The 1,069,334-nt window shown below is 38.6% G+C and overlaps 5 protein-coding genes across 21 annotated transcripts; 1 reads left to right on the forward strand and 4 right to left on the reverse strand.

Moving 5' to 3' along the window:
- Positions 1 to 7,078: 7,078 nt before the first annotated feature.
- LOC110481571 (melanopsin) lies at positions 7,079 to 84,568 on the reverse strand. Of its 10 annotated transcripts, XR_014955186.1 has the most exons (16): positions 82,798 to 84,568; positions 81,237 to 81,342; positions 69,938 to 70,135; positions 69,119 to 69,303; positions 56,979 to 57,097; positions 45,759 to 45,878; positions 29,324 to 29,466; positions 27,454 to 27,587; positions 25,726 to 25,929; positions 25,111 to 25,282; positions 23,160 to 23,315; positions 21,987 to 22,094; positions 16,417 to 16,591; positions 14,016 to 14,165; positions 13,342 to 13,428; positions 10,544 to 10,598 (listed from the first exon to the last, which is right to left on the reverse strand). XR_014955186.1 is itself a non-coding variant. In XM_085579071.1 (15 exons), exons 6-15 carry the CDS (start codon positions 45,798 to 45,800, stop codon positions 10,212 to 10,214), a joined length of 1,671 nt encoding a protein of 556 aa, XP_085435197.1. In that variant the 5' UTR covers positions 45,801 to 45,878; positions 56,979 to 57,097; positions 69,119 to 69,303; positions 69,938 to 70,135; positions 81,237 to 81,342; positions 82,798 to 84,568; the 3' UTR covers positions 7,079 to 10,211. The 10 variants fall into 10 exon arrangements, 9 of the variants coding, with proteins under 9 accessions (XP_085435197.1, XP_085435203.1, XP_085435201.1 ...); XM_085579071.1 differs by lacking the exon at positions 13,342 to 13,428 and having other exon boundaries at positions 7,079 to 10,598; XM_085579078.1 differs by lacking the exon at positions 10,544 to 10,598 and having other exon boundaries at positions 10,609 to 13,428.
- On the forward strand, positions 72,369 to 100,150 carry HPGDS (hematopoietic prostaglandin D synthase). Of its 2 annotated transcripts, none has more exons than XM_021550317.3 (6): positions 72,369 to 72,433; positions 84,563 to 84,706; positions 94,723 to 94,815; positions 95,986 to 96,095; positions 99,010 to 99,108; positions 99,795 to 100,150. In XM_021550317.3, exons 2-6 carry the CDS (start codon positions 84,574 to 84,576, stop codon positions 99,957 to 99,959), a joined length of 600 nt encoding a protein of 199 aa, XP_021405992.1. In that variant the 5' UTR covers positions 72,369 to 72,433; positions 84,563 to 84,573; the 3' UTR covers positions 99,960 to 100,150. The 2 variants fall into 2 exon arrangements, with proteins under 2 accessions (XP_021405992.1, XP_021405993.1); XM_021550318.3 differs by having other exon boundaries at positions 84,566 to 84,706.
- Positions 100,151 to 101,959: 1,809 nt separating this feature from the next.
- Positions 101,960 to 142,502, reverse strand: SMARCAD1 (SNF2 related chromatin remodeling ATPase with DExD box 1). Of its 2 annotated transcripts, XM_021550316.4 has the most exons (24): positions 142,303 to 142,502; positions 141,835 to 142,049; positions 134,787 to 134,958; positions 131,454 to 131,631; positions 128,466 to 128,529; positions 124,125 to 124,213; positions 122,178 to 122,267; positions 121,466 to 121,550; positions 119,612 to 120,003; positions 114,431 to 114,633; positions 113,153 to 113,243; positions 111,852 to 111,951; positions 110,311 to 110,370; positions 110,025 to 110,100; positions 109,454 to 109,589; positions 108,266 to 108,403; positions 107,858 to 107,953; positions 107,315 to 107,432; positions 106,942 to 107,063; positions 105,652 to 105,840; positions 104,672 to 104,790; positions 103,604 to 103,786; positions 102,825 to 102,934; positions 101,960 to 102,521 (listed from the first exon to the last, which is right to left on the reverse strand). In XM_021550316.4, the coding sequence occupies exons 2-24, from the start codon at positions 142,034 to 142,036 to the stop codon at positions 102,460 to 102,462; spliced, it is 3,075 nt and encodes a 1,024-aa protein (XP_021405991.1). In that variant the 5' UTR covers positions 142,037 to 142,049; positions 142,303 to 142,502; the 3' UTR covers positions 101,960 to 102,459. The 2 variants fall into 2 exon arrangements, with proteins under 2 accessions (XP_021405991.1, XP_085435193.1); XM_085579067.1 differs by having other exon boundaries at positions 101,960 to 102,934.
- Positions 142,503 to 228,505: 86,003 nt separating this feature from the next.
- On the reverse strand, positions 228,506 to 229,865 carry ATOH1 (atonal bHLH transcription factor 1). Its single transcript, XM_077782599.2, has one exon. It carries the CDS (start codon positions 229,863 to 229,865, stop codon positions 229,017 to 229,019), a length of 849 nt encoding a protein of 282 aa, XP_077638725.1. The 3' UTR covers positions 228,506 to 229,016.
- Positions 229,866 to 242,680: 12,815 nt separating this feature from the next.
- On the reverse strand, positions 242,681 to 922,389 carry GRID2 (glutamate ionotropic receptor delta type subunit 2). Of its 6 annotated transcripts, none has more exons than XR_004148251.3 (17): positions 922,257 to 922,389; positions 785,941 to 786,096; positions 529,008 to 529,292; positions 512,779 to 512,984; positions 461,867 to 461,920; positions 453,837 to 454,010; positions 448,338 to 448,499; positions 438,585 to 438,704; positions 383,497 to 383,598; positions 371,502 to 371,699; positions 363,694 to 364,006; positions 343,867 to 344,005; positions 333,251 to 333,446; positions 308,046 to 308,212; positions 249,444 to 249,684; positions 247,424 to 248,323; positions 245,253 to 245,389 (listed from the first exon to the last, which is right to left on the reverse strand). XR_004148251.3 is itself a non-coding variant. In XM_085579111.1 (17 exons), the coding sequence occupies exons 1-16, from the start codon at positions 922,342 to 922,344 to the stop codon at positions 248,276 to 248,278; spliced, it is 2,649 nt and encodes an 882-aa protein (XP_085435237.1). In that variant the 5' UTR covers positions 922,345 to 922,389; the 3' UTR covers positions 245,258 to 245,389; positions 248,229 to 248,275. The 6 variants fall into 6 exon arrangements, 5 of the variants coding, with proteins under 5 accessions (XP_021405971.3, XP_021405972.3, XP_085435234.1 ...); XM_085579111.1 differs by having other exon boundaries at positions 245,258 to 245,389; positions 248,229 to 248,323; XM_021550296.4 differs by lacking the exon at positions 247,424 to 248,323 and having other exon boundaries at positions 242,681 to 245,389.
- Between the last annotated feature and the right edge of the window lie 146,945 nt (positions 922,390 to 1,069,334).

The raw sequence follows: 1,069,334 nt of genomic DNA on the forward strand, positions 1-1,069,334 counted from the left end.
TTTTCTGTGTAAAACAATTTTCCTCAATAGGGATGGCAGCAGCAGGGTGGAGGGAATAACCACAATGTTGGGAAGTCTGTTCAAACACAAGTCCTCCTCCCCAGGAAGGGTAAATGACCCTCTTTTAGTCACCTCACAGTTTTCTGGCAGGGCTACAGCAGATGCTGTGATACCAATATAGCCACGGCAGCATCGCCTAGCTGTAATCATTAGCCAGAAAGAACAGCCTATGGAAAAGAGCTGCTGTAAAATAGCCCATTACTTCATGTCATGGATTCCAGGAAACACGTTATATTTTGGTTACGGATACTCGGAGCGGGAACTGCTAGTACAGCACTTGAGATAAGGAAGAGGCCAGATAGACCTAAATAGCAAAGCTTGGTGTGACTTCTTATGTAATTATCAGCTCCCCATCACCATGAGGTCTGCATGTCTCAGGCAGCTAAAAATAGAGCAGCTTCCCCCTGCCTTTCTCTCCTTCCAGCCTGTGTGAGGAAAGACCTGACTCATTTGTGTTTGGGAGAGCCTTCTGAGCTCCCATGGGCTTTCCCTTCAAAGGCAATATAAGAATAATATTGATTTTCTAAGAGTATTTTTATAATAGGTTTTTTCCCATGTGGCACACTCACAAGATGCTGAGACTTTGACTGTCATTGCCAGTGCTTGATAATACTGAGACGAGGCATTTCAGTTACTAAGCATAAAAGGAACCATCCTGTAGGCTGGAATAGAAATGTGGGCAACACTTCTTCCAAATTGCTTATTAAAAAAGTTATATGCTTTGAGAGAGAAGGCTTGGAAACCCTGCCCTTAGAAATACAATGTTTATATTAATTTCTCATTACTTTCATAAGGCATGCCAGATTAAGGTGTGAGGATAATACTAATTCAGTGCCTGCTATTTATTCATTATTCCTGGAGAAGGTCCCAGGCATATGTTTGGGTGACAATTACAGCTTTTGCATTTGAATCTGTCGTTGAAATTCAACATATTATAGAGATAGAAATATTAAGTGGCAAAATTTGGATGCCAGTTGGGATCTAAAATTTTAGTTGTTACATTGTTTGGATCTAGGGGATTACTTTGTATTTCTGATGTAATGCATGGAGTTGAAACCCAGATATTTCAGTGATTTTGACCACATCTTGCATTCAGGGAGTATGAAGTGTCTGGGTTTGGGCTGGAGAGAGGAGACAACACTGCTACTGTCTGCTCATATTTTATCCCAGCCTCTGCCTATGTTAAATGAGGATAATTAACATTTTTTTGCCTCTCAGAAGATCTGAGAGATAACCTGTTGATAAGTTATTCCTCACAATGCTTGCCAACTGCTTAAATAAAGTCTTTAAATATTTTGTGAACACTCTGTAACTGCAAACACATCACATTTCTACTCCAAGTCTTTCAGACTTTTGCACAGCTTCAAAGGAATGCTGTCATAAGAGCAGAGATACTCTGGGGTGGGAGAGGAGGAGGCAAAGGTCCAGACCAGGTGTCAGAACTCAAAATGTCTCTCAGACATTTTTAGAGGTTCCAGGCCTGTCTGGGGCAAGGGCAAGGAAAAGGGGAAAGGACACAGGATGTTCTCCTGGGATGAGCCGCCAGAGCAGCTTTGCAGTTCACTTGAGGTGTGCAGTGGTTTCCCTGTGTTTCTGTGCCAAGGGGATGGAGCTCCTGGATTGTGGTGGACAGAGTGAGACACTCACCTGGGAGAGAAGATGATGAGTGGAGATGGTGCAGTCTCCAAGGAAGGTGCAATGTTCATCCATTCTCCCCCACTCCAGAGAACTGGAGGGCACTGAATGAAATTTGCAAGCAATTTCTCTGTTTTGTGTAAATCACAATTGAACTGCAGATCCTGTGGGATGTTTTCATAGTTAGGCTTTCTCACGAGTCCCAGGAGTGATTTCATAAACCCATGCAAGAAAAGAGGTGTCTGAAATCTTATTAAAGACCATTTCTGGCATAGAATCCCCAGAAGTTGTGGGAGAGCAGAGCAGGAAAGTATTGGTACCTTTTTTGCTTCTCTTTGTGGTTACTTATTGCTGGTCACTGTTGGAGACAAGATATTGACTCAACTGGATCCTTGGTCTGTTTGGGGTGGGTTTTTTTCCATTTTTCTGTGCAAAAGAAAAAAAAAAATCTTGTTTCTATCTATTCAGGCTGGAGAAACAATCTTGGAAAAAAGGTCAAGACTCATGAAAATCCACTGTGGTAGTCCTCTGCTTTTTAACCAGTTTGATGATCATGTTGAGAGTCTGGCTTGTTTGAGTGTCTATGATCACTTTACCTGAGCCTTGCTATGCCCACTGGAGTTCAGGCCCAGATTTTAGGAGCACAAATGGAGGGGACTTCCTTAACACCTGTTTTTTACCTTGATATCTCCATTGATTCCCACCTACAGACTGATTTTCTCCCTTTCTTTTAGCTTGGGTTATTGAAACTGCTGATTTTTCTGTAGCCTATGTCATAGGAGTTTTCAATATTTTAACAGCAGTGATGTTCCAGAAGTGCACAACAGCCTCTTCTGAAAAAGAGGCATGTGAAGAAGAGAGACTTAAAACATCAGACTTTGCAGGATGGTTAAAACCTACTCTTACACAAGTTTGGAAACACCACATCAGTCAAAACAGAAACGTGCTATGGAGTTTCTTCTCTGGAAAGTTTAGTTGTTGATTCTTTCTGGAGAGGAAAATCTTCACCCAAAACATATGTCTTGGTGCATCAGCAGCACCAGGGTATGGCAGAACAACCCAATCGTGAAGGAACATATGCCAGGCACCCTCAGCACTGCTCAGAAGCTGCAGGAAAAATCATCACAGAGAAAAAATAAATTAGCACAAAACTAAATGCTTTCTGAGTAAGCATCCTATGCCAGTAGGGATGCGTCCAAAGAGCCCATGTGGAAAAAAAAAAAAAAAGAGAGTGAGAGAAAGGAGAGGAAAAGAAGAAGGAAGGGGAGGAAAAGGAGAAAGAGGAGAGGAAAAGGAGAAGAGAGAAAAAGGAGAGGAGAGGAGAGGAGAGGAGAGGAGAGGAGAGGAGAGGAGAGGAGAGGAGAGGAGAGGAGAGGAGAGGAGAGGAGAGGAGAGGAGAGGAGAGGAGAGGAGAGGAGAGGAGAGGAGAGGAGAGGAGAGGAGAGGAGAGGAGAGGAGAGGAGAGGAGAGGAGAGGAGAGGAGAGGAGAGGAGAGGAGAGGAGAGGAGAGGAGAGGAGAGGAGAGGAGAGGAGAGGAGAGGAGAGGAGAGGAGAGGAGAGGAGAGGAGAGGAGAGGAGAGGAGAGGAGAGAGCTTCAGTCACTCCCTAAATAAGCAAGATAGTAAAACCCTGAAAAAGCATAGAAGTCTTTTTTTCACCTGCTCATTTCTCTTGGCCTCTCAGACCAGCACATCTGGCAGACTGAAGTCTGGGGGGGACAAGGCACAGAGGACAGAGCCCCAGGGGCTTGTCAGGGAGTTCAACACTTGCTGCTAGGCTCTGAGGCAGAAAAATAAGGTTTTAAGCTATACTGTGATGGAAAGACAATTTGGTGTCAGGAGGAAAAGGCCATGGTACCTCAGTTCCCAGCCCCAGAAAAATGTGTGGCTTTTAGGTAGCATGACAGCGAGGAAGAAAATACAGCACAATGCAGGCTCAGCCCTGCCAGGCAGCTGAAGTTCAAGTTATTTCCACATTACAAAATACCTTAGGGGACATGCAATTTTTCCACTAAAGTTTACAAAAGGATAACAGAGATCCTACTGGTCTCTTGGCAATTTTCCTCCTCAGCAAATCAGAAGCAGCTCCTTGTCCAATGGCTGTGAATTGTCAGGAAATTTACTGCATTTCTTCAGCAGGACTCCTGCTCTGTGCACTCTCCTGACAGTCACACATACACTGAGACTCAAAACAATATCAGCCTGTTTAAAATCAGCAGCAAATAAGTAACCTCAAGACATTTTTTAATAGCGGGATTTGTTTCTGTATGTATTTGCACTTTCAAGGAATTTATTATTATTCTGCTGGGGCAATCAGTGTTTGAGACTGGCCTCTCACGACACTTCACTTGAATATCCTATTTTTCATCTTAGATGTGTAAAAAGAGTAGTCACATCCCTCCTGGTATTTTTCTGTTGCATTTAACAAGGTGAATGAAGTTTAGTCCTGTAAGAGAAACTTTTCATCCCATTTACTCCACATGTGCCCAAATGGTCACAGCAACCCAAGCATGGAAGAGTTGCTAATGACTCTGAGCTCACTTCCGTTGGATTGTCCATAGATGGGGTTAGGAAAAAGACTTGGTTGTATTAATTGCTTGGATACAGATTTTTTTATATCTTTTATGAAGATGGAATTGGCCCTTCTGTTGCTTCTGTTGGATCAACAGTTTCCACACTAAGCTGCTGTTTTCATTTGCTTTGCATTTACTCCAGTGCATTCAGTTTCACATTTTCCACACTTGTAGCCTACTCTGGGCTCGATTTTTTTTTTTTTCCCCTCCATCTCAGGAAACAGGGATCATTTATTTCCAAGAACATCCCTGTGGAAAATTAGTTGTTAATGTTAAATACATCCATCTGTTCATTTGAAGAGATTTGCCACCTGCTTGCAGTGGAAAGGAATGAGAAATTTGGAAAGGAGAAATTCTAGGGAGACATCTTCTGCTGTCCCCAGGAAAATCTACTCACACTGAGCTCCCTATAAATGTCTGGAAATACCAATTTAATATGGCACCCACTAGCTCACGTCTGGCTGTTCCAGGAGAACAGACCTGCTGCTCGGCATGGAGGGAAAAGGCTGGGATGCATCCCCCCAACGACTATGCACCACTGATAACAGCTGTATCCCATCTCCTTACCTCCTATTGTCTAATCTGTCTTTGGCTGACTCAGAACAAGGTCCAGAAGATGACAAGGTTCTTCTGGAGCTTTGCTTTAAGATGAAGAAGGCACCCGACCTTTTAAATAAAAAATGTCGACATGATACATAACTAGGAATACAGAGGAAAAATGCTTCACAGTAAAAATGTCAGTATATTGTATAATACACTAATCCATACAGCAGTATTTACCATGAAATATTGGCACCAGGATTGCTGGCACGCAGTCATCTCCTTGTGCTGGCAGAGGGGAGAATCAGTAACAGTGGATTTACACCTGACTGTGACATTTTGCAATTAGATTTCCATGCCCTGCTACAAACTGTAGCACTAACAGGTACAACCAGAGTTCAATGCAGACACACCATAAAGCAATTAAAATACATGGACAGACATTTGAACTCTTAGTTAGCCATAATGTATGTTAACACATGGGTAAAAGTACAACGTAGGCATCCCAGCACCAAACTTTTCACCTAAATACTTGTCCATTCAAGGTGCAGAGAGAACACTGATTATAGACTGAGGCTCTGGATGAGGTGCAGAGCAAGATCTTGCAGAGCAAGATCATCAGCTTGTGTTGAAATAAACCAGGAAATGCATCTCAGCTGCTTCCACTTTGCAAGGAGGTGGGGAAGGTTCAGCATGGAAGGTTCAGCATGGACTTGCTGAACCCAAGCACTGAAGGCAGTGTTGATTACTCCTATGTGAGAAAGAGTCTGCTGCATATGTACCCAAGTCTTCATCTCCCCACTAAGTTGCTTTGCTTTCATGTAGTTGTGACAGAGCCAGACAAAAATTATCAAGAATAACCTGAACAGAGAAGCAGTAAAGAGCAGATGTAACAACAACAAAAACCTAAAAAACAAAACAAAAACAAAACCAACCAAACAAAAAACCCACCAAAAATCAAGGGCTGGGGGGAAAGTAAGGAAATAAAAAAAATCCCATGGTATTTACTGTGCAGTATACTTCCATTTTTGTACATCAGGAACCCTGACCCCCAACCTTTGCCCTCTGATCCCTGATGTCCTGACCCTTGACTCTTACCCTTTACCCCTTATCCTTGACCCCTGCCTTTTGACCCCTGGCTCTGGAGCCTGGTCCCTAACTACTCTGCCCTGTCTGTACCCAGCCCTGGTGCTGTGTCCTGTAACCCCAAGCCCCTGGTATGTAACCCTCAGCCCCCAACCCCTGCCTGTCACTGCAGCCTGGACATGTCATCCCTACCTTTTTGGGGTGGTCTTGTCCTCCTGGGAGGGTTCTGCTGTTGGCCTGCTGTTATGACTGCTGCCTGCTGCTGCTATGAGGATGAAAATGGCATTCTTAGGGCAGTGTGACTTTCTCTGGCTGTTTTTTTATTTTAAACTAGAGAGAAAAATCACAGCCTGGTTTAAACACAGAAGAGCAGAGGAGACTAGGTCTTGGTGAATAAACCCGGAAAGGTTCGAAATACAGCCAAAAAATGTGATTAAAACCAAATAAGGTTAGATGTTGGTGCTAATTGTTTTTTGTTCAAGTGTGCCTCCTGAAAGGAGGGAAATGGGTGGATGTCTGGGAAATGAGTGAGCTTTCTGGGAGAATGTGGTATTAGGTCATGTTTCATACCAGCCCAAAGCTGCAAGATTCATTAAGATTCAAGTAAGCAGATTTTCTTATTTGAAAACTTTATCTAACCATTGATTTAACAATTAAAAAATACCATTGACCATGATAAAATAAAGTGTTTACACTTGTAGTCTGAATTTTCTGTTACTTATGAAAATTGGAATATATCCTATAATTGCGCTATACAGAGTTTTAGCAGAAACAAACAATTACCCATTAACTTTCATTCAGATTTAGGTCAAAGATCAAAGTCTGCTATCAAAACTAGAGTTTTGATGTATTGACTTTGGCTAATTTTTTAACTTTTGTTCACCTGATACCAGACATCCCAGCTGAAGTCATTGTATTTCAAAAGTAGCTGCACAACTTCAGGTTTTACCAAGCCAGTGAACTCTAAATTTAGATGTTATGCACTCAAGCAGGTGAGTGCTTGCACCTGACCAGTCTAAATAACTTGAAAATAAAAGTCATATATATATATATATATATGTGTGTGTGTGTATTTTACTATTAACTAGATCAGAGCACAGGTTTCAAAAGCTTTGACTCAACCTTTTTATTCCTCCTCCTGGCTCCAAAAATAATTATTAAATAAGAAAAACAAACAATGGATAATTCAGTTTAAGTCCTAAGAATTTTTTATTCCATTTAAGTGAACCAATACATTCCTTTGTGAAACAGGAAGCAACATTAATTAGTGTACATTTTTATGTGCCATCTATCCTAATGTGGCAACAGAGAAGCTTGCAAAATTCTCCTGCATTGTGGTATTCAATTTGAGACTAATTTACTCTGTGACTGATGTTTCTGCATAAGTCTCACAGTGACTGCAGTCAGTCTATCTGATGTTACATACAACTTTAGGTTTTATCTCTCTACCATTATTTAGTATTTTAGCCCACATCAGTTTAGACAAGCAGCAATCTTGATAGCAGCTTCCGAAGCAATGGTACTAACAGTGTATGATGCTAACAGCATAGAAGTGAAACATTGTTTGCACACACCTCAAGCCTGCTAATTTTCTGAGACACGCTCACAGTACCAGCACAGTAATAGTACCAAACACATACAAGAGATCACTGGAGAGCCTTCTTGTAAGCTGACAGAATGCAAAACTTCAGATATGGAGGAATTTGTTGGCTATGACTTCAGGTCTTCCATTCTTCATCCTGCCAAAGTCTATGGCAATACACTGCCTACAGTCTTCCCAGTATAATTCTGTCATAATCTGAGTGCAAAATCTACTCCAGGGCATGTTTTTATAACATAGAACACCAAATGCATTTTCTATTGTTATTTGGAGTAATTACAATGGTAAAAGTCAAGTCTGAGGCTTGGAAGCCTTGAAAGAATACTTGCTTCCTAACATCTGGCTCAAGAAAAGAGATACAGTAGCTGAGGATATTAAATGCAAGAAGAAGTAAGGTCTGCACAGTTGGTGTAGGAAAAGAAAAAAAATCAGAAAGGGTAGGTTCAGCAAAAATAAAGGACAAGAATCCAATATGTCAGGACAGTATGTTTAGCCTAGGACTAAGCCTGCCCCATTTCCCATGAACATAATACAGAATTAACATTTGATTACTCATTGTGGTCAAAACTATGCAGTGGATGAAAACCTGGTGCTGTGGAACTGCAAGTGAGCACATCCCTGTCCCAGTCCCCAGCAGCTGTCCTGCACTCTTTGCTCACTGTGCCTGTCCTCAAAAGGAGGAATTGCCCTTGGAATTGCTGAGCTCATTGCAGATGACCTTGGCTTGATTTCTGGCCCCGTCAGAAGACTTGGCACTCAGTGGGCACAGGATTTGGCAGCCTGACTGCAGGAACCACAGCCTGGTGCTGCCCCAGCTGAGCCTTGGTCCCCCAGCCGCGTAAACCAGGGCTACACACAGGCAATTGTTTGCATGATGGGGCTCCACTCCCGATTTCCTCCCTGCTTTCCACAGGAAGGAAGTATGAGGATCTCTAGCCAGCAGAGCACCTCAAAGAATGGCAGCATTAAGAGTGTCAGCATTGCATTAGGCAGCCTGTCACAGCAATCACCTCTGTAACCCACCAGTGTTTTGGTTTTTTTTATTTATTTTTCTAAAAATTGTACAGTCTATATCAAAAGCAAGTGTCACAGTCCTCTCAAAGGTCTGGCACCTTACAGAGCCTCAGGTGTGCCAGTTTGAGGGCATTCTTTGTTCTCTTGTGCTGCTCTGGGTTTTCATTTGTTCTTTAGTGGTGTTCCTGTCTAGCTTGTTGAAAACAAGATCTGTGTTGTCTTTTTTGTAATGAAAAAATGTAATTAAAAACACTTCTATGCTTTCCATCTAGTTTTTGCATCAGAAAAATGGGCAAAGAGAAATTGTTTCCCAAGATCAGCCAGTGTAATACATAAAACTTGAAAATTCTCTCACTGGTCTCTGCACAATCTAGGATACAGCCAAGGAGATAAAATGAGACTATGAGCATAAACATTCACTCTCTTGTTGAATGTCTCAATACTATTAGTCTCCCTGGACCAAATAGTTGTGCTATTTTATCCAGAGGAGCACCTGATTTCTACTAATATATATTGCTATTATGTGAAGAACAATGTAGTTCAACTTATTGTCTATGTTTGAAAATGAGAGACTGAAAGGGAAGACATGGAGAAATGGGTAAAGGAGTAAAAAAAGGAAGAGTGCAGTTAGGAATAAAATGCTAGGAAAGTCCTGTGAGCCTGAGCTATAATATGAAGCACAGATAAGATGAGCACAATTAGCAACGCAGATAATGATCTAAGTGCAGATCCTGTAGCAAACAGCACAGTACCACGTGGTTCTCTCCTCTGGATGATGTTTTGCCCATTTTGAAGGCCTCTGGTAAGTGACCTGTAGAAGACATCTGCTGGTTTGTTTTCGAGGAGATGAGAAGAACCTCCCCTGAACGGACAAGTGATATACAGCAGCCAAGGCTTTATTTTTGTCAATGACTTGTCAAGCCAGCTGTGAGCGTTCACCCTTTCAATCACAGACTCTTTAGGATACATACATATTTAATCAGGACTGTAACTCTGAAGGTACTCTGAACGCTTCTACAGTAGTGCATGTTTTAGCATATAGCACCTTGCATTTTGACATTTATGTGAAATGGTAAAATCCAGATTTCTGCCACTAAACTTCAGTGGATTAGAAGCTGGGAAGTAGTCTCTTCCTAGTGAAAAACTACCAGTTTATTTCTTTATGTTTAGCACACTGCCTTTTTAAAAAATAAAACACAGCAAAAACAATGCTGGGAATTATTTGATTAAGCTCTAGTTGAGGTCATGTTGCCATCTGCCTTACTGCTGGGGTTGGTGGAAGCTGCATCTTGCGGTGCTTTCCATCACTGTCCAGAGCAGAGCTGCCAAAACAGGAATGCTGTTCCATGTGCAGATAGCAGAAGCATTCAGCAACTGACCCTGCTCTCAGTCAGTTGTTTTCCCTTCTGCTGGCACCCCCATCAGTGGCAACAGATCAAGCGGCCTCCTTGAATGGTGCCACTTGATTGTGCTGCCAGATTTTCCACTGCTCATTTCCTGTAGCACAATCTGAAAGAAAGCCTGTTTCCATGCCTGAGCTGGTCTGGACAAAGATAAATCTGAAGGCTGCCTAGTGACTACTATATAAATATACAAAAAAAAAAAAAAATCTGATGATCTAACCTACAAGGCTTCAGTTATTTGGTATAATTAAGTGGAGAGATGCCAAGAAAATAATTACTGGAAAGTTTTCTTTTGACAAACTTATGATAGAAATTTCTCAACAGCTTCAAGGAACTCTATGGATGAGCTAAGCCCTTCCAAGTCCAGCAGATTGCCCTTTTTGTCATGAAAGTGGAATAATTCAATCTCTTCCTCTTCCAGTTCTTCCTGAAACAGATTGGTCTCTGAGGTAGGAATGATGATGATGCGAGGGACTGTATTGCTAATGAGAGAATCCACAACTCCATTCACTTGACTTCCTTGAGTTGCCATATGGGAAGTACTTGAGTGCCCACTGGTGGCACTGCTGCTATTCAATCTGACAGGCAGAGAAGTTGCTCTCAGGGAGCTGGTCATGAGTCCTGCAGAAGGACTGGGTAGGACAGGCTGCCCAAGCACCTTTTCCAAACAGCTGGAGGAGAGTGAAACCTGGAGTGGAGACATAAGATTTAGCATTGGAAATTGGAAAGATTTAGCTGTGGAAAACGGTATTTGGAATATTCATTACCATTAGTCAATATTTGAGCCACCAGGCTAATTTTCTAAACACTTGGAATCATTAGCTTGAAGGAAAATCATGATGTGCTAACATGTACTGCTTGGAAAGCAAAACATTAAATGGAGCAAAAGAAGACATACTCAAATATCAGCAGAGACTGAAAAGAAAAAAAAAAAAGAAAAAACAAAAAACTCATACTTGTGTCTGACTTATCATTAAATAATGGTATTACTTTCATTTTTAACACATCTCAGGGTATCAGGGTACTAGATTATTGCACTTCTCTCTCTTCTCATGGAAGAGATCTCAGATAAGACTCAAGTACACTTCATTCTTTTTTTTCCTAAAGCTTTGTCAACCTTTTGGCAATCTCTGTCTTTCCCCAAATGGGTCCGGATACTACCTCAGGGAAGCTGGGGGTCTTGCATTCACACATTGGAAAGTACTTACTCCAAGAAAGAAGCAATAAATACTCACTTTGCAAGCAATTTCTTATCTGCTTATTTTGAGAGAATTCTGATTTCTAACTTGGCTCTGATAGCAAGGCCTCTGTGTTCTTTCCATAAGTCTTGTGCACAGTATGCAAATTCAGAGTCAACTAAGTAAGCTTTGAAAGCATCAGTTAATATTCAAATATACAGGCAAGGGAAGGCATAAATAATCAGTTTTTGCTTCTTTAAAAAAATATTACAATCAAGGTGATAAAATCACTGTGTCAGATGTAGAGGTAAGCTGGAAGTCCCTCCTTTATAGGGAAAACCAAGATTTAAAGTAAAGTGCAGGTTTTACTTCATTGCTCTGTGAATTCCCATAGTTTTGTGTCATTCTACTCCACAAGCAGGAATAATTCACAAATCCTTGATAATGATTTCTCCAGCTGCTCTACCTACCAAATAGAGGGAAGCACACTGCTAAAAAAAGTGGTTTTAATCAGTGTGACAGAGAAGAAAATTGCATTCTTCCATATTAAAGACAATAATAGTATGAAAAAATCCAACTCCAAAACGACTCCTTCCTGTTTCAAGTGCTGTTTTCACTGCAACAGAAGGATTGGGTTTTTTTGGATGTGGCTTGGTGGGCACAACACCCACTTACAAGTTTTTTTAATAGTTTTCCCGTCAGGTAATTCCCTTGAAACAAAACCTGGATGCAGAGGGGACATTTGACCACTCTTCTTTGAAATCAATATCCAAACCCACATTTTAATACTTTCAGAAAAGCCTCTTCACTGCCATGTTAAATTTCCAGGTGTCAGCCTACATCAACTTTGTTACTATCATAACTGAAGTAAGTATAGGGCTGGATCATATTTTTGTGGCAGCACAGAAAACAGTCACATGTGTTTTTATGCTTTGGAATGCACCAAGCCTGGGACACTGGCTTGTCCACAACTGAGTGTTTTTGTAAGTATTCTAATTGAAATTCAGTCAAAGACAATCCAGTAATTTTATTAAAAACTTAAAATAAAGATAAAAATGCATTGGTGCTTCTTTAGGGTTTGTTGGGGTTTTTGTTTGTTTGTTTTTGTTTGTTTTTGTTTTTTGGTGTTTTTTTTGTTGGTTTTTTTTTTTTTGTGAAACACTCTAACTGAGCTTAACAAATAAACATTTACTCTGATAGCATGAATAGTAATGCATTGCATTTAGCTGCAATGAACACACAAAGGATTTTCACAACACACAGGAGCCTCTGCTGAAAACAGTAAGAAAAGCAAATGAGGCTTTGAACATTCAATGTAAATAAACTCCTCATGGCTCAGTGAATGCCACTGAAAATCTAAAGGGTTATTTATCAAAGCAATTCAAGAGATGTCTTTCAAAGGCAAAGTACAGCACATGAGCCTTCTTGTGGACTACACATTTGCTAAATTCCAGATACATTTACATATTACAGATATATTTCTTTTATTACTGAACTGTTTAAGCAGACCACCTGAGATTTACTTCCCTTCCCCTTCTTTGTGAGACCAAAAGCCAGTGATTCTCCAGAACCTGGAGACAATATCCCTTCCACTTGCCTACAACCTTGGGCACACTTGGCTGCTGACAGAAGGCAGCAGAACTAAGTAGAAGATTTTAGCCCATGTTGCCTGACACCACATCTGAAGCTGCTGTTGTTCCACCAATACTGTTCTCAACAGTTACAGGAAAAGAACAAGGTTTCTCAGGACTTGATCTTAATGACAGACATGAAAGAGGACAGGACAGAGGCATGCAGGAACTGGATCGCTGGTTGGCTGGAAATATTCAGAGCAGTTCCTGCTTTAAACTATGCTGTCTCTAGAAAATTACCACCGGATCTGGAAGGGAGCACGGGGGACAGAGGCAGATGCTGTAGCTGCCCAAGGTGTGGGTGGTTGTCCACATGCACTAGAGTAACCCCACAAAAGGGTGCCTCCATAAAAAAGGGGGTGCTACTCAATCCAGCCACAGACTGGGGATTGTAAGCTACATCAGTCTTTCCCTGAAAAGGCAGCACTGGTGTATGCCCGACACTGTGCTACCCATATAAGAACCCATTTGGAAACTGGTGTTACAAACTGGCAGAAGCTGACTCATGGATGACCTACTGCTCCCATCAGGGAATGGGGTGCTCCTCAACAACAGGACACCAAACCTCAGTGGTTTGGCCAATGGGGGTGATGCATCCACAAAGGATGCACTGAGTACTCACCATCTCCTCTTTCAGTGAGGGAAGGGTGGCAGCTGCCAGACTCTCCCACTCTTAGGGAGAAATGGGAGTTTCTTTCTCATCTTCCCCCTCAACAAAAATAAAACATTTTAATGTACATTGAAAAGAAGGAAAAGGGTGGCTTCTAGCAAGTCAAACTGTTTTGCAGACTTGACTTTACGCTAAAAGGAGACTGCCACAGTATGGACACAAGGACCATGATGAAAGGAACCAAAACTGGTGTAGATAAACAGGGGGAGAGGCAAAGAACTCATCTTCTTATTTCTGATGCTATTGACTATGACTTAATGCAGCTTCAGAGCCATAAGCAGAGCTAGCTTTCCAAAAGCAGGCAAATATCAGTGAAAAAAGTTAATTAGGCATTACTAGCACTCTCATCTGTCACACAGACATGCAAAAAAAAAAAAAAGAAAAAGAAAAAGAAAAAGAAAAAGAAAAAGAAAAAGAAAAAGAAAAAGAAAAAGAAAAAGAAAAAGAAAAAGAAAAAGAGAAAATAAAAGAAATAACAGCAAGAAAGAGGATGTTAGAGTCAGTATAAATAAAGACTACAGAAGAAATAGATGGGCATAAAGGATGAATTATCATTCCAGAGATGATGTACTGCAGCAAGATTAGCACTAAAACAGAGAGTCCTCAGCTGAGAACTTTTTCTGTACCTTTTGGGCAGTGGCTGCATCATAGCTGCAGGTCTTTGGGAGCAGGTCTCTCTTCTCTTGTCTCAGACTCGTGGAGAAAGAATGACTTCGGCGAGGCTTCAGTTTCTCTCGAGCTGGCTCTACAGGGTCGAGCTCTACATTGCTCCAGGTCTAATCACAAATGGATGATGGATTTCAGACAGTTGCATTCTTCTTCAAATTCTTGTAAGTTCTCAAACTCTAGCAATATCCATGCATATTCACAGGAAAGTAAAGCCATTCTAACACAGGTCTCACACTCAAAACTCCCCTGGGGAGAGGCTTTCTTTTCAGTCTTGTCACTTTCCCTGAACTATTTTGCTTGCTGACCAAAAAATAAAACCAACTTGGAAATAAGGAAAATTTATTTAAACTCTTTTCACCAGGATGTTTTTCACCCTTTTTTATCTCACTGCTTATGCTACACTTACACCTGCAGAGGATCTGAATTCTAAAGATAGGAGCCAATAAAATCAATCTGTTTAATGTGTCTTGTGGCATTCTGTGTGACCACCAGTTGATACAAAACCATGGACATGGACAGATCCAAAACCATGTTTGCATACATCCCAGCAGAACATGCAGAACACTAAGGGCTTCTCAATCTGCATGAGCTTGCTGATTCTGCAAACCACCATTAGTGCATAGGAGACAGTGGGTGGGCTTTGCTTTCGTTTTCTAAGAGCATGTCAGCACTCTTAGAAACCTAGAAGCACAAATGGGACATTGCGAAAGTGCTGTTCCATTTACAGGCTTGGGGTGAGGCCATCTGTCATCCCTCACTTAGTGGTGACTTTTTGATTGAGTATCAATGATGAAATCATTCCACTCCAACATGAGATTTTAGATATGGATAGACAGAGGCCAGACAGGCAGACAGGGCTCCACGCAAGTGGGAAGACAGTACATAATTCCTCTGCATCACTTTGCTCATACCTCTGTGTGTGGGCATCTATTTATTTCCCCTCACCTGTTGAATAAAACTCCTTGAATTAAACATTCCTTTACATGAATCACATATATGTTTGTTCCCTTCACTAACATATACACAACACACAGAAGAAAATGTTGTAGCAACTGCTGCACCTTTTGTAGTGTTCCTGGTGTCATTTCTTGCCCATCAATATTTTATTGGAGCCTTGCCAAATTTCAGTCAGTCCTGCTATCATGCCAAAGTCATCAAGCTTAGCTTTTATTTCAGCAGCTGCTGTTTCAGATAAAACCTCCACAGCTGCACTGAGCTGTCAGTTGCCCCAAAGGACAATTGCCTTTGGCTGCATCAGCTCGACACAGCACAGTGCTGTGCACTGCTAACAGTGGGGGTTTTCAATGACACTCCTAAGCCACAGCTGTGCCAAAAGCCAAAGCCTCTTACCCTCATTATCCTGTCTATTTAAGCAGCACCCACATTGAAATACATGCAAAAACTTGATAACACAAATAAACCAAAACTGAGTAGTGACCAACACTGAAGACCAGAAAGCTTCTTGGATCAGGATGATGCAGCTGAAATTACTCCATTTGGCCTCAAACAACGGAGTAATGGGAGAAATACGATGTTTTTATACATTAAAGTATAAAAGGGATACCTAGGAATTATAATTTTGTCAGAAGTTACTGGTGGCAGCTGTTGCTCTGGGAGGTTCCTGATGCCCAAACTGAGGGGGAGCAGCACAGGTCCCCAGGAGGGCCAGCCCCAGCCCAGACCTTGCCGTGGCTGCCACCCCCTTCGAGGAGCCACCTTCCCAGCACCTCTGCAGGCAAAGCCAGCTTCTTGTAACTGAGAGAGTCTGTGAAGGATCTCAAGGGATTCTTTTGTTTCTACCTTACTCAGTCACCAGCCTCACTGATGCTTAGGGTATGTTCCTACAAAACACTGCACCATGCTCTAGGGGCAGGAGCTTTTCAATCCTCATGGTCAAAATCTATGTAAAGAAGTCAAAAATTTCCCATCCTATGGAAAATGGACTTCTTTTAAAGTAATAAGAGAGCTCTTGGATAAGTTATAAAATATTGGATGGAAGATTGTTTTCTTGTCCTCCAGATTAGTGAGATACCTAACATAGCCAGTAGTTAGTCACACAGGGAGTGCTTGACAGTGGCTCTTTTTAGTTCACATTAAACATTTAATCTGAATATCCTTGATCCCAGCAGGCATCTAATCACACAGATATGCTGGCCTGAATGCTTTTTCTGATCATAAATCATCATGCATGAACTTCCAGCTTCACAGAAATGACCTTACATGACAAAAAAATTTAGCTACACTCTCCTCTTTCCCTTTTCTGTTCTCTAGTTTTGAATATGTATTTATAGTGTTGCATATTTAGAGTCTGAGAAATGTTATACTCACTTTCTTTCATGGAAACAAGAAAAGACTTACAGCTTCTCCAGTAGAAATGGAGGAAACACAAGTGCTCTTGGTCTTGCCAGCAAGAGAGTGGTGGCTGCAGAGAGAGGTCCTGAACGATGACTCATTTATGGATCCCCTCAGAAGGTCATTCTTTGATATTCGTATCAGGAACCTCAAGCAGGGAACAGCTTGGTGGATGGTTTTTCTGAGGGAAAATGTGAGAAGAAAAAAAAAAGCCAGACCTGTCACACTGAAGACATGGCTTTGAAATTCATGTGGTGAAAATTCTGTCTCTTTCCATCACCTCAACACAGCTTCTATTTTGATTAAGGAGGTCTTAAAGATTACATGCAAACAGCATGGTAGCTGGTGCAAACAACTCAACAGGATGAAAAGAAAAGGTCCTTCTGGGCCTTGTGTCAAAACACACAGAAGAGTTGCACAGCTAAGTGATAAGAATTGAAAATATCTTGAAGAGCGTGATTGCATATGGTTTATTGCAAATGTTAGCCCAGAAAATTTCAGGCTATTTGGTACAAATGTCTTCACTGTGCAAAGGCACAGAATGAGTGGAAACAAGGGAAAAGGAAGAAGGCCATAAGAATCAGATGTTGTTAATTATTTGTATCACAGCAGCTACTGTAAGCTCCTATTGAAAATTAGCACTGTACAAGCATAGAGGAGAAGGATGGTCTAGACCCCAAATCTGCCTTATTCATTGAAATAATAATCTCATTCATGATTGTGTGCATCTATTTCTCCTGACCCCAGCCATGGCCCTGCATGGACCAGAAGTGTCCAAGAGCCTCCCCTGGGCAATGCCAGCTGGCCTTTCTCCTCACAGGGTAATGCTAGTCAGAACACTTCATTTAGTGCAACATCTCCCCTGCACTTCCCAATCCATTATTGGGAATCCAACAGATGAAGCTAATAGGGGCAAAAAAACAAATAAACAAGTCAGAAAGTGAGGCAGCAACAAGGCATGTGGCCAGGAACTGATGCAGGGGACCACAGATTGCTGGAGGATGTCAGTACATTGACTTTACACTGAGATGCAAGTCAAGCAGATGTGTATTGTAAAGTCTTTTGCTTCTGTAGTTACCAAGTTTGTTGAATAACCAGTGCATCTTAAATCATCATTCCTATTCTCACAAAATATCACTCATGTTAAAATTTCAGAGACATGATTTTGGCGTCATGAAATGAGGTCACTTACTTGTAATCAAAAAAAGAAACCCACCACCACCAAACCTCTATATTTGGCATCATCACCACTCTTTGAATAGTTCTGCATCTCTTTCCTCTGTAGTTTCAAAGGCAAATGAACAGCAGCTCTGTGTCTGCTCTGGAAATTGGGACTGAAAAAAGCTGCCTGCACCATCATTCCTGATCCTGCCAAGATGCCCATCAGTGACCAGGCAGGGCCCACTGAGCTGCTTGGGACAGAAGGCTGCTCACATGGTGCTGGGTAAAAAAAGATGGGTAATGTTGTGCACAAAATTAAAAGTCCTGAGAAAGGGTTTACAGGACTTGAGAAAATGTCAAACCCCCAGAAATTTCCTTTCAAGCTGAAGACTTCAGTCTGGTGCTGAAAAGCAGCTGCCAGCCTTTTTTCCCCAGCTAAGCTGAACTACTTCCCTCTGACAAGTTCAAGTTAGTGTAAAACACACCATCCCAGTTATTAAATGGGATTTGGCACAGAGGTCTCTTTATGATGAAGATTCAGGAAATAAATGTCTGATGGTGAATTTTCAAGGAAAAAATATGACATTTCTGAATGTCTTGAGAGATCAGAATTTCTATTTTACTAATATTTGGGAGGAGTAGTGAGGGACATTTTGCTGGTTGGGGTGAAAGTACAGATTTTGAAGGGAGTTTTAATATTGTATATACAAAGTAAAAGGCATAAACTGAGGTACTTATTTAATGGTATTCCTATTACCTGAAATAAAGGAGTTCCCTAAAGTGACTCATAGAGTAAATGTAATATAGTAATATAGTAATTGCAAGCAACTTTAAAAAAAATACTGCAACTCTAAGTTATTTATGAACATTATTTATGATGTAGGAGTTTGGACCAATATTTTTTGTGTAATTCTGCTTTGCTTGGGAGCCAGTTGGAAACATGGAGTTGCAGAATTTCCTGTTTGCTATGAAAGAATGATTTCAAAACCTAAAACTTCCAAAATGTAAGGGAGTTTTTGCAATAACTTTAACACAGCAATGTGTCAGAGTTACTGTGGAATATAGAGACAACACACAAGTTGTTAAAGATGTGAAAGCTTTCTTCCCCACAATAGAGCATTTCACAATTAAAGCTTTGAGTACATTCCTCACTTACATTTGTCACTTCCTGAGAGTCCTATTAGGGAGAGGTGTTTTTGTCCTTTCTGCTGGTGGGGAATGGGTGGGCAGGAGGTAGATTAGGAGGAACATAACTAATTTTCAAGCCAGGTCTCAGAAGCCAAGTGCTAGCACAAAGGTTACATTCACTATACATTTTCAGTTACATTCACTATAATGTACTTTTTTTTCCCCTCCATTGTTTAAGGTAAGAAAAAGACTTTGTTTTGTTGGGATTTTAAGACAAAGTGTCAGGAATTCTCTGTGCAAAAAAAGCATCTTGTTTTCCTAGTGGATTGAGCCAGATTTGAACACTTTTGATCCTGGTTTCTGGATGCCTCTTTCTAGAAAGATTTGGAAAATAATTTAGATATAATTTGGTTCAGTAGTTCCAATATAAAATGACAAATTATTCCCTGCTCAAACCCTTAACCCTTTGGCCTGAACAGACTGGCCCATTTATCTGTGCTTTCAAGGCATAATGTGAATAATTAGAAGATTTGGAAACTATCCAGAAAAAATAACCTTAACATGTATGATCATTATTTACTGTTTAAGCAAAATTGGTCCTGCCAACATATTTTTGCTAACTGACTTATTAGTGTACTGTAGGTTTTTTTCAATTTTGAAACTGTGTTCTTGATTCATCACAAGGGACCCAACATTACTTCTTTTCCTGACTGGATTGTTCCCAAGTGTATGAAATATCTTCAAAAGTCCATAAAAATTTCTCTTGTTGATAGGTCTAGAAATACAGATTAGAGAGCAGGGAAAAAAAGAAAAACAGATAAAAACAAGATAGTTATTAAGAAAATATCTGAAACCTCATTGTGGAGACCGGTCTTTTTCTTAAAAGTCTTAAGAAGCCAATGCTGATAGGAAAAAGACTGACTGAAGCAGTTCACTGTCACAGAGTTATAGGATGGTGTGGGTTGGAAGGGATCTTGAAGGAACCTTTAACACCATCCAGTTCCAAGCCTGATACTGTGGGCAGGGACACCTACTACTAGACCAGATTGCTCAAAGCCCTATCCAACCTGGCCTTGAACACTTCCAGGGAAGCATCCACAGCTTCTCTGGGCAACCTGTTCCTTTCAAAAATAATAAACTGAACCAAATAACTTTGGTTCAGAAACAAATAATAGGTACTAAACACATCAGCCAGACATGCAAAACTTCTCACTGAACTTCTGCAACGCATCAGAAACTAGTCATTCTCCTACTCTAAATTAAAATGCTCTGCAGACTTCAAAAACCCCAGATGGTTTTTGGAGGATGCAAAAAGGTGTTTGTTATGGTATCAGACATTTTCAAACAAAATATGTGTCCAAAATGGAGAAACAGGGATTTCACAGACTAACTACTTGGTGGATAAGGAGTTGTCTGGGTGGTCACACTCAAAGAGTTATGGTCAGTGGCTCAATGTTCAGGTGGAGCTCAGTGAGAGTGGTGACCTCAGGGATCGGTGTTGGGACCAGCCCTGTTTAACATTGCTGTTGGTGACAGGGACAGTGGGATTGGGAGCACCTTCAGCAGGTTTGGTGATGACACCAAGCTGTGTGGTGTGGCTGCCACACTGGAGGGGAGGGATGGCATCCAGAGGGACCTGGACAGGCTGGAGAGGGGAGCCCACAGGAACCTCAGAAAGTCCAACAAGACCAAGCTCAAGATGCTGTGTGTGGGTCAGGACAATCCCAAGCACAAACACAGGCTGGGCAGAGAATGGATTGGGAGCTGCCCTGCCCAGAAGGACTTGGGGGTCCTGATGGATGAGAAGCTGGACATGACCCAGCAATGTTCACTCACAGCCCAGAAAGCCAAATGTGCCCTGGATCATGTCCTGAAGCCAAAGCAGCATGGGCAGCAGAGGAGGGGGGGATTCTGCCCCTCTGCCCTGCTCTGGTGAGACCCCACCTGCAGGGTTGCATCAGCTCTGGGCTCCCAGTATGGGAAGGACATGGACCTCTCGGAGCATGTCCAGAGGAGGGCCACAAAGATGATCAGAGGGCTGGAGCACCTCTTCTCTGCAGATAGGCTGAGGGAGTTGGGCTGTTCAGCCAGGAGAAGAGAAGGCTCTGGGCAGGCCTTACAGCACTTTCCAGAACCTGAATGAGAGCTACAGAAAAGCTGATGAAGTATTTCTCACAAGAGATTGTAGGGATAGGACAAGGAGGAATGGCTTTAAACTGAAAGAGGGAATGTTTAGATTGGATATTAGGAAGAAATTTACTGTAATGCTGGTGAGGCTGCCCAAAGAAGCTGTGGGTGCCCCATCCCTGGAAGTGTTCAGTGCCAGGTTGGATGGGGTTTTGCACAACCTGGTCTTGTGGAAGGTGTCCCTGCCCATGACAAGTGGTGAGAACTTGATGATCCTTAAGGTCCCTTCCAACCCAAATTATTCTATGATTCTATAGAATCATAGGGTGAAATGTTTTCACCCCTTTTGGGCATGTTTCAAGGAACAAGGAACTTTTCTTACAACCACACTATCATGCATCAGATATCCTAAACAATGAACTCAATTTCCATCTCCCAAGTCTGAGTTGTCAGGCAATGTAATTTGCCAGCTATTCCACTCTTGGGTGAAACAAGCTTCATATCAATGACTAACCCTGCCATCTAGTGGTATTTATACATTTATCACATTTACCACCATGGCATCCCTGTGCTTTCTCAGAACTTTTGACACAGCATCACTTTGTGGTAGCTTCCCTTTGAAAGACTTGCAAAAAATTCTGCACGTATGCTAGACAGCAGCTCTATTACAAGTATATCCCCGTAGTATAATAAAGTATTTTTTGCTGCCAGTGTCCCAAATTTTTTTGGGAAAAAATGCTTCAGAAAACCAAACCTTGAACATATGCATAGAGAGCTGCCTAAATTGGTAAGGATGTGATTTTTTGACCCTCACTGGCTGGGACCTTTGCTCTAGAGAGTGCTCTGTAGTGGCTGTCTCTGGTATGATGAATGGTGACCTGAGCATCATCTCCTCATGTCAGTCATGCAGCTCCACAGGGCAGAGCAGGGCTCAGAGGGAGAGGAAAGGTGAAGGGAGGGACTGTTCCCTTTTGGCCACTCCCCAGGCCATATCTGGAGCTGCCTTGTCTGAGTCTGACCACCTGGAGTCCATAATGGCCTGGTCAGCACAGGAACATGCAGTGCACGGGGTGAGGCTGAAGGAATGAGGGTAGTTTGTTCCATGTGAAAGATCCACATTTGCATGTACAGTTATACACATACCTATATATTTACTGTACCTGTATCTTGGGTGAATTATTGCATATATGATGGGGTTGTAGATTGCAGAAGCTTTGGCAATAACTGCTGGCACAGATTTGGAATATGGTGTTAAGCTGTTGCCTCGACTAAAACAAAGCAAAAACATTACACACAGCTATGCCATGGATTACGTGGATACTACATTACTAAAACATATTACTCTTTTAAATTGGCATTGTGCTATTATCTTTTTATAAGAAATACACCTGTAAAGTTGATTCATTCAAGTGATTTTTTTGCTCAGATGAAAGGTTTGAATTTGACAGCATGTACTTGGTTTCATTCATTTAGAGAAGATCAAAGACATGCAGTAAGTACTTTTAGGATTACTAGGAACACAAAGAATCACCTTCCCTATTTCTGCAATAAACAAAAATAAATAAACCCAAAACCTCAGCAAAAGAACTCCCATTGTGGCCATCTGGGAAAAGTGAATGATGATAGAAAAGAAAACAGACTCAAACCTAAAAAAATCATTCAGCAGCAGCATGTGTGCTGCACAATAATGCATGTCAGTGATTCAGTTCTAAACACTGCAGAAGGAAGAAAGGATTGGAAGTGGTTTGAAACCAATATTTCCCTTTAGACTTTAAGCTACCACAGTCAGTCAGGTGTGACTAATATCAGTGCAGCATAAACACAGTTAATATCATGGTATCACAGAATTGTTCGGGTTGGAAGACACCTTTAAAGATCATCCAGCCAACCTCTCTGCCATGGGCAAGGACATCTTTCACTAGATGAGCCTGCTCAAGGCCCCATCCAACCTGCCCTTGAAGAGTAGAACATGCATTGACAAGACACCAGGTCCCTTTGGAGCAGAGAATGGGTTGAGAAGACATCAGTGTATGGAAGGAAGGAGGGTATTAGGAGATAAAGGAAGTAACTCCTCCAATTCATACAAAAAAGGCATCATGTGGGAGAGAAAATGTGTATCAAATATTAAGACTAAAAATTCATACTAATTTCAAAATGCATAGACAAATAATTCATTTTCTGGCTTTATTCACAACAATATAGTGAAGAATGAAATATCACCTCTAATGTAGTAATTATTTAAGACCTATTCAAAAAGGAGATTGGCCTTATGTGGATGATAGTACTAATCTTATCTGTTTAATCCCTGCTTTTTTGATTCCTCTTCCACTTACCCTGCCCAGGCAATCAAGGTGACACAAGCATATGGAGACCAGGACAAGACAAACACAATAATGACCACAAAAGCAATTTTTGCCAGCTTCCACTCATTCTTGATGGACTGAGAGAGGTAGGATTTCCGGCTGCAGGACCCCAGGTTTTGAACATCTCTGTAAGGGGGGCAAAACACAGCTATTTCAGCAGGACAATGAAAAACCAGTATCTCTGATATATTCTCAGCAATATGTAAAATGAAGTAAATTTCTTATTTCACCACTCTTCTTTTCTCCTCTGATATTTAAAAACTCTGGAAGGTAATTGATATGGTTGCAAGTGTTATGTTTGCCTGGGAGACTGAGACAGAACTGCTGGGATTACAGGACAGGACTGTTGTGTTCTCATCCCGAACACAAGAAGGTTTCAGGTTGCAAAGATACAGAAATTGGTATCTCTTCATTGTTTTTAGAGGTGGAGTAAGAAAAGGCACAGCTGGATGGCAAAATCAAGTCTTATGTCTTTTTCTTTTTGAGGGAGTAGCAGCTTGCAGAAATTCCAATTCATAAGCTAACACATGCTGGAATACCCTGACAGCTTTGAGAAACCAGTCCCAAACACTTGCAAGGACATTTTTGCTTACCTGCATATTTATTTATTAAAGAGTATTTTCAGTGGGAGGTACAACAGGCAGTCCTAATATTTTTGTCATGAAAAGTCAAATACTCTTCTCACGCCAAATACCTCACATTTATTTTAAAAGGTTTTATATAGTTAAGCATTTTATGTTCTTTAGCATAGAAATAACGAATTTTACATATTACTGTTGTTAAATGGAAATAGATTTCAGGCTCAAGACATGAATTACCAGCCAGTAGGGTAACAAAGTTCCTGGTGGCACAGTGTAAATATAGAACAGAATCAAAGAAACATAGAATGGCCTGGGTTGGAAGGGAGATTGAAGATCATCTATTTCCAACATACCTGCCATGACCAGGGACACCTTCAGCTAGACCAGGGTGCTCAAAGCTCCATCCAGACTGGCCTTGTAAAGGGCATAGAAAAGCTCATGTCCACTGTGCTCCATGGGTGTACAAGGCACAATTATTTTAAGGATGCATTCCTTCACTTGCTATCAAGTATTCATACACAAAGCACAATAAAAGCCAAGACAAAGGCCAAAAAGTAGAGTTCAGAAATAATTTCATTTTAGGCATACATAAGTGTATGCCTAAAGTGTAATTTAGGCTTATGAAGCCAAATGATTTCAACAAGTGCCTGCACACAGGAGCAGAGAAAAGCCATCAGAACTGATAACACAGTCGAGCAGCAGGAAGGACTCACAGCACCAGCTGGTGTTGGATCAGACTAAAGATAAAAGCCATGTGCTCATTAGCAGAAAAATAACTGATAGAATGATGTTAGTTTACAGATCTAACACCCTGCTGAGTTTTTATTTCAAATACAGGCCAAAAATTGTTTTGGGAGAAACATATGAGCAATATAGCCAAATATTGTGCATGCAGTTGTGATGCTTGATGAAGCACACTGGTTTTTGGGATGCTTGCCTTAACTAAAACTGTCAAAAATTATGAGGGCTGTTTTGCTTACAGAGCTGCTCAAAGGCAGATGATTCCCCCATTGCTACATGTTTTTTATTATCCCTTGAGGCTGAAAACTGCTGGAATACACAAGGACATTGTTTCTTGTAGGGCAAATCTGAAATACAAATAACTCGATACAAGTATCTGATGTACTATTAATTACTGCAGTGGAATAAGATTAGAACCACCAGAGATTTCTTCTACTCTGAAATTCATATATCCATTCCAGTTTTAAAATGGCAAAAAATAGTTCTCCTGTTTCAATTCAGACTAATTTTTGATTCAGATTTTTCTGCAGCTAAAGAAACTGAGAAAATCTGCTGTTACACAAAACGGGATACGTACTTCTTTCAGCTAGATTGCTTACCTGCCAGTACGCCTTATGGCCAGGAACATTGATAAATAGCAGTGGAATATTATTACCAGTGGGATAAAAAACACACAGCAGCATAAAATCATGGTGTAGCTTCTGTTTGCAGGGGAGTAGGTTACATAGTCCCATGTACAGGATATCATCAAGCCCTCGGGCACATAGGAACCTGTGAAATACATACAATACACGATTCACATATGCATCCAAAGTTAGTACAAGTGCTGATCCAGCCACTAAGCACTTAAAATAAACCCTGTCCTGTATCCGTGGTCTTCAAGAGCTGTACCAGTCAAACTACACATCATATATGTGGTCTGAGAAGTGAGTGCCCACATGGAGAGTAGGTCCTGGCTAAAGAACTGTCAGGTACACATCTAATACTCCATCTGTAGGTTGTTCTGCTTTAACACACCCTGGGTGTAGGGGGGCAGAGGGTTTGTACAGTGCAGTAGGTGCAGATGTGTGCTCCAACAACAAACCATCTGGTGGTAGCAGGGCATCTTCATGAGGACTGATAAGAAAACTAATTTTTTTACACACCCAGCTAGACTAAAAAGAGCACACAGGGAATGCTAGGAGAGAGACAGAGAGACAGAGCAGACAACATACTCCAGCCGAGGAGCGGAGCCACGCTCCATCCCAGGGAGTAGAGCCACACCAAGGCGATGATCTGCACGGTGCGTCTCTTGGAAGTCCACTGGATGGACTGCAGGGGCTTTGTGATCACCAGGTAGCGGTCAACAGAGATAGCCAACAGAGTCATCATCGAGGTTATCCCAAAGAGAGCCCCACAGAAAGCATACAAGTTACAGCCTGAAGAAGGAAATGGCAATGTCAGGGATTTTCTTGAAAAGAGGCATATTTTCTCTCAGAGTTCATTGTAATAAATCCCCCTGGTTTTTTCCTTGCTCAGGTCTTCCCTCTCAATAGAAGCTTTCTCTTAGCTTCACGTTTTCATAGTTATTAAGTGTTTATTAGAAAAGCATAAATATAAACAAAATAGAAATATATGTATTTAAACGAGTCCTACTTCACTGCAGGCTGCAACTAGGAATGTTTTGTCAATGGAAAACTGCCTCAAAGAAAATCCAATCTAATTAAACTTATATTTTCCTGGACTGTTGCCCAATATATTGATCTTGACATGCTGCAGCAGACATCTGTCTGCTAATTATGAATGGGTGGTTCAAGAAATTACTTTGGTTTATGTGGCTTAAAAACGTAGAAGTGGTTTAAATTTGGTGACTAAGAGACCAATTGTAAAACATAGCTCCAACTCCTATGCTTAATGGCAGTACTTTTTAAAAGAACTGACATTTTTTACATTAAACAGACCTCTTAACCCCCTCTGCATTCAGGCACTGCACTACCAGATGGAAAAAGTTACACCTTAATTTAATGGAGCAACCTGTGGAAAGATCATCCATTTTTTGAAACCTTGCATTGCCCCATGTGGTTATAGACAAGGAGTAACAGGCAGCTCACCAGGAGTGACAGGCAGCAAAAACACCAGATCCAACCTTAAAGCAGAATTCCACAGTCTATACAAGTAACTTGCAACCAAGGACCAAATCCCACTCAAGCAGATCAAATGCTTCGTTTGTGACAGCATGGTAATTTGCACTGATTTTATCGAAGGTGATGAGCAAGACTAAAAATATCTTCAAAGGAAGGCAGAGTCCCTTCTGTACTGCTGAACAGTACATGGTCTCTGGGCTTGCTCCACCATTGTACAGCCAACAGTGGGTGCAAGTTTTCACCCATAATATGATGAGGAGCACCAACCAGCTTTGAGCCTTCTGAGGTTCTTGTTATACCCACATTTCAGGTTTAATTTCAGCATAGATCACCTCTTCTTTCTTGCAGTTGGAAAGAAAGAGGCTTGAATTTGCTGAGTCCTCAAACGACTACTGTTATTTAAATATCTTAATTAAACATGAGATTCCTCAAAGCACGCCAATGTTCAACAATACACTTGATCAATGATCAACATACATTTCTAACTAAAAGTAGTAACTAGCCCTCAAAATGATACAGAAAAATTATTTACAACTTACTAAGACTTTTCTACCTACTTTCAGCCATAACACCGCCATTACAAGATAAAGGGTAACATGATTACATGCGGATCTTGACTCCTTCCTTTCCAAAATATGTAAGATAAAAGAATGACAGCTGTAACACAAAACATGTGACATCACACTGACTGACAATGTCTGGGGCTGTGACTCAAGAGATTTGTGCTGCTCTAGCCATGGCACAAGCCAAGGCTGTTGTGGCTGAAACAGGTTCAGGCAGCATAAAGCTGGCAAGGTGTGAATTAGTGGTGAAAAGTACCTATGTCTCCAAGTATCCATTCTCTGTGCAAGCTGTTGACAAAGCATATGGGTGCCTGAGAAGCCGACATCAGGAAGTCGCTCACAGCTAAATTCATTATAAAGTAGTTTTGGGGAGTCCTCAGCTTCTTGTTGCTTAAAAACATGAGAAATACATAATTTTAAAAGGACAAAGTGGAAAGTTAACTTTATAACTTTGCTTACTAGCATAAACAAATACTGTCCAGGTTGAAATCGATGGTTACTCACACTGAATCAATTGCTAATCATCAGTCAATTACTACAGCTACAGCTGTAGTAATTTCAAAATTATTGAAAAGACCAGGAATCATAAAATAGATTGTTTCCCCTTCAAGCTAAGGAGAATTTCAGCTGTCTTGATAAATATGGATTTTTTTCAGAAGAGCAGCTCCCTAGGAGTGCTGTGATATTGATTGTGCCATGCACTGTGCATGAGGAAGATCTGAAGAAAGTTACAGAGCCAAAGGATCTGCTTCTGGTGATACTTTAAAAACTGCTGACCTGAGGTAGTGTGTTGACACAGTTGGCCTGAAGTGCTTGACACACCACTAGCAAAATGACCTTTTCCAAAGTGCTACAGCATGAGCAGAGCACACACAGAGACTTGGAGAAAGCTTTTGGTTATACACCTCTCATAAGAGAGAATGAAAACTATCAGTTGCAGGTGAACAGGCAGCATTAAACACCACAACAAGGAGTGTGAAAGCAGAGGTCTGCTAGCAAAATTTATCCAAGGAAAACATCTGAGATCTTTCTGATGTGCTTTGCAATATCAATATTTGCAGCTAACATGAATTTCTTTCCTCGTGCTGATAAATACTGAAAAAGAAAGTGAGAAAGCCATCTCAGTACTGCTGCAATTCTAAAAAATTCTTGGGTTTCATAACTGTCTGCAAAAACAAGGTAAGTGAGAGTTCATATATTCCCAGGTGCTAATCTGCCCATGCAGATATTCCTACTTTAACAATTTAATGCAGTACACCAGATAAACCACACACATTTCAAGATGAATACAGAGCTTGTGCTGCATTTTAAAAAGTCATGAAAGCATCTACACTTGTGGGGAATTCATTTTCTCTAAATCATATTAGAAGCCAGTTATTCAAAATAACTGATTTATTTGTTTTAAAACGTTTAAGAATAGGAAATTAATGCTTGGTTCATAACCCTATGGTGTCTCTAGCATTGTAAGGCCCTGCTGCATCACTATGCATAATGACAGCAAGTAGTGAATGAAGTGGATTTTGAAATCCATCATCACATTGTGGGACAGAGGGCAGATGTTTCTTTTTCCCATGAAATTTTTTGCATACTCTAGCTGCCAGTAGCTTTGGCTGCCTGTTACTCTGCCAAAAAAGCACACAAACTGACAGAAATCCTATGACCTGGCTGAAGCAGAAAATACACTGGTAGCATGAGCTCATTTCATGTAGCAGATTGCTTTCTTGGTCCTTTCAGGACCACTGGGCTCCCGTGAAGAGCATCAGTGTTTGTCAAGTATTTGTGGAAATGCTACAGGGTCAGTGAAGAGGTCTGCAGCTGAGAGACTGTGGTTTCTATCATTAGAAGTATTAAACCATTCTTTAAACTTTCAATTGGAAATTGTTTATAGAACAAGGTATTATTTTCTCATTTTATTTGATTCTTTAAACCATCAGGAATTTACACTGAGGTTGTCTATGATACACATAGATGTGTTTTTCATCTGTGTAGAGTTGTCTTCTCCTCTCTTTCCCCCCACATTTGTTGCCATTAGACTTAATCCAAGAGGAAAACAATGCAGAAATCTGCACATGGGCACAGGTGAAACTCAAGGCCACTCAAATCAACCACAAAAGGAATTTTTGTACCTGTAAAATGCATAGAGGACTAGGAGGTTTCCAATGATGCCAATGGAGCCAATAATGAGCACACATGTTCCTACGGTGTAAAGAATGTGGCCAGGGATCTCTGCCTTGGTCACAGTGTGTGGCTGGGTACTCATATTCAAACCCTGAAGGGAAAACAGAGGAAAAGGAAAGTTTAGCCCATTTGGGACCCTTAGTCCATGGAACACATGCTCAGGCTGTTGGCATTCATTTCCACAGCTCGTGCAAGTAAAATACACACTTTGGAGTTCTTTTCACATCCCCTGTAATCAAGTTTCCCTCAGGTAACTTTCATAATTTTGACAGTAAATATCTATCTTGAGAAAGGAGCAACAGAGAAACCAGACTGGAAAAGACAACTCAGGAAGTTATGATGATGATGTGAAAAAGGCAAAGAAGCATGAGCATGAAACTTGCTCTGGGTAACTGCTGCTCTCTGGGGCACAGAGCTGCTGACAACACAGACTGACAGCGAGAAATAACCTGTTGCAGTTTGGTTTTATTAGGAACAATATTAGGATCAAATCCCACACTTACAAACATTAAATCCCCTGGGTCTCCCCAGGTTCACCATCCACTAACTTGGTGCTACAAAGCCTGGGAATTCCTCATGTAAAAGAGAGGAGATGAGACGTATAATAGCAGCTCTAGCACTGCATGTGTAAGAAAACATACATTAAATAGTTTTGACACCTCTTTCACTGCTCTGTATCTTCAGCAAACAAATAGTCTCTCTCAGCCTACAGCTAATTCACTCAGCTCACATTAGCATTAGCAATGATAAGAGTCCAAATTGCCTTGTGGATATTCTTATTTACCAAGTTACAAGCAGCTAAGCCTCACACTCACAATCAGACCTGGAGAGCTGAATCAAAGGTGTGACAACTTGCCACAGCTGGGCACCTGCTTCACTTCACCCCCTTTCTCCACTGCACAGCTCAGCAATGTGTGGAGTGTGTGATAAGGCTGATTTTAGCCTGTGAGAGAGGGTCTGGGTGACAGAACAGGTTAATATGATAACCACTTGTAGCATTTAAGCAGCCATTTTTAAAATGAGTACACTCTTTCTTTCCCATAGCTACCTCCTAATCTCCCATACTGCTTCTTCTCCTTTCTGCCTTATATTCCTCACTCATCTGTGAAATGCACAGAATACAGCTCCCTCCCTGTACAACAGTCCTAGCTGAGGGCATTACCCCCCCAGCTCTGCAACCCTCCTGAGGCATGCCCTGGGGATGCTGCATTTGGCAATAGGGAAGGCATGGTGAAGTGCATTGCACACCCTGAGCACCCACACAGCAGTGGGTCAGGGGCAGAAACACTGACAGCAGAGCTCCCTGGACTGAAGTGATGTAGTAAAAAATACAAAAGCTATGGCTTTAAAGCAGAAAGGTGCTTTCAAGACTTCTCAGTCATCTGACAGACTCTACCCTTGACAGGATGGCTACTGCCTATATGGCACTTCACCATACAGAGATCTATATAACACTGTAAAAGTAGGATTTACCCTTGAGAAAGGTGTGAGAAGTTGTGTAAGAGCAGGCAGGGCACAGTGAGGTGGCCCAGCAAAGAAAGCAGTCACAGCTGTTTGGTGGCACCAGGCAGAGCCAGCACTGTGCTCTCAGAGCAGGGCTGCCTGGATGTGCAAGTTAATCATGGTAATGCCTCTCCGTCTCTCTCAAACCCAATACTCTTAGCAGTGTGTGCACTGAATTGTAACCCTGCCACATTTCTGGCAATGCATACCAAAGAAGCTAAACTGGAGAGAAAGGAAAAGGCTTCATTTTTTTTCTTCCTTTCCAGCTTATCTGTTAGGCATGCCAAGGATTTGCTTCTATCTAGAGTTTTATTATATAGAGGGTTATTATATAAATGTAATTCAGGGCAAGTAGTACTTGCCTGTCATATGATTTATGTTTTACTTCAACATATGTGAATTCATTGTTGCAGAAATTCATTTGAGAAATGGACCATGAATTTCATACCCAAAGGTGTCTCTCCTTATCTCTGTGCTGAAGAGAAGCTGACTTGAACATTTTGGTCTCATTTACTCATTTGCGGGTGGTGAGCAGTGTCAAAAGCTGAAAAATATCTCATATGACACATTTGTTAACTCAGCTTACAGTTTGCTGGCAATAGTGGACGAAACAAACTATTGATGCTTACCGAGTGGAATCTGGAAAGCAATAAATACCAGGGATTACACAAAGCCTTCCATCTCAGTGAGAAGTTAAAGTGAGGGATGTCTGGATTACACAGACTTTGGATCTTGCCTCCAGGGGAGTCCATGAAATACCATGGCCACTTCTGCTCCAATGTTAATAGCAGTCAGATAACTTTCAGATCTGAATGGAAAGACAGCTACTCATTCCCTTTGCTGGTGTTACCCTGAGAGAGCAGAATGGGACAGGCATCCAAGCTGAATGAAACAGGGCAAGCTGACAAAGACTGAGAGCCATTTATAACACTGCCCTTTGAATCTGAGAGGAATAATGTGCATATCTATGTGTGTGTGTGTAGAGAGACATATTTCAATAGAAAACCTCAACTTGGATTAAAAATAATTTCATTAAACTGGTGGAAAATTTCTAAATAATACAGGATAAACCAGTACAAATATATGTAGGCTAATCAAGAATATACACCTCATTTTACTAACGTAATGTATTTCATTCACCACTTTAGCATGTTTTCATAAAAGAAAAATTTAAATTTAAATATTCAAATACTCTTAAGGCTGACAATTTAAAATTTACTATGGTGAACAAATGCTTTTCTAATACAGACCCATCTTCAATACAGCATAACATCCAACTGAAGTCAAGTAGCACTATGATCAAGGTTTTAGGATAGTAATTAAATTTAGGCTTTTTCTCTTTTCCTACAGTGTCAACTCTGAGAAACTGGCCTTTTAGCAGTTTTAATTAACAAGATAAATACTTGCCAATGTAAATATTTTACCACATGAAGATGAGAGCTAGAAATATAAAAAAGAAATTACTAGCTTGCAGATGAGCTTTAAGGAGAAGCTGGTTTTTGCATATCTTCTCAAAAGCTGTTACTACTCTATGCGTTTCTTTTTTGTACTTTTAGTTTTCCATAACTAGTAAGAATAAAATGAAATTCTAGGAGAATATTCCAGGTTACTATGAGTGTTTTAACCCAAGAGAACTCAAATAACTATTACAAATCTTTCCAGATAACTTGGTAAGCAGGACAGCAGCTACATATATAGCAGGTTGCATTCACTATAGACACTGATAAGTTTTACTGTGTTATGTCCATATATGTGCTCTCTTAGCACCAAAATTATGTACCAAATGGTCAATGATAGCTGCCATGAATCAGCAAAAGATTAGTTTGCACTATGGGGAAGGTCCTGCCTTTTAGATTTGGTAAAGCACAGATTTTGCACCCATCTCGTGTCACTGAGATATACTGTGCTATACTTTGACTTTATACTTTAGCCTGATCACTTCTATTTCATTAACTCCAAATTTAAGCCTCTTGAGAATGCAACTGAAAAAAACTTTAAAAAATTAAAAGATGCACTGGGAGAAGTTCCCCTTTGTCATGGTTTGACACTGGCACAATGCCAGTGCCCCCATGAAAATGCAATCTCTCAATTGAATGCTGTGAAATGCAATCGAGAACAGAGCAAAGCAGGCCCAAGCTTAATAACAGGAAAAAAAAAACAAAACGTATGAAGCTACTACTATAAAAGAAGAAAAAAAAGAAAGGAAAAAAAAACCATACACAAAGATCAAAATGAAAACCTTGCAAAGCATTCCTCCTCCCACCACCCAACTCCAACAAACCACAGTGAAACACAATCTGGACTCCAATCAGGTTTCCACCCTCCAGACAATCGATACTCAGCCCATCGAGGGAACAGAGTTTTTTCTGTGCCACAAACCCCCCAAGAAACACAGCTCCACATCCTGTGTTTCCATGTCACACATGGCACCGCCCGGAGAAAAGTTTGCCATGGTGAGCCTTCTCCTTTCCATGCACAGTGCTCTCACCACCAATGCATGGATGGACAGACTGCTTTTAGGATTTTTTTTCCTCTCAAGGATGCCCTGCCAAGAGGGGAAAAAAAACAACAGTTCAGTTTTTCATTTTTTGGGATGACAGTACCCGCCTCCCCCCCCCCCCCCTTTTCCCCTGGGGCCGAGGGTCCAAGAACAGAGATCTTCTTTTCTTCTCCTCCTTTGAGGACAGGGGGCACCACCACAAACCCCCTAACTTTTCTCTGTTTGCTCCACTTCTGTCTTTTCCCAGCTGAAGTAGGTCTTTTGGCTCACTGACATCCTCCTAAAATACAGTCTCTCTTGGAGGAGAAGATTAATTCCATCTGTGGCTACCAGGGAGAAAGTCCAGCCAAAAAGCCACTCCTTCACCCCCACCCATCTGGAATTTCTCCTTCTAACATCCCAGGGTCCAAGCTGTCTCTCTTCCTCTCTTTCAAACCGAGGAGGAGAAAAATTTCACAAAGCTTTCATTTCTCAGGAAGGGTTAAAAGTCCAAACTCCCTGGCTGGCTCTCTGCCCAGGCTCTGGCTCCCACAGGCAGTTGGGCACCTTGCGGCCCCCCTTGCTCTTCTCCTTCCCCACGGTGAAACTGCTGATGAAACTTCTGCTGCTGCTGTCTCTTTCTCTCCCTTGAGAGAGAGAGACTCTGGGGGGGGGAAAACAGAGACATCCCAGATTTCCTCTACCCTTCCATCTGCAGGGGCCAGCCCGGTTCCAGTCCCTCCACCCTTGGCCCCCCTCATTCAGGCCATGGGCCTTCCCCTCCCCACACAGCCACGGCCGGGCAGGGGAGAGGCTGCACTGCGCTGACCGGAACCAAAGAGAGCGAGTTCTCCTGGGAATTCTGCTTTTAACCCCTACGTGCTCTCAGAGGCGTGTCCACCTTCAGCTGGTCAATATCCAAACTGACCTCTTCCTTCCAAGAAAATTCTTTTTCCATGTCAAACCACGACACCCTTCAGCTGTTTCACACTGCTATGGTGATGTACAGCTGACCTGGATTCAACACACCTGTCTCAGGTGTATTAATGGCTGCTCAGTATCATCACAGCCATGCAATGTAGAGTGAAAAGGCTGTTCTGTATAAGCCTCAGTCTTGCTCCTTCTCTTTAAGGATGTGATTTAACATAATGATAATGAAGGAAAGCATTACATTTTGCTTAATTAATATATTGAATATTTAATGTGTGAACCAAGTTTTAAAGTGCTTACTTAAAATTAGTTCACTGGTCCATTTTTCCCCCGACTTGCTTTGCATCCCTCCATATTTTGGTCCTGAGACAGAATCCTGAGCACTCTGCTGAAGACACATCCATTTCCTGAGTGATCATTTCAAAGGCACCATCCAGAATGACCTGATTGTTTAGGTCAAAAATCCAAATGTAAACAAGCAGCCCATGAAGATGCCAGTAATTTCACCAGGGCCAGCTTCTGGCGTACTTGCTAACCCTGCTCGCTCTGCTTGACTCCTTCTGAATTAATGCTACAATCATTTGCATTTTGACTCTGTGAGCTGTTGGAGGACCTGACAACTCACATAGATTATGATGTGGCCTTACCCTTATATATGAAGTGACTACAGCATCAAAACACTGTCACCTACGTGGCTGCTTGGAGGGCTTTCCTGGCAGTGTAGCTAACAGAGCTGCAGGCAAATGGTCAGTAAATAATTAACAGCTGTCCCTCAACTATCTGGCAAAGGAAGCAGGCACCAGATAGAAAAATAAACTTTCTGTCATATTTCTCCCAAAATAAAGATGGAAAACATGTAACAGATGAGGAGAGTCATTCTAGGAAAGCTTTTGTAATTTTAGTGATAAAATGATGGCTAAATAATTAGAGCCATCTGTTTCTGCTTTTCAGATGCTAAGATTAATAAATAATACAAAATTTAATATATGCAGAAGAAAAAAGATTGTTGTTAAAAAAGGAGGGCAAGGGCAGGTCCCCCTCAATGGGTAGGGGTAAAAAATGGACTGAAATGGTTGTATGATTTGCATTAGGTGGATATAAGATTATCCAAAGCTTTATTCACCCTCTGGTTTTGCTCATGGGTGCCAGCTCATCTTGTAGAAATTATTTACATTGAAATGAGCTTAAGGAAGAGCTTGGTTACATGGAGGATTAATGTACACTAACAAGGGAATAAATTAACAACATAGTAGCCTCCTTGTGTTGAATTGCTCTGTGGATTCACAACATAGAAGTTTGATTTGCTGTTCAAAATCTTGTCTATACTGTTACACCTGAAACCTTTAAAGAAAAATACTAAACAATGTTAGATATGTTAGCTGAGGTGGGAGAAATCCGAGCGTGCTGGTAGCAGATAGTACTTGCCAAATTCCTTATAATTTCACTGATAGTCCATATAATCCAGGTAATTTCAGTATGAAGCACCATCTGGTTTGAAATTACAAGAAGATTTGGGGCTTAATGAAATATCTTGTACGTAGGAACTCTTGAAGCAGCAAACAGGTCGTTGTTATGCAGAGACTATAGCAGAACTAGTGATCCTCAGATATTTTACAAAATATGACATATTTAAAATTAAGATTTTTGGAAAATATTTTTAATATTTTTGGGCTTTTAAAAAAGTCCCAAAGAAAATCAAGACAACAAATTTACTTGTTCTGGATGACAGTACTGTGTTCCAATACCACACAGTAAGGTCAGATTAATTTGGCCCTCAGAAAGTCAAGTCAAACTGTGATGATCCACATGTGGACAAGTTGCTTTCCTTATCAGCCTCTGGGTGACAGTGCTCTTCCACTCTTGTTCCAGTCAGTTCACATGCCAAAGCCAGGAGCACTCAAACACACATTTACAGTGTGTATTTAATCAAAATGAAAATTGGTTTAGCAAATGGACTAAAATGCATGTGACTTCCATGCAGTCCATCCAAAAGTCAGAAATAAGAACAGGAACTGCCTGTGTATAACAGGGCAAGTAGCAAAGTCAGGTATCTGCCCCAAACCAGGCAAGTGTTCATGCAGATTGTCATCATAAATTTTTGGGAAAACCTTGAGAATTTTTTCCTACATTAAAATATGTATCCAGTTGATTCCCAGCAATTTGCTTCTGAGCTTCTGACCAGCTGTAACAAAGCACTGGATTTCAGGACTCATTTGTATCCTTAAGATCTCATGTTTAGCACAGCCTCTGCTTTGATGAGATGCTTTCTTTCGGGCCCTTAATATCTGTGCTTAAACTTCTTGCAAGCAATCTAATGAGGCATGGCTGGGGAGGGCAGAAAAAACTCCAAAGAGAAAACCATCAAAACCTTGTCAAGTTTTCAATACAATAATAAATCAGATAGATACTTAAAGTAAGCATACTCAGATTTTTACATATCCAGCCTAATGAGCCAGTAAAAGCAATAGATATTAATAATTTGGATGTTTTCTAAATGAATGATATTATATTAAAATTATAACATAGCAATCAGTAAAAAGCAATAAAACCAAAAAGAATTTGAGTTTTAATATCTGTCTGCTAGTTACAAAGCTCTCAAAGGGCATATTTTCTTTTCTCTGGAGACTGACTAAAAGAAGTTTAAAATGTAAAGCCTTTTCTGGAAAGCACAGAGACATTGCCATCTATGTACATCTTCAGCTACACTGCTGAAATCAGTAAGGAGAAAATAACTGTTTGTCAAAGCACAAAAGAAAAAAAAATCTAACCCCAAATAAAAGCCCAGCTGAAAAACAAACCTGTGTTCCAGCTCGCATGCTCTCTGCATGGCTTGGACAGGGACTGGAAAACATGAGGGATTACCCAATGTTCTACAAGATTTTCTATGGAGCGTGCCTGCACAGCCCAGCCTTACTTTGTGGGGAAAACCTGGCAAATAACTAGCATTTGGTTTCCTTTCCTGAATCCATGCCACAAGAACCAAACCTTGAGGCCATGGACCTTAATTTCCAGATCTGAAAATTTTAAGCCAAGGTACCAAAGGCAGATTTCCTGAGAACATTTATCTTCTAGTATTAGTGTACTTGTCTAATCCAGACAGGTAATATTAACAAGGTCTTCACAACATTTTCCTCTACAGAAATTTTATGTTCTATTTAAACACATCCAGTTCTAGTCTTAAACATAAAAGAAACAAATTCTACCATGACTTACAAATTTTTGAAAAACAAGCAAATAGAAATCCACTACCAGAAGCTGCTCACTCTCATTTGAGTTGGAGGCTCAGTCCATCTTTCCCCTATCATCTCTCGCAGGCTTGTATGCCAGCGCAGACAGTTCCTTAATGCAATCCCTGAGACACCATATTGTCCCCTTGGCCATAAATGACATCAAAACTATCTGATGCTGTGTCCAAATGCACCTCAAATCACAACCCAAGCTGTACCCGCTCGGGCAGGCAGCATGCTGAAAAAATGCAATCAATGCTGACACTGCATCAAAATTAGCTGGCTGATCACAGTTCAGTGCATATTTGTTTGGCCATGAGGGAACAGATGACTGCTAGCACAGTGCAACAACAAAGCAGTAGGCAGAAATCCCAGGACATATATATATATTTTATAGCCTTGGAGCATGTTAGTTAAAAACATGGGTGGTAAGAACATGATATGCTGGTTAAGTCCTTCAGTGTAAGAAATTTAGTAGCCATCATCAGGGAGAAACTACAGCAAATATTTTAGTCTTATTGTATAGCATATTTTCATATGTTATTTTTCTCCTTCTGTGCATTCTGCTGCTAACCGGAGTTCTTTAATAATAACACAAAGTTCACCTAAAAAAGAAATCTCATTGATCTATGTTTGCCACCTGGGAGTGGAGTGTTTTGAACTCACTTGGCTCTGTAACCCTTGGGGATAACTTGGGCTTTTCACCTGATCTACTCTCCCTCCTCTGCCTCCTTTGAACTCCTGTAGCTCATCCTCCTCTGTTTCACTCATCCCAGGCTATCAGATGATGGCTGCTCCCATTTCATCAGCCACAGATGCCTCATACCAGGATGCTGCTGCTCCAGCCTGCCCACCACGTGTCAAAAGCCATTTCATCAGCTGCCACTGCTGACAATGCAATACCACAGCACCCATGGTCAGCCTGGAACAATCCCTCTCCCACTCCATCAGCCCCAGCAGCACGAGCTCTGCTCCCAAGTAAGGCTCACATTACTGGATTTAACAGAAGTACATGGTGAAATGTCTGCCTGTCCACAGCTGTTGGCAACACGCTGAAATTCTGATCTCTGGCAGTGGTTTCTGAGCTCTGCTCTGAGGTTTCAACAAATACTCTGGCTTCCAGGCAGCTGAAGTTTTATATTTTAATTTTTAAAAAATTTCTTCCTTACTATTGGCAGCTGAAAGCATATCCTTCACCAGCCACCTCTGGCCTTAGGCACCTTGTCTAAATGTTCATAATCTTTTCATTCCACTGTTCAGCTTCTTGGGGAGACTCACTCAACTGCTAGTGGAAGATTTGTGCATGGAAACTGCTCTGAGAAAAGTGCCCTACAGTTTAAATAAATCCTATGAAATACTGTGCTTATTTTTAAGGACCATGGAAAAAAAATCCCATTAGCTGACATTGACTTTTCAAAGGCTGATTACAAAATGAATGCACATCCCAATAAATCAGCTAAGGCAAGATGTTAACAACTTTTACTAATCCCATAGGGTGTTTTAATGCTACTTTTTAAAATACAAACAGCTAATAATTTTCACCAATGTGGTCATTTGGTTCCTGCTGGATTCTCTCCTCTAGACTTGTTCTGTCACTGTATGAAGAACTGTAGTCCCAGAAAGAACTTTTGGTCATGGGTGGCATGGGTGAGGGTGGAGGGCAACCCAATTTCTTGATGCCATTTGGTCATTCTATTATGTACATTTGGGAACATGAAAATTGCTAAAAGTAGTCAGATCAGAGCCCCACCATCTCCTGTGTTTCACACCTGGCAATGGATGCTTTTAAGGGGAAGAACATTGGGAACACAGCAAGTGAACTCTCAGTCTGCTAACTTCAAGCACATGTGTGATATTAGTATAAACGCTGTAGCATTCAGTTTCTGTTTAGATCGAAGAATTGTCTGATCACTCTAACCTGAGCATAATTCCATATTATATCTGCTTGTGTCTGTTTAATATTCCTCTATGCATGGAAGGTGGTGTGTGCAAAAGGCAGAGCCAGACACTTCCCAGAGGTGCAAAGGGAATGAGCATAAAGAATGTCAAAATGCTGAAGTGAGCCATGCTTGGAGCAGGTGGTAAGACTTGACAACCACCTATCCACCATAAAATATTCCATAATGCCAGCAATAAAACCTTCAAAACTCACAGTTAATAAATAAGGGCTAAAGCCATAAGTGAAATGAAATATTATTTCAATTACTTGAGGACATGTATTCTGTCTCAGTAAATTGATCTTCCTACCTACCTTCTGTTACTTTCATAGGAAACTGGGGACATAAAGAGCCAAGTGAACCTAAATGCTGTTTTACACCCAGCGACTTTAGATGCTTTCAATTGATAATCTCTGCAGAGACAGTATTTCTTGTATGGGGAGGATGCAGTTAAATGCTCCACTGAATTTGCAACTCTTTTTGTTACTGTGGCTTTAAATCCCACATTAAAAGAACGATGTAGGCACTTCACACCTATTGATTGCACTGCTGGCAAAACACCTACTGTTTTCCTTCGGTGCTGGAAATATTCCCTGGTGTTCATCTGTGCTGTTAAGTGCCTAAGCATCATGAAAATCCACCTTTGAAGTATTTTATGATTAATTTTAGAGATTCTAACTGGATCGCTGGTAAAATGTTAAGTCCAATGGCCTAATGCATTTTACTCTGACAGATTCCCACTAGACACTCGGCGTAAAGCACCTAGCCACCACAGGTAATGGAGATAATCAAGATGACTGGGAAGAGAGAAAAGTTCCTGGGTGAAATATGTTCAAATAGACCTATCTCTGCATCAAAAGGCAAGTCTTTATTGCTAAATGAAACCTTTTTGCAGGAGCACAACCACCCTGAACTCTCTAAAACAAGAGTAAAACAAACTCTCACTCAGGAAGGAGGTAATTGCTTTTCAAATCCCATGGAGGTTGAAGAACTTTCACATTTCTTGTGGATTTAGCATTGCTACAAGAAGAGAGAACAATGTCTCCAAATGAACAAGTGAAACTGGCTGCTCCATTTACAATTAGAAATCTACCGCAGCACTGAAGACATTTCAAAGGTTGAAGCAACACTTGCAAATTAATAAAAAGCTGCAATATGAGCATAATTAGATATAAACTACAGCAATCAAGACTTTTAGATTTCTAAAGCACTAAAGTCACAAAGCATAAATTGACACATTTGGTGGAAATAGGTGTGTATAGTATAAGTAATACATAAGTATTACTTAAGTATAGTATAAGATACATAAGTAATGTATGTATCTCTTAGAAAATTAACTCATGGCAGTACTTATCCTGGGAGAAGAAAAAATATCTTATACAAAAGCAAGCGACTTGGTTTGGAGAAGCATCAAGACAATTTTGATACAGTGGTGAAGAAAGCTTCATCCTTTCCCTCTCCACTGTGCTGTGTAACCCACTGAAAATAGGGATGATGCAGTTATTTTGTTTTAATTCTACAGGACACCTTTCATGACTCTACAAAAACTAAGAAAAATTTTAGCACATCTATGTTAGGAAACATCATCTCCCTCTCACCCTCATGATAATCTCTGGATATGGGACAGATTTGAAGCATCTCCTCCATTGCCTCTGCAACATCAGCTTGGAATCAGAATGAACTGCCGGAAGAGAAAATATCAGCACAAGGCAGCTCCCTTTTCTAAGTTAAGAAGAAAAGTGTCATTTACTGAAAGGAACATTTATGCTAAAAGTATATAAACAACCTTTATGTTAAAAAGCTTATAAAAAAACCAGCAAAGTAACATTCAACAGAGAATCTCAAAAAACAAACGGAAATCTAACAAATACCTGTGTCTGCTTCAAGTAATGTCCATACTAGATTTGACTTCTTACTGGACCTATCTCTGCCCACCCAACTCTGGAAAAGCATCGCATTAAAGAGCATCTCTCAATGGAAAAACAGCTGAAGGAACAATTTGCTCACAACGCCTGTGGAGGTAAGAGAGATACTCGAGTTTTCTCCAGGAGTAAAAGCCTTCTGAACACAAATAGTTACTACTGCAAAATTGCATTGAACTTCAGCAAAAGTTCATTGCTATTAGTTTTGTTGTATCAAACACTGAGCTAATGACAGAGTGCAAAGCAATTTGACAGCCACTGATTCTAAATACATAAGAATTCTGTTACAAATGGGTTATTTAAGTTTTTTGAAGCATTACCCAGGACACCATCAAACTGCTACCACCTCCCGTGCTGTGGAGGAGGGATAGAAAACACTGCAGATCCTGCAGCCCTCCAGCATTTGAGCATTTGCCTTCCCTCACCAGCTGCTTGAGGAGTAACTGACTGGCACTTGCCTACAGCAGTGCCACTGGAGTTTCCAAAGTGCCAGCATTGATCCACTAAGAGTCTCCCTGGTGCTCCTGAAGTCACCTTCATTTGCTATTGCTCAGCTGTGGTGAAATGGTCTCTGCAGCACCATGGAGAGAAGGACCTCTTATGACAGCGATTGCATGGTGACAATAGCACTGCAAGTTTCTAAGCCATGCTGATCCTTCACCTATCACAGTAAAGTCAATTATATAATTTGAGTACTTGCACTAGTTTCAGTACAGAAATTATAGAAAAATACATCAGGTATATAATAAACTATGCTTATTTTCCTTTCTCAACAAAAAGCAGATAATTTATTGAGCACTACCTTATCAGTTGCAGAAGTTTGATGCAAATAATTTGTCCTTTTTTTGAATTCAAACTAAACAATTTTCCTTCTGACTTGAGATAAAGTCCTTTTTTAGGCATTTCTAACTTTGCAAAGAACAAAGTGAGCTCTTTCCTATTGCTTTAGGAGGTTTAGATTAACTGGAGCTGTTTAAATGTTGTCCATTATATCATACAGCCAGCAAGGGCTTGGTTTCACCTACTCAGTCATTTCACTGGCAGCACAGCTGTGCTGATGGCAGTCAGTCCAGAGGGATCAGCAAAAATCAGAACAGTCCATCCCCCTATTTCTTGGGCTTTCTGCTTAGGTTATGTTTGAACTTTGCAAATGCTGTCAAATGAAGCTGCTGATACCATTCCATGGGCTCTTCTCAGCAGGATCAGCTGGTAACTCCCAGCTCAGACCTCACTGCAACAGGCTGGCCCAGGCACACAGGGTGATCCAGCTGCACAGCAGCCCCAGGCTGCATCCTTGAATCATGCCCTGCATTCTGCATGTGCCACATCACATTCAGCTACTGACTACCTTCTGTAGGAGGCATTTCTGACTGCTGGCTTATTTACCTTCCAAGCACGCTTTCAAGTCCCAGTGCCTGCCAAAGCTGCATGTGAAGTCTGAGCAATATCTTTTTATTTAAACCTTTCCTAGGGTGGCTGTCCTTATCACAGAATTTATAAAGAGTGTCTAGCAGCATTAAATGAATTTATGCAAGTCAGCCTGGTGCTTCCTCTCAGCTTCATTATGAGTAAATACTTGAATTCCCTTGCACCTCTACACTAATATTTCCTGCTTTTCAGGACTGAGAGAGTTTGACTTGTATTGCAGCTGCAATGTCTTGCAACTCTGTGCTTCTATTAAGTTTGCATAACTTTGAAAATCTCTCAGGTACCAAAGACTGAATCATCTCATGCAGCAACACTGCTTTGTCATGCCCTGGGGGTTTAGGAGTGTGACCAGCCTTGCTTAACCACCTGCAACAATATGCAGACACACATCTCTACTCTGGGTCCTGTTTGTGCATGGAATTCTGCTTCCCAATTGCTTAGCCAGGGACTGCTGGACTAATTAGATCATGTTCAGTAGCCACCCTCTCTCTCCAGGCTGGCACTTCAGGGCATTGGAAACACAGGACATCCTAGGGGGATATAATTTGCAACCTCTTAAGGCAGCCAAAGCCAAAGAAAGTCAACCAAATTTCAACTTGAGATCCCTTGATCAACTTACTTAGTTGCATATACACATGATATTACACAGCTAAGCTTGTGGCAAGAGAAAGCAATACAGGATGTGAACTAGTTGAAAATTTGGTGAGTATATAATGAGAGGGAACAAAACTTGGATTTCCCTCAGAAACTTTAGAGAAAATTTAACAACAAAAAGGGTCACTGTGGTAAAGATGGGATTAAAAGACAAACTGAAAATTAAGACCTTTAGCAGTGCCAGCAGACAATATTGGTAAATAATATGGAGTTATGAGTTACATGTTCAAATTCCTTTTCACTTGCCACTTATTTATTACTTTAAATTATTCTATAAAAAGCTTGCCCCTGTTTTTTGTCTCACTTTTTCCAGGACCAGTTGCAATGAAACAAAATCCACAGCTTCCCTCCCAGCTGGAGTTTCTACCACAGAATTCCCATAACCTTTTCTCTTCCACTCTTCAGACTAGAAACAAATATTCTTGGTAAACTTCTTTGAATGCGAGGGCTGGGCTGGCTAATAAAACTAAGTCCATACAAGTTAGCAAAGATTTAGCAGTTTATCTTCTGTACTAAAATCTCTACAAAATATTGTAATGATATAAGGTCAGGGTATACAGGGATGGGGCTGTATGAGGACAGAGGTACACAAATTCTTTATATTTAGCTTGCTAACCTGTCTCAGTCTTCTGCCACAAATTGTCATAACTAATTTGTAATGTACAGGAAAATCCTCTTTTCACTACCAATGTGTTCAAATAATCCTAGCTTAATGTATAAACTATTGACAAGCCTTTCCACAGCACTTCATTTAGGTCACTTTACATTCTATTAATAGGTTCCACAAAATGATAACAGCTCTGAATCTGCTTTAGGACTTCATTTATATTTCCTTTCTCATAAAAATGTTCCTGCTATTATGGATCAGATCCAATAAGGTTTAAACAATCAGCTCTTGATGATGCAACAAATACCATCATAAGCAACCTCCTGCTACATCAACCCCTTGCACAACCAGTTCTCCCATCAGCCAAAACTCCAAATTAGTCCTAGAAATTGAAACAAAACTGCACAAAGAAAACAGATATGCACACACACACACAGAGAAAATAAATATAAAAATTCACATTAAAACAACTTCAGTGAGATTTTCCTTCTGTAGGAGAAGCAATAAATTTAAATTATTCCTTAGATACGAAGCAGAAGAGAAATGCTCCCTTCCCTCCTCCCTGCCGAGCTCCCACTTCCTGAAGCCTTCCTCCTGGCACGTACTTTTTGGGTTCAGCCGAAAGCATTTCCCTCCCCTCCGCACATCTGCTCTGTGCAGGGCTGCCGAGCTGCGACTCATCCTGAGGAGTGCTGGAAATCCCAGGCTTTAAAAAGCCGCTCGCAAGCCCCTCCTGGGCTGCCGGGCTGCCAGCTCCGGCAGCGATCGAAGCACAGCATGGCCCCCAGCGCAGCACACCGCCTGTCAGTCACCCTCACTGGCCACACCACTGCTGGCCCAAGTGCAAAATGATTATTTGAAACAAGCAAATAAACAAACCCTATCCTCACTCAAATACCTCACAATTAAAAAAAATTAATATATATATATATATATATATACACATATATATACACATGTATATATATATATAGACACTCACCTATACAACCTATACACATATATATGTGTATATACGTGCATATATATACATGTGTGTGTGTGTGTGTATAGATATATATTTCTAAAAAGGGTGGACACCCAGAGGAGCTCGTTTCCAGGGCAGCCCAGCTGGCTGTCTCTGCCCAGCCCATCCTGGCAGCACCCGAGGCAGGGCACCCTTTGAGAGCCAGTCCCTGAGGCTGTGCCTGCTGCCCTGCAGTCCTGGCATGGAGGGCACTGCCTGGGATTTCTCTTGTGGCAACTTGTGTCCCTGGCCTCTTGTGGTTATGCTGGAAGGAGCCTGGCTCTGCCTTCCCTGGAATCCCCCTCTGGGTGGCTGGAAACAGCAGCTGGGTACCCTCCACCACCCCACTTTCCCCAGGCTCCACTGGCTGGCCAAACCTGGCTCCAGCTTTCCCTTTGCACACCCTGTGCTCCATCCCCACGGCCCATGAGTGCCCTTGGCCAGGTTAGGGTGGCTCAGCCCTCCTGCACAAGTGAACAACAACATGCCTAAGCCATAGCTGAGTTTCTTGCAGGGCTGTCAAGAAAAAAGGTATAAAACGGAACCACTTCCCAGCAACTCAACCTGCAGTTACCAAAACTTCATTTGCAGACTATGCCTTAACATTCAAGCATTCCCTGCCCCAGAGGTGCTTGAATAGCCACAGAAAGTTTAGTGAGCAGCAATGAATGGGTCACAGGAATTTCTTACCTCACAGCAACTTGTTGGTATCATGGTTGTAAAGTTGAGCATTTCAGAAGCACTGGAACATGGTGGAAAGAGCAGGGATCTGATGTCAGGCGTGCTCTTTGAGAACCTCTCTCTCACACTCTGGCCAGAAAGACATCAGAAAAGTAGTTATATTTCTATGCCTATATAATTTTTAATGTATTAATACTTTCCACATACTTGGTTTCAGTGTTCTCCTTTTAAAAAGTGAATGGAAAGGACTCATGAGAATGAGTTTTGTCTGGAGGAGAAAAGGTTCAAAGTAGTAGAGAAAGAAGGTAGAAGCTACAATTTAAACAAAGTTCAAGAAAATTCACATGCTCCCTCCATTTAGGGCATGACAGTGGTCACAGCTCCTCAGGAGAATCTTAAAACTATTTCTGCCCACAGATTAACCCTTTTAACTGATGATATAAAAGACAGTAGAAATTGAACTACAGATATAAAACTTACAAGAAGTGTGAACATATACCACATGGTTCATCTGCAAATGCTGGAGAATACTGCTGAAATTCCTAGACTGGAGGCCTAGATTTCAAAACAAAGTTTACTTTGGCATTTAATAGTCCACAGACACAATTAATATGTTAGAATATAATGTATGGTCAGCTAGAATAGAAAAAAACAACAACTCTATTTGGTGAAAACACAATATTGTGTTATGCATTATTACAGAAGTCAAATTTGGTGTCATTGTCATGCATGATTTAGACAGCAGTACTGTTTGTTGGTCATTATTACTTTGTCCTTGGGTTTCATTCCCTACTGAACCACCTTATTTCTGTTCAATCATTTGACCTGAGAGGTTCTCCTTCCCTGCTCTGAAGATGCCCAGTTGTTAGCTGTTAGTCTTTCAGTCAGTTGTACAGTCAAGCACCTTTTGGGTGTACCTGTTGACCTGATCTCTGGGGTCTGCTGGCTGTAGATGTGTTTGGGAGTGAACTTCAGTTCTTTCCATTACTTTATAGGCTCCAAGTTCAAATTCACCAAATGACACATACATTCAATATTGTTACAATTATGTTTTTTGGTTACTGTACAACTTTTTCCATAAATATTGCCTTTCAGAGGAAAATCTATACACAATATTGGAGTTACTATATACATCAATGATAGTTTTAGAACATGATGATTTATAATTTGTTGGCTAATATTGTTTCTTATCTCCAGTGTGGTTTAAATTTTCAGAGATCACACAAGAAATTATCTAACTCTACTATCTATATTATCTATCCCTAGAGATCTATTATCATACCCTCTAACATGAAGAGGAGGGTTCCCTTTTTTCCTTTTCTTACAGAAGTCAGTAAAATACTGGAAATGCTGCTCTCTGAAACCTGAGACCTGAATAACTGCTCAGATGTTCTTTCTGAGGAACTGCTTTCTTTGCTGATGTTGTTCACTACCATGTCTACAAGCTGGAGCTGAAACTTCTCTGAGGACAAGCCAACTACATACAATACTTCACATAGTTGGATCAAACTGAACCCTCTCTTCTGTGAGATATTCTGATTAAAGCTAAGATTTGGACACCAAGGGAAAAGTTAAATGCCAACTAAAGCAAACTTCTTAATGCTTCAGACTTATTTAGACTGACAGGTTCTTGACTGACAATTTAAGTTGGGTCCATGAATGACGGTGTTTAGGTGCAACTAAATCTCCAGCCAGAGGATTGCTGAATTCCTGTCCCATACATCTCTCTTTCCTGCTCTCACATCAAGATTAGTTCTTCATTAGGCCTTTCTATTTCAGCTGTTTGTAATTAATGCTAGGACATGGGAAAACACAGTAAACCTATCAAGCGAGTACAACCAAAGTGTTTGGACTCCCTGAGCTTTATGAACTTCACTTGCATGCTTAAGCTAACTGTGTGTTTAAATAAAAGCACTGAAAATCAGTGTCTTTAAATTAGTCACAGAAAACAGATTGCTCAAGTAACTGGAGAAACAGGTAAGGGAAATAAATGCCTAACAAAAGGTCAGACAAAATGCTTGAAACACAGTCAAGATCCAGGCACTAAGTGGTAGCAGTTCTGTGTGCAGATTTAAGGGAACCAACCAAAGATTGAACAAAATGCAGGAAAGAAGTATATGTGGTTGTTTGATTTTTTTTTTTTAAGAAAACAGAGTGATTTCAGATGAGTAATAGCACTTTACATTTCTATGACACCTTTCAACCCTCAGGCATTGGGAAATGCAGTTGGCAAATTTAACAAATTGAAGGACCTTGTCCTCTGTACACTGGAATCATTTTATCTGTCACTAAAGGCATCCCTGGTGGAGCAAAAAGCAGTATCTATTTAACAGGTTAGATCTATTGTGACAAACACCACATCTCAGCAAAGCCACAGGAGGATAATTGTCAACAGCTTGAACTAGTGCTGAATCCTGGATTAATCACTTGTTAGAAGATGTCTGCTAGTATTTCTCCAGTTACCACTGGTGATGACGACTTTACCACAGATCTTGCAGAGCTGCCATGCCCAGGGCAAGCTTTCTCATGACCCAGCTCTTCTGGGCACCTGTCTCAGCATGAGGTGCCTTCACATGCCACAGTCCCCCTCCTTGCAACACTTGAGTGCTATATTCACCAGACAGAGCGAGAGCAGAGATTGACTGTAAGAAAACAGACCCAGTGGTCAATCAAGAGATGCTGCACACTGAGAAATGTAGAATCATAGAATTTTTTAGGTTTGAAGGGACCTTTAGAGGTGCAATTAGCAGGGACATCTTCAACTAGCCCCTTGAATGTTTCCTGAAGATTCATCACCTCTCTGGGTAACCTATTCTAGTTCTGTACCAACCCTCATTGCAAGACTTTTTTCTTATATGTAATCTAAACCAGCCACCTTTTAATTGATTTAAACAGTCGACTTTGATCTAACCCTTCACCAAGGTCATCTTTCCTTCATTACAGCTGTAACACAGAAACATGGAAAGAGTCAAAGGTGTTTCACACACAACAGTCTGTTCATATTTGCTGCTTCCTAAGGCACATGGGCCTGACAACAGCCTGACCAGCTCCTTGGAAGTCTCTGAACACTGAGGCTAGCAAAGCAGGATAAATTCAGTTACAGACTACTATCTATAATGGCAAAGGGAGCAGAATTGCACTAAAAAGCTCCTCCAGGCTTCAGATTTAGTGGGATAGGAGTGAGCTTCACACTCCCCTTGTCTCACAGTCACACCAGGGATCTCAGTCCACTTTCTGTCCACTAATGGCTACTGATGATGCACTTATGGCTACTCACCGAAGAGCAAAAAACAAGGTGAGTACAGAATGATTATTAAAAATCTATAAACAAAACAACAAAAACTGGAAGAAATAAAAAAAAAAAAATGGCCTGTGAACTGGTACATTCTATCTTTAAAAAGAAAGAAAAAAAAAACAACCAAAAAAACAAAACAGAAATCCCTTTCCAGATGTGCTGTAGGACCAAAAGACTGTCAAAGCCTGACAGGTAATCCACAGTCACATGTTTATTTTGGGATGCAAGAGAGGCATGTTTAGAAATGTGTTTTGAGCTGTCAAATAACCTACAGGGAAATAAAAAGTGGGAAAATAATCATATGCCAAGGACCAAAATGGATTTATTCAGCAGTTCATATTTTTCACTGGTTTGAAAACAGCCAGAAAGTTGATCCAAGAATTATTCTTGGGACTGTTATAAGATGCTGTGCAAACACTCAATTCCATCCTGCTGAGCTTCTGACAAGACTAAAAAGTCTCACATATTTAACATGGCAGCTGAAATATTTTAATTGCAAAGGAAAACAAAGTGTTAGAATGGATCAGGCCAGTTGAGTGTGTATGAAACAACTGTAGAAACTTTAGGGCTTGGAAAAACTCAAGAAGTTCCTTAGTCAGGTGCTTTTTGGGTAGGGTTAAGTCACCATAGATAAGCAACAGCTTTTCAAATGCTGAACTTCTACAGTATAATCTAAGTTTTAGGATATGAATGCAGTCAGTTAACATCAAGGTATGGGTCAGACTTAATCATAGAATTAGAATAAAAATCTCTCTGTTACTGTTTTTGAGGGACAAAGAAGACCCAACGATGCTTATCTAGGACACATCATGCACAGGTCACTCACTAGGAAAAATGTAAATCTGTACAAGCTCGACTCTTTACTTCTCCTTCCCCACTAACAGAGCATATGCCAATGGCAGTGATTAATTGGGAATTTGTCTTTTCTTTCTTCTTCACCTCTGCCAAGCCTAGAGAGCTTTTGCTTGCTTTTATTCCAAGAGTGAGAAGCTGAAGGTACCTGAGGTGGTGGTCCCTATATGAACAGGGGCTTCAGCATAATTCCTACCCTCTTCTCTAAGCTCCTTCCCTCACGGAGGCTGATATTCCTCCTATTCCCTTTTTTTCCACCAGCAATAATGAGTTACCAGGACTCAAACACACCAGGCTTACCCTTACCCAGGTTCCTTCCCATGGAAAGAACAACCCAGTCAAGACCCACACCCAGTCTCATTCCTCAGCTGAAGACATTCATTTTCTCAGGTACAGCAAAGGACTTTTAGCCATACAGAGCCAAGGCTTATAATCTTCATGGCCCTTGAAACTCCTGCCTCCCAAGGAGAGGATCCTCAGAATCAAGGCACAGCCAAGGAATATTATCTCTTCTGGAGACACAAAATGGCAGGGGAAGAAATGCAACTGTCAAATGACCTGAAGGAGGAATTCAACTTTGTAATGCTCTGGGGAGACACTCACCTTGGGCACAGAAATGTGGGCTCTTAGTTACCACTCCTAGCACTGCTGGAACTGTGCCCTCTGGAAAGGCTATTTGAGCTGGAATGGAAATGGACCTGTCCTAGAACAGGGATCTCAGATTAAAATTCTGCTATACCACCAATACTGTAAACTTACTCAAAATACAATCCCTTTTACTTTCAACACTCAGTTTAAAAACACTTTTCATGACACCAGTGTTTTCCAAAGGCAAGACATTCTGATTTTATACTAACTCACAAGTTTTTTCTCTGGCCTCATTCAATCACAGAGCTTTCTCCAACAGCTTATGGAAAAACCCTAAAAGTCACAACTTTTACTGTCAAAGTCATGGCAGTGACAGTCACGCAGATTTTGTTGTTGTTTTGTTATCTTCTATATTGAAGTTTTCCCATTTCTGGTCAAAGGTGACTTATTTCTATAAATAGAAACATTTTCACACTTTAAATGCTTAAAACAAAATCCTTTTGTGTAAAAAGCCAGCCTGGAGGATTTCATCCTGGCAGCTGAATGAATCAGTCCTATCAATGCTTAGACAAATAATGAAGTTTAAAAAAGAACCCCATATTTGGTATTGGCTCCCTATTTCAGACATTCTTTTTGAAAGAGGCACCGAAAAAAGGAAGCCCTTATAGGTCTTCAGTTCCTATATGACAAAGGATGGAAGAATATACTTGGATGTAAAGCAGCTATGACCCACATGTCCTTGAAGAGCCGGAGGGACAACTGTTAGAATCCAGAAGGAATACATGTTAGGGAATAGCTGTGCTACTGCCCTGAACACTTAGCAGAAAGTGCTGTTCCCTATAAAGTGCTGGCTCCAGGGGCTCCAGCCCAGCCCCTAACACAGCTCTGATGGTCCCTGCTGACACAGTGACAGGGGCTCTGCGTGTGCTCCAGGAGAAGCTCTGCCCTGTTCCAACCATGGCACTTTGCAGAGCACAGCGAGGGAAGCACGTGTGGTGTGACCTTTGGGAGCTCAGCTCTGCCCTCACCCTTTCAGTGGTCAGACACCAGTTCCAGATCTGCAGGAACCTTCAGTGTGAACCATTCTCTCCAGCCACCTTCTAAACCAGGAGAGTTAAAATCCAGGTTCCACTGAAATGATGGGCATGAGATGGCAATGTGTTTCAGAACATCTCAGGAGATTCTGTGATGCAAAAAATCCCCCATAATTTCTTCAGCCATTTCAGGCCAAACACCCCTATGGTTTGAATTACTCCTCAGATGACATCATGTTAAAACACTGGCTGAAACAGAAATTCAAACTACAAGCTTGTTTAAAAATTTGGCTTGAGTCTTGACTTGAATATCCTCAAGACTCGGGGACAAATACCAAAACCATTGTTGATTCTTACCTCAGAAAACAGAAGCAATAGTGTTCCAGTAACTGAATTAGATGCATAGTAGTACACTCATCCTGAGATGAGAAGAATTTCATCTGTGCTAGAAAAAGAAGTCATCACTACTACCTTCTGGATGACAATCTCACATGTGAATCTTAGACTGGTTTTCAAATGCAGGTGCTAAAAGTAAAGGAAAATAAACCAAAACTGTCTAATCTTTCTTTCAAATGGGATCTTCTCTGACTTTTTATCTTCAAAAATTTCAGTTCTGTTCCAGAATAAAAAAAGGAAACACTACTTAAAAGCAATAGCTCAGAAAATTATTTCATACTTATATTCACTGGGTTTTTCTCAAGAAGAAATAACAAAAAAAACCCCCGTTAATAAAAACCCTGTTCTTCCCTTCACCAAACATTCTCTGGTCTAAAATTCCCTCTTTCAGACTCAGATCATTTCTTGGCTTTCCTGGTCTAATGCCACATGAGTTTCTGTAATCCCTCTCCCATCTGGTACAGAAGTCATCAGGGGGCACTTACATTCCTCGCCAAAACAAGTATTATTAAAAAAATCTAGCACTTCACTAAAAGGAAACATTTCAGAGAAAACCCCCTTGCCTGAGAGCAGGGCATACAAATGAGGAAACTTGATGAGCACCAGAAAAGAAGCTGGAGAGGGGCTCAGGAGTCTGGGCTTCTTCGAGCGCCTGGTGTCCCCCTTCCCTTTGTAGCAGGTACTCACTCCCCAGGTAGCTACTTTCCAACATTCCTCACAGAAACCATAACACAAATGTACATGGTTCCTGAAAAGGAAACAAAGTTTTTGCTTGGTCTAGAAACCATTAACAAAGAAAGCTTTGAAATGAGTTTTTCTTTCCCCAAACATATAAGCAATAGCCAGAATGTAAAAACAACCATCTCCTCTAGGGAATGGATACTTTTCCCCAAAGTTTCTGCTCAAAACTGCAGGGCAGAGAGAGAATCAGACAGAATAAGATATTAAAACAACAGGGTAAAATTACATTTTTGTCAGGGCATGGTGAACTACATAGGACAACTTAAGGGACCATTTAAAGTATGACTGAAAGAGGTTTTGTATTTCTTATAAACATTTAAAATAGAGCGTGTTTTTTTTTAAAACCACAATTTTATTTAGAAATACTACAAAAAATTTTGCATTAGAACTATAGACAGGTCAGATCACACACTCTCAATTTCTCTGAGTGCCTGCATGTGTATTCACACATGCACACACTTTGATAAAAAATCTATTTAAATCAAAAAATATTTCACAATATAGGGAACAATCCTCATTGCTGAAGTTAACTGTACCAGTACTGATCATTTATTCTGGCAGCTGCAATTCTGAGCTCTCAATCCAACTGCTCAGCTCAGGAGAAGGCTGGCCTACAGAAAAAAAAGCACTATTTTTTGTTCTTTCAGAAGCATAAAGGGGTGTTAGATCTTAAAGTAAGCTTTCCTACAGTTAAACTCATGAAATATAGCTGCATATTACAACAGATAAACAGTATTAAATAAATTCTTGAGTTTCCTTATTCTTGTTAAGCTTTTCCCAATAGTCCCAAGTATTCTCCCTACCTTTTTCTCAAATGACACAAATAGGAACTAATATTTCTTTGTCAGAGCTACACTCTGGCAACAAGGCACATGACTTTGAGGTTTAAGCACTTCAGCAACAGCTATGCTTCTATCCAAATTAATTTGTAGGTTAAAACAAAGGAATAGAACAGTGAGAAACCAAAAATTCAGAGATAGGAAAAAAAATCTAGTTAGACCATCCATGCTCTCTTGCCAGCTCCATGAATCAGAACAGTTTATTGCCATTCAAGGAATAACTGGAACTATTCACCTGAAAGAAGTGATCTAATTTGCTTCAGAGGAATCAAAGCAGCCTAGAGCAGATTCTGTCAGGCAGAGAGCATAGGTTTGTGAGCTTTCAGGAATGTTTAGAATTACAGTATTTGTCCAGCCACACCATTAAGTTCAGTGTTGCAGCTCTGCCAGGAACCAGTAACTAATGCTGAGCAACAGATGAGACACCTCATTCAGCATCACAGCCACAGTGTAGCTTTAGAAGTCAAGGAGTCAAGTTCCTGTGCTCAAATGGCTAGGTTTTCCATAGTTGTTTTGTTATTATTAAATTAAAAAATTAAATCCAGAAGTCACTTTATGCATCTCAGACTTGTAGAGCTGAATGTTTGCAATACACAGGAGAAATATTAAGCTGCTTCTTAGCAAATGCTGTTGATACAAATACAATACAAATAGTTTTATTATTCCTCCTGTCAGTTTCTCTTTCAACCTCTGGTCCTGAGTCCAAATCACTTTTCTTAACTCATGGAACCAACTCCTACTGTTATATCTCAAGCTTAAATTTGGCTTATCTATTTTTTTTAGGATAGTGAAAAGAGAAGTTGGTTTGCAACACTGATATTCACACATGCATTAAAGAAACACCTTTATTGTATTTTCTAAGCAGAGCTATTTCTGGACACAAATCACCAGGATTTGGCCTTTATTTTGAGAGAATTGGCCCTTCTTGTTCTATATCCTTCACTCAGTTCACTTTTTAAAAGTCTGCCCAACACAGAGCTGTACTCTGCAAGTCACAAAACCAATTAGATAGGAAAAAAACCTTTGTGATTACCAAGTCCAACAAACACCACCTTATGAATTAAACCATGGCACTGAGTGCCACATACAGTCATTCCTTAAATACCTCCAGGGATGGTGACTCCCCCATCTCCCTGGGTAGCCAATTCCACTCTTTCTGTTAAGAATTTCTTCCTTATATGTAACCTAAACATCCCCTGGCACAGCTGAAGACTGTCCTCTTGCTTTTTTACTAGTTGCCTTGGGGAAGGGACCAATGGCCACCTGGCTACACCCTCCTTTCAGGGAGTTGTAGAGAGGGATAGAGCCTCTCTTTGAGCCTCCTCCTCTCCAGGCTAAACACACCCAGCTCCTTCAGCCACTCCTTATAGGACGTGTGCTCCAGACTCTTTGTTGCCCTTCCCGGGACATGCTCCAGCACCTCAATGTCTTTCCTGAATGGAAGCACTCTGAACTGGACACAGGACTTCAGACATCACCAGTGCTGACAACAGGGGAGGAATCACTTTCCTGGTCCTGCTGATAATTCCTGGTACAGGCCAGGATGCCATCAGCTTTCTTGTTCATCTGGGCACATGAATCAGCATCCAGAATAGGCCAAAGTCTGCCCTATACAGCTGAGGCTGCATCTTCTCCCTTTTCTTGTTTCTTTCTGCACTTCTTGCTTCAGAGCTCCCTGACCCTGGTTTGGTGTAAGGGGAACATGGCATGATGCACAGGGCGGCACCAGGCAAAGCTGTGCAGCCTCAATTTTAGCCATGCACCAGCTTGTTTTTATTTCAGTTAAGAGACCCCACTGAAGGCACGACATCTTCATTAGCATTGTGGCACTTTATAAACAAAACATCAATCAAAGGATTAACTACATAAACACCTTGTTAAATTTGCTGTCACTACTTCCTTGTGATCTGATGATAGCTGCATAACTTATTTCTAATACTAATTATTAGTCTTATCAGTTTCAGCATGTATAAGATTTCTATGTCCACTTCCTGGCATTACTGTTTCCCTTCTTCCTGATCACCACTGACTTCGTGCTACCTAGAGAGCCTTGTGCTTTCTCCAGAGAATTTTGTAACCTCTTATCTGATCCTACAGCTTCTCTACATCCACTTAATTGGTCACCTCTGCACAGGAAACATAAGGTTGAATTGATATCATATTCTTCTGAACATGGTAACTCTGAGTCATGTCATACATCTCATCATGCAGGGAAGGTGCGTGTCAGGTAGAATTGAAAAGAATTAAAGTCAAAGATGAGGAGTTGAAGGCATGTTTTTATTTCCGTTGTGGTGCAACAGTTACAGCCACTGATCTGGTTTAATAGTCGTTTCATTAAAAGATTTACTACAGTCAAAAATCTGAATACTCAGAACTGTTTTTTGATTTAGAAAATGTGATGATTCATAATTATTTTTATTTAAAAGAGGTGACTTAGCACCCTTAACAACCAGGGTGTCAGCAAACTCCTAATTCTAGTTTTACAAATGCTGCTCCAAAAATATCTTCCAAAAAACTTTTGGCTCCAAGGTATAAGAAATTGTACACAGGAAACTTAAACTGAGATTTATATTTAGTTTCCAAAACTATGATTTTTGGATACTTATACTGAGAGATAAATTCTTTTGTCAAGGTTAACTGAAGTTAAAAAACACTCTACTAGATCTTCACTGGTCTGGAGAAAAAAGGATATTTGGTAGATTTTAGAAAGAAGTATAGAAGCGGAATTTTTGAGGGTGAGCATGCTGGCTAGTGCATGTCCTTCATGTTTTATAGGAAGCAAAGTTTTCACAAAGAGACCAATAGTTTCCATAAGTTTATGGAATCTGTAAGTTCACCATATAGATTTATTTTGTACATTTTGCAGAATGGAAGTAAGTTTGATTAAACCAAAGAAGTATCCATACATAAAATTTTAATGTTAACTAAACCAAAAAATTGCTGAAAACTTTAAGGAAAAGGAAGCTTTATGAAATTTTACCCTGCTGGGATAGGAGTGGTAGAAACCTTGCCCACAAAAGAGAGGTGGAAATATTTTTATAGCTGCTTGTACTTGTATTTCCCTGGATTATTCAGACACTGTAAGGATTAATGCAGTAACACTTGCAAGTTACTCAGCTACTACGGTGTTGCAAGCTATATGAGGTAATAGAGAAATATTTCATTCATTTCCAGGGACCAGCTCACGGGCCTTTTCCAGCAGCACTGTAAACTTGTAAAACTGATGGATCAGTTTCCCAAGAGTCTTTATTACCAAGACTTCTGACTTCTCAGCCACAGTAACAGCCTTGTAAACTTGGAGTAAAACCAGATTTCTCAAAATCTGCTAGCCTATATTAGCTAACAGATTTACATGATGCTTCAGACCCTCAGGATTCTTGCTCAGTATAAAGAACGAGCAAAGTCTGCTAACAAAGCTAGTGCTGTTTTTTTGTCAGGTCTAGCATGAAATGGTTTTACATTCATAAAATGGTGTTACACTCACCTACTGCTTTGCACTCCCCATAGCTCAAAACAGGAACATGGAGCAGCAAGATTCAGCTGAATAAAATGGATCTGTGATGATTTCACTGGGCTATGGAGAACTGCTGAAATTTGATCAACCTGTGAAAAGTGAAGAGAGAATGAGTTATGGAGCGCTGGCTTCTCCCATAGTAAAGTGTCTGGCACATTTTGATCTTAAAACAGTGCCACTATTCCAGAGGGACATTTCACAATAGAATTGACACCTTACTCATGCTATGGTCCACCCTTCAGAAATTATACTTATCTAGCTAACAGATATCCCCCCCTTAGCAGAGGGACTCCTGCAGGAATTGACATCCCAGTGTCAGTGCCACATTCTTGTCCCCCACTGCCAAAATCCAGCCTCACATGAAAATACTGCTGCTAAATCAAAGATAGAATCACTATAAGTTTAATGTATCTACACAGGTATTAACTTGCTAGAAATTTTTTAAATGGATTAATTTTTGCAATCATATTTGATTGTGTGAAAACTATTTTGCTTTGACTTGCCTACTTAAGAACTCCCTCAAGCAGTCTTCTAAAATGTACTGACAGATATTTCCTTTACTTAACCTGTTGCTCATTTTCACATTTCCTATCCCGGCAAAAAAAATTAAAATGTTTTATTTTGTTTCTTAGTATTGCAGAAACATATTAATATAATCAACATTCAAAGTTTTGCTAAAATCAAGTAGTGAGCAAGGACTGAATACATCTTCAATGCATCACATAGAACTAACCAAGAGCTCTTGATTTTCCAGGAAAGCACAGATTTTATGGGAAGTTTACTGTAGTAGACTAGAATACTTTAAAAAAAACAAACTCCCTATTTTACTTCAGGTTGGCTTGTACAGAAATTAGTGTAATTAATTTTCCTGAGCTGTCTGACATGACTTAATTTAAACAAACCAGAAAACTACCTTTCCCTCTCACTCAGAGAGAATATAACTCCCATTCTCAACCAGGGATGACATAACGAGTATTTCTCTTGTGAGAAATACTGAACTGCTTGATGTGTGGGAGTCACAGAAAATAAGGCGATTCATTAGAAAATTATTGGCAAGGAAAGAATAGCTATATTTTTTTTCTGAAAGAATGCTTCTTCCCCTTGGCCACCCCTCCAAGGCACTGAAAATGGGAACATCTGAGTGAGTAGAGAAGTTAAAAAGTGCCTTTCAGTAATTCAAGTCATGTGTGTTTTACAAACTTTGCAGTATGAAAATATATTGTTGATGTTGAAAGTGCTTCTACATGGGTAAATTCCTGGCCTTTTAGAACTTGGGTTCCCATGAAAAAGCCTTGAAACATGAGAATTTTATATCAGTAAAGCTCTGTATGCAAATACTGGACTTCCTTGTACAGGGGTAAATTCTAAATCCTGCTCATAATAGTCTCCTTCAATCTGAGAGACTTCTGTAGTATGCATAAAGTGAGTGTAATTATTACTCTCCTAGAAATTCTTCTATTAACATTTTCTGCTTGTACTTTAAGGTAGAGAACATTTCCTTACCCAGGCCACTACTCAATTACACAACTGCAGTTTTCTGGAGCTGAGATGTCCCTATTGGTCTACAAATCAAAGAAGTCTTTTAAAGACATTTATCAACCACATCCTGATTGTGCAAAGATGAGCCCATGGGGAACCAGGTAGATGCAAAACATCCCCCTGGCAGAGAAGTCTTGCCCTCTTAAATTCATCTTTCCCAGGCTGGTGATTGCATGGAAAGCACCATGGAGAAAACAAAACCAAACTGTGCCACAGAGCAAAAGCAGCTGAGCATCTTGAATTTCTTTGGACCTGCTGTTTACGGTAATGATTTAAACCCAAGAAATCTGTGATTCTACTGATGTCTAATATTTCTGCAAAGTACACTCATTGGTTTAACCTCAAGGGGACAATGAATTCCCCATCCCAGCTCAGCAAAATCTTCTTATGTGATCAAAAGGTACAAACCCATTGAATTATTTGCAGTCCTGTTTTCCTCCCCAGGATATAAATCTGGCCACATCAAAGCAACCACATCCCTGTTGTACTGATGACCCTACTAAGATTGAGCCATCGCTCATGTACCTCTAAGTCAAACCTGTCAAACTGCTCTGTGACTGCTAAGACCAAATGACTTCACCAGTGGCCCCTGGGCTCTAACAAGCGGAAAATAACATTGATCTTAATCAGATCAGACACCAGCTTCTCTCAACTCTATCTCAAAGTCTATTTGATTTCATGCTTCATTATAAAATCAATTAATTGTTTCATTGCCTAGTTATTTAATGTGTTTCTTATGGAATATATTGTGTTGATATTCAAAAGATAGCAGGCATTCAGGATATTTTTTATTAGCTACACACAGTAAGAATGAAAAATGGCATTATTTTTAAGAGACACAGTACATGTAAACCAATGACATGAATGAGTTCACCAGACCATCCAAAGCAGTGTGATCAATTGTACCAGCCAGGGGGCCTTTCCTGAGTGCCTAAAAGCCCTGCTTTCACAGGGCCTTCACAACCTGTGACGAGGAGACAAGTGCCATCCACAAATCCATCCTCAGCATCACCTTTTACCAGTGCACAAGCACTTCCCAGCGCAAGAGCTCAATCTCCTCAGAGCTGAAAGGAGAAGCATCTTCAGAGTTGTGAAGATAGTCTGGAAAATCAAACTAAGCATGAGACACCAAATTAATGAGTGCAGACATTACAACATGCTGGACATGTGAAAAGTTAGGCCACAATGAGGTCCTTTTGTGGATGTGCAATAATGATTTAATTTTCCACGCAACTCATAAATGTGAGTGGATGTTTATGGAAAATGGAATAATTCACTCAAGCATGATTTTCCTAAGGAGGGTGATTTTTAAGAAAGTTATTTATAGTTTATTCTATCAAACTTTTAATTTACATCTAGATTCAGTAAAGCATTTATCCATGATGATGCATTTAAGTTTGAGATGCAGCTCCATGAGTATATAATTAAAAACATTCATTTCAGACAAATAGGATTCTAACATTAGCAATGAGGGAAAGAAGTTGTCAAGATTCAACCCTACAAAAATATGCATATATCTTTCCCCCTGCAGAGAGTATTTGCAAGACATGTGGGCTGGAAAACTGCTTTTTTTCTTTTTATATTAACTTTTGATCTAGTTGCCATGGACATATTCCAAAGAGTAGTTTGCCTTACCCTTCCTAAGTGCTCCTATAACAAATATTTGATTTTTTAACTTGGATTTAATTAGGTATAGTTTTATCCAACATTCATTACACTCATTCCTTAATAATCTGCCATGTTCTCTTCTTCTGTGATTTATAAATATTCTTTGGCAATGGCTCAATGACATTAACTTTGCCCTACTTTTGTCAATAATTGGTGATAAAGGTGTCAATAATTGACAGAAGTTTGTCCTGCAGCTCTTTTGAAATCATTCTTCATTCATACCCAAGCTATAGAAGTTGCAGTCAGAGCTGAGCTTCACCCAGAGCACAGTATCCCACTCTTGACACTGACTGTCACTAATTCTTTCAAAGAACATTCACCAGGATTTAAAAGAGGCAGATATGGATCTGATTGCCTTTTTAATTCAGAGTAGATTTAGGTCTCCTCTCACATTATTGTCTTGTTTACTTGATATGATGGCAGCTTTTGATGGCTGAATAATTTCCAAATGCATGAACTGATTTTTGGAGTCCTACCTAAATGCCCAACCACACCTGGACACTCCCAGGGGCATCCCACTGCCTTTGTCAGGCTGGACATCTGCCAGTCAACCTGACTAGCCCCACGGACCTGGCTTCAGTCTGGTAAGTACCCTGATAATCAGGGGAATGGCTGGAACTACAAGTGACTGACTGGCTTTCAGCAAGCCAAATAATATTTATCCAAAACACAAGTATTCAAGGCAGAAATACAAGTCTCAAATCAGCTTACAGTATCATACGTTTTAGGTATTTTACACAGAAGCAGCTGAAGTCCACAGCAGCTGAAGTCCCTGATAAATCTGTGTCTGTTGGTCAGGGTCTCATTTCTATCCATTCCTGGAAAGTGATCCTGACATAAATGCTCCATTTCTTGTAACTTCTTCACTACTACTCTGTTGTCCAATGCCAGCGCAAGGCCCCAGAATCTGCATTTACCTGCATTGCTTACCTGAGAGAAATGGCCTTAATGCAACCTGTCAGACCACTGAAAACCCCAAGTGTGTAAGCTGAGGTGACATGGAAGGACCTCTTGCAGCATGAACCTCTTGTCCATGTGAGGAGCACACTGTGGTGCCTGAGTGCTGCCAGCCTGCCTTCGAGGGACACAGCTCACATCCATCCTCTCTCCTGACTCTCCAAGGGGCCTGGCATGTTTGGCATGTTGACTAGAGCCCTACCTACCATGTAGGAGTGATATATCAGTAGTGGGAGGCAGGAACAGTGTAGTAAATGCCAGATGGAAAACACTGGAAAACGCAGTCTGAAAGAACTGGTCTTACTCTGAACACCTAAGGACCTGAGGCTCAATAAGCCAATTTGGCAGGTCCTTAGCTTCTGTAAGATGAAAACTATTCTTCTGGAATGAGGATAAGTAAACATTTGGACTCACAAAATTACTGATAGCATTGAGTTAGAAGGGATTTTTAAAGTTTCTATTTTATTTTTTTCTTTAATCTATGTGCTATTAAAATAAATATTAATTTAAATATCAATTGTAGAATATTTCTCTGAGGCACAGAGGTCTAACATAGCTGGATTACTTACTCAGCATTCTTTGATCTCTTTGCTTCATCAATACTTACCTCTGGAAATAAGTTAAACTGTTTCTTCTGGTTAAACTATTTACAACACCACTTTAATGAACTTTCATCAGGCTGAATATGCACAGCACTCATAAGTTGAGAATCACATTTCCTCGTGTGAATCATCCGTAATAAAGTGAAACTTTGTTTCCAGGCTCCTGCCCTCACTATTTTGGAACCAAAGAATGATTCAGGACTCACTAAATAACTCTCCCATACTGTGACTGGGAAAGAGAGTCAGCAATTTCAAACCAAGAGAAAAGGCCACTTTCAGGACTTTGCCCCAGTAGGGAAGAGGAGGGAAAAAAAGCTGTGAGTCATAATGCCTGTGATTTTAACATCGATTAACTGTCTTCTCTATTTAATTTATGAAAAATTAATATCGCCATTAGGCACTGCAAGGATAGAATGTAGGAATAAGTGGGTTAAATCTAACTTAATTATGATGAGGCCATATTGTTTCCACATTTTTGTTGTATGGTATTCTAAAGTCTTATGCCGAGTGCTGAGAGCTCATATCAAGCACTACAGAAAAGGAGATTGTACAACAGCTTCCTGGAATAAGTTCTACATTTGCATGATTTATTTAGGCATTCCAACTTTGCCCAGAGAACAGCCTAAGTCCACAAACAGTTTAAGATTGTTGCTTCTAGTGAGTGTGAGTGTACCTTCACCAGCTGCAGTTATAGTTCTGGGCAACCCAGTCTAAGAAAGATGTGAACTTACTGGAGTGCAACCAGTCCAAGGTAACAAAAGCATCTAAGAGACAGGAACATCTGTCATATGTGGAAAGGAAGAAAGAGCTGGGACTGGTCAGCCTGGAGTAGAAACAGTGCATATACATCAAAGCACATGAAATTCCATCTTCAGTATTCTATCAAGGATACACCATTTAAACTCTAAAGTGGTAAACTACAGAAACAGGTTGTGGAGCTATTAAAAACCCAACTGGACATAGGCCTGAGCTGCCCCTGCTTAAACAGACTGGCTTGACTAGTAGATCTCAAGAGATTCCTTCCAACCTAAACCACTCTATCATCAACATCATAACAACCATAACAGCAGCAACACTGTAAAGTCATTTTATTACTGCAATGTTTCTGCACAAGTAACATCATTTTTGGATGGTCTGTAGTTTTCATTGGGTATAAGTAACTCCATATATTTCCAATCAATTACCCTCTAGCTGGGGATAACATGAGAAAATTAGGCCAAAGATAGCTTCAGCAATGGAACAAACATGTCATCTGCTTTAGTGGTCAGCTAAAGTGTGTGCAACTAACGTCATACAAAGGGCAAATCTTCTTTCCAGTAACTTGCTATGCTAAAAGAAAAAATCCTTTCATTGCTTGTGATTGCTTTCAGTTCAGTTGTCTCCTTAGGAGTAGAAGGATCTACACAAAATAAATCTTGTGAGAAAGTATAAACTGTGCTACACTTTGAGAATGTGAACTGAAATCTGTTACCTTTATTTTTCCCCCTAAGAATGCAAATAAATGCATTCTTGAGCCACTGAGTAACTAAATCAACAAATTAATTTCTGAAGGTGACAAAATTTTACCTTGTTTTCAAATACTAATGTGCATACGGCTACTTCCAGGTAAACTCTTACTGTACTTTTACTCCAGAGCACTGTACTGTGTCTCAAGTTGGGCCCTTGAAGGCCTTTTTACCAGAAGGTAACTGATCCATCTCAGGTTGGAAAGAGAAATGTCGCTTTTCAGTTTCTACTGGGTATAGAAACCTCCACAGACAACCCAGAAAAGAGGGATCCTTACCTCACTAGCTGGATTTCATAATCTGTGGATTCTTCTCATCTCCTTTGTTGTCAGAATAATGCTTGATTATGGTAAGACATCAGCAGTACAAAATGTACTCAGTTTATCTCTTATCAGATTTTCATTGCACTCCTGCAGAAGTGCAGGGATTATCTAACACATAGAGACTGGGGGGAACTCTCTTGCTCATGGGCTGCTGTACACTCACAATTTTGATGCTTGGCATAAAATGTGTCAAATGGTGTGCCAGCAGTAAATTATCACTACATGCGTCACAGCAACAGAGCAATTTGCAAGTAAGAAATAATCTTATTTATTGAAACAGTAAAATAAAAAACCGTCATGGAGAAAAGGACAACTTAGACAGGTACTTGAAACTCTTAGAAAAAATTTATCTACATTTGCTAAGAAAAACATTTACTAATAAAGATGATGTTGCAAAAGCCTTAAGATTACAGCAAGTATTTTGGATAAACATCAAAAAACTTGTAGTTCAAGAAACTTATGTCTTCCTACAATTTCATGAGGATAGACAGAATAGTCCAAAATACATTCAAAACAAGTATTTTACTTTAGCATACAAGGATTTTTTTCCTTTCTGCATGAGACAATAACAAAAATATTGAAGCCTACTATAGGATGGAGCTTGGTCTTTTTACTCAGTGCACTTCCAATTTTTGTTCTGTTTTTCATTCTGCTAGCAATGCACTTGCCCCCAAACACAGAAACTTTTCTGTTAAAATGCAATTGTACTTCTCTCATCCTCTAAATAATTTAATGGTACTTACAGCAAACAGGAAGAGGGAACTACTCTGCAAATACCACTGCAGTTTATCACTAAGATTTTCTGCATTTTGAAATCAACAACAACAAAAAGTTCTATAAATTTAATGACAAAATATATGTAGGTCCTTTACAGTGTCACAGTCAGCATTTACTAGATGGATGAAGTCAGTTATATGGCAGCATCTGTCAAAGGTTGGAGGCGCTCTACTAATTTTAACTCCTGAAAGTCTGCAGAAAAGGACAAGAACATATAATTAAAGAAACAGTGGCTGTTTGAAAGTCTTAATATCTCTCAGAGACTGTTATGCCATCTGTATCTCCTGAAAAGAACATTGGAAAGAGAAGAGCGGGGAGAAATAAATGTTTTCACAATATCATAATTGATAGAGTACCAAGAACTCAAAATCAGAAACCTCTTAAGAACAACTCACCAGACAGGAATCTTGACCATTTCAGGCTTCCCTTGATGAGGCAATAAAAGTACTGATATTGACCTTGAAAGTCCCATTTCTGGAAAGCTGGAGGCATTTCACATTATTTTCTATTATGTTGAGAAGAAAAGAAGGCAAATCCAGGAATCCTGACAGAGTAAGCTCTGGTCTCCATATGAATTAAATCTAAATCACTGAAGTTGATGAATAATTTTGTACTGGTAGAAAACACAAATTCAACTGGTTTTATATCAGAAGAGACTTCCTACAGCTACAACACTTTGCTCAGTGCCATCTCTGCCACTTTGGAAACTGCACCATTATGAGTAAATGCATGTGGTTGCATGTTGCTGATGGACACCTCTTGTCTACACAATGTATCAGGCACTTAATAGCACCTCCAAATATCTCCCCAAAGCTAAAATGAGCATGTAACTAGAAAATTTTTCCCATTTTATCTCTACAGAAGCAATGTGAAGATTCAATGCAGTTTGCTTTGCTCCTTCATATTGACCACCATATCTGGTTATCAGAGTTGGAACATGGAGCACAGCTGCTGCTGAGAACTGCATTTTCATCCAGATGGCCCTTCCAGAACATGTTGCTGTGGCTATTTTAGGCATTCTGGCACCTGAGAAAAAGGAAAAGGACAAACACCTCTCCATTCTCTGGTGCTGCATGAAGAGAGTCTGAAGCCAAAGGTAATTGCTGTTTCTCTCCCTGAAGAACTTCTCTCATCTGATTCTTATTCTAATCATGCCTAGTTGTTGCTAATTTTTAATGAATTTTGAAGTTTACATTTGTCTAATATCAACCAAATGCTATCTTCCATCCTCTTCTGCTGCACTTTAAGCCACTAAACAAAAGACACCACTTTGTTCTCTGGGCCTGCAACTACTGTAGAGAAGCACAAGACACAGATAAAAAAGTAAAATATTTATAACTAGCTTTAGAAATGGCCTCCAGGTCTCTGGCTCTATCTCTGTGCTTCTTTGCTTTCTATGGGCAAACTAGGATTGCAGCTGCTTACCACACACAGTTACCTGGGGATTGCACCCTGAGCCTCAAGCCACTGGAAGGAAGCACCCTTAAAGATATGCCTGCAGGTCTGAACACAGCATCCCCCCAGGAAAGGCTGTGAAGGAAGGGCTGAGGCCAAGGATTGCACTGTCAGTTCAAGGATTGCACCATGGGGCAGGGCAGCACACGTCAGCTGAAGTCCCTGAGACAGCTAGACAGAAGTGTCACCTCATGCTGTGTGTGGCTCACGCACAGCACAGTCACATCATCTGGCAGCACTGGGGTGGAGCTGCACTTGTGTAAGAGCTTCAGAAATCGGCAGAGAGATGAAAGGAGCAAAGAACAGAGGAGTCTAAACTGATACTTTACTTTTACCATAGCCAGTAGAAATTCAGATAAAGAATACCTAAGTATCTTCTTCTTAAGCACCTCAGACTATTGCTTCATTCAGGGAGAACAGCTAGAAATCCAACTGTGAGATTATTTTTATTTTGAGAAGCAGAACATGAAGAGTCACTTCCTTCTTAAGCACAGAATAAAAAAAATATAATTTTCTTGCTCATGAATTCAAGGCAATTTTCTATTCTGTTAATCTTGTAATGACTTTCACACTCGAGCTTCCCTGGTTTTTGAGTTCAAATTTGTTTCTGGTGCACAAAGATTTACCCCTTCTTCCTCTTGTCTCTGTAATAAGTTCTGAGAACTACCTCTGTCTATTGGTGTTAATTCTTCCTGAAAATTTCTCCTTAAATAATCTAGTGTTTTAGCTAGACAAGTTAATTTGTCATCTGGTATTTTTAGTATGTTTTAAAAATATATATTACACTTCCTCTAACATCCTTCACCATACCAATACACTGGGCACACAGTGAGTTTCAAAGGTGGGCTGGCTATAGAGCTGGCTACGTTCTGTCATTTGGAGAAAAATACAAGCACTCCCTTAGTGAATTTACATTGGATTTACCAACTAGTACTGGTTTCCATTGTGATTAGAGCAGCTGGTTCTGGAAAGTCCCTGCTGGATTCATTTTGTGAAATCACAAAGGACAGCATGAAAAGATTGAGGTTTTTTTAAGAAGTCTCAAATTTCAAAATGTTGAAGTGGATGATTTCTCCTCCTTCATCCCTCTAAGGGCATATCTGTAAACAGATCCTGTGCTGCCAGCTCAGGGCTCCCTGGGGGCTTACAAGTGGGACTGTCCAGTACTTGTACATGAGATGAACAAGCTTCATGTTTTTAAGAAGGTTTCCCTTTAAAAGCTTTAATTTGCTTAAGTAACACATTTGTCTAATGTTATCCCTGCTGAAACTGATGTGGATGGATTCAGGCAGACATCACATGTTACATTATGAGTCTTAACATTTCACTAATTGTATTGACCTACTTCTGTGAATCACAGATTATTCTCCAGCTCATAAAGCACATCTGATTCCTTTACGTAGTTGTTCATGCAACGTGATACAATTGCAAGGCCCACAAGGGGGTGAAACCTCATGATTTATCTTTCCAAGTAAGCAGATAGCATCCCCAGCTTTCATCAGTACTTTGACCACATTAATAAAATGAGGAACAAAGCTCTTTTATCTCCTGCAACTTGTACAGTTATTTATTTCTTATCTTTTCCTTCCCTTTTAAACAGAGATAACAAAATGTGAATTGAAATTAGAAAAGCAACTGTTTGGCTCTGACTTGGCCATGTGGTTTTTTATTTCCATGACAAGTTTCTGCAGGATGTAATGGGAAACAAAGCTTTGGTATAGAGACCTCAAAGGGTAGGCAGTCAGCCATCAGCTGACATACCAAAGACTTCCATTCAGTGTCTCTGTGCTGAACTGCATCTTCTGAATAGATGAGTTCTCTGGCTATTCATCAACAATTTTAACTTATTTGTCAGGTATGCATGTAACTCCCTATGAGCTGGGAAGAATGTCCTCTGCTAAGGTAGAAAAGCTACTGGGATAAATGCACTCCATAGGGAAACTGGCATTTTAAGCTTTGGCCAGTTTCTCATAAATAGAAGTGCTAAGATCAAGCAAATAATTTGCCAACTATCTCAGGACTGAGGCAAACACACTAGAAAAGACAATTCCAAATGCTCCAACTAAATGAGCCATTATGAGCCTGCCCAAATTCCCAAGGACAAAACCAGCCCCTGAGATGAGAGCCCACAAGTCCTCATGCCAGCTTCACTGGACTTTGGATCAGGGTCTTTCATATTAAAAAAACACCTGTAGCTGTGCATCTTAGGAATAAACTTAGGAATAAAGACAAGAGACCACTTCCAAAAATGAAGAAGTGTGTCTGACAGCTCCTTATGGCTCTCCATGTAGTAACTTGAAGATGAATCTTTCAGCTGATGTTTTTCACTGTACACACAAAAGCTCCCTGCTTCCCGGAACAGAGGAAAAATAAAAGTGATCAGCTAAACTTAAAACCCCAAAATTGCAAGCATGTCTGTAGTTGATTACTTCTCTAAGCTGCTCTACTTCAAAAGAAAATCTCATTATTACTTGTGTAATGATCTCATTGATCATTAAGCATGGCCTTTTACTAGAGCTACAGTAACACTGGAAGGATATTTGATTAAGAATGGATAAATTCTTTTAAATGCATTTGTGACTCTTCTATATATTTTTAACAAAATATCATTAAAAATGTAATGGAATATGCATGAGCAGAGCAAGCTACACATATAGAAACATGCTTATATTGACACAGATGGTATTTTCAAATATTAAATATTTCAAATAAGAAAATAGGCAACAGAAACATTAATTCCCAATAAACTTTAAATGCATCGACTTTAAAAAAAATAAATACCTCATACTTTCAATATTCCCCCCAGCATTTCTTTTTTCAAAAGTGTTTGCAAACCTAAGCAATGAAAGTCCAACATTAGGTCTTTCTATAGGTATACTTTTCTGGCTGAATTTACTGCTTGCTAAAAGAGAAGGCAAATTGCTGAACTCTATTACATATACACATAATAGAGCAAGTGCCTTTGCAGGTCTAGCATTTTGCAGACTTAATATCCCTCCTTAAGTGGCTTAAAAATGATGAAATTTGTAATTGTTCACTTCCTGTATTTTATACTAGTTTGCTCAAGTCTCTAACAGCAGTATAGCACCATAATTTAAAAAACAAACAAGGCAGAGGTAGGTGAGGAAATTACTAAGGATGTGAACATGATGACCATATCTAAGTTTACAATGAAACTTCTGACTTGGGTGGATTTATTCTCTTGAACACACAAACAGGTGCACTAACAGCAGGTTATTAGTGATGGGATGGCCATGTTTTTTGAAGTGCAAAAGTCAACTCACCTTAAAAAATGGTTGGAATTTCCTTCCCAGCAGAGAAAAAGCTGCTCTATGGCAGCTCTCTCTTCTGTGCTTACTCCCATTTCAGCTCTGGGGAGCTGGCCTCTTACTGTTCCCAAAGCAAGATGTCAGGAATCGTGGCTGCTTTCCCTGGCACATGAGTAAGCAAGCTATCTCACCACAGAGACCTGCAACAGAATATGGGCATCTTCATGAGGTGCTACATTTTGTTTCAAACCTTCTGCTTAAACATCAGTTCCCAGGCACAAGGTGGAACAGCAGCTGGACAGAAGAGATGGGGAAGTTCTGGCCACAAGTCAATAGGCAGAGGGATCCCTCAACTCTTAGAAGTCAGGGAGCAGGAGATCTGCCTGGAGTGCACTGATCCCCTAATAGCCTGTGAATGCCCTGAAAGGGACATCTGCTGAACTAAATCTTGGATTTAAATTTAATCCATGTGAGTTCCTCTGCTTTTTATTTATCTAGGGCTTTCAAACCACAAGGAGAGTCCCCATGCTGACCAAGAAAGGAAATGTGTCGTTGACTTAATGTCCTCACTTCCCTGTGTAAAACACATAGAAAATATCCTTTCACTGACTCCACACAATTACACCCACAGCTGGTCATGGGGCTCAGCTGACCATGAGAAACCTTTATGTTGCTCCATGACCAAAAGGGCAAGAGGTCAACTGCTGAGTCCTGAGACATCTGACTGCAGCTCCTGCCATTAAAGGGCCCCTGCTGCCATTCCCAGGAAAGGTATTGGACATGAATGGATATCTCTGCACCCAGGTTTTACACATGCTTCATTTAATACATCACCGTCTTGACTGGTTCGCTCTCCCATCTCTGAGGTTTCCAGAAGTTGGACAGAGGTAAAAGACACGTTAGGCAAGGAGCCTCATGTAACAGATGGATAGACAGTCCCAGCCTGACCGCTTCATTGAGCAGTTCAGCCAATTTTTCATGCCGTCATCAGCAGTTGCAGGCCAAAAGGGCAACAGAAAGGGAGAGCTTAATCTGTAAGAAATCATCAGCAAATGGAAACAAGGTTAGATCAGGTCAGTGCACTACTAACTTCATTATTTTGAAATCGTATGCACAAATCACTTCCCATTTTAGAAAGCAGAGAAATTTATTTGATAATTCACATGAATTGAGCCAAATCTGGTGGAAAGAAGAATTACTTTTTCTTTAGGAGAGCCTACTTCTTGATCATGTAATGAGTTGTACTCAGCTTGAGTGATAGCTGTCAATCCCACTATCTGCATACCCACACTCCTGTCAGACCCTAAGGTGCTCAGAGCAGAAGTGACGGGAGGGAATAACGCATGGCCTGAGTGCAACTTCCACTGGACAGGGACTCAGTTACCCACTCAAAACAGGAAGTAAAAAACGTGGTCCCAGCACACTCCTGTCACAGGCAAATCTTTTCTCCCTGATCTACATTAAAGATTTCCAACAGCAAAGGAAAAAAGGGTGTTTCAGTAGCTCATCAGTCATTGAAGGTATAATTGTAGCACAGAAGAGTACTTGGGTTTTATACCAGCTCAATGAATGGAACATTTGGAGTGAAGGTACAGTTTAAACTCATTAAATGGCTCACAGAGAAATCAAAGGTTAGATTACCAGTGTGCTTACTAATGCTTTACCATGTTTTTGCTGGTAACCTTGCTAGGGTAGAAGTAAACTGCTGTCTGTTGAAAACAATTCCTGGACAATAATACCTTCTGCTTCCCTTTGAGAAGGCTGAGAACCAAATCCCACAACATGCTGCTGTGTTCCACTCTCTGCTCTAAATTAAAATAAATAAAAGTTCCTAGCTGCTTACAATTTGCAAACATTTATAAAAAAGTTTGTATCAAATTCCATTAGCTTTAGAGCCATAAATATTCCTTCAGTTTTCTGTAAATGAAATGAAGAAGAAGTCTCAAACCACTTCTCTGCAACTGAAGGAACTGTTTCACCTCATATAGGCTGCTTTATCACAAGTCAACAATAAAAAACTGATGAAATATGGTGTTAGAGCACTTTAAACTTTCTTTTTGGGATCCACTCGAAACCACCACCTCCAAGTTGACATTCTGGAGAAAAGGAACATTAAAGAATGAACCTGAAGCCAAGGCAAATCTGAAAGCATGGAAGGCCCACCACCAAGGTAAGCCTCAGTAATTTGGTTTATCACTCAGTCTACATCAGTCCAAATCAGAAGACACTTTGGGGTTCTATTTATAATTCTTTTCTTAGCTGTAAAGGCTGTTGGTTTCTGAAAACTCAGCTGTTTGCATCAGGGAAAAGCATGAATTACATGAAAATGAGTTGGCTTGCAGCAAAAGTTGAAGAGTGTGATCTATCACTTCATGCCAGGACACAGTGCTTTGGTTAGCACCATTCCTCGCAGCTGCAGGGAACACACACACAACTGTTTATTGACACAAAGTGAAGAAAGCCTCAGAGCAGATTTGTGTGGCACACATTGCACTACAGCATCAGAAAACTTTGCTCCTTTGCTCTAACTCTGCTGCATTCTGGTCCCATACTCAGAGGAGAGCAAAGCAGAGCAACATCAAGTGGACTTTGTTAAGGCTGAAGTACAATGAAAAGGAGAAAGAAAAACAAACAGAAAAGCACAACATCCACTGTAGATGAGAAGCAGCAGCATGACAGCCATAACTACAAATGTGCATTACTCACAGACACAGTTTGCACAAATCCTTCTTTACTGATAACAAATAACCTACCCACCAAAATCACAAACTTAAATCACACTTGGTTCTTTATGTAAAAGGCTTAGGAGATGGCTTTTTTTTTTTTGTGCTGATGGTGAGGCATTTTGGAGTGTTTTTTTCTGGGTTTTCTGGTGCTGGAGTGGAGTGTCTCTGTTTGCAGCTGTTTGAGGCATTCCTCTATAAAAAGATCAGATAGCATGGGCTTCACATTAGTTAAAAATAATCTAAAAAAGACATTACTTGGCTTGTTCCACACATTTTACATTTAGAAAAAGCACCCATCATCTGACTCCTCAACGCCTATCTTATTTTTATTGTATCTATTCAAATAGCACTTTTACACTTGAGCGAAAGCCAAGAAATTCCAGCACTCAGTACGCTCTGCCATCCCCAAGTCAGCAAACTCGCTGGTTATCAGGAATAAGGCAGATACCGTGTGAGTGCGGGCCGGGGGAGGAGAGTCATGCAGGCGGCGATGGGAGGGGATGGTTGTGTATTAATAGCCCGTGCCCGAGCGCCGCAGCCTCTTCGGGGTCGGCGCTCGGCGGGACTCCGGGGCAGCAGGAGGGACCGCGCACCGCCGCACCGAGTGAGTTCTGCTTCGGCTCTGCTGCCGCCCTGCTCCTCTCTCCCCTTGCTTCTCTCATCCTACTCTGCCCTCCCTAGGCTACAGCGGCTGTGAGCGAGGTCAGGCTGTCAAGTTATGCTACGTGTAGAGCACGTCCTGAGAGCGTTTGATTTTCTGAGATTTGCTCGGTTTATCCAGCCTGGCCCTCCGGCTGGTACTACCGGCAGAGAGGAGCGCTCTATAGAGAGCAGCGCGCTACACGGTGGCCGTGAGTGTAACTCAAGCACCTCATCTATGCCTCCTCTGCCGCTTACAGGCATCCTTCACCTCTGCCTGCTGCACTTAGGACATCTGTACGACCACGTGCAACGCTAAAACCAGACTTCACTCCAAATTGTGAGCTGCTTTTCCAGAGGCAAACAGGCTGATCACTGGCTTGTTGTACAACCAAGCCCCTGTTCCTCGTCCTTGCTCAGTCAGTGCTGAGCTACTTCGATAATAAGGCTATGTGTCAGGTACTTGCCAAGAAATCAGAGTGAGGAGGCTCTGGGAATTCTGCAGAGTTTTCAATAAGTGGAAACTTATTTCAAGCCAATATTCCATTAGAGGTAAAGGCTGACTAAAATGCCTTCACTTACATAACCAAGCTAAATCTAGGCTAATGTCAGAGAAATTAGATGAATTTTAAGCAGCACCAACCAGTTATTCTAGGTCATTGTTGTGCCCTGTTCTGTTCATTTTTCAAGTTCCTGTGTTCTAAAGCAATGGATTAACATACTCTGGTCTTAATTCCCACAGTCATTGTATAGAGTAAAAATCTCCTGCATCTGACTCCACTTACTCAATTTTTCTCCTTATCAAAGTTGAAGGTTTTTTTGTTATTTGTTTTTTTACTTCAAAATTATAGTCTAAATAGGCATTGAGGATTTTTTTTCTTTCATTCTAACTGCTGTCATTTTCCTATATACATAATCCTCCCACACACATTTCCTCTGTTAAAAGCAGTCTGTTGTTCCCTGTTCATTTCAGACTATCCAAGCAAACAAACCGTAGCTATAAAAGTATCTTTCCCGGGCTTCTGTACTCCTTACAACTGTTTGTAAACACAAGTACTTTTATACTAAAACTTGCAACATTTGTAAAGAAAAAAAAGACACAGAGGTCTTTTTTAAGTTTACTTTTGTTCATTCTTTTGTTTTATTTAATCCAAAACAGAATCCACCTCTCCCTAAAAAAGTGCACATTGTGTAAATTATTCCTCGCAGCAGACACACACATGCCCAGGCACACAGTCAAATCCATTTGTATAGAAATAAGACTGAAGCTCTCTAACTTTTAAACTGAAAATATACACAAAGTGGTTCTTAAAAGATTTCTGGTTCCTGCACCAGCAAGCATGCTAGCTAGTGCAGCATGCTCCTATGCCACTGCCCAACATGCTCTGGTGCTCTAAGCTATTATGTTTGCTCATAACATTTGTCATTGCTGTCTATCCCACCTTCTCCTGAGCAGCTGGAAAGCAGGAGCAGTTGAATCTAGTGCTCATTTTCAAAATATCCTAGATCAAAATCTCACCAGAAAGTAATTACACTGCCCAGGAGCCACTGATGAGGCTGATTGGGCTAGCAGGGGGCACAGAAAGCTATGCTTATTCACACCTGTCATATCATATATGCTGCAAATCTCAAACAGGTGATTATTTTACCCTTTTTACAGTTAGTCCTAGAAGTGTGAGGAAAAAAATAAGGGGGAAAAAAAGAAGCCAAATCCCACATATACATTTCTACTTTGAAGAACTTTGTTTGATCGCAAGGCAATCTGCTAAAACTCCCAGAAAACAAGCTACAATGAACTGAGGAAAAACTGAAACACCTACTTTTGAATCTCTTTAGAAGTAACTAAAAATATTGCTGAAATTACTTAGTAAAGAATAAGCATGAGATGGAAAAGGAGAGAAAACAAGGACATTCAGTGATACCAGGCAAAGTGTACTATGCTTTGTAGTTGTAGCAGATGCAAAGAGGGAAGGGAAACAAAGGTTTAAGCTGTCTCACAGGCTTAGTTTAGTTGATGTGTGATGAAAGGTTTCCCTGAGAAACTAGCAGCAAACTGCCTCTCAGAAAGTACTTTCTACTAAAGTGTAGGAACACACAGATTAGGGTTTTACATAACAAGCAATTTGTGACTGTGTCTCAAACTGCAAATTTCTCACTTGTGGCCAAATTTGGGTGGTCCCCAGGCTTCTGGCTACGTGTTGCTCAGAATTGTAAGTCTACATTTGGCACTGCTGTTCCTCTCAAGGAGACTGGCAATGCTCCTCAGGCTCACTCTGGCTAAGAAAAGAATTTCAAACTATCTGAAAATACTTGAGATCTGTGCCCCAGCCCACTGTATTGGTGCCACCCAGGCACGGTGGTCTGTGCCAGGCACTGCAGGGCAGAGCAGGAGGGCAGCAGGAATTTGTGACCAGGACATGAAGTAGGTGGTACTGGAGAATTCTGCAAAGTGAATAAATACCTTTTCCAGTCAAATCTGTACCTGCTACAGGGGTCATATACAGTGCTTAAAAACCTACCTAATTCTTTCATGCCTATAATTTTGGTGTGTTTTTAGTAAATTATACAGTAGATTGACCATATGCAACAGGTCAAGAGCAAAGTAGTTTAGACAAGCAGGGGGAAGGATTTGGTGCTTGTACTCCTTCTTGCACTTAAACACACACTCACTCCCACACATTCCTGGGATAGAAAAAAGACCACTTTTGCACATCCAAGGAAATATGTTAGGCGACCAAAACAGTTGTTTTACAAATTTTTGTGCTGGACAGGCTTGAGAGGTCAGAAAATGGACATGATTCATCCTGGCAAAAAGCAGCTGCCTTTGGAGAGCCAACTGAAAAATACAGAGCTACGCTGCTCGCAACTGAGCTCTGAGCTTTGTAAGAATATTATGAGGTCATGCTGATTAATCTGAAGAGTGCAGAGAGAGATGCAAAGCATGAATTTTAGAGCAATGACATGGGGTTGGCAAACATCAAGATTATTTAGGCTCTTGTTCTACCACAAAATGCTTCTGGGAATTCTTGAAACATCTGATGTGGAAATAAGACTTAAGTAGTTTTTCCTGAGAAAGGATCCTAACCACTGCTTTGCCTGCATCTTTCCTGAGATATCTTGCAATTTTATTTACCAGTATTTCATGGTCTTGAGTGTGGAATTTATTCATCTAAAAGAGGCTGCACAAAGCAATTTCAAAAGTTGCCTACATAAAACTGAGAACAAGGTGATACAAATCCAAAGCTTGAGAATCAGAGAGAAAGCAAAGTCACCACAGATGCTCAAGCCCTAAAGGGAAGGGTGTGGCAAGCCAGGCAGACTGAGGACACGCTGCTCAGGTGGCTGAGCAAAGCCAAGTCCATCACCACTTCCCTGCCTCCTTAATTTTGCTGACATGTGAGACCTCCCTCATTCACTTCAGTTCAAACAAACAGAGTGAACTTCAGATATTTGAATTAATTATTATCAGTTTGATTGTAGTTACTTGAGGGGCAATCGCAAACTAGCTCAGGGAAACCCAGTGGGGTCTGGCATTCTCCTTCAACAAGTCTTGAGAGTGGACATCCATTCACTGCCCATTCACACTGGACTCCCACTTAAAAAAAAAATAACCACCACTTAAAAAAAAATAACCACCTTTCATATCTTTCTTATCTTCCTCTTTCACTGATACATTGTGGTTATTTTTCTAAAAAAAAAAAAACCAGCAAAAAACCTAGTGGTTTTTTTCTGTGTTCTTGAAGGACTTTTTTGGGTTCTGAATTTCCACATCAGCAAATCAGGCCTGAACCATCATTGGAGAGATAATTGCTTTAAGGTCTCCTACAGCTCCTTTCTTTTTAAAGCCCACATATTGACAAATCAGGCTTTGCTTAGACAGTACAGTTTTACACATCAGGTCACTTGAAATAGTTATAACTATTAGTGCTACTCAATACTCTAACAGTAATGCCTTAAAACTTATTCTCATTTTAGGATGCTGATTTCCCCCACAGGTCACAAATAAGCAACACAGCAGGTGCATGCACATGCAAAATCCTTCTAAAAAAGAATTTAAATCTGTATTATGCTCTAAGTGATCCAGGTATCTAATCTTGAAAATCATGCTAAGAAGTATCCGTTATATCTGGAATTTATTATTTCAAAAGTTGACCCTACATAAAATTCCATAAACATTCACTTCAGATGATTTGTGTATTAAACAGAAAAGGGTGCACATTTTTTTTCCGCTTTTTTTTCCGAGGTCCAGACTGCTATCTTGCTTAGAAATATAAGCTATCAATTTCATATGCTTATTTTCTATAACTGGACCAGAGTGGGAAAAGAGACCATCAATTTTCAGAAAGAGAGCTGACAGCAAATAGAATTAGAGTTTTTAATTTTATTTTCTGTCAAAACAGACTGCTGTGAAAATCTTCCATTCGAAGACTTGCAGTCTTCCATCAATCTGCCAATATTATCTAATCCTTCCAAAAGGATGGGCAGAAAATATCTTATTCTCTTTGCTATAAAAAAGAACTAATAAAGACATATTTTGTGGGGAAAAAAAAAACAAGACAAAACTATTAAATCAGTACTATTCTTGGTTTTCAAAAGCTGAAAAATATCTTTTAAACCTGTAATATTTTTTCATTCAAGGTAAAAAAAATTGAAGACATTCCTGCAGCAACCAATTTGATCAGTAACTAGGAGGAGAGCAGCAGCACACCCACAGGCAGGGCAAGGCTGCTTCTCAGATGGTTTCTGTCTTTTCAGCACTGCTCAAACAGGATAATGTAAACTATTATGCCCTTCCCCAAAACCTTCTGTTAATGTTGGTTAAATAATAAAGGAAGAAATACTGACCATGGAAATTTTTTATCTTTCCTACATAGTGCAGTTTATAAAGTCACAGCTGTGAAAGCTTTTCTTTACTTGCCTTTTACAGTAACTATTTTAGTCTTGTTTCTCTGGTTCCTTCCTCTGAAATGTGCAAATTTAAACAAATAAAGGCAAAAGATTCACTTGGACAGTTAAAATATAATTTTAAAACTGAGGAGAGAGAAAGCTACTTTAATGCTCAGCTCTCCAGTCACAGGGATGAGGTATTCACATATATGACAAGGACAATAAGCAAAGATGGGCAGAATTGAACTTACTATTCCTAATGTTTCTCAGGTGAAACCAGACAGACTAAGTCTATTTCCTGGTTCAAGATTTTCCTTTGTACTCCATAAGTAACACCACTCTCCTACAGCCCAAAGGAACAGAACCAAAAATCCATGCTTCATACTTGGAGAAGTCAGGTCACTACTGAGACAACAGCCTAACAAAGATTGCTCCTTTAATGTGCAAAGGTTCTTTTGTCTGTATATACAGAGATCCAGCCAGCTTCTCACCTTTCCTTTTCTAATTTGAGTATCCTAGCTGACATGAGCACTGTTTTGCCCTGTCACTGGGAGTAAGGAAGGCAAAGAAGAGTCCTCCCTCAGAAATACCAGTGCTACTATTAATGGGAACATTTGGCTGACACTAATTTTAAGACTTCAGACTGCACACGTGGCAAAAATATATGAGTAAATAAAAACTGTGGGAAATCATTTCAGTGCCCCAATCCACCCCTGTAGGGCATCCAAATCAGGTTGTTGGATTTGCATCTGCTTCAAAACTTACTTGATTTTCAGGCTAACTTTGCAGAAAAATGTTGTAAAGAAACAGTAAATGCTTTGAAAACAGCACTAGGAAAAAAAAAAAAGAAAAAAGTCCACAAATCTTCTCACTGTTGGGTAGAATAGTGTTTAGGGAGGACACAAACTTCAATGCACATGTCATAAAGCAAGATTATTCTTGGCAGAGAGATACTTGTAGGCTTACGTGAGTGAAAGCTGATTTGTTGCTATACTTTCATCCTACAAAATAATGAAAATGGAATATATAATGACCTCCAGCAACTCAAGCACTCTGAATTGTTACAAAAGCTTAATATGATCATAAAATTAAGAGGTATCCATTGTCTGAGTCATCATTCCTGAATCATTGTCTTGCTCTGGTTGCAATTCAAGAGAGGACAATGACGTATTGCAGACAAAGACCTGCAGCTTCCCCTTCTGTGGCAGGCCCATGGCCAGGGCAGCATTGTGTCAGGCACTAATTGTGGTTTTCATAAGCAACTCCTAAATTAATGAAGAACCCTCCTGCTGACTGAATATAAACACAGTGCAGTGCATCATCTTTTCCAAGCACACAGTTCAAGTACAAACTTTTAGCAACGCCCGGATGAACCTTCCCTCAAACCCTACTGGTCTTGCTTGCTGGAGGGAGCAGCTGGGCTCTTTTATATACTCTAATGTTAATGCAAGCTTCAGGCTAGAGAACCCTTAATTTCTTGCAGCACAAAGAACAGTTAAAGGGGACTTTGCACCACAAGCCCTTTGTTAGACTTTGGATGCATGTGAACACAAAGCTCAACTTAGCTGGTTGTTCCCCCTCTTTACCCCCAGTTCAGGGAAAGCTCTCTGCTGACTGTCATCTCAAATACCAACAACCCTGTACCAGAAATTGTAGTTATGTGCTGCCTTATTTCAAAATATTTTCTCTGAATTCACACATTGAATACCTGCCATTGTCACCTTCCGCTGCAAAGGAATCATGGAGGGAGTCTTTTGAACAGATTTCTGGGCATAAATAGAGCACAAGCCCGGGAAATATTACATCTGACAGCAGTTTTATTGATAAAGAGAGATGTGTTGCTACCAAAGGTGGATAGAAAAGGGAACAGAGAGGCAAGGCAGACCACATGGCTGAGGCAGGGCAAGCAGAACAGCAGGGAGAAGGTGAGCAGGGGCAGAATGAGCCAAACCCCCAGAGGAGCCGGAAATGGAGACAGCAGGCCCTGGTTATGGCACAGATACCTGTGCTTGTGTGCCAAGGCTCCTCCCATGATCCCATCCAGCACTGGCTTGTCATGGACGATTTCCCAGGCAGCAGCAGTTTCACCCCCTGCAGCCCAGTGGTGGGAGCTTTCTGTCCCCTGACTGCCTGCCAGGAGAAGTCTGCCCACAGCCAGAGCTCCCTGCCATTTTCCAAAGGCCTTGTCCACGCAGAGCCCCTGAAAAGGCAGTGGCCTCTGCCCCTCTCACGTGCCCCAGGTACCTCCTGCACGTTGCATGCATTAAAGCTCCGCAATAATTTTCCATTCCTTGTCAAAAAATGGATTTGTAGTATAAAACCGGGACAATATTGAGGCATACTGCCAGGCAAAGTCCTGCCAGAGCTTCCCCCCATTTGCTGAGGGTGTTGTTTGCTTCAAGACTCTAAAACAGCAGGGTCTCTGTTGAGGCATAAACAAAAGTTAATTGGTTCCTCACATGCATCCAGGAATTCATCCAGGAATGCATTCACATGCATTCGGTGCCTGTTACCAGCCTGGAGAATATTTTCTTGTATTACCTTGAGGGCTGGATTTTCAAAAGAGAGATGAGACACTGCTCCCCTAGAGAGCCCAGCAGTTCTGGTGCTTTATTTTGCTGAGGCTGGGCATGCAGGACCAAACAGTGGCTTGCAGAGGCTGCATGCTCCAGGTATACACATGAAAATCAGCCTGAGCACTGTTCAATCTGCCAGTACTTTGTCTTACTGCTATCTGAAACTCAGTATTTCAGTCCCCAGAAAATGCTGATTACTTCCCAGGCTCTATTTTCAAACTCTAATCTTGCTTGAAGTTTTCAAATCGATTGCTCAGTCCTGATTCAACTGGAGTAAAAACATCCCAAGTTCATAAAGAAGTACAGTATCTCCATAAAGCCACAAACAGTTTAAAATAATTTAAAATCCGTGATAAAATTTTTAGACACTTGTATCTCCACCATGATTTTTTGACCCATGAGTATAATGGTGGATGCCAACTTTACACATATTTGACATTCTCTCAGATTTCCCGTTTGATTTTGTCACTGAGTGGCTCCGAGTTGAATTTAATCATGAGATCCATTAATCCTCTGTTTAAAGGTATGTTAAAGCCAGTTAAGCTGGCTTTCAAAAAGTCATGGAGGAAAGCTGGAAATTCAGCTAAGCAGGTCAACAACTTTCAAGTATTAAAGCTAATTTAATAGTAAACGTAAAGCTGTTGAGTTCATGGCTTTGAAAGCTGTATGCAAAGAAACTGGGACTGAAGTGTCAGGAAAACCCACAAATGCTAGAGGTTATGTCCAAAAAGGAGACAGGGGAGTCCTGCAACTTTATTCTAATAAAGGGAGAGATTCCACTGGGGCACATGCCCGTGGAGTTTTCTCTCTGAAAGCTTCAGAAGGCACAGCCTCTTTTTATCCCAAACTCCCAACTGCATGTTGCCTTCTTCCTTTCCCTGCTGGCTGAGGCACTAGGAAGGTGCAGCTTTCCTGAACCACCTATCACATATCCCCCACTGAACCTATTATTTTGCCCCAGAGTTCAGAAGCTTGGGCTGTGTGGACCCGTGTCTGTTCCAGCAGCCAAGCAGTCTGGGCTCTGCAACCAACCTGCAGCCCAGAGCTGGTAGAGGCATCAAGACCCATTTCAATGACAGTTAACACCCACACCTTCATCCATCAAATTGTTTGTGAAGATGTGAGCTTTCCTCTCAGAAGTGCTGGCAGTGTAACAGGACAGGGCAGGTGTGCAGAGCTGTCCCAGTCATATATTCATCAGAACAGAAATTGGAAAAAATATACTGCTTAGGTGGCAGGTTTATTGGTGGAAGGTAAATCACCCCCTCCTGCTTTTAGACACACCTGGCTTTGCAATGAACTCACCTGAATAGATTTAAAAGCATTAAGAAGGTGGCTAAATGCCTGCAAGTCTGGGCACTGAGGTCCACTCACCACTACCATCTTTCAGTATTTTTAAGCCATGACTAACCTAAAAAAAACAGAAACCATTTTAAATAGTTTTAAAATATTTTTCCGCTCTCAATCTCCAAAAAAGTCCCCAAAAACCAACTCAAAGATGTCAAATAGACCTTTTACCCCTAGAAATGACACTTTTCAGTAATTCAGGATGGTTTAAATGGTTTTAATTTGTTCCTCATGATCTCCTTCTTTATAAAACACAGTGGGGAAATGAGGGAAGGGAGAACAAGGAAAAACCCTCACAGCTTACTTTGTATATTTGGCAAAAAGCTGTTCTGAACACAACCATTTCTTTAATTTAGAAACCTATCTATAATTGTTTAGGAAGCACTACTCCTGACATTTCACAGTAAATATAAATAAAAAATAAAACCTACAAATATTTACGAAAGCATGCTTACAGTAAACCTATAAAGGCTTTTAAAATGTCAAGTATTTTTGGTAAACTCCTTGTGGAGTTGGTTGTAGTTTTGTTTTTATTTTTGTTCATGGATGGAAAAAAAATCACAAGCTTATAAGTGCATCACCACTACAAATACTTGATTACTCCTTATGGTGTGTTCATTAGAAATTTGTTTAGCTTTGCTTTAGACAACTCAAACAATAGCTTCCGCTGCTTCCTTGACAGACCAAACTATTCCACTGTCTATCACAGCAGGCAAAGACACTTACCATTCATCAGCCAAAATTCCCAATTCTTTACATCACTTCACTGCTCTTGACTGGACATGCCTTTGTGTACAGAGAGTTCCCAGTGTAAGAATGAGGCTCTTCCAACACACTCACCCACTGGAATGTTCAGGTCTCAGCTATCTCCAGCCCCCTCTCTATGTAGGTGTCTACTCCCTCAGGACTTAAAAATCTACTATTTTATATAATATATAAAAATATTCACTATTTTAATGCACCTTAAAAATCTACTATTCTTATATTTTCAAATGCCTTCCAGCTGCCACCAGCTATTTCCTAACACAGGGCTGAATGGGCTAGAGGCAGCCAGGAAACAGGAGCCACGTGTGAGTGGTGTAGCAAGTCCAGGGCACTGGGACTGCTACAGGTGTTTATGAAAAAAACTATGGACACTCCTAAAGGAGGGAAACAGAATTATACTAAATCAGTCTAAATCAATAGCATTTGCTTGGCTCTAAAAATCTGAAAATTTACACTCAAGATTTGGGTGTTTTTTCCTTTGGCTCCTGAATCACTGTCATGAATCTCAGATAACACATGTTCTTTTAAAAATGCCATTCCTAGCTCTCGAATGACAACACCAAATCAGAAACAGGGAAAAAAGGGAAGAAAATCGTGCTATGATCACATTCTTCTCTTCTTACATTAACTTTCTAGACACATAACCCAAACTCATAGTATACAATAGTATATAGCTATATATGCCATAGAGTGTACCAAGTAATAATTCTGGGTAGAAAATTTGAAAATGGAGTAGCCAAGGTCTGCCACTTACCTAAAACTTGCTTGAAAAAGCTGACTGTCAAAATTTCTCTCTTAGAGAAAGAAATGGTTGCACCTGTAACTTGTGAGCTGGTTTGCCAAGCAGCAGACAAACAGGTTTTCCTTTGATTAACACATCTAAGAAAACTAAACACATCCTGATGCAACTCATTTCACCTGGAGCTTTACACTGTGCAAAAGAGCACACTTGACTTAATTGTAATGAAATCTGTTTGGAAGCACTTGTAGCTATTTCCACTGGTAATTTTCCAGCTCTATTCCTGCTTCTCTGCTAGTCCATCTGACATGGTAAGTCTCCGTTCACTAATAAAGTGAATCTCCATTCACTAATAATTCACTTCTGAGCCTGTTGTGTGCTGTAGGGCAGCAGATAACTTTTACAATTAATTAAGCAGTCTCTAATGTGCTCATTTGTTATTTCTATTTTTTTTTTAATTTGGGTTTTCTTTTTGTTTTTACTACTCTGAAGACAGAAGGTACATGTTTTGACTTTAGAGGAACAAATGGCAAAAGCCATTTTCTCTTTTCAGTGTGAGTTGAGTGTAAGCTTTTCTGTTTCTGAGAGAAGAGCTTCTCCGTCTAAAGCAAAAGCTGATGATGTATCTCCTCAAGCACATGTTTTCAAGGCAAGATGACTAAACAGGGGGTTGCTCTAGTGTGAGATTATGTGGTAGCACTTGCAAAAAAAAAAGAAAGAAAGAGTTCTCTTTCTGTCCTAGTGCAGATGATCTGTGCTCCAGGCTTTCTTACAAACACTCTTGAATGTGATGCATATGAAAGAATGGTAAATGCAGTGTCTACTTCAAGGCAAAAATGAGAAAGGGTTTTGCTTTGGGTGAGGAGGCAGATGGTTGTTTTACCTTTACTATCCTTTCCCCAGCACGTTCAAATCTCAGCTGACCTCTCTTATTAAAGTGCTATGTGTAAATTCTTACCTATGGCTTAAAGCAATCTTATCTGTTCACCTTTCCAGTACCATCCTTGCTATACAATCAAACTCTCAAATACTTTCTTTTGTTGCCTGTTGCCCTGGGAAACAAGAGCTGTAAAGTGACTCCTAACTAGAACTGAAAGGAAAAATATAAATTACATAAAAACTTAATAAAGTAATTTCAAGATTTCTTTTGGCTTCTGTACAAAACCTGAAATTCAGTGATGATTTTCTCAAAACAACACTGTAGCCTTGTTTCCATAGCAAACTTTTATTCTAAGATAATTTTGGGCAATTGCTTATAAAACTTCGGGAATAATTGATAAAAAAGTCACAAAAGTTTGGTAATTCTCATGATTTAGTCTTGGATGAAGGTCTCCATAAGGAGTAGGGCCTGAGCGGGGCAGATCTGAACAAAATTGCTGGTCCAGATAACTACATTCTGGTACAGAAGAATATATCTGGGAAAAAAACAAAAACAAAAATCACTTTATAGATGGCCTGAATTTGGAATCACAAGAGAAATAAATGGAAGCTGGAAGTTCTTATTACATCTGGAAAAAAAAATCAAGCCAGCTTTCTAGAGTCACACAAGGAGGAACTGGAGGTTCAGCTGTCTTTGTCCACGTCTGCGTGAACTGTGGCTGACAAATGCGGAACAAGAAGGTGTGAGCAATGCAACAATTGCAAAGCACAATTCACCAGGGCTTGGTGTAATATTTCCTCTGCATTGTACAAGCATATCTGTCAAAACCAAGCAGAGAGAGCGGTTTTGTCAAAAAGGAGTTGAGTTAACTCTGTAAAGCAGCTCTGTCTCCCCTCCCAGCAGGGTCCAGCATGCCGCAGTACAAGCTCACCTACTTCAACCTGCGGGGGCGAGCAGAGGTCAGCCGCTACCTGTTCGCCTATTCAGGCAAGAAGTACGAAGACCACAGGATAGAAGCAGCAGACTGGCCCAAAATCAAGCCAAGTGAGTAGCACGGGTTCTTATAGCCAAAGCTCCACTAGAAATGCTGGCAAAAAGAGAAGCAGTTGAAGAGGTACCTGTATGTTTCGTGAGCAGAAATACGCTTAACTTCTGGCTTTAGTTAAGGCTGTGTGAGTTTTAAGGTGAGACAGCTAAAATGTTGCTGATGATCTCTCAGGAGACTGGATCCAAATGTTCAGATAACCTGAAATGCCTAACCTCCTGTCATACAGGTGGGTTTTTACTCCTTATCAGTTCAGTACAGCTTCTGTGTACCTAAAGATAACCAAATTAGTGCTGATCTCAGCTTCTCTGCTTAATTTCATCTCAAAGACCACACCTCAGCATTCACTCTGGTTTTAGAAAGCCAAATTGGAGAGGAGGGTCAGGAAAGACACGCCTTTGCATCCTGAAAGGTCTTCACAGAGGAAAAGTGATAAGAAAACAAAGTCAGTTGATATAGCAAATTAAAAAACCAAAAGGATCAAAAGAGGTATGAGAAAATGTTTGTGCCTAAGAATAAGCCCTACCAACCCTTCCAAAAGTATCCTTCAGGCTATTGTACTCATTTATGTCTTTTAGTTTAAATAACCTCTTTTCAGCTTTTAAAGGTATTTGTTTTTTCTGTTCATTAAATTAACCTTAGTTTAAGTGAAACAGATCTTGAGTTTGAAGACTCTGGGTAGGAAGTCAATGTCTTCATTTCATGGATTAGGCTTGTGTTTGGCTACATGGGCTATGACTTTTCACATCCAGAATGAAGAATAGTGGCTTTAGTTTGGGAAAAGGCACAACCAGTTCACAAGGTGACTTCTATTAATGAAGCGATGTTTCTTGATAAGCTTTCACATCATTTAATAAGCCCAGCCAGCAAGCTGCCAAATTTTTCTAGGGTGCATATTTTGTAAGTTTGGTCTTCCCTGTTTGCAGTGACTAGAATAATAAACATTCAAACACAGCTGTAATCCAAGTGGCAGTTGAAGCCTTCAGTAGTGCTCAAGCCTAGAAAACACTGCGAAAAATCCACAAAGAGGAGTAAGAAGCAGTGGAACAGGAATATTTTCAGCTAGGGATGACTGACTTTGGAAACCTTTTCGTTATGATGGCTTAAGCCAGTTGACCACGTGGTATAGCTTATTTCTCTTTCACTGCAGTTCTCAGGAAGCAAGGTAGAAACCAAATGTGAGATTAAGAATTCAAATGACCTGATGTAAGCTCTGCAAAGGCTTTTCATACTTAATTACACACATATTAACACGTATGTACACTCACTTCTGTCTCAAAACAAAGCTGAGAGTATAAGGAAAAAATATTTTTATGTGGCATCTTCTATACTGATGAAGTAAGAGAAATTTAAAAGGGAAAGCATAATTAGTCACTTAAAGGGTGCAGAGGCATTCACATTCTAGAACAAGATGTTCTAACAGCAGATCTATCGTGTAAGGTAGAAGCATTGCATCATTCTTTGAATATTGATGCAATAGTGATGCAATGCTTTTATCTTGTATGGTAGATATACAGGAGAGCAGTGCAAGACACAATGTAGGAAAGTTCTTCATATGCTTTTCTTCAGTGCTTGCTCCACAAACCTCCCAGTGGAGCTTTATGTGTACAGGATGTGTGCACAGTAAATGTGCAGCTGCAGTGCCATTACCACAAAAACACTGGGAGTAGAGACACCCTAGAAATCATGAGCTACACACTTTGTAACTGTTTCTGCTGCATTAACAAATGCTAGCAAAATCATTAAAATTTGGACAATTTTGTTTCTCTTTCTGTGCTCTGAAAAGTTTCCTGGCAGACTTACCAAGGGCTAATTAGCGTTTTTTCATTTTCTCTGCACAATGGTCTTTCACAGCAGCCTCTATAACTGAGCCCTAGATGAAATTCCATGGCAGATAAGAAGTTTAGTAAAATTTGGGAGCTGCTGCTCTAAGATTTGTGAAGTCATCTGTGCAAAATTCATACTGGTCTAAGAGTTCTTTGAATTTCAGGCATCTGTAGACACCCAGTTCAGTGGATGGGAGCAGCAATGCATCTGATAATTGACCAGGAAAACATACACCTACACAGAAATAGTTGGGTGCATATCTGAAAGTTTTGTTACATCTTTTGGCAGCAGGCTAAACCTTTACTCTTCAAGTCTCCCTGAACCCTAGCTCTAACACCAAAGCAATCTGCCACCACTGACATGCACACTGCAGACAACAAGCAATTGAGAGGTTTGCTAATTAAAACAAGAATAAAGGTTTCTTACATGCATAAAAATGTAATGATGCTTAAGGAAATAATAATCAGGTGATCTCCAGACAATCTCCTCTCTCCTTTATGAGACATTTCTCATGGTTACTCACAGTATTTCCAGAAAAAAATGTTCTCCCAAAGGCAAATCATTCAGAAAAACACTGAATCAAAGGTAGCAACAAGGATTTGGAACAAACAGCCTTAACTGTTCAACCAATATCCAGTGCCCCAGTCTGCCTTAGGGCACCTATATACCCTGACTTTTCAGGCTGTGACTCAACACAAGAAATAGTTGTCTCCTGGAGAGGGAGTAGGTTTGTACAAGTTTTGTGTGCCTTCACACAGTAAGTGTTGCATACAGCACTTGCCCTATGGTAAACAAGCTTGCATTCTCTGCTATCCTGAATTTTCAAAATGTGCCCTCCACGGAGACACAGTTTGATGACGAAAAAGCACTGAGTAACAGGATTCTTGCCCAAAAAGTTAAACTACTATTGTGTTCAAAACTAAATGTGATATGAGGAAATCCATCCAACCCACTACTTATACACAGGTAGTTCACTCTGCTGAGAATTCTTCTGCACAACTCTCATTTGTATCTGTATTCAGATCCTTCATGTAAAGTTTTTTTTCTCCTCCTATTTTTCATGAGCTGTCTCTACCATAAAAAGAAGAGAAATAAAAGTAGCAGTTTCCAGTTAGTCTCATCCTGGTGAAAATGGTAAAGGGCATTACAGCTGCTTTTGATATTACAGCAGTTAAAATAATGAAATTTAGTATGCAGTTTATTTTGTAGCCTTCAAAAATCAGTAGAATTGGCTTAATGAATTGAACTAATTACATAATTATATGTTGAGGTGAGATTAAAAAATACCAGACAAATTGCTGTGCACCCTTGCATTTATCACGTTTGCCTTTACCCACTTGCCTGTGAAAGATCTGGAACTGCGGTCTGCAAATACAATGTGATGTCCCTCTTTTTAAAAGCTTCAAATATGATGAAGCAAGATAAAAAAATACGTAGGGAAGAAGCTTGGACAAGAGAACATTTCATGTTTCTTGAGCTAATAAGGAACCAATTGAAGAATTCAGGTTTGTCCAAGATCACAAGGAGTCAGGAATCTGAGTGAGATCTGTGAGGATAGGTTTGCTTCAGAAGTTTTCTCAAAATTGAAGTAAGGTTTTTCAAGAAATACCAAGCTATCCCAATCATCATACTGTATAAACCAGGAAATACTGACATTATTCTGAGGAAAAGACTTAGTTCTGTAAAACTGATGGGAAAACAGAAAATCTGTGCATAAAGATCAGCATGAAGAAAGCCCATTTAGAAAGCAGACTGGCAGCTGCATCAAGTTTAATTTTTGACCTGAACTGAAGAGTCTGGTGGTGTTTGTTGTTTGTTTTGGCATTTTTCATGTGGCTGCCACCAATAAGCTGCAATCCTAAAATACCTTCAGGCAAATAAATAAGTCCATCTTCCTGGAAATACTGTCCCACTTGATTTTGTTTACACCTTGGGGTGCTTTTGTTGTGTTTGAAAGGATGGCCTATTCTAACATAAGAACTTCTGTTATTTGGCTTATTTACTCTGAAATTAACATTTCAATAACTCAACATTTGGTTTTTTTCCCTTCTGACACTAAGCAGATCATCTCTGGCAAATTTTACAGCTGATGATTCTGAGCAAGGACTGCAGTTTAGAATATAAACACATTTAAAGAAGCCAGTGTACAAATATTAGCATTGTCCTGCTTGAGCACAGAATTTTAAAAATCAGACAAATATCAAGCAGCAGCTTTCCCTAGCACTTCACCATATGTAAGTCAATAATTATTTTAACAAGTAAGCAAACTCATTCTTTACATTTCTTTTTGAACACACTGACTTGACCATGCCCCCATTTAAAGGGCAATCAATTCAAGATCTCATACAAGATCTGTACTCCCACACAGTGGACTCCTCACAGAAAGTATCTTTGCACTGACATGTTATGATACAGCAGAAAATCCACTGTAATGTTGAACTAAATTACCACCACCTTAGATATCAGGCTGGCAGACAGCAACAGCTTTTGATCAGTGACTCCTTCAAGCAATTTGAAGCAATGACAATAACCGACTATCATTATAGCAAAGGATGTTTCTCCTGCACTGATGGCCATAAACATCCCATAAACAGTTTAGGATGTGTAGAATGGTGCTTGAAAGGTCCTTAGGAAACCTGACAGACTAATGGCTCTGAAAATACTCCCAGGACAACAGATAAATCTTGAGAAGCACCTGACACCAGACAAAAATTCCTCAGGGAAGCAGTTGCTTTGCTTCCTGAGTGACTTTCTGCTATGCAGCTCCACATAAATGTGTTCATAGCTATCTCTGGATCTCTGGGTAAAAAGTAGGGCTTGGCAAGAACTCCCAAAGAGAGTATGAGTTGTAATAAAACTGAACCTGGGCTGAGATTCAATCACAGCAGCCTCCTCATCATCCCTTTCTAGAAGATCCAGATTCTAGGTACCTTCAACTCTGGGCCTACAATTTCCCAAGTGCCTTGTTCCTATGCCACTGTTAAAAAAATACATATTTAATTTATTTCTTATTGGAGGATGCAAAGTATTTATTTGTTTCTCATGATCCAGTTTAAATATGAATGGATAGGAAAAGCAGTTATGGTCAGTTTTCAAGGCAAAGGAGAACTTCTTTTGACACATATTGCAGTAAGAAACAGGTCTGTGACATTTATGTGCCCCCATATTTGACTAATCCAGCTGCCTTATTATGGAACTAATCTAAGCTTGATTAGCAAACAATTAATTATTCAGCTTTTGAGCAATAATCAAGCACTTAAATACAGTCTGTATTGCATCAGATCCATATACAATTACAACATGGGCAGGATGAGTCATGGGCAGGTCAGCTCAGTAGAAATGGGGGAACATGTTGGAAGGACAGAACAGAAGTGAGGAGAAGAATAATGGAGAAGTTAAGAGCAGTGAAAATGGAAGAGGTAAGGGAAGGAGATGGTTAAGAACTGTATCTGCACAGGGGAGAGGAGCAGTGAGAAGCACTGCAGCACCAGTAGCTGACCAGCCTAGGTGCCAGGATTGGACAAAACTATGCTCAGCTCTGTTGTGTTTCTCCACTCTTCCCTGGCAGAGAAACAGTCCCACAGGAGCACCCTCCACTGGGTCATGGCCAGGAGGACGAGTGAGGAGCTTGTGTTCAAAGGGAAGGCCTGAACACCAGGGAGAGCCTACAGGCATGGCAGCATGCCAGCAGTCATCACAGCCCTTAGGGGCTTGATGGAGTGGAAATTAATTAAATGGAGGTTCTTGCTTTTAACACACATGCTCAGCATCCAACAGAGAGTTGTATAAATACCACAGTTCTTGTCACCAAGGCCAACCAAAATTAAAGTAGCATGAAAAGGAATGAAACAAATTCCTAAACACTGTACAGATACTTTAGTGACATCTTCCTAAATTGAGAAGAGAGGTTGCAGATCAGTCTGAGGACTTGTCTTCTGTCAAGGTTTTCTTCATTGCAAGTGCAGACTATGCAGATTTCATTCCAGCATGCGATGCAAAAAGCCAGTAAATAACCAACATAATATGAAAAGCAAGAACCTGCTGATAAAAGTTCAATTTAAGAAAGAGTACAGGTTTAGTTATTCAAAAAGGAGGCCTTTGAAAAACCATTTTCTTCTTTCAGTCTAAAATTGGAACACAAGCATTCACCATGCTTTGTACTTCAGATAAGTGGCAAAGCAAGCAGGAAATAAACAGGAAAGGTCATATTTTGTGCATGCCTGAGAAATGACACTGTTTGCATGGTGACAGCAGTAGATTTTCCTGCTTTTCCTTCTCAAAATGCGTTTGCTCAAGTGGGAGTTGGAAACACTGTAAGACAACATTGTTTTGAAAAACATGGAAAGCACATCCGTATGGATACACAAGGGTTTAAACTGACATAAGTACCAAGCAGCCCCCAAAACAACCAGGGTGAGAGAAAAGTCAGCAAAGTGACACTCACGTCCTTGCAGCCTGCAAACATCTCTCACAGCAGCTTTTCACTTCCACATCTTAAGTAGCAGCCAGGCAGGAGCCACCCTACCTGCTCTGCTTATTTGCAGCCACACAAACCACGCCTTTCACCAAAACTGAGAAAGCTTCAACAGCTTTAGTACCATGCTTATGCACATGGGGCATTTGGGCATCTCCTCGAACAGGTCAATGAGCAGAATTGGGCCAAAAGCACTACAGGAAATCAAAGCAATCCACAGAAGCCCATGTTCCTGGGTCTAAGGATAAGATTAAATCTTACCTCTGCTTAAATCCATGTGCAGAGAGGTTTTTGTTTTGTTTGGAGCCCCTGAGAATATGGTCTAAGTGTGGTTTGTGCAACTGGCAAAGTTTCTAGAGGCCACATGGAGGTCATCTCTCAAACCCCAGCCTCTACCTCCAGCAATCAGTGTCCATCCAGTGTGAAAGCTCCTCACATTCTCCCTTAGGATGACCTGTGTGACAAAAATCCACCCCCTCTTCTCCAGCTGGAGAAGGAAGACTCCAGGTTTCACAGAAAATGCATTCCTCCTCATAACAGCCAAACTCAGACATACAAAAAAATCTTCTGGGAAAATTGTTATTCTAAACGACAAAAGCAGAAAGATACTTTACAGCAGGTTCCAAAAGGTTTTGGTCATTACATGAATTTTAGACAATAAAATTTCCAAGGCAAAGATTATTTTTTCCTAATTTTTTTCCAGACTGAAAACACAACTTTGTAAGCCATTATTCCTTCTCCTCAGATATGGAGGAGATATACAATAAATATTTCCTGCCCTTGACTAGTCTTTGTTATTTTCTTCTGCTGTAAAACAGCCTGAATATTTGCAGTACTTCATGGTGCCCTACACCCAAGAAGAAATAACAGATTTTTAAAATTATCTGCACAGGACATGTGTACTTTCTTCAAACCTCTTAGAATTACACTCATTTATAGCTTATTAACTCAATCAACAAAATCAGTGTATAATTATATACATGTACTCTGTCAGCTGGGAAAAAAATATCAAGTCTGCTCTCATTGATTAATTTTATAATTTTATTAACATTCATGCAATTGTGGGTACACAAAACAGAGCTTTGTATATTTTCAATTGCAAACTCAGTTTCTCTTTCAGAAAAGAATAACCAGGTCTTCAAGAAAGTAGCTCAGCACTGAGGATGATGACATTTGTAGACATTATTCATGTTCTCAGGGAATGAATAGCAATTCCTTTGAATTCAGAAATTACCAGATTTCTGAGAAACAGAACATGAGAACTGACTCTGACACCATTACCCATGTTCCTTAAATGTTCAGAAGGGTCCTTCCGTCCTTTAGTAGTAATCAAGTGTTCTTTAAAAAAAAAATTTTAAAGCCCATAATAACAAACTGGCTTTAATTTTTCTTGTAGCGACCCACAAAGTGAAACACCAGTCAGAGCTGGGATTTCTAGATTACTTCTCCTGTATGTAAACACAGCAGCAAACATATCTGTGGGTTTCTAGATGAAGCAATCCCAGTCTCACAGTTTCTCAACCTGAGCAGTGAGTGACAGAGTGTTTTGACAGCTATTGCTACAGACTGGCTTAGTCATATTGACCCTGCCAGAAACTGCATCACCCCACAGCATTCCTACCGGGGCCTCCAAAAGAGGCTGCTTAACTCCTTCATGGGGGGAGCTATTACCCCTGCTCTGGCTGCACTTTTACTGTTTGTTGTTGTCAGGATTGTTGTACATCCCTGTGTTGTCTGGGGGCACGTGGAGCAGGCTGCAGGCTGACCACACTGGCACATCCAGCAGTCACACCTGCTCTCATCCCCTCTACTTGTGCTGGCCTGAAAGATGTGCTTTACATCAGCAAACAGTTACACACACCTCTGCTGTTTTGAAGCAGTGATGCTCAGGGCCCTGTGCACCGCTACTCCAGAGCGCAGAACCAAGGCTCTTGTCATTTTCATAGCCAGAGAGCTTTCCTGTGAAACATTCAGGGGATACAACTTGTCATCTCTCAGGGATTCACAATGAAACAAAACATGGGCTTGCCAGGGCCTTGCTGCTCTCTGGATAATAAACATGGGAAGTCTTCTGTGCAACAAGTCTATTATTGTTTCAGTAACAAGCAGCAGAGACTGCTTTCTCCTGGGGTATGGCAGCTAATGCTCATTGAACTCTCTTGTTTCTGCTATTCATCAGCATCCAAATTCATACTGAATTCCCAGTGTGCTAAAACTTAAGGAAAAAAAAAGATGTCATGAGTACTGTCTTCAGATGCAGTGGGGGGGAAAGCAAACAGAAAAAAGGCACAGAGGAGAGTGGATGGATGTCTTGTGCAACTGCAAAATTCATGTTGCAGAACAAGACTTAACATCTAGGAGCTGGTAGCTAATATGATTCACATACTGCATGCAAAACCACGGAGCAGTGTTCATCATTTATGAGGCTGCCTTGCTAAACAGTTAAAAATGCATAAGATTTCACTCTTGTCCCCTTTTCATGAAGAACTAAAAATCCTCATGGAAAAGAGGTGTCATTCCAGCTGCCCTGTAAAGACAGTTCTCCTGGGTTTGAAAGCACTTTGCATGCTTCCAATAGCCAATGTTCATGTTCTCACTTCTCCACTACCACCTTTTTACATCACAAGATAGTCTTAAAATGGATATAAATATTCATTATATAAAGTGTAATGCAGATGAAAATTGGGTACAAAGCTATGATCAGCACTTGCAGCCACATACTTTGAAACGGCATCCTTGGAAATGCAGAGATTTACAGCGCCCTCAGTGAACAGCACCAGATTCCCACAGGCAGATTCTCACTGCCCTAAACATGAGTGTTTCCCCCAGATTAAGCTTTGCTCCAAGGTTCCAGTTCCATTTCATATCACACCAGCAGCTTCTCCAAAACACAGCAAAACAGCAGTCCAAGTTTCCACATAACTACAAAATTAATAACAGAAAAATTAGAGTGATTTCTTCTCTCAAACTCCCTTGCAGATATATCCATGATGCCTGCTTAATTTGTCTTTCCCTATATTTAAAATCTGGAGGCTTCTTCCCCATAACTGGCATATTTTTTTTAATGCAAGACACATCAGGTGAATTTGAATGTTTTTTAGGATTTGTAGTTCAATGTGAAAGATATATTTGTCTCAGGAATGACTACCAAGTGAAATGCCTTCTCATGATGTAAATTCAGAAATGTAGATGCTTCTCTGAATCACTGCTTCTGAATTTCAAACAATAAATGCAAAATCTCTTATGTAGGCCTAATCTCTGGTTTCATGCCCCAGCTGCATCCTGCATATGAAATCTTCAGTAAATCTTTACTTAATCTTGGCAGTCACTTTCCCGGGAAGGAAAAAGCAGGATAGAGAAGAAAAAACTAATATTCTCCTGAAAAGTTTCCCTATATAAAGAATTCTGTACATATAGGAGCATGTTCAGCTTGTACAGCACAAGGCCAGGAAATGGAAAATGCAAAGCCTGGTTTCTGTGCTGTAGTTGCCTTCATGCAGTGCAATTTGATTACATCCTTACCCTTACGTTTTTACCCTTTTTTTTTTTTAGTCCATGCATTTCTGCACAGAAACAGTGTGAAACTGTTAAGTGCTATAACAATGCACATCCTCTGAGTGGTAAAACTACAGCTGTCACAGACTCCCACTGTTAATGGCTATGATTTAACTTGTGGTTGTGGTTATTTTTTTCCTTTTTACTTTCTCCTCCAAGCTATCCCATTTGGCAAACTCCCTATTCTGGAAGTAGATGGAGTTATCATTCACCAGAGCCTGGCAATGGCAAGATACCTCGCCAGAGAAGCAGGTAATAAATCTTTGACTATTTTCTTTCTCTCTTCTGAGGTCACACTTAATGTTCAGGTAAAAATACATCCACAGTAAAAACAGAAACAAACCAATGGCTTGGCAAGCCTAACCTTGCATAAGTCAATACCAGCATGACAAAAATGAAGCCAGTGCCTGGGGTTTGGGCTGACTTCTCCAGCCAGTACATTTTATCCACCTGTCCCTGCATGACAGAAAGCGCATACCTGTGGTTTCCCTAAGGCTGCTGAGGCACTTTCCCCTAAAGCTCAACTTTGACCTGCCAGGCTAACCAGAGAGATGGCCAGGAGAAGAGGTTTTGGAAGCATTAGAGATTATCATAGCATGCAGAGAACTCTGAAGCAGATTTAGGCATCAATTCTGGGCTAGCAGAGAGATTAGAGGAGATGTTGACATCACTTGCATCTTTAAATACTTACATGCTTGTGGAAGTACACAACCAGTTAGATAAAATGATATGAGACTTAGTAATGCAAGTAATCAAAGAGAGTGGCCAGGCTTTGCTTTAGGTCAATGAGCTGTCATGAACGACATCTGCAAAATTGCTCTGGCTGAATGCAGATGTACTCATGGCATACTGGACAACAGCAAATTGAAGAGGTGGGCAGGGAAGCAAGTACAATCCTGCTTTTTTTACACTGTGAGCAAATGGATGTAGCCTGCCTTTCAAAATACCTCCCATTTTCTAACTGAGGAAGGAAGCAGAAGTTCATAGCATTATTCTTCAAGGCACTAACACAACACATTTTCAAGCATGTATTTAATACTCTGTTCCTGCCCACTTCCTCCAGGAAAGATTTTATACAGCCTACTCCTTGCAAGAGAGGAGAATGAGGAAAGCCCACTGAAAAGCCCACTGATGAAAAACAGCAGGAAAGCCTGCCTTCCACCCTAGATTCCTCCCTTAATGGCTCCTGTAGGGAGGTTGATCTGGAACCATGCTCCTTTTGCAGTCTGAAGTTCAGATTTTTTTTTTGATTGATTTGTACCAGTGACAATGGCTTGGGATCTGGAGCGCATTCTGACCATGATGGGCTTTTCCCAAAATTAGTTGTGCTACTAATTTAAACTTTGCAGAGTTTACCTTTGGGGCATCAAAAATTCCTGCTGATGCTGTCTCTAACATCCCTCCTATGCTTGCTTCCCACAGGTCTGGCAGGCCAGACGCCTGTGGAACAGGCTTTAGCTGATGCCATTGTGGACACCATCGATGATTTCATGACGCTGTTCCCTTGGGCAGAGAAAAACCAGGACGTGAGAGTAAGCTAATCACTAAATTAAACAGAGATAGCATCTAAACCATGATCCTGTATCTGAGCATCTGCTCTGGAGACACTGATGGGTGTCAGCCATCGGGTTCATCTCCTCAACCCAGCAAAGCTGAGCTGGAACTCTGTGGTTCTTCCTTGAGGCTGATGCCCACCTCTTCCTTCACCAGGTTGTTTTCACCCTTGGTAGAAACTCTGTGGCCTTCATGAGCTGCCCCTCACTAGTTCAGCTTGAACCAAGGATGTGCCAACACCAAACTGCGCTTCAAAAGTGCAAAGACAGGACAGGACACTTCCACCCCAGCTAGTGCTGTGGAATGCCTCTCTCTTGTCACAAGGAGCCTGTGCTCAAATCTTTCTGCCAACTCAGTAAGATAAATAGCCCCATCCCATCCTTTAGTGTTTCTGCATTTTGATTTCTTCCAGGTGTTCAGTATCACTCAATATATGCTCGCAATAATGCTCAATAACATCAGCTGCCAGGGATGACTGTTTGTCAGGACAGCAGGCACTGCTAATCAGGGCAGGGAGCACAGCCCTCACTGTGCTTTTCAGATGTCACAGCCCAACTTGGTCATCTGCAGTGCTTCTGACACCAGGCTATGGTGCCATGGCTACTTTAACACACCAGTCACAGGCTTGTCCTACAGCATGTGGGCTTCTTTTGGCATCAGGCCAGTGCCTCTCACCAGAATCCCAAAAGCAAGCACACAGATCAGTTGCTGGGGGAGGCAGGCAATGAATGACTTCACTCCAGTGTTACAAAGGCTCTGCACAGCTCTGACCCGAGCAGTTAACCTTACTCTTAGGGAAATGGAGGTGCAACAACTGCTCTCACCATAAACTGCCAGTGCAGCCACCTTCCATTTATTCAAAGACAAAATTTCAGATAATTTAGGGTATTTTATTGTAGAGGCCACAGAGTAAAAAATGGTGTCCCAAATCCATAATAAATAAAGAAACATTATGAAAGTGCTCTGAAATCTTGCAGGGGAAAATCTGAAATTTGGAGGTTTAGTACTTAAAAGTGTGAATTACTTACATTTCCTAGTGATTTCCTTATGTTTCCTAGTTTGGGAGGGTAAGTTGACTCGAGTTTTAATCATTTCAGAAGAGCCACGCTCCTGCTGATGTACTATTAGGAAGCTCCTGTTGTAACTCCCACATGCACCCGAGCACTTTTCCAAAAAAAAAGGACTCGGATCTTGTCACCAGTGATTAATCTAAACGGGAAGAGCTGGCAGCCAACCCATATGTGCCAATCTGCACGTATGCATGCTAAATTATATGCTGGGGCCAAGGATGCTCAGGAATCCCACTTTCCCACGCTCCCAACATTGTCCGTCCTCCCTCTCCGACTGGACCCGCTGCCACCACCTTGTGGTCGAAGTGGCGTCTCACGGTCCCACCATACCAGATTTAAGTCATTTACATGCACTGAAGGCAAAACACCTCCCCAGGCCTGACCAGTGCTCACAGGAACACACATCCGGGGAATGGTGAGAGGATGTGTTACACCACCGAGCCGGCAGCAAAGAGAAATCAAAGCAAACTAGGGGAGCAGAGCTGGAAACTGCCCGTGGAAGCTCCCCCTGTGCCAGGCACAGCCTCCCCTGTCACCCCACTTTCCCCAAAACACAGCTGGGTTGCAAAGCTTTGCACCCACTGCTGCAGAGCTCCAGGGCTGAGATGAGCAGGCTGTGCCACTCCAGAAGAGGGATCCTGGTTGTCCCCATCAGCTTCACAATTTGGGTGCACTCTCGTGTACTTGGGGAATGTTACCATCACAATCACACAAAAGCTTGGGGTTTTCTTTGCAGGGTAAAACAGTGGGGAGGGGATCATTTACCAAAAAGAAAGTAAATACTACAACCCAGGGCACAGATACAAGATTTCTGGACTGCAAACTCCCGACTGGTATTTGCAGTCACCTCATCCACTTACTTAACAAAGCTCTTAACAAAGCAGAAAATGTCAAATATTCAATCATGTCTGTGGAAACATTGATTTGATTTCAGCCTGCATTTAGGTTTCTGCCTCTTCTAATTTTCTTTTTTCACATTAACCTCAGTTAAAGCTGTAGAAATAATTCCATTCCTGCACACCAGTGCTTATTTACCCAAGCCTGAGCATGTTCCTCCAAAATTAGGCCAAGCACAGTAACTGCAAAACTGTGCCATGTGGGTTGACCGGATGATCACAGCAGTCTGCAGTCTTTCCATGCAGGTAAGAAGAGAAAATCAGAAGCAGCCTTAAGACTTTCTGCTATGGGGAGCAGCCTGTAGAGAACCACCACCATAATCTCATGCTTCAGCCATTAATATACAAACACTAAGGCCTTTAAAAACACATTTTAGCCACCTCGCATCTTACTACTGTGGAGACAAAAAAGCAAAATAACGAACATTAATGTTGGAAGATTAATCAACCCCACCAAAAAAGCTCAAAACCCAAGTTCCATGTCTCCCATAAGAAGGGTTGATAAGCAAAGATAACTGACCAGCATCTGACTGGCAGCATGGAAGGGGATTCTTGACATCTGGAGACTCTGCACACTAGAAAAGCTGACATTCAGAAGAGCCCTCCAAAAATTGCTATGAGACATTAGGAGTCTATCTTGTAGTTGGATTCTTCCCAAATCTATAGCTGAGCTCCTGCCTTACCATGGCTGTGTGCTTTTTCTGTTAGCACAGAAAATGGAGCAGCATCACCACAGACATCAGCATCAAGGAGCACTCAGGTGCTCATTAAGGGAGGAATTGACTTTAAGTCATAGCTCAGCAAGCCATGAATGCCATGTTTTGGCATCTAACCCTAATCTTTTTCATATTTCAGCTTTTTCATAAAAAATAAAACCTCAAATTCAGTTTTGCTGACTGAATCTCTGTGTTTTCCTCTTCCAACAGAAAAAAGCATTTGATGATATCCTCACCAACAAAGCACCTGAGCTACTGAAAGATTTGGATACTTTCTTAGGGGACAAGAAGTGGCTGGTAGGGAATTCTGTAAGTATAATTTTTGTTTCTCCCATTCCCGTAGGTTGCCAGAAAAATCAAGAAATGAACTACTGCTGAATTTCTGGATTTCATGTCAGGCCATGAAGGAACTCCCCCCCAAGGAACTCTACCCACACTTTGAGCCCTTTATTCTTACCAATACACAACTGGCCTCTCAACTGCAAAGTGAAAATTGTTTTCCACAATATTAGAAAAGTTAGGCAAACCAGGACTAGGATCTGCATTTTCTAAACCAGTTTGTAAGTATGGTGACACAAAACATTTTAAAATGCTTTTGCACTTGTGAACACAAATTAATGACTACATGGAATCCTGTTTATCGTTACTGACTTATTTTTAAGGCAATATGGAAACAGACTCTATATAAACATAGTACCCTTTTTACCCCAAACTGTTTTCTGCAGCACAGTTTCAGCAGGAAAGAATAATATTGTAGCACAATTAATATTTGTAGCCAGGACTTGATTTGAACCAATATTTACTGAAGTCAAGCTTTGCATTGCAACCTAACTACTAGCCCTGTAATGCTGGGGCTGTAATGGGCTATAAAAAAACCCCCAACCCCAAAATTAAAGCTTAAAACAGATAAATTTAGAATTTTTTGAGAATATTAGTAATCCTGGCTTTTGAGATTACCAACTAAAATTTACTGCTTTCTGTCCCATTTCCACTAGGTAACATGGGCTGATTTCTACTGGGATGTGTGCAGTACAACACTTCTGTCCTGTAAGCCTGACCTGGCAGACAAATACCCCAGGCTTTTGGCTCTCAGGGAGAGAGTGCAAGCACTGCCAGCTATTGCAGCCTGGATCCAGAAAAGGCCGAAGAGTGTAATGTAGATCAGCTGCTCAGAGAAACAAATTCTTGTTTAGTTTTCAATATGACAAACATCCTAAGTTATTAACTTCTGAATCATCTAAATTAACTTCAGATGACTATGCTGTATCAAGTCAAAATCTAGTATTTGTATCCACTCGCAAGAGAATCTAAAACATCGATTTAGTAGAGTAATAAATATTGATTCACAGAAGTGTGGTTTCAATCACATTCCCCCTCTACTAACACAGTGCTTGATCAAACCAATTAATGTTTTGTGCACTCGCAAAGGGAAAAGGTGAATGCATCATCATGGAGAGGTGCAATCTCAACATTTTGCCTATTGCAGTCTTTCAGTCTGAGGAAAGCAATTTAAAAGGAGAGGGCAAATGTGTGGGACACTAAGCAAAAACAAAAAAAAAGAAAAAAAGACTCAGTCAATAAAATTCAAGGATTTGAAAAAAGTGTTTGAGAAGCTTGAGGTTTATGCTGTGCCCCCGAAAAAACCAAACAGAAACCTCCAAAACAAGTCAAAAGCAGTTGCACAGCTGAGCTGGTGCCCACACCAGCACCAGTTCCCCATAAACACACCACCTGCAAAAACATTTAACAGCACAGTATCTATACCAATAAGTAGGAGACACAAACTGGGGGTTGGTGGTGGCAACCAGGTTTAGAACAAATGAAGGGTTTGCTCTTCCAGGACAGGAGAAAAGGCAGGTGGTAATCCTGGCAATGTGGATGGCTGTGGATCAAAGTGGTTTACACAAACTCAAGGGGAGACAAGTGCTTGTGAGTGGTCTCCATTGTGTGGTGTAAATACACAAACTACAACAAACTTGGATAACATTCCTGCTGGAAATCGCCACTGTTGGGAAAGTATTTCCCTTCACATTTACTTTCCCCTCCCACCTCAAGTATTATTTCTTTGAATCATAAGTGACACCAAACAACCCCTAAGACAACTCAGGTTATTGTCAGAACAGAAAGAAACCTTTACTCATTCCCATCTTCACCCGCTTTGCAACTCCTTGTGTGCTTTGCTCTGACTCTTCATACGTTTTTCCTTCTTTAGCTCCCAAAACTCCTCTCTTCTTCAGCAACTGACTTAGAGAGTGGCTTTGTGGTTTTTTTTCCCCTCTGTACATCTTTCCCAGTCAGAAAAACAGAACCATAGAATAGTTGAAGGGACATTAGGAGGTCATCTGGTCCAAGCTCCTGCTCACACAGGGCCACCTGGAGCCAGGTGTCTTGAGACTCCCAGCTAAAAAGAGTAGAAACAGTTACAAGGAAGAAAGGTGGAAACACATGAGTTCCACAGCACCTAAAGACAGATACTGACCCCAGGGGTAACCACTGCTTCTCCAGGCTGCATTAACTGATCCCACACACATCCAGAACACCACACGAGGGCAGGGATCTCATTTCAATCCACATTTGAACTAAGCAGGTGAGAACATGCAGGTACAATAGAATAAGAGTTGGATCAGCATCATGCTCAACAGAAACAACCTGATCAGCTGTAGCATTAAACACCTGTGGTTCTTTGTTAAATCCCACTATGTAGCTCAGCAGAACCAGTGGAATTAAAGAAGCACAGAAAATTGATTCTTACCCATATCCCTTCTCAAACCATACAGTACGTCTTCACCTTATTTCAGTTGTGCATTTTGGAACTGACAGCACAGCCATAGAACATATCTAGGAAAAGCCAAGCAGTTTAGTTCACATTTAGGAAAAGCTTTAATTTCTCACCCATTCTGAATTTGCAGAAATCATACACAGTTGACCAAAATACTCATAGACTTGACCAAACCACTTGGCAGGAATTCTGTTTTTATGATCAATATCCTCACACCACTGTAATTAGAGTATAATGACACACTGGTAATTAATTACTGCTGGACAAAGCCAAGTCAGTTCAATTGGAACGTTCCAGCTGGTTTGAGAGCTGTCTAATTGATTTCTAACATGCACATTATCATCCCCTCACCTGCCCCAAATCACCACAACCACGAAAACATTTTGTCAATGTATGGAATTTTATTGGAACAAGTTGATACAAAACCAGTACGGTACGTCAAATGAACCAAAACAAGCAGAAACAGACTTGAGCATTGTCAAATAAGGCACATATAAAAAAATTTACACGTGGAATCCAGTGAAACAGACAGTTTATATATATATATATATATATATTTGGAGGTAGAAATAATTACAAAAATACTGACAAATCTTAAGCAGTAGCAGATTTGTTAAAACAATTTACTACTTAGGTCCCCATTTTAAAAATTGATCTGTAAAATCTTTATTCAGCATCTGAGGTTGGCACATTTAGGCCATTTATGCTTTTAAGCATCAAAAAATGCTATTGGTGTTAAAAATTTTCAATAACATGAGCAATACAATAAAGAAACTACAAAAAGTTATAAACATTCATAAAACTTCTGGTCAACAGTAATGTAAGAGTCCTTGGGATAATTAATCACATTTCTTCCTTAAATTTCACAACATATTTACATTTTAGAGACCCAATGAAGCTTTTAATAGTGTGGCTATATCTGCTGGAATGCTTCCTTCTTCTCCTGAGGAATAAAGAGAAGCATTAGTACAGCTTAAAATATTTCGCATAAACAGATAAAAGCCCGTGTCCCCAAAACAGTAAAAAAATCCTCTGTTTGTAGGATTTGGTCACTGATTTCTGGGTCAGACTCAGAGGGCACCTCCTGTCAAATCAAAGAACAACCAGCAAAAACACATCTTTCTGGTTTAATATAAAAACCCCAAACAACAAAAGGCTTGTCTGCATGAAGAACTGTGTTTTTTCAGAGTAACATATTGCAGCTCTAATTTACTTAAGTGGACATCATTATGTGCAAGACACCTACCTGATTCTGCTGCGGTCATATCTTGTTCTAACTTCAGTTTCTGTTGGCTGATTTTTAGCATGGTTTCTTCAATAGTCCCCTTACTAATAAGCTTTATGACTTGTACTTCTCTGAAAAGCACAATAAAAATCCATTTTCCTAGCTTGGATTAGTGCAAAAGGGAAGGATGCTATACCTTGGTTCAGCTGGCTGGGATTTAAAGCAACGATGGGGAAATGAATGAGAGGGCAATACAAAGAGCTTCTAGATTTTTCTCTGGAATAACTGTGCTCTGTATTGCAAGAAAACATGTTTTCTCTTGCACTCCCAGCCACTGCAAATATCTGAACAGTCATAAAAATCTCCATTAATATAAACAAGTCCAATTCCCTCAATTTCATTTTACCACTGAGTACAGCTAAAATTACACACATTCTATGGTTTCAGTCTTTATGTTAGGGTGGCACTTAAAAGCTTAGAATTCTCCTGAAGAGAACAAACAGCTTTGCCAGTCCCAAAGACTTCAGATCTACCTTGGAATAGTTCCCAGCACCAGAAATTTGAGAATTATGCACAGTTTGAGACTTATAGTGAACTAGGAAAAGGAGGAAAGTGTAAATAAAGGTTTGTTCTGCTAACAACATGGACCAAGACAACTACAGTTCCTAGCTCCCACGCAACCCAGAGCTACTCTACACAAGTCTCTGCTTAAAACTTTTAATCATAAATACAGTCCTTTTAGCCTCCTTTGAGAGCTTGCCTCCAAGAAAACCAAGCACTATAAGTAAAAAAAGCTTTACCGTGTCTGCCCCACTCTGTGGCACCGGTCTTCAGCCTGCTTATCGTTGTAAGGGTTGCAGTCAATGTCATGAAGGATAACAACGTTGGCTGAGGTCAGATTAATGCCCAAGCCTCCAGCTTTGGTGGACAGAAGGAATACAAATATATCCATATCTGTATTGAACTCATCTATCAGGTGTATCCTGCAGAACACAAGACACCATGCATCAGGGCTTGGAAAACACTCCACACTGGCTCCAGAGCTGAACACAGAAGTTGGGATGATCTTTTGGAAAAGAGGACAGCAGCACTGCACAGCAACTCCAAAGTACAGATGTTACACAGCAGGAAAAAGGGTACCAACAGTCCTCTGCAGTAACCAGAAAAACATACTGAGTGACAGATGGATAGCAAGGAGTGGAAACAAGCTTAGAAAAAGATTTCTGATGATCACAGAACACAGAGTCAGTTGGAGGACAATGGAAGACTGGAACACATGAAACAAATGGGGAGGCAGGGAATGAATTTTGCTTCAAGACAATCTTCTGTACCAATCACAAATGCAAGGTCAGAAACAGACATCAGCTGTACATGGGAACGAACACCCCAGCAAGAATGACAGTTTTTTGAAATGAAGGAAAATGCGTAAAAAAATTGAGGCAGAAAACCAGCTCAGCCCAAACAAGAAAAGCATTGCAACATTTTCAGCTGCAGGGACAGACAGAATGGTTTGTCCTAGAGAAACAAAGGAGTGTATCTGCCTCTTGCAAAAGAGATACTCTCTACTTCCAAGGAATAGCTACAGGTGTTATGACATGGTGACACACAAATCAAACACAACAGGAACTGCTGAAGACACATATTCTTCATTCCCATGGGTAAGACTGTTAGACTCACCACCTAAACATCATTTTTCAGCTTCACCCTTACAAAGGTGATCTGAAACTCAACATTAAACACCTTCTATGGTCAATGTCCAGTGAGCACAGACTTCTACAGATTGGAAAACAAAGGCAAGGGTCCAAAGTCACCTCCTCCTTTCCAACACATTAGCTTCCTCTCTCTCATTTTTGGCAAGAGTCACATACCGCTCAGAAATCTGTGTTTTTCCATCCAGCCTGAGGTATCTATGTTGCCAGTGTTTTAGCAAAACTTCCAAGATGTCCAGCATCATCGTGAACTGGCTAAACAACACAACTCTGTCACCCTGGAAAGGATAAAGCAAAGCAAAAATTTTGAAACACGTCAACTATGAAGAACAGTAATTCTTTATTGATGCAAATATGTGATTTTACTTTCATAGAATCCCTGTTTTCCAAAATAAAAGACCAAGCTGAAAATCATCGTCAGGATTGACTTTCAGTGCAGACTGCATATCCAGTAATTCTGCTGCATTAAATCACTGTCTGTTATTGCAGTTATATTTTAATTACTTTGTACTCAGGTGACTCAAACAAATGCATAAATGACAGATCACATCATCCATAAACATCAAAATACTTTCATTCAAAACTTAAATTTAAATAATTCATGTAATGCACAGAGTAGCCCTATTTTGTCTGAAATAGTCAGATCCACAGCACCCACCTGCACAAATTCAGGATACCCTGAAGGAATATGGTATATGCTTATTTGCAAAATAAACCTGTCTGAATCTCAGGGCAGGACTTCAAGCTGGAACCTCCTCTTACCTTTCCACTGGCTTAACACATGCATGATTATTCTAATGTAATACAATTATTCAATTGCCAAAAAAAGGTCCAAGTCCATGAGGTGTGAAAATTATGCAGGACCCCATATATTAATAGCGTAGTTAACTTGGGATGAATACTCTGAAACTTGGAAAACTGGGAAAATTTATTTCAGCTGTCTCTAAATTGAGGTGCATACTCAGCACTGCACATTAAAAGCTTTAAGTGCTGCTTTGCAATTCTGCCCGTGCGCTAAATTACATTGTAAAACTCCACAGCAAAGCAACTGGGTTGCATACAGAGCTGGCAGATATTAATTTAACCAGTTATTTAGAGCCACTTTTTAGACAGGAAAAAGCTTCAGCCATCTGCAATACCTTCTCTTTAAGGTTGGAGAGAATGCGTTCCAATGCTCTAAACTTCCCAGAATCCAGGATCTGATCCATGTCTAACGTGAAGTCACTGATGTGAGAATATTGCTTACAAAGAACATGCAGCTCAAAATCTGTCATTACTGTCATATCTTCGAAGATAAGGTCAGGGTTAGCATCACAATGTGTGGGTTCCTATTAGCAAAAATGAAGGGAAATAATGCAATACACAATCTCACCAAGAAACTAAACAAAAACACCACACAGTAACATCCATAATTTCTGCAAGAAAAACATAACACAACCTAGATGTGGACAAATGCAAGCAAGCATTGAAAGCAGTGCAAGCAATAAAAGATGAACTCTCAACTTCAGGTTTATAGGTGAGGATCATTCGCGGTTTAGCTCTTAAAGCACTTATACTGCCGAACACTTAAGAAGGATATGCTAAACCTTCGTAACAATTACCTACTTCCCATCAAGCCCTAAGACCTTTTACCCCTTTAATGATACCTCTTCCCCTGAAGACACATTCCCTAAAAGGGAGGTCCAATGCTTGGATAGATGGTAGAAGACATGGAAAGCCCAGCCCACGATGTAGGGTGGGTAGAGGGGTATCATGACAGGAAGAAAGAAAAAGCCATATCTGGACGGTACGATGGTATGGGAGTAAAAAAGGAACAAAAATCCTTCATAAACTAATGGGTCACTTCTTGCTTCCCCAGCCTTGTCTGGCTTCACTTAAAACAAAGCTGAAGAATATTCAAAGCCAGCTCCAACTTTTTTAGAGCACCTGCAGCACAATGAGATTTTTTTTTTTTTAATATATTTTAGACACCAGCAACAATTTTCCCTAAGCTCCTCAGGCATTAACCCCATATACATTTTTTAAAAAATCCATAACAGATCAATACTTAGGCTTTCCCTATTTTAGTTCTGTACTACTCAGTTCTTGCTACTCAGAAAGCTACTAAACTCAAGTGCCCAGCTAGGATTTTTTCCATAAACACTCTAGCTTTAAATTCTGGGGTGGAGGGAAGAGGTGCTAAGGCGGAGTTTATGAAAAGGAGATGACTGCAGACCCACAATTGTTCGCTCCATTCTTATGATAGAAAAATCAGTGTTACAACACCTACAGTAAAATAAAGAGAGAAATAAAAAGCAGAGAAATAAAAAGCAACAACAGTGAATTAAGACATTTTTGACTGGAAGCCTGACAACAAAACACACAAAGAAACAAGTTTGAATTAGAAATCCTGAGAAATGAAGGATTGCTTCTGAATCTAATCCCCTTACCTTGAGCATGAGGGTAGACATTGTCCTGAGCTTGTCATTTGTGTAATACTGACGATGCAAAAGAGGGTGATTAGCCATTTTTCTAAGTTGCATCATTGCATTTCCCATATTGGAGTTATTCTCTGTAAGCAAAGAAGGCATCTTTGTACTACTATTTAGAAGAACCATCTGAAACACCTTTATCTCTCAGCAGATCTTTGTTTGCAAGAACTCAATCTGAAAATTTACCTATTACCTGAACTTCAAAAAAAATCATAGAAGGGATATAGACAGTTTATGAGTGTTAAACATTTCTACAAAGCAAAGACTGTAGTCACATTCCACATACATCTCAGCATGATAAAATCCACAAGGAAACAAGGTCCTTACATACCATTACTGTTAATGGTTTTCTTGAGCTTGTTTAAAAGAGCCGAGTAGAGTTGTTCCTGTTTCTCAGACATGGCACACAGTTCAATGAGATCTTTTTTGGGAGGTAGCTGTTTAAGGACCTGACAAAACCAAATGATACCAGATAAAACCTGTACTGTTGTGAACCATCAGTAATTCTGCATTGTCTTGTAGCTGTTATGATAATCTGTTAATTCTCCTCATGCCAGCTGCTTTCATCACTTGCAACTTCACTAACTCAGGCAGCAATTCAACTCAGGTCCTGACATAGATTATAACATCAACCTCCCCATCAGGTAACATGGTCTGCACACTCCAGAAGTGAATGAAATGGTATTTGTTATATGCAATACTTGGGATCTACTCCCCTGCTAATCAGCATTACCCCCTTCAGACCACTGAAGTCTGCAAGTGCCCATTAATATTTTTTAAGACCAGTAATTTCATCTCATATTATAGTGTTGGTCTCAGAGATTATCAGGCTTTTTGATAAAACAAACCCATCATTCTAAAGATAAAAGGTTACCTCATCTTTTACTCTTCTCAAGATGAATGGCTTTATTATCTGCTTTGCATGTGCAATTCTCTCCTTCTCATATATGCTTTGTTCTTCAGCAGTTTTCTAAGGAAAACATTGAAAGAATTCAATTGCAGTGTGAAGCTTTCAGCCGTAACACCACCACCACCTTAACTTCTCTAACCTGGTGAAAACCCCAACCAAAACAGACATACTTGACCTGACCATTAATATTCCAAGATATCCTGTTACAGGATATTTTAATTTAAAAGGTTTACTCAATTGTTTAATTTTCTAGATTTTTACAATCGCATTACCTTTTTACATAAGACACCAATAAAACAGAAGTTATGCAGCAATAGCAGTCTTCTAGCAAAAATAAAAGTTATTTTCAAGAAGAGAATTCATGGCACTCACTGTTTTTGAAGAGAACATCCTTCGAATTTCACTAGTGCTACTGCTGAACATATGGGGCATGACAAAATTCAAGAGGGACATCAATTCCAACAGATTATTTTGAACTGGAGTCCCCGTTAGCAGCAAGCGATTCTTGGCCTGTTTGTCCAAAGTGGAAAGAGCAATGAGAAAGATCTGTTAGGCTAAAAATATTATTGGCAAAAAAAACCCCACAGCTATGGAGAAGTGAGAAAATGAGCTTGCTTTAAATTATAACTATTTAAACTTATTATATATTTTGAACTCATGGAATAATTTCCTTCTTAAGTCAACAAAACTGTTTACAGATCTGTGGGGAGCTGGGCATCAAATTTAAGACAATTAAAAAATCATTCCTAGATCTATTAGGCTTCTGCTTGATTGCTCTGTTTGGGCTTGGTTTCGGTTATCGTTGTTGGTGGGTTTTTTTATTGTTTGGGGTATTCTTTTTGGGGTATTCCTGATGACTATGTTAATTGCTGCTCCCATATCAAGTTCTCTAATGTCATACAGTACTTAAGCACTTAAGTACTTAAGCACTTAAGTACTTAAGTTTTGAATTGTAAGTACAAGCAAGTTTTAAAGATTGGCTTTTAAAAAAGGCTATTGATGAAAATATGATCTTGAAAAGTATATTGCAGTAAGTGATCTTAAGTTTATTATTATTGTACAAATACTACAGTGCTAGATCAAAATATTCAGACAAAGAGCTGTACTCAAATATTTTTCAAAATTCCACTTATTCAGGCTGTAAGCCACAAGAAAAATATTTTCAAGCTGGCTCTTCTGACATAGCCGTAGCAGAGCAAGTCTTTAAGTACAACAAGGTTTTAGCACAAGTAATCAGAATAGCATATTTAAAATCTTTACTACTATGGGATGTAACTGGGAATTTGCTTAATACTGAAACTCAAGCAATACCATCATTGTAATGATGGTAGAGGAAATGTATTACATTTCTTTGGGAGATTATGTCCCAGAAGAGATCACAGTGCAGGATCCACTCCTTAGATCACACCAACACTTAAATCCACTTGCATGTTGTAGTTCCTCTCAAGTTACATGTATTTAAATGTTACAGTTAATACTCCATTTTCCCCCTGCTTTTAACTACTCAACACAAAACCCAGGAGCTGTCCCCTCTATCCCAGGAGTAATTAAACTTCTTACATTAATTGTCATGAGGTGCTGGTAGCGGATAGAGCTCATGTTCTTGAGCATATGACCTTCATCAAAAATTGCATAGTTAAGCTTCAGCCTGCGGAACAGTCCTCGATCATCTGAGCTGCTCATTGCAGAGTTGTATCTGTCAGAAACAAATATCACTTGCATGAAGTCTCTATGAAAATGAATGTGCTGTTATGACAATCAAATTAAATTCTCTAATATCATTAAGAGTTACGGAGAAAGTACATGAGGGGCAGTAAAACACCCTGGAAGTAACTAACCACAACACAGTTTATTACTGGCAAATTATTTCAGTTTACTTGATAAGCCAATGCTCTCAATAACACTTGCTAAAAATCTGCTGAAGTTTATTACAATGTAATATTATCTGTAATATACATGCTGACAGACACATATCTAAAACACCTATGACACAGCATCTCTTACATAATCATAAAACCCTAGTTAACTATTATCCGAAACCCAACTCCTAAAATTGTTTGGTTTCTTGTACCACTAGAGGTCAGCAGGACCTCACTAAAGCTCCCATTTGTAGTGTTTTAACTGTACTTACGTAGTCACAATCACATTGAAATCAACTACTTTATTGTGAATGTCCAACCTGAGATGTTTCCTATCTTCTTGGGATCCTAAAGAAAGACAAAACATAAAATGACTACAATTATATATACTTATATGCATGTAACAATTAAAGACACTGCAGAGAAATCACTCCTCAATAAACCTGTGTACTTCAACAACTGTCTTATAACGGCACTGCCATGACCAATTCGTCTTTTCTTACACTGGCCATGCAAGCAACTGCATTACTGGATTAATTTCTTAACTAGATTCCTCACCATAGTAAAAGAGGACATTCAGTTCAGGACACCACAGATGAACTTCTCTTATCCAGTTATCTGTAAAAACAACATTAAAACAAAACCCAAGTCATTTATACTTTATTATGTCTTGCTGTTTCATACCTCAGCATCTGATTTTAATGCAAATCCCTTTAAATTCTCCTGAAGGTTAAGAGACATTTCATCTTAATACTGGAAAACTGATAAGTAAGAAACTGAGTCAACCCCAACTGAGCTTTAGTAACTCAACTAGTTTGCTCTTCAAACTCCTGCAGAAACAGGTCCTGCACCATCTGTAACCACTGTGTGAAATAAATACAATGTGTAATTTTGTAGCTTGGTTTCTTCCCTAGACAGTTAAATCCCCAGAAAGCAAATCACTTAATCTGTCAGTACTTGCCTGCAGAAGTATATCACCAGGAGAGACAGTGCCTCTGGGAGCAGGCAGAGGCCTGACGTCCCGGCTGTGCAGCTCCAGGTGTGCAGCACCACAGTGGCCACAGGCAACACTGCTGTGCCCCAGGGGAAGCTGCTTGACAGCCAACACAAATGCTGACTCGAAACCACAGCAGAAGGGGGATGCTGCTAAATGCCACTTGGGAAGGGGAGGGACCGCAGGTCAGGGGTGAGAAGACAGCTCTGGAAACATGTCAGGAAAACTGCCAGCAGACTGCACTGCCCAGGCATTGCCAACCTGCCTCTACAATTGGGACTCTAAGACTAACCTCACAAAAGCACCTTTGTTCACGTACTTACGTACGCCTCAGGTTTTAACTAATATATGAATTATTAAGAGTTGTTTTAAAAAGTGGGTTCCAATGAAGTTTGAAAGCACACTAAAAATGAGGATTTCAAAATGAAATTGTATAACTGGAAACTTTTCTGATGCATCTAGAGAAATTTCTGAAGCCAAATAAGTATTTTATATTAAAAGCAGCATTTACTTTCTAAATTCATCTTATTACTTCCCCCATCATTCAACAAATCCAAATTTTACTCCATCAGGAACCATTCTCTGCTCAATCTCATCCATTTTGCTAACATTTCATTCCACTATACTCTTTCCAATTTCAACTGAGGCCATAAAACAATCAGAACACACAAGTAAAAGACAACTTCATCATTTTAGGATTTTCATCTGCTTTGATAGATGCCATGCAGTAAACACGAAAAAAGACAGTGAATGTTTAAAATGTCATGAAACTTAACCCTAAGCACAGCCTGGAGACTAGCAAGTTCAGCCAATATTCAATAAGTAAAAAAACAACTTTGCTACACAAGTTCAGATTATAACAAGCAGCTTCATTTTTTTTGAAGCAGACAGATAATCTAAAAAGGTTCCATGCTAAGTCTAATTAATGCAGAACAAGCATGCCTGAAGTATGGTCTGCATTCCAATTCAAATGACTTAAGGAGCTGAGTACCATCATAAGCAAATCAAAGTTTCTTTCATTAAATTATCTTTCCTTTATAATACGTCCATGATTGGTTTGGTTTTTTTTCCCCTAATAAAAATATTTTTGAAGGTTGTAACTTACCTAATGTTGAAGCTGGTACAACTATCAAATGGGGACCTTTATTGCCCTCTTGGTAAAGATAAGCCAGAAATGCAATAGCTTGAATTGTTTTCCCTAAGCCCTAAGAGAAAATAAATCCATTTAAACAAAATTTACAATTTGCATGACATAAAATAGTTTTGAACTCATAAGAAAATTACAGTGTAGTGATGGCCCAGTAAAGATGAGAAATCTGATTAGAAAATTTGTTCTGATTAACCAATTTTACAGAAGACGATTCCTTCTTAAGTACAACCTCAGTCAAACTTCATTATCATTTGGCTCAATAAATGAACAAAGATTGATCTTTTCAATTAATGAAGTCTTTCATTTTAGTTCAAGTTCATCCCTCAAATAATCTCCAAAAATTTACCTTCCTGAACCAATGGTGCAGAAAAATGATTACTTGGAAACTAAATGCTTATTTCCATTTGATCCAGTTGTACAAAGAGTATTCCAGCTATTTCTGAAGTGGAATTTAATATGAGAATCAGATTAAACATAAGCCTACATTTCCACCAACACTCACTTTTCCTGTTTTCTGCATCATGAATTAAATTTTATGCATCTACCACAAAGCACCCATATTCTTACTAACATGAAACATACAGAAGTTGAGAAACACTGCCTAAATCACAGTAAGGCAAAGCAGTGTGTTCATTCATGGTTCATCAGAAGTCACAACAGCAGCCAGGATTAAAAACAACAGACCACAAATTCAGCAGCTGCATCAGTAAGTTTTTTCCATTGTACAACTACAGGCAGTTGTCAGCATTTAACAAAACCTCAAACCCATAAGTTTGTCTCTCTTAGCTCAAAGTTGTTGGGGAGTGTCATGACAAGAGATGGTGGAAATGCTTCTTCTGGAGAAGCAGAGAAGGCTTCTACCACCCACTTGGTTTTTCCTGTATCGTTATCTGCCTGTTTGGAAACGAAGAAATGGAGAAAACTATAGAAAGAAATGGGGCTCACTACACTAAATGGAGGATAAGTAGAACAAATTATATTTTGAGCAAGGAGCTGTTAAACTCAATGGTTTGAAAATAACTGCTGTGGTAGAAACCGGTTCCATTGCATCAGAAGACACCATGTAACTTCTAAGTGCTCAAGAATCTTAGGCTACCTTTAATTTCCAAATGGAAAGGAGTTCAGCAGCTTCTAAGATCTTGGAAATCTGTTTGCAATTTAGGATTACTTATCTTGCTGAGGTTTCTAGGCAAGGATTTAACAGGCTCTTTCTTGCAAAATTTTAACGATTCTAAAATAAGCAGTTTGATACTTACCATTTCATCAGCCAAGATGCCATTCAATCTGTGCTTATACAGCAGTGCTAACCAGTTCAAACCAATCTTCTGATATGGCTTCAGTTTCAAACTGTTAAGAACAATCAAGCTTATTACCACCTTTTATTTGTTTCTCCATAAAACACAACTTTATTTACACTTATGGCAGGTTTAACACTGGCTTTATTTTAATGCACTCCAGACTTCTTTATGTAGTGAAAAATACAAGTTTCTTTATCAGTCACCTGTACACAAGCTGAGTTGCTTATCTGCATTTTCACAGACCTAAAATGATCTGAGTGACACAAGAAATACTTCTCTTCTATCATCAGTGACACACAACCAGATAAAAGCAGTTACAGAACTACTAATTTCTAAACTACACAATGAATTAAGTGGCATTTTGCAGTCACATCCCTGATTTTGTACTGTTGTACAATTACTGTTTGTATTAGCACCAAAGAAAAACCCAAACATATAACCTACCAAAACACACTCAACAGCAAGTCATCCAGTTTAGCGCTTCTTCCAAAGAAGAAGCATCACTGACATCCTTCCTCCTAAGACTTCCTGTTTCCTGCCAGGTTTTATTTCACACAGCTGAGAATCTTCTGCTTCCAGCTGGAATTCTAGCTGCTACTTTGGCCATTCCCACTACAACCCTACATTTCTTAACCCTTAGAATAATACCCTCAACTATATCCATATCTATTCCTCCTAATATCCATTTGGAGGTCCTTGCCAATTTAACTCTCTGAAAGAAATCCTTGCCCACAACACACCCCAGCTGCCACTACGACTGGATACAGAGTTTCAAATTACTTGGTACACCTGAAATTCCTGACAAATGTCTTTCATCCGTCTGATAAACCTGCCCAGTTTGCTCAGATTTGTTCCAACTTGGCATTTTTGCAATGAAATCCTATTTGAAATCTGTCCCCCATTGCAGACACAGGTTTGCTTTGGTTTTTATTTGAAATAAGTTGACAACTCATGATTCCATTGCTTAAGGTTGGTTGTTACATTCACCAGAAATTGGAGGAAATAAAACGCTGTTCTAATTTTTTATGCTCTGATCCTGCCCACCAGCTTTCCTGATACACTTTAAAAAAATCTGTTAGATTCTATAAGGTGTTATACATCACTACCCAGCTCACTGAGAGCTACTAAGTATCAAAAAATCTGCAACTCTACTTTCAGACTACAGTTCTGAAAATCCCAGTCTTCAAGCACACCTTAGTGTCCAACACCCTTCTAAAGTATAAAAACAAGAGATACCTGCGATTCAGAATGGAGGGCTGCTCTATGTTCCATCCACATTCTCCATCTCTAGTAATCCTGGTTACCTGTTTTGTCAGTTTATTGGAAATATCTTCACATTTATTCATAAGCTTTAGAACCACATCCCTCTCCTTCAGTAGTATCTTGCAGTTCCACACTATATCTTCTGACAAACCAGAAGTCTTTGTCATTTTAGTAAACTGCAAAATAATAATAAAAAAAAAGTCCATGAACATTGGTAATAGCAGTTGCAATGAAAATCCACAGCTGCTGCAGGCAGTAATTCAAGCAGGAGACAGAAACAGCATCCCAATCTTCTCTCAAAATTCCAAAGACTTGGCCCTCTGCAAAATGTGTGAATCCACACTGAAGGTCATCATTGCAGCTTCTCAAATTACGGAACTTGAAATCTTAAGTGATAAAAATTCTCTGAAGAGTTTCTAACAAACTACAAGTGCTTTAAACTCAAAATCCTTAACAGGAGGCAAAATACAGTGCAAAGGCCAGCTTTGAAGGCCAGGCACACTACCAGAACAAAACCCCACAAGGAAGGAAAAAAAGGCACTCATTCTCATTGAGATGCCCTTTTAAACAAACCCTATTAGATACTAAAGGTAGAAGATGCATAATGTAGGTATCAAGGCAAACATATGAGCCTATAATGAAGATTACTACATTTTGTTATGGGTCTGTCTGGGGCTCAGCATTACTTGGTTCCAGACTTAACTCTACCACAAAGGTAGTCAAAGTGAACTTTAGCATTGTGCCAGGTTTTCTGTGGTCACCAAGTACTGTCAGCACATAGAAGCCTTACTTCCACCACTGGCTTCTTCAAGTCCACACTATACACACAGTGTACCTCCTTCCTCTAAATTTTGGTCTTCATCACAGTATGAATATTTTACATGACAGAGACTAGCAGCCTCAAGTTGTATCAAAACAGGCCCCTCAGGCCCATTGATTTCTCCTAAATTCCATATAGAGCCACCTGCAGAAAGTGTAAAACCTACCACTAAATATATTTCTGCAGTAACTGGAGTCATATTTGTAGTTATTTTCTTGAGTGGTTATGCATATTTCACTGTAAAGAACAGGCTTTTTATTGTTTATTAATGGATTTAAAGAATTGAAGAATACAAGCTGCTTTGGATTCAGCATTCTTGTATTAAAACAGAAGTAGTTTTCACACAGATTTTTCTGAATTTTAGACCTTAAAATCTAAATTTAGCACAAGACTTCATATATATATCCTCCAAGAATTCCTTCCATAAAAACAGGAGTGATCCAGCTATTACATGTTAAGTAACTCACCAATATTGCCACATTGCAGAGTAAAAGCAAGTTTTGTTAAGGTGGAGACTATAACCAGATTAAAAATAAAATTTGAAAACAGCTTTCATTAGAAAAATATCTTTACAATAAAGAGAGTGAGGTAATTACAGTTTGGGGGTATGCTTTTTTTTTTTGTATTTTTTAAACAAACCCCAGAAAGTTTACCAACACTCATAGGTTAGACCAGGCTAAGGGGCACATTTCAACACCTGTAAAGAAATTTTCTAAATAGACACCTCTATTTAGAAACAAAAAAGAACACAGTTTTAATAGGTCCCTACAAAATTTCAACATTTGTTTTGATGACTAAAGCTTTGGTTGGCATGAATAGAAATCCTGTAATCCATAAATAAAGGTGTGGAGAATTGAGCCATCTGTTATTAACAGAAATTGTATTGTTTCATGTCAGCACATTAACATCCACATCCAAGTTGCAACAAGAAACACTTTAGCCACTGGTTTGCATGTGAAACACAGGGTGTTACCCTGCTCAGAACTCAAAGCAGATGCATGGGTGGCATTTACTTTCTCGAGGTTCTGACATCCTCCCAAGTTCAGCTTTTTTCAAATGAGCCCCAAAAATGTGAGACCATCATGGAAACTGAACCCATGAGTTTTCCCAGCACACTTGAAACTGCCACAACAGCACACTCTAGCTGGGCTTACTTTACACCACTTGCAAGATGATGAAGGCTTTCCCTTTAATGCCTAAGGGTGAATGTCAGCCTCAGCCTCGATCATTCCACTGTAAGCAGTTTCCCATTGCTAACTTGATGCATTTGCTGCTTCCTTCAGCTGGCTTTGGTGCAATGTGGTTCTGGAGTTTGGTTGTTGTGGCAGTTTGTACACGTGCAGGTAAACAAATTGACAAAAAAGGTGGAGCTGCTCGCCTTTGAGTCTGTACCTCCTAGCTCATACTGCTGCAGTGTACCGAATATGACGGACAAGTACATTCACCTCTGACAGCTCAGTTCTCCCATTCCCCTAAAAGGGATGTACTTGTGTCAGCATTTCAATGTAACACTTCCCATCTGCTTAACTTGTGTGTATTGTGTAAGAATTTCTGTAGACCATGAAGGCTTTAAATGCTAAGTAAGACAGCGTATTTTGTGATAGAGTAATACTGTGAATAACAAAAATGAGAGGATACAGCAAGTCTCACACCAATACATATGTTTTTACACTAAAAGGAATCCAAACAGGTAACAGTTATACACCTAAAAAAAAAAAGAAACTGAACAGCATTAAACCCTATCCAGTTCCTCTCCCACATTTACCAGAAGAAGCAGAAAAGTGCAACCAACCCAGACCCCAAAAGCTCAGCTCAGCTCCTCTGGGAGCCAGTCTAGGCTCTGCTTTCGTTTCTTGGCACACAGTGAAAGCAGGCAGGTACTGCCCCTTATGTGACTGTGCTCACAGCCTCTCTGCTGAGAAACAGCACTGAGTGCTGCCATTTCCAACACTGGGCAATTCCACAGTTGGGAAATGAGAGCACTCTTAAAATATAATTAAACGCCAGCAAGTTTTATAGAGGAGTTAAGATGAGGAGGAAGGGCAATTGGTGCCCAGAAGTGCTTCCATGAAGGAAAGTAATCATGTTGTCTGCTGGCCCACAATGTATGCCAGTGGGGTATCATCGGGATCTCAAAGCAAACAGGTGAGAGATGGGTGAGAAGCCAACACAGGAGACTGAGGGGAGACCTCACTGCAGTTACAACTTTCTCACAAGGGGAACCAGAGATGCGAGCAGAGATCTTTTCACTGTGGTGACTAGGGACAGCACATGAGGAAATGGCCTGAATCTGTGCCAGGGAAAGTTGACGTTGGATATTAAGAAAAGGTTCCAGGTTTCCTCCTGGAAAATGTACTTGACCTACAGTGTAAGCATTTCTAAACTGCCAAATGAATTAATCTTTGTGAGCAACGACAATTTCAGCTCTCTCCTTTTAGTTTGACAACCCTGCCTAGTAAATGTTTTCCTATGCGTTAAACACTTGAAATGTCAACCTCAAAGAGTATTTCCAAGTGCTCTTATTAACCTTATGAGCTTATGAAATTAATTTAAATCCTCTTTGAAACAAAATAGCTTAGTCCAACTTAAAAAAACTCATGTAGAATAAAAAAGACAATCTCATTTATATTTTCCTGGAATAAAACATCCAATTTACAAATAAGTAGGCTTTAGTTTTAATCTCAGACTGAGAGTCTTAATATCTTCCTTAATTCTAATAATGAACAAGTGGTAACAACTTGTACTTCACATTGTGTTACACAAGATACCATTACAGTAAAGAGATTCAAAACTAAACCAATTTTTTTAATGCTTTAACTGAATCGGCTCTCCCCATTATTCTAACCATCCTTATTTAATTGGTAGGAAAAACACTAGGTTACTGAGCTACTGAATCTTTATAAACAATTAAATCCACACTGATATAAAACATCTGCTAAAATCTGCTGCAAACCACTTCTACTCTGGGCAAGTATTCACAATACTACATAAACATGTGGCTGCTGACAGCAGCAATCTGTGAAAGACAAATTCTGAATGCAAACAGGCCCATGCAGCGTTTTTTTAACTGTAAAATATTTAACATAGAAAAGGAGAAGAGCCCTGTAGCAAATACTTCTGCAAAGAATTAAGCTCAGACAAAATCCAACAAGTTTAGAAAGTAATAGATGTATGACAGATGTTCTGTGAGAAGCCAAAGGCTTGGGGCAAAACGGATTTCTTTTGCAGCATACCAGTACATTGTTTTTTTTCACATATCGTCCTCTTGTCTTCCCCCCTCCCCTTACAACACAACACACAAAGATCGCTTTTTTTTCTTAAAATTCGATTTAGTATCCCTTATTCTTTTGTGGTAATATATTTCACACACTGAATAATAAATGTTGTTGCTTTACAGATATTGAAAAAGTTCTTGCATACATCAGTAGGGGGGTTCAGAAGGCACACTGATAAAAAAACACCAAATTATTCTGTTAAAAGGCCTGTGCACAGTTACTGCTTTAAAATCCAAAGCACTAAAAAATTAAATCAAGAATCTGCTGTAATGCATTTCAAATTTCTTACCAGGACATTGCTCTTAGCAGGTCTGAGGTCTTGCAGTTAAAACTGTATGAAATGTGAAGTCTACAAACAAGCCATGGTAAACATCTGAAAGTAACAACAAAGCGACAGTAGATAATGTACTTACCAACAAGACACTGTTTTCCCTTCTGTGGTGGATTGTGGCTTAGCCTTCTGATGCTTTACCTTTCATTAATAAAAACGGCAGCTCATTCCACTAAAAATGGCTGCATTGCTCAGCTAGCAAAACCATGCTAGACACTAAGCTGAAGTAGAATAAAAGCACAAAAGAAAAAAAAGAGAATGACCATTTCTTGCCTGAAACTGAAAATATCCATGCTGGCTTCTTCAATCATGGAGCAACCCTGGAAGCTGCTGCTGCTGCTGCTGCTGCACAAATGTCTGCAGTAAAGGTCCTGCCCCATTCTTCCCTCCTGCATGGGTTTTCAGCTACAGGGGCTCAGAACAGGCTAGCAAACACCTCCTTCTCAAGTGAAAGCTCTAATTTCTCCTTCTGCAGCGAAATCAACCAACTTTCTATGCTACAGAGTGAGTGACAGTAATGTCAGCCAATCAGCTTGAGTTTTCCAGAAAAATCACCCCTTAATTCATTCAAAATCAGGTCATATGACACTATTTGAAATGCTATTGGCTTAGGAGGAACATAGCATTTCAGCCTAATGAGGATAAGGCCACCCATCTAAGCCTCCCTAGGCTGAAGCCACCTTGACTCTAGGCAGGCAGGGGATAGGAAAGGAAGAATGCAGACCTACCAGAGCCTCCCAGCTGTTAAAGGGCCGGAGCGCTATTATCTTCTGAGCCTTTTTCTGAGAACACTGGGGAATCAGAGTCAGTTCACTCAGGGAAGCATCCTGCAGGAAGCTGAGGATTTTCGCTTTGTAGCTATCCTCCATCACTTCGTCACCGCTGCTGTAGTCCTCATCCAGGGAGCTTCCACCGTCTTCAGAAGAGGACTCATCCTCCACATGTTCTGTTTCTCTCTCAGCACTCCAAATGCTCCTTTTGACTTTGTCCTTTTTCTGAAAGCCATTCTGCTCTCTCTCAGAAGCTTTCTGTTTCACCTTATCTTTACTCTCCTCGCTTTGGGTTTTAGTAGAGGCTTCGGTCCAGTCAGCAACATTCCTTTTGGGAGGAAATTCCATACCTACGCATGCAACACAGAAGGTAACAAGTCAATGCATATTGGTATGGGGCTGATGAAAACACAAATTGTTCTTCCAAAATAAAACCTACAGCTCTATAAAACACAGTTCTGATATTTAATATACAAGAACTCAAAGCAGGTGATCCTAAGAGAACAGAAAAGCAAATCTGTATAAAATATGTAAATAGCTCTAACTGCGAGTACAAGGTAAGTAAAGCTCATTTGTATAATACTCAAATAGCAGAAAGTTTCAAGTATCTTAAAATACAGATGATCAACATAATGCAATATTTGTGAGCTGCAGAAGCTCAGAATTAGAGCAAACAGCTAAGAACTCTGATGAGAACTTAAGATGAGATACTGGTCCCACTGACCCTGACTGCAGATATTACTTCTGCTGACTTGAGAAAACAAGCCTTCTTTCACCAAGAAAATGATACATTTTTTCCATTTCAGTGCACTGTAGTACATGATTCAGGGTGGAACAATGAAAACATGCATTTGCTAAAAACACCCCTCAAATAATGAGGCATCTCCAACCAAAATAACTCAGCTGCCTTAAAATAAGACAGAAGGTATTTAACTGAATGCAAGCAAGTAATTTTCAGAAGTGCCTTGTAAGGGTTTAGATTCCTTCACTGCTAGAGAGCACTTGCAGTACAAAGTTTCTCTTCTCTCCCATCCCAGCTTGCTGCTGATTGAGTCCAACCCTGACATTTGCCTTCTCAGAAGCAGCAGCAAGGACACAACTTCCTGAACACTGTTAGCTCTCTCCACTTGTAAAGAATCCAATTAAGAACACTACCCTGTCCCAAGAACACTTAAATAGCTGATACAGCAAAACATGTACATATCTGACAGCTGTGTAACACACTGGAAAATAATCAACTCATTAAATAGGACTTAAGTTATAACTTGCAGATTTACTTGGAATCACTGGGTTTGCTCCCTGCCACATTTAAAGTACTGGGATTTACAGACTGGTTGCATAATTCAAGGCCTGCTTCTAGTATGTTGCTCTCCTAGAATACATTTAAAATTGACTAAATAGCATATAATACTTGTTACCTACACAGTTATTTGCAATTACTGGTTTGGAAACTAGTAATTTACAAATAGTGCAGTTAAAAAACAAACTTCTTTTAAAGCAAGCAGGAAGGGAGGAGCATGTATCAGCTTTGACATGTACCAAAATATATTTTAAGAGATACCCATAGGTAATTACAACTTTTTATACCTATACGTATTAGCAGGGCAAAGATATTTATCCCTAGTTGGAGAGCAAAAATAGAAATATAGAAAAATTTAGCTTCCTTCTTTTATCCACCCTGTAATACTGGATTTCAAACTGCAGGTTTCTAGGCATGGTGCTGTCAGGACTGTCATTGCTGAACATTCAAAAATATTTGCATTACAAGTCTGTTTTGTCATTGGATAAAATGAATTATAAATCTGTCTTTACCCTCCTCGTCGTCTGCAAATATTTTCAGGGCCTCCAGTGCATCATGAAACACCCAGTTATGTTCCTCAAGTACCTCTCTCAGTTCCTAGTAAAAAATAAGACATTTGCATTGTGGTGAGATAAGAGCAAGCTAAATATCTGTGCCTAGTAATGTCAATCAAAGAAACCCCCTGTAAATCAGACTATTCAAAAAAAATGGAAAACAAAATGAGAAGACCCTTCAGTTTCTTTGTACACTTAGTTTAGGCAGAGCTGCACTCCACTTTTCAAAAGTGTAAGAACACACATGGACAAGCTTTGCTTCCAACAATTTCAAGCACAGTACTGAAAGGGCTCGAGTAGCCACTGAGGACCATCAGGTACTAAGGTAATATCAAGTGCTAAATATGTTTAGCAGTCTGGGGGAGAAGAGTAAGAAAGGGAGGGATCATTTCCTCTTGCATTTTTATAATAAGTCATCAAATTTGACTATGCTAGGCTTGTCATAGGGCAAGAAATGTAGGAAGAGAAGTTCCAAATAGTCCTAACCACATCCCACAGCTCTCAGCTCAGGACAATTTACATTCTAAAAGCAGCAACAGTAAAAGCCTTCCTACCCTGGGCTCTTTCTGGAAGTGCTGTCGGTAAAAGAACTGTTTCATATGGACTATCAACAGCTGCAGTTTTTTTAAGAGCTCAAAACCTGATGTGCCATAGGGAGACATCAGCTCACCTCCTTATCCAATCCAGGGAATGTACTTTGCAACTTCTTCACAAGCATCTCTTGCCTCTCCCATTGTCTTTTGGGTTCTGAGTCATCCAGCTATGTTAAAAAAGGCACCCATTAGGTTTAATATTAATTACAGTTATAGAAACAGAAGAAAACCATTGTTTATCCTCAAAGAGATACTCTAAATGACAAAGGCATTTAAAACAATTTCAAGCTAGACAACAGTCTATGATCAAAGACCAAAACTTTCACAAATATAGGTAATGTCTTCAGTCATGAAAAACTGGGACTCTTTACTTGATAAGCATACACAGTGCAAAGTTACATACCAAAATAAGAAAAATTCAGAACTGTCTAGCTTGTTTTGCTTTAAAATCAAAAGTCATTAGCAATGCTGGATGATACTTAAGGCAGAAGATATCAGGGTTGGTGATTAGATTAGCTTACTAAGCATGTGGTGTTTAACACACCACAGCCTACAAACATGTTAAATGGTAAGTTTATATTAAAATTTATGGGTAAAAAAACCCACACGTATTATGTCACAGCATCACACAGTCATATCAAAAACTGGTAGGACTTTTCATTAACAATAGTTTCTCTCCGTAACAGCTACAACCAGCCTGGCAAAATTGAATTTAAGAAGTGCTAAAACTTCCATGGGCCAAAAGCTGCTCTGCTTTGTATTCACCACAAAGAACTACACAAGTTTCTTCCTAGAGCTTTGAATGCAAAGTGGTTACAGAGCTACTTGTCTACATAAGAGATACCAGCATTTACTTTGTTGAAAGAGTACAAATCGGATCACCCAGAGGCAGTCTGAGTAACAGAGGACATTATTACTTTCCTCAGTGAGCCTTAACGTCACTAAGACAGCAGCTACAGTTCATAGAAGAGCTGCCCAAGTATGCTCTGGTCTTAGGAACCACATGGAAAAGCAAGATTAAGAAAAAAACCCTGCAAGTTCTTACTACGGTTTTCTAGAATGAGTTCCAAAAATCCATATTCCAAGTTTGGTTTTTTCTAACCCTTCCCCCTTTAATTGTAATGAAATTGTTAAGAAAAAAAATCAAGTTGATAAATAAAACCAGGTCCGGTGGAGCATTGCTTGCAAGGCTGGCTGGTTAATAATTAACTAAAGCTTCCTTTCATAACCAAACCCAGGGGTTTGGTGAGGAAGAACAAACCCAGACCACCTCTATCCTTCAGGAAGAAGGAATTACAAATGAGTTGTAATATTTTTGCTTTAACAGAGAGCTGTGTTTTATTTGGTTCTGTCTGAGGACAATATTATCCTAAATTTCAACAGTCACCTTCCTTATCCAGCCTCCAGTATTTATGTAGAATTCCCTTTCTCTATGTAAGTGGCTTTCAAGGATGTCTACTGGGATGCCTGGAAGATGGCTTCATAATAGCAATATAGGACTGTGCAAATCTACCAAATACCATCCTGAATGCACCAGGATCATGACACAGTTCCCATTTATTAGCAGAGGTCAAAGTAGTCATTCTTTTAAAGGTAACCAATTCATTATTTTTAAAGATTTCCCCAAGTCATAGTTTCAATTATATAAGTACAATCTATAAAAAAGACTAGCAGTAGATATACCAAAAGATGTTACCTTCATGTGCTTGAGGAAATACAAGGAATGACCTGAGGAGGAAAAGCCATCCAGAGCCTTTAATTCCCACTCAGAGCCTCACACACTGCTACCTGCCATCAAGTACTTCCACCAAAAGCAGTGGACTGGCCAGTGTGATATAAACACACAAGCTCTAAAGAACAAAGCATTCATTCAGAATGTCAACAATTAAAAAAGTACAAAAACCTCATTCAGATGGCAAGATATGATTTGACTTAATTTTCTGATAAAAGTCACCACTGTCACATAGTCAGACAGGTAATTCCATTTATTTTACAATGCACAAAGAGAAAAGCACAGTACTTACATAACTAACTTTTGACTTTTTTGCAACTTGCTCATTTTTGGTTTTGCAATTTGTGGGAGAATCTCTTTCTTTCCTTTTACTAGAGGCAGCTACAAAAAGAATTGAGATGGAAAAGAAGAATTAGTTCCTTTCATTACGTTCACTCCAAAACAGCAGGATATTTTACTTACTACAATGCTGTAGCTACTTGTACCCTGCACAATGTTTACCATAACTTACTCCACAAGTTTCCTACTACAGACCAAAGATACATTGAAACTTGAAGCAAAGCAGCTGCTTGAAGGTACATGCCTATTTACCTCTATCTTTAGCAGTCTGGCAATTAATCAATTACCTCTCATATACAACAACTGAAATTGCATTTTATTCTTCTTTTTTTAATAATTGCCACATGCTATTACACACAAGCTACATAAAAGTGTATCTGTGTCTGGTTTTATTCAAGCTGGTATTTCTTCCATCTGTGTGTTGGAATATGTACATCACTGCCAATCTGGAAGCACTGGTGACTGATTTCTGGCTCAGGTGCACACCAGAGCAGTTACCAAATGCTTTTTCAACATTAAATCCAGACATCTCAAAGAAAACTATGCATATTAAGTCTGTGATAACCTTATCAGTTACAAACAGTCCACATGAGCTATAAGTTTGACTGTCTTTGGGCCCTGATGATTATCAAGAGATTATGATCTCAGCATTAAGGCCTGCCCAGTCAGGTGCTGTGCATGGCTCATGAAGGCAAGAAGACATTACCAGTACTTCTGCACACCAGCTTGGCTTGAAGCAGCATTATCAGAGCAAATTAGTGTGAAAATTCCTAGTCCATGACCTGAAATGCTACTGGAAGGAAAATCTTCTCTGAACAGTAAGTGCTTGCAGAGCTTTGGTGTCTGATACCAGCATCTCTGGCCAACCTCCCCTCCCAGCCTGTCCTGGGATACCAGTGAAAAAAAATACCCACACACACACAAAAAGCACATTTGCCTTCCAATCCAGAAGACTGACTGGATGATCAAAATAGTTTTAACTCTGGAACATTAAGTAGCCAAATCTTCATACAAGAAATCACTTTGTCTGGAAATACTTCCAAATAAATTTTCTACTATAGTCATTCACTCTGACATCAGAGAAGTGGCATAACAATATTGAAAAAAAATTATAAAAGCATCCCAAAGAAAAGCAAAGTACTAGCAACTCTTCCTTAAAGTAAGGATCTAGTAACAGATACCAGAAAACTGTTAAGATTTTTTTCAAAGTCTATATATATATTATATTATATATATATATATATATATATATATATATATATATATATATATATATATATATTTAGATAAAAATATCATAGAATCATTGAATTGTTTGGGTTGGAAGGGACATTAAAGATCACTTAGTTCCAAAGTCCTGCTCTAGTCAGGGACACCTTCCACTAGATCAGCTTGCTCAGACCCCCATCCAACCTGGCCTTGAACACTTGAAAATGGGGCATAACTGAAATAATTTAAACAATATTGCCAGGAAAATGCCTGATACTATCTTAAGTCTGAGAAATGTGTGGTTGTCTTGATATCCAAACTAGGAGCTGTCAGGCTGCTGCTGGGTCAAGCACTAGAAGTTCATCGAAGGCCTTAAGCTCAATTAACATTGTATTCAAGGATGGATAATTCTCAATGTGAACAGTGACCCTGCAAACCCCTTTGCCCTGAAAAAATACACGGGCTGGATATAAGAGTATTTCAAAGATTTTCCTGCTTTTGGGTCATGCTTAGGTTCTGCCTTAGGGCTGAGCACTCAATAGCCTTTGAAGGAAGCCCCATCATGAGCAATTTTAGAGGCAATTGAACTGAAACAAAGGATCTGGAAAATCATGGTCTCAGGAATTACACAGAATTATTTAAAAATAAACCCGTGGTCTTTGGAAATCCATCACATTTGCAAATGACAAAAAAGCGCGCCAATTTTCTGAAGACATCTACTTGGCAAAGCACACTTATCTTTTTCTTCCTGTGCTAAGGAAGTATATGGCTGAAGGGATAAAGAAACTCTTACTGTAGATAGGAATCATCCTCAGAGTGCAGGCAGAGCGTTTCAGAGGAATCCTTGCTCTCCCCATAGATTTTGTAACTAATGAGCAATGAGAAAAGAAGCTCCAAGATCTCAGACTTTAGAGGAGCATTTGTAATTATCTCTCCTATTACTTGCTGCTACCTCTAACAAAAAAAAACCCAACCCTTTTATCACAGTGACTTTCCTCATCATGATAAAACAGTAATTTCTAACTGCTCAAAAAGCAATGAATAACAGACAGATTTACATGAGGCTTCAGCTCAGCACACCCACCATTTTTGAGGTTTTCAAGAAAACACCACCAGAAACAAATCACAAGCAACACGTATTACTACAAATTCACATCTTAGACACGTATTTTCAATGAGTCATATCTAATCTTCATACCTTTACAAAATCTGCACCGTTTCTTGTTTGGCCTTACACAACTATTGAATTCAAGCTATAAATACAAGTGTTTTGTCATTTTGAAAAGACAGAACAATTAAAGGATATCATGGTCACACTTTTTTCACAAAGCTGTGCTTAGCAAAACTGTATCTTGCCTTGACCTCTCACACAGCCAACATTTCTAAACAAGTAAAGCATACCTGAAATTGACAGTTAAAGCAGATGTTCAGTAATGTCTCCTTATTTAAAAAATGTGTCCAAAATGAGGTGATTTATACCATCACAGTCAGGCATACTTATTCCTAACTAAATATTTTATACAACAGCTGTGATTAGTGAGAGTTTTGCTGCCAAGAAGATTTTTCTGTGGCTCATATTAAAAGGACATGAAACAACATTCTTAATCAGCAAAAAATTGGCCAAAAGGCAGGGCCTACATACCAGAAATCAAAGTGATTTAGTTCAAACACTGAACTGCAACAAAGTTTAAGGATATACAGTAGTTTAAATTGGATTAATATTTATCAAAACTCTCAAAAAGTAATCAGTCTTCCAGGAACAGCAACACTCAGTGTATTTTTCAAAATATGCCAGCCTTGTTCCTATTGCCAGTACCCAAGAACTTCCATCTATAGAATCTGACCAAGCACACAGTGATGAACTCAAAATGATTTCATGTTTATATTTGGTTAGTTAAAAAAAAACAAACATCAAACAACACAAAACACAAAAGCATCCATTCTCTCACATTAGCCTGAATGTTCCTAAAACTTCTTGGAAGTTGTCAAAAATCTTTGCACTTGTATATAAAAAGAAGAAAATGAAAATGCAGTAAGTACAAGGGAGAAATTAAATAAGCAAAAAATTTTGTACTTTACCAACAGGAGTAAAACAGTTCTCCCTCAACCTACACTTCCTCCTAAACATGCTCCAAATCCATAGGTTCCTGCATGAAAAACTACTCAAAACAACTAAATCATCAAGTGATCAGAAATAGCTTTTTCCAGCATTTCAACAAAGATCCCTCTGGAAAACCTTGGACAGCTGAACTGTAAACAGATGATTGATCTGCTTTCTAAAAAAAAATTCAGAATTCCACTCTTCCCTGACCAACTCCAACAAATCAAAAATATAAGACAAGACTTAACCCTGGACTTGGGTGATGTGAAGAAATAAACCCAAAGCCCAAGGATTATGACCCTTTAACACATCTAACACTTAGAACATATTCCCACAAAATGTGTTGGGCTTTTGGTCTAGCTTTGTTTCTTTATTTTGGTAACAGTATGAGACTGCATAAATTGAGATGCAGAACAGACACCCCTAAATAAGCTCAAAAGCATGTTTTGGGTGATGTTTTGCTAGAGAACCAGGGGGATCTGTCTAATGTTTGACTAACAGTTCTTATTCTGAATTACAAGCAAGTCTTGAAAGCAAGCAGAAGAAAAAACTGCAATGGACCTTGATACAAACAATATCTACTTATTAGTAACTACAAACTCAGTATATTTTTTCCATACTACCAGACTGCTCACCTAGAACATTACTTCTGCTAACCCCTTACTATTTGCCTCAAGTTCTGGACAAAGAAGGAACCAGCAAGAACACAATCACTTAAGAAACCCCAAGCAAAGCAATCCTGAGCACAGAACAAATTTTCCTTTCTGGTTTTATTTGCAGATTTTGGTCCACATTCTCTTTTCATCTTTCTCCCTGCAAAGCCTGTAAATTCAGCTTTGTAGTATTACAATAAACAAACAACATTGCAACTTTTAGCAGAAGCTTTATCACTTTTTAAACAGTTCCCAACCAATCTCACTGAATTAGCTAGTTTCTAAAGTTTGGCTTTTGGTGTTGTCTTGTGAGGTTTTTTGTTAAACATACCTTTGTCATTGAGCTTCAAGCCAGCAGCTACTGCTTCATCCATTGTGCATGCTGATTCTATCAGCTGCAAAACAAAAAAAAAGCAACTGGTAAGTGGAAAAATTTAATCCAGTTGAACAGAGGAAGAAAATGCTGGATCAGCTGTGACTGAAAAACACTTTCAAACGTCCCCCCTCAAATATAAATGTATTAGAAAATCAAAAAAACAAAACCAAGAGGTATCAAATTAACACTTTGAATACAATGTCATTTATTATCACTTTCTTCCCTACTTCACAAACATACTCTGCAGATTTACTTAGAAGCTTTCTTCCAAAGACTATTCAATGTTCCTATTACAAAATGAGATAATAAAACCCTCTAATTTATTAACTCAAAGTGAATACTATTGTGATGCACAGGTCCATTTCCTGTAAGCACATGGATGAAAAGTATAACAGGCCTCAAGGTTTATCAATACATCCTTGCAGTCCTAGATTGTTCCTCCATCCACATGTAATCTAAACATAGATCTGTTTTACAAACTGCATGTTGACTCTTTTAGAAGGCTTTCTGCAAGTGAGGTAATAGCAACAAAAGCAAATGGCCTAAATGTTACAAATATGAAAAAAACACCCACAAAAAATGAAGTTGGGAGGAATCCTGATTCTCAAGTATCAGTCTGCATTTAGAAACAGCATCTTACAATTTTGCTACAATGGCACAATTTCTTTTTCAGAAGGCTCGTGATTTTTTTTCCTTAATAGCCTTCATCAGTTATGTCAAGTTTGGCAGGACAGTCTACTCCAGATCTTTCATGAAGGAACAACAGATTTGCCTGATAGTCCTCTGCCCGCCTTAAAAATGTTGCAGCTATGTAACTGCAGAAAAAAAATCTGCACAGTCTTCATTTTCCACAAAGTTCTGCTGATACAGGAGCTATCTTGCATTCTCCTGAAAACATACATCATCAGCCTCACATGCTGCTCAGTAGCTAAGTCATAAAACAGCAGTTAGACACATCACATAGCATTTCTACCAAGTTACTAAGCTACAGTGAACTTTTATCATTCTTTGAATCAAATAAATTCTAGGCAGCCAAAAACTAAAAAAAGATATATTCTGGACATACACAACAAATTTTAATTACAATGTTCAGGAGAATAATTCCTACTTGCAACCCTTCTGTTCTCCCAAAATAAAGGGAGCCTAAGCACAAAGCTTGATCCACTAAGAAGCAAAACAAAACTCCAGCAAGAAACACCAATAAAATGTGTGTATTTCTTCAATGCCATTTCAACAACCAGGAAACTTTAAAGCCTAATTTAAACATATTTAGCTTTATAAATAAAAGCTAGTGAAAGCCTTCTACAGTACTAAAGGTATTTCACTATAATGAGAGCTACCACACCTCAGCTGCAAAGAGTTAGCTGTAGATTTTTATGGTACACTGGATAATGGCCAAGAGTTCCCACATCAGCTTAATCAGAATACATTACAATAAGTTCAAATATACCCTTTGCCTCACTGGAAGTACTGAAGTATTTGCATGTTAAATGTCATAAATGCAAGCTTGCACAGTGTTGCATCTACTGGAAGATGGCAGTGATTCCACTCCTGCATTTCATCAATTAGCTCATTCCAACAACAGCAGTTACAAATAGTTATCAACTGAGACAGCCGTAATTAAGCTTAAATGTTACAACAAAGAAATACTTGAAAAATTTTCCATACACTGGAGTTCACTGTTATTGAACTTACCTAGTGGAATTTATTTGAAGTGTGTGTCTATATCCATATGTGGAAACGTTACACAGCCATACTTCCCCTAAAATCTTACTTTTACCCTTTTGCTATTAACAAAACAACAATTAAGAGCTGTACTGCCAGGTTTGACAGTAGCAGGGGCTACACAGGTGGCTTCTATTAGGAACCACCAGAAGCTTCCCTCACATCCAAGAGAGCCAGTGCCAGTCAGCTCCAAGACAGTCCTTCTGCTGGCCAAGGCCAAGCCATCAGTGACAGCAGCAGCACCAGTAGATAACAGTTTAGAAGGAAAGGGGGTAAGGAAATGGGGAGGATCAACACACCTGCAGCAGGAGAGAGGAAGTAGAATTCATGAGAAAAATGACCCTGCAGACACCAAGGTCAGTGAAAGAGGGGCTGGAGGTACTCCAGCTGCTGGAGCAGAGATTCCCCTGCAGCCCACAGAGGGGGAGGTGGAGCAGCTGTGGTAAGGCAGTTGTGTCCATGCAGCCCATGGAGGCCAAGGTAGAGCAGCGATCCACCTGCAGCCCATGGAGAACAGCACAGCAGAGCAGGTTCATATCTGAAGGAGGCTGTGACCATGTGGGAAGCCCCCCCAGAAAGCAGGCTCCTGGTAGGACCCATGGAGAGAAGGGCCCATGCTGGAGTAGGTTTGCTGGCAGGACTGGTGACTCTGTAAAAAGGACCCACAATGGACCAACTTTGTTCCTGAAGGACTGCATGCCATGGAAAGAGATCTAAATCTGGAGCAAGGGAAGGGTGTAATGAGTCCTCCTGCTGAGAGGGGCTGATTAACTGACTGCAGTTTCCATATCTCATTCCCAGGCACTGCTGGTGTGGGGGGAAGGAGGTAGAGAAAATCACAAATGCAGTTAAGCCCCCAAAAAAGGGAGGGGTGGGGGGAAGGTGTTTTAGGACTTGTGTTTATTTCTCATTACCCTACTCTGATGTGACTGATAATAAATTAAATCTTTTCCACAAGTTGAGTCCGTTTTGCTCATGACAATAACTGTGGAGTAATCTCTCCATGTCTTTATCGTGATGCATGAACCTTTCATTCTATTCTCTTCCCTGTCCAGCTGAGAAGCAGAATGACAGAGCAGCTTTAGTGGGTACCTAGCATTCAGACAGCATTACTCACCACAGGACTGTACCTTGTAATGAAGTAAGAAGCTTAGAAAAACTGCCTATAAAATCCTATAAATAATCATCAAAATAAACCAAAGAACTGAGCATTATTACTTTTAATAATTCTTGGTCACTTCTCTGGGGAAAACGTTCCTTCATTGTTTGCAGCTTTGAGTCTCTGGTATCCTTCTCTAAATGCTCCTTCACAACTGGCTGCTGCTCCCCACCATTTACAAGTGCCAGCTGGGGCATTTCCTCCTCCGGCTGGTCATCATCATCATACAATTCAGAGCTGCAATATACAGGGGAAGAAAAAAAGATTTAAAATTTATTTTTGTTTATGAATGTTTTACTCTACCAGAAAATTACTGTAAACTAACCCACCAGGATTGCACAAAATGCATCGAGATGCATTCAGTAACACTGAATCAACTTGTATGCAAAGGGATACCTCTACTCAGGACAAAGTCAGGCATGTAACAAGTACAGTGTCCTCTTTACACTAAAGAACTTCAATTTGACAAAGGAAAGAAGAAAGGAAGAATGGACCATGGAAATACCATAACTTACCCCCATATTGTGCTATAAAAGGTTATTGATAATTTAGTAACAACCACCTTAATAGAGTTTAGCTACTTGAACAGTTTCAGCTACTTGAATTACATCTGACTACTAAAGTTTATTTTAAACAGCCTTGCTAGTGTTCATTTGCCCAACAGATGAACACACATGGATTAGGTTCTTTGTAAACACTGTTCTTTCCAGGAGCAGCAACAACTCTCTGTCCTAGCTCTCAGCTAGGAAGAAAAGTCAAAGATCCTCGTGCAGCATCTTAAATGTATAAATATAGGAAGAGCCTTTCTGAAATAAGTGTATTCTGAATTTACTGAAAAACTGATTATTAGAGCTAATTTGCAGGAAAAGCAACCCCTATGTTTCTTTCAGGGTATTGAGTTGCACAGATAAGACTGAACCCAAGCACAGGTCTCCCATCCTCCTTCCTCCCAAAGACACATAAGAATCTCCTTTTGGGAAGGCAAAATTCATTGAACCATATGGAGTTTGCCATTTAATCGGGATTTCACCATCAGAAAGGCCTGCCTGCAGGTCTCTCTACGTAAATATAGGTAAAAGACTGAAAATAAAACTGTTTTTCCTCACTATGTCTTTCTTTAGCAGTTGCAACAGGTATATTGCATTAGAATTCTGGAAAAAAATTGCTACATATCACATACATAACAGATACAAACATGTAACTGTTTATCAAAAGAATCCTTTACTCCCTTTTCAAAAGGCACAGCTACCAGGACTCTCTGCTTGTGCCTCTTAAGAGTAAGTAAGTAACAAGAGAGAATACACATTATTCTTCAGTTCACCAAGGCATTGAGTTGTAAGCTTCAAAACATGAATGCTACTTTCATTTAAAAAAAACACCTCAATGAAATAGCATAGTAAAATCTATTGGCATTTTTCTGATCTATTTGCCTTGATAAGGAAGAAGGGTTTTTTTTTAGAAAGTGCATATAAAGAAGAAAATCCAAATGAAAATGGTGACACTGCAATTAGCCTATCCTTTCCTATCTGGGAATAACATCTAGACACTTGTCAACAAAGCCAGAGTTGCATACATCATAAATCTTGTCCTCTGTGTATAATCACATTCTTATCAAGCATAAAGAAACACTCATTTAACTACTAAGCAACTCTGACCCAAAAGACCTTGTGTTAGATTCTGCTTTCTTTTCCAGACAGCAACCCTCTGGTAGCAAAAAGTCACGGCACACTTTCTTTAGGAAACATATGTTTTCTATTCTAAACTGCTTTCTGTTCTGTGCCTTGTTCAGAATGAGGGAAGCTAGGATACCCTGCAAAAAGGAAGTAAACCCCCAAAAAACATCCCAAAATAGGCAAAACATGCACTAAAATGCATAATGCAGACAATGTATTGATTGATTACATGCAAAGCCAGACTTCAGCACAAGCCAGAGCTCCTAAGCCTGGAGAGATCTCAGCTAACTCCTGCCAGACTCTCCATTTGTCACAAGAACAGCCACTCGTGACACAGCTCCGTGGGTTCTGTACACATCAATCAGCACCTGAGTCGGCACACTGGGGACAGTGTTGGGCACTGAGGTGCCTGGCGGCTACACAGGAATACTGAGGAGCACAAGAGGATGTAGTCTCATGTTCATCAATCCCACTAGGGTGTCACCTTGCTGTCCATCTCTTGCTCCCAGCAACAGCAACACAGTATAGGAACACCAAGCAGTGGCTCTGCAAATTGCATCCTGGATGGCTTATCAGCATCAGCTCCATATGATACAAAACCACTTGAACTGCTTCCAGGTGGGATTGATCCCAGAAGCAGAGTAACTACATTTACACAGCACCACACACAAGCCAATTTGATGCATGCAACTAGCTGGCTATCTCTCTCCTTGCACAACCTACAACTTAAATCACAGGCAGAAGCAGGAGCTCACTAATATTTTTCTTCTTTTCAAGTAGCTGCCTTAAGTTGAAGCTTTGGGGGGCAAACACTAAAAAAAGAAACAAACAACACAACATCAGAATTTCAGGTAACAGCAGCAGGAAAATGCATTATTTCACTTCTGCTGTAAACCCCCAATAACTCCATGTTCTGTATAGGACTGAAAACCTGACAAGAGGCAATACCTGTTAAGGCTGCAATTCCCACAAAAGTTTTCTGCCCATTAATTCAACTAGATTATCAAAAAAGCAGGTAAAGCCATCCCGTTTTGCTTTGCTCTTTTGTACAAGAACATCTAGAGGGCACAATTACCACACAGACATACAACTAGCAGGGGTTCCTTTAAACTGTTGCAAATGGCTGCAGATGTCTATCTACATCTTGTCTCGCCTGTTTTCTCAACACTGCCTTTTTAGCACACATACAAGCAACTCTTCCACAGTGACTCTTCCCTCCTAGCACATTTAAAAATATAAGTCTCCAAATCACTCAGGGAAGAAATAGCTTTCACTATGCATAGGAAACACACCACACAACTCATACTTAAGTTTACCTTGAAACTCATATAACACACTGAAGCTCTATTTGCTTCCCTGTCAACTATAGCTGCATATACAAAAAAAAATCAACTCCAACAGTTTAAAATTAGTAAAGCAAGTGTTAAGTGTTTTATGAATAAGTTTTCAAGTTGCACTAAAAGGATTTCAGAAGGGCAAAGGCACAAATGTGTAAATAAACAAACATCACACGTTTCAACATCACAGAACTCCTCCCTCTGAGAAAATGTTTTAGCAGGATACTTCTTCCCAGGAAAACCAGTAAAGTTTAGTTAGGGGTAGCCGAATCCCAAAGGAACAAACAAGAACCCAACCTAGGCTCTGGTTTTCAATTCAGTGTTTGAACTTGGAACACCCCTGAGGGTGCAGAGACACGACAGAAGCTGGCTCAAAACGTACTTTAAGACCACCTCTCCCCTCGGAGCCCAGGTTTCTTTGGCAGCGCTGACGTTTTGTGGCTCCTCATCCTCGCTGTCAGAGAGATCGAGGAAGTGCACCCCTCGCTGGCGCTTGAAGTAAGACTCTTTCATTGTCCTCTGAGCTTCAGGAGTTTCTGGGATGGTGGAATACTCTGTGCAAGACATTTCAATAGAAGAGAAAAAAGGAGACAATGACTTATGACTTCAAATATTTATTTCTACTTAGAGCATCAGGTAGCTGTGATTTTTTTCAGAGACACAACAGCCATTAAACAGAACTCACCTTCTCATGCACATAAAATTCCTGTCAGCTGCATTTCTTAAAGTGAGAACTTACTTGGCAAAGGATCTTCAGCCCTCTTACATCAAACAACTTTTATACTACAAAGTTTAAGAGAATGTGTATTTTAGGTTAATAACTATTTGAAAATAAATAAATACTTATTTTTAGATAAATGAATAAGGAGCAAAGTCCTCTGAACTACCTCCAGGCCAATGAGAACATGGATAGAAACATAGGCATATTTCTTTCTTTTTTCTATGAAGAGAGAAAAATTGATGCACAGAGCAGAGAACATGACAGATGCAGAGAGCCTTTTCTGTATAAAAGAAATCTTGTGGGAAATAAATTTTAAATAACTCACTGTGGCAGCACTGAAGAAAAAAAAAAGATAAATCCTTGAAGTACAAGATATTTGCTGACACAGGAAACTCCACAGGTTTTGAAAGGCAAAGGCACCCAATAAACTAAAAACAATATGGTACCAAAAAAAGAAGAAAACTTTTAAATGGAGCTTAATTAAAGGGTTAAAGGGATAGAGGTGAATGTAACTCAGTGTCTATGAGGAAACATCAACAAGGGTTAAATGATAGTTCAAAAGAGCAATCATTGAAGCCTTAAGACTTCAGGTTGTTAAAGAAACTTCCAATCACCTAGGAGCCACTCTGGCAGCAGCACCTCAGCTGGGACCAGGACCCCTTTAGAGCTACAGATCCTATTCACATAATCACACCAAGTCTCCCAGAGCACTCTCAAATGTCCAGATCCCTGGTATCATTTAAACATGGTGCATTTACAAAACCACAGCTCTAGCTGGTACCTCTGAGGGGCAACTCCCACAAAAAAAAAAAAAATCCTAGGATTTTACATCCTCACAGTCTAAGTGCAGCAAAGTCTGCAGTCATCAACTCCTGAGTGCCCGATGCCCTGACAGGGGTCAGCAGTTCCCCGCCACCTGCCTGGGGCTCTCCACACCCGCAGCTCAATCTGCAGCCACACACTGAGTGACCTGCACTGAATGGATCCTTCAACAAGACGGCCTTAACCACATGCAATCCAGATAAGGAGCTTCTGGGAAAGCTGTGTTTTAGTGATACTACTGTCACTAGAAGTCCTCATATAAAAAGATCTTAAATTCTCATAGCACAAAGAAAGGATCACAGGCATCCTCTCCTCTCTAACACACCCACCTTTTTTTAAAACTCATGGGCTTGTGAATGAAGCACCAGTGGTGCTGCTAACTCTAGAACCACAATTTTGCCTGGAAGGTAGTCTCTTCTGTCTCCATTTGGTAATGCAGAAACTTGCTGAGTCAAATTGCTAGAACGCAACATTAGTTTGCAAAGCTGATTTGCCAGAGACAGTAGACACAGATGAAGCTAGACTAAATTAATCTGATAGTCAAATACAGAAAGGAGCTACATGGTGTCCAATTCCTTCTATGTGATAAAATACCTAGTTTTAGTTGAGTTATCAAAATCTAAGTCTTTTCTATCACTTTCAAAACACAATACAGGATTACGGTAATGATTCTTAGAAGAGGCAAAAGTCTCACTTTGCAAATGAATCTTATTTTGAAAAGCCAATACACATGCAAATTTAGGAATGCCTAAAAATTATTAGTTCTGAAGCAGTAGTACACCATTCCAAGATGGACCTCCCTGCATCCAAGATCAACATGTTGGCAGTGGAAGCCTACTGAGCAGTACCTTCTTCTATCTGTCCGTTTTAGGAAGGAGATGCCTTGTCCTCGATGCAGTTGCTTCATCTGAAAACTGATGAAGTTTTGAGACAAATACAGGAGAGGAGCAAAAGAGACCTTTGGGAACACTATGAAGTTGGGTTATCAGGGCAAAGGCTATCACAGTAGGATAGAAACACAAAATGCATTAAAAAATGCAATTCAACATCAAAACAGGTCTCAAGAAACATGAGAATTTCACATCTACACTGAATTAACTGAACAGATCAAGGCAGTTTCCATGGATCTTCACCTTAGATTAAACTAAATTTCAAACAAATTCCCCTTGCAAGCAGTGTGACACAGAAAGGACAGCTGCTCATGACAACTTGGCTAAGAGGTGTCCTCACTGAATTTAAAGGAAAAACACAAGGAAATCTTACAAAAATATTATAATCTTACAAGTAATTTTATCTTTTACAGTATAAACCTTAGACAAGATTTATACTTAAATAAAGAGTATTTACTGTTTCACTTAGTGATTTCTCATTCTATTTAGCAATTACTATCCTGTCTTCATGACAGCTCCTAACTCCCATACTTATAAAATGCTGAGTTACCTGGGGGGGGAAAAAAAAAGCATCCTTCCTCTCAAAAAAAACCTCAAAAAACAGCCCAGTCTTCTGCCCTTTCTCCCTATTCTACTGAACAGCGTCCCCTACAAAGTGGGGGGAAGCAGAAATCACACATGTAATAAGGAGTTCCTCATAACCTTGTAGAGTAGTAAAAGACTAAAGTTATTGCCACAATATGTAATTCTTGGAGGCAGAATTTTCTGATTACAGGCAATTCAAATGAGCTATTAAGGAATGCCTGCAATCATAAGACCAGCTTTTGACTTTGAGGCCAGAAATAGGAACACTCATAAGTATCCCTATATGCACACATTAACATCAAAACCAAAACCCAACAACCACCACCAATTTTTGCTATCATTAAATGAGAATACACTACCCTGTAATTCTAAATACAACTTCCTACACAAATCATACACCACACTTGGAGAAAGACAGCTTCTCTCACAAGTGAAAACAAAGGTAAAACCAAAGGAAAAACTGAGGCAATACTTAAGAGGCTTACCACATTTACTAACATTGTCTAACAAGCCTTGTCAAATATAAAGTAACTTCCACCTAGTTTTAGAAAGCAGTATCAAGCACATGGTGCCCAAGTCTACAAGGTAATAAGTGTTCCCTTTTCAAGGGAGTCTCTTCCATTGGCTAAAATAATCTTAAATGTCAGTATTATTCTAAAGTACTTCTTAAAGCAGCCCTTTTAAAATGATTACTTCAACATATCTTCCCATGAACCCTTAGAAAACTTCACTTGATATTGCAGACATCACTATTTTCCAGAAATAGTCTATGTAGAATTACACCCTACAAACTGAGACATAAGCAAAAGACAGGACTTGCTCAGATCCCAGAGAAAATGACACATGGAAAAAAAAAAAAAAAAAAAAGAGCAGTCCCAGTGCCAGTGAGCTCTGAGCATTATAATCTCAAAGTGTAGCCATTCAGGATACAACAAAATCAGTCAGAGAGGATATCAACAAAATCAGTCATCAATAATGGGGTTATGCACAGTAGTTTAATTTCTTTTATAACTTTTCTTTAAATTCTTTTTGGAAGCTTAGTAAGCATGCTCTCTGAGACCAGAATAAAGGCATAATTTTGAAATTCATGTGGGCAATTGTTCTAATTTGTGCAGTTCTGGTACAGTTCTGCTCCATTTCTACAACTGTGTAAAATAATCTCATTATTTTAGTACACTGAGCTAATGACACAATTAAAAACATCTAAATGAAAATTAAGACTCTTCACTGTTTCCTTAACAGAGTAAGTGATTCAGTAAACACTACTATTCAGTAAATAATACTAATTTGCATTAAAAACTGCAATAAGCCACTCCAGTATATTTTTCCAACTCCTTTTAGAGACATCTACCATATATAATTTGGTAACTGTCTCCGGTCTGTCTCAGCAAATGCAGCCCAGAATTATTCCCTACAACCTGGCTGCAAAGTCACTGCAGGTCTGCGTAATTTTGAATACAGACAAGTGTACAAAGATGACCAATTCTTGTGGCCATCACACCACAAATTGCTTATTAAAGCAGAAGGGATGCATGTTCAAAACAAAGAACAAAAAGTATGACCTACAGACATAAATGTAAGAAGAATCATGTACCAGTATTAGTTTGTTCTGGGAAAACAAAACTAGAGAAAATAACTAAAAAGATAATGGTGGTTCATGCCACAACAGACAAGATCTGACTATATTTTTTGAAGATGGATGACATTTAGACAATCCTATACTTGTTAGAGGTGCATTTCAGGGCACTTGATAAAACAGAAATCTGAAGCAATCTCTCAAAATTATACTGAACTATTTATGCTCCTGAAGGACAAAGATTATTAAATTCTTTTTAGATACACACAGTGGTTGCACTATACCAAAGTTGTTAGCAAAAAATAAAAAAAACCCAAGTTGTTAGCTATTTAATGGCATTTTTGTTTGTATAAGTGAAATAAAGATCACTATCTTCTTTCCCTAGTTTCTTGTACCAGTATTTTGTTAATCACTTTGTCTTCAGAAGAAATCTGAGTAGTTGTTGTCCTCACATGATGCAGTGAGCATTAGGGCAAGTTATTTTTGGTGAGCCTGGTGTAAACTGCTTCTCATACAGAACAACTCCATAGTATGACCTGTTGGTGCAGTCAGCAGCAGAGAGTACACAGTGCCATAAACTCAGCTCTGGGCCTTTCCATGACCATTCAGAAATAACAACAACAACAACAAAAAAGCTGACTTTTGTTTGACCCAAACCAAAAATTGTGTCTTCCTGATACCAAATAGGAAACTAGAAGGACAGGCATCTGCTAATCAAATCTACATTTAAGTGCCTCATATCATGCAGACAATATCTGAGTGCTTTGTTTTTCATTAAATTCTGTAGATGTAGAAATTGTGATTTCATGTCTTAAAATAGGCTATTAATTCTTTAAATAGGTTACATAACACTGATGTGCACATAAGTGGGAGAAAAAGTCAGTAAACCACTCGATCTTCTTTAAACACTCAGTATCTGTGAAAGATGAAGCATTATGTATATGCAGAGCACTACTAATTACATCTCAATTTTAAATGTTAATTAGCGCCCCAGTTCTACACCAGCATCTGTGTCCATGGATGCTTATTTCAGTTGGATACCTGCTGTAGTTTTTCCTCCTCTTGCACTCTACCCTGTTTCACTGTTCACTACCACCACCTCCCACTAGTTCTCACAAGCACTTGGCCTCACATTACACATTTTTTAGGTTGACCTTCACCTTTCTTTTTATTACCTTGTATCTAAACTAATGCCTTTAAATTGGTATTACATTCCTTCTCCACAGTCCTACCCCTGCAGAATTTAAGTCATAGGAAACCAGCATATTGAAAAAACAAGCACTGAAATTTGTTGGCAGTTATGGTCTAGCGACATGCTTACACTGACAAAGCCCACAGGCAGATTAAAGGAAGAAGTATAACATTAAAATAAAGTAAATCCCCAAAACACGAAGCCACAAAACAATCAGCACCATCCATTACTGCAGAACTACATTCACAGTTCAAGAAGGGCCCCTGCACTCGATAACTCGTCCGACAATGATTTACCACAAACAGGAAGGGAACACCTGTTCCAAAGTGCATTTCTCCAGAGTGGCCATTCTGCCATACAAGCATTACAAAGGCACGTCAGCAGAAACCAGAATTAACAGCTGCCTGCTTCTTTAGAGTTCTCCCTGTCGCCAAAACATTCTTTGTAAGTGGACAGGTTATTCAGTTCCAGAGTGACAACTTATATATTTTAACGCAGAACGTTGCTTAATATTTACTAAAGTAAACACAAGAGCACTCCAATCAACTGAAAACAGTCAACCTACATGAAACCAAAATTTAGGGCAAAGTAAATATCCACATCTTTAATTCTGACTTGGCTCAGTTTTAAAAGAGAACTCCTTGTGCATGAATGGTTCTCTGTTATCATGTAGATAAGGCATTGTGAAAAATTGCCCTGCACCAAGGGAAAGTCACATGCAAAAAATGTAGTTAAACAAGATCAAGACATATTGTTGTTTCATTTTTTTAATAAATGCATAGTCATACTCTGTCTGATCTCTTCAATAACACCTGTAGTTTAACAACTATACCACAAGTTAAATGGCATGTCTGAGAAGTACCAAATAGCCAGCAGGAGATACTGTCTGTTTTTCAAATCTTAGTCCCTCAGTAACAGGAAAAACACACAAGTGAATGCGATTACACAGCCAACAGCAACTTCAGTCATTAGTATTAACCAACAAATCTAAACAGGAACTGCACACTCCTACTATCTCAGTCAAAGGAAACTAACACACTACAACACAATCAAGTTTTTCACATTTCCATGAAAAACCCTAGCTTCTGCCCCAAAAGAGGACACACACTACAACAAAACCATTAACATAGCTTTTGAGAATCAGTACCAGGTCTCTCAGCTCTTTACAAAACCAGGCCCAAGTGAAAAGAAACTGTTCCCTTTCTTTTCAATTCCATCTGTGATGCTCCACTATGCATTAGCCAAGGAATCTACTCAGAAAGCTGTGTTGTATCTATCAGACAAATAAAAACCTTCCTTGAAAACACTGAAACGTTCGCGTAAAATAAGTATCAGTAAATAGAGTTTACAAATGAAAAACGTAACACTCTTGCAACATTTAATTTGAAACATACTTAATCAATTGAAAAAATCAAGTTATTTCAGAAGGTTAACAACTTGCCTGTAAATGCACAAGTTCAATTAGAGCACACTCTGCTACAAATGAGGATACTTTTGTGAAAATTGTTGTGAAATGTTTGCACAAACACTTCTGTAAAACAAGCAAAGAAGGCAAAACCCAAAATGACAATCATCAAAACAAAAGACAATTACTTTATTTCTAATAATTAAGTACTTACGCTGCATGCAAAACACCTGACTCACCAGTTCTCTCTGACACGTCCGAAGCCGGAGTGTCTGGCCTCTTGTTGTCATCCGCACCTTCCTCCTCATCCCCTGCAGCAGCACGGAGCGCGGCAGCAGCCACAGGTGCCTCCGCGCAGGCCGCCGGCGAGGACGGCGACACCTGCTCCGCGCCCTTCCCCTTCCTCTCGAAGCGGAACCGGTCCAAATTGTAGAGGCTCATGTTCTTAGCCTTTCTGTGGGGAAAGCCAGGAAGGGGAAAGATCCGGCAGGGCCCATCTAATTCAGACAAAAAAATGCAGGCGAAGGGACCGGCCGGCGCTCGCACAGGAACGTGAGGCCAGGGGCGCTGCCAGGCAGCCGGAAGGCTCTGCCTGCCCGTCCATCCGTCCACCCACCCTCCCACCCTCCTTCCCTCTCTCTCCCTCTCTCTTCCCCGCGCTACCCCGGCCTCCCTCCTCATCTCGGGGCGGCGGGCCCCACACGCACCTGTGGCGCAGCGGGGCGGCGGGAGGCGGCAGCAGCGGCGGCGGCCGGCAGGGCAGAGCCGGGCCGGGCCGGCCCCGGGGCAGGAGCGCGGCGGGAAGGCGGGATGAGGGCTGGGATGAGGGCTGGGATGAAGGCTGGGATGAAGCCCGGGATGAGGCCCGGGCAGCGCTCCCTCCGGAGCAGGGCGCGGGGCTGCCGGCGCGCGGCGATGACGTCACAGCTGTCCCCGCCAATCGCCGGGCCCGGCCGGGGCGCGCGCGCCTCTTCCCCGGCGGGCGGCGCTGCCCTGAGGGGGCGCGGGGACGCCGGGGCGGGAGCGGCTCCGGGGGCGGAGGAGCGCTCACGGCCCCCGGGACAGAGCGGGCTGGCGGCTTCCAACTCCAGACACCGCACCAGCGACGTTTGTGATTCCAGATCATCGCGTGTTCACATCCCGCCCCCCACTTCCAAGATGAAAAGTTTGGGTGGAGAACCGCGAAAAGACCATCATAGGAGATCTGGAACTTTAAAATAAGGGGTCATGCAATCGAAGAATAGTTTGGGTTGGAAGGGTCCTTAAAGCTCCTGCCATAGGGCAGGGACACCTTCCACTAGACGAGGCAAAAAAACCCATCCAACCTGGCCTTGAACACTTTCAGGGATGGCACATTCACAGTTCCTCTGGGCAACCTGCTTCAGTGCCTCACCAGGATCACTGTAAAGAATTTATTCCAAATGCCTAGTTTAAACCTACTCCCTTTAGGAGGCATTCGCCCTTGCCCTGTCCACTTAGATGCTTTTGTAAAAGGTCTCTTTGCATCTTCTTGTAGGCTCCCTTCGGGTACTGGAAGGCCACAATTAGGTCTCTCCTAAGCCTTCTCTTCCACACCAAACAATCCCAACTTTCTCAGCCTTCCCTCACAGGAGAGGTGCTCCATCCCTCTGATTGGTTTGGCAGCCCTCCTCTGGACCCAATCCACCAGGTCCTTGTCGTTCCTGTGCTGGGAGCCCAGAGCTGATGCAGCCCTGCAGGTGGGGTCTCACCAGAGCAGAGGGGCAGAATCTCCTCTCAGGTTCTGCTGTCCATACTGCTTTGGATGCAGCCAAGGACACGTTTGGCTTTCTGGGCTGTGAGTGCCCACTGCCAGATCATGTCCAGCTTCTCATCCAGTAGCACTTAAACCTGTCTTGATACCAGGGGTTGTCCTGAACCATGTGCAACACCTTGCACTTAGCCTTGTCAAACTTCATGAAGTTCCTGCAGACCCACTTCTCAAGTTTGTCCAGGTCCCTCTGGATAGTACTGTAGCAGCACATACCACAGTTGAGACAGCTGTGACACAGAACATCCCCATACCACTTCAGAAGGCTTCAATCCATACACAGTAGTGCTATAACACTGCAGAAAGCACAAAATGTCTGTTCTTTCTTGTTCTTCAGCCCAACCTTTCATACCCTCCTGTTCCTGCATGGCACCTGTGTGCCCTCTGCTCCCTCTGGTGATAGTCAGTGCCCCTGGGCTTTCCATGGCTCATTGCTGTCAGTGCTGCTCACCTGCTGCTCACAGCTGTAGCCCACTGGGGATGAGGCTGGCCACAGCCACACCCCAATTACAAACTGTGTGCCTACATGGTACCCCATGCTTCAGGTGTGGATTTAGGACAGTTTTCAGCTTAGGTTCCTTTATGTTTTTCCAGCATTGTGTTCCTTTGGCAGAATAGGTGGGGAAAACACCTCCTTTTGCTGTCTTGGGCCAGGGCCTGCTGCCATGCTGGGTTTCAGTGGATGTGTGGTCACAGAGCATGTGCATCCAGGTGTGCAAAGGCACCTGAGGTTACCTGGTATTGCACAGAGAACCTTGCCAGGGCTGAAATGGTGGCCTTAAATATTGATGTGGCAAAGAGGTACTGAAACTACCATTACCCCCTTAATGTACCAGCCAGCCATTAAATAAAGTGCTTTAAGGCCTGGCAGAAATGAATAAGCATTATACTGGTGAGCCAGGTGCATCAGCTAATAAAGACATTCGGGAGAGATTAGGCTAGCTAACAGAAAACCAGAAAAAGAAGCCACTTACCCATCCATTGTGCTAACTGTAGTTCTGGGCTCACAGGATGTTCCTTCACCCTTAAAATTATTTGACTTTTAAATTATAGTAGACAAACACCTGAGAAGCAAAAGGATTTGGAGGAAATCAAGCTTCAGTGATAATGTCTTGCCTTCACATCAAATATTAATCTACAATTTGGATAATAGACGAGTTTCAGTTTGCTGGAAACTGTCTTCTGCTAATCACAAATAAGTCACAGTATATATGGGAACAGAAGTATATATGGAACAGAAGAGTGATTTCACCACCAGAGGTGGATGCCAAGACACAGGTGGATTTGCAGACTGGCTGGTGTCTGAACAGTGCAGTTCAGAGATCATCTGAGGTTATCCCCTGAGGTTATTCTCTGAGAAGGGCTAAATTGTGCTGGAGAAGGAGTCCTTGGCTAGACTTACTGTTGACATAAAAAGGCAAGAGATCAAGGGCTTTCATGCACAGAGCAGGTCAGTGTGAAAATGGAAGAGAGTTTTGCCTGTCAGCACAAGCTCAGACTCCTACCACCTTGAAATTCCACCCATGTATTAAAAGGCAAGTTACCCCAAAAATGGGAATAAAGAAGCTTGTAGGTACATCAGAAGTAAAGCTGGGTGTGGGTTAGAGGAGGAAAAAAGTATGGTTCATTTGGACGCTTTTACTTTAGCTCAGAGAATTTGGCTCTTTCCTAGGACTTGAGAACCATGGCAGAGCTCATGAGCTTCTCTGCAAAGCATTAGTACTGCTGTTAGCACCTCTGATGTGCTTGTCTCACACTGACTTACTGCAACACATTGAGCATCTAAAGGTTAAGGACTCTGACAAGACTTTGACTCCTTTTTCCATGAGGAAAGGATGACAAACTGTGCATGTGATAGATGTCAGGTCAGTTGCTTGACTGACTTAGAGGACACAAACAATGCTGTTAAGTGTGCAGAGACAAATGGGCTGTGAGGCTGAACGAGTAATGTTGGAAAAGTTGTGAAAATAAAGATGAAACTGGGGAAAGTAAGTGTAAAGGGGAGCATACACTAAGGTCATTCTGTGTTTGTGACTCAACAAGGCAGTCAGGAACACTAGTCTTGGGGGAAAAGTAAAAGGAAAAAACCCATAAATTCCAGAATTTGGGAGGAAAAGCAAGTTCAAGATAAGAAAACAGTGAAAATGAAGGGAATTAAATAGAACACTGCAGAACATGCCAGATTTTAAAAGCATTACATTTACAGGAATTAGCATGAACCTAGAAAATGCTGCAGCAGATTACTTCAGTTTTTACAGTGCTTTGAACTTGGAAAGACTGGTTAATTGGTAGGTATTAATATTGTTGACAAGCTATTGTGAATTCCTGGCAAGCAAGGCAGGGAAAACATCTTTTTTGAGGCACTAATGACACTGGTTAGACAGCTCATGCTTACTGGAGAACTGACAGATTGCTGTCTGGTATTGCTTTGAAGGCTGATTTGTGAGATTTTGGATTTTTCTTAAGAATGGCAGCAGAAATTTGAAAAGAATATATTTATATACAGATTTGCTTTACATGCAACTTTAGAGCTGTTATATTTGACTTGTTTTTACTTAAGTCACAGTTTTGTTGCTATGCCAGTGATAGAGGAGCATAGCAGATGGTATGTAGGCTTTCAGAGGACTTTATGAAGGTTTATAGATCAGTGAAATATAATAATGCCTGAACACTGTAAGAAGCCAAAGAAAACAAAAATATCAGTTTAAAATTACTCATTTTGAAATTAATGCAAATTGAATTTGCATTGTTCTTAGTAGAAGGAGACTCAGATCTAGGAGTTTGATAATAGGAGTTAAAACTTAATGAGATACGAAGAGTCACATTCTATGTTACATTTTACAAAGTGGTAAGGCAGTAAAATTGTTGTTCGCTAGTAAATAATCAGCCACAACAAAATGTATCTACAGACATTCCTGACAAGTCTCTGTTGTTACAAGTATTGTTCCTTAGATTCATGCCCTTTTTGTGCCCTACCACTTCAAGCAACTTTGTATTGAGGGAAGGTCTACCTCAGCTACCTCATGAGAACCCACTGAAGTTGTGCTGTGGTGAAAAATCAACAGGGTGTGTGACAGGTAAAGCCTTACAGCATTTCTGTTGGGGCTTGCCCCCAAATATTGTATAGGATTGGTGGAAAGTGTTTCTATTTTGTTATCAATTGTGAGCAACAAGACCAGTTGTCAAATGCTGGTGGGTTTGTACCTGATTCTAAATAATAATAATAATAATAATAATAATAATAATAATAATAATAAACAAAAAAAATTTAAAAATCTATTAAAATGTTAAAACTAATTCAACTGCCACTGAAAAAAGTGACTAGAGTTGTATGCAGCACATGATGTTGCTGCAGCAAGATCACCATACCTAAGTAATGAAAATCCAAATTATTTTGTTGTGTGAGCTGCACAGTGATGACAGAGTAAGGCCTCAGGTGGGAACTGTCTCTTCTCTCTTAGCCCAGTGTTTTTTTTCTTTTTACTGTCTATTGCCTAGACGAGGTATTTTTCTATTCAGCAAAAATTTAAAAAGCACTCTTTGGGAAAGAATAAGAGAATAAGACTGTTTTTGTAGTACAACAGATTTTATATTGGTATTACTTTATATAAATATCATTTTTTTGTGTGTACAAAGATACTTTAAACTGTCTCTTGTGGTTCATGTTTTCTAGGAACATGAACCATTCTACTACTCTATTACCATTCTAGAACATTTCTCCTTCTCATTTCTCACCTGAGGTTATCTGAGGTAATTTATTTTCAGTACTGTTATTTCAATATTGAGCTGATGGTATCTACATATATAAATGTATGTATATATACACACACATATATATACATATATATACACATATATATATACATTTACATATATGTATACATATACATATATATACACATATATATGTATATACATGGGTGTGTATACATATATATGTATATACATATATATACATATACATATATGTACATGGATGTACGTATACATATATATGTATATGTGTGTGTGTATATATATGTATATGTGTGTGTGTATATAGTTTTACTTGTTAAAAAGTAAACACATTTTAGTTATATATATGTATATATATGTACAATTTTACTTGTTAAAGAGTTAAATGCATTTTAGATTATTTTTCTCTATTTCTCTAAAGTAGTTGCTCTTTTTTGAGTTTATATGTATTTGATTAAGAAACAAGAGAGAAAAACCTGAGTCTAGAATTTCAGACATTTTGCTTGCTACCCATTTCATTTATTTGGGCCAAAGCTCTCTCAGAAATCAAGCTAACCGTATTCAAAGGTCTGGCTAGCTCTGAAAAGGCTGTGAGTTGGCAGAAACCATGCATCCATGATACTTCTGCTGGGGTTTTTTGTTTCAACTTTCAGATTAATATTACTTATAAATACCCGCTGAATTGTGGATCAATCTGCCTAAGGCTGGAACACCAGTTTCATTGGGACAATCGTGGAGTTTCCCTTTTCATTCTGCTCCCACAGCACATCATCCATGCAGAGTTCACCACAGGACTTTAGATCCTTTAATCCATTCATGATAACATGTGGATCGTCATCTGTTGTCCAATTTGTCATCCCTCAACATCCCTGATTTAATGGCATCCTACATATCCTGAGCACTTCAAATCTGTATTGAGTCAGTAAATTATTCTAGAAAGGAAAGCAGTAGCTGCTGTTTATTTAATACATAAGGAATTTAAAACACTTTAAAAAACACAGCTTCATCAGAATCAGTTTTGCCTGACATGCTGAATACATGACCTTTGGAACAAAAAGAAGTGCCAGAACTGCGTGAGCATGCATCATTATCAAGGATTTTGGTTTGTCACCTGCAGCTAAGACCTCCCATATTGTTTGCAAATCCCAGACAAATCACTTTTTTGCTTCAAGGAACCATTTTGAGAGGAGCATAACCTCAAAAGTGCAGGCCAAAAGATATTTTAGTTCTTCTGAATCAATTGAAACAAATACATTTCCAGTGTGTGCTTCCATACTTACATTTTGGCTTACTTCTATCAGGCTACACTGCTGTAACTCTTCTACACTGTTGTATTTTTGATGTCACGTAGTACGGAAACTGGCAGAGTAAAAATAAACAGGAAATTCAAGTTCTTTGGCCCCAGCATTCATATAACTGTCCCCATAATTCACCAAAACAATGCTGTAGGTCTTGCATAAATAAATACACAGGAGCAAATACATATTTGCACCAAACATATCTACAGGGTTTTGTTTGTTTATTTGTTTTCAAATTGTATGTATAAAACCTGATCCAACTATTTCCCCCCAGCTACTTTTGAGACAGAGAAGGGCTGAACTGGACCTCTGAAAGAGTATCTTTCAAGAACAAAATTTGGCCTTAAGCAAATAGAATTTGTTCATTAGCATGTTGTTGGTGCATAAGCAGTAGCAGAGTTTTGCCATGTACTGTTCTGGATCTCAAAGGAACTGGAACAAGGCATAGACACTCTTTCATTAGATACATTTATGTGTTATTTTCTACCACTTTCTGTTTAATTCATGCTTTTAAATTATAAACCCTCATTTTACTGCAAATCATGTTCTAAAAGAATCCATGCCTGCGCTGGTTAAAAAATTATCTGATCCTAAAAATACATAGACCAGTTATTTTTTTAAGAGGAAAAACTCAAATCATCCTTTGAGGTGCTTTTCTACTTTCTTTGTGTTTCTTTATAAACTACTATAATTTGTTACTTCAAATCTTGATATTTAAAAGCTGGAGTAATGGTTTTTTGTAAATGCACACAGAAAAAGATTAAGTACAGGTACACTTCCACTCCTAGGATCAGAGTTCTTCCCTTCATGTCTGCTTCTGTAATTAGAACAAATATGCTTTGTTTCATTTTATTTTACATTCAAGGAATATAAGCCTCATTCCTAAAATATATATCTTGATATTAGAAAAATATTTTTAACTTCTCATTTCCAAAGTTGAAAATCTCATTAACAAGCTATCTTTAAGGCTTTGGGACTTAGAAAGGTCACAGAGGTAAACTGGGATTTACATGACATTTTTTAACTGCCATTTAATTCAACACTGTCATTATATACTTTGCAAGAAAGGATTACTGTTACTAGGCTCTATTTAACTATTAGCACACAGTAAAAGCTTCACAAATTTGAGGAAAGGATGAAAATTTCCTGTCCTGTCTCTGTAGTAAGATTTTACATTTACTCTAAAGAGAAAAATAATTTTCAGGGCTGTGACACAACCAAGCTTAAAACACTTAATGAGAGAGAACTATTATGCCAATAAAATGCCGAGAAGCTAATATAACTTAATGCACACCCCCACCCCTGCTCCCCCCCACACACCTAGGGGGCAACAGCCAGCATGGATTTATGAAATGTGCAATGTCAAAATTGTTTTGAACAGAGCAGGAAGGCTCAAGAATATGGAGAAAACAGCATATGTTATCTATGTTGACTTCAGTAAGGCTTTTGGCAGTTTGTCATTATGACAGATCCATGACTATTTCCATTAGCCATAGGAACACAATCCACATCAAATTCCAGAACTGATTAATGGCCCGATAGTGAGTGGTCAGTATAGAAGAATTTATCTTATGGGGGCATGTTCCTGTGGCTTTTTTTCAATTTGTGTATTTACAATCTAGATCACAGGATGCAAACTGCAGATGACACCAAACTGAGGGCCGTAAGCATGCTGGAAGTCCTGCACTGAAATTAAGATTAAAACTCAAAGTGATCTTACAAATTAAAGAAATAGTTAGAAAATAATTACATGTTATTCAACAGCAAAAATCACTGTTCCATACAGGATCAAAAAGGGGAAAAACCCAAAAGAGTTAAAGATAAAACAGATGAGGAAAAAATATAGCCTACATAACCATTCTTCTGGAGAAGTAGAACTAAGAGTGGTAACAGGTCCCACCACTATGAAGAATGGAAACGCCATGTTTGGTTGTACTAAAACTGTACATCCCCAAGACTCCTGTTTTCTTTGAGCAGGACTGTTATGTCTAGTGCACAGTAAGACAAAAGCCTTGCATCCAGTTTGGGACGTATAGCTTGTTTTATTGTGGCTGAATTGGAGATAGTTCAGAAACAACCTCTATTTATTCTCGTTTCTTGAGATCATGGCCTTTAAGAAGTTTAATAAATGGGACATGCTGAATATAAAGCAGAGAATACCAAGGAGACATTTGCAAGTGCACACAGAAGCACTGCAAGAGGTAGACAAACATCTGTCCCCTATTTTCATGAGAAACAGAACATGTAGAGATGGCATTAGGCTTAAGAAATTCTTTCAAACCATAGACATAATTAAACACTGGAGTATAGCATCTGGTGAGATTGTGAATTCGTCATCATTAGAAACTTTCAAGAACCAGTCAGGCAAACATCTGTCAAAGCTGACATAGTTATAGTTGATCCTGCCTTCAGGCAGAGAAAGAACCGGATGATCTCCTGATGCCTCTTCCAACTGCATTTTTAAAATTATTATTTCTTTCTCTGTTCCTTAGTCTGCTTTTCCCAGCTCCTTGATCTGTTTTCCTGCACCCAGTTTTAACAAGAAGAACTTGGGACAACTCAGAAAGTCATGCAGACCTCATGGAAGCTTTCCTTGGTTAACCCTTTTAATTAATTTTTACCGTATAAGGCAGAAATATCACAGGAACAAGCCCATGCAATTGATTTTAACATATTATAGTTTTCTTTGGTCAATATGAGCAAAACCAGCATTTGAGTCTATTTACAATATGGGTTGTAATGAGACTATCAGGGTTGTAATAACCCTCAAAATTCCCAACTCCTTTTTAGGTAAGAACAAAAAGAGGGAAAAGCCAAATGCTGAACGAAGGACTGGATCTCAAACTGTGATGAACCAACCTACAGACAGATGCTACTGCCTCTAGCTACATGCTGCTTCTGTCTCTATGGTCTCTGCTCCTCTGTAGGTCAGGGACAAAAGGCAAGACAGGCCATGGCTGCATGGGCAGACTTCCCAGCCTGTGGCAGTGACTGCAGCTGTTGCTGAGCTCAGAGTCCCACTGGTCTGCCAAGAACTGGGGCTGGCAGGGGTTCTCTTATCCCCGCTGCCAACCACACTTTGTGATGAACACCAAAAAGACAGAGAGACAACCATGGCCAGCATGGGAACTTTCCTTCTCCTCCTGCAATCCCAGCAAAGCCAAGAGCAGAACACAGAGATCACCCAGACAATGCATCTCTGGTCTCAGAGGTGGGGAAATCCCGCTGATAAGTGGATCATAAAGCAGTTATCAACTGATGGAAATTACCCCCTATAAATACCACATTGTCCCTGGTTTGTTCCCATACAACCTGTTTTTAAAAGGTCCCTTATTTCACTGTGAAAGCCAGCACAAGAGGAGCTTGGCATCACACAAAATTAATCTCTTGAGTTTTCTGAATTTTGAACTGATTAGATTTGCTTCTTTTTGAAGGGCAGGGCAAGGGGAATGGTTAATAAGGGTTTCTGAAGACTTATTTCACATTTTAAGGCATTGTTGACATTTTCAATTAAAACAGGATAAACCTTTTGGGATGGAAACAAATGTGCCTGTTAATTGACATGGCATATTAAACACAAATAAACACAATATATATTGCCTGGATAACATGAGCTATTTACTAAGTATTCCCTAGCAAGTACTGTGGTGCCTTATTTTCTAACTTTCTAGTATGCTGACAGCTCAGTTTTCAAATACTCGGGAAGTCATTAACATTTCTGCCACTTCTGCCTGAGCTTTACAAACAAATGATTTTAAAGTACATTCTCTCCTTTAAAAAGACCATGAATAATAAAATACATATTTTAAGGCCTCTCTTGTTTCTGGGACTATTTGGTTAAACAACCTAATTTAGACAGAATTTTTTACCAGAGCAATGCAGCTCCATCATCTGCATGTCACAAGTTCAATTACTGCTCCATTGATGTCTTGAGTACCACTCTGAGGAATGCTCTCTCCCCTTCTATCAGTAGAAAAGAATTACTTGTGTGCTAAATAATGGCCCACTACCGATTTTGGGCAGAAATCTCCTCGTCAGGCTAGTAAGGAGGGACAGCAGTAACAGGGATGTTGCTGACTTAGGAACCCAAGCAAGCACGTTCTCCTGGCCGCCAGGGGGAGAGAGCTGCCACCGACATTTATTAAATGTTCAAAATCAACTTTAGAGAGGCAACTTTTTTTGCTTACTAAGGCTTTTCCAGAGATTTAGGTCTATCAATTGTATTACTGAATTCTTTATGAAGAAACGATTAAGTTTTTTCTACTGTGAACACCAAAATGCACTACAATTTTACTTAATAAAGAAACGTAAAATAGTTGCTATACAGATCATGCTCTCTCTTTAGGTTAATGTTGCATGCTACATTATTTTAAAGCTAATCCTATTATTTCTAATAGGGCTGATTGCATAGTAAGACACAACTTAGCATAAGTACAGAAAAATACTACCCTAAGTGAAAGGAACAAATCTGTTCAAAGCAGGTGACACATACTCACCCCTTGGCCTTGTATGAACTCTGAATAAAAATGAAAATGTAAAGAAAAGTAAAGGTAATGCATTTAAATGTTGACTTGGTACTCAAGGAGAGTAACATGCATTCAAATTACCTTTGGAATGTAAGGAAAGAAGTTTGGGGAGGTTGCATCTTGTTGGAACAACTAATAAAAATATGTTTAAGATTAAATGAAAATGCAAGTCCTTCATGTAGTTACTTTTATGGATATTGTATCATGCATCTCTCCTTCTGAGAGAGGTATTTAGCATGATTCCCTCACATATCTTCTAGTACTGTTTTTTTCACACGTTTATATTCATTGTGGCAGAAAAACCCACAGAAAATAGGATTTATGTCGCAAAAGCAAGTTCCATGAAGGAGCCGTTTATAATCGAGCTCGACTTTTTAAGTGGCAGCTGACCAGATTTAAGAGTAGCCATGAACTTTTAAGCACAATTAGGACAGGAGCTAACTACAGCTTGCGGTCAGGCACAAGAACTTAGGGTCAGGACGAGTGTTTGGATGATCTATAGGTAGCCTTCAGCCCTACTAACCAAAAGGCAGAAGTGATGCAACAGCTAATGTCCACTAGATGCCAGGCTTCCTTTGCGGAGCAGAGCCCTGGTTCTGGCTTTCCGCATGCTTTATCCCCCTGGCCTCCGAGGTTCCCTTCTCTCCAGTGCTCTGGGCAGAAGCTTTAATGTTTAGCACCAAATCCCGATCCTGATCAGACTGCCTCCAGTTTTATCACTGTCAGCTCTACAAATTTTCAAGAAAGACAAAAGCTTTCCAGAAGGACTAAAAATTGGAGTTGTCAGTAAGAAGAATTGGGTGTTTTCTGTTTTGCAGAAGCAGAAAGTTCCCAGTGAAGAGAATGGGATGAGTTCTGTGATTGACATACTCAATCTGCAAACAAACCTAGATGAACAGTGGCAAAGAAGAATGCTGGCTGCCTCCCATGCTCCTGCTGCCATCATCAACAGGTAGGTGACCTCCAACCTCTGGCTGTCATCAAATAGGCCAGGTAGCAGCTCAAAATATTGACTTAAATCTACATTGGGGAAATATTTGCTTTTTGATTATATTGCTTCTGTAGTTGAGGGAGGCTTCCAGAGTGCAAGCATCCCTCTGTATGTGGGGAGAGGGGGATGGTGGGCCAGTAGCTCTCCATCAGTACCAGGGGCAGGGCAGGCTCCATCACTCATGATGGACCAGCCAGAGCAGCAGCAGGACTGCACACTCCTCCAGGAGGTCAATAGCTGTTGGCAGTGCTGCCCCCACATGCTGGCACAAGTCCAGGCTTTTCTGTTGGGATTTGAGTTACCTCTAAAAAAATGGTAGGGCTGTTGGAAGTCCCACTGGTTCGAGTTTCTGAAGACATCGAAGTTGTGGTGTTACTAAATTGAATGGTCTTAATAAACTCAAATTAATCTTTAGGATCACAGAGTAATTTAGGTTGGAAAATACTTCTAAGGTTGTTAAGTCCAACCATTAACCCAGCACTGCCATATCCACCACTAAACTATGTCCACAGGTGCCACATACCTTTTAAATAGCTCCAAGGATAGACACTCCCACACTTTCTATTATATAGGTAGTCTATTCCTATTCTTCACAGCCCTTTCTGTTAAGTTTTTTTTTCCCCTGATATCCAATCTAAACCTGTCCTGGTACAACTTGAGACCATTTCCTCTTGTCCTATTGCTTGTTACTTGGGACAAGAGACCAACCCCCACCTGGCTCCAGCCTCCTGTCAGGCAGTTGTAGAGAGTAATGAGGTCTCCCCTTAGCCTCTTTTTCTCCAGCTGAACACCCCCAACTCCCTCAGTCACCCCTCACAGGACTTGTGCTCCAGACCCTTCCTCAGCTCCACTGCCATTCTCTGGACAGGCTCCAGCACTTTCTTGTAGTGAGGGGCCCAGAATTGAGCACAGGATTGGAGGTGCAGCCTCAACAGTGCTGAGTACAGAGGGATGATTCCTTCTGTTGTCCTGCTGGTCACACAATTGCTGATATCTTAGTTGAGATCAGTATTCTGCTGTGAGTAGGCACCTTAGTTTTAAAGAGTTGATTGCAGGAGAGAATACCTAATTTAAGTAAGACCTCTGGCAAGTTAGAAGCTACATTAGTTAAATTACTTATTTTTAACTTAGAATATTTACTACACAAAAATGACTAGCTATATTATTCAGAAATCCCTTTCTTGAATTCAAAATAGGATAATGGATACAAAGTCATTCTGGAAACCGTAACAGACTAATTAATTTTTAAAAAATCACATTGGAAAATTATAATAAATGCATAACATAGTTGCAGCTCTGCAGCTAACACAGTTGCATTAAAAAAAAAAAACAACAAAGAAGAACGTTTTCATTCATTCATTGAAATCAACTTTGGCAAAAGGATTTTGGTTTGTAAGAATTCAGTATTCAGTATCCATGTTTATTCTCTCTGATCTCAAATTTTGTCTCTGTGGTCCCTGTGTAGCTGTGTGGCAGGATATGCAGTAAGCATCCTGTGTAGCTCCTACAGACTGAGAAGAGACCAAGGAATCTGAGAAAACAATGGTGTGAAGCAGTTCTGTGCTCACCTACCAGCTTCTCCTGATAATCCCACCCTACTCTACTTGCTGGAAACAATTAGGGGAGTAGAATAGGGCACTCTGCCACTTTGCCTGTCATCAGCTTCCCCGTTGAGATCAAATTGCATAAATGTTAATGGTCCTGCCTGTCTCATCCTCAGCGCTGTCGAATCCCTAAACTCCCCAAAACTTTGGATTTCAGTCAGAGCAATTGACATATGTAGAAGGATCACTCTGGTGTTAAACCTTGTGAGCACCATGAGCTGGGGATTTATTTTAGAACTCGATTTTCCTTGTGAGCATAAAGGGAAAATGATGAAAAGGGCTGCTAGTATCACACACAGGAGAAAATGTTATTCCCTACCCATGTTAGAGGAACCAGCCATTTTACACTGGGCAGATCCTCGCAGATAGAGACATTTCTTTATTCATGTAACTCAGTGAGTGGTAAATGAGGCATGCTCAGAGAAGTTATTTGGGATGGAAATGAGTCTAATTAGTCTATCCAACTTAGGAATAGTGCTGTGAAGCTAGTCCGGGGAAGTTGGGAGTTAGCAACAGAAGCAGCAGTGGAGAAACAGAGTTATGTGGTTTCCACAGTTAAGCAGAATATTTATTTGAGGTTTCATCTGACAGAATAAACAGTAGATAAGGGGACAGTACAAGCAGGCAAGCATTTCTAAGAAACTGGCTTTAAAACATCCTTATTTTAATTGCATTGTCTGTAAGTAGCCTCTTACATATTCTTGCCTTAGTTTTCGATTTCATAATTTCTTGTACAGTAAACAGTAAAAAGCTGCTCAGTTACTTCAGAGCTTTCTCAATGGGACAGATGTACTCCAAGCTTAAGTTATACCAATAAAATTGGTGTCTTTTGAGGTTAGCAAGGACATAACAGCGATTTTAAAATAAGCTGCTAGAATATGTACATGTATTTTATGTACTGACAAATCTTTTAATCAGAGAGAATCACATCGAGCAATGAATCACATTCTTGGAGTGAATAATTTAGCCCTTGACGCCAACCTCTGAGGGAGAATATTGTGGTCATGGTGTCTGAACAGTGTGGTAGCTATGGCTACCTATATAATTCTTAGCAATGGAAAAAAAAGTGACAATGACATTAAATTTAATCAGGTTCCCCTTTTCTGTGGTTCCCACTGGGATGAGCCACTAGTGTCTTGCCTTAAATATTCAAAGCCTTCAAAGTTTGCATGTGTTCATATACTGGGACAATATCCTGCTAATACAGAACAATGGATCTGTCATGTATTTCTCCTGTGGGTAGCCATAAGTCTGAATTTAGTTAGTATAGGGTATTATGATTGCTGCTTCTTTAGTGATTGTCTTTACATTAGTCTTCACTTAGAAGGAAGAAGAGGAGTAATGAAATGTAGCAAAAATACAATGAACTTGGCTGTTTTGGTTTGGAAATATGGAGCAAAGGACTGTGCCTTCTTAAAAAGATCCAGCTTTATTTCCAGTCACACTTCATCTGATATGAATGAGCTGGTACTACATATCACATGGCTGAATACATTTGGGAAACATGACCTAACATATATTTATAAAAGAGATCTTAGAATCAAGCTAGAGTAGTTAAATGCACAAATTCTTTGAATTCTCATTTGGTAAAATTCATTCATTCTTTTTGTGTTTTGTTGGCAAAGCTGTGAAAATGTAACTTTTATTAATTAATATTTACTAGTGCAGGGTCTTTCCTTAATCTGCAGTAAAAGCCAGCAGTGAAAAATCTGAAACATAGTCCTTGAAAAATATTTGCTTTTTTAAAATTTTTAATTGGGAAGGAAAAAATAAAACAGGGTATTTTTTTTTCTGTAATTTGAAGTTAAAAGCTTCACAGCAGGTTAAATGTGCCACAGGAATAGCTGGTGCCTGTACAGTTAAGCACATTTGACAGAAAATCTTTCCCTCAATTTATATTTCTTTGAAGAGTCCCTATGATCAGAAAATTACCAGATCTGCGATGATTTAATATTTTCTCTGATTATTTTTGTAGCTTAATGGTGCTTATCTTTCTTTGTCCTGCATAGTAAACCAAAGCCTACTGTTAACATTTTCTCAGAGCATCAGAGCCACAAATTTGAAAGCATCCCTAGTAAGGTGCTCCTTCTCTCACACACATACCCATAAAGTAATATTGCTATGTGAGTGAATGTGTTTCACAATTTCCACATGCAAACCAGAAAAAAAAACAAACCCTTAACTTTCTCTGCACACCACAAACTATATCTCATTAAACAATTGGAAACTAAAAAAATGCCACTCTCTCCTATGATACAGTACATCATAAAGGAAACAGGATGTCAGCTACCTTTATTTATTTTTCTAGGTTATTATAGAGTCATATATGTTATTCATGATCCTGCTGCATGATTGCTTCTCATAATTATGATTAGCTCATGTGAAAGAAAAGTAAAATAATCTCTCTTGCCCTTTCTTTGCTTTGCTCAGGACAGAGCAAGCACCCAGCTTTATCTTACTTGGTTTAGGTAACTTAACATTAAAGAGCTGGATTTCTATTAAACATGCAGCAAGGACTACATACTTTTAGTTTTACATCATAAAATCTATTCTGTATGGGGTGGGGGGGGGGGTGGGGTGGGGGGGTGGGGTGGAAATCCAAAAAGCTTGTTTGAGCCAGTGTAGTCTGCATCCCAGTTAAAGAATCAAGCTCTGTAATTTGATCCAGGCCATCAGTATCAGCCTCAGTCCCTGAAGCTGCAGCACACCAGCTACAATCTAACAGTAGAACCGGACATTTTAGTTGAAAAAACAGCATCTCTTCAAGCACAGCCTACCACTATAGGATCACAGAAATTCTTGCCCAGAGTAGCAAGATTGCAGGACTGCCCATGTTTCTCAGACACACTTGCTTTCTCCACTTGGAGATTTTCTCCAGGTGGAATGTGGGGACTCTGGCCCTTTGTCTGTGTCTTTACAGGCTGCCCCACTTGCTCTGAATGTAAATTTCACACCAGTGGCTTTTGCACATGCACAGGCTGATGACACAGCATGTGTGCATCAGTTCCAGTTCTCCCCCAGTTTAACACACATGAAGATCGGACATCTCGGGCTCTCCATGGATGTGTGCTGCAGAGCACAGGCTTCCAATCCAGGAGATGCCACATAAAAAAGGAAAACCTGCCCAAGACTTCTGGGTACCTTCAAGGATGAAGAAAGGAATGGATTCAGCTTGCATGAATTCTCTGTTTCTCTTTGCTCCTTACCCAGATGCTCTTGGTGATGATTGCCCAGACCTGTGTACAGATTTTAGGTTGAGATTGATCTACATTTTAATCCTGTGTTTGGTCCTGTTGTATGAGCACTGATTCAGACTCTGATGTATGTTTTAAAACATCTATAGGACTAGCAATCAAGTTTTAGTTTTCTGTTTTACTTATGATTTTCCTTCAAGCTCCCCTCACCAAAACCAGCTTACCCCTCTCACTGCTGCTTCAAAACCTTTGCTTTACAGGCTGTATCACTGATATGATAATACCATAATAAAAGGCTGAGGAGAATAATCACTCCAGGCCTGCTGACTCCAGAAAGTGACATCTGCTCTAATTAAGGCCTAATAACGAGCTACATGTTAAGATATGAAACAATACAAAGCAAGTAATGAAAACCGAGTTTTACCCCTTGCTATGTCAGGCTGTTAACTGAACAGTTAAGTGGAAGAAATGACACTTGCTTTGCCAAAACAACTTTTGCCTTTCCAAAACAGTGACAGCCAAAGGTAATGTACTTAAAGGAGCGCCAGATCTTTCTCTTAAGCACAGCAGTAGCAAATACCTGACTAGTAGGTAGCACATGAAACAGGTCAGCAAATAAAGGGCTGATCTAGTTGGTTTAAAATTATGATGCCCCCAGAACTGGCCACAAGCTTCCAACCTCAGTTCTGCACCAGGGTTTCATTGAGACTTGGAGGGTGTAAGGGGAATCAGCTCAATTTTCTGATATGAGACCTGGGAAAAAAGAGTCATTTCACATTTAATCTCAGTCCAAGCAGATATTGTGTTTTCCTTCATCTGTGCATTTTATGAACACTTGGAAATATAACAGCTAGTCACTATTCCTTAAATAAATATTTCTATTAGCATTTTCCCCTGGAATAAGTAAAGGATCAGTTCAAAATAAATTACTATTAACAAAACATTTCTTTACCCAACCAGGTAGCAAATCTACAAACTGGGACACCTAGATGTGATAACTCCTGGTCTGTATGTTCTTAGATGAACCCCAATGATAAAAAGTTGTTTCCCCACAAAAACTGCAAGAACTGCTTTAGGAGCAGATATCAGAGGTTGAGAAGAACGAGTGTCTTCCAAGGAAGTGATGACAACAGGAGGGTTCACCAACAGCCAGCAAGGTCTGAGCACCACCTCTCACACCACAGGGATGCCAAGAGGAAATAGCATAATCATGAGACTATTTCATCAAAAAAACACTATTCTCTCTTGCCTGGACAGATCATGTCACTCATGAGCAAAGCACCACTCTTACCTGCCTGATGATCACTGATTGACACCCAGTTGTCACAACTATATATCTGAGAATAAATTTGTCATAAAAAGCTTTTCTTCTCTGCAGTTATGTCTACTGAAGATAATACACACTGATAGGCTTAACTGTCATTTTAAATTGAAGGCTACACCACTAAGACCAGGCAAACAGCCAACCACAAAAGAACAAAATTACTGTAAGAGAGAGAAGAAAAGCAGGTTGTGACAAAATGTTGTGCTCAACGCAGAGACAAAAATTCAAATATTGGCATTTCAGTTTTTGGCTGAGAATCCTACAGCAATTACTAATAGGAAGCAAGAAAGCTACCATGATCAGGTTTTTCTAAAAATTAGTAGTAGACCAAGAGAGAAATGTCAGGAACTTTTTATTCTTCCCCCTCCTCTTGAAAGCCAAGTTAGGATCTTAGCATTAATGCAAAAATTATCACTGAGTTAAACTTCCTTTGTGCATGTAGGGAAACAATGATGCTGCCATCCTGTCTCTTCTTTCTGGTTCCACAGTTAGATCCTACTGTAGGGCTGTACATATATATTTCCCAAGTAAATATAAACTTTAAGGGATGTTTAAAGAATACAGCTGTGAAAACATTTAAATTACTTTATAAGTATGGAAAGTAGGAGTCATTCTGCAATAGCATGATAACTAAACTTACATTTGATGCACATTCTATTTCCTGTGATTACAAGAACTAGTGCACATGGTTCACTTATCTTCAGTTGACTCTGGGAATTGCCTCACTGATTGTTTTATTACCATAGCTTTTAACTTCAAAGTCTTGTGTGGGTCTGAGACTGAAATGGACATCAGTGTACGTATATTTAGGCTCTAGAATCTGTGTAATTATTCAGCCCCAGTATATCAACTTCACTCCCTGCATTTTCACAGGAGAGGCACAAAATGTTTTAGATAAAATACCATAAATACTGAAAGTGGCAAATGTGAGCCCCCAAGAGGTAAAAGCAAATGAGGTGTACCCACAGTGACCACTTCCAAAGGACTGTAACAGAATTTAAAATAGTCACATCATCAGTAAAGCCACTTAAACCAGACGGAAAACTGATCATCTCAGGATTTGGTAGAAGAGCTGGGCCACTAAATACCATTACCCATGGATGATAAAAAACCCCCAAACAAACAGGAAGAGCCTTTTGAATTAAAAGAGATAACAAAAGCCAAGGGACTTTAGCTGTGCCACAGGATAAAATCACGTTATGTATAATAGAAATTTCAGATTATGATGTTAACGACCCACAAATAATCACTTTTTTGTTTCAAATGCTTTTGCTTCAAATGCTCAAAACCTGTTGCAAAAAATAAATATGTACCCATGCCCCAGCTATCTTACTGTATTTTAGAAGCAAATTCTATCATGAAATTTTATCTGGATATGATTAAAATGAAAAGTTTTCCCTTCAGCTTTCTGCATTGATGAGAGGGAAAACACCTGCTTCCCTTTCTGGGGTAACTAAAGATGCTGTTACAAAGTGAGGCTATGTGGGCTTAATGAAGGCGTGGCTTTTTATTGCTCCATTTTCTGGATCCCTGTGATAGCTCTCCTGGGGGGAGCAATATAATAAAAACGGTAAGCTGATATGGCCCTTTGGAACAACAATCTTCTTAATTGCTTTACTCATCTCTTGCACGGGCTCACCTCAGGGGAGCACACCCTGTTGTCAAACAGCAGGTTCTGTACCACAGGTATTAAACGCTGATTCCAAAGTGCACCAACTTGCATGTGCCCAGCAGAGCCCAGCTGATCATTCATCAGCTCAGCACAGGGGTGATAAGGTTATTTATCATCCTGTGGCACAGCAAATCTAGTTGTAGATAATTCTAAAACACGTTCCTGCAAATCAGTATAACAGATAGATATTGAGTGTTGGAACCATGTTAAGCCTGGGACATGAGCTACATATCTGATGCCAGGGATGTCCTGAGCTAACAGCACTTCTGACCTGGTGCTAGGTGTGTCCCTGTTTAATATCATACATCCCTTCCAAATGGGGAATAACTCTCCTGGGGTGCTGGGATGCTACTGTTGTCACAAACTGAAACGTACAGCGTGACGTCTGTGGAGCTCTCTTCTTGGGCAGGATTTGGTGACAAGCAAATATTCTACCTTTGTCATTATGACAAAGGCTCACTGTTCTTCCCATTGCATTAAAATAAACCAGCCAAGTTGGCACAGTTGGGTTTCAGATTCCAGGGGACAGTGAGCCTCAGTTGGGAGAAACTCTTTTTTATTTCACAGGCTGACTGAGGGACACAGACAGTATCAGTTGGAGACACACTGATTCTGTTTTGTTTTCCTGGTGTTTGTGAGCTGGCATGCAAACTGAGCTGGCTCACTTCACAAGCCAGTCATTGCAGAGCTTATGGGAGGTGCAGCTTCCTCCGTCTCATCAAGTACCAAAGCCCCAAGCTTGCCACTGTGATATGAGGAACTCTTAGCTGCAGTGTTTGAATTAAAAGAATCCATGAGAAATCCAAGAACACCTGAATGAGTTATGAACAGTCCACACCATCAGATTAATGAAGGGTCAAAGGTGAGAGGTATTTACAATGTAGAGTGAGTAGAAGGGGTAGTACATGATAAGGATAATTTCATACAGTTTAAAGCAGAAATTCTGCTTTATGCAGTTTGAACAGATGTTACAAACACAAGTAATTTACAAAACCCATCTTGCCAAATACAAAAACCACTGTTCTTCAAGAGAGTAACCACTGGCAAATTAAAACTATCACGTGTACTTTTCCCCAGGCAGCTGGCTGCAACCACTAACTTCCTTCTTTGACCTTGCACTAAATGTACTTTAAAGGGAAGGAGAAAAAATATTTTTCCTTTTCATGATAGGTCATTTTGAGACTGAATACAGCATCTCTGTTTTTTTTTTTTCTTTGAAACTAAGAAAGTATTCTATGGGTGCTTCTTTCTGGCCTTGTGAGAAAGTCTGCTCAGAATTGCATTTTAAGACGACCTATTCAGGATTGGCAGAAAAATCTCTTCCCACTGCTCCTGGAAGCCAGAAATAATGTTTGAACTTTCCAATGAAGTAAGAGAGCAGAGCTGTGACTGAGTGATGACAGAAACGTTCCTTAATTCTTTTGAACAGATATTTTACACCACAGCATGCATGTGAGTTGAATTCTGAAAAATTTTTTGCAGTTTTCTTAACTTGCTTCCACATACCCTAGTTCAGTATTATATGTTCATACACTCCTCGTTCCCAGAAGTATTTCCCTTTTTTCATTCCTAATATACTTACTAGTGTAAATTTCATTGAGGAACAAGGGAAGTTTTGTTCCTGGTGAGGATAAATAGCAAAAAATATCTTTCTAAAAAAGGTGGGCTCTTAAAACTCACCAAGGATTCACCATAAGGATTTCTTTTTCTTATCCTCTAATAGCTTGCTGATTTGCAAGTACCTTAATTTTTCTTCCTTATGTCATTACTACACATGACCAAAAACATCTGTGTTTTTTCCTACATTCCTATGAGCTAATAAAAATTTGACCCATTAGGAATCTTTGATCTATTCCTATATTGTGTTGATAATGTGATAGAGCAGACACACACAAACAAACAGTGTGGCATTTCTCATATTGTGCCTATCACAGCCTTCAAACTTGCAGCTTTGAAAAGCAGGGGTGATGAGGATTACAGAAAGTCTGTGTCAGTCAGGCAAAATTCCTAGTCCAAGGAGTTTTCTTTCTTGCTAAAATTCACTGATTCTCTCCAACCCAGCTTAGTGCTTTTGTACAATGACAGGGAAGTTCTTCTCAGTAAATAAGAAATATTTAGTGAGCCTCCCACAGATTGGCTGCTTCGCGATTTAGGTGTTCAACATTTTGAAACAGAATAGGAAAGAAGGGGCTCAGTTTTTTTCCTTAATAAAGTTATGTGCTTCAAAAGACACCTTGCATCACCAAAAATGGTGAACACAGAGCCTGTGACTTTCCTGGTGATCCTTCTGGTGCTTTCAACCTTTTTACCTCTGAAGGAGCGTCCCAAAGCGTGGAGATTAATGTGAGAAATCCCACGGCCGAGCGGCTCTGTGTGCGGGCACGCGGAGAAGCTGGGGCACCTGATCCTGCCCGCGGCCGGCAGTGATGGATGGATGTCCCCGTGCAGCGCCGGGTTCAAGTGCCGGGATCCCGGGCGCACCGACCGTGCTCCGCTCCCCTCTCCGATGCCGTACCGCCAGCTAATGGGGCGACATGGCGCGCCAATCCTCGAGGTTCAGTGTCTGCTACTTAGACTCATTACAATTAGTCAACTTGATATATTGTTTACAATTTACACCAAACAAGCTTGGGGCTAATTATGACTTAGCTAGTTTGTCTCTTTGATGTCAAGATCCTCCGCAGGAGGCCCAGCCAGTGAGCAGCAACTATGTTTAGTCTCACACACAGGTACAGGGAAGGAACAGGGCCTTCTAATTCGACTGTAGCTATGCAAAGTCCTCAGGCATTAAGAATTCTATTAGCACAGCTAATAACCTTGCTGCAAATAGGTTTATTTCTGTGTCCTCTTAAAACACCTGCTATCCAGGAAAGCAGCAATTAAGGAAAGAAACCACAAAGCTGTGAATTTCAGCCATTCTTTGGGATGTTCAGACACAGTGAAACTTCATTCACACAAAATGCAATGAGAGACAAATATTCCTTCATTGCACTAGAATTTATGGATTGTTTTTCTGGTTTAAGTTGTATCATTATGAAAGCTGCAGCATAAAAGACAGATGGTTGGACCCTTTCAAGTAGAATTCTAGGTTTACTCTACCATGGTGTTGCTAAAATAACATTGCATAAACAAAAGGTACATGAACAGATGCACCAGTGTATTTAATGGACAATTTCAAGTTAAAGAAATGTATTGGTAAAGTTTTTAAGGGAGAAACTATATCTAGTTAGAATTGGTACAGGAAGGAGGGTTTTCAACAGAACATGGTGCTCCTTCTATCAACAAGAAAAGTGAGCTACAAAAGTCCCTTTTGCCTTGGACACCATAGTCACATCACTGACCTTGACTCTCACCCACACCTTTGGCACTGAGTGCGTAACTCGTGCTGGAACCAATCATCCCATCAACATCCACAGAGTATCCACAGAGGCAAGAAATATTGTGGTTAGAAAAGTCTAGCATCAAATAGGCTTTCCTAACAACTCCTAAGTCAAATCTGTGTGTTCTGTAGGTCGGTTGTGGGTTTGTTTTTTACCCTTCATTCATTCAGCTCAGTATAGGAAAAAAGCTTCATACTTCTTTTAACTTGGTAGCAGAAATAAAGAAGCTGCAGCTTGGCTTTAACCAACATTGTGGGGGTGAAGTGTCACCAGTGTGGGAGGTGGAGAGACTGAATTCAGTGGGAAAAGCCTCATCTTTCCCCAAATATTTAAGTAAAATGTAACAACAATGACTTGGAATTCCCAGTAAACTATAATGTTCCTGAACAGTAACTTTATAAATCAGTACATAACTATTTCTTAAAAATGAAAGATGGGTGCAAATAGGTGTTAGAAACAAACTCTTTACAGTCTGGTTTATGCAGTATGTTCCCAACCACTTGGCATTCTTTTATCTCTATTTACATTTTTCTGTAATTACAGCAAAATTTGCTTAACTACTGAGGCAAAATGAGATAATGGATGGGATAAAAATTGGGATCAGGAAAACATTAAAATAGGAGTGGGTAATCAGACAAGATAATATCTGTAAATGCCATTTTCCTTTTCCACCTGTGAAATTAACCACTTGGGAGTAGCAAGGATTGAAGGACAATCACTGTAAGAGTCCCTCTGAAAAATACCATGCCTAAAAGAAATCAACACAATCCTGCAGATCTTATTTTTTAAATCTATTTCAGTTATGGGTTTATCCATTCAAGAGTTGAGATATGCCTCAAACTTGCAGTCTGAAATTAGCTGCAAACTTAACCCCCCATTTTAGATAGCCAGTTAGCTTATCCACAGAGATAGACATTAACTTCAAATTTCAGACCCTTAACCCATCTCTGCTACACAAAGAAACCTGCAAACTGAAATGCCAACATCTGAGAGGGTCATAACCATATTGTCCTCAGAAGCACAAAAAAGGAGCTTTCTATTGGATCCTTTTGCGGAATCACACAGGGAATCAAACTCTTCATGGGGTCCAAAATCCTCCTGAATCCCCATGTGCATATCTGAGAGGATAACTGCAATTAGACCATTTTGTTCAATATGGAAAGAGCTGCAGTGCAAAGTTTACCAGTTACAGATGGGATTTTCTGTTTCTTTTGAAGATGAGGGACCATTATGTGGCAGCGATGGCTGATGTTATCTGCTATGTTTATGCCACTTGAAAATCTCTGACCTCTGCATTCCCTGTGTCATAAAAAGAACAAAGCAGTGAATATTGATTAATAAAAGTCTTTGACTCTACCAGCAAAGCAGTTACAAGCACTGGGAATTTGTTTGAGTAGAAGAGTATGTCCTCCAAGACTCAACACCTCTAGTTTCTACTCTTTTGACCCACAGGAACCTGCTTCTCTCTCTCTCCACTAACTAAATTTACCTGGCTAGGTGGCAACAAAATTGTATTTCTGTTCCCCCTGTAACTGAAGGATAAAGTTAAGGGAATGTTATAATGCCTTTACAACATGAAAACCAGTGGTGAATCTGAACCACCTGAGTCCTGTCTCTGCAGGACAATGATAAATGTCCGCCTGAAGTGCAAAGATCAAGTGCTGGGAGAGCAAGGTCAGATGCTTTACATGACATCTAATGTGACTGTCATTTCTCAGGCTCGGTAGCCGATGGAAATGTGGCGACAGGATGAACCAATCACTAAGGTACCATGTCTGGCATTTAAATAGAGTGCAGAAATTCCAGCAGTGCCAAATGATTACAGATCTAATTGCCATTGTCTAAAGAATTCCTCTGTGGTGTGGTGTGCATGTTCAAAGAAAGCATTAAGCTAAGTCCAGCAAGGTACTCTCAACCAAAAGTGCATTTTTAAAAGATTAAATTCTAGCTTTCTACTCTTAAATACTCTCATGAATTAATAAAAGGTTCCATACAGGCATATCTATAAATAATGGATGACCATTTTGCTGTTTTATTGGGAATTACCTTTCTATACATTCCAGAATTTGGCTCTAGGGAAATACCACTGTCTGTATTAAATGCCCCTCCAAGATCATGAGAATTATACAATTCAATCTTTTTGGTTTAAAAATCGTTATCAACTTATTTTCTTTGAACAGTATGTTGCTTTATGATTGTTTCAATGTCCTAATGAGGGATATAAGATATAAAATATCTATTAAAGGAGTGGGAAATATGATTTGCTGGGAGACTGAAGACCTCCCGGTTTTCAGGTTAAGGTGATTTGGTTGCACCCTTGAGCACTTCTGGGGGAACAGGAATTTGGTGACAGATTGCTCTTCAGTTGATTTAACTCAGGCCATTACACCATCCTGTGGTGTCATATAATGAGAGCAGCTTGGGTAAAATCAGATGTCCCTTTTTAAAATGGGAGAGCAGATAACTAGTCACACAGTTCCCAAGGATTATCATGACCTTTGTGTTCTTGCTGATTTCTAAACACAGAATGAAGTTTTATTTTCCAGGAAGCTATATTCTCTTTCAAAGAATTACATCCAAGTCAGGCAGTTAAATGGCCTGTGTAATACCAAGAAATCCTGGGTGCTGCAAGCAATGTGATTCCTCTCTGCTTGTGGCACCTAAACATTCTCACTTGGCTTCAGATTTTGATACTGTCTGTGCCACCTCCCATCAGAAAAAATATTTTTCTCTAGAATTGTGATTGACTCATTCCTATTCCTGAAAACTGTAAAAATCATGGAGATAACTAAAAGCCTTGTCAGCTGATCATCCAGTGACGGGGCTTTTATCTACGACCAAAACCCACCTTTTTCCTAAATGGGGAGGTCTTTAAGTTCCTCTCCATGTTACTTTCTGATCTCTTCCTAAAGGTCAGATAAAAGTGAACAAATGTAGGCAGATAAAGTTGAATGGGAAGGGGTCTGAGGTTTTTTGCCGATCCTGTGATTGACAGCTAAGGCCTTGCACAGTGACAGTGTCACTTAAGAGACCCTACCCATTTTTTCCCAGGTTTTCTGCAGTCTCTGGTGTCACAGGGGGACAGCCCCCTGTGGTAATGCCAGGCTCCTCACTGTCAGAGGGCTAAGACCTGGACTAATTCATTGCGGTGCAGTTTAATTAAACTGCACCGGAGTTGTTTCCCTGGTAAAATAAGTGTGGGAAGAGAATGTGTGTCAAAAGAGACATGCCTCTTACTGTGTGTGCTTTATTGTTACACCACAGCTAATATATTGTGGGAATTCCCATGGAGTCAATGATAAACTATATTATCAAGCTCCATAAAATAGGCATTCTACTAGTGAGGGTTACTGTAGCCCACAATTCCATTAATCCTCCTAATTTATTATATTATAGCTGTATGTGAGGTCTCATAAATTTATTATACCCCTTTCATCTTGATAAAAATGCTTGTTTCTCCTCTCAAATAAAAACTCTTATTATTTGTTGTGTCTGTCTCTAAAAAATAAATGTATCAGCCCCTTGCAAGAAAATATGATTATTGGCTGAGAAATGTAAACTGCACTTGACATGTCTTCTGCCATAAAATTAAAGAATTTTATTAAACCTTGCTTTCTGAGTACAAAAAACAGTATATGAAGGGCCATTGAATTTTTATTTGCTTTTGCTTTAGAGCATTGCATTGTCTTTTATATATATATATATATATATATATATATATATATATATATATCTTTACAAGATTTTGTAATTTAAAGCCACAGAACCTGCATCTGTCAGCTTTGCCTTTTATGAAGAAGGCAATTTTCTGAGACTCAACATTACATGTCTCTTGGAAATTCATCTGGGTAGCAAATAAAATCATTCCCTCTTTTAGGGCATTTCACATGAGTAAAATGTTTGTTGATAGGTTATGTTGCAGTAATCTATACTGAAGCATTTGCTATTTGCTAATACATGTGCTATATAGCAAACTTTTCCCTAGGAGCTTGTGTCCCTGAAGGGGGTCAGAGTGCCTCTCTCTTTCACTGGGACTCAGCAGGTGGAATAGAAATCTTGCTTCAGCCACGGTCTAAAGAGAAGTAGTCCTCTATCATGGTTCAAAGCAAAATATGAGCTATCAGTGGAGCCTCAAAATGAGCAATATCAGGTTGGACTGGGGAGAACAGAAAAGGCTGTGCTGATTCAGTCCAAGGGCCCCTCCAAGCTATGTCTCAGATAGTGGCCAGGAGCAGGTGCCTGACTGAGAAAAGGGCAAAGCAAAGGACCCTCCCAGCTACTGTCTCAGACTGCTTTCAGCTCAGATTTCTTGAGAGTGATGTGGTTTGTCTGATATGCTAATCCACCATGGAGCTGTCATTTGAACATTTCTTCATTCTCTTTAACCCATGCAAACTTTTTAAAATGGACAACATCCTTTACCAAGGAGATCCCCACACCTACTTCAAACTGGGGTGAAGAAATCATCTCCCTGCACTCATTTTTACCCTGGTTCTTCCATGATCTGAGCACCCCAGATTTTATGTTAGATGAAACAACAAACAGCACATCCCTGTCCATTCTCTCCACACTGCTCCTTACTTTGTTGATCTCAACTGTCCTACCTCTCCTCTGTTGTGAGCTGAAAGGTCTAATAATTCCTCATACAGAAGCCACTCCTTGAACATCTATATTTTAAAACAGGATTTCCTCAGTCTCCTGTGTCTTTGTTCCTTTTTTTTTTTATTTTACTTCCAGTTATCAAATTACAAGCCTTGTTATGTCATGATAATCCTCTAATCCATCTCTCCTTGTAAGTCAAGTGCAAGAAAATCTGTAATGCTCTAAGTAGTTCTTTACCCTGGATAAAGCTCACTACCAGGAAACAGTACCAAATGTGGTTCCAAATCCCAGTTCCAAAGTTTGAAGGACAAAGAAATGATGCTGGAATCCTACTGAATAGGAGACTTCCAATACAAGGAAGAGGGCAGTCTAAATGAATCAGCCAAATGTAAATTTACCCCAGGCCATGTTGTGTGCTAGTCTAAACTAGCACATCATGTGGATCTATAAGTTGTGAAAAGTTGCTAGTGCTAAAGATTACTTTTAAATACAAACAAAAAGGCTGAGGGAAAAATTTGAAATTTTGTGATATGGTCTTAAAGGAGGAATGAGGGAAGGGTAAGAAGGTGAAGAAATACTCTAGGCAGAAACTCTATTGTGAAAGATTCAGTGTTATCTCAAAACACACCTAATTTTCTCTTTCAACACAGTATCCTGTTTCAAGCTAGAAAAAGTCTATTATTCAAAAAAAAAAGTAAAAATTAAGCTGTTAGAAGTGCCTGCCTTGGTATAAATAACTACAATTCAAGGAATGAACATGAAGCAAATGGTTTCTTTGAGGAACCAGGAAGAAAAATCATGGTTTTCCAAACAGCCTGAAAAATAACAACTGGCAGGTATTTCCCAAGAATGCCTGTTGTAAAATCCTTGGGGAGGAAACTGATAGATTTAAAACTGCGTTAAGAGTTTAACATCATAAGTCTGGGTAATTAGTGACAACAGAAATGAGGCTGAGAGAGCAGCATCTGGTATCCATGCGGCTGCTACTGGGCTGCGTGTATGGGAGATGAGAGGTGGAAAAAGCTCCTGTTCTTCAAAAGAATTGATAGGCTTTTGTCATTGTGGGGAAAAATTCTTTTCCCCTCAAGTTTTTAGAATAGCCTGATGTGAGCTGCTTTCTATAAATCTTTATTAAAGGCCTCAATGTGGGATGTGCAAATCCAAGGTAGGACTCAATAGTTTCTATACCAATTTGCACTACAGAGAGTAGGCTTTGGACAACCCTACTAAAAGTATCAATTGTGGGACCTTCTTGGCAGTTAGAGAAATAAGAATCTGCTCCATATAATAAAATTTGCCTCTATCCACAGTAGCCACTTAACTGCACCAGGATGCACTTAAGAACTCTTAGCTGCCTTGAAATAACATCATGTTTGGTAGGGAATGAGCTCCCAGCTTCTGTCACCAGACTGTTTTGTGTCTAAAAGTTTCTGATCTCATAACAGAAGAAAGAACTTTTACATTTTAAACTAAGAACATGTCAGTAGATTTAAACTCTTTGACCACATTTCTGTCCTAGTTCTGAAACCACTGTGAGATGCACCTTCCACAGCTGCCTTAGGCACCATAGGTGAGAGAAATAGTTGTGGAAACCTGAAGCATACCATAGGCTGGCTGTGCCATGACATGTGATAACCTTTTCCTCAATTCAGCTCTTTTGTTCAAATTTGAGCAAAAATTGTAAAGCTAAATTAAGATTGAGATTTTAAGCACAAAGCTGGTATATCCTGGGACAATGTTTTGTAGAGAAATTCACTGTTCAAGTAGCAACATTTCACACATTCTTCTCCCCCCCGACCTTTCCTTTGTGTCAAAAGATGGTCTTTGTTCTTCCAATAAACACATTGCTCATGATGATTTTATTATACTAAGTGGTCTTCTCAGTTAAGGAAATCCTCCTCCAGGTTGGGTATGGACTTCTACGGGCCAGCAGATTTATTTCCTACCTAAAAATGCCTGGTTTTTAAAGTTCACATATCCATATCCTGCTTGTAGTTACAAAAAAGAGAAAAAAAATCTCTATGAGCTTGCAATGTGAGACAGTGTCTCATATCACACATTCTGAACTGTAAAAAAATGATTCTTTAACACTGAACAGTCTTCAAAAGCTATTTTTTATACTGCAGTATTAAATTTACAGTCAGTCCTATTTTCAGTATTTCACTCAGTCATATTTAGCAGCCAGGTGATAAACACAACAGAAATATTTAAACCTCTTTACAACTGGTATCCTCAAACATGAACAAATTTGTTCTGTACTGTACTAAAATTATGCATTTCATGTAGGAAATTGATCCATCAGAATTACAACATAAGAAGTGTGCTTCAAAATCAGCTTATTGTAATAACCATTAAATACAGCCACAGTTTATGACTATCACCTTAACAGTCTTGCATGCAATAGATATTTGCCATCCAGTTGGAGGATGTGTCAGTGCTTTCACAAAGAACATTTACCACCTGTAGGTTTTTTTATTTCTCATTTTTATGCTACGTGAAATTTAATTCTAGATTTTGACTAGACAAAGTCTGGTAATTGAGACAGGAACATGAACCTGAATATGACATTTTATCCCACTTACCCTTTTAGCAAGATGCTAATAAAATTAACACTCCCTGTTATTAATGGGCATTGCCTGATTTGTGTGATTTGCATTACTCAAGTGCTTTGAAATACCTGTGTGACCATCACTGTATAGTGGCAGAGGACATGGTCTTCACATAAATTGAGGCTTTGCATTTTTCTGCCTTAATACAAGAGTGTGATTCAGTAAATAGAGAATTTGCTATTAAAAGGCAATCTGCACAGGTTGGAGAAGTGTACACTCACTGACCTGCCTTGCCTCACAGTAACACTCCATCAGTCACAGGTACAGGAAATATGCTCAGGAGAGAGTTTAGTATGCACATAATTCAGTGCAGAGACAGGAATCAGGTTCAAAAAGTTATTTTGAACAAAGTGCCAATAGATGTGAGGCACTGAGGTAGCACATGCACATGGCTAGGAGTACTTCTGTATTGAGATTAATGAATATAAAATGGCAGCAGGAAAATCTCTACTGAATAGTTTTCTAGAGGTCCAATTAAGTAAGGATATAGTTTAGAGGGAGACTAGAATCAAGTGGAAATTGAAGCTTTGTTTTCTCAAGAAAGAAAATTCAATAGGATTTGCTATGCATAGCTACAAAATCACAGTGATTTTCACGTAGGTCAGAAAGAGAAGGCAAACTCCACCCAAGTTTTTTTTTTTCACCAAGTGTTTAGCTCAGCTCACTGAAACTTGTACATTATTTTGCTTCTCAGAACAGATCCTATTACTAGTAAAATAACAGGAAAATTCATTTTTCAGCACCTCTAAGTTTGTAGGCTCATGGGACCCAAACTGAAATCAGAAAAAAAAAAAAAAAGATAAATAAGATGTTCATATAGAATTGATCCATTTTTATCACAGTAAGATGATTTGATGTTGTTGATTAAAATTGGAATTAACATGGCACACAAGAAAACTTTCCTTAAATTCTTGTGGACAGGTATGAGTCCATCACATGTGCATCCTATCTTATTGACACATTGGGAAACCACAACAGCTGCACCTCTTGTTAAAGAATAGAAATGCACCAACAAAATAACAAAGTTACCCCTGGTCCAGACAGCAATAGGAATCTCAAAGCTCACCTCACATACAAATGTTTGCAAGAATTTATTTGAATCATGACCAGAGAGAAGACACTGGAATGCAAAGTGGGAAAAGTGAATGCTGACAAGGAGAGTATTTCAGGGAAACAAGCAAGATTCCTTATTCTGGAAATTAAAGCTTCTGCACTGAGTCTAACTTGGCTAAACTCAGTTGCAGTGTCAAGGGTGAGAAGGTTTGATGCAGCCTAATGGTATAGCTTTTATATTGCTTTCTATTTAGAGTCCAAAAACTTAGTTGGGAAAAAAGATCAAAGCTTTACATGATTTGGAAAGGAAATGGAAATGTGTGCAGAGAGGTGTGTGGGCAGGGAAAGAGTCCAAATGTGAATTACTCTAATAAAGTCAAGAAGCAGTCAGTTCATTCAAGGTTCTTTCATGTTGATTGGCAGCAGTCCTGTGTTTACAGCATGTGGTGAGGCTTGAATTGAAATAGACATAAAATCATAGGACAGTTTCTCAACCTGAGGAATTGTTTTCACTCTGCTTCTGTAGGGATTTTGTTGGACTTTGTTTTTTGCAGCGCTGCTATAACTTCCAAACACTATTGTCATGGCTAAGATCTAGTTACCAGGTACAGAGCTATCAGAACTGCTTCTTACACGGTTTTTCCTCATTTTCCTCTTTCTTAAATACATTTTTCCAGAAGCACAGTAGGTCCATTGGAGCTGGCTGGCAATAGCTGTGTCCAGTACAGCTCAGCCTCTGGCCTCACTCCACAGAGGGTGAAGCCACTGCAGCCCCCACTGTCAGTGCCTGGGCACCTGTGCCCAGTACTCACAAAATTTCAGTGATAAGGCCATAATTAGAACATAAAAAACCCCTAAAAACAGAAAAACAAACCAACAGCATGGCCCAACAACAACAGTAAAAGAGAGCACATGCCAAGGGACAGAAACCCATTTATATATATATGTGTGGTATGTAAAAAATAAAAATTAAAGATTAGCATATGCCAAAGGACAGAAACTTGATTTTATATATTTATGTGATCTCCCTCCAGCACCTCCTGCTTTTCCTATGCATGACTGCTTACACTCTATATTCCTCCTAATAACTTTAAAAGGAAAATGTTAACACATTTGCCAGTGATAGCAGACTGAGGCAAAGCAATTTTAAAAAATCCTGCCTCTTGGTATTCAGGGAAACCTCTTCCAAAGGCTTTTTAAACATCTCCCTGTGAGTCCCAGTCTCTGTGAGGGAAGGAAGGACTTGCTGTTGGCAGTTTCTGTGCTTGCCTCAGGCATGATCCATTCCCATACTCAGTGCAAGCACAGCCTGCACTGCAATAACCCCAAACCCAAACACACCCAATGCAACCCAAGTCCCTCTAGACATAAATTTTACTTTCACATCTCCAGCCTGCCGCCGGGGCTGGTAGGGGCCTTGTGTCTACACTGAAGATGTGCTTCCAGGGGGTGGTGACAGCTCTCAGAAGAAAGCAGTGACTGAAAGGGGAACATTTCAGGGGGCCCTGTCTGACATGGACCTTAGCAGCATGGGAGAGGTTGCGGGGACAGCGGAGGGAGTCAGCCCAGCCTGGCAGGGGATGGGGCAGTCGGCATTAATTCTCACCCTTAGACAGAGCCTTCTACCAGCAGCTTGAATCAAAAAGAAAAGTTTGCTTTTAAATCATAAGGAAAGTTGCAGGGTGTTAAAAAAAAAAATCTCCACCATAAATAATGCAAATTACAATAAAGCAACATTTGAAATGGACTAAGGGTAATATGCAATTCTGATCGAAACAAAAACTATTTACCCCAAACTGCTTACACACAAACTAGGATTTTTTGTTTCTAAGTTCACCTTCTGCTTTGACTGTTTATGTGTTTTATTGATTTGTTTGAAACTGTTTGGAGACTTAAGAAATTGCAGTAAAACAATGTTGTAGAGATCAGAAACACCATGTGTGTTAAATAACCAAGAGTGCCTCTTAAAGCCTCAGGAGCAGTCTAAGAAATATTGTGAACATTTTCAAAGTTAAGTTACCTATTTCCTATAACTAAGAAATGCAAATTAAAGTCGTAGATTGTGGCCAGTGTATAGTTAAGAGCTGAAGCTCAGTTTTTATGTGTGGATTAACTTGTGTGATTGATCACCCAAGTCAGAGCAGTTTTGCTTCTGTCATGAGCCAGCTTCATCACTTACAGAGTTCATCTCTGCTTCAGTGAGAAAAATGCCAGTGCACAGGTAACATCTTACCCAAGCCATACACACTCTGGAAAGAACACAGGCAATGGCAGCTCTCAGACAGAAGGACCTGGATTCCCAGGATCTTGCATTGCTCTGAGTGCTCTCACAGACAAAGCGAGATGGGGAGCGGTGGCTACAGAGGATACACACTCCCACAGTTGTCTCACAGACACTTGCTGGATGAAGAGCAGCTAGCTTTATTAAGAAAAAGAAGTCTGAGTGCTGTTCCTTTGTCCTTTTTTTTTCCTGGGTTTGTTTTTGGATTTTAGGGGAAAATACCAATGCAGATCTAGCAATTGTAAATAAAAGCTATAGTAATGAAACAGTAAATGAGAGCTGGTGGTTTTCTGTGGTTTGGTCTGAGAGCAGGGGGAGTTGGCAGTCATTTGAAACAATAATATCTTTCAGAGATGCTCTTGAAGAGTACTGTTATGAATTGGCCGTGATGAAAAATGAAGTACATCTAGGACTAATTTGTCTTTAAAGAGTAGTGACAAAAATTTCCATAAGTTTTAAGGTCAGGGCACACTAGAAATTTGGACTTGTTCTATTATGAAGTTCAATCACAACAAACCAAGAGTTTGCCATGGAGCAAAACAACCAGTACTTTAAAACACAACCTTGACTGCAAAACACTTCCAAAACATATATGAGACTTTGCTCATATATGCAATCAAGTGCTGAATTCTTCATTAACTGCAGAAAACACCCTCAATGGGGAAAAACTATTGGTGATACAGGATAAAAAACACACTTAAGCATACTTCAGAGACATAATGGAAGTGTAGATTCGAGTGTGGCTCACATTGCCACATACAGAAAGCCAGACTGAGTCCCAGGTTGGTAAGATCTGAACAGGGCTAAGATAGTATCTCAAGGTTGCAAGGGAAAAAAGCACATCACCTATCAGCTATCATCTTTAGACAGTATCTGGAATAAACCAAAATATCTCTGTAAGGAGCTTCATATAAGCCTCCTCTGCCACAATGGTGTAAACACAGGAGAAGGGGCAGGGGAAATTGTACAATGTGGAAATCTGTTGGGAAAATAAGCATTTAAGGATAAGAAGCAGCTGTAAGTCACTGGCTATGCCATCAGGTCTTTTCTGAGCACACCTTAGAGATGTATGTGTCATACCTAGCATCCCCAAGTGTTTTGCTTGGCTAGAGAGTTTTAAGGGCAGAAATTCAACTATGAAAATAAAAACCATGGTCCATCCTGAATAATTAAAAAACCCCTCAACCAGTCAAGATTCACCAATGTCTGGACACTTTCTAGACATTTTCCATTGCAAACCAAAATGAAAATTTGAAAAATGTTACCAGGAAGAATTGCAGGAGTGGTAACTGATCATTTGTGCTCCATGGACACACCCTTCTTTTAGTGGAGTAGGAGAAGGGCTAACTCAGGAGCTTTTTTTGCACTGGCAAAACCTGGTGCAGGTAACTCCATGCTGACTTCTGAATTTCTCACCATAGTGTCAACTGGACCTTGGTAACAACAGCTCCTTTTACAGGGAGCTTTGGGAGATACCTGTCAGAATTAGTCCTGCAGGCACAGATTGTGACACTCTAAAAGGTGTCCCAGGTTCTCTAGCACATAAATTGCAATAACCCCAAACCCAAACATACCCCATAACTGCAGAGCAGTTATTCTTAAACAGCAAATAATTATTCAGTAATTTGTTGAAGACAAAGAACAAGTAACTGCTTTTATCCATATAGACTATAAAATAGTGCTTTAGGCAAAAAGTGTGATTTGCCATTAATTTCTAGCTCAGTCAATGAAAAATATTTGCAGTACAAAGTGAATATGGACCTCTGTCAAAGGGCAGTTTTTTCTCCTGTCTGTTTAAAGATATCAGAGAGGAAAGTGCAAAGGAGCAGTGCCCCTAAGGAAGGCTAGATAAACTCTGCTCACATTGAAAAGAGCCTGGAATATAATGTGGTACCAGCTCTTCTAGCCAATCTTTGCTCAAGGAACTCGATGTTAAGGCTTGAAATGGGAAACTGAAAGAGGTCACTCAGCTTTTATTGAGCTTCTCCTTCATGTCAAACCAGCAGGTTGTGTGTTCTACTCCTCACGGGTCACTGAGAGCCTATCACAAAGCCTCTCTGTTTGGATGCCATCCCCGAAACCTCACCAGCCAGCAGAGCAGAAACACTAAGGTAGAGCTGCCGGCCAAAAAGCTTCCCAGCACAATAGCTGCTGCTGTCAGGGCAGGACAATAAAGTGGATTTTATGCTGGTATATTTTTCTCATCATATGCATGACAGAAAGTCTAATGGGCCTTACTAGTTTCTTAGTGGCTTTTAAGGCCCTATAAAATAGCATACTATCAGCTTGATCTGTGTTCTCAAGATGTCTGCCTGAACATCAGAGAACTCCAGCAGGAGCTGTGTTTTTATTCCCCCAACCTGCAGGGAAGAGATAAGCTAATTAGCTGAAAAATGAGAGAGGGAAACTATTAGCATCACAGAAGTGAAAACGAAAGCACTAGGAGAATTTATAGATGGAGAACACCTACCCCACCTACTGCTCTCAAAGGTCTGGAGGGGTTTTCTTCACATACCCCTTATTTTCCAGGAGAAGACAGTTCCTGCCAACAGTCCTGATAAGGACTCTTAATATTGGTGGAGAAACACTTGGTCCTTCAATATTCTACTTGCAGTTGGGTCTCTCTCTGACTTTATGTATTTTCAAAAGGAGCATATTTCTAGAGGACAAAAAGATTGTACTTCAAAATTACTGGTGACAGAAGCTACAGACAGATTTAACAAGTGGAAGGGGAAATGTTTCTCTTCTGACCAATACATCATGTCTGGCTACTGAAGTCATACCTCTCTACTTTATTTCTCAGCAGTCTAGGACTGTCCTATGCCAATTCACTTGGTGCCAGCTCCTTTTTGGGGGACTGGTGAATCCTCACCATTTCCCTGTATCCATTGTTATCCTTGATTCTGGACAAAGTACAAAGCACATTAGTTTTTCTCTCTCTCAGTGTTGGTTATAATGGTCTGACCAACTGCAGCAGAGTCCACAGAAATAGCACTTCAAGAACAGAAGACAGATGGATTGCATAATCTTTTCACAGCCAACATAACTTACAAACTTCATTCTTGAAAGATAAAGAGATTGACTTCTGTTTTCAGTTTTACACTGATCCAGAGTCACTATCTTGCTTCTACCCAATAACTTATTATTGAGAAGATGTAAATAGGGAAAACAAAACCATTGAATTGGAATAAGTCCACCCGATATTTCACACAAAACAAACACATATTTACACAGTCAGCTATCAAACAATTTTTAACTTCTTCCCTGAGAGTTATGCTATCCTCAGGTAGTCTCCTGGAGAGACATCCTTGGCTTAAACACTGCAGAAATCAAGGCAGAAGATAAGAAAGAACAGAGAGACTGGAACAGACCTTGTTCATCTAAAGTAATTTTGCTCAGAAGTTTTGTTCCTAGTTCTGACCACAGTTCTGACTGAGGAGATCACCTTTCCCATCATATCTCCTGGTACAAATCTTTTTTGAGTTACTTTCCAGAAGTTTCCAAAGCTCTAAGAGAGTAAGTACTGCCAGACCTGCTCCAGACTTCTCTAACAGCACTTTGTTGTGACTATTCCCATGTTCCCTTCTTGCTGCTGAAGCAATTCTCTTTCTTCATCGTTGTCTCACAGGAGATGCATTCCCATAAATAGGTAAGTACCAAACTCATTCCTTTTAGGAATTTAAAGGAACTACACTTCTGAATTAATAATTCTTTTTTTATTTACCCCAGATCCTTTTCTGGAAATTTCCATGCATGACAACAAAATGAATGCAACCATCAATGCTGTGTCCCTTTCCACTAGATGTTCTTCCAAATACCTTCCCTTAGATAAGCTGAGCTTTCTCCAGGGCCTTTTTCTAGAATCTCTCTTGCCTTCAGGTGGTCCCACAAAAGGGAGTGACTATCCAGGGTGAAGCACACTCCAGAAGCCAGCTCACACAGGCAGACACTGTTTTGCCACAATAGTGAATTCGACCACTGACATATAAATCCACCCCACTTGTGCTTCAGGCTGAACGTGTGTACGGGCTCTGTACATTCCAGGTTAATTTTGTACCTCGATGATGTGTTCTTCCTGTGTTGCTGTATACAACAAACCCCTGCAGCTGCTTCCAGGGCTCTCCCTGCAGCCTTCATGAGACGACACAGGCAGAGAGCCATGGAAAGGGAGAGACATCTCTGTTTACCCAAGGTACCCAGGTCAGGGGAGATGAATATGCATCACTGGGGCCTTTCCTGGTTCATCCAGACCATTTTCAGGACAGAAAATACTTGTTGTAGTACATAAACATATGTATTACAGCAGTACCTGGCTCTGTCACAGACATCTGGGAACAACCTGACTTCTTGCACTGCCCACCCCTCTCCTATGCATTACAGTGTAAAGACACAGGATTATGTGGCCCAATGTCCTACAATAGTCCCTTTGAAGAACATAGAAAAAAAGCAGACATTAATAAAACTCTCTCAATACTCCCTGAAAAGGCAAAGTTTTCAGCAACTATTAAGGAAATGCTCTTCTGTTGACTTGTACTTTCACTAAACAGATATATATTTACATAAACATTTTGTATATTTACTGTTGGCCTTGAGAGACATAATACACGTGTCACTGAGGTCAACAACATTTTAATTCTAAAGAATTTTTTTTTTCAAAGCCACCTGGGAATGGTTAAAACAGGATATGGGGCTTTTATTCCTGCCTGCCTTCACGAAGTCAGCTCTGTTCTCTGCTGTACACACGATAGTTGCTATGCATACAGATAGAGCCCTAACAATACTATTCTGACATTTAAGTATTTCACGCTCTGTGCAGGACAGCCTGTTTGTATTTTTAAGCTTGATTCTTGGGCCAAATGCAAAGAGACTACTGTGTGACTCTGAGTTTATCTTCTGTACTCCCATCTAAAAAGTTAATGCTTGGGTGTGTCAGGTATCACCTGGGGATTTAAGCAAGAGGCTTTTTGCAGTTAACCCAATCCCGTGGCCTGCTCTGAATTACCTTTGATTTGAAGGCAGTTTCATGAAGTACCCAACTGTCCCTTCCATTAATTGGAATCAAATTCTCCTGAAATGTGGGTGCACAATAATTCCTATTTTACCCCCTTAATGGCTCCTATACATACTCTGTTACACCTTAGAGCAGAGGTATTGGTGAGACACAGGTGGAGAAGGTTGTTTTGTTGTGCTCACCTTCTTTAATCTGCTTTTCTTTCCTGAATGTTTGCAGAATATCAGCATCTGGTTAATTTGGCAGTTGTCTATATGGAGGTTATGGAGATTAGTGCCTCCTTGGTAATAGTGCTTCTCATCAGCAGACACGCAGTTTATTCATTACTGGTTTCTGTTTTACCAATAATATGATCACACTTATTTTTGCTCATCTTGCAGCATCTGGAAAAGGAGGGTAATAGGAACTAGCTTTGTCTCATTTCTCATCATTACTGATTGAAAAAGTGGTATGCAACTAGTGTCAAGAGTGGTGGCACAACTGCCTTGCAGGCTAAATAAAATCTAATCTATGCCCTCAGTGAAGGGCTGCAGCAGGATCTTGCATTGATGTCCCAAAGGAACTTAGCAGGTAATAGAGGAGCACCACCTTAACAGCAAATTGAACTAGATGGCATAGTCAGGGGCTAAGTTATTATCTGGGATTTGGACTCTGGAAGAGAGTATCTGAGGGATTTTTCTGAAAGGATTACTGCTCCAGGGACACTTTGAGCCAGGCTCATTCTGTGCTGGCCCTGTGCTGGCCCACAGAAGGTACAGGCAGCTGTGGCTGCACTGACGTGGCTCCTGCAGTGCTCTGCTGCATGTGTGAGGTCAACCCTGCCACTACAGCCAGGATCAGCTTCTCTTGCAACTCAGATGACCCCATCCCTCTGCAGCAATACCTCCTTAGCTGTAGCCATGGACTGTTGCACTGTGCAGAACAGGCAGCTAGAGCAGGATCTAAGTTATGCTTCAGGAAAAAGGAGATTTGATGCAACACCAGTGACAGTTACTTTCAACAGTTTACCAAGCCATAACTGCTTCATAAATCCTTAGTTATGATGAGAGTAAATAGCAACTGAAAAAGGCGCATCAGCTGGAATTGTGCCTGGGAAGCTGGTATGTTCCTTGCCTCCGTGCTTCACTGTACCTGCTGTTTTTGTCACTGCTGTAATTGCCCTTCCAGAGACATGTGCCATGTATGCCACCTCTTTCTTGTGCAGGCTGACTTACCCACTTAGGGAATGGTGTTTGTGATAGATATTTCATGTCTTACTTCCACAACTGGTGCAGATAGAAGCTTTACAACGGAATCCCTTATTTTGACCTGGGGGACATGTGGACATGCATGTACATGGTAATTGCTATCATTTTGCCACTCCAATAATTCCTTTAGGACTGATGCCTTTTGCTTGCTGTCTCCTAGGTTTTTAGAAGCAGACACATTACTGGTTATGTTTAAGATACACATTGGATACAACTTTTGGTAATTGAACAACACCTCTTGAAAATCCTGCTAGGAATTGTCCCCAGGGTGTTTCCTCTGGGACAGCCTAACTCAATTTTTCTGATTTAAAGGTTCTGTCTAGTTCTTTTAAATATTCCTTTGACGTTGTAGTGCTCTGCTTGTAATAGATTGTTATTGCCCTATATTGAGTTTGCAGAGTGAAGGTAAATCTTTTGTGATCTGATTGTGCTACCCCAAACTCAATATTGTTCAGAGGTCCTTTATAACTCTCTGGTTTCACTGCAACAATCAGGACAAATTTTCATTTTTACTCTTTTAGATTTCTATTCTCTTTTCTGAAACTCTAAGGGACAATATTTACAGGCAATGTTTAGTGCACTTTTCATGAACTGAGAACTCAAATGTCATGCTGGGACTGTGGTTATTCCCCCATCTCAATTTACAATATACTTGGGACAGAGAAGGCAAGAGAGACCACATGTGAGTCCTGGCATCCTATAGTAGTATTTCTAAGAGTGTAGAAAACAAACAAACAAACAAAAAATCTAGTTCTGATATCAAGTATATCATGGCAGCTCTTGCTTTATAAATACATAACATACACATTTTCATATATCACCAGCCTAATTCCTTATAATGGTACTATAGGTGTGGGAACCAACCACACACCCCAAAAGCCTGGTAATCAGTACACTAATGATCAGCAGTCAGTGATCAGGTAATCACCCATCAGTACTCTATGCAATATATAGCTATGTTTTTCTATACTGCATCTATACATGCAAATGCATACACAAACTCACACAGAGTGGAAAATATACTTACTTTTATGTCTGCCCAAGTGTTTTTTATGAGAACTCTTCCTAAATGGGTGAGTCAAATTTTGCAAGCTTGATGTCAGGTCACACAATACAGGTCAGGAAGCCTTTCCTGTTTGATACAAAATATCTCTGAGAACACAAGTCTCTGGAACAGGTCTTGAGTGTCTTCCCAGGTTGAATGCATGCAGCCAGCAAGAACAACTCCCCAGCTCCTGAATCAGATTGCCAAGAACTGTCTGGGGCAAGTAGCCCTAAGACCACTTTTGTAGCAGTCTTTGCAATTGCATTACAGCAGGTGCGTGTGTGACAATCCCACATCAAGGGCACCATCCCTAGGCTTGCTCTTGATCATCACATGCCTTGTGAGAGGAAGGCTCCCCTTCTGCCCAGTTTTCTCATAGAGGTTTAAATAAAACCAATGAAAACTTTGGAGGCAGATCACATTTCTTAAATGAGACAACTTCAAATTTCCTCTCACCTAACTTTTTGAATATTTGGTAATGACAGTGCATGTAGGATGGGGATTTAAAATTTTGTCAGACATCATTATATTACTGCATGAGAATGTTTTCTTTTTGCATTCTGTCAAGTCACCTTCTAGACAGAAATATAAATTAAAGACAATTCTCAGCTTACAGAAGGATTTATTCAAACATCAGCTATCTCCAAACCCTTATGTTTCCCTAAACACTTTGACTGCTTTTTAGCATTCAGTTTTAATTTGAAAAGCCACTAAGACTGCAGAGGCAGTGTTTCTTCTGAGGAATAAAATGAGCATTTTTTTTCTCATAATTGTGTTAGCAAAAAATACTTGCACTGCCTAGGGCTGTATAAGAGAGAGACTCAACATTTATGCTGGTTAATAAATCAAAGAAAGAAAATAGTTTGTCATAGTTTGTAGCTCATCTTGTTTCCTTTTGGTTTTCATTTGGGGGTCTCTTTTTTTGTGTGCGCACATACTTCTGGGGAGGTAAGATTTAATTAAAAATGCTAAAGAAAACCAACCTTAATTAGGCTAAAACACATCAGTAAACTCAAGCTTGCTGGCTCTGAGTCATGTAGTGTGAAAGGCCAATACACTGGGGTCAGTCATGGTGAGTTAGTGGTTTAGTAAGACTCCCATGAGTCTACATCTCCAAACTCTAAGAGGTCAGCAAGACAAAATAGCCTTGATCAGCATTCAAAGTCATGCCTCTCTGGACAGGATGGTTAGCTACAGTTTTCTGCCTACTAATGTTGCAATTATTTGTGGTGCCCTTTGTATCCTGGGTCTCTTATTCTAAAATGTTTGGCTCAAACCCTTTTCCCAGGTGAGTGCGCTTTGACTTTCTCTAAGTTAAAGGTCCTTTGTGAGACATGGCTTTGACTCAGAGAACACGATCTGCAGCCATTTTATAAGATATTTTGGGCTAAAATCCACTCCAACATGCAGGCAGACACCCTATGCAGTGCAGGCAGGGCTGGCTGGGCCGATAGATGTACCTGCAGTGTACCAAAGACCTTGCGGTGAACTAAGCTGAACTTCATTGAGACCATTTAGAACACAATAAAAAGTTGTTAGTTGTTTCTGTTGGGTTTTTTTATTTGTTTGTTTTTTTAACATGCTGAGCTGAAAAAAAAAGAGATTTTGGACTTGCTGGGAACACTTGTAGGAGCGTGGAGAATGACAGGCATCAGGAAACAGGGAAGCCAGTGAGGAGGGAAGTACCAGGCTGAATGCAGTCGGGTCTCTGGTTTGGCACTGTGGGCCACTGATGTTGCAGAAGGGAATATTGTCCTCACTCATACCAGCAAGTTCTCCATTGTGGTAAGCACATTTCTCTCACTCTCAGGATTTTTCATAGAGATGCAAAGAGAGAAATGAAAGAGAAATCAATTTCTATTTCTGCTCCTTGTTTTTCCTATGTGGAATGTGTTTGGAGAATTGTTTACCTGGGGTGATTGCTTGATTGGATTCTGGTGAGGATTGTTTGAGCCTGATGGCCAATCCGATCCACCTGTGCCTGGACTCTCAGGAGAGGGTCACAAGTTGTGTTAGAGTTAGAAAATGTAGTATGTAGTTTTAGTATCTTCCTTTTTATATAGTATATGAATGTATTTTAGCATAGTTATAATAAAGAAATCATTCAGCCTTCTGAACTAGAGTTAGACATCATAATTTCTTCCCATTGGGTTCACCAGCATTTACAATACTCCATTTCAAATACTGGGATTCAAAAACAGAAGTATCTTGAGGATATAGTTTCTCATTTGGTGACTTTGGTCACAAAATTGAAGGTGTCTTGGGAGGGAGAATTAAGAGAGCAAGAGAGATTGTTAGACAGTTGGAGATGAGGTTTGAAAGTAGAAGTTTCAAGGCTATTTTCAAAAATTCTAGGTTCTGCAATAATGTGAACTGAGAGAAACACCTGGTATCAAGTAAAAAAATCAACATTGTGAGACACGGAGCAGCACTGCAAAGCATTGGCATCTACAGCCTAAATAGACCCAACTAAGATAAGCATCCACGAAACCCCAAATATGTTCCAATCCTGTCTATTTCCTGAATAAAAAGTAACACACTCACCAAAAACAAAACCCCAAACTAAAATGTCCTTGCACCCTCAAGAGCTTCTTCTTCCCCTAAGAAGGCAAAGGAAGAAAGGGCATGTTCCAGTGTCCCTGCTGACCTGGCCAAAGGAACCACAGAAACAGCTTTGGAGAGACTTCAGGAGGATGCTTAGTGGATTATGAGAAGCTGCCCAAATTACTGCAAGGAACAGGGTAAAACTGCAAGGGGCTATTGCAGACAACCCCAGCATAGCCCAGGGAAAGTCAGGCTTCTGGGCAGACCAGGAGAAAAAGGGGCCCAAGTCCAGTTTTGCCTATTTTGTTGTTTTGTTTTTTTTACATCTGTATCTGTATAGAGATCTCTCTGGCTGATATTTAGCTTTCTTTGTAGTGATTTTATCGCTGCTACATAACACATCCCAAGGCATTAACAAAAGAATAAAACTTCTGGGACAACCCAGTTGATCACCAGGCTCTGATAGGAAGAAGTGCCATCATCTGTCTTTTAACTGAGCGCCTTGGCTGAAAGGAGGCTGGAAATAGGAGGCGAGGAGCCAGTGCCCAGTGGCATTTCAGGCACCATAGGAGGAAGATCACCTAACGCATTTTGCTTTCTCATTGTTAGCTTTGTCTGATCCTGAGGTACAGGTGCTGGTAGGGGAGTTTTCCTGGGGTCACTGCCCCTCTTCACACTCTGCATTAACTCCTTCACTGCCCTGTGGCGACAGCTCTCGGACACCCCACCTACAGCCCTTTGAGAAGTTCTGCAGAAAATTGACAAAGAATTTCAAGAAAATCTTCCAGAGATAAAGCATTTGGAATGGAAAAAGCACACTGAAGACTAGAAAAATTGTACTCTAAGTCTTCTGGAGCCTCGCTCCTTCGGGTCGCATATGATTACTAAAGTTTAGAGATGTCATCTCTTAAGGAAGATTGTAGCTTAATTTATACAAACTAGAATTTCTGAACCATGAAATTATTCTTTCTGCAATGAGTAGCAGAGAAATAAAGTCAGACATCACCTTTCCCTCTGCTGCATGCCCTCTCCTGCTCTTCCCCAGACTTTGCAATGCTTTTTCCAAAGAGTTAAACTGGGTGTTTCTCAGGGGTTTACAACAGGCGTAAGTATTGCTGAAAAACAATCTGATACATTCAACTTAACAAGGCCCTACTCTTTCTCTCTAATCTTTCAGCAGGACCCAAGGGAAGCTAAAGCTGAGATCGGCCTATTCTCCGCTCGAACTTTGATTCGCTATTAAATTCCGCCTAATGACGATGACTTTGCCATCTCACGTTCATCAGTGGGCTCTGCGCGGAACAATGCGGGCCCAGCAGCGTATAGAGGGACATTGTTCCTGCCTCCTGCTTGCTCTGTTTGAGCAGCATCACGTGGGCACCCTCACAGAGAAGGGACATGTAAAACCAGCAAGGAGTATTACTCTCCAGGGTGTGACGGTAACTCAAGTCATACCTTGTGCATGAGCGTTTGTATTTGTGTGATCTCCTGGTGAGTTTAGAAAAACAACAACAAAGCCTACAAAAGGATAACGCATAAGGAAATGCCAGAGCTTGGGGGAAGGTGGCGTGCAGTGCTGTAATGAAGGAGACTTGTTTGTGTCTGCTGCCCAGCTGACTTCGTGATCTGTGTTAAAATCTTCAATTTGTACAGCTACGTATGGCGGAAAACTACTTTTATAACCTTCTAATCCCTGATTCCTTATCTGTTTATAAATAGCATGGCCTTCAGCAAGTCAGCATGTTCCCCAACATTACTAAACACTACACAAAATTTCACATGCAGATTTTGATGCCATTTTACAAAAGTTCCCCAGCCAGGAGCAGCTCTCATTACTCCACATAACAACTTGGTTTTCTTTGCTGTCCTGAGAGCTATTGATTTCTGAGATTTCCCAAGCAGACATGTGAGTGTATATCTGGTGCAACATGCACAGGGTGCCACATGGATTGTGGGATGCTGTACACACGAGGTCAGTACACACAGCAGTACTAACCCTGGGGCCAGGGGGAATACAGAAGGTCAGGAGGTGGCCAAAATGTTCTTCCCCACCTGCATTATTTCACTAGGTACCTGTAATAAGCACAGCAGTTCTCAGTTCATTGTCCTTTTTTTTTCTATTTCCCTACACAAGGCAAGAAAACAACAAAAGCCTTGCATTTGCTAAATTTGCTTTCCTTTTCCCACTCTAACTCATCCACTGCTCTGCTCCAATAAATGACATTACAAAAACATTGTAAACTCTCTAGGGAAAACCCCATAACTGGAAAGATGTAGTCCAGGCATGAAGAATTTTTGATGTTAAAAATTACTAGAAAAGGATTCTGTTTCTTTCCATCATTCCCTTAGCTGTCTCTTAAAACAACTCTACACCTTCACAAATTCAATTTAATTATTTAAAATAATTTTCTAAACTGCTATAATTTTTTTCTAAACTCATTTATTTTCTTCATTCACTGAAATATATACAGCTACTCAAACTAATTGTTCTTTTGTGCCCATGCCCAAATATGGTAGTTCAACATTTTTTCCAATCCAGCTCAAAGAAAACCCACTGGAAACAGTGTGCCCTTTATTTATCTTCCTGGGTTTTTTTGCACTAGCAAACACATTTTTAATTATTCCATACAAGACTTTCGATACCAAGGAGCAGTTCACTACCCACTGACAGTAGCAAAGCAAAGTAAGAAAAATGAACGAAACAAACCTATGCCACATATCAAGAAGTGCTAGAAGTTTCTCTGCAGGCACACACATCAGCCTGACTCAGGAACACAAGCTCGAAAGTCACGCTTAGCATGATCATTGGTTAGGGTTAAACCAATCCATTCCCCAGTCATATTTTTCTCACAAAGGCTACTGTGAGATTTTCACTTGAGTCAAGAGAATAAAGGGCTGTGGCTATCAAATCTAGTACTTGACACAAATTTACTGAAAATCAGATATTAACTGGGTTGTGGAAGTTTGGTATAAAGCAATTAATATCCAGAATAAATGATCAGAAATAACTGGTGAAAATAGGAGTTTATCCATATCGCTAGAACAGCCAAGTTTGAAGCTACCTGCTTATTTAGGAGAAGACTTAACCTAGGCTCACATTGCATGAAGGCACTGATAGTTGTACCTACTAAAACACAAAATACATGATATGACCCTCACAGGGGAAAAGAAACTGAACTTCAGAAGCTGGCAGTTTCTTATTATTGACTAAAAGGTCTTTTAGTCCTTTTCCTGATTATACCAACAAAAGAACAAAGGAAGATCTGAGTACTGGCAAAGAATGTTTTAACCCATGTTCCCGTCAAAGGGAAACAAATTACTCTGCCCTTATCTCTGAAAAGAGATCCAGTCTCAAAATAACTTGGCCTAATGCAAGGATGTACCAAAAAGGAGACCTTCAGAGTAAAAAGGAAAACTTTTGGACTTTGTGATTATTTACCTGATACATTCTTTTCCATATCAGGCACACGTGTTAGAGTTCTTTGACCTAAGTGGTCACAATTTCTTTGCCTTTTAAAGACAGTGAAAAATATGCCTCAGCTAATTTTGTGTACACCTCCCAGCCATTTTGAAAGATAAGCCACAGCCCTCCTGTGGGATTACCACTTAGGTTTGTCCCTTGGTTTATCAACCAAACCCCAAAAGAGAGAGCCTGTGGGCTACAGACTGCACTGAGAGCAGTTCTTCAATACAACCTGCTTTGGGGAGGAAAGTGCAGAGCCTTGTGAAACACCTCTGCCTCTGTGCTTGCCATTTCATTCCTCAGCATGGTTTTTTCTGCCTGGTTTCCTAACTCCTGCTTCACAAGCCTGTTTTGTGCTCAGCAATATGCCAAGCAGCCTACGAGACCTGTGGTATTCCCATTTATAGCAATATAAATTGGATACCAGGCATCTCTAGTGGAGCCTTAGCTCTGCCAGCTTCTCACAGATGAGTCCCTGCTGGCAGTGTGGGGAGTTTCTTCCCCACGTTCTCTGGAACAAGCAAGTCCCACCCTCACTCCCAAAACACTCCAAGTTCAACCACACACATTTGACTCCCAACAATAGGCAGCCTGTGATGGGTTTCACATAAAAAATTAAATTCCAGTATATCTTGTATGGAAACAGTGCCCCATCCCAAGTTTCATTCAGCCCAAACCACCTTGAGCCATGGTAACACCTGGACTTGTCATTGTGACAGGGGCAAAAACTGGCATTTCTTTACTACATGCAAATATTTAGGCAAGAGTCACTTATAATTAATAGATAAATCTTTCCTCAACTCCTAAAGCCAACCCACACTGTTGATTACATTCACACAATTGTCCTGAAGCCAGGACAAGTAACAGACACAGGAAATCCTATTAGTGGCTCATAGGAACCAATGTACATTTTAAGTATAGGCCACTTTTAAAAACAATCTGTGAACATGATATAACTGCTTTGATCAAAAGTATTTTTACTTTTTTTTTTTCTATTTTCTTTCTTTGTTGGCCAAAGTGTTTGCAATCAATAATTATTTCATAAAGCAATTGTTATTTCACATAGAAGGTAAATTTCAAAACTCCAGCTGGCCTATTAATCATAAAAATCTTAAAATCCTAAACTTTGGGTCAATTGTTCACTGTGCAAGAGAAGCAGAAAGATTGCTGTAATATCATGTTTTCTTCCATCTTTCACTCATCTTTCAAAACTCGGATGTGAATGGATTTTTCCCTTCTCAAAGCCTCTCCTGCTTAAATGCTTGTTGTCTCTACCACTGATCAAGTTTCTGAGAAATGACTTTATGTAAGAGATTGAGCAAGATAAAGTTGCCACATTTCATTTTATCTTTTTGCTTGAATTATTAGGACTTAAAGTTGTGGTGACAAGAATGCTACCTTCTAATAGGCCTTGTTGCCATGGGAGTGGGCTTTTTGAAAAGAACAAGACCCACGGCCACCAAGACCTTTTTTACTATTATTTCTATCTTTGGCCAATACAGAAATCCTTAGTCACAGACAGGAAAATGTGGTGTAGTATACCCAGTAACACTTGCTGACATTGAAAAACAAAAGGAGTGGAAACTAATACTGCAGAAAGTTGAATTGCATCACAGCCTACAAGCAAAAGCATTTCTCTTCTGTAAAAGAAATGCTTTGTACATCCAAACAATTCCCTCGCTCTGGGACTCTTCAGAGATAAAAAGGAAAGAAGGCTGTCATCGTACAAAGTAGGCATTCCAAACCTGGCAGGAATTTATTTTCCTCTGGAAGAAGAATACAAAATGAAGCAAAAACAGGCAAACAAGCAAGAAAGAATCTGCCAGTGGTCCACCAGCTCTGGTGCCTGGCCACCACCTACACCTGGAGTGGGATTAGCCACAAGGAGAGGTTTAGGCACAGGGAAGGATTGCTGGTGGTATGCAGAGGGAGACCTGCTTCTGCCACGTCCATACAGAGAATCACAGAATCACAGAATAATGAGGTTGGAAGAGAACTCTAAGATCATCAAGTCCAACCTGTGCCCTAACACACAATTAGACTATAGCACCAAGTGCCAAGTCCAGTCTTTTTTTAAACACATCCAGAGATGGTGATTCCACCACCTCCCTAGGAAGACAATTCCAGTATTTTATTATTCTTTCAGTGAAAATTTTTTTTCTAATATCCAACCTAAACCTTCCCTTATGTAGCTTGAGACAGTGTCCTCTTGTTCTGCCAGTTGCTGCTCGGTGGAAGAGACCGACCCCCACCTGTCTACAACCTCCGTTCAGGAAGATCCAGAACGATTAAAGCCCAGCTGGGGAACTCAATCCAGAATCACCCACAGGATACAAAGAACAAGAACAGGATGAAAAAAATTGGGTGTCTTTCTATAAGCAAAAGTTTCACAAGCTTGATGTCTGCACACAGTTAAACCTTTCATTAAAGAGGTCTGTCAGGTAAAACACTGACTAAACCAGATTTTTATGGTTTAGCTCTTTCTACATGTTTGAAAAGCCTGAGGTTTGTCTGTAGTTCAGCAAAGCACCCTGCAGACTGCTGGTGAAAGAGGGGTAAACAGTGTAGTGGCTGGTGAAACATGTGACAGACATTCACTATTGTTTTCTATTCACAGCTATTTTTTAAAAAAAGTTTTATCAATACCTAAGTACTCTTTTTGAGGAAAATACTAATTTAGCTGCAGTCTAAGACAAAGAAAAAAAATTACCAGAAAGACAGAAAGGAATATATCTATGGATCCATGTAGAAGTGATATGCAGCAAGTCACCTCTGCCTCCTGTGTCCTCAGGCATGATTGTCTTGCTAGAAATTCAAGCCCCACAGCTGTGGGAAATGATACTCCCATTCTGCAGTGCATTGCCTCCATTTTCTACCAAGTCCTCTGAATCTGAATTGTATACAATGGTGTTACTACAGTTGGCAGTAGAAAAGATTTTTTTGAATGTCACCAAGGGGCTCAGTCCTGAAGAAGAGTTTAATTGGATGAAATTGCTGCTAGGTGGTAGAGTGTTTTAGGACCTCCAAGAACGCGCACATCTGTAGGTAAATGTAGCTGTTCCCTTGACACATCTGGATCTGTGCTAGTTTAGTACTTTAATTTAGTACTCAGTCCTGAGCAGCCTTTATTTCCTATGAGTGAACTAGCAGCTGTGCTGACATGAGAGAATGTTTTTACTTGGAGAAGTGAGCAGCTGATAGTACAGGTCAAGCTGGATGACTTAAGACATCTCAGCAGCTCTGGAGAACAGGCCAGAGCAAGTCTCCTGGAGCAGTCAGGAGGTAGATATTGATGGTCCAGGGAAGGGATAAAAGGGCTCTCTAGACAAGGTTTCTTTTCCTTTCTCCCCCTTTCCCATTACTAATCTGCATTGTTCTTGCAACACCCACTTCCTAATCTCACCTATAGAACATTCATCTTCAGTCGATGCCTTTTATTCAGAGAGGTGCCTGTATTTTCACTTACACCACTACAAAATTCTCTCTTCCTTCTCAGGCTTCAATGCATCCCCCAGCCACTTGCACACATCTGCCAAGTTTTTGGGAAAAGGGTTACTAAAGAGCAGAATAGCAGATATGCTGTCAAGCAAAGGATTGGGACCAAAGAACTGTCTACTGCTGCAGCCATAGCAAAAGGGACACAGTAGCTGTTGATGTTTGGGATAAAACGTGAACTACTGGTGTTGCGCTCAGATACTATATGCATTACTAATTCTTGCTATGAGTGGAAATAGGAAGTCCATAATGAAACAATAAGCTGTCTCTGAATGCCTGTTTACTGTTTAATGTGTTTACATTTGAACTCTATGACCTCAAGGGTCTTTTCCAGACTAGGTAATCCTATAATTCTTTTCTGTTATTCTGTGAATGCAATATTGAATCAAAAAGTGTGAACAAAAATAAGGTGAATTAATTCTGATGGCTCTCAGGACCTATTTTCAGTATACATGAAATATGCAAGCAAAAGAAAGTTTCTGGGTAATGTAAAAAAAATTAAACAAATAAGGCCTATAAAACAAAGTAAATCACTCAAAACATATTGAAGGAGCATACACATTTTAAATATGAAAAGATTGTATAGGAAATTGAGGACCGGATGGACCAGTAAGATATTCATTTGCTGAAATATATCACACAGTTCTGTACTTATTCTTCTACTGGGAAGGGAAAAATTATCAATTTCCTGGAACATCTATACATATAATGCTATTTAGTGTACACACAATGTTGCTCTTCCCACTATGTCATATCAGAAATACTAATATGAACAAAATGCCAGCACTTTTATTGAGAGGCACTGGGAGGTGCCTCTAATCCTAAATTGCATAGACATCACTTTAATTTATGTAGGAGAAATGTCAAGTGTCCATGAGAGTGGGCCTCCTGGGAAGCATTCAGAAATGTAGATGCAAGGCCCATGCCTGTTCCTATTTAACCACATACACCCTTAGAAGCAGAGACTTGAAACTGAGTTAGGGGTATTCTTTTGATTGTCAGCTTTATTCCAGGCATGGATTTCAGAACTGGCTCCATTTTCAGTCTCAGCTTACACTTAGTGTCTGTCCCCTAAGGTAGTTTCATTAGGATCTGGATACAGGCTCTGTAAAGAACATTGTAAAACAGACATCTCTGTAAGTATCACTGTAATAAGTCCCAACAATGTTTCCCGCTATGCTCAGGTGCCCGAATATTTATATCAGACTCTTCTTCACTGACCCCAAGCACCTCCTGTGCAAGTAAACAGCTAAAGAGATCCACATTTCCATCTTACCTCCTGCCTCCCCACCCCTACAAGCATGTGTTTTTACACCGACTTTCTTCTTTTCTCTGAGGGGATGGTGTACTGGGGGGAAGCACAAATAAAAAGCCATGGTCTTTAAATTTGATTTGAAGGTGGCAAGTTTTGTGGTGGTTTTGATCTCCTCTAGGCATTCCATAATCGTGGGCCAAGTTGCCTAGAGATCTTTGTCTCCCACACTTCCAAGTCTCTCTGTTGTGGCTGACAGATCCATTGTTTTGGAAGCATGTAGCTGTCATGGGAGGTCATGATCTCCCAGGCGTGAGGCAGTCCCTTCCCTACTTTGGGTTGGGCTTTGAAGATAAAAATGGTAAATTTGAACTTGGGTGTGAGTGTGTTTGATCGAAAACCTTCCCTTGCACTCCTTCAAAGCTTGTGCCAGCAGACAGTGGACATTGCAACAGCAAACCTCAGATTACAGTGATTTTTATTAAATATTATGGTTTAATAGCTGAAGCCAGCTGGGTCAGGGCCCACAGTGCCTGGGATAATGCAGACACATAGCTAGTGGCAGTCACTTAGGCAGAGCGCTTACATTTGATCTTGTATTCCTGCCACTGCATCCCCTCTCTTGCCACCAAAAAATGTCTGCAGTGACACTGGTGTAATGCTGATGTAGTATTGCCTTATAAATTTCATCTAAGAAAGTTCCTCAAAGTGAATCACATATCAATACTCAAACATAGATCTGAGGTTCATGCCTGCTCCTATATGACAAAATTAAAGAGAACCCACACCAAACATGTTTATAATACACCCCTGGTTTGGATTCTCTGTCTTCCTACAGTGTGTATGTAACATACACCATTTCAGGGCATATCACCTCCCTCTGCAGCGGGGAGAGAACACAAATATAAATACAGGCAATATTTGCTATCACTGAGCTGACAGGCACATGCTCAGGTGGTCCTGAGTGAGCCCTTCCTTGTGGTTTTCTCAGGAGCCAACCCCACCGCATGGTGTGTGACTTCAATTATTAGGGTTTTTTTCCTTCCTGCACTGATGCTCTGTCATCTAAGGGGTACCAGCAGAGTGGATTAGAAGTGCCTGTCAGCTTTCTCTGCCTGTGTGAGCTCACAGAATAGCCCGGGCTCACGGCGCGCTGGCCCTGCTCCTCTTGGCAGAGAGCTGAGCTCGGCATTCTGGCAGCGCATCCCCCTGGCACACGACAGATGTGGGGCTGCCCTCGCCCTGGTGCAGCTGGGCAGCCCAACAACAGCACTGGCCCTGGGCTTGCCCAGCTTTTTTCTGCTCTTACAGTGGAAGGGGAATAAAGAATATTTGTGGGAATGTATCAGCACCTATACAAAGCACTGCACAGCAAAATCGCACCGGAGTAGAACAACATAAAAAAAAACCCAAACCCAAACAACAGAACAAAACAAACCAAATTCCACAGGGTTTAAAAAAACCATCTTTAAAAGCAACAGAGTTATGTTGCTCAAAATCTGGTTAATAATGCCAGCACCCAACATCACACACCTGCTTGCTCCCCAGCCCGCCTTGGCAGCTCAGGCTTCAGCTGAATGAGTCAGGACTTGGGAGAGCCAGAACTTGGGAAAGGCAAGCAAATGGAAGCACTTTTGTTCCAGCATGCTCTGAGACACCTGAAGGAAGCTGCAAGACAATCCCTCTGCTGACCACTCTCACACCTGAGAGTTGCTGGACCTCTGCTTTCAAAATAGACTCCCCCAGTACGTACCCTCTTGGATTATGGGCCAGAGCTGAACACATTAATCAACAAATACTGCCTAAAATGTAGATACTGCTGGAAAGGTAACCTGTTGCTGGCCTGTCAACCCAACAGGCAAATCCTGTGTGCCATACTGGGGGTGTGCAGGAGTCTGGGAGTCTGCTGGAATGTGACATCACTGCCCAGTGCCTCAATGGGCACACAGTGGCAGCTCTGCACCAGAGAGGGTTTGGCCACAGACAGATAGTGCTGCTGTTGTATGAAGCCAGGCAGAGGAGAACATGGAATTATAGTGGGTAAATGCAGTAATCTCAAAGGTCAGTTCAAGTAAATTAGGTGGAAAGGAACCTTATTGGCATTGTTTGTCCCTTGTCCATAAAAAGCTTAAATTATGTAAGATTCCAACCACTACTTATTTATATGGTTTACAAAATCCAAGCAAAAAACTTTGCTGTTTAGAGATGGAAGAATTCTACGTGGTAGATGCTGTTGGTAGCTCAAGGTACTAAAGGAAGCCTTACTCAGTCAAGCAGAGCCTCCTGGGAGATGCACTTGCTAAGAATTCCAATATGAGCCCTAACATGGAGGTAGGTTTTGTGCTGCTTCTCCTTCCTCAAGTGCATTTCTGCAAAGAGGGAATTGCTCTCACAAGAATCCAGAGCAGCCTTCTGCCCTCACTGGGCAGAATTTGCAGGTCAGCATGCTTGGGATGGGGCAGCTCCACCACTAGGGAAATCTCCAACAGGGAACCAAAGTAGTACCCTAGCCACTGTGGTGGAGTGGGATGCTCTGGTTTGGAGGCAGACATTGTGGGTTCAGATTTTAATTTCACAGAATACCATAAAAAATATGATGGGAAGTATAATGAAGGCATGAAACCTTTTGCTTCTTTTTCTACTTACACACAACAGAAATACAAGTACTTGCAAGTACTGTGAGAAATAAAGAGCTGCTAGTAAAAGATGAATGTCTGAAAATGCTGAATTACTCAGTGCAAAAATTCTGGCTAGCAATGTAATAATTTTTTAATTTTTAACTAAATTAGATTATTTTTTTCAGGTTAAAAAAATATTGGTACTGAGTTAAGGTTTTAAAAATTAAAATTCATCCATTATTCAAGTAATTAATTACTTTGATGAGTAATACTGCCTGGAAGCTACTTCATTGCATTATCATTGTTTCGCTGTTATAATCATGCCTTCTCCTGCTGTTTTATGGCATAGGGAAATGAGGCACCTTTGGTTAGCCCAGGGTCTGGAGTTTTCCAGGCATGGGAGAAGATGAGAATTACCATCCATGATGGAAAAGGACCCTTATCACTGGGGAAGAGAGTGGCTATGAGTGGTTGAAGAGCATGGGTAACCGTGGTGGAGAAGCCAGGAAAAGAAACCTGATGCAGAAGAGACGACGCCTTTTGTGAGATCCTCATGTGTGAACAAAGGGATGGGGCAGCAGGGAGAGCTCTCAGCCACAGCTCCCTGCGACCCACTTGTTCCAGCAGGGCCTGAATTTGTTGACCTTCAGTGCCTAATTCAAATGGTAACTAAACACTTAGGTTGTGCGTTTGAGGAAGGTATTTGGGGAGCTGCTTTGAATTTTTATTTTGCCGCTTTATTTGGTTTGCCCTCTTTGGGTTCATAGCACAGGCACTACTGAAGATCACTTCTGACAGGTTACAGTTCAGAGAGAGAAAGTTTAAAAAATTCCTATTTTTGTTCAGAGACTGGGGAAAAGGAGTCTTGGATACTATGGAAAAGGAAAAAGCAGAGAAAAATAGCTTAAATCTCAACATGACAGCAATAGAAAACTCTCTTAGTCCTTAGTTTAATGTACATTAAATACAAAAATAATTTTTATAGGTAAAGTCAAGAAAAGATGATTATTTGAGAATCAGGCTGGGACAAGAGGAAGTGAGCTCACCCAGCAAAGTACAGCAGAGAAATTCAAAAAAGAAATGAAAGGGAAAAAAAACCAGGAGACGAAGGGTCTTTCAGAAGGACCAATATTCCATACATCTGTTTTTTCAGTTGTTTTCTTTTATGTATCTTTCAGGTTTTCTAAACTAATTCTTTTATAGCCAAGAGGGCTTAGGGACTTTTCATATCTAAAACTCAAGACAGACAAAATGCTTTCTCCCCTTTAAATGGAGGGGAAAGCAATGCACAGGTGCAATCATTTGTTCAAGGTCCCCAAAGGAAGTCACTGACAAAGTCAATTAATATCTTGCCCACTCAACCACAGTGCTTTGCAGTGAAGGCTCTTCCCTGTGATGTGGGCCAAATTCATTGCATGAGCCATGCCTACATATCCTTTGAGTTTATTCCTCAAAAAGATGGATAAAACACAGACAACTTATTTTTATAAGTGCTCTAAAACTTTGTCTTAGCTCAGAGCTTCATCTTGCACCAGTGCTCCACCATCATATGTTACATTTATGTAGATGTATGTATCACTCCATAAAATACCCTGGTGATGCAATATTTCCATTGTTAAGCTGTCAGCAAAACCTTGACCTTTGCTCCTTCCAAGACAAACTTTCCTGTCAATCACTATCTGGTTATACATGGATATGACATTAGACCTGAGAATAACAATCTCGCTGATGGACAGCTTATCCGCCACCACTCTCTCTTTAAATTGCCCAGAGTTTAAAGCCTTGAACAGCCAACCAACCACACTTGCCTCTAACCTGAGAGCTATGCTTGAAAAAATACAGTTAATAGCCACACAGATGCTAATTTTCCCAAAGAAAACAAGCAAGTCGGAGAGTTGTAAGCATCTGAGGCTACACCTGAAAAGTAGAGGAAGCAGAAAATATGCAAGAAAGCAGCAGATGATTTGGTAGACCTTTTTTCCCCCCCTCCCTAACAGGGGTTGATATTTAAATTGGGGAGATTTTTAGCACACCACTCTTAGCAGCTATCAGTTGGGGGAGCGTGGAGGGGGCAGGTGGGGGGAAGTGAAACAAACCGCAAAAAACAGATTTAAAAGTAGCTGATTTCTGAACCAACTGAGTCAGTGACAAAAATCAGAGTCAACTGCACTCCCACCACTGCAACTCCTACCAGCTTAGTGCAGTGACTCTCTAGGAGATCTCACACCTTCTTTGCCACAAAAGTGGTAGTAAGGAGGTAACATCATTGCTTCACATTGTATTTTTACTACCCAAGAGCCGAGTGTGTGGTTACAGACAAATACCTTGACTTCAGGCCACAGGGTAATTTGGGTTGAAAGGGAGAGCAAAAGGTGTCTAATCCCACTGTCTACTCAGATCAGGCTCGGCTGGATCAGACCAGGTTATTTATCCAATCAGGTATTGAAAAGCTAATAATTTTGGTTGCAAATTATTTCAAGTACTAGAGTACTTCCATGGAGTATGACCTCCAAAGAACTCTGCTACTACTACCTTTTATCAAATAGGAGCACCAGAAATTACTGTGATAGAGAAGAGGAAAAAAGATTTGTTCATCAGGCTAAATTAGAGAGGATATGCTTGTCTGAGCCAATCATCCTAGCTTCCAAACAGAGAAAAGCTTGAGATAACTAGCCAGCAATCATTCAGGCTTATCGTTTTCCTTTAGAAGCTCCAGAAAGCAAAACCTTGCAGAAGTACAGAATGACAGGAATCTGTGCAGCAGAACCTGTTCACACCACAGTTCCCCAGAATTCACCCACCTCCTGGCAGCTCCTGCCCAGCCAAGTGATCCTGCCCTCTCCCACACACCACATACAGGTAAATGCAGAAGAGAGAAGGCTATTGCTACCCTTTAGTGCACTGAAAGGTCTTTGGAGAAGAACGCTAAACATCAGAGGTGAGCAGAATACCTTGCTGCTGGCACCTATGGGAGGTTTTCAGCACCACTCAGTTTAACTCGTGCCCTGACCAACACAATTCCAAGGAGAATAACCCTCAAAAGGCACTTTATGGAGGAAAAGACCCATGCCAGATGCTGAATGATGCAGCAGCATTTCTTAAAGCACCCTATCAGGCACTCACATCAATATCATTTATATGTGCCAAGACCATTTAACCTCACAGCTTCCTTTGAAGTGCTGAGGATTTCCTTCAGGTGCTCTGGGATTAGGAAGTGGATTATCTCCCGAGAGGCCACAGTGTAGATTTCCCTTCTGTTCTTGCACTGTCTCTCTCCCTGAGCTCTAACTGCAGCCCATGCTCCAAAGCCAGGGAAAGGGAAAGCTTTGGACAGAAGCACAAGGCTTGCTGATCTGCTTTCCTCCCACTTCTGCCAGCTTTGCAAAGGTAAATGGTTATTTCTGTGTTAATGTGAATTCTCTAGGTATAGGGCAAAGACGGCACTCCTCAGCTTTATGTAGAAAGAATGAATGTCCTCGGAGTCTCAGAAGAATGAAGGATTTGGGTTTAGGGGAGGGCTAAAGTTAAACCATCCACCTCCTTGCAGTGCAGAATTTGCTGAGCACAAAGACATCGCTGCCCATGGTCAAAATCTGGAGTACAATGACCGAATATCCTCTCAAGTTTTGACTCAATACACACTTTGAGATGACTTTTTGAAGATGCTAAGAAACTGAATTTGGGGACAATAATTGTTATATTAGTTTAGCTTTTGCTGAATAAAGTACTAAACGTTGAAAAATACTGGCTGCTCTTTGACATTACCAGACCCATTCCTGCTTCTGTGCAAGGCAACAAAAACCATGTTCCATCAGCTACAGCAGGAGCAGATACAGCCATGTGGCTTGCAGGACAGGTTTTCACATAGCTCCCCCAAGAGCTTAGCCACAGGGCTCCTCCAGTCACACCTCTGCTCCTTCTGCAAATCTCTTAAAAAAAATAAAGTCACATCTCAGACAAAAGAGACTCTACATTATTCATCAGGACCACACCACCAGTCGGTATGGTTTATGGATCCTCTAATTTAGGAGAAGGCAGTGAAAAGGGAGAGGACTGAAGATGGAATTGAGAAAGAAGTGAGCATTATGCTTATCTAATTCAGTAACCATAATGCTGTAGAGACACTACTGTAAGGGCAATATTTTGGTGTAACATCAGAGAAGACGCACTTTTACTAAACAAAAAGTTTTGAATTAATGGAAGATGAAAATTAAGAACTATACCCTGCAAGGAATCCAAAGTGTTAAAAAAAAAAAAAAGCTGAACCCACTGAATGTCATACCTGAAATATTAGAGTCAAAGTTGTGTTGTTTTTCTGGGTGTCGCTTTCAGATTTGGGAAATTACAGGCCCCATGATAAATATTTCAGGCAGTTGCTTACAATGAAAAGTAATTAACCCAGCTACAACAACAGGTGTTGTATGGGGAAATGCTGGCTTTTATCATGAAGTTGTGGGCGCATGTGCTAAATGCATTCGTCATTTTCTCCTTTCTTTTATTCAGAGAATGCCCTGGGGAAAGTATTCTTGTGCCAGCATTTATAGGATATAATGAAAACCCATTAAATATGTATATGACTGCTAACAACAGTGTAGAGAAGGAGTAACTTAACTATGGTTATGTAAGTCTGCCTGTTCAGCTGGCTTTGGTGCTGGTGGTAGTTGTATCAGTCCCAGTTGAACTCTTTCACCCTGTACTCAGCTGCTGGTTTTGAGCTGAGGGGAGCACTGTTAACTTTTGTGTCACTTCATTTTCCAATTAGCAAATGCACACAACAGGATTCAAAGCTCAGCTTGCTTTAACAGAATGAGTCCAAAATACCCCTTAGTATGAACATGGCTGTCTGTAAATAATTAGGGAAGAGAGTTCAAAGTGGAGAAAACTGCTGTTCAGAGAGCTAACACACAGCACACGCGTGGGTTTAAATGATGTTGCACTTGCTCAGAGCCTGCTCCTGACAGCCAGGCTCAGGCACAGGCTCAAGAAATAGAGAAGGGAAGATGCTGTAGTCAGTCAGAATTGGACTCAGATGTTTGACTCTCTTTTCCTGCAGCAGTCATGCTTACAGAGAAAATGCCAAGGGACATATTGTAACCTCCCCCCTTCCCCCTTTCAGAGCATGGGGAAAGTTATATCAGGTTAGAGGGAAGATTTTCCTGCTTTCCTCTAACCTGATATAACCTTCCCCATGCTCTGAAAGTCTTAAATAGGAGATGAAATGCAGGTAAAAAAACAGAGCAGACAAGACAGGTGAGCTCCTCTGGTAGAATGGCAAGGGGAAAACAGCACTGATTTTACAAACTCAGGCTCTCTTCTCCTCCAGACAGCAGGAACCCCATCCTCACTCTTTTGCAAGGGATGTATTGGGCTGCCTGGGCCTGCAGGATTGGAAAAGGGTCAAGAGAAGCAGTTGAGCACAGGGCATCCTCTGTGCATAGCAACTGCTCACAGCCCTTGGGGAAAGGAAATCTCCCAAGTCCTACAGGAGGAAATGCATACAGCCAGCACTGTGAGCTGCAAACTCTCTGATCTCAAGCACTTCGTGGTTCCTTTCCCCTTTATGGGTTATTTCCCATTTAGGACTACAGAGAAATATAGAAAAGAAAAACATTAGTATAGATTGCCATCATTCTCCTCACCAATGCTGCATGAATTCCCTATAGAAAAGGCCAAAGAATATAACATTTACAAAGGCCCGTGTTATTTTTTCCCCAGAAGGGAGAGATACAGGGGGTGTGTTTGCAAGGCAGGTTTGTTTGTCTGAAGATAAACAAAGTAATCTCCCTTAAGCCAGCTCCATTATTTATGAGGGAAGACTTTTCAGCCCCTAAACAGCCTTAACAGCCCCTAAACATGCTCATAAAGTGTAATGTTCCTCCTGTCTGAGGCTGTACAAGTTCAAAAGTCATCTCCCACTTGTGCAGAGACCATCGCTGCCTCATAAACCGTGAATTTACGGGGAGCAGGTTACATCCACTGACCCCTGGAGACAAAAGCTGAACCTGACACTGATTATTTAATATCTTACTGACAAATGCAGCTCAGAACAAAAAAATAATAAAAAAAAAATATTTAACTCTGGGCATTTTTAAGTCTGGGCTTTCAGGTTTGGGTTGGACTTTAAAATTGTGGTTGTTGTGGGTTTTCTTGTGGTGCCTGCTCTGTTATTTCCCGTGATCAAATACACACAGAAGCATATTACTAGAGAAAGAAAAAAAAAAGGCATTTTCCTTATCACAAATGTAAGGTGGTACAAAAAAGCTTCCAGTCACATGAAATGAGTGTAATGCTTGTGGTGGCTTTGACAATACAGTTTGGCAAGTGGGAGAGAAAGAGGAGGCAGTGCGAGGCAGGTAGAAAATCTATTTGTGGGGTAAGAGACCCTTTCCCTCTAGCAGCTTTGGGTTTCCATGTTAAGCACCTATCTTAAACCTGCCACCTAAACATCCACAAACAGCTTGCAATCCAAGTACAAACATATTTATCTGCCAGGTAAGGCTTCTTGGGAAGGCCATGCCTTGACACCTGAAGATTGACTGATAATTTTAATAAGGTCTGCTATCTGTCAGGGAGTTGTTTGCCCCTGATATTCAGTAAGACCTTGTTGGTGTGTACATACACACTCCCACCATAAGCGTGCTGGAAGCACAGCTGTCTTCCGGCAGCAGGGACCTTCCCCTTGCAGGAATATCAGCCCTGTGCTCACACTCCTGCTGCCCCAGTGTGCCAGGAACTGCCCCTGCTCTCCCAGCTCAGAGAGGCTCCCCAGGAATCTGTTTCCCACCATGCAGTGAGAAATAGACCTGCAGGAGAGCAACTCTCTGGTTAACCAAAGCCAACCATGGGAAGGGTCTGGCTGCCCATCATCTCCCACAGCAGAGGCTGCTCAGTGTCAGACCAAAGATCCCACCCACATCTCTGCCAGGGCTTTCTGCACATCACCACATGAAGCTAACAGACAGAAGAGCTGGTCAAGATACTTGCTATTCCTCTCTCAAAAACATAAACAGAAATTAAACCCAAAATTAAGCAAACTTAATATCAATAAGAAAGCAAAGTATCTGCAATGACAGGCAACAGTTAAATAAACTGCATGTCTGAAACTAATAAAAAACAACCTATTTAATGTCTTTGGGGAGATCTTTCTCCTTGTGTTATATTACAAGGATTTTACCTAGTGTCTGTTTTAGTATTATGCTTCACATAAATTTGTTCCTAGACTGTAAACAATGCATCCCCTGTTAAATCTGGGCCTAACATTCACGGGCAAGAAACATGGCCAAATTCTTCATGAGCTGAGATGCCATTTCTCTCCCTCCTGGAAAATCCTGCTTCTGAAAAGCTCAGTGGCAGCAGTTGGAGCTGAAGTAGTAGTAGATACCTGTATGTGCCTGCTACAGGAGCATAAACATCTTCAACTGAACACCCCAAATTGGCCCAGACTTTAGGAATACCTCATTATTTCTCTTCCTGCCCCCACCTCTCAAAAAAACCCAATTCCACACACCCCACTGCCTTATCCCAAAGAGTAGTCCTGGAGCTAAACTGGTATCTGGGAAGCACTTGAGATAATGAGCGAAAAAGAAAAAAAAAGCAGTGTAGGAAATAAAAACCCCACAAATGAAATAGTTGCTTTGTGTACAGAGTAAAATATAAACTGCATGCATCAAGGGGCCAAATGAACCATGCATTCAGGAAGTCAATACATCAGCAGTTACCCAGAAATTGAGCTAAATAATCAGTAATAGCATGCTGAAGAATTGCCCTCTATGATCATTTAATTAAAAAAAAAAAAAGACCTCAAGCATTTAAAAATAATAAAATCTTAGGAAGTGTGTTTTCATGACAAAAGTTAATCTGACACCCTGTAACTTCTGAAATCCTTGTTTATAAAATACTTCACGATGGTTAGTTTTTTGTACATAACTGAGTGCAGAATGCCCTTCAAAGGGGTGCACCAGCTCAACTCCCATAAGCATAGGAGTTACATTGCTTCTGGGAGCTAACTGCTAGAAGACTGCTGAACTGCAGGGTTTTTTTCCCCTCGAGTCTTTATTATAGACAGCGGTTTATACCTTAAGGCACGCCTTTAAGGTTGCTTTTAACTAAAAAACAAAAATTAAAAAAAACTCTTCCAGTGGGATAGGTTTTTCTTTTTTATTATTTAAAGAAAACCCCAAGCCAATAAATGGACAAACAGTTCTTCTGAGTCACTGACTTAAACCCCGCTTTAGTGAGGTGGCAGGCACAGAATTTGTGGCACAAGCTGTCCAGAGATGCTGAAAGTGCAGCCTTGGCAAAATAAAGGTTTGAGGGAATCTATCTGTAGTATTATTTACAGACAGGACAGCTGTGCTGGTGACTGAAGTAAAACACCCTGACTAAATATAATCTGAAGCCAGAGATAAGTAAGTGTTTCAAAGCTGCGTCTTTACAAGAGGCGCATGTTTAGCTTTTCATGCATCACAATGGATGTCCCACATGAACTTTTTTCTTCTTCAGGTTTCCTTCAGCCCCCGACTGTCCCTGTCACCCTGTGCCAGATGGGAAGTGAGAGCTAAGCTGATCCACTTCTTTGTGGTGGAAACCCCCCGAGCTTCGGCTACAGGTTACTGAAGCCTTCATGAAAAATTCAGAGCTGGTATAACAAGCTTGCTGAAAGTAAAATGCGTGTCACATTATCCACCCTCCCCTTTTTGCTAGCCCTGAGCTACCACTGCTGAGAGGTGGAAAATGTGCCTGTAACAAACTTGTACAGGGATACAGATGCAAAAATGGACATCAAACTCAGTCTTCTTTCTGTCTTTAATTTTAGCAGTAAAATTAATATGGTGTGAAAATTAAGGAGCAATAAAAGAAGACAGAAAATTTATTTATAGACGTACATAGGAGAAGTGAACACTGAAAACTGCTAAGCTGCTAAATCCCTGTAGTTAAATCCCTGTTGCTTCCCATTACATGTCACTTATGAGTGGTAGCATGACACTTAATTTGCAAAACTATTTCAGAGGTACATTTCATGCCTATTAAGGGTGTTGTTTGCTTTAAGATATCAAGCAAAACAGTGGAAAGCAGAATGACCTGGTAGAAATCAGCTTTATCGTTTGGGCCAACCTCCATGTGCTATTGCCCCACAGGTGTGAGGGGACACACACTCCCAGCAGTTACTGAGGGTCAGCATGCAAGCTTGTCCCTGCTTTCCAACACCCAAAACCCTGGAGATGGGCCATGGAAGAAATAAAAGCAGCACGTGGCTCAGTTCAGTATGAGACTGTGGGCTCAGGGAGGCGGGGAGCAGCCTTCCCCTTTCAGCTGACCTCCTGCCATGTCACCCCCAAAGTCCTCTGCTTCTTGTCTCCATACTTGAAGATTTGAGTGAAAAATTAATAAATAATAATTAAGAGTGATGTGGATCAACCAGAGAGAGGCTGTGCAGGGATATAACCACAAAAGGAAAAAAGGCATAAGTCCCCAATATCCAGTGCTGGAAAACTGGTGACAATGGATGGGGGAAAGGCCAAGATACTCAAGAATTTTTTTGCCCGTCTTCAATGACAACTTTTCTTCCCAAACCTCTTGAGTGGATGGACAGTAGGATAGGGATGTGGGGAGCAAAGTCTCTCCCTGTGTATGTAAAGACCAGGTTCATGGCCACTTGAGGAACCTGAATGTACATACATCTGTGGGACTCTGTGGGATGAAGCCCTGAGGGATTTGGCTGATGCACTTGCTAAGCCACTCTCCTCACGATATTTGGAAAGTCCTGGCAGTCAGGTGAAGTCACTAGTAGCTGGGAAAAGGGAAACATGGTACCCATCTTACAACAGGATAGAAAGAGAGAGCCTGGGAACTACCACCCTGTCAACCTCACCCCTGTGCCTGGGGACACCATGGAAGAGATCCTCCTAGGAGTACACTGAGGCACATGGAGAACAGGGAGGTGATTTGGGACAGCCAGCACAGCTTCACCAAGGGTAAATCCTGCCTGAGCAACCCCATAGCCTTCCTCAATGTAGTGACTCCCTCAATGAACAAGAGAAGGGCTACAGATGTCTTTTATATGGACTTCTGTAAAGCCTTTTACAGGGTCCCCACAATATCCTTCTCTAAATTGGAGAGTGGATTGTTAGAAGGATAAGAAATTGGTTGAACAGTTTCATCCAGAGGGTAGTGGTCAATGGCTCAGGATCCTGATGGACTTTAGGGACAAGTGGTGTCTCTTAGGGGTCCATACTGGGACCAGTATTATTTAATATCTTGATTAATGACAGAGACAGAGGGGTCCAGTGCACCCTCAGCTAATTCCCAGGTGGCTCCAAGGTGGGGGGTGCAGTTGCCACACTTGAAGGATGGGATACCATCCAGAGGGACCTTGTCTAGCTCGAGAAGTGGGTCCCTGGGGATACCATGAGGTTAAACAAAACCAAGATCAAGGTGCTGCACCTGGGTCAGGGCAACACCAAATATCAGCACAGGCTGAGGGATCAACATCTCAAGAGCAGCCCTGCCCAGAAGGACTTGGGGGTGCTGCTGGGAGAGAGGCTGGACATGACCCAGCAGTGTGTGCTTGCAGTCCAGAAAGCCAAGCCCTCCTGGGAGAACAAGGCAAGTCTTCAAGGCATTTCATGTGCTGGCTCCTGCTGTGACAAAACCTCACAGTACAGATGCTGAGCAGAGCCTTCTCTGTGGGATGGTGGGAGCCACCATTCTTTCCACACTAGTTCCTTGCAGAGGCTGATACAGCAAACAGGAGGGACCCAGGAGAAATCACTTGCAGCTGCCTGATACCTTGGGGAAGCAGAATTCAGAGGAAAGAGGACTGGGCACATAGCAATCAGTGGATTTCAGTAACAGTATAAAACACAGGACCTGAACATGCTGCATGCAGCATACCCCAGCTTCACAGCAGGATAAGCAGTATTTCCTCCTTTGCCCTAAACCTTTTTCCTGGGAAGCAAAGGTGGGTGCCCAGCTGGAGGTGGATCCTGAGAGCCCCCCTGCCTTCCAGGCAGGAGCAGCACTGCCAGGCTGGACAGCCCTCGGAACAGCCTCAGCCAAGCCTGGACACCACGTGCAAGAGCAGCTCTAAAAGGCACCCCAAATGTAATGTCCCTAATGGTTAAATTGTGCACGAGAAAGCAGACTCCTGGAAAGCACCTCACTTGTAGTGCATACAGGCAACAAGTGGTGCTCCATGGCATTTATAGCAATTAAATTCTCCTGCAAACCAGACCTTTGCTTTTGTTAAAGAGCACTTGGATTAAGGTATAATTGCATGCTTGCTTGGAGAGTTTAGATAAGAGATTTTAGGCTAAGAGTAGATTGTGCAGATATAATGTTGTTTCTAGTGTTTCTTGCTTTTCCAATTCTTTCTTTTCAGAAAAACTCGCACATCATAATTTCTGCATGAGTACTCACTGATAGGATGCCACAAAAGACTGCTGTGTACACAAGCTACTGACAGCATGTAAGTAGTCTCACACAGACTGGAGGGAAAGTTCAAGAGAAAGCATATGACCACATCTGTCTTTCAACTCACTACTTCCTCCTTTTACCATTCTCAGACACTAAAAACAAGAAAAGAAAAAATACTGAGCATTTTTTGTCTTAACATCCTCTGAGATTTGTCATATGTTTTTACTCACACTTGAGGTTAAAAAAATGCTTGCAACTATTTTGCTAAGTTACTTTTTTTTCTACTGGTATTTTGTAAAACTCTGTCTTTTTGAAGTCAGATCCTACTCTGTCATCAAACAGTGGCACAATTGTGTAAATAGAAGCGATTAATAATTCACTGGTATTTACTTTTATGGTATAGGAAGGCTTGTGACAGTTATTCATAACATTCAGTTTTGTTTGGTCAGGATTTTTTCCTTATTTTCCCCTATCTCTGTTATCTTACAAAATAATTGTCTCCCTACCTGCCTTGGCTGCTTTTACACACCCTCATTGTTTACAAAATGAATAATTAAAGGCTGATAACCTGCAGCCAAATCCCTCCCACCCTATTTCTCCTGCTTGGTCTATGCCATTTTCTAGTTTATTCCAGCAGCTTGGTTTACAGAACTCAATATCACTTACATGTTTGAAGAAAAGAAATGGGATCAAATAAAAGTGTAACAAGGTGAAAATTCATCTTAACCTGAGCTACAATACTTACCTACTTGTAGGTCATTTTTGTAGCATTTGTTATACAGCAAAAAGAAATAGATCTAGACTTATTTCGGGAAGTAAATTAAAAATTCACAGCCCTTCTAGAGCAGCAAGAAAATCACCGCAAATGCCTTGCCCACTTTCTAAAGCACTTCTCCCATTTTCCACCCCTGTCCCTCAGTGCATCTTCCCAGCACCCACAAATGCCACTTGAATTCTCCAGCTCTTGTGGCTCAGCAAAACGCTCACGTCCTCTTATCACTCGTATTATCATATTTTGTCAGTCAATGCACAAGCATCAAAACGTGATCTTTGCCCCAAGCAGCGAGGGACAGCTCCCAAAGTCTATGAAGCAGAGCCATCTCATGGGCACACGCAGCCCTCCATGCGGGGATGAGCTTCCGCTTCCCTGCACAGCAACAAAAGCTGGGTCAGAGGATGCTCCATTTGACTTTCCTGGGATGGCCCTGACTTCTGAAGGCTCATTTTTAATTTGATTTTCCAGCTCAGCATCTAAACTGAGACCTGACTGTCTTCTTGTTCCATAGCTCTAGCAGCATTTTGCTGGAGTCACACATGGGCATCACGGTGAACATGCTAGGCTGGCCCAGATGTGTCCCTCAACACCTGCACAAGGAAGCTGAAGCTGTCCAAACTGCATGTGAACAATAAACTAAAATAAATAATAATAAAAAAGACATTCATGTGATCCGGACTAGGCATGCCATGAAATGCAAATATTTGGCATCTGTTTTTCCTTTTCAAGCTGAAGTTGTATGTATTTCTGTTGCCATTTCTGAGGTAGCCAGACTTTGTAACCAGGAGCATTCAGATACCTGTGCTAGCAGTGAGTGCACACCAGTCTAGTTTAAACCTGCTGAAGGGGGCTTTTGTTACAGAGCAGTGTTGGTGAGCTTCATGTTTTTCACAAACAATACCCATTCATCTAGGAGTTTATGAATCAGGAGAGAAAAGCAAGTGTCACTGGTTTTATTAGTGTGTCAAAAAGTTAAGACAACATATCTTTACAATTCTCCCAATGACATTTCCTGCAAACAACTACAAAGCCTGTTAAAATTGCTAACATATATATAATAAAATGCATCACATACAGTAAACTTACTGACAAAAACAACATGATGATAAAATGAATTAAATGCAAAAAAGCAAAGCTAAGAATTAATAGAGTGTACATCAATTGTAAATCTGGTAATTTAGCATTTACAATTTTTCATGGGAAAGCCAAAATAATGCCTGCTAACAAATAAAAAAGGAAGACTCACTTGATGCCAATTAATTTGGGACCTGATCATCTGTGATGGCCTTAGCAGAGAGCAGAATCAGATTTCTGGGCATTTGCAGCACTTTTATCAACACAATGAGTTGGTGATAAATCCTCTGCCTTTTGAGAGATGGAAATAAGTCAAGCTGGCTGGAAGGTCACTGCTTTGAGACTAGCTTTTATTCCAGCACCCATTCACTGGAAATTCAGAGAGGGTCATGGTTTTCAAGCTGCCACCTTCAGATTTCTGAAATGAAATCTATTCTACAGGATGTCTGTGCAATGAGAGAAATTAGTTTCTGACAGCAGCTGCCTGCAAAGTCCCAGGCTCTGGGCATATCGTGCTGGGTCCACACACTCCCACTGCTTCAAACTACTTTTTTCAGATTCCCTCAAGATAATCCAAGAACTCCAGACCATCCCTAGGGGATTCCAGGGACTTTCATTCCCCCAGGTTAATTATGATCCTGGCATTAGTGGCATTTCCCAGAGCCATTCACACTGGAAGGTCTGAATCTCTGTTTCTCACAGGTGAATTCTGAAGGGCAGAAGACCTTCAAGCCTCAGAACCTTGGACAGAGAGACAACCTACCTACATCTCAAGAAATGGTCCTTGAACCTGAGAGGTTTTCTGCAGAACGGTTTGCAATACACACTAGAAAGCAACATTTCCCCCTCCCTCCCCCCGCCATCAAGTTATTTAATTAGAAAATTTTGAAAAGTTTACTTGATTAAAATTAGATATTAGACAGAGGGTTACTTGAAGAGGTTATCAGGGCAGGATGGTAGAAGATAAAAGTAGTCACTGGGACATGAACAATTGGCACTATGTTCAGGTTATCATCAGCCAAAGTACCACTGCTGGTGTCTCATTAGGAGGGAATAGCAACTTCAGATAATTTCTGCTTTCAGAAACCAGTGGTAGGATGTTCAGCTACAAGTAGGAGATGTTGGCTTGCTCCTCAAAGTATCACAGGGCTTAGTAAAGCAGCTCTGAATCAGATCTTCCACATCTAAAGCAGAGATGTTAACTCCAAACATACCTCAGCAGGATATTTAGGCATTGTCGATCCAAGCACATCACAGGACTTGTAGTTTTAGTGTGACAAGTGCTATGAAATACAAGCAAATTTTAAAGCAATTTGGTGGGACTGTTGAAAGGGAAAGAGAATGAAGAAAGCTTCCTGCAGCCACAGGCAAACAAAAGGAGTCAATAAAAAAAGGCACAGGTATACAGATGAAGAGAGTCTGAACATTTTTGTATGGAAGGTATCAAGAGACACATGAAAACTTAGGATGAGATGTGAGGGTGTAACAGATAGTTGGAATGAGGTAACTACGAACCTGCTACATGAAATGAAGGGCAGGGAAGAAAGCTTTTAGAAGGATTTCAGAATAAGCAAAACTATTCTAATCTAGTCCAGATGCTCAGGAAAAGTGTGAAGAATCAGGAGAGAGTTAAACACTGGGAAAAAAGAATGGAGTTATGGTATCATCACAGCTATATCTTAAATCAAAGAGTAATACATTTCTTAACCTATGAAAGAATAAAAGTATTTCTGTAGGAAGACCTTGTACTAAGAAAATAAATGGCTCCCTAATGTCCAATTAAGTCCAAGAGCTAAATATTTATATTCTTAGCATCAAAAAACTAAATACTTACAAAACATGTAAGAAATCTAATACTCTAATCCTCAAGAGAGGCTTTTATAAAAGGATGCTTAGACTCAGCAGTTAAATAATTTCCACTAACAAGACCAGAAACATACAAAGACATTTTGAAAAATTATATCCACCTGTGTGTTGCATGCAAGGTATGAGGCTTTTTCTTTTGTAGCCACACTATTGCCAAGGTATGTGAGAAATGAAGGGAACCTATCAAGGAATTAAGTAATTTTTATCTTCTCTTTCTGTGACAAAAATTATGCACGAAGGTTCAAAAGGAAATTCTTCCTGTGTGTTTTATTCCAGCCATAAAATATACTTTATAGTAGCACTGAAATGCAACAAGACACATTTATGCTGTGCTCACATGGCTTTATGCCACCTGGCCAAGAGACATTGGTAAGGTAGTCGAGCACACACCCTGTCGTGTGTACTCAGCTTTTATTAGCCAGTCAGAAAGCCTTGTTTTCATAATTTTGAAAGGGAACAGAATTCCCTACAAGAAAACCCTAACCTAGATAAAATTAGAGCCAAAATGCAAAAGAATCTGAAAGCCAGCCTACCACGGTGGAAAAATATTTAGCTGTTTCATTGACTTTCACAAGTCCACACTCTGCTCCCTGTTACAAGCAGGACTACACCTTTCAAACATCTCAATACCACATGAAGCTGCTCTCCAGTAATCAAATTTAAAGCCTTTTCTTAGGAAACACTTACTGAATCTTTTCAGACTGGAAAACAGCACATACACACACAGAGCTACCTGAATTTTCAAAACAGGCCCAGGAATAGGCTGGTCTCTGTACCACATGCCAAGCTCTGCCTGCCCTCCTGCATCCCCATCTACCAAGTTAATAGGTATTCATTTGTGCAGGAGGCTTTTGAAACAGCCCTTCTGGCTGTGTAGGAGAGGGCAGACACCTACTACAAACACCATTGTTTTGGGGCCCTCTGGTAGGAGTTTCACATGGAGTTAGAGTAGCAGCCCTCTCAGTGGGCAGCTCCTGTGACAGAAGAAATTGCTGTGCTGGCCATTTAGCAGTTGGGTATGCTACAGAAATGGAAATTAAATACATTTTTAAGGGGAGGAGGTGATTTTTCCTATTCGATTTTCTTAGGTTTTTTGTTTGTTTGTTTTTTACAACAGGGATCTCTTCCACATGACCAAACAGCAGAAATGCTCCTGGAAGTACTCTGATACTTCCATAAGTATCTGGCAAGGGATTTGCTTCATCGTGACTTATGACTTAGAAGACCACCTAGTTTTCAAAATCTAAATGGAAAATATTAACTGCGTTTGTGTGAAAAGGCTTCTCCAGGCCCTAAAGATTTCCATTTGAAACCACCAAAACTGGAATTATACAGGAAAACATCAAGTGCCAGCACAGAACACACTAAGAGTCTTTTAATACTGTTTTATATCAACAAGGGCTTTTCCTTCATGCATGGGATCTTTGTTTAAATTGCATTACACAGCCTGTTCTAGTTTGGTTTATGGGCACATCCTGTGCACTCTTGCACAGTTGAGCAATCCCATCCAATTCTAAAGGCTTATTTATGAACATATAGGATGGCTTACAGCAATAAAGATTTACACCCTCGTCATTCCAGCACTGACCTGCTCACAGAGGATCTTATCATAATACAAACAAAGAAAAAAAATATACTCAGATTCCGTTTTGAGCCATGCCCGAGCAAAGCACAGAATAATAAACAAGGAACCTCCCACAGCTTCCAATTCCTGTAGTGGTTTGAGGCAAGAGAAGAAAATTTGAACTACAGTTCTTAAAAGGATGAAACATCCTTACTTCACAGGAGATTCAAGGCTCACACTTTTGCCATTTTTTCTTTCATAGAAATGAAACACCTGTTTTCAAGTGTCATACTTCTGGGTTCCGTTTGGGGCTTTTTGCTGGGTTTTTTTGGTGGGTTTTTTGTTTCTTTTGATTATTGTTGGTTGGGATTTTTTTCATGCTATGAGTATTTCTTTCTATCATTATATTAAAACTAAACTCTTGTGCAAAAAACCCTAATTTTATCAGCATGGTACTTTGGAATATAATTGCAAATTCAAATTGATTATAGGGATACAGGAATTGGGTTTGTCTGTTTCCACTAGTGATAAGCCTCCATGCTTCTGTCCCACTTCTTTTTTTTCCCTACAGAAAGTACACCTGGCCTGTGAAGATTTTAGCCTTGTTTGCTTCTTGTCTCTCTGGGATGGAGGCCCTGCTGCTCCAGAGAACATCCTGGGGGTAGAGCCAGATCAGAAGGAAATGGGTCTGTCCCTGCCAGTCACTTACTACTGGGATTCTCCCTACACAGAGGCAATTCAGGGAGAGGCTCCTGCCAATATAAATCCAATTGGGCTGTGTAAACACAAAGAAGGACCAAAGACTGTAAGCTCCAGAGAGAGATTGCTTCCTTGTGATAAACTAAGCTAATAAATAAGTTTTTTTAAAAGATCAAGATGTCTAATGCTGAGAGCTTTAAAGAAGGATCAGATTATGCAAAATTTATGGGTGATATTCTGGAAAAACTAAAGTTACTTTGCATCAGCCAAATGCATCCACTACTTATACTGACAGGAATAAAATCCTTTTAATGAAAGAAGGAAGCGAGCAAAGGCTTTGCCTATAGTGCCACAGCTTACTCCTTACCAGAGCCAGAGAGGGAGACACTGGGGACATCTGTGCTCAAATATGTGCCACCTGCCAATGTCCCCCAACTGATGCTAGCTTCCAGCAGAGAGCTGCTGGTTCATGTCAGACAGTTCTGGGCCTTTCACCACATTAAAGACTTTGAGGTGCTGGAGGGTGTCCAGAGCAGGGCAGCAGAGCTGGGGCAGGGTCTGAGTCAAGGTATGAGGGAGCTGGGGGTGGTTAGCCTGGAGGAGAGAGGGGAAACCTTATTGCTCTCTGCAGAAAGGAGGTTGCAGTGAGATGGGGGTCAGCAACAAGTGATGAGGGGAAATTACCTCAAGTTACATCAAGGGAGGTTCAGATTAGATAGTAAGAATAAAAGTACAGAAAGAGCTGTCAAGGGACTGCACAGGGAAAAGGGCAGAGTCACCACCCCTGGAAGTTTTGAAAAAAATATGTGGATATAACACTTGAGAGCATGATTTAGTGGTGAAATTGGTGGTGGTGTTGGGTTGACAGCTGGACTTGGTGACCTTAGAGGTGTTTTCCAAACTTAATGATTCTATGACTTCAGATTGAAACTCAGGACAGCTTTTGCAAGAACTACTTATATCTCATTCTGAGGGTTTTTTTTTTTTTAATATCTCTTTTTTATATTAAACCTCATAAATTGAAATACAGACTGGAACAATATTGTCTCTTTTCACTTACATCATAACAAAAAGCTGCAGACCCAGAAGAAATTACCACTGTGACACCTGTGTAACAAGCCAAGCTTCCATGTTTCATATACAACTTTTAGCTATGGATGACATATTGAAAACATATGCTGCATTAAACAGGAGTGAGATGCTTCACAGTGAGGTGTTTGATGGGGCTGTTGGTTTTTGTCATTGTTGGGTTTTTTTTGAGAGTCTCTATCAGCAGGAAGGGACTAAACTAAGGAGAAGGGAAGAGGAGGAGAGTAGAAAAAAGGAAGAAAAATACAAAAAAGACCTAAAAAACCACCCCAAAATACAAAAAAAGGCCAAAAAATCCTCCAAAAACCCCAAAACAAAACCAAAAACCCCCCTAAAAATTACAAAAAACCCAACCTACACAAAAAAGACAAAAAAAATTAAAAAAACCCCACCTCCCCAAAAAGTCAAAAAATACAAAAAAAAACCACCAAAAAACCCAAACCCCCAAAAAGTAAAAAAATTGCAAAAAAAATCAAAAAAGAGAAAAAATTTAAAAATTGCAAACAAAAAAAGAATTTTTTTTTAAATTACAAAAAAAACCCCAAAAATACAAAAAAAAGGACAAAAATCCCCCCAAAAAAACGAAAAAAAAAAAAACAGAACCAAAAAAAACCAAACAAAAATAAAAAGACAAAAAAAATGACCAAAATAATGGACAAAAAATAATGGACAAAAACAAAATGGAAAAAAACCAAAATGGACAAAAGCAAAATGGACAAAAGCAAAATGGACAAAAGCAAAATGGACAAAAGCAAATGGACAAAAGCAAAATGGACAAAAGCAAAATGGACAAAAGCAAAATGGACAAAAGCAAAATATAAAGAAAGAGGGAGAGAAAGAGCAAAGTGAAGAAAAAGAAGGCAAAGAGGGTCTCTGGCAGAGCTGGGAGTGCCGGGAGGCCCCGTCTACCATGGACAGAGCCCTCCGCCCGGCCGGCCCCGCCCGCAGCGGAGGAGCCGCCCCGGCGCTCCCGGCCCCGGGAGCGGCTCCTGCTCCGCTCCGTGCCGAGCTCCAGCCCGGCCCCTGCTCCGTGCGGAGCTCCAGCCCGGCCCCGGCTCCTGCTCCGCTCCCTGCGGAGCTCCAGCCCGGCCCCGGGAGCGGATCCTGCTCCGCTCCGTGCCGAGCTCCAGCCCGGCCCCTGCTCCGTGCCGAGCTCCAGCCCGGCCCCGGCTCCTGCTCCGCTCCGTGCCGAGCTCCAGCCCGGCCCCGGCTCCTGCTCCGTGCGGAGCTCCAGCCCGGGAGCGGCTCCTGCTCCGTGCGGAGCTCCAGCCCGGCCCCGGCTCCTGCTCCGCTCCCTGCGGAGCTCCAGCCCGGCCCCGGGAGCGGCTGGCCGCCGCTCTATGGGCTCGGCCGCTTTATGGCGCTGCCTGGCTCCGGCTGGCTGCCCGCTGTTGATCCAGGGCATCCCTCGGAACACCTGCCTCCCCGCGCCGGGCCGCGCAGCTCAAGTGCAATAAAAAGTTAATAAAAGGGTTTATGGCAGGGTGCGTAAAGCTAAATTTTTCAATTAACCAAGCCAGCAGCCCATAGGTAACTTCAAAGGATATTTTTAAAAACGTAACTGTGTCTATGTGCAACACAAAAGTTTTGCGGCAAAATACGTTTTCTTTTAGACAAATCGCTCTTCCTGCAGAAGGGGAAACATGAACCCTGGTATACAGTACACTCAGCAGAGGAATTGTCTGTTACGGATTTTGTAGCCCATTAATCCTAAAGTACAGTTATCAGTAACATCTCTTTTTCCTAGATAATATCATGTAGGGAAGTCTGAATTTGGACATCCTGCAGTACATAGAGGGAGAAGGATGTCACTCCATGTTATGTGTTTTGAGAGGGGTTAAGTGCTTAGAAACAAGTTTAGAGAGCTAACAGAAAATATCCCAATTCCCTAGTTTGATCTAAAAGCCCAACTTCAGTAAAAAAAATGAATTAAATTTTGAAAAAAACCTGTTATATTCGGTGGTGATAAACCTGTGCTTAGTGTACACACTTGACACCAAGTGCATTGCTGAGAATGTTATTTCATGACACAGTTTACATCCTTCATAGAGTACAAAATTCTAAATATATGTCAGTGGATAATATCATGTCTATTCATCTCAGGTAGAGTTTCAATAGACTTTTTATATTTTCTGATTAATTTTCTAATTAATTATGTGAATTCATCTGGTCGATTGAATGGTGTTTTAATATCAAGAATACATTGTTGATGGCGTCAGAACTTTTGATAATGCTACTCCCTTTCTCCAGCATAGCGAGGAGTTTGTAATGCTTATAAAATGCCCTGAATACAACTGGTTGTTGTATATTATATTAATATTATATTGTAGCTAAATGAGAGTTTTATAGAAATACTAAACTTCATATGGAAAATTAAAAACGGTCTTCTAAATCAGGTGATTTTTGTGACAGAATTGAATTCAATATTAAATATCCACCAATTTTGTGGACCTCCAAGTTGTGCTTAGGTCTGGCTAAGTACTAAGAGGGCTTCAGAACAGCTGTGCTCTTTGACAAAGCATATCCATGCTCTGGAATGCAACATATTATTCAAGGCTCATGATTTCTTAAGACAAACTATGCATGGTGGCTTGGTTGCACAAAAATACATATTGGGCTAGATTACAGATGTGTCAGTGCTTCCAGGGTAATAACCAGGAAACGATTCATGGTCATGGCTGCTGAAAAGCTACCTAAAGTAATGGAAAATAGGGGGTGAGGAAGGTAAATTTCACCTTTTTAATAATTTGCTCATTTTCACATGCACAAATACTTGTCCATATAAGTGCAAGTTGACAGAACTCCATTGCACATGTATTAAAAGACAGGGTTTACCAGTAAAATCTGTGGCATCACAAAAATATCCTACAAGAGCTGTGTTCAGTTTCAAAAACCCTAAAACACCGTGACAGAAGTTAGAACAGCAGCTGCTGGCAATAACCACAGATTTACTCTCCAGATCACTCTCTGGACACACTCCAGCACCTCAATGTTCTTCTTGTAGTGAGGGGCCCAGAACCGAACACAGCACTCCAGGTGTGGCCTCACCAGAGCTGAGCACAGAGGGAGAGTGTGAAAACAAGAATTTTGATCTGCCCACAAAGCAAACATTGGTGTCCCTGCCTATGCAAGGAGAGCTGGAGCTAGATGGTCTTTAAGGTGCCTTCCCACCCAAGCCATCCTGTGATTCCATGGTTTGCCAGCTATTACCAGAGCAGACAGGGAGAACTCCTGCACAAGAGGGTCTGTATGTATTCAGAGGAGCAGCCCCTGCAAACCAGGTCGTGACATTTGCTGTTAGCACATCTTCTCTTCATCATTTACCCCAAACCCATGGAAGGGTGTAATGGCCAGCACAGGAAGATTTAAGCAATGCTCTCATGTTTCTTTTGATGTCTCATCAGATTTCCTGGCCTTGCCAAAGACAAAGAGAGAAGCTGTTTCTCCCAAGCAGCCTGTCCAGTTCTGTGCATGAATATAGCCCCAAATATACACACAATATGGTAATTAACTATCTCCTGGCTTTGTTGTTTCTCTCATCTTTTCCATTTGGGAAACCTCTGGTCAGCTTTCCTATGGTCTATTCTTTTGGTTAATTTGTTTCCATCATCCAACTTAGATCACATTTCACTTCATACCACAGTGCTGAAGGTGGGAGTTCTTTTCTCCAAGGAGGTGAGACCTTCCTGAATGCAGAAAAGATTTTTGCTGATGGAAAGCTGTCACACTCCTTTCCTATCCTGTACTATGTTCTAAAATGTTAACATTAAGTTGCCAAAGACCCTTGCCGATTGCATAAAAAAAATTTAAATACCTCTTTTAAAAAAATCAGAGGCCTGCAGTAATTTCCAGTAACATTTGGTGAGAACTTTAGGATATTCTCTTCCAGTGAGGGTATATTAGAACTCATAGAAGAATACAAGCATTTGTTTTCAAACCTCAAAATGCATGAAGGAGAAAACAGAAGTGTTATGAAAGAATTGTCAAAGAGAGCAATTAGATGAAAATAGCAGAAATTAGGAGAACTTCTAATGCTATATTTTCTGTTAATTGATTTTTAGCTGATTAAATATACTGATGTTGGTACTGTGGCAGAATTCCAGAAACTGTTTAAATGCACTGGTTTTGCTGTCTTCCTTGTTTTCTCTAGGCATAATTATAAAATATGAACTTTACATGAGAAAAAAAAAATTAAACCATCAAAGAACTTTCTCCCTCAGAGAAAGGCTGATGACCCAGTCCTCCAACAGTTGCTTCCTTCTAATGAAAATGCCCTCTGGGCCATTCACAGAGTATGAATTTTATGTGATAGCAGCAAACACAGCAGGTGTAAAATCTACAGACTGGATATCAGGACAAACAGGAGAGGCTGGCAGGCAGTGGTTTGATTTTGTTTGATTGAAATGAAAGGAAAAAAAATAGAATATAGCCTTTTTTTTTTTTTAGTCAATAGAAAAGCTGAAATCTTATGACACCATAGTTCAAATAATTTTTTAAAAAGTTGCAAAGGTAGAGTTAGTATCTTGATATATCACATTTTTACATTTCTCAGATTTGAGGTATTGAAAATCAAAAAGATCCATCAAAAAAAGATCAATTAATGAAGGGGAAAAAAACCACCCCACTCTTTTATAATCTGTTGGGTTTTTATTTGAATGAACAAATTAAGGGTCTGCCAAGAGAGTACACCAAGCTATTTGTTCCCATTGTTTCCTGCAAACTTTGGAGAGCCTAATTCAGTTTGGCCTGCTGACCCTCTGCAGAGGCCCTGATCCTGCACCACCATCCATTTCAGGAATCTGCAGGTCAGTTCCCTACCTCAGCTCCACAAATATTGCCAAGGTGTGCAAGGATAATAAGTACAATTGCCAAATGCACTGCAGTATCTCTTTAGGATTCCAATAAGAGTCTGAGTTTTCCTTCTCTGCTAAGCATGCAGCTGCCACAGAAACAGATAAAAACCAACTCTGAATACTCGGCATATTTTGAGGACCAAAACCCTAGCTTTGAAAGTTTATCTTTCATTTCTCTTATTTCTATTTTAGGGAATAATTTTTTTTTCTTGTTCCTGGTTTAAGAATACCTGAAATTATGACCACAGCAAGGTAATAATAAGGTAAGTTTAGACTCACTGTTTTCTGTTGGGAAATGCTCTTCTATTTACACTTCTCCGTTTTTTAGAAAAACAAAAAGAAAACCAAATAGAGAAATATCCTTTCCAGATGACACTTCCTTGGGGGTGGGAATAACAGAGGAAGTTATGAATTACTCTGTAAATTCTTGTTTAGCCTGAGATTTAGAAAGGTTTATGCCCCTTACACACACCTCTGTAGTGGAATAGTCACATATAGGCACAGACAGGAACTCTTCAGCACTTCAGGCAGGTTGTGCTCTGGAGCTGCCACCACAAGTTCAGGTTCCAGAGGAGCTGGAATCACATAGGATACCTGGGATGGAAGTGTCACCAAGCACCATAGCAGCCCCAGGCAGGTGTTGTGGCAATAGAAGGAACTTCCAGCACACTGCCAGAACCTCACAGCTGCTTCAGCTGCACTGGACCATGCCCCAGCCCCTGGTGGGGCAGCCCAAGGTTGAGAAACTTCGAGTAAAACCACAACACAGAGTCTTGATACCAAAAAAATCTGCCTTTCCTCAAAAGATGCCTCACTCCTTCACCCTCAGCTTTGAATACTGCTCACTGCAGTTCCCCTGCGGGTGTCAATGATGGGGTCAGCAATCACAGGCAACAGCAGCATCCAAGTGAAGTAATCCCAATACTTTCTAACCCCAAAATTACAGCCAGCAGTGCTCCCAAGTTTTCACTCTCTTTCCAAACAGGAAAACCCTGGGAATGCAACAGCAATTCAGAGCCTTTCTTTCCCAGCTGCCAACCTCACAGAGCCAGGCTTCTACTTTTCAAGCCTTTTTAAAGAAAAAGCTTTCAGGATATTCTACAATGCAAAGAGGAAGCCACCAAACTGTAGAGTAGGGAAGAGGGTTAATTGAATGTCTTAATAGCTAAGTAATGGCAGCATAATTGATTTAATCCAGTAATCTTTTCACAACCAGAGACAAACCCTACAAAGATTTGCTGTGAGAGTACTTTCACAAAGTATTCTGGTAAGCAATGAAACATAACAATGCAATTCAGGCCATATTCATCATATCTGATGAATATGGCCTGAATACTACAAACATTGCAGCACTGCTAATAACAGGAAAAAAAATAAGATATATTCTTCCTACCTGAGAGGTGACTGAGGCTGGTAGGTACTGCATACCCTGCACATCAGACTGTGCCTAAGAGTCTCACATACCCTGGAACCCTACCTCAGAACCACGTTCTCACCCATGCCCATGGGGAAGCTACAGCAGGAACAAATTAAGCAAATTCAAACTTAATCAGGGAACAATCAGGAGAATCATTTTGCTTGCAGAAACCTGCATCCAATCATCATCTCTCCCAAAATGTTGCTCAGCTTTATCCTATATCAGAAAATTTCACCTCTCCCTCCCTCTTAACTCACCCTAGATAACAAGCTACAGCTGCGGCAAAATAAACGCTTTGTGTCCTGCTTCCTGGGGCATTGGGAAAGGATGACCCTATCAAAAACTGTAGTGAAACACGTCTGCAGGTGTAAAGCAAACCCTTGGCTGAATGTTCTTTTCTTTGAACAAAGTCTTGTAACTGGAAATACTTTTGAAGCAACTGGAAAAAAGTGTGTTGTGTGAGAAAGCAGTGGCACACATCCTGCACTCATGCCCTACCTTTGGCCCTGGGCTCCTGCTGTACATAGCAAGTAATTGAATGTTTCTGGGCCTCACGTCCTTCTGCATAGACAGGATAATTCCCCCTAAGCCAGAGGAGAAGATCAGGGACTGAGAACTATGAGTAGTCCCTATATGAGCCTTAGCCAAGCTCTCAGCTGGACCATTTCTATAGGATGGTTGTACAGTCCCATCACAAATTGTGACAGCTTGTTGACAGTCAGCATTTTGGGGGACCTACATGTAACACTGGCCCTAAGTTCAGCATTAGTACTGGAATGAGAAAAACAAAATAATGTCACCTATGACTAATACAAAGCAAATACCAGAGTGATACTTCTGCCCACAGCAACTGAAATCCAAAGCAGACAAACTGTATGGAAGCACTTAGATACCTTTCCATCACTTTCCAAAATGGAGTACAGAGGAGCCCACTGCCCACTCTGACAGGGACCCCTGCCTCCCCTCTCTGCTCTGACCCTGTGCACAGTCCATTCCCGCTCCAGTGGAAACCAACAGCAGGGCTTCTGCTAGCCTCTCCAGCCACAAAATGTTAGGCAGAAGAACTGTCTTTTCTGTGTTAAAAAACTCCAATAAATAAATGCACCACCCTCCTCCTTTTTTTGAAGTAGACTTCGGAGAAGAGATGTTGCAGGAGACATTGTATGCATGGCTCTTTCAGAAGCTGGGCTGGTGGATTTATTAGACGAATAAATAAATAAATAAATAAACCGATCTCCTCGCACTGCTCCCAGAAGTGGGGACGGCCTCAGTTGGGGGGTGGAAAAGAGGGGCCGTGTCCCCCGACTGCCGGGGGAGCGGCGTGGGGCCGGAGTGTAGCTGCTAGTCGCGGATGCCGCCTCGGAGCCGGGAGCGAGCAGGAACCTAGTTCTGCAGAAGGATAAAAATGTTGACTGTAGATAAGCGAGGTGCAGGTGGAGACTGAGGGCACTGCGGCGGCTCCGGCCGGTCCCCAGAGTTTGCTTTTGGGGTTTATGGGAAGCAGGTGATGCCTCTCAACGGTCTCGGACTTATTCAACCTGTCCCCTGAGGGACCAGAGTTCAGTCAGTGCACGTCGGCGGTCCGGGCATCTCCCGTCCTGGCAGAGCCCTTGCGGGAGGAAGGGAGCAGAGAAAACAAATAAAAGCTCAGAAACTTCCAGTCAAAGGCTTTCTCCTACCCGGGGACGGCTCGTTGCAGGGCGCATCCCAGATGTGCCGGGGTGCTGGGTGCGGGCTCGGCATCCTCCCCGGACTCTCCGGCCCCGGACGGGGTAGAGGGACGGGCCACCTGCCATTATGTCCCGCCCCAGCAGCGGCGACGAGTCCCGTGCTGCCCGCGCATCCCCCACGCGTGCTGGGGTCCCGCAGGCCGGGGGGACGACGTGGGGCCCGTCCCGCTCCCCCGCACCTGCCGGGCTCCGCCACCCTCTGAGCCAGAGGATTTTGCAGCGTAGTGTCGCACCACAGCCCGTACGCGATGCGCTGCTCGCTCCCCATCCTAGCTCCTGCCTCTGGAGAAAACTGCTTTTCTAAGCATCGGATGGAAGCAAAAAAAACAGAAAAACTCAAAACCAATGTTGAAACACAAAAATATCAGTGGTTGGTTAGAGCTGAAATGACACGAGCTGACCTGGCAGGGTCGAGGGATTTGCTTGTTCCGAACAGGTCTTTTAAAGACCAATCTGACAAGCCGGAGAGGGATTTACCGTGCCGGTGGGCCGGGTGTCCTGTTTCAGCGAGTCACGTACCATTAAAGAGGCACTTTTACAAGTTTGTGGCGAGGCGCTGAGGCATTCAAAACTGCTCGCTCGGGAAGAAAAGCCGCGACGGCAGCGCTTGGGGAAAGGGTTAACCCGCTGGCCGCCCTGGCTGGGAAACGATGGTAAATTATCCGGTGCGTTCTCCCGGGGAAGAAATTAGACTTCAAAAGGGCTGGAGCCCTTCTGAATATATATCAAGCAGATGGGCTGATGCGCTGTCTCGCTGATGTGCCGTTGATTAGCCGCCCCACAAAAGTGCTGCAGCCCCGCTCGCCCACGCCGGGTGCGCGGCACCGCCCGCCTCTCTCCGGACACCCCAGCGGCGGCAGCGCGCCTCGGTGTTGAGCAGGGGAAAAGGGATGGCCGCCGCAAGACACCGGGAAAGAAAGATGACATCCGAGTGGGGAGAGCAGGGGAAGAGGGAGAAGGAAAAAAAAAACCAAAAACAAGAAACTAAAACAACAGCAAAAAAAAGAAAACACACACACACAAAACCAATAAAACAAAACAAAAAAAGGAGGAAAACCCGTGATGAAATACAAAAAGAAATCCCTTCAGAAACGGAGGGGATTTGCTTTTCCACACCTAAATCTCGCCTTCCCTCTCAGCACTACTGAGAGCCCATCCCCGCGCTGCACAAGCTCCCATCTCAAGTCCCATCTGCACTCCGTGCTGCAGCGGGTACGTCGGGCCGCCAGCTCCCCACCCCGAGCAGACTCGGTTAAACCGAGCCGGAAGAGAAAATTTGCGGGGGACGGCAGAAAACCTGAGCTCTTCCCGCTGCCCGACGGGGCAGAGGCCGCTCCGCCGCTGGCGCCCCGCGGGGAAGAGCCCGGCTGCGGCACCGGGCTGGGGGGCTGGGGGTGTCGCATCCAGCCCTGGAGGAGCTCAGTAAAAAGGCCTGTTCCCTCCTCCCGGGCCTAAGCAGGGAGGGAGAAAAGCACACGCCAGAAAGTCACCCACTGAAGCGTTTAAATGCTTCACCGCTCAAACCGCCTTTGACATGCCTTGGCTGGGCTCCCGAAGGCATCCCGAGCCATTCGATAGCGCTTCAGAAGAGGCCTTTCTGTCTGCCCCGCTCTGGGCAGCCTGGAAATGGCCAGCGGCGGCAGTGGCAGCGCAACCATCGCACAGGTGCAGCGCAGCCCGCGGAGCCGCGCTCCCATCCACTCCCGGGGATTCCTCAGAGAGAGTCCGCCTGAAGTTAACATGGGGTGGCGGCAGGGCAGCACGTGTGTTCCCGAGATCCCAACGCAGCTCTGGGAGAGCATGCGGCCGTGCGCCCCAGCCCCGACCCCGGCGGACACCCAGACCGAGCAAAGCCCCTTCCGCGTTGCAATGACTTGGCCAGAGGTGGAAAACTTGACCCCTCGTTCCCCAGGGTGCGCCGGCAGCTCCTCGCTCCAGCCTGGCTTGCCCGCGGAGAGGATGCTTCCTGTGCGGGGCCGGCAGGGTCCCCGCCTCACCCACGCACAAGCCGATCCCTCGCCACTTTCCTCTCATTTTTCTCTCCCGGACAGGCACGTCACGGGCACATGCGACGGCGGGTGACCAGACACAAGGTCGGCTCCTGCCGCGTACCCGCATCGCTGCCGTGGGTGGCAGTGTCACAGGTGGGGCCACGGGAGTCGGGCACACAGAGAAACACAAGCCGGGAGGTGCCCCTCGCGGGGCGCTTCCCTGTGCTCCTGCACGGAGCGGGGGATTTCTGCGTGTCTCCATCGGTGCTGCAGCGGCTCGGACCCCTGCGAGCGAGTGCACGTGTGTGCATGCGGCCACGCGTGTGCACGCCCGTGCGTGCCGGCTTCCGCGTGGGCTCGCCCATCCCTCTGTGGGCGCCTGCCCCTCCGCACTGTCGGAGCAGACACGCTGGGCCGTTCCTACGTTTCTTTTTCTCCTCCTTTGTCTCCCTTTCTCTGGCTTTGACTCTTTCAGGTGCCCCGGCGGTGCCCTCGCGTGCTGCTGGTTGCTGGGAGGTGGCGTGGCTGCCACTGCGCTGCTGTTGTGCGAGGGGAGGGAGGGAAGGGGGCTTGAATGCTGGCTGTTGTGCTCGGCTGGGGTGGGGGGCCGCCGAGGAGGAGGAGGCCGATGATGATGATGATGGAGGGGAGGGGGTGACGATGGAGCTCACCGCGGGCGCGCAGCTCCCTGGGGAGCCGCCTGAAAGGCCGCTGCGCTCACCAGCTGACAACGCGTGCTCCGCTCCAGACACGGCGGCCGGGAGCGAGGCCAGACCCCCCCCCCCCCCCTCCGCCCTCCAGCCCCCCTGTCCCCCCCATTGTCCGCCCCAAAGCATTGTCCGCCCCGCTCTAATTAAGAAACACTGGCCCCACGGCCAACTCCCCTTCTAAGCACCCCCCCTCCCCCGCCGTGGTCCCTGAGCTTTTCTGGTCTCCCCTCGCTGGGTTTAACCCTTTCTCCCCCTTCCTTTCCTCCTCCCGAGGCCAGAGGTTGAGCAAACAGCAGCCGGAGAGCTGCAGGACAGAGATGCCGCCTAAGCAGCGGCGCCTCGCCCCGCTCCGTCCCCCCGAAATCCCTGCCGCCGGGACGGCCGGGCAGAGCCCCTCACCGGAGTTCGCGGCCGCGCTTCATGCGGCTTTGACCCGGGCTCAAAAGCCAACGGAGCCGCCGTGCGCATCGCACAAAGGCGACTGCCTCCCCAAGCCCCCCCAGCCCCCGCGCTCCTTTCGCACACCCCGGAGGACAGTCAGCGTTCAGCCAAAATTTAACGCTCGGATAGTGCGCTTCTGACTCGCCCTTTTCATATAAAAGCCCGTTTAGGATGATAAAACCCCACGAAGTAAACCGGGCGAGACTGCTTCCAGGGGCTGGTGCGCGTCCCCGCTCTTGTTAAAAAACTTTGCGGTAGTCTATACAAAACAAACACTGTCGCAGGCTCAATAAAGCGATTTATCCATCTTCATTACTTAAAGAAATGTTGTCTCTTTGTTTGTTTGGGAGATATTAAGCATGCTTAGCTTGCAACACATAGTTGATTCCTTTGCTAGTATCTTGGATACTTGGATCTGACTTTGGAAGGTAGGAGCTAATTGCTAATAATGGAGAGAAAGGAACCAGCCAGCATAGCGGGAGTGGCCTGGCATATGGGGAATGAGCAGTCTGAAATACTCAATATTCAAGTTTCCAAAATATTAATGAGATTATAGCAACCTGCAGCTATACGTTACAGCTTGTTAACGGAGTGCAAGAGAGGGGAGCTGCCAAGCGGTTGTTATGCAAACTCTATAGCTGAACCTTAAAATGGGAATGCGGCTGGGTATCTCTTTCAAAGAAGCGCTTAAAAAAAATTAAAAAAAAATAAAAAGCACCTCACTCAGATGGCGAGCGAGTGCTGCTGCGCTGCGGCTGTGAACACCAGCCACGCCATGCTCGTCTGTCGGGGAAAGGGACCTGACCGAAGAAGGGGAGGATTTCGATGCGCTCTTTTCCACCACCTCGTGTGTTCGTAGCCGCAGAGGCAGAGCCCGGGACGGCGGGGCGGAGAGAGGCTGCACGCACCCCTACAACCCACGGCTGGCACCGCCGGGACCCCTCCGCGCTGCTGCCCCTCAGTCACGGCGGCGGCCGCCGCTTCCCCCCCGCGAGTACATCTCTAAATTAAACCAAATAAACAAAACAACGCCCCCAAAGTTGGTGGTTTTTTGCTCTGCCGCATCAGCCCGTGGTGGAAACACTCGCGTGCTCCCCAAGACGCGAGACTGGCTTCCACAGCACAGAAATCAGTGCCGGTAACCAAAGCTGATCTACCCCGACAAAGCAGGTATTTTATTAGGAAGGCAAATGACCCTCCCGATAAACTTTCCACCCTGCGGGACCGCAACCCGCTTCAGCAGGTACGGGCGGCAGCCGCGGGCGCTGGCGGCGAGCAGGGCAGGCGACAGCGCGGGGTTACCGGGGGGACAGGTGCCATGTTTCTGCAGGGGAAAGCGACACCCTCACGGGCTCCGCTCCCGCGGGGGCCGCTCCTCCGGCCGCGCCTGGTTAACTGATCACCTCGACACCCCCCTCCCAGTGTCACCTGCTGAACCCAGCGGGACCTCGGCACCGACACGGCTCCGGTTTAGCCCCGGCTCTGGTGTCACGGGCAGGCTGGGCTAAGCATCAGCCAATCCTCCACTCCCGTCCGGGTTTAACCCGAGCCCGGGGGCACATCCTGATCCCCAGCGACCCGCCACGCTGCTCGCGTGTCCCCTAAACCCTGCCGGCTTCCCTGCCCGCCCCCAGCCCTTTCCGCTCGGCTTGTATCCTCCGTGGGAAGATCCGCTCGTGTCCCCGTGAAGAGGAGGAGTAGGGAAGAAGGAATGATGTGACTTGAGCGGGGGTGCGGGGATAGCGGCGCTACAGAACAGCGACAAGCTTCTTATCATGCACTTGTTGCTATTACCCTGTTCCGCTGGGAACTGCGGGACGGAAACGGGACAGGGTCCCGGCGGCGCAGGGAGCGGAGGTAGCGCTGCTCCACGCGGGCAGAACCCGCCCCGGACCCTGGCCCCGGAGCCAGTCTGTCCCTCTGCAGGCAGCCGGAGCGCCCCATCGGCTCCCCGGAGCATCGCCCTCGGCTCTGTACCACTCACCCCCGGCGCGGAGTTTGACACCACTGCGGCTCGGGGAGGGAGAAGGGACAAGTTGAACCCGACCACGATTTGAGGCTGATTTTGTTTTGGTTTTTTTTTTTCCCACGTTTATTTGATCTCAAAAAAAATTAAAATTAAAATACATAAAACAATGGCAGCTGGCATTGCTAAAATCAAAATAAACGATTTTTTTGTCGTAGAAAAGATTTTTTTTTAAAAAAGAGAGAAGCAGAAATAATTGCAAACACTGCATAATAAATACGTTTCCTATTACCGCAAAAGGAAAATAAAACTGACATAAAAGTTTGACACGACAAAACCGTTTTCGTTTTTTAGAGAGCGTTAGGATTAAGTGGCTTAATTAAACATTAGTCTCCAATTGGCAGTTAGTAGCTTTCCTCTTGAAACTGCATCTCCAGCCGCTGATAAAGTGCTTGCGCCGTTTCCCCCCAAAAGACGCCGACATGGTGCTCTAAGGAAGATCCACATTTTCTCCGCTATTTACAGGCTAAGCCGGTGCGCTATTGACTTTTTTTTTTTGTATGTGTGTGTGTGTGTGTGTGTGTGTGTGTGTGTGTGTGTGTGTGTGTGTGTGTGTGTGTGTTTCCACAGCAATGCGATCCACGGCAGGATCGGTGTCCTGGAAGACGGGGGTGTCAGGGCGGGTTCACGGCTAGGTGGGGATGGATGGCGCCGGCGGCACCCCCGGCAGCGGGGCCAGGCTGTCTCCCTGCGCATCACCTGCTCACCGACGGGGCGAGGCAGGCTCCGCGCTGCGAGATGGCGTGTTGGCAGGAGGGAACGGCAACGACTTCTAGGCGAAAGAAACTTTCGAATTGTAAACTAAAAATTAAAACAAACCAACCGGCCCTGACAGACAGGGTACAGTCACTCGCTAACAGCCATCTCTCCTGGACAAACCAGAGGCTGCCGGGTGTGGGAGACGAGGGGGCGGATTTCAAAGCGACCGAAGGGAGCCGATGCCGTCCGTGGCAGCACCGCGTCCGGCTGCTCACCCCACGGCAGAGTCTGTGCTTCGAGGGGCGGACTTGCGGGGGTGCCGGGGACGATGCCCCTGCCTTAGCTGGCCTCATCCGAATCGCTGTAGTGGGAGCGGGGCGAGAACTCCCCGTCGCTCCTGTGGGACCGGGGCGACGTCTTGCTCCTCTCCTGCGGCGGCTGCCCGGGCTGCGGCAGGAGGAGGGCGGGGGAAGGGGCTCTCTGTCCCATCAGGGCGCCCTCCGCAAAGGAGAAGTGCAGCGGGTCGAGCTGCACCGAGTAGCCCCCCGCGGCCGGCGGCGGGGGGAAGCGAGTCCGGCCGTGCCCGGGGGGCGACGCTCTGGGCGGCCCCGGCGGCGGCGCCGGCGGCCCCGGCGGAGGTCCGGCGCCGGCGGCGGCGCAGGGCGGCTCGAAGGGGGCCCCGCGGTGCTCGGCCTTGCCGGAGCCGTCGGAAGGGGCGGCGGGGCCGTGCAGCAGCTCGGCCAGGGCGCTGATGTAGATCTGCGCCATCTGCAGCGTCTCGTACTTGGACAGCTTCTTGTCGTTGTTGAAGGAGGGGATGACATTGCGCAGCTGGTCGAAGGCGTGGTTCAGCCCGTGCATCCGCCGCCGCTCCCGCGCGTTGGCCGCCAGCCGCCGCTGCTTCTGCACGCCGCTCACCTGCGCCCGCAGCCCGGGGCCGCCGCCGCCGCCCCGCGGCCGCCCGCCTCCCCGCACCCCGCCGGGGCTGCTCCCGCCGCCCCGCGCCGCGCCGCCCTCCGCCGCCGCCTCGTCGTCCTCGGCGGGCAGCAGGTATCGCGGCGAGGCGGCGGCGGGCAGGCGGGCGGCGCAGCAGACGCCGAGCCAGGAGCCCGGCGCGAAGCCGCCGCAGGCGCTCTGCTCCGGGCCGGGCGGCGGCTCCCGGGCGCGCTCTGCCCAGGGCAGGCTCATGGCGCTAGCGCCGCGCGCCCATCGGGCCGCGCGCAGCCCCCGCCTCGCGCCCGGCGCCCCGACGGCTCCGGTGTCGGCCGGGCTCGCGCCCCCCTTTAAGGAGCGGCACGCGCCGGGGTCCCCCCCGCCCCCGCTCCCCCTCCCCTCCCCTCCCTCGCGCCCCACCCCTCCCGCCGCACGCCCTCCACTCGCGCCGGTCGCGTGTCGGCGCGGCCAATGGCGCGCGCGCGCGCGGGGCCGGCGCGTGCGGGGAGCCAATGGCGCGCGGGGGGAGCGGAGGCCGCGGCCGGCGGCGGCGGACGGGAGCGGGGGGGGCCGGGGGGGGGGGTGAGTCCGTGCCGGCGGCACGCGCTGTCCCGCCCCGCCCCGCCCCGGGCGGGCTCCCCGCGCGCGGCGGGGCGGAACGGGGCGGGGGTGCCGGGGCGCGCCCCGACGGCGCGTCCGCCCCGCGCCGGACTCCGCCGACACAGGCAACCGACACCCGCTGGCACCGGGCCCTCCCCGCCGCTGCGTGCTCTGAGGACGTTCCGTCGCGCCCGCCCGGGGAAGCATCCTTTTTCTTATAGCCGCCGCTGGCCAAACCTCGGAGGCTCCGGTAAATGCCCGCCTTGGCCTCCCCTCGCCTGGCGGGAGTAGTCATCTCTCCGCCCGGCTCTCGCTGCGGCCGCAGCGACCCTGCCCCAGGTGTCGGTGCGGAGCACTGCCCGCCCGGGACGGTGCTGGCGGCCGTGCGGGGAGCGCGGCGCTGCCGTGCGGAGGTTCGGCCGCGAAGCCGCCGAGGGAACGTCCTCGGCTTTAGAGCGGTAATCCCGGGGACACGCGGGAAGCCCACGCGGGACCCGGTAGGTGAGAAACGGTGGCTTTTGCAGCCGGGACAGCACATTGCTCCTGGAGCTGCCACGTTTTCGGCAGGGTCCCGATCCCCCGCGAGCGAGTCCTTTTGTTGGGCCAACAATAGCTGTCCAAAGGTGGTGGAGAGGGAAATAGCTCCGTGCACGCATCTTAACTTCCCTTCCGCGCTGCCTCCCCTCCCGCCACCGCCGCCTGCCTGGAGAGGAGAAGTGGAGGTTTGCCCGTGTGAATAGGCGTGTGGAGAACAAAGTGATGGGCACAGTATGAGGTAGATATGTTTTTTCAAAAGTGAATAACTCGCAAGCCATGAAGGGAGCGAGGGAGCCCAGCAGCTCAAAGCTGAGCGGCAGTGACATGGAATTAGCAGCCTCGCTACTTTAGGAAGCTGCCTGGGTACACTTGGCGCATGGCAGGCGCCTGGGGCCCACCTTCCACAAACAACTGGATGGTACTGAGAAAGCGCAAAGTTGATGGCTTGCTTTCTTTAAAAACAAACTGAGGCAAACCTTCGTGCTTTTTTTTTTCCCCCGGGTTTTTTTTTTGGGGTTTTTTTGGCTGGCTATTGTGCTTCAAAGGCAAAAGCTGCTGGATCCCCCCAAAACAAGTTGTCCGTTTCTGACCGAAATGGAAGTGTTTACTCGATAAGAAGGATGGCAAGGAGCAGAAGTCAATACCTTGTTTCTGTATAGTATCCATAAAGTTGCCAGACCATCCATCTGTATCTAGCAACAACTTTTATACTCTCCTATTGTATAGACCCCCCCCCCGCCCCTCCCCTTCAATAAATGCTTCTACCATTAACAGGAGAAAAAAACCTCAGCACTGTGCTGCACGGTGCTGTTTGCTGGCTAAATTCCCAGCCCCCCCGCTTCTCTTTCAGTCCGCAGGCACCACGTGCTCCCTTCCCGGGTGCCCGTGGCACAGGTGTGCTTTGCCAGCAGTCCTGCTGTGCTCTCCTCCCCAGGGTTAATCCTGCATGTTCCCTGTTTGGGCACTGGGTGCCGTGGCTGTAGCTGTTCCACGCAAGGACCATGGGCCAAACCTTGGAAACGAGTGGGAGCTTTGCTCAGAAGTAGTCACTGACACTCGTTTCCAGAAGCCTAGCAAGCACTCAGCATGGGGAGAGCCAGGCTGGTGCCGTGTTGAAGTCTTAAACATCTCCCTCCAGGCTGGTGGCTGTCGTGTCTGCTTGACAGCAAGCCCAATCCTCCATCCCACAAACCATCCACTGGCCTCTGGGCACAGAGGGAAGCAGCACCCCATTAGCCTCTCGTGGATGCAAGGTGGCTGATGCCCCGGAAGGACCCTGGCCTCTGGATACCTCTGGATACCTAAGGGACTTCCCTTAGTAGTACTTCAATGACTGTATGGAGCACTGGGGAGATCGGACGAACACCTCAGCTTCTGGGATGGGAAAACTTCCTGGCTGGGGAACACCAAGAGCTGCTTACTTTTCAAGTGCTTGTTTTGTGAGTGCATGCACTCTTTGAAACTGGAGGCATCTGAGACTCACTCCACAGTTTGCCTTTGAAAGGACACACAAAAAAAGCCATTTTCCTCACCAACACCACTGCTCAGAGGGGGAAAAATGTTTTATTGAAATCCAATGGTCTCTGTATGCCTGTATCTGCTGTGTGTGCACACACTCAGAGTCAAAGTCAAAGGCAAAGGGTGGTTTATGTCAGCACTGGGTTTAGCTCTGCTCTCCCAGAATAAGATAAATGTAAGTGATGAAGAACTCCTGGGGCTGGCTGAACTCATTTTGTATTCAGCACTGCCTGGCCCTTTTCACTTTCCTTTCTCCCTCTCTTTGTATGTTCAAGCCTACTTGAGTTTCTTTTTTTCTTTTGTAGAAGTTGGTTCTTTTGAAGCGGTTCGAGGCACGCCCTGCTGCAAAGGGGACTTCACGGGAGTCGGAAACACAGGCACACCGGTCTGAAACACTTACTGTACAATAGCAGGAATGTAGGAAGCCTTGAAAATGAATCTGCTCTAAGCAAGTGTCAAAGCTTTCAGAGGAAAACAAACTGAACTTATCCCCGTATCTTTATGCATATTTTCCTCTCAGTCCTCCTTTCCTCTCCCCCCCCTCCCCAGCCCAGTTAAGAGCCCAGGCAGCAACTCGGGGTCAGGAAAGGACTAATGTTACAGAAAAATGGGTTACAAAAGGGGGGACAGCAGACTTGCAAAAAGCCTCCTCTATCATTACAGCCAGAGACATTTTGAAAGCAGACAAAGCACATGGGTCAGTCCTCAGTTTGTACTCACCAGTCTAATTGCTCATTCAATGCCATTTCAAGATCAGCCAGCTTCTCTACAGGCATCACCACTGGTCAGAAAGTATTTTATTCCTTCTCTTCCCTTTCCCCACTTTCCCCATGTGTTCTCCTGTTCCCTCCTTTCATTTTGAAAAATACATGGTGGGGGCACACAGCTGTCTTTGTACCTCCCCTGGTCATCAGGCAGTAAAACCCGCAAGTGGATAGAGACCAAGGTGTCAGTCTTGCTCACTGAGATCAGGTAATCGTCAATGAATCTCAACTGCAACCTGCCCACACCTCCTGCAGGAGGAGGGAAAGGGGATTTCTGCCCTCCCAGTGGCTGGCCTGTTCCCTGGGATGGTAAACTCACCTAGGAGCTACTACAAACACAAAAAGACAATGTACAGCTGAATTATTTTCAGTCTCATGGACTGCATCATCAGACTATTCACTCAAATAAAGCGTTCATACTTTATTCAGAGCAAGATAGCTTAAAGGAGAAAAGGGTCCGGCAGCAAATGTTTCTTAGGCTCATCCTATGACCAGTGTCTTATGCTTTACTGTCAAATGTGTTTTAAATACACATTAGATGTGATGACTGCAAGGAATGCAAGAGCCCAGGTACCGGGGAAATCACATTTTTGAACCTTGTCCCTTTCTGCTCAGGACAACCAGAACCATGCTGCTGCTGAAGCAGATGTGCCCTCATTTCTGCAGAGCAATTTTCCTGGGCAGATCATTACACTTACCCAATGCCATTTGTTTCAGCTCTTGGAGGGTTTGTAAAACTAATTCCCATTTCTTGGTGACATTTACCTCCATAAAAATCTATGCTCTGGGGCTAACCCTGTGGACATTTGAAGTTGTGTACAGTTAATTCTAGTGCAAGGAGCTCCACTTCCTCCAAGAGAAATGCAAAACACTGGTATAACAATACTTGCCTACCTCCTGGGGCCATTGTCAGGCTTAATGAATTCAGCCTGGTGATACAGTTGGAAATCTTATCTATGGAATTTGGACTTACATTTTGCCTTATTTTTTAAATGTATACAGCTGTTACCGAAACGTTAATTTATGCTTAATATTGTAAAAGTAAAAACCTTCATATACAGGGAAGCATCACTCATAAAAGTTTTCCTTTGATCATTTTGTTTTAAACCCCTTTTTGTTTTGTATTCAGCTTGGCAAGGAGGTTCCACTAAAATTGCTAAATGCCTTCTGTCCCACCAAACTCACCTCTCCGTTGTGGGACACTTTGAACAACAATGTTATTCCAGGTGTAGCTTGTTCAACCCTTTGCAGCAGGAACAATTCTGCAGGGCCTGTGCATGCTCACAGGCACCACCCACAGGTCCCTCCTTTTAGTTACTCTTGAAATGAGCAATAAGAGAACACTGACCCTGCTTCATGAACAAGTGCTTTCTAACATGCTTTCATTAGACTGCTAGTTGATATGTTTTACTAGAAAAAATCACTTAAGCAACAAAATTACCCCATGGTCAACAATTTTACAGTACATGATCAATACTTCATTTAGTTTAAGATCAGAGAATTAACATCAATCCATCCACACAAACAATGTATTTCCTTCAAACCACATTTGGTCACTTCCTCTTGCTCTCAAGGTCTCTTGCACAAGAACCCAGAGAATGTAAATGCTCCACATCTGATGGCACTAGATTTATTTTTTTTTAAACTGATCGCCTCAGCATTCCCTTTTTCACTGTCACTTTAGGCACTGCACAAAGGATGGTTATAAAGGTTTGCTCTGGGAAAAGAATCTAGTCATAGCTTGAGGTAGAAATGAAAAATCTAGTTTGCAGGCTCTCTGTGGCCTAGTAGTAACATATAAGTGAACAAGAGAGAAAGAAAAAAATAGTTGATATGTAAGCAAGAGGTAAAAAAATAAACTTTTGAAACAGTCTGCCTTGCCTCTCAACAGCAACATTACTTGAGCAGTAACCTGGAACTGTAGGGGCCTACTTCAATTGTACTGGGCCTTCGGTCTGCTGTTCTCACATCCATCACCCCCAAACCTCTTGGCAATCAGGCAGCCCAGTCCCTGAAGGAGGTTTCTCAGCTGTGGAAATGCCAGCCTGGAATCTGAACCTTTGCGGGTCTCCTGAGGAGGGAAGGTTCCTAAAATGTGAAGAATAAATATTTACAGTCACAGAAGCCAAAAAAACATGGAGAACAGTGGTCCTTCTAAGGGGAGAAAAATCAAGTGAACGGACACAATCTGGTGCTGATCAACATTTCACATCGATCCCTAAGAGCTGAGTATTTCCCCAAGGAAACCTTGCCAGCCAAGAAAAAATACTACCTTGCCATTCATTTAATCCCTGAGAGCAAAGGGCTTCTAGGAAGAATCAATTTCCAACACAACACAGCACCAATAGAGCTTTCAGGAACTACGCCTGTAAAAGGCTGTGAAAAGAAACCTTTCTGAAGACATCTTCAGCTGGACCACTACCTTGTAAATTAGGATGTCTTAAGGATTTCTACTTGTTAAAAAAGCAGAACCATTCATTTTTTTTCCGCCTTCATGGGGTTAAGAGAGAAAGACATACAAAAATTAAGCATTAAAGAGAATTAAGTTTTAGGGGCACCTCAAAATTCCAAGATTTTTGGAAGACTCATGCAGAAGACTTTTCCCAGTCTATTAGACATCAGACAGCTTCAGCAGAGCATTGCTTGCAGTGCCTGTGACAGTGTCCTTATGGGTTTTGCTCAAGCAGCAATGCTCAGCTGCAGTCCTGGAGCTCTTGGGAAATAGTTCTCCTGTGGCAGTAGGCTTGCAAAACCCTGACTGCAGCAAGACCTATACCTCTGGTGTAGCCCTGAGCTGCATAACCGATTAGTCTGGAGAGGGAGGGAGACTTAAAAGCATTTTTATTTCTCAGGCATGCAGCATGATTTGACCTCAATAACACTTTTAGAAATTCCCAAAGGGCGAAGCCTAGTGTTCATCTGCAGTAAGCAAGAGCTCTGTGGAGGCAGAAGGTGATGCTAGACACAGCTGATAGCCTGCTGAGGCCAGGCGCTTGACAGCTCTCATCAGGAACCTGCAGTTTGCAGTAGCCCAGGTGTATGGCTCTCATGTCACAGGGGGCAGAGATGAGCTCAGTGAGAACCCGAGTGGCTCAGTTTTGGAGGGAGGGATGGCAGGAGTAAGCAGCATCCCACCCTGCCTGGTTCGTGAAGCAGAAATCCCCACCTCTTGCTCCAGCACAGGTGTGGCACCCACGCTAGGAGGAATTATCTGTGCCGTAGACCTCCGTGCCTTCATACCCCAGTGAGAGCACGAGATGACGTCCCTGGGAAAGCAGCACACAAGCAATGTTCAGCCAAAGCTGCTTCGCTGCACAAACCCCTGGTGCCTCCACGGGTCCTTGAGTGCCCTGCCACAGCCGCCTGGGAAGGACAGGCGGGCATTTCTCTCGCAGCCAGGAGGGTCCCGCGGGCTCGGGGCTCCTGCTCTGGGGTGCTCGGTGGGCACGGCTGGCCAGCGGGCTGGCCGAGCCCACACCATGGCACGGAAGGTGCCCCCGAAAGCCTCGCCTGGTGAGGGCGGCGAGGCCACCACCCGGTCCCCTCGGGCGGGGCGTGCGCCCCGGCGCTGCCCCGCTGCCGGCAGCAGGTTCAATATTGTAGGTGTGGGCGATTAAAGTGTCGCCGGCACAATGGCGGTCTGTGTCCCATTCGCCACGCCCGGGCTCCTCTTTGGAAAGCGCACACAAGAGGTGACAGGGCGCTGGCCCCCGCCATTATCCCGGCGGCATAGCGGCACGACCCGCCCCGTTTCCCGGGAAATGGCGCTGCCCGGCCGCCGCGGGACCACCGCGGCCGCGCCCGCTCCGCGCTGCCCCTCCCCTGCGCCGGAACGGCGGCCCCGTGAGAGGGGATGGTGAGCGCCTGGCGAGCGGGAGCCGCTGCCAGCACCCCCGGGGCACTTTTCGGGGACAAGCGCCGCCGGTCCCGTCGCGGCACCGGGCGCCGGCCCGGCCGCCGCCGCCGTGAGGGAGCCGGAGGCGGAGCCGCAGCGCCACCGCCCGGGTGGCGCGGGCACGGCAGGGCCGGGCCCGGCACCGCCGCTCCTCGGGCGGCTCCTCTGCCCTTCCAAGCAGCGTACTGTTCTGATTTTTTTTTTTTTTTTTATTTTTTTTTTTTTTTTTTTTTGTAACTCAGGAATTTGAAATGCGTGGCAATGGATGGAGATCTGCAGGCAAATGCACCACACCTGACACTTCCTCATGTGGCCTCACCCCGTGAAACAGAAATTCGTGTGACTGCTCCGGGTTAACTTCTATTTGTACACTCCAGTGAAATACTGTGTGCCGTGGATAGTAAACCGTCTGTAATGCCATGAGTAATAATTCACTCGCTGTAAGCTTTGGAAGGAAAAGTTGCTTTATGTGGAATAAATGTTTAGGAATATTTATGGATGTTTTTTCGAACAACTCGTGTAAGACACAGCAGACTTAATACACATATGGATTGACCTATATCAGACGATGTAGGAAGTCTTAAAAAGTGAAGACTGCAGTGATATTTATTGATGACAATAAATGTGTCTTTCAAAAGTCAGATTTGCAGGTGTATCTCCTCTACTTCTACCTATCTTTTATCTTGATGCACGAAAAACAAAGCTCTCTGTGTCCCATATCAGCTCTACTTTCTATATTGTATAGATGGGCTGACAGGATAATTTTAAAATTATATAATGGGGTTTGTGGAATTCTGTTTGTTGGCAGTGAGCAGGTAAGAAAACTTCATCTGCAGTCTCCTAAACCTGGGGAGACATAAAACCAATCCAAGCAACAGCAGATATGATTCAGAAAGGTCTGTAAAAGAGCAAGACAAACCATTCCAGTGTTGCCTGAGCACTATTTCATAAAGTAACTTGCTTTCCTGTTACACTACATCAATTTCTTTCTTTGCTGTCATGCTGCAGAGACCATTCCTTAAAAATGTGTCAGATAGAAGGAGTAACAAGTAACCTCATTATTAGCTTTGTTCACAGTATTTGCTTTCTTTCTCACGTTCCCCATGTGTAAGCAAAAGAATTAATTAGTAACAACATGGGTCAGCTGTGATTACTCTTACTGTGGTTCACAGTGAATATTCATATCCAGGGAATATTCTAAACCAAACAAGACCTCCCCACTGTGTGTGTGAAAAAGCATGTCCCTGGCCAGTGGGGGAGAAAGGCAAGCTTACCAGCAGTGGCAGGGCTACAATGCACTCACAGAGCTGCCTACTCCTCCTTTTTCTCTTTTTTTCTGGCACTTGACAGGGACATGAGCAAGACTGGCAGAGTGCAGCAAATGTAGCACACAATCCACAAAAAAAAGTGTTTTTTTTTTTTTTTTTTTTTTCAGCCATGCTTTTCAGTTTCTAGCAGTTGAATAATATTTAACACCTTTTCACTCCCAGTAAAAATGCTTGTGTCAGGATCTCCTGGCTGTGCCAAGTGGGAAAAGAGGGTCCCTCTGCAATCTAGGGGAGTAAGTGACACCTCTGAGTCCTTCTTTGAGTGGCAACAACAATTAGATTCATGTGCAGCATTTTCCTATATGTAGAAGGAGGGTATGATATTTCCAGTCCAGGAGTACCAATGTGGTAGACTGGGATACTGCATTCTGTGTATCAAAACTGCTGCTGCTGCTCCCCCACAAGGAGGGAAAAGTCAGTCAAAGCTCAGCTGACCTATCGTGTAACCAGATGTGAACCCTCAAATTAGGCGTGTGTGTGTCTTGAGAGATTTTTGCCATAAAATAAATCCTTGTTTCCTTTCTCCTCCCGTTCTCCATAGCCCACCAGGGCTCTGGTGCCGGGGTCCCAATGGAGGTGGAGGGGGTGCACACAAAGAGCTGAAGCAGAGAGCAGTGGCTGAAAGCCGGACACTGGGAACTCACCTGGGGGGCTGTAACACACGGCACTTGTGGGGCTGTGAAAGCAATCCTGCCTGCTGCACCTTGCAGAGGCTGTACCTGGCTGGGTGCTGGGTGTCCACTAAAGCTGCTCCATCCCTCCCCTTCCTCAGCTGGACAGGGGAGAGAAAGTACAATGAAAATCTCTGGGGTTGGGTTAAGGACAGGGAAAATCACTCACCCATTACCATCATTGGCAAACCAGACTTGACTCAGGGGAAGATAATTTATGTCCAATCAGATCAAAGTAGGGTAATGAGAAGTAAAATGTCTTAAAATGTCTCCACCCCCCCTTTCTTCCTGGGCTTAACTTTACTCCTGATTTCTCTATCTTCCTGCCCCTCAGTAGCCGGGTTCTGTTCGTGACACGTTGTCTCTCCTGCTCCTTCGTCCTCCGGGCAGGACTCCTCACACTCTTCCCCTAGTTCAGTGTAGGGTCCCTCCCATCTTCATGAACTCTGCCAGCATGTGTCCCTTCCATGTCCCTTCCGTGCAGTCCCCCAGGAACAGACTGGTCCAATGTGGGTCCCTCACAATGTCACAAGTCCTGCCAGCAAACCTGCTCATGTGGGCTCCTCTCTTCATGCTTCCTTTCTCCTGACAGAACCTGCCAGGAGTCTGCTCCAGCATATGCTTCCCACAGCATTCCTTTCAGCATTTATCTGCTCTGCTGTTCTCCATGGGCTGCAGGTGGATCTCTGCTCCACCCTGGACCTCCATGGGCTGTAGGAGCATAACTGCCTCACCATGGGCTTCACCACTGGCTGCAGGGGAATCTGCTCCAGCGGCTCCTCTCCCTTTTTCTGCCTGACTGGGGGTCTGCAGGGCTGTTTCTCTCACCCACTCTTACCCTCTCTCCCAGTGGCAACTGCTCCTGGGCAGTAACATTTCCCCCTTATTAACTCTGTTGTCCCTTAATAACTAACACCATCAGTTGTCTTGTGCAGTGGCAGGTCCCTCCTGGAGCTGGTTTTCTTGGGGTCTCTTGGACATGGAGGAAGCCTTGGGCAGCTTCTCACAGAAGCCATCCTTGCAGCGCTCCCCCAGCACTGCCAAAATCTGGCCACACAAACCTCAAAAGCTCTCATTTATTTACTGCCACCTCAGATGCTTCAGGGGCCAGGAGACCATCCTAGGGAAGCACCTGCAGCTGGGTGGTTACTTCAGGAGCTTGATGATTGTCTCATAAAGCACCAAAACAATTAATTAAATAATGGGCTTGCCTTTTAACTCTTTATTTTGATTTGGAGGGTCAGCCTTTTAATAGCTGGATTTGCAGATAAAGCTGTTGTTAACTTTTGTTTTGGCACTGGGCAGCACTCCCTTATCCCATCTTGTGTTGGTGCATCATCCCCTTAGAACAAAGAATGGGACACAAATGTTTACTTTTTTTTTTGAGAAAGCGTAAAAATTATCATGCACTGAAAGAAATGTTGGCCTTACTAGTGCTGGTAGGAATAATTAGCTAGAGAAGCACCGAACTGTGATGTCATGGTGGAGGAGTGTCCTGTGCTTGCTGAGCTGCAGGTCGCTGTCTTTTCCCATTGGTATGGCAGTTAATGATCCCAGGAAGATTTGTTTTTCCCCTTGCAGAAGAGAACTGGTGTGACATAGAGTACAGTAGCTAATGACTTAACCGTTTAGTTTTCCAGCTGTGATTTTTTTTTTGACAAATGTTGCAGAAATCGATTCTGTAGTATGCACAAAGTATTACACAACTGTGACGAATGGGACTGGGGAGGGCACAGATTTTGTAAGTCTTGACAGGTATTATATTTATTTTTATAAGTACACCCCTTGAAAAGCATCTTCTTTTTAAATTAAGCTCTTGGTTCCTGAAATGTTGAGGCATTAATAAAATTTCTATGTTTTGGAATTTGTTAAGCTATTGAATCAGTTCCCTTGCTCTGATCTTCTTTTGGAGGCTTCTATTTCTGACCTCATGAATGGTGCCTTGGGTGAGATATAACAAACTGATAGATTGTGACGATGTCTTTACAGTTGCTCACTGCTGTTGATGTGATACATGGGTGCATGTGTTCATGTCCCAGCGTTTATCAAAAATTTTGTTTGTGACTCATATTAAGGGGGAGAGACTTGGTTTTGACATTTATTTCAAAACAGCTCTTCAGAGATAAGAGGAAGCATTAATTAGCACTGAGAAAAATAGTTAAAGGAGGGCTGTGTTGGTGTGATGCCTTTTTTGTTTTGGAGACTTTTTTTTTGGTTAGCTACAGCCACGAGCATGCACAAAGGAAGCTGGTTTACTTTTCATGTCATCAGCTTTGAGCAGAGTTAAGAAATTAACTCTGAATTAATTAATTTTTAATTCTGGGGGGCATTAACCACCAAGTAAGCTGCAATGACCCAGCAAGTGTTCACAGAAAGGATGCTCTCATCAATTCATAGCATCCGATGTAAGTAGGAAAGAAAGAGAAAAAGATACTCTGAAAAATCTGATTTGTTCAGGGAAACAATCCTAGCACTTTTTTTGGTGAAGTTAAGAGAGAGACACAGGGGACTTTGGCACTGGTTGTGCTGCAGCTGTGTCCTCAGGGCTGCAATCATTCACTTGGTTGGCTCAACAGAACTATTTATCTCCAGGTATTCACTGCTGGTCAATAGTAACATCTTTCTAGGTGATTCTTTGAAATCAGATAAACATGTTTTCTTCCATTATTCACTTTCTGTTTGTAGCTGGTATCTGAAAAAGGTCATAAAACTGCAGATACCATGCAAACAACTCATCTTTATAAACAGCTGGCTTGTATCTCCAGTGGAGCTACTGCAGCAGAAACCCCTGACACTATCACTTCCCTGGAATTTGTTGTAAAGAAAGGGAAGTGTCACGTAGGGTTCACCATGATGTAGTCCATTATAGAATGCACATCTGTCATATCTGTAAAACTACCTGGCTTTAGAGAGGTGTGTCTGTGAATGGGACAGGGACACAGTCCCTGACTCAGGGGAAGATAAATATAATTTATGTCCAGACAGATCAAAGCAGGGTAATGAGAATAAACCCAGATCTTAAAAAGTCTCCCCGGCTTGGGACTATAATGTTGCCTCTATTTAGGTGAATGATCCCCTGAATGCCTGCTAAGATTAATAGAAAATTGTAATAGGTAAGGAATATTATTTAAGTGAATAAAATACACTGAATGTAAAAAGCCAGGAGATAAACTTTGGATGCTGCAAGTTAAAATGTCATGGCTGATGTTATTGCAGCACAGCTTGCTAATGACTAGGTCATTAGTTTAAAATGTTAATGAAACTTAAAGACTGAGAAAGCCATAATAAATGAAATATGGCCTACCTTCTCTCACCCTAAAACTTTTGTTTTAGGCCATATATGTCCAGTATCAGAGAAAATTAACCTCTGTGCAAATAAAGATGGAAAAATGTGATTCTATAAAAATAAAAGCCATGCTTCAAGAAAATTCCTACATTATACTAAAACAGATGAAGTTGGCATGCAGTATTTCTAAAAATGATGTCCTGTACTTGTCAGTGCTAAGCAACTCTATGCCTACAAAATGCTGTTTGTAAATGCTCTCTGAAATCTAAGCTTGACATTGATAAACATGTTAAACCTCGGTGTTTTCCACAGGTGCTCTTTACTGAGCTGACTCACAGCAGCCTGAGGAGCTCCTCCCATCTCCATGGGCTAAAACCCTTCCGTAGCAGTGCAACAAATCCATGACTACATTACCTTGCTATAGGCTAAAAATCCCACAGCATTCAGCAAGTGAACAAGAGGAAGCGCAAGTTTAGAAAACAATTTTATTAGACAAATTATTTAGACAAATTATACACAGAAAGCTCTGCCACTTGTAACTGAGGCCTCCAAAAAGTGTTTTGTGTATCTGTATAATAGGCAACACATCAAAATAGGCCTATTTTAAATATTGTACATGGTTAACAGGTTTTTTAATAGCTAAAATCACTGCAACATCTGGTATGTCCCTACGTAGCTTGTTGGAAAGAAATGTTCTTTTTTTTTTTTCTTTTCTCTTTTTTCTTTTACTCAGAAGTGTGGATGAGTTCATGAATGTTACAAGGGGGAAGCAAGTTGTGCATGCTTTTAGACACTTGCTACCCTGGAAACAAAATGGCCTTTTGCACATAAGAATTCGTTCTGCCTTACACAGTAGACAATATTTGAAGATTTAGTACAAAAAACAGTGACAGTACAAGATGCTCCCCCAGAACAGAATTAGCATCAAAATAGAATAATCTGAAGAATATACCTTTTAATTTATCCTAAAGCAAATCACATAGGCTGATTCCTATTAATCTTAGCCAAAGAATGAGTTAGATTAAAATAAGTGTATGGTTGCATTAAAAAGAAAACCAAATGAAAAAGTCACAGGATAAACTGCTTGCTTTCTACTTAACTGCATTTTTAGTTTAAGGATTACAAATTGAAAGCTCTTCCTATGTTTCTAACAGGTAACAATGTTACTTGAAAAAGCTGGTGCCAAAGTGGGCACCTGTTTTGCTCTCACTGCTGTTCTTTTTCTTGCTTTATACAGTTGGCACTAATGTAAAAAATACATAGCTCCTCTAAATCTAACTTAACAGAGAAAGGGTTAAACTGGGTGCCTGTTCATATTTTTTCCCTTAGAACAATACATGATTATAATTAAGGCCACATCTGTGTATCTTGAGGGCTTTTTTTTTTTTCCTCCACTCACACCATTATTGTATTGATTAACTGTGCTGACTTGGAAAAGGATTTATTGACCTTTGATCCATGTATAACTGCTCTAGAGCTGTATCAGTTGTTCATGAACATGGTATATCTAAGAGAGAGTTCCATTTGTTTAATTTATTAAAAGGAAAATTATCAAGATTAGCCTTATAGAATGCTCAAAAGCCAATGCAAAACCTAACCAAAGGAGTTACATCTAGGTACAAATGTTAAATTGCCCTGGATGCTCTAATAGAAAAGTATAAAATATGCTCTGTTGGCAAACGATGCAAGTCAGAATAATGTTAAAGCAACCTGTCTTTTCTAAAGGAAAAGACACCCTGCACTATACATCTCTCTTGTATACAACACATTTTTACTAAAGCTTTATTAAATTAATTGCGATAGCAACAGCTGCCATTTTTATAGCTATATATACATGTTTATATATACACACACACATATGTGTGTATATGTGTGTATATATATGTATGAGATATTAATTTATTTAACACAACAGAGGCTTCTGCCATATGATACAGCTTACTGTACATAAGAAAAACTTTTAACAATGTACAATCACATAAAGATCATATGCACTGTTGCAGTGCAAAAGTAGATTTAACTGTAGTCTTTACTGGCATATTAATGGCTTTTTGTAATCCTACAAAATTGCATTCTTATATTATGGGGCCTGAATGATCTTTGAACTTTGTTTTCCTTTCCTTTTTTTTTTTTTTTTTTATCTTTTTGCCTTTTTTTTTTTTTTCATTTTCCATTTTTTAAACTGCAGGGTTTGCCTTTGGTCCACAGTTAAAAGGACACAGAGCAGTGGAGCGCTGACTCGATGCAGCAGAGTACATGAAAAATACTTCAGTTATTGCAATTATAGTAAAAAAAGGCGGTGGGGGAGGAGGAGCGAATGCCCTTCTGTAAAGTAATCCTCAGGGTTCTCCTATGCATGAATCACTGCTTGTTTCCTGTATTTAAAGTATATGAAAGGCCTGAAGTAACCAAATCCTAACGTGTCGATAAACCGAAGAACAAGTGATTCAAGTAGTACAGAGAATAAGGGGAGGCAGAAGAGACCAGACTGTGAAAGCAGAGAAGAGGAGGAGGAAGAGTTGCTACTAATAATTATGATTCTTAAATAAAATAAAGAAAAAAAGCCCAAAACAACCCCTGAAGAGAAAATAACCCTCAAACAAATAAAAAAACAACCAAAACCCCAAACCACAACCCTCAAAACCAAAAAATAAGGAAAAGAAGAAAGGTTACATCCATGTTAGTCCCACAATATTACAGCTGCTCCTTGCAAAGGGAGTCCTAAATAAGAAACAGTGAAGAAACTTGTTCTGATGCTCAGATGGAGGTGCCTCGGTCTGGGTCGCTACCAATATTCAGGCCCAAGGTAGGAGTTGGTTGGTAAGGGATAGATGACATTGTTTTGATGGGGCTTCTGAAAAAGCCTCCATTGGGTGCCCTGTGCCTGAAAGGGCCAGTTCGGTGCTCGGGCACGCTGCCGAAGGAGAATCCCGAGGCGGCTTTAGCAGACAGTGTGCGGCTCAGAGTCTGGATCTGCTCTGGTATGAAGGTGGTTGTGGTGATGTGAGTGTTCCTGAAGTCACTGATTTGCTCCAGTGCCTGACGTGTGGGTAAAGTGTCAATGTCCAGCGGGGTCAAGTCAATCGATGAGGTGGAGAACTGTTTATGGGGACTGTCGTCGTCTGTGCAGAGGCTGTTCACACGCCTGTGGAGGTGCTCCAGGTCGATCTCCTTGTCGTCCTGGGGAATGAGAAAAACAAGAGGCACCACTCACCATCGCCATTTGTGCTGGGCTGAAGTTTCACAGGGTGATCAGCACTGCTCAGGGAGCACAAGGCACAACTGACTAGAGCTGGCTCTTGGCTGACGGTGTCCTGGATGTCACCAGTGAACTCCCCCACCGCCTGACGCCAGGTGGGCAAAGCCAAAATGAGGCAGACCCTTACACCACAGCTACCTTCAAGCCCTGGATCCAAACAACAAAACTCAAAGCGCCACGGGTAGCTTTCCAGGAAAAGGCAAGCTCGGAGCTAGGTGGGTTAGACTAGCAACAGCTGAATAAAAGTAAACTGCATAATCTCAAATGCCTGGAATGATGCCAGTTCTTCAACTCTGCAATGAGAACTAAATTTGGATGTCAACATGGGAGGCTCTGAATGATCAGGTTGCCGTCTTTGTCATCGTCTCAGGGTTTAAGGAAGGGCTAGAACCTTCTCAGGTTCCATTTTGCCTTTATAATGTAAATTGTGGTATAGAAAAACTGAACATACAGAGAAAAAACCCCAAGCGCTGGTGACTCATTGACATTGAACAGAAAAGAGTACACCAGGCAATTTTAAATTGCAATGCCAACAGAGGGATTAATTATCTCCTCACCTACAAAGAAGCAATTCCATCTATTCTGATGGAATTATACTTTTGTGGGTGAGAAGAGAAGGCAGCCTGATGTAGTTATTGTATCATCGCTTCTCTTACCTCTGTCCCTTTTCGTTATTAAATCTCTCTTCCCAGAGAATACAGTTAAACAGGTTTGTTTGTTATAATTGAGAATTTAAATGCATAGAAGTTAAAAAAGAGGAGAAAGCTCTAGGTGACCCAATAAATCACCTGTGTTGTACATACATATTTCTGCTGAACTTCAAAGCTTAATTCAAAGCAGCATTAAGTACACACGTACAGGGATATTCCCTCAGTCTAAGCAGTACAGCTCATTTAGAACAAAAATCAATTTCAACTAACCTTAAAATTTACCTTTATCTCTGTGAAATTTACTGGCTCTTCCAGGCCACTAGAAATATCTCACACTCTAGGACCTCACAGAGGATAATTAGGCAGCCGATAGATGTGCATTGATGACTTCCAGCCTTGATTACTGAAATTCATTGACTGGCTTGATCCAGAGCTCCCTGAATCAATGTCAAAACTCCTAGTATACCAAATGGACTTGAGATCCCCCCTTTCTCTAGGAATGAAGTTCACACCTAGAACAAACTGCAGGAGTTCATCTACTTAGCAGAATGGATCACTGAACATTTGCGCTGGCACCACGCCGAACACAGAACCCGACTGGAAGGAGACTGAGAGGCCAGCTCCCCTCCAGGACTGCACCCTCCAAGGGCAGGGACAGGGAGACAAAACCAGGGAAAAAGGAGAAGGGAACAGGGCATCAGGGATCTCCCAGGGACTGGATGATCACTGACCACGAGGGCTTTGGTTGGAGCTCATCATGGGAAGGAAAAAATGCAGTGCTCATTCCTTGGACTTAGCTCTCTGTCTATTGTTTATTCACAGGTGCACATAGACATGGATGCACATAACAACCACACAGGTGACATCAAATCCAAACGCATTCACCAAACGCTATCTCCTCAAAAAATTTGGAGCTGCATATGGATGCAGGAGAACTGGGGCCACATCAGAATCTAAAGAAATATACAGAGGCTCGATTAGTGTGTGCAAGTCATGACTATGTCTCTGAGGGACAGTCCTAAATATTTTCCTTTTTTTTTTTTCTAGTTTTTGTTTGTTTGCTTTTAATTTTGAAAAAAACAAACATGCAAATACTTTGTAATTTTAAAAGCCAGTTGGGAAAAGATTGGAATTTCATAGTTTCTGAGCCTCTAAGAGTAACTCAAAATAGTCTTCTTTCTTTTACAGAGATGCATTTGGGGCTAGGGTCAGACCAGTGAAAATATATAAGCGGTGATAATCTCCCATGCTTAGCCCACAACCCAATCTCCACCCAATCGATACACCAAAATGAGACCCACTCACAGTAAGATTGTGCATATCTCCATAATATGATCTTTCCTCTTCTCTCTTGTGTGATCAGTAGTGAAATATTCAGCAGTTTTCACATTTAAATTATCATCAGGCTTCAGAGTCAACATCCCATTGTGATTACTGGGGCGGTTCATACTTCTCTCAGAGCTACTGTTTAAGGCTGTCTGCAGACTCAGGCAGACATCAGTGAATGGGTTACTTCTGGCACGCGACCGAAATGTTATCTTCACAACCATTAGACAATTTTTTTTCAGTATAAATGCTTGCTTTCTGGAGCACAAGATGGCAGCCACCAGGAAAAAGGGTTGGCTTGCTGACCACAAACTGGCCCAATCTGACCCCCGATTCTGGACTAGTGGCCTGGAAGAGCCAATGGATTTCATGGAAGCTAAAATGAATTTCAAGAAAGTTAGTTAAGATGTATTTCTTTGCTGAATGACCCCCACATCCAGGATAATGGGGACATTCAGCATATATGTCCACATTAAACTCAGTTTTGAGCCAAGCTTTTCAATTTAACGTTGAGATGAGCGTTTCAATGCTAAGCTAATGACCATATAATAAAGATCAAGGAGGCCAAATTATACCATTTGTGGAAAGTACACACTTGAATTTATCAGCATTTGAAAATTGAAATAGAAAATTTTATATTTGTGTAAAATATCAGTGTTGGTGTTTTTTTTCTTTTCCTTGTTACTGATTTTCATGTTTTGCACCAGATAAATATAAAGTATGAAGTTCTGAATCTTTGGGTAAACAACAATCAAGTAAATTTTAGGTTTTTAAAATAATTTACCAGGTGAAACTACATGGTTTCCATTCCTGAGAAACCCAATTTAAAGACTAGAGATTCCTTTTTTTTTTTCCTTTTAATAATGGTCCGGTCCAGATCTTGAACAAAAAAGAAAAAAAAAGAAAAAAAAAAAAAAGAAAAAAAAACTTGGGAATTAAAACAGGCAAGAAAAGATTAAATGTATTTTAACATCAGTGCCAATGTTGTCTAATGAGGTGGTGTAATTAATCCTGCCTGATTAGACAGCATTAGATTAGCAGAAATAAACACAATGGAGAAACTGCAAAGAAGGCAAGACCACTCCACACAAATTAACATCAATACCCCACAAGCTACACAGATGTGCCTAAGCTACACAGACAGAAAAGCTATATTTGATAGTGCTACATTAAAGCTCTCCTTTAGGTTCAGGTTTGTGTGTTGCTTCCAAGGATATTTTAATAAATCATTTTGTCCCTAATTTCTTTTTAGCATTTTGTAGAGGTAGAAACTTAATTATGAATATAAGAAATTTGGTGCAAAGTTGCACAAGGCTCAAATGGCTGGTAGAGGGACAGGTAGATTACCACAGGAAGGAAAGCATTACACATGCAGGTGTAGAAGCAAACTCATCTCAGGTGTAAAATAACATATTTCTCTGTGGCATCTGTACAAGATTTTCTGAAACAAGCCCGTACCAGGTTTCAAAAATATGTCTGGCCTGAACCTGAAAAATCTAATGTAGTCTTGATTCCCTGGACTTCAGATAAAATAACAAGAACTGAAGTTCATGGAAGTCTCAAGAGCTTAATGTTTCTGAAATTGGGGACAAGCTTATTCAAGTGGTAAATTTTGCAAATTTATTTTAAAATACTCAGCCACTGAACTTAGGGGACATATTTTTCAAGAAGAAGCCAAGACATCTAGTGAGAATTAGCTGTCACCAATGGGAACAATGAACTGAATATTGATGTATTAATAATGTACTATTCTACAAGTAACAACTGTGTTTTACTCAGAATAGTTGCATATTTATACATCATCAATATACATTTATTTTTATTCAAGCTTTTCTAGAAAGAATAGCTAGAAAGATTTTTGAGGAATATTATTTATGTTAAAAAATCAGGACACTAATGAAGTATCTCTGAATTTCCCACCCTCTCTAGTGCTATAAAGTCAAGGCAGCAATCTTTAGGGTGCATGAAAATTCCCCAGGAGAAATGGAGGGTCTAATACCTCTTTTGATGGAACCCGGGAGCCTTTCCTTTTATTCCACCACGTTTCCAACATTGCAATGAAACAGGATAGGACAATCCCTGCAGCGAGGATGCAGAAAACACCTGCAAAACTTTTTATGTCCAGGGCACCTCCTTTCTGTTTGGTATCCACAGATGAGTAAAGATCACACTGACCGTTCTTCGGCCACCACTTATGCTTCAGTACATCCATGTCGCCATTCTGCTGCAGCTCCAAAATCCTTGGGGAGAAAGCACAGAGTCAGGGGTTACAGTGGGACAGCAGCACCTGAGAGTGTGAGGGTGTAAATCTGACTGCCTGCAACCTTCCCACCTGTCTTGGAAAGCCAAGCAGCAGATGAACCTGCACAGAGTGAGTTAGCCAGAAAAGAAAGCTTGGGTATGGGCTTGCCTGTTAGGCTGAGCATATTCAGATACAGTAAAGCAAACACAAATCTCTCTTTCCTTCTTTTAACAAACTTAATGAAGATGCTTTACTTCATATACTCTATTTTCTCAATTGGATTTTACTAATCTAGGTCAACTGACTTTCATAGTCCATTAGATATCTGACAATATTTTACCTCCAAATCATTGGAGGAGAGACATTTCAATTTAAAAAATCAGAAGGAATATACATTTTGGATTTACCACGTTACACACGACGCTGTTGTAAACTGATCTTTATTGGGTTACCTATATTTTCTGCTTTGGAGAGACAGCAAAACCATCTTACTGCAGTCAGTGATGGCCTAAAGCAGTCTTGCTTAATGTCAGAATGCAACCAGATGATAAGTGGTTCCACAGGAAGGTTCCTTGCTGTGGAATTCACTTGTCCTTGGACCTACATACCCAACCTGCTGCCAGATATTTCCTGGGCAGCTTGCAAGGACAACGTATTTAACTACACTTCCTGTGGGATGAAAGGTTTGAGAAATGAGAATTTTGGTTGGAAGAATATTTTTATATTTACTCTATTTATTTCTGAGGAGAGAGTTTTTTTTTTAAAGCATCGAGAAATGACTACAGTAACAGCTGGGTGTCTCTGGTTAGCCAAGATAAAAAATTAAATGATTACACCTAAAAAGAATAGAACAATGGAAAGGTTTTTCTTCATGTAATAAATTTGTTTCTTATTTCAGTGTTGGAAGGCAAACAATTACTATTGCAATCATTTGGCACAGCATGCAAAAAAGTTCAAGTGCACACAAACCAGCAGAGGTCTGGGATCTTGCTACAGAGAGACTACACTCAGAGTGCACTACAGGATAAAGGAAAGCTTTCCCACTGTCTCAAGGCTACCACAGCAGCTCAGTGCAGTGATCTACATCAGCCTCAAAAGGGAGCTTGAATGTACCTGGGGCCCACAGGGCAGCTGCTCTGTGCAGAGGTGGCTCAGTCTCTGATGCTGCTTCAACAGGTAGCTGTGTCCACAAGGCCACTTAATTTGATATGGCACAACCAAATGGCCACATATTTGTGTTGTGGTCTTGCCAGGAATGGGAAGCTTGACAGAGCCACCAGTGACTGAAATCCCAGCATAGGTCTGGAGGAAGCTCCCACTTCCCACCTTGTAGTATGTCTGGCGGCTGGGATCATGACCTGTTCAGAGGGACACAGCTTCTTCACCCCTGTGCTGTCCCAGAGGGAACAGAGCCCTAAAAGAACAGATCACACGTGATACACGTGTCCTTAGGGATGCCAGAACCATCTTGTTCATGTAGCTTTGAGTTTGTAAGAAGTGGGACAAATTCTGTGCAGTGCCTGCTGACAGTACATTGCTAAAGGTCCCACCCTGGGTAAAGTTACTCAAGGTCAGAATTGCCTGGACTACATTTTGACTTCTCCCAAACCCAGAGACAACTTAGAGAAGCTTTATCCTGAAGCTTTCTGATGGAATAGGGATCTCTCAAGGGTGGGAGGATAATCTGGTTTGTTGCAAGAGACTGAATAGCTATTATGAACCAACCATGTTCACTTGAGGTTTGGAGGTATGGCACCGCAGGCAGGACTGCTGCCACTGCTGCCTGCAGCTGCCTGTTGGGAGTGTGTAGAGACCCAGTGACAGGAGGAGATGCAACTGGGATAAACTGGAAGATAATAAATTCCGACCAGATAAGAGGAGAATCAAAGAGGTTAAACAGTGGAACAGAAAATTTATGGCATCACCACCCCTGGTGAAATTCAAAGACCCAGTGGGAAAGACCCAGAGCAAATTGGCCTGCTCTAAACAAAGGGCTGAACTGGAGACCAGATTACTCCTCTGCAACTTCAAACGGGGTCCATACACTACCCTGGATCATGGCATACAGTCCTTATGGAAAGAACTCACCATAATTCTGGTTCTCACTGCCCTGGAATCCTGTACTAGGATTTAGGTGAGTATTTTGGCCCAGATAGTCCATCCTGAGAGGTTAGCGGGAGCAGACAGCCAGCATAAACAGAACACTTTTGTGTAAGTTCTTGTGAAGTAATAGAAAATTAATTTTCAATGCCTAATCCAAACATACATGTACTATCTTCCCAAGGCAGTAACAGAGCAATATCCATGGGGTTTATTTCTTCCAGCAGTGGATCTAATCCCTGAGCAGGGCCATTTTCTCTCTTTTATTCAGTCAGGAATAGAAAGAACCATCCAAATGATTGCTCTATTCTCATTAATTAAATGATTCTTCACTTGTCAGTATAATTACTGATTACACAAGACATCTTTTTAACAAAAGACATTTGCATAAAGATACTGAGCTTTGGCTTGTTCCTTAACGGAGATTTATTCCTAATTGTACCCCTGATATTTATTGGCAATTTTCTTTATGGATGTAACTTATAAGTTCAAAGTTTTAAAGGAAAACATAAAAAATTGAAGTAGAAATTTGGTATAGTAATGGTACCATTACATGGGAGAGCTCAAGAAGTGGAAAGCTTATAATGAAGCCTTGTAAAAGTGCAGCTGCTAACAGATGTTGAAGGATAAAATATATATTGAGAGAAATGATAAGAGCACTAATATCTAACTATATTAATGGCATGCAGAGAAAGAGGGAGATCCTGCTTCTGGTTAGGCTTCAGAAACACACCATTTCAGAATCCACCTGTTTATGCAATCAAAAGAATAGTTAACATATTAAGGAGATGGAATAGTTCTAACTTGTTCCTAGTTAAGAAAGTTCCTATCTTTGTCGTTCATTTTCAGAAACGAAAACTGCGCTTTTGTGGAAATTCCAGGAAAAACAAAGGAGGAAGGGAGGTTCCTCGCAAGCAGGCGCACGGGGCTGCTGTCCCTGCGTGCTGCAAGGAGGCTCCCACACGATGGCACTCTTTCCATAAAAATAGGTGGATTTGCCGCAGCTCCTGGTGGGGTCCCCGATATGCTAATCAGATGTACCTGTTGGGCGTCAGACACTACAGTCAGTTTGTTATTTGATTTTCAGATTTAATAAGTGACTAAAGTAATAACGCATTAACTAAATGCTCTGAATGATAATGATCTTCCAATGCTGTAATTCCAGCAAGTGCCTCTCCTTCCTAGTTCCAGATTTCTACAACTGAACGTTTTCCTCAATGGCCTTGGCTCTTTTGAACCTGCTTATTAGTGCAGAGTAATACTGTGAGACATAAGCCAGTGGAAATTAATAAGCAGGGTGCATGAGTTCCTGATGTTTTGAAATACCATAGTCTTAGAAAACTTACAAAAGAAGACTATATATCGAAATAATCCGATTTGCCCAAAAAACATGACCTTTAAAACTTGCTCATGGACAGAGTGCAGGTCTTAAATATATTTTTCTTTAGCAATAAAAGTGTTAGAATTACATTTTTTGAGGCAATGATGTAAATTTATTGAGCTAAACAAACAAAAGGGTCTGTGTGCACTTTAACTGATTTGGCTATGAATTCACAGTGCTGAGTGATGTCTCATAGATATAAACACAGAAAACTAAGCTGCCTGTGGTTTCCAAATCTGACAGGGATGTGAATAAATCCTAATGAATCAATGGGAATAGGGCTGGATTCCACTTGGTAACTACATACTTTGCTTCTGGCAGTGAAATGGAATTACTCCTCCAAAATATCCACAGATAAAAAACCCTAACTTAATATGATAGCAAGGTGTCACAAATGCTCCAGAATGGAGACCTCTGTGAAAACACCTTTTTTGATCTAATTTCATTCTCAGCTATCAGTAGTGAGCATGAGATATGAGAGGCCATTTACAATTATATTGGAAATGCCAGTGCAGGTTCTGGGATGTCAAAGGTGACTGAATATCAGCTTCCTGCACCAGGAACATATTGTCCAGAGGGACAGCTTCCCCATTGGCACTGATAAGGAAGAGGATGTGATGAGGTGCTTGGCTCTAGTCAGCAGATCAGACTGCTATAGAAAGCAGATTTGCAGAGCCAATGTAATGAATGCCTACTGCTGAAGGTGGGGGGGTGGGGGAATGTAAATAATAAAAATAAAAATGCTTTAGTTGAGTATCTTGGTGGGCTCTGCCTCGGGGGCCTGAGCCAAGGTCCCAGCCCTTGTGCTGGCTCCTAGGGGGCTCACATGGGAGCACTTGGTGCTTGTAGATGGGATCAGGCAGTGACAAGACCTCTGGGAACTTCTGTAGTGGCTAGGCAAAAATCATTCCTCCAGCAAAACCTTCTCACTTTTCTATCAGAAATCTGATACAAAGTTTGCAGAATTTGGTTCTCTTCAAGCAAGATATAAAACTAAGCTGGTTTGTAAGCATCCTTCAATTATCAAAGTAGACAGGTAGGGACCCACAAGGAGCATTTGTGGTTTTTTATTTCAGTGAAGCAACTGCCTAAATTTTTCCTATTCACTGCAATAACTGGGGTGATGCCAGCTTGTGCTGCATCTCTCTGAGCAAGCTTTAGGTTTTGGCAAAGCAGGCTCATCTCTTGCAGCAGAGCAGCTCTCACTGGAGCCACCTGGAAGCTTCGCTCGGCTCATGAGGAAGAAGGTGGGAAATAAGAATGGAGAGAGGCAAGTAGGAGACTCTTGGAGTCTTCTTTCCCATCTCAGTGGTACCTCACCGTCTCACTGAGACCTGGTGAGTTTTGATATTTTGCCCTCATCCTTGAGGCCTGTCAGGAGACACACATTGATGCTCAAAGCCTTGACTTATAAACCATATTTATAAGATTTAAAGCATCATATTTCAGCCATAAAAAGGATATGTGGGAAGGTGTAGGACAGAAGTCATTGTCCTGAGCTGAAAGAAAGAGGGGAGCACTGCAAATGCCTGCTCCTGAGTGGATGAAGTGATGTTGAGAGAGCTTGCAAAATGAGCAAAGCACCTGGAAGCATAGCAGCCCTTCCTTTGACTAGAGATCTTGATATCTGTGAGACTTTTTGGTTCTGAAGAGACTGTTTTCTGTTTTTCTCTAGGGATTTTTTTTTTAAGCCAGCTTTTTAATGAGCTGCCAATCATGGGCTCCATGAGAAGAAATTTTGTGTTCCAGCCAAATGCTGCCAGATTAGACAAAGCAGAGCTCCCTTTGCACCCATTCCCACCACTTAACCCAGCAAAAGAGTGCCCGTGGGTCCAGCTGCAAAGCCTGTTTTATGGCAGGGACTCCAAGCAGATTTCAGCCCAGCTAACTGGAGGCCCATGAGGGCAGGCAGGTGGCCACCCTCTGATGTGCCCTTCAGCAGTGTTCAGCACCACACTGCTGTCAGTAGGAAGGCAGTGCACAGAAACAAGGATAAGCATCTTGCCTGCTAGAGATGACAGAAGAAGCAGTAGTAAACCAGAGCTGCTGTTCAGCATTAAGGATTTACCTATCAAACAATATTAAAAGAGAGAAAGCAGCTGATCTTCTGTTTTGTTCAGCAACAAACCATTGCCTTCCAAAGATGTAGCATTCATCACTTGGGTGCCATAAATTAGTATCATTTTGTCCAATTTAGAGACTTTCTTTTTTACTTAAATCTGTTGAAAGTACATGTATACTCTCTTTCAAATGCAGAAGGCTAACCTTAAATGAAATTGCACCTGCAGTAAAATGAGATATTAACTCTATTATATGACTGGTGGAATTTGATAAGGATGGCCCTACAATACTTTTGTTCAAGCTGAACAGCTTTTCTGAGTACATACTAACAATCCAGAAACCTACAGAAAGATAAAAATCAAGTTATTAAAGATCTTCTGTTTACTTTTTATACAGAAAAATAGAAGTGAGCTTTAATGGCCTTTCACTATGAAGAATTTCCTGCTCAGGAGAAAGTGGCGATAAAAGTATTAGTACTTATTTATAAATCCCAAATGACAAGAGAACATCTACAGACAGTTGCATAAATATGATGAGTTTATTAAGCTCAGTGCTGTTATGGTAAACACCAAATTAATTCATTGTGGTGAGTCACGGTACACCGCCAGCCTTATTAAAACAAAGAAATGTACTTTCAAGGTACATTGGTTCCTGTGCACTACCCACATTCCAGCCCTCTCTTAGAAAATTACTTGAAAAATGACAGTTACTTTAAGCTTTATAAAAAATTCAGTACTTCGTGGCCACGTGAACACCCTGGACTTAATTTTCCTCTTGCTTTCATTACCATAGGCCTAAAGCAAGATGAGGGACAGCTCGTGGAGTCTGCAGAAGTGAGCAGGCTTTGGTGTGCTCTCCTCCACTAGGACAGCTCTGCATTCCTCATCCTCGGTTTGCCATGGGAAATGTGTCCTTCTAACTTCCCGTGCTTCCAAAGTTGCCTCCAAGATCCACAGATCAGCTGTGATACACGGGACTGCCATAGGACAGAGAGACAGTACTCCTTCCTAAATTTACACTTTCTTCACACTGTCCCCTGCAACACTGAAAGTACTCAGAAGTGATATTGCGGTTCTGTGAGAAGAACTTATGATTACATACATACCACCCGAGGACTTGAGATGCAGGTCCCAAGCAGTATGTAAGTAAATCAGGAGCTCCTCTCGTATCTGAAATTAACCAATAATTCCACACAAAATCAGAAAACCCCAAAGTCCAAAGTCAGCAGGAGTTTCATCATTAACTTTCAGACAGCAGAGCCCAACATAGAGCACACCTGGGAGCTCCAACCCTTCTGGATGGGCTGTGACAAAAGCAGCATTTTTCTGAATCAAATCTCAATTAACCAAAAATCAAAGGCTTGGAACATGCCCTTTCAGCCACTACATACTTCTTAGATGTCTTCTCCCTCAACTCTCACCTCACTGAACATTTCCTCCAGTGTCTCTTGTCAGCTGACCCCTGCCTGAGAAGCCCTGTGGATAATAACAAGCCTCTCATAACAAGTTATGAGAATAACAGTTCTCCTTCTTAGCAGGAGAAAGAAAACAATTGAAACAAACACTTCAGTTTGACTTTGTTATTGTTTTTGGTTTTTTTTTCAAGACTGTGATGCCAACAGTTATTAGGCTCAATTACTATTTCTAAGTGCATTCTCAGATTTTTTGGACACAAAGCAATAAGACGAACACCAAAAGTTTGCATTAAGAAAACATCAAAGTGAAGTACTAAAATATTTGTCTTTTCTTTTAAGGAATTATTTTTTTAATTAGGTCATAAGGAATAGCTTTAATGAATCTGTTTAGACCCTCTGCTGATGTGCTGTGAGAAGGATAAATAAACTAGTTCACTGAACCTGACCTAGCACTGAGCACACACAAGCCTTGTCTTCAGCTAAGAGGCAATTACATTCAAAATCAAATTATTTACATCTTAAGATCTTAAGAATTGTGGTGACTAGTGAACTTCATTTTTTATATATTGAATATGTTTAGTCTACCATTAGAAGTCAAGCACTTATTCCAGCTATGGCAATATGGTATTTGCTAATATCAAAACTGGACTCCAATGACGTGACAAGAGGCAGAATGAAAGCAAGTGGAAGAGATTCAATAGAGCTGGAAAGGAGAAGACAGGGACTCCCATGGAGATCCAGAGCATATCTGCAGTCAGAAAGGAAACAGCTTGGGTGGTCTTTGAAAGTGTCAGCAGCATCCTTAAGCACACTGTGATATTTGGGTGATTGGGTGCAGGAAAAAAATCATTCATTTCAGTGTAAGAACCTGGACATGATCATGTTTGCTTGCAAAGCCTCATTCTTATCCAGACTATCTGCATTTTGAGAAACAGAAGACACATCAGCTACACTTAGTCCCTTGAAGCGACAGTCTAGAACAACTCTTTTTAAAAGTAAGAGATCTAGGTGGCCCTTGCATATTTGACATTTATCTGCTATTTACCTAAGCAAATATGACAAAAATATTTGGTTGATAATTCGCTCATGTTTTAAACTGCTTGTACAGTGCTTTTTTTTAAAGCCTTTAAAAATTAAAAGCAAAATTGTCAAAATTTCCTTTTTGATAGTGTTTAAATGAATGGATTAAATATCTTGGCTTAAATATCATAATTTGGATTTTAGAGACCCTGAATCAATAGCTTATAGCCATCTCCAAGGTGAACAGAGTTGTTGATAGAATAGGAGAGGCTAGACAGATAAATACAGAGTCTGAAGATCAAATCACAGTAATACTCTTTGTGTCTGAAATCTGACATTTAAAAATACCTCAAATGCTTTTATGTTCTTAGTACTTGGTTACAGTAGTGAAAGCTTCCCAGATTCATTCCCATACAGGGTTTTAAAAACACTGAGGTTTGAAACTACTTCTCGTGTACATGAACACTGCAATAACCAACCTTATACATTTGGAGATATACTGAGGAGACTCTCCAGACAATCCTTTGGACAATGAAAGTAAAAATGTTTAAGATTATTGTAAAAGATATATTATTACTCCAAAACTTAATTCATTACTTTGATTTGTTCTCTCAAACAAAAGCATTTCATAGAGGAGCCATTTCTAGAGATACCCTAAAGTACATTCCCTCTTTAAAGCCTTTCCTCAGATCATGCCAATGAACACTCTTCAAATACACACAGCAGTATAGAGGCTATCCAGGGAAGCCTAAGGAAAAGCCACAATTCTGCCTAGAAATTGTAAGAATCCCTGATGAATTTACCAGAGGCACTGAGGAGTGGATTGGACCACACTTTAAAAAAAATGGTATTTCTTATTCTAATATTATTATTATATTCTAAAGTACCTTGAGGTTTGAGGGATTGTACTTCTGCTGTTAAAGCTAAGCATGTATCAAACCACACTTTTGACACAGGCCTGGCCCAGCTTACAAACAGATCTGCCTGCGATGGACACCCTGGAAATATTGCTTAGGGCACCTTGGCTGGTTTGGGGCTTGCTCTGCCTACTTGCCTTTCCAGCCTGCATCAGTTAAGAATCCCTCAAAGACATAAGATCATAAATGCCTCTACTTCCATGAACATTGAGATTTTTTAGATCCCCCAAAGGAGGGTTTTAAACTCTCCTAAAAGAAGATTATGAAAGATAAAGTAGTACAACTTTGTGAGCAAGAAGCTGCCTGAGCGCAATGCTCTGCTCAATCTGTGCACAGCACAAACCCATGGGCGTTTTGCAACCTTGCTGCTCTTATGGACGGGCACATAAGGTAGGAAATTGCTCTTGTTCACCAGACTGAGTGATTACTTTCAGGAAGGCATCAGCATGCCAGCCTGCCACCTCTGTGTCCGTAGGTTTTCTGCCAATGGGAGAACTCCCTAGCGATCAAAATCCTTTCCTGTGCTCTCCCACCTGCATCGTGGAGAGGTGAAAAAGCCTGGCACAGAAACACTGCTAGCTGCTGGTGTTTAGGAAAGTTAAGAACTCATGGTTTATTGGCCACCTTCCACTGTTGTCTGTGTCCAGAGGGGCTGCAGGCTACTTTGCACAACGGGAACCAGGCTTTAAGCAGCATGGTATTTGCTTGAAGGATCACAATACCTGAGATTTCCATGTCTTGAAGAAGTGTCTTGATAAGAACTAAGTGCCATTCAATCTGAATAACAATCTGCAGGAGGACTGAGTGTTTATTCTGTTAATAAAGGCATCTTCCTGGTAATATTGCTGTTTTTCAGGAGCTTGGCTGTATTCTTGTCTCACAAAATTCGCCTAATCAGGTCCCCTGGTCCCCTCTGCATTTCAATAAGCAAGGGCTGTACCTGTTCATGTGCATAATGTTATTTTAAAAAAATTTTTGCCTCTGGATTTTAGTGCTTTGGAACAGGGCAGAACAATCAAGACTCACCATTACTTTTGTTACTGGAGGAAGCAGAGCAGAAAGGAACTAGCAGGAAGATCTGAAGTATTGCATTTCACCTCATACCTTTTTTCCCCTGAAATGTAGGTCCACATTATTCACACATAGATTACTGACCTGAAGGTTATGTTCTATTCAGTTCAGGAGAACAGGAGAAAGAAAACATAAGCTTGCATAGCCATGACAGCACACATCACTTGTATCCTAAAAGTATTCTACAGCTTGACCAACCAAATCTTCAATTACAGAAGATGCCTTGGAGAAAATATCTTTCATAGTCAGCTGTACCAGATAATGTGCTGGCTTGCCCTCCATTATTGTACCTGCAGTCGTGTCTTTTATGGGATTATTAATCCCACTTGCAGTTTTGCAGTTTCCACCATGCAAACCCCAGAGGAGGAATCTTGGGAGCAAATAAATGAACCTTTCCCTCCTTCTCCCTTTAATCCCTCTCCAGTAGACACAGCTCATGAAGCAGCTTCCCATGCAGCTTCCCACAGGGCCACTAAGCTGGGCTTGCTCATTGTCCCGTGACACCGTGCCACAGCTGACTGGCATGGTTCACTGCTACTGAGAGAAGGCAATGCCAGGATTTCCTGGGTAATGTTACAAAATACATCCCATCATTTTCCTGTGCATTGTGCCAGATAAACTGTGGTTGAAAGAAATAACCCCAGAAATAAAATGCAAGTCATTCCCAGGTGTTATTCTATAATTTTCCCTGTGCAGAATGACAATGGCTTTGTAGGAAATTTAACCCTTGTATAGCATAGGTCAAAACCAAGAGACTTGGCACTGAGATTCAATTTGGATAAGCCCATGAGCCTGCTCAGTTGGTCTGTGCATCTTTTTTCAAGATCAAGGGCATGAAGTCAAATTCTACAGCTCTTTTTCTTTTTTGGTAGTGTAGAGAAGTGAGCTCCTTTTTGCAGGCAGAGGCAGACCTGAGAGCTCCTGGGCGAGGGCTCCTTTTGCTGCCACCCTGCCTGTTGTGCAGCTCAGAGCACAGGGCAGGTTTGGTAACAAATTCATCAGAGAGCCCCCCTAGTAAGGGGAGTCAGATGTAGAATAGATGCAGTCAGATGTGGGGTTTGGAGGAGAGGCAAAAGAGAAGGAACTATATAAATAAAGGCCACCCAATTTTAGAGGAAGAATCAAGACTATCCTGACTTCCCTTGAAAAAGTTGCCTGGCAGGAGAGATGGAAGCATGAATGCCAGGCAATTTGCAACCCTAATTTCCAAATTCTAGAAAGTAAAAGTTTATTTGCGGGAGAGCAAAGGAGGATACTAACATGCTTTCATTTTTACCCAGCCAGTTCACCTTTCTCTACCTCTGTGTCAGACTGAAAATCAGGATTCCACTGGATGTCCCTGTCTCCGTGGTGCAAATTCACAGCTGCAGAAGATGGCACACAGTAAATCACTGTCCTCTCACTGAGAGCTGCCATAAATAATGCCACAGGAGTTCCCCCCTGCAAACAGCAGCTGTCTGCAACTGCTGGGAGCAAAGCTGTAACGCAGCCCCCAGGTAGGGACAAGAGAGAAGGTAAACCAGAACAGTCTAGAAAATAACATCCTGTGATTTATCATCACATCAACTTGTGAGCTTCTCAAAATATCTGTCTAGGAGAATTTCTATATGAAGCTGTCATAACTTTTGACAAATTTCAGGAATGCCCTATGTTAATACTCTAAAAGTATCTAGTCTTAAAAGTATTTTCATTAACAGCAAGTATTACCACTCTGCTGGTACAGAGCAGAAAGCTGAGTCAGAGGCCATGAAGCAAGAATGGAAAGATCAAACCTCAGGTAAGTGGTGAAAGCAGTGGCTGAACCCAGTTCCTGGTCTCTCTGCTCCTTTTTGCAGTTGGTATATTTGTCTGATTTCCTAAAAGAAGTGTGGAGGAAAGAGAAGGCAAGGGAAAAGAGCAATTTGGCAGGCTACATGACAGGTGGAAAAGGCTGAAGACGTGGAAGTGTATTAGCCATGACTTCAGGAGCACGCAGCTGGCTGACTCTATTGCTCAGTCTCTACATCACTGACAGCTTTGAAGCCCTGTGCTGCAGCACAGCCTCTCTCTTGCTGGCCACAGGCATTTCCCAAACACAGGCACAACCTCGGGGTCACCAGCGAGACCAAGCCCTGGGCAGGACTGGCCCAGAGGGGAACTCCAAAGCAATGATCTGTAGAGGACTGGAAGGGACATGGCCCTCGTGGGCAGTACCACAGCCCCTCTCCAGCTCCAAAAGGGTTTGAGCAGCACCAGCAGCCAGGAACACAAGGGGGTGGTGGAAGGAAGACCTGAGCTTCTTCTCTACATTACTAGCAAAGCTGCAGCGTTTCCCAGCCCTTTACTTGGCACCTTGAGCTCTGCACCATTCACACCTTGGATCATGCAGCTGTCTTTAACTGCAATTTCTCCGCCTAATTTGGGACAGACAAGTTCCAGGGGATACCTCTCTCCCCGGGAACGCTTGAATGAAGAGAGCCATCAAGGATATGTATGGCACACCTCATAGACACAGCCTGAAGATGGGGCTAAATAGATAAAAAAAAATAGATAGAATCCTGAGGTAGTGTCAGATTCATTCCTCTCCTGGCAAAAAGCAGGAGCTTTTTCCAGTTCTGTAAATACCTTTTTTTGGATAAAGATGTATTCAAACTAACAATTGGTTAAAATAAAAAAATCCAAAAAAGATACTAGGAACATTCAGATATAAAGATATGGCTGTGATTCATTGTGGGGATTGTGACTGTAGAAGGAGCTTTACATGGAGATTGTTCTGCGGATATGATATTTAAAGTTGGGCAGATTCCAGTGAGGTTTGTTTGATTACTTTTTTTTTTTTTAATGACTAGTTTCTAATTCTGATTTAATGATAAACAAAGAAGATTAGTGTTTTTTCCCCTTTCAGTCTTCTCTTTTTGGTTGGGTTTCAGATCAAACTGGATATTCTGAACAAATTTTTCAGAGAGCAAGATGCACATACAGGATGTAGGCAGACTGGGCTCCTATCCTTCTTGTCTGGTTCAAAGTAAGGACTGAAAGTGAGATCTCCTTTAAAAAAGAGGTTATCAGGTAGAGAAGTCGTGCCAGAGATAGAGTTTCTTGCCCCTGCAAGTAAATCCTTGCTTTAGGAAGGTACTGCAGGGGGCAGGAAAATCAGATATAGGAATCTGCCTGCATTAAGGAAAGCTGTAAACCTCTGGAAAAAATCAGACACTGAAGCTTAGGCTTCTTCTTATTTTCCCCTCTTTGAAACAGAATGTTTGTTTTCCAGCCAGCCCTTTGAAAAACTGAAATTAAATCCCCAGCACAGATTTTTCTGTTGGAAAGAGGCACCTTCAGCTGTAGCACTGTTGGACCAGAGCCTGCACCAGCCACTCATCACCTTCTCTGGCAAAGGTGGATGCAAAAAGTCAAAGCTCACCCACACTGTCTGCTCAAGAAAAGCTCTTTGTACCAGGTAAAAGATGCTGGAAGGCCAGCAGCAGCACTGCATGTTTGCAGAAGTCAGAACACACCCTCTGACACTCACCTTCTCTGCACTGCCATGCCTCCAGATGAGCAGCGACAGCCCCACCAGCCGCATGTGGAGCACAAGGCCATGCTTGTGGTGACCCCACTCCTGCTGCCCAAGGAGCCTCTAACCAGGGCCTGGGACTCAGGATGGTGTGCTGATGGTCTGCTTCCAATTCCAGGGGAATGGCACCATGGGAAGTGGAGCCAGCTGCAGAATGGGGCAGCAGAGTTTTCCCCCTTGCTGGAAACCCAAGGCAGCCACTCCGGTATCAGGGATGGGAGGCTTGTTTTGTTTTATAGCCACTGCTGGCAGAGAGGGAAGCCAGGCCAGGCAGCCCAGCACAGAAAGTTTTGCAGGCAAAAAGATAACTTGTACTGGATAATTTTCATCCTGTACTTGTTTTACTTTAGGGCAGTAATGCTGAGAAACTGTTGGCTCTTTTCACATCTACAAAAGAAGTCAGTTTTTATTTCTTGCCCGTGATAGATAAGCTCCTTAAGACTGTGCACATATTTGCAAATTGAATTAATATTTAACATTGTAAACTTGATTTTTCCAAGCTTACTTTTAGTGCAAGCATTGAATCTAACCAGGTTTTAAGTGAAACCCTTTAGAGTTAAGAATGAAGTTCAAAATTACTGTTTTCTTTTAAAATCTATTTCTTAAATAAACAAAGAAAAGAATAAATGCCATGTGATGACTCACAAGTTGAGGGGGTTCAGTAGAAATAGAAATTTGCATTTAATTTTAAAATAATTTTTAGGACACTTTTAAGATTCCTCTTTTGTAATTTTCATTCAGAGGACATGAACCTATTTTATATTTACCTCTGTTACCTGTCTTCCCAGTCCTGTGCATGCTCTTGGGGCTAGGACGAGACTTTACTGGAAAAGTGGCCACATTACAGTGGCTTCTGGGATGCCTAAGCTTTGTTTACCTGCTTAGATTTTTAAGCCAGGAGGAGGGCTCTGCTTTCAAGACAGAAATTAAGGTCACACAGTTGCTTGAGGTCTGATATTCAGAAAACACATTGAGAAAACTCCATGCTCCTAGGACACACTGATCTTTTGCATTGGCAACATTTCCACCTCTGCTAATGAAGCCGTCTCCCTGAAGTATGTGCTAAGGAAGGCCAATGAAAACTTCAGGTCTGTATTATTTTGGCTGTTTGCTTTCAATGTGTATTGCTGTGGGGTAGAACCCCAGACTGTGACTCTGAGATACTTGAAAACCAGAGAGGAGAATGAAAGATGCATTTCCTTTTCTTTGAATGTATCCCTTTTGAAAAGCTAATCTCTTGTTTGGGGGGCTCTGACTCACATCTTTGGGTTGTGTGGTGCTTTAGACCATCACTGTTTCTTTTCAGCCTGCAAACACAGGGATGTAATGCACTCCTGTTTACCTCATAATACCAGTTGACTTTTGCTTTATAGATGACAAGTTTAAGAGGAGGCAAAATAGATCACACACAAAGGCAAGAAATATTAAGAGATAAAGGGTTATAAGCTGAGGCCAAGATGAGCAATCGTACACTGAGACAAGACAGGCAGAGATGGGACATGAGTGGAGATGGGAAATACCTGACAGGAAGCAGAGATGTGATCAAGCTGGTAGAGATAACAGGATGGTTGAGCTGAGACAGGATGCTTAACCCAGAACATGTGAGGAAAAGTCTCCCTTAGCTGAGGGAGATGGCCCTGGGTTGGTGGGTGCACTAAGACATGGTGCTGGCAGAGTCACCAGCAAATCTTTCCTTAACTAGGGCACACAGCCCCATGGACATTTAGTGCCTAATTCTCTGTCAAGATTTTGACCTTATGTGCCTTTCTTGGAGCTGCTCTCCTCAACTAAAGGTTTAGTGGAGAGGATGGGGCTGTCAAGCTGATTGACCTCATTTGACTGGAGAGGAAGCAGTGGCAATGTGGGTAAGTGGCTGAGGAAAGTAAGTGGGCTAATTTTAGTCTCCCTGCCTTCTATTGCAGTAAATCCCAGATGAGGGCTTTTCTGACAGCCTGTTAAAAATCAGAGTTACCTGCTAAATGGCACTGGAGAGACAGGTGCTCACGTGCTCCATGGAGACATGTAAAAATGGCACAAAACTTGCTAGTCACTGAGCCTTAAAATGCTATTAGTTTAATTTCTTTTCATACTGACATACAGTATGTAACAACACTACCTTATCTCCCAAGATGAGAATTTCAGGCAATGTTTTCCAAAGCAACTAAATAACACGAGTATCTGGGGATTTTTGCAAAAATACACCATAGGTTTGGGCAATTTTACCTTTCTTGACACATTATAATGTGCACCTAATCCAGTCCTAACCACTATAGAACAAGTTCTGCCTGTCGCTGAATCCCTATTTTGTACATTTATTTTTTTTTCAGCAATATCCCAGTGGAGCGGCAGCGGGTTTGGGGATTATGAGCATCACAAAAGGAGTGCAAATTCGATCACAAGGAGCACATGTTACAACATTTCCTCATGTGGAGGTGTTGTTTAAAGGGAGGTGAACATTTCCTACACAAGAGCTTTTTGCTCTGGTACAATACCAGATCTCATCACTGAGAGCAGCAGACACAGGCACAGAGCCCTGTCAGAACAGAGCACAAGGCAAACCACATCATCTTTTTGGAGCATGCAATGACACAAGTGGCAGCCAAGCAGCTGAGCTATTTTCCTCCTTGCAATTACTGACACCAGCACTTCTTAACCTGCACAGCGCTGCCCCCCTGAAATGCTACAAGGTGTGAAGCCCTCACCTTAGGAGCCATCAAATATGATAATGCACAAAAAGCTCTTAAATGGGCTGCTGTGGTTTAGAGGAAGAATTTAACACATGTGAAGCTTTTGAGAGGCTCTGGGAGAGGTCCCCGTCTCGTGGTGCTCGTACAACATGAGCTCCAGGACATTACAGATCCTGACAGAAAATACTGAATGACTCCCCAGCTCCCTTCTGGTTCCATGGGGCAGGTGGGAAGAGCAGCCATGTGAAGCTGTACTGACAGCATCAGATTTTCCTCCAACACACAGGACTCGCTGTGCAGAGATAAAAAGTAGTACAGCCATAGCTACCTTGCCTAGCTGGTGCCTTTATGACTTGCATCTGATAAAAGCCTGGTTCAGAAAAGTTCTCCAGCACAGACACTTCATTAAGAATGGAGACCATGGCCTTTAAGAAATGGAGTCTTATATACTAGATTATTATCTCCTCCCACTGGGCCAAGTTAAGCAAAAAACACCCCTCAGCTGACTCATTTCAGCAGCCAACAGTTGCTCAGTTTTTTTTTTATTAGCAACTTCTAAAAGTTTTCCCAAGTTAAAAAGCCCACAACTAGCTAGAAAAATAAGATAAAAGACATCAATTGAAAAAATAATTATCTTAATTATACCGCAGCTTTGTCCTCCAAAGGGAAGGTAGTTTTTCCACAAGACAGCATTGCTCAAATGGAGGATGCACTTTAAATAGGACTATGGTTTGCATACTGCAGTGAACTTCTAACCCCCTATATCTTGTATTTACTGCATTTTAGAAGTGTACTAGTGGATCAAAACCACCTTCCCCTTCCCTCCATTCCCCCCGCCCCCCGCTCCTGGAACTGCAGATCAATTTTGCCATTCTTCCCTATTATGGAACTAAATATCCCAACGTCCCTCAATATTCCACAGAATAAATCAATAAAAGTGATATTTTATTCAGTGGGCTTGTGAGGTTGTAGTTTGGTTAGTTGTTTGTTATTTTTGCTCTCTCATTACTTTCTCCCACCCCCTATTATTCTGTCCATCTCCAAGGTAAAGGTGAATGCACTGAATTACTGTGAGTGCCTGCTCCACAAGAGACTGCTGGAAAGGAGTTATGGGCAAATAACCTTTTTTTCTTCCTGTGATGGCTCTTTTGCCTTCTTGCCTCCAGCAAAATAGGAAAAAAAAAAAATCCCTCTTGTTGTAGGTAACCTTCCCTTCCCTCTGCTAATATCAGGTATTGCACTGCACTCTCCTGTTGGCAACTGATCCAGATGTTAATTCTGAAAAATCACATCACCTGCAGTTGCAGAACTTAGAACAAAGTTGCTGCTTTGCATGATCAGAAATCCTTTAAGGGCATCTTAACATACTGGATGCTGAAATGTCTCTGGCCAAGAAGATCTATAGCAGATTCTAAAGATTTAGGCTTATTTTACATAGCACATATCTTAACAGAAACAGCATTAAAAGAATTTGTCTACTACATAGTTTTTTTCCCTGCAGTGTTGCAAGTACTCAAATTCACTATCAGGGGTATCCTTTTAGAAGAAGAACACATCCTTTTCAGATTTTTCATGAAACTGGCTTCTTCAGTGGGTGGGAGTCGAGACTTGGAGAGCATCAGACTCATTCTGAGACTTCAGGCCATCTCATAAAGCTTGCAGAGGAGATACAGGATGGAAGATTCATGCAAGCCTTAAACTGAAGTCTTTATACAGGAGGTGCTCCTGATCAACAGTTGCTCTTGAAAGGCACAAGGGCAGTTTGTTTTATAAAGACTGGAGAGCACAACCACGGCTTTGAGGAACCCTTATCAGTCGAGGTGAGAAAACTCACATTTGTGATTAGAATGAGATGTGACAGCTATGCAAATTCCTGAAGAAAACTGAAATTACTTAAAAATAGGAAGCTACTTGCAGATTAACTTCAAGATAGCTTCTTCATGGGTTTGAAAAGCTATCCTGTTGACGCCAGCTTAATCTGGTAATCAACATCACGAAAGACCTCTCAGCTTTCAGCAGACTTTAGCTAGTACAGAACACGTTCCATCTATTTCCTTAGATGTAGATGGGACAGAAAGGAGCACCAGTACCAAAGTACAGACCCACAATTTCCCAGGGTTATCCCAGGAAATTGGAGGATGTCACTCCTCCTTGCATCTGGGAAGTATTTATTTATTTGCCCCAAGATCTCCTGAAAACTGTCTGTCAAAATGAAGCACAGAAGCACAGATTTCATGTTCTGGAGCTATGCTGGTGGGAGGAGGCTGGATGGATCATCCCAACATTGGTGCCAGAAGTTATTGTCAAGAAAGAACACTGGGACTCTTGGGAACATCCTGGAAGCTTTTAGACTTGTGGATGATCTAGGGCTGGGTCATCTAGCTTGGAAAAGCACTTCTTAACAGGAACACATGAAAGGCAAGAGCATGGCACTGTCACAGGCAGAGATTTCATACCAGAATCTCAGGTCACTCATCTCTGGCAGACCCTCAGAGGTAACAGAAATGGGATTTCCACCTTCACCAGGCATAGACACAATCTGAAGTGTTGAAAAAGTGCAGCTCCTGAACCCAGCAAGGAAAGTTAGGCCCAAAGGCACTTTTCCAGTCAATTTTTATTAATTAGGTTTTTCTCTCAGTGGTCTACCTCAAGTTCACGAAACAACTTATGACAAAGACATTTCCTTTTCTGTCAAGAATGCATCACCCACCATGGACCCATTATTGATATGGACAAAGCATAATAGGATTTAGTTTTGATCTTAAGCACCACTTGAGAAACTAGTTGCAATTCTCTTAATTTAATTACATAAAAAAACCCTATTAAATAAGCTGCTCAACATCTGTTGAAGATTCTTTTTGATGAAAGTCATATGTAGTGAAAAATGAATAGGAAATCTAAATATTCCATACAAATATCAAGACACTCTAAATATTGTGATCCTACACCATGCAGAGTGTCAACTGTGACAATGAAGGTAGGATTTACTGCTCATGGTCCAAATACACAAACCACCATTAATTCAAATGCTGCCAGTAGCTATCTACTTTATGTAGAAAAATTACACTCAAATGTGAGTCCAAATTTGAGCTATGCAAGCTGAACTATTAAAAAATACTTGAAAGTTAAGTCTTGTAATGGTAACATTAAAAAGAAAAAAATTGTATTTTCAGCACCCAGCTTATATAATTGCCCATTTCCAAGAAGGGAGTTTGGTTGAATTTTTGATAATTCTAATGCAATACCTTATTCATGAGGGTGGCTTGTAGGACCTCATTTAAATGAGAATGCCCAGACTTGCAATTATTTTTTTAGTTCAAATGAAGTTGTTCATACTTCCAATTCTCATTTTTCTTCATGGACTTCTAGTGAACTTTTTTGCAACATTTTTTCCTAGGGATGGTTGTAATATTTTTTGAGCATTACCAGCTGTCTCCTTCTTAAAGATTCAGAGGTAATAACCAACCAATACAGATTCAGTTCTTTTGCCAGGAAACAGCCACCCTCATATAGAGAGACTGATTTGCAACCTTGTTGAAGTGGAGACAAAATAATGCAAAGCAAAAATCGATCTTTTATTCTGTGCTGCCAGGGAAAAATGCATTTCCACTACAAAAACAAAATTCCTTTCAGAGTTTCTATGTCCTCATTCAGGTACAATGAACAACCACATGGGCTATATCTACTCTCCTGTCTTGATCCATAAATATCATTAAGGAAAGTGTTTCTGCAAGAAACCTTTGTCTAAGGGATACTGCGAAACCTGACACTCAATTCTAGAAATCTGGTTTAAAGCCATTGAAACTAAAATTAGGTCTGTATAAAGTTGATATAAATTACTTGCTTTCTTTCTGTTCTAGAATAACCTAAACCCACTCATTTCTGTCTTCCTTTGGTAAGCAGAATAGCTTGAGCTTCTAGCATCATTCATGGTAATCATGTTTCTCAGATTCCAGACTGCTTATGTAGCTCTGAATTTTTATGATGTATCTGTAGCAGAAATGAGCTTAGTCTTAATTACTAATAAAAATACCACCAGTGTTGCATACAGAAACAAAAAGTCCTTTTTTCCTTGCACAGTAGCATCAAACGTGTGTATTCAATTTCCATTATTTCTCCTCAGGACACCACAATTAATTAATTTTAGGACCTGTTTGTAATAGAAAAAGATAATTTAATTTCTAACAAAATATTAAATCTGGCCTAGAGTAAAATGCTTTCTTACAGATTTAAGCACCAAAGGACTTTTGGTTTTTAAGGTGAAATTAAAAACAACAATGTTTAAAATTAATTTTGAATAGAAAAAAAATTGCTATTCAAATTTTAATGTAAATATTTATCATTCCTTTCTTGGTACAGTTTCTGAGTGTAAAAGAAGTTTATGCCTCTGTCCCAGCTTTATTTTGGTCTTCTTTTCCTTCCTGAAATCATGCCAACAACTTCTGTGAGGGCAAATTTGGATTAGGATGAACTGCAAAACCAAGCCACATTGACTGCAAAGGTCTCATTTCTTCCGTGGACTTTACTCTGCTTCAGAGTGGACCAAGTTGAGTAAGAACACCAAACATTTTGAGGAATAATCATTACACACAGAGTTGTTTAGATGAAGGTGGATTGTAGCAACCTGAAAGTGGGGCCCCAGTAATGCCAAAGGAAAAGGAGGATGCACCGGGTCACTTAAGGCAAGGTGCAGCTTGGAGAAAGTTTATTAATTGTGATGCTAAGTTAGCACTGAGCTGCAGCAGCTGGCAGCTAGGGAAGCAAAGAAATGGACCTGTTTGAAATGTGAGTGCCACTGATTCCCAAATTTTAAAAACTACCCAGGGGTGTCATTTTATAGTTAATTTTCAGAGAGCTAGTACACAGCAGTCAGCACTGGAATAAACCAACACATCTCACTGAACTATTTATTGTCAGAACCACAGCTGTGATACACATGGTTACTAATCCACAAAACAGCCCTAATATTACTTTTTAAAAGGGTAATGAATGCAATAAAAGGTTCTCAGCCACTGCAAGAGCAATAACAATATTAATATAATTTGAAAAGATGGTCAAAACTCTTTGCTAATGCTCATGAATCATCAGCTGCTTTTCCAATGTAACTGCTGTGTTTGGAAATTGCATTTCCCTACTCATTCACATTATTCTGACTATTCTTCCAGTCTGTCTGTTTTTTAAAGTCATCACATGTCCAAGAAACAGCAATCATGAACCTTGAATGTGCTTTTGTCATGCTTTCATTACAGAGAAGGAAAATACAGCTGCAGGTGCCCCTTCTGAGTAAGAAAACCCATCCTTCCCAACAAGCAGCTCTGCAATGTGATCATGAGCTGCTGATGGAGTGGCTGTCATCATAAAGAGGTCCCCTGTGGGGGACATCTTCACTTGTGATTAGGTTTTGACAGAGACAGAGGGATGCTTGATGGGGGAAGGAAGGATGGAAAGAGTTTCTGCCATTTTACCAGTGTGAAAGTGAAATTAACATCTGAAGGATTTTTGGAGAAAGCCCAAACCTGGTTTCTGACACACATACAGGCCAAAAGCAATAACCATACACAGAAATAAAACAAGCAGAAGTGGAGCTGGTCTTGACCTGTGTTTTTTGCAATCTCATGCAAGAAAGAAGTCATTACACTCTCCACAGGGCAATGAGCCTAATAGGTGAGGAAAGATCTGGATGTGGCAGGGCCTAAGTGAGATTTTGTGTCCCTGCACCAGAAGCACTAAAGGAAAAAAAAAAGATTTATTCTTTTGCAATCTGCTTCTACTTTTGTTCCTGAAATTTCACCTTGTCAGTAATGCAGGCTGCAAAGGAGGGGAAAAGCAGAGAGCAGCCAGGGAAGAGGGAGGTGGCCAAGCTAATAAAGGCAGAATTTCAAGAAGTAGAATGCTGAACATGGGACTACAGCACTTCCAGACTGCTGAGGAGCCTTCTTCCTTTCTGTCCTTTGAGATGTAGCCCCTGGTATGAGAGCTCTCCTCTCTTCCTGCACACCTCCTTCTATCCATCCTGCCAACTCCAGCTGAGTGGGCAGACTGTCTGACATGGCACAGGAAGGGCAGCTGTGCTCCATGTTTGTGTTTATTACATTATTTGCCTTGTCATATAAAAATAATTCATTTTCTTCCCTCTCAGCACATCCTCATCTTAGATCTTCAGAGCAGACTTTTCCATGGGAGGATGGGGTGAGGGAACTACATTTGCTACAGAGAGATAAATATCCTTGTAAAAGGCAATAATGAACCAAAATTTTTATTTAAAAATATCAGGACAGCTGAAACACCAACAAGCAAAAATAATTCTGAATAAAGTTTTAGTGAAATGAAGAAGGCTGATGGGAATGGTTCAGAGCATGAAAAATTGTGACTAATAAACAGTATGAGTTCTGTTTTACTATAAAATCTCATCACATAAAAAAATCGTTCCTGTGAATCATCCTTGATGCTTGGCGAGCAGGCTCTGTTCAGAGCCCAATGTCTGCACTGTTCATAAATATCACCATGGCCAGTAAACTCCAGGCCATGACAAGGGGGCTGTGAAACCACTGAGGGTGCCATACACTGCAGTGGTTGTAAAAAATGCTGTTAAAGAAAAATAATCTTTTATTAAATATTTTGTTTGGCAGGAGCTTTGTATTTGAACAGGGCACTTAGCACCCAGGATAACTTTCCAAAAGCAGCAGTCTCTCTGCCCTTAAACTCGATTTGGACACCTGCAAAGTTCTAAACTTACTTCAGCCAAGAATATTTCTACATTTTCTGTGTTCTCAGCTGAATCCAAACCTTCATTGCCTCACTCAAATATTTTCAATTGAGACATGCAGAAGTTCAGGGAAAAAAAAGTTACTATTTTCTTCTACAGACTCAATACATAACTGTAAAAGCTCAGTAGGGGAGTGCAAAATCTGACATCTAAAAAGCTACACACAAGCCAATTATAACTAAACCCCATCCATTTTATTTATCTCATGCAGCTAAAGGTAGAGGCAGGCTAAGAAAGTTGTGTGGGGCCTGATGGGCCAAGTGTTGTGCTGTGGTTTAATACCACAGATGGCAACCAGGCTGTTATTGTTCTTTTCCTGCAAGGGCATACATCTGGAAGCACTCTGGGGTATCTATAAAAATCATAATGGTAGGGGTTTCTCAAGAGCATCCATCTTCCAAGATAAGGGAAAAACTTGGTTTTAACCTCTAGACTGTCTCCTGGACTTAAGGCAAATACTAAAGGACCTTCAATGCCCTGAGCAGAGTGGAGACAGTTCACAGGAATATGCAGATATTAGAAAACTCAGTTAAACTCCTTTCAGTTCAGCTATAAGGACTGAGAGGTTTATGACCAAAGCAAAGGAATTTCACTATTAAAAGGACAGATACAGCATTTTCTCAGACTATACAGTCAGATGTTGATTATTTCAATGATATAAAAAGAAGTATACTGCTTACAAAAGAAATTAATATTTTACAGGTTTAATAACATTTGTCAATATGTGCAATCTTAAAAAAAATACCATATGCTCTAGAGATTAAGTATGGCTCTTGTGTAATGCCAAATGAGTACTCTGGGAGTTGTTTTTGCATATTAGAGGTTTAGAAATTGTTCCTTAGAGCATTAATATTTCCTTTGGAATAGCACATTAACAGCAAATGCAGCAAAACCCTTCACATTACACTATAAAACAAATCTAAAACAAACTCTACTCTCACCCACAGAGAGGGTAGGATAGTATTAGAATAGTTCTCCACTTCTCATTCTTATTAGGAAACACATAAATTCAATCTGTATCATCTTTTCTATTACAACATAGTCTCTTTCTATTAGGACATGCAGACTCTAGTCAAACACAAATACTTACTTAAACTAGTCAATCTCTGTGTATTTTGTACTAAAGCCAGCATACCATACCTAATTAACCCTTCTGCTTTTCTGGCTGTGTTGCTTGGATTGGTCTGAACTGCGCACTAAACCCATGACAATGAAATTTTAGTGAAGAGCTCATGAGGGAAAAATTGCACTCCATTCACCTTAGCCTTTTGTGGCATAAACCAGTAGCATTTTTAATATGGCCTGTATTCCACCAAAATGCATCCCACAAATACTTCTGGAACAGCACTAAGGGGGAGGAGAGCAGCACTACTTCCCCCCAAAACAAGATTTGCAGAATCACACTATAGGATATAGGGGCAATATTTGCTCCTGCAGGCACAGTAACTCAATTTCCAGGCAATAATTGGATCATGTGGTTTGCACCATCTCCAGAACCCCTTGATGGAATTACATCTGCCTGATAAATTATATAGTTTTCAGAACGGTGTTTTACACCGAGCATGGAGCCCTGGGTCCTAATATCTTGATGGGTATCATCTACCTTCTGCTCCTGACATCCCAAGGGAGGCTTAAAATAATATGAGCTGCCCTTTGCTTGGACATGAAGCAGAATGGGAATGCCCACGGGAAAGCTCACGGAAGCCTTCTCCTTGCCAAAGGGTCTTTCCTTTCACAGGCTGATGTTCATTCTAAGGGGAGAAACAGGAGGCAGGAGGAAAAGGGACATCTGCTGCTGTCTACAGCTCCTTTGCTTCCCCCAGAAAAGCAGTACAAATCCACAAAGCATCAGCCACTTGGTTTTAATATTCCTGGTAAACTGCAAGCACGAGCGGCACCAGGGACAGGCTGCTGAGGCTGGACCCAATATGTTTTTATTAAAGTATCTCAGTGCTCTTTTACACCTGAAATTTTGATGTGTTGAAACAAAGTAGGAGTTAAGCAGGATTACATTTAGGCTTCCTCTGATGCTTTTATGCAGAAGATAGTATATACCAAGGGAATGAATTTCAATCTGAGAATGCAGAAGGAATTGAAAAATAACCTATATATAACTGCAGTAGTCCTAATGCCAGCCTAAACCCCTGAGAATCAATGCACAAAAAGGGCCTGCCTCCCTCTCTCTATCCCTTGACTAAAAGAGAATACACGATGAGGTTGGACAGAGAATAAATGAATAAGAAAATAGCCATTTAGTATACTTATTTAATTAGTTCTTTCTGCTTCTAATGGTAATGTGGCAGAATATGAGACTGAACAGAACAAGGTGGCTGCCTCTGGCATAATTAGGCATTTTAAGGAGGCAGAGAAAGACATCAGTCTGCACAGGCTGGTAGGGAAAGCAACTTCAGTGAGCATCCAATTTCCATAGCTGGAAACACACAGCTTCTTTAATGAATGTCTCGGATAAAGCATTTAGATTTTTTGTTATAATTTTAAAATAAAACAGAACTGTTACCCATCAGCTTAAAAGCTGGGTTTTCTCAGTTTGAAAAGTTTGGGTTTTCTTTGCATTACTGGAGACCCCAGCCTTGGGGTTCTCTGGCTCTGAATATATAAAAGATGACTTTAACACCTGAATGTTTTTTTTTTTTTAAATAAGAGGTGGGTAAGAATGGGACTGCAAGAATGGAAGTCCTTAGAAGGAAGGGCTGCCCAAACCTCTCTTCCTCCCTCCCCACCTCCCCTTTAGAGCCCAAAATCATCACACTGCGTTTTGACTGAGTGCCCTGGAGCTGAGCACTCTCACTTTTCTAATTCATAGCAAGTATGCACAGGCACACACCCTGCACTGCCACCCATCATCCTGGGAGAAACCTGTGGAGAAGCAGCACCTTTCCAGAACTCATTCAGGCTGCTCACGACACCACTGGGGACACTCAGAAGATTTGGCTACAAGCAGCTTGTATAACAAAGGCAAAGTAGGATAAAAAGCTGACCTTGTAAAACAGGAGTGGAAGATCTGCTTGGTTTGACACACACCCTTATGAATTCTAGTTACAAAAAGGAAGCAGCTTTAACTAAAATCCTTAAATGAGAAAACCCCGCCCTATTTTGTGAAAAATATAAGTGTTTTTCTTGGGCCAAAATGCATATGCATACTTATATATCCTCATCCCTGGGCGAAGTGTAACCAATTATAACACTACTTTTGTAGCATTAAAGTTGAGAAACTCAAATGAATTGATTTTTCAATTGAATTTTTAACCTCATCAAAGAATCCAACCTGAAATCTGTCTTTGCTGAGGGTTTTCCTGGCCCCAGACAGCTTCAGTATTCATCTACAATGTACACTGGAGCTTGGCAGAACTCTTTCCCTTAAACTAATCAGTTTTGCTCTAACTTGCACTCCTTTGAGATGTAGGACAAGCATTATCTTAAGTGCATCTCTGTTTATTTAATAACCTCACTTAAGGTACAATAAATACACACAAGCAGGGATCATGATCATGTCTGGTAAGGAACTGCTGTGGCTGAAGTTGATACATATCTAGCAACAGATTTTAGCTGAAATTGGATTGAGCTTCCCAAAAGGTCAGTAAAATTAGTATCTACCTGAAAATTACTATAACCACTCTAAATTGTCACATAGAATTTCTAAAATTAACTCACAGGACAAAATGAGGAATTAATGCCAGGGTACCAACAGAAAGCTAGAAAGCACCATTAAAAAATATGGTCTGATGGTAACAATACTTATTTTTTCCTAACCCAATGACATTAAGGTTTATGTCTTTATTAATACTAATAAACTTGTATTTCCCTACAACACTGATCTTATTTCTAAGGTAGATAAGCACTTCATTATTTTTTTTTTACTTGGCTATGCTTGGCTTGGCATTGCCCTCTCATCTCCTGCAAGTCTAATTATGCAATTAGGAGTTTTTTTCCTTTTTTAAAATTCAACTCAGCCTTGTATTTCAGCACATTATCTTTATCTGGGGAGATGAGTAACAGCTCTACTTAACTTTTATGGTTAATTTCCAAAGTCTGATGCTGCTGAGGCCATTCCTGGCAGGTGTTTGATACCAGGCTTGCTCCTGTAGGGCAGATATCTTCATGTAAACACAGGAGGTGTTGGATGGACACCCAGGCATCTGACTGCATCCCAAAATCAGTCTCTCTGCATGTCATGGTGCTGTCCACTGTGCCTACATGGGGGTCAAGACCAAGAATTGCACTGGTGGTATTTTTCCTTTGGGAAACCAGAGCTGAAAGAGGAGGTCAGGCCTCAGCAAGCAAGAGTGCTTCTCTCCCTTTATTTTCAGGAACACCTTTGTTTTTCTCCTAAAGGGTAAAAAAATACCAGCAAAAAAGCTATAGGTGACGGAGAACTAAGCCAGTGTCTGCTAAATTCCTGGGAAGGAATAATTGACTTTGGTGTGTTTTGGATCTCTCCCTCATTTTGCAGGGTTATTATTTTACCTTACTCGTGCACTGCTTTATATGAGCCTTGGTGCCACTTCTGCAAATACCCTGCTACACCTGATTTTGAAAATCCACAGTAAAGTATAATATTTGGAGAAGAGAGAGAGTTGATATCAAAAAAATATCATTATTTGAAGTCACTGCCATACCTTTAATCATAAGTTGGAAGAGAGATTCTGCAATTTTCTAAGCAAGATTTGCTCACTGCTAAGAACAAAAAGTGAGCACAGCTAACATTAAACTGGGCAGTGCACCTTCTGAACATATTTGTAAGCTTCTTACTGGGAGAAAATCGTCACACGTTTTGCCAGTCATGCTCCTTGGACAAGGAGCAGCTCTTTCTCCTTCCAGATGGGTTTTATTTACAGTGACATATTTAGTATTAGAGGTATCAGAGGGAACAAAATAATGAGTAGGTTTTCCTTTTTTTTTTTTTTGGTCAGGTTCAAAGGATTAATTTAAAATTGCTGTGCCCAGTATCACTTTAAAAACAGAATGAATGAACATAGTGGTATTGTTCCCAGGCTTTTATCTCAGTCACCAGAATATGGGGGGTTTATAAGCAGATCATCATTATATTAAAATACATAACATGATTTTTTTTTTTTTTAATTACATAACAGCTATTATTTGTTATCAACAGAAATAGCTGCTGTCAGGGCTGGGTTCATGGAATTCAGTGCAGAGCCATGTTCTGACCTGAATCAATAAGCCCTAATAACTGACAGACTCTTTCTGAATATGCAGCACTGATACCAAACCAGTGTGGTGGGACTGGCACCCTAAAACTATCCTTTGAAAGGATTTTGGCCCATAGATTTCACAGTGTTTACATTTCGTCTTTCCTTCCATTTCCTGCTCTTGGTGCCTGCTATAGCCTGGCACTGCATGTGATGTGGCTTTTCAATAGACCAAAGTATGAAAAACACTTAATAATGCCTTTTCCCCACCACGGTTAGCATGCATGAAATGAATGAAGCTTCCTGCACAAGGGATAAATCTATAACTAAATGTCAAAAACTATAACTCTCTCTGAAGGTAGCTTATTAACAATTTGCTATGGTTCATTTTACAGTGACACTTCCATATTCGGGAGTGTCAGAGTATAGAGGAGCAGCCTGGGATCAATTCATTCTGACATTAAAAAAAAGAAGATTAAAAAAAAAAAAAATACAGGGAAAGGAGGAGGAACAGAACTGGTATGTAACAAAGCATCTGGACTCATTCAAAGATAAAGAAAAATCAAGATTCATTACTGAGCTTCCCCTGTCCCAATCAGACAGTTTTTGTGACACAGTCAGGGTGATTATAGCTCACTGGAGGAACACACATCAGCCCTAAAGCCACATTTGCTTAAAGAGCATGATATGGTTCTTCCTCCCAAATCACGTATTAAAGCTCTGCAGAAAAACAGCATGAGTGAAATACACTGACCAGCACCAAAGCTATTGAAAGGAAACTAATGAGCATGGTAAACCCAGGTTTGTGATGCTATTATTTTTTAAAACCAATACCAGAAGCAATGCAAGGTTTTGCTTAAAGGTAATAGAAAAAAACAGCTCTGATTCTGCAGACTGAAAGAGAGCAAGAATATAGGTTTGGGGTTAACAATTAAAATAAAATCAATTATAGGGACTGGCTAAAAAACTGCAAGTGAAAACTTCCCCTCTGGGACAGGACATCTCTACAGCAGTGTGCTAACCTGGACACAACACCCATGGGGAAAGCTTCCACACCCTGGAAAGGGAAATGTCTGCCCACACTGCCTCCTCCAACACACCAAGTTCATTACTCTTTGTCATCATCTTTTGGCTGGGAAATGAGGAATGGGCATTTCCCACCTTGAGAGAAGGTTTTAGACTTTCCCAGAGCAGAAAAATTGCAGTAGAGCCAGGTGCAGCCCAAGGGATCCCTGCTCAGCTCATTTGCTGCCTCTGAACTCCTGCAGAGGAAAATGTGGAAAATTAAGGGGAAGTGTGAAAAGCCACAGTGTGTTTCTCCTGCTGGCCCACAGGGACCCCTGGCAATGTGTGGCAACAAATGGGTGGTCCTGAAGGTATTTTTCTGTGAATTTGCTCTCACAATAGCTGAGATGGAGCGGATACCAAATACTTGCCTGGTTACTGTCAAAGTACTTAATAAAAGGGAGAAAGGCATGTTTTGGCAGATCTGTGATATAACACTATTCCTGTAGCTATCACCTCTTAATGATAAAAGTTTGAGGCCACTTTTGCATTTCAGTGCAAACTTGTGGAGAAAGCATGAACCAGCGATATCTGCAATATACCTTGGCTTTGTTCAGCTCTTAGACTTCTCCAGTTCTGGGGCAGTTTCCTCACTTATATATTCTAGTTCCAAGCTTTCACATTGAGCTTTACAACCTAGTTATGGTTATAAGATAAAGAAACAGCCATTTCTTAATCACTTTTATCTTTTGGAGTAATTTTTAATGCCACATCAGAAATGATGAAACCAATCTTCTAATGAACTAAAATCCCCAGCACTCCCAAACCTGTACATCTTTTATGGAGGTTGGTCTGTAAGACAAAATTTATGTGAAAGAAAATTACTGCTTGGCCCAGAGCCTGGACTCTGAGGTGCTACCTACCTATAATTTGCAGACTATCCACAGGAAATAAAAACCACAGGGAGAAAAAACTGGAATTCTCTTAAAGGCTCATAAAAGTAAGGGTACTTGTAGACCACCCAAGCTACCTTTATGTTCTTAGGTGGGACTACAGTTATCAGTAAAAAAGCAGAGGTATCTCTAATACGATAGTAATTTTCTCTTGGGAACTCCCATCCCACTGGAAGTATCTCACCTCCATAGTTCTGGATTTGGAGGTCAGCAAGACTAGATGTGACTTGGAAAGGAGAGATGGTGCAGGGCTGGGAGAAGGCCCCAAGGAAACAAATCTGAGGAGAAAATTAACAGTCAGGGTGTCTTCTCATCTCCTTTCCAAAAACTGTAAATAAATGTAAATGCAAGGAATAGAAAGTCTGGTCATGCCATGAGAAATTACCTGTGATTTCTAAGAGGCAGATTTTCACTCTCTCTATCACAGAAGATGCCTCAAATGGATCACAATGGCATTACCTATGCAAGCACAGCTCAAATGCTGCTGATTTTTCCTTCCTTATGAAAATGAGCAGAATCTGATGTTGAAGAGTCACCTGACATTGCTGAGGTACTGCTGCTGCATCCAGTGCTGGTTTCCCATATGCATTATGTTATTGACACAGAGAAAAAAGTTTAAATAGTTTGAGTATTTAAAAAAAAAACCAAACCAACAACTTTCTACCACAAATAGATACAGTGAGATCAAGTGAAAACAGCAGCAACAACAACAATTAAAATAACATTCGTATTTTAAAAAGCATGCTGACATCTGTTTCTAGGGATTTTCCCAACTCCAGGGGAAATCTCATCAAGCCCTCATGGAGGATGCTGTAGTGCCTGTGTGCCTTGCTGCCTAGAGACTGCTTTTACTTGGACCACACTTGAAGGCTCCCTGTGTTTACTCTGGCCTGTGTAAGTACACTAACCTGGCTTCCCTCCTGGCACTGCACTGTCCTGCCTGTTTGCTCTGGGCTCCTCGGGGGCTGCAGCTGACTGATGGGCCATCAAAGGCAATGTGAAGGGCAGTGCTGCTTAGGGACTCTCTCAAGCTCCCTGCTTCTTGCAAAACCCTTCCCAAGTGCACCTCATCAGGCCAGGGGTTGTGCCCACGCTCAGGTCCTGAGCCTGATGGAAATGAAGTGCTTGGAGGGGATTCATCCCAGCATAACTGATGGGAGTGTGAGCACTTCTAATGCCCTAATGCAGGAGAAGAGGCTTCCTTAGTAACTCTGCTGGTGATAAAGGATGATTCACATCAGAAAAGTTAATTACACAAGCACATGCTTTAGGACAAAGCTGAAAAATATTTGATAAACACTGCATTTGAAAGCCCCTTACACTCATTTTTTTAAAAGTGGCTGTTGTCTATTATAGTGCTTTTGTGTGTTTAAATCACACTTTTTGAGTAGAAACAGGATGTATTACACATTGATTTGATTTTATATTAAGAAGATTAAAAGGACAACTCTGATGCGCATAATGAAGTATGGGGTCTGTTCTCTTTCCAAGAGGCAAGGCAGGAGATTTATTCTAGAAATATCTGGATGGAAGACAGTCACATTTGCAAAGGAACAAACTGACAAACTCTTCTCCTATCACCTGACATAATTTTCTGCCTGCTTTCTTCTGTTTTAGAAGAGCAGTTTTCTTGCTTGTATAGAGAAAATACCTCTTATCCAAAAAAGCTTCCATTTTAATCACATTAGCATTAATTAGCAGAAAAATTTGATATTCTAATGATGATACTAGTTTCTTGCAGAGCTCTCAATACCTTCAAAGCATTGCATGAGAATGAATAGAGTAATGCATAACTGTGCACGCCTTTTATCTGCTCCAGCATTATTTGATGCTCATGAAGTATTTTCTGGAATTAAAATGCATGGCACTTGATAGCTGAAAGCCCAGTTGTTTAAAAGAATAGAAGCCACAGAAGTACCTTTCTATGAGGGAAGAAAGTTTAATTTTCTCATCAGAGGAACAAAACATGTTTAGCTTAGTGTGTTTGTTGTTTCTCTCATTATTCCAGGGAGCACTGTATATTGCAGTTGTGTGTCTGCTCTTCAGAGGGATTGTGGATAAGTACAGTTTATTAAACCCTGCTGAGGCAATCTGTTGTGTCTGTCTGTTTTAATGTTGTTATAAGTCAGTTAAGCATGTACCATACTTGTTAACTGCATATATACTAATTTAATGTATTGATGGGCTGTCAGTACAAATACCTAATGAATATTAAAATACGAACTCAGATACAGAAATGCAAAGCAGAGCCAGCATGTGGTCAACATTTTGAGGGACAGGAAGAGAAAGAAAAAGACCAGAGTTCAGAGTAAATGACAGTAAACACTCATGAAATGAACCTGAAAACAAATCACTAGCGGCTTCCCAAGAAAGATGGAGGAAAATAATAATTAAGGGTCTCAAAAACATGGGCTCTAAATATACACTGTGAACTTTGTCTTCTGCCAGCTGATTTCAATATAAATGAAACAAAGGATGGTTATCAGACCAGTATGCCAGTAAGACAAAGGAAACTAGAGAAAACAGAATAAAGACACTGTACCATGGGAGGGAGGGGAGGGGAGGGGAGAAGGAAAAATCTCCCACTGTCTCTTCAGCAATGCTAATTTTCTGTTTAACAATGGCTCTAAAAATGGAGAGCAGTCAATACGTTGCATGCTCTGCATGATACAGTCTTTCAGCAAAAGCATGTATGTACAAATCTCTCCTGCTCCAAGTGAATGTGGCAGGGGTTTGCTGGGCATGCTGCTCCCTATTAGATCATATTCAGAGCTGCAGCCAGATGCTAGTTAGAGATTCAAAGGCTTGTGCACCATTCAGACCCAGCTCAGAGGCATGCTGTCTATCCTTCACGAGGTTTGAAGTGAAGAGTGAATTACAAAGAGAAAACCCTTGGGCCAGAGGAGGAAATATCAAACCACTGTGAGTGGGGAGGCAGCAGGGTAGAGACGTGAAGCAGCCACAGGGCTGATGAAACCAGGAGAAACAGCCCAAGAAATGCAGGATCTGTCTGGAGTTCAATTGCTGCTTCTTTCTTTCTCCCTGTCTCACCTCTCCAAAATCATAAATGTGTCTCAAGGGTGACAAGGACCTGGAAAATCTACTAGTTGCAGAAAAGTGAAGAAGGAAAGTGGAGTTAAATATCAGGTGACCAGGAGGGAACTCGTGATGGTTTACCATCAGGGGACACCTTGCCAGTGCAGAAGAAACACTAAAAAGGATCTGGTCCAAAAAGCTCACTCTGGTGGCTCCTTCACAGGTGGGAAAGCCTGCTTGGAACTGCTGGTCCCATCCTGTGGGATGCTAACCCACTGCTGCCTGTCCAGTAGGGGCTTCAGGGATCTGCAGTGACCCAGGAATGAAGGGACTGCAAAGCAGATACAGAGTGCAGGGACATGCAGAGGTGTTGGGAAATCTCCCTCCAAGGGCAACCAGGGAAATGCAAAGCTGATGTAGTCTCCATCTGCAGTCAAAAGGAAGTGGTCAGTTTTGATTTAGAGGTGATTTTCTCCATGGAGACCTTCATACAGGACAAAATGGAAGGGAAATCTAAATTTATCTATGACAGCCTTTCTAGCTGGCAGCCAGTAGCTGTGTTTGTGCATGGGGAAGAGACTATGTCTTCATAGATCAAATGCATATGTCAGAATTTCAAGCATTATGTAAACAGTCAAATGACAGACAGCAAGCCTTTAAAATGAAAGGAAAATCAGTGAAATTGAACAAATTTATCTGAATTCCACATTAAGCTTCCACATGCTTCCCTAGTGGCATCAGTCACTAAAAGATTTTACAATATCTTTCTGATTTAAATATAACCTAATATGATCAAACACCTCACTTCATGGTTTGAGCTAAAAGGGTAAAGATACAGCTTTCTTTGACATTTCTGGGCCTTCTTTACTGCTCCTCTTCCCTGGTTCCTTTTCAAATTACTTGAAATGATTGTAAATGTGCCCCTATAATGCTATGAGGTGTGAAATGTGCTCTGCTTCCCTGATCCTTTGGGCTCCGGCTGCTTCTCCTGCAGCCTGGGAGTGCAGTTGCAACAGTGGCCATCAGAAATCTGCTTGAGGAATGGCAGCTGGCTGGCAGGCTGGGATAGTAAAGCAGGGGAGGAAGGACCAACCTTAGCTTGGCAAGATGTTCTTCATCACCTCTAATTTACAGGTAAGCAATCTTGCTGGGGGAAGCAGTGGAGGCAGGGACATTCCTGAAGGCAGAAGAGAAAAATGACCTGCTGGGAAACTTCAGGAAGAAATTACTCTTTGGGCCACTGGCAGACATTGAGTAGATGATGGAAAACCCAGCTACGGAGATCAGGTGAGGGGAAAGGGCACCTGTTTTGAATCCAAGGGGAACGACACTTTTGGGATGGTGAAGAGCAGAAGTTTGCACTAATTTAAGTCTTTCTTGCTCAAACCAAAAATACATGTTGTGGAGAGCTCAATGCAAAGCCACCACCAAAGTTTTAGAGATGAAAAGCAAGATCTGGGCCAGCACTAGCACCTAGGTCCAACCAATTTGTAAGTCTCTGGTCTCTGAATTTCCAGGGTTTTCCTATTTGCTTTCTACCATCAGACTAAAGCCTGGTACACAAAGGTAGATGTCAAGCAAACATCCAGTTCAGTTTAATAAGATAGAGTGTAAATAACACAGGCTCTACGTTTGACGCTCACTAAATATGACTGCATTATTCCTGTCTCTTGTGGCTTATTTCATTGCTTCTGGCATGAAAACACAGAGCAGCAGGAAATCACTTATTGTGAGGTAAAGGCTTTGCTTCTGTAATAACTCACTAAAGGCCTAATCCTGTCGAGTCTGAAAAAAGTTGGTAAGACAAAAGATGTTTAATTTAATCATGTATTAAGGTCATGTGCAAAACAAAAAATAAGGAAAATAAAAATGAAATAAAATGCAACCCTTCCATCAAGAGGTTGAAGAGGCAAGACAAAGAAATAATAGTCTAACCGATGGCTTCATGGGTGAATGGCTAGAAATATCTGCTATGCCCAGAAAATAACTAAAACATCTGAAATCACACTTTAAATCAGAAAACAGTTCCTGCTGGTTTTGTTTAATCAAAACCTGTGATTAAAAACATAAAAAGGGACAAGTCTGTAAAATGCTTCACTGTACAGCAGTGGTGCAACTGCATGGACAAGGCTGCAGCACCAGTGTCCCCAAAAGCAGAGAGGGGAGGAGGAATGCAGGCCCAGCTCCACATGCCTGCACTTAGGGAAGGATGGAGCCTGCAACGCATCAGCAGCTCCTGCACGGCAGGGATGTGCTGAACGAGGCAGAATAAATCCCTGCTCAGTCTTTGCTGACCTGGGGAGTGTGAGGAGGTGTAAGTGTGACCATGGGGGCGAAACAACCCCAAAGTCATGCAGCCAGTCTATTATCCAGGCACCAGGGCAAGGGAAGTGACCTTTTTCCCTTGCTCAGTCATCTTAACAGCAACCACAACAGAAAAAACACCTCAAAAGCTTGGCTTAGCTAACATATGCAATCTCAGCTTCCCATCCCTGTCCCTCCTGCCTGCTGCAGCCCTGCCCCATGCCAGGCCCACTCATCTTACCCTGCTTTTGCCTGGATGGTATGTGTGAAGGTTATTGCTACACAATAACCTGCTGTTTCAGATGCAGACTGAGAGATTTCAAAATACCCCTTTTTGCATTTCTCTGGCCTGGTGATTTCTGTGTGGATAAAGCTCCAGAAAACAAACTGGTCTCTGGTACTGTCTTTGGAGGAATTGAAGAAATGAAAAGGTATTGCAACCAGATTTCACATTTGAAGCTATGTAAACTTAGTCCCAGTCAAGCCATCACTTGTCAAAAATTATTAGGCCTCATTCCAGTTGGTTTGAAATTAGTAATTAACTTCTCACAGAAAACAGAGGGAATCAGAGATGACATTTTTATGTGTGATATATACTTAGTGAGCCAAAGGAGTCTGCATATTGACAGTAAACATTATGCCAAGAATCTCTGTAGGTTGGAAGACCCTCCTGTGCTAATTTGGGATGGTTTTCAACAGTGAGGATATTAAAGCTGAAGTAAGAAAACACATTTAGAGTGCAGTAAGCAGAGCAGTAGCAATCTGAGGTGCTCCTATTAACCACAAGCAGAATCGAGAGAGGAACAAATGCAGCAGCAATCAGCTCTGCCCTGGCTCAGGAGCCTCTGTCTGGGATGAGGAAAGCAGGAAGGCAGGCAAAGCCACACCAGCCCACCACAAACCCTAGATTGTGGGGCTTCCAGGACAGGAACTTCCCAGCTCACAGGTGCTTTGCTCTTGCTGGGATCTCACACAGACAGCAGACTGAAGAGCAGTAGTGGGTGCAAAACTGCTGGCCCCTGTAACCACAATGCCCAGCTGCATTTACATGGGTTGGTTAGTTGTTCCTCGTTTGCTTTTTTGTTTTTAATCCTGGGAATCTAGGAAGTTCTAGAAAAGCCTGTCTTGTCTCCCACCCAAAAGTGCTGGTTCAGGCTAATATCAGGAAGTTCTGTAAAATGCTACAACTTGTTTAACTGAACACATCCCTACACATGGGTGTAAGTATTAAGAATACAGCTGACAGTCATAAATCATGTCAGCTCACTGTGCATACAGAAAGGGAAAAGAAAGCTGTCGCTTAGGTGCTTGACAGAACAGTGATGAGCACCATACAAATGGATAGTGCTCATCTAATATAAATTAAGTAGTCATTGCCTAAAAGACTACCATTAGGGAGTACAATGCACTGAAACTTGGGTAAACCAATAATATAATATTTTCTGCAGCAAGAAAGAGTGCCACAGGAGAGTGAAGTTTCTCTTATTAATGACTAGATAAAATACTTGGTTTGTTTCACTTTGGGGAAAAAAAACAAACAAGACTGCAGAAGCACAGGGAAATTCAGAGGATGGATAAAGCACTGGGAAAGACAGAGGACAGATCTGCTTTGTCAGGGAAATAAACGGAGTGATCGAAGAAGCATTTCCCAAATCCTGTTTCTGTGTTAAGGGCAGAATTTTCTTCAGTTTGAAGGACTGCCTCTGCCCCAGTCAGGGCAACATGGGAGAAGGCACACTAAAGAAATTTCCTGGCCTTTTTCTTGCAGGGCTAAAGGCACAGGAATCTGCTAATCTGCACTTTTGCTTCATCTTGGAAGGTCTCGGCTGCAACATTTCTACCCAAGTACCAGCACAGCCTTTCCTGCTCCAGCTAAGGACCAAATTGGTAACTTTGATGTTGTAAAAGAAATTTAATACAACTGGGAAAATCAATTTTATTTTGTTTTGTTCTACTCACTGACATGGATCATTAAGTAAAGCAGAATGAAAAAGCACTGGGAATGACTGAAAGCCTATTTAACAGAGCAGTGGCCATACCTGTAGGACATAACAACAAAAAGACAGGGCAGAGTATGTGCCCTGTGAAGTGCTGGATGATATTTCCTGTTCATCTCAGTATGGCTGCATGGTTCAGCCATTCTGAAATCTGTTCATGTGAATCAGGAAGACATACAAAACAAACTGCAGCAATATGCAACTGGATGAGAGAAAATTAAATTCCATACAATAGAGACACCTAGTATTGTTAATGCATGTAGACCCCTTGGAATGTTTTTTGTTACAGCCGCTGCTACACAAGGCTTTGAAATGTGGCCATAAGGAAAAAGAAAGCTTCATAACATGAGTTAGCAGACAGCACAAGAAGGTCTTAGCCCAAAAAATAGTTACTGTTTTCCTTTCTTCTCCCCATACAGACCAAGACCTAAATTAATTTACAAAATGTGAACAAATAAATATATTTTCATTAAAGATGAATTAAGCATGGCAGTCTGGCCTGTCTTACACATAAAAGAGAAAAAAGGAGGTTGTTCCTCATTTAGAAATATACTGCCTTCATGTGTCACAATGGCAGCTGGAACCTGAGCAACAAAACCTGGCAAGTGATTAATTGCTCCAGGTATTTAAACGAGTTCCACAGCATACAGAATAGACATCACTGAAAAGAGAGTTTGCTGTCTTAAATCTTGCTATTACTCCTCATCGAAATATGTAATCAGAGCTGGCCTAAAGCTGTTAAAGCCTGTAAAGCTATGAGTTTTGTATTTCCACTGGGTCATGTGGGTAATTCAGCCCAAACAGACCCTGCACAGGGGTGAGGGGAGGAATCTCTGAGATTGATCACTTTTTCTTCCCACTGAAAAGATGCTTGGCAGGCTGGAACAGATCTATGCCAAAAGGCAAGAAATCTTGAAGGAATAGGCTACACAGAACAAAGATTTTTTTTCAAGCATTCCCTGTGCGGGCTGACCAGTACAAAAGCTCTTGTTTTAATATGGCCAGAGCCTGCATACTGCTAACTAAAAATGAAATTTGATCATATTTATACTCACTAAAGAAGTGGCTGTCAAAGACAAGTATCAATTTCAGCAAGTACTTAGTTTCTTAAGTAACAAAGTGCACCAAAAAAAGAAAAAAACAGGAAATAAAAGTGCATCCTTATCTCTCTCAGGGAGCCAGTCAATGAGAACAGATGAGAAAAGAGTTGCAAAATTCTGATTTATCCCTGACTTTTATCCAGTCAGTCTGGAAAGACATGCTTTAAAACACTGTTTTAGAAAAGGGGTAGAAATTAAAGCTGATTTTGCAGGACATATGGATAATTGTAAATTCTGGAAAGTTCCAACACAACTCTCATTTTTCCAAATGTGACAGTGCATGATGTTAAATGATTTCTGTAGCTGCTTATGCATGATTACAAAAGATTCAAATAGCAGCTTTATGAGTTCTAACGACAGCAGAAGGTGTCCAGCCTCTGAGAGTCCTTTGTTAAGAATATTGGCAGGGATGGTACAAAAGCAGGAATTTTCTAGTAGGACTGGGTTGCTCAATATATGTGTTTCAGACTTCTGAAAAACAAAGCAGAAAACCTTCTTCACTTGGTGAATTTGATTCCTGGCTATTGTCTCTAAACTTTGCCAATGGCTATTATATGCAGGTATCCTTTATGTAATAGATCCCTCTAACATATTTTATTTCCTTGGCTCCCACCAACAATTTCTAGAAAGAATGTGCTGTTATTCACTTAAATTGGACAATTCAACAATAGTGGAGGGAATAATGGACAGGAACCACAATCCCTCAAAGTGATAATAACCTGCAGAGATATTTCACTGCTCATTTTTTAACCAAAACCTGACATTTCTCATTATTTCCAAGTGCAGACTACCTAATCCAGAAGTCTATCTATCACGAGTAATTCAGGTACAGAACTGACATTGCAATTATTTTTTACTAGTGCTAGCCAAAAATGACCTATGTCTCAATGTGCACAGATCAAATCTCTCCTACAGATGTAGCAGTATACTTGCATTGGAAACTTTCAATTATTGGAGTGAAAACACACACTTGCCAATCCAAAGAAAGTGTTTAGGGAAGAAAATGTCCCTGTTTGACTTCCATTTATTACTTTCCAATCGCCTATCCCTGTCAAATAACAACTGTATTTTATCTTATTTAAGATGTAAAAATCCATCAGAAAGCACAATAAATTTATCTATCATGCAGAAATAACAGTAGCACTAGTGCAAAATACTTGCAATAAAATTTCAATCCATGGGAACCACATTGGAGTTCAGCTTTTGTTGGAGACTCAAAAGCATGCCTGGTTTTGTTATAAGCTTCAGGACCCAGGTGAAGAGCACTGAGACAATTTGGTTTTCATCTCACAGCTCTTATATGAAACCAGTCTCTTGGCAATCAAAAATACTACCTCTGACAATAAGAAAAAAAAAGAGAAAAATAGACTTCTTTCAAATTTTACCCAGGCTACTCTGCAATTTTTTTTTTGTTGTTTTTGCAATGAATTGGAGTAAATCTCAGTGGCACCATGGAAAAATTCATGATTCTTGTAATTGTCCTACAACAAGGCATAATCAGAGACAAAACATTGTGTTATTATTATCAGTTATGCTTCTGATGCAATCTGCATTTATTATTCTCCAGGTTTGTAAAGAATAGAGAGTTGTTTGGAAGAAATCCAAGCTTTAGCTTACAACAATGAAGTTTTCTTTCGTACCACCATTCCCTTTATGCTGAAGGTGTGTGGGTGTGAGAAGAGTCAGTGGAATAGGACTCTCTCAAAAGTACCCTTCCCCCACTAAATAATTAAATAAAGGCTTTTTTCCCTGAACTATATTACTACATTTACATCAAATCTCTTCTTACATAAATGAACAAACTGGAATTACTACATTGCTACTTAAGTAAATGATGGGTATTTTTCTATGCAAGGCCATCTCCAGGCTCAGAGACAAATAAAGTGAATTATAAAGAAAATTTTACTACCCCAATATTCACACGTTCTATGGTTATAATTTTTACTGAGGTTCAAGTAAAAAATATTTACTCCATTTTGAGGGCTGGAGAGCACAGCTAATGAAGACAGCACACCATGCCAGCCAGGCATTCATTGCTTGGATGTGAGTGAGGGCAGCAAAGGATGAGGTGTGATAGTGGCCAACAGCCACCAGCACAATAAAGTAGCAAAATGGGCAAATTATGTGCCTGAGTGCACCGGCCAAGGCATTTCTGATTCAGATTCTGGCCAGTACATGTGCAGTCTCATCCAACACACTCTGCACAATTACCCACCTTCATGACACCAGAACCAGTGCAGATAAGAGATACAAGGATGAAGAGGAGAACAGAGCTCCTATATCAGGAAGAAAAAGGCCTTGCTGAGATGCATGGAATAGGAGAACTGAGAGTGAGAGGAGGGAGAAACAGAGAGGAGCAGTGTGAGGGAAATGCCAATACTAACAAAAGCTAATAGTTACACACAGGCTAGGAAAAAATCTGGACTATAAAGAATGTCTCTGGGAGGAACAGGGAGAAGGAAATGCTTCTCAGCAGGAACAGCATCAGAAAAACAACAGACCTCCCAGAGGCAAACACTCAAGTGAACAAAAATCCCTCAGCTTGGTATTGAGATGGCTCTTGATGAAGTTATGAAAGGACCCATGTGGTGTTCTAGCCTATCATAGCAGGATAATGGATTCGGTGACCCAGCAGACCCCTCTGATTTGTATGGTCATATAGCAGCAATAAAGCAAATTGCCTGTAGCTTTGTCACTTGGGTCATCTATCAAACAAATGAGGATCTCGAACTGCAGATCTGAAACATGCACCCCAGTGCAACAGCCGTAGGTTTTAGCATGCCCCATTGGTGTGGGAGATCTGTGGTGGATGAAGGACACCAGACCTCTTATCCCCTTGCCCCTCTCCATCTCTGCATGTCCTCCTCCTGCCGGTGCCCCTCGAAGCTCCCCCTCCCTGAGCCTGCTTGGGAAACCTGGTGTGGAACATCTGGCTTTTCCAGCTGCAAACACCAAGCCTCACTCCCTGTACACTGTACAGCCAAGATACCAAAGGGATCTCTGCCCAAAGATAACATCCAAGGCAATCTGGAGCCCCTAAGGCAAAGTAACCTCTAGAAATCCTTGTGCAGTGCACAGCTGCCTTTTGAAAGCTGCTGGCTTTTGAAAGCAGTGTAACTTTCAATGGCTTAGAGTAAGTGGTCTTTCTAAATAAACTGTCCATGTAATATGAATGAACCATTTATTAATGCCAACCAAACTTGCTTAAATATTATCATAAATGAGCATATAAATAGATAAGTAAATGCAAAGATATTTCAGACCTCCACAGGGGATATTAATAATGATAACTTTACTCCGGTGAGACCCTGAGGACTCTACTCAAAACTTAAGGTTTCCTTAGTAAAATACATTGATCCAACAGAGATTTATTTACAGCAACCTACGTTTAGTACAGAGGACTTATAACACTATTACTCTGGCTATATAATTAGTGGGTAAAACATATATACTAATGAGCTTGAAGGTAAAATTCAGTGTTTTATGGATGAATGGTTCACCCCTCCTTTCTGTAAAGATTTTATATGTTTTACTGTGCTAATTTGCAATACTGGGAATCAATTTCTTTCCTTTCACTCATTACATGTCCACAAAGGAATAGAAGATTAACTCTCACTTCACCAGCTCTCTAAATTCATGTAATTTCAAACCAGTCTCTAGTGCCTTTTGGTGATAATAAACCTTGATATACCATGTCAGCACAACTATGAAATTAAAGTATGTTACGGCAAAATGCCTTCCAACGCTGTTCAAAATTTTGGCCTCCCACATGGAATGAATCATTACAGTATTAAGTTATCTTTTGGCTTTGCTGTCAAGTTTTCTGTAGCAAAAAACTGCCAAGGATTTTATAATGGCTCCTGTCACCTTGCACCCGATGGCCTCAGAAACACATACTGCTGACTTCAGCTACGGCTTTATCCATAATTTCATCCTAAACAGCCCCAAGCCTATAAAAGCCACAGAAGAAAAATTCCCATTTTATTATCATATTGAACATGTCATGTTCTTGAAATAAACCAGCATCATGAGACTTTAATCCTCTTTCAAATTCCCATAAATGCCATCAATCAGAAAACTGTCAGCTCAAGTGTGACAAAAAAACCTGCTTCCATTCCCCTGACACCCTGGTGAAATGAGTATTATTAGCCTGTTTTCTCCTCTCAAGGGGTCTGGTACAAAAGGGTGAATCATCAAGGAATGCAGTCTCTAGCACAAGATCAATATTGATACCTGCCCGTTGAGAGGCTTTAAAACGCTACCCAACATATGGTAAAAACCTTTGTGGCTTTCCAAAGTCTGCGGTTGAGAAAGGGGCTGGAAAAGTGGCCATGTGACTTCAGCAGCATGGGACAGATCCTCCTCGCTGCAAAACTGATCCATATGTGATATCCGTGTGGGCAAAGTCTCTACTTTTCCCTCCCAATACAGAAGTAGACAATGTTTGTCCAGACTTTTGCCAATCAACCACCTAAAGATACTTCTTCTCCTCTTTATCTAAATCAAGCAGTCTGGGATATTTCAAAACATCTCTACTTGTGTCCAGTTGCTCAGCAAGATGATAAGCTCATAGCACGATGTGCCAAAGACATAGATTTTTCCCATTAGGAAACATCTATCTTGAAAGTTCTACAAAACATTTTCTCCAAATTTTGCAAGAAATTAATTTGATCCCATCCATGAAGCTATAAACTGAGCAAATTTAATACACACTACTTCTTTCCAGATTTGTTTTGCATGGAAGGGGATTTTAGTAATTTTAAGAAGAGGTCCCAGGAGAGCATATTTGGATTGGTATATAATATAATACTACTCTAAGGCTCCAGTCTACTAATTTTCTCTGTTATTGTTTTACAGAAAAGAGCATTGATAGATTACTCTTATGAGCATCTGCCATGTTTACATAATTTCCTTTATCTTGTATTTTGCCTATCAATTTATGTCTGTTTACGGGGCCTTCAACTTCCTCAGTCAGTGCAGACAAAATTTCCATGCTTATCACACATGGATCTTCAAGCTTATGCAAAGAAGTTTTCAGAATAACTTAATAAATGAACTCAACCAATCCATGTTAGAAGTGTCAGTAAGCAGATCCAAAGTCCAAAAGCACTGAGACAGAAATTCCTGCCTGTGGGCACTGCCCAGAGTGTAACACAAATGACAGGAGATGTGAGTTGGCTTTCACTTCTTCCATCTTTCTTTCCCATCAGAGATGTTTGGGCTAAGCACAGGCTTAGGAAAACAGTCTAGGGGACATTAAAATGACTCCCTGTTTTTCCAAGCATGTCTTGGGGCTCCTTTAAAAACTATTTCCTTGTATAAAATGGCCCAACTCCATGCAAGATGGGCAGATGTATGACTACTACAGCAACCTGAAGAATGACTTCATAGAGAATGACCCATTTCTTTAATCAGTCATTTCAAATGCCGTTGTGATTACTAAAAACCACACCAATAACACTCATGTAGAGTTAAACTGAAAGACACACTGGATGTTGACTGAAACCCAACTATCTACAAACTACTGCAGCCCCCAAATTTTGGTCACTGAGCAGTATTAGTAACCAACATTTTATGCTTTGAACCGTGACTTCTTTTGGCCATCAGCTTTGCTATGCTCCTCCAAGTACACAAGCTGCAACCATCTGAGAGTCATTGCCATGACAACTGATGCTGGTCCCAAGAGGACAAAAGACAATACTGCCAGCAAAATTCAATAAGCAAGGTAATGAAGTCAAACACATCAAGGGAAGTTGGTTGTGGTTTCATGGTATGGAGAGTGAGCAATCTGGAGGATCCCTTGAGTGTCTCAGGGCTATCAATTTCCCAGCCTGGAGTGTTCACATATGCTGCTCAGGGTGACCTTAGTGCCCTGGATGGGATGGAGAGATGCTGCAAGGGACCAAATTACAAGTTTGGAGGAGAAAGGCAGCAGGGTGATGTCAGAGAAGGGTGGTTTAGAATGAAGTGAGGAGATTTGGTGACAGAGGGGCTGGAAAAGCCATTACAACGCAGCCTGGCCTACCAAGGATGTCACACTGACGCAAGAAAAGGCAGAGGAAATTTTCAGAACACCAATCAGGATTAGGCACCTTCCTCCTATGCAACTTCCTAGTTTTAAGCTTACTGGCCTTCTCATCATCTGAAGACAAAAATCTAACAAGTTCTAACAAAATTAAAAATAAAAAAGCACATGTGTTTTTATCTACTCAAGTTCTAATAACTAAGGAAATGCCTTAATTATAAGCAGAGGTTAACTGAATGGCATCATTATAAGGCTGATTTGGAGTTGCATGACTGAAGTAACTGCATCCTTTACCTTCAGGTTTCTTTGATGTGGAATTTTAATTCAGACTTTCATCATTTTATGATGACCGATTCTGGAGTTATTATAAGCATTCTTTCTTATTTCTTTCTATCAAATAATAAGTTTTCACTTTCAACTGTAACAAAGATTTCAGTTTCTAATGGCATTCAGTTCTAATGGCATTCTAATGACATCCAGCTGACTCTAGCTAATTTAGCTAACCACAGTTAGCATGAAGCAGACAGACTAGTTCAGGAGAAGTGGTGTGCTAAGAGGAGCAGTTCTGATTGACATGGCCCTTAAGCTATCTCCTCCTTCTATATTTTTAATCTGTTCCCTATTTTGAGTCAAAAAATAATCCCTGAATATCATACAATTCCCCGCTTCAACCATAAATTACTCAATTTGGTTAAAACCAAGCCTGGAAACAGAGCTAAAATTTGGTTGAGAAAACTCAAGTTCTGAGGAGGCAATAAACCCCCAACTAGGAAACAATTCTCCAGAAAAACAAACGTTGCCAAGAAAGCTTCCTGCAGCCCTGCTGTGAGAGCACGGTGACTCAAGGCAAGCACCACTAACTAAGCCCAAAGGGAAGTGATGCAGACTGCCAGAGAGAACAGCAAAAAGAAATAAGAACCTTTTTTGCCCAGATGCAATGTTTGTGTGAGTAATGACAGTATAGCAAAAGGCTCAGGAAGTCCAGCATCAGGCCTACAGAGAAAAATCCTTTGGTTTCTAAGCAGCACACCAGGTATTAATATCCAGGAACATTAAATCATCAGTTTTACCTGAAAGCATCACAAACTGAACTTTAAGAAGGCACCTCCAGGTAGGAATAAACTATCTTGTTTATCCAGATCAATATATCAGTGCAGGCCTGCAGCATTTATCCTGCTGAATAAAGATCTGGCGCTATTTACACAGAGATAACCTGCACCATTACTATTAAGATTCAGCCCTGTGATAATTCCAGCTGTATGGGATAGGCTATATTAGTGATCTAAAGGGATGTAACATTTGAAAATTTCAGCAAGGAGCTTATCATTGCCTAAGCAAGAGGAAGGACTGGCATCTCTACTTTTTCCTCAACTCAGAAAAAGATATTAGTGGGTATGCAATGCCTGTGGAGGATGAGAAAGCTTCTCAGTGAGTGAGCAAATATTCAGAACTGAACCTGAAATGTAGCACTGTGGGAATCATCTGGAATTGCAATAGGCTGAAAGGTGCACAGCATGGTCTGCTCCCAGTCCTGCCAGCCTAGGACAGAAGTCTCCTGGTGAGAGTCTTTACCCAGGCTTTATTTTCATCATGAGTAAAAAGACATTTCAGCCCCATGAGCGGACAAAGCACTTACACCTCTGGGAAATGGTGGGGGTGGAAAAAGGAAATAAAAAATCCTCACTTTTTCACAATGAGCAACACTACTGACCCCAAACATCAGTTTTGTTTCTGAGGAGAATTGAAGAACACTGCTTCAGGAGGACAGGCCCTTAGAGCTCCTTGGGGCACCTGCTGGCCCCAGAATGTGCCCAGCCACCCTGTGGGTCACTGTCCTGCACCCACCCAGGGCTTCCCCCCGCAGCCCATGACTCCTGTTTGGCAGGGCAAGGAACAACAGGCTGCTACACAGCACTGAACAGCCAAAAGGGTCTGTGTTCAGTGAAGCAGAAAAAAGGAAACAGGCAGTGGTGCCAAGGCATCAGGTAACTTGAAATAAAGCTGGCAGGAGCAAAAGGAAGAAAGCTGTGTCTGTGCACAGCTCACAGCTGGGCCAGCTCTGCAGCCCTGCTGCCTCCCCTCATCTCAGCTATTGCAGCTCTCCATGAAAGTAGAGAGGCTACTTTCCCAAAACTCAGCCCTTAAAAACATTCTGGCACCAAAGCCAGCCTGGATTTCTTCTATCAAAAAAGGCCTCAGAACAAGTAAGCAGTAAACCACTGGTAAGAGCTGAGAAAATGGGAAGAAAACAGCTAGTGGGAGAAGCAAAGGCTTTGATCAGCATCCAAGTGATTTGTGGGGTCAGCTTGGATGTGTTCTTCATTCCCCCTGAGCTGAGTGTCCTGTAGCAAGCTGGAGTGACAGACCCTTCACTTGCAAAGCCAAGCAGGAGCAGAGGGTGTTGCTGCTCTCTTCTATCACACAAATATTTCATTTTGGGGCTAAGAATAAAACAGCCACTGCTGCCAGCACAGCTTGCATATACTTACTTACATATACAATCACAGATATATTTCTTCTGGTGTTAAACACCTATCAGGGGTTCTTTCTGAAATCTTGTATTTTCAAGATGCTTCATATGCTTAATCTGGTGCAAGATTGCTACTCTTAAAAAAATTAAAAGTGAGTGTTGTAGGTGTTTTTAACTTAAGAGGGACATGAAGAAGACCAAGAAACTTTCACTTCCCCAGGGCTTTAACCATGCTTCGTTTTCAATTGCTTTTCTTCTATAGATTTTACAGTTTCCTCCAGACTGATGTAAAATGGAAGAACACAGGGGAATTTGATGCTGCAGGTGAAGCCCAATGGCATTTTGAAAGCCCTGATTGCTGCCCAAGTGTGACTGTCAGAGCCAACACATTACTGTAGCTTTGCATACCACTTCAGCGTAAGAAAAAGAAATGAACATAAATTCCCTGTTTCATGGGGACCTTAATCTTGAGACTTACATCTAAATTATGCCAAAGGCATATTATAGGATTAAATTCTCTTGTTAGCTAAACCAGTATAAATCTGGAGTAATTCCATGATCTGAAGATCCACTGCTAATTAACTAAATCCCTCTAAACCCAAGGAAATTAATGCAACCAAACAATATTAAAAATAAAGTATCCATTTCTCAGTTACCTCAAGGCTCACTTCTTCATGGTTCCTCTCATGTGTTGTTGTAGGAATATCTCAGACAAAGCCAAAAAAAAAATCAATCCTGGGTTAGGAACTTCTAATCCCTGCTCTCAAGGCTACAAAACAGTACTAATGACTTTGCTGTTTTTCTCTCCAAATATTACTATAATGGAGTTTGTTTGTTCTTTTTTAATTAAAAAATAATTGAATTTTTAATTAAATAAACAAATCCAAATATAGGTATCTGTCTTATCAGCTTTCTGTAGGAATCTGATGTCTTTGAGATACTCTTGACCTCTCTGGTTCTGTAGAGACATCCCACCTATGAAACTGCAGCCAATACAGTTATTTTTCCTTTTAATGCTTGTCACCAGCTGAAACCTTTCTGCTTTGTGGGAGCAGCTGGAGCATGTACTTATCTACAAAGCCAGGTAATTAGGTGGCAGCTTTTCTTCACTGCTTTGGTAATTCAGCTGTTAGGCTATTCTTTCAGCTGAAGACAAAAGTAGCAAATAGAAGGGAAAAAAAATTCAATTGCAATAGGAATGAAAGGATCATGACCTTTCCAAACAAGTGTACTTCCCCTGGCTCAGCCCTTGACTGTGAGGGCTGTCAGAGTGAACTGGTAAAGCCTGTGCCTGCTGTTAAACACATGCAAGAGGTAGATGTGCTCATGTGCCATGAGGAATTATTGCCACTAGGACTTAATCAGCAGTGTAAGCACATGTTCCAGATAGGCCAAACCCCCTTGTGATGGTTTGCTGTGACTCTATCTGCCTCATTATTAAAATCCCACCCTTGAAGGTGATCACTAGAGAAATATGATAAAGTATTTGATTCAGAGGAAGTCCATGCATGATGTACTTTCCTGATTTACTACTAGATGGCTGAAGAGTGCCATTATCAGTACCTTGCATAGGAACTTGAAAGAGCAAGCTTTTCCTGATTAGTTCTTTTATATTGGGTTATAAATCCTGCCTTCCCATTCTCGCCTGCTTTTTTCTTTTTTTTCTTTAAATATGGTTGGTCATTTAAAGCATCTATTTCTGTTCACTGACTCTAATTTTATTCTGTTTTATCTATTGTTTTTTTCTGAGAAATTCTAATATTCTGGTTTTATGCAAGTCTTTTCCCTTAGTCAGGAACTGCAGTCTGTAATAATAGCAGTCAAGGCAGTTCATTCTGGCAAATGCATGTCAGAAAAGGACTGCTGTGACTTTGAAATATTGAAAGTGACTGATAACATAATGTGTGAAGCAGAATAAATGCATAGAAATGGAAGTTTTAGCTGAGCAGTCAAAGTATGAACAAAATACAGTGTCAGAGCTCTGCCCTGAGAGCTCTCCGAGCAGGTGGTTACAATGGCAAATTACTAAATGCACTTTGCAAAAGTGTTTTATGAATAAAATGGCAAACACAGTTTTTCCTTGGACATATTATAATTTCTGTCTGCTTGCACACCATGTTTAAGTGGAAAACCTGGGTCTGGATAGGCATTTGGTTTTTAGGACAGTCATCAAAACTATGATGGCTGGGATCAAGGCTCTGCTCTACTTTGGGCTAACCTAACACCACTGGCACTAAAGCAGAAAATAAACCACATTGTTGCACATTGTGCAAACAAGAGTCTCTAACATTATCCAGCTGGTTCTTGTCAGCAAATGCTTTTTTTTCTGTTTTAACCCTGCAAAGCCTCTCTGCCACCACCATGTCTTCTTTGGAGTTTGGGCAGGGGTCTTTCCAATTTTGTGATAGCTCATCACCAGAACATTTTTTTTCCTCAAGGCTACACAGAAGTCAGAGAGTAAAGACTTCCCCGTCCCATCTTCATCTTCAACCTAATCCAAACCTCTCTATCCACTGCACTCTGGCATAGTGGTGACCCTGCTGGGCAAATCAGCTTCTCCTCCTAGTTTCGTTATTATTTCCTTGGGGAGCAGCCTAGAGCAACCCATCACATGGGTGTGCTCTAAGACACAGCAGAAGACTTCTCTGGATAGGTTTTTTTTAGATTTTTCACTTTGCTAATCTCCTCCTATATGGAGCTGAGCAATAAGGAAGGCTTCATTTTTTCACACTCCAAGAATCACTGAGAAGCACTCAGCTCCTCCTCATCCTCACTGCCTCTCCTGTCACTCCCTCTGTTCCTGCAGCAAGCTTTCCTCTTCCTCATATCCTATTTCAGCAAGGGAAGGCAGCTCTGCTAGGAAACCTGCTACCACTCATTCTTGGCTCTACATTCTGGAGACTTTCAACATGTTCTTTTTCTCTTTGCCTACCCTGAACTTGGCTGAAGTCATAAACCAAGGCTAGCACCTTCTTTGTTTACTGATGATTCAAGAACAGGTGGCAAATAGCAGATTGATGTTATATACCAGGGCAAATCTCTGCAGGCTCAGGTAGCCCCTCTTGCAGCAGTTCTACTGGTAGAAGCACATCTCTTAGCTCAGATATGAATAAATCCTTCCAGCTGTCATTCGATCAAGTTCATTTCAGCTTTGAAAACAAACTTTATTTCAGGCCTTTTAGTTTTGTCTGGAAAACAGGACTAGCTGAAAATGAGCTTTATGGTCCAGCTAAAGGTTAATTACTATTTAAGGCAACAAAATGGGTTAGCAAAGATCTATTACTCTTTGCTCTTTTGCTACTCTTGATCATTTTAACTGAATAGGTTGACCAGTGTTTTGAGAACTGAGGCAAAGAACTGGGAACCTTTGGCAGGCAGTGCTGGTGTGGGGTAGGTGGGCTAAACTCTTACTTGGATTTTTATGGTTCTATCATTAAGGCAGCTGCATGACTGGTCCCTTCCTATTTCCAGGGAAAGCTTTGCACTTGTTTTCCACCCCACTTTAAAGGCAGTGCTGATGCTCAGCTGACCCAGAGTGAGTAGTCACACCTGTTCCTCTCACGACTGATGCACACATTAGAGAAGGCAGCCAGAAAAGAAAAAAGCCCTGTACTACAGGACAGGGTGCACTGATGGTGAACCTAATCTTTCCTTCAGGAATTAATAAAAGGCAAGTTCTTGGCAGGAAGCCACTCACTGAGACTTCTTTTAGCTTTACTGTCATCAGATTTATAACCAAGCAGTTTCAAATTCGGCAGCCATGCACTTACTCACTCTATAAAACTTTAAAACACATGAACAACTCAGCTTACAATAAATGTCGCTTCCATATAGTTGGATGTGCAACACTGTTTCCACTGACTGTACTGCACACCTCACTGAATAATATCTGGCCATTTACATGTCAAGTCTGAGGTGCCTAAGGGTAGAGAATTGGATAGCAAGTAGTAAGAAAGAGCTTGCAAAGTGCTCTCTACTGGTAATTTAACACATCACAATTAGACTGTTTTCTTTGGGGTGGTTCATGCATAATAATGGGGAATTAATATGCAAAAGCATACCCTTACCTGGCTTGCCTTTGGGAAACTTTGAATGTGTGATCCTTTCTGAAAGTGAGTATTAATCAGGAAAAGAGAAAGAATGAAGGTGCCTTTTTCATGGTACCTTTTTTCCCCAGCATGCAGCAATGTTGGAAAGTTTTCCTTCACCACAGCACTGCTTGGAGCAGAGGTGCCTTTCCATGGTGAAGCAGGCAGGCAGCTCTCTGTTTCTCATTGCTCTATGCTGTGTGAGAATGCAAGATCTAATGCCTTTCCCCATGATTTTCTTCTTTTCTTTCTCATGCTTCTTCTCAGAATTGCTTCCTCGTGATTCTTTAACTTACACCATTGAATAATGTTATGGTATATTTAAAAAGCCTTAATCTGCTCACTGCCTGTATATGTAATTTTCCACTATGTGTATGTAATAAACTCCGGGTCTGCTGCAGAATCCTTTAATCTCTATCATCAGTTAATATCATGGGAGATCAAGAAGTTGCTAAAGTCTGTGTTTCTGTAGGCATCTCCACCCTGTTCAGCTTCTAGTTGTGAATTTACAGTGAGACCTGCAAACACCATCAGGAGTCAATGGAGTCATTTCTCGTGTTCTCACAACATGACGTGTGGGAGCCACAGCCTCTCTGCAGTCCTACAGCCAGCAGCCCCCTGTGAGCAAAGGAGATGGGGAAGGGTAATAAAGCCAGAAAACCCTTCTGATGACAGTGCAGGAATCTTCAGAACCTGGAGCTCTGCAATAGGCAGTTAGTGGAAGAGGATGCTAAGGGACAGTGTCCGATCACGTGGCCCTTGGGCAGAGCTATCAGCAATGTGCTCAGACAGGACTGCAGAGCACTATAGGCCTGGGTCAGATGCTCGTGGGCTTGGTAGGAAAAAGAAGAGAGAATAGCAGAGGGACCAAAGCTTTCTGTTAGGGCTTTCTCATGAAGTAATGGATGCCATTTTGAAAAACCAGAATGAAGCTAAATCTTTTCTTATAATCCATTTGAGGTTACAGGTCTTCAGCCTGGATTCAGTGGCCTGAAGTAAGGTGAGTGGAGTGTGAGCATTGTGCAGCCCCAGTGGGGCAGGCAGCTGGCTGAGCAGAGCTTCCTCAAGGTGAATTTCCTGGCATGAAGGGTGTGGGAATCCAGGGCTTCCCTCTGACTGCCCTGGAGGGTCTGGGACCCTGGCAGGGGGTTAGGAACCCCCCTGTACAGAGCCCCCAGAAACACTGTCTCCGATCTCTGTCCATGGAAAAGAGTTTTCAATCTTACAGGATGAATTACAAGCTCTGAGTGTTTGATATAAGTAATAATTAAGTGTGGCACAGGTGCAAAAGTAAAATTTTTTGATTCTAGATTAGGGGTTCAAAGGTGACAAGATGGAGGAACTTGGGTGTGTCTTGTCCTTTTTCTCCTTCTTCATGCCCTCCATGTTTCACTGTAGTGTTGGCATTTTTCTATTGGTTTAGGCTGGGGACACACTGTTCAATGTAGGTGATAGATATTGGCACATTATTGTAAATATAGCACACGTAGTTTCTGGTATATAATGTTTGTAACATCCCACTGAGAGGCAGAGCCCCACACGCTGCCCTGCAGGACAGAGCTGTGGCAGGGCAGCAGAACATGTCAGAGATGAGCAAGAATAAACAACCTTGAAAACAGCACAGACGAATTATGGCTTCTTCTTTGGCAATGGGGCAGAAAGACAGAGACTTTTTACAATCTCGGAATCATCAATACCTCAGATTCTGACAGAAGGGCAACTGCAGTTTGTCTTGGAGGACCTAGGTCAGCAAAAAGGAAGACGGATGTTTTGAGACCTAGGGCCTGGTGCAATTCTCAGTTTTACCCCTACAGGTCTCATATAGAGATAGACTCAGTTTTACCCCTACAAGTCTCATGCAGCAAAAAATAGAATAGACTGGTTATTTTGGATGGTCAAGAAATATTACCTTGGGTGTGGTTAAATTTTTATTTAATATCCTGGTTATCTGAGCAACTACCTTGTTACTACATGCTACTCTGAAGTAAAGGCTTTCATTAACAATGACAATATCTGAATAAATTAAGACTGGATGCTCATGTCAGATTGCTCAGAAACCTGGAGTCAATTTTAATTTTTTTTCCTCTCACTAATATAATTTCAGTCATATGTATTTGTGACATAATCTAAGAGCAGACTCTTAAACTCTTCTATTTCAATTCATTTCAATTTGCTTGAAGTCAAGTAATTCTCTGAACTTGCAGTTTCTTAATTTTCTGGAATTATCAGAAAAAACATGCTTTGGGTGGATTTAGGTAGATTTTACTAGTTTGTCCAACATATATTTCAGAATGTAATACATACAGCTCAGAATGAGATTTGAATTCTTAGCAAACTACTAAGACAAAGCTAAGTCGATCTCTTACTAAGGCATCCACTATTCTGCAGATGATCCCCATATTTAATAATGAAAAAACAATTACATCATCATTGTTAGTCCTCTGCAAGGTGAGGGTCTAATCCAAAACTCTTATTTTCCATATAGCTGGTAAAAGATAAGTCAGAGAATCAGTGACACTTTGTTGGGCTTTCATTAAAAGAATTAAAAAAAAAATAGAGTGATCTTCTCAAAGAAAGGGGTATATAGTTCCAAGGGCAGAGTAAAATCAAAGTAGTTAGGAATAAAGTAATTTTCGTTGCACTGGAGTCTTTGGACATAAGTGACCTCCAAGACACAGAATGAAAATTTAAGGAGAGAGAATTAATGGTCAGAAGACAGGAAGAACACATATTTATGGCTCAGGGCAGGAACTTTCTAAGACTCAGGATTTTGCTGATGAGATGTAAAAAGGACAGGAGAATATCCACACCATTTATTTAAAGCAGTTGGCTAATGATTTGCTAAGGGGCAGTCTGAAATGTCATGTGATGGATCTTTTCTGTCCCTCCAAAGTTTTGGATATCAGAAAGCACACCACTTGCTGCTAGGGACGTGTCTTTGGGCTTGCCATGGGAAATAATTATAAATGTCCATTTATTTTCCCTCCTCAGGACAAAAAGATGTGATTGACTTCTCTAGCAACAGCACAAATTTGCTGTGACTTCTTGTGAATAATGTCAAATTCAGACTGGGGTTCCTGCAGAAGCCATATCGTAGTTGTACCTTCCATACATTCTGCCCTCACATACCCCCTTCCTACAGACAACCACCAGGAATTATGGAAGTGTTGCTGCTCCTCTTGGCACAAAGACAACTTTAGGTGTCCATGAGCTTGTGCTTGGCTGGGGCAGTTGTGGGAACAGCTGATGAACAAGAAGGAGTCCCACACTGTGGGCTCTAAAGGCAAGCTTGCCTTTTATTTTTTATTCTTCCTATTGTCACATTTTCCTTTGACCTAGAGAGGCAGAGCACACATGGATGCTCTTTGGAATACAAGGGGTGCAGAGCAACTATGGCTTGATTTTTCAGTGGCTTTAGGTGCTGACAGGTTCCAGTTAAGTGAAAAGCTGGCTGCTGGCCTCTGCTGGGCACGGAATTAGTGCTTCCTGTCCCTTTGCCTCTAATGTGCTGTGCAGCTGGAACTGTCGTGCAGGAGAAGAGAGTGAAACAGTAGAGAAAGTGAGGACATGAACAGGATTCCAGCACTTTGCTGCCACCCCTCTTTGACCCCCACCAAAAGCCAGCCACCAGCGCAGCACCTGAGCCATTGGTGCAGCACTGCAGGAAGCACAGACATCCTATGAAATACTCTGAAAAGCATCTGCAATTATATTTATACCTCCTAGGGGTGCAATAGAAGTTTTAAAGTTTAAGGCTGAAAAGAATTCTTAACAGGTGTCAAATTTAGTGTCATTACACAGCTCCTCATGAACCAAAGACACATCCTTTTCAAGCTCTCCTAGGAAATTTGGCAGTTCCTATTATTACAGCCCCTGTCATTACCTTGAAAGAAAAATATATAGAGAGGGAAAACTGACAGGAGGCTACTGGTGCTGCTAAGTCTTAGTGGCAAAGGAAAGAAGACAGCAATCTACCTGAGCACATAACCTGGCTGCCTAGTGCCATGCATGGCCAGCTGTGTTTGTTAACGTCTGCAACATGAATGAAGTAATTGGGATGGCTACGATAGCTCCATACTACAGTTTATTTTCTATATTTTTTGTGTTACAGCCACATATCTGTTGTCAGGATGGACCCAAAGCATCTGTTTTCAGAGAAAGCATTAGGCAGGGCCTGGTCACAGATGCTGTGTGGGACCCCAGCTGGCTGCTTTGATGCCCCTGTGCAGCACAAATCCAATTTCATACAGCAGTGAGGCCATTCACTGCTGCTCGTGTCTTTGTTTTGGCATAGAAGGGATTTTTTTTTTTTTTGCCTGTAAAAAGAAGGGTCTCAAAGGCCCTTTTTTTTACAATGCTTCCTGTTGGTAAACTTCACCACAGTGTTACCTTGACTGCAGCTCATGCTGCATAACTTTAGAGAGAAGGGGTGACTGCTTACACCTCACTGTCTCTTCCCCTGTTTTCTGGGAATCACCTGAATGCTTGTAAAAGGTGCTGAACAGTTTTAAATGCATGCCTGTGCTTCCTGCACAGAGAACAAAATCTCCTGTGAGCTTGCCAGACCTTTCACAGCTGCACCCTAGGGATTTAACACTATGCAGCTTATGGCTTTGTATAAAATTTCTTAAAACAGAAGGCCTGTATTTTCACATAAATATATTTATTTTGGGAAAGATCAAGACGTGCCAATATATTTTAAACCAGTTCCCTGCTGCATTAAAACTGTGAAATATTCATGTGAACATTAGCTAATCCTATACAATGCATCTATTCCTCTCTCTCTATTTAGCATGCAGGCTGCAGCTGCTGAAGGTTGTTGAGCCTTTTCATTAGGAAGAGACGTAAGGATGATGTATGAAAACCACATGGATGTAAACTTAAGGAACAGTACAGAAGGGTGTTAAGAACAAAACCTCATAAGCTACTTTGTAAGCATGATTTTTCTTTCACATACTTGTTCTTATATGGTCTTTCACTGTTTTAAAATGTAAATTTATATTTAGGGACATAATTAGAAATGCTATATAATATGCTCTCATAATACAGAGATAAGAATATAAGCACAGCAGCACACAAATTTTCAGAATATACATCTCAGGCTCTCTACATTCTGCAGGAGGTAGTATCACTCCAAGCAAATTCCCATTTCTGTGTTCAGCCATTATTCCTCCTAATGTAATGAGTTATTTTCTCACCAGTGCTAAATTCTGCATATCCATCCAGATCCTCCTGTGGCCCAATATCTGACAAATAATCCCTTTCTTCATCTACCTGAACTCTGACAACTTGAGCAGGAAATCAAAAATGAGTGCCTATGATCCCTGATTCCACCAGGGGACAACATATGACCTTGGGATTTCATTTAAGTCTCCTGATGCAACGGATTCCCTAAGCATTAAGTGAAAATAGCATCTGCTTTCCTGAGAGATGCTAATATTTAAGTATTGCTTTGAAGATCCTCAGATAAAAATACCTATATATGTGCAAATTTTTATGCTTCCTTCTGCTTTCCTATAGCTCCAAGATATAATAACACACTGAAAAGCCAAAATTTTCTTATGAAATAAAATTGTACTTGGAAATGTCAGGCCTGCACAGACCAATGATCCAGAGTTGCTGAAGGCAGTGTATCAGAAGAAGCTGTAACCCAGCCTCTCCATGTGCTGAATACCATGACCAAGGAGAAATTATCTTACCAGAATCAGTCATAACCATTTTCCCCCCATGCCAATAGCTAACCCAGTGCATAAACCCTGTCACAAGCAGTCTCTGAGGGCACTTTGGGTGCATCCACCTTGGCTTGCAGAGCAGCAGTTGCGGGCAGGAAGAGTGTGGGTGTGCGTTGTACCATGTCACTCGGCAGTTTCACTGTGTTTAGTAATAAAGACACAGACTCTGAAATTCCCTAATGTCTTCCAATTTTTGTACTCAGGCTTACAGGGATAAGGCTGTGGAGACTTAACACCTTGACAAGCACTTGAGAATTCTAACAGGTGGAAGAATTTCTTTGAAAGATAACAGAAAAGAATCCTACTCCTTTGTTTTACATAAAGATCCCAAAGAGTAGAGTGCCCGAGATTTTAAGCAGAGCCAGCCTGGACAGCACGAATATGAGAATATCACAGTATTTGGTAAATATTTTCCTCTAATACTCTTTGTAATAGACAAAGAATACACATGTTGCATGAAAATTAATTTTTTTGTTGATCCTGTGAAATTTTTATTATGTTGATGTTACATTAACACAAAATTCAGCAACGACGCTCCCAAAGTGGAACAGATTCAAAGAATCCAAGTCTTCCCTGTTCATGCAGTAGGTATGAGCAGAGAGTCATTCCTCTGGATCTGCACAGTATTACTTACTGGCTACTTTCTCCCCCATCAAACAAAGCCAAAGGCAACAGTCCAAACTGAGCATATTTTGTATGTTTACCTGGCAGCCACACAACAGAAATCCCATTGCAGCAACTGTAAAATTTTGCTTCATACACATAACACAAACCAACAGAAACCTGGTTGAGAGACCAGATTCTCCTGATAGGAGACTAGCTCACGTCTTCTAAGCACCAAACTGCAAATTATGCTTTTTAGAAGTTTAGTAGTTTTTTTACATTTCACACACATCCTGATTTAGGAATCAATACTGGAGTGAAGCAGAAAGACGTATGCAAAGGCACAATACATACAATTAATTTAATATTTCCAATCCCAGTAGGAACACAGTACCAGTAACACCTCTAGAGATGGCACTTTTGTAGCCCAAGATATTGATTAGCACGGGGATGAGCACCTATGCTTTTGGGTACTAATGGGGTTCTTCCACCAAAATATCAAATGCTCTTGTTCATGCCCTTTAGTTTTCCCATCAGTGTCCAAATTCCCTTTTTTTTTTTCTTTAAGAAACAGCTTCTGAAAATAGGAAGGGTTGAGTTATGCTGACTCTATAACAAATGAAGCAACACTTTCCTCATTTTCCTGCTAATGAGGTTGAGTTTATCTCATTAATGTTTTTCAGAAGAAACAAGAACAATTCAAATAAGAACAACACAAAGTGTTTCTAATGCAGTTTTTTGAAAAGTGAATAACTCAATGTCTCAGAGAAAATGAATGCGTACGCAAGAAATGAAGTGGATTGCAAGTACAAGATGTTTTTCATTAGCTGAAAATTAAATTGGAAGAAGAGTCCAGAGCTGAGAGAAACCTTTCCTTAGTACCTGCTCCTCCTGCTCCAGAGGCTTACCTTTGTGAGAAGACGTCTCGGTAGGGGCTGCCGTGCTGCAGGGCGATCCCGTATCCTCTGTCCGCCACAGTGTTCCCGACCGTGTAGAAGGAACACTCCGCGTCGTTGATGGCCACGTACTCCAGCACCGCCGCGTCCCACACAAAGGCGTAGTTCCCGTATTTCACCTGCAGCAGACGGAGGAAAAGCTCAGGCTACAGGCTGCCATGTCCGGAAGGAGCTCAGTGCACCTGGAAATGGGGCAGTTTCAGCACATTCTGCTCTTTAAGGGAAGTGAAGTTTGGGTGCCCAGCTGCTGCCAGATGCTGGTGCCATGCAGGGCTTGGGCTGAGCGCCTTGGCTGAAACTGAAGAAACGTGACCTGGAAACAATGTGCCATCAGTGACACAGTGCCATGGAGGAAATATGGACCGTCCCTTTTCCAGGAGCAAAGGAAACATCACAGTCCTTCCACCAACACTAAATTCTGTTTTTCCTTCAAGCTGTAAAAAAAACCATTTAGAGGGAGGGTAGGTATTCCCATTGGGAGAAGCATGGCAAGGTAGGCATGGCTATTCAGAGGGAAGACCACTGTTCAGGATGGTCCACATTTCAGTCATGCTCCAAGTTGTGACAGACTTCACAAACACCTTTTTGTCTTATGGGTTCTGTGGGTAAGACCATACCAAGCAGATTATTTTCTCAGCATGAGGCATTTTCACATCTTCAAAGACTTTCACAGAACAAGATCATGTAGGCCATTTTAATTGACTAAGATAAATCCAACCAGCTCATTACACTGAAAGAGCTTTTAAAGTAACATTTCCCCATCCATTCACATTTGAAATAATTCCAAATTTTTAAAAAAGTTTAAATATATGTAATATATATAAAATTTAAGCATTTATGCAGAGGAAGCCTTTAAAAACAGAAATTCAGTATATACAAATAAATTAATTTCTGCTTTCCAGACATATTATGGTTTTTTTTTCTGGAAAAACAGTAATCTCTAGGTGCTCTACCAGACCCAGATATTTTTCTGGTTTTCTGTTTCCTTGGTCTGTATGTCAGACCTGAAGAATCCCTCTGCTTTTTTCCTGCCCCTCTGCTTGGCTTCATTTAGCTTTTTCCCTGTGCTGTATTAGCCAACTAAGCTGTGAAGCTAGGCTGAATCCATTGACTTTGTACATCTAATGGGAATAAATATGTGACAGCTAAGTGAAAAGTAAACAAAACACAAAAAGGCCATGTGGGGCCAGGCAATCCAGAGAGAATTCAAAACCAAGTCAGCATATCAAAGTAAGCAATGTCAGTACATCATTTAGATTAGGCTTTGACAATGTAGATTATGTTTTTAAAGACTGTTTACATATAAAAGTTACTGAAGCAAGCCATACCGTCTGCTTGCTCACAAGATGTAGTGCACAAAAAATGATTGCATTTGGGACACATTCCTTTTTACTGCAGACCTGGCAAGGGAATATTTTTTGTTTCCATCTGTAGGCATGGCAGGGGGAGGATTTGTGCACATTTTGGAGCAGAAAGGGAGCCACATTATCTGTAGACTCTGCAGGACTTGCAAGATAAAGAAAATTCTTTTCAAAGTGAACACACACACACACATGCAGGACTGGGCCAGTTTTAATCTTCAGGCTCTGGAAATTGTCAAGAATATTTTTTCTCACCTCCCAGTGGAGGTTTAGGTTTATCTAAGCAGGCAGGGGGTATGGGATAGAAGTGAATTTGCAGTTAATAAACAATACAACTTGTATGCTTGTCCTATAGGTACTGCCACTCACAGAGTTCTTCCTAGCATGGATTGTTCTGATCTTCTTACAGGCACCACTTGAGTAAGAAATAGCATGACTGAGAAAAAAGCCCTTCCTGGGAGAATTTAACAGGATAATGACTCAGCCTGAAAAAGGATCATGATGTGCAGAGAACAAGGGAGGGAAATAGGAGACAAAAGCAGAGAATCAGAAGTGGGCAGATGAATCCTGAAAAGGATCAGATGGACTTTCTGAACAAAAGAATTAAGGAAAAGTGGGGTTCAAAACCTAAGTAATTTTACATGTGAGACATAACCTTTGAGGTGATGGGGAAGAGCAGAGGGTTATGTTTTGACATCCACTTTTGTCCCAACCTGCCTTTTTATCATCCTCGTGCATTGAATTCACCTAAGTGCTTGTAAGGAGACCTATCAGCTGCTCGGCTGGTCAGGAAAAATTCTCTTGATTTAGTTGCCTTGCTATAAAACAACTCACAAAGAGAATATATAAAAGTGGTAAAAGCACTTACTGTCAATAATATCTGTGATAAAGTGGTATGTATAAGATCCTCAGAACAGAGCTCATAATATCACAGTTTAGGTTCCCACAAAGATATTACTTTTCATAGATAACATCACAGTGAGCCTCAGTTAAAGTGCATGGTGCACAAAAGAGATTGAAGAGCCAGAAGGAATCATTCCCATCACCTACATTCAACACATGATTGCTCCATGCATTAAAAAACATCCTTTTTAGCATTTTTGCCCTATTCACTTACCAATCTGAGAAATTCAAAATCACGAAAATCATGGAGCAAACCTAAGTTGTAATTGTCATGCTTGCAATCCCTCTCTTTAGAGAACTACTACTTGGTCTAACATTTTTTATTACTATTCTATGTATTGATTTTTACTACCTGATTTTTTATATATATAAATCTTTCTTATGTCATCCTTAGGTATTTTTGCTCTGCAGTTCTAAATACTCAGACTTTGGGGCTGACACGTTTCAATTATTGATGGATCATTCATTAGCTGAGCTGGACATAGCTTTCTTTAATCTCTCCTTGCAAATCTATCAGCTCAACCCTCCCAATAGCAATGACACTGCTTCTGAACTCTCTCCAATTCTTAATTTTTATGCATTCTAGAAACACCTGTTTCAGTAAGAGAGAATCAGTTATCTGCAAGCTCTGGAGCTATAGGATTTTCTTTTTAATATACTCTTCTTCTGAGAATCTGTCTAAACTCCTTGCCCAGGGATCTTTCACACAGCTCAAGACTGGTTTCAGCTTAAAGGACTAAGAATAAAATTTTGTTAGAGTATAGCATACCTGGAACACTGCTGATATTTCACGGATTTGCACCTACACTATGGAAAGAGATGATGCTCTCTGTAAAAGGACAAGGGAATTTCAGAGCAAAATGTAAATTAAAAACTTTTATTCTTCTCTCTTTCCCTCTTACCATGGGAAGCACATAGTTTGCAGCTCTTCAATAGCAATGCAGAAGACTTCTACTTTGGGCCCCAAAAGCAACAGCAAAAATTCCAGCTCTGTACTATCAGAAAAATTTAAGGAACTTACATTCAGCCATTTATGAAAGCTAAATGAAAGCAGAATCTCCTTGGGGAGAAGAAAAAAAAAAGGATCCTTGTGACACAGGTAACTCATTACTCACAGAAAACTGTATCCCTGATTCTACATTTCCTCATCATTATATTGGCCTTTTGTGTAGAGAACACAACATTTCAGGATGTTGGTAGATCTGGATGCTGTTCACACATGTCCATGCAGCCCTGGATGGGCAGGGAGGAGTTTGTAGGAGGGCAGCACATTATCATTCTGCAGCAACCCCAGCTCTTCAGTCCACCGGGGCGTGGAGAGCTGACGCTTCACTCTCCTTCCCTGTGGCTTCCTGCCTGTCACTATGGCAGAGGCTAAAAAGGTTTTGAGGATCTGATATCTGTTGTCATAGGGAAAAAAAAAAAAAACAAACCAAACCCCACAACAACAACAAAACCAGGCAAAACTGAAACTTAGTTGTTCATCAGGGTATCTTGAGCTCACGCACTTCAGTGGTCATTAAGTGAAATTGGGAGGTGTGGTACCACACAGAAATGCTTGACTTGACTTCATGGTCCTGTGAGCAATTCAGAAGGAGTTACTGTAAAAAGGGTTGTTACACAGAACAGGAGTCATCAGCACACAGATGTTAAAACTATTTCTATAGGGCTGTTATATTTCTATTTTCTATCACTGAACACTTACAAAATTTTTCTTTCCTGAAGTCCTGTCTCCAGATGTTAGCTAAAATTTGTCCTAGATGATTCCACCAAAAATCCATTGAGTTATAAGATGAAAACATTTAAAGCCATTACACTGTTGCATATGCACACATTTTATGCCAAGAGAGATATGGATAGCATTTCTTGTTGCAGCTTACCTGCTTATGCACAATAATTTGAATAATGTATTTGTGTACAACTCTGGCATCCTAAAAGCCCATTTTTAGGCCTAGAAAATGTTACATTAAAAAAAAAAAAAATGTAAGTAAACAAAACCCAATTTCTGCAATTTTTCATACTTGTATTCTTGGATAATATCTTTTCTGTATTTTGAATTCCTCTATAAAAGAAATACAAAGAATCCTTATGAATGAAAAAAAAAAACACAATAGATTGCAGGTTAAAAAACTGGCTTTTTTTTTTTCCTGCAGACCTCTTTTAAATATTTCATTGTACATAAAATGTGTTAACTGTTATAACAACAATGGAACTCATAAGGCCACAGAATCTTAAATTTAATCTGATTAAAATTATATTAATTTTCTAGAAGAAAATCTGAAGATTATTAGCCAATTCTCATGAAGCCCATTTTCTGAATACTTTGTGCCTATACTCCTGAGATATAGTGGTGGTGCTTTTTCTATTATCAGTCAGGTGCCAACTGCTGAACACCTTTCCCTGTCTATGTAGTTGTCAGCTGCAGTATTTGTTGTATTTTAGCCAAAAACAGAAGCAGACTCCTCTGCAGCATAGCAGCAGCAGCACTTCCAGCTCTAACCTAAAGCCAGTCAAGGACCTGCTCCCTACAGGACTTTGAGGGTCCTGTTCTCCAGAATGGGCCATTCCAGTGCAGTGACTACAGAGAGGAAAAAACACCATCCAGTGCTGCTAGCTAGACCTATGCCCATCAGTGTGGAGCTGAGACTTTGGCATATATAAATACATAAATCAAAATTTTGATACATTCTTGCCATGTTCAGCAAGTGTACAGCAGCTACAGTGTGCAGAGGGCTGTGCTCCTCTCTACAAAACAGCCTTGCCAAGGCTGCTATTACACAAGGGATGAAGGAGAGGGGAGAAGATTGAACGAACATTTGTAAATAGATGAACAAGAGCTCGTATAGGTGATGTGGATATTGTGCTCCAAAGTGGGGAAAGGAAAAGCTGAAATCTGAGGTGGAAGCCTAAATCTAGATTTAGATTGTCAACTGCTGGCAAACAGCTTGATGGCGTTCACAAGAGAGGGGTTTTTTCAGCAGAAGGGAATGGAAACACTTCCCATAATCCTCTTGCAAGAGGTCAATGAAGTTGCTGTTTCTTAGACTGCAGCAGAAGTCAGATCTGCCTTCAGAGAAATTCTTATTTGCTACTTTGTTCTCCTCAGGGGACCAAGGCTTCAAGTCTTGGTTTTGTTCACAAAGGGCACAAATCTAGCTAACTTCTATTTAGATCCTAGCGAAATAAAACCTTTCAGCTTTGTTGAATAGACCCTACTGACTTACAAAAGTAAATCTTTCTGTACACCCAAAGTATTATTTTGGAACTTCTTGCCCCATACTCTTGCAGGACAGCACGTGTGGCTGATCTACATAACTTAAGAGTGAAATGCAGTAATGCAGTCAGGAAATCTGAATCTGACTGACAGCTCTCTGCACTGCAAGACAGGAGCTGGATTCCCATAGCAGTATTAAAGCACAGAATAAAAATTCATATATATGTATATATATATATATATATATATATGTATGTATGCATGTATACATATAAAACTCTATTCAGTCAGCAAGACAACCAGCTACTACTACTACCACCACCTTTAATATGCAATTTTGCAGAGTATATAGAAAGTTATTTAAATTCAATGGCCACTATTTGTAAAACATTGAAATGTATTCTTTGTACTTATTCAAACAGAAAAGTGTGGAATAGTTTCTCAAAGCATCATTGAGCCCAGGTGCAAACAGCAGCTGGAAAATGAAACACCTGGAAGCTTAGGGGAAGAAATAAGAGGTTAGAAATTCCAGGCTCACCTCCTTTTCCGTATGAAGTTTATCTTTCACTACAGTGCCATATCAGCTTGAATGGCAAGTATATTTGTTACACATAAAACTTAATAAGGAACAACATTAATTATTCATATGCAACCTGCCATCAATTTCTTGAGAAAAACCTCATGATAACATGTTCACTTGTTCCACTGGGCAGACTTTATAATTCATCCAGATTAGGAATTGCTCAGGTATGAGAGCTCTGTAATGAGGGAGCATCAGAACTTTCCCAGTGCTCAGTGCTTTTACATTGTGCCATTGTAATTAAAGGTATCTTCTAAGTTAACAAGAAAGAAAATACAAGTGGAGCAAAACAGTGGAGGCCAATTGAAGGTACATTTCTGAGGTGGTGGGAGAACAGAGCCAGCTGCTTCTTCAGGTAACTCCAGCAAAGCACTTAAAAGCCAGAAGATCATGCTGATCACTCACATGCAGCTGAACCACAGGTTTGCTACAGCAAACAGTTATCTCAGATGGAAGAGATACAGGAGAAAAAAATAAAACTCAGCTTTTCACCTGCTTTTTGGCAACTAAGTGCTGCAGATAGCAATGCATATTATTTTAGAGTATCAGTAGTGAAGGTCATATACAGAAATTTTATGAAAGCACTTCAGAAAATTAGATCTGTGGTAACCAAGTGGCAGTCTCAATAATGGGGCAAATTTAAACCAAATGTTGCTAAAGTGATTCCCCCATTCTGATAAATTAATATTTTTGTGGCAGTTAATTCCCAATAAAAGAACATTTAAATGAGGAAATGTACTCAATACTCTTCATCTGAGTAAAAAAATAATTTGTTGATTAAAGTACCATGAAGAAGTTAAACAGAGGTGAATACAGAAATGCAGCATCCCTCTTTATATAAAATCAATCCAGTATGATGTTCACTGAAGTGTTCTTGTCTCCCTTCTTTAGAATAGAAGCCTAACTGCAATTCTTGGGCAGATTCATTTTTCAAAGACATGCTTACTGAATACCAACGAAGGAGAGAAAAATCATTAAAAGTCAAGTAACTACTCATCAAAACCATTCATCAGTTGAAAAAGAACTTTAACCACAAGAAGAATCTTTGCCAAACTACCAGTGATACTGAAAGAGTCTGCAGTAAAAGCTCATTTGAAATAATACTTTCATTTTTGAAACTTATTTTAAAGAAACTGACTTATCTTTTAGGTTTTTTTTATTCCTTGTACATGAGCCCTGACCACTTTCCTAGTGGTAATAGGATTCAAGATGTTCCACTACTTACACAAAAGAATTTAACTATCTTTAGAACCATTGTATTCTTCCCTTTTTGATCAGCATTTCCTGCCCAGATATGGAAGGAGCCAGCTGGTTCGAGACACAGTATCTTGAAGCTTCAAAAGAAAAGCTTCCCAGCCCCTTTTCCCCCTCTCTGAAAGTACACTGCACAGCAATTTTGCATGTTTCCCTTCATTCTGCCAACCTGCAGGAGACAGGGAGCACTGACTGCTAGCAACCTGCACAAGCTTGAGCTGGAGCGTGCAGGAACTGCTTTACATCTGAAGCCCAGTGCTTCCACATCACCTGCCTTGCATACAGACTTTGGCTGCCCCAAAAGCCTCCTCTTCCTCTGGGAAACCTGCATAAACCACTTCTCTTCCCCCTAAGTGCAGCAGGTCATGTGGCCATGGAAAGAAGGAAACTGAGATTTGTCCCCACCCCTTCAGGCTTCTACCTGCAGTCACAAACTAGGAAGTCAAACCCCCCAGACAAAAGTGTGAATACAAATAATGCTGCTGGAGCCACTCATGATGCACAGCCAGGGCTGCCAGGCAGAGGAGCAGGCACCCAAGTTCAGTATGTTCAAAGGTAAATAAAGATGTAAACAGTATCCACAAGGAGTTCCAAGTTCAGGCAGCACCCAAAACAGTACAACAGCTCCTGAGCCCTCTCCATAGCCATCCAGGGATTTAATGCTTACTGTTACTCTAATTTCAGGTGATAGCTGGGCTTTTGCATCTTTACAGAGGCAAATACTTACAGCCTTTGCCTTCAAATGTACACAGAGCAGTTCATCTCTGGCCACAAGCATTTCCACTTACCCAGGGCTGTAACATTCATTTGGCACACCTTTGTAAATAACAAATGAAATGCAAGTCACATACTTCTCTTACATTTGCTTCTAATTCATCCTGACCTGCCCACAGCATAGCTCAGGTGTCAGAAATAAGTTAACAGATGACAGCACTGAGAAACAGCTGCCAAATATCAATTGAAAATAAATAAATTACTGAAAAACAATCACTTGTGCTTGAGGAGTCATTCAGAACCAGTATTTTTCATAAAAGATTTTTAATCCTTTCTTTCTCTTGAAACAGGAATCAACAGAAATTCCTGTGTGGGACACTTGAAATTCAAAGATGTAATGTTAAACATAGAACTTTTAATTGATGAAAGTGATAGATTGAGCTGGACAGAAATTAGTTATCTTCCTGCACCAGGGATTTAAAGATTTTGAATTAAGGAAAAAATCACAAATTTTGGGACAAAATGCAGTAAAAAAAAAAAATCCAAACTGGAGAATACTTTATTCTAAAAAGTGGACTTAAATCCAAATTAGTTTCCCTGCAATGGATTAACATTTCAAAATAAAAATTAAAACCCATTTTGATAAAAAACAGGTTATAGTTGAATATGAACATACCCTATGATGACATGTTGACAATTTTAGTGCTTTGAAGCTACTCAGTATTTTATAAAAATATCTTCTTCCTTACAGTTTCAATTATGCTTATATTCCAGTGAATAAATCCCTAATGATAATTCACTCTGGTTTACTTGAGCCATGCTTTTAGACATCTTATAAAAATCTAAATCTATATAAATAGAAACAATAAGCATTTGTGTTTCCTGTTTCATTCTTGATTTCCTGCAAGTATAATAAATCATGGAAACTTGTGTGTCTTTATGTGTTGCCTAAGCCTGTCAGATTCAAACTTGGACAAAATATCCTGAAAAATCTCATTATATCACAAACCAGGATAGTCCTTTGATAAAAATATATTACAATTAGTCACCCAGTCTTACTTAGTTTTTAATTTGAATTTGATCTGTACACACCATGTCACTGGGTATACAAATATAATCAAGTACTTGTTCTAGTCCTACGACATTAATAAAAATGCCAGCCAAGGTATTTTTGGGATGAGTGATGAGAAAAGTAAAGTAGTTATGAAGGAGAAAAAAAATTTCATCATGAAGATTCAAGGTAATCAGAATTTATTTGCTATTTTAAAATGAAGTAGAATTTCCAGAAGCCATAATTAGGAACATCAGCTGAAATTTTCTTAGTTGAAAAATGCACTTGCAAATCAGGTATTTGTGCATGCAGTGTGGACAGCTGAGTGCCCAGCTAATCATGTCCACCAGTAAACATCTTACTTGAATGACTGAAATAATTTAATTATTTAGCACCAAACTCTGGGAAAGGATATTGAAAAACACATGCAAAAGCATCATAAAGTCATGATTCAGTATTTTAGCACTTCATCCAATGTGTAGCTGGTGTCACCCAGCATCTGTGCAGGGATGGCTTGAGAAAGACCACCACCTTGTTAGGAAATCTTTCTCATCAGTGTTGTCTTATTTATTTCACTGACAAACAAGTTGGACTATTTCTATGTAAAGAACAACTATCTAAACTGCTGTTGCTTGCTAGTTACATTTATATCACAACCTAAGTTAAAAATAACTTCTCTTACAGGACTCTCCCATGGGAAGGACAGCGTGTTGGACACTTGTATACTAAATGCAGGGAAGAACTGCAGTTTTTCTCTAATGTTCAAAAAATTAGGTACTGCATTGCACAGGAACATGTGAGCTGCCAGCACAGTGGAAAAGGTGGAGAAAGGCCTTAACTAACCTCCAAATCAGAAAAATAATAATTTACTTACCCAGGTGTATATTATTGACATGCTTCTTGTTCCTTCAGCATGGATTTTTAAGTTGAAAACGATGGATGAACACACTTTTATTCTTCACTTGTTAAGGGATACTAAAGGATGCTACACAGCTTCTGACACACTGGTGACGAGTGCCTGACCAAGTTTTCAGGAAAAGCAGCTGCATGCCTGCATCTGTACAAACAGCCTTGCAGCTCTTGGGGCAGATGCAGCTCCTTTTTGTGTGCAGCTCTATTAAAACATTGTACTGCACACATGTGCAGTACAATATCAGCCCTTCAGACACAAAGGGAAAACACAATCCCTACATCTGTGTCAAGTCCAATACAGTATCATTGCTACTACATTGTTCATGTTAAATTTTAGGATAAACATTAATTTGCAAGATGTATATAAGAAAGCAGAGTAAATGCAATGCCATAAAAATATATTCCCTTTATCTTTTGGATAAAATATCTATGAAGAGCATACTATATTGTAGCTGAAGAAGGTAAAGCACAATAATATTTTCTCTTGTCTCTTTTAAGATTTCTTTTGAGTTGCATTTATTGCTTTTTGCCATATTTAAAATTATTTAGTGCTGAATAATGCAAGTAGAGTGAGAATCTGAAGCCAAATACAGGCATCTACATTTGGCAGCTGGTGAATAACTAATAATAATCAGATAACTAATAACTAATAACTAATAATAGTCAGATCAATGGGCTTACTCTGTACCTGCATGGGGCACACACTATAATTTAGGTCTAGCAATGTATGAGCTGAATGAATGAGATAAATCACAGACTGTAAAAATATGGCAACAGCATAATAATAATAAAAAAAAAGAAATATACCAATTGAGAATAACATGAAAAAGGTGAGATCAAAAAAATCAGTTTAAAATGCAGTTAAAAAATTTACACAAGACTTGTCATGGGCTGTTAGAAATTCCTCATAGTTAAAAATTTTATTGAGCAGTAATAACTAAAATAAATGGAAGGTGTGCAATATAAGTCCCGAGAGGATATAATTTGATACAATTTGATGTAGTATCAGTTGTAAAATGCACCATGTGAAACTCTATGGGGACTGAAGAAATTCCACCAGGCCTTGGAATAGTACTAGAAAGAAATTCAAAACAAACCTTCTGTATGCTTCTCTGCTGTTTGGTTGTGATTTGTCTTCCTTCAGCCAGGAATGGATCTGGATGTGATATAATGTTATGTTAAATAATTCTTGCTGTCATGAGACTTGCCTTTGCAACTCTGTTCACAAGATTTGCAGCAGCCAAGTCAGTTGCAATTGGTGGATGGAAATACAAATTAGACTGAAGTCTACCACTGACCATTTCCAGTGGATGCCAAATTTGAGTTAAAGATTTTTCATGTTGGATATAGGGAGAAATTAACTTTGCACATATGAGAAAAGGTGTGGTAGAAAGACAGAGAAAACCTTTGGTGGAATGTTGGAGGAAGATGGAAAAGCCAGCTGATTAGAAGCTGAATCAGGCAATTCAAGACCTTGAAAATCAGGACACTAGTTTGGGAAGAGAGAGGTACAGCAAGAAGCATAGCAAAATCCATCAGATACAAAAAAATTGATATGATCTTTAGCTACATGCTTGGCTGATATTTCCACTTCACTAAACTTTATATAAATTTTTCAAAATCACTATAGTGTCTAAAAAGGTGGGGAGACTCTCAACACCACACATGAGAGGATGTATTCAGAAGTACAATTCTCTAACTCAAGATTGGTATTGACATCTATCAAAAGACAAAATAATCCCCTGAGTATTTTCCACAACTGTTGTAATTCACTGACATATGCTATATGTCATTATATTAGCCAGAATTTTGGTATGAGTTCTTTTGAATTACTTCTGGGTTTGCCTAGTTTGATTCTTTTCTGAAATCTCATATTTTTCTGCTGTCTTTGCTGTGTTCCATCTGCTGCTCACTTTGTTAGATCTGAAATGATTTAATGATCACTCTAATCAAGAATAAGATGCTGTTTAAAGAAAACCAGCTCCTTCATTTAGCTTTCAGCACAGCCACAGCATAATCAAAGAGGTTCAGTTTAATAGTAGCATAATCTGAAGGACTGGAAGCACTTTGCAAACATTCATTAACTGATGCTCACATTTTGCTTTTGTGAGGAAATATTCCTGCTTTTGCTGTCTAAACCTGCCAGATGAGCACCTACACTGTTGTGTGTTGCCTCCTGACTGTTCTGTGAAACGCAACATTTGGACTCCAAGAGATTCATACAACAACTTGAGTGTAAATAATGACTTGGGAATAATGCTAACACTTGAGGCCAAATTTTTGATCCTGAAGATACTGCTGCTGGTAACCACCTAATATTTTTAATGCCAAATTCTGCTTTTGAGCATGCAGTAACTGTGGGCCTCCCCTATGGGGGTTGAGCAGACTGGTGTCCCCTATTGTACCAATTCTTAGTGAAAACCCATGAATGACGTGACAGGGTTCCCTCACCAGCAGCTCTCAACTGCATACTTTATTGTCACATAAAACACAACCATGCTCAGAGCTCCTGCCAAGTGTGAAACAGAATGTAAAGGTTTTCAGACTTGGGTTTGTCACATTTTTCTGACCACATGCAGTGTAGAAAGCAGGGCCATGCCATTTCTCCATATTGCAGGACACACAAAGTATTGTTTTCAGTGTCTTCCAGAGGTAAAAAGTTCAGACCATTTTGGACCAAGTTATGTTGCAGTATCTTGGATCAATCACAAGACATGTCCTGGCCATCAATATCTTGCAAAACAGAGTTTTAAAGAACTGCATCCAGGACTGAATGGAAGATTGAAGAAAAATTTAGAGGTTCCTTGGGAATTTGTATTAGAGAGTGTCAGGGACAAGACTCACTGAAGGGAAGGTGCCATGTCCTAGACTTGTTTTCTCACAGGGTGAGAATCTTCCTAGAAAAATATTTGTCTATTTTTTTTTTTTTTTTTTTGACTGGGATGGCTAATTTTCTTCACAGTAGCTGGTATGGGCTGTGTTTTGGATTTGTGCTGCAAATAGTGCCAATAGCACAGGGATATTTTCATTACTGCTGAACAGAGCTTGCACAGTGTCAAGGCCTTTCCTGCTCCTCCCACCACCCCACCAGCGAGGGGGCTGGGGATGCACGAGGAATTGGGAGGGGGCACAACTGGTACAGCTGACCCAAGGACATCCCGCACTGTGTGACATCATGCTGGGCATATAGAGCCAGGGGAAGAAGGAGGGAACATTCAGAGTGATGGTGTTTCCCTTCCCAAGCAACTATTGCACGTGAGCCCTGCTTTCCTGGGGATGGCTGAAGTCCTGCCTGCCTGTGGGAAGTGGTGAACGGACTCCATGTTTTGCTTTGATGGCTTTTGTGGCTTTCTCTTTACTTATTAAACTGTCTTTATCTCAAGCCATGAGTTTTCTCACTTTTACTCTGCTGATTTTCTCCCCCATCCTGAAATGAGGGGGAAGTGACAGAGTGGCTGCGTGGGACTGCGATGCTGGCTGGGGTTAAGCCATGGCTGCATTACAAGGAAATCCTGCTCTGAGGTCAGAGAGATAAAACAACACAATCTTCCACCCTTTGATTGATGCTATGACCAGAACTCTTACAGACTTTTATAATACAGCTGCTTATCTACTAGGTTTTTCATTACAGATGCATTATGTTTTCCACCCATCTTGATACAGCCCCTGGGATTGATATCTCTCCCTCTCTTACATTCAGCGGGAATGGGCTCTGCTTTATTTGATTAAATAGCCCTTCTGCAAACAGCCATAAACACCAATCAGCTCCCATGCAGCAGGAAAGCTTTAGAGCTGGGAATAGTAAACAATTCTCTCCTGCCATTGTAATTCAGGAAGGGAGTTGTGCAGTCTATCTAGAGCAGTTATTTCATGCAAAAGAATAGAAGAATGAAATGTGATTACAGCCTGGTTAAAATGTTTCTTAAAATACTCCACATAGCACTTTAATTCTCTCTTCCCATAGCTTAGCTCTTGAAAACAAACTCATTTATTGTAGTCACACTTTCAAACTGGACAACTCTGCCACCTAATTCAAACGCAAGGAGACATAAACTGCTTGATGGCAATTTAACTAAAGAGAACAAAAGGTGGAAAAAAATCAATAATAACTACTCCTCAGCCTAAGGAAACATTCTGCTTATTTAACAGAAGAAGTTTAGCTTTATATTTTTAGTTGACATGCTTCAGGAAAGCCCACTTGCCTACCTGGCAATAAGCATGGAAAAGCAAAGCACCCCAAGAGCCTCTGCTCACATCGTGACACCAGACCGTGGTGCAGCCTGACAACTTGTGCAGAGGAGACTTTCTGCTTACTGTAATTATTCTTTAAAGAAATAACCCCCTACATCCCAGGGTTTTGCTGGCATGAGTATGGTTTAATCCCACAGAAGTTCACAGGCTCTGGCATGCCTCTGAGGAATAACTTTTGTATAACAACTATCCAGTTTGACCACCTGATCCTTCAAACTGGTCCTCTTTCTCCTCTCTCCCTCCTTAAATAGAACATATTTTTTTCTTTTCTTCTAACACCGTGAATAAATGAGTAAGTTGAATTGATTGAAATAAATCAATAAAATTATTTATTCTAACAGAATGCAGTCTTACTAGACTATTTCCCACTATATATATTGAAATGACTGTCAAAAAGCAGTGAGCAGCAAAAGTCTGCTTGGTCTCTTGTCTCCCAGACCAGACCTGTTTTCAGATTAGATATTAGAGATCTCTCTGGCTGTAAATCTTCTATGTGCAATAATGCATGCAGGTATTTAAAAGCACAGACCTGGAGTTTGTAAAACAACCACCATTTTGGGGCTGAATAGGATGCCTCTTTTGTATTTGAAAAATTTCACATTTTTAGGTTTTATTTCTCTCCATTGTATCTTAGAGTCTCCTGTTTTGAGACTAGGATGACTTTAAGAGCAATCATCTCTTTTAATTATACCTTCTGATATCTTAGAGGCTCTCTATTAAACATTTTAGAGACTAGAATGGCTGATTTCCCCAAGTATTCTGCCAGTGCTTTTTAGTTTGCAATTTAATTTTCCTGCATCATTCTTATTACTTCACTAGCATGCCATTGCTTACCAATATGTTTATTAATGTTTATTAATGTTTATTAATTACTATTCATTTTTATTAATGATTATTAATGGATGATATTGAAAAAAAATGTTGTTGGAGCAGATGCAGGATGTCCTCATCTATCCACTTTTTCTTTTCTATGACTTCCAGCTGTAGGAGTTTTAGAAGGAAAAAATTCTGAATCATTCCATGAGGAACTATGAAGTTTCTTACAGTGGAGGCTTTCTACAGATCTACTCACTGCAATTGCTTTAGCTGGTCTCTGGAACAGACTTTTTGTTTGTTTAGTAACATGTTGTTGAACAGAAATTACCTAAAGCTATCAAAACTGTTTTATGAATGACAGCTCCAAAAACATGAGACAAGATCCCTCTGCTACCTCTTATGCTTCTCTCATGATTTTAGACTTGCAGCTTGACAAAGTCATGGTTTAAGGCTGGAACATAGGGGATGTACAAAATGCACTCACTGTCTCATTATTTCTATTCATGTCTCTTTTCTGTTGCATATATCCTTTAAACGACCTGACATTCAATCCCATAATTTGCATTTGTTGATGCATCACAGAGTATTTGGGTATTATGAAAATATGTTAATACACAGAAATGATAGCTGAAAACATTTAACAAGAAAGTGAATACACTACCAAGTTCTGTGCCTGGAGCAAGATTGTGCTCTCCTGCCTCCATCTATTGATCATGAGACAGAGTCTGCATTTCCCCTGTCTGTGTGTGATGCATCTCCAGAGCAGCCCACCATGCTAGGAGCCTGCAAATGGGCTTCAAAGTGACAGCTGGAGTTTGGGAATGCTTCATCTGATTGCAAATGGAAATTGTTGCACAGATCAACAGTGAAAAATTGTAAGCCGATGGAGACAACAAAGGGGATGTGTAACACTGTGGAGAGGTGAAAGGTGGAAAGAAGAAAGGAATTAGAGAGCTGGGGAAAAGTTGGAGCTGCTGTTATCCAAACAGAAGGGACAGAGGGTCAAAAAGCAGACAAATTAAAAAGTAAGAGGGAGGAAACAAAGAGAAGTGAGAATTCAGAAGGAAAAGAACAAGCAGAGGTTGCTGGAGCTGTGTAGGAGTCTGTGTAGTCCCCAGACACTCTCAGGAGGGTGGTGTTATTAATCTTCATCAACCCAGAAATGTTACAGAACCTCTGCAGGGAAAGCACTGAGTTAATGGAGATAAAATGGAGAAATAAGAGCTCAGAGGACCAGAATAACAGATGCCTGATAACTTGTATGTCCCCTGTAGCCAAACAAGAATGCTCCAAATGCCAAACTACTCTTTGTCAGGCATCTTCTTTGTCAGGATAACAAGAATGCAAAATGATGTAGGATTTTTGACAGAAATTTTCCACTGATACTTTTTACAAAGGGATCTGGAACTTGATTTAGGCACAAAAGAAAATGTGTGGTTGTTAAACTGCACAAATTCAAATCTTTTGTCACCCTCCCATAGGGAAATGTCTGCAAGAGGTGACCTGAAGAGGTAAAAGAATAACTTTAAGTTATTTTTTGCTCATCCCAAGCTGTGCTTCCCTACAGATTGCACAGACACTACCCATATCTGATGTGACCAGACTAAGAAAACATGCCTGTGAGTTTGTAACTTCCATCACGAGTCCCTCTGGCTTAATAAAAAGCATGTACATGCTACTCAAAAATCCAAAAGATGGAATATCCCTCCACAAGCTGCTGACACAGGAGGAGGTTCACTGCCCTGAAGCACCTCAGCACAAATTGCTTATCCCTCATCATATAGTTTTTGGTCATTTAAAGCTGTTGGTCACAACCTTTTTTGCCGAGGCAATCCCACAGATTGAAGAGCCTGGGAAGGTAGCATATAAAATTCCAGCAACAGCATTAGAAGTAGGTTTATGGGTTGGAAAAAGCTACAAACATTTATTATATGGCAAAGGTTTCCTTGCATTGCTTTTTCATTATATATATCCAGCATGTTTTCACTGTAAGATGCCACACCAGAACTGATATCACTCCAGAAGCAGGATCCAAATAACCACTGAAACCTTACTAAGCTGACTCCTCTGTTTCTTTCTGCCCCCAAGAATTTGCATCTCCCAAACCCTTCCTGGCCCCTGCAGTGGATAAACTTTGGTTTTAATTGAGAGAGCAACATGCAGCAGAATTTCCATTTTGCTACAAATATATCTGTGCAGACATTTCCATTCTCATACTCTTTAATAAATCCTGTGTGTTACTCAGGAGAGGGTTTGTAACAGCACCCAGGAGAGCTGTTTCTCTTTTAAACCTCTCCTGTGCTAATGCATAATAAATGCACTGATCACCTACTAAATACTCACAAACCTTTTCTTTTACAGAATATGACAATAGCATTGCTCTGTTGCATGTAAATATGCACAAACTAAGCTACTGATTTGTAGGGGTGGCTTCAGCATCCTTTTCTGTTTATAACATCCTTTCTAACAGATGCCTCCCTAACAGAGTGTGACCAGCTCAGATAAATTAGGCAACAAATAATACTAGCAAAAAAAAAAATCCTGTGAGCATTATCCTGACATGCTCATGCTTAGCTTTTACAACCACTGACTGAAAATGCACCCTTTTTCTTATATTATTTCCTAATTGTCAGTTTTCTTACTCCCCAATACCTTCCAAAATTTTTGATCCTGTAAAAATCCCAGCTTCAGGACAGAACTCAGAATTTCTACAATTATTCACCTGCCAGTGCAAGTGAAAGCAGCATTCAGGCTGCTTAGTTATTCAGAAATTTAAAGTATGCTATATATAATAATTGGGATTATGGTATTCAGATGTGTTAGGGCCATAGAAACAGATGCCAGACATACCAGTCTGGCAGCAATTCCCAAAGTGTTCAGCACCAGAAAAAGGTACCCAAAGGTACAAAGTCCTCACACAGGAAGCCACAAGCAGTTACTCCACCTGTGGTGGTCAAGGTACATTCACCATTAGAGTGCAGTGTTCCCGCCTTCCCTATCAGACACACCTAAAGTTCTCCAGAAATAGCAAAAAACCAAACCAACCAACAACAAAACAAACAAACAAAAAAAAAAAAAAACAAAACCCAACTCCCATTTTTTATCTCAACAGCTGGAGACCGGGGGGCTATTTCACACACAATTAGTTCTACTAACACACAAAAAGTTCTACTTTTTGCACGTGCCTGAGGGTTATTTTAGACCAAATGGCTGACAGTGCACCCTGGCCTGATAGTGGCAGCTGCCCCTACACTCCTACAGAGCTGTGCTAATGCCATCAGGATGCACTCCGGACATTTTGCTTGAGTCCATCTTAATTAGCCCACTTCTACATCAGAAAAACATCAAGTGAAATCTCCACTCGCAAAGGAACCAGTACTCTCTGTACTGTTTTGCCCTATAAAAAGATGACTAGTACTGAGCTTTGCATTTGGCCATCAGGATGAAGGATGGGGCCCACTCCCCCATCCCATGCTCTAAGGGCTGTCATCCATCCTTTCTCCAGCTGAAAAGTCTGGACTCAGCTCTCAGCAGAATGCAGTTCTACAGGACTGAAGCAAAATTAGCTCCTCAGAGTATATTTTGCTGTTTCTTATTTTTATTGGCATTTCTAGTCATGGAATATGATCTTAGTTTGGTAGGTACGGTACAAAATAAGCCACCGAGAAAAATATGTTGCCATCTTAGGGATTCCTGACCACTCTCCAGAGAAGAAAATTTCCTGTCTACAACAGCAAAGAAAAGAAACTTGGACACCTAAATTAGATACCTCAAGATACATGGGATGAGGGCATATTTATAGCCATTGACAGAGCAAGGTGAAGCAAGGTTTCAAGAGAGAATTATCTTTGAACAGAAGATGGGATATATCTCTGGAGATAACACTAAATAACTAAGTTTTCAGGCAAACAAGTATCTGAAAACAAGCAGAAAACTTTGAGGTTAGAAAACTGTCTCTGAGATTAATGTTGTTAATCAGTGAGAATATTCAAAAGAAAAATTTAGCTGGCACCATTGAATCTGGAGAAATTAAGAAATAACAAGGAGCAATTGCCCAATAAAATAATATTTTCACACTATTTTTTATATTGTATTAGACTGTTAAGAACTTTTAGTTCTCAGCCTCATCTTTTCAAGTTAAGCTGTAGCTTTCCTTTGAGAATGAAGGCTGAAAGGTCAGGCACAGAGAGGTTGCTTATTGAGAAATACTATGCATCTGATAATGGTGGTGTTCATTAATTAAGTTAATTCTGGGGTACAGCAGTTCTTTGGTTTCCCCCAGATCCAATCTATGCCAGTATTTAGATTATTATTGTGTGTGTTCCTCTCTCCCCTCTGATTTGGCAGCTATAAAATAAACCAAAGGGATGGAAAGAGCATAAAGAAGCAACAAAACAGAGCTGCTCTGATGGGTACTGATCATAGCACACTCGAGACCTGGCTCTCAAGGTTTTTGTTACTGTAATAACAAAGGGGACTGTTAAGGAGTTTGAAAGAAAGACATGACTGCTGTCTTGAGGGAAAACATACCTTACAGGAGGGTCCTTAGAGAAAGCACAAAGATATTTTGCTTGAAAAAGGAATTGCACTGGAAGCTCACACAAACGAGTTCCAATTCAGAAATGAGAAGGCTGCAGGGAGAGTCAGAATTCACCATGAAAGGCCTTGAAAGTCAAGGCAACTTCTTTTTTTATTTTGTTTTTTTAAACCCAAGAGCATTTTCAATGGAACTAAATGCAAAAAGAATTCTTTATAGAGGCCTCAGAAGACAACAATGGAAACTACTGAAGCGATAGGCTGCAGGTTGTATGGGTAAATCATAGACATGGTGTGGGAAGTAAATTGGCAAGACTTAATTAGACACATCAGAAATAGAAAGAAAATTTAAGATTATGAAGTTAGCTTCTGTAGACTTTAGGTTGAACCAAGTTAGTTGTCAGATATAAACATACAGAAGAGGAAAACACACAAATTTTATTTCAGATGAAAGAAGCTCATCTCAGTTCAAGAGAAATGAAGCTTCCAGTTGTCACCATGGAGCCAATTTGTTTGGACTTAAGGAGACAGGGATAAGCTACAGATAGAAAAGACTATGGTCTTGGATGTAGGATGGCCCACAGAAATTTCTGAACAGCTTTGGAAAGTTCCTCAAAACACTGAGAGGTGAGAGAGCAAGCAAAGACATTCTACCTTCATTCTACATGGAAGGTAGAATTCTACATGGCACAGCACCACAGCAGGACATCTGAGGTTGTTCAAGTGACTTGGGCATACGCAGACTGACCTTTGAACAGAAGTCAGAAGTCACTTGGGCAGCATTTCAGGGAGAGCAAAAAGGATAAGCACATTCAGTAGCATGTAAGATGAAACAGAAGACAAACTAAGATACACCTTCCAGAAAACTTTGGAGACAAAGGAATACAGCAGGAGTTGGCTTGCTTTGTGGCTGAATGAACACATGTCCATGTAGATCCATTTCTTGATATGTAGGCTAACTCAAATTTTGTCTTACCCATTTCTTTTGAATAAAGTCCAACTCTGCATAAAATAACTTTTACAGGTCTTCTACTCTAGATAAAATCTGTGAAAACTCTCTAGAAAGTCAAAGTTAGATCAGACTTTATATACTTAGAAGAGTTGGTGAGTGAGAGGAAGCCTTTTGTTAAACATACCCTGAGTTCTGAGAAAATGTGGTGGTAGGAAAAGTTTTGCTTTTCGTTTTGGAAGCTATGCACAGAATCTGCTTCATGCTCTGTTAACTGTCACAGACCAGTTATTGTACTTCCCAAATGCACTGAGCTCCTGAGCTAACCCAGATAGCTACTAGCCTTGTGATAATGCCTGAAAGTAATGCAACACTGTGTTTGTAGAGCTTTCTGGTCAGGATTCTAATTTTTATCACTCCTGTAAGTTTTTTAAAGCCCCAGATATGGCAGTAAAGATACACAGAATTATAGGGGGAAAAAAAATAGAGCCAGACCATCCATGATAATACAAAGTAAGGGCAGTCAGTGCCTTTGGTACTGCAAGACGCCTGTCAGCTCTAAATCATGGACTGTGTAGGGGACAGTAATCACAAAATAGACCAACTGCACCTTCAGCTGTGGGACTGAACACATCGAGGTCTTAAGGGTACTTGTCAATCTTATTACTCATAGAGCAGACACAGAACATCTCATCAGACCAAGAAGCATCAGCTCCAGAGGCAGAATCAGGGAAGCGGTGTCTGCGTTGATAATTACCCTTCTAACCAGCAGTTGCATCAAGAAAATCCAAATCTCAAGACCAAATTCCTTTTGATACTGTGAGCAAGTCAAAAAAGAAGTACTATGAGCCTACAAGGAGTTTCTCTTAATGCACCATCCAGAAGCATTATTTCACCTGACAATAATTCACAAGTTTCCTAGCAGCTAAATATTTCACAGATAGAGTTAAATAGACAGAAGAGGTTTCAAATGCATTCAGATTCTGCCTGGGAAAGGAATTTTCCACTCTGTTCTGCTGAGAAAAATGAAGATGCTGTAGGCTATGGTATCATGTTCAGAGGAACAAGGTGGGTAGGATAGGGCATTAGGCACTATTATACTCCAGGGAAGAAAGAGCAGACAGGGGCACAATAGAAGTGCTTCATTATATTTAAATGGGAATAGTTCCAAGGATAGGAAAGCCTGTGGTGCTTGTAAAGGATTAAGCAGGGTAATGCTTCTTTATTCTTAAAAAGCAGTGCTTTTTAAGAAGACATAAAGAGGTATGTAATGTGATATCTTTAAGCCTAAATGATTTTTCTTGGAGTCCTCAATGAATGTTTAAGCAGGCATGACGTGGGCCTCTGTAAATCCTTTCTGAATAAATAACTTCTGCAAAAATAGAGATTCCTAGGACAGAATGAGATACATATTTCATAACCTATGCAAAAAAAAAAAAAAAAAAAAAAAGGAAAATCCATTTGAGACACATGAAACACTTAGGAATAATAAAGAAAAAGGGAAGATAAAAGTGAATATTCTCCAGAATAATCCAGGCTTATATAAAAATATAGCTACCTCCCCATCCATTTTGATCTGACAGTGCAGGAAGACAAACAACTGAGTGCTTCCCTATCTTATATTCAGACCTTCAAAAGCTTTTTGCTTGTCTTTTGAGAAAGGGAGAGACAATAAGTGGAAGAAAATATCTAAAGTGCCTCTGCTTTTCAGGCTGTCTCCTGTTTGAGGTATTTAAAACTGCTCTCTCTTCAGGGTAAATCTATCCAGCTGCTCTCTGGCTGGACCTGTGGTATTTAGAGCTGTTCACTATAGATGGAACAGGAGCACACATGGTAATGATATGTATGCACCTGATTTATGAGAGGAACAGGACCAATAAATATAAAAACCTGAAAACTTACAATGGCATGATCTTCCCATCTTGTTTCTCTTGTCTGCCCTGCCCTCCTGCCAGGAAAAGCAGGTCAAAGCAGCAGAATGCCTGATTTAAAGTGGGACTGTGCAATCACTGTCATTTAGCTGTATTGTATTTGCACTCACACAGGTGCCACTCCCCAAAAAGACACTGGTACAGCAAGCAGGCAGTCCTGCTGAGTGAGAGGGGTGAGGTGCTGAGTGAGTCAGTGGTTGGCCTCTCTCCTCTTCCCCCCTGTTTATATATACATTAGCATTAGACTGCTACTTTCCTCACAGTAAAATAGTGCCAGCTCCACTGGAGCTGTCAGGATAAAAGCAAGACAAAACTAAAGAACTTTTGGGATTTTACAAAAATATTTTGGGAAGCGTCTTCTATGAAGGCTCTTTGCAAACCTCATTTAACCTCTGAGGTGGTGCAGCAAGGCATGATGTTAAAGATTGGAGTGTCCACTTCATCCCTGCACCTCTCTCCCATGGTGGTTCCTCCTATCCCAATCCTTTCACAGTCATTACTTAGCTGAGTGAGAGTCCCTTTCCCTGTACCTGTTTGGAGCACTCATTAAGTCTCTGCTGTCTCACTCACCACTCCAGGAATGTTTGCTGAGGTGATGCTCTCACAGAGCCTGGACAAACTGCTGCTCATCACACTTTAGTGCTGATGAATGGGGGGAAGCAAAATGAGGCAAAGAGGGAGACCTGTTGGTGTATCTTGCCCAAAGTTATAATCAGGTTAATATCTCTGATGTGGCCAGTTAAATTCATTAAAGACCCTGAAGAGCATTATGAAGCATATAAATAGGCCAAGGGGACCCATTAATCCTTCCTGAAATGTTTTCATTTTTTGAAATGTGTTACAGAGACTATAATCTCTCCCTTTTATCATATATCTTTTAAAATATTTTTCCTTGTCTAAGATTAGCTTTTAACATCACTTTCTTCATGCAGCTTTTTTCCCGTGCAGGCCAACTACAGCTTCCCAAAAGCTTCTGGTGAACAGCAGGTGGCAAATAATCTTCTTCTGTGTCATTTCTTCCTGTAAATTGAAGGAAGGGGAGAAATTGTGCACCTGCAGGTAGATGTGTATGTTCATTAGAATCAGACTTAAGACCTCTGCCTTTTAAAACTGGAGGCTGGCTGGCTTGCTCACTTGACACAATTTAGTTTTTCGACATCATCGTTTACCTATTCCTGGAAAGCAAAAGCATGAGAAATTAAGAACTTGGATGTTTCTGGCTTTGTAGGTTTTAGGACAGCAATTCCTATGTTTCTAAGAATGAAAATTCAATGACTGTAATCTGGAATTACCTGCCAGCAGGATATACCATTTGTTTGGTTTTTCAAGCTAAAAGCTCTTAGTGAGCACAGCTGTGTTTGATGTACTCTGTTTTTTTGATCCTTCTGAAACTCATTTTAAAACTTGGAAACCAGGAGGAAAGGTTCTTGGGTTTGGGTTTATATATATGTATATATACACAAAAGGCAAATCCCAGCTTTATCATCCACTTACAAACTGAGCTAAAATATGCTCTCTGAAAAAAAAACCAATTAAAAAAATTTCCTCTAGCCAATAAATCTTCAGACCTCTTTTTCTTGCTCTTTCAGCTTATGACTTTATCTAAATAGGTTTCAAAAGTGCAGTTCCCCAGGACCTCTCCTGCCTCTTTTTTTTTTTTTTTTTTTTTTTTATGCTGTTTAGTCCTCCAGAAGAGAAAATATGATCTTGGTTATCCAGACGCTGGATTGGGGATTTTAAAAACGCCAAATAATCTTTGTTTATTTTTTAGCTCTTCTGCTATCAAGAGCTCACCAGTGATTTATTCATTCTTCTTAACATACTCTTTTATCTTGTTACTACCTAGAGTGAGAACATCAGAAATGTCAGGTTTTCCTGGCCAATAGATTTTGGTGGAGACAAAAACCAGAGTTCATCTGGATTTTCAGAAGTCTTTAAATTGAGATTGTAAGAATGTGAACAGACAATTCATGGATATTTTCTGTAAGAAATCGTCACATATTGAAGTTTAAAATAAAGCCAGCAAAATATGATATTTCTTTGATTTGATTTAGAAGTCTGAATGTAAAGATATAATGCTAGGAGAAAAGCTTGTATACAGTCACTCATCAACTCACATTAACTCTTAAACAGAATCCTTTCATGGACTGGTGTTTCTTTAAAAGCTGCAGCTGTCAGCCAGAATTTGGGAGGGAAATACTGCAATCACAAATGTGCCTACAAAAAGTTCTCAAAGTGTTTTTCCACTGCCAAACCTACTACAGGATGTGTTTGTGAGATTTTTAAAGTCAAATCATCCATCCATTCCTGCCTTCATCTCTCAAAACAAACGTGACTCAGAGCTCCAACAGAAAGCCAGGATTTTCAGTGTCAGGAGACTACAAGAAAAGTTAATCAATGTCTTGCATTCTGTGGTTCTGAGTCCAGTGTTCCTATTCCCATTTTGCACCCTTACAAATGCAGCCATCTCTTATAAAATCACCTGTAAATAATTTTTGGAGCAAACAATCTGGGTACTTACATATTGAAATGCTATTAAACGCCACAAACCAGAGAAGTCCCAATCCTCCGTGTCGGTGCAATGGGCTTTCAGGAATTGATTAAAGGCATGATTGCAACAGCAAAGCAAACGTGGTGTAACACAGAGCATCTCCAATGGGAAGCATAAAGGAAGGGTGGCAGTACCTTCTGAATGCCTGCAGTGGACTCCAGGACATTGTTCTCGGAGCCGTTGCTCCTGTTGATCATGCGCCACATCTGGGAATACATGCTGTCCCTCTCGAAGGGGTTCATCCCTTTCACCCGCACATGCTCGTACACTGCCGAGTCCAGCACAGTGCCGTAAGGAATGTCTGTCTGCCTCGAGAGATCCTGGAGAGACCTGAATTGTTGGGGAAGAAAAAGAGACATGGGAGGCTTTAATCCACGTTTTCAAGACAAGGAACTGCAGGCCAACAAAGGGCAGCACAGAGGAAGACACAACACAAGGTTCTTCTGTTGGGCTTGTTTTCCTATTTTTTATTATTTCACAGAATCACAGGATAATGAGATTGGAAGAGACCTCTAAGATCATCAAATTCAACCCATGCCCTAATACCACAACTAGACTATAGCACCAAGTGTCAAGTCCAGTCTTTTTTTAAACACATCCAGAGATGGTGATTCCACCACCTCCCTAGGAAGACAATTCCAGTATTTTATTATTCTTTCAGTGAAAAAAATTTTCCTAATATCGAACCTAATCAGCGCCGAGTATAGGGGAAGAATAACCTCCCTACTCCTGCTGGTCACACAATTCCTAATGCAGGCCAGGAAGCCATTGGCCTTCTTGGCCACCAAGGCACATTGCTGGCTCATATCCAACCGGCTGTTGACCAACACCCCCAGGTCCCTTTCTGTCTGGACACAAAGAGCAATATGATGAGGAAGGAAGTGGTGGAAAAGGTGAAAATGGATAAAAAAGAACAGAAGGGCAAGAGGATGCTGGGAAATACCAAGCTCCTTTGAGCAGGGGCAGGGAGAGCTGGAATCAGAAGTTGGATACCTGCCTACAGGGCAAACCCACAGTCTGCTGTGGGGACCTGGTGGCAGCACCAGAATTCAGGAAGTCCAGCCCAGAGGACCTGGGCTGAGCAGCTCTGTGTGCTCCTGGGTTACACAGCGCAGGGCAGTTTGATGGGGGTGTTCCTGCACTGAACTGTGCATCCATCCCAAAGGTCACATCCTGTGTTATTTTCAGCAAGTATTTATATTGTACTTTCATGAACTGCTTTTTCATCATATTTTCATGTTATCACAGTTCATGTTATTTAGTCTAATAAATTTGTTCTGCTTTACATGTTATCTAGTCTTACCCTTCTGTATAAACCAAAAGAAGTAAGCCATTTTAAAAGTTTCTATAGCACCCCAAATGGGGTTTGGTCAACCAAACTTGCTTTGAACATAAAAATTGTATATCAGAACCATTTAAAGTTTCCTTACTGCTTGGCTTTTATTTTCCTTTCCTCTAGAATTGCTCTCCTGTACCTTTGATTCTTTAATGGCACTCATTAAAATTTCAAAGTAACTACTGCAATACCTCTACTTCTTAAAACCCATTATAGCTTTCCCAGCACAAATTAATTGTGTATAAACTGCACAAATCTAGTGGATGACACATAAGGACAATCAAGGAACTCAGTGCTGTCTTCAAGAAAGCAATAGCAAATTGTAAAAGCTTATTGCAGATGCAGATAATGCAAACAGCAATTAAGGAAACTCATCAAATTCCAACCTGTATTTCTAAAAATGTAAATATGAAGGCTAGTGAAAATAGCCCTGTGGGGTGGGGGTTGGAAAAAATGAAATTTTTAGATTGTGAGGATGGCACTGAAGAAAACAGTAATGACATCTCACAGGACTTGTATGCCATGTACAAAACAGAAAGCAGGAAAAGAAGAAATCAATAGAGATCAATGGCAGGAGTTTAGATGTTAGCTAAGTAAAAAAGAAATCCTTTGAAGTTTAGACATATGGGCTCAGAAAAACATTGACCCAGAGCTAAATTCTAGTCAGATAACATACAGTAATTATAAGGAAGGGATAAATGTAATTGCAAGAAGTAAATAACTAATGGTATTAAAAACCCTCAAATCTTCTCAGTTTCTCCAACAAGATTGCATTCCTTTTATACAGGGAACCTGAAAAGAATCTGTACATATAGGGAATCATCCAAGGTGAGATGCTACATGTAACACTTCCTGAAAACAAGTGTATTGGTATTCTACCAGAGGACCAAGACATGCCCTGTTTTATGTGGAAAAATATGAGACTCTGGCAGACTTAGGCATCAGGACAATAAGTACTGCAGTACTTATTGCAACTGAATAGTAAAAAAAAAAAAAAAAAAAAAAAAAAAAAAAAAAAAAAATTGTCAAGTCCAGATGAACACCTATGAGTTCTGAAAGAGTAAATATGAAATGGCTGAGCTGTAAGCAAAAATGTGAAACCTCCTTACAGCCAGTGAATAAAAGAAAGCAATAAACTTCCTTTCAGTAAGTTTTATAAGCATACTGAAATAAGGATTAATACAATTTTAAAGGTCAGTCCTGAAGTCTAGACATAGATACCATGTAGGTTTCTCCAAGGAAAGCAAGTCAATCATCTATTGAAATCACACTTTGAAATTACTCAGGAAGCCCTCAGAATTTCAAAAAGAACTTCCTCTTACCAAACAATATACAGACAGTGGAAGCAGATGGACAATCTTCACAGGAGGAGTTTAGAAACATTTCCTAGCAGCTCTAGGTAGCATTAGAAATATTCAGTCAGAGTGGATGCTCTCAAGGGATTTCAAGGGTAACAAGAACAGCTTTTGCAGAACTAAAAGGCTGAACAAGGAGAGTGTGACCCTGTGGATGGGGACAGCAGTCGCAGCTAGAGCTGAGGCTCTCAAATCCTGTATTGCCTCACTCTTCCTCACCAAGGTCTCCCAGGCCTTCGTGAGACAGGCAGGGTTCAAGAAGGCAATAAACAATGAGCAGTAAGTTGTCAGGTAAATCCCATCCAGACGAGGCAGGGATTGATTGGGAGCACTAGATCCATAGAAGTCAGTGTGCTGAGAAAGCTGGCCTGTGTCCTTGCAAGGCCACCTGCTTTAATTTTTGCAAGGTGAAGGAGGCTGGGGGAGATCCCTTGCTGTAGGAGAAAGAAAATATCCAGACTATATTAAGAAAGTTGAAAAAATTGAATTACTGCTGGTCATCCAGCAGTACTAACTCCTCATGGAGTGAGTCCTCAGCACATTTCTGAGCACAGGAAAGAAAAGCACACTACTGGCAGCGCTCAACATTGACTCACCAAAAGTAAGTCATGCCTGACCAATTTGGTTGCCTTCTAAACTAAAATAACTTCATTTGTGGACAAGAATAGAGATACTGACACGGTTTACCTTTCACAAGGCAGCCTGCCTATCTGCCTGCCACAATATTCTTGTATCCAAAGGAGGTCTTTAGGTACAGCTGTGTGGGAAAGCAGATTTGATAAATTCCCAATTGGATTGTCATGCTCATGGCATATCTCATGCTAACAAGTACCCCAGAGGTCTAACCTGGGGAGGAGGTAAGCAAGCACCAATGATTTGAAGGAGGTAAGGAAGCACCTTCCTGCCAAGTTTGCAGATGACATGACATGGAGAGACCTGCTCAAGGACAGGCTGAAGTTCAGATGGGCCTAGAAAGACTGGAGCAGTGGGGTGTGAAATCAGCAAGGACAAATACAAAGCTCTGTACCTGGGGATGAATAAAACCCCCTAACAACCAGGCTGAGCACAGCCCTGCAGCAAGGCACCCTGGTAGGCAGCAGCAGGTCTTGCTGAGAGCTTCTCCTAATTTTACCATTAGACAAAGTGTTGTGCAAAGTGCTGACAGTCTATCTGTCAAAAGCATCACTGATGAAAGACACTAAATAAATACAGCACACTGTATTCATCCCTTCTCTTTCTGCTGCTGCCGCCAGTGCATTCCTGTAATCATCTGGCAGCAGTGCAATGACGTGTCACAAGAAGCATACTGCAATGTCCTGTAATTGTTATTTTTCATACTAGAAAAGTGTACCAAAAGTATTCCTAGAGTCTCCAATTTCTAGTGACAACACTTAGTAAAATTGCAATCATTACTTTACAGGACTCTGTATAGCCATATAATTTCTAATAGAAGTAGCAACAAAACATTTTTTGGACATATTGCTGAGTAGGATATAATTGACAGGTGTCAATTTGCTGACACAAATCTGTTAAAAACAGCACAAAAGAAAATTAACTCCCATGTATGTCTTGTGGCTATAAAAGCAACTTTTTAATTTTCAGAAGGGCAAGCCAGCACAAGACATGAGCTATTAGTCTTGGAGTGTACTACAGCCAGGTATGGGAAGCAAACAGGCTGAGAAGCAAGTGTGCTATCACACACAAAGGCACCACCAGCAGGGAAATAACAAGGAGAAGAATTATGTCAATGCCTTCAGGAAGGCATGCTGTAGCTGCCATGCCTGCATGAACTGGAGTCTGCAGTGCCTCACTGCTAGATGTGCTATCCTGACGTGCAGGATGCCTCTCAGCTGCCCTACTTGCATCTTCTCACAGTCGCAGGTGGGGCTCCATGCTGAGAAAATGATGACAAGAGGACAAAACCAAGACAAATGTAAGTGTAAACTCTATAGATGGGCTAAGTGCTGTTGTTGGCAGTAAACCCAAAGTTGTGGTTCACCTGACCATATGCTGAGGAGCAAGAAAGAAATTTGGGAGCCTTGGAGGTGTACATGTGCATATACTGCTGCATAGGCAAGCTGCAGATACAGCAAAGATCTATCACATGTCAGTGAATCTTTCCCCTCACACAAACATGTAAAATGGTATCATAACATATATGACCTCCTTCAGAAGCTGTTTGTTTAATAACCCACAACTCTGCTGACTGTTGCCGAGACACTCAACCTAGAAGGTACAACAAAACAAAGTACAGCAAAACAAAGAGAAATTACAAACTTTGAGAGAACTACTAGAATTATTAAACCACTGAGGTTCCTTTACAGAAGAAAGAACTCTTAAAACTGCTTTGCCTCCAGCCTGGTTTATAGGTTACACACACATTGGTTGGCGTACCTCTGTTCCTGGATTAAACAGCTCATTGTCTTTTCAGACAATTGCCTTTAGTGGACACATAAATCCTCAGCCTCACTGTCCCCAGTTTCACCACACAGCTGCCACACCAGATCTCAAAATGAGGAAAATACATTTGTCAAGATAATTAATTCTTATAAGGGATCCTTTGATGTCCAAATCCTGATTCCATTAACCACACTGAAAATGTAATTTGTCGATAGTTCTCAGATGAAGTATCTGCAAAGCTAAGCACTCATTAGCATGAGTAAGCAAATGATAATTTCACATTTTAAATTTTTTTTTCTCTTTGAATTTCTAGTTTTGAAGCAATAAGGTAATGAATTATAAAAATTTTTAAAAAATATAAAAAAGCAGATGTAGCTGAAAAAATTGTTAAAAAATTAGATACCTTTGACTGAGCTTGTATACAGACAAATTCTACTTCTAGGGAAGTGACCATGCAGTCAGATCATTCAGCTTAATTTTGTCACTCATGCAGCATTGTGAGAAAAATATTATGTGTGGCCTTTATGGTAATTTTTATTTCTCACTGCAATTACTGGGATAATACCAAAATTATCCCAGCATCAATATTATCCTAAATTAACTAGGCTAATAGCTAAAGGGCTATTCTGAGGAGGAATTGAAACATTTGAGGAAGAGTTATTAACAGATAGATGTATTTTTCAGAGTTTGTTGATTTTGCTTAGTATTCTACATCTTAATCAGGCAGCAGTTGTCAGGTCACTTTAATTTTATGGCTTAGTACAAATCAGTTACTTTGCAATTTAAGAAATTATCTCTGCCTCCAGCTAGAAGAAAAATATAGTAGGATTTCGATAGGTTTCTTTCTCCAGAGCATATCCTTTTCTATAAACTCACATCCCAGACTCAGAATTGGTAACATGTTCACATATGTCAGCCAAAAGTGTTAAAAAAAGTACACAGAAAAATGTTGCAAAGCACAAAGTCAGCTTCCTAAAGAAGTAACTGAATTTCTTTTTAGGTGATAAAATACCACTGAGGTCACAGACTTGGGCATCAACACATCTTTGTAAACCTGGGTTATAGATCAATTCAGGCTAGCTGTGCTAGACTTGAGTGCTGCATAGAGTTGTCTCTAAGAACTAGTCACTAAATTTTCAGCAAAAAACAACCAAAGTCGTGGCCTACACTGAAGTCTTTATTTATGACTGATTCAGATAAAGCTTTCCAGTGCTCTTGTGGGGTATTTTGTTCATTTGTCTGCTTGGTTGGTTTTTTTTTTTTCCTAGGACAGTGAGGAATAATTCACAAGCAGATTTAGGGTTAGGGAACAGGGCACATTAAGCCAAGGGGTCTGGCTGCTCACAGGGTGAGCTGTGCAGAAACCTGTAATATTGTTTGCAGGCTGAACCATGTAAAAGAAAATATTAATGGACATGCATTGGGCAATATCTAATCACTACATTCTGTGCAACCCCCTTGCAGAAATCCTGAAGGCAGTTGCACTGAGCTGTATAAAGCCTTAAGGAACTCTTAGCTTCAAGCAAATAATGGTTTAGCAAAATGTTGTGAAAAGAATGGCTGAGAAAGAAAGACTTGCTTTCCCACCATGTCTCCATTTTTGGAGGCAGAGGTCTCACCTATCAAAAAAGACACACTTGTTATCAAATGGAGAACATAATGTGAACCTCTGATTTTACAGAAGACAAAAGATGCACACTTTCCCGCACAACATGTACCATCTAAACTCTCAACCTTCCGCATTTCAGACATGGATTAAACTTGAAACCACTTAACACCAGGCTTTCATGTGGCAAATCCTTTGACTTCTCTGTTCACCCTACTCCCACAACCTTCCTGCAAAATGTTAGAGCTCTTGAGGTGGCAACACTCTCTCCTAATCCAGAAAAACAGTGCAGTAACTTGAATAAAATAAATCTCTGCCAATGAACTCTAACTTGGTCCTAAAGAAATCATAAAACATAATAATGTCAACACTGGCTCAGTGATAAAATTCAGAACATAAGCATGTCCTAGAAATAGCTCAGGACCTCCAAATTTTTTGGCATTTACCAAGAAAAGCTACTCCTAATTACTATTAATTAAGGTTGCATTTGTGAAAGGGATCTAAAGATTTAAAACGCATAGAAATTATGCTTTGCTACCACAGTGTTTTGGCATTTGAAATGCTGACTGTCTTGATTTAAATGTCATCTGCAACGTGGGTCAAAGTGGGAACAAAAGATGCATCCAGGAACTACTTTAGAACTTGAATGACTCTGCTCTTGATATTGCATGTTGGCAGGAGGTGAAAAGCTGAGCTCCCAAAGGTATTAAGAGTAACCATTTCTCTGGAAAAGCAGATTTAACATCATTCTTTTTCTTATAGTTTCTCTGAATTAATTTAAAAACTGCAAAAATTTGATTCAAACTGAATGGCATCAAGTGAGGTTATACAGCAAATACCTACTTTGAAACTCTATAGGGAAAGGGAACACTTATTTCTTTAAGGGTCCTCCTTAGTGGATGGGCTGATAAAATTTTGCATGCTTTGCTACTCAAAATAGAGCTCTGGATACCATGAGACACTGACTAGGAAGCCTTCACTCCAACTGAGCAGGGGAAGCTGCAAGAGCTCTGAACACAAACTAGCTTCATATCCAAAAGCTGAAATGCAGTAACTACCAAAGGCTTCATGGAAATGAAATGTACTGTAGGCTGCTTGAATCCTCCTATCTTTTGTAAAAGATATCACGAGGACCATACCTATGACAACACACTGTAATATCTGATGCTAGCTGGAAATCTGAAATGAAAAATTATAAACTACTTTTTATATCTGTGGAAACCCACTGACTTCAATTTCTCAATTTCTTTCCTTTTTTTTGGCTAGTCTAAGGCTAACAAGCACTACTAGCAGAATCTGGATTATTTTTTTTTAGTGCTTATACCCATTTCCATTCTGGCCTTGAAGGCTCCCCAAGGTACAATTTGTACTGTTAAAAAAAAAAAAGAAAAAACAAAAAAAAGGAAAAAAGGAAAAAAGGAGCATCAGCTTTTTTTTTCTTTATTGCTTATTCATGTTTTCCACTTTGCAGTAATTCAGCATGACAAACAAACCTCCTTTCCTTACGTGCTAGTTTAAGCTTCAATTTTGGCAGTTTTGTAAACTGAAGTTTTATACTCCCACCATAGTTAGGATAACTTCATTCCCTAATGGATACTAAACACATCTAATTACTCTATTTTTGAGCTGGAAGTGCTGTTGAAAGATATCTGTTCTTTCATTTCAGGAGCTTTCCAGCTGCAACATTTTCTACTGAATAAAACATTTTCAGTGACTCTGCCCATAAATAATACAGCACAAAGACCAAGGTAGTCCCAACTGTACATAATAACCTCAAAATTCCACTGAGGCTTTTCTAGTGACATCATAATAAACGTCAGGGAAAAGCTGAAGATGTATTAAATTATAGTTTGGGTATATTTTATTCTTTTTTACACATCATAAGAAAACAGACATTTGTCACAGTAATTTGAACATTTTTCTACTTCAAAACCAGAAGGGAAATGATTTCAAAGCAGAATGCAGAAGCATGTTTCATTCTTGTAAGGACAAACGGAATGAGTGAATATATCATTATAATTTATTTTGCATATATAAATTCCCATGTTGTTTCTTCACAGTCCTTAGTCAATTTAAATTGTTTAAAACTTAAAAAAATAAATACATCAACTTCCCTCAAAATATCAAGATCAGTGTTTAAAAACATTGACACAGAATATCATTTTACTCCCATCCAAATTTTGAAGGGATTATAATTGAAACCACAGAGTCAAATGGTTGGGTTGTGTCAAAATACCCTGGCAGCATTGCATCATCTCAAAATTTGTTATTCAGAACACAAAAAAAAAAAAAAAAAAAGGTAACTTCATTTAACTTGTAATACAACTGTGTCAGGGGAGTAATTTTCTCATTTGCTCATGACTTTAGTCTATTTTATATAACTCTCAAAGTATGGAGCCCCCTAATAGATGAAAGTGGTGAAGTTGTTACCTCAGAAAGGAAGAACAACAACCAGAGAAAATTTCCAGTTTGGAGTGTAAGGACTTGCAAAGCCTAGGCAATTGTTCCATGGAGCACCAACTTCTCTCTCCACTTCCATCTCCCAAAAGTCAGGACATAACCATGCCCTCAAAGTTAATTCTGCTTCTGCTCTTGGGTCCAACTTGGGCTTCAACTGCAAATGAAACTTGTCTGCTATTGCAGATGTATACCAGCCTATGTGAAAGCCAGGATTAGTTTTAGCACACAGAAAATCCTCAGCTAGAGGAGAAGCACCTTTGTGTGAGCACAGTCACTGCTGGCACGCAGCGATGCTTGATCCTGACCTGTGAATTCACAGGAGGCCAAGGCTCCCCCTGCTCAGTCTGTGACAATGGCTTACTGTCTCAAGGGGAATTTCAGAGAGATTTTGAAAGCAGCTGAACTAGAGGCAGAAGGACCTTAGGTGATGATACACACAAATCAGGGACTTGGATCAATGACTAGGCTGGGAAAACAGAACTTTCTCTAAGGTCAGCTTTGAGCCTGACTTGAAGGTCAAGTTCTTACCTTTCTGAAGGAAGGAATACAGTGAAATGTGCCTCTCTTCTTTAAAGTCACGCTGATATTTTTGCAAAGAGGATGTTAGAAAAGGGTAATTTGGTCACTCTCACATACTTTCACAGATTTGTAGGCTCAAGATTAACCTGCTGTGAAAGAATGGCCAGCTGTCCCTCACAATGCTTGGCTACCTAATGCTTCCCTGTATTTTCTAGTCTCTGCTTTGACCCAGCAGTGAGCAGTTGAAGGCGAAGGTTATCACTGGAGCAATGGGAGTGAGGATAGCTCAGGATGCAGCTAGGTGAAGGAGAAGATACTGGAGTACAAAAGGGCAGAGAGAAAGGGTAGGGGACCTAGAAAGGTTCCTGTGGAATGGAAAGATGACATGATCTTCAGAAAAAGACTGGAAGGTGTGACAGAAAGAGCTCACCATAAAAGGGACAGGAGAGGACCAGGACATTCATTTTTGGGAGGCATGAAGCAGAGGAACGAATAGACAAGGAAAGGAGAATGACATGATCTGCTTATGTAGTAAGAGAGCTCCCAGAGTTAGAAGGAGAAAAGATGAGCTCCTAAACCAGTGAGTTTATTACTGTTTGTTGCTGTTGATACATTTTGCTTTGGCAAGAATAGGCAAAGTCACCTCTGAGCTCCCCATACACTGAAGAAGCATTGGGGTCTTCCTGACCAGTGTCAGAACACAAGTATTGTGGAATACATCTGAATGAAAAGCAGAAGCAGCAATTCATACTTTCCTATTTCAAACACAGATACTGTGTGGTCATCTCAAACTCAATGGCTTCTTTGAAAATATGTATGTGTGCAAACATACATACGTATGTCTGCCACAGGGAAAAGCATCTGCTAGAGGCCAAAAGCTCCAATCCTAAAAACAAAGTGTCTCCAGGGAGACTGACAGTCCACAGTGTATTGTTAGTTTTCTAACTATCCAACTGCTTTTTGGGAGGATAAACATTTTTTCCTGTTCTCACATTTAAGTAGAACATTTATACCCCTCTACATGTATATTTATGTTCACCCTCCTTTCTCTTGAATCATTCTTTATCAACTTACTGGATGGAGTTCTCAATGCGTGTGATGGTGAGGAAAGCTGCTAGGTTGGCCGTGTAGGAGGAGATGACAATCAAAGCAAAAAGCCACCAGGCTCCCATCATCAGTCGGGTTGCCAGGGTTGTGTATGGAACCTCTCCTCCTGTGGGGAAGAAGGAAAAGCAAAAATTTTCATTTGGCAGAGGAATGCTTGTGCATTGCTCAGGATAACTAGACTCCCAGGTTAACAGTTTAAAGCAGTTCATTAAAGCCTGGTGCTTCAGTGAACTGAGCAGGATTTGGAGCTGCACTTTCTATGCAATAAAAAGCACTGAAGGAAGCCCACAGTGTCAGCTATCATTCCTGTGTTTAATCTCTTTTGCTATTGTGCCTTTAATTGCAGTTCATCTGCCAGTCTTGTCTAGTAATGGAAATAGACTTCTACATCTCAGAACAAAAGCAGCCAAAGGAAAATCTTACAATGTTCTTTCCTTAGAGATTTTATCTACAAATCTTAATTAAGTTTTCTTTTCATTCTGGGGAACGTAAAGTCAAAAAATCCCATCAAACCACAATTACTTTTCACAGTTCTGTAGGCAGGCAGATGCTCGTGATAACCATATGTATTTGTACAATTTGCTGCAAGTGAACTTGGACATGCAGTAAAAAAAAAAATCACACGTATTGAAGAAGAAAGCAAGCATTGTTTTCTATTGCTCTAGTTGCTTTCCTTTAAAATCCAGCTGCCATGTAAACAGAACAGGAGCAGCAATTAAGCCTCCCAGGATGAGCTGCAAACTATTGATTGTGTGACGAGAACCGAGTAATGCAAGCAATGAAAAGCAGCAGTTTTTATTCAAATAGCTGCCCCAAAACACACTAGTTTGGCGTATTTGCAAGAGCTCTTTCTGTTTTAGACATATATAAATCTCAGATTTTTAGATGAAGGAAAATGTTAATTTTTAAAAATCCCCCCTTTGTCTGCTATGTTTTGTCACAGCTACAGGTAACTAAGGGGGGATAGGTGAATGCAGCAAACACCCACAGTCTACTGCTCAAGATGTTCACCCTTTTCCTCTCCCTTTACACTCAGTAATTGGAGAGGCTGATACGGTTTTTTGAGGTAGGTTTCTGCTAGGCAAAATCTTATGATGATACAATGCCTGGGATTTGCAAAAGCAATTTGTTACCAGTTCAATCATCTGTAGATAGTTTGTTTTGTACGTACGTAAAAACCCCTTAATATTTCCAAAACAAGTAGGTTTAAGGGAATACAAAATACAATTTGTATTCCAAGAACAAATAATTTTCACTTATTTACAGAAACTGGATGTATATTCAGTGCTGTCTATTAAGGATGCTCTTATTGCTTTATTCAGAATTTTTCTTACCTATATAAAACACTGGGAACTCTGCATTGCCATAGAAATTTGAAACTTCTTTCCTGCATCAGTGATGGGGAATTGTACCATATGTTAAATAATAATTGACTCCATTCATTTATACTTTTGGTATATAAACACTCAAATCCTTTGCCTTTTGAGAATTCCAGAACTGGCAGATAAAATTTCTTACACATAAAGAGCTGGAAACAAGTTTTCTTTTATTTCCAAGATGCCATGTAATCATCTGAAATAAGAATCTACTAATCAGATTGGGAAATACTATTTCAGTCTAAGGATTATCAAAAATGAGCACTAACTTCAGCATCTGAAGTTTTGGGTTTGTATGCTGGATGAATTTTAAATTACTTTTAATAGAGTATTTCTACTTTACAATGTCTTTTGCAATGTCTTTTACGTACTTATTTAAAAATGATTTTTTAATAAAATGAAAAGAGCAATTATATTAATTTACCAGAAAAGGCTGTTTGTCCTTTTAACTTTCAGGTGTCAATCCCTGCAGATAATCCTCACACTTAATTGAAATAGCTAGTGTGATTGAGAAGAAGCCAGTGATATTTTCGATATCCTTGCATATTCATTTTTCAGCTTAATGATTAAAATTCTGAAATTCTCACATTTTTGAATTGAAATTAAATGTCAGAAGAGAGAGGACCATTGAAACTCACACACTTGCATTCTGGTTCAAGTGAGGATGCAAGTGAACATGAAAGCCACTATAGATCCCTCAGCCACAGCATTCCCTTCTGTCCACACAGCTTTCCCATACTTCAGTAAGATTGTCCACACTATTCACTGTTACTTTTTCCTTTTCCCTCCCATGTTAAAAATAGACTTTAAACCACATGAATGCTGGTTAGCCCAAGTGCTTTTATTTCATCCAGGTGTTTGTTCCTAATTCACAATTGTTCCTTGTTTACCAGAAGTCAATAAATGAAGCTTGAGGACAAAGGTTGTACTAATGTACAATAAACATATACCAAAATAATTCCTCATTCCTCTAACAATTTGTGCACTGAAGCTTCTTAAACCATCATTTCTAAAGCAGGGCTGACACCAAACTGCCTAAGTGCATGAATTTTTTGAAGCAAAACAGGCAGTGTTATGAACAAAATAGCCTGGCTGGGATGCTTGGCTCAACTAAGTACTGACATTGAAATGTTAATTAGCCAATTGCTCCTGGGAATCACCTATAACCCCACCCACACTAGGACCGGGATGCAAAATAATCCAGTGGAATCATGGGAGGGGGTTTTGGGGATGAAAAACACCCCTAAATGAAAAACATGGGCACAGTGGAGGGGGCTGGACGGGTGTGCTGGTTGAGGAAAAGGGAACCCCATCCCTAGTTTGTGTTTGATCTGTCACCATAACCTGCAGAGGACCAGACTGGACTGGGCTGTGGGAAGCAGGCACAAGGAATCAGACACTCTTCCTGGCGTTACCAGGAGGGAAGGAGAGGGATAGCTGCTGCTGGACCTCGGCAGCAGGCTCTGCACATCCCCCCACCCTTTGGCTACCAGTGTGCCAGGAGGAAAGGAGAGAGGACGGTCTGCTGGGACTTTATATACAGACTGGACACCTCTTCACCTCCAGCTACCAGTGTGCCACAGAGACTCCAGGGACAGACTGCGTGCTTTCTCACCCTTCGGCTACCGAGCTGACTTTTTAATAAAGAGCTGAACATTAATAAAGGCATAGACCCCGTTCATTTCAGGCAGGGTACTCCACCTTTCTCAGTAAATGAAGAGAAGAAAAATCAAAGGAGATCTTTTACCACCATGGTACCATTTCTTTGGCATCTGTTAGGAGACTTAATGTGATACAGTCTTGTTCCATTGTATCTCTGCTAAAACACTTCCTGCACCATAGCAGTTCACCTTAAGAAACCTCTTTATTCTCCCCAGTTTTGTTTCTGGGGATAAAACTTTATGAAGTTTTCTTTCAGTCCCAATCCATATCTTCTCAGTGCAGAAGAGTACCAGGTGACTCAGGAGAGCAACAATCACTGCTTTTCCATTAACATTACCATGACAGAGAGCAACAAACCTAAAAAAATACTAAACTCGACTTTAGTGTGCAGGAGGGACAGGCATTCAAACCTCCCTGAGCTCTGCCTTCCAAGATGTAGGATGAGTTTCAGGTGCATTAACATCTTCATGTATCACACCATGTTCTAGTTACAAGAGGCTGCTTACAGGACACACAGCACAAAGCAGGACGGAGCCAAATACATGGAACAAATCTTTGCCTGCTGCTGTCTTTCATACCATACCAGCAAAGCTGAGTAACCCCTAATGGCAAAGGGGGACACCTGTGCAGTGCAGACACAAGTTGATGACCAGAATTCTATGACACCTCATTTCTTATAGCAGAATTCACCAGTGGAGGTCAGCACACTGGTTGTGGTTACAGAAAAACCTCTGCTCTTGGGGCATGATGAGCAGCACCTAAAAGTACTGAGCCCCACTCATGAAACAAATGGAAATCATAGAAGACAGCAGTCCAGGAGTTTCTTTGTCACATTAAGAGACAGACCTCAAAGGACTACAGATGCAATATTATTATAGCTTATTATTGTGGTCTTTCCAAAACACCTGCAGTACAGTATAAGGCAGCACAAAATTCCACTACCTGTATATTACCTACATTGTGGCTACATCTCCCAATATAATTAATCTGATCTGTGATGGGAGCTAAAATCACTTGGAAAAATTGAATCTGCCTTTAAAATTTTCAGATTGCATGTGCAGTAAGGGAAAGATATTTTCCAGAGTAAACGGAACAAAAAAAAAAAATCTATCTTATAGGGAGTTTTCTTAAAAAGTTGTATTACTGTAGAAGTCACAGTGAAAAAAATTACTTTTAGTCTTCCCACTCTCATCTAATGCAGCTCTTCTTCATCAATCCTAGACCATTTTAATGCTCGCCTACTTCAGATGACAGGCTTAGACAGTAACTTATCTTATAAATTTCTGTTTATTCCCGTTTCTTTCCAAGTGCTTCAAGCTAAACAAAAGTCAGGAAAAAGAATGCATTGTCTTGATAATGTAAACAATAGAATGCATAATTATGACAAACTTAAATACTAGGGTAACACTCAACTTAGAAGACAAAATGCTAAACTACACAATTACCATACACATTTTTACTTAAAAAAATTATTTTCCCTCATTAATATTCAGTTTCAAGGTTTCATGTCAAAAATCACAAGAGAGGATTACAGGCAAGAAGAAGGAATGAAAACACAGGACAAATGGGCAAAATAGGGAAATTCAGGATCACAGCCTGGTAAAATCTTGCTATTTTATAATTCTGGATTAAATTTGAAGAATTCAAAATGCATAGGCACTTTTTCCAGACATCTTGTTCTCAGGATTTGTCAATTGGTTGCCTGAAGAAAAACTGCAGTGAGCTGAGCTTCTGTGTAAGGAGTTTTCCAGATAATTTAAAGAACCATGAAAAATATGTTAATTGTGACTGCTTTGTTGAGGAACTGTAATGTTATCAAAATTAAAACCAAGAATCTCAACTGTGCTTGGAAAAAAAAGGTGAAGAGATAATAGGGTGGGTTATCTGGGGACAGATTTTGATTCTGTTTTTTCCTACAAAAATTCTGTCCACATTCAGTGAATTATTGGCCTTTGGTAAAAAAGCACAAAGGGCTTGGGAGCTGTCTGCAATTTAGCCTTTAGCCTGTTAGAACAGTCACATAAATTATACTGTGCATCTGCAATTTCCATAAATAAAAAGGTGCAGATTAGAGAAACAGAGGTGCCTGTTGCAAACAGTTTAGATCAATGTCTTCTGTTTTCTTTGTGAAAGAGACATTAATAGTGCTTGTAAGGGAAGTAGTTTGTGTTAACAAAGAGGAAAAGGTATTTTATATTTCTGCTTTTTATTGCCGCAAGAAACAAAACCTAAAGTTTGACTGAGCTCTGTGATCTTTGCAAAACTGCAAAGCAGAACTCTTCAAAGGCAGAATCTTTCAGAGCATTAGATATTGCTATTGTTCTGCTAAAAACTTTCCTGATAATATAAAATCTCACCTACTTTCAATTGGAAATATTCAATTCAGTATAGGACAAAAAATATTTTACAGTCAATGAAGCCTATACTTATTTCTACCAGCTGTGAAGTAAATGCAGCTTGGAAGTTGTCGGGAAATTTCTCATCATGAATTTTTCTTCCCTTATTTTCATTTATTTAATCTATCCTTTTCCATTCTTCCTTGAACTTTACTTGTATTCATCCATAACATTTAAGCTGGCATGCCATAACCTGAGCTTGTAATATTCCATTTTGTGCTGAAGTTGACACTCACTGACCACAGCAGGCACGGCGAATGATTCCACAGGAGAACGCAACTCTTTGGATTGGTTATGCCTTCCAAATAAGCTTGTAAATCAGTGGCTGAACTTTCAATCCTTGCACACCTTGGCAGATTGCAGGGGTTTAAGAGAGGAGAAGGAACTGATCATGAGGCAGGGCTGGCAGCCAGACCTTACAAGGTGTGGAGAAGTTTGAGAACCAGCTATAGTTTTTACTCACCACACCACCTGTTCCTCCTGTAGCATTTGGCTTGTATTAAAATGTAGTGATTTAAAAACAAAAAAATTATATATAAAAAGAGACATTCAAATAGTTTGCTTGACACATGAAACATTTCTTCAGAGAAAGAGCAGTGCATCTATGTATTATTACTATGCTGTGAAAATACTCCAAATATATTAGGAACTGTTCTTTGAGTTCCTTGGAAATAGTAGGATTGGAAGGGATCCAACTTTCTTTTTATTTACCAAAGCAATTATAAAAGTTTTCATCAGATCCCAAAGATAAAGCTTTCTTTTTTTATAATAAAATAGTAAAAGTAATGTGTAGTCTTTTTTAATGGTTATATCTTTTGAAATTGTTAAAATTTTGAAATTGTTAAGTCTTTGATCTTGTTACATCCAGATATTAAGATTGAAGAAAAACTTGAATTGAAGGTTCAATTTGGCCTTTAGGTTTACAATAAGTTCTTTTGGTCATCTTTCTAAGACCTGCCCAATGTTCTAAGACTCAAGTCAGCAAACAGAAATCTTGGAAGCTACACAGCAAACTCTCATAACTGCTTGGGTGAAATTTGTTTGAATTTGCTGTTTTTAAACTGAATTATGGTAGTACTGCCATTTAAATTTCACTACACAGAAAGTATTTAATTAGCTTTTTTTTTCACAAGCACAGAAGAGAAATATTTATTGCCTTTCTGTCATAATTATTTTGAATAGTATTACCTTCACCTAATGCACCAATAAAATTAAGGTTTCTCTATCTCCTAATAAAGTTTTCAGCTCCCTCCTTCCTGTTGTTCTCAGCTCTGCCTCACCTCTGGGTACACTTTCTCCCCAGGTCATTTTTTTTCTGAAGTGTGTAGCATTGAACACTTTGTGTTCCTTTTCCTTTCAATATGCTCTACCTGTGTATTCTAGATACTTTAGCATGGCCAGCTGGAGGCTTGAAACACACCTCTCAGCCTGCCTGTCCCTTTTACATCATATTTTCCCTTATGCATCACAGAGATGCTCTACAGGAGCTCCACTCCAGTGTGATTTGGTGGCCTGCAGCAGAAACTCTCCCATCTCATTTTGTGCCCCAGCCATTAGCAGACAGCCACACAAAAAAGACCAAGATCAGTTCTTTCCAAATTTTCAACCTCTGAAATACCTAATCCATTCTGACATAGTGACACCTTCTTCCCCTTTTACCCACCTTGTCCATCTGGCTTTCAATATTTCCAAGTGTTCCTACCAGATTTCAGAAACGCCATGAAGATCAACTCTGTATTTCTAACTGTTCTTGTTTATTATTCAGATTTCTCCTGCTGCTCTGTAGGCAATTAAAGAATGACTTCACTTTGTTCTTTGGTGCTCTGATTAATTTTTTGCCCCTTAATGTCTTATTTCTGAACTAAACAATCACTGACTCTTGCCATTTGTTGTTGTTAGTGTAATGATCCCCTGACTAATCCCATTATATTTCTGCTGGAAGATTGTTTTCTTTCAGCTGGGTGGGAAGCACTGTCCTCATTGCACTCCCAGAAGGGAAGCAATGATGCACAAAAGAAAGCTCCCCTCATTTATTTCTCCCCTTTATGTGACAGGGAGAAAATCTGAAACCATCATTCCTCTCCTTCAGGCTTATTTCAAATCACTCCTAGTTATCTGAAATCTGTGAAGGAGTTTCAGAAGCTGCATCTTATACATGTAAAGATCCTTATCAGCAGCTCTGGAAGCCAGCTAACCTGACAGTGTATGCACAACTTTGTGGAGGCAGATGTAGGCTTTCCCCAAACTCCTGCCGACGAGGCCAGGCACCAGGTAGTTCCAATCTGAAAAAGAGATTACCGTGCTACCTTGTCACCCTCTGTTACTGCTGGCCAGCAATCACCTCCAAGCCACATCTCATATCTTGAAAACTCCCTCTGAAAATCCTCCATTTGCTACTGCTGTGTAGCTGTTTGGATGTGCCTTTGGCACCTGACTCACACACTAAGGCTCATTGCTCAGCTCTGTTTTCTCATTAATAGGAAAAGATTACCTATGCTGAGATTTCAAATGCTGGGACTAATCAAGGACCAGTGGCAGTGCCACAAAAGCCCTCATCAAGTTACAGCCCAGAGAACCCATCTCTAAATCTGGTCAGAGGGCCTTGACATATGACCTGATGGACAAATGGAAATATCCAAAAAGTTGGTGAAATGCTTGCTCATAAATTATTTTGCTTAAAATACAGGTTATTTAGTCATATTCTTTGAAAATATCCTCTCTGAAGCTAGAAATTCCTCCAGCATCAAGGAAAGGGTCAGTGCTACCCAGTACAAAGCATTTCAGGCTACTACAGCATTGCTCAACACTGGATTAGCAACCTACTGTGTTTGTAAGTCCCTGCTATGTCTATTACCAAATTACTTTTCCATCAGTCTTCAAATACCTGCCTGCCTAACTTGCTGTGTCTACTGTAAAAGCTTCATTCTAGTAACAGAGGGCTAATCATTTGGCCACCAGGCTCCCTTGGAAAATTCTGCCAAGATACTGCAGGAACTGTCAGACACCCTTGAGTACAATTTTGTTTGAAAATTAATCTATTTGCAGCAGCCTGTCAGATGCACCACTTCACTATATGCTCCCCTTTTCTCCCTGAGTATAATTAATACACAACAGTAGTTAGAGGCACTAGGAAGATGAAAAATAATTTGCGACAATAGTGTCCCTAAGGGCAAACCAAGGAGGGCATCCAGAGACAACATACCTTTAGCTAAGTGGGAGCTGTAACTACAAAGGTCAGCTTTAGCTCTGTCTAAAGCCTCAGGTGCTGATCACACTCCTTTTATAATGCTCACCATTTCCACTAAGCTGTGACTAGACAGTGCAGGATTCAACTTCAGAACAACCTAGATAGAACTGTGCTCTGCTGCTACTTTTAAAAGCTACTGTGTCTTTAAAATTACAAAACTTTTCCATAAACCAAACTCTATTCCTCCTAAAAAGTATCATCAGGTTTGCAGAGAGAAAGCATAGAATGAAAACAGAGAAAATTTGTTTTATGGGAGAAGCAATAGCAAGCCAAACCCAAAATTGAATGGACTTTCTGAAAGGCTATTTTAAACAGAAATTCAAGCCTCTATCAAAAAGGAGAGCAGTACAATGACAAAATTTTAAACTTACTTTTTCTATTCATAAATTTTTAGCTAAACCCCAAACATTTAAATATATACTGAAAGTATAAAAAGGGTCTAATAACTACATTCGAGTAGAATATTATCCAATGTGATAATAAAAAGTCTAAACTCTTTTCAGCTGAGCTGAGATTCCAATTTTCTGCATCACTAGCAATGATAATGTTACACAAATAGTGTTCAATCATTAAATTAATTCCCATTAAATCAATGTCCTTAAAGGCCAAACAGTCCTTTAATAATTACCTGATTAAAGTGATGTTAGCATAACATATTAGGAATAGTATATTTATAATTCCCTTCACAACAATAAATAGTTTCTTTCCACCCATCTTGCTGAAATGGTGGCAATAATGCAAAAGTTGGGAAGGGAAACCATTGTATCACCATTTAGCAAATGGCTGTGCTCTAGTTTCTCCTGGTGTCTGTGATGCTTTAATTACACACATTAATCAGATTTTCATTCCTATTATGTAGTATTTACAGGATCAATCTTCAAGAACTATAGGAATCAATTCCTGGATTTTAGGTCTAGACCCACAAGCTTAATGACTTATTTCAGATATTAACAATTTTGCACTGGTCACTTTCTGTTTTTCTGTAGAAATAACAAAATATATTTTCGCCTGCAAATCAAAGTTCACAAGAGATAAAAGAAAAAATAGCAAACATTAGTTTGCATTAATATAGTGCCAATACATTGTATTGACTTGTGCAACATTATCAGAGAGGACATGAGTAGCCTTTACAGTGCTTCTAAAAGTTCTGGAAAATATATCACAAAGTATATTTTGTTTTTCTCCTCTGCTGCCACCACAAAAGAGGAGCAATGACTGCAACTAAAATGAAAATGGAGGCATCCACTAATATTTGGTGAAGTTACTGGGAGCCCTTAGATTAATTAGTACTAGTCTTATACTACAAGTCTTGATATTTGAAAGTGTATCTTTTGATACCTGTAACTGTGACCACATTGGAACTGAGGCTTGCTGTCCACCTCTCATGAATCAGTTGGCCAAAATATACTGTAAAAATACTGTTGAAATGCATTGGCTTATTAGAAGACTTATCAGGGTTTCAAATTTAATTTTGGGGTTACCAAATATAGGACCATTCAATTACATAATCATAAATAACTGTGCAATAAGCCTAGCAATTTTACCAACAGCTCTTTGCAAAACAAAACAAAACAACCAGAAAACAAACAAACAAACAAAACTCTGATCAGATAATTCTTTGTTGCCACTTTCAAAATATAGGTCAATAATTCTACAAAATATAATTACTAATATACACACACAGAGAAGAACACAAATTAGAGCTCAATGGGCATTTTTAAGAAACACAAGGAGCCTCTGGGGATGCTCCTCAGGAGCCCTGTGATGAGATTTGAGCTTTTAAGATGGCACTTGATTGCATGCCGGTGTAAAGGCACTATTTGCAGCCACTGGGAAGGCATCAAAGTGATATATGCTTGCTATTATTTTAGAGGATATTGGCACTGGATCTTAACAAATAACCTTGCACACTGGCAATGTTTAGATCAGATTTCAAGAGATGCTGAGACCAAATCTCTCACTTACTAATGGCTGGATTCAAACACTGTGAAGCCTCAAGCAATCAGCCACAATTATAATCTCTGGTACATATTCATAAGTGGCTGAGGAGATGATGTGTGTGTTACTGTCACATACAGTTTGCTTAGTGTAGTCTTCCTGCACTGCTGACAGGGTTGTATGTAGCACCTTCAGGGACAGCAGCAAGAACTGTGCACAATGGACTGAAAACAGACCATCTGTATGTAAAATTAACATTAAGCTGAACAATGTAATTAATGAGGTATTAAAGTGTGGCTTTAGCAAAGAGCCTGTCAGACAGGGCATTATGAAAATGAGGGAGAGAGTTCCCTTTGGCTGAAACTGAGCAACTGTGAACTAAGCAAAGCACAAAACAATGTGGTGTGACCATAAGGACAAACATTCCAGTACAGCCCTCACATCTTTTGACAAGCAGTTTTCCCCATAATCCTTTTACCTCTACATGATTCTGTGACTCAAGATTTAGGGGATGAAGGGAATGTAAAAAAAGGATTACACACCACAAAATATGGTTTTGCTTGAATTTTTAAAGAATTATGATCTGTTGTATAAATCTGTTCTTCCAAGTTTTCCAAGCATCCATCAGTACAGAGTGGCCCCTGACTACTTCAGAGGCAAGTGAATCACAGGCATCTCAGATACCTTAGCTCAGTTTTCCTGTCACTAATTCTAGTTATCCTTTAAATTTCAGAATGCCTCTCTCCAATGAACTCCTAACCTTATAGAATTCAATCATCACCAGTGCAGGAGCACTGATTATGTTCCTAAATAGCAAGTTTTAAAATTTAGACTAAAATTCCACTTCAGATACATCCTGCAATGTTGTTATCAAAGTGATCTCTAAAACTCAGATGACCTAATGTAGTATTATGACAGTGAATAGAGGACAGAATGAAATTCTCATTCTTTTAAGTTTCACACAGAAAAATGCTATAATGACATTTATTGATGAAAATCACTAATATGAATGCTTATGTTTGAAAGAGGAATAACCTGGTTTTCACGGCAAATCAGCTATCACCCTGCTTAAGATCACAATTCATGTTTTTCAGAAGTAAAAAGGGACTTCAAAGGTGACTTTACAGGATAGTGAGGATTTTCCTCTTTGGGGATATAGAAATAAAAGAAGCCATTGTAAGAATGAGGTACATGCTTATGGCTAGAAATGTTCTATTAGCAAGTATATCTGGGCATGAACAACGAACACCCCACTCAACAGATTTATTATCACTGCTCCTTCACAGCCTGTTTGCAGATGATTTTCTTTCCCCTTCATCTCTACATTTATTCTGTCCTAGTGTGGGGCAAGACAAGACTTCAGTCAAAACCACCCATGTTCCTTCATCTCCCTTTTGCCTGATAGGTGAGGTAATGGTATTTTTAACCCAGTCCCAACCCACTAACTTCAAAAACACTGAAGAGGTGAACTTCTACTTTAAGATCTTTCCCTCCTCTACTGCCAGTGGAAGGATAAAAATTAAGCAGCAGGAGATTCCTACAACAGAATGCTGCTATAATGAAGGTAATCCCCTTAATTTGCATGCTGGGAAGCTGACTAGATTTAAAAAAATACAAACAAAGCCCCCTGACAGCCCTCATTCTACTATATATGCTGAGACGCCTCCTTCCCCTCAACAATCAGGGAAAGGAAAAGGTCAGTTTAAAAAATAATTTGATAGCATTTTTTGTTTCCTTTATATATTAATTTTGGTCTACTCCTTTTATAAACACTTCAATATTACAAGAGGTCTGAGGAAAGAAACCCTCATCTGCTGAAGAAGGGAGACTTTCTGCCAGCAGCTTAAAAACCTCTGGTTCTCCTGTCTTTACAACTTTCAGGCAATTTCCCTGGCACCTACCCACCAGTTGATGCTGTGAAGTGGCTCTGCATGGGTGGATGCAGAATGGCACAGCTGTTGCAGAGGAGGGACTCCTCACAAAGCAGAAAAGCAACAGAAAACTACTGTGGGTTCCCTCTAACACCCATGTTTGTCTGGTGCCTTGGATGTCCTCAGCTGAAAAAGGCTGATCAGTTTGCAGATGAGACTGCTGGCATCCCAAGCAGAGGGGGAGTATTTTTAATAAAGCTAAAACTCATTTCTTACTTCCTCCCTACTTTAAACAGCTGAAATTGCCAATTTATCTGTAAACTCCTGAGCAGGAATATCAAGTAGCAGGACAAGTAAGACTTACCTCTTCAGCTCCTAAACATATTTGAAGATAAAAAATGGGGGTTCCTCCACACAAGGAACATTCAGTTCCTAAATGGTTTCTCCTTGTTTCCTCAATTAAATGTATATTATACGCAGGTGAACCCTGAAAAGTCAAAACTGGTTACCTAATCTGAATCTAATTTATTAATTCTTTACTCAATTACAGCATGTAGTCACATTAGAAATTACAACAAATAAAGACACAGTTCTGAGTAAAACATTCACCTTAGGATGTTTTTGAAAGAAAAAGAATGATGGACAGATGTCATGACATCCAATTCTACTTTCCTTTTGCCTCGCTTGGTCTTGATCAGGGTTTACACTACAGCCAGAAAGACATTACCTTCTCACAGTCAATCAGAGCTAGCCTTAGGCAGTTTTAAGTTAGTTTTTGGGCTTTCACACTGCCATTTATTCTCCATCTCCTCACAGACAGTGTATCAGACACAAAATCTCTAAGTAGACTGGCTCATGTACCCAGTGCTCTTACTCAAGGAACTATGTGCAGAGAACATGTAGAAATGCAGTATTTAAGATGCCTCTGAGAACTGCCTGAATCTTAACTTCAAATTAGGGGAAAATCCTAGCATATCCCCTGGTGGTTTCACACTAGTGATATCACAGTGCTGCAAACAAATGCCCACACTACTGAACATTTTACTTGGAGCATGGTTACTCCATGGAGCTACAGTTTCAAAAAAAGGCTATCAAATAAACCTCTGAAAGGACACAAAGCTACATCCAAGGCTTACAAAAGAGTACTGCATACATGACAACAGCTCTCAGTAGATACTGTCAGTTCCAGTGACCATTTGTGGTTTTCAAATACATTTGAGACACGGGACACAATTGCCAAAATGTACTCATTTTTGGGTGCTGTCAAGAGGGCTGGCCAAACCACTGAGACATGCAAAAGGAGCTTGGGTACCACAGGGCTGCAGCCCCATTTCAGAGAGGTGGCTTTATGAAGATAAATACACTTACTGATGCACTAGCCCAGATTTAATCCAAATGACATGAGGATTTGGGGGAGGTCATACTTTAAGGTGGAACTATCATGCCACAAATAAATCTGCTGGTGTATGTAGTTTGTTTCCTAGCATATTTGGTATCTGACTTTTCATTTTCCCAGCTCAGTGCTGTGCATTTCAGGCTCAGCAAGTCTGTTCCCCTTGCTACATGAATATGTCAAGACTGGCATCAGTTTGAAGAGCAATTAAAATTGTTAATTAATGAGACTGGTATTTAAGTTTTGCCTTTTATCAGAAGGTATAAAACATGTTTTTATGAAGGAAGATGGGTAACATCTCCATTTTAAAACTAAGGGCTGATATCTAAGACTTTAAATAATGTTTCTGTGGTCAGCCAGCAAATCAAGTGCAGAAACCAAATTAGGAACTAGGTCCCAGTCCTAAAGCCTTTTACTTTATACTGGATCTTTTTTGTATTTCTAAACATACCCTCCCCCCCACACCAATAAATCAGATTTCATCAGGAAATATCACATGTGAAGATATAATTAATTTCTAACAGAATTTTTCCAGAAGAGTCTTCCTCTGAATATTAAATATTTGATTGTTGTACTGTTAATTAAGAGAAAATGTCACTAAGAAAGGATGTTGCTACAGCATAATGGTTTCCTGCTGATAGGGATATGCCAAGAGTGAGATAAGCAAGATGGAGTAATTTATTAAGCAACAGCAGACTCCAGGCAGTGCGTTTCAGGAGGATTATATCACACCTTGGGTGGTAATACAAGGAAGAAGACTAAGAATTCCGAGCAGCTTTAACCATCTGAGAAGTATTATAATGACTTTGAAGTGCCAAAGCTTGGAGGCTGTTTTATTGCTCCTATGAAATGTAATTTACTCAAGGCAAACAGTAAGATTTGCTCATTTACCAGGTATTATCAGCATAATTGGCCATTACTGACACCACTGATGACCAATCAAAACCTCCAGTTGTGACCAGCACTTTAAACAAATATAAGGGGATAAAAAAATGGCCCACCAGTGGTGCTTTAACAGCATCCATTTCATAACTTTTCTAGGTTAAGCAAGTGTATTAAGATCTCTGAAGAAAATTATATTTTTGCAGCTAATACTTCAAGCGCTCATTATCCTATGGTCAAATTCTATTTATAAAACTATAATGAATGTTTGTTTTGTTGCAATCACTAAGAAGTGATTAAATCTTGAATGATTCAGCCATTTAAAAGATATTTTCTATTACACCAAAAAAAACCCAAACCCAAACAAAACAGAGCCTTGCATCTTTACCTGCATAATCTAAAATCCTGCCAGGCCAATCCAGAAATACTTTCTCTCACATAAAAATTCAAAGCAAAATGAGCAAAGTGTGATAAGATAGAAAGTATGTATTTTATAGCATCTTTCATATCAAATACTAAACATTGTCGTTTTCTCTAACTTCATTATTTTTTCAACATTCCATTGAAATCTATTATACTAAGTTATCTCACCACTGAATTCTGAAGCAAAATTTGAGAGGCTGCCTTCAAAACACAATCCCCAAAAACAGTCTTCTACAAGTCCTTGGTAAAATACTATGCAGCATTTTACTTGCCTCAAAAAATTTTATTATACAGAAAGGGTTGGCAGTAACTCTAGATCATGAACTTTTGTTTCTTAAATCATTGATTTTCTCCAGTACTGGTGAGAGCAGAGTGCTCCCTAGAGCATTTTGTAACAAAAGCCCCTAATAGGAAGCTAATAGAAAACCTTCAGGAGATTAAACTAGGCTCTCAGCAAGTAGAAAAGCAATCAGACATAGCAACTTGATTCAGCTGATCTTGATGAAGATTTTAGTTTTTAGTTTTAGTTTTTACAACCCCCAAATTTATTCTCTGAGAATTCATATAGCAGGCTCCCTATACTGGCATATTTTAATAAGGGCAAAATTTGAGCGAGTAGCAACAATATCTTGGCTAAAGAGAAGGTTGTATAGAGTAGCACAAAAGCTGAACAAAGTCTACAAAATATATCATTATTCATATATCACTCAGACTCTCTGAAGCAGAAAGGGACCTTGTCCTTTTCTTGTCCCTTGTCCCAAAGCAGGGCTCACTAGAGCCAGATTTCTGTCCAATTGTGAAAGATAATATTCAAAATAAGCAAAATGAGGAGCTTTAGCCACTTAGTTTTCTAGGATGAGCAAAAGGAAAAATACAAATTCAGAAGCCATGACACTAAACTTCAACACAACTGCAATCCTCCACAGTCTGAATCGATGAGTTTTCTTCATCTTTAGATGAATAGACAACTCAGAGACAACAGATATTATCTTAATTACTCATGCCTGAGTTTTGACTTCAGAGTCAGAAGCATTTGCTTTTAATATAACCCACAGCAGCATGTCTAAGATCACCTAAAAATCTTTAAGTAGTCAGAATATATTGCAAATTCAGTGGGTATATTGGGTAGGAAGCCAAAGCATGTCAGTGCACTGCCTGCTCTTTTTTTTTTTTATTTTTATAATGAAGTGCTTGAGCACAGAATAAAAAACTCCCTTTGCATTTTATACACTTTTATATTAATTGAATTATATTGCAGCTTTATCCTCATATATCTTAAAAAAATTATGTCAACTATTTTGGCTGATCTCAATAATGAATGAATGTCAAATAAAAAAGGAAACTTAAAATATATCTCCATATTACCAGTCTCAAAATGGTGCCTAGAGTGGTCACTGAAATATGGAGGTAAGAAAGTGAAAGCCAAGTTCAAGACCTAACTTTAAGTGATACAAGTAGCAGTCACATTAAATTTCAGTCTGCCTTTATGGAAGCAACTAAAAATATTTAAATTTTGTAACTGAGTATGACAGTAATTATAGATCTGCCTTAAAAACCATTGGATTGATCTGTGTTGACTTTTGCCTATAGACAGTGACACAGTATTTTTCTTTGGTGTTTCAAGAATTGAAAAAGGTCGAAACTTTTTTAATAGCATTTGAACGAGACATCAGAGTCAAGACTGAACAAAAATAAAAAGGGACACAGTGAACTAAAGCTACTTGCTGAAATCTGCCAAGTTTTTAACTATTTCAGAAGGAATGAGCTCTTTGTTTCAATCATAATAGGTAATGAATTTCCTTAAAGAATGAGTTGTATTTTTGCAGCAGAGGGCTCTCTTCAGAACCATGGCAGGTCTGAAGCCAGTCTGCATGCTTGCAAATTTTTCCTCTGTCTAGAGGAAAGAAAGAGAAGATGATCCAAAATCACACAAATCACTTGTTAGCCCCAAAAAAAGAATCCAGAACTATCAAAGCACACACAATCTTTGGTTTAAGCTGCTTTGTTTATGTCAGCACAGGGCATAAAAGCATCTTTGGCTCAATGTTTTCATAACAGAAATGAGTACCTTGTCACGCTTTAAATCGCTGCTGAAAGATTTCTTAAGTGAACGTGACAGTATTTGAAATGCCCCATGCTGCTACGCTTAAGATTTGCCAATCATAATTAATAGCAACAGATTTACTATTCCAAAACAAATAAAAGCTGAATGAAGAGATAATGAATGAAAAGAGAGGCAAAATCACCACAATAGCCAGTTACCCTGTCAATGAAAATTATTTTCATATGGCTGTATTCACAAGGATTAGTAAACAATAACACTTCAGCTAACATAGGTTTTGTTATATTCAAATTGAATGTGAAATACAGGCTGGCATTATAAATGGATCTCTTAAATTTCTGAATTCTTCTGAGTCTTTATGTTTTTATCAGTCAGCAAGTGCATTTTGGTATAGATAAGTGTAAGTAAATGTATTTTGGTATAAATTCTTCTCAACGTATTTTGTTTTTTCTTCTAGCTATTTTGGGACAGTTCTGCTTGTTGTTTGAGGGAGAGAAAAACCTATAGATACACGTCTACAGCTTTGGATGCTTTGTACCACCAGCAGGTTTTACTGAGTTGCACCTCATGTGCAACACCTCTTACCACAGGGAGCGGATGCAGATCTGCTCAAATAAATTCTTTTTTTTTCTTTCTTTCTCCCTATTGAATTATGCTACTGTTTCCACCTGGTCCCCCTTCTTTAGGTCTAACTTCATCATCAATTTCATGCTGAATTCAAGATTTCTCTCTAAGCCCTCCTTAAGCATTCATTTTCATTGATTGGTCAAAAAATCCTTTTCTTTTTAAGCTAACTGAGCATCTGTCCAAGGGTTCCCTTGTGGGTTACTATACTGGACCTATGAGTTAGGAAATTTCAGAAAACTAGGCAACATAGGCTTCCTTGGATAAACATGAGGCAAAAAATTCAGGTAACAATTGTTCAGGCTGAGGTGTATAAAACCACTTGTGCCTCCTCTGAACCTTAGCTGGGCAGTCTCCTAAAAAGCTTTTAGGGACTCCTGTTGGGAGTACAGGAGGGATACTCAGGCTAATAAACCTGTGTGGAATGGCTCAAATGTGTGTAGTAAAGAAACTCATTCACAAGCTCTAACCTAAGAGGAAGACAGATGTAATGAGTCTCACTCTGTAGCAGACCAACTGCTCTCTCAGAGTTGGATTTGCTAAACACTTACACTAGGGATATTTTCAACAGAAAGAGAGCTTTATAAACCCATTCACATACACTCAAAAAACTTCCATAGGTCTCATCTACTCTGAGATAAATAACTTTAATAAATAACTTTGGTTTTATTTATTTAAAAAAAAAAATCACAAAAACCCTGAAACTATCTATTCAGTTCTCCTCACTGACTATCACTGCTCAATGAAAATGATAATTTTAAAAGCAATGTCTCTATGCTTATGTGTTTAAAATTACCCCTCTCAAGGAAAGTCTCAGCTTAAGCTTTTCTTCTTGTTTTGGACAGTGACATTATTTTAGCTTTTTTTTTTTTCCATTCTAGGAGCTTCATACTTGATTTTCATAGATACTTCTAGCTTTTATGGATGTCATCCGATTGTTTTGAAAAGAGAATAATGTAATGCTAAATCACACGTTGCCAGTTTTACATAAATATTACACCTTTACCTATAGTGTTCCATCCAAATGCAGGTTAAAAATACAAAGAACCCTCTGCGAGTTTGGGGCTGTTTGGGCCATGGTTCTTTGGAGAGCAGATGCTCTGTGAAATTAAAATAGGTGAACCTGTAGTATCAGCAGTGACTGAGGAACAATTACATGGACAAGCAAGAAGGTGTTCATTCTGTTTTGTTGTCGAGTGTTATTATCTAAACCCCCTTTGTTCTTATATTAAGATGTGTTTTGTTATTTCACTTTGCATTACAACCTCAGCTTGTAGACCAGAATTCTAAGCAGTATATACCCAACCAAGATCTGCAGTCCCTGATGTCTTCAGGATGCATGGTTAAAACTCTTCCAGAAGAGCAACACTGTGAAGGACTTGGGAATATAAGCAGACCTGGGGACCAGCCTGAGCCACACCAGATGCTAGATGGGATTGGGAAAGCTATCAGGTAAGCCAGAGAAGCTTGAATCTAAACATTAGATAGGAAAAGTGAAATAAATCAGAAGAGGGAGGAAAGAATATCAGACACAGTAAGATTGTTTAGCACTGCTGACTGGTCTAAACTTAGTTCAAAATCCAAATCCCAGCATTCTCTGTCTGATTGAGTAAGAACATAGCACTTGCTCATGTTGAATAATTTTCCAGCAACTGATGAAAAATAGTTTTTTTTTACTCAGAGAAAAATCACCTTTCTGTCATAACAAAACAACAAATCACAAGCTAACATGTAGTACTCCGAAATTCTCAGGGCTCCCACATAGGGCAGCTAAATATCTAGGAAATCTTCTAGCACAAGGCTTTCCAGTGCTCCCAGTTCCTTGTGGGCTGTGGGAGGCAGGGGAGGGGAGGGTCTCTACAGCAATGGGGAGGATAAGTAGGTTTTCTGTTGGAGGCAGAGCCTCCCTCTGTCTCTTACCTTGTTGCACAAAGGATCCATAGACAAACCACATGGAGTTGTAGAGAGTTGTGGATGTCATGGATCCCATCTGAAGGCGCGGGGGGTTGAGCCAGTTCAAGAGGTAGACCAGGAGCCCAACTAGGAGCACTGTGCCAGCAATGCAGGCCCACAGGGAGAGGTCAAAGGGGGCCAGGCAGGCAAACATGTCCACTGTCTTCTCTGCCTTGCGCAGCAGCACGCCCACCGAGTAGTCCATGTAGCGCGTTGTGAAGTCCACCACGTTCTCCCTGTCGGGGGTGATGGTGAGGGCAGAGATCCCGATGTCAGCTCTCTGAGGGGAGGAAGAGAAAATAGTGTGCTTAAGTAGGAGCTGCAAAAAAATCACAGCTCCTCTGTGATTTATAGCAGCTAAGCTTAGGGAGAATCAGATGCCAAGACCGAGATCTTCAGCATCATGTATGTGAGCACAGAGAGGTGGGCAAGGCTTGAGCAGGGTAGATCAACCACGTGTCTTAGTTTCTGCAAGCAAACCTCACTTGCTGGACTCCAGCACATCAGCTCTCCTTGTCATTATTGTCCAAGAAATCAAAATAGTACAAACACAGATAATACCTGGAGGATAACTATTTCTTATTTTGTCATTTTTGTCAATCTGGCCTATTAAAGCCATTCCTGCCATTGTGGCAAAAATCAGATTTTGTGCATAGCAGATCAAATCGTAGGAAATTAGTTGCCTCATAGTAGAGCCAAATTTATAAAATATTTTCATTATTTGATGATCATGACAAACGGCTACTACCCTAGAAGCACTTGAAATGCCATAAAATATCAATTTTATCTACAAAATCGAAAATGCAGAAGGGCAGATTCTGCATGCAGTTCCTTTACAATTAATTCCTCTGTATCCTACTGACAAGCAATTCCTCCAGCAGTGCCAATCTGTCCTGCAGCTATGCAGCTAGCCTGGACTCCTGGACTTGCTTTGTGCCACTTCCTTTTTTTTTTTTTTTTTTTTTTTGTAATTTAAAGAACACATTTCACATGAAAAGAGGATGAATAACATTTCTTGATCTAATCATTGTATTTCACAGTATGTATTAGGTCTCCAGGGACACCAGGCACAAGTACAGCAAGTGCTACTTTACTTTTTACAGGTACAATTAGAGCTTCACTGAAAACAAGAAAGGTTATTTAAAACAGACACATGAATGCCATTTTAAAAATACCAAATACTGAGCAATAAGACTGTGAATTCTAGATGTTTAAATATGACAAAAGACTACTTAAAATATTTAAACTTCTACTACCTTGATTTATTCTATTTTTCTTCTGCCTAAAGAAGTGTGTGATCCTTTGGAAGAGGGTGAGGAGAGCACAAAAAATGGAAAGTACCGAGTCAGATTTTATTAACTCTCTTGAATTTCTTTCTTCTTGCTCAAAGAAGGCAGAGATTCCTAGTTCCTTAGATATGTGATTTTAACTATTGAGTGGGAAGGTATGGCAGCTGAAACTGACTAGAAAATTTTGTAAATCAGCTGGGCTCTTTTAATATGATGTGCAAAGCACTCTGCAGCCCATGGCACAAACACACTCCTAATAACAGTGCTCTTAAAACTTCAGTTTAAATGATGTTACTTTATATTGATTGTTCACTGGCTTGAGAAAATGGCAGAACCTAGCTGGAAGCCTGATGATTTGGACAAAAAAAAGGTTGGAAAATATTGATTTTCTTAAAAGCTATGAATTAGAGCTTCAGCTATAATTTGTGTGTTAAATTCTCTGGTGCTTAGTGAAGGTCTGTTGATGAGCACAGCTGAAAGCATGACTTCATGAATTCACTCAGGTCCCTTCCTAACATTTTTGTGAGTGATGATTCAACTGCCCTTTGCCCATGGGCAGCAGCAAACTCAGTGAGTAATTATAATTATCCATGGAAACGTTCAGGTTATCCAAGTCTCCCTATCCTCTCATTACAAACCTTCTGCTCAACAAGTGACTCAAGTGGTTCACAGCACCTGCTGACAGTCAAGCCCCAGCTCCAATGAGCAAGGTGCAAACCAGCCAGCACTTGAATTGTCTTCCACAACTGTGAACATAAATATGTTTTTCAAACAATTTACAAACACACAAGTCCAATAGTTGTCAAACAAGAAATTATGATTGCATTTAATGAATAGCATAGATTTGGGCCTTTTCCCCTGAATGTGTATCAAAAAGAAAATAGGAATTTAGGGGTAAAGGAGGACATGTGGGAGAAAAAGTCCTAGACTCAGCCTTTGCTGATTAGGTTAGCTGGGTTACTAATTGTCAGTATATTACTAAAATACTTCCCTACCATACTAGATCATTGAGTTTCTCATTCAAATTGCAATCTGTAAGATGCTTAAGGATCCTCTACTGAAAAGCAACATACACCAGTAAAGATACTTTTACCAAATAATAGTTGACTGTATGACTAATAGAATTCTTTATGCTTTTTTCCCCTTTTTTACAGCAAAACACTTCCCCCCCCCAATTAAATAATTGAAGATTATTAAAGAAAAGAATGAGACACCACAGTATCTATGGAAATACTGCTTCTAATCTGCATCTCTGGGAAGTAGTCCCTCTACTTTCCCCAGAATTATGGTTCAGTTCCAGTTATCAACCAGCTATGACAGCGGAACAACATTGTGCTAATGGAAATGTTGCATTTTCTTTATTCTAACCGCAGCAACAATTGTGATATAATTATGCCTTGGTACTTTATATGCTACATATATAATTAAGGCTCCGAGGTGACCAAATTGCAGCCTTCCAGTACCTGAAAGGAGCCTAAAAGAAAGATGGAGAGAGACCTTTTACAATGGTCTTGAGTCACAGGATGAGGGGGAATGTCTTCAAAATGAAAGGGAGTAGGTTTAGATTAGATATTAGAAAGAAATTATTTACTGTGAAAGTGGTGAGACACTGAAACAGGTTGCCCAGAAAAGCTGTGGATACTCCATCCCTGGAAGTGTTCAAGGAAGGGCTCTGAACAACCTGATCTAGTGAAAGATGTCCCGCCCATGGCAGTAGTGATGGAACGAGATGGTCTTTAAGCCATTCTGTGCTTCTATATGTCTTTATTTCTTGAGAGGTAGTAAAGTGAAAAACAGAAAGGAAAGAGGTAAACCCTGACTTCTTCAGCACTCAGGTGTTTAGCTGTTTCAATAAAAAAAAAAAATAAAAAAGGAAAAAAAGCTACACTGAAATATATAAACTCATATTCTTTACTTGCTAAATTGGATCATAAACACCAGTTTCCCAGAAAACTACAGTTTTAGCACAAAACCAAGTTTAAGCTTATTTTGATACTTGATTTACTGATAGTGAGCATCCTTGATTACATATAGATTCTGTCATTGTGTTTCAAAATTGGAAGATGAAAAAAATTAAAAGCTTGTCATTAACATGTCAGATTGGATCACAGAAGACATCAGCTCGAAGAAGTAAAGGTTCACTAAGTGCTTTTGAGATAGAAAGGCAAATTCATGCAATTATGTCAATATTTAGATATAAAGCTGCCAATCTGAATTATAAACATGTATAGCTCTCCACTCACTAAGTTTTTGCAGTGCCAAAATCAAAAAACCATCATATGTCTTACACTTTTCTCATGAATGAAACTGTGACTCCTGAAACAGACTGAAAAAACAGCAAAAGGCATTATTTTGCTCTGTGTGACCTGCATAGAAATTTATATTTATCTTCCTTAGCAGCAGTTCTCCTGAGGCCATTGTAGAGCAACATAACCAGAATGAGAAAATCCAAAAGAAAAGACCTAAAGGGTCTGATAGCACTGCTACTGGTGTCACAGAACCAGCTTATCACCAAAGCCTAGAAATCCCTGAAAATATCCCTAAGCTACTGCTGTAGCAAGCACATCTCATACACATGGAAATCAATCTTCCTGTGGTTCATCATCAAGAACAGGAAAAATAAATTCATCTATTCTAAACTGGTCCTGTGAGGCCCAGCCTTTTATCCATTTTCAATATTAAATCAAGTTTCAACAAATGCTAGAAGTGATAAAACGTAGTCCCACATTATGTAGTCATTAATATGGACATGAAAAACCATTCAGAGAGACATTTTTACTCAAGCTAATACACATGGATCCAAATAATTCTCCTTATACTCAGCTGTTATTTTTTCTTTCTCACTTTGTCCTTCCTGTATGGTTTCTCCCTTCTTATACTACCCCCCTTTAAGAAAGCGCAATAGAAAAAGAGGCTCACAAGAGGCTTCTGCTTGATTTGCAGCTTCTCTTAGAAATGATTAAGCATGTATTTTTCCTTTTCTGATGGACCTAAGTGGAATCAGGCTGCTTTCCCTATGCTATTTGCTTCCTCACTGCTCCTCACTGGGAAAAAAATCCTCACAATCAAGGTAGCATGGCAAGATGTGACTAGCAAAGGTTGATGGATGTGAATATCACCAGAAAGCCCAGAGTCATGCTGGAAAGCCTAGTGTGCTCTCCCAGAAGTGGCATTAGCCACTTCTCTTGCCTGTCATACAGACCATCTGGATAGAGGGCAACTAAAGGAATCACAGTGAGAAAACAGATCATTAACAGTAAGAGAAAGATTTGTGGTAAAGCACTGCTCCCTTGAGATGGTTTTAGCCTCTCCACAGAGAGCTGCTGCTCTCTGAACTAATCCTGTTTGTGAGATGAATCTCTACAAGATGCAGTGAGAGCCCTGGTCACTTGACAGGAGAGGGACAAGAGCCTCATGTGCTTCTCTCAAAGAGCATTTTTTATTCTCTGAAGACCACTTGGTTCAGGTGTTTAGCAAACAGAAACCTTTGTATAGCAGGGTTACATTCAGGTTATTTTGACTAGAAAAGGTGCATTAACCAAGTGTGTACCTAATACAGGTCTTGACAATCAAAGGAGGGGAGGCTTGAATCAATTTCCAAGTTCAAATTAAGGACCACTTACTATGTTCTGCTGATTCCAGCTCCTATTTTAGCAGCCAACGGAAACCTGGTCTTCAAAGCTGGAACAGAATGAACTAGGCACGATGTCATGCTTGTGAAGCCAGCTGCTGGCCTAGGGCATGTACTTGGCACAGCTGGGCTCCTGCCCTGCTATCCAAACTCTAGCAGGGCTGCTGCAAACAAGATCAGCCTGGGATTGCTCTCCCTGATACCAGGACCTGCACCAGAGACTGCTGCAGGCTGAAGATGGTTAATGCAAGAAGTGAATATTGATCTTGAGCACAGAAACTATGTGGTTGCTACAGCAACTGCTATTTCATATGGCACATCTTCTGGAGTGGCCAAAGGCACCTTTTTCTCAATGAGATGATCTCTACAACTGCCTGGAAGGAAGCCGGACTGAGGTGGGGATTGATCTCTCCAGTAACAAGAAATAGGACAAGAGGAAATGGCCTCAAGTTGTGCCAGGAGATGTTAAAAACCTTCATTCACTAAAAGGTGGCCAAGCTTTGGAACAGGCAGCCCAGAGAAGTGGTTGAGTCACCCTCCCTTGTACTGAAAGGACAAGTAGACGCACACTTCAGGACCTGATTTAGTGATTGACTTGGCAGTACTAGATAGCAGTTGGACTTGGTGATCTGAAAAGTCTTTTCCAACCTAAATGGTTGTATGATTTTGTGCACTAAAAAAGAGAAGGCAGCTATTTTCCATCACCATTAAGTGAGACTTGTCTCTTGCAGAACTCATTCCTGGCTGACACACTAACAGGCAAAGAGTACGCCCACTGTTTCTGGAATTCCTCCACTTGTTGGCCAGACTGTCATGCACAACTTGGTTGGGAAAACAAGGAAATGCTGTTTCTCAATCAGGTTAGGCCTTTAATTTAAAACTATTCTCTGCTCCTTTACTTCCCCTTATAAAGTTGCTGCCAATTGGATGAAAATGTGAGTTCTGGGGGCAGAACACAGCTCACAGTAAATAAGAAAGCAGCCTTACAAGAACAGCTTGCACTTGGTAGGGTAGATAGACACTGGCTGCTTGCCCAGAGGTTCTTTTGCCTTAAGAGGGACAGAGAAAGGGAGAGAAGGACACAGTGAACATTTACTGCTAATTAATTATGCAAGGGTAAGGAAGACGAAAAATTATAGACTGCCACAGTATAGGGAAAACACGGGTTTTGAATTCCAAATGCAGTTCCATTAACCCTTCATACACTGTAGGATGCGCAGAAAGATTTCATACCTATGAAGACTCATTTACAGCAAAATCATTGCAGGCTGGTAAATCTGTTGCACTTGAGACATGGATTTACAGATGTGGGTGGTTACCACCTTCAATAGCCATTCCTTTGAATCCCTGCCTGCCAAGGGAACAAAAATGCCATACTTGTTTTTTCTTTGGAGCTATTTAAGTTGTTATGAGTCCTGCCTTACCAATCATCTGTTGCAGACACATCAAAAATATTCTAGGCCCAATTCCATTTCCAGATCATCTAGAATTAAGATCCCTCCAGTCTGTAATGCAGCGGTCTGATGAGTACAGCAGAGTAGGGTGTAGCATAACATCAGATTTAGAGGCAGAAAGAATGGTTAAAAATAAATCAACGGGCCATTGTGGTGTTACGTCTCAAAATTAGATGACAGATTTTTGGTTGCCAAGGCTTAGAAGATGATGGAAAATCTACTTTTCTAGCTATGTCCAACTAACCAATTGTGAATACACAATCTCACATTCCAGCTTCATAAGGACATAGGGAGATGGCAAAGGAAGTTTATTATTACAGCGTAGGTATATGAAAGGTGATATGGGTACAGTATGAGTAGCTGGGTTTTTCCATTCCAACAGACTTTCTGATTAGGAAGGCAGAGTAGGTTAAACCTATCAATAGTTTCTAACCCATGAAGGATAATATTTTCTTTAAAAAAAATTCTCTTCCTTTATTGAAAGACTTAGGTCCTGTGCCTGACCATGGTGCTCCTTACCGTTAGCTGTGCTTATAAATTAAATTCCACCTGCATGTTTGGAAAAACACTTCTGTAGCCAATGCCTAAGTTATTTTCATTAATATCTACTGCAGTTCTTTAAGGAAGCACAACAAATGTAGGACTGTACAGCTGCAAAAGCTACCCTTACATGTTAATTAAGAGCAAATAAAATACATATATTCACTGTACAAATGAGGCACCGGCAGAAAGAAGTCTGCCTAGTCTTTTTTCTCTCAATGTGAGAAACTCCAAACAGATAAGATGCAAGGAGTGGCAAAAAGAAAAAAGGAAAACATTGCATATGCATTGGGTTCAATTTATTTATAATACAATATTGAACAATTAATGTCAAATTAGGTAGACTAAATGGTTTATTAATTACAGAATAGATAATATATTACTCTTGATTCATACATCTACATAATGTGTTGTCATTATATATCAATAAAACATTTTCTGTTGATTATATTCTTCATATATTTATCACATCAACATTTTTCTAAGTGCTATACATTATTTATGTAATGTATCACAAATTACTGCAACACCAACTTTTCCTCTTTTGAACAGCCTCTTCAATTCATTTGTGTCAGGTCTTGCCAAACTAATTAGGATGCTGTGCATCCCATTATTTGACTACATTTAGATTTTACTTTGGTTGAAAAAAGAGAGATCACCCTGCTTCTTAAACAGCTACTAGCAAGTATCCAGCCCTTTTGGTGCTGCCCAATGCACACTATTCAAGTGCTGGCAAAGTGAAATAAACATAGTGTTATCAATTACCTGTAAAATTGGTTACTGGCTGATGCAAGCAGAATATAACACATATTTCTTAACTGTATCATGCATTATTACTTAGCAAATGATTAATGACCTTACCTTAAACACCAATTCTCCTATCAGGCCGTTCCATGACCCATCATCCTGAGGACTCCCATACTTGTGATCCGGTGCTACATAAATTTCGTATTTAAAGCCGAGGTAAGCGGCCAAGGCTTCCAGCACATCTATTGAGAAGCCCTGATACTTCTTTGGTTTTCCCAGAACATTTTCAGACACCATTACAAAGGGCTCTTCCTAAACAAAAAACAAAACAAAACAAAACAAAACAAAAACCAAAAAAAACCAAAGGAGGAATCTATTAATAAAGCAATTACATGTCATGTTTGGGTGCTGATGTTTTTTTAAATTAAAGAAGGAACTATTAAAATATTACTTACACAAAACTTTCCTAAAGCACCTTGTTAGCAGTGCTCCCTACATTCTATGAAATGATAGTTTGTTTTGGATTACCTTCAACAGAGAAATTATATTTTCTATTATATATTGCAGAAATAGATCTTCTGCTGAAACATTTCAACTGAATGCTTCTTAGTAATGCCTGCTGACCACACTTATGGTCAGCAGGACTGACATACACTCAATGTCTGGTCATAAGTATGGAGGATTCTACAGCACTGCCATTTTCCACTAGCTGGGAAAACACTATCTAATGCAGCCATTATTCATCTTGTAAGGAAAGAAAAACATGGCAAAACCGAAAAACGTGTTGCTCTTGTCCTTCTACTGTAACCTGAATATAGGCCAGTTAAATTTAAATATTTCTGTCCAAAGAAACTCCATTTGATTAGTTTAGGGACTTAAGACTGTCTATGAGAATGATTGATGAATATTAATCTAAAAGATGACCATCATAAAGGATAGAAATAGACACCAAAAGCTGATACTGAAAGCTCAAATTTCCAAACAACATGCTTTTCCTTCTTTTCCAAAGACTTGAAATAGTTTTCTCTATTTTGTTATTAAATTGCCCCTGCTCTGTTATTATTGCTGTTGCACAATTAATTTCTAGACATTCCCCTGCATATTTTTTTTTTCAAAAAGGATACAAAAACCAGTTCATATTTTTAAAGACAAAAAACATATATTTGCTATAGATGGATTTCACTTAGGCTTGTTCTTTATTTTCTCTGAAAACATCTGCCTAATCTAAGTACAGCAAAATATTAAATCATCCCCAAAAGCATTAAAGTGCTGTAATGCATAGGTAGTTTTTAAAATATGCAACATGTCTTTTTTTCAATTCATTACACAGTGCTGTAATTTTGTGTAAGGTTAACAGAAGCATCTATTCTGAAGTGCAAAAAAGTTAGTTCTGACTTGTCATGGCCTGGCCAGGACAAGCCCATGAAACTATTCCCTGACCACTTTGCCCTGGTCTGCAAAACTGACAAGCAGAGAGAAGAAAACAGAATTGATTTTTTGCAGTGTTTGTGGCCCAAAGTTTAATTATATATACAGTGGCATTTTTGTTGGCATTTAAAATATTTCTTTATTATTCTACTACTTATAGCCGTAAATTACTTTGAAGCCAGAGTATTTTTACAATTTTTTCACTAATCCTCTACCTCACTTATTTTTTTAGCTTGCTGGAATGGCCTTCTATATGAATAGGTGTCACTGAATTGCAGGCAGGATGTTCTCGAAATAAGAAAGCATCTTTTGTATCCAATATCATAGAAATTAACTAAAATCAGAGGAGAGAAAGTAAAATGAATTTTTTAAAGTAGCTTTCCAGCACCCAGCTACCAAGAACATTGAAGAAATTGAGACTAAGTTGATGAAAGCCACTCTTAAATGAGAGCACAAAGTGAATTCAGCATTGCTAATTACGTGAATGATAGGTTCCATAACATAGACTCAAAATGACAGGGAATAAATGTTTCTGCAACAAATAAAAATGGTAGTTCATAAATTGAAACACACTATGCACAAAATTCTAAATATTTACGTGTACAAAGGACATTTTAGAAGTTGATAATTTTCATATTAGAAAGGATTAATTTTTATCACGAAATTATTTCAAAAATAGTTGCTCATAAGCTGATTTTCTATCCAGTTGCTCATTTTAGTGATTTAATATGCTGTTTAAAATGCAGTTTGTCACAGCTAATATCCTTATTAGGACTTAATAGTCCTTTATTAAGCAATGCAATATTGTTTGCTGTTGAGAGACTTACAAAAAATCCCAATGTCCAGTGTCCTGTATATATGTAACAAAATATAAATAGTCAATCAGCTTTATGCAAAGCAACTAACATTTTGCAATTTTTGTTGAAGTCTGGACAAGCAAACCCCTTAATCACATTCTAAACAAAACAAAACCAATCTACTACCATGATTATATTTTTTGCAATTTTTTAAATTTCTGAGATTGCATCCAAAGAGGACAAAAATATTTGTCTTTATATTTTTCCCCTCATAAATGCTGCAGCTTGAACTATGCCAGTTGTTTTTTTTTTTGTTTGATTTTTGTTGGTTTTTTTGGGTTTTTTTTTTGCACTGGGAGGGTGTTACGGGAGCTATGGAAAGGTGCATACATCCCTACAACATGGGTGTTAAAATGATTGTCTACATCCTTGAGAAAGTTAAACTTGCAGAAAGAAAATAAACATGGCAAACCAACGAGGACAACAATGAAATTGTACAAAATAGATGTGAAAATCTGATGTGCTAACTGATGATTTTGGAGGTGGAAAAATTCACCCTGATGATGAAGGTTTCATTCTACCCCAATAAATTAAAGAAAATCCTGACACTCTTTCTGTCCAAAGTAAATGTTAATTCAGACTATATAAGAAGTTCTTTTTCAGAGAACCCATACAATTGTCAGTCTTGGAGATGCTCCAAACTCTCCTGGACAGCATTCCAACAGCCTGCCCTAACATTTACCCTGCTCCACACAGCTGCCACCCAAGAGTCCCTTCAAACCTAAAATGCTCCAGAATACCGTGAGGTGATCCAAGGAAGGCCACTGCTCCTGTTTCTCCTTTTCTTCCTCTTGGAGACACCTCTCTAGGGGACTTACTTACGAGCCTCTATGGGGCAAGAGGAGACTTCACAGCCTGTAAAACCAGGGAGGTCTGGAAAAGCAAATAAGTCTTTCATGACAGAGGAGAAAAAAAAAAAGAAAATTAATGGATTGCACACCCTTAACTTCTTGTTTTTGCATGGTTGATGATATGCCTCTCTGAACCACGTGGACATCCAGTATATTTAGGGGATGGCTTTTCACCCAACTTCAATGGAGATCCTTTCAGAGAGGGGCTATTTTCATTCAACTTTGCCTTCAACATGCTCCCTTCTTGGATGTCAACTGAATGCAGCACTACTAAATCTGTGACAAGGGCTCCTTCTCAAAAGAGCTCCACAGTGACCACTGCCTTGCTTCTTCTTGGGATCAAAGCTGTGCTGTCCTGACCCAAATAAGGGTGGTTTAAGACTTGGTGGACTTTACACAGGACTGTGGGTTAACTGTGATGGACAGCTAAGCACCACACAGCCAAAAGCACCTGCAGCAAAGAGAAAGTCAGCAGCAAACAGGTGAAGGTTATATTGGGTGAAGCTGTCCATATTGCTTTTTATGGCTGTAGGAAGCCAAAGTCTGGCTTCAGAGGCAATTATATCCCCAAGCAAGAGAAACTGCAAAATGCTAGACTAGCACAGCTTAGGAAGGATAAAGGTGAACCCAAGATTAAGGCAAGATGATATTAAAAAGGGAAAGCATTGGCAAGATGACATGATAGGGCACGTAATTTGGAGAAGTAGCTCAAGAAAATGTTTCTCTCCATTTATTTCACTATTATCACACATTTTAAAGAAGTCACAAACTAAGACTGATAGAGGTTAACAATGTGCTACATATTAAGACTGATGTAATTTAAAATTTCCAGCATCCCTGGAAACTGGTGTGAGATGGCATAGCATAACCTGTGGTTCCTAGCCATGTCCCCTCCTGGCTAATGCAAAAATTAACGCTGTCCTGGCCAGAACCAGGACAATTTTCTAAATGCTTCAAAAGTCTAAGACTTAAAAGTACAAAATACAGGTCTTATTTACTCTGATGAAATTCTCAGCTATATCAATAAAATATCTGGTTTGAAGTAATAATTTTATATTCTTTTCTATACCCCCTAATAAAGTTAAAATTAGGAAAGGAAAGAAAAGCTGTTGGGCACAGAAGACCTTCATGGTTGGAAACAGAAGGAGTAATACTCAAGCTAAATAGCAGAAAAGAACAATTAGGCTGATTTTAACTTGGTTGTGTTAATTAATTAGACAATCAAAGAGAAACATCTGTTTGTAGCTGTGCTACAGATATGGATGATAAAGTCAAGCAATAAATTCCAGCCTTAGAGAGGCAGGGAGGGAGAACAAGAGAATGACAGCTTTTCAGAAGTTCAGTTCCCTAAACCCAGAGTCTCTAATTGGGATGATTTTTAGCCAGTAGAATAGTGACTTTAAATTCCAAGCTTTGATAGTAATCTTTTAGTTCCTCAATAAAAATCAGGTTTTAAATACCCAGTATTTTAGTAAAGAAGTTCTCTTTTTGGACAAATTACAGAAAATGTTTTTGAAAGAATAGAAAAGTTTCATTCAGATCTTAAACACAGCACTCTAATTAAATACATGACAGGAAAAAAAAAGTTGTGCTTAGTGGGCTGTTTACAAGGAAGTAGTGGTCTCAGCTCAGCTGTTCATAATTTCACCTGTTCCCACCACCTCATTAGGAGATCACTGGGCAATAAGATAGATTTTCTTGCCAATTAAAAGTGTGGATTCTGTGGCTTTGAGAATAATTTCAGGATAGAAATTATATGGAGCTATGATACACTGCTCTGCTGCACATATTTGTGAAGTTCTTTTGCTTGTTCTAAATATAAAAATGCTAAAAAAGCTAGGATGTACTTTACAAATGAAAAAGCAAAAGCAAACCAGAAAGCTTTGGATTATTTTCCTGGTCAGCTAAATCCTCTTTACCCCTTAGCATGGAGAGAAACTTCCTAGCCAGGGCACTATACAGAAAATACTGGGTAAAAAAATGGCTTTTGAGGTTAGAGAAACTAATCACTACTGGGATTTACAACACAAATTGGAGCTCTATGGGAGCTGGAGGGGTTTAACCTGGAGAAAAGGAGGCTCAGAAGTCATAATTGCTTTCCACAAGTACATGAAGGGAGGTTATGGAGAGGTGGTAATTGGCCTCTTCTTCCAAGAAACAAACTATAGGACAGGAAGAAATGGCCTCAAGTTGTTCCAGGGACAAACTACTTTGGATTTTAGGAAAAAATATCTCTTCACTGAAAGGGCTGTCAAGCTTTGGAGCAGGCTGCCCAGGAGTGGTGAAGTCACCATCCCTGGAGACATTTGTAGATGTTAGGGACATGTAGATGTGGCACTCTGGGACATGGTTTAATGGTGGGCTTGGCAGAGCTGGGTTAGTGGTTGGACTTGATGATCTTAAAGGCATTTTCCAATCTAAATGATTCTATGAAGAGAGTTTTGAAATTAGGTAATTCTATGGGTGGTTAAAATTCATAATGCATATGAAAATGACCTCTGTGTCTACTCATCAAAAATTTCTGAATGCACTGGAATATGATACTTTCATAGCGACACTCCATTCAGTAGGACTCTACATTCATTACACTTTCCCTCTTTCTCCACTGAAAGTAGTAAGAGAAAAAGAAAGGAAAAAAAAAGAAAGTGAGAAATGAAGCTCAGTTGTGGGCAAGACTGTCAATCTGTGCTTGACACTGACTCTAGAAATAGTGGACAGGCACATTAAATAATTTCCATAGCCCAGGCTGAGCCTGGGCAATCTCATGAAGCAAATATTCACTTTAAAAACTCCAAATGTTAAGAAACTGCTCCCAAAACTGAAATTTATACTTATTACTAGATTCCTCAACTTCCTTCCAATGGCTACTGGATGCCCAAGTACGGCCATTATAACCAACAAGGAACACTATATCTGATAAGCTATAACCAAAATATTTTCAAGCACAAGATTCTATTGTCTTGTTGCTAGGCAAAACCACTTTTTCCTTGACTGAAAAAATAATGAATGGTCCCCTTTTACATGTTAGGTATTTTGCATTTCCTTCCCCAAAAGATTTTGGTGAAATATGCAGTCCCAAATACTTAATTTGTTCAACTGCTTTATTGATTGCTGTTTTGGGGATTTGATTTGGCTAGGAACAGCAAAGCAGCTTGTTATTTTTAATCGAACAACAATGTAGATTAATTCGTGTTAGAAACAGTGACCAAAATTTAATTGAAACATTTCATTCTTTCATTACAGAAATTCTCCCACTATCAGCAGTAATAAAATAGCTGCAAAACATAACACAGCCCCCACCCCTTAATAATACTAAAACACAGATGAAGAATCAAAATCTACAAGATCTTGGATAACTAAATATTGTACCAATGGGCTGTGTAACTGTATTGGCACTGAAACCCACCATTCTCTGATCCTGTGCTTTTCAAACAGATTGATTAGAAAGTCAGTTATACTAACAGAAATGTCACCTTTTCTACAGCAAAAAATTCATTCACATCCCAGAAAGTGAGTACAATATTAAGGGGGTTTTACATTTGGCCTATTCTTATCCATGTGTGTAGTCTGTCACTTTTTTTATCTGTTTATTGTTATCTTCAAATAGACGTGACATTTGCTTTTTTAGTTACAGTACTTTAAAGAGTATTTTTCCCTCCTGAGTAAAATGGTAACTTCCAGATTTATTATGATTTTTAGTTTAGTCCTATTTACAAGAAATGAACAAAGAATGTTAGCCTCTCTTCCCAGCCCCTCTTCCTCCCATTTCTCAGCAACAGGACTAAATTTTCTTTCAAAGTGATCTATGCCAATGGTCTATTAAATGCTGTCAGGCTTTGTGTATTGATTTTAATTCACAATAACTTAATGCAGGTAACAGCTCTTTCTGAGACATATGACAGGAATATGGATTGAGTTTGGAATGGATTGGAGTGCTTTAGAGTATGTCTAAAGAGTACAATGGTGGCTTTAATGCAGATAGTTCAGATACCTGAATTAACAAAAGTGTGGTATGGGTAAATTAACCTGCTGGCAACTACACTGGACTCCTTCCAGCAGCCTTGCAAGGGCTCATGTTCATAAGGAGCTATGCCATGCAGTTCACCTCCTTTTCTACCTTATGTAGAACGGAGGGATAATTAGAGCCAGAGTAAGAGCCTCTTTCTCTTTCAAAGTCAAATTCCTGTGAACTGTGTGAATTGCTCTGGAATGCAAATATGCCCACAGAGCAGCTGGGTAAGGGTCAGTGAGAAGATAAAAGCCAGAGAGCCATGAGAGGTAGCCCTTGACATAGAGATGAGTTAGGTTGGTCCTGCCAGGCTTGGCACTACACCTACCTTGCTGCCAAGTTGTGGCCCCAGCCAGGTCCCAGAACATCTGAATTGCTTGCTAACCACCTTACCTAGTATAAAGTATCCACTACTTTAGAAAAACAGGTTGAAAATTACAATAACTGAAAAAAAAAAAAGGTGCTGGGTTTCCCAGCAGGCTGTGAGATTAAAGTTTGTCAAATGAATGATCCCAGAAGTGAATAACTGTAAGGGGTTTATGGCCTGTTTTAATACAAGCTAGGTAGCTCAAATTGAGATAAACCAGGTGTTAAAAAAGGCCTGTCAGTAGCAATTTAAACTTGGCCCTTGTACAGGTGTGGTGATTGGAAGAGGAATACAAAGACAGGTTCTGCCTCTATCAAGGAATATTAGTTTCTGCTTTTGTAATAATGATTTGAATTGCTACTATTTTGGGTACTACTGTAGTCCAATATACAAATACATATATATATATATATATACACACAGTTCATACATGCCTCAATTACAATTATTTTTCTTAAAAGATTTTGTGCTCTAGGGCAGAGATAGAGCTGCCTGATGAAAGCAAGAGACTTTACAGAAGTTCACAGCATTCGGTTATGAAAATGGGGGAATGGGATCACCAAAAATATTGGGAGAAAGCATAAGAAGCATTATCTATGAAACTATTTCACATTATTAAAATATTTATTCAATATTTATTGAGGTGTCCTGTACATAATCTTTCCTGAGGTTCATCTTTATTGTACAGTCATTCACTGATGTTTTTGCCTCGACATTTGTAATGCTTTATCACTTCTGTTTGTTCCTCTGCATATGCTTAAATACTGTCTTATTTCATCTTCCTTATGCCTGTCCTTTTCCCAGTCACTCAGAAAGTTACTCAGCTTCAGAAGGAACTTTTTCTTTTTTAACTTTGTTTAAGCCAGTATTGGAATTCAAATCCCAAAAACAGTTTCAGCTTTAAAAACCAGGCCTTAGCTTCATATCTTACTTTTCATCTCTGAGGGTAAATTCAATAGAAAAAGGGACTGAAGATGCAGACCTCCTGCCAGCTCAATGTCCCTAAAGACATTGTCTGCTTTCAAATTTCTTTCTTTTCTAATCTGGGCAACAAATGCTCATGAATTAAATACCAACCGCTGAGAATTAAACTAGTCTACATATGATAACATTTTCCATGGTGCAAATGAAGTTTCTTAATTATTTTTTCTTTCTATTCTTGTCTACCCTTTTGCCAGTCCTTTCACTACATCACATCCTACAGCAGCCACCTGTAGCCAAGGGTGACCAACCTGCAGCTCTGTGCAGGAAATCTGGGTAATAACTCTTGAAATACTGTGTACAGGGATGTATGGCAAAGCATAATTCAGCATGGCTTGCTGTTATCTCTCTTTCCTTTATCCTACCTGCCTTCTCAGGACCCTCCAGATATGAAAATATACTCCTATTTGGGAGCTGTTTTGAATTTTCATGTAAAGCCACAAGTATCTTTTGCTCCACTAGGATATTATACCTTATGCACTTTCAAGAAAGGCTATGTACTTTTCAGTCAAGGTTTTAATGCTTTAAAACAGGGAAGTTCAAACTTTTTCCTTTTTTGAACAACAGGGGCTTTTTAAGAAAATACAATTTTACAAATACTTGCTGGCTTATTCATTGTCAAATAGACCAAATCTCATTCCATTTTCAATGTCTTAATATTCATATGAATAACTCAGTATTTGCTTTGGCTAGTAAAATGATATTATGAGAATATTGGCTGTATTTTAGGTCTTTTTCAATAAAACTGAACAACTGAAAAAGAGAATAAATTGAGACAGCCAAAATGGATATATAGCTAAATTTGTTCTTGGGCTATTGTTCATTCAAGACATTGAATTTGTTTGGAACAGCTATGCTGACCTTTGATTGAGCTACATTTCAGGAACTCAGAATACATTTCAGAAATTCACCAGCAAGTGACTTGAACTTAAGAGCAACTTGTCAAACACAAAGTTCAGACTTGAGCTTCATATGTGGAAGCAGTCCAAGACAGAGATATTTGATATTTAGGTTAGACAAAATAAGCCTTTTCTAAAAGTATAGAAAGTGTGGTACTAATCTAACTCAGATTAAAACATTGAATTATGTGTAAACAAACTTGACCATAGTTCTCCTCAGAATAAACCACTTAAATATTTCTTATTGCTATTTATGGAAAAGAAAGCATTCACATTTACTGCAGCAGAGCCAGGATTCTCTGCCAAGTGAAACCAGATAATTTCCAGTTTGGGGCTATACTCACAAAGAGATTTTGGTTAAGGTCTGCAGATACATAGCTCATAATTATTAACTTTACTTAGGGAAAGGAATTAGTAGATGGATGTGGATGACGAGCATTGTTCAGCATTTGCTTTTTGAAAGACTGAGGAAATAAGTCACAATCATTTATGATTTTCAGACTCCAGAAGGTTTTATTTCATTAGTGTCGTGCAATATAAACCCAGGAGTTAAAATTTGCTATCCTCTCAAATTCTACTACAGTTTAAAAAAAAAGTCCTTTTCGACCTGAAAGCATAACAAAATGAAAATTGGGAGAAGGGGTGCTATCTAAAAAGGCATGAGAGAGTTGAACTGCTAACAAAGCCAATTTACAAATTAATGTAAACTTCTTAACTCTCAATGAAAAAGAAACCTATTAATATTCAAAGATTTACTATTTAATTTTAACACTTGTTTCCCTGGATCAAGATCATTATGTTAGAAAATGGCAGAATTAATAACAATAACTAATAGTTCACAGTCTGTATAGATTTTTTATTTTAAGAGAAATGTATTGACTTAATTGAAGAACTAAGAGAAAGATGGAAGAGAAAATATAATAAAGATCATCACAAAAATAAAGTTAATTGGTGAAATCCCTCCTGCTCTCACATCCAAGGTGATAGTCACACATTTTTATCACATGAATTAAATACAGATCTCCAGTTTTGTCCTACCCAGAAGATATAAAATTAGTGAGGAGACTGAAATGCCCTGTGCTGTGTTGTACTTCAAATTTCTGTCTTTGCTTTTATAATTACTGTAGAATCCTATCAGCATAGGCAATTATTTTTGTGTATCTTTGCAAGTTGATAAATATCCATGTTATAATAACATGAAAGAAGAAGCCCTCTGTCAAGGTAACAAAGATAACTAGGGATAAAGCAGGAACAGTGGGGAGAGAGGGAAGAACTACTAATAAAAACAATGCTAATATTCTAATTCAAATTTATTTTCTAGGCAAAATCCACAGGTCATTTTTGTCAACAGATAATTATACTGAACCAATTAATAGAAGTATCAGGCAAAACAGAGACCAGCCACTGCCACCATAATGCTATTTTGAAGAACATGTAAATAAAGTACAATCTTCTCCCTCTCCGTTACTCCTTTCTTTTGTTTTGTGTTTGTTGTTTTATTATTATTATTATTATTATTGCTTAATTGTTTTTTTTTTGTTTTTGTTTTGTTTTGTTTTGTTTTTTTTTTTTTTTTGTTTGTTTGTTTTGTTTTTTTTTTCTGTGCATTCATTTTTCCTTGGCTGGCTTTTGCTGTTGTTTAGTTTGGCTTTGGGATCTTCTTTAGGTTTGTGGGGTTTTTTTTTGCTTTTTGTTTTGGGGTTGTTTTGTTGTTGTTTGGTTTGTTTTGTGTTGTAGATACTACCACAGGAAGTTCTCTAATATATTAAGAGCTGGAACAGAATGTTCACCCTGACAAGTAAAGGTGTTGAAATACCCATAAAGTAATTGCAGGGGCATGAAACTGCTCTGTCCATGGCACTGACATTCCCTGGTGATTTCACTTTCCACCCCTGATGGAGCTTCTTTCTTCATTGTGTACTGTCAGCAATGCAAACCCTGAAAACTCTTGCTCTTTATAAAAAAGTGCTGGGCCTTTGGACACTGAACTCAAACACAAGTAGAGAGCAGCAAGAGAGAAATAAGCTCAATCTAACCTTGACAGCTCTGCAGCCCTGGAATAACTTTGTATTTGGGCATTGGTTCAAAGAGGGATATATGTCTCATATTTTTTTCTTTATTTTTTTTCCTACTCTTAAAAATTTCTCCTCAAACTAAGTTTATGGCAGGAATTCATAACACAAATTCCTATTCTGGTAGACATTGTTCAGCTTTAAAACAAGAATTCTTCTTAACATAAGATGTGCACAAAGGGGAAGAACCTGGCTGATGAAAAGCCAGGATGGGACAGTGAATATTTTACCAAACAACCATTACTTGTCCTAAGCTGACCTTGAATATTTTCTGAGTGTGACAATTTATGTTAGACTGCACACAATTTGCTGAGGTGATTGGAATAATTTAGAGCTTCAGCTAGGCAGCTTTAGCTAACAGGGCACTTGAAGTTGCCCTTTATCAGTTCACATGCTTGTGTTACCTAATTTAGAATATGCCTGAGAAAGAAACAGGTTCTAATGTGTTTGATTCAGTCTGAGAAGTGCTGTACTGATAAATAATTTTATTTTGTGGAAATTTTCCATCTTTCTGGTTTTTTCTGACCAGCTGAAATCAGACCCTCTAACACCAACTACGTTATTGGTAAAACAGCGCATTTAATAGATGTGGCAAAAGGAAGAAACTGCATTCCTGGTAGTGCAGAAGGATGAACATCTGCTTACCAACACAGTCACCACACGCAGAACCACTCCTCGCATGTTGTTCTCCAGCTTTCTGTCTGTTAGTGACCCATTCAGACCAGTTACAGGATTCCAGCAGCCAAGCTAAAAGAGAAAACAAAAATCATTTTCTCATTGCCCATTAAACTCTGATAGTCATTCCTAATAGGTATCTTTAAGCAGGAATGTATGAAATAGAATGTCTTCTTAACTCAATGGGATGAAAACTCAGGGAATGGGTTGTGCACAGTTTCATCTGGAAACTGAAAATCAAGCAATTAAGGATATCAGGTTTTGATTTTAAATACCAGTGTGCAATGGATGACAGCATCCAGGATTTGGGGTTATATGCACTGCTTTAAAAGAGAGGATATCAATATTAGTGAAAAAATATAAAAAGTACTGTAGCTGTAGCAATATCTCTACCTTACTTTCATTAATACACTAATTGGAGAAATAATAGCTACCATCAATTTAGCACGCTCTTTGCTCCAGCCCATCATTCCTAGTGGAACTCTGACAAAAGGAATTACACCAGCTTTAATTAAAGCTTATACTACTAATTGGTAATGAAACACCAGTGATTTTAAGCCAGTTTAAAAATCACATTTAAAGATGATTGAGGAAAAGGCCACTGGATAGGCACATCACACTATTGAGAGAGTACCACAATAGACAATGCAGAAAAAGAAGTTCATCTATGCCATTCTTTGCATTTGTGCTATTGCATTTCATGAGCTTCTGTGGATGAAGCTTTTGCTCATGAATGTCTTTAGGGTTAGCTGCTTTTCAGTCTAGGTTTAATAGATACTGACTTGTAGTTCAGCTTCTCTGAAAATGTAATTTGCTCGGGTTTTTGTATGATGGTAGATGCTTTTTTTTTAAGCATAGAGAAACAAATCAATCAACCACACATCCCTTAGCACTGCACACCAACATAACCAGTTTTATTTTTGAAATTCATTACCACACTCAGCTGTCCTGCAAAATTACCCGTGTTAAATCCAGATCCCAAGAGAAGGACAATGACTGACTTCAGAGGACTTTGGAGCAGAGTCTCAATTATGGCAGGTAAACCCATAGCCTATCTGAAGTCATGACACAGCCAAAGAGACAGGTACCAGCCTTGCCCTGAATCACCTTCTCCATGGACTGTGAATGAAACCTTTCCAGAGATGCTCATCTTCTGACTCCTACGTAAAGGAACAAAAGGTCTTGCTCTGTCTGATAAACCAAGATTAACATCAGTAGGGTATTATTGGCTCCAGTGGCCTCTACTAAGACTATTCTCTTGAAGAATTCAACACCATAATCTGAGAGAAATAAACTGTAAAACATGGAAAGTATTGCTGTATTTCACACAGAAATACAGAAATGGCAGGTTGCCTCAAACCATCTAAAAGGGCTTGTAAAGAAAGGGGTTTTGCTGAACAGGAATTTACAGAAATTGTTATTTTCAGTCCTTCACGTGAAAAAGCTTTGTATATGTGTTTCATAGTTCTTTCAAAGTGAAACAGAAAACAAAGAACAAATTTTAAATAAAGTTATTTAACAATTTTAGAAGTGGGTAATCTGAAATATTTGTTTTCTTCATTACACCTATTAGAATAGAGCAACTTCTAAATTTTTTAATTTTGATATATTCTTATAATTTCTTTGAAGATGCCTCCTTAAGAAATGAATCTCTCAAATTGTAAAAAAATTAAAACTTTCTGCAATGATAGACAAGTTAGGTTTGTCTCAATGGTCACACAGATCTTTTCCAATCTAAATGATCCCATGATTCTATGTTCCATCTTCTCAGAGGAAGATGGCATTAAAATAATGTCTTCACTTCTCTCTGCTGTTTTCAGAAGTACTCACAGCTAATGCTTGCCCTTCTGAAGGGATGGCTACCCTACAGACCAGGGAATGAGTGAGGGTAGTGCTGAGCATACTTGTAATCACAAGTAGTGACTGAATCAAGGATCTACCAGATCCAAACCCCGGAGAAACTGAAAGCAATGACAGGATACAAGAAGAAACAAAACAGGACCTGTCCTATTAATCTCTTGAAATTGCTTGTCTTTCCTGTGGCTGTTCCTAAATAAAAGTACAAATTATCCCCATGTGGTTTCCCCATTTCATGCTCCTGTCCGATCTTGAAGACCAGCAAGAGATCATAGCAGCCCCCTCTGCTCCTTTCTGGTCCTCCACAGTGTACGAAGCTGCTCTCTAGTCATGGATGGACTCCTGACACATTCCAGGTCCTCACCACCTCCCTGGCAAAGCCCTGCAACATTTTGTGTTGAATAACCTAATGCTCAAGGGTATGGCCTATAACAGTACAGCAAAATGCAGCAAATGTACGTGCACTGCACTTTGTACGTGACAAACCACTGACATCCTGTAAAGCAAAGCATTTCATGGGCTACATTTTCACATGAAAAATATTGAAAACAGTACTAAGTTCAGAACAAAGCTGCATTAAATTAATTCAGTGATTGTCATTCTTAGTCACACAAAGAAACTAATTAGAACTTAGATCCAATTAGCATATCCAAATGTGTTGGATATATAATTACTGTAGAAACTCTGTTGCTTTTGCCAGAACTAAAACCCTAGGAAGTTGCTGAAGAGCCGTTTTATCCTTCTGAAGTTAAAGTCCATTTTTAATTATGTACATTAATGGGCACATATTTATACACTTAAGCTTTTAGCCCAACCCTACCTTTTTTAAGGCAAACTCCCCCACCAACATAACATTTCTGGAAATTCAGCATAGCACTGATTTTTCTTTAAAAAGGCACTTTTTATTTTCAATTATTGTTCATTTAATTTTCAATTCAATTGTTCCTTTATGCAGCTCAGTCATGGTGAAGACAAATGTGCAGTGTCTTGCCAACAAAGTTGAAATTGATTTTGAGTGGGAGCTGCTTACTGTTATTAGGAGAAAACAAATCAACATTTATTGATGAAAATTTGAGCTTGTCATTGCAGCAAGGAGCAAATGCAACTACTGCAGAAACATCGAGGTGGGTGGCATGAAGCTCCCTCTTCAGCTTTGTCTCGTTTAACTGCTTCTGCAAAACATTTGCTGCTTCTGCAGTTAGATCCTTTTACTTTTGTTCTCTCTCTGTGATGGTTGAAATGAGAGACTAGATCAGACAATAACAGAATCTCACACTCATTCCGGTGGATTTGGGCAGATGGGTGATGGGAACTCTTACTGAGCACAGTGCTTGTCATGTTCATCCCACCCAAAATTTATCTTTTATAGTGCTTTGAACTTCTGTTTCAGTTTCTTTTATTTATTCTAATGACAGCTTTCACATTGCTAGGTTTGATGTAATATGATGAAGATGGAAAAGTTGTCAGTCTTCTACTTCCTTTGATATCCAATTGGCAATCTCTTTCTGTTCATCCCACATACCAGCTTGTTATCCTTACTATCATCATTGTTGAAATGGGCTTTGTTCTCCTGTTTTGCTGGCAAACCCAAAAATTTACTTCCCTTCTTCATTAGAAATTTTTGACTATACGAACAATGAATTATGGAAGGTCTTTCATTTGTATATCAATATTACAGCAGGCAAAATCTATTTCATATGTACTTACAATTTCATTGTTTATAAGGAACTTAGAACACTAAAGTCTATAATGCCTTTACAACAGATCTTACAGCCAGTTTTTTTCATCTACTTCCTATGCAACCACTGAACTCTGCTGAATATCTGAGAGCTTTCACTTCTTTTTCTGGCAAAGTGCAGATTGTGTCAATTAATCAAGAAAAATACATTGGCCTGGTGTGGCCACAGTTGAGGATGATCAGAGAAAATGAATAAAACCACAATACTGATACAGATGAGTTACTTAAACGCTTGTCACTACATCAAAGTTTAGAGTGTTCTGTTGCTTCAACTAACACAGAAAATATAAAGGAACTGGTTTATCCAGTGCAACCACCTTGGAACTCAGACTGCACTATCACAGCACTATTAAGGGTCAAAAGCAGAAAACTCTAGAGGATGTACAATGGAAATCTGAAAGATAAAACTGCACTACATCTGCAATCCAAATCTATAAGGGCATTGGGATCACTGACTCCTCTTTCATTTATTTCCCTGTCATTTAAAGAAAAAATAATCCCAACAATATCTTGGTTTTAGTATGGACAGACTGACAAAATATTTCCAGTAGAAATGTCCAGGAGAGAGCAGTTCATAGAGAGCTGGTGAGCCACAGCAAGAGCAGCCTCCCTGCCTGGAGTACCCACATACTCTTCATAAACTCCCTCCTCAATTTTCACCCAAGTCCAACCTGCTTTAGGAACTGAATTCTTACAAGATTCAACTTAAAGTGAAGAAATGTGCATTAATAATCCCCTTTTCCATTCCAAAGCACACTAAATTCACAGAAATGGAAAAGACCCCATGAAGCTGTCACAAAATGATGCTCAGCTGGAAGATTTGAGCTCCCAGGAGTGCTGGGAAGACTTGAATTGGGGCACACAACAAAAAAATAATGAAGAAAAAGGTGACTTCAGCATTTGTAAAATTTTCTAGGACATCAGTTTAGGCAAAATTCAAGCAGGACAACACAGAAATTGTTTTGCATAGAGCCTCTTGTCAGCTGTTGTTTAAGATGTCCAACAGCAACTGGGAAATCAGACACTACATCCTATTGCTAAAGACTATGTCTCACAGAAGAAACACCATAAAAGATATCTTTTGGTTGTCAATATGCAGCTGTCAGTCACATAAAATGTTGTCAGATGCCCGGTTACCTGGTTAAAGAGTCCTTTCCATGCAGTTCTTTAGCCAGCAACCAACAGTTGATCAACCAAATCTGCAAAAAAGTCTGGTGGCCAGTGGTTAACTGAGGCCTTTTGTACCCCTGGGCTTGATTAAAGAAGTAAAGGATACCTTTTGTTTTTGCAGCTATTTCTTAATAGGATTGGTTAGCAGAAAAGCTTTCTGTATTTAACTGCTGCCTTCACCAAAGCTTAGGTAATAGTCAACAAATAGTAAGTTGTTAAAATCAATAGAAAATACTGTGCTCAACAATTGGATAATGTATAGAAGCATTTGTTTCTCCTACATTTTGTGTGGTGAAATCTATATAGTTCTGTGCATTCAGTTAATTATTTTGTACAGTGTGTTTTATTGCTTTAATTTGTCTCTGGCCTAGAAGGAATGGCCTGCCCCTAGACTTGCTCTGTTATTTTCAAGCTGTTGAGGGAATGTGAATACTCAAGTTTAGTTTTATATCCAGTGTGCTAAGGATTGTAATTGCAGAAGTTGAGGTGGGCTATTTGTTTTGTTAACTGATCATTGACACAAGTGCAAGTGACCTCAGTAGGAATTTCTTTCTCAAAGCCAACGCACAAGGCAGAATAACACTGAGCAGAGTTAATAAAATATTCTGCTTTGAGGACTACTCAAATTTCCTTTTCTTACTGAACTGAAATAAAGAAGCTAATGGAAAGTTACAACGTGCTGTTCATTTGCCTACTAGCACCTGACTCAATGTTTTCTTAAGGACCCAGATTGCTGCCAGAAGTTATAATTGGGTATTTTAGACCACTGACAAATGTTGAATTTATGGGGAAACAACACAGACTTCATAGGTATTCTCACACTGCATGCTTTACTCACAAAGCTGGTGCTTAGGCCAAGCTTCTAGAATCTAATGGTATAATTTTTCAAATGTATAGTAAATCACCACATCTCAAAGAAAATGAACCATCTCTCCAAGGTAGTTGTGTCATTCTAATGATCCCTGACTTCTTCCTCCCATCATCTCTTTATCTCTGGCTTATTTTCTCTATTTTTCTTTCCCTTTCATTTGAAATTTTGTGGTCTTAATCTATAATTTTCTCCTTCTGTCTTCTCTTATCTTTGGAAAATACCCTTTTTCCCTTTCTTCAATCCTTTTTTTACTGTGAATTCAGTACTCCCAGCAGCTCCCTACCCTATGCTTATCTTCCTCTTTGCTACGCTGCAATACCTCTTGCCATCCATTTCTCTGGGTACTTTCAATGTGCTTTCTATCTTCTCTGTTTTTCTTTCCCTTGATCTTCCTTTTTATTTCTTGTGGCTTTTTCCCATCTATTTTGTTTCGGTTTTATTTTTTGTTTGTTTGTTTTTTTGGGGTTTGGGTTGGTCAAGGGACATCACTTTTCACTACATCCAGCTTTGACTCATTTTTGGGTCCTTTCCCCTTTGCCTTTGGATCTCCTTTTCTCTCAGGCAGACCTCTCAGGAAACTTCTCCCCAACTCCTCCTTCTCCTTTTGTGTTATGATGGAGATGGGACTTAACAAAATAAATTACTGTACAGCCCTGTTTCCTTTGCTTTCATCTTTCCTGCTGGTGTTTTTTTTTTTTTGGTGTTGTTTTTTTTTTTTTAATTTTTTAATTTTTAAATTTTTTTATTTCCATCCTCTGATAACCTTACAGAACTCTGAAGAAAAGATTCAGGCAAGGGGAAATAATGAAAGCCTGTTCTTTGACCCAATACTGAATTCATCCCTTTGCTAAAAAATTTCTTCATACTGCCAGAGTAAAAACCATGAATATCACTTTCTTTTTACATTGGAAGATTTCTCACTGATGCCTGAATTATTCCATGGTAACTGATAATACCAAGGAAGTTCAGGTTTGTGTACAGTTTAAATTTAGCCACTTTGATTTTTAATTGCAAATGCTTGTCTCTGTTCTCATTAAGCATATTAAAAGTTAAATAGGATGTCTTTTATCTTAGTCATGTAAGGCTGGAAGAAAACCAAAAACCTTAAAATCAGGTTTTATAACTGAACTTGGTCTGCTTTGTCCACCACTGCATCTTTATGTAATCAGGGGAAAATATTCAAGGTTACTACTCCAGCTTGTATCAACTCATAGCCTTTGATACTATCATAAAACCTTTGATCAAACCTATTCAGTGGCAGACAATGAAAACCACTGTTTTCCACTTGCTGGCATGAAGCTCCCTCTCCACAGGTAGCAAGAAAACACACAGAGCACATTTCAGGTTCTCATCAGTTCCCTGGCAGTATTCAAACATTCTTCAGCACACTCCCAGCTTTCCCCTCAGCTTAGTAAGGCACTTTTTTGAGATCTGAATTTTCAGAAATGGTTTGTCAAACTGCAATAGCAACAAAACCTATTTGCTGTTGCAGGGCTCAAGAATTCTGGGGGCAGCATTTCAGTAAAAAATCCAAACAATAATAGTGCAAAGCAAAACCACCACTGTTCCATTTGCAGGGAAGTGGGTTTACAGTGCAGCATTCTGAACAAACCCAGTCCAGCAAACCACGTAAGTGAATCCTTCAGAGTAAAGTGGCCTATGGTGAATGCCCTGCTTCTGCAGCAGAGTGCTGCCAGTGCTGAGCTGCTTGGGCACCTCCACACTGCACTGCAGTCAGCTTGGTGAGCACAGATGCTGAGAAGCACCTTAGCTTTGTTTTTTCTGCAATAAAAACCTCCCCTTCAATATAATCACTGAATTAGTAGTCTGGGAATCAGCTCTGGAAGTAAATCCACGTGGAGAATTGTGTATTAGATTCATCACTCTCCAAGCTAGGAAGAAAAAGAAAGGCCCCTGTATAGTTCTAGCCAGGAACTGCAGTAGCAGAGCAGTAGTACTGACCTGTGCTTGCACTAAAGATATCGGTGCTCATTTTAAAGGCAGCTGACAAGGAATGCATGTTTAAATATACATGGTGCCCAATGAGGCTACAGAACAGCTGTACTCATTGGAGTGGCACCTCTCTAGTTTTTTTTTTTTTTTTTTTGTTTGTTTTTGTTTGTTTTGTTTTTTTTTTTTTTTTTTTGGTTGGTTTTTATTGAAGTCTAAGCAGAATTATCACACACTGCTTTCACAGTAATGCATCACGGAACTCTACATCTGGTTATCTTTTCGCATGAGTACAATGTTAAGAAGTATACTTTTTCCAGGCATAGCATATGGGAATCGCCATTTTTCTTTGGCAGGCTAAAGGATTTTCAATGAAGCAATACCTCAGCACTATTTACTCAAAAGTATATTTAGTTATTTATTCAGCTACTGAGAGCTCACTGGGCAGTACTGCCGTGCGTATGTGTTTTCCTCACACATTAAAAATGACTTCACTGGACTTGGGTGAAGGGTGGAGTGTCGCCGTGCGAGACCGGCTCCGGGCGGGCGCCGGTGGGAAGCACGGCGGGAGGAGGGGAGAGGCGGCGCCGCTTTTCCCCTTCGGCTCTGCGAGGCTCAGTTCTAGCACGGGAACAGACGAGAGGGCGACACGGGGCTCGGGTGCAAACGCGTGTTTATTGTGGGAGCGCGTTCCCGAGGCACCGGGACACTGACCGAGGGTCGGTTATACCCCGTGCCGGGGGTGGGGGGAACCTGAGCCACGGACAATGGGACGGGAGGCAGGGGACAGGGGCAGGGAAACCGCGGGGACAGTGATGGGAAAGGCGGGGGGGCAGGGACAGACCGCGTGGCGAGGGGGAAGGATAAGGGAACGCAGGAATGGGACAAAGGACCGCGGGAGGGAGGGGGAATGGGGGGGGGTGGGAGGAAGAAGAGAAAATTACAAACCCCGCAGTGGAGGATGTTCTAGGATGTACATACCATGGAAATACATGTCCTGAAAACCTTGGAAATTACAACCTTATTTCATATTATACTTGGCATCTTTGTCATTGCTACACAATTCTCAGCTTCACCATGAAACACCAAGTAAGAAAAGGACAGAGAAAAACACCTCCCTTCCTTAGTCAAGGCACAAATGTACTGACATGAAAACACTTCCTTCAAATACCACATGCAAAGCCAGAGAGAGGCAGCTGTGATAAGATTACTATTTTTTTCTCAAAGACTGTGGGTCCCTGTCTCCCCAGACACACTCAGCCTCTCATTGCCAACATGAAAAGCAAAGGAATTAGCATGTAGAGATTGTGAGAACACACACCAGTGTTCAGCACAGACAATTTCTATATCTTTAAGCATACCTGTACTTGTCCAGAAGCTGTTCAAACTTACACAACATCAAAGTATCTTACACTTTCTGCTGCTCGGCACAGCAGAGTTTGCCAGCTCTTTCTTAAATGTAGTACAAAGAAAGATCTGACAAGAGCATCTGCTTTTCATACATGCTAGTGCAACGTGCTTCACAAGTACAGGGGCTAGGAAACAGCTGCTCACAAAGCATTAACACCAAAAAGTAAATATAAAAAAAAAATTAAAAAAAAAAAGAGAGAGAAAGATAGAAAAAAGCTGATGGACCATGAGAAATTTGCATGAAAGGGCAATCTAGCTTATTTCCATTTAAAATGTGCATATGTGAAGGTACTCTGGAGAGTGCATAAGGAATGGAGAGCTTAGGTAAAAAGTGACAAACCAAAACAAGCTTTTACTCAAATACTGCCTTCAAGTTCCTCACTACAGAGGAGCTAACCTGGCAATGCAGGAAGAGTAGCACTAGATGACAAACTGCTTTCCACTGATTCTTCAGATTCCTGGGCTGCTTAAATGAGGATCAGAGAAATGAAACAGTCTTTGCTTGCACATATATCCATACTCTGCTTTTAAAATTGAGGATTTATTCTTAGTGTTGGCAGAAAGAAAGAGGTCTCCTAAGTCAGATATGTCACAGGCTTACCAGCTTGATACTGGCTCGTAAATCCAAGCTGCATTTTGCCACTGCTATGTTAGAAAAATATTACTCCAGTATCACCCATGCTCACAGAGCATAAGGCTACAGAGTCACCAGTTTTTAGTGCATTATGGACCAGATGCTACAAATGATTTGCTGGATCATATGTTTTTGAGAGTTTGGTAGAGACGAAAATAAGATTGTGGGGTAGTCTTTTCCACTCCTTCAGCACAGAGAAGCTTTCTTAGGAATCAGAACTATTAGTAAAGAAATAAAAAAAATTACCACAGCAGTGACCAAGCAGAGTTAGTTATCAGTACCAGGCCCCAGCTAAGAAGAAACAGCACCTTCTTCTGAAGGCTCTTTTTTGACTCTTGGGGCAGGGGAGAACAGAAAGGTCAAGAGTGAATTTGAGGAGATGGCTGTGGCCAACAACCTGGATTACAGGAAGTAACTTCTTCCCACTAAATTCAACTGCAACCAGAGCAGGTGTGCTCACCTAGAATCCTAAAGATCAGCACAGGCACCAGCAGCACTGAGCACTGGGAAATCTTTGAGTGATGTGAACTGGTTCATATCTGGGATCCCTCCCTCTATGGGGTCCAGATAATACTTTCTAAAATTTTTGCCTGCAGATTATCTAGCCTTAATTGCAAATCAAAGGCCTCTTTATCATCAGTAGATTGTTACTGAAATAATCTTTGGTCTAAAGGCCATGAACTGCTATGCTGATAACCAAATGTTACACTGATAATTGTGAAAAGCAATTTGCTAAATACCAACACTATAAACTCATCTTCAGCACAGTCAATACATTCAACTTCATTCCTTTCTATAAGCCATAGAGCATTTGCTTCATCATTAGGAAGCAGAAAGGCTTTCCCTAAACTAGACCTCTAGTTTTATGGCCTTTTGATGATGCCTCCAATGCCTTTCAGAGGCATCCTCACCTTACCAGCAGGAAAAGTGTAATTCTGACTGGTGGCTTCTCCTGGGGGCAGTGCTGTGGAGCCACCACAGCTGCACAGAACCTGTTTGAAATATCTACGTTACATTTGTGCATACCACACAACGTACGTGGTTGAGAAGAAATTTGGAGCCCACTAGGTTTACTACTTGCCAATGCTCCACCGAAGAATATCTAAATCCTACCAGGATCTGTAAATAACTACTTCAGTGGAGTCACATGTAGGAGTGGGTACTTCTGCATTAAAGAAACAGAGGCATTAGTGTGAGTAAATTTCATATGCTTTCTTAAACATTAAATAGCAAATGATATGCTGTAGAGTACCTGAAGGCTTAAATAAAAGATCCATGTGGAAAATAGTAACTCATTAGTTTGAAAGATTAAATGACACATCTAATAAGCCCTGTCTAGAATAGCTGAATCGCTGAAATAAATTTTTGTTACAAATGAAAATTACTGCACTAATGACACTGGAATTTGGCTCAAAAATAAATTAGAAATACATCCTAGCAATTAAAACTACTGAAACACATGCTAAATCTGTCTTGCAAATGATGAGAATTATATTTGCTAGAACACTATATTCCTACAATAGACTCATACACACTGCTGAAATTGAGTAAAGAAACCAAGAACTTTAAACCATTGAGAATTTTCCTTAGTTTGATATTGCAAAGATCCTTCTAAGAACATACTGGCATATATGGAAGTGATAATTTAATCAGCTAAGTAGTAATACTGTGCTCATCACTACAGCCTTTCTGGGATTTAATTTTAAGGGATGATACCTATTTTAAAATCATTTTTTCATTTGAAAATATCTACTACTCTTAAGAAAAAAGAAATGTCTGTCTTAAGAGTACATTACGAAATTAGTAGTTAGGCTCCAATTACCTTACAATATGAGACGTTCCTTTCCACTGAGAAGGGTAGCTTAAAAATTATAATCTTTCCAAGTGCTAGACAGAGCCCAAAACCAGAATCCTGAAGTCTTTCTCTCCACACCACTCAAAGCTTATGCCTGGGGACACTGATCATCTTTCAAGGAGCAGGCCCTAAGATTAGCAGCCGCTGGAGAAGGTGTAAATGTCTGTAGGATTAAAGAGTTCTTGCTTGAAAGCTGACCCTTGGTAAGACTATTCTTGTCCAAGAGTTCATCTCCATTATGGTTTTGATGGAGACTGTTAATGGTTTTTATAAACTTAGAAAGAAGATATAATTATTATAGTTTCGGACAAACACAAACTCCTCATAATAATTTTTTAAACTTATCTTTTTATTTTTAATATGATGGTCTTTAAAATTTCCCTGCAAAACTAACCTCCATTTATGCAATCCTGGGTGAGTATGCAATACACTGTAAATCCCTCACTTCAGGCTCAAGAGAGAAAGAAAAAGAAAGAAAAAAAGCCAAAAGAGCCTATTACCTGGTGTGGCTTCTATCCCTTTTCTAAAGCAGAGATGAATGCAATTAGTCTGTCAACATTTGTTCTGATTTAAACACTTTCCTCTATCTGCTTTCATTAACTGTGTTGGCATAGCTATATATTACTCATTTAACCTGCACTTCATTGCACTCCTAATATGCAATCAGGTCCTTCAAACATGAACCTGAATATAAGGCAGTTGAGGCTGGAGTCTGGGTTGGTGTAAGCCAGAGGATTTTAGTGAAGATAAGCCTCGCTAGCCTATATGAAAATCCAATCCTATCCCTACACCTGCAAAAGCAACTATATTTCTTCTAAGAATAGATTCTGAGTGGGTCTCCATTTTTAGTACAACACCTGGGTGCTAAGCTCAGCTCACTTTTCATTGCATTAAAACACTAATTAAAATGAGAATTTGTACTGCTACAGGAAACAAATTGCCTGTATGCACTATGCACTAAAGCTAAGTGAATAATTCATTTATTTTTCATATACAAATTTATTCATGGAATAATATCCTGTAATAGCTCCTTTATGGAGATTACACTCAGTTTCTCCAAAGAATTCAATAATCAGAAAGCCATGCTGTTTTGTTTGCCTGGGCACATTGTCCTTACAGGACACCTTTTTCTCATGATTGGACTATCTGGTTTCTGGCATGAACATCTGCATTTATCAGTTCAATCCTTATCAGCTTTACAAGCCATGAATATACAGACCACATACTTTCTAAGAAGGCATTGACAGTAACTTAGTGCAAGCATTACACAGCACATGACAGTCCTGCTCTCAGGAACCATCATTGTTTAGCAAATTTAAATTCCTTGAACAAGCAGAACTAATTCCTTGCACAAACAAGCTGCTCTAAGTCCAAATCCCTGATGCCCAAACCTGTCTGTTTTGGGGTTTGGTGATTTCAGGATAGATTTGAAAACTCAGAATACTATTAAAAATGTACTAAAATGTACTAAACTAGAAAATATTCACTAATTTTCTTCTCCCCCTGCTAGTGGGAGTCATAATTACCTTACTTTGATAGCTAAGATAATTTCCTCAATATTTAATTTTGTTACTTATATGCTATTTCACTGTTGAAAACAAAATATAAGTCACTCTAACAGGTCTATCCCTACAGTACACTGGCATTTTCTATTTCCATCTCCAGAAACCTGTATTAGGCTCATATTTCTTTTGAAAAATGTTTTCTAATCAGCCTTATGTCTGTGCTAATTATCACTATGCTCAGAATGATTACATTGAATAGATAACCTAACATATATAACATGTATTATTTTGAATTGTATAGGCTTCTGTCTCCTTGCCCATACAGAAGTGTCACTGTATCTCTGCTGGTGTAATTCTTTGAACCTGCTAGGCTTGTGAAGAGAAGTAATATCTTTTATTAGACCAAGAAATATAGTGAGGGGAGAGAATGAGCTTTGAGCTCAGAAATCTAATGAAAGTCCTCTGAGACAAAAATCTTCCTTGTTTTTCTTCCAGCTGTATTATTTGGTCTTATAAAAGATATAACCCTTTCCCTGTAGGCCTGACTGTCCTTGGTTATAATAGATTACTTAGGATGGAGATAGGTCAAAAAGGAGCTGTAGAACAACAGACCATAAAGAAGAAAAAAAAAAAAAAACAGAGAAGGAAAAACCATGGCACAGACAAATTGCAGCTCTTTACATAAAACAGTCTGCCTGACAGTGCTGAGGATGGTCTCATCAACCTTAACACCATGATAGGATTTCTCACCAAGACCACTGACCTCTAGACCAAAACACAGGAGAGGGTGCAGAGGGGACCTGCTAATGGGCACGCTGTCAGCTGTCTGCAGGAGGCAGGCAGGAAACTGGATTTGCACAAGTGATGTTCTGTGCATCCAGGAGGAGTAAGGACATGAAGGCACTGAAAGAAGGGCTCTCCAGGCATATCTAGCTATGGAAAGTACAGGCTTGCTGCTCAAGGGGTGGAGGACCCAGAGACAAAAAACACAGGAAGAGATGAGGAATGTGCTTTCTTTGACTGTATCTTTACTGTCAGGGTTTGTTCTGAGGCTTTCCGGCTCTCGTACCTTGTGTCAGAGCCTGGGAAGTGAAGTACTATATGTGAGACAAGGAAATCAGTGAGGATATGCTTAAATAAGAAAATGAGACCATGGAACTGCACAGGATCTAGCTGACATGGCTGAGGGAGCTACAATCTCTGATTTCTGAAAAGTCTTAGTGGCTGGAAAAGGGCAGACAGACATCACACCTATCTTAAAAAAGCACAAGCAAGAGGATCCAGTGTATTTGAGGGAGGATGAAGCCCTTCCCATCTGAAGGTGATGCTCTCTGGGGATCCAGGCAGGACATCCTGTCCCTGTGCTGCACAGACAGTTGATGCCTTTGAAAGGAGATAGCAAACTTCTATAACCAGAGTGAGGAAAAGTGGTGGAAATTTAAAGCCTCTCCTTCATCAAAGCACTTTCTACTTGTATTATCCATTATCCATCCTCTTTTCCTAAAAGTCCCATTTTATCAATTAATCCAGACTGCTTTTTGTAGCAGACAATTTCTGTAGTTATCTGCAAGTTTTATAAATGGTGGTTTGTCTAGTTTCTTGAAGGTTGATATAAATATTTAAAAGAAAAACAAGTCAATTTCCTTGAATATAAAGGCACCTCAGAATTAGGAGTACCTAATCATGAATTAGGAGAATGTAATACACAATCATAGCATAAACGGATGTATTCTTAGACAGACATAATAGATGGAAGCTTAATGAGTCACTATTAAGGTCACCCTATCATTTCTGCTGTGAAGTATCATTTTTTTGTTTGCTAGATTTGGCAATTTGAACTACATAGGCTGAAGTTTTCCATAACAGATGTCAGGTCAGGATAAAATAAACTATCATAAATCACACAAATATATCGTATGTATTACAAAAGATGGTGTTTAAATAAATTGGTAATTTTCTAATTTCTGGGTCATATTCAACTTTTGAAATGTTTTTAAATTTTTTTAAGTGGTAATACAGTAGGAAGTGTTATAGCATAACTTTTGCCAAGTTCCCCTCCTATTATTTCTTTACTTGTTTCACACTTTCTAGCTGGAAAAGTTTCAGCTTTTGTCTTTGACTGTCATTTAATTTATTTTTTTTTTTAACTAGGGCAAAATTTTTCCAACTCTGCAAAAGAAAGACTGTGGGAAAAAAATTACTCTCAAAATTAAAAAAAAAATCTAAACGGGTCATGACCCACTTTTAATCGTGTTTCTGACAAGAAGCTCAATTCAGCAAAGAAACAAAGTGTGAAAAGTTTGAATGTGGTAGCTTAACTACTTCTGAGAGAGGCAAACAGCTCTATGCACCGTTTTCACTTTTTATTGTCCTACAACTCTGGTGGAAGATGATCTTGGTAGTATCTGCTTTTGATGTTTTTAAAAATCTTACTAATGTTCCTTTTCTTGACAGAAGACAGATGTCCTAATTCACAGCTCATCATACCAGAATTAGAGCTTTAAAATTTAGATGGCTTTTTAGAGATTGTTTCCAGTTGTACCACAAAAAGGCACTTTAAAGAGAATTAGCACTAGCACTAAAAACCTGTAATTTCCTGTGGGCTACACAAAGCTGTTCCTGAAAGCTCCAATAATGGATTGCTACTAATCAGTCACAAAAAACCCACCAACTCACAACATTGTTTTATGGGTTTGTTTTTTGCTGTTTCTTCTTCAATTAAGCAAATCTTTGAACTTCAGGCATGGCTGTTTGTTCTTTAAAGCAAAGAATTTTTTTTTGTCAGTAGAGCACATGTAAAATACCTAAGGAAAAATGTCTCTTTGAGTAGGATAAAATTGCCTTTCCAGAGGTAGGCTTGGCTCAGTAATTTGTAATTTCTTGAAGCTTCAGGCAGGCTATTTTATTCTAACTCAAACTCTTCCTCTTTGAAATCAATCATGGCTACACTTCATATTTTGAATTAATGTCTTAAAAAACAACAGCATCCTCTTCCTTAAATGTAGAGGAACTAAAGATTTAGCAAATTTTGACACTGTAGGAATATTATCTTTTTATTCTTTAGGTAGTACAGAAATAATGTTAAAAAATAATTTTGCAAACAGCTGTCTTGCACTCAGGTCCCAAATCAAAGACAAGGAACTGATGAAAGTCTACAGACTTCAGATATCTCTGGATCAGAATTCTCTGGCTTAGATGCTCAGCTCCGTTTTTATTTTACTCTTCTCAAATTCTAAAGGAACATGGCTGAAAAATTCTCTGTAAATGAATTACCTCATGGAATGAGCTGCCCCAGTTCCTTGTGATTTGTTCATAGCTATTAGGTATTGACAGAATTTATAAAATACAGAATATGGCAGAGCCTCAGACCATCACTTCAGCATTTCTCTGCTTTGACTGAATGTCAGAAACTCTTTACTGGATGCTCTGATAAGAAAACATTCTGTGGCACATCCTTGGCAAAAGCATTAAATAGAGAATTTCTGGCCAAAGAGCAATGGTGAGCTATGATGGATGACTTCAAGCCACCCCCCAGCCCTGGGCTATGCCATGAGCTTGGCAATAACATTTATAGCATTTCCAGCAGCGTGTGTACACTACAGCACAACCTAAAATTAAATTACTATCTGAAAATATTATCTTTGTAGTAATTTTTTTTTTGTTTTAACCAATGCACCTCTTAGCCCTAGCATTGCCAGATAAAATACATAAGAAAAACATTAAACATGTTGTTAGAATTCAAGAAATGAGTTAATAGCAATGAGAGAGGATTCCCACAAGAAACAATGGGTGTACAGTGGGAACTGAATTTTTGTGTTAACAATTCTGTAAACCCTCTAATTATTAAAGCTCAAGACCTGCAGTTCTAAAATGTAGAGTTTAATAAATATCACCTTTCTTAGATTTGCTTTTGCTCTTATGCCAAGCAGATTCATTTAATATGGATTTGCTATCACTTTCCCTGCAACAGTGAAACAGCACAATGACAACAACACAAAAAACCAAATCCCAGCAAACATAGGAAATGACAGAAAAGGTACTGTGTATCATAATCAAATTCATTGCAGCTGCAGAAATCAGTATAATCTGAGTTCTGCAAGTATAGGGGATTTGCTGAGGAAAAAAAAAAAAAAAAAAAATCCCCAAACCAATTCTTCTGGCTCAGAGCCAGGATGGACAGCATGTAAATTTGCTAGTTCTCACAGACTACTCAAAGCTTACTGTTGCCATATCAGTTACCTACTTCATATTTATAGATAAGGGATGAAGTTAATGCCATTTACAATTTTTTCTTGGCTTGTTTCGATTACATGAATTCTGCAAAACCTATAAGCACAAGGGAACTAGGCTCATAAAACATAAGTTAGCAGTGGAGTCAGGAATTTTCCTGTATTGAAGCTACTGTCATCTTTCTCCAAAACAGAAAAGATTAACATCAAACCTCTTCCACAGAGCAGAAGATTCTGCACTTGCAATGCCCATAGTCTCCAGTGGGATAGGTGGGAGGAACTTAAGGTGACACAGAACTTCAACATCTTGCCCAAATGATCAGAATCGGACATAAGGACTTATTCTTGTAAAAACTGAAAATACACAAAGAAGTCCATAAGAAAAAATAACAAAAATAGATGAAGGTCCTGGCCAACCAGTTCTGGATCTAACTAACTCTTTGAAAATTCCACTTCCTGACAAAAGTCTTCATTATTTCCTTTGATCACCACCTGCCTCTTTATGACCCACTGTAAACTATAAAGGGTAGGTTACCACCAGCATCACATTAAAGAATCGCTGTTCCCTCTGTACCTCACTCTCTTACTTTTGAAACCATAGGAACATAACGAACCCCTTATCCCTCATGTATATAGTCAAAGGTAAAATGTTGACGGCTGTGATGAGAAGAACAAATTTCCCTTTATCTAAAATTTGTTCTTTTCAAGCTATATATATATCTAAGACTTTCTTCCTTGATGCAGTGTTCACATAAAAACAGCAATTCAAATAGACATGGTTGATACTGGTGAGAACTGTAGTACAATATAGACAAAGTTTCAACAATTCTTCCATAGGGCTTCTTACCACTTCAAGTGATCTTCAAACACAATTGAGTGGGAACACGTCAGGAGTGACAGGGTTCAAAAGGAAAGACAAATGATAAGAAAAGAATTCTTAAAAAAAATTTCTACTCTTAATGCTCTCCAACAGAAAAAGATCTCATTTCCAAAGATGAACTGAGTGGTCTCTACTGCACATCACCACTCCCAAATATTACATCATCTTGGTCTGTCTTATCAAGGGATTCCACATTTTGAGTGAGCACTGAGTTCTCATTCTCTAAATTGGTATACATTAGCTTACCTTACCTCATTAGGATGCTAGGAGTATAGTTTCATAAATACCTACTCACCATTTCAAAGAAACAAATTTTTACAAATAACAAAAAGACACAAGTATTTGAGACATAACTACGGGTCCAAGTTAAAAGTGACCCTCAACAACTCCTCTCTGTACAAAAATTTTCCAACTTTTTAGAAGTTTGTGACATTCCAGCACTCCCTAAATCATAGAATCTGCCCTGAGATGATTCTTAGGGAGTCTGAGTGTGCCTTTTCTTCCCATATACATTGGCAAATGTAATTCTAACCTCACTATCTGCCACTAAGAACTATCTCCTTTTAACCTGACTCAATCAAATATTGATAAAAAAACTGTTCACATCAACTGTATACGGCACTCCTGACAACATCAAACATCCTTTCTTAGGTTATTTTCAACCTTTTGGTTGTTTAAATTATATGTTTTACTACAAGAGACTGAGGGGAGACCTTATCACAGTCTACAGCTTCCTCAGGAGGGGAAGAGGAGGGGCAGGCACTGATCTCTTCTTTGTGGTGACAGTGACAGAGGGACGTGAGGGAATGGCCTGAAGTTGTGTCAGGGGAGGTTTAGGTTGGATATGAGGAAAAGGTTCTTCACCCAGAGAGTGGCTGGGCACTGGAACAGGCTCCCCAGGGCACTGGTCACAGCACCAGCCTGGCAGAATTCAAGAAGTGTTGGGACAATGCTCTCAGGCACCTGGTGTGACTCTTGGGGTGCCCTGTTGTCCTGGTTCAGGGCAAATTTGGGGAAAGAGCCCCAAAAGGGTTCTTTCAGGAAAGCAGATTCAATTGGCCCCTCCCCCAACCTGTGGAAGAAACCTGTTTATTAAACTAGCAAACTTAAACAATATTAAACAATAAAACTTCTTGCCACTCCAAGAAAGAGACAATCTCAGAAAAATCCCCGGGTTGCAGCTGGGCTCGCTCAGTCTCTGATCCGTCCCTCCAGCGCTGGAAATGCCACGGCCCAGGCCCGGCCGCTGGGCCACCGGCGCTGCTGCTGCTGCTCTCCTGGTGTTCATCCAGAGCAGGTACAGAGAAAGGGAAAAAAAACACAGTCCAGGGAGCTGCTTTGCCTCAGCTAGCTAAAACTAACTAGGAAAAGAAGGAGAGCTCTGTCTCGCTGTCTGTCCGTCCGCAGACACACAGTCCAGGAGCAGGAATGTGGAGGAGGGAGTGCAGTTCTTGAAAACAAACTCCGTGCTTCTTCCCCCCCCTTTCACTCCTGGAACAAGTCTTAAAGGTGTGGAACTTATTATTCAACATAAACAGGGCAGACGATTGGGGATAAAGGCATCATATAGTCAACCTAGGACACCTGTGCTGGGCCAGGAGTTGGACTCGATGATCCTTGTGGACACCCTCCATGTCAGGATAATCCATGATTCTATGATATCTCTAACAAAATACTAGTCTAAGTGCTACACTGAACAACACAAAAATATTCTAAAAGGGTAAATCAAAGTTGTGATAGAAATTTCTGTTCAGTGACTTAATCCAAAATGTGATGTAGATGTGCTTAACATATAAATTCCTGATATTTCAAAATAAATGTCATCAATTTCTCTGGAGACCATGAACATTTCTAAAAGGTTCCAAGGACAGCGGCAATTTTGGCAAGAAGTCAGATACCTTCCTTAGGAGAATCATGATCCATCACCATATATGAAATCCCAAATAATAATTTCTCTCAAAAATAATGATCCAATATGAAAAATATCATTTACATACCAAATTACCTGGGAGAATTCTATGTGGTTATCAAAGAATATTAATCAAATTGAGTTGATTAATTTGAATGAGAAACCAAATAAATCTGAAGAATTTTCGACAGTGCTTCTATTTTAACACAGTGATATTGACTAAAATCTGTCCTTCACATCCTAAAAATAATAATATTGATGGAGAAAAAATACAGGAATCAATATTCATAAAATTGAAGAAAATCATGACTCAACATCAAATGAGTAGTTGTGCAAAAAAGTTGAGACCAGATACCAAAGAACTGTACAATCATAGAAGTGAAACACAAGTTTTAAAAAGGTTGATTTTTTTTTTTTTTTAATATGGACACACTAAGTCATTCAAACAAGACCTCAAATGATTTCTTGAATGCATTTTTGACACATGACACACTCTGTGTGTGATGGTCTTTCTGCAAAACTTGATATAAAAGCAGCTAGGATATACTGGATTATTTATCTTTGGAGCTTCCAAGGATCTCTTTACTAGGATTATCTCTCTTTGGAGCTTCCAAAAGGGGGTGGAGAAGAGTATTATTGGAATGTTTATTGAGACACTTTCATTACTCGAGGTAATTGATATTAGCACTTTTTATGTAAATTACTACCTCTGCTATTTATTACATGGCAGCATTATTATGATTATCGATGTTGTGTTTAGATACTTAATGATTTGCTAATATTATCATCATAATGGTGACTGGGAGAAGAACTAAGGCTTTCATTTGGTGAATTAAAACACAAGAACGAGAAATATCTGCTCCTCAATCATTTTGAAATGTCACTGTCAATCAAGTGCTGCCTTACAGTTCATCTGCTGGAAATATTTTCCTTTCCACTCAAGCTCAGCTGCAGCTCAACCGCACTATATTCAACAATGTGAATTTTTAGATTTTCCTCATTCACAGTCAGGAACTATTTCATTTATAAAATTAAAATAATTAACACTCTCTCCAATTTCCTAAGGGTTATTTAAGGATGACAGCCAGTCACTAGTGGCTTGGACTGGATTCAAAACAGTGACGTAAACATGGGACATTCTGTAATCTGTTATCATTTCCTGAGCAAAGCGCAGTGATGTTTTACATGTTCACATAAAGAAAAAGCATGTAATTTGATCAAACTGCAAGTGCAAGCTTCTTGGCAGAGCCTGAGGAAAAGCAATGACAATAATAAAATGAATAGGCAGGTTGTCAAGAGAAGTGAAAGTATTTTCAACCACAAAATTTTAAAGCAAGTCTTGCAGTGAAGAGGCTGAAAATATTGTCTGCAACCATGCCCATGGCTATCCTGGAGGTGAAGGATTAGTTTCTGAACTGTAGACATGCTATTATTAAATGAACTGAGATAAGAGTTAAATTCATTCATTTACTTAACTTTATTGTTGGCAGGGGAGCAAGTCCTCAGTGATATAAAATGGAATTGGAACGATGACAATTTCTAGCATGAGTGTCTGACCCTAGCAGTATTTATTTTGCTTGAAAAAGTAAAGACAGTTTATATGTAAATGAGATGCAGTTTGCCAGTTCTGTATAATTTGTCAATATGGATGCTAATTTCACAAAGACTGAGCAATCTCTATTCTAGAATAATAATAGGACTTCATCCCACCGCCTCTAACTTGCAGCAGTAATCTCATTATGGTGGTGGGACTAGAGGAACAGCTGGACACGTACCACATGATGCTTTTCTTCATATAATTTCTTTGATATGCTTTCTGCTCTATTTCAGCATAATGAATTTAGCATAGGAGCTAAATGAAATTCTAGGACATCTATTAAAAGCCAGCTTTTCCATGGATTTTCATGGAGTAGATTTTTTTGCAACTGGATATGGGTGTAGATTAAAAACACTCCTTTATAGTGAAAATCTGATATTAAAACTATGTCTGCCTTTTCTTCTTTTTATTACAAAGAGATCTATATCAGGATGCAAAAAACATGGAGCTTAAACCTGTCACATGAAGACTTTCTTGGGAGAATTTCCCCTCCCGAGAGCTTGAGACATAAATTCAGATTCTCTGATTTATTCCCACTCTTGATTGCACCAGCCTCAATCTAGAGAATTGACTTTTAAGGATTTGAAAAGAGCCTTGAAGCATCTTTAAAAGCTGGAGTGCTCAATCTATTTCAAAGTGTCATAAGACTATAATTCAGGCTATAGACATATTTTACAAAAAGGACACATTTAAAGTGTTTTCTCAAACACAACACTGAATTAAATCACTTCACCTAAGAAGTAGCAAGAGAATAAGGTGAAGAAAATTAATAAGAGCATAATTCATTTTCACTTCACCTTCTCCTTGAAACTTTTGAATTTATTTTGTTTTCATTTTCTTCTGACCCCTGCCGCAGACCCCATTTACAGTTTTTCAGTTGACTAACAAACAGATTCATCTGGAGTGTACCATACCTGTTGTGAGACTCTTTTGATAATGTTTTCTAATATTTTTCAAATAATTTTGTAATAAAGTCTTTAATAAAAACAATGCATCTTTTGTGTGGATATATACATCCACTGATATAAGCTTAAATTACCTAGAACTGATGTCAATATAAAGCTTAGAAGCATCTGTGCTAACAATTATTCAAAACCTCTGCATTTGAGGCATGAATTTCATTGGTGAATTTGACTGTTGCATTGACTTTCTACTTAACACAGTCTTGTTTGGCTTAGTTTTGTTTTGTTTACCCCAAATTCTTTTCTACCCTGCCAATATTATTGATGTCCTCTTTGGGGCTATAACTCTATTAATTTTTTATATCCTTTAGTTTTGCCTGATTTATCTCCTGCTGTCTGCTAGACATAATCTCTCCACCCCTGTAGAAAGCAATGGATATTATTCAGAAACATAATAAAAGGACACAGCTGGGCTTGGCTGCAATCTTCCAAAATGCCATGGATGTCACCGGAATTTTAGCCTCCACTTCAAAATAAGGCAGTGCCAAAAGACTCAAGTGCTTTTCAGACTGGGATAATTAGAAGATGGTAACCTAGGAATCACAGCTGTAACAACATTTATCTGAACTCAAAAGTCAATTGCCACAATTAAAAACAAAAGAATACATTAGTCGGATTTGGATGGAAAAGGGTCAACTTGTACTATACCAACAATATTAAAAATGGACAACCACTACCTCCCAGAAAAATTTCTTTTTCATATTCTTAGTGTCACTTTAATATTTATAAGGTCATTTGCCAACACTAGGACAGGCAGAGTAAATAAGAAAATACCAAGCCTATAAAGTTGCTCAAAATATCTTCAGAGCACAAGGCTGGAGCACAGGTAGACTTTTCTACTTTTTCCGAATACTTTTTTTTGCCACCAAATACTGCAGAGGTTAGTAACCACTTGGCTGGGATGGGTTTTAGTCTGACTTCATACAGCAGTTCTTATCCTACAAAACCAAATGACCCACATGCCCCATCACAGTGCACTGCCAGAACATCACTGATGTTCAAGCCTCATCTACCAATCTTATTCAGGAAACTATCTTTATGCAGGATAGCAGATACCACACAAGCCTGATTAATCTATTCCAACTTCAACACATTTTAAACCACTAAACATTTTCCATTGTTCTACTATTATTTTTAGGATGAATTTAAACTTGGCCTTAACTGCTTGTCTGAATGGGGTCCTGTACACAATTACTTCCAACAGCCATACTTGAAACTTAAATCCCCCATAAACAGCCCTGTGACCTCAGAAACTACCCAACATGAAACATATACTCCAACATTAGTTGTCTACCTCACTGACTGTTAAATCAATCTCAGAAGCTCAAACAAGAGTTTTAAATAAATAAAAGAAACCTAAACCAGACTATTATTTAATTTCACTGATAAAGTTGAGTTGCCTCATGTTCCTTTCACTAAAAAGCTGAGGGGAAAATCTCATTCCCTTCACTACAGAAATAAATAAGCAGCACTTCTTTCCTCCAGTTTGCTGCACATCTTTCCAGCAGACTGCATTTATATAGGCATCAATGGGATTGCAGAACTTGGAATTGGGATTTATGAGCCACACTCTCTTTGACAGGACCCTAACAGCTTTTAAAAATGTATAGGAACATGGGAATCTTATGAAGGAGGACGTACCTAGAATTTCCACATGTCATGGCTAGGCAATAACATAAGGGATGTAAAACCTAAACTTTGTTGATCTTTGACTAGAGCTATTTTTTTTCTTCTTTATTTATTGTTCATTAAATGAATTTTTATTTCTTAAAGGACTTATTATAATGCAGTCTTAGCAAGCTGCACATACAAAATTTGTGGTCTTCTGTGTAAATGTAGACATGGGCACACACAACGTATTTTATAGCCAAAATTTGCAAGCTTTCAGATCTCTCTACTATTTGTTATTCCTCTTATAATCTCAGAATATTTTTATGAGCAAAGATACCTATTTTTTTTTTTTTATGACAAGGAATAGAGGCAATAAATATACCAAAATCAACATTCACATTTTCCATGACAAAAGTTTCTCAGAACACAGAAATACGTGCCCTTGATGTCTCCAAAATGCAAGTTCCCTTGGCACTAATGTTTCAACACCAACTAACTTGGAAATAAAAATGAAAAACCCAATGCTTCTAAAAAGACTTAAAAAAATTTGTTGATCTAAGATACACTTTAGAAAACCTCTTATCTTACTAAATTTTCCAGTTAATGAAAAAAAATTATATACCTTGCCTGCTTTGCCAGGTTATCAGGCAATTCAGTAATTGCATTCTTTGATAAGTAGATCTCAGAAGGAAGAAAAATAATAAAGGGAAAAAAATTCATGACACAAAAAAATCAAGAAAAGAAATGCAGATATGTTTTAATTGACAGTGCTGAGGTTCATACTTTTGGAACCTTTACAAGAAAGCGACTGTGTTTGTAGATAGGTATGGAATTGGCTAACAGAGATTCTAGGCACTATTACTCTTATATGGGTGTCTCTTTCCTTATCCAAAAAATAGCATGAAGTCAAATATTACCCAGTTTGACTACAGACAGTGAAATGTAAATTCTTACATATTTAATTTGATTTCTGAGAAGCAACTGAAGTAGATGTCTGATACAAACCATACATACATATATATATTAAAGACTCAACTTCAGCACTGCAATCTGCTTTTCTCCCTCCTCTCAAAGTTTGCCTAAATGTCTTTAAGTACATGATTTATCAGTTAATTCCATTGATTTATCTTTTTTCTTAAGTAAACACTGACCTCTCTACTCTCCCAACCTTTCTCTTGAGGTGACATAGCCCTATCTTCAGAAAAGTAGACCTGTAATTTTAGCCAGAAGCAGACAACCTGGCATTTCCCAATAAATGACCTAATCAAATGGGCTTATAACACTAAAAATGTGATGACAGGTAACTTGATCATTAGTTTGGCTGTTTGCTTGTGTTCCTTCTGGCAGGCATTTCAAATCAACTTAAGAGGCCAGGAGCTCTCCTGATTGGAATAATGCTGGGCAGTTTTGAGCTTGTGTGGGGGATACACAAATAAACCACAAACTGCATCAGAAAATGAGAGGGTCAGCCCTCAAATGCTACTGTCTGGAGAAAGTTAAAAAAGTGTAACTTCCAGCACTACATTTGTGTTACCATGTTTTACACAGAACTGTCCACTAATTGGGCATTACACTGGCTTTTACTTTGTTGAGCTACTATTTGACTGATTTTTGCACTTTTGAACACAGATTGCTTCAGCATATGAGCAAGAATTTTTTCTCTTTTTTTGCAAGTAGGAGTAGACAATTTTGTGAACAATATGTAGAAGAAAGACCTAAACACAGCAAGGGGGTTATAGGTAGGAGTGAAAAATCTCATCTCCAGATCTTTACTAGAGTGGGTACAAGCTCGTCTCACAGTACATCTGTGCACTGGGCTCGCTCAGGCGAGGAGACAGCTTCTGTGTCTAACACCCTTCCTGAAATCCGTTGTCCACAAAAAGATAAGGCAGTAATATTCAAAGAAAAAAGACTTATTTTTCCTGTTTTAGGTGGGTGGAGAGCATCAACCTCTTTTGCACAAGCTCCTAAACACCCATCGAATGGTTGTAATTTCTGTAGTAGGTTTGAGCTGGGATTTAACCATAGGCTGGAAGAAAAGCTCATTGCTGAAATTCTGTCTCTAATAAAATTAAACCCTATACACAAAGAAAATGTTCAAATGTATTTCTTGGACTCAGGCTGCCTCCTATTTCGTCAGCGTAAAAGTTTGTGAAGTCTGTAGGAGAAAATTCTCTAAGCTGAAAGGACAGATTTTAAATTTATAGTACCAATAAAACTAAGACAAGTTTACACAATTGCAGTTCTGTCTTACAGTGAAGCATTTTCATCCAAAACTATTTAAGGAAAATATATACAATTCTTCATCTACAGTCAGACAAATAAAAAGTGCATTTACAGTAAACAGGCAACCTAAGATATTTAACAACACTGCAAAAAGAGGCAATACACCCAACACTTTTAACTTTAATGGAGAAAGAAATACTGCAATTTCACTATTTGCCATAAATGCCATGCAGCACGGAGAGTTTCCTTTACCAAGAAAAAAAAATAGATGAGTCAAAATGAAACTTAAAATAATTCAGACTACAGTGAAGACAAGAAAAGATACTGTAAAAGCAAAGAATCAGATATGCAGTTAGAAGAAAAAAAGAAAAGGAAATGTAGATAGCGGCTTGATCTCAAGACAAAACAATGAATTTGCCTGCAGAACACCAGGATGCCTTAAGACAAGCTTTGAGAGGCACGGAAAGCTGCTCCACTCTACCATATCAGAAACTGATGGGAACCATCAAAAAAACGCTGTAAAAGAAAGGGACCACCCAACTTTTTTACACCCCACAATAATGTGAAGAGCTAGCAGGCAGCCTTGGCTGCAGCATTACAAAGCTTGGATTGCCACACTGCCCAGGTGCTGAGGTATAACATCCCTCTCTTGCCAAGGAGGATCTTGCTTAATCCTATTCTAGCACAGCTGCCAGGCACCTGGGTTTTTTCAGTTTATATTATCTGGGTTTAGATGTCAGTCCAAGGCTTATGAACAGAGATATAGCTGCACCTACTGGATTCCTCAGATGCTTACCTAGTTACTCCTACACTGCTGCTAGCAATCCTTTCCTGGGGGTGGTAGCAATGAAGTATGCATGTGGTAGAGCTTAAGAGTATTTACCAGCTAGCTGGTGCACTCTTTCACTCTGCCTTTACTACAGCTGCGCTGTACACAAACTGGAGAAACCAGCAAAGTAGAGACATTATCTTCTGACTAACTCATTACAGTGTTTCATAGTAATTGCTCTTTTCGCACAGTTCACCAGTGATTATCAGTGCTGAGAATTAAATTCTGCTATTATTGCTGGTAGGAAAATCATTGCTGACCACAAATGTGGGTGTGGCAATGAGGGAAAGCAAGTGAAGGTAAGACCATATAGAAATAAATTAGGTTTGTGGAATATCAAATTTTGCAATTTATCAGATACAATTATAGAAGCACAACGATCTTTGAGAAAGAAAAGTGATACAGTTGATAACTATATTCCATCTTGTAGCAGTGTCAAATTTTGAAGGCTGTGGGTTAAAGCATTTAACCTCAGTCACTCATAAATATGTTGCTAAATCCTGCAGCCAAATGTTACACTTATTATTTATGTGAGTAGTTTCACTGATTTCAGCCACTGGAAAACATGAAGATAAACAAATGCATGAGGAAAAGGAATTACATTCACACACCCACTTCTCACCATACTTGAGCACTTCTAATGTGGTACATTACAACGGAGTATTAAAATTAAGAACTAGGGGCAAATCTCCCCCCAACATATTTTAAAGGAATCTTGCATGAATGCACATGTCCGTGCACATACAGATATATTAATACACATTTGATGAACAAGAGCAAGTCAAAGACCTGTGCTTACAAACAAGGCCACAGATTTTGAGTAGGTGCATTTCCACTCACTCAAATGTCCCCAATCAAGGCCTGATTTCTATAGAAGTTCCATGAAGAGACAAAATCAACTGAAATCAATGCCTCATTAGATCAGTTCCATACAAGTCAATCACTTTACATCCAGAGGACAAAACATAGAACTTTATGACCTGTAAAAAAAACCTGAAAAACTCTGCGTCCACAGATTTGTAGTTCTAATTTTTTCCAGAATAAGCACAGAAAAAGCAAGACACAGTGCAGAGGTCAAGTGAACTTGAGAATATGGTATCCACAGAGACAAATTTCTCCTACCTTTCTTCTACCCATGTCAATTAGTCGGAACTCACATCCAGGAATTGGGGAAAAGGAAGAGGCCAAGTTGTCAGTAACCAGGAGAAAAAGAAAGAGACAGAACGATTATTCCCTGCCTAAGTATTGATGGAGGTAAAGAAGAAACAACTGAAGAAGGAACTCAAAGGCCACCTGAGTTGACCAGGATTCTCAGGTAAAGGTAATTGTAGCTATTCCAACTTTAAAGACAGACTTTTGGCTCATACGAATGTATCAAATCATCATATTGCCTTGCTAAAAAACTACAATTCACCACCAGATTACAACATGATGTGTTTTATTTTAAAACCCTCTGTGACCTTAATAAATAAGGGGTTGGCTTCTGGCTGTTAAAAGCAGACACATCTACTTTAAATACAAGTCAAGAGAGTTTGAAGCATTCTGTGCCTGGATGAACTGTGCAGGAAGAAAAAGTATTCTTTGGGTTCTTTTCTTTCTACCTGGCTCCTTGTTTTCAGGGACTTTTCTCACTAAGTGTGAAATCTGTACTGGCTGTGCACTTTTCCTCCTAGGATTTAATCCATTAGAAAATTCCCAATCTAAACCGTATTAATTTTTTATATAGCATGATATTCAAATCAGATGAACTCAAACGTCTACATGAATCATGCTTCTGTATTGAAACACTTCATTCAGTTAACAGGAACACATTACTTGATTATAGTCCCATGGCACATCACTATCCCACAAATGTCATGTTATGATATTTAACAGAAGATATACTATTAAATAAAGTATTTGTGAATAAATCAGCAGTAATTTGTCTGCAATGTCTGAGAGAATAATTTGGCTGCTGACTTTGCGCCTTTTGGTAAAAGATACAGTTTCAAAATACATTTTAAAATCTTCAATTATGTTGCAAGTTTCAGAGTTTGCCACTGGCTTTAATAAGTCGACATTCATCCTTTCTTTCAAATAGCTCTGCCTAATAAAATTTCCTATTTTTTTTTTAGGGGCATAGCTTTCCTATACACTTGAGGCTTCAAATGTATTTTAAATATTAAAAAAACCTTTTCATTAAAACACAGAAACACGAGTCAGGGAGCTACTAAAAAAGGCTTTACTTTGTCTCCTTGAGTTTTGTGTGGAAATATTAATCAAAACCTTCATTAATATTTTATGAATTCAGAGCCTTCTTACAATTGAAATGCACATTACTTCTTATTTAAAATGTTTTTATTGTAAAGCACTCCATTTAACAAAAAAATTAGGGATCTAAAGATATTAAAGCACACACAGAAAGTACTATATTGCAGAACTCATGTTCCAGGCAAACTTCTTGATTTAAAAAGTGTAAAACTGAAATTCTGTAGGAATTTCTAGCAGCATTTCCAAAGATCTGCATTTGATATGACAGCTTCAGCTCTGCAAGTGACTGATTATTGAGCACTCAGGATTTATGGTTAAGGTTTCCTTTCTTCCTTCCAAGAGTTGGGGTAAAAACCATGCACTGTTCATGGACTGAAAATCCACAACCTTCAGGAAACTGAGTGAGGTTAAACAGAATTATCAGCTGTGCTGCTAAATACATAATTACAGGGGGAAACTACATGCCTCTTCTAGATTAAAGTCACATACAGCAGACATACAACAGGTGTCATGGCATATAAGGGAAAATTCTTCTGTAGATAACCAGTGTTAAAGGATAAAAATGATAAGAAGAAAGAAACAGTTTCACATTAGCAGGATATTAATAATATCCTGGTATCTGTACTAATCTCCTGGGCTCTGCTTTTTGACATATTCATACAGTGTCAAGGAAAGTTGATGAAGAGCAGAGTGGCAAAGTTTGTGTACTGTGCTAAATAATTCAATTGAGTAAACATGAAAATGGACAACAAAGAATCCAGACAAATCTCACAGTACTGAGCAACTGTGGTAAAATAGCAGGTGATGTTCAATGTTGATAAATGCGAAATAATGTACATTGGAAAAAAAAAAAAAACTGTTATAACTGTAACAGGACATAAAAAAGGAGGGCAGGGTGGTGTCCCAGATTTGTATTAACATCAAAACCTTAAAAGGCTTCAAAAAGCATAAAGAAAAATCTATTAATCCAGGTTTGTTAAACACAAAGGCATTGGCTGATTCTAACAAGCCTTTAAAACCTGCATTGCTGGAAGGTGTGATGGTTTATAGAGGGACTTTTTCTGTTCTTACTTTGGCATTCCTTGTGTTCACCAAAGTATCCTGGACTAGAGGACCCCCTCAAGACCTTCTTATGCTATCTGAAATAGATTTGTTGCTGTCAATAACAGACTTTTCTCATTTGTTAATAAATACTGTCATTTCCTTTCTGTGATAATAGTATTAAACTGCAAAATACTAAAACAATAGTGCAAATGTTCATTAAAACAACTCCATTTATTTCTCCTGAATTCTGCTTCCCTTCCCATGCCCACAACTCTTGCATACCCAGAGAGAAGCTTCACAAATTGGAAAGGTTTATTTTCTTTGGAAAAAAAATGGTTCTACTAGATTACTCCAGCTCTACATATAAAGAAAAAGTCATAAAGTCAGAAATTACTTTCGGAAAAATACCACCTGGAAAAATGGCTTCCTGCAGGAATAACTTCAATGAGGTCAAAATTTCACTTGTGGATTCAAACACATAGTTAAAATTTTACTAAAAGGCTTTTCAGAATCAAAGTAAGGAGAAGATTTGAGATCAGGCTTTCAACTGGAGAAAAAAGAGATTGCCCAGCAGACAATTTCTACAAGACAAGGGAATGCAGCAAAACTTTCATGAAGTTGCATAATTTTTTTCTCTTAACAGGACTTACTGCTTTCTTCTGGACATGAGGTTTTGAATTGCAAGCAGCAACATAAAAATGAACAGCTAGGTATGAAACCTAGACCTAATGTGTGAGCTCCAGTCAATGTGTGACTCTACTAGGTGACCCAAATGATGCAGGGAAGCATATTAAATTTATATTCCTGGTTCACTTGTATGGTGCAGGCTTACCATTTATTGTTACATAAATTTTATAAACAGTGTGTCCAGTTATTTGCTTCTGCTAGAAACCCACTGGAGCATTTTTATGATATGTATTACACTCAATAAAATTAAAGGATGTTCTGACTTTTAAGTGTCATCCTGTGGGGATACAGAGCACTTAATTGTCAGTAGTTTTATTTGGTTTTATCAATTCCCTAAATATGTAAAGTACAACACCTGCTTAGCTCATGCCTTCTCCAGGACTTTCCCTAAGAATGGAGTTTATGTAGTTTGGGTTTCACTGCACTCAGACATTTTTTATTTCAGAAGGAGTTTATATTTGTCTACAAGACTACACTGTAAACATGATGATAACATCTCCATCCCAGAAAGCAGCAAAGAAGCTAACTTAATACTTGTTCCTCTTGGGAAAAAAACCAAGCTATTATGTTAGTGTGAATAAGACTAATAGAAAATTTAGAACCTAAGAAAATGGTTTAGAGCTATATGATTTGTCTTATTTTACAAAACATAAATGAAATATAATTTGTCTTATTTTACAAAATATAAATGAAACTTTTCTATTCAAAAGCAGCACTACACTCTACAATACTTGAATTGCATTAAATCCACTTTGTAATTTCTAGATTATACCTCTCTGTCTTCTAATGCAGATGTCCAAGGTAGCAAATTTGCAGGCAGAAACTTTAAATTTTAGTATTGGAATATATCCAAGTACCACAGGTGTTGAAAATTAAACTGAAAATGCCTTATAAAGAATGCTTGGTTGTATTTATTGATCTGAGATTTTGCAACCTTCAAACAAGAGATTCCTGTAATCCAAGGTATTTCCAATTGCTGCTGTTGGGGACGGAGGGGCTGTATTTCAAGAAGGGACAAGACAGTAAAGCACCTTAGTCTAATAAAACTACTCACATTCTGTAGAGATGAAATCAAAAGGAGCTTGAGGAAGCCACTTTCCTGAGGAAGCTACACACCTCATGGGGAACATTTAGCGCCATGGTCCAGGACAAGCTCCTCCCGCTACCTCATTATGCCCATCTGTTTAGAGTTAAAACTATTCAGGAGCCCACTTCCTGCTGCTGTCTTGGTAATTACACATCAGAGCTCTGGTGGTAATTAAATGCCAATTATGCATTTAAAAGCAGTTCTGTGTTTGGTGACAGACTAGCAGTTGGAGAAATGAAGTTAGAATAAAGAATGTTAAAAAGAGAGGTGCAATGTTAGGATGTAGGAATGACACATTGCACTAAAATAAAGACAATTTCTTTCTCTGCTCAGAATAAAAATACATAAAAGCATATTCTTATGGTAAATAAACATCAACTGCTATTAACACTAAGGCTAAGAAATATGAAGAGCTAGGATTATCTATTTTTGTATACATAAAGTTAAAATTGGTTGCAGATATCAATGAAGAGGATACATGCATGGATGGGAAACATGAAATCTACACTACCTAAGGAATTTCTAAGCTCCCATTTCCAAGCTCCAGATATTGAATAAAAGTACAAAAAGGAAATGTCTCCTTTCCAGGCTGCTGTACTACCTGAGCTTGACGCTGAGGATATTGCTTATACCATCTGATGCCTCCTCACCTCTAGTACTGCTGTGCAGATACAGACCCATTTACTACTGTAGGACTTAAATTTTTTCCAGTTTTCTCTCCATATAGAGCAGTGGTCTTGTCCTGTCTTTACAACCCATGAATGCCTTAGTTGTATAGATGGCCACTGCCAGTCATCCAAGACTTTACAATATGTACAACAGACTTAACAGGTAACAGCTAATTATCAGGCAAGACAATTTCAGGCAATCAGCTCAGTTCCTTAAAGAGAATAAGAATAAAAAAGACCATTTCTATTGAGGTGTTAAACTGCATAGAAAGTGAAGTGCAGCAGAAGGACAAGAATAGGATTGATTAGAAGCTATGATATGTTCACAGATCATGCTGGGAATCTCTGGTAAGCACAATGCATCTTTAATGCAAATCAATGACAGTCTGACGGTGGCTCTTGAGAGAGGAAGTGCAATCAAGCTGCTGCTCCAAAAGACAGAGCTGGTCCAGCAGTGAGCTCACGGGTCTTCTCTTCACAGCGTCTACGGGAGTGAGGAATTAATCTGATAATTAGAGCAGTTCAAATGATTTTTGCTGTTAAGTAGGCTGTGAAATTCAGGAAGGTATTCTGGGCTTTGCTTTATAATGACACAATTACTCCTTGACAGAGCACAGTGGCACCATTGTGGTGAGCTGCTAGCAAACATCAGCCTCATGAGCTGCAGATGATGCATAATTTGAACAGAAGTTGTAAAGTTTGCCCCAGATTGTCTTGGGACCTTCAAAAATCTACTTTCAGAGCCATGAAGTTTTGCTGCAGCTTTTTTAGAGAGAGAACTTACAAAAGGAAGGCACATGTTTACCTGCCATCCCCCAATCTTAGATGCTCATCTGAAATCACGTAGGTCCCGTTCACCAAGGAACAGTAGGTGGGTAGTAGTTTTTACAATGTTCACTCATTTATTTCAACACGGCATCTAGAGTTATGGGAATTGTAATAGAAAGGAGAAAAGCATACTGCACCCCTAACAACCACACTTCTATCTGAAAACAAGGATTTCTTAAAGCTACTTTGCTGAAATTTCAAATCTTGGCACACAGCCAGCAGGAAGGTCTATGCTGCAGCCCAAGGAACAGATGGGGAGGGGACAAGAGGGCTCAGATGGGCCCTTGAGAGGGACTCACGGCCACTAATTGACCCTGTCCTTTTGCCCCCTTGCCTGATTAAGTGTGGGGAGGGACAGGAGTCAGGAGGGGCAGCTCTGAGACCACTTCAGACAGATGCAGTGTGAATGGTTCAAATCAATTTTTAAGCCCAGGCCCTTATATTGTGAAGAGGTGTGCAAAGAAGGGCACGATGCCTGAAGCAGTGGGAAAGAGCTGAAAGCTTTCTAGGACAGCACTGACCCTGCTCTCTGCATGCCATGGGTCTTCACTGAAGGAAACAGACAGGGAGAGAGCAAAGTTAATTATTACCTCAAGGGCTAAAACCCATTCTGTGTCACTTTTGGGACTCAGGGCTACAGTTTCCCATTGGATTTTCCAACATACTACACCAGCTTTCATCTGGTGAGGCACCTGAGGATGTCAGATGACAGTAAGCTAGACACTCAGTTTCACAGGAAATTCTGTTGCTACCAAAAAGCTATATTTCCTTTAAAGCAAGTACTTTTTTTCAAATCCAGACAAATAACAAAAAAAAAAAAAATCACAAATTAATATATAGTGCTTAAAATTCACATGGATAAATCAGCCTTGGAGCTTAACTGAGCATACATTTCAGAAGCTTTTGTTAAATGTTATAAATACCTGTAAAGTTGTAAAAATGTCTTAGATGCTATTGCTTCTGCACCTAAATTTAGAAACCTAAGTCTTTAATTGTCCATATAAATCTAAGCACTTTCATCTTCTGATATGCTTAAGACTCTTAGCTCCCAATAACTTTGTGAATTTAGATATCTAACCCCTATGAAGGAAAAACAACTTTCCATGCTTCTAGTGTTTTAATCAAGTATAATTTAGTTTGGAATTATATTTTCCTCTCTGAGGAACAATCATATAAATAAAATTAACATATATGTATTTATTCACATCACAGACTTAAAAATTGCTTTTTTAGTCCACCACTTTATCTTACAATCTTAAATTTTAATGATTATTTTTTTTTAATTAGCAAGGTTAGATAAATATCCTACAACAACAAAGAATGGGAACTTTGTGCAAACTTTATTATTTAGTGTCAAATTCATCAGACCATTTCAAAAGTACCGTAAAGAGCCATCCATGAAAACTTATGCCTAAAAGGGCACATATATATCTGTCTATACCTATATCTATATCATCTATATCTATATCTATCTGTCTGTATCTATCTCTAATCTATATAATCTATATCTATATATATCTATATATATATTCTAACATTTATAAGGGCTTCAAGCAGCTTTTCTGAATTTTCTGCAGATAACAGTCTTGTTGTAATTTAAAATATGAAATTAGGCATTTCAGCAAAAACTATATATATTAAATATATATATGTATGTATTTGTGTGTGTGAAGAATTCTTCCTAGCTTACATGAAGACAAAATTTAAAGTGAAGGGAATCTATACAGAAAAATCCAAGCCAATACAAAAATCAACCCAGTATGCTACAGATAAAGCATGCAGTATAACAAATCTATTAGTGCTTAAACATCAGGAATAAAGTTTGAAGTGTAAAGATTAAGAAGTACTACAGGGCTGAAAAAAGAACAAATACAAAGCAAGATTGAAATGAACATATTGAGTGATACCCAATCATGACCAGGGACCAGACCATGACTTAAGAGCATAAAACAGTCTCATCCTAATAAATCTGTTGTAAGGACTCACGGTATTTCTAATTAACTGCTCCATCAAAGCCTTAAACAAAAAATAAAAGGCAAGTGACCCTCTTCTCATTTCCTATTGAAGTCACTTGGTTCATTAAACACTTACATTAGAGTGATAAAAGTCTGGTGAGTGATTCATTCATTTATCAGATGAAGAAGAAAATACAATTTGATAGCTTCCCTGAGTCTATCTATCATCATGTTAGGGAGGGACAAAAAGGAGAAAAAAACTCATAACAAGAATATTAAGAGTTAAGAATGTAAGGACAAACGTGCTGGAGGTTAAGAAGAAAAGAAGAACCTAGAGGTAAAATGGCTCCCTGTGAAGCCATTAATCTCAGAAGTTAAACCACAGGCACAATTTCCTGTAACTGTATCAGCATAATGGATTCATTATTGCTATAAATACTGTTGATGGCGATGCTCTGCATTTACCATGGGCACTTGGGAAGAGGAGCTGGGGTGAATTTCCATACAAAGAGGGCTCAATGCCAAGGATAGGAATGAAAACAGAGAAAGGCCAATAATATGTGCTGCTGTCCACAAGCAACCCACGAGTCTTTTGCAGGCCTGAAGCAAAGAATGCCTTGTAGGATCTTAGGCACCCTATGAAATAGGGATTTCCAGAAGATGTATGATCTTCAGGAGGGAAAAGCTCCAGGACTTAAATAGATAGAACTGGAGTCAGAAGTCTGTCTCACTTTTGGGGAATTCAAGATATCACAACATCCTGTATTTGAGGCCAGTCAATCTATTCTACCACAGAGAGCTCTGTGGTCTAGGGCTTTATAGGAAAACTGTAGGCCAGCAGCTATGTGTGCATGCACCTATAGGTGTCTAAGTATATGCACATATACATTAATGAGCTTCTCTCTGAACTCAAAACTGAGCTCGGCCAAAAAGATACCCCAGGTCTCCCTAGTGCTCTGTGCTTTAAAAGAATTGCAATTTAAAGGCACAACAGCTACTTCTACATAAATAAGATATACTCATAGTTAAAAATTACAAGCAGGCACTGTGTTGGGAATTCTTTTCATTTGTTGAATTGCAGCAAGAAATCTGAGGGCAGTGGCAAAATGCTAGAAATAAATGTTTCTTTCCAATTAGTTTTCCAACTTCTCAGGAAGTCAATTGATAAAACTGGACAGTTCCCATATTATCAACAACACATGAAAATGAATATTCTCACTGTTCTATCCCCAGAGATAGAAACTAAAAATGAAGAGAAAAAGATGTATTGTTATTCCACAACGTTATTGAAGGGCTTCTTCCTACCACTCACCTTGAGCTCCTGTGTGCTTGCCCCACACTCATGTCTCTAGTTTGAAGCAGCTGTTAGCCTGAAACTCACCTCCAAGAGGTGACTGCTCAGACTAGACAAATCCCAGACAAAGAGAAACAGAGACATGGAGAAATGCCAGGCAGGTTTGTACTTTTAAGTTAAAACCTGGCCTTTCTACTAATGCAGAAATTGTCAGTAGAGAATTGCAGCTAGCTGTGAGCCTGTCTCCTTCAAAAATGCAGTAGGGATGGGACGTATCCCACAAGACTGACTTGAAATAACAGCTACACAAGAAAGAAGGAAGGGAACTGTGTGGCAGCCCCGAGGCACTTCACAACAACTGTGTACCAAGATTGCTGCATCAAATACATTGCATTTTTAAAATGTGTCATGACTCCTCTTTTTTGCTATGTTGAAAGAGATATGATTGTTTCCCCTTTCAGTAAAGACACAGGCAAAGAATTTAATAACTGTCTCAACCTGGTTTTCTTGAACTGTTTTTGCTCCTTATAATTTCCTGTTGAAGTATGTAGTCAGTTTGCAAGGTGACATTTGCAGAGGCTCCTTACAGATTGATTGGCTAAACTGCTGGGAAGCCGAGAGGATTCATAGAGAGAACGACCTTCACTTATAATAAGGTCAGACCTGCTGATGTTGCCGCATGCCAGAAAAGTCCAACCATTCCCCACATATTTCTCAGAGAGGGCCACTGATGGATGCAGATAACAAGCAGGACAGCAAGCAAGAGGCTGGATGATCTGCAGAGCTCCTGAAAACCCTTGAGTGAAAACTCAGGTCATGGTGATACCCTACTGAATGCTAGACAGGAAAGGAAAAAGCCATTTTTTTTCTTGGAAGACATCCTGCATGGTAACAAAAAGCTACTTGGAGGGTGATAGTGATTTCAGTCAGTAAATGTGCGGATCACTTCCGGTTATGAACATTGTGAGGCTCTCCTTCTCTATCCATCACATTTTACCTCCCTTTCAGACTTTTTCTTGAAAGTTGCAGTGCTCTTGGCATAGCTCAAACTTTTAACCACTGACACATCTACTCCTCCATCGTTTCAACCTAGGGGCACTTGCCAAATTTGCATTTGGTACCGAAAAAGTAATTGCTCTGAATAAAAACATCTAACATGGATTATTAACTTTGTAATTCTACCCATAACAGCCATTTGTGTTTTAAGTATTTCTCAGTACAAAGACTCATCTCTGTTCTTTGAAAACACAACAGATGCTGAACTGCTTCTGTGGCTCTGGACATGTACCACATTTCTGTTTTCTTTCATTTCTTTGGCTTGAGGAAACACATTGTCAAAAGACAAGACTTATTGGTATATTTTTTGCCATTCACTCCTTTGTAAATATTGCTATAACATAGACATCATGAAATACACAGAGAAACATAACTCATCAAAAAGATCCCCTTGGGAGTTGCAAGTTATACGTACAAAATATGTGTCATTACTAAATTATAGTCCCTCCTGCAGTATAAATTCCCAGCCTTCCTGAACCAATAATGCTATCATTGAAGAATTTGTTTGATTACTTTGAAGTAAAACACAGGATTGACTGAAGTTTAACTACACTCTCTGATTTAACTTAATCAGATTTAATCATGGCATGGAAATCAAACCTATATTTTTGTGAAGTGTTTCACAAAACTGTTCATAATAGCACACGATTAAAAATCAGTCATAGTTTATAGCTCCATGTATGACTTCTCAGTTCTCCCAGATATCAGGGACCAACTTAGGGAGTTTGCAATTCTAGATCCTCTTTTCAAAGAGTTTTGGAGGAGGAAAGCTTTTATAAGCCTTGAAAGAAAACAGTTGAAATTAGCTAACGAATATTCCCAGGTATCTTCTGTTGTTTGGTACTGCCTTCAAAGGCAGTACCTCCTGTCTGCATGTGTTAGATTAAGTTTACTTGTTAACACATGCCCCTCAATTAGCTGCCTAAAACTGACAGGTTTTAATAAAAAATAAAATAGTGACTAGGCAATTTTTCCACCAAGAAGTTAAAATGCCATTAGCTTTGTCACTGTTCACAAGACACAGACTTTATCTAAATATTGTTAACAAATATTTTTAAATATTCATATGCAATTATGGAAAATAATATATTGTTGCAATGTTTTTATAAAGTTAAAGACTTAAATAAATGTTTCAAAACTCATAAAACCACACATCATAGGCCAAACCAGTAAGATCACTCACAAACAGACTGAAATAAATAGCACAGCCATTACAACTTCATGGATAATTATTAATCCACAACATCCAACTTGCTATGATTTCCTGGTAAAAAAACCACTTAGAACAAAGGAAAAATTCTTTTTGCTCTTTAGTTGTAAAGTTTGTGTAAAAGGCCAGTTTTGACTCTCACCAAGAGAGGGCAGTGACATATCTCAAATTATTAGAAAATCCGATTCAAGAGCAATATACCTTTATAGCAAGCATGATAACAAATAATCTCTGCAGACATTTAATTTTAAATTCTGTGGAGCATTCAGCTGATGCGGTATTATTTTTAATTAACACCCACCCACTCTTGAGTAAGTGTACTGTAGTGCTTGGAAAAAATAGAAATATTGTGGATAAAACTGTGAGTCCTTATGAAGTTTTTTTTTCCACTTTTTCAAGCAGATTTTTCAAAGCAGAATATTATACCTGCCTTCTACTATGAAACACTTTCATAGCAGTGTGTAAGCTTTATTTTCAGTTTTAATTGATATCTCCAGAATGTGAGGACTTTACCACTTAGCTCTATCTCATACTTTCTATTTCTCAAACTCCAAAATGGCAAGTTAGAAGCTTTTTTCATTGCCAAATCTTAAAGATGTTATTACAGGTAAGCAGCTGCACTATGCTGTTCAGGATTAGGGATTTTTTTTTTTTTAAGGAGGTGAATATACCTATTTTTTTGCTCAAGGTTATCTCAAGACTCTTGGCTTGTGAAGCCTAAATTGTCCTATTTCAAACCCTGTAATTAAAATATGCCTTAACTCTATTATTTTTGGTCTCCAAACAACTGCAAAATCTACAAGTTCATGGCCTCTTGCACAGCTACTGCTATTGCCAAAGTTCAAAAAATACAGCTTGCAAAAAGCCAGGACCTTTCTCTTTTTCACAGCCTTTCAGTGGATAGATGTGGTCCAGAGGAAATTTTTTGTCTTCTAAAGAAAGACTTTGGGGTTTATGTTCAATGGAATTTAAGAGCGATCCCTCAGAAACCTGTCCAATCTGACACATGGGTAAGTATGATTTTCTTTACAATTTTCAAGGCATCTTTCAATAGGTATGGAGAAGAGAGGGAGAGAGACATACAATTCCCTTTATCCATAGTCATTGGAGGTTTAAAGCTGTTGGAACCCCTTTCTGAAAGTGAATTTAACTAGATCAGAAGCTTTTATAAAGGATTTTTCTCAATTTCTAAGGTAAATGGAATAAGACATGAAATAATGATGAGGACAAACATTTCTTTAATAAGATAGAACATTCTCTTATTGATATTTTCTTTATTGATGTTTTAATTTCCTCTTGCAAAAAAAATTTGTCTCAATATGCTAGAGTGTCACAACAAACTAGAATGTAGCTTCTAATGACTAATGAAATGACTAACAATTTAGATGTCACCAACCTGTTAGAGCTTAGAGGGAATATATAATGGGAACCAAAGAAAGATGTGGAGGAATTGATCCGTAATAAATATGGAGTATCATGTTACATACCAAGCACATTAGAGAAAGGGGGATGAGGTCCACTATCAGAAACAGTTCATCAGAATTTCTTATTTACACTTCCTATCATGTCTGCCATCACACCACATAGATACACCCACACCCTGACACCCCTATTGTAAAAGCAGCACAAAAATATCAACCACAAAATCAGTTTGGTGTTAAATTCACTCCCTTTCAGACTGAACAGAAAGGCGTCAGTATGTAGAGATGCCAAAAGCATTTGTATTCAGTGCACCAGTCCTTGTTTAAGGCAATCTGTTGGTGGCCTACAGTCACAGAGCACATAAAGATTATATTCTCATGTGGGAAGATATCCATCACTTAGTTGGTCTTGTCATTCTTGCTTTCCTGCAGACACAATAAGTAGCAAAGCTAAAAGCAAGCAGGGTGTAAGTCTTCAGCAGTAAGGTTAGCAGAGAGGACAATAACTTTCACATACTGTTCTGTGTACAGCAAGCCCCAAGGCCAAACAGGGAAATCAATTCAACTATCCAGAATCAAGTGCATCAAGAGACTCACTGAGACTTTACTGAAGACCAAACGAGCTGTGAATTATTCCAGTCTTTCAAACATATTTGGAGAGGCAATTTATGACCATACAGATACTGTGGAAATGCAATTTACCTCAGTCCATACTGACCTAAATTCTGTCCTTCAAAATCTTTCTGCTAGCAACTGAACATGCTGTCAATCCAAGTTCTGTGGACTGAGATTTGGGTAAAATATTTCTATATATCGCTACCATCATAGAAAAAATAGTTCACCTTATCTGTCCCTTGATAAAAGAGTGTCAGAGATATCAAAAAAATCCATTTGCCTCGGTTTTCCAAACTGTAGCCTCATTCTGGAATAAATTTTGTGGAATTATACCCGCTGACCCCAGCACTAGCTACCATCTCTCTGTGAACAGAACTGCTCTGATATTAGGCTGGAACCTCTCTCTAATTCAAAGCTTAGACAACCCCTCCTGTAACTTTCTCTGAGCAGCTTTTCTGGAGTGCAGATGAACTTTTCATCTTTTTTATGGCATTGCCTACATCCCTGTAGCAAAGCATACAATTCTGACTTTATTCTTTGCTAAGGAAACATCACTTTTGATGCACTTTGTGAGAAAAGCAGGCTTCAGAGTCAGAAGCAGAACTTGTAATCTGTGGAAAATAAATTAAATGAAGCAGCGAGAAACATACCCACAGCAGCAGGACTGGACGAGTGGTCCAGAGATTGCAAGGAAAACATAATAATATGTTTTATGATATTTACTGTGGCAGGAGTGGAACTGATCTTCCCTTTTGGTAGTTAACAGATATTTCAAAAAAACTGCATTAATTGGAACTGTTCCTGTGAGTGGTAGGAGTGGCTTAATAATGGATTTATGCCATTTAACTAGATCTTAATTAAAATACTTATTTTCTTACTCTATATGTAGGACAAATATTTGTCTCAAGTAATATAATACACAGCTTAAAATAAACTGACTAATGGGATCTCAGACATGCACATTCAATGGGGAAATCACACATTTTACCAGTAGTTAATAAATTTGGAGAGCTAAGAGTACCTGATATATAATTCACAGTACTAATGCTTAGAATATTGAAACATTCTAGAGCCAAACTGATGCAAAAATAGCATGAAGGCTTTAAAGTAAAATTTATTATTTTCAAATACAATCAAATTATCATGCAAAATCAGTAGAAGTGTAAAGAAACTGAATATTGTATTAAAATATTCATATAAAACACTTATGGCTCATTATTAAGGCACTCCATTAGAATGCATACTTTAAATCAGATTTGTATGAGCTCCAAGTACATTATTTATTATAAAAGTGTGTTTAAAACAAACAAATAAAACACTAAAATCAAATTCAGCATTTCAGAATAAGAACTTTTTGATGATGTTCAGAAGCAGACTGGCTGAGCACTGATCAGGAAAATATGTTAAAGCTTCTACCTTAAATTGAAATTATATCCTGAAATGGTTTTTTTTTTGGTGGTTTTTTTTTTTTTCAGTGTATAAATTTTGATATATTATGTTGCATTTTTATAAAACAAGTAAAAAGGTTTATATATATGAATGAAATTAATTTGAACTCAAATTTCATCAGAACACTTGCAATTCATCCTATTCTATCCTTTTACATTTACACATGAAAGATATTCTTTCCACTGCTATACTTCAGGAAGAAATGTCTGTAATATTTTTCATAGGTTTTGAGAAATGGAGAGAAATAATGTTGGAATAATGATGAGACTCTTTTCTAACTGATATCTGCCACATGTGCCAAACATAGGTTTCTTAACTCCTTAAAACATATTTATCCCCATTTGCTTCCAGCTTAAATAGTTTCAAAGCCTTGTTAGTGCATTTTCTCAAAAACCTTATTTTTTAAAAAGTTGTTCTATCAAATGAAATTAATTCTGTTTATCACAATGAAAACATAAAGTATTTGAGACTTCATTTCACTTTTTCTATTACTCCTGCTACTAATTTTAAAGCAGGAGCACACCATGACAAGAATATTTATTATTAAATTCTATTGTAACATACCCTTTGATTAAGGCATTATATCATAACTTTAGAACAGGAAAAAATCTGAACACTGTAATTTTAAGGCTGAATCATAAAAACCTTCCAACACTATGAAGGAATTATAAATATTATGAAGTCATTGAAAGCTTCGCCATTCTAATTTTTTATTATTTGCAAAGATCTCAAAAGGTACAAAGAGGTGTCCCTAAACAATTTCACATAGGTAACTTTTTAACTCTGGAAATCACTTTTATGTTTCTTTTAATTGCAGGATACAGTTATAACCACTCTGGGGGGAAACACATCTCAGCGTTGCCATAAATGTAATATTTACACAAAATGACATTTGAGTTCTGCTACTGAAGTTCTTTTAGCAGATAAGAAGACTTAACTGAAAACTTCTACTTTACAAATGAATTTATGCATAGCAAACTGCCACATTTTGAAATACACGAGCTGAGTTATGTAGTGGGAAACCGTAGTACATTACAAACATGATACGGAATCCAAATTGAAGCCATGGGGGTGGTTATCTTTGTCTTCTCAAATGTCACCATTTATTTCTTATTGGTCTTAAAAACACCACAACGAACAAAGATCTACTGTACTTCCAAATGTGTTTTGCTAACAACACTGGAATTTCCACTCTCTGATGTGTCCTTCCTCCTCCTTCTCTTCAGCAATCACTGTACCCACATGCATTTTCCGATCCAGCCCAAAGATGAGACTCCCCTTTGACTCAAGTCGTCCTTCCTGGTGGGCAGCACCTGCTCTCATTAGGAGACAGCTGGCCCTTGACTCTTTGCTAACGTAACACTTTCTGACTCTTGCCTATACATGTCTACATCTTTCTGATGATTTTGGGAGCCTTTAGCAGCTTCATGGATGTTTTCACATTTGTGTCAGCTGTAGATCCCCTCCCACAGCTCTGAAGGCTGAGGGTGGTAGATGTTACACCCACACATACGTATAAAAATAGATAAACAGTGGGTGTTTTCAGTGGAAATCTATAATCATCATTTCCCAATCAGCTTATGACCTGTCTAGCTCCTCTAAATCCCACAATCTGCATGGGGAGGACTAAAGGGATTAAATGTCTGTGTTTGGATTCTCCCTCCTTCAATAGAAAATATCACTGAATATTTTATGGCCACAGAGGTAAAGGTCTTTAGGCTTAACAGGGTTGCTTACCCCACTGCAGGAAATAGTGCCTACTGCTCTCAACAAGTTATAATTCAGCATCATGCTTAAAGAAATACAGTCTTTCCACAAAACAAACAAACACAGAAAACAAAACAAAACCCCCAAACAAACCCAACCAAAAAAAATCCCCCAAAACCAACCACACACACACACAAAGATATCTCCACCACAGAAATGCAAAAACAAGCAAAAAAATACAGATCAACTTTTGTCTCTTATACACATAAATACTCAGTGACTAAAAGGACACATTTTGATGTTTTCCTGCTAATAGACTAACTTGGAACAAAGAGATCTTGCTGCAAAAAATATACTTTAAACTTGTACCAGCAAAGTTGTGATTAATATCAGCATTCCAGTCCTTTCAGATATATTACAGGGGCTCATACTACTTATCGGTCTACAAGGCCACACAGTCTTTAAGCAGAAGCCCTCCAAAAAACATGCAAGTTAGAAGCAATTTATTGAAGGTTGAACGAGATAATATTTGAAGTCCAGCCTAAACTGTTGTACAATTCTATGATACATTATCATGGGATATGGTTGGCAATGCAACAGGCCATATAATTGTGTCAGTCTTGGCTTGTGCTTCTTTAAGAAAAAGACAATTTATCAAATTCAAATCCTGTGAAATGGCCCAGGTGGCATCCTGGCATTTTTCAAGAAATGTGGCCAGCAGGACCAGAGCAGTGATCCTGCCCTCTACTCAGTGCTAGCGAGGCCACACCTCATGTGCTGAGTTCAGTTTTGGCCTCTCCTTACAAGAAAGACATTGAGGCACTGGAGCAGGTCCAGAGAAGGGCAACAAATCTGGTGATATGTTTGGAGCTGGGGGTGTTCAGCCTGGAGAAAAGGAGGCTGATGGGAGACTTCATCCCTCTCTACAACTGCCTGAGAGGAGGCCATAGTGAGATGGAGGATTCTTCACTGAAAGGATGGTAAAGCACTGGAACGGGCTGCCCAGGGAAGCGGTGGAGCCACCATTTCTTGAAGTGTTCAGAAAGCTTCTGCTTGGAGACAGGGATCATTGGTGGGCTTGGCATTGGACTCAATGGCCTTAAAGGTCTTTCCCAGCCTCAACAATTTTATGATTCTAAATCTGTGTAAACCTACTTTCACACATAATGGATTAAGATCTGGATTATAACCCACAGATACATATCAGTCCTCCCAATGGTGTGTAAGGAGCCCTTAATTTTGAGAACTGAGCCTTTTACCACCCTTAAAAGCCAAAATTTAATGACCCATTTCATACTATCATTACTGCATGCCTCCTGTTAAAAGAAACAGTTCAGTTTTTTAAAATTCCCCTCTCCTGTCTGCATGGTATTCCAATTATTAGGAATTTTTGACTAGGATACCCAAATTGCATACAAATTTGGGTGGAAATATGTGGGAACTCAAAATGTCTCTCAGACATTTTTAGAGGTTCCAGACCTTGGTCAGAAGCATTTTAGACCCTGGCAGGCAGCTGGAAACAGCTGTGATTTTGAGTTTGAGCCATGGAATGAATTACCAACTTTGGAGGTGGAACAAGCAGTCACAAAAGGTTAGATAGTATAATAAAGGTAGTTACAAAGTAGAGGGGAAATTTTTTTAGTATTGTACAGGGGGGTTTTAGCACTTGTACAGGGGGGTTTTCACTTTGTACATGGGGGTCAGAAATTCTAAGATGGAGGAAAGTGGGCTGATCCTGTTCTTCCTTCTTCTTTTTCCTTGCCTCCATGTTCTTGGTGATGTTGGCACTCACAGATTGGTTTAGAGTAGAAAAGCACTTTGTAATATAGGTAGTAGGTATTGGGGGAAAACTATAAACATGTAATACGTAATATAACATATAAAAGATAGCTGCAGCCCTGGGCGGGGGGAGAGACGAAGAAAGCAGCTGATGAGAGGATGTCAGTGTGTGTGTGTGCCTCTACCCAGGCCGCTGACCAAGCAGCCGCAGCCCAAGAAGACAATCTTATAGATAACTGGGAATAAACTGCCTTGAGACCGAACAGCTAAAGTCTGCGGAGTTTTTCTTTGGAAGCACGGGTTGGAGGAGGAATTTCACCACCATATGAGACCCCAGAGCAAGGCTGGGGTTCTCACAGAAATATGTAATTTACTAGAGATATTGTTATTATCTCTCTCTTCACATGACAAATTAGCTACAACACCCTCATTCTTTCGGATTAATGGAGGGTTAAATACACATTACTTTTTCCTACTCCTGGAAAATATATGTTTGTTCCAGTTAGAAGCATTTGCGAAATAAAGTCATTTTCATCAGATGATAGCCTTGATTGAAAACAAAGCAGCTCTAAAGAGCAAAAGACAAGCATTAAAAACTTAATTCTGAAAATAACCTGTAATTCATTGAGAGTTCACCTTAAGTAATTCCAAGTCTAGCTAAGTGTTTTATTCTATTAATTTCAAGGATGATGAACCACATTCTTGAGGCAGCACCCATTGATTATTCTCTTAAAGGTGATGAGAAGTCCCTGATGGGATTTCCAAAATCACATAGAAGCATTACTGCCTGAGAGGTCAATGAAGCATTAAGTCCATTCTTAAATAATACACAGTTCCTTCTAACATTATTCAAAATGTCATTTTTGAGGCACTTCAAAGTTTCCAAGCACTTCAGATCTCTGAAGAGAGTTACAAAGCTAATTTGCTCAGTGGAAGCATTTGAGGATAAAAATGCACAACTTGCCAGCCAGTTTTGCAGATCCACGTTCACTGGGAGGCTTTCACAGCTACTCAAGCAGAAGAAAAAGCCATATAACCATAGTTATATTAAAGGTATTTCAAAAGTGGCCTAACCAGTCATACTGAAAACTATAAAAGGTTCTGCCAATATCAAGTTCAGAAAAACAAAAGTGGTCCAACCCCTTGACCTGGTTGACTGTGAGCAGTTCGAGAGGAAAAGAGGAATCCAAAATGAAGGAAAAATATTTAATGGATCCAAATCAAGTTTTATGTGCTACATAAAACTGACCAATGTGAAAACCCATTTTTTTCTCCCAATGTAAATATTAAAAACCCACTACACAATTTCTGCTATTCAAAATTTTCCAGAACAAAAAAATAATCTCTGCTGCAAAAATGACTGAAGTTCTGTGTCATTCTTTGCCCTTATGCCCATTTTGAAGCACAGACAGGAACCTCTGTGGTTAGGCACTTGCCTAGCAGCATCAACAGAAAACAGGAGTTGCTGTTCCCAGGATTTTTTAATTATTATTAATTTTTGACTGATCTTTCTCAAGTTTCCATTGTCATAACAAGATATGAAAGGAAATATAAAAAACAGTTTGAAAGCGGAAAAATATTTCTCCTGTTCTTTGCTGTCAAGACAACTCTATTTTCTGCAGGAGATGGGTAAAATATAACCTCTTTTCCAGATGAACAGAAATTAATAAAATGCATGAAACTATATAATTTAAAGATCATAAAAAAAGATTTGTCTCTCTCTGATGAAAGCAATCAGTCAAAACAGGCAGTTCCCAATGAACTGAAAATATTTTTCAGTAAGAACAGTCTTATCAGTTTTGACAGGACTGGATATTCTGAGCAAAAGAGAGATGAGCCCATCCCTACCAAAACTGTGAGGAGAAATACTACAGATCACCAAGGTCTCAAGGGGAATTTCTGCTTGACATCAATGCTTCTCTGAAGGGTTCCATTGCATTTTCCCCTTCTTCCATCCAGCATTTTCCCTTTCTCCCCACACTGCTCCCAATGCAGAAGCATGTCTCTCTTCACTTCAGAGAGCTGCAGTTATTCAGAAGCATGAAAGGCTGTTTTTCAAAATCATCTATAGCCCTGCAAGTCACTGTTAAAGGGCCATCCCACCTGTAAGATGGAAACTGAATAAACCTGGATCTTAATTATTTGCATTGAAACTTCACAGAGAACTTATCCTTATTGTTCTAAACTGAGGAATCTGGACATCCATTAGTATTACAGCCTAAAATAATTTCTCTTTTTTACAACACACTAAACATGCTGTAGCTCAGCAGACATGGCTGACTGTTCTGGTAAGGTGGGATAACACCTGTATAATGCACTATGTTTGTCTTCAGTTTGTGGGTATTCGTTTGTAGTTTGACTTCTGGGTCATTTTGGTCATATGCTTCATCTTGGCTCTTACAGATTCCTGGTGGATGTTTGGCTTCACAGGTGAATGGGTTGAGTTGTAGCAACTCTGCTCTGCATTTATCAGAAGGATGACTTGAACCTTTGTTTTCTGTGTTCCTGGGGCAGCATCCATCAAGCTACCAAATCCAACTCTGGCTTCTTTACTTTGCACTTATTACAAATACTGAAATACTCATCTAAAGAGCCCAGGGTCAGTGCAGGCAGCTGAACAATCCAGTACCAAAAATTAGATTTCACTTGCCCCATCTGAATCAGAGTACAAAAGCTGATAAATTCTCCAAATGTTACACTACCAATTACTTTGAGTCAGTTTGCCTCCCTTTCTGCATCCTCAGATTTTAAAAGAAAATGCTTCACTTAAAAGCAGAAAGGAAATTATTTTAAGACCTTTAAATTTTTTTGAATTTAAAAATACAATCATGGATGGATATTTTAATTTCTTTTTCATGTTACACTCAAATATGCATTTGGTTTGGCTTTTCATCTAAGCAGAAGTACACTTCCAAGTAAAACACAGTTGCCTATTAACTCTAGTTTCATTGCAATGGCAATCAAATCCCCAACACTTTGCAGCCAAATTAAATTTCACTGAGATTTGACAAAAGATTTGCAGAAGCTACCAGAAAATAAAGAATCAGTCACTGTGTTCTAATCAATTTACTGCACAGCACTAAATGAAGGAAGGAAATGCTACTCTTCAGCAGGATTGCAGCAAAATTTAAGTTTTGTGCTGAACCAGAACAGCCAGTCTTGGTTGACCAACATATTTAATTACCTGTTTATCTTTAGTATTAAGTAGCTGACTTGGTTTCTAGAAGGGTGATTAAGTATTTAAAGTTGCTTTAGAAAGACTACCATGGTAGTACTGTGCCAGGTCCACCTTCTCCATCAATACTAGAGGCAAAGCAGTCAGACACAGCAACTTTTACTTCAACTCATTAGAAAATGACCATCAGTAGTGTTTCTAAATCACAAGGATCTCTCTCAGTCACATAATAAATTGCAAGTCAAGCTTCCGAAATATCTGCACAGGTCACAGCTTAAAGTACCATGTGCAGATACAAATATATTTTTAAAGTCATATTATACATTTCTAGCTTGATCTTGCTCACAAAGAGACCAGATGAATCCATAATTTACCTCAAGTAGCTTACCAAGAAGCTGACTGAGAAGGAAATACTTCATATGCTTTTGGCTTTTAAATGGTGTTAGTTAGTTAAGTATTGGCAGAGCTGTATAACTGCTTTTTCTGCCTAAGGGCAAAAAAACGGAATATGAAATAATGGATGCAGAAAATCAGTTTTAACTTTATAAGAATGGAAATCAACTTCCTGAAGATCAAAATATGTGCTTGGAACATTGCTCTGTGATGCAAGTGTAAGAAAAATAATAGTGTATTAGAAAGAAATACCACTACTGTGATCAACAAGTGTTTTCAGATGAAGTGGAAATAGCAATTATTTTAATAGAATGAAAAAATGCAAACCAGTTTTCCCATCTCTGAACAAATAGCATAACTACAAAGTGTTAACCTTTAATAGTCTGTGAAATTAACAGCTGCATGCATTGACTCCACAGGGAGTCTTCTGCCACTTGCACTGGCAGAAGCAGAGAGGAACAATTTTAGACAGGTTTCAATCCCTTTCACTCAAGATGCTTGGCACCACAGATCTCCCTTGGATCAAAATAGACAGTATTTCCTCCTTAAGACAATCAAATCAAAATGATTTAGGACTGAACCCTACAATCCTAATGGACAAATGCAGATGGCTCAAAGCATCCTGGGTTACCCTGGTGCCCCACCAAGTCTACCTGTTGCCCTGCATGCTCACAGCTCTATCCTTCCTCCAAGGCACCTCTAGCTGTCTTGAATGCAAAGGAAACCATTGACATGGACAAGCAAACAGGAATTGATTCAATAGCCTGGTACATCATCTTGCTCCCTTACTGGGAGGAAATAACCTAAAACATCTTCAGAAGAGAAGAGAAACATACAGGAGGTGGGTGTATGCTAATATGGATAGGGAGGTAAAGCACAACACATCAAGATCTTCAAATGCCCACCTGGTAAGAAAACCAGTGTGGGAACAGAAAGAAAGTCCTCTAAACATCAAATGTTGAACCAAAGCCTTTGAAGATGAGCCCATTCTGAATTACAAGGAGCACCGTAAGAAACATGAAAACTGCTTTATTTATGCAGTGCTCTTTTCTACACCACTAAGATGTAAGACAGCACTCAGAGCTATCAACTTCCTTTTGTTCATTTGTTTGTTGGATGGATATTCACGGGAATGGCAGCTTTTATTTCAGCAGTATAGATAAAAGTATTGCACTGAAATTTAAATGTCAAAGAATACATACTCAAATGTCAAATACCAACAGACAAATGCCAACAGAGAAATGTCAGAAATACACCCATGTGTCCCACTGAATATAAGTACATCTGCACAAATGCAAGCCACAGCATGATGTGTAAAAGCGAGAGTTTTTCTTCAGTTCCTTTGGGGTTGTAATACCACTGGTGTCAATAAAATCACTACCTGGCAGCAATCTGAGTGTATTACTCCAAGTACCTGGCTCTGGCAAGAAGTGCAGGTTAACTGATCTGTGGTCTGCAAGGTGATGGATAACATTTGCAGTCATGAGGGTACAAAATTGCTGTTTCAGGCAAATCCCACTCCAGGATTTTCTAACTTGTCACTAGGTGACGAAACTCAGTACAATGACCTTTCACAGGGATTCTACCACTGCTTTTCAGGTATGACAGCCCATGAAAGGTGAAAGAGGAGATGTGAACATAGTTTTTCCTAGATACATGACCTAATTTGACCAAATAAACTAAACATAAACAGGAATTCTTGGTGTATCCTAAATTATTTGCTTTTTGTTTTGAGTCCTAGGAATAATCAACGATGAATATAAGTGAACTTTGCAGAAGTGTAAATGACTCCAGAATCCAAATAGAACAGATTTCAAGCAGAATTTGGACTCTTGAGAAATTAAAATGTGTTTTAAAATCTTATTTGCTTTATTAAAATCAATTGACTGTTCCTCAGGAAAACAAAAGAGCAATTCTTTATACAATTCACTTGATGTGAATCTCTGGTCCCAATGACTTCAATAGGCCTTTTGTAATGATTTTACCCTTCATTATCTCCTATAAAAGTACTTGAAAATATGTTGATTAGGGAAGATGCATTAGCTTAGAAATTTCAGTCAGTCTGCTAATTGCAGCTGCTTCTACTAGAGTTGAGAAATAAAAATCTTAGGTAGTTCTGCAGTCAGATCACTAAATATGTGAAAATCTGAAGTGTACTTTAATTAGTGTAGTTAACAGAAATATATCTGACTCCTGTAATTAATGTGATTTGCTTCCAGAAGTAGTAGCTCATACACTGTAAAGTAAATCCTAATCCAAGATAAAAGATCTAAATTTTTGTCAAATAACAAAACCCCCTAAAAATTTTCTTCTCTGTCTCTAAAGTGAGTTTTAAGAAACCTACCTTGTTTTTTTAACTGTGATATTGACTAGAAATACTGTATAAATTTTAAATTGTTTTCTTATTCATTTTTTTTGCAAAAACTTGAAATAATTATTGGATTTTTTTTTTTTTAACTTCTGAGAATAACTATCACATTCTCACAATATATACAGAAATTTCTTTTTAAGGAAATTTTTTCCTGTACACCTCTTTTTAAAGGTTTCTCTGGATTGTTAAGTGCTGTTTAGGAAAAAAAATTGAAACTTTTGATCTGTTCTCCTCTGGACCCATTCTTCTTTTTAAACAGCTGCAGTGCATAAGAAAACTCTACAGAGAAGCATTTACTATCTCTTTCAAGAGGAAAATTTTCTTGTAATATCTATATTCAATTTTAAATGCTTATCTTGGTGAATGCAAAAAGCTCATACTTTTAGTATCTTAATTTTAAACTTTGCTTTTCTCCTCAACAGGGTTGTATGATGCTAGAGTTTGATCTTCTAATTATAGTCAGAGCAAAGCTCTGTTCTCTTTGACCAACTTCACATCCATTTCTCTCCAAAGACAGTGACTTTCTCTTTGTTCTTGAACTATCATAAAGAGTAAACAAGGAAGGTTCAAAAAACCTGTTTGTATTACCCCACTGTATTACACAAGTTAGGTGTGCCCACAGTCATTAGTATCTGTTTTAAAATCAAATTCTACTACAGCTTAAGTTAATACTACAATTCTAAAATACACCATCAAAAAAGAGTTAGAACAGCCAGGAATTTTTTTGTATTTCTATATTTCCAAGATCTTTCCGTGAGTCTCTCTTTTGTTGCTATCATGCTGGCATGGTAGTGTGGAGGAAGGTTTTAGAAAGGCCTTGGGAATGGTAAACTGAGGAAAAGGATACATTGATGTATGCCCCATTGTTTTAGAAAGGCCTTGGGAATGGTAAACTGAGGGAAAAGATACATTTATGTATGCTCCACTGTTTCGGGAAAGTCCTGCTTCAGCACTCCTCTGTAGACCCCTTTCTCTCCACCCCTGAGCAGTTCCCATTGGACCTGGCCCCTGGGGTGGTTCTGATGTGCCTTAGCTGGACAGTGTCTCCATTGTTTAGACCTTATCTCTTATTTTGCTGTATAAAAACTGTATCTGGGCAATAGCCCGGGGCCTTTGGTCCCTGCTATGGTTCAAGCAATACAATCTCTCTGGACAAGCATACCATTGGTCTCTCTGGGTCTCTTAATCTCGAATCCTAGCGGCGACCGAGGCAACGCTGCTGCTCGGACCGTGCTAACCCAGCCGCTGCCCGGTAAGCCCAGGGCAGCGGGACCGCGGAAAACCCCGGCCCCAAGAGGGGACAGCTAGCCGGAGGGTCCCGGGGGGCCGGGGAGGGACGGGGGACAGCAGCAAGGAACCCCCGAAAGCAACACTCTTCTATCTTTTTGGGAATGAAAGAACACAACTCAGCACTTCACTCAGACATTCACCTAGACAGGCCTGAAGTCAAAAAGCCCCAGTCAAAGTCAACCAAATAAATTAAATAAAGAGACACAGATTTGTCTTAGGATGGCAGCTCTAAAGAATAAATAGCTCCTCAGTGCATAGCGCAGAAAATAAATCAAAATATGTTGAAACAGACAGAATTTAAGGGAATAAGGAGTTATCCAACATTCTGGTTTCCAAAGACTCTCTGTGAGTACCTCCATCATCTCTGTAAGGTACCTCTAAATATCAACCAGATCCAGCTCTTTCTGACGCATCTGTCAGGACCTCTGCTCAAGGTGACATAACTACAGGCCCATGTGTACATTAGAATATTGACAAGAGATGAAAAAACACAAACAGAATAACAATTATGATGAATAGTGGAGGAAAAAGTTCAGTTTTTAGAAAATTTAGACTTCTTAGTTACCACTTCCTTCTTTCAGAGTACTTATCTGTTGCTCGAGAAGGTATGCAGACAAATGATGCCCTTCATCATGAAGTGACACTGACACATGGACCCAGTTTACATATATTAAGAAAATTCAATTCCTTTCAATCACTTCATGTTCCTCCCATACAAAACCCAGTATTATGTGATATACTTCATGAAGAGGTCTTGGTGTTTTTCAGGAAGTCTGTCTTTGAAGGAGAGTTGCTCCTGGAAAAGCCTATTAGCATTTTGTTTACCTGTCAAGTGCCATATGATTTTTGCCATACCAGATGAGCAGTTGTTCAAAGTTAAGGATATTAATTGCAAATAGAGAGATGTTTCCACCATTAGTCACACAGGACTTAAATTTAGTTTTAAACTGGCAAAACTCAAACACCAAGAAAGAGTAATTCTTCTGGACATATACGCCATTTTCTGTAGCAACCCAAGTCCAAGTCTTTGGACTGTGTCTGGCAGCTGAATGCATAACATTAATTTATTCTGTAAAAGTTAACTCCTTTTAAAATACCATGTATTTATTTCATGAAGAAGCTATAGAAATTTTATCTTTTCTACAAGAGAATTTCTCTTTCCATAGCTATGAATTTTAATCATATAGCAGGTGGAGCATCCCACTTTGACCAAGTATGAGGGACCAATCTGGATGCTCTAAACATAATTCAATGTACGATTTGCTATTTTGTACAGGGGTTGTAAGGGTTAAAATCAACAGCTTTCACTGCTCTTTTGGGAGAGTCCATCAGCAGCTTAACACATTCTGCATTACCAATGGTATCTTCATTAGCACAACCTGCTCCAAGACCTATTTGAAATAATGAAATAGATGAGTATCAAAAAGTTCAAAGCTTTTCTCCTATGTCTTACTCCTTTAACAACACAGAACACCATGTTATCTGCCATGGAAGACAAGAAAGGTTTTGAAAAAAAACAGTAATATTTGAATATATGTAGCCTTACCTTGCGGATGCCCCTGCCAAGATCTTCTCCATAGTTTGTCCCCAAAATTTCAAAATGCACATTGGGATTCCCCCCATTTTCTGCAAATTCCAATTCTCCAGTCAAGCCATTCACTCCACCCTATTGGAAAAAAAAGGGAAAATCAACTGAAAATTTCTAAGTGGGTAATTGTAACAGCCTTTTGTTTCTCAAAGGCCTTCATGTGCTAACTATGCAGAATATATAGGTAACTACTAGAAGTAGGATAGTTTTCCAAAGACCATGGTTCACTAAAAATTCTGAAGCTTAAATTATTCCTGCATCATAATGAAGTTCTTCACAGAAGACTTAAACTCAGCAAAGCTAAGCAGATGCAATACTAGCAATAGTCTCTCTCTTAGTGTATTTGCACTCCAGTTTTTGTTCTTGGACCCATCAGCATGTATGCATTGACACTTTAATGCCAACAAATTTAGAAAAAAAAGTAGCTTTTTTGCAAAGTAGTTTAGTGAAAGAAAAACTAAACACAAATACATAGAAAAAATTGCACAAAAATTAGTTATGTTTGTTGATCTTTTTCCCCTCAAATGTTTCTCCTCCATGAAAGATTTCCCCATGAGGGCTGGATGAGGTTTAAATGAAGTTGCTTGCTTTTTGAGCTCAACATATATGAGCTGCACAAATGAAGAAGAGATTCATTCAAGGTTTAGCTGAATGCAGTGATTTTTCTTTTTCCTCCCAATTATCCTTTACTAAAAGTACATGACATGGGCAACAACGCAGTATCACTTTAAGCTTGTTTTAAGGTTTTTATAGTTTTGCTGGAAGGGGTTAAAATACTAGAGATGAAACACTGGAGTGAATAATCCCCACAAATAATTAGAGTTGAAAGGGCTACACATGCCACAGCCATACAAAATCTATTTCAGAGTTAATTCAACATGACACACATTTCATCTTTGTATAAGAACTATGATGACCTGAACTATAAAATCAACAGAGCCATGTGAAATGCTGATAATGAAAACCTTTACTCTTCAAAAATTTCTTCAGTTTACAGATTGAGGGAAAATTTGATGTTTAGGCCTCGCTCTCAAAAAAACCCCAAGTGAACTTGTAAAAAATATTTTAAGAATGCACAAAAAAAAAAAAAAATCTGCCTCTGCTGTAAAACCCTATGAAATGCAGAGTTTTTCCCCAGAACATAAGGCAATAACTTTGCAGTTGTGATTGCTGTTTTACTCAGTAACTTTTCTATTTAAACTGAAAAAACTTGCAATATAAACTACCTAGCTAAGCACATGAGCCTTGCTGAATCATGATATTGAAAACTCTATTCTTACATCTTCAGTCTGGACAAAATCCAGGAAGGTATACAAAATTTGCATCTCCATTGCAGATTGCTGTGAAATAACAGAATGTTCTCCTACTTTTATAAAACACTACTGTGATTATAACAGAAGTAATGAAATTAATCATTGAGATGATACTTTTAGAATTTACTAGATTACTAGAAACTAGCACTTTCAGGGAATAATACATAAATAACGATATATTAAAATAATAATATAACTATTACAATAATACAATTATTTATGAGTGCCATTTACAGTTAAAACTAATAATTATTTTGTGTAGTGCATATACATATTTCATGATTTTAAAAGATATTTTTCCATAATATTTTCTTTCTATGGTATTTACTTCTTTTATTCTGTACTAGAACAAAAATAAATTTAAAAAAGAAAACAAAAAAGCCAATATCCTGATTAAGTGTACATCTAAACAGACATTTGCAGGAAGACCGGCAATTGCAAACCAGACAATTTCAACAAATGTTGTGCTTAGAAAGACACTCTGATTACTTTTTGACTACCATCCTGCAATAACCAGACCTTTGTGGCTCTTAGATTGGGGTTTGTACACCTCTGGCTGGTTCAGAGTAAAGACAGTGAACTTGTGTTTACCCACAAAATCACTTGAAGATATCCTTTGGTAAATAACCAAGTTACACAAATATAAACCTTTTTCTCTAACTTTTTGACTTTATCCTACTCATAGACCAGAAGCAGAAACCTACTCCATATACCTGTTCTCTCATACATTCTTATCTATTTTTTTGAATACCTAAGGCACAGTTTCACAGAATATGGAGAAATGCCTGTGAAGTGGCAGAGAACTGTAAGAATTGGGATATCCAGCTGATTGCTCAAAGCCTCCATCTGAACAGCTTACCAGATACTGATTTGGTTATATTATACTTGTTATTTCCTATATTGCTTCCTAAAACTTTCCCTCACACTGGTTAATAAACCTATGGGTCTGAGGTAGGTAAAGTCTGAAAATTAATTAAACTGTTATAGCTTGGCCTGAGCAGCACCATGGTTTCAAGTGAGCCATAAGCAGGACCTGGAAAAAGAAAGGGAAAACTTCAGAGCAAAGTGGGAAAAGAAAGGAAATATTCAACAAAAAAACCATTACAATCTCTTCACACAGATGCTTTGTACAGCAGAAAATAGAAAGGAAGAATACAGGATTTTTAATCTAGAAAATTTAAGTGACTTTCTTTTCCAGACTGAGACCAGTCCCAATACTTTAAGGAGCCTGGAGATAAAATGTAAATGTTTTTTTTGGGACTTTAGATAGTAATATAAAATGTTAGCAAACTTTAAAAATTATTTTTATAACCTTTGTCCTTATTTGAGTAAATAGGATTAAAAGTAATTAAAATAATCATTTAACCTCAAATATACTTGAAGTAATTGATCAATTTCTTTAGAAAACACAGAATTCTTTGGAAATATGTCCCCTTACATACAGTACAGGTTAACAGAATTATCTAAGATGTTTTGGAATTTGATCTCAATCCAGAAATCTTGTATAAGTTTGTTTAACTTGATTTTTCAGCGGCTGCAATTGTCAGAGCAAGATACAAACTCCAGGTCCATCAGCTTTATTTGTTTGGAATCGAATCTTTGCTACAGTAGATAAATTAGAAATAACATTGCTGTGGTCATCTACCATTCTTTGAAAACTTTACATTAAAGAATGTCTCAATCAGAGCTTCCTCTTCTAGACTGTGTAGATATGAAAACAGGAGCTCCCGTTAGAATGGGGATGCTGCCAGCTTGGGGAGGCAAGAGGCAGAAAGACAAAACAGCAAAGAACCACCTGTATAATAGAAACACTACTAGATTTATAGCAAATTTCTTGGAGGTCTTGGTTTCTCCTCCCTGTCTGGGACTGATCTTGTTGGACCTGCAGGCCGTGCAATCCTGTTATTGCTCTCTACTGCTCCTCATTGTCCCACACAGCCTTTCCACAAGGCTCACGCAACTCTGGGTGTTGCTTAAGGCTGACAGAGGGGAGCAGGATATCACCTGGGAAGATTTTCAAGATGCTGCTCCAATTTTTGTGAGTAGCTTTCCACAGTATGGATCTGTCTGAACCACTTGATTTACAGCGCGTGTTTTATCCCTGTGCTAGTACATCATGGAAGGGGATCACGGAGGAAATGACCATCTGTATGACAGCTACTGATGGAGCAACTTCCTGATGAGATTTTACCAAATCATTTTAGTGGTAATCATGATAGCCATGATTACCACTAAAGAAGAGTAAAAGAAAATTTTCATTCCATTTAACTCACAGAAACAATGCTATTTGGGGAAGAATGAAGACATATTTGTTATCTACCTTCTCAAATTCTTCTGAGGTTCAGCTGTGACCATGCAATTTCCTGACACACATGAAACTGAAGAGTGAAATGTCAGTTGCTAGGCCAAAAATGTTTTACTTATGATTCTGATCACTGCTCTGGGTTTTGCAGGGCTGTTATAAAGCTTGGCTATGTAATTAAAGCCTACTTGAGTCCCATCTAGACTGGCAAGATAAACTACAGTTTATATATGCTCAGGCACTATTATACTGTAAGTCCCTGAAGAAAGCACTTTTTACCTAGCAGTCAGGACCTCACTTGGGAATGTCAGCTTGCCAATCACCAGCTATAAAATATTGTACTTGCCCTCAGCTTCTGTTCAAATGTCCTCTTTTTTCTTCAGGTACCAGTTATTTTGCAATTTAGGATAAAAAATAGGCTATATCCTGCTATAGGCAGGAAAAAAATGCTATAATCAGTAAATATACATTTCACATTTTATTCTTTAAAAAGTCTGATTCTGAGAACATTGTTGAGTTTTCAACTAGCACAATCCAGTCTACTACCCAAAAAACAACCTGCTTTTTTGCATGTCACCACCGAGTGTCACTGAGATTTCTGAGACCAGAGCTAGTTGACAATTCCACCTATGATTCATGAAACAGCAAGAGGTACCACTCATTTTCCAGAAAGGATCAGCCTCTGTGTTACTGCTAGCACTAAAACTTTGCTGTTAGTGAGCTAAACAAATGTGACTGGGAAGTGCCCCGAGACATGTGAGAAAAGGCATATGCAGAAACTTGATGCCATCTTGCTGATTTGATCCTCCCTATAATCCTACTTATATTTATTCCCAGGCTACTCGGGAAGATTAATTTTTCCCAAAAAAGAAATATTTTCTTGTGATACTTATTCCTTCAACTGTGAAATAGCTTTACTGAGAAATAAACAAGTGAGCATATATTTAGGGGTAGCTCCTATTACAAAAGTGAATTTAAACTAATTGCTGGAGCTGGCCAAATTAATTAGAAGGATTGTATTTCCTGATGAATTTAACTGTTTATTCAGTTCCAGAATGAGCAGGAGCAGATATTAGATTTAAAGAATTGTGGTGGGCTTAAAATGTTTTCTTTAGGCTTTGTCCAATCAGCTGAATTCACAAAGAAAAAAACTTCTTTTGTAGATGTGTGGAGTTGCGTTATTTGTATGTTTTATTATCCCTGTATTATGTATCGGTTTATTCCTTTGTACCCCCGTGTGCAACTTGGTTTATCCCCAGTTTTCCCGCCTTGTCCTCCCTTCCCGCCTTCCCAGTATCTATCCATCACCCTGAAAGAGGCATTTTACCCCCCCCCGGGTGCCTTGTCTATCACTCGGTGCCCCTTCCCATCCATCCAGAAGCTTCTACTCAGGGCACCGGGTGATTGGGCGAGGACCTGGGGCTCCCCCCATATCCTTCCCCCATTGGACCCCACCATATCCCCCCATCCCGGAGCCACCCCCAAACCCTATCCCCATTGGTCGTTGGATACCCCTCCCTTACAGTTTATAAGCCAGTGCAAGCACCTTGTGCTTGTTCCTGTTGGCTGGCATCGTTCTAGGACATTTGGCCCCGTTGGGCTACAATAAACTCGCACTTAGCCCCCAGCAGGATCCGCTCTTCATTTACCACCGCGAGGCTTGCTAGCGCTGCCCGGAACCCACAAAGGCACTCTCCAAACCCCAGCTGGGAGCGGCGGAGGGTGCCTCAATCGCCCGCCCTCGCCCCACAAGAGCTAGCCGGGGCTGAGACAAAGGGAACCGGGGCGGGAGCGCGGCATAGATGTTTGTAGAAATAGTGATGCATGAGCCAAATGCTCAGCAGTGAAAAGTAACAAATGACAATAAGGAATGATTTAGACTGCTTTTTTTACAATTTTAGGAAATGTTGGAAACTAATTTCCTCTCATTGCCCACTGCCCTTTACTAGCTCATTAACTAAAAAGAAACCAGTTTATTTACCACTGTAAATGGGGTAACAAATTTGGGCTAACAAATTTAACAATTGCTGCTGTAGGTTTAATATCAGCATTCCTTTCTCTTACCTTCTTCAATGAGTAGCTTAATAAAGATTTCCCACCTCTTTTCTTATTTCCCCCTCAGAAATGAAAGAAGGGTCTCCCTCTGCAGCTAAAACACTACCAGATATTCCTGTTTCTCAATCTTTTCAGAAAAATTCTCAACTCTTTTCCCCTTCAAAACCGTAAATACTTGAGTATAATTTGACTCCTAGTGAAGCTACACTGTGAGGAGGGACAACCAGAGACCAGATGATTATTTCAGCTCTCCAATACAGATCAACATGAAGGGTGAATTAAGATGTTGCAGAGGATGGAAGTTCTTTTTCCAGGAGTATTTAAGAAATCTGCAAATGTAGTTTCACCCTGAATTATATCAGTATCTTACTATGATATGGTGATTTCAAAATGAAAATGAGAAACTTTTAATTTGGAAACTATTTAAATACCACTTGGTAACTTTCATCTGTTTTCTTTCAAAATTAAAACTGTTACACTTTAAAAAAAAAAGAATTCAGTTGATTTTAGAGGATTCTCCAGGACAATAGGAGAGAAAAGAAGTTTAAAGAATAAGGCAAGATGGGAAAGAGAAGAATTCTCTGAAAGAGATATTAATTGGGAGCTTTTTTTCCCTTCATTACTTTTGGATTTTATTGTTTTTCTGATACATCATCAGGCATTCATTAGTGCCAAATTTGTAATTTCAAAAGTACACAACTGTGATCCCAAGATTTTCTAAATAAGTGCATTAGTGAAAGAAAAGAGAAAGTGAGGCACAAAACTAAAGCAGAATTCCTGGTTTTGTCCAATTCCACCTCTCAGCTGCAATCTTTAGCTTTCCTCTGCCTATGAATTGAAATGCTACTGACATCCACACAGAGGAAAATTTCTGTATTTCATTTGGATTAAATTTTTACTTTCAATTTTAGCACATCACTTCTAGAAATTAATTTTTAATTTCTGTCAGCACAATGCAATGTAAGGAGTATTTGGGTTATTCGATTTACACCAATAAAATAGTTTCTTATCAAAGCTATCTAACTGAAATAGCAGAGAAATGCAAAAGTGACAGGACAGAAGCATGGTTAGCTGCACAGATCAGGAATTTCTTTGGCATTTGATTCAGTTTTAGCAAGCTAACAACAACTCTGGAATTTACACTTGCTCCTGCCGTTTTGAATGCTTTCATAATTCTCCTGGCCATTTAAATGGAAAAGTGTGCAACAGTATTTACAAAATCCAAGGCAAGAAGAGAACCAGACTTGCCTGAATCATAGGTCAAAATACATGGGACTCCGCATGTGAATTGGAAATTGCTATGATAGGTTAAGAGCAATTCAGTTTGGAGTCCCTTAAAGACCTATCCTACCCCTGAATAAGAAATGTATCCTGGATTATTCTTGCAGTCTCATGAATTCAAACTGTTAGAATGGAAAGTGGAAAAAGATACTAAGGAAATCCTTGAACTATCATTTTGGAGGTAATGCAGACCTGGGACTGGGTAAAATATAAGCGTTCAAAGGAGTCATATATTTTGCCTGCATCTTCATAATTTCTTGTAGAGATAAATACCTAATGCAGAATAGCAACTTCTCAAGACAACATTATATTTTAAATTATTTTTATGTCCTGTGGTGAAAGTAATAAACAAAACACCATTTTATTTTTTTTTACTGTCCTTTTTTTCCTTCTGCATTTACAACACCAACACTTTAAATATAAGTATGCATTACCAGGAAGTTTATACAGAGCTATGAGGAGGCAGTTTTATGAAAGACATCAATAACATAAAGAAAATGAGGCAAAAACTTACAGGGAATGGCAAACTCTCAGCCTATTTGTATTGACTAAATATTGACCTGGAAGGCTGCAATATTTCCGTAAGTATATGGAGGCTGTACACATAATGAAGAAAGGAAATAACTAAGAGAAATTATCTTTAAAACTGAAGAAGAGGAAAAGCATCTTGGAGAAGGTCGGAAATAAAAATCATAGGGAAGCAGTGACTTTGGATAAAGCTGTATCGGACTTACACTTTATAGTTGAGACAGCCACAATACACAGTTTCACACCACTTCAGAAGGCTTCAAGCATCTGCCCTTTATTTCTCTTGAGTGCAATCTTTTATATCCTTCATCTTACATGCATTGCACCTGCGTGCCCTCTGTATTCCTTTGTGACTGGTCCGTGCACCCGGGCACTCCAGGTCTCATTACCTTCAATGCTGTTCACCTTCTTTTCACAGCTCCAGCCCATTGGGTATAAGGTTCAATAGCAGCTCCATTCCCAATTACCACAAACTGTGTGGCCACAATTCCCCTTTTTGTCCTTTTAAAGAAATGCCATGTTTACCATCTCTCTACAGGTACCTTATAGAAGAAATAGCAAATGTGGTATAAGTATCTCCTGTGTAGGCTCTACTAACTCTGGAATGTATCTGTGTACTGACCTTAATTCACTCCCTAAACTTATATTACATGTAGTTGTACAACTTTATAAGGTAACACACAAGAATAACAACTGTATAATTCCATTGGTGCTCTGAGGGGTGTTATCAAACACAGGCTGAATGCCAGGAGTAGGCACCCACTGAATTCTAGTATCTGTTGAGTGCACTTATGCTTATGAAACATAAACTTTTACACTTATGTCTAATCAAAGATTAATAGTTCTAATTTACAAACACAATATACATGTTTCACTACCAAACAAACACACTATACTGAAAAAGAGCAACTCTCTCCCCAGCTCCCACTGTTGCTTTAATAACTTCTTTTGTTGTTTTTATAGTTATTGTCGTGTTAGTTGGTCACTGTAAGCCTTTCTTGTCCTGCTCTGTTTTCTATTCTTTTAAAGTTTCATAGAGCAATCTCTACACAGTAGCCAAATCTGCAGCTGCCTTGTCCCCTTTTGATACTACATCCTATAGTCTTTCTCTAACTTTTTTCTATGTTCTAACACTAAAAGCAGTACTTGCATCCGTCTTAAAATCTTGTGACTTTGCCCATAGTAAAACATGACAAAGGGCATAGTTAGTAGTCTTAATACCTTATCAACAAAGCTTTCTATGTAGATAGAAAAAACACTTATTTCCCATTATTCCTAGCAGCTTACTCGTGCCCCAGGTGTCCAGATCAGTTTGGTCTGGACTAACCAGTGTCTCCTCACTGCTCTCAAGGCTACTCTGGGCTCCATCTCCAGCTGTACCTTGTCCTACAGCTCAATCCCAAATCACATCAGGGTCACCATTGTGCTGCAGTTGAGATGGCCACAATACACAGAGTAACACCAAACATTCCAGAAAGCTTCAAGCATTAACTCATATAGAGCAACATCACATCAGAAGGCTTCAAGTGTCTGCCTTGTTCTTCAGCCCAACCTTTCATACCCTCCTGTTCCTGCATGGCACCTGTGTGCCCTCTGCTCCCTCTGGTGATGGTCAGTGCCCCTGGGCTCTCCATGGCTCATTGCTGTCAGTGCTGCTCACCTGCTGCTCACAGCTGTAGCCCACTGGGGATGAGGCTGGTCACAGCCCCACCCCAATTACCACAAACTGTGTGCCTGCAGTTACAGGGATGGTTTTGTGGTGGCAGAATATAGCCTAGATAATTTAGTGGTTTCCTTGCTCCCATTTCTATGATTTCACTTTATTAACATCAAAGGCAGTGTAATGGAAAATTCTGCAGAACATTACCCAAGTGCAATACTGCAAATTTTTCTCTTTTCTTTTACAAACAAAATCGTAAATTTATTTTCTTTGCTTCCTAACCTGTGAAACTTCTTCAACAGTGACACTTGTTCACCTTTGACACTTTTTCTTCCTTGAACATCCAACTGTTTCAGTAGTTTTGGTAAACAAAAATTGGCTTTATTTCAGTATGATTACTATGACATGGAAAAAACCAACAACCCACCCAAGCCAAATAACTAGTCCCTCCATTTGGGAACTGTGAATACATAAAAGCTCTACTGATAAGAGTAATATGCACCTCAGGAGGAAATACTACCTAATGTCAGTATTTTAGAAATCAAAGATGAGGAAATACAGGGAAAAAGTACCTTCTTGATGGTTTCCAACATTGATCGTCCTCCTTGCCAGGGTTTAGAGTTCTTCCTGATGCAGGTGAGACTGGCCATGCTGTGCCACTTCCTGTCCTCCAGCTTCTTATGAAAGGCATTTGCCAGCAGGAGGACAGTATCATATATATACAGGTTTGTAATCTGTAAAGAGATCAAAAGGGAAGCATTAGCATAACTATTTGTAGTGTCCTCCTAGCAGCCAGAATTTATAATTTGTTTTGCCTCCCCCATAATCCTCTGCTAATTAAATACTTTATTTGGTTTTAAGAAAAATCTGTGAAAGGCCAAACGTCACACATTTGGGCTTTGGTAAAATCTGCAGCTGGGGGCTGTATCACTAAAAGTGATAAACACTAAATAAACTACACATACATGAGAAGTACAGGCAGCCCAACCACTGCCACAGCTCCACTTGTAGATTTAGAGCTCTACTTATGACCATAAACAGACTTCCTTTTATTTTCAAACAGCTCCTTGTGAGACTCAATTTTTCAGTCACCAGATATTTGGACATTATCAAATTATCTTCAAGGCTGTTTTGTTCTTTTGAAAAGCAGAAACTGAAAATTTAGAATAGATTTTGTTGAGTTATTTGTGCAGTCAATTCTGGTTGATACTTTCTGGCATGAAATAAGACTCAATGAGATTCTTGTCAGTGTGCAATTGCATGTTGATTCTGTGATTTATAATGTTTTCTGTCAGAGTGTTTGACATTGGCTGCTAATTCCTTGCAGGACAAACTCTTACAGAGTACACATGTATATGTTTCACTGTGAGCACAGCTACATACAGTGTGAGGAAGCTTTAGCTTGGGATCAAAAGCAGAACAGTGGAATTCAAGAAAGCAATCACTTGTGTGACCCTTCCACTTAACCATGTTTTAGTTGTATGTATGTGCTTTTAAATGCACACAGTGCAAAGTCAGATATGAAAGATACAATTAAAAGTAAAATAACAGAAGCTCAGGACTCATGAACACTTCTGAAACAAGTAATTTACAATATAGTTTTATATCAGTCTTTTCTGTCCTCAGATGGCAGGAACATTGAAGTTACTGACAGTAACATAAGAAACCTCAGCTGTCATGAACAGAGGTTCTCATGAAGAAAAATTATCTTCAGAAATGAAAAGGACTTTTGGGAATATTATTTTTAGATAACCTATTGGTCATCTAAAGTTATTGAGGGAAACACAGTTTCCTCAGGTGCATGATGAAGGGCTCTGTAGAGCATTCCTAGTGCCTGACAACAAATTAGCTAGTGGCAATTTGAGGCAAGGTTACTCAGATTTTTTCTGCATCAGTCTCTGACAAGCCAAAAGACATTTCCTCAGATTTGTGGAATATGTTGTCTGCTCTCTGTAAGGGCCTTTTACACAGCTATAGGTGGTGTGCTTAAAGTTTGAAAAGAAGAAAGAAGCTTATAAAAGGAAAGCATGGGAAATTAGTGGCTCTATTCTGCTTTTTAAATATATCCAAAGACTGGGAAAGCTCTGCAGCTATTGGGAGGGGGTATATGGCAAGGAAGCACCATAATGCTGAAGATTTGACTTATTGATTGGCCAATTGACATATCACCTTAAAAAAGAGGGGAAAAAAAGTAAAAAAAAAAACCCAAAAAACAAAACCCTCTCTTCCTGCCTAATTAGTCCTTTCCACATAGCATCTTTTTATGTTTTTATTTCCTTTTTTAAATCCCATCTTCATGTTGGCTTTGCTTGTATCATCCACAAACTGCTCTGTTAGTAGCACAGATGTAAAGAACCTCTGATCCTTAGTGCCCTTTTCTTTAAATGATCCTTCACTGTGTCCTTCTTGTAAAGAAGATGCTTCTTTATTCTTACTTGAGCTCCTCTAAAGGTTGTGAACATTTCTGTTTTGGTATTCACCCAGGAACAAAATCTACTTTCTTCAGATGCACAGGCCAGGCATCACTGTGCATGACAGGAATAAAAGCATGGATTGAGGATCTGGGCCCAGGTTAATCAAGCATTTTAAAAACAACTGGGATGATTTGCTTGCATATTGTAAACTTATAAAGAATTCAAAGCATTTCAGCAAACTGTGTTTCCCCAATGAAACCAGCACTAGAGGGACATTTGTTGAAGCAGGGAAGGGAGGAATTATCGCTGGGCTGTGAGGCAAGCTTTTTTTCTATACAAGTCTTTGCCAAAGGAAAAAAAAAAAAACAAAAAAAACCCAAAACCAACCAAAAAACCCATACCACCTCTGGAGAGCAGAGGGGATAAGGTTGCTAATGAGACTAAATTGGTACATGAAGGGCTGTGGATGCCAAGTCATCATTTCCCAGCAAAATGACATTGCTTTCAAGGTAACTTCTGTAACCTACTACCATGGGAATAGAAGACAATTCTCACAGTTCATGAGAAAGGATGCACTCACTAATCTAAGTGTAATGTAGCTGGGCCTTCATCAAGTATTAACAGGGCTCAGGAGGACAGAGTTCAGCAGTTATTAAGCATTGTTAGTCCTTCACTAATAGTTGAGCTTAACATTTACTGCAATCAATCACTGATAATGCAATGATAAAGACCCTACAATTAATTCCTGTTTCTCAAAATCAACCTTCCCTGTCACTACCAGAAGTATGCTTCGTTAATATCTGTCCTGATGAACAGAAGGGGGTTGTAATTTAAAGTCACTTTACACCTTTATTAATTTCCCACATAAATTTACTGGGGCATTTAATGCACTGCCTGGTGTCCATTACTAATCCCTTATTTATTCTATGTCTGTTAGGTTAAGGACTGGACGTTTGCATTACCAAGAAGTATTTAACAGCATAACTATTAATGCAATTTAAAATTCAGATGTGATTATTTTATCCATAGTGTGGAAGAAAGGTACTTAGCATCAGATTAAGGATGAATGATTAATCTGGATTATCAGTGTTTATTTTATGTAAACCTATAATATTGCACATAGCTTTTAGTCAAATGGGTTACAGTACTAAATTCTTCTGTGAATCCAGTTCTTAGCTTTCTGCATTCAAAATGATACAAATTTATAGAATTTGTTTCAATTAGGCCAGTTCCAAAGACACAGGGCGACATCTTCACCAGAATATTTTTCAGTGTTTTAATAAAGATGCTGAAAAAAAAATTAATTATTCACACAGACTTTAGGGGGAGTAACTCAGAAAAAAAATAAATCAAGAAATTCATCCTTATAATTTCCAGAGAATGTTTCTGATTAGTCACACTTTGATGTCATTAAAAAAAAAAAAAAGCTTTAGTAATTTCAATTTATAAACTGTTCCAGCTCCCCACTGGATTAGAAACTAATTTATAATATTGTTGGGTAGAACAAAGAAGAAGCAAACAAACCCCTCAGCTACTCAAAGGACTGTGCATCATACAAAGGCACAGGGGAAATTGTGTCAGACTTTTCCTTCCTTTCAGTTTATAATGTTGTCTCACTCAGCTAAAAATAATGAAGTACAGCCATCTCAGGGAAAGCATGAAAAAAGCAACTCAGCTGCACAGAGCAATTAAGAGTCCAGCTTCCATCATTCCTTTGAAGCAAAATACTAGGAAAGCTTCCATTAGGAACATTGTAGCTCTCCAAGCTATAGGTAGATCATGACACATGAGTGAAGGTATAAGACCCAATCTAACAAATTAAATGGAATTTGCCAATTTGTTGAGACTAAACTTTGAATTCTAGAACTTATCTTTCCTGGATTCACATAACTGCTGAAGTGAAAGTAAAAGTGAAGCTGAAGAGAAAGACAAATCAAAATGTAAAGCATCCCATTGACAGGTGACTCTTTTTTACTGTCTTGCTGTAGTCAGGCACTTTGTTCATGAGAACTGCTCTTTGCACTCTGACTCCTGCACGTGATCACGCTTTCAGCTTGAGCACACTGTCCCTACACTGCCAAAGCTCCTCCAGGACCATGCTGCCATGACAGAATGGCACAGCCTAAAGGATTTTTGCACTTCTTAAACGGTCTGTAAATATATCCTGTGGCAAGCACATTTCTCTCACTCTCAGGATTTTTCATAGATGGAATGAAAATGAAAGAGAAAATATGAATGAAAGAGAAATGAAAGAGAAAATTAAAGAGAATGAAAGAGAAAACAATTTCTATTTCTGCTCCTTGTTTTGCTTATGTGGAATGTGTTTGGAGAATTGTTTACCTGGAGTGATTGCTTGATTGGATTCTGGTGAGGATTGTTTGAGCCTGATGGCCAATCCAATCCACCTGTGTCTGGACTCTTGAGAGAGGGTTATGAGTTGTGTTAGAGATAGGGTCAGAGAAAGTGGTATGTAGTTTTAGTATCATCCGTTTATATAGTATATTAATGTATTTTAGCATAGTTATAATAAAGAAATAATTCAGCCTTCTGAATTGAGTCAGACATCGTCATTTCTTCCCATTGGGTTTGCCTGCATTTACAGTAATATCCTATGCATCAATGGGCATCACACAGCCCTGTTTGCTTTGAGAACTCTAATAGGATCACCATGTTTTCTTCTACAGCCAGTTTTTCATGTCATCAGTAATGGCTGGCTGGCTGTTTTGTGAACTAAAATTAGTGACACAAAGGCTATTACAACTAGTCTGAATCAGGACAAGACTATCCACACTTTGTCCCTTAAATATTTTAATTTTAAACAGACACTCTTGAAGACCTCCCTATTTTCCTCCCATTGTTTTCTCTCATCAGAATCATGAGGTGGCTGCTTTTAGCTGCTGGGTCAGATAAGCTCCTCCCGCCACTGCTAAAAATAATAATATATAGCCATCTTTCTACAACTGCAGAAATGTTCACAGAAAAAAAAATAAAACAAAACAAAAGTAAAATCACCAGATTAAGCCAATTTCACACTCCTGATTAGCCTAAGCTTTATCATGATGAAACCTAATGAGAGACAGAGGATTTGTTCTTGGAAAAACCATGTGAAGTCAGGAGGACAGGGATCCTGTTGCTGAATTCCTGTGGTAGAAACCTATTATAGTTTAATTGTAGTTTGTGATTAACAACACTGAAAATAAGACCTCCTTGGAACGTCAACATAGATTTAGATGTATACACCAGGGCACTTGAAAGAGATGATGTGGGTGCTCCCAGAAAGCCTTTGTTATTGACAATATATTTGAGGGTCAGAGAAGCACAGCAGCTCAGGAGACATTGACTACAGGGATGAAATTCTTTTGGGTGAGATGACAAAAATAAAATTTAGCAGGGCAACAAAATGACTACCCTACTACCTGGAGACCAGGTGGCTTTTTTGGATGTTTATTGCTGTGGAGCAGGTAAGTTGTTGTTCATCAGACACATTCACTCCCTCCCCAACTCCACGTATTTCCTTGTCATGCCACAAGCCATTAAACCACATGTCAGAGAGGACACGAGAAATAACTCTAAGTTACAGGACGCCCCTGGGGGGAAATCTTAGAAGTTATCTAGAAAGACAATTCCCAGGAGGGGATAGACTGGTGTATGAGCTACCTCCATGCTTTGGGAGAAAGGGTCCTTCGGATCACACAGTGATGAAGATATTCTGTGGTTGCCACGGAAACAGCGCTGGCTTATGTTTTGGGGGACTGGAAATGTCTGTCGGATAATTGTCAACCTTCCAATTGACCTTCTCACCAGCTCCTGCACATCCACGTCATTTATTTCCTGAAAGATAAGGCAAGGGAGAGGATAGGCATGAGACTCAAAATTCAGAAAGATGACCACCAAATTATAAACAAAAAAAACCCCTGAGTGGACCAAGGGGCCACTGATTGACACACAGCTATTGTCCACAGCCTCAAAACCAATATGTGCATGCTCATTAAAATAATTGGTGGTATTAAAATACCACTCTTAACTGCAGAAGTTCAAAGTGTACTGTGCTCAAACCTCACCAAATATTTGTATTTTAATAGCTGTTTCATTTGGTGTTTTCTCTGCCTCTCCTTTTACCTCTTCTGATCTTCTATTTAAAACTGTTTCACAGCATCCGTGACAGATAACGTATAAATCAGTAGGAAGCCATAGCATGCTGTATTTGTGAGTGTAGCATTGCTTAGGAGCAGTGAAGGTAGAGACAACATTTCAGGCTTTAAGTGCTCATTTCCTAGATTCAGAATATCAAGAACCTATAAACAATGTGCTAGTTAGAAATCATTTACCAAAAGGGCAAAGGAAATGCTTAAGAACATTCTAGGTGTAAATGTGCTTGTTTATAGCAAGACCTAATTTAAAACCAAAATTTTATTCCATAGGGTACCTATTAAGGCTTACAGTTGAACACTCAGCTCTACAGACAAATACTTAAAAGAAAAAATAACTAAGTAAAACCACCAATATTAAGCTTGAAGTATTAACTTTAAGACAGGTTAGGGAAACCAGAAAAGTATTTTTTAACATAGCATAAATTCCTGCAGGTTGGGAACATGGTGTTTTACCCTGTTGAATTATGAGTCCCTGAGGGAAGTTGAGTAAGAGGAACACAGGCTCCCAAGCAACAGCAACTGACTCCAATCTTCACATAAGAACTTGAACTTTAGTTAAACGTGTTTTTTTCGTGGTAATTCAAATAGCTGGTAGTTTTCAAAATAATTCTGTGCCTGTATTTTCCTGTAAAATAGTAGAAATAATCTAAAATTTGTACCATCTTTTTAAGCAGGATCTCTTTCTCATCATGCTGAACTGTCTGTCCACAATCTGTCTTAATTACGAAGGCTGATGCCCCAAACTTTCCAGACATGTAAAACTGTGGCTATGTCCCCAGGAAGGGAGGTGGATCAAGAGGCTCCTATTGGCAGCCTGCACTTAATACTGCCTTGCACACAGCCAGAGTTTATTAAATACTTTTGATTCTCATTTGTGTATTTATAGCTATGTCATTTTTCAAAGGATACAGCACATCTGCATTGTTTATACATGCAATGAAATGTCATCAACTTTTTTTGCCTTAGCTTCCTGATCTATAGCCATATTGAAGAATTTAGGAAACACCAGAATAGACTTGACCTAAAATTATGGACTCTTTCTTGCGGAAATGAAGCCAAGCTTTTTGAAAAAGCAGCTCTTTAAATGTTACAACAACCACCCCAGTTATTTTGGCTTTTTTTTTTGCTGTTCCAGTATAATATCCTTTTATTATTTTTAAGGAACTGCTTTGGATGTACTGGTATTTGTTTATTTCCATTAAATTTTGAAAGAAATATATGTGAGATGTAAATTATAACTTCTACTCTCTTGACTACAGTAAAAGTATTTTATTTGCCTTCACAGATTATAATAGTTTCTGAATTCATCTGTTATTAATGTTCTTTATGAAATGCATTTTTTTTTTCTGCAAAGAGAAATAACATAGCATCAGCTGTGTTCAGTGTACTGTCTTGCATTTCAGGTCGATTCTTTCTTAATGTACCACAGATAATGGCTTATCTCAGCTTAAGATGCTGTCTTTTCATTTAGCCTGTATAATTTCAGTAGCTGTGAGATAAAAAAAAATATATAATGCTGCTTTAGCAATATATATATATATATATTTATAATACTTTCAATATAACCATAAAGGAAAGCTCAAGAAACTTTTAATCTTGATTTTAAATTATATACTTTCTCGGAGGATTTTAAAAAATTTGTCTGGTTTCATTACCCAGCATGCCCAAACTATAACATCAAGATTATTGGACTCACTCTAATGTAAAAACAGACACCTGCATGGCCACATTATATTGTCAAATACTACTTTAAAGGAGATTTTGACTTTCAAATCCTCAAGGATTTATCTTTCCTGCCATAAAAGTGTATTTATGTTTTCTGTATTCAGCACTTTTTGATGCATTTTAAATAGAATGTTCTCATTTTAACCTCCAGGTTACTACCTCATGTCTGGGAGATAACAACAGAATTGAAACAGCAAAGCCATTTTTGTGTGGTGGCCAAAGAGGTACATAAACCTATAGATAAGTGACAGCTATTATTTTAAATGCTGATTATACCATAAATCCAGATTTTAGATTGACAACAAAGCAGTGCCATGCAACCCCAAATTCAACATTAGTAATTTGCTATGTATTTCTTTGTCAGTTTTTAAATACTTTGTATTGACTGAGTGACAAGCCTTTTATAGAATGACTCTCCAGTATCATCTCTCATTTTTGAATTTTGGATCTGACTTAAGAAAACTATATAAAGCAACTATTGTATGAGAGGAAACAATTTTCATTTGCACGTCAAAGGAGGATACAGTGTAATGGTATAAGGGAGGGAGATGAAATGTTATACAAGTGTAGAATGTCAAAAAAAATTAGAAAGCTGGCCAAGTTGAACTGAGCTGGCACCTGAATAAATTTAGGCTGGGTTATGTGAGGTTGTTTTTCTTTCATTTTTTCTTTTTTTTTCTTTCTTTTGGGTGGTTTTTTATTTGTTTGTTTGTTTATTTTCTTTTCTTTTCTTCTTTTTTACATCAAAAATTCAATTTATAGTTCCAAGCCTTTCTTTTGCTGGTTTGAACTTGGAATTAAGGGGAGACTGTCATGTCACAAGTGGAACAAGGATAAAATTAGATTTACATTTCATCTAAGCAGGCAAATAAATAAGGAAAAAACGTGGATCTAAATTAACAACTCTTTACAGGTTAATTAGGAAACAAGAACTGAAGAGGATCATCTTGATATATAAGGCAATATATAAGGCAAGGCTTCATTGGGAATCAAGACTACATACTGGACATCTAATATCTGTCCCATTATTTTAAGAAAAGCAGCCCAGGCAGAGACTTACTATTTACCCAGAGCAATTGTACCAGCAGTGATACATGGAGGGGAAGAATTTATTTGTATGCTCCTGTATTAAGCACCAAACAAAGGCAAAAATACCTTTTCTTATGAAAACATCTTAACTTTAAGACTGGAACCATCTTCTTGGGCCAAGAAGATGGTTCCAGTATTTATAATAAAGTGGACATGCACTATTTTCCAGTGCATGCCAGGACTTCATCACAGAAAATCCTGACACTCAGAGAGGGAAGCATTTCTTCTTTCTCCAGAAATCAGCAGAGGAGAAAGGGGTGACTTAAGACCTCTAGGCTGCCACCACCCACACCAGAGAACATTTGTGCCCTTCCCAAACTTCTCAGCACTTTCTAAAGAGAAGCTGAGGTAAAGGCATGGCTGGATGAACCTCCAAGACAAGGAAAAGCAGATTTTGAACTGCATTATCACTTGCTCCTATGTATCTCTCTTATTTTTTTTTAGGCTTTGCAGAAAAGGATGAATAAAACTTAACAGGACAAGGAGAAACTAATTTTTAGCTTTCGCAGAATAAAAAAAAAATCCAAGATTTTGGAGAAAGCAGGGTTCTCTCCATCTGTGCATTAGCTCGCACTAATGCCAGGAGCTGGCAACTTGGTTGCTCACCTGTTCCAAAGAGGGCATAATTTCACAGAGACCCACCAACCCAGTGGAAAATGCAACAGTTCAAGTGAAGCTCTAATGCTATTATCAATCATTATCCCTATGAAAGTTTTGAATGTAAATGAGCTCCTGGAACTGAGCTGTGATTTCAGGACCTGATCTAACTGCTCAAGCTTGAAACATAGTTATGCTCTACACTCCCACTCACAGTGTAGTGCATTGGGCTTAAAACACGGTGAACAAGATGAATACATGGGCCACAGACAAGCCCTCTCCTAGGAAAAAGTCTTCATCAAAAAGAATACAACCTTTGCATACAACCTTGTAGGTCCCCCAATCCTCTCTTGTGTTATGCTGGGCAAACCTGTTGGACCTTTTTCCATAAATTGGTCTTTAAAAAGAGTCTGGAGATTTTTTTCATTCTTTCATTAAGAAGGAGTTTTTCCGGACTCTGGTGCCTCTGGTAATTAGAAACCTTTTAACAACTTTTGACCTCAGTTTACTCGAGCACAAATTGAACTCATTTGTTGTTGTGTCAACCTTGTCCTTTGGCTCTTGACAATGATGCATTTATTCACATTCTGTAAGTGTTTATAAACAGAGAGCACATCCTCTTTTAGCCTTTGTTTCATAGGCCAACCAAGGAACCTTTCTACTATCTTCTTGCACAGATCAGCTTTTCTGTACACTCACTCAATTCTAATTCTAATAGATCTAGTCATAACTGACCATATTACAGCAGATGAAATCCAAACAATCCTTTGTAAAGTAGCATTAATATTTTCATCTCCCATATTCCAACTCTAGTCAGTGGAAAGTGTTTGGGACTGTCCTTGAGTAAACAATAGCAATAAAGACCTGGTGGCAGCCTTGGGTATAGCAAGAAAATAGTAAGGTAACACTGAATTTTTTAACAAAGGAAAATGCTTGAGAGAGACATGATTTAAAATGGAAAAAAAGACAATTCTTGCCTTTAAAAAGAGCAAGGTAAAGTGATGAAAAATATAGAAATGCCCCTTCTTCGGTTCCATTAAATAAAAGATAAGTTTACTGTACAGTTGTGAATTAACAGTCATGAAAGAAATATCATTATTTATCCTGGAACTTTGAAGCTATATTTACTATTGTGCAGAGGAAATGAAGCAAGCAAAGACAGATAGACAGAGGGAGAGAGAGTGTGAGAAATCCATTCTCACATTTTGTTAAGGCATATTTGATCATGACTGCATTCAAATCTATGACTCCTGCAAATTTTAAATAAAGAACTATAACATCTGCTTTAAGGCCCTGAAGAAACAAGAACATTTATTTGGAGAGCATTTCCTCAGCTAACTATGTTTATCAGAAGTGATTTGCATTATTTGCTATGGTCTAATATGATGAATTATGTTTTAGCAAATTATGAATTCTTTCATTTTATGGGAACAAACCCCCTCCTCCCACACTTACATTATGATACACACTCTTCAAGAAAATTTGCTATATTGCATAAAGTAGCAAGTAATGGGACAATAAAAATTAAGGAACTCTTTGCAGGCATTATAACATTTAGAGTGAGCAATTAAAATAACAGATGTTACCTCACAAAGCCTAAGCAGATTTCTGATCACAAAACTGAGGGTGGTATTTTCTTCTGTATTGCTACAGTCGGTGAAGAAGGTTGTATTCCCTTGGCACAATGATGGAAAAGGAAAAACTATTCCAACTTCTTATGGTATCTCAAGGCAAGGAATTATTTGAATCAGATGCACAGTTTGCAGAACAACACATTTTCACTGTCACAGATAATTTTAGAATTTCAAATTAGGAGGCCAGAGAAGCAGTGTTACAGTTACTTATTTGACAGTGTCATTTAGCCAATATAGGCACTCAGGCACAGATGTCTAAGTTGTGACAAAAGATTCACAGAAGCAACAAAATGGGCAGAGCTCTGAGATCATCTCCCAGTCACACGAAGGTAATATGGCCATCAACAGGTAATGGCTGATCACCTCAAATAGACTGGGACATAAAGATAGCTGGTTTATGTATCACACAGAAAGGGGGCCACAAAGCTCTGCATTTCCAAATCCTGCACTGCCAAATAGAGGCATTGCAATCTCGTTACTGAACTGGCAAAACATTGCAATAAGCAATTACCCAACATCAAACACTCAGGAAACATGTAGATTTCTGCTGTAATTTAAACACAGTGGCAATGAAAAATTGGGCAAAGCAGAACCCTTGCTGCAGTATTATCTACTGATCTTATTTTATTGCTAATTTTATTTCTGCATCCACATAATACTGAAATTATTTGCATTTTTAAACAAACAGAGCTAAAACTACCTAACCCGGAATAAGGATTTAGGCCCAGAAGAAGATTAAGCTGAGATAGCACTAGACATAGTCACCTTCTCTGAAAGAGAAAAGAGGAATTATTGAATGAGATGCAGAGACTTTAATGACAGTGGTTTAGAGCAGTTTGTTGGAATGAACTTAATCACAGCTTTCGTCCTTTTCATATACAAGACTATCAGACTAAGAAGGGACGATGCACATTTCTCTATGCAGATCATTCAGCTTTTCCTGCTGCTGGGACTGCAGACCAGAGAAAGAGTTTTGGAACAGAGAAGGCAGCTGAGTGGTAACCACTTTGATTGCTCTGCCATTTAATCTTCTGCAATGTGCAAATAACAATGCTTAAAAAGCAGATTTTTTTTTTCCCATGGAGACACTAATTTCTGGATAAAAAAGCAAAGACAAAGCATATATGCTAGGAATGGATCCTCAGTCTTGTTTTGTTTTTTTGAGGGCGAAGGAGCTGAAACAGCTAAAAGCAAGCACCTTCTTTAGATCTTTTGGAAAGTATGTAACATTTAAAACAAAAAAATCAATGGCAGCATCTTTAATTTGAACAGCAGGCTAAAATATAATCTTTGTCTAAGGTGTCTGATCTACTGGTTACAGAGGACAGCTTTAGATTCAGTTGATGCTCTTCTTAAAATCCTCTGTTGACTCTGAAGTGAATTCTAGTTTAATCAGACATAAAAAAGAAAAGATGTATGTTGTTCACATGACCACTTGCAGATTAAAGCTGGATTCTCTCCCAGCAAAGCCCCATTCCATGCTGGAAAATACACACAGTTCTAGTCAGGAGCAAGGCAAGGCCCAAATTAATGGTTATGCTGGGCCTGGCTTGTCTACACAGCATTTCCAGAGACATATTTTTCTCCAAAGTAAACTAGCTAAAAATCCAATGGTTTAGCACACATACTAATGAAAATCCAATAATTAATTATGAAAACAGAAGTGGACAGGAAGTCCAGATAGCATGACATGGAATTTAGACGCAGTCTTTTATTCTGAGAAGATACAGGAGTTGCATGATTAGCATGTTAGGAGATAGCCATATACTCTGACAATCCCACTATTTTAGACCTAAATTATTTTTTCAAAAAGCTGAATGGTGTCAAACCTGAACTGCAGTGTTCAATACCTCATATACAAAACTACTTCACATATTGACTTGTCATATTTTACCTGACAAGTTTTCATGGGAGAACTTATTTCACAGTCTAAAAGCAGAATTTCAATTTTAGTTTCTTTTTTTTTTCCCTTTATGAACATTTATATATGACCTAATCCAGAAGTCTACTAAAGAGCCTCCCAACAGGTTTGGATATCAACCATGATGGAAAATTTGGTGAATTCATAAAGGAAAGGAAAACATGAGATTTTATTATTAATATTATTTTGATTAGTAAGAAAAAATCATCAAAATATAAACAAAATGCAAGGACTTCACCACAAAAGATTACATATTAAAAAAGGCCTTAAAAATCTTGTGAAAACAGTCAGCTCAATTGTGAACTCTCAAGATATTTAGAAATAAAGGGTTTTTTTCAGTTTATTTTCCATTTATTCATGAAGGGACTTCCATTTCAAACAGGCAAGAAAAAACAGCAAAGTCCAAGAACCTGTCATTCTACTTTTATTAAGCAACATCTACTCCCTCAGTGCCCTTGAACTTTGTCACAGCTACTGCTTCCTGTTGGCAAAGTGAGAATCAGCATGAGTATTGTCAGTAAGGCTGAAAACAGGGTTCATGGTTCACAACAAAGTTAATTTGACAGTTACCTCATTTATAATGATCCAGTGACAGTCAAAAGCAACCAAATTAGTCTCCACGACCTGAAACAGAGAACAAACCAGCTATCAGTTAGCTTCCTTGTGAAAGTCAGAAAAAAAAAATTTAAATAGATGCTCTCTATAAATGACAAAAACTGAAGCACATGCTCTCTAGAACTTTTGCTATTATACTGAGGATAGAGAACTTTTAGCACCATTCTGCAGAAGCATTTGTGTTATTGTTTGACTTGCCAATTAAACTTGGAAGTACATTTCATTGCCAGCATCACAGGAAAGAATATGTTGCAGTTGACTTATGAGAAAAATGAAAACATTTTTGCCTTAGCACTGTGTGTTGAGAGGAAGCAACAGAGAGGAAGGCAGAAAATTAATGAGTGACTTTTGTAAGATTTCTCTATTTCCTGCTTCTAAGGCCTTTCTAGTGCATACCTAATCTGAAAACCTCTGAATTAAAGAAAAACAAAGCAAACCCAAATAAAAAAAACCCACATGACAAATGCTAGAGTTCACAGAAGTGCAAAGAGCAGGAAGGAGAGCATTCTCCTGAGAAAGAGGGCTGTCACAGGGATGATCAAGTGTAGCCTGTCTCAGGTCCCATGCACAGAAGGCCTCTCATCCTCCTCTCATACATCTTCTCCTGTGCTGAATATTTTTCCATGACCTGCCTTCATGCCGGACTGAACATGTGCTTCCTAAATCATCTTTCACTCACTCCCTTCCCTCCTTTAATCCATTACACATTTATGGCAAGTCACTTTTGAACCCACTTCATAGTGCAAATGAAGAGGATAAAAATACACTTATTCCTCTTTCATTAGGTAGGAAAGAAATCATTGACAAAAGGGAGGCCAGAAACAAACCCTGGAAAAAGCTGGACACCTTTAAATTTTTTCCTACATTAAATTGAACTAGGATTAACATGCAAATAGTGTTAAACACAAATTAATTCCATTTTATTTGTATAGTTATCATGCTCATCTTAATTCACAACTCAAAATTACTGGGTACTTAAAACTGTATTGAATATCCCCTTAAAAAACACAAAGAAAAAAAGAAAAACAGAAACAAATCTTGGAACTGACAGTGTTCAAATGTTCAGTTAGATGCCTAGTGCTGGGGTCTTATTACTTGGCCCATTGGCTTTTAATGACAACCAACAGAAAAAGCACTTGTCAAGGATGATGGCAATTTATACTGTGCCATGTTCAAAGGAGAACAATTTAACTGGCCACAAATTTAAGAGCATCAAAAAACCTCACACTGATAACCCCCATTATTAATTCAAAGGCTATTAGAACTGAGGTCACTGCTTGTTTAGCAGAATGATAAGGAAAGATTTGAAATTCTGATCTGGAGAGACTTGGGTGAGGGGAAAGCAAGAGCAGCAGTATATGACTGATTCCTTATTTGAAATTCTAACAGCAGCAATCAGAAATAAGGGAGGTTGAGAGCCATAGCTGCTAATGTGGTTGTGGAAAACTTCAGTAGCATTAGCAGGAATCGGAGTCCTTAATTTATGTGAAATTCAATAGTTAAAATCAACATGATCTTTTGTTGTGATGCTTTGACATTTTCTTGCATTCTTCACTGTAGGCGTAGTTATTCAATATATGTAGGCATAGAATTCAAAGCTTAGACATTTTCTTGCATTCTCCACAGCACATATAAAGGAATAGGATAGAAACTGAGTAACTGTGATAGGAGGCAGCATAACAGACTGAGCCAGGATGCCTGAACTGGAGCATGTCTGCCCTGATCAGATTGCTCATAACAAACCAGTTGGAATACAACCACACCCAGGAATCAAAAAAGGTCAAAAGAAGACAGAGTAGTAACAAAATTCTCAAAGGAGAGGAGCATTTGCTCCTCATATAAACGTCCAAAACATAGAAAGTTTATCCCATTTACAACATAAGCTGTCATTTAATTTTTCCATAAAACAGAACAAAACAAAGACTTACTAAAGCTGGAACAATTCTGCTAGTCAATCTACATACAGTTCTGCTAAAAGCAAGCAGAATTATATACAAAAAAAAAAAAAAGAAAAAAAAAGAAAAAATGCAGCACAGTCAGCATGTTTTCTGATTTCTTGTCAAGTTCCTAGCAATCTTGTCCTTCCTAACTTTTGGCTCTGGGATGTCCTTCTGGGAACATCTGCCCTGCTGTAACTTCTCTGCTCAAGATGAGGTCTCCTAAGGTTCCCGTGGCTCCCAGGCAATCTGCCAGTGGCAACCTCAAATCAAGTCTCCCAGCGGTGGTAGGAAAATTACAATAACTGTGTTTCACAAAGGGCTCCTAAGCTCTTTCTCTGCTTCCAAATGGCAGTAAACCAAAAATTCAGATTTAAGGAATCCACAAAATGAAAATTCACATTTTATGTTCACTTTTTATTAATGTGTTACAAGTGGACCAGATAATTTCTTTGTGCCTGAGGCTTGAGCTGATCATATTTTCATGTATTGTATCTCCCATTTTTGCTTCAGTTCATCTAGTTTATTAGTAAATATTTGCTTTGGAGTACCTACTTTGCCCAGATTTTCAGCTTTCAATCAGAGAACATTTTTCAGTTGAATATGGTCCTAAGTGTCACTGGTTTTATTATGTAAAGCTCACAGACCACTTAAGCCAGTAACTGGAAGAGGCTGACTGGTCTCACAACTCACTCGCATTATTTCAAACAGCTCAGGGTACCTGTGACAGATTAATTCACAATTTGCAAATAACAAGACGAAGTGAACCCATTTTTTAGTTACAGTTGAAACTCCTCAGCAGAAAGATCATGTTTTATCCATTAAACTTTATGCATTCATTAATATACTTGATACTAAAAACATTTTCAAAAAGCATACATCAAATTGGAAACTGTAGTTTAAGAGACACTCAAACTAATATATTCCAAATTTAGATGGGCTGCAAATAGCCCTTGATTTAAAAACTCGCTTTACCTTTCAGTCTGCTAGAAGCTGCTTTTTGGTATTTTCCTTAGCCCATCTACCCAAAGCTTGTTCTGGTATTGACAGTTGCTGAAAAAGATGACTGATAATGCCCTGAGAAAGTTGCTAGATTTTTAAGATAGATTTACACCTGAACTAGGATTCAGCATTAAGCTGGGATTTCAAGGCCATATTTTCATCCCTGGGTGATTCACCCTTATCTCTCACAAAAGAGCTGTTCATTTCAGCAGCACCAAAATGCTGCATCTCAGTCTCTCCCTTCTTCACATCCCTTCTGCCAGCATGGCCTTTATTGTCAATTTAATTTACCTTAAAGTTGGCAGTGCACATTCTGACTGTCTTAATGAATTGCAGAACACTATAATGTTATCATCATCATTAATAACCCTCTCATATTTTCCAGTCTTTGTGCTCCAGTGTAGATAAATGCACTGGCACATCCACTGTTTTACAAAAAAATAAATAAATGCAATGCTATGCACACCTTCAGTTTTGATGCTTGAGGGAAAAAGTTGCTCAATCCTAAAGTTTTCTTCAAATTCTAGGAGTAATCATGTGCATAACCTTACCATCAGAAGATTATCTCCATCAGCAGCTATTAAGCACTAATCTGCAAGTAGAAGACTATAATAAATCAGTTTTAAAAACCCCCAAACTGTCTAAAGTCAGCAGTAACACAACCTAGATGCAATTATTCATCAGTACAGCAGTCATTACTTGCACACAGCAGGCCTTTACAGCCATGATACAATGTTCCAGAATGTCCTTGTCTATCTACTGCATTTTCTATTCTCTTTACTTTAAAAAGTCATTGTATTTTCATATAGAATGGATGATAACAAATAAGAATGAAGTGAAAAAAAAAACCCAAACCAAAACAAAACAAAAAGAGCACAGCTAGGTCTGCTTAAAATTGACCATAACCTAAAAAACACAAACAGCAGAAGTATTGAAAGGCAGTTTTGCAGCAGGTTTCTATGGTTAATATGCCCAGAATTGTAAAACAAGTATTTTTTTATCTGAGTGATGATCTTCTTCTGGTTGAAATTCATATCTGCATGCATACCAAGTGAGCTGGCATGAACTTGTGCTCTGTGCCAGGGAAAAATGAATGTAGAGAATAATGCTTACAAATGCATAAGGGCAGTAATGAAAAAGAAATCTGAAATCTTGTGTTTTAGAAGTAATAAAACAACTTTATTGGGGCATGTAGGAGGTTGGGGCTTCAAGACCTCAAGCATTTGATTACAATGCAAGTTTCAGATTTATCACTGGTTCTGCTGGCTCTGTGACAGGAAGCAGCACTGTTCCCTCCCAAAAGATAAGGGACAGATTGGAAATTTCCATACAAAACAGAAGGCAGGTGAACCTATTGTTTATGCAGCTCACCTCTTAAGCTAAAACTGAGAAAAACTGGAGTGTTCATTCATAATGAGGGCTGAACACCAAAATTCTACACAGATATTAAATGGAGGAAAGTTGACACTTTCTAAAACAAAGAAAACCATGTACCTTTTTGACAAGTCCTCATTTCATACGTCCTCTAGGGGAAATCACACAAGCTGTGTGTTAATAAACATATAAAGCTATATGTCAATGCAAAAAGCTTTCTGAAGCTAAGCAGAACTGCTAGCCAGGAGAGCATTAGGAGAAAGCATCATATATCCCTACCCTGTTCTCATTGCTCCTCTATGCATTCAAGCCACCTTTGGAGTTAGACACTTTGGTCTAACCCAAGACAGCTGCCTTTGAGCTTCTAAATAGAAGTTGCTTTCTTAACTGTGATGAATGGGACTACCAGTAGCTAAAGGAAGAAGAATTTATTAATTCTATATTGACTGTACTGCAGTTCAGACTGTATTTATTTACTAAAAGGGAAAATATTTGAAAGAATCCTCCACCCCAAAAAAGCATTTTGTGCTTTGGAAGTGGCATCTCTGCTATTCCATTGAGTACTGCCATTTGTAAGCAGAACTTGGAGTGAACTGGGGAGCTGTGTTTAAGTTTAATGCCCATTGCCACTGATCCCTTCCTGTCTTGAACAACTAAATCAGTGTCAGAGAACAAGCAGAGGACAGCCTATTAACCAGCTCCTTCAGAAAACTACTTTCCTGAATTCATCATTTTTTATCGATAGACTGTTGGTATTCAATTATTTATAATGCCATATCACATAATTCTCCATTATTAAGATTCAAAGCAACAAGTTAGCAGGCCAGTTCTGAAACAGACCTCATGAAATTATGGAAAAGCTGAAAAAGAAAAAACTCTCTACTCACTCAGCCCCTTCTCAGACACAGAGAGCTCACACTTGAGTATATGAAAACATTGAATATATGAAAACAACCACTAGCTTCATAAATCCTTGCAAAGGATGTATTAACTGCAGCAAAGGATACAGTCTGTCAAGTATGCAGTGCTATTCATGCACAGTCTCAGAAATCCACAGCAAGAGACACAAAAGATGATTCTTAACATCTTTGTAACTTTAGAAATATGTTCATGTCAAAATCCAGCAGTTCTCCTAACACCCTATTTAAATCAAACTCATGCTTCATGAGGAAGGTGTTCCACTTATTGAAACACGGATGCTATTGAACTGATGAGCATGAACATAGATGAAACAGAAACTAATTTTCTTTTTCTAAAGAATTCAACTACACACTGAGGGAGATTTAGCAGAGAGCACAAAAATGCTGCCAAGATGACAAGTGATGAGCAAGGACAAATCATCTGTCATTAGCAGCAACTCCAGAACTTCTGAATCTTTGGAAGAGCTTGACAATTTGTCATAACTATTTCTATTGTTCACACTCAAACCTTTAAATGGCCTAAATGCAAGACAGTTTAAAGCAAGTAAAGCAGCTGTAGTTCCAGCATGCAAACTTTTTCCATATGCAGTATTAAGCAAGAAAGAAAAGGGGCTTTTTGTCAAAAAACCCCAAGTAATTTAATGAAAAATTAAATAAAAAATTATCTACATCACTTTTTTCTTATAGATATGGGCTCACAAGTGTGAGCAAAAACTGCAAGATACAGATCATAAAGGAAAATAATTCCTTTCCTTCACAAAGGAAATACAGGAAAACCATTCTGGATTTTCAAAATTTAGCCTCACACATATGCAACTAGTCAGACAAACTTGCAAGCACCCAAGGAGGCAGTGATGTTGCATGGAAGCAAAGATCCTTACAAGACCAGGCCACCTCAAGTATCTCCTGTTTGAAGGACAGAGGAGAGCTCCCTGGCTCCTGGTTTACCTGTGCTAAAATTGGCACTGTTGAGTGACAAGGCACTCAGAGGCCATGGCTCCTTTCTCAAAATGTAGAAGGGAACTGTCTCAAACTAGAGCTGTTAACTTTCTGCTCCACAACGAGCTGCAGTACTGACTGTGAATCTTGCTGCTGGACCACCGCTGAGCAAACCACACTTTCCTTTTTTTTTTTTTTTTTTTTTTTTTTCTCAAAAGCCAACAAGATGGCATTGCATAGCCAATAGCTCTGGGAATGGCTGATATTGGAATAATTTAGAAAGTGATTTAGAAAGTTTCCCGAGTTGAGCTGGGATACCAACTTCCCATTAACTTGTCCCAAACACTGTCTGCCTACAATATGTCCAAACCAATATAAGGTTTTACAAACTGAACTGCATTCTTCCAACTGGAAGACTGATAAAATGCTTTTATCCAATACCTCTAGATTTGCTGTCCATGTCTTTTCATGGACAAGCCTCTTGTCGTCACCACTGCTGTTTTACACGTGAACAGGTCTTAACCTAATTTTCTCCCCCATGGGCATAGCAATTTGCAGATCACTAAGAGATGATAAAAAACCAGACTTCCAATACACACATGTGAGAGAGGAAGCCACTCCAATTCAACCCTGCTCCCTCCTCCTCTCCAAGAAAAGGACAACCAAACAAAAACCAACAACAAAGAAGTCAGAGGCCATTTTTAAACACAATATTTAACTAAAGATATTAGCATTGGACTTGTGCGAGCATTCAGAGCAGTCTCCAATAGCATAGACATCTTCCCAAGGACTGGTATTTAAAGCGAAATATGGAAGTAAAAGACTATTAAATAGCAAAGAATGTTAAGTGGTAAACTGAAGACTACCTTAACTGATCTGAAGTTTAGAAAGGTAAAAGTGTGGAGTTGTACTATTCAGTATGTTGTACTAGGTTAGACACCACAGGACTAGTTCATGGAAATCCTCAGGTAGGTTTGTGCTTATTTTCACTTTTCTTCCTTCTAGCTCCTAGTTCATCAAACCACCACCATTTTATCAGGCTGTTTGCTCCATTTCTTCCTTCTGGTGTCACAGCAAGTTCTTTCTGTGCTTCCACTCTTAGCGTTTGAGCTTTTCAGTAGGGAGATTAGTTGTTGATTTATAAAGCTCATTCTTACACACCAGAAACTAAAGCTCATAAAAATCTCTCTTCACCAAAGGCAATATTTTTGTAATCTAATTTTAACCTCCACCCATTTCTGCTCTTGAGAGAGGAAAAAAACCAGACCATAAATGGATGTACTTAATTTTGTTCTTCTGGACAATCACCTCTTTCTGGGATTCCTTTGACATTCCTTACAAGAAAAAGCAAGGAAGCAAACAAACAAACACCAAAAAAACCCCCCAAAAAACTCAACAAAGAAAACTATCAACCATTGGGTGAAACCTGACAGAGACATTTACCAATAATTAGAAAGCAATCTTCTAAAGCATTGGAGGAGGCAGGTGGAAATTGTCTCAGTCTCCTCCTAAGGATGGGTGATACAGCTGACATGGCTTCATTTGCTTGTCTCATGAAAATGCATTTCTTTTAAAAATAAATCGTTGAAGCACTTGATCAGTTTTCCACTTTTTCAGATTTACTTCAAAAGATTATACTTTTAAACTAAAAGTATTGGGTTATTGCACTATATAATTAGTTTTATATTGACTTGGCTTGCCATCATAACTACATCTGAAATGAGTCAAGCTTCAGGGAACACTTTGTATCTTCTGTCCTAAGATTTTAAGAGTTAGAGATTGTTAAAATGCAGAAATCAGCCCCATGCTAAAGAAAACAGTTAAATATTCAATAAAAGTAAATAAAGGCAGCATTAATACTTCACTGAGTTTGACCACAGGCTTGTACTGAGAGCACAAAACAAAAACACATTCTGTCTAGTAGAAATGGCCTTTTTAAAATGATTCATTTCCTTAATCATTGAGAAAACTAATAATGTATATTTTATAGGTGTCTAAACCCATGCATCTTTCTGAAGTCAGCCTGTAGACTGTAAGTTTAAAATAAAATAACTATAAACAATTTACGTATCTTTCATTTTAAGGATTATTTTATTCTTAGTTCATTTTCTTACTTCCAAGTTTATGCTTTGATTTATATTCCTATTATCCTTCTGAAAAGTGTTTACAACATCTATTATGGGAAAAAAAAGAAACAACCCAAAACCAAAACAAACCACCACGTATTTTTCCAAAAGTTCTGAAATTACTTAGTTTTAACTCAGACCTATGAGCACATTCTCCTACCTGCACTGCAAGACAGTTGCAAGAAAGCAGAATAATGGTGTTCTTAATGAACAATAATGTACCTTCCACCGGGAAACTATAAATTTCAAAGTAAAAATGTGACTCAAATTATCATGGAAATACAGAAATTCAGATTCATTACTGTTGAGTGGTTGCCTGTACCTATCTTTCTTTTTATGAACTAGATTTTGTTTATAGTGATAGTACTAAATTGGCCCCTGAGGATCTCTTGTTCTTTATCTGTTTTTTGTTTGTTTGTTTGTTTGTTTTTGGTTGTTTTGTTTTGTTTTGTTTTTTTAAGCCAAATTCTATTTGAAAATTGAAGCAGAAAACTTGAGTATTTGGCTTGGACAGGGGCTTTGAATCAAAGTGGTTGTAAACATCTTTGAAATTGAAGAACCAAACATAAGCCTGAATCTATACTACAGTATCAAATTTTCCTTATTATTATGGATTAAGAGCTGGAGTCAGAGACTTCTCCCAGCTGTGGTGTTTGTTTTAAACATCCCACCATCTCCTACATGTAGACACTCAGGAGCTACCCTTTCAGTGAACTCACTCAAGACTGAAGGCTGTTGACAAGTCCTCTAAAAGATAGAAAATAATTGTCTTGCTGGTTTTGATGCCTTTGCAACTGCCTTCTTCAAGGCCAGAATCTTTCCACAACAGTGAAAGTCATGGATTAATAAAGCTTTGTCACAGATTTACAGTTACTCCATCTGCACATATAAATTATTTTTCTAAGCAGAATAGAAAGTTCAGTTCTTAATTTTAACCTCTTGCAGACTTTATAGGCAGCATCTGATTTATTCCAAGACTTATTAACATGAAGAAAGCTTTCAAACTGTTAATGTGACATGAGAAGTTCAGACAAACACTCATTAATTCAATGCTTTAATTTGTAGAGGAAAAAGGAATGCCAGTTTGAAAATGGACTTTTCCTAAGTCTGCCTCAGTATCATGTCTGCTAGTAAGAGAGCTTTGGAGGCTACAAAAAAAATACAGATGATAAAATGGTATCTGCCATAATTTCAATGTATGCTCCTTTGTCAGCTCATATGAAAATATGAAAATTCATACTTACTTCCTCTTTAAACATATACTACTGAGAATCGTGATTAACCAGTTACCACTTTAGTAAGGCAATGAACAGTTAAGACTGAAGAAAAACACACTTATGAGGCACAAGATTACTTCCCAGAGTGTAGTACTGCGGGTTGACTGCACTCAGTGAAAGGAAAATTGATTAAATAAAACTTGTAAAGGAATCATATAAAGGTTGGATTTTAAATAACCTTTATTTTCTCATCCATACTCGATTTTATACCTCAGTACTTCTATAGATTGTAGAATAGTTACTCTTCCTGTACACCAGTATAAATTAAAAGAACATCCAATTCGGATGGAAATCACTGTCAGAAAGAGGCTGAAGAATATGGGCTTTGAGGAGGAACCTGAATTTTTGAAGTAGAGAACAGAAGTAGCAGAACAGGGTGCCTGATTCAGGCACAGGACTATTTGGTAGTATGAACAAATACTTTTAGACTGCTATTGCTTAAAAGCAAGGACACAAAAAAACTAAAGACATAACAACAGTTTTTTTAATAGCAGCCATTTTCCACAAAAAAGCATCCTGCCCAACCAAGGTACCAGCAATCCATATTCATAAAATATCGATTAAAATTAATCTACTCAATTTGGCCCATTCTTGTTGATTGTTTTTTTGATACTAAGTGTGGGTGCCATTGTTTTTAAAGTTTAGAAACTATTAAACAAATGGATTAAATTTATATATTCAAATTGAAAACGGAAGGTTTAGTTCACCTTTACCTCTTTTTTTTTTTTTCCCCAAGAACAGCAAAGGAATATTTTAAGGCCAGACACTCTGAATTGCTTGGCATCTGTAAGTTACTCAGATTTTCCTAAAGAGGGGCTGCATGATGCTGAGTGCCTTTGAAAACTTGCCCATTCCATTCAGTATTTTAAATATTATTTGAGTGCCTCGAAAATCCATCTCTGATTATGCTGGCAGTGCATTGTTTATTTTATTAGTGATAGGGAAATGTGGTTTCAACTCCTTTTACATCTGTTAGTAAACTCAAGATTTAGTCTGCCTATCAGGGAAAATGTTTAACTTTATACACTACAGAATATAGCAGCGCTGCTCTTTTTTCTTCTTTGCTGTCTGCCTTAAAAGCAATTTTTGCCAAGCAACAGACTGGTATTACTGAAACAGAAAGTATTTCATTTTCCTATCACAGGCATTATTAACAAAGATCACTGTTCAAGTGACAAAATATTGCTAAAGCCATCAGCTCTTTTTGCTCTTCAGCTTCGTGTTGGTGTCTCTCCTGTCATTTCACATATCTGTAGAGAACAACAGTGGCAGAGGTTCAAGTGAGATAGCCCTCACTTCTGACTTGCACATAAACTTAGCATTCAGCTCCTTTCCAAGTACACAGGCTGAAAGCATTTTTTTCTTGCAATAGGAGTTCAAGAATCAGGAGCAGTTTAATGGAGTTCTAACTGGCTGCAGGCTTGATGCTCCCTATGAAAAACATCCTCTCAAAAACACGTGTGCAAAGACAAAGTTCTAAAGACATGGAAAATATTCTGGTCACCAAATTGCAAAGCCCAGTGGCCATTTTTGTTTCTGTGCTTCACAAGAGATGAACAAAGTACATCACTCTTACAAAAGGTCCAAAGGCATTGCAGGCCCAGAAGGTCTGCACAAGGACTCATTGAGTCTTATAAAGGGCATGGATCAAAACAGCAGCCTTTCCTTTTTCTCATAATGGCTCTAATTTTTCCTAATAAACTACCTCTAAATTTTGTGAAATTGAGCTATTGCTTCTGAAAGTAATTCAGCCAGTCAGCTACATAAACCCAGACCATAATTTAAAGATTTTTATAAGCCATGTGTATCCTAACATCAACCATGCAACACAGTTCAGATTCATCTTTCTGAAAAATCCTTCTGGCCATATATCTGTCTGCAGACCTTCAATCTGAAATCCTTCATATATGTCACTGAAGGTTATTAAAAACTGATGTTCAAGGCGAATACAAAGTACTCTCTGTATTACCACAATTCTCTAGCAGCTGATGGTTAAGCTAATAGAAATATAACAACTCAGCAAAAACTGATACAGGCTAAAATATATTCCAGCTCTATAAAGAGAGAAAATCTATGCTTTTCATCATGGTTTAATGCTGGTTTAAAAGCTTCACACAGTAACTGCATCTAGATCCAAAGAGTCCAAGCAATACCAATCCCACAGACACTGGAGATACAAACATACCAAAATTACAGGCTCAAGCACACCTGAAGCACAACTGCAGCTGGGACATTGGATCATCTCTCAAATGGGACAGATCCTAACAGATTGAAAACTTTATCAGTGAAACAATAGCACAAGAAGCCAATATGTCTCCTATTACAGAAAAAGATAAAACTTTCCAGACATCAAGTATGGTTATTCTAAATACTTCTCATTTGTTATCACAAAGAAAACACAGAGGAATTGCAGGAGAGGCAAATGTTGCAATCATAAAAACACAGAAAACTAGAAACATTTAACATGCACAGTGTAATTTGAGCCATTCTGTACAGTTTAATAATTTATAGGGATTAAATTGCTAAGAATTGTTTCTCAAATTTTCACTGTGGAACAGTTGCCCATTTCTTTTGACTTTCTGAACTAAGAGGCTTAAATTAGATCCTTGCTATCATATTTTAAAAATAAGTTGGAAAGCTTTAATGGAGAAAAGTAAAAAAGACTGGAAGAACATTAAGAGGATTTGCACATTCCAGTAAAGGAAAAATAGAATGCACTTTGTTAAAAATACAATTAGTTCTGCATTTTAAGTTTGTGAAAGCATCTATAACCTTAGCAAAATGAGCTGTATAGAAAAATAAAGGCCTTTTGAAATTTTATAAAAAGTATTGAAGACCATTCTATTTAAGCCCATATTAAAAGTTTAGTTTTTAAATGGAAAACAAGCCAAACACATAATTGTAATTGCCTTGTTTTTGTTTTTTAGTTTAGATAGATAAACAGCTCTAACTTTACTCATGGTAACAATTCCTCTAAGTCTATGTGATAACTTAGCTGATGAAATTACTTTTGTGAGGAAAATAAGTCATATGTATAAGAGATTACTGGCACAGGTACCTCAATGTAAATTATGAAAGACACATTATAGAGTGTAATAAATTTTCTAGCAACACATTTCTTTTTCCCACAGGTACTGTCAAACAGCTTTTTACCTTTAAGCACTGTATTTTTGTAGCAATCTTTCAATCATTTTTTTGACTAGCCTGAACCAGAGCAGTGATATATCTCTCCTCTTCCAACTATTAATATTATGGGCACATGGTCTTTGCTTTTCAACAGTGATAGAAGAAAACTGACAGAACCAATATCCAGACAATCCTTGAAGTGATACATGAGCTTTACACAAGGATGATCAACAAGATAGAGCACTATTCTCTCCAGACTGATTGATAGGAAAAACAACTTGGCTATAAGGCTGTATTTTCAGCTGGAAGCAAGTACATCAGAAGTCCTCTGTGGGCCCCCATGTATACAAAGTACAAAGCTTACCCAGACAGAAGAATAAAAATAAAAAGGAAGAAAGGCAAATATAAAAAGGGTTGTAGCAATATAGGTTATTTTTTTTCTCTATTATGCAGCAAGTAGGAGAGATACACATCTGTCATGAAAACCTAACCAAAATTTTGGATTTGTGAACATAATTATGGCCGATCTGAAGTCCCAGTTCACCTGAGACAGGCTGGCACAGCTTAGTAGAGCTGTGTCAAATGTCAGTTCACTTCCTGAGCCATTTCCAAAGCTAAGTCAGGGACAGGAACAAACAAAGCTTTTCCCACATACCCCCACCCTCTCAAGCCCTGCCACGTGCTGTGTCTGGCAGCACAAGGCAGAACCTTCTGCACCCCAAATTAACCGGATCCCCCAAGAGCAAACTTCAGAGATCTCTTGCCTCTATCCATCCACACTGTGCTGGAGCCTGGTATTTTCTACATGGCACTATCTCCTCTGGGGATGGGTGCTCATGTCCTTGTCAGCTCCAGATCTCTGCCTAGAGTCACCATTTTTTCTCATCTGCCAATGCCTCGCTTGATCTCCATCCTCAAAGCACCATCAGGATGAGGAAAAACATCTCGGAGGCGAGCAGAAATGCACCAGCAGAGCCCTTGGTGGATATTTAAGTGCTTTTCCTGAGTATTCCCCTGATGTTTTTTTCAATCTTGCTGGTTGCTGGTCCCTTCCCAAGAAAGAGACCATCTGGCTGTCACAGCAAGAGTAGTTGTGATCCATTTTATCCCACTTCTCGCCGCTTAGGTAGGCAGTGCCTTAGTATCAAGTCTTTTAATGGCACTTCTCATGTGCACACTAAGAATTTTGTCTAGAGGAGTCAAGTAAATGATTTTAAAAATGTAAAAAAGGTAAAAAATCCAAAGTAAAATCTCACCTATAATCAATCACAAATTCAGAGAAGGGAAAGGAAGGGACTGCTATAATTTTGTGTTAATGTTCATGAGAGACAGATATTAATTAAAACTCAGTGTGAGAGACAAGAGCTCTAAGGAATCATGAGAAATTCACATTTATTTTTTGCACTGGCATCCTGCAAACATATTAAAAACTTTAATTACTGCAGTGTCTGATGCTTGTAACATAGGCTAAAAATACAGATATCTGAAAACTAAATAAAAGGAGCTTATTTTGCTCTTATTTTTCTCCACAACACACAGTTTGTGTATACATATATGCATGCACCACAAATTTATTCCTATTTGTTTCATCTACCATATCTTATCCTATACACTGTCATCAGCTTTTCCTAAGAGATCAGGAATCTATGTCTGTACAGGTGAAAATGTCCTCTGTGTGAGTTATAACTGCAAACCAGGCATTTTACAGGTTCCTGCAGAAGTGAAAATTTTCTTGGTAAACATCACAGAAAATTCATTCTACTGAAGAAGATTCTAACTTTGATCCATGACCCTCTGAACATGATATCCTATCTCTAAAATGGAAGAGATGCCATCAAAATTGCTTAATGTGTGTCTATTTCACTCTCCCCTGGGCAAAAGAAGATAAAAGCAGAGCAATACCACGGTGCTGTCAGAATATTAATCTTTCTGGATGTATGCTACAATATCTAATAGATTATGCTTTTTTTTAGCATTTATGGCAATAAAAGAATTTTTTATCACTGTAGTTCTGCCTATGTATGATGTCTAACAGCAGCATCCTGGCACACGACTGAGCAAAAACTGAACCAAATGGGGTACCTTCTCCAGCAAGAAGTTATCACTGTTTTTATGATTATACTTGGACATTTTAAAGAAATTACTATGATTTTGCATTCATTTTGAGAACAAATGCGACAAAAACCTTGGAATTAAATACATGGTACAGTACCTCCCAACTCCAAAACCAAGCTTGATCTGAGTTGCTAGGATTAGAAGAACTACTGCTTTGGTTCAGTATGAGAAGGGACACATGGAAAAGAAAGCTCACAGTCCCTCACCAAATGAAATTAAAATAAGAGTTGTCATCTTGGAATATTTCATGTTCTAAGCACAAAACCTCTTTTTGGAGGAAGCAGGCTTTTCATTATACTCCATTTATAGTACTCCCTCAGACACACAGCAAGGCTCCCCACAGCTGTGTTTCACTTGTTCAAAGGACACTGAAAGCATGAATACTTTTGGCATCACCTAGTTGAAAAAAAAGCCTTTGGAGGTCTGTTTTGCTCAACCTGTGTGTGTGTGCTTCTTGTTTTTTGGCAACTGCATACGTAGTCAGGCAGATGAAGGCACTGAAAAAGCAAATCAGACCATTGAACCAAAGTATCTACAAAATATCGTGATCAGATTTTTTAATGCTGTTCTTCTGGTCCTAGGGCGAAGTGGTAAACACAGGAAGATGTCAATACCATAAATGGGTAAGAGGAAGGAGATTGTATGGCTCCTTGCCAGAAGCAGGTAATACTGAAAGGGACAATTATGAAATGTGCTGCAACAATTCCATGGAATATAATGTAACACAAAATTTCAGAAATAATTTTGAATGCAGTTTTTTTTCTCCTCAGTGGGGGTCTAGTCCTAGGTTCAGTCCAACACTTGTGCAGCTGAGATGGCTGGGTGCATGTGAGCACTTAAGCAGCATTCAAACCTTGTTAATGGTGACTGAACACTGAGGCCTGCTTATGTCAGAGCAAGTTTTGTTATTAGAATGCACCTACAAAAGCACTAAATCAGATAATAAAATGAACAATTTGATGCTACTGTGACACATTTTCTTCACTTTAATCTGAAAACTTCCTTTACAATCTCAAGCACATTTATTAACTCTAATTTTGCCATCTGTGCTGTATAAGCCTATAGGAAACCTGAAGAAAGCCATAAGAAAAAGGACAAGGAGGAAAATGACCACAGAGTCACCAAGCTGCCTCTGGATTAAAAGCACACTTTAATGAAGCCAAGAGCTGTTCTGTATAAGCACTATTGAAATACCATTATTCAGTATCTGTAGCAAGTGCCACTAACTAGAAATAATATAATACAGAAGCTAGAAATAATATATAAAAAAATTTACCTGCTTTTAGAATTGTGACCTATAAAATGAAGCAAAAAGGGCATACTCCTAAAGAGAAGGAAATTACAGGAAAATTCTCTGGATAATGAATTGCAGAGCACTGAGACTTAGACAACAAAAAACCTCAGAGAAGAAGAAATTGCAATTTACACCTACTTAGCTTATTTTGCATTTCAGTCTCACTAAGGCAAAACAAATCTTTTAAGTCTGCACCTTCTTTTTCAAACCTCTGCCTTCCTCTTTCCTCAAAATGATGATACAAATACAATAGAAAAAGGGTACATGACCATAGTAAATTTGGCCCCAAATTACATCCCTTATAAATATTATTTTACAAAGCTTTTATTTACACAAAAAAGGTTGTTTCCATGGCAGCACAAAAAAAGCTTAGTGAAAGGAGTTTATGTGCACTACTTATGACAGTGTCCAAAACTTAGAAGTGAAGGATCTATGTTGGCTAGTGAGATAATGAAGCCAATATAAACTGATTTAGCTTTTGTCCTTAAATAATTTGGAAAACTGCTGTGTAATGCTAATTTAATCATTACCACAGTACTATGCTGTAAAATAGGTCCAATAAACTAATGTTTTCCTATCTGAGCTTCTGATCCCCTAAAAAAGAGCTTAGTTAACAGCCCTTTGCCAATTTATACTTGTCTTTGACATCTAGGTGTTTATACATGTTGTTAAAATGAGTTAAGATTTTATTTTTTTTTTACATAATATTTTCTAAATGACATGCAAGAAAATACTTCCCTTAAAGCTCCATTTGCTTCCTCAATCCTAAAGGTAGAAATAAGCTTTTATCTACAACCTCAAGACCTCTGGCCCCGCTTCCTGCAGGGAAAGCTGTTTTCAGCTCCTTGCTGTTATTTGCCAGTGCTCTTAAATAATTTCCAGAATAATAGGATGATTTTAGGAATCTATCAAGAGAGAAGCACAATTTTTATGGGAATGAAGCAACAGTGTCTCTGAAATAATGATGTAGAGATACTTAAAAAGACTTTTTCTAGTAATCTTATAAAACAGTTTCAGTGTGAACACCTCTTTTCTATCCTTGCTTTGGTGACAGTGACATTTTCCCATTCTGAGAAACACACCTTCCTTGTGTTAGTGTGTCTTTTCTTCCTAGATGAATATTAATGCAGATGACTAAGGACAGAGGGGACTACAAGGAATTAATTTCTTAAAGTGTCTCTAGCTCTGTAACTAAGGCAGGTAAAGCATGTAACAAATACTGCCAAAGAGAAATGAGCTTATATTAAATAAATAAATAGATAAAAATCAGGCATACACATCTCCACGTGACCCTGTCTCAAGTTATTAGGTTTTCTGCTTTTTCACAGTTTATCCAGTTTTATGTAAAATGTACCAAATTCCTGTAGTCCAATGCACTGGGACAAATGGTGGTATAACTTCATCCCTCCCCACTTCCCATAAAAAAAATTGTGAAAATTATGAAAACTTATGTAATTATATAAAATGTGTATATATGTAAATCAGATCACATGTAAGAGCAACAGTGAAAAAGGCAGATTTCTCACAGTGACCAAAATGAGCCTGAAGTTCAGACCCCAGATTGAATACGATATTCCCTGTGAACAATTTCTCAATAAGGGCTGAAGCTGGATGTGAACTTGGTATTCAAAAACAAACTCTCTGACTCATGGATTGTGGGAAGTTCCACATCAGAGCCTGGAACAGTATTGACACACCAATTCAAATCTTACAAAATAAATCAAGATTGCACCTTCTTTTTCTGAGGATGTTACTTACTGATGGAACATGGCTTGGGAGACACAAGGAGAGGAGAGGTTTGGGCAGAAGGTGCTCTAAGAACTGATTTACTTGAAGTTATTCCATCTTTCTTGTTCAGTCAGTTCCTGTGCTAAACAAAATCCTTGGGGTGAAACATTTACAGTTAATTATGGAACTGGTATAATCTGTCTTGCTTTCATTAACAAATTATCACGATGACAAATTAATTCCCCCTTTTTTTTTGTTTCCCAGCATATTAACACATCAACCACAGTGGCTAGCCTCATTTCACTCCCATTATTAAGACAGTTTTCCCTTTTAATTTATACAAAGCATGAAATTTTATAACCAGATCTAAAACTCAGCTACAAATAACTTACTGAGGCAATTTTATATTTCAAGTACAAAAATGAGTTATAGACATGAATGCAACCAAGCCCAACCCACTGTACATAGTCCTGGTGAGGAAATCATTAACTTTTTGGATAATAGGGATTTTTATTTACTTCTTTCTCAGTTACTACTTTCTTACAACACTAATGTATCCAGTAAACAGATAATCAACAGTTCTTCTAATAAAATATTTCTTTATGATTCTTTTTAACAATTAATTCCCTTTAAAATCTGTAATGTTCATTATTCATGGAAAAAAAAATAATTAGAGCAAAAATATCTGGCTACAGAAAAGTACCTAAGACAGCCCAACTACATATTACTGAACATAGTAATGATAATTACTGAACATAGTAATGATAATTATATTTACTGCCACAAGCACATGAATATTTTTGCAGAACCTGTTCATAGAAAATAGGTACAACAGTCCTGCAAAACTATGTTTCAAAAAGTCTTTTGTATTACAAACCAAAGTATTATATTTCGAGGTAATATAGAGAGGATAACCTTTTCCCAGGATAAATCATACCTATTTAATCTTAATTTATTTTATAGTGGTATGATTGTGAAGAAAACTTTTCCGCTACAGGGAAAAAAAGCAGCCCTTACCCCCTCAGCTAGCCTAAATAAAATCAAGTATGAAGACACTGAAAAGAGGAACTAAGCAACAACTTATAAGAAAGCAAGATATGAGCCATCTGTGACACTGACCAACTAAAAAGGAGGATCACCACTTTTATTATCTACTCCCATGCAATGTTTATTAATAAACAACAGTATTGTTAGGTAGTCCACAGTGACACATGCTTTTCTGTTTATGGAGATGACTTCTAATTGCTAGATGCTTTTAATCACTGCAGCAATGCTCTCCGTCCACCTCAGAGCTGATGTTAGGAACAGACAGGCAAGCAGGGGAAGCTCAACAGAGGAGATGAACATAATTGCATGGCACCTCAAAGATGCCCTTAATACCTTCCAACCTCTGCTCTTTTCCTCACTATTTTCTATTAGTTTTTCTTGCTGTGCTTTTCCTGAACTCCAGCTCAGCATAAAATCTCATTACCAAAATGTCAAAGCAATAACCGTATCTTTATCTCTCTTCTTCATTTTTTTCCCTCCAAAATATATACACACAGAAAATGTTATTATGGCTTTATTGTTTTAGGTAATGAATAGCTCCAGTTTAGGGTAGGAATCAATTATGTCCATATTCACAGCCCATATTAATGTACAATCTGTATTACCAAATCCATATCAAGCATAGCTGGTATTCAGTGGAGAAACATGGAAAGAATAGAACGGCTACTAGGAGGTTACTTAAAAAACCTAAACCTTATCTAAATAATAGCAGGTACAATTCAAATATTTAAATGTAAGTTTGTTTGCTTATGAAATCATGAAAAATGATTATTTGTGCTTTGCTTTAGACACTCAACACAACTTGCCTGTAAAAAGTTTTTTAATTTTTTTTCTCTCTGAAGAGCGGGCATTTCTGGTGGTCAGTGGAAAGATCTTGATCATTCCTCATATCCACACATATCCTGCTGCTAATTGACAGTTATGGAATGTGGAGAATCTCACTTGGCTCTTCTGCCACAGTAACACCATTTGCCCATGAACTGACCCTGCTGACCTGTGAGAAAGACCCTCCTACAGTGCCTACCCCATCCTACTCTGGTGAACAGGCACAAAAACTGATTCAGGTTTGAAATTATCACATAACTCTTCATGCACAATTTCTAAGTAATCTTTCCTTGTTGATGCAGTGGATTTTTACACCATTTCTCTACACAAAAGGTGCTTGCAGAGACTGCAGAGGTCAGGAGTAAAAGGAAGAGCAGACAAGCCCAGTCACACAGATTTCTCTGTATAGATCTACACTTTCTACAAAGTCATATCCACTGTTACTGTTCCATGAATACATAGCACTATGAGAAAAGTCTGTCCATCTGGAATAAGTAAGAGTTTCTCCATGTATTTCTCTGTTTCTTGTTTCAGCTTTTAGAGCTGAAACAAGAAACAGAATACAACCAATTTTTATGATCATTAGTCACAAAGGAATGAAACTTTTTCAGATACAGATTATTTTATCCCTTTCATTTTTTTCAATTAATCGATATGTCCCCTAAATTCCCTTCAAAACAGGTTGTCCCACTAAGTACACGGAACTTGTTTACTATTCTGCTTTGAAATACACAGACACACCTTTGTTAGTGAAGCATCTCTGCTGCCTGGTGAACAAAGACAAAATCCCCAAACCAGGGACAAACTGCTAATGAGGAGCAGCAATCCTGTTTTTCTGGCTTGCTTTACATGTTGTAGACAAGTGGGAAAGTCCCTTCACACTTGAAAAATGACAGAAGAAGTGCTACCTCTCAGAGTAGAGTGCCAAATCTGTCATTCCTTATTAAAAAATAAAAATTAAGTAAAATATATGAGGATTAAGTCTGAAGAATTAAAATTTTTCTTTTAAGACAAGCTTGCCTTGTTGAGAGTGAAACACTGTTGTGTGCCATGTACCTACCTGCAAGTCCTTTAAGCAATCTGAGTTGGCACCACCACCCCCGACTCCAAGTACCAGCATCAAAAATGCTGCTCTTGAAGGTCTATCCAGCAGCAACATAATGTGGAAAAAGAATGAAATTCCCCAGTAATCCAGCTCTCCTTTAAAACCCATGGTTTCCTTTTCCTCACCTGCAAGAAAGGAACCATTCCTGGTCCTCCAATGCAAAATCCCTGGTGTGTGGCTATATGCCTCTCTGGGTTATGACACTCTCTTGGAAACGTGGCCCTCCCATGAGAGGGCAAGGGAATGAAATGACCAAGACCTACTGACTCAACTGCCTGCTCTCAGGAGTGTTTGTACTTTCCAAGAATCAAATGTTGCATCAAATCTATGACACAAAATGACAGCTGAGCATCTCCTTTCCCTTCTCTGAGTTAATAGCATCAGACACACAAGCCACTGCAGAGCAAAGCCTGCCTGGTGACTGATTTTGGTCTCTTGCTTTAGACATTACTTGTATTTTTAAGGTTAAAAGGCTACCACAGTGCAGAGACTATGCCATTCTTTGCATCTTACAAAACCTGAAATTGTCAGGAAATTAAGTACAAGGACAGGGAGAATATGTTGAAAACTACCTGTTGTCAAAAGCTTCAGCATAACAATAACCTATTCTGTTAAAAAATACCACACACACAAACCAACAAAAACCAAACCAACCCCACATCATCAACATTAATTTTAAAACCCTTATTTTCATTTTCTGTTACAATCTTTAGAGATCATACACATCTTGTAGCCTCCTTCTCTCAGCTGACACATTGCTAATGAGGCTGCTGATACAATCCATATTAAAGCTAAATTGTCTTAAGACACCAGAAAAACAATTGGGGATAAAAATAGGTTGTGCAACTTCAAGGGAGAAGCAAAATTTCTGCTTCTAACGTATGCTGGTGAAAATTCACCTTAATTCCCATTCTGTCCTACCTTTTTCTTAGTATGCTGTTTGAATCCTAAATGCCGTCAAGAAGAAAAATTATTATCAAACAAGGAGGAATCCTCCATAACAACAGTGATTTTTTTGACTCATTAACATTTCTTTTCTGATTACCCATAAACTCTGTCCAGAAGAGTCTACGCATAGACTCCTTTAAAATGAGAGAATTTAAAATAAACAATGGCAGAGCTGCTATAACACCAGTTAATGAGGAGCCTTGAAGCCTATATGTGACCAATTCCCACAGAGTGTGCTGTTGGAATTTAGAGTGATTTAGAGTGATTTCTGGGACCTTCTATTATCAGGAGCCATAAGCTATCAGAATTTTGAAGAAAATAGTAGCAAACAAAAACTTGCAAAGGGTTTACTCCGTTTAATTGTGTGATGCTTGTTTAAACTCTGTCTTAAGGAAAGGGCCCGTCTCTGTTTCCTGGCCAATTTAAAATAATTGTCAAAATCTGTTCCCATACTCCTAAAAAGTTAATTTCACTAAGTTCTAGCTTTTGCAGTGAAAGCAAGCTGGGAAGAACTTTTATAAAATGCTTTGAAAGCTATGTGGACAAAACTCCAGGATTTCAGAAAGGAGACCAGTGTCAGACGGAAAGAAGTTTAGGAGCACAGGTACCAGCCACAAATGATAAGAAGAGGAAGACAATAATTTAAAAAGCAGTATTAAGAGAATGCTAAGAAAAGTTTTGAAATCACATTGAACTTTCATATAGGATGAAATAATTTCATGTGCATTTACACTGATAAAGTTGGTTTATATACAGGCATTAGTTTCTTATATGTTCTAAGACTCAAATTTGTTTCCACAGCCAAAGTCCTAAAGTGAACTAAAATAAAAGTTCCTTCCAGTTTAAGATAAGTTGACCCAGTTCAATAGCCAACCATGAACAAAATTGAGTTTCAGGAAAATAAAAATTAGTGCCATAATATCTCAAATTCTATTAATAATGGGTTCTATTTTTTCGTAAAAATCACAACAGATAGTATATCTCAGCACAGCTCTAAGAGTTAAGCCTGTGATATGTCTTCATCTTTGTTTCATCAGAAACCTCTGCTTTCCAAGAGAACTAATTTTTAACAGAATAATACATTCTGCTCCAAGTGAAAAAGTAGGTTGAAAAGCAATCAGTCTGGAATAGCCTTTCTGGAACAACAGTATAGATCAAAAAATCCTAATTTTTCTTTCATATAAACTATGACACTACATTCCCTTCTCCCATTTACATGCTCAACTGAGTAAAAATATGAATTATGAAAGTAAAACTAAGCAGAGTGGCACCAGACATCAGTGACAGGAGGTAAAAATACAGAATGTCCCTGTCAGAAGTATTTCTTGGCTTTAACGATACCTACAGAAAGAGATAAGAAAGATGAGGGGAAAAAAGAGAAGACGAGGAGTTGCAACTTCTGTAGGGTTTTGACAAATCCCAAAGCGTTCCTTTTGTCAATCAGACACAAACTCAGGATGGTGAAAAGGTACTTCAGGTGCTCTTGCATTTACTTGACTGAGCTGATATCCAGGGAGAAAGAGTGAGATGTGGAGAGCACGGGGGCTGAACAGAATATCCCAGGACAGTATCTTAGTTCTATCAGGCACAATATCATCTTACAGCTCATAAATATCTGCCTATTTCAATCTGGAGAAGATCCCCTGCTTATGCACTTTTATATTTCTTTTTCCTAAAGCTATATTTTCCAAGAAAAAAAACCAACCAACCAACCAAACAACAACAAAAAACCACACCCCAAACCAAAAACAAAACAAAAAACCCCCAAAAAACCCAAGCAAAACACAAACCAAAACAAAAAACCCCAAAATAAACAAAAAAACTCACCAAAAAACTAAAACCACCAAACCCTGCTCTGCTTTCCCCAGTCTACTCACAATATGGAATTTACAAAGGGACAGTAAGAAATGATGTTGACTTAGGATGGTAGCCTGAGAATGGTGGTAAAATCAAGAGTGCTCATTTTCTAAAGGTAATGCTCCTTTGCATCACTATTTAAGGGGGTGTCTGCATTCTTTAATTAAGCTCTAAATATTTTGCACAAGCTATTTCAAATGGTTTCATGCAGCAACTCATCCTCCAGTCTTGGTTCTTTTCATTGCAAAGAAATTTTCAAATTCCTCTGGTCAAGTATTTCAAAGTGATTCACATCTACTCATGAGGTGTGCATTTATATGAATTTTAATTTCTGCTGATATTTTCATGTCAAGCATTTCCAAAATCTGAGTAATAATTTAAGCCATTGCTTAGTTTGGGTGTATCAAGTGTAGCCTTGAGAGACCTTGGAGGAAGATGCATCAATTTTGGCATTTCTCTCTCAAGAATCTGACAACCAAATATTTTTCAAATTATATTTATAAACACTTGGCTTACTCAAGTAAGCCTGTTTATCTGTTTGGTGAATGCAGAAGGCTGTTTGTACCACCTGAATTACCCCTTTCTGAAATAAGGAAACCTTCTGAGAAGTTGTTAACTAATTTCTACAGTAATACAACCATTCCCAGCTTACCAACAGTTAAAAAGACAATTTTATAAACCTAACATTCTGATACCAGGAAAAATCCATTATGTCCATATCTGTGCAAATGATTATTTTTCCCCTTGACATGTGGAACAATTCTGCTGATAAATCTTTTTTAAATGCCTAGGGACAGGTTTAATTAAAAAAAAAACAGAAATCTAAACTTTTTGAATGGCCTTCTGCATCTACATTTATCTTTTTACATCTTAGTCCCCAAAATTGTTTGAATGAAATATGAAAAAGTAAGCGATAGTGTCAGTCTCTTCAGGGTGTCTGGTTGCTGGTTCAGTTCCTCCTTCTCCACTGCCCAGCTTGCCAATAACTGAGCTTAAAGTAAACCATAAAAAAATCAATCACAATAAAACCTTTCCTGGGGAAGATAGGTTGCTTCTGTATTTTTTTTTTTTTTTAATTTTTTTTCAGGATAAATACATTGTTTTCTGTAATGGCCATATATGGTTAACTTGTACTCTTCACAGAGGAAGACAACTGTATGTCTGATTTCTCCTAAATCCACCTGCTGATTTTGTGAAAAAAAATGGCAATATATACATCAATACTCCATGCAAAGCTATTGCTTCAGCTGGCAGTATATTGACATTTCAACAGTACAGATTCTATATAGTATAATCTCTTTCTTTTGAATACTTATTAGAGGATGATTTCTGGGGTAAAATATAACATGTACTATAGGAATATAGGAATCTTACTTTCAAAAATGTGTATTGATAGTATCTTAGTATCTTTCAGCTTGCAAAAGTTTCTTATGTGACTATTACCAAGGGGATTACTTTCTTGCTCTGGATTTCTGTTCCTTTTTTTCCCAAGGCACCATTAATGAAAACTTCTTTGCACTACATTCACTGCCAGTTTACAGGGTTTGTTCAGGGTATTTAGTATGCAAACAATATCAGTAATGGTAGAAATTTTGATTATACTCAGAAATAAAGTGTATAACCACTCAGCTTTTTACTTCTGCTTAACTAGACTTGCTAGAAGCAGCAGAAATACAATAGTTAATGATATTACCCACCATGAACAACCAGATTAGACAATCTGCTAATGTAGAGAATGGAAAATGGAAGATAAACAGAAGAAAGAATATAAGCATAGGACTCATCCTAAAGGGACTGTTTCAGCTCAGAGACCTTCGTTCCTTGAGCACAGCCTGGATACAAGAAGAAAGAAGGACCTCTGCACTTCCTTCTTCTCCCCCTTTAACGTGCACAGTGGCAATAGCATGACCTTTCCTTTGATAGTATAAAAGACAGGAGGAAATTCTAAAAGCTTATCCAGAGTACTTGACATCAGTACAAAACAAGGACTATTTTAATTCCTAGCCTGACTTATCCCCCTCACCTAAACAACAAAACAAACAAAAAAGAGAATCTTTCAAAAGTGACGATAACTTACTGGGAGTGTCTTCACCTATTGTTGAGGCAAGGACAGCAGGGACTCCTCTACCCATGCCAGGCTCATGCTTGTGTCTCATCTCCAGTGTCTGAAAATGTCATGACCATTTCTTGTAGCCCACTGTGCTCACTACAATCAGATAAAAGGGAGGGGAGACCCAGAAGACCTTCCCCCGCTTGCTTAGCTCTTCACTGTAAGCAGCCATCTGTCAGATAAAGGCACGGCAGGGCTTTTCTTCACTTGGACTTTCCAGTGCTGCACATCAGCATTTTCTTAAGATGGAAACAGCATTATATAGCAAAACAGTTAAGCTGCTGGCATTGTCACTGCCAAGCACTCAGGTTTGAGCTCCCGCATTTCCTCTAAAACAGTGGACCTCTACCAAAAAGGCAGCTCTTCATCTTCTAGTCGCTGCTGTTTCTGAGAGGACCTTTCAATTACTTATAAGAGCATGAGCCCTGTGTTCTACCTCTGCAAAACACAAAATGGGAACACAAAAGAATTGCCAGAACAGAGCTTAAGCATCAATTTCTCCCAATTTTCTACTTGCTCAATAGCGTAGGAGCCATGCTAATCAAGAGGAATGGAAGAGAAAGAATTGGAAGGGACCTTTCCTCACTCTCTAGCCTCTAGAATACATTAGAGCAAAACACCTTCATATTTGCAGCATTCCAGCCTGAATCACCAAGTAAATATTTCAAATGCTGTACACTTTAGAAAACCCACTTCAGACACTAGGCTAATGAAACTTTCCTCTGGGAGTTCGTTAAGATGCTAGAAAAGTTCCTAAATTACAGTGTTGACTTAAACCTGTTAAAGCAGCTATTCAGTAACAAAACAACAAATGATTGTACTGTCTTCTGGCTAGAAGAAACAATTACTGGTGCATTTGAACCACTAAGTTCTGTCTATAGAGCTTAAATAGTTTTTAATTTTTTTTCCCTGACTGTTCCAAATACTGTTTAGGTATCTGAAGTGATAAAGATTGTATATCAGAAAATTGTTTCATTTGAAGCACAGATCTTCAAAACTGCATGAGAAAAAGGTGTCAGAAAGTTATCATGAGACCAATTATATTTCCTGTTTGTATTATTCAAACACCTGAAAGTGAAATGTAAGACAAGGACACTTTGCTGGAATGTAAAACAGGTTCAGCATTAATCTCGGTCTGGTTTCTTCTGCATGACAAAAAATTGGGTAAGTCACCTATGTCAACATAGCTTATTCAGTGGGAGAGGCAGCTGAGGGTCTTGTCTTTGATGGGTTTGGATACAGCCCAATTTGAAATGACTCAAGAAAATGTCATTTAAGATCAATCTACATTCCACACCTTCAATTACCCTTGAAAACAGAAGCCTGCTCCTGCATTTCATGACACTTAATAACTTTGTTATTAGGTCATCTTACAGGGCTGAACTAAGCTAAGAGGCTAAAATCCATAGCAAAAGGATCCTTTCCCAAATAATTGAATAATTTCCAAAAGGCAAAGCTGTGGAAAGGAGTGAAGAGACTTGGCCACCTTTAGAGATCAGGTAATTATCAGGCATAGGAGTTTAGATTACTGTCCACTACAATAAATACAAGAAGTTATCAAATACCTTCAAGGTTTCTTTTTTTTTTTTTGTTTGTTTTTCTTTTTTTTTTTTTTTCACTATTAAAATCCCCTGTTTTCATGATAACAGAAGTTTTCCATTTTCCTTGGAAATAAATTTTAACTTCTGGTTTTACGTAAGTCTGCAAGACAGGTCTTGTAAATGGAAGCATCAGCAGACCCTGAAATGCAGCACAGTTATAATGTATCTCTAATGACTTCATCCTGGCAAAAGCAAGGTATTGCCAGTCAACAGAGGGTAAAATTCCATTCTGCTATTTATGAAATATGAATAAAAAAATAGTTTTTTTCCTTAATGGCATAAAATGAAAATGCTGTATTTTAAAGACTGCAAATTACATGTGGATTTCACCTCAATTCAGACATTATATTGGTGTTTGGAAATATAAGCCTTTCTGTGAAATTTCCATGAACATCCAATTTACCTACTTTATAATTTTAAAGGCTTAAACTGTAGTGCATGGTTTGTGTTCTCTGAAGCCTTGAAACTGATTTGGTGTTTTCCTAAGCTTTGTTGAGTAGTTTGTGACCTTCCTCCTCTCCTCCAAATGTCTCTCTTTAAAATATTAAAACTTAGAAGGAAAAAAAAAAAAAAAGGAAAAGCATGTATGTCCACTAAAGAGATGAAGATAGTGGATCATGGCTCTTAAGATGATAAAAAATATTTCCTGAGAACAGCTTTAGAACATATTAAAAAAAAAAATTAAAAAAAAGGAACCAAGGGAGGAAATGTACTTTCTCTTATAACAAATTACCTCCCAAGACTACAAACCTTTCTGTAAATATGAATGAATATGTATTACAAAAATCAGGACTTATAAAATGTTCTACTCCTGAAAAATGCCACTGAAATTCCCATTATAAGTATACTTCTTGTACCTAGAATAGAGATTTAAAATCCTGGAGGAATTGTGATCAAATTTTACCTCTCTTGAAAAATAACATAACTACTCAACCATCCATTTAATCTGATCATAAAACTAGTAACCCAAAGCCACGTGAACTCTAGCAGTTATTCCAAATGCTACTTTCTGGTTTTGCATCTGCACAATGTATTATGAACAAATATGAGTGGCTCATGGATCTGAGTGAAAGGCAGAAGTACAACTCCATATTAATATAAAGCTTCCTGTCAGCAGAGATAATGAAGTGATGTTCAGCATTATAACATCTGAACTTGGCTGGTATCCTGCCCACTCCAACTGTAGACAAAGAAAATTTGCTTTAGCCTAAAATGTATTCCATGGGCATAACCCATTGGGAATTCGTCTGTTACCAACTTCCCACCCCAAAGACAAAGTCAAACCTTTCACCTGCACTGCAAAAATTGCTCTGTATATGTGAACTCAATGGTTTATGAGAATTTGTTAGTTGTAATATGTTCTCTCAGTGAAATACCAGGACAATTTAATTTTACTTTCTCATTTCAGCCAAATCCTAACTTCTTGATATTGCTATTGTTATGGATTTATTATTTTATGCCTGCATATTAACACTGTTATTTTTCTCGTTATTATTATATTGAATTTATAGTTATGTTTAAAAATCTTGAGAAGAATATGCTTCAGAACCATTTTTTTCCTGAACTTTACATTTCAAAATAAACTTTCAAATGCTGGCTTTTCACTGCAGCTCATTAAAATTCAGAGGTCTCAAGAATTATCGCTTCTGATCAAGTACTTTCACTACAAAAGTTGAAAATTTTAGCTTTTCAATATACACTTAAACATGCAATGGAACTCTCAGATACTCTGAATGAGTAATTTATAATGCAGATAGCTGAACTTGCCTATTATTATTTGAGGAGCATTTTTTGTCTCCCCAATCTCTGCCATCTCTTCTACTGTTCAAACAGTGGAAGTTTGAATATTTGAAGTCCTTCTGACTTGAGAGTTGTTAACCCTTGGATTTCATACCTACATTACATGAATTTTCAATGGTGATTGTGTCATTAATATAACATATATGTATGATATTTTTAGAAGAATTAGATACACCAAATAAAACACATGAATATATTTAAGAGGTATCTAAGGCATGTGTGATATTTTATGGGCATTAGAATATTGTACCATAAAGCAAACATTTTTAAGAGTGTAATGACAGCAATACCTAAGCACACACTTGAACACTTACCCACCTGCTAGGATTCCAAAAGGTCTACATCATATAAATTTCTCCTGAGGAAAAAATGTGGATTAAAAATCAAAGGGAATTTTACATGTTTAGCCTCCCTACATGTCAATAATACATTTTCAGGCATCAATATAGATTTAATAACACTTTTAATGTTCAATATGCTTAAGAATTTAAACTGAATGTTGGCATGCATCTCAAGTCATTTTGCTTTCAGATTCTGCAAGTTGATGATTTAGTCCAATTTATATGAGTAGCTTAATAATTTCATAATGTCAGGAGCCAACCATGGGTATCTAAATTTAGATTCAAAGCTTAATTCCTTGTCTGCATTGTAGACTAGCAGTTACCTTAAGGACTGATAACATTGATTCTGGAAACCCCACTGCTCTCAGAGTGAAATATATGAAGGACTATAGTTTGCCCTTTTTTTGATTCTGAAATTAAAAGCATGACCTGTCTTGATTTTGCTATTGCCAAGTAAAAGCTTGTTGAATTGATTGTGTCTGACATTTTATAATGAGTCTTTTCTAAACATTTTCTAAACTAATTACAAATAATGTACATAAAATCATATGAATGAGATGTGTGACAGAGGTCTTCATAATTTCCAACTCTGAAGAACAGATTCTTCTAACAATCCCAAGTACTTACTGGTAAATTCCCAATTTCAGTGGTAATATGATGCCTCATTCTCATAGGTTCATTAATTTTTATGTGAAATTTGAGCTTGAGTGTCCATACTTTTGCTGTACAACTTGAACAAATCATATTTCTGACTTTCTCCCACATGACACAGAGCAGCAGACCTGATCTCAGGGGGATACTTCAGTACTTCTTTACATGCCATGTTTGACACTTAGCAAATTTTAATTATGTTGCAGTACAGTTATATGAAGGGCAAAGTACAATTATTAGAATTCAAATAAACTCATTTAGAGCTAGTTCTAATCTATATTAATCAAAACAGAAACCATTTTACATTTGCGTAGTATTTAGAATGTGTATGTTTGTATGTGATATCTGAGCATAAAAAAGAAACAAGAGAGGCAGGAATTTAGTGACAAGCAATGAGCAATGTGCTACAGCAAAGAAAACTACAGGAATGTTTTTATTAAATACCCCATACAGCCTGAGACCTGTCAGAGTAACCTCCTCCATAGGTATTTCAAACAGACTTAGGTGGAAAGCTCTCTTTGATATTATACAAGTCATAAAAAAACCCCAAAACCTCTGAAAAACTGAAAAGGCATTTTCATTTAGTTGTTTCCTGAATCCACTCTTCAGCAGCTAAAAAACAAAATTGGAAAGTCTCAGCTCCAGCCAAGAGATTATATGTGTCTAATGCAAGATAATGGGTACAATTTACTGTTGTAACTGTGAGGTGTTTTTTACTGGTTCAATTAGTAAGACAAGGTAATTCGATACAATTCTATGCTAACATATTTGAAACAATGGGAATGTCATGTTTGCTGCTTTTAAAATGAACTTCTCATTTTCTAAGTAGCTGTGTCACTTGTTCTTGCACTCTTTTTACTCTTTTCCCCATTGTCTCTAAAATCAGTTTCCATTATACAGCAAGAAAGCTGTTAGGACAGCAATGCAAACACTGGATTTCTTAGTTGAAATACCAATGTTTGTGAAGTGCTTTGAAAATGTAAAAAGCCAAGGATATAGAAAGTGATTTTACTAAAAGTAATGAAATTACAAGGAATTTTGCTACAAGGTAAAAAATTCCTTGTTATTTCACATCCAGTTGTTTAAAAAGAGACAGACATTGTGAAATCACTGTGTAAAATGAAAACCTTTGCCAAGCTCGTGTTTAGGTAACAAAAAGCAGTTCAAGTGTCACAGGACACAATAACCCAAAGTCTCTCTCCAAGAGATGGCCACTGTCTGAATAACCTCCTCAGACTGAGGGCTGTTTGTGTCAGACACTAACAGGCACAAAGTGGTGCCAGAAATAGCAGTCACCTCTTCAGTGTGAATGGGCATATGTTAACACAGATTCCAGTTTGCAGCAGCAAAAAAAGCTGTGTGATCTCTTGTCAATGAACAGTGTGGGAGCACCTTTAGCAAAGTCAGTTCACTGCTGTGTCCTTGAGAGAAATATTTTTTTTGGTAAAGAGCAAACCTATTTTGAAGCCATGCATGCTACCTGAACTTCACAGGCTTACATTATTCTCTCTCTTTTTCGTTATATATGGCTTGGTATCACTAAAATTTTTAATTGATACATTAATTTCAGAATGTACTGTCCTACTTAAAAAAAGAAACTGCTTTAGCATTATCAAGAATTATATAGCTTGAAAGCACTTAATTGCTACTGAAAACAAAGGCACATTCCTTGAAAATAATTCCATAATTACTGTTAAGATGTTTGGGGATTATGTGTGCATATAAGAAAATGATTTATTTATGAAAATGGAAAACATTTTCTGTACTAATGGAAACTGCAATGTGAGAGAAAATGATCCTCTGCTTTGGCACATCATGTCCAGTGGTTTGTGATACTGATGCCCACCTCTGATTTCCCTCAGTGTGATTTTGGTATTTGAGATGCTCAGTCTACATTGCTGAAGTTTACAAGGAGAAATGCCTGTCACATTTCAAGTGGCACCTAAGGTCCTTTAACATCTTACTAGTTCTGAAATGTTTTCCTGCCTTCTTGCTATGAAGCAGGTTTAACAAAGATGAAATAAATATATGTTTGATTTAAAGACTGTAATTAAATGATGCCCTAGCATTCCACACTACCAGAAACATTTGTTCTTGGTTAACCAAGGGAAAATATTTATCCATTTGTCACAAAAACAGTGTTCTTGACATTCTACAAGGAACTAATTGCCATGGATAATTTGATCTTTAAAAACGAAAGGTATGTGGTTTCATCATTACCAAAACTAGAAATGTCAAATATAATTCATCTGGGATCAAAGAGGAAAGAAACCACTACCTTAGAGACAGAAAAATGCTGCTTTCTCTTTAGAGGAATATACAAATATTGAAGGACACACTCATTTTTGGAGAATGTTAAAAGGGAGAGTACAAAAGGCTAATTTCCCTTTCCAGAGAATGTATTACACAGAAGACCAACTGTGGAGGTAATGTTGCACTAGATAAATCAAAATGTATGCAACTATCTACAGGAGACTAACAACAGAAAAAAGCCAATTTGCTCAAACTGCAGAAAATTGGATGTTGTTACTTTTATGCGATGTCTTAAGAAACTCTTTACGATATCTGTGTTTATGAAGACCGAGGATTTAATTCCAACAAGTGTTAATGGACATTTTTTTTTTTATTTCTGTAATCACCATGTATAGAAAGAAAATCTACACAACAATTTTTCACCTGAGTAACTATGGCTGTAAAACAGCAGAAGAAATTAAATTAGGACACGCACACATTGAATAAGTTTAAATCCAGATATGGTATTCTAATGAATACAAATAAGGCAAACCTTGATTTTGAATGAATATTGAACTAAGTCTTAGAGCAGAGGTGTTTTATCCCTCCTGTGCTTTTACAGTATCTAATACAAGTGAGCATGCAGAAGGATGAGTCCACAAATGCTATTTGAAGTGTTTGTGAACTAGTCCTTCTGAGGACTAGTTCACAATTACTATTATTATTTCTGAATTTGAGATCCAGAGGGAACAAAGTTGACAGTGTATGCTCTTAGAAGACAAGAAGATATGAGCAGGTCAGATATCAGTGAAATAAGAGTGAATGAAGCAAAACCTTAGTACGTTACAAAGCATACAAGTTGTGATGCAGTCAACACAGCTGCACTTACTTATGCATTCAGCGCTACTCAGCTCATCCAGACTTTGTAATTTATGTTACAAAATCTCTGAATGAATTAACTATGGGAACTGATACCTCATCCTTCCTTCACAATAGCAAAATAATTTTATCTGATAGCTACATTGAAATTCCCTTGCATTTTAACTGCAATAATATTTGTCATATTTTATGTGACCAAGTATGTTTTTTGATTATCAACTTTATTTATAAGAGTTTCAGTAATAATTTAGTTTCTGACTTTTACATCCATTTTAACAACTTGTTGTACTGACCAATTAATATTAAAGCCAAATAATATTATATCATGGCTTTATGACTTCAAGAAACACACTTCATACTTCATGTTTTTAAGGGCTATACAGATGCAGTAAAAAAGGCATTACATTTATTGGAAGACTGTCAATGGAAAGAAACAGTGTAGTGATCTTACAAGAAAAGTGGGGTTAGAATCCTAGGATCGTATCAGTAAAGTAAACATTTCACAATAAGCAAAAAGTTGAACAAGTGAAAGAGTTGACATAGAAGTGCTACAACAGGGAAGGAGGAAACCACATCAGACAGAAAATTATGAGAGTGTGGGACCTCAGCACAAATAAATCCTTAAGAGCATTGCACATTCCATAAGGAAGTCCTGTGGGTCAAAACCCACTGGGCACATCGATAAAAGAAGAGAGAGATCCTGTCTTTTGAAAGTTGGTATCTAAAAACAAAACAAATCAGTTAAGCAGGTAGACTGAGCTACAGGTAGGCAAGAGAAAGAGGAACAAAGATGAAACGGAATATTAGTCACCACAGTAGGCAGTTGTCTCAGCATAACAGCTGCCTGTACATTGTCAAGTTAATCATAGAAGAGGTGACAAAAAAGTATGGAGGAAAGGTCAGAAACAGGATAATGAATTGATTTAGTGTGAATTAGTAATGTGCTCTTTCCACGTGCAAGAGAAAATCATTGAAGAAGCGAGATCACTTAGAAGAAAGCAGTGAACAATAATAGATGGGCAAAGCAAACAAGAGCTGATATCTGAACACCATTTAAAATTCAAAAAACCAACATTCTATAATTCAAAAAGGGCTCTGAAGAAATAAAAGCTTGTATTCTACACCACTAAGAAGGCAGACTCAAGAACAGGGAGAGCAACAAGCTAGAAAACAATCTTCATCAGTATTTTGAATAGCTTCAAACTGGGTGACGTATTTACCAAGAGCAGAAAGAGAGATTTTGCAATTGTAACACATTGTAGCTGTGCACCTTTTATTGAAAAAGTCTGCACCTAAAAGTTACTTCCTAAACAGAATCAGCTATTTTGAATAGCTGGACAGATATGAAAAGCCTGAGAAAAGGGGAAATTGAGCAGTAATGGACGGATGAGACTGTATCAGCTTGGCCAGAATAATTAAACAAATAAAGGTTAAAACTTGCTTAAGTGTACATGATAAGATGTTGAACAGATGCCTAAAAATAAGGGAGCACATTTAAATTGCACGAAAATCCAGAAAGAACAATCAGTAGTCATTAGTATAGAGAGTTTCTAAATTTATGTTCCCAAACATAATTTTCCAGACATTACCAACTTAGAGAAGACAGCAGGAAATAATTATGCCCAACTTCAAATCACCAGCATCCCTGCTGTGAGAGTCATCCATAGGATGAAAGCTTGGGTAAGAACTATTCAATTGATAAACTTACCATAGCAACCTCTCAGAGACAAGAATTTACTGGTGTTGATAAATTTTGTTGACTGGTGACTACTGCCATCAAAGTATTAAAAAGAAAAGAACTTTCTTTTCCAACATAAATTATCCTGTGGGAAAGAGATGATGTGACATAATATATATCACCAATATAGACAAAATGAAACATCTTTGTACAGAATATGCACAAATATGAAAGAAGAATCAAATGCTACACAATGAACAAAAGATATTAACAGCAATGGGTTGTGTCAAACAAATCTAACCTACAGCTAACATGGATCAAAGCTCCTTGAAAAAATAAACACCACTAGGAAAATCAGTTAAAAGTCATTCAAAAAGAAACAGTGAATCATTTTTGTGGGAAAAAAACCAAAAAACAAACAAAACAAACAAAAAACCCACACTAATTGGGAAAAAGTAGAAAAATGCTGTTGATTTGCACAAATATTCTTTGGAGTGAAAAATGCTCTTAGGGAAAACATCCCATGCTTTATTTGTCTTAAATTCATCATGTGTCTTCTGCATCAGAGTAAACTATCAACACTAAGTGCTGCATTTTCTGAAAATCTGGTATTTTTGTATATCACATAATGTTAAATCCAAATTGCAAAACCTATCAGAACAAGAAGTGAAACTCAAGCAAGAAGAGGTGCTGGACTAAGCAAACTGCAGAATGAGCTTAAATCAGCATGGAAAAGGAGAAGTAGATTACAATGGAAATAAACTATGAGCTGTAAAAAGGTTATAGTGTTCTATGTCTTGACTGAGGCTATCTGAAAAGAAGCATCAGATTTTAGAGGTAGAACAAAGAAACCCAAAAAATTTCAAGTAACCAGAAGCTAAAAGTTCCAGTTCAGTATTACTGAGTGCAGTAGGTGTGACTGCCTCAAGTGACCAAGAAATATGCACAGAAGCCAAAGAGGTCATCATCTTCAAATCCTAAGCCCTTTGACTTGCAGTCAGATTGACTGAACTGGATACAAAATAATAAAAAAATAAACTAAACTAAACTAAAGGAAGAAGGACATATTAAGTCATCAAAGCATTAACTCCTGGCAAGATTAAAGACTCCCAGACTACAAATGTGACTTTGTGTGATCAGATCATCATATAAATTATGAGAATCTGACTCAGCCACCCCATGAAAACTACTATGTCCTCATGAAAAATGGTTTTGTCGGATACCAAGAAAGTGGGAGGTGCATGCAGATTTTCTCTCTGACAGTAGGTGATGGCCCCCACAAAGAGAGAGCTGCTGGCTGGGGTCCATAGGAGTGCCAACAGCATGTGGAGAGAAGGTAGCAATGTGCAGAAAGGGATCTATCCAAAACATCAGGGAATCCTGCAGTAATCACTTAAGACTGAGAGTCTGCAAATGATGCCACTGTTAAGAGATGAAGACAAATAAACTGCCTGGAGCTTTACAAACTCTGTAGTCCTAAGGAATTAACAAAAAGCTTCTTTAAAAGGAATAAGACCTAACTATAGCGTATATATGTTCTCATGGCAATCTTACAAAGACTGCAAGGCAAGAAAGATGAAATTTTAAGTAAAAATTAATGTGCAGGGCATCTCAACAACCTTGATAAATGGAAGATTTACCTAGGTAAATATGGAAGGAATTTCATAAAATATTGTGGTAAAAGAAAAAATCAGTATACCACACTTACCTTGCCGAAAAAAAAAAGAGGCAAATATATAGAAAAGAGCAGACAAAAGAAAAAAATGAATTTAAGTGGAAATTCTATGAGTTGTATTGAAGTATAGACTATATCAAGTGTTGTGAATGCAAGCAAACTGTGGAAATACATTTATTTTGAATATTTTCACTTTATTTGATCCTCAACAATCATTAATTTTCCTTGGTATTCATTGACTCTTTCCACTTTCTCAATTCTTTCTGCATCAGGGTAGCTCAATCAGAAAAGCAGCATTTCTCATCAAGTTATATTACTTGTAATTCTTGTGAGGGGATGCACATTTGTACTAGGCTAAAAATTGTATTTCTTACCCTACACTACATATTGGTATTTTTTCAACCCGACAAATTTAATCCTGTTGAGTTTATTTCACAATCCAAACAAAGTATTTGTCAGAACTGAAAGCAGCTCCAGTGCTTTATCCCAGGGGAATTCTAGGTCTCTATTCCTCTTACCCCAAGTGAATGCACTATGCCCTTGAGACAAAACTCTTTTCCCTACTTTTTATAACATACATTAGAAGTATCAAAAACCTGGAGAATGTGCACCTTTTTTAGTATTGTACAAACACAACAAAATAATCCTTGAGCAAACAGCAACAGTTACACCTCAGGGAAACTCACTGCACTGACAGACAATATGCTGTAAAGCCTCTTGATATAGCTTCTTGGTATAACCAGGATAGTGAACAGGCAGCACAATATGGGATTAAATTCTAATTTTAAAACAAATTCAATCACTTAAATTAATATTTTCTCTATATTGTTTTCTGAAAATAACTACCAAGCCTCAAATCTCCATCTCCATAAGCAATGGCACAGCTAGGGAACACAGTCTGAGGGGTTTTGTCTTTTCACATGTTTCAGGTGTGATCAGACAGTTGTGACGGGGAAGTGGCAGTACATTATGAGTTCTCTCACCCTGTTCTGCCTCCTCCCTTGTTCAGTGTGCACTTCAGCCTGCATCAGTCTGTCAGCCAGCTTGAGGCCAGCGCTCGACTCTCTGTGTCCTCTTTGAACGCTGCTTTAACAGTCTGCTTGCATTCACTGTTGCAAGCCTCATTAGGATCCTCAGTAATGGCAGGCTGGAAGCCACTTACCAAACAAGAGTAAAATGAAGATTGATTAAATGGACAATGAAAAAGTACTTTCAGTTCAACCTTAGCAGTTGGCAGTATGGATACCTAAATGCCTTCACAGCAAAGCCAGTGATGTTCTGTCTGTACTGGAGGACTCATGACCACAGTACAACAGGCTGAAATGCAAATAACTTGGCTTGGAACTAAATTAGAAAGAGAATCAGGAGAAAAGCAGAATGAAAAGAAAGGTCACATAACTCTGCAGAGGATGTAGATGTTTGAAAATCTGGTTTTATTCCAACCTGGAATGAAGTGCAAGAGCTTTGAAATTCTATGAAATATGTTTTGGAGACGAGGCCCTCAGGTAATCTGCCTGCCTATCTCAGAAGCACAGGCCATAAGAAAATTGAAAAATTTTGATGGAGAAAACCTCTTCGCTGGCTTCAGTCAGGATCTGATACCGTAAAGTCAATGAAGGTGTACTACCTTTTAAGTAATTTAAAGAATAGAAACCATAGGCTTTGTTCTTTAAATACAGAGTCTACAGCAGCATACTACTAGCCTGATTTCTGTTCTACAAGTATGATTTTTTGGCTTAGACACATGTTAGCTAAATATATGTGACATAATATATAAATAAACTATAGTTTTATTACATAACTATTAATTCCCCTCCCCCCCCCCCCCCCCCGCTACAATTAAGGCAAAATATTTAAAAAAAACCCAAAAGAATCATAAATCAGATACACATTTACATCACTACTGTGAGGGTGAAACAAAGAATTAACAGGGGGATATGAAACAGGTATTCTTTAGACCCAACAGCACCTGTCTCCTGAGAGAGGAAAATTTCAATGCAACACATATCTCCAGGAAATTAAAAAGTTTTAAGGATATTGCACATGAAAAGCTTTCATTTCTCAGAGCACCTAAAAATGCCAAGCATGTTATTTTTTCTGGTCTCTGTTTAAATTAGAGTTTGTGGGAAGGTGCTTTCATCATTGCTTAATTGAATCTGGAGAAAACTTGAAACATCGACGTCCCCTATTCTTTCCTTTGTTTTCCTCCTAGTACACCTCACTTCTTGTCCAACACAAAAACAGTGAATAACATATGCAATAACCAATGGAAATTTTTCCACTATCAGTCCCATTAAGAAATGTCCAATCCCAAGATGAGAATCAGTCTACTTCCCGAAGCTAAGGCCCTGCCTCATGGCTTTCTTTTGGCCTGTTTCCAATTACCTGAGGATGGATTAAAAGGAGCCTTTGCTCTTGGTGCCTTTATAACTAAATGAATGTTTCCTGCAAAGCACTCTGAGGCAAGTTCATTTACTGAATTCCTAAAGCAGGTTGACAAAAATCTGTCTCCTCATTTAATCTCTTTTGAATTTGCGTCCATCTTACTTCTAAGAAATACTGACTCAGAAGCCAGATAAAGAACAAGAAACCAAACAAAACAGATTACTTTCATCTTTTAACACAGCAGGTCAATATTATGATCTTGCTAATTTCCTTTTCCTCCTCTAGCATTCATGTGTTACAACTATTTCTTAAATTAATTTGTGCTGACAGCATAAACTCCCACTGCTCCTTGTTGAACATGACAAAGAATTTTTTTACTGTGAGGGGCTGAATCCTGAAATAGGTTGCCTGGAGAGGTTGTGGAGTCTCCCTCTCTGCAGATAGTCAAAAGCCATCTGGACACTATCCTGAATAATGTGTCTAATGGACTCTGACCAGGGAGGCTGGCCTAGATAACCTCTAGTGGTTCCTTCCAACCATATCCATTCTGTAATTTGTCATTTGCTCTGAAATATAGGAACTTCTGTAAGATCAAAATATTTATCTACCTAAAAACAAATGTCGATTCCCTTCCTCAGCAGTTCACAGAAAGGTTTGGGTTGGAAGAGACCTTAAACCTTCCAACTCCCCTACCACAGGCACAGATACCTTTCACTAGACTCAGGCTGCCCCATCCAGCCTGGCTTTGAACACTTCCAAGGATGGAGCATCCACAGGTGGATGTGTGGCCCATCCTGGCCTGTGAATGTGCATGGCTGGATCATGTCCAGCCTCTCATCCTCTCGTATCCCCAAGTCCTTCTCAGAATGACTGTCTAGTCACTTGTAAGAAGAGACAAAATAAGTGAAGCCCCCAAGGAAGCTCTTATTTAAAGAGAGGACCCTTGTTGTGGATGACCCAGGAAACAAGTAGAAAGCATGTTTTTACAAGCTCAAAATGATACTTTTTTACACCTATTCTCACAATTTAGCAGAAACAGCTGTTACTTTCATTTATGGAAATTCTGAGATGAATCACAGCACTATTTAATATTCCATTTAAAATAAGAACATCTGGTACAAAAACTCCTGCATCTTTAAAAATTATTTATAAATAAGCTAAATACCAGAAGTACTAACTAGGGAAAAATCATGTTGGGAGGTGAGAAACTTATAATGTGTAAATCTAAAATTAGCCCTTGCCAACAGTCCCCAACTCCTGTTGAAGCTGTAGAAACCATAAAATCAATTACAGTTAGCTAAGTGCTTCCAAAATAGAATAAATTAACTTAAAACAGTCTTCAAAAATATTACTGCTGATCATGAAGTGTCTACAAAAGCAACCTGAGTCAGGTACCCATCTTTGTAGCCATTGTTTCTAATGGCACACTAAGCATTTTTATTAATGTCCTGTTAATCTGTTTACAGCTAATTATCCAATCTGGTTGACCAGTTAAAGGAAATAATTTGACACAAGGATTACAAGCATACGTGGCAAAAGCATTAGAGTCATAATAAAACTACCACACACAATCTGAAAAAAGAAAAACATGGGAGACCTTGCTCAACAAAATTTCACAAAACTCCCAGTAAACTCTGTGACAGGAGTGATAGGGTACAACCTTTACTTCAGACTACCTAATGAGAGCTTCTTCAGTGTCACAAGGAACATTATAAGAAGAAATAATGACCATTAGTTTTCATTTCAGTTTAACTGAAGGACAAAAAGAATTATATAATAATTGATTGTGAGGAAATTTAATGTGTTTTGGGGTTAGAAATGTTCAACACTGAATTTTCATGGTATCTAGGAAATCAGTCATATTTTCTGGAAAACAAGGTAAGCTAATGCAATGACTATACCTCTATCTTCTGGTGAGAAGGAAGGAGGCAGAACAGTTCTGCCAATCAGACAACATCACTTTGGAGAAAAGATTGGATTAGAAATAATTTTGTCAGATCTTATCTCCACTATAAGCTAATCCTCTCTAGCTGTCATTTTATTTCAAAGAGACACTCATCCCATGGCAATCAACTGCATATTAGTTTTGCAGATGTTCAGAGTGAGATTTTTATAACACAAGAACCAGCCACCCTCAGTTATGTAGAAAATACACACTTTAATACACTGTCTGTCTCTACCAATGTGCATGTAATAGCTTTGCTTGCTTTTTTTAAAAAAATTATTTACTCTGTTTGGCTGGTTGAAGCAATTTACTCTCCTTGGGAAGACATTTGCCTCTCAAGAGGAACACAACAGAGATGTTTATTGTGAGCCCATAAAAGCAGGGAGGAAGGATAAGCAGTAACCAAAACTATCACATCCAATTAAAATTGCTGGTATGAAAATAGGAGAATATAATTAAGTATGATAGCAATTTAAGAAAGCAGAACAAAGAATAGCCAACACAAATTGAAGAAAATAATTATTACATCTTTGAAGATCATGGGAGGTCAGCCCCTCAGTTATTTGTTTTACTCCAGAAACAGCATACCCAGCAAGATCCCAAAGAAGAGGACGTCAATTATTGAGTCTTTGAAAGCCAAGTAGAGAAACAGAACGCAATTATAGGAAAGCATAACCAAACAGTTGTTTGCACAACAGCAAATATTATGAGATTCTCATAAAATACATAATACATCTCCTACTCAGTACTTAATCACTAAAGCTCCCCTTCTCTCAAACACACTAGCAGTTTAACTGCTGCTTTCAATACAAAATACTGGTCAGAGCTTACATACAGTGTGGGGTTTATTTCTTATTGTATTCCAAGACAAAAAAATTTATTATATAACAACTGAAATTCTGAGAGCATAAATATTTGTACTGACAACAAGACACAGATCAATTATATTGTCCTGCATACACCTCTATAACAAATGTGGGTATGTTTAATCAACAAAATAAGTTTTGTTTTTATAGAAAAAAGAATACACTATAACTTTTGTTGTTGTCACTAGAGAGGTAGATCTGGTACGTATCTCACAGTTGTGCTACAGTGTGACACAGGATGGAAACCAGCACCATGTGAATTACCATCTGTAATACAGGCCACAGCACTAAACACCATACAGCCAGAATGAAGAAAATACTGAAAGAATTAAAATGCAGACACAATGTGTGACTTTCTTATGCTGTAAATCACACAAGTCCTCTGGTACATATTGGCCTTGCACACACACTTCAGTGTCTCCTTATGCCACCAGCACCACACCGAGGGTGTAAAAGCCCAGAGAACCATGGTACAATTCACAAGGTATACTGGCATCACCAGACTTGTAGCATCAGTCAGGCCTGACTTTTCACATGTCAGGCGATGGCTTATTGGAGAATAAATACATCTGCTGCTGCTTCTTCTCAGCTGCTGTTATCAGCAACCTTAATAAAATAAAACAACCTTCACAGCCAACACAAATGTGCCAGCTGAGCTCCAGGCTACTGATACTGAGCCTTTACCTTTCAGTAACACAAACGCACAGCCTTAGTTCTATACTTCATATCAGTGCAAAGGACCTGCAGACTGCCCCCAGCTCCTGTTCTAAGTGTAGACCCTATGTGTGGGGATAGATTTCCCAAACTGGTTTTGCTTCATTTTAGATACCAAAATAAATGACTTTTGCTACAGCAAGCACTACATTCTGTCCCAAGAACACCAAAGCTACATTGCAAAACTCAATTTTACTATGCCTGAAAACACACAAACAGAAAGGATTGCATCAGGTTTCAGTTTCAGTAATGATGCAAAAGATACAAATCCATTTGAAGCTGACTTATTTTACCACTGAAACTTTTCTTTTTCATTGTTTTGTAACTAAAATGTTTTATCCTTAAAGTTTCACCTTATGGTAAGCAAGTGCATGTAAAAGCTAAGCCAATGTCACTCTATTCATAGTAAAAAATCCAGTCATTTTCTCATCCAGTCATTCAGGCATCAGCTGGATGCCCTATATTGAAGGATACAAGAGCATAAAAAGGCAAGGAATTGGACTACACCATAAACCAAGATTTTCCCCAGATTTTTCACTGAAATGTAAAATCTAAAATCCTCCAAGACCCTTTTTTTTCAGGTTAAAAAAAAGTCAGGGAGGCAACTTAAAGGGTTGTTTAAGTGTTTCAACATTCTGAACACATTTTCTGAACATCCCTTTACTAGAGATTTCTAAGATCCCATGAAATAAAAAAACCCTTTAAGCCTGTATTTCAAGTTGCAACTATGAATTCTGTGCTTAATGCTGGAGAAATAAGGGGGGAAAAATATACATTTTAAAACACTGTAATTAACAACAACAAATAACAGTGGAGTACACTGAATAGGATTTGACTGTGAGCAATGGTGTAGAGAATGGACTCAAAAAAGGCAAATATGCTCTCCAGGAGGGTGCAGGTCTAAAAGCTCAAACACTAAGGTGAGAAAGATAACCTAAAAGATGGGAGCACTTATCTTGCTTACAAGAAAATAAAAAAGGAGCAAATGATCACTGACTGAAAAATCTGATTTTGACCTTTGAAGACCACCAGTCCTAGATAAAATCCAATCAACGTACACACTCATGATAGAATTACAGAAAAGGGGGATAAAAATAGCTGTAGGTTCATGTCTGCTGCCGATTCTTCACTTTCGTCACTGCCTTCTATAAGAAAACTGCCTGAACAACTCTTGCCTTTAGAGACTTCAGACTTGTGTTTTGTGTAAATAGGATTGTTAAAAAATTCCTAGAGATCATGAACAAACTTCAACAAAGTCAACACTGAAAATCTCTGAAGTAAATTGTGTTGCATATCTAATGCATCATAAATCAATAAATGTGATTATTACTCTTTTCATTATTTTACAAGAAAATACCAACCAGTTACCACATTCAGCAGGGCATTGAAAATTTTCATGTACTTATACATGTGACAAACCATCAAGTCATTCCTCAGGCTAATTGGAAATCCAGCAGGTTTCCCATGAAACCTGGGTATTTTTCCATTCCATCACTGGATCAGTTCAATTGCCAAGTTGAACTACGCAAATCCTTGCTCATTCAAACTCTGTTTTACTTTGACAAGAAGAAACTGCTTGGGTACTAGAGTTAACTTCAAAACACAAAACACTGTGTGGGTTTTAGGTGGCAGATGAATACGCTTTTATTGTTGCAGAAAATGTTTGTATGTACACAAAGGAATGTTATTTTTTAGCTCATATACACTGTACACAGTTATGCAGACACACATACAGCAGCAGAAGAAAATCCTGCTCTGGATTTCTTAAATCCAAATCCGATGCCCGTTCCTGAACATACTTGGGACTGGCAGACTCTGGCACACACACCAAGGCAAACCAACATTTTTAAATTTCAGTAAAGCTTTCAGTACTGTTTCTCACAGTATCTTTCTGCACAAAATGTCCAGCACTTAGCTGGATAAACACATAATGTGTTGGGTGAACAACTGGCCCACAGGTCAGGCACAAAGGGTCACGGTGCATGGGGTGACATCAGACTGGTGACCTGTCACCAGGCAGGGCTCCATCTTAGGCCATGGGCTCTTTAACATTTTCATGAATGACTTGGATGCAGCACTGGAAGGGATACTAAGTAAGTTTGCAGACAATGCAAACCTGGCAAGAGCTGTTGGCTCCCTCGAAGGCAGGGAGGCCCTGCAGAGAGACCTTGATAAATCAGAGGACTGGGCAATCACCAGCCATGTGAACTTCACTAAGGCAAAGTGTCAGATTCTGCACCTGGGACGGGGCAGCCCTGGATCTATGGACAGACTGGGGAATGAGAGGCTGGAAGGCAGTGCCATGGAAAGGGACCTGGGGGTGGGTCCTGGTCCATGGCAAGCTGAACATGGGTCAGCAGTGTCCTAGCAGCCAGGAGGGCCACCTGTGTCCTGGGGGACATCAGGCACAGCATCAGCAGCTGGGCAAAGGAGAAACAGAAGAATGTGTTAAGCTATTAGAAAGCATCCAAAGGAGGGCTATGAAGATCATGAAGGGCCTTGAGAATAAGCTGTAGGGGGAGAGACTGAGGTGACTTGTCCTGTTTAGTCTGGAGGAGACTGAGGGGAGACCTCACTGAAGCTACAGCTTCCTCATGAGGGGAAGAGGAGGGGCAGGCACCGATCTCTTCTCTGTGGTCACCAGTGGTAAAACCCAAGGGAATGGCCTGAAGTTGTATCAGGGGAGGTTTATGTTGGATATCAAGAAAAGGTTCTTCACCCAGAAGATGTTTGGGCACAGAAATGGGATCCCCAGGGAAGTGATCACAGCACCAGCCCAACAGAGATGAAGAATCATTTAGACAACGTACTCAGGCACATGGTCTGACTTGGTATGTCCCATGCAGGACCAGAAGTTGGACTTGATGATCCCTGTGAGTCCCCACAAACTCAGCAGATGATGTGAATTATGTGGACTTGATACTTGTCTGGAGTCTTCCACCTCTCCCTTCTATGTGTCTCTTCTGTCCACACCTGAACAAAAATCAATTGCCATCTGCTCCCACTGGAAACATCTGAATTTTTACTGCAGATTTCAGTGGAAGTAGCACACAGGTGCATCAGATTCCTAACTCCTGTTTTCAGCTTCATTCACTCCACTTCATACCTGTATGTCATGCTTTTGGCTAAAGACAGAATCACTTTCCTTATTAATAAAAAAAGGAATAGAAAAAGAAAACAGCTAATTTTTGTCCTAGTCTTCCTTAGGAAAAAAAAAAAAAAAAGAGAGAGAGAAAACCATCATAAAGTAAGAAAAAAAAAAAATAGAAAAGAAAAGAAAATATTAAGTTGCCATAAACTTTGGACACACAAAAGCTGAATCAACCTTTTGGAAAAGTTGAATAAATTTTCCTAGTTCTCACTAAATAAGTTGATTAAAGAAATAAGCCTGTTTAGAGCACTGTGTAACACTAAAGTAAATCCCTGTCTGTAGATCTAAAATTCATAATTTGCTTCATGATCAGATATAATATCTGGCAAAACAACAACTATGTCACTACATGAAAACACCCTGTATTTTTTCAAATAATTACATTTAAAATAAACTGTTATTTTCAACAGAGAGACAACAATCAAATATAATAAAAATCAGGGCATTTGCTATCAGGAATAATCTTGTTTCACAGAATAAATGTTAGTTCTCATTCTATTCACAGTAACGATGAGTAAAAGCATGTCAAAAGTTCAATTACATGAGGCAATTTAAATGACATTTGCTCCTTAAACACTCTTTTCTTTTTTTTTCCACTTGCCCACAACATGGCAAGAACTCAGTACTTAATTTATAGGCTTAATTCTATTTTCCATGTATATTTTACCATTTCATTTGTAGAGTTCTTTTATTCATGAAAGTAGCAGTGCAGCTTCTTTTCATCCAAGGTAATCTTATTTTAATACTGTCCCACATTAGGCTGGGATAGAAAAAAGGAAATTTATTTTCAAAATCATGAGCAGTAGATTATACTAATGCTGAAAGCTACATGATTTTAATTTTCTTTGAAAATAAATATAAAAAATATAAATCAGTACCTATAGAAGTTAGTGTACACACAGGCCAACATACAGGACTTATTTGCTGCATTCCCAGATCTGGTAGCAGCTAGTTTTGTTGAGTACACTTTTTTACTAATTATAACCCAGTTCTATCATGCAGATGAGTTTAACTTTTAATAGATGTTTAACAGTAAACATTTCCAATAACTCCAGCATTCTTGAAGTCTGGATATGATGGGGTTCAGTGACTTCAAGTGTGTTGCAGAGGGAAATCTTGGCAATAATAAATAGCAAACATTTTCATTTACACAAACCATGCAGTGTAGAGTGAGTTGAAGATTCCAGCCTGGGAAGTGTCAATGCTCACTGCATTGATGGCTTGAGGTTGTCAAGCCTCAAAGAGCTTTGCTGGCTTATACACATTGCCAATGCTCTGAAAGTTTTGCTAGATAAACTGCTGAATCTTGCTGGCACAGCCAAAAAATGTTCTCAACTCTCCTTGTAAGAGGCCACTAACCTCTGCAACAGAAGTACAAGAAAGGACCTTGCAAGGGACACGAAGATACACGGTCACATCTGCTGAGGTTGCTGGGCTGGTAATCCCTCCTTTGAGGGGAGGCTGGAGGCAGCAGCTTCTTCAGCACCTACACCAAGGCCTTCCAGAACTTGCCTGTCAAAACTCCATCAAAATCCCTGGCTGATGCTAGGGCTCTTTCACATATGGCTTACTGGATTTTCAATGTGTGAAGTTTTTCTCTAGAAGTAAATGAAAGAATTAGCTGCATTGTCCCTTCTTTGTAGTCCTGTTATTAGCTCCTGGAGTCACGGCACAGAACACATTCACATTTCTGCACTCAAGTGATAAGGTAGCTTCCTTAGCTAAACAGAAAAAAGCCCTGAAAGCAGAGATGTACTGACAGCATTTTGGCCCAGTGAAGGACATCTGGCTTGTGTCCTAAAGTATTGCTTCCCAAAGTCCTGCTTCTCAAATTTGCTTTGTTATCCTCAGGACCTCTGTTGCCACCTGACTTTCCTGGCTTGATCCTGCTCCTACCCAGGCTCCTCACATTTGACTTTTGAAGCCCTTGATTTTTTTGTGATGCCAAGATAGCAAAGACATCTAATTTAAGAACATCTTATTTTTCCCTTATATGGCTTTTCCTATCCAACATACTCATTCCAAATCAGAAGAACATGAGCAAAAAATGTCCCCATCCCAAAACAAAGCAAAAAACTGACACACAGTTTATATCCATCACCAGTGCTATCAGATAGCATAGCAAATTTAGTGCAAGACAGTAGGATATTTACTGATCACGATAGTTTCAATGGGAAAATTTTGATTCACGTGTGAGACCTGGGCAGCTATTTGAGAGTAGAGAATTGCACCAGAAATAAAAAAAAAATAAAATAAAAAAAAAAACCAAAAACACAAAAAAACCCCAAACCCCAAAACAAACAAACAAACAAAAACCAAACTGGAAAAGTCACAAATATATCCTTGATAAAGTATTTTCCTGCTGCCAGAAACTCATCTGTGGAGAGGTGCCAGTCTCTGTTAGCTCCATACCTCTGCACTCCATAACCCCAGTGAATTTCAGTCTTTCAGAATTTTTTTTTCCCTCTGCTCCTCCATCTCCAGCTTAAAGCAACAAAAGATATTTGGGAATTCAGCTGGCCCCTCCCTCTCATTCCACATTAATCCTTTAGCCAGAAAAGAGAAATGTTGTGATACTTGCTCCCAGAACTTCCTGCCTTTCCGTGCTGTATGGAGGGCAAATTATTATATAGTGTTTAAAGAGAAGGTAGACTTTTAGTTCCACAGCCAGAGAAGTGTATTTACTTTTTAATCTCCATTTTATTAAGTGTATAAGCACAGATCTCATCTCTGCAAGCTCTAGAGATAGAAGAGGTGGAGAGAAAGAAGCGCCTAACATAGAAAAGTAATACCGCTATGAAAAAGAGAGAAAAATATTTCAAACACAGAATTTCAAAGAGTCTGAACAAAGATAAATTCTACACAAGCAAACTCCAGTTTACAGACTGCTTATTTACACAGGCCAGTATCTGACTATTTACTCTGGAATAGTTGTTACTTGCATAGTAATCAAGACCACGCTTACTACAGCTGTCGCAGAGTGAATGAACCCTCTTCTCAGCTAAACAATGACGGGGTTCAGCCAGAGCAGTCATCTAAGAAGGGACCAAGCAGCAGGGATTATGTGAGGTTTGGGGAGAGAAGCAGACAGCTGAATCCAGCAAGGCAGCCAAAAGCTTTTACTGGGCAGAAAAAGCCCAAGGGTTTTTGTTTTTGGTTGTTTTTTTTTTTTTTTTTGCATATGCAGTGGTTTTTTATTATAATCATAAGGTTTACATGCTAAATCCACCAGGTTACGCTGAATTTTGCAGCTAAACTGAGAGGCCATAAGGCACAGGTTTTGGAATCAGCACAATCATTAAATTGCTTAGGAATATCTTTGCCCATTGGATGTCCATAGAGCTTTATAGTATCTTTGCCCCTATAGTACAGCTGCTGGTTGATTCAGAATAACAATTTTTAATATGCTTTGGAAAATTAACTGCTGTAAACTTCTTGTGCAAAGACTTTGTGTTGGAGCTCACTTGGTTAGTTCATTTCCTGTCACTAACACAAATAAGCTACGGCAGTAATCACACTTCTATTTGAGAAACTCTTCCTATTAAGAGGCTCTTGCTGTGAATTTACCAGTCACGTATTATACTCCAAATAAATGCTGTAATCCTGGGAAAAAACTGGAAATAGAGCTGATGTGAGAGTCTCTCTTTGAACCACAGTTGCAGAAGAAGATAGTGACCTTCCCTGGTAAACTTACAGACTCCAGAAAAGACGAAACTTTGTGAGCCTCTTGTTTTTCAGGATTTTTTTTGTGTTTAGTATAGGATTTTTTTTTGAGGGAGGGGGATTTAGGATTTGATTTAGTTGATTTTTTTACTGGTCTTTTGATTTTTGGAGTCTTGTGTGCCCAGTGCCAAAGCAAGAACTCTAAAGTAAATTGTTTACTTGGCAACACCTTCAAAAGATGACAATGATTTTGTTACTATGCCCAAGTGTGTAAAAATAAATGATAAAATGTATGTTGTTTTTTAAATGAATGTTTCTCTGTAAGAACAATGCAGTTTTGTTTTGCTGAGTTACAGTAGTTTGAGCCCCCAACCATACTTCTTTCAAGTTGCAATGTGAAATATCTCATAATGCCTCTTACCAAAAAGTGGGTGATGAAAACACTGCAGAACAATCTAAATATGCCCAAAATTTGTTTAAACCTTATGAAGCACTACATACATTTAGACATAGCAGCAGACCCTCATTACTCAGAATTAGCAAGCTTCAAGTGTGTAACAAGGGCAGTGAAACACCCAGCCAAAACAAGCCAAGGGCAAACAAAATTTTGAAAAAGAAAGCAAGAAAGCCAACTTCTAGCTAATGTTCCTAAAAGGCATTCTCTTGAGACTGGATACACTACTTTTTATGCAGAAGTAGGTTTTAAGGTTGAATTTCTCAAGACCAAGGTAATAGCAAAGTATAGAAGAAAAGTAATACAAGTTAGAAACAGATCCAAAGATAAATTATTGAAGAGAGAAAGTGTATTTCTATGAAACAAAACAGAGATTTTAAAGCTTTGGTTGATGATGAAGAATATACATGCATGCAAAACCACATGTGAAACAGCACAGTGCCATGTAAAAAGAACCATGCCATTCATGAAAAAAGATTGTATAACTTATAGTCAAATGCAATATGTAGGTCTTTTTCTCTAAATCCCTAAGAATATTTTGAAAATCTGATCCACATTACTTGAAACCATGACTTTAGACTATCATCCTAAATTCTTCATGAAAATCAAATCTTCCATATATTCCACTACTTCTCTACTACTACTCAGTGGCACAAAAGAGATTATCAACATCGTTTCATGTTGAAATAGAATTTTGATTAGATAAAGGTATCTTATTCACAAATACACATTATATATATTTATCCAAATAATAAAAGTTTCAGCTGTAAATATTTCAGTAGTGGGGGTCACAATGAAAATACAATACCTTTGAGCTTCAAACAGAAGCTTGAGGGGTAATTCTTCTGCATATTTCCTTCCATATTTTGCTCATGCGGGATGTGGTTTTACTTGTTCTTTTTTAAGTGTACATGCACATTTTGGAACATGAATAAACACCCTTACATGCTAATCTATGAATAGAGATTATTCAAACTTTTACTTGGGGGGGCTTACCTGGGGTTTTTTAAATTACCATTATGAAGTCAAACTAAGTTTTTTGCCACACCACTGTGGTCTTGGTCAGCCAAACAAGAAGATAACTTGTCATTAAAATACATACCTCTGTCAGGAATGATTTGGCTGTGGAAGGGTTCATTATGAGAATGGCCCGTCTCAGCGTATCCCGGTAGCGGTTCAGTTCTTCTATTCTCATAGTGGCAAAGAGCCCCGTGATCATTTTATTGATGTTGTTTTCTACTTTCTGTAATGCTACATCCATTCCCTGTTGAGATACTTTGTCTAAAAATTCTTGTATTCCACGGATATCTAGAAAAAACAGAAGGCAAACAAGATGTTAATTGGTAAATGGAAAAAAAGACACAAGTAACAGTTCCATTTTATCTCACAGAAATTTTATGTCAGGTAGATCCCTACAGGCTTTCCCTTAATATTCATTAAACCTCTTCCTGAGCTGTGCTCACTGCATTTTGTTAAGTACTAAAACACGAGAAAGAATGGTCACAAAACAGCTACTGTCCAAAACAGTACAAACACTTTTAGGATTTTTCCTAATTTGGCCATTCAACCATCACACTTGGTCCTAATCTTTCTTAAAGGACTTCCACAGTAAAATCCATATAGGGCAATGAGACCATGGTGACCATCACACACAATTCTTCCTTCAGTTTTTGGAGGACAACTGAGGATGAGAAAGGCAGGAAGCAGATGGTTTTCTTTTGTGAAACTCAAAACTATGTTATAAATGCTATGTAGCTTGACATATCTAAGCAAAGCTTGGGCAGTTCACTCATAAAAAAGTCTTGATGTTGCTCTAAATTTCACAACTATTTATTTTCTTCAAAAACAACACAAAATCCACACAGTTGTTGCAGTGATACTGCCTTGTCTCTTCTGATACCACTGGTTCAGTTTAGTAAATTTTGCCCAGCACACTGCTCCTGTAGAGCTTTCTGGCTCACTCTGGGTAAACCCTTCTTTAAGAATGACTTAGAAAGGAAGACTTGATCAGCAAAACGTTGACTGAGTTTACTACCTGGCTTGTAATATATTTATAGTCTATCAAACTGAAACCTCTGGGTACTCTTCACTTTGGTATGCTGCCTCTAGCTCACCCAAGCCTTTGGAAGGGCTTTTTCCAGTACTGAATTCCACAAGCATGCTTGACTTTTCCTTTCCTTTGCTCTTTTTATGGTTTTAACTAAAACTCCAAAGTCTATGCTTAAAAATTAAAATCATTCAATGACTTCACAAGTCAGATCAGGGCCTTCTGGACCTCAAGAAAATCCCTTCAGCCTCACTGAGTCCTCAGTGTTTGACCTCTAGTCACCACTGCAGGTTCTCAATCTGGTTTCAGAGCTAAGCCAACGGTTGCCTAAGGTGATTCTTCCCTCCAGCAGTTGCTCTGACCTGCTGCTCCAGAGGACACTCAGCAGGACATCCTTCCTTCCCTACCAACATGCAAGCCTCCCACACACCCTTCTGCTCTTGATTAAGGGAGAAAGAAACAGCTCTAGAACCAACACAACAGAGACTAGCTGAAAAACATACTACAGGAAAGGGAAAAGAGAAAAAGAAAGGAAATCAGCAACCCTGCATAAACAGTTTCTAAATAAACATTTCTTTAAAAAAATAAAGGTTCCTCAGGTTTAGGAGGACAGCTGTGGTTAAAATCACCAGAAAATATTTCTCCCATTAGAATACTCAACCTGGTCACTCCTAGATGCATAGTCTTAGATCCAGTCTCTGAGGGAATTCCTCAGAATTCCTCAAAGTCCCTTCTTTGCTTTTCCAGGGGAATGGTCAGACCTGAAGCTACAGGCTTATCATGTGTCTGCATGAGACATTTTCCAATTAGACTTTCACAACTTGACTACTCAGATCGTTTGTCCTGATCTACTGACTTTCCCTGCTCCCTGCTCTTTTTATAGTGGGGTGCCACAAACAGCAATAATAGGAAAACAGGGTTCACTCTACACAGGAGAAAAAAAGCTCTGCCTGCATCAGCAGCAGAGATCAACTAACTAGAGAATATTACAGACAGCTGTCCTCCTCCAGCACCAGTTTACTGAGATGCTTCAAATGATGAAGAAATAGCTATGCAATAACTTCTAATCAAACAGTACACAAGAGTAATTCAACAGGGTTAGTCCTGGAAGTCCATCACAATCAGCAGGATAGGTCTTCTGTCTAGAGCTCCAAAATACCATGAACTGGAAATAAATGGTATTTTTAGGTATTTAGGCTAATTTAGAGATTCATCACCGAGACCTCACTCTCTAGACGCTGCCAAAATATCAGTATTACTAAACACTTGTAGGATAGTTTAACCATGAATAAAATACATGCATGCCCTAAAAATAAAGTTCCATAAGAGAATCAGATACTAATTACAGCATCTATTTAATATCTAAATCAGGAAAATTAGATTCAATCTAATCAGAGATGTTAGAAATTTTTGGCACTTTAAATACCAACAAGATTATTTGAAGTGCTACATATATGCCTAGTTTTATGCAAATGATAAAATAACTTGTTTCTACTTTAACCCCTTCATTCTAAAGTTCCTGAGGTTCACACACTCTGAGGATTACTCAGGATCCAGACTAATTTAATCAAATAATGGGTAAAGCTGACTGGTTGAAGTCAAAATCACTGAAGCAAAAGGAACACATGTTGATGGGCTCTAAATATGCTGTCAAAATATCAGGCAGAAAATTTACTCATGCTATGAAAGCCTTTTTAAAGACTTAAAGTCTGTCTCATAAATCAATATATTTTCTGACACCAGAACATGGTAAGCAGGAACCTCTAAACAAAGTTTAATTGCTCCTTAGTCAAAACAAGAACATAATTTCACTTGACCTGAATTTATAAACACACTGGAGTTATTGACTGATATTCTACATAACCCGTATTGACACAGAAGCCAGATTATAGGTTCAAATAATTTTCTTTGCCATGAAGATTTGCATATAAAAAATGAAAGAATTATGTTGATTCTTCACTAAATGATGGGACAAAAGAGATCCAGTATTTTTCTCTACATTTATTAGGTGACTGTTCCAACTCTATTGCATCTGTATGATATGCTATTAGAAAAATACCACTATTCTAATGGAAAATGTACCAAACCAGGATTCCCACTTCTTTATTACTTCTGTCTTTGGCATTGGTACAACACAGAGATGTGGGCAGGAGATAAATACAAACTCTGGTTATACCTCGGCTTACCCTTAGCAGAATGGAGGTATTGGTGGTACTCAACTGCTGCTGTGAAACAACAGAAAGCACATTAAAACACCCTGCAATTTAAATGCTATTTAAAGCATGATGGCACTTCCAATATTTCAGCAGCGAGTCACTAGCAGCGATCATATTCATAGCGTATGCCAAAGAACAGATGCTGCCAGTGAATGGGCAGCATTATCCTTCCTGCGTGGATTGTCTGCAAGTGGCACATATCCACGCCCAACTGTGGAATCATCTTTCTAATAGATAAACTCCTTCTGCAGAAAAATCTGGCAAGCAACCTGTGGCACAGATGGCTTTGCTAAGGAGACACAAGACTGTTCATGTCTGGAACACAGGTGTTTCCTGCCCTGAATTTGTTAGCCAACCAACCTGTTGCCCAGGCAGAAGTCACATTTCTACTTTCTATTTAAATCAGATGAGTCACATTCATTGCCAGAAATTCAGAAGACTTTCCCCATTATCATCAGTATTAATTATTCTCCTTAGTGATCAAAGCCAAAGTTAGCATGTAGAGACAGATAATGCTAAGGCCAAAGTTGTTATCTCCTCTACCAGCTTAATACCATTATTGTTTAGTATTGCATTTCCTATTTTTACTGAACAGCCATCACTTCCAGACTACACACATGTGCACAAGAACAGAGTACCCCTCTGTATTCACCGTCACCTATAGATTTAAACCAGGCTGGAAATTTATAAGAAACATTTCCAAACATTCCCCTTACAACCAAAACTGCTCTCAACTGAAGAGACCATGAAGTTGGCTCGGAAATGCTAATAAACAAAGCAAGCAAAATTTATCAAGGCCTCTGTTGGAAATGTCCTTTCTGAGCATACATAACCATGCCACAAGGCAGAGGTCTACAGGGAGGTCTTATGGCCTGCACTGGTGGTGCACAGCTGGTCCAGCACTGGGCACACCAGCCTGGCTGCAGTCACAGCTGAGACACACATGCAGAGCAGCCTGCAGAGGAAAGCTCAAGGCCCAGCTCTGCAGACCTGGTTGATATATTCAATTGCAGGTACTCAGTGTAGCACTGCTCCAGCTCAGATCTGAATTCAGGTGACAGCTTCACCAAACTTGTCATTATTGTGTCAGCTATTGTGCATTCTGACCTAAGAAAGAATTTAGAAAATGAAGCATGAGCTCACACACCTTCTTCTCACTTAACAGTCTTTATGATACTGAAGAAAGTGCAAGAAACATGTGAGTATCTTAAATACAGAGCATATTCAGGAAAAGTGCCCTTCACAGACTATAGGTCTAAATCTTCTTAAATGAGCAGCCTGGCAGGAAGACTCAGACCTCACCTAACATAAACTATAAGAACCATTTACTGGAAAAGTTCAGGCACATGCTGTGACTTGTGGGGTTGTTCAGAGCAGGGCCAGGAGGGGGACTTGAATGAGCTGTGAGTCTCTTCTAACTCAGTGCATTCTGTGATTCTTTCACAAGGTTTTGTTTAATCATGGGACCAGATCTCATTTCACTTTTTTGTTCACTCTGATCTCCCATAACTTTCCTTTGCCATCTCTGATTTTATACAGAGGGAGCAAGTTCCATAATCCATTTTGGAGAAAGCCTAATAATTAGGGCATCCTAGAACAAAATATGCTGGTTTTCAGGCATCTCGTATACCAGGATGCATATGCAGTGAAGATTTTATAACATGAATAAAATGAACAGCAAATATTATATAACTCATAAGCTAAGTACCTCTTACAACCTTATTAAAAAGACATATCTACAAGTAGATGCAAAGTTCATAATTTTTTTTTTCAGATCACATTATTATCAGGAGATGAGAAAGATGGCACTATTCACTAATGGTAATAAATTAATCCATCCACCTGTAACATTGTGTTCCACCTAAATGACAAGGCATTTGCTGTGCACTTCGGTTATCTCAAGCCTGGCTTACAGTCATTAGCTCATCCTCCCTCAGATGGCATTTCAGATCTGACAACATTCTCCTCTGAGTATTTGGCTGATAAATACCAACTGATTCAGCTGTGGTGGTAAAGGTGAATGTGCCTGTCATAAATATTCACTGGCTGATTTGCACAAAAGACCACTTTATTTGTACAGATGATGAGAAAAGCCATTGTATAACCAATAACACTGTTCAAATTCTTATCAAGAACAGCTTTACAATTTACCACAGTGATTCTTTCTTCCACATCACTGGCTAACATGACAGCAACTATTAACTGTAGTAATGCACTGTACAGGAGGGAGGTGTGCAGCTTCAGCTGGACTCTGATGGTGCCCCAGCTCTGTGTAACACAAAGACTTGTGTAAAGTGTTTGCATTCCCATGCATGTGTTGATCACTATTAACATGGTTGAGATCCAAACAGAGGAAAACAACAATTTGGCAGGATGATTGAGTAACAGTCCTTCCTTTTACTTTAACAACAATGGGATTTCCTCTCATTAATTATCTTATATATGATTTGTTGTACTTCCAAATAAAAATTAATTAAAAAAATAATCATCCAGCTCTTTCATATTATCATTTGGGAGCTAAGAAGGACCAGTTACCTGAGCAATTTTAGCTGGATGATCTAAGTTGAGAGAATATAGAAGTAGTTCAAACTCATGGAAAGTAAATTCATGCCCAAATGTTTAATTACATACAAAATCTCATTTATAAGAATTTCTGCAACCTAAGAAGTGGACATATATCTTATGAGAAATGGAACATTTGTAAATGGCACAAACGACTGGGGTCTTTCCCCCCCTTATTTGCAATCTTCTGAAATTTTACAACATAAAAAGAAGACAACAAATTGTCTCCATTTTTTTTTTAGTATCAATGAACTGAAAAAAAATAAAAAAATACACTTTTATACTTTTTTCTTTTCTGAAGATATTTCCATTTCAAATTAAAATATAAGTAGGTGATTTCAGTTTTTTAAAATTTTGTTGTTTGATATGAAATATTTTGGCACTAGTAGTGTTTATTCCTCTTTTAAAGGTTTGTTCAAATGTCATTCGCATTAGCTACTTTTTTGTCACATTTTGAGTTATTAGAAGTTCTTCTTTAAATAAACAAAATCAATACAGATAGTCTTGAGCCGCTGAAGCTGTGTTAGGAGAAAGATAGCAACATTTGCAGTTTTTAAATCCTACAAGACTTTGGTTTTGAACCTTACTGAGAGTTGACACAAGATACTTCCTTTGAGTTTCTTTTTTCCTTTTTTTTTGACTGGAAAGAAGGAAGAAAAAAAAGCAAAGAATACAAAAGATAAATAAGAATGAAGCTAGAACTAATCCTTCAGAGTATCTGCTGTTACTGTAGCTCCTTAAAAAATAGAAAGGAAGTCAGATTGTGATCACTTGTGAAGGCTGACATGGCAATATATTCTATCCATGTACTTTATAACCTGCTTTCTATCTCTTCATTCAATTCCCTTTTGACTACAGTTTGCTTTAGAGATTTCCAAAAGGCTTCTATGGGTTGTCTTTGAGTGAAACAACCTCTTGCAAAGAAATGAATTTTCCCTGCATAGTGCCTTCAAATCATGCCAAAGTTTAAAAATTATGTGCAAATCCTGTATGACAGATCTTTATATTTCTGTGTAGATAAAAGTCTTTATTAAATAGCAACTACACACACATATATATATATATATTTTTTTTTTATAAGCCTGTCTGTATAATTCACCAGCTCTCCCTGTAAGTCACTGCTACTCCCTGCTGGTTCTGATAAGCATGAGGAACTGTGCATCCCCTTCCAGGGAGATGGAGTAAAAAACAACAAAGAGAATGTCCTTGCAGTGAATAATTTGAGAATATTTGACAGGCTGAGAAGTTTGTGTGAAGACCTCATAACGTTCCAGTACCTTAAGGGGGGCTACAGAGGAGACAAAGAGGGACTCTGCCCCAGGAACTATAAGGATAGGAGAAGGAGTAATGAGTTAAAAAGCAAAGAGGGATGATTTGGATTATATTAGGAAAAAATTCTTGACTATGAAGGTGATAAAGCACTGCCATAAGTTCCCACAGCTGTCGTTTTCTCATCCCCGGAGGTGTTCAAGGTCAGGTTGGATGAGGTTCTGAGAAACCTGGTTTAATGGAGGTGTCCCTGCCCATGGCAGGTCATTGGAATGAAATGGTTCTTAAGGCCCCTTCCAAGCCAAGCCATTCCATGATTGCATGTGTGTTACAAAGTTCCTTAAGGCAAACTGTTCTCTGCCTCTGCATCAATGTCTTCCTAAAGAACATTGCCAGATTAAAAGTTTACAGTATAGAAAGAGGAATATTTTATGAGTGAACTGTGAAGAACATAAGCTATGAAAGTGAAGCTGATAAACTAAGATTTAGGAATACTGCTATAAATACTTTCTAGCTCTTTCCTGTCTCTCTGATTCCTTCTTCTTGAATGGTTAAAACTCTTAGAGATAATTTTTCTTTTCAGTTTATGATTAATTGAAATTTACAATGTTATTATGCCAAACTCATGCTTTTTTCCCAATGCTGATATAATTTCTTCAATTCAATGTGCAAAAATTACTTTTCTCAATAGTTTCTGCATTTGGTTACTGTTAATTTATTTTTCTGCCAAAGTATAAACTTACAAACTTAATACTTCTGAGAAGACAGAACAATGTCTTGAGAGTTGAAAAATACTTAGCAAACAGTGGCAACTATCAGTATAGGTATTCAATTATTCTTTAAATAAATCACTGTTCTTCTGATTCAGGTTGCATATTCAAACAAAATCTCTTATCTCTGCAAAACCGCAAAATAACACCTTGCTTACAGAGTTTTCCCACTGCACAGATACTAGGAGAACACCTACAGTGTTATTTTGGCCCCAGCTTGCTAACACAAGATAGGACTGTCAGGCAAAACCTTTGAATGCTTTCCCCATCCCCTCCCTAAGGACTGCAACATGAGGGAATGACACTCTCTTATCTTCTTATATATTCCCTTATAGTTCCTGCAATACATTCCTCCAAGAGTTCTGTGGCTGAAAAGTAGAAGCATGTCCACTTTTCTACTAGAGAAACTTTATAGAAAAATTCAGAACTTGAACTATTTTAGGCTCACCCAAATTATATACTCAAATTGCAGTGGTAAAGTCAATCAGCAAATGCAAGTAGTGACAGAAGTGCTCACCTGACACACTGAAGTTACACACATGAAAATTAATGCTCCTTTCCTTATCTGAATGACGTAATAAATACTAATGGAAAAAAAAAGTTCAGTAATTAGCTTGAATTAATTACATGTTTATTGAGGCACAGTGAAGCAAATGAGTATGGGAAGCTGGCAAAGAGCCAGATGAGTAATAAACAGTTTTAAGACTGTCTGGAGACAGACTTGAGAATATTATAGTCATCAAGCAGTTGAAAACAGCCTCAGGGTAATTATAAGCATTTGCAATCGATTAAAGAGAGCATGATTCTTTTATGAGCCTTTATTAAACTTGCATTAAAACTTAAAACTATTAGAAAATGTTATAGTTTCAAGCACATCTATGTCAGTGGTCATCATACTTATTTCTGGAAAATGTGTGTGCAGTAAAGTGATCCATGGGATCACTTATTTTATACAGGTTTTAAAGGAAATGCTGGGAATTTGGGACCCATATATACATTTGGACATCATCTCAGAATATTACCCCTCTTAAAATGCAGGAGGTGGCCTTTCTACAAGCAGCTCAGCCTTTCAGATTCCATGTATAATCCCTGTTTTGTTGGGATCTTCCAAGAACAGCACTCAAGTTCTATAGAATTACCCTCAATTTATTTGAAAACCACTGCCTTTCTGGGGTAGGGATGGGGATAATGCTCTTTTATCTTCATAGTTTAAGATTTGTTTACTTAGGCTGAACTCCTCAGTAATTCAAATGTCACTGCTGTCTCCTTAAGATTATATTTTATTTTGTCTCTTTCTCCAAAATTCTCTCTCAAACTGAGACACCTTCTACTGGCCAGGTACCTCACACCACTGCCTTCATCCTTTCCTTGTGCAGAAATAATGTGGAACCTTTGTATATGATAAAGGAGCAAGAAGGAAGATCCATGAGGAAATTTTTAAAGACAGATATCCACTCAAGTCTTCCTTACTGCTAACGTCCTCCCTTCTGCTCCAGCCAAGTCTTGAGAATTACTTCTTCAACCTCTGCTTCCTACAGAAGCTTCATAGAGCAAATCCCCTTAATAGCCTTAATGCTTGCTTTTTTTCTCTTCTTCACAAAAGTTAAAATTAAATTAATACCTAAGAGAATGGCAAATATCCATTGCCAAATATTTGCAGTATTAGTTGGAAGGTCAAAAAACTGTAAGGAAAGTTATTTTAGCTCTGGAATCAGTAAAAATTTTGTAGATCTCCAGTGATGGCTGCATATCAAAAGCATGCTGAGATGAAATACACAAGGTTAGGCCAAAATTTGGGAAAGGGAAGTGGGATTAAGAATTTTTTTCTTTTAATACAAATTACAGAAGGGTTTTAAAATGTTAACATCATCACAATAAAATAATTTGGATGGAGATAAAGTTAATTCTCCACAAAAAAAATCTTATTCCCTCAGCTTTTCAAAAAGAAGATTGCAGATTCTTTCTCTCTACTTTAGCAGCAGCAAAACATTAAAAATAAATGTTTCCAAACAGCTCGACTTTCTGTCTTTCATCTTAGAAATGCAGAGATACCTACACTGTAAACTGCATGAAATTCACAACTATGTTCTTGCAGTGATTGACCCATTTCTTCATAAAGAATTTAGTACTACAGAAAAGTATCTAAATTTTTTCCTGGAAAATACAGTGAGTTGTAAAGTCCCCAAGAGTAAAACACAAATTGCAAAAGCTTGTCCCTTGTTGATACACCAAAGAGATAAAACCCAACAGTATGCTGGGATTGCAGCTCAATCATTCTACCTATATGGCCTGGGCTCACACGTTGTGGTCTCAAATTCCATGAAATATGTCCATCTTTTTCATGTTGAGGATTGGCCACTGTCAGGTGCCAGTCTGTGGATCAGGTAGGATTTGCTGTTTCCAACTGCATTTTGCTCGCTTTGAACTTGAAATCATAAAGATTAATAACTTGGCAAACTTGCTCAAAATGTTTACAGATGGCAGTGGTTCTTTTTATAAATCCAAACTTGGCAATTTCCAAAGGGATAAGTCAAACATTTACAGTGTCCAGTCTAAAGTGCCTTCACTGAAAGGGTGCTGATGCTCCTAAGGAGGAATTGAAACAAGAGGAGGAGCTTCCCTGTCTCTACATCCGCTTGTGAGAAGAAGATGCACAAACACCCTCTGCACAGTGATCCTACACATTGAGCTGAGCAGTCAAGAATGAAGCAAGTAGGAGATAATTTGGTGCTTAAATGATTTGGCTTCTATACACTGTGTGGATAGTAATTTTAATAGCAGTTTAAGAAAGGCATCAGTCTACTGCATAATTCTGCTGCATTTCATGCTGCCTACTCTTTATCTCTGCATGAAGACTCTCTTTAACAGTCTTTGAAGAAGTGCAGAATTGTTCTTAAATGCTTTTAATATCCATGTATTCAATTTTCCTAAACAAAATCAGATGTCGAATCCTGGACAGGCCCTATCTTGTTTTACCAGAAGGAGCAAAACACACCGAATACAAGGGGACTGACAGCATTGGGAGTTTGCTCTAGATCATGCCTGAGGAGTGCAAGGATGGGGGAAAAGACAACTTGTTCTGATTTTCAAAACTTCATCTGAATTTATACACTAAAGGTACAATTCTAGTAAATTAAATACACCGCATATCACCTAAGCCTGCCTACTTTAAAACATTCTTTTTTCTTACATCCCACTCATTAATTCCTACTGTATGTTGGCCTTACATTTGTTACTGGGTATTGTAAATGCAGGCGAACCCAGTGGAAAGAAATGATGATGTCCGACTCCAGTTCAGAAGACTGAACAATTTCTTTATTATAACTATGCTATAATACATTAATATACTATTTATAGGAAGATACTAAACTACATACCTACTTTCTCTACCATATCTAACTCATAAATTGTAACCTTCTTCTGGAGAGTCCAGACACAGGTGGGTTGGATTGGCCATCAGGCTCAAACAATCCTCACCAGAATCCAATCAAGCAATCACCCCAGGTAAACAATTCTCCAAACACATTCCACATAGGAAAAACAAGGAGCAGAAATAGAAATTGTTTTCTCTTTCTTTCTCTCTGTGAACCTCTATGAAAAATCCTGAGAGAGAGAGAGAAATGTGCTTGCTACATCTGGGGAGGGTCTACCATTTAGAAAAGACTATGGCTTTTCTGGAGTCTTTTTTAGCATAATGAAGTCAGCAGTAGGAAAATAAGGATTTTTACAATTATCAAGGTGTCCTTTATTTTGTTTAAAAATAGTCAGTCTAACTTCAAATTTATTGAAAAAGAAACATAATTCGAAAACTTAGATGTCAATTATTTCAGAAACTTATTTCTACCTCACTTTTTCAACATCCAGTTAGCTATGACTTAATGAAAGAATTGCTTCTTTTGAAGATTTAACTTTCCTTGTCAGTAAAGAATCTTTAAGTAGACTTGAAGTTTCTAGGACGTAGATGTTAGTACAGTAGTGTTAAAACAGTAAATCTGAATAATCTCATCTACTTATATTCAAAATCAGAATTTGAGATATTTAAGTAGGATAGCATAGGGGAAATTATTCTCAGCTTTGCAGAAAACATTTCCAATATAAAAATTCTCTGATAATGAAAAGCAACGTATGATGGACTGCAAGATAAAATTCAAAAGCAATTCTATTGATAGGATTTAAAACCTTTGATTTTGATAAATTGACACATATAGGCTTGCAGCTTATAATAAAGGTGCAAGGCAACTGGTTTAGTGCAGTATGTACTTTGAATGAGAACCCAATTTTACTGTAGGAAAATTTATTTTAAATATGAATGTCCTATTTTCTTCCACAGAGCAGAATTATTGCTGGAAATAATTTCACTAATGCAACTAAAGTATTTTGTTTCAAATAATTAAATTAAATGACTATACAAAATAATTTATTGGAAAGTAGTGAAATTCTTCTGGTTGCTGGAATCAGTCTATTAGTGCTTCCACATTTTCTATCTTAGAAAAATATGGCAACAATGAAAAAAAAAAAAATGAACACACACCAGAATCTATATTCCCATTTTTTGTGTGTGAGAACCTTGGGTTTGGTTTGGGTTCTCGTGTGGTGGTAAAGTTTTTCTTCTAACTTGTGTTTCTAAAGAAAAACTCTGCAGCTTCTTCTTGTTTGGTCTTAAGATGATTTATTGTTAGTTATTTAATAGATTAAGTTTTTGGGCTGTGGCTCTTTGGTCAGCGGCCTAGGTAGAGAGGCACACACTCTTGACACTTTCACTGGTGTTTTTTTTTTCCTTTCTCTCTGCTTAGGGCTGTTGCTATCTTTTATAAGATATATTACGTATAACATGTTTATAATTATTTTCTAATACTTATTATTTACGTTACTAAGTGTTTTTCTATTCTAAATTAATCTGTGAGTGTTAACATTACTAAGAACATGGAGGTAAGGAAGAAGAAAGAAGAAGGATGGGTTTAGCCCACTTTCTTCCATCTTAGAACTTTTGACTCCTATGTACAAAGTAAAAACTCCCTTGTATATGCACTAAAACCCCCCTGTACACTACTAAAAAATATTTCTTTCTACTTTGTGACTACATTTACTATATTATCTAGCACTTTGTGACTGCTTGTTCTACTTTCAAAGTTGGTAATTCATTTTATGGTTCAAACTCGAAATCACAGCTAAATTCAGCTGCTTGCTGGGGGTTCAGACTGCATTTGACTACGGCTTGGAACTTCCAAAAATGTCTGAGAGACATTTTGAGTTCCCACATTTGTGAAGTGTCATTTTCTGCTATGGAGACCCTACTTCATGTTATGATACACACCTTGAGAAGGAATGATTGCTGCACATGAAAAAGTATCACCAGGGAAAGAAATTGCTGCTTGCACAGGTGTCAGTTTTGCAGACAGCTGTGCACAGCATATCAATAATCTCTTCCTAATATGAAATCAATTCTAATGCAGGTATCGAACTCCCACCTACTTTAATGTTTAATACTAAATGTTCTATTAAAATGTCTAATAGTAACTACTGCAAGTAGTTACACCAAGCAAAGCTTTTAGCAGGAATTTTATTTTAGGTCTGTATGAGCTGAGAAAATAAATAAGTCTCACTGCTGCAGAACCTCTCAGAAAAGCTGAGGTACAGGACTGGGATCTTCCAGGGGAAATTGCAATCAACCTTAGCTGCACTGATGCTGACCAAAAGGATGGACTATTCCTGGACCTCCACTCCATAGCTGCATGCCCAGTATTGACTTCTTTCTAAAATAGGCATAGAAGCTAAAGGCAATGTTCCCTTCCTCAGAGTCTTCTGGAGTTCTTGGGCCAACTCTCTTTTTAAAAATTCAAACTGATGCTTGAATAATTTTATTTTGTAAAAATATTTCACATCTAGATACCCATCAAAAGAATGGCTTTCTCAAACACCACAGAATCAAGAAATAATTAGAGTTGGATGGCATTTCAGGACATCACACTGCCCAACCTTCCGCTCAAAGGATGGCCTTATCCACTCTGTAATCCACTAAAAAAGTGATTCCAGTTCCTCTTTTCATGCCATTAATTCTGTGTCCCTCTCTCTATGCTAGTTCTTCTTTCATCAATAGAGAATCTAGGAAGATAACATATGACAAATGCCTTCAGTTTATCAATAAAATAGCAGGAAAAGGGAAGAAAGTGATATAATTTGTTAATATTTATAACAATCTGGCAAGATTACTCTCTAGGGGCTACTAATCAAAAAATGTTCACCATGTGTCTGTGAAAAACTGCTGTCATAGATCAAAATCTGGGAAGGATTGTGAACAGGCAAAACACAGTGCCAAATGTAATGGTTCCACCTGAAACAGGGTAGCAAAGAATTAGAAGGGCATTCCAACATGAACAAGAAGAAGAAGAAATGGAGAGCCAGTGATCAAAGGAAAGAGTGAGAGCCCTCAGGTTAGAGATGGTGATCTGAAAGTTCTTTTCTGTTTGTTATTAAAAATGGAGAGGAAAACTATCAATGAAATCAGCGACATAAAATTTTACAAAGAAATTGTAGGAAGCAAAAGAAGAATACAGAAATTGCTTGCTGCCCTGGAATGGCTGTTGAAATCAAGGATTCAACTTGATACAGTCTAAAGAAACATACCATCGCACAGCTAATAGCTCTACTCTGATTTACAGGCTAATTTAAAAAACAGGTTACATTTAAAATAATTTTCTCCAAGGTATTAATCCCAAACTATGCACACCCCTTGCCCCCCAAAAAAAAACCTACCCCCCCCCCCCCCCCACCAAAATGCCCAAGCCACACAGATGGTTAGAAAGCGGACAGACTGCTCAGTACTAAATGCCAAATGTTGGGGTTTTTTTGTGTCTTTTCCTGATGTTTGTGAGGGTGATTACTAATCAGAGTCAGATTACCAGGCTTTCTCTGTTAGTATGGCATTACTTGTTGACTGCTGAATTCAGAATGCCAGAGAGGCTGGTACAGAGACTAAATATTTGCCACAGGACACATCTGAGGATGTGTCGTCACTGAATGAGCTATTGCTCTGAAACTAATTCCTTGCTGGCAAGCATCTGTGTTATGTAAGTCACACCATGATGAAGTTCTTACCCAGTTATCAAGGACAAAATAGCATGGTGTCTGTACTGTATTTTTAAATTAAATAATGAAAGTTGAATAACTTAAACCTAGTATTTCCAAATATAATTATTCAAATATATTAATTACAAAATTTGCTTGAGGCCTTTAAACTCAAAAATCCATGCAAAAAAAAGATACCACTTAAATTAAAAGTTTATAGTTTATAAGTACCTGGCAGTTAAATACATAAACTCATAATTTCTGAACAAAAATACTCTGCTGTGAGATTTTTAGATTTTTTTGTTTATTTATTTTTGAGGGGTCTTTGTTTGTGTGTTCCCTATCCCATGGCTGGTGCTTTCAGGTGCTGCTTTGTTATAGAGAAGAATTCTCCTATTCTTCACTTTCTAGTCTTCTAATTTAAGAATTTATTATGTAGGAAGGGAACAAAAATCAATAACACCTGACCGGAATGAACCAGATATTATGCACAGTAAATCGCTGAAGTGAGCATTAAAGTGAGCAAAGATTAAACTTTGAACATAAGTTTTAAAATGTTCATCCAGGCCAGTCATGATTACTTATGAATATTGGATGCATCTGAAGAAAACAGGTCTGGTTGCAAAGCAATTTTTCACAGAAATAAAGGTTGGTAGATTTGTTAGGACAAAGCAGCCTACTGAAGAAATCTTCCCAGTTCTCCTGTCAGCTGTAGAAAATATCTGGACCAAAATTGGCTGATTCACTAGGCAGGATGGTGCAGTCTTGTGACACCGCCATCTGTGTAACACTTACTCTATCACACAAAAACCACCAATTCAGCACCTTTCAGGAACACTGAATGAACTCAAAACAGAGGGAATGTTGTCTTGTCCAAGCCCTCCTCCCCCTCAACTTCTTCACTCTCAAGAACTTCTTTCTACATGTTTTATATTTATGACTAGCACCTTGTTCTTGCCAAACCTCTGACCTACATTCACCATCACTTTGGATTTGGCCAGAAAGAATATGCCAACAAACTGAAGATATTCACCACACAATAAACAAATCTACAGAATGCAAATCTTATATGTTGCGTCTTGAATTGTCATTTTATGTTTGTACTGTCCAAAAACACAAGAAAGCGTGCTAAAAACTTTTATGCTTTGTAACCATGGGTAGAATAGAAAAATACATAAGTTCTTGATTTATCAGCTAACTCTAACAAACACATTATCAAATAAACTTTTAAATGTTGATGGATTTTAGAAATAGATTTCTCTGAGGTTCTGTGAAATGGTGCCAGAACCATAAATGTTCACAGGCAAAACATAATCTATTGGAAGACTATAAAGCTGCAACATGACAATTTTCAACAGGATTATGGATTTGACAAAAATTACCCTGATAAATAAATACTTACCATAGTCACTATCATAAAAAATAATGAATTTTTGCCAGGCATATTCTGTGACCACTCTCAAGATGACATCATTTAAGTAGACAGGGGGCCTCACGAAGAGTGTGTAGTCGTCATTGCGGTTGCTCCTGGTGAGCCCGCAGCCGCTCCTTGGCGTTCCTGCTGTGGAGCGCTGGATGAAGAGGTGAGGGATGTGCATGGCATCGGCCAGGGACTGCAGGGATCCTGCTGACGTGCAGCCAATGGAGCTGACAAGGGCCAGGATGCCTTGGTTCATCAGGTCACAGGCTGTAAGAAAACACAGCGATATTGGGAGTGAGAGCGGTTCAGTGCACACGGTCTATTTTGATGTCGAAGTACTGGGAGCTGAAACACAGCAGGTCCAATCAAGGAAAATATGGGTACATTTTTCATATTGAGTAATCCAGATCTAAAATTGATCAAAATCACAAAGTCTATCTCCTTTGAGGTGTCTCGTGGTCTAAACTGGAAGACTGTCCTGTCCACTCTATCCAGAAAGGAATTTTCCCTTAGAAATGAAACTCATCATTGGATCTTCTCAAAAACACTAAAAACTGATTCTAGCTATGGAATTAACATGACCACCCAAGGAGATAAGCACTCTTAAAGGTCTAGCACAACAGCTCCATGAATAATACTATCTTTGCTTTATACAGGGAAAATCTGAAGTAACAGCTCAGGCTTGTTGTCAACGTTTGAAGACAACTGAATACCATTATGTGCATTAACTTGTCCAAGGAAAAAAGAAGTTTCTTCTGGGTCTCACATAAAACTTTCTTTTTCTTTAGAAGAAAAACAACCTTCCTCTTGTCCCCAAGCTGGTCTTATAAATAGCAAAATGCTTTCAAAATTCAGTGAATAATTTCTACACATTTACTCTCCTCACCCCCTTAAGAAAGACACAAAGTTGACTGTGCAAAATGTAACACCTTAAAACTAACTAAAGGTCCTATTAGTTAAAGTAGATAGCCCTAAGTACAATGCCAGTGACATCCACATTAATATAATGGTGTTTATGATGAACAATGTTGATGCAATCAATAAATATCAAAGAAATTAAAAATCATTAGGTCCATAATGTTGAAGAGTTACCCTGTGAGTCAGTCAAGTGGTTATCCTGTGTTTCTAACAGGCTGGAGAGCTTGAATGAAAAAATAGCATGAACTTGTGTTATTTCCCAGAACACACCCAAGGCAAAATTTTGAAATAGTCAATTTTTCACTGACAAAGTTACACAAACAGTTAACTTGCATTTACACATGTAAATGAGTAATGGGATAGTAAAAACCAATATGTGTTTATATATGAATATCTAATACTGAATTGTACAATTATTTCTTCTGCAGGACTATTCTGCACACAAAACAGGTGGAGGCCAAAACAAGAAACCCACATGTGAGAATATATTAACGTAAAATATAAAAACATATTTAAGTGCCATACCTGCTGTCTCACATCATATGGCTCTTACAGTGAGTAATATTTTACTTTGCAAACACACCTATTGATCTCAATGGGAATATTTACAGTGTGAGGTATGGAGTTACACATGCAGGCTGATGTAGAGATTGACTTTGAAGCCAAAGGACAGCAGCAGTCATGAGTGCTGAGAACCACCGACTCCTAAAATCAGAGCATTATTTTTATTAAGAGACAGAGATCTGGAACATACAAGTGTGTTTTCCCAGGGCCTACTCATGCTGTTGCTGCTGAGGCTTTGTTGCTTGTGAGCCCTTCTGAATTCCTTCATGCAGAAAAATATGGGAGAGAGAATATTCCCACACAGAGCTTTCAAAGTGTTTTGGCTTAGGATAAAGTGTTCCCACTGTTACATGCTCTGACTTTTAAAAATATAAACAAGTCAAAATGAATTATAGAAATTGAATGAAAATGTCTAAATTTCCAGGCACACTTTCAGAGTCTCAATAACCATTCCCTGTAATGCCATGAAGTGGGAGACATGCTTTTTATGAAAATGGTTATTGAAAAATGAAGAGGAAGAAAACAGCATGGAACATTCAGCTCCACAGGACCGAATGTTAATACTGCCAAACAAACAGACTAAAGGATGAAAATCTCTCTTAACACTGCATCACATTTGTTACAACAGCCTGACTGAAGTTGCCTGGGTGTCTCTTTCTTCCATGATAAACTTATAAGAATTGTGTGTGCTGGACTGGGACAATATACACTTAATTATGCTCAAATAGACTCCTGCACACTTAGAGACTAGTTAATACACAGAGAGTTAGCTGATGGAAAAGGGACAATATCTCAGAGGCAGCTTTTTCTAGAAAATCAGTACCTGAGTTGAGAGTCCACCTCTGAATCAGACTGATTGGATTACTCTTTGAATAGAAATATAATTTCTGCAGTAGATACACAAAGTAAAGCCTAGGCAATATGAAAAATATAATCTATGATAGTCAAATATTTCTCAGCCAAGAAGCCATTTTGTTGTCTCCAGCAGAAGAGTTCATTAGTCAAAAGCACAAGACTGAGGTCTATGTGTTTTCTTAAGCTTTTTTCCCCTCTCAGTAACAGCTCTATTTAATCCTTTTCCTAATGTTCCAAATTTTTCAACTGTATCTATCTTACCAATTGATTAAAAGCTATAGTTCACACATATGTGAGATCCTGGTTGAGTTCCTTTCCTGAACCTAAAATATCCAAGTTTTGTTTTGCCCCATCTATGTTAAAAACCCCACATATTCATATATATATATATGAATATATATATATATATGAATATATATATGAATATATATATTAATATATATATGAATATATATATTCATATATATATATGAATATATATATATTTTATATATATATATATATACACACACACACACATATATATATATATATATATATATGCACACACACACACATGAATGCTATCTTGGCATTCAAAACTCTGTTGCAATTTAATTTACTACAACCTCCTTGCTTGGTTGTAATTACAAGCTGCTATTTAGTCTACTGCCAATATGATCAAGGGATATTAGTTAGTCATCAAGTAGAGAAATAAAAATATTGCTGTGCCTATAAAATCCTCAGTCATGCCCTGTAGAAATGCCAAACTCAGATGGACCTGTATAGCTCCATTGCAAATTTAACAATGGAAGAGCAGAAGTTCAGTAATAATGTTTCTAAAATATTGATTCAAACTATAAGCTACATTTAAACAGAAGTTGTCCAAATATTAGTTCATCCTTATAATCATGTAGCAGATGTTATTAGCAACTGCATCTCCACCAGCTAAAGGAGTAAAACTGATCACATTATTTTAAGCATTGCACAAAGAGAATATGAAGAATATCAATACGATAACTTGAAGTACTTCACCATTATATATATATATGTAGACATATATATATATATATAAACAACATGTATAGCTCATGCTGGCATGCACTCAGCATTATATTTAACTCTCTAGCTTATCTTGGTCTTTTTTGGAAATGCAAAGTTTCTGAATTTTCAAAGCTGGTGGGCCAATCGCCAGTAACAAAAAAGCAATCTTTTAGAGTAAAATCTCTTGCTAGTTTGGCAAGCATATAAAGAAAATAAAAAACGTAATTTTGTGGTTAGTATGCTATTATGTTTTTAATAAAAAGCAATACCAATTCAATTGGAAATAAATAATTTACATCTAGGCTATCAGCTTGTACAAGCATTTCCAGCAAAGCAGAATTTAAATGGCCATGGTAACAAATGTGTCCCTAAAATGAGTTCTCTCTAAAATGGAAACAATAGGAGGTCTTTAAATAACTACTAGTTGCTGTAATATAGAAAGGAAACAAAAAAAAAAAAATCTATAAATAAGAGCAAGTTAAAACAGATGCAGGAATAAATAAAAGCACACAAAAAAAAAGGACTACTGAGATTTAACTACTGATATGAAAGTGAGAATTTTCTTTATTTCTCCCATGTTCTTCTAATAGTGAATCACAACACATCACCCTCATCTGTGAACAGATGAGCCAAACTGAAAAAATCCTAGCATAGGATCTCTAGAGACTTGGATAGCAGTCCAATTTTGCTCCCACTTAAATTGGTGGTTAAAAAAAGGCAGACTAACTCTTAAGACTAGTTTTTTTAAAATGCTAAATCCTGTGCATAAATAGTGTGTAGGATCCCTTTAAATAATCAGATGTGTCTAATTCCACGGTTCTTTTAATCTTCTGTCATTTAGAAACTACCAGGCTCCTTCCAGAAAAGTAGTGGCATTTGACTAAGATGATGTTGAGTGAACAAAAATTAGATCTGAACCCTGGTCCCAGAATCATGGTCCCATGGGCCAGTCACACACCTCAGCATCATTCCGCTGGATGTCCTCTTCAAGGCTGACATAATTTCAATATCAGTGCTCCTGGATGTTTTCCACATATTATCCATGTAACGTAATGCCTCCATGCTATTTATCTGAATATGAGTCTGGGGAAGAAAACCTCTCTTGACTGATATCTCCAGTGTGGGATGGAGACTAAACAGTTTGTTACCCTGTGCATCTGCCCTGTGCTTTGAAAATGCTCCGAGGACTTTGTCACCAAGAGAGCTCCATACAGTCAGGACAAATGTGCTTTCCTGTGATTTCTGTTGAAGGCAAATACAGTCTTCCACAGAAATCTTTTTTATCTTACTCTCTTTTGGATCCTGTACAATTCACCACCAGATGAAGCACAGGTTCCCTGGAAGAATATTCAGATTTATTCTATATTCCAGCCAAAAGGTCAGGAACAGAGTCTGATCAGATGGCAGAGAAAAAATCTAATCCATAGGAGTCTCAGCTTTTCCCCATACAGTAGTAATGAAGAGAGTACTAATGGATTTATTAATGCATTCCAGAAAGTCATCGTCCCTATTTGTACTAATCCACATCCAAAGCAGGATACACAGCTGAATCAAGGGTCAAAATGCCTGAGACTCTATAAATGCATATTAGGCAGCTTCTATGTAGCTTTGGAATATAAGCTATTATTTCTTGTTCATTTTGAGAATATGCTGTTGGCTGCTCCTCAAATCCTTTCTGAGCTTCAGGGTGCTGATGAAGACCGAGCAACCATAGCATGCAAATTCTCTGTTGCAGAGGGTAAGGAATAAGGTTAAAATTTGCATTTCTTTCACTGTGATGTTCTGCTCACTGCCAAAATACAACTTTTTTTTGTCTTTGTCATCTTTAAATGCTCCCCAAACCAACCATGAGTACACTGCAGAAAGATAATGTATTCACAAGAAAACAGCCATGAAAAGTGACGAGAAGTTTAAACGGATAAAATACAGGTCTTTCTGTTTGGTGTTCATAATCTCAGATGTAAGCAGTAGAATGAAATGTGATTATTAGATCCATGATCAAGTGAGATTGGCCTCAAATTTCCAATAAATCTTTTTAGTCACTTTTGGATGACAATTCTGCTCTTGCAAATTATTTTTCCTTTATAACACAATGGTTCATCCCAGACTTAGAGCTGAATTATTTCTAGAAGAGTGACAGCACATTTTTAATATATCTTGAAAATTCTTTAGAAGGAAATAAGGATAAAGTGGGGGGAGGGGAAAGTATTGACTGGATTTTAAAGAATATTCTCCTCTGCAATGAAGATAATAGAGTCTATCCTGTTCCTTTTTAAGATAAGGTTATAGAATTCCACTTCATTTACATCTTTTCTGGAAATGCTAGCAAAAGTTTCCCTCCTGCCACTACATTATACACAACTCAGACTAACAGTATTTTAAATTCACTTGTAATTAACCTTTAAGGGATTTTAGTTTGTCCTGACTGTAAAACAAACTTGTTTGAGCCTTAGCAGCTGTCCTTTCTAAGCCTTGGGATTTCTTTGTTTGGGAAAAATAATCCAAACTTCTGATATCTAAAAGCTATTACAATAAAGCACATTTGCATCTCTGTTGCACAAAACACCACAAACACTTTTGGAATTTTTAATACTGAAGAGCATTTAAAAGCCTTTTATGGGTCAGATATCTTCCTGTATACAAGCTTTGCCAATTATGGTAGCCTTAAATTCATCACATTAAAATGCAATAATTAATCTGAGCCTTGAAAAAATGAACTAAGATTCTGCCAAGTTTGGAGGGAAGCACGATTTATACATGAAAGATATTTTGACACCGTGGCTTGCAGGATTCAGTTACAGGGCTTGAAAGAACCACACCTTACAAAGGCCACCAAACAGAAAGAAGGCTCCACAAGTTCTCTTTTTGGACAAGTGTCTTGATTTATTTACTTTTTTCTGCATGCCAACCTTTAGCTCTTCCATTTTATTCTACAGAGGCACAAAGAGGATACGTGTCTTGCTAGTTTAGCACATCAGGCAGAGAAACAGCAGTACAACTTCCTATATTTTTAAAATCTGGTTTCAATTTATTTTTCAATTGATTTTTAAAATTTGTTTTTAACCTGCCACTCAACAATTGCACCCAGGCTTTGTCTGATACAAATGATAATTCCCATCTTTTCAAGAAGCATGAACTTTTTAAAAAACATTTAGAACCACCCAACCATTTTAAAGAAGTTACATGGCCACAAATATACAGCTGAAGAGTGGCTTTATATGCCATGTCTGTTAGGATGTAAACCTGAATATACTCCCCAAAATGCACAGGTTGTTTTCAGGGTACCAATGGTTGAGATGTCAAAAGAGACTGTAGTATTGATAGATCTGGAAAAAGGAGGCTGTACCAAGGCAGCACTGCTGTAGAAAGGCTTGAAATGTGTACTAAGAGGTGAAAAGGAGCAGGGGAAAAAAGAAATTTGAAATCAATTAAGGCTAGGCAGTGAGATTCTCTGGTGAAAAGGCTAGATACACATCACAAAACTGACCTCTAGAGTCCTGGCATCTCAACAGGGATGTCTGTCTGCAAAGGTAATGTAGCCTATCGGAAAACGAGAAATGCAAGGAAACATAGGCATAGATTCCAAGGATGCCTCCAAAATATTCTCTTTAATTTGTGCTGAACTCCCACCACCATAAGCCAAATCTCATCTACTGCCAGCATTCTTGCTCAAAGTGTTGCATGAGCAATTTCCATTCATCCATTCGGCAGAATGAAAACTTTCCATGTCAATTGCAATAATTGGTAGATTCCACTTGATTACCTAATTTATGATGAAGGACATATTGCCTCAGTATACAATGCTAACTTCATCTCTTACTTTGTTCCTTAACCCTTGCACTGTTTCTAGATCTTTTATTTCCTTAACCAGCACTGTTTGAAGAGTTACTAGGCAGCATATACTCTGATACCCTTTCAATATCAAGCTTGCCTGCTGCAGAGCAGACAATTGCTGCTTAGCAGCAATTATATGGAAACAAAAAGGCTGAGTCTTAAAGCAGCTTAATACAAAATTAATTTTAATCAGAAGATAACATCCTGATAAAATCACAGGGATTTACTCTAATTCTGTGTTCTCTGGAAGTCTGTGTAGATGTGCGGGGGTGGGGGAGGAAGAAAACATCACCAACAAAACATGTTAAAACCTTGAGCATCAGCATTTATCGTTTTTTGAACCAGCTCAAAATAAACCAGGGTAATTTTCTTGTTAAGAGGATAAAACACTGAACTTGATGACTTTTGATAAAAATTACGCTTTCCTTGCCCCCTGTAAATCAGATTGTCTTGCACTTTTGCCCTCCATCTTTTCTCTCCCAGGTCTAACGTTCTTTCCCATCTGATTTTTCCTGCCCTGAGTATTGAAGAGCATTGGCTTTCATCCCTCCCTTGCCAGTTCTCCTCTCCTCAGAATCTGCTCCAGCCAGGCAAAATAACTTTTTTTTTCCTCTTCATGTCACCTCATCCATCTCTTCTTTTTTCATTTTTATTTTTTCCCCACCTATTTCACCTCGTTGCCTCCAATGCCCAGAAACAAAATCTAGAGGACCTGACACTGAACTAAGAATCTGAAGATTGTTGCATGACTAATTTGGGATTAGTAGTCTGATTCCCCTTATGCTTTGGTGATTATGATATTTTGACACCTTTGTGAAACACTTTTCCATGATCTAAATGAAAGATTACGCTTGTGTTCCCCACACCCATTTTTTCAAGGTTGGAAGGCCCATTTCTGACAATAACTCACATCACCAGAGTTCCTTTACATCTCCTCTCTTTTTCTGAAATGCTTCATAGCCCCCCCTTCTCTTGCCCAAACTATTAATATGGAGACAACAGGCTCTGCTGGAGAGATACAGTGGGAAGCACAATACCACAGCCTAGTCCAGGGCAGACAAAAGAACACACAGCTGGTAGCATTAGTTTAATTGGAAGCCCTACAATGGGAAGAGCTGCCTGTGCTGCCCTGGATGAGCTTGGCATCCTTCCAAGCAAAGATATTACTGAACAACACTGTTCAAAATAAGACCATCCCCGAAAAGAAATCTGTGAAAAGTAATATGGGAGAGTTTTCTTTCCTGCAGTGCAAACAGCAAATATTCAGGGAATGTTCTGCTATGGAGACAGCTAAACAACCTTTTCAGTCTTTTAATGTGGCATTGTAGACCATGTATTTCCCAAGCCTAAAAAGGTATACTTTTATTTCTTAAAAGAAACACTCCTAACAACAAAAAAAAAATTAAACAGACAACATGAAGAGAAAAAGCAGCCAATTTTACCATATGAGTGAATCAAACAGAGCAATTTAACAGCAAGCAATATGAATGCTAGATCTTGCATGTGACACAAAAAAGGAAACAGACTCTACATCAAGATAAAGAACCTTTGCATGAGAACAAGAAGAATGAAAAGGAGGTGGTACATCAGTTGCAAAAAAAATACACGGCTGTGAAGAAACCGAGAAGCCTGTAGGAGTCCAGAGCATCAGTTCCATTAGCAACTTAGCCACTCAAGAAAACCTCAGATAAGTCTAAACAACTATCACCATTATTATTTTCTAAGAATAGACATTCTGCTTGTTTCACTGACTGACACACAGAATAACAAGCATGATAAGAATTAAAAAATACCTTTACCTTTTTTTTTACTTGCAGCTAAGAAAGTGCTTTCCAAAGATGCTCAGCATCTTCATCTGTATTTCACAGAATAAAAAACCCCAGATGTGCCAAGAGGAGTTTCTTGCCCACGGTCAAAAAGCAAGGCAAGAAAATTGTTTTCCATGCCAAGCTCAAACAAGCAAAAAGGCTGAAAATAAAGTTCTTTGTTGCAGCTTTTCATGTTTGTTTTGTGCATTAGTGTGCCATTGAAAGTGTTCTATGTTCTGAGCCCAATGTAACAATGCTTTATGAAAATGAAAGATTTTGAAGGAAGGCAATACAGCCTACCAAACAGGATTAAATGACATAGACTTTCAGATCCAGAGTGACCCCAAAGCAAGACCACTGCTGATTATGAGAAAATACTGAGACACGAGCATTCCATTTAATGGACACTGAAATGTGGAAAAGGAAAACAGCTGTAGGTGAGATACAAACTATTGATGGATAACACAAAATGCTAGCAGACATGGAGAATGCGTTATAAGCAGAAGCATTTAATAAAGGAGTAAACATTTTGCAAGGAAAATTACAGATGAGTGTTCAACAGAAGTGAAATTATAAGGTATTGAGGTAAGGGGGGAGAGGGTGGAACCACGCATAGAAAATTCAACTCCTGGGCTCATGATGATGAGTTTTGGAAAAAGATATAAATACTCATATCAAAGGACTCCGGCATCTCTGCTCATACTACTTAAAAACATTCTTAATATGGTTTATTTCATACCTGATGTGCAGTGTGATTGGTTCTAACAATGCCAGATAAGGCAAAGATTCACTAACAACTACGTAAGACCTTGAAATCCAGAACAACATATTGACAAAGAGCTGAGGGTGCAATGCTGACATAGTGAAGATAAGAATTCAGAAATGTTAAAACACTCCTAGAGAAAGGCATGGACAGAGCAAAAAAGGAAACTCAGGACTTTGCAAGTAACAACAATAAAGGAATATTACGAGGGATGACATCAGCTTTGAGGTAATAGGGAAGGATGTTTAATGTTAGTAAGTGATGAGACAGTAAGATGTGCAGTTGGGGAGTAATAAATCCATTTTGATATCAGGGAGGAGGCAGAAGCAGGTTGCTGCTGTGTGGGAGTAATGGAACAGAGCAGAAGATAGAGCAAGGGGGACAGTGACACTGATACTGTACTGTATCTACTGAAGTTCAAATAACCAATGCATTGACAGACGTGTGAACCAAAAGGGCACTGGGGAAAAATCAACTTGGTGCATGTTACAGACAAAGCAGCAGCTGGGCTTGGCAGCAGCTTCAGCATGTGAAGAGAAGGAGAGAGAAGACAAAATGTGCCTAAGTCTGAGAGTCTATTTTTGCTCTTACTTCAGGAATAATAATGGTGCAGTGCTCCTTTGGTGCCAGTTGCAACCTTTTACTGAGATTGCTTTGACTGTAATGGCTGCAAGATATGCCAGGAAAAAAGGTAATGCAGCTTTTCTTTTCCCTTGACTTTTTCCAATGTCACAGAAAAAGAAATTTGCATAACTTCAAAATGGAAAATATACCTTTTCAATAAGGACCATTTAAGTAATACTAAACACTTAACTCTAATTGAAACCAGCAGTTGTTCTAAACCATTCACACCATGGTAAAACAGGATTGAAATGAAACTTAAAACCCACCTTTGACACTGGAGAGACATGTTCAACAAAAAAAATGCCCAATGAACTACTAGAAATCAATTGACACAAATCCTACTTGGAATCAGAGGCAAATCTTTCCTTTGCCTTTAAAGAAGCATTTTAAAATTGTATCTCTCCCTGAAAAACACAAAACAATGTAGAAAGTGAAAAAAAAATCCTGGTCTCAGCTTCCAAAGCTGGAGCAGAAGTCATTTTGCTTGTCTGTACGGAACAAGACAGCAGTGCCATGTGCAGGAGCACCAGGTGGAGTGAAGCAGTAGGACTGCTGAGCCTGCTCACTTGCTTTTTCCCTGAAATGGAAATTAGAATTTTCTTCCGTGATCTCTTAAAATCTTTTAATTGTTATTGGATCTCACCAGTGCTTACTGTGTAGCTTCAGATACCAGTAAGTCTATTCTTCCACTGAGGACTTTGCTCCTGTGGTGCAGCACTTCATGTATTTACTGACATGATTTTTTTCTCCAGCTCCTTCATGCTGCCACAATAATTCCTCAAAACAAGAATATTGACTCCACTTCAGGATTCTGCCTACTTTACTTGTTTTGTATTGCTATTACCTCTCAAGTAGCAACAGAGCTGGTCTGTCATTACCAGTTATGAAAAAGAGGGGAGCCAGGCTTACTGTGTATATTAAGAGCTCCTAGTTGTGGATTGCACATAGTGTCATTCCCTTTGACTCACTTTTTCCATGCATTTACCTTGCATAGCTTGCAGGGATGCCTGGAAACTGGCAATAAACCAGAGTGCTACATAACACCTTCTGATCTACAGTACTGCAGGTATCATTTGTGGGAAAGCATAGAGGCAAAACCAGAGAACTGACATAAAAAGTATTCTTTTCATTCAGACACGTCCAATACTTCATAAAAACAAGGAAATACGGTTATTTACATTTAACCACAAGATCTGAAGGACATAACAGACTCAGAAGCACATCTGAAGGACTGGAGTTACAAAAAACCTCTTATTCAGCCTATTAAAACTCTGGTACCTACACAAGGGAAGTGGCATTGCAAATGCCTCTTTGATGTTTGAATCCTGTGCATGTGACAGAAAAAATGCAGAAGTTTCAGAAAGGCTTTCTTAGGACTGAGTAGGGCAGGATTTTCTTATATCACATAAGCACTATCAAGGATGTTGTAGCAATGCCTACATGGTCTTTGTGCAATTGGCCTGGCCAAAGCACAGAAACTGCCAACCTTTCCCACTGTCTCCCATTAGTGTGTTGCAAGAGCCATTCCACAGGAAAAAATAAAGAAGGTCAGTTTTCAGAAATTTCATTACAGATGACTAGCTGTCAAGAGTAAATAAATTCAAAATTCATTTTAACACATGAGTTTGCATAATTCTAATACATTATTCCTTTGTCTGTGAGTCTGTTTCTGCAGAACTTGGATAAAATGGGAGACTTAAGCTTAGCAAATAGCCCTGATCTCAATTCACCAGTTTTGAAAGGTGTGAAGTTTTCTGACTTGCAAGAGTTATGCATGATTTTCACTTAGGAATTAGTGAGAAGAGAGCCAAACACATTCTTCCATTTCTCAAGTTTTATTCAGTCAATTATCTTCCTTTGTGTGCAGAGGAATTTCAGACTGTTATATATACTAAGGTGCTGATAGTTAGCCAGTATTTTGCTTTCATTCTCTCCCCATTGCTGCTTTTGATAACAGCTTATTTTTTAATTGCAATGTAATGAATATACTGGATATTTTTTTTTTTTTCCCTAGCAGTTGGATACATGGATTTTCTTATTTGGTCTGTCAGCAGCACCCATGCACACCAATAAGTATGCATACACAGAAAATATGACATGACTAGCTCCAACTTCTCATGCACAAAAATATTCTGTGACAAGATGCATGGACCAAATACAAAACCAAGAGAAAAACACATCCTTCAACTTGAATAACATAGTCTCTATCATTTCTGAAAGCTGCCTGCACTTCTAAGTCTTTAAGACATCCAACCAAAGAAAAACCCTAAGGTCAGTCCTTTGTAAAACTTTAAGAAACACTGGCAAATATTTAGCATTAGTGCAAGGGATGACCAAAAATCCAGTGACTTTACCCCCATAATAGAAAATTAAAGCCTTTTTTAGCCTTGACATATGAATTAATGCAGCTTTCATTCCTTGTTATTTTGTATGAAGGCAGATGAGCAATGTCAAATACTATGTAATAAGGTGATTCGCACACATATGAGGATTGTCAAAATACCACACTTCCCAAAGTAAGCAACAAAAAGTGACAGAGCAGGAAGAGGAAAAAGGAAATCCTCTTATTCTCAGTATCACAGTCATTTCTAAAGACAAAACTAATCATTGCTGAAATCCAGGGATGTCAAATAAAGAAAAGCAAGGAGTAAACCTTGTATCTTTATGCATCTCTTGCATTTGCAAACATCAGGAAGTAGCAGAGTATTTAAAACATAAAAAAACCCCCCCACAAACCCACAACTAACAAACAAAATTAAAGACACAACCCAGCCTTATTCTCAAACTTTATCTATTTGAAAAATAAGGACAGTCTTGGAAATACAGTAAAAGCCCTGTTTAAAGTGATTTTCCCAAAAGCTTTTTCCAGTGAGTAACACTTTTTCCTATGAGCTCAATTTTTTCTTCTACTGCTTTTTGCCAATTGGCACTTAAAGCATCCAAGGATATGAGGTTTTGGTGGCAGGTTAAATTGTGATTACAATTACTTTTAAATGTCTCTGGTCTGCCTTCCAGGATTGGCATGACAATATGCCTTATCCCAACTCCTTCTTGAAAGGTCTTGCTTCTCCAAGAAATCATTTTTCTTGAAAGGAGAGGCAGGCATAGAGCCTTGAACAGACCTATATGGCATACTTAACTCCTACCCATGGACACTCACCCTTGCTAGCAGAGTGTTTCAGCCACAGTTTCACCATGGAACTCATGTTTACTTCATCCTTGATGTTTCCCATAAAGACAATTACCTATATCCATATTCTCCTGCCTACACTGTGATTTGGAGTAACGCCCTCCAGATCAACTTTCATGGAAGAACCTGGCAGATCAGTTCCTTTTTATTTCCATGTACACATTCCTGGGAAGGTATCCAAGTCTACTACCAGGAGACAGATTTTAAGCTTTCATTGGAGAACGACAATGAAATGTACCATAAAAGCTCTTTGAAGTGGCAGGAAGTTTCAGGGGGCTGCAGTCCTCAAGCCATCCTCTTCTGCCACCTGTTCTAGAACCCAATCCAGTTGTTTGTCAAAAACAACAAACAGGCGTGCTTTGCAGACCACAGTTGTACCACTGAGGTACAATTCCCAACCTAACACATGGCACTGCTTTGTAATCAAACACTGAGATGTTGCTGTTTCACATGTTTCTATCAGCTAAAAGACAGTTTCCTCCACATTCTAATTTTTTCCCTATACCTGTGAGTATAACAGAAATAGAAACTCCTCTAGCTGCAGAATATGTAAACTGCCCAGTGCCTTGGGTTACTGTTTGCTGTTAATAGGAGCTGTCACAGGCTCATGAATTCACACTTGCATACCCTGCTGCAGAGTTAGGAACTACTCTCCTTTCACAAAGGAAGACTATAGCACATAATGCTGTTTTGGTGGACTGATACCATTGTTTCATTTTTAATTGATATCCCTGCAAAGGGAATTGTTACCAGCACTTTTGTATGAAAAATAGATTAGACAAAACTATACATTTTATAGAACACTGGTCACATGTAGAATGATAAAATTAGAAGGGCAACTGTTTTAAAACACAGGCTGTGACCACTTTCCCTCAGCTGAAGTGGGGAGGATTAGCAATTCTGCAAATCAGAAACTTGACTACTTCAAATGAGGGGATTTTCAAACAGCATGTCCCTCTGATGTTTGGTAAGCCTGGACAAACTAGACCTGAGAAAATTTCACATAAAGACAGACAGCATGGCCCTGAGGAAGCAGACAGCTGTGGAGGAACAGGAGGAATTGCTGGCTGGCAAAGTTCACTTTTTGTTTGCCTTTGCCATTAGTAACAAAGAGCCATTTTTCTGTACACATTCATTTTAAACCTAGCCAAGGGTCACTCTAGCTTTCTGGATTTTGTTATTTTCACCATTCAACTTCCAAATCTAGTTCCATTTGGTTTTCCAAGGTGGTATGACAGTAACAGGTCTCTGGGAGATATATTATAAATTATGGCAATTTAAACAAACTAAAAAATAGCTCTTACAAATTGAACTAGTAAGCTAGTGCATACCCATGGCAGTCTCAATTACAGAGAACAAAAACCCAACCAGTCTAATGCAGGTACACTGTGGTTAGATGTTTACTTAGTATTCCCCAATTTTCTCTGTACTATAATAATAAAAGAAGGACTCAGGGCTCCTAACTATTGTATTATTAAATTTACCAATTCTGATCAGTCAATACAGACATGTTTAAGGCTATATAACAGAATATGGAATTGAAAGGAAAGCCTTGATTACTTTTTTGGGAAGTCCATCATTATCACTAGAGGTGGTCCAGGCAGGATGGGTAAAACTCTAAGAATAGAAAGGCTGCTGTAGGATTTTAACTATCATGTTAGACAATATTTTAAAAGACTTAAGGCAGGACTTCTACATAACTCTTATTAGTAGTTGTCTCTGCAAGCAAAGGTCACCAGCTTTTCATCCAGAGGGCTGCTGATACCTTCAAATTCCTGAATTAAATTGCTTCATCTCTATCTGGACATATAAATGTTTCTCTTTAGCACAGTGGTAGAGCAAATGGGTAAAGTACTGTGCCTTTATGTGATAAGCCCTTGCAACAAAAGCAGATACTTGATGAGGGCCTGCAGTACTGGGAAAATTTTTTCCTTAATTATTAAAACAGTTTTTTGGCACTATTTACTTGGAGACTTAACACTTGAAAGCCCTACACACATAATCAACACATAACAATTAAAGCCATTGTTCAGGATGCGGAGGATTTGACCCTGGTTTTCTTCTTCACTTAGCAACACCACCTCATGTGATCCTGGCCCAGGGACTCTGTTACTGCTCAGAGAGGATTATTCTGGGTAGTGAAGCCCCAGTCTGCCTCTCTGACCACTTCACTTTGCATAGGCTGTTCAAACATGTAATGGAACATGGGCTGTAACCCAGGGGTCCAGCAGCTTGCTCTTCTCCCATCAGACACTTTCTCCTTCTGATTATGAGAGATTTAACTTGAAATCCTCTGAGGCAGAAAATAATTTGTGCCTCCTATATCCTGACTGTGTGCACAAATCACTCAGCTACCTGTAAAAGAAAAAAGTACCCTCCTTTAGAAATTCTGCATATCTAGACTCTCATCTTTCTTGCCACTTACAAAAACTTCAGACAAACCATTATTGCTTTGGATACAGCAGATACCACTGGTCTATTGGATTTTTTTTTTCTTATTTCATTCTTTTAATATCTTCTTTTCAGCAAACCATGAAGTCTAATTGCACACAGGCATAAAATCCCACATTATCCAGGCAGTCTTTAATAGACTGCTGAGAAGATCTATGGAACACATAACCAGCAAGCATCTTAAAGAAAAGGAAGCACAACTGTGTCTCTCTGAAATCCATGCTCAAAACCCAACAGATAGACAGTCTTCAAATCCAGCAGTATAGAGATAACTTTCATGTCAAGTATCACCATGGGAAAGTATCTTACTTTGAAAGACAGGTGCATATTATTTAATTTATTTAGTTTAGGGTAGGTAACACTATAAAATCAAAGCAAGCAGACAACAGGATTTGATGTTTAAATAATATTGGCCATTTTCTAGATTACCAGAGAGGGTACACTGATGAGGAGTTGTCTAAGAGATCTCACTTTGTGTTATACAAATTAAAATCAACCCAAACAAAATTCTCAAAATTCAACCCAAATAAAACCCTGCTAGGCAAACAGGAAACACAAAGAAGATAATAAAATGCAACCCAAACAAAAAATGCCCCACCCCCCAAAAACACCACAGCAACAAAAACAAATACCATCCACCCCACCAATATTTTAAGGATTATATCTCAAAATAAAGCACTCAAAGCTTTTCTTCCCACACCAAGAAACCTCTTGGAGAAACTAGGCACGCTTCATTTCACACTAATTAGAAAAATAACAGTATATATACAAAAAGCCTCACTTTAGGGAGTTCCAGGAATCTATTCCATATTTCCTCTAAATCTGCTATGCTTTTATCCTTTGCTGAACTGAAATTTCTTGGCTTCTGCATTTTATGAGATGGACATGCTTTTAAGCAGGGACTACAAATGAGCACACCCAGCTTTATTAATGAGACAGTGATAACAGATACTGAATTTAGAGTTGCATGGGAGACAATTTACCTCACCTACATTTTTGAGATTTCGGTGATTTCTATTGCTTTGCATCTAAACAACACCAATACAGCTAAAAGACTTGCTGTCAAAAAGCATTAAAAACACTTGCTGTCAAAAACATTAAAAACACAAAAAACTTCAAATTTTTTCTATATTTATTGAAAGAGTGTGAGAGAATAAGAAAAAAGCTAAAAGGATCAGTAAGTATGTATTTTTCTATACTGAAAATGTTGCAATAATGAAAGATTGAACCAGGGTCATCCTGCAATAAGCTAGAAAAATATTCATGGCACTCATTTAAGATGAGGCGAAAAAAAAATCCCTGAAAATATAAACAGAAAACCAAATATTTTACATCATTTCAATGTGCTAGCCTGCCAGGCTACTTTGGGGCAAAAAGAATCCATTGTGGGCCTGCATAATTATTTTTAAATAAGCTCTGCTGGAGCATCCAAAATAGCTCATTTTTTACATATAATGCAAAACCAGTGTGATTTCCATTGGCAATAATTAATTTCTTCTAAGTGGATAAATTGAGGCAATTTCAAAACTAGCATAAGCAAATGGAACTGCACACTGCTATGGAATTGTTCAAAAAAATCCACTACGCTTTCATTTACCCTCTTTTTCCTTGGTACCATTTTTCCTGGGGGAAAGCTGCCTTATCCAATTACACTAACTAGGATGATAAGAGAGCTAGTAAACCTACCTGAGAGTGCTGCTCTGTCTCAACTGGCATATACTGCTCAGCACTTTGAGGTTAAGTAAAGCAATGTGTAACATCAGGAGAATCACATTAGATTGCTGGAGGTAAAACTGCTTCTAATCCTAACAGAGAGGTTTCATCACTCCTGGTTATCCCTCAGGAAGCAGGGGATAATAACATCAAGGTTGCTTTCCTCCTTACTTACTACACTCAGGCCGTTTCAGTTTGCTGAGTCATTGAGTAAGATCTAACCCTTCAGCTCATCCTTAAACTGTCACATTTAATTACAACTGTCTTGTCACCTCACCTCTTTGTCATCCTTCTTTCATCAAAAGACAGCCTAGACATCGAACCTCAGAACACCACCTTTTTTTCCTGCTTCCAAAACAAACCCTGGCACAAGGAATATTTTTACTTCTAAGTGTTTTGGGCATGTCCCGAGTCTGCATTTACTAAAAAAGCCTTACAAAAAGAATCAGAAACCCATCTTTATTTTTACTTTTTTATAGTGATTCCTTAAATGATTGCAAGATATTGGCACACTTATTGCTTCATAACATCTCTATCAATAACTTATAAAGGGAATGTTTACAAAAAACCCACCCATCTAAACAATTTCAGCAGGCTGAGAGAAACGGAGATAAGAAAAAAGTGAAGCAGGGAATTATTGTTAATTTATTTTTTCCCCATTCCCTTTGGCATTTGTTGAGAGGCTTTAGAGGAATCAATATTTTCAGATTTATAAGGAAAGCAAGCAGCGGGCCCCAAATTTCATGGCCTTTACAGAAGCAGACTTCCTGTTAGCTCCACTAAGGAAATGTCAGATCATGATGACAGCCTGCATCAGCAGCTACCCGAGAGCCATCACTTTGACTAAATAGCCCAGAATAGGGGATCTGTGCAAATCATCAGCTGGAAAGTGCTAAGAAGCTGTCAAAAAACAACCACAAACCCAAAACACATACACAAGACACTGTGTTGCTTTAGCCAGGAGTGAATAGAGAAATAGATCTTCTAGTTATAAATTCTTTTTGGTACCACAGAGAAGTGACGTGCCAAGGCCATGTCTCTAGATAACATCCCCCTGCAGAGCAAACAGAGGCAGTGACTGCTCTTGCTCACTCACTGGCTATGAGGTAGCTGGCCATTATGTGCCAAATCTGACTTCAGGAGCAAAATCTTCTCTGTAGGAAACAGTGACTGATGTTTGACCACAAGCACCATAGTAGCTTTATCATACAGAAAGCTAAGAGCAGAAATATTGCATCCCTTAAAAAAAAAAAAAAATATATCAGAAGTCTGCACTGATTTTTAGCTTAAAAGAGGGAGAAAAACAAACAGAAAAAAATTCATGTAAATGCTTATTAGTTACAAATGCTCTATTAGATCATCTGGGCAAAAACCACAAAATAGCAACTTGTGAGAATGGTAGTTGGCCTGAGTGCAGGCCAATCAATCCATTATAATTTAAGTGCAAGCTGCTCTGGTAGAGGCATTAGTTTCCTACTACATCACATTTGCCAGCTTGGGGCAGGGGGGAGTATTGGAACCAGAGACCTCCAGGATTGTGGCTTGCCAATGACTTGCAGACATCAGAAAGAACCTTGTTCATCATATGCAATAATTTTTCAAAATGTCCCACTTCCACAGCACATGAGAAATGTTCACTTCTCAGAACAAGTGATTTCCTAGGAGCAGGGGTACCTAGATTACATATTCTCATTACATGTAGGCTACAAGAAACAAATTTTTTAAAAATGCTGCCAAGCCAAGACATACTAACTCTCATGAAAATGCAATTCTCAAACAGCACCCCACACCCATCAAAATGTGACAAAATGTAAAAGATTCCTTGCCAGAATGACAGACAAATATTTTTCTTTTAAACACAAATTTTGGGGGTGGGGGAGGGGAGTTGCGAGGAATATAACCAAGTAAACACATATATTATTGAAAAATTTCATGAAAATCAAAGTGCAGAAGGAACCATCCTCATGCCCAGAAGAAGATGGCAGTATATTCTGCATTTATTAACAGCCAGCTTATGTCTTGCCAACTACCTGAACTTTTTCCAAATGCTTAAGCTAGCTCAAATTTGACTGCAGTCCATTTTGGCCACAAATTTAAAAATATGTCCTTCCATTCACGTATATTGCAATCATTTTGTAAGTGCTAGAGCCAGGCATTACAATTACAACATGCATTACCCAAGCATTTATGTGCTCTATTTGGTTATTTTTATCACATTCATGCATGCAAGTGTACATCTCAAATAATTCAGACCACATCAATTTCAATTCATTTAAAGCACAGAAAACCTCTCGGTTTGCTCCAGAAATAAGTACACTAAGATATTCCTTATCCAGCAATGGGAAACATTTATTGAAATTACTTATTTTTAAGGCAATCTGTATTTTTTCTTTAGCTTAACTGGCAGACACAGAATCACAGAATGGGTCAGGTTGGAAGGCATCACAGTGTGTCATCTGGTCCAAACTCTCTCCTCAATCAGGGTCACCCTGCACAGAGCACATGACACAGGATTGCATCCAGACGGTTCTTGAATATGTCCAGGGAGGGAGAATCCATAACTTATTTGGGCAATCTGTTCCACTGCTCAGTCACTATTTACCACAGTTCAGTGGCAGTAAACATTCATGTTCATCATGTGTATTGTAACAAATCTCACTTAAACAGAATTCTGACATTTTATACCCAAAATTCTCAGCTCACCACAGATCTCTTCCACATCAGTAATAAATTTCAGCAGTGAAAAATTATATTCTCTACAGTTTTTTCTCACTCCTCTTCTCAATATCTATTTTCTTTAGTATTTCCTGACGACTACCCTTTTAAAGTTTAAATAATCTTTTGACATAATAGGCAGCCAAGTGTTTCAATTTAAAAAATAAAAATCTTTCAGGATCAAACTCACAAATACTACTGGAGAAGGGAAACAAACATTAAATAGGTGGCATGTCTACAACAATTAACAATTATCAATTACAATCAAGTTATCTTAGCTTAAACATTTGGGCAGTTATTGTTAAAGAGAGAGACTGATTCAATCCACAGACACTTTTAACAGGTAGTGCTTTTGGAAGGGAACCATCCTCTTAACACCTCGGCTTTCCTTGTAAGAGAAATGCTTCAGTCCTCTCATCAACTTTTGCATTCTGCTGGACACACTCCAGGGTCTCCATGTACCAGAACTTACAAATACCTGTTACCTGTTAACTATGATCACACCATCAAACCGCCACAACTCTCTTCATCCCCATGAACTTACCCATAACCAGCTCTTCCTGTGAACAGACAGTGCTTGCCAAATACAGAGCAGGCTAGAAATACACAAAAGTCTGTAAGAAGTATCCACAGCCAAGTGTCTCTCAGCTTGGGGAAAAGTATGGGTACAAAGCCCCAGATTTCCCTTCTTCTGTGTGGATATTCACAGGCTGCCTCTCTGCATAGCCAACTATTTCTCCATAGCTATTTGATTCAGAAGGAGAACTGTCCCACTTTCCTGGTTTCACTTCAGTTTGATCCATGGCACATGTGGCCATCAATCTGGAAAGTATTTGGCTAGAAAGACTCAATAGATAAAAGCTGATAGAAATTGGACAAAGCAACTGTTTAGAGTCACATTTCTAGTTTTAGGTGTGACAAATCCTGTAGCACTTCAGCAATAACAAATCTATTATCTAGCTGATTTATTGTATGGTTTTTTGCAATTGTTTAACTCAGTGTTTATTAATCACATATAAACATATCAATTGTCATGAAAAATGCAGCACTTAGAAAAAGATCACAATCCATAGAGAAAACTTATTCATCTGAAGACAATGGCTCTCTCCTTCTTTTCTAAATCCTATTCCTATAACAACCTCCCTCTTTTTTTGTTTGATTACTGTCGGACTCTATTTGTAAAGTCTTATTTTAGTAGAAGGAATGTAAAAAAAATCATGCTAACTTACTCAAAAGTATATCTGAAATGCCAAATTCTTTATTCTGTTTCAGTGGCATCAGAAATTGGCTAAGCTGTTCACCAATTGTTAGGGGTGGAAGAGGAGACTTTCATAAGCTACCGTTGCTTCTGTAACTCAGTGGTGGCATTTTCCTCCTCACATGGTTGTAATAAAAGCAGTATACCCTTGACATGCATTATATAGAAGTTTATGATTATTGATAAAAACAGTATGATACACAATAAAACACAGGATGACAGCCATGATCAGAGCAGTCTTATGAAATGCCAAGTCAGGTCTGAAAAGCCCAAGATCACAGAATCAAAGAATCAATTAGGCTGGGAAAGACCTCCAAGATCATTAAGCCCAGGCTTTGACTGATCACCATCTTGTCAACCAGACCAGGCGGTGAGTGCCATGTCCAGTTGTTTCTTGAACACCACCAGGAATGGTGACTCCTGATGTCTTAACATTGTGCAAATCTTTCACTTAAATACAGTTTTAGAAATTCTTTATACTGAAGAACAGTATCCTTCCCTATAAAGAGCAATCTATTTTTACATGGTATAAGGATATGAAATATAAGAAATTCACAGGGATGTTAGCAATCCTTCCAATACTTCTTGAAACAGTAATTCACCTATTTAATAAAAATTTCTCAAATTTTGCCATCATTTTCCATCTCTGTTTCCTTCCCTCCTCCTCCTACTTTTTAAATTAAAGTTTCTAAGGAACACTTATTGAAAGGTCTTTTATCCTCTTATTGCTTTTTTAATTCTTTACCTCAGTCCTTTTATACTCCTACTTAATCATGAATGTAAATAAAATTCAAAGTGTAATCAGCAGCTGCCTAAGGAGAGCACAGAGCTCTGTTGCCATGGGAACAATCAAGTCAGTCCTTGACCAGCGGAGGAATCACACCTACCTTTCTGCCTCATTCCCTGTGCCATCCATCACCCCCATTTGGTTTCCAACAACTCTACCCTGGAACATGCAATATCTGTCAACAAATACTCTCCTTTCATCTAATGACAAATGATCATCAACACAAAGTTCTTTTCCATGCAAAACCAACCAGCAGCACTGGTTTGAGCACTGGTCCCCCACACTGGGCATCATCCTAGGGCTCATGGCTCCTTTTCTACCCTGAGATGATTTGCCAAAGTACATCAACAATTACATCAACAGTTCCCATCACGTTGTAGTTGCAGTAAGTAACTAGTGATGGTGCCAAAGTAATTGATTTTAGTGCAGTTATTAACAAGAGATAAAACTAGACTGACAATCCTGCAACATTATAAGGCAAAAGTTTTCAATTTGAGAGAGGTGCTTCCAACTACAAGACACCTCAGCACCTAGACCTTCTAAATGGTGGCTATTCCTTACTAGAGAGCTCTCAGTGGTGCTGGATCACTACAATAAAAGTGATATATCCAACCCCCCATGTAGTCTGTATACTATTTATGTGATCTTGAGGACATCTCTTCAAACATCCTGCACTTCCTGCTGCTCACTGCTTTGCTGAGGTCCTTGCCTTACACTTTCTCAGTGTAAAAAGCTTAGCCCAGAGTTTCCAACAGAGGGATAAAAATGTCAATGGATTGTTACTGAAAATCTCCAGTCAGGGTTGGTTATGATCCAATTTAGATAAAGTGCAAATATCTGAAGTGGAAGGATCTGATAATGATGGCCAGTTTTGTCTTATTTCTACATTTTTTAATCAGAGCTGGAGCTTTTGCCCAGTATTTGATAAATGTCTGACTCTTCTATTGTTTTTTGGCAAGTGCACTGGAACTCAACAAATGGCAAATATGCTTGAGATATCCAGCACTAATTAAACTTTTCAATAAATAAATGGAAAAACCTTTAATTTTATGAACTCAGAGAGAATCCTCAGGGGATAGCTGTTGCAACTAGATATTTATAGCATATAGATATTTCAACTCAGACATGCATGTATAGATCTACACATGTATTCAAGAAAGCAAATGAAAAGAAAATAATAAATAGAAAAATAGTAATTTCATTTTGTCAACCTTTATCTAGAAATTACATTAAATGGCCAAGTCTAAAATTTCCTTCTTTCTTAAGACTTGGTTAATTGCACTTTTACCCCTTGGAACTTGTGCCTAGGCACAATGTGCCTTCATTAAACGCAAAAATAAAATAACCCAATTAGGCCACAGCCACCTCCATTCACTCTCATTATGCCAAATCAGTCTCATCAGAGATGTCCCAAATCCAGCCAGTCTGTTCTAATGAAACAAAAGTAAATCATACAGGATGCCTCCTCATACTTTTAGGAGAAGGCAAATCTGAAATACACCATGTGCCCTTGCTGAGTGAATTTCATTGTGAGACATTCCCAATTGTATCCTTGGGAACAGGGAGAACTAAAGAGAGAACCATCTTGCTGCTTCTTCTTAAATTGAGCTCTGACAATTAATTGTACATGAGTCCTTTCCTATAATATCTTTATTCCTCTTTCAATCATTTGAAAGCTGGGTATAAAAGAGAGCAAACTTTTGCAAGGAAGACAAAAAGGCAAGTCCTTGAACATGCTTTCTATCACTTCCTATAATTAACTGTGCTGCATTAGAAAGGCCCTTCTGTATAAGCAAACCTTGACACACACAAAAATGTTAAACATTAGCTACATAAGGCAAATGAAGAATAACATAGAATTGTGTTGTGGTTATAGGCAGTTTTTTTCTGGGCCATTGTAAATTCACTTTGTCTTTTGAAACATCCACCACAGCAAGAAGGCTTCAGAAGTTAATTTTGAATGTTCATCCTATATTCTGCAATGAAGACAACAGGGAAATTCTAACTAGAAGAACCTAATCAAAATAAGAGATAAATTAAAGATAAAAAGCTAGAAAACAAAAATCAATCTGTGAAGAAATTGCTCTGATGCCCTATTAGAATGGCACTTATTTTGGCACAGTGTCTTCCTGGCTTTATGCCAGATGTTTACTCCAAATGAAAATATCATGTATTGGTATGAGACGTCATGTAAATATGAGCAACACACTCCAATATAATCTAGCAGATTCATCTAACATTGCAATCTCTTGTGGGCAGCCATTGCCTTGATTAATCAAAATACATAGTAATAAAAAATTAAAGAAATTCAGTTAAGAGGAATGACAGTAAAAGACAACTTGGGAAAAAAAGGAGCTAATGGGAATTATATACAGTGTATAACTGCATTATTATATTCTCTGACTAGGTATGACCCTCCAATGAAGGAAGCACAGAATATCATTAGACATAAAGGACACCCTGATGTGGTCAGGTTTCCTGTTTTCTGGCAGAGTGGTGGTGAAGGGAAAAAAGGTGAAATAGCCTGAAAACACATTTAATCTTCCAGTTTTTATTTAAAAACAGTAATGAATCAACCTCTCTATACATATCTGTTTTGTTCAGACAGGGCAAAGCTGTAAAGTCCAAACTCTATTAACATTTTCAAAAAAAACAATAAATCCACCTATCTCAAGACAACTGGTAATCACAAAATAAATGAGGTCACTCTGCCCTTCTCTTACAGCCTATGATTCTTTTATATCTAGAACGTTAACCATGATAAAACATGGTGTCTGTACCTACAATTATGCCAACACTGCCTCTGGAGGGCCTATGAGGTTTTTTTTCATCTTACTATTATTTACTGTGCTGTGTATTTATAATTCATGTCCTTTAATTACACTAATATATTTTAACTGAAGGTTGTTATTGTTGCTCTTTTTTCTTTTAACTCTTACTCCTACTGAATACATTATTTCAAGCCCAGATGCTCTTGTCTGTCTCCTAGGTATCAAATTTTAAATCAGGTTTGCTCACAGTCAGTTGAAAGCCTCTGTTAGTACCATACATTCCATGCTCTTGTGGGCACGACATGTAGAGAACATCCAAATCTTGCCATGTCTTTTACCATCCTGATGCTGAACATTCCCTAAAACCAGCCTTGTGGGAGCACCCTGAAGGTTCCTACATTGCAAGGAAACTCATGAGAAGCACACCACACAGTGCCTTCTGGGAAGCACCTGCAGCTCCATTTACATGACAAAAGTCAGCGATTCACTCATACTCTTTGTACAAGGTACCCAAAGAAACCCTTGGCAGTGGGTTTAATCCCAACCTCATTGATCTGAGTCACAGACAAGCTCTTGAGTTGTTCTATACTTTTCTTTCTAAAAAATTTATATTAGGGTACCTGCACTGTGCCCGTTGAAGGTAGTTTCAGCTCAGTTAAATCTCACAAATGTTTATTGCCATTTTGTATTTTTGTTTTTAAGAGAACCCTCTGCTTTGCCCCATAAAATCTGAGCAGAAAAAATCCTCCATTTTGCATCAGAATGTGAAGCAGGCTGTAAAGAAGAAACTGTTCAAAATGAAGTCAGAATGTAATAATGACACATTTGCCTGAGTAATGTATCAAGTTACCTCACTCTTGTTATACCTCTTCCATTTTAACTTCTGAAAAAATTTTGCTTTTCCTGCCAGTACCAAAATAAGCCAGTTACTCTTTTACTCTAACAGCCGGCAATTTTTCTCTTGAAATAAAATGTCACCTTAAAAGACAAGACCAGTTTGATGAAAAATTATGTTGTTCTATTTTTTCATTTCTGATCAAGCATGTCTCTTCAATGTCAACATGAAATTATCTTCATCCTCCAGGAGCAATCTGCACTGAATGAATTATTTCAAAAATAATGTATCTATTGCTCTGACTATGAAAAGGAGGATGGTATAGTACTCTATTTTGATTTCTAAAGAGTAGTGTTGTGAGGTACTGCAATATTTTACTTAATAAATACTTGGGGTATTGTTTCAAGACACCAAAAACCTGATTGCAAAGTCAAATTGAAAAAGCCCAAACAAACATGCAAACCAGAAAGAAAAACTCGCACTCCAAACACTCAACTTCAAATCTGTATTTGGCAACTACTTAACTGTCTGATTCACAATAAATTGCACCTTTCATTTCTCTCTTATGGCTGAAAGCTGCTTCAGTGTCAGAAATCATTTCCCTTTTCTACTTCCCCAGAATTAAATGGGATGAAAATATATTGTATTTTCTGTGACTAAGAGAGCTCATAATAAACACAAGCCATAACAACGTTAGAATGGCTAGTAAAGCAGTATATAAGGCTTCATTTCTGGGAGTTCAGAACTACAATAAGTACAGCCAATTGCAATGTAATCTGCCTAAGTAATTCCAGTTTAACAAGTCTAGTTTATTGAAATGAAGATTTTTCTAGTCACTTTTTAAAGTCAGGGTTGTAATTATTTTATATAAAAGTAGAGTCAAGGAACAGATCAGTATCATAAGTCTTGAGCATTTAAATGGCTTTTATATACTCCAGCATTATTGTTTGCATGTTTCACCTTGGGTTTTGATACCCTTAGAATTGAGAGCTCAAATCTATGTGGGGGAAAACTAAAGCAATTTATCTGTAGCTAGTTTCACGTGCCTAAAAAAACTGCTAATATTTTTCCATAGTGGTTGCTTTTCCAGGTTTCTTTTTTATATGCTTCAACTGTTGTCTTTAATAACAAAGTTAGTCTGTTATTCAGGAAGCAATGCCTGAGCATGAAATATTACAGATCTGATTGTTTTTAATGTAGATAAAAGTATGGCACAGTAAAATAAAAAATAAATTGTAGTACCTCCGATGAAAGACATTTATGACTCAAAACCACTCTTTGCAGATAAAGCTTCATTACAGCTGCACTTGCTTTGTTTCAACCAGAAATTAAAGCACTATTTAAGCAATAAAACCTTCATTACAAGTTAAAGTTAGAAAATAACAAACCCCTAAAGATAAATTAAACACATCCAGTAAATTTTATTTTGCTTGAAAGATTTCTTGACGTATCTCCATTTCCCAAAAAGCCACATTGCAGAATATGTAACTTCACAATCATATTAATGGCTATTTCCATAGAAGGCAGGAAATTTACATCTCTCCACTTAACATAGAGGCACAGCAGTCACCAGGCATTTACATAAAATAAATATTATTTATAAGACATTAAGGAACACCAAAACAGTCAAAGAACATAGAAGTGATATGAACTGCCAGAGTGCCAGAGCCACTAACCAAACTGCAAAGGACCAAATAATTGTTTCACACCATGATGTAGAAAGAAATAATTTCTGGTTCAAGGGAAAGAACTGGATCTGATCATCGAGCAGTGACTTCAATAACACTTTTTGAACTGTTCAAACTTATTTAGGTTGTAGTTTTCTATCCAGTATTCCTGAGGCAGCAAAGCTTACGTGTACGTTAGGATGCTTTGCTGAATCAGGCCCCTTCAGCACTTACCAGCACTTAGAGCATTGATCTATAAAATGAAAGCAAGCATTTCAAGCTACAAAGACCTAAATGTTACCTGGTATATTAAGAAAACCAAAACAAGCAAAAAACCCAACCAACCCACCCCACACAAAATCAACAAAAACCAAACAACCAACAAAACCCCAATCAAACAAAACCCAATTCCAAACCCCATAAAACTGAAAACAAACAATGAAAGAAAAGTGAAAGGCAAATCCTTCAAATCACTAGAAGGATGATCTTTCTTTCAGTCAAAGCTGTAAACTGCTACTGGGAGTTATGTAAATATTTAAGCATAATCAGCATCTGGCCAGGGAGTTATTTGCTGTAAACAATGCAATGATTTACAACCCTTCAAAATAAACTCTTTACATTTCTTTAATACTGTATCTTATATGCAAATTTACCTGTGTTTTCTATTAGCGCATTACATGATGAAGAGTTCAGCTCAAAAACAGCTGAATGGTTTGGGTTTGCTGGGTTTTTTTTTACATAAATAATTGATATGCCTTTACACTTCAGTCTATTCTGCCTTCAACAACTCCACAAATATTTATCCAGTGTACCAAAGCTTAATACACTGATTTCCCTTTTATCTACAAGTTTAATGGCCTCTGACATTCAACCACTTAAGATAGCTCCCTTCTCATCACTTCCCATGCTGGCTCCTGGCTCAGATGACCAAGTAGCAGCTGCCAGTGAAAATGGTCACACTGACACAGAGCAGCACGGGCAGGGCTGAAGAGTGACAGTTTTACCCCTCTCTTGTGACAAGTGATTAGTGGGGGGATGAAAAAACAGTAAGGTAAATCCTACAGTCTTGTATTTCCAACTTTATTACTAGGTGATTTTCAGGTCTAATTTAATCAATTAAGGCAAAAGATGTTACTTCTATCTTTAAAATTAAGAAAATGATTAGGCTGTGATTCTTCCTCACCCCTTTAGAAAATCCAGTCTCCATGGATTTCCTCAAATGTCTGAACTACGACTAGAAGAAAGACGTTTGTCTTCTCAAATAACAAAAGAAGCAGCAAACTTTCTTGACAGAATTGACTGAGTCACAAATGTCTTCTCTCAGAGATGACATAAGGATTTTTTTGGGTACCTGTTGGCCACCCTAGATCAATATCTTACTCAAAGGACACAAGATACCTTCAAGCAAAAATGGTATTCATGCTCATATTCTGTCAGAGAAAACATAAACCTGCTTAATCCCAGTAAAACATCTTCAAGGCTGACAGACAGTCAAGTGCTTGAGGTAAGAATAAATACCTTGGAAATTAGTAGTTGGCCTGATATTTTGGAGAAGACAGCCTAAAAACAAAATCAATTTTCCTTACATACAGCATGAGGAAACCCTTTGCAAACATCAATGCTATTGTAAGTACAGTACTTAATGCTTTTCTACTTTATGTTTGATTTACAGATAAAAATGCTCTGCAGATTTCTCCAGCTGTGCTCCCTTTGCAGATTGTGAGATGCAGCAATCTGTTGGAGAGCAGCTGTTAGTTCACATGTAGTTTTATTTGCATCAGTGTAAAACAGCAGTTTGCTACATGAATAAAACATGCTTTCTCTTTGCCCTGTTCTGGTAGAAAGATTTATCTATTTAATTTAGTTTTACATCAAAGAGCTTTATTTTTAAAGGAGATTATTCTTTTTTAAATGAAAAGTTATTTTCAATTATGTCTTCTAAGATTCTAAAATGCCCACATAGCCTTTTTGGAATGGGTGGCATCTCTTTTTGCTCTGACACCAGACAGCTTTGCAAACAGATTTCAAAATGTGTTCAGTCAGAATTATATGCAGTTACCAACAGCAATGGTTACTGTAAAATGCTTTGGAAATTTTCAAGCTTTTAGTGGATAGGGAGGTATTAATCCCTTATCCCAATGCCTAAGATGCTAATCAGCATCCAATTTCAGCTGAAATAAGGAATCCATAGGAGACCTGTGAGACAGGCTCCTAGGTGTTTGAAGCACACTTAAATTGAATTTATGCCTATCACATTCCTGTGGGACTGATCCTGACATTCCACACTCACTGATGTCTGCTTAGAGAGAGGACCTTGTTTACAAGGCCATCGATCAATGCTGTAACTTCCCTGGATTTTCAGTCTCTCCCATTAAACTCAGCTGGAAACCAAGTTCCAGTACAAGAAACTGAGAAACACTCCAAACAGCAGTTCCTAAAGGCTGTTGGCATTTCCCGTGCTTTGTCTGAATGCTTCCAAAAAAGCTCTGTTTTGTAGAGAACACCCTTCCTACTGGTGCCCTAATTTCTTTCTTAGGTTTCTTTCTTTAGTCTGTCTTTTTTATTGTTTTGGTAAAATTGTTTAAATACACTACTTCATAGCTCCCTCCTCAGTCAAGGAAGTGTTTTTTATCAACAAGAGATAGCTTTTTTTGGTGCTGAGATGTTGAAGGACTTTTTTGTTATTGTTCTTGCTTTTTAACTTTTTTTTGGGGTTAGACTTTTAGTACTTAAATGAGTTTGCTTAAACATAACTTAGGATCATGTTTCTATTCGCAGCTGCTGCATGGCAAGAGTAGCTGAATGCAGATCATCTGAGCTCATTAAAATTTTTAAATTCAAGACAAAATTTTTCATGAAACAATTTTAAACATATAGAACACTTTCTACTTATATAAATGGCATTTCTCAGGTGAGCCTGACACTTGAGGGCAAAATTAAAACCTGACCTTTACAGCAACCTCATTTACCATTCCTCTAAATGTTGTAAGAGGGCAGCAAGCAGGAACCATACAATATGTTTAATTTCAGACACAGGTCTCAAGAAACACCAGACTCCAAGGGGGAAAAAAAAAAAAATCAGTTTGTTTGAAAATATTGCAGCAAACCCACAGCCAAACACATACATCAGCATCTTATTCTTTTCCATATAAAATAAATCACAGCTTTATCTGATTTCATCAGGCATTCTGTAATGTTTCTTTTATTTTTATAAGACTTCTATTCTACCTCTCAGATTGCAATTGCTCTGCCATTCATGAGATTACATCTTTACCAGCTAAAGCCTTACCAGCCTTTTCAATAGCTCCCAGATAGTTTCCACAGATGCAGAAAAATGACAAATGGTGGGTGCCCTGTAACAGCTGAACTTTCAGATCAATTACAAAAGGAAGTAGTGATAAAGTAAACAAGATATGTCACTGGTTTGGATTCCAGGAACTAGATTTTGCCACTCTGACAAACACCATTTCTCTTCCCTGAGGGACGTAACTAGGCTATTCACAAAGCAAGACACCATCTACACTGAAAAAGGGTTAAGGACCTGACTCCACAGAAAATAAAATAATTTAGGTTGGAAAAGACCTGTAAGATCACTGAGCCCAGCCATAAAACAAACACTGCCATGCCTATGTCTTCATATATAATTTGTATATATACATCATATTTTCATTCATATATCATGTATCTCTACTGTGGGTGTCCATCTCCCCTCCCAAATTATAAGTGATAGGATAAGAGGAAACAGCCTCAAGTTGCACCAGAGGACGTTTAGCTTTGACATTAGGAAAAATTCTTTCACTGAGTGTGTTGTCAAGCACTGAATCAGACTGCCCGGGGAAGTGGTTGAATCACCATTCCTGGAGGTATTTAAAGAAATGTGTTGATGTGGCACTTGGGGACACATTGGGTCACTTGTGACACTTGGGTCTAGCGGGAGACTTGGCAGTGCTGCATTGTTAACCCACTCTGTGATCCCAGAGGTCTTTTCCAACCCAAACAGTTCTATAATTCTGTGTACCACAGCACACACGTGGATCCTCCAATCATCCAATTCCCATTCTTATACTTCCTTCACTTGCATACAAAGAATGAGATACCTATTTGGCACTGTGGCTGGGTGCAGAGCCTTCCATCTTCACTTGGGCCTCATTTATCTCCAACTAGATTCCCAAATGGATTTTAAAGAGACATTAGCACACTACTCTGAAAAAAATACACTGGATAGTTTGGATCTCATTATGGAATACAAATTGGATAAGAGTGTTAACTTTCTCTCCACTTCACATTAGGTGTAATGAGCAGATTTATCTTCCATTTCCATGTTCTTTTTTCCTCACAGACAGCAGGGAGTATACCAAGAGAGGTATAAAATCCTCCATATTTTGAACTCATTTTAACTTGTTACCTGAAGCAAAGAGTGCCCCTGCCTACTGATCAAGCTTTTGTTTCTTTAGACACTCCCTGAGGTGATTTAATGGACTTTTCCCTATATAACCTCCACTGAAGTACTGTGAGAAACAGTGAATGAAGAGTTGAATAGTTCTTAATCTTGTTTTCAATAAAATAATTGCATTCATCTCGAGAATCCCATTCTATTTAAACTCTGTGTCTAATAACTACTGAGTTCAGCCAATCTAAATTTCAGCTGACAATCTTTTTAATAGTGCTATGTTTGAAAGGTAAGTCACAAAGCCTCATATGAACCCAAATGCAGACTGCCACTATGGATTTTTCATTCTATTGAAATATCTATAAAAAGGCTTTTCCCATTTAATCATCGTGAAACTTAGGCTACTAGAAAAAACTTGGTATATTCAGCTCCCTGTCCCTACAATGCTTCACAAGAGACATGCACTCTAAAATAAACATACCAGGTGCAATGTTGAAATTGAGAGAATAGCCAATTAAAACTGCTAAGAGTGATGGGAACAAAACATTTGGTAACCTTAGTCAAAGAGTAAAATATGAGATGCAGGAACTAAGGCAATTGGAAATGGCCAATAAGTTAAGTAACAGGAGGTTAAATATGAACTCACATGCTGAGTAAAAACACTGGGAAGCAGACAGAAAAACTAATACAAGTAAACCATGGTTTATGTTACTCTGGATAAAGGGAAGTCAAATGTTTTTACCCAACTCCTCTCTCACTCTCACTGCTGATCATTGTTGCCATATTTCTCTACCTGCAGCATTCAGGCAGCATGAGCTGTAGAAAGAAAGAGATCTATAGCTCACTCAAGCAGTCTCTTGACCAGAGCTCCAGTTTTCATTTTCCACAGTTATCTGAGTAATTTCTTATTGTTATTAAAGACATAGCTGCTAAAAATAACTGAAAATTAGATTTATACCACCCTTTTATCAAAATGGTCAGGAAACACAACAGCCTCAAGAGCCAGATTAAAAGAGTTACCACTCTGATTTCTACTATATTTTTCAAAGAAAATACATTGACTGTAATTTCTGGCTCCAAATACATCTTCTGTTTTGGATGTTATGAAGATTTATGAGACAGGGAAAACAAAATTTGAAATCAGATAGAATTCAAAGTAACAGAAATCTTGTGAAACAAATTCACTGCATAGAATGATTGACATTTCAGCTGAAAGCCACCAGGAAAGGCTCAAGAGCTTTTTGTGCCCTCCTGTTTAGATTAGACCATTGAAAACAATTTTCAAAAAAACTGAAATACAGTCATTGATTTCTCATCTGCTCTCAGGTTTTTTTCTATCTTCTATTATTATTTAGCAGCCAGTTATGTTTTGAAGTGAGCTTCTTGTTAAACAGCAATGTGACTCCTTAAAATTTGAAGGGCAGAGGTGCCCATTTAATAATATATTTAATTAAAAATATATTTAAATCATCTTTAAAAATCCACCAAACAGAAAAAACACACACACAGGAAAAACAAAAACAGAACAAGCCAAACAATCTCTTACCCTCAACATAAGTCATGTTTCAAAATATTCTGAAGCAACCCAGCCTCTTCTGACATCATTGGAGTTAGAGGTTTTCTCCTAACCCTGTCAGACCTCAAAATGGGCCTCCCCTTGAAACCTCTGTATCTTTAATACCTGAACAGCTTCTGTGCCACAGACATCCCATGCATCGTTTTCCCCAGACCTTGTAAATGACCAAGAGCATGATGCACACTTTGGAAAGGGCGGTGGAAAGGTAAAAGAAGTATAAGGAGTACATAGTGCTAAAGCAAACGCTGCTTTCTGCATTCAAAAACAATCCAAACTTCTTCCATCTTATACACTTCATTGAAATTTAAAACCAAAAAAGCTATTCTGCCAGCTTGGTTTGCTAAGATGTCTGGCCATTGTGACTGCAAGACTGGTGGTAAAGCGTCTGGTTTTGACAGAAGGAAAGTACAAGTCCTGCAGAATTACTTTTTGTCATCTTAACCATAATTATCAAAAACAAAGGATAACCTAATTGGTATTGGAAGACATCAAGAGACTCCCACAAATAATTTTAACCAGAGAAAGAATTGGCCCTATCTTCTACGTGGCACAGAGCACAGAAAACCAGGTCACTTGATTTGACTTAGTATTGACAGAGCTGCTGCTGCTTCTTCTCTCTCCCCTACAGGTTTTAGGAAAACACTTGTAGTTCAGCAAAGCACCCAGTCACCAGAGCCTTGAGGGAATGTGTATGTATGTGTGAAACAGAGCCCTTCACCCCTGAACTCAACTCTTAAACCCTTGTCATAGATCCAGGTTTGCTGCAAAGCCATTGAGGGACCTTTCCTCCTGCTGCAGCCTTTGCCATTTTTCTGCTGCAGCTAAAGTGTAAAGGTCAATGTCAAAGAGGCTATCTCAGCAAGCAAAGAAAAGATGATACTGGTTTCATTTCTAGTGGCAAGATTCTGCCACTCTGCAACAGAAATAATTGTGTCCTTTACCGTAGAACACTATGAGGCTATACATAAGCTCAGGCACAGCTTTTAAGAAAGGTCAGTGAGATTTATATTACTGTACACACAGACACAGAGGCCCAAAGTCCCCATTTAGATTATTTTAAAGGATTCCTTAAAAGCATACAAATAGTGTTTGGGTTTTTTTTAATTAAAAACACTACACTAGTAATGATGCAATGCTATACACAACACACAGTAAAAGCAAGTAGAACCTCCAAAGCATCCCATAAATTCACATTCCCCTGCAAAGTTAATTTAGTAAGGTTCTCACAAACGTTCTTGTTTTATAATTAAATGGAGTATAAAAATAATAATAAAACCTGGCATAATTGCAGTGCTAAAATAATTCTGCACCTGCACAACTAACTACTTGGTAATCAGCCAGATGCTACATTTTATCTAAATGCCTATACTACAACACTGACAATACACCCGGGTACCGCCTTCCTTTTCTTTCTCCAAAGAGTAAAGAAACCCTCAGAGTCCCTCCCGTGGCTGATCCCAATGGTTTAATGTCAGCTTCACAGTTGTGACTGACTCTGTAGTAAGCCTGGATCTCAGCCAACTTGAAATATTGTCCCAAAAAGTGCAGTACGTAGCAACAGGAAGGCAAGACAAGCACATGTTTTTCACCATGGAATATAAGGTTACATATGCACCACTACATTTTACAAATTACTAGAGCATGGATGACTTTCTCATCTATAGCACAGCCTCCTTCCCCAAAGCAAAAGGTAACAATCTGTGGGCCTTGATATTTCAGTTAATGAATTAATATGTCTACTGCATAATTTAACAAAGTGGAGTAAGAGGTAGCATTTGGAACTGACTAGAATTCGTGCATTTCCACTGTTAGCAAATGTGAGATCTTATTTCACATCATTCCATAAAACACACTTTCCCCTTTTTTATCTAATACTGCAATATCATTGTGCTTTTTTCCACAATATTAATTTGAATAACATTACTTTTATGGTTTGTAAATGTAGCTAACAAAATCAAACTTGAAAAATAAGGTATTTATCTTCGCAAATGGCCTTTTCATTTTTCACATCCAACACAAAAATATTCACTCATAATTTTCTTGGAAGACATTTACCTGTGATTCAGAAAGCTCCCTGTAATTAAAGTATTACAAAAGGTCAGAATGATGCATTCATACCCCATTGAAACCTTCAAAATTTAAGTTATTATGTTTTAAGTTATTATGTATCTTATCTTTGGATAAGATCAAGATGAGCAACAGTTTAATATCAATATACTCTCTCTGAGAAACAGCAGAAAACCAGATTTGATGAGCTAATAGGATTTTTTCTCCAGACATTCTAAAGGCTTTAATTCAGAGAGTTTTTTTACCAATTGTGTTGGTAAAACACAAGTACCTAAACTAGATGACTATGAACATCTGAAGAGAGTCAGTCTTCCTTAAAATAAAATCTGCATTCAAAGTTATTTATACAAGACAAACCTATAGGCTGAAGGGTCAAATCCTCATTTAGTAAAGAGTCTCAAAATACTTTCTGACTATATGTGTAAATTTTTCTGGTCCTCAAACTAATAAAAATTATCTACACTCTTAAAGTTGCATTTATGCTTGTTAACCAAAAAATTGAGCTATTTTAGTCAACTGAGACATTTTATTCTTTCCCCCAACAGTGAAGTGAAACTGCTCTTTGCCCATTGTTGACTTTAGAATATTTTTTATCAAATTGACCTAATGTTTTATTTGCCCAAGGTGGGATTTCATAAGGAAGTTTTGTTTTCAGAAAGTGCCTTCTACTCCATTTCTGAAAACACAGGTCTCTGGAGATTCTGGCACTCCTTACTGCAAGTGAAGCAATGAAAAACTCTAGTTAACTTTTACCTCTTCATCATCCAGAGATGGCACTAAAGCATGTTATTATATTAAAGCTTGTTATTATCGGAGACTGCCACAGGTAGTTCATTATAAAACCAGTGTAAATGAAGAGTCTTATTTTCCCCCTCAAAATAGCATCCTGACTCTAAGAAATACTGAACACAGCAGACCTTTATCAGCAAAAGTGAATAAACATTTCCTCTTTCCCATCTGAATTGTTCTTTTTATTACACTTAGTTTTAAAATAGCACAGCTTATAAAAGGCAAAGACAATTACCAATAAACATTTTGGTTTTTTACTTTGTTGCCCCCCTTCTGATCTTTTTTGCCATCCTATTACTTAAAACAACATTAATTAGTGCCCAGCCCCCCACCAATTGGTTAGAGAGCATAAGGGAGTCATTGCCATACCTACACAAGACTCAGTGCCACAGTTCAGCAGCGCAGAGAGAAAAATCAAGCTGAGACAGTGCAGAAAGTACTTTAAAAAGCACCTTTAGAAACCAACACCAAACAACAAAAAAAGAGCAAAAACATCCCTGTTTGTGTTCCTCACATTGCAGAGACAAGAGCTGCTGCTGCACAGGCATTGCCATCATTGAAGTAGAGATGTACCATATGAATACAATACAATTGCACATGATGTAATCACACATTCATTCAGTCATTTAAATATTTCAATATATAGTACCAGTACTTTGGTACCTGCACTCTTGCTGCCAAATTCCTCAGTTTCCTGATCTGGAAGATAGCAATAGCCACAGGAGGGCCCTCCCCTGACAAACCCACTCTGCTCTTATCCAGGTCTACAGATCTGCAGCTTTTAGATTGCATTTTAGAAGACTTCACAACACAGAAAATGCCAAATGTCCAACTCCATGCATCACAAAACCGATAACTGCCTAGACTACCACCTTGTTTGCTACTCCAACACTGTATTTTGCTCACTAAAACAGTACTTTTCTTCTTTCCAGAATACACAATGGCTTTATACAGCCCAAATGAATTGGGAAAATCTGGTCATGGTGAGACATGGACCATAATTTATTAATTTTCTCAACATTTACTGAGAATTATTTTCTGATTTCCAAAACAAAAAATCTAAGCAGTTTTTACCTAATGTGTCTCCTGTCATTTCTCATCTAAGCTACTTCATGATCCCTTTCTTTTCCCAAAAGAATAAAGTTTTCTCTTCAGTAATTGCAGAAAGCATAAGACATTTACACTTCCAATCTATTTCTAAATATTATTTGCAATGAACTCCATGGGCTGCTTCTGATTACTCTAACAGATTACAACCACTAATCCCAAAACCAGTACGGGCTTTTTTTGTCAAAACAGCAAAATAAGAATAATTTACCTTTTCTCCAGGCTAAACACCTGCAGCTCCCTCAGGTGCTCCTCATAGGGAAGGGTTCTAGACCCTTCCCCAGCACTGTTGCCTTTCTCTGGACACACTCCAGCACCTCAATGTTTTTCCTGTAGTGAGGGGCCCAGAACTGGACACAGCACTGGAGGTGCAGCCTCACCAGCACCCAGCAGAGGGGCATGATGACATCCCTGCCCCTGCTGGCCATGCTGTTACTGACACAAGCCAGGTGTCGCTGGCATTCTTGGCCACACTGCTGGCTCATCCCAGGACACATCCATCCTTCCAGAGAGCTGATGAAAACACAAATCCCTCTCAGAATACCTCTCAGATGACTTCTGAAGTGAAAATTTTCTATGCATTCCTGTAGTTTACTTCCCAGTTTTTAGCAACTCAATCTGTGGAACGATTTTTGATCTAATACTTGTATCTTTGAATAGCATCGAAGAAAGTTCATCTCAAAGCTTTGTGGTTTTGTGTGTTGGTTTGGTTTTTTTTTAATTATTTGAAACTTGAGTAAATAATTTGAACCAAAAATTTTTCTATCTCCTTAATAATACCTTTAAAGTACTTGAGCAATGCTTGTGATTTGTCTTCCTTTAACAAAAGTCTGTGGCAGCTACACAGAAGTAGCAGTGTCCATTGATGTGCAAGAAATGTGATACACATCTCTTTCCTAAAAAATAACTTTAAAAATATCACCACCTGAAGCATACAGAATATCCATGAGTAAATATGCTACTCATCCTTTCCTTGTGCACATGTGGTGTAACAGACAATCAACCTGCAGGATTACATGCTGTCTTTTCACAAAAGATGCAAGTGTCACTTAATGGACAGAACATGTAATGGTAACACATATAGTTATCTTAAAATTTAGTATTTTATTCTTAATATTTAATGTTTGATTACAAGCTTTGTACAACCAACACTTCCAAATTAATGCTTTTATCCTTGAATTAAAAAGCAACTGTGCCATAAAAGTTAAGGACTATTCTCTTGCTCTTACTTGTTGCTTTCCTAGTTTACAGGCAATGGGAATGTTCTTACATTATTTAAATGAAAGAAAACCAAGGTTGCTTGCATCACCCTAAATAATCATTATTAAAAATTCTTGGCTATGTGGGTAGAAAGTGTCCATATGCAATCAGAATAGAGCTTCTCCATCAATTAAGGTGAGATGTTTTTTTCTTTACTTTGCTTAATTTTTACTTTAAAACAAAAACCTTGTGTACAGGAGGGAAACAATCAGAAAACAAAGAACAGTAAGGCCAGAAAACATTAAGGAGTACTCTCTTGAGAAGAGGAAAAATGGGTTTGTATTGCATACAATATTAACAAAGCCATTTTTGCAATACTGTCCCTTTTACACTGCCCACATTTTATAGAAGATGTTGATAATCTGGAAAGATTCAAAATGTGAACTGATAAGAAACAAATAGAAAACATGCAAAGATGTTAGTAAGATAATGAAAGAAGGTCCATGCCCTAGTTTACTTGAACTATTGAGAATAACAAAAATCAGAGTCTGCTTGCTCCCTAAAAGTATATACAGGCACAAAATTATTCAGTGAGGCAAGGCTTACAAATAAGGTGAAGCTACATTTCTGAATAGACACAAAAAACCTAAAAACTCCTAATTCAAGCCTAAGAAACACTATCAACAAATCTGATTTTAAGTACATGCTGAAAATAATAGTTCTCTATATGATGTGATTAACATAAGTTCAAGAGGGAACCTGGACCAAGCAGTGCCATCTTCTTCTTCCTAAAAAAACCCTCTCATCATGAAATGATTACTCTTGACAAATCTGTGACCATCTAAACAATTCTGAATACGCAGGAGAGCTCCAGCAAAACACCTCCTTCCCCTGTACCACTCAATTTTATTTTTTTCCAGACAAACTCTCACATATTTCAGCAAATTAGAATAACAAAATTAGAAACATATTCAACTTATTTTTGCAGTTGTTTGGAATTTGCTAGTGATATGTATTAATATGACAAAGAATAAAATCAGTTACTTCTTTACCATCAAGACATACACTGAGAAAAAAAACATCATCACCTTTTAGGAGCTCAATATTATCCACCAAGACATTTCTGTACTATCTCTACACGAAAACAATTCCTGATCTATCTGACCTATAGATTCTTTCCACTGAGATTTTTTTTTCCTGCTCATAGGAAAAGCCTGACAACCGTGCAAGGAAAATCTTTTTCACTAACTCCTCAGTCAAAATAAATCTGTTTCTAAGATGGCTCTCTTCTCATTAACACAGAATAAACAAACAAACAAAAAAACCACTGAACTGAACACACAGGGAACAATTTCACCTTGGGCAATTATACTGACTGTTCAGGAAATTATGAACAATAAACGGCATCCCCAGAAACGAGCTCTAAAGTTATTCATACCAGTGATGGATGTATCCCATCTATCATCATCTGGACTAAAATGCCATTCGCATGTAGAGTTTTAAGCCAGCCCAGGGAAGTACCTCTCAATTCAGTCTGCCTCTGGAATACTGATACATGAACATAAACTGTCTAGACACATGAAAAATGGGAACATGGAAATTACTCCATACAAGAGTCTACCAATCTGACCTTTCTCTGAGGAAGCAAGGACTACACCAAATAGAAACAGGGTCAACACAGTCAAGCCCCCAGATATTCCTGCAACTTTTCTGAGAAAAACTTTCATAATAAAGACAAATTTTATCAGTGTGGAAAAGTAAGAGCTGTCAGGATCATAACAGTTGCATTGGTTCAGACCAAGAAGACCTCACAACCCAACCTTGTCTCCAACTGGCCATTAGAAGAAGCTGAGGGAAGAGTAAAACAGGGCAAGCAGTTATGTCACTTTGTACTGACAGGAATGGGATTGGAGAATTCATCCTTTTTGTTTTATTTCAGGGGGAAAAAAACATCACAGAAAGGCATCAAAATATGCAAATAGTGGGGTTTAGTAATGAGGAACATGAAAAGCTACTCTATGGCTCCAGTGGCGCAAGTCTTGCATTATTTAAATTATTCCCACATTGACTCTTGGGTTTTGGCATGCATTTTTTTACCTGCTTGGATATCTCAAACGTAAGCACAGCAGAGCTGCATCAGAAAGAAAAAGCATGTTGGCTGCATCAATGAAATATTAAGGCAACCTAATTATAACGCAAAGAGGTCATTAGCATGCTGCCTTGTCTGTTCCTCTTGCCTAGGCTGGGAGATGTCAGAATTGCAGGTTGGGAAATATCACACAGTGGAAGACTCCAGCTTCTGAGTATCCTTTATCTACAGTGCTACAACTGCTACCCTAAGTTGCACAACCAATATTTCCAATTGGTTAGTGTGGAAATGCACAGCTTTCAAACACCAACAAGTCAGGCATAAGCTTCATTTGTTTTTCCTTTAAATTCTTCCAGCAAGCTGACATATATTTAGCAGACATATACTATCACTTACATGTATTCTACCCCTCCTTTCAGAAATGCTTGTAGTGTATCCTTTTCATGAACAACCTTACCCAAAGTGCAAGTAAAATTTCTCTATACAGCATCACTTAAAAACAGGAATGAATTACCTATTTATAATAATAAATAAAGGTATAACTGTGATTTACTGTAAAAATGCCCACTTTAGTATTGTTTAACAATAAACATCTAAATGCAGATTTGCTCTCTAAATAGACCTGCACATCAACATCTCTCAAAAACACACTACTTTCTCTCTCACAGGACCACAGCAAACTTTAAAGCACATTATGCTGATATCTTAGTATTTAAAGATGCAGCACCAGAAAAGAAACAATTTTCAATCTATTTTGGAACACAGAATTCTTTTAGCTTATAATTATGCAACTAAGCACAAGGCTCCTTCTAAAAAGAGTCCTTAAAGGACTAGTAAAGGGATGGTCTCTGTATACAGTCTCAAGGACTGGGTATAACAAAGTCTTTTGTCAAAGATCCTATTCCTTCAATCCCTTCTCTAGTCCAGAGAGAAAAAGACAAAGAGAACACAGAGGTATCATGCTTAAGCAAGTTAGTTTAAGCACCATTTCAGTCATCAAAACCTTCAGCTCAACACAGACAATAAAGTGAGAAAATTCCCATGTTTAACTAACCTACTTTAACCTGTTACCTGTTAACCTGTTTAACTAGTCCTGTTGCTTTTCAAAGCCCAGGAAAAGTTATGTACTATCTTGAGGACTATACATTCTGAATAAGTATCACAGCAATATTACACTAGTTTTGTTGGGTTTTGTCTGTTTGGGTTTTGAATAAGTCAATTATGAAAATTTTGGTTCCTGTGAATGCAGTAAGTCCACAGCACATAGCAGACAATAATTTCTGTGTATAATCCACATCATGTTTTGCACTGAATGCAGTACTCTATACACAATTTCCCATTTAAAAAAACCTGCAAAAATTGTAGGTAAGAAAATCTCAACAACAGCATTTCTATGATAACAAAGCATCTTAAGTTCCCACTAAACACCACTTCACATGGATTTGGCAAGTATTGTTGTAAGAAAATTATGTACAAAACTGTTGTTGATGTGTCCAGATTCAGGAGTAATTAAGCATATGATCATGCACTTAGATGAACATGAGGGCCATCCTTTGCCTTAGGGAAGTGGTTCCCACAGAGCAAAAGCTGATCCAGGCAGCTTTCCATGTAGAAATTCTGTGTCAGTACAGTTTCTCCTTTCTTTTGGTTTATAATTGATGTGCTTGCCCTCTCTTTATTGCTGTGGCAGTAATGCTTGGGGTAATATAATTAAGGATGGGTAAATATTTTTCAGTGAAATTTGCTAAATCTGGCTTATTCAGCAGTCTAAAAGTTCTATAATTTTATGGCTCTTGCTACAGATTTCTGTTACTTTTTCTGAATGACATGGAAGAGAAAAAATGGAAGCTATCTCATGAAATCTGCAAATATTATATATTTATGTACCTAGAGAAGAGAAGAACCTTTTTGACTCATTAACTCTTGATGCCTATTGCAAAAAATCTCTCTTTATCAAGATATAGATTTAATGAACCAGTAAAGCAAGATCATGTATCTTATTTGTATAAATTACACCAGCATCCCAGGTAAGTTTTGATATATGAACAAAGACACTTTCTACTGTCTACATGGTGATAATTTTTTGATCTAGAAATGTCATAAAAATTACATGAGGCCATAATACATTAAATACAGGCCAGACCTCAGACTACAAGTTGTAGGCTTATACTCTAAACAAGTTTCTTCTATAGCTAATATAGAAACAACTTTGAAAAAGAGCCCAGGAATATCTTAACAGTTTCCTTAGGCAAGAGAGCTTCTTACATGATTAAATTCTGCTTGCAAAAAAACAATCAAAATATTTCACACAACTAGCAGTCCAGTTTGTGCTCTGGTTTTATTCAAAGTCATGCCTAACTTAGCCATGATGTATATATTAAAAATTTTGAACTCATGCCATAATTTATTACCAAGTTTGGAAATGCTCTCTGCAACCATACAAGGCCTGGGTGTGCTTTGAGTAAATGTTTTATTGGTTGATAATAAGGCTTAAAAAGTTGCAATGAATATCTAAATATTGGTATGATCAGTATTAATTCTCAGTGATACCTTTGCAGGTTTGTTACAATATTCTAAAAACCCTCAAAAACTAAACAATAAACCAACCAACAAATAGTTGCATAATTCCAGGTAGATCACCATCAATCTCTCATGAGGAACTTTCAACCTAACATTTACTAGGAGAGACATAAGATTTGTCTGGTACATGCTGATGACACAATTCAGAATATTTTGGGATATAGCTATACCTTAAATGCTACTGTATTTACTGATTGACTAATTTTTTAATACTTGGAGCTTTTAAAAAAAGCTAAATCCATCCATACTAGCTAATTCAGTGAATCTTAGTCACAGATAAATTTTGGTTCATTAAAGTACAAAGCAGATGTTTCCATTTATGTTCATGCTAGTAAAATTCAGATAAACTACCCTATTTTTCAATATTGTACAGGTCATAGTGTGTGTGGAAAAACAGAAACTCAACTCTTAAATAGCTAAGTTAGAGAGAAAAAGGAGAAAGAGAAAGAATTTATCATCAGAAAATGCTACCAGCAGCAAAAGAAAACACAACATGCAAATATTCCCATGTAAACAGCATCCTTCCTTGTTGCCAGCCTGCAGAGAAAGACAATTCCACTCATTTTATAGTGCCTTAACATCACGTTTGAATTGTTTCTTTTCTACAGATATGGCAAACAAGTCTTAGAAACATATATCATATTCTGAAACAAGATCTCCTTCTCCGTTAGACATGAACTCCATTTCATACTAAATGGGTTTTGGACAAGCCTGAGATATTGGATGAAAGAGCTGCTAGATCTAAGAGACACTCAAGAGGTTTCCCCATGACTGCCCCTTGGGGAGCTGTGCCACAGCATTACTCTATAAAGTGCTGACTACATGAGGAACATGGTTCTTTCTACAAGTCAAGTGTGATTTTCTGTTAAAACAGCTTCCTTGGATTTATTGACTGATTAGGCACAGAAACAAAATTTGTCTGGTTTTACTTCTCTTTCAACAGCCTCACTTTATGTAGCACAAAAAAAAAAAAGCAGAAAGCCTAAAAAAGCTCCATTGGTTTCTTCTTTCAACAGAAGAACATAAAACAATCTCCAAGAATGACAGTCACCACCATGGCACAGATTAACTAAACTGCATAAAATTCATGAAAGGGAGATAATTTCCTGAATTGAGACAACAATTACGTCAGCTTTACCTATGGAAATTACAGCATGAATAATGTAATTACTTTTATTTTTCAAAGGAATTAAAGGCACTGAAATTTATGTAAGTAATTCAATTATTCTATTGAACAAGCTCCTATATTCATCTGTCTTGCACGTAACAAAGAGACATCTGTGACTTCCATTTCTCTTTTCAAAATTAAAGTTCCTGTATGAGGAATGAGTTCCAGTAGTCACAGCTATTATTGCCTCCCCAGCCTTCACAGAGGAGGAGCTAAAAGCAAAAATCTGCTCACAGGCACAGTCAGTAGTAGGCTCGGACATGACTTTGTGAAGCAAGCAGGACCCAGCGATACAGAGAGGAAAAGGAGGCAATGTGTACATTCAAGAGCTGCGCTATCTTTTTTATTGAGAAAACTGAAAATATTTAAAGAGAATATGAAATTATACCAAATATTGTTTGGAAAATTAATAACGACAGGCTAAAAGTGATCACATTTACTTAGCATCATCTGCTGATTTTGTTTTCTAAACTGCAGACTGAAATGCAATTTAAAAATAAACTCTTTTTGAAATATGATCCTTGAAATGTTGAATACAACAAAGGCACATTAACCATCAGCCTCAGTAGACTAGTCTGCATTTAAAGCTATTCAATTCTATTAAAAAACATAACACAGTCCAGGATTTATTTAAACACATCTCCAAACTGTTTGGACAATTCAACTGATATGTGGGTGTTCTAAATATGCCCTCAGTTAGCTACAAAATTACACTTAAACTTCAACTTTGTTATTGCTATCAAAGGTGTAAGGAAATTTGCGTCCAAATATGCTTACCACAGACTTTTCAAACACTGTCTAGTTCTTTAAGGCTGGGATCATACACAGATCTCAGCATAACATCTTTTACAGTGAAAGATGAGAGTATTCAAAATAATAACTGCAGATAGGATCCTGAGAATATCTGCTGGGAGCAAACCAAAAGTCTAAATGTCAACAGAGCAGGATGAAATACAAAACATTCCTTGTGCCCATCTTACAACTATGTTTCAATGTACAGGATTGACAGCATTGAGTCCATCTTCTCTTGTGCTTCTTTCTCCAAGAGTCACCATCAGGATGAACTACACAGCAAAAGATTTACTGTCTTTTTTCTAAAAGGCCTTTTTTATTCCCAAAGTCCCTTCTTTTTTTTTAGGTGACTTTACACTGGGGATTGATTTGATTGTTATTTTAGCTATGTAGAGAGCAGGAGCAAAGGGAGGGTATTTAGTAGAAGAAACAGCCAGTATTGCAGGTTTGTACGGAGTATCCTTCATGAACAAACTTTTCCCCTTTACTTCTGTACAGCTGCAATTTCTGTTTACACCTTCATCAGTATCAAGTGAGGTTATTGTAGCTCCTTCTGTACTCTTCTCTGTCATCAGCATTGCTATGCCCATTCAAATGAAATTTAACGGTGAATTTCAACAAGTCCAAATTTTAGCAGCTATCTTCATCTACTTTCCTTTAATCCATCTGGCCATCACTTGCAAAATCCACTACAGATATTAATTCCTGACATCTGAAATTGCCTAATCTTACCTAATAATGCTGCCTCATTTCCATGTCCCTGGCCTCCTTTATTATTTGGACTACTGCTTCCCCTGTTCCAGCTAAGCCAGCATCTTCTGGTTGTTTCCAGCTGCTTAAACAGCCACTTGGCTGAGTGAGGGCAGATAGAGAAGGTAAATGATGCTTTCTGTTTTCTTCAAGCAAGCCAAGAGGAAACTAAAATCTGCACAAGAGCAGTGCACACAGTTTGACTAAATATTTCTGTCCTTAGAGTGAAAGGGGTTTTACAGCCACAAGGAAAACCTGTAACTCTTTTGGAAATGCTGATAAAATTGGTTTTCTACATACAGACTTCTAAAGAATCATAGTAACAACAAAGTTCAACCACTGGAATAAGTAGCTGTCATTATTTGTTTGGAGATAAAAATATTATTTGTTGTTTTGTATAAAGATTTTTGTGGAATTATGAGTTTGTTACACTTGTTTCTCCCTGCGTGTTTTTTTTCATGCAGGCAGTGTTTTGGTCATGTAGAAATGTCACAGGCTGTGGCTGGAATTTCAGTGCCATTTTTTGTCAGAACTTCAGAGCATGACAAGCATGTCACATCAACTACATGGTCTTCAGAGCAAACATTATAATACCACACCCACTACATGTGGAGCCTGTGACTGCATTGGAGTATTATTGTGGTAACACTGTAGTAGCAGTTAAATAATTATGTTATTGATGTCATTACTATCTCTGGAGGAAAATTCCTTGCTTGCTGTAATCAGATTCAAGAAAATTCTTGTCTAATGGGTTTTTATTTTGCTTTTGATAAATTAGCACCAAGGGGAAAAAAAAAAGAGGAGTGGTATGCACATTAGCCTCTACAAAATTGAGAAAATTAAAACTCTTTGCTTGATAACCAGACTCTCATATGGAACAAGGCCAGAAATTAAAAAATCAAGCTATTCCATCTGAAATAGGGATTGAAAACAGGAATAGCTAACATGCCTCTCAGCAAGCATCATCTTTTGGGTCCAACCAAAATGTGCCGAAGCCACAAGGGAAGAAGAAATACAAGGGGGGAAAAAAGACATGGTGTAGAGGATGAGCAGTGGGAAAATAGGGAAAAAGCATATATGAAAGTGGGGCTGAAAGAGATCATAAGGTGAATTTAGGAAAGATCTGGGACATACACAGTTTTTGGAGAACAAGTATGTTTGTATTACAAAACAATGAAGGAAATCATACACAGGGTGTAGGCTGAAGAAGAGTTGATCTCATGAAACCATGGCATTGGAAAACCTAGCAGACAATGCAACATCAAGAAGAAAGCATAAGAAAAAGAGCTGGAATTCAGACAAGATAAAATTAAGAAAAAATAGAGGCTGTTATACTGAAAACAAAAGACAATGAAGCTACTGGCAACTAGAAAGAGAGGGGAAGAAGTAGCGTGGGAGAAATGAAGAGACATTGTAGAGACAATCTAGACTTTCACATTTAAATTGGTTCAATTACTTTTGAAAAGGAAAAGTACAGGTTTATTACTTTCAGTAAATGGAGGAGAAATGGAGGAGCAGCTTTTCAGAGCAGTAACAGTTTTGAATCTGAAGAACAGGCAATTTGGTCTTCTAGTAACAATTAGTATATTAATCATTTGCTGCATCACATAAAAATAGTATCAGACAATTCTGCAAAGTGAAGAATCCTATAGAACAACTGGTGAATCAAGGAATTTAATGTAACACATTCAACATTAAATCATCAGGTACAATGGCTCTTTGGTTCTATAAAATAATGAATCAAAAGCATTACAAATTTTGGCTCAGGGACCTGAAATTCTTGATACTTGAAATTTTAATAGGTTTGAGGGAAGAAAACTCTCCAACTCTCCAATAAACCCGTTTTATCTTACAGGCATCTCATAAACTGTTTAAATGAAATTTGAAATATATTAGCTATCAAAACTAGAACTGCTTTTAAAATGGACATATGATGAGTTTAAGGTTTAATTTTCCCACAAGAACCTCAAGTATCTCACAGAAGGATTGTATAAAATATATTAAGTGTCAGTTGTTTCTGTAGCTTTTCCTAAGCTATTTCTTGAGAACTTTGCTCCTGAAGCACTCACTGCACTTCTACCATGATGCCCTCTCTGGCTGCCAAGCATTTTTACGAGGGGTGGAAGTGGTGATGCATTCAAAATTATCATGTGGCTCAATGAGCTGTGAGAAAGGTGCAGTAATAACACACTTGGGGTGGAGCAGTGAATTTTAAGGCAAAGGCCAGATTTGAGGGCAGCTAAGAGCATTATCACCACATCCAAGAGAGCTCTGAGTGGACATGGGCACACTGTTTGGAGGTCAGACACTGACAGACACCAGACACTGGTGACTGGCAGTGGCCAAACTGAAGTGATGCTCATTAAATTTGACCTTTTGCTGCCAGAATGATGCACACTTTCTGAATGGTTTAGGTGAAAAACACTGCCACTGCTGCTGGTCTCCAAAAAAAGAGATAACAGCTCTTCCTGATGGAATAAGGAAGTGGACTGCATCTGGCTGGGACAAAGTCAACATTTTTTGTAGCAGTCTGAATGATGCTCTGGATTTCTGGCTAAAAAAGCACTGATAAAACCCCAGTATTTTGATTATTGCTGAGCAGTACTTTGAAACTTCTTTTTCACACTTTGTCATCCTGGTTCCAGGTGGGATATAGGCAAGAAATTGGGAGGGAGTTTTGGTGACAAAAAATGTAAGGGGATGTTCCATGCTAAAAAAATCTCAAGAATAGGTGGAGGAATTCCAGATGTTTACAAGTGTGACATCCCAAGCAACTCATTCCCATGATCTGCTTTCCAGGAAGTGGGTGGACAACTGTCTGCAAATGGGAAGGGAATAATACATTCCTTATTTTGTTTTGCTTTCACACACAACTTTTGTTTCATTTACTAAGCCATCTTTGCCTCCATCCCTCAGTCTTTCCATTCACTCCCTGTCCAGTGGGAGAAGGGAGGAAATAGGCAGTTGGCTGGGCCAAACCCACCTGAGGAACAAGGGGCTTTTTCTCACAATACAGTTTGAAATTCCAATCAGGAACAATTCTCCCTCCCCAAAACCACATCAAGACAGAGGCCACAGTCTCTGTTACACTCAGCTGCTGCATCACAAATATTGCAACAGGTTGACGATGATAACAGAAAAGCTCTTCCCCACCAAAATTATACACCTCAAGATGTATGATTCCACTTAGAGGAAAAAAAAACTTTGGGTCTTTATAATTATGTTTAACTTTTCTGACTGATGCATTTGACAGATATTTGACTACAGGACCCAGGGTAGAGGAATAAAACATGTGATTAGAATTTTTACTGGCTTTACACAGCTCTCAAATATGATACTGTGTTGGTGCCACCCTAGGGCTCAGACTCCCTGTAATAAGTCTGGAATGCTAATTAATGCTGAAAACACATGAAGGCAGTTTAACACTTCTCCTGGGTGATTTCCTCAGAGCTAAGGATTACTACATCATTGATCTGATATATTTGTATTGTATTTGTTGAAAATAAGGCATCTTCTCAAAAATAAATATCAGCTTGTTGAGCTTCTGTGAACCAGTTCAATTTTGCCTGCTGCTATTTTCCAAGGATAAAAAGATGATGAAACACTGATTGGAACAATAGATCATTGTAGAAGATGAAACTCAGACGAAAACAAAAGTTCTCACCTCCACAGTGTCTGTGCATTGATCTTAAAATTTAAGATCTTGAATTTAAATCTGGAAAGCACTCTAATTTCTAAATACGGCTGTCAGCAGATAGCTGCCTGCCTTTGTATTGAAGACAGTTGGTGTGGGAGAGTTAATAAAAAGGAAAAAGATATTAAAGGAAACGAGCCCTCCATCATGACTGAGAGTCAAATATTAATATTTTCAACTACAGACAATTCCAACAAGCTATATTTTTTATCTCTTATTGATCAACAGAGCCTTAATAAATCCTAGGTATGAAAGAATGAGCAAAAGGAACAAGAAAGGCCATAACCACACATGTTTAGCATCAATCTAAAGGTAAAGATGAAATATGGAAATTATGCTGCTAATTTTCACTGGATCTTTTGTTGTTGCTCCTCCAGTGAATGTAAGGGACAGAAATTAGGAACTTCAAAAGGATAGATAGTATCTAAAGAATGGACAAGCTGACAAAAGAGATGAGCGATGAGAAGTGAGATCAGCCAAGCCAGATAATCTCCAACATCTGTGTAAGAAATGAAGGAGAATGTGAAGGTTATGCGCAGAATTACTGCTCCTAGCAAGAGGTGTCTGAAGGATGAGAGAAAAGAAAAAGTTAACATTAAATACAGTTACCATAAAAAAGAAGTATGAAAATTAAAACCAGTCACTGCTGCTTTATCAAGTGGGAACCATGAGCTACACAGAAAGGATTTATTACATGTGAGACAAGAGCTCTGTTCAAATATGGAAAACACCATGAAGAGGAGGAGAGGAAACAAAATGTTCATGCCAATGTGTTACTAGACTTAATGGTCCTCTCATCTCCTCCTACTATAGCCAAGCCTTTGCTGTATTTCATATAGATTTCCTGTTTTCTTTCTTTGCACATTTTTTTCTGTATGCTCTGGTGCTGACACTGACTTCTGGAATCAACTGTGTCTAGGAGATTTTCTCAAGATCAGTATTTTCGGTTGTCTGCAGGCTTGCCCAAACATCCTCAGACTAAAATGTCTACGTCACAGGTGCCTGAGGTACAGGCCTATTGGAAATGCAGTTTCTGCTGTACAACACCAGCTGCACAAAAAGTGAGGACCCATTTCTGCTCCACATTCACACACCACAAAAGTACCAGGACCTGTCAGTTTTGCCACCACCACTGGCGGTCTGACACGCATCATGCATTAGTTAGAGAGAAAACCATGAGAGGGAAGAAGACACCTGGAAATCTTGCCATTCTGTACATGCTTAGCACTTTGGTGTGCATCAGTAATTTGAAGAAGGTATGCTGCAAATGATTTTGTGAATCAATTCAGAAATTACTCCTTCGAAACTATGTGAGACTGTAGCACCTTCTATACTTTACCAAGATTAGCAGAAATTTAATCGTAATGATTTCTTAGAGAAGCTGTTTAGACCTGGCAGCAGAAATTCTCATCAGCCCCAATAAAAATCTCACAAACTGTGAGTCTATCAGCCTTGCAAGGAGCACCTTTCAGTTCTTTCCATATCTGATTACTGCTTTATGAAAGAAAATAGGAGGAAGAAAATCCAGGATTAAAAAACCCTTGTGAATCCTGTTTTGTTTCTACTCCAGAGGACTATTAAAATATTTAAAAATAAATGTCTGAGATAAATGTATTTGATACACCTATAGCCCAAAGAATTAAGATAAAATACAGTGGCATCCTAAGTGCCCATTAACCATATTTTGAAGCAGTTAAGAAGATTTACCTTAATAGATGAACAATCCCTGGCAGAAGAATTCTTTGCACAGAAGGATTAGAGAATAAAAGAGATGATTTGCTATTTTTTTAGGATAAAGTCTTGTACTGTGCCACACTGTGAACCCAAACCACAATGCATAAACAGTATTACTGTTTCCTTAAAGGATCTGATTTGTCTCAACAGGCTGCCAAGTGTATAAACTAGACTGAAATCTCTTATCATGAGTGGTGTGTCCCTCTTCTTTAGTTTTCTGAAAACTAAAGATTGAACATTACCCAGTAGTACAGCACTATTTATTGGAGGGGGTATTTGTCACTAGAAAGGTTTGAAGATAATTTCATAGTTATGGTTTTCAAACATATAAACAAGAGAAAAAAAAAAGGCCAGAAGTTTCTAGACAATGAGAAGCAAAGTGTATTCCTCTAGTCCAGTGTACTGACCCACGCCCACAGACGTCTGCTATATAATTGCCTACTCACAAGTTTAAATTCATAAATGAAAGACACTGGGTTTTCTACACACTAATCATGAATCCTTTTAGAAGTAAAATAATCAGAATACATAAAAAGTCCATGAATAATAAAACTGTGTGGAAGAAAAAGAAGTTAAGTTGACAATAACAGCTTTGCCAGAACCCCATGGCAAATTATTTCTGTGTCTTTTATTTCTATCCAACTCTTTTTATTTAGATTATTTTCTCCAGAGAACTAGAATATTTTTACATGGATTTTTTGCAATCCCCATTGCTTTTCACTGCTATTCTTCCATAAACTTTCCTTTAAGACTTATTAACCTCAGTTTTGTAAAAAATATTTTTCCCCACAAATTCCTTCCATCCCTTACATAAACTTTTTGAGAACATGGTAAACAATTTATCATCAAAAAGGAAAAAGAGTAAAATAATTAGAAATTTATTCCAGATACAAATTTTTGAGGGTGATATTATTGTATTATACTTTTATTTTATTTGGAAGAACCTAAGGTTATCAGAGTGAGAGGGTGAAAGTTTTTAAACTTGTCAGTCTTGTTATACATGTGGAGCTCTAGCCATATCATGACCTCAATTCCCCCATGATACTTCCATCAATAAAACTAAGTGGTTCCAGTTTTCAACCTCTTCAACTCTTTCTGTTAATTTGCCACTCCAAGTTCTAGAGCTAAGAAACTCTCAGGTTTTCTGCCTTCTATTAATATTTGATAAAAGAGTTAATTACAATCTTAGAAGTCAAAAAGCTGAATGAAGCTGAGCCGAGTTTAATGTAACAACAGTGAAAGATAATTATCTAATCTAAGAAATTTCAGTGGTATGTTCAGCAAAAGAAAAGGTTTTTAATATGTACTTGAAAGTAGACATTTGTTGGCCAAACACCAATTTCTGAAAATATTCACCTAATACAATTTAATTACCCAACCTATGCATTTTAAATATTTGCAAAATACATTTACAATGAAGCAAAAATGCATTTTGAAGCATGTGGCAAAAACCTCACCACCCTATTTACAGCTACATAAGTATATACCAATATAGCATCCCTTTTTTTTTTCTTCAGAAGCATCTGATTTCTGCCATATCTCATACTGAGGTACCACAGACCCCTACATTTTAAATCATCTTTCTAGATCTAACTTCAGATCTTTAAAGGTATTTAGATACCTAATGCCATTTGATTTAGTCAAAAACTACGCAGTTACACAATAAAATGTGTTTGAGTATGAAGAAGAAAATCACATCTTTTCCTGGGAAATACTTAAAAGTTTGAAAAACACCTTATATAACTACAATCAAGCAAATTGTCACCACAACGATGCAGGAGGAAACTTTCAGCTGCTCAAGACACTTGCTTTACTGAATTTGGTGTATCATTCAATTAGTCATCAACACCAGGGGTTAAAACATCTTAGAGACTGGTTCAGGGAAGGTTTAGATAATGAAAAAGGGCACTACTTCATTACCTGCCTGTTTGAAAAAGACAGTTAAAGCTGGAAGGTTTGTCAAGAAGGGAAAAATAGTAATTTTCTCTCAAGATGACCTGGCAGCTGAAGTTGCTAAGAATGTTCAGTGGGGGAAATTTCTCATTGTTTTCTGTCTGTTTTGGGAAGTAGGATTCCTCTAGAAGATAACGCAATGTTGTAAAAGACCTAAAAATTGCTCTTACCAGGCCTGGGCCTGCTGGCGGGGGAGAGAAGAGAGGAAGTTTGAAGATTGTAGAACACAGCATCGTGAAGGATTGTGCCAGTGCCAGGCCTTCGATGGCAGGTGGGAATGGCACGTGGGCTTTTTGCCCCGGCTAAGACGGAATAAGCTTAGCAGTGGATGTGTCTCTGTTCTGCCAGAGTGGGGATCCAGTAAACACTTAATCTGTGGATTTTGGCTGTCTTGGTTACCTGCAGGTATTTCAGTTCTCACACTGCAAAAATCTTCTTCTCTTCTCATATGCCTTTACATGAGATATCTTCTCCTTTCACCCCCGTCTTTCCCCAGTCACCTTTGCGTTGCTCCTCTTCCTCCCCTAGTATGTCCACAGTATGATGCAAAACTCACCACACCAATCAGCAGCAATTCCCAGGCATTGTGCAGGGATTAAGAAGTTCCCAGGGGCCATTCCCAACGGGTGTTTTTATTCAGTGCCCTAATTTTTGCAGACAAAATGAACTCACTGGGTTACATGATGGCTAGTCACGTCAGTCGACTCAGGGCCTAAGGACACAGTGTCAGAGTCCTTTACATCTTTATCTACATTGACACTCTTTCTGCCTGCCCTGTTTCTTATTTCTCCAGTTAAATCAGCTTTTACACAGCCATGTCTTTCTTGAATGAGAAAGGAAAGGGTGAAGGTCTGCTCTTGGACTGTTCTAAAACTGGCAGCACAGGTAGATTAGGAAAAAAGGGGAAAGAGGAGGACTGAAAAGTACAAGAGATGAGATTCCTGCTGACACTGGCAAAGAGATTACTCAGATTTCCTTGTAAAAGCTTCTATTGGTTGTAGCACAACACATCAGCAAGTGCAAAGGGTTAGCTAAGACAGCACACAGGTTTGGTCAATTGAAACAACCAAAACTTGTCTCCATTGGCTTCAGGAACACAGTCTTTTGCTGTCTTCAGTGCCATTGGCTATTTTGTCTGCTCTTTGGAACCAGTGCTTCAGAAATAACAATGCCAACAAAATCTGAGAAATTCAGGAAGGCTCAAATGTCAACTTCAAAAACTTTTTTTTTTTCTTTTTTTCTTCCTTCCAGAAATGGGTATTTCTAATGACATCACTTTAATTAGTCTCATAAAAAAGTGTTAATATCTCAATGATATAATGAATGTTGTATGAGAATAATCAAAATGTATATATTGTCTTTCAGTTATGTAAAAATGATACCAGTTGAATGGGAACCTTTTAGCATATGATAAATAGGGAAAACCCACTGTTTGAAAAGTTCCAAAATACCAATTATTCTTCTGTAATAGGATTAAAGAGCCACAGTTAAGTAGAAAATGTAAGCTTATTCCGTAATTATTTATTCTTAGATGGTATTTCTCTGAAGTGCCAATTTACCATCAACCTCTCAATTACAGTCAAACCAACTCAAAGTAAATCCAGCCAGCAGAAATTGCTAAAGCACACAGAGCAAATATGAGTTGAGAATTGCTTTTTATCATAATTTTAGATTTTCTTTTTTTAAGGCCCAAGGGCGTATAAATAGTATTTTGAATAAGTGGAACTCGCTGTGGTATTTAGCCCAAGGCTTGAAAAGCATCACTTTCTATTTGAGATCTAAATACAGATTCAAATGACTATCATATTGTCAGAATCTCCTATGTAAAATACAGCAACTTTTGGGAAAATGCCATTCCTTTAATAATTTACTCACTGTATATATATATACTGTTTGGGTTTTTCAGAAAAAATAATTGCAACAAGACTGAGGTATGAAGCAAACAGTCCTTTTATAATTGGAACATACTCCCACAGCAATGCAAGTTTTTTTGAAGCAGACCTGCTGAGCCATGCATTTAAAATACATCCAATCTAGATAAAACCCTTTAAGACTTTAAGCAACAAAACATCTAGAACATTAAATCATAAGAATTGGGGGTGGGTTTTGGTAAAAATTATGGAGAGTAGCTGCCTATGTCTTCTGCTTAAGCACATTAAAGGCACAAAAATACACCAATGGTTGAGACAACAACATAAAAATCTCTTAAATTGGCATGACAAGTACTAGAGTTTGGACATGCTAGTGCCTAGAAAAAGTTCCTGCTTTTTATATCCTAAGTAGCATTTTACCTGCACAAATTGCATCGGCAGTTTTCATTAGGCATGGTATTATTCTTTATTTCCAACCTTATATTGTTGCTATATGCTATTAACACAGTTTCAGCTCTTTAGCAAAGAACCAGCCACATACTGCAAGGAAACCCCCACAAATTCAGAGTTGTTTTTTTTTTTTTCCCATAAATTCCTCACTATTCTCCAAAACCAGTATTCTGGAGAAAATTTGGATGCACCTATGAAATACATCAGCAATGCATTGCCATAAGTCTAATCTTACACCTGCTATTTTTTAAGTTTATAAGTTATCTTAGAAAAAAAGAAATTGTTTTTGTTGCTTTTCAGACAATTTTGAGGTTGTTACAACTCTTTGTATCTGTGATTATTTTATGTTTTTAATATTTAGGCCTGTGATTACCTTATGGCAAAAAGAATGAATAATCAAAACAGTATTGTATCAGAATTTCATCCAATGCTAAATATTAAGAAAGTTAGGAAAAGCACAAAAGCAGTTGTCCCTTCTGCAACATACAACATAAGCCAAATTCCTGATGCAGAATCAGAGAAAATAATCACCTGTGTTGATGGACTGAAAACAGTGGCATTAAGGCTGTGTCTTCAATTTGATAAAGGCTCTCCAGAATCATATTAATTTATATATTCTACACCAAGCTATACTGTTTCTTTACAGTTATAATACAGTCTCTTTTGCCCATAATTTAAGTGGTTTTGAAACAATGATTTCTAACTTTTCAGAGCTAATTAATTACAAGACTATGTAATTAGAAATGAATTAGCATCTCTTACAATATAACTGTTGAGAATAAAACTCTGAGCATGTTTGGTTCAGAAAAATTGCCTGCCATTATGTGGGAAAATTCCAATTCTGATACTAGAATCATGATGGCAATTTGAACTAAACTGTTGCAAAGAATGATTCCCTAGCTAGTTTTTTTAGTGGTTGGGTTTTGGATTTGTTTTCTCCATTTTAACTGTATAACCTCTACAATGAAAGATGAAGTATCAAGGCATTAGACCCATCTTGCCACATCAGCAGCATAAATAAAAAATACAACTTGGATAGATGCAGTTGTACATTCTTCACTGCCTTTGTTCTGCCTGAAGTAAGCATTAGATAACATATGGTAGATTCATCTTCATTTTTCCAGAGATCTTTTTGACATTCCATAAGCTAGACTCATGGCAGACATCTTTTATAGCATCAGCCTTGATTAGTTAAAGACAGGAACAAATGTGTTCTCCTGTGGCTGCAAAGAGAGTCTCAGATCATCTACCACAATTCTGTCATAAATAATATCCAGAAGGGGTTTATTATCCTCTCTGATTAGATGATTAGACTAGAAGTTAAACCCACAGTTACTACTCCTAGAAAAAATACCTCATATGTTAAAGTATGAAACCAGTAATGGATTTAAGGTGAGAAGGAGGGGAGAGGAGAGATGCAAAGGACAGATAATGCAGCAAAGTCAATAATCAAGATTTTAGGTAATTATATGGGGAAAACCAAAAAACCTAATGCTAAATTGACTTCTGTCAGACAATGATTTTCTTTTTTTTTATTTTCAGGAACTTTTTCAGATCTAACATAATGACTTACTAGCCCTTGGAAGGTGTGTTATTGATAAAAGAACTCTATAATAATGTGACATTCACAGGGTAATTCACAGGACTGAAATTAACAGAAAATACACAATACGTATCCACTTTGGTGAGACTGTGGCTGCCCATTGCTACATAACTGAAAACACTTCTTTTCTCTTAGTGGCATTAGAGATTACCAACACCAAAGGCATTCTCTCAGAGGTGTCCTTTACTAATCTGACAGTCAAGGCACACAAAGAAGCTGTAGACTCTTCTAAACAATTTTTAAAATCTTGGCCAGTAACTCTTCAAGATTTCTATGAGACAGAGATGCCAGAGAAGAATGGCCATTGCCATAACTAAGGATTGCAATTTGCCTTTCTGGAGACACACCAAATATTCCTTGAAGTGGTGAACTTAGTTAAATTATTTTGTCTGACCTTATAAAGGCTAGCTAAAATGCTTAAAGACCAGCAGAGAGATTGGAGAGTACTGTGAAGGCTTGATCCTCTGTTGTAACAACCAATCAACAATGACATGCACAGTCAAAACTATAAATCACTTCCATTGATACTTGGCTTAGTACATTGATTACATCTAAAGAAAAAAATAGGCACGAAACATGCTAGCCAAGGAATCCTGCTTCACAAGCAGCAAGTCAGGTGAGCACTTGGAGCTGTGGTGGTAATAAAAGAGGCTTGACAGCCTGAAAACCTTGGTAACTTGGTTAGCAATCAGTAGCAGAGCCATTTGACTTAGAAATCATTTTCAGCGCCCAGTTCCAAGGAGGTTTCTTCTGGGGTTTATCTCAAAGGTGATAATGCAAGAAGACAGTTCTATTCTATTAGTCTAGAAGTCTAGAAGACTATTCTAAAGGCTGGAAGAACCTTTAAAGGTACCCAGTGGAAGTTACAGCCCTTTTAAATTAAGACCACAATTTTTATCAGCAGAGATCTTGCATTCATAAGTAGAATTCCACTAAATAGTCAAAGAGCTGTTCTTTCAGCAACAGAACCAAATTTGTTATTCTTCTAAATCTTAAATTAAAGTATCATTAACTTCTTCTACATTTAAGGCCATGCTTTTCTAAGTTTTTACTGCAAAGGAAGTAAAGCTTTCTATCTTGTATTCATACAGCCAGTACAAGTCTCCAGAGCCTCTGCTGGACAGAGAAGTGTCTGTGGTGAGGTTTGCCCATTCAGAACACTGCTGAAATCTCTGTTGTTCATAAATTCTACTTTCTTTCTTTTTATTTTTTCTCCTGATAAAACTTTTAAAGTGAACACAGCTAAGAATAAAACAATAATCTTGCCTAGGTGAATTCCCAAAGCTCAACTGACTCCAGGAAGGATATGCATTTCCAACATTGCTCCAGTGGATGTCAGTGGAACCTACAATTTGCTTTATTGCCTTGAGTCTATCAATCAGCCTAACTCACAGTTTTTCTATGAAACCTAAGCCATTGTCTTGTGAGGTCATAGAAATAACAGAACCATTTGAGTGTTTGCAAGAGCAACTCTGATAACGGTTTATGGTGGTTGGAATATTATGTTTGAGAATCAATCATAGTCCATTGATTTGTAAAGTCAGGAATCATGGTTCTGAACAGTCAATGATTTTCCCATAGATACACATGATAGATATCTACTTCTAGAACTATGTGCAATTTTTTATTAGTAAGAAATTATTGGTGTTAACCTATGGACTGCAAAAAAGATGAATCGTTATCCATAGAAAATCTCTACATAAGTGAGAGGAAGAAGCAGCATGACAAAAAATTAATATTTAGGAAATGTTTTAGAAGTAAAAGTTAAAACAAAATCCCTTACTAGCAAAGAAATTTTAGTGCAGTGAGAATGCAAATTAAATTTCACAATGAAAAAGTGGCAATAAAAGTTTCTCAATGCTTTTATGACATCTTAAAGCAAATATAAAATATTTTGAGGAGATGCCTTTGTATTCTCAGTGTTTACATAGATTTTACATACTTTACATACACCCTTGACATAAATTAATCAATTCCACTGTAAATCTATGAGTTTCCTTAGTTGTGTGACATACTAGGCAACATTAAGAACTGTATCTCTCTTTTTTTCACACAAGAAAAGTGACCATGTTTACAAATTGGGAATAACACACTTGCATCTTTGACTACATATTCTCTCAGCCTCATTTGTGTTTTATTTCATTTAAGTCTTTAAGGCTTAATCTGCACTGCCAGCCTATACTCAAAATTTGATGCTTGGGTTGAGGTGAAGTTGAAAAATAAATCAAAAAGATATTCTAAATACTGAAATGTGATTAGCCAGATGCAAATTCCTCTCTTCTTATTCCAAGTCCTGACATGATCTGACTGACTGTCTTGAAGGTACTGCATTTGTAGAAAGTGAGTATTCAACCATTTCAGTGTGGGGTTTTGCCTTTTTTGGGTGCCTCTGGAAGGAACCCAGAGGCAACCAAAAAAGGCAATCCCAAAAAAGTCCATCCCAAATCAGTAGCACTTTTGGTTTCTGGCTGAATACTAGGATTCTTATTATCTCATAGAGCTTGCAGTTAAAGCTTCCCTCTTAACTTAAGTCTTGGCAATGGATAGAACTAGGGCAGTTCCATGGCTTTCTGAAGGTAACTGGCTGACCAGTTAACCCATCTTGAACAGTAAAGATACTATGGAGTATCTTTACTCTTTGGAATAATGTACATTTTATGAAGTTTTCTTTCCCTTATATTCAACCAAAATGAAGCTATTGAAGTAACCAAAAGTAAATGTCAAACTGAAAAGTTTCTCTGCTTCTGACAGCTTACCAAAATCTTGAAGAGTAGCTGTTTTATAAATTAATCAATGCAACATTTTCATGAGCTGAAATACTTTGCATCCTCTGTATAGGAAAAATTTTAAAGATTGCTGAAGCTGGTTTTTTTTCATGTGGCTGAAATAATTGTCTGTGAGAAGAGCACATTGGTTTCAGTGCCTGGATTCTTCACTTACACTGAAGGTATTGCTGTTTCCTGAGATGTACTGGCGATATTGAAAGAATTTTTGAGATAACTCTCAGGCAAAAGAACTTCAGACCTGCTTGGCCATGTCTGTTGATTACTACTTTTCTGTCACTGTCTGTGTCAGTGTCCTAATAAGGGGGAGTGACCACTTGTTGGTGTAACACCATCAAAGCAAAGCAAAGCACTGCCCAACAACTGACTAAGAGGAATCAGCGGTACATGGATCTAGAGAAGGGATGATCTTCCTGGGTACCACTTCTTGCCAGTTGAGAATAACCAACAGCACACGCTAAAGTGCTCTGCTATCCCTGTTATCCACATTAAAACAGACGTTATCTGGAAGACTGATTCGACAGTGCTGCTCTCCCTAAACACAGAGAAATAATAGAGCAAACCTCATCACAGATAAGGGAAATCTTTCCATGTAGCCAAAGGCCACCTCTTTGGTTATGCAGCAGTATGAAGCTGCTCTTTCTTCTTATTTTGAAACTACAACACCGTATCTGACAGAAACTGAATTTCAATATATTCTGGCAAGAAAATATTAATTAGAAGACTACAGAAAGAATAGATATACATAAAACTCACATTTTGCCTCACACTTGCCACTCTCAGATAAATAATATTTACTAATCATATTGATGCATATACGTTTACTATCTGCCACCACAGGAGCTGAGAAGCACAGACCAACATATGCAAGCAGCCAAACAAACAATGACAAAGATAGTCTAAAATATTTTTCAACAGAAAATAATGAGACCACTTTATGCAGTCCATTTAATTTCAAGAGTTCTATTAAGCATTGCTCTAATTGTACATCACTTGCAGTTCTTGATCTATGAAGGGGGATAATAGATGCCAGGTCATTGTACTAGTAGCCATTCACTCAATTTATATTGTCAAAATAAAAATCACACACATCTCAAAAATCCTTACAAGCACAGTAAAAACTGCATCAGAAAGCCATCTGTTTTAAGCCCTGTAGAGCTCAGTAACAAAACAAATGTTGCATTTCATTTCCAGATCCAGGCTTATTGATTATTTTATCTCCTCTGCTGCAGAGTATGCCAGAAGGCCCTGCTCTGGAGGCAAGCTGCAATGAAAAGAGACAAGAATTTTATTAGTGCTCGAAGACACATAGCTTTGCTTTGGGAAAAATTGCACAGCTCTCCAATGGAAAAAAATAATACGAATGAATGAGGCCTGACAAAAAGCAGAAAAAAGCCTGCAGCTGCCATAAAATTGATAAAAGCTGAAAGGGATCGCACAGATAAGCATAATAATGCCTAAGCCAATGACATTTCGTTATTATCTCTTGGTAGCTGTCTAGGGGAGCAGGTGAGCCCTTGATGCATTCTCTGCTACGTCAATCACTACTTTGCCAACCAAATTAGAGATGAATCACCCACATGATCTGCAGAACAGTCTAGTGCAGCTAATTTTGAGAGAACAGCTCCTCCTGACAATGCAACACCTCCAGTAACATCATTACTGCCAGTTTTATTACCTGCTAACAGCACCTAGGGAATTCATAGCCTTTGTACACTTATGGTTTTTATCATCTGGGAATGGCACAAGGCAATGTTGAATACTCTGTGAGTTAGAGCTGTTTGTGGCACTGAGATCTTCACAAAGACATGGCAGAGTCAGTTCCTCCTTCACATACTTACTGATAAAAGAAAAGAATTTTTTTGTATTTTGATCTACTCTTTTTCCACTGACAGGAATACATCTTCCACAGACATAGCTGGGTACTGCAAATTGACTAAATACTGCTTCAACCCACTCAAGCATGCAGGCACTCCCACTCCATTCCACACATCACCAGTTGTGAAAGGGCAAAAATCAGTATGGTCTCAGCTGGGAAAGAAAAGATATTTAAAATGAAGTGGATATAGGCCCTTCATCCCCAAGTAAGAGTAAAGACAAACAGTTGTGCAAAGGGGACAGTTGTAGTTTTAAGTAACAAACACAGCTGCATGAGCCCAAATTTGTTTATAAACTTATATTTTCAAAATGAAATTCAGCTCCCTTCTGGACCAATTTGGGTTTGGGTCTGTTTTTCACCTATTCTCTGCATAGGGAAAATTATTCCCTTTCTTAGGAAATAATTTATTCTTCCTCCCCAAATTCTTAGATAGCTTGGTGATTTAATTACTTTTCTCTCAAAATAGTACATTACCATCAATCTTGTTCCCTCCCTCCCAGGGTTTTATACACCTTGATGATAACCTCCCCATTTCTAGACATCCCTGAGCTTCAAAGATCAAATCTGGCTAATCTTTTATATCTTGCAGGCTGAAAATTAGAGGTCTCTGTTGCAACCTAATCCCAGCAATGTCCTTCTCATTATAAGGTCAGTGGAAGGACACAAACGACTCCAAATGCAATTTTATTATTTCTTCAATATTTTCCAAAATAATTTACAATTAAAAGTAAGCATAATCTGTTTAGGACTCTGTATCAAGCTTTGTCTCTTTTTTTTATTTTTCTGCTTCCATGTAGCATTCAGTTCAGACTAGATTATCTACAAATAATAGTCTTGAATTAAAGTCTACATTTCTCTTCCTTTTGCTATCACAGGGTATTTTTTATTTTTTAAAAGTATTATTACTTTTGAGTCTCAGGTTCCCTGACCTGTAAAGTTTAATTCTCTAATGCATTAAAACAATCTAATACTGCTTTGTACACCAGTAGAAAGGAGTACTGGATTATTTGAATGGATTAGAGACACAATGTACTTAAGGATACCACACAAATTCTGAGTTATCATCAGCAAAAGTTTGGTTCTGCCAGTGGCACAATCTTTTTGTAATACCCTTCTCCAAAGTCATGAGGCAAACACAATAATTTTTAAAAGTGAGTAATGTTCCCTAGAAATTCAGCCAAAATTTACTGACATTTACTTATTAGAAGAAACAAGAACTAAAACCCCACATTTTAAAGCAATTGAAATTTTCCTATTAGTATAGCTTGATTTCACTGACAGCAGTCCATTTCATATCATATTAACAAATCTGAAAATTATCTCATGAATAACATAAATACCATATGAAATAGTCCTATATTATAACATCAGGGCCCTGTGGAGAGGTAAAAGAGATTTTGCACATACCAGAACAAAATAGTTAAATTGTCATAAACTTTATACAGATTCTTTTTATGATTCTCTAAATCCTGGCAGGAGGCATTTAATTCTGTATTAAATTCTAAATTGCAGTAAAAATATTCAGCTGATGTATGAAGCATACTTTCACCTGTAAAAGAAATGTCTTGCCATTTATCAGCAATTACACCCTTAATGAGTTCTGACTATTGTAAAAGTTTTCTAGCTTGTCACTGAAGGTGCAAGAACTGATCTCTACAGGAAGGTTTATGAATCAAAAAAGCCCTCTCCATAAAGATAGCACTAAGATCTGCCTCTAGGATCTACCACTGTGTTTTATGCACAGTTTCATAGGAACCTCCCAGTCTGGGATAAGAGTGAATGATTCAGAGGAAATGCTATTCATCTCTCATAAAAATATGTGTAAACAGAGCACAGTCTTCTGAATGTATTCATTATCACAGAGAACTGCAGCAAACACTAACTCTTCAGTAATTTTAGTGGGCTCTGGATTAGATCCTATTTTAATTTCCTCTAAATGCATTTTAAGTAGGGTTTCACTTGCTTAGAAACAAACTTCTAGATGGAGCTGATTAACAGACGACTGAATATTTGGTGCTTGGTTTATTTGGATATCACATTGTTGCTCATATCCACATGAATGACATGACACCATTCTTTTCAATTGGAGGAACACAATTTTAATCCTAATGAAAGGGAGCATGTAAAGGTAATGGGACATTTTAATCTCGAGAGAGAGACTCAAGGATGAACTGGATTAGAGTGCTTCACAGAATTCCTACATCAGGTCAATGCTGATTATCCCCAGAGAAGCTCTCTAAGTTGTAGTTACATCACTATGTTACACTAAAAGCACACAATATTTATATTCAATAAAGAGAGATTTTGGCAACAAAGAGACAAAAATATAGAAACAATAGGGAGACTATTTCATTTCAGGGATGATAGTATTAGAGCTCACAGACAGAAAATTGGAAACCTGCTTATTAAGCAATATCCAATGTGGAAATTGTATCTTTTTCTCATTGATCTTTGTCTTTCTCTTTATCGCAAGCATAACTGGTTTTTACACAGATTATCAATATACACGAAGTATCCTAGTTAGATTGGACAGAGGAATACTAATACTGTGCTCATTTATGAAGTTCAGGATGTTTTCAGATTCCTGGAAAAATCTTTGTGTGTGTCTACAGTATGCATAGCACGGTCCTATCCCTGAATACTCACTGAAGGCAGATATTTAGCATCCTTTGAGAATAGCTGCCTATCATGACATCCTGGGAACAGGAACAACATGTATTCACCCAAGGCCACAAAGAATATCCTACAAAAACCTGCTTCTCAGATCTGTTCTGAATTAGGAAACTTCAGTGAGCAAGTGCTCAACAGTGAAACAATTCTTCTATGCTCTCCTGACAAACACAGAGGGACAGGAGTAAGGACAGCACCAATTAATATAAACAAAAGCAGTCTTGATTATCCAACGCAAAGCTGCAACCTATTCACATATGTACTAAATAATTTGTTCTTATAATGGATTTTACTACCTACTTTGTGTTTCTTAAAAGTTCAAGAATCTGCTTTTAATTTAGCTTTTTAGCCATTTGCTTATTCTTCGTCATTCTGCTATATGTGGAATCTGCCTGTAGATTTCAGAATTACAAGTGTTGATATTGATTTTACCTTCTTTATGAGTGTGTCACAATTCATTTTGCAGCAGGATATATTTTAATCCTTTCATCCTAAAGTTCTTCTCCCATTACCAATAATGAATTTGGATATACATATGACAGATAATCAATACTCTATAAGCACTGGTCAATGCAAACTAAACTGCACAATGCTTCTTGAATCATAGCTCCCCAAATCTCAAAGTGCCTACAATGAATCCAAATTCTTTATCTTATGACTTATCCACAAAAGTTGGTTCATCTGAACTTTTCTGTAGATTTGAAGAGAAACTGAACAGAAAATTATAGCTACCTAGAGCCCACTAATTACACTATGCTCTCAGGATGCAATAACTGAACTGGAGCGTAGGAATCGAGTTTTATTTCCAAAATCACACCACCAGAAAACCATACCCTACATTCACTTGAATTTATAACTGCAGATTATGTTTCATATTGGAAGTCAGTAACAGCAACAACAAGGAAAAGCATCATTAAATTGATGTGGTTTGTTTTTTCTCAAAAGCTAGACATATTTCATAGCAAGATGGACAAGACACAGCCTGGTACACTGCTCTGCAGCTAGGTCAGCAGCAGCCAGCACTTCCTGAGTGTACAGTTTGTCTGGAATAACAGTACACAGATTTTTTACTACAAAATCATGAAGTGATTCACAACTGTCCAGAATACGAAAGCATATATATGCATATGTATGTGTGTGTGTGTATATATATATATATATATGTATATATATATTTATGGTGTGTATGTCACAGGACTAAAACTGGGTAAGCATACACAAGGGAACCACAGGGGTGAAGTGAGAGAAGGAATAAAGGCCTCTGGAGATTCTGCTCTTACTGTAAAAGAAACAAACACATTATTAATGTGGTAAAGGCAAAAGAAAGCCATGTGCTTTAAATTCAGCAACTCCTGCTACACTTTGTGGACATTTTTTAAAACTCAGCCTTACTGAAGAGTGTAAGAAATACTTTACTGTCCCTGTGCTTTTGATCAGTGGTTACTCTATCCCACAGGTAATTGTGTGTGCCAATCCATCCTGTCTCTCTGACTATGGCACTAGGGAAAGTTATGCAACAGCTGATATCTGCAGTCCATTCATTCCCACTTCCCATTCCCAGGCAACTCCAGTTGCTTTCCCAGAAATATGGGACAAAAAAGGCTTCCTTACCCCTTACCTCATGATATCTACTATAAACCTGTTTCCCATGTGTTTCTCTAATACCCCACAAAACTCCTGCTTTTGTCTCCCTGCCTTCTCTGCTGTGGCAACAAATTCCCGTAGTTCAACATCACCATTGAAGAAAAAAAGAATATCTTCTCCTCTACATTAAAAATGTGTTTCCCATAATTATGGCAGGTGCAGCCCTGTCCTTTTATGATTTTGTTCATCTCAGTCACATCCTCAGCACAGCGTTTTCTTCTCCAAACCAAAGAGCCCCAGCCTTGCTTCAGTAGCTTCTCTCTTATGTCAAGACAACTGTTCCTTGGCTCTTTTAGAGCTACTAACAGCCTTGCCACATTCTGCCTGTCTTGATCCTAGCCCCAGAAACTGTGTCTATCAGCAAAAGAGAAAATATTATGCACTGAGACTTCTGCCAGAAAATTAGTTGTTTAGCAGCCTGGTATTATTTAAGAACAGAACAGCTCTGAAATACCAGATCTTCTCCCGATACTTTGGAAGACAGGACACACAGCTCCATGGGGTGAATTGCAGCAATGCATTCTGCAGTCATTAAATGAAGCATTAAAAAGTGAAATGAGCAGAACCAGAGTTCCAAGAAATAATTGTTACCCTGGAGTAACTCCAAATCCCCAGGAGCTTTGTGCATTTCTCATGCATTCCAAAGCAGGAAAAAAGATGGATCTTAGTAAGCCTGGTGAAGCTGAGGACTATGGGGAAAAACTTGGTGATTCACATTATTAGTGTCAGTGTTGACAAATATATTCAAATATTTTCCCATTTTTGCTGTCTCTGAAAATTTCACGTTGCTATAGTAGAAGGCTAAGCAGCTACTGTATCTGTAGAAAACAAAGATTATGAAAGACACCTAAAGTTGATCATTAGAACATAACAACTGAGGATCCTCTGGGACAAATATATATTACTGTAATAATACCTGAAATCCAAACACTTCAATATTAATTCAGTACTTATGGAATAAAAAAAAAAACTTGATCTCAGGAGACCAAGACCTCAGCACTTCCACACAAAGTATTTAATTAATAAGAAATAAAAATAAATGCTAATTCTGAAGAGTTTTCAAAGCAATGAACTTTGGCAACAGATCCAAAAAAGTAATTTAGGTGCTTTCTCTGCCACAATCAATGGATCCATGTAAATTGTTGCCCAAGTGTTCCAATCTGAAGGCTTATCAAAGGTATTTTATTTAACGTGGAATTTCTGGTAGTATTTAATTGGTTCCTTACATCAGTGCAACATTTCCAGTAGTCCACTTGCTACTTTGTGAATGGAAATATAGAAAAACAAAGAAAACTTAGTTTTTCGGGTTGTCAAGACAGGATAACATTTTCCATAATTTAATCCAATCATTAAATGATGTAGTTTTTATAATAATCTTTCTCACCTATGTTAAAAATACCCAAATCATATTACTCACATATGCATTTTTTAGCACAAAATTTTCCAACTCATGAGAGCTCACAATAACACAAAAGATTTTCCCCCCCCTCATTTTCACCTCTCAAAACGAATTGATATTCGTTGCTCTTTCAAATTCAATATGGTGACCTCTGAAAGCAAACACTGACACAATACAGAGGAGGAGCTCATGCTGTTGTTTTTGCTCAAATCAATTCATCCTCCACGCAGATTCTCAGGCTTTACTAAATGAAAAGTCCACTGTCTCTTTGTTAGTCAAGAGTGATCTCAAGTAAATTAATGGCAAACGCTTTCCATAAGTATATAAAAAAACTCCCAAAGGCTTCAGTACAAGTTACTCCTGTATACTTATCCTGGAAGAAATGGTTTGTTCCTTGCTGAAACTAAAATCCAGGAGTACAGAAATAGAGAAATTCTAAACCAAAGACAAAACCCCAAAATGGCGAACTTCACAAACAAATCTTCAGCTCAGACTTTCTTTGTAAGATAGGTCTTACTACTTGTGCATTTTACCAACATAAATTTATTTGCTCTAAATATATCACTATGATTATTATTATTGCAGACTTGTATATATTCATTATGTCCATAAAGTAAACAGAACTACTAGTGACAGAATTTCAGAAAAAACAATCCTTTAGTTAGACACCTTGAGTATTTGGAAAGCAACATAAAGGAATAAAAATAACAGTATTTTAAATTCCTTCCCTGATTTAAGTAATAATTTACAAAAACCTGACCTATTGATTAGACTGGACTATCACAGAAAAATGAAGTGTTGGAGTATCAAAAAAACAGAGGACCCATATCCAAACTGAAGACTATGAAGATGCTATATTTTTTTATCAGGTTTAACAGAATCACACTGCTGTCTGTCTCCATGCTTCCCCTCAACCACTGGGCTCAGCTGGGATGCAAAGTTGAACCTATGCTCTATTAATACCTATAAGTTTGACCCCAGATATACATTTCAAAGTGCTAATTCTCATTTTTCTAATTCAGTTTCAGGTTTGAAAATAAATAATACACCATCTTTCCACATTGTTTTTGGTTTCTTTCAAAATGTATTTGTTTCTTCTAGCAAAAGAGGTAATAAATTAAAAGAGGGAAAATCCAAGGGACACTGGCCTTGATTTAGGGAAGAAAAGGCTGAGAGCACACTGTGCTCTTCTTTCTTGAGTCATCACTTCTCAAAATCATCACAAAATACATTGTTATAGGGAGGGGGTTTTAATGCCTTTTGGTGTGTCATAACCTAAGTGATCAATGTACAGGCAGATATGATTTCACCAGGAGGATAACCCCATATTAGCTTTCATTTACCTGGCACAAAGACAACAGCAAAGGCAGAGGTGGGCCTGAACTGCATCCACCAACCTGCCAGGTACTCCTGGCTAGAGACTACCAAAATCTGGGCTCATTCACTGGTCCTGTTCCCTTGACAGGCTAAAATCGACCATGTAGTTCCACAAAGGGTAATCACTTACCAGCTAGACATATTCTCCAAATTCAGAAAAACATCTGCAGCAGAAATAGACATGGTCATCTCAGATATGCACTGTCCTTCCAAATGTAAAATGAGTTATGTGTGCCCAGAACTAGAGAAAAATGATGATCAAAAAAAACCTGTAGAGCCTGAAATTGTAACACTGTATTGTAAAAAGAGGAAATAAGTTTCTAAAGTCGTGTACATAATGGAGATCTTTTCCTTCCTTCCTGAGGACTTAAAATCTGTGATTTTGACTATTCATTATAATCAGTACATTCACTGGCTTTGGATAACCTGTCTTTCAGACCTCTGTGTCCAAACTGAAGCAAAGCCTTAATAATTATCTCTGCAGACTAGATAGTCTAAAACTACTTAAAATAGCAGAATAAGAGCAAATATCTGTTCTTCATATAGACATTTTCTTTTGCAAGGATATATCAAAGTCTGGGATGAGTATCCCAGATGTACCAATAGTGCAGCTGTACTGTCTTTCCAGACAGCATTAAACTTGCTGCCCAAATTTTGTTCAAGTTTTACTATAAAACAAACTTAGCCAAGGGTCTAGGTAAAAATATTTCATATGTGGCACCATCTTCATGTAGAAATTGAGATCAGATTGCCATTGTCCATTGTCTTTTAATAGATAGAAAGGAGGGCAGGAAGTGGAATTACAAAGAAATAAAGACTTTTAGCACTGAATTGTTTCAAAGTGGGAAATAGTGTCTTGCTGGAAGAAATACTTTTGCAAAACACAGATGCCATGCTGTTTACCTAATGACAAAGTAGCTGAACCAGAAAGATGGATGGATTCTCACTGGCAGTTCCTGCTGACCACATTAAGTACCATAGCTGAGAGATTTTTTAGACTTCCCTGAAATTATTTTACATAAGACTTGATTGAACTAATGTGCTCTATGCAAATGTCTATATATGATGAAAACTGGAATTGGAAAAGGAGATTTTCCTTGCACTCACTCAAACCACAACAAACATTGCTGCACTGCCTAAAACACAGACACAGTGCTTGCACAGAGCCTTCATGGTGGATAATAACATTTCAGTGTCTTGCCAGAAGTTTAGGGTAGTTTTAGATTTCACCCTGAATTACAGAGAAGATGAGAGTGAATTTCCACATTAATCAGAGTTCAGTCAATTATAATACTCTGAATAAAAAACTCTGTACTTCTAGAAAGGCTCCTCGCAACCCTGCAACATGATGCAGACATGCTAATTTCATTAGTACATTCTGAGGCCTCAGTTACACATATTGCAACGCAGTTCTCTAAATGAGCTGCTGCCAGATTTGCCTAAAATTGCCAAGAGAACAGTCAAAGGCAACTTAGCTATTATAAAGCTTAAATGGGATCACAAGATACACTGGGAGTACCCCTCTCCTAAGGCCTTCACAGCAACCCCTCCTTCTCCCCACAAAACAAAAACTGCAGTACAGTTGAAATTGAAATAGGCTTCACTCACCATTTTGTGACTCAGTAGCCAAAGTAAAAATACAGAAAATTATCTCAAAGGAATTTGAGAGAAGAAAGAATTTGATCGCTGTCATTGTTAGACTGTCGAGACTATTATTCTTAGAGTGCTTTAGGCTCACACACATCTACCTTTCTCTGTTGGTTTATAAGTTCAAATTCTTTTCTTTTATAGCTGTACTGGTCTGTGAAGCCCTTTTCAAAGCACTAGAGCTGTACAGATGAACTGCACTGATTTACATAGTTTCAGAATTCAACTCAAAAGACTTTAACTAGCATGCTGAGATCAGATATATAACATCTATACCAGAGCATCTAGGATTTGATTGCAATATAATGAAGAGTCATTTAAGTAATTACTTTTGCATAAATTACTCTGTGCTGGTACATTCCAATCTATAATTGCAGTATGTTACAAGTACCATGGTTACTATTCAAGAGGTGAAAGGAATTTGAGACCTGGAAAGAGCAAGAGAAATTGGGTAGAGCTAATGTATGGACAGACTAAAGAGCACATTATTCATCTTCCATCTTGACATGTAGAATGCAAAGAAGCAGGAAGGTAAGCAAAAGGACCCAGAAATGATACAGCTCAGGTAACTTGTGCTTCAATGTGTCACAGATTACATAAACATACTGGCTACATTCTATTGATATAATGAATTCCCACAGCATGGTTTAAATACAATCATAAATAAAGATGCCAACACTGCCATATTCTGTAATTCCCTAAAAATCCAATATCCGCAAATGAAATTGTTCCATTCATTAGTCACAACCATGTGTTATATATGTAGCAGCCTCACAGCCTTCCTGTGTTTTTCAAAAGGAGTCTCTGGCTACAGCAAAGTCATTTTGCTGATTTCCAGTAGCAGAGGAAACCGTTATACACAACTCCTAGCAAATCCACAGGAGTAACGTGAAGTAGAGCACTGGTAACCCAAGGAAAAGCCCACCCATTCTCTAGACAGAATGGGAATAGAAACATTTACTGACTTCTGAGGCATATTTGCAAGCTTTTTATGATCCTATAGAATGTTTTTCAGTCAAAGCAGTTTTGACTGGTACTCAATTTTTGTTAGGAATACTTGGCACAGCTGCTCAGTTATGAAACTAAATGTCTTGTGACAGTAAACGTAGCATGATGGAGGGGGTCTGGCAGAGATGTCAGATGATCTTTGGCCCTTATATATATATGTGACATTTCCAGAAAAAAAAAGGCTATTAATTAGATAAGCCACGAGGGAACAATCCTTCAATTGATGGCTACAGCCATGTTCTTCTGGCAAAGATAAGCTTCTGAGAATGCCAGTCACAGGTTAGGATACATTCTGCAAAGCAAGTAGAAAGGAAATAACAGGAAGGAAAAACCCTTCAAGGGGAGTTATATTTGGACTGAATAATTCCTTTAGTTGTCATATTCAAAACTGCCCACAGCACTTATCCTGGTAAAGCATCGGCACTATCCATCAAGCTCAGATGTTCCACCATCCATATGTCATCGTTATCACAAATAATTATTATGTACTCTCAGAACATATTAAAAGCAGAGTTGAATTGGATGTAAATACAGGCAAATTAAGAATGAGACAAGACCAACATGATACACTGACATTTTCAAAGCACTGCAACTCAAGATGATTTCCTTTGACAAATTCCATCTGCAGTCCTGTCTCACATAAAAGTAGGCAAAGTTGCAAAGCCTGTAAGTTTGCAAATTATGAAAAATAAGGCATGGGAGAACATATCGTGTCATTGATAACACCTTCAGCCATCATCAGAAAAAAACATGACTATATATTCAGGAAAATGGGTCAGTGTCTGAACTGCTTTCCTATCATCTGGAATGAAAAGAGATGCGGAGTTATTGCATGAGGCACAGAAAGAGTAATTAGACATAATTAATGAATACAACAGAGAGTGAGGAATACAGCAAAGAACAGCTTTGCTTTTCCCCCCCTCCTTACAGGTTGTGTTGGTGGGCTATGTTGTCAAGCAATCTCAAGTTAAAGCTAACAAAGTCTTCTGTGTGGGAATAGATTTATATACACATATCACACTCTGAGCTAGATAAACACATATGCCCAAATACAAGCTAATCCCTTTAATGAATCCAGCCCACAACAATCTAATCGTGATGAATTTTCCTTAAAATAGAAGCTACATTCAGATGCAGAAACACAATGCAGTCTTGCTTGTAAAGTACTACAAACTTTATCCTTTTTGAACTGAAAGTAATGGCTTGGTTAATTTCCTCTCTTGCTTTCAGGCCTCTTTGGGCCCAAATTTTAAATCTTGCTGACATTAATTTCTGCAGCTTAATTATGCTACCATGATTTTTTGTCCCCACTAGACATAAAGTGTACAAATCTACTGAGAAAAACATCAATTCCTGGTGAGAGCTCTTGGCAACAGAACGATCCTGCTGATTCTTCTCCTTCCACAGAGCCATTTTGGATATTAAGATTACGCACAGAAATACAAAAAATTTGTCTTGGGATGGGTAGAATTTGTTGAAGCTGCCTTTGAAGCCCTGCTGAAATGTTTGAGTCAGGTTTTGAGGTTGGACTTTACCTTGAGATGAATAAAAGCACAAAAGAAAGATTCAGAAGAAACAAGAGAAAGCTACCGAAATGGAAACATATCAGAGTAATCTCTTCAAAACTCTGCTCCTCCAAAACAAGTCTGAACAGAAAGGTGAAGGCATATCAAGCCAAAGCTCTTACTTTAGGTGAAATCTAAATTGGATATAGAAGCATCTGATGCTCAATAGTACCAGAGGTTGCACAAAAACCTGATTTGCAAGATCCTAGTAAGTCTGAACCCTGCTGGTTAATATTGGGCTTACCCAGCCTTCAGAATTTTCAGGTTAGGATTAGACTAAATATTTGATCAATTTATTGCCACTGTTATCGTAACCTGTATGATATAATTTTCATCCAGAAGGTAAATAATTAAATGGAGTCAATGAGATAGTTAGAAAACCAAAACTTAATTGAGTGAGCTATAGTTATCCAGTCATTATTCCATCTTGTAAAATTATCAATATAAAAACACAGAGAGTTCTGAAAATGAAGAAATTAATTAATGTGGGCAGTCAAACAACCTTAGCTTTTTATACTAGGAAAGGTGAAGTTTGAGAGTTTTGGGGGTTCCTTTTGCAAGCCTCACAGATGTATTCATTTTTACACATATTTGCATTAATACTGAATTAATTGTCTGCAACCAACTTAAAAATAACCCAATTCTAGTAATGAGGCTATTCAGCTAGTCATGATCAGTCAAAATCTCCACTGAGATACACATATTTCTCCCAACAGTTCTGCTTACAATATAGAAAATTCCTGAGAAATACAGCATTGCATGCATAGATTGTGTCAGCTGTCATGTAGAGGAGATTGTTAGCAGTTGAAAGGGAAAAAAAACCAAAAAACAAACCAAAACTAAGAATCCCAGTTTTTACTAACAGAAAAACCCTTGCTTTCATTCTCCTTCCAATAAAAATTGCAATTTAACAGAAATAATACTGGGTTTAGAAATATCAAATTCACTTATTTCAATAGGCATTTAAGCAGTCAAATTAGTCATGGAAACTGTTAACTCCCATAAAGGAAGCATCAGTTTTTGTGCTGAATTATGAGATCCTCCATGGATAAATAAATTAGTCATTATGTGGACTGGATTTACTGCAGTTACAGGAAAAGCAGTATTTGCCCTATAATCTGCTGCAGCACTATTTTCTTCAGTCCCACTAACTAAGCACAGGCTAAACAAGATAGAAAACTGATACAGTATGGCTATATTTTATTATTGAGGCATTAAAGTCCTCATGTTATTGCTAAGACATCAAAAGCATGACAAAAATATTTTCAATTGCCATTTCACTTTCAGTTGGTGGCAGGGAAAAAAAAAAAAAAAAGCTGAATTTTCTCTCAAAACCAATTTCGACTTTCAGATTTTGCCACAACATATCATTGCCTATAGAGCATCTATTGTTTTCAATGTCCACAATAAATCAAAAATGCTTTTTTCAGACATAGATGCTAAGGCTACTGAAGATTTCATTTGAGAAGAACACTGAAAATAAGATAAAATATTTCACCTCCATCTCCTTAGAGAACAATCATGTTGCATGTCACCCCTGCCAATCTAAGTTTTGAACAGATTGTAATGTCCATATTCAACCTGGGGCAAAGCTCCATTGGCCACACAAAATGAATTTCTGGGCTTTTCTAATTTATATTACATTTTTATATTACAATTATATGCTCTATTACTACCATAATAGTCTGTTCTGCCCTTCAGAAGGATGTATGGAGTGTCAATGTTAGGTAAGCAGACCAGATCAGGGAGTGGTGTTATTGCCCCATCTTTTCTGCATTACTCACATGAATTCAGGATGTGACTGCTTGAATAAATCACAATTTCCAGCTTATGTGACATGTTATTTTTTTCCAGCTCTTATTATTAACAAGTATGGGTACTTTATTTAAAATAAGCTCATGGAATACTTGGGGAGAAAGCCATGAATTAGACTCAATGTGCTTGGTTCTTCACTAAAAAAGAGATGTGAATTTTTCTCAGCAAATTGAAAAATTCATCACCTAACCCTGAGAAGGAGAATTGAAGTTCTACTCACACACTGAGACACACAGCCAGAAGCCAGAGCTATTACATAGGTATTTTAAAATGTACCACTGCTAGAAATTGTATCATAAGAAGTCAGTATAAAGCATATTCTTGGAAATATCATCCTGTGAATAACCCAATTCCTCAGGCTCTCCAGTCCCAGCTGGTGGAAGATTACCACATAGTAAAAAGCCTTACTGGGGATTTTGTTGGGGTACTGCCAGCTGAAGTTCTGGTGCACTAAAAGGCATTCTCTGCTGTGAGGAAATTGAGGACAAGATGCAGCGCCTGATGCAATCATCAGCTGCCAACCTATTTGCTTTGACTCCTGGCAGCATGCAAAGTTTGGGCAAAGAGAAGAGTTTTACACAAAATGGAACTTCTAGTCACTGGTAAGCAATGGACTTGTCAAAAGATGAAACACAGATGCCAAATACTGACTCATCTGTACAGCCCCAGCTAGAAAATGCAGCTATGTAAGAATGACATGGGAGCAAGAAAGGAAAGAAAAAAAAAAGAGAAAACTAGAAAACTAAGCAAGACTGTGCAAAAAAACAAAACAAAAAAAAACCCAAAAAACAAAACACCAAAAAAACACCACATAGAAAGAGGGACAAAGTTCACTGCAAAGGAAATCTTTTAAACAGATAGGGACTGCATATGTTTAAAATCTACACACAGCTTTAGAACTAACAGACTGGAAACATGTAACTCTTGCCACTTTTTTCCGCTATGTGCATGGAGACATGGAGAAGATTAATGCAAACATCAGAGGGACTGTGTTTTGCACAGACAACTGCTGAAGATGCAAGGAAACAGAAAGATGAGCACTTAATCACAGGAAAAGCAAACCAGATCTAAATCTAAACATTGTATTCCAGGTAGTTACCATGGTTTAATTTTTCAAAATTCTAATTACCCCATTAAAGTCTAATCAGATTCCAAATTAGAAATAATTACAAAAAAATATTTATCATCATAAAAGCAAGTTCCTTGTTCAAAATTGTTAAAGACTTAACACCAGAGTGTGTGTTGCAAAGAGAGTGGGAAAATATTTCTTATTCTGTTGTCAGAGACAATGTTTAATGAACCCATTAAATGCAAAATTGCTTTCTGACTTCAAACTCTGCAAGACATTTCAAAGAAATTACGTGGAAAACAGCCTGCTTTCAACACTTACTAGTACAATCCCTTTCACTGCAGTGCTGCAGTTCAGACTTTTATGGCCATAATTTCCAAGTCCTGTTGCAACACATGTCGCAGTAGAGATGGCCACAATACACAGAGTATCACCAGACAATCCCAAAAGGCTTCAATCCATACAGAGTAACACCACACCACTGCAGAAGGCTTCAAGGGTCTTCCCTTCCTGCTCTTCAGCCCAACCTTTCATACGGTCCTGTTCCTGCGTGGCACCTGTGTGCCCTCTGCTCCCTCTGGTGATGGTCAGTGCCCCTGGGCACTCCATGGCTCATTGCTGTCAGTGCTGCTCACCTGCTGCTCACAGCTGTAGCCCACTGGGGATGAGGCTGGCCACAGCCACACCCCAATTACCACAAACTGTGCACCTACAAAGTCCTTTATGCTACAAACACATCTGTTTGAAATTAAGTCATGAGCATGATTATTTAATGTGCACAATAAAGTCAAAGGGTCTAGCTGGCCATATGCTAAGAACTGAACTGTACACCTGGCCTCAAACTTGACTACAGATCAGTTTGTACATCAAACTACAGAAGCCTGGGGAAGTTTAGCTTTTTTTTTTTCTGGTTCTATTTTTCCCACTGCATTTCTACACCAATGACTTAAAAAGTATAACATACTTTGGGGCTGAGATAATTATTTTTTTGCATGGTCTTCAGCACATGGAAAATACTGCTGGGCAGGGCTTGCTTTTCAAATCAAATTTGATAAGTGCCATCACTTAAATTTGTGTCAATCATAATGAACCTTAAGTCCATAAAAATGCAGAAAGTGTTCATTGTTTAATTTTATGAGACTCTACTCATGATTCACAGGGGAAAACACCCCAAATCTCAAAAACCAATGCCAGGAAAGCTACATCCTGTAAGGATCTGCTTCATGGTTACAATGAATGAAATGTAGCTATGAAGATTTGTGGTGTGCTATCAAATATTTATGTTGATGTTTCATGTCTCCATGCTGCTCTTAATTAATTTATCAGCACTATTCTTTAGAAATGCTGGCACTAAGCTCAAGAGATTTGTTCACCTTTTACTACAGAACACTACATTCCTAAAAACTGTAAGAAGCAACAGTTTGATGTTTGATAAAATACATATAGCACACTTAAAAATTTAAAATCCCAGTTTTACCTGTGAAGACAGAGAATGAACTACAGATGATTTAGGGGTTTTATTTTTTAAAAACAGTGACTGTATCACAGGAGATGTTTATTAATGTTTACATTAAAGTTATCAGTTGAAAGTGAAATATGTTTTTTTCCTTTAAAGCACAAATGGAACCTTATTATTTCATGAGCATACAAGGACAACCATGAACCATATCCAAATGTCTGGTATTTTAGCTAATGCATTATATCATTCTGAAACAGCTCATTTAAATTCTTTTTTTTTTTGGTACAAAATGGAATGGCCCTTGCCTGACTTCAAACATACTCTAATACACCACCCAGGAATGAGGTCTAGACAAAGCCCAGGACACTGGATAACTAGAATATAAACAGGCTGCTAGTATATTTGTCCAGCTTTCAACTACTGTTCATTACACCCATAATTCACATCCCCTTAATGGTCCTTCAGGAATTTTTTGTCCTTAAATTTATCTAATGGCTTAGGATTTCTTTTTAAACATATATAAACTTTAAGTATCTACATAATTTGACAAGAAAATTCAGAATGTAAATATATCATGTTCAAAATGTACTTGTGTGCACATGAAGTAAGTTCTTGGCTCTTAGTCACACCGTTCTGAACTTGCAACTGGGCCAAATAAGAGATAGTTGAGATAATTTGGGTTAATATTTTTTTTTGGAGAAAATATTACTCTAAACTATTGATGCCAAACTACTGAAAGACTGTAGTTAACTATTGATGCCAAACTACTGAAAGACTGTAGTTAACACCTGGACCTGAATTGTGTTGCAACAGTAAATCTTCTTTTCGAAACTTAGACTTAGGAGGATCCTGTGTTTGAAATTTGGTAAATGTGAAAGAAAAATCATAATATTTATCCTACATCAAAGTACATTCAGAAGAAACAGTATATAGTAATGATAATTTATATACTGGGGGACCTCACACTTATATGTTAGAAAACGCCACAGATCTACAAAGCAAATATCTTGTGAATTGCAAGCTACACACTCTCAGGTGCCATGCTGTAATGAGGACAGACTTCAATATTCATTACCCCTCTTCTTGTTTGCTCAGTAGAGAAGATATTTGAACTCTAAAATGCTCAAATGGACTTCACAGACTGATTTCCCTCAGGTAGTCTTTTCATTGAAATTCCTATAAATTGATAACTAGTCAAGACAATAAAAGGAGATGGGATGAAGCAAGCCGTTGTAAAGCTTGCTAGGCTTCATGAACAGAATATTTTCTGAAAGCACTTAAATTTCAGGTTAACAGGGTTTAATAATTTAAACCAGTAATTCACCTACATAATATTACATTTGCCTTTCACAAATTTGCACCGAGTCCTGCATACAATGTCTTTTGTCAATGGCACATGCCTTTTTACTTATCAATATCTCTACTACTTGTTCTAGTTTCATGCAAGTACTTCCCAAAACTGCCCAAATGACTGAGCCATCAGTGTCTCATTTCCCAAGGAGATTTCAAAAGAAATTCTCAAAGCACCAGAGAAGAATTTTGTCCCAAACCATTACTAAATTTACATTTGAGATGGCTATTGACCATCCTTCAGGCTGGTGTAAAGTCCTTTGTCTTGGACATTTAGAGATGTACATGTCCCTCTGCCCTACATGCTTAGTCATGGAAGAAAGCCGTGACCTGATGTGCTTACAGAGCACTCAGTACTGCACGTGGCTGACCCTTACAGTGCAATAACACCATTAAGGCCTTGCTCAGAAGAGCAGCTTAGCCACACCTTTTCCACACGGCACAGTTTCCAGCTCCTGAGATATCTCAGAGAGCAGCCGACTTTAGCCAGCAACAAAGCCCAGAAAGTGCTTACCTGAGGAATGGCACAGCTGCCAGTCTCCACACTTTCCGTGTTTTAGGCAGGGTTTATTTTGCAGCTGTGCTGGCCCTGTGGACTTCATGCCCTGTAGTCAACGGATTGGATCTGTAGTTGAAACTCACTTGATAGAAATCTAGTAAAGATGCTTCAAATTTACTTCTTCCGAAGGCGTGGATGGTGTTGATCAAAAGATATGATTCAAAAGCTAAATCCTTATCCAAATGGAAAACTATAGAATGTCCATCTCCCACTCTCCTCCACTATTCAATGCAATCATGCCAGTGCCCTCTTTTGTAAAAAAAATCTCCAAACTTCTATTTTCCATATTCTGCAGTAGACGTACATTTCACTCTGTAGTAGATGTAGTAAGGACCCTCTTAAAATCAGGGTGGGTCATTAAAATATTGAAACTCACATACAACTAGTTATTTAAGGCTGTCAGGACTACTTGTCTGTAGGACCAAGGGAAAGGATTAGACTTTACTGAAAAGTTTTAATATTTGATCTAAGTTCAATCTAATGGCCATGAATCCACAAACATCAATAGGATGAAGTCCTCTGGTGAGAAGTTGTGCTGTAGGAAAGTAATCATGAGACAGCAATATGGAAACTCTGACCCATAAATTAGATGTCATTGACATTATCCAGTAGAAATCCTTCAATGTAGGAGTGTATCACTGCTGGATAAATTAATTTTCAATTGTTTGTTGGGGATTTTTGGTTCTTTTATATCATTTTCTATCCCAGCAGGGTCACATTAACTCTGAGTGTTGGTTCTGCTGGAGCATGTCCAACTGTAAACTGAAATTCCCAGACCTTTGAGGCTCAGTGAAGACCTGATAACATAACCTACCACTGATCACTTTTCCTAATTTAGCCCATTTGGGGATTTCCCCCCCCCATTTCTGAAAAATAACTACAGCATATGTAACAGACACTTTCAGACTCTATAAATTAACCTGGCTTGACCTCCAAAAGAGAAAAATGTTTTAAAAGGAGAAGGAGTAATTATTAAGCTTTTTGTCTATGCTACTTGTCAATTTGCATAGCATTATCTGTAATGTTGTGCAAAGCTTTTTTTGGAGGTCATCTAATCTTTTTAAATCTGTCACAGGCAGGGCTACTGCTGTATTAGACGCAGATGACACATTTGCACAACACAACAAGTCCCCAGCAATGATGATAAATGTGTTTGTTTCTGGCAGTCCGACCACGCAGATGCTTATTATGTATGTATACAGGCATTTATGTTATTTAATCAGCTTCAGAAAGGAGAAAGAGGTCTCAGGCACCCAAGATATAGTTTGCTTTTGTATGCACTTACTGCCTGCTCATGATAGTTGTAAGCAAGCATTGTTTGCTAGCTGATCCAGAATGATCATGAACTTCTTTAGGCATCCCACACTGTTATCATTGTTTCTGTTTGCAGAGAACCTATCCATGCAGATGGATAATAACCAATAGTATCTTTACCTTGTCTAAAACACTCCAGCTGGAGCCTAAACCATAATAAGTGACATCAAGTTCAGAGGAAGACAAATGTGGATAGCTACACTGTTTGTAGCAAGAAATATCCTTTGGCTAACAAAATACATGAAACTACTAAGTGGACTGTGACAACTCAGCTGCTTTTATAAGGCATGAAAAATTGAATTCATTTTTACTTTAGGGATCTGGTCCACTGGCATGCCAGGGCCACAAGAAGTTGAGGGGAAAGGCAATCCTGTAAACCCATATAGACTGAAAAAAAAGTTTCAGTCACATCTAGGATTAAACAAGGTAACAAGGTAATTAACATGATGAATAAAAGCATCCAACCAACCAACACAAAACAAAACCAAAAATCAAAAAAGATATGTTCTACAGAATTTGGCAATTAAAAGGAAAATTGCAAGCCAGTCATTTGTTCTCTTTAGTATGTGAAAAAAAGAAGCACATTTGTGTCTCAGCATTTCATAAACCTGAAAGCTAATATCAAGCAAGCTTTTTCAAGAACAGCTTAAGTCCTTAAACTGTATCAATCAATGCATAAAATTTCAATTTAACCACCATACTGAAGTAGTATTTCTTACTGCTAAATTCTAATTGCTTGACCATGTATTGAAGATGGTGACTTTCATTTGTTCAATCATACAAAACCAGAAAAGGAATAGACACATAGAGAATTAGGCTCAGAATTGCCATGCCATATGCATTTACAGGTAAACAATATGTCAAAACTTGTAACTGCTTAGAGATAAAACTCAGTATTTCCAGTATCTTTCATTTCAGTCCAAAATGATAAAATAGGTAGAAAAATGCAATAACAGCTAAAGCTGAACTGCTGAATTAATTACCAAAAATATTATCTTAGCATAACCTGTGGTTTAACTGCTTTGCAGTTTGAAAGACAATTTATTCTTATTGATTTAATGACAAAACATGGAGAACTAAAAAAGATAAACTTGGTTAGTCTTAACACTGACTGCTGTCCTTGATGAAGATCAAATGTCACTGCATTCTGCAGAAAGATCTGTTTGTTTGTTGTTATAACTATGTTTAATTTGATGTTAGGTTGTCATTTTCTTTGCATGTGGTGGTTTGACTTGAGCCAGCTGCCCACCCAGCCACTGTCTCACTCCCCCTCCTCAAAAAAACAGGGCAAGAAAAACAGGGAAAAACAGGATCATGGGATGATAAAAGGCCATGAAGATCACCTACCACTTATGATCACTGACAAACCACAAGGAACATAAAGAAAAGTAATTTAATGCATTGCCAGGTAAAATAGATAAGAATGATAAGACATACAAAACCCAAAACAAAGCCACATCAGCTTCCCCCACTCTCACATTTTTTTCTTGCTCAACTTGACTCCAACCAGTTTCTCATGAAAAACTCCCCAGTTTCTCATCACAGTCTCAGTTATTTCAAGCAGATGCTTGACATTGTATTTTGTAGAAAAACACTGATATTTTAATGCTGCTTTATCCTAGATGATTTCCATACTCATATTAAAAGATACCTCTAAATCACAAACTTCAGCTTGAAGATTGACTTGGCTCTGAAGGCAGTAATATGTTACCAAAGTCTGCAGATTATTTTTAATAATTTCCTTTCCAAATCAAGACCCTCTGTCAACTAAGAACTTAGGAGAATTTAGAGGAAAGTAAAATTAACAACTTAAGCTTCCACATTAGATATCCTGTTAATAACAAAAGTGTACAACAATGATAAACACTAGATGCAAATATTTTCCATGACAATAATAATTTCCTTTATAAATAGCAAATGACTGTTAAAAGCAACATGAATATTTATATAATTATACTTAATTGGAGTAAATCTAATTTCAGCAGATTTCCACATATTTTACAGTAGGCACATCTAGCCATTGATTCAAACCTATTCTTTCAATCTGTGTAATAGGTTTTGAAAGAATAAAAACCAAAACATATTATTAATTTTTATGAAACAAAATTACTTTTACTCTTTCTAACATGAAGTTATCCTAGCTCATGCAGTAATATAAAAAAAATCAAGAATATTTATTTTTAATCTGAAAGTGAAGCTTTAGTTCCACATAACCATTTTACAAGAATCTTGCAAACATAACAGACTTTTAAAAAGCAAGTTCCTCAAATAGTTTCATGCAATGTCACACACATACCACCAGAGCTCTGGGTGAGCTGATCTGGCAAAGGTTGCAATGGAAGTTGATTCCCAACTCTCTGATTATTCAAATAAAACATTAATTTATTTTGCAAGCTGAAAATGTTTCAGAAGAGTATATTCTGGTTATCTTCATAAAGATAATGTTCTGTAAGTACAGACTGTAATCAATCACTTTTTCACTTATACATGTTCATGTGAGTATTTTTACTAGTACAGCATGAGGAGATGGATTTTCAAAAGAGAACTGGGAGTTACAGATCATCAGCAAATTCCTCTAAATGTTCAGACACGACATTCAATGTTGAGATGACATTCATCTCGGCACTTTGAAAATTGCTCACATCAAGTGTTTCTACTTCTAAAATGAGAAGTTAAAATTACAGTGTTTCCAGTATGGCCATCAATCTTTCTCCTTTGGTTATGACTACATATGTCTAAAATTTCTTGATGCGTTTTTGCATGTGAGAAAACAAATGTTCATTGGTCTGAATATACTGCTAAAGGGAAACATGGAGTACCTACCATTTGCCAAGAAAAATATTTTTATATATACAAAATATTTTATTAAAAAATTATATATATATATATCAGTGTTGGAATATGCAGCTTATTGTTGATATTATCTCTATTCCTGTTAAGAAATATTCTAACATATTCAGTACAAAGTCATAAATTCCAAGCCTTCCTTGACAATCTTACAGATGGTTATTATGCTAATATTGACTCAGATTATCTCTTAACAGCACTTTTCAATCTTGGCAATATTTTAGAAATCAGACATCACAAGAGAGACTCTTACTCAAGAGTCTGTATCTTCTTTCCTCATTAAAGTTCAAAGTGGCAGAGGAACGAAATGGGTAGAGTTGCCAAAGTCTGAGCATTGTTTCGGAGTGAACACTTCTGCTTGCTATGAGGCCACTTTTGTATCCAGTTTCATTACAAAAATACTGGCACAGAGAAAGGAAGCAATGAAATCTTACCAGTAATGATAACACAGGGATTCTAAGTATACAGGATACTTTAAAGATAAATCCCAACTAAGAAAAAAAAAAAGTAACTACTTATCATCAATTTAATAAACTCCCTTGTAAATTCAAGCAAAATTAAGTGGGGTATTTTCACTTACATAGAAGCAATACTGTAATTTTGCCTGAATAGGATAACAAATTGGAGTACTGTCATAACACCAAAAAAACTGCTGTGTGCCTGATGGAGGGTCTCCTCTATTGCACAGTGTCAGCAAATTAATTAACCCTCCAGGAAAGTTCACCTCAAAGGACAGAATGAAGGGGTGGGAGCAGGGAAGAGAGTACACATGATGGCAGGGCCATGAAATACTTTATTTGAAGCATAACTATTGTGGAGTTGCGTTATTTATATGTTTTATTATCCCTGTATTATGTATTGGTTTATTCCTTTGTACCCCCGTGTGCAACTTGGTTTATCCCCAGTTTTCCCGCCTTGTCCTCCCTTCCCGCCTTTCCAGTATCTATCCATCACCCTGAAAGAGGCATTTTACCCCCCCTGGGTGCCTTGTCTATCACTCAGTGCCCCTTCCCATCCATCCAGAAGCTTCTACTCAGGGCACCGGGTGATTGGGCGAGGACCTGGGGCTCCCCCCATATCCTTCCCCCATTGGACCCCACCATATCCCCCCATCCCGGAGCCACCCCCTATCCCTATCCCCATTGGTCGTTGGATACCCCTCCCTTACAGTTTATAAGCCAGTGCAAGCACCTTGTGCTTGTTCCTGTTGGCTGGCATCGTTCTAAGATATTTGGCCCCGTTGGGCTACAATAAACTCGGACTTAGCCCCCAGCAGGATCCGCTCTTCATTTACCACCGCGAGGCTTGCTAGCGCTGCCCGGAACCCACAAAGGCACTCTCCAAACCCCAGCTGGGAGCGGCGGAGGGTGCCTCAATCGCCCGCCCTCGCCCCACAAGAGCTAGCCGGGGCTGAGACAAAGGGAACCGGGGCGGGAGCGCGGCAAACTATACCTTGACAAAAGCCTTGATCCAAAACTTTGAACACATAATAAAGTTTTGGGTTTTTTTTAACCTGATCTGCTCAGAAGACTTTTTTTTTTATTACATTTGACTTTTATTTAGGATATTGATTAAATAGAGGAAAAATTGTTCAGTGTTAAGCCTTGTGAAAATATAAATCAGCCATTCAGCTAAGACTTTAACTGGGCTGTGAATTAAAGCAGCTGGGAGTAAGATAGGACTTCAGATCCTATCAGACAGAGGATTATTTTCCCCCACAAAGAAGTTGGGTGAGGCTGGGAAATGTGTGATGGAAAAGGAAATCTAGGAGAGAAAAAGCAGAGTTTTTCTGATAACATTTTCATCCTCTCACATACTTAGTTATTCCTAAATTTCTGCTTCTATCTGAATCAACCCACCCCCAGTAAATAAACTTGATAATAATTCTATGAAAGTAATAATAATAAAAGCATCTTAAAAGATGGAAAAAATCCTTAAATCTTGTATTTGTCAGACTATTACAGAACTGACTAGAATGAGCCATGAGCAGATTAGGGACATACTCTATTTTTTCTTTAATTTTGTTTATGTTTTGGGTTAAAATATACAGCATCTCAATTTCAAGCTCTCCAAGGAGACAAGGAAAAAATATGTTCCTCTTTCAATCACTCAAAAATGTTGGAAAACGTAAACTTCAAAAAAATTTGAGGAGGTAATCTTTGGGAGATGATCTGGAAATCATTTGACAGAGATCTCAATTTTCTAATCTGCTATACTGAGAGTGACATAATTGACAAATGATGTTCTTTTGTGATTTTGACAACATTGCAACTTTGTAAAGAAGCACTAGAGAAATTACAGACTCTCTTATTGATCAGCTTAGTGAGGATGATTTGTGCACAATTTCCAATAACTATTTGTCTGCTACAGAGTAGCTCCATGGGATTCAACCTACACTGGCTCTGGTAGACAAACCTACTTAGTCATTCCAAAAATATAACACAGTCCATACATAAATCTGTAAGAGGGTCAAATAAAATAAACAATAACAGCATATAACAGCATTTGTTTACATGCACCATGTGCATTTTCTTTCTTACTAGGCATGTAAGTCCTATTACCCTAGGAGAATACATAATTCTGGTCCTCCTTTTTATATTCTATTTCCATCTGAAGCTCAAATATGGACTGCGGTGAGGTGCAGCACAGAGGGAAATCTAGTCTCGGTTATTTCCATTACTGGAAAAAAGACACAGCAGCAGGATACTTTGCAAGACAAGCTGTCCCTGTGAAATTTCTGCCTACTGCAGATTCAGCTGGCAGCCTAAGCTTTGAAATAAGCTTCTCAAATTCTAACATGGTTCTTTGGAAAGCTGCTGCACATCAGAGTTTCCAAACCTGTGTGAGACATACAAACTGTGGTTCTTTATTTTTCATGTCAACATTATTGAATTATTCAAAACTGAAAATACACACCAGAAAGACACATTTGCCTCTTCACTCTGCTGTTTAATCATTTACCAAAGACATTTGATACTGGAAGTTAATTACACCACAACTAGATGGCCACACAACTTGTGCTTTTGTCTTAATTTCACCATCTCAGAATACTCTTAAGAACTTGACTGCCTGTATCTTGGAGACCTTTGAAACCCTCTCCCAGTGCCATGACACTCTAAAATGGCAAAGATGGTGTAAGAGGTCCTAGTCATTTGTCATTCTTTAAGATTTCAACAGATATGTAAAACATAGACCAGGAGAAAAAGAGTTTTATATGGCAGGACTTCCTCTGCCATATTCTCAAACTTCCTGAAGTATCAGATTCCTTTTACTATTGTTGCCTGGGACTCTGGGACACTCAAAATCATTCTTGTATCATAGCAGTCTTAATACTTCTCTTTCTATGTGAAGATATGTAACTTATATATTTAAATAAGCAAAGTTGAAAGCTAGTAATGATAACTAGAAGTATCAGTGATTTCCACTATTTAAATTGTTCTGTGTCCAGAACAAATTGTATAGATGGCAGAACTTGCTATTTCCTGAATGAATGGCAGATCTCAAGGATGATGCCCAGTTCATTTTAGGCTAAATGAATCTTTATTTATCTTCACATGTAAAGATCACTATAATTCATTGAAGATGAATTCCAGTACACAAAACCAAAGTTGCCTGGCATTAGTTTGGAAAGGGAAAAAATTATCACCAAGGGGAAACATATTTCCACAGGATAGCACAATCAAGGATCGTTAGCATCTAAGTAAAATTGACATTTGTTTTAGCCAAGTGCTCAGATATGGGAGAGTGCTTGTCTTTGGCAGACCTCCATGACAAAACACAGCTTTACAGGATCACACTTTGAGATTATTGGTGTATAAGAGCATCCACTGGACAAGTCTCATCAAGATTTTTGTCTGCTATCTATCAGTAGTTGCTATACTAAATTTTCTATACCATATGTGCAAAATAGAGTTGCAGCTTGCAGAATACTTGGAGATGCTCAACATTTAGCTTGCAGCAAGTGCAGCCTGTCAATAATTCACATTACTCTGAGTGGAGCATCAACAGATTAAAACATTCCCCCATTATGCCACACACCACAATAGACTATAACAGCTGTGAAGGAGTCATTGTGTCACCATTAAGTGTTTTGTCATGGTCTGTCAGGCAATACTTAGGAAAATTTCAATCTGTAGATTGGTGCTAAAATAAAATGGAACAGCTCATTCAAATACATATAAAATCTTCTTCTGAAAGATTTACATGCAAAATTCCTCTTGGCATTACGGGAATTAGTTCTATGAATCCCCCACACACTTATGGCAGCAGGATAGACCTTTGTGCCAGCGTGGCAACAAAAGAATTGGAAATTTGTTATTGAATGAGCATTGAGAATTTACTGGTAAGTAGGCTTGTTGTCTTTCATTGGTTCTTTTTCTTGACCGAAACAGCAAGCTGTTTTAAATTCTTTCATGCTCACACCTAAAAGGCACTGATATTTATCTCGCAACACTTCAACCAAGTAATTTCCATTTTCCTGACCTCTAAAACCTCCTTTGAAAAGCATCCATACTCCCAAACCTCTCATGCTCCTTCATTTTAAGTATAAAAAGAAACATTTCTAAATGGGTGCATACAAACTTAATTGTTCTGTGTTGATGCTCAGGTATTCAGCAGTGAGAGGATTTCCAGACACTTAAAAAAACCCAGGCATGCTGGGGTGACCCTACATGAACAAGGCACATCTATCTATCATACCAGGGCAAGCAGCTCTGCCAGCACCAGGTTTATAGAAAGTACAGCTTGTAGTGGCAGGCTGTTATGAGTCTTTAACTGGTCCCACAGAAGGAAGCTATTGAGAGCTAAAAGGCATGCCAAAGCAGAGAACTCAAAGTCATTCCTTCAATGCCTGTGAATCCTGTAAGGATACCACTTCAATGGGGTACAAAAGCACCTGTTGTCCAAAGCAAATATCATATTCCAGGGAAGAAATCAACAATATTAAAATATTTTCCTTCTAGTTGTGTTTTTGTTGTTTCAGAAAACAAAACAAGTTTACTTGATGTAAACAAGTCTTTCACAAGAGAAAATTCTAAGTTAGTTCTTGAGGACCTTGCTCATACTCCTTCCCTTTCAATTTATTCCTTTAGATACTAATCTACTACATTGTTTCACATCAGAAGCCTCCAATAAGACTTAAAAATCATACGGCATCTCTAATGTAATTTTATTTCTCCTTTAGACAGATGGTAACACATTACAGCCCACTCTGTTTAGATTCACACAAAACCTAAAAAAATCTTGTGCATTGTGCTCACTTGAAATAGCATCCCGTCTTAGGAGAAATTGAGCTAAGGTAAGACATCTTTAGGGTGCTCTTCTATACCAGAATCAACATGGCAGGGCATTTTACCAAGTCTGGAACTCACATTGGGTTAGAAGCAGCACTGGGTGGTTTGGTTCGGGCATCTGATACTACAGGTTTGGGCTTCCTTTCAACAAAGTTTGTGCTAAGGCTATCCATTCATTTTATGCAAATCAAACACAAATATGTGCAAGTTAAAATGAGGTGACATTCATGAAAACAATGGAAACAAGAAAGTTAGTTGCCAAGAGCAGTCTAACAACATCAGACTGTCAGAAAACACATTAAATTAGAAGTTTGTATAGTTTCTGGCCTCACATAACAAAGCAGAGAACAGCTTTGGCTGCAGGGCCGTTCTAATACAGAAAGATGTGTTTTAATAATGGATGCAAAGTATTTATCAGCACAGCAAGGAGGGATGAGGGTGGGAAGATGATGAATGACTTAAAATTCTGCAGGGGGTTTCTACTGATGTAGTTGTTTAGAAAGATGCCATGCTCTGTCACACTGCTTTCCCTTCTCCAGGCTATAATGAATTGAGTGCAGCTAGGGAATCATAACCTCATGCAAGAGCACAGCATGGCCTTATCTATCTTTAAGATCTAGTGTTTTGCTATCTCCAGTCATGTGGCATCAACTCAGATGATGAATTTTTTCAAAAGAACCAAGTCAGAGTCTAGACCCTTTGCCTGCAAGGATTGCTGTTTGGATTAGTAATCAGAACATGACTCTTCCACTGCTCTCAGAGACAGTGTCTATGAGGATATGCCCAATTTGCTTCAGACTCTTTATCTGCCTTGCAAAACAAAAGGACCTTTTCGTTAACTACCTCAAAGCTAAATATTCAAGGGACTAATTATCTATAGTGTTCAGGAATGGTATCAACTAGACTAACCTTATGTGCTTTTGCTCAAAGACTTTCTTCTTTCCATGAAACAACTAAGACTCCCTCTTCTCTTGTGCAATTTATTTCATGGCAGTGTTCTACCTAGTGCCTAACCTAGATATTGACCCTTAATATCAGCATTAAAAGCAGGTGAGCTTATATGTACGTGAATCTTCTCTTTAACACCAATTCACATCACTGCCAGTGATTCCAGAAATACCGATTTACATTTTGCTTTCTCTGGTACCCAACTAAAACAAAGTAAAAAGCCCAAAGTTCAAAAAGAAATTTTGACTAATTTTTAGTAAGACTCTTCCAGAGCTGTTCCAAGGAAACAGCTAAGATACAGGAAAATTAACTTTAGAATGTATAATCAAAGAGGCAATTTGACTTACAGTACCTCGGAGCATGTCACTATCAAATGTCACACACAACACTCCTAATAAATATTTAAATAAATAAAGCTGTAAATGCTGTTGTTAAAGCATGCTATCAATAAATAAAGTGTTAAACCAGAGGTAAAAAAGTGGTACTTGGCCTTTAGCATCAGCAAACCACAGGAACACAAAGTCTTGCCCACAGCATGTATCAGGTGTCAAAGACCTCACAGAGCCCATACTCAATGCAAATTCTGGTGTCATTATATAGTATCTCATTCAGCTGCAAATTGGAGCAAAACAGCAGATCCTGAGTCATAAACCACAGCCCTAGGAGCAAATTAGACAGGAAATGCCCAGGAGGTCAAAATCACAGATAACATTTAACAATATTTCAGATGGAATGATGTAAAATTAAGGTGGATTTCCATTGCAAGACCCAGAAACCACAGCAAAAGCTGGATTACAAATGTGTTAGAGATGGAGGGAAACTAACAGAGAAAGCCTGAGCTGGCACTGCTACTTGTGCAAATAAGTATATACTTCTCAATCTTTCATCCCAGCAGAGAATCTGATTCCTGGCCTTCCTGAAAGTAGGCCATCCAGCCCATTATCTCCTTTGTACATTTGTCTAGAAGAAAGTGCATGAACAACATAGAATATCTAGGAATAGGTTGTGCTTTTGAGGGTCTAAACAGCCACAGAGGTGGCAATTCTCTGAATACACTGTGTTTAATGGCTTTGAATACAGCAGAGGAGGCAGCAGCATTTCAGCTATTGAACTGTTAAAGGCCATTTTTTACATTTTTTGGAAAATACATGCTTATATTAGATTCCAGGGAGTAAAAGGATGTGTTGACAAAGGGCACATTTATTAGAGGAGATTTAATTGCATACTTAACCTTAGGTACATGCTGTTTTAATGGCAAATAAAAATATGCCAAGCATTTTGTATTTTTCAGAACAAGGGCCAAAAGCAACAGAAGAATCAAACTCTCAACACATTTCTTTTTCCTCATTTCATCACGGCTAAAGCAACCTCTAGATGCCCCCAGATTAGAATATCTGCATAATAATAAACAAGATATTTTACAGAAGGGGAAAACTTTGTTCTCTGAAATCCCAATTTTCCCACCCACCCATCTGCATATAAACTACATTCTAATGCATCTCAATGGCAAAACAAGTGTCCTTACAACCAGTGGGCAATACTTGGTAAAAATGATATTACCATTAACCTGTTCACACTTTTTTTATCTCTCTTTTGTTGCACTTCCTACCATACTTTGTCTTTCCTATAAATGCATGGCAAAGCAGCTTCTCACACTGAGGGAAATCCATTCCAATCATTTCCTGTTAACCAATATGCTCTCAGTAATTGCTTAAATCGCAGGGGCTACAGAGACCTAAATTGTCCTCCAAGGTTTTAAAGGGAGATGATGCACGATCATGTATTGAAAACATCATTTTTTAGGGTAAAAAGAAACAAAACAAACCAACATCTACAATCACTCATGAGGAGAAAATCAAATTGGGAGAAAAATCACAACATTGATCTTTCCTCTGATTGAGCATAATCACCACAATCATGTTCTAGAAAGTCAGGCCCCCAAACCTAGAGTCACTCTGCTGGTCTTCAGAGTCTTTTATGTACTAGTTCCTAGGGAAATGAAGGGGACAAAAACTCATCACACAGTCATGTGCATCACCATGAATCAGCAAGTGCTTATTCACACATTAGACACTCTGTGGTCCTTGTTCTGTGAGCAAAGATCATGTCAGTGACCAAACTGAAGTGAAAACAAAAATTATGTGGGCAGCCAGTTGCAATTCTAAGACATAACAGGCAACTTGTTTTCCTGGTTTGACAAAACAGTTTCCTGGGGAGAAGAAACAACAGTTCCTTGTTACGCTGGCCCACAGTGTAATAAACTGGGTGAAAGAAGCCCGAATATAATTCAAAACACCCCATCACAGAAGATGGGGAACTGGTACATGCATATTTGGCAATTCACCCAGTACATCAATCATTTGAATTGTTCCCATCTTCTCACCACATGCTTAAGATTTAAACCAAACCCAGGGCTTACTCTCTAAAGATGTTTGGCTTTCTGAAGAACTCAGAAAAGATGAATTAGAAAAGCTACCAAACAATAACCATATTTCTTTGTTGTAGTCCCTCGGACTTCATTCTCTGCCTGTGCATGCTCTGTGTGAATTTGTGACTGCAAACCCTCCTGAGACTGGCAGCCACAGAGCAGGTGTGTGATGTTTATGCCTCCTCCTCTGGTAATACAGGAAACCTCTCAGCACAGCAGTGCATTTGCCATGGTCAAACATTACAATTATTGTAGTAGATAGGGACAGGCGAACGGAAGATTTTGGGATGTGACATAAAGCAAAACCTTTCCCCCTCACCCTGCAACATGTTATCTATTACCCCCAGAACATGTAACCACACCTAACCCAGTAGTTTTCCACTCCTTACTAATCCTAGAGACCCTACCAACCTCCCCTGACGTAGCAAAGTCTCCCGAGACTATTTAACCCCATGAAATAAGATAATAAACGCCATTTGACCATCCACCACATTGGTGTCTGTGCATGTCTGTGGCCCGAGTGGCCTGTGCAAGACCAGGCTGCCGTGCTGTTCCTTGCAACCAGGTCGCCTTGCCTTCCCGTGAAGGCAACAAATGATATAACAAACAGGCATTTGAATCCTAGCAAAATAACTTAAGATCACATCTATTTATCTGAGTGAATATTAATGATGCTTCTTCCTGTGCCAGTGCCATCCTGTGCTAAAAAATAATGTATTCTCACCTCTTGCAATGCTGTGAGCAGCTACACAAACTGAAAATCCACTGTGTGACAGGAGTTAAATTTTTGTATTCTCGTATTCTCAGAGATACCAAAGTATGGGAAGTAGTAAGAATAACAAGGTAATATAAAGAAGCGATAATATTTGAGCCTAAAATAGGTTTTAGTACAGTGAAAATACACAAATTCTTCCTAATTCTATGAGCATTCTGATAAGCAACCACATATTTTTATTTACAATTTCTGATGGGAAATAGAGGAAGAGAATTATACTTTTGAAAGATACCCAAGACCCCAACTCATGTCTTTTTATATCTCCCAGTTGGGTGTGTACGTACCAATATCATACAGTTATTCTACTATCATGTATTTTGAGACATCACAGAGAAGGAAAGATGTGCTTGGTTTTACCGGCCAGTCTTTTTTAAAGGATTTTATGTTATTTGCATTTATTTCTGCATATCTTATCAGCAGTGTTATTAAATTCTTCCATTATATCCATGTACCCTTCTAAACTTATGAATGGGCATATTATTTAATTAAAAAGAAGCCCAAAAAACCCACAACCCATTCCCAAAATTATGAGAGAGGGAAAGACTCTATTAATGATCCAGGCATTATTTTTCACTTTTATGAAACCATTAAGATATAATGAAATTTTAAGGTAAAAAACAGACTATACAGAAAAAAAAATTCATAAGGTTTCTACTACCATGAAAGGATACGTAAAGAATACGGAAAAGAGAAAGGAGATTAAGAAAAATTTACTTAAGAGAAGAATAATTAAAAAGTTTACATGTGAAAGCAGGAACTGCAGCTCGTCTTAAGTCTTAAGCTCCTATAACTAAACAAGCAGACAAAATCTATTGCTGTTAAATTCGTAATCCCCTAACCTGAAAAAAATATGTTCATGCCTTGAGAGTTCACTTAACAGAAGACTGTGTATGTTGTAGTATTCAAGAAAAATATCCTGGACTTATGAGACTAAGTCTGAACATATTTGATGGAACACAAACTAATGTATATAATATATTATTCTAAATATTAGAACAATACATATCCTTAATGGAAGATGAATAAGCAGATAATTTCAGATACTTCAGTGATGGGTACTGAAATAGGAAGTCTGACATTGATCAGAATCTCCAAGTTCTCCAAAAGGATGGTCAGCATCAGGAGGAAAACATAATTTCTCCCTGCTTCATCTCCATTAAAAATTCATTCAAAACAAAGGTAAACCAACATTTGAGAGTGTTAAAAAATGTTATGGTTTTATTGGTCAGAATGGCAGAGCTCTGTCATCCCGACCAAGCAAGCTGAGCTCATGAATTGAATCCTCTGGGGGCACCTACACAAAACCTGTAACCATGTGGATAACCTCCCTGAATGGAAGCCTAATTTAATAAGCAGTGTAGTTCTCTGTCCAGGAGTCAGGCTGAACTGTGCATCTGATTTTGAGGAATTACAGTATTTCATAGTCAAGCAAGTGGAAGAAATATTGTGAGTGACTTAAATCCCCACTTCAGAGGAAAAAGAAAAGCTTTCACACTGACATGTAACCATTTATGATATACTTAGGTATATTCTAGCTGCACTTTTCTTTCTAACAAAATTAAAGTACGAAAAAATAAAAGTACTGTCAATTTATCTTTCCAGTAAGTGCTACTTTCTAAGATTTTTTTCTTTCTCAATGTTTTCCACTTGCTTTGCTCCAGATTCTGCTGTTCATACCTACGTTATGCATTTTGTCACATAGGGTACAAACACCAGCACCAACAGAAATAGGCCAACAAAACTGTTCTTATAATAAATGCTTTCCAGTATTAGCTTTTAAAACTTGTCTATATTCATACCAAATTCCAAAATACACTTTAAAGGATATCTATTTTATTGCAGTTTTCTCCCATGAAGTATGAGTGCATAAAAAATTTTGTTTCCATACACTAAAAAAAGACCTTTCTATGCATTTTCTGTACATACAGGAAACTTTCAGATGGCACTTTTTTCTCAGTGAAAATTACAGAAATCAATATATCATACAAGATTTTTCAAGACCCAACACAAACTAGAAACATCTCTTTTTTTTTTCCCCCCATGGTAAACCTTTATTCAAGTCCAGCTCAGAGAATTCTAAGAATATTTTAATCAAAGACTACTCTGTTACAAGCTGTCTTTACATGTAAATTCAAGGATAACTACTGAGAGTAGAAAAATATTCTCTAGAACATCTTTGATAATTAAACAGTCAGTAAGGGTTAAAGCCTCTTTAAGCTATTTAATTGAAAATTTAAAAACTGCTTAATATTGCTGCTATATATAGTAAGTTGTTTTATGCATAAATATGTCAAGGTCATTTGGCACCATTACTAATATAAGAAGCCATTTTAGTATGAATGTTATTAATTGGAGGATTAATCAGTCATACAGCAATGCTTAAACAACTTCACAAACCTTGCAAATTCCAGGGTCATCTCTCCAAATATTTAAAAAGGACAATTATTTCTCACCCCAGCTTACAAATCTTTCAAGACCACTAAGTCAGGTCCCACCTACCAATTTATGAAGGACTTCTGCCTCCAAAGAGGAAACAGCTTCATAATTTACAGGTAACAAATAAAAGTGTCTCTTACTACCACTCTTTGTCCTCACTCCATTATTTCCTACACGTTACTAATCAGAATCCCTTATTATGATTTCATAATTTGAGTACATTCACTGTTATCTGCTTTAGCTTGCCCACAACAAACTGAAAAGATCAAATGTAGAAAAGCACCTTTAAACAGTGTACCATCTCTGGGTGAACAGTCTATATTAAGTTCAAAAATAAGCAAAATCATAGCTAATTATGGATGACAAGAAAACACCCAAAATAACTAAAATAATGAAAGATTCATTACTGAAAAAAATTTAAGAAAGGACTCAAACTTGGAGATGAACAAAACAATATTAAGTGAAATAACAAGAGGAGCTCTAACTTAAAAAACTCTAACTATTAAAAAATCTGCAGATATTAGAAATAAGTTATTTCAAGTAGTCTACCCTACTTTTTTTGCAAACACCTTTAATTTAAACATTAATCTGGGATTTTCCTCTCAGTAGAGCAACATTCCCCATTCAGAAAGCAAATACCAGATTTAACTTTTTTTATATTGCGGTGAAGCCCACTTAAGTTCATATTCTTTGATGATGCCAACAGGCCTTGGGTTGCATCCATTGGAAATGTTAAATTACAGGCTTTCAACTCACTGAGAAATGAGTCATTAAGCAATATGCACAGTTCATAAACTTGGCATCATCCATCCATATGGAATTTAACCATCCCCGAGAAATTAAATAGGCATGATATAACAATCACACCTTTAGATAAAATTTACATAAATTTTATATATATGCCTGTACATCAAACTGCTGTTACATCCCCACTTTTCTTCTTCTGTTTATTCTTGCCTGTAACACCACAACACCTTCAAAACACACATATTCACAAAGGCTGGACCTTCCAAAATAATGTCTTTCTGCCCCTCTCTCTATGGGGAGTTATGCAAATGCAGGATTCTTCTCTACGTGGCTTTAAATAACCTCCCCCTTTCCTGCCATGCAATTGAAGGGAAGGTAAAAGGCAGGAAAGCAGCACCCAGCTCCTACTGTCAGACACACCTGGTGAGTCTGAGTCTCTCTGGCAATGCTCAGGCTCTGTTTAAAATGGGACACCTGGCTCAAACTTGTGCTGGGACATTTTCTGGGCAGGAAGATACAGCACACATGTGAACCCACCTTTGCCTTGATATGACAAGTGCTCTGAAGGATTTCTTTGGTTTTAAGACTACAAGCCTTTTCTAACCTGAGCTCAATGCAGCAATCCATCTGCTGATTTTGAGAGGAACTTCACATACAGCTTGACCTAGAAGAGAACCAGGGTGAATCTGCTCTTTTTGGCCTGCCTTAATACATGACACCATGACATAAAGTGCCCTTTTCCTCAGAAATAGCTTTCTTGGGGTTTTTCCCCTGCCCATTTCACAACTACTTTTATAGTACTTGATGAATCGCAGCAAGAGAGACAACTTAGATAAACTGGATCATAGCCAGTAAAACCCATCTCACAGCTGCTCAGAAACATCCTTCATCATAAAATCTTTAAAAATAAGCTGTCAATGAAAACTCTCTGCATTTATCTGGAAAAGAGTTGCTGGCAGAAAAGGCCAGTAGCAATAAAATCAGAGGCAGGTTCTGCAGCATCAGTCAGCATTCAGTGAAGAAAAAGAAACAAACCACTGTTTTACACTTAATTAGGATTAGGCAGAAGAAAGTATGTGGCCAAATAAATATTCAGTCTTAGTAAATCCCCCGAGTTCTGCTAAGCTTTACACCTACTGGCACCCACTGAAAATACAAGTGCCTTTCACTGGAAATTAAATTCCAGATACACTGATCTGGAAAAGAGCGGAAGATGTTTATATTGTAACATCCTGTACATCCCATCTAACATTTTCCTTTCAATGCAGTGTCATACGGAGGTACCCTACCCTGAGCAGGGTACAGCAGTTTCTACACAGAGAATGCCACCCCCTGGTTTTGGATGTGGTACCTTGTTTTACAGCAGGAAAAAAAGGTGCTCTAATGCTGGGTATTAAACAGCAAAGTGTTTCTCTATGCACTGCACAGGCATAGGAATAACCTTATTAGTGAGTCTTGTTGCAACAGCACTAATAAAGTAATTTTACATGTAATGGAAATAAGGCAATGAGACAGTAAGTAAATTGTCCAGCCACAGGCAGAGCCAGGAGAAGAAAAGAGATTTTTCAATTCTCAACCTGTTGCTGTCACTTCTAGACCATATTTTAATCTTCTTAATAGTCCACTATTGATCGACATACAGAGGCCCTGTCAAACTTCACATCTTAAGCAGAAAAGACAACACCAGCTGATCTTTATTGTTATGAAGGTATCCATTGTCTTGGAATGATCTACTAAGAACAAAATAAGGTTCAAAACAATCCAGCACAAGGCACGCACAGCTGAGGAAGAACTGACTAATCTTCTATTCTTCCAAGGTTTAACAATACTTCTTTTTGCTTACATAAAAAAATACCTTTAGAGAATAACTAGAATTGCATCAGTACTGGTTAGCTAAGAGCTAGGAAGAGGAAAAAATATTACCCTCAAAATGCCAGTTTAAAAAAGAGACTCTTTCGAAACTGTTGCATCACATAATCTTCTGAGGACTCAAGACTGGAGTAATTTATCCACTGCACACAAGTCATATCAAAAGAGTTCAAATTGGGTGGACTAAGGAGATTTGGTTCTTTTAAATAAGACAGCTGAGCTGCATCTCTGTGTGTAAATCCCAGTGAAGTCCTCAAAATCAAATTTAAAGAATGGTGAAGTATGCAGATCTGTCACAGGCTTCCTTACCAAAGGATAACACCACAATTAGTTTGATTAGTACCTAGCTTCATACCCTGGACAAGAGGGGACACTGAATTAGCTAAGAGTGTCTACTCTCCTTCACTGAAGACTGTGGAACTTAGTGAAAATTAGTGTTTTTTTGTCATTTAGGTTATTTGTCAAAAAACCCTTCACTTCTCAAATTAGCTGACAACTGAAGACATATTCACATTTCAGTGTTTGAGGTTTAGTATGAAATCTGTCACAGATGAAATTGGTCAGTGCCATTTCCCACTGCCAATAGTTTAGGAGCTTGCACAGAATACAAAAGTCTGAAGTCTAAAGTCTTCAGGTTGATCATATAATTGCCAAAATATCATCAACAAAAAGGCACCAAAAATGGTTTAAAGCCTTGTCCCGCTGCAGGTTACACATGCTGATAGCTTCAGGGACTCATGAAAATACTATCTCTTGCTGACCATAGGCAACATACCATAAAGACAACATACTTGTGGATGTCCGTCCATTAGGTACCAAGATGAAAAAGATGATGTAAATAACGACAAAAAAAAAAAAAATTTTGTCTGTGTATATATATGTATGTATATATATATATGTATGTATGTATGTATGTATATATATATATATATATATATATATATATATATATATATATATATACACACCCTCCCAAAGCAATTACTAAGACTCCAGACTGGAATAAATGCTACTTTTGGAATAAAAAAGAAAAAAGGTGCAAGAAGCTTTACTCTAGCAGAGAGATAATCTACCAGAACCTCTAATTGCAACAAGAGAAGTTTAATATTTTTCGGTGTCCTTTTACAGCAGAAAAGGCTAAATAAAACAACCTCTCCATCCCCTTCCCCATCAGGAATATATCAGTTTTGTTGGACTGTTTTTCATAGAAAAATTTTTTCCAGGCTCAGAGGAGAACTTCCATCACACAAGAACAAGCAATGCAGTACCACTAGAATTTGAAGAGTTTACAAATTACTCTTGAATTCAAATATGCATTATTAATACCAATAAACAAATGGACATTACAGGCGAGGTGACCATGATCTCTATTGACTTCCACCTGCCACAGACAGCCTAAGCTTCCTGCAAGGTTTTACTGGACCACTATGACAAGGCCCTTTCTAATTTCGGAGTTAGAAATTAAGGCACCATGAGATTAAAAAAAGATGTTTGCCAAGGGTTCAATGTAATGATTCGAGATATGGGTCTAATGTCCAACATAGTACACAAGAAATGTTGGTATTTGCTATTTCAAAGGGACAAGTTTCCAAAGCATTTAGGATTACTTTAAAGAGCTATGAGCAGAAGAAAAACTTGCAGAAAACCTGACCTCTTCAGATTAGTTTATTAGATGGGATCCTAACATTTCTGATGACTTTCAAACAGCTTTGTAATACCACACTGGTAGGAAACATGACAGAGAGGTAGGCAGATAGAAAAGCTGCCCTGTATTTCAGAGTTGCTTATTCAAAATAATTATGGGTCCTTGAAATTTTCACCTACTGTGAAACTTTTCAGTTCACTGTGCCTTACTTTCACAAGTTGTAACATAATACAGTAATGAAGCACAACACATCTGTATTCAAGAGTATTCAACATCAAAATACTTTCTGCTATCATTTTTCAGAATTAAAAGGAGCATTTTTAACCTTCTAAAATGAGACCAGAAGTTGGCAAGAACTGGTTGGTGTTCTTCAGGGACTTTTTCAATCCAAGAGCAGAGAGCAAAGTGTTTGAGAATATTGAAATTTCTGAGCTGGTCTACATTTTCACAGGAAGCAACAGCAGTGTATTCCACTGCACTCTACCCGGTGCAGAAACAGCCTTCAAAAGCAACACAAGGTTTTTAGGCAAGAATTCTCAGGGATTAGCCTTTGCTTTCTCTTTAAAAGGGATGAAATACATGAATAGTTTATATCTTAACCTCTTGTAACCATTTTGCAGTGTCCAACAGAGATGGAAATTTTTCTACTTGCATGTTGCAAATATACACAGTGCGAGTATATAAATATGTATTTCCATATATTATGCACTGCCTAGTTATTGACTTTGCAAAATTAGTACACTCTGTTTCTTAAAACCTACAAAGAAATCTCTTATTACAAGCAGTAGAGCCTACTGGAAAAAAACTATCAAATACCTTGTGCTTACACCTAATGAATTACAGATTCAGAAGCAGACAATTCAAAGGGTTCCTTGCAATTGTCTCACCAATAAAAAAGGGTCCACTCACAATGTAGATAATTCTAAACTGAAAACAAGGTAGCTTAAGGATTAAAATGAATAATTTCTTCAAGAGAGATTCATTGCCAAGAAACCATTACTGTAATCTGTTATTTGGGATTTGCAAAATGGTGGTTTTAGCAATAGATCAATTTATTGACCTGAAACTAAATCTTGTGCACTCCTGAAGACAGAAACTCAGTTTTAAATGAACTATACCTTATATATGTTTCTTCAAAAAGCCTCTTTCGGAACAAAGGAGGGGAAGAGTTCACTGGATAAATGATTCTGTTACCCAAGAATAAACACCATACTAAGCCATTTATATTATCTTGCCTATACAGCACAGTATAACATTTTCCTTCTATATAATAACGTACTCTGCGGTTACAGAACAGAGATATTATATGTTATGACAGAACTGTTTTATCCTGTTCAAGAAATGACAAGCATCAATGGGAAAATATCAAAAGAGCAGAAGGAGATTTTTTTTATTATTACAGACAAGGTAGTCTGTTGTAAATTAGCGAGGCCATTATCAGCCAGAACACCAATATATGCTCCCTGACAGAAGCCCATTTCAGGAACTAGTGACATTTTGATAATGCTATATTATAACACTGCATTTTACATGCTATATATCATTAGAAAAGTCTAGCACCTTGGACAAGATTTCATTGTAGCTCTTGCCAGATGACATTAAGAAGCAGGGTATATGCCTTAATTAAACATTTGATTATAGCTACTAATTATTGCTCGAACTAAGACAACAAGACTAACGACTGCTTTATGGAATAAAGGGTTTCTTGTTTTTATACTAGGTGAATAGATGCAGAAACAACATACTGTGTGCTAAAGGCATTAATAAGAGACAATATGTTTTCAAAAGTTAAAACAATCCAGTTGATTGCATTAGCACTGCTTGTGCTAGCAATTTTTCTTAGAGCTTGTTTTCTGGAAACTGTTTCATAGGTGATCCATTTCTGTAATAGCTTCATTGTTTCATCTTTCACAGAAACAAGTCAGGTTCTTAGAAGACAAGCTGTGTTGGAGATTTGAGACATAACACTACTGAGTCACAAATACACTGTGTGTTTTGCAATGCCAGCATTAAATTTGGGATTACTATTATGCTTTTCAAATGTGGCTGAGCTTGATCTGCAGAGATAATCATCAAACCCAGATAGAAAACACGAGAGCTGCCATTTTTAAAATAATATAGAAAGAAATGTCTGAAGAGATATTTCCTATTTACCTGACACACCTCCAGGGAAGAAGTCCTTGGCATATTCATTCCCATTTTACGAATAACTGACAAGGAATGAGAAACAATGTGTCCAATGCCAGATACAAATTGTAGCTTAACAAAATGAAGCAGATGTAGAATTCCATAATTCATCTGCCTTCCACTTCCCAAACATGTCCTTGATCCTCCCTTCAGAGCAACAGCAGTGCATTAACCTCCTCTTCACAGCTGCCCTTCCCCACCTCTCCATCTGCATGCTAGAAAGGCAAGATCAAAAAAATACAAGTGCTTTCCACATATGGGTAATCTAAAATTCAGCTAAAACTTAGGAGAAAAATATAGTTTATTTTCCGGAAACAAGAAGGGAATATGATATGTTTTAAAATAACACATATTTCATATCCCTTTTACATCCTACAAGCCTTTTTACTCTAAGACTCCTCTGTGAGTTGTGGATTCAAGTGAAGCCAGTGAGATCCATCACTGTACCAGAGGACAAACTTCAGCAGACCGGCATGGGTTTTTTTGGCTTCTTTATTTTTAAACTTACTGGATTGATCAATCCAGTTTTGAGAGACAAGATGCTTTTACACAGAGTGTTTTATCTAACTGGCAGACACTGCTTGTGTTTGAGACACACACAGCGTAGCCTGCGTCCAGAGAAGGAAAACAGGGCATACCATGGTCCACAAACATTGAAACTTTGTGAGTTGGTAAGATCTGCCTAAAAAAGTGAGAAAAAACAAGTAATTTGCCTTCAAGACCAATTCCAAATGGTACAATGGGGATGGACATGAACATCTCACATGGTACACACCCTTTCCTTTTACCAAGGGCCAGAGGAAAAAAAGAAGACACAAAGAAATTGATTTCAATCAATAAGAAAAGTACTGCCTGAGGAAGGCTGATTTCAGAAATATGAAGGCATGCATACTCATGGTGCTCCTTTTAATTACATCTTTGTTTGAAATATATCTGCTACTGCTTTATGGGACTTATAATACAGTCTCAAAACTTTGATTTCTTCACAGCTCTCCCTGATGATCTTGTCCTTGGACACATACTGGTGTTCTCCCTCCTTTCAACCCCTGCAGTTAGATCACATTCCTTATATTGGGTCAGCCCAAGCCTGTGTATTTTGCTGTCTCTTGGGTGGATAGTGTCAGACAAGGAGAGATTAATGTATTATCACATAGCTTTTGATTTAAAATTAGCTTACCTATTGAATGTCTTTCAACTGGCCTTTTGAAAAGGATAATATATTCCAACCACCAAGCAAAAATATCTCCTCTGGCATTGATTGAAATAAAAGAGCATTTTGCTTGAAGAGGATTCCTTTTCTGACCCTTTTTTCACGGAAGATTTTGCCTGTAATTTGGTAACCCAAAGCAAATCTCTAGCATACAGTCATTAACCTCACGAACCAAAGAAGAGCAAAGCTTGGCAAGAGAAATACCTATTTTACAATTTCCCTCCACCAGCATATGCCCCATTTTGTTTAATTTTCTAATGACTCTTCATTTACACCTTACAAGCTAATCTCTCCAGTCACAAAAAAAAAAATTAGAAGATTGCATTCATGTACAATTAATGTTCAAATTGATTGTGAGTGAAAGTCAGATTTTGCTCTGACTTAGTTATGTAAATGCACACTAGAAAGAGTCAGGCAGGTGAAGACCGCAGGGTTTGGTACACGAGCATGTTGGCTTAACCCAGTTGAGTTCCTTCTGCTTTGTGCACCCATACAGAGAATTGACAATTATTTTACAATGAAAGTCCATATTAATCCCATTACAGCCCATACTGCCTGCCCATGTAGACAGGAATACTATGTGCTGCCAATGAAGGCTATACAAACAATCTGAACTGTACTAAAATTAATCTAGCACATCAGAAAGGACTGATAAGAAAATTTGTATGGAATCAAGTTAAAATCCTCACTTGATGTCATATGCCCACAACAACCAAACATGCTTTTACAAAATAAAAGGGAAACCTGCATGTTGGGTTCTCTACTTTTACTATACAGACTTAGCTGATAATTTTGGAGATGAATGTTTCCTACTGGATTTAGGGCCAAAATTACCAATAGGTGTGATAAAAACATTTAACAAAAACAGAATTTCGAGGACGCCTATAAAAAATATAAGAAGGGTAAACAGTGGAGAAAGGTGAGCTACAGCATATTTAAGATATTATAGAAACTTTCTTCAGACCATAGTTCATGTTCAGGAGCAAGTATATTTACCACTCACTCAGTTGCCAGCATTCTTGTAGCTGTTTCTCATTGAAGCTACCGAAGTCAAAGTGCATTTTTAGGGGAAAGCAGCAGGATATCTCCTTCCCACAGTGAAACTCTTTTATTTCCTTTGATAAACTGAGATTCTGGAAAAAGAAAGCTTGTCATTGCTGACTCTTCAAGTGCATAAACTCAAGTGAAGACAGGTGTTCTGCTCAAAAAGCAACAACCCACAACATTTTTTTTCCCAGTAGTTGAGGATTGACCAGATGCTTACACATCCAGCTGTGAACCCTTCATGCTTGCTTCAGTCAAGGTGAGCTAGCAAGACTTAAAGGCCCTAAGGTGCTAAAAGACTATCAAAAATACTGGTGAGAAAATGATTTTATTACTTGGAAAAGAGAGCTCCCAGACTGACAAGTCACCCAAAGTAAGAAGGCACAGAAATCTATCCCCGCTTCACAATATCTGCCACATTTTTTCAGCAGATAAAACTGGTTTTGCTTGAAGCAGGTATACTATAACAAGTTTTGCAGTTTGAGATGTTTTATCATATAGTATGAAGTAGGCTTTAGTATTTTTAATGGAACAGTTTATCTCAATACACAGTATTTCCTTTTCATCACAGCCTGTAAGTGATAGGAAACTCATCTTTAGTTTTAAAATCTGTTTTACTGTGATATTTTCCAAGTATTTTTTTAATGTTTAATTTCCATCATTTATGTAATTATGTGTTTTAAGATTAATGTGAATTATCATATGGTTTAAAATGCAGTATTTTTGCATGAGGCACACCTGGCTAAGTTAGGATAAAAGCTTTTTTGTCTGTGTCACATTCAGTGCTTAACTCATAATCAAAGACTGGTACAGCCACACAAAAGTTTTGATTAACTGAAAATGAGCTTCCATCAATCCACAGCCTTAAATCAAAATTCACTTTGTTGCTTCAACCTTTTTACATATGCCATTCTATGTAAGGGTGGTAGACCCTAGGAGGGCCAAGTTCTTCATGCTATGTTTGAGATTCAGCAGCTGATTTTAGGAGACACAAACCTAATTCTTGGATGGGTGCCTGTGATGCTGCTTTCTCAGAGTGCACCCACAGCTAGTATGAGCATACAGACATAGTAATTCCTCATACAGAATCTATGTACAGAAGATTAACCTAAAGATCTATGTACAGAAGATCCACTCAGATTTTAGTTGTCTTGCTAAGTCTTACACATAGGTTTATAAAAAAACTTCTGCCCAGAAGCATCTAAAAGTACTCTAAGTTATTATGAAAATCATAGCACATTACAAGACATTTTGTTATTGCACAGGACTGTCGGCACTTCCACACTGGCTACCCTGAACTGGATGGTGCTGTTATTGCCTTAGACCAATTAGGATTCATAAATTGCATGCAACTGCACTTCCCATGAGTAGCTCAGCACACCTGACACAAGCTCCCAAAAGTTAATTATGTGCAAAGTCGAGCAGCACAAACACAGCAGGACAAAAACAAGGATGCAACTTTGCAATAACAACCTACTGGTAGCAGGTGAAGGATTGCAGGCTAAAATTTTCCCTAACAGAAGTAGTTGAAACCATCTGTTTATTTCATTGTTGGTCAATAAAAAGTCTAAACCTATCCCACAGTGCATTTTCTCCTGACAGGGAACAAGTGCCTTGGAAACATTGAAAAGTTCAAGGGGACAGAAAGAAAGAAAAAAAGGACTTGATACATGAAGAAAAGGAAGAACCCAGGGTCCATGCCATTCACCCTGTCTCAAGCAATGAGAGACCAGCTGGCCTCTTTCTGCAGACAGGGCTTTATCTACTGGGCTACAGTCATGCACTTTCACAGCACAACTGCCCTAACTGGAAGATATGCTGTTTGTGTCTCCTAAAAAAAAGGTGATAAACTGAATTAAAAACACTACCCTGAAGCAAGGCTGTATCATTCCTTAGGATCACAGACAAATGAGTGAAACTTGATTTCAAGCTCTGCATTACACCAGAATAACCCTTGCATGTCCCAAGATCACTTTATCAGTGAATATATAACCATGAATTTACTCAACAAAATTTTATAAGGTCATCTATTTCCCTACAAACTACTTCTTTAAGCTGAAAGAATAAAAGTAAAATTAAGCAGAAGCAGCCTTTACCTGTTTGTACATCACTTGAAAACTCTTTGCCAAATTGGTGTGCTGACCTTTGAAATAGAAAATAGAAAAATACACAAAATATTATAGGAGGTCTCACTGCATTTTGCTGTCTCTAAGTGAAGCAGCAGCTAAACTACTAACCATATGCCAACCAACTAAAGCCAGGTAAGAGCTTCACCAATATCATTCTCATGAGAAGTGTTTTGCAGAACCAGAAATGCTCCAGTGCAAAGCATGAATAGGAAGGATCAATAAGATGTCTGCGGGAAATGATCCTCTTTATAATGGAAGAATTTAGAGACCTCCATTTTAATTATTATCCATTTAAATATGAAAGTATCATATTTAAATTTCTATCAAGGAAGAAAATTTTGCATTTTTATGACATTTTATAGGTATTTCAAACCAATCTGGACACAGAAATAAATTCTATTTGTTACTTCCCTATAGTCAAAGAAGGTTATCCCCATTTTAACATTCAGAAGCTTCAAATGTTGAGATTAAGCTATTTACGACAGATTACAAGGAGAGACAGTAGAGACAAATTCACAAGCCTCTCAGCTCCTCTTTTCCCTGCTCTTCATTATTCTACATTGTACTTTGCAGAGCAATATTGAAATATATCTATATTAAAAAAATAGGAATTAAAATTCGTAATTATTTCTTAACATTGAAAGAAACAACTCTATGGTATAAAGGGAAGTGCACAAGGAGCAAAAGGGAGAAAATAAGTCAGCATGTTCTCAAGGTTTTCCTTTTAGCAGTCTTTTCCCAGCTGAACAGTTCATTTGTCTTTAAAATATTCTTCCAGCATAACTGACTCCAAACCATCCCATGTGATAAACAACAAACTGTTCTATTTCTTCTCAGTGGGAATACTGAAGCACAAAAGTCAAAGCTTATACAACAGTACCCAAGGACTCATTGTGAAACATGGAAATAGCTAGAGATGAACAAATATATTTATTTGTTTTGATGGCATAAATGAAAAATACTTTAAACCATTTTATGTGTGTGATTCTAGGTCAATCTGGAGGTTTTTTTTCATCTACTGCTTTAGTGAGGAAAAAAGGCAAGAAAAGGAAAAATAAATATTCCTCCTTGCTTGAAACTTGATGCCACATTTCAGTTTCTAGAACTGCTAATAAATGTGACTTTTTTCCAACATAGAAAAACATAATTAATATGAGATTTTATCTTATTGGTTTTTTAATTGAAAAAAGCTTTGTAAATAAACATTTCTGCCACCTTCATTCCAGTTTGCACTCTGTCTGAACTAACCTAAAGGATCCAGCTTCAGACCCCACTTATGCTGACCAAGGATGTAAGAGGGCCACTGATTAAAGAGTTTCCTATCACAGATCCAAACCTACCTGAGCTTATCCAGCAATTCCCTTCTTAGGGCTGGCCGTGGATGTCCAACTCAAGTGACCCCATTTTGTGCTTTGGTGACCTCTTGATGTTTTCCTGTCCTGCTTTCTGCATCAGGGAACCCAGCCAGCTGAGGGAAAAGCCTGCTTACAAACATGCCTGTTACATATGGCCAGCTGTGAAAAGAGGGGAATGGGTGACATACAGCCTGCAGCTCCAGGGTTACAGATGCTATGGTGAGGGCAAAAGCTAATCTGGAAATCACACACACATACATATATACTGCTGGATAATTTCAATTTCTTCTGACAATAGTAAATACATGGATAGCCAAAAGGAACTGAAAATAAGTCAAAGGGATCATGTCTTTATCTTTTTTTTTTTTTTTGAGAAATTGCAAGACATTTAGATTTCCTAGACTAAATCAAATTAGATGTTTACAACCAATCACAAAATTTTAAAACACCTAAACCTTTAAGAAAATCTATTTAAGAAAAGGATTTCCATGGATTCAAAATAACATCAGTGTTTGTCATGAAATGAGCATTGTGCTGGATATTTATTAACTCAGGCCATAATGATCCTTGTTTACTCTCTGTGTCTAGACAGAGGAAACACAAAAAGAGCTCAGTTCTAGCACTAGAGTTTGTTTTCCCCTCATCTGGAGCTGTACTTTCTGGTACAATGTACTGCACTGCATCCACCACTATGCCTGTATCTCCTCCTGCCAAGGAATAAAAAGCCCACAGAACTTAGCCTTGGGGAAAGCATTTCCACATGGGATACAAACCTGATGAAACAATCCTGCACTACACAAGCTTCATGGTCTCAGTGGGATTCAGGGCATTTTAAGGGAGAGAGGCACATGGCTGTTTGAGGTCAACCTCCAGCCAAGACCCATTCCTGCTGCAGCAATCCCACATTCCCCTGGGGAGAACAGCCAACCTGAGCTCTTTACGCAGCAGTGCAAAGGCTCCACAAACAACCCATACAAGCAAGGTGTGGAACACTACCTGAAACCCCTTGTCTGGTCTGTTCTCTATTCTGATATCTTTTCCCCCTTTTCATACAGGAGACATGTTAACCCAAAAAGGGAATCCAGGGCAAGATTTCTTAAGGAAAGTAAATTGCCCATGAATTGGTCTGAAAGGCGAATGCACAGGACCTTAAACCACAAACTGATGATCAACCAGCTGCTGGACACAACACTTCAACCAATGGCTGATAGTAGTTGAAATAAGAAAATGTGGGAACTAGACTTAGTTCTTTGAGAAGCTGCTTTTTTCAAAGTGGCAGATACTTTAGTTCAGGTCTAAAAGATGTTTATTTTCGAGCTAACACAGAGAATACCAAACAGGAAAGAAAATTCAACAAGTGACAAGGAAGTAGCTTGTGTACTACTGTTTCACAAGGCTTGAAAGAATTGTTGACTTTGATTATTGTCTTAACAACAGGTGAGTTCAGCTATGACTCATCTAACATGTCTCCCTCTTATTTGTCACTTGTAAAGCAGACTGTCCTTTGAAGTGCAAAGCAACTGAAAAAATTATTTATTGACCAGTCTATAGCAGTGCTAAAGCTCTACAGTTTCATTGGAACTAAATAATAATAGCGATAACTTCCTAGAGGTTAGGGATTTGTTCTTTTCTTTAAACCTGGATTGGAAACTATGATTTTTTAAAATGTAAATTATTTCACTCTACACAGAAATAATACCAGGAAGTTCTGTGGCCATTATCATGCCGTTTTAATGCTTTACCAATATTTTTCCTTTCTTTAATCCCTCTAATGAGAAAAAAAACATGCATTTATGTGTTTCCTACTACAGGACCTACTTTATTAATGGAAGACAATGTGTACATCAAGAAAACATAAAAACATGTGGGGTTTCAGTTTTTAAATGATCCCTACTTCAAGATGCATAGTGTGTAATACACTTCCTGTGTATCAAATTACAGTACCTCTATCTCTCAGAACAGTGCAGGGGTGGTTGTATCATGTCTCTTAAATACATTTCAGATCATTCTTAGTATTTAGCAACTAGATATAATGGGAAAAAGCAGAAAAAGCTGTATAAATATTTCAATAAAGTACCATTTTTATTCACTTCAGTTTTAAAACTGATTTTTTTAGCAGGTGGGAGGCCTGCTAAACCTGTCATTTACAAATGTGAGTAAACCAAGGATATTTTGGTAAGGAAGATACTGTTCTGACAGCTAGGTGCTCCTTTAAACACTTCACTTGTTTTCACTCTCATAACCTACAGCCTACAAAACAAACACAAGAAAAAATATGCCACTGCTAAAATTAGTGAGAAAGGATTTCACCCCTCGTGCATGTCAGACCTCTCCTGCAGGCAATGACATCCAATGCCTCAAGAATTGCATTGTGCCAGCAGTCCTCAGCAAACTGCTGTCACGTGGATGTTGTTACCACTCACCGCCATCCAGGAGGGCATCAGCACTTTTAAGGAGTGGGATTTTCATGCATCTAGGAAGATGATTTTCTGTATAGCACCCACTTCCCAGGGCAGTGGCAGGGGTGGAGGAGCAAAGCAACATTGCAACTGCATTCTGCTCTCCTGATGGTTTATGCAAGGAGGAACAGCATTTTCCTTGCAAAATACAAACAGGCAGTGAACTGTGGAAAGAGTAATTAAGCCTCATCTAGCTGCCAGCCATGTTTGTCTCTGGACAAACATTTCAAATCAGCTGTGTTTTGCAAATGGGCAATGATAGTTTTGGGGGATTCTTTTTTCTTTGTTTAAGCTCCCAAAGTTTGTATATGAAATGAGCTGCAGAACTCTGCAACAAGCTTTCTAATGAATGCTTCCAAGAGAAAACAAAAAAAAAAACCAAAAAAACCAACCAACCAAAAAAAAAAAAAAAAAAAACAAAACCCAAATCTGCTACATCTCATGAATTGAGATATGAAGACTCCCTGGAAAAGACTTTCATTTCAGATTCATGAGATGCTTTATAAAACAAAGCAAGATCCCAGTTTGTAAGATGAAGCTGTAAGGATGAGAAGGCTGCTGAATGGGTTAAGAGAGTAGCTAAGAACATCCTTTGCTCACCAACCTGACTTATCATAATATGACATAGCTTTAGGAAGAAGAAGACAAAACAAATCATGTCTGGTTGCATTGCTGATATGATTTTAACCTCAGGATAAACATCTGGACCAACTCTCAGCATTGTTATTATTTGTTGCCACTATTATCCCAGAATCCACAGTTCTGGAGCAAGACCACAGCAATGCTAAACCAGCATGTGCTGGCAAAATAAAAGGGTTCTCTCTTCCCCAAAAAACTACAGATATTGGAACAAAAGAACAAAAAATATTAAAAAAATCCCCAAACAGTTTAAAAAACAATGGCAAAATACAAATAAGAATGGTCTAGCTGCTCTCTTTGATTGGTTCCTTTTAAATAATTATTTCCATATTTTCATGTCTATTCTGAGCGTACAGAAAAGCATTTCTAATTGAGGAGGATCCTTACAAGAAGCCTTCTGAAACAGAACAGATTTTACTATAACTTCTACCACATAGAAACAACCTATTAACCTCATCTGTGGAGCAAAACCCCTAGAGAAACACCTGAATCCTGAAAGAATGAATGTGACTGCCCAACAATGGAAGGTACCCATTCCCTCTCCTAGGAGCTAAAACCAATATATAAACCTAAAGCAGACACCCCAATGCCAGACACCTTCCTCAGTATCTCTTAATATTCATTAAATAAACATTAGCTAAAATTTTCAAATCAAAAACTAAACAGCCCTTTTGCCATAGTTCTTCTTCTGACCATAATTAATGAACACATTTGTAATGAGCTTAGCACATTATGTCCATTGGGTATAAAGTTTAATACAATGCAACAGCAAAGTTTGCTCTTGTATTTATCTCTGTGATGGTCCCCAAAACTAAAGACAAACTGTAGCCAAAGACCATGCCACTCCTTTAATATAATTTGAGACCGACCACTACCATAGAGAAGCCCATCAGCACAACAGAAGCTCCAGCATTAGACACAGACTAAAGAGAAAGGCAAAAACTCTGCCATCCTCTAGAGCTATTTGCCTCCCTAAAATCAGGGATAATGAATTTCTCAAAAGCATCCAGGATTTCTGCAACAAGTCCTGGTTTGAAATAATTGTCCCATTAAAACAGTGGAAATTTATTTTTACATGGTTCTTCCTCTTATGAAAGAGTCTTGACTTATTTTGAGTGTATGTTGGGGGGTTGGGTGCATGGGTTTTTTAAAGATTTTTTTGGAGCCTTAAAAAAGATTTGTTCTTCTGCCTTTCCAAGCTAAAGGACAATGAGATCATATTTTGTGTTTTAGAAGGCTGTAAGCCTTCCTTTGGAAAATGACTAACTTTATTCATAGCACTGAACAGCCCAAATTGACAAGTTTATGGCCAAAATCCTAATTTTCCTCATAGCAGGCCCAGCATAGGAATGCAGCTACAACGTAGTTGTTAAATCCAACTAGAATTCAACTGAATAATAAGGAAACTCCAGTATCTAAGTACTCGTACAAATTTTCATCATTATTAGGAAATTTTTGCAACACTGACTTCCTGAAAAATTACTTCTCCATGCTTCATTTCACCTACACACAGGATAAGCATCTTTTCTTGGGCACAACAAGGGGCATGCCAAAATATTTGAACTGCCTACTGAGTTTTGTCATGTTCTCCTCTGAAAATCTGGTTTATTGTCATTGGTCATAGGACTAGACACTGCCTCTGAAAGGGTGATGATATATCTTCATCAACACACCTTAGAATGAAGTGTTCCAATGATTGTTCTGTTTAGATGGATGCATTTATCATGACATTTAAAATGAAGGATTGATTCCAGAACTTTCACGAAATTTGCAATTGGGATATAATGGGAAGGTAGGAGAAATACTGACCTTTAGATCGAGGAAGGTATGATGCATACCAGTAAAAGACTTGAGAATCTCTCAGTTGAGGTCAGACTTCACAGGAAGTCTGGCATCAAACAAGCTTCCCTAGTTACCTGAGAGGGAGCCTGCAGGGAAATATTGCCTCTGTCCTGGGTAGAGATCCACTTGCCCACACCACTAAATCATATATCACAATCTCATTTTAAATCGCATTATTTTTTCAGTTCACATAAAAGTCTAAAACAGAAAACAGGAGAGCATGAACTAAACAATTTTGACAGGTTCAATTTAATAAACTAAATTTTTATGAGGATTGCAAATCAGAGTCATTCAGACTTTGAAGACTTCTGACAAACATTTTAGCCCTTCAAAAAGGACACTTGAAGAGATTAATCAGCTGAAACATCATTGTGACTCCTGAACACGAACAAATCATTATTACAGTGGCAGGGTGTGTCTTCCCATGTCTATAAACACACCCTTTCACTGATATTAATGGAGAGAAGAACAGTCTAATTAGTGTTGTATATTTATCTATTTATTTTTTTAGTCTAGGGATTTCTTGAATAAATTTAATTAAACTGTGCCTGTGCTTCCACGCTTTGAGAGCTTGGCATGGGTGGGTAGAAATATGCACGCATACTTGGTAGTCTGTTCCATTTACTAAACAGTCTTGGAGGAAGAAAGGAGAAAAAAAAAAAAAGAGAAAGAAAGCAAATCCTCTGAGTCACTTTGACTAAAACCTGCATTTCTGCTTTACACAACATTTACATAAAATCATTAAACTTGATTTTAGATTATAGAAAGCCTGATTATGGAAAGACAGAAACTGATTTTAATTCCAATACTCTAGTCATTCCACATTAGCACTACATATAGAGGACACAATGGCACCATTTTTTACCCTGCCTTTATGTTTTGCAATGCAAAGTAGATGGCATAGCTCTGCATAGGTCTGTGATATATCAGTACCAGTCTAGAAGCTGAAAACATACTATGACCTTGACAAGCAGGTAGGAATATACAACACAGATTTTAATTCAATGTTATCTAACTGCATACTCTTTTTTCTGGAACAGCCATTATTTCTCTGTTGGCCAGGTTTTTCTTCACTGTGAAATCCAAAGTGGGCAATCTCATGACTGAAGTGCTTATTTTGGTCTAAAAAATTGAGGATAAAATCTAGGTCCTGCTATAGTTGAAGTGAGTTTTGTCACTGACTTCAAAAGTGCTATAATTTCACCTTGTGATATTTAAATTCCTTGCCTGGTGAATCCTGTCTATGTTTTCCATGAATACCCAATTCTGTCAGCTCTGAAATACTAAATATAAGGAAATGCTTCAGGAAAAGAAACAGAGCACTTGATTGCAACAGAAACATATCTTTGTGGAAGACTCGAATGAAAGGCCAAATCTGGGGAGTAAACCAAAAAAAAAAAAAAAGAGAGAAAATAGAAAGGTTGTAACACCAGCACTTCACTTGACTATCAACTTCATGTGTATGATGAAAGTGCACTGCATATGAAGAACTCTACCATTCCATGAGCTGGTAAATTCTGCTACAGAAATCCCTAAATATAGCATTTAGCCAAGATTCTTTTCCTTGCTGAAAACAACAGAGAACCCATAAAAACAGTTTTAATTACTACCACATTTCTCATCCTCTAAAATTACAGGAAAAACAATATTGCAATATTTTTAAATTTTATGTCACATAAAACGTGAGCAAAACATTTCAATACATAATCAGCTTGCTGTGAATTTTCACCTAAAAAATGGCTCTCACAAAAAATGGCTAAGCAAGAAAAATAACCATATTTTTATCACCCAAAAAAATAATACAAGTAGTGATTTCACTTACGTCAACCAGTTTAGCAACCTGAGGGTCAATCAAATTCTATATGCAAGTATAATGCATGACAGGCTGAGGTGCTTCTTTCCTTCCTCCTGTCCTCAAATTCAGCTGAACTGATGCACACATACCAATGGCAAGTTACTGTTTTGAGCCAGCACACATTTCTGCCCATATAGATAACTGAACACCCAGAGCACACTATATGCAAACACAGAGTGAAATTGTGCAAACAAACCACTACATTGCATTCTCACAGATGTAAATTATAACCACATTTTCTTTCACCCTGTGGCACCCTCGTGGAGCCTGCACCTTTCCAGAAGTACAGACAATCCTGATCTCCAGGAACAATGACCACCTAAGAACAGCTTTCTCTAGGGATGCTCTTTTCAAACTCAGATGTTTCTCAGCTCTCCATGAAACTGGGCCAGTATTATGCCACCAGAACTGCCTTTCCTGCAGGAAGGTGCTGCACCCAATCTCCATTCATCTCTACGTTGCTATAATTAATGCTAAGCTCCAAATTGGATTAGTCATGTAAGGCAGCTCCGTAAACAAGTTAATAGGATCTCTCTGCTAACAACACTGTTACCAATATCCAATTACTGTAACCAGGTATTAATCTAATGGTGTTAATCTGTCAGACTCTAAAATTTAAAGCACACTGCTGTAACATTTTAATAAAATTAAAAAGTAATTTTCCCTCTTTACTAAAATATGTGTATTAACTAATATTTTATTTTGATATCATAGCAATGGCCACATAGAAAACAGACAAAAAACTGAGATCAGCTCAGGGCCTGTGACTTCCATTACTGCACTACTCAAACAATGATGCTGATGTTTTTGTTTGGTGGGACTTTTGGCCTATTAGATAGACCAAAGCATCCAACATGCTACGTTGAATAAACAGCAAGAAGTTTCTATCAATTCTTCTAAATTCCTTTAAAAACAAATAACAGAAATAATGATTACTACTAGAACTCACTGTGAAATAACAAAGAGAACATCTGTTCATTATTCAAAACTTTTCCCTCCTTTTTTCGTCCAGTTATTACATGCAGTCTATCAGAGAAGAAATGGTGAATTTCTAGAGAGAGAGAACAAACAGTGAATATAGAACAGACCACAGCTTGTATTAGAAAGAGATTGAAGGTTTTGAAGTTCTCTATGAGAAAGGAACTAGCCCAATCATTATGATTTCTATTTATTTGTTCACTTTAGCATAGCAAGTCCTGAGCTTGCTAAGGGCTTACACCAGCTTGGGTACAGGAAGCTGTTGTAGTACATCAAGACACAGGGAGCTGAGAATAATAGAAAGAAACAAGGATATACTAAAATTTGCATTCTGGACAGCACAATTATCTGTCAAAAACCATTATTTTCTGAATATCCATTCCAGTATAAAAAAAAAGTGCCAACAGATAATTTATCATGAATTTCACATTTCTGAGTGAGTACTAATTCTGTTTTTGTTCAAATTGAAGGTGTTCAGCTCCAAGAAGAAGGAAACAAGATGCACTCTGCCCAGGACACCTAGCTGTGGGCTCATCTTGTGACTCCTATGGGCTCCACACTTGGGACTTCCTTGTCCCTCCCCACTGCAGCAGTGTGTGCCCACATCCATCCCAGAAGGATGTGATGGCCAGAACCCCCCTGCCACCCTGCTGCCCCCAGTGCAATGCTGCTGCTGCCAGCTGGTGCTGGGGATGCTGGAAAGTCAAACACAGAGAAACTCGTCCCAGCTGTGAACCAGATCCCAGGGCCAGGTTTACACACCACTGTGTGGGTAAGGGATTCAGCTCGCAGGGACAGTTTTTAACTAAGCAGAAGGATCAAAACACTGATCTTCTCAAGAGTCTGAGGGACAAAGGAGAAATCAGCTATGGGTGCCACCTTAACTATGTTGTAGTATCTTTGAGTTTTCTACTAACACTAATCATGAGAAAGAAGCAGATCAGAACCCAGGGCCTAGACTACAAACACTAAAGCATAATACAATTGTGTGAGGATGATATACAAACCAGAAATCTGAGGTAGAAATTCAGATGCAAGTAGAAAGAGATATTCACAGGTAAAAAGAAATCACAGCAATGTAAGATACTAATGTAAGGAACATCAACCTCATAAAAGACAGAGAAAGAAAAAAAATATGCTAGGGGACATGTAGAAAAGCTTCAGACTGTCTGACATAGCTAATATGTGTATTTGCTTAGAATTTAAAGAACTGACAGAAGTACTCTCATAGACAAGAGTGGAAAACAATGAGCTTTAAAAGCCAGGGATGTACAGATCAGCAGCATAAAGGAGCACAATTGCATGGCAAGTCTTTGAGCCACATAGATTGAGAAGTTACTGAGGTACATTTTTATTGTGATGGGGCACAACTAATATTTCCTAGCTGCCAATTTGCTTGCTTAATGTGACTTTAGTTCTTCTTGATCCGTGCTGGAGTATTCACTTTAGCCCTCATTTTTCAGATACAGACTTGCTGATTCAGGTCTTTGCTGGAGCTGGAAACACAAACCTGTGTTCCAATATACATCTATGTCCTACAATTCTTTATATGGAAAACAACTCTACTCATAGAGTCTACAATTACATTTCCCCTAAGAAAAATAAAGAGATAAAGACTTCAGAATTGATAATATAGAGGTAATAAACATAACATTTGACAGCTTAAGTTCTATTAGCCAATTGTAAGATAACATTATATGTTACTAGATGTCAGAAAAAAGAAATCCTAACCACGTACTTCATGGGAAAAATTGGCTAAGATTAAAAAATTGTAAATAAAACATTATTGCATCATTGCCAGTCTGAGGGTACAAACTATCAATCAATTTTCCCTTGTACATCACAAGCTATAAAAAAAGCACTAGCACTTGGTAGCCCACTCTTTTCTGACACCCCACATAAACCAGTTTTACAGTAATAGGAAAAACACTTAAGATGACAAAACTCCAGATCACTGACTAGTTCACTAATAATGCTCAAGTAAATCTTCCTGAGAGCTTCTGCATGCCTTTCTTCATATACTATAGCTCATACTGCTTGTATAATAATATAATAAAAACTGCAGTTATATATTTTTACAGACCTGGTAAACAAATACTTCCATCTCTTAAAACATCCTAGAGGCCTTTGCTTCATTTTGTACATCCTTAGCTAACAAGCTAGTGCAAAGTGCAGCACATTTAAAAAATAAAATACACAAACTTACATAAAATACAAGCACATTATGTTATAAAGAATCTAATGAATTGTTAATTAAATATAAGTTACTCAGGATGAAGAAAGACTTTTTCTTGACTTTGAAAAGTAACATAACTACCATATCACAGAAGAGGTACCACAAGGAGATTTCCACATTTGGCTATCATGCATAGATCTGACATAGAACAGAGAATTTATAAAATTTTGTCTCTAACATATCAGGCTTTACCAAATAGCTTTTATCTTTCTTTCTATCACTTAATTATGAGAGGGCTCATATATTCTTTCACACCACTGCCACAAAGCAGGGCCACTAAGACACTGATATTTACACATGTCCATTCATGCATGTATATAAAACATCACTTCTTCTAGGATCAATAAATAAACTGTAAAGATAGCAGAATATCTCTGAATTTGTGATGACTTTCTGTCTGCAACAGAAGCAGTCAATTGTTCAGAAATCTTTTCCCAACCCTTCTGCAATCCCAAAGAACCCTACATAAGAAGACAGAGGCAATCTGCAACACGTCAGTGTTTGGTTTCATTTTATTTTTTGTTCCTTGTCCAGGCTAAAATGAAAGCAGTGGAAATAGAGTTGACTATATGCCTAATGATTCTGCAACCTAAAAGTCAAGGCTGGCAAATGCTGTGTAAAGGTATCCTTTCCAAATAAATCTGTATTATTTCTCCATTTAGAAATCCATTTTAAAGAAGTCTTTTGACATAGGAAGCCAACCAAATCTTAACAAACTTACATAATCAACTTTGGGTGACAATGGGTTATTATACTGACAATGGGTTAGATTGTACCAGACTCTCCCAACTAGAACACCTCAGAAATATTCTGCACCTCACCTATGCAAGTTTTCATGATTCACACTTGCAAACTTTTGGAACTTAGCATCTCTAATCTAGGTAAATATTAAACATGTTATATTCCTTTTTCTTTTCTGGTAAAGATGTATATTTGAAAAGTAGCCATGTAGGTATGGAACATAAGACTATAAAAACATAGTTGCTTCACCAAAAGACCTTTTTGGTGTTTGGTAAAGAACAGCTGGGAACAGATTCCTATAATATATGAAAAGATAATATGGTCTATGGACTAGGGCCATTAAGAAAAAACACTTTTACTCCCCTTTGATCCCCAGACCCTTCCCCAGCTAACAGGAGGATTCATGCACCACACTATCAGGCAGGCAAGTTATTTACACAATATGGTCATGCTTCAGAACTTCATGTGTTCCTCCCCTGACAGGCCAGGATATACCTAAGGACATGCATTCCTGTTATTGCCAGGCCTCTCCTGATGGCCAGAATAACCAGGAAAACCTCACCCAGCAGCCTCTTTACTGCTGGGTGCTTAAGGGGTACATCAGCTACTGAGAAACCCCTCCAGCCCTTGCTGGACTTCCCTGCCTGAGCAATTAAAGGGCCTTTCCTTCTCATACATTACAAATATATGAAGAGCACTTATAATACATGAAGTGCACTTCTCTTCTAAGTTACTTTTTAACCAACCTAAAAACTAATCTCTCCTATATAAGCAGAGCACACCTTGCAGTGCCTTGGCCCAGGTGTGCAGGTGTGAGAGCGAATACTCTTCTAAAAACACAATATTTCCTTTGTGGGACTTCCTAGGAGGTGCAAACACCTTCCCCAGACTTCTCCCAGTCATCACACTGCCCAGAGCCACAACAAAGGTGCTAGAGGAGGAATGGGAGAGCAGGAGCACAGCTGGAGCCCTGCCCATGTACTCACTCGCCACAGGGCCTGTGCACAGTGTTATCTCTGCATGGCCCGAGGCAGAGATGTGCAGAGTTCTGGGGAAAAGCATGCAAACATAAAATACCAGCTGTTCAGCTGCTGGGCCAAAAGAGCTTGGAAAGTTGGGGGTATTTGAAGCCTGTGGTATTTCGAAACCTCTGCTTTAGCATGCTGCAAGACAAGTCCTGCTGGCAGCTCCCAGTCTCAGGGCTTTTTTTATCCTGACTGCCATGCCAAGTCTATGCTGGAAGCTCCTGCTGTTGCAAAGTCCCATTGGGGGCCACCAGAGTTTCACACAGGGCAGTCAAGCCAGAAAACATGTTATAAACCATGGAAACACTTCCTGGTCAAGGACAAAAAGAGTATTTTTAAGTACAAGCCAGTAGCACTGGTCTTGCAAAGGCACTCTTTGACCTTCAAAGTTGTTCTACAGTCAGCAGCACTTCATGGATTCACCCATCCACTGAGAGAACAAATGAAAAAACAAATACTAAAGAGAACATTTATGAAAAGTTTAGTCCCTTTGCAGTGACACTGGGATATTTTACTCAGAGTACTGCCAAATGACACAATTTTTTTTTTCCTTACTGTGGTGAGTATAAATTTGCACTATTCTAAAAGAGAGGACTTTGTCACAGAAGGACTCCTCAAGATCTTTTCAGATGTAGTTCTATACTAGAGGCTATTTCCAGGGGAAGATAGATAACTCAGAAAAGGAATATAAGTATAAACCATGTCTGTCTTGACCCTTAAAGGAAGAAAAAAAGAAAGCATTCCTCAGTAACACTGACAGTCTGAAATAGCATCTAATGATGCCAAAACAAAATTGTTACTCAGCTCCCCTCCTTGTCTCTTTCACACCCAAATTATGAGTCATTACATATTCCATTCAAAAATATGAGCCAAGCACTTGGAACATGTTTTTTATCTGATTATTCATCTCTGCTTAGATATGTATAGCATCATGATAAGCCATGATCACACAGGTGAACTCAGATTCAGTAATTCAGAGTGTGCAGGACAGTCTGGAGCAGTAAGTTGTGGTGGAAGAAGAGATGATGTCTTATCTCCCAGTCCTGACTGCTGGTAGCTAGATACTCATAGTGTTGTGTTCCAGATGCTGAAAGATCTCAACCTCCAGCTACTGCTCCAGAAGAGCATGACAATCTTGTTATACCTATGTTACTGTCTCCTTTTGTACCCTAGACAGTCAGAGATTCTCTGAAGCATTTCCAGTCTGGAATGTAGCTCTCCACCTCCTATTTTCAAATTAAAGCCCACTGAGTCACAACAGGCAAGGAGTCCATAATAAAGAGACAATATTTTTTCAGTAGTCTCATCCTGGACTACAGTGAAAAAAGATAGCAAGGTCAGCATAAACCCTAATTCTTAATAATGTTTTTCTTAAAGAAAACAATATTTTAAAAGGCTGTCTCTCCTTAAGCAAGTCACCAATATGTTTTTTTTAAATCTTTTTAAAAGCATATGCCAGCCTGAAAGACCCAGTCACTTATGTGAGATTTTATGCCTCAATTCCATCCTGCAGTCCTCTTTCAGGATGCCTCATCAAGATTCAACTCATTTATAACATAAAGTGATCCAGAAACTGATTCCCTGACATACTAGTCCTACTAATTCAAGGAGTGACAGTTCCCTAACAAAGATTACTGACACAGACTTTCCCTTGACATTCAAGGTGGAAAACAATTTGAACCCTCGTAGCTCACTGGGAATTCCTTCCAGCTCCTTTACAACTCTCTGGAAGAACTGGTAAAGATAGTTTGGTAGCTACTAGTCCACAGATAGAATGAGACACACTCTCCTAAGCAAAAGGGTTTCCACCGTCCACATGACTTTCCTAAGGCTGTCTAAGGACCTGGTTAAGGGAAGTTTGGAATTCTGCAGATATGCAAGGTGTTTCAGCACTCTGTTACAACACATATCTCCACTCCTTAAGTCAGGTGTGCTTCCTCTCCTCCTCCCTTCTCCTCCCAAATATGTGCTTATTCCACGTCTTAGACTGCAGCCTCTTTGTCAGAACCCTCCCGGATCTTCTCTGCAAGAGGGTTACTTCCATGAATGGTTGTTATTACTTCAGAATAGATCTCCTTAACCTTCCACATGGCTTTGTGGATAGCTCTGTTAAAACTGCTTTGCATGTGTACATTCTGTATTGAAAGGAAGGCGTAGATCCCACTGAGCTTTGAGCAGAGCACACGTCCAAAGCAAGCATGCCATGCATGGAATCATCCTGGCAGTGGGAGATGGATGGGTGTAGGGAACGCTGGGCTCCAGGACGGCTTTGATGTATGGAGACGAGAGATCTCTGAAGGCTGCTCTTAGAAGATAAGGTTTATTAGGGATGGTGAAAGGTCTTGCTTGGAGCTGCCAGACGCAGCACGTGGCAAGGCCTGAGGGGATGGGGGAGGGGAGACACAAGGGGTAGAGAGGAAGGAGAGGGTGGAAGTCCCAAGAAGGCATCTGGCCCCTCGGAGACCCCTTATCAGGAGGCTTTAAGGTGGGCTGTAACAAGACTTGGGCCAATGGGGTTACAGACACTTGATGCTTCAGGGGAGGGTTACAGGTGCAGCATGAACCATACATTTTGGGGGGTGAGATAGAACAGTCCATTTGACTTTTGGACCTACCTGTAGGTAAGGACATTGTCCAGCCAGTAGGGAGGATTGTTTTCATCCTGGCTGTACTATTGTAAATCTTTTGCCAGGCAATTATATTTATCCATCCTTTCCAACAGATGGGCAATGCCATACATCCTTTTGAGAGATGTGTTGGCAGAATCGGATCATTCTAAGCCTGCCTCTGAGAGGTGCGAGCCATCCAAACTGCCTGCACATGCTTGAGAGGGTGGGTGCTCCTGGAGTTTCAGCCACACGTGCCAGATGGGGCATCCCACTGGCACAGCTAGGCACTAATCAGGGAAATGGAATCACTAGGGAAGCCCATCAGTGTAGCGATATCAGGCACCGGGATGGTGTAGATGAATTGAGGTGAGAGATCTCTGAAGGTTGCTCTTGGGGAATGAGGTCTATTAGGGATGCAGAAAGGTCCTGCCTCGAGCTGCCAGATGCAGCACGTGGCGAGGCTTAAGGAGGTGGGGGAGGGGAGAGACAAAAGGATGCTCAAGGAGAGGGGAAGTTCTAGGAGAGGGGAGGAAGTTCCAAGAGGCTGTCCGGCCCCTCAGAGCCCTCTTTTCAAGGGGCTTCAAGGTGGGCTGGAACAAGGCTCGGGCCAATGGGGTTACAGGCACTTGATGTTTTAGGGGAGGGACAGAGGTGCGGGGTGAACCATACATCTTTTGGGGGTGAGATGAAACAGTCCACTTGACCCCTGGACCCATAGGTAGGCAGGGGTGTTGTTTGGCTAGCTGGGAGAACTGTTCTCATCCTGGCTGTATTATTTATGGATAATCATATTTATCTATCTTCTGCAACACATCAGTGCAGTACAGCTATGCCCAAAGACACTTGAAGTTGTAGCAGACAATATTTAGAGGTTGGTGGATGGTAAGGACTGATGTGACTCCACAGCTGCTTTTGTAGCATTTCATAATACAGTCATTGCACAGCAGGAAGAGTCAAAAGGATTTTCCTTGGGCATTTTCCCAAGAGGGTGATTATGAGTTCTGATGTCCAATAGTGACAGAGTTCATCAGATACACATTTTTTAAAATGGTTACTCAGTATCCAAAGACTTAGTCAATAAATATTCTAAGATGACAATGTAGTAAAGATGGAAAAAAGGCATTTTTCATGCTCTTGTGTGCTCCTAAAAATTTCAGTTATCCTATAGATGTTTCATAGAAAACTTACAATACACTACAGCTGGCAAACATATAACTCTTACTTTTTCTGTACCATAAGCATTGAACTTCAAACCATTTTCTAGTGACTTGCTGTCTAATACATTGAATTAGTCACTTCTGTGATAAATGATGAAAGTACTCTTTGTAACAAAATAGTAATGTTCATACAAAATGAATTACAGAAGAAACTGATCTACCCAAGCACTGCATGCAATTATTGAGACTGATTTATTTGTTTTAATTAATCTAAGCTCAAAAATATCATCAGCTCTCAAAACATAAGAAATTACTGTTATTTGGTTCCAAAGTAAAATATTAATTCAGGTCAGTTTTTCTTGAGATTTGTCAAAATAATTTTATGACCTCATAAAGATTCTTAGCTTCATTCCAAATTAAGTTTTAAAGAAATATCTGAACACAGGTGTGCTGCATAAGTCATATCAAAATTTCAGGAAATTCCCATTCAGGAATTTGTCAAAGACATTAAACTTAATTTACTCTTTATTGAAAAAGTGCCACAGGGTTTAAAATGGTCTGTTTAGTACTTTAGGTTAACCTTTCACCATAAATACAATAGCACAAATAGGACAGTACTTTAAAGCCTTATTTCAGTATAACATAAATAGGAAGAGAAAACCTCACATTATTTCCAGCAGTGCCTGTGTCAATACCAAAAGTCACAACTAAACCTCGTTGAGTTAATGAAATCCCATAGAAGCATTACATAGATTAGTAGCAGTAAATACCCTTATTCTGTCTACCACACTACCCAGAAGTGTTTTGATTGACTTAGATTAATTCAGGTTTGATAACATCAAACTTAGGTCATTTTGCAGGTGTGACAGGTCTGAAGCAGTGTTGGAAGATTTAGCAAACAAGCTGCAGTTCTTCTGCTGTTTTTATTCTCCTGCACGAGCTCCTGGGTCTCTCTAGGTCACCAGTAACTCAATGTCCACATTTGTACACAGGATTTAATTAATTAATTAACTACAGGCCTTTTTAACATAAGATAAAACCCCCATTATTATATTAATTGCAAACAAGAGTGAATCAATACTACTTTTTCCCAAGAGAGCTTTATGCTATTACTCTACTTGTCTCCCACTTGAGATGGCAATTGCCCTCAGGAATTATGAGACAAAAAGGTAAATCAGTTCAATAGACAATTCGTATTACATGGAACAGCAATTTGTACTTCAGTGCACATGAAATCTCTTACCTCTAGGGTTTTCCTCCCCCATTTTTTCCAGTTAAGCACAGGATATAGACTATGAAAAATGTGAGATAAAACTGTGATTTTTGGATCAAATATTTACAATCCACGTGTAAAGTTTACAGTATGGAGGACTTCACTTTAAATTGTTTAATATTATTAATCACAATTATGTCTTTAAGCAGAATTTTCTGCTCCTTCCTTTGATCTCTCTGTTGCACATGGAAGCTGAATGGTATAATTTTCACCTTTAATCCCTGTTTTAAATGCAGAAAGAGCCTATATCAGGTGTGTTAAGAAGATTTTGCTTAATGTGATGTACAGCTATCATCAAGAGCAACCTTCAAGCATAAAGAAAAAAAATGCATTCACTCGTTCTAGAGAATAGCATTAAAATTAAACAGTGATAATTCCAGATATCCTGACGCCACAGGCGGTTGAAGAAGGGAAGAAAGGTATGGGGAGGGGTAGAGGAAGACACAGAAGAGCAGAAGAGAAGGAAAAGGGAGTTGGATGTCTGGCCTATAGTTATGGTTTTGTCACAAAGGGGAGAGCAGGATAGAGGGGTTCAAGGAAGTGAAGAATGACAGAAGGGCAGAGAAAGGCTGAGATCTGTGTGTTCAGATGGACAGGCAGCAACCAAGGGACCAAAAGGAGTGGAAAGGGGACAATGAAGGACAGGAAAGGTCACAGAAAGTAAAAAAAAAAAAAATAAAAAATAGAACAGGGGAGAGAGCAGCAGAGAAGAGCAAAGGGAAAACATGGGCAAAGAGGGTGAAAAAGAAAAGGAAGAGAAGAAAGACAGAAAATAAATAAAAGAAGAGTTAAAGTAAAATAGTAAAAGAAATAGCAAAAGTAAAATAGTAAAAATAAATAGTAAAAGAAGAGCAAAGAAAATAACAGAAGGGTTAAGAAGGTCAGAGAAGTTAAAAAAAATTCATAGAAGGTCATAGAAGGTCACTGCCAATATTGGTACTAAAGGTGTACTGAGGAAATTCATCCTGTGATTGATCAGAGTTGCTTAAGGATCCATGATCACTGCAGTGAACTTCATTTCCCTCAGCAATAGACATATATATATACGCATTTTCCAGTTCAAATGGGAAACGTGGGAGTTTTTCTCTCCTCTTTTCCTAGCTTGCTGCTTTAGCTCTGGGAACAGAGAATTCCCATTCTATTCATGTCCGTCACAGCAAACAATTTCCAAACCATCTGCTATCTAATAAAACAACTCATCTAGACAAACCCCAGACTGGGCAACAAATCTGATATTGTACTTGAAGTCACCATAACTATTAACAACCTGTCATATACAAAACAAAGTACTTCACAATCAAAATACCTGCACTGAAAGAATATTAAGAATGTAATGCCAAATACTCAAATCCTAAGCAAAAAGCCTGTATCCAGTTCTCTCTGCACTAACAGTTTTTAATTTTATAAAGGTATTTTTTTATTCCACTCCTGTGGGATGAAGGCTTCATTCAGTGTGTAGTGTGGGCCATATCACACAAGTGAATCAGGGCTGAGCAGTGAAGATTGCTGTCCATGCCTCATTTGCGCCAATGCTGCAAGAAGTTAATAAATGGAGCTGGACACAGAAGAGAAATGAGGGTTTGAACGGGAAGACAATTGAACTCTACTCCAGAGAATTGGATTCCAACACCATCTCTGCCATCAGGCTTCATAGTGATGGCTGGGCAAACATTTCACAGATGGCTACTAATTGTGTCTTTCCCATTTCGTGCATGCTCAGTGAGCAACACCTGAGGCCAGATTCACACAAGTACTAAGTAGCCAATCAGTATTTGACTAAAGAGGCTTTCTAGGCTACTAGAAACTTGATGCCTCTGAAAATTCAGATCATGCCTCTTCAAACAAATGTTTGCTTGACAGTTTTGGTCATAATTTCCTGAAGAGTCAATTGTGTATTTGTGAAAAAGCGATAAAGCAGCAACTTTCCTTTGGGTATGGTTATGATAAATTCATTAAAGTTTATGCAGCACTTCAAGACCATAGCACTCTAATACAAAATTCCCACTACAACACTTGATCATGATGCAGAGTATTTACTGAGGAGTTGCAATGAAGTACACTAAATACTACATTCAGCTATACATTGGGGACGATTAAAAGTACAAATACATGCACTGAACAACAAACAATTTCCTCTCTCTGTAAGACCTATGAGAAAATCATGTGTGACTTCACAGGAAAAACTAATTTACCATACAACTATGTAGAAAAACATCATGGATTACAAATAGAAGACAATTTTAATTTTGCTGTCAGCTACTTTTGTAATATTTTGGTTTTTGAAATCCTAATATTCATATTTCTGATATGATTTGTGCTTACATGAATCCATATACATGATAGAAAGATTCTTGTCAAATTTCATAAGTTTGTAACAGTTGCCTTGGCAACTAAATTTAAACAGATCCACTGGCTCCTTGCTTGACCCTTTCTTTCTGAAGCTGTTTTGAAATCTAGCTTTTCAGTACTCCTCAATATCCTTCTACTCTGAAAATGAAAACATATTAAAGAGTTCAGCAACAGAGTTCCTATGAGATTATGGACAATTTCTGTCCATTGTTATTCCACACTTCATAAATCAGGCTTTTTGATAGTAAAAGTGACATTGGATTCCTGTTCTCATATGATCCTCTTTAAGAATTATTTCTGAAATTAGCCACAACCCCAATGTGGACTTGTGGACTGACGAACAGGAATGGATTTTTTTTTTTTTTAATTTTGTGACTGAACTCTAAGGGTTGTTTTTTTTTTTTTTCCTTTACAGTTTGTGCATGCTGTCTTTCTACAGTAAGGATCAATAAATTTGAGATGAATGTCTCACAGTAAGGCTTATCTTTATCCTGTTGATGCACTAGTGGCTATACCTTGACCTTCCCCTTTTCCTTTCATAATCAAATCACAACTACCAGCCACCTCAAGGCTGCTCTAAATTGTGCTCAAATGCAGCAAAGTAAATAAAGCCCTGGTGGACTCGAGGATTTACTCTAGACATTTTTTCCACTCTCCCTGCTCCCCAAGGTGTCATCTGACACATATTTCATATTGTAGGCTGCAAAGAGGAGTGAAATAAGACAGCTCTCCTGGCATGATGCCACCAAGGGATTTTCTTCCCTTCAGCACACTCCCTGGGCAGAAAGCCGTGCCAGCTGCCCTGCTGCTCCAATCTGCAGGAACAGTGCAAAGCAGCGTGGAAGAAGGCAGAAGATCCAGGCCACAATAAATTTTCAAAGAAAGCACTGATTCCTATTCTGTGATTGATGTTCAGGTCTTTCCGATTAATGCTTTTTTAAAACCGCAGCTCTCATGCTGAGGAAAATAGAGTTCTGTGTTCTCTTTCCTTTACCTGCAATAGGCTAAAGTTAAGGGGTTTAGAATCCACAAGACAGTGGGCAAATACCAATGAATAATGAACACAGATTTGCAAGAGCTGGTTAAGCATTTGTCAATGAGCCATCAGCAGCATGGAATACCTTAATCATTTCTCTCACCTAAGGTATTTTTTGAACACGTCCATAAAAATCTTACTCCAGAAAGAGAACCATGATTATTTTTATGCTGTTTATATTGAAATAATTACATTTGCAGGCTATTCTAAATGGTTTCGAGAAATGTATATAAAAAACTCAACAACCTAAATTTCCACTGATAATGGTTTTCACCAAGTGACAGTTTCAGAAGATGTTCTGTGTGAAGAACTGTCAGTTTTCATTTATATTTTGTATTAGAAGGATGCATTTGGAATGATAAACTGTGAATTGTAACAAACTAAAACAAAATTGCATGAATCTTAGTTATATTAACCAAAGCAAGATTCTGACATATTTAACACAAGAAAATCAATAAAACTCATCTCCAATTAATCTCAGCTACTTATCAAAGACCTGCCATTGTTAGGAATAGCAATTGTTTTTGGAGTTCTGAGTAAGAATGCGAAGGAAATTTTGGCATATGGTATGTCATGCGGAAAAGGAAATCCTTTGGCTTGGATACACTGTGGAAGAGAAGCCCATGTGGCTAAGAAACACTGTAATTCTATAAAAATACCGTTTATACATATTTAAATTTAAATTCAAATCATGTCCATTTCTGTGGCTTGAAATATTTCTCATTATGCCCTTCTACCTTTTGAACAGCTTGTGCTCAGCTGAAGTCACATACTGAGAGGGAATATGATAGACTGCCTTTCTGATCATGGAGGTCCTTATTTGTCAGAGGCAATTCTGAAAAACCCCATCAAATAGATAGATGTATTTCATTCCAAAGAATTTCAGTAAGAGACAAACAATATATGCTACATGGGATTATGAGTTTGCATTTTATAACTGTCTAATCTGCTACAAACATAGAGACCAAAAGCCATGCAAAATAAAGCTATTTTAGAGCCTTTTCAAAATTAAAGGTCAAGATCTGAACTTGGATTCCTTTCCTATCCAAAGTGAACAAAAAAATTTAAAACAATAAAAATCAAGTACTGTACTATAGTATCAGTTATGTTAAGATGGTTATCTCTGGAGGTAAAGGGAATCATAGATGCACTGGGAACAACACTTCCCCAGATTTACATATTCTTACAGTGAAAGTGGCAACAGACCCACAGCTTCACAATTCTATCTGCAGTATTTCAAATTATATGTGGTCCTTAGAGAGAGGGAAATGGAAGTGCTGTGCTCAACTACCAACCCTAGCAGCCTGTGCCACACATTTCCATGACACAGTGCTTGGTCTCCTTTATTTTCCATGGTTTAGTACCAGAGAGGTTTTAAAACTATAAATATATTTAGTTTTAGCTCAATGCTCACATTTGTGACAACAGATTTTGATGATCCACTTCATGCATGTCTACAGTTCACCAATGAGAGCAGGCAAAACTACCTCAGTACACAGAGGTACATTAGCTTTGCTCTAGTAGAATGTTGCTACAGCTGTACCCCCTCTACTGCTAGCTTGTCTTCATTTACCTAGCATTTAAAATTTTATTCCAGTCCCACATTTTAAAATAAAACCCTGAACTTTCCTTATAGGTATCCACACTTAGAAATGTAATTCTGTATCACCTTTAAGTATTTCTGCTTGGTTACATGAAGGAGTTATCTAAATCCATTATGGCTGTCAAATCTTACAGCAACAACTTCCCATGATATTTTTTTCCTTTTATGATGAGATTCCATTGTAAATGATAAATGGGGCATACAAGAAATTAAGCCCAAACATGTAGATAACAAAACTGAAATTGTCTTTGCATGTACTGTAGTCCAGTACAGCATATGCAAAGACTATTTTCTTGTCAATTAAGTCACAATTCTTTCCCAGATGAAACAGAAACTTTCTCAGGACAGGGGATGTTTCCTAGGGTTTCACTCCATACTAAGACACTCCCACCACTCTTTTTCTCTTGCTCCAGTCACTCACTAGAAAAGGGAGCTTCTAGGCAAAACAAGTCCAGACAGGGAGAGAATACAAGCGTACAAGCAGAGTTTGCACCCAGCTACATACACTGGATTCTGCAGCTAATGTGTTTGGCTTTCTGACCAGAGGATTAGAAGTTTGCAGTTCTATTTTGAAGTTTTTGTTAAAGCAAAACAAAACTTAACACTTAAAAAAAAAAAAGTGACATACAGGAGCAAATTACTTTCGGTTCACAAGGATGCTATAATGTTGTATATTTTAAATGCAAGATGATGCCAAACCAGCACGCCTTCATAGTGCTAGATATTACTTAGACATATTTTAATGTAACCTTTTTGGATCAACTTTCATTATGTTTATTCACCATAACAATTCTTCCAGCCAGTGAATCTTCACTACAAATTATCACTTTCCAATAGTCTCTTTCTACCAAATCATAAATTACAAACTCAGCACTAATTAGCACAAGTTAGAAAGTGGGTAACAAAAAATGTGCTGTATGTGGAGTCTTAACATTATTGTTTTGGAGTCCTGACACACTTCTGAACAGTGTTGATCTGCTGGAAGGCAGCAAAGCCCTGCAGAGGGATCTGGACAGGCTGGTTTGGTAAACCAAGGCCAGTCATATGAGCTTCAATAAAACAAAACTCTAGATCCTGCACCTGGGTCACAACAACCCAGAAGCACCCACAGGCTGGGGGAGAGTGAGTGGAAAGTGGCCCAGTGGAAAAGGACCTGAGTGCTCAACAGTGGTTGAGCATGAGGCAGCAACAACAACGGCATTCTGGTCTGGATCAGGAACAGTGTGGCCAGCAGGACCTGGGCAGTGATCAGACGTCTGACCTCAGCACTGGTGAGGCCTTGCCTCGAGTGCTGTGTTCATTTTTGGGGCTCCTCATGAGAAGCTGACATTGATGTGCTGGAGCGTGTCCGGAGAAGGGCAGCAGAGCTGATGAGGGGTCTGAAGCAGAAGTCTGAAGAGGAGCAGCTGAAGGCCTGGCGTGGAAAAAAGGAAGCTCAGGGGGAACCTTATTACTCTACAACTGCCTGAGAGGAGGTTGTAATGATGTGAGTGGCAGTTTCTTCTCCATGTAACAAGGAGTAAGACAAGAGTAAATGGCTTCAAGTCGCCCCAGGGTGAGTTTAGATTCACTGGAACAGGCTACCCAGGGAAGTGCTGGAGAGATTTTAAATATCTCCACTAATCCTGGAGATATTTAAAAGACATATAAACCTGGTGTATATAGACATGGTATAGTGCTATCCATAAACACCTGCTGCTGGAACGGACAGTGCTGGGCTGGGCTCTATGGTTTTAAAGATCTTTTCCAATCTATACGCTTCTATGATTTTAACTGTATATCTCATACTCTCCTCTCTAGGCTCCCATGTTTGCAACACAAAAAAGCACACAACACTTGAATATAAGCTCTGCTGACAAGACTGCATCACACTAGAATTAGCAGAATTTCCAGAGAAGATAAAAACAATAAAGCTTGACAACTCTTTTTATTTATTTTGAGTTTGCATCCTTAGGAAATGAAGCATAACAATATTTATGTCGATATTTCATATTCCATGTTCACTCAGAGTCAAGAACCCAGGTTTCCCTGGCAACCTCCATTTTTTTGCCTCCACAGGTTGCTGCAGTCTACCCTCACCTTGGCACCTGTGATCCAGCAGAGCCATGTAGCAGCCAAGTAGTAGCACAAGCGGCACTCACTTGTGCTGCTACTGCCACAGCCATGACCTCCAGCAGCCTGCTCAGCCTAGCACCAAAGGACCAGGGCTCTGAATCTGACCTTGTCTTCCTGGTGGAAGCCAAATTAATTTTCACAGATCTTTCCCACAGCTTCAGGTTGTCAAACGATACAGCACCAGCCTGGGTTAAGCTGCATCCAAAGAGACAGCAGCTACAGACCAGCTTTTTGATTCAGCTAGCAGTCAATTCAAATGAGCTGATATTCAAGAGCTGAAGGGAGGGAATTTGCGAGAGTGACAGACACAGGGTGAAGTCTCTGCTTCCAGAGGAATTACCAAAATGTGTCTGAGCAGGTGGCAACAATGAGAAGAAAAACCTATAAGAAGAATATTAATTTAATTTCTATCTCAAGTTGCTAATTGTAGCTGAGGCAAAGGCCCTTTCACAGCTGAACTGGCATTTGGATTGATCACTATTGACAGCTTGTTTACTGGGAAGATCTTTAGAAGTGCCCACCAAGTAGCTTAAGCTCCTTCCTTCTATCATGGGGAAAATACAGTGAGGGGGAGGTTAGCTCCTTACACTCTGCTGCTGCAAGAGGAAAAGAAAACCTTTTACTTTCTGATTTTGCATTGAATTTAGAAAATTTGACTTGCTAATCTTTTATACATTGGCATTCTTTCATCTTCTTGAGAGATAAATATTTTTAATCAGGCAATTCCCTTCAGGATAACAGTGATTCAAATTATACTGATGAATGATTTCAATCAGTTATTAGGCATGAAAAATGTGTATGTCAAACTCTAACAATGTTTATCCTAACAAAAGTGCAAAGCTTTTTTCTCTTTTTTTAAAAAACCCAATTCTCTAATACTTTTTTCTACACTCAAGAGGGCTTTTTTCTTCAAATGTTAGAGTAAAACCAGTAGCTAACTAGTGAGTCCTGTTTGCAGTAGAACATTATTAAACGTTCTAATTAACCTAATTAATGGAAGATGCCATGCCACATCCCTGCAGATATGCAAAAGATATTTTCAAAGGCTGATTTTCAAAATGAAAAATTAACATTAAATGGCACTGCTGACTTGAAAAGCCCTAGACATGGTTGTCTTTTCTTCCTCATTATTTTGCCAGATATCTATCTTGACTCAGACAGAATCTGACTTTTCAGGATTTTAAATGATCAGAACATCAGGGCCAGTCCCAAGGGAGTTCAAGCACAGAGCTCTCCCCTTCTCTGCCCCTCATCCTAGGAGTCAGACTGTGACCCTTGCCACAGAGGAGGTGGCTTTACTCAAACAGGGCATCTATCAAAACTGCTCACCCCTCAACTTCTTCAAACAGTAAGGGAATGCCTGGACTACACCATGAGGTTTTGCCTGGCAAAGATAATGCCACACCAATGGTTGCACCAGGACATCTCATAGCTATATCTGACCATTCCACAAAGCAGTGAGGAATTTGTGGTGGGCTGCTGCAGAAAATGCTTTATGAGGGAACAGCAATTTCAGACAAAGACTAGGGAGGGCATAACCACAAGCCTAGGTGAGAGACCCATATGGGAGCAGAAACAATAGCTATATAACCTGAGAATATTCTTTGTTTGCCTCTAACGTGTTCCTGTGGATATACAGAGGAATGGGCAGCTCTCAGCATATCTCAGCGGCTGCTCAGCAAACTTAGCTGATGAATTTATAATGGAGGAAGCTGTACTTAATTGCCATCTAGTTCACATGTGATCTAAACTGGTGTCTGACACAATCTACCCATCTTGTCTTTCTTCTAGATTAAGCAGATTAACCTAACACACCTCTACCTGACAGCAGAAAAGATGAACATTTGTTTACTTTCCAGAAATTCCAAGAAAATTTCCAAAGACAACAACACTGACAAACCTCATCATGGACAGGATCTGCATAGTATGATCAACTTAAAGGGATGCTTTTGATGGAGACAGTCCAAGTTCCCAGCATTAGAAGGGGCTTAAACTTATTCTCACTTTTTCCACTACAACTCTTGATATCAGAAGAAAGATAAAATTGCTACCACCTTTTATATTTCCATTCTTTATGCAATAGACTCAAACGGCCTCAAGCCTCATTGTCTTACTTACTGAGACCCCAAAAGAACCTGCAGATCTTTTGTGGTCTTACTTACTGAGACCCCAAAAGAACCTGCAGATCTTTTGTGAACAAAAGAATTCATTATATGTATGAAGCTATCCACATGTTTCTGTCAGTTGCTACACTGCCTCAAGTTAGGAGGAAATTAAAAACCTAAACCAAACAACGCAACTCTAATTGGTCAAGGTTTGTAACACAGGGCTGGAAAAAACACACTGCAAAATCAAACACCAGACTTGTTTGTTTCACCTGTTCTTGACCTGGCCTGCTCTCCTCACAGGACCAACATTAGGAGTCTGACCTAAGTCACTTGTACTTCACCTGCTGCTCACAGAAGACTTGTCCCTCCATCTCTGCAGTCACAAGTAAGAGTAAAACTCTCAACAAAACACAGTTTGGCCACTGCCATTATGTTAGGCTCCCTCTCATGAGAAACAAAACTGAATGTTACATCTCCAGCATCCAAAGACAGACAGACAGACATCTTAATTGGTGTGCACAAAAGGATCTCAGTGATAATGAAAACAGTAAAGATCTACAGAAGAAATGACATTCTGAAAATAAGTCAGGAAGCACATTCAATATCCAAACAATTCTCTGCACAAGGGTGATAGAGGACAAATAATGCTTATCAAGATTAAGTTACAGTAAAATGAATTCATTTTGTAAACAGAAAATTCTTATCAGTAATAAGCAGTATCAACATCTAAAGCAAAAGAAGATGCAGCTGCAAATTATGTCATAATGTCATCTTTACAGCTACCTTGTCATTATGGAACTAAGCGTATTGTTAAGCTCCTGCTTGCAGAAGTAATTTTTTCACAAAGTAATATTTATTTTATGCATAATACATCTGGTTCTGAAGATAGAAATACAATTTACAAAATATAAACATGAAGATGTTTTACTTAAGTTCACACAGTCAGTTGAAACATTGAACCTTCATAAAGAAATCCAGAAAATTTTCCAAGTTTGATTCATCTCTGTGCAAGAGATGAGTATAACAGGGCTTCCTCACAAGCCATGAATTAGAAAGTGCAGTTCAAAGGAATGCATTGGCACAGAGAAGAACAAAAGGCAATTAACAAAAATTCGTGCTCAGGAACATTTTAACCTAGAAGAAGTGCAGAAATACCAATCCCAGGCACAAAGTTCACTTCCCAACAGCGGGTAAATGCCTAATCTAAATTGATTCTGGCCAATATTTCATGCTTTAATCAACAAAGATATGTTGCAGAGAGCTATCTGGGGAAATTAAAAAAAAAAAGAGGCAAAACATAACAAAACATGGGTCCCGATCTGATGCCATGAAGGATATTCATTAATGCTGCAACAGATGGTTAATCTGCAGACATAAATATATCAACTTCATTTAATTAAAAGTCAACATTATTATAATATTGCCATAATGAAATCAGGTTCTGACAGCATGCCAAATTTTATTGTTTTACTTTTAAACAGAAACTTTTTGATGAGAAGCAACACATTCCCCACTTCTGTGAACATTCATACATCTCAGTAAACACAGAGCAACTTCTCCTGAGGCCTCCCTCCTGCAGTGGCTCTGCCATGCACAGCAGGATTTTTGATCCCTCTACTTCTACACTCAGCAACATATCAGGCTGCAGCAGGTTCTGGAGCCAATACAGATACACTGCTACTGGGAAGAAAGCTAACTGGTGTTGTGTCAGATCAAATAGCTCATCCATCAGCCTGTAATTTGCAGTGTAAATACACAGCAGTGAGCCTAACTCTAAGTGAGATGTGACTCAATGAAGTGGTATCAATAGCTGGCTTAAGTATTAGTAAGAAAGTCAACACAAAGAAGCTCCTGACATCAGGTAATACTCATTATTTACTATCACCTGCCACCAAAGTAAACTGGCACTGAGGCTTCAGGTGTAGCTATTAGAGCTGGCTGCCAACAAAAGACAGAGCAGTCATCGCAAAATATCACACCATCAAAGCTATGCTGATCTCAGGTCCATTATGTGACTAATTTTGCCTGAAGCTTCTCAGATATTTCATTATGGAACAACTCAATTCATCCCTTAATATTTCTGGATATAAAGTCCCAGATGTCAGGGACTATGCCACGGAGAGACTTCAGCCTGAGCTGCACTGCTATTTTGCTTTTTGTTGCCTCTCAAAAACCTCTTCTTCCACCACAGAGCTGCAGGACCAAGCAGAGAGCAAGCATTTGACACCCATTCATACCAGAGCAGAAAGGAGTCAACCCTTTTGATGTGCAAACCCTGGTGACAGCTGGTTAGGGGTTGCAAACATTCCTATAAAAGTGGCAAGCAAAGAGACAAAGTCCCATCTGGCTACGGACTGCTATGTTCTGAAGTTTGGTGCAGACCCAGTTCTGTTACTAAGATGAAATACCATCTTACTGGCTTGGATTAATTTTTCCCAAGAATAAGGAAATAAATGTAACACTTTTATCTGGAGGAAAAAGAGCACATTTTCTCTGTCTTTACCTAACACCCAGTAGTTCTATAATGCCTCATATATCACTACCCACAGATGTGAAATGTAAGTAACAGCAGCACCAGGACATACTGGCTCAGGTGCCAGGGTATAAGAGTTTATGTTTCAAGAAAACACCTATGGGCAGTATTTTAGAACCATTCAAAGAGTGTGGTTTGCAGAGAGATTATGAAAAAAACATCTGACTGCTGTTTTTCTCTATGCTCTCAGACATCAAACAGGGAGCTAAACTCCTGACAGTTGCATCTGCATAATGACCCAGCAGCCATCTAACCCTTCGCTAGCCCCTTTGGACAGTTCCACAGCTGCCACAGCTCTGAGCAGCAGGGCTGGACCAGGGGTCAGAGAGGATGACAGAGTCAATCACACAGATGCCAGGCTTGTGGCATCAAACAGCCAAAGTCTGTTTTGCAGCTTCTAAGCACCCCTCTTATCTGAGCACAGTGTCTGAATTGAGTAGAATTCAACAGAGCAGGCAAAGGCATGGGAACAAATCCATTGCTACTCTAGTAGGAAGGTGCGCAGTGACAATTAATAATACAGCTTTTACATGTGCCTCAAAGTATTAAAGAATGCTAAGCAGAACTTGGTTAGTGCTACCAAAGCTTGATAGATCTTACTGACATTTTAATAACTGTCTTTTTCTACAGAGTTTTGGACCTTGCTCCTTGGATGCTCAGAATAGTACAGACACTCTCAGAAATATCAATATAGAACACACATTGCATTCTTGAAAGCTGAAGGCAGAAATGGGCTGCTGGATTGTCTTAGCAGTTTGCCATGATCTTGTTTTAATTAGAAATTAGATCAATCACTCCAGATGCATATCACAAATCTGGACACCACAAGAAAGATGAGTTAAATATAAAAGGTGTTATTAAGCAGACAGATGCTGTAAAATGCTGGTTATTGCAAACCAGGTGGGAAGGCAGAAGCCTTATGGAGCTGATGCATTCCTGACTCCTATGTCCCATATGTAATATTGGTCAGGTTTGCTGTTAGCAGCTGTAGAAAAATGGCTGTGCAAATCCCATGCCTCATAGGTAGCCTCATCCTAATCCACTTGAAGCTGCAGTGATGTAGAGATTTCTGCCATTTTTGGCAGACACAAAAACATCACCAGAAATTCAATGTACAGACCCACAAACAAAATAAAGATCTAAACCTAACACGAATCTAACAACCCCACTCTGAGTTCCCTGAAGTCTTGTACAAGAGTGGAATTCAGTTGGATTGAACTGCAACACAAACATAATTTTTAGTAGAAAAATATGCAGTGATCGCATAATCTCTCTACTGTAGATTGTGTGCTAATTAGCACAGCATTGCAGTGAATGTGGTATCTTGCTAAGCATAGACAGGTATGCAACTTTTCCTCATATTCAAAATAGTAAGCCTGACATGAACACTAATTAGGAATAATTCTGCTGTTTGCTCAAAGTCTTTCTCATTTCATAGTTTAATTTTGAAGACTCTGATTTACTTCAGTGTAAGAAATCATCAACCATTTTTAATACTTGTTTTGTCAATATAATGAAGAAAAAATCATTTTCATATAGGCAACAGATGTTTACACCTAACCATCACTGAAATCAACTAACTTAATAACTAACTTTGTAAATATCTGTTGGATTTACATAACACCCTGATCCATAAGCATTTTTGCAAAACAAGAATGAGAGCCCAAGGACATCTTAAGCAAAGACGCGTTTAAGATCCCAGAGCACTTCAAGAAAGAAGAATCAAATTACAGGGAAATATGAGATGCTTAAAGCATGATCCAAACGTCACTGAGATCAAAGGACACACAAATTACAAGTTCAGCAAACTTTGTGATTTAACCATAGTCATTTAGAAAAGGACACCAAGAAGATACTTAATGAACTACCAATAAATATATCCTAATAGTTGAAACATTCAGTACTTCACAGTGGTAATGCACTGTCACTCTCATAGCATCTCTCATTAAAGGTAGAGTATTAAAAGCTCACAACTCCAATAAATTCCAAGTATGACAAAAAGAGATCATATTCAAAGATAAAACATATGCTTATTACCTGGTACTTTTAGATAACAAAAGCTTCAGTTTCTAGTTCAAGTCACTTATTTTCATCTTAACTAAAAATAGCAGACTTGCCAATTCCTCTGCTTGCCTGACAAGTAGTCTAGACATGGTTAGATAATAGCATTCACCTTTGACAGTCTCCTCTGAGGTATTAAACATTTGTTAATGGTTTAATAAATTCCAGTCAAATAGTGCTTTATGACAGTCATACTAGTTAATAAATTCCAAGATGTTTATAACTACAAAGACCAGCTTTGTCCTCAGACACTTGAATTAGCATAAATTATGAATGTGTAGATGTTATTGACATGTGGAACACAAACATAATTGATTGAAACATACTGCAAAATTCTCTTCATGCTTCCACAAATACAGTCAAGTAACAGTTAAATTTATTATGATAGCTACAATAAGAAAGCAACCATCAAGACATTTCTTTTCCCTCCCAAAAATCTTTAGTCTTGTAAAAATATATTTCAATTTTTCATATTCTTCAGCACTCCGTAGTTCTGAAATGCAAACACCTTTGAGGAGAGGCAATTCTCCATAGCACTTAGAACCACAAGGCCACCACATTTCCCTTCACCATTTCCTGAAACTCTCTTTTCTTCAAAATCCAGGCATCCTTGCTTTTCTAGAATACTTACTTCGTAAAACTACACCCAGTATATCTCTGAATAACATGCATCCTTTTATAAAGTGAGGATACGGTACATTTTCTTACCAGTACACCAATCCATCCACTAAAGAAATTTCTCACATTAGTGAAAAAAAATTAAGGACAGTATACTATTTCCAGGATATGTACTTATCTTCAGCTTTCATTTATAATTTCAAGCCATCAGTGACTGGCAGAAGATTTAACAAGGAAGGAAATAATGCCTCTATATGACTCAGCAGCATCCTAAATATGCTGACCCTAAACATGCAAAGAGCATCTGTAGGTAAGAGATCTATACAATTGTCAGGTCACAGATCATTATGCCTCAATGTTTCAGTTTATTGCAGTAAACTCTGATGGCTTCAGCAATCACAAATGCTTTCCTGCTCATAAAATAAAAGGCTTTATATTGCCAAACACATTTATTCACTCCAGTCTTTTTTACTTCCCAACACAGAACATGAAAAACAGATTTTACAGTATGGCTAAAATCAATGAGCATATGGGCCTCCATTTAAGAAGGATAAATTAGTTCTCTGCTGATTACTTGGAAAAATATAATTGGTGTCCAGCTTGTGCTACTACTGCAGAGCATCTGGGTTTCTCCTACCTCTGTTTTTCATAGTCAAGAGAAGGATGAAAAATCCTTCCTGTTCAATGACTCTGCAGAAAGGAGAACAATGCTGCTGTTCTTGATGGGGAAGAAGGAAATCCAATTTATTGATGCTAACCTGACAAAAGCTTTGATTAGGACTGTTCTCATCTATTCCAGAAGGGAAGGCAGGGAAATGAATCCACTGGCAGTTTAACTGAGAGAAACAGTCATAAGTGATTTCCCATACAATATTTTGTTAACTTTTGTATTTGAACACTAATCAGGAGATCTGATCACAGCACCTTCTATTTAGAGGATCAAGAGCAACTGAACTAATACAGCACCTCTGATGGACAGGGATTCGTCTTCAAACATTCACTCATCTAAGACTGACAGGGTAGAGATGTCTAACCCTTTTCGGAGAAGTTCTCACAAAATGTCTGTGAATGCTTCAGGATCCAAAATTCCAACTTACAAACTAGTTCACAATTTAAACACTTTTGATTGAAAAGAGATAGCCAGTCACAGGTGGCACATTTCTCAAACTATCACTCTGTTGTTAATGATTATTCTTTTCCCTTTTCCACATTTCATTACTTCTTTGTCCAAGAGTAGAAGCATCAATCAGAGCATCTGAAGAGCCACCCTACCTTGCTGGAAGCTGTAACATGCTGACTCCATATGGAGAGGGATAATGTGCAGTTTCACAAAGCCTGGCACCTGTGGCCATGCTATAAACTGCAGTGCTGTCAATGCCAGGAGAAAAAGCTGGCCTAGGGTTTGGTGTCAAGCTGGCCACAGCCTCTAAAAGCCAGGAAATTATATCCAAAATCCTGTATTTCAATTAACTGGAAACAGTCAGGAAAGAAGCTCTATATACCTGAAATTACAGTGAGCCTATCACTCTGGGATCACTCCAAGGTGGTTCCACACACCTGAATTTTTTCCAAGCAGATTATCAGACATTACAAATAGAGAATTCCTCATTTTTGGGTGCTAGCATGTAACAGAAAGTGTGAGACTCTTGGACATGATCACATTTGACAGATCAAGACCTGCATTGGAAAGCTGCTAGCATAGGTTTGCATACAAAGGGGAGGACAGCAGGAATGCTGCAAGCCTGGAGACGTACATCATCAGGGTGGAATAATTCAGGGCAATCTGCTCTGACCATTATATGAAGAAAACGCTGAAGTGCCTCCTCCTGCTGTGATCAAGCCTGCTTAGAGCCTTATCCAGACACCTACCAACAGAGCAGGTTTTGACCTCACTGTGAAGATAATACCTCCCTCCTCCTTCCCCTGAACGCTCTCTTTGTGGAAGCAAAAAGACAGTTTTCCTCTTTACACAGTGTCCTGCTGCGTGGTACCCTGAGGTCAGCATGCCAGCATGCTTTGGATCTAAATAGCCTGATTTTTCCTGCCATCTCTCTCTCCCTCCCTCCACTGTGCTTTTGAAGTTTCAATAATAATGACACTAAAATAGAGAGCAAAATATCTTTCAGGATGCAGTTGAAATACATTCTAAATACTTATGTCTAGGGAGGCTGAGGGGAGGCCTTATTGCTTTGTGAAACTACCTGAACACAGGCTGGAGTGAGGTGAGCTCTGGATCTCTTCTTCCAGGTAACAAGTGACAGGATAAGAAACGGCCTCAAGTTTCCCCAGGGGTAGCTCAGATTGGGTACTAGGAAAGATTTATTCACTTGACAGGGTTATCAAGCACTGGAATAGGCTGCCCAGGGAAGTGGTGGACTTGCCATCCCTGGAGGGATTTAGATGTGTACATGTAGAACCTTGGGACACAGTTTGTGGTGGGCTTGGCAGAGCTGGGTTTATATTTGGGCTCATGGATACAAAGTGTCTTTTCCAACCCAAATGATTATAAGACTAACATCCCAATTGCAGCTCTGTGGCTTTCAGTTTCCCTACTGTCTGTCAAGGTCATCCTGTGTTTCGCCACACCACAGTCTCTGCTCCATAATGAACCCTACAGGGACAGTTTTCCCTTTCTATCAGGGGTCCATACTTTTTCTCCTACATTGGCTGGATGACCCTCTCCCCTCGGGCTTCCACCTCCCTTATCCTTCATTTTCTCCACGTCCTGTCACTCCTCGCTCTTCTTCAGAACTGCCTCAGCACCATCCTCATCAAAGCACTTGGTAACAATTATATTGATAAAACATATGAAAATTAATCCATGATGTATCTTCGTTTGTAACCTCTCAGGTGTTAGTTGATACCTGACTATTCAAATCTTTTCCCTCAGTAACTTCCCCCATTATAAAACACACAATTTACTTGCATGTATCTTTGTTCTTGCTTGCCAGTTAGCTACATGCAAATGTAAACTCACAGATAGCAATTCAGGTTTCTGAATTTTGAAATTCTTTTTCTCCCTGTGATATATCTCACTAGATGACCAAAACACTCAAGACAAACCCCTTCAAAGTATTTATAATTGACTAAAATGTACAGTTCACTAGCAGCTACTCCCTATGTTAATTAGGTTAAATATTTAAATTAAGCAGTTTTATTTGTTTATTTCAACTCTGCCTTGCTTACCCTTTAAGGCAGGGTTTTTTTTTTGGTTTGTTTTTTTTTTTTTTGGCATCTTTTCCTCCACCATTATTCAAATCAGGAATTCTGAGACAGAAAACAAAACTGACAATGCTAAATGTCCCTGTTCCCAAATGAGAGAGATACTTTGACTGTCATGAACACTCAACTGGCTCAAAACCATCAGACAATGTTTGGGTTTTTTTACTAGAAAATCACCTTAAAAATATGAAAAAGTTAAAAAAAAAAAAAAAAGGCAATATAAAACTTCCAAGACCCTATCCTCAGGAGAAAGAGGAACTCCACTTTGGTATGTGGTTCAGGAACAATCATGGGAAACTTACTCCACAACACTAGGAGTGAGACATTTTTGCAGACACATAACTAACTATTGGACAGAGATCTTGAGTGAACAGCAATTTTGCAGATATTATGCACTTGAGTGTCACAGGGACATTTCTCTCTCTCTCAGGATTTTTCATAGAGGTCACAGAGAGAAGAAAGAGAAAACAATTTCTATTTCTGCTCCTTGTTTTTCCCATGTGGAATGTTTTTGGAGAATTGTTTACCTGGGGTGACTGTTTGATTAGATTCTGGTGAGGATTGTTTGAGCCTGATGGCCAATCCAATCCACCTGTGTCTGGACTCTCAGGAGAGGGTCACAAGTTGTGAGTTAGTTAGATATGGTAGTTAGAGAAAGTAGGTATGTAGTTTTAGTATCTCCTTTATATAGTATATTAATATATTATAGCACAGTTATAATAAAGAAATAATTCAGCCTTCTGAACTGGAGTCAGACATCATTTCTTCCCACTGGGTTTGCCTGCATTTACCATACTTGAATTACCAGCTAGAACTGGCAAATGCATGCTTAACTGGAAACACACACACACTTCATGTCTTGCCCCAGAGCAATCACTGTTGCTCACAAATAGGTCTGAGAATGCATACAAGCACTAATGTAACCATGCGGACTTACAGATATTTAGGTACTATGAGACAGATCTCAAAATCCTGGTGGATGATTTTTCAGTGAAGAAAAACTGCAAATGCTCAGACCCATGTATAATCAGATAACTCACCTTCAATATATAAATGTATTAATCACCCATCACCTCTGAGCTGGAGATGCTGAGCACTCCTGGGAGAAAAGTGAGGGGAGGAAATTTCCCGCAAGCTTAGTATTGAAAGTAATGGAGACAAATGCCTTCAAATCCACTGGAGGAAGAGATATTTAGAAATACATATTTTCTTAAATTCCGAAATAGCTTTTAGTCCTCTCAATATATCACCTCTGAAGGCACAAGTTCAGTTTTGAAGAGATGGCATCAGCATACCTTATGCTTTCTATGAATAGTTTCTTCAGAGCAACAAAACTAATTTAACTGGTTTGTTCTTCAAACAGAGAAACAATACTCATGTAGAAAACACTAAAAAAACCTGGACAATTCACTGATAACACAAATGTTCTCATGTATTACTCCTCAGGTTAAAAAACACATGAAATATAATGTAGGTAATACTTCTGAGGCTTTACCACACAGGACAACTTTGTATATAAATAGGTGTATATAATAGGGACATTAGTGTGTACCACATTATCTCCTCATAACTCCTTTTTTTTCTTCTATGGATTCTTACTGAAATTAAAAAAAAAAAATATCTGTAGTGAGGTAAAAACTCAGAGTATCTACACTGAACACAACCACAGGTTAACTAGTTCCCCTAATTTGCCTGGCTCTAGTAATCCTTCCCCACCCAGAGAGAAGAACAAAAAAAGGACTCTAACTTCTCCAAATGCACCACAAAGCAGGAAAACTTATCACAGCTTTCTATTTCCAAAAGAAAAAAATGTGACGGGTGAATATATGGAAAATAAATAGTTTCCAACAAATTCTCATACTATGGAGAGTTTCAGATAAGATACTTATAAAAACCAGTTGATATTTAGTAAGAATTGTGTGTGATTTTGAAATAAATTGATCACTATTTTTATGATTAATGTCAATCAGAAGTATTTCTGTAATTAGGGTCAATATTTTCTGCTAATATCAGATGAAGATGGAGGAGAGGTTCTTGAAAACAGAAGAACCCAAGCCATACTAAAGTACAAATATTCTTACTAAAAATGTGTTGGGTACAGCATTTTTCAACCAAATTGCCTAGAGATAACTAAACATCAGCTCAATCAGTTTTATTTTCTCTTCCAGATTTTTAGTTCACTTGTGAAGTACATCCAGTCATGTGCAAACACCAAGCCAGGCACTTCACTAAATGATGCCAAGTTTCTAAAGGCACTTTCTGAAAAGTGCATTGCTTCAGTTAGCTTTCAAGAAAAAAAATAACGGTGATATTAATAGAATGCTTTTTGATTTGCACCACAGTACCCAATTCTGGCATATTGCCCTTGCTGCCACTGACATGTGTGAAGTGCTTTTACTGTCTTTGGAGACCTAATGTGGAATGGGAAGGTAAAGGACAATACAGCAAATAATTCCTAACACATATACCTAGGAATTCTTGATGAAAGACAGCTAGGTCTTCTCCATTGTGTCCATACCTTTGTGATCAGCTCCAAGCCTTTCACTTTTGTCTGAGAAAATACATCAGAAATGAGATGCCTCTTCCCCAAGGTAATTTCTAGAAGCAGTTTCATTGAATTCATTGCATTAATTGAGTGATAGATCAATTTTTAATAAAGTGCTGAGTCATATCAAATCAAGAATAATTTCCTATACCAAGACTATTATCTGCATGCATCTGATTAGTGCAGATCTTCAAACTTTATCAAAGAAAATGGTGGCATGTAGCTCCAGTTTTTGTTCTTAGTTTGCTCTTTGTCTGCTAGTTCACTAACAAACAAAAGCCAGAAGCAAAGTCTGAAACCCAGACTTCCGTTTTTTTCCCTTGCAGCATCAGACATTTCCATAATATGTATTATGAAACATACCTGGAGTCTTTACAATAACACTGAGCTGTTTTATATTTCTAAATCAAACTAAGGAAACTCATTAGAGCTTTTCAAAAAGCTTGAGAACAGTTCTTCAAAGAAGCATCATTAAATTCTAAATATACATGTGCTTACTTCAAAAGATCTCAGCTGAACAGAAACTGGATCTTCAGAAATACTTCAGGATCTAAGCAATGTCAAGGAAAGACAAGACACACAATAAAAAGCAGAGGAGCTTTTTCTAAGAAGTGATAGGGAGTAAGACTGAGCTATGCAAAATTTTCAGGCTAAGGACAAACACCCAGGGAAAAAGAGAACTGCTATCCCAGAGGTGAGATAAAGGCTAAGATCACCTCCTAAGACTTGGACATCCTAGGTCCAGATGTTTGGTTTTCATTAAAATGTACTGATGTAAAAATGAGAGGCCTCCTGTGATAGATTTGCTACTTTTCTATCAAGTTCAGACCTACCTATCTGTACAGTCCTGATACAGAATTGCATCTTCATTAGCAGCACACACTGAAACTATTCCTCAATAGACAGTCTAAGGCATTAAGATCTGAGAGGTTTTTTGCTGATTGTTGTTTTTAATTGTAGGAGGTTTTTGCTTTGTACACTGATTTTCTCAGTCATACTCAGTATTTTGATTCCTCCTCAGCCCATTTTCAAATTAAACTAAATCAGCCTCAGCGACATTCCCCCTTTGCAGCAGCGGCTTGTGCACTGCAGTAGGAGCTATTCACAGCCTCTGGCACTTTTCAGGCTTACATTTCCAAACCATTACTCCTTGTAGTGTTACTCATAAAGCAAATCTAGAAGTGAAACTATTTCTTAATACAGGTTTCAAACCATGTTAGAACAACTTAATGATAGCCACCCACTTAGAAAAATAAAAAAAGAAAAAGAAGAAAGATGGAAACATTTCACATGTCTCTTCACAGCTGCAGTAAAGACCTGCTGTGTAGAATCATAGAAGGGGCCAGCATCCTGTCCATGAATATCAAACATATCCAACGTTGGAGAATCCCCCACTTCCTAGGGAGATTATTCCAATGGCTGATTACTCTAATTGTTTTTCCCTCGTGCTCAATTGTCATCTCCCTAGGAGTAAATTGTATGCATTACACCTCATCTTTTCCATTTGACTCCTTGTAAGAAGGGAGTCTCCATCTCCTTAGTAGCCATCCTTGAAATACTGGAACATAGTGGTTCCCTTGCATCTCCCCTAAATCTTCTTTTCTCATAGCTGAGGTAATCAAGCTCTTTCAGTCTTTCTTCATATGGCAAGCTTCCTAGTCCTTTGATCATCTGTGTCCCTTCTCTGGACCTTCTCCAACCTCTCCACAACTTTTTGCATAGCAGGGACCGAAACTGAATACAGTACAACATGACAAGCTGAGTGGAGTGGGACAACAATGATTCCTTCATCAGCTGGTGATGCCCTTGTTGATGGCTTTCTTTGCTGCAGCAGCACACTGCCCACTCTTAATGAGCACATCATCCACCAGGATCACCAGGTCCCTTTCCACAGAGCTGCTCCTCAGCAGTACAGATTCCTGTTTTCCTGCATTATGTTTTCCCAAAACAAGACCACATGAACTTGTCAAACTTCCTGTTAGCCCACTCTTTCAGCCTACCGAGGTCTTCCTGCAGGCTGGCTCTCCTTTCTGATGTGTCCACTTTCCCCCTCAGTTTTCCACCATCAGTACACTCTGCCAGGGTACACTTGATCCCATCCTACAGCTCACTTAGGAAGATATCAAACAGTGTTGGGCCCAATATCAATCCCTGTGGGATCCCACCTGTGACAGGTTGCCTGTTTGGAGAGCAATTCACCACCACCCTCTGGCTGCTGCCCATCAGTCAATTCGTCACTCACCACAGGAACCACTCGTCCAAATCCTTGACACACTGGCTTCTCCAGGACAGGGCTTTGGGAGCCATATCAAAAGCCTTGGAGAAATCCAGGTAGACTATGCCCACTACTCAGTCCACATCAAACAAGCAATTTCCTTTGTCATAAAGGGTGATGATGTCTGTCAAGCAAGATTTGCCCTTAGTGAATCCATGCAGGCTCTTCCCAGTCATGTGCTTCATCTGACTTGTGATGGTCCCCAGGAGGCTCCATGATTTTCCCAGGGACTGAAGACTGATGTGCCTAAAATTTCCTGAATCCTTCTTTAATCCCTTCCTGCAGATGGGGGTAATATTAGCCTTCTTTCCATCTTCTGGGACATACCCCAATATCCACAACCACTCAGAGATTATGGAGAACAGCTTCCCAGTGCTGTCAGGCATTACAGGCTCTTAACACCCTCACGGGGACAATGTCAGGGTTCATTGAACATTGGAAGCCAAGCTGCTGTCACAGACCACATACAAACTCTTCCTTCCCTTGCAGTGGGACTGTGTATGCATCAGCCTGGGGTTTTGCTCCCAAAGCTTGGGGCCCAACAGTGCTGGCAACTAGAGAGCTGGACAAAGTGTTGAGAACCTTTGCCTTTTCAGTCTCATTGGTGATTAATTACCTTCTGCTGTTTAACACCAAGACAGTATTTCCCTCCTCTTTCTGCTTGGTGTTTATATACCTGAACTACCCTTTATTGTGGTTTTTGATATCTCTGGCCAACTTCAACTTGAACTGAGCTCTTGTTTTTCTACCTGCATCTCTGCATGCCCTGAGAGTGCCCTTGTAGTTCTCAAGGGGCATTGTCTGCTTTCCCATCTCTGGTACACTTCCCTGGGTTTTGAGCACACTTGGAAGGTCACAGTGAAGCCAAGCTAATCCCCTACCTTTAAAAGCAATGAAATTTTTTTGTGCTTCCAGGGAAGTATTAGTGAAAAAACTCCCAGTATTACTGAAAAAACTCACTAGCTCCTTTATCCTCTATGAAAGCTTCCCATGGAATCCCTCCCAGATGACCTTCTAAAAATTTAAAACCTTTTCCTTAGCACTAGCCTTCAGTATGCTCAGCAGGATCCCAAACCACACAATACTGTGATCACTGCAGCCAAGACAATCATTAGCTGAGATATTACAAAGCAGTTTTTCTGGCCGTGTGAGTAACAGCTCTAGCAGTGCCTCATTTCTGGTCGGCACATCTAATGTCTGTGTGAGAAAACAGTCCTCTGTGCATTCCAGAGACCTGATGGATGATGTTGGAGTTGCTGCACTGTTCTTCCAACAAATGTCTCAGTGGGTTAAACTAGGTTATGTTGACACAAAACTAGACAAAGTGACCCAAGTATCACTGTCGATTTTATCATCTTGGTTTGGAAGTCAGAGACAGAAGTAGACCCAGAGGCAATTCATTAGGGTTGGAATTATCATAGCTCACTTCTACACATTCAAAATTCTCCTTTAACAAAGAACACAACAAAAACTCCTCCTCTTCTTCCCTGTCTGTCTTTGCAATACAGCTTACAGCCATCTGTTGTGGTCCTCTCGTCACATCAATGCTTCAGTTATTTCCATGACATCCTAACTTCTGCTGAAGAACCTGTATCACACATCCACATTAAAAGAGCTGTGTGCAAGCACAACGGTGACCAGACAGTTTAGCTGACTCTTCAGCGAGGGCATCAGTTTCAAGGACTTTGATCAAATCCTGATAGGAAGAAAAAGAGCTGCACAACAAGCTGTTCCAACTTAGAAGGTGAAAGTGGTCAAATTTTGCCTTACAAAAAAGTAGAAGAAAAAGAAATACAAAAGGCACAGTGGCAATGCTGTGTTTGTTACCCAGGAAAGTAGACAACTTTCAAAATTTCCATGTATACAAATCAAGAGATTACACCAAAATCTAAGAGTGAATTTGTTCTTACAATCAATCACCTATTATTTCATCCCATCTTTTGCAAACAGCTCAATATATCATATTATTCTGCTGTACAAAAAAAAGTACCTGCCATGAATTTTCACATCCAATATATTGAAAATTGCCTATCTTCTCATACAAGAAAGAAGGCACATGCATGAATACATCTGCAAGTACTTACTCTCAATTAGCTTTATACAACCAATAGTTTAAATAATTTTCTTCCTCCCATATTCATTATCACTGATTCCTTTCCCTTCCACTTTATTTTGCCTGATTTTTCATCCAACATTTATCAATCTCTATAGTAGGGTTTACAACATATATTGACTGAAATACAGTCTGGGCTCTGCAGCACAATATTCTGGGTCACACAAAGACTTTCTCTTTAGAAGATCAACAGTAATGAAGCATACAGAGAATACAAAATCTCAACTGTGTTTAAACAAGTATAGATGCTGTCTGCCAAAGATTTACTGACCTACTAGAAGGCACACTGTCGTGGTTTGACACGGAAAGAGAATTTTTTCTGGAAGGAATAGGTCAATTTAGATATTGACCAATTGAAGGTGGGCACGCCTCTGAGAAGACAGAGGGGTTAAAAGCAGAATTCCCAGGGGAACTCGCTCTCTTTAGTTCCGGTCAGCGCGCAGTGCAGCCTCTCCCCTGCCCAGCCACGAGCTGGGTGGGGGAGGGGAAGCCCCATGGCCTAATGGAAATAAGGCCCAAGGGCAGTGGAAAGACTAGAACTGAGCTAGCCCCTGCAGATAGAAAGGTAAAAAAAATCTGGGATGTCTCCATCCCCCCAAGAGTTTCTCTCCCGAAAAAAGAAAGAGAAAGAGACAACAGCAGTTCTGTCAGCAATTCCACCACAAAGAAAGAAGAACGGGGGGAGCTGCAAAGTGCCCAGTGCGTGGGGGTTGCTGAATGTCCGGGCATCGAGCCATCCCTGGGAGTTTGGACTTTTAACCCTTCCTTGAAAAATGAAAACTTACAAATTTTTTTCCTTCCCCTCCTCAGTTTAAAAAAGAGGAAGAGAGACACCTTAGACCCTGGGATGTTAGGAGGAGGAATTCTAGATGAGAGGGGGACAAGGAGTGGCTTTTGGCTAAACTTTTCCGTGTTAGCCACAACCTGAACCAATCTTCTCCTCTGAGAGAAATTGTGTTTTAGGAAAATGCCAGTAAGTCAAGAGACCTGCTTCAGCTGAGAAAAGACAAAAGTAGAGTAAACAGAAAAAAAGTTAAGAGGTTTGTAATAGCGCCCCTGTCCTAAAAAGAAAATAAAAGAAAAGAAGATCTCTATTCTTAAGCCCTCGGCCCCAGGGGAAAATAGGGGGGGACTGTAGTCCCAAACAATAAAAAACTAAACTATTATTTTCTCCCCTCTTGGCAGGGCATCCTTAAAAAGAAAAATCCTAAAAGCAGTCTATCCATCCATACATTAGTAATAAGAACACTGTATATAAAAAAAAAAAAATCACCATAACAAACTTTTCTCCAAGCAATACCATATATAACATAAAAACACAAAATATAAAACTATATTTTCTTAGAGAGTCTGTAGCACAAGAGAGACTCTATTCCCTCAATAAACTAAATATTAATTGTCTAAAAAATAAAAACCTAATTAAAGTCCAAATTGTATCTCACTATAGTTTATTAGAGTTAAGTGGTGGGGGGAAGAATGCTTTGCAAAGTTTTCATTTAATCTTTATGTAGTTTTTTTCCCTTTTTTTTTTTTTTCCTTTCTTTTTCCTTTGATAATAATAGCTTAATAAAGTTTTTTTCCCTGTTATTAAACTTAGGCCTGCTTTACTCTGTTCTAGATTCCACTTCACAGCATTCAAGGGAGGGATCACATTTTCATAGGGGCACTAGCATTGTGCCAGTATCAAACCATAACACACACGTAATGGAAGTGACAGCTATAGAGATGGAGGCCCAGTGATCCTCCACATTTGGCCCAGCGGTCAAGCTTATCACACACTCACACAGGTTCTGTTCAAAAGAAATTGAACCTAAAAGCATGAACCTAAAAGCCAAACGCATCTTGTACTTGCCTGAGTAAACCTTTCCTGTTTTTGTGACCTCCAGCCATTGGGATTAACCGATAATTTTAAAGATGGGACATTGTCCAAACCCAAAGAGTATCAAAAAGGATCCTTCCAGGCCCAACAAAAGTACTATCTGTGAGGCCCAGAAGCAGCAAGCATGGTGTTAATACTATCAGCACAGGCTCCGAAGTCATCATCAACTTTGATACCCTTTTCAGAGGTGCCTGGAAAAACCCCATAAGTGCTTTTGCAATCCATTCAGGAAGGGCATAACCTCTTCTCTTGTCACTGTTAGCATTATTAACGACTGATCACCCAAAGCACATTGCAGTGAATAGAACAATCACTTGAGCAGGTTTTCATGCATATGTATTTATGTATTTAAAATGTCTCGAGACCTGCCAGTGTCAAATTACATTACGCTATACTAGAAACGCAAATAATTCAAATACTGGCATAGGCAATGCAGATAAACCTTCCAGTAAATGTCTATTGTTGATCATGAGTACAGGGCTTCTTACGGAGGCTTTTTTAATCTTTTAACATGAAACACAGGCTCAGCTACAGTGTAGTTAAAACTTGCATTTCTGGCTCCAACTGTGTTCATGCAACTATTTTACACATACACAAAAAGCAAAGACAAATTAATATTTTTGCTTAAGTTACTCTAGTAATTCCACATCTTGACTATGGCCAGCTGGGAAGTGCTGAATTCAGTCCAAACTCTGCTGTTAATGATCACTCAGAGGCCATGGTACTTTCCGTGATGCTCTCAGCAATTACGTGTCTGGTATCAAATAGCAACCTATAAAAATAACACTCTCAGGGCCTTGCTCAGATCCTTGCCTGGAAACTTTTGCTGTTAAAAGATTTCCCATTAGTGAAAGATTTGGCAGGCAAGAAGATGACTCATTAATGCCACCGGCACCAGATCCTGAATCAGAAAGATGATGGCATGCTTGGTGCACAAGAATACAGAAGTCTGAACTCACCTGAGATAGCAAGTCACCAAAAAGTAAACAGCAATGTCTTTATTCAGCCTTAACAGAAGCAGAGACATCTGTGTCCAAGCACATGTTCCCATAATAAAGCAGAGACCAGCAAGACTAATCTTTCCTGATGGATAAGAGGTAAGCATATACTCCTCCACAGCACTAGGAAAAAAAAGAAGCTGCCCAGAGCAGGTGTTCCTCTGCTACATCACAACTTTAGCAAACTATCAAAAGGCCTCAAAAGTTTTACCTATTAGCTCCTGCAATTAGCAGACCCAGAAACAACCTGGTGGGTCTTGACCCATGACTAAGAAAATACATTCATGAACCCCAACTGGTAGATCATGACCTCACTTCAAACTCAGCTGCATGCATCACCTTGTTCCCCCATTATGCTTCCCACCCACATCCCACACCCACAACCGCCTGCTCCAAAGGATTTTATTAATATCTTCATCATCTTGGGTGGTCACTGTATATCCAGGTACCAAATGCAACTATTCTCAAGTACAGTTATGTCAATCACATTGTAAAAAATAAAGCTGCAGACTTCACGTCTGTGTCATCCCTCTCTGTGTGTCTACACTAATCCACAGTAATTTCCGCCAGGAAATCTCCGTTTTCCTTAAATTAGCATTCAGAATCTCAACCTCTTCATGCACTTAACTTTGTCTTGTAAAAATCTTCTTAGATGCCTTAGAAGGGCATTTCTCATCACCTGCTGGCACAGTTAAATGAATTCTGCAGCAAGTTAATTACCTAAGAGGTCCTCTATCACTCCACCAAGTCTATAACCAGCTGTATATACACTTAAACACAACACCACACACCCAAACACATAGATCAACTACTGCAAAAATCACCTTAACCACTGCATCTTTTAAAATGAATTAATTTCCTTTGGTGAAGGAGACTGTATGAATCACTGCTGTAAGCCCATTGACAGAATCCTTAGCTGATACTTACTCAATTGAATAAAATAGAGACAATAGAAGCTGGAAGAACAACAATAAAGAACATAACTGTTTCAGGTCCTTATTTTTTAGTCCTCCAAGAGCATAGCAGCACAAAGGTTTCTGCTGCTGCAATTTGTCTATCAAACTATCAGATCCAATCTGAGACCATTTTAAGCTGTGCATTGTTATACTTCACAGACTGATGAAGCTGCAAACAAACAGCCACAAATCTTTATATTAAATTATCAGAGTAATTTCATTTTAAATTTCTTATTAGTTCTAGCATGAGGACTCAATTATCTAAGCATTTTTTAATTCCTATAGGCACACTGCTCAGGACTTTGAAGGTTCCCACATGAATGTTATGTGAAAGACACAAGGAAGCAAGAAGAAAATAGATGGCCCAGAGTCTACCCAACCACTTCTAAATGCTCATGTTCTGGAAAAATACAAGCAGAAAGCTTAGAGACATATATATTGCTTCTGGCAGAAGTGCTTCATTAAAAATAACCCACAAAACTGAAACAGGATCAATGATTTCTTACTGAAAAATAGGACTTAAACATTAATTCTTCAGGCCCTTTTGCTAAAAACCTCACCTTTAAAATTTCTGCACTGCACATAAATGAAGTCTTGGTTCTGTCATAAGTGTAAAATAAGGCAGGGATACTTCAGAGTCCAATATTCCAGCAGGATTTTTATTTTTTTTGTTTGTTTTGTTTGTTTTTGTTTTTTATTCTTAGGTCTATCAGTTTGCTTATTTCTTGTCTTCTCTCTAAATATATGTCCTCTTCACTGGATTCCCACCACAACCACCAGTTTTAACTCAAATGAAGGAACAGCCCTTCATTTTTGCATGTGGCATATTCCTCTGGTTCATTGTTCTTTCTAGTTTTGTGTATTAGTATTCCCTTCAACAACCTGCATTTCTAAAGTCCTGACTACAGTAGATCTGCATTCAGTCACTGAGTGAATTCTTCTAACAGAAGCATAAATTCTGCTTTAAAGATATCCTACACATGCAATGAACACAGCACTAGACTAAAATTACAAAAGTCCAAGAGGCTTTGACACAGGACTCAAATGCAGGAGCACCACTGCCCTACAGCATTTATCGCATTTGTTCAGTACCCTTCTCTCCATCTGCAGCTCTCACTACCACCCACTAGCTTTATAACCACATCTATTTCACATCTTTCTCCTACATTTTATTTTCCTCACCTTGTTCTTTTCAATCCTACCCTGAGAAGGCTTTCATATTATTTTTTGTCAAACAACATTACTGTTTCGCCATGATTCAGTTTCAAAGCTGTTAGATGAATTTCAAAATGTTATTAAATCTTTTTCAAAAACAAAACATAAAACTTCTGCTCTTGAACCTTTCTAATTTCACTGAATTCTCAGTGATATTTCCCTATTTTATTCCTTCTTCTCTGCTTTTGTTTCCAGTTTCATATAGATCACATGTAATTGCCTAGTTTCTACCTGATTTTTTCTCTGAGCTGCATCAATAAGTGATACTTCAAAGACAATGTTGAATTTATAGACCAAACAAAATATTTGTTAGTGCTTTAGAAGAAGCCCAACCATCTGCTAATTTCAAATATCATTCTTCATACTAATAAAATTAATTGTGTAAACTAATTTCATCCTTTTAAAATAGCAATCAGTCCCAGAGCAGTCACTTTATTTTGCTCACAGAGTATTTTAATATACCATGCTGTAAATAAAATATTGGTTTCCATATAAATTTATGTTGGTCTTTAAAAATATGTCATTATCTCCTTCTTTTGACTGGATTATTCTTTTCAATAAATTTAATTTTTTAAAATGTCATGCATATTTTAGCAGTGATGTCTTGAAAATGTTTATTACTGCATAAGCTTTCATTTCAATGAGGACATTTCACCAGAGACAGAGAGGAAGAAAGAAAAAAGGACTGGGTGAAGAAGGACATGAAAACATCTATTATCCTAAAATATAATAAGGGAGGATACAACATACAGAGTAGGCTGTACCTTTCAAAGCAGAAAACGTGATTTCCAATGATACATATTTTTTATGTATCTTTTTAGCTAAGGTGAATTTTCAGCAAAAAAGAAAGTGAAATCAAATTGCAAAACAAAATTGAATGGAAGAAAAGGAAATAAAGCAAACAGAAAAGGAATGCTTCTTCTGAGCATCTGCTGAAACCCTGAATTTAAGATTTCATATTTAAGGATAAAAAAATCAGGCTGACTCACAGCTACATCTGCTGACCTCCAACCAGCCTCTCCTGTTTCTTTAGTTTATTTTCTTAAAACTTTCTCACATTGATTCTTCTCTCTGTTCTGCGAGGTATTAACAATCCTTGTCTCTACAATACTGTCTCTGCTCATAATTTTGCCCCTTTTACTTATTATTTTTCTACAGGTTTTCTCACAGCTTTTTCTTATAACTTAACAATTTTGTCAGACATCCGACCCCAAGTTATGGAGCAGGGCTGTATTTGAGCAAGACCTTGGATCCCTGGAAGACTCACAGCTGAATGGGGTGGTTCAGAAAGAACTTCCAGGGCAGACACAGCCAGAGGGGGTTACAGTGTGTAGAGAAATCAATACCACAAGAGTACATTTGTCATTTTGGAACAACTGTTTCCATCCAGCCCAAGCCAGAAATAAAACTATCTCAAGTGTTGCACTGGAGAAAAAAAATCCAAAAAGGAACCAACCAAAACCAACCAACACAACATACTACAAAACAAACTAAACACCCACCCAGTAATTAAAATATCTAAACACTGCCTAGGCTCCTATGTATTGCATATGTACTTGAGCTTAAAATTTCAGCATTTATTAAGTTATGAATCTTCCTTGCTAAAACAATGTGCCACAAAGGACTGATACTCTCCTCACCAATCCTGGAAGACTTTTACCCTTCAGCAATTTCAGTATTATGTCAGAGCTTGCAATGTTATTTGTCACCTCACCCTGATTGCTTATCACTGAAAAAGTCATCTCAGACATATTTTCTAGTGCTTACTAAACACAGATGTTAGCTAGAGAGTAAAATATAAGGATTTTAGATTAGCATTTTTTGCCCTTCCTTATGACCCCATCCTTTGTTGAAAATTGGTTAAATCTTTGGAGCATCTGTTTAGATTTGTTAGAAATCATATTTCTCTTCTCTTTTTATTTAATCTTTACTTTAGTCTTTAGCATTCCATTGCCCTTTTGCCCTGCAAACCTACTTACCATTGCATACCAAAACTCTCGGGGTACTTCACATGCTGTATGATAAATCCCAACTCTCAACATACAGACAGTATACTTTGGTTCAACTTAGACAAAGCAAGTCTAATTCTGGGCTTTAATATCCTTATATCTGGGGAGGTTTTGTTCAGTTGCTTAAACCATGGTATTGAAAATGCCATGCTTGTGAGTTTGATCCCTTATGGGCCATTTGCTTAAGAGCTGGACCCCAAGGATCCTTGTTGGTTCCTTCCAACTCAGAATATCCTGTGATTCTGTATTTCATGGAGTATCACCAGATATTAAAGGGCATTATTTTCTACAATTAAAATCTGAATGATCTGAAGACTGAAATGCAGAAAACAAATCCAAATCTAAAAAATAAATATGTACCATTGGAAAAAATAAATAACATATTCTTGAACTAGCTTATCCTACTGTTTTATCAGCTTCTCAGAATGTTTCCAGAAAGCAGGAATAACCTTTTTCATCATGTTTCTTAACTGCACACACAGGTTCTCTGATACAAAGTTAAATGAGTTTACCCACTGCAAGATACACAGCTTGAGATGTGTAATTACTTCAGTGGCAGACAATCTGAAGTCCAAGTACAAAGATACTTCTGGCAGTTCTAAGAAATTACAAAGTCTACAACATCAAGATACAGCTCAGGATTCTTTCAGAATCAATAATCAGTTAAGAAAGGATATAAATATAACAAGACTCAAAATTTTGGCTTTTGGGACAAATATTAATCTTACCTTTATTTTCAACTTGAAACTCAGAGCCTCAAAAGCAAGGAGAAATATTTTTCTTCTGTAAGACTAATTGGCCTCTGAAAAAGTTACATTGACAAAAACAACAGAAACGCTTCAGAGATTCAGAATAACAATGTACCTTTCGGAAAGCTACCCTGTCTTGCTCTTTAATACATAACTGATGAGATTGCTGTTATGTTCAACACATGCCCATGAGTTTTCCTAAATCTCAGCAGCAATTTATTTATTTTAGCTTCTGTCATATTACTTGTTCAATAACATGAGAGATTTCATTTTTTATCATATTAGCAGCCCTTTCAGAACAAACATTTTAAAAATATATATAATTATTTCCCAAAATGCCTGTAATTTTGCTCTGAATCTCTCTGTGACCACTGCATGAGTGAATTAAAATTATATATCACAGCTCTACTTGTAAACCTACAATTAGTGTTTCAATTTTTAAAATAGTCTAGAGAGGTTTTTCATAACTCAAATTTATTACCCTAGCTACAGAAAGATGGAAATGTGAAGCCATGCTGGCCATCATCCTAGAGAAAAGATCTCCAAATCACACACTGAAGTATGCTTCCTATTGATTGTAGGGTCATAACTTCTCAGAGAGTAGGTGTTATCTGGATCTTACATCCATATGGTTTATGAAAACAAAGGAGGAAACATGGTCTCATTTTTTGTTGCTCTGGAAATTCAGAAACACTGAAGCTTAAATTAATGTTGGTAAGTTATTACCTAAAACCTCCCACGTGGCAAAACCAGACTGCCAACCTCCTCTATCCCATTATTTTGAGAAGAGAAAATCAGGCTTTGGATCTTACAGTAGGAAAAGAAAGTGATTTAAAACTTGTCTTATTTAGGTAATTTCATTTGTATTAGTGAGAAGCACTAAAATATTATTGACAAGTAATACTTGTCTAGTTGTTCCTTAATCAAAAAAAGCTCTCCAGTAGGCAAGAGCTTTGTTGCTGAAAAGGATAAGAATTTCTGAATTGCAAGCAGATGAAAACAACTGCAAGACAAGTCTTCACAATTATGCATTTTACAGATGTAGTTGATAACTTTCAAGTTAGAGACTATAATACTGCACAAATACCACACTTAACACAAAGAAGCTAAAATTTTCATAAGAATGAAAAAAAAAATTAGCAGTTTTTAATTCTAACTGTTATAATTCTTCAGCCAACATATTACTAGCATGTGATCCTAGTGCAAGAAAATAATTCAGCTGTGTTACTGCGAACTGTGATATCTCATTACATATTTAAGCCCACACTGGGTTAAAACAGTAAGTTTTAACTTTTATAGGACAAAACCCAGGCCAATTTGCAAGGAAAATATTTTCTTTTCACCCAATACAGTAATTCACAAGCATTGGCAAAGACTGGAAAGCTGTTACTGCACAGTTTGGGGATTGGCTGTTTTTCAGCACAATTTTTTTAAAGTTCCGTTAACTTCTAACGTTTCCTAAAGTCACCATTTCCTATTTTGAGAAAGTAGCAGAAGATAGGAATTTTTTTTTTTTTTTCCAGTTAACAGGCCTATCTCAACAATGATCACTCCACTTCTACTGATTCCTGAGGCTCACACAACTGGAAACATCCATGAACAATAAGAACACACACAGAGAGAGAAATAAAGAGAATTCAAATTTGTGACTGCATCACCCATGCTCATCTCCTACCTTGTCTCTGGGGAAGACTTACAGGATTCTGAAACAGGGTCAGCAACAGCCAATATGCAACCACCTACTGCCTATGGCAGCCCAAAATCACCACTTCCTTCTCAAAGACATTTTTCTACTGAGTTTAAATTGTTGACATACTAGACTTTCACAGCAGTTACTTACTGAGGAGGCAGATTTTAAAGATTTTTTTATTCTCTACTGATGACATAACAAAAGCCAAAATAACTTTCCTTTTTAATTTTACAGTAATTCTGACTTAAACAGCTTTCCCTTGTTTCTGCAATGATGTCAATGTTTCATTTTTACATGTTTACAATTATTTACATTACAAAGCCCTTGAATAGTGTTAATTTTCTCTCATTTTTTAAAAGTAAATTGTGCTGACAACGTTCAATCTCTGAAATTTCTAGTACAGGCATTTTAATGACATGTTCATAATTTTATGAGTGTCACAGTTAGCAGCAAATCACACAAATGACATGGAAAACCAGGAATTTTTGTCTATTTTTTAGCTCAGTTTTAACCATCTCACTAGAAGCTCCAGGTACAGACCCAACTCTTACTTTAAACCTGCATCTTGTATTTTATCTTGCCAGGAACAAAATGCCAACAATTCAGGCAGAAACTCTCAATAGTGAACACATTCCCTATTTCTACTGATTGTTTGAAAAAAACAAACAAACCACTTTAAGTGCACTGTATAAATGCAGAATATCAGGATGAGAGGAAACTCAGCCCCACCAATATAGTCAATAGGCTCTGGAATTTAATCAATGATGTCTTCCATGAGTGGCAGAGTGAATAATTGCAGATATCCTCCTATAGTCAAAAACATCTTTTGCAGATTCATTTTAGCCTTCACTGGAATAACACAGTGAGTAAATCTCCATCAAGTCACTCAGCAATCCCTTCCATCTTGTTTTAGCCCTTGCAACCCCAGGTGAAAGAAATAATTTAACAACAAAGCACTCCATCTGACTGGGAAATCATTGCCTCATTGATTTTTTTTATCACTTCATAATATCACACCAATATTTCTTAAAGAAAATTTACTAAGCCTTGGAATGACAGAGTGCACTGAGCTCAGCCAGGTGTGCAATTCCATTGACATCTCATGTGTTTGAGGTTCAGATTAGAGAGACTTATTTTTCTAAATAAGATAACCTCTCACAGAGAATAATTACAATCACATTTTGCGAGTCTCACATCTCATATGTGTCATTTCAGTTAGTGATCCATGTATCCTTTATACATTAAACATGGCCCAACCCTCTTCCAGAGGCAATAGGTTTCCTAAGCATTTAAATCCTGAGCTAGCAGCTTAAACAGGTATGGAATAAAAAATGCCAGCTTTATTCTGAAAAGTGAATCACCACACTTTCTTACAGCTTTACTTTTCCCCTCTTCGGGCACTACAACTCAGGGCTCATGCAAGTAGTATTTCTCATAGTAATGCCTACCAGAACTCCTAAAGGAAATCCTGACTTGGAAGCCACTGAGCAGAGGAAAACTCAAGCTAAATACAATCAAAATGTATCCTAATCAACTTCAAGAGAGTCAGTTCACTTGTTTTCCAGTTATCAGGAATTAAATGACACCTTACCTCTCATTTTTGAAATCATTAGAAGGCATTCAGCCACAGCTGGCTAACAGGCTACTTCCAAGCACAGTGGGATCTTGCTACTACCCTGTACTATCAAAGAAACTTTCAGAAGTTGGCTTTCCAAGAAGTTTGAGTGACTCTCCTTCATCTCAGCTCTTTTAACAGTTTTGTTAAGAGCTCATTACTTTTATCATTTTGCTCTTCATTAAGTGAGCCTGTGCTACTGAAACAAGTTACTGTGGAAAGTTTGGACCTATAGCTAAACTATTCCCTGCTGGAAAATATTATGTTCTGAGTAATTAGCTGCCTCCATTTCTGCTAATAGGAATTTATTTCTTTGAGTGTAAACCTCTAATAAAAAAAGAAATCCAAAAGAAAGTACCACATGAACAAAGTGTCATGCAAGCCTACTACAGAAGGTCCTGAAATTGTCCTTAATTTTTGAGAAACACCGATAAAAATCCACAATGAATTCCAAAATTTTTTCAGTTACTTATAAATTTAGACAAAAGTATGTGCTGTCTACCCAAAACTATTATATTATATTCCTCCTCTAGAACTTCCACACCAGCTAACAAGGTCAAAGCACTTGTTTATAGCTAAATTAGTTTAAAATACACAAACACATAGAATAGTTAGGAAGATGATGTTTTTAAAAACAGAGGGAAGTTTTTAATTATTTATAAACAATAAAAGTTCAGTCAAAAAACCTGACTGTATCAATTTAAGGAATACATTCCCACAACAATGATGAATTTTCAGATTACTCCCAGTAAGCCAAATAAATTTCATTTTGGACCCTTACCAGAATGGTTTCTACAAAAGATCATTGCTTCTTTAGAACAACTAATTTGTAATTGTCATCATCATCCCACTAATACAAAATTGCCAGTCTCTTCTCCTCTTAAGTCTCTAAGGTTTCCCTAAATATTCAACATTATAATCCATTTACTTGAAATTAATTTTTCTGTTTAAGGTCTGTCCAAAAGCTTCTGAAAATAAGCTTGAAAAAAATAAATGTTATCTAAGCTCTCTTATAAAATCATAGCTCCAGGTTTTCTCATGACAGCCTATGGATGCATTGCATTCAAATTTAACTTATTGAGTATCCAGTGAGATTTAACAAAGTAAATAAGCATTATCTTGATGTTTTAATGGCAAACTACCCTTCCTTGCTTGTAAAACTAATGCGAGAGAAAGGGTCCGTGGCTCTTCTCCCTCACCTTACCTTGATAGAAAGCAATTTTCTTTGTGTTTCTGGGTCTGATAAACATCTAATAACAAAAAAACTCATTTGTTCTGAGCTGTTTTTTCATAGCGATGGAGTACATAAAACCAGTCCAATTAGAAGAAAAAGCCTGTGTTAAAATCTCAATACAAGTGTAACATTAATAATAAGCACATACAACACGCAGAGTAGCAGTTCCCATGGCAACCATACGTCTCACTGCACATCTACTAAAGTAGGGCCTTTTTTCACATGAGTGCCAAAAGCACAGATAACATGCCAATCACTGCTATGGTATGAATTTATGTACACATCCCCTAGCAAATTAGTATGGAACTTGCTAAATATTTAGTGCTGCAGTTGTTCTCTCCCCCATGACCAGTGAAAAAAGCCACTATGAAAAAGTGTTTAGCACGTTTTACACCATTTCTCAACTATTTTGACACTCCCGTCATGATTGTGTGACCTTCAAACCTCCGACACTCTTTAAACATCCCCTGATGTTTGTTAAAAGGGTGAGAGTCAAGGCTTCAGAGTAGCTGCTATTACTGTGTGCCCTGTCCTCTGCAAATGCAACTTCACAGTTCACTTATATAATTTTTGCTTCCTAAGACTCTCCCTGCTTTCTCTTGTCAACTTTTCTTCCCTTTGACAGCACAATATTTCAATTAGAATTTAATCAAAAACCTAAACCTGTCAAGTTTATTCACTCTGAGAGCTCACTCTTGGGAAAAAAAATCTGTAGTATTGACACTCCACCCTCATTTCACTCCTAAAGTTTTGCTTTCTCTATAGCTGTCACCCCTTCCCTATGCCCTTTCCAGTCTGCTATGTGCATGTGGCCTGTTGAGCAATACATAAAACAGTTTAATGACTAGAAAGAACTCTTTGAACATGTGCTGAGGTCCAGAGTACCCTTACGTGATCTAGTCCATGCTCAGCCACACAAGAACTGGACTAGTACATCCTGGATGACCAACAAATGCCAAGCATTGCACAGCTTCAGTATAGATGTTCACTCAAAACCACACACTTTCATCTCATCTATGATAAACTCTCCTGTCTACAAAGCCAAACTAGAATTTAGGATTAAACTACTTTAGACCTGTCAAGAATAGAAAGTGTGAGATCATCAGAAAATAAACAGCTACAAAACCAGCACAACTTTCTCCTCCTTAAATATAAAGTCAAACAAGTTGATTCCCATGGGCAAAACCTCAGAACTTATTCCTTTCACTGGCCTGAAAACAAACAGCACTAACATTTGAGCTAACCACATGCTGTGGATCTTCACACCTCTGCGCACTCTTAAATGCAGTCTCAAAAAGCATTCAGATACAGAACTATGACTAACCTTCTATGGGATTAGAAACAAGCATGTGGCAAATTTCTGACTTTTCAAACTGCTTATTGTTAAAAATAATAGCCTCAAGTCAACAGAGATGGAAGAATTCTTTGAGGACAGATTTCTGACAGAATTACATAAAAAACAGTGCAAATATGTCTCCTAACATCTGTGTCCTTATGAAGCTGAAAATGACAATTTATAAACCAAACAATATCATACAAAACTCACTCAAACAAAAAAGAAAGGAGGAATAAAAATACATGGAAGTGATCTTCACTCAAAGAAAGTCAGGAATTAATTGTGCGAGTTTTCAACACAAAATACACTTGATAACAAAAATGTTATTGGGTTTCTGAAAGAAATGATGAAGAAAATGTTTGCAAATAATGAAAGGTAACAGAATTACAAAATCAAGCCTTGAGAAAAGCAGAGATAAAGTTTTAAGCTTACTCTTAAAGAGCTTCAGATATGGCACATAAAAGATAATATACATAAAATGCAGTTTTGCTCAAAATTTAACTGTATTTCTAGCATAGCAGAATATGTATACTAAGAATATATTAACAGATATTATCAAAATGCTGCATAAAAGAAACATAAAAACACTCAGATGTAGATTTTTACCCTCATTATACTTATTTTGCAAGCCATTCTCCAAAGCTCATTAATTTCATTAATTTCTTTCCCGCCATTCTCTGCATAATTTTCTACATTTTCTGACCATTTTTCCCTTTTGTACATGTTATTTATTTACCTTCTTCCACATTAACCACATAAAAACACTTGGAAAATAAACAGCGATACAAGATGTTCCTTTAGTGAATGTCATAGGAGGATTACAAAGCTGTTCTCTAAACTCAATTAAACTTAACAACATTCCTCTGCCTGCTGCAAAAGATTACAGTAACAAGCTTAAATATGGAAAAACTGAAACCCAGACAAGAGAGAATCGTTCATGGCTCCCAAAACAAAAAAGAAAAAAAATCCTACAGTTGCCTTAGATTTCCTTTTTTTTTTTTTTTTTTTTTCAAATTCACTGCTTCCTTCCCTTCTGTATACTCTGCTGAGCACCAGAATTCTCATCATGTGTTGCAACATAACAGGCACAGAGAGTGGCTATGGGATTCTAAACTACAAACCCAAGACCCCATGCACTGCCACAGCTTATTCTTGGTTAGAGGGCCCCAATTCAGCAACAGACAGACAAATGATGGAGGATGCACACGATATATTAAAGACACTGCTCTTAAGGATAATTGCAAGAGGGCCTTGCAGGAGTGGGGTACAGGAGGAAGAACTCACTAAGGGAACTTCTGCTCCCTATTTCATGCTTAGTCCGACCACATAGTCACAGTGACTCCAACAACAGCTCAGCTGCTATGTAACAGTCTAAAAAGCTGACAACCTACCACTACAGAAATAATTAGAAGTGAAAATAACAACAGCTTCAAACACATTTGACCCAAGCATTTGATCTGGGATTCTCTCCTTTTTCTATTTTAGTTTATTTTCTATTAATTTAGATAAAGAAAGGAAAAGTCCTTAAAAACTACAGCTTCAGCAACTTAGCATGCAGCTTTGGATTAAGTAAGTGGCAAATTTTCAAACAGGAAAGTGAAGAACTAATAAATCTATTCAACCTGGTGAAGAGTTAGGGAAATCATTATGAGCTTTACCATGAAACTTCCAATAAAATTACATTTAATACTTAGTGAGGCTTGCTTCATAAATCACATGAACTAGATCTTACTAAAAGGGATCTTTATACATAATCAATATTGATACTTGCTCAGAAGAAACTCAAAGGAATGAGAAACTTGATCCAAAGAAGGACTACAATCAGTTAGACATCTCTTCTTCAATGACATTATCTGACAAAAAAAGGAAAGAACTTAAGTTTTCTAAAAATGGATTTAAAAGGAGGAAAAAAACTCTAAAGCTTTCTACACTATGACAAAAAAGAATTTATTTACCTATTTCAATATTCTAATATTTTTCTGCAAAATTAGAAAACATGACTCATCCAGGAAACACAAAGAATTCACAGTACAACCATAACTGAACCCATGAGTGATGTCAAAATCCAGAAGTGGTATGTATTCTTTCACTGACCTTTGTGTTCTCTCGCCATGTCTCATAGCATCTTGATTAATGTCATTCATAACTGAAGGAAGAAGTCACATCTATAAATAAGCAAGAGTCATATCTTGTAAGGAAAGTCAAGTTTGACTTTCAAGCAAAAGCAAAATGGAGCTTTGCTTTTTCTGTCTAATTAGCCCATTGATTTTCCAGGAAATACTATTCATCTTGTTCCATCCTGTCTGTGTCCTCTTAGCCAGAAATGTAATTAAAAAGCCAGTTCCCTCAGGAACTGGTAAAACTAAATGAAACGTGGGATCTCACAACAGAGGACATTTCTCAAAGCTAGTAAAGCGCAAAGAGATGTTAAATCTTTTTGATGCTCTGAATATTACGGATCCAATTAATTCCTAAGGTAGCTGTGTAGAAGTCACGGTAATCTGCCCCAAGAGTAGACTTACAGAAGATACAGCACTGTCATAGTGTTTATGATTTCCTGAAGTGCAAAGCAATGGCTGACATTCTGCAGGTTTAAAGTTCTGAAATTTTGAAATGGTGTTTGTTGCTCTGGAAGAAGAAAACAGTACTTCTCTACTCCAATAATAATATCACTGCTGTGGCCTCCAACAAGACTAATATATTTAACGATAACAATGCACAGTCTGAAGTTGCTTAGTCTTTATTGAGATGTTTAAAATGCCTTAACAGAAGTAAGAATGGACATGAGCACAGATAAAGAATTAGCATTAATACGACTAAAATTATGGGAAACAGGGAAAGAAAAGAACTGTCTAAATTCACATTCAAGTGTTCAGTTAACTTGAAAGTAAAACGGTACCTGACATGAAAGTCCAAGTTAAAGTAAGAGTTTATTTAGATCATGCTCACTACTGACTGCCAATTTAGTAAGGTACATGTTTTCTGGGATCCAAATGATATTTCCTTGTAAGGCTTGCTTCTTAAAAATTAGGATTTTGATGCTAAATATTAATGCATCCAGTCCCCCAGAGTTTGCAGTCAAGGGGAGAAGGCCATGATAATGTCTTTTAATAAGCTGTGATGTTTGCTAAGAGAAAAATAAGACAGATTTCTTCCACCTATCATCTGTGTCCCTTACAGTCTTACCCTACATGACATAGGTCTGTATGACATGGGACAGAAAAAGTGAACATCCTGTTGCAAAAAATATTGTGCTGGTAATATACGTGACAGCTTTATACTGTTTTCAGCATCTTTCTGTATTCCTTTCTTAATGCTGCCTACATTTTTTATGGTTCCTGAACACTAAGTAGATATTTTTATGAAATTCCTGATAATGATGGAGGATGCAGGAAGTCTCTGACTAGCTGCCTTAGGTTATATCTTCTAAATGCATCAATTTTTTTAAATATTATTTTTTAGCTATTTAAATTAAATCAGTAAAACAATTGAATTTTCAGATATTACAGATTTTTTTTCCAAATTTCTGTTCACTAACCAGTGTTCAAGGTATTTTTATTCAAGTCTGAATAAAAAAGACTGCTGCAAGGAATTTTTTCCAGATGGAAACTTTAGCATCTCTGAAAAATACGGTGATTATTATGTTTTTCAGCTCTCAGAAGTTGAATAACTATACAATCCTAGAGTTATGAAGGAACAAAAGCATTCCAGCTAAATATCATTCCAACATCTTCACCTGTAGGGTTCAAGTGTAGTGTCTAGCATGTCTGGCTTTGACTTCTCACTGTATTATAGCTCATTTTTAGTAAAATGATACACACTGCCATTAGCTACCCAAGTTCCTGTGTGTTTTCTGGAGCTCTACCTCCTCTCCATTGATACAAGCTGCTTGCTTACCTAGAGCCTAGAAATATTTAATGCCACAGCCTTGCGAGTTTGCACCAAGATTTCTGAGTGTATTTTTGTGTTGTCATCAGAGGATAAGCTACATTTGTGCCAAGCATGAAGTACATGCACATTACACAGGCAATACACTACAGAGCAGATGTTTCTGTCTGCTTCCTCATGTGTTCCAACAAAATTTCAATCAGTGTAACGAAAAGGGAGCACACAGAATTATGGTCCTACACAACATTTAGTCTCCTTCAGGGATCCCAAAGTAAGAATGAACAGAGACTGACTAACTTATAACAATTACAGTGCATTCTGTCAAATTGGCATTGATATTCTAGGACAATAAACATACACGTTTCATATGTACAGCTTTGTCAGAAAAGACTGATAGTATCAGTGGATAACAGACAGGCTAAGTATCCTCCTGGTAGCTGCAGGACATTTGTGCAGAACCTGTAGCATTTCATTCTATAACTCTGCATAGAGGATGCAGACCAAGTTTGGTATAGAGGCTCTTACAAGTCTAAGAAAATAAAACTGGTAATCTATGCGATTCTTAAAAGGAGATAAAAGTATAGCTTTAGGTGCTAAATCTGCTCCAAATTAGAAAAACAACTGAGTAACACTACAGGCATTGGTTAACAGCTTTTTTATAATATAGAATAAATTACAAAAGCCAAAAAAAAACCTGTACAGAATATCTCTCTCAATATTTACACTGGTTTTACTAAGATAAGATTTTTTTATTTAGTCATCTAGTTTAGAAGTCCCTCTTTCAAAAGACAACATTTTAATGCAGTACAAACTGCCTGAATAAGTGGCAGGCATCCTTAGATTTCATCCAGGGGCAGCAGGGGCATCTGGAAAAGTGGAAGTCAAAGACCATTACTTATATTAGTGGATTTTAAAAATAAACTGACTTACAAATCTAAATGGATTTTAATTTCAACTTGCTATAAAGAAAGGCAGAAAAGTCAGAACTGTGCAATTCATGTCAAATTGCATCTGCCTGAGATACATTAATTGCATATTAGCCAATTGAAGAGCACGCAACACTTTAACCTTGTGTCAGTAATAGCCAAAGTGGGGTTCCTGTGCTTTGCCACTGTAAGTGCCTGCTAAGAAACAACAGCAAAGAACACAGATAACCTATGAACATATTGTTTTTCTCTTGCATGTGTCACATTGCTTAATGTACCTACCAGGGGACAGAGCAAAACCTTGGCAGGATGAAAGGGCAGAGAGGAAAAGTACAGATCCAGGGAAACAGCACACAAAGAAAATTGTGGTCCCAGTGGCATTAATTTAATGCTTTTCTGTCTCTAATAGGATCAATTTATTTCATGCTAGTAAGTTTGCAAGAGTGAAACAGCTACAAATTTCTCCTTCCCTTGGTGCTCAGCCTGTAATATATACATGTATATTTTTTCATTTCAGTGGTTTTCAATTATGACACTCTTCTTCGTCTTCTGAAACATTTATTTTTCTAAAATCTGATATATATTACATAGCTTGCAGCTTAATATTTTTCTATAATATCATCTGCTAACACAGTCTTTTCAACAAAGCTTTTTCATGGCTGCTGCAAAAGAAAGAATATTTTGCCTCAAAAATATTTTTTTCAGTCTGCTGTTGGACTGACCACCATAGAAAAGAAATTTCAAAATGAAAAAACTAGAAAGCTTCCAACACAAAAAATATTAAGTAATAGAGTTGAATATTTGGATATTATATGACAAGGCATCTTAATGTCAGATTTACATAATCTGTCTGAAGATAAAGGTAAGTAAAAGTCATCTTTTATCAGATCTTTTTATTGACCTTCAAGTAGTGATGTAGAAACAGTAAAAACTTCATGACACTATTAAAATGAATGTGAGCTGAATGCACAAAACCTTGTGATAATCAGTTAGTGCAAAAAACCCTTCAGTCTCAGACTTCTTGGTAGTATTTACCTAAGCTTTTCCCCTATGCCACTATATTTAGATTGCTGATGGCTGAATGGTTCTTCTGAATAGGATCCCATATTTCTTGCTGGGCCCTAAAGCTCTTTAAGAATCAAGGCCAAGAATTACTCTTGGAGAAACTCTATGAATAACTCTGATTTGAACTATTTACTAGAGACATCAGTTAACTTCACTGCAGCCTGGGTGTGTTTTATCACTGGACATGTTTACAAAAATGCTGAACCTGGGAAGGTGAGATAGCCTGATGGCAAAACTTGTCTATCAGCATTCTGCACTATGCCTAAAGGTGCACATCAGTCTTTAGATGAGTCTTTAGGCTGTATGGCCATACATTTGTGAGCATAAATCTGTTCTGTTCCAAGAGAAAAATAAATCTCCCTAACAAATTCTTTGTCAAGGAAGGACTGAAGATATAGGAAAGACAAATCTGCCTGCCAAATGGAATACAGTTTTTCTAGTGCAAACTTCATTTTATTTATATGTCTGCAAATCCTGACCCACAGAGAAGTCCACCCAGCATTAGACTATTGCTGTCATGAAAAGTAACACATAAACATACAAGATGGTAAGAAGCATCAGCTCTGAGATGCTATCAGTACCACTCTCAGAGCAATGAATTATTTTACTACAATAAAATAATACTAGGTAAAAAAAACAGCAGTGGGATATTATTTTGGATAGACAGAACTGAGACTTAATTAGTTAGAACTTAAATTAGTGAACCAAATACTCTTTTTTTGTTGAACGTTGCTATATGTCAAATCTTTCCTCTTTAAAAGAGCAAAACTCAAAAAAAAAAGCATATTCTTGATGTGCTTATAGCAGTACATGGAGTGGAACAGGAATGGCAGTCTCATCCTTCTTAGCCTTATCACACTTTTGCTACTTAAACATCTGGTAAACTTGCAGCATAAAATACATACATTAATAACACTTTGTTGAACTTCTTATGTTAGTAAGCTTATTGTTTACAAATTGCCTAAAATAGCATAAGCCACAAATTGATAACCAGTGAGCACTCAGCCTGAAAAACAAGCTCTTTCTTATGACTCTTTCTTATCAGAAATATTGTTACACTGAAAATGCCTGGACTAGTCAATACTGAAAGCATGTTCTAGTATTACCATTACCACTTAATTCAGAAACAGGAGAATGCTGTCCACTCATGATGGTGATATACATTCTTATACAATATACCACAGATTTGTGGTCCCCCAGGGTGGCGCCCACACAAAGTGACACTTTGCCATACCCTTAGTTTTTTTGTGAAAAGCAACCTGTGTGCAACAATAATCGGGCAGGAATGGAGGGCTTGTCAACCTAGTAGAATTAGGACAGTGCTAGATGCACAGCTGGACTCAGATCTGTGCAAAATAATTTGTAAAATGTTCTGAAATATATAGTACAACTGTCTGCCAGCTTATCTTTTTTTGAAGCAATAAGCATACTTGCTCAATAAAAAAAAACATCTGATAACCATATTACATTCCAAACCAATTTATAAATACTTTTGAAATCAATGCAGATAATGTGAGATTAACTTGGAAGATCAGGAAGAGAAGTATGAAAGTGAAGTAACTTTGCTATCCATTATAGCTACATTTCATGAGTACTGTAGATTGACATATGAATGGAAATGGGTTCTTTCTTTGGATAAATGATAACCTCTCTCTTAGCTAAACTCTGCGGGCTGAACAGTAATTCATTACTGTACAGTAATACAGTCCAAATACAAATGTAGATTCCTTGTTTACCTTCTGATAACTGGGGAGGTAAAATAAACAACCCGAAGGCAAAAATCACGGTAAATCATTTCACCAAGGTCATAATCTGCTAGGCTTTTAAACATAAACCTGTAGACTGTGTAGTCTGCAACATTAAGTACATGGCAAGCTGACCCCAAATTAAACAGTGTAAACATCCAAAAATTGAGCTGATAAACCAGGTACAAAGGCATTAAAGAGAGCTAACTAGTTCCTAGCTCTAGTATGCAAAGAATGAGAGCAAAAAATGCATCAATTCTATTGTTTTAATGTAGCAAAAGTTGAAAATGCAATATTTGGTGTGATTACATATGTGACATGGAGAGACTGGTTCAGTTAAAGTGAGGCAAAACACAAACCGCAAATCAACTGTTTTTCTGAAACTTAGTAAGTTAAGCTTTAGAGACTGTTTTTTTCCTCCTCGTTTGATTTTTCCAAGTGAATTAAAATTTGAAGAGAGAAAATTATAATCATGATTGAAGAACTTATTATTTTTTCTGCTCCATTTGTGATTTTAAGTAGTTTTCAAAAAGTTTATTTTCCCCCATGAGATTTCTGATCATTTTTTCAAGATTCTAAATTCTCAGAAGTATAAAATCTGAGATTAAAAACTATGTTATCAAGCAGCAAAAAACATTGCTGGTTTAGCACACATACAAGTTGCCTACATTTTTAGAGGAGAGGAATAAAGAAAGAAGTTTAAGACTGTAGAGTTGAAACCTAAGTAAGAATTAAATGACAGAAAAATTGTTCCTGTATTGCATTTGCCCCCTCAAAAAGAGCTGAGGTACAGGTGCAATACAAACAGTCTTTGCTCCAGCCAGCCCCTGGCATTCCAGAGAAGGCCATCATGTCAAAGGTATCCATTAAGGGGGAAGGGGAACCAAACAACCACTTGGATGAATATGTTTTAAAGAGATCTAAACAATGTAGTTAGATTTCTAAGAGTTAATTGCTGAAATATAAGCCACCCACAAAGATGCCTTTTTTGGTTCAATGGAAGGAAAAAAATGGCTGTGAAGGTCTTGAGTTCACATAATTTAAAACAGGATTAATTACTGTTGTAATGTATCTACCTTTCCATTCATGTTTGAAAGGCTTAGACAACTATATTGTATGCTAATTTTAATATAAAAACCTTAATTTGAATTGGTGAAGGGATATAGTCCCCTCCCAGCTGTTGTCATAGTAAGATAAAGATGTTGTTATACTAAGGTAAAGATGAGTCTGAGCAAAGAAAGTATCAACATCTGGTTTGCAGAACATAGGCTTCAACTTCGCTAAGCATAAAACCTCACTGGGTCACTCAAATTCTTCTTACATGGCTAAATGATAGGAAAGCCCTTTTCCTGGCCTATTTTATGGAGATGCATGTCAGAATATTGGGGGGAAAAAAACCAAGAAAAATCCACCCAGAAATTCTGGAATTTGGAGCCATGGATCTGCCAGCCTGTAGCCATGAACCTACAATGTGAGGCTGGGCAGATCAAAAACAGAAACTGAAAGCATCCAAACTGTGTTGACAGTTTTAACTTGATCTGATGCTGAGCATAAGCTGTATTTGAAGGGGCTGTGTCATTTCCCATATAAAAGGATAGAGAATGAGCAAAATGAGAAGCATGCTGTCCTTAACATGTTTTTACTTCCAGGGTATGAGATGTTTCAGCCCTTTTAGACATTTAGAAATACCCTGTTTAGAATGAAACTACTAAACAACAGTGTTCTCTACCAGTTTAGCAATACCAAGAAAGAAATGAAAAAGCAAGTCAAAATGCACAGGGGACATAGGAAAACAAGGCTGAAAGGTCATGAGAACCAGAATGTAGGTAATAAACTAAGCTTTGAAGATTAAAATGCATCCTTCAACACAGGCAAGTAGATTATCATTATCTACTCTAGTTTTTGCTTCTTATTGAGGAGTTCCATTCCTTGCAGCATATAATTTAATCTTTTCCACCAATGCCTCTCCATGCTTTCACTGGCTTTAGGGAGAGCTACTGTATACAATTCATGACTTCTATATGAAAAACCCATAACTAGAGTTTCATGGTTACCCCTTTCATGGAATGCTGCCAACAACACAAGCTCTGTTTTGCTTCTTTGTCTTAGGTTTCAGATGAACTTGTCACATTCTGATTGAACAACCACATGTGGCCCTCTGGCTAATGAAAATCAGAAAAGAGCCCATTTATTACTGACTATATTATAATCTCTTAAGGACATCAAAGTGCATAACTTTCTTAAGGTCATCTTTTGGTAAAATCTGACAGAGGTCACTTCCTGTTTATTTTGTGATGTTACTTTAGTGCTGACCTTGCAAACCCACTTTACTCACAATGTCTGCTGGGAAGCAGCACATGCTTGACTAGTATTGGCTAGTATTTCTTATTTGATTTCTATAATGTTTCTTTTAAACTTCAATAAGCCATTTCCTGTAGCACACATTGCTTCCATTTTCCCATTTTCATTTTCCTCAGTATCAGAATTTTTGCCAATATCAGGCTCCTCCCATTTCCTTCAAAGACAGAGGTGCTGTTTATTCCACCGGAAAGCAGCAAGCACAACTTCCCAGAATTTGTGTGACCAAGATGCTCCCTGCTGTGAGATGCCAGGTAAATAAATCACTTGGGCTCCTCCCTGCCTCACTCTCTTCCCACCCACATAATATCAGTAATTCTCAGTACCTGCTTCAAGTGCCACAGAGATTAAGTGGAGTTACTGGGGATGGCCCTTTGGTTGCAAGGACAAAAATACCCCTGCATCTTACATTGACATTTTGGTTGATTAGGAGGCTTTGTTGCACTGCTGTGAGCTGCTATCAAATGCATGCTTTAATAGGATCCTAATGTGAAACGTACCAAATTTGCTGTTATTTCATGGGTGAGAAGCATGCAACAGAGCTTCAGCTGCTGCCATCCTTTAGCTTCAAAGAGCAATTTGGCTGGCAGCAGCTGATGGGAAAGAAGGAACAATAATCTTGAGTGTGTATGAAACAGCTGCCTTTTCCAATGCTTCCCTGAGGGAATGGAGCACATGATTTTTTGGACATACACATGCTCCAGTGATCCAACCAAGAGCAGAGGTTTTATTATGAAATTTAACTTTTGCTTAAAATGTCATTTCTATACTTTCTATCATTACATTTTTACAGAACTTTAAGCATGCTTACACATTTCCTGAGCATAAGACTATTAAAAAGTGCTTCTGCCAAAGAATAGTGTTGACACAAAAAAGCATAAGGTCAGGAGTTATTGGGGAGGGGGACCACAGAAGGAGAAAATCTAAAAAAAACCAGATCAACAGCACCACAAAAAGTGTATAATTCCTTCTTTGTTTCCTAACCATGGAGAGACAAAGGTCAAAAAGAAAAATTTTTCAGGCATCACTTCAAAAGAAATGTATACGGTTTGGATTCTTCTGATTGTGTAAGCAACATTCAGGTTGACTCTGCTGATTTGTGATATTATCTCAGGACCTACAGGAAACAAATATCATGTATCCAAAAACAAACAAAGTGTTAGTATTACTTCTAGCCAAAACAATCACAATGCAACCTAAAAAAACTCATGCTGATTCATTCTCAGGATGATATGTCAGACTAAAACAGTTATTTTTTGGTATTGTGATGAGACAGGAATCTAATGTCTCCATCAATTTATAGAGTAGTGATAAGCTTTATTGGCAAAACTTCTCCTGTGTTTACTGTAAAATTGTCAGTTTGTTCTTTTCTGGAGATAGCAACATTTTGTGCATGATCCAAAGACAGCCAACCTTTGCCCAATAGTTTAATGCATTTAGTTTGTGTGAGTTTTTCTCTAAGGATTGGAATATACTACCAAGCTTTTCTCTCTCTGCTGCAAGACAATGAAAATAGTTTTCATTGTGGGAACAAAACAGATAAAGACATCCTTTTAAATTGCATTATCCAGTTTCAGGTGCAATGCATGGGGAGAAAGTTTTTAAATACCCAATAATTCACAATGTCATTATTAAAATTAAAATTTCTTAAATTATTCTGCAGAAAGGTATACTAGTTTACATCATGGTCTTTAAGCCATGGGATGAATTTTAAAAAGCAGTTAAAAGAAAAAAGATCTTGAAGGTAAATGTTGTGTGGCGTAATTAATTATATTATTTATGAGTTCACTTTCTTTGCATGGCTGGCTCTATAAGGTTTGGCTAAGGCAGTTACAGCTGTATATCTCAAGTTAGTTCTTAATTTCCAAATGCACTACCTGCCGCTCTATTGCTAAAATTTAGTACAGCTAATTAATAAGATCACAAACTCCTTGGAGCAGGACTTACCTTATTATTTGTGGAAAACCTAAGCCAGTAATAGCACTACAATGAGAAAAACACAATGTTATCTATTCATGGTCTGTTCAGATAGCTAGTCAGAACTATGGTCTTGTGCAGAGTTTTATTTTCAACACTTCAAGTATTTCAAAAGTTAAATACATATTAAGAAATAGAACCGTAGCTGTTTGATAGTAGATTAAACAAGGTTTAGATATTCATCAGGCAACAAAAAATGGACAGTGCAAATTCCTGGTGGGAGAACTAGTCTGAGGCTTGGGGTGGAACAGAGTAAACTGTAAAGAATAGCTGATAAAGAGTTGTAAAGAATTGGAGCTGCAACTTTAAGTTGCTTTTAGTGTTTACTGATAACCAGGATCATAACCCAAATTACACAGAACCACTGAGCATTTTAAATCTATCTACATTCTGCTTGTCAGTTATTTCAATAGACCTACAAACTGTTATATTAATATTTTTCATTCTAAACAATGAGATAACTTTAGTGATATGAAAATCTTACAGCCATTATATTGGTAGGTGGCCCTCAAGCTCTTTCCTTTTTCAATCTCAAAATGTATGAAAAGGTAAGTTTTGAAAAGTCATCATTATTGTTTTTAGTAGCTTTCATCAGCAGAGCAAGATCCAGGCAGAAATTAAGAGTCAGCATTAGTTTATATAAAGACAATAGCTATATCTGGAATATGGCTGAAAATAAGTCATCACCACAAAAAAAAAAAAAAAAACATCAAGAGAGAGGCACCTACACACACAAGTACAGGATGAGGATCCTGGCATTCCTCTCTCCAGCTTTTATCAGCTTAGAGAATGCACAGTAATATAAGGGCATGTGTAACACATCAGCAGTTGATGCAAATCACAGAAACATGGAATCAATTAGGTTGGCAAAGATCTCAGATCATCGAGCTGGGTTATGAGTTACTCATTAAGTGGTAATGTAGGCAATGTACACAAAGGCTCTCCACTACAGGAGGAAATGTCTTCCTGCACCTCCCCCCTCAAACTCTGCAGAAAAGGAAAACAGTGACCATCCCACATCAAGTCAAGATGGGTCTCCCTGGATCTTGCCTGGATCACTCTGAAGAAAAGGTAATGGAATGAATTGGCCTCACTGCATTTGATATGCAAAGGGAAGCTTCCTCTGTGCAGGTATTTCTAAGAGTTTTGCAGTAACCTCAAGCTGTTTTGAAGTTGGAACCACTAAAAAGCATTTGAAAAGGAATTCTAAAGATCTATTTACTTCAAAGCTTCTGAAACTGAGTGCTCTAAAACTGCCATAAAGCTGAGCTCACTTCACCATTGTATCCTCACAAGGTTTGATATGAGAGGGCAGTGGAGAACACTTGGCCTCCTTAGAGTTTTGCCAAGGCCCACCACTAAAATCCAACACAGTTTTCCTCCCCAACAGAATGATACAATCTTGACACCCTCAAGACACATTATACTTGAATATTCCTAATGTTTACTAGGGCTACAAACAATTTTTCTTACTATTTTTTAGTGACTATTAGTTAAAGCAATATAAGGCACATCCACACATACTGGCCATTAGGTCCTTAAGTTGTTGGCTAGGATGTTATTCTTAAGTCAGGTAACACAGCTTTGTCACAGCTGAGATGGCCACAATATACAGAGCACCCCCAATAAAGTTTCAGAAAGCTTTAAGCATCCACCCATATCATACACCATACCATATCAGAAGGCTTCAAGTGTCTTGCCATACAGAGTAATGTCATGTCACATCAGAAGGCTCCAAGCATCTGCTCTTTTTCTTCAGCCCAGCCTTTTATGGGCCTGTTCCTGCGTGGCACCTGTGTGCCCTCTGCTCCCTCTGGTGATGGTCAGTGCCCCTGGGCACTCCATGGCTCATTGCTGTCAGTGCTGCTCACCTGCTGCTCACAGCTGTAGCCCACTGGGGATGGGGCTGGCCACAGCCCCACTCCCAGTTACTACAAACTCTGCACCTACACAGCTTGGGGTATTTAGGTGACAACTGAGCAAACAGAAGGTTAACATGTGCAAGTGTTTAAAGCAACAAGACAAGACAAAAAAAGTTACCTTCCTTTCAAAAAGAAAAACATTTAAAGGAGTCACATTACAACTGTACAAATATCTGTGTGTATAATTTATAAGAGTACATTATGATTTGACTGTGGGTTTCTTTGTAACATAGTGAGAAGAGATGTAAATGTCAACAGAAGATGGAGATCACCTGCAACAAAGTCAAACCTTTAATTTTGAAATTATTGACTTTTTTTGAAAAAATCATGTTTTCAAATCTAGAAACGTTTATTATCATAGTCATGATATTTAAATTTTTAACTCTCCTTTCCAGTTCTCTTTCTTTGCTCACATCCGTTCTATTTTCTTCAATTTTCCTAGTTTTAATAGACTACTTTGAGGCCACTTGTGCACCTGGACAAGGAACTGCTAGGAGGTCCTGCTGTGAAAAGGTTCAAATGGAGAGTCATTTTAATTCTGTGCATGTAAAATAGGCCAGTTCTATTTAAAGTGACAAATTTAGGTCTTGATTCTGCAGAAGAATTAAGCATATGCCTAACTTGACACATGTGAATAGTCCCTTTGCTTGAAAGTATCGTAAGGCTAAGAACAGCTTTCAATGGTTTAGGGTTTTATATTTTGTTTTCAAGTTTGTCTTACACACTTATTAAAAGACTTCATGGTTTTGAAAACAGAACTTTGGCTTGGTTGTCATTTCAGTGCTTATAGTTTATGCAAACTGAAAATTTATTGAACAGTACCTTTAATTCATTTTTCATAACTTCCAATGTAAAGGAATGAATTCTGCTGCAATATATAACACAAAAAAATCAAAGGCAGTTGTACGTTTAAAATGAGCTCTCATTTTTTTTTTTTTTGTCATTTCTGTTCATAATTTTCAGGTTTTGGGCATTCACTTAAGAAAAACTTGGAGTCTGACAAATAAGGCTGTGTACTGAGGTTCACAATTAATACGACAATTAGATTAAACACACCATACAAGTCCCAAAATGTAATATTCAAGAAGTAATTAAATTATGCAGGGAAAAATAGAAATGCAAGTGTGTATGTGTCTGGATATAGAGTTAAGCTCTTATAACATCATATTGACAAAGATCTAGGATGTCTCAGGCATTTCTGGGCCCCATGAAAAAAAAAATGGTTTAATACTTCTTCACTTGAATGCAATCTTAGCTCTCTATGTCACTTTTAGTGTGGGTTCCCTGTTTATGGATTAAACATGTAAGACAAAGCAAAAATTTAGAAAGATACTAAGGTCCATTTACTCAATGCACTGACTGGGATGTGAAAAGATTTAAGATGTCAGAAAAGTGATACCTCCCTTCAGCACAACCCAGCACCTTTGGAAGTCAAAGATTTACAGGTATAAATATCATACACAGGTAATCTTCTACACTTGGAGACTTAAAAAATTTCACATGGTAGACAAAGAAGAAGTGTCAGATTCTGCAGCATTTATGTATGAATATCTCTTTATCTCAATGAGTTTCATAATGCCCTCAGAAACTCTGGAAATTGAATTTCCTGAAATCAATGGCATTGCTTTATCCAAAAAACATGAAAACCTTCCAGAAACTTGATAAACCTGAAATACTGACTTCCAGACTGCATATGCATTTTGGCACTCCTGAATCTAGAAGAAATTATTTTTAAAAAGCTTATACCAAGGAGATATTAATACTATTTTACTACACACAAGACGAGCAGTGACACCTCATTCTCACAAAAACAACCACTCCACACCAAAACAAACAAACGAACCAACCCACCCTAATTAAAATAAGTTTAAAATTTTTATCAAAACCAATAATGCTGCCATAGTGAGTCAACTAACTGGAAATTCTTTTCAACTTCCAGTTGTCTTTTGGCTGCATCATGAAGGTCAAATCTTCAATACTGCAGCAAACCATGCTGTAAAGATGACAATGTGAAAGCTAAACCATACCGAGCATTTGCTATGCCAGTATGTCCCCAATGAAAATCCCTTCCACTTCATGAACTGGTCAAGCTGTATGCTTCATTAAATCACAGACAGCACACTCATTAAAGATCAATGGCATCTTCCAAATGCATTTTGTTTTGCTTTAGTCCTAACATATGGTCATAATAATGCATCTAACAGTAAGCCTGAGTGCTGATTTTTAATGAAAAATAATGTTCAGACCAGCCCATGTAATTTGCTTTTATGTTTCTGACCTTGTTCTGAAATGAATCCCCATCATTCCCAAACATTCTCATTCCATGTTCTCAGTTCTCTTGCCAAGAAAGGCAGATGCCATGTTTGTAACTTACAACGTCTCTGTTTAAATCATCCCCCTTCATCTAATTCTGGGCTATATTTTGCCTTCCTAGGTGCACTCCAGCTCTCAAAGAAGAAAAAGAGAAATCCAAAGCAATCCCTGTCAACCAAAGCTCATCATAGCAAGGCAGATATCCCTCACAGAGGCACACCATGCTTCTGTCTAGCATGAGAAACGTAATTTCAAACATACTACATCAGCCTATTTTACCATCTGTGTAGGAGCTCCATGAGCCCAGAAATTATCACAGTGAAGAGTGATGAAAGTTTTGGCAACTATACTGACATATTTCATGTTTCAGTGGGGGGAAAAAAAAGTCCTACCACATTTGCTACTAAGGCTCTGCAAAGAAAGAATTCATACATTGGAGTTTTCCTCCAACTATTCAGCCTAAAAGGAAAAAAATTCTCAGCTGAGACTCTTCCCTTTGCTTCCATCACCTTTGCTAATTATATGTACAGGCAATGTCAAGCCCTGATGCAAGCCCAACAAAATGGCAGGGAACCAAAACCCACCAAAATTAATAGCTGTGTTTTTTGTCATTCCCTGAGACATGTTATTCCGTGAGACACTTCAAAAACCTGTAATAAAGTGAGTTTTTCAGTCCTCTTTTCCCAAAATCTAATCTGACTTCTAGCTTTAACCAGTCAATACAATAGCAGCAAGTAATCCTATAGGTCTTATTACTGGAAACTTAGAGCAATGCCTCCTGCTTTGCACAGTGAAAGCAAAAGTCAGCTCTTGCTCTTCCTCAAACCAGCACTTGTTCAAAAACTGGGGCACTAGCACAGCACAAAAATAAATGGAGTTCTTATACTCTGATTTATGGAATCTTACTCCTAACTGCAGCCCAACCCTAGTTTTCATCATAGCTAGAGGCATCTTAATTTTACAAAAGCACACACTGAAACTACTATTTCATCAGTACTGTTTCACCTGGGATCAAAAATAATTTTAGCTCTGTAAGCCTAAAGAAAGCTATTAACCAGAGGTCCTTGGCAACAGTTCTTTCAAACCAGCCCTAGCCCTTGTTTAAGTTAAAATCTAATGATGCAGGTGAATATGAGAACCAAAGCATCCTTCAGATGCTAACCACCATCTTAATCCTAGTAATCTTGCAATGCTCTTCAACAGATCTGTCCAGTATCTGAATTCCCAAATTCAGTTTCTAATCAATTTCAAGCTTAATGATCCACACCTACAAGTGTTAAAAAAACTCAGCTGTCCTTTGCAGAAGAGTGTAATCTCTGTCCTGTTGATTTTTTTTTAATATATCAGACAGGTGCAAAGGGTAAAAAGCCAAGAAGTGACTCCATCCTTCTCTTTTCAACAGATTTCTAAGAGTCCTTTGATAGCATAATGTAACTAAGAAAAGCATTATTAGAAATGCACAGAATGAAGATGAAACCTGCTCCAAATTTCCACAGTATTTTAATTAGCTAAATGATTTTTCTTTTCTTTCTACAAGGTACATGCCTGTATTTAACTTTTCATTACATGTCATTAAAATTCAAAACTGGAAATTAAGTTTCTATCAAAGTCAAATGAATTAACACTAATTCAAGGAAGAGAAATTTTCAATTAAATTTCAATAATTCATTTTTACAGTTTGATTTCAAGCTTACCTGTTTCCAAATACAAAACAGACAGGATATATTTAATCACTTTATGCTCTTATGATGAACTAATTTTTGAGTAGAAAAATCCTTCAGCTGTATATTTAACTCCAAACTCATACTGTTTGGACTGTGTGGAGTTCATGTATGGGAAATGGCAAAATACCATATTTTGCTCAGTTTTCAGGTTTGCAGAAAAAAGTTTCTTTCTTCTACCTAAATGTATCCCAGCTGTCACTTTTCACATACAGGTGTCTTTTCAGCAGAGTTATCATTAGTTTGCAAGGCAGTTTGGATTTGAGGGTGTTGTAAGTCACTATGCATATTTAGGCTATCACATTTTGTCAAGTTTATTCTTGATGAGAGCTCTTTTGTGGTTTTAGTATCTTATTTTTTGACTTTCCCTTAATTTGCACTGGCTCAACTGGCCCTTCAGCTGTCTAGAGGATTTTTCAAGTGGTTGCAGCCAGAGATTATTGTGACATTCCTTTACGTTTTCCCACAGCTCCATTCACTTTGTTGCCTTATTTAAAGATTCACATTTTGTTGCCTTGTTTAAAGATGCAATTGTTTTAGACCTTAGAGTGGTCTACCTGCTGAGTTAACAGTTATTGTTACCTGTAGGAAGAAAATGTATTTTGAAAGAGATGGAAACCATGAGTTAGTGCAGAAGCTTTTCTATCAGCTATTAAATAACACCTGAATTAAAATGCTAGAATTGAAAATTTGAAACTAAACTGTTTCTTAAAAATTACACTTCTGAGAGCATCAATGCAGCACAGTTACTTGACTTGCTGTAAAGGAATGTAATTCCTCTAGGAATGAACAATACTGTAGCAACCCAAAGTCCACATAGTACATTATTTTAGAAGAGCTCAAAAGACGCTTTTTCCCCTCATTCTTTCATATTAAGACAAGATCTACTTTGCAAATGTGAATGTGTTTTTGTTATTAACTGAGTTAAGTAAGATCTTGAAGACAGCCATGAAGCCAATTCTTCAGCGTAACAAGAGGAAACACAACTGATGAAAAATCAAAGACAGCTACTGCTGAAACATCCTCATTCTGAGACAGAAGTTTTTAAGGAGAGTGTTTAACTTCAATCAGTTTACAAAGAAACAGAAGTATTGACAGCAGCTGGGTGTCCATGAGATGAGTGGTCTGCACAAGATACCCAGCACTGGCTGCACACAGCTGCTACAACACAACTAAAACCAAGGCAATCTTTCAGTCATAATTACTGAAACTATTTCTGTGCTTCAATTTAAGCATGCATTTAAGTTACTGCTGCTGTACCAGACTTAGGAGTTGTGAACTGCCCTGTGCCCACCTGGGATTAAAGATACACCCTAACTGCAAATTATACCAATGCCAGTGGTAAAATTAGTTTTGCTCTACTCGCATATTGAGTAAATGGCATATGTATAATTTCCCTGCAATCAATGGAAATCACAGACTTCCATACCACACGCTAAATGCTGAGGCTGATTACCACTATATTTAATTTATAGCATTCACTCTAAGACAAGTGGGGCTTTAACATTACATGGAGATTTATATCAAAAGTTTTCCTTTTTCTTTCTGTAGGAAAAAAACAAGTATAGATGGTATCAGAAATGGGTTTTCATATATAACACAGACAATAAATTAGAGTAAGTATTTTAAAACCATTCGAATGCTGCTATTTGAAAGTATTTCAATAGAAGGTTATGCCTTTCCTTTTGGAGATCTCTCCTGAGCAATGATAATATAATTTAGTAACCCTGTTAACCCCATTTATTTATTAAAGTTTCTGGAAACAGTTTCTCCTTCTCAGACTTCAAAAAATAAAACAAACTTCACATACTTTTTGCACTGGAAAATATTACAGATTCAAATCATGTCAACACACGGTAAGTATGTGTTACCTCAGTATAGTTTTTTATTTTATATAATGACAGTCCTAAGGCTGCACATGTCATATTGCACAGGTACACAGTTAAAAAAGAAAAAATAAGTGAATAAAAATATTTTTTTACCATATTAGCAGAAGACTTGCAAACTTTCAAGTGGTACAGCTGAAGAAAATCAGACAGAGCCAAATTCTGAAAAAACTATCAAACAACTGGCAACTCTCACACAACTGAGATGACACCTGGAAGCAATTACTTAGGATACAGAATAATTCAACACTGACTTTTCACATTTATGAATCGGTTTGATCAAGATTTTTTTGTTTGTTTGCTTGTTCTTCCTGGGGAGAAAGACAAGTTGCACTGGCTGTGTAGGCAGGACAACAAAAGTATTTCATACAAGCTTCCAGACTACCTACTAATACTACATGAAAATAAAAAGAATAGGTTTCCTCTCCATGCTTTATTTTAAAAATGAAGTTTTATACATAATGCCATACTAAGTGAAAAATATCAGTATGTGTCTCTTAATGCATCTAGGTTTTCTTTTTAATAGAACTGAATCCCATTTGTGGCAATAGAGTTACAACAAAACAAAATCAGACCCTGGTTAGAATCTTTTTTTTTTTCTTACACAAGCTGAAAATCTGCTCCCATATTCAGAGAGATTAAGTCAACTGGACTTAATCAATCCTGAGGTCACAGCTATTAAACAACAATGCTGAAAATTCAATGGTTTAAGAAGCTGAAGGGTATTTGGGGGGTAGAAATCCCAAGCTACAAAACCAGTCAAAAATAACAAGCTGGAAGGATGGATTTCAAGTCAAGCAAGCTTACACAGCCCACAAGATGATAAAGTAAATTTCAATGTAAAAAGCAAATCAATGTAAACTGGGCAGAAAACAAACCAAACCCATTGACTCAGTGTCTGCAGTTGAGAGTGTAAAATGAATTTGATGCCTAGGAAGAAGATAAGCTTGACCACTTAACACACAGAGAGTAAAGGTGAAAATCCTGAACTGAAGCTGTGGAAGGAATTCGGAGGAAGAATACAATATCTTCTCACCATGAGATCCTGACAACCTAATCCTATGATCATGAAAAATTGTATACATTTATATTTTTCTACTGAAGCCAAAATGACCATTTACTTTCCTCACACACGGACTTGCAGAAAATATGTTAGACTAAAGATATATGAGATAAGGATTAGCTAATTATCCCTCTGAAATTGAACTCTCATGATAATCTGAATTTATATCCAGTGCTCTGGATATCTCTAACTTTCAAGTTATTACTTCTTGAAACATTAATCCAATATAATACTAACAATAGACGAGTTAAAAAAAAAGGGCAAGAAAACAGCAGAGATTTTTAGTAGAAAATAGTATTCCAAGCTATGTCAAAAATTGTTTTAGGCTAGTGGAACATTTCAAGTATTCAAAGCGAAATAGCAAATGAAAAAAAACTAGATAGCCTTTCTCTGGGGCTTTTAATTTTTAGTTTTTTTTTTTCCAAAGGTGAGTGTGTTTTTCTGTCAGAGTAACAGGTAAGTAGACTGCTTGTTTTTATCTTAACCTGTATGTTTTTCCATCTTATTTTGTCCTACAGTTCCATCAAGAAAGGGGAGTGAGATATTGGCTGGGTGGGCATCTGGTAGACCCACCAGCTACAGAGGTTTTAATAGCAGGGATAAGAAAAATGCAGTCAGCAACAAAATATTGAGGATCCTATAGTTAAACAATCCAGGAAAGTGATGATGAGAGGAGAGGAGAGTATATTTTTAATGCCTTCCTGTATCCATGTTACCAAGACTCTAAAGTGGCTCTGGACGTCACAAGACATCAGATCACAACACAAGATTAGAGCTGAAGCATTGGCCCACGTTAATTTCTGCTTAATGTTAATAGCTCTGCTCTGTGGGTAAGGAGATGTCAGGTCAGGTTTGCAGGTCTACATACTACCTAGGTGAGAGAACATTGTTCTGAGAGTTTCTAGGCAAAATCTCCATTTCTTGGCTGCTTAGAAAGACATTGATTTCCTTAGGGTGCTTCAGTGTCTACTGCCAGAATTTAGAACTAGGAAAGCATAAAACAGGATCAATAATATGTTAAGTTAGGTCACTATTTAAACATTTCAAGTTATATTCAGAAATGCATAAGAGTTGTACTGCTGTACTCCTTTTAAGGGCACCATACTAAAAAGGTAGTAACATCAAAACAGATTTAAGATCACCTGCAATGATTAATTAGGAAGGCCAGGTTTTTGTTCAGTTCCTTTTTCATTTATCAATGTTAAAATGAATGCATAATGTGCATTGCACTTTGCAATGCCAAGCACAGATGCAAATTAGCTCTTTCATGAGTGTAACATTACATTGTATTGTCAAAAAAGGCTTAGAATATGCCTTTTGTTACTACAAGAAGTTAAAGACAAAATTACTTTCCTGAAAGCCCTTACAAGAATTGAATTAGCACTCAGCGAGTGAAGTCTGAAACTCTTACAGAGAGAAGTTCATGTGCACTGAATATGCCTAAAATCAGAACTGCCTCTTGATTTTCTGCTCCTTACTATACCCTAGATAAGACTCCAACCAAATAATCTTTTAAAACAAAAATATAAGAAGGAAATGAGTATGTAAGGGAAGCAGTTTTGTTTCAGTAGTTTATGAGAGAACTCCAGACACTTCTGCTTTTAGAAAGGGTTTCATATTCATCACCTCAGAAGTTAGGCATCCAATTCTTACTCTCACTGGAACAAGACAGAAAAATTGAGAATTTTGCCTCTGATTCTGTTCAGTAGAAATGATGCATATCAAGAAGAAACACAAAGCTGTCTTCTCAAGAATAGAAAAATTCATTTTACTGCTAAAATTAACTCAGTCTCAACAGAAATCAGCATCAATACTGTTTGGTCCTATTTCTGTCTGAATAATTTGTTGAAGACAAATGCAAGAGAAAAGTAATTAAGATTTATAACAGTGTTCTTTGTTGCTGTATGCAGGATATTTGTCTTTGATTTTACTTATTTCAATGTCTAAGAATATTAAAAAGGGCAATGACAAATACACAAGCAATAAAGAGCTACAAGATCTAGAAGTGTACAGACAAAACTCTATACTCCAAATAATTTTCTCAGATATGATTCTCAGAAATTATTGTCTGAAATGACTGAAAAATAAAGTGAGACCAGAATTTATCTAGTTGCTTTGAAAATTAATTCACAGATATAAACTGAATTAGCAGCTCAACACAACATTCAATTTCCATCCCTTCTGTTACTTATTTTCTTCTTAAAATCCATTTCACAATTCTGTATAACAGAAAATTCAACCTGTAGTTCTGGTACTGAATAGTGACATAAAATTCTCAATATTGCACTCACTGCCTGCTTTTGTTATCACAGCATTCTTCATGGTGAGTTACAGTGCCTAAAAATAAAACTCAATTTTTATTTTTAAATTTCTTTTCCAAATGCCAGCAAGAATGTGAACCACAAACAGAAGAAACAGATAGGGGAAAGCAGATTATAATAGTTTTTAATATAAAAAGTATGGCAGAGTTTGGACAAAACTTCTCCAGAGTTTCCCTATGAATTCATGATGTTCAAACTTTGACAGAAAGCAGAGATGCAGAAAGGACATTAATGAAGCTTCCCGATATTATCGCGGAATCAGAAGGAATATAATTATCTCATGTTGCATGGGGAAAGACAAGAGCATGATATCTGGAGAAGAAATGCTTCCTTGTGGTTATTCAGATTTGTTATTGGTGGTAACTGGGCTTGTCATCAAATGCCTTTTAAGTACAACACCAAAGCCACAGGCTCAGTAACAGAGCAGGGACAGGAAAACAATGCATGCCCAGTCCAGATTCTATAGGAAAAGCATGCCAGAATTCCCAGTGAATCTGGCTGCATGCATGTAACTGGAGGATAGTAGTGACAACTCAGCAGATGTAGTCAGCTCTAAATAAATGACAAGTGCAGTTTGACCAACTGTTGCCAACATCATGTAACTAACATCCTGCTCAAGAAACCTCCAGAAATTTAGCAAACAATCATCACTGATAGTCTGCTGACTGAGACATCTTCCTGTTTCCTATGGTAAAGCACCACTGTAAAAATCTAGTAGTCCTTGGCACATTCATACTGCTTTGTATACTACAGGTGAGGCAAAAAAAAATATATATATATACACAATGCAGTGGTTCCTTGCCAAGTCCTATTACTTAGAAATGTACATTTACATGTTAAGCATGTTTTTCCTTTCTTATCTCTATTTTCCCATTTTGCAGCACTAAAAGTAGCTTCAGGGTGCTTTAATATTTAATTCCATTGAGACTCTTCAATGCTTACATCTAGCTTTGTAAACTTAATTTAAAAAATTAAACAGAAATACTGTTAATACTGTTACTGTTCTTGACGTTGCTCCTCAACATCAAGAAAGATCAAAAGGAAGAGCACATAAGCATGCATATATCAGGTAATAGAGTTTTTCATGCCAACAGTTAGCAAAAAAATATATTTTCACTCACAGTATTTTAAATAATTGATCTTATATTAAAATTATCTTATATTAAACTTTGACACAGGAAAAAATCTGCACAGATGAGAGTCTGGTCACACATCAGAACAACTGTGATGCAATTTATATATTATATTAATTTTCTTTTATATATTATACTAATTTTTCTTTGTTTCTATAAGTGATTTTGAAGAACCCAAGAACATTGTTCAGTCTAGATGAATACCACAGAATACTTTTCCATACTTGAAATCAGTTTATCTTCAGCTATTGGTACTCTGAAAAAGATCACACCAACAAATCTTTCCATGAACATAAATTTATTAGGGTGAGGCTCATTCATAGTTGAGAAAGTTGGAACTGCTTAGCTGGAAAAGTTGCTGGGAATAGCTTTACTTTAGATAGTGAACTTTATGATCTCAGCTAAGAAAAAAAATTAACTACTACTGTGGCTATTCCAAAATGATAGAAATTAAAAAAAAAAAAAAAAGACTGAATGCATTATTTTAAGGGAAAGTTGCATAAATTATACACAGCAATTATGTCAAAACATTTAACGGTAGAATCATTACATCTTGGAAACAAATTTAGACTATATATTAGCTTCTCTGCAAGTCTAATGTATTTAACACGTATCACTGTTCTGTGTTATTACCTTTAAAACAGCACATCTGTGCAATGCTCCTTCTTCAGCAAGTCCTATGGGCCTGAATGCCTATCACATCACCATCCTCCTTTTTCCTTTTAAATGACAGACTTTGAAAAACGATTCTCAATTTTCCTTTAGAAAAGCAGGCAGAAACTTTGTAAAAATGCAAGAGAAAGAAAAATACAATATAATTTGTTTTGGAAACTATCAGTTCCAGAGGATACACTATCCATTTATTAAAACAAAACAAACAAGAAGAGCATCATACTACACCGTGCCAATGAAGAGTTGTGTTAGTGTTTGTCATACAATATCATTAAAGTTCTCTGTAGCTCCTGAATACACTGACAAAACAAATTTCCCTCTAAGTCAGAGGCTTAAACCAGGGGGCACCAGAAGCTGTGTGGATTGACCCTGACAGATTGCACACACAATGCACTTGTGTCTGAACTCGGGAGGAAGGTGGTGAAGGTTTAGGCTTCACCTTCAATTAAGTTTTAGGAAGGTATGTTGGTTTAGGCTTAAAGGCAAAATATTTTATCTTTTCCCTCCATGATGAAAACAAGTTCAAGCAAATTGTAGTAACAATCCAACAAATAAATCAATGACTATTTTCAATACTGGCAACATAAGAAAGGCACTTGCTATTCAGGCCTGATTCTAAGCAGCTCTGTGACCAGCAAGTTTCTTTTCCTAGAGGTGAGAATAGAAGTGTTCACTTTCTCAAACATATTAATGAAAATAGGACATATTTAAATTTAGAAAAAAAAAATCTGCTTTTCAAAACTTGTTTGTAATTAAAATTACCTATTGAATTTACAGATGTCAGCTCAGTATGAAAATCTCACTGGAAAAATGTCTCCATAGCAGATGAGCAAACCTTTATTTGGTGCCTATGTTGAACGGGTTCTTTTGGGTTTTTTTCTTCCCCTCCATTTTAAGATACTTAACAATTGGGTTTTATATTCTCAGTTTTGAGAAGATATTAGATCAATCTTCCTATGATTGATGGTGCAACTACCAGCTGACAAGGCTGGTCAACAAAAATATTCAGCAGCCCGAAGGCAAAACATTTTGAATTTAGAAAAATAAAGCTTGATAATATACAGACAAGGACTGTACATGATCCCTTGTGAGCCTTCTCCAGCATTTTTCAGAGAAAGGAATGGCTGAAACAAAGTTAAAAATGCTAAGGGAAATTTATGCTCAAACAATTTCACTTCCAATAAATTTGAATTTATTGCAATAAATTTCTGTCTTGCAATGCAATAGAATTGCACAGAGGACAATGCTAATGCTCATCAGAAAAAATGTGTCCCCTTTAAATGAGAGCAACTGCTTCTAAAGCCCAGCAAACTAACACATGACACAGGAACAGTTTCTAAATTTATATATCAAATCAAATTGCACCTAAGAAAGAACCAGCAATTTAAACACCATCAATTTCATGTTTTCATCACAAACTTTAAGCTTCTCCCTAATTTATCAATATAAAGGTTGCATACAACATAACTGGTACAAAATAACATTTGCCTTTAATGCCAAACCTTGTAAGACTTGGTAGTTTAAAATGGGGTTTAGTTTTCAAATGTGAATGTCAAAGCAAAGCTGAGCAGGTTGGAAAGAATAAATGCAGTAAATTAATACAACTTAAACATTAACCTTAATGATGAAACTTGAGCACCATTTGTCAGACAATTAAATTTTATTAACTGTTATAATTTATGTATTTGCTTGTTTACTCACTTCATAGTAAAGCAATAGTAAGGCTAAGAGCAGTATGACCATAAAAGTATTTGGGAGCAGAAAAGCTACCTTGCAATGGAACTGATGTAGCTCATAAAACTTTATTTTTCAACCCATAGCTGCAATTTTTTTCATTAAGTCTGAAAGCACAGCAAAGCAATGAATACAACGAAAACTGTCATAACTAGAACTCAAATGCCCAAACTATAGATGGCTTCAGGCATGGGCAGATGTTTGGGGATGGGGCTATGAGATTCTTCTACTTCTTTCTTTCTAGTAAACTTAAGCCTGCATAAAAAACCTTACCTATATGTTACCAGAAAAAAAATCAGCTTTCTTGACTCATTTTATAGATAAGAAATAAACAGTATCAGTGAAAAATGACCTGTAGTTATCTATCCTGTAAATAAGAGGTTTTTTGTTTGTTTGTTTTTTTCACCAGGAAGTGAATGAACAAGTAAGGAAGGAGTAAAAATTGTAGAATTTTTTGAGACCTATGTTTGCTTAAGTATCAAAAAACACCAGCTGAGGATTTCAGTTTTCACGAAACCTTTCACCTCGTATGGTGTTACTAAGAGCTCTCACAAGCACAGGCTCCAAGAGCAGAGTCTGAGCTAACACACAAAGGTTGACCTATGCAAGCCCCAGGAATATGAAATCCATGGAAAACAAATGTTTAACCCACACAGAGGACCTCCTGGGGGGCACTTGAATACTGGAAAAAAGAAATGCCAAGCAGCATGATGCTGCTTCTGCAGCTGAGTTTCCTGCCTGTGCAGTGCCACTGGGCTGAGCTGCACTGAGCACAGGCCAACTGAGCCTTCAAGTGTCTCAGGAAACCAGGGCTCCTGAGCTCCACTTGGGGAAAAGTGAGGTCCCTCAGGCCTCCTTGGCTACCTAACAAGGAAATCTTTGAGCACACACAGAGTGAGGTGGCTGCTCCTCTGAGGTGCATCTTAACAGCATCTTGAGCAGTCCTGGCACCTCATTCTGAGATCCCTACGGCATCCCCACTGTCAGAAAACATCCTCACCCCATACATTGTCAAGAAGAAACAAAAATACACAGATTTAAGATATTAACAGAGATTATAAAAATGAGAAATGTTTCCTCCATTCCTCATTTCTCCAAGTGTTACTCTTCCTCTTCTCCTCTTCCCCCTCCCTTTTCCAAGACAACTTTCCCTGCATTTTCCTAGATGATATTTTTATTGCAACATTTCAGGATGATAATTGATTGAGAGGAAATAATGAGATTGAGATCAGTATTTTAGCCTTCTTGGGAACCTTATATTCTCATTTCTGAAAAAAAAAAAAAAAAAAAGACGACCTGCAGATGAGTTCCTGAATACATGCTTAGCTGGCAGAATAATAGGATTGACTTTCAAGTATAGAGTGCAGAATGCTCAACTCTCTTCAATGCCAGCCTATTTACTTAAATAATTTTGCTTTTAAAATCTCTGTGCTTACTGTCATTCCTCACAAATACCCCCAGGATAAACACCCCAACCATACTTGTTTATTGACCAAACTTCAAGAGGTCCACAAGGTTTCCATGTTCCCATTCAGCCAAAGAAACCACATGGAGAGAGAAGGAAGTGATCAGGCCCCACATTTCCTTTAAGGATACAGGCAGTTAAAGATGTTTGGAGTTAAATTTTATATTGCAATGAAATAAACACATGTAAAGACTAGAAAATCCTCTTGGATTCAAAATTACAGGCACAGTCAGAGAAAGAAAAGATACACTTCAAAGTTAATTGAAGTAATTAGTGGTACTTTGAAGACATAAAACTTTTTTAGAAATATTTAAAAAACGATTAATGAATTGGTCAACACACTGATTTCCCAGGTTGCTTAGTGTTTATTAAACAGAAAGGAATTATTTGCCATGGAAAATTAAATTTTTCAGGTTACACACTTGAACTAAAAGTTTATTTTTCTATTTAAGATTATCAACTGTATCTACTGTTTATTGCATGCTTTCAATAATAAATTCCTAATTGTAGCAATTCCAATACAGGTGATGAAGATTTTAGATAGAATTAGATAAATTATTATAGCTTCACTGCTGTGTGCACCTGTGCTATTATCATTCCTAATCTCTTTTTTTGTGAGCAAAAAATATGCATCACACTAAAGCATGCACTGTCTTTTTTTCCTTTTTTATTATAGAATTCTTGCACAGGCTGGGGACAAAAAGATGAAATACAAGAAACTGCTGTTGGAAGAGTTGTATTGAGTCTCTAGCTACTCTGTAAGTCTTTTGTAAATATTCTCATACAAAGAATTCAAACTGGCTGATGTAATGGATTAATTTGCTTCAGCAACTGCACAGCTCCAGACACAATCTCTCTGAAACATAATTAAAATACATTTGGTAGATCTGAAGCTAAGCTTTTTGAGAACAACAGATTACATTAGAAAGATTTTAATGAGGCCAGGACTGATTACATCCTTGCTTCTTTTTTGGATAGGGACTGGGGGAATCCTCTGAATGAGGTTAATATGCTATTTACCAGCTAGAAGTATATGGAAAATAAGAAAAAAGGGACTAAAATAATAATGGGGTCTTTTGAGTTTTTAGCAGTATAAAATGAAGGTGTTTAGTGTGTATTGACTTCATCAGAAGAAAAGCAAGTGACTGTTATGTATCACTGTCAGCAGGGTACTATTATCTATGGATTATTCCTGTATCACTTCCACAAAATACTGCTGTTTTCATATTATGTCAGGCATGTTTTAGTATGCATCATCTTCCAAAGACTAACTAAATGCCAAGTACTCAGTGAAATAAAAAGTGTTTGGATAGAAATGTGCCACACTCCTGGAGTAATTTACATGAATTAGAATTCACATTAGCAATGTTAAATACCCTCTGCTACCTCTAGATGAAAAGCATTGAGTCTTCTGTGGGATGACATGATGCTTTCATAATTATCAAGATGAATTTAAGATGACAGAGGTAAGGCCTTCCTCAAAACCCACATGCTGTGGGTACAATTCCCAGACTTGTCAAATATTTTCTATTTCTTTAATTTCAGATGAATCACAGCTAATTTCTCTAATGTCTGGGGCATATTTGGGAAAATAGTTATATTCAATATTTATTCTGTCTGCAAACTGGAGATAATTTTTTTTTTCCATCATGATACATGGAGGCATTCATTAACATTTGGGATACATCTCATGCTAGAGTGGCAGAAATCATATTTCTGATCTCAGTGTTCATGATCTAACACTTCAAAATTTCAAAACAATTATCTGAATAAACATCCAGATGTTCAAAAGGATTTATCACCTGTTACAGGTACTTTGCCAGCCCCTCCTTTCCCCCAGTACTAGAAATGCAGGTCATTGGTTTTTGCCTCTACTATGAAATTACAAAACTGTGTGTTTTGTTGGTTTGTTGGTTTTTTTTTTATTATTTTTAAATCCTATCATAAACCCTCTCTCATAAAGAAAATATAAAATAGAATATTTTGAATTTGACACCTCTTTGTCTTCTCTTCATGAAACCCATAGAAAAAGTGCAGGCAGTCTCGAGAAGTGATCTGGGACTTCACAAATCCAGTGGCTCCTTAACAAAATCATCTGGTTATCAGGCAGTAAATCTTCACTGGATCACTGCAACAGTTGGATTCCCTACCAGGATAACTACATAGCAGGATGAATATTGGCTATTTAAACTTCCCTACTGCCACTCTGCAGAATTCCTTGAAACCTGCAGCTCCCACAATCTCTTCAGTATATGATTACAGATTTGTAAGATATTACATAATTACCATTTAACACACAGTGTTTTACCTAGCTGCTATTTTATTTCAAAATTTTATTGCTGGAATACCCATTGTAGATCACTTAAGCAAATTATCTAGTACCATATACAAAGAGTTTAATACTGTTCCATCTTTAACATTTACATCATGACACAGCTGCAAATCACCACAATGATATGCTCACTTGGCATTTGAAAACTGCAGCAATCTTTCCAACAGAAAAATGCAGATTAACAGGCACACAATAGCTCTTAGTGCTGATTGAAAGATTAAAATATTTATTATAATGGTTTAAAAAATCATGCTAAAAAAGACTATGGGGCTTATTTGGAAACAGATCATAATCAAGAGAATGTGTGTTTCAATGTTAACTTGTTAGATGCCTGAAATTAGACACAACTGAAGTACCAGACACATATTGCAGAATAAATTAGCTTACTCCCTGACCCCAGTTAGAATTGGAATTTTTTAGCAATATTTTTCAGGCTAGACCTAAAATACCTCACAATACTGTGAAACTGTTCTGATAATATAAAAATTTACCTTCTAGCAACACTTAAACACATTTCTCAAGAAATAAGATATTTTTTCAACAGTGCAGTTGAGTAAATTTAAAAACCCCAACGGATTACAAGAGTTAGGAATCGCACAAGTCTTCAAACACAAAGATACATCCCACACAAGATTAATGCAAGTTGTAAACACCTCAAAGATGTGCAGGCAGGCTCTGTGCCAGTGAACCCACAATCACTCAGTAGAAAACTAAAGAGAAGGGAGCAAATTTACAGTGACCCAGCAATGTGACACAGCCACACAGAAAATCAGTATTTTCCAGGTTTGCCTCGTGTGCACTCCCAGAAGTGCCTGAGCCTGAGGAAATTCTCTGCTTAGAGAGAGCGGCTATTGCAGGCCAGGTTAAGGGCCTCCACTTTAAAAAACAGCAAGAACAATTAATATGGAAATTTTCCCATTAAATATTAAAGATTTTATTATAAATAGTTTATATTATAAAACATACTTTAATTATAAAAATTCCTCCCTCACAAAAATTTAAAGTTACACTGTAAATTTAGAGGATTCTTTCAATTGAAGTTGCTCACAGAAATTCTGCTTATCTTCTTTCATAGAATTGGTGATTCAAATACTAAACCTGTTGATTTTCCTTCTAGGGTGAAAAGGGTTTCTAATGATGCAGAAGTGTATAAAAATATAATAATAACTGGAATATTATTTTTTACTGTGATTAGTACATCTTTGAGCAAAGCTAAGAAACTCAAATACATATGATTTAAAGGCTTAACTTGATACATGAAGAATAACTCTCAAAATTTTTTGTTTTATTAATTCCAAGGATATATGCTCCAATTTTCACTTCACTGGGCTATTTACATTTCATAATTCCTTTCCTTTTTATATTTTCATTAACTGATATTCAAACTTGCTTGAATCCTACTAGCTTTTTATAAATGGGAGGGTTCAGGCTGTGACTTATTTCCTCCTTCTTGCAAAACTGAAATATGAAAAACTTGTTCTTTGATGCCACTGATCTGGTGTGACTTTGGGAAAACCAAATCAAGCCACACTACACTTAGTTTCAGGCTTTCCCAGCAGTATGAGCATTTGATACTGGGTCACTTCAAGAATCTCCATTCTCAGTTTGGGAAGAGAGTATGGCTTTCCTGAATCTTTAAGATTTTTAACGTGGAACATAAGCATAGAATAAAGCACCACATAACTATTTGAATTATGAAAAGTGAAATATTGGGAGAAAATTTGGCATGTATGAATATTCCAATGACATTTAAAAAGTCACACTCACTTCTAATTATTTTTCATTACATTTTAGTCCCTTTGGTTTGTTTTCTCTGCAAATGTATACTGAGATGTATTTACTTAGTTCTCTTCAGTTCCCCTAATCAGTTTTGACTGCATACTTATAGTTCAGTGAGGTTCAGAAGAAGGAAAAAACATTTCTCATTTCAGAAACTTTCAAAGACCTTTTGTTTCTTATACAAAGGTAAGTTACAAAACTGCTTAATGAGAGACAGGAAGCTTCCAGGCATCCCATAGAATATAAATCAGCAGATGCATTTTTACATTGCACCTCAGTGACCCTTTCATGCATGTTAAGTTCTCCTGTGCAATTTGAGAAAGTCCAGCCTACACAATGAAAAATAAATTTTAAAAAAATTGCTGAGATTATTTCAATGACTGCTATGTACTATTGCCCTTATTTTTAGTAGCAGTGTGGCTAAAGGTAAGTGATGTGCCATTCAGGACCTCTGTCTATGGCCACCAGTACTCACAGAGTTACTGGTAATATTTAGCTAGATCCAAGTGATGGCTGCTGAGGCTTTTTAGATAGTACTCATAACAAGGCAAGTGTGTCTATGTGATCAGGGCTGAATTGGAGCACCCACCCTTGAACACATTTGATCTCTACAAAAGGAAGGGCTTCCAGCTTTCTTGCAAAGAATTGTACATAACATTTCAAGACTACTTCCCTTAAAAGTAGAAAAATTCATTTTGCAGTTTCTACTAATAATAGAACTAGTGAGATAAAGGAAAGCTACAAAGAACTGTTGACATAATTAAAGATTTTATGAATAATCCCTCACTTTGCTATGCAGCTGAATTTTCCAACAAAGTCAGAAAGGAAATTATGTCCCTTCTACTAAGCACTGTGAGAGGTTCAAGAAAGGGTTTTATTCTCTAGTCCACTCCAGAGGTATTAGGAATTGTTTCTTTAGACCTCTGTTACACAGATCTATAAAAGAAGTTACAGATCTCATATATCATATAGACTTTTTGTTCCTTAGAATTATTTGATGGGAAGACCTTGGTCTTTGTGACTATTGCTGTTTGTATGGAGACACAAGCAGTTTTTCAGTGCAAATCCTCTCTGCTGATGAATGAGGCTTCACAGTTTGGGACAAGAAGCCAAGTCTCACTACTCCTGCTCTGTGAGACTCTCCACTGCTTAGCATGAAATGTTGTAGAAGTTCTCATGCATGCACAAAGAATTTTTCTTGAATAAAGTGAAAAGAGAGAAACCATACCACTAAACAGAAGTGCCGATCATCCCGTGCTCACCTGGGAAATCCCAAGCCAAGGTCCTGAACAGCCAATTAAGGCTGCACTTCAAGTTACATCTTCAGGAGAGGACAGTGACCTAGGTGCTGTGTTGCTGCAGGGACGGATTTTTTCCCTCTGCCTGGCATTATCCCAAATAATGAAACATTAATATCACTCACCTACAGCACAGGACAACAAGGCTAAAACACCAGAGCTAGAGTAGTTAATTACTAATACAACGTGGCACACTTACAAATGAGAGGATTTCAAAGACGACAAATCAGGAATGCGGCATATTCGGAATGATGGCTTGAATCAGGCACAGTGGAAATACACATCCTGGCTTTCTGTATCCATACTGTTGGGCCCTTATTTTTGATGCAAAATCTTAACACTAATAAAACTTGCAGGAGTGTTACTACAGAGAGCTTTGTTTTGGCAAACCTTCCTGACCTTAGAAGCAACATTTTTTTTTCTCCTATTTCAAATATCATTGGGAATTTGAACTGAAAGAATTGGATACTTTCTGAGCTGATTATCTGACAAAAAGGAGATGCACATTTCAGATTGACACAAACAACTATCAGCTCACTTAAATAACCAAAATGGCAATCTAATTGATCTGGGACAAATCTCTAATCTCAAATCAACACAAAGCAAACCCACGTCACAAAACACAAAAACAATAAAATGGGTCTAGCCTAGAGACTGGACAAATCCTGGAAAATCCTTCCTAGAAAATTAAAAAGTTTTGAGAAGTATATAAGGAAGAAGAGACTGTGCTCCTGACTGCAGGAGCAGCAGCTTTGTTGACAACAGGGTCTCACTGGTATCAGCAACATGAAAAGTAAAATATAAAGACAAAAAAAACCACTTACATGGTGACAACATAAGTTTTTGTATTTAATGTTTTGAAAACCACATCAAGTCTAATACAAAGCTGATCAGTTATATGGCACTTGTGCCAATGGCATGAGACATGTAATGTTTTTAGATTTTAAACATGTTGTTTTTCACTATTTTTACTGCACATTCCCATATAGTAAGTACAGCCTTGTTTATATCCTTCCTATTTTGCAATCCCTTCTTCATTAATATTTATACCACAAAGACTTTCAATAACTGAGAGGGAAAAGAATTCACAACTATCACTTTTGCTGATAAATGCTCACCTTATCGTAGAAAACACTATTTGTCCTCCTGTCTGATACATGTTAGCATCCCTGTGCAGAGAAAGGATCTATATTGGAAATGTACAGTGCATATAACTGGCTCCTCGAGAACCGATTTCTAATCAAAAGGAAAACCCCACATGAAGAGCATTCAACTGTTTTCGTAGGAGAACCTTCTTTTCACTGCATAATCTCTGTGCACACATTTAAGCTCTTTGTGATAGGAAAGGCACATGTTCTGTCACTTTAAAAATCAATCAGTGGAAAATGGGTAACGCAAAAACACGACAGGCAAGGAGTGTGCTGTAGTGGAATAAGCAATAGCCAGGGAAGGCATTATTCTCAATTTCCCAGCATCAGTTCACAAGAGCTTATCTCTTGCCCTGCATTAATCAAGGCCTCCAACACTGACTTTGCAGTGATAACACCAAGAAAAAAGGTTTGGTGCTTAGCCCCATGTTTGCTGTTGTACTTTTCTGACAGGTGTGACACTCTATACTTCCCATGATCATTGAGGTTAAATAGCCAACAACAGACTCAACTTGCGGTGCACTGTTAGAACTGTTCAACCATAAAATAAACATCACTTAGCACGTTTTAAATAAATACTAGAGAATTAGAGAGCACATGGTAGAAACATTAATCTCATAATCCTCCTAGCATGTCTGCCGTTTATATGAACACAGACAGGGGGCTTATGGCTGCCATCAGCTCCAGCCTTGAAATACACTCAGGTCCTAACTTTAAAAAGCAGTGAATAATGACATTCTACCCGAAACTGTTGGATCTGACCTGGTTGTTCAGAACAGGCTGCAACTGGTAAAGGCGAGATGTGTGTAAGATTAGCCTGGGTACATAACAAATAGCTATTGTGCCCAGATAAAGAGAATAAACATCTTCCCACTTTGTGTTTAGGAAAGGTGACAAACACACATCTGACAGCTATATCCAGCTTTCTGCGTATAACACATTCACACAGTATGACTCCATTGATAGGGACTCTTCATAATCCTCTCTTTTACATCTCTTCCTAGAGAGCATAAGCAACTGCTTGGTGTGATACTCCAAACCCACATACGTGTCCTTAGGATTTGACACACAGTAGCTAAAGGAAACCTTTTCCCCAAATCCTAATGTCACAAACTAAGGGTACGTATTGATCTTTGCTGTGAATATGATGCTCATGACACAACCTAATTTTATTTCATTTAAAATAATGGCAAACTATGAAAGCAAACCAGATCAGATTCATGTTGATATTTAAAAGTCTTCTGAGGTCTTTGATCCATTAGCTGCTGTCTGTCAAAATAGTAGATGTGCTGTGCACAAATGCATGCAGGATGAAAAGCTGCAGCTGATTTATGTCTTTATTACTTGACAGTAGCAGAGTGTACCACAGATCAGAAAATGCAATCTCTAAAATGATTTAGATCTGGATGATTTTTATGTCATTAACATATTATAACCAGAGCTCAGAGGTGATCTTTGAACTGCAAGCATTATTTCCAATAAAATGGAAACTGACATCGCTTAGTCTTGAAAATAAATTAATGAATCCTTTCCATAAGGAATCTAATTCCACTTCTACCTGTAAACTCCATGGTATCTGGTTTCCTATAATTTCCATCAAGGTTTCTACAGTAGAACCAGTATATCTTATTCATTTTTTTAATATTTATTTAGAAAATCTCCAAATTAGATGTTAATGCAGTGCGGAAAGATTGCTACACGAACTACTTCATTTTGGTTTGTGCTAGCTACAGCATTTACTGATGGCAAGAGCCTCTCTAAAGAAGAATAACGAGGGCAAATATGAGCAGAACTGGTCCTACAAGGAAACACTTTATCAGTGCAAAAATCCAGGAGGAAAAGAAAAATTAAACCGTTAGAATTTTGGTTGTTATTTAAAAGGAATTTTTTTCCTTACTCTTACCCAAATGCACTTGTACTATTCATTACCAGGGCTTCATTTAATTTATAAATTTTCAATTTCATGACTCATTTCTCTAATCCCTCTCTTCTCTGTTTTGTTTCTCTGTTTGTTTGGCTTTTAATCTAATGGCATAGGAAAAAAACCAGGAGTGGGGTTAAGGGAAATAAACAGAGGAGAAATTATTTAGGGTTCTGTTCCAAACTGAGTTTTAGGTTGCGTGAGGATAAGAATGGAGCAGGGAAAGCAGTGATAGCAGGGGGTGTGGTGGAAATTGAGGAGTTGTCAGTGTAATGCTTTTCTTTTAAGCTATGAAGACCACAGTCTTTGCTCTACTAAAAGCAAGAACTTCTTGCTCTTTCCATCAATACTGTGCTTTCAAATCCACACTGTCTCTCCTTCAACATGATTTTGCTCAAACCTTCCACTGTCTGGAATATTTGGGTCAAGCTTTGCATTGCATTGCAATTTTTAAAAATCATGCAGCTTTCTCCATCTCTTGCCAACTCTCCAAAAGCATAGAAAAAGCATTATGAAACTGTATGTTATTTTGCAGAGGCAATGAGCCTCTTTTAAGATACAAATAAAATTAATATTAAGGCATTAACACCATCATTTTATGCAAAGTTTAATTTTTTTTTCCTGGCTTAGTGGCTTCTTCAGGTTTTTTTCTTACAGCTATTTCATCCCCAGAAAGTTCTATGTGGGGAAGAAATATGATTTTTCCAATTATCTTTCCAAATTTAATAGAGTAAAACGATTCTCATAACAAATAGATTGCTATCAACATAGCAGCAGAAAATAGTATGTAGTGAGTGTTAAGGACTCTGGAATATTGTGTGTTTATCATTCCTTTATTCTGATAAAACTAACTACTGCAGCCTGCATAATAGGATCAAACAATGAATGAGCTCAGCAATGGGTGAATTTGGTCACACACTGAAATTGTTTGCATGCAAGAAAAAGCAGATTGCATACTCCAAGACAGTGTCTCTGTTTCCTCCTTCCTTAAGATTCATTAAGTGACTCTAAGACCCTTTTCTTTTTGCATAGCCCTCCATGGTTTACTGGGATTTACAAAAAAATACCTACACGACCTGGCAGCACAACTCCCATTACTTTTTCCAAGAAACTGCTTCCAGGTTACTTGCAGGCTTCCAAAAATCCAGCCTCCCATGCTTGATTCTCCATTCTGTCCCAGCCAAATGGATAGGAAAGCTCTTGTGCTACAAATACAGCAAGTGGTGTCTAGGGCTTACAGTGACTCAAGAGAAGGGGAAGGGTGAATTATTCTAGGGGCACCCCCAGAACTGAGAATCTGAGAATTGCATCTCACAGGGGAAGCTACTTGTGACTGAAGCATTTAATTGCAAAGACTGACAGTACAGTTCCAACATTTTATTTCCTAAAAGGACAGCCTTGTCAAACATCCCACACCTAAATGAAATATGCCCTGATCTCTCCCACTCCTCCTTGACCGAAGTGATTGACTTTTCCAGAAACACCTGGAAAAAAGCACTGAAATTTTTCTGATGCAACAAATCAGTACATACACAAGTGCATCTTTGCTTCTAGTTCAGAACCTTTGATTCTCAGTTCTGCTTTTGATCAAATCATCATTTCTGCAACCTGAAAACATCTGGAAAACCTGGTTACTCCTTGTCTCCTATTTCTTAAATGCATCCCAAGGGACTCTAAAACAGTCTAAACCATAGTCTCTGCTTCAGACTTAACTCCTAAACATTGTAACATACAGAAAGGTAAATTTCAAAGAGAGTGAGCTTCATGCACATTCACTTGAGCCTTCACTAACTAATAAGGAGCTCAGAATATTTCAGAAATAGCAAGCCATATCTTTTGCCCTATTAAAGTTTTACTTTTACTGCTGTAACAGCAAAATGTGTACTTAAATAAGTAGTTCAAGAAGATATAAAAAGGTGACTTGGGGGATGTGGCAGCACTAGGTCTCACAAACACAGCTCTCAAGTGAAGTCCATTCTGCTACTCAGCCCCAGTGTTAAGGGGGGAAAAGAACACAGCAGGTCCCCTGCATTGCAGAGAATGAGCCAAGTTTGGCTCTCAATACACAGCAGTTCCTTACCTGGAGCATGGCTATGGACACGTTGCTTTAAAGAATAGATGCCAGCAAACAGCACAAACAAGTTCTATTTAATTTTTATACTACAGTCACTATCTTTGTAATGGAAGGAATGGATGAGGGTGAAAATGGATAATAATTTAGAAAATACATTGGAGCAACTAGTTCTCCCATGTGTTTTTCCAGTCACAGTTTAAATGGAAATATTATATACTGGAATGCTCTTTTCTCTGTGTGTGGAAGAGAAGCTTAAGTACTATACAAGGCATTAATTACAGAGCCACACCTGCTTACAACAGGATAACAACAGCTAGATTTTCTTGTTATCTACTGCTGCTAGTAGGCCTGAAATAGAAATGCAACTACTTCATACTAACAAAAATACTGCAGGTACAGTAGCATTATCATTTTAGTAAGTTGAAGATGTCCCTGTCACTGGTATAGGAAATATAAAGATGAATCACTAAGATACAATACTATAATTTGCTTTATGAGAAAACCAAGGTAAGATTTACTTCCCTTTCAATTAATTTTATGCAAAATTTTATATTATCAGTTTACAGTTGGGAACATGTATAAAACTAAACCCCTTTTTTTTTCCATTTAAAGCAAGAAAGCTGGTGTGAAGAGGCAATGTCACACCCTTGGGTGTTAGGATTTCACCACAGAGGTCAAAAAGGAATTCTTCCTCTAGAAATAGCTTCAGACCTTCAGCAAGACAAGTTGTATGTTTTCCTGCCCTGTTTGCCTCTGACACATCAAGTATTAGCCATTGTTGCAAGCAGGATCACATCAAAAGGCCAGTTGCTTAAGTCACATCTCCAGTGGAGAAGAGAAAAAAGAGCTTTTGTATAAAAACAACGAAAATAAAATAACCAAAACACAAACAAAACCAAAAACAAGCAAAAAAAAAGAACCCCAACCACAACAAAGAAACCAAATCAACTCTAAAACATGAATCGAAACCCAGCTACAGAGGCCTGAAAAGTGACATTTTATTTCATAGGCTGTAAATATCATTGCAGTTCTGCGCCCAGAAAGAGAGGAAAGCAGCAGTACTGCAGCAAATTATTGAAACTTGAAAAACTGGAAGGATTGAAAAACTAGCACTGCAAAAGAAAAAGGCTCAGGAAGGTAGAAAAGCAGCTCATAGATGCAGCCCTCTGAGGCAGAGAACTGTATCAACACTGCCTGGCTCCTGAGGCTCCAAGCTGCCAAGGAGAAGTCACACTTAGGAAGGTTGGAAAGTAAAAAGCTGTGGAAGCTCCATTGCATTGATATTTACACTTGGAAGACAAATTTAATTTGCCTGAATGACAACCTGTTTTCTTCTATTCTGAGTAGATATTAGTACAAGTAAAATATTTTATCAAATTAGTCTGAACAGTGAGATTTAGACAAAATATTTTTGTATAAAAATATTTTCAACAGACACACGGCTTCCTTAAGTTAGATTTCATAGAAATCTAAGTTTGTTCATGATTTCTGTAGCTCAATACAATTATGTGAAGATTCCCTTATAGCAATTTCTAATCTTTGCACTGTTTTGTTTCCTTCACTTTCAAAATTTACTTCTTTGGGTTCACCTCAAATTATAAATGGGTATACAACATGTTGGTTGTTTTTCTTCATTCTTCTCTTTCTTTTCCTACAAAAAGGTTCCTCTTGTAGATGTATATTTCAATAAGGTAACTAAAACATTAACTTAGCAGATATAGATTAAAAAAATCCAAAGCAAAGGTATTGTGTGAGAAGGGGGAAAGACAAAGAGGAAAATTATCCCATCCTCATAAGTAACCAACTCTTCTCTTAAAGCAGACATTATTAAACTACAGAAGTGTAAACTGGTCATTTCCAATATACATAATGTCTGCATTTTACCTTTTTTTTTAATCCTCTAGTAGAAGTTGAGAGCCTTTCCTAAATCCCTATCAGACTGCAAACACAGAACAGAAAGGACAGTGTCTGCCCTGAAGACCTTTCAGCCCAAATGCCAGGCACAAGACAAAGAGTGGCAAGAAGCCAGGTAGTCAGGATGACAGGCACACCAGGAACCCAACTGCTGTCAGCCTTCTCCTAGAGAAAAAAGGAATTAAGAATCCATACAAAAAACAAGGTGATGAATGGGTTTGTGTGTCAATGCAAGTGCTCCCCAAGGTAACACAAGGAAGTATAGATTAAAAAAGTAGCATGCCAACACACGAGTGACAAAATCCTTGTGTCACTGATTGTCTCAAGCAGGATACAACATCATGATAGCACACAAACAACACACAGGCTGGAAAAGGCTCCAGCGTTACTGACAGAGAAAATGAGCACTTGATTCTGATGTGATAGAGAAAGGGAGGTTAGCTGAGAGCAGGCAAAATGTTCCAAGCCACAGGTTATGAAAAATATTCGGGCAGCAGATGTGAGTAGATGGAGATTAGAAAATATGTCGCCTGCCAAGAATAGATAATAGAATATTGGGATGTGAAATGTGGTGACTTTCAGATTTGTACAGGGCTAACAAAAGGTGCATGTTAAGAGTTCTTGTGTAAATACAAAATCATGTAAGAAGGAAGCAGATGCTGGGATATAAAAGGTAGTTAAAACTGAGATGAGATCAAGGTTACAGGCCAAAAAACAGTAAAGAGATAATACTCCTCACAGCTACTAGGAATGCTGTACCTGGCAATAATGGAGAGGAGATGAAGAGCTCTGCTTTAACCCCTTTGAAAAGACAACCAGTGGCAGGTGAAAATTAAATATTTCCTGCAGAATAACACCACTGTTAAAAAGGATACGAAGAAACAACCAACACTGCCATCAAGGCGTTAATTGTTTCTTACAAAAATACCTTTCAAAGAAGGAAGCTGTTATCGAGCCTCCTGCTACCTCAACCACAAGCTGGATTGTTACTGACAACAGAGGGAAAGCTTCCCCTTGCAGTCCACTTCACAGGGACCAGAGGTGTGCAAAGCAGTTCCTACCCACACCTACTTTAACTTAGATACACTTCCTTCATGTCACAATATCCCCAAGCTCTTTCTCAAGCTGAAGAAAACAGAGTACAGCATCCTTATCATCAGTTCCTGATAAGAGACTCAAGAGCACCAACTACTTCTGTGTGATATGAAGCTGCTCCCAGGGATTGTTATCCCTGCCTCCAAAAGCACTGCCCTACTCTCATTCTCAGGAAAAGATGGCATTAATTCTGTGAATCCAAGCACACTTGAGAAGAGAACACCATAAAGAAAACTTGTTAAACAAACAGTCATAAATACCTTCTAAAATCCAGGAGACAGGCAGCTAGATAACAGATCTTAGCAGCTGAATAAATTAATAATACAAATGGTGTCCCCACAGACAGCTTTTCTTACACTCTGGGCTTTATCTATACAAAACACTAAGCAAAACAAAGAAAAAAGGGAAAAGAGAGAAGGAAAAGAGGATAGGTTTCCTGTGATACCTTTTGGCTCAGCAAAGCAAAGGTTAGTTTAATCCAACTCTCCTTTCAGGAAACGTGGAAATTACACTGGACTGGACAGGGAGAAGGATAAAATGGAAAAATTGTAGATAGGTGAGATTAACACATTCATAAGGGGAAGTGAGCAAGTGCCATTCTAATCTTACCTAGCTACAGTTCTGACTCCAGAGAATGCCTCATTTCCCTTCATGTGAGTTTAAAAGAAACATTTTTTCACAAGACATATGAAATCCAATGTTCATGCAATACATAACAAAAGTACTCCTCATGCCTAGGAGCATGAGGAGCTTGGGAATTAAACAGTAATTTTTCAAACACAAAAAGAACAAATCATCATGCTTTAAAACCCACACAATTTTTTGCATCTCTAAACACACACCCATGCTGTTCTGTACATACAGGAAATCTTTATTAAATTAAATCTGAGCCCATTTGTGGAGCTTGTAGTGGCACCACAAACAAAGTGAAAGGTATTTTGGAAAGTTCATAAATAATTTGGGAGCAACAGAATAAGCAGTGTTGCCAAAGTGCAATAATGTTATTCTTGGAACTGGAAGAAATATTTAAACCAGTGTATTCTTGCTAACTACAGCAGAAGCCACACTTGCTCTGAAAACAGATTTGTAGGTGTTTCTGTCTGTACCTAAGTGCAAGAAGGCATTCTAAAGATTAATATAGGCATTTGTCTTACCATGAGAGGTAATTAGACATACATTTGCTACAACACTTCTGTTATCTTCCCACACAAAGAGAAAGGATCCTTCTTTTTTCATCATTACTGAAAGACATTTTCAAAGGCAACTTTCAGAGAGAGGGACTGAAGCAATGACTTTCACAATGTGCTCAATTCTTTGGAAACAATATGAAAATCACAAGTGGGTTCTAGAAAAAAACTTCAATAATATATTTCATTAGAATATGAATAGGAAGAAAGGCCCTGCATTTCAACTATTCCTTACACAGAGAGAGGTTTATGGTCAACCACAAGCAGCACATGAGGGTCTAGACTTTTATTTAATCCATGTTTATATTTTTGCTACCAGTTATTGTTTCTTCCTTTTCCCTTCATGCATGACCCAGTATTTTTTCATTTCTTATGAGATATTTGTGCCTTCTTAACTTGACAAAGACCCTTCATAACAAAAAAAATTCAATTTCTTTATCGAGTCTGACCAAAAATCTTTGCCATTACATTTGACTGTGGGACCACCCTCCCTCACATACAAACCACACAACCTCCACCAACACACCTGGCAATGTACAGGAGAAGAAAATTCCCATCATCTTAACATCAGGCAGCATGGGTGAATATTTATTTATTATTTATTTATTTTAGCTTTTATTTTTGATTCTCATTTAAACCCAATTAATTTGTTAGGGCCACTGTGATTTCCAGTATTAGACCAGTTATGTGTATCTTCCAAGTGTTATTTTCTCTAATGCAGAGCAAATTTTATTTGCAGGATATTGTGTTGAAAAAAGATATTTAGGAGCAAATCAATGGATAGCAGAGAATTCAGATGCAAGATAAACAAATAATAGGACAATTATAAGGAAGATCAATAACTTTCCTAACTGAAACTCACTTAGTATTTTCAATTCACATAAATAAATAATAAAAATTACTATTATCCCTGGAATTTAATACCTGTGAAAGAACAGACTTTATTTCAGACTGGAAAGTGCAACAAATAAATTGATTCTCTATTTTGAAAAAGAAGGTAGGCATTTCTCGGTTGCAACAGAATCTTTAGGAATCCCAAAGCATCTCAGAGTGCAGAAGTCACTCAAGCTCCACACCACTGAACCTTCCTGGACCAAGATAAAATTATTTGGACTAAGCAGATATATCTGAAAATAAGCCTAAGGCATAAATATCAGTAATTCAGGAAAAGAACTGACCAAAGACAACAGCAAGAGGCCTGCAACTAAAACCTTAAACCCAGGCTCAAAGTCATAAAAGGGTAATTTTCATATCCCCTTGCATCCCTAAACTGAATTGCTTTTGGAGGTATCTCTTTGCAGTGCATGGGGAAGGGCTGTATTGTTTGGGGCTTTTATATATAAAATACTGTGCAAAGTGTAACTCTCAACCAGACAGCAACAAAACTGCTCCAAAGGATGCACAAACCAAGGCCATAATTTGCAGGACAACAAAGGCAAACCGATTTTAGGTCTTATCTTGTGTGCCAAATCAGCAGTTTCAAGCAGTTGCAGATACTTGTATTGACTGAAAATATCAGGATTGCATGGGTCTAAGTTGGAGGGCAAATATACAATGAAAAATATCATTTCACCACAGCAACATCAACAAAGTTGCAGTACCACCAGGTTCATTCCCTGAATACAGTACTGACTGAAGGAAAGGCTTGCACACAGAGGTGAAAGAGGAAAAGAGAACAGAAGGTTCCCAACACAGAAATGATACTTGGACTTTGACCAGATTCCAGAGTTTTAAAACTATTGTAATGTTTCTTCCTAGATGTCTTCAAAATATTGGGGAACATCAGAAATTAATGACCTCCCAGCAGCACTGCTGAACAAAGTTTGCCTTCTCCATACATCTTCAAAAACAATATAGGCTATAATAAAACTGGTTTCTCCTGTAATAAGAACAAACTTGAGAGCAACAGCAGTGGAACATAAAACACTGTAAGATAACTTAGGGATCATCATTGTAACAGTTTTTGTAATTCTTTATTACCTCTCCAAAGACTTTAGAAGAAGACAAAGCTTTCAGAAAGCAAATTGAAAACAATACCAAGGATAAATTAAATTTTGGATTTACTACTAGGCATAACCATGAAGCATTAACAATGTACAAAATTGCATTTAAAGTTATGAAGAACATGACCAATCGCCAGTGTTTTTTAAAGAAATTAGGCAATAATTTTATTCTAAGTGAATGTTCCAGAGGGTAAATGACTTCTGCAGTGCAATAAATGGTACAGTAAATTGAGGAGTATATTTTAAAAGTAGGAGCAATTTTCCTTCCATAACCTTCACTTGAAAGAACATTATTGCTATTTGATTAAATAGACTAAATGAAAAATAAATTAGAAGGCATTTTATGGGGTTTAAATACACTTAATATCACAGTAAGATACATGGATTTAAATGGCAACTTTCTAAATGATACCACACTGAAAGCATAGAATATACAGAACAATTTATAGAAATAATCAAGCATCTTGACAGGACAGTTACTACTGTTACTTAGAGGACTCCTGAAAAATATAAAATATCTATTCTCTCTCTGTTTATGTAACTTACTACTCAAAATTCTGCTTCATAAAAAATCAAGATTTTGCCAAGTTACTGCTCCCCTGCTAAAAAAGATGTGTCAAAATCAGATACCTTCAGGACATACAGCCTGCACAATCTGTGTATGGTGGGGGGAGGGGGGGGGGGCGGCGGGGAGACTGTTAAATAGATTTTGCATGGCAGTCTGATGCATTTCCCAACCAGGACAAACTACATGCTACTGATATGTCCAAAAGTTGCTGAGCACTGTTTTCTTCTTAATACTAGGAGAAAGATTGAGTTCTCAGAAAAAAAAATGAAAGGAGTTTTTGCTGTTACAAGATGTTCTACAGCACAAAAATAAGCACAAAATAATCACTGAAATAGGTTTCATATTAAAATAGCACAATAGAAGAACTTGTAATATTTTTTTTTTGGCCAGGATTTAGTGGGGATATCAAAACTAAAGCCTTGTGAAGAACAATGCTTTTTATGTTTACCAAACTTGTAGGTAACTTGTTTCCATTGACTTAGTTTATTTTCATAATGTAGTTAATAACCTTATAAAAAAATGGCAAAAAAATATGTGTCTCTCCACTAAGCCTACCCTAAAAGGAAAGTGATGCCCTATACAGAAAGAGAAAAAAATCATTGTGGAGAGGAAGGGGAAGCACTGCCACTGTACAGTATTTTTTTTCCATCAGCCTGTACTGAGGCCCTGAGGATTTCCTGAGCTGTTACAAGCCTGTAAGTTGACTATGGAACAGTTGTGGAGGTTGATGGCAAAGCCAGAAACCATCAGGTGAAGAAGTGTGTGACCAGGCACAGTTTGCCTTTGCATGTGTGAATATGGAGTTCAGTGTCATGGTGTTTTGCTTTTTCACATAACACTCACTGCTTTTCTTTACAAATGGGCACTGATAAGTATTCTGCTCCTTATTTATATTCTGGCAGTTCGATACTCCCTCTTTGCTTCTGTTTATGAATTTTCTTGGCTGAAAGTTCTCATATGATGTTTTGAGAAGTGGCATAAATGTGAATATTTATTGCCCAAGCTACACACAGCGAAAAGACATATGCAGAACCATGTTCAGAAATGCTCACTGCTGATGAAAAGGCTGTAGGCTGTGACTACTCCTAGGATTTTTCCTTGATGGTGCTATCAGTGTTTTGCTGTCACCCATGAGGATATTCAGCCTACTTTTGGCACAATCCAAATTATGCAAAAAGGTGCAGATATTCACCCTTTTATTCAAACTGAAGGTTACCCTTGACATACTGAATGCTTTCTCAGTATTTGAGTACCAAAGAAAAATTTCACAGCTATAAAAACAGATATTAAAACCAATAAATAATCCAACAGTGCAATATGCTCAGCCTAAATTTAAGGGAAAAGCACAGGCCTGCTGCTTTCTCTCTTCCTGCTTTTCCCCGTTATTTTAAAATCACTGAGTAATGCACTGTCAAAAGAAGTGCAACACCTGCTGAAAGGCAGAGGATGACCAGGACAAAGAACTAACCCTGGAATGGTTTTTGTAGGGCTTTGCCACCTGGGTGTTATCACTCTGTCACCAGTAAGAAAAATTTGTCACACACAGGCTGTGCTCTAGGACTTTGAGAATGCTTTGCTGCAAAGTCAAATAGTACCTTTGGAGAAAGGAACAAGAGCAGAAAGTGAGCAAAACTTTATCACCAATTTTTTTAGCCTAAAATCTTCTGAGATTCACAACAGGCTGACTGAATCTAACAGGAATCTATTCCAGGCCTTTTGAGCTAAGAGCCCAGATGTTTCTGTGGTACAAAAACAAGTAAAATCTGTAATAATTTTAAGACTTCCCCAGAATCCCAGTTCAGAAGAGTGTGCTACTTCTAAGTTTCAAAGCTCAAGCTGACTCTCAAATCTACACTGGGCTAACTGAACTGGTTTCAAATTTCACTGGTAGAGCTTTTATATGAATATATTCCTTGCAAATCAAAAATTCCTCCAAGTATTTCAGAGTTCAGACACGATCTGTGCTTTGCATATTTATCTTAAACACGGCTTCAAAACTGTCACAATACTTTCCAAGCTATGCATATAATTCATACATATGTCAGGAAGAAGATGAATTATCAAGCTTACATTTGTGAAGTATAAACATAAAGCTTTTCTAAGATATGTGCACTTTTTAATTGCTAATTGCTTTTTAAAATTTCAAGGGAGAAATTTAGGACCAAATCAGGCAGGCCTGAATATAAATAGTTCCTCGCACGTGAATGTAACAAGCTGTCCCGTGTCCTACAGAACCTCTGTGGTCTGCTGTGCTTTCCTTATACTGAGACAGTTTGCAGTGGCAGATGTCGAATCCTTGCTGTCCAAATTCATCTGACATAGTGAGTAAAGGATGCAATCTGAGAGGGAAAAAACCTAAACCAACTTTCTAAGGGAGTTTTGTAATAGACAAATTATTGCTGGCTTGTTTGGTTGGTTTGTTATTTGTGCTCCTTGCTCGTCTATGCACTATGCCTCTTTCTCCAATAAATCTCTCTTCAGGATTAACTTTTGTCTATGATTCATAACAGCGATTAGTTAAGAAATTATGGCCAAATGGAGTGGCACTTGCAGAAAAATGATGTAATTTATTTATTGAAATCAATAAGTAATATTTTGAAACTGTCAAATGATTTTAAGTGATGGTCTTATTTTGTTATGCTCAACTTTGTCATTTCTCTCTTCTCCTTCTTGTTTTTCATCCCAACTACTGCATTTTCCCTTGAAAAATGCTAAAAAAAAAATAAAGGCAGATGGCCCAATCATAGGCCAAGGCAGTTAAATAGTACAGATCATGATAGCTTTTTTCTGACCAGGGATGTTTGGTACTATGATGAATGCATATATTGGCTACCAACGTAAAAGGTAAAAAAAAGAAAAAAGAAAAAAAAAGCTTCTTTCTGCCCTTTCCCCAGAATAAGGGCAAAACCTCTTCTCCTCAACACAACCAAGCAGAAAACACCAAAACAAAATAAACTAGCAATAACAAAAAAAGCTAAACCCTTCCTCCTTCCAGATCAAAATCATTACAGAAATCCTACAACCTGCTCAACCTGCTGAAGATATGTGAATAGCACAGCTGGTTTATTTCTTAAAACACAAGAAAAGAAACAATTTTTTTCATTATTTTATATCAGGTTCTTGAAGCCAAAAATGTGCATGTATTCCTATTCTAAGTGGCAATAATTGACTATGCTACCAGAATGATACTTTCCTCTTAGTTCTCTGAATAGACTTGAAGAAATGCCCTTCTTGATAAAAATCTTCACCTCAAATGTAGATCCATGAAAATGGCAAAATTAAATATTTAAAAATTCTCCAGAAACTGGGACATGGTCTATCAGGTATTTATCAAAATAAGTTATTTAGAGGCACAAATGCAGTCACAAATATGATTCTGTGCTACAATAGTAGCAAGTGGACTGAGTTACATCAGAGGGGAAAGTCTCAATTTCCCTTGGCCTAGAAATTGGTAGAAATAAGCAACAAAGTTGCTGCATAGAAATGCCATTTGCTTTGTCATTCAATAGCTATCTATTTTGAAAACAAAACGCTATTAAAAGATCACTTACACTTCAGCTTGATTGATGATTTGTCACTTTTGCTACCCTTTTACTGAGCAGCAGACCAATAAAGAGTGACTTTGAGTGACAGTAAACCCAGAATTTAAAGTAAATTAGAGGAAAATAATCTGTATACATAAGAGTCAAAACAAAGACCACAGTTTGATTCTTCTTCTCCTCTTCTACTGCAAAACTGGGATGTAATTAAATTTTGTAATGACAGCTCTGAACTCAACCATCTGCCTTTTTCCTCCCTCCCTCATTTTTCTTACATTTCCATGTAGACTATGACACTCATGTTCCTAGGAGTGAAGCAAAGATTAGATTTACTGAGCAGTGGCTCTCCCCAAAGGAACAGTGTCTGAAAATGGGGGACCTACAAGGGGGGGACCTGCTTAGAGCAACCTGACCAACACACTGCAATGGTGTAGGTTTAAAAAAAGCACTTGTATGCGTATAGGTAAGAAAATATTGGGTAGCCTCAGGAGGGTCCAAGTGTCTTTCTAAATCAAAGTGCCTTTGGACCAGTGGGTCCAGCCTGGCTCTTCATACTTCAGAAAAATTGTTGAAGGCTGACAAATTTTTAACAGGCAACGTCAAATGGGAGCCTAAAAAACCAGGAAAGCATGACATTAAAAGGAGCATCAATCTGTTTCGCTAATCTAAAGGAACATGAAGGAGCGACTTGATTACAGTCTTTAAGAAATACCTGAAGCAGAAAAATTTGATAATGGAAGAATCACAAATGAATGGCCAAAACCTGCATTAAGATTAATACAGTCTGAAAATAAGGAGGTTATTTTTAACACTGGAGGCAATGAACCACTGAAGCACCTTATCATGGGTTGACATCAGCTCTGCAGCACTAGAAACATGAACGTTAAGCTTGTTGCTTTCCAAAAAGCACAGATCTTTAGTTAAGAGATAGCTTCTTGAGCAAAGGTCCCTGGTTAGATGGAAATAATGACTTCTTGCAAACTCCTGGACTGAATCTAGAGAAATGATTGGTGGGAAAAACAGGGGGAAAAACAACAGAAGTGAATTGGTCTTGAGGACTTTACAGTTCATCACACTGAAATCTCAAAGAGAACAAATGACAAGAAGGTAAGATAAATTCAATTTTCAGCAAGAAATATATAAAAAAGAAACCCCTGTTATAGCGTCCACTTCCTAATAGTTTTATTTGAATTTATTTCTAGTTTCAGTGCCATCCCCTGAATGGTTTCTCTTCAGAAAAAAACAAAGATAACGGTAGCTTAATTAAATTCTATGAAGTAAAAAAATTTGAATTGACAAAAAAGACCTAAACCAACATGTGTTGTCAAGGCAACACAGGACAAGAATTGTCTTTAATATCTGACAATAATGACAGCTAATATGACAATATTAGCCATCATTTGTACAGAATACTGATGCATCTCTCTGCAATTTTAATCTGTAATGAGAAGCAAAAGTCATGTCTATAAGCAAAGATAAAATTTCATGTTTAAGAAATGAGATTTAATTTTTAGTTTGATTTTTACTTATGCAAATCAAGTAATACTCAATATAATCCCTGGATGTTGGTGTCAGATGCAACACAACACTGGTAAGGAAGCGTTATCTCTAAGGGCCCAAATTAATTTTTAGCAGCTTAGGGTTTGATAAACGTTGGAAGTTAAGCAAAAACAGAGTACCCGCCAGCAAAGTCAGTCAGATAGATTATTACAACATTAATAACTCCATCTTTGTCATGTAATTAGAAAGCAAAATGCAGAAAGGTATTTGAAAAAATATACCTTCATGAGCAATTCAGCTTTTAAAAGAAAGAACTTTACACAACACAAAAAGTAGGAGAGGTATTATTCTAGCTTGTTCAAGCACTCAAGTAAGCCAGAAATAAATTCAAAGGTACCTAACAAATAGAACTACAGACATTTCAGTGTTTGTAGTTCCACAGTTTGGAAAATAAGATTTAACTCAGACGATTACAACTGGGGACTGGGGTGATCAGGGAAAATAAATAAAAGGACAAAATTGGTGTTTAGGGCACAAGGTTTACATCAGAATCCTGGAGCATTCACTCTTTTTTTTTCTTGCTGTAAGACTTACCAGTAGTGCTGGACAGCAAATGCTTCTGCGTTTATTAATTGTTTACTGCTAAAACACCTAACTAGAGTAAGTACAACTCTGCAGCTATGAAGTTGTCAGAAAACTGTTTTTCCTCTCTCCCGCTTTCCTCTTCACTTTAGAAGGAGAGAATGATTGACAAAGAAACTGATATTAATCTCTCTCTAGCACTACACTCTTCCAGTTGGTTTGGAACATAAGAAAAGTATTGGAGGAATTCAGGAACAGTTGAATAGAAGAATTCCCTATATTACTAAACAGATTAATCTGTATCCAAATGTTCTTAAAATCCCCGAAACAACAGCTACTTCTTAAGAGACTAGAGTTTAAAAGTAGTACGCTACAAATTTTCTACTGCAGTTTTTGGTACTTTATGACTGTAATTAGTTTACACAGATGATTTTTAGAGAAACTACTTGGAGCTTCCATACTACTTCATTAGAACATCAAGATTCACTGACTCCCCTTCTATCACAAAGATGATTCCCACCACATGTCAAGGAAGTCTGCAAGACATCTGTTCTGAGAGATCAGTTGGAAGGGAAGAGGATTCCTTAAGGATCACAGCATATTTGCCCCGCACCTTTTACTTCTCATCCACAAAGTAAGGCCCCCAATTAGAAAAATAGCTAACTTTACAACCCTGTGGTGGATTTCACCATGGCTGGCTGGCAGTGCCCATTCCGGCACTCTCACACCCCCTACTCAACAGGAGGACAAAGTGGGATGGAAAAGTTTGGGGGTTGAGATAGACAGGAAGGTGATTTATCAGCTATCATCACAGGTAGAAAAAGCATGGCTTGGGGAAGATTAATTTAATTTATTGTTAATTAAATCTAGATTAGAATGGTGAGAGAGAAAGACAAAACAAACCCACAATATGCCTTCACCCGATTCATGACCTACAGGCAAACACCAAAGAAAGCACAGTCTCTGCATGTCAGACAAAGCCATAGGTCTGTGGTTGTTTGGATGTGACACTTAGACAAGCACCAAGTATCCCATCTCAGCTAAGTGACAAAATCCAAAGCTATTAGCATAATCACAACAGTTTTGCTCTTCAGCTTTTGTAAAATGGTTGCATATCTCTGCATTGCAAACAAGAAAGAACAAAATTTCTCTCCTGAGCAAACTGGTGAGGAGTCAAAGCCCTGGAAACAAGAGACTCCTGAACAGACAAAAAATAGGAAACATTCCATCCTGTTGGTTGAGCATTTGTGAACAGTGGTTACCAGCACTGGTGCAGTGAGCTGAAAGATTTGTCCATACAGCCAAAGGGCTTGAAGTCTATTTCTACCTGAAAAAGTTCTAGATACAGGTATACAGGTTTGGGAACAAACAAACTAAAAATTAATAAAATGTGGACAACAGCCTTGCATATATAGTACAGTGTGAAAAAAAAGTTTGGAAAACTAGACTGCATTACAGAACATAACTACAGTGAGACATTAAAGGAGAAAAAACATATGAAAGTCAACTTGAGAGAGATGATTCATTTCTATGAGGTAAACTGAACATCTAAAATTGATACATTTATAATTAAAAGTCCAGAGGAATTAATCAATTAGATTTCTAGCCCGGTCATTAGTTCTCCATGATTTTCTTATTGGATCTGATTGCCAGTGCTATCTATGTAAGGGACCTTCATTACTCTTGTTGTAATAAAGTGGTGTGAAGATTTACTGCCCTTCCCATGCTAATGAAGATTAAAAGATCAAAATAAACCTGAAGTTGAAAGTTTAAAGCATGAAAACTTATAAAAGAGTAACATCACGATACATAAAAGAAAATTATTTACATGAACTATATTTTTTAAAGCCAGGCACCCTACAAGACCAGCACTAATCAACCAAGCACATCTGCCTACAGTAGCACCAATATTTCACTGTTCACAACTGTGTTTTATGTGAGACAAAATAAGGAAAAAATTAAAATAGAACTGCCTATACAAGGCCCAAGATCTTTTTTGCATATCCACGTCTTTGGAATAAGATCAGTCTGTTTAGCCTATAATTAGTACATCTGTATGTCCTAAGACCTCACTTTTCACTCCAAAGTAGATCCATGTGGCTTTCCGAATTGATCCCTAATTTTTCAACTTGATGCCAACTTACAGCTCAATTTCTGATCCTTCTTCCTTTGTGTAACTATGAAGTACATTTACATATATTTTTGCACAAGACATGATAAGTAGAGAGCAGTTGTTAGTACTTCCATCTAATAGTGAGCTTTACTGTCTTGGAAATACTTTGCAGAGAAAATTAGACGACAAAAAATAATCGAAAAGAAGTATACATTAAAAAAAATGCCTCTTTTTTTTCAGAATTACATATGCAAGCATAAGTGCCAGCAAAAACAGATCAGACAATTGCATGGAAGCACACCCAGGCCTCCAAATGATACAGAAATGGCTGTTGCAGGAAGGTGAGAGGACAAATCAAAGCACTAATCTATTCTCTTCCTAATGACCTGCCACTACCACAACTGCCAGCAAATAATCCTCTGGGACAGTCATGTTGTTGTGCCTAATAAATTGTCTAAATTGTTTTTGCTTCTTTTAGCATTACTAAATTACATTTGAACATGTTTGAACACTCAAATGTCAGCTCTGAAACCTCACAGTACACATAAAACTTCCAAGAAAAACTAAAGCCATACAAAACAACAGCTCTGATGTGAAGATGAGAGTAAGCAAAACACAGTAGAAGGAAGTGAGAATACTTTTCTTTTTCCACTTTCCATCAAGATACAGAGGAAAGACATCTTCAAAAATCATTCTTTGCTAGTCATGCATGAATGAGTACCTGAGCATGATACAACAAACTCTTCTGCAATTTAAGAACTATGAGGAAGGAAAACTCATTGTATACCCAGCTCAAGCCTCTACTGCCTCCAGCACCAACCATGAAATACAATTATTGATGTTTCCTGCCAATAGAATAAAACAAGTCATAATTAATATTACTTTATAGTCTGTAATAATATGTGTAGAGGAAAAAAGAAAAAAAATATCAGCTCTCTCAGTCATTTATCCCTCAACTAAAATTTTATTTTTGCACTTGTTTTCATAAAAACTATTTTTCTTGCAATGACCCAAGCATTGCTAATGTGTAGTCTTGCTTTTATACTTGCTAATATAACAAATGGCTATAAAAATAGCCAAAACTATGCACAGTACCAACCCTGAGATTCAGATGATCATATATCATAATGGTAAATACATTTTCAATTTATTGACATTTTCTCTTTTGGATCCAGTGATCTAGCCTTTCCACTGCAACTCTGATTATTGCTTTTATTCCTTGGAGTGTTTTAAGTAAAAGCAACTAAGGCCAGGTCCAGTTCTAATGAAATGAAGGAAAGCTTTGCCATCAGCCTTAATATAATCATGAAGCAGTGGTTACTGAATAAAAGCTGTGTACCTTTTTATCCTCTGCATATTATTCAGGCTTCATAGCATGCCCAACACTTTTAGATTTCTGCTGATTTCCTAATGTATTTCTAGTTTTCTGCAAACCTGTATGGTCTTGCTGTAATGACCACGATCTACTTTACTTTTAACTTGCTTTTTTACTGTGTAATGCACCTCTATTGTGCAAGTTATCTTGTAACAGAGCACGCTAGGGAGAAATTTTTTATTTCTTTGTCCTGCTTCTGTACACTGGGCCATGGTGAGGCTTCTGGGAAGAGCCAGGATTTCCTTGAGGCTGAGATACAATAAAAGTAAAGAGAGGGAAGGAAGAAGGAGCACTGGGAAGGGAAGCTTAGGGAAAGGATGCAAATCTGGATAGCAGAAGTGGCTGAGGGAAATGAGAGGCAGTCAGGCCTTGGAGGTGATGGAAAAAAAACCTTTCTCTGGAGGGGAACACAAACACTGTTCTCTGGGGAGAAACAGAATCACTAGGGAGAAAAATAAGCTTGAAAGAAAGGCTGTGGTTGTACCAGAGAAGGAAGGGAAAGACTACAAGTGGGGAGAAGTCAGGTAGAGTAAAATTTGCAAACTTTTGCTATCAGTTTCTTTTTATATGAATCCTATTTTGAGGGGTTTTTTTCTGACTTCAAAATATTAATTGCTATAATTTATATTCAAAATTAGTCTGGCTTTTGGATTTAAATTTATTTTTGTCTTTTGGGAGAATTTGCTACAGAGGAGAGTTTAGGCAAATCCACACAGAAGATAGAGATGACTCAGTCTCATCACACCTACAGAATGGCAAATATTTGTAAGACTTGTCTATCACAAAATATGAACCCATGAGCTCTCATTTGAAGACTGAGAAGCTTTATTTCCCACATAAAAACTTGCACTGCTGCTTGCACCTTGTCTTTCATGGATACCACAACTCTGCCAGGAAGCCTCCTAAAGTCACAATTCTTGCATGTAAAAAGTGCAATCATGCTTGCAAAATTTATTATGTATGCTCACTGGAGAGCTCCTTCTCTAAAAAGGCATTTGTGTACAGTAAGTTTTAATTTCTAGGACACTTCCCCTATTATGCTCAGTTCTAGTCTCCATGATGACTTATTGTTATTATGTAGAACTCCCTGGATCTTTCCTGCAGGCAGTGCTTGATCTCTCTCATAATTTCAGCAGTAGTAGCAGCTTATTTTGCATAATTAAAAAATCGTTCTAGTTTATCAAGCACTTGGATGAAATTTGTGTTTATAGAGAAGTGTTCTCTAGAACTTTATTTTTGCTTCAAGAAATTCAGTCTGAAATATTTGGTAAATATTCTTCACTATTTGGTGAATGTACCAGTACACAAAATATATCAAATAGTTCTTTGGCAAGTACAGTTTATTTTTCTCTGCTAAATAATGGAATAGCTTTTCAATAAAAGGAGAGGATATGTATAAACAAATGCAGTACTACTTTAGATGTGATCTGTTTTATAATTTCTCTGAAAGACTAATTATTGCATCATTTAGATGCTGGTTACATCCATCCATCCATTTTTCAGTCAGATCCACGGCAGTTTTTGAAGGAAGTTTTGGCTTTTTACCTCTGGAAAGGAAATTCAAAGGATGCTGCAGAGTTCCCAGTTCAGATACCCACTGCCCATCTAATCCCCTTACAGTCAACCTGCTAAGCAATTTGAAAACACCTGCTGGAAAAGGAATAAAAATGCAAGCACCAGTCTGTGAAAAGACTAAGTAGGGAAGACATCTCAGTAGTAGAGACTGATCACTGTATTGATACACTTGTAAGAGAATCTGAGGAAAAACATTACAAGAAGGGACAGATTCCTGAAGGCTCTGGACTCAGATGTAGGAGATGGCTCTGCTTCCCTACAGTTTCTGCCAACTAAACCCCAGTGGGTAATATCACTTGCATGCACAGCTTTTGCAGAAGGAACTGATGAAATCTCTGATAATTCAAATATTAATCTAATCAAAAATTCCATTAACAAAGGATGTTAGAGTGGTGGTGTATTACAGATTAATCAGAATTCATTACAATTCTCTCCTGTGGTGCTCATGATTCATTGGTCTTTCAGTAGAAAACTAAGGGAATCTATAGCAGCTTACAGGAATTGTCTAAAAAAAAAATTTATTAGCTCTTTCTCATGCTGCAAAATACCGGCAAAAAGTATTCCATCTTACAAGGGAAATACCATACTAAAAAATAAGCATGTTTATAGCACCTATGAGGGTGTCCACATGCACACAGAAAAATTGGGTATTTTAATCACTGACCTCTCTCAAAAGTTAAGAGTTCATTCAATATCCCCAGTAATCTCACAAAAACCATAATCATACCAGAAATCAGCAGGAAGAAAGGAGGCAGTAGGAAAACTGATATGTTCAAGTTTTGTTTCCCCAGTGTTTAGTTAAATAGCGGAGGGAAATAAACATTGAATATATGTTTTGCATATGGGGTGGAGATGTTAAATTCGCATATGGGGTGGAGATGTTAAATTCTTTCTTTTCTGAGGAAATGCATATTTTATTACAGTGGCATGCTTTTAATAGTTGGAGGCATTTAACTTGAGTTGCAACCCACACAATTGCCTGCAATCTAATTTACAGTCCTTCAAGGCACAAGTTCTTCGCACAAGAATAGGCAAAAAATGCCCTACAGAATGCCATGATTTTGTCATTGTTTTTCACTTTTCTGCTTCAGAAAGTGTCAGCTGTGCAACAAAACTAGATATTTTGTGGCTGATTATAGAGGCTGTGGTATGTTCAGGTACTGCTCCAGAGTACTGGTGACAGTGACATGAATAAAGGTAATTTGATCTTCCCTGAAATGCATTACAGAAAAAAATAGGATAATAACATGACTCAACATTACATTCAATTTTCAACAACAAATACAGAAAAACTTATTTGTTACCTTTTCTGTTTTCTTCTCCATCCACAAATATTTACACTTTCAAATGTTACCTTCTGGTACTTGCAAAAATAGTAAATAGTGTATCAGACAAGAAAATGCACATTCTGTAGGCTTTACTGAAGCATGGTACAAAATTTAGGCAAGCACCTAAATTACTGATGTACAGGAGACATGGCAGGATAACTGTTCTTATCTTCCATGGACATACATCTGCCAGTTGCATGGAATGAGATAGAAATTACAGTTTTATAGGGCATGATCTGCAGCTACCACATCAAAGTTGAGGCAGTGCTGAAAATGTCACTGAATGAGAAAAGGCCAGATTTTCCAGTCAAAAGATACACAACATGCAGCATGTCCTGTCATATGAAATTCTTTCTTGCTCTCCTAGATACAATTCTTTTTGTGACATCAATTAACATAGATGCTGAGGAGTGAGGGAATTTACAGAGTCTAACGAGGTCTAGCAGAAGGACAGACCAGGATGGTAGGCTCTGTCTTTCCCAATCCTGAGTTCTTCAAATTTTTGAACCATTTCACTGTACTCAAACTTTTATGTGAATAAGAGAAGAAAACAACATAGGATATCCTAAGTAAACTGAGTTTGACCTTAAACAAAGAAGTAGCTGAAAATAACTTACATCAATCTTACATTTAAGAGACAGAACCATACCCAATTAATTTTAATTAAGTTATTCCATTAGCATTGATTTCCTTTGACACTGCAGACCATGACCTCCTCTGTGCTGTGGGTTAGCAGCAGGGCAGAGCTTCCTTCAAAACAACCTACCTCAAACTTCATTACATTGTTGCACTAATGGAGTGGAAAGGATAAAGAGAGCATCTTGCACCTCTTTCGCCAGTACTTCTGCCCTCAGAGAGGCTCTGCTAGTTCACAAGCTCGTATGTGCGCTAGAAAGACGCTGTTGTCTGCTACAATAACTTCTGCATAAACTTCTATCTTCTGCATAACTTATTTCTATCATAATATGGCAATAGGATGAACAAATCAGCAGATGATTCTTTGTTCTTGCCTTTCAGCTAATCTATTTGTCATAGTTTGACACTGGCACAATGCCAGTGCCCCCATGAAAATGCAATCTCTCAATTGAATACTGTGAAATGGAATCGAGAACAGAGCAAAGCAGGCCCAAGCTTAATAACAGAAAAAAAACTTTATTAAGCTACTACTACAAAAGAAAGAAAGCAAGGAAAAAGGAAAAAAAAAAAGCACAGAAAGATCAAAATGAAAACCTTGCAAAGCATTCCTCCTCCCACCACCCAACTCCAACAAACCACAGTGAGACACAATCTGTACCCCAATCAGGTTTCCACCCTCCAGACAATCAATACTCAGCCCATCGAGGGAGGCAGGAGTCTCTCCTGTGCCACAGACCCCCCAAGAAAACACAGCTCCACATGCTGTGTTTCCGTGTCACACATGGCACTGCCCGGAGAAAAGTTTGCCATAGTGACCCTTCTCCTTTCCATGCACAGTGCTCTCACCACTAATGCATGGATGGACAGACTGCTTTTAGGATTTTTCCTTTTAAGGATGCCCTGCCAAGAGGGGAGAAAACAACAGTTCAGTTTTTCATTTTTTGGGACCACAGACCCCCCATTTTCCCATTTTCCCCTGGGGCTGAGGGTCCAAGAACAGAGATCTTCTTCTCTTCTCCTTCTTTTGAGGACAGAGGGCACCACCACAACCCCCCTAACTTTTTCTCTGTTCACTCCACTTCTGTCTTTTCCCAGCTGAAGCAGGTCTCTTGACTCACTGGCATCCTCCCTAAATACAGTCTCTCTTGGAGGAAAAGATTGGTTCAGTTTGTGGCCAACACGGAAAAGTCCAGCCAAAAGCCAGTCCTTGTCTCCCTCCCATCTAGAATTCCTCCTTCTAACATCCCAGGTTCCAAGCTGTCCCTCTTCCTCTCTTTCAAACCGAGGAGGGGAAAGAAAAAATTCACAAAGCTTTAATTTCTCAAGGAAGGGTTAAAAGTATGAACTCCCCGGATGGCTTGATGCCCAGACTCTGGCGGCTCCCACGCACTGGGCACCTTTCAGTTCCTGCAGTTCCCCCCGCTCCTCCTCCTTCCCCACGGTGAAACTGCTGATGAAACTGCTGCTGTCTCTTTCTCTGTCCCTCTCGGGAGAGAAACTCTGGCGGGGGGTGGGGAGGAATGGAGACATCCTAGATTTCCTCCACCCTTCCATCTGCAGGGGCCAGCCCGGTTCCAGTCCCTCCACCCTTGGCCCCCCTCATTCAGGCCACAGGCCTTCCCCTCCCCACACAGCCACGGCCAGGCAGGGGAGAGGCTGCACTGCAGCTGACCGGAACCAAAGAGAGCGAGTTCTCCTGGGAATTCTGCTTTTAACCCCTCTGTGTTCTCAGAGGCGTGTCCACCTTCAATTGGTCCATATCCAAATTGACCTCTTCCTTCCGAGAAAATTATTTTTCCGTGTCAAACCACGACACTATTCTAACCCACAAAAGGCAATTCCTATTCCTCTGCTCTCCCATGTTCTTCTCCTTCCCAACCCAAACCTTCTCCCGCCATTGTCTGTATTTAATATTTTAAAACATTATGAAGATAGAATTTAAAAGAATACAAATATACTTCCCTTCTATTGACATCATGCAACAGATTCCCAGAGCAGGAAACAGTAGCTTTCACATTGTGCCCTTTAGGGAAATGAACGTTAATTTGCAGGGGAAAAAGCACATTCCTACCTCAAATATCTGTATCCAATTTACTGAGAAGACAGCCAAGATGTATTTAGAGAATAGACATTTTCCCCTTTTTTCTTTCAAATATAGTTACCCACAGCAGTGGCAGCTAATCCAGACACTAAAAGGGTCCATAGATTTTAATAAAATCTCATGGATGAAGACAGCATTTTCTAGTAACCAATGTCACATTTTATAGCTCAATCTAAGGGTAGCTCAAGTCTACCATGAGACATTGCTTTAGACCACTGTGGACATTCAGAGATAATTTATTTTGATCATTTGAATACTAGGCTTTAAATAACAACAAATGCAATTTTGAAGATCCTGCCTTCTTAAAAACACCATCCAACAGGTAAATTATAGGCAGAACTTAATATTAAAGCTCTAGAGACTCTTTAAAGGCATTTCTCCTATGAAATGAGCCAAAACCCCTTGAATTATCAGAGGTGTCAAATCTGCTTTCAGTAGAAACTCTCCACAGATCACTTCATTAAATCATTTGATCACTGGCTATTAAATAAAAAAGGAAATAATTTTGCAGGGGATCAGAGAGGGAAAAATAGCTATAATTAAGCATAGCAATTTAAAGTTGCACTCTTCACACACCATTACTTTCATTAAAAACCTACTAATATGCTAGCAAAGTCACATGCCAGAACTGGGGAATAAGGAAAAGAGGATACAGAGTTTGTCTGAAGAAGTTCAGCAAAGTTCATTTACTCACAATTAGCTGAATTCCTTGCTTAGCTTCATATGTGGGAATACTGAAAACAAAAATGTTTATCCAGTTGTACCAGTGGTCACCTCTCTGTATTTCTCCATCACTATTTAGTCTGGCATTACTGAATAAAGTGCAAAAAGAACTTTAGGACTTTGATTCATCTTCTGCTTGGGAAAAATAGTGCTCTAACCTAATTTCACAGAAGTTGATCTAATTTGAAATAATTCCTACTATTTGCACTTATATTAACAAATTGAAATGGAATTCATATATTTGTGGCACGACCTTGGTTTCCATTATACAGCTCTAGATCTCAGAGGGCAGTGGCAAAGCACCATTATGCCTCCTACATTCTCAGTAATAACTCGAGATAGAAAGGAGAATTCAGCTGTGTGCAAAAAGGGAAAAGAAAGGTGGCTGTCATGCAGAGAAATGATTACAAATTTGCTAAAATGAATAATTTACAATTACACAAAAATGCATTCAAATTAGGTTTTCCTTAAGTGAGTCTTAAAAATTATACAGAAACCACATTTTTAAAGTCTTAAATAAGAGTCTTTTGCCAGACTGGACAAGGCTAATGGCTTAAACCAGTAAGACAGTGACTGAGGCTTGGAAGCATCTCCCCAGTGGTTTTGGACAATTGTTTTCTTCTAGACTTGATTATGCACCCTGAAAGCTAAGTTTTGTTTATTTTTTCTTTGTGGAATGGCAAGTGTTACCATATATAAAAAAGAAGTCCTTGTATTACAGGCTGGTTGTGTTTTGCTTATGTCCATTACTGCAAAGCACAGGAGAACAAGGAAGATTCTACTAAATGGATGATGACAATTTCTGTCTTCACCAAACCTTTAATAGATAATTGAAAATAAAGCACAAGCTCTGTAACATCCTATTTTACACCACCATACTGCTATAGAAAACATCTTCACATATGTTGAGGGTATTTTTCAAGTATAAAGACAAAGTACAAGATAGTTTTAGGAATCATCTGTGCTGTAGCTATTCCCTATGCACATGCAAGGAAAACCTCTTCACTTTCTATCCCTAGAAGCAGGAAACCAATACTGACTAAATATACGATTCCCTATGTCAGAAATATTTCATAGGACTGCAGTCACATGGAGAGCTCAGTAACTCTCAGCATAATATGGAGATTTACTGAAATTATTTTTTTAAAAGCTAAGAAAGAGCTAATAAAAATGGCTTTTTTATAAGCTTAGATTTCCCTAGCAGCAGGAAGGCCTCTGCTGAGCACCCTATCCAGGGAGTGCTGAAGCTGTGATTCCTGAAACTGCTCTGAGCATAATTTTTCACAAGAGAGCTGACATAACAAGCTGCTATTTATGAAAACACAGTTACCAAAGCCCAGTCTCCTGGCCTCCTAGTCCCAATTGTGTTTCCACTGAGCAGGATACTTGCTTTTTTTTTTTTGCTGGGTCTGTTTTCTTCTAAATTGGTAAACAGAACTGGCTTTCCAAGTGAGTAAGTGATCAGTGGAGGTCATTCAGGGGCAGATGAAGCAGGCCAGGTTAGGACAGAGGGAAGGAGGAAGCTGAAACCTTTCTTGTACATTAAACATCATTTCACTCTCAGTACCTCCAGGCCTGACTGAGATAACTGAAAATCACTTCTTCAGCTAATAACCACCTCCTCGAATACACCTGAGGAATGAAGACTGCAAGACTTATTTGTTACCTGGCAGTTTCTGAATTTATCTAGACTTGCACAAAGCAACTGCCACCAAGTTTAGTTTCTTCACCATTTTACTGACTGTACAAGCATGTAACACACTGTTCTGGTCCATTCTGGAAGAGAACATTAAATCTAACTTTTTAACAAATTAACTGATAGATTTTTATGACAAAGCTCCAAAGCTTGAATACTAGAAATGCGGAACTCAAAAATTCTGACTTAGTGACTTTGCTGATAATCAAGTTATCATTTATTCCTTCTTAGATACTGCAAGAGGATAAAAAATTCAACAATTTATATTAGTGTTGTGCTCAGTTCAAAACAGTTTAAAATTCTTAACAGCAGGTCAATAACCAATCAAAAACCATGACTAAATAACCCATGTTGAGTTTTGGCAAAACTTTTTCTGTGAGTTTACTCATCTGCTTAAGGTCAATGTTGCAACTTCCATCAGCAATAGGCCTGGGAAGATGCTATTAGAGCTTCAAATTGCAACACAGATTCAATTTCACAGCTGCCGGCCAAAGGCACAGAGTTGTAATCTTATTTTTGCAGCTTTTTAACATTTTTCATGTTTTAAAAACTTCCTGGTGTGTGCCACCATCACACCTCTGCAAGATAATGCACATACCTGGATAGTCTAGCGAATCACTCCCCTTTGTCCTGGTCTGCTTGACATCCATCAGAGACAAAGAGGACATGTGTAATGCTCTGGCCTTATTTAATTATTTCTCACTTTTAGTTCATAGTTGCTATTTAGTTTGTTGAGACAGACAGATGACAAGCCAAAGAGATCAAAATTTTAGTGCCTCCCACCATGGCATCATATTTATAGATCAAACAGTGTTTGGGGCAGAAAAATGAAATTAAGGTTGTGATGTGAGAAGGATGAGATTGAAACTTCCTGACCTCTGATCCTTTAAGCTGAAGAGTGATATGTCCTCTAAATTTCAAGCCAAGGAACATAAAAGGAAATATGTCCTGCCACCTTGGTCTAATCATGCACAGTTAGGTGTTCCTAGCCATCAGCATTTTAGCATACTTGACTAGTGATGTATGAAGTAGGCCACCCCTGGAAATTGGTTTTCTTGCCCTGTGTCCGGGACCGGTGTAACCACAGGCCATAAATACTTAGGTTGTTCAATATCCTCTTACTTGTATTTTTTTAGAATGATTTATTCAGGTAACCAGGTTAAAACTGCAGCAGTAATTCAGATTGGGGATTGAAAAGCTGTCTGGCTTCAAGGCACTTGGGAGTTATTACCCATTTAGACTACAGGCAGAACAAGCCCTGAAGCCCGATTTGCTGACATTTGTCCAAAAAGGTTTCAGCACTGCTGTGTTAATCGACTGGCCTTGATCTGGGAAGGGGACAGAGCACAGATTTACTCCCCTATTTCACCATAATCTCAATTCCTACTTCCATGCTTTTTTGGACTACTTCAAAACTGTCACCAGAAATAATTATTGATGCTGAAATGAAATGCTCCTGTTCATTCTGTTACCCAAAATGTTCCAAGAATTGTGGTTCACAGAAATAAGACATGAACTACAAAGTACAGTAAAATAAAATGTCTAAGATAACAATCCTGTTTTCAGACTGCAAAGTGTTGGCCACAAGTTGACCAAAGAAAGCACAAAAGACGCTGCAATAAAAGGGAGAATGCTTGCTTCAAGCTTTCCTCAAGACAGTCCATCCTCATTTCTAGGCATATCACATCTAGAATGCAATTGCTCTGAAATTTTTATAATTTTCAGACTATATTCCAAAAAAGTTACTTGCCTGTCTTCCTGACAGAATCCTGTCACCACAGAGCCAATTTTGAAAGCAGAATTACTCACAAAATTCATGGCAACACATTAATATTACATCCCCACATTTCACCTACTAGACTGAGACCTCTCCATGAGGCCACTTAAAAAATGAATAAAAATATATCTTCTTTTCTAAACAGAAAGACATTTTTGATTTCTCACACCTGGAAAATAATACTACTAGCTGTGTTGGGACAACAGCCACAGGAATGGCATATTTAAGGGAGCTGAAACGTCAAAGGACACCAAGATTTATTATCCAGCATTAGCTGCTTTCATTGCTGCTTTAAAATTGGATGAACAACAGCCTTTCCTGCCATGGATAAAACAGCAGCAACCCAGATGTAGTCAAATTATTTTATAAATATGGGCCAACCAGCTTTGTCCATAGTTCTTATTCTCAACTCAACATGGTTGATAAAAAACACTCAGTGTTTTTACCACTCAACAGTAATAAAAAAAACTCTCCTAAGCAACCTGTTAATGCAAGGGTGGAAAAATTTGCAAAAAACAGTCAAAGAGGTTAATTTACCTGGGAGCAAAAGCTAGCCTGACATAGAAAGGTATGTTGAGAGACCCTTTACATCCACTTGCCTGGATGCTGGGATGGGCATCTGGACAAGCACTTTGTATCATTTCTCCTTACATCACCATTTCCATATTGCTGACAGATGCAATCAGCATTTTCCCAAAGAGCAGATCATCTTTCAACACCATGGACACCATAGTCCGCACACAAGTTGTGCAAAACTGAAACAAATGGGGTCATAATCCACTTTATTTTGTAAAAATTTTACTCCTACATCAGTTTACTTCCCTGATACAGAGCTGGCTAAGTGTACAAATTGCAACAGAGGAGGGCAAAGATGAGTCCATCAGAAATCGATTTCTGAAATATCCTGCTTAACAGACATGAGATAGGATATTTCTGTCAATTTCTAAATCTGGTGACTGACATCTCCATTTTAGCACCGTTTACAGAAAGGCACCTGGGATTATTATTTCCTCCTCCTTGTAGTTCGCTTAATTTACTTAGCACCATATCTCGAACCATAATTGCAGGGCTTATCTGCAAGTATCCTAGCACTACGCTCTGTTTGAAGTGCAGATCAGTAGGTTTTTCCAAAGATTACATTTTTCTCCCTTCATTCTGAATGCATCTCATCAAATAAGGTATTTTAAGTCTCTTTAATCAGATATTGGTCAAAGGTCTTTAATGCTGGTATGTAGGAACTAAGAAGCTGAACTTCTGAGAACTGCCTACAATGGAACAGTTAGCTTTAAAAAAACAAATTCAAATAATGGTGATGGGACAGAACTCAGTGAACAATATTAACCAGTACCAGGCAGTTCCTAGAAGTTCTGTTGATCTTCATCTTCAAAATTTTTAGTATCGGCATGCTCTTTGCATAGTGGTAGTAACAAAACTAGTGCAAAGAAGGGGAAAAAACAAATGCAACCACTCCTGTCACCTGAAGGATGCAAGATGCAGAGGGACAGGGCAATAAAGCATGTTGTGGTGCCAGGGCAGCAGGAGAAAACCACATACTCAGTGAAGGGCATGCAGGAGCGCACAAAAATTCAATCTGGGCAAAGCACTAAGAGAAGCCCTGAGTGGGACCAGAGCTCATCAAGTTCTGCCCAAAAACCTGGGTAAACTTCTCAATACCTACAAATGCAAAAATACCAGCTTGAGGTTGAATGCCTTCTCCTCATGCCAGAGGCAGCAAATATAAACATCATTTACAAATCTCCTGCAAACATACAGGCTTTTGTGCTAGACCCAATAGGGCTTCAATTCATGTTGTGAGGAACACTTGGGCTGGGTAGTGTTAAAGAAGCTAGAAAGTCTGTTTATGTGGACAAAAAATATTAAACAGTGCATTAAAACAAAAACATCACCAATTATTTAGAAAGTGTTTTCAATCAGTGGGATCTAGAATCAAAATGAAACAAAACAAAAATACTACCATCTACCCCATTACCAATCTCACTAACTGGAAAAGAAGGCTTGAAGTGCTTTCCAACAGATGATTGATTGCCAAGTTTGCTTTTGAAGGAAATTCAGAAGTATTGTAGGGTCTTCAAGTGTTTGGCATGAAAATGCCTAAAGAGTCCTGAACTAACATAGATCATTTCTGTCAGCAGCCAAATTCAAAATTTCTTAGTTCCTCTCTGTCTTCAAGTTGTACCTTTCATCCTTTATGCTTATATGCACATGCAGAGTTTGCATGTTTGAACCAGAATGGTCATTATACAAACAGCTTATGCATTATAAACAAAGGTATTTTGCTCCATTGTGCTGGGAGGAAAAAGCAGCTAGAAATGTACACGTTAGTAAGAGATTAGTTTTACACTGAGCTGCAGGAGCTGGGAACTAAAAAGAAAAAGAAACAGTCAGCACATGCATTGTCTTCTGATCTGAAAACCCACAGCTAAGATTTCCACCCACTGTATACTTGGCAGGGATATAAATGTGTTTTATTCACATATATGTGTACAGAATATATATCTCTTATGTCTTAAGACTAAGAAATTTCACAGAAAATAAGCCTCTTGCATTTCAAGTGGTCTCCAGAGTTCAGAGCGCTTTTCAGCTCTGTAAGTCTGGTCATGTTCAATAGCAACTTCCATGGGCACAGATTCATAAAGAGGGCAGATTTTCATTTCAACACTATAGGTCTGGTTTCATTCAATAAGAACTGGTGTGATCCGAGATCCACAAATAGTGAGATTAACCAATCCAATCTGATAAATCCAGTCATGTTTAGTAAGAACCTTGAGATCACAGATTGTCTAATAGTGCAATTTATTGAAGCAACAGAAAAAGAGTGTTGGAACTGCCATTGTTAAATGCACCAGCTGTGAGAGAAGTCTAACAATAACAATAATATTGTGCTAACCCGGGTAATAATAGTAATCTAAGAAGCTTACAGAGAAGGTGTCACTGCTTGGGAGGAGGAAGAGAAGAGTAGCTTGTCAACTGTCTCTGATGTCTTTATGGTCTTCCTCCTAAAGAGGAATTTCTACTCCTTTTATAAACAGCCTGACCTTATCCTTATCTTCCTATGTAATATATAGCAAGATCTAAGCAGAGAGTTGAGCGATTCAGTCATATACAGGGTACCAAGTGCTTCATTAAGCTTATTGGCACATACAGGGTGCACCTCTCATATAAATGACACTGATGCAGGCAAAAGTTATTCTTTGGCCATAGTTGCCTTCAAAGTTCCAGTCATATGACCTGTTTTTGTTCTATGCTGCTCAAAGCCAAAGCATGAATATCCCATCCCTACAGGACTTCATCCTTCAGCCAACTCACCTTTTCTTGACATCAGCTGTGCAGATCTCCATCTGCAAGGATAACGCAGAGGGTACACAGGGTAGACCACAGATAGTGGTCAGATCTTGTCTGTCACTTTGGTCATCATCCCACAGCTACTACAGCAGCCTCTAATTGGTTCTTACCTCTTTTTAGTGGCAAACATATTCAAATAATATCCTACTACATGGGATAGATAAATAAGTCACTTTACTAAATAAATATTGGACAACAAAAGGTCTTTGTTGCTTTGCTGGTGGCAGAGTAAACTAATCTAAAGCCCATGTGTAGACTGGCAAACAGGACAGGTAATGAGAACCTACAAGATACAGAGCAGACAAAGACAGTGCTTTTACCTTGCTGGCTTTCACACCAGGTTGGGCTTTTTCCTTTTAAAGAAACTGTGGTTTTTTTGAGAAAGAAGGAAGCAAAATTACCATTTAACTGGATTTAATGAGCCTTTGATTTTCAATTCAGTATTTTCCTTCACTGTGATAACTTAGCAATACATCTGACAGTCTACACAATATTTGTGCTGTCCTAAACTATTTTTTTTAATACCATGTCTTTCTTATTCTCCCAGCCTTAACAACATAGTTAATAGAAATTATAACAAAAGAGATATGGAATCAGAAATTCTCCAGTTTTTTATATGGTACATAACATATAGCTTCTTGATCTGTCACTATATCACATTAAAAATATTCTTTTCAACATACAGTATGTATAATTTATGCAAACCTATCTCATAAGAAGCTATGCCATTGATTTTCAAAGGCCTAACTCTCATTCCAGTATGCTCATAGAATATTAACAGAAATTAGGAACCTAAAGGACTTACTGGACAGAGACTGTATCATTAAGCTAAGGAAATACCTATTTGTTATAATACAACCAATATATTCTACATTACAACAAAGGTAGCTGAATCATGATGCATGCTTTACTTTTCTTAGTGTGGCTGAAAACTGTTAAGGGTTTTCCTGCTTGACATAATAAAATATTTTTTCTTTATCATTATTATTTCTTAAAGGAAATAGGCAAGAAAAAAAATGACAAGCAAAGATAATATAAAAATTCTTAACATTTTAAAGCACATTCATGAAAAGGTCATGTTTTGCATTACACACAAAGGGGAGAGATTAGTTTTAATTGGGATTAGTATTACTGCCGTAATTCCAGGAATAAATTACATGCTCTTGGTTCAAAACTAAGAGAAACTCTCCAACTAATATACGCCATAGAGTAGAGATATACTCTGAAAAGTGAGACTTTTTATCTCTGGCCTCTCATATCTATGGTACAAGGTTTTGTCTACTTCTGCCAAACAGTGTTCATTCCTATTATCATTTTTATATATCAATTCTATTTTGCTTTTGCCTAACTGCACTCAAAAATTTTATTGAATGTATTACCAAAGGTAAACTGAATTTACTGAATTATTTTGACTTAGCCTTTGGGGTCAGAGGGCTCATCCTGTCTCTCATGTACCATCAGTGTCCATAACTATATAATTGTTTTCCTTTTCAAAGACACAGACAGAAATTACTTCAGATAAAAATTAAATCCTACTTGGCAGATATAGCAGATATTTTTCCACTGGATGTGCTTCTCATCTGTGATACATCCACCTTGGCTGAACAGAGGATGATTTTTTCTCCCAATTAGCACTTGTGTACAGTCTGTCACAAATTGTGCCAACTGGATCAAAAAATACCGTTCCTTTAATCTAATAATGTTCTCCATACAGCTTTTGCAAATAATTGAACTTTGGAACGTTTCAGTGGGTCATTGATTTCTTTTTAATCTGACCTGCTCCAGCAATCTCATACAAATAATTCTAATGTTCCCTTGTTTTATTATGTGGAGATAAAAGTAGGTAATGCAGGTTAGTGCATGATCACAGACATATACATGCCATCTAAAAGATTTTTGGTGTGAATTTGGGTTATTCAGCACAACCATACCAATCTGAATTTCCAAACTTGCACACTGCTCAAATGAGCACCATCTCTTATCTTGGAATAGAGCCATCTCTAGCTGGGACACAGACAATGCTGCTATTTATTGTATACTTGGTTAGAATTTGCAAAATGAAATATTTCCACAATGCTATGAAAGGTTCATATGAAATTATGGTAAATTATTATTTTTACATCCAAAAATATTTTGATAAACTGATAAAATGGACCATGGGGCAACAGCTACTGTTTCCCTGTATTTTGGGAAGAAAACACTTTAAAACAGAGCAGATTTATACCATTCTTCCAAGAAAGGAACACTGTGTGATCAAATGAGAAGCAAACATTTAAAATAACAGTGAATTTTCTCCTAAATTTAACTTGTAGTTAGTCCAGATTCAAACATGTGCTAAGAATGGTACTTTGTCTACAGTCTACTGACAGAATAATTTGCTGTGTAATTCAAGACAAAAATAAGCTTCTGAGTATTAACCTCACCATATTCAGCAATTTCCAATAGTTTGCAAAACCTAAGAAACTATTTCTCCAGACACTATTTTACTTTATCTCAAGGAAATTACACGCTAGTGACTGGGCCAAGGTTACACAAGGACAAGAGGTGGACTACTTCCTCCGTATTTTTCCTCCATCTGAAGTTAAAGGGGCAAAGTAAAACAGGAAATAGTCCATAACAAACACTGGCACTCTTGAGTGTGTAATTTTGTATTCACAAAACATTAAACTGAAAGAAAATACTACAACAATAAAGTTACACCCAAATTTTGCAATGCACGGCATGCCATTGTGTTTTCTGAATCTGAGATAAAAGTGTCTCTTGCTAAGGAAGTTCTCATAACAATAAGGCTGGATATGGAACTTATCAAATAAAAGAAGAAAAGGAAGCAAACACTAGTTACATCTTTTCACATAAATCAAGATATCATAAACAAAATTTGTGTGTATCGTCTGTTGCTCTGGGGGAAAATCCAAAAACCCCTCTACTTGACCAAACCAAAGCACAGTGTCCAGCCTCTCTGTCTCAGAAAAGCAATACAAGAACAATTCTTTTTATGCTTTACTGACTACTCCATGGTGTTGGAAGATTTCTAATAGAGATTTGCCTTTATTTCTGGGATACACCACACCATTACCGTATTACAAATGGTGTTTACATAGCAAGAATCACAAAAGCTTTTGCATGATATCAGAAACTAGCTGTAGAGTGTGACAGAAAGCGAGGCTTTATAACCCTTGGGTGTGCAACTTTGCAAAGACACTCAACTGCCAGAGTACTGATTTCCCAGTGATGGAAAGAAACTCTATAGAGGCACAGGTGCTTTTCTGCTACCTCACTGTTGAATCTGGCATGAGCCTCAACAATATTGAAATTGCCAGTGCCAACATCTAAAAAGATGAAATTAAGTCTAAATCCTTGTACTAAACACGTGTGAAGTTCTGCGAGTCTTGATACACAGGAAAAAAATTCTCTTTTTAGCATAAAAACATGCAAGCAATAAATTGACATAAAACAATAAAAGCAGCTTTTTAACCATTTTGAAGCGTCATAATTTTGCTTGCACACTAGTTTGATGAGCCGAAGTTGAGTTTCTCGGTATAGTCAAAGCTGCACCGTTAACATAAAAATGTATGACATATATAAAAGTTAATAGGCATAACGCTAAAAGCTGCCAAGTATAAGAGCAGAATAAAAATAAAAGCTTTTGCCTTCAGAATTCCTGTAACTGTGAAATCCATATCCATCAGAGCACTGTGCCCTATGTTATTTCACTCCAAATATAACACTTCCAGAACATTGTTTAGCAGTGCTGTGAGTGCTCATTACATTTTAGAAACACTCTTGAATAGACAAACTAGCAAAAATTTTAAAAAATAAAAAAATAGACACTTCACAAAAGAATTTCAAGTCACACACCAAACTGGGAGTGAATAAGTTTTCCCGCTCTACACTAAGTATTGCTATAAGCTTGGTTAAATGGAGTCAGGCATCATGGATTATCTGTATTCATGCTTCCAGACTGATGACAATAGCCAATAAAGGAGAAATCCAGTAGGTCCATTAACAAATGTTTTCTTATTACCATCTTAAATTGTGGAATGGTTTATGTCTGTAGTCTGTCAGCTCCTCCAGCAAGATCTGATGTCTCTGAAGGTTTAAATTGCTCTCCAATTGACTTGCTCATCTGTATGTAAACATAAATTATCTCACTGGAATATATAGCAGATCAATAACAATAGAAATTGGACTTCATACATGTTTATCTCATTCTACAATTAAGCCTCAATTGTTCTACATGCCTGTAACAGTGCTTGATTCTGTCTCTGACAAGAAATATAAAACATAAGCCTAAGCCTGTGTTTAATTAAGAAATCCCTGCAATCTAAAGTGGATGGTTGCATATTTATAAAATCACCATAAAAACTTACAGTGCAGATGCAAAGACTCATTGTTTCCATTTACAATGGTTATGAGAGGATGATGGTCTTAACAAAAATACATACAATGAGACTAAGCACATGCACTTTGACAAACAAGTCAAGGTAGGGTAAGTAGAATTGTATGATCCTTTTAATGATACAATTTTTGTGGCATTTTCCAAAATGGTATTAGTGGAGCAGGATAGTAGTGGACAAAACAGGAGAATGGACCATAATTCAGCAAAAATGTTTTTCAATTTCACATCCATGTTACTAAATCCAGAAGTATCATTCTCCTGGAACCATTAATGAATTCCCCTTGGATTATTATACTGCAAGAAAAAAAGGAAGAAAACTGTTTTTATACATCAGTAAAGCCCACATGATCGACCTTCTCTCTGAATAGCTTGTCTTATCAAATGGGAACTCAAACACAACCTAAACCTCATACAGTAAAAAAACCAAACAACAACAAAAAAAAAAACCAGCAAAAAGCACCCTCTAAACTGTTCTGATACTTTCTTTTAAGTCCATATCCATCCACCTGTAGATTAAATCAAAGATACTATTTGAAAACATACAATAATTTTTTAGAGACTTCAGGAGGCAAAATTCTTGTTCTATCTAATCACAAGTGGTGTTAGACAAGGTGATCTCAGGTTAACCTTTTAACTAAATTGGCATTTGCTCTTTAATTCCTGAGTGAGAGATAGGAAAAGAGAAATGGAGAATGTAGAGAGTGGTCAAAAAGAATAAATTGAGTTGACAAATAAGAAAAGCCCAAAGCAGGCAATAAAAACCAGAGTTTGGAGGAAAAAAACATACAGCATATGGAGCCATACAGCAGCTCATGGGGACTTGGCACTGAAAGTTCTGTTCAAGACACCCAAAGAGAAGCTTGGGAAGCAAGTAAAGGAAGCCATGTGCAGCAAATACAGGTGTTCCCTGGCAATTCTCCTGTGTGCTCATCTGCTCCTGAATGTCTGTAGAGACATTATCTCTGCAATTATTTCTTTGGAAGGAGTTCTTGATGTAACAACACATTGGTTTGATGGAGTAAAAGTTTACTTCCTTTCCAGTCATGCCAATTTCAGCAGCATGACATGAACCTATGTCAGGACATTCGACAGTTATACCTTAATGGAGGAAAGAAAGACATTATTTGTAGATTTTGAAAGTGGAGATACAAGTATTATTAAGAATTTCTTAAGGGTTGCAATTGTATATCTCTTTTTACTTCCATTGCTGGAATCAAGTCAATGGGATGCCAATGTCTCTTCCTCCATTCCTTCCACTTGTCTGCAACAAAACGGACATCACAGCTCTTTTCTCCCCTTCTCACTCCTTGTAGGGAGAAAATAGGGCTTAATAAGGCTCTTGTCTTATTAAGCAATTTATTTCCCACTCCTTTAGGGCAACCTGAATATGCTTTCAGCAATCTTGCTTCATTCCCTGGCAGGACAAAGATTACAAGGCTGTTAGAAAAGAGCCTGAGATGGAAGACCCCTTTTAAAACTATTTAGGGACTACTTCAGTCCCTGAAGATTATTTTTTTTAGGTAAAGACAACATAAAACCAGATCAACAGGAAGTTATTGTCAAGGAGATAGAAACAAACAATTGCTGCACAGAGCATCCTAGCTTCAAACACCTTAATGCAATAATTTGTTTTTAATCATCCACGAGATGGAAAATATGAGGAAAATGTAATATAAATGATGGATATAAAGGACATTCTCTACTTATAGGGAGAATATCAGGGACCTTTTCCATTTCCACCAACTCTTTGTACTTTCAGATGCTTTCCCTGTGCTGCCAGGTATGTGTGCACCAAGCTGAATGTAAAGTCTTCCTACAACCAGATAGAGTAATGAATGAAGTGGCGAGATGAAAGCAAACAGCAGCTCCTTCCATGTAGGAGTAGCATGAGGCAAGAAGGTGTCATAACATATGTCCCTCTAGTCTAAAACTGTTGGACTGGGAGAGTGAGGTAACACAAAGTTGCCTGCAGTTACATTTAATGATACCCTTCCTGAATGTCTGTCACTCACACAGAGTTGTCATACATCTCAAGCTTTGGGTTCAGTTCTTTCCTGGGGCCATGGGGCTTATCTCTTATACGAATCTACAGCTAAAGCACAGCAGAACTACTCCTCAGATTAGAAGATCTCATCTCATACCTGACAATTTCATATGGAAACAAACAAATTACTCCTACTTATAGTTGAACCTGCCTAAATTAGTTTTGAAGGTAGCTAGCTGAACAATAGTTTTGGACATTTCTGTAACTTTCCAGGTACAAAATTACACTGTCATCAACTGCAAGCATCAATGGGGAAAAACCTACCACCACAGGAAGAAACCATGAACTCCCTCCTCTTGGAGCCAACCTTTTGTCACTCAATGCACATCAAAGCCAACAAGCTGAACTCCAGTTCCTCTCCTCTCTACCCTGACATTGTCATTTTCCAATTTGTTCTATTAGCCAAATCAGGCAAATAGCTGGAAAAATGGTCTACAGCACTACTGATGTACAATACATAGCTATAAAATGTCCTAATATATGTACCATTGCAGAGTGTTCACTAAGCCTCCTGCTGGTTGTTATCTCACATTATATTTATATACATCACAGAGCATAAACACATGCTCATATTTTGAACAAATGCCCATAAATAAAATATGCAACAAAAAGAAATTATTCTGTGCCAAGATTATCTGGATGACTTCAAAGATATAGTCTCTCTATATACTATAGGTCTTTTTTAAAATAAAGTATCTTGCTTGAGACCTTACAGCATTTACTTATAAAAACATTTCCAAATGATAATATCTCCTGCAAAACTCTATTTTCACCTAGACAATTTATCATAGAGGTATTTATTTATAACTGATGAGTGTAATCACACAAGAAAAAACCTGTACCACAGAGCAAAGAGCCTAAAAGTGGCTGCCTTTGACAAAAAAACCTCATGTAGGACTCTGCTGCTTATTTTAAACATGATTATGACATTCACTAATGCCATTTTATAAACTAAAGCTTCAGACCTGGAATTATTCTTTAATTATAAATACAAAAACCCCTTTGCTCAAGTGTTTAACTATGTCTGCATGGTATCCCTCAGGCCTCTTGTACAGTAAAATTAAAAATAAAAGAAAGGGACATTTAAAGCAGCACTATGCCTGTCAGCCCTGAAGTAAAAATTGCTTCTTTTTTGCTGATTTAGCCCATGGATATTCTTCCCAGGGCTCCTGTTGCTGTACAGGATTTGCTGGAGGATGTTATCACTTGTATTTTGAAGCTACTTGGTGAAGCATCCTGCTATTCCTTCAGAATCCTTCATTGCAATTTACACAAAGGAATCGGACACTGACTGCTCTTCATCTGAAAGTACTAGTCCATCACATAAAAAATTAAAAGTGTCAAATAGCATAACAGTAATGAAAACAGATTTGCCGTCCCTTGATTTTTCTCCTCATATTTTTAAATAGGTAATTGCACTGCATAGGCTGTAATAATGCAATTTGCAGCAGGCCTTGGTAATTTGTTAGTAGAAAAAATATTACACTGTGGTACAACCTTACAAAGGCAAATATTCTTGGAAGAAAGAAAAAAAAAATGCATGGGCAGAAACTAAAATTGAACAGGCAATAAAAGATCAAGTAACTTTCCAAAGAGACCAGTGACTTAGGAAAACAGCCACAACTAGAGACAGCTTTTACTAGAGTTTATTATTAATATAGCTACAGTTGTAATGTTAACAATTGCTAGGAAGTAGAATGACACAGCAGACCTAAAAGGATTCCCAATTTTATCTCCTCCCCCTCACTCTACCTCGATCTGGACTTTAAAAATTATGCTGAAAAACCGCATCTTATTAATAGAAAGAATAATTGAACAAATTTTAAAGCCTGGCAGAAAAATTTCCTTGAAGTTTTCTGCTCTAAAGCCAAATACTCAACTCCATACAACAGACAGGTGAACAGGGAGGCCTCCGAGTGCTTTCTTGGCATGTTGCCATTAACTGAACAGCAGCTGGTAATTAATAACCTTTATCTAAATAATAATTCATACCCGATTAATCTGGTCACAAACACTACAGCTTGATGCTGTTGAAACCACTATGATGTAGTTTTAAATCAGTGTTTTCAATGAAATCATCCACTGGCCAACTCTATGTGGGTATTTTGGCTTACAAGAGGGAGGTAGGAGGTGCAAGGATATTTGATCTGGTGAGTCACAACAAAACCACCTTTTTTTTTTTGTGATTCTTATTCCAAGAAAATTACAGAGTTAAGGACACTAAAACCTGTCTAAAAAGGCAAAGATTAATTTAAAAAATGCCAAGCTCCTGCATATTATACAGAATACCATCATCAACTCCAGGTAAGTAATAATGAGTATATTCACAATACTGTCTTCCAAAAGGTAAAAAAGTACACCAGAAGGACAAAAATAATAAAGAACATGTACCACCCTAAGAACAGGCAGGAGAGGAATCTTAAGAAACTTAACCCGCTTAGGGTTATGGTCAAAATTCATGGCTATTTTCATATCCACGCTGTAACTTCACACCAATAAAATCTTGCCAGTCAGGAACAATTAAATAGAATTTAAAAAAAAAAAAAAAAGTTAGAAACAATAGAGAAAATAATAAAAAAATCAAAGATGCTATATTAGGTGCTAGTCAAACTGAACTGGAATGAAGATGTACAAACAGGCTTGAAGAGGAAAGCATATACAGGTCCTCTGCATGTGTGTAGTTCAGTACAAGTACACCAGCTTTGCTGACACACAGCTTTTTAAGAAAACAGTCTTACATCTACCACCAATGTTAAAAGTAGGATAAAAAAGCCAACACTCAGACAAACTGAAGAAACTGTAAAAGCAATACTTAGCATTGTTTCTTAAGTAACTATTTTATTGGCGCAATAAAACATGAAAGGTACAATTACACACTATAGATAAACAGGTGCTCTGGACCAATTTTGATTGAAGAGACGTTTCTTTCTGAGGTTGCACTCAGAAATTTTGCATATTTAGTAGCTGGTTGAAAATACCTTATTATCTAATTTGGAGGATGCAGATCCTTTTGCTTTATAGAATTGTGCCCTAAGTTGGGAATGATGTTGCAAAAGACACACACTAGCCATAGCCATCAAATATGCTGCAGTATTCCTCTCACCTTTTGGGGTATCTTTCGCAACACACAACACACACATGTGAAAACTGCTGTCTTAGAAGCCCAGATCCTGCAAGCAGACATTGAAATAGGACAGATAAATTTCACTGTCACACATTTCACAGACTGCCTTTTAATACAGGTGATTTTTTGTTCCTCCATTTAAAAGGTACGCAAGGAAAATTACAAGCCCTACCATTCACAGAGAAAATAAGGAAAGTATGCCTTGGTAGCCTCTATTCATCCCTTGAGGTTTTGTTTCTCCTCCTGCAAACATTGGAAATTAAATGAAGAGGCAACACAGCTGTAACTCCTTGCTGCTTTGTGGGTGTGTGGCAGTTCAGTACAGGTGAGCTTCTGACTGCTGCATTTAAGGTCCTGCAAGATTTCCCAGTGAAGCTATTTCTGAGAATCCTATTATTACCCTACAGCCAATTAAATTACCACATTCAGCACTGCTGAAGTTATCTTTCACCTTTGAAAACACTAAAAATGTAAATTAAATATACATTGTATTAACTGAATAAAACATTAAGCTCTCTTGCCCTCTTACAATAATGCAGAGCAAGGAGCAAAAGGCGAATCAGGCAATAAATTTAGGCTTGGCTACCCTGTATTCAGAGTTTCAGCTGGAATAAACAGATCTAATTTTTTTATACAGCTATTGAAAACAGCCAGAACATGATGCCAGAGGAAGTGGGTGAATGCAACAAAACAAATTCATGATGCTCAGGGATGTTTAATTCTTGCTGCTTACATACAATCCCCTTTTAGTAACAGCAATTATCATCCACTGAAATCTCTCCTCTACCCTATCCCTGATCCTCCAATCCTTCAAAAACTCACATTAATCTGATGGCACTCACAGGAGCTTCCAAAACTTGCCAACAACAAGCGGTATTTTCTCAGTCTGGGGAAAATGTCTCTCTTCTACTTGGACATCTGCATTTTGTTATCACAGCCTTGCTTTTTCTGAGGGATCCTCATCACACCATGGGTACAGCCATTCAGAACAGTCCCACCCATGATGCTGTAAGTCAGAGAAGAAGGCTGGACGCTGGCTGGCACAAAGAGAAAGAGAGAGAGAGGGGGAGAAAAGAGCACCACCATTCCTAAAAGGATCTCCAGAACATGCTTCTATCATTTGCTGGAAACAATTTCATTCACTAAGGACAAATGCTTCCCAATCAGTAAACCTAAGTGAGCATAATTCAAGAATCCTAAAAGTTAGCCAAGGAAATAATTGCTAATATGCTGGTACTAATGTTTATAATCAAGATTGAAATAGTGGAGATTTTTCTGCAACACTAAAAGTGTTACTTCTGCAATATTGAAGGAGGGTGACCTGAAAACTACAGGATTCTCACAGCACTTTCAACCATACAAAGAGAATAATGAAAAATTATAGACTCAGAGAACAGGTTATAATTGGTACCCGTGATTCTGAAAACTGTAAAAGGCTGAGCTAAAGTGCAGGTACACTTATGGGGAAAGACATATTTTATTATATACTTTGGAAAATTCCAAAGTAAGTCTTTGTATAATCTGCTACCTGGAAAGGCAAGATTGCATGAAATGACAGCTCTGTAAAGAACAGGTGCCAGGTAAGCTCACAAGACAGTTTGTCTGGAATGAAATCTGAGTTACTTATTCTGCAGAAAACTAAATGCTGATAAAGCCCTCATGTTGTACAGGAAGAGAACCAAGTAAAACACTAAACCAAAAGAGCATTTTAAGGAGCATTATGAAATTTTCTTCTGTTCCCTTCTAACCCTCTTCTCCCACCTTCTCCAAACTAAATGAATTTACACACATTAAAATATTAAGCAACATGAAAAAGAAAGCATAATGTCCTAAATATTGAAGAATTCTTTTCTATGTTCTCCTAACAAACGCAATGGTGAAACTTCATCTCAGGTAGCCTGAAATTTGAATAGCCTAGGCTCTACCTGCTTAGAAATTTGTTTCCAAATAGCAATTATTAAGATTAGATCAGACATAGTTATTTCTCTTTTAACTCATATGCTAGCTTAACACAAATGTTTCTAGGTACAAAGTAACCTTCAACCCCCTTTGTCCTACTGTAAATATCTTGTTACTAGTCCATATGACTAGAGCCCTGCAGATCTGCCATAAGGAATCTAGCCAAGGATCATGCGTTCCTTCCAAATTTAGTGATGTCCAGAACACATTCATCAGAAAAACAAAAACTGATCCAACTGTTTTGAGAGGCAGCCTGGAAAGAGCAAAGGTAAATCTCAGAAAGAAGGCCATTTAAATACCTTTGCTCCACGTACTTCTATAGTGAGAGCTGAAATACAAAATTATATTATTAAAACTAAATTATATGAATCCCTAGATAAAGAATAATTTCTGAAATAATCGGACTGCAGGCTCTAAAAGAGTTTACAGGCAAGCTACCAGAAGCAGGTAAATGTTTCACTGTTCATTTTCATCCAAGTATAACACAAAACCAGAGAATATTTTACTTTTCCAAAAGTTTGATATTTCCAAAATGGCAATCTATTCTATCCAGATATATAGTACAGCTGCCAGATGTAATGACTCTGCATGTCAGATACATCTGCCAAGTGATTTTCATGCCAGGTAAAGCTTTGGGAAACATCCATTTCAAATGCTTAAGTTGCTGCTAAAATGGTAGGTTTGACAGAAAAAATGACCAATGCATTTGAAGACAACATCTTGTATGCTCTTGTAGCATTGGAAACAATTTTATCACCAGTTAATATTCCATATACCACACACATCTCCACCCAAAACTAATTTTTTTTTCTAACTATGGTGCATTGTTTTCCATTAATGTGTTGCTGATTATAAATATCAAGAATTTATAGACCTGGTTAATTTGTAGACAGATCTTCAGATTACCTGAAAAATGCAAACCTGTCCCTTTCTTGCAATATCAGACTTTCTGCAAAGTCCAACAGAGGTTACAGGCATGGCTTTCTACTAAATTTCTATTTTGAAAGTCGGACCTAGAGAATTAAGCTTAAACCCTTCATATCTCTTTCTGTGATCTATACATCAGTTAAAGGAGTACAACTCAACCTCATGGGAGTTAACTTTTCAGCTCTTTTAATACAACTTGAGAGTACTCAATAGAAATTGAGAGAGAAGAGGAAAAAAATAGAGATCCTGAATTAGGCCCATAAGATGAAAACTTTTTAAACTCATGACAAGCAGGTGTATTTCATGTTTCTCTAAAAGATTTTTTTCATTTCTTTTTACAAAAGAGACAGATAAACAAATACATTTTTAGACCTTGGGATGATATAATTTGGTCTTGCTTGATAAATATTTACAGTTAAACTAAGTGTGGTTAATTTTGCATAAGTTCTTCTGTGCGTCACAAGTGAGTCCCTCAGGGGCTGCAATTCTTTCTTCTCCAGACTCCAAACAGAAAGATTCTTGCATACAAAAAAAAAAACTCTGCACTGTTTCTTTCTCCAGCTTTTCTGTATTCTTTATAGAACACAGCTCTCTCCAGGAGATAACTACTTAGAACTAAACTCTTTTGGCTTAATGAAAAAGTCTGTTAACCTCTCCAGTAACCACACACAGTCATCCCAAAAACATCTAAAGTTTTCCAAGTCTGTGAAGTCTGAACAGTAGTATGATTGTAAAGACTTACACTTATCTTTTGAAGCCAAAATAGCCAGTCTAGTTTAGTTCACCTCAAGAAACAGAGCAATTTAAAAAGCTGAAGTAATAATTTCCTAGATAAGAGAACTTACATTCACTCTGTAATCCTGCAGCTGAGTAAAAAGTAGAGACCTTCTGATACAGACATCTCACCAAATATTCCATTAAAATATCTTTTCTTTCAAGCTGAGATGTTTGTTCCTGAAAAATGTTCAAGTCCTCTTATACAAGTAATGTGAGTCTTGCAGTGAAACCTGTACTGCTTCCCAAGTGGCTCCATATCACCAGTACCATTCAAAATCTGAGCAGGGTGCAGAGAAGGTGGTCTTCAAGCCATTTTTACTGTGATACAGACAAGAAATACCTATATTTTTGTTTACTTGGCTTCTGCATCTTCCATAAAAAGCATTAAAAAAGTCATCATTAAATTTCTGCATCTGTCTTTTGGACAGTTTATGAAAATCCCTATTCTTAATGCCACTGCATTCTAACACACATCAGACATGTTTGGAAAGGCATGAACAAATCTTTAAATGTTGCCTCCACATTCTTCACTTTTTACCATTCCTCACTATTTTCTACACATCAGTGGTATACTTCAGGTCTTGTCAATTTGTGAGAAAGAAATCTTATCTGAAAACATACAATAACAGTTTGCCTCATTTCCTACTGTTTTTATTGGGTTTTGACGGACCTTTCTTGTATTTTGCATATTGCAACTACCTTTACTAATATTGCACACCCTTTTGAAATTTGAAGAATCAGAGTTTAAATTTGAAATTAATTCTGCTGAGAAGTGACACCCACCAAGATCTCAGCAGCAAGGAAATTTTGCAACATAGAAAATATTACCTTAATCTAGTGTTGTTCATGCTATTTGGTTTCTACCTTCAAAGCCTTCAGTTTGAATAAAATCACTGTAACAGACACACTGATGATCCACACATGGATGTTTTTACATGCAATATCTCCAGCTTGCTATCGTACACAATGGATCACACTCAATTTACCAGAAAATTTTTTGAGCCTGAGCCTTCCAAGCATTAGTAGCCATACTTATTTTCAAAGGTAATCTGGAGCAAACAATTTTTCATATTTATAAAGCTGGAAAAAGCCTTTTGTCTTTTTCTCAACTTTAAGTCTCAATTCTTATATAAACATGTCATCAAAAATGGCCAAATAGGGCAAGCACTTCCAGATATAAGCAATAAACCTCCAGAAATAACCAACAAGAACAAACTAAGCAAGGGGAGAAGAATGGAAGTGGTCATCCCTTAAAGAAAAGTTTAAGAAGGTGTTTGTGGAGGAAGGCACTATAGGTGAGCAAAAGAATTGCCATGAAGGAAAACTACTCAAAATTCTGCTTTTAATTATCAAAGGAAATCACTCATCCACAGATACTTTTGAAATAACTTTTTTTTTTTCATGTTGCAAAATCAATTACTTCTCCAGTTCAGATAAAAAACCATAGAATATTCCAAGCTGGAAGGGATCCACAAGGATTATCAAGTCCAACTCCTGAAGCCAATGAATAGACAATGAGGAAGGTTCTACATGAGCTGGTCCCTGCATTAAACATCAATAGATATGAAAAATAAAAAGGAACAAATTTCCAAGTCACTATTACTGTGATGACAGGGGGAGAAGTGGAGCTTTTTTCCTTAAATTCCCTTCCCATTAACTGAAGAGGTGAGTGCAAGTTTGTTCACAAATTTTTCCTCAGGAAGACTTTTTGTAGTCCCAAAAGAGGGTCTACAAAAGTTCAAAGTGCACAAGCTGAAGGCACAGAGCATAAACATACAGGAAAACGGATTTCAAAATGCCAAAACATGAAAAGACAAATAAAGGAAACACCTGGAATTTAAAACTCCCTGACAGCAGATACATGGGACCAACTCTTACAAGATGACAATTTTTCAAGTAATAAATACTGTAAAATAACAAAACTTTATTCTTATGATCTAGGTACAAGTTCCAGGAAATAACTTGAAGCTTAAAAACTAATACACTGAGGTGTAATTAGCTTTAAGAGTGTCCTTAATATTAAGAGTGCAGAAAGGACTTTGGAAGCTGCTGATTTCAGCTGTTCACTTCCACTTGGAAAGGGCTGTTTCTCAAGGCGCATTCCTTACAAACATCACAGAACATGAACTTGTTGGTATGTTTGACCAAGGAATCATGTCCTTCAAAGGCATCCCAATTGTAGCAGCAGCAGACATTGTGTTAGGCAAAGAAGAAAGTCCAAAACACTTCCTTGAAGCATAGTTCATGTCAGAGCTTTAGCACCAGCAGTTGCCAAAGGAGGCTCCAGTTACCATCTGTGCTACTCCAGAGTCTGTTCTGGCTAGGAAAAGAAGGTGATCCTGTATATTCACCATCCATACTCCCTGGAACTTCCACAAGGAACATCTGCTAGTACACAGAAATTTCTTTCTTGTCAAGATAGACTGCCCATGAAATGAATATCTGAACAGCAAAAGATATAAATCATGCAAGGATGAGAAATATATGTGATGATATGGAACACATCATAACCTGTCAAACTGGTTTTTATGGAACCTGTGAAGGTTCAGAGTCAAATTCAAACAAGACTTACTGATCTAAAGGCTCAGCTGACAGAAGGGTTAAGTAGTACTTTACATGAATTATGACCACTTATTCTTCCTTCGGACAAAAAAATCCCAAATCTTCACAATAAATTTTAATATTAGAGTTTCAGACATGAGTACCATGCAAAGAAAATAATGTTAGCAAAATTCTCAATGGCAGATAGAGAAGTATTCAAAAATAAGTATGCTTTGTGCTTAAAAAATTGTGACTTGAGTGGGACTCAGAGCCACTCAATATCCGTGCATGGAGCTTCCCTGGATGCTGACCTTTCAAAATGTTAATCCTCCAAATAATGAAATTCAATGAAAAAAATATCCCAACTGCAGAATTCTAGTAACTCTCAATATACTGTTATTGAAAGGTATATTTTCTGTATTAAGAAAGAAGTAGTTTTAACTAATAAAGAGCACACAGCAAAGCCTTACTTACTCAAATACAGGAAAATATTTTTCTCTATGTTTTTTTCATGATTTGTGGTTGTTGGTTTTGTATTTTCTTAATATAAAGATGAGGCAGAACAAAACATCTTTTAATGCCAGGAAGACAGCAAAGAACATTACTTAAAACACTTTCTTCAGTTAGCGTTTGTAGAGGTTGGTTTTACACTCAGTTATTCCTATTCTAAATCAAGGTCACTGTGTTTTACTAACCCAACTGAACTAGGTGTTGCCTGCTCCTATGTTCTATAGGTATCTCTAGACTCTTTCCTGCTCTCACCACAGCAACCAGTTTTTACTCCATGATGTATGGAACTCAACCAGTTAAGCACACAGAAGAATATGATTTTGGCTCAGCATTTGATCCACCAGTACCAAATTAAGAATGAAAAATACATTTAAAGGCAAGCTAGCCAAAAGAAAGTTGCATTATTCCTTCATCTATACCAAGTTACCCCCTTTTCCTTTCTATCAGATAATTAGGATGAGCTAAGACCTCAGGAACAAACTTAGATGTCTTTCTTCTTAGTTAAGTAGAACTAGTGAGCCTTTTTACCAGTGTCTTGACAAGTCCTTTTAGCAGTGTTCTTGACCATGTCCTCCCTATTTTAATGTCTTCCCTATTTTACATCACCTCACTCTTCAGATTGCAATCATTAGAGAGACTGTTAACTGTTACAACATAGGCAACTTTTTTTTTTTTTTTTCAACCTCCTGGTAAATCTGAATGGATTAAATTTTCTCAAAATATTAATCTTCTCTATTCAGGAAACAAAGTTTTCATACCCTTTTTCACTGAAATGGCATTTCAGAAGTGCAAAAATCACTCTTCTTAGGGTAGCTGTTTTTTTTCTGTATTTGACAACTAGTGATCATTTACTTTCAGCTCCTGGCATCCAACATTAAAGCAAGCTGCTCCAGCATCTGGCTGCACCTGGAATGGGGTGTTGATGCTCCCTTCCCATGCCGTTAGCAAGGGCTGGCTATCACAGGGCTTGCCACTGAGCCACAGCTTGCTACTAAAGACACATAATATTTCTGAAAAAGAAAGTAGCTTCTTGCTGGCTTCCTTTCCTACACCAGGTCACAGAGGGATGGGAGGAACATAAATTGTTTACCTGTAACATGAAACTGCAATTTCTCAGTACAGCTCTCTGGTACTCTGATGGCAAAGCCCTGCACATCATAATGCTCTTGTTGTGAAATGCAGTGTCAGAAGACAAATTTCTACAGGCTTTTACTTATTTAGCTGTGCTTTGTGGCCTGGCACTCTGAAAGATTCATTGTCACTTCAAACTTTTTTACAGATGTCACAAGGCACAGGCATGACCTGCAGCCAGATTTTCTGCTTTCAGCAATACCACAGGAGCTACAGCCACCTGGCATATTTGGACAACCAGAGGTGCAGGATGTGAAAAGGCTGCAAAGACCTACAGGTTTCTGGAGAAAAGAACCCTTTAAAGTAAACAAAATAATGAATACCAGCTGCCAAAGAAAATTAAGTCACTGATTTGGGATTGCTTAAGTATATCCCTGCTCAGGAAAGCCTTTAAGCAGGTGCTTAATTTCCACATCAAATTAAGCCCCACGTGTTAATTCTTTATACCCTTACATAAAGATTCCAAGCCCAAACTCCCACTTGTGTGTCAACAGAACACGAAAGACTCTGCAAGACTCCCATATCTATTCCATGCTCAGAGTAAATGTTTAACTACCATCAACACTACCTGTTCCATTTGCCCTCTGCAAGTGCTGCACTTAGTGGCTGCATCCTTCAGAGTGGCTTGGCTCACTTCAGTATTCTTTCAGAATATACAGTGAAGAACTTCACAAGATTGGATTTTAAGGAGAAAAATAAGTTTCAGAAGAGCCTGTAATCACAGGAGCTAGAGGCCCACCAATAGTCAAAATGAATGAGCATGAAAATCCCACAGCAAGCATCCTTTCAAAAAGATAACATGAAAGGTTAGGTTATCATTTTCTGATATGATTAGTGTTTTAATAAAACTCTTCCTAGTTTCAAAATCTGTTCTTGCAACTCCACTCTTTTGCCCAGAAAATTTTTCATAAATTGATATTTAGTCAAAATTACTTGGTAGTGTACAATACAAATGGTCTAAGGAACAGGGGACCAAGCTGAAACATAATTAATTTTCCCATCTAAGAGAATGACCTTCATAATTCACTTCAGGCTTCACCTCCACAGTTGTCATGGCTCATTTCCTCATTACCAAAATTAGATTTTAAAACACCGCTGTCCTCCATAAAGTACACTTTGTCTCTGGTTATACAGAGAAAGAGAAAGGAGCATGTTTAAAATTATTTGAAGCACACAAATACCCAACTGTCTCAAATATAGACCAGCCTTCTAACTGACCAAAGAGCTAACAGGTCATAATAAAACCAGCTTACAGATGAAACAAAATATTTTTGAGAAGAGAATTAAGAAGTCCAAGAAAGGCTCAAAGAGGAGAACTAAATTAAGAAATAAATTGAAATTAATGAACTCTATTAACTTTTAAACAAGCACTGAAATAGATGACGCAAATATGGATCTGTAAGGAACTGGATCCATGTTTGTACTTAAATTGTATAGTGAAAGAAGGACTGGGTAACTTTTACTTAATTCCTAGAATTTAGCCAGGAGAAACAAAAGCAAAATCTCCAATTAACATTATGAGAGGACTCGGGAGGGCTCCACAGCAGAAAGCAGCTGAAGGCAGCGGTTCATTTCTTGGTAGTAGCCACAACCTGCTGCAAGCGTGAAGGCTGTGAGGCCTGTCTGGGAATATTCATGTCTGCTTGGACAGAGATGATTGACTGCTCTAGCAATTTTAGTGGACATTGCTTCACAAAAAAGATGAGAAGAAAATCCAGATAGTGTGTCCATTACTTATTTAAGGAGATTACTTTAGGGGACTGATAGCTCAGGGTGCTAGTTAAATAATTGGCATCTAGGAAGATGAAGCATCTCTCATTTACTTTGTCTCTATGCTTCTGTTTGTTAAAATGCCCCAAAAACCTCCAGGCACAGTGGCTTTAAACATTTAAACATAGTACTGATATTATTTAATCACATCACAATCTGCATAGCTCTCTTAAAAGTAAACCCCTAGCAGTGTGTCAGAGTACATTAACACAGCAGACTGAAGCTCCGTGCTTAATGTATGAAAACACATATTGGGCACTTGTGAACTGCAAGTGGAAACACATCTATTGCAAAACCAAAAAAGATCCAATCTAGATTTAAAGTGTAAGTACTGCAAAAGAGCAGCCTGTCCAGTTTTTCCTATAGTAATGTGATAAAAATCACTCTACACCTTGCCATCAAAAGGCATCACACTTGTTGAGGGGATATTTGTTAATTTATTTGATCCACCTTTTTAAAAGGGATTAGAGGTTAATAGTGTCACAGTCACATGCTTTTCAAGCAATAGTCTGGGAAAGAAATTCTTTCAAGCCTATTAAAACTCCTGCCTGTCACTTGAAAGTGGAAGCTCTGATAAAAAAATGTCAAAATCTGCCATAAAAATTAAGTCAAGCCAAACTTTGGCAATTGAAAATGGCAAATGGCATCAGAGTTCGGAAAATCACTCCTGCTGTTTTCAAGTCATGAGAAAGCAGGAGAGAGGGGGAAAACACCCCAGAGAGGTAGTGGTGGATAATGCAAACTCTGAAGCACCAAACTCCTTGGTTTGATGTGTGGCCCTACGCAAACACCTTCAGTCACAACGTTGCATTTGAATGCTGCAATGCAGCCAGGTGTAACAAGGGATGCTACTGTGTTTCTTGGCCACCTGAAGAAAAGTGGTTTCCATAGAAACACTGGTATTCTTTCCTTAAACCACAACAAACACATGCAGCATTCATAAAGCGTACATTCAGCTGGGCTTAGGCACTCTGGGAGACAAAGTGGATAACAGCACCTAAAGGATGCCAGGATCTTGCCCTAGCCTGTGCTGGACTACTGATCTTTCCTCCCCTATTTGGCTCAGCAATTTGGAAAGCCTGCTGCAGAAAAGACTCTTCAATCACCATAATATCTATAGCTTAATTTCTCATTTTGTTTAAACTAGCCTGAATAAAGCCATTATTGATAGGCTGATTTTTTTTTTTTTTTTTTTTTTTAATGTGGGTTTGGGGGAATTTTTTGGAGCTGAGCAGAAACAATTTTCATCTTCAAGTATCTGAAAGTCTAGTGCAGTTTACAGCTGCCAGAGTTTGCTTTCAAACTGGAAACAAAGATAATGGAAGCTGTCTTACAATAGAAGAAAACATCATTACAGAAAAAATTTGGAACTAGGAAACATTGGTGCTCAAAACCCAGAGGCTGGAGAGTGATAGAAGTCTTGCAATTACTGAATCAGCTGTACCACTCTGAGGCTTTCTGAGAATAAATCTGATCTCCTTTTACAGCCTCCAGTATGTTCTGGTAGATTACTTCTGGGCAAAGAAAGGTCACAAGAGTTTTGAAATCATTGCTGAAAATGTGTTAAAATGTGCATCCTGCTCATCCTAAACTCAGCCCCTATTACATGTCCCTTTTCTACGTCCATCAGTGCTCACGCCTCCCTTCTCCCGCCCTGATCTTCTCCCATGCAACCACTGCCTTCCCAATTGTCAGGATTTTATCACCAGTGTAGCAAGATCTTTTTTCTTAAGCTGTCAGCACTTCGACTCCCATGGTGCATTTATGCAGATTGGAGATCTGATTGATTTTGTGGGGTTATGAAGACTTAAATGAGAACAAAGCCTATGTTAGGGAGTAGGCTCCTCACCCAGCAACTTGATCGGGACAAAGTGCTTCAACTGCTGGTACATTGAGAAAGCACAGAGAACGGGTAATTAAAAAAATCTCCTATCATATTATCTGAAGCATTCACAATAGAATCAATTTGCAATTGCAAACACTTCCAACAGTTTCTGATTTTACAAAGTTTTATATCATTATAGAAATGCTTTTCTCTTCCTCTTCCTTCAGTTTTTATAGCTCAGACCCTACTTGATTTTTTCTTCCTCCTCAGTATATCTTTTCACATCAAAATCCATTTTATCAGGAAATAAAAAAGAAAATCAGAAATGAAATGGAGGAGCAGTGAAGTTCAACCCTGTAAAGATTTAATCTCAAACCAAATATGTACTGGTTAATAAACAGCACAAGGAAGGCTGAGAAATATCAAGAATTAAGTGACACAAATTGAAAGAAAGTTTAGCAGTCCATGAAATCTGTGGATTTAAGCAGATTTCTACAGTCATCAGAAAAATGGGAAAGGACAATCTTACTACACTCATCTAGTCCCAAAGGCCAAAGCAGATGTGTCCATCAGGTTGTAATTTCTGACCATAAAACTTTACTTGAATAAAATCCTGCGTGTGACCTTCATACATACTGCTGCTCTACAAACCTCTGTTGCTCTACAGCTGAATCCCATTTAGTTATGACTCACTGCCTTATTTACTTCACTGATCACAATAAGCTTTCAAAAGCCATTACGAAGTCTTGAGTTGGTGTATATAAGTATACTCTGGTGACTACCCTGAATGACAAAAAGGTTGGGTTAGAAAAAAAGAAAAATAAGCCTCACATATGTGTGATTGCAATAGGAAAATATGTCCAACAAAGTTAATTTCAAGCAGCTTCAGTCAAACCTATTTGTCACGTGCTATAGGTAACCTATAGAAGAGAACATTGGATTATTATAGAATTAGCATTTAAGATAAGTAAAATGTGATATTGTCAAAAGAAAATAAAAAGAAGAGTTAGGAGAAAGGAGTAAGATAAAAAAAAAACCACCAGCACTAAATGAAAATAAAATGTTTACCATGGGGTTAAAACATTGCCAATGGATCTCCAAGGACAACACACATCTTTGGCCGAGCTCTGACTACTTTCCAGATGCTGCTGGGGCCTCAAGCACTGCAAACTCCTGCAGAGTTTGCTCCATAAGTCTCAGTGTGCAAGTGGAAATGGCAGCATGAGGGCTGAGGAAACTGTGCTGCTCAAGGACGTGTATCAGCATGAGCCAAAGTATTATGTCTGGTCCAAGCTACCAAAGCCACCCCCTTTTCCCTTCACTTACCACAAAAATGCAAAGGCCATCATACATTTTCCATCAGCCATTCAGCTACTGTATGGTTGTTCTACTAATGATACATTAAGAACTGGAGGAAACAGCAGGCTCCAAAGCACAAAATTAAAGCTTTAATTATTAGTGTATTAAAGTAAGCACCAGCATAATAAAACGAAGAGAAAGATAAAAGAACAGAGTGATTTTCTGACAAAAGAGAAAGTGTTGTATTTATTTCAACCAAATTTCCCAGTAAAGAAAAAAAGAGTTAATTGAAAAGAAACAGAGAAGCATGTATTTTATAAAAAGAAATAACTACAGTTTAAGTATAGGTAGACCTCAAACCCTTTTGAAGGCCTGTCCCACCTCTATTTAAATACTGCTGTAAATTGGAGTCTCACAGGAAAGGAAGTAAGGATTATACTAATATATATTATTAGCACCAGTATGGATCTGGATCATAATTCCTTGTTTCATAGTGCTAAATCACTGCCTAGCTGCTATACAATACCTGACAATCCCTATTTTTTCAGTGTCTATATACAAAGAAAATTTAAGTTTCTGTTTTTACTTTGAGATAAAAGAGCCAAATAACAATATTCTCCCTCTCTCAATCACACAAGCACACAAATATTTTGAGACACCACACAGAAGAGTTATATAAATATTGTGAGTAAGAAATAAAGAGAGAAGAGGGAGGAAGGAACCTGCCATGTTGGACATTTCCACAGGTGTCCCTGTGACAAATCTTAGCAACTGTGCTGCAGCTTCCACAAGGGCATGTGATGAACCACACTTACTGCTGGCCCTTTCTGTGGCCAACAGAAGGGAAGACTAATTTTCCTAACTTAAAGAACTTCATCTTCTGTTTCTATGCACTAGAACATGCCTATAAATGGTCCCTGAAGGCACTTCCAGTGATATTATGGGGTATGTCATTCACAGGTCTTCTAGGATAAAACTGCTCGGCTTTGCTATAGTATCATACCCCCAGTCAGAGCTGTTAAAGACATGCCTTAAGATACAAGTGGAAGACATTTAAGGGCACTGTAATCACTGATATCTTGTTTCATGACATCTTTGCTCAGAACTTGTTGGATTTTTGAAATGCACAGTCCTAAGTAAATTCTTTATCCTTCTCTATTGAATGGAAAGGGCAGTTTAAAGACAAATTTAGACAAATTTTAAGCTATTATTATCAATCTAATGCTTTAAACAAGCATCTTACCAAGCATTAAAAGTTGGAGATTTTAAAGGCTCTTCTGTAGTTTATACAATGAGAAAAAAGTGAAAACGTTAAAAAACTCCAGATATTTTGGCCTAAAACAAACCAAACTTCAAGAAGTTTATATAAAAATAATTAAAACAAGCAAATAGTAAATTAAATGAATAGTATATTTTTTGAACATTTAGGCTGTGCTTGATAGAAGAGGCCACAGACTTCAGACTCAGGGGTGTTACGATTCCAAGGAAAGGGTCATGCTTGCATGAAAAAGGCAAGCTTGAGAATACTGAATGTCACACACTGAAAAATATGATATTTACTCTTGTTCTAGTATTTCTTTTACAAATAAAAGACCAGAATGGCCTGAATATTTAAATTAATGTTTTTTTTTCCTCATGTTTAATACAGTGCATTTATGCTAAGCATTTGTCGAAGTTATAAACCATGCCAATATGTGGCAAAAGTTAGAGTGGTCCCCTTCCCTGCTACTAAAATTTTTAAGAAATACAATTAAAAGCAAGAGATGAGTGATATAGAGATACAGAGAAAAAGAGAAAGGCAAAAAACTGGTGCCAAGTCAATGGATTATTACACTGGAGCTTCTGCCTGTGTTCAGTTAAAACAGAACACATTAACTGTGGTAAAATATTTTAACAAGCAAAATGTCACCAATACATGCATGCAAAAGATTAAAACCTTTGTTCTTCATTTGGATTATTCCAAACAAAATACAGGGCCCTTAAAAGATAAGGAATATGGTATCTACTAGGCATGCAGCTGTATTTGACCATGCATTTACAAGAAACAGTTTTTACTGGAAAATATTGAACTCATCACTATCATACCAGACCTTTCACTCCCCCAACAAATGGTAATGAAATTTATGTCAAATCTGCTCCATCCACATTTCAAATGTTGACTATACTTTCAACAACAACGAATACAACTTTTGCATTAAATAATAATTGAATATTGAAATATTGGATCATTAGCTCCTTTGGATTGTTCTACTTTACTAGGCATTCCTAGTTTCTCCAAGTCACAAATAAGGTACTTAAAACATAATTTTGTGAAATAGTTTGTAAGTACTCCACCACAATGATAATGGAAATAAATAGCTACGTTTTAGAGTTAATTAATGCTAAGCACAGAACATCAGCTAGCATTATCCATCCTGGATTAAAAAAAAAAAAAAATAAAAGCTTAAATACCAACAATGTAGAAGGCATCTTAAAAAGATGAAGTTCACTTACTCATTTTCCCCTCTGAATTCTAAAACATTGGGTAGTTCCAGTTTCTATGTTAGCCTTTTCAGATTGAAAAAGATGGAATTTATTCTAATTGGAATTCTTTCAAAATCATGTATTTTACTGCTTCAGCCATATCAAGCAGAGACTGTGATAGATCTCATTGCACAGATCTACCTACTCGTAAAATTTAACAGAACAAAAAAACTGCTAAATCACTCAATTCTCAAAAAATAAGAGTGTCATTGGTAACAAAAACAAAATAAACATTCAAGACGTTTTCATTAGCATTGCCTTGTCAATAATACATGGAAGCCAAACCTTTGACTTTATGAATATTGGATCAACTAATTGCATATTTCTCTTAAATCTCAAGAATAAATGCAGAGCTAGAAAAGCATCAAAATTTAGTTCTGTTGTTAAGAAAAGTTTAGTAATGTAACTTAAATAAATAACTTTGGCATGTCAGGCAGAAGTTACTGTTCCAGAACAGCAAAGAAATAACAAATGCTTAAACCCCAAATTTGAATCCATATTTCTAAAGACTTCTCTCAGCGGCCTTTTCAGAGAACTGCTCAGTCGCACCAGTGATTTACTAATCCAGCTCAGAGGGATTTCAGAATTATTTTCTCTTATCATCCTGCCACTATCACAAGAGCCCAAAGCAATGTCGTCACCCCTTGTCCAGTAATTGTGGAACAACACAAAGGACATGTATTGGGCACAGGCAACTTCCTGAATCTTCAGATTTTCTCTAATCCCTTTTTTAAAACAGGTAACTTTTTCAGGTGGGTGGGCTGAAAAGGTTACCCATGCAACAACCTTTATTTCCCAACAAATTCCATTAATTGCACAAAAGTAAACCAAAGAGTACTAGGAAGTAGTCATCATTTTGACAGTAACTTCTTTCCTCTTTTCCAGGCTATTTTGAAGTAGGCAAAGTGTATCCGATTTCTTTATCACATTTCAGCAGCCTATACATAGAAAATGGATAAAAGCTGACTTTATAGCTATAAGTCAGTAGGACTAACAGAAACCAAAGCAGCTAAAATTAAAATTAAACACACTATTTGGTATTTTGTATAAAAAGAAGCCACCAAAAATGACAAATTCTCAGAAAGATAGGAAACTATCAAGGTAATATTTTGGATGTCACAGCAGAAACAACAACAGGAAATCTCTTAAGTTGTCCTACCTTCTTGAACTGCCTGGAAAGGATTGTTGCCATCCACAAATGTCACTGAACATGTAATTTTCTCTGTTTGTAAGATTTCATCATTCTGGTTGAGATCAGCTACTGCCATTCGAAAAACTTCCTCATCTTTTTTGGCAGATTCATCAAAAATTGCCCCTGTGGAGGAAAAAAAAGAAAAAGAACAAAAATCACATTGCACCTTTGATCTGCAGTATCTCAAAGCATTAATCATAAGAACTTAAGACATTTTTTTCCTAGATAATTCATTCCTCACTCCTTAAAAGAAGTTCTGTCTATACAGAGCCCTGAAGTTGCTTCACAAAATATAGAATTCTTACATTTTTACATAATTTAAGACTTAGATTGAGTCTAAGCACTGATGCCACCTAAAAATCCTGGGGAAAACTAATTAGGCACAAAGCAAATAATCTGCATAAGAATATGGCCATGAAATGAGAATTGAGTTTCTTCCAAAGGTGCCATTTAATGTATTGAATGACTACAGTGGACTAGGATCTACATTTAACATGATGTCTACTGACAAACAAAAAATATAAAGTTCAAATAATGTGAGCATAAGCCTAAAGAGGTAGCAACACTGGGAAAATGAGACAGAATTGACACCCACAATCAATAGATAGGTCAGCAGCCAATATAAATAATTTCAAGTGTAAGACCTCTAGGATTTGAAAAACAACAATTCCAGCCAATTGTCTGACTCTTGAAGTCAATAAGTTAAATTTAAATGGTTAATTAAAATAAGTTCTGGCTTTATCTCACAGAAAGTGAAAGTTATGCCTATTTCTCCAAAACACTTAAGCAGAATGTTGTAAACGGAACCAACAAACTCAAGAGGAGCTGGCACAGTGAGAGTGCCCAACTCTCATTTAGCCAATTCTTTAGGTGTATTGAAAAAGAATTCCAAGACTAATTCAGAGGTTTTAAGCTTTTTTTTTTTCTTTAAATTCTAGCATCACTTTTAGCATCACTCATTTCGTATCATTTTACACTTGCTTTTTGTATGAACTATTTATCCAGAGATGTCCTATGACAAATGCTAAATTGTTTGAAACCTTAAAATCAAGGCTATTAGATTTTCAAGCACCTTTAAAGCTTTCAATCCCAGTAGATTAGAGAGACGGAAGGGCTGCTTTAAAACCAGGCTTTTGAAAACTGAGTTTTCTTGAGTGTCTATTGTCAGTACAGAACTCACCTATGGCAGTGAACTGTCAAGGCAACAAAGACAACAGAAGATGCTGATCACTGATAACTGCAGGTAAATACCCACAATCAGAGCTGGAAAGAACTGAAAACTATTCATTTAGAGGAAATGGCTACTTTAAGATAAATAAACTTCATACACAGTGTTTGCTGTGTTTTTCCCACTGACCTCCGACACTCATCTCCCTGCCAGCAGCACTCATCCTTCACGAGCATCATCTCTTCCTACAGTCTGACCGCTTTGACTCCAGCATTTTCCCTCCTGAAGCTCCTACCATCTGGAACAGCTGTTCTCTACCTCTCCACCTCATTCACCTGTCATCTCTGTGCAAATCTCAGTTGAAAACATTCATTTTTCCCCTTGCCTCCATTTCCTTTTCCCTTGTTTTATTTAGCTCCATGAAGCAAAAGTGCACATGTCTGAGAACACACTCAGTGTACAAAACGTTACAAACCCTGTCTTCTTCACAAAAGAGTTATTTGTGGATACATGCAGAATTTAAGGGGACAAAAAACTGTATCCAAGACATATCTAAAAACATGTTTCTTGCCTCGTGGAACTCAAATCAAGGCCACACAAGCTTCACTTGGGGGTTACACCCATACTGATAATCGTGACATGTCCCTACAAATATTTGAAGGAGTGATTCTACATGGTTACTTAACAACAAGGGTAAAAGTAAGGGGTAAAAAAGAATTGGAAAATAATTAGAGTAATTAGTCAAATTCTATCCCTGTAGAGTTCAAATTCTATCCTTCTGCCACAAATGCTATACTGTAAATTGAATATACACAGCTTTCACGCACACACACACAGGGCAGCTGACAACTGTGTTTCAGAGCAGCATGGCAAAACAAAGATCTTCCATCCAACACTCTGGAGTACAGCTTCTTATTGAACAGATGGGAAATACCGTCTTAAGCCTGGCTTGGTCCCCAGAATAACCCAGGTCATTTATTGAGGAAAGGATACAGCAAAGTCTATGTTTCTTTTGTATGTGTCATCATAAAAAAAACCCCTTCAGCACCTTTGCCCTTCCACTGGGCAACTGAGGGCTGCTGCCAAGATAATCCTGGACTGGTGAATCCATCTGGGTTCTCAAGAGATGAACCTTCTTCATAACTTGTCCTTCTTTTACACACAGGTATTCCTAATGAACTCCCATGGTTTATTCTAGTTTCTCAGCCTGAAAGTAAACTCTAGCAGCACCTGAATGTATAAGGGACTGGGCTACATCTAACTCCATGTTTTTTCACAAATGCTGCTCTTTCTCACTTGAGTACAATGCCTCCATCTTTGCTCTGATCACTGGTTATATTTTTATGGCTCCATATTTCACAAATTCCAAAATTTCTCCTATAACCAATAGTGTGTCTGACACTTTAAAGGAACTGCCGCACAGAAACAACATCACACATGTTGTAGTGTAGGAGTATCTCCCTAAGTAAAACACATAGATATACAGATGAATTGCAAAAAAAAAAATTCTAAACACAATTTGAGTCTGACTATCCAAACAGGAATTAGATTATTTTCCTTTAGAAACTCAGGCCTTTTTCATTAGAGTATCTAACTTCTCTACATAGAAAGCTTTCTAAGATATAATAAAGGTTACAGTGTTCCTTTCAGGAGATGGCAGTGCACAGCAGCACATGCATTACACTTTGAAATAGTGATAAGAGAAATTTTATTACTTAATTGACTCTCAAAATTTAATTTCAGTTCTTACATAAAATTGAAAACCTAAAAATAAAACAAAGTCAAGCCACAAAACCACTGAATCATTTTTAAATTGTTACTATTCCTATATATATATAATTTTATGTCCATGTTTCAGCTGTTTCTCACGTGTCTACATATCTGCCTATACTACAGAGAGGGGGTGGAAGAGATACTGCTTTTGCTTGTTTCTTAAAAGAAAAGCCATTTCAATGAAAAGATGGAAGGAATTGTTTGGACAGTGCTAACACTGGTGGAATAGTTTCCTTTCACTGTCATTTCAGGAATTACCTTCTAGTTTACAGGACTCATCTTTCTGATGTGTAGGAGGTATAACAAAATTTTTACCTCTAGCTCAACATGCAGCCTTTAACTTAAGGTTAATTTAAACCTTAGGTATGAGGTATGATATTTTCTTGCCAAGTCCTGAAGTTTTTTTGTGTATTCTTCAAAATATTGTCATTCAACCAAGTCAAGCAACACAAATGAACAAAAAAAAAAAGGGTATCATATTTGAAAATTACTTCTCTAGTGAGACCTATATGCTCTCTCATTTCTTCATGTAGAGCTCGAAACGAGAGAACTGGGATGACCACAAACTTACTTGGAGTACATGTCTAGACTGAACCCTTTTGGCCATAAGAAAAATTGTTACAGAAAGTAATAAGAGCTGAGGAGGAAAATAAAATTATTTCCATAGATATTGTAAGGCACACACTCTCTAGAAAATTGATGCAACATCATTATTTACGAAGGGAGAAAGTCTTCAAAACTATACAAAAGTAATGCTGTTCATTTCTCTTCCAGCCCCATTGTTCATCTCAGCTGGAAGTGCCTCACATTAAACATGTCATTTCTAACTGTGCTCAAGGAGCATTCCCATGATTGCATCAGGAGCTGACATGCTGACACAGCAACCACTCTGCACCAGTTTCCCCCTCCTGCTTTATTAGTATGTCATTTCTTCCAGCTTTATTTCAGAATCTGGATGAGGACAGCAAAAACATTCTTTTCCGGCTTTTTAAAAACCCTCACATCAGGGAATTCTTTTTATTTAACTATCTCATTTGCACTCAGCCATGCCACCAGAAACCTGTCATTTTAAGTTAATATAGGCCAAATCTGAGAAATGCACAATAAGTGCAGATACTGATAACATCATTAGAATGGCTTTTCCAAGATCACGTGTCCTACTGACCAATACACACAAAAAAAATATAATCCAAATTAGATATTATCAGCTTTTTCTAGAATAATTTGAGCAGCCTTGTGGAATCAGTCCAAAAAAAAAAAAAAGTGAGAGCAATATGTCATGATTGCAAGGACAAAGAGAGATTTAAACCATTGTTCGTCTTTCTATCAACTGAAAAAGGACAAAGTCCACTTGAAGTCTTCTCAAGTGCTAAAATTTTATTACATAAGAAAGTATGACATTTCTGGATTTCAGTGCCCCACATTAGTCTCAGAAAATTAAGTACCTTATTTCAAAGAGCACATGGATTAAATGCCATTGTGAATTGAGGTAACAGTTCAATTTCGGCGCATTTGATTTGCACTTTCTAACATTGCACGCACACCCCTCACCAATAAAAGCCATATATGCTTCGTTCAGTAATTTACTAGTTCATTTCAGGAATGTTTGGAGAGAAAAGGAAGAAAATGGGAAAGTCTACAAAGAAACTTTTTGAGCAACTATCTCATGTTCTCAGCAGGTCCTGACTCGATGACAATTCTTTGTGCCACTGATATTGCTAACTTTTCCAGTGCCTGAATCCAATTACACTGCGTTTTCTCAATTGCTGCTATTGAATTATTATTCTGAATGAGAAACTTAACACTGCTGCTGGGAGAAGGATGGCCATGCTGTTGATGCTCAGAACGCAAAGCTGAGAGTTTTGACTTTTCATGGCAGATCTCATCTGAAATGTCCTTCAGATCTATGAGCTTATTTCCACAGATCCAGCTCCCCCCATATCAAAAACAGTTGGGAAACATCAATTTCTAGAGGCCTAAAACTGGTATTTGCGATCCTTAGAATCATTGTAGAACCAAATCTCATCATTTCTAGGCCACATGAATGTCTGGCTGGCAAAATTTTCATCAAGTCCATTCATTTTTAACTATAGTGACAAATGCCTAGGTATGTTGCATACTATCATGCCCGATTTACAGAATAAAGGCACGCAGCTTTAGTAGGCCAATTATAATGGTATTATTGTCAACAACAACAAAAGGGACTGCAGGATTTTTAGAGAGGGCCTGCAGTGATGTAGGAATTTAGGAAGTCACATACAGAGACCTTGCCTTGTGCATGCAGCTCCCATTATCATGGTATTCAGCATGCACTCATACAATTGGACCCTAAATTTCATTGTGACACATTTAGAGCTGCTGTTAAGCTTCTCTATTGACCAACAGACAGCTGAGTACAAGCAATCACATCTTGATTTTGCCAACAAAGGGAAAACAGCACGCTTTGCCTCTATCTTTTAAGTTGATTAAGTTGTAGAAACAGCACAGCAAACTTCTTTTTGTCCTTGCAGCATACAGGCAGTTGAACTCCTCCACCTCCTGGATCAGGAGGGAGCTCCCAGCAGATGTGTCCCGAGCCACCTCGCATGTCAGGCTGCGGCTGCCGGGCGCAGCACAGGGCTGGGCTGCCTCACCCGGGGCCAGCGCGGGGCTTTAGCTCAGGGCACAGCCAATCCTGTGCTCTGGAACCAGCAGCCTCATGCATCTTCTCCCCAGAGCCTCCCTACCCAGCACCACAGGGATCTCGGCACCACAGTGCATCTAGGTCAAGCTGAAATTTTTGAAAACACTACTTGTTTGTTCATTTTAATTTTTCAAGACTTTCACAGCTCCCATGATGATGTTAAAAGAGACAGCAGGGTAGGCTGACAAACACCTGCATCATCTCCACCTGCAGATAATATCTCCATGCCCACCATGATTTGTCTTTATACTTTACATCTCTTATTTTAACAAGCACAATAAAGACATTGAGCAATACACTAGCACATACCTTCCACTATTTGTCATCAGAAAATTAAACAACCAGCTTAAGAGAATGTATTTGCCAACACTAAATCTACATATACACATTGAAGTTCTACTTGTTACTTTTAACAGCACAGATGAGACCAGAAAAACTTCCCTAACAGTTTCTTGATTACCACTGACACAAGACTGATCAACTAAGAAGCAAGAGGCCTACAGTAATTTTTTAATAGACTTTTATAAAGGTCTGCTTCTGATAGAGAGGAGTGGATATTTTCCCAGACCATGAACAATGCCTGTTTCCCTGAGACAATATACACTACAGATCCCTGCTACCTCCAGAAACAATTCCTTAAATAACAACTGTATCCTTTTTTAACATAATGGGGGGGGGGGGGGGGGGAGAGGGGGAAGCCAGCAGCAAAAATATTAAATATAAGGCCCATACCTAATCAGAATATGCGGGGGGGAAAAAAACACAGTCCATTTCTGCTCCTTTTATAAGCACTTCACCCATTTTCACATCAGTGATGTGACTGGAATATCACAGAGCTGATAAAGCAACCCATTCCCTTTATTGTTTTCATTTTCTAACTTGAAATATTTGAAACAGAGTTGAATGAAGAATTTTACAGGTGTCTCAATGTGGCAAATTGCTAGAGGCAAAGTCTGCTTGAAATACACAGAAAGTCAGAAAAGTGCAGCTATCATCTAAACACAGAAAAGTCTCTCCATTCTTCTGTCAAAACATAGTTGTTTTTTAATGTCCCAATCTCAAGTAAAACAACTGAGACTGTTCTGCTTGGCTTTGAAAACTGTTATTTGTTTTAAATTCCACCTTCTTTTTATCTCTGGAGTACACCTACCAAGCTTCGGAAGAATGGTGGCTTGACAGGTTGACATATTAAATGAAGAGTCCACTTTTTAAGCATTTCTGAACATATTCACATGCAGTGAGACCCAATGCTTTAAGTATTGTATAACAAACCTATAAATTATAAGGTGATACTGAATTTTTAGGTAAGGTGGGACACATGCCTGAGAGTATAGAATCAACTGTCTTTGTACTTCCTTAATTTAATTTTAACATGATTGAAGGTGGTCTAGGGTCAGTTCATCTGCACACAATAGGTGCTACAGCTCTGTGGAGCTTAGGAAACATTGAAAATTACTGCTCTGACAGTTTGAAATACCAGAATATATACTGGATGTTTTTTGCTGTTTAATTCTACAACAACATTGTTGATACACATCAATGTCATTGGGAATTATGTTCACATTTGGAAAGAACAGACTCTAAGATCTTATCCTCCTTATTTATACTGTCTGTCAGGCACATATGCACAAGTACAAACTCCTTCCAATCACCACTGAATTATTTTAAGCTCATGCTGACAGATATTTCTAATTGTTCTCAAGTTCTAAACCATCATTTTACACTTATATTTAATGTAGCAAATGGTACAATTTGTCAAAATCATCTGATGAATCTTGTTAATCTCATTTAAAAAACAGCTGTCATTTGCCAGTCCCTTTTTCTGATGTGTTATTGTTGGCTACCAAGTTAAAAAAGAGGAATACAGACAGAGAGGAAGGCAAAACATTGTGGTCCTACCAAGAAATTCACTTCATAGGATATAATGAATTAAAAGGGATCCACAAGGATCAAAAGTTCAACTCCTGGCCTAGCACAGGCCAGCCCCAAAAATCACACCATGAGTTATCCATTTTGATGTATTTTTTCCTATGCAACATAGAAAATGTCCAGGTAAGTAATCAAGCCCCTTCTCAATTGCTCGACATTCTCATTAACTTAAGGGGCCCTCAAGTAGAAAAGGAGTGTAAAAACTACTATATCAAAGAAATAACAATTGACATACACCTAGTTTTTCTTTCTAAGAGCTAACTAATTGATTGTACAAATTGCAGAGCCACAAAGAATTTGTTCCTGCAGATTGAAAAGTGCTGCACAAGCACCTGTTGGAGCATTGGAGACTGCTCACTACTTTTGTAAATGCAGCAGGGCACAATATTATCATATAAAGAATAAATTGTATATACAATGTACCTTTCATAGCTTAAGAATTTAAGATATCTTCTGTGCACTGTTCCACTCCAAACTTGATGTGGTGATTAACTACAGTGATAATATCTTCACATTCATTATGCAACAAATGAGCTGATAATAATGAAAAACTTTTCATGTTTTCTATCATATCTATAACTATCAATTTAGGGTCCAGCTGTGAAAAGCATCTGGTTTGGTAGATAGACATGTCATATTATTGATACCCCATATAGAAAGTTAATGTGATGATCATAAATTTACTGAATAGTACACACATAAAAAGAATATTAGCAAACAACCTTAGAATATTTTTTCAAAGCTTAATTGCTCGTTTAGAACCAGAGCAAACACTGATTCGCTGAACTATTTCGTAATTTTTCTTAGTGCCTGCCTGTTAATGGAAGAACACCTCACAGTGTCAACAAGGATGACTGAATCCTAAAAAAAAAATCTCCTAAATAGTTGTTAAGCATTTGTCATTGTCTTCCATTCTCATACTTACTGCTCTGCCTGTGTGTGCAAATTCTGTGTCACAGCACATGTCACAGCCAAGACAGCCACAACACAGAGTATCATCAGACAATTTCAGACAACTTCAACCCATACAGAGTAACACCACACCACTGCAGAAGGCTGCAAGCATCTGCCCTTCCTGCTCTTCAGTCCAACCTTTCATACCCCCCTGTTCCTGCGTGGCACCTGTGTGCCCTCTGCTCCCTCTGGTGATGGTCAGTGCCCCTGGGCACTCCATGGCTCATTGCTGTCAGTGCTGCTCACCTGCTGCTCACAGCTGTAGCCCACTGGGGATGAGGCTGGTCACAGCCCCACCCCAACTACCACAAACTGTGCACCTACAATTCTGCTTTGTGATTTTTGAAAGAAGCTACTGCTTTAATTAATCAAATGACACAAACTGCTAGGTAGAGACAGAGAGAAAACTGCTGCCAAACTATTTCTTTATGACATGAGGCAGCTGTAGCACCTCACTCCTGTAGCAGCTGAACTTAGTGGAGAAGAATGAGATTCCCAATATGCTGGAGATGTTGCTAAAAAAAAAACATATGCCTGCGTACACACACAAAAACACAGACATGAAAGAGCAAAGACTGGCGCATGAGGTTTTTCTGGAGGGCAGCCTTTTGCTACAAACAGTTTATTCATTTCAAGGAGTACAGAAACCTGGTTTAAAACACTTAGATACAGGTGTTGACACTAAAGATTGCCACTGGGAGGGTATTTACAGGAATAAGAGACTACTTTTTGAGTACCACACAATATAAAAATTTAGCCTCCTATTTCCTCTAAAAAAAATAAGACAGAAGTATTGAGTCATCATGCCACAGACTCACAGAATTAAATGTCCTTTCCAACCCAAATAAAGACCATGGACAGGGACACTTTTAACCTGATCATGTTGTTAAAACCCCCATCCAAGCCAACCTTGAAGATGTTCAATGATGGAGCATGCACAGCTTCTCTAGGTGTCACAGAGAAGTACAGAGAGATAACTTTTAAATATATTGCTTATAAAAATCTATCTGATACAATATGCAGTGATACGAATGCCATGGTTAAGAATTAAATAAACAAAAGGAAGAAAGCAGTAATGAGAAACTGTTTTATGAGCCTTATTGAATATGTAAAGGCAGACTGAAAATAATCCTTTTCTTAAACAGTTTTTCTATTCTCCTGGAGGAGAGACACTCAGAAAATTTACACACAAACACGGTATTTGAATGGAAATGGGATCAACCAAACAAATTAGTCCATTTTCTTGCAAGACAGGACAGGACTGTGTTGTAGAGGGCAATTTACAATATAGTTCAAAATTAACATACGTAACTTCTTTTGCTCTTATTTCACAAAGAGTAACAAATCTGGAAGCAATCCGTTTCCAAATTCAACACAAAAACCACATCCAAAATTGCCCCAATAGCCATTTTCCAAAGAATGGTACAAATGGCCTGTTTCTAGAAACACAGTTCTTACTTACTTCTCAGTGCAGATTTTGATGAACTAGTGTTACTCCCTTTAGTCATAGCCTTTTTAAATTTTATCAAGAGGACCTTTCACCAAAAGGACAACCCATGTGGCTCTGAAATTCTCTTTAAATATTCAGAACTATAGGCCCCAGGTGCCTTCATGATCAAGGATGCTGAATATTTAAATCCTTTGTTGCTTCCTATAGAAGATGGTGCCATATCATCTTTGTACTTATTCAAGTCTGATAGAATATTTTCTACTTTCTTAACTCATCATTGGCACGTGTGTATAAAAAACAATTTCTCAGAAAATGTGTCTCAGACAAGCTGAAAAAAATTTTAGTTCAAAAATTTCACCCAATAAATTATTGTAATGAGGTTTCAAATTTAAAACAGTCAAAATAAGAAGTGTCAAAATAAGAAGTAATGTCATTCCACATGAGACACATTAGAATGTGACCAAAAAGTCCTGCTTTAAATTTCTTTAACTCTGCTGCAATTGAATTCACCCATTGTTTTAATAAACCTACATTTCTTCAGAAATACAAAGCTCTTTGAAAATTCAGTTTTATGAAACACATGTGAATTTGCATTTCCCAAAGCCTCACTGCAAGTCAATTAAAAGCTCAAGTTCTGCTAAAGATTAGTTTCCACGGTGCTATAGAAGTGTGTACTTTTTTCTAAAACAAGACAAAATTTCTGATTCTAAGAGAGACATTCTGAAAAATGAAGAACAGGTATTTCTTCCATTGGCTTCTATAATGTCAGCCTCCAGGGTCCATAGCTGGAATAAACTTGAATCTCCCCAAAATCACAAAAACATTAGAGAAACTAGCCCTGGCATTAGATATTTTTAATGAGACCTAGAACTATGTGTTTGGTTTAAGTTATCACCTGTCAAGACCAACTTATAAAAAGCCATATGAAATTGAATAATTACTTTCCCATTTTAGAGATTAAGTAATATTAAGCAGATGTGGAGTGACTTGTTCAGACACTCCATAATTAGTTGCCTGTCAAAATTAGAAGAATCTAATAAAAACCTGATTATTCCAAGTACCTATCTTTATTTTTGTCACTTAACACATATAATCTTGGAACACTGATATTAAAATAACAGTAAGTATGCTATTATTATAGCTCCCAATTTATCTGAAAATTTCACTGGAAAAGAGATTTACATGGCTTTTTTTTTTTTTTTTTTTTGGTTAGAGAGTTTGAGGGGGAGAGGTTGTAGGTTTTGGTTTGTGTACTTGGTTTGGATTTTTATAGTTTTTTTTACTGAAGTGGCTCCAAACTTAAGGTGACAAAAATGTGTTTAATGCCTTCAAAATCATTGTAACTTCAACAGATTTGAAGTCAAGTAACTTAGGCAAAGGCTTTCTTTTTAAATTTTAAGACATTTTTTAAATCAGGGAAAAAAAATGCAAACCAGAAAGTGGAAAAAGAAAATAAAAGATTAAATTATACAGAAAACAAAAACACACAAGAAAAAAATTGTGTCATTAACCATTTTCAAATCTGAACATGCAACTTAGAGACTTGAATATGAAAAAAAGATTCAAGAAGTGATACTTGTGGAGGTATCAAACTTGTTCTTGTTGCTGCATGAGCTCTACTGATCAATTTAAGTTTGTGAGGAGCCAGCCAAAGACAGAGAAGCATTTTGACCGCAGCCAATTGTAGGTAACAGATAATTTTGAGGAAATTTTCTCATTTATCACAGAATCACTAGGTTGGAAGAGACTTTAAAAATTATCAAGTGCAACCCATTCCCTAACACCTCAACTAAACCAAGGCACTGAGTGCCACATCCTGTCTTTTTTTAAACACATCCAAGGATGGTGACTCCACCACCTCCCTGGGCAGATAATTCCAGAACTTTATCATTCTTTCAGTGAACAACTTTTTCCTAATATCCAACTATATTTCCCCCTTGGTGCAGCTTAAGACTCTGTCCTCTCATTCTGCCAGTTGCATTTACAAGAGGTAGAAAGGGAACAAGAAAACTTCCACCATAATGAAAAAAAAAAAATGCTCTCTCTTTAATAAAACAGTAATATAGTCCGAAATAATTCCAGCTACTAACTTCCTGGGAACCAAGATCTAAATTTCGTTGTTCTCTAGTCTGCAGAACTGTACCTGTAAAAAATGTGCATCTTATTTTCTGTCACCAGTGATAAGCACCTAAGTAATAAATAGGGAAGTCTAGGAAAGAAGAATAACCTCCCTACTATTCCTGTAATCATTTTTAGTATCAGCAAGTCACCCAGCTCACTAGTTTAATAAAAAAATATTGTTTATGATCTACTTTGAAACTTTGAGAAAACAACCACAGTAGTCACTATAATATGAACATTAAAGCAAATTAGGAAATTATTTTACAAATCAGAAAGACATGTTACATTCAAGACTAGAATCTAAATTCTGCTCTCCTTGGTATTTAAATACTTCAGTGGATATATTTACTTTGATTTTCCAGTCACTTCTGCCTTAATCAAGTTCTTTTATGGTTTGGGAAAAGATGAAGAAACTTAGCTCACATTGACTTTGCCTACCGGTCCTGTCACATCACTAGACATAATGCTTAAAAAATTGTCTACAGGTTTTGAATCTCATTATTAACTTAATTATCACAGGACCATTTTAATTAGTTACTACTGTATTATTACCAATTACTACAGAATACTTAGAGTATATTGTGGCACATTTTATCTGGGAAAGTAAGTAATTAATTTGTCAAATTACTCCAAAAGATTACACCAGAATGCTAGCTAATAAAAATGTTTTTGCATCTGTAACTCCGGGTATTCAAATTCCTAACCAGACATTAGTAAAAACCTAGTAAACACTGATACAGGGATTCCCCAGCAGACTGTGCCAAACACAACTTGTTTCTTAGAAGACTTTTTTTAATCTCTCTCTCTCTTGTTGGCCTCATTCCAAGCAAGAGGGTATGTAAATATTCTGAATTTAATAGTAATGGAAAAGACATTTCTAGGAATTAGATCTCAGCTGTAGGCATGACTCCTAATCCTTCATTTTTAAAAGCAAGTGCAACTTGACTGAAGTCATGGTTTTCCATGCTAGATCATCACTGTACAATAATTTACTCTTTATAACAAAGTGGAGCTAATGTAAGATAAAATTTCTGAGAAAGAGGAAAACTGCAGTGCACAGGATTTAAGGGTTATGTACATGCTGCATAACAACAGAGGAGGTATACTAAACTAGCCCTTAATAAAGTGTAAAAGTAGTTGAAGAAATGGGACCACAGCAAGTATTCACATCCAGATCTCCTCTTCCCTATCCTCTGTTCCAGACAAAATGTAATGCAAGTCACTTATGCAACTCTAAGATCAAATTGTAGGTAGAAATCCACATTTTCATGAACAAAATTCAACTTCTTTCCACTTGAGGGAAAAAAAATTCAAACCTCCAAACCATTTAATATTTTACAAAGAAAAAGTATTATTCATGAGCCTGACATAGCAACCAAGAGTTATTTCCCTGATTCAGGGATCTTAGAGGATTTTCTTTCAGTATTACCCTTTTTTGCCTCTAGTTATCCTAGTGAAACATCTCCTCATGGTTCCTTTTACAGGTTGAAGAGAAATAAGCATTGCAAAGCATCTTACTGCTCATACATAAGCATTTCCACTTTTCAATTTTTTTTTGCTCTTTTTTCCCCCCACATAGAGATAACATAATTTTCCTCTTTGGTCTTAGAAATAGAATGCCAAGAAAAGATTTTTTGAAGCATAAGGTAAAATTTACATCAGACATTACCTTACATTTCTCTTCTCATCCCTCCTTCACTTTAATGGAATTTATATCAATAAACTTTGAAGCAGATGTATTTATAGCACTTTTAAAGCTGTTTGTACTGTCCAGAAAGTAACTCAAAGTACAAGAATGCTGCAGTCATGGCTGGAACATGTCCTGGGATATGTTTAAACTCCTGAGAAGGAAGAGAACTGAGCAGATATCTTCAGCACTTTTTACAAATTCTTTGACAATGTCCTAGAATACAGGGGGAAATACCAGGAGCATTCCTTATTGATCTATTATTATTCCTTATACCATTATGAACCACATTCCACTGTGTTTCCTAAGTAAGGGAGTTCACACCTCTGCCTCCTGTTGAAGGGCTTGATATCCCATAAGACCTCTATACTGTTCTTTTTCTTCCCTCAACTCAGCAAAGAGCCAGGCTTGGAAGCACATCTTTGTCATCAGCTATGTTTACAGAAGGCCGATATATTCTGGCTGAAATTTCAGCTTTCCTCTGTTTATCTCAGAACAAACAAATAAAATGTGGATACTTCTGTGTTTGGGATCTAAGCCCCCGTAGCAGGTACAAGTCTGGTGCCTGGGCAAGTTCTTGACCTGTTTGCTACATAAAGCTATTCCACCTTATATAAACTGGTTTGGGAATAATTACTTGTCCTCAGAAGATTGTAGTTTCTACTCTTGGTTATCTTATCTCTCTTTCTGAATATATACAGAAAATGGGGAGGATGGCTGTTACTCAAGCTTGAAGATGCATTACTTATTTCACTTCTCCAGTTACTTTTAAAAAAATCTTTAATCCTATTTCATATAAAGTGGGAGGGAAGTCCCCTTTGCTCGCTATGCAGGTAATCCAAGTAAAAACATCACTCTAAAAGGTCACATTGTTATATTTACAGTCTGCATTAAGACATCCTGCATTATATGAAATTTATGGAACCTTTGATTAAAAAATGAAAATGCATATAGCAAGCTCACAGAAGGGGAACACTGTATAGAATTATCATCTCATGCATACACACTGTCTAAAAGAAAGTGAAGAAGCAAAAGAACATGGTTTCCCAAAAAGAAATGGCATGTCACATATTTTAAGCCAAGGCAGAGTCTTCTAAAAGTGCAATAAAAATTGGTCAGGTAGGAGTCATTTGGGCTTTATAAGCCCTATCCTAGAACGTATAAGGATGACAAGACTAACAAAGACTAACTATTCTATTACAATTCTTCAGTGGTAGCATATCTAGTCCATTATGTATGAATCTACATCTCAAGCTTCATTTTTCAGAGATGGATATAGACCTAAAGGACAAAGACTCAAAAGTAAAAAAGCAGCACATCTCAAAGAGCCTTGTGGAGTCAGTTCTGCTTTTTAAAGTAAACGCTTATGTTAGTGAGTCATTATAAAACCTTAAGATTGACACCTAAGTTTCCACAAATAAAATCTTCCAACTTCCTCTTCCATATGACTGCAGAAGAGTTTACCATATTACAAATATAGATTTGCATATTACTCGCCTCTTTTTTTTCACATGTTCATTTTATATTAGGTTACTTTATTCTCAGAAACATGCAGAAGAGTTAGAGAGAATTCCAGAAAATAAATCCTTGAACTCACATTACAAACTGGGGAAAATTATACACAGTAAGATCATCAAATAATGATTAAGCAGACATAAATCACTGTTTAAATGCAAAAAGGAAACTATTTTCTAATGAACTCCCATCAGAAGATTATTTTTTCCTAAGAAAGCAGCAATAAATTGCTATCCATGCATCTTTCATCAAGAGCATTTTGCAGTTGTGTTTCCAAAATATTTGAAGAATCAATTGCAATTTGCAACTGTACTCTAATTTAAGTAGTAAATAAATAAGTATGTGTTTGAAGTATGACCTTGGCTGCTTTCAAAGGCTTTTCATTATGAAATACTATGGTAAGGTTTTAGCAACCATATCAAAATCTTGGTATCAACTTCTGAAAATAAAAGTGGAGAAGGATCCATGTCTGAATCCCATGGTGTTGGCTCTACTGCAAAGCATCTAAGTACCAGATTACCTTCAGATAATGAAAATAGTATCTGTGTTTTTGGTTTTTTAAAATTAAATTATTATTTCATTTCAATAAAATAAGAGCCTGTAAAGCATTTTGGGTCTTTTTTTAAGCAGCAAGCTGAAAAGCAGACATGATCATTGTTGTGGAGAGCTAACCTGCCTTTCACCTACTTACACTGTTTATGTACTGAAACAGTCTGGGCAGGGATATAATCAACTGCTTCTTTGAGAAAGTAGAACTAATTTTCAGAAAGATTATTTGTGACACATTTCCTGAGAAAACTGAAAAACTCTGTGTGTTTCAGGAAGAGCTTGACACTCGCCCTGGCATTCTTCAACAGATTTTTCAATGCACACAGGACTGCTCAATATTTCTGCACAGCTCAAGCACATATCTTTCAAAAAGAACCATTCAAAAACAGATTCTCACCAAGCACTGGAAACCCAGTACTGGTAGGGCATGGAAATCAAACAAAAAGGTTTTAATCAGCCATGGTGAACCAATGCTGAGAGCAGCTCTTACTCCAGGGAGCAACAACTCATTAGAAGATACAGACCCGTAGCCATAACCCATCACCCTTCAAGTATCCTCAGATATCCTTCAGTTTTGGCTACCTTATAAATTACCTGAACATATTATTATTTGAATATATAGTGAATATGTTTTCTTGCAAATTCTACAAACAAGAAATGAGTGTGAAATGAGCCACTCTAGAAAATGCAGGTGAGGTTTTAGAAAAACAGGCATAGATTTGCAGTAGGGTTAGACACATTATCCAGACAACCAGAATTGCCCAGTCATTTTGCAACAGAATGCTACTGTGAAAGTGAAGTTCTGAAGAACTGCAAATATAGAGTAACTGAGGGGTCACTTTTATATGCAATTTTCAAGCCATCCCTCTTGCCATAATAAGGGGCTTGGAAGCTCATCAAATACTGGCCTCAGATCATAATTAAAGGAAAATGTGACACAAGGCTGCGTGTCAGCAGCAAGGTAAACATGGCAGCTTGAATGTCAGCTGAGCACATGCCATTTTAGCACTCAATGTACTTGAGGTTATCTGAACCAGAAAAACAGCATTTATGGGATACAGACAATTTTTTCCTATATATTTCAACAGGCTCAAATGCTGTGCTGGGTAGCACAAGAGAAAAACTTGCCCAGTCAACAGACCAAGGATTTCTTTAACTGGCCTTTCTCATGCATGCATATTATTCTTCAGCACCACATCTATTAATTTACCAGATTTTTAGAGCTACTCACTAATCAAAAAGCAATCAAGAACCACACATTTACAGCTGAAGAAGATTGTGTCAAGGAAATTTCTCTATATATCGTGTGAGGAAGTGGCACTTCCTGCAGCTTTGCTGCCTTTGAGAGGCTGGCGTGTCAAGCACTGACAGGAGAATGAATAGAGCCAGTCATGCTAAACATGCATCCTATTGTTTTGGGCTGTGTCAGTTAGATCCACTGTCAACACATTTTCTGTTTCTCCCTCTGCCACCCCCCACCACCATCTTTTGTTGCTGCTGTTGGCAAGTTATATTCATCCTATTTGATTCAAGCAGAATATGCTGCGAACCATGCTGCATCTGCCGGACACAATCTTTAAAGGAACACATGCACATTTACTTAATTTTTTTTTTTCTCTAAAAGGCTACAAAAAATAACTCATTGGGAAGCAGGAATGGCTTTCTCAAAGATTGGCAGCTTGACCAAGCATTTGATTCATAACTCAGCCTGAGTCAGCCCTGTGTGGGCAGAAAGAGCTCAGGTGAGTTAGAAACATCGACAGGGGAAACAAAAGTTGGGACTCAAACATGGGCAAAATCTGAATGCACTGCAGATATTCAAGGCAATTTCTATTCTACTTAATGAAAAACTGCAGTTTGTCTACTTTGTTTTCCAAATAAACACATATCTAATCCAAAATAAAATGATTTTAAATTAAATTTAGTAAATGTTATTGAAAAATTTTCTCTATCTTTGCAAGGTTTACAAAATACAGGGAGAAAGAATTGGCTTTAAAAAGTTTCTATCCTCTAGGATCATATTTTACCTGCAATGCCACAAACAGATACATTTCTTTAAAAAAATCCCATTGTCCAGGGCTTAACTGTGGTCTGGAACTTTTCCAGATAGGTAAAAGGTTTATCAGTAGGGAAAAAACAATGGGTTGAAACAGCCTTCAAAAAGTCATGAAGCCTAACTTAGGTTCTATCATAGAATTTTGGGAGCAAGGATAGTGACTTGCAAGACCTTAAAAGCCAATGACAAGCCAGAAGGAAGGCTTGGTTTTGTTTAATTTTCAAAAGACATTAACCTGGCTACCAGCCTTGAGTTTAAAGAAGAATAATAAAATGTAGGCACAGTGTAAAGTGGTTCCTCTCAGGTTTCCCCTTAGGGAAAGCAACACATCTGTCAGGATCGGGAATGTCATCTCCTGCCTTCCCTGTGGCCAAGAACAGAACCTGCCTGAAGAGATGTTTATACACAGGCACTATGAATGAAACCAAATGATGATAAAAAGTTGCCAGGGTTCTGTCCTATACACATTCAAAGGAAGACTGAAAGTACAGCCTACAGGGTAAGGCTGCCAAAACAAAGGATGGCAGAAAGTCACCCTGCTAGACAAAATAGGAAAGACTGTGAGAGATATTTTTTATCAATCACACAAGCTGCATCACATCATTCTTTTTAACCCTGAAGCTTCAGGAAAGAGAAGATGGGTTAATGCAATGACAGAGAATCAAAAAGAAAATGAACAATGCTAGGAAGAGTGGGATCAAGAGAGAAAAACTATACAGAAACAGAGGCCTATCAATCTGTTTTGGGAAAGCTTGGGCAACTGCAAGAACAGAAAACATTTCCTAAGTTGCAAGTTCTCTTAAAAATGACAGACAAAAATTGGATGAACATTGGGAGGGAGGGAAGGTGATGGTCACTTAAGGTTACAGGACTTAACAGGCTATCCCTGATCAGCAGGGATATTATGAATTAAAAGGTTTTTAAACTTTATTCCTGCTTCTCAATCTCATGCTTTCTGATGACACCACTGGTCTATGATAGATTTACTAGATTATTTAATCCCATTTTACTTCAAACTCCAGAAATTTATGAAGAATGAAATGGCTTGCCAAGGCTGAGTTCTTTGACAAGTACCTTGAGTAGTACTAAAAGGCTGGACAGTGTATTCTTTACAGATCCTGGCCCAGGGAAAATTATTTTTAAAAAACCAAAACAGAATAACCCCCACATACACTTTTAAATGTTTATTAATTGAAAGACCCTCAAATTCCTGGGTTACACCATCTGCATAGGAAACAAGAGAACAACTTCCTCTTGGCCAGTTTTCACACCCACATCCTTCAACATTAACTTGCTAACTGGGTAACAGGACTGATTATAAAATACCACCATTTTTATCCTGTGGGAAGCATCTTTGAAAGAAACTTATTATGTGACATCAGACTACAACACAATCAAGTGTGGATCCTCTTAAAAGGTCTCCTTAATTTCTTCTTTAATCCTTTTTTCAGTGAACTGTTCACCAATGCCTGGTGAACAGAATCCTTTTTTGTATTCTCTGTTCTCTCCTCCTAGCTTTCCCTTTCAGCCTTAGCTCCAATTTTTTTCTCTGCTCCATTTACCACACTATCTCTTATATATTCCTAACTTAATTGGCTAAGATTTTGCATTCCCTTGCAATTTCTCTCAGAAACATGTTTTTCAATCATACCTATAAGGCTTTTTGAATTTAAATACGATACTTAAAATCAAAACAGAAAAAAGTAGCAAAATAAGTCTAATCATTTTTATATGTTTTTTTACTTTCCATCCCAAAAACATTCACTCTCAGTTACACCTTTAGATATACTTCAATAAAAGAGAGACATTTAAAAAGAAATTGGGACTTCAGTTTCCCAGGTTTCCACCTGTATAATTACCTATAGAATTGCCTACCTATTTATTTTCCATGCCATACTCAAATTGCTGGGCTTCTCCTACATCTAATTTCTTGCAGCCTAAGAAGTGAACAAGTAAATGGGTATCATAAGACAGGAGTGAAAATGTTAAGAGAAAACTTTATAAAATCAACTCAATTCAAAAACCTACATCAGATTTTAGTTAATATTATGAAATTAGGATTGGCTGCTTGAAGATAGAAATAAGGACAGAATAGGTCATTTATATTTTGGCCCTATTTTTGGAAAGAAAAAAAATTTCCCAGGGCTTCTGAAAAGAGCCAATTTCAAGTCATAAATAAATTGTATGAAGATTGCACAGTTTTTCTTCTACCTATCTTTTGATACTAAAGCAGCATGGGACATCCATTACCACTGGAGCACTAAGGTAGAATTTGCTTTGACCTTAGACTTGACTAGCCACTCAAAGAAAATCAGTAAACGTGTAGATGTCCATATTCCAATGGAATGCAAATGAATCTATCAAAGTGCAAATTCAGGGAGTCAAGAAACCTCACCTTGGATTAATTTCTGGTGCATTTGCTTACTCTTATCATACAATACCTAAAATAAGAAAAGCTTTAGCAGCACAATTACCAGGTTTTTTTAGAAATACTCTAGGCTAGACTTGCTCCATGTATGAATCTCGAGTGATTGCAAACTTGCCATTTTATCAGGAGAAGAGTCTTACCTGTTATAATTATTGTTATGACATCCAGCAGCACTGCTAAACTGATGTTACGGGTTAGTTCAGTTATTTCAGTATTAGGTAATAATTAAATTAGTTGTGAAGTTTTGTATATAGAGACTTAATAATATGCAGTTGTTTTTACTTATTCTAGAAGGATTTAAATGAAGCATTTTGTATCATTAAACCTAGTCTGCTTTAATTTAAATAGAAGTACCACGGTAAGACAGTAATCAAACAGTCCCAAGTGCAACAGCAAGAACTTCTATCATTTCACAGACACACCATTATGCCAGAGATGTCATTTTTCTAGAATAATAGAATATGCAATTACAATATGCAGTGAAGAGCATCTGGAAACTAAAAATCAACTTATGCTTGTGTAAAGACTCCCTTTTGCTTCACTGGGCATTGAATCAGGCTGTTACTGCAGAACAGCCAGTGTAATTCCCCCTGATGCGTCAGACATTAATGACACTAACACAGCAAAGAACAGCACACTGCAAACAGCTGATGACCAAATTACCCAAAGCGCTCACGTAGCGCTCAAGCCTGCCCATCAGGCACCATTTCATAACCTTCTGAAAGGCTTTCAGACTCCAGACAACATTCTCTTGCTGTTATTAGAAATGTACTTGTTGACTTTCCTCAATCCATTAAAGGTTAGTACTCACAGTTATTTCTGCCTACCAAGAGACAGCATTCTGGCACTGCTTTACAAACATTGATTCCAAGTGGGAATTTTTTCAGCCCAAGTTTATGAAGATTCATTCTCTGCTGTCTATGGAATCAAAGTCACAACAGGATAGATCTTTCCATGTCCTTACTCCTCAGCATACAAAAGAGATTAAAACTTGACATCTTTCTATCCTCCTGGGAACATGCTGCTCCAATAGAATTTATGCCATCACCTTGAGCAACCTGGGTTGTATAAATTCCACCTCCACTCATTTGTGAACAAATGATTATGTTGCAAAACCCTAGATGTATCACTAAGCTTACATAAGTCAACTTGCTTTTGAAGACAAGCTTTTAGATTCCTCTCTAACTCAACAACTGCTAGCTCTATTGAAAGCCAAGTAGTATTAACCTTTGTAATCAAGAACCTAAGGTCTTATGGCTTTCTGATAGCGTGCAGGTGTAAATAAATAGCAGGTCAGTCCGCCTATAGCCGCAGTACAGGGTATCAAATCAAAACCAGATTAACGCAAATGAAATCAGGCATAAGGCTTGGAGCAGTCAAATTATCTCATTTGATACTGAATAACTGCTGAAGCAATGCACCACAGCATCTACAAACTTCTTGCATTTTTCCTTACAAAACACCTTTGTCTGTAAATATTTTTACAGTTCTTTTCCATACTTGGAACCCAAAACTCTTCCCTTGCTGTGCCCCATGTGTGACAGGTGCAAAAATATTTTTATTTCCTAATAGGAAAGGATAACATGCACATGACTTACTAAAAAATCAATATTAAGACTACCTCATGTATTTCTTACTTAAAAACTTTGTCATATAGAAAGAAGAAAGATGGAAGATCTGAAACAAATTTTCAGCTCTTCAGAGAGAGGACCCCAGGTTAAAATTGGTACTGAACAAGAATAGAGCACACTGGCATCTTTGGGGAACATGTTTCTTGCCTGAGAAACACAGTCTCACGAGTGCACATTCTGTTCCTTGCATCAGTAGCTCACAGAATAGTTTAAAGGAACTGAGAGCAAGGTTTCTATGCTCAGAAGAATGAGAGGTCAAAATCGACAGATACAGACACCCATCAGTTCCAGAAAAGGGTTCACAGATTAGAGAAATAGATAGGTGAAAGAAATTGGCCAGGAGGTTAATTTGGATGTTTACAGATCATATACTCTGCAATCATTCAAACCAGTTGTCACATGTACAGAATAAGTAATAGCAATTAAATAGCAAGTTTCTGAGGGTACTTCCTCTCAAGTGGGAGAAGGTTTCTACTGGAACTCTTCCAGGCTTCTATGTGGTTCAAATCACCATCAGTTTCTTAACAAAACTGAACCATCTTGCAAGTTGGCTGGATTCTGTAGAAAACACTAATGCTGATATTTTAGGGATTTTTTTCTTTACTTTAAATGAAATCCAATCCGATGCTGACTGTGGTTTACCAAGCCTCAAATGTCTCAGATGGTGAATTGCTCTGGGTTAAAAATATATTTCTGCTCTTGCTATAAACACTATTTCCATTTGCATGGAAAAGAATGAGACTGAGACTTGCAAGGTGCATTAAGGCACACAGGTACAACTTCAACTGACATGGAGCACCATTATCTATTCAGTAAATCCTAAAGATGTTTGGGGATTGTGAGACTGTAGTGTCTAAATTACTAGGCTTGTCTTCTAGCTCAAAAAATAAAATGTTCATGTTTCCAGACTAAGGGCACAACACTAACAGTCTCTCTTTTCACATGTCCAGTTCAAGGAATATATTCACTGTTTGAAGATGTATTAAAATTTAGTCACAGTCACCAACTTACAAACAGACTGTGTTGAACAGATTTTTCTTCAGTTCAAACAGGATGATGTTCAGCACACTACATTACCTCATTTTTTTCTCTGTCATTATTTTAGATACAGTTATGCTTTTATACCTTCCATTAACTTCCTGAATCATGGATATAGATCCTTATGCAGAAATTGCTACACCTCTGTTTTGAGTTAGGAAGCCAGCTTTCATTTTCTTTGGTATATTACTATTTTAAACAGCACAGCAAGAGATAAAACACATGAAATTGCATTTGTAAGAACACAACAAAATTGGCATGGTGACCCATAATCAGATGCAGTCTCTGAAACCACTGTGAAATTGATCTTTTTGAAACTGACAAGATCTTGTCAACATCCCTTTAAAATACTACTTTTCACCAGTGCTTATAAACACCTTTTTTAAGCCACAAAGAAAGAATTATGTATCATAAATTAATGTCATAGTAAGCTTAAAATGTGAGTCAGATTTAAAAGAAAAAAACCACAAAAAAGCAACTGAGCACAAGTAATCAGTCATTCAACCCCAAGAATGAAAAATAGTCAATGTTTAGAAATTGCTACTTTCACCAGTCCAGCAGACTGCATAATTTACATCCAAGACAGGAGAAGCTTTGCCACATTGAAGAATATATTTTTTTTCCACAAGCTTTAAAGAAGGTAATTTTCTCAGGCTATATAATCCGTCATTCCAATTTTAGCAGCAGAAAATATTAAAATATAGTCAGAATTAGTCTACTATATTAAGTACTCCAGGATCTTAAAATATAACTTGTGTAATCAGCTAGAGTATATTGTTTACTTTAATCCAAATAAAAATGAAAACCACAAATAGATGTCAATTATTAAGGTGCAAAAGAGTTGTCCTCTGAATTCCCTTGCTTAAACCGGCTCTGTAAAATAAACTGTATAAATATACAAGCAGATTCTGCTGTTCTTTAACCACATAAACCATATTATGGTCATCTTTTCCTACAGAAGAGTTCTAAAATATCAAGTTACTGTCTTCCACTTAGAATAAACTGAGCACCTCATTTATGATCTCTAACTACACAGTATTTCAGCCTCTGACAGAAAAAAACCAAAAACAAAACAAAACAAAAAAAACCCAAAAAATAAACAAGTGCAGCCAGAAGACCTGCAATTCATATCCAAACATTCACCAAGTATTTCAGGGTGGCTCACCCACTGAGTAAGAGGTTTTCCTGCAGATTAAAGCATGGAAAAATCAAGCACTTTAATATTACCTCAAAGGTTTTATTAGCAAAGTAAAAAGGCCTTTATTTTGAAGTTAACTGTGCTGTTGCATCATGGGTTTTACCCATTAGAATATAATTCAGACAAGAGTAAAACAACTACCTGTTACTACCAAACCCAAAATACCAGCTCAAAACTCAGCTAATGTCCCTTTCTTCATTGCAGAATGCATGCAAACTCTAGGAGGGGAAAACTGCAGGATTTGCTCAAATATAATTAGTATTCCAAGATTAATAATAATGATGTTTATAGAAAAATCTTAAACTAAGTGGTTTAGAGAATTCAGTTCAAAATGTAATGAGGATGTGGTTTTGTTCACCCTACAGCCCAGATGAATGTGTAAATCCTCACTTTAATATATAAAAACAATTTATGAATGGCTATGACTGGGTTATCCAGATAGTGGTGAATATACACCTAGAAATACTCCTACATATGCTTCTCTGGAAAGCCAATGGCAGAATATTGGTGTCTTATCTCACTTAAAAAGAAAAACAAACAGGCCTACATAGGGGCAAAAGGTTTGGAATTAGCACACCAGAAAAAATTCCACTGTGGGAAAAATGCAGACAGCAACAACAGGAAGATGCCAGGCCTGGTGAGGCAGATTTGGACAACCTCTCTGGACAACTCTCACTATGGCAAACTGTGGAAAGGAAGAAAGTCCTTCCACATGGACACCTGGAGCTTGGACTGGATCCAATTGATACTTCCAGAGGAACCCACTGGGGACCCTCACCATTGAGATCAGATGGGCTATCAGAACACTGCAGGCACCCTTGTGGTGGTGACTGTTTTTCTACCTTTCTCTCTTCCCTCCCACTCTCCTCCTCCCCAGCATTTACATTTAGTGTTAAATAAAATCCACACTATTGACTTTAGCACATGATTTCAATTCATACCTTAAATGGAGCAGAGACATCTTTTAATAATCAGAACCTAACATTATTTGATGTCATAAATTGTATTATAACAAATAGCCTCCATGTATTTAACACAAACCAAAGAACCTCACTTGTGAGGCTATGCATCATAAATCAAAGAAGCCTGTATCCTATCTAAACTTATGAGGTTTTGTAATTAGCATGTCGAACTAGCAGTTAACATTATTACAATGAATTCTCACCTGCAAAGCTCAAAACCATGGCTTAGTGTCTTAGGCAGCAAGACAAATATCCGTTCTCTGAAAAATAAGTTGTTCTTGATGGCTGAACATTACCTCCTAACCAGAAATGAATGATCCAAAATAAAAAATGAAAATGTAGAACTTGGCTCTTCTTTGCATAAAAATTCTTCTACAGATCTTCATTAATTCTGCATGAATACAATAAAAATGTCACCCTCTGGCTGTCTTCTGTGAGACTGTGCAAAATAACAACAGGGTAATAAAAGAATTGCTGGAACTCCTTGTGGCATTGGAGTGCTAAAAGACCAGAGCTGTCCACGGGGACTAGGAATAGAGAAATGCTTTATTCTACAGTCCAGAGATAAGTCATTGCCCTTATACTTGCTTCCCAATCCAAATTATAATGATGCCCCTGTCATAATTAGAACTGTAAAGCTCAAAGTACATTTCTGAATTTAGCTGGCTGCTTGATGCCCATGATTTTCTTGGATATAAGGAAGAGCATTGTGGAAAAGAAAAAAATAAACCTATTATATAGTGCACTGAACTTTGCTGGTGAGATAACTTGCTTATTTCTGAAGAATCCTTAGCATGGTTGGGCACCAGTAATAACAACAACAAATAAAAAATTCACACCTTTCAAGCAGGACAAAAAGTGCTGTTGGTGAGAGTCAAAAACCTTAAACACCAGGTGATGATACCCCTTGTACTATCACAGAAGGAAATAAAAGTCAGCGTTACTACTGAAATCTATTTCCTTGGCTCCTTCAGCAAAATGTCAGCAAACTGACTCAAATGACAGTGACAGGTGTTAAACCTTTCTTCAAGGAATAGTTGAAAGAGTCAGTGTGAAACAAACAAGACTCTTGTACTTCCTATACTGATACACCTGGTTTTTCTATTGTACAGGGTTTGGATTTTTTTCTCTTATGTACTGACTTAAGTTTTTTTGTGCAGTGGGTATTTTTTCTTTCCTACTCATTTTCAGTATGGCCACACTGACAGGCTAAATTTTAGGTTGAGAAAAACTGAGAAAGTATTTTTGAGAAGCATCAGAAATGAACAGAAGAGATAAAATAACATCTTCATAGAGCTGTGTCTGGAAGCTCATTTCTCTCTTATGCCAACACAGTTGGTAGATAATCTGGTATTATCTTGCGAAAATGGACAGAAAAAGTAAAATTTTCTGGCAGACCATGACAAACACTTGAAAAAGCTAGAAAGCCTGTAACCATTCCAGGGCTGATGTGAAGTTCCTGCAGCTGGCAGCGTTAAAGAAGCTTCTCTGTCTGCCCCTCCTGGAGCCACTTTTTCACCACCTGAGATGAGACCAAGACCCCTTCACAGCCATATACCCCACACACCAGGTTTCCTTACTGACTTGATCCAGGTTTCCCAGAGCACAGTCTCAGATGTCCAGACTCTTGAAATGATTTGGTTTTTTCACCACGACTCAACAACAAAATTACAGCTCAGTCTGGTACCTCTTAGCAGGGATTCAGACCAAAGGAGCTTCTGGGCTTTTATACCCTCACAGGGCAGGAGAGATTGGAATGATCAGCCCCTGCTGCATCTCTGAGTATCCAGTCCCCTGGCTGAGCCACAGGTCTCAGGGCCCTCTGTCCTGCAAAGGGTGGCACTTCATGGCCAACCTGGGCCTAGGGCTTGGGTCCTGCCCCCCAGAGCTGCAGCTGCACCCTGAGCTACCCACGCTGAATGGATTCCTCAACACGCAGAGTGCCACACAAGAGGGACAGACAAGGGCTCTGCAGCTCCCACACCTGGGACACAAACTTCAGCTTGTCTGGATCCAAATCCGAACAGCATTAATACCTCCTCTAGTGGTCCCATGGAGACTACTCTGGGGAGTCTGGCTTCTTCTGCCAAAAGGTTTTCCAGTAGCCACGTGCCCACCTCAGTTCCCCAGGTGCTCATTCATGACAAAGGGCCAGCAGGGAGCTGACACAGTAACCAGAGTCTGACAGCAAAGCACTCTGCATCCCTTCAAGTCAAAACACAAGTGCTCAATGATTTTTAATGACACTGGCTGCATTTCAGCCTGGAAACCAAAACAAATGTTTTGAAATTGAAACCAGATTTAATCTGTTAAGAACACCTGACAGCAACAGTACCTGGATTTAAATCTTGACATTAGAAGCAGTGACACACAAATATCATCTGCTCTGATTTGCTTAGTTCTATCGATAGCATTCTCCTGCTGTGTCTCAAAGCAGTTCAAGGAACACATTTTCATCAAACAGTGCCAGTTCCTCAGATTTAATGCCTTTGTTTGAACAACAATCAGTCAAGAAAACTTCTAAAGACAAGGATGAAAATTCCAGCCAAGACAGAGCTAAGGACCTGATTGTGGAGCTGGATCCTTCACATCTCAAGAGAACACAATATTTTCTACTGGTTACCTCAGAATGCTTTTCCCTGTCATTTACTATTTCCTTCCAATTTGGACTGATAAATACTAAAATAAGAACATTTTCAATTAATAAAAACAATAAAATTCTGATTCTTGTCTCTTTAAGAATTTTGAGGGCCAAGTCTGTGTAGTGCATGTCTAACCTCAATGGTACTTGCAAACTGAAAAAATTCCTTGGAAAATATCTGCCCACTTAATTTTTACAAGGCTGAGTGATATACAGAAGTAGGAGACAGTAAATTATTTACATCTTTCTATATTTTAAAGCAAGTCAATAATTAGTGTCTCTGGAAAGACATAGGCCTCAAAAAAAGCTATAATATTTTTTCTCCATTGAAAATTGGAAATCATTGTAAGCATTAGAAATCTTGAGAGAATTATGTCTTTAGAACTATGAAGTAGAAACATATGATTTAATAAGCAAGAAAGTTACTTTTGTTCAGCTTATTTTTTAAAATATTCTGTTTTGATGCATACATTTAACTCTGACATCTGGCAGAGCGGTATGAAGGAAATCCTTGTGATTAAGGGCCAAAGGATATGAGCACTGGGAAGATCTCCAGCAAAAGAACTGATAAAAACTGTAAGAAAAAAAATTAAATAAACTACACCAGCTAGGCTCACAATAAGAATCAAGACCAAAAAAGAATATAGTATAGTAATTCTAAATTCCCTTCCTTTTGTTTCAAGTAATATTTAAATTTTCAGTCTCACCCTTCTGATTTTTTTTTAAACCATTTTTATCATTGGTCTTTGGATTGAGATCAGGCTTAATGCCATCACAGGATGGAGCAGCCCTGAGGACACAGTAGTGCATGGCAACACTTTTTCTTTCCCTTCGAAATAACGGCAGGAAACAAAAGTGGCTCAGCCTTTAAGTGTTTTACTACATGCATCACTCTGGGCTCAGCCTCCTAGGATGAGCTGTTAAAAGCAAGTAGTCTCTGCTCTTATGTCTGTATTCCATTAAGGCATTTAGTGCTGTCAGAAATTAAATTCAGAGTCAACAGTCAAACACACTATATGCAAATGTGAACCTGAACTCTTCAACTCAGCTGTATTTCAGACCACAAAAAAGATACTGCAGCAACTTCGTTGAATTACACTTAGCAAGACCTCATTATTACCTCTTGTTCCATTTAATTCTTAGTTACTTCTATTAATAATACAAAAAATAATTAAAAGAAAAATCAAATAGCTGCAAGAAAGCAGCAGGCAACTGCTTTTTACTGCTCACTCCCACAGTTGTACTTCATCTTTCAGAGCTGTCTTTAAAAGACTTTGACAGCTCGGTTCTAGACTTGATAAGCTGCTAGGAGCTAACAGTTCAACTCATCCCAAAGATTTTAAACTGCTCATTAAAACAAGATGGCTATAGGCAACAATGGAACTAAAAGAATGTGCTACAATCTTCTGGTTGCTTGAGGGAAAGCAAGAACTCAAATCCCCTCAGACTTGAGAAAGAAAATAGAACAAATTATCTTCAGGAAGGACTTTCTCAAGTTTTTTTCCCCCCATCCCATGCTTCTCACTGTATTTGCTTTCCATATTTCCTTCATTCCTCTATTTGAATTAGAGGGAAAGGTCTCAGAGCAGTAAGTACAGAAATGGATCAGTCCATATTTCATAAGAGGCTTTTGAAATCTATCCCAGATGTCACGATGCCTAAATTTGTTTTTCTGTTCTGAATGTACAATAGCATAGTGTAGAGGTAGAAAGCAACTGTTTTAATTATTTGTCTAGTTTGTTTTGTTTATTTGAATTACTAATGTCCTAGATTTTATATGAACCCTCTTATCAGTTTTGAATTTTACAGATCTTTCTGTAAACTGTAATTAACGTGTATATATGTACATATATATATATATATATATATATAAACACACACGTTTTTATAATGATAACCAAAATCTTCATCTGAGTACAGAGAGAGAGGCTGGATATGTAAGAAGGAAAATAAAGAGCCGTTCTACTTATTAGTCAACTATTCCAACAGACTTTCACCCATGGAACAGGCTTGACTGAGAAGTTTTGCCCACAATGCAACAGACAATTCAGGCTCAAAAAACATAGCACTTGCTTTGAATTTTGAGGCCTTGTCCAGGGTATAATTGAAGGCCCTGAAGCATGATAGAGATGTTCTCCTACAGTTAAATTAGCTCAGACATCTTTGTTGCGTCAACACTCAGTCTTAAAACAGCTCTGAATGAAAATTACATTAAACCAAAAAATCACCAGTTAATTTGTACCAAATCATGTAATGGCACAGAATCTGAGAACCTGAAGCATCTTAGTGGTCACCTTGTGAAAAACTCTTACACCACAGAAGGGATTGAAGTAGCTCCAGAGAATGAGGCAGAAGGCAGGGAAACAAAAGAGATAACTAATTTTTCAAGTGCTAACAAATCTTCCATGCTAAAATGAGAGCCCAGCCATTCCTAATGCTTGGTCAACAAAGAGAAAAAAGAGAATGTGAGATTTTGATAGGTAGAAGATAAAAATTTCTAAAGGGAAGAAATTGATGTAAATCTGAAAAATAAATATCTGTGAGCCAACATATCTCTCCTGGAGACAAGTTTATCAAGAGTTGGTTACATTTACACTAATATTTATATGCACTTGTTTCATTAAATGTGGATTAAAATTTTATGAACACTTTCATACAGAGCTTCATGAAAATTATCTGAGAAGACCATCAACAAAATTTAATTTGAGTAAATCTAACATTAAAAAACAATATAGTAGTAAACATTGATTATTAGCTTAGCTATACTGATTTCCTTTAGATTTTAAATAGGTGCATTTTATTCCATACTTCAAAAGCATCCTAAATCATTTACTGCAAAATGTATTAGATATAAATTGCCCAAATACTGAGCATTTGCTTCAGCCTGGTTTGCTCAAACAGAACTAGCTCCTGAGATTTAGTGTATGACTGCAAAGGGCGTTTTTTAACTTCCTGTTTCTCCCTCAACATCCTCTTATGAAACCCCAGATTTACTAATTTATTTCACTTTATACTTTTAATTGCAGTTTCTGCTCATTTCTACATTTCTTAGAAAATGAGCAAATAATTTGGTAACAGTTAGGACTAGTTTTCAACCTGAGTATATAACAGTATTTTTCAGACCTCTGGGCATTTCAGATCACCTGGAAAGAAATCAGAAACAATATCTAAAGAAAACTTACACAGATGATGAGAAAAACCAATGAGAATGCCTAATATATCTTGTATATTATTATTGCTTATAAGAGCCTCAACCTATTTTATCATCACTGCATTTGCATTAAGAAACAACTTCTTCAGAGAATGTGTTTTTAAGAAATGCAACCCAAGGGGTACCATTGAAATACAAAATAAAATAAACTTATTTCCCCAGGGATTGAAAATAGCTCTCAAGTTTAAGCCAAGATTCTTCTCCTATAAAGCTGTGTCTTAATTCTGATAGATTTCTCTATTCAATGGCTTGCCTAAAAATTTTATTATGCCTATTCAAAGAAGGAGTCTGAAAAAGTCTTTTTCTCCTTTCTCCACACAAGGCTCCCTTTCCTTTGCAACTGGCTGATTCCAGGGCCAGAATATAACCAGAAAAAAATTAATTTAAACCTCTAAATCTCACTTGAAACCTATGAGCTCTGCAGGCCAGATATATCACTAGCTACTAAAATCCATCACCCACAAAGACCTATCCCAAACTCACCAATAAACAGCCAGAAAACCCCAGCATTATTAAACACATGGGTTTATCTAGCAAGTACCTAGCAACCAGAAGCTTTTCATTATTCTTAGTGAAGAAAAGACAAAGTGCAGTATCAGTAAACCAACCATTTTACGAGCAATAAATACTAAATTTAAATCACCCACATACTAAAGTATCTTTGCTCTGAAAGGATTGTAGTATGCAGAAGAATGGAGAAACCATGATGGTGAAGTGTAAATTATTTGTAGCTTATTTATTATCTCTAGATGCATTTCTTGTGCTGCCCTGAACTTGCAAGTAACTTTAATGACAAAGTTTTGTTCACAACACCTTGCATGACTCAACTAAACCAGATTTTGGGCCAAAATTTGTACTTGCTTCCTCTTTCTAGAATGATCTGCACTACAAAAAATATTTTTCTGTGCATAATGTAATAAAGATATTTACATCTGATCACCATTCTAATTAAATGGAGTTTGAAAATCCTCAAGTCTTCTAGTGTTGAAAACTTGAAGCTGAAAAATGAGAAGATAAACACACCCCATAAGATTGTATGGGGTCTACCACTGATACAGATGTACTTGTTTAGCATTGCTAGAGCCCTCTCCACTAAACATCCTCCAGGATGGCAAATATTAGGCTATCCAGTCCTCAGAGCACACTGTACTTCTCAACAAAACAGAAGCCTTGGCAATCAGAGAGGGTTAAGTGGCATTTTGTTCTCTCAGGAATTCAGTAATATCACATAGCAGGTCACATTCATCACCAGCTTCTAACTTCCTGCAATACACTGCTATTTGTGCTGGTCCATATCTACATTTGCTTTGGATGGTACAAAACGCGGACAAACTCACTTGTTTTGTCACAACACTAAGAAGGTCCACTATTTAGATTCTTAATTACATACAAGTTCCAATATTTACATGGACGTAAAGTGTGACGAGAATACCAGCTAACACGGTTCTATAAATGCACCCAGATAAGTAGAGGAGGTCATAGCTGTTGCCTCTGTACACATCTAGAAAACCTGGACATACTTACTCTATGTATTTTATTTTTTAGTTATGATCTTGGCTAAGAAGTGAAACAAACAATTAATGAATTACATGTGTAACCCTTCAGTAAACCCTTCACAAGGCTTGACAGAATTTGAAGTATCAGACAGTGAATATCATGGAAACAAGTAAAACAGTATGCAAACGTTAAAGACCTGAGGATAACCTAATGATCTCACAACATATAAGACTGAGTAGTCTGATTTATTTTGATTTATTTTGCAGACACTGTGGTATTAGATTGATCAACTGCTCTTGAGAAAGTTACAGTGATTGTTAACCTGTCACTTTGCTGCTTCTAGAAGCTCCCACAATCCCAGCAATATCATTAACTTAACCATAGACATTAAGGACTTGCATGATTCACAGATATTGGTTCATAACCTAGATGCTGATTCGCATTAAAATAAAAACCTTTTTTCCATCAGTAGAGCTTCACAAGTGAACTATAGGTCAGATCCCTTGATTTAAAAACACAGGAGTAATTTTTTCCTCCTTTGTATTAAAGGAGAACAGGGAAGTTCAGGGCAATACCAGGTTATCCTCTAATGATAAGTCTCCTCCAATACATAACCATTTCATCTGCAGACAAAAGCCAGACGGTGCTTAACCAGAAACTCAGTAGACATGACTGTGCTTCTACAGAAGTCAACCAGCAATATCTGAATGCATAAGGGAGCACACAATGCCAAGTTAACAGTTAATTGCATCCAAATTTCACTTCCTTTTTCTCTCATTAGTCCTGGAGCTTGATCTGTGTATTGAATTGTGGCTACTCCACAGAATAAGCTTATTTTATCTTGTAAAGGTCACATAAGTACTCAAAAGGGTATGAAAATTTAAAATACTGCATTAGTGCATTTCACTTTCTCAATTTATAATCTTCATGACTGATTTAGTACTATTTAAGAGTTACAAAGAATATATTCATGAGACTGAAAATATCTATTCAGTTTGGATGACAGACTATGGATCAGGAGTCATTTGAATTTTCTCCCCTTCTTTATGTTGGCCTTATCTCAGATATTTTAGTTTTCTATCTCAAAGATGCGCTTAACCCTAAGCATAACAGCATAGAGTTGAGCACACTGTACATGATGCATTAAAAATACAAATCTGTTCATTTTATGTCTGTGCAACTGTATCTTAAAGAATCACCAGAAAGCAAAAAAGAAATAGATTAGCTGCAATATTGACTTCAGGAAAAAAAACAGATGACCCTGTCCTGAGGTTGAAATATGTTATACTTGCCTGGGCATTCCTTCACAGTCCTTATGGTCCTCCTTTGGACTCGTTCTAACAGCTTAATGTTTTATTTTTTATATTGTAATACCCAAAACTGTGATCTCCAAAGGCAGACAATCATGTAATCATGAAATGGTTTAAGGTTGGAAGGAAACTTAAAGGTCCTCTAGTTTGAACATTTCTCTATGATCAATAACTGATCAATGTGGATAACGTCAATCAAAAATATGATCAATGTTGGTAGTGTCAATCCCTTAAAGCACTTCTATTAGCTGCAAAACAAATTTTCTACTTCTATCTTCCTTTTTTGTGGCAATAATATCAGGATGTCACAACTTTGACTGAGCAATCCGGAATGCAGAACTGTGCTGGCACCAAACATGGAAAGGAGCCATGCAACTTTAAGCTGGAAACATCCAATTTTTCAGGTGAACTTAAAATGCAAAGAATACAAACCCTCTGAAGGAGAACCAAAGTAAATTAAGTAAAGCCTGGCAGCTTGTCTCTTAGTGAAGCATGCTAAATTAATACAGTAGGAGGAGACGCCTCTTCCACAGAGCAAGGCAGAATTCAAGAAGCATCAAGCAGCCATCACCATGTCACATCAAATTCAAGGGCCAGGTAACCAAAGGCTGTGAAGAAGGAAGCAATAGTTCTAATTCAGGCTGTCAGTTAATTTACGTCAGTGTAAATTATTTAAATATTTTATTGCTCTAAATACCTTCTTGGTCTTTCAGTTTATATGTGTCCACCTTTAAATTCTTTCAGATAACTCAGTAAGAGTCTCAGGCTTGGTAAAGAAATTATGCACCCTTTTATTACGTTCTCTACTCTGTCACCATTTCTTTTGTTTTACAATGTTGAGATGACTAGAAGATTAAAAAAATATATTGTAATTAATGTCATGAAAGAGAATCACAACTCAAAGCAGAGCTGGAAAAACACACCTTAGTCCCTGAAAAATGCAGCATATTGTGATACTTTCTACAAGAAATGTGGGATAATCATAAATAGATTTAATTGACTTCAAACTGGTTGATTGGACAGTATCAGAGGCTACCCTATATCACCATCTGCAATTAAAAACATAAAACCACATAAAAGTGGACATCAGTACCAGATGTCATTCAATTATTGTCCCAACCCCTCAAAAATGAAGCAGAAGTTACATGTCTATTTGATTATGTCCTTATTTTGAAATTGAAAGGTGAAGATTCATTAATTGTTGGGCTTTTAAGTCTGAGCATACAAACCAAAAAAAAAGTGAACAATTAAAAGAAACTGTAGCAACAGAAATTGATTTGTAGTTCCTGAGGAAACAATAGGGATTCTTCAGTACTGGAATCATACAATGTTTAAGGTTGTAAGACAAGCAGGAAAGAAAACAGAGGGCAAACAAAGCATTCTTTCCAGTTCCACGTTGGCAATACAAGACAAGATCATCCAGAAATGTGGCTCCTCAGCCATTCGGAAGTCTGTGAAACTTCTTTTAGTGGTAAATATGCCAAGAGTATATGCAAGTTGCATATGGAAGCAACTAAAGCCTCAGCTGACTGCTGGAATAGATGCAGATCACCTGCAACAATTATGATCACAACTTTCCCTGAGCAAAAGAGAGAGACTTTCATATGTAAATACAGAAACAAGAGAAATGATGGTCAAAAATATTTCAAATGCTGCCAACACCTAAGAGTCATTAAGAGACCAGAGAAGATTCTTCTCTGATTTTTATTTTCCCCGATTATTTCCCTGACAATTATTGTTCATACTTTCAGAAGAGTAGCATTACTATTTTCTGAGGGTAAACAATGATTTTTCTTCTCTTGACAAATCATCCATGGCAAGACTTCCATTAATGTCAATGGAATCAGGATCTGAAATCACACCTTTGCTGTTCATACTCCAGTTATTGGGGCTGCAGTTACCACCTATGGGAGAGCGGCCATTAGCTGATTTTTAAATTTTAATTTTTTAAAAACCATTTTGGTTCAGTTAATAGTAATATGTGTTAAAGTAAAAATGAAAATAAAATTTCAAAACCCAACTATTCACATAGGGGAAATACTCACTAGTAATCCAGATTCCCTACTCATTTACACAACATTTTTGGGTGCTCTCCTGGCTGAGACCAAAAGCAAAGGAAGAAGAAATTCCCTATGGTCTCTTGGATTGCAAGAGCCTTATTTTGACTTATGAAATGAATGCTCCTAATCTTCAAAATGGACTTTCCAACAAAAGCTATCTTGAATACTGCCTCCCAAAGGAGAAAGCCCCCACTGTTATTTCAAAGCTTGCAAGGTTTATTCCTACTGGATAATCCATTTAAACAAACACCCATGCAGAATTTCCTTAAAAGAAAGTGCAAAAGAAGCTTCTGAAAACTTTGAAAATAGCTATAGGGGTTTTAGCCTCCTGAGGTCAGTCTTTCATGCATAGTGACTGCCAATCTCAGTACCAGTCTTCTCTGGAACTGTCAAACCTATAAGAGTGCTTGAGAAATGTTCTGCCAAGAGGATAATATTTCTCTTTGCAACACTGATAAACATTAGCAAAAAAAAAAAATCTATTATCTTTACAACAACAACTGGAATATAAATAACTTAACATAGAAAGAGACATCCACAATAGGAATGATAGCCAGCAGTGGTCTATGGCTAACTACTGCAAAAGGTTACCACAGCCCTAAACACAGCCAAAGCTTATTACAGGAATTGCAGTATCCAGAATGTGAAGCAGTTAACTGCAGGACAGAATATAAGATCTTGAGAGAGAACAGGAGAAAATGCCTCATTGAATGACCACATATATGAATGAAGGCTGTTGTAAAACGAAGCTTATCATGTTTCACATAACCCTTTCAGGAGCTGATTACTAGCATGGGTGCCAAATTAAAGCAAATTAATTTACCAAAAGAAATGTTATTTCTGTAGTGGAAATTCCATCATACTTAAATACTACCAAAACCTCCTTTTCCAAAAAGTCTCCCTAATAGCTTGTCTCATTTTAGAGTCACATCCTCAAACAGCAGAACTGACTTTTTAAAAATCTATAAGGAATTGACCTTGGATATACTCAGAATATTTTTCAAAACATAATTTTACAATCTTTAGGACTGTGATTCCAGTTTCTTAACAGAATCAAAGAGAACAACTGATGAATACTCTAGACAGAGTTACCAGTAAGGCAGAAGTATATAATGATCTGGCATCTGCATTATTTACTATGTTCTTTTTCAACAGTCATTTTCAAGGCTACTAAAGAACTCCATACAACATGTTCTAGAAAATTTCCCTACACACAAGGAAGTCACATTTTCTTTACAGTTTTTTCTTTGTGAGTTCATATTGGCTTATTCTTGTCCTTTAGATTCTTAAGAATTGGTTGTTTGCAACTTTTCTCTACCCTCAAGTCTTGGAGTAAGGAGAGAGAAACTACAATCAGTCATCCTTGCTTTTCCTCTTTTGAAAGATTAATTACTATATTTGTCCTTCTTCAGCCCTCTGGGGTCAACCCATTCTCTATGAGCTCTCAAAGATAAACACTGCCAGTTTCTGAGCCGTTGATCCGGTTAATTCCTGAGGGATTGAAGGTAAACCTCATCAGACACAAATTACTTAAATACACCAAGATGGGGTTAATATTCTCTGACTAATGTTTTTCCTCTGGTTTGGTCTATATAGTCATTCTACTCTTGACTTTATTATGTTTGATTGTTCTAAGTAACTTTCTTTCAAAAGGCCTGGAACACACAAAAAAAAGTCCTTTAGCTTAAATATTAATTAATCACTACTAATTATTTTCCTCAATAAATGAAATTATCCTTTTTCTTTATTTACTTTTCACACCTAATATGATGAAAAGGACATTGTTATGGTTTTTTAGTGCCTTTTATTCACTAGAATTTAATCTTTTTAATTTTGTCTCTCTTCCTTTATGTCACCCTTTTTACACGCCATTGCCAAGACACTGTAATTACCACTTACACTACAGTTCTTTTCTGATTTTAGGAATCTCTGACAAAAAATAAATTTTTCCTTATTGCACTTCATATCTGTATTTTACATCAAAATAATGATGTTGTGGTTTAGATACCGTCACTTTAAAAAACTTTTTTCAAAACCTCTATCCATTAAATAACTTCTTCTAATTATTAATTGACAAAAACCTATCTTTCAATCCACATTCAATCTTCTGCCATGATTTCTTCTCTTATTTATAGTCAGAAAGGTGATAGCCACTGGACCAAGTGATCCCTTCCATTATTATGTTTCTAAGGTGTTTTCACAACAGTTTCATTTGAATGACCTTCTCCTTTCAGATGGAGCTCTATTCTCACTATATGCAAGAATCAGTGTAAAATTATTGTTCCCTTGGTTATTTTCTCCATCTTAGCAGATCACTTTTGTTTTCTGGAAAGACAGAGACAATGAAATTTGTTTCAAGGTGTTTTAGCAGTGATTCTTTCAGCAAATCAGGTATTTTGATATTGTCAGCACACATCAGATATTGTCCCTTGTAGAAACCTATTATGTTAAGTTTCTACTTGTTCTTTAAATGTCTTTCTTTTTAAAAATAATTCCATTCCCTAAAAGGGATTGATGTAGAGCCTGCTTTAGAGTTAAATCAGCTTTTACATTTTTTACTAACAGACAACCTAAATTCCACAAATGTAAGAAAATAATGGAAAAATTTTTTGGGGCAAGCTGCATAACTTCTTACTATAAAATGTGGGAAACCTCCCTGCACACAACATAGTGAAAATTTCTATGAATACATCATCTCGACTAATTCTTCAGACAGAAATTTTTCAGCTAAGAAAGACTGTTTTCTACAGTTAATCTTTAGAACAGTGGAAAACAAACAGTATTCAAAGCATGAAGGATAATCTATCATTACAATGTCTATAATCTCCAAAGAGGAAATGGGAACTCTCCAGCTAACATACAAAAATGGTATTACTACTTTTTGATATTAGCTGAAAAAAAAATTATTTAAGGCCCCAACCACAAATGCACAAAAGTAACCCAACCTTGTTATATCCCATTTCAACAGTGTTCTACATTAACAGCCAAATAACATAAGACACCTTTTGTAATTTAGAAAATTTTGGCAAATTTTCAAATAATTCCAAAGACTAGGAAATCTATGGTATTTGATATTCTAGATTTAACAACAAGTCCTCATTTGAGTAATTTTGTCATAGCATGTAGTATACAAAAAAGGTAATTACCTGGAAGCTAACATTTTTTCTATTACACTGTGGACAGAGTTGTGCCTTTCAGAATTAAATTGTGCATTTTTAGCTGACATTAAAAGTGCATTGGAAAACTATTATACTTTTGAATTTTGAAAAATATTTCTAAGCATTGCATTTCACTGCTCAACTGTTTCAGCAACACATTGCAACTGGATAATAATGAGCAACTTAGAGAATTACATGACTGCACTCATGGACTGAGGTGGACTAGGGAACAATATCCTCTTTCCAGTCATGTCTTAAAAGGTTTTTTTCCTAAACTTGCCCAGACTGAACAGCACAGGGCATCACCCTCCCCAGCTACTTGAACTGGCTCTAGTGTACAAGAAACACAGACTACATGCAGGATTTATGCCATCAAATAACAAAAGTAAAATAAAACTTTTCAACATGAACAAGCATTAAGGCCTGAATTAAACATTACATAAAGAAAACGGAGAAAGTTAAAATCCACCTCGTGGGAAAACTTGATTAGAAGTAAGTGCAAGCAGTCTAAATAGGCAGGCTTTTGCTACCACTTATATTTTGCTGGATTTACATCTCCAGAACTTTCATTCCAAGTACTCAAATTACAACCCTACTGTGCCAGTGCCACAACTCTCTAAATCAAAGAAATGACTGTGATCAGAGTGTCATACTTCACTGAGCAAGAAACACCTCTCTGGTGCATTTAGGGTCAAGCATTATTAAAATGTAATCTATTGTTTGAATTCACTGCTCCCTTTCACAGCACGAATTGCTGTTACGTTGATCAAAAAATGCATTTGAAGAAATGCTGTAGTGACCCCCAAGATGACTTCCACAAGATTTCACTCTCTGTCAAATAGACCATTCTCAGTTGACTACAGAAGAGCCTACAGTTACACCTCTGACAAGATTAAGACTTTTGCATCTCTTTTGGCTAGAATTAATGCACAAAGCTATTAAAAAAAAAGTAAAAATTAACACAGGTTCAATATCTATTGCTCTTTGCACTACTCAAACAGTAGAAATTTTAGTTCTGTGTGAACGAAGTTTTAATGATACAAATAATAGATAAGGACACAATAGACCTGCTATCAATTCCACAACATTTTTGGGGTTAAAACAGATTACAGTACATAAAACTGGAAAAAGATTAGAAGAAATTTTATATCTCTGACAGGAAAACTTCTTGAGGTTCCCAGATGAATCCCAGCCTATGGAAGTTATTTGGTACATTAGCTGTGACACAGTGGCCTTTCATACTTTAAAACTAAAAGAACTACAGTAGTACAAAACCAAACCACACCAAACACCTCAAAAAAATGAAACCCAAAGCAAGCATATTGGAAGCACAACTCCTTCCACAGCTCTCAAAAAGCCCTAAATAATTACCTTCCAGGACCATTTTTGAGAAAATTGGTTTTTTTTATTTGTTAATACTTTATTTTCTTTGCTAATCCAAGAAAATCAGAACCTGGCTTCTGAAAACCATACATTACTAATGACTGCTGTAATTAACAGCAGCAAGATGATAATCACACAAGCCTCTGTAGCAGGATTTCACTTGCTAAACAAGCCCTCACTGAGGTATGATAATTTCAGCTAAGAAAGACTGTTTTCTATGACTAATCTCATTAGTTTCACTGGGAATAAAAATGATGCTAAACTTTATAGATCACTGACTAATGCCAGAGAACATACCGGAAATTATTTGACCTGTTTGTACTCATAATAAAGAAACCATTTCCCCTAAGGGCCTAGAATCTCTACGTAAAAATTCAGCGCTGAGGTTTCCTCATTAAAGTTTGTAAAATATGTTGATGTCTGGGATGGGAGCTACTACAGAAACAGTATCATTTCCTATGATAAAAGCAGAGGAAAACACACAGGAAAGCAAGCCTCTATTCTTGAAACAGAAGTGCCATATGAGATCTTAATTGTTTACCATAATTACAAACTTATGAATCCTTAAAACACTACTGTCCCATTGGTGCAGCATATCTTCTATAATAGATGAAGATGAAAAATGAGAAGTTAGGTAATATTTTCTTGCAGAACAAAATTTACATATTATAATGGTCACAAACTCAATGTAAGTAAACACTTATGTTTTAACAGGGAAAGATAAACATCACACTGGGATGTGTAGAGTGGTGTTTAGCCCATAAAAGACATCAGTTAATTCTTTTAATCTGTGTGATGCTCTCAAGGAAGCTGCAGGAATGTGTTCAAAAGAGGGAAAAACAAATGAGGGGAAAAAAAAGGCAAACAAACCCAAAAACACAGCAAATCAGCACAGCAGTGAGGACAATAACAGCTAGAAAACCTGATCTGTGAGGAAAGATTGAACAGAATTTTACCACTGTGGTGTTAAAATAAATATTTGATAATTGAGATGCCTGGCAAAGATTATTTTACTACAATAGCTTCCTTTTTAACTAAGAGCTAACAGACTGAGATGGTCTCCAGCTCCCCACTTAGGAGCCAGACTAATATAAGGTGGGCCACTCTTGCAGTCTCCTCAGTGTCACATTATTTACTGTCTGATTCTTCCCTTGAACCATGGCAGCCAGCATGCTGTTTGAATCCATCCCTCCCAGAGATGGACACCTGGCCTGAGGATTGAAATGAGTGCTTTCCCTCCACCTCCCTCTCTTTTTTTGCAGGTTGAGTCTCTGCAACCACTTGGAAGATGACAAGGGACACAGCGGGGAGATGCTGCCCCACTGTTCTCTTACCATGACCAGAGTGAATAAAGCTTCTGTAAGACCTGCCCTAATTTGTACTTGTACTGATATGCACTTGAAGCACACTGATTCTTTAAATAGAAGATTCATCTTGGAAAAGGAAAACCAGCCATTGTGTGAAGAAAAACATTTCTTTTTCCCTAATTTCTGAAGAAAAAATTAAGGGGTTTTCATTAGCTTTTAAGAATATTCAAATTGAAATCCCCTCATACTACATTTTTATTTGCATTTATTTATTATCATCTCTCTTGATCTATCTAACACAGAAATGTTAACACATTTTGTGTTAGTATTCAGGAGGGATGAGTTCCTGACCTGCTCAGATCCTTTCCAATCCTACTAATTATCATTTCACAATATAAAGTTTTTTAGGGTTGAGGATACAGAGTGATCCTGAAACATTCATTAGCTGAGCACTGACAGAATGGCCCAGGAGCAAAATTCTGACAATAACTACAATGTACTCCAGAACCAGAGTTATTTATACGCTGCCTCCTTTATCCCAAAATCACTCCCAGGGAAAAACCCTGGAAATAAATCAAATAAAATTATTTATTAAATAGAAATAAATTTATTTACACAATACAAAAACTTACAGCATATTTACAAAAGCTTTAGAGCACCCTTAAAACATCTAAGACTAACATTTCATCATTTGATCTAAGGAAATACAAAAAAGCTCCCACAAAAGTAATACAATAATGTTCTCAGTACCATGAAGCTATTTCAAAGAAAAGAGCTAATTTAATCTTCATATGATCATTCAAGGCTTCCAATTATCATAGATAATATTTATAGTGGAAAAATCAAATATATTCAATTAGTAATAATCCAAGTAAATGGATAATTTTCTCATGTTTATATTAAAAAAAAAACCTTGTTCAAGAAAAGAAAAAAATAGAAAGTATTTTCCACATTTTGTTTGGGTAATGACTGAAAAGGAAATCTTCACAAAATTTTACACTAGAAAAGGAATGTTAAGGAAAACTGCAGAGGTGTGAAAAGTGGGAGTTACAAGGGAAATTATTTTACCAGAGTTGCTACTAGCAACTGATATATTGTTTCGCACACTGTATAAAAATACTCTGATTTACCTTTCGGTATTTCTCCATCAATATTAACTTTTGTGTTATAGTCTTTACTATCCTTCTATCTTCTACTATCCTTGATGAGAAGGCAGAGTTCAACATAATAATCCATAAAACAAGAAAATCGCACTTAATTCCTTCAGATACCATAAAAAGCCTGGACCCTAAACAACTTAAAAAGACTTTTACTTCCCTTATCTTGAAATTCCAGGTTTCAAACCCAATTGGTCTGTTAAGAAATTCATGCTTAAGTATTCATTAGCCATTTTGAAAAGTTAGCTAAATAAGAATTATCTAGCATTAGGCTAAAGAGGACTATTTTGACAATTCAAAATCAACTGTTATGCTGATCTGTTTTGTTTTGCTTTCAGAAAATGCAAAAAGATTTGTTAAATAAAATAATGGGATTTGGAAATCACACAGTTCTATGTCATAAATAAACTATATGGAAATGGAAGAAAGCATTTGGCATTAACAATTGACAGAATTTCATACGAATTTAATTCCTGCTTTGTTAAAAAAAAAGGCATTTTTTCAGCACAAGTAATTTTGTATTCATTTATTACCCAGTTCCATTAGTACACTCTAAGCAATTTGGCCACTGTTCAAGGAAATTACTCCTTTTTGCCCAAAATTGCACTGCAAAAAAAAATTCTTCCCATCTTGCTTTAAGTGAAAGAACAGAAACAAGGGTTTGACACTTTTACAGAACAAGTGAAATTCATCACTCTGCTATGTTCAAGTCAACATCCCATTAGACCTCTCATTTTGAGAGCCCTCTTTAATAACACAGATAACACCAATTACTAATTCTTCTCTGGTCAGTAGCCTTATGACACCATGGGCATGGTGGAACTTCTCTAGTTATGCAGCAAAAGGCTAATTATTGCTGCTAAGAAGCTTTTTACTTTTGAAATACCTATTCCTTACAAATTTTTAAAGTCACATTAGTCTTCTGCAGAAGCAGGAATGCAGTATCATGGGAACAGATTGTGCTGTGAGATAGAAAAACAAGATATCACAACCAGAAAATACAAAAGAGTTGGCTCCCTCCCTTACTCTCTCTTTTAGTCTGGCACCTGGGCCTCACAGGCTTTGCTGCACACTCAGACATCAGTAGCCAGAACATTTTGTGACAACTGGATAACAAGTGAAAGCACTTGTTCCCAAAGGGTAAGAGACTAAGATCTCAACAATTAAGAAGCTGAAAAATTTATAGTTCAGGTACAATTTTTGACATTTGTGTATCGCCACTGTTTTTCCCACTGCTGTCCTCAAGGGTTCATTACGTAGTCTGTGCTCTCAGCCCTGTCACCAGAGAACAGAGCAACTTATAACACAGCAGCATATGCAACAAGATAACAAATAACGTGCAGCTCAAACCTCGGAGAAGCTGTCCCTGAAGAAGACTCTTTATTCTGAGCAGGGGAAAGCAGGGAAAGAACTGGGTTACAAATAGTTTTCAAAAGAGGAAGCAGTACAGGCTTGTCATAAATTGAATTGAAAATACTTGACACTGAAATTTGTCTTTCATGGAAGGTTCCAACCAGAAGAAAACCAGACCAATGCTCCTTCTGATGCCTCTGGAATCCCATGAACATGCATATTAAGAGAATGTACACAAAGTAGATACTCCTATTGGAACCTCATTTTTACAATCAACTGTTGGTAAAAGAAAAAGATTGCTAATATCTAAGTTAAGATTTCTAAGCACTCCACTGATTTTCACAGATCTCAAAATCAGTACAGCTTTGCCTCTGATTTCCATTAGCTTAGACTGAACCTTTGAAGTCTTAGAACTAAAACCATTTTCTCTCTGAACTGACCTGTTCCTTCTGCTACCAGATGAAACTCTGATGCAGGCATGCTTTCTGAGCAGAGCTGCATTTTGGGATTAGTCACACACCGCTCTATTTCTTTAGCTTCAGTTAACAAATCACACCAGAGCGCTAATTAGTGAGGAGATGATTTATATTGACAGACAAATATCATTCTAATTAATAATGATGAAAAAAGAACTACAGAAAACACCCTTGTGGTTTAACTGCAACACCATCATTGATGAATCATATAAATCCTATTTAACTATATGAAAAAGCTGTGGTGAGAGTATTTTCCAGCTTCTCTTTTAGTCAAAAATTTGCTACAACCTCTTTTACAAACCACACTTTTTAAATTTCTTCTTCTGTCTTCAAAGCTACAGAAAAGCTTGGGTCAACCTGACACCCCTTTCAGGAAATGGGTGCCTTATCCTTCCCTCCAATTTTCCACTAACACATCCCATTTTACCCACCCACTGAGCATTTCTTAACTGGTTCCAAGTTCTGACTGAATCCACTGCCTAGTTGCAGATTAGCTTTCCCACAGGTGAGGCTGGTTGTACCCAGGAGTGACAAGGGAAAGGGTTTTTTTTAAATATATGCTGCAACTTGAGAAATTGAGAAATTTTTAGCAAGGAGGGACAAGGATTGACCAACTCAGGCATAAAATATTGTAGCAAGTTATAAAGCCATATCTGATCCCAGCTTAAAAACCACTTATATTCAAATAATTCTGGAAAACTGTGTCCAACACTCTACCATTTGGTTAGAAATTACTCAATAGGTAGACTTATAGAATTTATTAAATGCTAAAACACAGAAAAATCAGATCAGTTTTTCAACATTTTACTTTGCTTTTTTAAAGTTAATGATTGATGAAAATAGACTGATCAATTTATCCACTAATTTAACTTTTAGTCAAATTGGATACTTCTGTATCATCTGGATCTCAAACACTCCAGAGACAAATATTTTAAAAAGCTGAGCAGTGATTACATGTAGTAAGAGTTGTAGTAATGAGCCTGTAGTAAGAGTTGTTTGACTCTTAAGAAGTCATTACCACTTTTGGCTCAATGTCATGTCCTTCCTATTTTACAGCCCAGAATTTTAGGAAAAATCTGATGGTAGGTCCATACCACAAGAAATACTAAGACATAGTTCCATAGTTTCACTGCTTGTTCTACAGACACTTTTTTTTTTTATCAACCTCCCCTGTGAATCTTTATGCCTCTTACTACCTCTTTAAAATGAGCAGGACCTCTATCAAAGCACCACTGAACACCCAGAAGTCAATTTCGTATCAAAGACTTTCTTTTCCAGCATAATAATTCTCGCCTGCTGCTATTATTAAGTTTTAGGCATACTGTAAGAGAACACTCGTGCATGAATAAAAATTATCTGATTAGAAATTCACTATCATGCCAAAGATACAGCTTCACGGATAGTCACAACACCAAAGTCACTAGTTAGCAACACAAGGAGTCACATCAGGAAGGGCACAGAGTCCTCAGGATAAGTTATTACACATAATGGATACTTAAGATATTAAGGAAATTCAACCATGTTTAAATGCAAGACTTGTGATTAAAATGCTATGTATGATTTCTGGTGTAGAGTACTATTCTCAAAGGAATAAAAAGAATGTGCTTTAAACACACATTAGAAAAAATAACTAAAAAAACAAAGGGGGAAAAAGCAGGCATTGATATAAGACATGAATCATATTCTAAAGCTCTTCAGTACGCAGGCAAACATTCAAAATTACTTTGGCAAAAAACAGATTGGTGCTGAAAGGATGCCCAGTCTTACAATAAACTACTGAGAAGTTGCGAAAACTCTCTGGGGGCACATGTCTCACCTCTCACATGTCTCATCTTAACATCCTTCTGCTAAGCCAAATAGATGCTAAAATATTCTTTTGGCTTCTAACTTTCTAGCTCTTCACATAACTTGGTGGGGTTTAACAATTGAAATTGTAGGGCAGATTAGGCTGGTTGCTTGGAAAATTAGGTGGAGTTGTTCATGTTTGACACATTTCTTTTTTAATCCTTTTAAAGAGAAATATAAAATTCAATACAATCAAAGAAAAGAAGCTGATGACTACCACTGTTAGTCCCTTCTTTGGAATAAAAATTCAGTAGCTTCAAAAAAATTTCCATCAGCTGTTCTGGGAAAATTTGTTTTCAAATATGATCTATTTCAACCTAACCCTTCCACACAGAGTTATTATGGACAAAATACTAACACTCTTGTCTTGGACAATGTCTAACCTCCAGAATTAATATTTTTGATTAAGTCTTTGAGATGATTACTTCATTTTTAGCTCAGCTGTCATATTTTTATTTACAGAGGTATCAGGTAGATTTGTGCTTGAATTATCTCTTGGTCTTGGAGCCCTAACTGCACTACACTTCTGGTCTCCTAAACTAAAGCAATCCACCTCCATCTCAGGCCTGTCATTCTTGGAAAAACTGCTTCTTAATCATAGTACAAAAATCAGTCTTGACCCAAAGACCTGAGTTAATGGTTACTTCTTTAAGGATCCTTTTCTCCTTTTTCGTAAGAGGCACAGCATTCTCAATCTGATTTTTAGTTGGCACACAGATTAGTACTCAAATACATATTCAGATGTAGACTGGAAAGGTTTACAAGTCAGAGGAGGAAATGTACGACACGGGTCTAATGAAAGTACAACACAGAAGTCAGCCTTATCAACTATGGATGACTCCATATTTCTAAATTTCATACCCTCTTTGTCTCTTTATACACCAAAGAAGGTCCTAAATCTACTACTAAAACTACAGACTGTTCATGATTATATATGCATGAAAAAAAAGCAAACTTAAATGAGCCTGCAGTTGTTTTTTTCATGGTCAGCTGACATATCTCTCTTTTTCACTACCTTGTATTGTTCATAAAGATTTCACTATGTTGTTCAGGCTCCATTTAACAGCCAGACTTTCACACATACAGTACCCTCTCTGAGCCCAGGAATGGAATGAGCCATTTAATTGGGCTCTGATTACTTGATTGCTTCACAGTTTACTGATGATCTGCACATTGAAAGGAGAATCCAAATATTGCAAGAGGAATAGCAATGACAGAAAAGCCTCACACATACATATATCAAATGTGCCTAAATCTTTGATGCTAGCTATACCACCTGCTACTTAATATAACATTAGTGGAAATAATACCTTTTAACCCTCTTTGAATCAACTGAATTAGCTAATTATCTACAGCTGTTTTTGAGATAGATACTACCAGACTCACTGTTTTCCCCTGTACTTTACAGCCTGGATACCAGTACGCATAATAGAAATAGTGTGATTTTATCTGACTTAAGATAAGAATCAGATCTATTATCTGATAAAGGTCCTAAGTATTTTCTAAACTAGTATCCTACACAGAACCTATACTTAGCACTTTTGAGCTCTTGTGACTAGCACAAATCACCTATTCAGAATTCATTTTTACCTGTCCCTTAGGTAGCAGAATTTGCCTAAAGGCTTATATCAAACAATCATTAGTTTTCAATTTATATTTACATTTATCTGATTCATATAGGCACATACACAAAGGTGCACATGTTCATAAACATTCATTCTCTTTCAGCCACAAAGTAGAAAATGTGCTTAGAAATGGAAGCAAAACCTAAAATTAAATAAGCAAATATATTAAGTCCTCTCTTTGCTTTATTCTTATTTTCCTAGGACTTTAAAAACTAAGTCACACCAATTCTGGTGACAATTAACCTATTGTGCTCCTATCACAGAATGTAGAAGGTTTTTACATAGTAAAGAAAATCACTCCAAGAGCAGAATAACCAAGAAAACCAAAGCAAACACCTTCCCCCAGAACTAGATTCAGGCAGAGGTCTAGAATGAGTCCTGAGGTCACTGAAATTCGGAGTCTGCAGCACGTATCAAAGAACTGCAGATCTACACTGTTACAAGTGTAATAAATAAATTTCAGGGTATTGCCTGTCCTTTTAGTTGTCTCCACACTACTACAAACAGGTTGTGAAGTGTACCTATGTTGTATCTGTAATTGCAGACTCTGTTATATTTGATATGTCGACAGATCTCCACTGCTTATCCATGGAAATATTCACCAACAATTTACCATGTAACTTTTCTTTTCTACAAAATAAGGAGAAAAACTGTTCTTGGCAATGTACTTGAACATTGCCAATGCAAACTAATGACATCTAAGCAATGTGAAACTCTTACATTTCATGTAATAAAAAAAGTTAAAAACTCAGCAATAACAAAAATGCCAAATGAGTCTAACTGTGAAAAAGCTTTGGTGACAGCTACAAGCACTGCACCAAAACATCTACTTTGAAATTTAAAAGGGTTCTTTTTCTTCCTATTTTATTTTTTTCTTGAGAGTTGGAGAATTAGATTAGCAAGTACACTAAAAGTCAGCCACTAAAGCAAAACTAGGCATGTGCAACGAGACAGAGCCATCTCAATATCCCCTGGGTAGAATTAGCATATATTCACTTACTGTGCAGCAACTACTTGGTCACTTCTTCGCAATTTCTATAGGCAGGAAGTGCCTTTAGCTCATCTACTTTGGATTGTTTCAAACTGGCAGGACTTTTTGTTACTGAAAATAAACTACCAAACTACCAAGGATGACAGGGCTGATTGGATTTTTCACTGCTGGGATTAGGCTTTAAAGAAAATTTTGGAAGTCATTATTGTGCTGGATACCTTAACTTCACTCAGTCTTGAGGCTCTACAGCTGCAAAAGATAAATAAAAATATTGGTAACCCTAGTATTTACGGTTTTGTAACTGTGGACTTGACAAGGCTAAATGCAACACTGAGAAAGGCTGACACTTCCCACAGTGGAAGGCTGATCAGAAGAAAATTATGCTGAGTATCTAGTAGAAAGCATTCTTCATTACCTTGGAAGATTGCTTTCACAGCTTTTGGTCTGGAAACCATTAAAATGTTTGATAAGATTTAGCACTTCTTCAGTATTGCTGCTTGCTCAGCTGTGGCACAAAGCTACAAATTCTTCTTACTAAAAAGCACCTGGGCAGATAGTCATCAAATCACTTCCTTCTTGCCTCTTCTGACCACTTTGATATCAGAGGTGCACTCTGATCAAACACATGCCAGCTTTGGAAGAGAACTATCAGAAATAAATATTTCAATTCCACCACAGAAACTTGAGTGGAGCAATCAAGGCATAAGAGCCAATGGCAGCTTAACTGCAGACTTAGGCAATTGTTTGAAATCCCGCAACTTTAAGACTGGCCTGAGAACTGAAAGCTGAATAGCTTTCACTCACTTTTAGTAGGTCTCACACAATACAGTATTTACAGCTGGCTTAAATAATCTTCTATGAAGTGGCTTCAATAATGTGTCTAAACCATACCTTTGCATATACTTGTGGTAAATATCTTAAAATGTGAGGAAAACCAGCTCTCTCCTCGCTCTGGTTGTGAGAGAATTACTGACTCCCACGCTAGGAATCCTGTACATGCAGATGACACAACCAATTACTACTAAAAAAACCTTAAAGCACTGAGTTAAGTACAATATTGATGTCTAAGAACCTTTAACTGTTCTTCCTACAGTACGAGCTTTTCAACTCATGTGTCAAGTTCTCTCACTGCCAAGATGGCAAGCTGTTTTGCTGCTGTTGCTCTTCCAGATCATCCACTGAAAGACTCAGATTTAACTTCCCTTAGGCTTAAACACACAACTTGCTCTTTCAGCTGGCTGTCAGAACTCTCCTGGCTGAGCCACATTTTTAACTGTGCTGTTTTGGGCCAGCATTGAGTTAATTTTATGCCATCCTCCTCTCCCATGTGGGCAATATGCAAGAAAAACTCCAAGCTTCCTACTTGGAATTGCCACTACAAGATGCAATCATTTCATTGCCAATTTTGCACTAAAGGTATACAGAAACCTTTCTGACATTCTATGTAACTCTGAATATACAGAATCTACCTTTTCATTGCTTGAAAAATCCTCAGTTCTCACATGGAATGATCCATCCTACAGTAGGAAGTCAGCCCCCAAAGTCCTTTCTGAACCACCACCATTTTGTTAGCCAGGTCTCAAAGACCAAACTGCTTCTAGGTGCTTTCCTAGAAAGGGCTTCTATACTTTTCCTCAATCTCAGCTTTCACTGTAACATACTTCCATTAGTCCCGTCCAGCATTCAGAAGCAGCTAAGCACACCAATATCAATACAGGAACTATGCCACCAGCAACACTTTCATCAAAGGAAAGAAATATTAATGTAAAATTATAAGGGTGTGCCCTTTTAGTTCCTTACCTTTTGTCTGAAGTACAAAGCCAAGAAAAAACTAGACTTCTTAGCAGAATTTCTATGTGCCATTTATTCTCTATGGCTAATATTGCTAGAGTCCAGAAGTATAAAAATACGTCTAGTAAACATGCCTTTCTGTCTGTATTCTTATTAATACCAGGGTATGGGGTTCTACAGCCAGCTCCTGAACCCATCTGGGCCCTGCCTGTTGAAAACAGTGATAAAATTAACAGTCTTGCAAAAATTGAACTGGCTTGAAAATAGCTTTGAGATCTTTGTGATTTGATGAAAGATGTCCAAGAGGAGGCAGTAGTTACAAAGCCACAGATTAAATAGGTGTATTCAATATTTTCAATTTGGCAATAAATGTGTCCAGATATATCCACAATGGGAAAAAGCTTTCAAAACAATCTAACTCCTCCTGAAAGTTTTACGAAATAGTAAAGCAAGATCAAATCCAGGAGCAGAAAGACAGTATTGGAGTTCATGTCTTTTTATACAAGCAAAGCGATTTTAGGTGTTCTATAGTACACACAAAGTAATTTAAAAAAATATCAGAAGCCTCATGAAGCAGGATGCTAGAAATTATAATCAGCAAGCCTCAAAAATTATAGTCTCTAACTTACAAAGGAATAATTTTAACTAATTTAGAATTTGAAAAACTAAACAAAATTACTCCCATTTATCCTTTGTTATCTTTCTCCCAAATGCAAAATTTGTTTTCTAATTATTTGTCTTTTTTTAAAAACTTTACTTTTATAGTGTAGCATTTGACTAATACAGCATCATGTGAAGTGCGCTTGGAATATTTTTTCTTATTTTTGGGGGGAGTACCCTAATAAGAGATTTTAATGCATAGGGTCCACATTATAAAGAGCTGAACTACAAAACAACCCAAGAGGAATGCAAGGGGTGCAGCCCCTCTAATAACAGATACATGTGTTCTGAGGTGTTCTCCCAACAGGCTGCAACTCACTCTTAACCTATTGCTTTTCTTTATCTCCATAACATAGACCAGTTATTACTGAATGAAGATAAACAAAAGGCTTCAGCATCCTAAGTACCTTCCTATTTTTACAGTTATTTCTTAAAACATATATCACCATACATTCTCAGATTCTACTCTGTACACATCCCATTGTGTATTTTATAGAGAAATTTCAGTAAATCAGCATCCCCTGTTCTGTGGTTTTCCTTATAAAATACCATTACTAAGTCCAGATTCTTAAATGGATAAACGAACAATGCTCTAGAATATAGATTAAAAAAACCCAAAAAAACCCACACATAGGTCACTCAGCCTTTGCCAGAGAATTGGCTGGTAGTAGAGGGGTAGAAGAATGAAAATTCTGACTCAACATTTAATTTTCAGTGTCCTTTAGACCAAGTCAGTATCAAGGGTGAATTCTACCAACATAAGCTGTAACAGCTCCTACTACAGACCAGGGTCATAACACAGGATAACCAAAGAATATAACAGAGGCCTGAGAAGTTTGAAATCCCAATCCACTTCAGTCTCTTCTGACAAAAATCATTGCTTCTGCAGCAAAACAAACACACAGAATACAAATAGCCACGTGGAGGGCAAGAAGACAAGATTTTTCTCATGCTGCTTTCATTTACTCCTCAGAGAACACTCCAGCTGCAGTTCACAGACAAAATTGATGTTATACACAAAGAACAAACATGAAACTTCTCATTCTGTTTTGCTGCTTTTGTTGCTAATATGAATCCTTTACACACTTCACCGCATGTGGCCATCATTCTTTTAAGTACCTGAAAAACCATAAGCACAATACCTAATCCTTCACTGCAAACAGCTCCATAAAAACTGACAACAGTTGGTTTGTAAGTATAGCCATCAAATTAACAAAATACTTTTTTCTTCCCAGGAAATTTGCCATTTAAGGGGATGGAAGCAGACAAGCATAACTGTGCACCAGCACCTGTGTGGGGCAATTACATGTTTGTATAAGTGACTCATTACTTGTCACACTTAAGTGCACATTGCGCAGATGAAGTGACCCATTGATATTCGAGTTTTGTGTGCTAACATCAAGCACCTTTTTCAACTAGAGTAGAATTCAAGCCAGTGAATGAAAGAAAGAACATGTAGGCGAGATGCTGCTCCCTATTGCCACAAAAAATTCAAATTACTTAACTGAAGTTATAAAGTTGTGCTGGCACTGCGTTATAACCCTAGTGTACCCAGAAAGATATCCAGCACAAATAAGGACTAAAACAGATCAGAGAATCAAAACCTAATAAATGTGTATCATAACAGAAGTGCAATTTTCACCTGACTAAAAATAGAAGTAATACCCTCAATGGGAAGAAATGCAGAACTGTGTAGAGCTTCAACTACTCAGACTCTAACAATTCTACAGTGCCAGACAACTGGGACCACAAACTTCAGACAAATGTAAAGCTGCCCAGAGATCTAAAGCATGACATTTCAGTCAAAGCACATGAGAAAGAAAGGGATTTCTGAAGATAAGGAAAGGAAAATAAAATGAAGAAGCAACAGGAAAAAAAAAACAAGGAAAAATTCTGTAAGAGATTGCTGGTGTATGTAAAGATAAAGACTGCCTGGAAAACGGTGGCTGATTGTCGCCGTGCGAGACCGGCTCCGGGCGGGCGCCGGTGGGAAGCACGGCGGGAGGAGGGGAGAGGCGGCGCCGCTTTTCCCCTTCAGCTCTGCGAGGCTCAGTTCTAGCACGGGAACAGACGAGAGGGCGACACGGGGCTCGGGTGCAAACGCGTGTTTATTGTGGGAGCGCGTTCCCGAGGCACCGGGACACTGACCGAGGGTTGGTTATACCCCGTGCCGGGGGGAACCTGAGCCACGGACAATGGGACGGGAGGCAGGGGACAGGGGCAGGGAAACCGCGGGGACAGTGATGGGAAAGGCGGGGGGGGCAGGGACAGACCGCGTGGCGAGGGGGAAGGACAGGGGAACAAAGGGTCGGGACAAGGGACCGAGGTGGGAGGGGGAATGGGGGTGTGGGGGAAGAAGAGAAAATTACAAATCCCGCAGCTGATACTAGCAAAGAATCTCCCCTTGATTTGATTTCATAGAATAGTTTGGGTTGGAAGAGAAATTTAAAAGGCAACTAGTCCAAAATCTTCTGTTAGATCAGGCTGCTCAGAGTCCTGTCCAACTTGACCTTGACTGCTTGTCCCATGCTTCCAGGAATGGGACATACATCTGCTCTCTAAATAACCTCCTCCAGTATTTTACCACCCTCATTGCAAAAAACTTTTCTTATATCCAACCTAAATCAACTCTGTTTAAAACCATTACTGCTTGCTCCATTACAGCAGGCCCTACTAAAAAGTTTGTCCCCATCTTTCTTATAGACCTGCTCCAAGGACTGGAAGACTGCTGGGAGGTCTTCCCAAAGTCTTCTCTTCTTCACTCTGAACACACCCAATTCTTTCAGCCTTTCCTCACAGGAGAGGATTTAACCAAAGATTTCATTAATGATCAGAGGCAACTTCACTAATGCATGGAGAATTTGGACTTATTCTACATCTGTTATTCTTAACTGGGATATTTCATCAACAATTTCTCCTCACCAAAACAGTTCTCATAAAATGTAACAAAACTTTTTATTGTGTGGGTTTTCTTTTAAATGTACATCAAAAACAATCACACAGTCTTTCCTTGTTAGGTTGCACTGATGCTGAGGCCAGTCATTCTTGCTATAGTACTAGAATTAAGAAATTTGAGGAGATAGGAAAAGTCATGCGCTCCAGAATAAAATCTTTTTAGCTACATAAAAAATACTATACTTAAAGGTATCCTTTGTAATAAAAGAGCATCATTAAGTCTTTTTCAGGCGCCCCAGAATTTGCCTTCTCTCAGAACTATAACAGAGTGAAACAGTGAAAGCTTCAATGTGTATAGCCAGGACATTTGGTACAAGGAGAAATTTTCCAGGTATTTTCCAGCTTATATTCAACTGCATTTCCTGTGTGTAAGAACTGAATTTCCATTACCTACTGGAGAGCTTCTTCTTTCAGCCCAATATTGAAAGAGTTCTGACAGATGACATGACAATGAGGTTTAGGATTCAATGTGTAACATAAAAAAAATATACCAGAAATGTGAAATTATTTTGTTTCTGGATAGCTTTTACTCAAAAAATAGCTCATTGGTACCTCAGGAAACTCAGCTGGTAGAAGGCACCACATGAGCTTATTTGCCAAGCCCACTTTAATAACTGCAGTCTGAGGATTGCTATCAAAACTGATGCAAGCTTAAGACAACAATCCCATATGCATGACCAGGCATCCTTTTAACATCCCCAGCCCCCATAAAGTGAAAGATAGCTTTAGTGGAAAAGCCAACCACACTATAAGCACTGTTAGTAGCAAGATGACAACAGCTGACCCTAAAATGGAAAAAGAAGCTTTGGACAAAGATGATCAAAGAGAACTGTGGTGGTGTAGCAGCACTGCATGAATTTCAAAGTCCTTTTGGCCTATCACTTTCAGTGATCCCACAGAGATATTGAGGGGTTTTAAAAGTGGTTGCATTTTTTTTATTCACGCTTCCATATTTCAAATAAAGGTGTTAAGTTTTCCTCAAATAGAGAGAGCTAAAAAAAGAGGAAAAAATCCACAAAAAACACCTACACACAACACCCCCATATATTTACAAACAATATCTCACCAGACACAAAGCATGCATGTGAATGCACACTTGCATCATCCATGTGTGAATTCTTCCTGAGTGAGTTTCAGCTCTAAGAATCTTCCAGAAGAAAAGAACAGGGAAGAATACATGCAAATGTGAGAGTGGGGAGGAATTATATGCTGACTTTTGCAATGAAAAACATTTCATAGGTCTCTTACTTTCAGATCTCATGAGATTTAAACAAAATTCAAAATTCCAGAAGAAAATATAAGATTGCCCCAAAATATTTCCCTATCTTCTGGTTTCACCCTTAGTCAAGGACAACCTTTCTTATTATCTCTAAAACTCAGTTCTCAGTATCTTGACCTTTTGCAGGTATCTTGCTTGGTTTGTTCTCTTAAATATTTCACATACTTATTTTTCTCCAAGTAGCCCGAATATTTACTTTACCTTGAGGAAAAGAGGCAGTACAATTGACCAAGACCTTGTCACTTCAACTAGCAGAAATAACTCTCCATACACCTGCTTTTCCCCTAACACAGTTAAGTCCTGGCTTCCCCGGTCAACCTCTAATCTAATAAATGCAGATATTTCATTTCCAAATAATGCCTTCTATCGGGCTGCATCTTTTAATTTACAAAGACAACAATAGTAATTTCATATTCCTTAAGCGTAGTAGCTCACTTTGTGTTTTACAAGGATCTTTTCCTTTGATTTTATACCAGCTCATCTTGCTTTTTAAATCCCCATATCTGCACATCTGCAAACTATTAATGCATTTTTCAAACTTCAAGTTCTGTCCAAACTACATTAAAATTATCACCTTTTTATTTCAGATCTTGGCAGCTTATCTTTTTATGTTCTACCTGGCTCTTTATTACATTGTTCGCCTTTTCAGCAGGAAAGGATCCCTTGCCACACCGCTTTCTCTGAGAACCCTACTTTTTTCTTTTGCTGTGCAGCTGGGTTTATTTAATCCTAATTTCACATAGTTTCATTATTTTGCTGGTTACATTTATGAGATACTTTTTAAAATAAATAACAATATATAGAAATTACAAAGTCTTTAAAAGTTTATATTTCAATTCTTATATAAAACCAAAACACTACTGCATCCTCCACTGAGGAATGTTGGTCAGTCATCACAGTTTCATTGGCATTCATTTTGGGTCATGAAATAAGGGAAGAGTTGCAGACAGGACAAAAAGAATACAGTTTGCCTGCAAAGGCAAACTGCTGTCCTGCAAGGTTAAAGCAAGATAATTTTAGAATCCATTTCAAGTAATGTATTTATTCAGGTTTTTCTGATCTAAACCAAAACTTGAAACCAAAAACACTCCCAAACCAACCAAACCCCACCACCACAAGAGTGCTGCATTACTTGCAGCTAAAGAAATTCTGCCCACATATAAATGAAGCAGTCAACAGCTTAAAGAGAGTTTTCTATAAGATTAGCCTTTTAAAAATAGCATTATAGTCCACTTATTAATAGAGATGGTTCATAAATACCAGTTCTTTTATACCTATAAATAGAAAGCAAGCCAAAAAAAACACACTTTCTTTCTTTGCCAACAGTGCTTTCAGTTCTATTGAGATGCCATAAACCCCAAAATAGTCTGACAGATATTAGATAATGTCACTGAGCCTTACTCTCTCAAAAGATATACATGCAGTTATCTCCTATAATATTTTTTCAGCACTCACACTTATATCACTTCTAGGGACTTTGGCCCTTTTTCATATGTAGATAATGTGCAACACTTGAACAGTCTTGTACTTGTGCTGCAAGTATAAACATCACTGAGATATCCATAGATGAAAGACTGCACACACACAAGCCAGTGGGTACACAGCTGGAAAAATGCACATGCAAAACTGCTAAAATACTCTAATCATGTATGTACCATCACATGCATTTCTAACTATCTCGGGTACTAGGAAATTAAGTTCAGAGAAGTCTCTTCTGGAGCATCCAGTGGCTGCACCAGCAGTGTAGCAGAGTAAGAAGCACCCCCTCCATGCAGGAAAATGCAGTATTGCACTTCTCCCAGCATTTTTGCCAGAATCAGCAGGCAGACCACAAGGACAAGAACTCTACTCACAACATTACCCTTAAAGTTACCTTATCCTGTGATGAAGCAAATATCACTGTTCAAAGCAAAGACTCTAGTACTCCAAATTTTCACAGACTTTCACCTACTGTTTTTTCCATGGTTTTTACTGAGTCTTTGAGCAGTAACTTCAAAAGCATCTGTACAGATAATAGCTTGGGGGTCATCAGTTTTTTTCCACATTTGCATAACATGAATTTTCACAAACAAAGTGATAAAATATTTTGTTGCATTTAAGTAGCTGAAAATCAAGTATGTTTTTAAAAAAGCAAATAAAGGAGTTTATTTTCAAAAAGGAAGAAGCAGAGACTTCTACACCTTTGTAGTCTCACATTCAGGACTGTATTTCAACACCCCAGTAATACTTTCTCATGCACACATGGCATTGATGTGATTTTCACAAGAAACAAAATACAAACCTACATTTCCCCCAGTGAGTCTGACAAGCCCGTTGCTGATAAGAGATCCTCCGTCATGATTTTGTAAATCACTACATCAGTGATATGCCAGTTACTTTAACTTTTTCAAACAAATTTATCATACCATAATGCTGATGTCTCAACATAGTCCAGAACAGCGAGAAATAAATAACAATCAAACCTTGTTATTTTTTATTAAAAAAACCAAACAATCCCTAACATCCAAACTTGAAGACCAGGATTTTTCCACTCTTTCTCCAAGTACATTGACAATAATCTTAACTCCAACCCATTGTCCAAACACAATTTCAAAGTCTTGAATAAATGAAGGCTAAAGCCAAGAAGAGTAATTTTCATGTTGTGTTCATTCTGAGATATAGGAATGAGACACAGCCCTACTGTTTCCATAATGTGACTCTAATTTTAATATACCTACAGGATGAAGGAAAGAAAGCTAGCCTCTAACGTGAACTTGATCCAGTTAACCAAGGCGTCATAGAGGCTTATGTAATTTGGAAGAACTTCTGATAGTTTAATCCTCCTATTTTAATGAAGCTTTCCCTTTGAGATGTTACTTAAAATCTGATTTGGCATTGGATCAAAAAGTACTCTGTTAATGCAGAGTATATTTCATATGCTGGAGTAGGAATCTCCTTGATACTTTCACCTTATATGAAATGGACATAGCTTTATAGCACTTTTGTTTTCCACAGGATGGAAATAAATTCATTTTTCACTTGGTTTTTATTTTTTAAAATGGAGTGAATCATCCCATTTTCACTGGATGCAAAGTACAAGCAAGTAAACAGGTCATGCTATTAAAAACTCACTAAAAAGTATCTTGAATCATATATAACCACACATTTTAGGCTGTTAAAAAATAGCACCCTGTATATATATATTTTTCTTCTAAGAGAAGCAGAATTCTTCAAGAATTGTGATAGTATATGTGTGAATGAACAGGTTTCTGCCTACTAGAAGTTGGATGCTGCTGCCATATTTTCAGTTTTTCAGGAACAGATAATTCTACTTCTTTTCCATGGTGCTTCATTTCTTTAAGCTTAGGCTGAGTGCTATGTGTTTTTTATTTTTCTAAAATATGGAGCTTAAAGGAAGCCAAGGTTTTCATTCACATATCAATGTACATTTAAGAGAAACATGAACTGAGAGATTCGATGAGTTTTAAAAGGACATCAAAATCAAAAATGAGCTATTCAAACCACACATCTGGCAAGATTATGCATTGGTTTCACAGTCATGTATGCATCCAGAAAAGTCTTTGGTGCCATCATAAAATAACCTGCAAGAGGGTAGGCCAATAGTCATAGTGACTCTCTCATCCCTATTTATTATAGGATGAATTCCTATTCCTAACCATTGGTGGAAAGACTGATGTAACAATCTGGCAAAAACTTTGATAGAAAACTACTTTTCATAGAATATCCCAACATTTCAATGCTTTGTTTTAAGTCTGAGTAAAAGGTTTCCTATTAAAACCTATTTTAAAAATATTTGAGGGCTTTTGTCTATTGAAATATGAATTCTATATTTCACTAAGGAAAACTGCTGTCCATTCATCAATTACAATTGATTTCATTCTAAAATTTTTACTGGAAGAGTTTTTTTTTTAATTTTACGCTGGATATTCTATATGTACTGGCATTACGACATGAAACGTTTTATCCAAGGAAATTATCTTTTCATCTTTTTCTCTAAATACAGCTTCAAAACTCATTGGATTTCTTTTTTTCCTACTAAAAACTGACAAAACTAGATTCACAGTTCTATATTTGAATAATCTCTGAGAAGAAAGTAATCTTTTTAAAAGTGTGATTCAGTTCTAGTGTCAGAGGCCTGCTATGAAAATAACATGGAAATTTTCTCTCTGCTGTTGCCACACACACAGAGTGCCAAAAGACTAGAATAGCAGTGTCACCCTGTAGACTTCCAAGGGCCTTCTCTGGAGAGAAAAAGCAGTCTAGGAGGTGAAGAGAGCACAGGTTCAGATCAAGACTAACTGGAGGGAAAAAGGAGGAATACGTAAAAAAAAAGGACAATAAACACACTCCTGAAAACTCTGACTTGTAAGTATCTAAAGTTTTCTTAAATTACTTGGAAAATATATTGAATGATGATTCTTCAAATAGGAACAGCAGAAGTTTTCTGACTCTTCCAATAGGAACAGCTATTTCCCTTAAAATATGATGCATTTATGTTAATTAAGTAAGCATTTAAAAAATATTTTACTACAAAGTACCCATTTGTATACAGCTTTTGTTTTCTGGCAGAGGGAAAGAAATATTCTAATGGATTTGCAAATGGAATTTCCAAGTGAAAAAAGGACATGCATTTAAGCTATGATCATAACTTTATGTCTCAACAATACAATTTCTTCTCCCACTACTGGAAGAGAGTATCTTTGACTCCATACAGAATGTGCTAATTTGTAACTACCAACCACAAAATAACAAGATGGCAGAAAACAAGCAGCAGAAAAGACAAGTAAATTGGACCACATATTAAACCTCAGTTTTAGCCTACACATAGAATAGATGGAAAGAGCCCTCTATTGCTCCCTTCTGCTTCATCAGCTTCCTTTATAGGTTTGTTTTAAACTTTTTTACAGTTGTAAGAGCTCAGACATCCCAAGAGCAAAAGAAGGCAAGATTCTCTGGAGGTTTTCAAGGAGAGTTTTGGGATGAGTAATCACCAGAAAAAGTTCCAATGTCCCACTCCAAAGGTGATCCACTAAAGCAAGAAACTGGGTTAGAAGTGTTGGCTAAACAGCAGCAAAACTAGCTGATATATTCAAAACATTAACAAGGTCTCTATTCAGTGCCATTTAGCTGGAAGGGGAGAAAAAAAAAAGATTTTGACTAGGATAGCTAGATATAACGGAAAAGATTTTCTAAAATTTAATTAATCAGAAGCATTCAATGTAAAAGAAGAAATACTTATACTCACTCAATTGTAATTTGAAAGTCAACTCACCTTTATTAAACCATCCACAAAAAGCTTTAAATATTTTTAATTTGCTGTATTCCATCCCTCTTCTTAAAAAAATAATCTGAAAGTTATGACAAGCTACTCTTCCTAGACTCATTTAACATATCAATAAAAGGGTAGTTTCATATATATATCAGTAATACTGAGGTGTACCTTAGGAAATAAGTGCTGAACTGACAGACTAAATAGTGAACCCTTCTTGAATTTTCTACAGGCAGAACAGGGAAAACCATTAACAATCAAGTCACAGAACATTGTCTATTCCTGATGAGGAGGAATAGACAAAGGCAGAAAAAGGCCTTCCCCCACTCAAAAAAGAAAAAAAATCCAAATAATGAACACTGACAAATTTCCTCCATGGGGTTAACAACAGCATCTCAATCTGTTTCCTAAGCTCCAGGAACAGATGGTTGAAGAGACTCTAAGAATGACTTCAGGGTTACTCACTGCTAAGGGATTCTCTACTTCAGCAAATACCTTTTAGGAAAAATATCCATCACTGATGCTATTGTATCAATAAAGTTTACCTTAAAACCACAACAGTGAGTAGAAAGTCACTCCTCTGATTCACTAAACTGTAAATGATCCTACGTTACTTCCATGACAGAACTACCAAGATGGCTTACATGTTAAATAGAAATCTGCAAAGTGACAATGAGAATGAATAAATATCAGTTTTGCTAGTGACACTTTGCACCACACACCATTGTTACTACAGTCCCTTGAATGGTATTTGCTTTTAACATACACTATGTACTGCATGTACTTGTGGATTTTATATACATGTCTATTAAGTCACTTCTTCAAAATATGAACATTGTGCTGATACCTAAAGCAAACATGGAAAGCTTTCCACATGAATAAGCTGTAGGATGCTTTATTTGAAAAGTAAAGGGTTTGTAAGATACCAAAATAACATATAATTTTACCCTCTACATGCAGATAAAAGGAATTTTTTCCTCTTGGCATTGTTTGTAGAACTTCTCTGAAATACTGACCATACAAGACATACCTAAAGCAGCACTTAGGAAAGCACAAGTCAGACTTCAGTCCCATTCAGACTTCAGACTTGTTCTTTGGTAAGGTTATACTACAATCCCAACTGTGCAATCACTAAATAGTATTAGTGAACTAAATTGAAATCTTAGTCTCACCTGTGGAAAATACCTCACGTAAACAAGTTTGTCAACTGTTAAACTTGAACTCTGTGACTGCTGTAGGAATTGCACAAAGATCCAGTGTCACATGATGTTTGGCCCTTTCTTCTGAGAGGCCATTTTAAAAAGCTACAAGAATCGTTCTCTCAGTAATTTATCAGCCGACTTTAAAATCCACAGAGTTTTCAGTCAGTGAGAAATTTGAAATCATTCAAGATAAAGCTATAGAAAGTCAATGTATTCACAGGGAAAAACCAAAATTAAATGCCTACTAATTATATTATGAATTATAACTAAAATATATATTTTCCAAAATTCAAGACTTACAAAGACAATGATGGATTCTAGATCCAAGCAACCTCCAGCAATCTCTCGATTATTCTTTCCATTACAACTAATATTGTAGTACTTAGTATAAGATTTCAAAGTTTCTAACAGCTCCTAGGCTCTCCAAAATTTTTCTTGTTTCATTTGGAAACCATGACCAAAGAAATTCATGGCAACATACTTCCAAATAAGTATTAAATTAAGGGCTTGTATGTATTGAAGACAATTCCTAAATTGTCAGTTTCACTTATGTGAATTTGTATTATTTCACTTCTTTCAGATTTTTCATTTCTCCTACATTACAAAGTTGTCTCTACAAATATAATCTGAATTTCTTTTTTTTTGAAGTTGTTATTATTATACTCCACATACTTACCAGTTGCCTGTCTGTATTAATATCACAGTAAATACCTCACAACTTCAACACATGGGATGAAGAGATTTAAAACACCTCTGCATCACTGATGCAATGTTGAGTTTAGCCTTTGATGAGTTATAAGGCTTCATTTAACTACATTTAAGATTTTAATGAAACCATATTGACTTTGGGCTATCTATATCTGTCACTGAATCATCATGCCCTGCAAAATATAAGAATTTCTATGCATTAATGTTTGCCCACTTATGTTCAGACTCCTGCTACATCTAAGTTTCAAACAGAATCCACAAGTTGCCTTTTTCTAATCTACATCAGTAAATTCTTCAGCATCAAATGATAACTCCAAAGAAAAAAAAAAAGTATGAAGCAAAATATCTCATTTGAAAATTACTTTTCCTCCACAAGAAATATTTAGCATGATCACAAAAAATGGTCCTGTTGCCTTCAGGCCCTGCAATAGAAAAGGTACCATGCTCCATACAGCACAGGAGGACCAGTCATATCTCTTGTTCACCCTTCTCAAATACTGTGTGCAGCATAATGCCCTCAAAAGGGCCCAGAGGGGAAAGAACTCAGTAAATTAGATAAGCAGTATGAATAACAGATCAGTCAAATATTCTAGACTATGAATATGGAGTGCTGCACCTCACACCCAGAGGCACCTCCAAGCAGGAGCTCTACACAACCCCAAGAGTTCTGCTGTACACCCTGACAGTCACTTCACAGCAGCCAAACCTGCTCCAGAGTAGCAGATTTGCAAGTCAGTGATCCCTTTCATGTTAAACCAGCAGCCATCAGCCTTAAAAGCCTTCATGCACTGACAGAGACAGGGTAATTCCTACGTTAAGGTCTTAATAAAGTCCTCAGAGATTTAACTGAACACCCTATTCCTATACACAATCCTGTTGACTTGCTACTACACTAGGAAGCAGTACTTCTAATTTAGCATACATAGTTTCTGTACAGGTAAAATTTGAGGCTCAAACAAGAAAGTGTTGGGAAATACAGAAAGAATAAATGGCAAAACCCGTCTTATCTAATAAAAATATAGGGCTTTAATATACAACCATTTTTCCTTTGCTCTAGATCTGGGAAGCTTCAGTAAACGATTGGGAAAATCTTTTCCCATTGAAACATTAACAGCTGTACAATGATAATAATTTTATCAAGCAAAGGATCCAATTTTATTGGACATAGCAGTTGGAAAATAGCTCCACTAAACAACAACAGCCCATATCCTCAAAAAAAGTCCATAAGCAAGCCTAGGAAATCACAGAGAAAAGAAAAAAAAACCCCACCAAACTGCATTTTGTTGACACTGACCATCACTTTCACAGAAAAAAAACCAAAAACTATAAGGTTTCCAAGTGCCCCTGAGGAAACTTATTTCACAGTTACCATGATTTGCCATCTGTAGCTTCATTCTTTAATGAAATCTTTAGAATAGACTTCATTTTAGATGGGTAGGAACTGTTAACTCTTCATTTTGGAGGTTTTGACAACTTGTGCAAGCTCTTTTAAGTTAGAATTTCTTGCATATTAAAATGTAGGTTTATCCTTTCCCACATGAATCATTACACACTCTGTTAGCCTGTTAGTCAGCAAGAACATACTGGTAGCACTTTGAAAGCTGACTATTACTGTCTAATGATACATTCCAACAATCTGCTAAAACCAAACATGCAAAACTTCACATCTCCATGTGCTATAATAATATAGGCATGACTGATACCTCACAGGTTTTATTGTTCACATTATTAGACGAGATAAACTCAAACGAACACGGAAAAGATTCTCCTAAAATTATTAAAGGTTTCTTTTTTGTTTTTGCCATCAGGTTTAAAAATCATCACTTAATGATTTAGTGAATTATTCAAAAACCACCCCCAATTGTTTTTTTTGTCATATATATTAGTTATCAAATAGTCTTTAAATTATTTCAATAACTTTCACCTGAAATCATTTTTAGGCCTTATTTACTTTCTAAATAAACATCTGCATAAACAAGATGCTGAGTCAAGATCTACATTCACTGCTTTATTTTCACCTCAACCTTTCATTCTCCATCTGTCTCATTCATCACTTTCATTCTGTCATGACCTATAGAAGGAGGTCTTGGAAGAACAATCTGAAGATAATACAGCAAACCAAAATGCATAATAATGTACCCAAGAAAAATACAAACCGGTGATATTGAAAATGCTGTGTTGCATTATGTTTGTCATTAAACTGTCCAAGTCATGGTCACTTCCCTTTATTTTCACAATTATGATCATCAGCATATTTCTAACAACCTTCATTTTGTACTTGTGTCTAATTTACCTACATATCTTCTTATCCTCAGACTTAACAGTCTGTTAAATCCACTTAACAGTCTGTTAGCTCCACAAAATCATAAAACTACATGTAAGGAGAAAAACTGCTTCCTACACAAAAGCATTGATTTACTATATTGTCACCATGCCTCCAAGACATCAATTAAAGGAATAAAAGAGACAAACAGCTAAAACATTGAAAAGAAGAACTGATGGGTTGAAAATAAGGTATTCAATCTCACCAATATCTTTTTCTCCTCCCTGTATATATTTCAGGTCTTACCTCTTCTGCAGCTGTGATTGTGCTTTATGAAGGCTTAAACTAAAATCTGCACAGCTGTGTATTTATGGCCCAAGTTAAAGCTATAGACTGGCTCTTTAGGAGGGAGAGTGGTTTGTCAGACTAGCATAATGGGGGTTGACAATAGCACCATAAAAATGCAGTAAAATGGGAAATGGAAAAATTAATCAAGCTGCACAATCTCAGTGGATGAGATGCCCAGATATAGCCATACAACTAATAAAAATTAAATGGAAATACACGAAGAAGAGCAGGTGTTTTAGGAAAAAAAACTAATCCTAGAAAGCAGTAGCCCTGTATTAGAAACACACCAATTTTTTTCCTATAATGAAGCTGCAGATTTATGCAAACAGACAATATCCTGCAACCACTTAATATTGACCATTACAGGAATATAATCCAGTAGTAAGTCAAATACAAAACCATAAAGTAGCCAAAAAGTAAATAGTTGCATGGCAATTTTTAACCACTTGCATTTAATCATACTCTTCTCTTGATTTATGATCAAGACAGTGCCATGTTCTGTTTTCTGTACTACATGAATGGAAATGTAATTTATCAAAACACAAAATATACCACCCACAGAATACAATCTTGTAAAATATAATGTCAGAAGCAACCTTTTATCTGTGTCCTTTTTTTGGCTAGAACTACTTATAGTTTTACAGTTACCTTTCATATCAGTATGTTCATTTACAGAACTAAGTAAACCTGAACTTCCAGCAAGATGTCAGCATATGCTTGAATTTCAATCAGTGTCATGTGAATAAGAACATATGTGTTTTCTTCCCTCTTGCCAGCTACAATGAGAGAACACTACAGAACGGAAGGCATCATAGTATGTGAAGCTTTATCAAAATTTCCATTAAGAATATTTAATCTGATTTCCCAATTCCCTAAAATTTTCAACTTCAGCAGTTACTGTCACAATCACATATGTATTAAGATCCTGTAGTGAAAGGATGAAGGTCAGATGACTCAACTCCATAGCAAATTCTGGCTAAATGCCAAAGTTGGTCTCAGAAATAATACTAACCCAGTCAGGGATGAAGGAAAGCTTATTGCAGGAAAGGAGATTCCTTACCCTTTTTTTAATAGACACTGAATATACTATCCCTGGGATTCAATAACTAAAACACATGCAAACTCTTAAAGTATCATTTAAAGACAAAAAGCAGTAGCCTTTGAGCAAATAGTGTCTTCTTACTCCTCACAGAGCCTAACACTGCCTCTACAGGGGTAAGAGCAGGAACAGTCACTCCCTGATACCTTGTTACATGAAGTGTTTGAGTAACCCAGAGCAAAATTCAACTCGACTTAAAAAGGAACTTACTGTGATTGAGTAAAAAATACTCTAACCTCACATTAAATTTAGTCAAAGTTAGCTTTTTTGAAATGATTTATGCAGATCTTGGTTGAGAGGAAAAGTGCAGAAGAAATTGCTCAGGTTCATTAATCTTTCCAAGATCTAATTCTGAGAATAACTGCATTCTGCAGATCTGCCCCAAACTTTACTGATGCTTGAAAGCTCTAATAGTCTACTGCACTTCCTGTAAAATACTCAGCTTATATACACAGCCTCTTCTTAGTCTGCCACTCAGATATTTTGTAAGCATAATTTAGAAACGTGTGGAAATTACATGTAGTATTGAAAGAGAGATTATGCAATAAAATAGCATTTAAAAAATAATTCAGAACAGAACATAATAAGGAAAACCAGGCAGCAACTGCTACCAGTAGCCCATTGAGGCTTTTTTTGTTTGGTAAGCCAGACCTTCTCTAAGGACCCAATCATGCTAATTATCAAGTACATGCTGCAGGGCTGAGTACCCCCAATTCCTGCCTGGATCTATGCCTCTTAACCACAATCCTCTCTCTGCCCAATTCGCAAATATGGGGCTGTGCAAAGCTGATGTACAAGAGGAGCACATTAAATGTGTAAGAATTCAAGGAGAAAGACTTGGGAGCCCTGATGGATGAGAAGATGAACATGAGCCAGCACTGTGCCCTTGAAGCAAAGGGTTCTAAGCTGCATTATGCACAACACTGTTGAAAGGTGAAGGGAGTTAAGAGCTTTCCCCTCTGCTCAAAAAAAGGACCAAAAGCAAAGTGCATAAACTGAAATATGAAACCCCTCATGTAAACATAAGAAAACATATTCAGTGTGGGGGTGGTTGAAATCTCTGGGAACAGGCTGCCCAGAGAAGTAGTGAAGTCTCCTCAGGGATGCTCAAGACACAAGAGGACATGAACCTGAGCAATTGGCTCCAGCTGGTCCTGCTCTGTGCAGAAGGTTGGACTAGGTGACCTCCATAGGCACCTTCAAAACCCAATTATGACTCTGTGTGTGATATTTTGAAATAAATGAAAAAAACGTAGGGATTTGAGGTGCTGTTCTTTACAGCCCTGTATTTCCAGGTATGTGGACTAGACCTTATAAAAGTATTTTCACAAAATCAAAGTCTACAGGATTAATACTCTACAAACCTGTCTTGATTCTTTTTGCATGCTCTTCATTTTCTTAGGATGCCTTGTAAAATCCTCCCTATATCTCCACACATAAAAGTACTAAATACCACTTTAAGGTCCTGATGTTAGCAGAATTAAGATGCTACCCCTTTCTCACCTCAGTAGGGAAATATATTATGCTCATCAATAACTCCTATTTCTATCTAAAGAGGAACAGTGAGTGCTAACAGAAGACTGCATTAGCTGGTTTTACCTTGGACACAAAGTACTTTGTTGGACTTCAAAAGGCAAATTTGGCTTTGAGTCATTTGGCTGCTCTTGGGCTTTTTTACTGTCAACAGTGACACTGCTCAGCCATTTTGTCTCAGAAAACAGCTGATTCTTCTACAAGCCAGAAACTACTTCAAAGCATAAGGTTAATTAAATACAGCATGTATACAAGGGTATACACAATAATTTAAATGTTCTATAAGAGGGGCAATACCTGGAATACAGGGGCTGGGGAATCATGCAACATAGAAAAGAGTGTATCAAGCACTGGTATTTTTAGCTTGATCCTCTCAGAACTGAAATTCCCACTGGAATGGAACAGAGATACCAGAGATACAGCATTTCTTCCTTCCCAAGTCCCCACATAATGAAAGTGACTATACTTGGTTTATTGTTGTAATGCATATTGCTACTTGTTTCTCTTTTCAACACAAAAAGGACTACTTGATTAAAAAAAAAAAAAAAAGCAGCAAAACTGCAGAGTCAGAGGAGGAGGAACAGGGGACAAAAAGTGCTGAGAAATTACACACATTTTCCAATCTGTCAAAAATAGTGCATTTAATTTATAGATGCCAATATGTACAAAAATATCTAACTAGGAAGAGCATAAACACAAGCTCGTTATGTATAATAAACTGAAATTGCCCACTGTGTAAATAGGGAAAAACTACTGAATCAATATAATGTTGGGACAGTGAGAAACAGCCTCCTCACTAACTCAACACTTTAAAGCTCTCAGAAAAAGACTACCCAGTAAACCAAAGTCAATTTAGAGATACTGGCTTACAAGTAGGTGATGGCAATTGAGAGCTTTTTCTAAGGCTCCTGAATTAACTCCTGACCTCAAAATTGCTTCAAGCCATAATCTTTTACAAGTCCCTTTGAAAACTCTTCCCCTCCTCAGTGAGCTAAAAAAAAAAAACAACCTATAAAATTATAAAAAACCCACATCATTTTTCATCATACAGGAATAATCAGAAATCAGGATACAATAAAGAAAACCAAGCACTACAGCCATTACAGATAAGATTTTCCTTTTCAAAAAGAGTTGCACTCATTTTCTGAGTGACTCTCTTCCACCTTCAGAGAGTCCACATAGTAGCAGTGAGCAGTTCTGCAAGCATTGATGCCTGCAAGATAATATGGCCACTTATGTGGAACACTTAGCCCCTGCTGTCTAAAAAACATCCACTCAGTTCAGTTTTCCTCACTTACTCTCCCTCTGGTTCTTTTGAATGGCAGCAAACATGCAGATGGATCCTCCTTTCAAAACATCCTCCTCCTGTCCCACAGAGGAATTCTAGGCTCAATAGCTCAGTTCTGGAGCTGAGGAATGCTTGGATCAAGTTCTGCATGAACTGATCTGTTATAACCTTTGCCACCACTAAAAGTGACTAAACAGGACTCACTGGCCATGATCTGCAAGCTAGATTAGCAGCATGAAGTCTAACAGTAGACAGAAGCCATCACAAGTACATTGTTCCATGTTTGTTATGTCTCTAATAAAGGCAGGAGGAACAGAAGACAAAGAATGGTTAAACACAGAATCATTAAGATTTCCAAGGGTGCAAGGAAACCTGGCCACATGTTTCTGTGAAAAAAGAGACGGTCAAACTAGCTATTAAAAAGCACCTCCAACATTCTTTGAAATGGAACAAAAAATAATTGTTTGTGCTAATGATTACTGAGGTTAAGTGGAAATTTGGGTAATTTTGTACTTTGTAGAACCTGATTTGAAATGGCACTCACCATGAAAAAGCACAAGGCTCTACAAAAAGCCAAGACTTTATTGCTAGTGACTATTTATTACATTCTCCAAATGTTACTTAATAGTGTCCCACAGTGCCAACAAGAAGATGTTAATTTTACCGTGGCTTTTCTATATCTCATTATAGCCTTGACTTGCACAAAGGTGTGTTCTTTCATCTCAGCCAAAGCCATTATTTATTTTTCTGTGTTACCTTATTCCTCAACTTTCATGCCAATTTAATAAAAATCTAATCTGGAATCACGGCTCTGGTAAGTTATATAACGAGAAGATTCCATAGCTCTACTATTTGTTCATTAGAGGTAGCAGAAGAAATAACATGCCCTGACAGCTTGCTGGGAAGAAAGAAAAAAATAAAACTGAGGAATACAAACAGAATCTTTGTTAAAGGTAGATAAAGGAATCTGTGACAAGGTACAAGCCTCTTAATTTGCAAGTGAATGTCTTAACAATTAAGGCATTTTTCTCTTTCCTCCAAGTGATAATACTTAATACACTTAATACTGTAAAAAAATATAAATACTTTTGCAGTTAATGCATAATACCATATGAAATTTAAAGAAAATATATGTGTGGTATGTCTCAGCACCGTCATACAATAGCATTGTAATCCCGTATCAAGCAGACAAAGAATTGCATAGCAACTTAAAACTTCTAGTCCACCTTATTACGTTGTTTTCCTTTTGTGAAAGTGGATTGCAAGAAACACTGTACCACAAAGTACAAATTAAACAATGCAATCTAGATAAATACAGCATGAGGAACCACACAAGGACAGCTCAAGTCCTGCATGCACTGACTTTTTTCACCAGTATCACTAGGCCTAGAGCACCTGGTTAGGAGCTCTGTGGAGAGTCAAAGAAGGACCCTTGTGGATGTTTGGCTAAAGATGAGCCAGCACAGGACTCTGGACTAAATGAAGGCAGATAGCCTAGTGGGCTATAACAGGAAAAACTGCAGGGAACTCAAGTGAATCCACTGGAAGGCAGCCAGGATGGTCAGAGGGTGTAGAAAACAGGATTTGAGAATATAGGCTCTATTCAGCCTTGAAGAAAAGAAGGCTCCTGGGGGATTAGAGCAGAGCTCCAGTACTACAGGGAGGCTGCTGAGAAAACAGAGCCAGGTTATTCATGGTGGTGCATAGTGGAAGGTTGAGAGACATCCACCCTGCCATAAATAGATGGTTGCAACTGGATTAAGGGTAGTGGGCACAGAAGGTTTCACCCTTGTTGAAGATAACAAAGCTTCAGAATCAGAAAGGTTCTGGAATCTCTGTCCTCAGAGATTTTACAGCTCCAGACAGGAATGGTCTTAACTTAATGCTGTCTCTGCTTTGAGCAGGCTAAATACCTCCTGAGATCTTTTCCAACCTCAGTGATTCTGCAATTCTAAGTCATACACCCAAAGAAACTCTAGATAGAACAGCAAGAAAATCCTTTCTGTGTGATTATTATACCCTTGTACTGCTAATGAAGCTGCCTTTTCAAATGCCTGAACAACTGATTTGAGGACTAATGTATTTGACTATCAAATTAGAAGAAAGTTGCTAATTTCTCTAGCATTATTTAGTTTGGAGAGGCAATTTAGCAAAAAGCATCATTAATGATGTATGAAGAACAGAAACATCTGAATCATTAGCAAATACAAGCAATAGTTTAAATAACCTGCTAACTCTCAGATGCTCCACAGTTTGGTCATTGTCTCAGGAAATAAGCAGTCTAACACACCAATATATCTCCTACTTCAAAGCCCAAGAAAAAAACACATAATCTAAAGAAAAATAAATCAGTTACATAGAGTTATTTCACCCCAAACTGTGCCACTTGTTTCTTATGGGATGCAGTAAGGATCATAGGAATGACAAGACAGGAAGTAAATTTTAAAATGCTCATTTTATCTAAAAGCATTTAGCTGAACATTTAGCTCCAGCTGCTACAGCAGTGATTTTTCTAGAGCTGTTTGCTATACTGCAGAAGTAAATGTTATATTCAAGAATTGCCCAGAGCACATATGTGGATATTCTGCAGGAAGACAGCATAACCCTCATTATTTAAGTGCAAAAGTACTAAGGTTGTTCTCAAACTTTAATTATCACTGACATGAGTTATGCTCAAAATATACAAAAATAATTTGGCATGGGCTGTTTTGCCCATGCTCTAAGGTTAGTTATACATTAATTCCCACAAAGAGAAACAAAGAAAAAATATTCTACATGCAGCAAGTAATTCATCACCCAAACAGTATCATTCACAGAAGTATAACTGAATGCTTTGTCCTGACACTGGCTTGCCTGCAGCAAAGCACAGAACATACCCCTCCACCAATACACAAAGCTACTGCCTTACATGATGTGATAGTCTTACTGACTTCAAATACACACCTTATTCCTACTCTACTGGAAGTCTTATTATTTTTCAAGGAATCATCCAAGGGATCACTACATCCCAAAGGGGAAACAAAGAAACCCACCAAAACAAACACACAAAACTACAATAAAAGAACCTCTAAAGGAACCTAAAACCCAAACCCATCCTTTCAGACACTTGCTGAATACTATCCTCATCAGAAATCAAAAGATGGCATTTACCCAGCATAAACTTTGCATTAAAAGGAGACTGAAATGCAGTAGCTAAAAGATGTCACAATAGTATTGAGTTAGCTTGGTGAAAAGGAATTAAGTAAACTTACATTAACAATAATTCTTTCTTGAATCTCTTCCACAATATGTTACCATTTCCAACACCAAAAATTACTCTCTGGTACCAACTCTTGCTTCAAAGCAGCAAATATAATTCTCATCAATAATCTCCTGAAACAAATAGAAATGCTTTGAATTCCTTAGAAAAGAAATATAACTCTTTTGCTGTCCCAAACACCAATGTTCCTTTCCTCAAAAGAAATAAGAGCTCATTGTCTTACAGATTAAGGCTTTGATTAAAAATCTTTTGGGCTTTTCATGCCCTTACAACTAGCTAGTTGCTTAAACACTGCTGAATTAGATGTAAAAAGAAGTAAACATGAGACCAAAATTCTCACTTTCACTCCAGACCAATGAAGTTGGTTATATGTTTTTTAGGACCACTTTTTTTCTAAGCTGGGGCTCTACCCAGAGTAAATTTTCCCCAAAGGGCAAAGATCTTTTCCAGCGACTGTGAGAGCCATCTTTTTGGTTTTTTAGCACAGTATTTATTTCCTCAATTTCTGCTGGGAAGCAATGAAGCAAACTGATTTCCAGTAAGCTTTACCAAAAGACAATCAAAAGCTCAGCATCATTACCAAAAGCAAAATTACATTGATTAAACAGAAAAATCATTTTAATAAAAACATGATAGATATGTAATTGTGACTTTGTTCTGTACAAAACAGTGAAAAGAAAAAAAGATAAAGATATGTTAAGAAAATAAAAACCAAGAGACTGAAGCAAATATAGGCAAAACTACAATTTAGTTCTGAAAGTGGTATTTGAAAGTCCCAGTTAGAACAGGTTTTTCACTCTCATAAGACAGTACATGTTACACACAAGGTATCATCATGTAAAATCAACCTCACTGCACATTAATTTAGCTTAACTCTATTCTTAATCCAACTGGATCTCTGCTGACAAATTGCTTTATTTTGCAAATTTCACATATAAAACTGCAGATGCATGAAAAGTTTTGAGCAAAGAGTTTTCTGAGGACATGTTGCAGGAAAACAGAATTGAATTTTACATTAATAATTCTTGTAACCAAGATGTCTAAACTGAGACATTACTCTGACTGAACAGCTCTGGGAACAGGTATTGGATACTTGGTTTTTCAAATACCCTGTAGGAAAAAAGTCAGCATTTTACATACAACACATGATTTTAAAGTATCACCTAGTATACCAGGTGTTCATCACCACATAACAAATCAGAAAAGCTAGACCAAAAGGGCACTTTTGGTTTGAACTCCAAAGCACATTACTAGCATTGCCCTACTTGCCTATGCAACTTATAAGGCTAAGTCTGGATAAGACAACTAACTTGGGATTGAAAACAGTACCAAACTGGCTCAGTTAGGTAACTGTGGTTTACATAAAGAATAATGAAGAAGTCGTTCTTGTCTTAAAAAAAATTCTTGGAAAAAACAAAAATTTAGTCAAAGTTTGTGGATTCATTTTGAATGCCTAGACCAAAACACATGAGGTCCCTTTTGAGGTCACTTAAAAAAACACAAAAACCAGATTGACACAAAGAGCCTTGGGTAGGAACTTAATTCAGCTGTAATCTAGGCAGTAATTTTAATTATACTGCTGAGGTAAATTGTACAGTCAGAGGATGGGCACAAATGGCAAATTTGGCATCTAAACAATGTTTCTGGCACAGGCAGAGAAGGCAAAGGAAGTAATAGCAAGAAAAACCAAAAACACTTGGCTTACATACCATTTCAAATTGCCAAGGGCAAATAGATCTTTTGTGAAAGCACCTACACACTCCTTAAACACCATTTGTGCCATTTACAAAGTGTCCAGATTCCACTGACAGAGTATTTTAGTGACACAGATTATGCAGCAATGTCTGGAGTTCTTTACATGGCTTTGGCAAAAATCAACAACTCCTGTTCCACTAGGACTTATTGTGCCTTCATAAATAGCAGTACAACTAAGGACGAAACTATGTTAAATCTCTCTAAGAACTAAGTTAACATCTTGCAGCAAAGAGGCCAGAAAACTGCATATCAAAAACTCATTTAAAGAAACACTTTGGACACTAACCCAAATAACTCCCTTAAACACACACAACAGCATCAAGCATCTGCTTGATACATGCTACAATAACAGCTAGCACTTTTGGTAGTGGTAGCTTCCATTTTTACTTATTTGTACACAATGCGGGTATTATAAAGTCTTTTATTAGGGGAAAAAACAGAGTTAAATGCTGAACCAAGGCCTAGAGATAAGAGTTTTCTTTTTGTCCCTAAGACCTACCCCCATCTGCAGCCTCCACCAAAGAACTCATCCCTCAGACAGTAAAATACATAGCATCCGGGAATAAAACCCACTTACCATAAATAAGTTGTGACAATGCTCCCAGAGGTGAGCTAACTTAGAGAAATATCCATATTACTCCTTCCTCCCTTATACACCAGCAGAAACTACATCTTCACAGAGAAGTCACCAAAAACACCCCCACACCCACACAAAATTTATCTTAAAGGTACCTCCCCCTTAATGCAAACCAGGTGTGAGTCATTAGCTGAGGTGTTTCCATCACCTCCCCTTTCACACAGCTGTATCCACTTTATCATGAGCTCCTGCTGCCTGAAATAAGTTAGAGCACAGAGCCGCTCTCAGAGAGCCCTTTCTTCCACCTGCCATCCCTGAGGGAAGATGAAGCTCAGCTGATTTTACCAGTTATGAAGTATGTCCACATTGTCACAAACACTCTTCTGCTTTTCAAGGAGCAAGCCATGCTCCTGTCTGATTGCAAGGTGGCCAAATTCCTGTAGCAGTGAAGCAGGTAGGAGTGGCACAAGGTAGTTTTACACTAAGTAACTTCCATCAGAAAAGTGTTAATGTAGATGACAGCATCCAAGTCTCTTGTTAATTATTTGTCTGTAAAATTTAAAGAGCTTTAAGTTGACGAGTGTTCTCAATGGAACAGACACAATTAATTCCCTAAGAAGGGAATATAAACACTTTTAAAAATGCATACTTCTATGTACAATGTAAATTATGTTTTCTCCATTTCTACTTCTTCTTTCCCATCCCCTCACAGACCAGAAAACATCTAGGACGTTTATCTCCCTTTATGTCTCAGCACTTTCACTATAGAAATAAATGTACAAGTTAAATTTCCAAGACTTCAATGACAACAAATATGATATATGAAATGATATTTAGAACTAAGAAAAATGTTATTATAGGAAAACTTCTGTAACTATTGTTGAAATAGAATATATTTAATTAAGGTGAAACTATTTTCTATTACTATAATAGTCTTTCCTGACTACTAAAAACCAGGCAAAACAGAAGAGGAAAATTTAAAAAGCCCCATCTTTCAAGTATGCCACATATTCTCACATTTCTTTTAGCTTAAGTAAGCAAGGGGAGAGGAAACATTCAAACGCATTATTTTTACTATTTTAAAATGTTTTTTCTCCTCAACTGCTTCTAAGCAGCAAGACCCAAGAATGTACTATAAAGAAGTTAGTGAAATAGGATTGATTAAAGCAGCAGCATTTTTAGAAATTCTGTGAGATAAACACAAGGCAATGCTTCTAGTGACACTGGATTTTTTTTTTAAGCAGCAAAAGGATATTTAAAGAGTAACATAGAGTTTTAAGTAAGCTATTAAAATCTAAGTTTTCTTTAATAAAAGCTAATCTCATTGTTTGCATTGTGTGGTTTTTTAGGGACAAATCAAGAGAAAAAGGGTCATGTTTAACTTTTTATATAATCAGGTGTGACAGAAAAATATTCTTCAGGCTTTATATAGGAAGAAAAATGTGCTGTCACTTTTTCTTCCTATTCTCTAGTTTTTTGTCCTACTCTATGTGGTGTATTGGCAAATGGAAATAAGAAAATGTCCTATTACTTTCTTTTCTCTAAAATCTTCAGAAAAGAGATTGATGATTTATCTTTTTTTACACTGGGTAGAAAAGACCATCTATTTGTCTCCTATGCATTTACCCATCTAAATTTTCAAGACACATTTAGCTGAGCTAAGGAATCTCATTGGGATTTCAGTATAATATAAAGATAAGATTTTGAATCATGACTGAAAATCTGAGTTCTCCTGAGTCATGGTTGTCTGACACGCTATTTTACAAATAAGTCAACCCCCTTGCTCTCAGGCAGTTTTGCTTCAGACACTACTTCCCACATGCAGAATGAGAAAGATTCCACCTCATTTGACCCCTCCATGCACACCTGGTGTGAAGGCAACTTTCCTGTCTGACCACACAGGAGCCAGTCTGGCAACCTCACTCCCACCACAAGAGACTTCAGCTGCTGGGGCTGAGGCACTTCTACAGGAGGGGATAAGAAGTGTTAAATCACCCAGTGTAAAACTCCCTGCCCCAGGGAGGGACCTGGGCATTCCCACCTGAACTTGAGTGAATGTGAAACCCACAGGGCTCTGTGTCGTCTCAGCTTCCTCCACTGGGTCCAGACTGCAACTGGCACTTGCAGAAGAATGAGGCCCTCAGCACTAAGATCAGAAGAGTACCAACAAAATGCCGTCAGGATCCACAGAGTGGTGACGTTTTCTCTACTTAATCTCTCTGTCACTCTCTTCTCTCTGTCATTCTCCTATTTCTTTCTACCTCTTCCCCACATTGGCTGTTAAATAAAAATCCATACTATTGACTTCAGCATATGGTCATGTTTGCACTTTATTTGGGCAGAGATAGCTCTCTAATAATTTTAATAACCAGACCTTAACAGAACATAACACCTGCCCCTGCACTCTTGCTTCAACACCAGAAAATTATTGGACTGCAACACAGACTTGCTTCATGTCAGTTACTCTGTACAAATCCACTCAAAGATGTCTGGGAATAAACATTATGATAAAAGATATCATATACTGTGCACAGTACATGGGGAAAAACTGCAGTTTTCACTGTGCTGTAGAATGGATGAGGGAAAAGGCAGCTCTGCATCTGCTCTGGAAATCAGCCATAGTGTGGATTCAAAGATGAAAGTAACAGCTGAAAGTGCATTTCATTAAGATTTAAGGTAACAAATTACTACCAGACTAGGAAATCTCCACTGCATTTCCCACAGCCGGTAAACTGTAGCTTTTTCAGACTCAAAGGATCAAAAATTACAGTTGAACTGTGAGCTGTTAGAAGGTAACATACACACCATTTGGATCATTCCACTGCTTCTAACAAGATATTACAATAGGTTATCTAAATCTCATAGTAATTTACAGAGGCTGATCCTGGTTTGGATGGCCAGCTGGTTTGGATGACAGCTGGCCTCACAAAAACTTCATTTCACCTTGACTCCATTTTACCCATAACTTTCTGGCAGACAGAACAAGACAAAGATGCTGATAAATACAAAGGGCAAACAAGGGATGATCCTTCTTCCTTTGCCTTTGAATCTCCTTTCTTAGGCTGTTGTTGTGACACATTGTGTGTTTTAAACATCAAAATATTTTTTTAGGCCTGCAATATTTTGAGACAGAAAATACAAAACTAGCACAAGCAGAATTAAAGGACTATGTAATTGCTCTTGTCCTGCATATTTTTTTTTCCCCAGAGCTTTCATGAATGCCAATGTTGTATGTCATGAAATACTATACTGAATGTCACAGTGTGTGACAGTTATGTAATTTTCACATTTGGAACAGTTGCTCTGTCTGAGGCATAAAGCCCTTTTTTAATGAATATACATCTAATTTTGAATAAAGACGTTTATTTACACAAAATTTGGTGAGCAGCATGCATATCCTGATGCAGAGAAAATCAGTATGATGTGTGTGTGGAGTGTAAATTAACTGATTATAGCTGGAGCTGAATTTTAGGACTCCTGAATTATCTTCCAAGCTGTGCAACTAATTATTCTATAACTGAAGTCTATGGTACTTTACAATATTACAAAGAAACCTGAGGAACAACTAATATTTATAACATAATTTAAGACCCCAAGTGAAAGGCATTTTTAGCAGTATGAAAATTAAAATTTGCTAGTTTAAAAAAAAAATTAAAAAGTTATTAGTGGCATAACAAATTCAGGGTGAGTGTGAAATGACCTGGGCTTATTGTTTCTGATGGAAGGCTTGCCAACCATGCCATGTGAAGATCTGCCCTACTAATAATTTTTCATAAAATCAGAGAATAATACAAGTTTAAAGGGATCTCAGCAGGTCACCTGCTCCAATCTTCTGCCCAAAGCAGGGTCAGCTGTTCTTTAATCCTTCCTAAGAAGCCATTAGTCATCCCCTCAGAACCGAGTTATCAAAATCTTTGTGAATTGTTTAGTAACCTGATTACAGTGATTAATTAATCAAGCCTGAATTTTGCTAATCCAATTACAGTACTCTCAAAGAACTCAAGGCGTGCTCGGATGCACAACGCAGTTACTCGTGATCCGGGGCAATTCAGAACATTTTGAAGATCAAGACAGTGTGGTTTATTTAGCAGTGTCTTTGCTAAGGGAGTGTAGACATAGGCATGCTCTGTTAAGGAGCCAAAGGGTTTAACACTGCCTGTTAATTGTATAGAGTGGGACAGAATGCTTACAACAGCTTCTCTATGGCTGGGCAGCTAGGGCTCAGACAGCCATCAGGAAGGGGGAATTTTACTGAGTGTGCAGTTCACTAGAGGCAGCTCCCGATTTGTAACACAAATGGGTCACAAGAAGCACAACTGGCCACAACTGCCTTTTAATGCAGCGCTGGTAGAGAGCAGCCTGGCCCTGAAAACATGGATCATCACTCAGAATATATTTCCTCTGTGCACTTTAGGAATGGCTTTCATTTGAGCTAATGTATGTTTATTTTGGAGAAGAAGAACGACAATAGGAAGAAAACTGAAATTATCATCTTGTCTGATTGACCACAGAATTCAATCCACAAAACCATCTTCTTTACCTCAACATGTTATATAGCCCATAACATCAGTACTATTCTGCTGCCTCAAGGAGACAACACTATTAGCAGATAAAAGTTATGAAGAGACAGCTTCTGTAAAAAACATTGCAGCTACTTATAAATTAGTATACATCTTTGCCTAGACAGGTTCCACTGACAGGACTCTCCTGGCAGAAACTACCTTTGCCCTATTGCTGATCTATGCAGTTCAAAAGATTCAGTCCACCAGAATCCAAGTCATTCTTCAACCAGGATTCTAGTGTTCTGTTTATATAGAATTGCTTTTGTTCTTCAACAGAAAAGAAAAAGGCAACACACATGAACTAATGGGATGATAAACAACTGCTTATTTGAAGTGGCATTTAAATTTACTCTCTAATCCTGCAGCCACTGGGGAGCCAAACAATTGTGACGAGATCACAAAAAGCAATCATGAATATATGGATCTCAGTCTAAAGGGAATACACCTAGGGGAAGTACAGTTACTTACCATGCATGTTTCATAACAACTGAGGGTTTTGTACAGACAGGAACTGGAACATTTGTTAAATTCTATTTACCAAAAACCTAAGTAAAAAAACCACACAAGACTAAAACACGATACAGAATTGCAAGGTTTGAAGAAATCTACAGTATAATAGGGGAAAGTTTAATGCATCCTAGCCAAGATACAGAGAAGGTGACAAAGAAGCAAGCTAAAAATAAACCTGGTGGGTGGCAGTGTGGGTGTGTGATTGCACTGGTTTAGCCTGAGAATTTTTCCCAAAGCCATACAGAAGGTCTCAAGTGCATCTAGTTAAAGCCTAGTTTTAAAACTGTTAACCACTGATATATCTGAAGAAGGTTTTTTGTTTGCATTTTTTCATTGTTACATCTGTTGACTTCTCTCTCCTTTCCTTCTGTCAGACACACTCCACCTGCTACTTTAACTCACCTCCACTTCCAAGTCTGTGCCTGTACTGAAGGCAACCTCTCTGGGTACCTGGACTTCAGTGACAACACACAATCAGAAAGAAGTATCTTTATTTAAATAATTATTTAAATTAACTGTACTTCATAATAAAACCACAGCAACCTGCTGTTTTGCTTCTGCTGCTGGGATTTTTACAATTAACCAGAGCATAATGCCATAATGTCATCCCACTCCTGAATTCAAGGCTGTGTAAAAAGAGCAGAGAGGAATGCACTCCAATGTCTGCATTATATGCTCCCCAGCCCCCAACTTTAAGAAGGCTACATTCAAAATCCTTTGCTGTAATACCAACATGATTAAATGACTATGTTTATAAACTGTACTGAAATAATTTGTATAAAAATTATTCAATTTCTCTTCATGAGCACAAAACCTATCACATTCTATCATGAAAAGCAGTATTTTTCATTCATTATACAATGGAAGCAACCTTCCTGATATTCTAAGCAGGTAAATGTTATATATTTCATGCATATCTTATACAGCTGCTGAATGGAGACAAGCAAAAATATCACTCTCTGCATCTGTAGAATTCCACCAGGCAAAGAGTTAAACAGTGCTTTGACTCCGTGGGGTACTTTTACCAAAATTTCCACTTTCCCACCAAACACAATTAATAAAAATTTACTTTAGGTTGTGCCCATCTCCATTAATGTAACTATACTTGCAGTTTTATACACCGTTCATAAAATACCCCCATAAAGCCAGGCACAGAAGTGATACTGTGACTCCCCTGCACAGTCATTCTGCCCTTGCAGACTAGGTTTTCCACAGTCATAATTAAATTCAATCAGAACTAATTTATCTTGTATTTCAGCCAAAATTATTATACTGAGATAGGCTGGAAGGAGCTGTAGGGCTTTCTTTATTCAGTTATTACAGGAATTGCATTTGTTTCCAACAACTAATAAATGGGAGTCGATATTGCTACAGGACAATACAGTGGCAACGATGTTAAGCTATGCAGATTAAAACCATTTCCAGATCTAAGTACAAAATGCACTTAAGAGAGGTGGAAATGCACATTTTCAGTCTAAATGTACCATTAACAAATTCAACCTTTCATTAACTAGGGCCAAAATGTCCAAACTACCTTCATGGATACAGAATTGTTTTTCAGCATCTGTTACTGTTCTCTGTGGAGCTGTGATTTATATGAGGATCTAACCCTGTTTTCTTTCCTTAAACAAATTTAACATTTCACAAGAAATCCATTTTGCAGAACATCTGTTTAATCTTCATTATTAATACATGATCATCACAGATATCATTCTGTTAGTTTCTGTATAAAACAAGCATCATGCAAGAAACAGCTTATTTATGAGGATTTCAACATCTTAAGTACGTTCTGTCCTTCTCAAGTCCTAACACTTTTTCCTAACCAGATGATCAGCTTCTTGAATTAAATTATATTGTAATAATATCTGAGATAGTTTTGCCTCTGAATGTGGTGCTTAGATATTGTAAAGGATGACTAAACTTAAAATGCAATGTTGTCTTGGTCCAGACAAAAACCCAAACCTTTCTCTAAAGCCTCTTTTTTCACCTCTACTAGGTGAAAACTAATTTCCAAGAATGTTCTACCACCAATGCATGAAATTTACTTCACAATGATAACAATGCCTTGTAAAAAAGTTCATAAACAAAAAATATACAAAAAACTCCAGTGAATGAGAAGAATGCACAGAGAAGCAATCCTCTATTAAAACCACACAACACTACATTTAAGTTGGGCAACCCTACATAGCATCATGGATATTAAATATATTGAGGGGATGTGTCTAAGTGATGAAAATTATAAACTGCAGCTAAACTCTGATAAAGAAATAGTGTCCTTGGGAAATACTCAACGTTTTTAATACTTTTGCTGATGCTGTAGCCAAAGACATCCCACAGCCTTAATTTTTTAAGTAAACTCTGTACTTAGCAGCCTACACTACCTGGCAGTAGTGTCGCAAGTACTAGAAAACCTGTCTAAACATCTGCCTCAACAGCCAAAATAATATTTCAAAAATTGCTATGTTGTGTTTCACCTATTTTTCTCTCCGCATTGTAGGGAAGAGCATCCAGTTTAAAAAAAAAAAAAAAAAAAAAAGTAGAAAACCATAACTAAAATTTGTGGAAATAACTCAAACTTTTGGTCACAAACTTTACATGTTCATTAGAGTAAGAAAGAAAATATTGTAACAAAGCCTCCAACATTTTGAAAAACATCTTAACTATGAAAACAACCTCAAGCCAAGAAAATTTCAGAAAATGCTTTTAGTGATTTATCCTTTAACTTTTACAAACTATTTTAATTGTTTTCATTTTTTTTACACTAACCTATTTTTTCTGTTAATGAAGGAAAAAAAAGATACCAATGCTGTATGCCAGTTAAGTATCCCCATAACAACAACCATAATTCTCCAGGTATTATTCTCTCAAAAGTGTCACCTCCTCTACTAATGTTTGCAAATACAGGCAGAAATACATGACTAAATGCATTTAGTGTATATATTAAGATGAAACATGCTATGATGATGAGTTCTGATCAGCATAAAGATTAATACAGAATATGTGCATAAAAGTATGTATATATGTTGTTTATATTCTGCTTTACATCAAAGAGAATAATGATCACCAGTAGACTGGTTTGTTATATAGGGCTATGCTCCACAGTCATATTGATTATTTTTAAAATAGCACATTATAGAAATAGAGGCATTAATTGAATGCACAATATCACAAACAAATTAATATGGTTGGGGCTCAGTTCTAATATTTTGCCATGAGACACAAAATGAAAGAACTATTAACTTCACAAATAAAAGAGAAGCATTTTGTCTCATGCCTTGCAGTAAACATGCTTGAGGTCTCTGATGGTGACGGGAGAGGGTTGACAACTTTACATGCATTTTGGATTGCCAACACTTTTTTTCACATGCTTTTCCATTGTCCCCCATGCACGTGGTCGAAAGTATCATCTTGGTTCCTATTACCCTTCAGCCCCTCCCACCTAAGACTGGGATTTCAAGCAATAGCCTGACCCGTACTTTGCCATACTCTGCCTACAGTAACTTCTGTCCATTCTAGGTCCAAATGTACAAAGCTGGGGAGACAGTCTTGCTACCTCTCATAATAAATCCATCTTAAGCACTACTCAGAGAGAAAATAGCAAGCCATAACTCTGGAATACTAGAAATAATATTTGATATTTTGATATTTTAATAGTTTGATATCTGCAGATATTGAAGGCAAAATATTGAATTTTAATGGTTTTTAGTCAACACTACCTGTGCTTTAAGTGGAAGGGAAAAAGCCAATTTCTAAAGCTAACAATTAAAAATTCACTTGCGGGTGGTTACTTAGGGGTTCAAGTAATAACAATTTTATTTCATTAATAATTTAGGTAAAGTTAGTAAAATATAAAGTTGGTTATTTTGCTTTTTTTCCCAGAACCAGCACAGTCTCTGGAATTTAGTTTCAGAATTTGTGTTCTCTTGGCAACTACAGCTATTAATCTGCTGGCCATAAACAGTTGTTGTCATGATGGCCCTGTGTGATTTTTTTTGGTCAAAATAAACATTAACATAATATCTGACATCAGTCTTTCCTAGGCTGAGCAGGCAAGAAGGGTTGGAGGAAAATTTCACCATCTTTTCATCACCCTAGAATAAAAATAGACCTTCACCAACTTTCTAATTTATTGAACACAGAAATCTTAATAGTTAACTCAAACACTCATGCATGATTATCACTGCCATGGTCAATTCACTGCTGATGCCTTGTCTGTGCTGTAGCTTCCATTATTCTGATAAGCCAGTGACACCCAAGAGACATAATTTAATTCTATTCTTTCCCTTCCAAAAATGAGGAAAGCACTTTCACTGTTGTCACATCATGCTCTAAAATATTTGATTTTGATTTCCGCTGTACATGAATCCTTAGAAGAAAGGAGCATTTCACAAGGAAGTCCCTAAGAGAACCCCCAAAGGACAATAAATTCCCAACAGACGGAGATGGCCACTGTCCAGTTGATAAGAGAAGCTGGGATGAAGGAGTAAAGTTGAGCCAAGGAAAAAGCAGGGAGAGGCAGGGGAAAGGAGAAGGTGGGTTTGGTTTTGCTTCTTATCGTCTTACTCTGTTTTTAATTTGCAAAATACTACAATAAATTTTCTCAGGTCATATCTGCTTTACTCATGACACAGCAGGTCAGCAATCTCCCTGAGCTTTCTCATCTTGTTCTCTTCTTGTACTCTGGTGAGAAAAGGGAGTGAGGCAGTGCCTGGGTGGGCATCTGGGAGCATCCATCCCACCCCAAAGAGAACAGGGACATGAAGGTTCTGTGCTGCAGGTACAGAAAGGCAAATTCTCATTCACTGCAATACTCAAGTCAGGAGAACTGCTGACACCTTTTCCTCCTCATGTGCTGCTCTATGTGATGACCATACACATCCAAAATGAATGTCAGATTTCCTATGTAAATTTGAAAATGTTACCCCACATTTGCAGCAGTGTTAAATTTTGCTCTGGTTATGTAACAGACATACATGATGATATGAACTTTGGCTTTTAAAAGTCAGAACACTTTAGTATTCTTGCAAATGAAGATCAGTCCATTACAAAGTACATAAACACATGACTAATTATAAACACATGATCCCACTTACTTCAAAAGAACAGATCAATTATTCAAGTTAGATATTCAAAACTTAGACTTAGATGACGATGATTTGATTCTTCATTTCCTAGAAATGCCAGAGGAATATTTGGGGAGTAGAAGTGAAAAGTAAAAATAATATACAGAATTTAACTCTTTAACCAGATACTTAAAAGCACTTATTTAATTCCAGTTTTATGTCTACTTTCTTTGCTGACAGTGGAAAATAAATTTCTTGCACCACCACAGAATTATTCTTTTTGTCTTAGCAATTGTCTCTGGATTTTCATTTTCTTATAGGCTCTACCAACCTGCCCGGAAGGCAAAAAAAACTGTTTGAAACTAAGTTTTAAATATGACTTGAAACTGAATATCAAGCTTCACTGAAACTGTTATCAAGTTTCAGAAATCTCTGACAGAAAAATATAAATTCCAAAATCCATTTGTTCCTATTCCAGGAAATGCAGTTTGGCCATAACTTTTATTCCCTCAGAAATATGCAATATACATTCTTTTAGTTTAAAAAGGACACTGTAAAAGGTGTCACCTTTATAAAAGCAATTTCAATAAAGCTTTATTTCTATGCTATACTTTAAAATTAATTTGACCTTGAATTCTATATTCCAGAAAGGTGAGTTTACTACACTTCTTCCTACATGACTATTTTAAAAAATTATAAAAATTTGGCAGCATATCCACTGCATTTGAGACCACAAATGAGGATGCTTGGGAAAGAAAGGTTTGATGCACCCAAGCTTTTAGGGAAGTGCATGTTATGGCTTGAAATATACTACACCAATTCCCTTAAAACAACTAGATTTTTCTAACAACTAAATAAAGTAAAAATAATAGTAAAAAAAAAAAAAAAATAGTAGGCTTGCATTCTGGGTTCCCTGGACAGCAGAAGAAAAATTATTCCATATAATTTTGCCAGTAAGGGAAGAATCTGAGTCCCTTCAACAGGAGTAGTTTAACCGTAATCGTCCAAGGCAAAGTATAAGGTACACGTCAACAAACAGTAGCAAAGCTAAGACCACCAAATATTAGCTGAATTACCACAAAAAAAAAAACCCAAACCAACAAAAAAACAAACAAACAAAACAAAACAAAAAAAAACAAACAAACAAACAAAAAAAACCACAATAAAAAGAAAAGGACAACTACAATAAAGAAATAAAAACAGAAAAAAATCAGCTTCTTCTATTTCTTGTAGACAGACTTCTCTTGAGACAGAGTTCTACTGGCAACTCCAAGAGGATATCCTCAAAATATCACATTTTTTATTACCCTGTAACATCCAGTATAGGTGCAGTGAAACAATATCTGTTGCTAAAGTGTAACACCCCACAAGACAAGTTGTTCCTATGCACAGCCTGCCTCCTGCAGTAGTGTAATTTTGTGCATTTCATAATGGCACTCACATTATGGGCCAAGATTTTGCTTTTCTTCAAGGATTACTGGAATTGCACTCTGAGGTATTTTTCTCTACTCAGACATTTAGCCTTGCCTATGTTATTTCACAGTTAGCAGCTATCAGCTGCATTCACATAACTTATTTTTTGTACATTTCAGTACAGAAATTATATAGAATGCGCTGCAAGTCCTCACATGCCATATTCTCCTTGAAACAGTCTTACGAATCACTGAGACATTGTTCATGGTTAATCAGTTATCTCCCCACCTGCTAAATATGACACTTTATACCCTTAGTTTAGTAATGGTTTTCATGGCTTTTGTCCTCAGCCAAAATACATCTTCTTAGTAAGTTTTTCACATTTCAGTTCTCTACAATTATTGGTAGCATATGACATTATTTGTGAGACAGAGGGCTTGCAAAATGACTGAAGTCATTTTAGACTAGAATTTCAAAGGCTCACTTCTAGGGTATATCTGACAGTAGATCTCTCTTGGGGAGAGGAAGAGAAGCACTCTCAAGACTTAGGATTTTTCTCTGCTTTCTCACATATAGGCTGTCAAAGCCACGATATTTTGTCCTGTGGTCACAAGGAAAGCAATAATTGGAAAAACATTCAATAGCAACAGATGACTGGGGGAAATAGCAGTCAGTTCAACTCCTATTAAGCTGATTTTTAATTCCTATCAGAAAGAGCAGGGCATCTGTGAAGACAGGAAGATTTGTTGGTTGAGCACAATGCCTGTTTGCAAAGATACTGCCCTTCTTATTAGCAGCTGTGCCTGCAGTTTGAGTGTATGCTCTATTAGATGTTTTCATAAATTATTGATCTAAATGGTGCATGTAAAAAGCATGGAAAGATATTCCTGAGGCTTACAAAATCATATAAATAAATATGCTATAGCATACATGCTTTTTCTGTAACTATTTTCTTTACAGCACTCTCAGGGTTATCTGTTTGCACGTTATGAATAGAAATACTTTAGTCCATTATAAACATGCACAATAAATATTGTATGAGAGTACTTTCAAATGTAGGGCAAATTCTAAAATGCACAGAGCTGTGCATTGGTGGTATCAATTCAGGAAAAACCCAATGGAATATTTTAGTCTTACATTCTTCCTCAATATAATAATGCATTTAATGTATCTGTTTTAAAGTCTGTTTAAATGGGAGGAAGAACGTTTTTGAAAGTACTACTAACACTTTCTCAAATCTACAAAAAGAACTTAAAAGTTGAGTTCAGCACACAAATGCCACCCAAAACATCTTTGTCCTAATTTCCCAGTCTATAGTATGAGCATTATTTTCTACATATATGCAGATTTCTCTGTAAAAACCTGACCTTCTTTCATATTTCAACATAAGCATAATGTGAGTCTTTGCAGGACTGAGGTCTTTTCCAGATCATGCTGACTACAATGGGAATCAGTTTATCTATCCTTCAGTTTAACAAAAAGCATGTTAACATATTTAGACTAAGATAAGAATATATCAGTTTGAAGTATCAATAATAATTGTGGGTATTTCAAATGTCACTGCACCTAAATTTATCTACAAGTCATTAAACTGAGAACTCCCTAGTTTCCCTGGGTTTTGTGCTTGCAAATGCAGGCAGATGTAACTTCTCCATTTCCAAGCAGTGCATTTTGCACATCAGTGCAAACATAATACCAATATGGCAAAGAAATAAACATCACCACTTATAAAAAAGGACATGCCAGCAGTTCATTTTCCTCTACTCTTTGAATCACTTAAGACATTACAGAAATATTTGTTTCTTCCCTTACTGAAAGGGAACATTATGATAGAAATTTGGACTGTGAAGGTGAAGACATTCTCCAAACTGAGAGACAATCATCTTTTAGACTGTTTCTACTTTATAAAAAGGGAGGGTTTTGAAGTTGTTTTTTGGTTTGATTTTTGTTTGGAGATTTTTGAGAGCAAGAGAAAAAGGTCAATACTGTTTTTCTGTTAGAATCAAGACAGCTTTATTAATGGGCTAAAACAAACTATATTTCCTAAACATGATGCTTAAAGGCAGTGGGCCAAGACTGCCAGCTATTTCTTCATATCTGCAAAGAAACCCATTGTCATCATTAAGGCCATGCAGAAACAAAGGAGCTCAGTCTGGACCAGAGATGATATTAGTTCTTGCTTAACAAGCAAAACTCTTGGCAGTGGCACTTAGATTTATCATCTGGGTTTCTAGAAAAACTGAGAAGGAAATTGAGGTTAAGAGATTGTGTCCAAAAATGTCTTTTCTAAAATGATGGGATAATCCTAATGCTTATTCAATAAACTAATACAATAATCCTAAATTATTCCTAAACAAAGATATATTGAGTGGGGTCATAATGCAAGTTGGATTTTAATATATTACTGCAAGCTGCTCATGACCCAGTCCTAGCTGAGAAGTCTGAAATAAGATCAATTGCAACATGATATTCAAAGCATTTGACACGAGAACTTTACTAAAAAAAAGTAAACATCCTTACATCCTTACACCTCTTCCAGAGTAACCCACACACTTGCCCTTTGGTGAGATCCTATTTGGCCAAACCCCTTTTCTCACACAGTCCAAAATTCCTGAACCACATTGTGTCACTGCTGTAGTCCTTGAAGCATAGCCAGGGTGTGATCCAGTGGCCTTTGGAGGAGACAAGCCTGCCTCCATGCCCAATACAGAGCTGTCACCATCAAACCATCCCTCCCTTTTGGTTTCTGAATGAAAACATCCAACTGTCCCATTAGATCTTTGATTTCAAGCCAGGGCTTTGCCTATAACGCCAAGTGTCACCCCTTTCCCACAGATTTCTTTTGCATGCATGCATGTATACACACACAATTTAAAATACTCTATTCACAGATGTGACAAGAGGCAATTGGCTTTCCATCAAGGTTAATAGAAGCCAGATAGTTAAGCACATCTGAAAAGCAACAAGAGCAGTTCTGCTGCTACAGTACGGGGAATTTTCTGAAAGGGACATATTCTAAAAAGCTTTGCTCATTTTAGCACTGCTAGTTTCCTTTCAGTTAGTAAGTTTAAAATCAAAATCTCAAATAAAGATTATTTATTCAGAAATGTTAATATTATATTTTTGGTTCACTACACTCAGCCTTTTCTCAGAAACAAATTGGATATTACCAACTTATAAACAAAAAACACATTCTGTCTGCATATTTTCTGTCTTACATGCAAGAAGAAAACATTTTAAAAACCAAAGTCATTTTGCCAACTGAGGTTAAAATATTTTCTTTATCCTCCAAGGAGTGTATTTTCTTTTTGTATTGTTACTAAATTTTCTTTTTATTGCTGAAAAAGTTGAACACTCCAGAACTCAGATATTCTGCTATTCTCATTTGGATTGCATGATCTTGTATGGAATCCACAAGTATACTACATTTGTAATCTCAAAATAGTTTCTCCATACTGATTGTCCTAGTGATCAAAAGACATAAATTACTTGGAAGAAAACAGAAAAACTGAGTGATAAGTTTTGCTGCAATCAATGTCTCTTAATCTGTATGAGAATGGGACATCATTTCACCAAAACAATCCATCTGTGAAGTATGTGAAGGGATGACTGCATTGGGATACAGCAATTAATCACCACATTATTTATAGCACTTCAGAAGCAGCTTACACTACATTAATCAGGGATAACTTCTGCTTAATTAACAGAGCTGCCAAAAACGTCAAACAAGACCATAAAAAATGGAATTGAGAAAGAAAGCAATAACAAGGGACTGGTAATGATGAAATATTCAAAGTTCCTCTTCAGCAAAGGTCTTCTCCCAGTTTCTCTTTCTACACCACCAGTAAGCAAGAAACTCCATCAAAAAACAACTGTGCTAGGTGACTAGACTGGTAATATTAGATACCTACAAGGAAAAAGAAATCTAAGCACCAAGAAGATGACTGCATCAGTTTTAGTGCCCTGCCATACACACAGCCACGTGACTATGGAAGACACTGAAAACAAAGAAGCAATTTATTTATTTGAAAGATCTTCCTTTGTGCAATTTGAAGGGCCACTAGAGTGAGAATATGCATGGACTACAGCATAGACTCCATTAGAAGTGAAGAAGAGGAGTAGTCTGGGGTTTGCTATTTAATCTGCTTTTTAAATCATGGCTCAATGGAAGTCTCTTTCTCGTGTAGAGGCTCATAAAATAAAATCATGTTTTCCAGAAGTGTGAAAGGCAGTGTAACTCTCCTATTGAAAGTATTTGAAAAGAAGTTTAGCAATTAAATCTGAGTAAAACATTAGTAAGAAATGGAGAACACAAGTAATTTGCATGTTAGGCATATGCAGATTGGAAAATAAGATGTGGTTTAAAGGAATAAAGAACTTTATAAAATTACATAGCTATTAAAAGTAGCTTTTATGCTAAGAACTATTCTGATTTACAAGAGCAAATTTATTTCAATTACTACATGAAAATGGTAATTATGTCAAGTAAAAACAAATTTTTATTGAAACCACATCTCATTATAGAAAACATCTATGAATTTCTCAATTTTGGGTCTTCCTTAAGAAGGGGTGATGAATAAAATACAATAAAAATGGTTTTATTATTCAATGCACAGCTGAAAGCTTAACTATGAAGAAACTGCAATTAGGTTTTGTTACTCTTTTTTTAGCCTGGTGTCTCTCATCTTCAAATAGCTTCAGATATCCACTGAAAGTAATGGTGAAGTGCTTCTTGTTACTTGTCATACTTCACCATTCTCATACAAAAATACCCTGTTTTCACTGTTGAAACTCTATCCTCATGTAAATATGGATACCTAAATCTATTATTAGTCTAACATTTGACATGTATAAAAGATAGATACATTTAGGACCTTATGTTTAGTCTAAGAGCATTTTCACAGAAGTTTTCATGAAGTTGTCTCTTGACACTGGAACGTGACTGCACAAACCCCACTTTAATGTTTATGTTTGTAGGCGTATTCATGTTTATGAAATGGAAAAAAATCAAATGGACTGAAATCAAAGTGGAACCTTCCACATATCAGATTTGCGTGAAAAAAGATATATCAATTGAAGTAGAACAAACCATTTCTGTGTCCGTTAACTGAAAGAAAAAGAATCATAGGACCTAAACAGAAGGAAAAGGCCCACCAGCAATCTCCTTTGTGAAATACAGATCAACATAAATATCATTCCAGGCTCTCATCATGTCCCTCCTGGTTACAAGTTCCTTATCTATTAGTAGAATGTGGGGCAGTATAAAAGAATGTTTCCTGTGTTTTTGTTATTTCATACAGTACCATTCATATGGTCATCACTCATCTTAATGGGTCTTGAAGGGCATTTTTCTTTTTGCACCAGTAACAGAGACTGCCATGAGGTCCCTCAACACACATCTACTAAAGGGCTCAAATTAAATATTCCTCTTACCTGGTAACAGTAAGATCTGTTCAACAGTAGCATCACTTCAAAGTAAAAGTAAAGTAATAAAAAAAGATGAAAGTAATTTTCTAATAAATTTTGTCTTTCTGTAAAATAATATTGCCCTCCAAAAACTTGTGATGTGTTGAGCTCATTGAGCTTTCTCCTGGCAAACCAAATGTATTTCAGATCAGTGCAGTCTGGAGTGAGGGGAAGGGACCCTGTATAGTTAGGTACAGAAGGCATTAAGAAATATTGTTAACACTATTTTTTCTCATTACTCCTTAAGTGAAACTATTAATCCAGAGGCCTATAAATTACTCCCTTTTCTTATATCAGCACATTTTAATGTTTTGTTAGTATCTGTGGAATGAAGATGACAGCCTGTGAGCACGTCTGGTAGAATTTCCTCTCAATGATTCAGAGCAATAAAACACCGGATTAGTCAATTCTCAGCAATCCTGGGCAGATGATGTTCATTCTTCAAACAGGTGTGGGGATGTAAAATGTGCTTCTACCTTTACCCACTGAATATTTGCTACAACAAATTGCTTAAAATAAAAGAGATAAAGTCTAACTTGGAAGAAGCAACCAGATTATTCTTCATTCATCCAAGACTCAGAGTGATTTAAATGGCATTTCAGCAGGTACTAGAAATGGCAGATCAGTCTCTGAGAAATCTTAAAATTCCAACTAAAATGCAACTCAGTTTGCTATTTCCTGACAAATCATTTATGACTGAAACCACATACTATCCATCTGAAGTCACTATTTCAATAAAAATTGCATCAGACCACAGAATCACAAATAAAACATAGTCCTGAATATCTCTACAGTGTATTGTAAAATATACTTTCCCTTTCTTTTTTGCAAAAGTCCCATTATCACTGATAACTGCTTTTAGGCAATGTTCTTTCACCACTGATAAATCTCCTAGATGGACAGACTATGCCAGACAGATAAAACTGATGCAGATAAATATTCTGAGCATTTCATAGAACTACAAATAAAAAGATTTCTAGAAAGGAATGATACAAAAGTATTATATGAACACTGCAGCCTGGTGAAAAACTTCTGAACACAGTGAGAGGTAGTTACAGAGAAAATAGTGAAACTACAAATAAATTAATACAGACAGAAAAAGCTCCATCTGCAGAAAAACAGCATTCTGCTTTGAATCAGAATGCATTTTAAAATTTAATGTAAGAAAACCCAGTCAGGCAAGACATAAGTTACCTGTAAGTACACCCAAGTCAAATCAAATAACTCACCCTATCTGGCCACAAAACAGGCCTAAAAACCAGGACTATTATGAAGGTCTATCTAAGGAAATAATAGTCTACCAATGATCTTGCGAAAGTTTTGTATGACACAGAAATTACTCACCTGCAAACAAGGTGTCACAGTATCAGCTTTCACTGACAACATCCAAGACACCTTAAAGTGAACAGGAGAATTCTCCTGATCATATGTGGGAACCCAGGACATCCCTCTGGCTGCCCTGACAGTCTTGAGACCCTCGCAGGGGGCTTGGAGACCTGGGCATTAAGTCAAAAACACCTGTGGCTTAGTTTTTAGCCCTCAGAAAAAACTGCCAACTCTGTGTGAAGAATTACAAGCCACAAGGGTTTGAGTAGTGTGATTCGTTGAATTAACACAGTGTGAAAAAGTAGAATGTTAGGGTTTTAAAATAAGGGGTTCAAGGGGACAAGATGGAGGGATTTGGGCATGCCCTTTCATCTTCTTGCCCTCCATGTCTTGCTGTGATGGTGACACTTTTCTACTGGTTTAAGGTAAAGACACACTGTCCAACATAAATGAATGATATTGGCACATTATTGTAAACATAGTACACATAGTTTTTAGTATAAAATGGCAACACCATCCCAAGGGGGTTGGAATCTGTTGCAGACTGACCTGCTAGACCGGCCACAGCTCCTTGAGAAAGAATGTTACAGATAAGAAGAAGCCGACCCTATGCATTCTGATTTCTTCTTTGGCCACACAGACTGGGAGAAAAAGACTTTTTATAATCTTGGGGTCATTTGTACCTCTAGATCCCAAAGAATCACATTCTTAAAAAAGGAGCAGATTACCTCCTTATCACATGCTAGCTTGAAAAAAGGAACAGACAACCAGTGAAAAAAGAAGACAGAGATGGTTTTGCATATATCTCAAAGAAAACAATTTCTGAACTTTTCCAGATCCTGGAAAAGCCGCAGTCACTTACATAGACATAACTACCAACTACTAGGCAACACTACCAACTTGACCCAAAATCACTCTCACAGTCCATTTGAATGACAGGTAAGACTTAAGCCTCTGACAGAACTCCCTTTAGTGTGAAAAACTATTTCAAAACGGTTATTCCTCATTCAAACCTTGAGACCCCAGGGTGACTTGCATTTTCACATGTAATCCAATTAGTAAGATTGAGACTAAGCTAATTACATTAGGAAAAAAACCCACTAATCATCATGTAAACCTTGTGGCTTCATGGTTTTACACTTTGTCTTTAATACCTGTCCAACAGATAATACAGGATTTTCATTCTGAGCCAGCTCCCACTGCAGTGGGATAAATAAATAACAAAATTACTCGGGACTTATATGCAGTGCATTCTGCATAGAGTATTAGGTTGAAAATGAAACTAGTCATACTAGCAATCAAAGGAATCAGCTTTGAAAGGGAAGGTAATTCTCTTTTAAATCTAAAAGAGACAAATAAATCTAGCAAAACTACCCTGCAAGATCTTTGCCTTTCACTAGCTTATGTTGGAAGGTAATCAACATGAATTAGGAGCATTCATGGGAATGATATTTTACTGGATAATTGCTGATTACTATGCAATACATAGTTTTTGCATGTGTGAATTGACTAAACATTGGAAATAACTGTATTAAGGATTAACCAGTGATTTGGATGAAAAGTTATTTAGTACGCAAAATGTTCTTTTCCCCGTTTCTTTTATTAGCCACATCTTTGAGTTTAATGTTAGCACTCCTTTGAAAGCACTGTGTTTATTTGCCTTCATTTTACATCTCACCCTACTGTAGAACACTGTCACTTACCTTGGTGGCCCTTCCTGACCCTCACTGTAATGAATTTTTTGGAAAGATTAAAATATCATATATTGATATGCTCATTTATTAAAAAGTGAGGACTTTTTTTTTCCTTTTTTTTTTTTTTTTTTTTTTAACAGAGCATGCAGCAGCAAAGAACATAGAAATGCATTTCTATTTCCTTTTGTTTGGACGCCTGGAAGATTTTGATGTTCAGTTGACCCTCACTATCCTAACAAGCTAAACTGACTGTGGTCTGACAAAAGAAAGAACTAATGGATAAGAGAACAAAACAACATAAAACCAAAATAATGTATACACTGCTGACTTTAAAGAGGTCTGTTACAAGACCAGGAATGAAATTATAGTATGTACTCTGCAAATCTACTATCCTAGTTGATAATTCCTATTTTATTATCACACATATGAGAAAACATTTATGGACCAAAGACACTTCCATTTTACTTGAATTTACATCTCCACACAGCTCTGATTCTCAAACTTTCTTATATTAATTTCTATGAGCACAAAAGCATACAAACATATGGCAAATATAATTCCTATATGCTAAAAATATTCAGTCTAATATTTCCAATCAATAGGCTAACATTCAATCCAAAAGAGAAGTACACCTATGCACACAAAATATCTCAAATTTCAGCTGTCTTCCTTTGTCATTCTCTTGTGGGTTTTTTGTCACTCCTTTCCTAAATGACACAAGTGCTATTCAGCATTGGTGTCAAACTCCCCATTTTGACCTTTCAGCCACCTGCAGTTTCTACCAGCTGTGCTCACTGCTCTTCCTCTCTGTCTCTACCCTTTCTCATACAGTGCATTTACACTGTACTGTTCTTCAACACCTGAAGCTATGCTTTGTCTCTCCTTTTCCATACTTTTGCTATCAGTCTAAAGCTCCTTACGACCAGAGACTTGCTGCTCAGGAGCCTTCTCAGTCAGTAGTAATATATCTATGTCTAACAGCCTTTTGAAATCTCTTTCTCTGTTTTTGTGCACTAGTTTCTTCAGGTCCAGAAAAAACACTCGGCATTCCTAATACCCAATGGCACAGTTTTGCTTATTGTAACTGTGTCTTCTGAGGAATATATTCTCTTGGCCATTTTAAGACTGCTTTCTGCTAACTTCCCCTGATGTGCCATTGTTCTTGTATACAAAGAAACTATAAATAATAATTCTCTGTTAATCCTCCCTAAAACAAACAATTATTTCTCAATTTTGTCATATGAACTTCAGTCGTATTTTTCTAATTTGAAGTGTCCATGATTATACAATTGCTACTTAGGATAAAGTAATTTTCTAATAAATTTTGTCCTTCTTCATTTTCTTAACTTTGTAACTATTAATATATCCATCCAAGACAGACTTGTCCACTAATACATGGACATAGCATGAATATATATAAAGCCATAAAAAATGTTTCCAGGGTTTTTCCTCTTTTTTCCCAATAATTTTTAATGGCCTAGAAATATTAATTGCAGCCCTTGCATATCATTTTTAAAAAGTTGTAATTGATTGGTTTGCCATCACTGTGTATGATTACAGCTGGGATTTTTTTTTTCTACCTTCATTTGTACTTGTTCACATTTATGTCAACTGAATTTCATCATCTGCTTTTCTGCTGCACTTAGAAGTTGCTCCTTCTTTATCTTGCCTAGCTTGGCAATCTCACAAGAATTTCATTATTAGCCACTATAAATCCCTTCTTCCAGAAAATTCAGACTCTAGTGCAAAATCCCATGACTCAACTCTAAATTTGACCCTATTGTTTTATGTTTTGTTTGTGTGGATTTTTTTTTTTATTTATTTTACAGATACTTCTCCATGTTGAGTACTTCTCAACATCTCATGGCTAGATAGTTTTTCTTATAGTATTCTTTTCAAATACTTTCTGGAAACCTAAAAAGACTCTATTGACAGGACTACTCTACCTCCTTGAGTGAATTCTAACTGCAAGGAACAGCTAAATAAGCTATGATGAGTCTTCCCCAAGATATCATATGTATTTATCTGTCCAGTGACTATTCCCTGCCACAGTTTCTATCAGTTTGGTGATAATATTCCCTGGATACTCTCAAGAAATGATTCTCCAGCTTGGCATCACATTAATCTTTCGCCAACTCTTTGGTATCAAGGAAGTGTTAGGCAACACAATAAATATAAATCAATTTAACTGGTTCAATCTTGATGGTCCTCTAGGCCTCTTGGGCAAATACCACTGGGTTCAGATATTTTTAACTGATATCTACTGTTTATTTTGTCCATTTGCTCTGCTATCTCTTCTGTTGAGTTACATTCTCTAATCAACTTCTGGGAAAAAAATCACTATGTGGGAATCTGCCCAGTTTATTTTACATTTGCATAGTCACTGCAACAAATCTTATTTGTGCATGAATACTGTTCTTCATCTTCTTATACTGTGATCTTCCACAGCCCTTATGGACTACCTGACAGATACCCCACACTTGAAGAGTCTGAGAAAACACTTTAGGAGTTCTTCCACTATCATGTTTGCTCTTACAGTTTTTTTTCATTTAACCTAGCAGATTCTACCTTTTTTATTTTTGAGGTTTAAATAGGGATTCAATTTTGTGAAGAACATTTGTATATTTGATAATTTCTCTCATCTCAGTATTTAACAATGGCGGTTTTCAAACTTGATCTTCCCACAATGCTTTAATGCAATATTATTTTTTGGCTTCCAATACAATGACTTGAAACAACATCCATGTCATCTGTTAAGATGATTTTTATCCTCCTCTATCAGTTTATTTTTAACAAACGTACTTATTTTTCTAAAACACCCCATTTGTGGAATTAAGCATTTCTGTAATGGCTCTTCTGACTTCTGTCATTCCTGACAGAATGCTGAATTTAAGCATAGAATGTACTTGTTTAATAACACTCTGTCATTAAACTGCCCCTCCATTGATTCTCCAATCAGTTTCCTCAGTGGAAAGTCATTTATGGTGTCTAAAAGTTTGGTTTGACTTGACAGCTATTAACCAATTGACAAGGGAGGCGCAATCATGGTGAGCTGAAATAATTAATTTCTCTTGTGTATCTTGACAAGTGTCTTTGACCTATCATGGTATGCCACATTTATTGATCAAGCACTTTTAGTCTTATTGCTTATACTAAATTTAGGCCTAGAAATTCAATAGGAATTCTTAATTATTGCCTGACATAGTTAATTTGTTTATCTCCTATAGATGTGCATTTCATTCATTACAGAGCACTATTTCTCCACCCTTTCATTATTATTCTTGTTGTTATCCCTGTACTCCTTCTCCTTACAGAAAATTCTGAATATGCTTTTTAAAGCAATAAACTAAATTAAACCTAGGCTTCTTATAAAATCCAGGTAACATGAAGTTTACAGCCACTCCACAAAACTCTTAAAGAGTACAATATTTGCAAATTCAATACCTCATATGTTGGAAGATTGCAGAAATAAGCTTGTCTAAACAAACTCTTCCTGGCATCCTTGTATGCATATGGCATATTCTCTGTTTACATTCAAATCCTGTATTTCTACAGGACAACTCTTCTGTTCAAAGCAGGGCATGGAGAGTACTCAATTGTTCATTATTCCTCTCTTGTTTCCACATTCACCACCCAGACTGTAATCCCACAGTGTATTTACTGGACACGATCCAAACTCTGTGCTGAATACAGAATTATCACTTTCCTCGTGGGCCTTCAGTAGTTCTCTGATTCTATTATCTTACTGTGCTCCTCTTTTAAACAAACGTAATTAATCTAGCTTCATAACTCTTCTGTAAAACAAGGTGGTTCCATATCATACACAAAGAACAGTGGGGAAGCAATAAAAGGTAAAACTGTCCAGGAGTCAATTACTTTACCTGTCTAATAAGAAAACAATATCATAGAACCCACTCTCACTCCTCAAGATACCACATATATCAAGTATGGATGCCAGAAAAGAACAAGAAGAAAGAATTAAATTTTTGTGACCCAGTGCATATTCAGCAAATATTGGTTCTCTACATCCATGTGCCTTGCATGAAAAAAAAAGAACAATCATCTCGACAAATGTGCTTTGTTCCTATAGCCCAGGAGGTCATGTATAGAGTCTCAAAACAAACAAATAAACAAACAACCCACCAAAAAAACACCAAAAACCAAAACCTCAACAGAAGAACAAATCTAAAGACACCTGATCATATAATCAGATTAATGTAATAAACTCATGGAATAAATGTTGATTAGCACACTGTGATCCTTAGTGTGAACACTCTAGAAGAGAGGAAGATGTCTACACCCATGAGACGTTTCCACACAGTCAAAAAGTCTATTAGGGACAATAAGTTTGGGGTGAAAATAGTTCACAGGGGCCTCAAAGAAATCTAGTAGAGAATTTTTCTTCCAGGTAAACAAGGAGAAGGAGTCTTTTCAACCCTTTAAATCTACCCATCTGTCTGTCTGAATAGAGTATCTGCCTTTTCAGAATTTCATATATGCCCCAACAAAGACTACTTAAGAATAAAATTCTCTTATTTGAGATCTCAGTGACAAGCTAAGATAAACTAGAGGAGATGCAGGATGGTAATCCACAGGTACATAAAATGCTGCTAACAAAGAACATGGGAATAGTCTGTTTTCTGTGTTCATTAATGGATTCCACTCGCAGCAAGAACAATGCATATTAAACATAATGGAAACTTTCAAACAGGGAAAAGAGTAACAGACTGTGACAAATTGCCTGGCGAGGATGTGGAAAGTCTATAATCAGAACAGGCAAGACAGATACCTGCTTGGAATGACACACATAAATTTGCTCAGGGCAAGAATATTACCTCTTGAGACCCATTCCAGTCCTAATTTTCCACTTCTCTTTATACTCTCTAACATAATTAAAAAATTAAAACTATTTCCCTAAAATTTTCTCTGTATGGAATGTATATTTATAATAACTCTGCCTCTCCCAGTAAAAAATTGCTGTGATTATTCAACAGAAAAGGAATAAAGAACATTTCATGTTTCCTTTAACTAGTTTATATCAATTGAAATATTGAGATCCCACTTTTATGAGTAAGCACAAATGAAAACTCCCTGTGCACACAGAATCTGGGTGGCCACCTGTATACAAAAGAATAATATGCCAAGCTGAAGTGCATTGACATGAGCATTCATCTAAAAGTTGATTACCTGATTCAAATATGTCTGATTTGCCTTTACTTGTTAGGGAAAAAAAAAGTGGGGGGGAGGGAGTGGAGGGGCAGAGGGGACTCTGTAGGTAACAGTTTCCATTTTTCACTCATAAAGGTATTCCAATATGACAATTATAAATCCTTATCACTGTTATAACCACCTGAACAATTTTTTTTTCCTATAGTGAGTACCTGTCCAGGTCTAATTTATCTTTCTTAAACAAAGGCAATTAAACTAATGCTGAAGAAAAGACAGTGTTCCTCATATTACCATTCCAGTATCCCAGTCGCCTCAGGGTTCATTTCAATGATGTGCCACCAGTCACCTTCACAGATCTCTGACACAAGAAGGTTCTTATCTACCCTCACCTCTGATTCACAGTGTTTCTTCTGATTTGAATTCACTATCTAGACTGTGCTGTCGAGCTCAAGCCTAAGACTGACCAGGACTATTCCTGAAGATGCAGCTGTAGTCAGCATCAGGCAGATCAGGCCCAGGAACTGGAGCAGAGGGCAGACAGCTCATTTCTCCAGTTATCTTTCCCAGATTTATTGGATGAGGACAAAAGAACAGCAAAGGAGCCTTCATAATAAGACAAAAGGGAGGCAAGAAAGACATCAGAAGAGAATAAAGTGAAAAGGTGGAGGGCAAAATGAGTGCCATTCACAGGTAGGTATGAAAAGGGACTAAAGAAGGATACTGGCAGCAGGAAGTTGAAGGGAAATGGCAAAGATGGTTGGGAAAGTCATCCAGAGTGGCTCTGCAGGGAAACTCGGCCTTCAATAGAAGCAGAGTTAGCAGGTATGATATTGCAATTTGTATGGGGACTAGGACAAACAGGAGTATGAATGTTAGAATATAAGACGGATATAAGACGATGTAGAAAATCTGGATAGGAAAAATCTGTATTTGCTTTGCATGAAACCTGAGAAGGGGGAGCTATGAGGAAAAAAAAAATTATATCAAGGAAAACAGCAAAATTCTGAACTCAATCTAAGGACTGTTGAGAAGCTGGGGTGGTGGTGTAATGGGGCAAAGGAATAGGAGGGGGGCAATGCCTAGATTTGGATACATAGAACAGTGAGAAGAAAACAGCAAGAAGGGGGCGGGGGAAGAAGAAAAAGACTTGCTCATACAATAGCAGGAGGGAAGGAAAAGCTTGCTGGCAAGAAGCTCAAGAAGCAAAACAAAGGTCTTAGTAAAGAGAAAGAGCCTGGAACAAGGGAAAGAAAGCAGTGGATACACAGGATAATTTGGAATAAATTAAGTATATTCTACACCAGAGCCTGGAATGCAACCAAGGAATCCCCAGTCTTGCCAACACTCTGCTGTCAGCAATCACCTATGAATCCCATCTGAGAAAAATACACAATGAGTTTTCACAGATAGTCAACAATTGCATACTCTCATTTTCTGGTCGCCTGCCTGGAGACCCTGGGGTCTGACTTGCAGAAGTGCTAAGCACTTGCAGCACTGAGGGAAAGCAACAGAAGTCACTGTTGTGAGAATAAATCCATTACTACTTGGGATGCACTCAGATACTACAGTAGTGAGTGCCATGGTTGAAGCTCATGACTCACTATGACTTGAAAAGGTTTTAAATGGAGTGCAGTAAATAAGATATAGAGACACACATGCCACATCAAGGTAAAAGCAAAGTATCAAAGCTGCTCACAGAGGGAATCCATCTGGTCTATCTAATGCACTCTGAGGTAGAAGATGTATAAAGCAAAAGAATAAAAATAATATAGACTACTAATACAGGTACACTAGGAGAAAATTTGTTTAGCACAGTGAATGCCTGACTTTTGAAACATGATTGGTGTTATGCATGTGGATCTACATATTCTACATATTCCACTCACAGAAATGAGTGGTATGACCCCTAAATACAGGCTACACCTAAAGTGTAGTTGTATGTATGTCTTGCATACTTACTAGTGTGGGTCTCACACATTTTAAGTCAATAGGAGATCTGGGGACAACTTCCACCAACATGGCCCCAGTTACATTATTAGTTCTATTTAAAGTAGCAATACAAGATGCTTTTCTCAAATTTGCAAATATCCTGAAAAAGGTTAGTATTCATTGTCCTAGTACACATTAACAGGAATTAATTAAATAAAGATTATGGCTCCATAAAACAACGAAGTGATAGTTTTAACAGTGTTGGGGGGCATTTATTCTGCTTCATACTACCTGATTCCTCTTTCTACTGTTGTCAGTTTGGCTAACTATCAAGGCCAGCATCATATCCACTCTTCCTAAGGCTACTCAATGGAATTTATGGATTTATGGCAGATTACATTTTGACTTTCTTCGCTGCTAAATTTATTTTCTTTTTGTATTACAGTCCGTTCGCCATATTAGTTCTCAAATATTGGTACAATTACTATTTCATGACAGTTTGTCAGTAAATAAAAACTTATCTGGCTTAAGAACTAAATAGAATATTAAAGTCAGCTTAAAGTCAGTTGGAAGGAACTAATTCTGCCCAAACCAAATAGGCAGTGGTTTAGTGTTCCCAAAAAGCAGAATGTCCTGAGTTGAGCAATTCAAACATGAATCAGCTTAGGAGAAATCTCCATCTGACTGCTCAAATACAAAATAAGCTGGAATGTAAGTCAGATGTAAATCCAATTCCTTCACTTTCAAAAATTCAATCCTTTGATTTGGCATGGAGACAAAGATGCACAAAATCATTTAGTGCTGATTCAACTGAATAATGAACGATTTAGATCCTTATCAGGATCAGCATTTTTTCAAGTTACAGTCAAGGCCTATTAATTTTTCACATTATTGGATAATTTTTTATCTGTTTGACAGGACTGCTTACATCAAATATTCCTGTAAAAGCAGTAAGTCATATGCTGTTTGTACAGTACTGGAATTTTTTACTTACACATTGAAGTCACCTTAGAAAACAATTTGAACTCTTGTGATAATCTGAATAAATGCCATTTCCCTTAAAGCTCACACATCATCTGCTTAGCAGCAAAACCAGTCCTACAAGTGTGTCTTCCTGCTACTTCTAAGAAGCAAAATTTCCTCCTACTAGATAAAAGGTTTTAATACTTTAAAGTGTGTTATTCCTTAGCAAAGCAGTCATTACATCCACACTTAATGATGTGGGGTTTTTTCTTAATGCACAACAAAGCTGAAGGCTCTCACAGAAATGTTCTGTGCAGCAATTTTCACTCCAGATGTGTGAGAAAGTTCAAATAACACACAAAAGAAACTCCCATTGAAAGCTTTTAAAAATTCCATTTTCAGTACCTTCCTGGTTCTCCCCAACAACATTCCTACTTGCATTGCAGCAGTGCTCAATGGCTCCTGATCAGGAGTAGGACCCAAATTAACATCAATATTACTTAGGGACTTTCAAATTTCATTTTATAAAATATACACTAATCTTGGTGTCTATGACAGGCATCGTCTAGCAATGCATGCCTTAAATGTACACACAGCTAAGCAGAGAGATCAGTAACCCTGGAGGCCATGAGCAATACCCTGGCACACCAGCTCCCTGCCAGCTCTGACACACATGCACCATGAATGCTCTCATTTTTGAGACTTAAGTCCCATTCTCTGAGATGTTTGGGATTTCCTACTTGTTTAGATTAGTGATAAGAATGGACAGGAGTGGGGAAAAGGACCACTGTTTTAACGATATTTAGTAGATGTAAACAGCAATATCAAGTTTTCTGCATCTGACCTGCAGCTTTAACCCATCTATTGAGAGCTGGAAAAAACAGCTGAAATACAAAATACATTCTCCCATGCTATGGTTAGCCATGTCCCCAAAGACTTTCTTAACTGCTCATAAGAAATTCAAAGTTTAACCAAGCAAGGAAGGAATGCTTGAAAAGTAAAGTTCTAATGCTGTCCCTCAAATCATATAAGAAACATGACTGAACAGAAAACAAATAATTAAATTATTTTTTTTTCACTCCTGGTAGAGGAAGGAAGCCTGGATGGAAAAGCAAGATAAAACAAATTAGAATTTCAAAACCAACAAGATTTACCACAATGTATTTGCTTTTCCATTTTAATCTGCTGCATTAAAGGGGATCAGGATTTGGAACTTCACACTTATTTATCACCTGGTTAAACAACATTCAGGAACAGAGCACCAGGGAGCTGCTGTACCACTAAGCAGAACATAGCCTCATTCTACCCTGATCAAGCAGCAGTCATTGCATCCCCATATCATTAAGCTGCCCTTAGAGAGATCCCAGTACTGTGGCTATTCTAATTAAGAGTGTTATCAGTGAGTGAAGTGTGGTAAACAGTAATTCAAACATTTCTGTGGCAGAGCTATGGAGCATTTCAACAGGTACACAAAAAAATCTGATTTTTTCAACATGAAAGCTTACTACAGCTGTGGTGTACAGCTATTGAAGAAGAAACATTCCAGATTTGTATCTTCACATCTGCCTTCAGAAAGCCAGGATTGAAGTCAGCTGGCGGGCCTTAAGGCTTAGTTGAAAAGAAAGCCTGACAGTGGCTTTCAGTCTCATTTTTCTTCTGGGTAACAGACTCAGTTTTAATTTGTTGTGCAAGATGAGCATGAAAAGGTAAGACTCAGTCACTTAGTGAGTCACCACACAAAATAAATGACTAATGTGTCTATCTGCATTTGACAGATTGAGGTTCAAATCCTGCTGCTCCTTCAGGAAAGGCAGAGCTATTGCTTGGAGGAGCAGAGGATTGTGGCACATGTTATGCAGACAGGGTTTAAAAGATATTTTAAAAGCCAGCTGCTTCCTACATTATGACTTTAGAAAGTTCCTTTTAACTTTGTTTATGAAAAAGAAAGCACACTTATTTTGTGTGCAATCATTTGCCTCTACACAAACTCTTGCACTGACACATACCACTTTCTTCATTCTGATGATATGGCTTTTATCTGACCCCTCCATAGTACAGTGGAAATAAAATTTCTTCATTATGCTTTTCTGCTTGCCTACACTATTCTGTTCTCCTATGTGCTTTTTTCCTCACACTAAAACAGCTTACTCAGTCTCTGTACCATCTTTTCATATTTGCATTTCTCTCAAAATTCTAATTCATCAAAATACAGAGGTTTACCACACTTCTTTAAATGCCTTCTGAGAAAAATTGGTTATCATATACATGGACCAGCTCTTTGCTAAAACTAAAGTAGTTACTTGAGGTTGTTTACTTAATCTCTTTGCGTCTTCTTGCTAGTACTGAAACATTATGAAGTACATGCAAAGGAAGAAAAAAAAAATAGAGAGAGATAAAAGCAATACACACACAAAAAATGTCAACCCCAAAACCCACTACCTCTCAGAACTCACCAAGCCAAATGGTTTAGAAAGCCTGTAGCAGGCCAGAGACACAACAGTCACACCAGTTTCCAGCCCTGGTGTTCAGACTATTCTGTATCTTCTGTGGAATGGAAATATTTTGTATGCATACACATCAGTCAGTCCTAAAATACCCCACAATTATCAGTTGTTTTCCACTGATCTACAAGAACTAAACATCTTAGTCGTGTTTTTTAAAAGTTGCTCATTTTTAAAAGAAGTAGCTTGAATATACAGACTAATTAAGGTCTGAGGTCTGAGTTGTGAGGTTGGGAGACAACCCTCTGCTTGAGCAGGATCACTTAGAACCGGCTGCTCAGGACCATGGCCCTAAACTGAGCCTCCTTGCCAGGCAGGCCACTTCTAGCAAGATGATTTTTAAGGCAGATCCTGTCTCTGTATTCCACAGAACATGTCTCATGGGCATGGACCTCAAAAACTAACCATCAGTATTTTCCTTTAGAGTCAGTGGGAAGGAAAAGGCAAGAAAACAACCCAAACACAGGTCTGCTGACCTGTTCAGACAGCCAGTTTGCTCAGACACCTGCTAGAAAGTTTTAGTGGGATAAAATAAATCAGAAAGAAGGTTAGAGAACCTTCTCTCTTCCTCATACAATTCTTTCAATTAAGGAGCTATGTGTAATTCCTGTTCCTTCAGTGTTCAAGCTAGAACCCTCTGGTATCAAAGTCTACCTTTTATATCAGCCCTGACTGAAAGTATTTTGGTATAGATTGCTTTGAAGTTGGTAATATTTTCTTTTAGATGTCAAACTCGCTGCAGCAGTTGAGGACACTGCTATGACAGGATCAGAGTTAAACATTTGAAACCAAGCGGAGCCCTTTGTTTTTTCTGAGAAGAAGCAGAGCAGTGCTAAGTAACATTTCCAACAGAAATCATCACCCAACTGCACCTGCAGCAGTGGCTTGTGGGGAGGAAGACAACCAGAAGGTAAGGAAGAAAATTATAGCTAATAGCTAAGAGAAGGAAACAGATTGATGATGACAAGTTTTGATTCAATGCCCACAAAGGCAGTCTGAGACACTAATTTATTCTAAAACAGAAAGTGTTTTTGTTTAATTAGATACTTAGATTTAGCTACTGATCACACAAATCTTTATGATTTGATTTTATTTAATTTTCTGGATATTTCAGAGATGTGACCAAAATGCTTCTTTATTCCTCCAAGTGGAGACAAAGCAGTGAATTCATAACAGAGAAAGATTCTTCATAGTTTGTTTTTTTTCGTCCCTAGTGCCTCAATTAAACAATATCAAAAATTTCAAAATATTAAAATTTTATTCTTTTCTTAGTTATTCAAGTGTTACTTGAATAACATCTTTATGCCAGTGCTTTGTTAGCCAATTCAACTTTCAGTGAAAATATGCAACAATGACCTTTACTCAAAAAAGCTTATGAAGGATAAAGCTATAGATAACAGCTGGATGTAATTAAAGTACAAAAACAAAACTGGTATCTGAAAGTTACACAGTCAATCAGTTCCACAGTACATCGAGGTCTGAGTTTTTAATTAATAAAAAAAAAAAAAATTAAAAAGGAAGTCAGCCTTTTCTTGTATATCACAAATCCAAACAGTGCAGAAATTTATTGGTGGCAAAGAAAAGTTCATTCTACTGCACCATAATGTCTGTACTATAAATCAGCAGGAACATGCCTAAACTAACATGAATTCAGACCTGAGAAATCTGCTGAGATGACTAGGCACCATAATCCAGACTTTAGAAATAGGTATGAGGACAGTTTTGCTTATCTTTAAACTTCTGAACTCTTTCAAAGCCAGTAACATTCTCTTCCTCCCTTGTAGATTGGTGTTAGGTTACTAGCTGATAAAAAAGAGAAGTCAATATGGTACCTAATGCCACTGGGAAGGGAATTCAGTTTGGGGAGTCAACTTTACAGATTCCAGGGTCTCCAAGTAACAAGGTCTGGAAGGCTCATCAGCCTCAGGGAACTGACCAAGGCTAGGGAGATTTGGCCTTGACAAGCACCAGAAATTCTGGCGCTGCAGAGAACCAGATGCCTGTGGAAATGTCACTGGCATTAAACCAGGAAAAGGTGTTTCAGCTTGCTGGACAGAAGCAATTGCTCTCCAAGATCCTACTGTATTGGCTTTTTGATTTGCTTGGACTTGCAGTCGAATTTGGTCAAGTAGGACAAAATATCCAAATGAATGATTCAGTACTACTTATTGACAGTCTCTGCAGGGACTGTCAAACCAAAAAGCATGAAAAAAACATACTACTCCACTATCTGTAGTTCCCATGCTTGTCCCTTCAATCAGAAAGTCATAATGAGTAGAAGGTTAAATTCGCCCTTCTTTTGCCTTGTCAGTGTTTCATTTTAACTCAAGCAGCTGTACTGAAAGAAGGGTTATTGACACAAAGTGCAGTATTAGCATCATTTTATTTTCTTTTTTCAGAAAGAGATGCATTAAGCTAACAGACTCATCAAAGCATGAAGAATTGCTTTAAATCATATATTGCATCCAACACAGGTTTATCAAATTAAAATTAAAAAAACCCCAATCTTCCCAGATTTTTTACTGGTAAATGGTTTAGAAACGGAAATATTAAAATCAAATCTAAAAAAAAAAATCATATCTGGATAGTCACACAACCTCTATTTCCTAAATTCCTTCTTTCCCCCTATTTTATTCATTTGTCACACTCAGTTGTAAAGCACTGCACTCTTCTTGACCTGCCTGCAGGAGAACATCAGTTTGAAGGTAGTTTCCATGATTTGACTGTGAAGGACATGCCCCTTCCAGTCACAGCCTCCCCGAGCTTCTGTCAAAATAATCTTTCTTTCTTTCCTGAATGGTGACATTCAGGAAAACATAACTGGAGAAAAAAAGCAATGCGCAAAGCAACTTGAGGAAAAAATCACATGCGCATATGTGCACACACACCTGGGAGATGGATTTGGGAGGGTGGGAATATCTAAAGAGGTCCAAAGAGCACCACAACATTCCACAGCAATTCAGTCAGGGGCACAGCACCACTATAAAACTGCTTCAGTTTGATTCGAGAAGTAGCATTAACGCAAGGTTTAAAATTACTTTTGAGAGTTTTAATGGGCACCTTTGACAATCCAGATAACAGAGGGAAGAAGCAATGCCCACATCAGTGGTGCTTAATTGATATTTACAACAGTGATTATAAAGGGTCACAAGGTGTTTTGGAGGTAAACACATGCTTCCATTTTCTCTGTAAGACTAGAAGACAGTGTTTTGATATCATCTTTCCAACCTACTCATTCTTTGTCGCCAATAATTCAGGTGATACTAGTAACTAATCTTAGTTTGGGGTTTGGGTTTTTTTTTGTGCAAAGAGAAGCAGGGAGCTGCCCCTTCTCTCGCTTCTTAGAGTAATGTGTCTGTTGATTGCCTACAAATCTGACTAATCCAGTCCCACAGTATCTCACTATCCATCCAAATGCAACTGCCTATATCCAGCTGTCTTGTTCTGTACTCAGACTGTGGGGGTGCTAAAATTCCAAGTTATATTTCTTCTTTATCAAGTTATCTTATCAGTTGAGGAGCAACAGTGTGTCCCTGGTAAAGACAAGAGATGTCCAAGTGCTACAGTATTGCTAATTCCAGTACTTACAACTGCTCATTGGTTTAATAGTGTTAGGTAAACTTAGTCCAGATTTGTAACACTACAAGAGTAAGTTATCAGATATATGCTATATAAAAACAATACCAAAAACCTGCTGTCTGGGTTATTCTGTATGTACTATAAAAATGGCTCTGTGATTCAGGAAAACATTTCATCCATACATTAACTTCTAGCTAGACTTACATCAAACAAGCAAGCAGAAATTAATTTTTCAAAAAGAGGTGTAAAAATTCTCCCATTTCCACTAAACAATATAAGCAACTCACAGAGACTCTGACAAAGACAACTGGTGACTAGAAAGAAACAAGTATTTCTGCGTTCTATTTCATAGAATGTGAATATGTTATTCTTATTTGTAATATGCAACTAAGAATGGTAAAGCTACTGGTAACAGAAATTCTAAACAGAATTTAGACTCAAATATGAAAATGTGTATCATCAATTCTCTTCCCATTCTACATCACAAATTCAGGAAAGTTCAATGACAGTCAGAGCCAAATGAAACACATGAAACATCCTGACAACACATGAGAACTGATCTGTCGGGGTTACAAACCAGAACACCAAACTTCATATTTGACAGTACCATAAATGCTACTGTAAATCCATTGCTTACACAAAACCCAAAACAAGGGTGACCCCTCTAATTTCCTCTAGTACTTCCTTATGACCTCTCCTATGAACACAGGGTGAGAGAGTTCAAGCTGTTGGAGCCCTGAGAAAGAGGCCTTGTAACAAAACTCCAGGTGTCATGATTTGTGCTCAGGTTGAGTTGTGCATGCCAGTCTCTGAAGATGTGCAAACAGCCAGGGAAAGCCTCCCTGCCAGCTGCTGATGGCTGGAGGTACCAGATTCAGTGCTAGCATGTGTGCCATTCACAGTTAAAAAAGAAGGGAAATAAAGCTCAGAAAAATTATAAGGGTTATAAAGCTTTGGAAGCATTGGACAACACAGTTCTCAAGGTAGCAGCCTCTCTGGTTTCAATTCAGACAAATAAACTCAACTAGGTCTCCTCCTTTAAGCTCACAGAAGGGTTTTTAGATTGCATCCTATCCCAAGGTCCTCACCCACAATCACTATACTTTGAATATATTCTTCCATAGGGTTAGAAAACTTTCTTCCCTCATGAGATTGTCAATTAAACAGATTTTAGTGGTTTAGCAGCAAATTTAATGCAATAAACTGTAACCTCCACAGCAATAGGATTATGAATTACCCAGTCCCTGATGTCATTAAGAAATTACTCTGTAAAAGTGTTAATGAAACAAAAGAGACATACCAGTTCTCTGGTATGTGTTAGAAAAGCCAGGCAGGCAGATTTTGTCCACAATGGGGATCAAATCCAAACAGAGCAAATTGATTTCATCTGTGCAGTGTTCACTTAACTCAGTGATTGTAGAAGAAGTAGAAATAAGTTTGTTTTCATTATGGAATTGAATCATCAAGCAAGAAACAAAAGGGGATTGGAAGTTAAGGTTTCTGGTAATTTGTGCATCTTTTAAACTCAAACATAGAGATCAAAGGTGCAGCATTCAAAAGGAGGGAATTTTGTCACACAGATGACAGCCACACAAACAAGACGGAATATAACAAAAATTGTGCACCTATAAGGTTTATAAGAGAAACTTCTTATTAAGATGAAGCTAGAGACTATCCCTAGTTCTTACAAACACTTTTATTAAAAACAACTTTATTGATTTTATTGTCCACTGACATGCAAATTACTTCTAATTAAAGCAAAATTTAGAGATCTAAAATAAAGCTGGATGATATGTTTTTAAGCAGATGCTACAGGAGTACTCACTGGAAAGCACAAGATGCTGACTCTCTTAATATGTAACTGATATAATTTCTGCACAAGCCCATATGGCTCCCAGTTTTGAAGTTCAAATATAGACTATTTTATTCTTATTCAGCAGAAACAATAAAACTTCACATTTACATGAGAGTCTCTCAATATTCCTAAAGCTATTGGTACTAATGCTAGAAATATATGCAACTGTGTCCTTGTCCCAGGAGCCCCTCACAACCTCAGAGGACAAAACACGACCCAGTAAAACATCTTTACGTTGTGTTTTGCACAATAGAAAAGTCCTGGGGCACTGCTGCTAGGCTTTGGAGACCAGCTAAAGTGGATTTAATATTACAAGAAAATCCTACCAAACCAGAAGATGCTAGAGAAGGGTCATACACCAACAGAGTTGAATATATCAATCAATATGCATTAGTCTGGTTTGATATAAATCAATATGTCATGCAGGAAAGTTATATGCTTTATACTTCCTAATCTATGGAAAGCCTTGTTTTAAGCAGTATCAAATAAATTTTATAATAGTGTTTGATTTTGTTAGCTACCAATTGATTAGATTTAATTAGCCCTCCACCAGCTCTTCGTTAACACAGAGAATTCTAAGTAGCAGTTTACTATCATGTTTCAGTGGGAACAAAAAAGCCCTTTATAAAGAGAAAGGATGCTCAGCAAAATATTTAAGCTTTAATCACACTTGTTTCAAGTTGTTACCCAGAGAAATAAATGCAATACAATAAAAAACAATGCAAAATTGCGCAAGTGAGACATTGCACTCATCCCTGGTTTTGAATCCTGTGAAAGCTTGAGCATGCACCTCTGGCCTTGAATGCTGCCCGAATTCAGCAACCCTGAAAGATCCTCTCCTTGACAGGACAAGCTGAAACACAGAATCCTGTAAGAAACTGCCACTCATGAGACAAAGAACACCAGCTCATGGTATGACCTGCACTGCCTGCTGAGAATCCAGCTATAAATATGAGCTTGTTTGCCAACCCTTCAGGCTGGGAAGAGGCTGCCGGTGGCTGTGCCAGAGGGGCTCCCATTGCCCAAACAGGCAATGTCACCTCGTGTTCCTGGGATCACCTGCTTCTTTCTGCTGCACTGAAAGGGCAGCAATCAAGACCAGAGGGTCAAGTGTTTGTTACTGCTCAGTATCATACAGTTCTTCCTTGCTGATTACAGGTTATTGTTAAACCCAAGTGTGCAAGATGTGGCCCTTTCACTGAAGACCTCATGAACCCAAGTCAAAAATCCTTACAAGTGGTATGACAGCAACTGGGAGCACTGGGAGCCTTGTCCTTCTTCCACTAAGCAGCACTGGTGAGGTCCAGCATGGTTTTTAAGTGGCGGGGTACGGTTCAGGCACTTTCAAGGCTCTCAGAGATAGTTCCACCCACAGCGTGGGGTCACGCTTTTGGAAGTGGTCATTATTTGTGGGCTAAGCAACCACTGTGGCAATAGTAAATGTGACCACTGAAGCTTCATTTACACCAGACACTTACAAAAATTCACAGACTGCAGTTTATCACTTCAGACATGCAAGAAGTTACACAAACCTTGATGAGCCAAATTCTCAAAAAGCAATTTAAAGTTGCCTGACTTGTTCCATACCATTTCCCCATACCTAACGCTTTCCTTTGCCAAGAATTTTAGCTTGCTGGGACTATTTAGTTTTCACTTTACATCAGCAAACATGGCAAAAAATGATAAACAGCTGCTGCATTCTACTTTTCCTCCTCTCAGATGGGGTATATTTCCCACCAGGAAACAAACAGCACTGTACAGAAACAAAGCAAATCACAGCCTTGCTGATTGAAAAATCAATGGCCTTCATACATTTTATGCTTTTTATACATAGTAAATTTAATTTCCTGTTTAATTCAGCAGAATCTGTTTGCTGTCTTCTCACCCAGTTCATCAATCCATGACATTTGCAATGCACCTTCAAACTAGGACCTGCAGTTTGAAGACAAAAGTAACATGATGCATGTAAAGTACTTTTTAAAATATAAACTTATAAATAATTATACAAAACGTATTTAATTTGGCTTTGTGTTTAAATTTGTAATCACATTAAACTAAATTTGCATGTCAGCAAATTGAAAATCTTTGAAGTTCTCTGAGAAGTGTTCTGCAGAGGTATGCATGCCCGTCTCTTCCAAAATCAATACAGCTGAACATTAAGTTGACAGACAAGAGAGGTCATATTTCTCAAACTGATAAAAATTACACAGAAAGGGACTGTTTAAGAAGAGACAATCCACAGCCTTTCTGAGACCCTCTGATAAAACTTCATGCCTAAAAACAAATACAGAATTATCTGTGTATCTTCTGTAGTGACTTGTTTGTCCATCTGCATAAGTAGGAGATCTTTCTAAAGAACATCAGAAATGATGCAAAGATACTGTTAGGAGAGACTTGAGGAAGTGGAATATAGATTTTTTTGTCTTCCCCAGGATGAAGATATATTACTTTTTGCTCAAAGACTGATATATATATAATATATATTTGCAATTAAAATAGCAACTCAACAGAAACAAAAACTCTGATACCTTTGATAACTGAAAATATACATTTATTCACTTTTAATTTACCCAGATTATTTTCATGTGCATAATGAAAGAATTTTTTTTTTTATCTCAATGAATCAGCCCCAACCTTTTCACCTAATTCCTAGGCCATTAGATCAACACCATCTCAGCCAATGAGACACCAATGGAAAAGGACTAACCTAACCAAGAATGTTCAGCACCACCAAGTAAATTCAGCTAAGATTTTTCCTGTTTAGTTCTCTTGAATTTTTTGGGTTAGAAAATAGATTACAAAAGTTACTGTTATTTTAACAACAACGTTGATATTATTTATATTTCAACTGACCTCTGGTCACTTAAACTCACCAGAGCTGTCTTTACTTCTGTCTCTGCTAGACTGAGGGACTAGGCTAGGTGGTCATCCAAGCTGGATGAACACTTATTCCTTCCCTACCTGCCAGTGGTACCACCACAACTTCTGGCATAAAGGTCAGTGATTAAGGGTTTCAACTGGAAACGAGATGATGGGGAGCACCAGTTTGTCAGATACTTGGAATCTAATGGGAAAGTGAGCTTGGAGGAGCAGCCAAGACAGGTGTCTTCATCCTAAAGCACTGTAACCATTTGGTGACTAATCTGGTAATGACTCACTGCACGTGTACATAGAGAGAGAGAGTTTGTAATTTGGCACCTTCTGTACACACTGAAGCCATTTCTTTACAGAAGCATTCATGAAATATGCATGAGGAGTTTAACTTCATTTTCAAAAAGTTCAAATTTCACTGATTTTCTAGCAAGTTACCTCAAAGCTGTTGTCCTCAAAGGAACTAATTGAGCCAAGAAATTATTCTGAAGAAGCCACAGACTTTCTCTAGCTGAAGAACACATTGAGATAACTTGCTCCTTCTGACTGGAGCTACAATTTACTGCAACAGCAAGAATTCTCTCTGGAGAACATCACAAGAGAGTCGAAAGGCAGCAGTGCCCTAGCATCTGTGATTAAAAAGTATGTGGTATTTTGCATAGGAGGGAGAGCCCTTATAGCTTTTCTTTCTTCCTGCTTCAGAAAAATCTTTTTAAGGCCATCACTTGCCAGACAGTAAAAAAAATTTCCTGATAGAAAACAAAAAGGCACAAATTACTTAGGACAGAAGTTTTTAAAACCAGCAGTTGTAAGTCAAGGGAACATGGAGTCTGAATTAGATGCTGTGAAAGCCTGTGTTGCTCACATTTGACTGCAAGCAGACCAGAAGCTATCACAAGCAGCAAACACTGCTGCATACAAGTACTAGAATGCAATTATATTCATATTTTGACAATACACAATGAATAAATGTATTACTTGTAATCATCATTCACTTCCCACACCAATCTCATGTATGGTAAAACATACAAATCAAGAAACTAATTCTGCAAATTGCATTTCTCTTTTCTGTTTTTCATATCCTTAAACTTTTTTGCCTTTCAGAGACATAAGATAGCTGTACAATGGTGTGGGGTATTAGGAAACCTGCAGAGCAGTTCTCTGCAGCATTTTAAGATATGTTTCTTAGCACAAAACCTAGCACAAAAACAAATGTCCTACTGAAGAGAAGTGTCTGCATCATAATCTGAAGTCTCCAACTCCTTAGGTGATTTTCAATTGCTACAGATGTACACATTGATGTAAATACAGCACGTCTCTAGCTACTTTGACTGGTCCATCAGCCCTGTTAATAGAATTGTGTTTCCTTCTCTTTTTTACATTGCTAATGTCTTAATGGCTAAAATTTATCTTCCTCCAGCACAACTCTGACCAGCTAACCTAACAATTCACAGTGTAACCCCAGAGTGGCTTGAAATGCTAAAATATATAGTCTAGGACAACTAATTTGCTTCCTCTTCACAATTCAGGGAATGTACTTCTCCCGCCTTTTACATTGCAAAAACGACACCTTTTCCCCATTTAGAGCAGGGTCAATGGGCAAAGTTGACACAGTGTGTTCTCAAAGTTTTGAGAACTGGTGTGGTTCAGAAACCAAATTACTTTCTCCCTACAGATATAGCTTAGGTCTAGTTCCAGAATATCAGCAAAACATTCTAAAGTCAGCAGGGTACACAAAACCAACAATATTCACATACAGGAGGTCAAATTACATACTGACATTACCACCTACCTGCTAGTATCACATATCTGTGCTCACATACCCCTTCGAAAAATAAACTCTGTTTAACTGATAAACAGAGTTTATAGCTGAATGTCCTTTTTAAGAGGCAGTTATGGATTTAAAGAACAATCAATGCACTGTACTTCTTCCGTCTTGTCTTAATTATTGTTCTGCATAGTTACAAATGATGAATAAGGAAGAAGAAAATTAGAAGGCAAATTAATTCCTTGATCTGTTCAGAAAACACTGTAGGGTTATACAAACATACACAGAATTACTCATAGAAGAGCTATATATGCATACTGTAACAGAAGGAAAAATAATTGGCATGCAGGGAAAATAAACATTAGCAACCAAAAGGAATAATTTATCTTCTACAATAACAGTGGCCTTAACATTACCAATTCAGACAGCGGATATCTATATAATCAATGCACTCAACTGTCAGGCTGGTTTGAGACATCCTTATAAATGCTACAGCATAAAATGAAAATTTTAAAAAGCACATAAAGAAGTTTTTATTAAGCTATAAAGATACCCAGTGTCTACCAATTTAATTTCTTTGTCTTGAACAAAAAGAAAATAGTAAGTTTTGGGATTTTGGTTTTTTACATTTAACATTTAACTTCCCTCAATTTTTACATTAGTGTTTTGATCACTCATGGTTCTATAACTATGAAATTCTTAAAATAATTATTTTAAACATTTGTTGAAAGAGAAGCCATAGTCTATTTTCAGTAATGGCACAAGTAACTTTTCTCTCTGAATAGTGTTGGGCGAACAAAATAGTAAAAGTATGTAATTGCATGTGGCTGTGTAAGTAAATATGTGTATGAACAGCATAGGAAGAATTCCCACTGCCACACTAAAACATTTTATATATATGCTGTCATCACCTTGTCAAGATCTGGCAATACCACCTTAGTTACATATTACAGATCTTATCATTCAGAGGGAACAGAACATTCTGAGTGTGCCTCAGAGTGACATGGAAAAGCTCAAGGCATGGGCTTTTTTTTGTTTTTTTGAAGCTCTGGATTCTGCTTATCTGCACAGGATGCCCCAGCTTTTCAGTGTTTCCTTATAAGTCCTAATAATTGCAAAATAATATTCTGAAGATAGTGACAGAGCCAGAAATGCTCACTGTTGATCACACAATGAAACAAAATGAAAGGCTTGCTCAATGTCAGGCTAGAATTAGCAGAAAAAAAATACAGAAGTCTCCCAAGTGCAAGTCAAGTGCTTTAACCATAGCATTATTGTTACATCTAAAGTGCACAATTAATCTGACCTTGCTTGCTCAGATAATATTCCTAAAGCTGAAGTTCTACTGTGAATGTTAAGATTTCTTCCTATTAATATTTTAAATAGGACTTGACTAATCTAGCCCGCATAATAAACAATACAAATCTTCCTAAAATATTAATTGTTAACAATTAAGACTTACAATTGCTGGATAACTTAAAAAAAACTCTGCTTTTACTCAACTTGGCCTGAAATAAAACATTCATTATATTAAAAAGCCTTGCAGATGAAGACTTTGAATGGCTTTAAAATAAGCTGTGAAATGTACGAATTTTTCAGAGCTTATTCAAACTAAATCCCTTTAAATATTTAAAGCATACAACATTGCAAACCTGCCGACTTCAGTGTAAAAACACAGGAGCACATATATGATATGCTTTATACTTGTACCCTCCAGCCACCTGTAAAAGGCAAATACAGATCCAATAGGAAAAGAAATTTAAGGAGAGTTTGCTGCCCTTGAGGGACACAACTTGAACTACTGACACAGGGACAGTCAGATGAGGAGGATGAATCCCAAATTATAGGAACTCCACACCAAAAAGCAGGGAAGTAGGATATCCTTCAGAACATAGCAGAGGCTGAACAAGTGGTGGCACACAAGTAAGGATATGCAGAGGAAGCACTTATCTTGGATGCAAGACTGCTCAGTGGAACAATATTTCGATGTTTTCAGTGTGGAAAAATATTTCATCTCTGCTCAGCAAACATGACTCACTTCTTTTTTTGATACCTATGTCAATTTTGAGCAGTGGGTGAGAAAACCAGCTGATCACTAGGATTGTTACACCTGCTGTACACATTCTGCAGGCTGCACATCAATTCAGTACCTTTCAAAAGGTACTAAATTTGGAAGTACCCCTTTCAAAATCACACAATGCTTGTAACAAGATATTCTGTCAACTATTGCAGCATCTTTGATTAATATTTCCAATGGGAAAGTTTTTTTCAAAAATCCTTTTGTGTTTCAAAACCCTGGTAAGAAGAAAAAAAGGTGTGAAATTAAAGATACTTTTAAAGTCTACCTGAAGTACAGACATTAGTTCAAAAACAGATGTGTACTTCTCTGCCGTAACACTTGCTTGGCCTTGTAGAATAAATGACATTATTTTAGTTGGTCTGCTCTTTGGTGGATTTACAATGTCACAATATTGTTTGTCACAGGAAAAACAAACAAACAAACACATAATCCTCTGGTAATTCAGGAAATCATCAGCAATTTTCAGGTTTAGGTTTTCTGGATATTTCAGATTCTAATTGAAAGCAGTGCAGCAAATGCAAAATAGAGGAATTCCTCCAGATAACATGTTTACCTGCAACAGCAGATAAGAATATATGAAAAAAGAAACAGTTTGTTTCCTGTTCATGGGGAGATGCATTTACAGTGCCATTTGAAACACTGTCATAAGTACCTTTACACAAGCTAGAGCTTGACTGCTTTCATAAATACACATTTATGTTTTTAACTTAAAACCAAGTAAGTTCCAAGTCCCAGTTTCTGGCCATAACAGTAGCAATCCACATTAGCACTTTCCACCCTCCAGTAAAACTGAATGAACACTCCAGCTCCATCACTCACAATCTACTTGGAAGCATATCACAGAATAAGCTATTGCTTGCATCCAAATTTTGCCTTCCTAAAATAGAATAGCTTGTTCTAGTCATTGATGCAAAAAATACATTTTTACTACCAACAGTTGTACAGGGAACTTCAAAGCTCTCAGCTGAAATGGTATCATTGGCACTGGCCATGCAGATATAAGGCAGCACAAGGCAGAGTTCAACCCAAAGAAACATGGCAGACAAGGCAGAATGTGTTCAGTAAGGGGATCTCTTTCTCCCCATGGAAAAGAGGTATAGTGCGTCAAGGCAATACCTGCACAAGTGCAACACTGGCTCACAAGCTGACCTGATGATCCCACTTTGATAAGTTCATATGTGTCAATCACTGTAAGCATTCCTCCAGATCAGGAAAGAGTTCAAAACCGAATCCCACTTTCACAAATTCTAACCTTATTTCTTAAGTATAAAACTACTTTTTGTCTCCTTTCCTGATGACCACATTAAGAATAAAGCATGGAATAGAGGATATAGAGGGCCTGCCCTGAACAGACATCAGTGTAGTCCATCTTTTTCTGTCTTTAGTAGGTGAAGCAATCAATGTTTCAGAAGCACTGAAAATTAACTTGCTTCTAAATAAGCTTTTGCCTTTTCAGACAAAAATCCTTAAAGCAACACAAAAGATTATAAGAGAAATAGCAATAACATGTGAGTGGGATTCCCACCTATGTTTAAATCTGAATGTGAAGATTTCCTTATTCAGCCTCCCTCAATTCACACATGCACAAACACTTCACATGCATTATGAAAAGGCTGCTTATTGGCAGCTACTAATGCAGTTGCAAAAAAAAAAAAAAAAAAAAAAAAAAAAAAAGCAAGGAAGTAATTAATGGGAGAGAGAAGGAAAGGCTAAAAGGATGAGAAGGAATTACATAAATATAGAAGATGTGATCCATGTGATCCAAAGTCCAATAAAGTCAATGGAATGATTCATACTGATTTCAGAAATCATGAGAGACAGAGTCTGCAAATGCAGAAAATAGATTTCAGCCCCAGTGGCAGACATGTTTTTCCTCCAAAAGTTCTACAACAGAGGCATGATGTTTTTATCTAAAAGAATCATCTATAATAAGATAGTTATAGCCCATTTTATTTCCTTTTAAATGGCTCTGGCAGCTTTTCCTAACATGTGATATGGGAAATATTTTCTTTTATTTCCCCCACCTCATGTCCTAAAAAAAGTTTCTGTGCACACAGACTCAGGTCTCTCAGTCTGTGTTAGTGGCTGCACTATCACAGCTCTTGGGGATGATGAAAATAACATCAGCTGTGAGTTATGTGCCCTGCTTGACAAAAGGGGCGTGACTATTTTGAAAATCTACTTAGCCTTTCACCATGTTCCAGTTAGAAATGAGAAAAGGGACATGGTCAGCAGTCTTTATCCTGATGACCATTCCAGCAGGAGTTATTACAAAGAAAATAATTAAAAGGATTAAATCTCCATTTGAACCAGCAACATGTTCAAATGCACATTATGTTCAGATGGTGAAATGGGACAATGACACTTTTAGGATCTTTTGCAGAATAAGAAAAAACTAAAGTCTGAGAATATTTCAAGGCTGTAGTCAGTCAGCAGCACCAGCAGTCTGCAAAAATATTGCTTTGCATGACATAAAAAAAAATGTATCAAAAATTCTTTGTTGTGTCACTGCAAAAACTTCTTGGCTGCACAATTTATGATTAGCACTTAAAAAACCCCCTGAGCTTCTCTATCTGTTCTTCACTTTTGATTCCATATAAATACAGCTCAATACAAACTATTCATTGAACATGACCAAGTATAAGTAAGTTAGGTACTGTGCCCAGCCAAGTTAGCTCTAATACCCCCAAACCAGTGCCATTTATATCATATAACCAGCAAGAACGTAGAAATATTATTTTATAAGAAGCAGACCAATAAATAAACATTTTAACTAGGATTTTATTACATAATTTGGCTCCAAGTATTGTGTTGTGCTAATAAATATAATCTGTCAGCAGAGATGGGGAAAAATAAGAAGTAACAGAAGCAGAAATAGTTTCAGGCTAAAACTATCACTGAAGTTTTCCTTTGCCTTTCTAGTAATATAGACACAAGACCATCGTCCTGGGGCCTGAGACCAAGTAAATGAAGCTGATGGGAAACAAGACAGCAAGATTACAAAAACTTCACCATGGACTGGTTTAGACTATGCACTTTTTACAGACAGCACATCAAACTAGACCATTATCTCAGGTACTCTCACCACAACATGGGTTCTTAGTGATGCTACGGGATGAACAGCACCAGGGAACACAATTTGCCATTTAGCTACAATCTTCAGAGACAACTCTTGTCTTAAAGCTGCTGCCTCAGGAACTCCTCCAGTTCCTCCCTACCGTTATGCCAGATCTCAACATAAATATGCTTGCATGCCAATACACAAACACATAGTCATTTTATCTCAAAGGTATGGATCTCTATAAATATAGATTTTTGCAACATAGGTACTGTGAAGATAAATGTCATTGCTGGTGTCAAATTCATTCTGGAGGGAATGGCCCAAGACATGGTGAAGAGAAAACAACTGTTTGGCAGAAGTACCTGCCAAGTGGCAGAGAACTTTCCTTTCTTGGCTTCAATCCTTGGCAATTCACAAGTACAAGAAACTGCCAGCATGCAGGTAAAGCCTTCAGTGTCCTCTGGAAGTGGTTTCTGTGGCAGCAAAGTAAGTGGAAGCATGGGATTGGAAAAGATTATCTTCTTGGGAATGAGACAGGCAGGCAGCTGCACACAGCAAACAGGATAGTCAGGGGTGGTCAGGAGCACATCCAAGCTGCTTTGGTGAGAAGGTTAAGGAAAGGAGGAGAACCTTACACCTGCCCAGCTATGAGCTGGTTTATTTGCCATGACTGACTCCTCAGCAAACTCTATCAGGATATTCCTGTGTGAACTCACTCTCAATTTTGTGCCATTTAGACCCAAAACACTTCTAGCCAGGCTAATCTGCTTTTTACCAATCACACTTTTTAAAATACACTTGTTTATTTATAGATGTAGATTACCAAGAAGAACTTGCAGTAATGACAGTGTTTCTGAGAACTTCTAAATTTTTATTTTAAATCTCACAAGACACCTCTCTGCACAGTTTTAAGAAAATTCCAATTCTAAAAGAAGAAGCAGACAATAAACATGTGCCTTGTTTATGGTGCCACTACCATTTTTATACTCAGTCATGGAGGCAAAAATTCATGAAGACTTGCACCAAATCACCAACCACCTCCCACCTTGCCCCTTACTCTTTGGTGCTATAGCAAATTCTTCCCTCACTCCTGGTGAAATCAATCTCATTCTTTGTCAAGATGTTGGGAATAAGAGGGTTCAGGAAAAAGATATCTACTAGAAATTGCTTTGAGTCCTTTCAAAAATAATGGATTTATGATGTAGAGATTGGCCTTCTTAGCCCTATCACAAGTTGCTTCTAATGAAGTTCATTCCCTGCTTATATGTGCTTTGAATCTGTCAGTATTGACACAGTTTTAAGAAGCAAGATAAACAAACATTTACAGACAAGGAGACAAGCAGTGAAAATTATGTGGAAATGCATCTGACTTGGTTTTCATGCAGGTCACCACATGACCGACCTGGCAGAGATTACTCAGCACTCAGCCATGAAAAGCAGAGATCACTTCAAGGGGCAGCTTTATCAACTGACAACTATGGACTGGCCAATTCTATTTGATCAGCCCATTATTCACTATAAATGTGTGAAAAACCTATCCGATTTTATTCCTCTGTATGCACAAGGATACAAAAACCTGTCTAAGCAAAAAGCAAGAGCATGAATACTATTATGGTAAGATCTCGCCACAATTCAAACAGTCTTTGTTCCCTCTGCCTCACAATGATGTTTGCTAACACAATAGAAAGTCCCTCTCTGCAATCCCTCTCTCACATCAGATAAACCAAAATACCACTCTATGATAGTACATAACAACATAGTTGCTTGAATTCAGTAACAGACAGACAAGAAATCTTTCATTCATCCTGGACTTAGTTACTTGTCTCAAACAAGTAACTTCATGGGTAATTATTCTGTCTACCCGAAAAACAAGGAAAGCAGTATGAGTTTCTGAGCGGCATTTTGGAAGAGGTGAAGATCTTTACACCTACAATAATAAGTGAAAGACTTGACTCCTCAAACACATTTGTACTTCTAGCATGGAGAAAGAAAATAATGCAAAATAATAACGCAGGGTAGATAGAACTGGTTTATTACTGAGGAAAATCTGACTTAGCCTGTCTTAGCTACATAGACCACATAGTCATTGTACCAGTAGGCCTATGGACATACATACAGTACCCATACCTCAGCAAGAAATGCTGATGAAGATTATTTCAGTTAAAAGCATCTGAGATATGATCAACTTATGTGCAGAGCAAGCTAAGAATATTAGTCATAGTCCATGCAAGACTGAATAAAACAAAACTCAATGAATTTGCTTTAGGAGGGGGAAGAGAAAGACACGACAAAAGCTTCTACTTGGCCACATTTTCCCTTTTCTTCTCAAATTGAATGTTTATAAAATGTATCTTTTAATATGGATCACCAAAATCCTTTCTTAACTAGACAATCCAAGCAGCTATGTGTAGTCTGTCATTATTAGATTTCTCTTCATACTCCCTTCTTTAAATGTTATGCAAGGTTTGGCTATTTGCTAATATGAGTAAAGTAGCTTTACTACTGATACGAAAACCATTTCCAAAGAGATGCCAATAAGTTTAACTGTTTTTTAGAACAGGTTCAAAACTGGTCAGATCCTCTTCTTACTAGAAGCTGAATTACTTCTGCACATTCAGCTGAGAGAAGTCTAGGGATGGAGATGTTCTGGTACCAAGAACATTTCCAGCCACAGATTCTGCACTCTTTAGTGCAGACCAACTTTCACATTGCAGAACGGGCTGAGGGTTCAAGTGGTGTTCAAAACTTCATAGGAACACTGAAAAAAGAACTGCCTCCCAGTCCATAGAACTTATAAAGAATGAAGCTGTTTACATATCCATGGGGAGCACACTCCCTTGTTATTTTACCAAGAAAAGTGCATTTGCAGTTACCACTGAAGTTTTGCTGTGATGTGAATGAGAAGTGGTTGTAAATAAAAAGGATTCTGCTTCAAAACTGGAGACTAAGCTGGAAACAGTTAGAAACAAGCATCTTTCTAGTGATACACCACAAATATTTACTCCCTTATGTGAGCTGAGATTGTGACACAAAATCTCTAGTAGTTAGTGGTCCCCACAAAGAGTTTGCGACTTCCTGAACTAAAAGACTAATTTAGACTTTTCTTCATACCATGACTCCTCTACTCTTTTTGGAAATTATGGAGATTTTAAAATATTACTAATTCTCAGTAGCAGATGGTAGTAGCACTTTGTCAGAGCATTATTGCATTTAAGTTAACACTTTGGAATTTTAATGCAACAGCTCCAAGACTTACTTCTGAAACCCTTCCATAAAAGGGCCATTTCAAAGCTTACATCTACAACTGCTGCCATCCTCTGGCTTCCATCCATTTTAAGAAGTGGCCTTTGAAATAGTAGTATTAAAAAATTATAAAATACTTTAATATCCAAAATGGTCAGGGGGAATTTGTGAAATGAACTGCAACAAGAAACCTCTGTTGTATTACTAAAGCAATGCCAACAACAAAATACATCTCCATGGCCCCTACTCCTGAACCTCTTTCAAAAAACCTAAATGATGGTTATTTCTGAGGAGCAGACATTTGTTTACTCATTGCAGAAGCCTGGAGGTGAGAGCAAAAGAAGTCAGCACATGCTTGTTCTGAAGGGAGGGTTAATCGGAATGAAGGGATGAGGGCACCAGGAATGTTTCCAACAGCTTCCAAAGCTCCAACACCAGCAATTTCAATATTCTATTTTTTTACTCCAAGTTAACATCACAAAATGATGCAAGGACCTCGTTTATAGAAAGTTAGCCCCTCTCTCCCTTTCATGTTGTCTATGGAAGTCTGCAAACCTAGTATTTTCTGAAAACACTTGTACTCCTTACTTGACACAACACAAAGAGCCAATTAATTCAAGCCTCAGGGACATTTGGCAGTCCTACAAAAAATGGGGGGGAAAATGCATCCCTTTAAAAAAAAATGCTAAAAAACTCCAACCCCACAGTACTTCAATGAACAGACTTTTTTCTTTTTTTTTTTTAATTACTATATCCTGGGAAGATGATTTTCAGCAATAGCAGTTTCCAAATGCTATAATTATCTAACTTTCCCTGAGAAGGTATTTACTTTGCCATTCCATACATCATTCCCTGTTATTAGAGATCACTGATCTCAAACAGAAAAATATTCTAAAAAACTATTGTCCCAATTCTTAATGTGTCTCATTTATAAGAAACACAAGCCACTGGCTGTGTCTTTGCTGCCTTGAATGGGGGTTGGACAAGGTTGATGTTGACAGAAAACCAGACCAAATGAGGACATATGCCACGAGAAAAGTGTGAAAGGAGATCCACTCACCACTCTGGAGCTTCACTGAAGAAAGGTGTAACTTTTAGAGAGAGCTATGCAGCTATTTGAGATGAGGAGAAAGCCAGCACTCGCCCCCTCATTCCCTGAGAGTCAAGGCAGGCTGCGCATCCAGAGGCAGGCTGCATTATTTACCCTTTTCTCCCTCCCTAAATTAGGTCAAAAGCCAACGGAGCAGAAGCTGTGGCTGTATCCATCCCTTCCTCCTACTCACCAGCCACAGAAGCTGAGTTTGAAAGGAGGCATGGTACAGACCAGCCTAGAAAAGAAAATGATAGTGTCAAGACACAGGAATGTACAGTACACTCAGAATAACCCTGAGAGGAGAGGAGTGGAAGCTGACACTTCAGTGCTCATTGTCTGCATCTGTGTACAATGGTATTAAACAATGCAAATGTAAAATGGATCTCACTTCTCTGCCAAGTAACCAGGTACAATTATTGGCTGAAGAAACCCCCCCCCCCCCAAAAAAAAAAAAGTTCTATCACACAAATCAAATGTTTTATGGTAAAACTACAGAGGCTAGACAGGGAGAAACAATCCTATTCTCTAATCTGTAATTTATTTTCTTTAAAACTTAATATTACCTTTCAGCTATATTGTTCACAAAACATCATTTGCATATTTTTGCCAATTCACTCCCTTGCTCCTCTGGATTTCCCAACTTTTCTCATATGCTTAGACATACACCTCCCCTACAAGGCCTGTCCTGAATATAAAGCCCAGTCTCCAAACCACATAACATTTCCTGCTGTGAAGGTATCCTGCACTACCCATCACTCATGCTAATCCCTTCAAACATTTCCTGCACCCCTTCACCATCCAGCCAACTCCCACCACTGCTAAACACAGCCCCCTCCAATTGTTTTCCAAAGTTCCCACATAGAAAGCATCACCATAACACTCCCCACAGCAGTCCTGCTCCCAGAGCAGCTCTGTGGCAGAGAACAAGTTTTTTTCCTGCCCACTGCCTTCAGCCATTTTTTTTTAACAGACTCTATGCTCTTTGCAACACTGTCAAAAATGGGAGAACTTTTTCAAGTAAATGAGCATTTTTCATATATCTCTGGGATGCAATCCAATTCCAGAACAGGAGAGCTACTTTGAGGAGCTAGATAATAATTTCTCTAGACTCTTTCAATAATATTTCCCCAGCAATACAAAAACTTCATGAAACTACCAAAGGAGGCTGCAGATACTTTCAGAATCACTGACTATTTTTAAATAAATCTTTTTAAAAAGGAGAAAAACTAGGGAAATTTGCAACATATATTGTTCCACTTTCCAAAAAAAGGGGTGTTTTCTTCTTACCTAGTCTTCCAGAACTGTACTATGAAATATTTGTCTGAGACAGAGAGTGAGAGTGTGCACAGACATTACTTCCTGTACTAGGTAAACCCAGAGAGTAGCATGGTGGCAGCTGATGAGGTAATGATTGCTTCTATTTGGCCAACTTAATCAATGTTACTGGCAATAACATATAATTATAAACACATTGCTGCCCTTCATTTCTTGTCAGCTCTTTCCCCTGACAGCTCCAGATGAGGAACTTTTGATATCAGCCATGCAGCATCTGCCCTGACAGGACATCCCTGTAGACATTTCTAGTTGCTTTCATCCCTTTGTACCCAAAGTGATCATTCACAAACATGAAGGAGTGAATCTGCCTCTCAAAAGACACATGAGTCTCCAGGTGTACAAAGTGAGCTGCAGAGAGATCCAAGCCCTCTCTTTCACTTCAGCTTCAAATTCCCTGATAGCCTTTTTATTTCATATTTGTACAGTTTCCAGCATGGTGGGGTGCCACTTCATGACTTGTCTTCATGTTATGGCTCCCTGCCTGCAAGCAAAAAGCCTCCCAAATCTTCATGTTGTTACTTAGGGTGGAAACTAATGCCACCCCAAATTAAAGAAAAATCCAGTCAAGTATTTTCAATAAACATAGTCCTTCTGATGAATGAAAAAGTGTGTATTTATGCATTGCATTTATATATTGTATGTATTATATCAATACATACCCCAGTGCTTACTATCAGCCTGTAGCATGGAGCTAGAATAGCTCCAGAATAGTAAATGTTTAGAGGTATTTATAGAAAATGCATTAGTAGATATACTTCAATACTACTTCAGCATATTTATTCACAAAGAGGAAAGCTGAAGGAAGACTACCTTTAAGAATTATAACCAACTTTTTGAGGTGTATTTGACCTCAAGAGGTCAAATAAGTATTATTCCAGAGAAATTTCTAGAGAAAAAACAGTTTTATCCAAATAAGAGATATGTGTTATGGTGTGTTTAACTTTTTCCTTACTGGACATTAAAAGCAAATATTTAAGAGCACAGACACAGTGATCATCATAATTTCTTGCCATGAGCCTAGAATATGAGAGAGAAAGAAACTAATAGAAACAGTGAAAGAGAGCAATTAATGTATGCAGTATGACCTAAAATAGCTATCAATCACTTTCACTTGCATTTAACAATGCAAGTCCACACTGTGCCCTGGCCACACACTGCCACTACTCTACAGTGGCTTCACTGAGCAAGAACTCTGTATTTTCTACTATCTTCTTCCCTTTGACAACCCTCTAGTACATGAAATGGTTTTAAAACATTTCTCAAATGTTTAAGTTGAGCACTATAAATACTGCAAGAAGGCAAAGGATACACAAAAAGAAACATCCTTGTTTAATAATGTTGTGTCTGGTGATACCCCCACTGTATGCTGTCAGCCCAGCCAGACAAGTTTTAATACTGATTGTAATCAGTGAGATAACCCTGCAGCAGTGTCTTGGCACCTGAGAAATACAAATGAATCTCCAAAATATCCCAAAGGCTCAGGAGCCTGAGCTTGACTGAGATGAGTTCCTGCATGCTTTAAAACCAAAGCAAGTCTATCATCGGGTTTGGGTCCCAAACACAGGTCTGGAGTTGGTATCCCAAGGCAGGGAAGACCACCTTGTGCAAAGTTACATTGCTCCATTTAAAAATGGGTTTGCAAAATTGATATATCTGACTAGGTTAAAATTTGCCACAGCAAATTCAAGCCTGGCATTCAGGTCTGCTGTTCTGTTATCCTCTGCTCTTTCCAGAGCTCTCATCCGGAGCTCCTTTCCACAGCACTGGAGCAGTGCTATTTGATTTTGATTTATCACAAATGAATTATTATAATGAAATCACCAACTTGATTTAAGCCTCTGAGAAAGATATGGTTGGACTAACAAAAAATTGTTCTGCAAAACAAGCAATTATTTTTAGGTTCACTAGATACTGGCCTTAGCAATCCAACTGATTACAGAAAGTTAATGTTTTAAAAAGCAATGAAAAAAATAATGTATTAAATCCTTTAAATCTGCATTAAAGGCTCCAAGAGGAATTTTAAAGTTATTTTCATGGCATATTTTATTAGATATGTGATATTTTATTCATGGTAAAGCAAATATAACAATTAGGAATAATTAGCATTTCAGCAGAGAATGTTATACAATACATTAAAATACACATATAACTCCTCATTTAAATTCTGTATCCTGACATTTTTCTCCCTTTCTGGTTCAGGACTTTTCCATTGAGCATAGCATTTACAGGAACATTATACAGCTCCCAGAGAAATAGAAACAAACAGAACTAGTGGCTTTTGCCTTTGATATCTTAATTTCTTCCCCTCCTTGCATTTTTACTCATTTTCTTTTGCAATTTCCTCTTGAGTACAGAGCTTGTCACATAAACCCAGCACAACTTTCAAGAAACTTTTTCCCTTTCATCTTTTCTACCCTACTGCCCCATCATTCCACAACTAATGTGTATAATAGAAATCTACATCTAACCCTGATCTTACAAATCCAGTTTGAAGTTGATAAAACTAGAGTAATAGTCTGTACCACCTGTTCCACCATAACTTTAATAATGATGTAGTTACTCTATTATCCTTTCTCATTAAGTAAGTGTCACTTTTTATGAGTGATTTTCTTGTTTGTTTGGGTTTTTTTTCTAATTTAACGCAGCACTTACAGCTCTCAGAATATCCCTTCCTTGAGCTTTTGTGGTGAGTCCCAGACCAAAGAAGGAAGACGTCTCTCCAGCTGAAGTGCACTCTGTGGTATGATACAGAACACAAAATACCTCCTTCTCTGAACTAAGTATATTATCACTGAAACTAGGACATAAATTCTGAACCTTACAAAATTACAGCACTGCACAACATCAAACGTGCTCCCTTGCCAGATTTCAGAACTGTTATCCAAACACCAGTACATTTCATTTACTAACCTTCAATTTCAGCCTGTGTCCTCCCTGTTACAGAGGACTTATGACTCGCCCAGTCACCTAAGCCTTTATTAATTATAGTGGTTGCAGACACACGAGAATCTTTCCCTTGTTCCATCAGCTCTCACAACTGCTTGGCCAATGACAACCAGAAACCAAAGCCTCACACTTGTATAGAAGAATAGAAGAGGAAACTGTCCTGATGGTGCCCCTGGGAAATCCAGAGAGATACAGTAAGAAATACAACTTTTCCTCACTTACTCCTTCTCTAAATGCTTCCATTTCTGTCTAGAAGTTTAAATTACTATGACCAGAATACAAAACTATATTCTGCCTCTGTAATGGGTGACAACAGCACTTCCTTGTCTCCATGTACTGCTTCAAATGCACAAGCCAGCTAAAAGCTGTGCCCAGGAGGCTTTGCCCAGGCATTCCTTACCTGATGTTGAGGATGGATTAACCAGCACTCCAGCAAACTTATCCAGCATGCATTTAGCACACATGCCACATGTGACACTGCACCCCCTCAGTAGTGCACCTTTTCAATACAATGAAAAGGTAGATAATCCTAGATAAGCAAGGAAGCCATGGTCAACATAACTCAAAAAAAGGCCAAGGTAGCTCATTTTGGTAACTACTGCTAGCGACAGGACAGAAACTGCTTCCTCATGGATATAACACATGGTGCAGGAAGATGATATAACACCACAGAAGGAGAGGAAGTGCATCTGTGTGCAGGAAGTCCTGTAGGAAGGCAGTGGCTACACTGCAAGCCTGGGGTACAAAACACCTCAAAGAAACATGAGCTGTGATGAGCAGCTCCCAGCCACTCTGTCAGTGTGTCAGCAACCTGCCTGCTGTGCTTTGCTCTTGGGCTGTGACAGTCATACCTATCTCTTGGTGTTTCTAGGTAGCACAAACTGTATCTGGGGCTCCCATAGATGGGTGTGAGCAGGAGCAAAGCCATGAACTGGACTGTAAGGTCTACAGGATTCACAGGTGTGGAGCTGCTTTGACATTCAAACCAAGCCTGAATCTGAAATCAATATTTTCTTCAAAATTTCACCATCTTAGATAATAACTGACTTCTTCTGGAATTCAAATCTAACTGAAAAAAAGAAAAAAAAAAGTGACAACGAAATTTGCAGATGCAGAAAGGTAACTGAATTTGCCTCATTACTAATGTATTACCTGAAATCATTCTTTGGCACAGACCATCATGTATCATAATAGATGTGCAAAACATGTTCTCAAAGTTTGATCACTTTCTTATAATTGCTCAAAATATTAGAATATTATTTCCTTTTCTTATTGGTCACTCGTAAGTCCAAACATCAATGGTAAGTATCTGTGCCTAGTAAGTTTTTAAACACTGAAGATATAAAAAAAAATATGTTTGTATGTGAAGGGGAAAGAGTGTTACCATGTTCTCATATATAACCTAGGTAATTAAGAAAATTTATTAGAAAATTATAACCAAATAGAACTACTTTTTCACATAAACTGTTTTCAAAACCATTTTTTTCTCTGCTGAAAAAAAAAAAAATCAAGCGGTGGAGTAGCAGCAACAAAGAGTAAAAATACAAACCTCAACTCAAAACTCAAAAGTTTCCAATAAATTTCAGCCAAAACCAGCCTGTCATGGCAGATTATAGATAGCTATATATCAAATGGAAGAAAATGATGTAAGTTCAAGTCTATACCTAGGGAGTAACCTAATGGCTTACAGAAGTCATCTCTTGCCAATACCACTTGCTTTCCAGGGCTAGGGAGTGGAAGAGAACCATACTTAATGCCTTTGTTCATTAAGTTAAATGAACCTTAGTTGGTAGGTTTATGTAGTCACAGTCTTGAAAGATTTTTCTCCAGTGTGTTTTTTCAAAGATGGCATTGTGAGAATAAAGGCTCAGTGCATCCATAAGTAGTCATGTGAAAGCACAGAGCAGCAGCAGTGATTGCCTTGTCAGACATTTGTTAGGGCACCACTTGAGAACGGATGGTTTAATTTTTTTTTTTTTTTACTCTGCCTTTATCAAGGACAAAGAACCTGATATAACACCAAGAGTTATTTAAGAACATGAAAAGGAGCTGCCTGCTGCAGTCAGCAATCCACAGGCTCAGTTTAAAATCTTCTCAAGTCAACTAGGCAACTCACCTGGATTATGACAGACTCTGGATCAGGCCCTGATGATGACTAAGAAACACTCCAGAAAGCAGTGACACCTAATGGCAAAATGCCTTTGGATGATGGCAAGCCCTAATTTGTGGTGTAAAAAGTCATCCCTCTTGAGGTACAGAGTAACTAACACACATCACAGGGACTGAAGCGCTGCCACCAATTGAAGCACCTGGGAAAGTGTTTCAGAAATAAGGCACACAGAAACAGAGAGTTTGTCATGCAGGCCAAGCATTTCAGGAGAACATGTTTACTAACATAGCCTCCTGGCTGCTCAGCCCCAGCACACCGGGTTCCAGGTCCTCACTCAGACATGTGTTTAAAATAAGCAAGTAACCCTTTCACATCCTAGACCAGGGACAACAGGGGCCTGAGTGCACCCCTGCTGACACTACAGGCACATAGAGATTTATTTGTTTTTAATAAATCTGTTTTGCTTGCTTCTCTTGTGCTTTACAAATGTATGTGAGAGTACTGTAATGAACAGTTAGTGGTGTACACTACAGACCTCCTAATGAGGCTTCACCAATAGCACAGCAAATTAAATTCCTATTACCAATTCACAACATAACCCCAGCTGCACTGTAGCACATCAGCTTATAAGAAAAAATGAGACATGCATCCCACCAAACAAGAAGAATCCCTTTCCTTTACAGAAAAAAAAAATTGTTTTAGTTACCTTTAACATCAAGAGAAGAAACAAACAATGGACCCCATGCTGGAATTGCCTTGATATTATTAACCATGGTACAGAAGAGCTTAAAGGTGTGAGCCAAAACTCAGGACCCAGCAATGCTGGGAACTTGTCCAACACAAGGAATGCAGCAGCCCTGGCCTACAATGTCTAAAAGCTGAGAAGAGTAAGGTAAGGGCAAGACTGATTTTCTCTCTCAAGAAGAAAAAATGGTATCTATAAATATATTAAAACCAGATGTATAATTATATGTATAAGCATATACAATACATATCTATATATGTTTATGAAATTTCTGTTAAAAATATAAAAGCCAAGGGCAGTACACAGTTGACTGTGTATGACTAAAGTAACTGATAAATATAAAAACCAACTTGAGATAATCAGGGAGGTTGAACTAGATTAGCCTTCAAAAATACTGTAGAGTATTTTTTTTCAGCAAAACTTTTGTACCACACTATGTGCCTGCTGCCCTAGGTGATTTTGCAGCATCTAATACACTTATATCTGCCTATGTGTTTCTATAGGCACAATAGGAAATCCATAAGCATGCACAAATGTATTATTATGTGAGCACCAAGGAAAAATAATGAGCACAAAATACAAAATAAAAGCATGTAGAAGATACAGCAGTAGAAGATACAGAGCATACACAAATTGCATGGTTGACAAGGACTGCCACGTAATCCCTGCTTAATTAAAACACTGTTCTAAACTCCTGTTTAGGGAGTGAGGAGTGTGGGACAACTGATGTATGAAGGAAATATCAGGCAGCGTGGATAATCTCAAAGACTTGGGAGCTTTCGAGCTACATAAATCAGAGCGACTTTTTGAATAGCCTCATAAAACACAGAATCATTACCATTCCACTCACGACTCTCAGATTCTTCCTACAGCATACAGATCATTAGGAAACTTCTAAGCAATCAAGTAATGTGGCACTGATGAAATTACTCAATCAATGCATGGGCTGAGAGAAGCAGCATAATACAGGATTGCACAGTTTTGACATGGTAACCCTGCCCCTTTCTTTTTTATATAAGGGTAAGGAAAATTATAGTGGAGTAGATTCATTTCACCATTTTCACAAAAGTACTTAATGTAGTCTTTCTGAACTGCCAGTTCCTATTTATAATAGCAGGGCAGCAGAAACATAAAGACTATAAGCAGCTTTACTGATGTTTAAAATATGATACAGGAAAACCTTTCTTTTTAAATGAGCACATATACATATGCACAAACCTTAGAGATCAAAAGCAGAATCTGTACACAGAAGATAGAAATATGAAAAGGCATTATCACAGATACCAGTCACTGACATCATCAAGTTGTTAATGTCTACTCACTAAATTATAACTTTTTTTTGCCATTTTCTAAGAGAGGACTGATAAAATACTTGAGACAGAAAGCATCCTTTTACAGGAAACACATAAAATGAAACATAGGCAAGCAAGAGAGTTTGTGCATTATATTGAAAAACGTATGTACTATTAGGAAAAGGGTTTGCACAGGTAACATGTTATTTCTTATGACCATCTGCCCCTCTCAAACATGGGAAAATATTTTCCACTTGAATATATTAGCACTGCAGAACGAAAAAGAGATAATGCATTTATTCTGTCTGCTGCCTCAGGCGTCAGAACTAGTATTTCTTTTCCCCTGAACTGAGCATTTCAGTTTTTTCTTTGGCTTTGTGAGTTCTACTGTTGTTGATTTCTTCATAGAGTACTCTGCTACAGCTTTTTCTCATTCATTTAAATAAATACAGTTTATTAATTATGTCTAAATATTTTATACATAAATTTCTTTTATACAAGTGGAAGAAAGCAAAAAGGGGTCAGAAGATCAGGCCACAAAATACAGTGGTGTTACCTGAGGCCAAATTTTCATCTGTACAACTCAGCTATACAACTTGGAATATTTAGCTGTGTACTCATTCACTGTTAGAACAGTTCTGATTTCAGATAATTTATTTTCAGAATATTAATTTTAGTAGATGTAAACCTCTGTGTACCACTTATATAGTTTGCCATTTTCATGGCAGCATAAACCAGTCTATAAAAAGAACTAATCCCCTTGTCAGCTGTACTAATTGTCTCTCAAGACAAATTGTGTGAGAAGCAACTGCTTCGGTTCTGCTCGTTTGGGTTGTTGGGATTTTTTTTTCAATGAGGATTTACTGTGTTGATGTATCCAATCACTGACAGCATTATTAAAAAAAACCCCAAAATGTGTTGCATTTATCATATAAAACAAGCAAACCAAATAAATTTTCATCAAGACAAGGGGAGAAAAGCTGTCGTCTCCCCTGACGGTAGTGCAAAGGCACACGGCTTGCCCAGCAGCGCTGCTTTAGCCAGGAGGATGGGCGACAGTGGATCGCAAAGAAACTCCTCACATGCTACACAGTCAAAATTTCCCCCCAAATCCTAGGATGTAACCGTTTGTTACAAGCTCTTAAGAAAGAAACCCTAAGACGTAACTGTCTCCTAGTGTCTCTTTGAGAGTCTGCAACTGGGAAGAATTTTAAAAGTCCTTCTCCCTTTAAAAGGAGGGCATAGAGCGCTACCTCCCCGTGCAAATTAGCTGCTCCAGTCTCACACAGCCAAAAGGAATGACCCCTGTAAAGTTACGGTACCTAAGGGGAGCGGTGGCTCAGGGACAGCTACACGGAGGACTGGCGCACCGCTGCCCCAGAATCAGTCCTGCGGGAAAGCTCCTTACGGCCGCGCTTTCCAAACGCTCTCTCCGCTTCCCCGTCCACAGAAACCCGCTACGGATCCCCGCGACAAGCACCGGCAGACATATTTATAAAGCGAACACCGGGGAGAGCGGCAGCTGCCCCGCAGCCGGGGCCGGCACCGCCCCAGGAACCTCCCCAAAGCCCCGGCGGGACCCTGCCCCGAAATGCACCTTCCCCGGGGCAGCGCGGCGCCGGCCGCCCGCCCGCCCCCGCTCCACCTGCGTGCGGTGCCTGCAGATGGGCGAGCGGCCGCGGGGGAAGCGCCCTCCTCTCCCCGTCTCCGCTCCGCTCCCTCCCCGAGCAGCCCTGGCCGGCGCAGGGGGGCCGCCCGCTCTCGCCATCGCAGGGACCGAGCACTGCTCGGCAGCGCGGCCCGGCGCTGCCCAGGGATGCTCCCACCGAGAGAGAGGGCTGCCGTGCCGGAGATGGCTCGGGATAACGGGGAGTGCGGGCAGCGCCGTGCACTGGCATCAACCCGAGCTGCCCCCCAGCCCCCGGGGCGGAGGGGAGACCGCTGCCCTTCCCGGGAGGCGCAGATGGGGCCGACGGGGTGCCGGCCGGGAAGGGGGTGCCGGACGGCCGGAGCCCCCCGCGGCCTCCCTGCCCGCCCGCGGTAGGGGAAGTGCTCACGTTGCCGAGCCAAACCACCTGTTCCGCCGCAGGAGAGGAAGGCGGGGTGGGGGGTGTGAAGGAGGGAAAAGTGTGGGGGGTGGGGGCTTTGCCTGGCTGTCACCGTGGTGTGAGGATCACGGGGAGGCGTGGGGTGTCCCCCGGCCGAGGGCGAGCCGGGGCAGACGGAAGGCAGGCTGGAGCTGAGGGCGGCGGGCAGGAACCGGGGAAGTGCCCGAGCCCTGGGCGGCCCCATCATCAGCTTCATCAAAACCTCAAGGTCTAAAGCACGCACATACCCCACCGCCAAGAAACCTTTACACAGCGCTGTAGGGGAAAAAGAGGACGCCTGAGGTCCTGGTAGAAAGCAATTATAAGAGAGGACTAAACAACAAAAAAAAGCAAGCAAGCAAACGATTAAAGAGAGTGGGTGTTGCGAGGGGAGCGGGGAAAGCCTTCCAAGAGAAGGAAGGTTGCAAAGGAGAGCTGGAAAAGTGTCCTGCAGCACCAGCAGGCGCAGCACCCCCTTACCGATATGAATGATTGAATCTGCAATCGCCGCTTTCCAGGTTCGAGTCCAACAGACGGACACGACCAGGATGAGGGAGAAAACTTCCATCTCCTCCGGAGGTCCAGGCTTTATAACAACAGATCTCTTCGCTAACCGGTGCTGCCGCGGACAGTGCAGCGCAGGAAGCCCAGGAGTTTGAGGTGCAGCCGGAGCAGCGTGTAAATCCCGGTGGCTGGCGCAGAGCCGCGGCTGGTCAGAGAGCGAGCCCGGGGCTCCGAGCGCTTTTTTCCTCGGCGAAACCACTCGTCACTTCGCGGGGCTCCCGGGCAGCACCAGAATTGCTGGGAGCGCCGGCAGCAAATCCATCCAGCCCGGGCGCCGCCGCGGGCAGCAGACGCCTCTGCTGGTCAGACAATCCCCATCCTTCCGCCGGGTCCAGGGATCCGCTCGGTCCCGCTGCCGCACAGCAACTTCCAACCCACACCACGCACAGGCTCACACACACAGACACACACGCACACACACGATCAGACACGCACACACGAGCAGACACCCACAAACCCTCTTGTCCAGAGAAGCCCCAGGAGCCCGCAGCAAATAGCTCGCCTTCAGCGAGGTGGGAGGAGCGGGCGACCGAGGGAGCAGGCGATCCCGCTCCCGGCAGCCAGATTCCTGCAGGAAAAGCCCCCCCGGAGGCCAAAAAACAAAGTGAACTTCAAGGTAATGCAGATAGTAATGCAGAGATTTCCCCCCACCCTTCGCTTAGAAAAATCGCTTCCCACAACTGGAGGAAAAATAAAATAAATCTGCCAATGGAGCCCAGCGTGCTGTCTCTGTCGCGCAAGGTGGTGGTTGGACAGGGCAGGAGCGAGAGGAGGAGTACCCGGAGCGAGGCAGAGGAAAGCAGATGATGGTCTGCAGGTTGCTTTTGGATCTTGCTTTGCTGGTGGGATGCAGAGAGAGCTGGCAGCTCCAGCACCAGCTAGCACGTTGCCTAGAAATGGATCACCTAGGAGAAGGAGAGAGAGCGAGAGATAAGTGCTATCAGGCAGAGAGGGAGAAACAGAGAGAACGAGCAAGTGAGAGCGCTTCTCTCTAATAACCACCTCCTCCCCCTATCTGCAATACAAGGGAGAAACAATATAGAGCCCTCCATCTCCCTTGAAATCTTCAGCTGGGACTAAGGAGCAGACATAGGCAAGAGTGCATACAGCCTAAAAATACTTTGGGGGAGGGGGGGGAAAAATCTTTTTCAAGTATTATGTTAAATTTAAAATAAAAAAAAAAAACATCCCATTTATTTAACCTTGTAACTCCACTGTGGGGATCAAGTTCAAAGCTAGATGGGCACCTCTGCTTCTCAGTCTTTGACAACTGAGTCAGGGACATCACTTGAAGGGGAAAAGGAAAAAAAAAATCAGGGACACCTGGCCTCTGGGGGAAAATGAAGACCTAAAAATCTATTAATATTACTTTAATTATCTATGTTCTTGATGGAATTTTGCACAGCTCCTTAAAGCAATGAATTAGCTTTTTTCTTCCTCTCTCTTTAAGTAATGGAGAAATTTCTATAGGAAACATTTTGACCACACTTTTCATGCTCAGGGTTCTACGAATTCATTAACCAATTAATCCTCAGACTTCTCGTGCTGTAGTTTAAATATGTTATCCCCATTACACAGACAGAGAATTGTACAAAGAGGTTAAGTACGTTCCCATAAAACAGTCTAAATCCCCACTTTATGTCTTAATACACTTTCTTCTGACTTTGATTTTTCTAGTCCCACTAGAGACAGGAAGCAGAAATCAAAGAATTGCTCAGAACATAGTAGTTATATCCTAAACTCACATGAACCATTGATAAGTCCTGGTAGGTGACAAATGACAAGTTGATCAACCCATTTTCTTCAGAAGGGGCCTCTTTTGAAGGCATCTTCTTAGTTATAACTTCTAAGTTAATCATACCCAACTTATATATGTCTCCTCTTTCTCCTGACTTGGATATGTCTTCTTTCAGCTGTGGGACTGGCTGGCAAAAACAGTTGTATGCCTATAAAATTTAAGGATTTAGTTCAAGAGGGAGAAATAAGCTTTTCAAGAAAAGCTAAGCTAAACCAATGGCAAGATAATTAACTCTACCAAAAGAAAAATGAAAACAAGCCAAACCAATGTATCCAACATTAAGAAAAAGCACCAGCAGCAATTTTGACTTTGTTTAGATCCACCTTGGCAGGTGAGAACTTCTCTACAAATAGTAGCACTCAAAATGCTTTAAGCCCAATCCAAAGCACAAGTCAGGGCTCATCTTTTCACAGGTTAGAATGGACTCCCTCTCTTCTAAGAGCTGAAAAAAATCACAACTAGAATTTCTTTAGAGACAAAAGGTATGTGAAGAGAACAATAGATGAGCAGTGTGAAGCTAAAGTCTCACAAATTATTCCACTCACATGCTGCATTTTCCCCTATCATCTGTACAAGTCACAGATGTGTTATCAATTAGGGCAAACAGTAAAAAAGTGTGGTTTTTTCCTTACAAATGACAGTTTATGCACAGTATCAGTGAATGTAATGGACATTAATTTTACAAGTAAAAAATTCCAATTCATCTGAGAAACTTTTGGAGCTGCTTGAGTCATTATTACTTCTTCACAAAAAAGAGAGCTCACAAGAAATGTTAATTCACTTCTTTGGGGGGCACGTCAGAGCAGTATTCTTTAATAATGTACAATGCACAGTAGGCAGAATAGGAAAGGTAATGGAAATCTTTGGAAAATTATAACTTTTTAATCCTCAGTTTAGATATTACTAAGAATTTGAGGCCTTATCTAGGAAGCAGATATCCTTACTGACTCTTTAAAGCATATAGTACCCTGAACTGGCCACACTAAATGGAATTTTTTGCAAAAGTCTGTAGACACATAGAATACAAGAGACAGCCAAGAGTTTATAGCTCACAAACACCATCTAACTAATTTTTTTTTTTTTTGAATGGAGTGCAAAATAATAATTCCAGTGGTAAAGAACATCATGTGAAAATCTGAAAGAGACTGAAGTAAATTTAAAAAATAAATTCAAATACCATTACTTTAAATAGTGAACACATTGTTGACTTAATATACATCCACCACAGAGATAAAGTAATTTTCACTTCCATTCTCTTTAAGACTCATTAAAAACAAAAACTGATGTCACCCATTTAAACAGAGTGAAAAATTATCTTGTGCTATGTGGTTAGTTCCAAGTATCATAAAAATATTGAAGTTGTCTTTTTCTATTCAAATACAAAAAAAATTGCCAAAAGTTAAAGCTAGGGAAAAGAAAGCCTTTCAAAATCGAGGAGTTACCAATACTGTGAAAATATCCTAAAAAATAATGGGCACATCCAGGCCCCTAAAAAGCCATAAGCCCTGTGCTCAGGGCTTCAGTGACAGCTACCTTGGGCACTGTGGAAGGTGAAGTCCCACAGTTTTCAGCCATGCCAGTCTTCCTTCACTACAGCCTCCCTCCCAAACACCCTCAGTTCCATCAGCGTCACTCCAGCTCCACTGCTGGCCTCCGTAGGAGAAGTGCCACCAGCAACCAGCCCTGGTTTCTACTAACAGGGAGTGGTTGTCTTTTTTCCAGTAGCCTGACTCCAGTGTGTTTCTAGCTTGTTTCCACTGATCAGCTGTTACAGTGCTGCACATTAATGCAGTCCCTGGAGGAGCAGCAAAGAGAGGATGTTCTTATAAAACAGAGGCAGTGAGGGGAAATGTGTGTAAAGTTTGTTGCCTCACACCCACTGCTGACTCAAAGAAGCCAGCCCGGGACCTGAGTGTGTGTCTACAGAGGAGAGAGCTAAAACCAAAAGTTTCACCTGCTTTTCAGTCATCTAAAGCCTTATTTTTGATAATATAACACCCCTTTCCCATCTCTTTGGCTATACAAGCAGCTTTGACCATGCAGAGGTCAACTTTTCATTTGTTTAGTTCTAAGTCCCAGGAGATCCTTCCGGTATTTGAAGAAATTAAATTACTGATAAGACAGGCACACTTACAACCTTCAGTTTTGGGAGATAAACAGAACAGCTAAGCCTTACAATTATGGTCCTAAATTCCATAGGAAGTATTACTTTTCTCATACATGAACGCTGAACAGATCTTTTGCACACCAGAATTTGATATTTTCTGTCCAAGTGTATTGCCTAAACTTAAAAAAATGTTTAATGAGATAAAATCATTACACCTTGGGTTAATTCACCAGCCCATGTGCTCCAACACCTTTTTCCATGAAGACCCAGAAGTTATTAATTCATAGAAAAAAACCTACCCAAGAAGTATACACACATCTGACTGTTCTGCACTGTCCAGAGTGGGAAAGGGAATAGGACAAATTCCTTCCTGACCCTACTAAGCCATCACCCCCTGTCAGTTAACATTGTCACCTTATTTTGTATAGTATGAATCTTAGTGGACACAGAGTTAGCCTAAAAATAAAATAAATTATACAGGGAAAAAAAAAAAAAACAATCCAGCAGCATTAAACTTGGTGACCTTCTGTGAATTCCAGCAGTGTCAAATGGCCAAAAGGAATAACATTTCTTTTGCTTACTTCTTATTGATTCCACTGTCTTTCATAATATAGTCCAATATTATTGTAATAAGGGGTGGGATTAAAAAGAACAGATCATCTATGGCAGGAGACTATAATTAATGACAAATACACAACAGTCACATCCAAACTGTTACTGATGCCATATAAACATGGGAGAAAGACCTCCACCTACTATTGCTAAGATCGTTTTCTATTAAAGAAATTTTAACATAATTTGTAGTTATTTTTTCTGTATTTTCTGATTTTTCTTGAGGTCTTTGTGGGTCATTTTATAAATGAATAGTCCTGATGAGAAAATTAACAGTAATTCTGCCAATCTCCACATTTCTTTGTTGTCTTTTTTATCTCTCTTCAGATGATATTGAAGGTTCAGATTTGTCACCAAATAGTAACATTATAGATGAAGTGCCGAACCCTGTAACATCTTCAATACCACATCTCTAGAAAGATAACAAGCAGACTCAGCAACCAGAGCAGCACAGGCAGTTCCCTGTAGAGAGACATTTCAATGGGCACAGCATCTCCTCATAAGGACACCATTCCCAGATCATATGCTAATTTACATGAGGCAAAATAATAATTTACTAATATTAATTCTCTCTTTGTAATTATTATGATGTAGGCTCTGAGAAGAGTTACCTCAATTAAAACTTGGTATACTCAAGGCTGGACAGATAAATAGTTCATGACTGTAAAACAACCAACCATGGGCCTCCAACCTGTAATTTATGTAGGGCAACATGTTCCATTTGACAACAACATTTCAATCTAAATAACAGTTTCATCCACTTTTAAAACACAAACTGACAAATATCCCTCACCTTGCAGTGATTTATTTTTTAAAATACTTGCATTCTGAAAGTGCTGCTATAAAGCAGCTGACTGACAGACCTACCAAGAGACCATGTGCCACAAGCAAATGTTCCTGTGCCACTGAGCTGGTGCCCAGACTGTCGGGGCGTGCTGCTCACTCCAAGAGGTTACTTGAGTTGACACATTCACTCAGTCTTTGCTTTATCTGGCATAGCTTCAAACGAGAAGTCATCTGGGAGGGCTTTAGTTAAGTGGACATCTGTCCATTAGGAAATAGACTTGCTTCAGTGACCGCCAAATAACCTTTAAATTAAAGCTTTTTCCTACTGCCAACTTTTAGGTTGTTCTCTGTATTATGAAAGAGGTCCAGGTTAATAAGACCATTCCAATTCTAAATAGTGGCCCAGACACTGACTCCATCTGTCCTGTCACACTTGAAGTGAAGCATGTACTCTTGGGCGTCTGTCATCTCTCTTAAATAAAGGGGATATTCTTGCCTTTACTTAATGGACTAGTTTGAGGACTAATACATTCATTTTTAAAAATGCAAAGTATTATATCCTTTTTCCAATTTCCTTCACTCAGTTTCTGCATAGTTTAAATGTCAATGTGTGTATATCTCCAAGAGAGTGTGTGCATGTGCAGATAGGTAAATAGATAGAAAGTAATTTCATTTGGTCATTATAGAAATAAACAGAACATTAAATATTTACTGCGTTTCAACAGACAGTGCATGATGTGGCCTTGAATATCTTACCACAAAGGAATGCATCATAAAACCAGAATCAAGAGTTATTCTGCTGGGCTGGAGGATTGAGAAAAAAAGAGTATCGATGCAGTACATAGCATGGATTTCAAAGCTTTCTGCTTTTTCAAAAACTATAATATGGTTGAGTTTAGTTGAGTGCTTGTGTTTTATCCCTTAGCCTCACTACACGAAACTCAGAAAGTGGTTATGAAGTGAAGTCAACCTTTAGAGCAACCAGTGTTTTCAAGTGATTTAGCAGGGACTGCTGCTGAGGTAGATTTATTTTGTCTCCATTTAAACTCATGTTATAGATCTCCTGTGTTGTCTGAGCCATTCTGTGATCTACCTTGCTTAGAAGCTATTAGGCTGCTGTAGAGAGGAGGACACAGGGCTTAAGAGACATAAGGTTTATTGGGCATGGTCTGAACAGAAAAAAAATCCTTGAGAAAACAAAAGAGAAGTAGTGTCAAATTATTAATTTCATTGGTACCAGAGCAAATGTGATACTCTCAGACACATGGATATGTGGCATCTTTTCAGTCTTATCTATGTTAGCGGGAAAACAGAGAATAAATTCTCCCTTCTCTGTCTGCTTCTGCACAGTGAGTATTAAGTCAAATTCTTCTAATGCAAAATCTTTCCTGTCTCTGTAATCGCCCAGCTAGCTGTCCTCCTCAGTCTCTCACTCAAATTCCTTGTTATTCAGCACTTTGCACAGTTGTCCTCCAGGTCTTTCCTGGTTCCCCTCAAAGATGTTTGACTGTACCTCTGTAAGGTAAATACACAGTTTCACTTTTCTTTCTTGCAGGCATTCCAGTCCTAATATTCCTTCTCCTATTATTCTCTACATTTCACAGCCACGGCCTTTTGTTGCTATCATCCCTTTGCCCCTTCTTTTCTTTCTCTTCAAGAGTTATAGAAGTGTGAAAGGCACAAAGGCCAAAGCCACCTTACATTTATGCTGGGTGAAAAGCAAGTCACAAATGGAGGAGAAAGCCTGTAAGGGAAGCAAGAGAAGTAGGGAACATGCTGACAGCTGCAGACACAGGTACAGTTTGTACCTGTGGATCCTCTAATGGCAGCAGAAGTGGAGTGACTTTCAGCAAGTGCTTGTACAGGTCTGAGAACCTGGGCAGGCGTGGCCAGCAGTGAGAGTACAGAGACAGCACTCCTAGCAATTGGCCAAGGACATGGGTGTGTCTTCTGTTCCATGTCTGTGCATCTTACTCCTAGCTCCTTTCCCAATACCCATTGATGACTTTAGGGTCATTCTAGGCACAGGCTAGAAGCCACCACAGTGGAGAAGCCAAATACATCAGACCCTAGAGAGGGTGTGGACAGAGAGAATTCAGGAAGGTTGGGAAACTGTCTTTGAGAGCATGACATGGGACTGTAGAAAGAAATCTGTAAGAAAGCTTTGATGACAGACAGCAGAGCACAGTGAAGTCACAGTTCAGATCCAGGCAGCGCTTCATTTAGCCTTTTAGTGTCACACAGCTGGAGGACTCTGACTATTCTGGGTATTACATGGAGTGAAAGAGCCAACTGTGAGGGAACCACTTTAACTGGTCTCTTTCCACACCTTCACTGCTGCTGAGAAGAGAGGAGGCAGTTTCCACTGTGACAGTAAAAGAAAGACCAGTTGGAAGTCATCACTGAACCAGAAATGCCACATGCTGTTTGCTTTGTATAATGCAAGACCAGAATCAGCTCAGTCTTTCCTGCTGCAAGTGGTGGAAGAGATAATCAGAAAAGTGTAGTATTGGAAAACAGAATTACTGTTGCTCTGGGAGCCCATAGATGCAGCAGGGGAAAACCTGACACATTAGATTCTTTTACCTGTTTGGAAAAGGTAGCAGAAAGCCTGTTAAATCTGGTGGTTTAACAAGAATAACTATTTGTGAAAGAGAAATAATGAAGACATTGCTGGTTACTTAACACTGTAGTCAGGATGACACCTGCAAAGTTATATTTCTCTATTGCATCTTTTTGTAGTAATAATCATTAAAATTATGTTACTGTTATATTGAGAGTTCTAGCAAGACTAAGATTTCATTTTGGCAGTTACAACAGGAAAAGCATAGCAAAATAGTCCTCACCACAATACAGTACATTCTGATTGCATGAGGAAAACTAGAGTTGAGAAGAGAAATAAAAAAGGCAAACATTCCTAAGATCCTATGTAATAAAATCTGAAGCAGAATTTGAATTTCCCAAGTTGCAATAGAGGAAAGTCCTCACCAAAACTATCCACTCTCTCCCGATGCATTGGAACATTCTCTGGTCTCTTGTAAGAAAAAGCAGCAACACAACAGAAAAATATTTTTACCTGTAAAATTACACATGTTTTTTAGTACCAGGATACCAGAAACATTTGCTAAGTTCTTGTAATACAAGATCTGAACTATGATATGCAGTCCTTCCTGTCTGCTGAGTTTTGAAAAAAGAAAATTATCAGTACAAAATAAATCTTATGTCTTGCCTAAGATTTACTCTCCAGTACAATTACTGGTGCTGGGTTTTTCCAACAAAAAAAGCATTTACTGAACCCAATCAAGACCCAGGTACAAAACAATGACTGATAAATTTGAGAACTATATAAATCACTACTTTTTATGTGATGAGTCAAAAAATTCTCCAGGCCAAGAAGACACCAATTGGTCATCACTTATTGGATATTATTATGTCTATTAGTCTCCCAAAGAATTCTCACTTCATAAATGAGAAAAACATGTTTCCATATCTAAGAGCATATAGCCATTCTTTATGATGCATCTTTTCACATTGTTACTTATTGTACTAATCCCTCACCTTTCCTTCCTTCTCTTCTCCCCAGAAGACAAATTATATCAAGGTAACTGAAATAACCTATTTGAAATTTCTTTCTTTGATGCATTAAACATAATTTCCTTCTCTCTGTGTTTTTATCATAACAAACAGCATCATTATAGTTGACATTCACCTTATTCCACAGGATTTCTGTCATAAATTAAGAAAGAATGATTAGATCTGATGACATAGCAAGGGAAAAAGTACCTAAATAACATGATGAATTATTTGTGGTGATTTTTAAGGTAATTCAGCTTTGTCTGTACAGTACCTAAAATTAAAATAAACAACCTATTTTTCTCAGTTGGACTGGCTTCTGCAAGGACTGGCTTCTGCAAGTACTTTTCACATAATATTTACCCTGTATAACCATCCTGACAGAGCTGGAAAGGCTATAGAGCTCTGAAGTGCTACTATTTCAATGAAAGCCAGTCTGAAAGACCTAATTTCAAATAGGCTTTTGAAAACATATAATTCTAATAAAGCCCTACAATATATGGGGAAAAAAGGAAATATAAAGTAAAATTACCTTCCTATTATGACCTTCTTTTCATGGATGCTTACTTCATTTGCTTAGAATTACTAACAAGTGAATTTTGAAAAGCAAAACTAGCATATTCTGTTTTGACTAGGTTAAACATTTTGTTCACATTAGTGAAGTCATGCTGATAAATTGGAATAATTCCTATTAGCATGACTGCAAAATGTGTTTTGGATGATTCTAGTGAATGTTCGTGTATCATCCTCATTACACAGACAAAAATTCTACAATATCTATTTACATTACAAGCTTGCCAACTATTACTGTTGTCCACGTTCTCTAATGTTTTTTCTCTTTTCCTCTTTAATGTTTTCTCTTCTACCTTTTTTTTCATCAGCTTGAATCACAAAAAAATAAGCAGATGACCAATATACATTTAGGTGACTAATGAAGTAGAAGCTGTTTCTGAGCACCTACCAGTCTGGTGAAACACTGGGAAGAAATTCACCAGTGAGGATGATAAAGCACCCCATTCCACTGTCCTTTACCTTTCAAGTCTGCAGTTTCTTTTGAAGTGTCAAGCAGGAACAATAATTCAGGACGTTTAAGTACTATTTGTAATTAATACTTTCTTCCTTCCAGGAATTAAGAGTATAGCCATGCTCATGCCTCCTAAGTTCCTCTACAAAGCCTCATTTTATTCTTCAGAAAATAAGATATTACCAGTAGTGAACTGTTGCATAACATTCATTACTTCCATTTGCCATTTGGCTATGGAAAAAGGGGAGGTGTTCAATAAACAGAATGCTTGCCTATGTTACACTGTAACAAAATAATTCCAATGTCAAGCAAGGTCTGAAAGAAAAAGCTGAGCACTTTGTGCACCTTATAAAAACCACCCACCTTCTAATTACCATGTTAGACAATCCTCCGAGTAGAGTAATTGTGCAAATGCATATAAATTATTCTTGTAGATAAGCAACCAAATGTTTTATGACCCTCCTTACATGCACAAGACTGAATGGACTTCTACTGACACATGAGCTACTTACTTGAAAAGCTGAAAGCCATTTCGCCTGAATATCTGGCCTGATTGTATATTTCTCTTCGGTATAAAAAAGTTATTCAGGTTAAGTAAGCTCAAATTCACTAAAGATCTGCTGTAAATTCTGTGCTTTCCCCCACTTTTATTTTCTTTTGGGTATATATGGATGTGGTGAGACATTTATGCAAATCCATGGAGTTCTGGCCCTTTAATATATTGGTCCTCAAATAATTGCAGGGAAGTGCAGTGGGATTGTGTAAGGAGCGAAGGACAGGTGACAGTGGTCTGCAAACGAGATTGTGGCCCTTGATCTGTCCAAGCTAATTGATGAGCTGCAGTCCCAGACTCTAAACTGTCACTCTTGCAAAGCAAATTCCACACTGTGAGAGGAAGAACCCAATGAGGGGGCAACAATAATTGCATTAAATCTCATTCAAAACATTTTTGACAGGTGAATCTTGGCACAAAGCAGAAAGCAGTAAATCACCTCAGGGGTTTAAAACTCTGGATGTATCCAGAAACTTGTGTTAGCATCATGACTTGGTTACCCAACTCCCTTTCAAATCTGTTAAAGTCTCAACTAAATTGAGGCTAAACACATCTGCTCCACTCTCTGCTTCAGAGAGTTTCAATCAAATCAGAGACTTTTCCCATACAGAGAAAGCTGAACACACAAATACAAGTTTAAAGGACTGGAATTTAAGGGCATATGATTTGTCTATCAGTTCCCCGTGGCATTTTTTACCTCTGTTCTTAAAAAAATGAAGCAGAAAAATCAATAATCCATAGGAACTGTCATGGCTCCTTTTTGAATGTCCAAGTTAAGTGGAGAAAAAATAAAGTACTTAAGTAGATTACAGAGCATAAGCAACTTCAATAAACACCTTTTCAGAGAGATTCTTCTATCCTGAGTTTTGGGTGAAACTACCAGGTACAATATGAAGCAGAAGTAGTCTCATTATGAAGAGAAATCAAGCAGTTCCTCCTTTGTAAATGAAAATTATTCTGCAAGAGTATATCAAGTTTGAACTTGTGCTTAAATATAGTCATTAAATGTGTTATCAGTGTCACCAAATGTAAACTTTGACAGGCTAAACTGAGTTAAAACAAACCAAGTAATGAATTAAGCACTTGAGACTAATTAGCTCTGACTTCTATCAAGCTAGGTATAAAATGAGAGCTATTTCTATATAAAAAGTCAGACTTCCAGTAGAATGAAGTAAGAACTGAAATTCTGGGTCTACTCAGGGGAGCAGAAATAAGGGAATAATCTCTCCTATTTGTTGGAAAGTCACCTTTAAAGAAAGAAAGAAAAAGAAGTCTCTAAGGACTTATCACAAAAGCATCCAGGGAAAGCAAAACCAGCTTCCTATGCAGCAATGTGATATCCTTCTAAAATTTTTTATTAAGGGGGATGTGAGGGCAGATCACAATAATGCCATTCCTCTGGATGACTTTTTTATCCAAACTTATGTAAAAGATAACAAAAGGCTGTGGATAAGAACCAAAGCAAGAGGGAACTTCCATAAACCCTATGAGGAGTAACACTAAATTAACAGATGGATGGGAATTTTTAATCCCATGTTAGTTTTCTGTGGTGTACAAAGAAATAGGAAGGGGCTTATCCAAGACTGGTGCAAATTTGAATAGTTGGTTGGAGGTTTGCCAAACAAAACCAAAACCTCAAGTTAAAACCAAAACATTCCATGGTACACTGCTGTTAAAAAAAAAATAAAAACCACAATATCATCACATATAAGCTGGAAGGCAGCACAGTGGCTGGAACCTGAATCTCCATGCACCAGATGAGCCCCTGAATTATTATGCTATAAATAAGGTCTGGCTGAATGTTGCTCAAAGCTCTCAGGTCGTGGTTCTCTGTGTGAGGATCTGGCCAGAACAGAAACATTTGCCTTCCCCAGATAACCCAATCACTGGCAGGACAGAGGCTCTCATACACTCTCAGGACTAGAGCCCGACTCAGCCAGGATGAAAATGCAGCACGAGGAGCTCAGCGCTCCTTGGTGCAGCAATTTAAACAATGCACCTGAGCCTCTCCTGACAGAGCTGTTCCACTTTCTATAAATAATGCTCTAGCTGAAGGAGACTAACTCGCTGTTTAGGCCATTCTCATCTATGATTTTATTTGAATTTTCTACTTTTGGTGTGAATGGTCCTGTCCATAAAAACACCAGCTATAGCAAGATTTATTTTTTTTTATTTTTTTTTTTTCCTTTTTGTGGTTGAGAATACACTTTGTAAGGTTTAAGATTAATTACAGGAAGGAACAATATAAAGAATTTCAAGTGTCTGTGAAATAGATTGCTAGTTTTACATACTAGATCCATGTATATTATAAACATCCCCATGATTTTTTTAAGGTGTTAGACAGAAGTTGCCACAGCAGAGTACATCAGTGGCATTGAAACTATTTTGTGTTTTCAACTTCAGTTTTAAAAGTGCTCACAGACATAAAGTAAAAGACAAAGATGCACACTATTCTTTGTTTAAAAAAACCCAAACAAAACAAGACATAAAAAAGTAAAAATGAAAGAATACAGATGAAAGCATCAGCAGTATTTTCAGTTGGCCTTTATAAGAGTTTGCAGTAAAAGTCAGTACAAGTAGAAGAGCCTATCCCCAACTTGATGCATTCCCAGCAGGTTGTAACCATTAAAAGGAAAGCCAGTCTATAAGACAGAGACTTCTTCCTGAACTCTAGCCTAATATCAAAGTGACTAACCTTTGTTTCAGCTCCTTTTAGTACATCTAGAGGAGGGACGAGAACGCTTTATGTGTGGGAAATTGCCAGGGAGACGGAGAAACAGGGTCAGTATTTAGCAACAAGTAACACTCCCCACTGCTCTTGGCTGTTTGTACAATTTCTTGCTGTTTGTACTCCTTGGTAGAAGTCAGTCTGAAAAATCTTTAGAGAGAAAAACCTGAGAATGGTACCATTGGCAGAGTTAAAAATGTGCTATGAAAAAAAAAATGTTTAAAAATATAAATAAAAATTAAGTGTTAATAATGCATTATAGCTCTTGGGAAATTTTTGGATGCTTGATTTTTAACCAAAAAAATATTTTGCATAAGCATCCTTGTGTAATTGAACCTCCACACACATTTCCAAAAGATGCAACTTGTCCTCAAATAAGGGATGGAAGCATGTTTCCAAAACATCTCATCTGGTTAGCAACATTTTTGGTAGCAAAAATTCAGACAGGAGACCTCCAACTCTCCAGTTTTCTGGTAAAAATACTGCTTGAGGATTTCTAATGGACATCTCTAGTCCACATTCTCTCAGAATTTCACATACTGTATGTGAAAATCGACTTTGCAAAATAAGTTTCCTTGCAATTTATAACAGTGCTATCTTTTTATCACAGCAGTACACAACATACAGTACAGGGGTGTAAAAGACAAGGTAAGTTATTTGGGTATGTGTTCCCTGTGTAATAGAAAACTTTAAATATAGTCACATATGTACAAATTATTTCCTTTCCAAGTATGTCATCTTTGATAATTTAATTGTGGAGCAGAATTAAAAAGGAGGGAAACAAGTCATCTTTCATATGGACTTTGAGTTTAAATTTATATGTCTACTGATATTGCGTATTTCAGAGTGGATTTGAGGTTTCCCTAAAGAGAAAATCTATTCCTAAAGTACAAAACTACTTCAGTAGCACAGAACCCTATAATACTTCTAACATGAAAAACTTTTACCTGCTTTGCTTTCATATACAGTATAAAAGATACACATAATTTGCTACTGATTTGGAATTTACCTGGGTCAGTTCTGTGAACATTGATGTAGCTTTTAGTTCTTCCTAAAACTGTATTAATACTTACTTTCTTGCTATGTTTGATGCCTTTAATATTCATATGACAAAATGTTACACTGACTAGAGAGCCAAGCAAAGTCCATTTTCTTTAGAGGGGAAAATCTGCAAGTTCCTTAAAAGATGCAATAATTTTGAGACTTCATCGGGACCTCACAAACAAAGCTTTCAGCTTGACCTAAATAACTTACCAAAAAGACAGGAGGGCAAAGCTACAACCTGTTATACCAACAATGAAGTCCTTCCTCTCAACATCTCAATAACTTCTCCTTACTTTCAATAAGGCATGTAAACATTACTTTTATTGTATATCTTACCTAACCCCAAAACAGAAAGAAATTTAAGAAAAGTAAAGAAGAAGTGTAGAAAAATCTCAGAGTAGGAGCTTCCATTTGTCATGAGTCAATAAGCAAATTTTTAATTTTAACTTTTAAACACTTTAAACTTTTTAAATTTCAGCTCAAAGATACACATAATACATCTCTATATATAAATATATATATGCACTCATATTTCAGAAATGAAGTCTTTGAAGTCTTCTTTGTTTTCACTGTATGAAACATATGAAAGCGGTCTGCCATGCAAGACAAGACTAAAAATTTTACTTTAAACTTTGATTAATTTCTAGAAAAATTAGACTTAAATTATTCCTTAGAACACCTATTAACTATTTTCACTAACCAAAAATAGAATGGTGGTAGACAAAAAAGAGAACTTGATCTCTGTATCCTCAAAAGGAGCCTTGTCTATACTAAAAGGAGATGGGATACCCCCTGAAGTATTTAATTTCTCTAAAATAATTATCTTCTCTCAGCTGCTCTTTCATATAATGGAATTTAATGATCATGCTGAAATAAATGTATAATATCAATCAAACAACATTTAGAAAAAGTATGACTTCTGCTCCTAGTCTCGCAGCCCAGACATATGTCAAAAGGTTTCTCCTCTCATTAGACTAAAATTTGCTGAGTTTGTCTTATACTTACCTCAGTGCTTACAATTTTGGCTAAAACACAAATATGTTCTGGTCAACAACAAATTAGTATCAAGAGCATGGATTAATCATAGGTCTGCAAATTTTTGCAATCACTTTAAAGAGACAGCTGGGAAAAAGAACTAACTATTTGATTAAAATAATCAAGGAGATAATTATGTATCAATTTATTATTTCCTTACAAATTTAATGTTGATAGGTATGCATTGATTATCCCTTATCAAATTTCGATCTGCTCAATAGGGTCAAATAGATTAATTTTTAGATATCCTTTATGTGTTAGATTAGCAGCACTACTTTGATTACCAAGAATATTGATAAGTAGGTTTGAAATCCTGACAATTATAAGGATTCATACTTTGGTAATATAAGACTCTGCTGATATTTTAATAACTCATCTAGATACATCAGACTGTTTCCACATAATTTGTTCTCTTTCAGACATCTGAATTTCTTTCAGCTGATGTATTCATTTCACTCAAAGCTGTCAATTTGTGCTGTTCCTTAAGTGCATAAAATTTCTTTAGTAATTGAATCATGTATTTTTGCCTTCCATTTTCCAATATGTCTTGAAAGTTTACTCCTCCTCATCTAGCCTTCACTTAGAAAAGTGTATGCCTAAACTTTGTGCTCTTTCCAAATATTATTTCCACACCTTATTAAAGCATCTCAAGTTGCCACAGTCACCAGCACAGGAATTTCTTCTTTCACTACCCAAAAGAGTGTTTAGAAAATGCGGTGGTTTTTTTCGTTTTTTTTTTTTTTTTGACAGAGGTGAATAACCAAAAGTGTTAACATAGAGTCAATTATTGTAGGTTCATGATGTCCTCTGGGTTGTGGGTGTCTTGTTAGGGAAGCAGACTCTTGCTTTTGAAGGGCAGTACTTCTCTAACATAACCCAAGATTGTCCAAACAGTTTTCCTTCCTATATATAGGGCCCAAGCTCATCTTAGGTTTTTGTCTGCAATCTTTCTTTGTAGTCTCTCCCAGATATCCCACAGATGGTTCAGAAAGTTAAGCAGCATTCACAAGAGCTCAGATAGCTTCACCAATTTAGTACTTCTTCATTCCTTTCAGTAAAGTAACCTTTTTCTAATCCTTAGATGTCCCCTATTGGCTTTTTTCTGTGTAGCTATGTTAATTTTTAAATTGTTCCCCAGTATTCTTCAAGATAAAAAAAAAAAAACAAAAAACACTTCTTTTCTTTTTTGAGAATTGCAGGACAATGCTAGCTTTGGCATATTTGAAGATTACCAAGGCTAAAATGTACTCATTGACTAAAATGTACAAAATGGAATTGGAATTTCGGCATCCAAATTCAAACACTTTTAGAAGTCTATTTGAAGAAGATTACAAAAATATGTTTTGTCTTTGCCATTCTAAAATTCACTGGAGATTTATGGGAAATATCTGTTAAACCTAATTCTGAGCTCAGTTAACCTAAGTTATACTCAATGAACACCAGTGCATATAACATGGTAATTTTATTATTGCAGCAGTGAGCCCACATGAAGAAAATCTGGATTTCACTTGCACTGATCATGAAATCATAGAACCATAGAATACTTTTGGTTGGAAGGATCCTTAAAGACTCCTAGCTCCAACCCCCATGCCATGGACACCTTCCACTAGACCAGGCTGCTCAAACCCCATCCAACCCAGACTCAAACTCTTCCAGGGACAAGGCATTCATGATTCCTCTGGGCAAGCTGCTTCAGTGCCTCACCAGGATCATTGTAACGATTTTTTTTCTATTACCCATTATAAAACTCTCTTTCAGTTTAAAACCATTCCCCCCTTGCCCTGTCACTACATGGTCTTGTAAGAACTCTCTTTCCAGTTTTCTCATAGGCTCCCTTCAGGTACTGGAATGCCACAAATGTTACCCTTGAAGCCTTTTCTTCTCCTGGCCAAACAATCTGAATTCGCCTAGCCTTTCCTCAAATGAGAGATGCTCTATCCCTCTCATCATCTTGGCAGCCCTCCTCTGGACCCACCAAGTCTATGTCCTTACTGTGGTGGGTCCCCAGAGCTGATGCAGCCCTGCAGGTGGGGTCTCACCAGAGCAGAGCAGAGGGGCACAGTTCCCTCCCTCCCCTGCTGGGTCATGTCCAGTCTCTTATCCATCAGCACCCCCAAATAAATTTTTTCTCTGAAATATGAATAGTTTTTGTCCTTCCTCACACTGTATTATGTGTATATAATGCTGAACTTTCAGTGTGGACCGTGACCATTGCAAACAGTTCAAGGTATATATCACTTTTTTAAGGGATGGTCAACCACGCTTGATGGTTTTGGAAATAACACAAACTACATTAGAATGTGACCAAATATTTTAAAGGTGTCTTCAGCACTCTGCATTTATGTCACATCAGAAACAACAACAATGACAGCAAATCCCCAAGAAAAAGCACTGTTCCTATGAAACAATAAAACTTTCCAGGGAAAAGAAAAGAAACAGGTACATAAATTGACCTGACCAGATTCATAAAAATGGTACAAATGAGTACTCCATAAATTTGCTGCAATTTTTTCACTTTAAGGCAGGGTATAAAGGAAGAGCCCATTGAAAGACACCCCCTGCCTCAAGGATTAACTGCACAACCAGCTTTAGGCAGTACAGACACAATCAGTTCTGCAACTCACACTAAAGGGGTATGGTTTGCATTTGCAAACAGACAGATCTCAGTGCCTTGAATCTCAGATTTCTGGTATATTTACTTTGTATTACAAAGTAGTATTTCAGCCTACTACTTAACTCTATCCAAACGGAAGACAGTAAGATCCCCACTCATGTGAGGCATAAACAGTTAGGTCTATTGATGCTGTGTTATATTATTTGGTTGATGCTCCAATCAACAGATTATCTAGCAAGGCTTTACTCTAAATGCTGGGACACAAAAGGTGTAGAAAAACAATTCTTTCATTATTCTTGGTTTCATTTCCTCTGGCAGTGAAACTTCAATTTATGGAGAATTTCTGTTTACATGGAAATTAGAAAATTTCAGATCTTGCCAATTTCTTTGTCACAGACCTTCCAGGAACAGCAGCAGTCAGATATTGTGTGTGTTTCTTGTGAAAACAGTTTGGTGAAAACAACACTGGGAATTCCATGGGCAGGGTTTTTCCACTGACTTCTCTATGAAATATTTATTCTCTATAAAAATGTTGTCACTCTGAACTTCCTGGGATTAGATGTTTCTTTTTTATCAGCTTCTCCTATGAAACCTACTAACACAGCTATAAGAGGAACTGCACACCCACAGGTACGTCTGCAAAGCCCTCTCTGGCTTCAGGTCATTCACTCAGTTACACATGTACACACCTATTAGTCTTAAGTGGCTTTGGATCTGCAGCTCAGGGAAATAATCCAAAAAGATTTGAGTTTCTCAGGAAAAGTTAGGGGAAGCGACAGGCCTGCAGGCTTTCTCTGACTACAGACAATACATGAAAAGGAAAGAAATCAGTCTGACTGTTAAATCTTAGATCTACTTGCAGGGCTGCAAGACAGATTTTATGTTACAAACAAGTATATATTAAACAGGGAGAATAAAAAAAAAAAAAAAACAAAAGAAGTGGAATATAATGAATACAGAATCCTACAAAAGAAGTCTATGAATATCCCATATTACCTGGAGTGACTATTTAAAAAGACAGACTTCTGATATCTTTTCCATCTCCTGAGAAGACCTCACTGTATAAACTTAATATTAAAATGCCTGTAGGACTTTATTTACAGCATTCAGAAGATGACAAGTTCATCCAGCAGTTATATCTTTCAACAATGAAATGATAGGTCACCAGGTTCAATGGCTTTTATTTATTTTCATGGTTTTTGAAGAGGTATTTAAAGATTGTTTTGCTCTGTGCATTTCAGTAACAGATTCTGCTTAATACCAGTGTATTGGGAAACTATGAGAAAAAAAATTTGGGTTCTACTCTTTAGGCAAGCTACTGGCATTTTCATCTATATAATTTTGTATTTGTAACAGAGATAAGGATTTTCACTGGATTTGTGCTCCGTAATCACTGGATCATTAAAAAATCTCTCCTGTAAACTATGTTTTATCCTTGCAGGTACGTTCCATGCTTCAAATCGTGGTCTAGCAACAGACTGGGAAACCAACGTTTTACTCCAAAGCTGGAGTCTCTTACCACAAGGTATGCACCATTCATCACCATGGAATTCTAAAATGTCAGGAAAGCACGTGACTTCAATTTCTTGGTGGCTTTCATGATTGATTTTATGTCAGTCTTACAAGATCTGCTACTAATCCTATAGAGCAAATCCCTTCTTGACATTATTCTGTTTTTCTTCAGCTGTACCAAAAACCCCATGAGCTGAGCTGCATCAAGAGAGACATTGTCTGACACTTAGGGTAGACCTTGCTAAGGACACCTCACTGTTCTCAGATCAAGACCTTTTCTTTACTTGTGCATGTATCTCAGAAAAATATTGTGACCCTGAAAAAAATTAAGTAGATACTGCTTTCAGTATTATTACTGACTATTTGCATTTGAGGCATTCAAGTGACATGTCAAGGCCAGAGACAAAAACCCCTACCTTGATAAATGTATTAGTGTTTATACAAAACAGGACCCCTGCAATTATAGTAATGCCATTTGTCCTGCAGCTGAAAAGCACATCTCTGAGTGGTTTACCTTTTAAAGAGTTGTGAAATACATAGAAGGGATCTGCCAGAGAATTTTCATGGTAACATTTGATAGCACCATGCAAAAAGCACCCATTAAATTCAAAAGCTGTTTCACCCAATGAATAACTGCATAGCCATCCAGGGAGTAGGATCCTACTTGATATTCTTCAACTTGTAACTTATGAAGGATTTTAATATTTTACTTTTCAGCCACATATATAAACCATTGAATGGAGGGGGCTGAATAGCACCTTTCTTCCTCTTCTCTGGAGAAAGGAATGTGCATATTCAGACAGAGGCACATGAAAAGTACATGGACATGCATGTTTAGTATCCTGAAAGAAATCCATACAGCAGTGAGCTTTCATCTTTCCACTGCTCTCTTTCTCACAGGATATGTACTGGGTTATCACCATGCCAGCAAACATTTTAGGTGGAATGACCTTTGTAGCCCTGACTTCCCAAAGCACAAGGGAGGCTGCATAGTTACTAAGGTGGATTTTTGAGCCATCTATGAAACATGCTCAGGTTGGGTATTTCTGTGAAAAGAATTTGCCAAGATGTCTGTCTGCACACCACATTTTTGCTTTGGAAACTGATTAACAGCAAAGCAAGGGAACTCTGAACAACCTGACAGAGTTGATGTCCCAGCTCATTACAGGGGGCTTAAACTGCATGACCTTTGAAGGTAACCCTTCCAGCCCAAAGTGTTCTATGGTTCTATGAAAGCAGTCATTATTTGCAGAAATGTGTAACCCCAAAGCTTTGTGATTATAAACAAGCAAACAAAGTCCACAACACCTGTTGCGTCCCCTTTTGAATGCCCATTCTCGTTCTGTTTTCCCTCCTGTCTCTTTTCCATCCTAAGGAGCATCCAGCAATAACTCAATGGCAAAAATGTAGTCTAGGATCTGCTAGAAGCTTAAACAGGTGTAAACCTGATGAACTTTAAGATGAGATTTCAATAAAGATTTACTAGAGTTCAACTTAGTATAGATAGGAAAAAAAGCCAAAAAAAGTTTTTTCTGATAATACACTGTTCAACTTCAGTATAAAGACTATATTTAAACTGTTGCTTGCTTTGTCTGTCTGGTGACTAACCAGCACAGTTTAGGTTGGAAAGGACCTCCGGAGATAATTTCCCCAATCTGACTCTCGAAACCAGGCTAATGGCTTACTATTTCTCTAGATTTTAGTGTTACTTAGGCTTTAGCTGAGTGAACAGGAGAAGGCAGTCTCAAAACTGCCTTTTCTGAAGAAACACATCCCTCATTTTATCAGTATTAATAGATTAAATATTCTACTGGCCTGGAACAACAGACCACAGAGATGTAGCATTTCTGCTTCAAATAAATACACACTTCTCTTTACCTGCATTGAAGTTAAAAGCAATTCTTATGTCCTGCTTTACATATGAGAACAGATACAGGTCAATGTGAAAGTAAGGTGATCTCTAAACACAATAAGTGTGTTGTCTACTTGCAACCATCCCCATGTGGAACAGGGATTCCATTTTTAGTTTGCAGCCCATTAATAAAGAGAAGAAACCAACATCTACTATGCTTCTTGGAACACTGGAATATCTGGATTTATCTTTGCTGTGTAGGAAAATGGGATATTATGTCTGACATATGACATTATCTTAAAACAGCTCTACTCAAGTCCACTCAAACTGTGATGATGGCTTAGTTAATTAAGTACTTTGCCTTCAGCTGATAGGGTTGAATGACCCAGAATTTAAAGGGAAATAAAAAGAAAAGGTAGACATTTCTAAGTTTGAGACTTTTCCTTAGCAGGTCTGCAGGTCTCTATGTGGCTCTTTTTTTTTTTTTTTTTTTTTTTTTTTTTTTTTTTTTTTTTTTTTGTGATGGAGGGAAACTTAGTAATATTTTAGGTGGAAATAACAACAACTATGTTTCCTGTTTTCTGCCCTGTTAAATGCACTAATTTCACTGTTGATTCTGGCAGATAGTATTCTGCATATTCTTGGGAAAATCTGAGCCCTCTGACTTACACAAGCAAGGATATGAGAATCTTCCTTTTAACTATATGTCCTAGTTTTCATAGAATGACTTGGGTTGAAAGGGACCATAAAGATCACCTAGTTACAAACACATCCCTGAACCCCTCCCAGGCAGTTTTGACTGAAATATAAGTAATTTTCTTCCTAGTTCCTCATACAGCATTGGGCTTTGGATTTAGCATGAAAATAATAATTGATAACCTACTGATGTTTTAGTTACTGCTCAGTACTGTTTGCGCTAAAATAAAAGAATTTTTAGTTTCTGGGGCTCTGGCAATGAGCAGGTGCACAAAGAAGCTGTGAGGGAGCATGGCCAGGACAGCTGATCCAAACTGGCCAAAGGGATATTCCATGCCACAGAACACCATATTCAGTGTATAAACCAGGGTGAGTTGGCTGGAACCATTGATCACTGCTGGAGGATGGGCTGGGCATGGGTGAGCAGGGAGCCCGAATTAGATTGGGCATTGCTTGTTTCTTTTGGATTTTATTACTCTCACTCCTTCTCACTAAAATTACCATTAGTATTATTAGCATATTTTATTTTGTTCCAATTAATTAATTGCTCTTATCTCAACCTCTGAGCTTTACTTTTTTTTGCCTCCTGATTTTCCTCCCCACCAGGACGGTGGGAGTGAGCGAGCAGTTGCACACTCACTTGGTTGCCAGCTGGGGTTAAACCACAACCTTACAGAAAGCTTCTGTTCAAAAACCTTATTTGAAAAGCATTTCAGACACAGAAGTGACATAATTTAAAGAGATTATTAGCTACCCACTCAATGTTACACCCATGTTACATGCTGCCTTTCACTGTTTTGAAAACAAAAACAAAATACTCAAAAATACACAGCACGCACACAAACATTCACGCAAAAAGGAGAAATGAGGACAAAATACACCACACAAATTTGTTCCTGCACTGGTGACTCCAGTATTCTATATAGATAGTGAGAAAAGCTCTCTGCAGGACTTCCGTAGAGGGAATTTTTCTCACAAGGGAATTCAACAAAATGAAGTCACAATGCCACAGGGTTTTGCTGGTCATAATGGAGCAAAGATTACTTCACAGACTTACATAATAGAATAAACAGTCTTTTGAGAAAAAGGCTGTCTGCTGACATAAAAGACTGACTGACATAATTGCATAATTAAGATTCCACTGGAATGAGGGGAAAATACACATCAGAATCTACTACCAACTAGAGATATTTTTTTATCCCTTTGAATAGTAAAATAATTACATAACTGAAGTTCTTGCCTTAAGGATGATTCTGAGGTGGTTTTCAAATAAGCTTGCAAATGAGTAATGGCCAAAGCAAAATTACTTCAAAAGGTCAAGAATCACCCTGTCTCCCATCAATGTAAATGCTTAAAAGCTTAAACTGAAGAAAGCCTAAGCTGACACTATATCTTCATAATATTCCTCTCTACACAAAGAAAATGGAGTTAGTGCTTCTCTAAAGTGCAAAGGGGCAGCAACCTTCATGTCAAACAAGAAAATTTGTTAATGTTGAATTTTCTGGCCAGGTTCTTGTCAGACATTATAAGTGCTTGACAAACAAAACTATTCCTAATTATTTCTTTCACTCAGTATTTTTTTAGAAGCAATATTAAGAAATGGAGGTTGTTGAGTATACTGGCCTGCTATCTGAATAAACAATGGCCCTGTGTTTATTTCTATACGTCACAGAGTGACTAGAAAGACATTACAAAGCTCTGAAAAGCAAACTGAAAGGGCATTAATGTTTTCTAGAAAATTCTGTATATGAAAGCCCTGCATTGTTACTGAAGTTGCAGCCTCACTTAAGAAATAATTCTACCCACCAAATCAGAATCTGCTTTTCCATCTATACCCTTTTCAAGTTACTGAGTACCTGTCAGTCAGAGAAAGTACACTACATCTTTCCTTCTACAGCATTTTCTTCCCTTGGAAGACTTTCTCCAGATCACCTTACATAGAATTAGAATTGCATCAGATACACTCAAATCACCATTTTTTAAGGCTACAGTGTGTGGTCTTCAGCGAGGTTTGTGGTTTCTTAATTTCCTCATCTATTTCTACAATCAGGTCTTTAAACACAAGGGTCATGTCTACTCATACAATAATATTTGAATTATATTATTTATTTATATTATCTTTTGCATTTCATTAATATTATCATATCATTTAATGCAAAACACTAGTACATTCTGTTTGTGCAGGTTATAGGTATTAAATTATATTCCATATTAAGTTACTTCAATTACTGTATTTTTCAGTTCTTCCTTTTTTTGAGAAATTATTTCATTCTGTATGCTTGCAAATGGTGAAATTTTATTTTTACTTTTCTTCTCTGTCAGTAGCCATAATACTTAAGGTACACGACTAAGTTTCCTCCACAATATTACAGCTTTTATTTTCATTCTTTTCTGCTTTAGGTGTTTCCTTGTAATTCCCCAGTGTCCTGGTTTGTAAAATAAGCTTGTATTCTATTTGCCATCTGTTGGAGGTTGGGCAGGTTTGTTATCTCTGCCAAGAACAATGGTTTGCTCCGAAGAGGTAATGGTTTGTTAATGGGCCATTGACTGACTCACTGCAGGCCTGGTAAGGTAACACCATCCCATTGTGAGATGCTCCACCCAGAGGGGGAAGCCAAGCACTCTTTTATTGGATAAAAGGGGTACCTTTTGGGAGACAGAGCAGCTCTCTCTTTGCGGGATTCCCAGAGAAGCAGCTCCTTCGGTGGGATTCCCAGAGAAGCGGCCGAGCGCGGTGAGGCAGCGGCGGTGGAGCTCGGAGGCGGCCCCGGCGCAGAGGAAGACCAGCCCAACTGCCACCAGATCTTCAGAGAAAACTATACCCTTTTAAAGATCACCACTGCAGCTGCAGTTCATCAGCCACTGCAAGAGGAACAGCTATCATTTCAACCGGACTGCTACCAACACCCCGAATCCTCAGGTTGTGGATTTTATCACTAGTTTTTTTTGTACCAATTGCATTTGCCTTTTTAAATTGTTATCTAGCTTTCTCCTAGTAAAGAATTGTTACTCCCATTCCCATATCTTTGCCTGAGAGCCTTTTAATTTAAAAATCCTGGTAATTCGGAGGGAGGGGGTTTACCTTCTCCATTGCACAGGAGGCTTTTGCCCTCCTTCACAGACTCCTGTCTTGTCAAACCAAGACACCCAGTAAATCCTTATGGGACAGTAAAATTTGGTAAGCAAACCACTGGTTAGAATATACATTCCAATTTAGTCAGTAATCATTAGGATAACTGTTCTCTTCAACTTTCAAAATACATGTATTCCCAAACACCTTTCAAAGTGCAAAGCCAGCTCAACTGCAGATTCAGGTATCATGTGTTAGAAGTTTCTCTGTCTTATTTTACATTGTTATAATAAAGTTTCTACTTGTTGAATAGAAATGCCTCACTGAGCTTTTATACCACAAACAATAGGCAGACCCTCTGTTGCCATGAACTGCAGTTTATCACATTTGAAGATGAGTGACAGAATAGCTCTGTGGTTCTATAGACATGATTTGTGAAAACATTTGCATCCTAACATACTTTGCAAGAAGCAAAGTTAATGTGATATATTGAATGTTAACTTGATCATTTTCTGCCAGCTAGATACTTTCCCTAACTGTATAATTTTTTAGCTCATGAAACAGCATCAGATTAGCATGATTTTCTTCTGGAAGCAAGATTTTTGGCACATTCCAATTAAATGCATGATCACCAAAGCATTCACTTGACAGATTATAAACTACTGCTTATTAAAAGTTACATTGTTTCACAGATATAATTGCTGGAAAAGTTTAAAATACTTGCTTTTGTTTAGCAATAGGGAAGTAATACTTCATTATTTTCCTTATATCCTAAAATGACTTCTCTCAAAAGAGATGATACAGAGTTAACTACTCTAAGTGCAACTATTAAAAAACTAAAGTTCTGGTTAGAGGGATATAAAACAAAACCTCAGTTATAGCAGTTGCACAACTATCACCATCTCAGTAAAGATGGCTAGAAGCTTTTGAGCTTCTATGTGAGCTTTTGATTGCTCACATACCTTCTACAGTGTTTAGAATATGGACACAACTGAGCTACTGTGCACAATCCCGTGCAGAACTTAAACTGACATATTTTTCAAAGGTAGAAATTTTTACTTTTACGTGTATATGTGTTTTATTTTCATGGTTTGTAAAACAACTAAAAAAGAAAAAAAAAAAAAGGATGGAAAATATGCTCAAAATAACTGTGAGGGATCAACCTAAAATGTCTTCTAGGTTTTTTAAGAGTGATGACCTGGGACTCACATGCCATTAGGAATCTTGGTCAGCTGCCAGTCAGAAAGAACCAGATTGTTATTTCTCCAGCTAAATGTATCATGATAACTCAGCAAGTTACAGTCTGCAACTTTGAAATGGAAATGAAACTTTGAAATGTGTTTCTAAGACAAAGGCTGCAATGAATTATCCCTTTTTAACTTGACTAATTAGCTTCACTTCCCCTGGGACCCTCGTTAGTAGCTTCTTTTAACTTCAATGTCACCCTTTCATGGTGACACCACCGATCCACATACAAGCCCATTATCACAAGTAGGCTCTTGTTTCAATGATTAGTACAAAGAAAAAGGGGGAATAAACAAGAAACAGGAGTATTAGCTGGACAGGTATAATAAAAGGAGAAGAGTCTCAAAAAATAAAAATCATATATGTCAGCAGAGATGAATCCTAAAACTTTTTAACATTAGGACTTGACATATAAATATCTTCTCTTTTACTTTCTGCTGCATGAGAACAACATACATATATGTGTATTTATTATACACTGCACTGAAAGCCACAAAGAATATTCTTTTGCACTTAGCACCACATGCTACACTTATCTAGCAACACCTTTCTTCTTATTATTGTTTCCAAATGGTCAATGTTTTTTTCATATACATCTAAATGTGTTCACTCATCTCTACAGATCTTTTTCTACAAAGTATATCTCTAATTTATATTTGGTGTTTTCTCTCTCAAAATGTATTTTGAGGAGAACAAGTGTCTTAAAGTTTCAGAAACTAACATATGCTTTTGCAAGCACTGCAGCTAATTGTTGCTTTGATTTTTTTTCTTCTATTTGGGGAAATTAATATATATTATGCATCTAAATGGGCTATAAAAAGACCATAATATACAGTCATTTTTTATTTTGAAATGCACAAACAAAATAATTCTGCAGAAATTCTATCAAATTAATCAGCAAGAACCAGTAATTTATTCACTTCTTCCTTTGCTCTCCAACAATATTTCCTAACCTACTAGATGTGTCACTTCAATCACACACTAGTTCTGTATTATGAGAGGATTACCCAATTTCACATAAGATGCTGTGACTACTGCTTTAATGCCAACTGTCCCATGAACAGAGAAAAATTAGAACTCATTTTCTCTGACTCCATGTGTGCCCAAGAGGGACAGAACTGAAATAATTTCTTCTCATCCATAGAAAGACCTGCCTACCTCCTGCTGTGAGCAGGGACTGCAGTAAGATTTTCTTCTGCTTTCCATTCCCCCTTCAACCTATTTACTCTCAGTCAGGAAGCTGGAAAATTAGAAGAGGCTTTCTACAATTTGACTGGAATCAAAGAGGCATCTGGCATAAGCTAAGTGCTTGCTCTTTACACTTCTTTACCTCTGAACAGGAGCAGAGATACTCTGTCCTTAACCATTGGTGGTATTCTACCCACAACTGCAATTTTCATCTTTTAGAAGCAGTCTCACAGGCAACACATCATCCTCACTAAAATTAGTGAAGAGTAAGGGGTCATAATGCATGCACAGAAAACAAAATATATGGAAGTGATTCAAGCATCCAAAAATTATTTTTCTGCCTTTCCCATTTCTCACATTCTAGCTAAAAATTTAATTCAGCACTGCTCATTGCTCAATACCTGTTTGAAATTTAAAATCAGACTGACTATTTCAGCTGTAGAAGAGGTTGAATTGGACCTTAGTAAGTTAATGTGCTAAGCCAGAATTATTGTGCCTGGTGGTTTTCAGACTTGAGCATAGTGAATCAGATACAGAGGTTTTAGTTTGGAAGGAATTTACAGCTCCTGTACAGCACTAAGGGAAAGCAGTGTTTGAGTTTTCAGAAACAAACTGGGATGCTTTTCTGTAACTTGGTATGTTTCAAATTAAAAATAAAAGCCAAATAAATAAATAAATGAGTGTTAAACAATTGCAAGAGGGCAAAATGCACAAGTGACTTGCAACGTAAGAACTAAAGCCTGATTGCATCTTCTGACTCAAAATGCACTTCATTGCCATTGTGTTGCCAATGTCTACACTCATTTTTCCCACCCTACTCAGGCTTCCAGTAAGTCTGTTCCACTTTTCAGCTCTGAGCACTGTCTCCTTGTAGGATCACAGAGGGTAATGGGCCAGTATGCATGTCTCAAACAAAATACCCAGATGGTTGTGCAGCCAACCAAGGGTTGTTGGCAATAAACAGACAAGAATTGGTAGTATCACACCATGGGAAAGAACAAGGTGTGGCTGGAGCATAGCTATGTGGGAGGAGGACACCACTTTTCTGGGCCAAACATCCTTGTTCTAATTCCTGGAGATAAGCACTATACACGAGCAGGAATGAGGCTTACAAGAGGGCACAGAGCTTAGGGGAAGATTAAGATCACCCAAGACCTCTAAAGCCCTCTGACCCACTTCCAAAAAGGTCTGAAAGAACATTCTGCATAAGAAGTGAGAAAATTGTCTATAAAAGCTACCCCCAACCAAGGCTGAATGCATGCTCTGGAACCCTGGACATCCCATCAGCTGGACCAACACTGGAACCAGGACGGGTGACCTTTCTTTCCTTCCTTCTTTCATTTCATCTTATCCCTTTATCCAAAGCCTTCAGCAGGGTGTTCATTTAGTAGGTTAGGACCCAACATACCAACTTCTAAGCCAACTGTGTTTGCCTGATAACACAGTTGACAAAACTGTGTTTACTGTTTTACTGATAAAACTTTACTGGATTTTTGTGGACCCTCTGAATTTTGTCATTCCTTTCAACCACAAGCATCAACAAATCTTAGGTGCTCCCTTCCCCTTAAGAGCTGGACATCACACTCCTGTGCTCTGTGCTGGTTCTGCACAGCTCAAGTCTGGAAGATGAGCTCTTGTCTTCAGGGGGAGCCTGCTGCTCCTTAAACAAGTAACCCAGAGAAATCACACTGACATAAAAGTGTTCTTCAGGAAATAAGACAAGAGGAGGAATAATGGAGGACTGGCAAAAGGAAGATGTGCTAATTCAAACATGCAAGCAGGACACATGACTATGTTTTAGCAAAAGTAAAAAGCATAGTGAAAAGAAAGCAGTGTGTTAGCATGTTGGGAGTACACATGCTAAAAGCAATAAACAGCATGGGTTTGTGGAAAATGTAGTAGGTCACATCAAGGGAATCTACTAGCTAGCTTGTGCATGTTTGTGTCTGATTTTACTTTAAAAAGAAGCCACAGGTTCTGGAAAATGAGTTGGATTTGGATTGGACAAGTACAACAGAGCATAAGATGCTCTATTGTGTAGCATGCATTTCAGTGAGAAAAACACTCTTAAAAGACAACACAAAAATAGTAAACCAAATAAAAGTATTATTTCAGCAAAGACTAAAAATATCTTAACAAAATTCATACTTACAGCATATTTTGCCTTCTCATATCTGCACAATCAACTAATTACTGAATGTAAAACACCGAAGTTCATTTAGCATGGCTCAGTAGAAATGTCAAAAACTCATGCTGTTTACCATTTAGATAATTTTTCATTCTGAATTTTTACAAGCTGCCAGGTATACAGAAATGGCTTTTGTCACCAGGAAGGTATAATTGCACACAGCTCATTTACATTGAGATGCAGTGATAGGGAATAACAAATCTAACTAAAACTGCAAAAAGAAGCTGTAAGCAATTAGACTCCAAAGGCAGCTCTAAAAATCAACCATGACTAGAGAATATAAATGAAAAGTGGTTATTTCCTTCTATTTTTAGAAGTGATGAAAACCTCATGAATACCTCTCAGTAGATAGTCACTATCAGTAAGATGCATTTTATTTAGAAAGTTTTATCCCCCAGTAAAAGGTCAGGAAATCACATCTTTAGCAGCAGATTTGTCTTAGTGATTTTTTCTTTTTATATACATTACAAAGAATATAAGCATTACAAAGAACTACTCTGCTTTGCCTAGTTTTGTCAAAGTATAGGAGCTTAGATTTGTACAAGAGTGCGGTCTTTTACCTTCTAAAACTGCTGTAATGATTCACTGATCTATGCCCAACTAAGACTGAGACAAGAAATACACTTAATAAAGTAAGTACCACTGGAATACTACTGTAGTGAAATGTTAGTGTAGCACTACAGGAACAAAGCCATATATTTGGGAAATGATAAAGAAAACCTCTGTCCAAAGAAACTATTGTAGCTATCACTTCAAATACTTATTGTACTGATTATACTTCAAGGTCTCCTACATCTATGTATCTTCTACATGGTCACCAACTATACATAAGTTATTGTTTGTGCTTTATGAAAAAGAATGAAAGTACAGAAAAATCTTACCCAAGATGGCCACCAAGTTTAACAAAGTACACTCTATAGGTAAAAATTTAAATTTTAAAGCAAAAATGTTCATCCAAGAGCAATCAAGCCTGAGAATTCTATTTATCTTTGAAATTTAGCCCAAATTCATGAGAGAAAAAAAAAGAATACGTGTACCACATTAGTGTGATGAAAATTTAGGAGAGTGCCCCTGAAACATGTGAGAGGCTTTTCCCCCCCACATTCAAAGGCATGCTGTATACAGAATATTTATGAACATATAGGTAGCCCTATAAAGGTGCACTCTGAGTAGCATGGATGGAAGAACCTAAAAGAGAAGTACCAATCCCATTAAAATATACACTAATGGTAAATTAATTAACAGGTATTTTAACCTTCAAGAATAGGGCCCCGGCACTGGAAATTTGATAGGCACTATAGAGTTCTGCAGCAATTTTTTTCAGAAGTGGGATGCTTGACTATGTCATAGAAAGCATATACCATAATAATACTGTGATTCAGCTGGAACATTCCTTCCTCCTATGACAACTAGCCATCAGTTCCTGATTTAACCCTGAGTTGGTAGTTGCACCTAACTAAACAGATAACACCCATTTGTTCTGTCTAAAAAACGAGTTTGAACAAGATTAAATATCAAAGCTGATAAAGCAAACTGAATTCCCAAGAATATGGGACAGAAAGTGCAATAGTCACCTTTGCCAGATCATTTCAACTTAACTGCCTATTTAAAAAATACAGATGGCAAAAACTGCTAAAAGTACTCAAAACAAAAGTGCTATACAAGTAACTACACTTCTTATTTAATGTTAACATAACACATGAAAAGGTGTGAAGCTATGCTAAGTGTTTTTGCTGTACTTATTATACAATAAGATTACTGCAGAATTAAAGGCAATTGGACACTCTCTACCTAAAACATGAAAAAAAAATGACCCCTCAAAATTTAGATGCTTGCAAGGTACAAGCTTCATACTGCGGAAAAATATTTTCTATTTATCTGTTGCAAATACTTCTTAAAATCAGAGAAAATACATTTTTTTCTTGTATTCTGCAGGTTAATTTCTTGTACCAAGGAGAGAACTTTGAGATCTCCACCACAGAGCACCTGGCTGGGCTCCCCACTCTTCAAACTGAGGGGGCAGCAGTCTCAGTTCCTTATTAACTCTGCTATTGATCCAACTGCTTTGCAAGAAAAACAGCCTCTGAAAGAGGGAAATTCAATACCATTTAAGGGTCTGTAAATGCCAAAAAAATTTTGCTTGTAGAACAATTCTTTCTCAGTGCAGTTTCAGGATTACCAGTGTGATTTACATATGGTCTGAAACAGAACTCTCCAGGTGGAAGTTGCATGAGTAACAGTGTGAATGTTCTTGTGTGAATTACACAAGATTTTGCTCTGGACACAAAAGCTTCTACAGCAACAGAAGACAATCCTTAATGGTAACTAAATGATAACTGAGATAGGGCATGTGACTACACTACTGACCTGCAATTCCTCATGAACACTTCCAGTCATTCTATAAAAACATTTAAGAAAACTGGGGAAAACAAAAAATTCCTTTAAAAAAACCCAGCAACTTTCACAAAGATTTTTTTTTTCCCAATTTCCCCAGATTCTGAGACACAAGCACCTTTGATGGCCATGGTTATGTCCTCTTCCTTCCTTTAATTCTTTATTATCAACATATCCAAGATTGTACCTTACATACATATTCCCATATATCTGATCTCTTTTCATTGCATGTAGAATATTACCTAGCAGTTTTTTAAGCAGCCCCAAAGAGTAGTTGTAAAACTGATAACTATTATATCTAAAACTGAACTGCTGTGAACACATAGCATTGGCCCTTTCACTCAAAAGAAAAAAGATGGACTTAAAACTGATAATTTGCCATAGGCACATTTTGCAGCTCTTTGACAAAATAACCTTCCTAAAGCATTCACTCACATACACTATGAATGACAGTATTACTTTACTTTTCTCAAAGGACAATCTGAAAAAAATTGCAGCTTTTAATAAAAACACATTATCAGTTACCAATGTGCAGCATGTAAATACAGTATTCAATCTGTCAACACTCAGAGGCATCACACAAAATTCAAGGGCAGATGCACCAAAGTCTGAACTAGTTCTTAAAGTTTCTTCCACATTTGTCCCTTTATAATTCTGTCTTGAGGGTGTTTGCTCTATGAGATGTGAGAGCTGGAAAAGAATGCTTCATGATCATCACACAGACATTCACCTTCCAAGTGGATAGGTATCTTGGAAGGGCATTTTACAGAAGACACATCAATCTTCATCAACTTTAGCTTCAGAAACTGTTTCTACAAACACAGCTCTTTCCCCTCTGTGTTTCATCAACTTCCAGAAAAGGTGAGCAGATGGGGGTGAGGTAAATTACCCCACAGTATGTCTTATTTAATCTGACCTTTTAAATAGTTGAGCATTTTCTAGCTGCATTGGGTAATTTGGTGTCTTTATTTGAGTGACCTTTTTTTTCTGAAACAACCTTTCTAGCAACTGCTAAACATTTTATGGAACTAGATAAAATAGTGTAAAAATAAGTGGCGGAGGAAGGCAGGTGACAGAAGTTCAAATCAACAGCACAAATTTAACCCTTGACATTTGACTAAATATTCAGCTACCTTGTCTTAGTAAAGAACTATCCATATAAAATTTGTAACCCTGAACTGAAGTGTAACAAGCAATCATGGATACATGTAATTCTGCATTTAGGATATGCCATAAAAAGATGGGAAGAAAAGGTAACACATGGTATAATATAAAATAGCATTCCTTTCAAAATAAATACTAGAAACAGAATGAAACCTTAAAATGAAGAGAATTTATTTCCATTAAGTATCGGAAACTGGAAGACGTGTTTTTATCTCTTTACTTGCTATGCTCTGAACAAAGATATAATGTTAGTGAACTTGTTAGTTTAGTTAACTAGGACTTAAGAAAAAACACCTAGTGTACTACACCAGTAGCATTTCACATTTAAAAACAATTTTTACCTATGCATCTAAATAGAAAGATCACATGAAATTAATAAAACCCGTAACTGAACATGGAAGAGATCCTGCAGATCATTTCAGTGACCTACAATCCTTCAAGTGTCTCTTATCCCAACAGGTTATTTGTTCATATTGCACAAGAGAACAAAAGCAGCTACACCCTGGTAAACCCTATCATCATAAGCAGGGAACAGTATATTCAATTAAAATTCTATGGAAAAGGAAGAGACAAGCTCTTTATGAGATTTTGCAAGAAAAAACAACTTGTCTATATATTCCTTAAGGATAGAACAAGCAGATAAAATCTGTCACCTGACATATACAGATAAGGCAAAGTATTTCACTCTGGGGGAAAACAATATTTGGTTTGCTATAGAAAAGGTTTGGTTTTAGCTCTCGAGAAACAATATATTGGGCCTTGATTACAGTCCTTACAAACATATTTAAGAGTTTGCCTTGTGGATCTCCAGAAAACACTGCTTCTCCCCAGCAGCTTTACAACAATATTGGTGGTGGTTTCTTTGGAGAACTTCATCTTGCAAGTCACACACAGGGCAGATGTCAAGCCTTCTAAAATACCAATTTAAACAGAGAAGTTGGATAGGACAAGAGGATGCGATAGATCAACAGGAAATGGCTTCATGTTGCACCAGGTGAAGTTTAGATTGAGTATTAGGAAAACATTCTTCACCAAGAGGGTGCTTAGGCATCAGAACAGGCTGCCCAGAGAAGTGGTTGAGTCACCATTCCTGAAGGAATTTAAAAGATGTGTAGATGTGGCTTAGTGGTGCACTTGGCACTGCTGGGTTGATGGTTGAACCTGATCACCTCAAAGGTGTTTTCCAGCCTAAACAATTTTGTAATTCTACAATATTTTCCAAATGAAATGTTCTGACAGAAACCTTTCACAATTTTTAAGTTGCTGTGAGAGATTTTCCTATCACTGCTTGAAACAATAAACCTTGGTCTCTTGTTACTTTCTGCTGAGAAGGCAGGCGACCTGGTTTCAAGGGACAGCATGGCAGCTCAGCCTTGCCCGGGCCACTCGGGCCACAGACATACACAGACACCAATGTGGTGGATGGTCAAATGGCGTTTATTATCTTATCTCATGAGGTTAAATAGTCAAGGGGGCTTTGCTAGATCAAAGGAAGAAGGTAGGGTCTCTAGGGTTAGTAAGGGGTGGAAAACTACTAAGTTTGGAGGGGTTACATGTCTCAGGGGTGATGGATTACATATCACAGGATGAGGGGGGAAGGGTCTTGCTTTCCGTTACATCCCGAAATCTTCCGTTCGCCTGTCCCTATCTACCACAGCCTCTCTACCAGTGTCCTGGACTTCTACCATTTCGGGATGTCTCAAAGGACATGGAAACCAAGTGGGACAAATTAAAGAACAAAAGGAGTGCCTTCTCTCCTCCTTCACTGATAAACAGAGCTGGTTCTCCTCTCTAAATAAATGGGTAAAATAGAAGCTCCAGCATCATTGGAAAGGCACACATGCATAATCCCTACATTTTATGCCATGGATAAGAAATCTGCAAACACATGGTTGTGAGGGAGAGATTTCTGATTACTATATTCACCCACCAATAAAGAAAAGGAAAAAAAAAAAAAGAAAAAAGAGGCAAAACCCACAAGAAACCAAACCTTTAAAAATACAGAAATAGCTTGCTAAAAGCTATCTGTGAGTCATAGAATAGCATTTCTGCAGGAATGCAGTCACAGAAAAAGAAAAAAAAAAGCATTAAGTTATATCTACAGATATTATTTAAGTTACATCTAGACACATTTTGTCCATTCCACTCCATCCCATTGTGGTTTTTTTTCTCATTTATGCACTTTTGCATAAATATTCTGTTCAAAGAAAACCCTTCAGAAAACAGACACTTATTCTACAGGTACATTTATGCCAAGGCAGCAAACTCCATTTAAACTTTTTCAGAAAACACATGAGAACTCAAGATGAATAAGAAACACCTATTTAAAAAGTCATTAAAAGTGAGGAAGCACTAACAGATCTATTTGTTTTGCTGGCTAGATGGATACAAACAACATCTAGAAGAATTAAGAATCCCATAAAAAAAGACTTAAAACCTAAAAGAAAACAATTACCTGCATTTGAGTAATTGGTAGTTCTGTCAGTTGGTGGCTTGCATTTGGTGGATACAATAAGTGGTAATTTTGGTAACCTGCAATCCCTTATAAGCATGCAGGAGAAAAACTCAATTCCCCAGTCTGGTATAATAGAAATTATAGCAGAGATTTTATAACAACCCCAGATTTATAACAGCCCCAGATTGCCAGCCAAGGTCTGAGACAGAGAATAACCTAAGCATTGCATAATCTATCTTTGAGATAGATGTGGGCCCACTCCAGCATAATGAATCCAAACATACGGTAGATGACGTAATGCCTAAGCACTTCACAAATAGATGGGTGTTAGTAAGAAGTGCTGATTAACTCATCCTCTAAATTATTTTAGTTCCTGTGTACAACCTTCAATTTAGTTACGTCCATGCACCAAAATTCAGAAGCTAATTGGCTCAATATTTGGTCTTTGTGTTATGCACAGGGAAACCAGCAGTGAGAGAAAGGAAAGACACTATTCAAGATTAAACGATTGGCTCACACAGAGGCAGAAGCAGAAGCAATCGTGAAGCTCACACTTCACCAATCAGATCAAAGAGGTATGTAAGCATCTCTTGACCTATTAGATGTTCCCAGTTTTTAGGGGGACAACCAAACACTTTTTGTTTTGCAATGGTTGCCGGAGGTTTCTGACATGGTTTCTGGAGCTCATCTTCTTCCTCTGATGTTTTCTCACAAAGAATAGAGAAGCACAAGCCTTTGTGGAACGGTTTTCTCTGACACATTTCCGTTTCCTCCTTCCTTACACACCATTCCATAACAAAGAGTTTTTACTTATGCTCACACCATTTCCTAGTGATGACATCCCAGTTTCAAAGCCCACAGTTTTCCAAAATAGCTATCTTGCTCCCTCAGACCTCTATTCTGCAACGAGATGCAAGCTACCTCTACTTAAGGTACCACATCTGAAATGATGATATGAGAAGAACAGAAATCAGGTATTGCATCTATATGATCCTGATACACCATAACAGGAGATGGAAGCACACAGAATTCAGCTCAGTCAGCCTGTCTTCCCTGCAACTCTCCTCATCCCTGGCCCTCATTTCATACAATATTATTTGGAATAGAATACTTCAAATGCCTGTCTGAAAGAGCCAGAAAGGAACAGGCTTCCCAGGCAAGTAGTACAGTCACCATCCCTGGAGCTATTTAAAAGACACATGGATGTGTCACACTTAGGGACGCGGTTTAGTTGTGGGCTTGACAGTGCTGGGTTAAGTGTTGGACTTAAATGCCTTTTCCAACTTCAATGATTCCATGATTCCATAAAAGGAAGATAGGACAGGTACAGCAAAAAGTGGACAACTGTAGAAGTCGATGCAGGGAAAGGATGTGAGCTCTAAGAATCATAGCAGGAGTCTAAAGGCCTGGAAGTTCAGTGCCAAGTCAAGCTCCTGACTGCTCCAAGTACAGTACATTATATATACAAGGGAAGCGTCTGCTGGGCCAGACAGCTGAATCAATATTAAAAGGGATCAAGTAGGAAATGTTTAACTGCACTTTGAATAGCTAATTTCAGGGAGATGAATCTTATCCTTAGGGCCACATTTGGCATCCTTTCTTCCTTCTGAGTAGCACATTGCTTTATTCAAAATGACTATTTGCAAAGTATATATCTTTGCAAAATGAGCAAGGGTATTACAAGCTAACACTTAAACTATGTAACTCCAGAGCCAGGGAGTAGTTGTGCTGTTAGACACTACTGATTATACAAATATTAAGTAGGGAGTAAATAAGCAGTCTAAGCAAGCAAAGACTCCTATGCTAATTATTTGTTGCTGAGTTCCCCTAATAAGAAAATATAAAGTAAGAGAAGATGGATTTTTTTTTCCTCACCCTAAACTTCTTGGTTTCTTTCTTCTGCTAAACTTTTATACTTGAAAAATACTGCTATATTCTTATGCATACAAAAGGACATGTGATAACTGAAAAAAGATCTTTCTTATTTTGACTACAGACTTAATGACAGTTAAATGGTTTACAGGGGCCTAGTAATGTGAGTGTATGATCCCACCAGGCTGACTGCAGTGCTCTGTATGCTATAGTCAGGTTTAGAGCACTGAATTTAATGTTGCACAGAATGTTGGATTTAACACTGAACAATGACATTGCACTTAAAATTTATAGTGCAATTTACAGGTGGATTTTAAATACAAAAATCAAAATATAAAAGAAAAATACACATTTTATTATTTATATGTTACTTATGAAAGTGATTAATAATAGCATCAAGTCAGGCAAGGCATAAATTCCTAAACAGAAATAAGCCCACCATTACCATCTGCTAGTAGTAGTAGCTGTATATGAATTAATATATTCATAACCTTTAAGCCACATCTAACCCAATTTCCGGTGTTTCACCATTAGACGTTTTGCCCATTTTTCCTCTAGCATACAAATGACCAAGATTTTACTGCAATAAACAGAATAACAAAGAATTTAAGATCTCATTTTGAGCCTCCCACATTCAAACTCTGAGCTACTGTTTTCTATGACGCACTGGTTACACTGTCTATTTAAAACAGGCACTGACGGTTGGAATCCAAAAGGAAGGTCAGTAGGTGATACACTGGTTGTAGCAAGTTGGAAGAAGTAAAAATTTACTATGCTGAAAATAAACCAAAACAAACGAACACCCCAAAGGAAAAAAACTCATCAATTCCACTTCCGAAAAACAAAAAAAATCAGGCTATTTGTGGACCGTTACTAAGCCTAGCTGGAGCCTAACTGTCAGGAAGAACATTTGGTATTAATTTCAACTCTTCAGGAAATACACAATTCACAGTTCCCCTTGGCAGTTTTTTTTCCAAAGGTTAATCACTCTTAGCATAAAAATCTGTCTTATTTTTAATTTGAGTTTATGCATCTTCTGCTTCCAGTCATTAGTTCTTGTTATGATGCTTCTGTTAGATTCAAGTAGCCCATTAGTACATTTTCTCAAGACTGTCAATCTTCTTCTATAGCTCATTTTCACATTATCTTCTGGTTGTTTTTCCATTAAATACCAACATTGGCTTGTGCAGAGCAGCAGATTCAGTCTCCTCATGACTGAAAGCAAAGCAGCAAGAGCTATACTGTTTCTGCAATCTCTTTCTAAAACCTCTAGTGATATAGATTGCTCAAGCCTTCCTTCCAGGTGCTTCAAGGCTTCACCTAGCATATGACAGCCCATCTTTGTTATATGCCAATCAGCTTGATGCATAGGAGAATATGGAAAATACTTAATTCATTCTGTCACTGCAGCTAATTCAAATCTGCTTGAAAATTGTCGCCTCTCCTCCTCTGCTTTCTTTGCATCCTAGAATCCATTGTCTTCAGGAATTCTCCAAACCTTCTAACTTCCTATGCTTCCTAACATTTCATCAGTCAAATTTTCTAGACTTCATTGCATTGGCCACAAATTCCATGAAGTAAGATGGAAAGTTAGGAACAATACTTAAGCTAAGGTTTCACCACTACTGCTAATGCAGTAGGCAGGTCTCCTTTTGTTATTTTGCTGTTGATCAGCAGCTGAGCAGTCATATCTAAGCACTGCCACAAATGACACCATGTTAGTATTCAGAGGGATATGTGTATGATATTAAAGATAAACCCAAATGTGGTGTACAAAGTTAGACACCATTCAACAATACCCAGTAATAACCAAGATAAAGACTATTCAAACACAATTCTACAGATTGAAAAGGTATTTTTTGCTCTTTGACAAAGTGGTGTGAAAGGATGAATGTGTAATATTGAATCTGTTGTCACATCTCACTTGACATGAAAGCTTTGCTTACCCTTAGCCAGGGGAATGTTTAGTCTGATATGACTGTGTGATGTATTGCCTCAGCTCTACATATTCTTTGAATATGTCTTTGTTTAGTTTATTCCCTTTGATAGCATTGAGCTTTGGGTCCTTCTCTGTGTGTGCTTATGAACTGCATCATCAGATGAACAAATGAAATGCAGTGTTACCAATATTCCACCATAACAGGGCTGTATTAGAGAAGTACATCACAGCTTCCTAGGATACAGCTTCACATTTTATAAACTCTGGTTATAAGGTTTGCTGTTCACAATACATGCAAGAAGAATCTTGGGTAATAATGAATTCCACAGTTCAGACAGATGCTGTGCTGTTCACTACAAAATGCTGCAGTTTTACCCTTTCTCCCAGTTTTTAAAGTAATTTGGAAAGAGTTTTTCTGTGATATGTTTCCTCCATCAACTTTTACCTTTAATATCATGGTAAGAATAAGGTCTTGTCTTTTAATCTTATGTCATTATGATGAATATTAACAGTGCAAAGACAAAACTTTTCTCATGAAATTCCATTTATATAATGAGTTCTCAACTGAAATACATTTCCACATTTAGATTTTCAACAAGTAGCAGTACTTTAACTGAAAAAAGTTTACACACGACTTCTTTTCACAAACCAAATTTTATCATATATAAAACATCTTCTTACATGTCCTACAATTTAAAGAGGTTAATGTTTTTTTAAAAATGCAGAGAGGTACACATGTCTAGGGAAAAAAAAAAGAAGAAAGTTTCATTATAATATGCTATAAACTCATAGTAAATTTGCTTCTCAAGGACTGTGCAGTATGATCCTGTCTACACAGGCCTTGGCAAAAAAGGATGGATTCTATACAAAGCAGTGGGTTTAGACTTAAAGACCTCCTGAAATTCTTCTAACCTGAATTCTATTTATTAATAGGTACAAACTTATTAGTTTGGCTAAAGAGAAGACTGTGCAGCAGCTAACTACTAAAACAAGAATGACATGGAGAGAAAAGGTCTACAGTGATCACCACCTCTTCTAGTACAAGAGCTGAATTGTTCCAAATTAAAATTACTACATAAAAAATTCTGAAAAACCTGAAAGTAGTCGGTTCATCCCAAAGCTTGTAACAAAGCTGTAGAATTCCTGGCCCCAGAATGCTGCAAGTTAGTATAAGTTCAAGAACAGCCTGGGTACCTTCATGAAAGAAATGCATTGAGGGTTAAAAAAACTGCACAGAAAGCTCTTCTAGCCCAGTAATTTTCCAAATTATAAATAGTTTGAGGTTCTGAAAGTAATGAAGTATTACTATGCACTTGCCTCAACAGCCTTACACTCTCCCTCAAGTATTTGCATTTCCCCCCCAGGACATTATCAGAGACTAGACAGCAGGAGAGATAAATGTCCTCCCTGTCCTAGTGCAACTTTTTCATTACGTTACCTTCTGTTGTCCTTAAGCTAAACCATTGACTTCCAATGTTTTATTCTGAATTCTTTTCCTAAGTCTTTTGGCCTACCTTTTCACTTTCCTGCTTGGAGTTAAAACAACTCCACCCTAAATCCTGTCTCAATTTCAACCTCCAAATCAAACATACTTTCTTGAACCAAGTTTTACAAATGCTTAGTAAATTTTAATTACATTCCTGAATTTTGTTAGAAGCCACTTACCTGGCAATGTGATGGTCTGACAGGTTTTCACTGTATGCTACTGATAGAGCACGTCTATCCAACTCCCACAGTTGTCAAGGAACACCACTCTGGCACAGCTCACTCCTGTTCTCAGTGGAGTTCATGTCAATGTGACTGCATCTATCACAAAAGATAGGTGGGATTTGCAGGAGGAACTGTCTGGATGCTCACATAATTAATGCATTTCAGAGATGGGGTGCTGGGTTGATTTCAATTCACTTCAATGCACTTTGGCCTGTAAAAAGGTGTAAAATGCTGCTGCAGACTGGGCCAATAGGGCAAACTGTTCTCTTGAGGTTACAGGCAGACCCCTCCCTCTGGCAGGGCTGCTTTCAGGCTGTTTCCACCCTGAAGACAGGGAACACTCCCTTCTAGATAAGTGAGGAAATGCACAAAGATCTGGTCACATACAGAAATAATATCCTAATATGTCTCCATAGGTCCTTTGTTATTGTACATTCTGCAAGGCCAAAAAGCTGTAAATCTGTACATTTCCAGCCAAACCTGCCTTATATTATAGCCCTTTAGATCTGATAATGCTATATACTGCACTGACAATGTTTAGGCACTGTATTAGCAATAAATCTAAATTATAATCATCTACACGATCAGCATCATGCTTCTTGTGCCTGACCAAAAGTCTTCATTCTTCTACAGTCCATTACAGAAGCTGTATCAAGCCCTCAAAGAGAAATGCCACTTATATTAATGCCCAAAAAAATACAAGTTTCACCTTCAGTTCTGTTCAGCTGCAAAAGAATACTGTTGCATGGTACCAGAACACAGTTTAGCTTTGCCTTCAGTATGAATGCACCCAGTTTCATCTTCTAGGAATATCTAGTTATACAAACCAAGAACTTAATAATTGGTCTTGACACCTTAGTCCTGTCTTTGTGTTATTAAAATTGAGAGTAAAAGCGTGCAAACAGTTACTAGGATACTATTCAAATCAAAGTCTAAGATGTCTTTAGGTTTGATCTCTCCTTTAATTTCAATCTACACATCTGAGCAGTGCGAATAGTTTTATTTAGTTTGCATTAACTAAAATGTCACATTCTATACCCTTTCAGGAACTTTGTTTTGCTTTTAAGTTTTGAAGTCTGCCTGAGTTCTGGGCTTGTTTCCTAGGAATTGAAGGGGGGAAAATAAAGCAACAAACAAACAAAAATCTACATATTCAAAAAACCAAAAAACCACCCCATCAAACGGGAAAAGACACAACACAGTATTAAAAGTTCCCAAGTCCAATTAAGACTTGTTTTCTCTTTGAATCCATTTTTGTAGGTGGCAGCTAGCCTTTTTTTTTTTTTTTTCCCTCACAGACCCATGCCTTTAAATACCTTTGGAAGAAGAGGAATAAAAACACATTCTGTAAACATACAGTGAAGAAAGAAAGTAATTTTTCTTGACTTTGCACCATAAATTACAGGTATTTTCTGTAAAAAGGTCTAATCGCCTTCTTGGGTTACCTAATTTCTCCACCTTTCAGATATCTCTTGTTAAGCTGAAGAACCCCCTCTAAGTATCTACAGTTCCCATGATGCTAAACACAGAAAACTAAATAAAACTGAAGCACTGTGAAATGCTTCAAGCAAAGAGACAATATCATCCACTTAGAAGTTCCATATCCTCTGTTCTGGAAAGGTCATGTTTTGATCAGGGCACAACCATTGAGGGAAAGACCTCACATAGACCTGCTAGCAGCTCAGTGGTTATTGTGGGGCTCATTCTTTCAGCAAATTCTAAGGCGCAGAAGACAAGATATTTAAAAAGCACTTCTTCTGAATGCTATAAAATTCACCAATTAAAAAAAAAAACCCAGTTTTTTAAGCAATCTATCTCTTCTTGACAAGTGCACCCTGGCACACAACACTGCAAGTACATGGGCATTTTAACATATAGGAAACAAAGCTTTAACCATTGAACAACTAAAAGTTCCAAATATCTGCTGTCTAATTATGAACCAATAATTTTCTTTGAAACTGTGATCTTGGATAGCAATTTATCCTGGTAGAAATGCATTTATACTACTGGCATACTTGATTTAAGCTTAGAGAAATACGCTCAGATGTTATAATCTCTCTAATGATTACTAACTCTTTAATAGTCTCTGTTTATTGACTTACATTTCTGCTATCATGAAGGAAAGGTACAACAAAGGCACTTCAAATAGAATGAAATATCTGTTTTGGGAGAAAAAGTGAATAACCAGATAGAAAAACTATGTAAATTGACATATTTCTATTCTATTTTCTACCTTAGAAGACAAAAGTAGTCCAATTTCCCTCCTCCTTTTCCATGAAGAGGCTTTATAATAAAGTTTGTACAGAATAAATACTTTCCCATTCAGACAAATACTTCTTACAAAACAAAAGGAAGTGCTCCTGATTTGGGGGCATAGCATTAGAAACAAGAATTTCTACTATCAACAGCAGCTGTCTCTCAAATTGCAGCAAATACAAGTAAAATCAGTGATGACCGGTTTTTCTGTAGCCCTTTGCATGGTAGTCAAGTGGTCTGGAAAAAGCATAGCTAAATTAATGCTAAAGAAGTAATTCCATTTTTATAAAACCACGGTGCTAGACAGCCATGATTTGCTTTCTTTATTTGTAATATCAACCAGGCAGCCAAATCTATGTGAGGAATTGGTGCTTTAAATGCAAGAAATTTTTATAATTGTACCCTTCTCACATTTTGGGGTCTGGTAAAAGTAACATTTTAACATAGTATATTACCAAAATCACATTTGGCAGAGAGAACAAGTTTCAAGAGAACACTGCAGAAAAACTAGAAAAGTTTTTTGAATCTAATATTTTCTGATTTGAAATTATTTTTCCCACTGCAGTCATTGGACTACTTTTGCAATATTACATTAATAAAATGAAACTATTTGCAGGTTCTTGGCAGTTCTTTTGTATCATGGGGCTTTAACAACACACATGGATTCAATTTAGACTAGATTGCTAATGCAGTCATTTGGAAGTCCATGGTTTTGAGATTTGAACAAAAGTACATACTGTGAAAGCAGCTCATGATAGATATAAAGATTAAATTAAAAAAAAAACAAAGCTGATTTATATAAGGGATGGGAAAACTTTTTTGTTGTAAACTGTTTTATCAATGAGTCAAGTTATCTTTAATGCAACTCTTACATAACCATTAAGAAAGAAAAACACAGAAGGTGAGAAGAGTGTAAGTGAAGAAGATGAGGCCTTAGGATATCATGAAAAAAGTACACATTCCAGTCATTTTAATATTATTTAATTTCTGGACATAGAAGAAGAAAAACCTGAGTTTCACCAACCGAGCAGTGAAGATACAATGGCATTCCAAGTGATCCTTAAACTATCACATTCTGTCTGTTGCCTGAAGATAAAAAAGCAGACCATTGAAAATCCCATTTACCTTTGCAGCATTATTAAATGCTTCAGAGCAGTCAGGTGGAGAAGATCAGTTTTAGGATCCCAGGGCATGCCTCTAAAGTCAGAAATTAAATAGCTAAACTAACAGTTTCATTTCTGTGGTTTTGAATTACATTGGCCAGATTTCACAAGCTTTCATGAACTTGACTGCTGTGGCTCCAGCTGCTGGGAGGGACACTGGTGTGGCTGTGTTCACCCAACAGTGTCCAAGCTGCAGCTTTGTCTAAGAGCACCTAAATAACTGAGGGCAGTCAGGACAATGCTGCTTCCTCCTCCTCCATTGTGGACTGTATAAATTATTATCTTAGAGGGGCAGTCTAAAGCTCATCAATGAGATGTTGACATGCTGCTGCAGTACAAATAGTAATATCTGAGTGTTTTCCTGCAGGATATGGCTCACTGTTCAGCACTGAAAGCCAAAAGTAGTGTTCTTACAGCCCACACTGCCTGAAGTTACAATGACTTGAAATTCTCTTGCATTCAGTAGTTAGAGATTATATTGACCAAAAAAAACCCAAAACCCTGAATATTTGTGAAGAACAAAATCCTGCCAGTTCCAAAATTATTTAAATTAGTTATTAAAATAAAATACATTTCTGATGGTGGATACCCTGACATACTCATAAATAATTGCCTGCTTCATTGGAAAGACCCTCTTATTTATATTACCACAGACAGTGACCAGGCTACCATAGACCTCAGCCTTAGTTTCATAACACACACATGAGCTTAATTATCTTGTAATTTATCTAGGCTGCAAGGTTCCTATTGCATGAGAAACACTAGGCTACAATATCTGTTAGATCAAACAACAGAGTATATTTCTCCTAATGATTTAATTATTTGAACAGCCATTGACACATACATTTTCCTATTGTTTCTAATTGTTTTCTATTGTGTAAGGTTAACAAATGTCCTTTGCAAGCAGGGGGAAGGGGGAGAGAGGACTCCATTTACTGAAGAGCACTACAAAGTGTCCCAGTCTGAAGTCTGAAGGCTTCTTATAGTGTAGCATGAGATGTTGCATATTATCATAACAAGTTGTAATTAAGGTTGCTCAAAGAGAAGGATGATGTGTCTGCAAGAACAGCTAAGGAGCATTTTTAATTAAGTATCAGATTGACATAAGTTGGTTTCTTCAAACACCAAATTAAGACATTTTTTATTTATTAATTGGTACATCTTAATTAAAAATATTTTTGAAGGTAATGCACAGACCAGCACCTCAATATTTTGAATATGTCTTGTTAAAGGGCTAAAGTCTTGCTTATTTCCCATGAAGAAATTGTCACTTCATATTGTGCACTTCAATTTATAGAAGCAGTAACTCAAGTGAGCCGATATTTCAATTACAAGGCTTCATATGAGTATCAAAGTACTTTTTCTCTTCTCTGCATTATCAAGGTTTCAGTCTCAATGGATCTGTGACTTGCTCCACATTGCACTTCCCCTTCTCATATTATGAGTTCTATTCTTCAAAGTCAAAGTTCCTTGTGAGCAAAGTATTTCTAGGTCACAGAAAAAACTGGGATGAGACACATGTGGTATAACACAGTTTTACTTGACATAATTGGTCCAAGTCAAGCAAGCCAACAGTATCTGTTCAAAAAGAAATTTCTTCACTTGTGTTCCTGGACTTTAATCAGTCTTTATGATCTTTCCTTTACATCAGAGCAAAGAAAGAAAATCATAATTTACTAGCAGACAGTGTATCTTACTCTGAACCTTTGCATTCGGCTCTAGGATCTTAACTCTAATTGTAATCATTATCCTCCTCCTTATCCTTAAGGAGCCCAGCATTGAATGACTCACCTAAGCACTCCTCTCCATTTGTTTTCTAATAGTGGACGTCTCAGGGGAATTAGCTTTTACTTTTGGTTGATGCCTTGTTTTTGTATGCCTAGAAAAGGATAATGGAACTGATGAAGGTGCTGAGCACACATCAAATCAGGAGGGACTGAGGCTACTGAGCTTGTTTAGTCTGGAGGAGAGGGTGCAGAAGTTTGACCTCCTCACTCTCTAAATCTGCCTGAAAGGAGGCTGTAGCCAGGTGGGATCACTTGGGTTGGTCACTTCTCCCAGGCATCAGGAGATAGAACAAGAGGAAATGGCCTCAAGTTACGCCAGATGAGGTTCAGATTAGGCATGAAAGAAGAATTCTTTACCAAAAGGGTTTTCAAGCATTACAGCAGGTTGTCCAAGGAAATGGAGGAGTCACCATCTCTGGAGGTATGAATAAGATGTGTAGATGTGGCATGTACAGACACAGCTTTCTGGTGGATTTGGCAGTGCTGGGTTAATGTTTGGACTCCTTGATCTTAGAGAGCTTTTCCTTTATGATTCTGTTTTCTCTCTCTTCCCACCCCCCCCACCCCCACTACCTGTTCACATGGGGATAAGAAGGTATTTTTCCATTTATCTCTTGAGATTTTAAGCTTTTCCTCTCCTGGAGTTCAGTCTGCATCTTCTATTTTGGCAGCGTAAAAAAAGATTTCTCTATATCCTGGCAATGTGCAGCCCTCAATAATAAAATAACTTTTTGAAAAACATTTTCAAGCCTCCTGTCAGATAACAACAATTATACACACATGAAAAGAAAATCAATTTTTTGGCCTGTGCATGAAAGGGTTTGCCATTTTGAAGACATAGCCACAAAACTTTATATCAGTGCAAGTGTGTCCAGAAAAATAGCACAATAGGATCAAATAAAAAAATAAGTACAGATAACACAAATCATTGCAGATCATGTGCTACATACTCAATCTTCTCTAATTTTCATCTCATTTCACACTGATCTGTTTAATATTATAATTTTTTTTTAATAAGGATGTGAAGAATTCTTACTTTAAGATTTACTACTATGTATCTATATTAATTAATTACTTTCTTTAAAATTTGGGAGTCAAAAATTCAGGGACAAAAAATAAAATTAAAAATCACTGTTGTGGCTTGAAACAATCAAAGTTCAATAGCCCTCAACACAACAAAACTAATCAAGATCCAAAAAATCCCCCCTCCAAAAACATGTACACTGTTCATGCACTGTATTTTTATTACCAACTGATAAAGAAGTCACCCTAATATCCTCTGTAGATTATATAAATTTATAACAGACTATATAACTAATGAATTAAAATGATGACAAAGAGTAACTATCTATTGTGGTTGCTTTCATTCATCTGAACACTATTTTAAACCAACTGTTTCAGATCAAAACATTATGCTCATTCTTTCCTTTTTCATTCATGCATTAGGGACAATAGGGTATAATTAGAGAACTGTGACCATTTTTAAACCTTACAATTCTAAGCTACAATTTTGTAACAAAATAGATTTATTTTCTTTAGCAATCCTATCTTTTGCTGCACTGTTAAGCACTTTTCACACTCAATTTCCATTTTGTTCCCTTAATTTGAGTGTCAGGAAGCCTTTATTCATCTTCTATCACACCGTATGAGCTGAAATGGATTTTCTGCAAACAACTGTGTATCCTAAAGGTGTGTGTGCAACTGAGATTCAGTGACACAAAGAAAATTGATTCAGATACTGTAAAATCACCCTTAAGACCAACCATAAAGCTCCAATTTTGTCTGAGATCTTTTCATACAAGTGTGCAAATGAAAACCATTCCTTTTAGGTACCAGCACTCAGTATGTGCATAAGAGCAAAAGGAATGCTCTTGGTCAGCCAGCCATTTGACCTTTATCAGGTAGACTGGACAGCCTCACTTGCCTCATCCTTCAGAGCATGACCTTCTATGGATTGCTATTCTTTAGAGTTTTGCCTCCTTAATCTTTTGTTTAGAAAGTATTTGCAAGTTTTAAGATTATAATCTATTTTTCCAATGTTTTCCTTGGCTCCATCCTATCACTGCCTCCAGTAGGATCTAAACACAATACATGAAGCAAGACATAAGATATTATCATCATTATTGTTTTCATTAGACATCTTATTAATGTAGTATTGCAATGCTGTGCCTAATATTAGCTACAGACACATCGTCCTTTTGACATTTCAGTAGTTACAGCTTGTTTATGTGACGTAAGGGATGCCCCTGCTCAGCAATCACAACCAATTTTCAATGGTGTAATGAACTTAGAAGAGACTAAAAGTCCATTTAGTACCAGGCAACTCTTCCTGACTAAACAGGCATTTCAGGGAAGTGAATAACTCCACATTTCCTCAGAAGTGCCTTCACTTTATCAGCTGCTGTAGTTGTGGTGGTGAAAGCAGCACACTGCTCTGCATAGCTGAACCATCTCCATATATATTTGCCTAACCTGTGTTACAAAGCCTAATATTCTGCCTGAAGATATTTTTTCCCCATAGTCTGAACAGACTGTCTTGAAACTGTGGTTTGCTGTTCCACCCACCATTGCTTTCTTTCTTCTTTCCCTTAAGTTTAAAGGAGGAGTTGTATAAGAGCTGCCTTTTAAGTTCAGCAGCAAATCTCTTCTTTTCCTTCAGCCATCTGGGTCCCAACACTGCTGATTCTATGGCATTGTAGGCTTTTTGTCTACTTTGAGGCTGTCATGCCCAGAAGTTCATTGCTGTGATTAATAGCAGGTAATGACCTTCGCCACCAAATCACTGACATCTAGAGGCACCCAGGGCAGAAATTGCTGTCAGCACATATTTTGCATACAGATACAACCCCTCATTTCTATTCAACCTAAATATAAATGTGAATTCAATTAGGCACAGCCTGAACTATAGAGGATTGGGGGTGGAGGGGTGGACCCCAAATCATCATTGCCATTGTGGATGTTCCAGCTAAGCATCCCAATATGGACTAGACAAAAACATATTCTACTTGACAATTCAACCATAAAGTCATGAAGATATGATCTTATTGCAAATATTTTAGTGCAGTAACTCAGGGAAAAAGGCTACACCTTGATTGCTATGTATTAACACTTATAAATCACAGAAGTGTAAGTTCAAATTAATTTAAATCCCTTGCACATCTATTAGACTACTGAATTTCTGCTGAAATAGAGAGAGAAAATGTCCCTTATTGTTATAATCTGTACAAAACAAATTATGTTGGAGGGGGTTCAATGTATAAATCTCAATTTATTAATACTATCTTTCTAACTCAATTAAAGAGATCAATTTTCCCCTCCTTTTCAGAAAACAAGAACTTCAAATACAATAGTATTTGTACAAGATTAACATTTTAGGCTAATTCCAATATCTTTAATCATGTTGAACAACACTTTGCTTTGCCAGTAGCCTGAGATGGTATTTGCTAAGAAAATTACTACCCAACAGCAGAAAGAACATCAGAATATGATTTTTAATAAACTCTAAATTTAAAAAAATAAAAGCCAGAGAGAAGAATGTTATATAGTGTAACTATTATTAGGAATATTAATATAATAAAATGGTACTAGTGCTTCTAATAGGTCTGTGAGATAGCAGCAATTCAGCATGCACAAGATTTTTGCATTTTCACAGAGCTCTAACAACATGTTTTGAACCTTTATTGCTGAGCGATTACAGTTGTTTGTTTCCTACAAGAAGACTGAGATCTTAAAAAGCAAAGAAAGACTTTGTCCTGTAAGCCTGGATGTAAAGTTACCACCAGAGTGAAACAGGAGTGTCCCTGCAATAGGGACAGCAGCAGTAGGGTCAGTGTAGGAGACTGAATGAGGTTTAAACTCTATCCTTAATTTATCAAGCTCTGTTACAAATGATTATGGAAGCTTGAACTGTCAAACAAGCTTGGTCTCCTTCCTCAGTTCTTCACTTTTATAACTTGCAGAATAACTAAATGATAGCTCTCAATTGATACTTACATAACATACCTTAATGAGACTGAAGAATTATTATTAGCTAGGAAAGGAGTTATAACTGGAAACAGGTACACCTTAATTGAAAAAAAATCACTCACAATCACAGTACATAGCACATTCTTTGATAAGGGCATAATGAAATATCCCATCACTGTCTGAATGCTTTGCAGTGATTCATAAACCCTGATGAACACTATAGACAATTTTAATAGGAAGTGAGATTTGTGAACATAAAGGTGTCATCAAAACCATCTATCAAAAAAAAGGGTAGTTAGCTATGCCAAACCATAAAACAATCAAGGTTTAATAATTATTTACAAAGTTATATTCGTTCCTTTAGACTGTTTTTAAAATAGAATAGCCATATGTTGAGTTCTTTATATTTGAAAGCATCAGCAAGCCTAAGATTCTAATTATCCTGGAAAATTTTTAATCCTCCAGTTTTATGCAGGTAACTAAACAGTAAATGAAAAAACTTTTACAAAACAGATGTGCCTTACCACTCTGAAGAAACTGAGCTAAAAAAAGTATGTTTTTCCTTTACCAATGAATAACATTTACAAGTCTAGGAAAACTGCACTTTTCCAAAATGGTTTAAAAAGGTAAAAAGAAAAACATTAAGTAATTCTCTCACTTCCCATATTCTCACTGCTTTCAGACAATGAAGGCAAAGTGAAAAACTGAAAATGCCACCATGCAAAAGATACACATTTCTATTTTAGGAGTTGAAGAAAGTGATAATCTTTACTATTATCTTTCCAAAAAAATTGAAGCCATGGAAGCTGTAACAAAGGAACATTAAATTATAAATTTGAGCTCTACAATAAGCTCCATCCTAATCCTGCCCCCTTTAAGTTTGTGTTATGATCCAGACAGTCATTAATCAGTCATGTCCTCTTTTTCTCCTTCTTGCAAAAGCTGTCTTACCTTTGGAACACAGGGGAATGTGGAGAAAAAAGTTAACGCATTGAATTAGCATTCTTGCATTTAGTACTCTTGCATCTTCATATATTCAAATACTTGACTTTTGATATATTTTTTTAAAGATGACACAGGACAATAAGCATTTTAACATCCATTGAGGACTTACTTTAAGAGCTCAGAATTTATTACATCAGCTTTAAAGAATCACCTTCCCTCCAGAAACCCTGTAGCTAGCAAACCAAAGAAATATCCCTCATATGAGGGCCTTTCTCAGAGAAGACTTTACCACATCATCCTGGGGCTAGGTGAAAACTAAACTATGTCTTCATGGGCATTCTTCTTACTATGAAGTTGCAACTAAGTCCTCCACATGGCAACTAAGTACTATGTGCCAGACACTACATGCATAGTAGCTAAAATTTGAGGTACTGTGGCTACCACCATGTTCTGTTCATATTCTGGAGGCACACAGAGCAAAAGAAACACATATTCCTGCTTGCAGTATCTCTTTGCAGACCTCGACTGACCAGTCATGCCTCTGGAGTAATGCCTCCAGGGCTTGTTTAACGCATTTTATGAACTCATTTAGGTGGGAAAAGACTTTCAAGATCAAGCCCAACCATTAACTCAGCACTGCCAAGTCCATCACTAATCTATGTCTCTACACACCACATCTGCACATATTTAGAATGCTTCCAGTGACAGTGGTTCTAACTTCTTTCTTGGGGAGCCTGTTCCAGCGTTTGATGCCCAATTCTGTAAAGAACCATTTCCAAAATATCCAGTTTAAGCTTACTCTGGTGCAACTTGAATCCATCTCCTCTCTGTCCTATCACTTGTTACCTGGGAGAAAAGACTGACCACAACTTACAAAACCTGTCCACAACTTACTTGCCCCTGCTGTCTGTGCCTAAAGCAAGCAGCAGAGAACCAAAGGAGAGAAGCGGCAAACTGGAGCTGTGATGCTCTACCAGGCTGCTTTGGAAGTCTGTAGAGCCCTAATTAACCAGCATGGGTCCAGCAAGTCCAGTGCCAGCTTGCTGGTGCCACATAATTGCACTGGTTTCCTTTCAACTCTTTACCCGTTAATTGCCAGTATGGAGAGCATGCTGGGGTGGAGGAGAGTCTCAAACTCTGCATGCTGCACTGAACCCAACAGTACAAAGTGAAATTATTACTTCTTAATTCTGCAAGCATTATTTGGCTGTTTTCACCTTTTAGCAATGTGCACTGGCAAGGCCAGGATCCTGCAGAGCTCTGATATGCTCAAGGTTGCTCTGGATTGTATTCTTCACTGATGGCAATTGTAATACATTACTAAGTTAATTGATGTACTGTCAGAGAGATTCATTTACCTATCATTCTTTCAAGGATCCCACTTATTTGCTGCTGCTCTAGATGATGAAGCTGCGCTTGTACCAGAGTCAGGCTGTGTACAAAACACAGTTATATGCTAAGCAGTCAGATGAGGGTGATTGAATGAGCACTTGAGAGGCTGAAGGCAAGATGGCACTAGCTCCCAGCTTGGAGGTAAAGGCTGAAAACATTATAAATAAGTCTCACTGGCTTACTGTGGTCAGCATAGCCAAAAGTGAATCTTTTTGTAAAGCATGTAACCCTGCACACTGATTTTCTTTACTGATGTGTCCCAGTGGAAATGAATGCAACCAACAATTTCAGCCCAGCTGCAAGAGAGGTGGTCAGTGCTGAACACCATATGTGCACATATCCAATAACAGGATTTAGATGTTTTGTGCACATCTTGTATTGTGCTTTGCCATGGGATATACTATAACTGCATCATGCAAAAGTATAAGTCCACACATTTTTAAATTCCTGGGATGCTCTGAAGTGTAATAATTGCAAAGCACGTGCCTGTAAAGCCTAATAGGTTTAAGGCAAGAATAGATGTGTTGTTTAGCAAGTGTTTAATCAGAATTCTCATAAAATTAATTTCTATAGGTGGTTTAATATTACCCTAAAACTGTACTAAAAGCTTTTGGTTCAACCACATCTTGTGAATTTCCTCATGCATATGCTAAAGACAGCCAGCTAATAAAAGCAAATCTAAGCACTTAATATATTAAAGCACCACAAAAAAAGGAAGTTCAGACAGACCTAGACGATCACTAGCAGTAAACCTACAGTCTTGTAGTTATCATCATTTAAGATGAATGCTCAAACAAAATTTCACAGCCTAAAAGCAGCTACAAGCAAAGATGTCTCTGCAGTTCAACTGTGTTTTGCTGGGACAAAGACAAAATCACGCATCCCAAACTCATCTTGAAATAAACTGAACACTTCCTTTATAAATATAATCACAAATGAGGGAAGTGAGGACAAATGGACAGGTAATTTGGTTCTGCACTTATGTCATGGATCAACAGCACAGAGAAGAACATTTGTCAAATTGAAGTTTCACATTTCATTTCTTCTTTTAAGAAAAAAAAGTTGTAAGTTAGAAATGTAACACTATTCTAGAATTTTCTAATTGGGGCAAAATATTAATTTTGATAAATTTCTCTTCTGTGGAGAAAAGCATACATATGGGTCATTTGAAACAATTTTTAACAAGACACACTGAAACATAACTACTGCAATTTGAAAGCCAGTGAGGGGTTGGGAGACGAGTGAGGTTAGCACCTCAGAAAAATAAAGAACAAGTGGCAAAAAGATATGACATTTTCATGCTGTGTTCAATTATAGGAGACCACTAGAGAGTGCCCAGAGCTGCAGAAGCATTAGACACAAACTATAGGTTTACAAAGTGACCTTTACAAAATTTTGATTTTTTTCTTCCCCTAAAGGCAATGCCTGAAAATGTTACTTAGCTAGCCACAGCATATACTTTCTGACAGCAATGTAGCTACAGAAGTCTGTCTTCATTACAGCAGGTAAAAATGCAAACAGCCCTCAAAAATACACAGAAGTCTGAAGAACACAATCAATGGTTAATCTATGGATCGTTTTAATGCATCAGAATCAATTCCAAGTGTGAGTTTACAAGGAAAATGGCTTATGCTAACGTGTTTCTTCTACATACAATGAAAGGGGTTCATCTTTATTCTAAATAATAGCATATATAAAGAATTCATACAAATAATTCAGATGTGTCATTTTGTAGTACACAAAAATGAGTGACACAGCCTACCTTGTGCACTGGTACACAGCAGTCTGACATGAATAAGATGTGGATAATGCCAGGAACCCACATTTACCTGCAGGCTCCACTAAAAACCAACAAATCAAAATGTATATTTCTTCTTTGTCTGATTAAGGGAATTATGGAGGGCACTATCCTACACAAAGCTCCTTGTCTTGTATTCCCAAGGCTCCTGTACATGGTGAAGGCAATGCCCAAAAACCCTCTCCAAAGATTCTAGCCAAAAGAAGGACCATGAGACCTGACTGGAAGTAGCTATTTTTTCTGCATGAATGTCCCTAACTTCCTGTAGATCTGGGGGAAAGAGTTGTGCAGCTCTACAGCTTTGCTACTGAAAATAATAAAACCTTTCATCTCTTCTTGTGATGAGAAAGTAGAGCTGATTTCCATGGAGGAATCATTCTGTTTAAACACTTTTGAATTTTATAACAGGAGGAGTAGATCAAAACAAAGCCTAATGTAGAAGTACACATGTATTAGACACCACACTTCAGATTTAGCACTTATAGCTTTAACAGGATAAAAATAAGGATATCTGCACTTTGTAATCCTACATTTTTCCCACACAAACAGCACTCTCTAATTAGCGTTTTGATAAACGTCACACCCCTCTCATTGGGACTCCAGATTTACCCCAGTGTATTGGTGTGCCTCTAAACCATAGGTAACCTGCCTACAGAAGATTTTTGTTATAGTCCTGCACTAAGGACAGCACCTAGATCATCATTACTTATCCACAAGGGAGGAAAAGCCAGGTGATATGACCTGAGAAGTCAGGACAGGGTTTGATGCAACAAATCCAGCTTTAATTTTTCTAACACAGCATTGAGGGTTGTTAACTGATTTACAAAATGAACAACACCTGCTGAGTAGCTGCTCTGGTTTATTTAAACTGTTATGTAAAAAGCCTTACACTGGGACAGATTAGACACAGAATATCTGAGCTTTCAGCAGTCTGACCTCTCAAGTGGAATCAAACCCCAAGGTTTCCCACACTATGTATGGGAACATCAAAAGTCTCTAAAGAACAGGGCAAGGACTTCAAACTAGCCCATGTAAAATGCTATGCTAACAAGATTTGTGTACTGCTTCCCTTCCTCCTGGCCACCAAATCCTGAGTTGGTCTAACTCTGTGCCTAAATTTGACCTGCGACAGCCCCAAATCCTCCCAGGAGTCAAGGCACACAACTGTTCACAAGGATCTGGATCAGTTTTTTCTTCTCAAACACCTGTTGGTTCTACTAATGTGGTTTCCTTATGTTAAAGAAGAGTTTCTAGTCCTCAATTCAGGAAATTGGAGAGCAAACTCAGTTTCTCTTCTACAGCCAGAAAGAGCATGATGCATTTATATACTTCTTAATAACTGTTAAAACATTATTTCCAAATCTTTAACTTTACTATCCCTCAATATCTTTTCTGACTGCCAAGAAAGGGCTCTTAACCAACCATTTGCCCATATGTTTTTGTTTCAATACATGGCCCTGCCTTTCTGCATACCAAGTATCTGTAAGTATAGTAAAGACATGGATAATAAGGACAAACTAGAAAACAAAAAGCTTTGCCAGCAAGTAGCAACCTAAGTAAATCTAGAAAAGGACAGCAAGCTCCCAAAATAGCTGTCAAATTATAAAAGCAAGTAACTGGTTCTTTCTTCTATCATTTGCAGCTTCCCTTGTCCTGAATAAGCACATGAGCCTCTAACAATATCTGGGGACTCAGAGCATGCAACCACCCTGCAGCTACAAGCCAGAATAAAAATGAAACTAAAACAAAGAAAACAGTTGCAGAGGTTGCAAGCAGCTTCTGGATAGATCCCTAACCCAGCAAGGAGCCTGCAGGGTATACCTGGTTGAAAGTGTGGGAAACACTTTTGGAAGGGCGGGTCTTATCAAATATGGGGAGAAAACCTTAAATGAGCTACTTAGATGCTTTGTTGCTTTGTAATTGTGTGTTCTGCAAGGTCAAGGACTCAATTTGCACACTGCTAGCCAAGCCTTCTTATATTTGACTCTTTAGACACGGAATGTTGCTCAAATCTGAGACTAAGTCATCCTAATCACAGCTAGACTTCTCTGAGAAATTTAGACAGCAAGGAGATCTCACTCACGGTTCAAGAGGAAGCACCTCCTCAACAGAAGGCACCACAACCTAATTACAGTATAACCAATTGAAATAAATGACAGTGTTGTAATTTAGATCCTGCATTGCAGTATTTAATACTGAATTAGCAATAAAACTAATAATAATCATCCATGTTAGCATTATGTCCTACTTCTCATACCTGGCTGAGAACCTTCTTCTCTTGATAGCTCTGCTACAAATATCAGAAAGTAGATATATCAAATATAGAAAGTAGATATGTTAATTTTCACTAAAGAGCATGTGCTTAGTCCAAAGTTGATTAAGAATACAACTTGATAATATCTACAGCAATCTACCAGGAAAGGAATTCTCCTTTGAACTGTTAATTTGCAGTTCTCTTCAGAAAAATGACAATGTGAATGATAAGTTTCTACTCTCTTCACAAGCAGTCTCACATGATCTGACTTCAGGTCAAATAAAAGATGATATATATTACTCCTCCTTGTCCTAGAGGATTGGGATAGATTGAATCATCTGCATGCCATTTCTATACCTGCCTGACAGAACTGTCACCAAGTACTAATCAATTACACCTTGCAAATGTGTTGAGAAGAAGGTTTAAATTACCTCTACTTCCAGTGATCAAATGAATGCTACAAAGATATAATCATAATTGTACCCATAGCTGTTTACAGAGCTGGCAGTTTGTCTGAAAGATGAATAACTTCTAAATAAATAACTATCAACTGTCTATTTCTAAGTTGGTTTATAGCTAATTAACTCAGTCAATAACAGATATAATCTGGAGTGTCTTTTTATCAAAGAAGCTGTCATGGTTTGACACTGGCACAATGCCAGTGCCCCCATGAAAATGTGATCCCTACCTTGAATGCTGTGAAGTGGAATCTAGAATAGAGCAAAGCAGGCCCAAGCTTAATAACAGGAAAAAAACTTTATTAAACTACCACTACAAAAGAAAAGAGAAAACTAAAGAAGGGAAAAAAAAAACCACACAAAGATCCAAATGAAAACCTTGCAAAACATTCCTCCCCCCCACCACCCAACTCCAACAAACCACAGTGAGACACAATCTGGACCCCAATCAGGTTTCCACCCTCCAAACAATCGACACTCAGTCCATCGAGGGAACAGAGTCTCTCCTGTGCCACAGACCCCCCAAGAAACACAGCTCCACATCCTGTGTCTCCATGTCACACATGGCACCGCCCGGAGAAAAAGTTTGCCATGGTGACCCTTCTCCTTTCCATGCACAGTGCTCTCACCACAATGCATGGATGGTCAGACTGCCTTTAGGATTTTTCCTTTCAAGGATGCCCTGCCAAGAGGGGAGAAAACAACAGTTCAGTTTTCCATTGTTTGGGACCACAGTCCCCCCCATTTTCCCCTGGGGCCGAGGGCTCAAGAACAGAGATGATCTTCTCTTCTCTTTCCTTTCCAGGGCAAGGGGGCGCCACCACAAACCCCCCAACCTTTTCTCTGTTCACTCCACTTTTGTCTTTTTCCCAGCTGAAGCAGGTCTCTTGACTCACTGGCATCCTCCCAAAACACAGTCCCTCTTGAAGGAGAAGATTGGTTCAGGTTGTGGCTAACATGGAAAAGTCCAGCCAAAAGCCACTCCTTGTCCCCCTCCCATCCAGAATTCCTCCTTCCAACATCCCATCCCAGGGTCCAAGGTGTCCCTCTTCCTCTCTTTCAAACCGAGGAGGGGAAAGGAAAATTCACAAAGCTTTCATTTCTCAAGGAAGGGTTAAAAGTCCGAACTCCCAGGATGGCTCGATGCCCGGACATCCAGCAACTCCCACACAACTGGGCACCTTGCAGCAGCTCCCCCCACTCCTCCTTCCTTGCGGCTTTCTCTCTCCCTCTCGGGAGAGGAACTCTGGGGGGGGAAATGGAGACATCCCAGATTTCTTCCACCCTTCCATCTGCAGGGGCCAGCCCGGTTCCAGTCCTTTCACCACCCTTGGGGCTTTCGGCCTACCTTTCTCAGGCCATGGGGCTTCCCCTCCCCCGCCCAGCTCGTGGCTGGGCAGGGGAGAGTTTGCACTGCATGCTGACTGGAACCAAAGAGAGCGAGTTCCCCTGGGAATTCTGCTTTCAACCCCTCTGTGCTCTCAGAGGCGTGTCTACTTTCAATTGGTCAATATCTAAATTGACCTCTTCCTTCCGGAAAAAATTATCTTTCCGTGTCAAACCACGACAGAAGCCAATGGCAATCAAGTCTGCTTGCAGAATAAAATTCCCCCCTTACCACAATTGTAAATATTTAATTGCAAAATGAAACAACAGCCTTAAAATGCAGTTCTGTACCCATTGATCATGAAAGGAACTGCCAAGTCCAGATTCCAGGAATTAAAGGTGTCAGAGTAAAACAAAGGAGCAGCCAGTGATATATAGGCAGTCATAGTTCATTCTGCAATCATAAGATTTCTGAAAAAATTGTGCATCAGTTGAGTGCAACAGACATGCAGTAGCCAAAGTTAAATTTGGAAAAATCCCATTCACCTTTCGCTAAAGGGCTTTTCTTGGAAGAAAAAGCAACAGTTGATTTATCTCATTATACAACGTGCTGGAACTGATTGAAAAGTGTTTTCAACACACAAGACAACCATAGTGAGGTTTTTTTCATCTCCTGGGATAGGTCAACCAAACATTATTTTACAAGTGCATTCTTAGGCTTTACCTTCTTTACAAGGTCATCTTTTAAACTAGTGATAATTGGAATTTTGCAAGTGCTCCATCTATGGAAGCATTCAGAACTGTACAGGTTTTAATGTTGGCACAGCTCTTGCTATCAAGTTTCTTGCTAAAGAAAAAGACAGACTTTCATATGCTGCCTTCCTCCAAGCTACATTTAACTGTGATCACTGACCTGATTTAAGGATGCAGAGGCTAGACAACCATTTCATACAGAACTATGCCTTCAGCCAGTGAAATGAACATACTGGACACCACAGGTGTGATAAGCTAAGTATCCACACCATCCATGTCCTGACTCTCGGGTGCATTCACATTGTGCAGGCACATAACCTTCTAAACCCTTTCTCAGATGCACAGGCATCTGAGATCAGCAGATCAGGGGCAGATGCTTTCTTGCAGCAGGTCCCATGTATTTATGTTAAAGTGCCAAGAGTACTTCAAATCTACAGGAGAGGAAGACACAGGATTCAGAGGCAGCTCTGGCAGCCAACAGGACATTTGCACTGCAGCAGCATCCAAGAAATCCTGAAGACCCTTGTGATACTGAACGTGATAGAGAAAACTGCGGCATGGAAGAACTCTGAATCAAAGCACTACCACAAATTACAATAGCTTGATTAAAACACTTATTTACAAAATTGAGACTCTACCTCACATTTTTCTTTCCTCATGGTACATAAGCATGGTACATATCCAGCTCACCCTCAAGATCTTCAGACCTGACTATGACCACACATTATTCATCCATGTAGTTTCACTTGAGCTACCCTAAGCCTACAAAGTAACATTCAGCCATATTACAGAGCCCAGGAGGAGATAAAAGACTTACCTGGGAAGTGTCTTGCTCTTTTTAATCTCCTTCTGAGACCTGATCTAACCAAGTGGTATTTACTGAAATATATCTACTGACCCAGAGTAATTACTTGCCCTGTAATAGTAGCCTAGCCTTGAAGTGCTGCCTTCCTTTATGTTTAGAAAATGTAGAAGGTGTCTGATGCTTGACCACATCAATACCTGCACGTAACATCCAAAGAAATTGCTTCAGAGAAACTAGCACAGCAAACTAGTACATTGACATTTCCAGTTTAAGTCAGAGCATCAAGACACTACAGAAGCTGAAGGAAAATATTGGAATACTGAAGCACAGAGACGCTACAAAAGTTGAAGGAAAAATACCAGAATAATATTAGAAAGGTTATAATCAACTCTTAGAAATACTATATAGGGACATCATTTTTATAATATTCAAAATTACCCTATTTTCTTGCTCTGATTTGTAGTGCTTGAATCAGCCCCCAGTGCTTCACTATCACTGCCCTAATAAGGTACTAGACTAGATCCAGTCTACAAACAGTTATAGAGAAATTATTTAACCTTTAGATGGGTAAATCGAGGCTCCCAAGTAATCCACAGCACAGTAAGCAAGCTGCAGCTGTGTTGCTCTCACAACGTCTTAAGCCTGTTTAGTGACAATATTGAACATAAACTAAAGTTGCAGCATTTTCATTCTAGGGTATCCCCCAAAGATTGTTTTGACCTCAAAACCATCAAGGCTTAAGAGAATGCTTGAAAGTGCTTAAATACTAAAGCCTAATTTGCCATCTAAATTTTTGCTCTTCTGGGAAGGATAGGGCAAACCTTTCCTCTATGTATTTTTTTCTCTTTTTTTTTTTTTTTTTTTTTTTTGGGGGGGGGGGCAGATTTTGTGTGGTTTTATTTTGTTTTCATCTTTTCTTCAAAGACTGGGATAAAATTGACATTGTGCAACACAAAAGAGTCCAGAGCAGTGTTCCACACCTCTCTAGGAGCCCAAAATTCCCCCAGTTTCAAGCAGTGGAGGGGCAAAGACAGCACACTGAAATTAAGTAGTGTGTGTAACCTGGCAGCCAAAACGGACTTGAAAAAGCTTTTCACATCTGCCAATACATCATGGCTCATTGCAGGTGAGCATAAAGAAAAGCTTTTAGATATAGCAGCACCTGCAGCAAACATTATCCTCCAAGTATGACTCACTCACAGCTCCATTCATAATGTGGCTCACACCTACTGCTCAGTGCAGGGCTTGAGGAAATCTCTTCCAGCTACACACGGCTGAGCAGAGCCACATCACTGCATAGCCTGCAGTCAGCAGAGGGCAGTGGAAATTATTTTCTTCTCCGAATCTTTGTGTAATGCTTCTATTATTCTCTGCATTTAAACTTCCCTGTTACTGATCTCCCACGGTGTTATAATGAACTGAGTAGAAAGGCTCTTTTTTTTTTCATTTTGTCTCATGCCTCCAGCCTTCTGGAAGGTATTAGTCCCTCCCTGATTTTACATTTTGCTTCATAACAATAGATATTCTGGAAAACAGACCCACTCAAGTATGTCTTTGACATGTACTAAGCATCTGATTTTAAAAGATACAAAACTCTAGATATAGAAGAATTCATTGCTCCTCATCTATCTATTGCAAGCAATTTCCTCAATTTGATATTGTCACAGTATGTCTACATGCAGCAGCAGAAAGAAAAGTAGTTTAGATAGGCCATGGACCATTCTCATCACAGGCACTGCTTGATTTAAATTTACTTGAGCTCAAGCCTCATCCCAGCAGGATCAGCAACTGCTAATTAAAATAGATCAGTTCATCATACCAGGAAATACTGAGAGCACATTATTTCATGTTATTAGCTATATGCACTTAACTTCAATTCAAAAAAAGGGGTGATTAATTAAAAAATTGAGTATTTGTCTTGCTAATCCACGACACCCATCTCTACTGCATGACAGGACATAAACTGGAAACCACTTTTCTTTGAGCTTCCTCATCATACTTTATATTAATTAACAAATAAAAGTTACCATATTTTTAAAATTGGGGTTTTTTTTAATGGAAAAATGGTTAAATGGTGAGAAAACAACTCACTGCAGCATCCAAATACCACATGAATCCCATTGCTAATAAATACCCTTTTCTTGCTGAAATGCTGTTTGAAATTTCTGAGAAGAACAGGATATTGCTCCAGCAAAAGTAAAATATAACACATTTTCAGCTAATTCATTCTTTCTAAAGTAAAAGCATGCACAGCCAGAATGGTCAGAACCACCACAAACAAGTCTGCACCTCTGGAAAAAGCTGCAACAGCTAAAGGTTTCTTAGAGTTACTGTACAGTAAGGAGACTATCTTAAATGCATGCAGCTACTTCTGATAAGCCTTTAGCTTCTTTTATCAGAGGACCATTTGCCTTCATTTTATTCATAAGATGTAGAGAGGCCAAGGAAGAAAGATAGAGAAGGAAGACAAATGTACTTTATCGGGGAGAAAAGCTACTGCCAGGAGCTTCTCGTGTTACTATTGGATCCTCAGTCACTTTGCAAACCTTTATCCTGTCTCTAGTTCCCAAATGACTACAGATTTGCTGAAAAGTGGCTGAGCAGATATTTGGTACCAAATTCTTGGGTTGGGACCAGCATTCTAATGTCTTTCTGCAAACTTCTCATAAATCAAATGAACAAAACTAAGACAGCGACATTGTGTCTGAAAGCAGAGAGCATGCCCTGTTAAAGGGTATTTTATGCTAGTTGCTAATAAAACAGTCATAATTAAACCAGAAAAGCTGTAATAATCACTCCTGATTACAGAGATGTATCCAGTAGGTTTCAGCCAGGACCACGTGCTCCTAGTTATCCCATAATCCATACTGCTGCCCTTAAATTTTTATATTGTCAACTGCTTGCTATAAATCTTAAATGCAACTGCAAGTTGTACAACATTTTCTTTTTATTCTAATTTTTTTCCCTAATGTTGAGATAGAAAAATTACATTGTGTCTAATACTTTGTCTCATTTCTCTAAAAGTCAAGGGTTACTGATAGTACACAGAGATAATGCTATGTAAGTTATCTAAACTTGGTGCAGGGGAGCCATCAAAAACAAATAAAGTTTTATCTATAACTATCATACACTCCTGATACCCTTTTTTATCTCAGAGTAATACAGGAACATCAAAAGCTTTCCTCCTACTTTCCTGTGGTTTTGTGGGTTTCTGATTTTGAGAGTGTTTGATGCATTGTAAAAAATAAATAAATATCTATATAAAATTGACATTATGTCAAAACAACACAAACAGCATCTTCCAAATAAATTCTTTAAAGGTATCTGTTGCTGACAAGTAGAGACAGACTATGAAGTCTAATCTTCACACCAGTATAATACCTCAGTGGAGACCACAGTTGTATCCTCAGCGGCACTGCAAAAAGCCTAAATTAACTCAGCCCAACCATTTGAAGTTAAGTAAGTAGAGACAAACAGCTCAAAACTACCCCAATCCTACCAAATACCAATGTTTCCAGTACTTGCTTCAACATAATTTGTTTTCTAGGCATATACACACAAATGCCTATGACCTGATTAGTCAGCATCTAGTTATGAGATCCTTGAAAGGCTTTTCATTGGGAATAGAAAAAAGGTTTTGACCTCCTAAGAAGAGAGTTAAAAGTAATGAAATTCATCCAATAACATAAAGGCTACTTACAGTCAAAAGGCACAGAAAATAAAGGTGAAAGGAGCCCAGATATTCCCTCTCACTCCCCTTCTCACTACTGCTTATGGTCCCTTTGAGCAGTTATCAGCAGTCTGATCAGCATTTAGCTTAACTTTACCCAAAGCTCACATTGATTATTTTATAGCATGTCTCTATGTAGCTTCTGGAGCAGCTCCTACCAAATAACTATCTAAGGGCTTCAAAGACATGCAACACATCACCTGAGTTTTCCCTATTCTGAAAAGGGGTTTGGGCACTAATCTGCACAGGAGATTCAAATTTACAGCTCTAGAGTTTAGTTCACAACCTCGGGAAGGTCCTCAGTCAATGCTTATTTATCAAAACTTGCTATTTTATCTGCCTAGAAATCATAGAGATTTTGCCTCACCAATGTTCTGCATTATAATATTCAATAGCAGGGCTCATGCAGCCATAGAACAAAATTTCAAATTTAAGGCTCAGCATTGGTGGAGTTGGGGTGTGTATGTTGATCCCAAAATCAAGGTATTAATGAATTCCAGCTGCTGGCAAGGCTACTTTGAGCCACCTGTTGCAATAGTTCATGATGTCTGTGAAACTTAAAAGACTAGATTTTTTCTCTATTGCCTTATAAGTTATACAAGTTGCTCAGGCTGTCTAAAACTGTAGAAAAGTGCACCTGAAGGTTTTCCTCAAGTTAAACAAACCTGTGCCCAAAATAGTACTGATAATTAGCTGCTTTCCAAATGCATGGTGTTTTCAAAACTGCACATAATATTTCTCATCTTAGAAAAAAAAAGACACTTTTTCATATTACTGCTGTTCACAGCCTTCAAGTTTAAAAGTTTCTTTTGCTAGGTGCTGTCTCACATCAAAGGTGTCAGATTTTCTATATAGGCAAGAATCACTTATTAGATCTTCTTCATACTTTGGGCAAGGCTGAGAGGACAAAACCCCAGAAGGTCTACCCTTCCCAAATGATGTAAGTTGTCAATTTCCATGCCAGCAGCATTTGTCATTGCATTTCTTGGGGCATTTTTTGGGGACTCTGCTATATAGAAACCTAGTTTGCTTTCCCTTCAAGTAAAGGATAATTTCCTAATGCACAGTGACTGCAAAATCATTCTGTTTATCCCAGGAACAGTAGCAAAATATAAGAGTTTAAATGTGGCAATACGTAAGCACATCTCTATAACCTCTTGAGTGTTTCACTGCACAGCTACACAGTTCTCACTGGGAATATTCTTGCCTTTCAGGCTGTGAACTGCCTGCTGTGGCCAAACTGTACAAATCTGAAAGGCTTTGTATTACAGATTATGACAACCCCAGGATATGATCTGTAGACAGAAATATGAGAATTCACTAGGGCTCAAGTTTAGAGGTTTGGGGTTTTTTTTTAGTCCTCAAGTCTCCCTATTTCAATAGGGAGAATATAGTGTATAAACCAAATCTGACCCAATCCTTTACCATCTACTGGAAAGTGCCTTTAAAGGAATATATTATAATTAATCAGACTAGCTCCCATATCCTTGCCATAAAAATGCTAAAATACTGAAATTGTTGTAAAGCAAATTATTTTATGAGAACTACTTGGCACTGACACTTTCCTTTGTTCTTGACCTGTCTTATCTTTACACTTACCAAGCTAAGCCAACAGCTGAAGTTATACCTTTGCCAGGAAACACAACCTGGATTTAGATGCCAAGCATATTAATACTTTGCATTTTACTCCATCTCTATACCATCTTCAGGAACAGACTCAGTGTTCGCACGTAATCTTTTCTCATCATTTACTTGGCAAGGTTTTTGATAAAAACTTATCGCTGACAGCACCAACAGTAAAAAGAGCAACAGCAAGTGTTAGAAAATTTAATTAGGTTTGATACCAGTTGCTTAGACTCTGCCCAACAGATGATGTCCTACCACATAGCAAAGTTTAACAGTGTCCTCAAGATTTTATTATCAAATTAAAATAGTTTAATGGTAAATCTCTTTTAGATCCTGTGCCTGCTTTCAACAGAAGTTTCTCTTCAGTAGCATCAGTTGGTAAGAGTAAACTCCAGCCACAATGTTCAGTCTTTTATCCAATTCCCTTTTTATAATATATCCCTATCAGCAGTACTCCAACTTGTTGCTGTATGCAGTAGAATCCATTTAATCTTATTTGTTTCCAGCCCAAAGCCCATGAGAAAGTCTGAATTGAAAATGTGAAAGAAAAGAGTAATCAGAATTAACTTTTTTCTCTCATTTTTTGGATTAGCCTGCCTGACTGGGTCCATGCACTCTAGAGGAATGTGCAGACTGGGAGCAAAGCAGTCTTTGTATGTGGAAGGGGTTTGGTAGTAGCTGAAGTTAACTGCTTTTTTTTTTTTTTTTTACAGTGACAGACAAGCAATTTGGTGGGAGGCATTTTCAAGTAATCACTATCATGTAAGAACTCATTCAGTTGTTAGAAGTAGAAAATGTACAGCAGAAATGAGATTTGTGCATGTTGTCATGGAAGAGGGATAATCATTCATAACCCCAAAGAGAACTCTCTGGCACTATGACATGGAGAATCAGAGGTGCTTTGTATCCCCAAATAATATTTCATATGCACACTGTAGTGAACAAGACAGAGAGCATTCCTCTTGTTCCAAAAACTTATGTGATCCATGCCTGCTTAAGGAGTCCACACATACATGCAGTCCTTTAAACCAAAGATTTACATCAGCACTGACAAGTTCTTATTGCACACAGTATTATCACAGTGGTTTAAATAGAGGAATGTAAAGGCTCTGAAGAAATGGATTTGTACTGAAGCATCTTAATCAGAACCTTTGGAGGGGAGGTTATAAATAAAGCTGGTATTTCATTTCAGCAAGCAATCCATCACCCCTATCATCCCATTTAGTTATAACAGCATGGAGTGAATTGTTATTTACACACACAAACACTTCACGTTGAAGCACCTCAGTAACAAAGGAAGAGACAAAGCCACAAGCAGCCTCTAATAAAATAGCAAGTGCTAAGAAAAGGTAAGTAAAGCAGTCTACCATGACATTAAGTTTGTAGCACTGTGTGATGTCCTGCTGAGTAGAAAAAAAATCTGAATAACACAAACTGCCGCATAAAAGGAAGGTAGAAATTTTTTTCATACTATTCATTTTTATGAACTATATCAAAATAATTATCAGGATAAGCCTGCTATTGCAGTATTCCTAGAGGACAGAAACATACTAACTATTCCTAAGCAAATGTTAAAAGTTTAAGAATATTACATCCCACAAGTCATTTGGTACTTGATACAAGAACTGTTTTATCTTACAGACCACAGATACAACACTTCCTAACATAACACAGGTTAACACTGATAATCACCACTCAAAAGCACCTTAACAGTGAAGACCACAGATCCAGAAGTCAACAAGATTAAGCCTGAGATAGTTATTTACAACTTGATATTAGTCATTGCAAGACAATGGGTCAATTTTACAGTCTTTGCTTGGGTAAAGCTCTCATTAGTTTCTAAAAGGGCTCCACCTTCTCAGTCAGAAAAGATCAGGCACTTAGACAAGGGAGTACTTAGGGAGGGGCTGAAAGGATACCACAGAAAGCCTAAACCATATTCAAGCACCTCTGTGACCATTTCTACAGTAATAATAAGAGCAGATAAAATATACAAACAAGATTTATACTGTATGTAGAAGGTCAATATACGGACAGGAGTACTTGAATGAACATAGATAAAATGCAACTCTCAAACTCATACTATTGACTAGAAGATTATCTTGGAAAACAGTTACTTAGCCTCTTTCTTGTCATTAGTCTTTCTGGTGTGTAATTTTCTTCCTGTCATCCACAAAGCACAGTGACACAAGCTGCAGCTCACCAAAAAGATAAAGAATTAAATGATACCAAGAAATAAGTGTAAAATGCAAGAAAACCAAACAGATCAAATCGCTGTGGTCAAAACAGAATTTATAAAGCAAAAGGTGAAAGGTGAACTTTAATAATAAATAATTTATCACAGACTACTGAAGTATGAATATTTATAGGAGGGAAATAAACTTGGTTACAAGGGACAAAGTATCTGTCCCTTGTAACTTGAAGATGAAGCCTGAAGATGAACTTAACCTGAAGGGTTTACCAGAAGACCTGTGTGGAGCACCTTGAGAAAATGCTTACTGTGAGAGCTTTAGAGAAATCAAGAGAGAACTGCATGCAAGACTAAACCAACACATGGCAGACATCAGCAAAAGCCCAGCCAGCTCCCAGCTAGGAAAACATGCCTTACCCACAGGTTATAGAATAAACACAGATGCAGCAAAATGAGTCACCAGAGGAAAACAAAAATTTAAATTTGAGGCAAACAAATCTTTTTGCACATGCATGACAAGAAATCCATCGAGCAAAACTAATTTTATGTCTGTGCTGGAGTATCTGTCTTGCATGTTAAAAAAATAAGATGACAATGCTAACAGGGGAAGGGCTCACATAGTAATGGTTTTTTCTTCTTCACAATGAATACCAGAACTCATCATTGTGTCAGACCCTACCAGTGAGTGTAGTTCAAATATTAATCAGACATTCTGAAATGTGTGTTAAAGATAAATATTTTCATAAAGACTCAAGTATGAGGGCTTTTCCAAAAGAATGCAGTGTGTGAGGCGGGTGCTTCATGCACAGCATTTACTAACCCTGTACTCTATCAAGGGAAGTGAAAAATGCTTCCAATAATCTGTGAACATTTCCACTATATAATAAACAGGATTTATAATCTCCTTGAAAATGTAGAAAGTAACCTACAGCTTCTAAAAAATTTTATACTATTATGATTTTAGACCAATTTATCTCCCCATAATAGCTTTCCTAGCAAAAATAAGCCCTATTCATAGTATAAGAGCCAAGTGATTCCTACAAGCCAGTTGTGCAAAATAACTTGTCAAGGGGCAGACAATCTGTATCAAACTCAGGAGTCATAAAATAGGTTTTCCTGTACTACTATATAGTTGTATGAAATTGTTGAATGTTCACCTTACCACTTATGTATGCTGATTCTTGATCATCCAACAAGGAACTGAATAACATTTTTAAAGTGATAGGCTGTTCTCACATAAATGGAGACACATCAACAGCTTTGTAGAAGTATACATGAATATATGTTTATTTACATTTGTGTGCATTCATCCTTTATGTTTTCTGAGTTCAAATATTACAGACATTAGAAATCCAAATAGAAGGAAAATATTTTCTATGGGAAGCAAAGGGAGTGCCTAACTCAAAATTTTTATTTTAGGAGATGTAAAATCACATCCAGTGAACAAGAGGAAGCAGAATTCAGATATACATGGTTAGCAGGACTTGACAGAAAATCTGTCTTTTTATATGGTAGTGCATGAAGGTAATGCAAGATTGCAATTTTGATTTTGGGCACCAGCCCACAGGAATTAAAATGCATTCTATTACAAGGCATCTCCAAGTTTTGGAGTAGCTCTCATTTGTTTGCATTTTAAATGGGTTAAGAAAAAACCAAACAGACTTGTCTAGAGATATACTTGCAACAGAATGAAATAACTGAGAACAACAGTAAGTGCTAGTTGCTAAGCAATCCACTTCTCCTGGCCCAGATGGAGTGCCAACCTTCATGGGATTCTGACTCTTTCCCTTTAAATACTGTACAATAACATGATTTGAGAACATACTCTCCAAAGGGCATCCTCTGAGTCTGCAGAGCAGAGTGCTTGGTTCAGCCTGGCTGAAGACATGAGTGCTGCCTGAGGAAAGCCTGGCTGTCAGGCACGTCCCCAGCCTCTGCATTAAGCACTTGTCCCATTAGGAGCTCCTTGCATTTATGGGGACAGACAACTGCATTTGTAACTGCTCTGGAAGTTTGGTCTCTTTGGCAGGAGGAAAGAGGAAAAAAAATAAAAATAGGAACCCTGCTGGTTCATGCCTATGCACTGCCAGCTAGAATAGGCTGTCTTGCCACTTTAAGTCCACTCAGGATGAAATTATAAAGAAAAAAAACAAAACCAAACTCTAAACACACATGTGCACAGATCCTAGAGCAGATTACACAAACAGGGATAAAAAAGGATAAAACCAGGAATGGCAAAGCAAGGATTCATCACAGTTCAATCTTATTCTGCTCAGGCAAGACCTTAGGTTCAAGCTCCCTCAGCTTGCTCCTAAGTTGGGGCTGCCTCCTAATTTCCTATTACAGCTCAACCAGAGCAGAATAGACCATACATAGTTACGTGCACAAACACATAGGAAACTGTTTTCCAATCACTCTTGCTAGCTTAATTTTCTGCAATATTGATCACTATTACAAAGTTCCCAAGTAGATGTACTAATAAACAAGTTAAGCCAAACACCAAAATATTTATTTACTGACAACTTTCAACTATGTTGAATATCACTTATACAAAAATAACTGAGATTTAACTATCACAGTGTGCTATTGCTGTTAGATGATGTGCAACAGCTGCGAATCTGCGTTTTCTGGGTATTACATATTCCTGAAAGATGTTAAAGAACAAATGCATTGTTCTCATAGGGCCTGATTTGGGGAGATGAGAAGCTCCACTTCATTTGCTGGGAGCCATGAGAATTCATCTCAGAGGAACACTTGGAAGGGTGAACTTCAAATTAGATTATTTTATTATTATTATTATTATTAAATTCTGGATCTCATAATAAGCACAGCTGTTTACTTATGTGCTAACTATATTTAAATAGACATTAGAGGTTAAAATTTGATTTTATATTTCAGTAGTATGTGTAAATGATCTTGCTCCTGCCAAAAATCCTGCTATAAAAATCCATAACTATTTTCATCTCTGTTTTCATACTTCACATATATGCCAGAATAGATAAACATGCTGACACATTCAGAAGCAGCAATGGGTTCTTTGGAATATCTGCTCAAATGGGTATTATAGAGCTAGGTGCATATCACAGCCAATGAAACACATTTGAAAAGATTGTGTGTTATTTTGCTTTCTTTTGTGTTTATCAGATATTTTCTCAGGTGAGACTATGCTATACCAAGACCAAACCAGATGGGGTTTCACCTTCCTTCCAGTTTTCTTCCATTTCTCTGCTCATATAGAAAAAGAACTGTCACTGCTTGTAGCCCCTGCAGTGGGATGGAGAGCAGTTCTTTACTGTATCACAGTAAGCATTAGGCTGAAAAAGGCTCTTTTCCAGAAAGAAGGGTATACTGCAACAAAAAACAAAACAAAAAAAAATGTTGCTTAAATTCCTTTTAGTTTTATTGCACTTTCCTAATTCTTCATGTTGTGCCTGCATGTGTAAAACTCTTCTCCTTAAATAAGGTAATTTCATGAATGTGCATTTTTTACCATTAGAAGCAAATCAAGCAACTGGAGTAATAAGAATTTATTCTGTCTTTTCAGTTGTAATTGCTAGTCTACACCAAGTTATTGATTAAAAAAGATGTTCCTTCATTTATAATTGTATTGCACTCTCAAGAGCCTGTATAGAGAGTAGCAATATGAGCTCCATTTTTTGTGAGTTGCAAGCATACCTTGGTCAAATTTTTCACCATTTGATTGATGTATGTTTTTTTTTTTTGATATCACAATATGTGCTTACATTGATATGCATGATATGTGCATTTATGTGTAGATATGCAGTAGGTAAAGCCCTATGTTTCTGTTATAAAAGGGTAAAAAATAACAAACAAAAATGGCATTATGTAGCACTGATATGGACAGCCTTGGAACATTCACTGTTTAACCACACAAATAAGACTTTTGAAAGGATTAATTACATACCTGAGCCGCGGCCAATGAGGACGGGAGGCAGGGGACAGGGGCAGGGAAATCCCAGGGACAGCAATGGGAAAGGTGGGGGGGCAGGGACAGACCGTGTGGCGAGGGGAAAGGTGGGGGGGTCAGGGACCGGAACGCATGGCGAGGGGGAAGGACAAGGGAACAAAGGGTCGGGACAAGGGACCACGGGAGGGAGGGGGAACACACGGGAAGGGGGGAGGGGGAATGTGGGGGGAAGAAGAGAAAATTACAAATCCTGCAGCTCAATCTTTTGAATTTACATAAAGGAAAGGGAGTTCTGAGGTAAAAACAAATTAGCAATGTTACAAAGAGACATCAGAAAGTGATACACCAATCATAGTTACAATGAATGGGCCAAAAATATTTTCCACATTACAATTTAAGATAAAGGGTACAAAATTATCATAAACACATTCTGTATCGAAGATGAAAGCAGGATTCATGACGTGATGCTTATGGCTTTTCAAATTCTAGCAGAGCAGAGGCAGGCAGCGAACAGCGACGTGGTTTCTCCAATTTGATTATTTGATTGTGAAGTTGGCATAGCATTGTGAGCAGTAATTAGAGAGGATGATCTTTCCTTCTATAAGATATAACTCCATACAAGAAGTTATTTCCAAATTATCACAAGCAATGGGGAAAACTTGTATCTAAATAATAAGGGAACTTTGGGCAAGGTACATTTAGGAGATGGGATAGAGGGTGAACCTGGGCGCCACTGTTTCAGGGGAAAGAAACAGTGGAGCTCTGGTCCAGGTTTCCAGCTCCACTCCCTTCGAAGGGGGTCCCCCCCACAGCAAAAGGGAAAGCTCTCTTACAAAGGGAGATCCTCTAACGGAGGGGTCCCTCCGGCAATCCCTCCCATCAGAGGGGGGCCAGAAGAAGGACTGGGGGATTAATCCAACCTCACCTCCCCCCCAATAGGGGCTGGCCTCACTGCAGGATGGTGCAGGGCCATTGGGGGAGGGTGGAGCTGGCAGGAAAACTTGGTGTGGAAGATAAGGGTCAAGGTGGGAAAATGGGGTCCCTGTAGCGTGGCCAGCGCCATCTTGGGAGGGGGTGCTGGGTGCACTGCGCCTCGCCCAGGGAGGCACGGCCAATGCCACCCCTAAGGGAGGATAACAGTGTCCGGCAGGGCGCTTGGGGAGGCTCGGCTGCTGCCATCCCCAAGAGAGGAGGTTTGGGGAAGTCCGTGGGGAAAAGGGAAGGGGAAGCTTCGCAGAAGCCAAGGGGGAAATCTACAGGAGAGGAGCCCAATGCGGCTGGAAGCTGATGAAATGCGTGGATATGAAGGGCCTCTCTTAGGATGTTAACAATTCTCCCATAGCTGACGTGTCGCCATTTACAATTCTGTCCCATTGGTGTCCTCTTGACCCCCCCTGCCCCCATAACCCAGAATAGGGAGGAGAGAGTAGAAAAGGCAGCTTTCCGAGAAAGAGAAGGAGCTTTCCAGTATGAGTTACCCCAGAAAAGACCGAGCGAGGTTGCATCCTCCTCGGAAAAGAAAAAGCCTCCTGGCCACCAGGGGCATGCAAGCCTACAGCCCCTGTCTGGACATGGACGGTGGTTAAAACTCAAAAGAAAAAAAGGTCGCTCAGCCGCCTGCCAGGGTCCCACCCTGCTCTGACCCAACTTACCCTTCGGGCTCAGGCGGTGAAATCTCTATCTCTCTCCTTGGTGGTGGAAAATCATGCTGAACTGAGGATGTATTCTTTCGCGGTTTGGCTCTCCCAGAAGCCTGGGAGTTCCCATTAACCCAGAGCTCACCCCTGAATCTTTGGGTTCGGCCACTGTCAGCTTCTGGTCTCCATTCAGATGCCGTCCCCTGATGGGCCACTCTTCGAGCTCAGTCCATCGAGCCACTGCCAAACTCTCCTCTTTGTCCTCGGGTAAGTCTACCCTGCTCCCAGCCCCTGCAGTCCTGCTGCCCCCGTAGCGCGACCGCTCCTAGGCAGGATAGAGAGCACGCGGCAAGGATGGAAGAGGGTCCCGCAGCTTCGGGTTTATTTTCTGCCTGGCGCATCAACTCCTCTTCGCATCTGCAGAGCGTCTGTGGCGGCAGAGTTCCTTTCTCTCTCCCCCTTTCACAAATTGATGGAAATAACCATCCTCTGCTACCATGTGTTGCCGTGTGAGACCGGCTTCAGGCAGGTACCAGCAGGACACAGTGGGAGGAGGGGAGAGACGGCGCCACTTTTCCCTTTCGACCCTGCGAGGCTCAGTTCTAGCATGGGACGACACGGGGCTCAGGTGCAAACACGTGTTTATTGTGGGAGCGTGTTCCCGAGACCACCGGGGCACCAACCCGGCATCGGTTATACCCCGTGCCAGGGGCGGGGGGAACCTGAGCCGCGGCCAATGTGGATGGGATGCAGGGGACAGGGACAGGGAAACCCCGGGGACAGCAATGGGAAAGGCGGGGGGGCAGGGACTGGACCACATAGCGAGGGGGCAGGTGGGATGGGGCAGGGACCGGACCACATGGCGAAGGGGAGTGATAAGGGAACAAAGGGTCAGGACAAGGGACCGCAGGAGGGAGGGGGAACACGTGGGAAGGGGGGAGGTGGAGTGGGGGGGGGGGAAGAAGAGAAAATTACAAATCCCGCACTGGGCCTCCTTCGTGTTGTAATATTTCTGCTCTTGCAGAACTTACAAAAACTTTATATTAGTCAAAAACAACATCACAGTGTGGAAACAGAGTAAGAGAGAGCAATCCAATGTTGAAACAAGCATCATCAGAAAATGGAAATAAAACAACCCTTCTTCCATGTGCATGAGCACACCTAAGATGGGACAATGTGCTCACAAATGTGTTCTGTAGGGACAGGGATGGCTTCACAGTTGGGCTGTGCAGTCCCACAAAACAGCGGCCAGCGTGCAGCTTGTGGGGAAGTGGAGCATGCACAGAAATCCCAAAGGGAAGGGCTTTAAGGCAAGAAGGAGAGGAGGCTAAAAAGGGTCTTAAGTGAAGACATAGTTTCAGAGAATATCAGCAATCCTTATACACTATCAGTCCTGGTGAAATTGAAGTACATAACTACTTTATAGCCATGAGGAAGAGGGGCTGAGCTCAGCCAGTTTTGGAACACTCTGCTTGGCAATCTGCAGGATCCTTAGTAACTTCACTTGAGGTTTTTGGGGCTCCTAATGCTTCTCTGTATGATCCCACATTCATACTTGGAGAAACAGGCTCAAACATAGCCAAGTGGAAAGATGCAAAGGAAGCAGAAAAGGGAAAAGAGACTAGGAGTAAGATGGACTTTGAGAACATTAATATTGAGTTTCACAGCTTAAAAACTTAGAGAATGCAGAGCTCTGAAGCAAAATAGAGCACTAACACATGGCACTCTGAAAAATTTAAACCTGGGTATTGGAATTGAGAGATGGGAATTAAGTCCCTTGCTGAAAGCTGAGTGCCATTCCAAAATGGCAGAAAAGGAGGCACTGCAAACACAACATCAAACATTTTTTAAAACTGATATTATACCATCCTCCTACTCAAAAACATGGTTAATGTCTTAGTTGACATCAAAGGAAAAAAGGGAGAGTAATGTTATTATAAAGGTTGGTTTGAGGCTATCTTACATTAAAAGTCCTGCAGTGTAACTGTACATAAAAACATCCTAAGCAGCAGAAAGTATTTCCAAATAACTTCTATTTGTCTGTGGAAATCACTGAGAGAAGGCCAAACAAAAATATATTCATCCGAGTTCTTTAAAGTGGACATTTGGGTGGAAAACATGGGCAGAGTGGATTCCCTAACAGATTTAAAAAAAGAAACATATGCAGTAAGCAATGAAGTCTAACTTTTAGTGCCGTTCCATGTAGAGACAAACACACATTCAGGTGGAAATTCTTTCTAGTTTCTGACTGACACTCTGGCAAAGAGTAATTGTGTGTTTACAGGAACACATTTGTTTGAAAGTTTCAGTCACTGCCTGATCCTACTGGAGGAGAACCACAGATCCTTCTTAAAAACTTTTTCACCCTCAAAGATACTTTAAGGCTGCTTTTATAAACTTTAAGACCCTTGAAATGTTGAAGCTCTGTAAGGGACATTTTTCTTCCAAACCCATCAATATTGCCTTTGTTTACCTGACTCCCTAAATATTTCTTTGCTGCCCTCTGCTTAATTTTAGATCAGAAGCTATTCAGGTAGGAATTCCTTGTTTCGTAAATACTTCTACAAACCTAGTACAATTTAGTCCTAGCACAGAATAAGAATTTTAAATATGTCTGTAATTAGTAGTAGGAATGAAAGTAGCCAGAATAACAAAGCAGTTCTCCAATAATGTCATGTCACTTGGAAAAGACATTACCAAAGCAGTAATTGGGTTGTCTGAATAATTTTGACTTCCTCAATAGAAAGAATAAAAAACCAGGCAGTACTTCACATACTTGAGAGTAAACCATAAAAAAGATGAAGCATATCATTGCTAGAAAATAGCTATAATTTAAGACTTACTTATGCCAGACAGAAATATGAACACTCACTTCCCTGCAAATACAAGAAGGTACTAATGATTTAGAGATTTTACTTGCAGTTGTTTTAACAAATTTCCAGTGTCAAGGAAGAGTGGGTGAGAATGTAATTGTAATTTTACTTTATCTAAAATGAGTAAACTAATATTTTTACCCTGATTTCTAACTAATCAGATGTTGGACATTAACAAAGAACTTTTTAAATTTCTGAAAACTGGTAGAGCTTAAAGAAAAGGAAAATTGTAGAAAACAGAAAAAGGAAAAAGAAATACTACAGTATTACAGAATGGGAAAGATGTGGTGAAAGGAGGTGACTAGCAGAGGAAAAACTGACTGCTCACTAGGGTTTTTAACCATTCTATCCTCAGATTTTGAAGGAAAAAAAAAGAAATGGGGAAAAAAAACCCAAACTCACTAAAGATTGAAGTAGCAATCACTTTCCAAGGGTTTAAACTGTTTGAAAAGCTGTCTGTGGTGAATACTGTTAGAAAAGGTGCACCGGAGGTGTTTGCAAGAAAGCCAAAACCAAAGTATTTTTCAAGATCAATCAGAAACTTCTGTTTCAGGAGCTGTACTAGAGTTAATGCCAAGTAAAATGCATGCTACTCCACAGAGATTTTAATGAACCTGCTTGGAGGCAACAGAATGAAGGTGCCGTAGGCAGGGAGTAACATTTCAAAATAACCTGGAGCAAGTTACTTTGTAGAGTTGTGTTTGCACTGTATATCCCCTCATAACGGTTTGTCCCTCCATATCCCCTCTTTGTACCTGTTTGGTTCATCCCAGCTTTCCCATCAGTACCTGTATGTCCATCAAACCCCAGCTAATCCCCCTGTCTCCTCCCAGGTGATGTGTCCATCACCTGGTGACCCTTCCCCTTTATCCAGATCCTTCCCCCAGGGTCACCAGGTAACTGGACCCTGGCTGGGACTCCTCCCCGACCCCCTCCTCAGTGGTCACTCCTTGCCCCCAGAGAGTCACTCCCATGTCCTTCCCCCGTTGGCTGCTCGGGTTTGCCCGCCACCCTGTATCTGGTAGCTCTGGGCCAGGAGACCCTCTCTCTTGCTCCAGATGCCCTTCGAGGTCAGATGTGGCCTGGGATCTCTCCAGGCCCTCATTAAACTTTGGAACTAATCCTGAGGGAGAGCGCCTTTTTCCTTTGCTTGTGGGACCAGCTCGTCTTTGGACTCATGTGGGAGCTTCTCCAAGTTCCCCGGGATCCAAGGAGAAGTTCCTTCCCTCTGCCTGCCTCGCCCCACTGCCCAGCTGGCCAGGCTCCACAGGGGTTCTATCCCCGTGGATTTGAGGGAGAGATGTAGCAGGCTTGGCGCCCATCATGAAGACTGAATAGGCTTTTTCTGGCCTGTGAGTGAAGATTCCAGAGGTCCGAGGGACCGTGGACCTAATCTCTGGCCATCAAGTCACTTTCGGAGAGAGCACATTCTGTTCTAGGAGCTGTACTCCTGGAGGACAAATCTGGTAGCTCCTAAAGGCACCTTAGGAGTCAGATTTTCCCACAACTCCATACCACCACGGTGTTTGTTTTCCTGCTCCTGCCTTTCCTTGGACAACTTAGGGGTAAGTGGCTTTCAGGGGGTTTTTTCTTCTGTCCCTTTTTGGTGGTTTTCCTTCTCCCTAAGAGTAGGGGAAGGTTTTCCTTGTGGCAGGTCTCCTTTTGCCTAAATGCAGGGAAAGTTTTCCCTTTTTGGTGGGATTTCTTGTTCCCAATTTGGAGGGAAAAGAGTCACGAATTTTGTGGGCTCCCCTTCCCAGGTTTCAGGGGAATTCTTCGGGACAGCTTGTTTAAAACTGGCAGCGACACACTTTAAATTTTTTTTCTCTCATTTTTTCGGTGGGTGGTTTTTATCTGCAGTACATTTTACCATCTTTTAGCATAGGTGCAAAGCTAACAGTACTGCAAAAGAGGCTTTATAAGCAGGTTCTTGGGATTCTCGTTGGGGGAGACAAAAGGTTTAGAAAGGAGGATGTTAAAAGGTTTCCTCAGTGGCTATTACAGTGTTTCCCAGAAATTTCGGCTTCAAAATTCTTTCAGGTCTCATTTTGGGATCAGGTTGGCAGGGAAATTTTAAAATAGGGAGACCTTTCCCTTGCGAAATGTACTTATTTGGCCCTCCAAGTTTGTGATATTATTAAAAATAGCTACAAAGCACCACCACAGCCACTGCTAGATCAAGAAAACCCCAGCTCGGACCCCAGTTCTGCCAATCCTATCCCTCTTTCCTCTCTCTCTACCCCAAAACCGGGAATTCTTAGAAAAGCATTCCGGTTAAATCTGCAGAAATTGCCTGGCTTTTGTGAGAATTCCCGGTGTCCCTGTCAGCACAGTGCAGACCACACTGCCATGAATCCTTCCCTTACCCCTACTCCCCCACCCTATACCACCCCATCCGATGTTCATTTTATTCTCCCAGACCCTGTTCATCCGAAATTCCTTTCCCCTCTGATTTTCAAGATCGTGGCCACCTCGTGGCCCCTGCCGTGTGCTCTCCTTCTCCCCATGTTCCCGCCACTCGGGCTTCTCCTTGCCATAATGCCCTCCTCGCCTCCTCCCTAAACCCCGCCCCTCCCTCCGCACCCCCACAAGATGGTGCCGGCCAAGTGTCATCCCCCACCTCGTGGTCCCCTACTCCTTTCCACAATCCTCCTTACTTCTCTCCCAGAAACCCCTTCCAATCTCCAGACCCTTCCCCCAGCCCCTCCCCTAATGAATTATGCATGCCCTCGACCTGCAGCTCCATCCCCTGGGGGTGTTCACCACCAGCCACTCCCTCCAGCCGTGACTCCTCTGTCTCCGCCCTCTCCCCCGATCCCTGCAAACTCTCTTCTGGTTCCCACGGTCCAGGCTCCCGGGAGGAGGGAGGGGGGGAGCGGGGAAGGATCCCCACGGCCCGGGGCGGGGAGAAGGGGGGGCGGGCAGGGACTCCCCTCGCCCACGGCCGGTGCGGGGGGTGTGAAGGGCAGGCAGGGGTGGTGGGGTCCCACAGCCCCGGCTCCGGGGGAGTGAGGGCGGGAATGGGGGAGACCGGGGATCCAGCTCACTGCCTGCCTGCCTTCACTGCTGCTCCGGTGACTTACACCCCACGGCAGGGAGGCAGGCCCCAGGTTTGGTTGTGACCTATCCCCCAGCAAGTTATAAAGGATTTGTGCACACTTACGTCCATTTGTTTTAGATTACACAGAACCCTTGTGGGGGAGAGACCTGATGGCCCAGTGGGGGATCACAATTGACATCCTGACTTCCCCAGGTTTTTCGGGCAGTGGTCACTGAGAAGCGTTCTACCCAGAAATTAAATTGGCTATCTGATACTCCAGTCTGGGTAGAACAGTGGCCGCTAAACAAACAAAAATTAAAAGCGCTCCGGAAGATTGGAATTTGGCAGTTATTGGTATTAAAAATTGTTTTTTCCAAATTCTTCTGCACCCTGATGACGCACCATGTTTTGCATTCTCAGTTCCCTCTATCAATTGAGAAGCTCCAGCAGAGATACCATTGGAAAGTCCTTCCTCAGGGCATGAAAAACAGCCCAAGTATCTGCCAGTGGAATGTCTCCTCATTGCTGGCCCAAATCCGTGCAGCCAACAATGGTGTGATTATCCATCATTATATGGATGATATTTTAATTTGTGCACCCAATGATGATCTACTTGCACACGTGCTTGAAGTGACAACCAAGGCATTGGTTGCTGCCGGGTTCGAGCTTCGTAAGGACAAAGTTCAGAGGATGCCACCTTGCAGGTACCTGGGGCTGGAAATTGGTAAGCGGACCACTGTTCCGCAAAAATTGGTAATTAAAAATAACATCAAAACTTTAGCAGATGTCCAGCAGCTGTGTGGCTCTTTAAACTGGGTAAGGCCCTGGCTGGGTATCACAAATGAAGACCTAGCCCCGCTTTCCAATTTATTGAAAGGGGCAGAGGAGCCTAGTTCTCCTAGGGTTCTTACCCCAGCGGCCAAAGCTGCACTGGAGAAAGTCCAGGAGACAATGTCTGCCCGACAGGTCCATAGATATGATCCAGACCTGCCCTTTAAATGTATAGTGCTGGGCAGACTGCCACACCTCCACGGAGTTATCTTTCAGTGGAGAGACACCCACAGGGAAAAGAAGGACCGGAAGGATCCTCTCTTGATTATAGAATGGGTCTTATTATGTCATCAAAGGGCCAAAAGAATGACACAGCCACAGGAGCTGGTAGCAGAACTGATCCGCAAGGCCAGAGCCAGGATCAGGGAGCTGTCTGGATGTGACTTTGAGTACATTCACATTCCTTTAAAATTAGAATCGGGCCAATTTACCAAAGCAATGTTAGAACACTTATTACGGGAAAATCAGGCCCTACAATTTGCTCTAGATAGCTATACCAGTCAAATTTCTGTTTTGAGACCGGCCCACAAAATTTTTAATCTAGATGTTCAATTCACATTGTCAACAAAAATTATTCAAAGTAAAGAACCTTTAAAAGCTCTGACTGTTTTTACAGACACATCCGGAGTGTCCCACAAATCCGTGGTAACTTGGAAAAATCCTCAGACTCAGCAGTGGGAGTCAGATATTACTGAGGTGGTAGGTTCACCTCAGGTAGCTGAGTTGGCCACAGTTGTCAGAGCTTTTGAGAGATTTTCTGAACCTTTTAATCTGGTCACCGATTCGGCATATGTAGCAGGTGTAGTATCTAGAGCTCAAGATGCAATTTTGCAGGGGGTTTCTTTGCACAACTTGCTCTCCAAGCTGATAAGATTAGTCTCCCACAGAGAGCAACACTTCTATGTGATGCACATCAGGTCACACACTGACTTGCCGGGGTTCCTGGCAGAGGGTAATAGGTATGCTGATTCCCTTCCAGCTGCCCCCGTGCAAATGGCTCCGCTCCCAGACAAATTCCAACAGGCAAAAATCAGTCACCAGTTCTACCATCAGAATGCACCCGACCTGGTGAGACAATTCCAGCTCACCCGTGACCAGGCCCAGGCCATTGTAGCCACGTGCCCTTTTTGTAAGTCACTCCCAATGTAATCTGTGAGTGCAGGGGCTAACCCCAGAGGGCTGAGAAGCTCTGAATTGTGGCAGATGGATGTAACACACATCCACTCTTTTGGCAGATTTAAGCATGTTCATGTCTCTGTGGATACTTTCTCTGGTGCTGTCTTTGCTTCTGCCCACGCAGGGGAGAGAGTTGCTGATGCTGAGAAACACCTGATACAGGCTTTCTCCACACTGGGCGTCCCTAAAGGGATCAAAACAGACAATGCCCCAGCATATACCCCCAAGGACCTCGGGAGCTTCCTGCAGCAATAGGGAATAGAACATAAGACCGTTGTCCCCTATTCCCCATCAGGTCAAGCCATGGTGGAGTGGACCTATCAGAGCTTAAAGAGAGTTCTCAGACAGAAACAACCAGTGATGAAGGTGGACTACCCCAGGTCCAGCTTGCTAGGGCACTTTTTACAATCAATTTTCTGAACTGCTCTTTTGAAAACCTAAACCCTCCAATCATCTGGCATTTTCACACATACCCAGAAGCAAAATTCAAAAAGAAACCTCCTGTCATGATAAAAAATCCAGAAACATGGCAGCAGGAGGGACCCTATGATTTAGTAGCCTGGGGGTGTGGCTGTGCTTGCATGTCTACACCCTCAGGCCTGAGGTGGGTCCCCTCAAAATTTGTGCGACCACACATCCCTAAAGTACAACCTGTTATTGTCAGTCCTCAGGTGGAGAATGCAGCACTGAGAAGGCGGCGGAAATCATCCCTTTCAGATTCATCCTCTCTCTCCAGCTCCCTCAGTTCTCTGCTCCCTTTTGATTTAGACCTCCCCTACCTAAATGACTAACTTTGTATCATAGTTATTTTACAGAAATCATTGTCACCCAGATCCAACCTGTGATGCTGCTGAGAAAAGGCCTCATCCTCCTCATCCTGGCCACCATCTCACTGCTCCAGCTAGCATGGATTGTCCCTCAGCCCAAGGCCAATGTGTGGGCCACATTAGCTAAATCCCTAAATCAGGATCACATTTGCCTGTCCATATCCTCTGCATCTGACCCTCTCCTATCCTGCCTCGTGGGGATCCCATACCAAATAAATGAATTCCCATTCAGCCTCCCCAAACCCACTTCCACCCCTAGCAAAGAAATCCGCTCATTCATCGCCTACCAAAGGGGCGCATGGAGGAGGTGGGTCAAACTGCTCCCCATAATGGACATAAGCCCTGAAGAATTAGATTTACTTGGTTCCTCCCCTGCTTCTATCTGTGTGCATTTTTCAGTCAACCCTGACCCCCAAGACCAAATTGCCATTGAAATCAGGCAGACCACCACTGAGTACACCGCAGAGGAATGGTGCCAGAGGGTAATACATGTCCCCACGTACTCCACCCCTGATAATAAACCTCACTCCCTACCCAAAGGCACCTTCCTCATCTGCAGCCAGCAGGCTTAGGCAGGCATCCCCTCTCACCTAATCGGAGGTCCCTGTACTTTTGGGCAGTTGAGTTTGTTTACACCTAACAAAACTCAAATTTCACATTGGCAAAATCTAAACAAAACCTATCAATTGGCACGCCAAAAAAGGGACACTGACCTTGAAAATTTGGATCAAAATTGTGACTCTCAGGTTACCTATTGGTCTACATTAAAAAACATAGCTGCCATTGCACTTTTGCCTTGGGTAGCTATGGCAAACACAGTTGGGGAATTGGCACACCTCAAGTGCTGGGTTGCTAAGCAGGCCAATTTTACTTCAAAGGCCCTAGCTGACCTGTCAGACGAGGAAATAACAAGGCAGGCCACCCTCCAAAACTGGGTTGCAATCAATTTCCTTTTACTCCTTCACAATCACCGCTGTGAGGAGTTTGCAGGACTATGCTATTTAAATTTAAGCTCACGGGCTGAGGATATCCATGACACAATACAAAAGATGCAGAGCCTGATAAGAGACCTAAAGAGAGAATCATGAGGCTGGCTGGGGTCTCTTTTTCAAGTATGGAGTCCCTCAGGTTGGATCAAGTCACTAATTCAAACTGGACTGTTACTTGTACTGCTTCTTATTGGGCTTGTCATGGGTTTTAGTGTTGTAAAGGGACTTATTCTGAAAGCTCTGAACTCCACCATCTCAGTTAATAGAGCCCATCTCTCCATTGATGAAGATAAGCATCCTACTCCAGAACAAGAGCCTCTGAATCAAGATCCTTGGTTTGAAGATCAAATGGACTCAGAGACAACCCCTGTTTAAGCCATTTTCATTTTTTATATCTGAAGGGAGGAGATGTAGAGTTGTGTTTGCGCTGTATATCCCCTCCATATCCCCTCTTTGTACCTGTTTGGTTCATCCCAGCTTTCCCATCAGTACCTGTATGTCCATCAAACCCCGACCCATCCCCCTGTCTCCTCCCAGGTGATGTGTCCATCACCTGGTGACCCTTCCCCTTTACCCAGATCCTTCCAGGTCACCAGGTAACTGGACCCTGGCTGGGACTCCTCCCCGACCCCCTCCTCAGTGGTCACTCTGAGGCCTTGCCCCCAGAGAGTCACTCCCATGTCCTTCCCCCGTTGGCTGCTCAGTTTTCCCCGCCCCCTATATCTGGCTGCTCTGGGCCAGGAGACCCTCTCTCTTGCTCCAGATACCCTTCAAGGTCAGATGTGGCCTGGGATCTCTCCAGGCCCTCATTAAACTTTGGAACTAATCCTGAGGGAGAGCGCCTTTTTCCTTTGTTTGTGGGACCAGCTTGTCTTTGGACTCACGTGGGAGCTTCTTCAAGCCCCCGGGATCCAAGGAGAAGTTCCTTGCCTCTGCCCACCTCACCCCGCTGCCCAGCTGGCCGGGCTCCACAGGGGTTCTATCCCCGTGGATTCGAGGGAGAGACATAGCATTACTTAAAGTCCAAACATTTATAATAAAACTGAACAAAACACAAGCAGAAATAGGGAGGAGGTTAATGAAGTCCTGCAAGCAGCATCAATCACTTCTCAAAGCACACAGAAAAAACAATCTGTGTTCAAAGGTGTTTTTTTAAGCACCGTGTGAGATACATTAAAATCCTTTGAAAAGGAGGGAAATTCCTTTGAGCAACTTTAGGCATTTACATTCAGTAAACAAGACAGCTAGAGAGAAATTCTAGTCAAGCCCTCCTGTCCCTCTAAGCTAAATTCTTTGGTATTTTCTCTCCTTTTCTTCTCCATCCACCCCACAGTCTTTTTCATCTGTGTTTCACTTTCAACATACCACTTGGGATCAGTGCACAGCAACAGCTGCAGTGCTCCTGCGTAGCTGTGCCGTGCCAGAGGTAGCAATGAGTTTATTTACCCATCTGCCTAAGCAGCAATTCCAAGGCATTCTTTATTTCTTTTTTTTCTTTCTTTCTTCTGTGTTAGGAGATTTTCTCTCTACTGCTGAAATCTGAAACATGTTTCACTCAGCTATGTGGTAATTAGAAATCATGTTCTAATAACCAAGTGCATTTATTCAAGCATCTCAGTTTTTGCAAAGGAGTTATTTTTATAGCCAGTACTAAAGCAAAAGGGGTGCTTCTGTTATCACCTATAACATTTTGCTCTTTTTTGCCCCCCCAGATCTAATATGCATCCTGGCCCTAAGAAGTGACGACCACCAGAACCTGACACAGAGCTGACCTGCTGTTGCTGAGTGCTGCTTGTTTGACTCGTGAAGATTGGACCAGGTTATTGCTCTAACAGTATTAATTAATGGTGATGAGTTCCAGTTGTACCAGGCATAATGAATGCTGGACCCTGGCACAGTCCTCACATTTTGTAGTATTGTTCCCCAATGATATGAGACTGCTGCTGAATTAATGAAAGCATGGGGAAAAATTCTTAAGGCTAAGAAAAGACAGACCACAAGCTCTACTTGTTAAGCTACTGTAAACTTTCTGGTGAAAACTAAGTTTCTCCAAAGGAGACATTTTAGAAAATGATTTTTACTTTGAGAGGAGTTTTTTATTTTGGTTTTTTTTTTTTTTTTTTGGTGGGTATCTTGAGTGGATGACATTCATATGTAAGGTATGGTACTTCAACAAGTATGGCATTGTGCTGAAATAATTTGTCATAAAAGAGATGGGTAGTTAGATTTCCTTATCCCATCAGTAAATAAGATTATGACATCAGTTTCAGATGCCAAAAGAACTTGAAAATCTTTACTGTTTGTTACACACATTAGTAGCAGCACTGTTGATGAACGTTATGCATGTCCCTCATGTCCAGCTCTTATTGCATTCCTATATCTGAACCTGGGCAAGCTGGAGCTAACACTCTTCCTGAATAGTAGGAAATTACAATAATTGATCTGTGTAGCTATTCAAACCTGGCTGAACATGATAGGGATGGGTACAGTTGTAGCAGATGCTGAGCAGCTCACACAAAACTTTTGTGTCCTGAAAAAGGGAACCTGTTTTTTTACCTGTATGCATTAGGAACCCTTAACTAACAACAAGGAAATACTCCTAATAGTAAATACCTATGGTCTTGCATTGACCAAGCAGATCCAGAGGTGGGGATTTGCTGTTTGTGGAGGGGTTGAAGCTTTTACAACTGTTTTAATGAATTATGGTTTGAAAAGTTTCTGGAGCCCCCAGCAAAGAGATGGGAAACAGCTATTTCTGGCAAGCAGGTAAAGGTAATAAAGCTATGAGTATCCATAGGGCTGTTGTGTAAACTCTATAAAGAAGCATTAAGCACAGCTGAAAATCTTCATCTTTGTGTTTAGATTCATATCAATAAATGTCTTTTCTGTAGGCAAGACAAGGAGACAAAAAAACCTAGCATAATTCAGAAATGTGTGTCATGAAAGGACAGGTGACTGCTAGCAGAGCACCGTTTCCATTTCCCTCTGACTTTGTTTTACAGGGTGTATGCAAACATGAATCCTGTGGCACATTGACAGGCACAAACATTGATGCTGAAGATGCTCATGGTATAAATAAAATCTTTCAACAGAAACAGTACGCTGGGAAGTATCAGCTTTAGGATCTCAACAGGCATTAAACCACAGACCTCAGGGATTTCAGGAATAGGCCACAAAGGCCTACTGAGAGAAACATTCATTATTTATGACCTTGGATAAGGATAAATGTAAACAAAACACTGACAAACAAACAGCTCAGCAGAAATTATACCATGTGGTTTTACTACATTAGGAGCTTTGATTAATAAGTGTGAGGGGAGGTTTAGCAACAGTGTACCAATTTAAAATAATAAAGCCTAATGAAAAATTAACAATAACATTAAATGTTTCAGTAATGTTCCCTGTAATGGCTGTTGACATGGGAAATAAATCATCAAAAGGATTTCTGAAGAACAAATTTAGCAAAGAAATATGTAATAAGAGTGGCTTAGATAGCCATACTCAGTACATAGATTTAAAATGTAATTCTACATTCTCACACATTAAATATTTAAATTCTCATAAGGAACAAAGAGTGTGGGACTCTCTTTTTCTTCAGGCGTATTTCATTTCAAAGTAAGGATGTCCTTAGTATCCAGCTAAAGCCTGGATCTGAGGCTGCATTCTATTATTTGGCCTCAAACTAATTGTAGCAGAAAATTAATTCTGTCCAACATTTCAAACATAAGTTTTAAAAAAGCACCTTGATCCTGAAGGGCAGGAGTTGCCCAGCATGTTACATATAGAGCACTAAGTGCCCTGATTTTTCAGAACTGCTTGACTTGTCTGACACATTAGTTTTTGATAGAACCAGATGGTGTTTTCCTCTCAGTATTCCAAGACACCTTGACACAGATCCTTAGATAATTTCTGTGTAAGTCGAACTATGTTTTAACATCTCTGAAGGTCTTGTGTAAGAAATGGTACCATTTGGAAACTAAGCATTAAACCTGTGGGCATATCTGTGTAATTTAAGGATTAGAGAAAAGAGAAAAAGCTATTTTTTGGTATCATTCCAAACCGGCAAAAAAAATCATATAAACTTCTGGCCTTGTTTTGTTGGTGGTTTTTTTGGTGTGTTTTTTGGTTGGTTGGTTGGTTTTTTGTTTGGGTTTTTTTTTTGTTTGTTTGTTTTGTTTGGGTTTTTTTTTTGAACCTATTTACAGTCTGGGATTTGTAAAAGGGCTCCAAGATTAAAAATCTGCTCAGTTGCTCTACCTGAAGATTGCAACATTTCTTTTAAGAGATATCACTTTTCTAACAAATAACTGGACCAGCAAAGGAAAAAAATGAAGTGAGAAATCCCATTATATAATACCTTATATTACGGGTTTTATTAGCCTTACTACGCCAAACCCCTGAATTTGAATTATTAAATGCAAAACAGCTTTAAATTAGGACTTGTTGACCAGCCACACTACAGTGCAAGTCTTCTGGAAGATTTTGCTTCCAAAAGGTGGGCAAATGTTGTTTGGGAAGGCCTCAGTTGTCTCACCAAGGCTCATCACTGCAAGGTGGTTATGCTGGGTAGTCTCTAAAAGTGAAATAGAAGTGTCCTGACCTTGGCTTCTGTTGAAACTCTGATACTTCCTACATTCATCACAAACTTAAATGGTGCTTCTGCCTTTTTGAAACTTGGAGGGGTTTATGAAGATATCTGTAGGCTATTAAAAAAAAAAAAAATAAAGTTAGCTACAGCACCAACTCTGTAATTGAACCCCATCATCTTTTACCTAACCAACATGAATATGATATTCTAGACCTCTTTGGTTTGATATTTCCTAATAGCTTGACCTGCTGTTGTCTAAATTTAACTGAAGTTTTCAGTAAAGTAACACTAGGCTATTACCAGAGCAATCTATGACATCCACCACCCACCACAAATACCCTATTCATCTTCATTTCCTTTTGTGTGCTGTACTAGTACAAATGCCTTCAACATAATGACTCCCCTTCCTTCAACATGCTGTGAAATGAGCTCTATGACCTTTACAAACCTACTAGAGATAGCATATAGAAGGGGGAAAGGTAAATAGAATTTAAAAGTTTTCTGCATTTTAATTCTTGTATCCATCTTTTAAATACACCATCTTCAAAAAAAATGCACTATTTAAAGTGTCAGGGATAGCAATATCTCCAGACTGGCTGTACTATTCACAGTATTTCACATTTTGTGAGCCACTCCTTTGATTTTGCTCAAAACAGATATTATTAAGTTTTGTTTAGTGGTTTTGTTGTGGACATTAATAAGCAAGGAGGAAATGGGAGGTTGCAACAGACTGAAGAAACAGCAGCAATGTGTGCAGAACAGCAGAATCCATCAACTGTAACCAAACTACCAGTACACATCCCAGGCAAGACTTGGTGTGCAATAAATGTCGTACAGGTGTGCTTGTTGTCAGTAAAATCCTGGAGTGGCCCTGAGTAGCCAAAGCAAGGAAAGCTCCCTGCCTTGCTGGCTGCCCTGCTAAATCAAATCTAAATGCAGTCTCTCAAATCATCTCAAGGTGATTTCTGGACTGTCAGACTGGCAGTATTCAAGTTTTTTTTCCCCTCTTAGTCTTGCTGGACCCTTTTGGCTCTCTAAGCATCTAATTTCTCCATAGAGCTCTGCTAAAATAATTTATTTAACCTCACGTTTAAGACTCAGATTACTCAAGAGTACATTTGCATTTAAAACAAACCCCACATCTTCAACGTCTTAGCTACTCAATATCAAAGGAGAGAATCCATTACTTTGTTTTCATGAAGCCAATTTCTCTAACCCTCTGTGTATTCATGTGAGTCATCTCCTAACAGATATTACTTTTTATTGCATATATAGGCAATACAAAAGCATTTTACAGTGTTTATTTATTTAAACTTACTGTAAAAGCACCAAGACATAAATAGCATTCTTCTGAAACAAAGATTAATATTTATACAGAATGATCTGCAGAGCATGGAGGTTTCAAACTAACACTCACTTTGTTTTGAAGGAAAATTATGGAAGCACTTGGAGCATAACTGTAGAGGAAATGAAGTAGTTGACCTTTTGTTACACTATTCAATGTGATCTTGACTGTGAAATAATAATGATGATGATGGCAACAATGACAATGCTTGCTGATTCTGACTACTCAGAATAATAAGGAAAAATGTATCCTGAAACCTGACTAAAAAGCAAAAATGAGCTGTTAATTCTCACAGGATCCCTGTAGTATATAATCAATAAAATTGTAACTGATTTTTTCTTTTAATCCATCTTTCTCAAAAATATAAACAAAACCACACCATCAAAAACCACAAGAAAAACCCAACAAAAAACCCCACAAGAGACAAGAGGTAAAGAGAAGACCTAAGCATACTATGAAGTACTTGCCTACTGATGCCACATTCAAATCAGCTTTGGGAATAAATAAATATAACATTATTGAAATATATACAGTTTGATCTTTAAAAAGTGATGCATTTGCATTGATCTGGCCCTCCTTGCATGAAAATTGATTAAAAAAAAAGACACCTCAAAGAGGGGGTTCATTGTTAAACTAGAGAGGTCAGAGTCAAGACACTACACACTGCAGCCACACAAGTTTTAGATTCCACAATATTTTTTTCAACAGAGCTCAGAGAGGCAGTGAATCCTGGCCTTTGCAAAGTGCTAAAAATGCAGGCAGTAAGGGGGAGCATTGAATGTATAGAGAGATGAACAATATGAGCTGTCTTTTTGGGTTTACCTTGTTATATTAAGGGTTTATCAATAGGGGATGGAGAGAAATCCAATGACTTGCTCAGCCTGAGGATGTAGTTGAATAACAGACTTCTTAAAAATTACAAGTCTTTAAGGTGTTACAAGCTAGGATTTCACTTTTGCAATCCCCTGAGCTAATTTATACACCACTTTCCATTTCTAAAGTTGTTATTTTCTGACTAAAACACCTCCTCCTTCTTTTGTTCAGGAAAGAAAAGGTGCAGGGTAAAATTCTGTTTGCTGAAGTCCAGTGAGAAATTACTCTCATCTCACAGAATGAGTTCACAGCAATGATGTAAGAAGACTTAGTTTTGTATTCCTTTTCAAAAATCTTAAGGGTTTTAAAACCTTTTGTACTGTCCATTTTTATAAGTGAGGTGTATGCCTTCAATCCAGCTCTAGAAATGGTACTGAACTGCCTTGTACACATTAACATCAATTAGATTATGTTACAGTGAGCTCATGGGCACTCTATTCCCCCTTCCCCGGGACCCTGTGACTCTGATCAAGATAACCCTGGACCCCTCCTTCCTGCTCCAACGGGGTTGGCAGAGAGCCAGGGAAGCCCACCCTGTCCAAAGTCTATATAGACCCCTGACATTTCTTGTTCGTTCTCTTTTGCCCCGCTCTCCACTAAGACATCACAGAATAAAGAGAGCTGAACCAACATATCTCGGGGTAAGAGCCTCTTTTGGAAATCTTTACCATCTCCTGATATTCCTCCCCTCACAGCCTCGGACCTCTGGGCTAGCCTGATATTCAGGGGGCTGTGTGAGGGGGAGAACGTCAAGATTATACTTAAAGATGTTTTTCATCTTCAAAAAAAAACCCCAAACAAACAGATTACTTACATACATTAAAGGTTTCCTTGACATGCTGCTTAATTTTGGTAGTACTGAGAAGTGAAATTGGGAAGTGAAATGAAGAAAGGGCATGCAGGGAATGAGCTGTGTTCAGTGTCGTCTTCTAGTGCCAATGCATTTCCTGCTCCCAGAGACTGTCCATAGGTATTCTGAGTAAAGAGGATCTTGACTGCCCATTCAAAAACTTGACAGATGAATCAAATTTGGCTACTTAACAACAGGAAAGAAAGCATTCAAGATAAATATAATTAAAACAGTCAAGCTCAGGATTGACCAGGATCCTTGGAGATATTTAAAAGACATGTGAATGTGGCACTTCAGGACATGGCAAGGATGGGTCAATGGTTGGACTCAATGATCTCAAAGAAGTCTTTTCCAACACAAATGATTCTGTGATTCTATATTCAGAAAAATTTACAACCTGTCAGAGAAATGGATCTCATTTATATATAATTTAAAAGCCACAAAGGAAATGTTTGGCATTACAGATATGGGAGGTTATCTACCAGCAGGGGCAAGCTTACCTCAATATTTGTATATTTTAAAATTTTTGTTTGTTCAGCCTTTGAAAGGCCAAATATCCTATAACTTATACTCATTAATTACCTATTTCCCCAATACTCATTAGCATTTTGTTTTTCTTTGGTGATGGATTCATATGTAGACATATCCATTTTTTTGCTTTACTATCTTGCCTGGGAGACTAACAGAAAAGCATTAGTTACAGAAATAATACTGTGATTTAATGTATGGAAACAGATGGTTATTTAAAATTACTTAGTTCTGATGTTTAATATTAAGCAACAGGCTTAATAAACACAAATGTGATGTTAATTATGCATAATTTATTCATGTATCCCTCTGAAACATTGATGACAATTTATTTGAGAAAACTAAGCTCATCTGCCTCTTAGTTTATTTACATGCTATAAAACCAAAAAGGCTTTTAAACTGTATCGTTATTATAGATCTATTTTTACCCTTATTCAAAAGAAAAGGATGACACTTCTGTGTTAGAATAAATTCTTTTTCTGATGGCAAATGAATTTCATAAGCTGAGAAAAGAATTGCTAAAAAAAAAAAAAAATCAACCTTCTGCCAATCCAAATAGTTTCACACAAACTTTGCTTTTACTATGAGGCAACCAAGGGCAAAACCAATTCCTTTGAGGAGAAAAGGCTCCTGCCATTTCCAGGCCAGCAATTCTCTCTGTTGCTAAAGCTGTGTAACTAGTGGAACAAAGTCTTTACTGTATGACTCAAACAGAGCCCCAGAGAACACAGAGAAGTCAGGGATTCCAGCTATGACTCAGGCTTAAAGTGTCAGAGGTGCCTCAAAGAGATATAAACTGACAATAGTCATGAAGTATAAAAACAAAGGATGAAATCCTTAGTGGGTCACAAAGCACATATAAGCCAAAGAGCAGTAGGATTCTGACCATTTACCATAAAGTCTCCTAGTTGGTAACTTGCTTTTGGCAAATCTAAAGCATAAGGAAAACAGTTTAAAAAGAATCTCAAACCAAACCAGTTCAAACTTTCTAAAAAGCTACAACTGACAAAGTCTGCAAATATATAAATTGGAAAAGGAGAGGGAAGAAAACTTTTGATGTTACAGTCTGTCATTAGAAAGAAGGTAGAGTGTGAGGATATCATCTGCTTCAGGTAAAGCATTGACAAGCCACCAACATCCGAAAAGAGAAAGCATTATCATAATTGCTATTAGTAGCATTTGGGTATAAACATTATATGAAATACATATGGAAAGAAAAGTTGTAACAAGGCCTCCAAAATCCACAGTTTTCAAAGCAACAATCAAGTTAGAAAAAAATTCCTTCCGAGGGCACCCAACATGCCAAAGTGGAGACAAACCCACAATTGTTACAAGCTTGTGCAGCCACGAGATGGCATTCACAGTGACAGCGAGCAAAGGCACATCCTCGGGACTCTGGATGCCCACCCTCTCACTAATTACAGCTGCCACTGAACCACACACAATGCCTGCTTAATCCTGGCAGTTGCACCCCCTGACATGTTAATGAAGGAAGACAGGAGTACAATCTTCAAATGCTCCTCAGAGGCAGAATACCGAGTACAAGGGGGAAAATTAAACAACTGCAAGCAGATGGTGAGATGCATAAGGAGAAACCAACATGCGGATTATATTCAACCTTTCACCTCAACACCAGTTTAAACTTGCATTTTCTAGAGCAGCACCATATCCGAGAAAATAAGAATAAATACAGGCTTGATCCTTTGGCTTTATTATCTCTTGTTACAACACTGACAAAATTATGCCTTTGGGAGTCTCAGCTCAGTGATAAAACTATTTCTTAAGAATTTAATAATTACAAAAATGAGGGGAAAGAATGTAATATCACAATGCAAATCATAAGTCCAAGAGATAATAAACTATTTCAGCCATAGACAAGATAACACAACACGCAAGGTTTCCATTTGAGAATAGAATTATTTGATCTACCAGGACATGCATTGCCTTTACAGAGCATGTGGAAATGGAAACTACCTTTTTCTACTTGCTAGCACAGCTTTTACATATACACTACCTTTCCAGCAAGAGACTGCTCTCTTACACTTCTTTATTTGTTTCCAAAGGATCAGCCACAAAGGATGCTGAAAACAGCAAACACAAAGCAGATAAAGAAATTCAGGTTTCATTGCTAAGCTTGACCATTGACAAGTTTGGCGAAATCCAGGTACCACAACTTATTTTCATTACCTTACATTAACTCTTCCCTTGCTGACTGTGTCATTCTTTATGTAGCCTTAATTTTCTCTATATAAACATCAATAAACCTGGTCAAGAAGACTGTCAAAGTTTCTAAATATTCCAATTACAGTGGCCTTTGCAGCCTCTCTTGCATTTCCATTCCTCTTGCACACTGTCGCAAGACAGCTGGGATAGTCTAATCTGTGTTTCCTGAAATCATTCCTTACAGGCTGCTTACAAATGGCCTGAAATGTAGAAGATATACAGGTGGCTTAAATACTACTTAACTTCAACACTGTTTTTCTTTTGAGCAGAGCTTGGACAGAGGCAAAATCTCCCCAGACACTTCCTTTGTATTTGGCTACATCAGTTGTTCCAATTAGAGGAGTATCAATAGTTTGCAAGACTAGTTGCTGTGTAATGGACCTAATTCTTCATGGAGACATCCACCAGTCTCCATGAAGAATGGAAAGCAAATTGAAATAGAAAAAAAACAAACAAACAAAACAAAACAAAACAAAAAAAAAGACAAAACCAAACCAACCAAAAAAAAAAACCACCAAAAAAAAAAAAAAAACCAGAAAAAAAAAGGAAACCCCAGAAAACAAAATGGAGGTTTAGGTGAAAAGCTCAGTTCCTCATTCCTCAATAGGGTAATGAAAAGAAAATCCATTATCCTCCCAAAATCTGCAAGGTTCACACCAAATGCTATCTCAAACTCAGGGATGATAGAGAGCCTGACAGTTTCAGTGCATAGTTGCACTACTCTTCTGAAACAAAGGCTGAAGCTGTCTGGAAATACTGACTTTATTAGGCTATAGTGGAATGAATATCAGAACTTCTGACTTTTGTCAGACCTATGGAGTTACTAAAAAGATAGTAAAATGATGACCAAAATAAAACATCATTAAAAAATGGTATCTTCCTAAAGATTCATAAACTACAGACTTCTTTTGGTCCTCTCCTAAAAAATAATTGGTATCAGATTAAAAACTATGTTTTGTGCCAATCTTGCATGAGTAAGTCACAGACCTGAGGGAACAAGGGGTCCATACAACATGAGGGACAAGAAAACTCTGAGTTAGGTCTCCATTCATTTCAGAAGATTGAAAGCAAACCACAAAAAAATTCCCAGCACTATTAAAATCAATTTCCAACTGGCTTTCATGAAAATGTAACTTTCCTAAACAAAAAATACTAGTATACCAAACAAGACTGTCACTGATTTTTAGAAGATAATTTTTATGACTGTCCAAATAGACATTGCCATCTGATACCTATAAAGAAACAGACTCTTCTTTTTGATGTAGCAACCACTCATGTGATTACAACTGGATTTCTGTTCACGTAGCACTCAGGAAAAATAACATTAAAAACAATTGTTCAAATTTACAAAGCAGTACTGTAATGGGCAAAAGAACTGGATACCTTCCAAAAATCTTTTCCAGTGAAGCAGTCTGTCCTTCAACTATATCTATGATTTAGGGGGTAACACCTTTCTTTGTGTTTTATTAAGCTATTCTTTCAAACAAGAAATTGTTTCCTGGGAAGTACCTATTGATGTGAAAATTAAAGACGTGCTGAGTTCAAAGGCATCCAATGGGATTACCGAGTTCATCTTCTTTCTTTGAGGCAAGATGAAGTGCACGCTGAGGACACTCCAAGCAGATGTTTGTGTGACCTGTTCTTAAAAACTCCTGGCTTACCTCCTTACATATATCCTCTGTCTACAGATTATGTCTTATCCCATGTGTAAAAATGACACAAGTTCCTGATAACAGTATTGATGTGTGATATTTTCTGTTTCCCTAACAACACCTCCTTGCCTTATTAAAGTAAACCCAGCAGTTTCAACTTTGTAAATCAAAGTTTACTGCTATTATTTGAAACTTGCTACTCTCTTCTAAACACCACTTCCTTTTTAAAGGGGGATGTGAGGGACAGGTCCTGACACTTCCAAGCACAACATATCTGCTATTGTGTTCCATGCAAAAGGGAACAGAAGCAGTGCCAGCATCGGCAGCAACAGAATCTGTTTGCCTTCCTCCTTCGGGAGCAATCCAACATGTGGAAACACGAGGCCTCTGTCATTTGCAGAAAGTGAGGTGATTTAAATCAGACAGGATCCATCTGCTTCAAGATGAGCAGAAGATTGTTTGCATGATAATAACCTCTTTGGATGTTGCACAAGATCTCTGCCACATTAGCAAATGGAGAAGATGCACAGTACTATGCTTACTTATTTAGCTCTTAGTCAGAGCTGTCAATATTAAAGAGGGTTTCACACACAGTTGACTTTCACTTAAAGAAAAATTTACAAATTGAGTTACTTGAGGAGATTTGGGAATGAAAACAGATGAATGGAGCTTTTTCTAATGAAACATCTGCCTGACAGTGGCAAGCGACCTATAATGTTTTATCCACTTTTCAGAGAAACCAAACTATTAACAAACCTCAACTGACATGACTAACATGGAATTTCAGGTATGAGGTGAAGGATCTTATCTCAGCAGAAGGAGACTGGATCAGCTGTGAGTGCAGAAGATATCTTTCATTTATAATGTAGAAATAAGAACAAATACCTATTCTCCAGATTTATCTGGCTTACTGCTAACTTCTCTGTTACAATAAATTCCTCTCTTCATTAATTTATGCCCAAAATTACCTTGTGCCTAGTGAAATGGTATAGAACACTCAAAATTAAAACTAATCTTGGTGTTTGACCTGTATTACCAGGTAAAACCTAGAAAAAACTACTCAATAGGCCACTGAAGACTCAAATAACACACCATAAAACAAGTCACTGACCCCAAAAGATTTTATCTGTAGCTAACTTATTTCAAAGTCCTGAGATTTTTCTCAGAAGTAATGCTATTTAAAATAAGTAGCACATATAAATGATGGATGGTAACTATTTTCCACTGAAGTATCAATGCAAATGCAGTGATTAGCAATTACCGATTTGGTTCTTAAAATTATGTAACTTTATTTTCTCTCTCTTTCCTCTTCTCAGAAGTATTTTGCACAGTGGTGCAGACTGCTTCTAAACTGCAGATGTATGATGTAATAGTGAAGAAATATGCTATGACATTGTAAATATTAAGTTGCATTTCTGCTGGTTGGGTTTCTCTTTTTTTCCCAATTTTCAGCAACTGTATAGCTGCTTTAGCTACTGAAGCATGGTTCATAGAGCACAGATTAAATTCCTTAATACAGTTTGCATTGTTCCTCTGCTGAAATATGGATGAAGAGCACACACACCTATTCCCCACTAGATTACCTGGCACTGTAAATCTAGTGTCTAGCACTGTAAATTTAAAATACCTTTGATATAACAGAGTGTGCTGCCCTGGGGAGAGGCAGGGTAGCAAAAGCTCAGTCTATGTAATACTAAACCACAGCCTCACTCTTCTCTCCTTGTGTTCCACCAGCGGTCTGCCTAGATCAGAGTAGCTCTATCATTACATCACCAGGGACCAGCTCTTCAGTTTGCCCCGATTTCCTTTGTCCTAGGAGAAGGCACAAATGTTTTTTAATTAAAAAGACTAGGGAATAGAATCAAAGTCATAGGATCATCAAGGCTGAAAGGGAACTACAAGACTATTCAGCTCAACAATCCACCCAGCATTACCACTGTAGTAGATAGGGACAGGCGAACAGAAGATCTTGGGATGTGACGGAAAGCAAGACCCTTCCCCCTCACCCTGCAACATGTGATCCATTACCCTCAAGACATGCAACCCCACCTAACCCAGTAGTTTTCCACTCCTTACTAATCCCAGAAGACCCTACCCTTCTTCCTTTGATGTAGCAAAGTCTCCCGAGACTATTTAACCCCATGAGATAAGATAATAAACGCCATTTGACCATCCACCACATTGGTGTCTGTGCATGTCTGTGGCCTGAGTGGCCTGGGCAAGACCAGGCTGCCGTGCTGTTCCTTGCAACCAGGTCGCCTTGCCTTCCCGTGAAGGCAACAACCACTAAGCCACATCGCCCTAAACCACATCACCCAGTGCCAGATCCAGACATCTCTCAAACACCTCCAGGGATGGTGACTCCACCACATCCCTGGGCATTCTATTCCAATGCCTGACTACCCTAACAGTGAAAAGGTTTTCTAATGTGTAATCTGAATCTCCCCTGTCTCAGTTTAAAAAAAATTCCTCTGCTCCTGTCAGTACAGGCCCAGCAAAGACCAATCCCCACGTCACTACAGTTTCCTTTCAGTGAGTTATAGAGAATGAGGAAGTTCCCCCCTGCCCTGATCCTCCTTGAATCTAAACAAACTCAGCTCCCTCAGCCACACAACCTAAGTCATGTTTTATTTGAATCTTCACAAGCTGCAGATAGCTTCAATACTTCTTTTTCAGCATATATTCATAATTCAGTTCACTTTCCATTACTAACCTATGGATGATAATTTCCTTTCATAGAGAGTAACAGTGGAAGCTTTCCTGCCTGTGGATACCTGAGCAAATACACTTGGAATATTAAACACCTGCTAATTGGAGGCAGATTTCCAAACTCAACATGTGTGCCTACTTATGTGGGCAAATTACAAATTCCTCTCCAGCTGGACAAGAGAACAGGTTCAAGGATTTTGTTTCCAGCTGAGATCATAGCTGCATTTGTTTGGAATTCCTTTGTATATAAGGATGCTCTGGACAGCCCAACTGGCCAATGTACATGATTTAGACCACTTATTTTCCAATAGCTCTGCCATTAGGCTAGCCAAGTCTATGACAGGTTTTCTTCACAGCTTTGTGAAATCTCTATATAACCATTCATTTTCACTGTCAGATTGTATTTCTTATATCTTAGTGTTCTTCCCAGAAGGAGACCTAGACTTAATATGTGGCATCAAAATATCAGCTTACACTGACAAATGCACCAGTGTGTGGTGATTTTGAGAAACGGCAACAACAATGTTGCTTTTTAATAAACCATGAGATATGTACCAACAGTATAAAATCTTGCTTTTAAATGCCTTACTCTTGTCCACTAAATGTGTGAAAAATAAGAAAATAACACCTGAAAAAAGTGTAATTTAAAAATAAAATTCTAGGACTAGTATTGGTAGAGGATGTGTCCTAAGAAAAAGAATTTGCCATGAATCAAAAACCAGAACACTTTTAAACTAGAAAACATAAAAAAATTATTCTATGTTAAAACTACAATAATGTGGCACATCCTTATCTTGTGTTTCTTTCTCTACTTCTGGTCACAAATTCCTGTGTGTTAATACTAAACTTAATAAAAAAACCTCTAGATTTTTTTTCTTTGCAAGTGTATTACAGGATTATAATTTTCTTATAAGTGATCTTGTTATGAATGTTCTTACTATGTCTTTTTTTCCCCATGATAGAAATATTCCCAAAGGAATACTGGTGTTCTCTAAAAGTGTTTTGCAGCTTTTTATAACATGTGACAAATTTTTTGTGTATCATAAAAAAAAAAAAAAGAGGATTTTACAGAGGGGGAAAAATATAACAACAAAAAACACTCCAAAAAACAGAACTGCCAAACAACATACTTTGGATACGTTCTTCAGGAAGTACCTGATTAAAAGATTAAAAAAAATAAATTGTTTTAATGATTTTAATATCAGTGCCAAGAATTTCCAGGAGCAAACACTTCCCAGTTCTAACAAGAAATAACAGCAGAAGCAACTCCAACCCTGTTAGCTGCAATTCCAACATCAGATCCCTAAGAAATGGTCTTCAGAAATGTAGAAATTTTTAATCTTACTCACCTCCTGTCTCTCGATACATCTTACTGCCTATTCACTGCCAATTGAACAAGGATAGCAAAAAGCCCAACAAAACAAAACAAACAAAAATACCAACCCCAACCAAGAACAGCAACAAAAAGAAAAACCCCACAGGAAAAAAAAGCAAAAGAAAACAATAAAACCAAACCCCACAATCCTAAACATGAAATTTACTCAAGAAGATCAAGAAAATTTGAGATGATGCCTTAATGGTTGGGAACAAACAGGAAATGACATAGACCAATGTGCAAAGATACAAACCCAAGGTGTATATAAATTGATGGATGAATTACAATGTTAAAATTAGAAAAGAGTGAAGAAAGATGGATCATCTGTCCTTTTTGTAATACATCAACCTTTGCTCATGCTCAGAGATCTCTTTAAAATCCCTTTTTATCAAAAATGTCAGACTTCAGTTTGACTTAGTAACAAAGCGTCTGAATAGGGGGAATAGAGCAAAATTAGGCTCAACAGCCTTAAAGGAAGCATTGCAATTGGATGTTACTATAATAAAACTGCAGCACTGCTCTGAAGAGGAAACAGAAGCTCATGGCTGTTACTCAGTAATTTTCTGAAAGATGCATTCAATAAAAATATATCCAGTTTCTGCACTACTAAATCTCATAAGGCCACAAAAGCTTTATATATTTTATTGAATTATGCCAGAAGCGTAGATTTGTAAATGAGAAATTATCTGCTCCTATAACCTAGCAAGATACTTTATTCTCCAAAACTGATTGTATCATTCTGTCTGCTCCCCCCAACACTTTTTTTCCTGGACTATAAGGAGCAAACTAAAATAGCAGAATATGTTGAAGACTTTTTTGACTGCTTAAAATACTTATCTGCAAACCACAAAAATGCAGATGATTTTTTTAAAAGTGAGGAGTGCAATGAAATATTGTTACACCATGATAGAACAATGCTTTTTATGCTCTCATTATGATTTCAAGTAGGTAAATTTATTGCATACAGCACTTATTCTCTTAGTGAAGCATGAAGACAAAGACTGTTGCTGAGATACAACTAAATTTTTTAAAACCAACTAGGAAATGCTTTTTGCTTGTTTTGTTTCCAACTCTAATATATCTTTTTGCTATATCTATGGGTTTTTTCTATGCAAGTTGCCATACATGCACAATAGAAAGCATTCAAGGTTCCTCTCCATTTTGAATAAAAATATTCAAAATTTTGTTTAATTTTTTAGTAACTCATTGGTGGAAGTCAGTGGAAGTCAGGCTACATCTTACCTACGTCTTAGCTGCTAACATAGTAAGACTTGAACATTCAAGAAAATCAGAGGAGGAAGAAAAAAAAATCAGCTATGAAATTTTCATGCCTCTTTCCAACAAGCCTAGGGCTTCTAAAATGAGGGTTCTACTTTTTCATAAGCCCAGGAACCAGTGCTGCAGCCAGAGGTTGCTGCCTCTCCTCTGTAATATGACCCAGCAGAGAGGCTAGATAATGTAGAAAAGCAAACCAGAAGACTGGTGCCTCCCTGTGGAAAAATTACTGTATTTTCCCAAATGTCACACTGATCCAGCCATCAAAGGCAATGCTGCTGACTGATGTCTGAGTCAGAGACAAACATACAAATCTAAAGATAACTTTAATGGAGCAAATATAAAATGATCAAAGACAGAGGAAAAGTAGGTGCATGCAACTGTAGCACACATTCAGAGTTAGCTGGAAAACAAGAAAATTCAAAGGAAGGGAGGAAGGGAACACGATTTCCTACTTCTAAAATTTAGGCATAAGCATGGCACCTAAAAAAAGACATGGAGGCATATACCTGGTTCACCTCTTGATCAACACAGTAAAGCCAGCAACAAGCCTGCTGCACACTCTGTCAAGGTACAGGTTGATTGCAGGGCAAATGCTCTGCTCCTAAACACATACTGAAATCTCAGTTGCTAACATCTAAATGCTCCACCAGGCTGAGAAGCCCCTCTCCCCAGTTCTCCACAGTCACATCCCACTATCCTGGAGTTAAAAATCACACCATACTTTCCAAGCCAAGAGGCAGAGAGTGTGCATGGACTGATGTTGAATAGATAATAAAGATGGACAGTTGGTGACCAGGTAGGTTTGAAACAATTGTGGGCAGGGACAGAAAAGGATGTGAATCAAAGCACTGTTTGGGTGCCACCAAAGCACGAGTTCAAGGACTGAATTCCTCTCCTGATTCAGGAGTTCACAACAGCAGTGAACCAACTCCTGATTTACTTCATTCCTGCACAGCCCCTGCTGATGAGGGCTCAGCTTTTGCTCCAGTTAATGTCAATGTCATCTGAAAAATAATGTTTTAAGGCCCAAAGCCAGGTACTGTAAGAATATACTAATTCCCTGATCTTTATCTATCTTCAGAACTAATAGCAATAGAGAACAAAACTTAATATTGTTGTATTAGCTCTATCATTTTGCTTAGCTCTCCACCTTAGATTTTCCTTACCTTACCAGTAGCTATTTACCTCTTTAAATAACACACAGAGGTACATTATAATAAAACCAATTTGCAAGTATTGTTATTGCAGTAGGCAATGGGAAATTGCTTCTTACCAATTTTGTGCAGTTTTTACAGTAAGAACTGTTTTTAACATATCCTAGGACAGTATCAGTTTTTCTTAATCACTAAATTGCATCCTTGTCACTGATAATGACTTCAGCAGAGGTAACTACAACTATTAACTTTAGTAACTTTTCCACAGTTTAATGAACAGGAAACATCTCGTGTTATCTCTAAAAATAAGCTGTTAAAGTCAGCAGCTTTCCAAAGCAATCTACATTGCAATAACTGCAGCTTGCCTTAATTTGAAGATCTGGTAAAGGTACTGCTTCTTCAGAAGCACCAACAGGAGAAACCAACCTACTCAGAGAGTTTCCTGTTGTTTTGACAAACAAACAGGAAAAGAAAGCACCTTTTTCCACCCTGCTCCTGTTTTTCACTAGGAGGAGCACTTCAGCAGGGCAGCTTATCCCTTTGTGATCTCAGACATGCTAATAAACCACAAGTCGTATGTTGAGAGTTGGCCAACTCTCTAATGCTTATATTCCATCAACTGGACATTTAAATCCAGAAAATTGCTGTAAAATGAACATTTTATGAGATGGGGAGAGATCTTGAGAATTCCTTTCCTCTGATTCCCAACAAAACATTGTAAGGCCTACTAGGAATATTACATATTGCAGTTAAGTCCAGCAAGACTAGTCAGGAATTAGCACATTTTCAATACCTCCCCTTCTAGGTGTTTCAAAATGAAGTTAAAAAGTTGCAATAACTAACAAGGGCCAACAACAAGGTTTATGGAATGCCACAAAAGAGCAAGTGAAAAAGGCAACCAGAGCCTTGCATACTGAAGATTACTTTTCTTTGAACATGCTTTCAGAAATTTCGTGCACAGAATGATATTTAAGGCAATCTTTAAAAGAACGTTTATTTCAAACTGAACAATTAAGGTGTTAGGAAATAAATGATGAGAAAGCCAGTGAAAACAGAATTGCCTATTACCAGAGAGGTAGGACTTGAGGAGAGTATTAGTCCCCATTTTTTGTCTTTTCTACACCTGCTGCATACTATCCAAAATCTAGTGGCTGTTAATCACTCTGAGGTACTATAAACTTTCAAATATTAGAAAAAATATTTACACACAATTTTCACTACATATCCGGATATATTTCCATATCAACATACAGGTACTACTGTGTCCACATAGCTAGGTTTTAAAGAGTTTTCAAGGTTCAAAGGTTTAAGTTTTCTTTAGAACACTGAGGTCTAGAGACATATTTAATGAGCTTCTTTACTTTTAACTAGGTATCAAGTTGAAATTGTCAAGAAACAAGAAAAATCAAAGTGTCTTATGAAACTGGAACCAGCTGTAGGGAAAACAAGCACATTAGGATAAAGATTCTAACTGCTTCTTTGCATAAGGTTTTCTTGAGATAATTTTAGTCAATATTTCCATAGATCCCAAACAATTCTAAAAACTGTGTAGTTCATACTATACAATACTTTGATTAAAATTAATACTATATAAATAGAAGTAATGGGAGGTAAAAAGGGAGATTATCGCTGTTCATGTGACTTCAGGAGCTACCAGTGTTGGTTGAAAGCCAGATGAACATGTGTCCAGGTGGCCAAGAGGGCCAGTGGTACCCTGGCTCATATCAGAAAAAGTGTGTCCAGGAGAACCAGGAAGCAATTGTCCCTCTGGCACTGGTGAGGCTGCACCTTGAGTCCTTGAGCCAGTTTTGGGCCCCTCATGACAAAAAAAGACATTCCAGTACTGGAGCAAGACTAGATGAAGGCAACAAAGCTGGTGAAGGATCTGGAGCACAAGTCTTAGGAGGAACAGCTGAGAAACCTGGAGTTACTTAGCCTGGAGAAAAGGAGGCTCAGGGGAGAGACTTCATCACTCTCTACAATTGCCTGAAAGGAGACTGCAGCAAGGTGGGGTTCAGTCACTTTTCCCAGGCAACCATTGACAGGACAAAAGGAATTGGCCTCAAGCTGTAACAGAGGATATTCAGGTTGGACAAGAGGAAGAATTTCATTACTGAAAAGTTGTTTCAGCAATGGAATGGACTGCTCAGGGAAGTGGTGGAGTATTCAGGAAACAAGAGAACAGAGAACCTGATGCTATAGTTTGCTTGAAAGTGATATTGTTTATTTGACATGTTGATGCTCAGTCGAAGTTTGGACTGGATGATCTTGGAGGTCTTTTACAACCTTAATAATTTTATGATTCTATGTGGTAATAATTACATAGACTACATTAGTTCTGGTCCCTCAGTTTAGTCCTCCATTTCACATTGATTGTCAGTATCTTCAATATTGTTTTGGTTGATCATATGAAGACACAATAATGACAAGTACAGTAGTTCAGAAATGTTACCTGTATACAATTAAAGTTGCTGTGGGAGCTATAACCTTTTTTAAACAAGTGCATTACAATAATGTTAAGTACTCCCTTTAGGTGTCTGATGAAGAATACTTAACACAATCTCCTTCTGTTACTTTGGCTAAAGCGTTTCCACAGTTCTTTTACAATTAAGTTTTGTAAATTTTGAGATATAAAGAAACAGGCTGAAGTTTTAATAATAGTTTTTCACTTTACTGTATACCCACAAGAAATTAATATATCTTTCTAATTGCACATAATTAAGTTTTGTTGCGAATGCTGTACCACTAATAGTGAATAAAAAACAGTTTTATACTTGAAAAAATTAAGAAAACTATGCCCTTACATAACCAGCTGTAATAATTAAAAAAAATGAAAGTCTGAAATTATATTCAAATGCAAACTGGGATTACACTTGGTCTGACCAGTATCAGATCCACCTAGAACAACATTAGCCCTAACATTGCTGGCAACCTCAAACAGTAAGAACTGCATTTCAGTACACTAAATTCATTATATGTAAGAAAATAGAGAGTTTATAAAAAAATCTGTGTTTCCCCCTAAATAAATTTTCCATGCATGGATTGCATCCTTTGTAGCCTAAATTAGTCTAGAAACAACAGCAGACAAATTTAAGCTGCTCAGACTGAAATTTCCTATGTTGCATGTCTACCTCAGGCTGATTTCTTTTTCCTTTAAGTTTCATTTAAAATAGTTCAGCCTACTTTTAGGGGACAAAAATACAGTGCTTTACACTATGCTGGAAAACTTCTGTGCTTTGAAGTGCAGGCTTGAAATCAGGATGTGAAATGTCTGGGTGTCAAGAATATGTCTTTTGCAATCCCTATGAAAAATCCAAGGGGAAAAAAATATTTTAAAATGGCAGTTCAATAATACCCTTCCATTCTTCTGTTCAGCTGATTGAGCTGCTTAATGTGGAACTTGGGGCAGAATGAAACATGCATGTGGGAGTCAAAAAATATCCCAGTTCTGATCTCTTTGTGGCACAAATATGAGCATGGGAAGGGGGAGAATCAGCTTTCACTCAAGTGCTTTGTCTCAGTTTCTGTCCCGTTCAGCAACATCAAAATCAGCAATGAGAAATTTGTGTTGATTGGCGACAGTTCAAGTAAAATTCCCACACTTCCCTGGGAAGTGTTGCCCATGGAACTGTCTCCTAAAGAGGCAGCCCTGCTCTGCCTCTGAGCAGTAATACTGACATTAATACTGCTGTGCCTACCCAATGAAATGGATCAGGAAATGATCTGCATTCAAAGCTAACCAGCCAGATTTATTTATTTATTTATTTGTGCAGACCTAATCGCCCAGGAAGAACTCCTGCATCTAGGCAGATGGGTGTTTCATGCCATTTTGAGTTTAGATGGAATTCTGGGATTAGAAATGACTTCTAAGGAAACAAAAAAAAATCATATTTCCAATGTTGAACTGAGCATTAATTAGGTGTGAAACTCTGAGCTAGTCTATTAATAATGAAGTTGCCAACTAAAAATTTAAAGAATCAAAGATCAAATAAAAATAAAACAGACTAATCTTCTTTCTGCATCTTTATATAGTGAAGTATTTTATGCAATTTAGTCTTTTTATACTTAGAAAAAAAATTATCGTTTACCATTTTGGGAAAGCTGCTGAACTGGATCAAAACTGTCCACTGAGATGCTACCAATTAAGGATATATTACAGAGTTGCACCTGCATGTCAGAATAAGATTAGAACTGTAAGTGTTGTATGTAAGTATTCTTTTCAAGACAAAGACCCATTTTCCATAATTCCAAGAAATTTATTCATTAATACAAGCACAAGAATTTCTGTATAAATCAAGATTCTTCATAGAGTTGCAGTCCCATTGCAAAGGTAGAAGTGAACGCAGATAAAACAATATAATTCAAGCTACAAGTGCACCTTCCATTCTAGCTTTCTACTGCTCATATTAGGGAAAGAAATATTGACATCTTCATAACAAAATATTTAATGGCAAAGCATCTGCATAAGAACATGGTTTATGCATGAGCTACCAGAACTATTGAAATAACTCCCTCCTACCTTTCTTCTCACAGTCAAGATTGCAAGTGATGTTTTGCTTTGTAATTCACTTTCCTCTCCAGACAATAATTCCTCTCCACCCTTCTTTCCCTTTCCAGACACTCTTATAAACAAAGGCAAATGAAAATCCAAAAGAATTATAAACATAATGTATTCTATATTATAATCAAATGCATACCATTAAAAATTATATTCAAAGTAAGAAATTAAAAAGTGAAAAATTTTTGTAACTATTTCAGAGACTACTAATAATATTCCGGTCATTTTTAAATTTACTACAGATTTTTCAAACTAGTCATTTACTGTCTGCATTTGCTTTGCAAATATGCTGTCAGAGTGTAGTTCAATGTCTTGGTTTAATTTATTTTGTAACAATGTAGCTGATTCTAATAAAAATTTTATAGCATGTAGTAAGAGACACAACAGGTCTGTGTTTTCCTAAATTTGTGTTCTCCTTCTTTAAAAATCTTACATACTGAGAGTAACCAACCCCTGTTTAACTGCTTTAGGAAGTGATGAAATGTCCTTGGTGTGACCTTAATATAACAGAGAATAAGATGCATCAGATTTCATATAGATGCTTTATATTTCCTTGGAACTTTTCTGCAGTTCTTCCTTTGGATGTGTGAATAGCTATTGATTACAAGAAACAAAACTTGTTATACAGTCTTTACAGGGCTATTTTGGCAGTTTCTTTGTGTTTGTCTGAATAAAATTGAAAATGAAAGTTTAAAGCAGCCTCCCTTTTAAGACATTGAGATTATCTAAACTGTACAGGTTCAAGTAGAATTGGTTAATATTACTTTTAAAAGTATCCAGTTGTCTAAAATGTAACTAGATACTTGAGTATGTTTTTGAAAGTCAGTGCTTCACTGAAGATTATTAAGATCACATGGAACGGCAATCACAGATTCTAGCACCAGCATCAGCAAAACACTGCTTTTGACTCTGGATGATGACCCTCTATGAACTGTGCTCAAACTCATGAAGGAGAGCTGCTGGCATAGAGATGCCCCAGCTGATCATGAATTGTCCTTCCAGAGGGTTTGGTTGTGATGAATTAGAGCATTATTTTTATGTGTTGTGACCAACAGCTCAAGCAAAACTAGAAGAGTCTCATAGAAAAATATGACCAACCAAAGAGCCTGTAAAGAAGGGAAGTGTTGCTATCCACATCTTCCAGATAAGAAAACTGGAGTTTTGCCACAGAATAGTAAGAAAGCAAGGCCAGCGGTATATTTGCTTCACTTATCTATTCAAGAGAGAGGATCCTTGCACTTCTTTAAGCTGGTTCCATATTCCATCTTCACAGCAGTAGACCATGCCACCACTATAATATTTTTTCTGCTCAAATTGCCTAATTGAAAAACTGCACAGTAATACTTCAAGTGGAATAAAACCTCCTTAGCTCTTCCTTTGTCCTTGGCTTACATCAGAGCCTCAGCAGCCTGTCAGGTGTTCTATATGCTCACAGGAGTAATTATGGTACTGTTAAATGGAATTCTAAAGAGAGTTCATCAAGGGTGCTTAGAAATTAACTAATCCACAAGATTGGCTTGTGAATCTGTTTACCATCTAAACATGAATAAAAACATTAAACAGATCCAGCAACTGTTAAACATTATTGTAAACACTGAAAGGAACAAGTTATGACATGAACAGGCATTAATATTCATAGGGAAAAAAATGTTGTATTTGCCCCCTTTCAGATGAAAGGTGATGCCTTAAAGTTACTGGACTATGATGTCATTTCTCCTGCCCCACATCCTCAGACCATTAAAATAACTAAGATCCTGCTTTCCCTGAGACTCAAAGAAGCAAGGACAAAAGAAATGTCTAATACTGCTCTCTCAAAGATACATCTCTCATTTCAGCTTTGCCAACCTTAACTTTTATTGTTAATTTTCCTTCTACTACTTAAACTCATCTCAGTATAGAGGTGCAGAGACATGATAATAATATTCCAATATGTTTTCTCCCCAGTTCATCTGATTTAGCTCTTTTTAGGAGAATGGTGATTGCTACTATAGGAACATCGTATTAGTGCTATCCAAAGCAGATTCCTCCAAAATGTAAATGTTTAAATATTAGCACATTCCTATATGATCGTGGCTATGTGTGCATCAGTCACCCTACCACCACACTAAAGCTTTGCCCAAAACACTCCTGAATTTCCAGCAGTATCTGCTAGTTAAGCATTGCCTCTGATCTGCCCTTCTTCACACCCTTGATGATGGTTACTGCAAGAAAAGGCCATTATCAGGTAATCAAGCAATAAGGAAAACCACAAATCACTGGATTGTCTGTGTGTGGCAAGGTTGCTTCTTGGTATGGTGTCCTGGTTTAGGGCAAATTTGGGGAAAGAGCCCCAAAAGGGTTCTTTCAGGAAAGCAGATTCAATTGGCCCCTCCCCCAGCCAGTTTGGGAAAGATACCTCTTTGGAGAAAAAGTGAAAAAAAACCTGTTTATTAAACTAGCAAGCTTAATAAAACTTCTTGCCACTCCAAGAAAGAGACAAACTCAGAAAAATCCCCAGGTTGCAACTGGGCTCGCTCAGTCTCTGATCCATCCCTCCAGTGCTGGAAATGCCACGGCCCAGGCCCGGCCGCTGGGCCACCGGCGCTGCTGCTGCTGCTCTCCTGGTGTTCATCCAGAGCAGGTACAGAGAAAGGGAAAAAAAACACAGTCCAGGAAGCTGCTTTGCCTCAGCTAGCTAAAACTAACTAGGAAAAGAAGGAGAGCTCTGTCTCGCTGTCTGACTGTCCGCAGACACACAGTCCAGGAGCAGGAATGTGGAGGAGGGAGTGCAGTTCTTGAAAACAAACTCCGCGCTTCTTCCCCCACACCCCCCCCACCCCCCCCCCCCTTTCACTCCTGGAACAAGTCTTAAAGGTGTAAAACTTATTATTCAACATAAACAGGGCAGACGATTGGGGATATAGGCATCATATAGTCAACCTAGGACATATGGCAAGGATGATCTGCAGGGGAAGCTTTTGTAAGAAGAGGATCAGGGGCTAAAATGCAAGCAACTCTCCTGCCTAACGATAGCCTTTAAAATATGTGGACAATCAAATTTGGTGCGTTAGGCACAGCTAAGAAGCTTAGTCACAACCAATTCCACAGATTCCCAAATTTCCGCAGACACCTACTCAAACTGCACAAGCTGTAAAACACTATCAAAATACCTCAGCTCAGATCTTCCATTAAACCTGAATCACCACTAAAATCCTTCTACTCTTACAGGTTCTGTCAGATAGATCACTTTTCCTTTTTTTTTTTTTTTTTTAAGTAGCTGATTATCTTGTCACAGCCTACAGTTACATTGCTGACCCTTCTCAACCCAAGCAAACCGCACTGACCTGGGTCCTCTCTGTTCACAGAAAGCAACACCAGTAAAATTCCTGTATTTGGAGAAATGCTGCTGTTCACACAGAAGATGCAAACTGCTCTTTTCCCTTAAACAGAAAATAAGAGTTTAAGCAGTTTCCTATTCCAGTAGGCACAGCCTTGGGAGACATGACTCCCTCTCACTTCAGGCTGGGGATAGCATTTGATGTGCAGCTGAGACCAAGTGACCACTCAGCCCCAGCTTCACCTGCTGCCACAGAAGGTGGTGTTCCCTAATCTCCTGGCCTTTTTGTTGATCCTCACTCAGCTAGGGCTTCTTCTTGGGAGATGTAGGACTGCACAAGTTACTAGAACAGCCATACTAGTCCTGCTGAAGGTCTTATGAAATCAAACAGCCAACAAGCAAAAACTTAAACTGAAGCCCCACAGTCCTAAAGACACTGCCCAGGTGGTGATACTATTTGTTGCTTGCATAGAAATGGAAGAACTATCCTTTGCTTGACTATGTGTGGTGTTCCTCTTCAGAGAGAGATGAAAAGAGCTCTGCTTTCTCAGACAGACATTGGTAGTCTGCATCAGCACAAGGGAAATGGATTTTTCCCTCCAGAATTACTCATTAATTTCAAGTTGGACTAAAAGATGCAAGTCAGACATTTTCCAGCAACACCGATAAAAGCATCAAGAGAAAATCCATAAGTCATAATTATAAAACAGACCAAGACCATAAGTTTCATCATGGGTCTAAAGGCTCATTAAAAATGCGTAGAGTTGGGAGGAGAAAAAGGTGGAAGTAGTGATGATAATAAATCTTTTATAATCTTGGCTGTGTGAAAGAAGAGCTCACATGACATGTTTTGTGATTAAGTGTTTTATTACTAGAAGAAAAGAGAAAAATGAACTCAAATTCATGCAAGAGGAGTTTAAAGTTAAGTGGCTTTTTGAGCAAATTTTCTGAATTAACTTAGGAGTAGTAAATGGAAGATAGGATTCTCCAGTGATGTGCAAAAGATTATGATACCTTAATCTCCCTTTTATCTAGTCATAGTTTTCCCCTTTTATCTTAATATTAAAGAAAATGTCTTACATAAAAATCACTACCATCAACTCAACAGGGGCATGAGAATGATCTCAGGTAGAGAATAAACTGAATTTCTCATAGTCATGTACAAAGACATTAGGCATGGCAGCTGTGTGAACAGAGAAAGCAGATATCCCTATTTCCCTCTTAAATGACCTGTATCCTCTAGTAGTGACTACTGTGTCAAGATCCATTAGGCAGAAAGTGGCAAGGGAAGAAAATAACCCTTTTCTGGACAGTGACTCTTTTTAAGCATCAACTAGACTACCCAATCCTATCAAAGCTGAAGCTCATTTAGGCATGAAGAGAAGCAGTCTTCTATGTGCTTGTGGAAAATTGAGATAAAAAAAAAGTATGACACCATTAAAAGAGTTAGGCTGAAGCTGTTTGAAAATGTTTAGGGTTGAAATTTGGGATTTATTAATGTTTTTATCTGAAGTTTTAATGGGCTTGAAGTATGTGGTGTGTTTTAAAATGTACTGACTCTTGCTTCCAAGTGCTGGTAGAAAGGTCATCCAAACTTTTAAAGATCAGTGTTTCTATAAAGACTTTTTGATTCTAAAGTTTGTTACATGAGCCCTAGATAAAATTCTCATGAAGCAACTAGAAAAGTAAGAACTTCAATCCTATTTTCCAACAGCTTATAGCTTAATACTACTGACAATGGCACACACAGTCACTGGGAAAACACTGAGAGAGACAGGCATTTTAGTTACTGTTTCAAAATAGGCCCTACACCACCATTTATGCTGCAAAAGGGACCAGTTTTTAAATTCCATCATTCAGCTATTATATCCACATCATACCCTGGATATATTTCCATCACATGCATTTAGGGAAACTATCAACTCATGATGTGGAATCCCTACACCCTGCACTCCCCCTGCACCCACACTGCTTTTCAGACCTTGAAACAGCACAGCTGGTGCTAAGCTATCTCCAGCCAGAAGAGACATGTCAGTTTAATTATTAGTATCAGACAAACGGAAATAAATTAATTATCAGGTAAAAATAAATTTTCCTCAGAATTAGGGGAAAGAAAGAAGAGCGGTAAAAAACAAGGTTGTGTTTCTGCAGTTACACTCAGTGATGCCACAAAGTTATTTTTCCTGAATCCTCAGAGGCTTTTTCTTACCCTTATCTACATAGTAATTTCTGGTTCTGGATGGGGAAGGACAGTGGAGAAAATTGAAAGTGCTCACATAAGTAAAATACTTAATTCCTCTTATATAAGTGAAAGTGGGAAAGGCAATTTCAAGCCATTTTTTCTTTTTGCAAAGCAAATTTTGGGAGGTTTGGTAGAGACTAGTGAGACTTGCCCTTAGACTTCTTTAGAATGATATAGGGGCTTTGAACCAATGAACAACAAAAAACCTTCCCTTAATGAAATTATGTCAAAAAACCAAAACTACATACACAAAATTATGTAGTGTTTAGTTATACCACATGACCACAAAACCATTTTAAAATATTGACATTCAAAACCAACTAGACACACTAAACAAACAAAACTAGCTTGTCTCTCCCAGAAGAAAGACTCATTGCAGAGACACCAGAACTTCAAAGTCAGTTGAGATAATAAAGTTAGTCAGTAATATCTTTTATGCAAAAAATTAAAAGAAAATTTTCAAACCAATATTCCCATTTGTTAGTAATGCTCTCCAAGAGAAATCACTATTCCTGGTGTCCCTGTCGAGTACAGTCAATCTCTTCACTTTACAGTTTACTAATAATCTCCAAGTTTCTGCCAAGATAAGTAAATTACTCTTGCATTTTAGATTTAAATTAGTTTGTTTTTATTCTCAAGGGTTCTTTCACAGGCAAGATTTGGAAAGAAGATGGTTGTCAGTTATGCTTTAGACTATGGTTTTGGCAGGGACATCTATTTTCTGAGCATTGAAGTCAAACTGATAGGACAAGGTCAAACCACAGTAATCTTTGGAAAGTAAATAATGAATCTTTTCATGTATTTTGTCAGGAATCAAACTTTTTCAGTGGAAAGGCCATGGAGATATAGTACACAGAGAGGCATGCATAAAGATAAATATTTATATACACAAATATCCAAATGTGTGTGTACATATTTAGAACTGGGAAAAAAATGTGGCCTTCACTACTAACATAGATTAAAACCTGTTCTTTATTGCAATTGCCACAGACTATCATATCCCCATTTCTATGGGAAGTAGAGAAAATGTGTTTGGGGTGCAGCTTTCAGGGAAGCACTTACTTTTTAAAACCTCAGTACAAATACCTGTTGGAAATTTTAGAATAATTAGATGAAAAGATTGACAGTTTAAAGCATTTTATAAAGCAATTGATGAACATAAAGGATTGTGTTTTAAATACAGATAGGGATTAAATCATCAAAACTTACAGATCTATTCTCTAGTTGAACACAAGACAGAGATACCTCAATGGATGAGCAGTTCTGTCCCTCCAGTCCCCAGTTCCTTGGGGAATTATGTTCAAGCATTATTGATAATTCTGCACTCTCCCAGAAGAGCCACGGAAAACAAAGCTGCTTGTGCTAACAAGAGAAGCAAAGGGAAAAGCATGGCAGATGAGCTCCTACCCATCCATTCCTGCCTGAGGCTGCACTTACATGCAATTTATTAGTCTTCTTGCAAACTGTCATGTTTTCCTGAGAACAGCTATGATGAATAGGGTCCCAGACTTCTGTTATCAGATGTATAGTTTGAATTTCATTTCTTCCTAACTCTCAAAAGGAAAAGTATCATTTTACCCAGCACAGCTTGGTTATTTTAAATAGCCAGATGGAGAAAATACTAGCAACTTTTCTGTTTTCCTTTATAACAAACATGTAACAGATCCCAGCTGCGGAAATGGAGAAAAACAGGGAAATATTCTGGCAGTTAGTCAAATCTAGAAAGTGATAGAATAGCATTGATCAACTTTAGATGAACTATCACTCTTTTCAAGACACAGGGAGATGTTTTTATTACCAGAAATATGCATTTACAAGGGTAAGATGCAAATAAAGTAACAAAGATATTTTCACATGAGGAATGAGCTTGTTGCTTCCCTTTTTACCACAACTGTATGTAAAGCAAACATGAACCAATTTTCATCTTTAAGGTTTGCTCCTGAGAAGTCATGGAAAATAGGCCTTCTACAATTCTCAATATGCATTTTAAAACATAATCTGAGGTAAGTCAATAAGGATATTGGAATCAACAATATGACTTTGTATTTAAATTTTTGAGGATACTTGAGGACTTCAGGTGCTGAAATATTCTGCACATTCTCAACACTTTCATCTCTCATCACTCTCTGAGAGTTATAGTGAAGTACCACACATCTGCATTTGTCCTTCTATTGTCCATGTGGTTCTTAAGTTAGCCAGGCCTAGAAACAATGGTCCTTAAAGAGCTCTCCCTACTGGCTTGTGCATTCAGTTTTCCTCAGCCCTCTCAGTACCTCACACCATTTCTTCTACCCTCTCAATTCTTGCTGCTTCTGCCAGAGATTTGATGAATTTTCCCAATTCAGATAATGTATATTATATTTTTTTTCACTGACTGAACAACACTAAGCAACCTTGAAGAGATTATCTTTAAGACAAATTTTCTTCAACTATTTTTTTTATACTTCCAAGGTGATTGATAGGCAAATTGTATAGAGCACATCTACAGATTTGCAATACAGATAACTGAATAACTGTTCTAATACCAGAAGTAATAAAATAGGTCAAGAAAGATGGTACTGACTTCATCAAGCCTTTTAAGAGGGGAAAAAAGTTCAGGGGGAAAAAGAAATCGGAGTTGGAAGTCACAGGTCTGATCTAGTGCTTGCCAGAACAAAGCAAAATACAGGCAAAAATATCTCCTTGAAAGAGTTTGATACAAGGTCACGTATGCAATCTTTACTGTGGCCATTATCAGCACTTTTTGACCGGCCTTTTTAGATGAAAGCAGCAACAATATGTTTAAATACAGTTCTATTCTACTGATTATTTACAAATCTCTTTCTTATTCACAGTCTCAGAACAGTATCAACTTGCTTTACATGAAGATTTTGTAATATATATGAATATTATTTATTCACAGTTTTGCAGCTATAGTTGGTGTCATGTGATGTCAGATGCCTTCCAGATTTTTAATATATGCTGTCTACCATGCCAACTGTTAGGTCTGTGACACTTCACGAGAGCTAAGACTTCTCACAGCTGCTCCAGCCTGTAGCCCAGTGATCAAACCTTTATTGCAGATTTGGAATGCCTAGATATCTAAATCTAGGATTTTTTTTTTTTTATTTTCTTTTATGTTTTAAGACTCTGGTCCTTTTAAATCTCAATGGAAAATATAGGGGATATTTTAAAAATCCCCTGTATTTCATGCCAAAATCTGACCATATAATTGAATATAGCTGATCCTATGTGAAGGTCTAAATAGCAGGGAGAAGTGCTTGCAGACATGTTACGCAATATCTCCTAGTAAAGCTGTTCACTTGGAATAATTTTGCTTTTTGTGGATTAAAGCTTCACAAAAAAATTATGGGGAGAAAAACTCTGATGTTTAGATTAATTTCAAAGCAAAAAATTTGATCAACACTGTTGCAAAGATCTGTCATTCACCTCATTACAAATGCAGATTTACACTAGGCTAACTGTACTTTGCTTTGTTTTTTTTTTTTGTTGGTTTTCATGCCAGTAAATTCACTGGTACTACTGAGACTTCAGGAGAAACAGACTGTCTTCTGGATGAGTACTTAAAAACAGAAAAAAAGTCAAGTTTCCCACATGGGGTACTTGTAATTTCAATTAACTTCTAATTTTTGCACCAGAACATTATTGCTTCCCCACTGTCAGAGCATTGTACGTTCTAGCACTGTTGCTACCATATGCATCTTTTTTGTTCAGAGAACACAGGAGCCAAGTGCTGTTATTTAATGGGCACATATCTCTCTCACTGGTGCTAAGCCTGGAAATTTTTACCCAGATCTTAAAATCCAAAAACACTGTTTAATTCCAACACTTGCTTATTTCCTGGAAGACAGTAAATTACTGCTTACTTTTTAATGTTTCTGTCAATAGTTTTCTTTCGTGAAGCCAGGAGTTCTGCTGCAGCAGTATCCCCATGCTTAGCAGCTTCTGTAAAGTCACAAATATCTCGGTCCGTTTTTTGCTCTTGAGTACAGATTTTATGAAGAGACCATTTGGACATTCTGGAACAAGTGATTTCTGGTAGACAGAAGCAAACAAAGCCATCCTGCCTGTCAATGCTCTGGTAGGCTTCTGAAAAAAGAGCTACTAAGGAGATAAGAGCCCACTTGCCATTATTATATAACCTTTATTCTCTGGTGCTGCATAAGGGAAAGAGAAATAAGGGAAAAACTGCACCAATCATGCAAAAAAGAATTCTCCTGAATGCCGCGCTCCTGCCCCAGATCCCTGATCTCTCTAGCCCCGGCTAGCTCCTCCTGGGGCGAGAGTGGGCAGTGGAGGCACCCTCCGCTGCTCCCAGATGGGGTTTAGAGGGTGCCTTTGTGGGTCCCTGGGTGGCGCAGGCAAGCCTCGTCACAGTGAAAAGAAGGGCGGATCCAGCTGGGGGCCAAGACCGAGTTTATTAGGGCCAACAGGCCAAACGTACAGGAACAATGCCAGCCAACTGGAACCCCGAGAGGGGTCTGACACTGGGCTATAAACCTTTAGGGAGGGGTAAACCTTTAGGGAGGGATATCGGTGAACCAATGAGGAGAGAGGAAGGGAGTGGCTCCGGGATGGGGTGATCTGACCTGGTCCAATGAGGGAAGGATATGGGAGGGGCCCCAGGCCCTCGTCCAATCACTCGGTGCCCTGAGCAGAAGCTTCCAGATGGAGGGGGAGGAACACCGAGTGACAGACAAGGCACCTGGGAGGAGACAGGGGAATGACTTTGCACTTTCCAGGATGATGGACAAGTACTGGAAAGGCGGGAAGGGAGGACCAGGCGGGAAAACAGGGAACAAACCAAGTGGCAATAGGGGTGTACAGGGTCAAACCAATGGATAATACAAAAATATTAAAACATATAAATCGCACAACTCCACACCTGAACTTCTTCTATTTGTTGTGAATTAAAACTCTATCATAAAACTAAAGCACAGTCATTTTGTTTGCCATGCCTGCTAGGAATAACATGACTGGTAGTACCTTTCTCCCAAGCACCAGTGGAAACCTCGTTAGCACCCCAGAGGAATCCCTGTGGGTAGACACCTGAGGTCAACAACTTCACACCACTCTAGATGGCAAGAACACCACTGCCAGCACCTCTTTTGCTGTGGGAAAAGCTCACGTTGGAAGCTGGGCTGACCTGGGTAGTGACAGCACAGCAAATGGATCTCTAAGCCACAGGGGCTTCAGCATCAGGTATTTACACATGTGCATTGTCAAAACTCCAACTCTGTGTTCTGGAGTAACAGCCATAACTGAACCTTATTTGGATGATCCTTTTTTTAGATGAGCCAGTCTCCTTCTGTCTCTAAGATCAGGAGATAATTGTTTATAAGGCATGCCACGTTCGAACAGTGCCCAGAACAGCAATAGAGTATTTCAGAGTGATAAATGGTATCCAACCCCCCTGGCCAAAGCCGTTTAAGAAAATACAGATTAAAATGATTAATTTCATAAAGCTGCATATTATAAATGCTAAATTGTGCTGCCAGTATAGTTTCAGCTCACCGTGAGACTAATAAGGTAAAATATATGTTACTCAATATTATATTTCTTAAAATAAATTCCATATGAATATCTACTTGGCTTTTTTATTACACTGTAACATGAGCTGACCAGGGCATTATATACTGACATAAATAATCTAAAGTTACTTATATTTCATGTTGCACTGTACAATAGCCTATCAATAGTAATATTGGGATTCAGCTAGAAAATAAAAGGCTTTCAAAAAGAAAAAGTCATTTAGCAGGCTTCTACTAAGTGTTTCTGAAATACCTTTTGTAGACTGGGAAAAAAGGTTATTTTCTGCACATACCTTCTAGCAAAATACAGGTATATACTCAATCCCTTCTCCCCTTGTTAAACCATTTGAATACAGGGAGGTTTCAAATGCACAAGTGCCATCCAGCTGTTTGACTCTCTTAAGGATAAGCAGTACATTGCCTTTTCTACTGTGATTTTTGGAAAGTCTTTCATTGCCAGTTAAGAAGGTAAAATAGAAAGTGCAATTCCAAACAAGACTATGGCACAAAATTGGTCACTTGGGATCTGATGTGAGAAGAAAAACATGTGGTTAAGTTCTGGCAACTTCTTGAACTGAACAATCTGATTTTAGGACGGGTACTAAACCACTTTTTCTATTAGAATATTTTTTTCCTCCATTTTTATCTTTAGAGTATTCTTCTTAGATACATATATTAACTAGACCTGTATCATGGTTCAAAACTGATTTCTACTTTGAATCGTTAAGACCATGACCTTTATTTGTTCCATCACAATCTCCAATATGTCTCTAAGGAATTGCAATTTTCTTTGGCAATTCCAGATTCCAGAATAATGAATTTTTCATATATTTCATCTGTACTCTAATTAATTTCTCTTGTTAAGAGGATTTGTGAACTTAAAAACTTTTTTGAGGATAGAAATGTCTTGCTGTATGAAGCTATCTCCTATGCAAAGTTATGAAATTCCTGGCCATAAAATGTGTATTACCATCTGAGTGCAATACTTGGCATAGACTATTTTTGTATAGCTTTACTGATATTTTCTTGTGAGTATATTTTCTTCTCACTCTCTGTGCCTCTATTTAAGATCATTCTGGAAAAGGTGCTGAGCATTTAACACAAAGACTCAACTTATTTTACACCCTTCCCTACTTTCTTAATCTGTCATGGTTCATGCATACAAACTTTCATGGTATTATTGAAGTCAGTGGATAGTTTACAGCTCTGGAGGATATGATATTTATATATGTGTATAATTACTTCCTGGACTTGGGGGGAAAAGAAAAACCAAAAATCTATTCAAAGGATAACTCTAACCATTATAAACAGCATGAAGTCAGCTAAGAAGTGGCAGTGACTTCAATGGCCCACATTATTTTTTTCTGCATGAATGGACAGAGAAACAAAATATTAGATGCCCTCCAAGTTTTAAGGGTAAGCACGTATGTAAGCATGCATATCCACAACATTATGATGAGAAGGCAACCTTTGAATCACATAACCTCAGCTGAAACAAACCAGCTTGAGCCAATGAAAACAATATATATATAATATATATATGGGGAGGAGGAGTGGAAGAGGGGGCAAGAGAGAAGTAGTACATAAAGATGATTCACTTGGGATTTTTACCAAATGAAGAATAGGTCAAGTCAGATTTATTGTATGTCTACTCCTGGTGTCAGAATGAGTTCAGTTCAGGAATTTGTTCTGTAATCAAAATTTGGTCATTGCACAGACAGCAGGAAGTGAAAGGGAAGCAATCAACCATCTTCCTACAGTATGTCACATCATTTTGGTCTGAATTTAACTCACACAACTGGATAAATTCTTACTTGAATCAGAATTCATATACAGAGAGTAAATGAAACACGACAAATTAAATCTAACATAGAAAAATGCAACAAATTACACATGGAAGGGCAAAAAAGCTAACTTTCTGTGATCAGTGACTACAGCTGAGGGGTTGTGACTTAAGATCCAAACCTAGAAGAACAGATAAGAAAAACAGGTAAGAGCCTCATTACTCATTCCTGTTGCTGATCTCTTGTATTGTTGTTGTCTTATGATTCCTACCATTAAAGTTCTTACACAGGTTTGTCTTTAGAACTTTACATCTTTACAACTTTACATCTTTAACATTGCCTGGCATTTGTGTGAAGACCAAAGATTGACAACCAACTCATGAGGATTGGGCAAAGAAGGAAAGCAAAAAAACCCAAAACCAAAACAAACAAAATCACCACAAAACACCAAACCAAAACAAGAAAATAAACTACCAAGGACCACAAATTCCTTTCCAATAGAGTGGGAAAAAGAAAAAAAAAAAAAAAAAGTATTTTCTCAGCAGGAAGGAAAAATCCTGTCCAGAAAATGGGAAAAAAAAACAGATCTGATGTCCCTTGTTGTTCTGTTAGCTGCTAACAGGGAAAGAAGTTGCCAATAAGCAAACAAATGTGAAGACAGAACTGGAGTAAATTCTCCTGTGTTACTTCTGTTCACCAAACCCAAGCATTTGCGGCTATTTTTGATAAATTTGGCTTGCGGGGGGGGGGGGTGTTGGAGAACACAATTTACACACTTAAAACTGAAGCTTCCTTACAGTCTCCTTGCAACAGCCTCAATGGAAATTACTAATTGGCGTTTTAGAGCCAATTGCTGATAGTGACCCAATGAAGGCTCTTAGCACAGTCTTATTCTTCAGCAGAAGGGGAAAAAAATGGATGGGACAATTGCTCAAAAAAAAAAAATCTTATCTCTTAGAAAATCTGTTTAATAGATGGATTTATTTTAGATGCTCTTTCATCTCCAACAAAAAGCTTTTACTTTCTCCTTTCAGGGCATTTCTTGCTCAAATTCTCTTTCAACTGCCATAATAACACATTGAGACAAATTAGCAAGTCAGTCTTCTCCTGAACTCTTCATGATTATAACATGCTATCAGAGTAGAAAAGTATCTGTTCCATCACATTTCAGGTCTTGGATTGATTGAAAAATCATCACAAAATGTCTTTTTAAATTAAGTAGAGTTAGAAGTAAAATATTTCATCTTAAGTAAAAGTAATGCACTTCAGAGAACACAATTTGACTCTGCTCCTTGCAAATATTCAAAGACAAGCATATACTTTTATGAGAATGATTGATTAATGAGGGTTTATTTTAAGATAAATCTCATTTTATACAAATCATCTAGAACTACTTTCCAGACAGATATTTTACAAATATATGATGCTAGTCAATTAATGAAATTATATTTGTGTTAGGCTGACAGAATGTCTTTATATATCTCAAGTTCTACTAGAACAGAGGCTCACATTCCCAATAATTCTTTGCAACAAAAAGTTATTTTATTTGACTACATTTAATACTTCATAGTCTCTAGAGTATTTCCTTAATGATTAACTTAGACTAATAAACTTAAATACCTTAAATCATACATTCTTATCCAGCATTACAATGTCACACTTTACAAATTTACAAGATTGCATGCAAAAAATTCATGAGGGTTTGGGGGGGAGCTTAGCTAATACTCTATTAGTGAAATTGTCTGGGCTTATGTCTTTAATTCCCTCTCATTTAACTTGGCAGCCAACTTATACTAAGCAAAATCTTTGATTTTATGATGCATATTTAATATCCAAATTTTTTTAAAAGTCAGTCTTCTGATTTAGAGCAGAAGAAACTAGAATGTTTTATCCAGAGGACTACAGACAAATATTTGTGTGGTTTTCTTTGTGTATAAGTGCATACATAAGCATCTCCATCCACAGTTGTATTGTCACACCAAGTGAGGACCAGATCATAAAGCTGAAATTATTCTTCCTTTGAAATACCTATAATTGATCTATCTATAAGTACTAAACAAAGTGCACATGGACTCAAAAAGCCTGGTCAGATAACCTGATACAAATTACTCCAAGTCAATAGAACTGCACCAATAGAAAAGAGGTAAATATTTAGATTTTATAGAAGGTACTTCTAAAGATATCCTAAGATGGGTGAATTATTATATGAGTGTGTGTTTGAGATAAGAGGGGTAAAAGAAATATTTATTTTTGGTAGAACCTCTCTTGTTGACCTCAAAGACTTTTAAAGTGAGATAGTCAGCTCAACACAGAGAATCTTAGCAATTAACAATCCAAATTTAATACAAATAAATTGCAAAGTGCTAGAGAATTTTTTTCCACAAGCATATATAGACAGACAAGTAACAGAGAAAAAGTGCACAATAGAGAATTTTATTCTATTAGTAAATTTTCTTCTCTACTGATCATGAGGAAGGATTGTCTACAAAGATTATAAAGAAAGAAAATCAAGAATCTTAAGCGCATATGAAGAGAATTCATCTCATCAGATAATCAACTTGTTTACAAGTGACAAAAATGAGAACAAGCCTATTAGTAATGCTATTTCCAGGATTAATAATGAAGATGGTGATTGTGAATGCAGTTTATAAGAAATATTTCCATTCTAGATGGAAGAAAAAAATAGTGTAAACACTAGGTAAATGAAAGTTATTTAAAAAAAGGAAATATATGCACTCATTACAAAAAAAAATTATAGAATATTTACTCATAAGTTAAAAATTTTAGAACAGAATATGGTATTATTAGAACTGAAAATAGAAACTACAGAAACCAAATTAGATAAGCCATGCAAGATATGAACCTATCTTTTCTTATCTAAATTTGAATATTTTAATGACTTTGCAAGTCATTTATATGCTTTTAGATAAGTCATGACCTTGTGATTTTCACCTTACAGTATACCAATAATATTATTCCCAATAATATTAAATCCAGCAATATTATTATACTCTCAGTTTTGCAATGCTTTTTACTGTTGAGCCTCAGAACTTATACAAAGTTGTTCTAAATAAAAAAGATGTATGAAATACAATTTTTAATTCAATAGTGATAAATATTATCTTTAGTAGACAGTTGATGTCTCCTGATGAGTTCAAAACTGCACTCACACTAAATAACTATATTTTACATATTTATTCTCATTGATAATTGCTCATCACACATGGAATCTAGATCTCATTCTCCAGGTTTTTGATGGAAAATTTCAATTGAATAAAAATACTGAAGAGTTACTTTATTAAAGGTGCTAGGCATTTAAATAGTCTTAACAGCATTTCTTGTCTTATAATTCAAACAAGTCCCTCACCCCGAATTCATCACTAAAGCATCTTTCAAGTCAAATTTCAATCAGGTACTCTACTTGCTGCATTGTTAAGTGAACAGTAAAAAACCTTATTTATTTGAATATTTGATAAATCAAAATGCTATTGTTGTCAGAGTTGCATTCCAACCAGCAACTGTGCTAAAACACGTATTTGACATTCACCGGTCTACTAATAAAAACTTGATATGGCAATCTGCCACAGGAGTTAAAGAAAGGGAAGCAATCCTTAACTCATTGGGGATTATTTTGGCTTGTTTATGAAACATGAAAAAGCAATAATGCTGATTTTATGATCAATGTTCAAAAATGGTAGTTTTTTCAGCCCAACAGAGCAAAAAGATTCACAGAAGAAAACATTTCCTGAATGGGGTTTTCACCTCTCCTTGCAGAAGGCACAAAGGAGCTATCCAAGTGCATTCCGCACTGGGATTAGTGGGAGGGAAATGCTGTCTAGGAGCAATAAATTGCAAAACATATTGGGACTACAAGTATTCAAGGCCAGAAGAATGCAGACTGCAGTATTAGATAAATTCAGTCAGCATTTTTTTAAAAGTGACCTTAGGAAGAAGAGATACAAGTGCTGCTGTCAATGTCTTTAGCAGTAGTGAGGGTACACTGCAACAGACCGAGAGAAGATTCTCAGTCTGGTTTTCATTTTTAGCCATTAAAAAAATTAGAAAATGCCTTATCTTTTGTTCTCATCCTACTTTTAACAGACCAGACGGCTTGTCCCTGCTTTGGCCATGGAAGCTAGAAGCTATCTACTCGTATATAGACAAAATCTGTTGGTCAGTTTGAACACAGCTCTTCATAGCTTCATGCTGGCAAACTGAAGTGCATCCTGTGAAGTGTATTTGCTTGCAAGGAAAACTTCAGATGATTAGGCCCTTATCTATCAGGCAGGACTATTTCATTCAAACACTCTGCATTTTGTATGGGGTTCCTGTCTCTTGTCCTCCTAACTGGTAAAATATACAATGGACCAGTTGCAGTGAGACTCAACCCCTTCCTCCCAAAGCACTGTGGATTTTTCATTATTAGGTTTCACTATGGTTAAAGTCTACCTGGTTAATTCATGTCATTTTGTTAAGATGGACAAAAGCTCATGGCTTAGAATATGAAATTTATTTTAGATTTTTTAAAAAGGCTTACTAGAACAGTAGGAAACAGTAGATAAATGTTATTGTGTGTATATCCATTTCAGTGAAGGGCTATAAAATCCAATTTAATCACTCGAGAAAAAGCATAATATTTACTAATTTAAAAGGACTATATGTATAAAATATGCATATATGCATATACTGATCTAAGTGCAGACTATCTGATGCATGATGGCTGCAAGAATTTACAATTTGTTTGATTCAGACTGAATCTGGCAACGGGATCTTATTCTGCCTGATCATATTCACAGGAGACAACTGGCAGGCTTCCGGCTCTTTGATGAAAAACAAACACTACTTTATAAATAAGTGACAGAGAGTAAAGTTAGCTGATGTTCTCTATCTATAAACAACTTTAGCAATGCATTATTCATTGAAATATGTACTGAATTTATTGGAATAACCTTTGTTACAATTCATTTAAATTTACTTTGTTTCTTATACAAATCACATGATACAATAAAGCACTTGTAATGAACACGGTGAGATACCTTATGTGGTGCATTCTGCACAGAAAAGTAATTGACAAAGTAAATCCATCTCAACACATACTTGAGTGCAATAGTCCAAATAACTGTAATGAAACTATCTCAAACCAACAACAAGGATGTTAAAGCAGAATCAATTAAAATTCAATATGAGGCTGCAAGTGTCAGATTCATTGTGGAAAACCACTGTTTAAAAGCCTTTGAAATTTTTTTATGGAATAGTTATAAGAGTCAAGATAGCTTTATCCACAGAAGCATTAAATAAAGTGGCCTTGTGTCAAAGAAAGAATGATTTTTACTTTTACTGCATCTCAGTGCCATTCAAAGAACACAGCTTCTGAAATATTATAGTGGGTGTCAGATTTTGTTTCCTGACATTATTTGTTAGCTGGAAGGGTACCATTACTGCATTGCCCTGAAATCTACATTATTTTCTTGTGCATCTCCATCAGCAATAAAGTGCCAGTAGGCCCCTGGGTAACCTTCAAGGACACACTTGTGCCATCCTTTTAGCCATTAAGGCCTTTTCCAGAACAAAGAGCAGAAATTGAAAAGCTATTGCCTCTCCAGTGGCTAAAGAGAAGTAAAAGCTTACAAGACTTATAGAAGAGATATAGAAGAAAAAAAGTATTGGTGACACTAGTTACAGTAGTTGCCTTAAACTTTCAGGTTCAAAAGTGTAAGTGGGTAATAGATGAAAATAAATTATCAGTTTAAGGGGCCAGAAAGCATTATATTCCTAAAAGATAGAAATTTTTCGATTCTTCAACTTCTCATTTCCAAACTACGGGGGAAAACTCTGCTTTAAATGAATCCAGCCTCATTCATAGAACCTGCAATATGTAGTTTCCTTCTCTTCCCCCACATCTCACATTCACTTCGCACTTACTTCTTTTACACGAAACTTGAATATTTCACCTTTTGGTGAAGGGCCCATGATATGATGAGTAGGTGTCAAAAAGTAATGAAATGCCCAATTCAGTCATCCTGCTTTTGAAGCCAGTCAACATCCTTTCTAAAACATCCACCAGTTTTTCAAGGATTTGAGTGTGATTTAGATGCACAGTATGGAGACATCATTATTTAAATGCCATTTAGCCATTTTTATTTATGTGCACATTTGAGAGGAGGTTATTGTGCAATACTCTGATAAAAATTCATTGTTATCGAAGTATCTAAAACCACATGTCCTAGTGTTCCTCTCTTCTCATCCTTCATTCTCACAAAAATGACGAATGAGTTTATTTCTTTGAATATTCACAAATAGCAGACATGGAAATACAGTTGTTAATTTGGACGTATTCTCTTACACTTACTAGTAAATTGATATTTCTGGAAATAATTGAGCACACTTATAATTATTTCAAATTACTTGTAGTTAAGCAAACCACACTGTTAATATGAACTTTTCCATACTAGCTGACAAAATACACAGTAATAAATATTAATTTTCAAATATTTACTTTTAAAACATTCTGTGATTGAATATCTACTGAGATGTATTTTCTTTTCCTTTTCACTCAGGTCATTTTTAAATTAAGTTGAATTATTTGCATGTTTTGGTTTCTTCAGCATGTTTTTTTCTATGTAGTGGTACAAATTAATGTAAAGCTATACTAAACAAAAGTCAGCAGACACAATGAGTTCACATGTCACATTGATACCTGTCCTTTTTATCCCTTAGAAATTCACACCTTTGTGTAATGAATTCTGTCTTGTTAGTAAAGACATGAAACAAACATTAAGAAAGAAAATGCCCCCAAAACCACATATATGCCAAAAAACTTAGCATGATGCAAAATTTAAGGTAATTAAAAGACAATAATACCATTTCTTACAAAAGAAAACCATCAGCAATGTTTTTGCAATGTTTTAAACACTCAAAACTAACCTACTGCAAGAACAACAAATGCTGTAAAGTCTACTTAAATACAGAGAATACACTGAATTAGGCAAGATACAGTACCTCCATTACCCTCACAAAATGAGTTCTTCAGATGCTTAATAAAGAGATTGAGAGCACTCATCTTCAGCAGACTGCTTTATTCTAAAAAGAGTCCTGTTAGCCAAGAAGGACAGAGATAAGAAGCAAACATTCCCTGAAATCTCAGCATCAGAAACTGGGTACTTACACATTAAGTGCCAGTGTAGGATTGCACATGAATTAATTTAAGATACGTCCACATATGAAGCCTCAGATATAAACAGTGAAACTGATCTTTCCACGCTGGGATTCTCACATTGCTGACACACCCATTAACAAATATTCTCAATGCCTTACACACAAAGTGTACCATAGCAAATCAACTTTCTTGTATTGTTTCCAGAAATGTAAATTACTGGAAATAATCTTTCCCAGAACAACACAGTGAGATGCCTTAAAGGGTTTGTTAATGATGCATTTCATGCTGGAAAATTTTACTACATTTCAGCTGCGGAGGGAGTGCATAGTGTGATGCCACACCTTTATTCTGCTGCTCTGTAGGAATCGGATCCTACCCAGTACCTTGGGAGACTGTAGCATATGAGCTACACAGAACTGGAGTCCAAAAGAGTTAAAAGCATCACTGTAACCACTGTCACATCTACTGTGGCAGAACTAATGTATTAATTACTTCAAATGAAAAAGCCCCTGTTAAAGGGAAATTTGTAACCTTTTGCTTTCTCTGAAATAAAGGACTTAAAGATATTTACTACTTTCTTGTCACACATGGGCTATGCTAATAAATGTCAGCCCACTCACCAAGTCTGTACTTTTAGTCAATTAGCCAATTACTCTAATTTTTCCCAATATCTTAAAAATGAACTATCACAAAGCCAAGTAGAATAGTGGATGATGCCACCCTGTTCTGAAATTTCCTCTTAACCACTGTCAGGTTCTGCAAAATGTTGTCCCAATTCTAAATTTTGAGAAGTTTTTTCTTTTCATAAATAATTTTCTGGTAATCAATCTACAAGAGCTGAAAGAACACCGATAAAATGGATTAGTTCACTTACTGCCTCTTACAGTCTTTCTCAACATTAATCCACTGCAGGAATTTTAGAATTCAAAATAGTAAATGTGTGTATACAGTCAGGTATGCATTTTCAGCTTGGGAAAAAAAAAAAAGTCCCCTGCAAACTTAACACAGAATTATTTTGATCACCTAAATTCACTGCATAAATAACTTTCCTCCTACTTATTTTGTTTCAGTTCTGATTTGTTATTTTGCTTCACTGTCCTCAGGCTAGCTCTCCTACCAAGTTTATCAAGTGTCCTTTCCCATTTGAAATTGCTCTAAAATTTCACCACTTCTTCAAGTGTATTTTTTAAATTTGAATAATCAATTAACTATATAATCCATTTTGACAAAGAGCAGTATTGTTTTCCCATTGATGCATCATCTACCTTGAAGTTTTTCTTCCTTTCCACAATTCTGTAAGTACCCACTCCCTTGGGCATATTAATGTCATTTTTCTATTCCAGAGGTTAAAAAAATACAATAAAATTAATAATCCTTCCTTTAGCTAGTTGGTATCTTTGTATTATTCGAAAGTACTATACCTTGACTACATTTGAAATTATTTACAGAGAAATTAAATGACCAGTTGAAAGAAAGCATTCTTCACATACTCATTCAGAATGGTGTTAGAATTTAGATGATGCTGAAGAAATAATCTGGGGGATGTATTTTAGTTTTGAACTCCGTATTTTGGAGAAGATTGAATGTAAATATAAGGGAAATCATCCAGAAGGATATTAATGGGTGGAAAAGAACTGCCCTTTTCTGTCTCAAGGTGCCTGGAGTTTGTAGGTATCACCAGATAGAGATTGTATTTCATGAGAGTAAAAAAGAATATTTTTCAGATGTTATTGCCATTGTTATCTTAAATTTTATACTAATCTGAAAAGTCTGAAGAGCTATTGCATTGAATAACATTGCATAGAAAGGGATGATAATTAAAAGTGAATGTAGGGTTGAAGAGTTTTAAGTGAAATAACGGAATGGAAGAAGTTTAAATGCTATATGTAAAAAGTCATATTTTTAGCACAAAATTAATAGAAGTCAACAGATAATTTTCAGCTCCAAGAAGTGTGATTTCTCCTAATATTATACCATATTCCATTTAGTCATCTCAAAAAGTATGAACTCCCTACCTTATGTTTTTCTGACTTTTTACACGTTCTAAGGGACTTTGTCTCACCTGGTAATTGGCTTTTAGAGGGTTTTTTCATTTGCTTCTTTCCTCCCCCCTCCCCGCCCCTCTCATTTTCTGTATTGTCAATTTGGGTTTATCTTCAGAGACTTAAGCATTCAAAGGAACAACAGAGCAGCAAATAGAGAAGTAATATAAATTCTGCCAGAGTTTGATCAGAGTGAGAAGGAGAGCAAGGGCAGGCAGGAGATGAGTAACAGAGGAGGAATAAAAACCACTTAGAAAAAAAGATGGTAGGAAGTTGGCTCATAGAATTTCATATTTCATGTGGTGAATGACTGGGGGAGACCTGGTTTAGCAAACAAAGTCCTTATAGTGGTAAAGGATGAGTTAAGCCAGCTTTGTGTAGGAGCAGGGAATGCTATGTCCCACTGTAATTATAATTTATGTGAGGACTGAACAATGGGAACCCTGGCATTGAAGCTCATTCACCAAGTGATTGTGAGGGAAAAAGGAGCAACAATCCTTAGGGAGAGCACACCAGAAAGGAAGAGACCATTATGAGCAGATAATCAGTTCACAAGAAGACTACAGAACTGGTGCCAGAGTTCAATAATTTTATATTTTCTTGTTAAGACTTGCAGAGCAACATGCAATAATGCAAACTCTTATGTTTGGGAAGAAATGGTGGAAAAATATACATCTGCCATTGTCTGTTCAGAAAACCAGGAAAACTAACTGGACACAACCAAAGGCCAATCCTTGTGTTCCTACAGGGCAAGAACCTGAAAACAGCAAAGCAAGAGTCCCATACACCAATATTATTTCTGAAAACAATAGCTCCTCCTTTTATGGCAAGTAAAAACATGACAATGAACAGAAAGTCATCTCAAATAGTGACATAGGAGTGCATCTACATTTGACATGAAAAGAACAGCAGCACACTCTCTCCTTTTGTTTTCACGAGTCTTGTCCTGTACTACACCAACAAACAAACTAAAGGCAGGATGGAGTGAACTGATTGCCCCCTTTTGCATCAATGGTTGATTTCTACCAAGGATAAGCCACCACTAAGGGAAGAAAATGCAATGAAAATAAGGATGAATAATAGTAAGATGATTAGACTGATTAATGCTGATTCTCCTTCAAGCATAAACAAAATGTATGTTTTTCTCATTGAAACAATATATTATGCTAAGTGAGTGCCAGAAAGATAGCAGATTTTCAACTCATACTATGATATAGACTAAAAATAACAGAGTAGAGACATTTCATAAAAAGTCAGTTGTGGGTTACTTCTCCAATCGAGTTTCTTTCCTCTCTATTGAAACTTCTCTTCACCAGAAGAAAATTACTCAAGAGATTTTGATGGAACATCTATATTCTGCCTTTTGTCATTTGCTCAAATACACACTGAGAACACCAGTAAGGGTTATACGGTCAATAAAGCAGAGACATGCTGGTAAAGCCTCACAGCTTTGGTTACCCACTTTAACAGCCTTATAAGCCATTTTCACCAGGGTAAGCACCTCCCAATTACTGTGATTAGCAAAATGAGCTCAACTGCCTGGCAAAGTAACAGTCATCAACCATCACTGCTGAATGTACATTCATTCTTACATGACAAGGCAGAATTCAAATCCATATTAGTATTATTAGACCATCCACAGAGTCTCTGTGGTGAGAGCTTCCGCTGTGGTTACCAGAATTGTATTGGTGAATATAGTGTTTTAGAGGAAAAGGAGTAGGACAAAATCCTCATCTCCTTGAGGCAACACAAAATTGTCCACTTCTCTTTTCTCATAGAGTTGTTTGCTTTCTGTTTATATACAAAAGGGTTTTTTTGTTAGAGGAAAAGCATAAGTTCAATTTCATGTTAGACTGGTTTTAGGAACCTCAGATTTTGTAGTGTTAATTAATGAAGTTTTTATGTTCTCCTTTCTCCAACGGCATTCGTACCATAGTAATAATACATACATGGTAAGTATGCGTGTCAGTTCTTTCAATGAAATCAAGACTCACCAAAAACTTCCCTGCTTTGGCCTCTGCTTGGAATACACACACAAAAGCACATCCATTGAAAACAGGCCTTCAGGAGGACAAGTTTGGAATAAACTTGATGTAGCATTGCTTAAGTAATAGAACTACCCCAGACATAGTTGCATGAATTTTAATTTACGTAAACCAAGAAATCAGCCAAGCTCAGATTGGAACAACCTCCTTCCTAAATTGGTTCTGCTTGAATATCTGGGGAGTAACGGGCTCATCAATGTGAATTCACATACTGCTGTTGCTATTTTTTCCATGTCTTATCACCAGAGTATAAGAAAGCCATGAAAGTGGCACTAATTATGTTCTTAAATAATATTTTCTGAAATGGCACAAGGTAGATTGCGAGAAGACCACGCTCCAGCACGGTGTGGGTGGAGGGAGGCAGAGATCTCTGAAGCTTGCTCTTGGGGAAAGAGGTTTATTGGGGTTGCAGGAAGGCCCGTGCTTTGTGCTCCCAGGTGTAGCACGTGGCCGGGCCTAAGAGGACGGGGGAGGGGAGAGACAAATGGAGGGTTTAGGAGAGGGGAAGCTCCAGGAGGGGAGGGAGAGGTTCTACGAGAGGGGGAGAGGTCCAAGAGGGGGAAGGGGTTCAAAATGGGGAAAGGAGTTCCAAGAGAGAGGGAAAGGTCCAAGAGACCACATGGCCCCTCCGAGCTCCCTTATCAGGGGCTCCTTGGTGGGCTGGGACAAGGCATGGGCCAATGGGGTTACAGACACTGATGTTTTAGGGGCAGGTACAGAGGTGTGGGATGAGCCACAATCTTTTGGGGGGTGGGATGGAACAGTCCATTTCACTCCAGGATTCATCCAAGGGCAGAAGTGACATCTGGCTAGCTGAGAGAACAATCATATCTATCTATCATCTGCAACAATTGCCCTTTTTTGTTAAGCTTTTTAAAAGGTAAATACTGACTTAATTACTATTTTTGCACAACCTGGGGTATATAACATATTGCAACTACACTTATTACTCTTAAAACAATCAAGCTTACTTTAAGGAGTTCCTTCAGCCAAGATGCAGAGCTCAAACCTTCAGATAAACTGTTTAGCTAGATTATTGATTATAATAGGGGTGGCATTTATTTTTTTACTGATTGAGCATTTTGACTTTTTGACTGCTTTAGTATAATGGAAGAATTTAACTGAGGTATCGTTATCAAAACCTTCTGGGGAAGGTTCTATAATTAACCAGGTTGAAAAGGTCTATTAGGGCTTTGTATCAGCTAGAGATATGCTACCAGAGCTTGCAGTCTTGGCCAGAGCAACTCAGGCATTTGTCTTTGGTTAACCTATAAGTGAAACTTCAATACAAAAATTGAAACAAGAGAACAAATGTAACAACAAGGGAACAAAAGTAACACGCATGTGTAAACAAATGTCCATAGTCTTGAGTTGTTTCTGGCAGGTAGTTTTCTTCTCAGCTTTGCACAGTTCAGGTCTGAGTACTTGCCTCTTGGTCTGCACCCACGAAGTCACTGTTATCTGTGAGGGTACTGTTAGATTTTGGTGTATGGTAAGGCCCCACATTCCCTGCTGGGACCCACCTGGATCTGTCACCTGTGAAAACACAAGCAAACTCTCTCTCCCATGTTACAAGGTTGCATGGGCTTTCTATTCATCCTGTGACTGAGGTTTTGATTAAGACTTTAATTTTTGCTTTTTTGTTGTTCAGAAAGTATCTGTAAATCAGGGGGTCAGGCTCATTTGCAGAGCTATTTAAAAAATTGTATACATATAGGGCTTTGCTCAATCTCCTTTGGGGTGTGGCCTGATACATTCCCCTCTTCTTTTTTAATAAGCTGCATTCTAGGGCCTCAGACGTCTTTTCTATGGTACTTCCCAACAGCTGGTAACCATAGGAAAAAGGGAAACTACTATCATTTGCTGCTTTTAGGGATTTTCTCTCATCCTGAGATGGGACAGCTGTCCATTCTCTGGGACTATGAGGTTTGGATCTATGCCTATCAGTTGGAGGTTATCAATGCTTTTCTGGGAATTTTAGGAAACTGAGGCAGCAGGGGTGGTATTAGTAGGGGTACCACAGTTCTTTGTGGGTCCTGTATTTGTCAAAGCAGCTGCCAGGTTCTGTTCCTCTCTCTCCTGCTGCGTGCCAAGCTGTGATGAGGTGCTGTGTGAATCAGATGCAGCAGCAGCTGGTAGCTGAGGCAGTGGAGCAGGAGTGGAGACTGTCAGCAAAGGCTCATGGGAAAAACCCGAGGGCACGGAGGGATCTTTCCAAGCTGAGGCTGCAGAATCATCATCTCCGGCCGGCAGACTGGCTGAAGGGTTTGGGGGGTTTGTAGGCTGTGGTTGCAGAGAAGCTGCTGGTGGCCCTAGGGCAGAGGCGTCCAGGGGCGGTGGGGGCGGCGGTGTGAGGGGAACTATTTGTTGCGCGGCTGGAAGGAGTTCCGGGCATGTGTCCGGCGCGGAGGGATCCAGCGGCGAACCCGGAGGTGACCCGGGAGTCCCCAGCCCCGGCAGCGGTGGTGGAACTCCCCCTGTGAGCTCTGGGGGTCCCGCCGCCGCCGCCGGGCTCGGGGGTTCCGGCTGGACGCAGACCGCGGCGCAGGGCGCATCGGGAGCGGCAGGCTGCATCGGAGGCGCGGCAGGGAGCGGCCAGGCCGGGGGCATCACGAACTGCGCATGTGCGGGGCGTGTCACAAGGTCCGCCGGGCGAGCCAACAACAGTAGATGAGTTAAATATTCATCTCTGCAACCAGTAGCAAATTCCTTCACCGAAATATCAAAAAATAAGGTACTTCAGCTATTTATCTTCTTGTTCAAAAGACAAGGTAGACATTAATTGGTTTACTGTTTATAGACCCTCTGAAAAAAAAAGCTGTTCTTAGAACATTTGTGGCTAATTTACAGTTATTATTGATTTAACTCATTTACAGGCCTTTTTATGCAGTGAAGATTACTTTTCCTCTCTCTTTCCCCTGAGACTCACATTGGTGGCAAAACACAAAAACTTTACAATGACAAACTAAATAGCATCATTTTTGTTCACACAACAGCAGAAAAACACTGCTGGACCCCTGCTGTTGCCAAGATTTCCCATCATTGTTTGGCAGGTTAAAGTAGGTAAATATACTTAAACATTTGGGGTCACAGATTTGTACCCCGACCTTGGCATTCTAATACTCAAAGTAAATTGAGGGTAACTGAAGCCATGTCATGTGTAATTAGAGTTTTACCCTTGTCTTCTGCACACAGCACACTTCTCTAAGTGAACAGCAGCTTCTAGAATTGAAAACTGATTGACATTTAATATCGCATTAAAAACAACACAACATCCTCTATCTCTACTCATATAAAAACCCATAGGAAGGTGCACTTCAATTATCACCTTGCTTAGGGGCTAACACTGTGACTGTAGAATACCTCCTGGCTGTCCCCGAAACACGGTTTTTACTGAAGAAGCCTGTTAAAGATGATCAGTTTAAGCATCGTGTGAACTGCAGTCTTTGTTGAAGCCTCTTCCAGAGGCTGTCTCCGAGTCCCAGTCCTAGCCAGAGACAAAGTAAGTTAAGCCCTGGAGGCATGGAAGCTCATCAGAAAGCAATTTGCTCTCCAGATCCCTCTGCGGTGCCACAGCACTGTTGGAGTACTTCCGATTTCCCAGATGGCAAGATTTATGTTCAGATTTCATGTTAGAATTTGGGTCTTTGGGGTAGGATTTTTTTCCAGGGTAAAAGAAAAAGTAATAACAACCTTAAGTTCCTTCAACAATAATGTACTCATTTTAAATGTCCTACTGAAGATACTGTTACCTCTCTTATATTTAGACTCCTTCCTGATATTAAACTTTCTTTGAAATTAAACCTATTAATTTAAGTAAAAAACAACAACAACAAAAAAAAAACAACACAACTGAGATTTGAGTGTTTAATGAAGTAGCTTTTTCTGTGCTGATCTGAGCACATTTCCAGAAATACATTATTTACAGGTATACCATTTAGACCTCCATGAGTTTCTTTGTATATTTTTAAGCCTCCTATGCCTCCATTAAACAGCTTACCTTCCTCACAGGAGAATCAATGATTAGTACATCATACCTATATTATAATTCATGGTTTTTTTTAGACAGGAAAATTCTTAGACAAAGTCTAAAACTAACACTCAGCTCTTGAAGACTTATAAGTCAGTGATGTATACCAGCAAAAAAAACCCACCCCACAAACGCAAATAATGGCTATAAGGGATGCACAAATTTGTTGCCAAGAGATGCTAAACTTGTTTTGGAGTTGAATTACTATAAGTCAGACAACTGTCCTTCCTGGACATGAGACATGGGGATTGATTTAAACTGCTTGGCAAGGCACTGCATTTATTCTCTTCATAGGTTTGACCTAAATATCTAAGTTATTTTAAATTATTATTATATGTGTGGCTGCCCTACTCTCTTATTGTAACTTTGACAAATTAGTAGTTTTTTAGACTATCATCATCTCTGAACTATATACTTTACAGTTCAGACTTCTCTGTAATCCATACTAGGTTTTGTTTATCTTTTAACTTGCACAACCCTCTCCCACATATCAAAACGTCATGATACACACATGGCAATTACTTTTACTAAAAGCTGTCAAAGACATCAAAATGTGCCTTTCCAATTTCACTATTTGTTTTTCTTCATTTTGCCTGAACAACTCTGTTTCTCACCTGAGGTTACAAACTAAAGTTTCATCAAAATCAAATAATTTTCAACAAGTCTAAACAAGGGGAAAGACTCATGTCACATTTCCAGTGAAATAAGAAACTGATCATGTAAAAACAATGAAGTGTCCAGCATTCAGCTGTGTCTCTGCAAATCAGTCCTACCCTCTGCATGCACTGAGCTTTCTTGCAAATGTGTATGCAAGATCTGTATGCTGATTTAGCAATGGGGGTGTTTGTTTATCTGGGAACAGAGAGCTGAAAGTGAAAAAGTTCTAAAATAGGAGTTGAATTTATCATCCAAGAGCTGCTTAAGAGCAATTGGCTGTGGGAAAAACTTAATCCCTGGAATGGTCTTAGAAAATAAATTAACAAAAACAAATTTTTCTTTCATCCTAAAACAAGTCAGTCAGGATTTGTAAGCCAGTTCTCTTCACTTCTTTCTTGGCTTAGAAAATTATCATGTGTACAGAAGATAAAGGTAAGATGTTTTTGCCCCTCTGAAGCAAGAGGTAGCCAGATACAGAAACAAGAGAGCTTATCTAATTAATCAGAATGTGTATCAGAATCAAGCAGTTGTACTTGGAAGTGCAGAGTAAATAAAAAATCCCCTGAAGTTCTAAATGCATTCACTACCAGAAGTAACCCTGAAAAATAAAAATAAATAAATAATTTTTAAAAAATAGAGCTCCTTCTTAGCAGATCACTTTGCCCCTGGCATGGTTATTAATGAGTAAAGGCCATGCCACTTATAATTGGGACCATTGTTGAAGCCTTGCATAAAATTTAAAGCCTCCATGGGGTCAAAAATCTTTATTTAGTCCCAAGCACTTAGCTAACTGAATGGGCATGAGTCTTGCAACTATTTTTGGGATTTAAAGTGCCACCAAAAATTTCTGAGCCTCCTATCACAGAAAGGTCTTTTTTCTGGGACTGTCTTACTGACAAAAAGATACCTTTGATCTTGGAAACTTTTCTCTGAAAACATGTAGCTTTTCCTTTTAAAATTTCTAACAGCAAAGAAAAACAGGGCAAAACTGGGTCAGAAATCAAAAACATATTAAATAATAGGTGAATATTTTCTTAAATACAAGAAATGCAAGCTCGAGTATTAAAACTCAATCAATGTATTTGGTCAGTCAAATCAGAAACAAGCTGTCATTACCCTAAACAGAACTAGATTACCCTTTTTCCCTTTTTACTCAAGACAAAAATAATTTTAAAAATAACAGGTCTACACTGTTGCTTACAACACCAATTTGAACACTTCAGAGCTTCAAACATTATATGGACTGGGAAAGTTGCAAAAACCTGCCATGAGCTGCTTCAAATATTATAGGGAAAAAAAAGAAATCTCCAAATATTTGAGAGATTAGCCCAAGCTGAGTTTCTAGCATTGCTTCCACAGCTCAGTATCCAAATTGTGATCTGCTGTGATGCATCACTTAGGATGCATTTAAAACTTCAGACTTTTCTTTCCCTGCATAGTGTAGCTTTGTTCCCTGATACAGAAAGATGAGCTAGTATTCCCACGCTTGGAGCAGGAATAACTCCATTCCAGATGACCCTTGCATGGTGTAGGTAACTATATAAAAAACACACCACCCTAATCCAAAACAGGCAGCTTGGAAAAGGTAACAGGGTCCTGCGCTATCATGTCACACAGAAAAGGTCACTTTTAACAGTAATATATATAATTTTCAGCAATCTATTACTCCTTGGCCTGTCATGCGAGCTGACATTCTGTCACCATAATCACATATATAGTGGTACGGAGCATAAAGTATTTTAATGGTGCTGCGTCTCCCCCTCAAATCCACAGGAACAGATCCCCTGGCCAGCTGGGCAGTGGGGTGAGTTGGACAGAGGCAAGGAACTTCTCCTTGGATCCCGGGGCTTGGAGAAGCTCCCACGTGAGTCCAAAGACAAGCTGGTCCCACAAGCAAAGGAAAAAGGCGCTCTCCCTCAGGATTAGTTCCAAAGTTTAATGAGGGCCTGGAGAGATTCCAGGCCACATCTTACCTCGAAGTGCATCTGGAGCAAGAGAGAGGGTCTCCCGGCCCAGAGCTGCCAGATACAGGGTGGCGGGCAAACCCAAGCAGCCAACGGGGGAAGGACATGGGAGTGACTCTCTGGGGGCAAGGAGTGACCACTGAGGAGGGGGTCGGGGAGGAGTCCCAGCCAGGGTCCTGTTACCTGGTGACCCTGGGGGAAGGATCTGGACAAAGGGGAAGGGTCACCAGGTGATGGACACATCACCTGGGAGGAGACAGGGGGATGGGTTGGGGTTTGATGGACAGGTACTGATGGGAAATCTGGGATGAAACAAACAGGTACAAAGAGGGGATATGGAGGGACAAACCGTTATGGGGGGATATACAGTGCAAACACAACTCTACATAATGGTATTTATCAGTACCTGGAAAAATGAAAGGAAAAGCATAAAAATGCTTCTGACACAGACAGAAAGCACTTGCCAACACCACTGATAGGCTAACGAAGGGTCAAATGTACCTTATCTTCTTTGCATCTCAAAGTACCCATCATTTTTTTTTCCTCATCTTCAAAAGCTTGCCTGATATTTTGATGCATAGTACTTAGCCCTTGTTCCCATCCACTCCTTTTCTCAGTTTTTTTCTCTAAAGCTGGAAATTCAGCAGATGTCCTTGCAAATTAAGAAGGAATTTATATATTATTCCTTCCTGACTGGGCTCTTTGCCGGCTATCAGGAAGAAATAACCTTCAAAAGGTGACTGTCAGCCCCATCATTGGCAAGCAACATCCTTGTAATTCCAAATAGGAAAGCGTAAGAGACAAGGGAAAGTACAACTCCATCTCTTTTACCTCCCAATATAGCAACCTGCTTTTATTTTTACACAGTGACCATTACTTCCATTAGGGACACACTTTGAAAAATTCTTCACCATCAAAGATTAAAACTGACAGGGCAGGATAAAGAATTGCTCCAGCCTAATATTTGAAAATCACAAGCCAAACTGTCTCATTGGATATTGATCATATTTTACAATAACACTGATTACACGAGTGATGGTTGCTATCCACAGAGATAAAAAAGCAGCCCCTCCAGAGTGGAGCAAGCAGGAGATGCATTCTTTGCTCTCCCTGGAAAGGATGTGGTGTGCCAGGCAGAGCTCCCATGAAAACCTGCAGCTGCCCCAGCGCCAGAAGCTGTCACTGGTGTCAGAGGTCAGCAGAGACAGCAGCTGTCCAGGAGTGACCAGGGGGACAATCTGCGGAGCCTGGTGGCAGAGCTGAGGGATTATGGAAAGGCTGAGGAGCCTCAGGGACTCTGAGGATGTAGAATATGCCTCCCACAGTCCACTATCCCTGAGACAAATGCACCATCAACCAGGGGTGCCCTCTCACCACCAGACAGGACCAAGGGGAATGCAAGAGGTTTCTGCTGGGGAGGGATTTTGGCAAATACTTCCCAGCTTACGCCACCCATCCAGGTGCCCTGACATAATAGGGCACTTGAGGACCAGGCAAATGACAAGAGACATGAAGATCCATCACGGAGACTGAAGGATGGCAAGTTCTACCTCCTAGACCATGACCACCTCATGAAGAGAATGAGAAGAGCACTTGGTATTGGTGACTCCCTTCTGGGAGGGACAGAGGGCCCAACAGAGCCACCAAACAACCCATGGCAAAACATGCACCTCCCAATGAGGACATAAGGACAATTGGGAGCAGCTTCAAGACCTTGGGATGACTGGTTGAGGCATCTGGAGCACAAGCTGTGTTTTCCTCTATCCAGCCAGTTGATGGGAATTATGGGAGTAGAAAGAGGAAAAATTATACATATCAATACTTGGCTCCATGTCTGGTGTCCTTAAACTGAACTTTACCATTTTCCCCTATCCCAAGCTGTAACTTGCTTCACTTATCTTATCCAGCCTGCTTTCTGGATGAGCCTCAAAAACTAGCCAAAACCTGGGAAGGAGGCTGATGAGAGAAAGATGAGAAAAGTACCACAGCAACATTTTTGTGCTAGAGTTTGTATTGAGTCAAAAATAAGCATCAATATATATAATTCTGACTAAAAGTGTTATGACTGCTTGTTTTGTGTAAGACGTAAATAAATTGTTTACTTATTGAAATGAAGCTTCCTTTTTTCCCTAGTTTAGCAAAACATGGTCATGTTGTGTCTTGGTTTGACAAGACAGGAGTCTGTGAAGGAAGGCAAAAGCCTCCTATGCAATGGAGAAGGTAAACCCCCTCCCTCCAAATTACCAGGATTTTTAAATTAAAAGGCTGTCAGGCAAAGATATGGGAATGGGAGTAACAATTCTTTACTAGGAGAAAGCTAGATAACAATTTAAAAAGGCAAATGCAATTGGTACAAACAAAACTAGTGATAAAGTCCACAACCTGAGGATTCGGGGTGTTGGTAGCAGTCCGGTTGAAATGACAGCTGCTCCTCTTGCAGTGGCTGATAACTGCAGCTGAAGTGGTGATCTTTAGAAGGGTATAGTTTTCTCTGAAGATCTGGTGGCAGCTGGGCCGGTCTTCCTCTGCGCCGGGGCCGCCTCTGAGCTCCGCCGCCGCTGCCTCACCGCGCTCGGCCGCTTCTCTGGGAATCCCACCGAAGGAGCTGCTTCTCTGGGAATCCCGCAAAGAGAGAGCTGCTCTGTCTCCCAAAAGGTACCCCTTTTATCCAATAAAAGAGTGCTTGGCTTCCCCCTCTGGGTGGAACATCTCACAATGGGATGGTGTTACTTTACCAGGCCCGCAGTGAGTCAGTCAATGGCCCATTAACAAACCATTACCTCTTAGGAGCAAACCATTGTTCTTGGAAGAGATAACAAACCTGCCCAACCTCCAACAGATGGCAAATAGAATACAAGCTTATCTTACAACCCAGGACATTATCCACCCCTTATTCTATTTCCATCTGCACACCATGAAATCTTACACCCAGTTCTCACTTAAGACCAAGTTTCCCTGTGGTACACAGCTGGTCTCCCCATATTTCTGCATTACCCACTAAGTGTAACCAGGTCCTTGAGCAAAGACAATCCCACAAATGGGTTGGTCTTTGCCTGAGGTGGGATTAATCCAAACAGTTTTCCCTAAAATGCCTTTTATATGTACTACAGGGACCTTATCTCCATCTACTGTGTGTAAGGGTTCTGACTGAGCAGGGCCAGCTCGATTGGCAGACCCTCGGGTGTTGACTATCTAGGTTGCTTTTGCCAGGTTAAATTCCCAGTTTCTAAATGTTCCCCCACCAAGTGCCTTTAGGGTAGTCTTAAGGAGTCCGTTGCACCGTTCAACTTTGCCGGCAGCTGGAGCATGATAGGGAATATGATATATCCATTCGATACCATGTTCTCTGGCCCAGGTGTTGATAAGGCTGTTCTTGAAATGGGTGCCGTTGTCAGACTCAATTCTCTCAGGTGTGCCGTGTCTCCACAGGACTTGCTTTTCGAAGCCTAAGATGGTGTTCCGGGCAGTGGCATGAGGTACAGGGAAAGTCTCCAGCCATCCAGTGGTGGCTTCCACCATGGTCAGCACGTAGCGCTTGCCTTGACGTGTCTGGGGCAGTGTGATATAGTCAATCTGCCAGGCCTCCCCATACTTGTACTTGGACCACCGCCCACCATACCATAGGGGCTTCACTCTCTTGGCCTGTTTGATGGCAGCACACGTCTCACAGTCATGGATAACCTGGGAAACACTGTCTATGGTTAGATCCACCCCTCGGTCTTGTGCCCACTTGTAGGTGGCATCTCTGCCCTGATGACCTGAGGCATCATGAGCCCATCGAGCCAGGAACAACTCCCCCTTATGGTGCCAATCTAAGTCTATCTTTGACACCTCTATTTTTGCTGCCTGATCTACCTGCTCGTTGTTTCGGTGTTCCTCATTAGCCCGACTTTTGGGGACATGGGCATCTACATGACGGACTTTCATCGTCAGCTTCTCCACCCGAGAGGCAATGTCTTTCCATATATTAGCAGCCCAGATTGGCTTTCCTCTACGTTGCCAGTTGGCCTTCCTCCACCTTCCCAGCCAGCCCCACAGAGCATTGGCTACCATCCATGAATCAGTATAAAGGTAGAGCTTTGGCCACTTCTCCCTTTCAGCAATGTCCAGAGCCAGCTGAACGGCCTTGAGTTCAGCGAGTTGGCTTGATCCACCTTCTCCTTCAGTAGTTTGTGCAACTTGGCGTGTGGGGCTCCATACGGCTGCTTTCCACTTCCGGTTCATCCCTACGATGTGACAGGAACCGTCAGTGAAAAGAGCGTAGCAGGTCTCCTCTGCTGGTAGTTGGTTGTATGGTGGAGCTTCTTCAGTCCTTGCCACTTGTACCTGCTCCTCATCATCAGTGAGACCAAAGTTTTCACCTTCTGGCCAGTTCGTAATTATCTCCAAAATCCCAGGGCGATTCAGGTTTCCAATACGGGCGCGCTGAGTGATGAGGGCAATCCATTTGCTCCATGTGGCGTCAGTGGCATGGTGGGTAGTAGGAACCTTTCCTTTAAACATCCACCTCAGCACCGGTAGTCGGGGTGCCAGGAGGAGTTGTGCTTCTGTGCCAATTACCTCCGAGGCGGCTTGAACTCCTTCAAAGGCAGACAAGATTTCCTTTCTCTCTGGGAGCGGCTCTTAATGAGTGTCAGGGAGAGGTTTGTCCACAGTTAAACAAAAACTTCATTCTTAGCCTTGAGTATTAGCAGCTTGACTGGGCTGTGGTGCCTCAAAAAACTTATTGTACTGTAAAACAGTACTGTTGCTGGATGTCATACAGGATTTCTCCAAGTCAAATCCTCAGCTGCTTAAAACAACTCTGGTAGTTTAATTAATAACAGTAGGACCATCACTATGTTAGTCCTCAATATGACACAATAACACAGTGTGAAATTCTTAAATCTGCTGTCACACTGAATAAAGGTCTCTAGACTGCTCAGAAAAAGCAACCATCTTTGCTAAAAGTGCAAGAACAGCTTACCAGAAGAGCAACACACACAGCCTTAAGACTATAGAATCTACTTCAGTGATAGTAATTGATCAAGGAAATCACACTTTTATTTTTAAAAGAGAATTGTGTGGCCCCACAGAAATGTGAAGAGTCCCAGATATCTTCAGAGATTATAAAAGTTTGTCTCAGGTACTTGCCCTGAAGGACGAGACCATTTTTTCTATTAGCACCAAAAGCAGCACAATTCCATAGCTCAAGTAAATCTGCTTGGATTTACATCTTGGATTTACAGACACATCTGCCAGTCCTTCAGGATGCATTTACAGTTGAGCAACACAGCCCCTGAAAGAATGGCTGAAATTGGGACCCTCAGCAACTTGTCCAGGGATTGCTGAGGTCCACTGCCTGTCTGATACATCAGAAACAGCTCAGAGACTCTCAGGCTGCCCCACACCATCCCATACCATGGATAACAGGGGAGTTGGCTCAATGTGTGACAAGAAGGGGTGTTGATAAAGCATTTCTGTGACAGAAGCTTTACAACATAGGGCACTGTTTCCATATTGAAAAAAATACTTTTGCAGCCGTTTCTCTACACGTCACATCCCTTTCCCAGAAGATTAGGCATTAATACACTCACCCACGTTGTCTTGCATACTGATTATTTTGACTCTACATTATGAAAATACAAGAGACGTGTTTGAAAGACTTACTGAGCTTACGGTAGGATTTGGGGGTTTTTTTGTTAAAAAAAAGCTTGCTTTCCTAAGTCAAAGACAATACTTCCTGGTTTGCTACATATATACAATTATATGCACAGTTTTCTTTACCTACATAGGAGAGAAACACACGGTTCCTCTCCCTAGCCTTTTCAGTGTGACAGTTTCAAGTATTACAGGTCTTGAACAATCATCAACACCATTTTAGGGTGACAGATAGAAACTGTCATTATTTGTATCAACACTTAAGGGACCTTAATTTCTATTAATATTTTTTCTGCTTTGAAAACACCTTAATTCACTTTCTTAGTTGACTGTAATGACAACAGAAAACAAAATATGGACTTGGCGCCCTTCATGTTATTCCTTCTACACAGGAAGCTGCTGTGGCTCCTGTTTTCCTACATGCCAGATTTTAATTGCATTTATGCAAACCACACCATGATGTATGTATCACCAGCAGGTTCTGCATTGGGGAGCACATCTCAGTTTCTGTGATACAGCACAGAGTTTGATCTCTTATAGGCTTGGTGTCTGTGAAGTTATGGCACATGTACAAGTGGAGTTTGGGAGCTGCAAAGAGTCTGCAAGAATCTCTCATTATGTCAGAAGACAGGAGGCTAAAACCACATGGATAACTTAGATTGCCATATGGCGGATCCACATAATATGATGAGACCCAGTGGCCACATGCCTGTGCTGCTGTGGAAGAGGCTGCAGCTATTTCAGAAGGCAGAATTGGACATGACCTGATACCACAGCCCCAAGGTCAGAGCATGCATTTCATACGGGTCAGGTGATACATTCCCTGTGTGTCCCTGGGGATTTACTACCTGTTTGTCCAGCAACACTTCTACAGCAACTATTGCGGTTAGACTGGAGTGACATGTATTTAAAAGAGACCCTTGAAGGAAGGTGGAGGGCAATTTTTAAACCTAGGATGGTTTTGTGTCTAGTTCAAAGAGCAATCCTCCAATTTGTATGGAGGCAACCTCTTGGAAAGGCTTTAGAACCACATCAGTGCATAGCTGAAATACAAGTGAAGGAAATAGGTTTGTCCTGAAGCAGCCTGCCTAAAACACTGCAATTTTCATTCCTTAGAAATAGAAAAGTATTTCTTGCTGGGGCAATTAGCATTAAAGGCCAGTTAAGTGTGTCCCCATACACAATTTACCTCCAAATTACAGATAAATAAAATAAGATTTAGCTTGCATTGTTAAGAAAAGATACTTCTTGGTCTCCTAGTGGTCAGCCTCCACAGTCCAAGTTCTTTGCTGATTTTGTAAGTATCTACTGCAGAAGGCAACCCATGTCCAGCTTTGGCAGGGTTTCCTGAGATGTAGAAAGATTACATGACAAGGATCCTCAGTAGTGTAACTTCTAGAAAACAGGCTACAGAAACAGTCCCTCAAGGGATTCCATATGCAAAGCACAAAACAATTAACACCGAGAGAGAATTTTCTCTGAAAGCCACCAAGATATAGAAGCCCTCCTCAAGTGAAAGACATTTATTGATTAATTAAACCTATTCATCCCCAAGCCAGCACAGGAAGGCCATTTTAGTACAAATCATCCAAAAGCTGATGGGGGTAGAAGCAGAAGTTCTTAAATTTCTGATCTCCTATTGACCAGATGAACCATGACACCGGCCCTACTGTGGCTCACATTCTTCAGTAGATTAGAACTCAATGTTTGGATTAGATTATTCTCTTAAAAAAGACAACAAAAACATGTCAGCTGTCGCTAGCAAACACCAGTGTGTGAAAACTGGAGAACTGAACAGACCAGAGTGTGCCACTGCTCCCAGGGTAACACAGACAAGCCAGGCACTCCCTGCACCTCCCTAAGAGCTTCCATAGAAAACAGCTTCCTTTCAATATTTACCTTACCAGCTCTACTAATACAAATTTATACAATCACACCTAAATGTGACAATGCAAGATTTAAGGGGGAAAAGGATACTTGGAAAGGTACTTTTTTCCTTCAAGCATCAGTGTACTGAAGGCACTATTTTTTTGATCCACTCCAGAGCCATTCACTGCAAATATCTGCATTTTTTCCAGTCTTTAGTGCCTGTACACACGAGTCACAGATTTTTTTTCCAAGTACCCTTCACAGCAAAGGTTGCTGACAGGAGAGAAGATTCCCTTATTAATCAGATACCTACAGCAAGACCTCATACAGCAAATTTAGGGATTTCACTAGCACTCAGTCCTCAGAGTTTTGATAGGCCATCCCATTGCTTATCACTGACAAGCCTGGTTGTGTCCTTTTCCCCCTTGCAAGCTATTTTAAACAGCCATGCTTTTTTCCCCTCTGGAAAACTTGCATCCCATCAGGTGTCAGTAGATCTTCACAAGGGAAGACACCACAGAAGAGATCTAAGAAAATGTTATACCAATACATATGGCCATTCTCTGAGTTTTTTCTGTTTTTCCAATCACAACAGAAAAACAGTCACTAGAATATACCTTCAGGAATTTCCAAAGGAAAAAAAAAGTCAGCAAGTTGCTGGGTCTGAGATTTCCTTTAGTGAGTATATACAAATGCTTTTAATATCAGCCTTACATTTCCACATTCTAGTACAATTAGAAAGTTAATTATATTTGAAAGGGTAGGACATGAATGCTGAATTTATAAATGAATTTTTAATTAACTTATAATCACTTTTGAAATAGAGTTTAACAGTAATTTGCTCAAAGCTGTCCACTGTTAATTTAGATGTCCTAGTATACCCACATCCAGCTTCTGGTTGTTGCTCTGAAGGAGCTCAAGTCTTGATTTTTACTTTTATTTTTTCACCTCCTTATCTCATATAGATCACTGAGCAGAGCTGTTGGGGCCAGACAGACACTTGGTACAAGCAAATAGTCCAAATGCGGAGTGGGCAGAAAAAGGGTTGGGGTTCCATGAAGCAGTGGGGCAATTGAAAAAAACCGTCACTGAAACAAGATACCAGCTTTTGACATGACTATTATATAACAGCTAAGAAATAGAGGGAGGATAGTAGCAATTTAAGGAGATTAAGTTCATACATAAAAATACCTGTATCACTGGCAGAAAGCAGAAAGGCAATTAATCTCTGAGCAGCCTTTATGTCAGTGTCAAGGGTCACCTGGTCACTGAGGCAGCACTGCCTGCTGAAACTACCAGATGAAGTTCTTTATCAAGGCATAACCTGGGAGGGTTTTAGGGTTTTTTCAGATTATTGCAAAGAGACACCAGAATTTAATTCTGAATTTTTCTCTTTGGAGTCTGCCTTTCCATTCAGGAACGTGAGAGCAGTATCAGGGCTGCCAAAGTCCCATTGAACTTAATTTGGATGTGTAAAAACCTTTGAAAAGGACCCCAGTTATTCTGCATGATGTGCTGTCTTTTCCATTCTAGCAGCTTTTCCACCAGTTATGAGTTAAAGACCTTCCTTTCACAGCAAAAGATGATTTTCATTTTGCTTTCATCAATCCTGTTACAGGGTATAAGCCTTTTGAGAAAAAATGTGGGTCAATATCTAGCAGTCCCACCTCCCAGTCCATACAAACTGCTTTATCACAGCAATATATTGCAGTGCTATGGTTCCAGGACTCAGACTCTTAATTTAACAGTTAGATTGGTCCCACTACATATTACAGTTTTCTTATGCCTCTACACATCAGACAAACAGTGACACTCTTCACATGGGTAAATTAGTGCTGCATTTTGTGGACTACTTCTTTAGCTTTATGTAGTGGTGTGTTACCATAGAAACTAATAAAATTGCTTACTTCATATGCACTTCATCTGATGCTTCTCTAGTTCATACTTTTTTTAAGTCTTGGTGCAGCTAAGACCCTGACGTGCCTTAGCTCCTCTTATTGTTAATGAAGCGGAATACACAGAAAATCCCACAGATAGGTTCCTCTGTTGGAGTCCACGCTTTCCTGTTTGCTCATAAGAGCTCCTTTTCACTCCCTTTCCTCCTAATCCAAGATCCTACCACAGTACTTTTCTTCCCATCTTCTTATCTAATCTGGTCTGCTTAAAAATCTTATCTTGGAATCAAATAGACACAGGAGGAATTGCACCTCTGCAGCGAGAAAGCAAAAAGGCTTCATGAAGGTAAAATTTGTAGTAGGTTCACCCATAAAATTTTACATCAGATTTATGTGTGTATGTGCATGTCTATGGTTTAGAACAGACCACAAATCTGGATGTTTTTCACACTCACATCTTAAAGATCAAGAGTCTTGGGCCTTAAGCTATTACAGCCCCAAAAAAAGGCCAATAGCAAATGCACTAACACAAAAGAAATAACTACCCCAGGATTACACACCAGGTTATCACACACACCTAGCAGAATTAGGTACATGGGTTCACACAACCATAATTTGCAATCAGAGCTCTCTTCACTAAACCATATTAATTAATAGAAGAAATATCACATTAACTTTAGTAGGCACCATTCAAGTTTCAACATGAAAGTCAATTTAATAGAAGGAGAAATATAACAGGTGAGTAATGACAGACTAGCATAACAAATAAGACCATAAGCA

The sequence above is a fragment of the Lonchura striata genome, chromosome 4 (genome assembly GCF_050655825.1).
Source record: "Lonchura striata isolate lonStrDom1 chromosome 4, ASM5065582v1, whole genome shotgun sequence".
In the NCBI taxonomy this organism is placed as follows: Eukaryota; Metazoa; Chordata; class Aves; order Passeriformes; family Estrildidae; genus Lonchura; species Lonchura striata.

What these genes read in the sequence shown, in the direction of transcription:
- ATOH1 (XM_077782599.2), bottom strand. Translation starts at nt 229,865, where the DNA reads ATGAGCCTGCCCTGGGCAGAGCGCGCCCGGGAGCCGCCGCCCGGCCCG.
- HPGDS (XM_021550317.3), top strand. Translation starts at nt 84,574, where the DNA reads ATGCCGCAGTACAAGCTCACCTACTTCAACCTGCGGGGGCGAGCAGAG. An exon ending in CTGGCCCAAAATCAAGCCAA is followed by an intron (nt 84,707 to 94,722) that starts GTGAGTAGCACG and finishes TTCTCCTCCAAG; the next exon opens with CTATCCCATTTGGCAAACTC. An exon ending in AGTGGCTGGTAGGGAATTCT is followed by an intron (nt 99,109 to 99,794) that starts GTAAGTATAATT and finishes CATTTCCACTAG; the next exon opens with GTAACATGGGCTGATTTCTA.
- LOC110481571 (XM_085579071.1), bottom strand. Translation starts at nt 45,800, where the DNA reads ATGCTCAACTTTACAACCATGATACCAACAAGTTGCTGTGAG. An exon ending in ACCTTGATTGCCTGGGCAGG is followed by an intron (nt 22,095 to 23,159) that starts GTAAGTGGAAGA and finishes GCTTTGTTTTAG; the next exon opens with TCGAGGCAACAGCTTAACAC. An exon ending in ATGCAGCCACTGCCCAAAAG is followed by an intron (nt 10,599 to 14,015) that starts GTACAGAAAAAG and finishes TCTCCACTCCAG; the next exon opens with GTTTCACTCTCCTCCAGCTG.
- GRID2 (XM_021550296.4), bottom strand. Translation starts at nt 922,344, where the DNA reads ATGGAAGTTTTCTCCCTCATCCTGGTCGTGTCCGTCTGTTGGACTCGA. An exon ending in CGCATTGAGAACTCCATCCA is followed by an intron (nt 333,447 to 343,866) that starts GTAAGTTGATAA and finishes CCAACAATTCAG; the next exon opens with GTCTCTCCAGGATCTCTCGA. An exon ending in CCACTGCAGGCATTCAGAAG is followed by an intron (nt 308,213 to 333,250) that starts GTACTGCCACCC and finishes CGTCTGCTGCAG; the next exon opens with GTGAAATACGGGAACTACGC.
- SMARCAD1 (XM_085579067.1), bottom strand. Translation starts at nt 142,036, where the DNA reads ATGAGCCTCTACAATTTGGACCGGTTCCGCTTCGAGAGGAAGGGGAAG. An exon ending in ATTTGCAGACGACGAGGAGG is followed by an intron (nt 120,004 to 121,465) that starts GTAAAGACAGAT and finishes TTGCATGCGTAG; the next exon opens with GTATGGAATTTCCTCCCAAA. An exon ending in GGATGTTCTCTTCAAAAACA is followed by an intron (nt 107,954 to 108,265) that starts GTGAGTGCCATG and finishes TGTTTTCCTTAG; the next exon opens with AAAACTGCTGAAGAACAAAG.